This window comes from Plectropomus leopardus, chromosome 22 (genome assembly GCF_026936395.1).
Source record: "Plectropomus leopardus strain MGB_pleo_1.0 chromosome 22, ASM2693639v1, whole genome shotgun sequence".
NCBI lineage: Eukaryota > Metazoa > Chordata > Actinopteri > Perciformes > Serranidae > Plectropomus > Plectropomus leopardus.
In genome coordinates this window covers 18777699-19931131 of record NC_142197.1, presented here as the reverse complement: position 1 = coordinate 19931131, position 1153433 = coordinate 18777699, and the positions used below count along the sequence as shown (strand labels likewise).

General features: G+C 39.7%; 16 protein-coding genes, 5 long non-coding RNA genes and 1 pseudogene across 41 annotated transcripts; 13 read left to right on the top strand and 9 right to left on the bottom strand.

Moving 5' to 3' along the window:
* Positions 1-7654: 7654 nt before the first annotated feature.
* LOC148185907 (uncharacterized) lies at positions 7655-17941 on the bottom strand. Its single transcript, XR_015775526.1, has 3 exons — positions 17889-17941; positions 10576-10677; positions 7655-8368 (listed from the first exon to the last, which is right to left on the bottom strand). It is a non-coding gene; the product is annotated as an uncharacterized LOC148185907 (long non-coding RNA).
* A 3378-nt stretch (positions 17942-21319) lies between these two features.
* Positions 21320-200252, bottom strand: foxp2 (forkhead box P2). Of its 4 annotated transcripts, XM_088073077.1 has the most exons (23): positions 200165-200252; positions 187433-187519; positions 178015-178111; positions 177806-177890; positions 156433-156524; positions 130317-130383; positions 129584-129649; positions 94260-94446; positions 74304-74393; positions 61721-61858; positions 58840-58929; positions 55923-56103; positions 54631-54931; positions 51656-51760; positions 44995-45082; positions 43184-43267; positions 38777-38987; positions 36852-36928; positions 36555-36656; positions 34126-34247; positions 33349-33418; positions 32088-32419; positions 21320-26102 (listed from the first exon to the last, which is right to left on the bottom strand). In XM_088073077.1, exons 8-23 carry the CDS (start codon positions 94434-94436, stop codon positions 25958-25960), a joined length of 2313 nt encoding a protein of 770 aa, XP_087929203.1. In that variant the 5' UTR covers positions 94437-94446; positions 129584-129649; positions 130317-130383; positions 156433-156524; positions 177806-177890; positions 178015-178111; positions 187433-187519; positions 200165-200252; the 3' UTR covers positions 21320-25957. The 4 variants fall into 4 exon arrangements, with proteins under 4 accessions (XP_087929203.1, XP_087929201.1, XP_042367035.1 ...); XM_088073075.1 differs by lacking the exons at positions 177806-177890; positions 178015-178111; positions 187433-187519; positions 200165-200252 and adding an exon at positions 163921-164022 and having other exon boundaries at positions 36852-36955; XM_042511101.2 differs by lacking the exons at positions 156433-156524; positions 177806-177890; positions 178015-178111; positions 187433-187519; positions 200165-200252 and adding an exon at positions 140859-141540 and having other exon boundaries at positions 36852-36955.
* Positions 146366-154192, top strand: ppp1r3aa (protein phosphatase 1, regulatory subunit 3Aa). Of its 2 annotated transcripts, XM_088073074.1 has the most exons (5): positions 146366-146914; positions 147054-147233; positions 148901-148959; positions 149120-149211; positions 150228-154192. In XM_088073074.1, exons 2-5 carry the CDS (start codon positions 147127-147129, stop codon positions 153441-153443), a joined length of 3474 nt encoding a protein of 1157 aa, XP_087929200.1. In that variant the 5' UTR covers positions 146366-146914; positions 147054-147126; the 3' UTR covers positions 153444-154192. The 2 variants fall into 2 exon arrangements, with proteins under 2 accessions (XP_087929200.1, XP_042367384.2); XM_042511450.2 differs by having other exon boundaries at positions 146374-147233.
* LOC148185906 (small integral membrane protein 30) lies at positions 198754-199537 on the top strand. Its single transcript, XM_088073078.1, has one exon. The coding sequence runs from the start codon at positions 198818-198820 to the stop codon at positions 199004-199006; it is 189 nt and encodes a 62-aa protein (XP_087929204.1). The 5' UTR covers positions 198754-198817; the 3' UTR covers positions 199007-199537.
* Positions 200253-202825: 2573 nt separating the features above from the next.
* Positions 202826-206942, top strand: gpr85 (G protein-coupled receptor 85). Of its 5 annotated transcripts, XM_088072865.1 has the most exons (3): positions 203025-203293; positions 204177-205463; positions 205581-206942. In XM_088072865.1, the coding sequence occupies exon 2, from the start codon at positions 204328-204330 to the stop codon at positions 205459-205461; it is 1134 nt and encodes a 377-aa protein (XP_087928991.1). In that variant the 5' UTR covers positions 203025-203293; positions 204177-204327; the 3' UTR covers positions 205462-205463; positions 205581-206942. The 5 variants fall into 5 exon arrangements, with proteins under 5 accessions (XP_042367416.1, XP_042367419.1, XP_087928991.1 ...); XM_042511482.2 differs by lacking the exon at positions 203025-203293 and adding an exon at positions 202826-202992 and having other exon boundaries at positions 204177-206942; XM_042511485.2 differs by lacking the exon at positions 203025-203293 and adding an exon at positions 202826-202992 and having other exon boundaries at positions 204153-206942.
* A 36658-nt stretch (positions 206943-243600) lies between these two features.
* tmem168a (transmembrane protein 168a) lies at positions 243601-287234 on the top strand. 2 transcript variants are annotated; one of them, XM_088072646.1, is made up of 6 exons: positions 243601-243715; positions 269909-270861; positions 271065-271340; positions 274925-275067; positions 279818-280095; positions 284665-287234. In XM_088072646.1, the coding sequence occupies exons 2-6, from the start codon at positions 270028-270030 to the stop codon at positions 285213-285215; spliced, it is 2082 nt and encodes a 693-aa protein (XP_087928772.1). In that variant the 5' UTR covers positions 243601-243715; positions 269909-270027; the 3' UTR covers positions 285216-287234. The 2 variants fall into 2 exon arrangements, with proteins under 2 accessions (XP_087928772.1, XP_042367450.2); XM_042511516.2 differs by lacking the exon at positions 243601-243715 and adding an exon at positions 268480-268583.
* Positions 287235-333368: 46134 nt separating this feature from the next.
* Positions 333369-338470, top strand: LOC148185905 (uncharacterized). Its single transcript, XR_015775561.1, has 2 exons — positions 333369-333673; positions 336157-338470. It is a non-coding gene; the product is annotated as an uncharacterized LOC148185905 (long non-coding RNA).
* On the bottom strand, positions 338191-346845 carry ifrd1 (interferon-related developmental regulator 1). Its single transcript, XM_042511440.2, has 12 exons — positions 346637-346845; positions 344842-344946; positions 344492-344573; positions 342570-342694; positions 342142-342299; positions 341912-341962; positions 341450-341628; positions 341183-341291; positions 340406-340540; positions 340096-340224; positions 339029-339124; positions 338191-338857 (listed from the first exon to the last, which is right to left on the bottom strand). The coding sequence occupies exons 1-12, from the start codon at positions 346662-346664 to the stop codon at positions 338771-338773; spliced, it is 1284 nt and encodes a 427-aa protein (XP_042367374.1). The 5' UTR covers positions 346665-346845; the 3' UTR covers positions 338191-338770.
* Positions 342821-551487, top strand: dock4b (dedicator of cytokinesis 4b). Of its 3 annotated transcripts, XM_088072897.1 has the most exons (58): positions 342821-342903; positions 343014-343055; positions 361726-361792; positions 366747-366887; positions 378772-379095; positions 379961-380199; positions 424260-424343; positions 429256-429296; positions 431343-431398; positions 431480-431576; positions 432142-432290; positions 434790-434874; positions 449020-449171; positions 456031-456112; positions 456277-456337; positions 456460-456592; positions 458607-458695; positions 466655-466780; positions 474430-474554; positions 475187-475349; positions 479319-479425; positions 482371-482524; positions 484717-484814; positions 484995-485078; positions 487410-487510; positions 488397-488478; positions 490137-490307; positions 493476-493665; positions 494290-494426; positions 497883-498017; positions 500709-500807; positions 502273-502367; positions 503775-503850; positions 504687-504787; positions 505063-505121; positions 505771-505919; positions 506901-506986; positions 509370-509396; positions 510226-510321; positions 510441-510501; positions 512274-512367; positions 512580-512728; positions 514747-514833; positions 515635-515739; positions 516008-516149; positions 520320-520486; positions 522978-523064; positions 524745-524921; positions 528735-528818; positions 529203-529322; positions 529719-529840; positions 531370-531490; positions 533965-534046; positions 535332-535441; positions 539213-539285; positions 542724-542840; positions 543602-543666; positions 549181-551487. In XM_088072897.1, the coding sequence occupies exons 6-58, from the start codon at positions 380163-380165 to the stop codon at positions 549628-549630; spliced, it is 5940 nt and encodes a 1979-aa protein (XP_087929023.1). In that variant the 5' UTR covers positions 342821-342903; positions 343014-343055; positions 361726-361792; positions 366747-366887; positions 378772-379095; positions 379961-380162; the 3' UTR covers positions 549631-551487. The 3 variants fall into 3 exon arrangements, with proteins under 3 accessions (XP_087929023.1, XP_042367734.1, XP_042367733.1); XM_042511800.2 differs by lacking the exons at positions 366747-366887; positions 509370-509396 and having other exon boundaries at positions 342844-343055; positions 543605-543666; XM_042511799.2 differs by lacking the exons at positions 366747-366887; positions 509370-509396 and having other exon boundaries at positions 342844-343055.
* On the top strand, positions 444301-446001 carry LOC148185904 (uncharacterized; annotated as a pseudogene).
* Positions 551488-552772: 1285 nt separating the features above from the next.
* On the top strand, positions 552773-658765 carry LOC148185903 (uncharacterized). Its single transcript, XR_015775563.1, has 4 exons — positions 552773-553163; positions 557722-557891; positions 641304-641347; positions 658629-658765. It is a non-coding gene; the product is annotated as an uncharacterized LOC148185903 (long non-coding RNA).
* Positions 658766-675210: 16445 nt separating this feature from the next.
* On the top strand, positions 675211-808364 carry LOC148185902 (uncharacterized). The gene is made up of 6 exons (XR_015775574.1): positions 675211-675311; positions 696028-696095; positions 697531-697650; positions 748539-748578; positions 806192-806376; positions 808298-808364. It is a non-coding gene; the product is annotated as an uncharacterized LOC148185902 (long non-coding RNA).
* On the bottom strand, positions 756317-776791 carry lrrn3b (leucine rich repeat neuronal 3b). Of its 2 annotated transcripts, none has more exons than XM_042510966.2 (2): positions 776442-776791; positions 756317-760059 (listed from the first exon to the last, which is right to left on the bottom strand). In XM_042510966.2, the coding sequence occupies exon 2, from the start codon at positions 759625-759627 to the stop codon at positions 757498-757500; it is 2130 nt and encodes a 709-aa protein (XP_042366900.1). In that variant the 5' UTR covers positions 759628-760059; positions 776442-776791; the 3' UTR covers positions 756317-757497. The 2 variants fall into 2 exon arrangements, with proteins under 2 accessions (XP_042366900.1, XP_087928997.1); XM_088072871.1 differs by having other exon boundaries at positions 756317-760055.
* Positions 808365-940299: 131935 nt separating the features above from the next.
* cald1a (caldesmon 1a) lies at positions 940300-1020076 on the top strand. 6 transcript variants are annotated; one of them, XR_015775467.1, is made up of 17 exons: positions 940300-940456; positions 972869-972954; positions 984872-985009; positions 989245-989665; positions 989761-989793; positions 989884-990093; positions 993541-993656; positions 995675-995942; positions 998935-999072; positions 1005836-1005879; positions 1006113-1006188; positions 1007504-1007644; positions 1007819-1007914; positions 1011414-1011482; positions 1012176-1012227; positions 1014629-1014665; positions 1018378-1020076. XR_015775467.1 is itself a non-coding variant. In XM_042511403.2 (16 exons), exons 2-16 carry the CDS (start codon positions 972878-972880, stop codon positions 1018389-1018391), a joined length of 1770 nt encoding a protein of 589 aa, XP_042367337.1. In that variant the 5' UTR covers positions 940300-940456; positions 972869-972877; the 3' UTR covers positions 1018392-1020076. The 6 variants fall into 6 exon arrangements, 5 of the variants coding, with proteins under 5 accessions (XP_042367337.1, XP_042367335.1, XP_042367338.1 ...); XM_042511403.2 differs by lacking the exon at positions 1012176-1012227 and having other exon boundaries at positions 989884-989985; XM_042511401.2 differs by lacking the exon at positions 1012176-1012227.
* Positions 1020077-1027993: 7917 nt separating this feature from the next.
* Positions 1027994-1072560, top strand: tnnt2e (troponin T2e, cardiac; the record flags this gene model as incomplete). Its single annotated transcript, XM_088073057.1, has 14 exons — positions 1027994-1028021; positions 1029863-1029904; positions 1030636-1030653; positions 1031527-1031541; positions 1031999-1032019; positions 1032649-1032670; positions 1032776-1032836; positions 1033139-1033255; positions 1033427-1033504; positions 1034769-1034882; positions 1035111-1035223; positions 1035420-1035510; positions 1036751-1036788; positions 1072380-1072560. Coding segments are annotated over 14 exons (798 nt in total), but the record flags the coding sequence as incomplete, so codon positions are not given.
* Positions 1069564-1071665, bottom strand: LOC148185901 (uncharacterized). Its single transcript, XR_015775468.1, has 3 exons — positions 1070008-1071665; positions 1069784-1069824; positions 1069564-1069685 (listed from the first exon to the last, which is right to left on the bottom strand). It is a non-coding gene; the product is annotated as an uncharacterized LOC148185901 (long non-coding RNA).
* A 109-nt stretch (positions 1072561-1072669) lies between the features above and the next one.
* LOC121961560 (dynamin-1-like protein) lies at positions 1072670-1089661 on the bottom strand. 2 transcript variants are annotated; one of them, XM_042511601.2, is made up of 19 exons: positions 1089425-1089661; positions 1088784-1088925; positions 1088172-1088218; positions 1087123-1087194; positions 1085497-1085583; positions 1084934-1085096; positions 1082767-1082887; positions 1082266-1082397; positions 1080508-1080714; positions 1080170-1080290; positions 1079894-1080049; positions 1079724-1079813; positions 1078641-1078733; positions 1077451-1077504; positions 1077050-1077130; positions 1075602-1075733; positions 1075395-1075504; positions 1073723-1073882; positions 1072670-1073594 (listed from the first exon to the last, which is right to left on the bottom strand). In XM_042511601.2, the coding sequence occupies exons 1-19, from the start codon at positions 1089524-1089526 to the stop codon at positions 1073538-1073540; spliced, it is 2127 nt and encodes a 708-aa protein (XP_042367535.1). In that variant the 5' UTR covers positions 1089527-1089661; the 3' UTR covers positions 1072670-1073537. The 2 variants fall into 2 exon arrangements, with proteins under 2 accessions (XP_042367535.1, XP_042367536.1); XM_042511602.2 differs by lacking the exon at positions 1077050-1077130 and having other exon boundaries at positions 1089425-1089658.
* A 90-nt stretch (positions 1089662-1089751) lies between these two features.
* stmp1 (short transmembrane mitochondrial protein 1) lies at positions 1089752-1091582 on the top strand. Its single transcript, XM_088072448.1, has 3 exons — positions 1089752-1089911; positions 1090207-1090260; positions 1090986-1091582. The coding sequence occupies exons 1-3, from the start codon at positions 1089897-1089899 to the stop codon at positions 1091055-1091057; spliced, it is 141 nt and encodes a 46-aa protein (XP_087928574.1). The 5' UTR covers positions 1089752-1089896; the 3' UTR covers positions 1091058-1091582.
* On the bottom strand, positions 1091081-1092736 carry smkr1 (small lysine rich protein 1). Its single transcript, XM_088072447.1, has 3 exons — positions 1092597-1092736; positions 1092386-1092437; positions 1091081-1092079 (listed from the first exon to the last, which is right to left on the bottom strand). The coding sequence occupies exons 2-3, from the start codon at positions 1092386-1092388 to the stop codon at positions 1091819-1091821; spliced, it is 264 nt and encodes an 87-aa protein (XP_087928573.1). The 5' UTR covers positions 1092389-1092437; positions 1092597-1092736; the 3' UTR covers positions 1091081-1091818.
* A 128-nt stretch (positions 1092737-1092864) lies between these two features.
* Positions 1092865-1106327, bottom strand: dhx57 (DEAH (Asp-Glu-Ala-Asp/His) box polypeptide 57). The gene is made up of 24 exons (XM_042511598.2): positions 1106108-1106327; positions 1105785-1105976; positions 1104505-1104789; positions 1104170-1104373; positions 1102027-1102916; positions 1101536-1101720; positions 1101308-1101429; positions 1100494-1100689; positions 1100234-1100358; positions 1099927-1100060; positions 1099751-1099805; positions 1099415-1099629; positions 1099194-1099310; positions 1098990-1099086; positions 1098243-1098416; positions 1097868-1098068; positions 1097318-1097594; positions 1097055-1097150; positions 1096871-1096954; positions 1095707-1095844; positions 1095532-1095606; positions 1095302-1095436; positions 1095015-1095215; positions 1092865-1093874 (listed from the first exon to the last, which is right to left on the bottom strand). Exons 2-24 carry the CDS (start codon positions 1105970-1105972, stop codon positions 1093731-1093733), a joined length of 4338 nt encoding a protein of 1445 aa, XP_042367532.2. The 5' UTR covers positions 1105973-1105976; positions 1106108-1106327; the 3' UTR covers positions 1092865-1093730.
* A 709-nt stretch (positions 1106328-1107036) lies between these two features.
* morn2 (MORN repeat containing 2) lies at positions 1107037-1109157 on the top strand. The gene is made up of 6 exons (XM_042511391.2): positions 1107037-1107255; positions 1107363-1107395; positions 1107475-1107525; positions 1107996-1108099; positions 1108201-1108337; positions 1108595-1109157. The coding sequence occupies exons 1-6, from the start codon at positions 1107249-1107251 to the stop codon at positions 1108695-1108697; spliced, it is 435 nt and encodes a 144-aa protein (XP_042367325.2). The 5' UTR covers positions 1107037-1107248; the 3' UTR covers positions 1108698-1109157.
* A 154-nt stretch (positions 1109158-1109311) lies between these two features.
* Positions 1109312-1153216, bottom strand: strip2 (striatin interacting protein 2). 3 transcript variants are annotated; one of them, XM_042511718.2, is made up of 22 exons: positions 1152940-1153216; positions 1144151-1144220; positions 1139982-1140056; positions 1135483-1135617; positions 1134874-1134994; positions 1133209-1133277; positions 1131678-1131784; positions 1131206-1131333; positions 1129719-1129907; positions 1127816-1127866; positions 1122088-1122320; positions 1120387-1120452; positions 1120241-1120304; positions 1119109-1119180; positions 1118410-1118484; positions 1118155-1118252; positions 1116934-1117060; positions 1115728-1115828; positions 1114249-1114315; positions 1114024-1114128; positions 1113584-1113788; positions 1109312-1111936 (listed from the first exon to the last, which is right to left on the bottom strand). In XM_042511718.2, exons 1-22 carry the CDS (start codon positions 1153048-1153050, stop codon positions 1111686-1111688), a joined length of 2520 nt encoding a protein of 839 aa, XP_042367652.1. In that variant the 5' UTR covers positions 1153051-1153216; the 3' UTR covers positions 1109312-1111685. The 3 variants fall into 3 exon arrangements, with proteins under 3 accessions (XP_042367652.1, XP_042367654.1, XP_042367653.1); XM_042511720.2 differs by having other exon boundaries at positions 1153030-1153216; XM_042511719.2 differs by lacking the exon at positions 1127816-1127866 and having other exon boundaries at positions 1152940-1153215.
* Positions 1153217-1153433: the final 217 nt, after the last annotated feature.

Genomic DNA, 1153433 nt, shown 5'->3' with positions numbered 1-1153433 from the left:
TCGAGAAATAAATGCCTTGTTGATCTGAACCCTTCACCTCCGCCAAAGCACAACATGACGCAGTGGAATATCGGCCTCTCATCTGGAAAAAGGAGTGTATTCCCCATCTTCCGTTACACGCACAATACACTTCAAAGATGTGCGAATGAGCCTGGATGCCCTAATTCCCCATATGGTTTCCTGCTACCTCCTCAGCGGATGCTATAGAGACATAGGGCATGAATGGATATGAATGGGGCGCTGGGCTGTGGAGCTGTGGGGAAGGGGCCTGTTGCAAGAGCTGGGGTTTCACAGCCTGAGGTGCTGCGTGTGTCCAATGAACAGCACTCAGCACCCTGGGATAACAATGAGAGCAGAGCCGTTCTGAAAATCAATAAACTGCTGGAGCTCTCCGTGGTCTACTTCATAGAGAAATAACAGCATGCCAGAGTCTATCTGTGTCTCTTTTTGCACTCTTTTTCCTCAGTTTTTGCTTTTACATAAACACGCTTACATAAAAAACAAGACGTATAAAGTGAAGAAAGGTCAAAAAAGTGTGTGCAGTGAGACTGCACACTACATGCAGTAAATAGCAACTCATCTGCATTTAATCTTTATGCGCCAAGGATATTTTCTATACATCTTTCAGTTAAATATGCCCTTATAAATGTCACATCTAATCCGTGGACTCACAGCATTAACGTGAAGATAGCGAGACGTGCATGGAAACAAGTCAGGACGGGAGAAAAGAGGGATTTTGTAAATCTCCCATCAAAGTTGTCTAATTATGTTAATCAAGAATTCTCCAAATGTCAGCGTTGCTGGAGAGGATGAGATTTGGAGAGAGAGTTCTGTAAATGATGAACCAACCAAATCAGCCGGACCCCGCAATGATAGTAATGACATTAATTAATTTAAGTTGGACATACAAAAGAGGCAGGCTTAAATCATGGGCACACTTGAGGAGTGAACACATGAATTAATATCAAGAATCAATTTGTTGCAAGATAAATGTTTTCTTACGCTGAATCAGCAGAGATTTCGCTCAGCGTTTATGGAAATTAAGAGTTTTGTTCCCCGAATGAGAAATCTGCCATCTGTAGAGAGTGACATCCACAAGAACTAGCTGATGGAACTAAATTAATAGAAGCGCGCGTGTGAAACATGGATTTTCCCCCCCCTACATCTTAAATAATAAAATTTAACAAAACTCTTCAAATATTAAGTCTGAACATGCATTCAACAAAAGGGATTTTAAACAGAACTGCCAGATAAGATTATTACGCAGGACACATGTTAATCTGAGACCAATCTGACCTGAACACAAAGAAGTTTAAACATTTAATGCATTGACCTTAAAGGAAGAGTTTGACATTTTGGGAAATATGCCTAATGGCTTTCTAGCACACAGTTAGCACCAGTATCATATCTCTAGTCATCATATTTTGATGCTTGTGCAGAAGATAATAACTTTTGCATTGCATCTTAACACCGAAGAGTTGGCAGATGGGTTGTGTGATAGACTAAGTCATGAGGGGTCAGTGTTTAAGTTTAAGGCAACAAAACTACTTGGTTAGATTTTGGAAAAGATTCTGGTTGATTTTAGTCATGTGAGTTGACTCACAGGACAAAATACCTCAATGAAGTGGATTTTGTTACCTTTGGACAGAGCTAGCCGTTGCCTTGCTTGTCAAGGCATCACGTTAAGATATTTCGCAGTTGGTTGTAACTTCATATTTATATTGGGGGGAACAGGGTTGGTTGGCCCATTTTTCACTCTCTGCTGTGTTTCTCTGGCTCTGGCATAATGTATGTCTAACCAGCGGCAAATAAAAGGTTAAGGTCACAGCCAAGTATGTTTGAATGCATACAAATACTTTCTAAAATAGATGATGATGTCACAATGATGACATTCATGTTGTACATTTGTGCCAGTAAGTCCAATCATGAGTTGGTTTGCACAGGTTATGGGGTTAGTTGCAACAATGTTAAAATGCTATGGTTACAAAAAATGTAAGAAACTGTCAGAAAAGATAAAAACATGAATACTACACAAAATATCAGCCCATTTTTAAAACTAAATATATTTTAGGAATTCATTAGTAGGGATATTTTTACCAGTAACCATTCAAAATGATACTAATTAACTAACAAAAAAAAACATTGCTTTTATTCTTTCAAAATAGTATTTCATCTCTTAAAACACAGTTACAGTTACAAATGTTACCATTAAAACTGGTTAACACAGGTGCCAGCCAACTCTAAAATTTGAGTGGTAACCAACCCTGCTCACATTTTACCTAACTTTGTAATGAAATTGTTACCGTCATTAAACACAGACTTTAAAATCTTATATGAAATGTAACCGATTTCCATGTCTGTGATGATGTAACACATTCCAAATATCTCTCTTACATAGTTTTGTAGTAGGTTGCATTTAGTCCACAGACCTTTTTTTTTTTACTCGTAATACTTGCAAAACTACTATAAGATGTTTTATCATAGTAAAGAGTGCAGGTCAAGAAGCAAACATTTAGATTTTAAGTTTTTGTTTGCATTAAAATAGGCCAGCTATTCCAACCAACCCCCGTCTCCCCTACAGATATTAAAGTGGTATCATTCTTTTCATTTCACTTTTGGCAAGAAAACTGGTAAGTATATTTCCCAAAATGTCAAACTGTTTCTTTAACAGCTCTCTAATATTGTGGTCTGAAAATATTTCCTATTTTTCCAATTTCTTTACATTTCTAAGTTAATGCATGCTATATTTCCAGAGCGTCAATAAAATACAGTTAAATATGTAACACAGAAGAATTATGAATTTATACAAAGTGACACATGTTTTAAGTGAAGCGCTCGGACTGTGTGTGTTGGGGGTGGGGGGAGTACAGTAGCAGGCATTAAAAACAATCAAGCTGTTTATTGTGTTTGCAATAATTAGATCTTTAACAGCAGGAGGCTTTTTTCCCTCTGATTCTCTAATTTGATATAGTATCGTCTCATCACCGTGCCGCAGGTTAGCCACATAGGGAGGAAACATTAATCTAATCTAACACTTCATTCAAAACTCCAGGGGATCTCTTGCTAAGTGTTGCAATCTCTGACTATTAAATTAATGTTGTTGTTTGTTTCATGACGGAACAAATAGGATATGCTTGATGAATTAGTTCTATCGCTGAGCGGAAAATTGGACCATTTAAATCATGCAGCGTGCCAATTGTGGCATCATTAACATACCTGTGTGCAATATTGGATAACTAAGAGAGTGGAATTTGAATATGTTGTTATCACTTAATATTAGTATTTATATCAATTTGATGAAGTGAATCATATTGAGCCTTGGAGCTTTTCTATGATATACGATCAATTCAAAGACGCATTAATAATTTGTTAGATGTGTTGCCAGGACGCTCTTGTAATTCTTGATTACTGTGCATGTGATGCAGATGATTAAAGCTCTGGTTACGTGCATTTTAAATGTAACTGGATGAGAGCGCTGGATAAAATGTAAATTAAAAAACATTTCAATTCAAATGCTCAAACTTTGCCTTGCCGTCAGTGATGTGTTGACCATTCTTTAGGACACATATACAGACTGGTATAATTCCCATAACACCACAGAACTCTCTGGAATGGGCTTGAGACAGAACAAAACATTACACCCCATTTGCATGTCATTAGGAAAATGGAAAGCCACCTCCCCCTGTGGGTTTAACCCCTTATAAATATATTTAAATATATAAATATCATGAATACATTAATTGAAATTGCCCTCACAACACAACCACTAAAAGCACGCCATAGTCCCACTGTGGAGCTGCTTTGTCTCACTTGGGAGAGGTCATGCGTGCAGATGGCTTCATACACACCTGGAAACACACACACACACACACACACACACACACACACACAAAAAAGCATGACAACTTCACCTAACTTTTCCCCGACCTTCTCGTAAACACACACACAGAGCCTCACACTCCACCCTCTATAAAATAGTCACACACACACACCCTTCCTCGCCACCCACACCTCTCTGTCACATAATCCCAGTCCTGACTTTACAACACAGACCGTCTCTCTCTGTCTTTTTGCTACTTTCCCCCCTTTTTTCTCCCTCGCCTTTCTCTCTGTTTTCATGGATCAGCGGAGAGAGCAATTACATCAGCGTCGGTCTGGCGGCCTGGAGATGAAGAGCTGTGTGGCTGTGGGCAAACACCTGGCCACGGTTAGAGGAGCAGAGCAGGAGGAGGAGGAGGGAGGAGATGCAGTGCAGACAGATGTGCTGCAGGTTCTTTGGGCTGTGGGGAGGCCTGGAAGCACCATGTGTGTATGTGTGTGTGTTGGGGGCACTGGAGCACAAACGTGAGAACCCACAAGATGTGCGTGTGTGTGTGTGCCTATTTGTAAATCATGTGTGAGCGCAGTTGAGTCGAATCAGTGAAGCCCTAAAACAACCCCCCATCACAAGCAGTTAACATTACAATCCTTCACAGCAGTCAAAACTCTGCAGCGCCAAAGTTTCAGGCTATCCATTCAGCATGTGTCTGCCTTTCTACTTATTGACACAGTCACGGCCATTTGCATTACAAAAGGAACGTGTTTGAAAATATGCACAAAACATGTCATCTCTGATAGAGCTTCAAAAATGCTTCAAACATGCCCAAAAACAGTGGAAAAAAATTGCACCCAAACGTAAAGAGGACAATAGAACGTAAAACCCTTGCTGTGCTGCCATTTCCTCTTATCTGTTGCTGAGGGATATTTAACTTTTATGTGAAGAGAGGAAGAAAGAGGGCAAAGTGTGCCAGCGACATAAAGCAAAGACAAAACGGGATTGAAAGAAACTGAGCAATAGGAGGGAGAGGGGTTGCGTGAGGATCACAGGCTGCTCTTTGACCTCAGTCTAACCTCCAGGAGACCTCAGACAGACATGTGGTTGCCATCTGGCCTGGCTTACTATTCTATTATACCAGCTGATTTATTCTTAAATGTTACTTGGATCAGGCTGCTTTGGATGATTTAGCTTTAGTTTTGCTCTTGGTTCAAGCTGGTTTAACTCTCTCAAAACATAAATTTTAAAAATTGTACTTTACATACTGTGTGATTCGAATTTTAGTAGGTAAATAAATCAAAGCAGTTAACCAAATTTTGGTTTACCATGGACATATTATCTGTTGGATTTGATTCCAGACTAACATACTATTTGCATCAAAGTCAGATAATAAGTATTTTGACAAAAAATTCTTCAACTGTGAGCCTCCAGACTTACATTTTAGTTGTGGAAATTTTATCAAGCAAGAAAAAAAAATACAGTTATAGTATGTTTTATAACTTGCTGTTAAGTTTACCCTTTACAAGCCAGACATTCAACAATGCGAGGCATGTTAAAGTTGCTTTGGCTGAGCAGAGGCGGCTCTGTGAAAGAGTTGGAGCTGCAGGCCTGCAGCACTGCTAGCAGGAGTGACAAACACTGGTTGTATATGTAACTTTACACTGAGCTTCAAATTGACCAATGGGAAAACTTTTATGTAACTGTGTAACTGTCTGTAAATAAAATACCAAAGACCTACTATGACTTCAGCTAGAATCTTTTTTTTTTTCCATCAGTCTACACTTCATACCCTCTAATGACGATGCAAAAACAGGACTTTAGAATATTTTTACAAATTTTATTTTTTTTTAAAGACCTGGCATATTCCACTGACTTTGATATCCACACCATTTAGTCTACTTAGTTCAATATGTCTTATTTAAGTTTTTTTTTAAAAAAAGTTTTTAAGCTTTTATTTTTAAAATAAAGTTGAGGCAGGAAGAAACTGCAGGTAGAGACCCAATGGTACAAGCCTGGAATCTTGGGTATAATGTGAAAGCCTTTACATACCTGGATTTGGGGATTTACTGCCAGTGCTTCCTGAAGATCCTCTCAAACTCTGTCAGGTTGGATGGGACCACTGGTAGACGGACATTTTCAGAAATCTCCAGAGATGTTTGATTGGGCTCAAATCAGGCTCAAGGACACTGCATTGTCTCGGCTGTGTCCTGTTGAAAGATCAACCTTCGGTTAAGTCTGAGATTCTGAGTACCTTGGACCAGGCTTCATTTCTCATAACTCAAGAATTCATACACTAATAATAACAAGATTACACACAAATGTCTAATAAGTCAAAGGTCAACTTCATTGTTACATCAGAAATGTTAAATCATAAATTACATTTGTGGCCGTTACTCAACACCATATCTCAGGAACAGAAGGGCAGGCATTTGGTCGATCCTGAATTGGTAACTAATCTTGGGTGTCCACCTTGAAACTGTACTGATTGTCTATGCTGCCAAGGGGAAAATGTGTGTGAAGCATCCATGTTTTCACATACATTGATGTAAATTGTAACGGCAACCGACCGGTTCACCTAGGCACACAACCGTGAGGATGTAATTCTACTTTTTCCTTTCTATTTAACCCTTTGAAACTTGGGTAAATTGTCTATATTTCTTAAAAAAACACATAGAAAGAGGGCAATGAGCAACTTAAGAAGAAATTACCCAAAAAATGAGCAAGAAATGAGTAAAAGGGTACAAAAATTACCTGAAAACTAGCCAACAAACAAACAAAAAATGGAAAATTAAAAAGAAAAAAAGGAAATAACCTGAAAAATGCTTATAAGATTATAATACTTCGATAAAATATTTTAAAAATACAATAATGACAATTATAGATGTAGTTTTTTTTAGACATTTTCCCTAGATTTTAGAAATAATAATTTTAATATCTTCCAAATTGCCGGACATTTCTTGCAAAGTGGCTCAATAGCTTTTCCTCCATGTTTTTGAAAGAAATCGAATCAGTCTTCTCAAGGTTCAAAGGTTTTAATACTTGTAAAAGGCATCTGAACTTACCCTAACCCTTTTGCATATATGGGGCCTCCGTTCCCCCACCTAACCCCAAGAAAAGTGAGGATGAGCTAGGTTTCAAAGGATTAATGTGAAAAAAAAGAGTCTAAAATCCTGTTCTTGCTTTGTCATTGAGGAGCACTGAGTTAAGGTTAATGAGGGGAAAATGAATTTAAACAATTTCATCATACTGCTGCAATGTGACAAAGTGTGAAAAAGAAGTAAAGGGGTCTGAATGCTTTCTGAATGCACTGCATGAGTATTCATTTTAATTTTCATCAGGGATACATTGCAAAAACAGTCTTAGAAACATCCAATTAGCATGTGTTTATATCAAGTAACATAGTGTGCAAGTGTTCCTTTAACTACAAACAGAGGGACGTGGACCTTGAGTAGGAAGTATTACATTTCGTCTACGTTAAATATTGTCTCAGCTGCTGATGATTATGCAGCTGGAAGGTCAATCTCTGTATATCAAAGCTTTGCTCTAACTTGCATTGCAGATCTAGATAATGCAACTCTATGCGAGGATGCTGATCTTTGTTCTCCGCAGCTCTACCACCAAACTCGGAGGTACTTGTTGCAGACGCGTGTAAAGCCGCAGCACGCCTCCTAGCCAATTAACAGTAAAATCAACCCAAACAGATTTCCAATTGATAAATCTTTAATGATACCAGGGATTTTACACAAATGCACACTTGACAGTGCTAATTTAAAGCAAATAGGAAGCTTGATTAAAAATTCCCCAGGCATGGTGGTGGTGGGTGGTGGGTGGGGGGTAAATGTTTGAATAATTTATCAGATTTAATTGACACGACTGCGATGTTGTAAACAGAAATGTTTTGATGTTCGTAATGCATTTTGACACGATGAGATTTTGGGACGGATCCAAGAGGAAGAGAGCGGTGGAATTTGAGAGAGTGGGGAGAGGGAGAAAGTCCAGGAAGTGGAGGAAATAGAGGAGGAAACGGAGAACGGCGGGATGAAGGGTACCTTTTTTTTTACATATTATTCCAGATCAAGCTGCCTGTAAAATTTTATCACAACGAATAAAAAAAAAATAAAAAAATAAGGCAAGAAAAGTGCTGGGCTATGATAGGCAGTGAAAATGATCAGCAAACACAATGATACACAAGCCTGGGAGCCAGCCTGAGGCTACGGCGCTTTGGTTTGACCCCAAGAATGTGACACTAAACAAAAAATGTAAATAGACAGGAAAGAGGAAGAGAAAGAGGGAACGAAGGGGAGGGGAGGATCTCAGGCTGAGCACATATGGTGTTTGTTGCAGCTAAGCACACAAAAATACAAGCAAGATAGACAGAGAGAAGGAGGTGGTAAGATCTGAAAGGCGACCTTGACATATTCGGCAGGCTCATGTTCCACAGGGGACCTTGCAGGGGTTACAGGGCCGGCAGATGCAGGGCCACCACTTGTCCGATAAGAAACCGATCTGCATGTGCACGTCTGCTCTCCTGTCTCTGGTAAACATGCCGGTTATCTGCAAACAAACAGAGTTTACTAGTGACTATGAATGAATACATCAAATTTTGATGGAAAGTGCCATGTCGGAGGCTTCTGAATGCATCTCCACCATGATACAATGTACACCTGAATACATGAATAGCCAAGAAGGAGGCCCTTGCTGTTTGTAGGGGTAATGTTGACTGAATTTTTAAAGATGTTATTTTGATTTGACACGACTGCTGGCTCAGTGGAGATCGGAGGTGGTGTTGGTGCGGGGGATACAAGACAGGCAGAGGGAGAAGACAGAAAATCATGCGAGACAGCCTGTGTCTGGGGAAGGAGTGGGTAAACAGTAGTGGGAGAAGCTAGAGAGGACAGAGACAAAAGACAATCAAGTGGTAAGGGATGGAATCACCATATTCACTGTCATGGGGACAGACAGTATAGAAAGACGGGGAGGGGGGATATAGGAGCCGGCAGATAAACAGATCCAAAGATGACAGGCTCATGGTGACACGTAAAAACATAAAAGCACTAACACAATAAGACAGATGCAAAGATACAACGTAGAATCAGATGTCAGCACTACAGACAGCAATATAAAGTCAGACTGCCTGCAGGTAATGCAAGTAATTGGCACCATTTGTTTTTTTTTCTTTTCAGTTCATTCCCAACAAAACCACTGTACTGCACACACAATGCAAAAAGGTGGCTAGGAGCGAAGCTGACATTACAACACGTCGCCTGACAATGTATCGCTTCCACATCAAAGGGAAGCCTCACCTTTTGCAAAGTGAGCGGAGGGCGAAATAAGCGAAGGTGCCCCCCCTTTCGCTTTATTAACTCCCAATCAATAAACATGCAGTCGGTGGCGAGGTAATCAGGAAACACTGGCAAATGGCCTGACAATGTATCAAAGCCAACGCTCCAAGGCAACGGCACAAACTCTAACAAGCATTTTATTACCGGTAGCTGTTACTGACATTAGTCAAAAACCAAGAGAGATAAAATAGAATAAGGAATGCAGCTTGGCTGGCTGAGAGGGCCCCTCGGCTCAGAGTGGAGAGCGTGCACCTCGCGTGTTTGATAGCCGCACGCCTCCTCTTTGATATGATAACAAATATAAATTGTTTAAAAACATCAAATGGGCGGCGAGCGAGACTTGCTGTGACAGATGTCTGGTGTAGGGGGCGATGAAGATGCTTGTCCACAGATGTGTTTATTTGAGCCAAAGGATGTGTTGTGAGGATGAATTACATTTTTGGCAGCACTTCACTACAAAAAATAGCTATTCTACGTCACTGCTTGCTTTTTTGCATATCTGCAGTCTGGTTTTGTTGCTGTGGTGTCCAATGTGTCATAAAAGGAAGAAGCATTTTGTTGAAATCATTAATGTTAAGTAAAAATCCTGTATTCAAATATATACTTATACTTATACTTTACCAAGAAGTACAGGCAAAAACAACAAATACTATGAAGTAAGTTTTAACTTGGAGAAATCAAAGTTTAGTCCAAAAAAGTCACGGTTGAATGACACTAGGAAAACTGCTTGAACACTTACTACAAACAGCTAAGTTGAACTGGCAGAGACGATGGAGAGGAGACAGACTAAATACACGAGGGAGGCAGAGTTTTAAGTCACAGGTGAAACTAATCAGGGTGGGGAATGTAATCAGGCAAGAAACAACGAAAAGGCAGGAAGTAAGGTATCTGAAATGAAATACTATCAAAATAATACTAGGGACTAATAAATGAAAAAAAAATGAAAACAAGGGCACATAATTGTAACAGCAGTGCTGAGATGAAACATATTCATGTAAAAGTACAGAATCTTTACCAACAAAAATTACTTAGAGTGCCAAAAGTTAAAGTACTCTTTTGGAAAATGCACTTAAACGCTTTCGTGCTGGGACTTAGATGAGAAACATGATAGGCTACCACTTTTGTCTTTGTACACCAAATAGAAAGCTGCAGACAGTAGCTGGTTAACTAAGCTTAGCCTAGTATACAGACTGGAAACAGAGGGGGAAAAGTTAGCCTGGCTCTGTCCAAAAGTAACAAAAAAACTCTTAGCAAGAAAGCAAATAAGCGATTTCTTAATATGTCAAACTTTTTCTTTAACTGACCTCTTAGAGGGGACCTATTATGCTCATTTTCAGATTCATTTGTTTAAATAGAAACTCTAAATACATGTTTACATGCTTTTATGGTCAAAAACCAATTTATTTTTCACATACTTACTGTGCTGGAACACTCCCCTCCCAAAAAAGCCCAGTCTGCTCTGATTGGTCAGCGTTTCCAGGTCCCTTCATCTCCGGGCCATCGTTGCAGGAATGACTGTAGCTGAGAATAAGGAAATCAGCAACCAGGTTTACATGTTAATATATATATATATATATATATATATATATATATATATATATACACATGCATATAGCTTCACGTAGCAGTGTAGGCTACATAATGTAAACACTTGCAGTAGTGTGCATGGAGCATATGACCCTAGAAAAAAAAGAAAACATTGGAAACTGATATTCAGTAGGGGTCAACAAATGATCATCCTGGCTGATTATTGGGGCCGATATTTGGCATTTTGCTGATTATCTGTATCTGTATTATATTTGAATGATCGCTGATAAGATTAATAAATTAAAAAGTACAAAGAATCTTAGAGCATGGGAGGAAGTTTTTCTTTGTAGAACCTCAGGGAGCTATTTATATTTATGCATTTTTTATTTAAATTTTCTAAATTTTCTTTGACTTAATACAAAAAAGTCGCAGGGAACTTGATGTATATGACTCCTCAGCTGCTGAAGGCATTTAAACAAAGTTTTGTGTTGGAATTCGTTATATTCCAAATTCTAAAAACTGACAGGAAGATTATTATTTTTATTGTAAATTAATATTGGTTATCTTTCTCAATAACTACTAATAATCAGTGCCTGTATTGGCCCTGAAAAACCAACATCGGTTGACCCCTAGTATTCAGAATGAGAATTCTTTTACAACCGCCTGCATACATTTATCTACCTCATTATCTGAAATTCTGGCCACTTGTACACACAGTATATAGCAGTATTTAAGGAAAAGCACAATAGGTCCCCTTTAGCCTTTAGTTGTAAAATACAAACAGTGAAGAAAAAAAAGGAATATTTCCATTAGAAAAACAGTGTAGTAAAAGTTTAAAGTAACATTAATTATGGATAAAAAGAACATTAAAAGTACTTTAAAATCTTGCCTGCTCTTTAAGTAATGTACTTAGCTCCTTTCCACCACTGCTGAGGTCTACCTCATCTGAAGCCATTCTCCTACAGTGTGGCACGCTTGTTCAGGGGCCGGCCCTCACCCAAAGGATCACACACAGGTGAGGAACCGAGAATGAAATCCGCTCCTCCCGTCAGCTAATTTGTTTGTTTCGTTCTGGGGGATAGCTGATATTAAAAGGAGATCCTGAGCATCGCGGCAGTGGGGGGAAGTAGGGATGGAGGGAGCTGGGGAAAGAGGGAGTCAGGGAGGAAGGGGAGGGAGGAGGGAGGTATGAGTTTACAAGCCCCAGGTACGCTGAATGGGTGAGTGAGAAGATGCAGAAAAGAAGGCAGTGAGCGAGAGAGAAAAAAAAATCTCATCCAAATAACTTTCACCCTGTGGGCACTAAAATGCAAATCACAGATCAAAGAGGTTTGGAATGGAAACTAGCGAGATTGGGAGAGAATATCATCAAACTGGGGTTATATATGTATGTTCAGGATGTGAGGGAGACATGCTGGACCCAGGTAATGGAGCTGACCTGTACTTGAACACTGCCCCCCGCTGCCACCATCATTTCCCCGCCTGCCTTCTCTCAGGATTATAGCATGTACAGTACACTGGAAAGTAATTTAGTTTCTCCTTACAGTACTTTTTCTTCTCTTTTCTATTTCTCTCTGTTTATAGAACCTTTTCATCAGACAGTGTATGCACAGTTTACACAGATGTAAACTTCCTCTCAAAGCAGTGGCCGAGTCCCTCCTTACATGTTGACACTGAGTTTTTGGGCAACTACAATGGCCTTCAGCACAGAGCAAAATCTAGAAAACAGATTAATGTTTAAGATTAATATCAAAGGAGCATTTACGGAAAGACAAGCAGGATGTGCAAAGAACTTCAAGTGTTTTAAGTATTCAAGCAATGTTTGATTTACTCATGATACCAAAATGCACCTTGCTCAAACATGATTAAAAATGTTAACCCTCAGCCCTACAAGCCTGTACAGCAGTGTAGTTCACATCTGCCTCTCTATGTACACGGATGACAGAGAACATGCAGTGGGTGGAGGGGTGTGGGCCGAGCTATAGATAGGCACGGGAGGATGTGACTGGGAGACACTCGGTACGAGGAGTCTCCACATTAATGTCTAATTAATGTCTGTCTCACCATTAATGTCTAATTAATAATTCATGTCTGTCTCCTCCACCTGAAGCTGTCATAACTTTTCTTGTATCCTGACATTAAATGTGACAATGTTGTCTTCCAGCACGTACTTTTGTTGTCGGCTTCTGGCTTATACTGGCAAAAGGAAGCATTTTATATTATAATGTAAACAGATTATTTTAATGCACATTTGGATTTTGTTCGTGATGGTTTTGTCTTTTTTACGTCACAACTACAGCTTGTGAGATAATGTCCCGGTGTGTATTAAGCTTGTACGAAGTCACCTGTCATAGCTGTGCAATGACAGAAAGTACATTTCTTCCAATAGTAGAAAGGAGTTGTAGGGGAGTGAGGTAATGTTAGGGTGTGAGGGTATGTTATGTTACTTTATACTTTTATCACACTGCATTTTAGATGGAAATACTATACGTTTTATTCCACTTTTTTTTTTTTTCTTTTTCAAGACTTGGTCCTAGCAAATTTGGGGTCTGGACAAATTCACAGCTCACTTGCATTCATTTAGAATGGACCTGCAGCCCACTTTAGGGCCACGACCCACCAGTTGGGAACCACTGCTCTAGCATGTTGGAATTGTGATGATCGCTCACTGACAGACCATCAGCATTACATCTTATAATTTTTCCCATATTTTCAATTTTTTTTTCATGGATCAATTTTGGCAGCCCCCTTGGGAGGCAGCCACCTATGTCACTTGTAGGAAGATCCGCCACTGCCATTCAGTCATATCACAACCCCCAGATTTATCTTTTGACCCATTGAGGGGGGCCTGATCCCTAGGTTGGAAACCATGGACTAAGTTTTTTTTTTTAGACTTGTGATAGATCTGAACACTTCCACCACCTCGGGTGTCTTTCCATTATTGCACCAGAACTTTGTTTACTCTCCCTTTCAAGGTGAAGGAAACAAAAATGCAAAGTCTTTTCTTGCCCCTGATTGTATCTGATCTTTAAATGAACACCACTGCAATTCATCTTAATGCTAAAAACAAATAAGCCACCAACACTATGCACACCCGTGCATTCTGCCATATTAAAAAAATCCTTACACATCAAAGAAATCCTCTTTTATTCCTCCACAAATTGAAGGTTAATTTTCCAAAGCTTCAGTATCTCTTTTCAGAGCAGGTATTCAGTTGCAGTTTTGTGTGCCATCTGCATCAGCACCAAAGCCCTCCACTGATGTGGATTAGCGGTTCGTAGCACTTTGACTCCCACTGCCACAGGAATTCAAAACACAGCTGGTTTTTAGAGTTGGTCAGCACAACCTGTGCAGGGCCACGGCTCAGTCCTCACCAGCCCCTCCTCAAAGACACTGTTTCTGCTGCACTGTCGTCTCTTTCTCTCGTGGTATTTGCTTTTGAATGTAAATCCTTAATCCTCCCTTTTTCTTTCCTCTCTGCACCTTTTCTTTGTATTTGTCCAACCATCTTTTCTCCCCGTGAACCTCTCCGTCTATTCGTCTTTGCCAGCCATCCAAATTTTTTGCACTCTGTGTCACCTGTAATCTGATTACTTCACGGCAGAATTAGCATGTATATTTAATGCAGGCTTTTTTTTTTCTTTTCTCCTCTCTGTCTTTTATTCTTTTTAAATCTTGATGAGTGATGCAGGGGAGGAACGGAGATGGGGTGGGGTTGCTCTTCTTGCATGTCTGGCGGATATGCCAGGGCCATGCTAATAAATGACAGCTGATTTATGCGTCTGTATTCTTTTATTTATAAAAAAATAGCAAGCGGGCTGATTTCTGATATTAATAATACAAGTGGATCCACTTTGATTAGGCTTCTGTGGAGAGCTGTGCATATTCAGCATTACAATTAAAGCCTCTGATGTGAAATAGGAATGACACGCTAATGAAGCGAGCTAGCGAGCCTGAACCGCGACTGTCCAACAGCATTACGGCCCATCTCGGATGAAGAGTAATTATACGAGGAACACTGAAATGTCATTAAAAATCTTCAGTAAGTGATTTAACCCACCATTCCTCACTAATGCTAGATATTCTTTTTTTTTCTTTACTATGCCCCAACCCCCACATGATCAACTCCCAAGGTTTTCCTTTTCTTAAAAAAAAAAAATCTTTTTCACAAGACAAAACTTCTCCTCCAGAAGTTGCACAAACAAAAAAAGAGCACCAGCGTCCTTAAACACAAACATATTGAGATTTGAGACAAAGACGTACAATTGCATTGTCCTAATTTAATTGCAGAACTCTGTGGTGCCGGTGGTGGTAGGTAATTGAAATCATTCCATTAGAAATTCCATTATGAATTGGTGATTAAGGCCAGAGGTGATTACCATGGATTAAAGATGATAGTTGGGATTTTTTAAAATTCTTTTCAGCATAACCTCTCCAGCCACCTGCACGCTATCCACCTCAAACAGCTCGATTTATCAACATGTAAGAGAAGAGAGTACAAGGCAGAGATATGATGAAGGGAAACACGGGGTGATAAAGGCAGAGAGTGTGTTTGAGGGGAGTGTTGTTTCTAAGAGGATTTAGCTAATCTGATTCCACCCCTTCGTTCTTGTTTGATGTGTTCGTTTTCACGGGCGACGGCAGCCTTGAAGGGTTGTTGTTGTTGTTGTTAAAGCATAAAGAAAACAAATAATGAGCTACATCATGTCACCATATGATATTCATTAGTCTTATTGTCAAGTCTTTCTGTGCTTGTGTGTGTGTGAGAGAGAGAGACAGGGTGTGTGTGTGTGTGTGTGTGTGTGTGTGTGTGTGTGGCAGATAATGCCACAGGCAAGAATTCATGAATATCAGCAGTTTCTCACCATTTTGTTGGGTTAATCCCTTGTTTCAGTTGGAGAAATCGGCATTTCTCTTGCATACATTATGCCTGCACATCACATCCACACAAAGTGAAAAGTACCTCTACGTCAGGTCCCTCTGATGTAATGATGAGTGAAGTTTTATGTATCGGGGTTACACAGTTTTTTTTTTGTCTATCTCAGCAGCTCCTTCAACACAGTGGAAAAATCAGTCGTGTGGCGACAGGGCAGGTGGATTCGGGTTTAAAACAAAGTGACCAGTGGAAAATACAACACTGGGACATGCTTTAAAGAAGCCTGATCTCGTGGGGTTTTTGTTTTATCTGAAAGTCTCCAGATTTGAGTGAAAATTTGCTGACTGAGATCTCAACAAGGGAGCATTTTTTGCATAAAAGTGGGCAAAAAACATGACCTACCTACACCAGAAAATGTACCAAAAGCTCCACTGCCTGACATGTCAAACACGTGACTCCTCTGAAGGCATCTGACATGGAGCACAACGCCCTGTGGCACCCAACTCAGCACCGACTTGGCTGTTACTGGAGCTGGGTGGGGCGGAGGAGCGGGCGCAGGAGTCCCCTCGCCCACCACCGAACCGAGCATCATGCCTCCGAGCTATGCAATTATTTTTGCACTGCGTCCAATATCAACTTGAGAGCAATGCAAATTATTTAAGACGCGCTTTTCAGGGCTCGCAATTATAATAATGATGATCTCAATTAGCGTTGCCATTGCCTCGGACTATTTAGCAGGCAATTTTGCAGCCTGGGGGCGAGGGTCTTCTAGGGAGCCGACACGCATCGTCAGGTCAGAAGGGGTGGAGAGAGGAAGAAAGAGACAGTGAGAGAGAGTGAGAGAGAGAGTAGGCACTCTTAATCAATAAACTGTGAGACTGGAGATATTTACCACCCAATCCCGCAAGGGGACGGATCATAAATTGACCTAATTGGTCAGTGTTGGAGATGAAATGAATGATGCCAGGATCTAATTCAGAAGGGCAGGATGTAAGCCATTTGGCCTCTTACTATTGTACTGAGATATACTGAGATCTAGTCCATGTCAGGAAGTTCAAGTAATAGTTTGCTTGAAACACGCTCGTGGTCTTTGTTCTGAGAGTTAAGGTTGGTCTGTTGCTGTGCGTAGGCTCAAGCAAGTGGCCTGTGCTATTGTGAGCATTTTTGTGTGATGTTTGTCTGCATCGCCCTGCACTCACATCTCCAAAATGTTAGCTGGTGGTTGGGTTTTTTATGCTGCTGTATTGAGCTTCTATAAAGTGCAGTAAAGTTTGACTGATTCTGCTAACATACCTAAGACTCATAAAAAGTGGCTTATAGCTACAATAGCTCTTAAACAAAATCCAACTACACTACAACTCACAAGGTTCACTGACAAAACAGTTGTCTTTAACAAGAAACTACTCCCCCAAACATTGCCTACAACATGCAAACGTCATTATCGTACATCAATGACATTTTATATTGCATAACTTACCCTTGCGGCTGGTAGTGATTTCCAACAACAGCAACATTGAACAAAGGTAACATTTAGAATTTAAGCTCCATTAAAATTCACAACGTTCACAGACAGAACAATTGTCATATACTGGAAACTATTCCCCAACATATTGCCTAAAACATGCTAATGTCTATGACATTTTATATCGCACAAATTAGCTTAGTTTTCCAACTACAGTAACATTTAACAAAGAAGAAGCTCCAGTATTGAAGCTCCATTATAACTCACAAACTTCACCAACAAAAAAAAAAAATGTCTTGTATACTTACGGCATATTTTCCTCACCTATATCACTCCAACAACATGCTAACATTATTAGCATAGGTCTACATTAGGCCACTTTAGGTTATGTACATTAGCCTAGCGGCTAGCAGAGTTTTCCTCTGCACATATGAAGACAGTAACAACAGCAACATTTAGGATAACGTTTAGAGTTTAAGCTGAATTACAACTCACAAAGTTGCACAGTAGCACACAGACAAAACAATTGTCTTATGTAGTAGACACATTTCTCTCAAATATCTCACTCCTACAACATGCTAACGTTATTGACATACATCTATGACACTTTACGTTGCAGAAATTAGCCTAGCAGCGCAGTTTTCCTCTACTCACGTGAAGGCAGGAACAACAGCAACATTTAGCAAACGTTAAGTTACAAATGTCGGCTCCTTTACAACTCACGAAGTTCACCTCAAAAAGTTCACCCACACCTATAACGTTTTCCCCACATATTCAACATGCTAACGCTATTAGCATAAGCCTGTAACATTTTACATTGCAGAAAAAGAGTGCTATTGGAAAAAAATAAGCTTAGCAAATACTTACATTTTTGGTCAGCAGGACTTTGAGGATTTTTGAAGCATAAATGCAATTGTAAGTGTAACAGGGTCAGTCATACACTAGCAATGTGTGTATTCTAAATGTATTATTGCCATAATTACACAAAAACTGTGTATGTGTAAGTTTGTTTTATTTATGTTTGGTTTTAGTTAATACCTGACCATTTAATCTTCCGGGTCGGTAAGTGGAACCTTTGTTCCAGGTTGTACCCCTACGGGCACATTATGGTGTAACGCCGCCTTTACAAGTAGCGTTTTCGCGCCAATTCGCTTCCCTCTTGTTACCGATCTCCGTGGGAGAGGTAAGCGAATCCGCAGTCCGAGGAAATGTCTTCCTTAACATGTGCTAATTACATTTTCAAGTTCACTGGCTAGCTTGAACACATTGCGAGACACTTACTTTGCACTGAAACATATGTTTGTGTTGTTTGATTCGTGTAGGGGCGTGTTTTGTGGTGATTGACCGGAGGATTTGTGTGTTTTGCGCTGTTTCGTCAGGTATGTTATGTTCTTTTTTTTAATTATTTAATCTATAATTTGTGTGTCGTGCCCTCTTGTTACCGATCTCCGTGGGAGAGGGGCGTGTTTTGTGGTGATTGACCGGAGGATTTGTGTGTTTTGCGCTGTTTCGTCAGGAGCCATGTAAGAATAAATGGAGACTGCCTCCAAAAAGATCGACGTATGAGTCTTTTCTTCAACACAACGCAGAGTCAGACACGCCGGTCACACTTGGTGCAGTAACCACCGGTTACATAAGCCTCCTTTCTTGCTCAGTGGTGTTCTTCAGTCCTCCTGGCGGGTGGGTAATAAGTGGGCTACAATTTCTGTTGATTTTATGTTCGTCTTTTCACCAAAACAGCAAAACGGTGGACATCCAGCTTCTGTGTTCACTCAATTCTGTCCCCGCAAACAATGGCAGGTAGGAACTATAGTTACTCAACTCTCACTTGTTGCTAAGGAGACATAAAATACCAGCACTCATGAAAAAATAGAAATAAAATAACAGTTCAATAGCTGTTACTGAGAGAGGAATATTTACCTGTTTTAATAACAAAAAATAAAACATAAATGAAAATTAATAATTAATTAAAATGAATGAAGTCCAAAATGATAATGTAGAATTATTCCTGCCAAAATATTAATCTTTCCCCACTACCCCATAACGCAATAAAAAATAAATAAATAAATAAATAAACGTGAAGAGTGCCTATGGTTTCTCAATCACCAGATGTAAAAACTTAAAGTTATGCTAAAAAAGAACTACACGACAACTACACTACTGTTGCATGACTAATGTCACCACCACAACAAAGCTGTAAAGCAGTGACGTTCTGAAGTCCCATTTACAGCAACTGGCTTTTTTAAGATACACAAAAGCATCAGTATTCACAAATGGAGTGTTTACTGGCGTATTTTATGCCGTAGAACAAAACATGAGAGTCTTAGGTTGTGTTAACCACGAGGAAAGCGGGAATACTGAAATACTAACTTATTTCTAGATTTAGGACTCATTCTGCTCTGCTCCACTCTACTAGTCTAGCAGCAAGTGCACGTTTATCTCTACTCATGTAAGGCCAGGATAAATAACACAGAAACATTCTTTTTGGGGAGTTTTTTATTGTCTTCAAAATTTCCTGTTTCTCTTCTGTGAAATAAAAGGAAGGAAACACCACAGAAGAAAATGGTTTTAAGTTTAAGAAAATGAACAGGAGGAGCATGGTTAGTTAGTCCTGTGGAGGTGCACATCAGGCCAATCGTAGGGTACGGTGTAAGGTATGGTGTAGGAGAGTCTATGCCATAAGTACAATGTTTACTCAGCACAGAAGAAAAACCCCTGCTTTAAATAAGAAGATTGATTCCACACTCAAATCTATGAGTGGTATGAATCTTCTTGCCTAACTGAAAGTGAATGAGCTTATTTCCCAAAAAATGTTGCTTTAAAAGCTGTCAAAATACCCACTTTCTCAAAAAATTTAACTCCAATTTCAGTGCACTCTCTGTTTCCCAGCCTCTCATGTAGTATACTGCTCTGCCACTGTATATTAAAGGGACTTCTTTTCCCCCACCATTCATGTGGAAAAGGCTTGCACCACCAGCTACCCTTTCTTTTATTCATCGTACTGTAAATAACTCCACTTTATGAAAAGCAGCCAGTGTGACTCACGGATACCTCTCTAACCACAACCCATTATTATTTCATGGCCTTTGAAAGAAGGGTCTATAGCAGGCGCTCTCACACTTTAATGTCGGAGCTCCCTCTGATGTTGTGTAGTACACAGCGGCCCTTGTTGCACTCTGTATGCGATCCCTCACTTGAATTCACAAACACTTCCAAGTGCATAAATAGCACGGAAGACGAGTGCCTTGCGAGCTAGCTAATGCTCTGGAACGCCATTGCTGAGGAGATAACAGGAGCCTGCCATGGCTGATGCCTGGGACTGTCATTGGGGGTGGAGGGGGTGGAGGAGAAAGAGAAATGTGCCTTTATGAAAAATGCTGTTGTTCTGACCTCTCATGGGACATCATATGGTAAGGAAAAAGAACATGCATCAGCGTTACGATTAAATGACCAGCGGACATGATTCAAAGGGTCCCACGATGTCCCAGAGCACCCTTTGGAACGTGTAGAAGGCTCTCGGCATACAGACGAGCTAATGGGCAACCTATTGGTCATGGTAGATTCAGTTTGAATCTCAATGAGGGTGTCAGTGTGTGGTTGCTCCATGACCGACAAGGTGTGGTAGGCCTACTGGAGTTGATTTAGCCACACGGCCTGTCATAGCGTTTTATCAGTCAACATCCATCAACGGGAAGGCTAAAAGGCGTGTTGTTTTTTTTCTTTTGAAGTGTCAAGTGAAAACTGCTCTTGAAGATGGATGGAAAATGGAAAGCGTCTGATGAAATTTCACATCTTTGTTTTCTGTACCTGATGCGGAACCTTGATGGTAATAAGGCAGATATTTTTTTTTTTTTATATGACAACAGACTTAATGTGGTTTGTGCCACTGCCAATTTTTGCAGCCTGTAGTTGGGTAAGTTACTTCTTACAAAAGCATTTCAAAAGGTACATAGCAGTACATTGGTGTATACTGGGACATGCCTGTGGTACATGAAAGCTGTGGGCTTGAATCATACAAAGGCTAAACCCATTACAGGTCCAGAGGGGTGGGCAATACAGTGCCTTGTCCCGCTCCTCTAAACAAGACTCTAGGTGCTGGAAGCTGGAACAAAGCCTTGTAACATATACATTAATCTTTAATTGTTTTTTTCAACCCCTTCTTTCACATCTCTGAAGTAGCAGCTCCTTAAAAGTGTGCTAGATTTTCATGGCTGTGCCTTTGTAGAATAAAAGATATATGTGTAACAGCGGAGCGGGAGAAAAAAATGTACTCTCTGATGCTGGAGGTAGACAGTTGCTTTTCAAATTCCAAGTTTTGGTCCTTTATTTTATTCAGCAGTGAAATGCCATGAATACAGAAAATAATAACGTCTGTTACAATTCTCAACCATGACCTTCTAATGTCAGAGAACCTTTAACGTATGGACACAGTACACAGTAATGAAAAGTATCAAAAAAAGTCGTTGAATCTCGATCGAAAGGAAATGAAACAAACAAAAAAATAAAAGTTTTCACCAATTACATAAACATATGTTTGCTACAGTCCCAATTTACTGTATACATAGGGGGATCATATTCCCAATTATTAGAGAAGGATAGCAGTAGAAAGGATACATGACTCAACTGCCAGACATAATGCTTCATAAAGTATGCACAGAGGTACAAGCAATAAATACACACATTAGGTTAAGCCTTACAGCTACGCAAAGCAGATGCAGAAAAAGCAGGTTTGCTATTCTTAGCGAGCAATGAGAGAGAAACAGTAAAAATTCAGGTAAGTCAGAAAAGAAACACTGAGATTTTTTTTTCCTCTTAGAAAAAAGTCTGGTAAATTTATGGGTCCACCAACATTTTTTTTTACATAAGTATGCACAGTTATCAAAATACAGACAAAATCAACCCAGAAAATCCAGACAATCCTAAAATCTAGTGGAGGAGCAGATCGCAGTTCTGGAGGTCTTTCTGGTATTATGTGCAAGCAACTATTTTAGACATTTTTTTTACTTAATTTATACAAAACCCATGCAAATCTACAGGTAATATGCATTCTGTGGCTGACAGGTTTTATCCCTCCCAAAACAGTATATCTGAGGTAACGCACTCCTATGCATTGTACGTAACATTTAGGCCATCGTCCCGATGATTTTTATTATATTCTTTTTATTGGTTCTTGTTTCCAGTCCACCAAATGATTTTTAGACATGCATTTTTAAAACACAATATTCCCTTACAGGTAATCTATACATTATCATTCTACAAATGTTTGAGGACAACCTATTACAATGCAAATCTTCCATATCTTGACGCAGGGAATGTAAACGTTGGTTCGAGCCACGTCCTATGAGACAAGCGTAGTAAAGTGTAATAGCTCTTGTGGCATTCTAATAACTCGTGCAATCTGTCATAATTGTTCTGAATTTGTTGTGCAGAGGTAGAAGCTTTTAGAAAGCCTTTTTGGGTAAGTGGGAGAACCCTTTTTCTTTTTTTTTTTTTTTTTTTTGAAAGACGCAGCGTCCTTTTTATTTGGTGTGATAAGATTATTAAGAACGTCGTCTTCAAGTCGTTTTGCTGACTCCAGCTAAGTATTGAAGGGATAAGCTTTGTTCCTGGGCCCAGTACCCTCTTGACGTGGAACTGGCATGTGTGTGTGTGTGTGTGTGTGTGTGTGTGTGTGTGTGTGTGTGTCTGTGTTTTACATGCTGCATGTTAATACAGTACTGCACGTGTCTGCATGTTAAGCTCTTACAGCCAATTCTTCGGCTTGGCACAACACTTGAAAACAACATATGCACAGTGTTTCCATTTTGGTCGTTACAGCACGGTACAAAGCCACTCGTCGGTTTTTTGACAGCATGCATTCTCTGCAGCTAACCCAAACAGGAAGGCTGGCAGACCAACGCTCGTTGGTCTCCATGTGCCTGCATGTATGCTAGTCTCTGACTGAGTGTGTGTGTGTGTGTAGTTGTTTTAGCATTTCTTTATCCCATACAAGAGGAGGCAGAATTTTGTGTAACTTTGGTTTACTGAAAACAGAAATGACCATTAAAGCAACAACACTTTTCTAGATGACATTAGCTGTGAGGGAAAGGATGGGACGTAGTCTCCACGATAACTACTTCTCTTTAGTCTCTATGAATATCAAGTGTGTTATAAAAAGCTGGTTACCTATACAGAGTACACCTGTGCTAACACCAGTTGTATCCATATAGTTTAGAAGCTATGAACCACACAATGAGTATTTGATGACGTTAAAGTAGGGCTGGGCGACATACAGTATATTAACATTATACGGATATATGAGATGACATATCAACTCAGATTTTGGATATTGTAATTTGTAAGTGTTGTCTTATTTTTCAAAGGTTCAGTGTGTAGGATTTAGGAAGATAAATTGGCAGAATATTGAATATATTTTCTTGAGTGTATACAATAAGGGTTGTTATGTTTTCATTAAATTAGAATGAGCTGTTTTTATCTACATAGGGTGCGCGTCCTGGTCGATGAAGTCTGCCATGTTGCGCCACCATGTTTCTATAGTAGCCCAGAATGGACAAAGGAATGACCGGCTCTAGATAGTGCCATTTTTGCATTTTTGTATCGGCTATTGTAGTTAGCAGCCCCTCTATGAGCGTCGGAAAGTAATTTTTATTGTAAAACTGTTTTTACTGGTTTAATTCACCACGACCAGAGAGGAGGAGATCTGCAGATAATTTGGCTCCTGGTAAAAACTCCTAAACATCTGGATTTAAAGTTATCATAAAAAAAGGTGAGCATACATTAGCAGGTACTGAGCTATTTGCCCAGCTAAGAGGAGCCAAACAGCATTGCAGAAACACTGATTTGTAACGTGAAATTGTTTTATTCAGTGTTTTTACCAGCTGAAATCACTGGGACAGTTAGTTTCACAGAGAAAGAGACCTCTGTGGATAATTCTTCTCCTGGTTAAAACCTGAACTACAAACACTGAAGGATTTCTAATTAAACTGGTTGCAATCTGCAGTCCTTACCACTAGAGGTCACTAAATTCTACACACTGTTCCTTTAAAAGCCGCATTACAGTAAAATAATGTAATTTTCTGAACTTGATGAAAATTTATCAAATATCTCATTGTGTAAATATTTTGCGAAAGCACCAATACTCAACCCAACAATATCGTCGCAATATCAATATTGTGGTATTTGGTTTAAAAGTATCATACTTATCTATCTTAACCATATCCCCCAGCCCTACCTTGAAGCAAATATCACCTAGAAAAGGTCAACGTTCACCTTAGATATCCTCTTCTGCAATGGCTATTATTATTTGCTTTCACATGGTAACCAAGCCATTTCATATCAACTTGAAATTATGACTTATTTGGCTTCACTAGATATTTTTCATGTTTGGTTAGCGGTGTTTTCAGTTTCGGTTTCAACACGGCTCGGAACAAAGCCGCCACGGAAATAAGACGTGACATTATTTTTGACAGTCCCACTTAGAACATTACATATTTACCAGGTTAGAAAAAAAAATAGAAATAAAAAATCGGATGTGTAATGCATAACGAAAGGTTAAAAAAAAATTAAATGAAAATAAATGTCACAACAACACAATGTTTCTGCACTTCCGTTGAATACACAAATGTTTTGTTTTGGTCATGATCCACTTTTACAGTTAGCTGCTCTCTACCAGTCAAAGCACAAAATGCCTGCAGTTCAAATATCACATCACCTTTGTTTTTAACTACAATGCGTCTGGCAGAAAATCTCCAAAGTGGACATTCTATGAGTTTATCAAATTACACATCAAGATCAGCATGTATTTCCCCCCTCTCTCTCTCGTGATCATCTTTGTATAGGGCTAAATGAAACAATCCCAGAGGTTATTCGAAGGTAGTTTGCGGAACAAAAGCTTCTCTTTGTACTAGTTTAAAGTCGCAGAAGACGGACCAAGAGGAGTTTGGTGGCTTCTGTCTATAAGCTATTGGCCATTGCTAGTGTTGGCTTTGGTTTCTAGCTGTTGCCTGTGACTGTTTGCAGGTAGACAAAGCTTTAGAACGAGGAGGTAAGGAGAACAGCGAGAAGAAAATTATGCGGAAATGTTTTTGTAAATGGTGCTTTATACAAACTATTATTTTTCCCCCAACTCAATTTCCAGTTTTTTTTAACTTTTAACCACAAACAGATAATAGACTGGAAGCCAACTTTTTTCTTTTTTTTTCTTTTTTCCTTTTTTTTTCTCTGGACAGCTGCAACAACAGTCTTGGTACCGCAGTTCTGTTACTGGTGTGATTCAGGGAATGGCATTTACAGTTGGTGGTGTCTAAAATCAGATTTTTGAAATCAACGATGGTAAAATAAAAATTAAAAAAAAAGCTAAAAAATAATATACTGGTTTTCATAATAGTAGCAACATACAGGCAGTGACACAAATTTCTGAGACTACTCCTGTGCAAATGATAACAGAGCAACAACTTGAATTGAACCAGCAATTGTCTCTAGACATTAACAACTACTGGGGGGTTGGATTATTCACAAACATAAAACGTCTTCCTTTTTGGCAGTATATGAGGCCGCTAGCTTTCAACGGAACATGATTTGCTCATTTGTTTCAGGTTTTTTACCCCCAATCCGTGAGTCCATCATCCTTGTACTGTATGTGGCCACGCCATCTCTAATGAAATATGTCTCGAAGAGTTACTTCTTTTAATCAGACATCTCATGCCTGTCATGTTTCGGGGGGGATCCCAAAGGGCTGCAACAAAGAGTTCCTTTGGAACCGGGTCTCCAATCCGGATGCATGCTCAATAAATAGTCCCAGTGGTGAGAGAGACAAAGAGAGAGTCCGCTGTGGTTTTGCTTGGACTGTGGAGTGGTTTCTAGTCTTGCAGGAGGTCTGTGTGAGAGAAACAGTGCGGCTGGGTGAGGGGATACGTCGGCCAAAAACTGTATCCTTGTCACTCCAGGTCTTCTGATAAGTTCCCTTCCTCCAGCTCTCGATCATCGTCCAGCTCTGGACTGTGATTGGCTGTCGTCACCAGTGACATCGGACAGTCGTCGTCATCCATGTTAAGTGGCTCCTCCTTCACGTGAATGGGTGGCCTGTGACACAATCACACAGCCGATAAATGTTAGATTTTGATGCTTTGTGAGAAATTCCTGCAGCCAGTAGCACTTGTTTGACCTTGTTTCATTTTAGATTATGCGCAAAACTGTCAGGAAATATATTAAATCCTTATTATGACCACTATAAAATAATATTATGTAAAAGTAAGAGGGTTTTTTTGCAGGTGGACTACACAATAGACATTTTGTTGTATCAAAAAACAGGCATGTAACAGCCATTACATGCATTATCTAGTGAGAGTAACCATGTTGTTTGCGAGACGCTAATTCGACATGATGCCTCACGTCTACTGTAAGTAAGCGCATGAAAATTGCATGAAAAACATGGCCCCTGTAAGGCCGATAAGCTGTGATGTTCCAGACATGTTTGGCATTTAAAAGTTTACTGATGACACCAGGTTGAAATACATGAAAAAGGAAAAAAAAAGAGGGGGAGGAAAACAGGCCACATGATAAATAATGGAGAATTTCTCATCCCTGAGCCCCCTGGAGCAAAGGCAGAGGAGAGGCTTTTTTATCTAGTTAATAGAAAGCGCAGCCACTCGTTAATATGCAGGGGCTGTGCATGTCGCTCCTCAAGAGGAAAAACCGGCAGCTAGGTTCTGCCATTAATCAACTTCAGCCCCGGCAGTTCGCTCGGACACCATGATACATGTTTTTAACTCTAAATGGATGAATATCTTTAGCCACTGTCAATAAGCGCTGGGCAGGAAGCAGCGGCGGCGGCGCGCCGAGCAGGACGCCTCTCCCTTCAGAACAACAGAGGAGTGGGCGGAAAAAAAAGTGTTGGGCGACTAAAAAGAATAATAATGCTGTCACACACAAACAAGGCATAACATGATCTGGGGCCCTAGTCGGGGAGAGGGGTTTGTGCCACGATGATAAATCTGACAAAACCTAATTATTTCTGACACATCGGATGCATCAGAAAATCCCCCTAGACTTTGAAAGAGGAGAGTGGGAAGAGAGAGGGAGAGAGAGAGTGGTATCAAGTGGTAGTACGTTAGGACGCGTCTCCTAGCCTCTCTCCTGGGTTGCCTTCATCAGTGGAAGAGGAGGGGTGGTGGGCTTTGAATTTGAAAAGAATTTTAAAAGGTACAGATGACTTTAATATTCACCGCCAAATACTGTAAATTAATATTCTGATGTGGTGGGATGAAGGGAGGAGGCTGATCTGAGCGGGATGCATGCGGAGCGATGAATATTTCTGTTTTCTGCAGCTCAGATTCACAGTGAGAGGCAGGAGAAAAACACCTCGGCCAAAGGTTACACAAACAGAAATATACTGACTCTGCTCCCTTTGGACAATACAGTGTTTACTGAAGGGAAAGATTTATTTTTATTAACAAGAAAATTTAATTCTGTTGTTGTTTTGTGGAATACGTAGAGTTGCAACGATTAAGTGATTAGTTGTCAACTATCAAATTAATTGCTTATTTAATTACATTTAATTGTCAACTATTAAATTGCTAACAAATTTCATAGTCGAATAATCAATCAGTCATCAGCTACTAAGTTAATCGCGAGTTTATTGATTTATAGGTTTGAGAATATTTGTGAATATGTGAATATTTTCCTGTTTCTTCAACCTCTATGACACTAAACTGAATATCTTTGGGTTGTGGACAAAACAAGACGTGAGGGAAATCATCTCGGTCGGTCAAGTACCGACTGACATCTTTAACCATTTTATAGACCAAACAACTCATCCATTAATCAAGAAAAGAATTTATAGATTAATCGATGATAAAAATAATTGTTGGTTGCAGCTTCTGCTACTTACAAGTGCAAAAAGGTCAGAGAAGCAAATCTCTTATGCTGAACAATCGGAACATTTCAAATGCAGAAAATGCAATAGAGTTGATGCTCAATCATTTGTGAAGCAAAAATGCCAAAAATTCTCTCTCTAGCTTTTCAAATATGGATATAGGGTACTTGTTTTTTTAAATCTGTTACGTTTTTGGAGTGTTGGACAAACTCATTTTATAGCACTTAGACTAAATGATAAACATTTGTTATTAAAATGATCAAAATGTTCTTATTTAAGCTTCTTAAATGTGAATATTTTCTAGTTTCTTATCTCCTCTATGACTGTAAACTGAATATCTTTTTTAAGGACATTATTGTGGGCTGTAGGAAACACTGATTGTCATTTTCACCATTTTCTGACATTCCATAAACCAAATAACTGATTGAGAAATCAAGAAAATAATTGACAGATTTATCAACATGAAAGCAGTTAGCTGCATACCTACTTAAAGGTGCAAAGATCCACCAGTGCTGAAATGACTGGACATTTTCAAATGGAGAAATACATTAACAACAGCACTGATGGTCAATCATTTATGCAGCAATAATGCCAATCATCCTCTATTTGGCTTTTCAAATACAGGTACTGGCTACTTATTTTGAAAATATGTGTGTTTTGGAGTGTTGGAAAAAAATATTTTATGCCATTTTATAAAGAAAATGATTTTAAAAAATGTGTTTAAAAAAACAAACAAAATAATTCATGATGAAAAAAATACTTTTTTTCCCATCTGCCACAACATAACTTATTTGGCTGGTGAGAATTTGCAAACCACCTCTAAATGATAAAGATAACTGTTTACAGTTTACATGAATCCTCATTTTTAGAATTTATAAGCAACATGCAAACATTTAACAAATGGTTTATGATATATTATAATGTAACTGTATAAACTTTTGAGAGTTACTATGAATATACTTTATTTGTCAACAATTATCCTATGAAGACATTTTCTATCATTACAGTTGTTTTTACTATTTTATCATTAATTATGTTAGTACACCAGCCTCTTCTCATGGGAGCCCACAGAAGGAGTTCTAGTTATTGACAAATACATTAATAAACACTTATCTGCATACAGCCACATTATAAACCCTCTCTTAAATGTATGCACCGCTCGCCAAAGGTCTCCTCTGTTCCTCCAATACGCAGCTCATGAGGTGTTTGTGCAGCTTTGATGAAAAATATGCAGCACCACATTCACAGGCCTGAGCTTTCTGACACTTTATTAAAATATGTGGATGAGCCATTTAGTACTTAATGGCTAGCTGCCATTATTGAGTCACTCAGGAGTAAACGCTGGACTTTGCGGTGTAATAAATATGGGGTGCTCTCCGTGTGTGTGTGTGTGTGTTCTCGAGATGCCTGCTCTCACATCAATTGGAGATTAGCACCAGCAATCATGCAGAGGTATGTCAGGGATGCAAATAAGGTCATTAGTCCACGGGCCTAATGGTAGACTGGGGGACAGGGGAGGTGTGGGGGAGGAGGGGGAGCAGTGAAGGCAGGGGTGAGGACTGGGGGCAATCAAAGACATTCATAACATCTCACTGTGATTCATTAACAAAGAGGGGTGGTCACCAAACAATTAGATGTGACAGCACAAGACACAGCTGATAAAATACATATTAAATTGATTTTATTGGCTGTGTATGTTGGGTTCTACAACAAAACCATTATTCTACTCTGGTCGTTTTTGTGTAAAGTTGCTAATTTGCTCACATTGCAAACCCTGATTTTACAGTTCCTGGTGTACAGTACTACTTCTTTTAAGCATACCCCTTAGGGTGTACATGAGCACATGCATACACACAAGCACAAACCCACACGTGCACGCACACACACAATCACACACACACACACACACACACACACACACACACACACACACACACACACACACACACACAGCATGGCCTGGGGCGATCTGGTTCGCGGTTAAGCAGATAGCATTAACCTTCAGACGTTGAGGAGGAAGGAGAGGGTTTGTCTAATTGTTGGATTGACTTGCTGAGGAGTCCTCTCCTGAGAAAGGCCTTCAAGGTGATGTACTATTTAGTTTTAGTGCTACGAGCCTCTCCATTATTTAAACAACATCCTGGAAAAAAGCCGGTCATGAAAAACACATTTCTTCCATTTTGAGGTTGTCGTGGCCGTGTAAAGGCAGGAGGCGATGGAAGGGAGGGAGGGAGGGATGAATGCATCTGATCCTCCGTAGCCACTCATGTCAGTGTCAAGGTGGCGTGGCCAGAGAGAAGAGAAAGCAAGAAAGAGAAAGTCAATGCTGTCCGGTTACTAAAAGTTAAATGACCTGGGGGAGTGGTAACACTGGGATTCTGGCTCGAGCTGGGGCAGATTTGCTCTACTTAACACCCCATTTCAGAGAGGAGTAAACACGTCCAACTAGATTAATGTATGGATGTGTGCTAGGGCTAACCAAACACTGTTCTGTCCTTTCAGAGAGAACTGTGAGTGCATCCTTTCTCCATTACAGGAGTGGTTAGCCGATGTCGGCTGACTCTGCAACATGAGCTTTGACGGACAGTGAAATCATTAATGTGTAATTTCTGTCTGTTTGTCTCAAAATGTGCCTTGAGAGTGTGTGTTTCCCCTGCATGCCACTTTCACGCAGACCTGTGTGACATCGCTGGTTTCAGACATTCCTGAAACTCACCGGATTAATTTTTTAAAAACACTCTTTCTCTCTCAGCTCCATTAAAACAGAAACGGGAAAGGAGGGGTTGGGGTTTTTTTGAAAGTAATTAATGCTACACTTGCTCAATATTAATAGGAACAGTCTTGCATAAAATATAGCAGCTAAACCCCTATAATGCAGACAGTGGTGTAATTAAAGACGAATGTGTAATAGAGCCTATTTATAGCATTAGAACTAACTGGTATCTGAAACGTCAGGCTCACCTCAGGTATTAGAAACAGTGCCATTGAAATTATTAACAGTAGAAAGTGTCAGAGAGAGAAAAGTGTACTTATGATACAATACATGGTGGAAATTGAACCTTGCCCTCGGGTCATGGCATACTCAAGAACGTACTGGTACGGTGGGTTAAATATCAGGCAATTAAAGTAACAAAGGGCAGAAGGACAGCGAGTGAACTCCACTCAGGGGTGGAGGTGGGGGGTGAACATGTGCTTGCATTCTTGGATAGCTACTCATAAAAATGTGAGATGTGTGACACAATTATCTCTCAAATACTGCAGTGAGTGAGTAGAATGGGATTCTGGGTTTAACAGCGATGAGTTGCTAAATATTTTTTGTATGACTACCGATTTTTTTTTTTATAGTAATCAAATAAACATCTAATAAAACTGAGCCCTAATTTTCATGTAATTGTCTATATCATGCAGTACACACATGGGTGCGGTATCAGTTAGGGACTGTACTTAATTTAACAGACTAGGGTGGTGGCAGGTTTTTTATTTTATTTTATTTACTTTATTTATTTTTTTAACCATGACTTTTCCTGGAGCTACAAACATTTTTTCTTATGCTTCTTAAGCTTCCCTGAGCGACTGGTTTATTTATTTATTGGTTAGCCTGGTTTATTTCTCTCTATTATGATAATTTTAAGGCAAGTAATGCATGACAGATGGATCGTGGGGAGAAGATGGAGAAATGTACGTGATGGTAAACAAAACATCCCACATCGACACATATTAGAGCTGTTATTAGAGTTACATCATTAGCTCCCGAAAATAAATTTGTCGTTATGTTACATTAAATTGAAGGTTATCCACTGAAGATTACCGTGATTATTTCATTACACACATACAAAAAGATCCATGACTTTTCCAAAACTTTCAATGATTTTTTGTAATTGCAGGCCTGGAAATTTAATAGTAAAATTCTATGACTTTTCCAGGTTTTTCATGACTGTGGAAATGCTGTGAAATATTTGAACCATATTTCACAGTTTCTAGCTGTGAGAAATGGTGTGATTTGGGATATTTTAAAGAAAACATGCCCATTTGCACGTTTTGGTGCTCAGAGGGTATTTTAGAATAAAAACAAACTACAACGGTTTAAAGTTAATGTCTCTCCTCTTAGCCAAATCAAAACAGTGTCTCCCCTGTACTGACCCCCCCCACCCCCTCATAAATGATGAACACTGCCTTAGTCTGCAGGAACTCACATGTGTACTGGTGGGGAGTATCCGGGGCTGCTGTGTCCGTTGGTGTCCAGGTGGTCGAGTGAGCCGTTGAGACCCTCGTGGGCAGACTGCAGCAGGGTGGGGGGACTGCCGCTCAGCGTACCTGGGGGGCTGCCGCCCAGCAGTCCCGGTGGACTCCCGCCCAACAGCCCGGGTGGACTTCCACCCAAAAGTCCGGGTGGACTTCCGCCCGACAGGATGGACGGGTCTCCGCCGAGGAGGCCGTGGCAGTTGCCTCCCATGGGGCCCGTGGAGCCGCTGTTCATGAGGCCGGGGGTCCCCAGCAAAGGCAGGGAGGTCTCTGCTAGGGCAGCCTGCGGGGCATCGAAGACAGGAGAAGAAATGTTGAGGATAGAGTTTGAAGAAAGATTATTGAGAGGAAAGAGGAAGCTGGATAGTGAATAAAATTGGAATATGAGGGCTGCAGGAAGACGGAAGAAGGATATGAGGGCATAATCATGTCAAAATAAGAGTTCAAGAGTGTAGAAGATGCAGGAGAGGTGTATGGAGGGCGTGATACAGGAGGAAGACTTGGCAGCTGAGAGTGTTGATTTAACACAGTAATTATTAAAACAGTTGTCTCTGCTAAACTTTTTTATTCTGTTGCAGGCTATTTTTCCCCCTGTGACATCCTGCTGATGCCTCCCTCCCCCCCGCTGCCATTCACATGCCCTTGTGTGCTGTGGCTATTAAAAAAAAAAAAAAAAAGTCCCCCAAAAACTTTACCTCCAAATAATAAAAACTCCTGACACTTTCGCCTGCTGCGCATTAAAGTTATATACAGTGATTAAATTTTTAAAGTTTTTGCCATGAGCACCTCGCCGGCGTACACTATGAAGCCAAATCATTTATGACAGCTTAGATAAATATTAATGCACATGCCCTTGCATTTGCACATGCCACTATCAATCTAGGGTTTGCTGCCACAGCTGAAAGAAGGGGAGAAAGAGAACGGAAAGAAAGGAGGGCGAGTTGCTTCCTGATTCTACCACAGGGTGGCCTTCTGAGTCTGACGGTGTACAGGAAAGAAAGAGAGAGAGAGAGAAAGAGAAGAGATACAGTAACACACAGACAGAGAAAGAAACCTGAGTTGGAAAGAAAAAACTTGCTTGCTCTTAATGTGGAGCCCTATTGTTCACAGCAACCATTCAGCCACTCAATTGGTCAATCAGTCAGGCAGTCGTTCTGCCTGTCAATCAAACAAACAGGCAGCTGGTGAGTCTCTGAGGCTTTCTGTTCTTACCTGTAAGCTGGCGTTTAGTGCACTTCCATAGCCAAGACTGGAGGGCAGGTTCTTGACAAGTGATGGGCTCCTGGATACGTTGGAAAGAGACAAACAAAAAAAAGATGAATTCTAACTGTTGCCTCATGTGGACATAATAATGTTGGCAATTTAAACAGCAAATATAAGGGCTGGGGGTTGATTACATGTGTATTCTTCAGTCATCGAGAGATTTTGTTTATATGTCCAGTTGCCTAGGTTTTCCTTGTTTGTCTGTTTGTGTATTTATGCATACATATGTACATGCACTAGTATGTATATGTGCTTGTTTATTACTGCTAAAATTAAGAAAAACATTGTTGAAAAACAAATACATCAGAAAACATATCAAAATGACACAAATGACCTGTGAATGTGTCAAGTTTGTAAAAATAAAATGAAAAAAAAAAGTAAATTTTCTGTACTGAGCTTATATTTTAAAATGGCGTTTCTTTTTAATTTTCTTTCATTTCTTGTGTTCTAATCCAATGTGCTGTTTACATTTTGTGGAATAAAATTGAAAATAAGGTATTTTATCTGATGTGTGGAACTGGAACTAATGACTGAGGAGAAATATGGACCAGTATGGAATCTCTTCTATACAGTATATATGATAAAAGAAAGAGACAGAAATTAGGAGAAAAAAAAGAGACACAGAGAGTGTGATTCAAAAAAAGAGGACTGAATTTGGGCCCTCTGATCCTCGACATGTCATTGACCTTCAGATCTAGATCTAACCCGAGGTGACAGACTTCATACCCTGTGATCTTCTGCGACCTGCGTTTCTGGTACTCCATCTCATCTACCGTCCACACCGCCCCCTTTACGTTCTCCACGCGCACAAAGCACTTGTGCAGACTGAGGTTGTGGCGAACAGCGTTCTGCAGAGAAAGACAGGATGACACGCAGGTCAGAGGAATGAGGTAAAAACGAATCATATTCATTCATTAACCATTAAGAAAAAAAAAAGAAGAAGGCATGGAAATTGATTTTTTTTTTCTTGCATTTTGAAGAAATTCTTAACATTCACGCACCATTGATTTAATTAGTAAAAATTGAGTGAGAGCGAATGCTCTTACAAGTCCTGCACACAGTACATATCAATCAGAGTAAGTAGGCTAAAAGGAGGTAATCAGCATAGCGAATGGCTTATGGTGGTGACAGAAGTGGTAATGCCGGCCTTGATAATGGTGATGTCAGTAACCCTTTCTGCTCCAGAAAAGCATTTCTCTTAATGGACACATCGCTTTAAAGATGACAAGAAAAAAGACAGTCATCAGGAGGCCCTTGTGTCAGTGTGTGTGTGTGTGTGTGTGTGTGTGTGTGTGTGTGTGCGCCTGCAAGAATAAGGAGGATTAAGGTGAACTGTATCTGACATCTATATGTCCAAATAGCCTCCATGTGGTGTCAAATATATGCTCATGTGTCACAATTATCCGTTTTATCAAAGCTGCATTTAAATTAAAACAGGATCTGTCTTTCACACAGTAAGGTGTTGTCGTTAATTAGAAAAAACATATAGAAAAAAAGCACTCTTATATTATTCGGACCATAATTAAAACATGCATCAGACTCTACAAATAATAACCTTGGCTTTAATATCCCTGCCTCTCATATTTATCATCTCCCTAAGCTTGCTGTGTACAGCTCTTTCTGCAAGAAAAAGGGATTCAAAAAAAAGAAAAAAAAAAAACTCATAAGCAGATCTCGCATCTGACCTGAAAATCCCAGGATTTGATTGATCTTAATGCCCATGGCTCTGAATATGATAATTTTAATATTAATGAGCAAATGAGCAGTTTTATTATGCATGCTATATAGTTAGAACTAATAAGCTTCTGGGTGAGAGAAAGAGAGAAAGAGAGGAAAGTGGGGTGGGGTGGGGGGGTAGATCCCTCTTTTGAGCTGATGAGACCAAGATATTAAACTACCTTTCATTTCTTTCTTTTCTTCTTTTTTTTTTTTTTAAAACAAATTCTCTCCGTTAATCAAACGACAAGCCCATCGCTGATCATCCCCCTAATGCTTACAAAGGGAATTGTGGAGCTGTGGGTGTAAATAGATCACCTTGGTTATTGTGCGGGCCGGGAGACAAGATATTTCTAATGTCATTGTGATATCATTGTATCACAGCAACAGAGGTGCTCTTTTATAAATGGCACATACGCATGTGTTGTTTTGTGCTGCAAAACATATCTTGTCATAACATTATTACGCAGCAAAACATGGCGCGTTACTGTACGTAACAAACTGGAAAAGGGCACCAATTTATTTATTTATTTTTTTGCATGCCCGCCTGAATTGGTGATCACACGCCCATGTGCTCATTTGCATCCCAAATCCAAATTAATTCACTTTGCTAAATCTAGTGCTGCACAGCATCTTGCATACTGATGAGCGGCTGGTCGCGTTTTCCCTCCAGTCCCTCTGTGCAGCCACAAAGGCTAAAGGCGGCTAACGGATGACGTGCAGGGGCCACGGGATGAGACGGGGAAGACGCTTGCCGAGGCTTTCTTTATCAGCGCGCAGACACGCTTCTGGTGTGCGGGGGAAGACATTTTTTACCATCTTTGTGGAGGCAGACAGGACAATAAAGTTGTAGGGACAGATATACAAATGGGCCCTTTTGTGTGGGTAAATAAAGAGTGCTCCCTCCATGACAGGCCAGTTCTCACTTTCCCCCGTGCTTTAGTTCCACATGAAAACACCCTTAACCCCGCTCTTTTTATGTGTTTGTACATGTGAGCGTCTCTGGCCTAGCACTCCTTCACACAGCTGAGAGCTGGTTAACAGGCAAACAGCCATCTTTCTTCCTAATTAACCAATGATATGCGAGAGAAGGTGGTTTCAGGGAGTAGGAGGTGGGGTGTCTCTCTTAACAAAAGGTGCTGATGATGGAGTGGCTGCTGTATAATTAGTGCATCACAGCCCTCTCCTCTCTGCGCTGAGCCCTCCGCTATTAATTGCACCAAATTAGAAAACGATATCCAAGGCAGAATAATTCCTTCGGCTGTCATTTCCAAACAGAAAAGGCAGAATGGCGGAAAAAATAAATAAGAGAGGAAGAATGGGCTCTATTCAGGAGAAAGGGAGAGGAGTGTGAATCGCCCGCTGCTGGGTAAATATATGCTTTCTTGAGGTTTTTGACTTCAGTGAAAGGTGGAGGTGGAAGGCTTCAGAAAGGTTACCTTCCAAGTTGCAGCATTACGTCTGAAGTAGGCGAACGTGCGTGTGAACCAGCTGTAGATTTCATTAAGCGTTAACTGCATGTCGGCAGAGTCCATGATAGCCTGAAATGAGATGACATCAAATAATGGTTTACTAACGAGACCACGTAACTGACACACGCACACACACAGACACACGCACACACACAGACAGACACACACACAGACACACACACTGACGGATTGAGAGAGCTTCCATGATTCATGCAGCAATTAATTTTAATCTAATCAGGCAAAGTTAATTTATTTCCCACTCACCTGTCTTATGAGGGTTGCATAAGTAAATGGCGGTCTGACATCTGCGTTCTTATAAAACTCGTAGTTTGGGGCAATCTCTGGAAAAATAAATACTGTGTCACCACCTGAAATAATTGGTAAATTTTTATTCCTTTAGGTATTGAATTTACTCAAGGTTTCATCAAATTAAAAGGGGTGAGAGAGAAAGGGGAGAAAGGGGGGGAGAAAAAGAGGGTAGGGGTTGGGAGGGGGCACATCAAATCAGCATTTTCTATGTCTAACAAAATGCATTTTTAATTAATCTCTCTCGTGAGAGATCTTAAACACTAATACATCCATAAAATGAGATCCGTGTAGTTAGTTAGGGTGGACTTGAATAATTTATGTGTCTTCACACTAAACACAGAGAGTAAATATAAACATCAAAGACGGACCGTTTAAAATGCAAAGCTTAACACATGGAATGTCTTAATGTAATAAATATTGTATTTTTTCACCATTATTTGAACTTAATTAACATTCATGTAATATTTATACACGGAGGAAGTTCTTGTCTATTTACATATAGAGTGATTAAACACAGGCTTGCTTTTAGAAAACCACCAGACGGCTCACATTGGTAAGACCAACAAGCCTCTGTGGTTGGGGTGTGTGTGAGTGTGTATTCACATTATGTGTCTGTGTGTGTTAAAATAGTACTAGAACACCATTATGAGTTGAGTACTATTAATAGTGCAGTGTTCAGGGTTGAGGCATCACACGTAATTTGCAGTTTCAACATTTTTATGTCATTAAATTTGAATAGAAAATTAGGTTCAAGGGGAAAAAAAAATCTTTTCAAGGCAACAAATTCTGATATGAATTTTAATCCAAGACACAAATCAGAAACAGAATCAGAATGTGAGCTAAATTAACATCTAATGCCCCAAATGTCTTAAAGGAATAGTTCATTTTTAATTGGGGTTGTATGGGGTATTTATTGTTTGGCAGTATATTACAAACAGTAGATGTCAGCAGCCCCTATTTGGAGAAGCAGGCTGGAGTCTGAGCAATCTACTGCTATGGAAGGGGTCAGCAACAAAATGCAATTTAGTCAGCTAAAAAAATGCCAACCAAACCATATCAAAATCAGTTTAAGTGTATGCTATATTAAGAGTATTTTCACCACTTAACCTTAATGTCGGACAGTGATTTCCCACAGAAAATGAATCTGTTAAATCCCTCTCTTCAAAGCCAGACTCCGTTGAGAAAAACAGTGATTTAACATTGCTGAACACAGGAGCTGCGGGTCTACTGCTGCCTCGATTGGTTAGTTTGTTAGTGCTATTATGTGATTTGGGTGTTTTAAAGGGTTAGTTCTGTTTTTACCAAAGTTACACAGTAACAAAAACAAACTAACTGATTTAAGCAACAGTACACCAGCAACCCCTGTGTTCAGTGAGCTAAAATTACACTTTTTCTCAATGGAGTCTGGTGGCTTTGACGAGTGCACAGAAGGGGAACTGAAGCCATCAACTTTTCCATTGCAACAGGCTGTCTGACAGAATGGTAAAGCGCTAACAATATTCTCAATATAGCACTCACTTAAACTGATGTCGATTTTTGTAGGTGGGACATTTTTTGTGGCTAAAATTATTTTTTTGCTGACCCCTATCCACAGCAGTACACCGTTTAGTGTCCCTGTGGAACTATAGCCTGATTCTCCAAACTGGGGGGTGTGCTGAGTCCCATCTATTGTTTGTAATACACCAACTATGATTAAGTACCCCGTACAACATCACTTGAAAAAATTCCAAACTATCCCTTTAATGTATCAGCGTGTGTTTCAGTTCCCTAAAATAAACTGGGATTTTCATGTAATCAAACATATTGTGAGCAGATTTGCTTGATAATGAACTGTGCACTGTAATTCTGTGTCATGTACAGCGCTGAGTAGTTGGTCCTACCTGACGAGAGAGGCATGGAGTATTTGTCCGAGTGGCGTCTGCGCATGGCTCCCATACTGGGCACGTTGGCTCCTCCCAGTACCGACGGCACCTGGGGCATGGCGGCCATGGGTGTGATAGGTGCTGTGGGCGTGGTCGGGGTCTGAGGTAAGTTGGGGGGCGATGCCGAGGGCAAGTTCTTGGACATGGTGACGCTGGACACCAAGTTGAGCTGGGGCGGAGGAAGATTGTGGGTGGAGACAGATACAAGAAGCAGGGAGGGAGGGAGAGAGAGAGGGGAAGGCATTATTTTGTGGTTTCTCTGACAGAGCCGAGTGTCTGCTCTCCTCCTCTCTAACACAGCTGTGTTTCCACTAACAAGGCTCGTGGAGAGGAGCCAGCCCATCTCCACTAATTACAACCACCAAATTGTATCATAAGAATTCTAATTAGAGCACGCTGTTCAAGATTATCCAACGATCAGCCTCCGTGTTATCCCGGCCCCATCTCTCTTTATCTCTCTATTTATCACTCCCTCCCTCCCTCCTTCTACATCTCCCCCACTACAACCACCCATAATCCTTTCACACTGAAGCAATGAGCTGCTAAAACCTTGCTTGCTGTCGTTGTGAATTGGGCTACTGAGGTTGTCCGACCCTGATCCAGAATTACAATCTAACTCATGACGTCACGCTGCACTTGTTACCAAAATGTCAAATAGGGGAGGCCGATAAAACCAAAATCTTCGATCATGGCATGTGTCATTTCATATTGCATAACAGTATTTATCACGATAGTAATTGCTCTATAAATTTGATTGAGAAATGTTTTTTTAATAACCATAGCCTACTAACTCACATTTGATTTTCTTCTTTTATTTGTAATTTCCATACAAATGGGATCTGCTTACAACCTCTCACACAACTCATGCAGTAAAATCCAAGTCTTATTTATCGAGTCGTTTGCACCGAGCTTCCCAAATATTTTCACTGAAATGTTAGTGTTTCTATTGGAACATTTTAGCGTAAAATACATGTGTTTGGGAAGCACTGAGCATGCAACAGAATAAATGGGACTTGGATTATAGTACAACAGTTACAGGAGAGTTTGTAAACAGTTGTTTTGATATAGTTTTGCTATTGTTGAAAATAGACCCCAATTTATTAAATTTATGAGGAACATTTGCATTTTTTTGGATTCTTTGTTTGCGATGGAGGGATGCAAGGAAAACATTTGAGTAACTGATGTACAAATGATCATTTTGCGGGTGAAGTATTCCTTTAAAGTGACATCACTCCTCCTCAATGTCTGGCAAAATCATGTTACCTTGCAAAGCAGCTGGATTCACGAGATCACACAAGAATTCAGCCCCAGTTTGCTGCACAGCCTGTCCTGAATAAAGTGCCCGCAGTAAAAACTGCAAAATCTTTATCAGCGGACACATTTCTACAGTCCCATGGCAAGTATCTTCATACCTGACCTTAACTCCACCTCAGCCATAAGTTCTGATTTTATAAGTGCAACCAGTGACTGCATTGTGCAGTGAGAGAGTACAATAATCCTGCTGGATAAACCAAGTTAACTGTCTATTTATACATGACAAAAACTGATCAAACATCATCAACAAAACAACTGGAAGCCATTATTACAGTTACAGATCATTCAGCCTTCCTATTCCAATAAGACTGAGGAAGTATAACAAGTAGAAGAAGTACATGTTCTTTCTCAAGACAAGTGAACAAAAACCTGCATGGACAGTTATGGTGACTCAAGACACACTAACATCCACTCTGTCTTAGTCTCCTCCGCTCCTTCAACATTAGGGACCAGAGCTTGTTCGTCACCTCTGGCACGAATGCCAACTGTGCTCGCTAATCGTCCCGCTTCTCCAACCACTTTTAGCGTTTGCCTCCCAAATCTCATGTGAGAGGCTCTAACCGACTGGAAAATTCCTAACTGACCTTTTAGTCTTTGCGCTAATTTAGTTGGAATGGTAATGACATCGTTACATATTCAAACCAAATTGCCTTAATTGTGAGTCCACAAGTGGAATGCATTCGGTGCGAGAGTTTGAATTAAAACCGACTTGAAAGAAGGGAGGGATTGTGGGGCCGAAGGCGCTGAGAGATGGAGGGGCTGAGGAGGAAGGTATCGACGGTCATTTGTGGCGTGTGTTGATAAATACGATGAAATGTCAAGTTTGAGAGACTCCGGTGGATGTAGGGGGTTTTCAGATGATAATTATATGCCCACTTAGCTGTAATGACCTGCTACAGTGATGAGCTGGGACAAGGGCTGGCTGCATATATGGGCCTCTGCTGAGTATGAGGATGAGAGTTTGTGAGGTTATGAAAAGTATATACATCTAAATATTGATAGGTCTGATTGATTGTACACAGCCAGAAATATCTGCCTTGAACAATAATAAAAGCCAGCTGACAGACACCCATTTTACATCCACACACTTGACCGCTAATATCAATCCATTTCATGTGACTATGTCAAATTAAGTGGCTGTGGTTGCTACATGCACCCAAACCAGACACTGAAGTGGAGAATACCAGGGAATTTGATAAACACTCACATACAGTAGGGCAGGAAACACCACAAAATATGCAAACTAAATTCAAAATAAATGCCTTTCATGTGTGCGTATGGGCATGTATATTTATAACGTTAAAACATAATTTCCTGTCCTTTTTTGCAGCCTCTTCACCTACGAGCCAAGGCGACAAGCGTGACATGTTTGCAGGCGTGCAATCCCATGTTTTTTTTTTCTTTGCAACATAGAATTGATTACAGTCAAACGGATGAAGGAATGAGCACTTTGTCACCCCTCGCTCATCTGAATACACACTCAAGGCTGACAGAGGGAAAGAGAGAGAGAGAGAGAGAGAGAGAGAGAGAGAGAGAGAGAGAGAGAGAGAGAGATCTTATTATTCAGAACTTGCAGCCTTGCTAACTTTGATTCTCATCCATCCATGGCATGGCCAAAAGGTAGCATTTAATGAAGTGCAATTCAGAGAATAAATGGGGTCATATTGGAGACAGTGCACCGGTGTCTTGTATTCGTCTGCCGTTGGTTCTTCATGGGCTTCACTAATGAAAAAATAGGACTTATTTCCAGCCCTGATAGGCTAACAGAGACACTTCATATTTATCAAATGTCTTGGCTGTTTCTGGCCTGTGATTCTACTGCATGTAAATCCATGCAGCCATTTGAAATCCATCTATCAATCTGTTCTACTTTTACTACTCATACATGGATGTTTGTTCCCTGCACTAAATTTTCACCTTACCTCCTCTTAAAAAAAAAAAAACCCAAAAAACGGGGGAGCCTTAAAACTGAGGACTTAGCTGTTCGTTTAGGAATTCCATCTGAATTGCCCCCACCATCAAATGCAATTAGCTGCTCTTTCATGTGTTCTTTATGTAATGCAATACTTCATTAGCATCATTCATTCATATTCAGGCATGGATTATAGGCTGCAAATTCTTTATTGGACAAGATGGAACCAAGCTGCTGGAGTTTTGAAGATTTAAAAAAAGCTACAGAGAGAGAGAGAGAGAGAGAGAGAGAGAGAGAGAGAGAGAGAGAAAGAGAGAGAGAGAGAAAGAGAGATTGAATAATAAAAAGGGAGTTTGATTCCTGATGGAATTATGGGCTAATTATGCTATCTTGTGATTATCTACATTCTATGATGAGAGGTGATGAGGAAAATTATTCTATTGAAAGTAGGCACTTACTAAGCAGCAGAAACACGCTAACAATGTTTTGCTCTCAAATATTTCAAAACTGCAAAGAAATAATGTTTGCAAAAATCTATCATCTTAATATTTAATTCAAATGCTGCTTGGCAGAAATGCATTTATAATCAATCGAAAAAGTAAAAGGGCGACAGAAAGAAAACGCAGAATGACATCATTTTCTTTCTTCTATGACCCCTTTCACAATTTGGGGTATTTTTTTTTTCTGCAGACAATTTCAGCAGCACTGCGAGTATTTATGTCAACATCACCCCATCTTCAGCACTCAGCTGTAATTTTCAGGTGTTTGTTGTTAAAATGACATATCTTCTCCTCTCTCATTCCATCTTCGAGTGGCGCTGCGGCCAGTGAGCCAAACAGCCATCAGCAGCCAACAGGTTGTTTTGGCTATTATATCTATCACTAAGAAATGACCCTGCATTTTAGCCAAGGACTCCGCCGCTCTGCCGTCTAATACACTTCCAAGCGCTATTGTCCTCTCACGCCGCACAATACCTGATAAGGAGCAGATATAACTCGGTATTACAAATCCCATTCCACCCTTTCATCTTCTGTCACTCACTCGGCACAACCACCGGCTGCTTAAACTGTTCATTTTCTGTGTGGGGGCCCCACTCGGAGACGAGCCTGTTTACGCTAGCTGAAGCAATATGCACTCACTGGTTTGGGAGATGACTTGGGTTCCGAGGGCCGCATGTGCAAGTGGGCCATCATCGCCTGAAGACGCTCACGTTCTTTAGAAAGCTGTTAAGAGAAGAGAAGAAGAGAGTACATTAGGGTGGATTAGAGGAGAGGAGAGGAGTGGAAAAAGAGGAGAGGAGGGAAAAAGAGGAGAAGAAAGTGTGAGGGGTGGGAGGAGAGGAAAGGAAGAACACTAGCAAAGAGGAGAGAAAGGAGAGGAGAGGAGAGGAGAGGAGAAAAGATGAGAATGAACAATATGCAACATGACACTGGGCTGCTATGGTCAGAAGACAGAAAGAAAGAAAAGGGTTCACATGAACTAAGCGAGAACGTCTCTGCTGGTGATGTGAGGAGAAAAAGAGCGGCGGGGGGAGGAGAGGGTGCAGACAGGTCAGGCAAAACAAATAGCATTTCATCTTTTTGTCAATAGCAAAATTTAGGTCAGCGAGACTCTGACAGTAACAAGCTAGTTGGGCCATAAATTAGGTGGTCCTGAGTGTCTGCTCAAAGTCCTGTGGACACTGTTAGGGGGATGGAGCGCAGCCAGCAGCTGCTGAGAGGTGAAGGGGTCTTCCAAACAGGGTGCCAGGCGGCCCCGCCTCCCCGGTCCAGTTAGTGGCCCCAGCCATCGCCTATCATCAATCTAATTCACAGGGAGTGACAGGGACTGGACCATGTGAAAGGCTCAACACACACACACACACACACACACACACACACACAAGTGAAGCAAACACACAGAGAAACAGACAAGCAACACGCACGGAGGTGCACACATACACAGAGCTGGGCCTCATTACTAGTGACGGCTCTCGTGGAAAAAAAAAGAGGAAGAGAGGGATGGTGGGAGTGAAAGAAAAAGGGAGACAGGACAGACAACACAAGTGCAACGCTGTAATTGGTCACACTGTAAAGAGCAGACTTCAATAGCTGAATGAAAAACAAAACAGAGAATGAAATAAATAACAAAAATCCTTTTTTTTCTTGCATGCCAACAGAATTTATTTACTTTTAATATGAAATTCCTAACCATTAGACACAAACTGTTTATCAGAGCAGAAAATAACTGTGCAGGGGGGAAATGCTTGGCTTCTAGCAGGCCTTAGGGCACTATGTAGTATACGCTACACTTTTGCCATCATATTCCTAATATTTTTACCAGTATTGATCCCATTTTATGCTACTGTGCAGAGCACGATGGCCTGGTTTCAACTGGCAGACTGAATGTTTCCAGCTGCCACTTTGTTGGAGCCTACTTTAAAACATACGTATCTATTTGTTTCTAAAGGCAGATGAGCGCTTGTCGGCAGTGCTGAGTAATAATGTCGCTCAATCAGCGCTCTCATTATCTAGCCAGCATGACTTCTTAATAAGGTCACGCTCCACCTACTGAAAATAGTTCCCTCCTTTTGAGCTTTCTTCAGGTGCAAAGTGCAGTTAATTAACACAGCAGACCGGGAGAGATGCGCTCGCAATTAATTGGAAAGAAAAAGAGGAAAGAAAAAAAAAAAAGAAAGCAGAGAAAATAAAGCACACGCTTAATTCAATTAAAACAGCCATAATGGCTTTCGTTGTAAGGCCTGAGGATTCCTTTGTTTAGTGGCTTTGTTGAATTCAGCAGGTCCTGCTTGTCTGGGAGTATTAAGCAGACCACAGTGTGGCCTTTCTCTCGCTAACTTTTAAAAATGTTTTGTTTGGACTGGATAAGTAAGAATGAGAAATGAGGTGGTAGAATGAGACAATGGTAAAAATGTGCCAATAAAGTTTTTCTCACTTTACGGGAAACTTACTTGTATTTCCAGCTGCTGTACGACTTGCATTTGGACTCGACACTGGGCTGTGCTCCGATCGTCGAGGGCATGTTCGCTGTTTAAGTGCCTGGAGATGCAGAGACAGGAATTAAAATCAATTAAACGTGTCAAAAAAAAAAATCACAGAAATTCAACTCACTTCCCCCCCGATCCAAAATCTGGAGGCTGATAATTACAGTATCAGCTTCACCACTGTTTTGTTTTCATGATAATATTTCTATACTGAGGCAATTATCTATAGGATACTGTTAGAAAAACCATTGTTCTGCTCTGAAATGAGGTAATTAGAAGTAACATGACGGTGTGTGGTGCCATGTTTAACATGACAATGGGCCCGCGCCAGTTTAGATGGCTAACTTCAGTACCACCCTGAGCGCTTGCTTTCTGCAGAGAATAAAAGATGCTAGCCCAGCAGAACGGCTTTGTCTCCTTCGTTTACCGAAAACAATACACACAATTTAACACCGGCAACATTTGACACACAAAAGCAGCTCTTCAACTGGAGGTGCATTATCCCCTGCTGCAGACATATTAAATGTATCTGGTGTGTTCGCCTCATTAGAAGAAAAAGGCAGCCAGACAGCCATAACAGTCAATGAGGGTTTTTTTTGTCTTGATTGGATTTCGTCTGTAGGACACAAAAGAGCCTCGCCATTAAGATAGACCTTTATTCCCTGGTAAAGCACACATATGCACACACACACACACACATGCACACAAATATGGGGCGAAAAGGGGTTTCTAAAGTGTTGTGATGCTGGGTAATGAGCCTCTATCTAAATGATCATTGGTGACAAACTCACAAAGCAAGCTTTGAGGAGGCATGCTTATGAAATGCCAGAGCTGCCACTTTATCTCCAGTAATTATAGGTTAGCTTGCAGACCCTTCAATGATCATTTACAGCGCTGCCTCCAGTGCATTAGAGGGAGTACAAAATCTCTCTCTCTCTCTCTCGCTGGCTTTATCCAAGAACACACACACTTGCGTACATTATCATGAACTTGCACAAACACACAGAAATGCACACTCCCATCACATATTCCTCTATTCTCTTCCTCACTTCTTGTTTATCTGCAAAACAAGAACTCATCGAGCCGGCTTCTCTTGGCCTGCCAATCAAAAGCTTTTGTAATCACAATCGCTCTCTACCTTTCAATTACACACAAAAAAATCTCATCCCTGCTTATACTTTTGTCACCATTTCAGGTCTAATGCTCAGGATGTGTTTTTCATTATAAATCAAGAATGAGGTAGCATTAAAAAAAAGGAGGGGGATGGATGAGGGATAGCGGCTGCAAGAGAGGGGAGGGACGAAACTGGTGGATTTCTCCCAGCCCCTGTGCCTAATTGCTGTTTCAGAATGCGCATGCAAAAAGGGGGCATTACATTAATCATTTAATCACGTCCCTCGCAGGATGAGGGAACTAATGTTGCAAATACCCTTTTCATTTCACTGCCCATAATGCTATCTTATGCACTTGATGTATGGCGTGTGTCATGAATTACAGCTGCTTCAAAAGCACAGAGCAGGGCTGCTCGCTGTCCCTGAAGATACCTCATTACAAAAAAAAAGAGGGCAAAAAATCTTTATTAAGTTTGCCTCTCATTGACAAGCTTGTTTTTCTTATGTTTTGTCAGCGTGTGTTTGCGTGTGATTGTGTCAAAGCCTTCCTGCATGCACACACCTTCCACTGCTGGCCAGTTAGCAAGGCGATTACAGCCAGATTACTACATGCATTTATGAAATATTCAAATGGCAGCACGTCCTACTGTGCATTAATAATGCCACACAAAGACAAAAAAGAAGGGAGGGGGGCATAGGCGGGCAGACAAAAAACATTAATGAAAGAACACCTTATTTACTGAGATGTGGGCGAAAAGGTACTTTGTGTTTTTTCTTTAGTAACATAAAAATCCCTTTACTCTCATGTCTTATTTAACTCCCTCCATCTCTTCTCTCCTGTATGATTTCTTCTATACTCAAAAGGCAGCAAGCTGGGATCCCTGCTGCCTTTTGGTTACTTGTAATTATAAAGAAATCGAAATAATTTGCAAGTAAAAAACATAGAAGTGAAGGATACGTGTCTCCTGTTTATGTTTACAGTTCATGCCTCGTTTTATTGAAGCATTGATTTCCACCTTGACGAGGGAATAACTCGTGCGATGAAGGCCATGGGAGATCAGGGGGAAGAAAGCATGGAAATGGAGATTGAGAGATGTGGCAAACGTGGAGAAATCAGTGCAAATAAAGAGACAAAGAGAGTGATAAATATAGGGGGAGGGGGGAGAGGTGAGACACAGATAAAGATTTCTTTTTTTTTTATTGGATGCTGCATTTTCTCTCTTCTGTTAAAGAGAAGAGAAGAAAACATCTCAAAGGTTTTCCCTCCACAGATGTGTATATGAATATGTATAGGCCATCAACGTCCACTAAGGGCCCAATAATAAATCTACTAAAGCCAGCATATATGGATGATATACTCTTACTAATTGTCTGTGTGTATTATCAAGGGCCCAGCAGAGAACAGCAAGTTAGGCCCCTAAACACACTAAATCCAAACTAATGTATACACACATATACAAAGAGTAGAAGCACCGACTGGCATGCATAAACAAGTGCATATACACAAGCATGCAAACACGCACACACACACGCAAACACACACACTTTCCCCATGGTGGTGGTGCATAAGTAATGCCCTCCGTTTTAAAGGTCTTGTCACAGTGCAGCAGACATGTGGAGGGGTAGAGGGGAGCTCAGCTATCCAGGGGCCAGGGGCCTGCCTGCCTCCACAGTGTGTCTATGTGTGTGTGTGTGTGTGTGTGTGTGTGTGTGTGTGTGTGTGTGTGTGTGTGTGCACGTTATATAGAGACGAAGACACTTGGCTGCTGCCTTGTGGGTTTAATTAGCACTGGGTTACAGACACCAGCGTTCACGTTGGCGGCTGAGCTTGCCATTTTAACATGGAGCCTGCCTTCCTGCCAGTAATAAGGAAAGCAGATGGGTGACAGAGAGTGGAAGAGTTAAGTGTGTATGTGTGAGAACAAGTAGCTGTTTATGAGGAGATAAGACTGCATCTTATCGAGGTGGGAGGATATCGATATATGAGGTGAAAGGACAAAGTAGGGGGGACGAGACATGAGAAGAAACATCATACTGGATATAATATAATCACGTCTGCTTGTTGTTGTTTTATAAGCTTGAAATCAGAGTGATTTAAAGGGACAGTTTAAGTTTCTGAAGTGTCTGAAATGCTTATTCATTAACAGTATATTATATACAGTAGATTTCTGTTGGTACGCCCCTCTGTTTGGAGAAGTAGGCTGGGGTCCAACATGGAGGCTACGCAATCTACAGTTGTGGACAAGTAGGGAACAAAACATATTTTAGTGACCTAAAAAAATACTCAATATCATTTTAAGTGTATGCTATATTGACAGTATTTTTATTATTTTACCTTAACGTTTCCAACTGTAAAATGAAGCCATTAAATCGCTTTCTTAAAAGCCGGACTCTAGTGTTTTAACATTGAACACAGGAATAGTTAGTCTACTGCTGCTTCGATTAGTCAGCATGTTTACATTTTTGTATGGCATTTAAACGTGTTAGTGCTGATTCACCAAAGTCACACAGTAACACTAACTAATTTACTTATCAAAGAAGTGGTAGATCAGCAGCTGCTGTGTTGAGCGAACTAAAATGACAATATGGAGTCTGGTGGCTTTGACCAAAGCATAGATGAAGAACTAAAACTGTCGAAAAGGAATATCTAATGGAAATTTAAAGTGGTGAAAATACTCTCATATAACATACACTTAAACTGTTATATTTTTTAGGTGGGAGCATCATGTTAGGTGGCTAAAATATGTTTTGCTGTTGGCCCCCATACACGGCAGTACATTGCCTAGATTCCATGGTGGTACTCCTGCCTGCTTCTCCAAACTGGGAGCATGCTGACAAATATCTACTGTAGGTAAGACACTGACTATGGATAAGTGCCTCATACAACCCCACTGAAAAAAAATCCAAACTATCTCTTTAGATCAATAAGTGTAGCGGTCTATTCAAAAACTACGCTAGTCAGGGTTTTTGTAAAGCCGTGGTTTTATACAACTATGCAAATAATAAATATGCAGTGATTAAATGTTAAAGCATTGATTGCATTTTCTGTTTTTCATGTCTCCCCACAAAAATAGCTCCAGCACATGCACTAATAGCATTAATGCCTCACTCTCTCTCCTTTTCATGTAACTAACACAAATACGCACACACACACATACACAAGCCCCAACACCCACCACTCAAGAAACATTCCCAAGCAATATTATTTCATTTTGAACTTCAGAGAGCTAATTCAGGGTGCCAGCCACCTCGCGGCTACCTTTTCCAGGTGAGAACACTTAAAAGCGCGCTGAAGAGCTATTAAATGCTGATCTTGACAAGTTTCTTCATGCAACAAAACAATAGATGACTAAACGTGTCACCGTCGCTGAGCTGAGCTCCTACAGCGAGCTACGAGACGCCAGCTTGACTTGGGTACACCCCACCCTCCCCGCACACGTAACCCACTCCCAACTACTAACATCTAAACTGTCATCTAAATCTGACACCCGCTTTATGTAACCCCGTTTAAACTGTGCCTGTGTGTGTGTGTGCGTGTGTGTGTAGCCGACTGGCATCTCCGGAAACATAAAAGGACTCCCTCTGACACCGACAATCACTGCTCCAAGGCACGCCACCGAGCAGCCATCTTTGCTCTGATGACGAGTCTGCCTTCTTTGTTGGTGCCTGTTTTTTCATGTGCCGGCTGGGTTACAGTATAGAGCCAGCCTCTGACTTGCAGGGATGTTGTGTGTGTGGGTATGTATGTGTGTGTGGTGAACCAAGACACTGTTCTGTTTTGTAGCAGCCAATGTTCTGGCAAGCGTTCTTACAAAAAACCCCGTCTGCCAACCTGTGCTCTCGCTTTAAACTTTGAAATCTACCTGTTTTCTCTCCGCGTGTCTTTCTCGCTCTTGCAGTTTGTCTTTACTACCGTGCATCCTTTTGCATTGCCTCAGCAGCTTACCGGATTCTCATCGCTTTATACGGTGCATCTCTGCCCCCTCGCCTAAATAACCAAGCTAAGCTACCTAGACACAGTATCCTTAGAGCACACAGACTTAGGGTTTTGTTTGCGTGTGAACCAAGCGTACAGTGCAGAGGGATGTCTTCTTTAAGTAAGTGTACTGAGGTGACAGGACAAGATATCAGGAAACCTGCTAATCTGATACAGGCTTGCCTTCTCATGCACACATTTGTCCCCAAGCTGCAAGGCAAACTCTTCTACCTGGACTTGCACATGTAGTCCAGGTTGGACAATGCATCGCACACAGAAAACCGGCTTTTCTTAAGCATGGCTTTTCCATGATGCCTATGGATGTCCTCTGTAGAAAACTGATATTGACATGTATGTGGCACATTTTCCACAGGGGATAAGCAAACACTCTTGTCAGGCAATACTTACTCACCTCTGATTCATTTAAATCCATCGCTGTCAATTATGGCTCCTTTGAGTGTATTGTATGCGTTGATAGGGTGTGAAAACGTAGCTTAATGTCATGTCTGCCTGCGTCTTTCAAAGACTGGTAAACACCGTTTTTATTAGTCATTTCATTTCACAGATACACCTTTTAGCTTTAATTCACAAGCTGCTGTAGAATTAACAAAAAAAAAAGAAAAGAAAAAAAAAGGCTGACCTAAATCCTACAGCGCTCCCCCATGGGTGGATTCTTGTATCAGTACATTTTTTAGCTTTCTGCAACTTATTACACTCGCTACTGTAGAGAAATGCATAATTTGAGAAAATACGCCGGAACAATGTCCTGATTTCAATAGTTTTGTGCGAATTCACATGGACATTTTACAGCCCGTGAAAAACACTCGCCAGATCGTTATTTCACAGTTAATTACAAATCTAATTAGAATATTCAAATTAAAGCTTTCCCTTTCTTTTCTTCTCTGTGTGAGAGCAGGGAGCCAGGGAAAGAGTGATAGTGAGAGAGAGAGAGACAGAGAGAGAGAGAGAGAGAGTCTCAGTGAGTGGCAATGTGATAACCTGTAATCGGCAGTGCTGCAAACACCTTCTTCCTTTGATGTCCCCCCACTAACATCCTGGCAACAAAGCCGGCCAATTACAAATGAGCTAATTAACTAAATTGTTGATGGAGCATGAAGAGTTAATTCGCTCTAGCGCCTGCACCATGACAACAGTGAATGGGGGCCTTTGTTGTGGAGGTAAGTGTGCGGCCGTGCGAGTTGCCATTAGCTTTTTGACGCTTTTTCACAAACCTATCAGGCCCTTCCACGCCAGGAAGGAGATTTGTTATGGATCAGAGTTGGTTTGAATCTGGCGCTGCTTGAGCTGAACCCTGTCAGCCGGCTGTCTGCGAGGTCAGAATGCACTCTTTGAAAGGCAATGATGTTTTCTTTGTTAGGGCCCCTCTGTACCCGCAGAAAGGAGGAGGACTTTTTTGTGTTTTTCACAATAAAATTAGCTTCTTGTACAGACACAAAAACTCCCACATGGTGTTAACAGGGAGAGGTGAGCAGAAAATCGTCTGCAGCATAACAGCTGTGTCATTGCTGTGTGCTCTTACTTCAAAAACTGTCCAAAGTCCTCGCAGATGTTCTCGCAGCCGGGCCACTTACACACACCATGACCGTACAGGGGGTGGGTCCCTCCACTTTCTTCATGTAGTGAACTGAAACAGCAAAAAAAGAGAGAGAAAATAAGTTAACAAGAAAGCCAAACAAGAGGGAGTGAAAAAGGGGAGGATAGCATTGAGTTCATAACAGAATCTGCAAAGGCTTAAGGTTTGTGTACGCCAGGTTTCAATCAGCAAAAAAAGGGGTCAAAAAAGGTCACTTTAGTTGAGTTGTTCAAAAATGAGGCTCGAAAGGAGAGACAGAGAGAAACAAACAAATATATAGTGACAGAGGCTTTTAAAGCAGATGTTCTGAAAACTCAGAGACTATTCATCTCAAATCAACCAAGATAATCACAATATGCAACTACATTTAAGTGACAGTTCAACCCCAAATCAAAAATACGTATGTTTAATCTTACCTGTAGTGCTCTTTATCAGTCTAGATTGTTTTGGTGTAAGTTGCAGAGTGTTGGATATATCAGCTGTAGAGATGTCTGCCTTCTCTCCAATATAATGGAACTAGATAGCACTCAAGTTTGTGGTGCTCAAAGCATTTTAAACCTCAACAGCAATGTCTCTTTCCAAAAATTATGAACCAGTTACTGAAGATACTCCAAAGACCTTGTTGTGAGCAGTTTCAAGTAGGAACTATTTTCTTTCTTCTAAACAACACCTATTAACCAACTCACTGCACAGAAGGAAGCGTACATCTACTGCCAGCTCACCTAGCACCACTGAGTTAGTTAACGTTCAGCCGAGGAGGCCGTCACTTATGTTTACATCTTGCGCTGTCATGAGCATGAGCCTCTCGTCCATGAGCAGATGCACGCTTCCTTCTGCAAGGTGATATGTTTGACAGGTGTTGTTCAGCAGAAAGAAAATAGTCCATGAAATTGCTCACAACACGGTCTGGGGATTATCTTGAGGAACAGACTCATGATTTCTGGAAAGAGACATAGCTGTTGAGTTTTTAAGCAAGGAAATATTTTCTTTCTACTGAACTTTACCTGCTATCCACATCACAGCGCAGAAGGAAGTGTGCATCTGCTCACGATGAGAGGTTCATGCTCGTGACAGCTTGAGATGTAAACATTAATAAGGTCTTCCTCGGCTGAGCTGTAACATTACCTAGCTCTGTGGTGCTAAGTGAACCAGCAGTAGATGCATGCTTCCCTCTGCAAAGTGATATGGCTGTTGGGTGTAGTTTAGGAGAAAATAGGTCCAACATTAAACTGCTCACAAAAAGGTTTGTGGATTATCTTCAGTAGTCTGGTCATGATTTCTGGACATTGCTGTCGAGGTTTTCAAAAGCAATTTTTTTGTGCTTTGAGCACCAAAACCCAAGTGCCATCTAGTTCTATTATATTGGAGAGAGGTCAGACATCTCGATGGCGAATATCTCCACAGCCACAGGTTTTAACTCACACCGAAACAGATTGATAACATGTAGTTTTGATTTTGGAGCGAAATGTCTTTTTAAGTAAGAGACAGCGTAGACTAAAGTGTGAGCTAACATCCCCAATGGAAATCTAGAATGATCTGTAGCTTTGTCTCCACCACAGCCACCATCCCATCTTGTAAAGCCATTATGGGGAGGAGGGGGTGGACGCTTTCAAGTAAACATTAAAAATCCAGACAGCCATATAATTTTCATCAGGAGATTAATACTCTGTGTAACTTATGTTCTTTGAGGACAATGGGGGCAGGGGGTGCTCTGGCGTTTTTCAAATGGCACCCAAATAAGTTACGACCCTGCCTAGACAGCACATCCTATTAAAGATGACAGTTTAACCTTTAGGCTTGGCACTGCTGTGTGTGTGTCTGTCTGTGTGAGAACGGCAGTGTGTTGCGTACAGTGTGTGTTTGTCTGCTTATAGGTTATGCCTGTGCATGTGTGGTCGACGGCTGTGTGCATGTGTGTGGCCCATGAATATGTGTGTGTGCTGGCAGAGCTCACACTGTGTTTTACAGAGGGGCTTTCCCCACATCGATCCGTTGCATGTTAGTAAGCAGTGCTCCTGACAATACTCCTTGTTCGATCATTATGAGACACCACACACCCCTCGGGACACAGGCAGATAAAACGTCTTTTTTTTCTCCCCCTGCTTCTTCCTTCTCTTCTCATTCCCTCCCTACCTCTCTTTCTCTCTGTCTTCCTTCTAAAGGTATCTTTTTCAAGCCTCCTTTTAGTGGTACTGGAGAGATAGCATCTACTTTAAACCAATTACACAGCACTTCCACCTCCAGTGTGAGTCTCTACCGAGCATCCACACACACACACACACGCACACACATGCCGCTACCCTAAGTCCTTATTATAATATCGCCCAAGAAAAGCCTTTGAATAATGCATGGGCCAGATAGGCAGATATGTGAACAGTCAGTGTTTTGGTGCTGGGTGCATTTATAAAAGACGCCATCACAAGGATAAACATCCTGGAAACGCCACTCAAGGCATCACGTATTCTGTTTACATGACAAGCAAGCAAAGAAGGTAATTTTCAAAAGAGGAAAAAAAAAAAGAGAAAGCACTAAATACTTAATGTACAAGGAGGTTACCTTGTCTTGCCTGCCAGAGAGGCTTGTTGTAAGTGCGTCTGCCTGCATGGCTTCCTCTCCCTGCTTTTGATATCTGTGTGCAAGCTAAGTGCGTTCAACGGCACACGTGGTCCCCTGGGAGAACAAGGCTCTTTTTTTTTTTTTTTAAATATCACTAAGACTCTAATAAACTATTGAACAAACAAACAAAACATGATGTTTTCCCTCTTGTAACGATGCTGTTATTTTAAACGAGGACAAACACTGTGAAAACTCCTGTGTTGAATTGTGGCACACAAGCTTGTGTAGTAAACTTTTCATCTTCTCTGCCTTCTTTTTTTTTTCTTCTTGGCGCTACGTCAAAAAAGTTGACATTTTTCCATTACCTCTCTCGCTCCCTTTCCCGTTCCCGTTCTCGTTCCCTCTCTCTTCTGTGGTTGAGGGCGGGGGACTGTCCGTTGGCGATGGAATGGTGAGAGATGGGCGGCGATGCTTTGGCGGGATTGGAGGAGGAGGTAGTTGAGGAAGAGTTGTTGGTGGAGAGGTCTAGACCGCCGCCGCCGCCGCCCCCTCCGCCGGTGCCGCTGCCGCTGTTGCTGTGTTTGATGCCGTTGTCCTCCATACCGTGACCACCGCCTCCAGTCACATCCTTCCACAACTGCTGCAGCTCGGCGGGGCTCAGGCCGGCTGGAGAAAAAGACACAGAGAGGAAAAAAGATGCTGTGAGACAAAAGCATAAAGTCTGCAAACTTTACTCAACAGCCATAAAAGTTGTATAAAGCTGCATGACTCAAGGCCTTGCCCTCAGTGAGACTATCATCCTGCACTGCTTCACTGCAGACCTCAGTTTGAACTGTACTGCTCAATACAATCAAGTGTTCTTCTTCTCTGCCCAGTTTCCGACGAGAAGGAACTATAAAACCCTGATTACGGCGACTGTGTGCATGTTCCATCTGAGATAAACAAGCTTTGTCCACTGCTTGTTTGCAGCCTGCCAACTAATTAGGCAATACTTTGATTTCCTTCTAAACATCTCCCTGCCTGTTGTTTTCTCTCTGCGCCATTTTAGTGGTAAACAACAAACATAGGTGTTTACTTGGCTCGGGAGAAGAAAATGGAGCCTGCTCTCCTCTACCTCTCTCTCTGTCTGTCCTTTTATTCTTCTCTTTCTCCTCTCCCTGGCTCTCAGAGAAGGCAGTAAACAACAACAACAACAAGCGGGGAAAGAAGGAGGGGGCTGAGGGAATAGAAACAGAGATGGAAAAAACAACAAACATAGGCAGAGCTGAGAGAGAAACAGAGGTAGACAAAGAAAGCCACAATCAGACAAGAAGAGAGAGAGAGAAGGAAGAATGGGAAGACTAAACAAAATGATCATGTGGAGAGTTAGGGACAAAGTGGATGGCAGAAGAGCATACCAATGAAGGAGGAGGCAGACAGACAGACATACTTAAGAGATAACGCGGGGGGACACAGGTGCATACAAATGAGAAAACAAAAAACAAGGCAGGAAGGAGAGACAGAAGAGAAGTGGGATTGACAGGCTTGAAGATTGAAAAGACACTTAACACCTGCAGACGAAACCCAGGAAGCATGTGACCTGCCACTGTTGCAAGTCACGTGCTCTAAGATTAACACGGCTACATTCCCTCCCCTCTCCCTCTCCACTTCCTCTTACCTGGCGGCGGCAGGGTTTGTCCGGGCAGCGCGGCTTGGCCGGGAGCGGGCCCGGGCAGTGAGAGCAGGCCCTGCCGCTGCATGTTGAGCAGGTGCTGCTGCTGCTGGAGCTGCTGCATCTGCAGGAGCTGCTGCTGGAAGACGAGCTGCTGGGCGGCCAGCTGCTGCTGCTGCTGCTGTTGCTATAGAGAGGAGGAGGAGGAGGAGAGGAGCAAAGAGAGGAGTGGAGAGGAGGGGAGGGAGAGAAAATTACAGATGAATTAACAACTGAGAGAGTGGGAGAGGAGACGGAGCTGTGTTTGTGCTGTGTGTAGAGAGTCTGCACTCACTCGCCTCTGCCGTGACCTTAGCTATACCTCTCTGCCTCTTCTTCTGTCTCTCTGCACGCGCTCGCTCTCTGTGTGCTCACTTAGTCTCCTGTTTTTTTGGGCTGTACCACAGTGTTGTTGCCTCGTCTCTGTGTGTGTTCACATCTGTGAGCACACACACAAACAAGACACAAAGCTGTGGCTGATATACCAGCTCTCCAGCCCGTCAGTGTATGTGCCTTGTGATTGTGTATGATACTAAGCCTCGGGTATAATCCCCCGCCATCCCACCACCCCCTGATAGTTAATTGTCTCGCCTTCACTGATGGTCTGTTACAGCTTATGTGGCCAGAGGGAGCTGGCAGAATGAGAGATTTACAGCATCACACGCATGTGGATGCATAGACAGCAGTGCAAACACACACACGTATGCACGCACATGCACCCCCCCCTCCTCCTTCCACCTCCCCCTCTCTCTGCTCTCCTCGCTGCCTCACAGAGTTGTTTATCGCTGGGCCAGACAGGCAATTGCGTAAGCCTTGTGCAAAACAACAACAAAAAATAACAACAAAATGGAAAACATCAAACTCAAGTCGCCGCAGCAAAACAAGTCAGAGAGGGAGTGAGTTTTCGGGAGAGACAAAAGCTTTGAGTCTCAGGTAATAATTGGCTAGAAGTGGAAAAGATTCAGTCTTTCTAGTCTGTAATGCCAAAAGAGAGGATGCACATAGGTGACTGTGATTCTGATGTTTGTATTTGTTCTCCCCCTCTTGCACTTGTACATGTGCAAACAGCATGTCACGTGTTTTTTAATGTTTGTATCATGTTGGACCTGGAAAAGCATGGAGGTGGAGGTGTAGGGACAGAAGGTGGGGGGGGGGGTAAAACTTGTGATGCGCTCACTGGAAAACAGGCTGCATAATGGAGTGATGGAGGAAGGCAGTTTGTCCTCCCTCCACCCTGCCTCAAGAGAAATAAGGCAGCAATTTCTATTCCATATTTGATGGCGGGGCCCCTGAAAAACTCTATTCACAAATCCAAACAGAAACAAAGCCGCCGGGAGGTCAGCCCTACTTCCAGTCGGGGCAGCATAATGGGCTGCTTGAGGAGACACTGAGATGTGCAACACATTGAGAGAGAAAAAGAAGGACAGTGTGTGTATATGTGCCTTTTTTCTGATCAATTTAACTGCTTCCACACGTACAGTATCTCCTGGATGTGGCCCCGGACTGCCTCTCACGGTTCGACGCCGTGTAATGCTCCAACACAAATGTGGCTGAGGCTGTCACGCTCATCTCCTCCTCTCTGATAGCCACAGAACGATGTCTGTCGACTGGCTGCCTGTCACTGTGATTTATGAGCGCCGTACGCTTTAACTTTAGAGCCGATTGCATGTGTTTGTGAGTGTTTGTACGCCTGCAGAAACAGTTCATTAACGAGTTGGACCCAGGACCCCTTTGTCTCTCGTCTTCTTTCTATAAATCAGTGAGTGTGTGGGAATGTGGCATGCATACTGTGAGTGAACATCACTTGAAACAGTTCATTAGTGGTGTGTGTGTGTGTGTGTGTGTGTGTTTGGGGGTTTGTCTGCTCGCTTATAGCAAATTAACCAGCTGATTTTGTTCAATTACAAAACAACAAATCTGTCATCTGAGAAGACTGAATTGAGTGCTTGTGGTTGACAAAATGAGAACGGATTTGAAGACTTCAGTTTAAACTAGTATTTACGATCAAAATATTCCCGTGTTTCTAATTATCTCATACAGTGCTTCTCAACCTTTTTCAGCGTCAAGGACCTTGAGTACATTTATACACATCGGGTCACAGACCAGAATTATATCATTGGCAACTACAGTTGGGAAGATAACATGGATGAAGGAAACGCTACGGTCAGAATAGTCCCTCTTATGACTCTTTAAGCCCTGACACACCAAGCCACCAGCTGGCTGACGGCCAATGTTGGGCTGTCGGTGAGCATCTGTAGCCCTAGTTTTCACGGTATGCCCCACAACTTTGGCACAATTCTGACCTTATCATTTGTTGAACAGCGTAGGAGATGGTGGAGCCTGTTAACAAACGAACTCACTCTACTCAAGTCAAGAGGGCATGAAGCCATAACAAACTTGAGTAAGATGATTTTTTTGCCATTGAGCTCTTTGGCAGAGATTGACTGTGTCATACTTTGCTGGCGCATTGTACAAATCCTTTGTTTTATGTTTTTAATGTGCTAACTGTCAGACTATGGAGAACTGTTTCCGCTCACGTAGGCACAAAACGTGCTAGTTGGCTGTTGACTGTAGTCTTTGTGGCATAATTAGAGGCAACTTTTTGACTGGGACACATGTGACATGAGGCGACGCAACAGCCTGGCTTTTTCTCCACTAGTTCTTTGATATCGCTTTGGTGCGTCTGGGCCTTTACTCACATTGATCTTATTTCAGTAGTAAATTAAATAGTGAAAATAGACTCTTGGAGACCCCCTGGAAGTCCCTCAAGGACCCCTGGCTGAGAAACACTGATCTGAGAGTTTTGCTTTTCTTATTAATTAGTGATCGTGTAGAAAAATCATCGGTGTCCATAAGAGAGTGTGCGTGTAAGTGGTGCTCCTACCTCTTTAGCCTGCTTGCCAGGGTGCTGCTGCTGGAGAAGCTGCAGATGAAGCTGCTCCTGTTGTTTCTTATAAAACTCCTGCAGATGTTGCTGCACACACAGACAGAGGAAGAATGAAAAGTAAGAAAATGAGTAAATCCATATTTGCCAAAGTGCACATCTCTAAACTGTCTCTAAATAATACTGTAGCATTCATAGGCTTTGAAGCAAGGTTGCTCAAAGATGTATTTGACTCATTTGTAATGTTATAAATGATATAACTCAGACTTTATGCCATTTTGGAGAAATATGACTAATTCTAATTGATATACTTGCAAAAACCCTCAAAGTAGATTCCTTACAATTAACTAGACATATTCTCCTCAGCCTGCACTTCTTAAGCGCCAGCTGGACTTCACATGTTGGTTATGCTGAAACTGTTGCACATTATAAGTACATTTTCTACTGCTTTTGGCATTTGTATCCTCGCTGTCTTTCGCAGTCCTCTCCATATGGACGTTTAATAGTCCCACAGTTCTGTAGGGGGCAACAATTCATCATATTAACGATGCATTTGGCTGCCAGAGTGCATTGGCTTCCTTTGGAGTGGCTGAAATAAACAGAGTAAAGCCTCTCAGGAGCAGGTTCGCTACATTGAACTGATTCCTTTAACACACATACTTTGACAGCTATTTAGACAATGATTTCAGTTTTATTTCTTATAATCTTCAGATGGCTTTCTGGTCTGAATGAAAAGTCCATGAAGCAGGTCAGAGGAATCCATGGTCCAATTCTTTGCAAACTGCCATAGAAATATCCACATGATTTGACAGACATGAATATTAAGCCCTTGGAGCATGTTTCATAACTCCTGCTATAGTCACTTAATCAACATAAATCAATGGAACTTCACTTCATGCTGACTGAGGACAGGTCTGACCCAGTGATTGTTGCTGAGTTAGTAGGAGTTGATTCTCAATGTTTTTTAAGAACGATGCCATTAAAAATGCTAAACTTTGCTATTAAAGGAATACTTCATCCCCCACATGGCCACTTGTACATACAAACAGATTACTCACCAGGTGTTCTGTTGAATTTGGTGAGAAAACCTTTTTTTAAACCTCAATGGTGAAGAAAATTCTTAAAGAATTCAAGTAAATGGGGTCCAACAGCAAAACCATATCAAAACATTAGCTTAAAAACTCTCACACAATTTCTGCAGTATAATCCAGGTCTCCCAAGAATTTACAGTTAAGACACTTCTGCATCCACAGTGAAGGTACACCACTTGTCCAGGCGTGAGACTGTTCAAGTGTTTTAAACAGTCAGGCTTTCGAGAAAATGCATGTTTGGGAAGTTCTGAGCATAGAACTGGATAAATGAGTCTTGGATTACACTGCATTTAGTTGTGTGAGAGTCTGTAAACAGATGCTTTGATACAGTTTTGCTGTTGTTAAACGTGGCCCCCACTGACTTCAATTCATAAAGAAATTTCTGAGCTTTCGGATCCTTTGTTCACCATGGAGGCATATGAGAAGAACAGTTTTCTTGAATTCTTGAAAAATGGGGTGAGTAACTGATATGCAAATGGTCATTTAGGGGATGAAGTATTCCTTTAAGATTGACCATGTAGAGGACTGTAAAAAAATATGCAAATGTTGAGTGTCAAATTAGTAGTGCCTTTTGTTTCTGTGAAAAAGGCAGTGCAAAGGCACGCCATTGTACTGAAACTAAATCGAGAGCCTGAGCGCTCTTAATGAAGAGGAATAATCAGAATGACTGACGTTCTTAATTAAACAATTCTCCTTCCCTTAATCAAATCTATGAATGAGAAATGCATTTAAACTCTGACACGAGACGGTGCCGAATGTGTGCTTTCTCGAGCTGATTCCAAATATTACATCATCCATCACCTATCATTCAGCTCCTGGTGTTCAACCCAACTGTGCCCTACTCTCTCAGTCCCTGATGGATGCTTGTCAGGGAATTGAACCAGCGACACACTAGAGACGGTTAATTAGAGGTGACGTGAACGAGTGCATCAGTTACAGATTCCTCTTGGTAAGCGTGTCAAGGACGTGGGGCTGTGGTGAATTGGCATGAGCGACCGATGGCTGCGACACGCAAGAGCCAGTGACTCAGGGTTGTGTGGGGGTATATGTGTATGTTTGCACACACAGTGATGCCAAATGAGGCTGTTTTAAAGTTTAAATAAAGACTTAACAAAGGAAAACTGATTACAGGTCTAAATTTGTACATGGTCTTAAAAGTGCGTAGTTGTGGTTAGGTATGTATACCTCTAGGTACCTGTTGCCGATGGGGTTCGGCCTGCATCCAGGTGAGCATGTGTCTGCATGCGCAGTGTTTATCCCTAAATGTTTGTTTGAAATCTGGATTGACATCAGTTTTCTTTTGTAGCAAACAGACACCTTTTACAAGTATTTAAACCTTTGAAACCGGAGCAAATAGGTTTAATTTCTTTTGAAAAATTACAAAAAAGGCTATGTATATCGTGGCAAGAAATGATCCCCCAAATTAGCAAGATATTAATTAAAGTTATGAGAACTATGACCTGAAAAACTGAGAAATAAAATACATATTTGAGAACTACATACATATTTATTATAATTATAGATTTAAATATATGCCACAGAAATATATTTATATATTATTTTAGTACTTTTAGAGTATTTTTTTCTTTTGTTTGTTTTTGTGTTTTACTTTTCTTTTATGCCAATTTTCAGGGAAATTCTCTTTCTTTTTTAACTTTTACTTGTTTCTTGGTAATTTTTGGGGTCATTTCTTAACCTTTCTTATGTTCTTGAAAAAAAATCAGACAATTTGTTCAGGTTTCAAAGAGTTAAGGGTGCATGCATGTTAGGTGTTGAGTGTGTGTGTGTACCTGCTGCAGCATTACAGCCTGCTGCTGTTGGAGCAGAGCTTGGAGCTGCTGGGGGGAGAGCACCTGCTGCTGGAGGATCTGCTGCATCTGTTGCGGCGTGATCACCTGGGGACTCATCATGGCCACTGACACTGGAACCTGGACGACAGGATGAGAGAGGAAAAGGTGGGGTGAGAGGCAGCAAAGAGAAAGTGGAGAAGAGGTGCAAAGGAGAGGTATCAGATGTAAAGTGGGTGAGAAAAGATTGGGTAAACAATAAAAGCACAGGTGGATGGAGGGATGAGTAAAAAAGGAGAAAGCTGGAAAAAAATAGAGCATTAGAGATGTGCGTCAAGCCTACTGGCATGGATCTACTGGGAGCATAGTAATTGGTGACGGAGAGGTAGGGAGAGCAGGCCTCCCATGGCCGTGACGCTTGGCAGCCTTGAGGAGATGCTGAAGGACAGATGGGTGCTGTGCCTTTGTGTTGCTCATCTTATTTTGCTCTGCCTCCAACCCCCGCTGGGAAAAGTAGGACATTTAAATAGACGTAGACCTTAATTAGCAAGACCTTTGAACTCCCCCACTTAGGCGTGCCTATCAGTGCTCCTATTGTGAAACAGCGTGAAAATGCACAACTCTGAAGTTGATTAAAAGCACAGTGATGAAGTGGTCAATTCAATGTGATGCGGGGGGTCGTGGCTTGGAGGTTGGGGGTTCAACCTTTGCAATATTTCATGCAGGAGGGGAGGGAAATATGGAGAAAAAAAAAGACATAAGCACTTCTGATTATGTCGCAGCAGCATTCAACTTGCCTTACACACTTTAGCATAATGGCAGGAGACCAGGGGCCAGTTTATGAAAAAACATTTGTTTGTGGTGGTCTGTTAAAATTTAAACATCTGCTGCCACATATTTTTTTTATTTCTGGAGATGGACCATCATTTGGAACACATATACCGTTCAGTTATTCATAACAACAAAATCTGGGACCCCTGAGCATACTCTGGACACAGACGGAGCAGAAGAACATCAGATGCAGTTTAAGTGAAACTTAAGTGCGCATTGGTCTACTTACATTCTCCTTACATCCATCGATCTGATCAGCTCTGACCAGATCAACAGATCAACTATCCACCAAATGACTTAAACTGCTGGTGAGGAAAAATAAAACTCAAGACTAGTTCCGCCTGTGATGCATTCACAGACCTGCAAAATGTCTAAATTAAGAAAGGGACAGAGAATGATACAAAAAGGGAGACACACACAAAAGATAAAAAAACCCCTGTTGATTCTAATTTTGTAGGAAAAAGCAGTCCCACAAAGGTCTGGTGTATGCAGACATGTTTCTAGGATTCAAGGACATTTGGGGATTACCCAAGAACTCTGTTTTTTGTGCTAAAAATACAAAAAAAAAAAAAAAAATTCCCTGTGTGAAATTTAAAAACGGTCAGTGGGTCACCTGGTGCAAGCCAGATTCGGCTTTAAGACATGACTTGAGTTACTACTATCACTGTACTATGGCGTTTCTTAATTGCAGTGAGCAAGTTTTACATTGTCTTAAAAGCAGCCACGAGCACATTTGTTTTTTGCTCGCTGCTGGCATACCATTTTGAAAAATGTATGTCATTTTTAGGAGATAATCATTAAAAATACAAGCTGTCAAACCACAGCAGAAGAACTTCACCAAAACAAAACAAAGTACGTATCCTGTATTTCCGCCAAATTCTTCTAAGACGGCAGCGCAAGCGACTTCTGAGGCAGCAGATCAATAGACAAAGGATGCGTTTCTCTTCGGGCTTTGATTGTGTGCACACATCCTAACAGGGGAGTGTGGGCTAACAGTCATATTATTGAGTTTCAGCTCCTCGTGGCTGCTTAAAAATTGAACAACTTTTGTAGAGAAGGGAATGTTAAATTTTGTTGACTTTGTGGCAGTGTTTTGAAAAATAATACGAGTGAATGATTTCGTATGCAATAACTCTATGGCTCACCAGTTGATTCTCCTTGACTGAATACACACACAAGCGTCACTAGACTGATTGAAGTGACTCAAATCATCGCTTCCTTTCTTATATGACCTTTAAAATGTAATTCAATCAGCTTCTAGCACAACAATGTTACTTTTTTTAGGGCTGGATGCATCTTGTCGACAATGATTCTTGCAAAACAAGCTTTAAAATATCAACATGTAGTAACATCTTCAATGACTCTAATTGCGACAGTGTTTTTCAGAGAGCTGCCACGACAGTAGCTAGCCTATATGGTGTGTCAAGGGGCCAATAAGACATCCCTGTCCTCATCGCCAGCTAATCAAGCTGCCTTGATTACTTTCCATGCATGTCTCTCCTCCCTCCTCCTCTCTCTCCCTCTCTCTCTCTGTCAGGCCTTGACACGTCCTTGTTTAGCTCTCCTCTCCTCGACGCCTACCCCCCACCCCAGGTTTTCCCCCCTCTTTGATTAGCCAAGACATTTGCATGGTCACTACACATTTTTCATTTTAGAAGTCATTATGCATTAGTGGCTCCTGATCGCCCGCCTTGACTAATCCTGATGAACTGAAAATCACAGCTGAAGGTCAACTTCCAGCCGGCCCCGCTGCACATTCATATTCATATTCAAACAAATCCTGCCTCCATTGTTCATTAGGGTCTTAGAGAGAAGGGACTCCATCTAAGGTGGAAGAGGTGGAGGAGGAGGAGGAGGAGGAGGATGTTGTGGTACATCTCTTTTCTTCTCTGGACTCCTCTATGCAAGAGTGCCAAAAGAAAATGCATTCACAATAAGCGAGGTGGCGAACAAAAGCCGTCAAAAGTTGCAAATTAAACAGTCCGTGTGTAATTATGCAAATGCTGTGCTTACACCTTCAATGTTATTAACCCTTAAAGGTACATTTGCTAGGTAAGTAATTACCCCCGCAGTCACTCCTGGTTTTGTGTTGGATGCCACGACAATGGGACGAGTGTGGCTGAGAAACAACATGAGTGATGCACTCATTAAGACTATTAATTGGATGCTAGCACAAAGATGTTTTGGCTCACAAAGGAGATGCAGGCTTAGACATGTTGGGTTTAGCGCAAATGTATGCGCATGCATATATATAAAGTGGAATTAAATCTAAATTCTGCATATATGTCAAAGTGTTTCTTTATTGTGGAAGTGGAAAAATAAAAGCGTACGTAGTTTGATGAATGAATAATGCAGGATTTCAACATCCAAACAAGATTTCAACAAAGAAAAAACAGCAAACAACCAGGTTATGAAACTGGGAAGTTCCTTTTTCCACTTTCATTAGCTTTTTTTTTTTTTTTCTTAGACGTAATGGGTGATAATCATCTTCATTTCACCGGTGCTCCAAACAAAAAGAAGGGGAAGGACACGGGGGAAGAGGCACCAGGAAGAAAGCGAGGGGAGAAAAGGCAGTGGCCCACGTCCATTGTGAAGTGCAGCACAATGCTAATTCCAGCATTTAACTGCATGCTTTTCTGCTTGACGTATCAGAGGCTCCGAGATGAAAGCAGATAAGTAATTGCTCTCCTGGTTCTTATTCTTCACTGACAACCCATAAATTTAATTTTACACACACGTTCATTTACATTTTCGAGTATATGACATGATAATTGCGGGAATATAACACCTCCATTTTGCAGGATACTGCACGAGGGCTTGATTGACGGGAGTGGTGAATTGAAAGGAACAGGAGGCTGAATTGCCTCTCCTAGAAATGATTTTGCCACGAAGGGATAAAATTAATGAGCATTTACGAGGCGATGGCGGTGGCGTAAACATCCGTGCGGACTCGCTCTCGTAGAAGAAGAGGAGCCATGATATCCAATTGGGTCTCTGCCTTTGCTTCTCTGTAATCCAAAAGGATGTATTTCCAACACTAGTGCACACAAAATATTAATGGGATTTATTATTAAATCGTTTGAAATTAGCTGAAGCTGATGTGGCCACTGGGGACATTAATAACAGAGAAGGTGCTTCTCTTGCTTTTAATAATGCACATTTGGATGGAAAAGAGTAGTCTGCAAATTACATTTGAGCAAGTCATTTAAATGTGCTCACATTTGCAAGAAACGTGCTTGTTTTTAAACAGCGCTCCCATTTACACCCCTTTTTGTTGGTGCGCCTTAAAGAGAAATGTTATTGACATGAACTTAGACGCCATGTGATTTGCCCTCAAAAGTTGGAGACCAAAACAAAGGACCTTTAAATTGGCTCCTGATGTGAAAACACTGGTGGGCCCCTCACCAGAACGAGCACATCATTACACCACTCTTGTCACAGCCGCAGCCTGTAACCAGCCTGTCCGATGCCTCGCGAAAGGTCAAGCTCTTCCAAAGGAGAGCTCAGGTATCTCTTCCCAGGCAGAGCTGGCGCTCTCTCATTATGTTTGATTTAACTGGGCATTAAATACAAAACACCACACCTCCACTGGCTCACTGGCTGCCTCCAACTCTATGGACCAATGTTCTTCCAGCAATTATACCCACTCCAGTGTGTGATGCTTTATCTTTGCAGGAGTGAGTTTTGTATGAGTGAGCTCAAATTACCTAAAGCACGAGATAAGTGGTGTATCGGAGTTCAAACTTAAACAATTAAAGTCCAGCAGAGAGGAATTCCTTTTATTTCCGTCTATACAATTCACTTAGCAGTAATAAGTGGGGGGGGGTGGGGGGTGGGGTGATTAAATGTCGGCCATAAACATCGCGGGGAATGCGGGGCGGTTATCAACGACAGGGGTTGTTCATGTAGCGCTGGACAGGCGGACTGAGCCGCGCTACTGCTTCAGATAACTGCGATGAGAAATGGAAGGGTCCTGCTCGGTAATTACTGTGGATCCTTGGCGGGGAGAGTCACTGCTAATTAAGCCACAAGCTTCATTTTACAGGAAGACAGAGAGAAAGAAATCAAGAAAAAAATCCTCCACTTACCCCACCACCCCTATTTCATCTCAATCTCCTGAGCATCCCAAGGGGGGCCCAAACTCGGACCCCCCTTGTTGCTTGTGGACTTCTGACCTCTCAACTCCCTTTCAGCTGACACTGCTCATTTACTCGCCAATTACTGCCAAATAAGGCCACACGATTATTGATAGCTGGGACTCTCCACTCGAGGACCACCAAGGCTTACGGGGGCAGCTGGCTTGGTGAGCGCCTTGCTGTGAAATAGAGGCTGATGTTTTTTCGGAAATCTTGTGGATCATAATAATAATAATATTGAGCTAGCAATGTCAAGACAGCAGCTTTTTAGGTTGTTTTCACAGAGCATAGGAAATGTATGTTTGTAAGCATGAGCACACATGTTTTCTGTTAGGTATGTTAAGCATATTTTAAGATATAATTATCGTGATCGCAATGCTAATTTCAGTTAGCATGTCAATGGTAATTCCCATTATGTGTTATCATCGAGCTAATGAACTAAGAGCTAGCTATTTGTAGCAGCTAAAATCACAACAAGGTTTATTACCAAGTAGGTTTCCATAATCCATAATTAACGTGTTATTTTTTTTTTTTAAATTGTGGAAATGCTGACAGACACTCATGTCTTTAAGGGGCTGTACCAGGTTGAGTTTTAAAGCTGGAGTGATGAAACTGGCATCATGAAACTAGACCTGAGGAATCCAGTGGTACCATAACCATGTCATGCTAGCTTCCTAGTAAGGGGCAGAATAAGTCACCAGAGTTAGGCTAAATTTTGGCAATGGAAAAATGACATGGTCATTTCACAGGGGCTCCTTGACCTCTGACCTCAAGGTATCTGAATGAAAATGGGTTCTGTGGGTACCCATGAGTCTCCCCTTTGCAGAAATTCCCACTTTATTCTCGCCCTGTGCGCTTTTTTGCTGTCATTTGATTCTTATTCAAGACAATCTAGCAATAATTGCTTTAACTTGTCAATTTGGACTTCAAAACTGTTTGAAATACAAAATTATGGAATTGAAAACATGTGATAAAAAAAATGCAATTAGTTGTGATTAACTACAGAAATTCTTCCCATGTCACCCTCTACTGTGACTTTCAAGTGTGTGGTCTACTAGAAACATGTAAAACCACATAGGAGCCACGCGCACTCTCAATGCATGTTTTCAGCTTAGGGAGATCAATACTCCAGATTGTCAGGACTGAAGCTAAGTAGATTACTGAATGTTTTCCTAAATCAATTTCCATAGCAGTTTGGCAGCAGTAGTGCAATTTATCATAACATAAAGACCCATCATGCAAAAGCCTCTCATAAAAAAAGCCCGGGGAGATCGGGACGGGCTTAGCACAATTTCCATATTGATTTATCTCGACATGCAGATAGTCATTGATTAAGCCTCTTGAATGCAGACTCCGTGGCTGTGTGACATTGCTCGTACACATTGTTTGTGTCATTATCAGTACAAATTGTTACACCTTTATCATTAAACTGGCACAATTCACTCCCGACTGATTCCTCCCTGCAGGTGCACATATTTCAAGAGTAAATGGGGAGCGACAGATAGAGGAGGGGAGAGAATTAAAAAAGAAAGTGCAGAGTGCCGGAATAGAAAGAAAGTGAGAGAGGTGGTAGCAGCGGTGGTGGTGGTGGTGGTGGGGGGGGCACTTCCCTCTGATGTTGCAGGTAATATGGCCTCCACTGGATCAGCCTCTTCATCAGTGACACACAGTAAATTACAAGTGCTTCAAGCAGCTCAGTGAATTATAGTTCATCACTTGGAAAGGCTTTCCCCCCTCACCACCGGGGCCCAGGCGTATCAGATCTGCCGGTTAGGATCCAATTAACACCCTGGCCAGAATCATCTGATTGCATGTGTAAGGGCTGGTATAACTCGTTTATTGCACCCATGTATCTTCTGTCACAAGGTAAATTTGTTGCTGCTACATCAAAGGTCTGAGCTACTTTTTTTTTTATCCTTCCCTCCCTCTCACTTTCTCTTGATCCCCCAAACTCAGCTACCTCGCCTTGGGGTTGCATTTCAACTTCTTTTGCATCACAATGATGAACCTGCTCTGTCCTCGCAATTTAGCAATCTTGTCCTGTAGGTGTTGTAAATGCAGGGGGAGGAAAAAAAAAAAAAAACGTGGGGAGGGAGATGGGGAGTGAAAAAAAAATCTTGTTTTCTGGTTACAAAAGCAGTAACCAAGGGTGTTTGACTTAAAATGTGCTGACGTTTTTTTTTTCTCTTTCTCTCTCAGAGTCAACAGAAGTTTTCCTCATGAATAACATAATATTTTCCCCCTCTCTTTTTTTCCCCCCTTCGTAGTGATAATTCTTCTCTATTTTCAGATCCAACCAGAGGGGATGCAGTGGAAAGATATATTCATAAATGTAAATGTGAACCACCATCCTTTAGCCATGCATGCTGGAGTCAGCTCACCTATACTCAAGTCTAGCGTTGCAGCCCTTTCCCCCTGCATCTGTGTATTTGAGTGTGTGTGTTCCAGATGAAAGCCAATAAGCAGATGAGCTCTGCTATCGAGGTGATATTGGCTCAGTGGGAAGAACGCGCGGACCTGACCTTTAAAAGTGTGACACTTCCTTGGATGGCCCAGTGGCTGCGTATAATCTGACTGGCCGGGGCAGGAAGCTGGAGAATTCACGGAAAACAGCTAAACCAACATCACTCCCGATCCATAAAATCTTAAATATTTTCATTTGTAGTTAGAGACGAGCGTTGCACAGATGGGACCGAGGTTATTAGTCTTGTAAAAATGTATTCACAGCTTGATAGTGTGAAAGGGGCAGAGCACCAGTTGCCACACTTGCCAGTGATGAGCTCGCAGGCTTTGCATGGTTAAGAATGGGATGTTAACTAGCGGGAGGAAGGGGGAGGGCATTCACATGATGAGGACTCGAATCACATGACTTGGACTTGAGTCAGACTCAAGCCACAAATTTGATGACTCATTACAAAATCAAAAAAGACTCACATCTCAACTTGAACTTCAATACCAATGACTTCCATTGGGTTTGAGCCTTTTGACTTGAATATATGTGATATCTTCCAAAGGCCCAAAGATTAATATGTTATTTAAAAAGTGTGTCACAAATCAGTTCATTTTCACACTTAATTCCCCAGATCCACTTTGTCTGAACCAGTCCGACAGCATCCTACCAGGTTGCAGCAGAGAACCATAAACAACTGACGTTACGTTACTGAGTGCCAGCAGGAAAAAAGTCTTACCCAAGACAATTCCATTGGTGTGCAAAAACTATGTGGTAGTCAACAAAAAACAGATTTTTGTAATTTTTGACCAGCACATTAAGCCTACTGCAGACAGAGCTGCCACAACTTCTAACTTCATTCGGCATTTTAAGGTGCACAAAAAACAGTTTTAAAACGTTTTAACACATTTTTTTCAAAAGCATTCATTATTTGTTATATTTATTAACTTAATATGTTATTACTCTAAAGTTGCATTACACTTTTAAAGAGCATACTATGACTTGTTTAAGACTAGAAACTTTATGTGTAGGCCTGTTTTGACTTGGAACTTGTCATTTTTGACTTGGGGCTTGCCTGTCTTGACTTGGGACTTGAGTGCAAAGACTTGAGACTTACTTGTAAGACCCAAAACAATGACTTGGACCCACCTCTGCTCGAAACCCATGTGACACTAGTCAGGGAATCATTCTAGTGGATTACTCGTGCCACTTGAGGTATAAGTCTGGTGGCAGTGTTACAATGGAAGCCTCGGAGTGACACGTTAGGACAAGATGGTGTTTGAGGTGGTGTTTGAGTCGCCCAAATACCTGACACAGTTACAGTGTATTTTCTTGGATTTCTAGTACATTCATGAAGCACCAAAGCTGCCCACTCACCAGGAGCTTCCCATTAATAATGATTAATAGAACCACGAACAAACAGGACTTCCACAAAGTCACTTCTGGTAATGTAAAAAGTTTAAGTAACAGTCACTGTGCTTGTGTTTGTGCAGGCGGCATGGAGATGCATTATGTACGTGCGTGCGCGAGCGAAACAACTGTCAGATTCATAGGCCACTGTAATCCTCTCCGCCTCTCCTTGTCCGCGTTTCTTTATTTGTATTCCAAATGTCAGTGTATAAATGCCTTTCAGAGGGGGGATATTGCCACAGAGAGGAGGAGCGTGAGGGGAAAAAGAGGAGCAGAGGAGACGAGAGGGTGTTGTGTGCCTTGGGAGAGCCGTGTAAGCAGCATGGCGGAGGCAGGGGGGATTTACAGGGAGAAATAGGTGTTTATTGAGTGCTCCCGTGGGCTTACTGTGTAATAATAGACCTGTCACATTACGCAAATGTAGAGAAGCAGCTTGTGTGTGTGTTTGTATGTGTGTTTGTAGGCTTTTTTTTCTCTTTTTACATGTTGTGTGCGTGCGTGCCAGTGCTGCCTGCCTCCGCATCATCAACTCCTGAGAAGCAGCGATGAGCGAGCGGATAGAATTAGTCAGGCGAGAGCCTTTAGCCGCTAATACGCGTAATTAAAACTGCAAGCTGAGGCACTTAGATGCTTGTGTACTAAATAATTTACATGCCATGATCTATGGATCATTTCCCGCTCTTAAATACCAAAGATGGGAGAACAAGAGGGAAAAAGACTGGCAGAGGATTTATCAGTATCTCTACCATAAGCAGGATGTCATGCTAATATTAATCCTTTCCCCACTTTCTGCTGTGCTAATCATACAAGGGGATCAATCCGCCTGATTCCTCCGGTGGAAAAACATGCAGCTTGATTGCCATTGACTCTTATCAAGGCATGAAGCTAATAAAATATTGCACTATAGCACCCAGTGTGGCCTCATAATCCAGGTAAATAATGCAGCTTTATTGTGTAAACTCCCTCAAGACAAGAAAAAAAATATCTGGTCCTGAAAAGAGGGAAGAAATAGAACAATAGCAAAACAAGGCTTTTTAATCAAGTCAGAGTTGCTTCATATTGATATTTGCACATTGGAGTATTACAGCTAAAATGTCATTTGAAATGAGTGGATTCAAGGGCACACAGCAGTATATTCCCACAGTAAAACTGATCTTGAAAGCCCTGTTTGTGTATCACTGGGAGAGTCAGTCAGCTGTGCCTCTCCTCTGCATGGAGACTTTTTTGGAACAAAGAGGTGAGGACGTTAATAAAGGCTGGATCAACAGATGGATTATCTGGGAGCTGAGGACAGGCCGATCGGCAGGCCCTCTCTGATTCATATTGATTCATATCGCCAAGACAAGAATGGAGTAAGCAAATGTAAATATTCAATATTTACCATCTGCTGGTGTTATTAGAGGCCGGGCTCGGACATGGGCTGACAGTTATCATGCACCCACATTCAATATTGTTCCTCCAGCCATGTATGTATTGTACTTGGTGACTATGCAGGCATTTGTAGATCAGGATCCCATTTGTTTGAATCGATTTGGCGTACTGAACCTCAAACAGAAAAAGCGCAATGGATCCAAACAAGTGAGAGCTTTTGTCTAATTCCTCCTGCCACCACAGCTAAATAGACACAAAATATACACTCAAAAATATATAATTCTGATGCTGTTTTGTGTGAATATACTGATAATATTAACACTCTTGATGAGGTTGGGTTCAATTATTTAAATGCAAAAGCATGACTGAGTCTTTGCCACCCTTATCTCTTCGCCAGTACGTAATTAGGTACACAGGGGTGTGACTCCAATTGAAGGTGTCGCCATTGTTAGACTCTGTGAAAATATCAACGGGTGAGGTTAACGCCAATTTCCCTGACATTAATGAAATGCACAGAGCCCCTAATGAGGTAAACCATTGCTCCTTGATAGTACTTATTAGCCGAGTGGAGGGCACAAACTCCCACACTTCAATTTCAAACGGCTAAAAATAAATTAAATAATAAAATACTAATAATAAAAACATGGAGCAGATGTCAAGGGGCCTTACATAATTTGAGGCAGGAAAAACCAACTAACTGTCTTGTTGATTTAAAGGAGCAGAAGGAAAAAGGCTCAATAGTGTGAGAAAAATCTTAACGCCTAGAAGAAAGAGGATTGCAGTCAATGTGTTAATGTGTATATATGTGTGTGTGTGTGTGTGTGTGTGTGTGTGTGACCTTTTCCAAATCACTGACAACAGAAATAGACAGCTCTACAAATCAATAAGGCAAATTAGTTGTGAAGAGTGGAAATGACAGGCGATTAAAATTAGCTGTCTTTGTAACCCACTAGTCAGGCTGACATGTCTTTCACATAACTAACCAACCTCTGGCTCCTCAGTGTCAATAGCACAATGGGCTGAGTGTAGAAAAGCATCCAGTTCAAAGAATCTGTCACACAACCTGGATGTACTTTACATTAAGGATGTTCCAGCTACCGATTTATTGGCCAAACATCTGTATTAGCTGATATTTGTCTTGTGTACTGTCATCGGCCTATCAGTGAATAAAATTATATTCACCGATGGCAGTGGACAATGTTTTTCTGTTATGTCATATCAATTTTGCGCAGGCTAAAATGCAGGACTCAAGATTAACAGCGTCCCATCATCCCAATGTAAATAAGTGACAGTTTGGGATGACCTCCCTCAGGAAAAAATAATAGAAAACCTTTTCCCCCCAATAATTTTACATTTTGAAAAACATGTTGAAATCGCCCCGGACAAAAGCTAGTTACCGTTAGATGTTGGTTGTCCGTAAGTGGCGGCTGAAGCTAACAGCTAACGGAGGTTGCGTTGAGTTACATTATGATGCGTTCAAGCTTGATTCAGTAAAAATGAAAATTGGGTGAAGATAAATTATAACATTCTCATGATGTGTTCAAATGCAATCTTATAAAATGTAGTTTGGAAAGAGAAACTTAAATAAATACAGCTGTTTACATGAGAAATTTGATTTTTCAAAGCAATATACTGTAAAATAGATATAAGGGAGTTAAGACATATAGTGAAAAGGCTTTTGAAGCATTTTAATTTAATAGAAAAGATGTTTTTCATATAAAAGAAGGTTATATTAAAGGTTGTTGCATACAATTGTATGGTTTAACTTGTGCTAACTCAAAGATAGTTTAATGAAGGATTTAATGGCTTTAAAACAGTTCAGTTATGTTTTCTTTGTTTCCCTGGCTCAAAATAACTGACAACAAAAATGATAAACAACAACTCAAAAAAAACCACTGGTATTGGTGTTGGCTATCGGCTTTCACCAAATTGTTATTTTAAACATCGGTGTTGACTATGGGCCAAATTATTATTTTTAACACTGGTATCACTATCACTCAAATTGTTATTTTAAGTGTCAGTATTGCTATCGGTCAAATTATTATTTGAAATATCGATTTGGCTATCAGACAAATTGTTATTTCAAACATCGGTATTGGCCCAGAATTCCACAAGCCGTTCACTTTATGCATTAATTATAATCCAGTTTGCTTGAAAATGTCATACAGGTGGAACTTTGCTCTCTGAGATCTGTGTCTGTTTTGTTTTGCTTGTGTCTATGTGACGCTCAGCTTCCTGGGGACTGCCTTGTCCAGCTTTAGGATTCCAATGGCAGGTTCGAGGATTGCGTCGGCAAATCAAACACACTTGTGGAACAGAAGAAATCTTCTTTTCGGAAGGAGCATGTATTATGGATGGACTTAAGAGATTAGACGGGGAGCTACTTTACCTGCAGTGGACGCTGCTTGTCCTGGCTCTTTGGAGATTTCAGGCCACTGCCTGGCTGCTGCAAGAGTAATTGCCTCGCTGCTTGTAGTGCCTGAAAGAAAAGGAACACAAGACAAAAGACAGTGTGAAAAAAAGAGAGAAAGATGGGGAGGAGGGAGGAAAAGAGACACTGGAAATAAACTATTAGATTTCTTGAAGCTGACAGCAGAGTAGTTCACAATTTCAGGGACAAATATGAGTGAAAATGTCACCTGGTGTTTTCCGCAACACATTGTAGTTAATGCTACGGTGGAGATACGTTTTAGTAACAATTCACAGAGCTGTGATCAAGGATAAATACAGTTTGTCTAGAGCACCCCTGAAGAAAAGTGTGGAGGGGGGTGGTGGGCTGGGGAAAAAAAAAAAATGAGCGTCAGTAGAATTGACCTGTCTAGTGTGTGCTCAACTGAAATACCCACTTCTCTCGGCAAATTACCACCACATTTGCATATTCATAATATCAATTTGAAGTAGAGGCAGCACCATGTGAAGTGTCCCTGGGAGCTGTAATTAAAGTTGACAAAATCAACATCAGATTACATTTAGAGTGAATTAACTAGCAGCACAGGTTTCACACTATGCGTTAAGGGTGCTTATGAGCAGAGGATGGCTGATGGATGGAACGATGGACAGGTAGACGCAGAAAGAGAGACCTTTCCCTGCCTGATGAAATGAGTTTGCCGCTGTTTACACAAAAATGTGCAAAAATCAAATCTGTAAATTGTAAAAATTTGTCAACAACGCTGTTTGATTTGTTTGCCAGACATGGAGATGATAAGAATCAGAGAGGCTGGGATGTGGCGTAATTTATTTCTCTAAGGGTTTGATGGGATTACAGATCCCCTCCCGCCTCGCCGTGTGTACTGAATGTGTGTGTGACGAGCGAGGCTTCACAGGTAACGGTGGCAGCTGGGCTACCAGCTTCACTCCAATTCTTCAAGAGCAGATGGATGAAAGAGTCTGGCAGAAAAGAACATTGTGCACAGCTGCTACTACTGCTGCTGCTGCTCCACAGCCTTGTATTCTTCAGGCCCACGAGCATCAAGTGGGAGAGGAGGAGGAGAAGGAGGAGGAGGAGGAGGAGGAGAAAACACGTATGCGTGCGTATACACACACACACACACACACACACACACACACACACACACACACACACACACACACACACAAACACACACAGACAAACACAACAACTTCACAGGTGTTTCTGTTTTTTGATGAAAAAAGAAGAGGACGAGTAGGAGGAGAAGCAAGAAATGAGAAAAAAATAAATAAAACTATGGAGAGTGACACTTCCTCAGGAATCAGGGGTGCTCATTTTTATTTTCTGGCGCTTGCCAGTATCCATGACAACAGCTGCCTTGACAGGGCGTGCATATGGCGAAGCTCTGCCAGCTGGTGAGAACAATGTTTGAACTAGTACATTGAGATCCTGAGCAAACAAGAGGAGAGGGAGGCAGTAAAAAAAAAAAAATGAGAAGGAGGAGAAAAAAAAAGTTGCCATGTCTTAACCCCTCGGGGAACGCAGCCACCTCCTGATCAATTATGAAAAGACAGAGGTGGGGGCGGGAGGGGTATGCTTGAAGAGGTGGTGGTGGTGGTGAGGGGGGGTCTGTCTGTCTGGGTGCTCAGGAGGAGCCAGGCTCTCTGAACTAAAGTAAACAAACACATTACACTGGCACTGAGTCCTAACTGCATTGATCTGTCTCCTTAGTAAGAGGATCCAAGTCGCCACTGCTTTTTATGTGTGTGTGAGTGTGTGTGTGACATCTGTAAGTTGAGCCTTTCTTCACACACACACACACACACATATAAAAGTAGTAAAGTACACATCAACACCTGCACACACAGCCACAGCGCTTTTTCAAAACGGATGCAAAATCAAACACTGCTTGCCTTCCTTTTACAGAAGCCAAAAGACAAAACAAATTCCTTGAATGCAGCCAATCACTGCACTAATTAAAACACGCAGCCTAATTAATCTCGCCGTGATTGGTGAATCAAAGTAATTATAAGGTTTAGTGAGTCCTGCACACAGTAGTTAGAGGGAAGGCAGTGTGATGAGTGCAACCCGAGGTAGCTGTCAGCGGGAAATGTTTATCCACGAGTGAATCAATAATGACTCGCTGTGTTATATCCAAAGTCAAGAGAGCCACTCGATATATAACACACGGTCAAGAGAACAAAGAAAAGAGATGTTTTTAACTGCGCTTCCAATATCCATGCCAGGTAAATATCCAGGGAGGGTGCGGGTATGAGAGGTGATGCACAGAGGGGTGAAGCAGGGAGATCAACTACCCCTGGCTTATTAGAAAGGAAGTCTGCTCAGACTGCATAAAGAGTGCTCGTGGAAACATAACACAGACCTTATCAACAAACTTTTCCAGAGTGGTTTGTCGTGTCTCAAAACTGCCCTTCTGTGGAAGTGGGGTTAGCCATTTTTCTGTGGAAGGTAAGCGAGAGAAAAAAAAAGTCCTGTCCGCTCACTTACACCGGCTCTGAGTATTCAGCCATTACAGTAAAAAGCACCAATTTGTGCCACCCACTTCCCACTCCACAGAGATGGCAAGCTGGAGCTCATCCCCGAGCGCAAAAAAGCACAAAATGCCAAAGAAAGTCATCAAAAGTTTGCTGAAGAGCTGCCGGAGCGGACAAAAACACAGACGAGTGCGGCCGCGCCGTCTATTTAACCTGGGTTGCTATGCAAGGAAAAATGACATCCCCCGGTCTGATTAATGCACACATTGTATAAACAGCACAATGTGACACATTCTTCAGAATGAGAGAGCGAGCCAGACACAGGGAGAGAGAGGGAGAGAGAGAAAGAGCCAGGGCCCTGCTATATAAATAACAAGGCACTCAGAGGCATATTTGATGTTGATATCCATCACTGAGGTTGGAAAGGAGGAAAAAAAATAAGAGGAGGGAAAATAACACACAGAGCGACCAAGACCGCGACACGGGGATCCTTATGAAAATAAGATTCAGCCCAAATGGATCTGGTGTAATTGGTTTCAGATAGTGAGGTCAGGAGAAAGGCGATACAGGCAACTATTATGCGAAACGGACTGAGAAACAAGAATGTTTACACAGGCATTCCTCCGCTACATTAATAGGCATGCAGAGATCACTGGAGAGGGAGAGAAGGAGAGAGTGAGAGGAGACTGACAGAGAGAGAAAACATATCAGCCCTCCATTCATCCCCCCCTCCCACTATCCTCCTGGCTCCCAGTGTTTAGACTCACACAGAAACAGGGTAATAAGGAACACCTATCACAATGCACCTTTGTAAGGAGCATGCAAAGATCTTAAACAAGCATGAAATACATTAGCAGGCCCTGCAATACTGGGCCAAACCATTACAAATCTCCAGATTGCTTATTTTGTGTGGTGGAGAGGAGAGGGGGGGGGGCTGAAAGAAATAAGCCATCCACTAAGAATGTCACTCTTTCAAATCCACCTGGAGACTGCACGATATGCAGCCATGACATTGGAATTGGATATATCTGAGGGGGCTGCGACATTGTGTTTGGACAGCGCAGATCACATTTGGGAGTTGTTGTTATTAGGGGATATAGGAGTTATTGGAATGATGACACAGGTATGAAATAAGCTGCCCTCGACAGGTACGTCTTCACAGCCGTGTGGCAAAGACAGGATGTTCCAGAAAGTAGCTGTAAACATGGCGTATCAATTGTTGATCAGCGAGAAATGGCTTGCATCATGATAACACAGTCTCACTGTGGCGTGCAGAAAAGATGTTGTGTGTGTGTGTGTGTGTGTGTGTGTGTGTGTGTGTGTGTGTGTGTGTGTGTGTTTGTTGTAGGGAGTAAAGGGCTGCTGTTCAACACTAGGCTGTAGGCCAGAACAACTCCAGTCATGCTGACAGCTTTGACAACTCCCACACACACTCTTGCTTTTCTTGCACACACACATGCAGCATCACACCACCAGGCTTATCTATCTTCGCTTCCAGGAAACACAGACGCAGAGGGAGGGGGGGGGGGGGGCAAAAAAGAAAAAGTGTGACACTTTATTCAAGCTGGAGGGAGTCGCATGCCATGGAAAACAAGGCACAAACAGTTTAAGCTGAACAAACAAACATGGCTGATTGGACTGAGGCTGGCGGCCCGCTGGCAGCGGAGATATGCGCTGACACTCCACACCAAAATATTTACACCCTATCTTCTTATATAAGTGGATTCAGGGCAGATGGATGGATGGATACGGATTTGGAGGGGCTGGCTGGAGAGGATAGACAAATGAGAAGAGAAGGGGAGAAGGATAAGATGTCCCATACAATGTCTGAATACAAAAGTGGGGCCCTGAGTTTGTGCAAACAAGCAAAGTGCGACTGGGGAACGCTGTCGGAACGGCAGAGGCCCTAAACACGCTTCATGGAAGAATAGGAGAACGGATGCAGCTGGGTGGCGTTGAGATTACAAACACTGTCCTGACACAGAAGTTCAATCACGCAAAAACAGTTCAGAGCTAAAACCTCACTTGTTTTGTAAACCCTGTGTCAGAGATACTGGTGGACAAAAAGCAACCAGCAGCCTCAAATATGCCCGAGAAGTTTCTGTAATGATCTTTTCTCACACTGCTAATTTTATGCAGTAACATTTTTTTTTTTAAACAGGGTCGATGCTTGATGTGTGTGAGCTTCTATGGCTGCTATTGATCTCTTTCACCTTAAGTAACTCGGCCACAGGAGGAGAGAGACTCCTATCCTTTCATAAAGGTCAGAGCAGGCGATGACGCACCGCTGCCTCAACAATAGCTCCAGACTCAGCTCCCTTATCGCCTTCAAAAACCCGAACAGCGCACAATACACACCTGGATTCATTCAACTCTGCTTGGTTGAATACTTGGAAAGGAAAAAATAAAACATGGCTTCTTATGCAGATGGATAGCAGCTGGAGGAGTTGCAGAATAATGTGTCAGCAAATGTTTTTTTTTGTTTTTTATCTGGTGAATGTCCTTTTTTATCATCCTGTGTCCCCTCTCTAAATTTGACTCTAAGTTTTTGAGGGTCTGTAAAAGCAGCACAGGCAAACTGGTCACGACAAAGAAATCTCTGCTGCTCCATCTGTGCCCAGAGTACGTTCTGCACTCCAAGAGTGTGGTGGAGTCAGTGACCAAACTGTAGATGTATTCCAATAGCACTCCTAATGAACGGTGCAGCTCAAAAAACATAAAAGCAATACGTGGAGATGTTTTAATCGTGGCAGGCCACAAATAAATCAATGTGTGATAAGCCCTGCAGGACTGTCAAATAAACACATGCAAATGTTATCACAAAGGCTGTGGCAATGATATTGTTTTGTCCATCAGCTACAGCTCAGCTCCACCCAGCTCCGTTCCTGTTGCCCAAATATGGGTCATGTGGCTCCAATAAGTACTTAGACGGTGGTGATCGAGGCCACTGAAATAATGTCATACAAATTCCCAACAGGAGCCAACAGTATGTGTAATTTCTCAGATGGTGCTTCCATGAGAAAGAAAAAAAGAAAGGAGAAAAGGGGAATTTGGAAAATATGTAGGAGTAATGAGCATTTTAATGTATGACTCAATAAATCAACAGTCTGCAGTGAACAAGGGAGGAAAAGAGAGAGAGAAAGGGAGGGAGAGGTCCATGGAGAATCTACTCGGGCCTCTGGACGGAGGTAAAGCTATCCAGCAGAACAATGGGCTTCTGTGTCCCCACTCTGCTATCTCTATCTCAGTATTTTCAGCTACTTCCACTGGCTCCAAATATAAAATGCCTCATCCAAGAATGAAAATCTGTCTTGTGCTCATTTATTGTTGTGAGCTCTTTTTTTCTTCTAAAATAGATAATAGGTGTTTGGGAAGAAAACCTTCCATATTGATTGCCTGCTCTTTTCAACTCCCCTCCACCTCTTCACTGCACTTTGAATTCAACTTCTTTCTCCCTCCCCTCCCTCTCCCCTACTCATATCACATTATTCATTTCTTCCTCTCATCCTTCTGTCTTTCTCCTCCCCCCCTCCTCTCTCCCACGTCTCTCACCCCTTGTTTATTGATTCTCTAGATTAAGAATTCCTAGGGTGGAGGATTGTAACACACAAGCATCAAATTATTTTGGGGTGTGCTTATTTGCCTTTCCCTTGCATCTATTTGGCCTGTGTCTGTAGACAATTATGCCTACCCAGCCCCAGACTCAGGTGCTAATAATGAAGGACAAATAGAATCATATGTGTAAACTTCCCCCACTGATGAAAATTTATATTAACTTTCTGCCACAGTAAACAGAGCTGCATAGCTACACCCTCCCGGGAGGATTGACGAGATGAATTTGCTCGCTCCTACCCCAGGAAGAAAGCTCGTACAGGGGAGGAAAGTGGTGATTGTGGGGGTCGGGTGGGGGTGTCTAGCTCCATTGTGTAACCTCACACTTAATTTTCCACTAACGAAGACAAAACACAGGTCTGTTTTGCCCATCACAGATAAACTGTGTGTTTATGTCTGTGAGTTGAGGAGTGCGTATGCACCAATATGTCTGCCGAGACGTCAAGGACGCCGTGCCAGCAATAACAAAGAACACGGCCCGCTGTCGTTCACTGCAACCGCTAACATCCACTGACATACCACCTCCTGCTGTTATCACCATGGATATTCTGTGCAAATACAGAGATATATGTGTTCTAGCAAGCGAGAGTAATTATTTTCAGCTACCTTCAAGATGAACTTTAACACAGAAACTGAGCTAGAATTTGAAACAAGACTGCCTTGTCGTACTGAAGATAATAAAGCTTTCTGGCAATTTTAATCAAGATAGAAAGACCTGATCGTACTTATTTCTAATATAAAATTAGATGAGCCATGACTTTACCAGGGCTGTCCCCCTGAAAGTTGGAGTTCTGAATCACCATTTGGAGACACCTCCCTCAGATGACTGAGGTTGCTTCAAGTTGAGCAGCCCTTATTTTTTATTTCAGTGTGCTGTGCAGTATACTTCTAGGATCTTTTCAGTCCCCTGATTTTGCTGCACAGTGAGTACTCTTGACTTTCATTCTACTCTTTTGTAAAAGCAGCTGCGGACATGCTGCAACCATAGAGGGGAGAGAGACAGCACCGTGAAGAAGTGGTGACTTTCTATAATAAATAATCTGTTTTGTTCTTCAGCCACTCTTCTATGCATTGTCTCACTTCAGTTCAATTTCCCCGACAACAACGCCCCCATTTCCCTCGCTTGCTTTCTCTGCTGGTGGCTTTAGCAAAGTCTTCACTTTGACCTGCTCTGTATTGCTTCACTCAGATAAGGTGACAGGAGACCCATTCAGCAACGCTCTTTATCTACTGCTGCTCTTAGGGAAGTCCTTTAGAGCCCGACAACTGAGAGCTACCACAATCACAAAGAGACAGAGAAGAAGAAAAATAGAGACGGACAGAGAGAGAAGAGACCAGGGAAAGGTGTTTGTGTGGGTGGAAGAAGGGAGATGTGTGTGTGTGTTTATTTGAGGTGGGCAGTTTGTGTGTGTGTGTGTGTGTGTGTGAGAGGTCAAGTGTTCTCTTAGCAAAAGCAAAGCTGGCATGAGGTATGAGTGTTCAACTGTGCAGCCACCCCCAAAACCCCGCAGCCACACAAAAAACCACAAATACACACATTCTCTCTCTATTACACTCTTTCTCTCTCCTGAAGCGCTTGATTTCCTCTTCAGGTGATTATGATCCCTCGCCTTTTCACAGTTCCAGGCGAGTGGGGGTCACACAGCTGGATGAATACCTGATATGAAATGTTGCATTCAGGCCAGCCTTAGTTCATTTGGAAAAGGGGCTGAGTGCAGTGGAAAAACTGCAATTGTGGGATGGGATGAAGCCCTCAACTGCTTGGACATAGCCGCTCATTAACAGTCTGCTGATTATCTTAACACTTACAAATTCAGTAAGCATGATTTCATAATGCAACACACTGCAACATACTGTCTATATGACAGTACTGTAGCAATTCAGTGAGCTCGAACACAGCTGTATTTCTGCGCAAACTAGTGTTTTCCCATCATTCTTGTCAGCGGATCAGACACACAATGAAGTTGCTTTTCATGGAGCTTGTGTCTGTCTTTGTTGACAAGGCCTTATTAAGAGGCTCCCACTCCAAAAACATGGCCGGAGGCGACTAGCAATCTGACTGTGGCACCAGAGAACAAGCAACTGCCGTGGAGGAGCTTGTTTTGTGCAGGATGCCAATACCAATAGCTGCTGTAGAAAAGACAAATGTGCTGACACAAATGTGTGCATATAAGACATGTGAATAAACATAAAGACCGGGGCTATAGGGATAAATAGAAGGTGCCTGCATCCACGGTAGGTAAACCGCATTTAAGTGAGATTACCCTGCATTAAACCACTGATAAAGACACTCAAAATGCACACAGCACACACACTCAAAGCCTGCATAGGAGCACAAAACAATGATTAACAAAAATAGGAAAGCTACTGAGTGCTATCCATCTTTATGCCAACCAAAATTGGCTAAAGTGGCTGGTGTCTAATGATGTCAAATCTCTGTTGAAGTAAAGGGTAGTTGAAAACTGCGTCGAAATGAAAGTCAAGGAATCACATACAGATACACTTTGGTTTCCTATTTTACAGATAATATAGCTCATTATCCGATGTGCATAAACTAATACCTGCACTGTCTTAATGTGTTATGCATCTGTTTTTGTAGGCATTGCATTGTTTTTTTTTCAAATAGGCAAGTTGTTATTTTCCTTAAAAAGACAACTGGAAGGAGCTAAACATTCAAGGTTCAAGGGAGCCTTTTGAAAATGGCCATGCTGGTTCTTCCCTTGTCAAAAAGTAGCTTGAATTTGGGAGCCTTATTTAGCTCCATTCCTGACAAGCTATGCCAAGATGTTTGGTACCAATGCATGCACACATGCAAAAACAGGCTGAAAAACAGATTTTGCCCAAAAGCTGTGACATCAGTAAAACTCCTCTATCTAAGAAAACTGAGAATGGCCACCAATGGGCATGTGCAATATTTATATTCACTTTATATCAGTCCACGCAGTTATACCTGTCTACTGCACCCTTACCGCTGTTTGCTGCTGCTGATGTTTGCACTTATTATTTTCATATTTAGCTATGTAAATGTTTTGTATAAAAATCCCATTATTTTCGTACCAATGGTTTTAGATTTTATTGTTCATTATTTATTATTACCTACATTTGCGTCCTAATTTAAATTTGTGTGATGTTTTTATTTTCTTCTAACAAGTATGCACCACTGGAATTGGCACAGTTGCAATTTCATTATGTTTGCATAATGATAATAAAGTTCTTAAATCTTGAGTCTTAGATCGTCTAGATTCACAAGGTGCCATTACCTTCCAGATTAAAAAAGAGCACATCACAGTCTCTTACAGACAGTAATATCAGTAGCATGGCACTAGTGGATGCATTTGTGGCAGGTGCATGTGTGTACATCAGATCCTGTCTTGGGGTTTCTGCTGTTGCAGGTCAATAGTATGAGTGTCTGTCTGTCTCGTCTTGAGGAGCTCAGGTTAAGTGCTGAGTCTAATTGTAACTGTTGTGGGGTCGATGAGAGAACACCCTGACCTTAGCTGTGAATGACCTCACCTCACCCGCAACATGGCTGGCTAACCCTCAACCTGAACCTGTAGTCACATAAAAAAAACTGAGATTTTTACTTTCTGTAATTATTATGTTATTCTGAGTTTAGGGATCCAGATTAACAATTTATTACATTACATAGTTAAAACAAGTTTTATGACTATTTTGTCTTGCGGTTAGCCCCCAGTCACCTCACTGAGGACTGCTCTTCATGAGGGTGCTGTATCCTTCAATGAATGCCACACTTCCCCTAAAGATCAACTCAATAAATAGCCACTACATCTGCCTGTGGAAGGGCCATGGATCACAATCACTCCCCCTCTCCTCTCTCCATCTCTTTGCTTATGTAACACCTATCTCCTCCCTTGCTCCTCCTCCTCCTCTCTTTCTCCCCTCCGCCCTGCATTGTACCTCAGTGGTTGTCTTGTGAATATTCCAATTACAGCGGTATGTGTTTGACCTTTAAGTGAGCTGTAGAAGATATAGTTATCTGCCTTCCACTCTGACACCCGGCGTCTATCAATCAGTGTTCCACCCCACCACCACCACCACCACCACCACCGCCAGAACAGGCTGCTGCACTGAGCTGGGTCTGGTGAAATCATGTGTGTGCATGTATGTGTGTGTTTGTGAAAAAAGTGAAAGAGATGGCGAGGAAGCTATCACAATCACAGACTGTGACTGGGGTAAAGCAGGCAAAGAGGCTTGCAGAGTCCAACTGATAAAAATGCAAAAAATCCATACGGTTTGTGTGTGAATACATAAATGTATACACACAAAAACACACACACACACACAAAGAGAGAGAGGCGAGAAAGAGAGATGTTAAACATTTTTTTCTTTAATCTGCCACCAGCTTGACTGAGCCTTACTTCCATAAACAAAGCCTTTTTCAACAGCATCCTATATCACGCTTCTAAGAACAAGCAAGCGTGAGCGGAGTCATACTTCCTTAGTTTCATTCTTGCTCCCCGCCCTTTTCCAAAGGGCTAATCTACATCTTTCATTGAATCAAGAATGGAAATTCACAAGAAATGCTTCTTTTTCAATTTCATGCTGAAGTAGCTCAAGTTAGTGGATGTAATTTCTCCTAACAAGAAAATTTATCACTCTGTCGCACACTTAGTCCGGCTATATGTGAGAAAAGGGCCTCCTTTCTGCAATTTTTTTTTCTTGGGCTTTGATAAATGTGCCAAAAGCATGATCACTCCCTTCATAGCACTCCGTACAAGGACAGAACAATTACAGTGGTTATTAAGAAAATAAAACCTCTGGTTGAAATTTGTATGAAAGATAAATGACATATCACTTAGGGCTGCAGTGAAGGCATTACAAAATGAAGTCAGGACTAAGCCAAGAGGGGGATGGGGGTTGTTTTGCTCATATTGAAGGGACTTCAACTTCTGAGTCTGAGAATTATGTCATGGTGCAGACACAAGAATATGGAAAGAGTGGAAAGAAAAAACAGTTTTCGGTGATTTTGAGAGGGATTCTCTCCTCACACATTACAAACTTGAGCCAACAAAGAAGTATTCCTTTCTGTGACAAAAATCCTGAGAAAGACTAACGATGCACAAAACTCCTATAAATCCATTTGAAGTTTTGTGCAAATTATGATTATCAGGTTCACACTGGATTGGATGATGAAGTCCAAACAGGTGGAAAGGAATGCATGGAGAATGGTATCGCTGAAACAATACCACGCATGGCCAAGCCACCAGGCTAATGTATATTTATCATGTAAACTTCTGATAAATGCATACGAAGAAACAATCAAATCTCGGGGTTTCAATTGGAAGATTTTCGCACCATGGACTCAAGCGTGAAACCAATATCAGCTTAGTGTCTAGTCAAGCTTGAAGTGCTGCGCCTAGCCCACAAAGCATGTTCTGCATATGCTCATGGACGTCGCTTTTATCAGGGTGGAACAAGCAGCTTTCCAGTGCTATCACTGATCAATGTGCGCCAGTTAAGTCGCACCAGTGTGGGTAAATAAGCAGCGGTTAGGTCTTGATGAGGAATGGCAGGCTGTTTGAGCGGGACTGTAGGGTGGAGAGAGGCAGGCCTGTCTGTCTCTGCTGACTGTGACTTCCATCATTAACCTCAGGCTACAGTATTCTCTGTATCTGCCAAAAAACAAATTGTATCCTCCCAAAGGACTTAACTGTAAGTGGATTTACTTTCATAAATCACCTCTCCATACATAATATAAGCAAACTGTTTGCTCCTCTTCCCTAAATTTAAAAAAAATATAGCACATACTATTATTACAGAGTTGTAAATAATACATAGGACAACAAAATGAGGGCCTGACCTTGGCTGATACACTATAAAACCTGGCAGCTTCAGCTCTAAAGCCTGCAGTGAAGAGAGCCAAAGCCAGCGCTAAGTGACATGTCAGTCAGTTCGTCTGTTTGGAGCCTTCAATTCCCCACGGCCTCAGCTTATTTACTGCATTTGTATGAAAAGCTGTGAAGAGGAGAGGGGCTGAGAGCCCGGCTGGCTTCTCTTACATATGTATACAGTGTTTGGAGGCAATGCGTAAAGAGCATCTCCCCTTGCAGCCTGGTAGTGTTACAGCTACAAACAACTTGGGAGAAGGATGGAGCCATTTATAAATTCAGAAATGGGTCAGGGATGAAGGTAATCGGAGCAACAAAGAGCGTTAACAAGTGCTATGAAAAAAGAGAAAACTGTGATGATACCTGGAATCTGTCAGCTGAGATTCCGAGTTCATTCAGGAAAGATAACACCAGTAACATTAAAGATGCAACTACTTTTTTTTGATTCTCAGATAGATGTGAAGTCATTTTTTCAGAGCCTTATTTGTTGCTATTTACCTGAAATCTGTTAGCTAAGATTCTAGGTGCATTTGAGAAAGAGAACAGCAGAGATGCTGTAAATGCAGCTACTTATTTTTTGCCTTTTCACCAGATTTGAGGTCATTTAAATATAAGTTAGAGGAAGGTGAAGTGAGGGTGGTACATACAACAAACCATTCGAGGAAAAAGAGTAACAGTGAATAACTACTACTGCTAGATTTGAGGTCATTCTAATATTAGTAGGTAGAGTAGGGGTGATGTTACACACAACAAACCACATTTAAGAGTCTGATTTGTTACTATTTACCTGGAATCTGTTTGCCAAGATGCTGGGTGCATTCAAGAAAAAGAACACTGGTGACATTTAAGATGCTACTACCCTTTTGCTAGACATCTTCCTAAACTGATTTGAAGTTATTTTAATATTAGTTAGAGAAAGGTAGAGGGGGGTAGACACAAAGAAACCACTGAGTAGGCGTTTCAGAGTATTGTTACTATTAACCTGGAATCTGTTAGCTGAGATTCTGGGTGCATTTTTCAGGAAAAGAGCACCAGTGACATTGAAGATGCTACTACTTTTTGCTAGTCATCTTCTTAACCAGATTTGAAGTCATTTTAATATTAGAGAAGGGGAAGGGAGGGGGGGTACACACAACAAACTATCGGGCATGCGTTTCAGAGTCTGATTTGTTACTATTCATGGCTAAAGCGGAGAGGAACTGTAATACTAGACATGCTTGTTAAATTCACAACACTCCAAAGCTGCCTTCTAGCAAATCCTGTCTTTTGGTTGTCAGCTTAAGACACCCCGGCATATGCATATGTAGGATTTTTAAGCTCTGTTAAATGGATAGCGGTGTCGTGGCCTATCAAATGACTATAAGCCACTTGCCTTTTTTGGGGGGGAAGGGAGGCATTTACAGAAAAAAAAGCAGACAGCATTACCTTGTATGCAACTGGAAAGCAACCCCCTCCCCTCCACACGTGTTTTCTCTATCCTCCTGTTAACTCCACATTAGAGGCAAACAGAGCCATTTACATGTGTATTTTCAGGCTGCGGGTGACAGTAACACTCCACCCCACCATATTAACGACTGGTACTCTGTTTAAGCCAACGACAGGGGAGTGGCAACAAACAATGACAGAATGCCTGTTTTCGATTGTGAGGCCACGAAAGATGATACGCCAGTCACCACCGAGGCAGTTTGCAAATAAATTATTGTGGAGGGTATTGAACTGGAGCAATTGCTCAGTCCACTCAGAGCATGTGCAAGTGTGAGTGTTTGTATGAGTGTGTATGCATTGCCTGTATAGGTGTTTGTGTGAGTGGACTTATAGATCCAGTGCCATTTATTTCCCAGAGCTGGAGCGGGGCAGTTAGGGAGGCGTAAAAGGAAATGAGTTGTGAAGTGGCCATTGATCCTGGCCTGCACTAGGGTTGGCTAGAGACTGCAGGACTATTGGCTGCAGTATGTGCGACTGAATGGCTGCCTCTTATTTACACTGAGGTGGTTAACCCTGACCCAGTTCATTTATCACTGTGCTAATGCGCTGCACAGGAAAAAAGAAAAAGGAAAAAGTGTGCCAGGTCAAACAAAAGGCCTGATCTGGAACGACTAATGTCAACTGGCTTATATATGCAAATATTAATGCTAACACACTTTCTGTTTTACTTTAAATTTAACTTCCTTCCACAGTGATCTTCTTTTTCTACCTGCTCTTCCCCTTGACCCGCAGACCACACGGCCTGCTCCATAGCTCCCAACTGCTTGAGCATAAAATAGCCCAAAGTATTTATTTCCAGCAGATTTCACCCCGTCTATCTCCCTCATCCTCTCTTCTCAATTCCTACATTGCTCGCTCTCTCTGTCCCTTTCTCCTCGTCTCTCTTTCAAGCCTTGCAGCTTGACATTTCGCCATGCTCTCGGGGGACTCCTGTGCGAAATGGAGTTACTGGGAGAGCGCCACTGTAAATTCCAGGAGGCCACATGTAATGTGTCTTAAACATAGATGGACAGGCCAGGTTTCAAGGAGCTGAAGAATGAGACGGATGGGAAAAAAAAGGGAGAGAAGACGAGAAGAAGTGGCGTCTAGATAGATAATAGAATAATACTGTGTTTTGTCTGGGGAAGCGTGAGCAAACAGTAGCTATGCTGTCATTCATACCCTATATCTTTAGTGTCATCGTAAGGGGGGGAAACTACAGGCCTATATATCACAGGCCTGTATGTACTATCCTGTAGGGACTGTCTGCCGATAGCCGAGCCTGAAATAAAAAGAAAGATGGCTTTCATTGTAAATAAGTCAAGGATTGTCAGGAAAGAGCTGCCTTTTCACTGAAAGGGGGAAATAATTTTTACAAAGACATACAGTACACTTCCCTAATGCTTCTCCAGCCTTTGCAGAAAACCCTTATCTTCACACGGATGATGACGGTTAACAAAAGGCCCCTTTATGAAATCGTTCATATTTCAGCGGAGGTCTGTCTCCTGTCCTGAGAGGTGATTGATGCATCAGGCCAGGGCCAGTGTCTTATTTACACAGTTGAGTGGGGCAATCTCAGGCCTGAAAGATAAACCTAATGAGCTTCTTTGTGTAAGGGTGCAAATGAGAGACACCATCCTCCCTCCCTCCTTCCCTTTTCCATCCAAAGGGACAGTCTGGGTGATTAGGCCTTTAAATTATGCTCAAGGGCAAAGCCCAGATTTGCATCTTAGGTGTGTGTGTGTGTGTGTGTGTGTGTGTGTCTTCTCAAATACGGTGCAGAGAGAAAAAGAGAGAGGCAGGTGAAGGGCACAGGGAGAAAGATGCTTGAGGCTTGTTTGTGAGAGGTGATGGTAGGTGAGCCATATGTGTCAGTATTTAACTACACTAAACAACAAACTTGAGTTGTTATAAGACGGAGGTGAGCTCACTTGTCTGTCAAATGAGCGTGCACACACATACACACAAACACACACACACACTGTCATTTTGTCCTTTGTCTGTGGGGGTAACTTTCTCCCTAATGACTTTCATTTTGGGGAGAATTTCATTTGCCCCTAAACCCTAAATATTACCCATCACTTGCTGTCAGATTTCTCATCCCTTCTATTTCCTCCAGCTAAACAGCTAGGAAGGCAGGTTAATTGCTGTCACTCTCAAGTTGGACCACTGCCTAGCTCTCGTGTAGCGACAGGGGTAGCCTGGAAGTAAGATGGCACCTTGGCGCACTTATTGTAATTTATGTCAAAATGCTGCAGTCATTTAAATGGGGTTGGATAGTTTGCATTTTGCTGCATCATGTGCCTCAGGAAAACACTGAAATGCACACCTAACCAGTTTACCAACATGTGCAGTAGACCTCTGCGACAGTTTCCTGCATTTTTTATACTAACGTAAATAAGTTACTGTCTTTAAAAACACACATTTCACATAAAAAATACAAATTTAAACAAGCATAAAATTACCGATAAACAATCACTATCAAAGGAAATTATATGTATTAAAAGATTTTTGACATGTCCTCTGCATTTTTGTGCAAAAGTAAATAAATAACTGTCCTTACAAACACACATTTCACATAAAAAAAATATAGTGTAAAACAAGCAACTGGTTTCATGAAATGACCTATATAAGCAATCACTATTAAAGGAAATTAAATGTATGTAAAAGATTTTTGATGAAGCAACTGTTTCTGCATCATGTCTGAGTTTAAGGATCTGCATGAGCAGTAGGCTACAGTGACCTAATGTTGTCCCCACAGCTATCCAGAGGTCTAAAACAACTGACTGTGCCACAATAGAAAAGCCACAGCCTCCATCTTGCTCTTAGTATCAATACAACATCAATTTTTGTGCAAAAGTAAATAAATTACAATCCTTGCAAACACCCATTTCACATAAAAAATGCAAAGTAAAACAAGCAACAAGTTTCATGAAATGACCTCAATAAACAATCACTATCAAAGGAAATGAAAACATTTTCCAAGATGCAACCATATCTCCATCATGCCTTGAGTTAAATGATCTGGATGAGTAGCAGGCTGCAGTAACAGAAGGTTGTCCCCACAGCTATCCAGAGGTCTAAAGCGACTGACCGAGCCACAGTAGATAAGCCACAGCCAACATCTTGCTCTGAATATCAATATACTTCATACAGTAGTGAGCCTTTTTAGAAGGGGGGCTGTGTAGTCCTGAGTATTGGCTCATCAATCCCACTGATAACCCTGGCAGGATTAAGTCTACAGACCACTGTAATCAACTAACAGCCTCATTATGGGACATTATGGTATAGATCTAAAGATCAATGCATGGCTACCATGTACATACATAGCCGCATATAATATTAAAACATAAGACTGACTGCAGCAAATGATAAATTGATTGGTAATGTGAGCTCAGCAGATTTTTTTTTTTTTTTTTTTTACATAGGAGCTTTTATAGTGATCATTTTAGCATAGTAATTAGGGCTGAGCAACATTCATCATTTGCTCTGATACATATCTGCAGCTGGCAAATTGCAATCAGATACAGTGGGTATCTAATCTGTGATCTCAAATCAAATTAGGTCTATTTAGACAACCTTGGGAATGGGGTGATGAAACCCTGACAGAAATTAGGGGCTGGAAATTCAATTGTGACGCAACGGTTATCATTCAGATGCACGGATAACTGAGTGTGCGGCTTTTATGTAGAACATAACGACCTGTAAAAACAACAAAACAGATTATATTCAGGGTTTGAAATAAAAAAAACTACACAATTTGTTTTGATGGGGAGGAAAAAGTCAACTATCAATATTTGAATGTGAGAAAAATTGCTCCTGTGTAACTTGATCTGCGTCCTATAAGCCTTTGGCCGAATTGTAGGCAACGAGACCTTAAGATGCTGCTTTTCTAATTATAGCTGCAGGTGGTATTTTGGAGCTGCTAGGTAATAGCAGAACCCACAGGGACAGTGGAGAATTCATCAGTGCTTATTATTAATCATCCCCCCAGCAGCGTGATGAGAGACTGGAGCTTCTATACCCACTGGACCACTCAATGTCATTCCAAATATGGGTGGAAAATTACACCCAACAGCCTTCCTTCAAAATGGACTCAGAGCGGACATGGACTGGAATTTTTTAAAGCTGCACACAGGTGCAAAAAAAAAAAAAAAAAGTGAAAGCACGGGTGGACGCATGCATATACTGTATGGCCACAGAACACACAGGCACACTGTCATTCACTTACACACATCTGCCAGCATCACATCACCTTCTTCAGACGAGCACACACTAACAACTACAAAATAGCATAACTCTGTGTTAACAAATGCGTTTAAAAAAAAAAAAAAATCTCCATCTTTCATCGGACCGCACTCTCGCTGAAAGCGATGCAGTATGCGCGCAGCACAGGAAGTGTGTGTGAAGTTAACAGCACAGGGCCCCTGTTTTAAAAAGCCTCCAGAGACCTGTTAGCTGGACTGCTCATTTCAATGTGTCTGTCTCCGGGTTGGGAGAAGGCTTGGGCTGGCCTCTTTACAAGGCACACACTGTCATACACCCCCTCCTCTCGGACCCCACCTACCCACCCACCACTAGGAGCTCTTAGCCGTACGTCCATCTCAGACTTAACTAGACACTTTATGCTTACATCGCTTTTCTGTCTCGGTACTGTGGCTTTTTTTTTTTTTTTTAAATACAACCTCTTTGTTTTTAGACGACTTACTGAGTTAACATTTACACACACATTCACACATACTTTTATCTGCTTATGTCGATTAACCTGATCTTAATGATATTGTTTTATATTAAATATCTCTAAATGTTTCCCTTAGATGAAGGCAGTTTTCAGTAAAAGAAAAATCACGAAACTGAAAAAAATACTGACTTAATATCTAAAATAAAAATGATTCAAAAAAGATTTAAACAGAACAAATTCCCCATGTTTTCTAGTGCAATGTAGCACATTAAAGTGGCATTCTATGGTATAACAGCATCTTCTTATCCTGCTCTCTATCTCTTTCTATTTTACCCTCTATCTGCAGAGAGCATCAACACAAATAGAAAGCCCTTCTCAAACCAACACCTTCACATGTAGTGACGGAGAGAATTGACCCCAATCAGGTGTGTATTTGTGTGTATAGGAAGAGTGGCAGAGTGGTGATAAATGGAGGGTAAGGCCGCAGCCGCTGTAGCCACCAGCAGGACCACTGAGGTCGTGGAGGATGGGTGTTGAGTTGGAATGGGGGATGGAAGGGGGGGAGCCCGCGGGACATTTTTGCTACACCAAACACAGATACGGACACAGAGAAACACATCGTCATCTGTTGTATCGCCCCTGACCAAACTGACCACAGGCTTTCAGCTGCTTCTAAAAAGTATACACGCGCACAAATACACGCTTGCATGAGAATTTCCATGAAACGGAAAAGGACAGCACGCATCATTACAAACCGGCGGCGTTGTCCCCCATCCACCCCGAAGCATGGCCCTCTGACCTCGTCTCCCACTGCTCTTTTGGCAAACTGTCAAAGCCATCATTCACCGTGGAAAGACACGAGAGACACTTGACTCCTTTACTCTGCTGGCGACTGACTTTCACAACTCCTGCCCCCACCCCCCTCAAACCACCACCTCCTACACCCCCCTGCAGTTCATTCACCGACAACATGCTCTGACTGAGAAGAATAGAACCAGAATAATACAACATCAAGAAGGGAAAAGTTAAAACTATTGAAAACGGAGCATCATGCCTCCTATTAAAAAGATTCAGTAAGAGCAATTCAAGAAGAAATCAGAGAGGGAATGATCTCACAGTGCAGTTTTAAAAAAAATCCAAATGACTTTCTAGAGAGTGAGACAGGGAGACTGCATGCAAATCAGTCTTTCAAAAGTGTCCTGGTCAAAGGTTTCTCTGCCGCTGGTGGGTCTGTGGTTACAGCGTCTGGATGTGTGTGTGAGCCTTCAACTACTGCCGAGTTAGGAGGCCCTCTGGTGGATACAGCACTGCCATGACACACACACACGCACACACACACACACACACACACACACACACAACCCAAACTGGTCCGTACGATGCTCCAGCGCACACATTCTTTCCCTTTCTGTCTCTTTCTCCCGCACACCCTCTGACACACACACACACTGACATGGCCTCAGATGAGCTGTCTATACATACAAATTGAATTGCAAAGAAACTAAAACTGCAAAACATTTTCATCACTCTAAAGGCAACAGCTTCAGGCAAAACATGCTGACAGCACAACAAACTAGCGAGAAAATTTACCAACAGCCGATTAAATCAACAATGTTTTTTTCCCCGTGTACAAAAAAAATAACAAAAAACAAAAAAACACAAACAATGCAAAAATATATATATTTCATTGTGCCTCCTGTCTATGTAGAAAAGCTCAGCGCTGCCTGAGCAGAGAGCAGAGCAGAGCAGAGTGGGAGAGCGAGGGGAAAACAGAGTGAGAGAGGGAGAGAGAGAGAGCGGCAGAGAGACGAGACGGGGGAGAAACACAACTTACCTGCTGTTGTTGCAGATGCAGCAGCTCGACTGTGCTTACTTCGCTGCTCGTGTCACCAGCGCTTGATCTCCCATCTCTACTGCCAGCCTCTAATTGGCTGCTGCTTAGGGTGCTCATTCCATTTTGACTCATTGAACTGTTGCTTATTGTCTCTGTGGCCGACTCCTGCATCATCATGATTTAAAACCTAGAAGTGATTAAGAGGCACCGGTTAGGGCTCTTCTTGTTACAATTCCCCCCTTTTTTCCCCCCTTTTTTTTTTTTTTTTTTTACGCTTCCATTATCAAGCCCTCAGTTCCCCCCCTCTGCAAATTAAAGCATTTAAAGAAGAGGGAGGGGGGAAAGGAGAAGAGGGGGGATGCAGGAGGAGCAATTATGCATTCATTGTGTAAATGAAGCAATACAAAGAGATGCACGTCCTGGTGCTATTTAAAATGGGAGGGGTATCTAAATGTGTTTTTATCTGTAAAATTTGGGCATAAATATTTCTAAATTTAGAAAAAAAGTTGCACTTTATTTATCATCACTATTTATTATAAAAATACATTTGCAGGAAATTAAGATTTTTGAAAAAAAAAAGCTTGAACAAATTCTTAATACTTCCCTCACACTTTAGGACAGCCAGGCTACACAGACAGAAAAACAGAAGCACGGGCACTCCTAAAATATTTGACGTCTTGAAGCTGTCAGTTTTTTTAGTGTGTGTCGCATCTGAATGAAGCTGCCTAATGACGCAAAGCTAATCATGCAAAATTAAAATTTGGTGTCGGGGAGGAGGAGGAGGAGGAGGAGGCACCAAATCACATGGTGCAGGGCTGGTGATGAACACTATAATGGGTTTGTCATCTTTGCTGTGGCTAAATAAAATCTGCCACACGAGATTCCACAGAGCCACGATGCTCGTATGCCATTTATTGAATTCTTTATTTTCCCCTCTCTTCTTTAATCAGACCTTATATACATTTTTTTGTAATATTTAAAAAAAAGTTCAAATTAAACTTTGTGGCAGGGCATGCACAATTCAAGACAAAACAAAAAAAATATTAACAACAGTAAATAAAAACACTGAATTAATTCTCTCAGCATCTATCAGAAAGCTGGTGAAAGAGAGAAAAAAAAGGAGGGAAGAAAGGGAAAAAAATCTATCACGAATATCACTAATGATTGTGCTAAAAACAGCATAAATTATGCATATTACCTCCTCTCTCTCCAGTAATAAATGTTTTATCATTTTCCCCTGCATTTAATGCTCATGTACCTTCACTGGGGCAGAGAGGAGCCCCACCAACATCACTCGACAATCTCACAATAAATAAGACACTCAACAAAAGGAAACTCAAACTGCTCCACAATCATGGAATTTTTGCCTTTTCTATTAAGAAAAAAACATTTAGAATATTTAAAAAAATGTGACAATACTTCATGTTTTAAAGGATAAAAAAAATCATTGCAACGTTTATCACTACCTTACTGAGGAGGTTTGGGTCATTACTTATAATCCTATATAAGCAAATGCTATTATATTTAAAAACTTATTTTTCTTAAAAAGGGTGCATGTGCAAACACGTTGTCTCATCACAAGGGTTAGGGTGTTATAAGGGTTGGGTTAGCAAAAAAAAAAAAGAGGTACAAATGATGATTACGATTGTGAGCATTTCTGCCCAGCCCACATGGGTATCGTGTGTATTCTTTGGCCAGTAAATACCGTTTTAATAGAAGTGTGTACACGTTCTTCCCTGTGTGTGTGTGTGCTTGTGTGTGTGTGTTTGACGAGGGGCAGATACAGGACAGGCCTTAAAGGATGTCCACAGCCAGGATAAACAGGATCTAGGCAGGGAGAACAAACAGGACTGAGCTGTTACACAGAGCAGGGCGACAGCTGCCCGGGACACAAGTAAATAGGGAAGAGGCCAGGACGAGGCGTGCTTGTGAACAAACAGGCCCCTGTTAAACACCGCCGCCGCTCACTACTGATGGAGAGAGACACACAGGAGAAAAAAAAAAGACAGAGAGGAGGAAGAGAGAGAGGAGCAGAGAAAGGGGTGGAGGGGGAGTGACGGAGAGAGACAGATGAAAAGAATGAGAGTGAAAGAGAGAAAAGGAAAGTGAGTGGGAGGGAGGAAGGTGGTGGTGGAGGTGGTGGTGGCGAGGGGGGAAGACTGGCACAATGTGACATCCAATCCGGTGATGAATCTCAGCATAAGAAACTCAAGGCTGCAGCCGAGATCAGCCGGCTAATAAGTATTCAAATTAGGCATAAATTTTACATGCCCAATGTTTAAAATATTCAGAGAAAGACTGTCTGATTGCCTTTACTACAATTTTATGAACATTCTAATGGAGCCTGGATCTCTCGCTTTTTTTCCCCCTGCATTCTTTTTTGGACCGGCGATAGATGTTCAGAAAACTTGAAGATATATGAGACGAGGAAATAAGGATTTTTAATAACATCTGAATGCAATGCAAACTACTCCGGAAGTCCAGGGAAAATTCCTACTTTGATATCAAACCAATGAAATTTGCTTTTAATGTGCTTAAAACATGAATTTTACAAAAAGGAGAAAAAAAGGAGGGGAAATAAGAAATCAGACATTATAGCTTGTGTTAAAAAAAAAAAAAATTAGCATAATTTGAATTTCATACACAAACAATAAAAGCCCCGTCTTAATCTCAGCACCCTAATCTTCTCACCCTCCTCCAAAATAAAACCAGTGCAATATGTCTAACTGCAACATAATGATAATGCAGATATATGCAAAGTATATTCGCAGAGATCAGATGGTGCTTTAACCTTAATGACAGCGGTGAGATAAATTAATTAGCCATCTAAGGGCGGCATTCAAATCTGCCAATTAGAATGTCAATTAGAAACACAGCCAGGCTGCAATGATGAGCGCTGGCTACCGAGCTGCGGATCTGACTGTGTGTGTGTGTGTGTGTGTGTGTGTGTGTGTGTGTGTGAGTGGGGGGGGGCTGTCACAGATACACACACACAATGCTCAAGAGAGACAGATAGTGACAATACTCAGCACCTGAGGGTGTGACTATATGCATGTGTGTATCTACATTTGTGTGCGCCTACCACAAGTCCACAGTGCCCTGTATCCTCTCCCTGGGGGGGACCAGCCCTGACCCCAGCCTGGCCTAAACCAACTGGGTCGGAAGGAGCTGCCTCACCCCCAGCTACAGTATCGACTTGAGGGCCCTCACTCTGATCTGCGGCGATGCAGCCAGCTTTAATGCCGCATGAGTGAGGCTGCCGGCTTGCCCGCACGTGTGTTTGACATCCCATAAATTGCCGGTGTCCTGCGTTTCAACACACCCGCTATTTGATGCTATTTCCTCAAGCCATAATCTTCCAATGAGGGAGAACCTAGACCGCTTATTATCGCGATCGGAAACAGAGAGGAAGGCTGTTATTGCTCCGGTAATACGCTGGTAATTCTGTAGATGTATAGCTTTGGGAAGGAAGATGATAGTGATACTAAGTGTTTAGGTTGTGGAGTGGTGGGAAGATAGCGAGCGACCAAGATAACTCTGCGCTCTCTAAATTTACTGTTGACGCTGATGGCTCCAACATTTCTATTAAGGTTTAGGCTCGATGGAAAGAAAGGCATTTCCTGATGAAGCAAAGGCAGACAGACACTTTATTTGCAAAGCTTCAGACCAACTCCAGCTTTTGTCTCATTTCTTGTGCAACCATAGCCTTGCTTGCCATTCCTCTTCAGCTTGTGCAAATATTTACTCTCGAATCTTGCGCTACGCAAATCTGTCTCTTCCATCAGGTGCGCAATCTGAGAAAAGGGTCTTGACGACGCATTTGGCCCAGAGATTGGTAGAAATTTCTCCTTTTTCTTCCCAGAAGTGACACAACAAAGGTGTACGGAGAATTGAGCCTTTCATTGCCTCACACACTCTCTCTTTTGCACATACACACCAAACACACACACACACCTATCATTAAAGGGGAAAGAAGCAGCCCTCCATCTTTGTTTGCGAGCTCTAAAAGCCCTTAATGTAGCCTCATTACCTGGCCTGTCTCCCGCTCTATCATGTGCAGTAAACACACACTATGACACTGGCCATCCATCTAGTGGGAATACACAGCTGTCTGCTGTGCTCCAACACAGTCTGGGGAACACTGGGGAATTTAACACACACACACACACACACACACACACACACACACACACACACACACACACACACACACACACGTTACACTGTTAACACACAGCGGGCTTGACACTGGTGTGCGTTCAGAGTCTCTGCTCTATCCATTTTCACTGTGACGATGTTCTCCACTGTGTCTCTATCTAGAACAATGATCCTCATTTTATATGCATGAGTTGCAAAATCTTTTTTCATTAGGACGACATTAAAAAAAAAAAAAAAGAAAAAAAAGTGACCTGTAAATCTCTGATCCCAGACGTCCGTTCATTATCAATTCACATTCCAGGTGGCTGGCTGGAATTCTTTTGGTTTGTGCGATCAAAAAAAATAAAAAAAATAATAATAATAGAAATTACATTTCACAGTCTGCTGACTCCTCACAGCTCTGTGATCAAGTCGAGATATGGTTACCATTTAAAATAATCACAGATTCTGTGCTTGAGTGAAATTAATTCATCATTGCCATAAGTTACTATGCATACAAAATAAAGAAGTAACTGGGCAAGGGCAAGGGCTCACATATTCAATACTTCAGATTGCTTAATAAATCAAAATGCCACATATGTGCTGACTAAAAAAAAAAAAAAGGTGCTTAAAACCACTGCGTTTCAAAATGATAAATCTAAGACCAAATCATGGAGAGGGGAGAAGTTTAAAATAACTTCATCAGATTGAATTAATGGCTGTAACACACACTATAAATTTAAGCTTTCAAAGATCTTTGATTATGATGATATGTTTGTTTGTACTTGGGTGTGTACTGTAATTTTTTCTGGTTGCAAGTTGTCACAGCACAGTGAGACCACAAGCAGTTTATTACAGCTTTCAGCTTCAAGCAGGGAGTTTGGAGTCGGGAGATGGAAAAACGACCACTTGGAGAGCTGCGTTCGACAAAACCCAGTCCCCCGGATTAAGTAAGGCAAGCCAGGGCTGCCGTGCCTTAGAATTAAAAGCTTCCTTTTTGGCACTAAAGGGCCGCCATAAAAGAGCATTAATGACTACTTCTTATAAACCTGTGTATGGTAATGGTTTCTGCTCTCAGATAGAGGAATTTCAAAAGTGTTTCACCGGTGAATGAAGATTGCTTTGGAGAAGAAAAAAAAAGAGGGGCTAAAGAAATCATATTTACAAAATCAGGAGTGGGGCCAAATGAAAAGAGATGAATATGAATAATGGACTTTTTTTTTTTCTTTCTGGGATTAACATTATTCAAAGCAACAGAATCAAATGTGGTTATCTCCTGTCCAATGAGCCCTACATTGAGAAAAACCTCAGTCATATTTCAATTCTTCATTTGAGCTGACAATAAATCGTAGTTCTGTGATAGGAGACATTCAGTCAAGAATGTTCAGAACTTAATTCTCTTCTATTTACAATAAGGAGATGAGACAGAATAAGATAAAAGACAGACTATTTGCCACAGTGTGTGAGTGTCCCTGAATGGAGTGTGAGTGTGTGTCAGAGTCAGTGTTTGTGGAGTACAGAAAGAGGGGGGAAAAAACGACAAAGAAAAGCAGAGGAAAGGGTGTAAAGTGCATGTTCAATTGTGCGGTCTGCACAATGTCTTCTTAGAATCAAATGCAAGAGGCACTCATGAATAGTGTGCATGATACTCTGTTAATACAAATTCATTTTACATCAGTGCAACCAGCTCTGAAATATGACAATGGCAAAACAGTTATTTTACACGTGCTATCCAATAACTAATAAAAAAAATGTAGGAGATAAATCAACAAAGAATCACTCAGTAAAAAAAGGGGAAATATTTGAAGATGAAATATAATTTATCCGTTTTCTTTTGCTCAACACGACTGCAGCAATAAATGCATGCTTCTTAAATGTAGCGCAGCACGCCCCTTGCAGAAAAAGAAAAAGAGGAGGAGAGAAACTAGTTTTCTTCTACATTTAGGCTCGTCCCATATCATTTACCCATCAGGCACCTCATTCTGCTGAAGCAGGAGACAGCCCCGCCGCTGTGGGTGAGCAAGACAGTGACGAAAGCTGATCAGTCGGCTCTCATTTGCATATTTGCCAATTCCATTAATTAACTCGGCCCACCTAATCAGGGCTAATTGACCTATAAAGAGGGGAGGCCTCATTGTCTCGTCCAATCATCTTTACCAGGAGTAGAGGAGGTGCGCCGGTGAATGCAGGGTACTTCCGACCTAACTGTATTTATAGACCTCATGCGTGCAAGTGTTCCACTCAGAAAAGACATTTTATCTTCAACCTAGGCGATCAGGACTGAGCTGCTTTGACACAGAGCCAGAGTTGGGAAAACAAAACAGGAGAAAAACGGACAAATTCTTTACACTGGTGCCTTGTCGAGGAGAGAACAGAAAAATCAGAGGAACTAATGACAGTTGGAGGGCCCTGACTCTGCGGTCCTCTCCACAGCGCGGCACATCCAGCGGACAGGCGCGGGGAGCGAGCCGCGGCCGGCGCAGCCACAGAGACATAGCTCATTGTGACGTTTCCAGTTATTTCTGGTTGATTAGGGCCATTATGTCCCCAGCTCTGATTTATGTTGTCATTCCCCCTCAGCAGTCCTGCATCGATAGATCTTAATGAATTGGTAAATAAGGGCGAAGATTGCAGTTGACAACACCGCAACATTCCTCATTCATACCAGACAAGATTTATGTAACCAATTAGAAGCATAACAGGGGAGGGACTGGTCAGGAGAAAAAATAATCTTTCCACAGGAAAATTACCAAAGTCTAACCCACGACAAAACAGATAATGGGTAGTCTTTAACACCGGCTTAGTCACACTTTCTCCATGCCCGGTTGGGGACTTTAAAACTGCTCAGAATAAAGGATCACTCTTGCTCCTCTTAGGATTAAGAAATTGATTTTTACAAAAATATGCAGAGACTGGTTGACGGTGTGTACTGCCTGACAGCTTGACTCTCCATTTTGAAAATGCCCGACTCCTCAATCCACATCTGAATAATGTCCAAACCAAAGATGATGATGGAATCAACAGATTAAAAATTAAGCCCTTGCCAACAAAGCACCACTTTGATATGGAAATATTAAATTCAAGAAGCCACTCTCCCCCCTCCAAACCATCCAAATCAGAACCAATGAAAATGTGAAGTAAGGGGCGTGCATCTGTGTGTAGGTGTGTGGTGGTGGGGGGGGGTTGGGGGGCATTCAAATCAATTGTTCGCTTACTGTTTGATATTAAGAAATAATCATTTGCATTTTTTAATAGCCTCGTATTTCCATTATTTAATTTCTCCACGCTGCAGTTCTAGGAATGTGTTAGCAGACAAATAAAGGCCTCTTTGTCATTAAAAAAAAAAAATTTAGATAAAAGTGCTGATCATCAATAGCCAGCGACAGGCCAGGAAGACCCATAGGGCAGGAGTGAACAGAGCTGGAAAATTAAAGCAGAGTGATACGGGAGCCGGCTCCTTTCAGCCCCTCTCTCCCCTTCAAGCACATGCAAATGAGACCGTGCTGCTTAACTGCATCATTTATGTGGATAATAGCGGCATCATCATTACGGGAACTCAAATTAAATTACATCACAATTAGCATAACAAAGTGATTGGTTAAACTTTCAAAACAAATAACGCGGTTCGGCTAATGAATGGTGTTAATTGGCCAGTGTGCATTCTAAATAAAACATGTAGGTAAACATGTGTTTTAGTTAAACTATTTTAAAATTCATTTTCTTCTTCTTCTTCTTCTTCTTCTTCTTTTTTTTTTTTTTTTACAAAACAAGACAGATGTGGAAAAAAGGAAGAAAAAAAAATAAAAGAAAAACTGAATATTGCCAGGGGGATTTGTAAGCTGAAATATAAAATGTGTAGCATTTAATTTTATTGCGCTAAAGAACCTATTATATGCCAGACTCTGGAGAACAATGTAAATTATCTGCCTTCAAAATGGAGTTTGGCCAATTCTCCATGTGAACTAATCACATAGCTCATTATGCATTAGGGTATTAAATTATGAAGAGGAGTCCCTTTCGCATTCCTGCACAAAGCCCTATGAAATGTTAATAATATGCCCACAATAGCCCAATACCATGCCTTGCTCACCCTCATCAATATTTAAGTAAACAAATTATCCCACTCGCCTTTGATAAAGATAATTAGTGCTTTACCGATTATCAGTCTCGTGACCTCTCTCCTCAAACTAAACATCTGCTCCAAAGATTTTTTCTTCCTCACATACCAAGAAGACGGGAGAAAAACAAATAAGTCAAACTTCAAGTAAAAGCTCTGCCCTCTCAAAACACATATCTGCAACTGATTAATATTTGATTGTTATTAGCTTATGAAAGGTTATACAGTGGCTGTGCCCTTTAGTGAATCTCCTGTTTTTAGTGATCAATGATTACTTTAGCAACATCTGAGAAAAACACCAACACAAGAGCAGAAAGTCACATGCACACACACGCACACACACACAAAGCCACATGGGTGCACACACACTCACTTGTACGCATGCACACACGCACACACGCACACACGCGTGCGCGCGCGCACACACACACACACACACACACACTGAGCCATTCATCAGCACTAATTAAGCAGCAGATTAACAGAGCCTGCAGACCAAGGCTGCACGGTTACACAGTGGGACGACCAGCGGGGAAGAGAGGAGACACAGCCCGGCAATAAAACACAACCATTAAACACAGCCAAGAGCCTGGAGTCGACTACGGATGACACACGATTGATGGATGCATGATGGATGGATGGATGGATGGATGAAGTCTGCCTGACTTTTTTTTTTTTACCTGAAGGTGAGGAGTGCCAGAGAGCTTGACCAGAGAACAGAGTGCTTGCCTCTGCCACCGGCGAGGGTGTCTAGAAGCGACGGCCACAAGTCGACTGGTGTCACCCCGTGGAGAGGCAACACTATCTGTGTCATCACTTCAGCCGTGTTTATGGGGGATGGCATCATAAACAAGCCAGCTCCTCTCCCCACCCTCCACCCGCCAGCCGCCACCCAGCCCCGCCCCAGTTCCCCTGCTCTCTCTCTCCTCTCTCTCGCCACCACCACCTCCACCACTGTGCCATTCATGCATACTTAAATCACCCTCGCCCCATTAAAAAAAAGAAAGCCCAGACGCCTCTCCTGACAATTATTCTATCATTTCCAGTTGTCACCGGGGCAATTACCGACCGGGGCCCCCTGTGCGGGTCGGACATGCAGGCCCGATAGGAGAGGCTTGAGTTGGGGGAGAGGAGGGAAAGAGGGGGAGAGGGACAGGAGAGGGAGTGTGTGTGAGTGCATGTGTGTGTGAGTGTGAATGAAAAGGGGGGGGGTGGAGGGGGAGGCAGTGTACAAAATGGAAATTTATGACAGAGACACGGTGGCTTCTTTCTCTCTCTACACTGGAAATAATTAGACCATCATTTCTTATGCCTGCCGCTGATGAAATATATCACAATTACTGGAAAACACTACTTATCATTTCAGTCCGCATTTTACTGGAAATGAGAGACATGGCAATCATTACTTTAATCTCTATTTTTCCTATTTTTTAACTCACAGAAAGACCTTTAAATGTGATTATTTTATTTCATTTAGTTACTTTTTGCAGGTAAGTTTAAAGAAAAAAGAATTCTGTGGGTGCAAGTGTGTAACTGTGTGTGTAGGTAGCCTCAGTGTGTGTGTGGGTGGGTCCTGTGTGTGAATGAGAGAGTGTGTGAGTGTGTGAGAGGGGATCTTCACACGGGGAGTGCTGTGACTCCTCGCAGGATGCTCGCCGGCTCTCTCCCCTTGCGCCTCGGCTGCACGCTCACCAGGCAGCTCGCTCTAATCGCACATCTGCTTGTCTGAACGCTCTCTGTTTCTCTCTCTCTCTTGTGCACACACACATACACACACACACACACACACGCTTCCACACAACCTGCCGGACTGGCTTTCTACTTTGCTCTGTGTACCCGGCATCACTGAGACGAGAGGGAGACGGGAGAAGGGGCTGGAGGACGCCGCTATGAGAGGTGCGTTCGCCGCAAAAAAAAGGTATGTGTCTGGCTTTACTCTCGCACAGTTCAGTGCTTTTCTTTTCAGCTCCGATTGTGTGCATGTCAAAGTGTGTGTGTGCGTAGATGTAAAGAGTCTGAATGGGATTAGTGAAGGGCTGAGCGCGGCGGTCGGTAGCCTCCACACCGTGCTCTGTCGGAGAGTGTATAGGGCTCTTAAAAACAATTACATCCATGCATTACCAAGTAACACGCCACCACAAAGCACCGCTACAAAACCACGAGCACACATCCAAACAAAGTCATAAATAGACCGCAAAAGAGAGAGGCAGAGAGTGACAGATAAAATGACCTACCTTTAAAACAATGAGTGAGAAATCCACTCTCCCCGGTAAGAAGCATTTGAAGAAGTATTCTCAGAAGCCTGGAAGCATTATCGAAAATGAAGAGAGGGGGGGGGAAATGCCGCTAGAAATCAGAGCATCAAAAGTGTGCAGGAAAAAAAAAGTAGAGAGAAACTAGCTGACGCTTACTGTCAAAGACATCACCAGAGAAGTATTTACAGCGGTATTTACAGTAGTGCGAGGGAGAGCACCTCTGCCTGGTCACGTCTGAGAGACAGTTGCCGTTTCAGTGCAGCCTAATTAAAACAAGTCAGGCAGCCCCACTGGATTGTTTTGACGCCTGAGGACCAATAGTACACAAAAACCAGTGGCTTGATCGGTGGGGTAGGGGGGCTGGTCGCGGGGAGCGGAGAGGAGGGGGCGGAGGGTGGCGAGAGTTGGCAAAGGAATGGTGAGGAGGGGGGGTGTAACTCTGTGTGTGTGTGTGTGTGTGTGAGGGGGGTTCAGAAGAGGCGTTTTGTAGAGGAATCTGAGAGGGGAGGGAGACCACAAAGGTTCAGAACTGGGGAGACCTCCACATGCCGAATGCTCCCTCACTTTTTCTTTGACAAAAAACAAAGATGACACTTTTTTGAGTCTTTTGCCAACATGCTACCACCACTTAAAATACATTTTTAAAGCCTTAAACACTAAAACAAAAAAAATTCAAAAGACTTTTTCATATCTTATTAAATAAAATAAAAAAGTCCAACACACAAGCTGACAAACATTTCACAGTTTTTCCCTCTCCGCCGCAGCTTTTAAAAGCTTGGTTTACCACTTGATAAAAGCTAAACGTGTCTGTGCAGACGTCTTACACGAGGATTCGGTTATTTGAACAAGTCTCTCCTAATGAATTAGTTCAGTATCTCTAACTGGGACCGCAAAAACCACCAGTCCCCACAGCCTGCTAAGGAAGCCGCCGAAAGCTGCGAGCGAGCTGAATTAAGCCAGGGCTGGGCTCAGATGTGATGTATCAACATGTTTCCCCTACTGTAAACAATGCACAACAGGCAATGAGCTGGAACATTTAGGGCTAATGGTGTTTGCCAATCCTTTTGTCATTTTTTTTATTCCCTCCTCTCTCTCTATTTCTTTCTCCATTCCTCTCTCTCTCTCTCTCTTTCTCTCTCTCTTGCATGCCACAGATGTTTTTCTTAGTCGCTCCAACAGACAGGAATCTACTGGCAAGAAGAAAGGCTCGGTCTTCCCCAGGAGAGAGGAGTACAAAGCCCCCAGTCTGCACACAGCAGATGCAGAAAGCCAGTCCATCTGCCACCAGCTCGCTCTGCCACATGGGCCTGAGAGATTTAATACAAGAGGGGACTTTTTTTTTTTTTACATCTGCCTTCATAAGTTTGTGCCGTATACATAGAATCAAATACACATCTAAATCTGGCAGAGATGCAACTCCAAAATTAAATTCAACAGACAAACACAAGCACGCAGCCACAGCTTGGAGGTTAAAGAGAGTGCAAGAACTTTTATGTTGTAAAGAGAGGCACCCGGGGCAACTATGACAGATTTATTTAGGAGGAGACGTAGCCCCTAACGTGGGGTAAAGACCACTTGAACTCACAGCTCTGAGCGGGTGCACTGGCATGATTTAACAGGCTCTGAATAGCACATTATCTCCCGGGCTCCGCTGGAGCATATTTCAGCCGTATGATATCATTATTTAGAGACCAACACAGAGCAAAAAAGATGTAGCATTTTCATTAGTGTCAACTCTCTGAACTCTGAGGCGGGGAGGGTAAACACTAAACAATCATGGCAGAGTGAGAGAGGCGGTGGGAGTCGAAGCGAGCGAGAGCAGAAGAGAGAGAGAGATATGACAGGAGTGCGAGAGCAAGAGAGAAAAACACAGCGACAGAGAGAGGCAAAGGGGGCTAACATTAAACAACTGCTGTTAATTGCTCTAAGCATCCACATTATGCCAGTAATTTCTCCCATTTCTCTTTCAGCGTTAAGAGCTTCAGGCTAGAAAGCTCCTTCAGCCCCTTTAATAAACTACTCAGAGTGCCTCACTGGAAAAGACAAACAAGAGGCCCCTGGCCTTAGAAACACTCGCTTCACTAGGGGGAACGCTATGCCTATTTCTACACATCTGTGACAACCTCCTCCCCTTCAGGTATTTATTCCCTGTGTCTCTTCTTCCAGTGCTTTACGCTGCCAAGGTCAACGGAGACGAACAGGCCCACCAGCGTCCTGATGCGGTGGCAGCAGAACAGTGAGGAGAGAGAAAGGAAGGGGGGAGAGAGACATGTGTAGTGGGTACAGTGGGGAGGGGGTGACGGTGGCAGCAGCTGGTTACCAACCCTGGCAGCAGCGGCGGGGGAGCAGTGGATCTGCGATGCACTGCAAACGCTGCAGCCACGTTGGTGATGTCGCTTACTGTCTCCCGGCCCCGCTATCGCTTTCACAGTTTACACACATGCTACCACTAACTATTAATTTTCAATTTAAAGCCACAGTGAAGTGCATCGCCCATCACGGCATCATTTCTGCCACCATTGCTTCAGTGCTACCAAACCACTACAAAGTGCATGCCCTGCCTTGAAGTTCCTCAGACACAAGCAGCTCTCACTAATGTGAGTCATCCTAACCCTTTAACAACCATTAACCAAAAACATGCACACACATGACCAAAAATTTAAACAAAAAACACTCAGTGTGCGTTTAAATACACACAAGTGTAAAGAGGACAAAAGACAAAGAGAACAGTGCAGCGAGACAAAGACATTGTGGCTTTCCTCTGACTGCCTGTATTTATTGAAGTGCCAAGAGCATCAATGATGTTCACTTTGCGTTGGGAGGTTATCCATTTGACTTCCCTCCTCCCTCGTCTGTTCTCACATTTAAGAGCCAGTCAGACAAAATGAAGCGATTCAGCCGTCTGTTAAAATATGCTCAACTGCCCCCTGACAACTCCCACACGCTGATAACCGCTGTTTCCAAAAACGCCACGCACGTGAAACACACATGAGCGCCATTCATTAGTTGCCACACAAATGTTCCACAAGCACAATTCATGAGCCTCTCAGTCCTGCCTACAAATAAATAAATAGAAAAAGCCAAATAAGGTATAATGAGGGGGTAGGGCTCTTTTTTAGTCCTGATCACACGATATGTTGCTTATGGCCAGAGAGCAGAGACCATTACAGACCGGTGATTATATAAGTGGTTGGAAGGCAGCACCATTTTAATATACTGTACTTAAGCACCGGGGGTATCCATGGCAACTTGCCTTGCACCGTGCATTCAGAAAATCCCTAATGAAATGCCTATTAAGTGGCTGATAATGACAGTGTCCAAATATATTTGCATATGTGTTTCACTGCCAAAAAAAAAAAAGGAGAGCAGTGAATGAAAGTAGGGGCCTGATTACTGCAATCACAATAATCACAATAATAAATATGGTACTTCTGTTGTGTTTGTTGTTTGAACAATGGCACTTCTTTTAAGGAAAAACTATTTAAAAAATCAGGCTTGGTGATTTGGTCTATGAAATAACGATTATTTATATGTACAAGTATTGCTTTTTTATAAAACTTACACAAGGAAAAATAAAAGTAGTGGTGCTGGGTGTGAATTGAGGCCTCTTTGCCTTCCTCTGGGAGCCTCCACATGTGACTTCCATTTGCGACTTTGGCTGAGTGCCCAACAGGACATCCCTGAGAGAGTGTTTGCTTGACTCAATATCAACAGCCCGAGTAAGCAGCCGTAGGGTGGAGGGGATGAGGGGGACTCGCTGGCCGAGCCCGGCCTCTGGTTCCTATTGAAAATAAACTAGGCTGTACATTCACTGGGCCCAGAAATATCAACATGCGCTGCGAGGAGCCACGTATAGCACTCAGCAGCGTTCCGCTGGTGCCTCTCCGAGGCTTAATGATACCTGCGCCTCCCCTCCAGCTGCTTCTGCCACCGCTGCTGCTGCACACAGACAGCAGGCGGGCGGGGGGAATTAAAGTATACATTACAACAGAAAAATAAAAAGAGATCGAAATGACAGAAGTCAGACAGTTCAAGCTGACCGGGCCTCTTGAAACAGAGGAGCTGGTAGACTATAGCAACAGACACTCCAGGTTAAATTGGCCCTCCTGTGCCTCCTCTTATTTTCCCACCACCACAGCTGCCTCCAATGCCCAACCCCCCCTTAACAAAAAAAAAAGCTTTTCTTCAAAAGCGTATTTGAATTAAACGAGTTGCTGAAATCAAAGGCTCGGCTGGGCCGGGTAAATTTAAACAAGCAAGTGCGGCGCACAGCAGTTTACCTGTTATACAGCAGATTGGAATTAGATGAAAGAGCAGAGCATGGCAGACAACTTCCCCTTTTTTCACAGTAGTAGATATTATCATATAGTAAAGGTGGTTTCAGTTTAAATTAGATTCCTTCTCAGCGAAAAGTACATGCTACCGGGTTGTTGTTTTTTTAATGTTCCCGGCCACTGAGATGTCATCGAGATGAAGGAACAGCTAAGAAAAAAAAAGTGAGATACAATAGTGGTTCACACTCCGATTTCCTGTTGGAGATGAATCTGAAACTCATTTATGACAGTGATCTGTAGCTTCAGCTCTGCCAAAGACATTATCATTCCCAGAACTGTGGATACACTTGAATGGCAGCAAGACAAGCTCCACTGGCAGTCAAAAGAGCACAACACCTGTGCATGCTCTGCAACAACCGCTATCTAAGGTCCGAGGAATCCTGCCGATGCATTTGCAAGTAGCAATGAAAAATACTTCCATGCGGGATGACAGAAAAATGAAACACTGACCATGATTCGGATAATGGAGAAAGTTTGGGGGATCATCTCCAGGAGCTATTGAGCCGTGGAGCGCTCTGTTCTCGTGCTGGAGACTTCAGAGTCCTCCGATAACTTCGGCCTTCTGACTTACTGCTGACACAGTGGCTATCCATTCATGACTAAAGCACCATTCAAATAGACACCAATAACACCTAAAAACCCCCCTGATCAAATTAATTCAGGAAAGCGGCATTCCAGCAAAGAATAATAAACTCATTATATGGAAATTTCAAACTCTTCTATTCTCCACACCGCGGCTAATTCAAACCTAATTTTTACTAGCCACTAATTTGAGGGCGAAGGGCGGGGGGGGGATAGGAATTACATCTGGAGGTAATTCATTGTGTGGAACTGAGCCCAGTGGAGGCTACGATATCACCCCCGCCACCCCCATCCAAAAAAAAAAAGAGAGAGACAGAAAAAAAGAAAACAGAGAGACAGACAAGACATAGAGAAGGAACTATTTAGGTGAGTGGGACTTCCGGAGCACTGAAACGACACTTTTCACAAAAATGTTTTCATTGTGCTGTCACCAGACACGGGCTGGAGAGGATATAGGTGCTGCAGGCGCAGACAGAGAGACAGACAGAGACACTGATAAATAGGAGGGAGAGGGAGGAAGGTTTTCAGGAAATGTGGGACTTCTTATACAGTTTGGGCTCCTCCAGACAGCTGCACTGGTTCAGCATTTTGGTAAATAGCCAAAGATGTGGAGTTTAAGGATGGTGTGGGTGGATGGTGGTAATTTTGACTCTACAGTTGGGTGTTGTGCCCACTCTTAAGTCTCAAAGTTTATGAGGACGTCTCCCTCTCAAGTGACCAGCTACATCTGGGCTGCCTAAGTGGGCTGCCTAATAAATGGCACACTTTTCCAATGATCTGCACTTTCAAAGCACTGACTAAAGGGTATCCAGCTGTATCAGTTTCACCGTATGGATGCAAACTTAACCGTTATTTTGCAATTTGCAAGGACTAGAAGTGGACAAGATTTTTTTGATTATGCTAAAGTTGGGGTGGGCAATATATCTAATATACTTGAAGCATCATGGCTTGTTCCACGTGGGATGTATAAAATGACTATATCGTGAACATCAAGTCTCCAAACACATGGAGAACCATTGCGACTCGCAAATACTATTAATATATAAACCGGAGAGCTGTTAGTTTGCTGTTTAATGCATAAATCTTTATATTTAAAGGTGCTGGGGTAACAGTTTTACTCTCTGCTATCTAACAGCTATCTGTTGACCAGAAGTTTTAACTTCACCACATAAACATCAATACTTCCTGACCAAAATGAGTCTGGTGCTTCAGAATAATTAATGTATGTAATTATAACAACGCTTTAACTATATTGTACCAGTCCTTTGTTTAACCAAAATATAACAGTATTTTAACTTTATAACAGTACTTTAACTAACCTTTTTTAACCTTAATATAACAGTAGTTAATTTTTTTATGCTGTCTTCTGTGTTTGGTGGGCCGAAGACAAATTTCCACCCTGGTGGACATTGAAGATATATTCCAATTCTATTCTAGTTCTAATTATATTAGTGCTTTAAGTTTTTTAAAAAAAACCAAAACAGTACTGTAGTTAACTTTATTATAACTGTGTTTCATTTACCTTTATTATAACAGTGCTTCATTTCACTTTATTAAAACAGCACTTTATTTCAATGTAAGTATAACGGTACTGTTTTCAATTTATAATCACAGTAATTCATTTGACTTTATTATAACAGTTCTCGAATTCACTTTATTATTAAAGAACTTTATTTCACTTTTGTATAACAGTACTTAATTTTTTTTATTTACTGTAACAGTATTTTATTTCACTTTATTACAAAAGGCTTAAATTCAATTTAAAATGACAGTACTTTATTTTACTTCAGTATAGCAGAATTTTATTTAACTTTTATCATGACAGTAGCTTATTTATTTACTGTTATTGTAGCTGTAGTTCATTAAATCATTTTCAAATGTACTAATCTACAGTATTTTAGAGATTTCAAAATTTCAAGATATACATTGTGTATCGCGATATAGCCTAAAATGATCAGGATATTATTTTAAAGCCATATTGCTCAGCCCTACGCCGAAGGAAGTCACGCTGATCAAATTGGGAGAATGAAATAAAAAGTTTGGCTCCCAACAATCAGGCACAGTGGAAAAAATCCCTGCAGGAGGACATTAACATGTGATAGAGAAACTCGCCTCAGTCCCTTCCACATCCGAACCCCCTGCTCTCCACTTCCATCCACTGCCACCCCTCCAACACTAAATGTGTTTTCCAAATGAAAATAAACGGAGTCCGACTGGTTTGAGGCAGTCATACTCTGGAATATGAGATCAAATAAAGGCTTCTGTGGAGGCTGAAAGGAGAAATGAAATGGCTTCTGAGGGGGAGATGTACCGAGTAATAAAATTACTCCTTTATATCTTCCTAAACAGCACATGTTCCCCTGGAGTGGGTGAGGGCTTCACTTTGGTCAAAGACAAGTATGCAAGTGGCAATTTTTCCTTCAGGGAAGATTCCCTGATACACTTCTTGAGACTTGGTGCGCCGCAATTTTCTTGAAAACGAGAAACTATTTCAGCAACAAGTTAAGCGGAACTTTGGAAGTTTCACTTTGATGATGTGCAGGTACACGCTGTCATTGAAAGGTATGTTCCATAAAATTGGAACAGCAAGATGATTCATAAGCCTACTGCTTTTCAATGAGTTCAAACTAGGCTGAAATGTTCGCATGAACGGCCGTATTTTAGTCTAAAACATACAGTTGACTCGGAGCTGACCATGATGTCACTACTTGAAATTGGTTAGCTATTTCGCTTATACAAGCACCACTCCATTTGGCATCGGGGGAAATTTACAACAAAAGTATGAATCTAACTACTTAAAATCATGCAATTGATTTGTATTCTTAAAAAGCTGGTCACAATAATATTCAGATGGACTTTTTCGCTGCGGCAGAAGAGCTATATTAGAGGAAATTTGCAATTGGAGAGAATACATTATAATTCATTATACAGTAGCTATTAAACCTTCAGTAAAAAATGCTTTAGCACAAGGATTGAGCCACTTATCATACCTACTCACTACCTTTAAAAGCTGTCCATGTTCAGTACTCTGAGTGGCAAAAAAGCAATCGCTGATGACTTTGAAAATAGGACTAGATGTACAATTTATCAAAACAGAAAAAGGTTGGCGGGGATTTCAGGGAATCAAGAGTTGTAAATGTTTGTTGGAAAATCACAGGAGAAAGGACGACTGCAATTTGCGGGATTTAAAAAAAAAAAATTAGTGACGCCATTTTTTAAAAGTTATCAGCGGAGTAGTTTGGGTTCTACTGTCCAAAAACAACTCTAAGGCATTTAAACAAGAAAAAAGTATCGCTCATAAAACTGAAATATTTGCAGTATATTGCATGGATTGCAATCTTTTATTAAGAATCTGTGTACCTTTCCAACACTATGTTTTTCTGTGTTCCCTTAATGAGGTTAATGTAAGAAAATTACACAACAAATTAAATAAATTACTTGCAGATGCACGCAAGTATCCCCGTTTCAGTTTGTTTTCTGCACTCTTGGCGTGTAATTAAGTGGTTTACACCGGGTTGATGATGTTTGTGCTGCGACTATGAATCAATTTCTAGCGCGAGCAAAATATAGAACTTTAGTCTCAGTGACAACCTGCAAGACAGCTGTTTACAAACATACACAAGATGAGAGCAGACTCATTAGAGATCTCATAACACAAGGCCCCAAAAATAGTGCGTGGAGCGTGCATCACTGGCCTTAAACACTTGTCTAGCTATCATCGTGGCTGACTTTTAATTTACACACAGCCACCCAATTACACTTAGAGGCAATGTTTTCAACACTTTTGCGAACTTGGGAAACATCATTAACTTTCTCTGCGTCTTGCCTTTTGCCCCTGTCGAAGCCTGTTGCCGTCTTTTCAGGAAGACGAATGGCAAAGGGGATGTTTCTGACAGCTTAAAAGTACCCATCAGCTGCCTGCGAGACATCTGCCCGCACATCCAGCCCCGAAAACCTCCCCAAACAAACAGCAGGCTCCACTTCAAATACATAGCAGGACTATTAGGTAATCTTCTCCTTTGTTCACTCTCCCTGAGCCTCGGTGACTAACCTCAATCTCTCCCCTGTTCCACCTCCTGCCTTCGAGCTGACAACACAACACTTAATGCTGCCAGGGCTGTGGGAGTGCACCGTGATGAATGGCTGGGAATTATCTGGAAATATACACGTGCTATCTTATGTATTCACAGAAGTTTGTTGTGTTATGATGACAGCGGCGGTTTGGGGTTTAAAAGTGAGAGCAGGGGGGAAAGAGAAGAGGAGGGCGCCAGCACAAGGGCTCTTTGTTTTTGGGACGGGACAAATCTGAGGTTTCCTTTTGGATATTCAATATCCTGCAAGGTACAAAACGGAGTTACAGTAGTCTAGTGTCTGGCTTTTTTTCGTGGGGAGGGGTGCAAAGGCTTGCTACGTGTGTCTGTGAATTGTTGCATGCTTCTTAGTCAATTGCTGTGTGGCTCGCGTGAGTCGCTTCCAACAAAGCCTGGGAAATCAATCAATCTGCGAAGAAATAACTCTCATGCCAGATGTGGCACTTGAGAAAAAAAAAGACTTAAAAAGACTTGCTTGTATTAGGGACTTGAAGGGTCCAAACATTATAAAACCATGTTGAAATGAAATATTTATTACAAATGAATCAGGCTGTCAAAATGCTACCTAGTCCACTTTGAATTTAAGCTTGTTATTTTAGGTGGCTTCTCTTAGGCATAGCATGTCAAATCTGCAAATACATCACTATTTACTTCACAAGGAGAATGAAAGACAAATGTTTCATTAGCAGGTGACTTTTTTTTCTCGTTTCTTTTACTAGTCTTCAGTAGTTCCGCTCCTTGACACTCTTGCATACGCTTACTATAATTATAAATGCGAAGCTTGCTATAGGGAGCTGAACTTTTCACACCTTTCAAAGCCACAAAATTGGATGGTTTTGTGGTTGTGCAGCTGCCGCTCCGCGCTAATGCAAGGCGGTGTCATATGAAAAATATTCCTCTCCCCAAACCACAGGGCTGGTCATTAATGAAACACAGGCCGCGCAGTGAGGTCATACAGAGTCTAGATTTCAGCAGCCACACTTAAAAACCGCTCAGAGAGAATAGAGAAACATGAACACAAATCAGATTCCAGCTCCAAGGACGGAGGGGAAAATAAATAAATAGAGAAAAGGCACTGGCCCCTCTCACATTTTCCCCCAGCGCTCTGCAAACAACCGTCAACTGCAGCTCAGAAACGGCTCACAATGAGAGCAGACTAAACAATCTGGTCCTGGCCAAGGAAAATGCTAAGCAACTCTGCACACAGGATGTCTCACCCTAATTGCCAACTATCAAATCTCACAATGGAATCTATCCATTTGGCAACATCTTCACAGCAAACTTGGCTATATACTTTTGCTTTTAAAAGTGTCAACTTTTGCGATGAGAAGACAAAAAAGATGGGGGAACATGGTTATCAAGAATTTCGTTTCTCGCTCGGATTTGCTCGGGCTTACAGGAAAAACCAGCAGTAATATGTGCTAAGGAGAAAAACGTTGATTGGCTAGAGGTGCTAGGGGTCTTGTAAACGAGTGATTAAAATCCTTAGCATTAAGATAAACAGACTAAATAGGTCCCCAAAGACGCTCAGGAAGGAGAGAGTGCGAGGGCAAGCCCGAGTCAGCACCAGAGACTGACAGACTGTGTACTGGAGGTGGGCACGGGAGCGTAACTGGAGCCTTGGGACTGGTATAAGAAACAGGGTTACCAGGAGGGACCCGGGGCTTTAAACAGGAAACTAATGGACAGTCTCCACCATCCACCATGTGGCATTGTATTTTCCAGCCAGTCAAAGCCATGCTCGCAGAGACCCCATGACTTCAAACAGCCAAAATAGCAGCACATTCATGAAACAGAACAGAACTACTGGGAATTAAAGAAGGCAGGGGTAGAAAAGAAAAAAAAAGAAAATGCACACGCACAAAAAAAGGTAGCAGGCCTCGACAGCAGATGGTAAAATTAACATTTCAACAGTTCCTTCCTTTCATGTAGGTCTCGGTAGAACTTTTTCTTTTTGGGAAAAAAAAGTAAGAGGGGTTTGGGTTTTGGTAAGATACAGTGGTGTAGAAGGCATCTGGAAAAGGGGAAGAGGAATATTGGCTTATTGCTCCTGATGGTCCACCTCAATGAAAAATTAAATAGGTCTGTTTTGCAGGTTTCCCCTCTCTAGAGCGCCCTAAGCTGTGTTATGGAAACATCATCTTGGTAATTTATACGCCAAAGAACACCTGGTGATGAAAGAAAATAAACCATACCTCCCTTTCTCTCTCCATTTAAAACCCAACACTTTGGCTTTGTGCTCGCTCCCTTTGATGTTCTTTTTCCACCGTTTTAATGTCCATCCATTTGGTTTATTTTGCGAGAAGTTGGCATCTATTGTAGTGTTAACTCGTTCACAAAATGCTTGTCAGATTTTGTTTTTGAAGTCCCGATACGCACTTCAAAAAGGTGCTGTTGAGATGTTATCACGGAGAAGACTGAGGCATCTCTAATAAAGACCCAAACAATGGACAGCCTCTCTCATTTCCAACCCTGTCCAATGGAGCGTCTCAGTAGTACCCATTAATTTGGACACAGTTCTGGCTAAATTACATGTGTTCCACCTCTGTGACATTTTAAATGCAATTAAAAGCTGGTTATGGAAGTGTGTGCGGACTTCCCTGTGATGAAGGGAAATCACTGACGTGATTAACATGCAAACGAGCTCACGCTGGCAGACTAGATTGGGGTTTGAAAACCTCAATTACTTTTGTGTGATTATCTATTTACCAGTACACAGATTTCCATTTCTCATCTCCAGCCGAGTTCCCCATGCACGGGCCTCAATTATACGTGGCGCACCTTTATTTATGATGCGCACGATGCTGAAATACAAGCGCTGGTTATTTTTCACTGTGATATATTGCGTCTTTAAAGGCTGCTCATGAGGCAGGGCCACCAGACCAGCACTTCCTAATGCTGAGCCATTTGCTTTGTGAGCACTTAATATGATCTTGACCCCCACCACCCTACACACCCCCAATCCATCCATCCAACCTCTATTTAAACTCTGTTTAATCCCACCCCCCCACCCCCCCTGTTAGACAGCAGGGAGAGTAATGGACAAAGGGCAACCATTTTTCCCTTTCAACTAAATTTTATGCTTTAATACTTTGTATTTATTTCTAAACTATAACACTGGCAAAAATTACAGCCTTTAAAATGCATGGATGACTTTGTGTGTGTGTGTGTGTGTGTGTGTGTGTGTGTGTGTGTGGGTGTGTATTATCTGGGGACTAATTGCAGGTGAAGATGCAACTATATCAAGCGGTAGTTGAGAGGAAGGTGTGCGATTGAAATGAACTGCAGAAACACTCCAGGCGTTATAGTTTGTATCCTCTTGTTGATGTAATTATTAAAGCAACGCCTGGCAGCACAGGAGAAATGAAATTTAATTAATTCAAACTGCTGAATACTGAGATTTTTTGTTGTTTTTATGTTAAGATTTACATTAAAATATCAATTTCCCAAGCAGGCAAGATTTAAGACAGAATAGAGCCCTCCAACTTTTCTAAGGAAAAGCAAAAAAATCCAAAAACACACAAAAAATTAATGAACTACAGTGCAGTAACTGTGCCAATGTGTACTTGCTTTTCAACCATGTTATCTGAAGTGTAATGATTTAAATATATATATATATATATATATATATATATATATATATATATATATATATATATATATATATATATATATATAGCGCCATCTTATTGTTTTGTCAGTGTTCCTGCGTGTTTCTGGGTGCCCAGGGACGGGAAGAGAAAGGAAGAGGCGCACACGTTTCTGTGGCACAGCCAGGCTTTTTTCACATTGTGCCAAGCATACATAAAACATGCCCTGTTGCTTCAGCTGAAGCAAAAAGGAAAACAGTGCCATCAAGTGAAATTTCTGAGGATTCCTCAAACACCTCAGCAGAGACATCCATCACCTTATCAAACTATAAACAGTAGAAGAGGAGTTGTCTTGTGCAAATTTACATGAACAGTACTTATTTAACCAAAATGAAGAGATTTTTTTGTCAAATAGATAACTTATCGCAGCTATTTACTCTTCCACACTTGCTAAACATATCTTTTAAAAGGTGTACTTCTTTCCAAAAATATATTCTTTAAATCTTTTCTCTGGATGGAAATACTAGACACAAGAGCACCTCCCACTCAAGCAGAGAGCTGATAAGACAAGAACGATGCTTTGCTGAGTTCATGTTCAGAATCCTGTTTGAGGCACCTCAGGAACAAAGGGAATCATTATTACTATTTGAACTCAAAGACTTGGCTACAACACTAGTATAAGGTTGCTAGAGTGAAAAAAAGCAAAAAAAAAAAGAAGAAGCAGTGGATACAGCATATTGAGGGAGTGAAACTGGTGGTGACGGCTAGAATCATGAGTGAGGCAGAATAAAAGAGACAGAGAGGGGTAGAGCTTAGATAATAGCAGATAATGGACAATTAACTCGGGCTAGTAGTGCCGGCTGCAGTGAATAGCAGCTTGTGGTGCAGCAAGTCCCCGATCACCACTCAGCCATATTCACATTGGGAATACAGGCGATATCAAGCTGCAGGCTACTGGGCCCTCTGAGGTGTACACGCTGCATTAGCAATCTCCACAATGCCTTCAAACAATGCTTGATACCAACAAAGTGTCCCGAAGTGCAAACGCAAGCACTCCGCCAATGGGAAGTCTGCGGTGCCATAACCTTGTCCATTGTTTCACGTCCTTTCACCATCAAAATAAACCCAGGAGCCGTAAATCTATTAAAAAAATGTGACATACTGCCATTCCAGGGTGCAGACGGAGAAATTAGCATAATTAAACCTATATAAAAGCTAATTGCATAAATAAATGAATGAATGTCACCGCGGTGCATCACACAAACAATGCATGTGTTCATATCAGGGGGCTCAGAAGTGTTTTAACTGCCCCCCCCACCAGCGCCCCCACCCCCTTCAAGCTCCATCTAAATCTATTGATCTGTGAAACACAGGGACCCAAGGGAGGCAATTCACTTAATATCATACATCTAATGATGAGATGAATAACGATTATACCATTTGGTAATTAAACGTCTTACAAACCATTTAACTGTCTGTGCGTCAGGAGGGGTTGCTGGAGGTCGCAACGATTGTTTTTCATTTCTTGCTCGGCACGAAAGCAGGAGACACACGCAGGAGGTAAGGCTGGGGGGTGGTGGTGGGAGAAAACAGTGCATGGCACAATGGTGAAAACAACACACTAATGACTGTTAGCAGCTATGGCACTAATCCCGAACGCTGTCAAGACTTTGAAGGGGAAACAATTTGGAGGGAGCAAAGGAAGCCAGACAAACATCTTAGCTTACCCGATTTTTTTTATATATATATTTAGAAATCTCATTAGCTTGCATGTGCTTCCTTTCACAATAAGAGATAAGTGAGGGAGAAAAATAAACCCACGTTTGTGGGTGAACTGTAAATACATGACAGGGGCGATTTTAAACGAAGAGGGGTGGGGGTTACATACAGACACCTTCACTCTTTGCAAGAGTGTGTCTGATCCACACAAAGGTGTGTTAGACACACGCTCTGAGAGCCAATTTACTGTCAACATCCTCTACCCTAATCCCTACTTACATGCAATAATTACTCAACATTGCCGTGTCAGTGTGCTGCTGTATGGACAGGCAAACTTACATTGTAAGGGACTGTTCATTATTTATGAGGGGGGATGAGGTGGAGCAAAACGAGAAAGGTATGTCAATTTTTTTGTTTTTAACACTGGGGAGGGACATGTTTCAATTGTTGTATTTTCTATTAATGTTAAATATCCTTTGAACCCCAAATCCTGCTGACGGTTTTGAAAGGCAAGTTTTTTTTTTGTTGTTTTTTTTAAAAACATCATTACATAGCCATTTTATATAGCTGGAATCTGCAAAACAGATATTATCATCTGATTTTCACATTTCTGATGGTTTCTGTCATGAGAGTCACTTTATTCTACATGTCTCATTTAAAATTTTGCCAAAATGAACCATTTTTAACTTCCCACAGAATTAGGGTTCACTATTTCAGTTGTTCAGTCTGTGTCCCCTTTCTGAATTCTAAGAAATGTTGTGGGTCTGTGAATGCGACACTGCTGGATTATTTATTTATTTTTCCCCTCAGCAGCAGATTGTGGAGTTTTGAGTGGAGGAGTGGATAATTCATCAGCCGATCCAATCAGAGCTTATCAGATTGATGATTTAGAGGAACAGCTGTTTGCAAGTAAAAGCAAACTTTTGGACCCCGCAAAATGAAAGGTTAAGTTTCACTGTCACTGCATCTGACATTCTGCTGCTCTGTCTCTGCCCAGAATACTCTATGCTTTGTGTGAGTGTGTTGCAATAAAAAAACGAACGGTAAAACATAAATTCTGCGCTCCTGCATACATGACTGTGGTAAAAAAAAAAAGAAAAAGAAAAAGAAAAGCCTTTTTCCACTTCCAGGATTTTGTTTTCAAGTTTTAACTTCTACTGTAAAACTTATGGTAAGTTTTTAAAATCTAATAACATCCTTCATGCCCCGTCTCTAACATTACCACTGCTGTATACAGTTTATTTGGGAAAGGAGACATTATATGCACATATTGCTAATTTGCCAGCTGTGTGTAATAAATATAGTTAGTTATAGTGGAGGAAAGCTCAAGAAAAATATCTGTATCTTTGAGCAGGGTCAAGATAAAAAAAACACCCAAAAAACAGAGTCACACCCCAGCCATCCCACACCTCTGATAAATAAAGTACAATCCCTACGTATGGCTATAATAGGGAGGTCAAGTGTAAAGTATTAATGAGTTTTAGGGGTTAAAAAACATGCACACAAACATCCAATCGCTTTGTCGAACTAGCCTAACCCTTCCATCCTATCCTCAGAGGGCCGAACAATACTTTGCTTCTGGCACATTCACACAGCATTTACTGACAGAGGGATGTGTGTCATACTCCTGGCTCCTTATTGAATGATAGCTAGTAAACATTGTCATTCCAAAGAGAGGCAGGATTAAAGTCCGCTTCGCCCATTGAGGGGGAACAGTGCGCGGAAAGAGAACCGGAACAATAGCCAAATGGAGGACAGTATCACAAGGGTCCAATGTCTGCTGTGATGAATATGTGGGAGATTATAACCCATTCCATCATTTCCATAATGTAAAACTCTCTTTCTTCTCCACCCGCCGACTATTCACTAAATAAATGAGAAAACTATCACCCGCGCAGAAATATTTGACAAAAGGCAGAAGGGGAGGGAGACTGAGTTTTGAATGACCCCCGTGCCTTTGACAATACAGCCGCTGTCCGGACACATTCGGAAGCAGCCGAGTGAGTAAGACCTGGTAGAGTATTTATCACTGGGCACAATGCAAATGTATTACCATGTCACCTATACCACTTCACGGCGCAGAATGGGACCACGGCGAACACAAGGGAGGTTTATATAATACCAGGCAGAAATATGAATGTTCTCTCGATGTGTGGCTTTACTGCCTCGCTGGCACTCTAACCTGAGGGATCATTCAGTGGACCCTGGTTTAAAACCCTGTCGCCACAAAGAGTCGGCCCTTGCATTTAACCAGTATGCTAACTGGCCTAGCTAATGAGTCTTTTCCAACAAAAATCATTTGAATTGGAGTAACAGTTTGAAAGAACTTCTGAAAAGAAAGAATTACAGAGTTCAGAGTAAAGAGAATAAAAGAAGTTGAAATGATGGAGACTACCTTCGGCTAAGTTAATAACTTTTTCTTAAAAGACTTCTTGAACATCTGTGAAAGCCATCTGGTTAAGTATAGCTTCCGGGAAAGCAAAAAAATAAATGACCTTTGCATTAAAAAGTTGGGCTATACACTTACTCTATGCTATGGACTGACAATATAAGCAGCCGCTTGACCGCGGGCGCTTGAATCTTACCTTTCTAGAGAGCTCCTCAAAAAACATTAAACTTGTGAAATTCCTGAGCCATAGAAAATACCTCCCCACCCCGTGCTCCGCTCACACCTCAACATCACTGACACCTTTTCAGCTACTCACTTGATGTTTGTGTGTGTGTATGTGAAAGAGAGAAAACCTCTGTGCCCGATCACTGCAGTCTATTCCAGAGATGTCTCCCATGGTAACCTAGTTTATTTACTTTATCTACAATATAATGCTTCAGTGAACATTAGCAACTTTGAGACACAAGTTTCAATCAGTCGTCTAGCGGCTGTGTGTGCATGCTCGTGCGTGTGTTCAGCCAGGTGCAGAGAAGAGATGAACACTGAGAGATGGTGCGGCTTTAAAGCGAAGGACTGACAAAGAGGTCCCGAAATAATAAAAAAATAAAAACGGACAGCGGGGAAAGGAGAAGCTGGGAAGAAACTCAGAAAGAAAAATAAACTGCGCAGGACAGCTGGGAGAAGGACTGTGAGGAAAGGTAGTGGTGGATTTAAGGAATAAAAGAGAGAAGTTAAATAAAAGGCGATATTGTGCTGAGAGACGGAAGAGAAAGAGCGAGGAAGACGGACAAAGGGGATGATGGAAATAGACAAAAACAAAGTGAAAGAGAAAGCATGGGAGAAATAGAGGAAAAAAAGAAAGGGAAGGGAGACAAGGTGCTCTCCCTGGGTAGTGTGGAGCAGGTCTTGTCCAATAAACACAGGTGAGCAGCTCGACAGGCCAGGACCACCAGGCTGACTGACAGCTGAGAGCTCTCACTGACCGCCAGCTTTATGTTACATGACATGAGGAGTGCAACTGACAAAGAGGAACTGCCTGCACCTCTCTGAGAGTGGGAGGGAGACAGGCTGGCGAAAGCACGCACACACACACACACACACACACACACACACACACACACACACACACACACACACACACACACACACACACCTTACACGCTTGTGCACACTGTTTAAAGCGGCATCCACGCATTGTGGCCACAAAGTTGCAAACACAAAAACATCCACTGTCTAAAACACACACACAGACAGGAGGACAGCCGTGCTATTTCCCTTCACAGGTGAGCAGAAGAGGGAAACACCCCGGTGCTTCAGTTACTTAGTGGGAGAAAGTGAGGAGTTGTAGGGTGGGGGGGGGTTAGAGTGTATGCTGTGCGCAGACTGAATCTTTTCCACATGACGGGCCTCGGGCTGTTTTTGTCAACTGCACTCTTGAGCAGCAAGGAGTCAGGTAGTGTGACCACATGATTGCCCATGAGGCACTGTGGTGAGAGAGGGAGAAATGGGGAGAGAGAGGCAGGGAGGAGGATCGGGGGGCCGGGGACAGGACCGATGCAGCACGCATGATGAGGTGTAATCACAAACCCCATTCAGAGTGCAGTGGAGTTTGTCAACATACACACATTCACATTCCACTGTCTGTCAGCTCTATGACCCAAATCGAGCATGCTGTGTGAGTGTGTTTTTCCACACACACACACATTTACACACAAGGATGCTTTCTGCCCATTTTGTCTCCAACCAGGTAGTAACGGTTGCAACTGTCTGGGCTTGTGGTTTGTGGTGAGGAAGTCAGATTCCAAGCTCTTGTAGGATTCAGCTGCCGCCTGTATCCCTTTTCAGCCGGCGATCAAGTGATCATTATGAACAAAGGACTTGGCTTGTTGCCTCTGGAGTAAAAGCTTTTTCAGTGGCTGTGACCGTGTTTGATTTGAAACTTTTACTTAAAAAAAAAAAAAAAAAAGACAGTGAGCTACACAGAGGAGGGCACTACCTCATAAGGAATCTAAAGAATGCTAAGTAAAAGACAAAATCAAATACCATATATCAAATTATTTGAATGCTGTTGTCTTTCCTTTAAAATATTGATGAAACTAAATCTCATTTTATACATAGCATGGAGTAGAACAAACAATCCAATTTACATTTATACATACCTTTGTATTTGATTATTTAAACAAGTCTTCTTTCGCCAAAGGAAGTCAAATTCTTAAAAATGTCATTGCCACAACTTCCTCTGATATGATACAACAACAGAGAAGTGTTTCTTGAATTATCATGATATAATTTTCTGCGATAGGAAGATAACAAATCTTAATAATAATTAAACTACACAAACACTAGAAGACAGGGGCACTGATGCACCTTAAAAACTAGTTGCCACCTTTAATTAAACAGAAGACCAAACCAACCTAACAGAAGGGTGCAGGAATGACTTCTAAAACCCCAAAATGAGTTTGGTTAACTCAGCCTTCAAAGAGTTTAGGGAACCAGGGTGGTGCTAACTTTTGCGTTGTTGCTGGTCTCCAAAAAAATTCATCCCTGCATCACTGTAACACTCTTTGCACCAAGCTAATGCATATGATAATGTTCTAACGTCACAACAAAGTTCAATGGGCTCATGAAGTTATTTTTAGTAAAACGGTTTTGACCACAGATAACTGAGCTACCCCGTGACTGAATTCACCACATAAATTAACTCTATCAGTAGTTAACTCATCTAATGCTAATGGCAAGTTAGCAAGTTAACGTTATGTTACTATTTCATCAGAATGAAATGACCTAAGGTGAACAAACATATATACACATGACTAAACATAATGTAAATAAAAAAATAATACTTCACGTCATCAAAATCCGTCTTTTGTTATTGCTTTGAATGAGAAACAGCAGAAATGAAATACTTTCTGTTTAAACTGATAATACTGAACACAAATAAGATTTCTTTCTTTTGTTAAACTGGTAAAAAAGTTTAAAACTGTCTGTAGAAAGATTACACATTATAATTTATTTGTTCATTTACTGTTTTATTTATTGACACTAATTCGATTTTAGTCATTTTGAATCTACCACAGGTTTGTGACGTTCTGTTTGGCAGATATTTGTCATGTTCTGACAATAAAGAAAAGTTTAAACCACTGCTAACCAGTTGTTTTCCTCAGCTTTCACGTTGGAGCAAAATTAATTTTTAATTAGGAGCAAAATAAACTTTACATTAGGAGCAAAATCAACTTTACTTTGGAGCAAGAACAACTTTCACTTAGGAGCAAAACTTTAAAGAAATAATGATTTCACATTTACTGGGATAATTATCGAATTTCGACTGATATGAAATGTTTTATCATGGTAATATTTTTGGCTTTTCTGCCCAAAACTAAGAAACCAAACAACAATTTTTTGTGGGTAGTATGTGACAATACTAACAGAGTGTTTGCTTTTTGGGAAAAAAAAACAAACAAGGAATTCGCTTCTACAAACTGTAAATTAGCATGCGGTCTCTGAGATTAATAGAACTCATCAGTGGGGTTAAAATAGTGTAGTTTCAGTTTGTCAAAATGACTGTATCCCCATAAAACACTGGACTGTGAAGGGCTAACATAAACTGAGGGCTATGTGTGCAGGCTGAAAAACGAGGCGGCGTGACAGTTTGGTGATAACACACGAGTTCAATCTGTCAAGACAATCAGCATTTAGACCTTGGGAGAAGAATGCGCGACTGTGTGCGACCGATTCATTGGACACGATCACCTGCAAGTGAAGCCACTCGTAATTCTTCCCACCTGAAATGAGGAGTTCAAACTAATGTCAGGCTGCTCTGATGTCATGCCTGCCCCCGGTTGGGTTTCACAATAATCTCAGGCTCTTGGAGAGATGCCATTGAATCGGGCTTCCGCACCCAAGCTTTCTCCAATTAAATTGCGGGGAAAAAACAACACGTGAAACACTAGATCCCTGCTCATTTGTAGAAATTAAAGTGGTGCTTGCAGTATTGGCAATCAGTCATTTCTGAAGTATCTGTCATCTCTAATATGAAACTGCCAAACAGCAGGAAGAGTTGGCATTTTAAAACAATTGAATAAAAGATAGAGTGAAGGAACAGCACAGGCAGCCACTAGGATCAATAGACTCACTGAGCATGTTCATCTTCTCCTTAACAAACGACAGAAATACTCATTCAGAGCCTCCTCACCTCCCTGCTTTCTAACTCCATTCTCATGGCAACTGTGCACTCTGGACAAACACTCTCAATGCAATCTCTTTTCTTCACTCCTCACCATCTGCCTTTCACCTCCACATCCACTCTTGTTTTTCTATTCTGTACCTCAGTCATTTTTCTTTAACATCAGACCTGAGCAAGATAAATACCTGCCGAGAAAAGATGCAGTATCGAGAAAGAGAGAGAATCTGAAATGTCCATATGGAGTAGGAGATCTGGACTGAATTCTGCCGTGTTACGGTTATATTTTCAATGTGTGATGGGTTTCATATGCGGTGTTCTCACCAGCAAAAGGGCCAAAGAAAAAAGCTGTGAATATACATCACAGGTGTGAAGAATATTTCCTCTGCGGAAATAATCTAAGTACAATTCCGGAGTCTATTTAAAAACAGGACAGCTCCTAATCCAAGAGATCAGCAAAGGGCAAGACGCCGTTGCTGGATCCACTTTTGCTCCAATTTGCTCACAGCGCAGCGCTATCAGACCCCAAACCAAACCTCATTAAAATATGGAAACTTGGGGAACTTCCAAAAACTTCTAACTTCTCTCCCCTTTGCCTAAGTGTGAAGACAAAACAGTGGACCATAGAGAGAAGGGTGCATGAAGACCGGCAACAGATCCTTGGGACTGAGAGCAGAAGGAAGGAAGAGAGGGGAAAGTAAACCTTTGATGAGTAAGACTTTTTTTGTTAAGCGAGAGGGCTTAACTTTAAAATATTCTGGGTGGCAGTGAATAGGGGATTGACCAATGGCCCTGATCTCAGCCACACACTGGGGCACTGGGGTTAATGGTGGATAAAGATTAGGGGAAAAAAAGGGGGTTGCTTTGCCTGATCTCCGTCCACCCCCACACTCCGCCCCGCAGTTTTCACCTTCTCCGCCAATCCCAAATCAGCTAGACAATGGAGGCTGCCAATGGGGAATGATCCGAGTCCCTTTGATTTCTGCCTCTACCCTCTCGACTGCTCTGAGTGCCCAGGGTAAAGATCCGTGGAGGTTCCCCCTGTTTGCCCACTCACAGGGACGACAGTTAGCAGGCTCAGAGAAACCATTTGAGGATTGGAAGTGGAATGACAAGAGGTCTCTGATCTATGACAAGAAATCAATTTCAAACTGGAAATGTGAGCAGAGGGCTGTTCAGTCCAAACTGCAGCTTCTTTAAAGCAGCCAAAGATATATTTAATTGCTGTAGATTTTTATATATGTCTACGCTCGAAGTACGGCTCGCAGTGTTGGGGCTATTACACTTTTTTTGCAATGATTAGAAGGACTTTTTGAGGCCAGCAGATATGCAGTAAGAGTTCATCTTTGAAGATTTAACTGAATACTAGACAAATTAAGAACTAATGTTTAAATCTCTTTTAGGTGGAAGAGGAAATCTGGACTCTACTTCACTCTGGAAAGATAGTACTCTCGGGGATATGGACCTGGTTCTACGGCCAAGCCACCCATCAACTTTGCTCTTGACTGTAGACTTTAATCAAATCTACCTCAAAGGTGCTTCTTTATGATGGTGCATGAAGATAAATAGATTTTCTCCCTTAGGTTGGAAGTAGAATATCTAAATAAACCTATGGCCTGGATTCAAAGCAAATGGACTGCAAATGTCTGCACCTTCAGACCAACAAGGATCCATTTCTATGAAGCCACTACACATTTCACTGTTCTTTTTGTATATTGTGCAGGAATATTTAAAGGTGTACTATGCTGAAGTTTCCTAAAAAAACAATGTATAGACTCATACAAAAATAACCCCTCTCAATCATCACTTGAAGTGTGTGGCCCAGTGCCTGAAAGTTTTTCTTATTTTGCTGCGGTCGGGACATTTATTGGCTGCAAACTTTGGGCATTTGTTTTGCCCCCAGCCAAAAACAGCTAACATGTGAGGTCATGACTAGGGCCGACTCTGAATTATGTCATTCAAATCAGATCTGACAGTTCAACACAAAATTTCAGCATTTTAAAAAGTTAAAAAGTTTGAGCCCTAGTCAGGACTTTATAAATAGGAAGCAACCAGATAGAAGCAGTATGCATCCAAGAAGAAGGAACAAAAAATCACTAACACAGCTCTGTAAAAATGCAAATATAGTAAGGTGAAACACCAAGCCGATAAAGCTCATTCCAAATTAAGAGTGAATTTGGGGTAGGTTTTTACTGGGGTGGTGCAATATGGGAAAAATAAATGTAACAATACTTTTTAAACAAATACCTTGATAACATTATTGTGACAATATTGTAGGGTTAACAAAATATTTAGACAATGATATTTTTAATAAACAATCATCAGTCCAGTGGATATAAAGACCAATTGGGTAAAGGCAAATGATAGAGCATCACTTTACTGCAATGCAGCCTTTTAAACCAGGAAAAGGCAACACTTACGATATCCAAATCTAATACGATATTTGGTCTTATGTCAGGATATTGATAGAATATTGATTTATTGCCCAATGCTGGCTTTTTATTTTCACTTTTGCTGGAAAGCACTCACGGAAAGGAAGAAAACTGATGCTGAGTTGGCCTATTTTCTGCTGGATGGGTCAGTGCCGATGGTTAGCTTAGTTAGCTTGCTACAGTATCAGCTTTACGTTACAACAAATGCAACACTCCTACAATAGTAGCTTGCAGCGTACATACAAACAGAGTCAGGAGGAGGGGCCAAGTTTAAATGTTGTGTTTTCAAACAGTAACCGACAATTGTTGCATAATATACCTTTAAATAATATATATCATAATGGCTGATTATTTAGTGGCAGGACCTGAAACATACCTGAAGTAAATCATTCCACTTAAACAAAAAATCTTGTTTTTTATGTTTCTTCATGCCTTCAAGTGTGTGAAAATGTGCGCGTGTGAGTGTGTGCACTTGTGTGGCATGGATGCATGAGCATATGCGAGCGATCTAATCAATAAAATGGCCACATTAGTCATGATGGAGATATAATTGGTGATTCCCATTACGTGACCTGAGATTCCTCACACTCATTTGTGGGCTGACCTGGTGACAAACACCAACTTGTACCATTAGCTTGGAGAAGGGAGCTATCTTTGAACATTGTCCAGATTATGCAGACCTACAATGATGCAGGACCAATCAAATTCATTCGAATTATTAACTGATTCACAGATCATATTTGATACAACCCATATATTTCTATCCTAAGTGTTTATTATTAAAAGGGACAGTTAACCCCCAAATCAAACATACACATTTTTCCTGGTGTGAGTTGCCGAGTGTTGGAGATATCGGCTGGAGAGATGTCTCTAATATAATAGAACTAGATGGCACTTGGCTGTGGTGCTCAAAGCACCAAAAATACATTTAAAAAACTCAACTCTTTCCAGAAATCCTGACCCGATTTCACAAGATAATTCACAGACCTTGTTAGGAGTAATTTCATGTAGGACCTGTTTTCTTTCTGCAGAAGTACACCTGCCAACTGTATCACTGAGCAGAAGGAAGCATGCTTACAAGTATAAATAGCACTACAGGTAAGAGAAAAAATATGTAATTTTGATTTTTAGGTCAACTGTCCCTATATAATATTCAGCCACAACAACAGTGTGCTTGAGAAATATATACAAATGTCTTTGTATGTGAAACTTTTGACTACTTGAAATGTATCATGAATCTCTCACATCCAAACAACTTTTTAAATGATAGCATTTTAATTGTAATGATTCTAAATGATGCAAGAAGTTAGATCAGTGTGCAATACTTTTTGTACCTGGCTGCTGTTTTTGTCATTTTGGCATTCAGGATCGTTTTACTCTGAAGGCAAACCTCACCAACAGCTATGTCTGATGTGGCTCATTACAGTGGACACATCTATCTGAGAAAAACAAACACAACACAAGGCACGCAAAGACAATAAAAACTGCTTTCACTTACCACTTTGGACTTTACAATGTGCGTCGTCTGCTTTTTTCTACGGGCGCAGAGAGGGCATATTTCATCCTAAAAAGAAAATAAATGTTTGGACTGAAAATATGAGCAGAGCATTGATCAAAAGCCACATCTCTGCCTTTTATTGTCAGTATACAGTAATACATACCAGGTAAACTAACATCGGGTTCGAGCTATTTTAACCTTGTTCACTTTATCCTCTTCTGTTCGGCAACAAATCTCAATCGAGACATCAACAAAGTAAATACAAAAAAACTAATAACCGAGCTTGCCCACATTTGTCTGCCACAACGCATATCATAACTTCTAAGCTAGAGTAGATTGAAAATCCCTGGGGTGTGAAAACCAAACAGGCACAACTGAAAGGTTGCCCAGTGGAGGGGGAATTCTATCAAGGTGGACAAGATGAAGATTTGTTACATCTGAGTGGGGAATAGGCCCCCCTTTGACCTCCACTGGCCAGTACAATTACACAAACATAGCAGGGCTAACAATACTGTAACACTACAACCAAAGACACACAAAAAAATAAGTCCATCATATTATTCAGTAAAACGAGTTTTACTTTGAAATAAGAATGATCTTGAGAACACACAGTAGGTTACTGTTAATTTCAACACTGATCCTTGAAAAGACACTGTTAATGCTACTCTAATCTTTCTCAAGGTTAGGGATTCTTTGACAGATGGACATGAAGGGACCATGTTCAAATACTCACCCTAAGGGAGAGAACTTGCTGTTGTTGTCCGTCACAGGAGTAGATGGAGTCCAGCAATGTCAGCTATCTAAGATAAGAAGAAACAGAAAGTGTACAATTAGCCCAGATCTATTCATGAAATGCTGATCTTTTTCTTTTTTTTTCATGTTTCCTTGGTACATTCAGTGCTGGTGTGGACATGTGTGGGCTAGATTGTGTCTTGCATAACTATTGTCTGTATTGCTTGTAGGTGAAAGCAATAAACTCTGGAACAACAAAGTGCACCTGGATTTTGCTGTGAAGCATGACAGCATGTGTGTGTTTGAGTGCATGCACAAACAGGCAACGTACAGTAAAAGCTACAGTCCCCACCCCCCTAACCCATCACACACACACACACACACACACACACACACACACACACACACACACACACACTGCTCACTCTCTCTCAAGTTAAAAGGTGCAGTGCCTGGAAGGCTCAAGCTCTCAGCGCCAAGTAAATCACACTATTAAACTGACATGACTGATTTCTCATGTAGGTCCATTCAGCTGTCTGCGTCTAAGTACACATGCTATGGCACCGGTATAATTTAGAGGCCATTAGTATTGATGATTTTTTGGGTTGATCACACAACTACAGCAAGAGTGTACAATACCACAGCTGCAGCTGCAGATTGCTATGGACGTTTTTACTGCACATGCACCATGTTTACAGCATTACACAAAAATAAAAATAATAATTTCCCTCGTTTAAGAGCATTGTGGGGGCAAATTTCTGCAGCTGGGGGCATAGGGGGCACAGAATGGCCTGGGTGTTCCTCTCCCAGACTTTTTTTTTCCTCCCCTTTATTCTCCCAGAATTCCAATGACCCCTACAGGCAACCAACGACTGCTGAATCCTAAGGAATGTGCTCTCTGAACTGTACAAAAAGCCCTCAGCTCAAAGAGCACAGCTGAAAACAAAACATGCCAACTGCTATAATTTTTCACTGTTTTGAGTTTGTGGAAAATGTTGCACAGATTGCTGAGCAACATTTACTCAGAATGGGGTGAGAGGGTTTGAGGCGGGGTTGGGTGCCAACCAATGCACTGTATGCTGGAGAAACAGACATGAAAAGGTTTGACAAGTTTTAGATCATATAAAACCATATGATTCATTTGTATTTTGTACATCTACAAAGTGGTGTAGGAAAAAAATTGATGAACTTGAACATCACAGTAGTTGTGATATTGTATTGATTCTCAAAAGCACTGTTGACTATCAGCAGTGGTTCACTTTGTATTAAACCTCTGACACTAGATAGTGTTGTTATCTGTCTTCAGCCATTTGACCCCAATGTGTATGCAGATTTTTTAATCTCAGGATTTAAAAAAAAATGGCAATTGACTGCTTTCCCCTTGCTGGCAGTAGATGAGTTTTATGCCTTCCTCTTCTTTTTTTTGTGTGTGTGTATCACGTTTGTGGTCATGGACGGGCTGAAAAACAGGTTTGTAAAAGGTAGAAATCAGTGTGGAGGCCAGTGAAAGTGTTATTCTCAGTCTCTCTTCTAAACTTGATGCCTACTAAATTTTGAGTGATGTTCAAGCTGGCTTGAATAGAGACGGACAGTATTTTTTGGTGGCATGTCACTAGATGCGCCAGCAGAGGGGTAAAAATCTGTGCATCTTCTTGGCTGTTGCATTTTTATCACTGCTGATCATAGCTGATTGGAGCTGGAGCAGATAAATACCTGTGTCTACTGCAGAGTCATTTGTCCAGGGAGTGAAAGCTGATTGTAAGCTTTCCCATTAAACACAAAAGTCAAATGTTAGTGGGTTTTTTGTCCAGTTGGAAAGGACACAGAACATCTTAAACAGTTTGGTGAGTTCAGAAAATTACATCACTTTACTGTAAAGCCTAAAACCAGAAAAAACACAACACTTACGATATTACGATATCTGAAATCGAAGACGGTATCTAGTCTCATATCATGAGCTTTGAGATATTACCCTAACATCACAGATCACAGTTTAGTGAATCATAATCTCTGTAACGTGTTGGGTATCACCAGAGTCTTGCCAATACACAGCCCCACGTCTTCATGCTGAACATCTGAGAAATATAGTTCTGTGAGTATAAAGTAATGACTGCATGGGATGACTACAGCTGTCAACCAAGGAGAAAAGTTTTAAATATAATTTAGATATAAAAAATTATTTCAAGTTAATGCCCTTTCAAATGATTTGCTGCTTAGAAGACTTCAATATCACAACACCTCTGGGCTGTGCAGATGTCATATTTTATTCACTGGAAAAGCATTAGGAATGCTATTAGTCTGTATGACCTCCAATTCGCAGGGATTTACAAATACCACACATATCTTTATGCCAAATACAAAACCACTGGTAAATTCTATCAACTTATAAATATGGCAAATGCATTCAAGTATTCATGAAGGCCTAATAATGCTATAGGCTGATATTTACATAAAGCGCTCGTGCACTAAGTCAAGATAAACTATTTAAGACCCGGACCACAAATACTTCCACACTGCAGAAAAAGGAGGGTCCTGCGATGAAAGAGGACATTATGCTAACAAGTCAGATTACTGTACACAATAACTTTATCTTAAAAGTAAATACCATCCCTGGTGTTGGAAAAGGAGGGGGCGGGCATTATGGAAAGTCACTGGCAATATTTCTGTGGGGACCAAATGCTCCTTATCAGTGTTAGTCGAGCAATTCAGGCCCGCCCGAAGAAAGATGAGTCTTCAAACTCATTCTATTCATGGTCAGACGTGTAATTACCCTCAGCTCACAGTCTAGACGTAACCGCTTTCACAGTATTTAAGACCCCCTATGCAACGCGCGGACGCTGGCTCCTACCACCGAGCCCCGCACGTTAAATCTGTGGGCAGATAAATTAGTGAAGAATGCAATAAAATAGACACAATGAGAGGAACTTTATCCTCCCCGCTGCTAAATGAGATTTCTTTGAAATGCAGATCAGTGGCTCTAGATTAGTGAATTTTAGCTGCTGTCAACATCATAACAAAATACAAATGCGATTGTTCGCTGGTGCCTTATCTCCTTGCTTCCATCTGTTGGCTGGTTATTTACTCCCCCCTGATTTACTATGCAGATCTAAATAAGTCGCATCAAAAGGAGGGCTTACTGCACAATGCCTTCTTAAGCTTCTACATCAAGGTATTTGAAAAACCGGTAGTCACATGAAAAGGCTGCCCATCAAAGGCACATCTCTAATGAACTCTCCCATATCAGAGGGGGCTTGTGGGGCCTGGCTTTAATGCCGTCTGCGCGGTGAGAGAGAAGCAGAACTACAAATCAGACCCACCAAGCCATAGTAGGGGAAAGGGAGGAGGAAGATAGAGAGGGGGAGAAAAGAAAGGAGAGACAGGAGAGGGAGGCGGAGGAAGGCCTCAATTATCAGATGAGATTAACTCAGCACCGGGACTAGTCCTAGGTCTTTCCATCCATCCATCCAACTCATTGGTTTAGGCTGAGGAAGGCACTTGTGAAAAGACTACAATAGCACTAGATTAGAATGAGCAACAATGGATTAGACTGAACTCGGCCACAGGTCATATACTGAACGACTAGAAAGGAAAATGTCAATTTTAAGCAACCACCTTTAAAATCAGTGTATATAAAGTGTCCCTAAGTCTTTTTACACAACTGGACTGCAGGCAAATCAAAAGACATTAATTAAGGACGTCCCGATCGGATTGGAAGGATCTGTATCAGCCAAATAAACAAATTTTTTAACTGATCGAGATCGGTTATTTTTGACACGCGCCCCGTCCGATCCCTTGTTTACGTCCGCTGTCACACAAATATAAACGGAGAGCACGATTTGCAGCAGATATTCAGTTTTTATTGGAATGCTGCTACTCCAATAAGCAGATGCAGACTTTTTACATGTCCAACTTCAGCTTTACATCACTTTAAGTAGAACTGAAATTTTTTGTACTCATTTTTTGTAAACTAGTTTTACTATAAAGCTGTAAGAAGCTCATTTTTTGTGGAATTGTGATTATATTACTAATTTATGGTGTTCTGTACTTTTATTACAATGCCTCCAAGTGGATTTGAGAGCAATTATTGTAGACATTTCAGCTTGTTGTAGTTTATGTGGTTATTTTGTGTATATAAATTGTGAAAGAGCTTATAAAAATATTTTTCAGTTTGTTTACTTTGTTATTTTGTAAAATTATTTAAGTAACCCTTATGGAACTGTTTTTATGCAGACATTTTTTCTTGAATTGCACTGCAGAGCTATTAAACTGTCAAGCATACATATGGGATTGATTTTACTGACTTTTAAGTACTTTAAGTGTGCACTGGGCAGCTGTATTATCCAGGTAAATACGAGTATTGGATCAGGACTCAGTATCAGCAGATACTCTCATCAAATGACTCAGATCGGGATTGGGGGTAAAAAACCTAAATGGGGACATCCCTAATATTAATAAATATCAGTTTTGAAAAATGATAAACCAATCTAGTTCTCAGAGGGAGATTCTTGGACTGGCTGTCAAAAACAGGAAAGGAAAGCCCCCCCCCCCTCCTCCTTCCATTTGCTCCAGGTCTGCAAACAGCTTTGCTAATCTCGAACAGAGCTTTTGCATTACGCTCCTGCAATAACCTTTAATTTCATGGTGTATTTGTTGCATTCAGAGCACAGGCCGGATTACAACCGACAATCTTCAGACTTGTACAGCGAAAATAAACTGCATGGAGAGATCGTGATCTGTACCCCCCTGTGCACCCACCCACCCACCGCCATCGTCACCGCCACCATCCTGCTTTGTAGCAGTGTGCATGGATGAAGGGGAGACCCCCACCAACAAGCATGCAGTTTACCAGTGAACAATTAGCCCCGGAGCAAGAGTAGGCCCGGCGCTGGCACATGTGGTTAAGAGGCGAGCGCTGCGGGAGAGCGCCAGATGATGAAGGGATGAGGATGGGAGGTGGAGGAGGAGGAGGAGGAGGAGGTGGGAGAGAAGAGGACACTGAGGGGGCGGGGGGAACGGGTGGAAGGAGGCGTGTTGCGTGTGCCAGGCACGCGTGTGCCAGTTTTTGGCTACTGGGCTTGTCCTTCGTCAGCTACTCTTTACAGCGAAGATAAAGACACATAATGGGCCCCTTTAATTCCAAGACAACTTTGACTCAGAATTTTAGGAACCCATCCAGATTGAGCTGTAATGTGAAGGCATCCGATGGCTGACTCGCTTTGCTACATAACTTCTCGTCCCTCCCCTCACCCCGCCTCAAGCATCTCTCTGCTGTGCAGCATGCCAACTGGGCCCAGTGCCAGTCGCATTTGCAACCACAAGGGACCCTTGTCTTTTTGCCTTGCCTAATGAAATGACAAAACAACAGATTTGCATATGCAGAAACAGGTGTTGTAACAGGTTTGACTCCTCTTGACCCAAACCGCGTTAAAGAGAGAAAAAAAAATATGAAAAAAACTAAAAAAAAAAAAAAAAAAAGTTTATGACCAACAGCTGCCTTGAGGTATTTAGGCTCTAATGGGCACTCAAGTCTGCACCATCTGCCCTGCTGCTTGCCAGAAGTGACAATATAAATTAAAAACCACTCATCAAATATCATAAAAATAAACCATTGTTTTGCTGCCTCCATATGTTGTGGATGTTTTATTCTCGCAACGGAGGCTGAGCTTCGAGGCCTATAGCTGTGATCCGGGGAAAATCCAGAGAGCCGCACAGTAGCCTGTAATTACCCTCCCACCGATCCGCTGTCTTCAGACCAGAGCCCTGCGTCATCCTACACATTATCCAAGTCCATCCTCTCCACATTACAGAGTCCAGAAACCCAACAGAGCCAATGTGGTGAAAACAAGGTCATTGTTTAGAGTAGGATTAGGGGTTGCCATCCAAGAGCACAAGCTGGGTGTTCAGATGGTGAAAGGAGATAAAATCACTACATTATACTTGCTTGTAACTAGATAACTGCTATTCTGTTTTAATGCAAATTTAGCTTTGCCATGCCAGAAACAGAAATTGTGGTGTGTTGCTGTGAAACAACCCAAACTAACAGTGATGCATCTCTGAAAATGTCAAATGTCTCTCCTGCACATTTTGACCAAATTACATCCTGGCCCAAAGGGCTCGACTGGAAACATTCCTTTTGTCCTTTACTGAAAGACACAGCTACTGTACAACACCCCCTGCCCCACAAGAACCCACTCAACACTGCCACCACTGCCTCCACCCAACCCCCCACTTCCATTTTTTCCTCCTGTTTTTATTTAGATGAGTGAGACAGAAGGAACAAACCTGAGACAGTCGTGACCCCGCGCGAGTGTTGTAACTTGGTCTAGAGCTACGCCGGCAGAAGGCAGCACCATATGCCCTCAGCCCCGAGCTGGATGCTCTTTCTGCAGCCTAATGTGCCTGTCAAAAACTGTTACTGTCATGAATCCCCCCCATGTTTTTTCCCCCTCTCACAACATGTTTGAAATAAACATTGTTTTTCCTTTTCTCTCTCTCTGTGTCTCTCTGGGTGAAGAGGAAAGGTCCTTGGAGATGTAAGGTAGAGTTAACTGTTAAGTATTAATGTACCTGTATCCCGGTCCACTACCACTATCATAGTCACGCATACATTAAAAACGAATTGATTTTTTTAGATTTTTACACATTGACTGAAAGAAGCGTTACTTTCTTTTTTCCTTGTTTTGTCAAACATGGAGGATACAGCATCCATCACACCACTGATATTCTAATAAAGTCACTAAAAGATGCCAAAGATGTCTCAACAAAGGCAAACAGCAGTTGGTATCTCCCACTGTTAGCCTACAGTGCTGTCTCACATGAGGCCTGACTGTTTACGAGTGACAGGCTGATGGCTGAACGCAGCCTGAGCTACGGTGACCTTGCCTTTTACCATGAGTGACCCTCTATCTTTAATTCAGGGCAAGACCCCAAAACCAACACATTTTTTCACACCAGGACACTGTCCATCTGACCGTGACTTGAATAAAAGCTGCCATGCCTTCACACCACACTGACCAGCAAGTAAACATGCAATTGTTAACTCAACAAGGAACAGGGAAAAGAAAAAAAACAGTGGGCATGAAAAAAACAAGCAGCGTCTGTAGCTGCTGTTGGTGTACTGCAATATAAATGATAGTTTATTGGATAAACAGACTGACAAGTCAGTTAGTGTTACAGGCAAAGCTTTTGGCAGCTTGGAGTGTCAGCTCAACGGGAGACTATTAAACTACAAGGTCACCGTCAAGACTACAGTGCCAAGAGGTGAACTCTATGAAAAGGCATAAATTATCTCGCATAGCTTAAAAGAAATATTGTGCAAGCAAACCAAAAGTTTGTTTTATAATTTAACATGCATGTCCCTCTCTCTTTCAGATTCTGACACACTGCGAGGTTCCACACGCCGGCCAAAAGCTACACTTTTTTGGCTTGGGTCATTTGTTTGTGGCTTTACGATCCTTGGAGGAAGGTTTAATGACGTACAATGTGATATTTGCAAAACAATCTTTGCAAGATATTTTGACACTTGATTGTTTTGGTCTAAGTAAATACCGCATAGTCTTTTTAAACTCCGCCAAGCAGACCCATAAAAATAAACTCGAACAAATTCTATGCAGGACTATGAACTGAGATGAAACAAATGCCCAGTGTGAAAAAAAGTAACTCACTTTTTTTGCTCAGATAGCTCTTAATGTACCCTCGTGTGGGCAGCCTGCAATCTCCCCTCCTAATCCTCATCCCCTGACCCCACCCTGCACTGCTTTCTCCGGCCAAAGAGTCACAACGTTTCTCCCTCACACCAGTGTCGACTCGGGCTTAAGAAGTGACCCAGAGCGGAACTAAAAAAGTCTGAGCTGTCTCAAGACTCTTAGTAACTGTGGCACACAAAACATCATTACTGTGATGTGGATAATTACAGTGCAAAAGGGTGGCCTCTTAAGCATGTAATGCACTCTTTTATCTTAAGAAGTCAATCTCTCCGAAGCTGACAGCTTGCAGTATATGATCCTGGTAAACAAATACTTTTGCACGGCACAAAAGTGCCATTAAAGGCCAAAACTGTCAACACAAATTCCATTCTTACAGAGGAGAGGAGGGAGGGGGGGGGCAAGTGGGAGGGAGGGGGGGAAAAAAAAAAGGACTTGATCACTTCTGGTTGCTTTAACTTGCATGGAGGTTGTCATGGAAACATTTCTATGAAGTTAACTGGGATAAAACCTGAACATTTGCCATTTAATTGCCTTAAAGCTCAGTATCAGGGCCAAGTTAGCCGTATGTGAAAACACAGTGTGCAGGTTACGTGGATGAGCTGTTTAGAAAAGTGAAGCTGGTGCACCACTCCCTTGGTTTTCTTACCCATTTTTCCCCCCCAAATGCAGCAACACCTCAAGGGTTGAGCGAGCAGTCTGTTTCATTACGGAGGTGTTGGGGGATGGGTGCAACTCAAAAGCTAATCCAAAAGTGAGCAAGTGTTTCATTGCCTAAGAAGTACTCTGACTCAAAACAGAATCGATGTGATGTGTGCAGAAAAATCCACTCGCTGAAGCTCAAATGTGATTTTGCGCATATTGTCAGTGCGAGTAGTTTCTGCATTCACAGCACAAAGTTTTCTCTCAGAATTAAAAATAAATTGCAGAGCATTTTCCACTCCAGCTCGGATGGAAGCAACAATTTCCACATCTGAGATAAAATCATGCATCAAGCAGTGTTCATTGAGCTGAAAGCTGAATCTTAATATTGATAAATGATTGAAACGTATGACAGGGTATACACATTAATCCTGTGGAGGACATTCATTTTCCTATTACCATAATGTAGAGCACGACCGCCCGATGATAAATGCAGCAATCAAAAAATGGACGCAGAGTGGGGAGAGTCGGGGTAATAAGTGCACTGCTCCCAACAACGGTCAGTGTTGGAGGGAGACTAATGGCAAGTCTCTCTCTCCTACAGCCTTGGGGGAAAAACACATGGTGTTTTTTTTAGAAAAATCATGACCTTACTTACCGCACACACCACCCTGACAACAAGTAAACAACAGAGAACGCACCCTCTTAAACATACTTCAAGAAATGATTACAGGGGCACCTCAACAAAGGGGCTGATTGTGCACTGTCAATGACATATTTCACAAGGGGCATTTATTGCCGCCTGGCCCCTTTGAAGAGTGAGAGCTGCTGAGTGAGGGGGGAACTGGCCCACACCTGCATAACTGAGGAGGGAACACCTGTGCACCCTGCGGCTTGAACAAGGAGGGTCGATCCAGCTAATCCAGGGGTGAAAGCTGATCAGAGGACAGGCCCGAAGAGTTCAGCAGCTCCCCCACTACCTTGTTAGCCTTTCTTCACCCAAAAAAAAAAAAAAAAGTTACATCTATTGATTTTTGGGGCCACAGTGATTGCAAGAGAATAGTGGCAAGACACAGAGAGTGATATAGAGGGAGGTCAGGAGAAGCTTTTAGGAGCTTTTACTTGATTTGTTAGAATTTTAGATAAATCATGATGAATTCTGATACCAGCATCCCTGTTGGACAACGAAAAAAGATGGAATATAAAAATGGAGCAAGCAAGCACGGTAAGGTGTTGACTGCTGATATTGATCATGCAAATATTGATCATGCTAATGAAGCATTGATAATTATAAACAGCCTATGCTTAAACTGCTTTTCATTTTTTTCAGTGTGTAGGTTTGGGCTTAAGAAACTGTGACAATGCTTGATCAAAAACATTGGGACTGATATTTCAAAAAAAATTAAATAAGCAACCCTTGTGTGTAACAGATAAAAATACCATGGCTACAACACTAAAGGAATTTTAGTTTAAATTCTTGCTTATTGATAAACAAGAAAAATAAGATACCATTTAGATTTAGTTTGTGATAGGCTACAGATAACAAGTTGCACTACAAATAATTTACTGTGTACTTGCTTTTAAGTAATTACTGCAATTTTGCAATAACAAATAAACTAAAGCAAACGCTAAAAAGACGGTAAAAGAGCTTTCAGTGACATTACAATAAATATAATCTGACAAATATGTCATTAAAGAGCAAATAAAAATCAAACACGACAATAATTTTACCGAATCCGGCACATTTCTGAACAGACTATCCTTTAAAATTAGTTTTTAAACATGTCATGTATCACTTATTGGTAAATAAAAGTCGTTTATGTGCTAAAATGTGCAAGTCGTATTTGGAAATTGAATTAAATGTTAAAACAATATGCAGACAGGAAACAATAAGTCGGCTTTTCAAAAGTCAGTGCTGAGCGTTCAGAGCAGCCAAAGCCTGGACAGTGCTGCCTGAAGGTCCAACATGAAAAAGCCGAACCACAACGCTGGGTCAAATATGTTAACAGCTGCTTACTAATTTTTTTAAAAAAAGCACAGGATGTCCACGCGCAATGTGTAAATAATAATGTTGCAAGTTGCAAAGCGCAAGATAACACAGGGGGCAAAGTTGTGTCCAGCGGTCCACTACTTCCTAATACAAAAAGTCAAAGATTGCGGAGCCAGAAACAGGCTCTTGGGTAGAGGGAAAAACTTACCAGAAAAAAATGGCAGGTATATTTTCCTCGCGGTAAAGTCAAAGGGACACGCCAGGTGAGAAGTCGTCGTCCTCTGTGTTTGCAGAGATCTTCACACGTGACTGTCCAAGTTCACCATAACGCAGAGAAAATGAACAACAAGCTGCAGAGTAAATAAAAAAAAGCTCAATATTCCTCCGCTGGGCACCGCTGTCGGAGACACACACACTCTCTCCTGCTGTCTCCCGTCAACGCCGCTGTTATTACTAATGCAACAGAGGGAAAAGCAGTACACTGAGTCCTGTTTGAATGACGCGCAATGCGAGGAAGACGCCGCTTGTTTTTTTTTTTTTTTCGTTACGATTCAAACACACATCAAGCTGTATCCCAGCAAGCAAGTATATTTGGGACTAGAAACCCCCCCAGGGGAGGCACTTGCTTGTGCGCGGAGGTGTGTTGTTATTTTTGGGCGTACTGCGACCCCGTGTGACGTCAGGGCCACCTGCTATGTAAATAAAAAGTCATTTTAAAAGTTTGTTTCCCCGTTTGCAAACGTTTCACGGGCTCGGATTATTATATCAGCGGCAACTCATACCGGAGGGTTGAGCGTCGTGTGTTAGGAAGCTTCAATGATCGCAGTACATTGTTGTGAAGGAGTGAACCGGTAACCTTCCAGTAACGGGACGGTCCTTCCGACCCAAAGATAAGTGCGCCCGTGTCTGAGAAACTTAGAAATGAGATCACCGAGAAGTCGCTTTACGCAAACACACCCGCAAATGAAAACTGCAGGGGAAAAAAAAGAAATTAATAAATATTCCCGTAATGCTAATGCATTATTTCAACTTCTACTTCTTCTGCAGTATCCCCTATCAACTGCGACCACACAATGACCGACATCAAACATTATTATTTTTCATTTTTATCTTTAAGAATTTTTTTTTATAGGAAGTGAATTGTTTTCCTTGTCATATTTGTATAGTAAACTACGCCATTCACATATTTTATTCAGTTTAAGAAGCAAAAAAAAAAAAAAGAACTCTGATAACCCTGCACAAAAGACTTAGTCCTAACTATTGTCGTTAAAATGAATCAAGAGAAATTATCGATGTGAAATTAAGATAAAATGAGTTTGTTTAAACCAGAAAATCAAAATGCTTCAACATGCTTCAAGTCAGGATGTCAACTGTACGTTCAGCATCACGTATGTCGTTGTTGGTCACACATTTTTTTTATTTTCTTTAATTAATTTTAATGCTTGTTATTGATAAATTTTCAAAGAAGAATATACTTCTAATGATCGCATGGAATTGTATGCATACAGTAACACGATGGATAATCAATAACAGTAAATATCTTTCAAATTATCATTATTGTTATTATTAGACGCAATTGTGTGTTTTCATTTAAACACAAGTTTAAAGTCACTGTAACTCGCTTTAAACGCCATCAACTAAAATCACGGCTACATTAATAATTTATGATAAAAAGAAGATGCACTGTTTTACTGAAGGAATTTTCTCTTACCCATTCTCACACACCTCCACAAGGTAATTTAGCCTATTTATTCATTTAACAGTAGATCCGAAGCCTTTCATACACTAAGCATAAGTTAAAAGGATTTGCTTTATTCTAGCTCGTCTTTCTTTTCTTCTGTTTTTTTCCCAAACCGCTGAGACGCTCACGATCAAGAAATGAGTGACCAGATTATTATCAACTGAAAAAAAATGAAAGGGTGGTGGGCAAGTTTTTAAAAATGTAAGAAACGCGAGAAGTGTATCTTGTCTCATTGTCTCGACTGTCAGTATTTTAAATGCTATATTACATGCTATTTATATTACGAATATCTAATTCTGGGAAACGTGATTTGTCAAAGAATAAAAGGGTTGTATTTGCTTTATGTTTAATGAAGAAAAAAACACATTCTGCAACCAGTGTGTGTTATTCCACATGTCAGTGTACATTTGAATTAAACAATAAATCAGATTTTTATTTCTAATTAATTAAAAACATAAAATACTCGACGTCTCTTTATAAATTATCATTGTTCATATTAATATTATACGACAATGCCTTCCCCGTTAGTAAAAACTATTTTCTCACAATGGTGTGCAGACATGGATTGTCATTGATATACTGTATATCCAAAATGTCATAAAATTGGCCTAAGCATTAAAGTAAAATGATCAGTGAAATTTCTATTTGATGTGATAAATAAACCAAGCATGGTTCTAGTCGAAATTATGAACCAAATGTATCGTATCCTGCACTAATGTAATCTATTGGATTTTTGTGTTTTTGTTTGTATTACGCATCCTTATTGCTATTTAAATATATATATATATATATATATAAAGTAGAAGGAAACAGCATCTGGAAAATGATGAGGATGACAAGAGATAATAAGTAACATAGAATTGTGGTGGTATGCTGCCACCTACTGGCCAACATTAATACCAATCTGTCCACAGGAACGCACGAGATAATGGACTGTAAATAACACTTGTAAAGTTTTCTGAGACCCCCTTTCCCTTTATATTGTATGATATTTTTCTAACACCATCTGCACACTTGGAACTCATTATCACAAAAGAAGTGCAAAGTGAAAATGCAAATTGGTTTGGCTGAGGTGTGGGCTAATCTGACATGTATTTTACTCTGATCACATAGTGCCATCTACTGATATACAACAGACATACAAGTTGTTCTCTTTTAATACATTCAAAGGAGCAAAACATTTTTGTTACTACTATTAAAAAGGTGTTGATTCAGCTTTGTGATTATTGCTGTTATTATTTTGATTCATCAGTTTGTTGTGTAAACTGTTTCTAATCTTCTGTATTCATACGCTTACAAGAATAATTAAAGTATGAGTGAATCATAGCTGTTTAGTACTTTTTGCAATTAATCTTACATTGCTACAAACTCGTTGCCTTGATTGTCGACAGTGTTTTAAATTCTTTATTTGATTTAAATTTTAATATAGAGCATGTTTAACTTGTTCATATGAATCTGCTTTTACAGAAGTTGCAAATGAGATTTTTTGATACAGAGATGTGAAATTGAGGCATGTGACTTGGACTCGTGTCAGATTTGAGTCACAAATTTGTTGACTTAAGATTCAACTTAACAAAATCAAAAAAGACTTGCAGCTTGACTTGGACTTTAACAACAATGACCCTTGACTTCAATTGGACTTGAACTTCTGACTTAAGGATACTTGATATCTTTACCCTAGCTAATTTGGGAAGAGAAAGTTATAGATATTTTTTCAGTATAGGATAAGTTAACTACAACAAGAGAGGACAGAAACATACAAAATTTATTCTACTAGATAATAGTGCTATTATGCTGTGAGAGTGTTCAGTCACACTTTTTTCAACAAATATACATTTTTTTAAAGCATTGATAATTTTTGTACATTTAACATATTTTTAGTTACTTTGTTAATACTGCATTAAATGTAGCAAAGAGCACATTATGACTTGTTAAAGACTCGAAACTCAAAGTTAAGGACTTGGGGCTTGACTTGAGATTTATCAGTCTTGCCTTGGGACTTACTTGTCTTGACTTGGGAATTGATTTAAGACTTGTCAGTTTTGACTTGGAACTGGATTTGGGACTTGAGTGCAAAGACTTGTGACTTATTTATGACTTGCAAAACAATGACTCAGTTCCACCTCTGCTATATAATGACCAAAACTGCAATTAGAAGTAAAAAGAGAACCTCTCCTCGGCTTCAAAACGTAGAACAAAGAGTCCTTTCAGAACAAAAACCTGCTCACCTACCTGTGAAGGATTGTATAACCATCACTAAAGTCTATTTACAAGATATACTGGATTTGGGGGTATAGTCACCCTACATATTGAGGATTAGCTGAACTTCCCATCTCAGACGTTGGTGCACGCACACATGCTCAGTTTGGTACAAAGAACAGAATATTCTTTGGTCTTCTGTTCTAAGACACGGTGAACCTAAAGAATGAGGGCTGCCTCTGATGACAATGATACCAAAGAATCTGTAGATTCTCAATCCAGGTGCCAGTACTCGTTGAACACAGAAGTCTTTCAAGCTCTGATCAGCACTAATCAGCACTAATAATTTCAGAAATTATTGATCTTAATTGGGACATTTTAAAAAAAAAAAAAAAATCAACAGCAATGTCTCTTTCCAGGTTTCATGAACCAGTGACTCAAGATAATCCACAGACCTTGTGATGAGGAATTTCATATAGGAACTATTTTCTTTAACAAACTACACCTGCCAACAGTAGGAACTGAAGCACTTTGTTGTAAATATCTAAGTTAAAGCAAAGCAGTAATGAATATTGCGAGCAGGTGGTAGCTTCGAGTCTATTTCTGCAAATCCTGACAGAAGAACCATCTCAATCTGGCATAAAGCTGTCCAGCTGTGTATTTACAATACATGCAGCGATTAGATCACGTGGGAATAATATGATTCATACTGTTATGACAGTTGCTCTTGTCACAGGACCTAAAGACAGTATCATGCCAGGAGACTGTGCTTTTGCCATCAGGGCCCCTCGACTTTGGAACGACCTGCCTGAGGAGATAAGGCTTGCAGAATCAGTGACATCTTTTAAATCATTTCTTAAACCTCACTTTTGCTGACTTGCTTTTATGCGATGTCACTTTTATTCATTTATTTATTCAATTTATCTCTCCTCCTCTGTTGATTTATCTGCTCTCACTCTATTTATTCATTCTTTATGCTTCTTATGTCCCGTTCTTACCATTTCTTCATGTGTTAATTTATTTACTTGTTCATCTATCTCTTATTCATCTTTTTTGTATTTTCTTATCTTTGTTTAATCCCCACTGATGTGACGCTGTCCTCTTATATTACTTTTAAAGTTTTTTTTATTGCATTTATTCATGTATTTCATTAAGTCTTTTAACTGCCTTTTGAGAGCTGCCTGTTTTTATTCCTTTTATTTGCTTTATTCTTGTTGACTTTTTGTATACGTGTTTTGTTCTTGGCTTTTTGTTTCACTTTTCTAGACCTTTCTCTGTTTGACATGTCTGTTTATTTTATTATTCCCCGAGTTCCTGCCTGTGCTTTGTCTGTTGGAGCACTTTGTAAACAACTGTTCTTAAATGTGCTACATAAATACAGTTATTAGTTTTATTATTACACTCAGATCAGAATTCCCATCTCTGCCATGTCATTATTTTGTTATTGTCACAAGGACAGTTAAGTGAAAATACAGACTGTTAAGCTGGGATTCTGGAATATTTCCACATTTGAAGAAGCAAAATAAAGACATCCAGTTAATATACTTCAAACATGGACCTGTGGCACTCCAGTCGTATTTTAAAGTGCTATACTGTCACTTTATTTATTTTGTAACTAGCGAACATATTGTGCGAGGATAACTGAGAGGATAACCGGCCTGCCCTGGTCTGGTTATATGTGTCCTATTTATAGGCCTGGCTCAGACTCACGATGTTCAGCTGTAACCAAACTCCATCTGTCAAGTCACGTCCTCTCCCTGCTCTCCCTTCTACAGTATCACATCAGCCAGGCTAAGGGCACTCTGCTCTGTGCCACCCTTCGAGCCAGACAGACGGCAGGACGGGCAGACAGCCGCCTCTCAGACCACCGCGCATTATGGAGGGTTTGTTCGTCCAAGCCTCAGAAGAGGACAGGGTGGAGGGAAGTGAAAAAAATGGGGAAGAGGAAGAAGGAGGAATGGAGGCCCCGTCTCCTACGGGTTCCACCACAAATGAGGAAACAGACGAGGACTCGGAACCAGAGCCCCCACCCGTCACTCACTGGAGAAAGGTGTCATTCGCCGATGCATTTGGCCTCAACTTGGTGTCAGTTAAGGAGTTCGACAATGCTGAAGTAACAGAGTCAGCAGTCAGCCAGCCCCCTGAGAAAGAGGCATCACATCCCTCAGAGGAGTTCTACATGTCCTGTCTGTTTACAGTCCCCTCGTCCCCAGAGGAGCTGGACCAGAGACTCCAGGAACAGATGGTTGAGTTGGAAAGCATCGAGCTCCTTCCGGGGACCACCACACTCCGAGGCATCATCAGGGTCGTGAACCTCTGCTACAGTAAGTCCATTTATGTCCGGATCAGCCTGGATCGCTGGACGAGCTACTTTGACCTGTCAGCGGAGTATGTGCCGGGATCCAGTGACAAGAAAACAGACAGGTTTACCTTTAGTTATACTGTGGTTCCTCCCTTTGACAGAGAGGGGACCAGAGTGGAGATCTGTCTGCGTTACGAGACTTCAGTGGGCACTTTTTGGGCTAACAACAAGGAAATGAACTATGTGCTGTTCTGCCACCAGAGAGGACTTATGAAGGAGCCTCAAGTGCAAGAGGAGAGTAGCAACTACAAGAGCAAGAGGAGCTGTCTGAAGGCTAACAGGTGAGAAAACCTGATGCTGAATCTTTTTTTAAACATGCCTTTGCTGAGAGAAATCACCCTTGTGACAATAGATGCCATTACAATGATCAATACTCAGATAAAACAGAGGTTATGAGGATTCATCAGTGCACCCTTTTCATAGATGTGACTGACTGGTACAAGAAAAGCTGTCAAATAGCTGTCATATTTGTCAAATGACTGATAATTGACACAGTGTGAGTCTATTTAAACTCTGCCGCCCCTCTCATTATGTGAAAGTTGGCCGGGCAATTGTGTGTTTACAGTAAGCTGTTATGTAACTACTCCGTAATGGACTGCAGAACACATATTGCCCATGTAAGGCCAGGTGTCTGTCCAGGTTTCCATGACGTCTTATTGTAACTTATAAAGACAGATATGCTCACTTTAGCCCATTTGACACCAATTCACAAATAGCTTTTTTTCTGCTATAGAGGCAATAATTCCTTTATGTGTATTTATGCATGCTTTGGTCTGATTCCTGAGGGTATGAAAGTTATGGAGATGTGATAATACAGCAGACAAACACATAACAATGTTTAAATTGTCTAATTTTCAAAGGCTGCTGTCACGAGGACATGCTGTCTGTATGGAAATAATCATCCCAGCTATTTTGTGTACACCTCTTTACTGTGCATCAGAAACAGAGCGGGGTCAGCACTGGTGCAGCTACAGTACAGGTGACATGTAGAGGCGGAGGAAGTTTTCAGTTTCTTTACTTAAGTAAAAGCACTAATTCCTCACTGTGAAAACACTCTGTATCAAGTAAAAGCCCTGCATTGAAAATATTACTTCTATAAAAGTAAGTTAGTATATTCAGGATTTTTTTTGTTTTAAAATAAAATTAAATAAATAAATCAAAACAAACATATATATACACACACACACACCTTCAAATTATTCCCCAGAAAAGAAAAATTACTCAAATGCTGATCAAAATAGCACCAATTAATTATCAGTCAATCAGCTAAAAGATAAATTTATAACAAAATAACAAAACATATTTTATAAACTCATCTTGTGTTTTTTATGCACAAATCCCAGTGTGTAAAATATAGTAACTTAAACTATCAGATCACTACAGTAAAGTAAAAAGTACAATATTTCCCTCGGAAATGTGGTGAAGTAAAAGTGTAAAGGGGGATGAAAGAATAATACTCAAGTACTGTACAAGTACCTCAAATTTGTACTTAAGTCCAGTTCTTGAATAAATGTACTTGGTTACATTCCACCACTGGTAAAATGAAGAAAAACAAAAATAAAATGTATTAAGGGTGATAAAATACGCAGACCAGGTGAAGGCTCTGACCCCTTCTTTAATCTACCGTTTTGACAAATATGTAAACACGAAAATTGGATATACTATAGATAAAGAGAGAAAATTAAACACTAGACCTTGAGACATGGAAAGAGGGTGCCATTGAGAGTGGCTCTTATAATTTGAAAATCTGGAATGGTTTGACCATAGCTCACATCACCATTATTTTTTATTAGTTTCTCTCAGTTTGAATATTTGCAAAATCTTCTTGAATCAAACGTTTCCCAAAATACAACAGAAAGAACAAAACTAAAACAGAATATGCTTTAATAGCTGTTAAACATATCTGTGAGCTTATGTAATGTTATTCCTACTCCACTATGAACAATAGGAGGGGAAGTGCAGAGGAAAAGACCAGGGAGACCAGTAACACATCAACAGCTGCAGCAGGTGTGTATGCTTGATGTTTCTGTGTGTGTGTGTGTGTGTGTGTGTGTGTGTGCGTGCGTGCGTGCGTGCGTGCGTGTGTGTGTGCATGTATATTTGTACATGAATTAAGTGTGTGTATAAGACTGAAAGCAAATTTTGACCTGTCTTTTTTTACTTGCAGAGGCAGAGGCCCAACCAAAGGCAGAGGAAGCTAACAAAAAGGACAGCACAGATATACAATCATTATTATATCATGAAGAACACAAACCTTTGGTGAGGTCCTTTTTCATATTTTGGAGGAACAGACATTTCTTAAAATTTGGGGGAAAAATGAAACACCAACATCACGCAGAAGTAAACACTGCTTGCATCAAAACAGCAATCAATGCAAGTCACTGTGTGTTCAGCTGCAGATAAATGAGCTGATTATGGAGACAGATTTGTCTCAATATAAAATGTTTGAATACTTCGACAAGTTCTTTGTAAATATTTCATCTGTAAAGATAAAACATGTTCCACAAATATTTAAAAAATGTAAACTCAATATTTCTAATATAAAACTGATCAATAACCACACACACACACACACACACAAAAGATCCACAAATAAAAATCTGTTATTATATAAAATGTAAAATGCATATCTGCAAGATTATAATTAAGATCAACAAATAAAAACTTAATAAAAAAACTGGATTAACAAATGCCTATTCAAAAGTTATAAATGGTAGGAAGATACTTACAAACTATTTTTTATTTATTTTTACATTCATTTAATGTATTTACAGATTTTTTACTTGCAATTTTTTGTGTGTATTGACAAATTTGTTTTATATTTTGTATAAAATATTCCATATTTTTCCAAATTACATTTACACACAGATTGTGGATCTGTTAACACAAAAAACACTGACACAAATCTATCTCCATAGCTAAATATGTATGTCATACTGCACAGTGCTCAGTGGGCCCCAGAAAGATATGGACAGTCGGCTAACCTGACACTTGAGAGCATGTCTGAAATGTGCAAACTATTAATAATAAATGCAACATGCTTGTTAAGGTGCAGCAAAGCTGATGACGTAAACAAAAAGTAGGATATGTGATGATGTTGCAGCAGTGTTGCAATACACTGCAACATGACCGGAATGTTACATATCAAAGAACACTCAGTTTAGGGCCATTGCATTCATTTCTGTAGCTGATGACCTCAAGGACCAACAAAACTGGTAGCCTCTGTTCAAGCATTAACACTTGGCTTGACCTTTGACCTTTGGCCTTTTTGACAGGTGGATAGTGCAAAAAGCAGACACAGAGCAGCACGTTTGGCACGTGTTCATGACTACCTCTCCCAAAGGACACAACATGTACTAGAGGCTTCTTCACATGACTCAGCTGATGGCCAGAACGTTCCTCAGCCTTTGCCATTTGGGTGGAGTGACTCTGTTGGCTTTCTCCATAAACGCCATAAGAAAAAATTCAATGAGAGTCCACCGGTGCTCACCTACCACCAGATTCCTCTGCTAACACTGGACTGGAACAATGCAAAATCTAGTCAGTGGGGGGCGTCTAACATGGATGACATCTGGACTCGAGAAGCAAAAATGTCAAAGGCATCAGAGGATAATATAGAAGATACACCCTCTGTCAATGATATGTGGGAGGCCTTTCTCAATGGTACAGATGATACCAGTGATAAAGAAACCTCTGTGTGCGATATATGGCAGGCATTTCTTAACGGGCCGAGCTGTACGGACCATTCTGGTGTTCCAGAGTCAGAATGGCTGCAGACAGCAGCGTCTGTGTCTCCCTCGAATGATAAAGAGCCCAGTGCCCACAATGCAGCAAGCAGTCAAGAGCATGAATCTCAGGTGGGCACAGATACACCCACCACCTTCCATGCACACACTTCAGCTGTATGTCAGCTGCTGTCAGATGCTCGAGAGATATCATTGGCTAATGTTGCCTTTAACACCGAAGACCAGCAGCCAGCAGAGGCATGTGTCAGCAGCCCAAGAGATGACAACACAGCGACACAAGATGCATCCCAAAGGTCACAGACAAACTCCGTAACAGACACTCTGCAGGAATTCTGCCTCAAGGGGGCAACGCCTGTGTCCGAGGGCTCTGTTGACAGTTCAACCAAGTGTCACGAGCAAGTGATCTGGGAGCGAGAAAAAGATGGAATAATAGGAAGAGCTGAAGGAACGGGAAGAGATGAGCCCTTCACAGCACACACAGCTGACTTAGTAACAAGCTCAGGGGAGTCGGAGACAACAGACATGACAGCAATGCCAGAGTCTCAGAATGCCACCGCCGTTGATAGGATCTCACAGGGAGCAAGGCTGGATGAGGGTCTTTCTTTCAGCAGGGAAGGGGAGGTTACAGGTACTGCACACAATGCGGCGGATGACACGCTGGCATTTAGGGGGACAATCAGACAGGGGACAAAGGATGGGGAGAGGTTTGTCTTTTCCACATCTAGACAAGGAGTGGAGGAGAGAATCACGAATAGCTGCATGGAAAATAAAGTATCTACAGATGAGGAGATATTTAGGCCACGGAAAACTGAAGAGTGTGAAATCTCCCAGAGGTATGCAGATGAAAAGCAACAAGAAGAATTCAGGCTGAACCAAAACAGTGAAAATCCATTACGGGAGAATGAGAGCGATGAAAATGAAATAAGACCTGCACAGTCACATGAAGATGAATCCAATCCAAGCCAAATGTGTGAGGAAAATTCCATGCAAAGCCAAATGGTAGCAAGTGGATTCAAATCAGATGAATCAGAGAGTGAGGATTTTGCATCAAATAAAGACTTGGAAGTATTCAAGAAGACAGAGGTGGAACTTTCCTACTGTACAACAAGTGAAGAAAGAAAGAGACTAATTGGTGCAGAGGTGGCATTCATCCAGGTGCTAAATGAGGAACACAATGACAAAGCTTTACAACTTAATTCATCATGGCAAAGGGGAACCACGTCAATAATTTCGGAAGTACATAACAAAGAGTCAAGGCCAATCCAAACAGGGGAAGAGATGCACATTCAGAAAGACGAGGAGGACTCAGCATTGACACAAAGAAAGGAAAATGCCATAAAGTCCGGTCAGAGAAAGGATGGAAAAAGGTTGAGTTGTGATGGAATAATTGAAAAGCAACAGACAATGGAATCAAGGGAAACAAAAATGGTCTTCCAAGGTGACCATCATATGCCAAGACCTTTTCCAACAGATCAGTGCATCCCAAACCCAGAAGAGGTGGCAGAAATGAGATGGCCTCATTCACAGGACGATATGAAGGGTCAAAAAGAGGATGTTGGTCATGAAATGAGCCCAGAAGAAGTTACAGCAAAGAAGAACATTGCAAAGACAGGCACTCCAACAGAACTTCAACACCAACCTGAGACATTAGAAAGATCAGAGAAAGATATGAGTCAGAGAGACAAAGATGAGAGGGTGAGTATTGGAAAGCTGAAAATAGAAGTGCTGGGGGAGTTGAGGGGTAATGTGGGGAACCCTCAGGGAGAGGGGAAGAACGCGCCGGCTGAATTGAAAGAACGAGAGTTGTCAGCAGAAGTTGAGAGCTCTCCACGTGTTGAATGTGAAAAATTGTCAGAGGGAACAAAAGACCCCATTACAGCAGAAAATACTGCAGCACTTGAGGAGATAGAGTTTGGATTGGAGGAGATGTTCATAAAAAGATTTGGGGAAGATTTGGTCAGGGGGATTTGGGAAGAGGTGTTTGGTCGGAAAGAAGAGGCATTTAATAGAGACACAGATATTGTTGATGGAATTGGGGGCAAGTTGTCAGACATGCCTGATATTACACAAGATTGCAATCTTCTTTTAGAGAGAGAATTCAATGATGCTTTTAATTCAAGTGTATTTTCCTTGACAGAACTACCAACAGATCCAAATTTAAGTCTTTGTCAAGGTCTAGAGCAAATCTTAGCCACTCAGGACAAGGAATACTCCCTAAAAGAAAGAAGTCAGTCACTCCATACAGCAGAACATACACTATTACTCTCAGAAACACAGGCACATTCGAATTCAAGTGCTCATCTCAGTCAAGATCTCACCCCCATTTTAGTTGCTCAGAGTTTGCAGTCATTGACTCAATCAGAACAAAGCTCTCCAAAGGATCCGGAAAACTCCACTCAAATAAAAGAAAGATCAGTCTTCCGTCAGGAGACAGGTAGACAAATAGACGACTGTGTAGCCCACAGGGAGGGTTTTAATCGATCAGCCCACCCATCCCACAAACATTTGGGTTCCCCCTCTGACAAATTAAAAGAGTCCCATAGTTCTCTATGGTGGAGTTTGTTATACCTCCTAAGTCACATCACCAGACTTCTAATCTGCTTCGTCTTAGTTGCTGGGTTCTTCTTCGTTGTTTGTCTGTATGATTTCCCAGCATTCTTTGCGCTCTACATATTTTCATTGTGCTGGTGGTTTTATAAGTGGAAGACACATCGAGTGACAACAAACAAGGGGATGGTGGGATAGGCCGAGAGTTAGGAGTGAAGGAAGGGTGTTAAAAAGTGTTGTAGGTAGCATTTTTAAACATCAGAACTTTAATTCATTTTAATGCCTTCAATATCTTCATGCCGTTCATTCAGACTGGTAAGACCATTGTGAAGATCAATGGAAGCTACAAAAATTGGTGCAATAAAACAAAATGCTGCATACAGCACTCGTAGCACGTGGGTTTAGCTGTGTTTTCCATATTTGATTGTTCCTTTTCTAACTGTAAGTGAGTTTAGTGCAGTGGTTCCCAACCGTTTTTTTGGGGGAAAGTATGAAAACATAAATATACTTTGATGCAGTAGATATGTGTTTTTTTACTTTACTTCTCTATGGTTATGTCTCGTTTCTCTTTTAATTTTTCTTGCAAACCCTTGTGGTGGTCCCAAACCCTAAAATGGGAACCACTGAATTAGTGATGTGGAAGAGGTTTGGTTTTTATTGATCAAATCAACAAACAAATGTGTCTTTTCAAAAAACCTTAAATTTAATTGGAGTTGAACTACCTGTTGTTGAATGTTGCCGATTTAGTATAAACAGTTATGTGTATGATGTGTGTATATTTGCAGTGTTAAATGGGCCCAATATCACTTTACAATGCACCAAATGGTACAAAGTGAGTATGTGTTTGATTTTTGTGGACAAAGAATGTCTGCAATATGGGGGCATTGGAGCTTTGACATTTTTATTTCCTTGCTTTTCTTCAATAAAAGAAATTCATGAGGAAACAACTTTTTTGGTCTTTTACAGCATAAACATACAAAAATGTTTTGATTTTACACTTTTTCAGACTCAGTATGTTATATTTTATCAAATTTTAGCCCCCACTCATAGGATAACATGATCATCAGAAGAAAGGTTGACATTGTGCATTTCTGCAAACCACAAATATGTAACATTGTACATTATTAAGTAGTGGATATGCTGGAACTTTATATTTCCTTACATTACATTACATTCTTAAAATCTACCTCTCAACAACACTGTGGCTATGTTTAGGCACAAAAACCACTAAGTTATGGTTGTGAAAAGATCATGTTTTATCTTAAAATACACAATTTTGTTGCCACAGTCATGACTCGACTTTAGTTGATATGACACATATGAAACATACAATGTAACATGTCCATGGATGCAGAAATGTACAATGCCATTTTTTCCTCTAGAAACTAGGCTGCATGAAAAATGACAGCAGGTAAAATTCAAAACCAATTTGTGCATACATCCTGGATCTATTTGTAACCAATATTTACCCATATCAACCTATATTCTATCCACTATCCCTAGGTTTGTTCGCATGAAAATTTTTAGTCCTTTTAGTAACATTCTGTTTTTTTATCATTTCAGATATGTTCATACTCCATTTGTTAAATTGCTTACTTGTACTGTATTTGACATGCATTCATTTGGTATATTATACATTTTCTTCTTTATTTGTTACTTTTGAAGCTAGAATGTATAGGGATGTTACGATGCATCAAGAGGCAGTTAAAAATCGACAAAAGATATGTGAGAATCAAATCAGTGAAATGAAAAATGCACGGTGATACTCTTTCTGAACAGCAGAGGGCGGAATCTACTTTTGACATCGCTTGCTCCATGTGCCATGTCACTACGTGGTCTATGTCCTACGTCATGTCTGAGACTAGAGACAACTCACCAACGTAAGTAAGATGAGGCAAAAAAAGTGTGGCGGCAATTGAGCTTCCTCAAGTCAGAAAGTAAATAAGGCGAGAAGATAACAGAAAAGACAAAAACAGTCTGCAGATATTGCAAGAGGGGGTTGAACTACACGGATAGTATAACTAACATAATGCAACATGTGAGCTGGCATCATAGGGAGGACTGGCCACTGCAAGGCCAAACCACACTGATGAGCACATTTGCAACCCAAAAGAGTACAAGAGCCAAAGAGTGTATCCAACTTATTACCCACGAGTGAGAAATAGCCAACTTAGTTCTTCAAACTCGCCCCTCTGCTTTCCACTCTAGCAAAAGCTTAGGTTTCCACACCAGCTACCTCTGTCCCAAGTGAAAGAAAAAAATAGCAATGTCTTGACAAAAAACAAGGTCTTTTCATGGCAATATCCTGCCCGAAAACAGCGATGTCTCTGTAAAAAAACAAATGCTTTTTATGGCACCATTCCAGCAGTATACACAATGATAGCCAACATTTTCCTCTGGTGACTGGGCTAGAAGCTACACCCTTGATAGCTTCACAACAAGGTGGATTGGAGACAACGTACAATGATGTTACGTACAAATGTAACATGTTTCAGACCGAGTATGTCAAATGAGTGATCAGATTACACTTAGAGTTGCCTGCAGTGTGATTGGAAAAGGTCATAATCCTTGCTGGCAACTGTTCACAGACTGTGTATTAACAGCTGCATACTCTTTCCGTAATATTCATCAGATAAGTCACTAACTTTGAGATGACACCCTTCACAGACTGGAGGAAGAGTCAGAAGTCCTTTGTTCTTGGATTTGGAGATTGCTATAAAGGTAATTTAGTCATTTCAAGGAACTTGTAGCATTAAGATAAAGGTCAGATTTATGACTATCTTTGAAGGATATAATCTTAGGATGTTTCAGAAGCATTACATGTTGATCATCAGATAAATCAACTCTTTGAACCTCAGCAGTCTGACTTTAAAGCGAAAACCAGGCTCCCATCATTGCCTCTGTCTCTAAGGAGTCATTTATCCTTTCAAATTTAGTGCCTGCTGACAAGACTTGGAATTAAGTCAAATTCACACAGCAAATAGTCCATTTCATCCTTGCTCAGAATGCTTGTGACTTACTTAAGGCACTATATTACCAGGTTAATATAAGATAAAATTCACCGTTTTGACATTGTGATTTCCGATTAACGGCTCTTAATAGAGGCCTCTCAAAATGCACACAAGCCCTGTGGAAAACCATAATTACCATAACCATTTGATAATGTGTCTGTCAGTTGTGTACTTACATATGCTTTCATGTCCATTCTCCATCGATGAGATAAACAGTCCAGCAAGCATTTGATGGGTGGCAATATGCCAAATGGTAGCCATGTCCACCCTATAGAGGCATAAATAAACATAAAACATGAGTATTGGATCGTGAAAAATATAAAAATAGGTTGGAGCAAATTTCTACAATGGCACAGTAGAGCAATTGTACGAAAACAACAACAACAAAACAAAAAACAAAAAATAAATAAATATGGAGCCTAGAGAATCCTCAAATATTCTCTAAGATTAGACAGCAATACATTTGTAAGAAATAGATCAGATATTCTCTGAGATTAAAGTAAAACATTTACTAGAAAAAAACATGAATATATAAGTAAAATTACCCTAATACGCTGCAGTAAATTTCAGCTATTCTTTGTTGTTCTTTATGATGTCACCTGACTTTATGGCAGAAAGCCCTAAAGGCATTTTTCTTGTAAATTCATCTCAGAGAATATATTTTTTTCTTATAAATTAATGACTTAATTTTAGACAATATCCCATTTTTCCACTAAAAGAGGGAGTATTTTTTTCTGTTAAATCCCCTTTAATCTCAGAAATTTCGAGTTTTTTCTTTAAATATTACCCACCTCCCCCGGCTCTGCGTATTATAATTTCTTCTCTTTTTTTAACCTATGAAGGCCCCAATACGCTGCCGTAAATTTTAGTTATTACAAAATGGATTTTTCAATATAATGCCCGTCACAACTAATGACAACAACAAAAACTGTCTCAGCTTTAATTCTGGTGCTACAATTTCACAGATGTTTTCATGCTGGCGAGACTGTTTTGTCACTCTACATATTATCTCCACCACAAGCAGAGGCTCGCTGTGTGCCTCTATGTGTGATAAAGTGGTGGTTTGAGTGACACTGCAGTTCAGTAGAAGTCACTTGATCCCGTCTGGGGTATGTTGACCTTTTGTAAGCTGGCTCCAGTCCCATGCTGGCACCTTTAGCAAACTGGCCAAACGCCAATGTTGGCACAGTGGAAGGCTACTCTTCACAGGGGCACTGCTCTGAGGAGGCACAGTGCAAACCTGGCACAGCTGCTGTAGTGAGTGCAGACAAAAAGTAGCAGTAACAGGACGAAAGTTAGAAACAAGGACAGAATCTTGATGAGCTGAGGCTACCCGGGGATGCAAGGCTGCTTGTTACATATTGACAAAATCAGGTGCCAACTTGTGTGAGCAAAAGGATTACACATTCATCAGGGCTGCAGTAGGTAGAGGTATAGGGCTGCACATTTATAAATCCAGAGCTTCTATTTCCTTGCGTTTCTTCAATGAAAGAAATTTAACTCATAGCATAAACTTTTTGGAAAAAAAAAAAAAAAGTTAATTAATTTTGTACTTTTTCAGATTCAGTATTTTAGATTTTATCACATTTTGGCCCCCACTCATGAGACAACCCAGTCACCAGAAGAAAAGTTGACATTGTACATTACTGCAAACCACAAACATGTAACACTGTAAGTTTTTAAGTAGTGGATGTGCTGAAACTTTAGATTTCTTTACATCTCTTAACATCTACTTTTCAACAACACTGTGGCTACGTTTAGGCACAAAAATCACTTAGTTGTGGTTGGGAAAAGAACATGTTTATAGGGCTGCACGTTTATAAATCAAGATGGCAGTGAGGCGTACAGTAGCTGTATCCACTAATCATTCAACTACATTAAATTGCTTTCTAGTTCATCTGCCTTTTTTTCAGTTATTAGATGAAACGCAGTGTTGATTATCTTGAAACAAATAGAACTACAGCAACTTAAAGGTCACAACTGCTTTTTATGTGCCTATTGTGGCATTTCATTCAGTTTAGGTTGTTCATTTTTATTAAGAAATCAGAATTATTGCACCTCTTGGACAGTTTGCTGGATTAATTTGAAGAAAAATGGACTTGATTTGAATTATAGAATTTCTTAAGTTTATTATATATATATTTTTTTAGCAGTAAAAAAGCCTGAGCCTCTATCCTGGTTCACATGAGGTTGCTGAGTCTCCCCGGTGGCACAGCAAGACGAGTTAATTGACTCTCTGGATCACACCCCGGACCTTGTGATACAAGTCTTGACTAAAACGAGAGCCTATGATCATATGGTGATGCTCTCCTTGCTCTCACATTACAGTGTGTATACAGGACTGTGTGTGTTGGCATGCATCTCTGTGTACGTGCGTAAGCAAGCACAGAGAGGCTAACTATAATAAGGACGGCGCGATCATGTGAGAGATATTCTCAGGAGCGCATTCCTTAACACTGGTATTCAACACGAGCTTCCTGTGGTCCAACATCAGTCATTACAGCTTAAAGAGATTAAAGTATCTAGTGTTTGCTCCTGCAGTTGTCTTGTGGTAAGTTTGAGAGTTTAATTATATAACAAACAAAACAGGATATAGAATGGCAACTCTTTTTGATAATGCTCAATATGCAGAAAATACAGCTACAACTGCTAAGACTAATGCATCTTGTTATGGTATTTTTACACTCTGTATGTACAGTAACATAAAAGTGCATGCCAACAGCTGACACAGAAGAAATACATTTTTTCTAAGGTGCACTGATACATTTCTTCCAGCAGATGGCAATGCAGCTCCACTTTTCCAAGAATTCACTCCATGATCCAAAAAAAAAAAAAACAAGAAACCCATACACACAAAAATAACATGGCTGATGGTTTTGGTTGATACTAAAATAATATAGGAATCGTGTGATCACCTCAAGCAAACATTTGACACCATCTGCATAATCCTAAACTTAAAATATAATTTTGCATGGTACGTAGTTTGACCCAGAAAGCGACAAACACATGACAATCTTTTTTTTTTTTTTTTTTTTAATCCCCATGGCAAAATCACTGTGCAGTGAAGTGCACTGGCGGGGACAAGAGGGTGCATGAGGACATGCTATGTGAGTGGATGAGAACGCAAAATGAGGCAGGGCCGTGTTGTGCGGCCTGAGGGGAACAGAGGCACTCTGCTGACAGATTGGAGACCAGACAGACTGCATCGTCCACACTCTTCCCCAGTGTAGGGAACCGCTTTTTATTCATCCGTCTCTCCATTCCGCCTTCGCAGCCTCCCTGTCGCTGTCCTGTGCTCTGCTCCCTCAACCTTCAACCTTGCCAGCTTCATCTCCTCCAGACCTCCCCCTCCTCTCCATCTCGGCCTCTCTCTCACCAAACCTACATGCCTGCCCTTACCCCTCGCCTCCTTCTCTGACTACCCTTAGCAACTCGACATTCCCAGATGTCCGCTGGCTCTCGCATCACTGAGACAGCCAGGCTTTCTGCTGTTGTCACTTGGCATTTGAAAGCTGTGCATGCGTGGGACACTGTCACCTCCCATTCAACACTAATTGCAGTATACTGACTGCTGGAGGATTCATCTGAGAATAAAGCAGCCGAGTGGTACCATAAAGCTTAAGGTTGTTTCTTAACATTTTTATGCGTTTGTCAGATTAAAGATAATATGTATGATGGGGGGCCGCATACGGCCAGAGCTGTTTATACCTGGTATCTGTTTTGTGTATTCTGATCTCAACTGGACTGTGCTAAATACAAGTGTAAATGACCAGCGAGGGCGTAAATATGGACAGTGCAGTTGCACTGGGGGCCAATGGGAGTGGGGGGGGGGCAAAGAAAGCGAGTCCTTCATGTACTGGGCTGACAATTGACCCCTGTGGTTAAAGAGGAACTTACAGTAAAATAAAAAGGTAACATATGACATATATTCCCCCATGAATGCAAACCCATCTCCATCGTGTCTTTTCGGGGTTTTTCTGTGTAAAACAGTCAGCAATCTCTACCTAGATTATATGTTTATTATACATAAATTCAGCTACTACCATCTGGTTGCTGCTATAAATCCCCTGTGGCCAAGAAAAAAAAAATTAAAAAATCCTTCATTCCAACTGCCATAAACATCTTAAATAAAAGGCAATGATCCACACATCTACATAAACACTATGCCACTTCGCACACAGTGGTATACTGTGAATTTTATCTGTCTAAATGATTGTATTAGGTATTTATTCTGTTGTTTTTAGGAACACATGCTGTATATTTATTGTCCAAGTTTATTTTGCACTGTACGTTGAGCCACATCTAAGATGATTTTCTGTCATGACAGACAATAAAGTTATTTTGAATCAGAGTTATAACAACTATAAATTAATTGTAAAAAAATAATTAAATTATCTTAGTATCTTTATCATTTATAGATATTCAATTATAATTGCTGGGAAATATATATATATATATATATATATATGTGTGTGTGTGTGTGTGTGTATGTATATGTATATATACATACATGTTGTCCAATGTCAAGTCTCTATTTGATCATATAATGAGAAGAGACAACTTACAGTATCTATCTATATATATATTTTTTAATCTGTCACTAGGGCCCTTCATAATAGTGTGCACTGAGGCTGGTTCTCACTACCCTCTGCCACTGATGAGCACCAAGATGCTTTGTGATCCACTCACTCAAACTACTTGTCGTGGTGGTATGAGATGCCTTTGACCACATATCATTTGTAGTTTAAACCACAGACATAGATTTCAAGGGGCACACAAAGGCCAGGCCTCCCTTAATCTTTAGAATATTTATCCTCCACAATCAAAACATAAGCCGCAGATGACTTTTATGTTGATCGATTTCAAGACATTAACACCATGATTGACACTGAAAACGCACAAATTGATGCATAAAAATTTAACAAAATGCACTCAAACACTGGTCTCTAGCTAATTTCCCCGTTCACGACAACTGTACGATGGGTATTTTTTTTTTATGAAACTCTCCCTTTGACATTTTATTAAGACTTAAAGATATGTGTAATCAAAGGGTGGGCCACTTTGAGCAAGGCTTTCACCCATCCTTTCAGCTCTTCAGTTAGGTCCACCCTCACTCTGCTATAGCTCCACCCTCTTGTCCAAATGTGTCACTTCTGTCCCAAAATACCAAATATGGTGACGGCTGAAATGCCGAACTCTAGGCTTCAAAACAGGAGTCAACAAACCAGTGAGGAGCTGCACCCATCGCTTTTACAGTCTATAAACAAAAACTATGCCTTTGGTGTAAACGTTAATGAATGATGCATAACTAATAAGGACTTCCTCAGCAGAAAGGGGCGGTTGTTTTGGTAACGGCGTGCTAGAGCTCTATAACTTGTCCATTTTACGACAAGCTAGATGAAATGTTGTGTGTCTGTCCATTGTTTTACCTTATGGACGGAGACATGTTGAATTCTGCCAACAGAGATATCTCCAGTTTTACAGAAAAAACTGCGAATGTGAGTAGCGGTCATGGTAGCAAACAACTTACGAGAATGTGGATAAAATAACTGTACGCAGGGCCCTTCGACCTTTGGGACATAGGCAGTAACCAAATCTGAACACAAGTGGTTAGCTGGAGACGCATTATAGAAAAAGGTGCGAACTTTCCACTTTTTATTCGGATTACCAAAATGCATGTTAATACCAGGTGTAAACAGGCTCAGTCAATACATTCATACATCTGTGCTTCAGTTCATTTCCCAAAGTATTTATTTAAAAATCAAATTCATTTGTTAACTAAATTCATCTTTAAGCAAAAGCAATCTGACAGTTTTACAGAAATATAAACGTCTAAGGTCAGCCTTTTTAAAAATTTTATTTTAAATACTTTTTTTCCGCAGTATTCCACTCTTTGAGACATTCCATAATATATCTTGTACGTTTATAGTGCTGATTATAAGTGCTCCTACTTCTTTTGCTTTCATTTGCAGCATTACCAGGAGATGACAGAGCTGTTTGTCATCTTTAATGCTGTCGGCTGGGTTTGTTTCATCACAACGAGGAGGTGTGAGAAAAGAATGAGGAGGAAGAAAAGCAGGAGAGGAGGAGGTGGAGGAGGAGGAGGGCCAGATATTTTACTCATGAGGAATGCTGTATAACTGTAACATGAGCTCCAGTCAGATTTAGTCACGGTTTGGCACCAAACGGGGAATAGTGAGGGCAGAGTGACGAGGAGAGAGAACTTGAAGAGTGCATTGAGAACTTTTTGGTACCCAGCTCCACATGAGTCAAGAGGAAAGGGAATAATAAAGCATTAAACCTTATTTATGTAACATTTTTAAAAACAATGTTACAAAGTGCATCCCACTAAGGGAGAAACAAAGGTGATAAAGGGGTGAGAGACTGTTCTGTATGTCCTCCACATGGTTCTGGAAGGCTGCAGCAGATGACAAATAGGGCAAATGCTTTTTGGTTTTTTGGGGGGGCCCAAAACATTTCACCCATTTTACTTGAAAAATAGCACAAGTGCATGGTGAAGTGGCTTTTAAAGATGGACATTTTTTGCAGTGCAGAGTGAATCATGATGAGCTGTTTTTCTCTGCTGTCCTGCAACTCAGCCAACTAATATAAGGAGACATGCCATTCCTGAGAAAATTTCCCTTCGGCAGCCCTCTCTGAACCTTGTAGAAAAACCATGGTGCCAGGCAGCTCTTTGTTCTCTACAAGCAAATAAGCAATGCAGGCATTAGCTGTTGTATGGTAATAATTTCAAGGCCAGAAACACGCTTTTTTTCAAAAGCAAACAACATGGGAATATATAGTCAACAACAAACATCCATCTATACATACTGTAGTCATAGACTATTCAGCCACCTCAGGTACAGATCACTCGTCGCTTTCGCCTGCGTTCGCTTTATTCTGCATTAATAATTGACTGCATGTTTTGGCCATCATCCTAATTTTTGCTACTGAAAAACAGGCTTATAACCCAAAAATGTACTGAACAGAAAAACTGAACATCTGTCTCCTCAGTTCAACCAAATGCTTAACAGGACTTTTTTTGGGTGAGCAAAATTCACTTTCATGAAAGGAAAATACATGAAAAAAGCAATAATAACAGCAACAGCTATGTCTACAGATATTTGGCATTTTGGTGATTATCTGTATTGGTATTTTATTTTGTGTTTTATGTTTGCCAATGAAATTAATAAATGAAAAAGTGTGCGTATTCCACTCAACCACCACAAGGAAAGGCAGTTTTGACCTTTGCTAAAGGCATTTAAACAAAGTTTTATGTTTTATGTCAAAGTCAGGCGAGTCGTGCACCAAAGTTATTCTAACAGCACATGAATGCACTGTTAACACTGATCTTTTCCACAGCAGATATTTTGACTTGTGGGAAAAGCACAGGTGTTACTAATTGCTAAATAACAATGGCGTTGGATCCTGAAACCACAGTAGCTAAATGTAATTCAGCTATCATTAATTTGATCATTTACACCTGTGTTTCTCCTGCTTTGATGTGCCATTAATTAGCATTAATCAGCTGTTAGAAGCTTGTTTTTAGGCTAGCCCTGTGTTGGGACTGGAACCAACCCATTAAGCTAGTGCTGTCTTTATTTTGCAGCCTTTTCTCTTGTAAACATTGATGATATGGTTTGATAATAAAATATTAATCTTACCTGGTGTGAAGCTCTTGTAAGTGGGCACTTTGGGTCCATTAGAAATATTTTCCCTGTCTGCTAAAATTAGCTAATCGTCAAGTTACAATATTTCTTTGGTAATGTTAAAAAAGTTCTGAAACCATTTCAACTAATTTTCCTCATGACAGAAAAACACAGAACATGAGCTGTCAGATAATTTCTGTGGGTTAAACAGGATTCACTGCACTGTTTTTGGGCTAGCTAACTCTAGCTACCAGGCAGAGCAGAAACTAGCAGCCTAGCATTACTGAGACTACAAACAACCCATAATGCAACACTCTTTTAAAGTGGCAGGCTCACTCTGCAACACTGAAATTTTAAAGAACATCTGCAGTTAAAATGTTCCTATGGGGCATTAGTTACCAGCCTTTATCTTTAAGGGACCCCTTTTCTATCATTTAGTAAAATTACGACCCCTGACTAGATACCATAATTTATGGATATTTCATTCATTCATTGTATTCCATGCATAAGAAAAACAGAACAAAACAACTGGTAAACTGTATAATTAACCCAGTGAACACAGTAACTGCAGGACATTTGTTTAAATAGAGCAATTTGGATGACTTTTGATGAGCTTATGAGTTTTCCTGATATTTTTAGGATTTTTTTACATGATTCTTTTGTGTATGTTTAAAGTTTTTAACAATCATACATAGTTCTTCTTTATTTTGATGACATATTCAGTGTTTTATTCTCCCTAATGCTTGGCCATTGCTCTAGAAGCTCTTGGGTTGTTTTAACTGTACACTTTTCTAATTCAGGATGAGGGTGTTTAGCAAATAGTGAAGTCTCTTTGGGTATAGCTTGTGTTCAGTTTTTTCATCATGCCCTTATCCTGTAAGATTTTTTTTGGTAAAGTTTACATCTTGTATAATAATCTCAGTCTAATCTAAAACTAATTTAGATTTCTTCATATACTGCAAACGAATGAAATGCTGAGATACAGGCCTACTGTATATACTGTCAAAAAGTTTTCTTACAGCCCGTAAATTTAAGAAGGCCTAATGACCCCCCTATGAAGCTCAGGCCACTCCTTGTGGGGAACCAGTGCTATAGAAAATGTGAAGTTGAAATTTTTGGGCCAGGGCAGTCATGTTCTAAGGATTGAAGCTGTGTTATTGGTTCTTCTACAGTGGCAAAGCAACATTATCTGACAAACGAATGACAATAAACAACATAGATCCATATGACTTGGCAGTCCAAGGCTGGATTACTGACCCCGATGCATCCTTTTATATACCCAGACATTGTAAACATCTTGTTTTTTAGTACTTCTTTACTTCTATCAAGCACTTAATAGAAGTAATACAAATAATTGGAACATGGCGGCCTTGTATCACATTGTGTGACGTTAGTTCATATTCTCTATTCCTCAAAGATGCTCCATTATATCTACCAAAGACACAAATCAAAAACATTCCCTTATTTATCTCATCAGTTTTAGATCTTGAGGAAAATATGAGACACATGTATGGAAACAGGATTAATGTCATTATTTGTATTGCTCAAATATCTTAAGTCAGCTGAAATATTCAGGCACAAACATGCACACAAAGCACTCTCTGATCTGCTTTATGCTCTTTGGTTCGTCCATTCTCAGCCTCCACCCACCACAGTTTCAAAGTGAAACATTATAAATGACTCTAAGTTTGTTTTCCACTTGCAGTGTTTTACAGCTGGCAGAAAATAAATTATACCAAAGCTGTTTCCATAGCAATGAATTTCCAATAAAAAGGCCTGTTGTCACCAGCATTTTGACTGATGACCTAACGCTAATGTAGTGTCTGGTGAACTGTGGTGGAAACTTGCTCCAATAAACAACAACAACTTAAAGAAAAGGTTCACTGCACTCGATTATAGCTTATAAAATATTAAGGATTCAAATCTCTGTTCCTTTTCAACTGGCTCCACTGCAAAAACAATCCTTAAAGGGATAGTGCAGATTTTTTGAGGTGAGGTTATCTGGGGTACTTATCCAAAGTCAGTGTATTGCATATAGTAATATCTGTTGGCATGCCCCCAGTTTGGTGAGGTAGCACGGAAGCTAAGCAATTTACTGCTTTGTACCACACTACATGACCAAAAGCAGTAATTTTAGCTCACTGAACATGAGTCGCTGGTCTACCGCTGCTTTGATTGGTTAGTAAGTTTTTGGTTTTGTGTGACTTTGGTGAATCTGAACTAACATTTTAAATGCCAAGTCACACAACAATACAAACAGATGACCAGATTAAGGCAGTGGTAGACCAGCATGTCCTGTGTTCAGCGATGTTAAATCAATGTTTTTCTTAAAGGTATCTGGCTTTGAAGAGAGCGACGCAACAGCTTAATATCTCTGTTGTAAATCACTGTCTGCCGGTTAGTAGACTTAAGTGGTATTTTTTTTAGGTTGGCAAAAAAATGTTTTGTTACTGCCTCCCTCCAACAGGCTATTCTCATAAATGGTTTGTATGTTTTCCTATGAAAACAATTGCATCCATATTTGTGTATATTGCATGTATTTTCAAAGGCTGCAATTATGAGACCTATGCACAGATGGGAATAAAAAACTGCTGTGGTGAATCAGTCACAAAATACTGGATTTATCCAGCGAGATTCATGTTTGGAACCATGTGAACTTTGTGTGACCTTTGCGTGAACTTTGTGTCATTTTAAGTTACGTCCTCGCAATGTTTCTTTTCCTAAACTTAACCACAGTGACTGTGCTTAAACCTAAAGACACCTAACCATGTTTCTTTTCGTAAGCGTAACCATAGTAACTCATATTGCCTAAACTTAACCTCTGTAAGTGTACATTCATTTTGTAAGTGTACATTAAGGACATAATGTTATTTGTTGGGTGCAAATTCGTATGATATCATACAAACTGTTGTGCATACAATTTTGTAGGATATCATACAAACCATGACAATAGGTTGCCTCCACAGCTGTACATTGCTTAGCTTTTGTGTTGGACTCAAGTCTGCTTCTCCAAACTGGGGGCATGCTGACTGAAAACTACTGTGTGTGATACACTAACTATGGATCAGTACCTCATACAAGTCCAATTAAAAAAATCTGAACTATCCCGTTAAACTTTGTAAGTCCCTACTGCTGTACTGATAATAAGAATTATTGTAACTTAGAGCTAGTAACTGCCTATTTAGCCTAACTGAGGCTTGCTATACCACATTTGCCAGCACTTAAGTTTAATAAAGTAATATTTAGAATGAGTAAATTGTTAAATGACCAATCTCAACCACATGACAACAATAAGCCAAATTGAAAAGTGGCCTTGTATTGTCTAAACAACAAAACCACTTCAATAAAAACTATAAAGTAAATGTACACCAAGCTTACATAACATTTAGATCCAGAAAATACCATTCAGGAGTGGATTCAGGCAAGTCAAGGACAAAAAGACACCTTTGAGGATCACACTGACATGTCGGCAAATGTAGCAACGGGTTAAGAAAAGCTTTAGTGATGACCAGGCCCTGAGTGTGTGACAGTCAGAAGACAAGCAGTCGGCCTCTCTGAAAGCCCTCAGTAAATCTGTCTGCATGCCATTTAGAGCGCTGGCCTGACCTAAATGTCAGAGCAACATTTGACAGAACCATATAACTCACTTTCACTCTCCCTCTCTCTCCCTCTGGATCCTTTCTCATTCCCTCTGTGATGTTGGTCTTACAAAAGGGTTAAATCACTCAGACACAGCTCACGGTGTCTGTTCATTTCGAAGGCCCTCGGGCTCTCGCAAGACTAGTAAAACGGGAATTGCATGAGGAAGGGCTGGCAAAGCTATTGACATTCTCTTGTATGTTGCTGAGCCTCTTAAGACCACTTTAAAGCCTGAAGATACACATTCCAGGTGTGGAACCTACAAACAACTTTAATTTTGTCTCATTTTTTACAGTAAAAAAAGAAAATATGATGGTGAAAGTGGCACAATACATTTGTCATTTTTAGCAAAAGGATATTTCTTTACCCTTTTGGTTGTATAATACCCGTGTCCTCGATATGACAAGTCAAAGAGACATAAAGCAACATTATGCACTGATTTTGTTGCCTGCTCTTTACAGCAGAATGGGATTTTGAGGCTGAGAGTTTTGGACAGAAGGGACAGATTTCAGGGTGATTCATTCGGTGAGTCTGGAGCCAAGGTAAACTGTGTCATGTTTCGTGCCTGCATACCGTATTGTGTGTGTGTTTCTTTGCATCCCTTTGTGTACAAAACCTCACTTCACATGTGCGTCTTCACCCGTGACGATGCCTTTGCACGTGTGGGCATGCGGGGGGTATGGGTGTATAAAATGCTGCAGAATGTGTTAAGAGTATGTGTGTTTCTTCTAGGTGCGCTTGTGTACTGTATTATATGGCCGTGTGTGGGCAGTTAGGATTACACAAAGAGTGCACCATATTGAGAATCAACATATTGTTGGCAGCCAGGCGCACAGGAATGGGTTTCATCACGAAGCCTTCTTTCTCTCTCACTCTATCTGTCTTCATTTTTGAGGAAAAGGTCACAGAATGAGAGTGATCTGTCTTTGCAGTATTTTCCCTCATTGCAGCTTATGTTTTTGTGCCCTCTGTTTCTACACTCTTAGAATGAAAGGCGCTAACTAAAACCACATAAGGTGGGGGTGGGGGTGGGGGGGTGGCGTGCACACAGTAAATATAACCCAATTTGAATGCAAGTTCACTGACCAGAACCCTTTCAGAGAGTTCTACCAAAAGCCCAACATGAAGGGTTATAACTAGAACCATGTGTTAAGGGTTCCACCCACAACACCCAATGAGAGGTTCTACAGGTTCTGTATAAAACTGGTTCCAACTGTAACTTTCTCTTTGGGTTTCTATCCAGAACCCTTCCACCTCCTAAGGCTGCTGACAAGAACCCAACCTAAGAACCCATTAATAATGTACCAAGAACCCTTTTATATTCCAAGGGTTTTATGCAAGAACATATTCAGTGATTCTCTCAAGAACCATTGTAAATTCAAAGGGTTTCATCCCACGCAGGGCACCTAATTGATTACATTGCCCATAGATCCTTTAGCAATTAATTATGGTTGTAGTTAAAAAAAAAAAAAGAACGTCAGCAGACTGTGTTATATTATATGGCATGAAATTATGGTGAAGATATAACACAAGTCAAATTAATTTAACATGAGGATTCTAGATATATCTATATCTAAAAATATGATTTGAAACATGGGTAAAAATTGGAGTAATATAACAATCATGTATTACTGTGTCTTCCAAAAAGAGTTCTTTAACTGAAAATGGTTCTTACTGCAACCCCTTCCCTAACAAATAATCCCTGAGGAACCCATTCTTCAAAAAAGGGTACTTTGGTTCAAAAAAAGGTTCTTAATGGAACCCTTAGTCTTTTAAGGAGCCATTGAAGAACCTCTTTCAAAAAGGGGTTCCTCAGAGGCAAATGACTCCAGGCAGAACCTCAGCTCTTCAAGAAGAACCCTTTTGGAACCCTTATTTCTATGAGTGTAGTACTCTTGTTCTTTTACCTTATTTTTACCTTTTGCATTTCATTCGGTAACAATCATCACAGGCAATTTTTTGTAGAATTGAATCAGATAATGGAATTCATGTAACAACTAAAAATACATTTCATCTGGCTGAGAAACCTCACACTTTTCTCAATGTAAGGCATAAATACTAAATTCTGAATCTCACTATCAAATTAAAAAATAAGCATTCTGACATTTTCGCTGTTTCGGGAAGAATCTTAAATCTCAGCGGTCTAATTAATACCATAACGTTCAATTTCCTTATGTTGAAAGGGAATATTTCGTCCACTCCCATTTGCTCTCGTAATACCAGTCCTCCCTCTGGTCCTCTTGCTGCCAGCCACTTCCTCTCATTTTCTTCCAGTCTGCGTCCCTACTTCACCTCCCCTTGCCTCCCTCTCTCCTCAGCTCCACTTTTTCTCCTTTTCCTTGCATTGATATGCCCAGCGGTAATCCTACTGACTTGCCACACAAGTCTATCATGGGCACTGTAAACACACACACACACGCACACACACACACACACACACACTGCAATGTGAGGTTAACAACGTACAATGGATGAGAGTAAGACAGAGATGGAACCGACTACCGGGGGTTTAGGAGAAGGATTAAGAGGGCAGGGATAGAGGATTGTGACAGACGGATGTAAATTAAAGACATAATTTATGAGAAACTGCCATGTTGAAACATGAGGTGAAGAACAGGCAAGTGTTGGGAAAGAAAGACAAATGGAGTGGACAAAATCAGGAGAAAAATATAGGAGATGTGGGGTGTTGAGCAGATGAATGGAAGAAACTGTAGATTCTAAAGGATGTAAAGAAAGAGGACAAGACTGATGGAGGGATGAGATGTGTAGATTGCTGCTGTGTATGAGGTGACCCTGACTCCGATCGATTTTTACAGCTCCGCCACCGTAAATCACCTGCGTAAGACTGTCTGTCGCCCCGTATGTGTGTGTGTTTGTGTGACAAAAGGTCTGCATGTGAGCGTATGTGACTTAAATCACCTGGACAACCAGCGTTAAAGTCCTTGCTTTTTAATTACCTTGATGCTGGTTAGCGCTGCATGGACATGGAATCCATGCGTGGTACATTTTTTAGGTACACTCAAGCATGTTGTGTGCACAAGCTCTCACTCCGCTTCACACTTCTCAGGAAGATGTTAAAAACACAATAAGATATCATTGTTTTCTCAGAATGAGGTTTCTCAACCGCTACTGAATCACAGTCAGTGATCACACACAATGCATTACAGTAGCTTTGGTGATCCTTGTACGGTTTGGTTCAAGGAGAAATCTCGCCAACTACTGGATGGATTGCAATGCCATCTTGTGCAGACATTCCTGGTTCTCGTAGGATGAATCCTACTGATTTTGTTAATCAGTAAACACAGTCAATGTATCCGGTTGACACACTTGCATCCTTATCTTGCTTTCCTCCCTGTGTTTCCCCTGCCCATCAGATGTCTGTCAAGTCATTCTCACACTGGCCTCTACAGCCCTCATCACACATACACACTTCTCCACAAGCACACATGCCTCGCAGAAGGCCCTGTCTGAGGCCCGGGTCCCCTGGGTCTGATTAATGCGCTCTCTACGGGACTCCCAATGGGAGATCACTCACAACACACACTCTGCTGTGGTTCATGCATCCACACACTGCCACAAACTGAGAGTACAACATGAGAGCTGCTAACTATATATTTGTCTCCACAGTTAACAAGGCAATAGAAAAAGACATTTTCTATATAGTACTGTAATATGTTACCTCATTAGTGGGTGCGTATATGTGTGTGAGAGAGAGATTGCACCATACTTTTACAGCACATAAAAATAATATGCTGTCCTATAATAGACCAATAGATAATAAAGTTGCTGTTTTTCCTCTAAATTATGTTACAAAAAGCAATTTCTCTGGTGCCACTGTTACTGGAGTTCATCACAGATCATTGGATGTTGTGGAAGTCTGTGGTTTGTGGAAATGATTTAGTGTTCAATTGCACAGAGGCTCTCGAAATACAAGCCTTTTTTTCTTTTTTTTTTAAAGAAAAAGCCAAACTCATGTTTCCTCATCATCCTGTTCATTTTTTAGGCTCATCTGAAAATGGCTCATCTCACAAAGTGATGTATAATTATCTCGCCTTGGAAGAATCCCAGTCAAAGTCTCTTTGTATCTGGGTAATGAGAGGGGTTCAACACTGGTTTTTAGCAATTTGGCCAGATGTTATAAATTAGTTTTTTCATCCCTTCTCCTCAGAAGCATTTGGCATATTAGACTTTTTGGTGATATCAGCTTCATAGCTGGTTGCTTTCTTTCTCAGAAGCCTCACAAATACATGCCGCAGGAGCAGAGAGGCAAAATATTTATAACCAACACATTCTCACTCCCAACTCATCAAATAAATGCTTGGTCAGTGGTCCTAAAAATCAAACTACATATGACACTCTTGGTACCCCTTAAGCATCAGTTCAGGACATTTCCACTCATTACTCATTATTTGTGTTGTCGTTTCAAAATAAACTTGCTTTTTTTTACTACATCAGTTGCTCTCAGTGTCAATTGTTGCTGTGGATGGGTTTCCATTGGATTTGAAAGCCTGGTGTGTCTCAGAAAAATGCTAAAGGCTGTCTTCTGTGTTGAAATCACAAGCTATGGGCCATGACAAACTGGCAGTATTTGATGCCCTGGGAATGAAAATGGGCTATAGTGAGAGACACTTTCCTCCCACCCTTCCACCCCACAAAAAAAGCAACTATGTCTCAGTGCAAAACAACTTTTTGTGGCACTATTCCCAATGGAAAAACACTGACAGGTCATTACCAATGCGTAAGAAGGAGCCTAAGAAGCCACTGGAAAACACTGACCGATTGCTACAAAAACGTCCACATTTTGATCCTTAAAAGCAGCTGGAAAAAGACTGATAGGTCGCTACAAAACAACCACATTTGGTGCCTAAAAGTCGGCTGGAAAAACACACACAGGTTGCTATAAAACATCCATTTTTGGTGTGTACAAATCCTTTGGAAAAACACAGAAGCGTTGCTACAAAACACTCACGTTTGGAGCCCAAAGAGCAGCTCGAATAACAACAATGGGTTGCTACACGACATCCACATCTGGAGACTACAAAACCCATTGGAAAAACAAAGACACGTCGCTAAAAAACAGCTATGTTTGGAGCCTAAAAGACAATGTAAACACAGCGATGACCTGCTAAAACACAACTGGCTATGTAGTTTGTCTTAAACAGTGGTCTGCAGTGGTCTGCAGCCTGGCAGGCAGTTATGTCACTTGAAGAGACCTTGATATGATATTTTTTAAATGTGTGAATGTAACGTATTTACCGTTTGCAAAAACATACAGTGCCAACATTTTCTTATTGTGACAGGGCTGGGTAAACACTGTGGAAAAATGTATTTGGCCACTTCATGAAATATTCAGCTTTCACAATCATGATCCAGCACATCTGCAACTGCGATGTGCTGACTTTATGGCAGAAACATTGTTGCCAATATCTGTAGCCTAGAGTATGCTGACAGTATTTCTACTATAGTAACCCTATAGTAACCATAGTAACACATGTTCCAAGAGTAATGTCAGACCTTTGTGAAGGCTTTGGTGTGGGCAGGGCCATAGTATCAGATATAGACGGGGGGGTGGGACATAAAAGCATCAATATTTAATAAAAAACATGGAAAAGATTATGATTTCTGAGAGCCCTTTTAATATATTTATTTTTATCATGGGTATCACTTAAAGTATATCAAGTCCCTCTTCACTGAGCTGAAATTATGTCTCTGGAAAGCAGCTATTATTCTTCTCCTTGAGGTGCACAAACTCCCATGCTCAACTCTCTCTCCACGTCTTCCTCTCTCAACAATGTACAGTAGCTCTCTTTCTTACTTCACTCTCTCGCTCTCTGCTAACAAGGAGAGAGTAAGGGGAGACAGGCCTGTTATGGTTCACCAGCTACGAGGCTAGTGAAATGTGAGAGGATGGGAGTGTGTGTGGTATACTGTAAGTGGGGGTATGTGTGTGGCTGTACAGTAAAAGAGAAAGGAGAGTTAGAATGGATATAGTGTGTGTGTGTGTGTGTGTGTGTGTGTGTGTATGTGTTTGTGAGAGAGAGGGAAAGAGCAGGCTGCCTAAGTCCAGTTTCCCTCATTGGTTTTTACACCAATTGATTTTAGTTTGAGTGACAGGCGAGAGGAAACAGCACCTCAGCCTGCTGCTGTCAGCTTATGTGAATAACTGCCTCTCCACTCTCTCTCCCTCGCTCTCTCTCTCTCTTTCTGACATCCCTTTTCCTTACTGCCCCTACACACACATTCCATCTTCCTCACACACACACTAACAATAAAAACACACAACCGAGCCCCGATCACACTTCAGCTCCTTGTGACCTTTCCTGAACTTTTCCTCCTGTCTCATCAGATTAGATAAGAGGACACTTAAATAAGAACTACCTCTCTGAGTATTGGCGCAGTATATTAAAAGCTGCATCAGAATGCAGATGGGCAAATGAATGGGAAAGCAGCGGAGCCCGTCTGTCAACACTTCATCAGAGAAAACATATCATAATCGCTCGGCGTCGGCGGGTGCCTGTATACCTTGTTGGCGGGCAGAGCGAGAGGGGGCGGAGAGTGAAAGACGCTTACAGTGGGACTGCTGTGTTACCATGGCGACTGTCTTTGCATTGAATCGATAGAAAAAGAGATGCTCGGGTTTCACACACTCTCCCCTGCTTCTCTTTTCTTCCAGTCCTACTTTATTTGTGAGGCTTGTTGCTCATTGTTGCACAGATATAAGTATTTGCAAAATACAAAAGCACATTTAACCACATGACACAGACACATTTTGGGGGCAATTAAAGAAGTATTTCACTAACAAATACCTCATATTACAGTTAAGTAGTACGCTAAAATATGTTTCTAAAAGCATTTGAGGTGAGAAATATGCAACTCAGTAACAAAATCTTGGTTTATATTTGATCAGCGCTGCTTAGTTTTACCTTTTGATATCAGATGTAAAAAAAAATTCATTTTCACTCTGCAGGAAGCAGTTTGGCACCCACTTCCTGTTTACAAACTATTACTATTACAGCTGAACACAGCACTCAAATGTGCTTTTAAAAATTTTAAGATAAGAAATAGGCAGTGCAGTAACATAATCTTGATGTGTATTCGATCAATACTGTTTCGTTTTAAAGATTGATCAGATTTTGGTCCAAGTTTGAGAGAGATAGGATTTGCTTGTATACTGTTTGTGTCTGTGTCTGTAGTTCAAGCAGCAGCCAAAGAACTAGTGAAACTTTGTCGGATGACATGTCTTGCACAACTCATTCTCATCCTAAGTTGTCTCATATAGCTGCTTTTTCAGTGGACTTTTTGTGTCTGCATATCACGCTGTAGGTATCCTCCTGTGTCTGCTGTTGGTGTTCTGGGTTGCCACAATCAAAGTCTACAAAAGCACATTGTTAGGATTAGGCAAAAAAGTACTGTAGCTGAAGATTATTATTGAGACGGTCCTCTTAGTTCAAGATATATTTGATTAAAAATGGCTATAAAAGTACATAGAAGTACAGACGATGGGCTGATGGGCCCCGAGCATTCACCTAACTCTAGCTTATATCGGAAAGTAGGATGAGTCAGTGGCTTCGGAAAGTACCAGAATCTCACTAAAGTCCAACTACATTCCAAATATGGTTACCCATTGGCAAAAACAGGGCAAATATAGACAGTCACTAGGCATTATCAAGGTACTTTTCCAGACTTAACAGGACCTAAATGCACCTTGTTTTAATGGAGTACAGCGTGACTTTCCCATGAACCCATACACACGCCATCTAGCAGTGTATCATACAGCCGTGACAGGTTCCGTCCGGCTTTGTGATCAACTGATGCTCCCCGTCTGTGCATCATACTGCCGCAACAGATACTGTGCAGTCAACTGGTGGCTTATCATTCAACCACATCAGGTTCCGTGCGGCCATGTTACAAACTGATGCCACCTGGTGGCATATCATACTGCCGCAAAAGGTGGTTTTTGGCATCAGTATCTTAAGCCAACTGACAACTGACAACACAATGAAGTTTGCCATTTCCACATTCTATCAACACTGTTTTGATACAAAGCTGGTTGAAAATCGGAAAGTATCCCTTAGACAGAGGTCTTGTCCTTGTTCCTCCCCATATCATGCTCTAGTTTTCCAGGTAGTCTTACACCCCTATGCAGTTGAAATAACATTTCTGACAGTAAAATGCAGCTGACACATACAGAATGGCAATAAAGGAATGCTACGGTGGCAATGACTTTTGACTCTTCCTCAGGTCGCCTTTGAGGATGGGCAGGTCGACTCTCAAAGCCTTGCATCAGAGTCAACAAAGACCTCAGGTTCCCTTTCATGGGTTCCGCTACAAACACCTCCTTTTTTTCCCCTCCCTTTCTGATGAGTAGATAATGATAAAAGTGCAAGGTCTTGTATGATGTGTCTTTCCAATTATCCTTTGATCAAATGCTCCTTTGATGCAAAATAAGACGGATGGCGAGAGATTAGCAGGTTCATATCGTAGAATTAGAATGGACAGAGAGGATCCTTGCGCGCCGGATCATAATGATGATTCTGCAGCAGATGCTTGATTGCTGGGAATGTTTTATGTGTGGAAAGCGCTATGAGGCGTGCATTTCAGAGTGCTTCATGATTAACACAACCACGGCTGGAATGCTCGGTTAAATGAAACCATGGTAACAGATCAGTTTTTGAGGCTCTTGCACTGTACCTATGCCTATTTCCATGACAACGCTCAACAGTCACCACCTAAAGAGCGTCGGCTAAGTGACAATTTCACTCGGGTGAATTTTTTTTTTTTTTATCAGTTAATTATCAGTTCTGGGGACCAAAATACTGCTTCTTCACATTTTTGCTTTACTGAGCGGAGGAGGTGAGGATGAAACAATGGGCTGTTTTGCCTTGAAAACCTAATGCCAGACGTATTTATTCAAATAAACATTTACACACATACACAGAAGGCGCTGTCATATTTGTTGAGCCCAGCTCTAATCACACAGACAGCACCTTCATTGCTATTACAAAGGGTTCAATTCAGTCCATGCTCAGCAGGCAGTATCTGTGACACAGGAGATGAGGGGAGAGTGATCGCAATCCTGACAGGCTGAGTATGTAAACACAGTGGAAATGAGATGTGACCACTGTGGTAGTGTCACTAACAGAACACCTCCGTAAACACAGACTGGCATGAGAGAGAGGGAGTCAAAAAATAAATGTATTTATATGACTTCTGTTCTCAAATCTGTCTTCCTCCCCTCCCTCTCTTGTTCTCTCTGCCCTCATTTTGAAAACGGAGGGGGGGCGGGGGATTCCATTTGAACAAGCGAGCCTCTGCATTGCTTGTGGGAGACAGCTTGACTCAGAGAGTGAGAGAAAAAAGAGAGCGAGAAAAAGAGAAAGGAGGATGGGAACGTGAGAGGTGTCTTCCATGCACCAGACGATGCGATCTTCGGCAGGAAAAAAAACGCCAAGTGTTCCGCCAATGGCAGCTCGTGCCTGGGAAGACGCATGGAGGGTTTCCACGGCTACCCCCATCCTTCCTTGCCATCAGTCCTTCCCATTTCCCTCCCTCTCTGTTCAATGCTCTTCTCCTCTGCCTTGGAATAAATGTCAAACGGCTAATAAACACAGCAGCTCATGTGGCTGTACCAAATGACCGCCATCGTTGGTCAATTTGTCAGGATTCACCAACGCTGCTGCAGACAAATACACACATGCACAAATACACAAAGGCATCTTCAATAAGGCGGATCACACAGTCCCGATGATTGATGTCAGGACTGTGGGGCATTCATTTTTGTGTTTGTTTTCTTCACAATGGAGCACAATGCCCTCCTAGCTCCAACGCCCTACAGCTATCGTACATACAGTATAACAAGGATCAACAACCTGAATGCATTAGAGACTAGACCCTATATTCATGGTATCATATCCTCATGCAAGAATCATAATTAAAAAAGGATTTGCAGAATAGTATGAATTATTCAAAGGTCCAGTATGTTAGATTAGGGGGATTTTATGGCATCTAGAAATGAGGATTGCAGATTGCAACTAGCTCAAAGTTAGAATTCCTTCATAGTTCATTGTTTAGGAGGTTTTTACCAGGAGCCAAGTTATCTGCAGAAGTCTCTTCCTCTCCAAAACAAATGGACCAGGTGATTAAAACTGGTATAAACACAGAATAAAGCAGTTCCACGTTACAAATCAGTGCTGTTCCCTGTTTGGCATGTAACAAATGCCAACACTTCCTTGCCACCTTTGTAAACTTAATTTGCGCTCACCTTATTTACAATCCAGGCGTTCAGAAGGTTCTGACTGGGAGCCAGATTATCCACAGAGATCTTCTCCTCTCCAAAACAAACAGGCCTGCGGTTTCAAGTTGGTAAAAATACTTATTAAAACAATTTGACATTAAAATCAGTGTTTTTCCAATGCTGTTTGGCATGTCAGAGACAAGCCGTTAGCCTAATATTGTCTAATGCTTGCTCACCTTTTTTCTCTGATAATTTAGGGTCCAGACGTCCAGGAAGTTTTAATCGGGAGCCGATTTATCCACAAAGGTCTCTTCCTCTCCAGAATAAACCGACCTGGGTATTAAAAACGGTAAAAACAATAAATAAAGCAGTTTCATGTTACAAAACTGTGTTTCTCAGATGCTGTTTGGCATCTCAGGGACTGACAGTTAGCCTAGCACCTGCTAATGTGTGCTAACGTTTTTTTCTGTGATAACTTAAGATCCAAACGTTCAGGGGGTTTTTAGCAGGAGCTGCATTATCCACAGAGGTTTGCCTCTCCCAGACAAGCGGACCTGTTTATTTATACTGGTAAAAAGACTGAAAAGCATTTTCACACTTCCTGATGCTCTCGTTGCAGAGTGGCAGCTAACAATGGTGGCTAACATGAAAATGCGAAAATGCGAATGAGCCCATCTAGAGACAGTGTTTGGTTTGTCTGTTCTGGGCTACTGTAGAAACATGGTGGTGCAAAATTGCAACCTTCAAAGACGAGGACCAGCTCCCTTTGTAGATGTAAACGGCTTACTCTCAGGTAACAAAACCACAAAAATTCTTATTTTCAGGTGTTTATACTCTAAAGAAACATATTATATCATATTCCATTATTGCCAATATATCCCACTAAATCCTGCACACTGGACCTTTAAATAAATATAGGCTGTTAATTTACATAGTGGAGTAAATACGGTTAAAAAGGTCCTTTAAATGTCATTCTACTCAGTTACGCTGTGTCATGGCACACTGGTCCAATGCACTGTTGGACAGTTGCCACCCCCTCACTCTCCAGCTGCATCCAATCTCTATGCCAAGCACCCCGAATCAAAGAGATTTAATGCTCAATGTGTTTTTATAAAATTACATGTAGGCTTCTGTCCAGTGAACAATATGACCTCCTGCAATGCTATTGAGGCTGTGTTGCATGAGTGTATGATAGCAAGGTAAAAAAGTTATGTGATCATATTCCAAATGTGCTGGCCTGAGGCTGCCCTCTCTGCAGGTGAGTGTGCTCATTCATTAGTCTCTCTTATTACCACTAAGAAAGCACCGGGATGAAAATCGCAAGCTGTGCGATGTACAGTATGTACCTGCATGACATACATATTTATGCATGTACAGATGTGAGCGCATGTAAGCATAAAAAAAGTGCACACATGCTGTTAGATATCGTATTCCTGTGTGCTTGCAAGCATGCAGGCAAGCATCTGTTATTCATTTTTTAGATGTAGCGAATGAAATCCGACATTTTTGCCCACATTTTGGATGTTTGATGTGAGAGCAGGCAGGCGGTCTGCCCGGCTGCTGTGAGAAGTGGCACACTCAGATCATTAATCAGACTCGACGGCACAGCGGGTAGAAGGCAAGCCACGGGAGAGCCCTAATGCATGCAAATGTATACTCGTTTTGGGGGCAGGTTGAGCCAAGGACAGAACCTAGCCAGCAACACAGAGAGGGAGAACAAGAGAGAGAAGAACATATCACAGCTCACGAGGGCTCGTTGATTCTGCTGTGGTCCAATACAGCTGAAGCATGAATGTGTTTTAAATCAACATGCGAGTGGAGAAAAGGTGAAACTGCAAAAAATTATGCAGGCAAATACAAAAGCTAGCTCGTAGATAGATATATTACGTTGTGATATGGAATCACAGTAACGTTCAACTGGTCAGAGCGAATGTCAACGACTATATTATCTCCCTCTAATGTCTACTGCAAGATATGAGGATTGTCAAACAAGCCTCTTCAGCGAGACATCACTTAACATGGGAAATGTGAGAGTAAGAGCTGATTTTCTGCCATCTGAGGGCACAGCTTAGAATTCCACCCCTTAATATTCTGCTCAGTGCACGAGCCTCATTATAGCTAAGATTGTACCTTGGTGGAGATAACCTTACATGACTTTTTGAGATGAACCCTTACAAAGGAGATTAAGACAGTGAATGGAGTGAAGATATCGATGCTGGTGGCATCATCTAAAGTAACAGAGGCGCTACAAATCCTCCTCACAGTTTTTCTCACTGCCTGGTTTCATCATCACTAAGGCTTACACAACAAAAGGTTTAGGTGCCTAAGTCTGAGTCAGAGTATTTTGCAATCATGTTCTAAAGCTTGTAAAAATACTTTAAAAAAAAAAAAACTCAAAAAACACCAGTGTCATTATTAACCAATCAAAGCCCTGCCCTTCTTCAGTTAACTGTTGTCATGCCTGTCAAGCTGTGCATACTTATGCAGCGCTTGTGTAGTTCATCCCTAATTTTTGCACATTTTGTTGTTTTAAAAGACAACTGTTGCACAATTTGTAGTGTCGATCGAGCATATTGCTGAAGTCAACACTCTCCCAGCGGTTAAAAAAAGACTGTTCAGTTTGTCAATTTCAGAATCAGATCAGAAATATTTGATTGATCCCCAGGGGAAATTGTGGTTCGTTTTCACTGAAATAGACTTATTGGTTGGTCTGGACACCTGGAACTGAAAATGGAATTTGAAAAATGAGCATAAATGTCTGTTGTGTGTTACAACCTGCAAGCTGACTTTATTTTCAAAAATAAAATGGCTTTTTGGAATAATTAATATCCATTTTAAAATGATATACAGAAAATTAATTTCAGTAGTATAATTTGGTTCTGTGGCTTCTTTACCTCCGTGTTTTATTATTTCATATTATATGTCCCAGTGTCCCAGTGAAGTGTCCCAGGAAAACATCTGTCCACTGAACTCATGGCTCATGAATCAAGGTTCCTCTCTCTCTTTTGATAGATAGAACGTTAGAGGGATGAAAAGATGGAGTGAACGAGCAATTGTTCTGCTCTTGCAAACAGGCCATTCAGGGGAATCTCCCCGGGGAGCGGAGCTTTTTCAAGGTTGCGTCCTACTCCGCTAGCTACCTCTGTGTGTGTGCGTGTATGCATGCCTGAGTGCATGTAGTCCTCTGGGTCTCAATAACGTTCAGTCAGGCTGATATCTTTCCCCGCACAGAAAAAAAAACAAAAAAACGTGCAAACCGTGGATGTGTGTTTGTGTGCTGACTCGGCCAAGTGCCAGAGGTTCCCACAAGTCTCCCAGGTCAGATGGAGGGTCAACAGCTGTAAGCTAAGAACGTTCTCTATGTTCATTTCGCCCGGCGCCACAGCGAGGCCCAGACATGTGAGAAGAATGAAATGCATGACAGTGTTATTGTTCTGTGTAAAATGGATGACTCTTGGAAGGAAAATGCCACTCTGTGAATGCATGCCTGCTTTGTGATTTTACATAACACAAACACTTGCCATCAAAAGGTTGCAGGCATTCAGGCTGTATAATGACTTCTGCGATAAGGCTGTGTTTGTCTGCATAATTCACCCGAGCTCGACAATGTTAAATAAGGTTTATTTTCAATTTTAATCATAGCGTTCCAATTTGAAACTCACAAGTAGCTCCGTACTATTTGATTTATAAGTCATTGCAGGCAAATGATATCATTTGTTTCAATGCAGCTGTGCAGCCATAAAACTATACAGTTAGGATGACACTGCAGTAGCTTTATGCCCCTTAATTTAAGCAGAATTTAATGCAGTAGACTTCATTTCAGTGTCTCCTGCACAGCATTGTTAAAAGATATTATTCTGCTCCCCACTCGTTGTTTGCATTGTTTGTTATTCGAGCAAGAAGTATATGGAAATTGGCCTGAAGGATTTCAGAGGTTGGCAAATTGCATCTCCAATCAATGCCAGGGCTCTGCAAAAATCTATGTAAGCCTTGTGTGCAAAATCATGTTTTTATAGATCGGAGCAAAAGTGCTTACAAACACAGCAGACAAAGCAAAGCAAGAGTCATTATTTCTTTGCATTGTAAATATTTCTTCCAGGCAGAGATGGTAACCCCATACAAATGAAGGCGCAGCGACGGCAGGGGGAAATTAATTAACGGAAGAAAGTAGGGAGACAAAAATATAGTGTGGCTTCGTTTTTCTGTTGTTTTTCAAATTAGACTCCCCAGACATCTCCCCTGCTGTTATGATGAGGTTGTAGGGATTATGTTATTAAACCCCTGACATTGCTCCTCTCTCTGTGTTCCTGGTGCCTAGCCCCAGTGGACACGCAAGCATGCACACATACCCAAACAAGAGCGCTGGCATGCACATGTGCGTAACACAAAATGCAGACACAGACATCTGGAGGGACCCAGGCCTGTCCAATCTGAGGCAGAGGATAGAGACAGAATTATGTAACACTCTGCCCTTGGATGGAAGGTTTAAGATAATCTGAAGCAATGACCCTGAGCCAATGGCTCTTTTTCCAAGAAAGACACTAGTGGGGATATTTTGCTACTTTTTCAACATAAATAATATATCAGTTTTGTTTCTCTCTTTCACCATGCTAATATTATTGAATATGGGCTTTGGAGGGCTGTTTATGCCAAAGTTCAGTACCTTCAAGTGTTTTTTTTTTTTTTTTAAAGTTATTCACTTTTGCAGATTTTATGAATCTAATATTTGTGTTTTATTTAAAAAGGAAATATGACTGTTAGAATACCTTTAGCTAGGAAAATCTAAAGGTAACAGTCACTGTCCTATGCCATTGTTCTGCCCAAAATTCCAAAGCCCCATTGGTCCAAAAGTGTCCCGTTTGAGTGAGAGCTCATTTATTGGAAAGTCTATTATCCTAAAAACAAACTCCCATTGCTCTGAAATCCTGTTACTCTAAAAAAAACATACACACTCCCTGGAGTTAGTTTCAGTTTCTCTGGTGTTTTTACTGATCTTTCACTGCTAATCTCAGCAGCATTTGAGCTACCCATCCTGGGTGTTTTTACCAACCCTTCATGGCGTTTTCCAGTGTTGTTTGAGCCACTGATCCCAAGTGCTTTTACCAACACTTTACAGTGTTTCTTAGTGATGTTTGAGCCACCAATCCCAATTGTTTTTACCAGCAATGTTTGAGTTATCCATCCCCAGTGTTTTTACTAACCCTTCACAGCGTTTCTTTGCAGCATTTATTCACCCATCCAGGCGGTTTTTATAACCCCATATGGCATTCCCCAGCAGTGATTAAAAAAACAATTGGGGTTTTTTACCTACCAAGCCACCGATCCCAGGTGTTTTTCATCCACTGGTGCCTGTAACTTTTGTGCCATCAAATGTGGGTGTATTTCGCCAAAACAAGATATTCACCATAATGTTGTTGACAAATGAAACATATCCATGGTTTATAAAAACTATTTTTATTTTAGCAGTTGGGTTGTCTAAATGCAGGGAGTTTGTATTTTGGAGAAACTGGACCTCATACCAATGGGTGTTTGTTTTTCAAGATAACGTGCTGTTGGAGCAATGGGATGTTTTTTGGACTAATGGGGCTTTCGGCCTTCAGAGCAATTGGCAGACCCCCGTCCTTAACACACTTGGATCTTGTGTGGATAACAGCCAGCAGCATAGCCTCAATTCTGGACCCTGTATATAGGCATAATTTATAGACCCCTCCCCGAATCCACAGCTCTTTATTCTAGTATCTTTGTGCCCCCCAAGTCCTATGCCCCTTATGGTAGCAATATCCATACTCAATTATGGTTTGAAAATAAATTAAATGCACTGGCTGTATCATGCTCTCAATTTGCGCTGCTTCTGAAGTGCTCCCCTCGAACCTAAAAGCTGTATTTTTCTCAGAGAAAATTACAAGTTATTATTGGTTATTTATTCCTTGTCTATTTCCAAGGCTTGCTTCCCTAAAGAGCTCATTAGCTATGAGGGCATCGGCAGTCCTTTATAATAGCACAGTAATTTGTGGTATAATATATAATAAAATTGAAGGACAATTCCAAAATATGTGCCATTTACTCAATTTGTCAGACATTTGTACCCACAAATAATGCTGGAGAGGTTTTAGCACTCTCTTGCTAAATGAATACATCCATACACAAACCATGCACGCACACATAATGTCTAAATTCCTCACTGCTCAATGCTTGTGCAACATCAGAGGTATAAAATCTCCTGACACATGAATCCCAAATTCCCAGCATTAATTAAGGTAATCTATGAAACAAAAGTCTCTGGATTTTGCTTCAGACACCAGCAAAACACAAGATGCACTGAGCTTCTTTATAAAATAAAGTTTCTTTATAATGTTGTTTACTAAGCCTTGACCAAAGGGTGTCTGAAGGCCACTGCTTTGACTAATGCATGTACGGCTGAGTGACCACGAATGACCAAAAAGTGCATTCTGTTTAGGCCAATTACTGTTTTAAGGGAAGATTGCATTATATTGCAATATATTATATAATATATTATATTCACGGTTTTGATATTGCATCTTGGCCCACTGAAGGGTGATTAAATTGTCATTTAGACGGGGGGAAAAAAACAACACTTTCTTTTTTTGGTTCGGATGATGTGTAGGAGGGACAGTTGTGCTGATCTGTCCACCACCTCCAGTGCTGAATAAAAAACTGTAGAAAAAAAAGAAGCAGGAGCTTTCTAAAGAGACTAAATAGACACAAATGGTGTTCTGACTTGCAGTTTGAATGGGATGATTCACTCATCTGTACATCTGAATGCACTCTTAAAGGACAAACTCAAGAGCACAGCTGCCTCAGGCACAGAAATTCTAAGCGCTAAGATGTATTTATGTGCGCGGGTGTGTTTGCTGGAAGCAGAGAGGGGACTTGGTTCCTTTCCCATCATGCTAGCTGGCACACCTTTACTGAATCAGATCGATTGGCTCGCACAGGGTCAAAACATGCCCGCTCTCTGACATTATGTTGTGTCGCTGAGCACGGCTGGGTGCTGACTAGAGGCGAAGAAAGGATTTGGCCATACTAGCTGATGCACCTTCGCTGAATAACTGTATATACAAAATGGGGAGAGGTGCATCAGCTAAATGCATTATATTCAGTGCAGTAAAAACAGCCACATTGTTCATGATGGCTGTCGCAAGGTGAGAGTTGCATAAAAATGTGGTGCTGGATGTTTCAGATAAAATATGAATCAAGATTTAGCAACAACACTTTTTTGGTAGTCTGAAAATATGAACAGACTGCCACACGTTTGCCATTTGAAGACATGGAATCAAAAATCAGGGACTCTAGAGGTAGACCAATGACCTCCAAGTCTGTTCTCATTCAGGAGAACTCATAGAATAGAACTCATAAAATAGCGCCGCTCTGTCAGTGCTTTCGGCGCAAGTATGCGACCCAAAAAGCATCTTTCATGTTTGCATGAATGTTGCTGGATGGCCTCAGGTAAGAATGTGGCAGGACAGAACCGTTTGCGTTAAATCTTGTCCCATGGTCTACAAATTCTGCATTCAAATGCACATATCTGTTCATAGAGATTATGTAGTGGACTATTTCTTAGTCAAGCACAGTCACTCTCCTGGTTGCCTGGCAACCTCAAAGTAACAGTAAATCTCCTGGAAATTGATGACTATCTCATGTAACTCTGGGCAAGTTAGCAAATAAGCTCCCAAGATATCAAACCATTCACTTAAATATCAGAAAAAGCCAGCAAGTTATATAAGGTGGTATGCAGCTCAGGTGGGGAGGTACAGTACATATATTGAGTGGCTTATTAGGGGAATGAACGATGGGTCACTGGCAGGTGATGATCAAGTGACTGGGGAACAGAGGGAGGAGCTGGGCACAACTACTTGCTGGTTAAGGAATGGTAAGTTATATGACTGGAAGTGACACAAATGAGCAGAAATTATAAAAAAAATAATTTAGGATGATGCTCTTGCCATGACTGTAGCTGCTGTAGCTACTAAAATATCTGACTGTCAAGGAAATAAATCCACAAACATATATTCTAGTTACGTTATAATATTGTGAAATTTGTGCAAAAAGTAAGATTTTTTTTCATGGTGATGGCTTTGGCGCACATTGACGTCAATGGTTGGCACAACTACAAGCGACTACTCAGGAAATATAGAGAAGATGCTGTTTTGTGTATGCAACTGGAAAGAGAGCCTTAATGCTTATATGCACAAGCAACCCCTTTCAATGTTCCCATTTTTAGATATATATATAGATAAACATTCTGTGAACGCAGTCCAGTGTGAATGTATGTGAGAAAGTAAATGCATTTTAGAGAGTGGATGTGCAGAATGTGTGTCTGCACTGTGTAAAATCCATGTGTGTGGACTAATAAATGGACCTGCTGAGGACAGTTACATTGTCCCCTTGTTGCCTCTCTCTGCCAGATAGCCCTGTTAAAAGCCACAGTGGAGGCTAAGTGGCAGGGTCATTTGTTACACACAGCTTTATAGACTGCTGCGAGAACACTTAAACTTTACTCAGTCCACGACATAGCTTAGATTTTAAATAATGTCTCTGACTAACTGGGAAGATTGTAGCTCTTAAGTGAATCCTGAATTAAAGAAAGGCCCATGGAGTACATCCTAATGCTTTAAGCAGGATAGTAAGCTGCAAATTAGAAACCCTGGTAGTTGCAAAAAGGGGATAGACCAAAGGTATCAGCAATATCTGCATATCCCAATTTTGGTCAGTAGATGCTGAGTAATCCATCATATGATCTAAAACTTTGCACATACTATACAAAGCTCATAAAAGCCTTCATTGTCTGATCTTGGAGCTAGTTGTGTGTTTTCAAAATCACCTTTGCTACAGGAAATGCCAACCTCTGGGCTAAAAGTTTACATGCTGAAAATGGCAACTAAGATTTGGATCCAGCAATAAGGCGTGGCTGCGAATTTTTGTAAAGATCTACAACTAATAAAAGAACTAGTGAATGCACTTCAATGCAGTCTTTTTGCAGCATCTTTTAAGGTGTCTCTCATCGAATGATACCTTAAATTCGGCTTTTTTTTCCCGTACGTCTTATTAGGAACCGCCCCAACTTCCCGTCGGAGAGGCAAACCTTCTGTTGCTGCCGTGTCCGGATGTACTCTCCTTGCAACAAGATTGCCCATTAAAAGCTAACTCACTAGCTTTGCTAGCACCCAACACTGGGCAAATGGTCCCAACAAAAACTCACAGCAATACCTAAACGGCTCGACTCTGTTGTTAATCCCGTAACCATTAATTAACATTACTCATGTGATTCAAACAGTTAGCCCTGTCACTGTGTGTGTGCCCACCTGTCACCCTGGGCTTTGCACAGCCTTGGAAGATTGTGATTGGTTAATAAAAATACAAACAATTTGGAGCATTTTCCCCCTTTTGGCAGAGTGATAATGTGTGCTTCATGACTTTTTCAAGTAAGTGCTGACAAAGCACTGTAGAGATAGGTCTGGCTACGAGAAACTGGGGAACAATTTCTTTATCACACATTATTAGTTATGCATCCTTATAAGCATTAAATGAAAAGTGGGAGAGCAGGTAAGAGTCTTTCTTAAGGACACTGACAGATTAATTGGGCATGCAGGAAATGAACCTTTGACTTTCTGGCTATGGCAGCATGTCTCTTACCACTCGGCACTCCTGTTGGTTGCAGATATCGGCTGCGGTCAGTGTTGAGCTCTTAGCTGATCCTCTATAGAGCATTACTTGACCTGGCTGTTGGGAGAAAGGACAGACGTAAGCTTAAAATATCTCCCTGGCTTGACACAGCACTGCTCCAGCTGCACTCTGTAATTACCAGCAGTGCAATCAGCAGACTCGTTAATTTCCCCTGACTGACAGCCGCTGACGGCTCAATTGCAGAAAATGCACTGGTACAACTTCATAAGTAAATGGAACTGACGTGCTAAAGCATTCTTCAGCTGGGGAGGCTGCACTCTGAAAAGTGCATATTATTATGAACACATGAAAAAGCAGGGTTACAAAAAAATGTTCTGCTATGTCTGGTAGATATTGAGATAACTATCTCTGACAAGCCTAATTAAAACAACAAAAGCAAAAAATACAAAATAACATGAATTCCTCCTCCTGACCCTTAACAAAAGCACAGATACAACTACACAGCCTCTCTGCAAAGCCCTTATCTTACATAATATGTTAAGGGTGCCATGAGAGGTGGTGCTGAGAGGGCCAGCACATGGAAGCACTTTCTGGTTCTGCAGAAGTATCGATTTAAGTGTAAACCAATGTGAAGTGGTCCAGAGTAGACATTCCACCGGCAAAGTAATTGGGGTGAGTGAGCCAGCAGAATTGGCCCAGATAAATAGGTCACTTAATAGGTTGTTTACGGCGGCGATTTGACATGATGCATGAGCGAACAGGCGGCGAAGGGGTCCAGCTCAAGCCGCGGCGTGGCACAGGTGCAAGAGATAAAATACAGAATAGGAGAAAACACTCAAGTGGAATAATCTATTTCCAAATATATAAGGCACATATTTTTGGCAGAACCTTGCTGTACGCAACGTGGGTGCACTTTTAAAAATGTTTTAGACTCATAATGAATGCCACAGTTTCTATTCACATTGAGGTTATTTCTCTCTTTTTTGGCATGCTGTAATAATTCCCTGGCACCACTGAGCCATCTAGGTTATTCATTTCTGTTCCCCTCCTTCACTTTCACCTGATGTCAGTCAGTGCTCTTCTGAGGCCTTTCACTGCAGTTATTTTGTGTCCTTCCTTGTACACAGAAATCCAAAATGAATAGGATGCAGCCTATGGCAGCAAATGGATAAAAGAATGTAAGGTCGGTGAGGAGTGAATAGTGAGGAGAGCATAACATTAATATACTTAGAGCTAGGAATATTATTTTCACCAGGGCCATTCGTATTGTATTACAAATTTATGCTATCATGGTACGCTTTGTATAGGTGTCATGTCATGTTATACTGTTATTTTGTAACAAGACTCAGATTCTATAGCCATGCTAACACCTCTGTGAGGCTGCACTTAGGCACAGCAGCGCTTTGAGCTAAAAGCAAACATTAGCATGTGAACACAGTCATGGTTACCATGCCAACATGCCAGTGTTAAGCAGGTATAAAGTTTGCCATATTTACCATTTCAGTTTAGTGTGTTAGCACCTAACAATTGCTAAATAGCAGTAATCAAAACTATAGTTGAGATTAATGAATGTTTTGCAGGTATTTGCTCATGAACCAAAGTATTGGACTGATGAAAATTTCGAATTGATGATGAAGAAGGACAAAAAGTTAAATGGTCGCCAAAGCTTCGGCCTCAATTTCAATAGGCTAATCAGATCATTTAATTCCAGCTACCACCTGCTTTAGGCACTTGTCTTAGTTGATATGGATAAAGACTCTTCAATTAAGTATCCCTGTAGCTTGAGGATGACTTAAGACATTGACAACACTTGCTTTGCAAGGGATTATTATTATTAGTAAAAGGCAGTTATCGAGGATATTTAGAGTTCGTGGATTGTATTGTCTGCATTATGCTGACTTTCTCAATGTAATGTTATATAATGATACACTTATCTCAAGCACACAAATTAACCAAAATGAGGTGATGAATTAATCAAAATGAAGGCAAGAAATGTATCTCGAGACCACGATATAGCATCTTGTAAAATGTAGTAAAATGGGGTCTCGATTCATTTATTTTTTCTCTCCATGTCACCACCCAGGCGCTGTATAATGGACATTTTGCTTGAAACCACAGATGTAACTTCATGGTGTTGCTAGAGGTAAAGTTTAGGGGATCACCAAAATTATTAAAATGTATCCTCTAAGGACCATAAATGTTAATCCATTCATTCATTCAGTTTCTGAGATATTTCTTAACTAATATGGTGGACTGACAGACCATTTGACTACAGTCCTTAAGGGTGAATAAAAATGACACAATAGGCCCAATATTTGTGCTCTTTATTATTCATGTTGAATTTGTGTATTCATAAATTTAGATTAATGAAGTGACATCTGTGGTAAGATTATATTTATTTCCATATACTAAACAGCAAGGATAAAAAATAAGAAAATATTGTGCTGAGAAAGTTGTATCTTGTTTCCCCCTCAGCTGTCAAAGGACAACAGCCAAAGGGAATAGAAAGACAAAGTCAATTCCTTTCCAGTGGAACACCATGGGATGTTATTTCTGAAAATATTATGTACGGCAGTCATTAACGACAAACACACAACTCCATTTGAATTGTGTCTTGACTTACACATATGATTTTTGTCAATTTTAAAGATAATTTTGCAAGTAAAGAAAGTCTCAGTTAGTCATAAAACCACATTGCAACTTTGATGAAGAGACAGAGGAATAGAGTAACTGGGCCAATATATATATAGAGTGGCTGATGAGGAGCTGAGATGCAGGTGAGTAGATGGGTGGGACAGTTAGGTGATAGGAAAGGAGGGAAAAGTCGAAGAACATCTGGTGGATGGGTGGAAAATGGCAATAATGAAGAGGCCTGGGGAATAGGAATACAGGAATATGTTTTTCTTGATGCTGCATTTTTTAATGCTACTTTCATTTAGCATAGGACAAAAGACAAGAATAGCTGGTGAAAACGGAATCTGAATGGCAAGGAAATTAATCTTAGAGACATGCAGAAAAAACTCTATATGTTGGTCACAGGTTTGTCATCTTAACCTGTGTCTTTTTTCTTGTGTGTTTGTGTGTGTGTGTGTGTGTGTGTGTGTGTGTGTGTGTGTGTGTGTTTGTGCATGCGTGCATGCTTGGACAAACATTACCATGGAAATGAACACTACAGATGATGAACCAACCACATTATTGCGTTCATCATTGCGAGCTACAGAGGTGACATTTACACCATGACAGGAAATGTGATGAGCTATCAATCTCCCATGCATATACATGTGCACACACTCACACATGCTATGAATAACTGTGATGTACTCAGCTGTCTGCCATATTTGACGCAGGCTATGCATTACTGTGCAGCTGAAGAAAACTTGATCACCTTGAGTAAATCAGCACTGCACTCTTTTCCATCTATTCCAAAGGAGTCCATCTATTTTGTTATGAAGAGGCTCATCAGTAGAACAGATGCTAATGAAATGAAACCATTGAAAAGCTCTCCAAAAACACTATAAATCCATCATAGAAATAAAAAGGTAAATACATTAGTGGAGATTCATTATCAGATATGAAACAAGTAAAAGGCCCGGCAAGTTAGAGCAGTATTATTTTGTAAAGTAAGACTGAAGTTTCCTTCCAAGGTGATTTGTTTAATATAATTTGTTTTAAATACTGTGTAATAAGTCACTTTCATGGGGTCAAAGACATTGTTTTGAGTATATTATATTTTTTTAATTAATCTGTGAACAAAAAACACTTTCCACATCTATCAGATATGACAGATCAACCGAAAAAACTGCAAAAGGCTTCCCACACACTGTCTAACTTGCAATGTCCCTTTTATTTGCGACGTGTTGGTACTAGACCCTCATCAGGCAAACAATTGCCATTTTCATTTTTTTCCTGATGAAAGGTAAAAAAATGATATTGCAAGTTAGATGGCGTGCGGGAAGCTACCTAGAGCTAAGATTTATTTTGTTTAAATAAGCTGTAACATGATGATGACCTTTGCTGTAATATGATGATTCTATGAGCTTCATTTGATCGCATTTTACGAATACAACGCACTAAATATGTGTGTTTAAGGATGTGTTTTACAAGGATTGTAAAGTGATAATTGAAATATTTTCTGAGTTTGTCACATCACAGAAAGATGTGTTACTGAACACCTGACCAAAAAATCGCCAAGTATGAAAAAGAAGGTCTCAAAATCATGAAAAAATGCACAGTATTGTCTGATCTGAAACGCGTGTCAGCTGGAAGAGCGGAGGCCACGCCCAATCGCAGGAACTATGCTAATGATGCTTCTCGTTTTCATACTGCTACATTGTCGGTGGGGGTATGCTAGCTCCAGTGCATCCTCGAGCTATGGTTTTAGGCTCACCCAAAAAATCTTAAAACAGGAAAATGGTGACAAACAGTCAACAGTCTAACTCCACAATTCAGTACTATATAGTAAAGGGTCTTCCTAACATGTTTTCAAGAATTCAACATTTATGATGTGTTTTGAAACAAATCTCTGAATTCACTTTACACAGACTTTAATGTTAACAGTGAATACTTAAAACTGCACTAATCGATATTTTTTAACAAAAGAAAAACATTATTTTATAATGTAAAACAAGATGATTATTGTGACAAACCCACTGCAAATTATTACCCGATTCAGTGGTTCCTTTCTGCCTTATGTAGCTTGTTAGCATCTTTCAGATCAGGCTGATCTCAGTCTCTGGACGCCACACCAGATATTTAATTAATGTCAGTATAAACCCATCTGCAGCAATACTCAACACTGAGAGAGCAACTGACATATAAAGAGCGAGAAAGTGTGTGTAGGGTGGGAGTGAGGGGAGGTGGATGAGTCAAACAAATCAAGATTTTCATCCAGGAAACCACAGTTTTTCTTCTGCTTGAGACCAGAAGTCAGTGTTGTCAGTATTACTGACGTTACACTTACGTCCATTTGAAACCAAAAGTTAATGTTGTTTTAGCGCAATGTTACGCAGGTGGCAATTGTCTGTCATTGTCATTACAGGGAAACAGAAGGATTGTCTTAATGCTAATTAGCCAGTTAACACATTAACAACACAATCCAATGTTGAAAGAATGAATCATATTTACTGTGCGCCAGTGAGCAGTAACACAAACCACCACAAAACATTTCTACTAAAGAGCTCAATGGCTTCAAAGAAAAACACTCTGACCTTATTGTTTCGACCTCACTACCGTTTGACTTTAAACCCTTTGCTTACATTCCTTACTTCCATCTCTCTTCACATGCGCTAAGCTGAATGGCCAACAAAAGTAATTTCATTCACCAACAAGAGCCGCCATCGCCGGTGCTGATTCAACATCCAACTGACATCCGACTGTCAGTTTGGTGTGTCAGGGCCTTAAGGAGGTAAAGTTGTGTTGACAGCTTGTTGTTGCTGCCCTCAAGTGGCCAAAAAATTGGTTTACAGATCACAGCCATGAATATGACCCTTACAAGTCATTTTTTTGATTCTTTAACTGGTTAGCTCTTAATTATTTTAGAGAATCATACTCGCTTGGTTAGCCCATTAACTACAGAGCTACAGAAACATTATTGCAGACTGTTTTCAAAAGAATGCCAGATATGTTCAGATCAATTTTGAACAAGGTCCCTGATCAAAAGCTTGCCTCGATGAGTATCAGAGTGGAATGTTCATATCCTCATCCAACTCCAACAACAAATTTGGTGGGCAGTGATCTTTATACAATATTGTAGATTGATTTCCTACCTTCCGGGCAGCCATTAGTTTCCACTCATTTCAGTAAATGAACTTGCAGAGACTTTCTTGAGGTAGAAAATCAATCACAACAAATGTCTCATTTTTTTCTCAAGTCATTTTATCTTTCTGTGGTACTGTTTTCTGTTGCTTGCTGCATTCAAGTGCTTCTATGTAACTGGCATCTAAGACTCAGCTGCACTTAGCCAAAAAAGAAAAAAAAAGCTCTCAAATATCACTTGAACCCACTGAGAGGTAAGGTAATAACTGCATACCATGTGATAATAATGTAGCACTGACATAAAAGATGACTAAATATTCACTCGGACAAATTATCTCAAGCAAATTTCGAGTCTCCAAAAACAAAGCAAAAACGCAAGGATGAATTGATTACCCTTTAAAGCATTATACAACTGTCAGCGTAACACTCCGGTGCGTGATTGTCAAGCATCCACCCTCAGACTCCCTCTCAGCTTCCAAAGTGAATAGATAATTACACTGCGTCATTCATCTTTTTGCAGGTTTTGTGATGTGTTTCAGCTCATCCCACGTCCCTAACAGCGCGTGAGTCAGTGTGGTCCAACACAGAGCCGAGCTGCCCTTTCTTTTCTCTTTCTGGTGTTGATTCAGGCCCTCCTAAGTATTTTAACATCTCGAACAGTGGCACAAAAGAGACAGGAAAATCCATTTGTCATGTCCCTCACAGTACAATTCATTATGGATGGGGCACTGAACCACTACAAAAGCAACAATTCCTTTAAAGGGTCAGCTTTTCAGTGTTTTGTGAAAAACCAATTTCAGAACATAATTAATCTTCAGGGAGAGATGTTTTGTGCTGTTTGGTAAAGGTGGAACTCTGTCTTCACTGCTGTGGAAAGTAATTGAGAATGGATGATGCTTGCAAAACCAAGGACTCGGAGAACAGGCCCTTTTAAGTTCATCGTACCTCTAAAACATTTGAGGACAGATAACCTAGGCAGACTATCCTTGGCAGAATATATGAGATATAAAACATACGCAGACAGCATGAAGATGGAGATTTAAACTGGAGTCTTCTATATTGAATATAAAAATAGTTGAAAACCATCTTCAGTCAACGGATGTTCAAACTTTCTTTGATATATAAAGTCTGTGAATTTTCTTTTTTTATGAGACAAACACCATCAACAAAAACATTTTGCCAACCCACAAACGTATGCAAGATTTTACATCCCTATACTGAATTATCACACCAGTTGAGAGTGACATTTTTATGAAGCTCCTTCCTTGCCAGGTATGCCACCAACTTCCTGGCAGCCAGTGGCACTTAAACTCGACTGAGGGGAAGAAATGTCTCTTAAACTAAAAAGGGAAGGACAAATAAAAAGAGTCGCTTGAGGTTTAATTATTAAAAACACTTTTGTTAAGAAATACAAATGTATATCACTGCTTTTATTTTTAATCATCAAAGACGAAGAAAAAAAAGTTATATTACACCCAGAAATGTGTTCCTCGGAGGGTGTGAATTTTTTGGTTCAGAGGGACAATGTCGGTAGTGGTAATTTGATCGGTGAAAAATCAATGTGGGCGAGTAAGCACTGAAAATTGCTCATTATCACTTGAATACAGCACCGCATAACAACACAGGCAGTCAACCAACAATAGTTGTTGGGTTTTATCTACTGATTTTGAGCGCTCTGCACTAGTTAGTCATATGTACAGTGATATAGAGACTGTCCTGCTCCAAAATATGACTATATAGGTTGTTCAAAAGGAGGCATCCTCTAGTGGCTAGTAGTAATTGCAATGGGAGCAAAGGACGAATTCAGGTAAAGAACATCAAGGAGAGAGGGGAGGTGAATGGGTTTAACACAGGACTCCACGAGACTGGTGTCCTGGGTGACACCAAAGTCAACATCTTATTACTTTAACTATATAGTGTTATATGTTGAAGTATGTCACATAGGGGTGTAAATCACCAGTTTCATCACAATACGATAATATATACATTTTTTAGACAATGATATGATATCTGTTGATATCACAAAGTCTGCCACAATACGATTTTGATTCCATTCAATTCAGTTTGTTACATCTTAGTCTGTATTTAAGCTGACATAAACATTTGAAATGAGAAACATCCTTAAAACCTTCTTTTAACATTAGATTAAAATGTTTTCTTTAAAACATTGTTGCAACATGTAGGTAACGTTAGCCAATGTTGTGGGAACATTCCCTGGTAGCTCAGATGTCACGATACATTTGCGACAAACATACTTATTTTATGCCAAACCGTGATCTTTCTCTAAACCTCTAAAGAGTTTTGTTGTCTAAACCTACCCACACAGTTTTGGTGCAACTGCGACTATTTCGCAATGTTGACCACATATTTCAACTTGACTGTTCAAGTTGATGAATGATCGATTCTGTTGTTCACTGGCAGGGGGCGCAAATTCAGGAAAAGCTCCTGTGGGTTTTATCAGAGAGTAGGAATATACAACCTATGTGGTTGCTGGGGTTGGAGGAATTTTTTCTTTGATAATACACCACATCATGATATGAAAATGAGAAGCTAGGCTAACTATAGCTACAACTTTTCAAGCATAAGCTAGACTGCCTAGCCAGCTAGCTTCCATTTTCCTATTTGAAATGTACACTTGACAGAATGATTGGTTCTCCAAAAGGGATAAGATTTCTTAAATCGCTATCAGTAGCTATAACCACTGCTATATGCTTGTTATACAGGGATATATGGGGCTATGGTGCGCTGTCATCAGGAGCACACCATTCAGGGGTGCACCGTCAGGAGAGGCAAGCCAGGCAAGCCACCCTAAAAAATTGGAAAAAGGGGCCATTAATGGCCACTGATATCAGCACATTTTACAATGACGACTATGACCCATCCTAAACCCCCCATAACAAACTAAACAGTGCATCGCTGCTGCCCCCAAAAAAACAATAAGTGGGGCCTCTTTTAGCTAACATATGGTAGTGGGTTGTTCAAACAGTTGTTTTTATTTTTTTTTCTTTCTTTGTGGGGCAGGTGGGGGAAGGGTGCCTCATGGGCTTCTTTGCCCGGGCCCCCTTAGACTCTAGGATTGCCACTGACACCATGGGAGTTCTAAACACCATACAAGCACTGAAAAAACATATCTCCTTTTGAGAAATTAATAAATCTGCACAATAGCCACAAGAGCAGAGTGATGGGAATTCAAATGTCACTTAGACACAAAAGTGATACAGTGAAGTCTTGAATATAAGTTGTTTCTCTGTGGTGCACATGCCTACATACTGTACAGAATGAGCTCTCTTCAGTCTCCTAGTGTACAAATTTAGGGATGGGGCCCTCAGGTGCTAGGCGGCACATTACGATGCAGGACACATAAGCAGGGAAGATTAATGTCACTGTCCTGCCCTGTGTGACAAACACTCTCATCTGTGGATATTCTCTCATCCTCTCACTGATCAATTACCAACACTGCTGAGATCCAGGGTAAGTGCTGCTGCTAATGCTGTGTGTATCTGCCAGAGTTGTGTGTGAAGCTGGGGGACACCTCTGATGGCTTAGCACATTAAAAACATCTCTCAAGTTGGGTTTTATGTTGTTATTAAGAGCTAAAACTTGCCTTAGTTGAGGGCATTAATGTAAGTTTCAGGAATACACAAACATAGTAGCAGATTCAGCTGTTTCATGATTTATGTTCAAAATAGGAAGCTCTTTGAGGGGGCTTGTAATTGCCAAGTGAGCCAAATGCAACCACAGAGATCAGACAAGGCTCACAAAAAAACTTGAATGTATGTGTGTGTGTGAGACATGTTGCCAAACAGACAGCAGGACCAAGAGAGAGAGTGTGTAAGATAAGAAAGCGTGAAGAGTGAGCAGAGGAAATGTGTGCCTATTCATCTCATCGCTCGGAGCAAACAGGTACAGAGGTATGGCAGCCTTACAAGGTCAATATTTTACTTTGGCTTGTGCTCACTAATTAAATTACAGGAAAAGTGCCCCAGGAGAGCACACACAGAGATATAGACCCTGCAACCCCCACCCCTCCCCCACCCCCACCCCTCTACAAGCCAAACAATTTGTAGCATGAGCTGAGATGATGGCGTGGTTAGTTATCTTAACACAGCGATTTGAAGCAATTTCCACATTTCCACATGTTTCGGGAGATCAGGGGTGTACTGAGGCACAGCAGAGGAGCCAGGTTGGAATTTGAGATAAGATGTCTTTTAGTGTGAAAATCTCTTTCCTGAATTGAAATGGGCCAGAAAAGGTCTCAATGTTGAGGCAGCTTAAAGAGATAGTTTGGGTTTTTTAAAGTGGGGTTGTATGGGGTACTTATACACAGTCAGAGTATAACATATTGAAACTGAAGGTCGGCGTGCCCCCATATTTGGAAGCAGGCTGGAGTCCCATATGGAAACTAAGCAATGTACTGCTGTGGATGGGGTCAGCAACAAAATATATTATTGCTATTGATATTATAAAGTCAATATCAGTTTTAGTGTATGTTATATTAAGAGTATTTTCAGTATTTTACCTTTCCTTCAGATGGTCCCTTTTGACAGGAAACCTGTTAGCTATGCTCTCATCAAAGCCACCAGACTCCTTTGACAAAAACAGTAATTTTACCTCACTGAACATGGGAGTTGCTGGTCCACCGCTGCTTTGATCAGTTCGATAGTTTTTGTTATTATGTAACTTTGGTGAATCTGAAGTAACCGTTTCAAATTCCAAAGTTACACAATGACAGAAATAAGCTAACTGATCAAAGCCAGCTGCTCCTGTGTTCAGCAATATCAAGAGTCTGGCTTTGAGGAGAGCACTGTAAAAATTGGAAGTGTCTGACATTAAGGTATAACAGTGAAAATACTCTTAATATAACTAATATTTAAAGTGGTATTGCCTTTTTTTTTTTAGGTGGGACAGTTTTTAGGTTGCTAAAATACATTTTGTTGCTGACCCCCATCCACGACAGTAGATTGCTGTGCTTCCATGTCAGACTCCTGCCTTCTTCTACAAACTGGAGGCGTGCTGACCGACATTTACTGTATATAATACACTGACTATGGATAAGTACCTCACAAACATCACTTCAAAAAAATCGGAACTATCCCTTTAATGTGAAAAATACTTGGCTGGCATCTGATCTGACCTTGACCAACAAGTGTCTCACGCAACGTACAGTAATAGCCTATGCATGTCAACACGTGTTTGTCGTCTGAGGGAATATCAAGCGTCAAACGGGAGCTGCTGATGAGCCTGACTGATGTAAAATAGTTTCTTTTGTTTATAGCACGGCCTGAGGGGCTGGGACACGCAGCACTGACAGCCTGTCAGCCTAATCGTCACTAATAAGAGGGGCGATGTCACAAATCCACTCACTGCGGAATAATTACAGTCTGAATCCCACAACCAGTTTGCATTTTCATTTGATCCGTGAAAAAGAAATCAAAACAACAGCAGAATTATGCAATTATTTCTCTGCCACAGGGCATAGCAAGCTGAAAAATAAAGTGAAGCTTCTTTAAGAGAGAGTCAAAAAACATCCAGGTTAAAGCAAAGCTGCTCTGCCATTGGCTGAGCGCACCAGGAAGTCCAGTCGTTGTTGCTGTCATCTGACTGTGACGCAGCCGCTTCCTGAAAGTCAACAGCGGAAACATGGCTCCCAAACTTGAATTCCCAAACGTTGTGGCGATCATCTGGATGATTTTTCTCTCTCTGATCCCCCCTGCGGAGGCTTACGATGCGGGCGACGCTTTGGCCATGCTACTGGGCACCATCCTGACCGTGGTGGGTTTCTGCGCCTTCCTCGGCTGGTACGCACGGAGGCGGGACGGACCGCAGTGACACAGAGACTGTTGATCGCGCGCCTACTTTCTCCTGTTATCATCCACCGCATTTATACCCCTCTGTCTGATCTAATGTGGACCTTCTGGCACAATGTTTGTGTCGGTGAGACTTCTAAGAAACGTGCCTTATTGGGATGAATGCGCAACGGGAACCACGTGAACTCGTGTTGCAGAAGCTGGGGGGGAAACATCCAGGAAGTCTTAGGAGCTGTTATTTGTTGCACTGCGGAGATTAAAGACCAAACACTGTTGCCTTCTCTATGAAAAGACTGCTGCAGCTGCTATTATGTTATAACAAGGATGCTTGCACTGCATATTGCGCATTTCCTCCACGCTTGGAGGGATCACTGTGGCTTCCAGATGTGTTCATGTTCGCAGTGTGCGACACAACATTGCCATTGTTTTAAGCACAATATCACATGTGTGGTCACATGAAAAGGGTGGAGGTGTTGCTGCAATGTTAAAATGTTAAGATATGGGGCAGTAGCTTTGAGAATAATAAATTGATTCATCTGATGCTTTTCACAAATCCTGGTTTGCATATTTGAATGATGTGCTGAAAAATCTCATTTCCTCAATCTTCTTTCATGTATAAAATGTGTGTTTTATGGATGTGTAAGTGAGATGGATATAGCTACACTTATGCATTGTCACATTTTTCAGTTGTTTGACATTACCTGTGACAGAAATATAAAATCAGAAATTTAAAATCTGCAAATTAGTGGTGAAAGAAGTATCCAGCAGGGCCGGACCTAACACATTCAGTGCCCAAGGAAAGCACCCCTCTCTCCGAGGCCAGACAATGGTAAAGCAACTAATGTTTTAAAAAGTCTACATGCCGCCACTATTTCTTCAAATATGTATCTCTCAAAAACACTGTAAAATCTATAAAACTACTCAAGCAATTAAATCAAATTAGCTCGTACATGTGACACATTACAACCAAACACCACTGATACCAATTACAATATATATATACGCACACACAAAAGACAACCGCTATCACCAGAACATTACTCATATACATAGCTAGCACGACTGTGGCACATTTCAAGTCACACTCGTTTACAGTGGTGTCAATTCAAACACGCACCAGCAACCAAAATAAAGCATATTACAACTCTGTAGCTTATTCCCATCTCTGCAGGGAGCTTACCTTTACAAGAAACAGTCTGATATCGCAGAGAAGTTTCACCTTTTCCCCCTCCTTTGTTCTCAAACATTTCAGCCGTGACATCCTGTTTCTGCCAGCAGAGTCTTCAAAATAAAGGTCCTGTGAGATCAAAAGGGAAATGGGACATTCAAAATAAAGGCCTACCGGAAGTGATTTTAACCTTAGCTTTAATATTATTTACAGAAATTCTTTTACCTTTTGAGAGTCATTTACATTATTACTAGCAAGAACATTTGCGATTTAAAATCAGCACAAACAAATTAGCAAACAAACAATAAGAGCATATGATATGTGCAGATTTGCAAATATCTTTTTCTACTTGTTTTTGTACTGTGCACCGGCTGGCTTTTGCTTTTCTGTTTTCTACATACATATTTTTTTGGAGAGAGGATGGGGGGGTCATTTGGCATTGTGTGATCAAACTGCACCTTTTAGAGTTGCCTTTAATTGTGACCATCCCGACAGGTGGATGTATTATTTTGAAAAGGAAAAGTGATCACTAACACAGATTTTAACAAATCTGTGACCAAATTATGAGAGAAATATATCTACTGAGTACATAAAACGTCTTAATAATTAATTAATCTATAACTTAAACCAGTGAAAAAACAAAAGTGTTGTGTTTAAATGTATGTTAGGTATAGTTACTTTCCACCACTTGAGGAAATATAATAAACTTTATATTTTTTAAACCAAAGTTATTCTTTCAATGAAACGCATTTGTTCAGAAGAAAAGAAATTACGGATGAACTTTATTACCTTGAAAAACAGATGATTTAAAGCCATTATATAACGCTGGAGTTATACATCAAAATGTTTACAAGGTCTGTGCCAAAATAAATGATTGTTCATTAGAGAATATGAGGACATGCACAAAATCGCTTTAATCATTTTAATTTCCCTTTGTCTGGGAGGCAGTAACAAAGTTTCTTTCGGAGTAAAATGAATCATTCTCTTCTACTGTATCATCTGCTAATAGTCCGGTGTCAACCTCAGTGATTGTCTGCATTTATTATCAATGATTTGGTCACCATGATATTTGGTAAGCTGTGATTGAAAAGCAGCCAGCTGCACATGTTGGCTCTCACTCGAAGTCTTTTTTAAGTCATAAAAAATAGAAATCTTCACATTGTCCTCTACTATGTTAAAGTTGTAACCCAGTAGCGACATGTTTCCTACATGCATGCTCATAAAAAAATGATATTTTATAGCCTAGGTAGCTAGAGAGCAGTGTCTCAGTGAGTGTGTGCACACTTGTGTACATGTGACTGATTGAATCATTGTTCACTTGTTACACTGCTCATGGCTGCTCATGACATCACGGCTCTACATACATGGTTGAGAAATCAAATCCTATGAATTTATCATGCTGCCCGGGCAGAATGAACAACAGTGCTGCTAAGTGCTCGTCCATTATGCATATACAGTACAGGGGGAAGTCACTCTACCTTGAGGTGAACTAGGCAGCCTGATTTAACCCTTCATTTTGTACATAATGGTCGACATTTCTGTAGAGTAAAACATGTATGAGCACAATGATGGCAGCCACACAGCTAATGTACATAAGTATGCTATAGAGCTTATTGCATCTGATAGTGACAGCAAGCAACATTTCCTATAGAGAATAAACACTGATATAAAAAAACAGCCTAGACTCATGGATGGATAACTTAATGGGTTTACCAAAATAACTAAAGAAATGGGTAAAACATCCAAAAAGAGACACAAAATGACCACAAAGAGATAAAAAGGACTGCAAAGAGGCATTTGTTGACTAAAAACAGGCAAAACAAATACAGACACAAAGCAACCTAACACAGATACAAAATTACTTCAGAGACCCAAATGACTACAAACAGACACAAAACAACCACAGAAAGACACAAAATGACTCCAAAGAGGCAAAAAACAACCAAAAGTAGACACGAAATAACTGCAAAGCAACAGAAAATGACATAAAAATACAAGTTTACCTAAAAGACCAACATGACTGCAAAAAGACACAAATGACTCTAAAGAGACACTAATCTACCTCAAGAAGACACAAAACTACAAAAACATTAACAACAACAAATAAGACACTAAACATTACATCAAAGAGAAACAAAATTACCCAAAAGAGACCCAAACGACTATAAAAAGATACAAAACAAATGCAGGGAGACACAAAATCACTCCAAAGAGACACAAAACATCAAAAAGATTAATAATGACTACAACAGAAACACAAAATTACCACAAAGTCTGCATGTCTTGCTCCTTTGTAGGAGAGGTGGTGAGGCCCCAATGTTTTACAAATCTACCCATGGCTGGACTGAAACATGTTAAGCTTTTCTATGATTTAAGTATTATTCAATTCAACAAGTTGTTTAAATCAGTCTGAACAGTCATGGGAATGTTCAAGGCGTCTTTTTCTTTCTGGAATTTTATGTGTAAAACTGGTAATCACACTTTACGTTACATGGATGAATAATGATTACTGCTATAATGCTTTACCGTCCAGCAGCGGCCCCGTTGAGCAGATGTTACCGTGAGAGAGAGGGAGAGAGAGAGAGGGAGAGAGAGAGAGAGAGGGAGCTGCTGCTGCTGCAACAAGAGACAAGACGCGTCTTGGATCACAAATAGGGATGCAGGGCGCATGCGCACTGGGCTCCGTTTACTGTAGGATATTCACCGTGGAGGGAAAAAAGGGGGGCAGGCAACAAATCAGGCTTCTTCCTTTTTTTTTTTTTTTTTAGAAAAACAGCAAAAACCCGACTCGTGCAATGTAATTAACCTCCAAGAGGGAAACCAAATAGGATTATCAACAGGTAGGGTTTTGATTGATCTTGTGATCGGCTGTCTCTCTTTCCCTCTCTCTCTTTCTGTCGCTCCTTTTTTTTTTTTTTTTTTGGCCTTGTCTTGTGTGGTGGCTGCGATTCTGGGCAATTCATAGCGGGGACTTGGAAATTATTCTAGTCTAATGGACGTACGGATCACGGTTATGCTTCATCCAGCCGTTTGGGACGCGAGGACGATGGTTTTAAACTGCTGTGTTTTTTCACGGAAATCTGTCGGATTGAAACGCGCGTAAAAACACTCGGCTGACGATCGGAGGACGCATTTAAACGTGTAAGTAGACACAAATATTAATCAGATGTTACCACAGGCTGTGTGTCATTATTCAAATGATTTTTAAAAAAGCGATCGAGTAGAACATCCCATAATATTATCGCCGGCTGGCTTGTTATTGTCACTTCCATCCTGACTGATAATCACCCCCGCGCGTTAACGAGCCAAATTATGTCGAAATGCGGCTTAAGTGTCAGTATTACACCCTATATTCGCTTGTAATTACTAATATTGCCGATGATATGGAATGCCGACTGTCTCAAAAACGCCCTAATGAGAACACCGCTTATTAACGTGAGACGCGTAATCCAGTTAACCTTTAATCAGACAAAAACGCAAACGCTTTATTATGGATAATGCAACCTCCGTCGATTTTCCACAATGCACGAAGGCAGGGTGAGTTTATTCGAGGCATCCACCGCTTCAGAGCCGTCCTCTATTCTGCAGGGTGGAGGGTGTGATCAAGAAGAGCTTATTTTGGACTGCATTTCTCTTAATGTTTCATGTACCCAAAAATCTACCCATACCAAGTGTTTTTTTTATGTGTGTGTGTGTAACGCGTTTCGAAGAAAAAATGCGTCTTGGCTAAATGAAGGCTTGGCTGTGCTTTGTGTCTTTTGTTCAAGAAATTCCACAAGAAATAATTGTAACAGATTAGTCTAATCAAGCTCCATCACTGTCTGTCTGTCTGTATCCAGACAAGGAGCTGCGCTGTGCCACTCAAAATGTTAAAATGTAAAATAAATATATAAATGGCAAACGGCGGAGGTAGATGATTGCTTATCACATTCTAGATTGTGCCAAAACAATGCAGCTGTTGTTTGGGACTGAATACTGATGGGAGGATAATATTTTTCAGGGATTTTTTTCATTTTTTTTTTAGGTGTGATGAGACAAAGGAACAAAGGATGCCTTAGAGGAGAGGTTGCCTATATGCCTGGAAACCTCTTCAAAGCACACCGCCAAATGGATCTAACGCCTCCCCCTGCCACCTCTAGATCATGATACTTGGCTGAAGCTATTCCGCTATCTTTATGATCCCTCCTCCATCTATGGCGAACTATAGCCATGCAGGGGACCACACCATCTTGCAGAATGTCTCTCCTCTCGCCACGTTCCTCAAACTGACCTCTCTGGGTTTTATCATTGGAGTCGGCGTGGTTGGAAACCTCCTGATCTCCATCCTGCTGGTCAAAGACAAGAGCCTGCACCGAGCGCCCTACTATTTCCTGCTGGACCTGTGCGCCTCTGACATCCTGCGCTCCGCCATCTGCTTCCCCTTTGTCTTCACCTCGGTCAAGAATGGATCTGCGTGGACCTACGGCACGCTGACCTGCAAGGTGATCGCCTTCCTAGGTGTGCTCTCCTGTTTCCACACAGCGTTTATGCTGTTTTGCGTCAGTGTCACGCGCTACCTTGCCATCGCACACCACCGTTTCTACACCAAGAGGCTGACCTTCTGGACCTGCTTAGCTGTCATCTGCATGGTGTGGACGTTGTCAGTGGCTATGGCGTTCCCTCCAGTGCTAGACGTAGGGACGTATTCTTTTATCCGGGAGGAGGACCAGTGCACGTTCCAGCACCGTTCATTCAGGGCGAATGATTCGCTGGGCTTCATGCTCCTGCTGGCGCTCATCCTCCTCGCCACACAGCTGGTTTACCTCAAGCTCATCTTCTTCGTCCACGACCGTCGGAAGATGAAGCCCGTCCAGTTCGTGCCTGCCGTCAGCCAGAACTGGACCTTCCACGGGCCAGGCGCAAGCGGGCAGGCGGCGGCAAACTGGCTGGCCGGATTCGGTCGAGGCCCCACCCCGCCTACCTTGCTGGGAATTCGGCAGAACAGCAACGCAGCGGGCCGCCGGCGTCTACTGGTATTGGATGAGTTCAAAACAGAGAAGAGGATTAGTAGGATGTTCTACATCATGACGTTTTTCTTCCTGGCTCTGTGGGGGCCCTATCTGGTCGCCTGCTACTGGCGGGTGTTTGCGAGGGGCCCTGTAGTCCCTGGAGGCTACCTGACAGCAGCTGTGTGGATGAGCTTTGCCCAGGCTGGGGTCAATCCTTTCATCTGCATCTTCTCCAACAGGGAGCTTCGGCGCTGCTTCAGCACCACACTCCTCTACTGCAGAAAATCCAGGTTACCAAGGGAACCCTACTGCGTTATATGAAGGTTTGCTGTGGGTTTTTTTCACATCTATGTCTCTATTTCCCTGATTGATCTTGATCTGGGCTCGTTCCCATTGTACAGCGCACTCTCTCTTCTATCTCTCTTCTCTTCATCCTCCAGTTCCTGCTCCTCCTTCTCCTAAACCCTTGTTTTCAGAGGTAGAAGGTGGACCGGCAACCACCAGGCTCCGGCTGGGGTGATTGAATATAAAACGTATCAAACATGGAGGCTGAAGGGAATGGGAATACGCAGGAGGTCTGGATCCCCTCCTGTGTTTATGTTCTAGTAAACAGACGTTGTTTTGGAAGGCCATGCCAATGCAGAGAAGCAAAAAGCTGGAAAAAAAATTTGAAAAAAGAATTGACAAAATAATAAAAACAACCCCTCTTGCTTTGGATATTTTGAAGACGCGTTATTCTGTGAGGTGTGAATAAATAGGAAAAAAAAAAAAAAGAAAACAAAGAAATGATACCTCTCAAGGAATCACTGGAAATGTTTTACATTTTAAGAGTTGCACTAAAAAGAAGATGTAAAGATGCTTTTTTCGGTTGCCGGTTGCATTGCAAGGACAACTTTTTTTTTCTCTTCTTTTCCAAACTTAACAATGAATGCTTTAATTTGCAACAGACTACACAATCGCTGTAAGTAAAGCAAAACTTGGTGACTGTTGGAATACACCATCACAAGAGGATAAAAATGGTTTTAATGTAAGTGATATCTTTTTCATTTACCGGGCGGGGGCTTAACGATGGGGATTTACAATGTGTGGTTTTCTCGAACTTAAAACTAGAAATGATTTCTTGTAGTTTTACGATCCATATGTCCCTAGTGTCTGGCATTGTTTTTTTCTTATCACCTTTTTAAAAAAAAACGAGGAAAAAAAGATGAAATGATGTTTGGATTTTGAAAAAAAAGTTGCTTTTAAGAACAAACTTGTGCTTAAAAAAGACATTGAAGAAGTAGTTAAATGTTTCATCATATCCATGTACCTAAACACTATCATATTGTTACAGTATTGCTGATGCCACTCCGGGTGTTCTTGCCTTAATGGTTATGATATTGTCATGTTTCTTGGTTGTTGGGTTTTTATTTGATTTGATTTTATTCACTCCTAAAAAGTCAATTTTTCGATGCAAGGGGATTTCGTTTTCTTTTTCACATCAATGTGAAGTGCATGTCCATTCTTTTAAAAGCTGGTCCACTCCCATGAGCATCACAGGCCATACACTGAGCAGCCCATTTTTATTCTGCAATGGTTTGCTTCACCCCACAGAGTGCTCAGAGCACAGGGAGTGTGTGTGCGCGTGCGTGTCGGTGGGTGCATGTGTGTGTGTTTCAGAGCGCGCGTGTGTGTGCTGCTGCGTGGATCAGACAACAGTCACTTCAAGACCAGAGCCTTAGTATGAAATCTTGCACAATTTGTAAAAAATGTAAAAGCAAAAAAAAAAAAAAAAAAAAAAAAAGAAAAAGGAAAAAAAAAGACATTTAAGGCACACCGTCTTGTTTCTACTTTCCCTACATTTGCTCTCTACTGATTGTTTTCAATTACTTACTTTTTTCTCTTGTGGCCATTTTAATATTTATTATGTATTCTTTTTTGTATATTATAGATAGATTGTGTGTAAGTATGTGAGTCTTTCATTTTGAAGTCCCGAATGTGAGTACAGTTTCAGTTAGGATTGCATTTGCTGAAAGTTAACTGTGTAATCTGTTGCTTTTTTGAAAATAAAAAGTTTCCATTTTACAAAATTTGTTTTTATCCCTCTCATTGGGTGGAGATCATACCGTATGGCCACACTAACAACTGGAAAACTTCTGCAAAACCCCTCAGAATTCTTACAATTGTGGTAGTGCTTGGTCAAGTGATGAATTTGCCAAGTGCAAGTTAATTATTCTCTAAAATCAAATTTTCTCACCTGAAATTACAAGGTCTCGTCACAAAAAAGAAAACCCTCAAAAAAAGTCAGCACTTTGTGATTTCTGAATTGTTATTATGTCTATATTTTGTATTCGTGAGTAATGGCTGGTGGTTTGTATTTCTGCAAGGAATTTCTGTGTCATTGAGAAAAGTGATAACATTTTCAAATGTGTCTTTTCTGCATTCCAATCGTCTCTGTCATTTGAGTCCTTGGGACAGCTTGTCAAAACAGAATATATGCTAAACCTTGTCACTGAATGTGAAGTGTGTTTGACATTTAATGGGAATAATCTCCATGAATATATCCGTAGGCACACTCACCCTTTGCAGTTTTTTCATATGGTGTTAAAGGGGAATACCACTGAATTTCAGATGTTACATTATGCAACCCTCATATGGAATAATGACAAGCCACTCTGGATTAATGAATACCCTTGCACTGACTGAGCCCCGTAGCCACAAATGACACATTGGTTTGTCCCATCCCCTCATTTTTAAGGTCACATTGATGTGCAGCTTCAGTGGAAATGCATTGGGAAAATATTTAAAGCTATGCAAAAATGCATACTCATTTTGGAACAAATTTGCCTTTTCCATGATGTCAGTAATACATAAATCTTACCAAATTCTAAGGACAGCTTTATTTTTATTATTATTTTTTTTACCTTTCATTCAATGATTCATCCACTTCTTCAAGTATAAAGAATGATTTTTTTTAATGAACAGTGGAATGTAAAAAATGAGAGCCTTCTTGTTGAGAGTTTAGAACTGAGGCTAGCAAAGGTCACAATACAAAGACATGGTCCTTCTTAAATTGAGTGGTATTTCTCTATAAAAGACTGGGCTTACAGTATGTTGGCAATGTTTGCAGGCTAATATTTTCATCTGCAAGAAGAGAGTGGGAACTGAGTAATACAAGATGTATAACTGCCAGTTTTGTATGATTCAGACATTGTTGTAGCTTTTTTTTTCAATTTAACCAAAATGTATTCAGCTGTCTCATTTTATTTCACTACCAAAAATGACTGCATTAAGTAATGAAATAAGCCTTTAGAGTACCCCAGAAATGGGTCCTAAAACTTTTTTGTATTTCAGCACCTTCGGTTCCCACATTTCAAACTCAATAATGTTTTTTTTTTTTAATGGATTTTAAATGCAGAAATACCCCACTCGCACATTTTGAAGCTTTTGTGTGTCAAGACTAACAAAAAGGCTAACAAGTGGCTAAATGAGACTACAGAACATCATCATACCAAATATGGCTTTATAGCCATTATGTGGTGCTGGTGTGAAATCATGCTACCATAGCGTAGTTAATTTGTAGCCTAACATTAGCATTTTACTTCTTTTACATTTATTATTACATGACATTTACAAAAATCATAAAAGTGGTGTTCATCTGTGAAAATTATCTTGCTGAACAAAATGTGTAAGTAGCATAAACGTTTGCTCGCCACATAGCTTATTTTCTAGTTATCCAAAATCCAATGGAAAATTCCCATAGGCTTTTTGACAAGAGAACCAGGACAAAGATAACTCTCTCCTTAGCCTTCAGAAAAACATCAACCACAGGGGAGTAAATTGTAAAACTGCAGTAAACCACAGGCAGCTGCAGTTTCCAACATCGTATTGTTGTTTTATGGTGGCATGACCATATTTACGTCAACAGTTTATCACTGTTAATGTAATATAGTATTACAGTAAAATGTTAGGTTTACAGTGTAATGCTAACCTGCATGTGGCCTCTGTTACTGCAGTACTGCACAATGCTGTAAAATCATACAGTACAGCAGCCCACTGTTCATGATAACTGTTGCTTTGGCTCAAAAAACATCAAGATTTCCACGGTTTTACTGTACATCACTGTTACAAATGAGCTGTATTCATTACAATTTGTTACAGCATAGGTGCCTGAGAACACAAAATATGATCTTGAACTGGCTTGTAAACACTCAGGGTAATTGTAAACAGGTTCCACTGATGAAAAATATCTATTAGGAATCCATTTTCATTACGACGTTGGCAATTACTGCTATATTTTGGATACTGATTCATCAGTCCAATTTGGATTCACAAGGGCCAAATCAGATGTTATTGAAATATGAAGGAAATGCTGTGGTCTAGTTTTACATAATGTCTTTCTCTTGTTTTTTGTCCATCATGAATCCTGTATAATGCTTTTTGAGGTTGATGGTGAAACCAAAAACATATGGGAATTAATCTTTAAACTGGGGCTGAAGCTGTGCTACTTGAGACTGGAGCAGGAATTAATATCTCACTTATGTATATTTTAGCCTCATTCAGCATATGCAAATCACAAACTGTGTCACTTTTTGAGCACTGGCCCATTTCCTCGCGTGTTCATTTGAGTGTCCCAGTAATTCTGTTTCCCTCCACGTCTGAGGGAAGATGACAGGCAGAGGTGGTCGGCTTGAAAGTGGTTCACTCTGGCAGACAAGCTCCCACATTGAACTCTTTTTCCCCTCCGAGGTACCGTGTCTCCCGAGAAGCATCGAGAAGCATATTGTTCCTAATCAAAGCAATTAGGAAGCTGTAGTCTGCTGTACCATCTGACTGGGATCGGTTATTTGCACTTGCGTTTAGATCACGGAAGACAGCAAAAAAACAGATCATTTTTTTGTGAGGCAATTATAATGCTTTATTGAAGATACTTTTCATTTAACGATCAGAGGACTTTTCTATTGGATTTTGGCTGCCAATGAATAACACGACCATCCCTAATTCCATGTCACTCTCCTTGTATCTCAGTGGATTTGCGCGCACAATTTCAGTTTTTTAATGGACTGCCAATGGGCTCGGAAAAAAAGCATCTCACCCCAGCCCTCATTTGCTGTCTATAATTTGAGTAAATACCATCTGTTGACTGAGAAACATTGGCTTTTTTTCTAAAAGGGGGGGAAAAAGCTCATCTAATGTGAGCCTTTCTGCATTCTTAAGCATTTTCTGTTGGTATAATGCACGCCAAACCTTAATTAAAGTGCAGTAAGGGTCCGTGCCGAGAAGCACTCAGATATGAAAAGCTGCCTTGAATGGAATGGAGTGGACGACTCAATCTTCTGACAAGCTACTCAGGATAAAGGAAGAATTGCTTTCTGCGTTGGCATCACCCTGCTCTGCATATTTGTTTGATTGTGTTAGCTGGAAATATAATGGTTCAATATGCTTTGCATAATTTCTCCAGGGCATTCATTTTTGTTTCATAAAATGACATTTACTTACAATGTGGAGTTTTCTGTGGGATGTTTGGTCAAATGATTTACTCTGCCCTTTGCGCGTAAATGTGTGTGTGCTTGTGCAGGAGTGTGTACGTGGCTGCAGGTTTTAATAGTTTTTTGTCCTCACTCACAGGTCAATACACTATCCGGATGTCAGAACAGGCTGTGAGGCCAAACAGACCCTCTTTTCAGCTACATGGTTAACAGTCATCAAAGTGCAGGGCCGCAGTAGCTTTTCCCTCTAATGGCTTTGCAGCTTTATGGCTAATGTGCTTCAGCAAATTGGTAATGGTCAAATGAATGATAATGGGGAGGATCACAAATTTGTGACTGTTTGCCTACATGTGTAAGTGTTACTTAAATGTCACTATTTTTGTCTTTTTTTTTCGCTGCTGTTAGAGTTTAATTACGCCCTGCTCTCTGTCCATTCATAATCCATTGTTGCTATTATAAATAAATGCCTGTCATTTTCCAGTGCTATTAGATATAATATCCAAGTAAGGCATTAAAACATGTGAGACAATGTAAGTAAATCCATGTAAACAAGCTGATTCTGTCAAAAACATAGGGATTTTTATTTCATAAAAAATCCATATATAAGTCTGAATCTGAATAAGTGCAAACCCTTACTGCAGATAATGAAGAATAAAATGTTGTTAGGTAAAGACGCAGGAGGATAAAACAAGACATAATGATGATTTCTGTTCCCTAGAGCGGGGGGCGGCGGCCCAGGGGAAAAAAAAAAAGTTTTTTGCATTTATTGTCTGACAAGTTATTATAGGCAGTGCAGGCCTCTGAATACCAATGATCAACGGGATGCCTGATAAAAAAAATTGCAAGTGGATAAAGATTTCTCCACATAATATCCTACTCTTTATGTCTTCATTTACAACAACTACCCCCCCGCCTTTCCACTCTCCCAGCTCCTGCAGCCCATCATGCAAATGCCTTATATAAAGAATATCCCTGCTTTAAATATTAACTGATTAAATTGCGGATGGAGCTTCAAAGGTTCCGTCCTGCATATTTAAACAGTATTTTTTTTTCTCTCTTTCTCTCGTCTGTAATGTGTGATTCAGTGGTTGGATGATTTCTCTGGAAAATTTGCTAGGAGCAAATTTTTTTTTAGGAGGGGGATCTAGTTCTATCTTTGGCGTAACACCTGTACGCGCCAGGAGGTGTCTCTGGGCTATACTGGCTTTTCTTCACATATTCTGTACGTATAATGTTACAGCCGCTTATTTGGATGTTTTCTTGGTAGAAATGGTGGATATGGAGTACGATGATGGATTTCTATTTTAAAAAAGCAGCGTGGAAGTTATTCATAATTTCCAGGCATAAATGAGTAGACTATTTGGGTAACAAGAATGCACCAATTTAGCTTTGCAGTGTTGGGTTTAAAGGAATAGTTTATTCGCTTATTCGCTTTCTTGCCAAGATTTAGATGAGAAGATTGATACCACTCTTATGTCTGTATGCTGAATATGAGCTGTAGGCTAACTTAGCTGAGCACGAAGACTGGAAACAAGGGGGACACAACTAGCCTAGCTCTGTTCAAGTAAGCTAATTTGTATATTTCTTGGACCAGTAACTTCCTGGATTCTCCAGACTGGCCAGCAACTATGGTCCCTAAAGTCCCTAAAAATCCACTTAAAATTGGCTTTAAGCTCAATAATTGGGGCATCCAGTAGCCCAGATTGGTAGGATTGGTGCAGCGGCCGCGGGTTTGATTCTAGCCTCTGCATTTTGCTGAAAGTCATCCCATCATCCTTTCATGCTAAAACTGTCCTGTCAATAAAGGCAAGAAGCCCCAAAAAATAATCTTTAAAGCTCACTTATTAACAATTTGTATCTATCCATTTCTTGGCCAACAACAAACTTCCTGGAGCATTACAGGCACTGGTAGGGTGGGTGGTTATTTTATTTTTTAACCTTTTGACAGAGCCAGGCTAGCTGTTTGCCCCTATTTCCCTCATTGTGCTAACATAAGCTGAGTTAACTGTCTATAAATAATCTCGGCTCCCTGCAAGAACCTGAATTAGCGTATTCCCAAATTGTGAAACCCCGTTTGTGTTTTTTACGCTGAATATGAAGCTACCACCAGCAGCCACTTAATGTTAGCTCAGCATAAATATTGGAAATAGAGAGAAGCAGCTAGCCCGGCTCTGTCTAAAGGTAATGTAATCCACCTAAAAGCACCCTTTAAGCCCACTAATGCACATTTTATGTCCATTTTATGTGCAAGTACTCCAGAAAATAACATTTAAATTTGTGAGCTTTAGAGGTGCCGGTAGGCAGAATTACTCAATTTCAAATAGTTTAGGCTAAACTAATATAAATATGCTAAGCTAAGCTACGCTAAGCTAAATGGCTGCTGGCTTCAGCTTTATGTTTACCACAGGCTACAAACATGGCAGTGGGATAAATTTTCTCCTCTGACCCCCTGCAAGTGAATTAGCATATTCCCAAAATGTGGAACTGTTCCATAAAGAGTAATACAAAAACTTGGTGACTGCTACACTGCTTCTGCTCTGTTGTTTCACCCTTAAAAGGAGCTGTTGTCAAAATGCTGCAGCAATAATGCAGGTCACATGCAGGGTTAACAATGGTTTACATGTTTGTGTTTTTTTCCTTCAAGTATGGTTATCATGACTGCACAGAAAAGTCAACATGTTTTCCGCTTTGATATCTGTACACATTGTGCTGTGCAAAACAACCCATGCAGGACTGAGCTGTTTATCAGAATGCAAATGTTGCAGCATAATGTCGTCATGCTGTGAATGGATGGTTTAAGCGGCGAAAACTGCCTGCTGCAGTGTGTTTGGAGTACAGGTCAGGATGTAAGCTCGCATAGGTTCTGTTTCTTTACTGTTAAATCCTCTTGGTTGCGGTAAGAGTCAAGAGTAAACACGTCCCCTTCCCTGCTAAGACTTAGGATGAGTGATGGAGCCACGCATAGATCACGATTGGTGGGTTAGTACTTAAGCACATGTAGACCAAAGTTGGAATACGCGAGGGGAGAGTACTGGTCGGGGAGTAATCCTCCAACAAGGATTACCCGTGTCTTTCATGCTAGATTAAAGGGTCCCATGATACCATGCCGGGGCTGTCGGAGTCCTGATGGCGAATCAATATGCTGGATGACAAATTATCATCATCGTTGTCATCTTTTCTTATCGTCATTTGCCTGATAGGGAGTGTGACTGGGGTGGCATTCTTCTAGATTTGGGAAGGCTGACAAATCGGCAAGTGGTCTCTCGCTGTCTGTGTCTCTCTTCGAGTTGAGATAATCATCTTATCCACCAGGCGCTATACAGCCAGTCTGAAACGAGGAGATCTGGATGACGTACCTCCAGCAGTCAGCAGGAAGGAAAAGAAATATTTGGGTCACATGAAAATTGAATAGAGTGTTGTGATTTCGGTAGCTGGTGGTGGTAGCATCTGCTTGAAAAACGCCTCTCCACCAATGAGGGCCGGTCCTTTTATTCCACTTTCTATTGTACTCAAATTAGACCAAGCTTGTAAGGATAAAACTGACAAAACTAGCAGACACTGCAAACATTTTTCTAACAGACTAAAATATTCAGAAGCTGCTATCTGGCTTATAGGGGCTTTCAGAGTATTATGATTCGCAGCAAGGAGGCTGAGACGACCACATTCGAGTTGTGCTGCATTTGCGGAGGGCAATCTGTCTTGATGAAAAGCCAACCATGTATATTATGGTGCCTATTTACAACATGCAACAGGGCTGCTTACATCTGCTCACAGTGGGGGTACGTCCGCCCCCAGAGGAACAAATAAATATTAAAGAGAACATGGAGATCTTTTTTTAAATCTTGGATCCAGCTTTTAATAATGTTCTGATCTCATTTTTTTTATTTATTTATCTAATTTTTGCATCATGGCAATTGGGGAAAGTGTTTAGGGGTGTTTATACAGGCGATTTGTTCCCACTAATTCGGCGTGTTTTGTGATGAATCCAAGGGCTTTTGGAAAAAGGGGAGGAGGGGGCGGGGGATGGGGAGGGAGTTAATCCACTCGTTTTCTTGTGTTCCAGCCTGTTCAGCACTCTCTCTCATTCTCTCTATCTCCCTGCCTCCTTTATTTTTGGAAACATCTCATTCTCGTGAGTCAGGCCCGTCATGCTCACAAAGGCTCGGTCTAGCGAGCTCTCGCCTCCTCCTCTTCTCTGCCCCGCGTCTCTGCCGTTTATGATATTAGAACAGAAGAGCAGGAGGAAAACAGAACTCTTCATCTCCCTTTCTCAGACTGAGAGGGGGAGAATTAATGCTTTGTGAATTCTTAATTCCCCTTATTTGCATAGTTGACAGGTAATGGATGGATGTGTGCGCCATCGCCGGTGTAATAAGCGGCTGCAATGGGGCCTTGAGGAGGTGACAGGTGGCAATTTCTAACCTGCAAACCTAAAAAAAATGCATTTATGCTCCATTTGGGGAGCAAAATCAATGTGATGATGCAACCACATTTTTGGCATCCATCTTAATTTGTCGAACAGCGTTGATGGCGGTGTTGATTGATGGCCCCTGACTTGACTGATGGTCGTGTCACCTGCACTTCTGTCGTCCATTCGTTGTTTTATCCGCATGCACACGTGTATATTTCTTCTTCTTTAACAGCGGCAGCTCCTCCAGAGGGACCAGTTAATTACCGTGTTTGCCATGCAGTGTCACTTCTTTGAAGAGTTTTTCTTGCAAATAAAGCAGATCACTTCCAGGAAAAACTGCTGAATTAAGTTGCCTTGGAAACACCAAATTATACAACAAACACTTACATCATCCTACTGGCTGAGTTTGGGCTCTGAATGCGGATTAAATGGCTCGTTGAGACGGACATTTCTGCTTGTTTTGTGTTTCATATCGTTCGTAGAGGGGTATATTTGACTCAGAGTTTCTGTTATCTTTCAGTGCGTGTGGGAATAGGATGATTCATCGCCTTTTTTGTGCTAATTATAGAGATAACCTGCTGTAACAAATCAAACATTTTCTGCACTGCACAAAAACTAATAATAAGGCTTTTGTTGTGTTGGATGAGGATTTAATTTGGCTATAGGCAAGAGCTGAATGTTAAAGTATTGTTTCAATGTGTTCATTATTTGCCGTTGTTTTTTTGTTTGCCTGTGTTTTAATCATTTTAATCAAGGGAATGGGCTTAGGTGAGCATCTGTTTCCCTTGGGACTTTATTTGAACTTTCAATGGATGCATCATCTCTAAATTTATCAGCTGTGCTGTGTTCTTTAGGGTGGTACAAAGTAAGCTGAATTTTAGGCTTCTGAGGGTATTAAAATAAAAACAATTAATACGACAATGTAACACTTGAACTTGAACTTTGTAACAGAAATGGTTCACCAGTGCCCACATTGGTATTTTTGCTTATTGTAATGTCATTCCTTGGAGCATCTTCAAATGCTTCATCTCTTAAATCTGCACAACCTCCACTAAAGGATTATGTAAATCAATAAACAATAATAATTTTAAAAAAATAAGAATTTGAAATTGTTGTTTTGTTGTTTAAATTCTTTTGCAATAATCAGACTTTTAAAATCTGATTTTACAAAATAAAAAGTCAAAACATATTGAGCCGAAGGATGTTTCGCAGTGGAATCATAAAAAAACCTCAACACTCCAAATATTTGAACTGTTTACATTCTTTAGTTAATGAGAGTCCAAAGGCATCGTGATGGATACGTCATCCATTCCACTTGTGCCAAAGCAAAGCAAGTTTTTGCAGTACAGGTGATTTAATTTCCAATTAAAATTAAAATTCTCTCTCTCTCTCTCTATATATATATATATATAAACACACACACACACAAACACACACAAACAAACCTCAAACCTGATGTTTTGGAACAAATTGGTCTGGCAGCTTTCCTAAAAAAAAAAAAAGGAGAAAAAAAGTTTTTATTATTCTACTGTAAACATGGTCACAGTGAAAAAGTAATTTTCTACCTTCTGTGTCTAAGGCATTCAATTTTCCTCTTGAAGAATTATATTTGCTGCATAGATATAATAGCTTTCTTCTCAGAGACTGATTACACTGTTGGTATTTGCACAATTTATAGGCTTACCATACTCCAATTCACACTCAGTACAAACTGTATAAGGCACTGCTTTGCAACATGCTTTATTGTGTATTTGCTTCTGTTGTCATATGCACTGATGTGGCTTAGAATGCAAAATCTACACCGTAAACAAACACCACATGTTAACTGAGATGAGGTGTACATGCTCACTGTGCATCAAACAGTCCCTGATGCATTTCGGATTTTTATGTATAGTGTTAGGAGAGCAGTGAAATAAGACTTGAAACAAGAGGGAAGGGGGGAAAGAGCCCTGAGCGAAGCGGTACAAAGCCATCATCATTAGTCACCAACAACAGCACATGGCCCCTCAAAGCGCATTGCTGTGAAAGTTTTCTTCTGAATCACCACAGCCATTCTTCCAGCCACTCGGCCCCACGTCCCTGTGGGCTAAATGCTTTCAGACACTTCACATAATGCAACAGAAAAACCTGCAACCCGAGTAAATCACAGCTCTACTGGATCTTGCTTTGGTCGTTTGCATGATGTGTTGTAATGCCATTCAGCTGGTATTGATTGAATAACACTCAGCTTGTATTCACTACTTGCTGTACACACCGGAAATTGAACCTACAATGAATAGCTCTGTGCTTGGGATATGGAGGTTATAGCCTACTACTTGTTATTCTACATATAGGGGAGAGTGGGGACAGAAGGAACAGTGTTGTTTACGGTTACTACCTCGTGAGAAACATGAACAAAAACAAGACAATACTTTTCCTAATTGAATAAGAGCCACTATAGAGTAACTCAATTAAACAAATAAACACCATTTTTAGGATTTTTGAAGCGTGAATGCAATTGCCAGAAGTTAGGTTATAAACGAACTACACTACAGTTCCATGACTTCAATGTTAAGATGTTAAGCCGTGTTTAACATAATGATGCTCTGTAGACTGATTTAGTCATTTGTTAGCAAATGTCTTTTTAAGACATGTGAAGGCTTTAAAAGTATTTATCTATGTATGTTATGTCAATGAAAAAAACATGAAATTTTCTTAAGCTTGTGTTAACCACAGACTTTGAACCAGCAGTACTAAAATGCTAACTCATGTCCAAGTTTTAGGACTTATTTCTGAACCAATCTACACCAACCCAACCCTCTGTCCAAAACATCCTGAAATTTTGGTACATTTTACAAAATTTTGCCTTTCATGTTTAGATAGTTAAAAAAAGACAAATTGTTAGCAGACACTTTTATCTGTTCAGGGCTTAAATTATTTTTTATTACCGTTCAAGTAGTCTGTGAGTCGGCTAACAGAAGATTATTCCATGTCAGTACTAACACATGTCAAATGACCCCACTCTCCCCTATATTGCTGTTTTTTAAAATTCCATAATTGGATTAAGTTGTAAATCTGGCCTCCCAAAAATCCTGAATACAGTCCCTGTGCTTAAGTTTTAAAATCCCAGCCATACTGTGAAGGCAGCTATGAGCTGTCATCTGTTTTGACCTGTGCTGCCCCAGAATGAACGTCCATTTATCAACATGATTGTTAAGGTTTAAGTACAGTGAACTAAAGTCACCTCCCTTATGATTTGTTTTTATACTAAATCTATCATCCACTTGAGTTTAAATTGCATTCTGCTTCCCTAGGGAGCCTTTCCCCATCCACATCCCTCCGAGAAACACAGGAAAGGGGTCATTTTTGGTCTCTCATTGTAAGAAGATAAACCTTACATAGCCTTTAAAAAGTCATTCTAATCTCTATTTTGCATAAAGACACATAGAATTAAACATTTTGGGAGACCAGCTGACAAAAGGACCTCATCACCATCTCTTCCTTATTGCTCCTTTTAGTCTAAGATTAGTTCCTGGAAGATGTTACGGTTTGCCCGAAGCTCTGGAGAAAAGCAGCTGAAAACAGCAAATGTTCAACTCGAGCTAATTCTTCTGCAGCCAGGCAGCCTCGCTCTACAGTCTTGTGTGTGACATTCATGAACTCTGTGTGATGTTTTAGAAATAACTCCTAAAAGGGTTTTCTTGCCAGGAATTTCTTCACTGCTTACCACATAAACAACTCACAGCTTCCTGGTTACCACATGAGTTAGCATAGCAACCACTTAACATAACGGGAATGCATCTTTAAACCTTGAGATTGCTGCTGTGTAATTATGCATTATATAACCTGTGTTACAGAACTGTGCATGCATGGCCGGGTTTGGCATAAACAGAAGCACAAGCTGTTTGTACAGTGCTTGAAACAGCACGTTGGAACAGACTGCAGCCTCCTGACCTCAACTAATAAAACTTCTATAGAAAATAGAGGGGTCAATGTACTTGACCGTTGCTTAAACCTTGTGTTATTTTTTTATACCAGGAGGAAAATGCTTGACAGGTTGGGTCAGGTCAGGTCTATGTTGGGATTTCTCAGTCCCATTGATGCTCAGCTACTGTGGTGTTTGATATTATATTTTCCATTTGGTAATCAGTGAAATTAGCTTTTTAATAGTAAAATGTAATCTTCAAGTGCTCCACTCTTGGGATGAAGTAATGTTATTTGGATAATTGCCACTGTTTTTTCATGACAAAAAAGGATCACCACGCAGTATTCTTAAAAAACAAATAAATAAATAAATAAAAATTGAATGTTAAAATGGTATGATCATTATTTCAGCAAGGACTTTCATATATGTATCACAATCATTTTTAAGTTGTTGCCTTTAATAATATGATTTGCTATATTTATGCACAGCATCCACACTATTCCAGCATGTAATAGTACACATAAATGTACATTGTGGGATGACGGGGCATGTGGTTGTGTTTAGGCAACAACAGCATGGATGGTTGAGTTTAGGTGACAAAGTCTACGATGGCTGGGTTTAGGGCAAGGAGGCACGTGATAAGGTGCAGTAAAAAACAGCATATTCAAACAGGAAGCCAACACTGGACACCCGCATCAAAGTCCAAGTTTGTGGGACCACTTCACCTCTCCTACCACCCACCCTACAAGCACCCTCTCGCTCTTTGTATTATGTATCATGAATCAAAAAAGAAAAGACACATTGGCACACGTGAGACATTTTCAGATGAAAAATACTGACTTGGTTCACACTGGCCTTGACTAGAATTTGCAGTTTTGTCTGGCACTGTCAGGCTAATGTAGAAGAGCCTAATGATGGCAATATTTGCCATTTGATTTATCTGTCTTTCTAACACTTTGGTCAAGAGCAGGATGTTTTTATACTAAACGGTAAGGCGAAATTGAAATTGGCTTTGCTTGAGTTTGCTAAAGCTATAACTCACATGTTACTGAACTACATACTCAAAACACTGCATTTACTCAGTGCTGTTTGATTGCATCATACATGATTCGTGAAACATTATGATTCGGCCTATAGTGGTGTAGCATTGCAGCTTTTAAGGGGTGCTAGCAGGGCTTCATATTGTTAGTCCTGTTACAGCACGTTTGTTTGTAACGCAACAGCAATACGAGATGTGTGAAAATTTGCCAAACTGAAGGTGTCAGACAATGAAACTCGTACGTATGAGATTAGTGTGGAAACATAACACAAAATACTGGGGGGATTGTCGTGTTAATATAATCAGTTCCATCAGCAGCTTGCTCGGCAGCTGAGGGCTATGGTGTGTCACTGATATGATTACCTACTCATCCAGAGCTCTGATCTCATTGTTCCCTGACATGGAGGTGACTGGATAATGCATGCATAACAATGTAGGAGTGTCCTGCAGATAAAGCTCCGGTGGCTGCAGTGAAAACATGTTGCATCTGAGATCAACTGTAGAGGCTGAAAAACATCAGATTCTGGTGCATTTCACATGAGAGAAGGATTCCAGTAAATAACAGAAATTGTTTGAATCATTTACAACAACTGGCTGGTTGAAGTGAATAAGCTGGTGTGTTTAACAACCCACATTCACAATACTAAGATTTTTTGTTCACAAGGGACCTGTTTTTAAGCTAACAGCACCAGACAGGGGTAGTGCTGGTCTTTGGCTCTTGTTGTTGCTTAGCAACAATTTGAAAACCAGTTTGAAGTGTGCCATCTTTTTGGTGAAATTGAAATATTGTTATCCTCAAAGCACCACGCACTGTTGGAAATGCATAACAGCACGTCCTTTCCAAGGCAAATACGAGATAAAGAGGTCAGCGTAGTAAAGACAGAGTCCTCACTGATGTGTAAGCTAATCGTCCCAGTGGTGTTGCACAGTGGCTAATAAGAGACGACCGCAGCTCATTTGGGAAGATTCCAGATATAAATATGCATTAGCATGGCATTGCTGAAATTAAGCATGTCCTTGGTAAATCGGCCTAAACAAAAGGGAAAGGAACACACACTGGTACAAAAACACTTAAATGTGCTTGTGTAACAGCCCAAACACGCAGACATTTCCGTTTTGTTTTGTTTGTTTTTGTCCTGAGTGAGATGAAAAGGCAATGAGGCTTGAGTTAAAAATGAAGGCTTTTGTTAAATAAATTAAATTAAGAAAATGAAACCCTGACCTAAATCTGATCAACCCGAGAAAGAGCACATTCCTGAAAGGAGTTAAAGCCCACAAGAAAATACCCAAACTCAACCTACCTGTCGTACTCGCTGGTAAAAGAGGCAGCAACAGTGACAGATTTTCACAGCAAAATTGCATTCGTTTGACAATGTTGTCACCGAACTGAAACCTTTTGGGAAAAGTTTCAGACAGCAGGTCTTAGGACCTGTAGCTGCACTGCTTTATCTAGACAGGTGAAAAAAAATGTAATAGCATAAGGCATCCTGCCTAAATTAAAGGACCACTGCATTGTAATAGATCATCATGGGAATTTTCTCCAAGCGTTTAATTTTGTTGTCATTATCAGTCCCAGTGTAACCCTTTGAAACTGGAGGAAGCTGACTTGACTTCTTTCAAAAACACGAAAAAGGCAATGACCAATCAAAGAAGTATTGACCCAAGAATTAGAGAGAAATTACTAACAAAAATAAATAAATAAATAAAAGGGGGAAGGAATAAACAAAAAATGAAAAATGACATTACTTCAAAATGTGCTTAAAAACAACAATGATTCTCAGACCTAATTTAAAGTACATGATTAGGAAAATTGTTTTATGACATTTGAAAACTCCTAATTTCTCCAAGGGGTTGCTAAGTAATAAACTGATTTTTTTCCCCCACAGAGACAAAGAAAAAACTATTGTAAGCAGCAAAATTTTCCTCTAGGTTTACACAGGAGATCAGGGGTCAAACATGTGGAGGCAGTCAGCAAAGGCAGAAGAATCTGGTCAGGGAAATACCATAAGATACGAAGTCCATAAATCTAAGCAGAGCCAAAAATCAGAGAATGAAACACAAAGAAAAGGCTGGAGAGCATGAACACTACATGGCAACTGAATGGGGGAAACACTGAGCTTTAAATACACAGGGGCTGATTACTAACTACACACAGGTGAGTAGATCAAGACACAGGTGGAACACATGAGCTTATTAACACAAAGTAACACTAAAACCCAGGAGAACACATTTCAAAATGAAACAAAAACTGGACACAAATAACTGAATAATACAGTGGTAAAATGGGCAAGTTTAGAGCTTCATCGTCATTTAAACAAATACCACATCCTGGATTGATGATATAGACCTTGTTCGGGATGTATCAGGACAAATTAGCGTTAAAACAACAAAAGATGTCGTCAAATGCATTCCAAACCACCTGGGCATGTGCGGTCACATCACAATGCATCTTGTTGGTTGTTTAAACTTGTATTTAGCACTGGAAACTTTTGATCCAACTTCCCAAGATGTAGCTCAAAAACTGAGCTTAACGAACCTAGAGATCAGTCTGGAGCTACACAGCCTTGTGATTCATTGTACAGCAATAAACTCAACTTACGACTCGTACCTATAACCATTTTTTAATTCACAATAAAAATATATACATTGATGCCTTGTACTTTTAGTATATATAAAGTGCCAGAGTGCATAAAACAGCAGCAAAATAGAGTTTGTTAATCAAATAAGGGCCAGTGGAGGATCCCCCGCACCCCCTACTGACGTCCTAGCTAAACTCCTAATGTCCTCAAATCCTAGAAATGTAGAAATGTAGAAAAATCTAGAAACGTCCTAAAATCCAAGCAACATCCTAAAAGACAGAGAAATGTCCTTAAAGCCTAGAAATGTCTTAGGGCTCCTTAAATTCTAGAAATGTCTCAAATTCTGAGAAATGTCCGAAAATCTGAGAAAAGTCTTCAAATGTGAGAAATGTCCTAAAATAAGAGAAATGTCCTAAAATAAGAGAAACGTCCTAAAATCTTAGCAGCATGCTAAAATCCAATAAATGGCCTAAAATTCTGAACCCCCCTCAAAATCTGAGAAACATCCTAAAGTCCTAGAAACGTCCTAAAACCCTACAAATATGTATGGGGCTGCTGCAACTGGCCCCTGACTGCCATTCATTTTGCAAAAGTGGGCCCTAAGCAAAGCAAGTTGAGTATCCCTGCTGTACAGTGTGTTGTGGATTGCTAGCATAGATAATGAGCCTTGGGCTAAATGGGGGTAAATTCTTCCCCTGGGTGGTTTACATTTGCTTCTGTTTGGTACTTCTGTGGGAACACTGAAGTGGTTCAATGAGGCGTCAGTACTGTCAGTTCAGTGTATGCTTTCTGACTGTAAGCCGCGTGTCCTTACTCGAACCCACTGAGCAAACACTGAAAATAAAGCCCATGCATAATTGAGTCATCTGGACTGAAATAACAACTACCAATTCAGTGAGAAATAAAAAATCCTCCAAGGTACTGCGAATGCGATCACAGAGCGTGGACAAAGGGAGATGTCATGTTGGCTCACAAAGTGATAACTCTGGCTTTGAAAACATGGTGTGGGGCAGAACTGAATTATGTTTGTGACAATTCAGTCAGAGGAGAAGGTAATTAAAGCGAGGAGAAAAGTGTTAAGTGTTAAATAAATATGTGAATCTGAAAAGCCTCAGGGATGGTATTGTATTTCTTTGCGGCTGGGAGTTTTCATTAGGACAGCAGGGTTGATGCCCAAACAGGCGGTGGCTGATAATGCGCATTGGCACATCGGCACACAATGGCTTTGAAAATGAAACTGTCAGGCTGAGGTAGTGTGTCGATCAGTGGGAGAGAGCTTGAGCATTTCTGACTAGTCTCATCTGGTTTCTCTCCCTCTCCATCTTTCTCTCCGCCACCCTACCCCACCCCACCCCCCTCCTCAGACAGACATATTCTCATCTGCAGTCTTACTGCATTGTGTTGTGCAAGCTATAAGCTGAGGCTGCCTCAGTGTCTCCATGGACTTTTCCTTTTTGACTTGGCCTCGCTTTCTCTTTTCTTGCTTTCTTGCTCCAATGTCAGGCAGCGTCCAGAGGCGGGCCCGTACTTCATTAGCACAAAGCATTTCAAAGACCTCCATGCTCTATTAATGTTGTCTGAAACATGCAAGTCTAGCTCCTTGTGAATATGCTGCATTCTCAATCCAATCACCAAAATAAATGTTGGCATAATACATAAACCCACAGATATCTGACATTGTTACATTGTTTACTTTTTGTTTCCTTAAATGTCCTTATGTTTTAAGAACGCTTTGGTTAACTTGTGATTATTTCAGGCACAAAAACCACTTGGTTATGGTCAAACAGTGGTCTATAGCTTGGCAAGCATCTCGTTAAGGTGACATGCCCACCTTAACCTCCAATGTCAGCTCAAATATTAAGTGAAATTGAGACGAGCTTATGTTAGCTCCTTAGTAAACATGTCTCTGACCGCCTCTTTAAAAAAAGAGAACCCCGTAAAATTATCAGAAAGATGCACTTGATGGCTACATACATGTTATGTTACATGATATAAGACTGAGGCTAACGGTTGAAATACATGCAGCACACCTGCCGCAGCACAAGCTACATAGACCTGTGTAAAAAAGGAGTACAATCTATTTTAAAATGATTAAAATAAATACTTCATATATCAGAGGCACTGTGATGAAGCAGATTCTTGCTGGTGTTAATCTGACAATAAAATAAATCAATCAAGTAGTTAGAATGTAGTTACAATGATCGCAAATCAGTTAACTTGAACTCAGTGGAATGGCCAGACTCTAAGGTCTGGACTGTTTTAATAGCACCTGCTATTTTCAGCTGGGAAGAAATGCTTTGGCAGATACATGACAGAAACACCAGTGATCGTCTAACCAATGAAAATTTGGACAAGAGCATATCAATCAACCTGTTGACCAATCTACCAGAAGATGTCAGCCCTCCAAGTCTGAAAGAGGCTGGTCAAAGAAATTTTTAAATATTTCTGAATTCACAATCATTTAAACAGACTTTGTTTAATAAATGTAGAACCACAAGACTAAAGTATGTTTTCAGGAATTATAGTCGCAACTTGATGTAGTATTTTAGTTAATACTCTGCATCCATCTTTAAGAAGGAGCCAGTCCTACATTCAGATCTGTGATGGTATTAAACTCTTCACCACAGTATAAAACTATTCTAGAAGAGTATACCTGCAGGCTCCAAAAAACCTTCCCTTGGCCTTTTTCAAACCAACTGTGCCTTTAAAGAGACTTGTAAGCCTGCCTCCATAGCTGTGTGATCCTGATCCGATCCATCGAGCATGAAGAGGAAGCTGTTTGATTGTGAAGCGGGCTCCATCCATTCCCACCCTGACCACAGACATGCAGGTTACAGTGTCCCTGTCTGCCTTATCTCCTGGTGCACCAGCTCGACTTCAGACCCATGAGCTCCGGCCCGGCCCCTGCTCAAGATAAAGCCCAAAATAGACCACTCTCGCTGACAGCAAGGCAGCACTAGATAAGACTGTTGTGTCCACGGCTTTGAGCTAGAAATGGGAAGGGAGGAGGGGAGGAGAGAGACCGTAAGCAAAATATTGTTGCTGTGAATGCATGCTGTTGATAGGGTTTTGTTCCTCACCCTTTGACCCTCTTGTTTGACCAGAGATAAGGGAGGTTGTAGTTAAAGAAAAATGCAAAATCTGTTTTTCCCTTTTCTTTTCTCACTGTTGAGGCCATTGATTGTGCTTATTGACCCATGTAGTTGAAGCCCCAGCCAATTTGGTCGTCATGGCTTACAGCGATAAGAAAATTACCTTGCACCGCGTGCTCACCTATGTGTGTGCTCGCATGTGTGCCTGTCTTTTAATGTTTATGCCTGCTCCCCTATAGCTTATTATTCAGCCTCTGCCAGATGGCAAACTGCAAAAGTGCATCTAAAAAGGTTTTCCTCCGTTGGCATGCACAAGCCAATCAATAGCTGTGTGTCTTAGTAAATTAGATCATGTAGACAAGAGGCAGTAGTCAGCAGAGCCATCCCAAAGTAACCCCTCGCCTGGTTAGTTCATTCTCCATTAGACAACGGCCTGGAGTAATTGAATTGGCCTGTACAATCTCAGGGCTTGGCCTTCGCTTTTTCGCCTTTGACAGCATATATTCAGGTCTGATAACTTTATACACCAGCCAAGGGCCAATGTTTAAGTATTTTTATGTGACTGGAGATAGTGTAGTGGTTAAGACCCTTACAATCAGAACCACTTGTACCCTAGCCTCTTTTTCAGCAGCCACTGTTTCTGCAATTTCTTAAGACAAATAAGTCCACGGGGAAGGGCCTGAATGTGATGGAGGGTAAATTAATCTTTAAGATATGGTGGAGCATTCATTTTTAAAGATAGCACGAAGGTTGTGGCATCTCTCAAAACTAGACAACCTCAGGCTTCCATTCGTACCAACCATGTCGGCATAGCTTGTCGGAAATAAACGCTACAAAGGGCTCAGTTTTGCTAGAGAACAGCCGAAATGGTCATTTCAAAGTGGTCCCTTAAACTCTCATCTTAGGATATCTGAATGAAAATGGGTTCTATGGGTACTCAAGAGTCTCCCCTAAACCTGAGAGGACACAGTAAATATTTTGTTCCTTACAATGTACTTCTTCAAATTAAAGCTGCATATCTGTCTTTTTGAGAGAAAGAACAATCAATCTATCTGAAGAACAATGAATCGCTTATATGTATTAAAATGTTACCTTTACTGATATTGATATAGTTTTCAACTAGCCTGGATACTTAAACAGCATAACTGAATTCCTGGCATTTAGTTAAGGCTTTTTTTGGTGTGCCACCCCAAGATTTTCTGTGGCCCCATTTGGCCACCCCTACAAAAATTTCCTACGTGCGCCACTTTACGAAAATTCAACCATCTTAGAACCCCACCTCCAAGCAAATTTGCAAAGGAATGGCCTACCTTACTCTGCCTCTGACAGCCTTACCCTGACATTCTTCTTCCCACTCCTTTTGTAGTAAGACGGGTTATTCCTTTGCTATCCTAGGATTTGCAAATTTGCCACCCCCCAGCCTCTTTTATTCATACATGGGTCACTTTTGTGTAAAATTATATGAAAAATAATTAACAGACTTCATACTCTCTGGGCTGCCAAAATTAATACAACATGTCTGTCCTCTCTTGTCGTTATGGAGTAAATAAGTTGTTGTGGCAATAATGAGATGCAAGCTAATTATCCTATCCAAGCCAATCAATGACAAGGCCAAGCTTCAGTCTAGAGAGAGTTCTGAAGATGGAGAAAGAAAGAGTGAAGCACTCTATAGAAAACTTGCACATCAAGAATTTTTTCTTGCTGATGAAGAGTTTTGGGTCCTCTTGGTTCACATACTTATTATACACTAATATTAAGTATTCAAAGCATAGAGGCTAATTAGGACACTATTAATATACCCCTGTCTGCCCCCCCCCCCAGCCTCATTATTCCATAACTTCAGTATCTGTTGTTGGCAAGCCAAAAATGCCATTTATCTTTTTTTCTTTATCCATTACTGTGGTTACTCTACTGAAGTACTTTACATAATTACCGAAATACAGGACAAGCACAGGCTTGAAATCTCATATTGTCCTACAATCAAACATTATACTTAAAAACATGTATCGCTGCATTATGGTATATCTGCATCAAGTGGTTTAAATTCTGTCCTTGCATACGTTCTGCTTTTCAGAGCTTGCAAAACAGCTAAGTAGACTGACACCAAATACCCCAAATACAGTCCTCTACAGTTTTACGATGAACAACTCCCTTAAAGCTTCAGGCGAGCAAACATAAGTCTTTGAAGAACATTTCTCATCATCTTTCCCTTCACAGACTTTCCTGTCAACCCTTCAGTCAAGGGTACATGCAATGTTGATTTTTTTTCCACTTACTACATTAAGCCTTGTGTACTTGTAAGATGTGCTGAGGTAGGGCTGATGCGAACTCAGATGGAAAACAAGCAAATGTTTCGTTAGGAGAAAGCATGATGAAGTATTCAGGCCGTTAGTGAACCATTGTTAGTGGGCTCTTCATTGTCTGGCACGCAAGCTGCATTTCAACTTTATATTTCCATCCATTTCCTTCTTGAGTTTCCCTAGATTGATTCCTCCGAGTCAAGGCAATCATTATAATGTGTAATATACATAAAATGTTACCCTTAATATATTGTTAAAAGACATATATTAAATAAATGTTATGCCATGACAACTGGTATATTCTGAGCACATTCCACAGTAGCTTTGTGTAAAGTTGGGATCCTTTAATGTTTTCATCAGTTGTTGATGGAAAACTTATTTTAACACCCTATTATAAGTGATACGTGGGTTGATTCATAATGCGGGTTGGATAAGCTTGTTAAAAATATTGCCTGTTTCAGTTGGGCAGGTCATAAGTGACAAACAGCGTTCTGATTAAGTTATCAATCACTTAAAGAAAAATTGTACAATAATCTACCTCCCACCTTCTCTCTCTCTCTCTCACTCTGTTTCTTTCTGTTTCAAGCACACACAGCAAGCAGTTTTGTCATAAATTCTGCTGTTCAGGGTTACAGTTATTTGCTTCTCTGACAATGAAAATCAGTTGAAGTCCAACGTATTCAGATCTCTGCAGCGATTATATGTGGTAAAAGTATAACCCTATGAGAATGCACTGGCCTGACACCATGTCTTAACAGCAAGCAAGTCCTCAATGTTGACTCCAGGGCTACAGCCTTGCTCAGAGTGCAAGTCTTGGGCAACAGAGGTTAACTTTAATTTACAAAAACAATATTCAAAGTTAGTGTGCATCTTATTTGAAAATGGTATTTCATTGGATTCATAAAAGTTGCTACCTATAGGTTCGTACTTTTTATGTTTCAGCACTAATTACCAAACACACTTACTCACTCTTGTCTCCGAAGACAAAAATTGGCATTTCAAAGCTATTCTAGCATGTCTCTGCATTTCTAATAGCAATACTTGAGTTGTTTAAACCCAGCAACATGGATGAGGTGGCCTGTTTCCTGCTGTTATAATCACATATGGAAATTTACATCAACATAATTGCCCCATCACACAGCTCTAAAATGGGAACATCAAAAACTGCTGTGTCAACATGCAAACCATGGTGAGTATGAGCTGAGTATTTTTCTCCAGCCTTTGCGAGAGTCTTTCTGCGACAAAAACATCCAGTGGTGTATGTGGCCATAATCCCATGTGACATGGGCAGTCAAGGGGAAGGGATTGGAGGGCTTGGAGAAAAAGACAGAGGATGGCAACTCTGAGTGAGAGGGAGGGAGAGACAGACAGAAAAGGAAAGAGAGACTACCCCTGTCTTTGCCTTGCAGAAAGACACGTGTGTGGATTCAAGCTAATGCTCCCACTCATATCTCCCTCTTTAAAAGGCCCCTGAAAAGATGGGCAGGGGACCCCATTACTTCTCAAAATTAATTTAATTCCTTCCTTTCATTTGATCCACTTTGCTCAGTGGCAAGCTACTACCTGAACTTGCAGAGACAGTTGGCCAAACACAGATTAAAGGGAAGTACCGTGAGGGAATAAAGCTAATACTGGAGCTTCTCTCTGTCAGAGCGGCTGCGTGGGAGTTTGGTTTATCACGTCTGGGAAAATGGTTCAGTGTGTTCAGACAGCAAAGTGTTGATGATGAAGCCATAGTTTGAGGTCAGGAAAAGCACATAGAGTATCATTGCTAATCCTTTCCAATATATCCATATAGCCCAGAGGACATGTTGAATTTGTTACATTTATAATTCACCCAAATCCTACATTTTTTGCCAACATGTTGATATCAATGTATCCACTTTTTTACCCCACCTAACTTTAGCGATCATCCAGTCTCTTCTGTAGTGGAATAAATATCATTGTGACACCACTGATAATAACATCTCACTCCAGTTAGGACATGCATGAAAAAGTAACGTTAACAAACATTTTCCTCCAAAAAAGAATGCACCAAATTCGCACATATTCCATGTTATCATTAGCCAGCATGTATAACCCATGTGTAACCCATGTTTTAGGGATTGCTACAAACATGTGGCCAATGTACTGATGGAAGTAAAGGTGGAAGCCGTCCTCGTAAGACGACGGTTTTTGGCGACGTATGGGCCGCAAAAATTTGCCCCCGAAACTGGAATCTAGAATCGTCTGAACTTTGAGTCATTTTAGGCTACATCGTCACTGTTTCTTTTTCTAAACCTTAACTACCAAACTTTACTTGTCTAAGTCTAAAGATGCCCAACCATGTTTACCTAACCTATGTAAATTTACTTGTCTAAACCCAATCTAAGTAACTTTATATTTAGTAAATGACTTCATTTTTGGTGCTAAATCCTAGCTTTTTAATTAAAAAAAAAACAAAAAACACTTACATGAAAGGCCAACCATTTTTGGCAAATTTGAACAAAGTAATCATATTTTAAACCACAGCAAATGACAAAAAATGGTTTTATGTTGCTGTTTCTTTGGCATACTCTGTAAGTCCAGTTATCCTGCATTCCACTATCTACTAATCCATCTGTCTGTCCTTCTCACCCCCTATCTTCCTACCCACCAACCGTTGCTCCCTCTTGCTGTCATCTTTTATACCCCAGCCGCTCTTTTGTTTATCCCTCCATCTCTCCCTGTCCCTCTCTCTATCCATTTTTCTTTGATAATGGCGGCCTCAGCGCAGGAAGCTGCCGCCATCCATTCCAAGCAGCAGGTAATGGATTGAGCGCGGGACCTGATCTGGCTATGGATGAGCCAGGCCCGTAGGTGTCTGAGTGGGCGTTCAAATGGATTCGGTGAAGCTCGCCTAGAATAACACACTTTGTCACCGCAGGGTTTTGTCTTCACAGATCAACCTCCCCTACACCCAACGTACCCCACCCAATCCCTCCCTTCAAAGACAAAAACTCTTTAAAACAAGACAGCAGTGTGCCAACATCTCGCTGTCTGCCTGGTTAAGGGACAATTTGATACTGTCAGGATGCTTCTCCTTAGCAATCCTTAATCCCAGCAATATTGCACAAGCATACTGCTCTACTTCTCACTCTGATCTCTGGTTTTAACAAAAGGACAAAGAAGCAGATGAAGAGGATTGTGGAACTGACGCCAATGTCATGCTACAGTACTAATGCTGAAAATCATTAATTGTCCAAACAAGAATGTTCTCAGTGGTGATTCTGGCAGCACGTAGATATTGTGCTCCGAGCGGTTGTGCGCCGCCACTGAGGAGCAGAGTAAATGACTCCAAAAACCACAGGGATGTTGCAATCTCCACAGAGTCCTTGCAGATACCTGGAAACCAATATAAACCAACATCTGGTAATGAATTATGGATGGAGATGAAATGCATGTACTTGGCCTGTCTCTCTATCTGGGATGTTATTTACAGTCGCACAGAAATATCCTTCCCATCATGGCTGGTGGAATTAGCTGCATGACATGTGTGGCATTATAATGCTGTGATATACAGTTATGGATTATTCAGCAGCCATAAAATACATAAACTGAGATGATATGTCCTGGAGGGATGTTTCTAGTCACATCTCAACATTAATAAAACTCGTTTACAGCCTAATATATCTCTTTCTTCTAATATACCTGCATAGGTTTGTTTCCAATGCGACAGGAGCCCAGGTAATTAAAATGTGTTTATCTGTTGGAATAACCTTTGTTGCCAGAAAAATATGGCCTGGTGCCAGACTGACAAATATGTTTGTGACTACTTGTGTAGATATGTGTGCATGTTTACATATTTGCATATGAGTGTGCATACTGGCAGTGATCCCAAGTTGTGTGCATGAGTGCAGTAAGGTGTGTGTGTGTGTGTGTGTGTGTATGTATGTATGTATGTATGTGCATGTGTGTGTGTGTGTGAGAGAGAGAGAGAGAGAGAGAGAGAGAGAGAGAGAGAGAGAGAGCGCGAGAGAGAGAGAGATGATGGAAGCGCGGTGACTCTGCCTGGAGGCAGCAGCCACCCCATTGTGGGGGTTGAACACGAGGCCAGACACCTGTTTTTCCCAAAATGAATTATGAAACGAAGCCAAGCGCGTGTTATTCTCCACACAACTGACAAGGCCAAAGACCTGAGGAGAGACAGAATGAGGCTGGCATTACGGAGAGCACTAAACACGAAGATATCCAGAGTAAGAAAGCATGAAGGTTATAAGTCCTTGTTTACTTTAAGAGACTCTCTTATAATGGGGAATGGAATTCAAATAGACTTAAGCATTGCATGCTTTTCTTTGTTGCTGATGCAACTCAATTAAAATAGCTTGAGAGCCATTCAAGTCTTATGAAATATTCATTGTTTATAGGCACTTATGTTTAGACAGCTCACCGAGTAAACATATTCAAGATGGAGATGTTTCTTCAATATAGCATGAGTCATATATGCTTTGTACCACATTAACCTTTCCACAACAACGAGCTTAAGCTTTAATGCACGCACACTTCCAACACAATCAATGAATCAGTATCAGTGGATTTTCCAAACTAATTTCCTTCTGGTGGAAAAACAACATCTCAACAACTGCAAATATGCTCTAACTGACTGACTGCTCATCCTTTCTTGTTTCACGCATGGGCATTTGTTTGGAATTATCTATTTATACCTGCACCCTGCTATTTATGTTCCTGTTCTAATCTGATATATGAATTTCCTGCCTCGCTAATGTGTACAGATGCCTCACCTTGTCAGGCTGCAGCCCCTAATGTAAAATTGAACCACATCTCCTGAAATAAACAGGAAAGAGAGAAAGAAAGAGAGAGAGAGAGAGAGAGAGAGAGAGAGAGAGAGAGAGAGAGAGAGAGAGAGAGAGAGCATTTGGCTTTTACTGCAGTGTGTGGGCAGCTGTCGACTGCACCCATGCACTACCCTGCGCCCAGCGATGTCACACACGCCACACAACTGTTGTGTCAGTCTCCAAGATGCCACTTCACACAGAAAGCATTTGGTCTCATGTCTAGTCTTATAATCTGTGAAACGCTCAGCAAATGTGGTGAGACAATCCCACTTATTTACTATTTATACTATTCCCTATATGGTTGCATGTAATGAGTCTGGAAAATCAGCTAATTTGCGAGTAAAATTATCTAATTTATTTCATGCGCCCCATATGTTTAAGCTCTTAAAGAATTCCAGACTTGATGTAATGTAATTATGCAGTGCAGTATTTTCAAATGTATGCCTTTGCCTTCTATATAAGGGATCACAAAAGTTGAGCCAAAATCCATGGCTTCCTTACCCTAATCCCTAACCCTTACCCCTAACCTAATGAACAATTTAATTAACATCTTTGCCTAAGCCTCAGTTGCTAACGGCACATGGTTCATGAGGAAATATACTGTAAAGTGTGCTTGATGCAAGGCTGGAACAAATGCACATGAACAGGCACAAACTGTGTGAGGATATATACAAGACTGTCTTGCCTTACAAAAACGACACAAGTCATTTGTACAAGCAGCTTATTACAACTTATATTTATGTTTATTCTTAGGTGGCGACATCTCGTGGCAGTGGTAATTATGACAGCAGCAAAGTAGAAAGTCACACAGGACTTTGACTCTAGAGACTGCTGTTTGTGTCTCATATAAAACAAAACGTCAGTGTTGACTTATTTCAAGTTACATTAACTGATGTAACATAACTGTATGTAATGTTACATATGTGATATCAGTCAACGAAACGTTTCTTATATGACATATGGTAACATGACATGTACATGTCAGTTATACAAAAAACATACTTTTATATTTCTTATTTTTTTCCCTAAATGTAACCCAGTAGTTTTGTTGTCTAAACCTAACTACACTGTGACAGTTTCACAACGTAAACCACGTGTTTACAACTGCAACGCTCCTGTGGGTCGTATTAGAGAATAAGACCAAAGGACCTATGTGGCCGTATGGGTTGGGGGAAGTGTTGGCATATACAGTATGTACACTGATAAACAGGTCTCCATGTAAACATACTCACACACAACTTACACATTTATTCACATAAAAATATAGAGGCACTCCAACGTCACAAAGTGCATCACATCACAAACGGATCCCTGAGGATGTGATCATAATGTGATTTTCCTATGCAGTCATCCCTGCTGCAATGTATAAATGGCTACATGAGAAGGATGGTAAGATGCATGAATTGCGGTCAATCTCGGAACCCATCAGCTATCGATTTAGCCTCGGGGGTAATGGCCAATATTTGGTGAAAAAGTCTTTGTTTGTTATCTACCAAATTAGGGGCCCAAAAATGACATTAAACACTAAATGTAGAAGTTACATGCATAGTGTAAAATTACGTAAGTTATGTTCAGGACAAAAAACATGGCTGGGCATCTTCAGGTTTGGGCAAGTAAAGCTACATAGATTACGTTTAGGAAAAGAAACATGGTGACAACATACTTTAAATTAACTCAAAATTCCCCTGATTGGTTTCACACAATTCCAAATACCTGCCTTCTGTTAGAAATTTCAAATTTTGTGACTTAACCACCAAAACGACCTGCCTATTTATACAGATTACTTCTGTCCTACTAAGTTTAGTGCATTACTTTTTGTAGTATCAAGCAAACCGTGCATGAGAACAGCCTGATCAGTGGATATCTGGGCCAAGACTTCCTCTTCCATGCACTGCTAATTGTTTACAGTTGGATTGGCAACTTGAGACTGATCCAGACAAAATTTCGGCTAGTATCTACAAACAGATATCTGCATAGATAAATGAGAAAAAAAATCTAAATGATCATCAGATGATAGCTGATGGGTTCTGAGATTGTATTTCAGCCAATGTTTTTCACTTCTTTTGCTCTCCACATGGACTGTTAACCTGCCGCTCAAATGTTATTGATCAATGCTATTCAGACTACAAGCAGTAACCAGAATGCTTCTGATACCAAAATCTTGTTTATAGAGTTACCTTAGGGCCAATTTAGTCCAAATGAATATGATGTAGAGTTGAAAGAGGAATGATTATCCAGTGAGTCTACATGGTAGGAATCACCATAGACAGCAATCTCAGTGAAACTGTAATACACTGGGGGGATTTTATCTTTAAAATGCACTGTCTACGTCCTTTGTCACTTCATGACAGGCACGTCTGATAGCGCCTGAGGTATGTCCCAGTGTTCAAGAAAATGTTATTTTCTCGAGACACTTGTTCCATCCAGGGTATTAGGATGTCAGGCTGTGAGGAAGGTTAGCGTTGTTCCTCTAAATATCATCGTTCACACCTGGAGGTCACAGGTTCTGCACTGTCTACTCAGAGCACATCAAAACGAGAGACGGCAGCACAAAATACCATTAGCATTTCATCATTAAGTCTATTATACACGCAGGAATGTCAATTTGCATAGCTTGTCATGGCCAGCCCGAGGGTGGCGGGACGTCTGTCTGTCTCCCTGCGTTATTTGTCTAAAGAAAGGAAGTGGTTGACATACTCAGGAGGTGTGAATATCCTACACGTGATTAATTTAGCCCTTCCTGTGGCGGCAGCCTGCCATGAACATTTCCTGGGCTCAATTTGACTCTGATCAACACGTTCACAGTGAATGCCATCTGGTGATTCGATTCTGACAAATTACCCCTGTGTTGTGCTTGATAACGCCTCGAAAGCAACGTGTTTATTTTCCTTCTTTTTTTTTTTTATTGTGTAAGTGAGGGGAAAACTATCGACCTGACTTGCCGCTGAGCTCATGGTAAAGTGAAACCAGACAGGCAGCCATGCTAAATAAGTTTGTCGTTCCTAGCTCCCTTCTCCTGGAGGGGTTTATATTTCGATTTGTGTTGCTGATTGTGCTGAAATCGGCTTTGTGGCTCCTCACCTGAAGGTTTACCCACCACACAAGTCAGCCTGGATTGGAGTTGTGTGATGGGGAGTGAGTTTTTACCAGGCAATGCTGCTAGTGTTTGTTTATGTATGATTACAATCCTCTAAGCCTCCTAGCCACCAACTCCAGGCTTCCTCTCTTCTCATGTTGCACTCTTTGAAAAACTTCGAAGTCTTTGCTTCAGAAAACAGCTCAGAGGAAACATGCAAACATGCGTGGGTTGGACCGTAAGGAATGTGTTCATATAGCACACAAAGTGCACACAGATGCACGCAGGCTGAGTACATTGGCAGCAGTTTGCTTTCCAGGCGAAGTTGAAATGAAAATATATTGTGAGCATCAGTATACAGACCACAGTAACCTCACTGGAGATAATCACCAATTGAGAAAGCAGCACTGCCAGTGTTGCTGCTGGTCTCTAACAAATACCTGCAGGGAGTTAAATTGCAATATCTTTTGCTGTAATGATAAAACACTATAGAGTGTGGCTGTGTTCATTTTCCATCCCACACTGCACACACACACACACACACACACATTTACACACACTAGTCAGGCCACGCATGGCTGGCTTCCCGCCTCTCATGCACGAGCTAAAACCTATGTTTAATTTCCATTCTCCTGCCGCATTGGCTGCCCTGTAAATTATTAATGTCCATCGGCGGTAGTTCATTTTCAAAGCTCTGTATTTGTGTCGATGAGAAAAAAAAAGAAACAAACTGAGATAAGAAGGTATAAGGAGAGAGAGGCGATGTAAAGGGAGTGTGGGGAGAAAATGAAAGAGATTTGAGATTAGGGGAAGGGGGGAATCATCTGTGCCGTTTGTCATGCATGATAAACTAACACAGGGGACGGGGGGGGGACTTCTGCTCATTTCAGCATAAAACGGAGATAGTAGCAGAAGAGGGGGCAGAGTGACACAGAAAAGGAAGAAGAGAGAGGAAGGACCCAAGAGGTAGTCAAACGGGGAGCAGATCCTGACCTCTGTGTTATTAACGCCACACTCTGCTTCAGGTGGCCTCTCGCAGGTCAGGGGGCATTGCGTAGTGACACGACAGCCTCCCTCTCCTGCCTTCGCCGCTTCTCTGAAGGCTCTTGCACGGAGGAAAATGTTATATTTAGCTGAGACCAGTATTTTGTTTGTTCACTAGAAGCAACGCTGCCCTTGGAAAGCATCCAGAACACTGCAGCATGGCCCCCTCTGCCTCCATCACTCTTGCTGTCCCTCCATGCCTCTCTTCCACTTTGCTCTCTCTGTCAACCCCTCTCTGTCTCCTTTTCTCTGTCCCTTTGTCTTTTCTCTTGTATCCCACTTTTTCCATAGTAAGCACAGCACACCATACGGCGTAAACAAGCCAGCAAAACAGCCCCCCCCCCGCAGCACACAGGAGGAGATGGGAGGGGGGGGGGGGATTTATTGTGACACCATTTGGAGACAAAAAATTTTAAAATTGAAGGATTGTTTTTTTTCCTTTGCGACAGCGCTCGAAGATGAGGAAGTGGCAGAAACTAAACGGGGTTGTTGTTGTTGTTTTGGTTCTATAATCAATACATGATGTGTCTATTCCACACTTGCCTGCGTCTCGAAAAACTTCAATATAAAAGGCAATCAAAACAAAAAAAATCTAAAGTTTTCTGTTTCTGTGGAGCTAAAAATGTTTTGCTGTTCTTGTTTTCCCCATTTTTTTTCGAAAAAGAAATAAAAAAAATGCTTTTCTGATTCATCACCTTGGCAACAAAGTGATCGTGATGGGAGAGTGGGAGTCATAATTTGGAGCGCTTGGTATAAAAGCTCGACATTATAAAAGAGTGTAAATGTGTTACTGACCTATATTCTCAGCCCGCATATAGAAACCCATCCTATGAACCAGATCCCTGCTGTATCAACCCATCCATCTCCTGTAAGTCCTTCTCCCCAGAGCCTGGTGGGAGGTATCGCGCGCTGTCTCTATGCTGTGACAGGTGGAGCTCGACTGTAACTTGATTCATGGATAAATTGTCACAAAGTGATTCTTTGCACAGACGAACATCTCCCCCAGGTAATGTATCATGTGTAAATATACATGTTTGTATGTGTGTGGGAGTTCGTCTGACGGATAAATCATCAACATAATTATATTCAGAGCGATGGTTTTGAGCAGTGTCACCCCCAATTACTGTAACCTCTGTGATTCACCATGAGATCTAGGTACAAACAGTCACACCAACAGCCAGGTAAAGAAACATCAAAGTAGGTCGGAAGCAACTTCAAATGTTCAACTTCATAAGCTCAAAGATTCTTTCTAATACCTCAAGGCAATGTTTGTTTTTTGAAAAACACATTGCTCTTTTCATCTAGCAGAATTCCCCAAACCAGGAGAGGTAAATACGAACAGTGAAGGCATGAAATGATACAATATTGGATTTATTTGACCATTACATTTTTTATTTTCTTTTTCAACTTAGAGATGTAACCTATTTAAGCTTTTAGGGAACGGTCTTTACTGCAGTGTTCCACATTACTCATATAAACAACTCTGATGCTGCTATAAAATAAGTCACAGTTAACTTTAAATTGTAGTTGCTGGCATAGGTGTAGATTTTGGAGGGGACACAAGGGAAACATTCCCCTCATAATTGACGATGTGTGCAATAAGACATGAAAGGGGCATTCACCAGAATGCAAAAAAAAAAGTGTTTGATGCTCAGAATTTTCTGGTGGGGGACCCCCCAACCACCCCTGTTTCATATGTGTCCTCCCAGTGTTGAGACGAAACTTACACCATTGGTGGCTGGAGTGCACATCATCGGATTACTGACATCTGAAAGCTTTGACATCTTGTTTCATAAAATAGTTTAAGTACAAAACAATGCCTCCACAGAAGCCATTTGCAAATTGTGTCAAACCTGGTATAAGATTCTAATAACGCTGATAATCAGGCTACATTGCTATGTATTTTAAAATCACTATTTCCACTACATTGTTCTCTCAATAGCACTAACCAAGGTATAGTAGGTATCTAAGGTAGTCTGTATTTTGGTGGAATTGGAAAGTTTTAGCAACCTGATGGGTTTTTACATTCCACAGTACTAATGGAAAGCATAGCATAGAATAACTATACTTACATTTGACTACTTCACTGGCTTTGGAACATAATGTAAACCTTCATGTTGGCAAATGAAGTATAGGGTTAGGAGTAGACCCAATTTTGGAACACATCAACTATAGGTCTGATAACAATGAGCAACTGAGGGCAATGGCCAGTAGTTTGGAGGTTCAGTAGCAACCAGCAAATATTCACCCCAAAAACCTCCTCTTACGTGCACTGATAGGTTTCTCTAAAAAGCTCATAAAAAGCTAAACTGTTTTCCAGTAATAGCTGACGGGTTAAACTGCATTTTAAACTATTTTTTTTCCTGCTGCTTAAACATAACTGGTCAGTGCTACAGAGGAAGTACTGAGGGCACAATGGTCAACATTTTCCAATCCAAAGAGCAAACGAAATATAACTACTGCTTTTTGGGGAAATTACCATTACAGCACACACAGAGGTAGCGTGATTTCATTCTCTGCAAGGACGCCATTACTTTACAACATATTCACAAAGCTAATAGTGGTTTACCACTGTATTAATGCCCTGAGTGTCGCATACAGCTCTTACCATAGGCAGTGCATAAAGATGGACATGTCTCAGCTTACTCCCACTGTACAAATCTGAAGCCAAAATATCACTGACACAGGCATTGCCATCTTGTAAGTCAATCACTGCTGTGAATCAAGACATCAAACCCCATTTTCAGATTACTAATTAAACAAATTTCAAGAAAAATGAACACTTGAGCAAGGATCCTTATCATAAGAACTACCTTAAACAACAGAGAAACGAACAGCTCATGCCTCTTCCACCACCAAAAAAAAAAAAATTATACGATTACAAACTAGGCTTCACCACTTTCAATTACTCACTGCTGTCACTAGGGCAAACAAAATGAAAGTTAGCTTGATTTGGAAAAGCTAATGTTGAAAAAAGCAAGTAAAAGCGATCAAAAAAAGTCTGCATCAAAGACACAGGGTCAAGGACAATCCTGCATAAAGTGCAAGTGTGTTTGTGATGACCCTCCCCACCTTTACCTTCCTATAATTATCTAAATACTTCACCACGTCATCTAAATGAGTATTATTTCCAGCTGTTTTACATGTGTTTATACTTGACAGTGCCAACGTATGTGCTAAAGTGTGACACAGGGTCATACACAATAGATGCAACATGGCTCTGATCATATTTCTATCCTGAACCCACGATGGACTCAATGTTTAAGCCCTGTCAAACAGGATCCATCACATCTCAGAAATGTCAAATTGTGAGTCTTCATAAATATTTCCCCAAAAGGACGTGCAGCGTCTTGCATTGGAACCTCATTTGCAGTCCATGCTGCACATCAGCAGACAACACTGTATCCTCAGGCTCATCAGAGCAATCTGCCACCGCTGTTCCCTAATGACATCGCAGCACAATTGGGAATAAATGTTTGCAACAGCAAGACACTGTTTGAGCACACAAGGTTGATAATGCTCAAATTACGTGGACATAAAAGCATCCACACATGCCTAACTAAACAACACACACATCAGCAAAACAGTAACTGGTCTGGAATCAGTCAGATCACATCCCCTCAGTGGAGGAGTCAGTTGCGGAGTCAATGATGCTGCTACTTGGAAAACAGATAAAATAGCTGTCAGGAGAAAGGTGCTGTAGAAGAAATGAACACATTTCTCTGTAGCCGGCATGATAAGCAATTTACTTTCCATATACAAACTGAATATTCTTTTTATTAAAATGAGTGATGAGAATTTTCACTTTCAATCTCTGGCAGGATCTTGCGTGCTTTTTAACAGCACACATAACACAGAGTCAGTCCCACATGTTAGTCACACAAAATTGTAGCAAAAGAAGCCAGCAGAAAGATTTGTCACCATTTCCATCCTGTTCCCTACTATCACTATAACTGAACATTTTCTGAACAGTTGGTAATTGAGTTTGGTGGACTAGTGGCCTCCAGTGCGCTCTCAATAGATGCTGTCCAAAACCATTATTCAGATTTTTTGGAAATGAACCATCTATGAACTACATTGCCGAGGGATAAAAAAAATAAAAAAGAATTCAAAGCTTTTAAGGAAATTCCTCCCTCCCTCTCCTTCCTCACTCTTCCTCTTTTGGTTTCTTTTCAAAGAAAAGGGGGCTGGCCTCGACCTACGAGCTGCAAGCTTTGTAGTTTGGTGGTGGTATAATGCTGCAGAGCCAACAGAATTTCACAGTGTCACTTTAACCCAAATGTTTTTTGTTCTGCTGAACTCTGCCTGAGCGTGCTGAGTTATTTCCTCTCTCTCAACCCTGGGGCACTGGCCGGCACTAAAGCAAATAGAAAGTCTAAAACTAGATGTGACTGAGATGGCAGAGCACTGCAGGCATGGAAGAAGATGAATACACACACAGGTTCAAGAACATTTGTCTTACCTTGAGACTATTGTAAGAGGCACTGAATGTCCCTAATTCTTTATAATTATCTACAACTATCTTTCCTTGTACAATAGCAAAACAGTCAAAAGCTGTCATATACAGTATGTTTTCACATCACTGCTCAGGTTCAATTAAAAGGATGGTTCAACATTTTGAGCATTATGCTTCACACATTTTGACAAATAAAGGCCTGTCTCAATTAGAGACCTGTTACCATGCATTTCTTTGGATATATAAAACCAGGTTGTTGACTAAATGCTGGAGATAAACATAGTTGCTTATATCACGCATACTTATATATGTTTATATATGTCAGTCACTTAGTTAATTTCACTGACACCATGAGCACCAAATAAGACTGCATGGTAAACAAGCGAGATCAGTAGATGTAGAAAACTATTTATATATTATAAAGGAAAAGTGTCCAGTGAACTGTATTTAAAGCTTTATCTTATTTATATTTTTTAAGCATTTTTTAGGTCAATGCTTGCTTTGTATTTTTTTGATCTACTTTCTTATTTTTCTTATTTATTTATTTATTTGTTTATTTTATTTTTGGTGAGTTTTTGTACTTTTCACACATGTCATGCTAATTTCTGGGTCATTTCTTCTTTTGTTGCTCATTACCCTCTTCCCACGTTTTCTTCCCAAAGTTTTATGTGAAAGGAATAAAAAGCATGTCCCACATAAACGCCTGTCTCAAATATAAGCCTGTTGAGCAATTGCAATGGCAGACTTTTTTTTTTTTTTGCTATATAAAGGTGGATCTAATCCATACACTGGTGGGACTCAAATCAATATCAAACTTTTAATATGAATGCATGAAAGGTAATACCGCCCTCTCAACAACCAGAAACAATACAGGGGTTGAAACAATTACTATAGGATGATTGCACTGACTCCTTTTTCACAGCAAAAGCAACAGACACACACACACACACACCACACACACACACACACACACACACACAGCCAAATGAGAGGGAGAGAGAGCGAAATATATATTTAAAAAAATGAAACTCACTTGCTGTGGCAGCTGGAGGAAGCGGCTCCTCCCTGTGTCCTGTTCCTCCTCAGGTGTGGTTGAAAAGTTATCCAACATGCCCGGCACATTTTCTGTCCGTGGGTGTTTGAAATTGAAACGGTCCATTTTGATATTTCAGTTTCGCAACTTAAATTCAGTTTAGCCACTAGCTAGTTTTGACGGCGGTAAGCGGCAAATGTTCGCTGGTAAAAGCGCAGCCGCACGCAAGTGACGTTAGTGAAGCAAGATGTCGCAGCTTTCCCTGTGATCTCAAAACAGTGATAACCTTACACGCCAAATAAAGTTTTCCCAAGAAGGTTTCGGTCTCTGAAGGCAGTTCTCAACACCCTAATGTTTGTTCAGGTGTTTGTTTGCATGATAAATTCAGTTTTAACGAATTATAAAGTTATACAAAAGAGGTTCTATGATTGACAGCCGTGACAGCCAATCCGAGCGCTCTCATTCAATGAAGCTGCTCACGATTGGTCGGGCGGGTGTTTGGGCGGGAACTCCCCCACCCCGGATGCAGGGCTCTCTGGCAAGATGGCTACGCTCACATCCGGGATACTTCAGCATAGCGGGGGTAAGTGAGGGCGCGTCGTCTATGTTTATTTACAGTCTATGGTTAAGATCATGGATGTATGTTGGACCTTGTCAGCAGGACAGCATAGTGTACAGGCGAACATAGATGAAAATTAAAGGAGCTGATATGGTACTTTTCCCAGTTGTTGGGACTAAGGCAATTTCTGGTATGGCTGTAGCCCAACCAGGCCCTACACTGCAGTCGCCTATTCACCACTTGTGACGTGTTTTCTGACGTTTTTGGAAATTGTGCAGGTCATGGATTTTTAGGCTGATGGTAGGTTAATATCATAAAATTTTAGTCATATAGAGTTATTCTTTTTAGTTTTATAATATGTCTGAAGAAAATGTTTACATTCCCAACGGCCACATCTTTTTTGTCTGACACTGCCTTTGCATTCCCTGCATGACATGACTCGCTAGCTTGTTAGCCTCAGTGGCCTCTAGAGGGAGACAGTAACATTTGGCAGTTGCCATCTTGTATTTTTGAAGCCAGAGGTGACCATATTTGTTGAAGGGTTGGGGATAACCCTAATATGAGCTGCTAGCTTGGTGAGTAGGCCTACTGTGCATTTACAGTTATGGGTTTGCTAATGCTAATTTTTGCTAGCAAAAAGCAGGCCTACACTTAGATAACAAATTTACCTATCATTCATTTGCAGACTCCTGTTTTGAAGCCTCAAGTTTGGAATTTTGACAGTCACCATCTTGTATTTTCGGAGCCTGAAATGACCATATTTGGACAAGAGGTTGGAGATAACTAATGCTAGCAGCTTGGTGAGTACAGTTATAGTTAAATGTTTCGTGTGCTAGTAATAATTTTTGCTAGCAAAAGGGTCTTTTAGCGTAATCCGAAAGGGTCTTTTAGTGCAACTTGGTGGTGACTTAAATGTTTTGTGTGCTCATGCTTAGTTTTGCTAGCGAAAGGGTCTTTTCGAAACACCTAAAAGGGTCTTTAACATAGAAAACTATGGGAGTGACTCAAGGAATTGCAGTTTTTAGCACTAGCTTCCTGGGTCTAAATCTTGGGATAAAAAGCCAATAAGTTAGTTTCAGAAAATGTCAAACTACACTTTTAATAGCTACTTAAACTGTCTTTGGAAACAGTCGTTGTTTGCCAGTCAAGGTCTTAGCTTTTGGGTTTGCATCTCATTGTGGTGTGATTATGGGATTTTGTACACAGTGTTAAAACAAATACACATTTTTAACAAGAATACATACACACTATCATATTAACTGTGTTTTTTTATTCTTGGCGCTATGAGAAACAAGACTTGACATGGCAACATTATGGTGCAGAGGAAAACAGCTAAATTGCTGCATCCTTGAGACCGCGCTCTTTTTCAGCTGGCTCTGAGGTCTTCGACCTAAACATGCTTATCGCAGTCAACAGACAGAAAAGACTGTGACACATGCTTTTGTCTCAACCCACGTCCACCACTCCTACCGCTCTCTCTCTCCCTCCATTCCCCCACCTCCTTTTGAATTCACGTCTATTATCACGGATGCTCCCAGAACAAACAAATGAGTATCCACCAATTAGTGCTGTCAGCCTGCGCCCTCGGTGAACCTCTCTGTTTGCTAGAAAATATATCAGCTTTAACGACGTGACAAGAAAGGGCTGCCATCCTGGAGCCGCGTTCACTGCAAATGCCCCAGTTCAGAACATCAGCGTGATGGCGTAGCCTGGGAAAGCTTCCAGTGATACGGCCCACGTCGTTCCTAAAGCTAAACGAGAGCTTCGCAGTCATGATGGGAGGATGTCAGGCTGTGAAAGCTAAGCGGTCTGGCTTGCACATTTGGGTAGTTGTTTGTTAGTTTGCCTGCTACAGTCAGGTCCAGCTACATCACTGCAGAGTGCTTGCCCCGAGACCAACTTAATGCAGCCGTCTGTAGTCTGAAGCATGCAGCAGATCCTCTCTCGCATTATCCTTTCCTCCCTTCTGCCTCTTTCAGTCCACTGCGCACACAGCTTTTAGAGTAATAAAGATTTAATGTAAATCATCCACAAACTGAGTTGTGTAAATCCAAGAAGCTGGGAATGCACAAGAAAAGGGATTTAGCCAACATTTCTTGCATGTACAGATGAAACAGTAATACTTGGTGTCAAGTGAGGCCTTTATCCCACTCTTCAAATTTGATTAATGAGCTTATGCTGATTTCCATACATGCGTTTAATGTATGGCTCACTGTGCACTGTCATCATTAACAAAGTCTTGGCATGCCACCTAATGAACAAGTCAAGACTTCCTGTCCTCCCCCTAAATGAAGATGTATCATCACATATGGAAGTGAATCACAGGTTCACACCCTTATCTGGCTGCTTCCCGGTAACACACTTATCAGGCGTGCCACAGTGCTGTCTTCCCACAATCTGCTGAGAAAGGCAAGAGTTTTGAAAATAAAATGCTGAAGAAGAGCAATACATTTTGAAACATTATATGAAATAATTCTATAATTTTGATCAGTTATGTTTTTTTTGTATCAATTTCTCAAGGCAAATGCCACTTTTTCTTTTAGAATTTCCCACTTGGGACCAAATCATGTATATTGACATTGTATCATTATACATCTTTTTGTATAATATCCTACAAAAATGCACACACACTAACCATGCAAATTAGCGGCCCACAGATGATGTTTTGTACTTCACGTTAAGTTACATATTTAATGTAAAGTTATAGAGGTTAGGTTTAGGAAAAGAAGTCTTTAGGTCTAGGGAAGTTACTCTGGTTAGGGTTAGAAAAAGAAACATGGTGACACGTACCTTAAAATGTTCACAGTTCCGAAATCCAGGCTCCTAGGGAAAGACCAATGTTTTGTGACCCATCAACTAGGGATGAGATAGTACAACACTATCTGTATCTATATTTATTCAACCAACTAAATATTCTGTATGCAAATCTGTACTTGGCGTGGGCGGAGTTTGAACCAGACGTGGTTGTGACTTAAGCTAGAAATGTGTGTTATTTAAAGTTATTTTCAACCTGATATTGATATGGTTTGAAGGATTGAGCTTGAGATGATTTTTGATCATGAGTAAGAGACTGAACCCAGCAACCCAAATGAAGATTTTCCATATTACAAGTTCAGATATTGACACGTTTTACTCAGATTACAGTTGTACTCTTAAAAGTAACGAGTATTTGTTACTCCTGAGGGTACTACTTCCTTCTTTATTTTTATGATCACATTGCTTACATGATCTCAGCCTTTCCAAATACGTGAGTTACACACTAATTACTTTTTGGTGCATTACTTTTCAAAGGAAAACATACGGTGCTTGAGAACAGCCTGATGCTGAATGGACACGTCTAACCATGCTGGGGTTTTTATAATAGCCTCAACTCTACCTTGTTGATTGATGACTCTAGAGCCTAAAAACCCGCATTGTAGCTGACTTGCAGCATTGCCTTACATACAGTAGTAGTTTGAGTTGTTTATGACTACCAGCTGGTATATCTGCACTGGGACAGTTGGTCTATTTATCACAATTTGAATGCACACAACAGAGAGGAAGTGGTTAATCACAATAAAATGTGTAGACATAAAGTGAGAGACTGCAGATTTATTGTAGGAAAAAATGCAAAAACGACATAAAACTGTTGACTGTGGTGGCAGCAGCAGTGGCAGCAGCAGGGTAGCGGTGATAGTCGGGTGGCTTGGGGGGTTCCTGGGGATGGCATAAATTTTTTGCTGTATTTTGTCAAAGTCCCACAGTGTCAGCCCACCCACAGGCAAGTAAACAATCTTTGGGCATTTTGACGCAATTATAATACTATTAGTACCATAACAATCTGGTGTGAATCTGTGCAGCAGCGACATCAGAAGTGACAGAGAGCAGATGACCATTAGCAGTTGTCAGTTTTAATGCAGAGGAGATTAGAACAATGTCTCAACACTGCCATGTGGCATTGTGTCCTTGTCTCCTTGTCTCTTTGCCGCTCTTTAGCACCTTGTAAATTTAAGAGGCAACACCAGCTTTGAAATGGTCCACTGTTTAGGCACTAACAAAAGAAGTGTCTTAATTTTTTAAAATAACATAGCCATGAAATGTGCCAAACTGCTGATAGTCCAGGTTGTTTTCTGTCAGCCTCCCTTTCGCCTTAGTCTCATCTTTATCGCCGTCAGAGCCGAGCTTTCGTTCGCACTGCTTCCCTGCTGTATCTTCTCTTCAGCCTTTTGTCACCTCCCATCATGCTTCATTTCCCTTTTGATAGCCCCTACACACACTCCTCTGCATGAAAGTAATCCACCGAAGTCATGGGTTGTATTCAAAACTGCCTTCTAAATACTAACACTTAGCGCAGTATGTACTGTGCTTCATACTGTATATTGTGTGGTCGGTAATATGCAGTATGACACTGTTTAATTGATTTATTTTGTCGTACGGTAGGAAAGGTTTCTGGTTTTGGAAAGTAGAAGTAAATAATAGCAGGGCTTGTAGCAAACCATGGTTACTGTATTGTGCTGGTTTACTAGAAGATATGGGCCTCTTTGTCGTGCTTTGTCCTTAGTAACAAAAATATAACTTAACATTAGATTGATTTTTTTATGTGGGATTGTTTTCTTGAAAGTGTGCTAAAGTTAACATTGCTGCTGTGATATTAAACATTAGCAGGCTTAACATAAACATTATAGCATTGTTAGTAGGACAAAGTAGTTATGTATTTGGTAGATAGACATATAGGCTTAAATTTGAAAAAATGTTAGCTGTTGTTGCCATTCAAGTGCGTTTGCGTCAGACACAGTCGGCAAAGTATATAGGTCCAATGCAAAATAGGGATTTTTGCAGAATCAGTATGACGTCCAAGTATTTTTTAGCATACTGCAGATTTTTTCTTTTGCTTGGATAGTACAAACTTTATGCTAAATTTTGCCCAAATAACCCAGTCTCCTTGAAATAATGTTTCTTTTTTTACTAAATTGCTTTTTTTTTGCATTGTTTGGCAATGTAATTGCTGTGTGGATTATGCTCAGAGACAACATTTCTCCCAGATAACAAAACACTGTACCCTGTAGGCACTAAGGAAGTGGTCAAGGATAATGGCACCAGAACACCAGAAGTTTTTTTTTTTTTTTCATCCATACTCATGTCCTTGGTTTAGGACACAATACCAATTTGGTTTAAGGAAAAAATATGATTTTGCTACCATTTTATTAGAAAAAACACAACAACAAAGACTCTCATTTCAGGTTTAGACAATAAATGCACAGCAAGGTTAAGGAAAGATTATGATTTTGGTTAAATGTGATAAAAAGGGTAATCAAAAACACAGCCAACATACCCCAGACTTTCACCTGGGAGCTGTTTGCTTCTGGTATGAATGTTAAGCCAAACCATAATGTTATCGCAGTTATTTAATAACTTTTTATTATGTTGATATAAAACATAATAAGCCAGTACTTCCTGTTTTACCCAAGAGCCACTAGGATTCTTGCATAACGGGCATCCCTCTCCAAGTTGTTTCCTCCTCCAGATGTTCCTCAAAATACCTGTATGGTTATATTCACAGTTAACACTCAAAATGTACTCTCCCAAAAATGACTTCTTAAGGTATAAGCAACACATAGCTGGTTTTTGTTTCTCATGTATGCCAGTTTTAATGCACACCTCCAGGATTTTCGACTCCCTCCATGTCTCTGTTTGTTTTTTCTGTGCACTGCATATAATCATGACTTATCAGAAGCCCCACATTCCAAATTATGAGTGAGAGCACCAGTGCCCCGGCATCCCGCTCCACAGCAACTAAATCACCTAATTTCAATATCCCACCACAAGAAAGAGCACAGCTTGACAGCCTCGGACAGTTCTTTATTGGGAACTGGGGCACTGCGGGGGGAGAAAAAGTGTATTTCTCCCAGCCATCTGTGGGTGAGTCATGACCAGAGTACATTACAGATTGATATGTCATTATCAAACACTGGCCTTCTGGCTGTGAAGAAGAAGAGAGGGACGGACGGATGGGTGCCAGGGATGGAGAGTAGAACTGGGATGATAGAGGGGAAGTGGGGTCAGTGGGAAAGATAGAGAGCACAGAGGGAATACGGGAAAAGATGGGCCTCGGTAGAAAAGTAAAAAGTTACCAGACTTTTGGTAGCAAGACCAAAATAAAAGCAACAGAGTATCATTTTAATCTTTTTATATATTGATGCCAATCCAAAATATAAGTTGATATGATTTTCTTAACAGCTACTATAAAATGTTTTTATACAACAATAAGCAGTCAAAACATTCCTGGAAAAATATGATTGCTTTGCTTATTGTAATAACTAATTGAAAAAGCAATAAATTACTTTACCAATAACTCAGCAGCACAGGTAATTCGTTAATGCCACATGAGTTATCGCATTAATTATGTTAACTCAGCACAGCGCCATCAAAAAACCCTTTAATCAACAAGCCATTTCCACATTTACTTGTCTCAATCGGAAAAGCACAGGTGTTACTAATAACATTAACGATGGCTCCGTTCAATTAAAATATCCCCTGAAACTCATGAGTTGAGCAGTCTTTAATGTCATTATTCACACCTGTGCTTTTCCCTACCGTGTCATGTCAAAATGTACTGCATGACATGGCCTACTTCTACACCTCTTATTTTATGTACTCAGCACATGTAAAAAATACAAAATGCGATATTGCACTTTTACAAGCAGCCAACCTATAGTTTTAAGGTATATACTGGCCATCAACAGCTTCCATTAGCTTAGTCGGGGTTACTGCATATAGCACTCTAAACCCCTTTTCTCACAATGACTCGTCACCTCTTTTCCACATAGCTTTGTGTACATAAACCAAAAATCGATTAATTCCTACGAGAACCTCTGTGTTCCCTGATGTGTTTGTGAAAACTCCTTTTTTTTAACCAGTGGTTAAACAATCTGAGGCTATATGGATAAATCACCATATCTTTTTTGTTAACCAGAAACAGCATTAAAATTTGCATTGCCAAACCACCAGACTGCATTTAAATAACTGTCACAGTCTGCTCTGTGTCCTGATGTCAGACTTTTCGTAGAAACTGGACTGATTGTATCTATAATAGACTTAATCATTTGAGCTGTCTATTTTAGTTTGTCTTTGTTTTCAGTCCAGTTGATGTATTAAGAGGACTGTATTTTCTGGGCTTGGGTTTTCTGCGTACTGTGTTTTTTTCTACCTCATGCCCTCCTGTGCTGCCTCTCCCTCATTTGCCCATCTACACATCTGTCCTGCATCAGCCTCGTTAGTCTTTCCCTGCTCCAGAGTTTTTCCCAGTCAACCAGATCCCTGCCTGTTCTCCTGCCTAATCACCTTATTCCACTCACCTGAGCCTGTCTGCCCTTTTCCACGCCTGAACTTTATCCCCTCATCAGATTAGTTTAATTATTTGAGACCTGGTTTTCTATTCAGTCTTTGTTGAATTCTTGATTTTGTAATGTGATCATCTGTTTTAGTTTTTCCTGCTCAAACCTTAAAAAAAAAGCGATTCATTTGAGTTTCCTGAATTCACCTTTGTTTGGGTCCACCTGCTCCCCCCCTTTGTAACATAAACAGTATTTTAATGTTATTTTTAGGGCTTTTATGGCCTTGCTTTTCTATGATAAAATCACTGTTCATTTAAATGGAGTCTGGTTTGACGATGATGACTTTGGGGGCTGTTTCTGGTTGAATGAAGGTAATCTTTCTATTTAACAAATTGGTCTGTCTCTGTAGGGATCCTTTCAAATCTTGTCAGATAGTTGGAATAACAATATGAGTCTGTCAGTAGCAAAAACAAGCACTTTTAGTGGACATAAATTGACAGTGAGAGCATGCCCTTAGTATTTACATTTCAGCCTGGCTGTTTGCATGTTCACTCAATAGTGCACCAATTTCGAAAAATGTTTCCATTAGTCACATAGACACAAAACATGAAAAACAGGGTTGAAAAATACCCTTTAGCTCTAGATTTTTAAGCTTATTTGACATGAGTTACCTGCCTTGGTGTAAAAAGATGTGCTTTTGTGGGCGTTCCCATAAATGCTAACTGCATTTATGAAGCTGTATGGTTCATAAAGACTCAAACTCTAAATAAAACCAGGGTGGCTCAAATCAGCAATCCGGCTAAAAACATGTAGCATATAAATAAGACCGTTTGGATTTACCAGGAGGTGCATTTCTCCGCTAACAGACTGACTTGTACCAGACCAGTCCCTCCACTTAATGCAGAGTGACAAAATTGATTTTTTTTTACCCCGGATTTTACCCATAATGTCAAAGTAACAAAACATTAATGGGATGATTAACTGTAAAAAATATTAATATTTTAATCCCTTTACACTAATTAGCAACAACATTGTCACATGAAAGGTTGCATAGTAATGCCCACCATTCAAAATAATCCAGTCTTTAGTTTTGTCATCACACACAGCAGCTTCACTAGAACTTTGTCATTAATTAAATATATAATAATAATCTACATTTTGAAAATTTGTTGAAAACATCTGATCAAAACACACAAGTTATGCTGCGTTCAGTGGAATCAGGCAGACAGAGGAGAGCGATCGAGATATTATTTTGGAAGATGAGACCAGTCTGTTTGCTTCTCTTGTGGCGTCCAGAAGGTGTTTGTGAAAGTCTACATCTTCTGTCTCCTTGATTTTATGTGAACACAGCATAAACAAGACCAAGATTTTTTAAAAACTGTTTATATGTCCATTTCAGTCTGTGCCCAAAAACACATTAATGTTTGAAACTGACAACAGGAGACAGACGAAAGGCTCTTGGCCATTTGTATTCAGTTGAAAAGGTTTTATAAAAAAACAAAAAAACAATTAAACTATCCCATCTTCATGCAATTTAGTTCTAACTCATCAGTCAAGATTTTGCCAGTGAAGCAGCATGATGCTTCTGTTCGATTTTTGCGTGGGGCAAACTCACGTAACTCGCTGTTGCTGGTTCATTATACAGAATGGAAGCTCCTCGTAAAAAGTGAGAAAGCTGGGGTCTGAATAAACACTGTGCTGTTTTTACGACTGAAAACTCTGCAGCAGATGAACCGTGCCAGTGATAGCTCTGCCGGGAAATAGAGATACAGAGAGGAAAGGGTAAAAAAAACAGTACTGAACAATACTGAGGCTTGATTTTACTGTGTTTCACCCTCTAACCCTTCCAGAAAAGACTTTTCACAATTGGCTGTTAAAGCCACCTCTTTCTCTCTCGAAGCCCACCCACCAGGCAATTTCTATGCAGACACATATTTGGTTTGTGCCTTTTTCTGAATGCTCCGACTCAGCAATAGAGTAGAATGTAATATTCAAAGTAGCGTCAGTATGTGAGGTAATACACCAAGCTTTCTATTTTAACTGCAGTTTCTTATTTGCTCGCTGGGGTTGGACTCTGTAATAAATCCTCATATAGCTCCGGGGCTTGTCATATATTTTTCTTTCATTTCTTTGCTTTTCATTTCTTCCAGACGCCCCCATCCCTCTCTTTCTCTCACACTCTGGCAAAATCCCTGCTCTCTTTCAAGTGTTCCACTAATCTAGTCTAAGAGAAGTGATCACTCCGTTGACACAAAAAATGTTTCGTCTTTTCTCTCCGTCCTCCTCCTCACCCTCCTCTCCTCCTCCTCCTCCTCCTACAGCTTTTTTTAATTCCCTGATCTACCTCTTGTTATTAGGCTGAGAGCTCACGGTGACTAAAACACATGCTTAATCACACAAGATCGCAACAGCTGTTTCACGAAGGTTTTTTCGTGATAGAAGGTTGCCTGGGCGACAGCTCAACATGTTGCTTGCTCTCGCTCTCTCTGGTGATTGGCGTCCCTTTTCTAATGCCACTCAAAGCTTGGGAAAGAGAATGACTCAGGACAATTTCATGTGTCACTGCAAATGGCTCTGACAGCACATCTGAGCATTTTATGATGTGCTGTTGACTCAGAGAAAAGGAGGTCGCATAACGGTCCTGTGTAGGCCTGTGAATTATGCATACAGTACCTGCATGAATGCATACAATTGAGAAATATCCCTTCAAGCTAAAATGACGATGACAGTGGCACGGATGGCTCAATAAGAGGGCTTTTTTAAAATGTACATAGAAATGATTTAATCCAAAAATGGAGTGGGCAATTAAAGAAGCATAAAGAATAGATTGTTTTAAACTCAGCAATGTCTACGTGCAAATAGGGGTAGGGGAAAAAAATTAATACAGGATAGTATCTTGATAGTTTTGTGTGGGAATATCATATCTGGACACGGACGGCAAGTATCAATATTTTATTTTTATTTTAATCATTTTTATCAGGGATCCCACAGTCATGAAAGTCCTGCAAATGTTATGAAATTAGAACAACAGTTTTCCAGGCCTGGAAATAATTTGGAATTCATTACATTTTTTTTTTAGAAAAATTTTGTACATACATTGTTTTGGTTATTCTTTAAATTATGTTCATAAAAATGTATCAAGGTGTTGTGTATGCTCAGGTTCAGGCAAAGATGCAAAATAATTTTTAGACATGTGTATTAACATGAAATAAATGCATGCACAAGAACTTAAAATTTTGTTCCAAGCATGTTGAATTGTTGACATCTCTAGTATCTTAGATTCTCTATTTCCAAAAAATGGGCCTGGCCTTGATGTTTTGCACAGTGACGGTTTTTGGCACATGCAGCTAGTTGGCAGAGGTAATATCTAACGAGTGACTGGAGTTAGCAGCTGCTAGCAGTTTGTGTATCTGAAAATGTCTGGGAAGTATCTGTTCAATAATGTAACGTAAAACGGCATCTCCATATAGTCTTACCCATTTTATACTGCTGAAATAAAGTCATGGAAATGAGGTGAAATTTTATGGGAAAGCTTTGAAAATTCATCAATGAAAATGTGCGGGAACCCTGTCCTGTTACATAAATTATTAATATTGCAAATACAAATTTAAGCCAACTAGTATAATAAAATCAATTGCTATTTCAATCCACTGGATATATTTGTTGCAATAAAAATAAAGTGAGATGAATTCACTGAAAACTTTATATTAGTAGAAAAACAAATGTTGATAGAGTCTTCCTTTGGGGACATAATTTGCAGATGAAAGAAGGTAATAAATTACATGATGTGTTATCGCAATACTCAGCATATCGCAACATGTTTTAGATCCCAATACTGTCGTGACTTAAGCATTGTGGTAATATTGTATCATGGGTTCCTCTGATGATTACCATCACTGTCTACTAATGATATCTATGTACTGTATCAGGCAGCACACATCTAGTAATTTGACTACTTTAAAATGTGTCCCCTTATGAAATAATAACACTCACTGGCCCATTCCCAAGCCTAATTACCTTATTTAGCATTCCCTCTGAATCTTCGTGATGTGAGGGCAGCCTACACAGAGCAGTAAGCATTTCGGTCTTGATGTTTATAATGAGTTTCCACAAAAAGTTTGAGAAATTATGCCCTATACGCACAAGTTGGAATATTTAGACTCAGCAAAGGGGACTCAACTCCCTTGATATAAGTCAACTTACATTAATCTTGTTTTTAAAAGTAACTGCGTGCTGGCATGTCAGCTGCAAGGTTCAAGCAAAGCACACTGGCGTTCAGAGCCTATAAAAAGCTCATTTTCTGTGGTAGTTTAGGATCAGAGATATGTTGATGGAAAAGCTGATTTTGAGAAAATTGCCATTATTTGCTGTCATTTTTTTTCAAATACTAGGGTGATATTACTAGATATTACATTTTTGTTGACGTGTTGTAGCCAAATGTGCAAGTGAAGTGCATATTTGGTTGTCAGCCCCTGCCGTCAGTAGGGCTGACATTTAATACATAAAGTATTGCATTTATGAAGAGTGATTCTCCCTGACATAGAATGTGGTGTTAGTAAGACTGACTATTATTAGACTGCTGAAAGTTTTGACATCTAGCTATCAATCAATATCCAGTGATACAAAACAACCATCTGCACTTTTTTTTTCTCTGACAGCATTGTGTAAAAAGACTGGAGCAGGAATGAGCCCTAAAACCATGTTTTGGTTTGCGACATAACATCTGTCAATAAATACCCCATTTATGAATTTTGAAGGCTTAATGAATGTTAAAAAAGCTGGTTGCTAACAACTTGCTAAATAAGAACACAAAATGCCATCATGCCGAACACTGCTTCACAGCCTTGTTGTAGTGGCAACATTAGTCGTGCAACTGTCATGTATTTCGTTTATCTGTTAGCTTTTTACTTTTTGAGATTTACATCTCAAAAACAAAAAAAGTGGTTTGTGAAGATTATCTTGCTGAACAAAGCATGTAAGTATCCTTATAGCTCATTGTCTGCAAAAATCCAAAATCAAATGGGAATATCCCATAGGCTTTTTGACGAGGAGACCAGGGCAATGCATACTTTGGTGTCGGCCAACAAAAAAAAAAAAAAGCCATAACAGCAGCACTCTGTTGAGATCTAAAATTTGGAAAATATATGCTATAGCTGTGTAACATATTTGTAGCTTAACCCCTTTGGAGCGACATCACTTTCTTATTGAATTCTTTTTAAAAGGATGGATTAAAATGTCTAGGGAAACAAGAAACAAGCTAGGGAAAAGCTATATTTATCATTTTCATGTCACATTTTTAAAATTATGTTACAGAATTATTATATATTATTGCATTTTTTCCCAGTCATTTCCTTTGCTTTTTTGTTTGTTTTGTTTTGCTTCTTACTTTCTTATTATTTGTTTGTTTGTTTTACTAATTTTCTGGTAATTTTTTGTACTTTTTGCTCATTTCATGCTATTTTTGCCTTTCTTCTTTCCTTGCTCATGCCTAAGAAATCAAGCCAGTTTGCTTAGATTTCAAGGGGTTAATGGGGACATCCATTCACAGAGTCCCATGTCTCTGGATACAGACTAACATTGTAAGAGACTGGTGCTAGCTTTGCAAATGGAGATTTCAAATGCAGTTTCAAAGGTAAAACTAGCTAATGTGAAAATATCAATGTTTAAAGTCAAGAAAACTGCCTTGAACACAGATCCTCATATTACTCGGGCACATGGCTGAATCTGTCCAACAAAATCACCCACACAGGTATTTTCACATATTTCCTTTAATTAGACCTTTTTATCAGGTTTGTGTGGGCGTGTTTGATTGACATCTCCATGACTCCCTCGTTAAAAATCTTTATATTAAAATGATGGATGAGAAGAAAATACAAATATCAACAAATAAAGACATTAACAGCATTTATTTACTAGCGTTTACAGAAATGCAGCTCGGCAATTAAATGATGGATCTGACAGCAGTGGTAGTGTCTCATATTGTATAACAGAGTTCCTCACTGATTTGATAGGACTTGATGTTCCATGACTACAGCAGAGAGGACTATTTCTGTAGCAGAGCAGATTACACAGGTGGTGCTCATGAAGTGATTTCCGTCTAGGCTGTAGCTTGTGTTCATTGTACTGTGTCAAGTACAGTGTTTAGGTGTAGCTGAAGTGGGTAATTGTGGTGAAATAGTTGTCATAAAAAAATTGACTTCAGAGAAATGTGTTTAAATTAATGGAACTTCCAAGCTCTAACTTATCAGCGAGGCTGCTGTGAGGACACATTTGTGCAAGTTTTGCAGCACCAGTAGTTTAGCTTGAATTTATATGGATGTGGATCGGAGAACATTATGTGACGTCACATAATGTTCTGACATGTGCGCTGTGATGACATTATTCAGGTTATGCATTTGTGCAAAAATATTTGTATTCCATTTTGAAATACTTCAGTCACTAAAAAGGCCATGAAGAGAAGGGTTTGTACAGAGTTTCTGAAACATAATGGGTCATTTTCACAGCAGAGGTTTTGTCAGAGCAAAACAAGCACAGGTGTAACTGATAAAGTTAACACTCCACTAATGTGTGTTAGTAACCTATGCCAGTAAGGCCTAGTCCACATGTATGTTTTTGAAAATTAGGTTCCTCCTTTGTTCTCAGAAAAAGAAAAAAATCTTTGTCCATGATAACACAAAAACAGAACTGACGTACTGTCAAGAACATGACAAGCCAACAAGCTGCTATATAAGTAACCCTAAAGCCATGTCGACCAATCATGCAAAGAGAAAAAAAGAAGAAGTCGATGTTGCCAATTCAGAAACCTGAGGGATGGCTGCCTGTGGCTGTAACCTTTGTGGTGCACTCTGATGTGTCTCTTACTCTATAAAGTGAAAGATTAACTATATGATTATGAGTAAACATTTAAAAAGTCCTGTTAGCAAGGTGAGAAAAAAATTGAGTCTTTGAAAATCTTTACCGTTGGTGAGTTTCACAAAAGATCAATATTCAGGGGCTTAAAACCAAGATGCAACTGTCCTGGTTAAAGAAAGGAAAAAATTTGGGCTGGGGCGACACGTCGACTCCAAAAATTCACGATGCCAACACCCAAAATGCTAAACTCATCACTTCAAAACGGCTGTCCACAAATTAATGGGTGACTTCACAGTAGCTACATCCATTATTTTATACAGTCTATGCTTAAAAAGAAAAAAAGAAGCTCTCAGATATTCCACTTGTATATGTGGACTAGGCTCGAGACAGCATACACAGAGCTGGGACTGTAGTCACTATAAACTTCATTAGTTGTAGCTGATTTTGACAGATGCAGTATTTTTAATTTGAAAAATCCATGCAACATGTTCTTTGTATTCTTCGTCACCTACATTTCATGATAAAGTTTGCATATAGGTTCCTGTCTGTCAAAACTGACTGTACAAATTACTTAGCACAGGCCTCATTCACTGTTTCTCATTTCTCAAATAAGCTTATACTGTAAACACATTTACATGACATTTCCCCAAATAATAATCTATTGCAGTTAATGTATTTTAGAAGTCATTTTCAGGCCAATCAGGCATCTCTCTCTTTATGTCTGTGCTGTTATCACTGCTCTAATGATGCATGAAAGTACTTAACTCACTCACCTTGACACTGTGTAAGCGTGCGTGTATGTGTGCCATATTAAAGACGGAGAGAGCAAGCATGAGAGCGAGCAAATGACTTGAAGAGCGAGATGCAAGCGAGAGGAGGAGTGACACAGAAATGGCATGAGTGGCACAATGAAGGAGAGAGAGTGTGATGGAGAGAGACAGGGAGATGATGATGATGAGTACTGCGAGTATCTTCTGTGAAGCTGCACTCCGAGGAGTGAATCATCAGCTCAGAAGGCACAGAAGGTGTCCTAACCCTGGTGCCGCCACTAGTTGTGGATGACACATTTACAGCAGCATTTTCATAACATTTGAGCATACATTCAAAAACAACAGCATGTGTCTATGTCTCTAGCAATAAACATGTTTTTCATTGGGTTTTTTTTTGGTCAGCAGATTGGTTCAGTAGTTTGGTTTCTGCCAGACAAATACACTCACCATATTCATTAACAGTCCTGAAAACTACACCACCTTCTTCACACCAATATGAATCCTGAATGTCGACACTTAGTCAGTCCTCTGTCTCTGAATATGAGTCATCCATTGCTCAGTTCTCACACTTCAGATGATCTGGTGAACAGTGTTTCCTGTGAAGGTTTGTGTAACAGTAGTGTGGGGAGAACTGCGGGCCGCAAGCGCTCAAGGGTGTTCATCTACTCTGACTGCTTTTGTCCTGATGTGACTATATTTTACTTTCAATAATACATGACAAAATGCTATGTTTCGTGTGACATCGGCAGCAGGATGCCTGAACATCGTCACTCTTAGCATGAACTGTATTCTAATGAGACTGAGGCCCTGTTTATACCTGGTATTACTGTGACAAGGTAGTCTGGGACACATTTTGTAGAACACATGCCACAAAGACTACGTCATCACTGTAGGGTGTAGTGGTTATTTTGGTGACAGTGCGCTATCACTCTATTGCTGGGTTGCGCCAAGAAGGATTAATTTAATCTAAGATTAGCTCTTTTTGGAGTTTAGAAAAACTACCCAACCAACACGGAACGTTCTTTCAACATTGGCTAACGTTATCTACAAGTTACAATAATGTTTTAAAGAAAACATTTTAATAGAGGTTAGAGGGTTGAAGGTAGAAGGTAGATTTTTGTAATTTCTTAAACAAAGCTTAAAACACAACCACTGATGTGATGAGTGACCATGCTAGGGAGCAGCTAATGAGAGTGTGGGTGTAATAATTGTGCACACAGCCTTGACCTTCTAGTATAAGTGACTTGGGCAGTAACCAAATAGCAATATAAGTAGTTAGTTAGACACAGGTTTATAAGAATTAGCAAACAATTTGCCAAAGTATATTACCAAAGTATTGGTCAGATTTTGACCTGATGATTGGTCACTACATCAGGAATCATCAGTCATTAGAATTGATCCTAGAGGGCAGTGCTGTAGTGGTAGTTTATGAGGTGAGTGTACTACTCTATAGATGGGTAAGTTTCCAAGAAGGAGGTGGGTATACACTCCTATATAGCGTATTCCAATTGCTTTTGAGCTGATACGTGGCTATACTATAAATGGCTAGAGAAAGAGGTGGGGATACCCTGGTATGTCCTTCACTGCACCACTGCTCTAGGGACCTTAAATATCTGAAGCAAATTCGCAGCAATCTAAAAATGTCAACCTCATGTTTTCACTGGCAGAAACATCATCAGGGTTTATCTTCTGTTCACCATGAACATCAGTACAAAATTTAAGGGCAATCAATCCAATTGTTGCTGAAATATTTCAGCTTTGACCACAGTGGGGGTATGACAAATTAACATTGCCATCCCTAGAGCCACTACTATGACCCAAAAAATAAATCACTTTTAGGCCACAGGTACTGTAGCTTCTATGGGCGAAATTGTACCATAAACATTTTAATGCTGTAGCCTACATTTCAGCAAATAACATTTCAGCAGTGGGATGATTCCTCTCTATTTCCCAGCCCTCAGCCCCCTTCCCTTCTCTCTTTCTGTTATCTAGGTTGGAGTCAGTGGGTTTTTGGCTGGCAGACTGGCCAACAGATGCTGATTTGTTAAACCTGAGAAAGCACAGTGAGACTCCAATTCTCTGGCATATTTGCCTCTACAAGCCCACTTTGTGCTGGTGTGGGTGTACTGCAGAACAGAGTGGAGGGAAATCAACTGACCAAATCTTTGTCTGGGATCCATCTGCCGAGGGGAGGCGAGCGCAACTGGACTGCGTTCACACTTGACAAACCGCTGACTAATCCGAGCCAATTACAACACAAGCACATTAAAGCTCGCCGATAGAGATAGAAGTCAAATCCCTCATTTGTGAAACCATGTGTGTTTAATGAACAATGCCATTATCATCAGCACCGTTGATCACAGACTGAAAATCCATTCGGTGGAGGTGCACAGGCGACTCCAAGGGAGTGTACAGCATTTCTCACAATGGCACAAACAGATTCATTATTTGAGTTGTAATTTTCCCCCCGTCGGCACAATTAATGAATCAGACTTTTCATCGTCACAGCTCAGTGGGACTGAACAGGTCGGGTTATTAAAAAGTCATTGCCGCTTCACTCTTGCGATCTCAGGCAAAGGACTAAATTAGATTGGTAATGTATGATTGCCCTCAACTGGTCATTATAGTCAAAGTTCGTGGAGAAGCAGAATGTCTCTGTACTTTTCAGGTGTAAGCGAATATCAAACAAACCTTCTCTTTCTCATGAAACCTCATATTAGAGAAACATTTGGCCTCATGCAAAAAAAAAGGTATATAAACATATGTTTTCGTATTTTGGTTATTTATTTTTTACTTTTAATAATGAAATACATTTTTCCTGATTGTACTTACATACTTTTTACCAAAGAAACATGCACAGTTTGGCATCAGCACTCTTATTTAAGTAAAGGATGTGAATACTTCCTTCATCACTGCTACTGACACGATATTTACAGCATCTGTTTGGCTTATTCTCTTTTTTTGATTTTCCAAAATCATGTTTACTTTGTTTAAGTTTATTCAACAGGAAGTCAATTTTTACTACTGCAGAACTTGGCATCTCTCCTCTTCTTGGGCATGAGCCAGAGCCTTTGCACACAGCACCACACCTTAAACGCTATTTAGGGGGCTTTGACTGTGCTAATAGCTTACTTATGATCATCATTCAACCCAAATTTTTGATGGTTCAGAAAGTTTGGTTCACCTCTGTGACTTCTCTAAAAGATTATTAAGAGAAAGTATAAGATACATTTCAGAAAATGTTGCTGCATGAGGCTCATTCTCACTTTTCCTGTTTCATCCAAACAACTTCCTCAACTACTGTAACAGCAACATGAAGAACGTCTTCACTGCGTCTCATCTTCAGCGCTGGCATCGTGTCTGTGCTGCTGACAGGGGATGAAGCAACGTAATAGTTTGAATTGATCCCCGCACAGTGACACAACGTCTTGACGGATGAGGCATTGTCCTTTTCCTGCGAAGATGGTTTGCCTTTTGAGCAAGAAGTGACTGTGAGTGGTGGATTTCACTTCCTTTCAGCATTAATCAGCAAAGGGGGGATTTATTTTTACATCCTCTCTGTGCAATACTGCCTCCTGTCTTAGCAGGAAATAAAAAAAAAAACTCTGTGGACCTCATTAATATTGCTGTTGGCGAAGACTGAGAGGAGGACGGAAAATTACTTTAATATTTTCCGATTTTTTCTGCTTGTTCTTATTCTCTCCTCGTCTCCTTCATGATGTCTTTGACATCACCATCCAATGGAACTTTATCTTTGAATCTGTTTCAAAGGAAAGGACATTTGCTTCCCCTTCAGGAGAAGCAAAAGTCAACACGTCTCGTGGCCTTATCTGCCTATATCCCTCTTTTCTCTCTCTCTCTTTCCCTCATCAACCTCTCTTCCCCTTCCTCTCCCTCTGACTCAAGTCGCAGGCCTTTTTTTCCCCGAAATTCATTTCAGCCTTGATGGATATACTAAGCACCGGCGGCTTTTGATTTAGGCTTCTGATGCTGTCTGCCTCCCCTAACATCCACTTTGGGTGCAGCGCTCCATCACATTGATTTCTCTGAAGATGAAACCGTGATTGAACAGACCTCTCCTGGCGGCCGCGGGCCCCCGCGTGTGTCTCGCACTGTTACAGCATATGAAGGAGGATGCTGATGCACCCCATCACCTGACTGGCAAACGACATGTGGCCAATGAGCCGGTGCACCTTACACCATATGACCTACATTCAAAGATGGCTCTTTTATGTAAAATTAGTTCTATCTCAATTCCTCTGAACCAAACTCCGCAGCATCAAGATGAAGGATACAGAGAGGTAGTGTGTAATTAAATGGTTGCATATCAGACATTTGCTCAGTGATGCTGACAAATTCTGATAGATGAAATCCCAAGTGACCCAAAGAGTAGAAATAGATTTTTTATTTTTTTGTCCTCTTCTCTTTGAAGGCTTTTCAAATCACAGCTCATGTTCACGCACAGGACTCTTTGTACTTGGACAATGACTCTGCGGCACACGAGTTACCTCCAACATTTTGTGCCAATGCAGGAAGCAGCGCCCTCCATTAAATGAAGCAAAATCTAAGGGTATCCAAGGGCTGGGTATCATTTTAAAAAATGACACCAACACCATTACCCTTTAACCTCTTAAGCTCCTGTGTTTCGGCGATACATTGTTCAAATCCATTTAAAAGAATTTTAAATTCTATCCTAAACTTTCCAAAGCTACTTCAGGGGACCTGTGGAATTCTGAATGTCCACCAAAATGTTGGTGAAACATGAGATTTATTTTGAAAATAAATGGTTTCAGAGCTCAAACTACCGCAAAACATTTCATCATTTCATGGTTTTCTTGTACAAACCAACATGTTTATAGTTTTGTAAAGCTAAAGTAACAACAGCTACTTTGTTTACTATGTTATCACTATTAGCTCTGTTAGCACAGTTAGCAGTAACAGGATGGCTAGTGGTGCTAACATAGGCTAGTTAACAATGCTAAAGGGTTTTTTCTGCTTAAAATAAAGCCACCTACGCAGCAGGGCCCAGAGGGTAGCCACAGCCCGTTCGCATTTCGAACTCGTAAAATAGCACTGCTTTGACGGTGCTTTTGGCGTAAGTGCTTGACGCGGAAAGGCTCATTCCTTGACACTCGATAACCTGAAGGTTGCCAGTGTCAAGGTGACTGTGCAGTGTGTTCAACCTTCACGGCAGAGGTCGGAAATCATGTCTTACCTCAGCCCAAACATTAATGTAGCAGTGAACAGCTTCTGAATACTTATTTGAACTTTAGAATACAAATGTAAATTAATATTTATAAATCAGGCTAGCATAAGTGTGAACATGTGTGTAATGGCGCGTGTGTGTGTGTGTGTGTGTGTGTGTGTGTGTGTGTGTGTGTGTGTGTGTGTGTGTGTGTGTACATGTGTTTAAATCTGCCAGTCTTGCGCAGTCAGGCACATGCAGGTGGTGTGGAGGTGTGTCTGACATTAGAATGAAGGTAGCCTCTGCATAATTCAGATGAACCTGTCTCCTTTAGTCTCCTATATCCCCCTGTACTCTCTTTCTCTCCCTCTCCCTCTCTCTCTCTCTCCTATCCTCATGTTACCCTTCCCATTTTAAATCTAACTATCTCCCTCTCACTCTCTGTATGTGTATTTGTGTATTCATGAAGACCTTTCCGCACTTTAACCTTCATGAGATCATATCTGCAGCATTCGGAGCTCTGATCAGGTTGTGCGCCTGTCTTCTCAGTGATAGCTCATTATACCGGCGCCTGCACACACACCACAGTTTGGGGAAATTATTATAACACCGGATTCCTCAATTATGCATGAATGCAATGTTAAGGCCCTAATTGAATAAATGTGGTGACTTTTTCATCGTATTTCTTATCTTCTTTATCCAGAAATAAATGGATGTTGGAAGGAATTAACAGAGGCTTTAATGACCTCTTGGTCATCATCAACTAAAACTATCTTCTATAAGTAGCTGCCTCATCTTTTGTCTTAGCTTCTCCATGTGTGATGTTATTCTCCTGCTTTACACCTCAGTGGACATGCACACATACTGTAGACCTCTTTCCTTTTGTGAATAAATTTGCAACTGCTGGTGCGAGTTAGATTTTTTGTAAGCTTTGAACCAAAGGGACTATATTTCCAGGTTACCAACTGGCACACTACACTGTATAATCTGACAAGTATAATATAAAATGAAAAAAGGTAAGTAAATATAGCTATTACTTATTTTATGTTGACTTTATATCTCATTGTTAAGTCTATCTAAAATGAATATTTACTTAATTTTGAGAAGTAGCTGCAACCTTAAAATGAGGTGTTTAATTCTATCAATCTTTCTAAGTTTTAGCAACTTAAGTAAACCAAGTTTTCTGTGCTATATAAATGTATTCTGTTGGTTGCAAACTAATCAGTCATATTTGTTTATTCCTAAACATGATCACAAAACAGAACTTGAAGATCTCCTAAATTCATCATTGGCAAAATCCTCTTTGTGATGATCAAGTTAAGTCAGACCAACTTGGTTTATTGAAGTTGCTAACACTTGGAAAGAGCAATTTAATTTTACTTGTCATTTTTAAGTTGCAGCAACTTCACAAATTAAGTAAATAAAGCTAAATTTTAATTAAACTTATAAATTAGATATGTAGTCAACGTAAGTGTAGATTATTTATAAATACTTTACTGAGGCAATTTGTTTCCAAGATTATTTTACATAAGGTGAACTTGTCAGATTTTACAGTGTACTGTAATATTCCTACTGCATAGTGGTAGAAGTGATTGGATAACAGTCAATCAATCAGCTCACTGTTGCTATCTCCACTAGGCGTAAGTGTGTGCGTACTTGTGCGTGTTAGTGTGACTGTCTGTATGTTCACTGCTAATCTTGCAAACCGCTGGACCAATCGGCCTAATATTTTGTGAGCATATCTAGGGCTGTATGATCAAGGACTTTGTGTGGTTGTGGTGATCCATATTTGTTGAAAAATATTTTTTATTGACTGTTTTATACTGTCACTGACTGCTGACTCCTCACGTCTCTTAACCGGTTGGTAGGGGGGGCAAGTTTTCTGAAAATTTGTTCAGCTAAAATAAGAAGCCTCACAGTCTGTTGTGGGCTGCATTTTGAAATCTATCTTGGCTCAAAAATTAAAGTTTGGTCCTTATTTTGAACTTGAGCATCTGCAGATTAATTCCATGCTCGAAATGTTATGATCCACAAAAGTTAGGCATTTTACAAGATAAATCAGTCCCAGTTTTTCTTATATTCGCTGCCATGTTGATGATAGGAGAGCCGGGAGTGACCATTCCAACAGCACAAATGCACTGCTTTGCAGCTGCCATGGCTGCTTCCCATTTTTTGTTTCGTCCATTGCATGCTGTCATACCTCACACAGGGAGCATCTCAGAAGTGGAGCATTTTACCTACCTGTATTTTAGAGATTGCAGACTTTCTTGATTTAGTAATTTTTACCTGATATTTGTGCTTCTACATTAAGTAAGTAGGCTATGTAGTTCAGTGTTTTGTTTTGGGGTTTTTTTTGTCCAATTTAATTGTTTATTGTTGTTATTTCCTTAACATGTAGTGCTGTAGCCTATAGACTAAGTTAACCCTTTCTAAACCTGCACAGATTTGATTTCATTTAAAAACATGGGAAGAAGGTAATGAGCGACGAAATTAGCAAGCAATCAGTAAAAAGTACAACAAAATTACCTGAAAATTAGTGCAAAAAACCAACACCAAACAAACAAGGCAAACAAGACTTGGTAAAAAAAGAAGTGCTTAAAAAAATTTTATGATTTAGTAACGAGATTTCAAATATTTTTCCTTTTTTTTTTGCTGGACATTTTTCCGTTGCTTTTTCTTTAAAAATAATTTTCGAAATCTACTAATTTCTTGCAATTTTTGGAACATTTTTAACAAGTTAGAACAAGTTGCTCATTGTCTTTTTCTTCCCATGTCTCTGAAAGAAGTCACACCAATTTGATCAGGATTTAAAGGTTTAAATTCGTGTGTAAGGCATCTGAAAGCAGGACAAGAAAAGTGTTTCAAAGGGATATGGTAAAAAGTTAAATTATGAATGACACAAGTCAAAGATTTGGGGCTGTGTGTTTTTGTTTTAAAAAAATCCATACATTGTGTCCTGATTTTACATACAGTATCTGTTAGCAAAGCCCAAATATTCTGTATGGCACCATTTTTAATACATTTCTGCTCACAGTATTAAACTGAAAGCAGGTTATTCAATTGACTCAAACATTTCTAACAAAGTCATGCAGAGGTCTTTCATACACGAATGCCTTTCCTAACTGAGGTTTCATATATTACAGAACTAAGCTGTGCTAAGATGTGGTTTGAGTGCACATAAGTGCAAGTGAAATTATCAACTCTAAAACAGCACTGCACCATGTGATTTGTAAAAACACTATTCATTTCTAAACACAGACAGCAAAGAAATGTGATTTTTACACAGTGAACTTGATGCCCTTCTCGTACAACATCACCGCTCTTGATTTTACACAAGCTTTTATTACACCGCTGGGGAAATATTTTTTGTTGGACAAAAAAAACAATACTCTTTTGGCTTCGTTAGCATTATCCAGAGAGGATCTGCCATTCAAAATGGCTTTCATTTCATTTTACCCGGTGAATTAAAATTTAAAGATTGTTGCACGGGACAAATATATCACTGTAATTCAGTGTTTACATCTTACTCTCAGCCATAAACATTGTATGGAAAGAGAGCTGTGTGCGTAAGCAGTCGAGGGGGCTAAAGCATCGTGTGTTCCCAGTTGTTATGCTTTATGTCAACATCTGATCAAAGCAGCACACGCTCACACACACACACACACACACACACACACACACACACACACACACTAAGCACAAGCATAAAAAATGCACACACATGCATGCATTAGGTTTCTTTCGTATACCCTGAGGGAATTGAGTAAGCCCGCTTCTTGATGTTCCCCTGATCGTTACATTTATCACATTGCATCAGTAGAAAATCCTAAATAAACCTTTTAAAAGGCTTCTCCTCAGTATTGCAGTAAATAGGCTTCTTATCCTAGAGGCCAATGGGTTTATCTTGGTCTACAAAGCCCATGATACAGACTTTTGTGGTGCAAGTTGCAGGATTGGAGCGAGTAAAAGGTTTTTCATTGGGGATGAATAGTCAGAAATATGCACTCACAAACTGACATTTTACTGTTGAGGGCATTCTGCTGATAATTTTAGAGCACTGTCCAGATGCTACCCATGAAACAGTATTTTATTTTCAGAATAATTTGTTTTAAAGCTTTATCCACTATTTCAGGGAATTCAGTTGTAACAAAAAGCATTAGTAGTGCAGATAAACTGAAGCTCCTCATGCCCAACAGCAGGCATGCATGACTTATTTTTGTACGTATCTGAAGAGTTGATTCATGAATATTGTATTTCCTTAGTAACATCATGAGGTTGATCGTACTCAAAGCCAGTTACAGTATTTAAAAACAACAGTCTTGGCTTGATGAGTTTTTGCAATCTGTCTTAAGTTTGAGCCACTAATTACTGCTGCAGTCCAGCAGAGCCCTCATTATTGATATTAGTTCCACCTGTGCATATCCTGCAATGACAAGTAATTTCTGATGTACAAAGAAAGAAACAAAGAGAAAAAAACATTAGTCTGTGCTTAATTAAAGGTTGAAGTTTGGGCTACCTTATAAGTGTACTGTATTTATCTTACATTACACTCTTTTCTGTTTCTATGTTGTAAAAAATTAAGACTTACAAAAAATGTTTTTGCAATTACAGCACCATTCTCTATACAATTTATTTATACCTTTTTGAAAATAAAGATACAGTAATGTTTGGGTGAACCAATATACAGTCATGTCACCTTTTTTTCTTTTTTTTGCGGGCTATTATTAATCTTTTACCACATTAAATGTAAATGTAATCAGTTACAGTTATCATTGTCTTCTGTAAAAAGTACTTAAATATTCTTCCTGTTGCTTTACATGTTTTTGCTGTGCAACAATGCCTTCTTTCAGCATTGACATTTTTCACCTTATAAATGAATAAAGTAATAACGTAATTTAATGTAAGAAGTCGCATTACTTTGATTTAGTCATTGAAATAGTTTTACATGTGGTTTACACATGGTTTTCATATTAAATTTAACAAGGTAACTGTTACTCTGTAACCTATTACATTACAAAAGTAAACTTCACAACACTGATGATCACATATTCCATGAACATCAAACAAACCTTTTATGTGACTTATAACTTGAGCAGATACAGTAATGTAAAATGTATATAATAAGCTCTTCTGATAATTGCAGTAGCTGTTTATTTCATGGCTTATTTCTGTCCATATAGGCCTACATTCTTCACATTCCAGGCAGCATCTACGTGCTGTTCATGTGAAACAAAACAAAACAAAATCAACAAAACAAGATTTAAAAATGGATGAAGCCTCATAAAAAGACTTAAGACACATCATTTTTCTGGCAGAGCATGACTGTTAGACTGTTGTCAACGCTTTTTGAGGTTCTGTTGCGTGATCTCAAGTTAAATTTAATGTGATTCGTGTACATCAGATGTAGTGTAAAATTGTATCGATTCATTGCATGGTTTCATTCATGCATTCCCAGGCTGAAAAGCGAAGGTTTAACTGTTATGACCCTTACGCGATACCGTACTTTGGAATCCGGAAGCGCTGCTGCTGTCATCCAAACAAACAACATGTAAGCAACATTTTGACTATTAAGACATTTTTTGCTAATTTTATTTTACCGTGCTTACACTGCCGTGTGTGCAAGGGCATATAGTTGTTCTGTTGACGGCTAAAACGACAGCATTAAAGCTCGAACCAGCGAGTTAGCTGACTGAGAACGGAAAGTTAGCAGGGAGGCTAATAGCTAGTTTGGAAGTTAGCAAACTTTCCGGTGCCACATCGTCAAAAACTGTCTGTGACGCGCCGCAGTCACTGTTTAATCTAGTTGATATATTGAAAATAATTTCATTCGTGTAACTCGACTGTTTTGCTGCGTATTATTATTATTAAGTCTCGTAAATTACACGGCATCTTACTTGTTTCCAGTGGTGGACAAAGTACTCTCTTATTTGATTCAAAGTAGAGATACCCCTGGTCAAATAATACTGTGAAGGTTGCTGAAACAAATTATTATTTGAGTTAAAGTTCTTGCTTTTAAAAATATTTAAGTTTTCAGAGTATATTTATATATTTTTTAAATTTCAGAGTATATTTTCATATTGTCTTAATATAGAGGCTAATGACTCTTAAACAACCCACTGAATGCACTGACTTGCTTGTAGGAGTAAGTAAAGTAAGTAAAGAAGTCATAATTTCTAGGCAAGATTAAATTATTATAATTACTATCATTATTTTCCCATCATTTATGCTTTGTTTAATATGAAGAGATTTAAAACTTGAAATCGAAACAAACATTAACAACATCAGGACTCACAGGAGAATCTGAACATTTAGCAATTTTAATTTGGACCAAACGTGTTGTCTGCTTTCTGGACAGTGCATACATTATTTCAACTAATATTACACAGCATTGTTGGAAATGTGAAGCAGCTTGACCTCTTCTCTCTGTCTGTCTCTACCATTGAGGTGCCCAATTTGAGTATGAACAAGGTAGAGGTAAACAACATCATCTTGAATGATCACAGTTTATGGACTTCATGCATTTTACAAAAGAAGAAAAAATCTGCTGACCTCAAAGCAAATGTAACAAGAGCTGTAGTCAAAATGTAGTGGAGTAAAAGTAATACATTTCCAAAAATGTAATACTTAAGTGAAGTATAGATACTCAAAAACTGTGCTAAAGAACAGTACTCAAATAAATGTACTCAATTACTGTCACTGTTTTTACCACTGTTTTTATCCTCCTAGGATAATTTTATTAGCTCTGTATAATGTTAAATGATGATAAAACTATGTGTGAGATATATGAACCTGGATAGCCTGACAATTGAACAATTGTATTGATAATTATAATCATAGATATTTGAGTAACACCACTTTTTGAATTGTTCACAGGGGTTGATTTTGGAGAATGTCATCAAGAGGCGTAGTCCTCCATTTGCAAACCTGTCCAAGTCCTAAGAAGCTGACTAGAAGAAACTGACTGTATTTAGTTGAGTTTTCTCAAAGTAGCCATGGATCGGGAGGAAGAGGAAGAGGAGCTGACAGTCGATGGACCCAAAGAGGTGGACATGTTTACATCAGTGCGTTGCCTGGGTTACCTGTCCAGCTTCAACCTCCTCGTGGCAGTATGCGTTGGCATGTATGTACGCTGGGAGGTGACAAAGGAACCGATGATCCTGGTCATCTTCATCCTAGGCCTGTTTGTCCTGGGGATCGCCAGCATCCTCCATTACTACTTTGCGATGGAGAAAGCCAGTCTCAGTTTGTTCCATCTGTGGTTTGGCTTTTTGCTCGGCCTTCTGTGCTTTCTCAACAGCCCCGCTTTGGATTCAAATGTCAAGGAACTGGTCGCCAATTATCTGCTGTTAGCCAGTGTTGTCATGAAAACAATATGGGCTGTAACAGAGCGAATATGCCACTCCATCCGCTACAAACCCACCTTGCTAACATCAACTGAGCTACTGGAGCTCCTGGGATTTGGCATTGCCAGCACAACCATGCTTCTTCACAAATCAGTGGCCATAATCGCGTTGGTGGTGGCCCTGGGGGCTCTCATTGTGGACCTGAGGATGAAATCCCTCCTGGCTTTACCTAACCTTGTCACTTTTGCCTTGGTTACATCGCTTGTGTTTTTCCAGGCCTTAGGCATCGCAGCCAACCCTTATGCTTTAGGCTGCTACCTGGGTAGGCTGCTATGCGAGCCCATCTTGGATGTGTACTTCAGTGGGCTGGGGCCAAGCGAGCGCTGGATACCAGTGCTCTCCCTGGGGAGGGTGTGGAGGAGGCTGTCTCTGCTGCCACTGAGTGTGACTGAGCTGGCCTTCTTTGTCTTGGCTGCCTTGAAGGTATACTCAGCATTTTGCAAAAATTGTCTTGTAAGAAAATTGACATTTCCATTATGTGAGACTGTAGGGCTTCTGTGTGACTTTCAAACTCAATCTCACAATATCTCACCCTTATGAAACAGTATTTTAGAATGATGATGGTGTTTTCTATAGCTCAGTTGCAAAATGTAAGGCTAATGACACTGTACTCTTGCCTTGTGTAGCTTGGCCACTTAGAGCTGTGGTATCTGGTGATCCCCGGCTTCTGCCTGTTTGGCCTTTTCTGGTCCATCTGCCACGTAATTCTGCTGATGACAATCTGGGGCTTCCACACCAAGTTGAGTGAGTGTCAGAAGGCCTGGCGGGCGCAGCGATCCAGTAGCCGGAGTCTCAACCAAGTCATGGCCTCCAAGGGCATCCGACACTTCTGCCTCATCTCAGAGCGACTGGTTTTCTTCAGTATTCTGTCAACGGTCATACTGGGAGCTGTGTCCTGGCAGGTAGGGGGATTATTACTGCTTCAGCTTATATAGTATCTTATCATAAAATGATAACAAGAATTATCTCAATGTAATTTCATTCAATAGTGATACAATAAATGTTTGATAAATCCTCCATATAATTAAACCACCCATGGGCCTCGCGAGATCAAGGGACCGGCCGACCACCTTTCACCAGCCACTGATGCCTATGGCAACATTTTAACATTACAACAACATTAAACACTCCTTAAGTTATTTTTAGCTTGATTGTTTTGACCGCAGATAACATCACACTGTAACTGAATTTGCCGCATCACGTTAGCTACAGTTAGTTAGTTTGCTCATCTAATGCTAATGTAAGTTGGCAAATTAATGTAACTGACTAACTAGCTGTATAATAAAATGATAAAACATAATATAATACGTTAGGTAATATGAATAAAACTTTGATACATTCCTTCGTCTGTAAAGATGATCTCTGCCTCAGTCAGGTCAGATATACTTTAACCGCTCCTTCACAACGTCATCAAAGTCCGGCTTGTTTTTTTATGCAAGCGTCATCATAGTCATGTCATATTGCTGAAAAACCTCTTAGGTACGTTCAGCAGGTCAGAAGTTAATGGACCTCATACATCATAGCTGCTTTAATATTTACTCTCACAGCTATAGCACTTTGAGTTTCATGACAAAACCTCTATAAACATATTATACACCCATGTTATAAACTCTGGTAAGAGAAGTCAGTGGCAGTGTGTAGTTAGTAGTTGCTCCCCAAGCTGAGGCACGTCTGCTCTCATGTGGAACCAATTTAATTAGCACTTTAATATCCCTATCTACTTGCATAAAGAGCAGCAATAACTTATTTAGCCTTATTAGACGTTTACCTTGTAAGAGTCTCGTGGGCCTCAGTCCTAATTTGAGATCTGCACATTGTTGATGTCAGTTGCAAATTTGCCTGAGAAAATGGGGGGCTGTCTGCACTCGCATATGAGAAAGTTAGTGTTAAGCTCTTGTTGTGTGTGTGCTTTAATGTTTCACAGTGTTTTATTTGCCTGTGCTGTTGAAAATAGTAATATGTGGTCAGACATCTAAATCTACACAACTCTCACGCATCAAATGAGAGCATCGTTAGCACAGTCTCATGCAATCTCAGCGATAAAGAAATCCTCTGAAACAAACAATATTCAGAGAGGTGTTGATTCAACTCTATGCAAATATTTAAGGACATCGTTTGTGGTGGATTTACTGCATTTCATTGAATTTATATGGAAAACCCATGTTAAGTTTTTCCCATTCAAAGAGATTATTTTTGATAATGTATCACAGCTTTCTTTCAAAAATCTGATTGGAAATGTATTTGAAAGTGTGGACTAACTGCAACGTGGAATAGTGTCTTGGTGCAGTATAGAAATTACTTTTTCAATCAGAAGTCAACCTGGGAATGCACTGCTGTTAAAGGGCAACACCACCTAAATGTAGAATTCCAATATGTTATTTCCATGGTCTAGGAAAATCTAAGAAATATTTGTGAACTTGAGCTACTCTGTCATCAAGTACAAAGTCTACTGCTGCTCGACAGACAATAAATGGGAGCCTAATTTTATGGACCCATAAAATGTTTGTTTTCCTCTTTAAACTGAAATGAGCTTCAATCACAGATATAAAATGGGTGGAAATGGCATTGAACTGTTTGCCATGTAATGTGACTAGCACAATAGAAAATGATGATTGTTATTTTTTTCCATGAAAACACACGTCAGGGGGGCCGTAAAGTGTGTCACACTTGAGAATGCTCTTTTTGTCTATTCTTGCGCCTATTTTTCTTAATAAACAGAAAAGTACAACCAAACACCAATCCAAGTTTCTCACTTTTACTGAATTAAGACTAACCTTACTTTTACTGCCTTGGTAACCCATCGTAAAACACACTTCATTCGAACTCAACAGAAACATAATAAAACTCAACAAACCATCTTAGTTAGTCACCTTGTGGGATAGTCCACTGTTCCAACATTCACCTGGTCTGCAATGGTTAAAATAAATCCTTAATTCACTAAATTAGATGTAGAAAAATAATATGCTGGCTCTTCAGTTTGTTAATACTCGCAATCTCTTCTTAGGTGCCCGCTGAATGGCAGCTCTCAGTCATTCTTTGAAGGCAGCTACAACACATTGCGTTTCAACAAGCATTCAAACAAATTCAAGGCAACCAAAGAAACAGGGAAATAACAGATGTGGTGATATTTTAAAAGTAACAGATATTATTTAAAAATGTAATGTTACTACTAAAGCACTTTTTTTGTCATTATTGCAAAACCGCACCTTAGTGATTTCGCTTTCTGCAAGTTTGTTTTTTTGCAAGAAGTTTATATTGAAAGTCGCCTGCTACAACGGTTGCAATGGCGAAGGTACATGTAATAATTTCCGCTGCTCTCTCTATTGTGCTATGTTGATTCGAAAGGAGATATCCGTCCTGTTCTCATTTTTTTTCTTTGGCTTGGTTCTATTGTAGTGTTCTCAGTCGTGAAACAGAAAATGTACCCGTATACTCAGAACATTCCCTTGGGTGCTCTCAGTGTCATCAAATTCCCAATGCATTTTTCATGAAGCAGCTCCAGACTTTATACTCTGTGACATCACAAATTTGAGTTCTAGCGCTATCAATTTTAGATTTTTGAGAAAGGTGTTCATATTTACTAATATTTTTGGACTTTCGTAGGCCATAGGGATAACATGCATGCATTTTGAAAATGGGCGTAACCCTCCCTTCTCCAACTGCTTGGGCTCATCTACAGCAAACCATTTCCCAATCTGTGAGAATAATTATTAGATTGCTTTATATTGTGAAGTCCTCCTTATGCTTTGTTGTACTTTCTCTGTTTATAATATTCCAGTGCTGGAGAATATGGTATTATGCATTTAAGGGGTACACAACTTTATAAAAGTTCAATTAATGAGTGTAAGACATTTTTCACCTCAGGCATACCTTAGGCAGTTCAATATATTATGCAAACTCGAGTGTGGTTCCACTTTACCATGCAGGTATTGATCTGCATTCTCAGATACATCACCATGCTATGAAATCAGAGTAGCTTTTGGAGGAGGCTAAATTGCATTGCAAACCATCACAGTGAGACAAAAAATGATTGCAGTTAAACGCTTACAGTGTCTTGAAGCTCGAGATCTGCTTTATGTTTATTTGTGTGTGCTTTAAAGGGAATGTGCAAGAATGTTGCTAATAAACCATTAAGCTTACCAATCTAGAGTAATGAAACTTCAAGTAGATGACAAGATGATAGATTTGTAATATTTTTATTCTACAGACTCAAGGCAGCCCACAAAGTGCAGGCTCATACACTGCAGTAATTGTCCTGTTTTGAATGGATCCTTGTGATGTATGTTTAGTCTGCTGTCATACACTGCATTGTGTCTCCATTTAGTTAGGTCCTGTCATGTTTTGTCCTGCGATAATAACACTGTGTCAGTCCCGTATTGTGTAACTGTCTTGCAAAGTGTCACCACCAATTAGCCGGGTCTGATTGCTGCGGTACAAGCTGTAAGTGATGAATGAAACTGACTCTGATCCTTTTGCTTTTTTGCAGCCCTCCAATGGCCTTTTTCTCAGTGCTCTGCTGGTGGTGCTGCCTTTGGAGTCTCTGGCCCACAGCTTGTTCCATGAGCTGGGCAGCTGCCTGGGGGGAACTTGTGTCGGCTACGCCCTGGTCATACCTACTGCTTACTGCAGGTACTGAGGAGAGAGCACACATGGAAATACAGAGATGTATACAGGCTCACACAGTCAAACTTGTACAAACATCAACAAGCATTTGCAGTAGCAGCATATTTTTCAAGTGAGTGGTGTTGCAGCATGCATCGTTAAATCTATAAATTTCAACAGATATAAATATATATATATATATATATAAATATATATATATATATATATATATATAAAGGTGTGAACCATAATTTCACATACTTAAGGTAACATTTTCAAACCAAAGATATTAAATTTGTAATGATACAAATCAGAGAAAAGCAGGAAGAGTCTGTTGGCTCAGGAGTTTAAGATGCTATGTATGTAAGCAGCTCTAGTTGGAGTCTGGCTAGAAATTATAGGAATGATAAATGCCATCCATCATCTCTCAATTTTTAAAAACGACCACTTTTTTTCTATGACAACGATATCTCTGCATTAGCATTAGCTAGTAAGCTAACAAGACGCTACATTAGCAAAAGTTTAACTACACAGGTAACAACAAGCTTACAACACACCAGCAACATCCAGTGTCTGCTGGCCTATCTGCTCCCACAGACAGGCTTATCTGTCTATGTTGTGACTGTAGCTTAGCTAAAAAAACAGCGTTTTCAACTCGAAGAAAAAAGCAAAAAAGCAGAACATTCTCAAAAAAGATGCAAGGTGCGGCGCTTTTTCTCCAGGTGGTGACACTGGCTCCTTGTAGGAAACAAGGCGTGGAGAAAAACACATTAGGTAGAGTTCCCTTGTCATCTTGTTAGTGCCTGCAGTTTTCGGAACCTTCTCTTCGATACTTACTGCTTCAACTTGATCTGTATTTTTCATAAATTCCTGAACATACCCGCGAGCTGTGCAGAGCCAAGGAACGTCCAGACCACAGCAAAATGAGACGAAAATAAGCAAATACAGGCAGAGGACAGGGTTTGTGCAGATAAATACAACACCAGACACATTGCGTCACAAGGTATGATTGAGAGGGATTACTTTCACGAGTCTTTTCTTTGTTTTATTAGGTAAATCCTGCATAGTATAGTTTCAAACAATGAATTTAAAAACTATTGCAATTTAGTTTTCTCTCAATTGGGGGCTGGTTTTTCAAAAAAATCTGCTGATATTTTTGCAATTTATTTTTTGTCACTTGCCCATGTTTATTTCATCAAGCAGAAGGTGCTGTCCTCGAGACTGTCTGAACAACAGTCCAAACTGAACCAGAGAAAATTTGGTGTTTTTGCTGCAAAAATTTACTGCAGCGTTTGATCCATGATCAAAGTAATTTTCTAACAGTCGACCAAACAATCTATTCATTTTTTCATCACTTTCATTGTCAATTAACTAATGACTAATCCTTTCAGATGTACTTCAGTATTTGTTTTAGGTCTCCATTACTCCTGTAATTGCAGCTCAATTAATTGCAGCACACACAGATTATGCAGCAGCAAAACACATCCTGTTTGCACATATAAACACACTGGACCGCCTTTGCCCCATGTCGGAGCCTTTCTTGGCATCACAGGCGCTGGTAAATATGATCATTCAGTCCAACTCCCTCCTCGGTTAACACAAAACCAACTGGATAAATAGGCCAATAACTATGCATAAACATGGCGCTAATGTTTGGGCCCTTAAGGGATCATTCCAGTGCTTCCTCCACAGCATACTAAGTTGTTCAGCTGGAGCAGCTAGCCATTAGTTGCTGCTGCTTCTCCTTGTGCCCTCTCAGTTGGACAGGCGGTTTTTGAAATAGCCTACTTAGTTTTGATGATGCCGACTCGTTTCCTTCTCCTGAACAGCGAGAGCTAGCCATCAGTTATACATTAGTGTTTCCATCATCGAAATCTGGCCTTTGGAGATTTTCGTCTTGTATATATGTTGATGACCACTCTCTGTATATTAAACCTTGAAGCCGATAGCTTCAGCATTCAGGGGATGCCAGGCTTAGTGTCAAACTCTCCAGGTGATTTTGGATGCAGGCCCATGTCCTATTGGAGCTGTAGACGCTCTGTATGCGAGGCTGTATGTGCAGGGTCCATAGGGAGGACTGAGAGCATGATGAGAATGCAGCAGTGTATAATAGGCTGTTTGATGGCTGCAGATCATGTTTTCACAATGACAAGAGCCCCACGGGGAGATTAGAGAGATAGGGGTGAGAAGGGGAAGCACGCAGAGTAAAAAAGGGAGGGTGAGACGACGGGGAGAAAACACAAGGAGAGGGCTAAGGTTGTAAACAGTGAGGGAGGGGTAGCGGTAAAAACGGGACAGACGGCGCATAGGAAGGAGAGGAATTGTGAGAGAGGTTGAAGGAGGGGTGGAGTGCTGAGAGAGCTGCGGAGAAAAGGACAGGATTTTTTTTTAGGGATGAAAGAGAGAGTGTAACAGGGAAAGATGTGGTCTGAATTCTGAAACTGCAAGCCTTCACTCCCCTGGGCGCCTTGAGATCTGAAAAGATTAGATGGGTTTAGGTGAACGGTGAGCTTGGCAAGCCATGCAAAGGTTGCAGCATGTCATATTCTCACCAAGTTTAGTGCATCTTTATAACATTATACCAAAAATGTTGTCATTTTTTTCTTTTTTTTTCCAACCTTTATTTTACCAGGAATATTCCTATTGAGATTCAAAAATGGCCATAACAGCAGCATTTAGATTTTCACGTAAAGGATCAAACATAGTAAAAATAAAACGGGAGCAGCTTTAAACAGAAAGTATAAAAAATGTAACATACAAGAAACAAGCAACAAACTTAAAACTAATCTACAGCAAACAATTCAATTCAGTCACCAAATGTGTATGTGACAAGGTACAAGGTAAATTTATTAGTCATTTTGTAAAGGTAGTTTGGAAAATTAAATTAAAAGTTGTGATCAAATGTCTCAATGTGGTCAAATAGTCCTTAATCCTGTTTTTAAAATCTCCTATCATTACAATATATCTAGTTTTAGGTGACTCTGTACCTGACACCAAAGCACTAATTACTAACAAAAATGCTGGTTCGTGGAATCAAATACGTCAGTTGCCTGTGTAAAGAAGGTTGCAGCTACTTATAGTTTTAGGAGCCAGTGGGAAACATAATTTAGGACACAGATCATGTAATATGGTGTTATAAAGAAATATGTACCAGTATTCCATTCTGTGTTTGTATTAAGAGGACAGCCAACTTTATCATACAAACTGCAGTGATGTGAGCGGAAGCCATTATCAGACATAAATCACAGCGCAATACTACACAGAAGCGAATATTTTCAAGGATGAAGAATTTGCATGCGTGTGTAAAATATCAGCCTTAATCAGTTGCTGATGAAAGCACATGAAAGAGAAACAGCATTCAATTCTATATTGGAAACCTGATTTCACCTGATGGTAAGTTGTTTTTTTTTTAATAACATTCGAAATGGTGTTTAAAAGACAGATTGTCCTCTAGAAAAAAACAGGTTGAGAACAGTAGGTTAAGACTCCTTCAATCACCTTATTATTATAAGTAACAATCCGATAAACACCATCAGCTGTCCTCTTTGACCTTGATAAGCATATCATTTTAGTTTTGTCAGGATTTGGTATAAGTCTCAATTCATAGAGATTCCTCTGAACAACATCAAAAGTAGATTGCAGTTCTTTGATCGCACTTGTCAAAGATGAGGCTGAACTATACAAAATGGTTTCATCAAAGTGACATTTTGTAATAAGAACATAACAGCACAAATTATTGATATAGATTAAACACAAAATAGGACCCAGTATGGAACCTTGTGGGATTTTGTATATCACAAAAGCTAGAAAGTAAACCATCAAGGATAGTCTGTGTTCTGACACTGAATTAGTATTCAAACCATTGAATGGTTTTCGAGGACAGCCCTATGTTAAACAGCATCTGTAACAAAACAGAGTGGTCAGCTGTGAGTCTAAAAATAGTGCAGCACAGTATTCTTTTGAGATTTTTTGCAGTAATTATGTCTTTTACTTAAAAAAATCTGAAGAAAATTGTTCATCCAGGTCTCCAAAAGTACACAAAATAATATAAAATGGAAAGCTAGATTGACACAAGGAGTGTCCACATTTAGATAAAGACAAACCTTCACCTTTGCTCCTCAATGGGGGCACAGAGCATAATGTGATGGCACAGTTATACAGATGTCTAGAAGAGTGAAGTATGACTTAGCCATGCTCTTGGCCATGAATAACATCAAGTCCAGTGATAGGTAGGAAATGTATGGCAGCAGCCTTGACTTTGTATGTGTGCCCCCTCTGTGTTATCATGTGCTTGTTATTACCAGTCGCACACATTTTTATAAAATCACTTTACCCTCAACTACCTTTAACCTCAGTTTTCATTCTCATTTGTCACCCTGCTCAATTCTCTCTTTATATCCCCTCCCTTTTCCCCCATTTTCTAACTTTCCTTTTATTCTTGACTTCCCTTACATCCCCGAGGCTAATGTCATTTCCTTCAGCAGTGATCTACCACTCCTACTCCTTCCATCTCCTTTTCCCCATCTCCTCTCATCCTCTGTGCTTGTCTTCTCTCTCCCCGGTGATGCAGACTGCTAACTCCTCCTCTCATCCTCTGCTCTCTGTCTCCTCTCCCCAGTGTGTCAAACTATCATCTTCTCATTCATTCATCTCTCATTTGCTTGCGCCCCATCTCTCTGCTTCTGACAAACCACCGAACTTGAGTCTCCCTCAGAGACAATTACAAAAAAAAAGATTAAAATCCAAGTTTTTCCTCTCATCTCTCTCCTCAATCCAGCTCTGATGGCCAGCCCACTCTCCTGCCACCTGAGCAGGTACAGCAGCTGAACATGAGATCAACAGGTATGCTGAACAACGTGCAGCGCCTCTTCTCCCACCACATGATCCAGACGTTTGGTTGCGACTACTCCACCAGCGGCGTTACCCTGGATGTCGTGCAGACGAAGCTGCGCAGCTTTCTGGAGCTTCGGACAGAGGATGGACCCCGTCATGACACATATCTGATTTTCTACAGTGGGCACACACACAAAGGCACCGGGGCTTGGGCCCTTGCTGGTAAGCCCTCTATATTTTGCCTTTTCTTTACCTTCTTGGAAAATGATCAATCTTTACAGTAAAATTTGTTAAATTTCAGCCCACATAGATATTTTGATGGTAGTGCCACCACATGTATACTATTCAAGGTGAAGCAAGGCAATGCTATTTATTTAGCATTTTTTGTTAAAGGTAAATTTAATGTGCCTGACGTTAAAATGCATGAAAGCAATGATTAACATGAGATTATAATAAATAAAATACAAGTACAGACCAACATGACAAGCACCTGCCTTCCAAAAAAACCTGACAAATCACTTATCCAAACTACATTTCCACCATCAGTGGAGTTGACCTATAATTACAGAAGATTTCCAACCAGGAGTACTTCTGTAGTTGCCAGGGAGTATTTTGATAAAAACTATATATTCACATAGTTGAGAAAGGTGCAGAATCTGAACATTAAGGTTTACATTTTGTACCTAACTGACATCAGAGGAAACAAAGACCAACTGTTGCATTGCCTCACTGTGTCTTGGCCAAAAAGTTGCATTGAACACACCGCAAAGACCATAGTAAATAGCCAACTAGCACATATGTTCTGCACCTGCATGAGAGGAAATAACTCTCCATATCAGCAGGTGGCAGTAGTATGTATTCATCATACAAACAGGAAAAACGGAATACTGTTTGCCCAGATTCAAGACACTATTTAGCCATTTAGCATGTCAACAACACAATTTGATGTTTAAAGAACAAAATATATTAACCTTGCGCTAGCGAACGTTTACCTGATTTAGCCATTTTGTGCTTTCCTCACTTCCATTTCTCTTCTCGTGCACTGAGTTAAACTGCCAATCGAAGTGATTTCATTCACCAAAGGATTCCAGGATACCATGGTGACAGAAGCTCACCAACAGCCTGACACTGACCAACAGCAGACCGATGGCTGGTTGTGTTAGTCAGAGTTCTTGCATGCAGAGTTGATAGTGTTTACAGAGTAGTTGGTAAGTGAGCAGAGAAGCCTAAAGTAAGTTTTAAGTACCAAATAAACAGGATCAATTTTAAACTGTTAGCTTAAAACAATGAACAAACTGACAGTTCATTTGCATGAAAACAATACTATAACATTCCTACTTCTGCATAATGACCAGTGTTTAAAACCATCCAGGTCAAAATCAATTCAAATAAACATTTGTAACATGCCAGGCGGTGTCCATGAAGGGGTATTTAGGGATATTTAACAGAACTGTGAAAGTACATCTCAAAAAAAGGTTGGGAGCCACTGTATTATTAAACAATAACAGCTGCCTGAAAAAACACTGCTTCATTAAAAGGCATCAGGATTTATTTATTAAACACTACATGTTCCCAGTATCTTACGTCAATTAAAAGATGAGCACGGTAACTTTAACTTTCATGTGGAACGGGAATAATTTATTTTGGCATTTGCGGTTGCATTTTTTTCACTGCAGGTTTGTCTATGAAAGCTTCCCTGTAGGATGCCGAGAGCCACGCAGTTGCCTTGGGTGAAAACTGTGTGTTCTGGTGCACATCAGAAAAGATTAAATTTGCCTCTGTCAGTCATCACAATGAACAGTGAGATAGATATCAGTTTACCCCTTCAGAGCTGGCTAATAGTTGTCGAAGATTGACAGACAATTGCTAAAATGTGCATTTTCTGAAAAATGACCAAAAAAAAAAGCATTTAAAGCTATAAGCTGTTAGCTTCTGCTGCCCTCAGCTGTGGATGCTGCTACAACAGCAATTTTTCAAATCTTTTAGCACCACCATAAAACTGAATCAAAAGCTTCAGACATGTTCAGCATCCTCATCTCTACAACTTTGCTGAATTTGGTTACAAATGACAGTAATGACATATGGCAGTTAAAAAGTAGTATGTTGGTGTTTCCTGAATAGCTGCAGTGTGGGGCTTTTCATGCTATGTGTAAATATATCATGCACATGCTCATGGAGAGCTTGTTTACTAAGTTTAATTTTGTGAATTGTAAAAATATTACATTTTCATGTTACTTTAGCGCCCCCTGTGAGTATAATTGTATGAGATTTTTTACACAATACAGTGTGGTTATGTATACAACATTCCCAGATTTGGTGGCAATCCAATTTAGCATTGAAGAGTTAGGGCCCATTAAGTACATCAGCCAAGGCTTGGTGACAGATTACAGAGTAGTGGTAAGTGATACCCAATAATTTGTCTAGATCATTTAATTATCATATGAACCAAGTTTTTTGAAGATTAAATTAAATATGTGCCATCATCCAAAAAACATGCAAACACACAACGCAAATGTTGTTTTGCTCATGTTTCATGAGTTATTAGCCAACATGTAAAACACGTAATACTGGCTACATGGTATCATGTTTTAATATATTGAGCATTTCCAGGTGGTGCTCCTGTACAAAAAGTATGAAAACTTTAGCACTTGTCGTTGAAAACATTTCTATCCTAAACTGCCATTATAAATTGTAATACTTTAAAAATATATTTTAAAAAATCACTGAAACCTGTTTGAATATAGAAAAATAATAGCATACATAATCTGAAAATGATGTAAGTTTTGATGTTGGAACAAAGTTTCTACAAACAATGCAGAAGTAGAAACCCACAAATGGAGAAATAAAAATAAAAAATGGCTCTGTGGCTCTCACACTAATTAGTGAAGACTTGTCTTAGAGTTGAATAAAACAAAAGCAGTATTTACTGCAGAGCTGCCATCGGATGGCATAAGGTAGATATTGTGTTCTCCCTGCAAACTGAATTTGCATTACAGTCTGATTTCATTTCTTTTCATTTCCCCTGCTCTCTGTCAGACAGAGTCAGATTTACACAGATCAGACAAGTAGCCAAAAGAAGTTAAAATTGCTGTGAAGGACTTGACAACAGAAGTTTGGTTCCATTAAGGAGATTCTGTGAAAGTTTCAGACGGTCTGCTATGACACGAGTGCTCCCTCAACAGAAATGAGAATCACAGCAGGTTAACACCGTGTCGGCTCCGGCTCCGGCGCCTCCGTACAAAGATTACTTGACACATTATCTCTGTGTACTGCAGCAAACAAGGGGGAAAAAATCCCTCATTGAAAAGATAATCACATCCCTTTGTCACCATCCTAAAGGAACATTTTTCAGTCAGTGTTTGGCGGATACTTGTACACATTTTGAAAAAGTGGTCTTGTTTTGGCAGAAACCCAAATTAGGGACAGTCACAGATTTCAAATGCTGTTTTCACTACATTTATAAAGACTTAGTGAGGCAGTGCTGTCCACTCCTAAATAATACAAGGATCCATTAAAGGCGTAGTTTGTCTTTCCTCTGTTTATCACAGTGGATACATGTCTGCAAATTGCTTTAGTGATGCAACAGCAGTGTCTCTAAATAGGCTTGTTGTAGATTTTTAGCCATGTGGAAAGAACCCAATTTCATATCCAAATATACATCATACCTTGGTGGAGTTGCTCTGTGGCCAACAGTAGAAGTCATTTTTCTCCCCGGCTCTTTATTTACTTACCTTGCACTTTCCTATAGCATATGATAATTTTGAGGAAGTAATTCAGTGCATCTGTTGGCTTGGCACCACAGCTCTGATCTTTGTACTTTGGAGGTGCCATCTGGAAAACAGCATCTTTGTGCAATTTGTGTGGTTGTCATGACAGCAGCTAGACAGACAGACTGTCTCGCAAGTGAGAGTTGACAGGATTGATCCCTGTAAAGCCACTGTGTCCATCAACAGCTATGCGTCCTGTTGAAATGTCCTTGAATGCAACACTGAACCAATAGTGGCTTTGTAACCACTACTTTATATCTTTTATAAGTGGGTTTGGTGAAGATTTACAGCTATGTGAAATTATAAAAATGAACGTGACGCATGCTACAGAGATTCTATGTAGTTTGAAAAGACCTTTAATATACAAAACATAGGGATTTACCATTCCCTCCCTTCCTGGACCCATCTCTTTGCATCATAAGCCCTTTTAAGCACTATAGAGGTGCTACAAAGTCTTCCCCTCTTTATGCCTCCTTTGCACTTTTATTTTTTAGATAGCATACCAGAATTGTGGAGTCAAAAGAGGCACGATGGGCATGACATGTAAGATAACACCATCAGCCTCTCCTTTACCGTCCCTTGCCACCTACCGATCTTATCCTCTGCTTTGAGGTTAAGGAGCTCCTGGACCTCATAGTTTTCTCAAGTTGCGGACATTTATGGCCGCTGTTACTCTTCTTTGAGTTAGCCACTAACTGCTGGTACCTTCTTTTTAAATCTCCCACTGTGGGTTGCAAGCATAACACGTCGTCAAAACATCACACCTCTGTCGCCCATGATCCCGTCCTGCCGAATGTCCCATTTATACAGACGTTGTTTTGGCTGTTACTACCTCTCATGGTGGCTCAAAGGCAAGAGAATATGTTCCATCAATTCTCGATGGTACCTTTTGTACAGAGCAGTGAGGCAGCGTAAGGGCATGAAATTCCCACCTTGAAGAGGCAGTGTAAAAGGGGTTATACACAATCTCAACAGTTCCGCTGTCTGTCACTTCCTTCCCCATCCCAACCCCCCTCTCCTTCAGGAGGTGAGAATCTCCACCTAGCCCAGTTGCTGGAGTTGTGGAAAGAGAAGAACGCTGGCCACTGCTCCCGTCTCATCCTTGTCTTGGATACCGAAAACTCCCTCCCCTGGGTGAAGGAGATACGTCGAGTGGACGGCATCTATGTCGCCGTGCAGGGGGCTGAGCTGTCCGTCACCATGGTGGACACAGAGGTCGGTGGCACCCCCCTTCTCGGGGACTTCACCTCCGAATGGGTGGAGTTCAACTGCAATCCAGACATCGACACCCGGTGGTCAGAAAAGGGAAGGACTGTGATGGCTGCCTACGGGGTGTCGAAACGCTGGAGCGACTACGAGCTTCACCTGCCCACTGGAAGTGACGTGGCGAAGCACTGGAAGACCCACTTTCCCAAGGTGACATATCCCATGGTGCACCTCTCCAACTGGTGCTGTGGCCTCAACATGTTCTGGATATGTACCATGTGCCTGCGCTGCTTCAGGAGGTGTAAACTAGCTTGGTTCCCCCCAGCCATACTGGACACTGGGCAGGGCATTAAACTGGTGCACTCTTAGATAATGAGGGTAGTTGACATGCACATTTTTGCTGTTTGTGTTTTACCAGCTGGGCACAAGGTGTTTATAAAAATAAAAAAATGATACCACTGTATCTATAATACTATATATACAAACATACACACAGGTTTTACCCCATGATTAAAATATGACCCCCTGTCGAAGGAGTTGTTCAGCTCCTCCCAAATTAATTTTTGCATCAGGTTTAATTGCAATGATGCAGAAATGTGCTTGCAGTTTCATCGCTCAACTTTGTATTGTGTAACCCAAAGTGAAAGAGCAAAAAAAAAAAAAACAAAAAAAACAGAACATATAAATTAACCTCTTGCATGCTTATTATGGTAAGAGACATGACAGTTACAGTGGATAAAACCATCTTCAGTACATATCAGTGGTTTCTAAAAGGAAAACTTCAACCACAAAATGACCATTTGTAAATAATTCATGTCTTGTTGCCTTGAATTTATGAAGAAAACGTTTTTTCTTGTTCAATTACAAAAATATAAGTTTTACTTGAGGTTTAATTCAGTTTTAATAGTAAGGTTCTGGCCCAAATGCATGCTTTAAGTATTGAGCACATTTCTGGATATATAAGATTTATATCATACTCATATAAAATAATTGTATAAATAGTAGATGAAGCTAGCACAAAATTACCCATTGGTTTGTGGTTCATTTTTGAGCACCAGAGGTTGCCAATTGTCATTAATTCCCTGTGAATCCCTCGTGCTTAAGTAGGCAACTTGAATCCAATGCAAGAATGGCGGACTTCGCCATTATTTATTCCATTTACTATACCGAGACATCATTACTCAATAGAAGTACATTATATGGTTCTAACGCTCGATGAACTGCAGTATTTGGCACTTTTGGTTTGCTTCATTTTTCAGCTCGAGGCTTCCACTTGATTATACTTCACAAATTTAGGGAGTTTTTAAATGACTGTTTTGGCAGTTTGCTGTTTGTTAAAGGTGGTCCCCAATCAATCAGTAAATCAATATGTTGTCTGTAGAGGCATTCAAGAAAAACAGTTTTCTTTAGGGATTCAAATAGCATGGCATTACTAGTTGATTTACAAATGGTCATTTTGTTGGTCAAGTATTATTTAGTGTATAATGAGGCTAAAGACAAAATTTAGGGGTTTTGCACAAACTTATTGTATTTTGGGAGAGTATGATATGTTTTTGAGTACAATTTTGCCATTATTGCATACTTAATTCTTTGGAAAGGTTTACTGGTTATCTTTTTTGTTACAACATGGATTTTTTTTTCAACATCATAGTGCCTTAAAGTGCGTCTAAGATGGATCATCTTTAATGGGATGCCTACTTTTTTTAAATGTATATAATATATATAGCCTTTCTTTGCCTCTTATTTATGTCAGAGGATTTAGCTGTGTGAGCAGGGAGGGGCTCAGTGTCTTCCAAAAGCCTTTGAACAGGATAGACAAAAAAAAATTACTGTTGTTGGCTGAACTCAGTGTCCCCCTGGTTACGAGATTGTCTACCCGTGAGGCCAACCTGCCACTCTGGATATGCTTTTTTTCCCTGAACTGAACCAAGACGGATGTGTCAGCTGTGAGACAGCATATAATCACCAGACGCTGGCCTGTATTGTGACTCGTCTTGTTTATTTACATAAATTAATTCAAGTTGAAGAAGTCATTTGTTCTGTACAAACAGCGCATTCAGGTTTTGTAGCTGTTGTCCTTGCTACGCTGTGAAAAAGGGACTTGCCATGCACAACGACACGTCAAGAAGCTCACAATGCTTTTTATTGCTGCACTGACCTTAAGAACTTGTATTGACCATCTTTTATTTCCTACTTTATTTGCTGTGTCGGATCTCTCTCTCCCACCCAACCCTAAATGCTGGATTGGATTGCTGCCTTAAAGTTTGTGTTTCACTGTGACGTTTCCAAGAGGTCAAGTGGCTTTTTTCAGATGTTAATCCCCCCTGTGCCTCACTTTAGTTATGCCTGACAAAGTCAACATTAAACTTGGATAATGAACTGATTAAACATTGCTGTGTGATGTATGAGAAATTTAGCAAAGGAATAAAATGTATACCGATTTGAATATGTGGAAATAACAGAAGAATAAAATGGGAATAGAAATGAAAAAGCAAGGCAGGGTGGTTGACAATCGGCCTGGCTTATTTAACGTGGCTGGCTTTACAGACGCTGAACAAATACAGACTCTGCTCTGTGAAAACGCTAGTATCGCCGGGCAAATATTAGGACTGTGAGCTGAAGAAAAATGAGAGCGTAAAGGGAAAGTGAAACTATACATGACACAGTATCTCTGAGGGATTTGTTCACAGAGCTTTCACCTCAGTTAGTCCCGGTGCCTGGCTGGACATGTGTCCGAGGTGCTGCTGGGTATTTTGTCGGCCTCAGAAAGCAGGGCTGAGGCCTGGCTCATGCCTGAAGGGCGCTATTAGGCACAGAGTAAGGTTTGGAGAGATGAAAGCTGACATTCGAAGCAATGTTTCAGATTGGCTTTCATCCATAACACGTAACGCGGAGAGCAGAGGAGGAAAATGACATGCACCAGAGCAACCTTTCACCACTCTAAACTCACTGTGCTTAGACACAGTAAATATCAAACCATTAGGTAGGTATGAGCGGTTAGATGAGTATTCATGGTGGCAATTAATGGAAAAGGAGACAAGCATAAATGCCGTCTTGTGTGGGCGTTCTTTTCATTGCCGTAGCCTGCGAGCTTTGGTTATAGCTAAAGTCAGGGATTCATGTATATAGCGGGAATCATTTATGTGAATATTAGATTACGGGCCGGATTCATCTCCTAAACTGGATTAGGTAATAAAAGAATCAGCCGCCTCTGAGGCCCGTGAGGATGTGCTGAGTCAGAGCCTGCCGCACACACTCAAAGACACACATCAACTCAGATACATGCATAGATACAAGCGCACACACCAATTCTCTCCTGCCTTTCTCCTTTCCTGTTTCTCTACGGCTGAGTCTCTCGTCTTTGGGTAATTACAGCATGTCATGGGGCATTACCTTCTAATACAGGCAAAGTGATGTGCCCGACGCTTGCCTGCAATTTATTTGGGAAAATAAATGCAATTTTATAGCCCAAGTTGCATCTTAGCAAAAGGACTGGAGCAGCAAATACATGGGCTCCATTATTGTTCATTTAAATCTATTGAAAGGCAAAGTGGGAGGCCTGCAATATTGTACCTTTTTAAAAAATACAAATTTTGCTTCCTTAATCCATGTTTTCAGCCAGTTGTTTGGTGTTTAAATTCTAGTATTAAGTAATTCTGTTTGGCTGTACTTCAAGTCGGGTGTTCTTTTTTTTGGCAAGAAGATTTTGTTGATTTTGAAGGTTTGAAGCCTGTTATTCACTGACAGAGAAGTGAAATTAGCATCAGAACATAGTTGTAACATTCATCATATCTGTAGATGCCTCTTAAACATACTAGCAGCTAGCACTGGGGTTATGTCCACCTTCTTGTCCAAATTACTTCTGGCTCCAAAAATCCAAGATGGTAACTATTGGGTGACAAGACGTGGTTACATACAGTCGATGGTCTGAACTCTGCAGGGAAGATTTGTTTTGTTAGGAGATAATTAGCTCTCTGTGTTTTTTTTTTTTATCTCAAATGAGCTTAACATGCTGCCATTTTTCAACCCTGGCATCCTCCATCACTTCTAAAACTCAGTGACATCCAGCAGGCATCCCTTTTAAGCTAAATGTAGTCGAACCAGATATATACATAAATGCTGAATGTCCCCTTTTCTCCTCCTTTCCTAGAACAGAAGGAGTAATGGGAAGAGAGATTACAGATTCAGCAGCAGCACTATTCCAACTTTTGTGGCCCGCTTTTCAGGAGGCCTGCTTGCTGCGGCTCGCAGTAGGTCCGACATTGAAATGTCAAAGCCATTATCTCAAATTACAAGGGCTGAGCATGCGTTTAGTGGCCGTTTAACCGTGCAATGCTCCCTACTATGCAGACAATCATTTGGAAGAGGCTGCCAAAATCTTCCCTGTTCTCAGGCTTCTCTTTCAAAACTGAAACCCATATGGTCATTTCATATCAAATAGTTTGCATCAGAGACTACATTATTTGGCAGGATCATGCACATGATTAACTTCCTGCCAGGATGTTGAAAAGAATATATGGCCATTTTGGACCTCTATCTTACTTGTGGTTGTAGGGAGAACAATGATCAAGGATTGTAGTTCAAAAAATAGTTTGACATTTTGGGAACTATCCTTATTTACTGTCTTGCTGAGAATTAGTTGAGAATATTGACATCACTCATACTGTCTCAATGGTAAATATGTAGTTGGAGCCACAAGTTGGTCATCTTAGCTAAGCATAAAGACTGGAAACAGTGAGAAAAAAAGGAAACCTGGTTGTATTTTTTGCGATTTATTGCAAGTCCGAAGTCTTGTCTGTATTCCCAAATTCTGATCTAAATGCATGCTTGTGCATCTGCTTGGAAAAATGTAGCAAACTGATGTTTGTATGACAAGAGCTTCAGAGGACCTTCATGAATTGCCAAGCACAGAAACAGCTTATAAAATAAGTCAACTGCCTTGCTTCTTTATTCATTCAAATAATGTACAACAATAGCATAACATTCTAAAACTTGTGTGCTGTAGGAAGACAGAAGTGGAGATGCACATGCTTGCAAAGACCTCTACCAAAAGAAAAATCCAACTTGGTCTTGAAATTCCAACTTGAATGACTGCTCCATGGCACTTTTTCATGTTGAGGTTTGTTGTTTTTCTCTGTTCTGAGTACAATGGGTTGTAGCATATCTAAAGGTACTTAGTTTTAGTTGCAAGGCAACCATGGAGATCCCGGGAAGTTGCCAGACCTGGCCAAGAAATAGCCTTGCACAGAACCCTAAAGTACAGGAACAGAACCAGGCTTTGAAACAAATTTGATGTATTGGTTAAACCATAGAATTACAACTTATAGGTCTGTCATGTGATGCCTTCAGGCCAAAAAGGATGTTTTCCCCATTGACTTACATTGTGAAAGACACATCTATAAATCTGTAATTTATTTTAGGGGTATGTGTATGATAATTAAAAATGAAATGGCTTATTGTCAGAATTTTTTTATTTTAGATAACATTTAAAAGTTGCACCATTAAATAACTGTTGAAATTCAAGTTAGTGGAGGGCTAAACCAGAAGTTAGCCACATGACCGGCCGGCGGTCGGGTCTGCTTACTCTAAGGCCCAACAATGCTAAACATCCCGGTACTTTTATACCTGGGATGTCAAACTTTTTGCTTTATGTGCCACTGAGTACCTTCCGTAGGAATGAATGGAGCCCTGGCTCAGTGCTGTATCCAGTTATGTATTTACGTCCATGGTAACCCTGAGTAACATGGCAAATTGTCGCAAATTTTTGCTCTTCAGCTTTGTGCCAAACAAAACATAACATGCTAATTGAAGAGCTTTAGGGGTGCTGGTTGGCAGATTTTAAAACCTTTGGAGAGGAAGGCCCCAGGTACATATTAACCATAGAGACATGAGAGTCTGCATTGTAAAAGCAAATAAGTACTTTCCTAAAAATGACTTTAAAAATGAGTTTTGATGTATATTTGGTGAATATAAGCAGGCTTTTCAGAATTCAAGTACTGCTTTAACTGGCAAAAGTTTTTTTATCCCCTCAACATTCACTGTCAAGATAAGCTAAAATATATAGAATTTCAAATTCAAGGCAGAGATGTGAGATTATTCATGGTACAAGGATTGGAGTTACTCTGGGAAAGGATTTATGAGCTGATACAGAAGGGGGGTAGGGCGAAGCAGACCTTGTAGCCCCAGTCATTATACATATGCCATCTTGTAAAGTGAAGGTCAAGATTGTGGCAGGATAAGAGAATTAAAGTGTATTTTGTAGGGTGTTGTGTGGGTGGACATCTGGGCCACCTTGTCCTATTGTCATTTTGGCCTCATGGACACATAAAACCCCTTCACTGTCTTATCTGAATGATAAAAACATAGGTTAATGCTGACTCTAGAAACATGCAGCTAACACTGGTATCAGATTGTGAAAGGATATAGAAGAAATTCAGGTCCATGATATCTGATCACATAATGTGAGTTGTGAATGGGCCTTTTTAAGGTGTGTGATCAGTATGGATTTCTAATTTTAAACTTATCCTTAATCAAAGTGAACTGCTCCAAATATTGGCTCTTGTAAGCAGCCAAATATACTTAGCATGAGCCAGATGATGCCGATACGCTTGATTCAATTAAAAAAGTAAATCGGAGGCTAACAAGACTGTCAGCACTGTGGAATTGGAGGTTCGGTAATTAGCTTTGTTGTCACAGTTGGGCTGAGATGGGACAGGGCTAGGCTGAGCTAGGCTAGTGAAACAGATTACTTTCCTACTCTGATCTCACAACTAGGGACCCCAGACATATTCGAAGTCAGCCAAAGCAGGCTTCTCCTGCTCAGGGGAAATCTCTTGTCACCTGGGAGCTGGATTTGGATGGCTGGATGTTTCAGCACTGATAACAGTTTAAATACTTGGATGTTATGTCTTAAGTAGTTTTGAACACAGACCTTTTTACTGCTGCTTATTTAGCAACATCACATAACATGGGTCTATGTTCCCATGGTTCTGTTTGCCAGCTCTATATAGGTCATGTGACCCTGAAAAACAATTAACCAGATATGACATGGGTTGGGGTTAGGTTAGGTTAAGTTTTGGAATCTAAAATCATGACTGAGATTGCACTGGACTCAACTTTATGGTAGGAGCTCTTGCTGGTGAGCTACAGTGGCACACCAATAGTTACTCTTTTTATATGAAGAACAACTCCCCAATTATTATACATTTTAGAGTTAGGAAATTAGTAGTAGTTGGTATTGCCACTTCTAAACATGTTAGGATTAGAAAAAAGGTCTGATGTCAGGTTAGGTCGAGAGAGCTCCAAACAATCAACTATTGGTGTCTCCAAACAGTTAAGACTAGGACAGAGGTTAAGGGTCAGGTCAGTTTATTTATGAAATATTTTAGCATGGCGGGGGTCAAATTTGTCAAAACAATAAGAATGTTAATGTGTGCAAACAGAATAATGACTATGAAACATAGTACCATGACATAAACTTCATACGTAAATATCCCACGCATGAATTTTGAAGAATGTCTTTAAAAGGTGGTTGTTGATAATTGGCTAAATGAGACTGCATTACCTCATCACGCCAAACATGTCTGTTGTTGTGGTGGTGACTCATAATATCATCGTGTAGTCTATTTATAGCTGAAAGTTTGCCAGGTTACCTCCGGCAATTGCATTTATACTTCAAAAATCATAAAATAGGTATGATTGCAACCACAGAGTTTATTTTCTGCAATATTCCAAAATGCAGTGGAAATGGATTTGAGATTATGGCAGAAATAAGATCTGTGGCAAGCAAAGGTTACAGTACGTACACATTTTGTTCATCAGGATAAACTTCACAAATAAACACCAGTTTTATGACTTTTTTTTGTTAATATAGCCTGTGCTATATGAACCTGTATATGTTATGATGGATATACTGCAGGAGGATCGTAATAGACTGGAGTGAATAACTCTGCGCTGTGCGATGTTTGAATGTCCTTATGAAACCCTTCATTGAGCAGAATTTGAAGTCAGACAGAAAGCTGGCCCAGCTCCCTGCGCTGTTCTCTCTATGGACTCCCATCCTGCCTTAAAAATTCTCTCTCCAGCTAATGCAGTGCTGATGCATGACTCACCTAAGCCTGCTCCTCCGATCTTCAGTCTGTCTGACTGCTGGTAAGTGGGTTATGGAGCCGCACTGGGGGTCTCTTCTCAACCATGACATAACAACGCACTCAGGCAATGACTGGAGACATACCTGTTTACTGCCTGTAACAAACAGTCAGCTGGCTTTAAGTGTGGCTCAGGCATTGAGAAAGGTTGGGTTGCAGGGGGATTAAGGGAAGTCGGCTTCACAAGATGATAGATTTACAAGAGGTCTTTTGCTCTCTTGCATGTTTATCAGGGGTTGTGTTTACTCCTGTGCTCGCAGGCAATTGTTTGTCTTGTACAGGTGTACCCTTGTGTGTGTGTGCGTGCTGCCTTTTGCTCATTCACTTCATATCCTTTCAGCACATTCAGAATTTCTGCCATGACCTTTCCCCAGAGGCAGAGAAAATCCTACAGGAGATTTGAGTGTAATTTGTGCCTTGAATAATAAGGGAATCCTTTTGTGAAAAGAGACAAATTAGTACCAAATGCCAATGCACAATTTTGGCCAAGGCTTCATTATTGGTGTCCCTAACCTGCTGGTTTGTGATTGTGTGCGTGCATGTGCAAGCATGCAAAGATGTGCACACACACTTCCCACTCTTTTTTTAATGTTTGTGTGTGTGTGTGTGTGTGTGTGTGTGTGTGTGTGTGTGTGTGTGTGTGTGTGTGTGTGTGTGTGTGTGTGTGTGTATAGTGTCAGCAGAACCCCAGGGGGTCCAGCAGGAGCTCGTTTGATTGCAGCCTCACAGCTGGCTCACAATGTTAGCCAGCCGGGCTCCGAATGTTGTGAAGAAAGAGAGAGCGAGGCAAAAATTTGAGGAATGGAAGCAAAAATGACCTGATAAACAGTGCAGAAAAGAGAAGACAGCTTGTGCAGCCATAGCTTTTACTGTACAGCAAAGAAAAGGGAGAGAAATGAGAGAGAGAGGAGGAAGGATGGACAAAGATAGATTGAGGAGGGATGAAGGCAGGCAGGTGTGCCCATGGCTGTGTATCAGAGTGAAACACTGGGGGAGGAAAGAGTACACCTGTCCTTCAGTGATCAAACACAGACACGGACGCTCTTTAACTCCGGGACGCTCAGATATATTCCTGCACACACCCAGCACATATATGCTGCAGGAACAAAGCTATGGTGTCCACTCAGATGGTATTGTGGAGGTTTTACTGTGGGATTTACAGGCAGGCTGAGGCCCTCGCTCAGTTGAACTACTGCAGTCAGAGCCTCATGCTGTTGGGCAATTGGGCAACGGCATGGAATAGCCTAATTTCGAGGCAGATGACTGGATGTCCCTGAACAGAGGGAACATAGAGACAGAGAGGCAGCGAGACTGTGTGTGCATAGGTGTTAGCATAAAGCGATAAAATGAATTGCCAAAGAGAGAAAGAGAAAGATGAGAAAATACTCTCATATAGAGGCAAGAAAACACAAACTCCCATCGAGGGCTGCTGTCATCCATCGCTGTGTGCAGTGTGGGAACATTCCAGACTCATCTGTTTTGGCTGAAGAATGACTGCTTAGAGAGAGAAATTCACAGAGATAGAAACGGAGGGGGGTTGAAGAGGCGGAGCAGGCAGTGAGGAAGAGAGGAAGCAAGACAAAGAGACAGATGAGAGGGGAAACAAAGAGACAGAGAGAAAAGTAGACTGTGTTTTTTAGCTGTCAGGTGATGTGTTGGGGGACGGAGAAGAACCTGTTGCAACATTTTAAGTCCAGCTGTTTTCAAGGCTTTCTTGCATTTTTTTTATGTGCACAGTGTTTGCTTAACACATATGCAAACCTAATATGTATGTTTGTTTGAGTGAGAAAGGGTTAATCTGATGATATCTTTAATTTGGGAATCTTTAAGTAATGTAGCCTAAATTAAAATGACATGCACTGTATAGACAGTGTACAATGAAAGAGGTAATTTTTCCCTTGGGTGGCAGGGAAACCTACTAGTATGCACTAATTAGAGAATAACATATGGAATCATCCAAGTTGAGAATGTGACCTTTTTTCCCCAAAATTCCAGTGTACTTCCCTCTGTACATTTATGTTTCTAACAGATAAGCAAAGATACTCAGCACTTACATAGCCAGAGGTACACGTGAGAGACCCTCGAGGTAATATGTTTTATTTTGTGTGCAGAAGTTGTTATCTTTTATGCATGTGTTCTGCATATATCTTGTGGGAACAAATTATTATCTTCTGAGAACAAGTTTTTCTCATGTGGGAACACGTTATTATCTTATGTGCACAAGTTATCCTCTGGGAACAAGTCATTATCTTCTGGGTAGAAGTTAATTTCATATGTGTCCGAGATATCTTGTGGGAACAATTGCTGTCTTGTGTGCATATTTGATCTTGTGGGAACATATTAATATCCTTTAAGGAACAAGTTGTTATCATGTGGGAACAAGTTATTATCTTATGTGCACAAAGTTGTTGTCTTGTGGGAACAAGATTTAATCTTGTGCGCCAGTTGTTATCTTCTGGAAATAAGTTCTGTAATCTCGCGTGCACAAGTTAATTATCTTAAGGGAACATGTTATAATCTTCAGCACACATATTGTTATATTCTGCGCACACGATCATTAACGTGGGAAAACAGGTTATGGGTTGACTTGTGCATACATCTTGATCTCACACGAAAAAAACTTGTTCCCACAAGATCATTAACTTGTGAGCACAAGATAAGCAAACAAGCAAAAAAGGGGCTCTGTAGTATGAGGAAAAATCTGGCAATGTGGAGTTAGAAAGAAGTGAGCTTACCAGACCTTGGGAACTGATCCTCGTCTCTTCTCGAGGCGAGTGACTCGAGACTACATAAGCCGCTAACATACCTGCATCACAGATCGAACTGTCGGCGGGTGAGTTGCATCGTGGTAAATGTAGCCAGCAGGTTTCGACGAAGAAGAGTAATGCATTGAATAAAAAAGTAAAAAAGGAGATATCTCTAGTTCTGCTGCATTTATTTTTAAAGTTGAAACACTTAGGGAAATAAGCATATTTCCCAAAATGTAGAACTACTCCTTTCAGAAAAGTAAAAAATCTTCCAACCAATAAGATAATTAGACCCCTTTGTTCTATATTGAATGCTTTAATCTGTGTGCATCTACTGTGACCTTTTTGCATGTGAATAGTCCCTCCCCACCATAGAATTACCTGTAAATGATGAACCTTTTAATTGCCACAGAGTAAGAGTTTAAATAACAGCCTGTTTTTAATAAAAACAATAGGTATGTCTTGATGGCACACCTAGAAAGGAGAATTAACCAAAGTAGCTTGTCTATTAATTGCCCCAGTGATCATCATGAATGAAGCATGAGACCATTCAACCTGTCTCATCACCTGAAGGGCTCATTGCATTTTAATGTACAAAATGTGCTATACAAATTAAGTTTGTCTGAATAATTGAATCATTTCTTATTCAAAACACCGAGGAGGATTCAAAACCTCTCTGAAGCAGTCCTTATGGCAGTGCTTAAGGACACTTTCAAGGACACCACCAGGTCCAAACTGTTATACGAGCGGTTTATTTTTTATCATATTTTTGATAGGTCACTTTGATTACCTTCTTTCTTGACTGTTAATCTACTGCTGGCCCGTCCTCTCCCCTTTACCGTAACTGCTGCTTCACCTCCATTTGCTAAGCTGCTGTTTCAGGTTGAGCTGTTTTAACACCCGGCCGTTGATCATATTCGGTTTAATTACCTCTGCGTGGACCGGAGGAGCATTAGAAATCATGACCTGATGCATATTCAATAAATTGACTGAAACAGCAAATGGAAATGGCTACCCTATGATGCGTGTTCATCTGTGCACTGAGAATTTATGCAAGAGTGACCTTCAGATGCTGCCTTTCTCACTCGCAGGCAAAAGAAAACAGAAATCCTATTGATATTAGACTGAGGGAAGCCGTATGCCTGCCTCATATGCTGTTGCTGTTGAGATGGGTAGAGGAGCTATAAATAATTCAGATTTGTGCTTGAGCTATATAAAGTATCTTTAACATGTGTTACTCCATGTCTGTCCCCAGTGGAGTCCCAAAAAGTCATTTTCATGCATATCTCTGCCTCTTTAAGGAGCCCTGGTATGCCATATGTCCTTCACCTGCTTCTCAGGAAGGGGGCTTAATATTGCTCCTAAGTCAGGCTTAATTTTAGCGATGGAAAAACAGCACAACCATTTTTATAGGGTACTCTCGCTCTCTCACCTCAAGATATCTGAATGAAAATGGGTTCTATGAATACCTTTAAGCATGCAGTGTTACTTTTGGCAGTTATATTTGAATATGTCTGCATACTGGGGCCCCCAACAACATGTTCTCATCCCAAGTCATCACATATTGCTGCTTTGCAGCGGACTTCTGTGTCTACATATTGCGTTTTAGGTATTTTTCTGCGTCTCCTGTTGACGTTCAGAGATGTCGATGAAAGCACATGGCAACCAACATTGGGATGTAAACAAAAGAACATACTTACATACTAGGAATACACAATACGGCACTGATGGCTAGGTTTATGCTAAAGAGGCACATGGTAACGTGTAGAAAAAAAACATCAAATTCAGTTGGGAAGTGAATGCCATTCTCCTGCATGACTGTTTGTTGAATCCATCCACTGCCACTCCCACACACCCTGTAGGGATCTTTGTGCTCCTTATATTACATTGTTACTAGCAGTACCTCAACCTAATGCTGTCAGCAGCGTAGCAAGTGGATACAATAGGTTTTGTCCATCTGCATTCTCAACTGACGCCACCTGTCTGCGTATCATGCTGCCGCAGCAGGTGCTGTCCTGCTGTCAGGTGGTGTATCATCACAAACTGTATTGTGCAGCTGCGTTCTCAGTTGACGCCGCCTGGTGGCGTTTCATACAGCTACATAAGGTGGCTTTTGGCATCCGGGTCTTGTGCCAAAGTCATAGCAGAAGTGGTGGTATTTGATGGCTTTGGAATTTTGACTTTGGATGTCCCTTAACAGCCTTGAAATGCATAAATTGGGTATGAATGGAAAGTTGTGACTCTTTTGGATTCGATGTGCTGGTTTGTACTCGTGTGATGATGTTAGCACCTTAGTAGCCATTTCATTTTATTGAGACCATTTCATTGAAATGAACATCATTGTATAAAATGGCCTATAGTGACCTCTGAGATAATCATAGCCTCTTGAGCCACAAACTAGAGACCTCGAGCATTCAGAGGACGTTTGGCTTTCATAAGTTTAATGACACTAAAGGAATATCTCAGCAGTTTCCAGAACAGAAGTGCACGCAGTCCAATTGCAGAAAAATGCAGTTTTTACAGAAATCTCCAAATCATTTTTCTAGTGTTCCTCAAGGTCTTAGTTCCTTAATGTGGTATTTGGAGGGATTTTTGACCATTTTGATCAATTTTCAAGTGGTAAAACATGCACCAAAACACAAGTTTGAATAATTGCCTAACCAAAACCTAATGATTAGGCTATTGCAGATTTATGACAAGAAGAACTTGAGCTGAACAGTCAGTGCTGAGCTGCATCTGAAATAAATCACTTTTTGATTACTTTTATGTGGCATATACTGTTGACCCCCCCCACCCCCAGACACACACACACAAAGACAAAAAAGGTTTCATATGGGTCTATGTGGGTCTCATGGGGTTAAATTAAACATGACAGAGTCAGATAGAGCACCAGTTGACATGATCAGATATGGCTTCTTGCACCACCCAATAGCAAACAGAGTTACAAGTCAAGAGGGACATGAAAGTCTTTGAACTGTTGTTTTCTGAATTTACAGTATTTCTTTTTAATGTGAAGGGCAAGAGGCTCGCCTGAAAGAAAAATGACAACATAGTCGACCACATGACACAAATCCAGAGTTTATGTTTCTAATATTGTTGCAATTTTTCCACGCTCCCCTCAACTTGTCACGTTGAGGCACACATTTGTTACCTGTGGCTCGCCTCTAATGTCCACCGAGGTGAGACACACATCTTTTTATTGGAAAAGATGAATGAATGTCTAGTCCTGACCTGCTGTGAGAAGAAGAAGTGGTTGCTGGGGCTGCTGCATGTTTTCTTTATTTACTCATCAATGATGTTTACCAGCGGCTAAGAGATTGAAGTTGCGACATCAGGGACTGACTTTTATTACTCGGGGGTCCTTTGTATTCCTAGCTGTCCACTGCGAAAAAGCTTTCTATTGATTGTCTCAGAGCAGGGAAGGGGATTTGGAAACGCACACGCGCTGAAAAGACTCGGCTGTGTTAGCGATCTCTGCGGAACGCATCAACCTCTTTAAACTGGGTGTTAACAACGCAGGAAACGACTTAAGTGATCAAGGTTTTCTTCCTCTTTTGTTGCTCTCCTCTGTGTGTCTGGCCGTGTCCCTTCCAGCTGTGCACCGCATACCGTGTGTGTACCATCCACCACAGGAGTGTGCATGCATGTGTGTCCAGGCCGGTGTGTGTTTGCACGCATGCACTCCTCTGTATATACACTTCACTCGGATGAACTGTGTGCACATTTATTGGCTTGTGCTGCATTATGGAGAATTAACTGACTGAATAACTTAAGCTCTCACTGTGCTAATTAAAACAGCTTGCACTCGCAGTGATGGCGCAGCCGCGGCGAGACTGTAATTAATTTTTTGAATGGACGCTTTTTGGACACCAGGATGTTCTGAGGACTACCAATGTCAAAACATCCTGTGTAGTTCGGCTAAAGGTACCTTTCTTAAAAGTGATTAATTAATGTTAAGCAGAACACAAATTAATTTCCAGCCCAGTCAATACCACTGCGGGCTCTGTGTTTATTGTCCTTTTAGCTCAAAGAGACAGTGCCGGCTAATGACTGATGATTAGATTTCCCTGTTTCAAAGGCAAGAAATATAAAATATCTCTCACCGCCATCTCTGATGGCATTCTTTAAAGGCCTGTAAACATATTCCCCATAGTCTCCCAGTGGTAGTTAATTAATTCCGAGGTTATATCATATTCCTGTATCATATGGTGAGGAGGCAAGATGTTGCCAACAAGCCATTCTGGCCAGCAGCCTTATTATCAGTCGATAATGAATTTACACGACCTCGGTGATGCCGACCGAATGGCCGCACTCACAGAATACAAATATCTATCCACACGGCCCAGTATGTGTGTTCATGTATGTCAGGTAATCTAAGGAAAGGCCTGACCCCGAAAGCTGTACAAGGAATGTGAGGCATTACTGTGTCGAGCTCACCCACCATTCATTCCCATCAAGACCTGTAATAATGCGTGTACTCTCAGCTGAAATTGCTTTCCGCCTTTCGGGTCAGTACAACTGGACTGTGGGTTGCGGGAAGGGTGTGCAAGTGTTTTCTTCTTTTTGTAGTGTGTGTGGTGGTCCGCCACCATGCTACGGTCATGTTAGTGAAGTGATTTATATGTGCAGAAATGCCAGGTGTTCCTTGTAATAGAGTTTTACAGCAGCGTGATAGAAAGGCGGTGGTGCCATGTAACTAAATGCATTCACTCAAGTACTGTACTTCAGTACAAATCTTAAATTCTTGTACTTTACTTTAGTCTTTCCTTTACATCTCACTTTATATTTATACTCCACCACATTTTAGAGGGAATATTGTACTTTTTACTTCACTGCATTTATCTGAAAGCTTTAGTTAGTTAGTTAGCTAGTTATTTTACCCCCCCCCCCAAAAAAAATAAAAAGATTTTTTTCACAAAAAACATAACAAGTAAGAAGAATAATAAAGATATGATGTGTGATGATGAGTAATAAGATATGATGTTTTGTTACAAATTAAATTACCCTATAGTGTATACAAGTAGTACAAGTACAGCTGTAATGATCAATTAATCAATAAGCATATATATATATATATATATATATATACATATATATATGTATATGTGTGTGTATATATATATAACTGGCAACTGTTTTTAAAAACATTTAAGCCATTTTCTTTCTTTTAAATAGTTTTGTGTTTTTATGTATTTATATTTTCCTGAGCTGGATATTCTGGCAGCTTTGATTAACACTTCAGTTATTTTCTTTCTTTTTTTTTTGGATAGTTTTGAGGTTTTTTTTCATTTTCCTGATGATATTATCTACTTTTACTTAAGTATCATCTCCAATGAATGGTCAGAGTATTTTCACAGTGTAGTATTAGTAGTTTTACTTAAGTAAACTAACTGAATACTTCCTCTATCACTGAAGAGAGGCCTCCTGGTGGACTGCGTTTTCACGTTCTTTCACATTTCTTTTCCTCTGATACTCTCCTTTTTGCCACGCACTTGCATTGAATTTATTAGCACTGTGATGTGGTGAATAATGCACTCTCACGCATTTTTTCTCAGGGTGCTTTTCACTCTGAGCAGCGTGACACAGTCAAATATTTATCTCTTTTTCTATCTGAGAAGTCAAACAATTGTGTTTAGATATGGAAGGGAGACAAATGAACCCTGTGCTCCCCTGCAATGACAGCAGGGGCCTTTAACAAGGAGCTACACAGTTTCTATGGCAGCAACAAATACAAAACATTTGATATTTAAAAAAAAATCCAGTATGGCTTATCTGAATGCAAACCTGCATGCGGTGTGATTGGTTGCGACTTAATTGGTAGCTTTCATTTGACAGCGTGCTGATTGACCCACCGTGACATTTTCAGCGATGTCGCACCGGCTTGTCAGACACTCAGGGTTCTGCTTGAGAAATCAAAACCAATCATGCCGAGTTATGCAAAGAGTCTCTTAGAAATGTGAAGAGCTGAAACTGTAGGGGAGGCAGCCCGGGATCAGTTGAATCCCAATTATTAAAACTTTGAAATATTCTTCCTCTGAGTCTACACTTGAGGCATGACTGCATTGATTTTTCCAAAAGAGCTCACTGATGGAAGCAATACACTTACAGTTCGTGCTCGCACCCTTAAAGTGCTTTTTGATCACAGCTAAGGGTGAGTGTTAAAACGGGTGATTAAGCAGAAGCTGATTGTCCTCTCCCTTTTGAAATATGTACAGAGAAGCTGTGTGCTGTATCAGCTCCTATAACAGCATTGTCATCAACATGTATTTCATCATTAGGACAAAACTGCCCTTACACTGCACTTTACTCTTCTTCACACTGAAGTTGGCAGATGTGAGCACAGGCCAATGCTCACAGACCAAACAGTTTTGTTTTAAAGGAATAGTGTGACATTTTGCGAAATGTGCTTGTTCGCTTTCCTGTTGAAGTTAGATGTGAAGATCGATAGCAGTAAATATTCCTGAATGTTAAGCTAAAGCCAGGAGATGCTTGTCTGAGCTTAGCTGCCGCATTTATCATAAGGCCACTGACAAGTCACTTGACATCATATAAAGAGTAAAAAAGTCTATGTAGAGACAATGTCAGGGTGGGTGGATTGGCCAAACAAACAAAGGACTTTCACCTGGCAGATTGCTGTTTGTGTCATTGTAACCGATTTTTGTAAGTTTGTCATGTTACATATTGCTAAGGAATGTTACTTCACTTTTTGTAACAAATATACTTATTTTAGCCAAAGCATTATGTTTTTTCAAAACCCAGCTATGTAGTTTTGGTGCATAAATCTAACAAAAGTGAAATCTAACAAAACTACTCCCAATGATAACTGATAAGCCCTTATCAGCCCGTTTAATTGGGCTGATAATGGCCATGTGAACCTACTAGTAGGTGTAGCAGGCCCCTTCTAACTGATATCCATGGGGCTTATAACCACTGAAAACACTCATTCAATCAATTGATAACATTTGAAATGGGTACTGAAACTCATTATGTAACCCTTTTAATCGTTTGTTAATCACAAAAACTAAGTGTGAAACCCACACACTGGGTTTTATGGGGCTGCCTTTTTAACATTGAAGACCTGATGGAAATCCAAGCAGGATCAAAGTGCATGCGTCCCTTTTCCTCATGTACCTTTTGGATATTGCCAGTTTTTATACTAAGCTAAGCCAGCAGTCCTTTGACTGTAGCTTTAAATGCATCATACAAGGAATATAAGACCTGAAAGGTTTGTGTCAGAACTGCAAACAAAAAGTCAAGTAGCACAAAGAGCTGGTAGTATAACTGCAAAACTGACAGTTAGGGCAAAAGTTTGATCAATGAGAAAGAGCCGGAGGGAATTGTAAACAAAAGGACATCTTATCAGAAAACTAAAAGGCTTCACACAGTAACACAATAATTTGTTTACAAGTTGTTTCACTTTCAAGATGACATTTTTTCTCTTTTTTTTTGCTTCAGTGAGTTGCATTTTCTCAAATTCTTATTTTTGTTTGATATTAAAGAAGTTTTGTTTGATTATGTTGGTACAAAACTAATCCCACACTCATCTAACTAAGCGCAAAATGTCAATCTATTCTTGTAAAATAAAATAATAAACGCACCTCTACAGTTGATTTTCTGGCATGCAAGAAAAACATCTTTTGGACTCACTGGTTTTCTGTTGTCAGTGGGTGGGCTGTGGACTGGATTTTTGGACATAGATAGATGGGGATACAAATCATCAAAGCACAGAGATGTTTTGAGTTGTCTGATTTAGACCTCCACTCAGGTTGGTACACTTATGGAGGGAAATACATAAAGTCACCAAACTCATGCATCCATGGACTCCACTACTCAGACTGCCATGGGTCGGATGTGGGCAAAAAAAGAAATATTAAGCAGAGCACTCTGTATTCAAAACAGAGTGACTACTCCATTTGCACACACAATATGCATGCAAGACTGTTTTTATTGGCTAACTTTGCAAATTTGCAGGTCAGAATTGGACAAAGGTGACGAGTCTGCTGAGCTCGCACTTAAACAGGAAACTCATTCTCGAATCAGTCCCACAGGCTTGAATTGAGGTGAAAGAAGGATGTAGCGAATATTCACAGAGACTCTTTTTAAGTGTGACTTCCCTCTGACAGCTGCAGCAAAACAAGAGAGTGAGCAAGATGCCAATCAATCACAGGATGTACATGCCCACACAGTCCTGAGAGGGGGTCGAATCAGGCAAAACAAGCAGAAACACCTGTGTGGGTGACTGAGTAGGGCTTTCAAAAAGAAAAATCAACCAAAAAGCGCGGTCATAGTTTCATGTTATTCATCCTCTTCCAGTTCTTTTTTTTCCCCTGTGCATTACTAAGACTTCCTGTGGCCACAGACCTCGCTATTCTTCATCTGCCCACCAACTGTTCTCAGTGTGTTTCCAACTCCGACTCATCTCCTGATCCGTCACCTGTCTGCACACCTGCTCCCCATTAATCATCAGCCCCAGTACATATACTCCCCAAGCTAGCAAAGCCCAGTTGCTCAGGACATGTCTTGTCTCTTTATTATATTCTCACAGTGAGGTTTTTAGCACTAAATTTTCCTCCTGTGTGCTTGTTGAGAGCAAAATAGTCTACAAAATTGCAATTTAGTTGTTTGGCACCAAGGCCAAACCTGATGTTGACATTTTAGGTGTTTGAGGAAATTTCTACCATTAAACCTTTATTGAATCTGCACTGTAATTACTTGACTAGAGGTCATGTTGTCCACAATTGGCCAGTCAATAAGAAAATTGCACCACCAAACAAACTAGGCTTGTGGCTTGAATACAATGCGTTGGCAACAGTTGTTTTTCGCCAGTGTTAAATGCTTCACTATGGATTTCTCCCCTTTAAACACAAACCAATTAATTACCTGTGTTTAAACTGAAAAAGACTGCAGAAATTGTGTTTTATTTCTAAACATGGGTATTTCTGCTTGCCTCGTCCAGAGAATATCCTCCAAATAGAAAAATCTTTTACGATATTCAGCTCCTGTTGAATGTTGGAGTCCTGTCTATTCTCCATAACAGAGGAAGACTCTGTGAGCAGTGGAAAAAGGACTTCAATGCAGAGGCTACAGAGTCAGAGCTGTCCTGGGCCACAGGGAGTGGATTGCCTATTTGTTGCATCAGTGGTTTAGCAGTCGCAGAGGAGGGTAGGGGGAGTGGATGCAGGGCCCTGGAGGAAGCTACAGTCTCCAAACTTTTTGGGAACAATTATTGAATTTTTACAAAGTGGCTCTGTGGACATGCGAGACAGACGTGGAGACAAACTGACGGAAATTGTGTGCATTTTTGCAGTAGAAAAACCCCTAAAAGGCATAGATTGAAATGGATCATTAAAGATGTGATCCTTAATATTCTAGTCAATATGATGACACTTGTGGTTACCGTGGTAGCATCAAATGCAGTTTAATATTATGGCAAATGATTTTGAAGCAGTAGTGACTGTCTTGTTTTGTAGATCAATTTTCAAAGCTGATCACACAAACACGTTGCATTACCTGTACCAGTAAAAGCCGCCCTATGTTTTCCCAATTTAATGCTTTTGATAGAAAGCAGTACAATAAGGAAGTTTAATTTGCACTACTAGTAACTCAATACAGCTCTGACGCATATCTGATATCAATAAGTAAAAATTATGCTGGATTACACCCTTGCAAAACTGTATACAAATAACTGATGTAGCCACCATGACGTCACCCATATACCCATATATGAATACATTATTTCTCATAGGTATACATACAAACAGTTCCAGAGGCTGCCATTTGTGCATGCGCTGAATTCCTATGAATCCCTCATCCTTAGGCAACCTAAATCTAGCAAATAAATGGCAGACTCCACCTCCACTAATACAAACTTCCGTTTAGAGACATCCATACAAATTCTAAATATATATAAAAGCAGAAGTAATCCCTATCATACAATATATAGTATCAAAAATGAGATTTGATTTTATGAAAATCTTTTAGAATTTGAACTTGCTTCGTGATGTATTTTTTAATAAACCTGCAAATGTATAATGTGACAGTTCCTCGTGTTTTTTTAATTAGGTCTTCATAGGTTGTTTTTTTTAAAGATACTTAATACAGCAAGTCTATTCACTTATTTTCTCAAAACTATCTCAATAAATTGCCCAAGCTGTGGAAGGAGCCTCTTTTTTAGAAGCAGTATAAATTCAACAAACCGTAGATATTGATTAAAATTCAATGTGAATCTGGAAAACTGATGAGCTGCTAATGCCCGAGGAGCTCTGGCGGCAGGTACAGGCAGCTCACCTCTCTGGCCAGCAGCCAGCTTTCATCCAGGCTGCAGCCACAGAAAATCTAATACAGATGACTTCATCATTTTTGCCTAGTGACCTTTCTGGCATCCTTTCCTACTCCACTCCTCCCTCTCCTCCTCCCCTCTTCCTCCTCCTCCACACACATACACACACCCTCCTCCTATACAACCTTCCCACAGTCTCTGCAGCTCTTTAAATGCACACCCTGCCACTGTCTCCCTGGCTGTATTTCTATCTCACCTTGCCTCCCCTTCTACCACACTCCCTCCCCTCCCCCCTCCCAAGGGCATTATTCATAGTGAGGTTGAACACAGCTTCAAGGTTAAGTGCCAGCGAGTGTGCTACCGAAAACTCTGCTGAGTTGCGCTCAGTGTCGCCTCTGTCGCTTCTCTCATTTGGCAGCTGCACTGATCACATCTCATACCAAAACCAATGGGTCCTTGGCTGCCACCGCCGCTGCTGCAGGCGAGCGTAAGCGCGGGCAATCAATAGGTTTCAATATGGCCCCGCTGGCGACTGTGAATGAAACTCAATTTTATTTTGCAAGATTGTGCATTTATTAGATGAACAGATATTGATGGCAGTATTGGCAGGCTGCTCTTCTCCAATACACACACACAGGCCAGATTTGGTTTAACAGCAAAGGCTTAATTCAACTGTAGATGGATCAGTGTTTTTATAAGGACATTACCACTGTCCTGGATCCACCCAGGTGAATGAAAGGCTGTCTCTTAGTTTGATTATTCTCAGATTATTGCTGGCTCATACAGGCTTCTTTCCATTACCCTACATTCTCTCCTTCTCTATCCTTTAAGTCATACTTTTCTATTATCCATATGAGACAGATCATTTTTGGCTTTTTAACCCTCACATTGCAATACTTTTACCCGTATAGGTCAGTGATTCCCAACCTCAGGTGTACTTGTACCCTAGAGGTTACTTCTGCAGTTGCCGAAAGATTAAACTAATTTGTGTGCAAATACTCAGCTGTAACACTTGTACTTGCAATTGGGAAGAGTAACAAGCAAGCAGAAGTCCATGTTTAATACACAATGGGAAAATGTTTGGCAGTGTTAGCTAAAAGTAATAAATAGCAATAGAATGAGAGCAGAATGTGGGGGCAGAGTTGTCTTGCCTTTAAGCCACCACAGGAAATAGTAAAAGCACAGAAACAGTTTCTGTTTAAACAGGACAGCATTTTGACGACATGTCATGTGTGCGTCCCAGTGATGGGAGATGTGATGGGAGATGGAGAGGAGCAGTTAGTGGCTAACTGAAAGAAGAGGATAAATGTCCACAAATTGGAAAAACAATGACATTTGGGAGCTCCTTACCCTCGGAGCAAAAGAAGAGCTCGGTCACCAAATAACAGAGATGTTATGCCATTGTTATTGTTTAAACAGCACTGCCAACGTGTATGTTTAATGTCGCACTAGAAGCAGATGCTGTTGTGCTAAATGTCACACCTCTTTTGTTTCTGCAATGCCAGCATGCTGTCTAACGTCACACACTAGAGCCACATAATTTCCCCTTTGTTTGGCTCTGATGTTTAAAAATATGGTGTAGAGAAAGGACTTTGTAGTGGCCATTTAGTGTGATCTCTTTGTAAAAAAGGGCTTATAGCATCCAGTTTAAAATCAATTTGGCACATGGGAGGTGGTGTCCATGAAGGAGGAGGCCAACTTTAGATGACAGGGCTATGGGGATACATTAAAGATAAAGGTTAGGAGCCACAGATGTAGGTTGTCTAATGCCACACAATGTCAGGTTTTGTTTTGTGCTGTCCGACCCTTGCAGATCTCTGTGTATATACTGAGCCCAGTCAGGAGTTAATGCAGTTACAGAGGATCAGGTGTTTTTCCCTCTTCACTATTTGATTAGGACCACTTTCAGTGGCTGAGTAATCAAACCATGCATAAACACACGCACACATACACGAAGCATACACCAGGTGAGCAATCAGACCTCGTTTAGTAGAGGCCTCTTTCTATCCAATCTGTCCCTCTTGCCCTTTTTCCTTACAAATACTCACAGCATAGATGAATGCATCACTCTTCTTTTTTTTCCCCCAAAAATGTGTTATTGTTCAAATTTTCCCAGTGCCTATAACTTTCCTTGCCCTCCTTCGTGCACCTCCTCTTAACACACACGCACACTCACTAGATCTGTCCTCCGAAGCCTCGGGGATGAGGTCGGGTAGTTTCAAGGTGTTTGGGAGCAAATCATCTATGTTTACTGGCCCCAATGCACCGGGTGGTAAGGCTTTACTTACAGGTCCTGAGGCTGATGTCCACTTCAGGCAGAGGGCTGCAGAGAGATTTTGTGGGATCATTAGAGGGAGAGGAGAAGCCATCAGAGCATTACAGGAGCCTCTGAAGAAGTGGAGCCATGCGATACTATATATATTGAATAGTTATGGAGAAAAACATGCAAAGAAATGCACCCAAACACACCTCCTGCATGACTTAAGCTTTTTTTTATCACAGTGATTTTGCTGAATTGGACAAAATAGGCATTTGGTCAGTTGGCACAGTTTGCGCCCATAGTATCATGCTGGGAAATGGACACATTAACTGGTAAAGTTATATTTGATCTTCACTGCAGGATACTTTCAGTACCTTCTTTTTGGCATTTTCAAAGCTGAATTGCATTTGAGAAGTGCCCACAGTATGAGAAATGACTGAAATGTGCTGCAAACGCACCGCTATGTAATTTCACCTGTGCTGAAATGTTTCCAATTTTTTTGATGTGCAAATTTCTCAGCCCTGGCATCCTCAAAAACTGACTGTCTTCGTCTGATGCATGGATCAGTTTTACCGAGGTTCATATTCGGCGCTGAGGACAACCTTGAGACCAACATGCCTTGGCGATGTGATGCGCTAATGAAGGCTACGTAGTCAGCTGAGGACACAAAGGCTTGAGTTATTACTTTCATATGTGGGAGGAGGAAGAGGAGGAAGGAAGTGAAGGTGGGGATGAGTTACAGACTTGAACTCTCCTCCTGTCCCAGCTCATTTTCATCTCCAAATTATCTAGCCTGGCCTCGGTATGCAATAACTGTAAATCACAGCATGAGAAGAAGTGATTTTGCTATTTCCAAAGGGCACAGAAGCCACGGTGGTGAATAACAAGATATGGGATCAAACAGAAGCAAAAGACTAATTAGGAACCATTGATAATGAGTTATGGGGGTCTCGGGTTCATGGCCACCCGTCCAGAGGTTAATAGATGAAGGGAAACTCATCCCACTGACATCCCATTGACACTGATTGTCTCTGAATATGCGATGAGACTTCTTTTTCATAAGCTCTCTGTCTTTGACAGAATGGAAACAGATGATCTGAATTACATTTACACAATCCATTATCCTACAGAGTGGACAGGCGTCTTTTCAGTTGTCTCCAGGAGGAGCTCAGCCCCTGTTTGATGCTGAATCGTTTTATTTTTATTTTTTTCTCGACATCAAACCCGATTTCCCTTGTCAAGAGCTGTTGTCATAGCGACTCATTGACTGGCTGAGAGGGGCGCTCACTCTCATTGGATGTGGTTAACATCTCATGACTGAGTGAATGAGACAATGTGACAGCGGAGACTTATGATTCGGTTCATTATATTCCACGACCGACATTTCCTGGCACCTGAAATAGCACATCAGCTGAGTTTTTATTTTGTCAGGGAGCACATTCTCCTGACTGAAGCACATTCTCTTTGGCGGAGAGGGAGAAGCACCTCATCAACCTGATTTTCATAATGTGATTATCCTTGTTGATTTATGCATAAGACACAAGATATGCTCCGCGGTTTGTGTATTAGTCTGGGAGATGCAAATCAATTGGATTTGCAGTCGAATAAACTTTGTTTGGACCTCTATTCTTCTGTATACGGCGGATACAAAGTCTTACACTATGGATTAGAACAGTTTAGAGGTAATATCTGACATTATGATGGATGGGGATTGATCAGTTCGCTTCTATGATGCCTGATATAGTGCAGTTAAATGTTCATACCCATTTAGCGGGCTTTAATAAGAGATCTTATGTATACAAATACAGATTGGATATAGGTATAGAAAAGTACACATTTAAGTGACACTTCACCCCAAAATCAAAATGTCACATTTATCGCTTTACCTATAGAGCTATTTAGTAGTCTAGTTTGTTTTGATGTGAGTTGCTAGGCCATATAGATTCCAGCCACAAAGATGTCCGCCTTCTCTCCAATATAAAGGATCTAGATGGCACTCGGCTTGTGGTGCTCAAAGCCCCTCTAAAAAACATTTGAAAAATTCAACATCAGTGTCTCTTTCTAGAAATCATGACCCGGTTACTCAAGATAATCCACAGACCTTGTTGTGAGTAGTCTCATGTAGGAACTCTACTTTCCTTCTACCCAACTAAACCCACCAGCGGAATAACCATGCATGCTCGTGACTGAACCAGATGTGAACATTGATGCCGTCCTCCTTGGCTGAGCATTAGCTAGCTCTGTGGTGTTAGGAAAGGTAGCAGTAGGTGCCTGTATCTCGGCCAAAAAGTTGCACTTGAACACACTGCAAGGGCCAACTAGCATTTACGTTCTGAGCCTGCATGAGAGGAAATAACTCTCCATACCAACAGGCGATGGTTGCCTGTGTTTATTATTCAAAAAGGGAAACCAGAAGACCATCATGATGCAAGTAAACCAGTTAGCACATTAAAATCACAATCCAATGCTGAAAGACTAAATTACATTTAATGTGCGCTGGTGAACAATAGCACAAACAATTACAAACTGTTTCTGATAAAGAGATCACTGGTTAAAAAAAAAATCGTACCTAATATAACAAGTTCGTCCATCTCACGCCCTCTTGACTTCAGATGTTTGTTTGCTTATTTGTTTAATTTCTCTGACCAATGGACTCTGCCATCCCCAAAACGGATTCAGCATGCTGAACTCACCAATGGCCCAAACTGACCAATGGCTGATCATCAGCTTGGTGTGTCAGGGCCCTGAGATAGGGCGAGACTTAATAACTGTGAAGAGTTTATGTGATACTTGCACGTATTCATGCATGTATCTGTGTGTGTATGTGTGTGTGTGTGTGTGTGTGTGTGTGTGTGTGTGTTATACATCATTTGTTGTGTTTTTATTTGTCATATAAGAATTGAATTCCCACTGCAATACATTATCACTAAAATGGTAAACAGACTAGATTTATATAGTGCTTTTGTACACTAAAAGCAAACAATTTGCATCTCATTCACACAATCGCACACACACACAATCATGTATTAATAAGGGTTGAAGCTGCCATTCAAGGCAGCTGGCCTGCCCATTGGGAGCAACCTGGAGTTCAGTGTCTTGCTCAAGGACACTCAGATATGTGAATAGGATGAGTCAGGAGTCGAACTGCCAACCAGATGACCTGCTTTACCTCGTGAACCACATTATGAAAACAAAATATTACTTTGGCTGATACGTGGCATTGCTGTACTTACCATTAGAGAAAGACTAAAAGTGCTTTTATTTTTAGCAACTTATTATTATACTTCTTACAATGGCTTATCGGGAGCTTTTGTATCAACCAAGTTACTGCAGCACAGAAAGACCTCGTCGTCATGGTAACTCTTTTCCCAGGGGTGAGCAAAGGTTTTTCATTTTTGTATAACTTCTTTAAACATCTCATTTTAAAATGTTCAGCACCACATTTCAGTTAGCCTCAGTGTGACATTTTCATTAACTAGATGTAGGCTTAAAGGTCTCATATTATGCTAGTTTTCAGGTTAATACTTGTATTTTGGTTTTCTGCTAGAGCACGTCTTCCTGATTTAATGTTCAATAATCACTTTATTTTTTTCATACTTTCTGCCTAAATCTAACCAAATTCACCGATTTTAGCGCCTGTCTCTTTAAGCCCACCTCCCACGGGAATGACCGTAACAGCACTGTAGCGGGACCTTCTATATTTGTATAGTATAGTTGTGACATCACAAGTTCAAGGAAAGCCTGACGGCTTGTTTGAAGCCGTGGTTTCTCCATTCGGACAATGTGCATTTCTCTGCGGATTGAGCATGTTGATACTTTTACAGTATTTATGTAGCAACTGTACCTGCTTTATTTGAAAAAAGACAGGATAATCTGACTTTTACAATATGGGACCTTAAAAGTCCAACAAGACTAAACAATAGTTTTGGTTTCAAGTATTTCCTTTTATCCTTCCAATCTGGTTATATAAAGCACACTGTACCACACTTAAATGATATAATGATGCAATTAGCATTACAAAAATAATCAGTTATCTATTTGATTAGCGCAGTCATTAGACTGCCATTATACAGTTTATAGATGTAGTTAGTGTATAGACTGCTGCTCAAGTGACAGTTATACCACAGCTTATTAGTGTAATGCATCTGGTTTAAAGTGTCCTATGAATTTCCTCTGTATCATTGTCTAATGAGTTGTGATAATGACTATTGGCCCTATTTTCTCCAGCAGATGTGAGCTGCTGTCTATTAGCATGTTTTATTTCCCCTTACGGGCGCTTTCTAAGCTCAATATATTTGCAACCAGAATTATTTTTCACAGGGAATTATGCCTATAAACAAACTGTACCAAGCTGAAGCAGAAAGCACATCACCAAGGTTATTTTTTTCTAGCACTGCCAGTTGCATAAGTTTTTTTTTCCATGTCTATATATATTTTTAATTTGTTGCTGTGTTTGTTTAGGCTGGTTTGTGCAAGCACCTGAGATCTGTTATTTCAGCTATTTTTTCTCACCAGCAAACATTATATTTGAGAAATTCTTTTACTTTGCATCTTTAAGATTAAAACAGTGCTGACCCCAGTACATATTATATGCTGAGTGTCATGACATGCTGCTGCACAAATTTAGAGCCCCAAAAAATGAACTGTCATGAAAACAGAGCAATCTCCCCCTTTTAAGAGTGGTGATATTGATATACATGTATAGTAGTGCATTGCATCGTGTCAAAGTTTGTCTACTTCCAAATAGTAGCCTATATAAATGTAATGGGAGACAAGATTGCTACATCCTTTTCAGTGAGTTTTCCTTTAGTAATTTGTCCATGCAGATGTTTTGACATCATTATTGGCTGTTTCTTCACCTGTCTCATAGATTTCAAACATCCTTAGAGATGGTGCATCTTAACATTTATCTGCCATAAATGTAAAGTGAGTGGCCAACATGGCCTTAATTGACAATTACACAATAATGGTAAATGCCAAAAAGTACCTTATGACTTAAAAGTCAGCAAAATGACTCACTAGCACAGTTTTTAATAAACATGTACAGTAGACACAAAGAACATTTGCATTCATTTTGAGATGTATTGCTGGCCACCTGATGAATTTAGGTCCAACATTTGCTTTCCCTTTTTCTCTTTTTTGGTCTCCCCCAACTCCTGGAGAGAAATATCTTTCTCTTTAGCTGCTAAATGCTTTAAATTGCTTATTTTTACTTGGTAGTCTCTATCTTTGCCTGTTATTTGGTGCCTATGCAGGCAGCTCAGTCTCTAGTTTCTGGGTTTATTGCTATGTGGCCCCTGAGTTCCTTGCACTGGCCCCACCTTTGAGTTTCCACTAGGCCCTTAGACTTTACATTGTGATGATGTAGCTGATTTTTTTTGTGGCTTGAGGGAAGTTTCACAAATACAAAACCTCAATGGATAAAAAAAACAAAAAAAACATGATAGAGTCATAAAAGAAATAACTTTTATAATTTAGCATTTCTGGGCTGCAAGAGATATTTTTGCAGATGTTTTTCTATCCATTCACAGTATACCCACTTCCTCCTTAGTAACGCACCTACCTCATCAACTACCACTACACCAATGTAAGTAGCTACTGTAGGTTTCAACCCGTTCCATGGGTGGGTGCGTGTGTGTGTGTCCGTACTGTTGTGTGAACATAGGGGCCGTGCCACGTCATCCCACCATGTGCATTTGTTGATGTTAACGTAGCAGCATCCCAGAACATCATAGGTTGCTTCAGAGGGTCACTAACTGACCATCACCATGTGACAAATTCGGAGTGAAAACGTGTTCTAGGTTTCGCATACATCTAGTCTTTTGAGCCATTGTCAATATAAAAAATATTGATTATAGCAGCTTCAGTATTATTGTACCATTTAATGTTATATCTCCTTTTGCAGTAGACTTTTAAACAATTCATTTTTTCCTTTCATGAATTTCTGTATGATAGACTTCCTCCAGTGTTTTTGTCATACCCTAATTTCATTTCTATCAGCATGCATTGTTTCAACACTGGCTTTATGATAATTTCTCCCCCCTCATATCTGTTATTGTGTGTACTAGAGAGTTTCATTTGTTGTCTTCCCCTCGTCGCTGGGTTGATTGAGTCTGGCTTTTGATGCTGCGTTCACAGTGTTGCCATTCTTACATCTTTTTTTTTTCTTTTAGAAGTAAACATTGCTAATCTGATTATTTACCCCTTTCGGAGTTGATTCCTTTTCTAAGCGTGAATGTCATCAAACTTTTTAATTCTATGCTCGGCTTCAGACACTAATTCATTTTGTGTTGCCTGGATTTTCTTCAGCACTTCAATTTTATGTTTCTTAGTACACTGCCTAAAAAATTGGCACTGACAGTACAGTTTGAAATACAGTTTGATGTATTTTGAACAGAAGGCCTTACCTTTGCTATTCTGCCCCCTTATCATTTTCTCCTCAAGTAGGTTTTGGTGAAAAAAAAAAACTACTCAAACTTGCCTTTTGACATGGTCTGCTCCCTGGCTCTGATGAATCAATACAGTGATATTGTGGGTTGCTTTTTGCTTCAATGCACAACTGCAACCCAGCCGATGCAATGGATCTAAAATCATTCTCGCAGTTTCAAGTCTTCTTCAAGCTTTTGTATCTTGCCGTCTCATCTTCTTTTTCTTTGCTGCTCTCTGTTACTGAGTATATGTGGAAGAACGGCAGAATATTGAGCAAGAATTTGACTGTGAAATAAATAAGTGGACTCCATCATCCTTCTTGATGTATTGCATGAGTATAGCAAAACCTAGCAAGCGAGATCACTGACATCAGGTCTGGCACTGGGCGATACCAAAGATGTCTATCCAGGATGTTAATAAACCAACGTAGATCTTATAACTGATGAGGCAAGATGTGGAAAACAAAAATAGAAATCCATTAGGAATAAATTGGAAATTGGCTTAGATAAAGCAGTGTTTATGTCGAACCGGAAAAACAGGGTGATTTCATCAGAGTTGTGGTTTATTGCTTTTAGCAGTACTGTTGGAAGTGTTTACCATTTTAACTAGACTCCAATAATATTAGATGTTGTTTACCCTGTGCTCACTTTAAACATGCCCTTCATAGAGTCTTATCACGTGAACAGTGTCAAGCTGAAACAAGCTGAACAATTTGAAGAGGGGGAAATTGTGCATGTACTAAGTCAGAAACTCAGAAATCAAGTCTAACACAAAGTTAAGGTAGTCCCAGAGGCTTTTAAAAGAGAGCTAAAAACAACAAAGTACTGCTCAAGAAGCCAGTCACACACACGCTGAGACCTCTGGGCCCATTTTGTGAGTAAGCATCTATAAGACAAGTACCAAAGAAAGCAAGTCAAAGTATAAATGATGAGTTCACTTTGTACTGATCGTTTTTAGAAGTATTTCACTGCTGGAAAGATGGTGTTTTCATTAAACAGGGCTGTCTATGCAGTAGAAAGACACAAATACTTCTGAGATTGGTGCTACGTGACCCGAGAAAACAGGGAAAAAAGGTTGCGGCATTCGCTTTTGCTCAAGAGGTATAAAACTTACAACTACCAGAATGCACTGCACTGCACCACACCAATGGACCGAAACACCTGACGCTGCACTAACAACAGCGACAATCAATTATGGGTAGACAACTGGTGATTGATTTGAATCACTTGATTCTTGATTAACTTTTTTTATTTCTGTTGTAATTTTCAGCAACAACTATGATGTTTAAAGATAATAGTTAATAGCACTGCCTTGTTTTACGATTTATCAGTTTTTTAAACCTCCATTTTTACAATACAGGAAATCACACCCACTTCTTTTCCATGAATTCTCATATTACAGCAAACAGTGCACTAAAAAAGACATTTTAGGCGAGAAATAGGCAGACAGAAAAGACGGAATCTTTGTTTCCGTGGTGACAGGAATACAAACATACAAAAATATAATCTATACTTTAAGCAACAGCCCTATAGGGCAAAAATTGGCAAAGTATTTCTTTAAATTTACAACCACAATCTGGGTTGAATCAACAGAGACTTTTTAGACAACTGAACATCATTTACAGACAAATGTGAACAGAAATAAAACCGTACATGCATAGTTGCCGCACGCCCGTGTAGTGGTTTCCCACAGACACAAGGAGTGTGAAATACATACCTGGAGAAATTCAAGGCACAGATTTTTTTCATAAAATTGCTCAGGGCATCACATCACAAGCAATTTAACCCAATTATCTATTGCTAAAGCTTTGTTTCCACAGAGTCTGAACCAGTAACTGTGTAGCTGTAAAGTCTGATATGAGGTTATCTGGTCCATCTGCTGGCAGGGTGTTGTGCCTCGAGCTGTAAATCTACATGTACGTGTAAAGCAAGACAACAAGGGTAGTAAAGAGCCAAAACCTCCGAGTGGGTGAGTGGAGCACTCTACAACTATACTGCTTTGGGAGCAATTCAAATAACAAAAAGAGTCCTCATTTCCATTTTTTAATATTGCTTACTGTACGTTGTCATACACCCTTATGCATGCAGTAATCTAATTTGTCATTTACATAAACATAACTTTAACCTTGAATCTATTGAACATCACAGGACTGATGTACTTTTGCTCGGCAACAAAGAAGGGAACATCAAGGTGGTTCGATTTACGAGGAGGCTCCTGTTCTTCATGATGTAATCTGAAACTCGAGCTTATTATGGTGTACCATGCAAAGTGAAATCAGTTTATCACCCTCCATGCTGCGCTCCACAAATCCACTTGATTTTCGTACATCGGGTGTAGCAACGCTTCGCGTGAAATGTTATTGTCATTCTTTTGGATAGTTTTGTACTGATTGTTGCTGACGATGATTGCTGTCTGTGTGACTGCGAGAGAGACACACACACAAATGTGTGTTCATGTATTGACTCATTTTATGATGACAGTTATGATATTCACTTAGAGATGAACCCTTTGTAAGTTGGAGAGACATCACTTTGATGCCTTTCTCAAGTGTTTAAACCTTTGAACCCTGAGCAACATGGTGTGATTTCTTTCACAAAAAAAAAGTAAAAATTTGGGGGAAAAAAAAGGCAAATAGCAACTTAACAAGAAATGTTCCACAAACTGAAAGAAATTGGAAAATTTAGAAAATAATTTCTAAAAAGCCAGAGGAAAATGTCTTGGGGGGGAAGCCAGGGAAAAACTATGTTTTTAAAAATAAATTATGTTAATTATTTTTAATTTAATTTTAAGCACTTCCTCAAGGTCATGTCCTTTTTTTCCCCTTTTTTAAAAATGTATTTTTCTTTGTTGTTTTTTATGTACTTTTACTAATTTCTTACTCATTTGGGGTCATTTCGTCTTTCATTGCTCATTGCCTTACTCCCATGTTTTTGAAAGAAATCAAGCCAATTTGCTCAGGTTTCAAAGGGTTAAAATATGCAGCAAGACCTGTTTTGAAAGAATGCGTGAGCAAGCAAATTTCAAACTCACTAAATTAAAAGTTCCCTTTGTTTAATCTGTTCAAAAACCTCAGTGTATATACGTTTATAAGTGTAGTATATTATCCAAACCATACTTAATATTTAACCTTTACAGGAGATGACAAGGTGAAAATTGAGCATTACATTTGTGTCAGTGTCCCTTAATCGTTGAAACTTATAATTTCTGTTTCCAACATATCATTCTTGTTTGACCTCATTTTTGGGACTGTGCGGGATTTTGGGTTTCAAAACAGACAGCTCTGATCCTGAAATGAACTCTTCACGTCTTACCTTTGGGTGTTTCTGTATAACAAGCAACAAAATGTTGTTTTTTGGGTAGTTTCTGCTTTGGGGAATAAGCAAAGAAGTTGCCAGGAAAAACGACCTGATTTATTTTGTGAGAATTGCCTGGTGGGAGACTGGCAAACCACAAATATTGAGGACAAAATACTGAATGATTAATTCTCAATCACTTGCTAACCACTTTTACAAAGGAAAAGATTTGATAGAAGAGCGTGTGTCTGGGGACTTTAAGTGCTTCTGAGGTTCTAATGAGGAAATTATTTTGTGAACAAAGACAGTGACCTCCTGCACATAACAACAATGTGAGACAGCCAAGAGACATGCTGGCTCAGGCTGCCAAAAATGTAAGGTGACAGACAGAGAAACTGGGTTTACCCAGAACAGGGACTGCAGTAATGTCTCACTCGCAAGAGTCAACAACTGTGTTTGATCTTGGAACATGGCTGAATAACAACACTGTCCTGGGCTGTTAAACTAACCAAACCACTCAAGGACTATGTTAAAATTAAAACCTAAAACTTTCAATTAGCCCATAAAAACATCACATTTGGCATTTTTAAGTGACAGACTGTCTGCTTGTCACATGGGACAAAGCCACCATTCGCTCCTCCCCAGCTCCACCCTCTCGTCCAAATATGGTCACCTCAGCTCACTTCTGGCTTAAAAAAAAATCCAAGATGGCGACTGCCAAAATGCCAAAGTTAAGGTTTCAAAACTAGACTACGCTGATCATTTTTACACATTCTATGGTAGGGCTACACTGTAACAAGCTGCTGTAAAAATACGGCCAAATTCTAACACTAATCTACAGTTTTTTTCAAAACACAGTAAAACTTTGTAAATCTTGATGGTTTTTGGAGCAAATATTACACTGCAAACTCCACAGTCTACTGTAGAATACTGTAATTAATTGAATACTGTTGAGGTAATTTACGGCCTTGACACTGTAAAATAATGGTAAGAGGTGGCAACTATGTGTAATGCAGCAGAAATCTAAACTGTTACAAATTGCTGTAAAAATACAGCCAAATTTAAAAGATTTGTTAAGGGTTTTTTTTATCCAAAATACAGTAAAACATAGTAGATGTGGATGCTTTTTGAGGCCAGAATTACACTGTATACCACAAATTCTGCAGAGTACCAAAATATATTTAATGGAAATATACTGTTGCTGTAATTTACAGTAGTGACAGTGTAAAATAAATACAGGACGCTGGCAACTACAGCTGCGGGTAGTTTACCTTAATTTTTCAGGAACATTTGTTACAGTGCATGGATTTTGCCAGATCTGCATCTATATGTAGTGTGTCAATCCAGCATTGTGTGTAAGAACCAATTAACCTGATAAAAATCATTACGCACCAGTAGCACTTGGATTTTTCTTTTTAAAACCAGCAAAGTTATCAATTCACATACTTAAATGTGTCAAAAGTTGTGTCAGTATGTTAAAGTAATCCGGTTGAATGTTTCATCATGCTTCATTAGGCCCTGCAGGGGGTAGCAGGCAGTGCTGTCATAAATGTACCGGGGCCACTGACAGCCGACACTATTCTTTAGCCCTGACGCAATGTAGATTAAAATTGTCTTTGAATCCGACTCTCATATAAGGACAGATCATGAATCTAGATTGTATTTCCTCGAGCTAAACTGCAGTGGGCTTGATAGGCAGATTCATCTGAAAGAAATGGCCTGTTTAATTGTCCCATCACCATCGCTGCTCCACTGGTCTTACAAATAGTCACTAGTTAGCGACGCCTCTAGTATAAAAAACTAGCCATGAATAATTTATTTGTAAATAATGCATATTCAATTTTTGAAATTATTCTGATAACCTACATTTTTGTTTGTCAAAAAATGAGCCGATCTTGGGGAAAAAAAGGGTGCAGTCCATGCATGACTCATCCTTAAACTCTGTGTGCAGTGTCAGATCTGTGGAGACATTTATTGCGTTAATGCATTGATATCTACCACAGTGTCTTGTTGCTGCCAATGGGCGTTACAAAAGACTGTATTTTTTTTGGTTTCCAAAAATTTTTTTCTTCATCGCCTTAAATACTTATGACCATAAAGCAATTGTGATGATCCTGGGTTTTTGTTTGAAGTGTTTTCTTGTTTTATGTATTTATCTGTTTAGTTTAAATCCTGTTCTGTTTTGAAAGTCAAGCCCCTCACGTGTCACGTCTCATGTTGCTTCCTGGTTTTGTCTGTTTTCTGTCTGTCTTACATCAGTCTCGTCAGTTCCTCTCTTTTCCCAGTGTCTTCCTTGCACATCTGGGCTGTGTTCAACTCTGACAAAATGCAGCAAGACGTTTATTTAAATAGAAACGGTGGTGGGTTGAACACCTTGTTGTGTTATGCAAGGCCTTTTAATATGATGGGGTTTAATTCTATTCATTTTAAAGGGCTTTTTTTGGAGTGAGAAACATGATTACATGACCAAAGGAAGTGTGAAATGTAAACAAAATGTGTAAGTATAATCAGTAAAGGTCTACTGGACATTTATTCACATAAAGGTCGATGCTGATTGGACCTCTGACATGCCAACCAAACTGAAGAAAACATACCTCAAAGCCAGTTACGCACCTTTGCACACTGTTTTGAGGAAAAATGTCTGTCAGTATGGAAACTGTAGCAAACACATGCAAAACATTTTGAGATTAAACTTGCCCCTGTTCTGTTTTAGTATTTGCTCCACCCTTGTGTTCCCTACCACACATGTTCTTAGCCAGTCCCTGTGTTTCCCTCTTTTTGTCCATGTCCACCCACTCCAGCTATGTCTTGTTCTGGTGATTAGTTTTCTGTTTAAATATATACCTGCGGTTTTCCTCATGTCCTTGGTCAGTTCATCTGTGTTCACCACTGTGTGTGTGTGTGTGTGTGTGTGTGTGTGTGTGTGTGTGTGTGTGTGTGTGTGTGTGTGTGTGTGTGTGTGTGTGTGTGTGTGTGTTCAGGATGTTGTTCGCTGCTCAGTCTCTCATATTGGATTTCTTCCTGTAGGTCATGGTCACTTTGGTTGTTTTTCAATTTGATTATTATTTCTTTTGCACTAAGTTTGTTGCCTGCCTATGTATTGAGATTTTTTTTTACCAGCATTGTGTTTAAACCACCTGTCTGCCTGCCCCTCTACTTTTGGGTCCTCATTTTAAATTGCAATAAATCAGCAAAAATTAAAGCTTTGAAAAAACAACAACTACAAAAACCGCACTTGTACTAGAAGCAGACAGATGTATCAGTTTAGACAATAGCAGCCAATGAATTGGCTAGTGGCTTTTAAAAATCCACTATTGATTGAATTCTAATCAATAATATTGTTATGTACCAGAAGTTATTACTGTAAGAGTTCAGCATTTAAAACCTCTGCTTCAAATTTTGCCAAATTCTGATTGGTGCACAGAACGTCATCCAGAACCCCGTCCACTCCAAACCCGTGAGAAAAGCAAGGACAACAACACCAATGCAGGGATCTCTTATATAATCTCTCTCTACATTGTAGACTACCAAACTACCTAAAAAACAAACAATTTTTCGTCTGCGGCATCATATTTATCTTGTATTAGACATCAATGATGTTACGATGAACCAAATTTGCACTAGAAGTATCTTTGCACTAACGAAGCAATCACACTTTCTGACAAATATCCACAAACACACACTTTCACACAAAAAGCTGAGGAAAGGAGGCATAATAAATCAGGTATGAAATGCAGGTTGTATGTGATTAACATATCTTACCCCACAGATGTTAAACTCATTGATTATCTGACAGGTGTGACGGATGATTTTAATGTCCCGTTTCATAACCGTATGTCTGAGATTTGTAGGCACATCGTGTTTATGAAAAATTGTTTTTAAATTCTGGTACAATGTAAGAATGGATGAAAGAGCTTCATTGAGATCCGTTTCTTCACATGGCATTGACACAGAAAAAGAAGATCCACAGACACTGACAATGCAAGTACAAGTGCGAAGAGTTGAATGTTTCCTATTATTAAACCTGTCAGCAGAGAGGTGAACAAGGAGGTGCGGTAAAAACGCGAGGGGTGACAGCATTGATGGAAAGGAAAACAGCCAGCCTATAAATAACATCAACGCGTTCGCCGGCCCTTGTAAAAAATGATGATGGAATACATTTGAACCCTGACTGCCTGGTAAGAGGAGTGACAGATATATGGGGTACAGCTAACTGACGATAATTGGCTTCTTCTTCTTAGCTGGTGCTCCACTGTTCATCTTTTACTGAAAAAGTGATAAAGATAAGGTTGCCTTGGAGAGCAGGAGAATGATGGTGCTTTTTTTTTTTATTGGATTGGCAGGCAGTAAACCAGTAGGCACAGTTTTGGTGATTTGCAGGTGAAATAGCATCTGGTCAGTTTAAACTTTAGCATCTCTTAAATTAAACTTGCAGTGTGTTCATAGTTAAAATAAGTCATTAAAGGGACTGTTTACCCCAAAATCAAAAATACATATTTTCTCTCTTACATGTAGTGCTATATATCAATCTAGATTGTTTTGGTGGGAGTTGCTGAGTGTTGGAGATATCGGCTGTAGAGATGGCTGCTTTCTCTCCAGTGTCATGGAACTAAATGGTACTCAGCTTGTGGCGCTCAAAGTGTTACAAAAATACATTGAAAAAACTTAACAGCAATGTCTTTTTTTCGGAAATTGTGACCCGGTTACTTAAGATAATCCGCAAACCTTGTTGTGAGCAGTTTCATGTAGGAACTACTTTTTTTCTTCACCGGCCAACCATATCGCCATGCAGAAGGAAACGTGCATCTACCGCTAGCTCGCCTAGCACCATTGAGCTAGCTAATGATACACCTCAGCCAGTTAATACTTACATCTCACTCTGTCACAAACATAAGCCTTTTGTCCAGGAGCAGATGCACTCTTCCTTCTGATATCAGATATTAAACAATGCTTCTGTATCAGGTCATGTTTTTTTATTTCTTATATTTTTCCATTTCCTGTTAGTTTTAGTTTGTTTATTTCTGTCTCGTGTCTTTTCAGGCTCCCACATCCTGTCAAGTTTCCCACCTGTGTGATTACCTGCCCTGCCCTAATGTGTTTCACTTGCGTCTGATTGTCACACCTGTGTCTTGTTAAATTACCCTCCCTTTGTGTTTATAAGCTGAGTGTTCCCCTTTTTGTGTGCCAGTTTGTCTTCATCTCTGGTAGCGAGCTTTTCAGCATTATTTTCCTCGTGTTAGCCTGTAAGGTTATGACTGTTCATTCAGTCCCTTTTTGGATTTGTTTGTCTCACTGACTGATTGCTTGTGTAGCCTTCTGGTCCTTTTTTGTGATTGAAGACTTTGATCATTACTTACCGGATCTGCTGCTAGGTCATCTGTGTGGGTCTATTTCCTGTGAGCCTGATACAATGTAGATTGATAAATAGCACTACAGGCAAACGGAAAAAATATGTGTTTTTGATTTGGGAAACTGTACTTACACGGAAGGAATCCAGTAAATTTCTAGCTATGTTTTGACCCAAGAAAAACAAGAGAATATTTATTGGTGGGTCAAAAGCTGGGAATCCATCTTGGTCTCATAGAAATGTACACTAAGTTTTGACAACACATTACATGGTGATGGGCAAAAAATGTGTTTAATTTTGTGCTGACAACACAAAAACAATGCAAAATTGAAGAGGAACTTTTGTCATTGTGGACTCATGAATTAAATATAAAAAATGAGAAAGTTTGCATAGGGCGGGTTTAGAAGGGTGGTGAATGGGTCAGACAAACATTGACTTCCAATTAGGAGACTGCTGTTGGTGTTCTGTGTGAAACCAAAAGTCACTTTACAGATTTTAAGTAACTACACAAAGCATTTTACATAACTAGTATATAAGTGTACGTCACTTTTGTCCTGTATGTAGTTATTTTAACCGAAACCATGATGTAGTATTAATTTATTTTTTGTTCTCCCAACCTTACCTCCCATTTTTCTTTCCCTCAACCTTACTGTTTTTGTTGTTGTTGTTCTTTTTATGTTTGTTGCACATAATTTCAACACATTTTGTTAAAATTATACAATTACATTCTATCACATTTTGTGGTAAAATTTAAAATACCACATAGTGTGTTGTTAAAAGGGTTTGTCCTTTTCACATATTTCTGTGAGACTGTTGGAAAATCAGGTCTCCCTAAAGGGTTTGCAAGTAACATGAGGGGTCACGAGATTATTAAAAGGATAAGAAAACCAAAAATAATTATATTTTAACAAAATATTTATTTATTCCAACACTCTCCTTATTTCTGCTTCCTTGAGAATTACTGGATAATTTAACTTTTCCATAATCATTAAAACACAAGGAAAAAGTTGGAACGTAAGCAACATGAATCTTATCCAGTGCAGAGTGAGCTACTAAATTCAGGGCTTCGTTATTGATTTACTGGCTCTGTCTTGATTAAATTTGACTGTTTGAACTGGTCAAAACTGAATCAGGTAGAAAAAAGTAACCTGGCTTTGTCAAAAGTAACAAAAAGTATGGCTACTGGTAAAGTTTTGACCTTTCTCCAGCCTTTATGCTATGCTATGTGAATCTAATCACCTGCTGGCTTTAGCTTCATATACAGCATACATGAGAGTGGTAAAGATTTCCAGCATTACCATGCAGTAATCCTATTTGAGGATGTCACTTGTCATTTTTCAGGATATGCCCTTTCATCTCTTTATGTTCTCCCAGAGGCGGAGGATGTAAACCACTATACCATATCTGGACATGGAGACGCTCTGTCTTGATTGGGCCTGCCGGAGCAGTCAGCCTTGCACTGAGTGACCTTGTTTAATTCAGCACATACAGTACATCGCCGCACTCTCGCACACAGCCGGAGGCACGAGGCACGCAAACACACACAGTCATGCACACACATGCTTGACAGTCATGCACGCAGACACACAACATGGACGTTCAAACACACTCAAGCGTGCTCACCCTGAGGCCGAGGACATATTTTGTCATTGGTGCTTATCAACGGATATAAACCACAGACAAGGAAAGTGTCTGTGTGAGCTGCTTATGCTGGCTAGTCTACACAGGATATCTATTCTGTTGGAGGATTATGTCCTTGTGCTGCATATATATTACTGCATACAGCATATCGCCCTTCAGGCATGTGCATCTCACCTCATCCCGCAGAAGAGTGGAAGAAATCAATATATCGCTGTGATCATTTCTGACTTGAATCATTATTCATATGATAATGTGAACAGATCTGTTGCCGGGAAATTACCCCCCCCCCTTGATTCATCTTACCTTGCCTGCTACGATAAAAGCAACAAAAGGAACAAAAACACCACTGTAAAGCTGAGCTAATTAATTGGATGAGCAGTGTGTGGCGATAATAAAAGTAATGAGAGATCCAGCAGTTGGTATAGGGGGAGATAGGAAAACATCTTGAAAAGCTTCCTTTACAGAACCGGCCAATCCAACTGGTGAGTTCCTACGGTGATGAGCAGAAGCGACCAATCATTTCGCTCATGCTGAGCCTTGGCAACAACCTACCCGGCAAAGCAGAACAGCAGTGTGATGTGTGAGTGTGTGGATGAGGGGGGGTTGTCTTTACATCTGTGTGTGTGAGAAGTGTGTGTGGCTCGTAACGTCTCCTATAAAATGTGTCTCCTCTGTATTCAGGTCTTGTGTGTGAGCTGCCTCGTCACACACACTCCTCCGCTCTAGTGTGTACACTGAAGACTTAGTCTGAGCCGTTTTTCATCCCACGAGTGACAGATTAATTGATGACTTCATGAATTCATTATTACGATCTCCCATAAACACGCGGACACATGCTGGCCGAATACACACACACAGGTGTGTGCCTGCATAAATAGGATCGAGCGGAAAATTTGCCCAAGTTGGGTCAGGCAGAAATTGATTGTAGAACAGCTGATGTGCAGATAGAGGTCCCTTCTGGCAAAAATGAAACCAATATAAATCCAGAATGATGGGAACTTTTGCTTTTCAGAGTAGACTGAGATCAATGTGAGACGCTTCATTTGACGCTGCCTGGACAGACGTTTCTCTGTCTGTGGGATCATTTAACTCCAGTTCTGGTTGGCCCAAACAACAGTGAGAACCTGTTTCGTTGAGTCAATAAGCTAATACTGCAGGCCATAACACAGCAGACATAAAAATCATCATAGATACTCCAATCCATTTCGAACAGGAGAGAGTGGCTATTGAGGGATCAAACAAACAGCTCTGGCTGCAGCTGAGGCAGCACACATGCTTCATATCATCTCCATGAAGTCATGTGTTTAACCCCTTAAACACCTAGCCATTCTGAGTTACAGATCATATGTGCAATGCATAATCATGGCATAAATGTATCTTTAATGACACACTAATGAGACCTCAACAGCATTAGAGAGGCATGGTATGGCATGCAACAGAGTGCTTTAGAAAGGACTCCTAAAATGTGAAGCATTTTTTCACTTCCAGTTCCCCCACGTTAAAGTCGAAAGACTTTCTGATTCAGTCAGAATGTATTGTAAGCATCAAAACGTCTGATGCCTCCAATAAGGTCTGTGGTTAACACAAGCTTAAGACATTTCATGTTTGTTTGACAACATAGAATACATCGACAAATTTACTTTCAATTTTGAAGCTCGTAGGTGTCTTTTCAAAGGCAGTTGCTAAAAAGTAGCTTATTGAGACTACAGAGCAGATTTGTTGGCGACACTGAAGTCAGGCGACCGTAGTGTAGCTTTGTTTGTCAATAGCAAATGCAGACGCAGTGTATGGACAAAGAGCTCCATATTAAGTGTTAAGGATAAATGAGCCTTTACTCGTCCTTTAATTCTGCTGTACTCTCTTATTAATACGGAAGTTGGTCACGGGTGAAATGACAAACACGTACTCCAGCTCTTGGCTTATTTTAGAGGCTGTAGTTTGGCTCTGAGCAGCTGATAGTGGGAGCTGACGGGGAGGGGAACCCTGCTATCTCTTCCCTCCTGTCAACGAAGGGCTGCCTGCGATTCAGCCTGTGAGTCAACGCTTTAAAAGAGGAGATAAAGCCTCGGCCCTCCCACGTGTGCAGACTCAGCTTCAGATGCCAAATTCAAGTGTGTATTGACTCTATTTGTTTAGGAAATTTGGGGAGTAAAGAAAAAAAACAGATTTAGAGGTTGTGTGAATGTGCGGGACTGATGCTGCTGGACACTGAGACAGGTGTCGTCCCCTTAACTATGGCCTCTTGCCTCCTCTCTGTGGCATCATCCGGCGAACAGTTGTCAGCCCTGATGGGGGTCTGGGCTCGTCACTGGCCTACATCACGGAGAGAGAGATAGAGTTTGTCTGTGCACGTGCACTTGTACATATGTGTATTAGTGTGAGTGTACAGTAGCTATGAGTCACCCAGTGTGGGGGCTACAATGCATCTGCGCCCAGCACGACAAATGTGTACCGCTTGACTCTATTTCAAGTCTACAACCACATTCCATATGGTGTCAGCTCTGCACACTATGATTTAGGGCCTGTTCTGTTTTGCTGAGAGATGAATGAGATGTGTGTATTTCAGTGATCGGAGGTTTTACTGAGAGTGTACGGGCTCACCCATTCACTCCAGCTCCAAACAGACCTGTCGTCTGAAAGACTCACACAAAGGGCAAACATGATTTCATTTATTTGATGGCAAATGAGATTTACATAATAAGTGAGAATGAGTAAGGGAGTGTACTGTATTTGATGGAGTGCGACTTTTTTTTTTAAATCATGGCCCTCTCTCCACAATTAACTCTTTGAAACCTGGATAGATTTCACTTTAATTCTGCTGCATTCAAAAGCCTTTCATTTACATTTAAGTCAAAAACATGGGGGGGGGGGTTACTTTTAACTATTTTTTATAAGTGCCTTCCCCCTTTTATACCACCCCCCACCCCCCCCATTCGCATAAATAACAAACAGTCCCTAAGTGGCCAAAAAAAATAACTGACTCAACATCTTTTATGATTTAACCTCAGATTTCATCCTTAGTTTCATCAGTTATGCTCAGTTGCAAGTGCAGAGGCGATTACTGTCATTTCAAGTGTTGATACAGCAGACGGCTTAATGGTGAACAGCTGCCACCACCTGGCGAAGTTTAAAATTACACTCACCTTGACATCATTATTACTCTGACATCTCACTGATGTCAAGAGCAGTGCAAGCAAAATGAACACAGTGCATAATTGTAGCACAACTTTACCACTGAGATGACTTGCAACTCGTGATGTTATTCCTCTTGTGCTCTAGAAAAGCTGCAGTATAAATACATTTAAATGACATCAGCTAAAAACAACTTCACCACATGAGCTGTAAGAGTTTCATTAGCCACTTTTTAATAAACTGCACCAAACAAAATGTAACAATTCGATTTTTCAATAGTATATGTATTCCTTTTTCTATGTATGTTTTGTGTCAATAATTCATACAGCCAGAAATGCATCATTCATTATTTCTCTGAATGCGGGTTCTGTTTTCAAGGAGACTCACAGGGAATTTGCACATAAGAGAGAGGAATAACAAGCTGAGCGAATCATCCCATTGAGTAGGAATTATATCTGTTTTGTATGCAGTAAATCACTCACAACAGAGTAAACACAATCCTCTGAGGCATTTGTCAAGTAGTAAACTAATATTGGAGGTCAAGTGCTTACGTGCGTTAAAGTATCTTTATGCCACAGCACTTTCCTTCATACAGAAGAAGATGGATGTAAAAGTATATGCTTACAGAAATGTTTTTGCAGTTGAATGAACTTCATTCAGCTATGATAGATCATTTAGGGCCATTGTGTATTACTCTATAGAGTATTACAGAGGTCACAGCAAATGACAAAAAGACAGTATGAAGTTAAGCCCTTTTAGGTTTTCACTTTTTGGACCTGTTTATTTTATTAGCCAGGTGAAGCTGACCCAAGAAACATTTGGTACCACCTAGAATACAAAAGTATTGTGTTACAAAAATTTTGGCATGTTCTAAAAGACCAAAATTGACAAACCTATGGATTTCCTTTGGCAGCTGTAACTGCCATTTTTCTTGCTATTTTGATCCATTGTGGTCTCTGTCTTACAGTGCTCCAGGTTGACAATCTTTCCAGCTCTGCGCAGTGTAATTATAAGAACCACTTTTATCTCAGAGCACATCCAAGATGTTGGAAGATGGTTAGTGCTAGCTCTTTTGGTCCTAAACATGACCGATTCAGACCTTGACGCATCATAGTAACGACTACTAGCCAATCACAGCATGCAGTGGTATCCGTAATAACTTGTTGTAAGCATAGGCATAGTTTTTGGGGGTGGATGCAGGGTCACTTCTCCCCCAATAAAAACTTGAAAGTAGCAGAGGACATTATTTGGACTAAATTAAAGTGGTTTATACAATAAACAGATGCAGAAAAGGCATAAGTTAGTGCATAAAGATTCACCAGAATGCAGAAAATAAAGAATTTTATTGGGATACAGGGAACACATCCCCCCCTAATAAAACGTGAAAGTAGTAGAAGACTTTTATTTTGACAAAAGTACAGCCATTCAAACCATGAATTGATGCAAAAAGGGTCTGATGTTCAAAATTTTCTAGAGGAGGACCCCCCAAACCCCCTGTTTAAATGGATGAGTGAATGAATCTTTTATTGTTATTATACAAATGTACAATAAAACTCTGTTTGGTCTCTCTCAATAGGAGTAAAAAGACAATTAAAAAACACACATCAAAAGTAAAAAATAAGAAATAAATAAGTAGATTTTCCCCTCAATGTGGAAACAAACCTACACCCTTGGTTGCAGGGATGGGTGTATATCACCGAATAGCTGCAGCGTGATGGATGCAAATAGACACTCCAGAAAAAAAATCCACCAGGCTGTTTGAAATTAAAAAAAAAAAAAAAAATCAGCTGTCCCCAAAATTTGATGTGTAGAAAACTTGCATCGTAATGGGTACCAGAGTTGTGGACAACAGACAACCACACTATAATAAACTCACACAATGAAACCTTGTTTCCTTCCCCCCGGTTTTCTCACGTTAAAGTGCCAAGATATTGGACCTCACCAGATTTTCAAGTAGGAGAACTCTTGCCTCAGGCCATAACTGTGACTCTATAGAGCATGAGTCGCTATGCATTAAACATGGACTGCAGCATAGACATTGGTCATAAGAATAATATGCACTCAGTATATGACCAGTGATTTATGATTCAATATGCTGCTCTTGGAAAAACAGCTAATATCTTTCTCTGGGGAGTCTGCCAATTTTCTCAGCGTCTCACTTCATAAGTAGACACATTAGCTCTTCTCACTTTCTATTTACACTCCTCTCACTTAACTTTGGTGCGGACGTGTAAATAAGTACTGAACAAACAAGTAATTTATTCTTATGGTGACTTTCTGATGTGTGCAATATCTTAAATAATGGAAAACCATCCATCCTCTGTCACTACGGCAATATTGCAGCTCAATATATCAACACAAACGCAGGGTTAACTGAAACATTGAGACAGTCAATACAAACAGATGCAGTGTTTGTCTCTGGGGTTATCATGTTCCTGCTGTGGCAAAGATTTCCCTCAGTGCGTCTGTGCTACCTCTCCTTCTTCACAGACAAATCATTATACCACAGCTGATCTGATACAGTATGATGTTCTCCCCAGAGATCAACCAGAGGAGCAAGAGATGCTTCAAGAGTTACATCATCTCACGTGCAGGAAAACAAAAAGTCACACAAACAAAGATAGCAAGTCTTCATTATCTAAAATGTAAGCATATAAAATTTTGAGGAATTCCCAGTATGTTGCTGCCTCTATGTGGCCAGGGGCGGATCTTCCTATAGCTGACCACCTGGGGGGGGGGCACCAAAATCCCCCCACACCTCCATTTTTTAAAATTTATTTTAAAAAGCGAACAAAAGGAAAAAAGTATGTTAATGCTAAGGGTCAGTCACAACCTAATAGGGCTCATTTATACTACCTTTAAGTGCAAAAATAAATAAATATATATATATATATATATATATATATATGTCCATTTTAAACATTGTAAATGTCACTACCCTCACACTTCCACATGTCCTTTAAGGTAGCAATACAACCAAAAGATGGCACTATGATGGATAACAACAAACAAGGCAAAGACGGAGGACACTGTAATAATGTACCTTTTTACTGGAGATAGTGCTGTAGACACCAGCATGAGGCCATTGAATACATTGTGACATACGAACAAAGAATTGCTTTCACTATACTACCAATTTGCGCGTCGCGTTCCCCTATTTTTTTTAAAATGTCTTTATCACTCTTACTGTCATATCTTGTTTCAACGACACTACACTGTCCCCACCATCTCCAGTGGTACTTCTCAATGTCGTATCCATAAGCTTTCAGGAAATGTACAGAAAAATACGGAAGAAATGAGCGCAGAGTACTGGAAGAGAGCTTCATCCGTGTCTGTATAAATATCTATCTAAATGAAGCCTTAGAGCATTGATGGGTATGGTTAAGTGGAGTGGAGTATTTATTTATCTATTTTATTTATTTTTTTATTTTTTATTTATTGGGGGGCACCAAGGGAACATTGCCCAGGGCACCAGATGTGCAATGTCCAGCCCTGTATGTAGCACTTCAGCACTCCAGAAGGTGACAGAGAGTGAGATAAATAATTCTCTTGATATATGTATATGCACTGAAGTCATCAGACGCTGAAGCCATTTTGTCAGTCACAACAACAACCCCTTTGGCTTGTTGGGCTGGAGAACACACAACACTTATTCAGTGACAAAGTGCCACCAATCTCTCCATACATTTTTCATCATGATAGCTACTGTATACGCCTTGCTGCGGGGAGCGACTGGGGCCAGGAAAGGGAGGTGTTGGAGAGAGGAGGAGGAGGCAGCATTGTGATGGGGAGTATAGGCATGTGGTACACTAGTGTCCACATCAGACATGTGCAAAGAGACAGGCTGATCTATAGTAGGTGCCACAGAAACAGTCGCCCAGGCGCCAGCAGCAAACAAGTGGAATAAATACATTAACCCAGTTTGCTATTGAAATGCATCCATCTGGAGTGCTTGTGTGTGTGTGTGTGTGTGTGTGTGTGTGTGTGTGTGTGTGTGTGTGTGTGTGTGTGTGTGTGTGTGTGTGTGACTGCCACACATGCTCAATGATTTGGCTTCAGGCCCTTTTTGCTGCCGATGTGTGGCACGATGAATTGAAACTCGACATGGGATGCCTAACCAGCCATGGCAACAACCAGCTCACAGTGTCTACATATTACAGCCAATCAAACACATTGCCACATTACAACAATTACCTTGAATGATAGATAAGGGCTTCCCAGTTTAAATTCAATCACCTTGAAAGGTCAATTGACTGAAACCGAATGCTCATTTCAATTACAATCATATCAAACAGTAGTGGCAGTAATCAGTGGAGGTGTAGAACAGGAGAAAAGAATGCGAGTGTATTTACTTCTCCTTAAATACTGCCTCCAAGCTCGTTGCTTTGCTCCTCCGCACACCCACAGGTGAAATCCCACCCACCACAGTGACATATTCTATTGTTTTGTTCCACGTCTCCTGAGGCACTTTCCACAGCTTTTTCTCAACTCGCACACAACAAAACCTCACAGAATGCATCGCTTAACCAGTAAGTCGATCTAACAGTGAGAGTATTCAGTTTTGTAAAACGAATCGAGTGCACTCGGCGACACACAAATGAAACTAATTACTGCTTAAACTGAAGATACCATATCAAATCTTACTCCCCATTTATCCCTCTTGATTATGTAGCAATGGTTTTTCTTTGCAAACAACAGACTGATGAAATATGAATAATAACAAAGGACCCTTAGCATTCTGCACATTCCTTTAAGTCAGAGAGGATCTAATCAAATGATAATGTTTATCTGCAGAGAAGCCATGAATGCTGGGAGAAATTTGTTTTTGATCCAGAAAATCAGCACTGAAACTGATAGTGCTTTTAATAGCAAGTATTACATTCTTAAATTAACACTGATGGATCAGACTAAAGCTGCTGCAATCAATATTTTTAGATTAACAATGGATTACTTGATAATGTGTATGTGAGAGGGGCTGTTAGTGAGAATTATCTCTTTCTCTCAGCTCTACAGGGCTTTTTTAACATCTATCTACAATCTGTCTATCACATAGTTGTAATGTGTTGTAGTTGTGGGTAATTTAGGTGCCATGTTTTGACAAAGAAGAAGAATGTGTGACTGAAAAAAATGTTGACAATGATGTGTCATCATCCGCCCTGATCTTCTTGAGGTCATGTTTTTCCTTTATACACACATTCCTCCTGTTTAAGATCACTTCACTTCCTGCCCTGGTGTTTTCCTGTCTGTTCTGATCGTCTACCCTGCCTTGATTAGTTTCACCTGTCCCTCACTAAACCTGCAGTCGACTCACTTGTTCTCACTCTCCTAAACAGTGCCGCCCTACTTATACCTGTTCACTTCCTTTGTTCTTGGTGAGTTTGTCTTCATATTTGGTTTGGAGTTCTGTCACCTGCTTTCACCTGCCTGATTTAGCTTAAGCTTCTCAAAAAACATCTTTGACTTCATCCAGCTGCATTTGCTGTCTGCATTTGGTTCCACACCTGCTTCAAACTGACCATAATGAAACAGAGCAACGCCTTTTCCGAACAAAGGTATCTTAATTTAACGATTATGACATTTTGATGATCTTTTTTAACTGTCATGAATTTAACAATGTCAAAGAAAAGCAGCGCTAAATCTACAGAGAACATACTTTTGCACATTGTCTTATTCAATTGAAACCCCTGACTCTGCCCATTAGATGGCTGTTAGTAGTGGTGATGAGCATAATAGATATGGATTATTATGGGGCCTGCCATACTTACTGTTAGTTTGAGAGGGTCATTATCAGGCCATGAAATGAAACTTTCAGCTAGAGGACTAGGGATCAAGTCCAATGTGAAAACAAAATTTCTGTCAAACCAAGGTTTTTCTCTAAACCTAATCACATTATTTTAGCACCTCTATGGAAGGAGAGTGAAGTGAAACCTATCAAACTAGTAACAGACATTGAATGGGTTGATAATGGCCTTCCAAACCTACCAGTAGGCGTAGTCATGTTTCCTAGGATAGCAAAGACATGGCCTACCTCACTCTGTCTCTGATTGGCTAATGCTGATATTCTTACCCTAACCCTTACCAATCCCACTCCTCTTGCCTAAACCTAACCGATCGAGCCAGCAAAGTCAACGACTACTAGCTAGTCATAGGTTGGAGCAGAGTAGGAAAGGGCATCCCTTTGCTATGCCAGGATTTGCAAATTTACCACCAGTTCATGTTGCAGGTCCCTACTGAGCCATATCTGTGAGACTTATATCCACAGAACAGGCATTTAATGGGCTGATAACATCCAGCTGGGCAATACAGCCTAGATTTCCACAAACCACAGCCAAAAACAGTGCATCATAGTTTGGTGTTGCTTTTCTTTATCATTTTATTATGTTAATCCACCACCAGGTCCACAGGGTCAATATGTAGCACTTACTCAAGCTGTCAAAGTGTACTGTGCATCTTTTTCTCTCCTACTAAAGAGGATTTAAGCAAAGAAAATTTCTAAAAGGACTTTCTTTTAAAGCCCAAATCCTAAAAATTACAGTTCTGCCATGCTTCAAATTCATCCTCCCAAATCATTTTAATAATACATATTCAAGAGGGAAGGACTCTTCACCTAATCAGTAAGTGCCAGTGCAATTTTGTTCGGTGCAGGATTTTCCTCTTGATCAGAATGAACCTGCTGGGAGCAAAATATTGAAGAAATTTTGTGAAACAAGTGCACTTACCCCTCTCTGCTTTTTAAGCTATTCAAAGGTAATAAGAGGAGTTCTCTAAAGTTTTCAGGGTTTTAGTGTTCGTAGAACAACTAGAGGTCATGGCGACTTTTTGATTGGCCTCTCAGGTCACAGAAAGAATGCACCGCCTCAAGTCACAAATGTTAAGTCAACCACTTATGTCAGAGAGTTGCAGACAAGCAGCCCGTAACTTCCTATTTTATGGCAGGAGACAATGGACTACTCTGAGAGAAATGGAAAATGACAGCAAAGAACTTTACAGCATGCCATTAGGCTCAGGCAGGCAGTCAATCCCAGACACATTTTCTCTCTCCCCGTATGCCCTTCAAATTTTGAGGTTTGATGAAGAGAAAGGGTGAGGAGGTGATCAACAAAGTTAAAATGTTCAACAGAAAATTAAAAATCCATAGTGATACAATGAGGGAACAAGCTAAATAACAAGATTTTACATTAAAATGAGTGTTTTTGAAGGAGCTGTGAAATACTCAGGGAATTTGAAGGAATACTTCATCCCCCAAATGATAATTTGTATATCAATTACCGACCTTGTGATGCGTTAAATCTTTGAAGAAAACTTTTTTTTATCGCATGCCTTCACCAACCGAAGAATTGAGAGCAAACACTCTTGATGAGTCGAAGGGTTAGAGGTCAAATATATAAAATAAAATATACCAAAACACCAGTTTACAAACTGTCACAAAATTCATGCAGAATAATCCAAGACTCATTTATCCAGTTGTATGGTCAGTACTTCACAAACATGCATTTTTTCTAAAAATCTGAGTATTCAGAACATGTACACATAAACAGCGCAAAAGAGCTACTCCTCTGTGCGTGAGACTTTTATGCACATGTTTAAAATATGATTTGTAGTACTGCCCATTCAGCTGGACAAACGAGACTTTGATTATACTGCATGAGTTCTGTGAGTTTCCAAACAGATGTTTTAATATGTTGCTCTTAAACATAGCTGCCTTTCACTTCAGTTTATCACAAGTGTTCTTTAGTTTTGGATTCTTCTTTAATTATGGAGGCATAAAGGAAATACAAAGTTTTGGAATATTCTACATGAGCTGTGAGAGAGTTTGTAATCGGATGTTTCGACATAGTTTTGCTGTTGTTAAACGTGGAACCCTATGACTTTTCATCAAGGGTGTTTGCCTTTTTTGGATTCTTTGTTCACCGTGGAGGCATGCAAGTAAAACTAGGCTTTCTTTACAAATTCAACATAACACGGGCTGAGTAATTGATTGACGTATTCCCTTCGACACAAGTTTTGTCAGTTAATTTATGCTATCTTTGTGTAGATGCATTATCAGATCTACTGATTCAAAGTAATACGAAGGACAGAGGGTTTCAGAAGGCAGATGGACACATGAAACTCCTCTGTACTTAAACCCGACTATCCACGAGGAGAAAGCCAAGAGACAGGCCTTAAAAAATGTATCAGCTCCATGTTGCTGCTTCCTCCTGTAGGTAATATTGTTTCACCTGAGGTATGAGGCTGCTGAATGGGTCCATCGATTGCAGGATGCCTTTGTGTGCTCCAAACTCCTGGGTAACACGCCAACAATATTGATGGGACTATTTGCAGCTTTGTGACATTAACCTTTATCATGTGATACTCGCCGCTGTTACCAACTATTTTTACTGTCCTATAAAAGACGCAGCCTTCAAGTGGCGGCTTAGGGAAGCGAATATACTGTGTACAAAGTATGTTGGAGCTCCATTATTTCCTGTCCTCGCTCAACAGTTTCACTACTGACAAACTTGTATCAATAACTCAAAGAGTTTTCATCACAACGCCTCATATCTATGCAGGAGGGTACAGGCTGGGAGTACTGCTCAGTCAGTCTCACTGTAATGCCACTGTCACCTTGGCTGCAAGATCCTTCACTTTGATATGTCGAAGTAGCAATAAATAAGATTTGTACTGCCCCTTTGCTCAAAATGGCCTTCATATATCTGCCAGGGTTTCAAAGACAAGATGAAATTTCTGGTTTTCAAAACTCACTTGAAACTTCCCCAGAAGAGGAGTTAGCAAGTCACTTCCCCAAAACTCACTGCTATTTCTATTTTTAACAACTGGAAATATATGCTTTGAGCATCCTATTAATGTTTAATCTTGGTCACTTAGTATTATGTCAGTTAAAGGGTCACTGCGCTATTTTTCAACCTGGACCCTATTTTTTCATTTTTCTGTGTCTTAATAAATAATGAGAAAAAGGCCGGTGTTGAGCAAGAGGGCTGCAGCGAGCAGTCGCGTTACAGGCTGCAATATAACCACTCAGGGCATTTGTGTACCGTCTGACAATATATGCAAAGGATACCTACGCAGGTAGACCTTTTTTTTTTAACCAGAAACAGCCACAAAAATCGCAGTTGCGAAACAAACCAAACTCCATTCAAATGAACAGTAATTTTGGCGTGTATAGAGCCAGCATACATTTAGGTCTAACTGGGTTAACCCTTTGAAACCTGGATTCACATCAGTTTTCCTGTGCTGCATTCCGATGTCTTTCACATGCATTTAAACCTCTGAAATATGAGTGAATTGGTGAGATTTATTTCAAAAACGCAGTGGAATATGCAGGTGGCAATTTGGCTAGAAATGTCAAAGAAATTTGTAAAAGAGAGAGGCAGGAAGAATTATTGGAAAATATCAAAATACCATGGGAAAATGTCCACAAGGTATTAAATATATTTAAAGTATTAAATTGGTTATGAAAAGAATGGATATTTCATTTTATAATTTTCAATTTTTTAGCATTTTGTTTCTATTTTTGCTCTTTCATGGGTAATTTTCTTGCAACTTTCTACTAATTTCTTGCTCATTTTTGTGTCACTTCTTAAATTGCACATTGCCCTCTTCCCATATTTTGAAAGAAATAAAGCCAATTTGCTCAGGTTTCAAAGGGTTAAGGCTTCATTTAAACCAAACCAGGGCTCGTGATTGTTGATACAGTGAAAGATGAACTAAGATGAGTTTTATTTTGTTTTTGTCTGTTTCTGCTGAATGAAGTGTTTCGCAGCGATAAAATCTGTTTATTTATATGGAGTCTGGTGGCTTTGGTGATAACTATTTCAAGTCTGTTCCTGATTAAACAAAAATGATCTTACTCCGTGGCGACCAAGCACCTTTAAGAGACTCTAGACGTTGCACAAATGCCCAAAGTGGCTGTAGCTTCTCATTCTCTCATTACTGGACCAATTTTAAAAATTGCTGTGCCTAATAGTCACTTAGACACAAAAACGTGGGAAAAAAGTGTCCAGATTGAAAAACACCAGTTTTTAAGTGCAATTAATCTTGTATAATAAACATGGACAAAACTAGGACACCATTTCTTACAGCTTTTCAGTGTTTATTTCATCATCCTTGCCCTTTAAATTACACACTCAATACTAAAAAGACAACACAGTATCCACCGACATTCTACAGAAATAACCTGCTAAGGTTAACAAGGTAGTGCAACTTAATACAAATCCAAAGGGTTAGATCAATCACCGCGTGTGTCTCGACATTGCTATGAACTAACTAGACCTACATGGTGAAAGACGAATGCTAGAAAAAAAATTATATAACTTATTTAAAAAGGCCACATGATGAATATATTAACACAAGGAGAAAAGAAATATACACTATATGTACAATACCACTGTTGAAAGTTATAGTCAAAATCTACTGTTTGCCTATCAAACACTCACCTCCTGTAGATTTGAAAGGATGCTCTAAAAAGAATGTGTTGTCCACTACAAAGTGTTGGTGATAAAGCCGCCTTTCAAGTCTACAGAGAGTGAGCGTTTGATATTCAAAATATAGATTTCCCGGGAGGATCACATGAAGTTGTGACAATTCATCTAAAAAGCAGAGAAGCCTGATAAATAGGGTATTAGAGTGAAAAAAAATGAAAGAGAACAAGGTTAAAATTCTCCCACGTCCACTCTCTTGTCCCTGAACTTGCTTCTGGCCTTGGTCCGAGCCTTGAATGCAGCAGAGTTGTGGAGATGCTGAAAAAAAGAGGAAAAAAAGTTATTTTAAGGCAGAACAAAATGATAAAGTGTGTTTAATGAGGCAAATTTGCAATAAAAGAAGGTTTCAAAGTGTGGTGTGAGAGGTTCAAGTGCCTTTTGATGCAAATAGATTGTAAAATAAAAAACAGCCTGTGCATGTACACATACCCTTTCAAAGCGAGAGATTTTCATGGCCTTCATTGTGGCAGAATCAACCAGCATCGGTGGTCCCAGTTCAAACACGTCTCTGATGAATTCATTCGCCTTTATTCAGAAAAGGGAAAAAAAGCTCATTAAGAAAACACTTGCTCAGATTAGTTTAATTTCCCAATTTATGGTCATGGTGGATTGACTTTATCAGACTCCATTGACAAGACTATTTTAAAATGGATTTTTTTTTTTAATTTTCATTAGTGTTTTTAGTATTATTAGTATTTATTATAGTTTTCCTATTTATGTAAACAATATAAAAAGTCAGGAGTTTAAATGTAATTCTCATACCTTTTTTTTAAAAAAAAAAAAAAAATTAATTTCCTCTTTTTTCATCTGATAACAGAGATTGCTGTCTTAATGAGGAATCAATTGGAAACTAATTTTTGAACCTTTGTTTTCTATATTCATTTACATCTTTATTCATATATGGGTTCTTTTTTATCTTGTTTTTTATTGTTTTTATCTTGTTTTTTTATTTATTTTTTATTTGTATTTTTTTGAATTTGTCAGTCTTCAGTAAATCCTCTGGCTGAAAAAACTCCCCCAAAAAAACAACTTCTACCAGCCATCACCATCAGACAATACAGAATCTGAAGGATCATTTTAGATACTGTTTACAGTGTTATGTGCTCTGAAATATGTTCCATTATCTCATCTTCTCTTGTGAAATATTGCAGTTTTCCACAAGCGCTGGCTGCCAGCCAGAGTGCGGACTACTCTCCAACCAGCTACTTGTAATGGCTTTTTTTCCCCTACAGCATGAAACATTATCCTAAATCAAGCCGAAAGTGTTGTCTTCCTGCATCAGGCAGGCCTGCAGATCTTCATTATCTTTTAGTGCTGTGTCAGTGCAGAAGAAAAGAGCTCCTGTTACGCACTGTTCGACCCAACAATACAAACTCCGCAGTGATTCTGCAGCACAATTAAATCCAAATGTCAGCTCGCGCGCAATGAGGTTCTGTCATTTACTCGTACATTTACGCCACACTCCACCAATATTTATCAGCTGCTTAAAAACATACCTGTAGGTGGTAGTTCATCCCGGAGCCCACAAACTCCCTGAAGGTGTCATATGTCCTCTTTCGGACCCAGCTATCGATGGTCATGCGCTCTGTCCCAAAGCGAATGGTCTCAGACTGGAAATCACCCTCCTGGAAGAAGAGAGATGGATATGAGAAAAATAACTATGGTCAGAGAAGACATGATTTAATCAACATCCAATATTTTTTTTTAACTGAAAAAAAAAAAAACTGAAAGGATTTCTAGCTTGTAAATCTACAGACACCCGGGATGAGAGGAGGTAGAAGCATCTAAAATACGTCGAACACCCACCTCAACAGCCTTAAGTACGTCCCTGAAAACCGACCGCTGCTTCCTCTTGTCTGTCTTGGCTCTGTGCTTGTTACAGTCTGTGGCCAACGCGTTCAGTTTGTCACACAGTTCATCCCAGTCATCAAACTCAAACTCCTGAAGGGAAACAGAAGAAATGCCGCGTTCATGACCAAGAAAAAAGTCAAAAAAAGGAGCGGCATCTCACTAGACTAACCAAAGAGGTGAATATACAAAGAGACAGTCAAGCAAGCATGCACAGGGTTCCTACAGCTTATGGCAAAATAGATTTAAGACTTGTTAATGCCATTCTGAATAAAATGTAAGACCAATTTTACAATAACTGAAATAACAAAACAAAAAAAACAAAAAAGGGGGCTGTGAATAATTTTGAACAAATGTTTATTGTAATTTAAAACAGGATCCACTACTCTGATCAGTTAATATGAGAGGCATTTGGTAAATTGTTTTGGAAAAAAAAGATATTATACATACAGTATGTTACCAATTATTCTGAGATTTTAAATTGCAATGCAAGAAAAAAAGGGATTTACACAATCCTACTTTCAGAAGTCTTAAAAATGTTTGAGACATGGAAAGATTGATTTAAGACATAGCCTTATTTTTAGATTAATGAATTCAATGCCTTTTAAGACTTTTTTAAGGATCTCTGGAACCCTGCATGCAATTTAGGGCAAAGTAAAAACAAAACTATACAACAATAGTAATTTTGTTGTAATATTTAACTGCGCTGAACTACAGAAATGACAATAAACTTACAGAGTCCATGTCTCTGGCCAACTCAAAGAGCAAGGCGATGGTCTCCCCAGCTGCAATTCTCATGTTGACGTCCTCACTTTCCAGCAGTCTTGGCAGTTTGGGCAGGTGTCTGCGCAACAAATAACATGCATCCCAAATTATTTAAAGATACATTTCTAAATTCTTACATTTCTAAATGCTTATCTGGGTTGCACTGAGATAAACTAATGTGAGGTTTTAGGTAAACTGTGTAACTTTTTAAAGGGGTTGACAGCAGCGGGGTCTTACTTGCGCAGGACGTCTTTGAGCTGGTTGGCAGTGCAGATGGTGAGCAGCAGTGCCCAGGACAGCAGGGCGTTGGTGTGGAGCAGGCTTGTCTGGGGACTGATCAAAGGACAGGTACCGTCCAGCCTCGCATAGGACCGCGTAAACAGGTTCTCAAAGCACTCCATGGTCGCATGCACGTCCTAGAACAGGAATCAGCAGGGATTGCAAATGCTTTAAAGTGTTCAAGTAAAAAAAAATAAACCCATCACCATTCATCACAAATAACATTTTTATGACTTTGTGACTAATTACTCAAGGCATATTTGAGTTAAGCTGCCAGCGCTGTTGACATGAATATTAAGAGTGAATGAGGCGCAATGTCACAACTGATAATGAGTACTGATAAAAGGTTGTAAAGAGCTTCCCCTCAAGCCCAGACGTGTCAACCTGCAGAAAAGACACCAAAAGCGATCAAGAACTTACCAAAATGTCATCTTCTGCTACTAAAGTACAGAGGCCCAGACTTGTCGCTACCTATTAGAGAAACGGAGAGATTTGCTGAGCTGACTTTGACAGTAAATACACGTTTAAAAACCCAGACATCAAAACAGCACGTACAGTGTGGCTGATACCGTAACCTGTCAACAATGCATTCTTTTACGTTAAAAAATGAATCACGTTCTGATTTGGTAGAGACAATATTAGCTACTCACAGCCTGTCTGGCTTGTATGTTGGCTGATCCATCTGCCAAGATGTTTTTAAAGACAGGTTTCAGGGTCTTGAACACCTCCTCGCTCTCGATTCCAGAGCCCAGCTGGATACACAGCAGGCAGGCTAAAGAAGCTGCCGCCCGCTGCTCATCGCCTTTGCCTGACAGAAACAAGAGTGGGCGTTCACATCATCATTTTACATGCATCTTACATTTTTTTTTGATCTGACAATAAAAATTGAGGTTTTCAATTTTACCTATCATATCATGCAGAAAAACACAGGTCCTTTTAAAAATACAATTAATTAGTGTGCAACTACAGAAAATGTATTTAATCCAAGGATTTTGACACTTTCAGAAGCTCTGATATTATAAAATCCTGTCATTAGAGAATAGGACCAGACTGTTTATAAATCAGTCTTTTCAGATACCTTTCTTGAGGCAGCGTTCGATGCTGTCTGTGATGGTCATCCTTCTCTCTGAGATGAACTCATACAGGATCCGTGTGGCCATTGCCGTCTTAAGCCCGTCCAGCGCCCCCTGTCTGGTCTTAGCACTGAGGAAACAGAAACACAAACATTAACTACTGCACACTGTCCTATTGGCTGTCCTGCATGTCTGTCAGGCTAGGTGGGTTGGGCTTATAGGCACAGAGCCTGTGTTAGTTTGAAAGGGGGCGTGCCAAATAATTAAGGAAACTACTCAGACCTGGTGGGTGAACCACAGCTGATGAGATGTTTCTGAGTGCCCTGAGCAAGAAGAACGGTAAAGTTTTCTCTTTTTCCTGTGAAGTTTTTTGTTTTAAGTTCTGCGTGTTTAATGCCTACAAATAAACTGTTGATGGAGAAATGATGCTGAGCTGTTTTGGACCGCAGAGAACGAGCTGTTGGATCAGTGCCGGGACAGGAAGGCTACAGGTAGGCCAACAAATCTTACCTTTGGAACGGCAGTCAGATGCTCACTTTCTGGTAATATATGTACGGGCATCCAAGCCCTGGAAGCCCTAAACAAGTGTTTGCCCTAAGTAACAGTATCACATGCTCAGGGTTATGTTTGATGTGACTCTGTCATACATGTGCTGAACACCCACTGATTTAGCCAATAGCTTGGATGAAGGCCCTACAAATTAAAGGCAGCTGAACTTAACTTTTTGGCACTGGGCAGAAAAAATTCACTATCCAAGCATATTCTTAATAAAATAATAAATACCCTTTCTGAGATGTTGGGTTTAATACAAGCTTAAATTAGAGGAGAAAGAAGAAAATTTGAAGCAAATTGTTTGAATATATTGAACAACTTATCAGCACAGCCTCAGCATGTGAATCAGTTCCCTCTGGTAAACAGTGATGCAGTGTGTATTGCCTCATGCTTTTATTGTGAAAGGTAAGAACGATTTCCCATATGGTAAAAAGTGCCAGAGCATCTGTAGTGTGTGTGAGCATCAAACTCTTGACATGCAGCAGAGGAGCAGCAGAGCAGCAATTTTGCCAAAACCCGGTATACGCTTTCAGCATAGCTCTTTGTAACATGATTATTTAGGTACAAACATTCATCCGCCTTCTGATGGATGTTAATTTTGGACCTTGACTAAAATGCATTGCTGAGCTATCAGATCAATTTCAAATGAAACTTTTTTAATGAGTAGTATTCTGTGACACGTTACCTAATAAAAGAACCTAACAAATCAAAACACTTTGGACACTTTAATTTTACATACACAAAAGGAAGTTTGACTTTCATCTAAAACATGAATTTCTCCAATCATTGTCATCAAATTATTCAAAATATAAATATTGTAATGAGTTGCTAATGTGTCATAATCTTAAATTAATCCCCACATGGCACTGCCAATAAAGTGGCACTACTTCTTCATCCCTGCTTTAATATAATCAAGTTCAGCAGACACACGGTGAATAGCCTTTTCAGGGATTAGTTCTATTTTTAACTCGACTGGGCTGCTAAACTCAATGATATATTTTCTCCTGTGATTGACAGGAGCGCTCTAATCTCCCAGAAATGAGCTTTTTAAACTGCATTAGTTGCACCTACTTAAAATGTATGTTTTAACAGGCTCTTTATCATTACTTCAAAGGCATTATTCCACAATAATGTACATCTATTTTTGATAATGAGTTAGTCAATATCATTCGCACTATTGTAATGGATTCTATTACATCTTTAGTGGGCAAACGATCCCTAAATTGTCAAAACTTACCTTGCTGAAAAAAGTCACGTCATTTTAAAAAAGATTTCATGTAAAAAGGAAACTCTGCGGAGTCACGTAACTGTCTGCATGCCAAGATCAGATAACTTGTATACAGATTGTTGAAAAGCAGGAAGTTCTTCTTATTACCTCTTATCAACCGTGCTGTCAATGAAACCCTTCAGCTTATACTGGAAATCCTCCTGGGCTGCGTCCTCACTGGCCTCTCCACCTAGAAACACCACAAGAGTAAGACATTTTATATGTGTTATTGAAGAAAAGTTTGCCCAATAGCAGGCATTACTACAAAAATCAGAACAGGAGATGAACACTACACACTATACTACTACTTCATTACTTTTTGATTATGAGTGCTCACAAACTAAAAACACCAGCCAATGCAAACACACCCACTGACAGCACAGCCAACATTCCTATGCACAAGTTGAAACAAAGCACATATTTTACACACAAATGCATACACAGGTGCACACACTTACCTTCATCTGCAACACTGACTGTGTCACTGAAGCTGCTGCAATGACTGAGGGTCTCAATGGAGGCATCCTCATCACTGAAAGGCTGCACATTTCCATGCTGCCCCCCTGAAAAAAATAAAAATTAAAAAAATATAATTTCACCAAATCAAATCAAATGCACATTGCAGCAGGTCTGCTTGAGCCCATTATGTAACCCCAGCTCCACGCAGGTGCTGCAGCGGGATACTGCAGTTATCTAATCTGTATTTCTGTCCTTTGCATGCCTTATCCTGCTGTACTTTTCATTATCGTGAGTAAAAATTACACCATGCTGCTGGGGTCAAGGGCGATCCACACTTCTGTTGACTGTATAAACACAACATTATGTTCAGGTCAGAGGGACATGGGTCAGCTGAACTTTTTGTGACATAACAGAAGCTCTGACAATCTGCCACAGCCGGTGATTACTCTCAGGTGCAAAATGACAATTCAGGATGCAGTTTTGTCCAAAAGCGCAAGTAATGTGTCATGGAGGGCAGGGAGGAAGCTTATTTTGCGTTCCAAGTCTATATCACATAGTAAAAGTGATTATCAGACCAGAAGGGGACGTTCACAATTCATTTGAATTAAAAGCTGCAAACAGGCACTTCAAAACTCACTTGCATGCTTGCCAGTCCAAGCAGAATATTTTAAAGGTCTTCCTGAAAGCGAGATGAGCGTGGGAGAGTTGTGAAAATTCACACCAAATATAGGTGTGAAAAGATTTTGTCTGTTTATTTTTCAAATCTAAAACTCACTGGTTGCATTAGATGTGAAAAACGTCCAATAAAAGCTGCATAATGTGTAGGAAGTAGCGTTGTTGGTGGTGGTTGTTGCACTGCAATCAGACACAACAGGCGTCTCTGGCTTGACCTGAATTCACCTCAGAGGGGCATGTTGTTAAGTCCAGCACTCGAAGAGTAAAGTTGTCACAACTGAAAATGAATGTACTTTTAAAATGTCACATAATGATAACGCAACGGGGAGCGCCGTCAGCTGACGATAAAAGGCCATTTTCCCCAAACAGAGGCTGTTTCTATGTGTTGACGTGGACTCTTCCCCAAAGACAGCTGATTTCTGAGAACCGGGCGCCGCCTCTTTTCCTCCCCGCACTTCGTAGTCCAAAATGTCCGCCTACAGTCGTTAAACAATAACAACTCGTAAACTAAACGGATATTTGCCGTTCATTCTACATTTAAGTAAGCCAGTATTAGTTCAAAATGGATACCAGCAGCCAAAAAATCGGCTAAAGACCAATTGAGGTCAATCTTCAGACACGGCGACCTCACTTTAAAGTAAATCTTTAATTTACATACCCAAATAAATTATGACTATTTATCTATGGAGGGACTATTTATGCTCAAAGCTGTCAAGCTGCCAAAGAGGTATGTTTATTTAAATTAACTTTACCTAGCAACCACAGCTTGCTAATTGGAAGTTGACATTAGCTAGCTAACGTTAGCTTGTACTGTTAAAGTGCGATTTTGTCCTCGCAGTTTGTTTACAATAGTTTACATCGATAAATCGGTGTACATAATAATAGATATAAATTAAAAGCATATGGACTATGGTGCCACGTTTCTGTAAGAGCCATTCTTTGTGTGACAACGGCTAGTTAGCTCTGTTTTGACGTAGGCCCTCTGACGTTTGTAGTCCTTTCTGTAAACACGTTCAATTCTTTTCAATGGACCGACAACACTAAAAGAACTACAACTACCGTCAACATAGACAAGTCAAATAAGCAAGGCCACAGCAATGCGGCCGCTCGCTCACTTACCCCTATTCTTCTTCTTGGTCCTCGGCATTTTCGTGCAGATAAATATATAATTTAATCCAAAATCAGCCAATACACGACCAGCTTTTATTATATTGTCTCGTAAAATGAAAATATTCCCGTGGCACAGCGGATAAAAAGGAATTGAAGGCGATCTTGGAGATAGACTGTTGGCCGAGACGATACATTTTCCCTCATAAACCAGGGCTGCGTACGGGGAGGGCGGCTCCGAGTATTTATACCGGCTGACATGTCACGAGGAGGTTTCCCGGCATCGCCGACCAATCCGGGAACAGGAACAAACGTCGCGTGTGTTCGCTCGTGATGCAGTGGTCAGAAACGTGGACTCAGTGCATATGTGGTTATTTTGGAAAAGTGTGTGTCTGTTTATGGTCATCACAATTTAAGGCGTGATGTAAAACAAAAACAAAATAAAACCTATGATCTTCTCTAAAAGTTTTATAAACAACACAAAAGTTGTAATTAAAACACACAAGCTGAAATGTTAACCATAATGCAGTGATTATCAGAATTTATAATGCTGTGACACAATGATGTCCCTGTGATCAACAGTGTAAACAACAAACAAAAAAACAAATTAACTCCTGTTCTTTATGAAGTTATCATTACTTTTCTGAGAAAAAAAATACTGCTATAAGAGCTATGTAGCCTATCTTTGCACACTCAGATACAATATAATGATGCATTAAAGCAGTATATAGAGCAGTAAGGATAAGCAGTAAAAGTATCACCTACATCAACATGCTGCTGAAACATTATATTTTTTAACTTAAACATTTTGTCCATAACACTACCTCATCTGTATGACTTTTACCTAAACTGCAGTATTTTTAGGTGTAACATGCTATTTACATAATGGCATAGCTACTCTTATTAAAAAGATCACTTTTGTATCTTTGGACTTGGATCCTGTTTTCCCATGTTCATGTGTCTTAGTAACTATAGGGAACAATAGTTTAAAAAAAAAGTTGGTCCAGTATTGAGTGAGAGGTTTGCCATGTAACCACCAAAGGCATTTGTGCACTGTGTAGATTCACTGAGAGTGCTTGTTTTTGTCATTGACAGGCAGATTATTATAAGTGTCTCACAATTTATGGAAAGGTATGGAAGCATGAAATGCTAGGCCAGGAAATAAAAGAAACCTGATCCGTAACAGGTAATAACATAAAAAGTTTCTTCTCATAACATGAAAACGTCTTGTTACAACAAGAAACTTTTCTTGTTACAACATGAAACGTTTCTGTAAAATGAACAATTTCTTGTTACATGTTACGTTTTAACAAGAAAGGTTTCTTGTTATACGATAAAAACATAGTGTTATAAAAAAAATGTCTTACAAAAACATGAAAGCTGTCTTGTTATAACATATAAACATCTTGTTATAACACAAAAATATCTTGTAAAAACTTGAAAAGTATCTTGTTATCACACAAAACTTTTCATGTTATTACCTGATACTGATCTGTTTTTTTTCTGGCCTGGCAGTTCTACACTTCTGTAGAAAGGATCACTACAGAGATAGACCTTTTTGTTGAAGTGTAAGTGTTTGTGTTTAACAAGTCTCGAAATTGCTATTGCCACATCCACCAGAATTAACACTAATTTTAGCGTGTAGTGAGCCAGCATATTTTCGCATCTAAATGAAGGGTTTATTTTAATCATGTAGTTGTCAGTTATAGGATATTATCAAAAAATAGTAAAAAAAAAAAAAAAAAAGTCCAGGTAATTATGTTTATAAGTCTTCTAATTATTATAATGATTAATCTATTTTTCCCTATTTTTTTCTTTATATTTTTAGCACTTTCTTAAGGTCATTTATTTATTTACTATTCTTTTTTGTTGCATATTTTAAAGTTATCATGTAACTTTCTACTTATGTCTTGATACTTTTTTGGCCATTTCTTTTTAATTTCTCATTGCCTTCTTCCCATGCTTTTAAAAGAATTGAAGCCAATTTGTTCAGGTTGAGTACTTCCTATACAACTGTCTGCAGTATGAATTTTTATGGAGCAGATGGCATTATGTTGTTCTCTGCTGCAATACATCACCTCCTGTGAAAATCCTCCTTGGTGATGCTATGAGTGTAATTATTTTCTGCTGTAATTCAATTGAAACTGTGGTTACAGGGCTCTATGATGCAGCTGATGCTGTGTTTTTATGCATTTGAGATGCAATGGCTAGTGTGATGCAACAGGTACTCCTCTGCTGCAGCGATGCTGTTATTATGTAATGCATTAGAAATGGTGATTATAACATACTGTGATTGCAGCCCCCTGAGACAATATGGATTAATTTGCTCTGTATGTATGCTGTATGCTAAGGTAGACAAAATATCAGAAACACATTACAAACCAAAGTTTCTCTGTAAATTTGATGATTTTTTTTTTTTAAAGAAGTGCACTGTAGTTCATTTTAGTAAACTTCTTAATATTTAAAAAAAAATATATAGACACTTAAATATTTTTGTGTGTTTTGTTAGGGTTGGACACTGTTCTTGCCACTGCATTTGCCAAGTTTTCTGTTTTTGGCAACAAGGAGGCAGTTACACAAATCAATTAGCAGTATACAGGGGATGGACACTGCGCAGTCTAATGAGGACACTTCAGTGCTCATTCTCTTTGATTATTACCCCAAATGAGGTGGATTTGGGCTCTCTGTGCCTTCCAGAAGAGAGCAATTGAGGAACTCTTCATAAATGCTAAGTTAGAGTCTGCTTACAGTTTTCATCTTTCGGCAAGTTGTGAATGAAGGTCAATGCAACTATTAACATTTGTTTGTGAGTGCAAGGGTGTGAAACTGAGTTTTATATTCATTTCATTCAGAGGATAGTGATATAAAAGATGTTTAACCTTGCACTGCTTCAATATTGTTGCTTTATTTATAGAGGTACAAGGAGAATAGATGTTTCCCACACTAACATTGCAAGAAAGAATCGATTCCAGCGAGTAGACCATGGTTTCACACACCTACTGCAACGAGTGGCAGTAAACATTGGATCTCAAAACTGAATATGGCTCAAGAGCTGAGTTATGGAGTTTAACCCTTTGAGACCTGAGCAAATTGGCTGGTTGCCTTTCAAAAAAGCATACATTGTAAAATCTGATAAATTGATCTTACTTAAAAGGGACGTAAATATACCTGTATGTCTGGTTTATCTTTACTATATATCAAAGTGTTAAGTTTACTTGAAATTTAGCTCTATGTTCTTAATTTTGTGAAAATGTTTGCAGTTGCAAGTGTTATCAACTTCAGTAGTCTTAACTTGATCGTGATAAAGAGGATTTTGCCAATAATTAAGTCAGGACATCTGCATGTTCTGTTTTTTTTATCATGTTTAAGAAAATATTATGATTGGGTTGTTTGCAGCTGGCAGAATACTGATATATAGTAGTAGATTTGGTTCACTAAAGTTGCTAAAACTAGTTACACTTGTCATTTTTAAGTTGCAACGACTTTACAACATTAAGTAAATATGACTAAGACATAAGTTAGCAAAAAAAGATAACTAATAACTTGTCAGATTTTACAATGTAGGTAAAAGGCAATGAGCCACTTAAGAAATGACCCAAAAATCAACAAAATATTTATAAAAAAAAGTCAAAGAAAATGACAGGAAAATGAGAAAAACAGAGAAAGAAAGAAAGTCAAAAAAAGGAAAAAAAAAAGGTAATCGCCCGAAAGAATTGCTTAAAACAAACAAATTAACAAAACATATAACATAATGTGAAATATATAACTATGATAATTACAAATATATATTTTTAGACATTTTCCCTCAGCTTCTTTGAAAATTATTTTCAAAATCTGCTCATGGCTTGCAAATTGTGGAACAGTTCTTATCAAGTTGCCTTTTTCCCCATGTTTGCAAAAGACAGCAAACTAATTTGCTCAGATTTTTGAAGGTTTACATACTTGCAAAGGTGTCTGAATGAAAGCACAAGAAAAGTGATGTTGGTCCAGGCCTCAAATGGTTAAAGATACTGTTAATGTTTGACTGGAATTACAGCTAATTCAATTTTCTGTATTTAGTTTAATCTCTCCAGGGAGTTAAGAGGTCAAATACAGGACAGCATCTGATAACCAGTTTCCACTAAATTGTCCTCTCTTAAATGTCCCATTCATGTTTATCAAATTTTGAACTAACAAAAAGCCGAGATTGAATCACGACAGTTAATTATCTTCTCTGGCTTTTATTACTTCCTTCTCTCTGCATTTTGCTTGACGGAACAGAAATAGTTCCTTCTTTGTTACACAAGTGGAAAATCTCACAGATGCAGCCTCCATGCTGCCATTCCCACGGCCCAACTGTCAACAGTGTTCCTGCCAGCTCAGACCTGACAAACATCAGAATACAGGTTTGCAGAATTCAAAGCTGACTTTCATTTTTCATGCACCTCGTGTTCAACTGTTGGGTGGCTTCCAGAGCTGCCTCACGAAAACACACGTACACCTGCATGCTGATCATGATCTGCAGTTGCTGCCTTTTCAGATCTAATTAATAAAGCTTTATACAAGATTTTTATCGTGTAACAGTTTAGATTTTCTCTGGAGAAGCGAGCCTTGATCCACAAACACTCTCAAGACGGGGGTGGACTCGTAAACACATTCAGCAGTTTTTTCAATTTTTACTTCACCAAGTAGCCCTGCCAAAACAAGATTTTTGTGCATATCCTGCCAAGACAGTAATATCAGACAAACATAAAAGTTTCACATGATCAACATATTACAAAAATACATGTGGAAGGAGTAAATAGTATCTGCTTAATTACTTTAGTGGGCAGTGGCCAATGGCAGCAGGATGGAGCAGCTGCAATCTAATCAAAGCACACAGCTCCGTAATTAGTAACATACAAAATCCTTCATTATGGGGTAAAATACAGAAAGATTAGGCAATTCATAAAACAGTGGAGCCCAAAGTTTAAAGGAACTTAAAGGTTAGATTAAAGGGTTTGCACAAAAATAAATTTGATGTAAATTTGGATACAATAGACAAAACATACCAATTTTTATCCAAAAAAACATCACAGACAATCACTCTCCTTTGCATACAAACCAACTCTGACACTTAAATAACAGGGGACTGGGACAGGGGGACAGGGGGACAGTTGGGACAGTTCCTTTTTAGCAAGTAAAGTTTTTGTTGGTAGTTGGCATGGGAGTCCAAAGTGTGTCGGTTTCCCTGGGACGGTTGGAAAAATATTGTTTAATGTTCCTACCTTGTTTCAAATCAACAAAAATACACAAAAACAAGATAGAGGCTTTTCCTGATTTGATAAGGCCCACTGTGGAGTCACTGAGTGAATGTTTACTGCATGAACTTTATATAGACCCACATTTTGACCCGAGTTCACTACATATATTAAACTCTCAGTTTGTTGTTTGTTTGTTGTTTATGGAGTACCACAAGTGTCACGGAAATAGTTATAAATTATTTAATGAATTCATAACTAATTGTACAATTGAAATAAATATCAATTAATTTGTTTGCAAATTATTCTATTAATCTATAAATGATTAGACTAAATTACAAAGTTATTAATAGACTTAACTTATTATTGTTTCAATGACACTTGTGTATCCCCATAGTGATTGACTTATTTCTATTTTATTTTATTTTTTTAAACCAAAATTTAAAGAAAATGCGCTTTGTGTACATTTCACAAAACTATGCTTTTCATGTTTGGCTTGGGCTCTAAAAAATGATAAATTGTTAGCAGAAACCTTTCTCAGTTCAGAGATCAAGTTATTTTCATTCCTGTTTTCAGGTAGTCTGTTATTTCACATCTACAAAAACGTCCCACCTGGCCCCGCTCTCCCCCCTACAGTACAGCATGAGTACATGTGATCTTTTCTGTGCTTTCTTTAGCGTGCAGAGTGATGTGCTGCCTTGAATATTTGAGGTGACAAACACTTTTTACCCTCAAGATGGCCCTCTGCAGGACTGTACTTATTTCTAGAAGATGCTATATGTAGCCCTTGAGGCACTGTGCGTGGACAGAGCTGCTGTTCTGTTTGCAGCATTGAGCTTAAATAATTCATAAAGTGTGGGGCTACGGTTTATTAAGTAGATACAATAACACATAGTGTGAGGTCAAATGGCGAGCATGTCACACCATAGATTTTGTGTTACATACTGTATTTTTGAAGATATTTTTTTATTTAGAGGACCTAATAGTGCCCCTAAATATTTAAATCTACTCATTGCTCAGGTAAAGTCAGGTAAAATGGGACAGTTTTTGGTAGATGACCAAGAAAACCACCTAAAAATTCTATCTTGAGTGTTAGAACTTGCTATGCACCTGTGCTATATTTCTATAGAGAAAAAAAATTGCCAGGTAAAATACTTTAGAAACATTGGACCTGCAAACACATCAAGAAACTCTAATTCACTCTGATGACATGTTCAGGTAAAGTGGGACAGCTGGTAAGATAAAATGTGTTTCTGTTTCTTTTTTAAATGGTTAAATCAATTTCCATGTTAAGTCATTTACTGATTAAATAGTTAATATAACTTAAAATATCCAACTTTTCTGCTATGCTTTCTTCTGTTGAATGTGGTTTAGCAAAATCAGAGAGTGTGTAACTGTAAATAAACTGTGAGTTAGTCAGTGCACGTTTGGTAAAAGGTTTTGCTTTACTGCATTTGGTCAAAAAATCTGGCAAGTGGTTTTAATGATTATCATCATTAATATCCAGCTAAATTCAGACAGGCAAACTTCCAGTGAAAGTTGCCTGGAATACTGAACCATTTGCATGATGAGGACTTCAGACCTTGCATATGTCTTAGGCACTAGGGGGAGCCATTCTGTTTGAAATTCAAAGGACACACTGCTTTCACTGCAACATGAGCAAGTGAAATTCCAAGAGATGTTTTTTGATGCATAATTTATTAAGTCAGTGAACTGTGCACACTGCTGAGCCACGTCTTGCTTTAAACACTTAATGGGCTGGAGCGTGCAATGTAAATATCAAATATCCAAACCGGTTGGAAGGACGTCTGCAGAAAGTTGCATTTTAAAATGAAAAAAACAGATGTTATTTTGAAGGTAGTGGGGACTGGTTTATGCAAGCCCGCGCAATGCGTGGTGGAAAAAGAGAGAAATCACTTGCCAGCACACCAGTGTAGGAGTAAGGAAAAAAACAGAGCAGCCCAGTGTAAAATCACTCAGCATGCCTAGCACGTTGCATCAATGGGCACAAGCCCTGACCAACCTAATGCCACAGGAATACAGATCATCACCAAAATAAAAGATAGCGGGGAGGGAGGGAGAGAGAGAGAGCAAGAGAGAGATGACAGCAGATAATGTGAAATATCTGAATATTAATTTCATGTGCAATTCCACAGTTTTTAAATAATTCATATATGACATGGCCTGGAGCAATGTGGTGAGGCTGCATGGGTTAAGCCTGCTGGGGAGGGAGCGAGGTTAGGAAATGATCCCCGGGTCTGCTGGCTGATGGAAACGCAACGTCCAAAGCTTAGCTGAGGTGATATTTCAAGAACCTTAAACAGTTCCCTTTGAGATTTAGCAGTGTGCCTTCTCTTCCTTTGCTTGTCGCTTCTTGTGGACAGGCCTCTGTAGACCTTGAGGTGAAGTGGCTTTTACGTGTCCCACTTCACTATCAAATGGTTAGAATTTCAAACAAGTAAGGTCTCTTGTTTGTGCAAAGAATTTTTGGGTGGGCAGATATTAATGCACATATCCAGCATTTATCTGTATATCATATACAAGTTTAAAGGAAAAGTTTCTGGACAATAGCCTCATTTGCTTTCATGATGACAGTTAGATAAGATCAATATCTCATATCTGTGAGATTAATGGGAATGTACTGCCAGTAGCTGGTTAGCTTATATCAGTACAAAGACTGAAAGTAGGTGGGAAATGACTTGTCCAGCTCTGAAGGTAAAAAACAAAAAACAAAAAACAAAATCAGCATACCAGCACCACTCCTAAAGACCCTAATTCATTTTTTTTCAGTCGAAAAACAATATATATTAGTATTTAGTAGTATTGATTGTTTGATTCAGGTCCAATTCAACATATTGGTTAATAAATGTGCATTGGCTATTGGCTGATCCTAATAGCAAGAGTCTGCTTTCACCATCCTGTCACTAACTGACTACTGTGTTTGTGTGAGGGGGGCAGGGAGGTGCTGTGGATTGAGAGACCGCATGATTGGGTTACCGGGCACGTCTTAGCCCCCTCGCAGCCCCGTCCATTTTTGAGACTTTTTTTTCACACTCCAGGGAGGAAGCATTTAATCAAAAAGAGGGGGGCTAAGTTACTATTTAAAATCTGCTGGTTGATTGGCAACCTCATGACATCTTCAAAAATTCGCCAGTTCAGGCTAATACTGTGTTTACACCACAAGCGACATCACAACAGCACAACCAGCTAGCCCACATTAACGCTGAGTCCCTATTGAAGTGTTGCTCAAACCCTTGTTAATGTAGTTTCTTTGTCACAGGCTTGTGTTTGCTACTAGCCACAAAGCACCTCAACTAAATTTCATCTAAAATTTGTATTTTAAAAAAAATCTATGCTTTTGATCAATGTCTGAACCCCATTTTAACATCACATTTTGACTTAGCCAGGTAGCATCTCCCATGGTGTACTGTTAATATTTTTCAATAGCAAATGTTTTACAATAGCAGCTCGTCAGACATGGCAAAAATCAATGTCTCCTCCCCACAACAGCTACTTTTTTTAAGGGTGAGGCTGTGACTTTGCTGGTCATACTTTACCAAAGTTACTGAGCTGCTACAAACGTAACATAATGCAAATTTGCTTTACTTTGCTGATGTTTTATTTGCCCCTTTGCTCACACTGACAGAAATAAAGGAGAGGGGAATATTCAACAGTTTTAATTTCATTAATGTGTGACCATTCCCCTCCCCTGGTATTTAATATTACAAACATGGGAGTGGTATCACTCTTCTCATCTAGGCTAATTCTCAGCAAGAAAGCAAGTAACCAAATTTCCCAAAATGTCAAACTATTCCTTTAATTTGAATATGACACTGATGCAATTCAAATTTTTCCTATTATGCAAAAAAAAACCCCAGCTATATATTTCTGATTCAGTTGCCTTGCTTCCCCATTATTTGTATTCTATATTCTGCTACAAGAGTTCAGTTTTCATTTTTAACTGCTTTGCTTGATTGTGTGAATACCACTCTAAACAAACTTGATTGAATGTGACCGGTATATAAAAAAAAATGATCACACTGTATAATTTGGCATCAATTCTATTTGGCTCAGACACCACCTGCCATAAAACAAATTCATATTATTTATCAAACACCCAGCTCTGTTCAGGAAATAAAAACAAATGCTGGCTGATCGAGGCACGGTGCTCAAATTAGAGCATCCAGATCCTAATTACAGTCTGTTAGTCACTGGCTCAATCTCATATTCTTTCCCTTCATTTTGTTGTTTTGAGAGGGGTTTATCAGACAGCTTAATATGGCAGCTAAGGCTACGCTCCTGTCGATGCAATTACCCCTCCATTCATGTTTTTCAACCTCAATCTCAGAGGCATTTGTTAGTCTCCCGATATAAATTGTGGTGTGTGGCACTGTTAGGTTCCCTAACATAGATTTTAATTGATCATAGATATAATTTTTTTTATTCAGTGTGTAGCATCATGAGGATCCCAAACAAGGATTTTAATTGGTCATAGACATAAATAAAATGATAATAATAATAATAATAATAATAATAATAATAATATTGAGAGTTGAAGAAGATCAGTCAAAAACACCTGTGTACCCCAACTCTATGCTGCCTTTCCAACTTCAAACCTAATCGCACTCACAGCAGAAAGTCACTGTGTCTCATCCTGTCTTTAAATACCTATTTCCAAATTGGTGTCCTGGGCGGTCATCCAATAAAACATCAGGATATATTTGAATTTTAAGAAGCTGGCCACCTTTGACTGACACTGCTTGCGCTGGGTCTACTGCAATAATAAGTTGCTTCTGTTTACCCTTAATGTTATTTTAAGGTGAGCTTTGTCTTGCTCAAAAGGTGGGATCATCAGTTTGCTGCAGAATCTGAATAGGAATCTGCACTGAAAGCATTTTGCACTCCAGGTATAAGCTTATCTGAGTCCTGGGAAAAAAAATCCATTAAGTCCCGCAAGCACATACTCGAGTGCACACACACACATACACAAAGCTGATAAGGTAATGTCATTGTCATCTGGGCATCTGATTAAGTAGATTAAAAACACATTTTAGTGGCTTAGTGTGGCTTTGCTGGCTTTGCGTGGGGGGGTAAATGGCACCCTCTGCGTCCTTGTTACCTTCTCCAGAGGTAGTTGCTATTTTCCACCTGCAGTTGTTTGACAAAATACTGTAGTCTGTTGTAAACACTTGCAAAACCAAACCAATCACCCAGAGGCAGCAAGATCCATGACGGCATAACGATGCATCACCTGCAGTTCTGTGCCTGGGACCCATTAACTCATGATCCGTCCATGCCCATCACCGTCATCAAGACATATTTTCACCTGTTGGGGTGTATGTTCCAAACAAACTTTTTTGTGCTATCGCTCATGTGGCCAAGTCTTAGAAACAAACAAAACAGCCTCTTAGATGTGAAGTCCATTTTGGAGGGCTTCAACAGAAAGATAGACTAAGAGCCCTGGGCATTGAATCAATACAGGGCTGAGCTTCCAGACAGCTTGTTCAATTCCATTTCCTCAGAAAAGCCCCTTTCCTATTATAGGAATTTCCTCTATTTCCTCCCTTCCTTCATCGCGGGAGAGATTGTGGAAAAGGTTGGAAGAAAAGCACTTGAAATAAGTTCAGACATCCTATCTAAAGGTTCATGCAGAAGGCGGTCGGTTAGTGCAGCCACCCGGAGCGGCAAGCTCAATGAATTGTTTGAAGTTAAAAGACTGTTGAGTTTGAAGCTATTAGACTCATTTGAAATGGCAATCTTCTCCTTTGCTTACCCTAAGGTTGAAATCTGAGACATTGTTAATATAGTTGTACATACTATGTAGGTTGTCGGCCTCAGTTCAATGCACAGGAAAAAGCTCATAAACAACGCCATTAAACATAATAAGATATCTTAAAAGGACAGTTCACCCTAAAATAAAAATGTGATATTTTCCCCCTTACTTGTAGTACTATCTATCAATCTAGTTTGTTTTGGTGTAAGTTGCCAAGTGTTGGAGATATCGTCCATAGAGATGTCTGCCTTCTTTCCAGTATAACAGAACACAATGGTGCTCGGCTTGTGGTGCTCAAAGCGCCAAAAAAATACATTTAAATAACTCAACAGCAATGTCTCTCTACAAAATTCATGACCCAACAGGTCAAGATAATCCACAGAATTATGTTCCCATGAAATTTTGTTACACATTCCTTGGAAAAGTAATGTATCAAAATTTGTAAATATATCCCACGTATTAATAAGACAGTATTTTGTGTATAACTCACAGATTTAGGAGGGCTGTGAACATATGACCAATGCACCTATGGGAGTAAAGAAAGAAAGAGGCAAGTTGTGGTTGGGTCACAAAAATACAAGACATTCCTCCAAGACTTTCTCCAAGCAGACCAAGTGAACTTTGAGTCATTTTTATGTACATTGTCAGCATGTTTTTTTTTTTATAGCCCATACCTTCATAACTTTATATTAAGACATTCACAGGGCCCTAATTTGTGCAATATCATACAAACCGTTCTGTGTGCATTTTGAGACTTCATACAAAGTGTAGGAACTATTTTCAGACACCACTGTGCTAGCTAACATTACAGCTCAGCTAAGGAGGATGCCATTAATGTATACATCTTTTGCTGTTGTGAGATTGTCTTTCATGAGTAGATGTACGCTTCCTTCTGCACGGTGATACAGTTGGCAGGTGTAGTTCAGTATAAAGCAAATAGTTCCTATGTGAAACTCCCCACAACAAGGTCTAGTGATTATCATGAGTAACTGGGTCATGATTTCTGCAAAGAGACATTGCTGTAGAGTTTTTCAAATGTATTTGTTTTTAACACTTTGAGCACCACAAGCCGAGTGCCGTCTATTTCCATTATATTGGAGAGAAAGCATACATCTTTTTGGCTGATATCTCCAACACAGCAACTCACAGCAAAACAATCTAAATTGATAAACAGTTCTATAGGTGGGGGGAAAAATATGTTTTTTTGTATTTGTGGGTGAACTGTTCCTTTAAAGACAATGCTGTAATCATGGATGTTGCTGCAGTCTGTGTATGTCTGGGCAGACAATGGGAATCCCTTTTAAAGAGGACATTATGCCCAAAGGCTGTTAAAACAGGCAGAAATCTGTTGGGGAATCTCTTTGGCTCACCACAGCGGACGACTACACCTCATTGTTATATGCAAGCCTTCTATTCCCCATCGTATCGCTCTGCATCATGTGCATTTTTTCTTTTCATTCTCATGTGCGTACACACAAATATCTCTGCATGCCCATCTCTTCCTTTCTCCTTTTCTCTGTCTGTGTATGTGCCTGTGGGAGGCACAAAAACTTGGATATCAAGGTGCCTATCGACTCATATTACTTGTACCCTTAGAGCTGAAAAATATCAAACCTCTCTCTGGTGTTACCTAGAATGAAAATCCAAATGTGTATAAAAGACATATGAGAAGGCAAGAAGTGTGATCCTTGCAACAAGTTAGTCCATTTGTCCCTCCTGTTTTAGTGCTATACAAGTCCCCTCTGCTTTTTCACTGCTTCTGACATGTAAATATTATTTCTTACAAAGTAAACTGTGAATAAAACAACAATAAGTCAAACTCTGCCTCAAGCAAGTATTTAACATGACCTAAGCTCAGTCTGTATAAATCTCACTGACTCGAGACAGGATTTGTTGTGTGATTTTGCATTCATTCAAGGCTGTTAGTGCTGCCTCTGTTTACTACACCACACAGCATCAATGCACCTGCTCTCGCTGTACAGAGGACATCTAGTGTGCATCCATTTTCAAGTCCATAATAATCCATTTTAAAGGAGGGACAGTGCATGGGTTGTTCAATCATACTACCCACACTCAGAGCACAGCATAGTCATCAGGGCGTAATCACAGTATAGCTGTATGTGATATTTGCAACAATCCACAGATGGCACACTGGGTCATTGATGGCAGATCGAGGAGAAATGAGCGAGCATCACAGCACATCAAGCTAAGCTAATATGATCTTATATAGGGAAACAGCTGTATGTTTTGTATCTGTTGATAAAACCCAACATTTATCTATAAGGGCTGGAATATATATTAAAAGAGCTGTGTGTAGGATTTATTTAGCATTGAGAATTGCAGATTGCAAGAAGCTTAGACTTCTCCCATGTGCCAAGCACCTAGTTTGGATACCTTCATTGTTCAGGAGGTTTTTACCAGGAGCTGAATTATCCACACAGGCCTCCTCTTCTCCAAAACAAACAGATTCTGTCATTCAAATCATTAAAAACACTGAATGAGGCAGTTTTACATTAAAAAACAGTGTTTTCCAAATGATGTTTGGCTCATCACAGAGGGGCTGCTAACTATGGTGGCTGAAGAAAAAAACAACAACAAAAAAAAAAACAGTTATGGCCCCAATTTAGAGCCAGTGTTTGGCTTGTCTGTTACGGGCTACTGTAGAACATGATGAGCACTGTGGATAAAGCCTCGCTCACTATATAGATCTAAGTGGCTCATTCACAGGTAATGAAATCACCACAGTTCTTATTTTCAGGTGATTATACACTAAAGAAAGCATATATTATGTTCCATGTCTGGCAGTATAGCCCCCAAATCCTTTACGCTGGACTTTAAGGACTGTAGTTGAGAAATATGTGCATATATATGTAGTCTTGAGTTACTTCAACATCACTGCTGATCACTAAATTGGACCTGAGATTTCAAATTTTCACAGAAAGCCTGTGGTGAGAACTTGCATGGAGTTTGAAAGACAACTGCTGAGTTGTATCATGGGAAATGTAGGATCAAGAGTTAAGGGCTAAAAGTCACGCTGTGTCAACCTCTGCTGCCTCGCTTTCTTTTAAGTCCTTGCACTTTAGCTTCTTATGAATGTGCAATACTAAATCACCCTTCTGTGAATGAAACTCTGTATTTCCAGTATGAGTGCTTCTTAATCCTAATGATTCTGATTCACTTTTTCTTTTTTCCTTTTTACATTCATCAGGAAAGAAAATCTATATTTGTCAAAGTCATGTCTGTCTGACTGTGAGTGACCAGACACTGGACAGGGACTCAGAGCTTCCATCAAATTCTGCACATTAAAAAAACATGATATTACCCATCTGAATAGCTTAGTCTGTTTTGTGTTTTGCTGTCCACCGTCACCAATCTGCTAATCATAAATCATCCAGCTTTGCTGAAACCAAATCAGATACACTGTCACGGTGATTGGTTTTCGTTTGGTAGCGTTGCCAGAAAGTTTGGCTGAAATAAGACAATGGTGGTTCCAAAGGCAAAAGACTTCAAAGAAGATACAAACTGAGACACAGCCTCAATATATGTCCAAGTTCCTTTGGCCGTCTCTGTCCAGGAAGTTTGTTGGGAAACTCTGTGCTGTCATCTGGTGTCCAGTGAAGTTTCTGTTCTCTTTTTGGACTTCTGCTTTTGGCAGCATCATTAACTTAGATAAACACAGATAACAGAGCCGAGGTACCTCATCTACCCTTGAGGTGAGACACTTATAAAAGAGAGCAAGTGATATAAAGCACTGGGTTCATTTATATGAATGTGTGTGCGTGTGAGTGCCGCAAAAGGTTGCACGGACTCTGCCATGTAGACCTTTTTGGAGTTGCCTGGCAACCTTTTAGCCACAAAGAGGAGGAAGTTTAGTGCTTGTTATGACGTCTTATGTAACCACAGGGATAAGTTTCAAGACAAAGAAAGAAATAATCCATTCCCACAGCTTGTTCTCTTTATTTGTGTCTGGGGAAATAAATGAAAGAAATAATGTGCTGGATTAACTCTCTTTTACATTCACTCAAAATAGCTTTTGCTTTATGTAAACTCCCAAATGGTTACCCATTTCAATCCATTCTTTATCCATGATAATGTTTTCTTTTCTGTAGGTCAGCACCAGCTGTGCGCTGCAGGGTGGCGTGCAGTGGAGCCATGAGAACCTCCGGTGAACCTGCGGTGAGTCTTGGTTGGGGGGATTCTCCTTTCCTATGCTGCCTGCCTGGGGAACCTAGAAGCTTGGGATAAACACAGCCCCTGGGTACCCTGAGCTAGATTCGCCAGCAGTGTGGAAGATTATAACACCGGGGTAGAGAGGGGAAGAAAAAAGGGGGATAAAAAGCATAGAAAGAGAGCAGGGGAATCTGGAGAAAAAGCAAAAGAACAGAGAAGTGGGCAGCAGCTGGAGATGATTACGACTCCCAGGTTGAATCTCTTACCATGCTCCAATTCCCTTGTTTGCTTGTTCACTTGATCATCGTTCACTTGCACACCTTAACCATTGCACATGCTCACCTGTGGTGCGCTGAAAGCCATATGGCTATTTCCAATAAACCAAATATTGCATTTATGAAACAGGGAGTGGTGAACATTATAATTCTTTTTGCTTTACAAAGGTACCGAAATATATCATATAAGCTAACTTAATAACTTAAGATAATAAGTTCTGTGTTATGCCAGCAAAATGAAGGGGAAAATAAACAATAACAAAAATGAAGACAAAATACTAGCTTGCACACATTCACCAGTGAGAAATCCATTCAACATAGAAAAGGGAAGCCTGCCAATTTTTCCTTAAGCCTCAACATAGCCTAATAGCACAATATAGCCACAAAACATAATTTTGATTTATTATGAGAACTGGATTAGCATTCAAGGTGGGGCCCCATTCATTCCTATAAAAAATGCTCAATGATGCATGAAGCAAAAATGTCTATTTCCAATGAATGAAATTACCCAGATCTTTTGCAGTATGAGGCCCATGGAGCATAGTAACTAGAGACTCAGTGGCCAACTGTGTGGCCAAGGGGCTAACTTTCCCCAGCAGAATGGCTGATTTCCAATTTAGCGCTCCCCTAACTTGATTGGGAATAAAATTATTTAATCTTGCAGGTCTTTTTAAATAGATCAAATTGCGTTAGTAAAATGAGTCATTTTGCAGGGCTTGTGACATTTACAAAACAAACAAACAAACAAACAAAAAAACATGTCCACTGATTTACAGACATCTCTTTCCAAATGTAAGTCTATGGTAAAATGTATCATCACATGATGGACCCGGACTGTGTAATTCCATTGTTTGGCCATTTAGCCACTTTTTTAGCAATCGTCTTTCTTAAGACACATAAAAGCTTTGAAGTTCGCAGTGGAGTACTTACCAAAGTATTTTATGTTGTAGAAGAAAACGTAAAAGTCTCTTAAGGTTGTGTTAACCCCAGACATTACTTCAGGCTCCGAACAAAAAACTTTGGCAAGAGGGAGCCAGAGGTGCTGAAATGCTAACATATTTCCAGGTTTTAGGACTCGTTACTTGGGTTCTCTTTTCCCAACCTAATAAGAAAAACACATTTTTAAGTGGAAAGGAGCTTTGACATTTCTACAGCATGTGTGCTAATGAAGTGTCATGAATTTTAGATTTGCTTCATTCAGCCAGCACAGTAGGACTATACAGACAAAAACCGATGGATGCATTCTGTGCAGAATATCTCAATATAATATAATGCTGTATGTCGTGGTGGATGGTATGAAAACAGCAGGACCTTAAAGATGTGCATATGGATAAACTAAACTAGACTATGTATCATAAATGTCACTCTGCACACGCTCATTTGGTATTCAGTTAGTATGTTCATTCAGGCATCTTGATGGCATACTAATTTCCTCCACTGACACAGCCCTTGCCGTGCTCTGTGTCTGAGCTCTAACATTATTGCCAGGGGCCACAAACAAAGATAAGTATATCAGAGCTTCCTGGCAACTCACCTCTGAGCTCTGAGGATTGGGTGAATAGATAAATAAAGAGTATGAGAGAAGGGTGCGAGAAATGAAAGGAGCTGGGGATCGCATTATTTTTGGGAGGGTGAAGGAGTGATGCTGTGAATGCACAAATGTGTGATAGAAGAAGAAACAAGCAGTCATGGCAGGAAGCATGGGGAGGTCAAGTGAGCAAGTCAGGGCAGAGATACGAGTAAGGATAGAGACAGAGAAATATAGTAATGGCTGTGGGCAGTATTTAAATGAGTCTGTGTGGCGGTCCAGTGCACAGATTGACTGTGAATTATTACCACTGTATGCTCAGTGGAGCTGCTTGCCTGCTAGGCCAATGGGCACTCAGTAATTCACAGAGACAGAAACAAAGAAAGGAGGGCAGGGAATTAGGAAACCCTAAAAGATAATGTTAAATTACATATTAAGTGTTTCATCAAAGGTGATGAGTAACTTTGTGATTTGTCACCTCTATGGTGGACAATCTCCAGTCAGTTCAAATTTGGTATAGTTTCATATGGTGTCTCAATGGGCTTTACAAGCGGTGATGTTTCCCAATTCAGCCAACACTTTCTCAATGAAAACAGAAATGTACACACAGATTTCGTGAGTGCGTAAATTCAAACAGACACCCCAGATGGTAAGAGGTGCGCTAGGAGCCGTAAATGAGAAAATGGCAGCTGTGCACCTAAATAGAAAATTTTAACAGTTTTAGAAAATGCAACAAACTGTTTAATGAAAATATCTAAACATATGATTATCCCACATTCTCAGTGTTTTGCAGTCTTGCTTCCCATTTTGTCTCACCCTGCCTCATATTGTCTGTGTGTACTTGTACTTGCTACATAATGAGGACCAAAACATGTTTATAATCAACAAAGTGAGGACATGTTTAGACAGTGGGGACATTGTGGCTGGTCCTTACTTCTTCAAATGGTATTTTGAGGGTTAAGACTTGGTTTTAAGGTTTAGGTTACACTTAGCGTTAGGTTAGGCTAGGAGTAAGGCATTTATTGTGATGTTCAAAGTTAGGGTAAGAGGCTGGGGGTGCATTAGGTCAACAAGGGTCCTCATAGAGATAGAAGCATGTATGTGTGTGTGTGTGTGTGTGTGTGTGTGTGTAAAAGGAGCTTAGATCTCTAGCACAGCAGACCTGTAAGGCCGTGGGCAGAAGCAGGGCACTGGGCCCCTGAGTCCCCAAACATCAGCAATACTGCTGCCCTCAGCTAAAACACACATATACACACACTGACACACTTTGTGTCTGTACTCAAAGAGCACACGTATCTGTGTGTCTGTTATTCTTTGGTGTTTGCCCAATAATATCTGAAAAGCGATTTTAAGGATTAAGTTAAAACCTTTTTTTGTTATCAGGAACATTCAGGGGCTACTCTAATGTAACCATTACACCCTGCCATCCCAATGCAAAAAGAAACATTCTTACTGCATCAAAAAACATATAGCTTTTGGGAATGCATAAGCATTTCAGTTTTGCTGCTGTCGCTAGGGGGATGTTGCCCTTTTTGTTGTTGCTGTTTTGCATTTCTTTGTGGACATTATGCCTCTTTCAGGCCATCTTGTCTCCTTTTTTTGGTCATTTTGTGTCTCTGTTGTTTTGCCCCTTTTTGTAATTATTTTGTGTCTCTTTGCAGTTCTTTTGCTCAGTGAGCTCTTCAAGTCTCTTTCTGGTTGTTACACGCTAACTTGAGTGATATTTTTCGATTGAAGAGCAGGGGTGCCATGACACTGTGGCCCCTGGGCATGGGGCCCTGTCAGTAAACCTAGATTGAAATGACTCTGTACAAGCAGATACTTGATAGGTAACAGCTTCATTTCAGCTGTTTATGATATGTTTTCTGAACATATTTCCACAGCTTCTTCAGTTTCACCTACTTAAATTCAACCTTCCCTTTTTACTGCCATGTTATAACAGCACCTCTGTATTTTCTGTTTCACTTTGCAAATGAACATACTATAGCTACACTTAGAGAGAACACTCAGACATATTTGTTTATTGTTTGTAATGCATCTCAGTTTCAAGTCATGTCAGAGGAAAAAAAAAAATCGTCTAGAGAGCCAACAGCTCATGTTCCTGTTTTGGTGTGCAGGCTCTTACTGGCTGAATAATAAAGGTTCTTAGTTTTGTTTGGATGTAGAACAGCTGGCTCAGGAAGCTTTGTCTTTTCCCATCTGGATACTTTGTTAGCTGCCTGGCTGCTATCAGCTAAAGGAAACTCCATGGTGCAGTCCACATGGCATCTCTGCACAAAAAAAAGCTTGGTTATGCATGCCCAATCTGTGTCTGTCTTTATCTACAGTATGCTCAAATCTATACTGTTGCCTCCCTGTCTCGCCTCTCACAGCCCCCCCCCCCCCGCCAGTCTGTTTTCCTTCCTCCACTTATTGATTCTTATTTCGACACTAACACAATGTTCAAGGGAGTGTTACTTCCCGCTGAGGCAGCTGGGTGTTTGTTTGTTGGCATGTGTTTTACCCTATGTGTGTGTGTTTGTGTGTGTGTGTGGACCCCCCTCTGATCCAACTAAGGCAATAGAAGGAGGCAAGATATTACTACTTGTAGCTTGTTGACACCCTTCTGTACCAGTCTCTTTGAGCTGTTTTCTTGTGTGAGAGGTTCAGAAACATGGATGAAAAATCTGCCTTTTTTTTTTAGCTATAAATACCAAATCACGGATGTTAGGAAAGCCCACAGTTCATAAAATAAACACAACAGAAATTTTGGACAGGTCATACCATCATGTTTGACGCAAGACTATATCTGTAAATGTTACACTTACAACTGAAAATGACAACAGTCATAAACAAGTTTGCCGAATGTACATATCTCCGCAAGAAAACAGCAGACGGAATTGATTTTTTTGGGGGGGGGTTAAAATGTGGATATCACAACTTTGTGGAAATATATTAGTTATATAGTTATATAGTTATTAGTTATATAGTTTATATTAAAAAGATGTGAAAATCTAACTTTTTACAATATGTGACCTTTAATATAATCATTATTAGCTGTGTGTCTATAGTCATACTGTATATATCTGTACAATAACTGAATATTTTATAACAAATGGCAGCATTTTGACGTTGGCATTGGGATTTGACTGGTGTAATGTTTCCATTTTGTTTTCAGTATTAAAATACATCTTTGGCAGAAAAATGACAACCATGCATCCAATCCACCCCCCAACCTGCCTCATGTATAATAAAGCCCGAACTGTCTCCAGAGGACTGCAGGAGAATTCATAATTCTCCATCTTTCTCCTCCTCCAAGGTGCTTTTACCACAAATCAACCCTGGTAATGTATGCAGCCAGCAAAGAGATCAAAGATACATAGATCATATTTTGGTGTGTGCATTCGTACATGTATGTGAGCTGCTAACAGGCATGCATCTTCAAAAGCACCGTGACTAGGCCCCCGAGGCAAAAGGGCAAGGAATACGGGTTTTGATGTCAGATGCCTCTCCAGTATGTGCTGTTTTCATGCAGTCGCATTAAGCCGCTCCAGCATGAAGGTGAATCACCAAATGTGATACCTCAAAGCATTTCCAGTTTGTGACCACTGACCTCAAGTAAATAGAATTCTGCATGGCATGTTACAAGTCTTGCTAACATGGCGCTAAGGGGCCTCAGGGCTGTGTGTGTATTTAAAGTAATAGTTTGACATTTAGGGAAATGAGCTTTCTTGCAGAGAGATGAGAAGATCGATACCACTCCCATGTTTGGGCAGTAAATATGCAGCTGCAGCCAGCAGCTGGTTAGCTCAGATTAGCATAAAGACTGAAAACAGCTAACCTGGCTCTGCTCAGAGGTAAAGAAAATCTGCCTACCAGCACTAAAACTCACTCATAAACACATTATATCTCCTCTGTTTAACCTTTGCAAAAAGCATAATATAAAACTACAATTTGTGCCTTTACAGAGTCATGTGCAGTTCTATTTCGTGAAGTTTTGTTGTCACCAGTAAAGACTCCAGAAAGTCAGTGCTCCTGACAAAGAACAACACTGCATCTGAAATTGCATACAATGCACTCTATATGCACTATGGTAAATGGTAAATGGACCTGAACTTGTATCACTTATCTTTTACACTGCAAGTCACATTCAGCCATTCACACACACCTGCTAACCAATCACACACACTCACACACCAAAGGCGGGGCATTGGGAGCCACCTCCATGTTGAGAACTGTGTTTCGACAACTCTGAATTACACATGTAATTCTCAGAAGATCCCAAATACTGTTTTAATGTACTAAAGAGCATAGTGTGGAATTTTGGATGCAGTCCTAGTCTGCCTCTTATTCCATCATAAAACTGCAACTTAGGTGTTGTTCAGACAGATACGCATGTTTTTCTATTGTACTTGTAATGATTGGAGATAAACATTTCCTCTAGGAAGCAATGTTCCCCATAACACCCCTCTCAGCATAGGTAAACAGGGAAATATAACATGCTAATTAGACAGTCTTTGTAGTGTCGGTAGGCTGATGTGGTCATTGAGTCAGGCTTGCCGTTTCCTCTCCTTTCCACTTTTTCTGCTATCCTAAGCTAACTGGCTGTTGGCTGTGGCCTTAAGACTAACGGACAATAAGACTAGCGGAAGTAACATCAGTCCTGTCATCTGCATTTCAGCAAGAAAGTGTGTTTTCTAAACTGTTGAACTATTCTTTTAAAGGTTGTGTATGTGACATTCTGAGCATTAATAGAGCAGCAAGCCACTACTTGCTATGTAAAGATATAGTGGAGTATGGTGTTCTGCACTGAGAACGACTTCCAGCTATCTCTGTGTGTGTTTGAGCTTCTCTGTGGTTTGATAAGTCAGTCTGTTGCTGTTGTTTGTTTGTTTATAAAGTTGGCACCATAAGCTGCTAGCCGCCAGCTAAGCCACCTCAATGTTGAGAAACACATGCAGACAACACTGAAGTTCATAAAGAGCCCGTATGACATATTATGTAATATATCCTCCACTGACTTTGTTGAAAGACTTTAAAGTATTTACACAAAAGCACATGCAACTAGAAAATATTTATGAGCGCAAAGCAAATTGTTGCTCTAAATTGTTCTGCGATGCTTTATAACTGTTGCTAGTTTAATACCAAAGACATATTGAGGTGAATTGTGTCATTTCCTGGCTCTGCACTGCACTCATTTTATTGATTTGGTCTTTATTTTAGAGTGCTACATGTCATGTTGGGTTGATAATAGACCGGGCTGAGCGCTCAGTGAAAAATTGCTGCAATCATGGCAGGGTGCTGTTCCGAAATAGAGCAGACTGATGTAAGAAAGCAAGCTAAAGGGCTTTTAAAGGTTATGTCATCGCTTGTGACAGTTGGAGGAGAAAAGAATATCCGCCGGGACTCGGCTCTGTCTGTCAGGCCAGAGATGAGGGAGGGAGATAGAGAAACATTGAGAAAGAGAAGCAAATGTGTTTGAGAAAAATAAGAAAGTATGACAAAAGCAATGATCGCTACAATAAAAGAATTGTTGCTTTTTATCTCCTGGATTAAAGGTTGGACTGTCATCCACAGTTGGAACGAGTAAAGCTGCATCATTTCGTTTTGAGTGTAGAAGGGTTTCAATTTCCCCTCAGGGGGCTAAAAATTGGTTTTTTTTTCTTTTCATATGAACACCAAAGCACAGAAATAAATTGAAGCCCTGCTCACCAAACAAAATGGCATGTTGGACACATTCTATTTACTTCCCAGAGGGATGTACAATGTTGAGAACTGAGGGATGACAAGTCCGTCTGGATTAAACACACACTACCTGAGGTGATAAATCATAATCGTGGGAACACAGCCGCTGTTTGGCTTCAAATATATATTTCTCCAGGTGCCAGTCCATCAGTCTATCTTTCTATCACTCACCTTAGCTCTCATATACCAGTTCATCCACCGGGATATGGTCATCTCCCTTGTAGCTGCATCTCAAATATTAATCGTAAAAGACAGCAGTGCATGCTCTGGTCACAGGAGACACCTAGCAGTCAAGGTTTAAGGACAGCAAATGAAACCATGAGGGCCTGACACAGAAGCACAGGCAGGCCTGGTATCCAGCTGCCCTGACATTTTAGAAAAGAAGAGGCTTTTTGATGTGGGAGGCAGAACGGAGCAGTGTGTTGTTTTTTTCTGTCTCTCTGCTGCTACAAATCTGTCCAGAGCTGTCTCTCGCTCTCCGCCTCTCACTGTACGTCTGTCTTTGTCTCTTTCAGTTTCATAATTTCACTCCTTTATCTCTTTTTCCTGCCTATCCTGTGTTTCTATCTTTCTGTTTCTGCATGCTTGAAATAGGCCGCTGCGTATGAGTGCGGGTTGAGGATATCTCTGCATTGCACTCCTGTCTGCAGTGAGTAGAGCGGCAATTCACAGACCCCCCCTCACCTTGCTGTCAGAGGGTTATCAGGGTAAAACCTGGTGTGTCTCCCACCGAGCCAGAAGGCACACATTTCCCCTCCGCCAGCTTTCATCTGTGCCTTAATGCAACTGCACTGAAAGCTGTTATTTATTTGCTACTCTGTCACATTAATTTTCTGCCCTTTTTCTCCTACTTGAAACCCCAATTTCTAACCATCAATTTGAATCATTTTTGTATCCATTGAACATTTGATGCTCAAAGTGTTGCACAAGAACACACATGCTTTAGTGTTAATTTATGTCGATTTTTTAGTGACAAGTATTGACACGTGTTGATTGGACTGTTGCTTGTTCACTGATGGGGGCCGATACAGCTGCCGGGTTGAATGTTAGAAGTTATGTTAAAAGTGTCCCCTTGATTCTCATGGTGCAGACAATTACATCGACTGACACAATGCTGAATTTACATCCTGACTTTTATTAGCAATCACTGCATTTACACATAAAAAAATCTTGTTTATGATTGAGTTTTTTGAATATTCTGCTAATATGTGAACAGCATATTCCACTTATGAGAAACCAAAATATTGCTAGCTGGAGAACTCTGAAAGAAACTGGGATGTGTATGTGGAATGCAAAATATCTGACAAATATGTGTTCATGTAGACGGCAGTGGTCATTATCAGCTATGCATCCCAACATGTGGACGGTTAATTCTTTATGCTATATAACCAATTTTTTCCATTCTGGCATTATTAAAATTTCTTTGTCATCTCCTAAGGTCATATCTGGCTTAGACTATGCGATGCTGCCTCCACGATCTCCAGTGGTGCTTCTCTGTTCATCCATATCCGTAAGCTTTCAAAAAAAACATGCACAAATATCGACGAAATGATCACAGAGTATGGACAGGAGGCGCCATCTGTTTCTTTCTCCATATCTCACACTGGGCATAAATGAGCTCTTACTCAAATGCTCTCCACCTATACTCTACTTTTTTTTCTTAAGTGTGCTTGGTGCCCCTAGGTGGCTGCCTATGTCAACTATAATTTCCACCACTGATTGTCAGCGCATTGAAAATACACTGAAACTCAGACTTTGTGTTGGTCTGTTGTTTATGACTGTGCTGCACAAGGACTTGTAAATGATACATACTGTATATGCAACATGTGACTCAGTGTGCTTGATAGAACTTCCCAAGGCAGTAAATCTAGGCTGTTTCATATCCTGCTGTGATTTGTAATTCTGTTGCCTTATCTGTCCGGATCAGTCTTTCCTGCTTCTGGTTTTGCTGACAGGCTAAAGCCACTCTGTAGTGCTCAACCATGCTCAAAAACACAAATGCAGACATTCATATACACACATAGCCATAACATTTGCTCTTCTTTGGATGGTGCCTTTCAAAACCCAACAAATTTTACATGTCACTGCAGACTTGGAAAGATGCAGTTGATTTTCTCTCTTTGGAGCTAATTTAGAGACTGTCCAACTACCATATGAGCTCATCATAATAACAATGACCAACATAATCATATAATGTCGGAAACCAGATCTTGATCACCACCAAAATTTAATTAACCGATCCGTTGACCTTGTGTTATCTCTCCACCAAATCCGAGTTAAATAAAATGAAGAGCAGTAATGCAAGTTTATTAACTGCAAAAAAAGAAAAAAATAGATAGTTAAGCCAGCTGAGAGATCCAAGGCAAATCCAAGGCACATACCATATTATTGTGTTTGTGTGTTTCCTAAGTTGTTTAACTGTGTTAATTTCTCAGCAGCACTTGTCCTTGTTAATGATAAATACAATATTTTGATTAAAAAAATGATCATAATTTTAATAAGGGGGGAGGGGCAAACCTAGTGCCCCCAAATGTGCTAAATCTGGCACTGAAAAGTCCCAATTACACATAAGTTTGACTAACAAATGTCATGCATAGACTCCCACATTCTCACAAAGTCTTTCACATCGGCTACTTTACATATCCACTGGGATCACACACTGTATGCCATAAAAATCGGTATAATATAATCAGAGCAATATGGAAATTCATAATTTCTTTATATGTTTCTGGATATCGGCTTATCCTCTCTGCAGTCATGTGTTTCTTAGAGATAACCTAACTGCTGACTTTCAGCTGATTCTAAGCATTAGCGATTACAGTGTGTTATTCCAGCCCATCAGGTTGATAGCACTGCATGTTGTCACAGGTGTCACAAGCTACAGTTAAACGTGTCAGCATGTTTTTATGTTATTAGTCCATGTAAACATGCAGCCGTGGTAATTATACCCCTCATGACATTTTTATGCAGAGAGGACCTAATGCATCAGAAAAGCAGAAATTATCAGCTCACCTGCTAGTAAATCTTATACACCAGCTCTTTATGCGGATTACAGGATGTAGGTGGGGCGGTTACACTCATCGCAGCACAGACTGCTCCTCACACCAACACCCACAGACCAACAGGCGGACAGAACAGCTAAACACCAACCAGAAAAGAGCAAACAGCACTTAGCTGAGAGCTGGTCGGGCTATTGCCAGTCTGTGGTTTTGCAGATATGAGTAAGATAGATGACTAGGCATAGAAACAAAAGATTGCATGTTTGTGTACATGTTATTTAATCTGGTGCTGAAGTAACTCAAATCAGGAAACTCTGTATAGTTGAATCATTCTTCCCTTTAGTTTCTTTTTATTGGATTTTCTGTCAGTAGAGTTTTAGTTCTGTGCTTTTTATTACTAATCTGTACAGTTTTATACTTCTGTATTTCTAATAATGCACTTTTAGCACTGAAAAAATGTTGTCACTTCCCTTACAGCTAATTTTTCATAGGAAAGTCCATTGCTTTTGCTGAAACAACAAAAGTAATACTTTTATGAGTTTGGACTGATTTTAGTTTAAAATTTTCCTTTTCCAGCACATTGTTGATTTTCCAGCTAAAATAACAGTTGTCTCTAGCTAATTCTTATCTGTTAGGTAGCCATTTGAAATAACATCAGCTCTTTTTGTTAGACATCTCCAGCTGACTTTTTAATTTTTCACGTTGACCAATTCTAAATCAGAAACCCTTTCAAAAGATCTTAAATGAGCAGCTGAAGTGATATCATGCTGAAAGCAAAGAAACAGCTCTGGTAAGACAGTGTAGGACTAGCTACTCCTGGTATTATATAGGGAAACAATAATAACTGAATCACAATATTTGCACTGCCTCAATGATTTCATCACCTTATCTTACTGTCAGACAGCACTTGCCATCGGGGAATCAATCTCAAGCCACCAGACTTCATTGAAAAACAGTAATTTTACTTTGCAAAACATGGGAGTTGGTAGTCCTCTGCTGCCTTGATTAATTAAATAATGAAGTCGTGTGGAGAAAATATTCCCAAAATAGTCTTAACCATTTTTTTCCACTGGATCTTTTTATCTGGCTAAAGTACATCTTGCTGCTGGCCCCATCCACAGTATTAGTACATTACTTGACTTCTGTGTCGGTAAGACTCAACACAGTATATAACCCATCGATATTGTCAAATTGGTCAAACCACTGTTTTCAAATGTATATTTTTAAACATATATTTTATATAGTTTTTTTCTTTTTTTCTGTGTGCGTGTGTGTGTGTGCTGTCAATTGATGAGATGAAACATGTTTGTGGGTTGGTGGGTAGGTGTGGGGAGGGGACACATTGCCAAGGATTGCTTTCAACTTGCTAACAGATACAGCCATTTATGACAGCCATCTGTCTGACATGTATGTGTGTGTGTGTGTGTGTGTGTGTGTATCCACTCGCAGGCACAATTATGTTTTCGCTGGTGGGTGTCAGGGTCCAGGTGGCCGTATAGTGTAATATTGCGCCCACAGTGTGCAACAGTGCGGGGGGACGTGGGAGCCCTGCAGACCATGTTAGTCATAAAAACACATTCTTAAATGCCCGATCAGAGGCCTGCAGTTATCATGAACCAAAAACTGTAAGCTGAGAAACAATGTAGCATCAAGGGTTGCAGCTCACCTAGGGTTTATATCAAAAGAAAGTGGTTTAACTGACCGCATCCAATACAGTTTTTCCTCTTTTATGGTAAAGAAGGAAAAGTGTTAAAATAAAAACGTCTTTATTGTTATCAGTGTGGCAAATGGCCATATGATATATACTGTGGGCAGCTGAAGAGCTTCAGTGTTCAGAAGCTTGCTGTAGTAAAAAGCTGATGAAAAGACTACTTCATAGAGGAGATTGCACATGAAGTTTGGTGTAAAGAGGACTGAGCTGCTCCTTTTAACTCCACTTGTTGCTATCTTGAAACAAGATCTGGGTTCAGTTCTGATGAACTTCAAAGATGTTGGGAACGTGATGAAAACTGAAACCCTTTTGTGACCAAAGAAGCAAGGGTTTCTTTTCAAAAATGCAAAAAGCCGCTGGAAACAAGCATTAGCCGCTCATTAAAAAAAATAGTATCTTGCCCAACTGCAGTGACTCCCAAGCTTTGATAGTACACGTTTTGGGTATATCAGAGAAGCAGTTAAACTACAGTTGTAGATAAGAGAGAACACGAGAGGAAACACTGTACTTCTCAGTCTTTTGATTCCCACGGCTGAACACTTGCAGGTGACAGGATCCATTCCTGTACTGCAAATCATGTTTCATAGCTTCTGAGTTTGGTTTTGCATATCAAACCAATGAAAAATCATCCAATGGTGCATTCCGTGTTGAAGCTCAGGAGCGAGACGAAGGAGGTCTATTTTTACATCCAGCCAAAACAAGGTTTGATGTGAGGGCCCACCAGAGAGGAGGGAAAAAAGTTAAGCTGATATGCTGTTCTCATCCAGAGTCTCTAGGATCCATGGATGTTGCTGGTTCATGTTGCTCAGATGGAGACAGTAAAGGATAATGCTCAGATATTTAGTAAAACATAACCTTCTATTGGTTGTGAAGGATTTTTAGCAGCAGTGTGTGGCCTCGAAGGATGGTTGCTGGTTCCACTACTTAGGTCCAGACTGAAATATCTCAAAATCTAAAAGGTGGATTGCCATTTGCAGATACAATCACAGTCCCTAAAGGATGAATCCTAATGACTTTGGTGCTCTCTGACTTTTCCCTTGCATCACCATTAGGCTTACATCTGGGCTATTTAATAAATTATCTTGACAACTATTGGATAACATGTGGTACACACATTTATATTCCCCTCAGGATGATTTCTTAGAACTTTTGCCATCCCTAAACTTTTCATAAAATTCAATCATCCGTCAAAATGAAAATGTGTCCAATACTTTGGACACTAATGACAATCCCATTAGTTGCAGCAGTACTTTGTGTTTAGCACACATTAGCAAGTGGTACCATGCAAAATTACTAAACGTACATCAGCATGTTAGCATTGCAATTACTTCCCTGTAAGCAAATTTTAAGAAAACTTTTGAAATGGCAGAACAAAAGAAATGCATCATCAACTGGATTGGACAGAGTAAACTAGGCTCCACAAAGCGTTTTGTCACAATTTGGTGGTATAGACTACGCTTGAAATGAATCAGAGCTGAGCAAACACTGCCCTTAATTGGTTGGAAGGTTTGAAGTTCTGATTTATTCTTTTTTCCCATTTAAATTTATTAAGTTATTCAGCTGAGTTATTCTGACTTTTTCACGGTGCTTGTACTGCTTTGTAGGTCCTTCGATATTGGCGTCTGCTTAAGTGTGAAATACAGAATGTACTTCACAAGTGTCCCATGTTTGTACATACACGAGTGTATATTCACACTTTTGTGTGAATATGAATGGGCTTTTATGGGTGGATTACATCCTAAGACGGAATTGTATAGACAGTGCAAAGTGACTAATCCCTTTCTAAGCTACAGTAAACGTGCCAATACTGTAAATGTGATGTCTAGGAAAAGCAAAGTAATTAGGTACACCATTTCTATTAGAAGGTCCTTTATTGGAGCTATTGAATTGTGAAATTCCTCCTTCTTATGGTTCAATGTACAGACGGATGTTTTTCTTATAAGACACAGCCTATTTTCATGGCTATATTTAGAGGCCTGTTTTTACTGGAAGTGAGGATATTACCCGCTGTTCGTGAGCTGAGGGAGGCATATGTCCCCACCCCCCCATCTGACCCACACTTCCTGGTGTGAATTAAATCAAAGCTGAGAAGTGCTGAGAAGAGGTGATAGGCAGTGGTCTCTTGAGATAAGCCACTGTCATTTTTGCTCCAACCCGCCAGCCTTGTGTAGTGTCACTTTTTTACAAATAAACTGGTTGTAGTTGTAGTGGTTTGATGTCCAAAGGGTTGTCCTTCAATGAAACCTAACTGCCCTACTGTGGCTTTAAAACACATCACTGACCATGTCGTCTCACATCTCCTTTGTTATAGAACTTGTTTTTGCACCAAATGCAACAGAGTCTTAGCTGGTGCTAGAACAATAACAAATCTCTTCTCTTCTCTTCACCCTAGCCATTCTGATTTATGCGTCACAGATGTTGCATTTATATATATGGCCACGGGCCAAAGATAAAAGAGACCGGTGGTTGAGTGGAGGAAATGCTGAGCAATCTTCAGAGCCCATCTGGGCTAGTGGACCTGTCTGTTAAAATGCTGGACTCCATCTTCCCTCCATCATCTTCAGTCGTACTCCCAACTGTAACGCCCTGCAGGGAACATATGGGACCCCCTGATGAAACTCAGAGCAATCATGAAGAGTTGTACGGACACTGGGGATGGATAAGGGATAAGAGGACATAGAAGGGGAGATGAGGAGATGGAGGAAAGGAAAAATCGAGCCCTAAGCAGAATGCAGGGTGACTCAACCTGTCCTCAGTCCGCCATGATAATCCTTTCACAGTGTGGTCAGTGAACAGATATGCCACCTCTGATCCCTCGCCTTCCCTTTTTTCCATCCTCAGCCCCTCAGCTGCCACTTCATCATTCTCTGTCAGTCTGAGGCTTACTGTGTCACATGGTTTCACGTCACAGACGTTGAAAGGATGGTAAATTTGACGCCACAGTAGCAAAATAACCTGTAGACTGCCATGTAATTGGTCAAAAATGTTCTCTAATTAATGGTTAACTGTTGACATTCCTAGTTGGCAGTATAAGAGCATTTTATTGTACTTTAGAGGCACTGATAAAAAGCCTGTAATTACTCATTTTTTTTCCAAATATTTCATTTTTTAAATCAGTTCTCCCTCTGGAACCTGAGATTGTAAGTTAACATTTGTTTTATTTCAATGAGTGTCTACATAAGTAAGGCTATATGAATTAGAACAAAGTCCTACTCTCATTTTAAGTCACAGGGACTGCACAGCAGCACAGCATCCTTTCAGTGAGGTCACATTAAGCTGCAGGCAGTCAACAGCTCTGTCCGGTCTTATCTATCCCTTTCCTCTTTCCTTGTTTATCTTGCCATATCTATTCACCCAAATCACAAGCAAAATGGCAGCAAGAAGTTTGCTCACTGATGTAGATCACAGTCTAGTTTCCACTTTTTAAAAGAGCACATTGGCTCCAATCTCCTGTCCTCGCAGGGATGAATCCATTGGGTTTCTGTCTTACTTGGTTCCCTGGCTTATGATTTATTCATATGTGGAGTAGAACATTCCAACAATCCCCCACACCCCCACCCTGCACCCACAACCCCCCACATTTCCAATCCGAAATATCGAAGGAGTGGGGATAAAGCAGCGCAACATGAAAACACACTGTAAAATTAATCCAGCTCTGCTACTACACCTTTTAATTACATGCACTATTCCATGGCATTTACCTCACACACTGTATTGTTGTGTACAATGAGAGAAATAGAGCAGATAGCAAAAGGAGGTGACATGCGACCCATGATGCCCTGAGCACATGGTATGTCCTTAAACCTGCCAAGCCAGCAGTGAGCCTCGGGTTGCTTGCTTTTTCACGGTACACCCATTCATAATTCACCATGTAAACTACAAAGGTGGATGGGTAAGTGGACATGTGAACTAGTGATGAGACAGAGAAAAGAGAGGCACATTTGACACTTCAAAGCATTTTAATACCCCATTTGCAGCATGGGAAATGAATGCGCATTAGAACCAGTTTTCACCAAAAAAAAAAAAAATCCTTTGTACTCAAACATAACAGCAGCTACACCTCGGCAGTGATGAGAGTTATGGGGAATGAAAGAAAAGGGTGTTGAGGGTGAGGTGGGGGGAGTCTATGGATTTATTAGATGGTGAAGACAGCCGGCTCATAAAAAATGTGTGACATTGGGTGAACATGCACTCACCCACATGCAACACAGGCATGCACAAACTCACTCCCACATGCACGTGCACACGCTGAGAGCAGTGTGTCGAACTCTTTCATTCTGGCTTTAGAGCTCCCTCCAGTTTTCTGCGTCCTCTCATGCAGTCTCATGTATTTTTCATGTACCAGTTGTCCCAGTAGAAGGCCAGTGTGTCCAAGACTTTTACAAGGTCATGTTCTACACTAATACCCTGATATAAGGGGTCGAACATCTAATATGAGTACTTGTCTCTTCATAGGGGGAAAAGCGTCCATAGGAAAGTTCATCTTTAATAAAAAAAAAATAAATAAAAAAATGACGAACTTCCTTTTTTGGTCATGCTAAGTTGGAAATTTACCTACTAGAATGACCATATTATGTTAAAATGGAGGATTTTGATGCTGAGGATTTTTTGACTATGTTGCAAACTACTGTAAATGTAGAATTATTTTATTTGAATAAATCAGTGTTTAAAAACTCAAGCTCTTTCTTTCTTTCTTACTTTCTTTCTTTCTTTCTTTCTTTCTTTCTTTCTTTCTTTCTTTCTTTCAGAATGAGAGGGAGAAGGAGAAGAACCTACTCTAAAGGCTGTAACGACGCTACAGATAATATTCATATCCACATTGACGTCACTGGTTTACACTACATGTCCCAGAATGCAATGCTCTCGCTGCGCTGGCGATGCTGATGCATTCAAGTACTCCTCCGGACTTCTATCCTCCGCTTTTGTAAATCTCAGTTGCCGCTTTTAAGCTCAGGTGGTTTGATATAAATAATAAAAAATTGGACTGGACATCTCGGTGAATCCTCTGTAGTTGGACTGATGACACAATTCTTTTTTCTGCAGTGCTGGGGCCAAAGAAGAGGTCGTCTTATGTAAGTTTTCATCAATTTATAAGTTGTTTTATATGAAATATTTTACTGTTTGGCGGCTTTGGCTATAAAATCATCTGTGGTGTGCACATCAAATGTGTTCTGTTAGTAAGCTAGGTCATATTATCTTGAAAGTTAAAAAATAGTGTTATGTTATAACTTGCAGAGACTAACTAGTCTGCTGGAAACTCATTAAAATGGGGAACTCATTAACAGGTTAGCATAATTAAATTGGGAGCTATGAGTTTTCTGCAGGTCCTGATGAACAGTTAAGATACTCCGAGAAAGAAAAATAGCTAGTGAGGGATATTTGTTTAACTTACTAGCTCACTCATATTTTTTTCTATTTAAAACCATTAGCTGTAGCTTACGTTACTAGCCGTTTATGCTACTAGCGCTTTAGCTTTTGATTTCACTTAGTTGTAAGTATTTGTCTTTTTATTGTTTCAGGTGTTTTTATGACCTGAAATAACATGTCAGTAAGTTAACAAATAACCATGTCTCATAGGCTTGACAGTGTGTTCTGTCTTGCCATGCAACAATAAAGCTAACGTTAGCTTAAACGTGTGTCATTAGTGAAAATTGCAAACCGCTAAAGTCAAAATTTAGAAAAACTAATGATGCATAATGCCAATAATTAAAAATACAATATGTAGCATAGAAACCTGAATCATGTAATTGCTTTCGTGAGAGAACTAACGGATAAAGGTTAAATGAAGAGCAAGTGTATTTAAATACGTATATTTAAATGTCAGATACTGGTACAGCTTTGATGCTTTCAGCCCCTTAATGCCACGAATGTGGAAAAATAACACAATTTAAATGTCCTCAAAGTGCGCCGACCTCCTAATCGTCTGATTTCCCACAGCACCTGAAGGCAGCACGTCTCCGTACCACTACCACTACGAGCAGCAGCAGCAGCAGCAGCAGCGCTTTCTCCCCCTGTAACCTAAACAATGACTCCTACTACAGACCGGAGGAAAGCACACCAATAGAATGCGTTACACAGCACCAGAAACCTGCGTTTCGCTGCTATTCCGACCACTCACTTAAATGTGCCCACCGTAAACATGTGGATACCTACGGAACATGAAAAATACGGCGTCGGTAAGTTTATTGCCTTTATGTTTTTCTAACTGCTGTCCTCTGCGCTCAGTCTCAGTCAGTTGTAGGGCATGTGTGGACGGGGTTTGTAGAGGTGAACATCTACGGATGATGGTTGTTACATGAGTGATTGTTTCACGCTGAAAGGCAGCATCAGCTCAGTTTCAAACAGCCCGTGATGTGAGCTTGGATTTCATCTTACTGCCACATTGCAAAGCATAGTGTTGTCGCTATGACCCCCCCCGTGGTTTGCTAAATGAGCAGCCACATTTAGATTTTTTTCTTTCGTGATTTCCCCTTTGCATCATAATGATATATAATGAAATGGCTTAAAATAGTGTTTTATCTTGCTTCAGATGCTTTGTATATGCTCTTATTGTGCTGTATGTGTTTGAATGGGAAATCAGCTGCTACCAGTCAGTCGCGGTATGTCTGTGTATTTTGCGCAACCTCTGCCAATTCTTCGAAAGAAACACAAATGTGAGAGAAAAAGATTTCATTTATGTTGGTGCATGTGGGGTTGAGATTGCTGTGGATCTTGAGAGGTCCTGGAAATATGTGTTTCCCTCAGTGCATTGTTCCAGGCTGCTCTGGATCAAACACTGAAGTGAGACAAACAAGCGACAACAAGGCAACCGAAGCCAAATGTAGGAGAGAAAAAAAAAAATCCAACACAGACTTTGTCCTGTTGATGTGGTCGGAATTTCTTCTTTACCCTGAAAAAAAAAGGGTTCATTGAGATGCGGGCACTGAGAGGCGGCTTAAATGTCTCATAATTCTATTCCCCAGAGATATTGGTCTGCTCTGTGTGTGATGCTCTTGTCTCCTACATGATCCCACAGCCCCCGTGAAAACCAGCCAGTGATCATTTTGTAATCTTTGCAAGGATACCAGGGAAAAAGTGGCTGGTAAAAACCACTACAGCTGTCCTCTGATAAGAAATTTGCTTCTTATTGTGCTTCCTTTCTTGTCTGGTTGCATAATAAGGCACGATCCCAGGCTAAACGTTGCTTACTGTCCAAAAAAATGTGCTACCTTGCCACCACGACCTACGATCAGTGAAGCACAGTGAACCAGAAACTAGCCTTTGGCCTCTCTCTGTCACACTCTCCGGTCTGGTCACTTGACTGCTAAATTTTCCCCTGGTGTAGACTTGTTTCCGTTCCCTGTCCATGCCCATGTAAGCGCTAAAGACCTGATCTTAGTCAGTGTTTTATACTTAATCCTGTGCTGGGCAAAGTTCCCCAAGAGCCCTTAGCGCCCATGTTTTGATAGGGGGGAATAGATTTATTCCATTTAGCCTATTAAACCCATCCCCGCCTGTCAAAGTTCACTTGGCTGGATAAAAGGGAGACATTTATTTTGAAGATATTCGCTATTGTTACCAAACTGCAAGAAGGGGCCCTGTTAATTGGATTAAGTCTCTTTATGCCCATTTTTTCTCAATAACACTAATTTAATTGGCTGTGATTTTCTTTTAAAGACAGGTTTTGGCAACGTGCATGTCTTTGTGGCCTGGCCTTTTTTTTTTTTTTTTTTTTGTGAAGGAACTAGGGTGTTTTCCTGTTATGAAATTTAGGTTGCATACACAAACACACACATACAAAAAGAAGATTTTGGAGGCACTGATTAGATTCAGTTAGGATTTTAGCAACTTTAAGGTAGCAGCTTCATCAGGTTATGTGTTTTTTTCAGTCTGAAGTTCAGATAGGTTGATGTGCTTCTGGTCTTTGGTTTTGTTTGTACTGTGAGTTCTCTAGCAGTGTCAGGAGAGAGATTCAGTCATTCTGTTTAAGTGGATCAATGGAGACTCTAGCGAGACTATTGAGTGCTATAAGGGGTAAAATAAGGTCCACGTCATGCAAAAGAACTTGTTTGTATGACATCTTGCTTGATCACATCATCAGCCGGAAGCATTTGTAGCTGTTCCAAACTGCCAAACTTGAATTGGGGTGAGAAGCCATTATAGAGATGATCGGGGCGTTTAAATATGAGGATAGTGGTACATTTTTTCAGGCGGTCTTTCCTAACTTGGTTGTAAATGCAAAAAGTGTCAGATAGTTCAACCTCTGCACAGCTGGTCAATTACTGTGTGGACTGGATGTGAATTACATTTTTTTTTTCTTTTAGGCCAGCATATTTTTAATTCTCTGCAGTTGGAGTGCACAAATTTACTCTACGCTACAAACGCCGGAAGCCTGTTAAGGCACTGAGTGTGTAATAATAATAGAGAATCTCATCTATATTTTGGTCATTTTCACAAGGGAGACTTTTTGTCTATACTTCTGTTAAAAATGGTGTCAAGTCTTAATTATAGTGATAAAACATTAGTTCAACCAAAACTAACCCTTCTGTTTTCATTCTTTTTTTTAGTCATTCTGCAATACAGTGACGCCGCATTTTTTTCCGTGATGTATATCATACTGTGATTATCTTTTACTGTTTAACTTTATCCAAAGCTTTATCCAGAGCAAGTATTTCATCAAGTGCTGACATTTTTACCTTTACGAATAATTTGAATCATAACAAGACGCAACCAAAACATCCCATCTTGAAATTTACTTTGCCTCCAAACCGCTGTAATTCTTATACCTGGGCATTTTCAGAAGAGCACATGGCGTTTTCAGCTTTTGGACATACCGCCTTATAAAGTCACGCCAGCGATTGTCAGACCAATGAGAATTTGGTCAGAGCATATTTACCAACCAACTGACCAACCATCCAGAAGGTGTCAGCCCTCCAGCCTCTTGATCTCCTAATGAAACATACTGGTGCCTTAAATCTCAACACAAACTTTCCAAATAGCCCTGCATAAATATTTTAATATTCATGACATAATCCTATCACATGAAAGACTTGATATTTTTGCTTTGCCGTTGCTAAAATGTTTCAGGCATAGTCTGGTTATAGCATTGTTACATGTGACGAGGTAAAACATTTCATTAGCTGGTCTCCAAGTTCACTGATTTTGCAGGAGAAAAGGATAACCAAATGTTTATCCTTGTGACAAAATAACCTTGCACCAGTAATGACCTTTGATCCCCACTTTGAATCTCACCTTAAATTATTTATGCCAGGAGGAACAGCTGTTGCTTTTCCACAGGTCACCACATCTTATAGCAAAAACTAAATGATACTGAGCTAAATCACACCTCAGCTGAATTTCCATCATTGATCCACAGCTGCTTTGACTTTTACGCCCAGTGCTGCTGGGCCTTTCATGAATATCCATGCTGCAGAATTTCTGTGATATCTAAATATTGGTACAACTAAGTCCCTACCTCAGCCATTTTTAAATGTGATCTCCTCCAGGTGCTTTCAACGAACATTTTATCCCCTTTTGACAGGGGGGGGCTGGCTAACTAAAAGGGCTTGGAAATCCTTGGATCCTTGCGGGAACATTTGATCTCGAGCCAAATCGAGATGAGATCAGAACGGTCTCGCTGTGTAATTGGAAGGTTGCGGCGTTTGATGTCGATTCGCCTTACGAGCCAAGCGGGGCTCGGGGAGGACGGGGGCCACTGCCATTGATGAAATATGAATGGACTCTCGGCGAGTTGATGTTAAGGCACCCATTAGCCCACCAGTGGAGTGATTACTGGTTTTTAACCTGAAGCAAGAGGCTGGAAGATTGATGACATGATGTTAATATCTGATTCCTAAATGGACTTGGGATATGGAGACGTTATTAAGCCAGGAGGGAGATATCAAAGTCGTGTTTTTGAACAAAAGGAAGGGCTAGGTTGCGAGTAAAAAAGATGACATCAGGTAAGAGAGGGTTAAATGAGGCATGAAGTGAGATGGATGACGGATAAACTCAAGACTGTCTTTCAAATGTTGCTTTGGTGCATAATCCAGGGACACTCACCTTGCTTTACTCGGGGGCCACAGGAGGCCAGGGGCCAGTTGCAGCATCCCCATGCATGTTTCTCGGGTTTTAGGACATTTCTAGGATTTCAAGATATTTGTTGGCTTTCAGCACATTTCTAGGATTTTAGGGCGTTTCTAGAGTTTAGGACATTTCTAGGTTTTTAGGACCCCTTCTCTGATTTTAGGATGTTTTTAGGACTTTAGGATATTTCTAGGATTTTAGGATGTTTCTAGGACTTCAGGACATTTGTAGGATTTTGGGATGTTTCTAGGATTTCAGGACATTTGTAGGATTTTAGGACAATTGTAGGACTTCAGGATATTTCTGGGATTTCAGGATGTTTCTAGGACTTTAGGAAATTTCTAGGATTATAAGATGTTTCTAGACTTTCAGGTTTGTATGATTTTAGGGCAATTTTAAGATTTCCGGGTTATTCTAGGATTTTGGGATGTTTGTAAGATATTAGGACATTAAGATTTCGGGATGCATCCATGATTTAAGGACATTTCTCAGATTTTAGGACATTTGTAGGATTTTAGGACATTACCTTGACATTTCTAGGATTTCAGGACATTAGGGGTTTAGCTGGGACCGCTGTCGGGTATGGGGGACCTCCACTGGCACTTCTTTTGATAAACAAGCTCTATTTTAATGCTGTTTTATGCACTCTGACCCCTCATGTTTACTAGAAGTATAGAAACAGTGTGATTCTCTTTATTTTTATTGTGAATAAGAAAATGCTATGGGGGGGGCGCACTCTATATTGAGTATCACTGGCATAATCTGTCACAAATGTCACTGAAGACAAACACACTCTGACTTGATCACTGATTACAAAACATACTCAGAGCTGTATTACGTCATGTTTAGAGTTAAAGCTGCAGACAGAGAGTGAGGCCTTTCTCCTCATTAAAGCCCTCTGATACAACCAATCAAGCATGTCATTGCTCATCATAATTTGGACACATAATTAAACCGTTTTAACGAGCTGGTTTGCATCCGTGTGCGTGCATGTTGCATTCTTGATTTATTGTACAACCCTGTTCCATTCTTTGGGTGCTGTGCAAAAAAAGCAGCATCAGATAGAGACAGACTGGAAAAGCGGCCTGATTGAGTGTTTCTGCTCGAGGCCTGGCTGCGATGGAGGGCCAGTGTCGAAGGGTTTCTTGCTCTCCCATGGCTGACATCGCTGGTTCCTCCCTTGGGGGGGATGTCGCTGTAGTTGATGGGGGGTTGAGGGTGCTGGCGCGTGTCAGGGGTGGACTCATTGTCGGGGCGTCCGCCCTGCCCTGTTACCCCCAAATTCAACCCCCCCTTCCTTCCTCCGCCCACTCCACAGGGGATTAGCAGGTTGTTTTGGAGGAGGACCCCGAGGCCCATTCCACCATTATACCCATGATTCCCTAATGCAGCAAGCCCCAGGGCGATGTATGTGAGAGGGTGGGGGGAGGAGGCGTGGTGAGGTGAAGCCTACCAGCTTGTAATTGCTTCCTCGCCCACTGCCTCGTCTCCATCTGCAGAGATAGCACCCCGTCTCCTCCACATTTGCACTCACACTCACCCAATGCAATAATTCAACATGGAGACTGGAGGAGGCTCCCTTGTGAATTGAACAGATGCAGAAAAAAATAGAGAGCAAGAGTTAACTAGCCAGCCCCCACGACTACACACAAGCTGTTCCCTGGTGTGTGCATCATGTAAGGGTTAAATAAATCTACATGGACATGTGACATATGATGGGGCTCAGTGAGTGTTTTATTCATTGCTGATTCACCCTGACAATAATAGCCATTGTAGCACAAACACAACCTGAGACGTGAGGACAGAGTTGGAGAAATGCCACCACTGGTTCATTTGTGTTATTCAATTAAATCATGCTCTATTTGTTACGGAGCCCTCAATTATGAAGGAAAACACCGAAACGGCACAAACATTGTCTGTTTGTTCTGATTAAGCACAGCTACACACAAGAAAAAGACACAATTGTGTCATCCTAGTTATATTTTGTGGAAATGGAAATATTATACCTCTTTTCTTTTTGCCTCCTTCCAGCTTTTTGTCACAACACACTCTGGGGATACCCTTGTGAATCCCATTGGAGCTGGTGACACAAACAAACCAATATGCTGTAATCGTCTGTCCACATACACAGTAATGTTGAGACAGGCAGCTGGGGGGGTTGTGCATTTCCACTCCAGTGGCTGTCTAGCGTGCTTGCTGTAGGGAGATGATGCTTCTGCTTCTGAGATGGCTGAGTGATTTCCAGTTTGCCAGAATGCTGATAATGGCCATTATTTCATATTGGCATGACATGAATTATTGGTTTCAAATCCTTGTCCATCTGGCAATGGCTTACATCTTTCTGGCTCACTTGTGCGCTGGTTTTAGATCAGAAAATGAAGCGATTGCAAAGTGAGTTGTCTTGCCTCTGCGTCGGCGATAGCCTTGGCTGGATATCACAACAATGCCTTGAGGGAATATTTTCAAATTTTATACAAACATCCAGTTGAACTTAATAATGAACTGATTAGATTTTGGTGGTCAAAGGTGAAGGTCAGGGTGACTTTGTCTGTCTCATTCTTGCGAACAAAATATCTCAAAAACACCTTGAGGGAATTTCTATAAATTAGGCACAACCATCCACTTAGATTTTAAAGTGAACTGATTAATATTAGTTGGTCAAAGGTAAAAGGTCACTTTGACCTTTCATCCGTCTCATTCTCATGAACACAATATCCCAAGAAGGCCTTGAGGAAGTTTTCTCCAATTTGGTGCAAACATCCACTTGAACTCAAGAATGAACTGATAAGGTTTTGGTGGTGAAAGGTCAAGGTCACTGTGACTTTACAAAACATGTTTTTGGCCATAACTCAACAATTCATATAGTAATTGAGACAAAATTTCACACAGCTTCCTGATCGGATTAAATGATTAAGTGACATTTTATATCCAAAAGGTCAAAGGTCACCTTCACCGTGACATCATAATGCTCTGCAAAAAAGCTTTTTTAGTTGTTATTCAGCATCACATCTCAGGAACAGAAAGGGAGACATTTGGTTTGATACTACTGATACTTTGATATTGGTGACACTAATATAGAGTCACCAACTTGAACTCTTGTGTGCTACTGGAGGGAATTTGTATGTAAAGCATCCATATTTTCACGGACATGGATTTAAACCGTAACTGTAACTGACATTTTCTCTCCTTTCAAGATAAAATTTGTGTGTTTTGTTAATTACATCTTTCAGCCATTTTGGCTTGCGTCACTGTTATGAAATACTCTGTGCCTGTAGTAAGCCTGTTGTGGTTCCCCTTCCTCGATATCAATCTGTGATCCCTGTGTGAGAGAGGTTAATGGGATATGTCCCATTAGGAATTCAGCAGCTTAACTGATCAGTAGTGCTCCTGTAGTGGAAGAGTGTGTGTGTGTGTGTGTGTGTGTGTGTGTGTGTGTGTGTGTGTGTGTGTGTGTGTGCATGTGTGTGTGTGCATGTGTGTGTGTATTTCTGTCATCTGTGTGGGCTGGGGAAAAAATGACTGACATTCTATTTTCATAAACGAAGGGCGTCTGCCGATGACAATCACTGTGATTGGCGGGTGAGAAGAGCTGTTTATGCGTCAAGAGACACTTGTTTTTTTGTGCTCATTTACGGCGGAAAAAAGATTGCCTGTGCTGGTCCGGCATCAGTTATGTGTGTACTGTGGCTGTAATCCTGGCTTGCATGTATTGACTTTAAAGGAAGTGTAAATTGATTCGTGTGAGCGTTTATGTGGGTGACCCGGTGCATCATATTACCTCAAGGCTACCATTTTCCCATAAACTGCACTTTAATAATAACTACTTCTGCTCAGCCTCAAGTTACTAAAACCAGTGTGCTTAATTTATTATTAACATGTTAATAAAAAGGAGTAGTTCTGGTCTGTTCAGGATAAATCTTATATCTTTAATGTATTATTGATGGCTAATAAAGTGTCAAGGCTTGCTTTAAGGACATCTGCATAATTTAGGAACGTTAAGAGCTAATGGTGGTGGTTGTCTCTGTCTTCAATTACCCCGTTAATTCTTGAATATAGAATTGGCCTCTAACACGCTCATTCACAGTCACAGTGGGGGATGTGTAACCAGTGGAGACTCATACAGATCGCTTTGGTGCAGCCCTTTGTTTTGCTCTGCAGTGTAATCTATTTCTCTGTGGGATGATTGACCCTCATCAGGCCAAATCTGCATTAGGGCGGCTTTGCCTCAGACGACAGTTTCTCTTAGTTCTACTCTTTGTGGGTTTATGATTTCACCCTCATTAAGACAAACTGTATGTGCCTGCGCAGAGAAATGATCACATCTGTGCTACTTTTCTTGCCTTTTTTTTGCCTCCTGATGATTGGCAAACAGCAAGCTGATTTCTGTGCTGACCAACAATATCTAATAAGTTGTTGTTGCACACTGCGGACATTACCGTCTGCACTCATCTCAGTCTTAATGTCAGTATCAGCATATACTGGCTGATCACATGTATAGGTGCTGTCTTAAATACATATATTATTGATATTTTCCATTGGTCTTATACGGACCATCAACAATATCAATATTTAGAGTTCAAACATCAGGTATTGATATGTCATCTGATTTTAATCAACACTTTGTTCAATAGGGCTGCAACTAATGGTTATCTTTATTGACAATTAATCTGTCTGTATTTTCCCAATTATCTGATGAGTCGTTTGGTCTATAAAATGGTGAAAAATGTTGATCAGTCTTTTCCAAAGCTGAAGTCGATGTCCGCAAATGTTTTGTTTTGTCTACAACCCAAAAATATTCAGTTTAGTGTCTTAGAGGAGTACAGAAACCAGAAAATACTGACATTTTAGAAACAGAGAATGTGGACTTTTCTTTAAAAAAAAAAGAACTAAAGCGATTAATTGAGTGTCAAAGTAGCTGGCAGTTAATTAGATGACAACTAATGGATTCATTGTTTCAGCTTTTATGTTCAAGAAAATTCTTGTTTTTAAACAATTTTTACCAACATATATATGTACTGCGAGGGACATACACTTTAAACTACATTTGACAGAGCTCTTTTGTTAATGTCATGGGATCATGGATCTGATTGTGGAGTAATGTCTCTTAACAACTGGAGAAAAAAATGCTGAAATTCTTCAAATCAAATTGCTATCAAGACTTCTGCTCTGAGATTATTAGCAAACCATATAATATTGATACCAGTGTTAAAAATGCCCAAACCATTCCTAACCCTATGTTTGAAAGGTTATCCTTTAAAATTCATACATGAGCATGGGCCTGGGTATTTTTTTCAATTAGGAAGATATCAGTTCCAATACCAGTACCCTTAAATCGACATCAATACCAACAAAGTACTTCATTTTATACCCTATTTCCCTTTTTCATCTGATACCCACCATGTGAATAGAAGCATGCAGTTGCGTAAAATGCCACCACTACTCGTTTGGTGGCATCTCAGCACGATGAACTGCCAATTCTGTCAAATTCACTGTGCACAGCCTCTGAGACTGTATAGGTTGTAGCTCTTGCATTGATTGGGTGTGAGCAAAACCATGCAAATAGTCATTTAAAAAAAAAAAGTGGTTACAAAAAGAATCAAATACAGGTGTTGTTTGACTTCACACACTTTACACTTTATTTCGGTTGATAACTTGAAGGTATTGAGCGTGAATACCCAGTCCTAATTCGTATTTTCTTAAAGCTCTGATGCTCAATCTATACTAACAGGCACAAACAACATAATTTAAACCATGTATCCACTTTGAGTGTTTCCTAAACGATCAGATTTAAGTTGTATAAATCTCCAGATTAGTGTGGGTGTAATGCCACAGCCAAAGGACTAAAGCATTTGTAGACATGACCTAAATTCCTCTTAGTGCCAAGATACTCATAACAAAATTGACTCTTAAAAAATTGAGCTGAACTCTGGTCAGTTCCTCTGAAAAGCATCAAAGTCCAGCTGAGGTCATTGAGGACACCGTCAGGAATTTATCAGCGGGACGACGGTCAGGAATAATGTCAGCGAGAGAGACTGAGACAGAGGAAGAGGGTGAAAGGTCTTCAGACAGAAAGCTTGTAGGCGCCATAGCTCGACCTTGACTGGCCGTTCAGTCACAGCACTAGCCACACCTTACTGGCCACCTCATCTGTTCCCCCTCTCCTCTATTTTTGTCTTGTCAGACCTCAATTAAATGGAAATGCTGTTGTATTTCTGTGGAATTCAATTGGTTTCTTTTGCTTCCTTTTTCCCCTCTTTCTATTATTGTCTCCCCCTTCACTCTCCAGCGTATTCGTGCAGTGTGAACTGTTTCCACAGGCAGCAGGTCACACTGTAATGACCCTTATCTCACTTTCTGCCTCTTTTTTTCATCTATCCCTCACTCATTCTTTTTCTGTCTTTTTTTTTTTTTACTATTCCTTTCTTTCGGTAGCCTGCTTCCCTCTCTATCTGTGCTGCAGTCTGTTCCACCTTTATCTCTCTTCCACATGTGTCTCCTTTTTTCCCCTTCCCTCCTCTGGATCCACACTCACCTGTCCTAGATATCCCCAGATGCTGTGTGTGTTTGCCTCTTGTGCATCAAAGATTGTGTATTCAAGGATAGGTGCACATTTGCGGCTGTGGGTTATCTGATGATACGTTCATGTGCACCTCTGTTTGTTGTTTTTTCTGGATGTGTGTTTGCAGCAGCCTCAGTGGCCTGGAAGTCTGAAGATGATGAAGCACTACAGACGCCCCACAGGCTCTGAAGTAGCGCTGTGTACAGCAGATGTTATACATCTTTTTGTTGTGCTACATACTTCGCTTGCCATCAAATCCTATTGAACCGTGTTTCCTTTTGATGGAAGCATATCATTGGAAAATGAGATTTGGAAACACTGAACGCTTTCGTGTTGAAGTGGTTGCCAGTGCAAAATGTATCACAAAGTTGTCGTTTTACATTAAGATGCTATAGTGGACAAAATGCATGCATTTTAGACCCAGGATGCTCACTGTATTGAATATATCAAAAAGGACACTTAGCAGCAGCTAGGAATTTCAATTGACCGTTTGCTAAATCCCATCCCACAACAGTCATTTTCCCACAGGCATAGATTTAAGGGGTGTATGGGAGGGGCACAGGGGACACATTCCCCTCAATATTTAGAGCATGGGCTTTTGTCCTTCCTAATAAAAACATGAATATAGCCGAGGACTGTTATTAAGTCAAATTAAAGACACCTCTGCCATAAACTGTTGCAGAAAAGACACAAATTGGCTAATTAATTAATTGAATTTAAGTGTCTGATGCTAAAGATGTCTTAGAGGAAAATCCCAAACCCCTAGTTTCATGTGTCCCCCCAACGCCCTTAGATTAACTAGTCATAGCATAGCAACTATGGTGAGTTTGGAGTCTGTTTTCTTTTTTATTGCCTTTCCAAAACCAAAAGCAAAAGTAGAATGAATGGATGTTGGCTGTTACCATGTCTGGCTAATGTAGTGTTATTTCCAAGACCAAAGCCAAGACTTCAATACGATCATTAGCCAACAGTACAGGATTTTATGGACTGAAAGAGTTGGCTATGTAAACAGATGTGTCCTTTTTTTAAACTGTATTGGAGAAAGTTCAAACAACAGCAACCCTAGCCAGACTTGTTACCAGAAATAGGGTTAGGCTACGTCTGCCAGATTAATCGGTTCTCCTTTATCCTCAGAGCCCTTTCTATCGTAAAAGTGAAGTGGTTTTTTTTGTATTTATATTCATAAATCAGACTTTTGTTTTTTGCCCAGTATGTTTATTTGCGAAGCTTCTAAACAGGGAGATGCTTGAACACTATGAAGCCGTTTGCTATTAGACAAAAAAAAAACCAAAAAAAAAAACAACGCACTAACACTCACTGACATCTGTCTTTTGTATTTAATTGGAAAGGCTATGACTCGAATTCCCTCTCTGGGACAAATTCATCTGCAGGGGGTGTTTAAAGGGTACAGCTCTGATCAACTTTGATCGGCAGTGATGGGAATAATTTTTGCCCCTTTACCAGTGTGATGGGGTGGCGGACCACTGCCAAATACTGTCTATCTCCATCCAAGCAGCTCTCAACAATTGTTCAAAATGTAGTCAGCTTCGAGTTTTACGGTAACACTGAATAAGTGAGAGATGTTTAAAAGAAGTAACCACTGTAACTTTTTCACTGGCCCCATGCTGCTTTTTACTGATTACTAACCCATTTTCCGGCCTGTGATGTTGAATGTGACACACCAGAAAAAACCAGACAGACATAGTCGTCTACTGCAGAGCAGTGTACACGGCTCTGGTCCACTGGCAATGGAAAAGCAGCCAGTCCCCTGTTTTTAATGCTTTTTACATCATTAAACAAACAAACAAAAAAATGTATACACATGCTAATTTTGGTTTTGGAAAAACGGTGTAACAGTCTGAGTTTACATTGGCCTTACTAGAGCTAGCCTCACTCTTATAGCACAATCATGCACTATAGCCACCAATGGTAGGCTATATTTAAGACCCCCTTTCATTGTTCGTGAGACTGCGTCTTCAACCACCTCATGGACTTTGTGTTTATTACTGTAGCTAGATCACTATAGCTGATTAAGCAGTCATTTCAGACAGAAAAACAATGCTCACTGACTAGAGATGAGAAGCCTGCTTTCTCATACCTTTGAATAAAACCAGAGAGCCAATATTTAAAAAATACCGGAAAATTTAGAGAGTAAAACCTGCTGCTGTTGTCAGTGTAGACTGCATTATATGCTGCTAAATAGAAAGCTTGACAGGGGTAGCGAAGGTAACTAAGGGGGATAGGGCTAAGCGAATGGTCAGTTGATGTAGAAAAATCATTCTACTTTACAATTTTTATTATCTGTCTGTCATTAGTCGACTGCTTTGAGGTATATGCAGGAAGACAGATGGTATGTTCACGTTTCTCTGGGTTTGGTTTGTTTCCTGTTGTGTCTGTTCCATTTATGGCCTTGGTACCTGTTTTATCAGTGTTTTCGCAATGGAGGAGGCAGCTGTTTTCATGCTGGCTACAGTGCAGAAATGACATTATAAAGTTCTTCATCCTTCATTTATGCTCTAATGTTGATTACTTGTGTCTCTAAAAAATGAGCTGGTGTGTATTTTGTAGTCTTCTCTTGTCTCTCTATCTATTCATCTGTCTTGTCTTTGTTGCCCCTACTCACATTTTCTGTACACATATTTGAATCATAGCAGGTTTTTAGTCATAATCAGTTTAGAATCGACCATGAAAATCTCTGCAGCGCACAGAAATGCTTGCACGCATAACCACAGGTACGCCATATTAGTGTTACGTAGTAGTGTATATTGACTGTGGGCACAAGAGCTGCGGCTGTGACATTGATCGGTTTAGATCCTTTTCTCGCTCCTCTGAGACTGAACTGTTTTCCTGTCTCTATCACTCTCTCTGTCTCTGCAAAGTTCACATTGGAAGGATTAGCTGCCGCCTGGCTGATTTCTGGGCAGTGGCTTCTCCAACCTTGGCTGCTATTATCTGTCTTATTACCTGCACAATGTGTGTGTCTGTGTGTGTGCATCTCTCCTGTGGTTGAATAGGTGTATACGGATGTTACATCTGATCTTTGCCCCCTTTGAGGTGCATGCATGTATGCGCGAGCGGTCTGTTTCCCTCCCTCGCTGTGCCGTTGAGATGATGGCCTGGCTCTCCTCTGCACGTCAACCTGCTGCATGCGAGGTCCTGGCTCACCGCCCGTCCTCCTCACCTCGCCTCTGTCAGCTCCCCTCACTTCCTCTCTCCGCCCGCACACAGAAAAGCCAGTTTCATGTCAGGTTGACTTTCAAAAGGCCTTTTCATTGCAACCCGCTGCCGCTCGCTTTCGCTACAGCTTCTTTTTTTTCGGCCAATTTGAGAGTGAAGTGTTGAGGCCAATTGCAATTGATTTTTGGCATGCAAGACTGCTCAGCTGATTGAAATAGCTCTATTGAAGGAGAAGGTATAGGATGTATAGTATTCTGCATTTGGGCTTTTCTTCATTTAGATTTATGGGCCAAAAGAACAGATGGCTTACAACTTTGAAATAAGATTAACTCCAATCTCTGTGACAAAATATGATTACTTTGAAACTGACTGTTCTCCTCAGCTGAACAATTCTTATAAATTCCTATATTAATTGTGTGGGTGTTGTAGAGTGTTTTTGCCTCAGAGAGTCTGTTTAATTCATCAGGTTGACTAAATCTCCGACTGCGACCCAGTTCACTTTTTACATCTCCTCTTTTCAACCCAGCTCCTCTTCAGGGACTGTTCCCATTTGGAATGTTTATCCAGTTAAGAGGAAAGCCTTCAAACCACACAGAGACAGAAACAGATTTTTTGTTAAATACTTGTTTTGAATTAATAAGCCCCCCCAAACATCTGAGCCGCTGGATTATTTGAAGATTTGTTTGTCTGAGGGGAGAAGACCAAGCGTCTTCCCGCTTCCCGCCTCTCATCACTGATTGAATGGGGCCTATTCAGCCTTTATAGTAACACCAAAGGTTGGCATCGCAGAACATTGTAGGGTTGATTTGTTTTGTTTCTGCTTCTTTTTCTGGAAGTTGCACAGAAGACTTCTTCTCTTCATTCAGTAGGCTGGGTTTAACTTTGCCATTTGATAGAAAACTCCAAATAGAAGGAGTACATGGCATATGTTTTCATGTTGTTAAAGCTTGAAAGCTTTAGCATGAAATTTTTGGAAGTTTGTGCATTCACTTTCTTGCCATAAGTTACATAGAAGAGAGAAGATTGATACCACTCTCATGGCTGTACACTACGTAGCGGCAGCCAGCATTAGCTTAGCATAAAGACTGAAAGCATGGGAGACAGCTAGTATGGTCTGTCCAGCACCTCTAAAGCTCAAGAATTAACATTTTAACTGTCATAGACTGTCTAAAATACTGGGCCATGCTATCACCCATTGGTTTGTGGACTCCTATTGTGAAGCCTCAATTTAAGCATTTTGGCTGTAGCCATCTTGTTTCCTGGAGCCAGAAGTTAGAATATTTGGATGAGAGGATGGGGATAATCCTAACGCTTGCTGCTAGCTTAGTTAGCACGGTGCATTTGCAGCTCTGTTTAACTGGGGTAACGCTAATGCTAATGTTGGCCAGCAAAAATCAGGCTTAAAACCATTAAAACAAAATGTTATGTACTTTTTATATCTGACTCCTTAGAGGGTCTTTTATTACAACCAGTTGCTGAACAATATATTTTATATTTTGATAGTTGCCATATCTATTTATTAAACTTTTTAAGGCAAACAAAATGTTATAACTAACTTTAATAAACTAAAAACACTCTAAAGTAGCCAAAGCAACAGGTATGGCCAACATCATTGTTATGGTGGTGAGCAACTTGACAAGGGATGGCACCTACCTGTCACACAAAGCAGCCACGCTCCTAATTATGCATGTTAAACCTCAACCAAATTTAAACAGGTTATTTGTATGGAAATTCAACCCCCGTAAAGTTGCCATGAATGTTTAAATTAGCTATGCAGACCAAAAAAATATTTTTTGTACCAGGCTGTAAACTTGTTTATTTCTGCTGTAAAGTTGAGCATTTCAAAACGAGGGTTTATGGGGATTGACTTGTTCTTGAAGCCAGCCTCAAGTGGCCATTCAAAGAACTGCACTACTTTCAGGTTGGCTTCATTTTTCAGCCGCCGAGGATGCCGTTTAATCTGTATTAAAAATGGATGAAACAAATTCTAATTGACAAATATGAGAGTATCAATATGTCAATTTACTCTCAAGCAAGACAGTGAATAAGCATATTTTCCAAAATCTTTAATGTGAACCAAAAATCATGTGATATTCAAAAAATATGTACTTTATTGCGTCATGACAACACAGTATTTATCCAGGCAACAGGGCCACTCCAAGCACTGGTATCAGTTTCTTGTCCTCCTGCCACGCGAAACCAAAAAAAGGCAACATCAAACCAGTGTGGGATTGACTTGAAGTGGCCCTGTTTGCCACAAGCCTAACCTCTCTCCAAGCATCCACCTGGTGTCTTTATTTTCCCCTTTCCACTACTTGCACCCTCAGGGGAGGGAGTCTGAAGAACTAAAAGCGGAAAGTGGCGCTGCTAAAAGCGGTTGAAATGGATCCCCTTTGTGTGGGGGCGAGAGGGGAAATGCGAAGGAAACCCCCCCCCACTGTGAAAGCCTTTGTGTGGGGAGTAAAAGCACTCGGTCTGGGCGATGGCGGCGGATGGACACCTCAGGCAGTTGCTTTAGTCAGCCGAGGAGATGACAGAAAAGAAGAGTCATTGTTTGTGTATATTTGCCGGCTACGTACACAACATTTATGCACAAAACGTGATCTGATTGCAGCTTCCCTCCCAGCGGATGGTTGACATACCTTTTGAGGCCCCTGGCTATTCTTGCTAACAAGCAATTTGTGCTGAGAGCTGGCCTCAGATAAAATATACAGACGCTGGCATGGAAATAGTGCAGAAGCTTTGATGATGGTGAAAACAGTGCCCGGTTGTTGAAAAGATTCTTTTTGAAGGCAGATGGTTTTGTTGGTCAAGCGATAACATATATTGTGGTGGTTTCTATTTCAAACTCAAGGGCATTTAAAATTTAAAAACAGCATCACAACCTAACCAGAGGTATTTTCTCTGAGAGTAATCTCTTCTGTTAATGGATCAATAATGGAAATCTCTTTTTGGATCATGTATCCCCCCTACCTATTTATCTACAGCCTCATGACCTGTCAGCGCTTCCATTTTGACCTTGATGGTCATTACAAAGCCCAGTATCATATTTCAGTCTTTGAGCACTTTTTGAAGAAAGATGCTTTCATGTTGTTTCAATAGTTAAACTTGAAAGAGCCGCAAGATAGATAGCTTAACCACAGTGATTTATGTCTGTTGTCTCCAACCCGTCCTCTCGGCTTTGTTTACGCAGCACCTCTAGAGCCCGCCGATACTCAGCTACAGCAGTGAAACGAGGCGTATTTGTTTTCCATCACCCTCAAAAATAAACTTAATTGGAGTAGTGAAAAGCAAAACACATTCTTCACAGCCAGGATACATGTGAGCGGCTCGCACGCCACAGCAGATGCCCGAGCCGAAGCAGAACCATGCATTGTCTTCCTTCCTGTGTCTCTCTCTCTGTTCGCTCAGATCGACCAGCTCGGGCCTTCTGCTGTGCCGTGCTGACATAATGAGTATGGGGATGCTAAAAATACTGATGCACAAATGGAGCATGCTGCACCGCACACGTTTATGACATATGTTTTAGCACGGTCACTGATGCTGCGGTTGTTTCACCGAAGCAGAAGAGGAAGAACTTCTTGGCTGGTGATCAAAAGTGCAGCTCTTTCCTTTTTGAGCCACTCTTTTGATCAGTTGAAGGTAACTTGAACGACATGCATTTATTATTTCTAGTTTGTTCAAAATTAACTTAAGATGCAGCTTTTTTACATTAAAATATCTACAGGTACAAAGATGCACCCAGTTTGACATCTCGTAACATTCTGCGGCTGTATCTCCCCCAGCAGGAATTGAGTTCAAAGGTTAGTGTGGTAATGGTAGTGATTGAATGGGCGCTTGGAACCAGGCCATTGATTTGTAGGGGAATGTTTCCAGGCATCATCAGTGGTGATGCGTCACCCGTAAGCTCCCCCCGGACCCTCATCTGGACTGCAGCCATAATCCTCTTTGCACAGGCTGTCCTAATGCACTAGTAACCTACCATCACCACCACCTAGGAATTTAGACTGGGTGACTGTGGTTGGCTGTGACTGTGCTTGTTTGGCATATAGCTGTGAAAATGGACATACTTGTACACTAATATGCAGGCACAGGAGTGTGTATATTATATAAATAGTTGTGTATGAAGCCAGTTTACAATAAATATAGATTCTAACATCAATATCAAATTTTTGAATGAAAATTAAATACATGGTCCTGTCAGTCTGTGTACAAATCCATCCTCCTTTGCAAGGATTTGCAACCTATAACCCCTGACCTCATCTTTAACCATATATAAACTAAACCAAAATACAATCAGTTGATTGGTAGAGCTTGTTTGGGCTGGGCAGAGCTGTTATTAAATGCTAATGAGGTATTGATATTTTCCTACATGTGTGAAGAGCTTTTTCTGATGCATTACGCAGTTCACCGCCTTAACCATCAGTTGCAAGGCCTGTGCGATATGGAGAAAATCTAATATCAGGCTATTTGACCTAATACCTTGATATTGATATTGTGACAGTATTGTAGGGTTGACTATTGGTGCTTTCAAAAAATATTCACTGTGAGATTTTTGGACAAATTATCACCAGTATTGTAGATAAAATGAATAAGTGAGTAAAGGCAATTAATGCAACAACTGTAACAGTCTGTTAAGTTCAGAAAAAATGTATCAATTCACTGTAATGCAGATGCTTATGATGTCTAAAATCTAAGATGATGTCTAGTTTCCTATCACATTATTCATGTAATATATTGCCCAGCCCTAGTTATGTGTAATCTTACATACATTTTGTGCTGCACTAATTATTGTTTTAAAAATTGACTATTATCTTATTTTTTTATCTCTATTTATCTCTATTTAATTTCCTCCACCAAGGAGGTCATGTTTTTTTTTTTTGTAGTTTGGTTTGTTTGTTTTTCAGCAGGACTGTGCAAAAACTATAGACCCAATTTCCATGATTTGGAAATTTATCTAGAGAAATATAGTGGTTGCACTTGCAGATTTGCATATTACAGAACACTGGAGTAACACCCTTGGTGGAGGTCTGCACTCTCTGAATACCCCTGTAGTTATTTGTTTGGTTTTATGAAATGTCAAAAAATGGTAAGTGGTGTCCATCACAAGTTCCTAAAAGCAAAGGTGATGTGTTCACATTTGTTCAACAAATAGTCCAAAACTAAAAGATATTCAGTTTATAATGATATAAAATATGAGAAAGCCAGTAAATCCCCACAATTGGGATAATGGAACTGCAGAATGTTTGGCAGTTTTGGCAAAATAAAATGATTCAACTATGACCTTTAAGTTGCCAATTAGTTTTCTGTCAATCTAGTATTTGTTAAATAGTTTTAGGTAGAGATGGGAATGGACAACATTTATACTAATGCCATTATCGATTCTGCTTATCTGATTGACAACAGATAGATTCCCTCAATGATTCCTGATCAGTTTTCTGTGTGGAAAAAAAGTTTTTTTTACTCAAAGAAAAAATCTGTTAAAGCTTGTCCGCATGGCATTAATGTTATTCTAACTGGATGCTTACCCTCTGTAATGGACATGCTGCTCGGCTGGGGAGCAGTGGCATCTGTGTGTGTTGAATATAAGACATTCCTGGAATTTAAGCCCATGTAGTGTAGATTCCCATCCCTAGTTTCGACTACATTTGCCATATATTCTAAATATTGTGACACTGAGTCATATTTGGTGCAAAACATGATGAAATTAACGTGTAATGGAATGCCTGTGCTTTAAAATCACTGTAATCTCTCATCTTGGCACTTTTCGTGGCAGTTAAGTTGTCATTTTATGTAAATAGGACATAAATTGCTACTTATATAATAAGGATCCAAGCGCCAACTGTGTGTGGGCCTTGAAAGTCGATACTGACTGGTCATGATAGTTTTACCGTACATGCATTTAATGTCCCAATTATGATCTTCCAAGCTTTACCAAGAATTACACAAAAAGGAAGTAAGGAGAACATGAAGGGAGGGAGAAGTGAGAAGGCAAAGAGAGGTGGATATGGATGAGATGGAGGAGGAGATACAGCGAGGTGGAGAGAATCAGACAGAATGTGGTGGTTGACGAGCTGTCAATTGACAGTCCACGTGGAGTTCCTCCTCGGAGTTGAGCTGCCAAGGCTGGCAGAGCATCGTCCCAGTGTGTCTCTATCTACCCGCTTGTGTTTCAGGAACTCTCTCTGTAGCTCATTAGAATCTTTATACTTTCTTCCCCCCCGAGGGAGCGCCAGGCGTTGAACGGGCACACAAATGAGGCTACCTTTCTACTTTGTATAATGGCGTTCGCCCGCAACTGTGGGAGGAGAAAAACAAAGATGAAATTAATCACTCCAGCCTCGTCCCTCCCACTTCTCTCATCCCTCATCCCCCTTCAAGTTCACAGCTCCTGCAGACTTTTTAACTAGTTTTATTTAATTACACACAGCATTAGGGTGCACAGAACTGCAGTTGACCTAAATCAGGAATCTGGGGCGTTTTTTCCCTCCTCCAACTTCTTACTCCACTCCATTGATTTTGTCTGTGTGGACCCGAGCATGGGCAAATTAGCTGAGCATGGCCATCAGTTTGACACTCGGCTCTCGGTGTCTGTCTCTCAGCCGGTCTCTGTCTTAAGGCTGCATCTGAAATAGCCTCGTTTAGCCTAGCTCCCTCTCCTCCCAATTTAATCTGGAGGATGTGTAGTTGGGAATCTTATCCATTCGGAGTCCCTAACAGGATGAGAGGCGCTATAAAACAAACTGGAGGGGTAGTCTCTTTGTTCATCCTGATGTTGTGCAGTAATGGACAAGATTAAGGCAAAGTGTGAAGCAGCTCCTCAAGCTAAAGAAATTCAAAGCAGGCGCTGGGGATTTTCTTGTGTGACAGTTGAGTATCGGTTAATTATTTTCATGGTTGGAGATGGCTCGAGCGGCTACTCTCTCTCTCCCTCTGTGTCTCAGTGTAGCTCTTGGCTGTGTAATTTCCTACGTGGTTTGGTTTGACAAACACAGCTCCGCTCCGCAGTCCCTTTCACCCGAGTTTGATTCTGGAAGAAAGCGTTCCAAACCATGGTGGTTCTCTCTCTTTTTTTCTCCCATTCTCCATCTCTCTGAGCCCAAAGTTCTCCGACCCCAGGAATAATCCTCCTTGATCCACCAATGGCATGCAGCGCACAGGAAAATAGACCCGGCGACAGCTGAAGCCTTTAGCCCTGCAGGAATGTTTGACCACGTGCATACACAGGCTATACATTCACAGTGCAGAGCAGAACAGAGTGCCTCATTCTAGGGATGGCTGTTTTGGAATCAGCTGCAACCCGCCGTCCGCCCTTGTTTACATTTCGCTCTCGGTCATGTTGACTCTAGATGATCATAAGAGCAAATTTAGGGAATAAGTCACTTCTTGGATTTTTTTTTACAGGAGGCCTACATTTCCTGACAGCAAGCGCCATGCGAGGTGTCTAAGGCATGTAGAAGGAAGGAAACCCATTTCCTACAGAAAGCCATTAGACACAGGAACTTGAATTCAACCAATCAATCAATCGTTTATTCCAGATTCAGGGTCCACATAAAAAAAAAATTAAAAGACAAAACATCACATACAATGAATAAAATAAAATCATGTCATAAATAATGGTTCAGTGGTTCCATCAATGCCAACAAGGAGACAACTACAATTATTTCCCCGATATCATTTTTATCAGTGGTGGAAGAAGTATTCAGATCCTTTATTTAACTAAATGTATGTACAAATACCTTACAAGTAAAAGTCCTGCATTGAAAATGATACGTAAGTAATAGTAGGTAAGCATGATCAGGAACAGGTTACTAAAGTATTAAAGTAAAAGTACCCAAACCAGAAAAAAAAACTTAAGAACCTAAAACCAAATAGTTAAATTATTCAGTACAAATTAGAAAACAATTTCAGCAGTACCTGTATAAACTATATATTTTTTAACATAACTAATATATTTTATAGACATTTTTGATGCTTTTTATGCAAAAATCTTGGTTTCTAAATTTACTAAAACTTTAGAATAAATGTACACTATTTCCCTCTGGAATTTAGTGGATTAAAAAATAATAATAATAAAAAAAAAAAAATATATATATATATATATATATATATATATATATATATATATATATATATATATATATATATATATATATATAGATTGTCATGAAAAGAAAGGAATGCACCAAGTGTGTACCTGAGACAGTTGTGTGCAGCTTTTTTCATGGGTTTTGGAAAATTTGTTTTCTGATCTGCCCATTACTTGCCAAGTGTTTTGCACACATTCATTTATTTGTGGCAGCCCGCCACGTTTAAAACATTTGCTGCCACTTATTGATTTTCTACTTATGGAGCTGCAGCATTTAGTAGGTGTACTGTTGAAATATATATGCCCTTCAGTTATTAATTTCTCCACATTCTTGCAGTGTGGTGCACACTCTGGGCACAGACAGAGCAGGACAGGGCCAGGCACAGCTGTGTTCACGGACACGCAAAAACATCTGAATTAAGAGAGGGGACACAGAATGATAAAAAATAGACACAAACACAAAATAACAGATGGAAACTTTCCTGAACTTCCACACCCCTAGCCCCTGTCCTCAGCTACCTCTGTTGCCCAGATTTAAATGTGTGTGCATGTGGGTATGACATCCATTATTGATCCGTCTAAGTTAATGCAGATGTCAGAAGGACTGGTATTCTAGCAAGCCGCAGAATCCAACCCTCATTTTTCAGTTTTCAGTGTGTGAGGCTGTCTTTATAGGAAAGAATGAGAATCAGTGCCAATATAGACATGGACACACACTCACACACATATTCTCCGTATCTTGTGGTTCATGGAAAGCGGAATGCATATCATATGAAACATTTTATTTTTATTCTGAGGCTTGAGCCGGAGGACAGATTCCGTACTTGTCATATTTCTTGGTTCAGTCGCCCCTCACTGCTGTCGCTGTCTTGTCATTGTTAGTGCAGCTCTGTTGTGGCCTCCTCTGCTCTTTCTACATTGCTGAGCTTAGAAGGACTTGTGGCAGAGCTTACAAACTTTTGCTGCTGCTTGCCTGATACTCAGTGGTACACCCTGTACTTGGAAATGCCACTGTTGAATGCCTCTTTGTTTAGAGGCCCTTAGGACAATAAACTGTATTGGTAACAGATTTGTATTAGAAATCACAATGTAAACTATGGACTTGCAAAGGAACAAAACACTTCAGAAACACCCTTATATTTCCCTCTGTATTAAATATGTTAGATAAGTGTAATATGCGCAAGAACCACAACTACGCTCATACATCTCGCTTAGTAAAAAACAGATTTGGCTGTGTTTTGCACTGTGGTTTGTGCAGTGAAGTGTTGCTATGTTGATGCAAGTTCATAGGTTTCATGTTTGGAGATTTAATTTTGGCCTCAGTTGCTCTTTCTCTTCTTTATTCTCTCTAACCTCTCTTCAGCAATGTGTATTGATTGGAAAACATGCTGCACAGTGTTCAGTTAACATATTCATCAGGTTTGAATGGCAGTATTTGAATTTGTTTTTGCATTGTTTAGTATCTATTTTAATATTTCTCCTGTTCATAAGTTGGTATTTAAGTTGGTTTATTAGACAATTCCCATTGTGATGTGGTGTAGTTTTCAAGCTGAATTTATACAGAAGTATCAAAAGGCAAAATGTACACACATACCCACAAGCATAACCTGTTGAGTAGGATTGGGTGCCAAATTTGGGACTTTTAGGTGTTTGTCAGTACTACCGTGTACTGTTTCAAAAATATAAGAGTATATATGGGCTAGGACGCTAAGTGTACACCATGTTCACAGTGGAAGCGGTAGCAGCCCGATATGCCACTTGTGGTTCAACCGCCTCCGTTGCTCTTCATAGAGTTCTGTCGCTGCCTGCATGTGTGTGTGTTTGTGGCATTGCGCATCTCTGTTGCTCTGTAAAAAATGTTGAAGCATGGGACGCATGTTTTATCATTTATCATAATCAGATCATTTATATCATATCTAATATAACCTTCATATCCTTCATGGTAGATTATCAATGTGTTTGTTATGCCTGAACCGCTTGAGGCCTGTGGAAAAGAGTAGACACCAAAACTATCACTGCTAATCCCAGGCCGGCCACCGAGCAAGGGGCCGGAGCGCATCCAGTGTGAAAGGCACAGCTGGATAACATGGGCGCCGACTGAGCTCCCAGCAACCCAAAATATCATTCACGTCAGATTGCAAACAAGCTAATGGCTCTGACAACGGATCATAAATGTGCAACAACTTTTTTGCCGTTGCCAGATGTCAACAAAAGCCAGATATTGTATTGTATTGTCTTGCTGTGAACTGTAAATTCACCACTTCACCAAATTCACCTTACAGTGCGCTCTCTCTCTCCCTCTGTGCCACTGCCTGCATGTCTGCAACTCCAAAAAGTAGGGTGAAAGTCAAGCGCACTCACTCTGCAGCAAATTTTGAGACCAAAACAATCCCAGAAGTACACTGCACAGAAAGGAAGGACTGCTTGACTTGAAGCAATCTCAATCAGCGGTGTCTCTGACTGATGATAGCCTTTGACTTTCAAGAGGCAGCCCCAGCCAAAACCATCACTGGAGCACCAATCTGCCAAGATAGTTTTGGTGTGTGTGGTGTATGTTCTTTTAATATTGTTTTAGTAATGGCGTAGTGTCACTGGTAGATGAACAGACACGCGTACATACACAAGTAGACAGACAGACAGACAGTGAGGTAGACAGAAGAGTATTTCCTTGTGTCATAAGAAAAGAGCGGAGGAGCAGAATTGCTTTTCAGTCCACTATATTACCCCTGCAGTTTATTAAATTTCATTTTTGTCATTACAGCGATAGTAAATTACTGAAAAGAGGTACCACTGGGTACCAATAATGAATTCCAAATACAGGTATGTGTAATTTATTCAAATGTGAACAATACCCATCCCTACTATGTAGTGTTCAGTCTGTCCAGGGAACATCTTGCTACTGCGCACACACCCTGTTAATTGTTAGAACTGCAGTCTAGCCCATCTCTTTATCATTAAACAAATCATCCATCCATCATATATCTCTTCAGTCTAATGCTCATTTGCTGAACATGCTGTGCCTCACAGGCTTCCCTTTAAGTTGTTAGCATAGCTGCCTTTTTCCCATGTTAAGCGCAGCGGACATAAAACTGCAGATTGGTTCCTATTGTGCAGCAGTGACTGGGGTTGCTGGCTGGCTAGCTTAGTTGATAATAAGGTATGCTCCAGTGGCTTGTATTTGTGTAGCACCTGCCATCTGTGTGTCCTTGAGCGAAGCCACTATGTATGTACGGTGAGTGTGTGTGTTTCAAAGTTACTTCATGCTGCCACTTACTGTGAAGTGTCTTCAATTGCCCTGGCTGTGCTCGGAGGCCATCGCCGTCTGTCACTGCGCGTGTGCTTTTTAGCAAGCATGGGATGGTCACATGTGCGCATATCCTGTTCATGTTTCAGTCAGAGCTTCTTCTTCGCGTGTCTCGACCTCATGCAGTGAATCTGAGCACTCATCTAACGTCCCAACCTGCGCCCAGCAGCCCTTCAGCTCAGCGCAGATGACCCACACTGTGGTCTTTTCATTCACTCTCATGCTTTTTATACACTCCCCGGTGACTGGAATCACTTACTGATGCTTCAGCGCTCTCTCTTCTCTTATACAGTCTCTCTGTCTCTACTTGTCACTGAGCTCTTTGTTTCATCTTCTCAGGAGGAGAGCAGAATGAAGGCTACTAGGCCAGGACGTGAAGTGAACATATAGCATAATGACTACACAGTATTTGGGATATGATTCCAGTGGGATTTTCTCTCTCTCTCATCTGTTTATGAGGCTTCTTTTATCCTCCACATTTTGTGTTTTATCTTGTTTGCGACAAACTAGGCTAAATTAGACTCTCAGTGGTTGGCAGCAGGGTTGCCAACTTTGAGCAGACATGGAAACAAGTAAATATAATTGCTTCAATTGTCTTCAACTCTATAATTAGCTTCAGCCCTATCATCAACATTCAAATTTTACCCCTCCTCTCCACTTTCTTTGTCTTTGTCTCTTTGTCTTTGCAGTCTTACTGCATCTTCAGGGAGGCTTAGCATTTAGCGGTAGCAGCATGCGGTCATTTCTCTGAGACTGGCTGATATCGTGCTTCAAAGGGACATGTTCGATCAGCCTCAACACTAATGGAGGATTTACGGTCCGAGGGGGGACTAGATGGAAATGGCTTACGAGGTTGAAGTCAATATTAACCTTATGGTTCACTGCTGATATTTCTCTTCTTGCCCCGGCTCTCTTCCTTTTACATCGCCATCCTCTACTTATTTCCTCTCTTGTTAAATTTAGCTGTTTTCCTCATTTTTCAAAGTTACATTTAATCACCTTTCACCTTTCCTTCTTTCCTTTTTCTCTTCTATAACGTCCTTATCCCTTCATTTTCATTAGCTCTTCGAATCCTGATGATCGACCCAGCTCTCAAGCTAACCTTTCCCCTCATCCTCTCCTTCTCCCTGTATGAATGTGTGTCTGTGTGGTTCTGGATCCGAGAGTTGCTAATCAGATGAAGGGGAAGCCTGCCTGCCCATAGGGACGATGTTAACACCATCTCTTGTTTAGGCTTGTTTAGATACCACTGGCATGGCCGCTCACAAGTGCACTTAAACACACAGACGCACACACACACACACACACACACACACACACACACACCTAGACATACAGGGTTTCCAGAACATTCATATATTGGTGGCGGCCAGCTAGGATTAAAGTCTGCAGCCACGTACTGATTTTATATTTTTTGAGCTGGACTAGGCATGGGTGGCATCACAGTAATACAGTACTCTATGGTATGTAGATATCCCAACCGTGTGATTTTAAATACTGTCAAAAATATGAACCCTCATCTTTCTTTTAACTTCATAGTGTAGGGGCTGTATAAAGGAAGTTTGCATTCAGTGTGCATCACATGCCCTGGAGGTTATGCCCGGGCCACATTGCACGTGTGAGCAATATGTGTTCACATTGACAGTGTTTTTTGTAGTGGCGCTGCAGCACACCTACCTACCATTAAAACGACTGCATTGCCACAATTAAAGTGTTAGCAGGAAGGTATGAAAAAATGGATACCGAGCAACCCTTAACTGGATTGTTCATAATCAGTGCTATTGGAATATATATACCATTTCACTACTGACTGCACAACACTCTTGGAGTGCAGAGCATACTCTGGGCACAGGCGGAGCAGCTGAACACCACGCACAATGAAAGTCAATCTAACCATTGATTGCAGCTGCGGTTCTCATCCAGCAATCTGAGCAGATCTGATTGGAATGACAGATAAATTATCCACCCTGTGTCTCAAACTCCTCGAACTGCTCTGAGTGAAAAAAAATCTCATGATTAGTTCCACCTGTGCTGTGTTCACAGACCTACAAAAATGTCCAAATTTAGAGAGGGTACACAGATAATTGAAAATGGGCACACACAAGATAAAAAAAAAAAAAGTGGTCAGTTACCGCCATATATGATAATGATTCTGTGGAAACCACTGACATGCAAATACATTTAGGTGCATTAAGATGTGCCCACATAGATACCAAGATATATAGCATCAGGTCAGGCTGTGGTTTTTCACAGAAATGTTTCTCTTTTCATTTCATCATTTCCTCTCTGCTCCCCACACCATACCCCTCTGCCCTAGAGAGTTAGAGAGTGTTAGTGCCCTTTTATTACCACACATGCATGATAACATTACCCTTCAAGTACGTTTATGTGTTTATTTGCTTCCATGTAGTGCTAGGAAATGTGGATAGATCTAATTCTTGCAGTGTGGAATGCTGAACAATAGTTTTAGTTTTAGCTCAGAGGAGGTGGAGGTGTTTGTGTGCACTGAAAGTTCATTTGTCTGCTATGGGCTTTTGTGTCACAAGCTCGCACCCTGCAATTGAGAGCACGGCGGTGATGTTGTGGCGGCGTGTTGCCTTAACAACAAATCAGCACTCAAAACACCCCGCATCTGTGTGTAATAAAATGGGTAACTCGTTCCCAGGCTACCGTTGTGCAACAATCCAGCGGGTTTAACTAAGAAGAAAGCCTCCATATGGTTGTTTATGGCTCAGTGCATATTCGGAGATGCTGGGCTACCCCTCCACCCCCGCTCACCATCATGCATGTGGGTGTGCTTGTGTGTGCCTCCGCAGACCTATGAGTGCAATCTCATGCATGTGTGCATACTGAAATACTGTATGTGTGCAGTACAACATGCTTTTGATCAGACTGGGGTGGGGGAATATGTTTTAATGAGGTGATAAGCACCAGCTGTCCAGTATGATACGGCAGAATCGACTGGTATGATACCAGCACATTAACACAGTAACACACGCTGAGTGTACAAATGAGAACCATCCTTCAAACACTGAGCTGAGCTGTGCAGCTCATGCATTGTCCTCAGGCTTAAAAAACCCTACTTCTAAGTTCAGGGTCCAGCTTATAAATTCAGAAAAATATTAAAATTACACTTCGCTTGCACTTATCAGCCAACTCAAATTTATGATACATGCAAAAAAAAGCTTTTTTAATACACTAACCTGTGAATGAACTTTAAAGTAAAAATACACACAAGATACAAAAATAGAACCTAAAATTATTAAGTTCTTGCAGATGTCTTGGTAGGCTCATTATTTCCCGAATAAATGAATAAATGCTGCTCTGCTAGACTTTCTGATAATCATTCGACAATAAGAAAAAAAGCAAGAGCAACTCAGCATGGAGATGCAAAGCAGATTTTATTTTTAAAAAATCTGTCAACCAGGTGTCTATTTTAGAGAGAGTGGTAGTATATTTAATATTTATTTATTATTTATTTATTTATTACTTCCAGGGCATATAGTTATAAAAACTATCCAAAGGTCCACTGGTCCATAAATTCTCCATCAAGGGAATGGTGTCTTACATAATCCCACAGATCTTCTTGGATAACTGATCATAGACTGACTTACCAAAAACAGCTCTGTGTGAAAACAAAGCAGGGGGATGTGTTGGTGGAGGCGTATTGTTCAAGGCACCAGTAAGACAATGTACTACAAACCAGTAAGACCAGTAGGAGTACCAGATGAATGTGTTTAAAAATGACAGTTCACCCTAAAATCAAAGAGAAGTATTTTCCCTCTTACCTGTAGTGCTATTTACCAATAATGATTGTTTTGGTGTGGGTTGCAGAGTGTTGGAGATGTCTGCCTTCTCCCCAATATAAGGAAAAATATGTAATTTTCATTTTGGGGATGAACTGTCCCTTAAAAGCATGGGTGAAAAAATAGTATAAAAGTCCAGTAACTCCAGTAACTTACTCTGTGGTCCCAAATCTCCCATAGTATACAGCTAGGTTGAGATCTGGGAACTGTTAAGGCCACAGGATATTTTCACATCATTTTCATAATCAGCAAACTGTTCGGGTAGCATTTGCAGCTTGTATGAGAGCATCTGCATTTGTTATGTTTTTCTACTAATTTATTCGAGCTTTTGCTTTAATTTGTCATCCGTCTGTATGTTTTGGCAATTACACAAAGCTTGGCTTTAAGAAACCTGCTGTTGCCCTGACAGTCTCTCTCTCTCTCTCTTTCTCTCATAACTGTTCTGCTGTTACCTAACAGGTGGGAGCTTTGTTATTTTCTCATCTGTTTTCCTGCTTTAATGTCATACTTTGCCAGAGCTATACTGAAGTCTAAGCCTTTTATCCAGCAACAAATTGGCTCTCTGCAACCATGTTTTTAACTTTTTTTATGTACATTCTGTACTTGAAGCTGTCACAGAATATAAAGCCTTGAAGCTGTTGAATGCATTTGGCTTTCCAGATTTAAAAAAGACGTTAATTATTCAGATGACACAATGTCCAGAGACACATCACAGGTTGTACACTTAAAGGTATGTAACTCGTGAGAACAGCATTTATGTGTGTGTGTGTGTGTGTGTGTGTGTGTGTGTGTGTGTGTGTGTGTGTGTGTGTGTGTGTGTGTGTGTCTCATTCCGTTGTCGTCAAATACTGACTCTCTGGGTTGGTGGTTCTTCTACCTCCCAACCCAAACCATATGTATTTTACTACCTGGGAATGAAAACTCAAAAATCAACTCCTGTTCTCCAGTGTTACAGCACCTTTAAAGCTTCAGTTGTTAATTTTCCACACGTTATAATATTTAAGAAATTTTTGAAAATGGAAGTGTGTCGTGACTATAGTGCCTCATTAATCAGAAAGGTGGCACCTGGGTATAAAGAGCTTCTCCAACCACAGCAATCCTGTAGTAGCTGTGTAGCAACTGTAATTAAAACGGCGATTTTCAACCAACTAAGTATCATAACAAAGTGGATAATCTGTGTAAATGAATTGTGGTAAACTTGCCTTCATCTTAGATAGGGTTGCCTCACTCTCTAGAGCAGTGGTTCTCAACTGCTGCAGTCAGGGGTCCAGATTTCTCCGTAGTCATGAGTTCAAGGTCCACACATTATACATTACCACATAATCAATTATAGTTCACAAAATGTACACACTATGTTTGCTTAGAACACAAAAAATAAAACACACTGCAAGGACAAACAGAAACATCGCTTCAGAATAAAAGCTCTGTGTGAGAAATTGTTTGTATTTTGTACAAATTTCACACATTGAAAAGTCACTTGTGATCCATTCAGAAAGTGCCGTGACCCTCTTTTGGACCACGACCCACCAGTTGGAAACCACTGCTCAAGAGTATCAAAGTGGATCAAGAGACAGTAGCTCCTCTCTGAGGACTGAGTGAGAGTTGCCCCTCGATCTCTGGAATCAAGAAGAGGATCTAGTGATAGTAGCCCCTCTTTTTCTGGAGTACAGAAATGGATCAAGAGAGTGTTGCCCAACACTCTCTAGAGTATAGAAGTGGACTGAGGGAGTGTTGTTCCTCTCTCTTGAGTATAGAAGCGGATCGAGAGAAAGAGTTCTCTCACTCTCTCTAACTCAGGCCGAACTCCAATCAAACAGTAAAACGAGGCAGTGCAGATCAAATATAAACCCAGATTTTTCTTGCCTAAAATTTTTTCAGAAACATATTTTCATGCACTGTTTGGCTGTAATATGAGACTTTGTAAGCAGGAAGGGGACATCAACTGTTTCCTGTATTGTAAAAAACCAAGGCTGAAAAACGGGTTGTCTATTTCTCACCTCTGGTGTTTGCAGAAAAAATGTTATAGCTTATTGTTTAACTCTAATTCCAGGTCCGGTGCAGCGTGGTGCATTCTAGTCGTATACTACCAATTTCAAAAGTATTTACACCTTTCTACTGCATTTCCAGCCAAAGACCATCTGTCCAGCAATGAAACACTTCTTTAAAGCAAAATTCGCCTGAAAATCTTGAAATTCTACTGCTTAATCCGCTGCTTCATGTACCATTATTATCTGATATTTTTGGTGTGTCATGCAGCCCTATCTTCTTCTCTGTCTTCCCCATGATTGATTTGACTGTTGCGTGTTTAGCTCCCTGCTCTCGTCCACACCTCTCTCCGTTGGCCGTGCCGTCAGCGTGTACATGTTTGGGAGCCGACAGGGAGCATCTCTCTTCCCCTCAAGCTGCCATACAGTACAGGGGCAAACAAAGTGAAGTGAGAAACGCAGCAGCGGACAGCTACTTATCTCTCCTGCCTCTCTCTTTGATTCACGCTTCCTCACTCTTTCTTCCTTTTCTCCCTCTCATCCTGCCTTTTGCTATTGTCTCTATGCACCGCAATGTTTGTCATTCCACTCTTGTGCTGTCTTTATCCGTCCTTCACCTTCTCCCTCAGTCTCTCTTCCTGTCTGTCTTTACCCGCTCCTCTTGCTCCCCAGTCAGCACAAATCCCACTAGTGTCTGTACGTCTATAGGCTCGAGGCAGTGGCTGTAGGCTACACTGCACTGTCTCTCCCATTTTAAGTCTCCTGACAGACACATAACACAAATAAAACTCTGAACTAAGCTGTTGTAGGTGCTTATAAAATCCAATTGATTTAGCTTCACCTTGGGGCAGCTTTTTCCCTTTCTTCCTGTTTTTTTTTTTTTATTTTTATGAGGGCCACACCTTCAGTGTTTGAACTGGAGCTGCGAGATAAAACCACAGATGCTGTTTTTGTTGGATTTTGTTTCATCACTTTTTCATCATCCTCAATGTGGGCCTTACTGCTGTTTCGCCTGGAGCTAAAACCAGCATGTGTGTTTGTTTCCAGTGGTGGGTGAGGGTCTTCTGCTGATGTCATGTCAGAGAGACGTGATGTCAGACTCTGTTTAATAGTGCTGCTGACAGCTAAGCATAAAACATACCAAAACGTCATAAATCTATGGATTGGGAATGTATGCATGTGGGTCACTCACTCACAGGTGTCCATGTGTTTTGTTCAGGCCGCAATACTCACATGTTCACTATGTTGATTTCCTGTCGGCTCTGGGTGTGTGAGTGTGTTTACATGTGCTACTGCAGCACAAGTGCATAATTTGTTGTAATTTGATTCAAGAGAGCTTGAAGTACAGATAGAGGTCAGTTACACCTCCTCTTCCCTGAAAGAGAGCAGTTGAGGGAAGGATAGGAAGTGAGTCAGAATGAGAAACAGATTGATGCAGTCGGTTTTATTTGACACTCCCACTTTAAACCGTTATACCTGAAGGTAGAAAAGCAGATGTTTGCCTTTTCTTCTTTTTCGGCTCCATGTGTCAGAGAGGGATGCAGCTTACTCTTCACTCATCTATCTCAGTCCGTCTCTGCTGTCTCTAAAATCTTTTTTCTTGTATTGCTTTATCATAAACCACATCCACACCCTTCATTTCCCCTCCTCCCCCTCTGTATATTTTAGCTTTTCTTCCTCCACTCTCCATCTCTCTCTGCAGGGTGGGAGGATGTGTAGGCACCAGTGTCGGTGTGACTTCAGCTGCTGCCGAAAATCAACACTCTAACGCTGCAGCTCCCAGCGTTTGCAGCTGGAGTGTTAAGAGTATGAGAGAGAGAGTGAGAATAGATGATTTTGAGAGAAGGTGGTGTAATATGGTTTGTCGAAAAAAAAACTCAAGTAACTGCAGTATAATTTATAATTTAAAGCTCAATTGTGGCTTATCTGAACATGGGTCATATCTTTGTAGTTTTGGTTGCCTTTGTAAGGTCGTATGTTTGCGGGGCTGCTTTTTTCAGTGAGAAATGCTCTAATAAATCCACCGTACTCCATCTGCTAGTAGCAAACTGCACACTGACAACTCTAGCAACTATCTGGTAAACACAGTGGAGCATTAAGCAGCTAAACAGCAAGGTATATTACTCAGAAGTTTGTCTTGCATGTTAACAGAGCTGTTAGGAGAGTAAATATATGGCTCATATTTGCTTTGTGAACAGAAACATGACTCCAAACAAGTGTTAATTTCCCTCTGTACCTGTCAATATCATATCATGTAGCATCGTAGCACCATTTTTTAAAAAACTTTTTGAATATATATTGTAAATATTAATGTCTTTATTAGATAGAGCAGCTAGCTCTACTAGGTGAGCTATCAGGTGCCCCGCAAATATTTTTATTAATACATGCAGGTGCTCTTAAGGGATTCCCCTGCCAATTTGATTGCAGATGTGAGGGAATGCAAACTTGTAGACCCAGTGCAATGAATGGTTAAGTTTTACTTTCCCCTCACCTGTTGTTCTGTCTGTGCCTAGAGTGTAATGCAGTGAACCAAACAGTATATATGTTAGCGCTCCTAATGACGGCCCAGCTCCAAAAAACAGAAAATCAACATGTGGCAGCAGATGTTTTAATTGTGGCAGGCCACCACAAGTAAATGAATGTGGGAAATCTTGACTCTGTACACATTTTATGTAGATTGTTTCATTTCAGTTGTCAAATTCCTGGAAACTGACACCGAAACACAATGAATAAATACATGATTACGTTTTTTTTTTTTTTTTTGGCTTTTTATCAAACTACAAATGTCAAGCATATAAGATATGCCAATGTTGTGTTAATGATTAGTAGAACTTCCCTCAAGTGGCATAAAAGTCTATTAAAACAGCTGTAAATACACAACATACCTAATGAAAATGATGAACTTTCTTGTACTTTTTACAGTATTTGTTTGCTGCACCCTGTTAAATTCTGAGTTGAGTTCTTGTGGCAAATCAACGGGTTTCCTCCTGTCCTCCAGTGAGACCTGGCATCAGATCGTTTCCCAGTGAAATCCAGGCTGGTTTGTTTTTGGCAAGAATGTCATTCAGCCCAGTCACAGAAGTGTCCCTTATGTTATCAGGCATCTCATTGGCTGCAACAAGCTATCCCAGAAAGTGATACAGGATTAAAGGAGGAGGATCAGGATAAAGATGGCTGCCTTTTGGTTGCTTAAGAAAGTATACAAACCATTGCAATAGTCACAGCTTAACATAGACGAAGGGGAAAATGACACATTTATACAGGTGAGATAAAACCTCTTAAGAGGATTATAATAATCATCTCATCTCAACTTTAGCATCATTGGGCTATCTAATGCATGCACTTAGCTAGCTTTAAAAACCACACACACACACACACACACACACACACACACACACACACACACACACACACACACACACACACACGTACTCACACACACAGCCAGATTAATGTCTGGGAATGAGGTGAGGTTTAGTGCAATGACCTATATTTCTATTTAATCTGAGTCATTTATGATTTATCCTGCTCAGTAGGACAGACTGAATGTTGTTGTCTGTTTTCACGCTTTTTATGATCGCGGCAGACACTGGTGTTACCTTAGAGGGTAATCAAGCTAATGAAAAAGCTAATGAAAAAAAGGCATTGTTACTTTTTCCATGTTAAATGCATTCTGCGCTAATTTAATAAATGTAAACTGGCATACTGAGTGGTTTTAAGGAGGTTTATTACTGCTAGAAATGTGGCCTTTCATAAAACTGGGCTTTCTATGCAGAAGAAAGATGCAAATACTTTTGAAATTGGTGCAACATCACCAGAGAAAAAATGGATTGTAGCATTTGCAAATTTTACAGTTTAAACAGGGCTCAGTAGGACATCCTGTGTAACAGCGTCATTCACATGATGTAGTAAACAAGCTAACAGCGCTAACTACAGATCAGAAATGTGCAACATTTTTTGCCAACACTACATATCAAACAAAAGCCAGCAACTGTGTCGTTTCAAGTTGCTGTGAGCTGTAAATTCACCGCTTCTGAGCAGAAGAGAAATGATAATGGAGCATTACAGTGTCAGAGTCTTCCCCTCAGTGTTCCTGCAGTGACTTGAAGCAGTCTGATGGGTCTCTGACTGATGGTCGGAAATCTCTTTCACAGGAAACACTACCAGGCTCACTTCCTGTTTACAAACTCTTGTTTGGTCCGAGTTAGAGAAAGAAGAGTCTCTCTTGATCCATTACTATACTCAAAAGAAAGGGGGGGACTCTGTCAGGCAATCTGCTTTAGTATGGTATAGGGAGGGGCCACTGTCGCTCTCTCTCTCTTGATCCGTACCTTTACTCTTAAGAGAGACAGGGATGACTCTTTCTCTCTTGATCCGTCTCTTGTCTCTTGATCCGTCTCTTGTTTCTGTCTTAAGGGCAAAAGCCCTTAAGACAGAAACAATTTCCCCAGAGTCATCCAGCAGATACTCGCTGGATTTGAGCTGGGAAATAAGCAGAGAGATGGAGGAAAGTTTACCACAGTTCATCACACGCACTACCCACATAGTACAAACAGAAAATACCCCGAAACAAATCTGCAAAGTATCCCTTTAATAACTGTCTGTGTGTTTCACCTGCACAGCTTGTATTTACTTTTGAGTTCTTTCATGCGTCACATACTTTTGGTATAAAATTCCACATACTGAGGCAATGCTGAAATGATACTGGGCCCTGAGCTGGACTTTTTTTCACGCAGCCATTTCAAAAAAAGTAATAACATTCCTCACACAACTCTGCTTTGAGAGCTCCTGCTCCAGCAGTGGGATCTGAGAGAAGGGTTATTGTTGCTAGTGAACGGTTTGTGATGGTGGTTAGGTTGCTATCTCCACACACACAAAGGCAGCGAAAAGAACCTGGCGGCCGGCAATGGAGAAGGCAAAATGAAAGCCGTTCCTCCTGGGTGATTCCGTCGGCCTGGCTTTTGTCTGCGCTGCCTATCAGGCCTCTATGTCTGTACACACGTGTGTTTTTGTCTGTCTCTGTGTGCATCAACTGCCAAGTTCTGTTCAAGGCCTTCTCAGCGCCGCGACTTTCAGCCGTCTGCCTCTTCAGCCCGCTGCCGACCCCCCTTGATTTCCCTGCTTTAAAATGCATGATGCCGCTTCCCGGCATTCCAAGCTTAACCAAAGAAATCACCTTTTTTGCAGATGCACATGAGTGCACACGCGACTTAATCTGTCTCCAGCTCACACTAAAGCTGTCAGATACCTCTTCTGCTCTGTCACACTCATGTGACTTTGTGTGTATCTGTGCCTGCAAGCATGCCTCAAAGATGCATAAACACGTCTTTGTGGTTTTCTTAGTGTACAGGATCCTGAGTAAGTCCTTGTGTGTGTTAAACCACATTCACTGCCTTGGATCCATAAGGCGGTGGGACCCTTACAATGTTTTGACGTGACGTGGAGGCATTTTAGCCCCTTTTAACCCACCACATAGAAAGACAAATGCCTGAAGCCTTTGGTTAGGGACACAGTGTGCATGAAGTTGGCTTAGACAAAACATAGCTGAGCTAGCTTTGGTCTGAGTAGGAATGTTTTAGTCACATTGCTGGAATAAAGGCCACTTTTTGGTTTGGCAAATGCAGCTTTTGGATGGTGGCTGTGCAGAATGTGCAGCATGAGGAAGCGAACATGTTTCTAACTGTTGTGAACTTTCAGTTCAGTGTGGTAGGTCCTTTATTAAAAAAGTGTTCACCTTGTAAATGTGCAAGAAACAGGATGAAAACAAGCATTGCTTCCCCATTCTGGATAACACTCTTCTTCCCTTCTTTGAAATAAACTCATTAACCTTTTTTTCTAATCTCACCAGTGTGTGTGTGTTTCATAATGCTCACACGTATAATTCCTACGCACAAATTAGATATTCATGATCCTTACTTTTGGCAGCAATGGAGGCCAGTGGAGCACCACCAGTTGCTGTGTTGTTAAATTAGCATATTAATGATATAAATGCTGTATAATTAACATGTGGGAGGGGATTATGCACGTGAGTCATTGTCAGATCATTCGGGGAGAAGAAAGGGTCAGGCTAATGAGGTTAAAAAGCACATTAACGAGCGCTTTGAATAAAATTCGCCATGTGATTTAGTGCAGAACAGCTGGTGAAAGCCGAGGGCTGTAAGACAGAATTCAGTGACGTCTTTCATGTTTTTTACTTTTATGGTGAAATCTGTGTAAAATTGAGTGTAGCAGCAACATAATATCATGCTTTGATCACTGGCAGCATACCTGCTGCATTCGGTCGACACTTTTTCTCTGAAGGAGGAGCACCGGTGGTGTTCTTCTTACTCTGGGCCTGTGGCAGTGTTTGTTCTTCGAAGGGGCTTAGACGGAGCGCAGAGCAAACCGAATGTAACGTGGTTTGACAGGCCTTGACTCCAAGTGGCAGCCTAAAACACATGCAAGTCTAATCCGAACCAGTAGGCTTTCTAGGGATCTGGACTGACTCAGCAGAATGCACGAGCAAACACACAAAAGTCCTGATGGATTAAGGTGAGGTGAAGGCGTATTAAAGAGATCGAAACACGACCTTTGACTTTGACATCCCATGTGGACACAGCTGCTGTCAGTTAATGAAAAGATGATTTGCTCTCAGTGCAACTTTGTTTGATCAGATATAGAGTGAGTTAGTTATGTATGAGTGAGGGGCTGCAGGTAATGATAACTTCCATTATTGATGAAGCCATCAATTGTTTTTTTAATTATTTATTATTAGATTCAAGTTACCTAAACGCCCAGGGTGACATTTTCAGAAATTTTGTTTTGTCTGAATAACAGTCAAAAAGTCAAATTTATTCAACCTAATGGATCACCGAAGTGATTATAATTCATCCTGAAAGGAGAGAAGTGTGTACCAAACTTCCTGGCAGCCCATCCAATAGTTGTTAAGACATTAAAAACATGTTGACACATTCACCTGAGACTCAAAGAAATACACAGACCTTTGTAGTGTTATAATAGACTTTTACAACGTATTGGCTATATTGCGTTATAGCAGTGTGTAGAATTAAGTGGCATCAAGAACTGTGGTTTCGGAACTGGAACTTCTCCTGAGTGCCAAGCATGTAGGAAAACTACAGTGGCTGAAGCAAAAAATGTGATTGCCCCTAGCTGGTGTACAATTTGTCCATTCTGGGCTACTGTGGAAACTACATGGTGGACTCACCAGGAGAGAAACCGCTTTGTATGTGGATAAAAACGTCTGATTCTCAGGTAAAGAAAACACAGTGGTTCTTATTTTCAGGTGATGTTGGTGAAATCCTACACACTTTAGCTTTAACAATGTCATGAATAATAAATTATTTTATTTTCACATTTTTACAATGATTCTAAATAAATTTGCATGAACTGCTTTTTTACAGTTGTGAACAAAGTCTGTTATTGATTGCACCACTCTCCTCCAGTGCAGAGCACACTCTGGGCAGAGATGGAGCAGCAGAACATCAGACACAGTGGCACTGAAACTTGTTTCCGTCATTCATTCATCCATTGATCACACTGAGTCTAAAAGTTTGCACTTACTCGCCTCTGCAGCAGCTGCTCCTCTTGTCCATTGATTTGATCAGCTGTGATTGGAGGCCGATCAGAGAAACTAATCAGATGATGCAAAACTTGAGACAATTTCTTTCTGCATCACTAAAATAGCTTCACTTGTCTGAAGGTTAGCACAAACTTAAGCTCACACTGAGACTGAAAATGTAAGTAGAGGAGACCGGGGCCATCTCAAAAACCTCTTAAAATATTTGGATACAATTTTAGGAAGTTAATTTTTATGTAGGTAACTATGACATTTATCCAATCTGTTTTACCTGTGTTCCACTTGTCAACAGCGATGAGTTGTTTTTACAAGCAATGTTAGATTCACAATTTTGAAACACAAGATATCAAATGCAACATCTGCCCCCATATTCAACAGCTGTGTACAAATATGTTCCTAAAGCTCTTCTCGTGTCAGTGGACATGTTAAATATAAACAAAATATATCTCACGCACTCTTGCACCACAGCTGGACAAAATCCTAGGGGAAACACTGTACTGTACTGCACTGTCCCTACTGTCAGTGACCTTTTCACCTCCTTCCAAGTTTCATCTTAGTATCTTTCTGTCTTCATGGCCTTCACACAAAGTAAGAATCCCAAAGTGACATTCTCAAGTGTTGCTTGTGTTGATGGGTGCTGCCATGTGAAGACTCAGTGACACACTGCATCAGTGTTAAAACCACCAGCTCTCCACCAGAGACCCTCAGAATTTAATTTTAGCCTTTATATTTGCTCTCTGCTTCTCTCTTGATGCATTTGTCAGTTTTGATTCCCTCGCTTAACGTTTCCTCTTGAGACGAGTGACAGTATACATAGATTTTCCCTGTTTCTGTCTCTTCACTGGTGTGTTTGTTTATCCATGTGTACATGGCTCTTCCAGACTGCCATCTTTGCGTAATGTCTAGTTTGGGGACGATAGACTGGTCAAGAATAGCAGCATCCTCTCTATAACCCGATGGGCCAGAATCACATAGAATCAGACTGAGTGTTTGGGTGTGTCAGAAAGGATCAATTTGCCTTTTGGTGGCTTGAAAGCTGCTCATTGGAAGCCATCTGCAAAGTGGGTATAACAGCTTCAATTGACAGTCAATGTTTGTGTGTGTTTATTTCATATCAGAGCATCAGCTGGTCTGCTTCTGTTCAGTTTGTGCAATTTAATATCAATGCAGCAGTGGCTTCCACTTAGATGTGTTGTGTTTGTGTGTGCGGCATCTGTTTGAATCGGTCCGTTTATAGGATTTCCCCCCTGCTATGCCTGTTTTTGAACTGTGTGGTTGGATGGCCATGAATCTTTCCCGCCATTTGTACTTGTTCTCCTTTTGCGGCATAATAACCTGCAATTCCCACCAACAGAACAACACATCAGTTCCCTTTAAGTGTAAGCACCTTTCCTGTCTCCTCAGTGCATCATTTGGCGGTTAGCCAGCCCAGACAGTTGACAGACAAACAGTCTGAGGCAGACGGATGACAGGCAGCTAGAGACAGAAAGACAGACAGCAGCTGGCTTGTGGATCGACAGGCAGGAAGCTTTCATTTCACAGGAGTGAAAAAAAAGGCGACTTGAATAATTTAGTCGACTGCAGCTGGGAAAGTCACTTGGATAATTCATGCATTGGGCACACTTTGTGAGTGTGAGTGTGTTTGCTGTGATTTCCTCTGTGTGCACGTGTGTGTGTGTGTGTGTGTGTGTGTGTGACTGATCAGGCTTTGAATGAATTACAAAAAAGTTTCGGGGTTTCTCTGCATGTGTGCCACAAGCGGTTGGTCTTTGAACGAATTACAAAGTCAGATGTGCACTTGTGACAAATCCCCTGTAAAGATAGTGTTTCTGCAGCTCGAGGGATAACAAGGAGTTTCAGCATAAAATGCAGGACACAGCATAACACACACACAGAGCTACAAACAGCACAGAGTGTCTAGCTGCGGTTTGATTTCATCAGCAGACTCATTCTCAGTGTCAACATGAGAGAGTGGGTGGATGGGTAATTCAACTGAATGCTCTCCTGGGTAGTGGGGTAGTGGGCTACTCTGCCAGAAAATAAAATACACATAAAAACTTAAACACCTCTGGCAGTCAGCCTCTGGTTTGCTGCTGATTTTGCTTTTTGAGTACAGCTTAGCCTGTTAAGTTCCTCTTTTCTGTTTGTCAATTTTTATCAAAAAGTACCCACGTTTTAGATGGTTTAGCAGATCAAACAGATTTTCACTTAAACTTTTTGACCAATTATTTTGTTTTTCATAATAAAAACTCATAAATTATTAGATTTTTATGCCTCTGCGCCAGCGATGGCTGTAGCCTATGTTGTTGGATTGTGCGTCTATTTATTTGTCAGTCTTTGTGTCTGTCCCATTCTTTTAAACACAGTATCTCGAGAAACACCCACTTGAATGAAATAATGGACTGATCAGATTTTGGTGGCCAAAGGCCAGGTCACTGTGACCTATTCTGTTTCAGTCTTGTGAAGTTGATAAAATCAACAAGGTAGTAAGGGATTTTATTTATTTATTTATTTTTCAAATTTGGCACAAATGTCCACTTGGACTCAAGGATGAACTGGATAGATTTTAGTGGTCAAAGGCTAAGGTCACTGTGACATACTGTTTTGTCCATCTCATTTTGTTAACGCAATATCGCAAGAAGGCCTTGAGGGAATTTCTTCAAATTTGACACAAACGTCCACTTGAACTCAAGAATGAACTCATTAGAATTTAGTGGTTAAAGGTCAAAAGTAAAGGTCACCCTGACCTCACAATACATTTTTCTGGGCATAACTCAGCAATTCATGCAGGAATTGTAACAATATTTTAGAAAAATATGTAAATGATAATATTATGAAAAAATGATGTTTTATATCAAAAAGGTCAAAGGTCATCTTCACTGTGACATTATAATGTTGTGCAAAAAAGATTTTTTCTGGCCATTTGTCAATGCAAGAATTTAGGAAAAGAAGTTGAAACATTTGGTTAGACACTGAATTTGCTACATTAATTTTGGGTTCCCATCTTGAAACTTTGCTGATTGTATAGATCTTCTGTGCTGCCCGGTTGAAGATGTGTGTGAAGCATCTGTGTTTTTAGAGACATGGATGTAGACTGTAATTGCAACTTGATGAGTTTGTGGAGGCATACCACTGCAAGGCAGTAAAGTTAAAAGAATACAAAAATAATTATGCCCTAGCCATTAGCCAGCCATCTCAGACAACTTTTTGTGACTCACCGGATTAACCGAGTTTTTCCTTATTTGCACCGTCCTTATGTGGCCAACAGCCCATAAAACACTACCTGTGTGTCAACAATGTTTGATCTCTACTTCCCCAGGTACAACTCACTGTGTCTTTAAATTGGGCTGGATTAAATGTAATCCTTCTCCAGCAGGCGAAAATTCGCTCAGTGCTGTTTGGACGGTGCGTTCAGGTACACTGGACGAGCCCCAGAAGGTAGAAGAAATGAAATTCTCTCTAAACTCTTTAGCTGTGGCGGGATCCCTCTCAGTTCTGCATGGCAGGGACTCTTGTTAGACGTTTCCACTCCAAATCCCAGTAAAGCTGTCTTTTTCCTCTGCGTGTGTGTCCATGTGTGAATGCATGTCTGTGTGTGCTTGCATACATTGCTGTTTGAATAGGCTGCTTGTGTGAATTTTCTGTCTGTGTATGTGAAGACATTTCCACAGTTTGTGTGTGTGGATGGATCCTGTCAGCGTTTGCATTTCTGTATCTGTATGAACGTCCGTCTGCAGTGGCTGACATTTATGTCTGTGTGTGTGTGTGTGTGTGTGTGTGTGTGTGTGTGTGTGTGTGTGTGTGTGTCAGGCTGCAGTGAGCAAGTCAGCAAGTCTGTTGTAAAGAGCTGGCTGAAGAGCTGTCAACCGACACTCAATGTTGATAGCTACTACACCCTGACAGCACAAAGTATCGTTCACTGCTAATGGACCGACAGCTTCTCTCTGTTCTTACTTATACTCCGCTATAATTTAAGCTCTGTTTCAATATTGTTTACAAAAGAAGTACAAACATCCCAAACAGTATCCAAACTCCTTTGATGAAGAATATCTCTTCATTTCATGATAGTGTTTGCAAACTCTGTGCTTGCAATGCTGTCAAACCCTCTGCCTCCATACTACACTTTAAAAGGGTACTCAGTGATTTTAGTATTGCACTTCAATAAAGTTAGGGGAGTCACATAAAACAGATGATGAAAATAATGGTGTTGCAGAGGCCAAAATATCTTTTTTTTCTAGTCCCTCGTGTGGGTCAAGCTTAAAAAATTCTGGATTGTACGCTTCCCCATCATGCAATTCTATTAGTTCATCAGATCAATGATGCCTGGTAAAAGGCCATGTCCTTCAGCCTCACACCCACACTTTGTAACCAAGTCTTTCTTTTAAAAAATAATGTAGCCTAAAAGCCCAATCTGAGATAACACTCACCGCATCAGCAGAGGTTATCCTTTCAGATTTTAAAAACATGACCCTCCACTTAAAGTGCTTGCTTTTGCCACTGACAGGCTAAGGTGTTATTATAAGTGTCTGACATTGCAATCAAAAGGATCCCTACAGAGAAATAAAATACAAAAAAGGCACATGGAAAGGTGCAGAAAAAGAAATCACATTCAGACAGGAAGTGAACAACGGACTCCTGCATCAAAGTCTGGGGTTTGTTTGATGTTTAAAGGCTGATTGGGCCCCCTGGCACTGTATACTGCACAGTAGCTGTGCACTGCATGTCAGACGACTCCTGACGACGCTGAAATTTGATCAGACTCAAAAATGAAAAGAGCGACTCCAGAATTGTGTCAGAAAGTAGCTTAAATTGTACACTCTGTGCCCAGCTTTAGACACAAAAACACTGGAAAATAGCATCTGGGTTGAAAAATACCAAAATTTCCTTTTAAGTCCATCCCTACATCTGCTCTCCATCTGTTTCGATTTGATTTGGAAAATAGAAAACATGTAAAAACTCGACAGTTCTGCTCTGTATACTTGACCTCTGGAGGATAACACAATTCCTTTGCCCTTCTGCGTCCACTCTCAAAGCTTTCATCATATAAACAGCATCAGTAAGGGGCCGTCTCAGATCTGCAGAACTTGCTAGAGATGTTATTTTACCACCTGTCTCTGAGGTCGTCCGCTGGCTAGTCTCTCAGTAGGAAAGAAATCACTACAGTAAACAGTCCAAGGTGAATCAAAACACAGGCTGCTCCTTCTTTTGCTGCAACATGCAAAATGATTTATGACCCCCGAGTGTTCAGGACTGAGTGGGTGGTGTGTTGTATTAATGTGAATGTGCCCATGTTCAGATCGCTGTAACTGTCCTTCCAGACCTTGCAGAAGTCAATGTTGTTCTTCCTTTTCTTTATGGCTGCACTGCTTGAAAGGCTCTGTCCTAAAATCAACTCAGTATTTTCTGTATGACACAGACTATATTTATGTAAGTTTGTTTTGTGTATTACTATTTTGAGTGTGCAGAAACTGAGATATTGCATTATTTATATAAACTTTGATTTTACATCACCTACACAGATTATTGATTGCACCTCCTCCCTCTTTGGGATGTTTTCTGAGCGTTTTTGTTTTGTATCGCTCTTCTCATGCCTTTTTCCAACTCTGCATAACTAAGCTCAAATGTTAAAATAACTCATGTGGGTGTTTTGTTTTATTTGCCTCTTTTTCTTGCAGTGCTGGCCAGCTTCCGAGGGACTGTCCAGCATGGCCTCCCGCTGGAAATTGGAGACACGGTTCAGATCCTGGAGAAATGTGAAGGTACGGTTCACACGATGCACATTTACCATAAAACATCAAATAAAAGCCTAGTCCCAATTAAATGCCCAGCCCTTTTTACTGGCACAGCGTGGTGACACATTTTGACAAATAAAGGCCTGTCTCAATTACAGACTCAGTTACCATGCAGTTTTTTTTATAGAAGTTCTTTGGATGTAAAAAAGCAGATTGTTGGCTACCTGCTGGAGATGACCTTGGTTAGCTGCTTGGATCAAACCCACAAATACTAGCATGTACAATATGCTTGAACTGTTTGACAGTATGGTCATGCTATTCACATGGTTAGCTTGGTAAGATTCTCTACAATTCAGTCATTCAGTTTATTTTACTGAAACCATGAGCACCACAAAAGACTGTATTATCAGCATAGTAAACAAGAATGAAGCAAAAAAAAAAAAAAGATTATGAGAATAGCAGATTATTAAAAAAAAAAAAAACATCAGGGAAAAAGTCCGGTGAACTATAGTCATAATAATCATAATTCCATATTTAAAATTACTTTACATAATTATGATAATTTTTAAGCATTTTTCAGGTCATTTCTTGCTTTGTATGTATATTTTGTTTTGTTTTGTTTTCCTTTCTCTTTTTTTGTTTTGTTTTTTTGGCAAATTTTCAGGTAATGTTCATGTACTTTTCACAGATTTCTTGATAACCTCAAGGAAATTTCTTCTGTTATTGCTCATTACCTGCCACCCATGTTTTTTTTTAAATAAATCAAAGCCAATTTGCCCATGTCTCAAAAGGTTAAGTAAACTATTTGATTGTATTTCCATCTCTGATGAGCAGGTTTTGTGTGAAAGGAATTAATAGCCCATCCCATAGAGACGCCTGTCCAAAATATAAGCCTGTTGAGTTCAGTGATTAAAGCAAATAATAGCCCGGGTTATTAATTGAAGTTTTACAGTATGTGTGGATTGCTTTCAGGTTAGGTGCTCTGTGAGAGTGAATGAAACAGAATAATACATGCAAGGAAATCAATTGCTTTTGCTTGAGTAGTGAAGTGAACACATACAAATTATCAAAGGGAGATTTCCTCTTTCAGATTAATCTATTTTAAAGCTGTTCCTCTTGGATTTACCTTCATAAAGCTGTCACAAATAATTGATAAAGGCATGAAAACACTGTTGCATGCACACACTCCTACACTGATTCACAGATTTATGCATAAAACCACAAACAGGTCCAGAAAAACACATTTTTTGGCAGTGATTTGCGCACACGCAAAGATGCTTAGATGTGTTTGTTGATCAAGGACCTGCAAATATCAAACTTCTCATATCTTTTTTGGGGATTTCATGGTGCAGAGTGTGCACAAAATGAGCAGCATCATGTCTGTGGAAATTTGTGTTTGCTACTGTTTCCTGCACCACAGACTGGCTGCTTTTCCCGCCTTCCTGCCCACGCTGAGTCTGTTTTTCTCCTCTACTTGTTCTCTCTTCCTCGCTGTCTCTTTTGCTGTCTGTTTTATGATTTTTGTCTCTTCTTTAGCTCTGTATTCTCCGTCTCTGTTTTAATTTCTATAATGTTATGAAAACCACAGCACTCTTATGCACACCTTAATACAAATAAACAGCCAAGCACAAACACATACACACCTGCCTCTTCCGGAGCTCTTGACAAACTGTGCCTCACTTCCTGTTGGGAGACACACTCACACCGAGAGAGCCAACCAGTCGAGCAGTCAGTCGTACAGCCAGCCAGTCAGAGGGGTTGTGATATTGCGGTACAAGGCCCAGAGGAAGTAGACAATAGCACAGCCAGCGGAATGCTTGGCCCAGAAGGGAGGAACAAAATCAAAATCCTGCCAGCAGCGAGGAGGCTGAGAGACGGGCCGCTGACAGCAGAGGAGACAGACTAATGGGTCTGCCTCATGTTGATACTGTTGACACTTCAAAACACAGGAGCTTATCGCGTGGAAGTGTCTTTGCTGACATGTGGCTCCTGTCTGTGAAGGCACCGCCTCAGTAATTGATTTTTGACTTGGCACGTCACTGGCTCTTTTCTCAACTTTCGTGAAGTCCCTGACGGCAGGGAATACATTTGCAGTGAAGAGTTTCTCAGTTAAAATGCGATCAAGAACAGCCGTTCCCAACCTGTTTTATTTAATGTACACCCACAGCCTTATTAGATGAGCTCAAGCACTACTTCATAGTCACAAGATGATGTTTCATGTTCCAAATGATTTTAAAGTGGACTTTGGTCAAACTCACATAAAAGTTGAGAATGTTACAATAATATTTAGGGCTGTACCGCTGTCTGTCATCATATTTTAAGGGGAGAAAAAAATCCTCAATTTGACTCAAGTGATTCATCAGATGAAAGAAGTTAGTCTCTTTCTATTAAATCTTTTTTTTTATGTTTGATTGCTGCTAGAACCTCGGTTTATTGCACGTTTGCCTTCATTTATGTGTGGCCAGCAAGAGAACAGTATTTTTGTTTTTTAAAGGCTAAACTACTGGTTCCCAATCTGGGGGTCCCGAACCTCAAGACGGGTTGCCAGTGCTTAAGCAGGGGGTCGTGATGCCTTCTTGATTTTAAGGGGTGTAAGAAAACCTTTTTTAAGGTTAGTAGTAAGCCTTTATCTTAGTATTTCATTAATTACTGTGAATCCCACTAAATTAAATGTGAAATTGTTCAGTTAAAGTTATTTAAGATACAAACTTGAAATCTTGCAATAAGGGCATGGAGAAATACCTGAACACAAGCTATTCAGAGCCTTCACTCTCTGCTGAGCAGCCTCATGCTGCATTGGAAAAGTACGCATTTGAAACAACCAAATAGGTAGTTTGACAATGGAAAAACATCAGGAAAAAGACGTCAAAGTTGCACATTAAATGCGTATGATTGTTAAAAAATTAAATAAAGAATCGTTAAAAAAAAGAGAGAACTTTTTTTGTATAAAAGGTTTCTTTCTGCTGTTATTGTGTTTACTATTTCGGTTAATTGTATAGTTTATATGTCTTAATGTGTTGTGATATTAACAGCAGTTATTGGCAGATGTACAGATGCAAGATGTATCGAAAGTAAACAAGAAAAAATGTGATGACTTGTTCTGCACTGTTTTTGTGCTTTTGCTTTGAATATAATATAAAATATCCATAAATTATGTCACTTAGTCAGTTTACTAAATGATAGAAAATAGGTCCCTAAAGGAAAAAGGTTGGGAACCACGAGATCAAACATGTTGGAAAGAATCATGCGCAGCCACCACTGGAATCGAACTCGACAAATTCTGTAATACTTAGTATATTTGTGCTGCATAATCTTTATCTGCCATCGCGCAGAAATGTGGTTTAAAATGAATGAATAAACATGGAAAAAGACAAAAAAAGACAAAAGCTGTGCCGCATTTGAATGTTGATTTAGAATTCAAATGTCAATGTCATGAATAAAGCCTTACAGCCTTAGTATTTTTGTTTCAGACAAATGAGCTGAAAATGTTTAGGTTGGTTTTGTAATAAAGATGAATTTATGCCAAAAAGTGGCAGAAGATGTTTCATTTGTTTATCCATTACCACTAGGCATCCACTTCAAACATTTAGCATTTACTTTAAGATCGCTATTTAACTTCTTTGCTTGCTTGTTAACAATATTTTTCACACCCTTAGTTACAGCATTAGTGTGTTTAGGTGTTATTGCAGGTGTCTGTATGTACTGTGCCATCAGTCTATCTCTTACTTGATGTCTTGACAATATTTTTTTTAAATATCAGCGTCATATGTTTTTAATATTGACATACCTCCTTGCAAATGCAGAAGCACCCCTGATTGGTAAATAACTGATTAAAAACATTGATCAGTTATCACATCCTATATCTTACAGATGTGCTTCATATAACTTTGCAGAAAGCTGTCACAGCACTTGACCTCCGCCACTGAAAAAATGACTCATCTAGGAAACACTGAGCATGTGCTCCACAGCGCAGACCAGACGGATTACTCAATGCTGTTCTGACCATACATGCCTGAAACAAACCAGGGAGAAAATGCTACCTTAGTCACAGATGCTCTGGCGAAGCCCAACAGCGATTAGAATAATCTAATACATTTACATTTGAGCTATTTAGCTAATGCTCTTATCTGGAGGGACTTACAATGACTGCAACAGTGGAATGGGCTTAAATCGGAAAAAGAGCATCAGCTCAAAGCCTCTGATAGAAATATATTAGATTGTTTCTATCAGTGCCGGGATTTGCAAAAAGCATCATTGTAATTTGGCCTGAGTCCAGATTAAAGTGTGTAATGGTGTTAGAGGAAGAGCGTATGCAAGCCGCAGATTTTTCACCTTTTTCTCTGTCTCTGCTTTCTTTCACACCTGCTGGTCAAGTCACAGTGAGGTTTGCAGGTTTTTTTTTCCCAGTGGCCGCTTTGTTTCACAGGTTTCTTCCCTGCGATCTGCTCTACATTAGCCTGTGGTCACTGCAAACACAGGTTGCTAGAAAAATAGCTACTTTGCGCTGCAATGCTCTTAAGTGCTTCTGTGACGTATGGAAAAATCTAAACTGGCATGTTGACATTTCTATTGGCTGTGAAAGTTATTCAGTTGGCAGTGAGATACTAAGTCAGCAATCCGTTTATGTCTCAGTCCACTTTTCTCGTGACACTGATTTGGAATAAAAATAATTATTTGTAGGGCTTGTTATGAAATGTGTTTGTGCTTACAGCTGTCAGAAGGATTGGATTACTGTCATCAAATCACACACGCAACCTCTGTCTTTCACACACAGGCACACATGCATCTCCGTCCCTGTCTCTTTATTAATTGCACAGTATTCCATATATCTGCCTCTTTTCTCCTCGTGTGCCCTGCAGTTTAAACCAGATATAAAGATTTGAAGGTGTTTTATTCATAGCGACATGCTGAAAATTAAAGCGGTGCTTTGTCTCCGTAGGCTGGTACCGAGGATTCATCCTGAAGAATCCAAATGTCAAGGTGAGTGAACCTTTTTGTGGTGTGTGTGTATTTGTGTGTGTGTGTGTGTGTGTGTGTGTGTGTGTGTGTGTGATTTCACTGCCTTTAGCTTGCTTATGACTCATTCATACCCTCATTTACCCCCCTCTGTCATAAAGTTTTTTTTATTGAATGCTATGTTAAGAGCAGGAATTTAAAGTGTCCCCAAGGCTTATCATTGTTAGCCGCAGCTAGCTGTGTGCAATTTTAATGTCAAACTATTTCAAACAGCCAGTTCATTTGTTAAAGGCCATACACACTTTTTCACCTCCACACAAGTGTTTTGCATTATTTCACTAGATTAGAGCTCCTCATAGAGCTGTGTGGGCGCATGCAGATTGTACTCTCACCCGGTTGCCTTACTCTCCTTTTAGTTTTGTTGCACCTGTTAGAGGGGGACCATATTAAAAGCCCTATTTTACATCCGACTTATAGCTGCGCACACGAGATTCAGACAGACACAGTGGTAATTTTCACAGCCAGCACTCACTTTGTGAAAGAGGCAAATATACAGTACTTGTGCCAATCGGAGTGCCACTGGCCGTGAAGGTCTTGAAATAAATTTGGGTCTGGCGCATTGCTATTTTGAAGCAACAGAAACTGATCGTGCCATTCACCACCGTAAACCTGGTCTAAAGTCAGAATGCTGCAGTATTTTTCTGCTATTAAAGACGACGCACAAAATTAAGTAAGTAAGATGCCCCTATATAGGCGGGTTCAAAACCTGCGTACATGCTGTTTGTTACACACACAAGAACATACAGATGGGTTGTGGGTTGGTAAAATGATACAAATAGTAAACAAGAAAATATTAATTAAATTATTTCAAATGCAAACATAGCAGAGAGCAGAGCAGAGCAGAGCTGCAGAGCTGAGAGCAGCTTAACTTAATTAATTATTCTGGTAGCTAAAATTTGTCAATTTTATAGCTGCAGATTTTAGCTTTGCTGCTTAAATGTCCCACAATTTTTGCTGCAGTGACATTACTGCTTACACTGCATTACTCTCAACAGAAAACTGCTCCCTTTTTAAAAACGCAGAATTTGCCATGTTAATAGCAGTGTGTGATGTGCAGGTGAAAGGGCTGTTAAAGGGAATAACAGATGACTCTGATTGGTTGAGTTTATGTTAAAAACACACCTACGATTCATTAAGAGACTTATTACAACCCCTGTGCTCCTTGGGCCTTGCTTTGCACCCAGATTGAGAACCTTTTAATTAGGAAATGTGGAGTTGAACATGCCCTAAATACACTTTCGCCATGCGCTTCAGACCATGTGCTATACATTGTTGAAACAGGGCCCTCAAACCTTTTTCATAACAGATATAATAAGTCATAGCAGGAAATGAAATAATTGCTGCTAGCCTTCCTTCCCTCTTCAGATTGCTCTAGCTCCCTGTTATCGTGCATTATGGCCCACTCGTCTGGTTTATTAGAACAGTTAAATATAGTAAAACAAGTGTTAGTGTTTTTACACTTTTTCCTTGGTAATGATAGTTCAAAATGTCTGCAATGAATAAAAGTATATCTGTAAAAGAAAAAACCAAAAACAAAAAGTCAAATTGATATAAGCTGCTACAACTAAAATCCCAAATATTTGACAACACTAACTCGTCGTCTGCATATAGTTTGATAATAAAAACTCTGTCCTCACTCAAAACAAATCAGTTAAACTAAACTGAATGTGTTCAGATTGTCTGTGTGTCTGAGTGTGTTGCATTTATCCTCAGATACTTAAACTTAAGTTTGGCTTTGATCTCTCTGAGTCAATGGGGAGCAACTTGCAGTTTATTAGCGTCAAAAAGGGCACACACACACACAAATACACTCTTCATCTTTTTTTGTCTCCTAAATCCCAATGCTCCATGCTTTTATCTCTGTCTGCTCCCCTCTCCCTCCGCTCTCCTTCTTTTAACCCACAAACACACTTAGCACTGTATTGATTATGAGCTTAATTGCCACATAGAGGAACGACTCACAGAGCATTTTCAGGACTTCTCATAAACATGTTAATCTTCTGTCCAAAGGGGATCTTCCCATCCAGCTACATCCACTTGAAGAATGCCCACGTCAAGAACAAAGGGTAAGTAAGCCTCATTTCTTCTTTTCTCTTATTACTGTGTGTCGTCGTGGAGGTTTCAACTCTATTTGTGTGCCTTTGTAGGCAATTTGAGACGGTCATCCCTGTTGAAGACTCTGTCATCACAGAGATGACATCGACGTTGCGAGACTGGGGTGCAATGTGGAAACAACTCTATGTGGTAAGAACACACACACACACACACACACAAGCACATACACTCACAGTTTGCATCGATTTAAATATCACTACCGCCGAAGAGAAGCTGCCTTTTTTAGGTTTCTCATGATGGAATTTATTTGGCCCTCGGTAATTCGAAAGCCGCAAACAGTCGAAGCTTTTTCATACACATTCATTAGTTGGAATGATTGTGTTTGTGGCCTATTAAGCTATCTGGGGTGCTGATTAAGTTGAGCTGATGAATACTTGCAGATCAAAGTGCATAAATTTGCGGCGAAAAGCAGCAGGACACTGAAGCTAATTTGCACAAATCCATTTTAAGTCCTCTTGTCTGCTTCTCTCTGTGCGTCGCCCTGTTCCTCTCGATGTCGATTTGGCTCTCTAATGTGTCTTCTGTCGCTTGGTTTTCACTTACGTTTTTTTGGGGAGGCTCAGTGCAACTGTATATTTTTGTGGTTTTATCAGTGTCTTTCCCTCTGTTCGTCATGCTCATTCTGTGTTTCCTTTTTGTCCATTTCCTCACTGACTGACTGTCCGTCCCTCCTCTTCGTTTCCTATTTCTGCAGAAGAATGAGGGGGATTTGTTCCACCGACTTTGGCACGTGATGAATGAAATCCTGGACCTGAGGAGGCAGGTGCTGGTGGGCCACCTCACCCATGACCGCATGAGGGACGTCAAGCAGCACATCACAGCGAGATTGGACTGGGGCAACGAGTGAGTTTATTGTTCCATCTCAAAGGACCATATCTGTGTTTGTTTTTCAAAGTTTAGGGGCATTAATCATTCATCAGTTACACTTTGCTGCTACTTTTAAGATTGATTTTCCTCCCTCTGCTCAGCCAAAGGATTCCATTCACTTTATAGTGTATGAAAATCAAATACCAGTGACTAGAGGCTTGAGAGCAACAATCCATCACAGGGAGCATTTAGTCTTATTTTTTTGTTGTAAAAGTTATGTTTTTATATTACATGGTAATGTAGTCGTGAACCAGAAGCATTTTAAGCCTTGCTTTTTGGTGCAGTCAATAAAACGTCTGACATTAGGGATTTAAAGTTTTGTTGCTCAACTGCAGTTTTTAAAGGGACAGTTCACCCCAAAATTACAAATCTGCATTTTTCCTCTTACCTGTTCAGTCTAAATTGTTATGATGTGAGTTGCCAAGTGTAGCAGATATCATTTGAAGAGATGTCCGCCTTCTCTCCGATGTAATGAAACTAAATGGCACTCTGGTTTGTGGTGCTCGAAGTGCCAAAAAATACAGTTTTACACTTTTGTTTTCCCCCATTAGCCCATATCCACAGCAGGAACTTTTTAAGGAACCCAAGAATATTTTAGCAAAAAACTTCACCTGTGTTCAGACTGGAGAAACCAGCAACTGAAACTTAAGTCCAGATGCAGCTGTTGCTGGATCCAAAAACGGTCCTGTCTGGGGCCGATCTCAGTACTGAATTCGGTTAAAAACATGGCTGCTAGTTTTTTACACCTTTATTTCACACAGCCACTTGTTGCCATCACTTCCACTGTCAGCAGGGGTGAAAAATGATAACATATAATAACAAAAATAGAACATCAATCTGATTGCAGTTCTGTTCACCAGCGATCGCTTTGGTTCTAAAGACCTGCAGCTTACTTGTGGTAAGCTGCAGGTGTTTAGAACCAAAGCGAATTGAATTGTATGAATGTAACTGAGAGCAGAAACTCTTAATATTATACTTTGGCAAATATACTGTACTTAATGTGGATTGGGCTTGGCTGATCTGCCTGTTACAAATCTAGTGTATCAGAAAGGTTCATTGTTAGTTCCTGGGTCTCATTAGTACCTGTAATTATGTGCTCACAAAAAACAGCTATGTATGAAGTTTTGTATGCTATTCTTTCAACAACTGAAATTTTGTGTGTCTGAGCTTCTTTGAATGCACCACTGATGAACCATACTTAATCCCTGCTAACATCTGCATAACCACATTATGGTCCTGCGTTTACAAAATTCTAATGAATAAAATAAATCAAAGTTTATGTTCACGGGGAGGGATAACCTGCAGAGAACTAAAAGTCTCTGAAAGTATTTTTTATATTTACAGTGCTTGCCAGGAAGCGAAAAACTAATCTAAAACTTGGACTAAAGCTGGTTATCAAAATCATAAAACACATTTGTAGTTAATGAGAACCAGCCCAGTATGGTCTAATAACAAGTTGGTTCATCTAAAATGAAATTAACACTTGAAACAAACATAACTTTGGAAAAAGAATCTCACATTTCTTCACATGTTTTGGAGAAAAATGGGAAATTGTAATAATACAGAATATGTGATTCAGTTACTTGTTTATTCTGTCTTTTTGCAACTTGTCTTTACTTCTTTTTTCAACTCACTCTCTCTGACTCTTTCCTCTCTCCTTGCTCCTCTGTCTTTTGTTGTCACCTGCCATCCCTGCAGGCGCACTCCTCACTCAATCAAGTCTCCCCGCACTCCCTCCATCCTCCCTCCTCTCTCTTTCCTCTCTCTTTCCTCTCCATGCCATGGGGTAGAAATAAAAAATCTCCCAACTTCTGTCATCCTCTCTTTATATCTGTCCTTCACTCTCCTTTATTCCCCTGCTGTGGGCTGTCCTCAAACACACACACACACACACACACACACACACACACACACACACACACACCTCCTTAGTGAGGAGATGGGTGGACGGTCCCTCGCTGTGGGCTGTTGTATGGTTGACCAGGCCTGTCTCTTTTATTGCTGACAAGGAGACACTCTAGCGTGCCGATTTGGTCTACTGAAAGGGACGGCCTGGAGGAGGATGAGAAGGAGAAAAGGAGAGAGAAGGAAGGAGAAAGCGAGAGGTAGAGTTTGTGGAAACCGTGACGGCACGGGGAGGATGGAGAGAGAGAAAGAGATGAGGAGGAGAAGTTGGAGGAAGATGGATAAAGAGGACAGCAGGCATAGCAGGAGGCTAAAGGCAGAGGACATTTTTCTTTCTTGTGTTCCTTTGAGAAGAGGACGATCTGTCAAGTTTATTTAACGACTGACACGGATGATCTGACAGCACTGGTGTGTGTATGTGCACTTGTGGGTCTATATGTTGTGTGTTCGCTCACTTTGTTGTTAATGCTCAATATGTCTGCTTTGCCCGTCACAGACTAGGATGTTGTGATATGTGGATGATTTGTAATTCCTCACTGTGTGTTTACTGTGTGAGTCTTTGTGTTACAGACAACTGGGCTTGGACCTGGTCCCCAGGCGAGAGTTCAGCATGGTGGACCCCGATGAAATCAGCGTCACAGAGCTTTACAGACTGGTGAGTGCTCTTCTAACCCTCCATGCAATATTTAACTGCTTTGTCCTCGATCCGGCACCTCATTAAAGGAGCAGGGGGGTGAAGTGCAGTTGATGAGCATGTATCTGCTCTTCTGAAGTGTCCTTGATTAAAATGCTAAATCCAGCTCATCACTTGTATAGTGGACAGTGGTATTACAGGCGTGGTCTATGCCATCATATGATTTTATAAACCTGTGTGTGTATGTGTGTTTTGCCCTTTTCTAAATCAGTTTATATATAAGTCAGTGCCTGTAGACAATGCAGTGTCACTACTGCAGAATTTGTCATGTTTCAGCAAGCTGGTCATCTTTAATTTTAATCAAATATTTCTAAAATATATCATACTGTATAGATAAATGTAGGAAACAGGCTTTACCCTCAAACAAATCCCAGCACATAGTTTAGTGGGTTTAAATAATAGATGGATGTATGTACGATGCATTTACTGCTGCATTTACTCGATGCAGTGAAGATGCATCTGCTTTACATAACTCAAGGACGTTTTAACAGTTTGCTATACCTGCTTTCCGGCGATAGCTAAGGTTGGAGGTATTACATTTTCGGGTTGTCCCTCCGTCCATCCAGTACATTCTCGTGAAGGCGATATCTCAAAAACACCTTGAAGTATCTTCAAATTTAACACAAACATCCACTTGGACTCAAAGATGAACAGATGACCTGATTTTAGTGGTCAAAGTCCAGAGTTCACTGTGACCTCATGTGTCTCTTTCTTGAGAACACAGTAGCTCAAGACAACCATGAGAACATTTTTTTATAAATTTGACTCAAACATTCACTTGGACTTAACAAGGAACTGATTAGATTCTGGTGGTCATAAGTCAAGGTCACATGTTATTCCAAGAACACCTTGAGGGTACTTCTTCAAATTTGGCTTAAATGTTCCCTTGGACTCAAGAATGAATGCATTCAATTTTTGTGGTCAAAGTTCAAAGTCAAGCTCATCTTGCATTTGTGTCATTCTCATGAAAGTGATGTCTAAATAACACTTTAACAGAATTTCTGTCTTTCATACGCTCAGATTTCACACAAATGTCTCATAGGATACAATGATGAAGTGATAACATTTTATATCCAAGAGGTCAAAGGTCAACTATTACATCATGATGTTCTGCCAAACACTTTTCTGGCCATTACTGAACATCAGAACTCAGGATCAGAAGGGGAAACGTTTGGTCAGATACTGAATTGGTGACTCTGATCTTAATCCATGTTTTCACAGACATAGATTTAAACTGTATGTGCAACTTGACCGGTGTGCTGAGGCATACAACGGTGTGGTGGTATTTCTAGTTCATTCAGTAGTTTGTCTGATCCAGCTAACCGCTAAGGTGATGTTAGAGGCAGCTGGCAGAGTTAGTGTTGGGAACTGGCAGACTGAAAGGTCCGTTTAATAGCTTTTCTAGAGCTTTCAATTGTATTGCACATTTCCTCAGCAGATTGACTTTGCTAAGTTGTCAAGAAACTGTAGATGTTTAAATGATCACTTACTCTGAGCATGGTAAAGTCCAGTGAAACAGAGGTTAGAGTGTCTCTAGCTTTTGCACTGTGCAGGATGAGTCATCAAACTTTTAAAACTGTTTTATGTGGTTTTGCAGAAAGGGATACGACAGGGATTTTATTTGATAATACTCCAATACTGATTTTTTTGAAGAGGTTAACGATCAGTTTACTCAGGGACACAGGATTAAAACTGGGAAAATGTATTTGTCATTTCATGGGGACTTGAAGGACTTCTCATTACATCTGTGCATTATATAGAAAATATGCAATAACCCTGTTAAAAATTGCGATAAGGATATTATTTGCATTAAATAAAGAGATATTAAAGTGCACAGGTATCTGTGCTCATGCAACATCATTTCTCCTATACCAAAATTATTGTCAGAAAGCTGACATTGTATTTTCTTAGTCAGCAGTTCCTTTCTGGCATTTGCACTTTCATCTGCACTCATCTTGCCACACTTTCCTCCTTCAACCATGCAGAGAAGTATGGCAGCACTACTCAAAGAAACTGACCTCGCTTACAAATTTTGACCAGTCAGACTAATCATAACTGTAAGGGCTCTGTCTGACATTGCAAATAAAAAAAATAAATAATTTGCAGTGTGCAGTCACTCCTTTCATTAATGTTCACGTCATTCATGTCATTTCATTCATTCAACTTACGAAGAATTTTCCCAAAGATAACCAAAAAATAAGTAAAACGCTCAAGAAAGTCACCAGAAAAATGGCAAAAAAGGAAAGTCAAACACAAAAACAAACAAGGAAATGACCTGCAAAAGGTATTTGTTGTGATATTTCTGTAATATAGTTTTAAACATTTAATTTTGATAATTGTAAATATAGTTTTATGTACATTTTTCCCAAGCTTTTCAATAGAAAAAAATCTAAATCTGCTCGTTTATTGCAATTTGCTGGACATTTCTTGCAAAGTTGCCCATGTTTCTGAAAGAAATCAAATTAATTTGCTCTGAGTCCAAAGGTTTAAATACTTGGGAAAGGCGTATGAACGCAGCACAAGAATAATGATGTCTATCCAGGTTTCAAATGATTAATTAAAAGTTGGGATTGGAAATTCATTCTTGACCTTGGAAACAGCAGTTGGCAAGACAATCTCACCACTGCACTGGAGCTTTTGATGGTATCACACAATCTCTGTTGGTATTTCTTAACACTTTTAGGGCTTCATAGTCGCTTTAAAGTTTGGAATGAAAGATTGAAAAGAATATTTCTGATACCAGCATCCCATGGTGCTTAAAAGACACGATAAGCTTTCGTGTTATTGTGTGTGTATGTGCCTGTCTTTTTTTTCTCATCGAAACTACTTTTTAAAGTGTTAATACATAACAAACTCAGTTTCAGTGTTAGCCACTCGATGGGCTGCTGGCATCAGTGCTGCATGTGGTCAAATCAAGTGTCTTCCATCTGTCTCCGTACCTCTCTCTCCCTCATTCTGTCCTTCCTTTCCCAACTGTTTGCTCCCTGCTTCCCCTTTTCCATTTTCTCCAAGCCCCAACCGCTGTTACCGTGGCAACCACTTCTCTGCCCTGATACAGTGCGGGGAGAATTGTATCACACACACACAGTGTGACGGCTTCCCCTTCGTAGGGGTAATTGAAGCTCTTAATCCATCTGTTTCTTTTTTTGTTAGTCAAAACAAAAGCAGGAATAGCAGGATGAAAGCTTAATGCACCTCTATTAACTGGCATACAAAATGAGCAAATGACTGCAATTCCCCTATACTGAGACAAGATAAAGGGGCCAGCGTTCTCTGCCGCCATCCACATACAAAAACACACACACTGGCGAGCACCAAGACTCAAAACACGATCGCACCGACCCCAAAATACATGAGTGTTTTTCTGTGTTTATGAGAGCAGCTTCTTTGTTTCTGTCTGGTGCTGTGCTGCTGTGGTGTGGCTTAATTAAATTGAGATGGGGATTACCTGGTGTATGTGTGTATGTCTGTGTGTGTGTGTGTGTGTGTGTGTGTGTGTGTGTGTGCGTGCGTGCGTGTGTGTGTTGAAATGACAGTAGGGTGTTACTGTGGGAAAATGTATCCTGACTGCTACATTGTGTCAAGAAATTATGTGTTATCTTCCCAGTGAGAAATAAAGAGGATAATGAGAAGGATAATGGAGAGACATTCAGTGCACTCAATAAGAGATATCTCAGAGAAGGCATGTCATAGATTATATATAATGAGTTTGATTCCAAAATGAAAGATTTACTGTTTGATTCATTTACTGACATTTATATAAGTTTTTTTTCTTTTGATATTACAGCCCAAAATGACAGTTTGCAGGGACTTTTCTATTAAGGCAATTAATGGTGGTCAAATTTTAAGCTGCAATCATGAATAATTTTATATAGAAATGAATCTGATTATGATGTGCAGTTCCCCTCAGCTGTATGTAGCATTTTATACACACACACATATTGAAATACATTTTATAAAAAAGGCCAACCTTTAGAAATGAGCTTTCAGGACCTGCTTACAGCAAGGCACAGATTCAGCACTTTTGGTCACAAAGGGAAGGCAGGGTTAACTGCAACAGGTCAATTCTGGATTTAACATAGGAACGCAGAACAGATAGGAGGCCTGGTTAAGATGAACAAAGTGGCCTACCTGTAAAATATGGGCTCAACATCTCTGCTATATATGTAGTTCTATTATATATATATGTATATGTATATGCAATCACCCTTAAATGGTAATCTGCATGATAAATAAATGGGAAAAAATTGGTCATCCGCTTATAGTGATCAATTTGAATAGATCCCTTTCCACTGCACTTCTTGCCAGGCTGTGCTGCACTTCCAAATAAGCTCCATAAACAATATGGTTTGCCTTAGGTTTTAGAATTAGTTCAGTATTGATTTTTTTTTTTAAATTGTCAATTGAAAAACTCAGTCAAAGCAATACAGTCTAGTGGCCTTTAGAAAGATGATCTGATTTTTTTTGTTAACTTACTTGATGTGACTTTCAACACAGACACCCTTTGAAGTATTTTGTTTAGTTTGGTAGTAAGTTTAAAGTGAGAAAACCTCAATCACATCCCTAATTGCTTCCTTCGGTCTCACGCTAATTCTGCTCCGTTGCTAAAGCTGTCTGTAGTGCAAAGGCAGAACAGCTTCAAACTTCTTCCCTGCAGTGTGAGTCCGGTACAGAGCGTAAGCGGAGCAGACCAGAGTTTAGATCCCAGAGAGATGAATTCATTAACAGCAGCAGATCAGACAGCAGTGATGGATGGCCCGGGCCCGGCGCTGGACGTGCGGTAGTAAAATTTCCTCTGTGACTTCACTTATCTCTAAAGTGATGCGCGCTTAACAGCTACACTTGCTTCCTGCTTGTGTCACACAGGTCTCCCTCACACAAGCTTAAAAGAAGGCAGAAAAGAGGCTTAAATAGCGATGTAGAAGTGACTGATGGAGGGAGAAGAAGTTCCTCCATGGCCTCAGTTTGACCCCCTCTGCTCCTTGTAGTCACTCCTCTTGGTGCTGCTTCATGCTGTTTAGGAAAAGATTACCGAGTGAACAATAATGAGACGGTTGGGAAAACACACACATGGTCATACTCCCTCTGTTCAGCTATATCTCTCTGGTCCCCTTCTTGTTTCCCACAGCATTTCATGTTGCCAGCGGGGCTGCCAGGCTGTCATGTCTATCCTTTGTGTCTAGTCATGCTGAAGCTGTTGTATAACCACACACTGCTCCGGTCGGGAGGCTTAAATGACACACTGAAAATAACCTAAAACCCAACAGCATAAATTCCCGGTTATTCTGCGTCAAAAGTAGCGGCTCTGCCCTGCTGTGTCTAGAATACGTGATGTGATAAAAAACAGTGTTGTTGTTAGAAGACTCCAGCATGTTTTCTTCTGGGATCTCAGACAGGGTAAAGCAGTCAGGACCAAACAAAACATATTCATCATTTTGACAGATATTGCACTTGTAAAGTGATTTGTGGTGTAATTTTTGAGCATGTTTAAGACTTAGAGGGCCATGTTAGTGGGGTTTTTCGTGTTTATATTTATAGCACAGCCAACTGTTTTCTAAAGCATATCATAAATTTTAGATTGATTTCGTACCCTCGAGGCAGTCAGTGTTTATCTCACATTTCACTGTGGCATAAAAATTTTAGCTTTGAGAGACTCAGGGCCCTGACACATGCCTGCAGAACATGAGGTTGGGCGCTTGGTGCAAACTTTCAAGGGTGCGGAGGAAGTTTGCGCCTGATGTTGCTAAAGGAACATAACCAGCATATATCACTGCCTACTCGCTAGACGTCCCAAGTACAGAGGTTGTCTTCTTTAAGACGTTGTTTCTTTAAATATGTATTAAAATATGTCCCATGGGAGAGATGATATTTAAGCTCTGTGCAGCCCTGCACTAATAATTATCAACTTCTCCATGTTTATCATAGACTGATATATATGGAAGAAAGGTCTTTAGTCTTAGCAACCACTTAAAGTGCTTTACAACACAAGCACCATTCACATAACCCTCACCCTGACCCTACCATAAAAGGCACCACCTGCTTATCAAATACAAATTCATACACATTCACAAGCAATTTGGGGTTTAGTGTCTAACGATGATACTTTGACATGTATATGGTGAGGGCCAGGAACTGAATATCTGACCTTTTAATTGGAGACTGCTCCACCATCTGAGCCACGCTGGCCCCTTAAAAAAGGAAAGGAAACATATCTCCCCTCTGTGATTGGCTGCTCTTCATCACATGACATGCAGTGCGCAATACTGCACTCTTGAGCTGTTCTTTGTTTGTCTCAGAGTGCACTCGTTGCACCCTGAAAAAATAGGTACTTGAGGAAGCCTTCTGCGTGTCTACATTGACAATGATGGATTTGAGAAGTGTTGTGATAATATCATTTTTTCTACAAATATTGATTCTGACTATTTCATATTTCATTTCATATTGTGTTGTATCGTATTTCGAAATTTGGTAGCCTTTTGTTGCCTTTAGATTTTGTCAAAGCAACATCGTAGCAAATGTTAATGGACTTTTCAGTGTGTTCGAAACATTTCAACATCAGTGCCTAGACAGAGCAGCATATTTGCGTATAACTTCAAACTGTATTTTTCACCTCTTCCATATTTGTGGCTTCCAGATTTTACTTTTTGACATGATATTGTCCATCCAAAGGTTTAGGATCTTGTGAGTGCAGTAATACATTTAGCAATTACTGGAAAAAAGTTGAATTGGAAGATTGTTTTTCCCCCAATTTCTTTTAATTTCTGCAATGTCCATTGAATACCACAGTTTGTGTACTTTACCCAGCAAGCTCCACTGAAAGATCACAATTTATTTCCATGACCTTGCGCTTTTAAACACATGGTAAGTTATCAAGAAGGAAAATATATAAGTATTACTGTTTTTCTCTCAGAAAAGCAGCTGCAAATTAACTAATTTCTGGCCACAATAATCACAAATCATGTTTATACTGACTTTTTCATACTTCCTTGTTACCACATAGCAGCAGGGCACTTACTGGTGGTTAAATGTGAAATTTTAGGTGTTCCTTAATATTTTGTGAAATGCACTCCGACGAGACAGCTGATACCAACGTGTGTATAACTACTGTTAATATGTAGCTGGAGCCAACATCTGGTTAGCTTAGCTTAGCATGAAGACTAGTGGTTCTAGGAAATAACTGGTCCCAGCCAAATAGTCTAAAAAAAACCCCCACAAGATTGTTGTTTTTACCCTTTAGATTTAGTGCAGATTTTATAACGCAACATGTTCATATATGAGCTTTAGATTTGTAACATTTGGACAGAGCCAGGTATTTCCCCGTCTCCAGTCTTTGTGCTACACTAAAACTGAGAGGTGAGACTGAAATCGATCTTAACTCTTAGCAGTAAAGCAAATACGCATTGACCTGTTCCTTAAAATACACCAGTGAGATTGTTCATGCACAGTGGTGGAATGTAACGGAGTACAAATACTTCGTTACAGTACTTAAGTACATTTTTCACGTATCTGTACTTTACTTAAGTAAAAAATATAGAGTATACTTTGACTTTTACTCCACTACATTTTACAGCTATTTTCTGTACTTTCTACTCCACTACATTTCCAAAATGCACCACGTTACATTTGATGGTTGATCAGTCACCAAAATGCTGTCTTCACAAAAAAATATTGGTTGCGTTTCGGAAGTTTAAACCAATCAGGTGCTGCTATGTCACGCCTCAATGACAGCAGAGCGCGCGGGCATTTAGAAGCGGCAGTGTGATTTGGACAACAGTCGATATGGACTCGGAGACTGAGACCCCTGAGCCGAGCCATCCTTGGCCATATTTAAAAGAGATGTTCATGTTTACGGGCTCCAGGAATGAATCATTTAAATTCCAGTGTCTCAACTGTCTTCCTCAAAAAAAGGAATTACTGGCTTTCAAGAATTCCCCGTCAAATCTGAAGAAACACATTGAGGTAAGCAGAGCTCTTGCTACGCTAAGTTATTTTCTCGGGCTTATCATGTTAGCCAAGGTTATATTATTTTTGTTTACTGACATCATGTTATAAATGCTCTAATCTAGCAGAGTACACGTTAATTTACAGAAATCGCCAGAAAAGAGTACAACGGTGTTTTCATTATTTAGCTAACCTACATAGGAACGTAAGGTGGTAAGCTAGGTTAGCTTGTAGCACATGCTAGCTCGACGTCATTTACAATGTAATATAGGGTCTTGTTGGGAAATTTGAATGAATGGACAAGTTTGCACTTACACATAGTAACAATTTGAACCTGTCGGTGGTAAAACAAACACTTTAGTGAAAGTAATTTGTCACAGGCACAAGCTCGCTTGTTTTACTTTAGCCGCTTAGCGGTCGCTGGGTTACAACGCTTCACGTTTAATATGGTCCGTTCGGTTCCAAGAGTGTTGGTGGGGGGCTGTGAGTTTATGGACCAACACTGTCCAGTCAATTAATGTAAAACAATGCTGTGCATTTTCTTTTTTCTGAGTCTGAGCCCACAACTTTTAGCACCACTCCGCTCCGCCATTGGTTTTCCAGACAGACTAAAAGCCACAGCGCCATCTACAGTCTGTATCGAGCATATAACATCGGCACTAACGGGCACTTTGGAATGAGATGCACAGCTCCAACAATAAAAAGTTATTATGTGGCAGAGAGCGTTTATAATGAATCTATGTGTATGTTTTAAGAAATATATATTTTCTCGTTAGATATGTTCTACTATATTGTTGATAGAGTGAAAAGAGGTAGAATCATATTTTCAGTGGAGTATTCCTGTAGTACAGGTACTACAGTCACAAAATAATTATACAATGATATATACAATGATATAAATCTTAGATAATATCGCCCAGCCCTAGAATTAAGATTAATTAATTAATTATCATTATTGTTGTTTTATTTTCAGAGAAGGCACAGATCACATCTCCAGTTGCGTTACATGGACCTGACGGCACGCGACTACTAAAAAGGAAGGGAAGCTTGTCTGTTGGCGAAGGTCCTTCAACTAGTAAGCAGCAGAAACTGGTGGTGGCAGACACAAAGGCTTCTCAGAAGACCACAGATGTTGCAGTAATGAACTTTTGTTGTTCAGGGTTTGCACCCTTTTGGAGTAGTGGAGCAACCTGGATTCATATCTTTAATGCAGCATATTCACCCAAATTACACAGTGATGTCAATCACGGACAACTTTAAGAGACAGGATAGAAAAAAAACAGTGCAAATGAAGCAAAAGTGAAGAATGCTATGCAGAACATTAAATACATCTCAACAACCACAGATTGTTGGACGGCCCATCGTGTAAAGCTTCATAGGTGTTACTGCCCACTGGATCGAGCCAGAAAGCCTGGAGAGATGTTCTGTTGCTCTGGCATGTCAAGAATGAAAGGATCACATACCTATGATGTACTAGCTGAAGCCCTGAATGACATCCACATGGAATACAATATTCGGGAAAAGATTGTCAGAACTACAACTGACAATGCCTCCAATTTCATCAAGGCTTTTAGGGTTTATGGGTGTGATGAAGAAAGTGCTGCTGATGGGGGTGTGAAGATGTGAATGATAGTGAGAAGGAAGAAGAAGCTCAGAAGAAGATCCTGAAGTGGAGACAGAGGCTGTTGAAGTGAAGCTTTAATGAATGAAGAAGATGACGAGTGTGTCAATATCAGCTTCAAAGCATCACCGTTGTGTTTGTCATCTCCTTAACTTGATCTCAACAGTTGATGCCCAAAATGCCAACTCCAACGACATCTACAAGAAAATAAGTCGTGCAGCATTTGCTAAGTGCTCATCACTTTGAATAGGGACCTCCTTGCTCCTCTACAGCTGCAGAGGTCATTGAGAGGGAATGCAAGCTGCAACTCATTCGACCAGTTGACACTCTCGGTGGAATTCTTTCTTTCTTTCTTGAACGGATACTGCGAATAATTAGAGAGAGTGGAAGGAGCCATCAGAGCAGTGACCACTGCACTTAAAAATCCCCATGTAAGTGTGGCTGGGAGCAGATACACATGTACGGGTTGAGTAATATTGTAGTTGACTTACCATCTACCCCTAGTTTCAGGGGCTGCTGTTAAAGTAACTATTATTAACTGCATTGAGATAATTTGGAACATTATCATCTTATCAACCATCTGTTTCATGTTTCTAGAACTAGATCTTAATTTGAGATAGTAGCATTTCATAAGTATAAGTATATTGCACAGCCAAACACATACTCTTGTAAAAACATGATTGGTGACATTAATGTTTTTCAGATTTATGCTTATAGACTACATGTTGAAATGTTCAATATAGACTACTTTCTGATATCAAAAATGCCAAATCATAATTTCTGCAATATCAACTTGAGAATATTCTAATATACTTAGATTTTTCAACTATTTTGATCTTTTATTGATATTCTACATTCTGGTGTTTCATCCATGTCTTACAGGGTGCAGCCCTGCAGAACTTGCTTTCTTGACTGAATATGTTGCAAACCATGGGCCTAATCTCCAAGGCACTGAACATATTGCAGGCAGAGAAGGATGTCCACATGGGATGGCTAGTGCCCAATATAACCCTCATAAATGTGAAGCTTGACCTACTTGAAGACCTCATCTAGGTTCTGCCAGCCACTGATCACTGCCCTTCAAGAAGGAATACAGCTGCATTTGGAGACATGCTTTCTGACCCTGAACTTGTTGTTGCTGCCATTTTGCTTCCAAAGTTTCAGCACCTCATGGACAAGCAATGCAGACTTGCTGAAATCGGGTAAGTCACTGAGATGGTTCCTCAATTGCTGTTGTACAGGGAGGGTATTATTCATGTATTAAACCTTGTAAAAGGCAGATCCTGATCATAGTAAGATATAACACTGGATCAGAAAATGTGTTAATAGTCACTAAGGAGGAACAGCACAATGACCTAGTTATCATGATAGGCCGTTCTGTATAGTCTATGGTTATATAGTCCATGTTTATTGGTTTCACACATTTCCTTTATTCTGTCTGGAAATTGTTTTTTATAGGCATGGACTACATCAAGGCCCACTTGGATCTAGAGTCAGTCCCATCACCAGGCAGCCATTCAGGGTAAGAGGAGGAGGTGACTTTCTTGGTCTTATGAAGGGAAACGCTTCAAGAAACCACAAGGCAGCTGGACACCTATCGGTCCAGTTCAACAACCTCCATGAATGTCCTCAATTCAGTGCCCAATGTTCTCAACTTGTCCCTCAAAGTCAACCCTCCGCTGCCTGCCTCCGCAGCATGTGAAAGACTTTTAGCTCAGCCGGGCAGATTTTTTCTTCAAAAGAGGCAGACTAGGCTCAAAAAAACTTTGAAAACCAACTCTTGTTGAAACTGGAACAAAAGTTCTGGTAATGCAAATGACAATGAAACTGCCATTTTAAAACTGTTGTGCAGAGAAAAAAAAACATGTTTATAGATGAGCCTTGCCAGCATTAAGACTTGTTGAGTTCTCATGTTCATGACATGTCAGAAGTTAAAGAAAAGAAAGGTTTAAAAGAAAATTTCACAGTTGAATTGTTGTGTTGATCAGATGTTGATTAGAATAATTGTTGGCTGCATTATAGGACAAAAAATCTGATCAAATAGGCTAACTTATCGAAAGATTATTCAGAGTCTGTTTTGCTTTGAATAGATTTATAATAAAATAAATGATTTTAATATATAACCGTCTTCTTTATTGGTTTTACCTAATGACATTAGAAAATGCAGATGTTACTACTAGTAATTCTTATACCTCTGCAGATGCCATTAGTAATATTTACAAGCAACAACTTTTGTTTATTGTAAAGGTTAGCGTACTTGTGCTTACCCTCTGTGATTCATTTCACACTCTATTTTATAATTCTGTTGTTTATTGTTATCTAACAGGGTAATACAGCTCCATACTATGTTTTTATTGAAATATAGGCCTGAACATTAAGAGACAAAACATTGTGTAAGTACTTTTACTTTTAATACTTAAAGTACATTTAAAAGTAAGTACTTACTTACTTTTACTTAAGTAGGATTGTTATGTAGTACTTGTACTTTTACTTGAGTATATATTTTGCTGGTTATCTGTACTTTTACTTAAGTACTGAGTTTCAGTACTTCCTCCACCACTGTTCATGCATGACTTCCTCTGCAGAACCATCCAACAGCATATTACTAATGACAAAATGCAGATCCTCACAGGACAGAAGAATCCTGCTTTTTTTTTACACATAAACTATGATAAAAAAATGTTGCTGAAGGTAATTAATACTCATTGATGCTTTTCTGTGGTGGTACTTTACTGCACTTCACCCCTTGGATTTTCTTTATCCTTTCCCTTTTCTTCTCTCCTCGTCCTCCTCCTGCCCCTCCCCATCTCTTTACATCCTACTACAGAAGTGACTGCGGAGCACAGTTTGGCAGTGACTGTACTGGCCATCTGGTGTTCTCCGTGTGTGTGTGTATGTGTGTGTGTTTGTCCTTGTATTTTTGGATGTTGACAGCAGATTAGGATGAACCTCTCATAAAACAGAGCTGCAATGTGCGTGTTGAATCTGGATGGTATTTACAACACCGTGCTGCGCTGTGTGAGGCTTTATTGATCGTTTCGATATAGATTGACTCAATATAGCATGTAATATCAGGCACAGAGATGTGACTTTGTGCTGCATTGTTTGACTGTCTCTTTGCTTGCGTTTCCGTTCCTCAGTTTCTGTTTCTCTAAGATTAAACAACCAGTTGAAAGGGCTGAAAAGCACAACACCATTATCTCTTTGTGTCAAGAAAAATAATTAACCTACTTGAAGATAAATGCTTAGTGTAAACAAATAAGGTAGAGTACATTTAGGTGCTATTATTCCTAATGTTAAATAGGCTATAATACATTTCTGTGAAAGCTTTTGATTTGTATAGAAGAGAAATAAATCTCCCAATAGTTGTGTTTAAAGTGTTTATGTGCAAATCGGTGTACAAAGCAATATGTGCTTCCTGTACCTCATTTGTTTCACTGGCACCAACATTACAACAAAGAAAGCACCAGACAAAACAACTCAAACTCACATATTAGCCTCTGGTGCTGCTGACAGTCTGCAATATTACACACTTTATTAACCTGATCTGTATCAAAAAAATCTATATCTTAGCCTTAGTCTTCAAATATATATGCAAATCTGCAGCTGTACTCCTCCCAGCTGCGAGGTTTCTCAGAGGGGCATTATTTATCTTTGACTAGGAAACTCAACACTTAATACAGCAGCTCTTGAATGCAATTGGCCAGAATTAAAAGAGATGTAACCACATGTTGTTTTTTCTGTGGTATTAACAGTATTTGATAAGCGTTGATCCTGTATTTGAGGATCTGTCGCGATTTAGAGCTTATGGATTTTAGTTTTTTTACCTTTCCAATTCCATCCTTTTAATGCTATATCAGAACAGTACTATATATATATATATATATATATATATATATATATACACACACACATATATATTAATCAATTTTAATTACATCTTTTAGTTCTGTATAGTTGCATTTAAAGCCGGGGAAGATATATGGAAAAAGCAAGCTGCAGCTCCCCTCTCTGTCCTAAGCCCCTCCCACCAGATAACCAGGAGCATACACTGGGATACTGTATAAGTTTCCAATACATTAATTTATTTAATCCCCACTGTCCCTCCGCCTCTCCGGTGCTCTCTGCTCTCTTCCGGTGTGGACTTTGTCGCTGGGAGGAGAGCGGGCAGCAGCTCAGAGATGGAGTTGCTGTAGTGGCAAAGCGCGGAGCTTAGGGCAGACACACAGCAACAGAATTTCAGGTGAAATGAAAGTGAAACTTAATCATTCATTCTGCTAGGTGTAAAAGTTTACATTGACTCAGAAACAGCAGTTCCTTTCATCCATCAATCAGATTAAGTCAGTTGTGAAAAGATCGACAGATCAATTATCCACCCCATGAATGACAAACTGCTGCAGAGGAAAAAAAATAACTCTACCTGCACTATACTCACAGACCCCTAAAAACCTTTAAATTTAGAGAAGGGATACAGAGTTACACAAAAGGAAAGAAAAAATAATAAAAGGAAATTTTGTGCTGATCAACTCATCTTTCCTCTACAGATGGAACATCGGCATCGTAAGAAGGAGACCTCTGCACCTGCTAGCACCCACCACTTGTTCGTCCATGTGAAGAGTCTGATGAGCGCCAATCTGGGGGAGGAGCTAGAAGTCTTCTTCCACATTTATGATGGACGGGAGAACCGGCCACTCAGGTAGACACTCGGAAAAAAATAATCCCCTACTGTGCTGTATTTTTTTTCACAACGTGCCAGTATTCAAAAGGTTAAGGTAGTTCTTGTTTTTGCTGGTGTATTTTGGATGCTCGTGTTTTGGATGCATAACCCATACCAATGTAATTAAGGTAAGAGTGGCGATTGCAAGGGGGCCCTTGAAATGGCTCCACCCTCTGATGTCAAAAAGACTGCTCTAATTATAATCATGAAGACTGATTAAATGAAGCAGGTTGTTAAAGCGCACTTGGACACATAAAAGTGGGCAAGGCCATGCTCCTTTGTCATATAAAAAAAGTGTCTGTGCTGTCCACATCAAAGAGTCTATCATCCTGGGAGGCTGCAAACATCACTTGCATGCAAGAAAGCACACCAACACACACCCACATACTGCTGACGGGGCGTCGGCCAAATACAAGACTGTGTTTAAACTCCCTGGTTTTATAGTTCAAAGAGAAAAGATTCCATTTCATGTCACAAACAAGTGGATTCGTCAGGCGAGGAAAACGAGTGGGTTGAAAATGAGCACAGTAACGCTGCAGCTTCTTTTGATAAGTCATGCTTGTGTTTGACGCTCACTCTCCGCCCCACACGGTCACATCCCAAGAACAAGGGCGGCATTGATGGGACTTTTATTATTTTGTTTCAGCATAAAGTAGCTTAACTTCTGTTCCTGTTGAAATCCAGAGAATAATTCATCACATTACTGGCAGAAAATCAAACTTTTGTCAAACTTGGTTGACCTAAGATTCTTTAAATCTTGCATAGAGACTTTGTGGTTTCCACAATAATGAATAATAGCCGGTGGAAAATGAGTTTTGATTTTTTCAGGAGGTGTTCAGGGCCTTTTTGTTATGCCTTTGCATGATAGCCGTGGCCAGAGGCATTATGTTTTTGGGTTGTCCAACTGTCCCATTCTCAGGAACGCAATATCTCATTGAGGAAATTCCTGCAATTGGATTTAAGGTTTAACTGATTAGATTTTGGTGGTCATAGGTCAAAGGTCATTGTGACCTTGCATTCATCTCATTCTCTTGATCATGATATCTAGAGAATGCATTGAGGATTTTTTTTCAAATTTGGCACAAACCTCTAAATGTAAGAACAAACTGCTTAGATAGTGGTGATCAAAGTTTTTTTTCCATAACTCAAAAATGTGTACGCTAATTATGACAAGCTTTCACAAATATCTCTTATAGGATAAAATGATGAAGTAGTGACAGTTTATATCCAAACGGTCAAAGGTCGGCTTTGCTGTGGCATACAGAAAGGGGAGACGTTTGGTCAGAGACTGAATTACTGACACTAATGTTGGGTGTCCACTTTGAAACTGTGCTGGTTGTATGGATCTTCTGTGCAGCTGGGGGGAAGATGTCTGTGAAGCATCCACATTTTCATAGACATGGGTGTAAACTGTAAATGCAGCTTAACAGGTTTGCAGAGTTTTTTGTTATGTGGTTTATCTGGAAAAAAATGAGCACAAACACAAAGTATCACTGGATCAAAAGCACTTTTAATAAATAAGATATTGCTCTCCTGCCTCCTTTTAGCTCAAACATCCCACTTCTTGATGTAAGGTAAAAGGTTTGGCAATTATGAAGGTACATTTTAGAGACTACTCCCAACCCACACTTTGTCTTGAAGTGGGTAATTAGCGTCAAGTGATATCATAATAAATTTCACTTGAAGCATGCATGCATTTAAAGTGGATTTACAGCTCGTTGTCTGGAACAGAATAAAGTCGGCTTTTCTGCTTAAAAGATATCGAACAGCAACTTTGGAAAGTCAAAATTCTACACAAATCGTATTTTCTTTTAATCAAACTGAAAACAAATAACAATAAATATTAAATTAACAAACAGATACAAAGCTCTGTTTTAATCTTCTTTCCAAAATCAGCTAATTATTATTTTCTACCAGTTTTGGGGGATAAATGCAGTCATAGGCCTTCACCATTGCGCCTTAGTGGTTATGTCTTCGAGGAAAATCTTGCAGGGGCAGCTTGCCAGCGTTGTCTCTCACTGTCTGGTCGCACACATAAACAAAGACGCACACACACATTTGCGCAAGATGCCTGGCACAGAGCCATTTCGACACTTCCCTCTGTGTTGGTGCTTCTCTCTCTCTCTCTCTGTGTGTGTGTGTGTGTGTGTGTGTGCGCACGCAAGCACGCGCGCATGTGTGTGTGCGTGCGTGTGTGCGCGTGCGTCAGAGACCAGATGGGGATCTGACCCGTTGTCTTAGCACCATGCCAACACCAGCAGCCCCTTTGCACCACGGTAGCTTCTTTGTGTACAATACAGGCTTCTTTTCTGGACACATACTGTGGCACACTGTAGCATGCTCACACATGAGGCTGTTGCTCTTTTGGACTTGTAAGATTTGGTGGTGTTCCAGATCAAACACCCTTCATACTGCCTTACTCTTTTCTCTCAATGCTTAGAAGCTCTTTCCTTCTCCGTTTAAGTATAACCTCCACTTAACTCTAACAAGGTCACCCTTTGATGACTTGATGTGTGTGTTTTCTGGTCATTTGGTGTGAACTCCAGTGGCCCAGTGTCACTGTCTTGTCTTCCATGTGGCCTCTGGGGGTAGATTTAGGTTTTTTTGCAAGGGGGAGGCAACAGTGCCAGTTAATTTAGCCAGTATTTTACACACCAGTCGCTCACTCTCCCATCCCCCTCCTCTGCCCCCTCGCCCAGCTCCTAATGCAATCATCGATATCAGGAGAGGGAATAGCAAGCGCAGTGTGGGCCCAGAGGGGAGGGAAATCGGCCATTCATGTTATGTTAATACGAGCGGTGATAGAGCGAGATAAGGTCCCGCTAAGGGACACTGGTCCTCTTAGCTCGGGTGATCAACACGCTGCAGCTGTGAGGGAGAAGAGTCGATGGCAGGGGAGGGCGAGAGACTCTTGCATGTGTGTCTGTGTTTGCAGGAGTGGCTGTTAATTGGCAGTTGGGGTTTCGACAATACAGCGCTAATTAGGATTCGGGAAAAAACGTGCTCAAGTCTCATGCCTAATGCATAGGAATCCGTCTCCATATGGCTGGATAAATGGCCTGGAAAGTTACAGAGAGCAGCTAATGAGAAACAACCGCATCTAAATCAAATTGGCTCTCAACTGGTTCATTCCAATATGCACAATAAAAGGAAACTTTACTGAAGGAATACATGTATGAAAAATCATAAGCATTTGTATAATTAATTATCAGAAGCTTAATTAATTCAAACACGAGCGCCCACTGCCCTACATACACAAAACACTGCAATACAGTACAAAAAGCAGCCTTTATTTACATCATGAAGGCAACTTTTAAACTCTTGTAATAAGAGCTTTTAATAGATCAGACTATTATAAAACATACTAATCCATTGTCGCCGTATGCAGCATGAAGTCAAGTTATATAGGATCTGTTGGGGTAAATTCGGCTCTTGTGTGAATGAGGCCTACTGTAGCTCGCGCCTGCTAACCATGCCAGAGACTTGGCTCATTGTCAGGCGCTGGTGCATTACAAGGTTTTCTCTCTGCTTATCGGTGGACTGTGAAAGTCACCTAACTGGATTAGCCTTCAGCTCGCCAGCCAGGATGAGACGGGCCCAGCAGGATGCCTCCGCTGCCTCTCTTTGAGCGTGTGTGCGAGATAGAGAGAGAGAGAGGACGGAGTACAAAGAGAATGAAAAGGCGATCTGTGTCCGTCCTTTCTGTTTTTGCCCGACATGCACTTAATTCCCACCCACCCCCTGCACAAAGGCAGGGTGCCAGGGCATTTGAGGCCAGAGTTGTTATTTCGAGTTGAGTTATTCTGTTCTGTGAATGTCTTAGATGTCATGTTCTAATAGAGTATTCAAAAACTGTTCAAAGTATGATTCAGTGTGGCTTAGACAAGAAGCCAGACAATTTACTTGTCCAATTGTCTCATTGTGGATGCTTTCAGTTTTATTATTAGCTGTAGGGATGACAACATTGGTCTGTCTGTCAGCTTGTCATTCCAACAGTTTGATCCAGACTGAAATACATCAACAGCTTTCAGATTGCCATCAAATTTTGACCATACATTTATGCTTGCCAGAGGTTGAACCCTATTGACTTTGGTCTTTCCCTGACTTTTCCTCTAGCACTACCAGAGGGTTGACTCCACGTAATGTAACATAATGGCATAACATAATGTATTTTCTATAGCTCCTGTGTTGATGTGTGGCAATGTTTTGTTTACCATCAGGTATATTTCTGTTTTCTCTGCTAGCTGAAACTATGTTTGAATAGAGTTTAAATTTGATATGTTCAAAAAAAGCTGGGGGGAAAGTGAAGTGAGACAAGGGGGGAAAAAACATAATCATGAGTCCTTGAAAAGTCATGGAAAAGTTTTGAAATGTTGTCCATGAAAACGTGTGGGAACTCTATATTTGGTTTAGACAGTCGTTGTTGAAAAGGGTGTCCCAAAGTTTTTGGGTAAAGAAGTTTCACTGAAAAATATCTGTGATTAATCAAAGGTTAGGGTTTAGGACTATGGGTTATGGTTCGGGCTGGAGGACTGGGGCAATGAGAAGACAACACAAGCCTGAATTTTTTTAGCATCAGTTTTCAGTTTGCATGTAAGATAGCATGACAATTGGCCCCTTTTTTAGCATGCAGGTTGCAGTAACATTAGCCATAAACAATAGCTAGAAAAAAAGAATACTTTGTAAGACAGCTGCACTGTTACTTATAGTTTTCAGTTGATTTGTCAAACTCTTAGATTTGTCATTTACCAGTTTCCTCTGGCACATCTGGCACTAAACTTTTTTTTAGGATCACCTCAGCAAATACTATGAGAGCAAGTTGTTGTCACAAAACTATCATTAAGTTTAAATGTCCTTGTGTGAGAATAACCAATATAAATCATGCTGACACCTTATGAATAACATTTGATTACTGTATAATTTATGGGCTTTGGGGTTTTTGAGTGTAATTAATATAGGCCTGTAAATTTAAAAAGTTCAGCATTGGAATACTGATTTGGAGTTGATTACCATGGCAGTGAACAAAATTCTGAAGCATTCTGGTGAGCCCTACTTTTTTAATTTGCTGACTATTCTTTCAACTCCATTATCAGTCAAAATGTTTTATTTGTTCAGTACTTTGGTTGACAAAATACCAGTAGAATGCATTACATAGAGTGGATTTTTCCATTGGATTTTTGATTATTGTAGAAAATAAACTCAGGCAAAAGTTCATTATGCTAACATGTTTTGTTCATCAAGACAGTCTTACTAAATGAACACTACTCTTTTGATTTTTGAAGCGTGACTGCAATTCCAGAAGTAAAAAGCTAACATTTAGCTATTATTGGACGACATTATGGTTGCATGACTGAATGTTACCATCATGATTTTTTTATAAATAGCTGTAAAGCTGCATACGGCATGATGAGGTTCTGTTGTCTCATTTAGCTTCTTGTTAGCAACAACCTTTTTTAACACATAAACACTTCAGAATCCAAAAGTGTGATATTAATTAGAGAATTTTTTTTCAAAGAACAAAATGTGAACGTCTCTTTAGATGGTGTTAACCACAGACCTTATTTCAGGCATCTAACCAAAAACCCATTAAAAAAAAAAAACCCATTGAATGGAGACGGGAGAACCAAAGGGGCTGAAATGCGAACTGATTTTCAGGTTTTAGGACTCATTCCTTCACCAGTCTATTCCCAGCAGCTTTAGCTGGTACTTTTTTATAGCGCAAAATAATAATAATAATAATAATAATAATAAACCTTAGCATGCTACACTTAAATGGTTGGCATTGTAAACATTCCTGCGAAACATGAGCATTTCAGCTTTTCATTGCAAAGTTAGCATTTAGCTCAATGCACTAGGATGTCTTAGTACAGCCCCAAAGAGCCGCTAGCATGGCTGTAGACTCATAGTTGCACCAAAAGAGCAATGTAATTTACATTTTTGTCTTTTCTTCCTGTCTATCTGTCCATTTTTGTCTCTGCTTTTTCTTTCAAGTTTCTTGCTTAACGCTTTGCTAAAGCATCATTTATTGTTAGGGTGGCTGTTGACATGTTTTCATGCCCTAGCATTATCATAGCAGTTATTCTAAATAATGTCAGACCAAATCACTCAATATGCTTGTGATGTACGAAATAATGCAGCGGCAACCAAGAACTTAGAACCTGTGACTCATACAATTGCAATATGAGTTTTATTTATACTTTAAATTGCAGTATGCTATCTCTGACCTTAACTAACACTTAACATGTTAATTTTCTCATTTTCTCTCTTTTAACTTGTTAATAATAGTGCCAGTGTAGCACTGTCATAACTAGAAGTTATATGACAGCTTGGCAGCTGTAAGACTGAGGTTGTACATTTTTTGTTATAAACCTTCACCATTTGTGCTGACAGTCCAGTATCTGGCCTGGAACGTGTCTGAGAGGATGCACAATCTGCAGCAGCACACTGAATATTTTAGTCAGTCGTGAAGGAGCCACGTGTGGATGTGCTTGTTGTCGAATGTGTTACAGACATCCTGTTTGGGGGATTTGGTTCAGTAATTCAAGCTTTGTATATCTTTTTCTCTCTCTCTATCCCTCTGTCTCTGTTCCTCCTCTGCCTGTCTTGTATTCTGCTTCAGATAGCTTTAGTTTGAAGCTTTAGTTTGAAGCTTTAACTTTGAAGCGTTTTCTCCAGTGCCCATATTCGGAGCTTGACATTCTTGACATTTTTTTCTAATCTTTATTCTGCTCTGTTAGCAGTGGCTTGGATGCAGAGTTTATGATGACACCCAGCCATCACTTCTGACCTCGATTAATCTCAATGTGTGTTCCCTTCCTCTGTCTCTCCTCTTGTACAGTGAAAGGTTCTTTGTCAAGCTGAATAAGAGCGGGTTGCCCAAGTCACCGGAGAAGACAGAAAGACAATGCACGCTGTTTGTGGTGAGTAACGACCATGACTTTAGATTGATTGGGAGCAATTTAAAGCGCTGTACAGTAAAGCTGAAGTCATGCTCTATTACCCTGAAATCTAAAAGCTCACTCTGTGCTCTGTTTACAATGATTGAATCTGATGCTGAAGTATGTTTTCCTGTCTTTTTTTTCAGGATTTGGGAAGCAGTGATCTACGAAAAGATGTCTACATCGTTGTGCACATCATAAGAATAGGTGGGAGTTACACAGTGCTGCTTCTTTATTCTACTGAGCACTACATGTCTTTTAAATCTCATGGGCTTTCAAAGCAGCACTGTTTTGACTGCGGATGTTTCTTTGTGTTTGTGTGTGTGCAGGGAGAATGGGAGCAGGGGAGAAGAAGAATCTGTGTAGCATACAGTACAGGAGGCCGTTTGGCTGCGCTGTCGTCAGCATTGCTGATCTCCTCACTGCTGACTCCAAGGATGACCACCTGCTCAAGGTTTATGCGTAAGTCACTTTGTAAGACCAGAATTTCATAACAAAAGTCCCCTCTTCCAAATGTTGAATCATGCTATACTTTAAGGTAGGGATACTCAACTTGCTTTTTGCACAATGACAGAAGGCCAGGGGCCAGTTAATAAAGAAGCATAAATAAGAGTTATGTTGAAAAACAGCAGTGTGCATAACTCCAAAAGTCTTTGATAATGTAAAAAAGGTGCACAGTTGCGCCAAAGATCAGAAAACAAACAAAGATACTCATAAAACTTCACTTATTTATTGTGAGCAAAAATAGACAAGGACACCATCATCAGCGTCATAGATGCCAGGTCTTTTGCTGAAACGCGTTCATGTCTATTTTTGCCCTTAATAAATAAGTTAAGTTTTATAAGTGCTGGTGTTCTATGTGTTTCCTCATAAATAATAGTTATCATAGTTAATAGTTAATAATAAATGAATTACCTGTTTTAAACATTTTGATATTGGCTGTCCCTATTCTCATTTCAGTCACAGCAGCCCCATACTTCTAAGGTATATGCAAGGCTGTGTCTAGGATTTAAGGAGATTCATGGTGTAGGAATCCTACCTTAGCAATTTTATTCTTGGGTAAATAAACTCAATTTTGATTGTTTGAATGCACTCTAAGACCTTATTTACATTAAAAGTACAAAGGACAAGATTCCCAGTCTGAATCAATTTATTTTGATTGTGAATTAGAGAATGGTCAGTGGGCCACGTGGAACTGTATTATGGGCAAGATTTGGCCTGCGGCCGCTATGAGTATGGTTGCTGTCAGGAATAGTTTAGTATTTCAGACAAGACACATCACTGTTTCCCACAGAATTAGAGTGTATGCGTGGCGGTAGATGTTTTAAACTTGGCAGGCTGCCTCAAATAAATTAATGTGCGCGAAACCCTGCTCATATTACTTTCTCACTGAAAATAAAAAAGGTTAAATAATCTACCAGATTTCTAAAGCTCACTAATTAACATGTTTTATCTTGTTTGTACAAAAACCAAAGGATGAAAACAAATTGTTGTTTCATGGGTGGTTCCCTTTAAGTTCAGCTCACTGTGTCCTGACTCTTGCCTCATATTTTACAGTCACATGTGAAAGTGGTGTACATCTTTTCATCTCACTTTCAGCAAGATTTCTTCAAACGTCATGCTATTTTGTTAAGTCACAGGATATTTAAAATCATATTTTCATTCAAAACACCAACCAAATAACTTGCGAAACAAGTAACAGTCTTCAAAAACACAATGCTCAGAATTCTCTTATATGAAACTACAAAACATGTCAAGTTATCTAACTAAATAATACAGCAATATCAGAAAAAGAATACACAACAATAATGTACCTTTTACTGTTGTTCTTCAGAGGCCTGTATTTTTTTTTTAACCAACAGTGCCAGTGGAAGGACTGTGCAGTCCAACCTAATCTACACAATGCCCTGAGGGACGGGAAAGGCTACAGTTGACACAGTAGTTTGACCTAAATTATAGCAGGATCAGACTGACTGGCCAAATACATTCAGCTCAAAAGAAAAAACAGTCACTTTCTTTATACCTGCAGCAGCACAGAGGTTTTAATCGGATTAGCATTAAAGTTATGAGCTGAATGTTCTCAGAATTAGGTCCAGACAAGACGTAATTTTAAATACCATAAGAATTTGTTTACTTGACCTGCCCTAGTTAATGTTAAAACAGTTTGTAGTAACAGTTAAACCCATAACATTTTACTTGCACCTGTGATTGATATAATATCAATCGTGTGGTTCATGTTACAGTAAATCATACAGTGCATTTTATCAAGAATACAAGCCACCAGTTGCCAGGAGCGCAAAGAATAGAGTGCAACAGAACAGCAAACATTGGCATCTGCTGCATTGACTTTTAGCATTCTCTTGCTAATCTGTCCTTGTTAGTTCCTCCCAATTTTAAAGTGAAATATTAAATTGCTGGAGTACCCCTTTATGTAGATCACCTATAAAATCCTTTTTGTTACTTCTTTTTGTCTTAGGTGTAACACTGAGAGTGAGTGGCACCAGATCCATGAGAACATCATCAAGAAGGCAAATTCTAGGTACAACCTGTCAGGCTCCAACACCGGTAAGACTCACATGTTTTTTTTTTTTATTCACCATGATTCCTTACATTTCAACATCTTGGTTTGACGGGTTAAAGGGGATCTGTTCTTTTTTTTTTTTTTTCAAAAAATGGGGTAAATGTAAAACTTGTGAGCAGAAACCTCAGGCTTCAGATTGTTCATAATACTATGCTTCCAATTTTTTTTTTTTTTTCTTTTTCAAGACCAGCTGACTTGTCCCGGTAATGTTTTTCTTTAAATGGTCATCTGCTACAAGCAGATTACTGCAAGCATTTACAGTGCTTAGTTTAGCCACAGGCTAATGTCAGGGAAACATGTAATTTTAGATACTGATGTTGTTACTTTTTCCAAACTTTGGATCATATTCCTGCTGGGACATGTCTGGTCATGTTTAGAAACTTTAATTGGTGATGTTAGATGAGAAAAAGTGTTGCTGCACTCAATCGTAACTGGCTGCAAGTACACTTCTACATGTAGCTACATGCTAACATCAGAGAATTATGTAATCTTGGTTGCCAATGTTGTTACTCTGTCCTTAATTTCATATCATATTCCTGCTGAACCATGTCTGGTTGTGTATAGAAGCTTTTTTAGGGTGATTTTTAATGGGAGAAAGTGCCACCATACACAGTCATTCCTGGGCTGCAAGTACATTGCTACATGTGGCTCCATGCTAACATCAGGGAAACAAGTAATCTATGGTTTAGAAGCGGACATTGGTGATTTTTCACAGTAGAAACTGCCACATTTCTCTGTTATAGTCATTCCTTGACTGCAAAGGTGGTGCGGAGACACTGAGAAGACCCCAAAATGCTGACTAATCAGAGAAGACTGGGCTTTTCTTGGAGGGGAGCTTAAAGAGACAGGGGCTAAGAAAGTGCAGCTCAGAGAGAGGGTGAATACAGGAGTTCCAGCACATTATAAGGAAAATAAAGTATTTTTTGAAAATCACACATGTACACATTTTGAGTATATATCCAAAATACAAGAACCTGAAAACCCGAAAATAAGCATAATCGGTCTCCTTTAAACAAGGGAATTTAGTAATGCCACACATTAGTGTCTTCAGTGTTGTGTAATTTGGTTTTAAGCAAAAGTACTTGTAACTTTTTGTTTTGTTTCATGTTTTGTTGTTTTTTCATGATCAGGAAACAACTTTCAGAGTTGTCAATTCAACAGGCTGAATAAAACAGCTTATCTCTTTCACAAAACCTTCATTGTGCAGCGATGACAAACTCAGTTGCATTATTAGTCTCTTGCCGTGCAATAGTCAGCTTCCGGTCAGTCTGAGCAGCGTTTATGTGGGACTGAAGTTCCTCTTTAGGGTAGCTGATCAGCCTTCACATGGTCGTGTCTCCAGGAAGCCCACTGTTGCAAATGCATTCAGATGATTTTTTTATAAATAGCTGCATTCGCACCATACTGAACAACAGCATCAGCAGTTTCCCATAGCAACAGGTCGGTGGAGAACATTCAGTTCTTCAAAAGTCAAAGAAATGTGACATATGAAGAGGTTTGTTACGCAATGAGCCTCACAGTCTTAACGATGCAGCTGTGAGAGGAAACACGTTCGACACATTTTTGTGCAGACAAAATTATAGCCCAAGATGTACTTCTGATTATGACTTCAAAATATAGTGAAGTGAGGGAACAAAATGTGACGTTAGAAGACATAATCATGAATTAAACAGTGTTGGTTGTTTGCAGCTGTTTGCATTAAAGAGCGAACTTACAACAAACAGTAAGCAATCAGCAGCAGTTCATCAGAAGTTTGTCTTAAGGCTGATTTTACAAAGTGTTTTTGTGAAGTGTGCTGCAGACTTGCTGCAGGCTGTTATTCTAATAAAGAAAATATTAATTTTACATGTCGCCCTTTAACCAGGGTTCCCACGGATCACAGGAAGTATGATACTGTGCATGTTTTTTTTCAGATGTTGCATGGTAGAATCTCAAAATATTATGTAATTTCTCTCTCTCTCTCTCTCTCTCTCTCTCTATATATATATATATATACACTGAATGCCTCTCACATTAACGTCACGCAGATAGAAGAACATTAAATCTTTTTTTGTTTTCAACATTTAGGTAGATTTTTTAACTTCACCAAAAAGGTCATGCTGTATGTTACATAAACATTTGGGTAAAGTTATTTATGTTGTTTAATTTTGGTAATTGTAAAATTGGTCTTAAATTTAATTGTGTGTGGTACTGAATATGTCTTAAAAAGTCTTAAATCTAACTTGCGTTCAGCTGTAGGAATCCTGCCTCTAACATTTTCGTCATTTATTCTTAGAGTAACATGAGTCTGCTCCATAGAAAAAGGTTGATAATTGTTTGAGGAAGAAAGAATTATAGGAATGTCAAGAATCTGTGAGTCTGATCTACTGACTCAGCTCTTCTTTGCACCCCCGCCTCCCTCAGAAGACCAATAATTACTTGGGGAGATGTCATACAATTTGAAAATAATCAAGAATAATCTTGCGTGAAGGAATGCAGTAATTAAACTGAATGACACAAAGCCATTTAACGCAGCCTGCGTTATCCGAGCTGCATCTTTACACTACGCCGCTTTATAACAAAACTGCAGCATCCAGCTAAAGTTCTGTATGACGGTGCTGCTTTTGAATAGATGTAAGGAGAAGTAAGGGGCTTTGTGTAGCTGAGCTGATAAGTGCAATGAAAGTCTAAATTAATTTAGCAGAGAAATGACACTAAAATAGGAATATTACACAATCACTTAAATGTTCCCATATCTCATGTTGAACTCTAACACAATCAAAATCAAGTTCCTCATCAGCTTTATTTGCTACTTAAATGGCTGACTGGGTGTATTATCACAGGGACACACGTGTTATAAGATTATATTACAGATACAGCAGAGAGATAATATGATGCAGTGTTTATATTAAACTTCCAAGACCAGCAGATGATGCTGCAGACGTGCAGCTTCCTCACTGTGTTTCACGGCTCATGGACGACAGTGACATTTTCAACTGAGAGTTCTTACAATCAAAATCAATTAATTCTTCTCATTAGAAAAAAAAGCAGAAGGCACCATGTTGCCTTAGTTTCTCAAAATGTATCCAGCTTATAAGCACTAACTAGCACACACTGGCACACACTTCATAAACACGTGTAAGTGAATTATTTCAAAGAATTACTCCCGTCTTTGGCTGCTGTGTGCACTTCATCACAAACACTTGGATATTAGCCATTGAGTAGCTGTCAGCTAAAGACATGGATCCAGCTGAACAGATGAATAACATTAGCGCTTTCTCTTTCAAAGTGTATTAGAGGAGAGCTGCGCGTATTTTGCCACAATACTATAGCATTCATAATTTAGGCAAGTTTGTTCTGAATTTACATTTCCATCACTTAACTGAATCTGACAGTGATTGCTCAAAATGAAATACTTAAATCACAATAGACGAGGTAATTGTTTAAATTTCTAAGATAATAGTATTGGAATTCTAGGTTACATTCATGTACTATGAGCACTACTCATCTGTATCACTCGTATAACTCGTATCATTTTGTCAGCTTTGACAGTTTGGACTGCGCTCGTTTCCTACTTTTAACTTTTTCCATCTAAGAACAAGTCTTAAATGCCTGCTCTCTCACTAACAGCGCTGAAAAGAGTAGCGACTAAAGATGTACTGAGATGTCATTATCTGACCAAGAATATTATCAGTTTCTGTATCTATAGATTTAATGGCAATGCCATTGTGCCTTTAGAGCAGCCAATTGAATTAATATTGTCATATTAATAAATCAGCACATCATCTGTTAGCTGTCAGCCCGCTCCCTGTGTGGGGGCAACTACAGTACAGCAATCATTTTTCAATAAGGTGTAGAAAATGAAATGACTAATGAAATCAAAGTCCTATGTTGCAAACATTACTGGCATTTTTATCTTGTAGTTATACACAATGATATGAATCATTTTTTAAGAAACATGATCGATGAAACACGGACATGTTAATCACAATTGTTATATAATAATCAGCAACTTTGGGTAGAATTAATATTTGTCATCACATTGTCTAACATACCGAACATATTTGGATTTGGGTACATAACTAGTAGGAACACAGTCTCACATCATCTCCATATTTATGAATATGCGTATCCAGCAACAAGTTTAACATCAACTGAAAAGACTCCAGGGAACATTTCAAATACAAACTCTGATTTCCTATTAATTTGGTTCTTAAAGTTTATCTCCTGGAATTGATTGAATCCCAAAAAAACTCATCTGTGTTCATCAAAATTACATATTTTGACATTTTTTTTCTTGAAAAAAAAATGACCCTTTGCCACATAATGGCTTCAATGTTACTTTACACCTTTGTCTCATTTAATATGCACAATCTATAAATATACAAAATAACACCACCTCTGTCCCCACCCGGCCTGCAGCTCATGAGTTAAAAACAGTGTGTGTAAAAAATGTGGGTTAAGCAACATTAAAATCGTAATTTCAATAGATAACATTAGCCTTCAGCTTGATTACGATGTCAAACAGCAAAAAATGTATTAGTAATATCCAATAAACTGATCACCAGCACTGAAAATTGAAGTGAAAGCGAAATTGAAAACTGATAACCCTCTGATAACCCTCATTTTTATGCTAATGGATAAGCCCCACCCCTCAAGGTGTCGGGATTGGTTTCTTAGGTATGTGATGTAACAAAGCTGGCTGTCTGAATCCGTGTTTTTGAGGCTGTTATTGGCACACAGCAGTTTGAAGGTGGAAATGTTCGGCCATGGTGACAACTGCGTATTTCACTCATTAAATGTCTTGGAGCCTATAAAAAAAACACCTTATGGACACACTTACAAGGTTTTTTTTTCTAATTTTCATCTGTGGAGGTCTTTAAATCACTGTACCTAAGCTGTGCTCACTCTACATTCAGAACAGCACAACATCAATTGCAGCACATTTTCACCAGCTACATCCTCATCTGAAAAGTCAATTCCTCCCAAAGGGCAATTATTCTACTGCAGAATAACATTAACAGCATAGATAACACTTGAGTCTCTTAGCTTTGACACCGAATGTGCCAACTGGAGAGAATATTTCATCTTTAGCAAACAGGTCAGTGTCTCCTCTCCACTCTGTCCCTGTGAAAACGTCCATGCAGGAGTTATGGAACACCATGCATAATTTAAAGAGCGCAATTTATTACACTTAGTGTCAGGAGGGCAATTAAAACAAGTGTGCAGTGGAGTGAGATAATGTAATGTGTATTTGTGTGTGCATGTTTATATATGAGTGCACTATGGCATCGTTGTATGTGTGTTTCTGAGGTTGTCTCGTTGTGTGGCTCTCCTTTTAGAGGACCTGGCTGTGTGCCAGAAGTCTCTTATTAGCAGCCAATTAGCCGGGGGGAGATGAATGCACCGGCCTTAAAATATAAAGAACACTGGGCTGTTTGGGTAATAAAGAGGCAGAGAGACAGTCCATGTGGAGAGACAGTTATTTTGTTCACATGTATCCTAATGACTACCTCTTTTTTTTCTACCTGTGTGTTCCAGGGTCATGGGGGCTTTTTCGGGGTAATCAAATTCAAAAGACGAGAGAGGGAGCTGATGCGAGGAGATGGTGATTTTGTTTACACGTAGCCCAATAACTCACAAAAGGGATTTCATAAGAATCAGGCTCTGCATGAGTCAGGTCAGGTGGATAATTCAGCTCCCACCTCCGTGCGAGCGGAGGCAGTGACAGAAGAGGCTGCGACAACTCCACTGTTTTGTTTTTGAGTTTTTATTTTCCTTTTTTTTTTTTTTTTTATTTTGGGGGGAGGCAGGCCGGGTGGGCTGAGGGCAGCAGAGGTTGAGGGTGTTTTTGTCAGCGTCAGCTACATCTACCAGGCAGAATAGTAATGAAGCTGGTTTGTCTAATTGTAGCCCTGCAGTGGCTTTTAGAGCCTGTCTGTGTGTGTGTGCCTTTATGTGTGTATAACTGCCAATGGCTTGAGCCACATTAAGGGGCAGGCAGATTAGGTAGGGGAAAAAAGTCTCCCCTGAACCTTATGGGACTCTCCTTTCATTACCCATCAGGCCTTTGTGCCAGGTTGAACACAATCTTGATGCACCGTGTGTGTTATTTTTGAATCATTTAGATCAGAGGATCTTTCTGTCTGTAGTGTCTCTGCCAAAACATAGTTAGCCCATTGTGTGTTTGGTCAAAATTTAAACTAGTATCTTACTTTTTGAGTTCTTTTTCACCATATGAAAATTATTATGCCAGAGAAATACAGAACTTTGGTTTATTTTCTTAATCAAGGAATTTTTGCATTTTATCATTTTGTCTGTAGATACTACAGTTTTCGCAGCCTGGTATTGCATCTTTGTGCCGTACATCCATCCTTGTCCTTCCCAATTCTCGTGAACATGATAATAAACATTTTTCAAATTTGGTACAAAAGTATTATTCCAATTTGGCACCAAAACCCCATCAGACTTAAGTGAACTGTTCAGTTTTTGGTTGTAAAAAGGTCAAGGTTACTGCGACCTTGCATCCATCTCATTCTCATGAATGCGAATTCCTCTAATTTGACACAAATGTTCACTTGAACTCAAGAATGAACTGATTACAGTGTTGGTTGTAAAAGTTCACTGTGAACTTAGAAAACATGTTTTTGGCCCAAATCAAAAATTCATACGCTTACTATGACAAAATTTCAGACAAACGTCTAATAGGATAAAATGACAAAGCGTCAACATTTTATATCCAAAAGGTCAGAGGTCAGCTTCACTGTGACATCATAACATTCTGCAAAAACACTTTCTTGGCCATGTTTCAATCTCATAACTCAGGAACAGAGGGGAGACATTTGGTCAGATACTGAATTGGCGACTTTCTTTATTGGTGAATCTTGGGTGCCCACCCTGACACTTTGCTGATTGATTAGATTATCTGTGCAACGTTTCCACGTTGTAGAATTTATAGCTTCTACGCAGCAACATCCGTATTTAAAGCAACATCTACTGTCATGGCTACATATGAGTATGGACAGACACTGATGTCAAATGCAACTTGACTGATTTAAGGAAGCATGCAACTGTGAGCTGGTTCTAGTTTCAGAATTATGCAAGTTCTGGCAAATATTTTTTAAGATTAAAAATAATCATCCCCAGAAGGTTCAAAATTATTATTAACATTTCTATCTGATACCCAATTTGCTGGCAAGTCTGAGAACTTGAAACCCTTCTTTCCTCAACTTAAAATCTTTTGCCTGCTGTTTGCTTTTAGTGCAGTGCATTTAGGCACATTGCTCACAAGTCTGTAAACAAGTCACACTACCTTGTTGACTCTCAGTGACTGAAACGTCTCGCAGCTAATGAACTGTTTCACTGCTGCCTACCAACTTTGTGAAAACATCCCCAACAATAATAATCATCATCCTGTCTCATGCACGCTCCCTTGCTGTTAAGCTGTCTGCCTCTCCCAGTCGTGAGCACGTACAGGCACGCACACGTGGACATCAAGAAGATGCGTTTTGAACTCTAAATAAAAGTCGGCGCTTTAATTTAGCTGCGCTGACATTTGGAGTTATTGCATAAGGATATTGATTTGAGATGACAGGCCTCATGTAGGATTTCCTCCTAATAAAAAGACCTAGGATGACTCACAGGCTGTTTGCATTTTTTGGTTTATGTATGTGGGGGTGTGTGCTTCCTTCCATACACAGACACATTGCTGTTGGCACGCATAACTGTAGTTGTCTGGTTCACAAGTCCATGTAGCTGTAATAAAACTGAAAATATGCTCTTGTGAATACTTTTTTTCTGAGCTCACCAATACAGAATAGTTTATTGTTTTGGGAATAGGTTTATGATATTTTTTGAGCAGTTTCTTGCTTGGCTATGGTAAAGGGTAAGGGAGGGCAAGTCAAGGCTGTAATATAGAAATATAATATTTCAGATTTTGAATTTTGTGATTATTTCTTTGTCAGGTCTGGCAGTGGCTCTCCAGCTCCTCCACGGGGATATAGAGCAGCTGAGACGAGAGTACATGGTCCTCTTCACTCGGGGTGTGTCCATCACCAGGAAACTGGGCTTCTCTGATGTCATCATGCCAGGTAGGATGCCGCAGACACGCACACGTACCATATAGCGCCACGTCGATTTTCTGCTGTTTTCTTCCTTCTATATGGACTTCCTCGTTCTTGTGGGTTTGTGATCATCATGGATGTCAGCTGTCCTTCCTATTGCTCAACACGGATTTCTTTTTTGGGCAGATGCTGGGTTAGCATTTTATTCCTGCACATTTTTAATTTAGGAGGCTAACTTTCCATCTCAAGACTTCATTGCATTTTCTACACCAGTTCTTTTCAATATCGTTTGGGCTGCGGGAGATGACATTTTCAAAAAAGCTAAGAGCTCAGGGGTTGCACATTTCCTTGAGCTATTATTCTCATTATGTATGTTCACATGACACAGCACTCCACCACATTACCAAATATTTTATTATTTTGCTACATTTTGAAAGGAGCCTTATCATAAACCAAAATAAGACCATGAAATGGCATTCTTTTCTTAATAATTAGCCCCAAGCAGATGTTTTTTTTTTTTTTTGCTCCTGCAATTTATTTACTGAAGCAATATGCAAGTCCTGCACCTCTTCGTAAACAGCACAACTGGGGTGTAGTATAACATGATTCAAATTCCATAAATCATTAAATAAAGAAAACACAATTCAAGTTTGTTTGTGAATTTATTTTACAAAAACTGGGCTAAATAGAATACAAGTTCAATCAAGGTTTCACTAAATTAAGTGCAAACAGTTTATTTTTGCAAAATTTTAAATGAGAAATGTAGAATGTAGGGATTTTGACTAAATATCACCATTTTAAGCTTGTTTTTGGTTTTATGTCCTGATGGAAGACTTGGTCACACACGCAAATTTGAAAATTTGACTATTTTGGAAATTAAACAATTTTGAACTGCTTTTATTTGTTTTTTATGATAAATATTGTAGTTTTGGCATTTTAAAAAATAAGCACACCTTACAAACTCGCCTCCATATTGGTTTAAAAGATTTATTGTTGCAAAATTATTCACATGATTTTTTTTTTCTTCTGGTTTTAATTAGTAAACAGAACTGACCTTTGGACTGGTCTCGTTCAGCAGGCCAGTGGCCCGCCAATTGAATAGGCTTGCTCTACACTTTTTTGATGACAAGATAAAGCCCTTTTATAATCCTTCCTGGAAACCAGGATATCTCCAGTTGGGATCTCTTCTTGCACCAGTCACAAACATATACAACCAGTGCCAACCATCTTAAGTGACCTTAAATGATTTCAACATTTCTGCCCTTCTGTCTGTCTTATCAAATCATTTTTCCCTAACTGGTATCCCATTTGATTACAGTTAAGTCTGGTTCCTTATTGCATTTTATCCTGCCCAAACAACAGAGTTCATCAGGAAATGCATCAAATTACAGATGAAATCATATTACATCCATCCTTTGACAAAAACATGATTGCAGCGAAAAATCGATGAATCTTCTAACCACTTCGGCATATTGCTGACAATTTTAATGCAATGCATTTACTGCTGCTGCGTTTTACCCAGAAAAAATAAAGTGACATTATTGTATTTCTTTTGAAATTGAGGTTTTTCCAAATCTTGGCTCACTTGGCTATAAAATGATAGCTTCCAATGGAGATATTTATACTCTGATTAGTTACTTTTCTGTTCCACATTGGCTTTTTTACGACGATACAAACCACCCAGCTCTCTTTGCATTCATTTATTATCAAAAACACACATCATATCTGTCATAAGACTAACATGCAAATAGATGACTAGATAGATTTACAATTCATGTAACCTCCATATCTTTTTGAAAGAAACTTTCTCTCAGAAAACTGAGAGAAAATAGGACCACCTGCAAGGAAAATATACATGGACAGCATGGTTTCCATGTAGCTGCACATAGATTATGTGTGAACTAAGCTTAAAAATAATTGATAGGCAGACTATACAGAGAATGGTATTAACAAGGCATGTAGATTTATAACATTTTTCTTAAGAAGTAGGCTACTTTTGCTCATACGGTATATTTCAAATTAAATGAGTCCTACCAAAATAAATCTATTTTAATCATTAGAATAATTATTAATTAATATTATTTTTATTTTATATACTTTTATTATTAATGTATTGTTTATAGTATAATATAATTATATAACTATTTTATATAACTATTAAACTAATTAATAATTAGAAAAACAAATTGCAGTCATGTTCATTGGGGCAATGAGTAATCACAAAGAATTTTCTTCAGCTTTGGGCCTAAATATTCTCAGATGAAATGAAACAGAAAATAAGATATTTTGGAATATAAACTCTTTGCAGACACATAAAAAATAATCAACTATTGCTGACTCTTTTTTTTTGGTACATTTTTTTCGCAGTAGTTAAGCATGCAGCTGCTGACTTCAAATCAAAGATGACAAGTAGAGTGAATTATTTTCACTGTACATTATTACCAAATGGATTTAAACATTTCGAACTTCAACAGATTTACCTGGTAAAAAGAAGAAAAGAATTACTGAATAACAGACACCCTGGACAGAACGTGTTAGCTCTTTCCCCATAAAGTGCTTTTACTGCTTTTGAAGACATAAAACATTTCATTTCCTATGTATCAAATGGGAATAACAAGGAACGACTAACCAGGCAGCAGGTGTGAAGACACAGTCGTAAACTGGGGATTCAGGCTTTTGTGTGATATCAGTAAGCAAGTGTAATAAAAAATGAATGTCTATATGAAATCCCAATCCTTGAAAAATATTACAGCAGGCACCCTTTGAGGCTGTTTGCATTTTCAAGTATTTGTATTGTGCACATTGACCTGCCTTATAACATCTACTGCCGTTGCCTTGGCAACACTTGACATCCCAACCAATTCCGTGAGGATTTGAATTCCACCTAAGGGTGCCCTCAGAAAGATGAAATATTCAAGTAGTTTCAGGTAGAAAGGCATCACTTAGGTAGCTGTCTCTCTAAATGACACAGACCCCTGCAGAGCGACCCTCGGGCTGAGCTGTATGGGGTCTTGTTGCCGTGGTAGCAAATGTACAACCCCTTGAATGTGAGATGAAACAAGGGACTAAACATGTTTGTATTTACATGTACTGTGCAGGGGGGAAAGGTACAGAAGGCTAAAGTACTACTTGAATTTCTACAAGGACTGTCACAACAAAACATACAAATAACAACTTTAACAGTCAATTAAACATGTCTAGTAGCACAGTAATTATTGGCTGACTAACCAAAATAGTGTAAGCTCGAGGAAATAGGCTGTTATTTTGCTGTTGAATCTTCCTGAAATACAAAGTGCTGTAGGTAGATTGTCTCCACGGCCTCATGAGAGTTGAAAATGTGCTGAAATGCTGCTCGCCTCTTCTCCACCGCTGCACTGAAATCCTTTCAGATCCTGATTCTGTGTCGAAGAGTGTTTATGAGACCTTTCCCACTTCAGGACAAATTCTTTCTCAATGTATCGATGAAACCTGATTAAAACAGGCCATGTAGGTTCTGATCATGGTCTTGGTTGCAGGCTGTGGTGGGCACAATCCAACCCAGGCAGCCCAGAAAGCAGGTCTCCCAGCAGGGCAGAGAATAGCTTGGCCATAAAGTCTCAAGCATCTTTCCCCTCCATATTTTCTAGCAGTCCCAATTAGAGTTGCTACAGTAAGACATTTTCACAGAACGGTAACTGTCTCAGGAAATATCACAGTTTCACAGTATTACAGAATTATTATTATCAGTCAGAGTGACCCTTAAAGGAATGAAAATGGAAGGCTTATTTTGGTTAAACAAACATTTTATCACTATAATTGAAACTTGAGGCCATTTTTTTCATGGAAACATGCGTAAAAAATCTCCTTTTTGAAAACAGCTTCAGTAAATATGACATTCACGGTACAGTTGCATTTTTTTCAGCTTTGTAGATATGCAGAAAATGACAGAAAATAAGCTTTGTGGCAAACAAACCATTGTGATACTTACATGTTTTGTTCAGCAAGATAATCTGCACAAATTAACACCAGTTTTAGGATTTTTGAGGCCTATGCGGTCTCCAGAAGTAAAAAGCTAATGTTCGGCCATCAACGAACTACACCACAGCCGCATGACTTAACATCACCACCAGAACAAGCTGTAAAGCTGTGCTTTAAAGTTCACAAGTGGGGTATTTACTGATGTATTTTATAACGTAGAGCAAAACTTGTAAGCTCATGTTAATCACAGACCTTATTTAAGGCCTCTAACCAAAAACCCATTGAATCTGAGATGACAGAACCAAGGCGGTGTGCTGAAACACTAACTTATTTTCAGATATTAGGACTCAGTCCTAACTCTATATCAGAGATTTTGATGTTTTGAACAACATCCTCCATGTTTTCCTCTATCACCAATCCCAGGTCGCACTGGAGCCCACCCGCATCAAGTTCAAGCTCTGTTATCCTGTTGCTGTGGCAATATAGGCTAGTCTCTGTGTGCTGAAACGAATTGACTTATGACCGTATTGGTTCTAAAGAAGCAATTCAGTAGAGCTGTGAGTTTGCTGGTCATACTTATCCTCAGTTTTTCAAGCTCTTCCACAAGCTTCTTTGCTGTTAGCGGTGGTACAGCATACTCCACCATGTTGTTGCAAACATTAGCACCCTGCTTTTGGGCTTTATGTTTTTGCCTTCTGCCCATGTCTGCTGCTCTGCTCATTCTGCCCCTGAAGCAAAGTAATTGCTCCAAGATGAAAACACAGTATGTGTTGATAGATGGTATTTTATGCAAAGGTTTTGCTGAAATGATTGGAAACTCAGACACTCTGTGTCTTAACACCACATCATGTCCCACAACTTTAAATTCAGATTCTTTGTTTGTTTATTCATTTATGAGGACTGGACATCAGGGGAGGGGTTTTTTTTCTGCAGAATAGCTGTTCATTTTAAATAGGTGAGGTGTTCTGTCTGGTCACACAAATAAAGAGGAACCACAGACTGCGGGTCCCCCAGCGCCTCACTAACACAGATTTATGTTCACTGTCTCTTTCTTTGTCTTTGTCTGACTACAAACCCTTAACGCTGAGTGCTCTCACCCTTTCTGCCTGTGTAAGTCTGCCCTTGGGCTAAAGGAAACTGTCTCTCCCTCTTTTTTTCTGTCTCTCTTTTTCTGGATTTGTATCTCACTCCTCATTTTCCTTCCAAAGCCGCTCAAACACCACCCTCTCCGCTTCCCTTTTTCCTACTGTACATTAAGAAACTCTCTCTCTGTGTGTGTGTGTGTGTGTGTGTGTGTGTGTGTGTGTGTGTGTGTGTGAAGCAAGTGTACAGTATATAGAATGCCCCATGTTGCCATGGTTACTGTTGTCAAGAGCAGAAAATCAATGTTGACCCTAGAGATAGAGAGATGATGAACACGCGCACACACACACACACACACACACACACACACACACACACACACACGAGCACACACACACACACACACACACACACACAGCTGCAGAGGTTATATAGGGAGCCTAATTTACAATGTGTCTGACCACAGCTCAGCTGCAGAGGAAACAGACCTATCCTCTTTCTTACCCAGAGCGCTTTGCACCATTTTGACTTCCCCCACAGAAGGAAATAAGTGTGCGCCTGGCCCTGTCGTTGTACATTCAGCTGCAATTACAACAAAAAGTTGTAGAATATTACTTCCTGGGATTTTTTAAACTCTGACAGCTTGCTATCCCAAGTTTATCCCAATGAGCAATTTAATGTAGAAAGAATTGTTTAAGAAATTTCTATTATACATCTATTTGTCTTTAGACCTTTAGACTTTTTTTGTCTTTAGATGTTGAGATTTCAGTTATTCAAGGTTGAAAAGTAAAACTTTAGTAGATGTCTAGTCTTTACCCAGTTGAAAGAGTAAACAGACACTGTATATATGATAAATAGAGACATTCATAATGTAATTATGGGCAATACTTTTGTGAAATATTAACAGGTTTTTATGTATTTTTTATATATTTAATGATTATTTTAAAATATGCTCTGAAATCTGGCTTCATGTAGTTGATAAATCATGTTCTATAACATGGTAAAAGCTCAAAGATGATGTTTAAATGACATCTGTTGCTCAGCAGGTATGTTTCTCTCCATTGTTTACTTTATGTTGTCTTTTTATACTGCATACATACAAACAGCCAAGAATGAAAAGAATAAAAAATCAGTGTGTTCAAGGGGAACTCTTCTGATTTCATTTTTAATTTAATAAAAAAGTCAGTATATCAGATATCTGCAAAAAAAAAAAAATCCAGTATTGTGCAGCCCTAGTCTTTATCGCAGTAATTTCGGGTCATAAATTTGAGACAGTCCTGTCACATAGATCTTTATTTTCATAACTACAAACAAGGAAATGAGTTTGATGACTCCTAAGAAAGTTCAGTGATTGGTGACCCCGCCCAATCTACCCCACACAACCTTGTAAAGTGGAGTTGAAAGTTTCTGGTACTGAGCTACTTGCTGTTGGCTATGTTGTTTGGTACTAAAGCTGCATGATAAAGCTGCTTGTTGTGTGAGAGAGACAGAGAGGGAGGAAAAGAATTGGAGGGTGGGTTACTGTTCAATGTTTTTGTAAGTTATTATAACTTATAACTTAGTCAGAATGCTGCTTTGTCACTTTATGACTCCCCACCCCCACCTGAAACCTGTGATCTGCCAAGCTTACCGGAACTGCCCAACCAGAGCATCAACCCTAAGAGCCATGGGCTGTGTGAGGCTAGTGGCTACATTAGCTGCTAATGTCAGATCACAACCAAATCTCCAACTGAATTGTCTTTGGTTGAGTTGCACTGCGGGTAACACAGTACAATTTAACAAATTAATTTTACTTTAAAAACTTTTGTGAAGTTGTTGCAACTTAGAAAATGACAAGTTTTATTAAACTGATTTTTCTAAGTTTTAGCAACTTCTGTAAACCAGGCTTACTGTGTTATATATCAGTATTCTGCTGGTTACAAACGGATCAATCATATATTCTTAAACATGTGAAGAAAAGAGAACTTGCAGATCTCCTAACTTCATCTTTGGAAGACTTGTCTGGGTCATGATTAAGTTAAGTCAGACTTACTTGGTTTACTGAAGTTGCTAATAGTTAGAATTTTAAAGTTTCAACAACTTCACAACATGAAGTAAATACAGCTAAAGTAAATTTAACAATTCAGTATAAAATAAACAAAAATTAAGATTAATAGTTATATTTACTTCCCTTTTTCAAGACAATCGGTTTCCAAGATCATTTTAAGTGAGATCAACTTGTTAGATTTTATAGTGTAGGCACCGGTTTTGATGAAAGGAAGAGGGGTGTGTGGAGAGAAAAGGTGATACATTTGGTTCTACTACATTGACTTTGTTTGACAATGTTATAGTGGTACAATGCTAAATAGGTTGAGGACTATGGCTTCTTGTTACTCTGCTGTAATCAAAGAATATGGATTTCAGCAACCCAATCTCACAGCAGATTCTAAATCTTGTATTCTCTGGTGGTGGAGTCATAGCTCAGGCTTAGATTTCACATCAGCAGAAAATATATCATTAAATGTCACTCGTCTAAAGGCTGTCCACCCCTGTCATGAAGCATTGCGCTAAAAATTGTCGTTAAGCTGCTGGGAGATCATTAATAATGCTCGCTCGTCAACATAATCAATGCATCTTTTTCCTTCCTGTTCCTGCAGGAGAGATGAGGAATGACCTTTACATCACACTGGAGAAAGGCGAGTTTGAGAAGGGAGGGAAAAGCGTTGCTAGGAATGTAGAGATCACCGTCTATGTGCTGGATATCGATGGACAGATCCTCAAGGTAAAAACACATTTTCTCATTCAGCAGTTCCATGTCACAGTTGTTATACCTCCATTTTGCATGAATCTTAACTGTCCATTGGAAACTATCATTTTTAAAATATAACCATGTTTTTTTAAGGAGACTAAACGCCTTATTTAAGTCCTGAGTTAACTCCATTTTTTTCCCTAATAGCCGGTGTCTTATTTTGGAGCAAAACTCTTCATTTAAATATCGCTGACCCAGATGAGAGCTAAGCGTCTCTCCAGTGTGTTGCCCATTTCTGGTGCAGCGCTGTGACAGTCTGCTCCTGTGGTTTCTTGCACTGCCTCGGCCTCGAACAGAAAATAGACACAGTATAACCCTGCTGCCACTGCCGCTGCCACCGCATGGCATGCAACCCTCTGACACACATAAACACACACATGTAAACCATGTCCTTCTCAGTTCATTGGCATTTGTTTTGCGTGGACAGTCTTCAATACACTCCTATCTTTTCATGTCTGACTCATTATTTTATTGTGTTTTTCAAATCTGCTCCTGACCTCATCTCCAGCGGGGCCTCTCATTTCCTCTTTTCACTTCCTGTTTTTTTCTTTTCATTCTTCCCCTCTGACTCTGTCATTATTCACTCTCTTCTCTATGTCTTTCAGAGTCACGTGGCTGCTGGCTCTGGCGAACCAGGTGGGGATGAGTACCACTCCTTGGTGCTGTACCACAACAACAGCCCCCGCTGGGCGGAGCAAATCAAGCTGCCTATCCCAGTCGACATGTTCCGGGGGTCGCACGTCCGCTTTGAGTTCCGACACTGTTCCAGTAAGTGGGCACAGGGATTGTGAATAACCTTTATTTAGCTTTTAACAAGGCTTTCATTCCTTTTTATGGTTTTGTGTCGGCATTATGTTTTTGGGTTGTCGGTCCATTTGTCTGATTCTCTTGAACGCAAAATCTAAAGAACACCTTGAAGGAAACTCTTCAGATTTGGCACTAACATTCTCTTGGACTCAATGCTGATCTGATTAGGATTTGGTGGCTAGAGGTCAAGGTCTAGGTCACTGTGACCTTGCATCTGTCTCATTTCATGAATGCAATATCCCAAGGTCAAAGGTCAGCTAATGTTCTTCAGAAAACACTAATCTGGCCATTGTTCAGCGTCACAATTACTGCTGCTGCGACACAAAAACGTGAATGGCTCTATATAGAGCCAGTCTTTGGATCATCCATTCTAGGCTACTGTTGAAGACAGCGGTGCAACATGGCAGATTAACTGTCTATAAACAGCTCATTTTAAGGTAAACACAACAATTCTTATTTTCAGGTAATTATACACTAAAGATAACAAACGTATTATATTATATTCTTGCTAATATATACCCCTATGTCCTTCACACCGGACCCTTGAGTGAACACATTCCCCCAGGCTTTCATGCATTTTCAGACACTGGCTGTTCAGGTGTGAATGCCTGAGGTGCTGCTTTCTTCTCTGTCGATAATCCAGTGGAGTTGGAGGTAAAGAAGCATTATTAGGAGGAAGAGGAGCACAATAAGCATTCACTTTCCTGCCTGCTTGAATCTGCCAACCCTCCGGCCTTGAGCCCAGAAGCTGCTGCTGCCTCCCCGAAATACACGATGTCCAAGTGCATAAGTGTGCGCTTGTTTAAGCATTTTCATAATGAGACTAGTTTGTCCAACTTCTCACCTCCTAATGAGACATAACTTTAATTATGACCAAAATATTGCTTCCCCTCTCTCTCCCCCCTCTTTCTGGGCTGCGGGGAGAGGGCAGAGTTTCTTCTCTCATAACAAGCTGATATTATTATGCCGTTTGCAGCCAAGCTGGGAGGCTGTGCGGCTGTGTGCAGTAGATATAGTAGCCTTATTACTGCTGGCAGTGCTAGCATTTTGCTACCCAAGGGCTGCCCATTAAGAGCCCAATTTAAGCCTGTGGTGACACCAAACTGAGGACACCATATTATTATTAGGGCTCCTGAATTCTTGGGCAACCTGCCTGTGGAAATATGATTAGCAGACACTCTCATTTTCAATTAAGGGATAAGAAAAAGCTTGGTTTCATGAATATGCTTTTAAATTCCGTCTTGTTTTCGCACTCATTATGCAGCAGCTGTAATTGTTAATTTGTTTGTGGGGAGTCGGTGTTGTTCCTAAATGGTGCTACGGGGGACTGTAAGGACCTGTCAGCGTCAGCAGTGCAATTGTTTCATTATAGCCGATTGTTTGTTGGTAGTTTGTTTTCTATTTCAGACAATTGAAACAATTGTACTAATAAAAATCCAATTTTTGCTGTTGGAGCAGCTTTTTTTTGCCTTTTCTTTCCTTGTTTACAATTTGGAAACCTGAGTTTTTAACAAGTCCCCAAATTGTACTAAATAATAGCATAGTGTATTTCATTATAGTGGTTTCAAGATATTACATACATCAATCTGTACCTAGTCTGTCATGCTCAGCTAAGCCTGAGTTTCACACAGTACCACTTAATCTCTCCTAATCTCCCATGGCCTGAGGCTATGAGGGTTTACAGATTAGGAAATCCTGTCCGAAAAGAACCAGACACAACAAAAAGCAGAAGTTTACAGTCTTGTGTCTTGTAAGCAGTAACTCTGCTGGTGTAAAAACTTGATCACACCAAAGCAACACAGAAATAAAATGGCCATGGTGCAGAGCAATTTTGTAAGTTTAATACAGTACAAGTTGTGCTCCTTCTGCGAGAGTGAAAAAGACACACACACACACAGAGGACTGGTAGACGCTAGTTAAGTGGTAAAAGGAAAGGGAATAATAGAACCCTTCCTAGCACTACATTTCTCACTTCCCGCTGTGCGCACATTAGCACTTTATTGCTAAAGCAGCAGATAAATCAGATTACATGTGTTCATAATGCAAATTATGCCCAGAGCTTTCAGCAAGCTTCTTAAAAACACTGCAACCCGCATTAATCAGGCCCTCCAAGAGTAACTTCACAGCATCTAAAAAATCTTGTTTATGCTTTTTGCTGGTTGTTTAAGTTGTGCCTAAGTGTTCTAAGGCTGTGTTCAGAGCACCCTAAAATAGGTGTCAGCCCTTGTTACTCTACAATTCTCTGGTTTATCGGTGAAGTGTATGAGCTGCACTACAAGCTGAAGTCTCTACTTGCGATGACAAACAGAGAGACGGGACAACTGACTCATATGAACAGGTCTAACGCTGGTTAGGCATGTCTCTTATATGAAATGTCTGTATTCTCACCAAGCTGCCTCTCACTCCCTCCTCCGCTTTTTGCAGTTCTCATACTCGAAAAACTCAATCTACATCCGGTAATTACTGTTACTTACAAAAGAACTTTATCAGCTGAAACAAACAGCTGTTTGTGCAACTTCATTGTAGAGGATTGTGACGTTTATATCACCTTCAGTACTACCTGCTGCTTTATGTTCAACACCCAGCAGTGCTGTTTCACTGGACTAGCTCTAGCCTGCGTCCATCTTTGCCTGCCTATCTCACTATCCATCAGTGTTGATAGGGAATTATTTGTAATTCCCTTTGAAGTGTAACCAATCAGTGCTGTTGGCTTGACATTGAGTAAGGTAACAATGTTGACTGACAGTGTCACATTTCTTAATGACTGCAATTGGATAAAATAAAATCATAAAAACAATTCTGGTTATCACAAAATATGCTGAATATTGTGGTCAATAATCAGCTAATACCATATACTTTAATACCACATACTTTAAAAAGTGTAACTGTGTGTGGTTACATTGTTGTATTCAAGACAATCTAAACTGAGACCAAGTCATGACTAAGACTAGAGTGTATTGAGACTGAGACAAAACCAGACCGGTGTGTGTCCCACACTGCATGACACTCTGAAGATAAGATACTGAACATGCAAACCATAGGCATTCCTGAGATCCACATTTCCTTACAAACACCCAAAAAACAAATGAGGGTTCCTCTTCATTCACCCCTTTTATTGCCATTTATTGTACGTGTGTGTATGTATAAGTCTACCATGAGAATTGGTACAAATTTTTGTTTATGGAATTTTTCCTTTGTTTTTAGGAACAAATAATTTTAAACACACACTAAGGAGCTGAAATCAACTTAGCCATCTTTATTCAACGCTTCTTTTTGCACTGGCAATCTCCACAGCTGTGGTCTTGGCCAAAACTGAGTAAAATTGTGGTCCAAGACATAACTGAGATCTTTAAAAAGTGTTCTTCAGGCCGGTCTCAAGTACTACAACACTGGTTGCAGGTGAAACAGATTCTGGATGTGATCAAAGGTTGAAGGTACAACTTAGTTTTCCTATAAAGGTACACCTATTTGCCTAGATTTAATGCAATCAAATGCATTATGTGCATCATAGAGGCCATAACAAATTGTTTGTTAAATGCATTTTCTTCCTCATAAAACATTTGCAGAGTTAACCTTTTTAAAACCTGACTTGTTTTTATCCATGTTTGTAAGCTAATAGTGTACTTCTCTGATTTTTGCTCTTTTACATTTCTTTGTGCTCCCTCAATGTCAGTCAGTGGAATAACGTAAACCCATCGACAGGATCGTGTGTCACATCATACATCGTCAACAGTGTTTTTCAGCTTTGTGTTAGGTTTGCATTTTAAGTAGAAGGCAGAGCATCCGATAAACTACTTATTTAATTTATTCATTTGTATTGCATAATCTGCAAATGGCGAGTTTCATAACAATAGTTTTTTTTTATTTCCATGCAGTCTGTGCTTGTTTATTTTCGACTCAATGCCATGTCCATGTGTTGTTGTTTGACAGCTAAAGACAAGGGAGAGAAGAAACTGTTTGGCTACTCCTTTGTTCCTCTGATGCAGGAGGATGGCAGGACTCTGCCAGATGGCACCCATGAGCTCATTATCCATAAGGTAAAAAAAAAAACCACCTTCATACTCTCACCACAAAGATTGTGATTGAACAACATCAATCGACTTGGTGCTTTGCAGGACATTTGTTTTTGGCACATGTTAGACATTGTACTGCAGAAATATTAATTTCAATTCCATCCAAAATTAAGTCTTATTTTGAATCAAAAGAATGTGATGATTTCACTGTTTTCAGTGCTTTTACACTTTTTTTAAAGGTCCCATATTGTAAAAATTCAGTCTTTTTTATTATGAAGAAGATATAGGTGTCATATAAATACTGGTGAAGATATCAAATCACGCAATCCACGTAGAAATGCACAAGGTCCGAGTTCAGAAACTGTGCCTCTATACAAGCCAGCAGGATTTCTGTGGAAGCTGTGATGTCACAAATATACTATAACACGCTATAAACTGGCTCTACAGTGCAGTTAGTCTTCACTTTGCCGCAATGACAGTGCAGAGACATAGAGAGCACAGATGTAGAAGATGCAGAAATGCTGACCCATGCAGGATGTGATTTAGCTGATTAAGACCTGTTCCTGGGTCAACATCCTATTTTGCATTCCTGGACCAACATTGCAGTCAACCCATCAAAGGCCTCTGACATTGTCATTGTGCTGCTCTTGAGCTTTTTTTTTAAAACTCCTTTGAGCTTCCTCTGAGCTAAGCTACGTTTTTGTAATTGAAGTTACTACAGTTAAACAAAATCTGCAGTAACATGGGACAAAATTTTTATGAGCTACTGCAAGGTTAGAGATATAGCTTGCTAATGAAGTAGGCTATGCTAACAAGTCAGCTTGCCAATGGACTAGAATATTAGCAAGTTAGCATGCGGCACTGGAGCAGCACAGTGATGATGCCATACAGTAGGGCTGTGATTGGTTGATTGCAATGTTGGTCTAGGAATACAATGGGAGATGTTTATTCAGGACCATCTCCTACTTGGCTAAATCATGTTGTGCGCTGACCAATCAGAGCAGACTGGGCTTTTTTCAGGAGGGGGTCTTGAAGAGACAGGCTCTTGCAGACAGAGGGTGAATACAGGTATATTCAGGTGTTTTTATTACTTTAAAGCATGTAAACATGATCTAGTAGAAACCCAAAATAGAAGAATGTACATGAAAATGAGCATAATATGGGACCTTTAAGACATTTTTTGGATATCATCTCAATGACAAGGCAGTGATCTTCTTTGCATTATAGTTCAAGCTACTTGGCCTTTATCAGTGCGGACTCTTAAGCCTTTGCATGACGCATTTGACATGGTATTTAACAGGAAAAGTGCGCTTTCAGAACAAAAGATTTAAGTGGACAGAGAGACAAAAAGTTCCATGGTTATCCTAAAGTGCACAGAGATTCTCTTAAATGAACCCACTCACTTTTTTGCATCACTCAGGTGTCATGGTATGGGATTACATGCTGTATGTGATTATGCGAATCATGTGCTCTAAATGGCTAAATGCGGCCATTCTGTTATCACACTGTTCGGTGCCACGGGGCTGACAAACAGCTCACATCACTCCATTACACACCGACTGGCCCATGAGTCATGCCCGCTTACGTAACATCTTCAAGCTGTGCGGCTGAATTGAACCGCAAGCGAATGCCTGTTTGCTTGTGCATACAGATGTCTATATCTGTATTTAGCATGACCTTTATGTCCTTTTTAAAACACCTTAAGGGACTCATCTTTTCACACATTTTGGTTTTGAAAGATCAAAAGCAAATGCAATGGCCAGTATATCCCCTGTTAAAAGCTACTGCAAGACCGTCTTGGGTGTAATTCAGAATAATTGCAGACTACATGGTTTTCCTCAGCTGCAGGCGAAGGGCGTGTGCATAAACCTCAGGCTCTGTGGAGGACAGAAAAGCATGCATTCATGCCATTTTATTGGCAGGGAGGCAGAACAGTGACCAAAAGGCTGATATTTATTTTGCTTTTAGCTAAAGAATCTCCAACAGTCCTTAAAAACAAAACCTTTTATTGTCTTCATTTGGTTGCCAGATTTAGTCCTACCAAACCCCTGTAACCTGAGCCTGCCAGTTTTAGAGGACAGCTCTGGTAGCCCTGTGTGTTCCCACCATCGAGAGGGGGGAAAAGGCCCATTCTAATGCCAGATGGAAGTTGCTGAAAAGCTCAATGAAACTGGCATGGCCTAGTTTCTCCTCAGACCCAAAATAGACACAGAAGAATCAGTCCAAACTGTGTGGTAGCTTTGGAGCTCAAACGGCCTCAGCTGGAGGCATTAAGGCAGCACATTAAATCCCAAAAATAACAAGTTGTCTGCCATCGATTATGTGCAATAGCTTAACCCTTTGAAATCTGAGCAAATTGGCTTTTCCGGAAAACACTCAAAGAAGGCAGTGAGCAAGACACAAACATTTGAAAAAAAAATAGTGAAGAGTCCAAGAAAATTTCTGGAAAATTAGTTACGCACAATAAAATTAAAAAAAATAAGAAAAGAAGAAGAAGGTTAAAAAAAACAAGGAAAATGACCTGGACAAAGTGCTTAAGAAATTATAATAATTTTCTAATATAATTTTAAATATGAAATCTAGTTTTTCCCTAGCTTTTGTCTTTTTTCCCTTGACATTTTTCCCTAGTCGTTTTAAAATAATCTTCTAAATCTACTTACTTCTTGCAATTTGTGGAACATTTCTTACCAAGTTACTCACTGCCTTTTTCCCCATCTTTTGGAAGAAATCGCACCAATTTTCCCAAGGTTCAAAGGTCACATTCCTTTTGAAAGGCATCTGAAAGCTGCACAAGAAACGTGATGGCACTTTGGGTTTCAAAGGCTTAAATGTCTCAATCACAATTTCTCTTCAGCTGACAATAATATTAATATACAAACTCTATGACATTTTGTACCCACCTATAATCCCTTTTTTACCAGTTTACAAAATGTGTGTTTTTTTTCTCTCTTTCCTTCCCTCGTTTCCAGTGTGAGGAGAACACCAGCTTGGCAGACTGCTCACGCTACCTGAAGCTGCCATTCTCCAAAGCCAACCTGCCGTCCAATAACCAGACTCTGAAAGGCACCAAAGAGTCTTTCTGGATCACCAGCTTCCTCTGCTCCACCAAGCTCACACAAAACGGTAAACTCGACTCAGGGATTGACATTTTGGCCGTTTGCCCGGTGAGGTGTTTTGGCTGCTGCGTTCCAACTCATGTCACATTTTAGATTGCAGTGTGGTTGTGGACTAGCTGGTCCTGTGCTCCTGCTTTGCTCTGTGGATCAGGTATAGAACTGTTGGGCTGAAAAAACATCACTTTTCCCATTGATTAAATGTGGGCAACGGCGGTAGGGTCGCAAAAGGGGGCTGAAAAAAATTAAGCAGAATGTTATAAGTTTAAATATTTGGGAAAAAAAGAGAAATTTCAAAGAAAGGAGACTTCCATGGCCTGTCATGTAACTAACGTTTACAATAGAGAGATACCAACAGTCCAGGGTTACCAGTAATACAGTTTATTTTTTCATTTTTTACAGTGTAGAAACAAAAAACACAAGTGTAGAACAAAGGGTGTTTAGCATATAAAATAAATGAATAAAAGGAAAAATATAGAGTTGACTAAACATATCCAAACAAAAAGAAAGGCGTTTCAGGGAAATATCACTTTTCTTCTTTTAAATTTCCTAGCTAGCCACCTAGTAGATTGACAATGCTGAAAGAACAAACAATGATAACCATGCACCAGCAAAAACGAATGCAAACAGTTATCAACCGTTTCTGCTTAATGGCTTAAATAGTAAATGGAGCTGCACTTACAGTATTTTGCACCTTTCTAGTATTGCAATCACTCAAAGTGCTTTTACACAACCTGTCATATTCACCAACACTTTTACACATGGGTAGCTGAGGCTTACGTACAGGGTGTCACCTTCTTCTCAGCTTAAAAGCACTCACACAACAATGTAACAGCCATCTGGTGCAATTTGGGGTCAGTATCTTAATCAAGGATACTTGTGGACTGAAGCAGCAGGAGAACGCCAACCCACTCCACATGGAGCCACAACAGCTTAATGTCTAAAATAAATATATTTCCTAATATGATCTTGCTAGTTTTGATCTTACGTCCTTACTTTTCGAACTATTGTTTCTCTTCTTGGCCACTGAGCTAAACTGCCAGTCAGAGTGATTTAACTCACCCTGGTGTGGATTTAAAATGCTGAGTCGGTTGATAGAAAGCAGACATGGGCTGACTAGCGCCAACCGTGCAGGACGCAACACAAAAACAAAGGCAAAATTTGACCGATGGGCAACTGTCAGAGCTCTTATAGCCAAAGCAGTGACAACGCTTCACAACATGCTAATAAAATGGTAAAATGCCATATGACAACAAGCAAAAAGAAGGGAATGACAAGCTCTATGCAGGTGAGAAAGTGTCATTTCTATCCAAAGCATTCAAGGGTGTGAAAAAAAAACCTGTGAATATGCAGCGTGGTGGGAACACTCACTAACGAACCTATAAATGGTTGCTTTCAGAAATCTGCCTCACAGAGTGGGAACTGTAGTCTTATTTCAGCAGGATGAGCTCGTCACTGATATGTTCGCCCTCATTTATACTGTGGTGAACAATAGCCAACAATAATCATTCATTGAAACTGAAAGCGCAGCAAAGGAGACTTTTGTTTTTCTCCATTCAGCCACTGGTGTGTCCTAAACTTTGTTTTTCCAGACTGCAAAAAAAATCAGTGAATGATGAATCATTTTTTACCTCATTAAGTAGATGGTAGAATATACAAACAGAAAGGCTACAGGCACAATTCAGCTGCAACAGGCTGTTCATTTTCCTGCATACATTTGATTTTGTCGCTGAATTGATTATAGAAGTATTGCAGTGTGTTTTGATGACAAAATTAGCTTGACAGATTGCTTAAAAAACAAATGCAGTCACGCACGCGCGCACACAGGCACAAATTTCAAAGTTGCAAAAAAGACACGCTTCAGGTTGAACTGAATCTGAAGAGACAGCTAAAAGACTTTCTTCTCGAGGCTAATGTTTTATTCATGCGCATGTCTGGGGACCCTGGCTCAGGAAAATGACTTTTTATCTCCTTTATCCCGCTGCACTTGAAAATGTCATCATTTGTTTGGATTCTGTGGAGTTTTTGGGGCTATAATTGAAGGGTGCGGTGATGCTTTGTGATCTGAGGTGTGCTCTGCTCCCATAATCCTGCACTTCTTCACAAACAAACGCCAGATATTTCTTGATCTCTTGTGCTTGTCGCCGCTGTTTTTCTGTATCTCCCTCATTTGCTTCTTCTTTTTTTTTTGTCTTTCTCCAGGAGATATGCTGGACCTGTTGAAGTGGCGAGCCCACCCCGAACGGATCAACGACAGCCTCTCGAAGCTGAAGGAGATCGATGGCTCGGAGATTGTCAAAGTAGGCCCACGATGAGATTTCTCTGCGCCAAATTGCTCCCGCTATCCTGGCATTTGTAGTATCGATTGTTTTTGATTCGATTTCAGTCCACAGGGATGTTCAAAAACTGAAAAGTCAAGTTAATTTGATGCTGCAGCTCACACATGCACAAACTCCCTTTTCTTCTGCTCCCTGCCACAGTTTCTCCAGGACACCCTGGACACTCTGTTTGGTATTCTGGATGAAAGCTCGCAGAGATATGGCCTCAAGGTGTTTGATTCACTGGTAAGTGCTGGAATTTTCCTGTTGTTGGTTTGTTCTGTTTCCTCTTTTCCTTCATATGTCAAGCACAATCTCAGTGTTTGAGTCAAACACAAACTTACTGATGGAGAAAGATGGAGTGATGTAACATCACAGAGCTCGCTGAACCAATCTCATCCCGGTCACGCTGCAGTGCGCTGATAGAGCGAGGCCTGTGATCGATCCCTCTCTCTCTCTCTCTTTCTCTGTGTCTCTCTCTACATCAGTCTCACGCTGACACATGAACACACTTTCTGCTCTCAGCGTGGCGTTATCAGTGATGAAAAGGCCCAGCGAGCCGGGGTAGTCATCAGGTTTCTGTTTTTGCGGTTTTGAGATCAGTCCAACAAGTCTGACATGTGGAGTTATCTGTCTGTGGTTGAACAAATTCGGTGCATTTCACAAAAAAAGCTTGCACACGAGGGAAATGTGGAGGATTCCAGCTTGTGAATGGCCCTCTGCATGGGTGGAATATGATCTCAATCAAAGAAAATAAAACGCAGGTCTTTTTTAAAAACAGTCGAAGGCATTCTGTAGGGTTTGTGAAAAATGAAAATGCCTTTATTTAACATGACAGTATGTGTTTTAAATGACTAACAGTGTGACTGACAGGTCCTCTGAAGGGTCAAGGGGTAAAAAATCATGCAGCCACTGTCAAAGTGGTTTGGATTGGCTGTTTTGTTGTATTTATCGATATTTACAACTATTTGTACATGTAAATTCTCTCTCACTCTCTTTTTACATTGTTTTTGTCATATTTTTATATAGTTTTTTTCTATTGGACACATGTAGTGAAAGTAAAATCATGACTGCTTTATGAGACAATGGGCACCTTTGGCACAGATATGCAAAGGGCCCCACCACCTCTTCACGTGCCTCTTTTATAGTCATATCTCTTTGGCATTTCTTTGTCTGTTTTTGGTTGTTTTGCTCATTTTCGTTGTTGTTGTGCGTCTCTTTGCAGTTCCTTGGAATCTCTGTGTAGTCTTTTTGTGTATCTTTGTCGTTGTTTTATGTTTCTTTTTGGTTGTTTTGCCCATTTTTGTTGGGTTTTTTTGTCTCTTTGCAGTTCCATTGCATCTCTTTGTTTTTTTGTCTCTCTTCGTAGATATTTTTGGTCTCTTCCTGGTCAGTACATGTTAATTTATGTGACATACTGCAGGTCAAGGCCAAGGGGGTCCTTACACTTAAGACCCTTTGGCCTGTGCCCAGTTATTAAGTAATCCATCTATACCTTAAATAATGTGCAGACAGATGTTTTGTATCTGTTGAGTGTGATTTCTCAACTTTTTACCTTCTCATTGTTGATTTCCCATATGAGTGTTAAAGTTTGAGGTTTAATGTAAAGACGATATATACAATAATTACAATCTAAAAGAAATTAAGCACTTTTTTTTCATATTATGAGTTTTCTTTACCAAATAAATGCACATATTTAAACATATTTCTTATATTTCTTCCCTATAATTTTTCTACTTTTACATTTATATGTTTAATTCATTATGTATAGTAGCACTTTTTATTTTTTTGTCTCACATAGTTATTATTTTCTGTTTCTGTTTTCTTGTAGTTTCACTATGCCTAGACACAGTATGTTAGCACCAAGAACAGCAACTGCAATTTCTCATTTTTCCCCTGGGGATCAACAAAGTTTTTCTGATTAAGCACTTTGCCAAAAAAAACCAAACAGGTTTCACATCAAATTTTTGGTAGCCTAAAGGAATAGTTCACCTGCAAATATGACCATTTTTGTAACAATTACTCAAGAAAACTCAAGAAAGAAGCCTACACAGTAAATGAAAAATCCAAAGAAGGCCAATATTCTTGATGAATTAAAGTCAGTGGGACCTTGTTTTACCACAGAACTGCATCAAAACATCTGTATACAAACTCACACAACTCAGGCAGTACAATCAAGGAGTAATTTTTCCAGTTTTATGCTCAGTGCTTCCCGATTCAATGAATGAGAAATGTTAAAACAAACAAACAAAAAAAAAACTTAAATAACTTCCAACAAATAGGCCTAATAAAATGAAAAGCTTGTTTTATAAATTCCATTTACAAGCACTGACATGCCCTGAAAATGAGTAGGAAGAAGTTTACACTTGTGTGTCCACTTGAGTGAATGGTGAAAACATGCAGTCTTGAGTTTTGATATTTAATTCATCAATGAGAAGCTTCAATAAAAAAGCTGGAACAGACTGATCTGAAATATATATGATAGTGTAGTAAAGTGTGTGAAATATGTCAGGTGAAAAACTGAATTTTGTATGTTAAGGAATACTTTTTAAAATATGTTCTCTATTTTATTCTCAGGTCCATATCATCAACCTCCTCCAGGACAGCAAATTCCAGCACTTCAAACCAGTCATGGACACCTACATTGAGAGTCACTTTGCCGGAGCTTTGTCCTACAGGTACGTGACGTCTCATCCTTCACTTCCTCAGATGCTGCAGCACCTTGAGTGTACAACAAGGCAGCCTTCCCCGTCTATTATATTCTAATGACACACAGTATCACATGGGCAGGCAGGCTGACCTGCGTCAGTGCTGAGAGGCAGCTCTGCTCTGTGCTGCTGTTCAGTCAGCCAGAAGTGTGAATGAAATGCGTATGGTGCCCCCTGGCTGATGAGATATGAAATTGTGCTTTTGCTTCCTTACCTCCTCATTTCTTCTCCTGACTGTCACAACCACATACTCACAACCTGCTGTTCTCGCCGGCTGTCTTCTTCACACTCTCTGTACCTGTTAAGATATCGTGCTGGCGCTGTCTTCTTCTCTTTTTTTCAGTCATCGCACGCAGCCACGCAGAACGCTGCTGCCACATCCATCTGCTTCAAACTCTCTCACCTGCGTGATATTGTTTCATTGGAAGTGTCACACCTTAATTAATTAACACAGAAATTATTAAAACAATCTAAAGTTTTTTAAAGGGAACCCGGATGTCATCCAGTCCTGATTAGAGAAAGAAAATCTTCTCATTTAGTAATCACTGTCTGCCTTCTTTTGTCACCAGCTTGCTGTTGCAAAAACAGACGCCTCTCTTGAAGTATCTGTCTCGATTTGAAGAGTCTCAACTGACTTAAAGACAGGAACAAAAGATTTTTATTTATTTTGTCCGTCATCTTAAAATCATCACTCTCGACAACATTCAGAATTTACTCTGAAATTGGTAAAACGCTGTGTAATTAAGTGTTTCATTTCAAAACACTGGGTTGCCTCATCTTGAACCCAGTGAGAGGAGATGTGTGCGATGTAGCTCGGGGTGTGTGTGGTGATACTGTGCGTGTGTGTCTTCTCCAGGGACCTGATCAAAGTGCTGAAGTGGTACGTGGACCGCATCGTTGACGCAGAACATCAGGATCACATACAGCAGGTGCTCAAGGTGAGACAAGTGCTCATACACGTGCAGGACACACGTACAGGTGATGTTTTCAGAAGACGCACAATCAGGGATATTTACACACAATTAGACCATCAACACAGGCGCATCCAGAAATACAAACAAACAAACCTCTCGCTGCCACTCTTTATAATTGCCCCCCCTCTCCCCTCCATCAGCAGTGAATACATCGCGCCACCATTCATTATTCCCCTCCTCAATCTATTACGCTGCATGCAATTTTAATCAGCAAAAATGCAGTGCCTCTGGTTGTTGGGAAGCCACATCACATTATTCAAATGACTCATGCAGATGCGGCGTCAGAGAGGCACATTGCGGCTCCTGTACTGTGGTTTCCCATTTATCATTCACGCCACACGTTCTGTAGCAGAAGTAAATGTTACTCTGTCAAGCAGTAAATAATAAATGAGTGATGCACCGCAGACCTGTTTGCAGCGGTTTGAATGATCTATAGGATGTCTTTCGTTCGTTGTTTTTTTTTTAGAGTTCCTCTTTTAGACATGTTTACTTCTGTAGCAAACATGAAGTGTGTTATCTTAAGACAACTTTGTCATACTTATGTAATAAAGAAAAAAGCAGGTCACTCTGATTGTACAGTAGATACATTTCACAATATTGTAGTCGAATGATTTATATCACTTTCTGTTCAAAAAGTAGTTATTTTACCTGTTTGATTAAATAACTGTCTACCAGAGTCCTGCACGGGACAATCTTTTCTCTCTTGGTATTTTCAGCAGTATTTCTCCTTGCTTCCTGCAGCCTTTTCTCAAACAAAGCTTGTCTTCTTGAAATAAACAGCTACATACCAAGAAGAAAGAATATGAAGTGTTCAATGTCCTCCAATGTGTATTTTTTATTGAGTCACTTTTCCTGTGGAAACGTTAAATGATGCAAACCACCTTCATATAAAAGTAGTGTCTGCAGTGGAAACACAGAATCTGCAGCCCAATCCCAAAATAGAAAATCCTATAATAACCATGTGCTCGAATAATTTGGTTAGGCGGTTTGTTAAAAATGATGATTTTGGGGACATTTTATACTCATGAAACTAATACATTATATTTTAAAAATTAAGGTAATTAAGTAAATACAATTTAAATGAATATCCTTTGCTCATCTCCACAGTTAATTATTATTTTTATTATTTTATTTGAATATATTTCTGATCCAACACCTGCAATCTGACCCGCATGTCGTTGTTTTTTTTGTTTTGTTTTTTTTTTATCAAGAACTGAAATGAAATGGACTCAGCTATCTTAACCAGGGCTACACCTTTTTAAGTGTTATGATTTTTTCAATCACTATTTTATATAAAATGTAAGATAATCATGAAAAATGCATATCACAAGCTTCAAAAGCCCAAAGTCAGCTCTTTGCACTCTTTATGTCCTCTAATTACTTGTCCAAAACTGAATTATATTCCATTCACAAAGATAATAAACAGAAAAAAGCTGCCACCCTCACATACACAAACAAATACCATACCATATTTTGCTTGAATATAAACTGAGCCAGGGGCAGAATCTAATGTAGCATGTTACTTTAACCATTTTCAACTCAAGGGAAATCTAATTAGTTGTTTTTTTTTCTATTTAAACACAGAACAATGATAAACGACAATCATTCTTTTTGTCCTCTAGGCCAGCGAGTACATCTTCAAGTACATCATCCAGTCCCGTCGGCTTTTCTCATTGGCAACAGGAGGCCAGAACGAGGAAGAGTTCCGAGTCTGCATCCACGAGCTCTTCATGTCCATACGCTTCTTCCTCTCACAGGAAAACAAAAGCACCAGCCCCGTGGCACAAACACAGGTACCCATGGGTGTGGTGTGTCTGTTTGTGACACGTATCTACATATCTAAACCCTCACATCTCTGATGTGAACGTGTGAATCTGCACCTGTCAGAACTTGTGCACCACATTATGTTTTCTCTCTCTGTTAATGCAGTTGTGCAGGTGAGAAATTGTTTGTAATTGAATTTCATGCTGCCAGAGGGGCAGGAGACGGAATAGGCATTTCCGTGGCAGCTTTTCCATTTCCGCTGGGAGGTCTGCACAGCAGGGCGGCCGCCCTCGCCGATTTTGAACAAGCAAACCAAAACAAACAAGCTAAAGACACCGAAGATAATCCTAATTACACACCAGAAACAGATGCTTGTGTGGTTTTGTGTGTGTATTTTATGCACTCTTGTAGGGAAATACCCGCATTTTTGCTTCTGTGTGTGGATCTTCTGTCTCTTCTTTTTCTGCTGACTTGTCCGTGTTCTCCCCCTCTTCCTCATCGCCTCTTGTTTTGCTCTTTTGTATTCTCATTTGCCTCTCTTTTTCAGTTATTTCTATTTAGTCCATTAGAGTGGTCTACTCATTTAATCAGTTCAATTCCAGGCTGCTCTCAGCGCTCAAGTCAGGCAAAACCTGAGCAAAAATGTGTGTGTGTGTGTGTGTGTGTGTGTGTGTCATTCCCTTAAGTATGTTAATAATTCCTTTTCTTTATTGCTTTGTTTGCCTCACCCATATTCCCTCATCCTGAACACATTTTTTATTCTAACGTTATCGGAAAATTGCTTTCTTTTTTATTACTTTGTCAGGTTTTCTCATCACAGCTCATTTAAACAATTGTAATAGTCTACTCAGGAGACTGGCAGTTTTGTTTTCAAACCCTCCAGTCACTTTTGTAATTAATTCACCTCGCTTTGAGGCCAGAAAAAGCGTGAAACATTAGCTATTCCACTTGTGCCCTCTGCATGCCCTCCTGAAAGCTCCACTTCATCCCTCCGCTGACTCCTGATCTCAACTAATCTGTATTCTCAACACAACAGTGGCTGTGGGAAGATGCAGGCCAGACTAATGCTGATCCAAGTTGATCTGTGACATGTGGGCACACACACACATTGGTCCAACACACAAAAACACATATAGTACACATAAGCAGCAAAGCCAAGTCGCTTTAATTTAGCACATCACCTGAAATGTGTTGTGGCTTTCATCACAGGATGACGTTGATGTTGATGCCTGGAGCTGATTTTACTTCAATAGCAGAGACCTTATCTACGTTCCCTGAATATTGTTGTATTCATAAAGTGATCAATAAGAGTTTCTGCACAGATGGCATTTGCCGTGGGGAAAAATAGTGTTAGGGAGCAACTGGTTCCTCTGAGCAATTAACACAGGATTTCTCAAACCTTTCTGGTCCAAATTATTGCATAGCAGTAACCTCCAGGGTTGAAAAACGAAACCAATGTTGAAGTGCCAAATCTGCAGTTCCTCCAAAGGCCACTTGAGACTGGCTCGAAAAACAAGTTAATCCCTGTGGACCTCCGTGTATAAAAGCCCAACTTTACAGCAGAAATTAACGTGTTTACAGTCTGGTATGAAAAAAACTGTTTTTGGTCTCTATAGCTAATTTCAACTATCCTGACAACTGTACAGGCGATTAGTTTTTAATACAACTTGCCTGTTTAAATTTGATCAAGGCTTGAAGTCACAAATAGTTAAGGCAAGCTTTGAGTCATAGGTGGGTGCTGTCTATTGACTAGTTGCTATGAAGGTGACAACGTAGGTAACATTACCATGACTCAACCCCAGATGCGAAAAGTATGGAGGTGTAGCTGTTGCCGTTACTATTTTAATGTGTTTTCAGTTCATGAAACTTAAATGTAATGGATTTGGTCACCAGAAAAAAAATATTGTTCAGCGTTTGGTTGTATCAAAAATCTCCCCACGGCATGAAATGAATTCGCTGATGCTATCATGCTTACCATTATTTCATCAAAATTTGACATGGATCCTTTTTTATTCGTTGTTTCTGCAATTATTGTTAATGACTGACACAAATTTGTGGGTTTGGGGACCATTAACTTGTTTTGGGCATATCAGAAAAAGTTTTAAAGCCACTGTTGCAAGAAGTCAGATGTTCACTTTTTCAGTCAAGTGCATTTTGTTTTAATGGTTCTATGCTTGTTGTCTGTAAGTGAAAATTTGTATTAGCATTATCACAGTTTACCATAGCTGTAAATGCGCCATGCTTACGAAATTAGCAGCTAGCATTAGCTCCACCTACCCTCTCATCCAAATACGGTCACCTCTGGCGCCTACAATCCAACATGGCGGTGGTCAAAATGCCAAACTTGAGGCTTCAAAACTTGATTCGACAAACCAATGGGTGATACCTGCTACATTTGCTACGTTCTTTTTTTAATTCAGGCTGTTGTTATTACTTTATATGTGTCTTTTATGAAACAATTATAAAGATTACAGTGAAAATAATGTTACTAATGTTTTTATGCTGATTTAAAGCAAAATATGAATTATGGATGTCTTCTGTTGCTCCTGTCTGAGTGTCGACCCCAGAGAAAACCTCAGAATTAGCTGTTACCACCAAGCAGCCTTTAATGAGCAGCAATACTTTCCAACTCTTTTTTGCTCCATCTGACCTGCTTTTCTTACAAAAGTAAACACCTGTGAAAGTGAAAGAGTGTCGCTGATAAATGGTTTCTGTCCTCTGTCAGGCTTTCCTGAAAAAATGATGGTAAAAACAAAAAAAACAAAGAGACAGTGACTCACATCTGTAGATTTCTAGTAATCTTCATTTTTCAGTTGTGCAGCGAGAATCTGACAGAACCTGACAGGAAGAAAGAGCATCAGACTGAGAGCTACAAACAAGCGACGGACAGCAATCCCGCTGGAGTAGCCCTTAAATTGAATCCACCTAATCCCCGACTGCCAACCAAAACCACTCTAGGCGAATGATTCATTGCACAATAGTGGATGTTTACTTTTGTTTTCAAAACAAAACAGCTCTCAGTAAGCACCGACATATATGGATACAAAGAGTATTGTGTTATGGTTGAGTTTTCTTATACAACATAACCGAATTTTGTGTAATGAACTGTTTAATCCAGACCCCTTAAAGGACTGAACACAATTTGTTGTTGCCAGTTTATCCTCCCAAATGATTGAAAATCTCTCTGTTCTGTCTAGGCGGTGTTCCTGCGGACATTTCCAGCTGTTTACGGCGAGCTGTTGAAGATCTTCACAGTACGGGAGGTGGCCAACTTCGTCAGGGAGACACTGGGCAGCCTGCCCACCGCCGTCCACGCCGACTGCCTGGAGGCTGTCAAACTGCAGTGCATCACCAAAACGGTGGAAAGCCAGCTGTACATTAACCCAGGTAAAGACTTGCTCACACAAACAGATGCTCACTTTGATATGAATATATAATTAAAGCTTGTGAACACACTGAAAACCCAACACGGGGAAATTGGTGAGCAAATTGCACAAATGCAAAGTCATGCATACATATTATGAACAGGGTAAAATAAACAGCACAGAGGGAAACAAACAGATTCGAACAACTAGACTCATCTGCAAAATGCAGATAATAATCAGTCATACTTTGTAATGTGTGTTTGTTCTGCATCATGTACAAACAGGCTATTAGTCCATATTATCCTGATGGGTTGTGCTCTCCTGCAGTGCGGAACACACCTCGGCTAATTATTCCCCTACAGTGCACCTAAGGCTGTACACTGAAGCAAATTACCGTCAATTTTCAGCTTTCTCCCAAAGGCTTCATGTGGCAACAAAACATCCCTCATGCAATTCACATTAATGTTACAGGAAGAATTACATTTAATTATGTTTGAGAAACATTTTGCACTTGCAAAGGCAGAACAAGAACTAAAACAGCCACAGAAGATGAGTGTGTTCTTCCCTGTTGAGCTTTGTTGTGTTCACTCCGTATATATTATTATGTCTTTGATGTGTGATAACAGTGTGTATGTGTGTATTGCAGAGTCACGGTGCATCCTGCTGCCGGTGGTGCTCCGTGTCCTCCAGGCACACATGCAGGAGCAGAGAGACCTGGTCATGTGTGCTCGCATCCTTACCAGCATGTTGTCCCTCATTAAGAAGGAGGAGAACGGCACTGCGGTGAGTATTACAGCAGTGATTGGTTGCCATGACACGAGCCCACCTCATCTTTAAAGGGGACCTATTATGATCATTTTTATTGTCATACTTGTGGTTTGACTTGAACAGGTTTAGATTATTTAATGTTCAAAGGACACTGTATTTTCCTCATACTGTCTGTATTCACCCTTTGTCTGAGACAGAGCACCTCTCTCATTAGGACCACTTTCAGTCACATCTTGTCTGATTGGCCAGCATTTCTGCACCATCATTGGAGCTGGGGAATGATTGTAGCAAAGTGTAGCGACACTTTTTACCATGATAAATCCCAAACAAAAAACGTCTGAAACACAATAAGACACTGTTTTAGCAGGGATAGGATCTGAAATAAGTGAGAAATTAACATTGACAACCAAGATTACATGGTTTTCTGACATTAGCATGTAGCTACCTGTAGTGGTGCACTTGCAGCCAGGGAATACGTGTGTATAGCAACACTTTCTGACATGAATAATCATCAATAAAAGCTTCTAAACCAAATTCTTCAAAATTTAACATGTTCCAGCAGGAATATGACCCAAAGTTGGTGAGAAATTAACAGAATAAACAATCAAGTTTATATGTTTCCCTGACAATAGCATGTAGCTACATGTAGTGCAGTGTATGTAACGTAAGCACTTACAGTAATGTGCATGGAACAGATGACGATATAAAGAAATCTGTCATGAGCTGACGTCAGCTTGTCTCAAAAGTAGAAAAAATTGTTGGAAACAGAGTATTCAAAACGGCCTGATGCCTTAAGTTTTTGCTCATAGGGATAACTTTTCTACAAATTTTTTACCTCATTATTTGAAACTTTGATCATATTTAATATAAATAATCAAAACTGTAACATTATATTTATGTTTCAAAATAAAGACAGGCATAATAGATTTCCTTTGAGGGAGTTGTTCAACATTTTGGGAAATCTTATTCCCAAAATGAAATTCTTATTCGCTTTCATGCTTCAAAGTTCGATGAGAAGGCCAATACCACTTTCATTTTCCTATGAAGTTACTGCAAAGAGACTGTTAGCTTCACAAACACAAACAGCTAGCTCAACGACAAAACCCTAAATCCCCTGGGGATTGCCCATTGTTGTGACAGCCAAAAATTCCAAAATCCTGTTAGTCTGAGGTTGTGTTCTTCCAAAAATACACATTCCCTGCAGTTAAATAACCCATTCGCCAGGAAAATGTGTTTCTGTGAAACATGGATATGCTACACTTGTCACCAACGCTTTGGTGAATGTATGAATAGGTTTAGGCACAAACACACTTGGTCATGTTGAGGAAAAGACCAAGTTTTGATTGAAAACACCCACATTTGGTGGCACAAAGGTCACTGCAAAAGCCAGGATGGGTCCTTGAAAAACACCTGGGTTCAGTGGCTTAACTGCTGTTGGGAAACTGAAACTTAATGCGGGGAGCGTTTATTTTTGGAAAAACGGGACTTTGGAGTATTGGGCGTTTGCATTTGGGACATCTTAAGGACCACCGGGGTTTTGGAATTATGGGCCATTGGAACAATGACACCAAATCCTCCTGTCTTTGAGCTACGCTAAGCTAACCAGCTGCTGATGGTAGCTTCATATTGAACATACAGATAAAAGATTGATCTTCTGATCTGACTCTTTGCAAGAAAACAAATAAATGCTTATTCTGAAATGTTAAACTGTTTCTTTAAACTTTCCAGCGTGCTCACTGCGGTGGCAGCTGCAGAAATTTAACTTCAACAAATCAGCATTTTGTCGCATAAACAAAGAGTAATTTGGCTACAATTTTTCAAGTAAAAAAAAAGTTTTTTTTTTTACATTTTATTATGGATGAAGTTTCTGTATAATTAGGCATAATTCTTTACAGTTAGAATACATTTTCTTTGCTAATTTATGAGACTGTACAAGAGAATCGCCATCCATAATAAGTGGAAAAGAACTTTAGAGGAAGTCAAAGCTATAGGAATTAGTCTTACAGCCATTTCCTCTCCAATGCATTGCAATAGTAGATTGCTTTGTTGTGTATATGGTCAATTAGTCTTTGCAACAAGGACATTGGCAGCCGTGCAGTTCAGTAATGAGACCCATCAATTTAACAGTGGCCATTGTTGCAATGGCAGTCACTGAGAGTCATGTGTGTGTGTTTGTCTGATTTTTGTGTGTGTGTGTGTGTGCGTGTAAGCAGCTCAGGTTGCCTGACTTGCACTGTTGGCTGCTAGAGGGGCAGCTAGTGGTAGGACACACACACACACACACACACACACACACACACACACACACACACACACACACACACACACACACACAGGGAGACTGGCACCACATCTAAAGGGAAGTGACAGCCAATGTGCCAGTCAGAAGCTCCTTCTCATTATCGCTCTGTCCAAAACCTGTCTGTCTTGTCAGGGGTAGAGACTAGAGGGAGATGCACGCACACGCATGCACGCACACACACACACACACACACACACACACGCATGCACGCGCACACACACACACACACACACACACACACACACACACAGCAGTTTATCCTCCACTCTCTTTGAGTTGCTTTTTAATCTTAAACTGTCTCTCTCTCTCCTTTGTATTCCATCTTCTTTTATTCTTTTCCATTCTCTTCTTTCTCTGTGAATTTAGTTTCAAAATGTTGCTCTTAGCCTTGAAACTTCTTATTAGTCCCCAAACTTACTGGTTCAAGGCTCATTAAAAGTGCGATGAAAGTAAGATTTCAGGGTAAGAAGCGCAGAGTTTGGCTCTGAGGCAGAGTGATGCTAGTTGTCGATCTCGGTTCAAGGTTGCACTGACAGAGAAGCACAAGTAGAATTCAAATTAGTCAAGATGACTTTAAGGGAACGTTTATGTAACTTTTAGAAACCCTGACATTTTAGATTTTGGCTTTTCTTTTCCTGTATATATCAACCCTTTAAAACCTGGATTCTCATCATTTATATTTGTGCTGCATTCAGACATCTTTCACAAGTATTTGACCCTTTGAATACTGAGCCAAATGGTCCCCTTACATTGGAAAACATGGCAAAAAGGCAATGACACACTTGGCAAAAAAATGTACCACAAATTTGAGAAGTTAGTAAAAAAGAAAATTGTTTTAAAATAGTTTTTTTTAGAAAGATAGGAGGATTATTAGAAAATTATCCTTAAAAAACAGGGGAAAATGTACAAAAAGCTGTATTTATAATAATATTTTATATTCAAAATCATGTTATAAAAAATGATATGTAGTAAATACATAACATACTTATACTTACGTACTTTTTAAAATTTCTTTGCAAATTTTTTGGACCATGTCTTGTTAAGTTCTCCCTGTCTTTTTGAAAGAAATCAAACCAATTTGCTCAGGTTTCAAATGGTTAACAAAGTAAAGTAAGCTGTGGCTGTTGCCTGTAATTTATGTTTAAGCATTTTTTTTTTCCTTTGTGCAGGAGCCGGTGGTCTCCGAAGAGGTGGAGCTAATTGTAGAAAGCCTGCTGGGAGTTTTGCTGAGAACCATCCTGGAAATTAGCAACCGACCGCAGCCTGCTGGACCTGCCATGAGACTGCAGTTCCAGGATGTCACTGTATGTGTGCTACATTATGTGTCCGTCTTTGTGTGTACGCTTACCACTGCAAATTGTTTTGGGATTTAACAAAATGTGCAGGAGTAATTATAGATTTAAAATTGAGTTGCTGTGGCAGAGACTATCATTTGTCTAACATTATTAACATTAATGGCAATAATTAAGATTTATAATACAACACAGCACAGAGAGGTGAATGGTGATGTGGATTATAATGAGATGATCATCACTGTGTGCTGATGGAGGCTCAAGGAGGGGTGGGTCCACTTGTAATAGAGCTCTGCTAATGTTGCTACAATTCTTACTGGTTGCCAGTAGAGGTTAATGAAGGGCATACTGCAAATTCAATATATTAAAGAGCTTTCTTTCCTGTGGCAAAGGATATAAAGGATGGGGATGGGCATTTGAAGTCATTTTCCATATTCTCTCATTAAGTTAGCATAGATAACTCGCAAAAAAACAAAAAAACAACAACAAAAACAACAAAAACGTGAGAACAGGAATATAAATAGGCCATCTTTGGTTAAAAAAAAAAAATACAATTGCAATTCATTTATTGAACAACCAGGCTTCAATTAGCCTATTAAACCATACATTCAAAGTTAACCTCAATAAAAAAAAATCTTGAAAAAGCTGACAATATTTAAAGGGGAACTATGCCCATTTTCAGAATTCATACATGTTAGGAATATATACTCCTAAGGTCTAAGACAGTCTAAGAAAGACAGCTCAGTAAACTCTAGACATGGCTATTGGCAAGTGTGAGCCGTGAGGACATGTTAAGTTTAAACAATATTAATGATAATGAAATCGTAATTCTAGAAGCACTAATTGACATGAATTAATCATAACCTTGTTTAAACTTTACAAGCCTAATTTAGACATAAATATGTTCATTCTTGTTTAAAGTCCCAGTGAAACAGAAGTTAGAGTGTCTTTACCTTCTAAGCTTTGACATATTTCCCAGCAAAACAAAAATATTTTAGCCGTGAGCAGTTACAAGAGGGACTGAAACAAATCGCTCACATTTAATTAGACTGCTAAAAACTGGGCTGACTAAGAGTTTAGCACCCTATGGAGCCACAGAGGACTGCTGGCTCCACACACACCTCCCTATCGGTTAGATCAGAAGATGAATGAATTAGCTCTGGGCTATATTGTTTTAGAAATGAAAACAAAGGTTTAGCCCACCAGTATCGAAACACACTGGTCCCCATGGTCATGGAAAACCTGAAAAAGTCATATAATTTCACAATCACATTTTCCATCCCTTTAAAAGTCATGGAATTATTATAAAGTTTTGGAAAAGTCATTGAATTTTGCTGTGTGTAATGAAATTGTTACATTAATCTTCTGAGAAGTGTAATATAATGGCAAATGTATTTATTTTGCTGTCAAAGTAACATACCTCTAATGTGCGCTGATGTGTTGCGTTTGTTGACAATCGCATACATCTCTCCCTTCAAATATGCTTGCTGAAATTAGTTGGAATAGAGTTTGAATCTGATCCGATGTTTAAAAAAACTCCTGGCAAGTGGGAAAAGAAAAAAAAATATTATGGGTCCTTTTAAAAGTCATGAAAAAGTCTTGAAATTGCAGTGTGTATAGCTAGTCGACCAAAGTCTCATTTGACAGGATGAACCTTTGTAAACGCCCCCGAGAGCTGGATGACTCATCAAACGTTTGAAACTGTTATACCTTGTTTTACAGAAAGAGAAAAGGCACAGATTTTGATGTAGAAATACTTCCATGATGATTTTTTGACAGAAATTTGGCATAGATTATGAGATAAATGATCAATTAACACAGAGACAAGGGATTCAAACTGTGAAAATGTTGAGGTTTTTCTTTTTTCGTTTCATTGAGACTTTAGAAAAAAATCAGCTCTTCCACATGCTCTGAGAGAGGTGAGTGTAGAGTCAATTTAGTCCTGCTGTGGAGAAGATTTTTTGGATAGAACAGTGTGTGTACTCAGCACACTCAGCGTTCTGGTGGGATGGGATCCGCAGCTCATTGAAATACTTCGCCAACTTTTTGGAATTGTAACTGATGTACCTGATGACATTTAATTCAGACAATGTCAGACAGTCAGACAATGATTTATGTTTGTTAAGAATTATTTGTATGAAGAATATAGTCAAGTCTGCTATGAATTCTGTTTTTTTCATTTTCATTTTCGAGTATAATTTGACAAAACAAGTATGAGAACAACAAAATCAATGAGTAAACTATTTAAAAATAAATAATATAAAATTGCAAAATAATACAATAAATAAAATAAAACACATCAATACATTAGCTACGGTTACAAAACATGTCTTCTCTCCATACATAGCTACATACAGTCTAGCCAGCTAGTTCGTGAGCAGAGGTCCATCAAAGGCTCCCATGTTTTCAGAAATATGTACAATATATTTTTTAGGGCATTAATGAGCTGTTCAAGATGTAAAGTGATAGAACAACAATTCTGTGTTCAGCTCAGTTTGTTAAACTATTTTGTTTCTTTTCTGTATACAATGTTAAACCAACGACATGAGCTGTTTGCTTTGTTACTGTGTGTTTGTATGAACAGTATGTGCATGGACCCTGAAAAGAATAGCCAATGCACCTCAATATTAATACTGATCATCGAGTAATCTTTTCTCTCTCTCTGTCTCTCTCTCTCTCTCTTTCGTTTTTTTGTCCTGTCAGGGGGAGTTCGTGGCGTGTTTGTTGGCCCTTCTGCGACAGATGAGTGACAGACACTACCAGCAGCTGCTGCAGGCATTCAGCAGCAAAGACAACCTGAGGGTAAGACCACTGCATCATCCATCTCTCTCATTCCCCATCTGTCAGTCTGCGGCTTCTCTCCCTCTGTACCCCCTTTCCCTGAGACCACATCAATCTTTTCTTTCCCATATATTTATCCTTTTCAAGCCACAGTGCGTTATGTCTTGCCATTGCTTGTCCGATGTGTGTATTGGCATATAAATATTGGGTAGATAGTGAGAGACGAAATTTCCATATATATGTTGTTTTTTGGATTTGACATTCTAATCTGTGTTTGTCAGAAAAACATTTGTTTTTCTCCCTGCTCTTTTTTGAGTCATCACTCCGGCTCCCCGCCTCTCAGCCTCTCTTTTCTCTCTGTTACTTTCTAAAAGTTTTTAGAAACTTCCCACTTTCCCTCAAGTGACTCACTCACTGCACTTGCAGACATTTCTGAAATAAATGTGTGCACACACATGTGTTTATGTGCTGTGCATGTAGGTATTTGTGACTGCACTGCAGTGAATCAGTGGTGGCAGGTTTCAAAAGGAAGAAGAGCAGAAAGACAAGAACACAGAAAAAGAGACACAGAGAAACTTAATGGGGTCACAAGTTCATCATAGTGATGTGTCACTTCGCTCAGTGTCGAAAGAGTAAAGACTGGTAATCTGCTCTTGTTAGATTGAGAAAGAAAGACAGTTTTCATGCTTTATTTCTAGTACTTTTATCTCAAGTATCAAGCGTAAGTGTCTGGAAGAGCTTGAGCCACTGCTGGACTTTGAAAAGATGAATTGAGATTTCACCATTAAATTAGACTGAATTTAAGCTGAGAAACAGTGGATGTCATTGTTTCAGCAGCATGGAGAGAGACACACACATTGACTGCATTTGGTTTCATACTGCACACAAATTCTTAGGTTAAAGTATGCGGCAGGTTCACGGTGATACATTTGAATCAGTATTTCTCCTTTTATTATGCCTCCATGCCAGAGATAGCTGTGGCTATAAGCATTCTGTTTTCAGGTTGTCCATCTGTACGTCCATCCATTTGTCTGTCCACACTTCCTATTCTCATGAACGTGGTATCTCAAGAACGCCGGGGGGGATTTTTTTGCGCAAATGTCCAGCCAAGCTGAATAATGAGCTAATGAGATTTTGATGGCCATAGATCAAAGGTCAAGGTCATCTTGACCCTGCACTCATCCTATTCTTAAGAACACTTTATCTGGCACAAACATCAGCTTTAAATTAAAGATGAAATGATATGAAACAATTCGATGGTCAAAGGTCAAGGTCACTGTGACCCTGTAAACCTTTAGGGGATTCCTTCAAATTTGGCACAAATGTCCACTTGGACTGAAAAATGAACTGATTAGAATTCAGTCGTTGAAAGTCAATGGATAAAGGAGAAATGTGGAGAAAGACTGTTGTGAAACTGCACAAGCTTGGAACCGATTTAAGGTTCCAGCATGATAACATTCCTGTGGTGTGTGTTTGTGTGTTCCAGGACTTTCTCCTTCAGATCTTCACCGTCTTCAGGATCCTAATCAGACCAGAAATGTTTCCCAAAGACTGGACCGTCATGCGGTTGGTCACCAACAAGTAAGATACACACACACACACACACACACAGACACACACACATGCACACAGACACAGCTTTCATCTGCTGAAAGTTTCTTCATGGACAGTGTGCTTCACGTCTCTCTCTTAAAAGGTCAACTGTCCTTAGTTATCCAAGGTGATGTCTCTTTATGACATGATTATAATTTCAGCAACAAGGTGGGGGTACAAAAACACGTAAAATATTTTCCAACAGTGTCACTATTCATAAAAGTGAATGCACGTTAACACTTTGAAGGACACTATCAAATGCCGTGTATAAATGAAAAAAAAGAAGAAAAGGTCGCTGCTTTTATAAAGTAATGAAGGACCATGTTTTTGTGGTCGGGTGAATAGGGGACAGCTTTTCACTCATAGATATCACCCTGAAAGTTCCCCATTTGATTATATATATGAAGACATTTTTTTTAATTACTTTTTTGAAGTTCTGTTTAATTAAGCAAATGTATTGTCTAATGCAGTATATGCCAATTTGCATAAATTTACTGTACAAAAATCTGAACATTGTATAAAGTCAGGTTTGGTTTCTTGTTTTATTTAGTTGACATATTAGATGGAATGTTGGATCTCTTTTTTATAACTATAAATCAGAAAATACTCTCAACAGCCATTAAAACATCAATTTTTAGCATATTTTTCAGACTAGCATGTTAAATGCATCGGGCTATGAATAATATGTGAACAAACGTCTCTGTAAAAACCTTCAGAACAAAGGTAGGAATAAAACTGAAAAGTCTGGTATGTAAGCGTTACTGAAGTAGAGTTTTTGGCTCAGAGTGGAAAAAGAACAGACATTTTTTTAGACAAAATATTAGACACCGTTAACATTTTTACTAATAGATATCACGATCAAAGTTCTCCGGTTGATTACTTACATTAAAAATATTACTTTCTGTATTACAAATATTCTAGGCTATGTTTAAATATGCAAATGAGGCATTATATAATTAAATATTCACCTTTTGTATACATTTTAGAGCAGTGATCTGAGTGTAACTTAACACCAAAATGTGTATATTTAATGTATTCTGTCCAGTATGCTGAAAGAAGACATGTAGTTGACGCAAACAAGCCCCCAACATCTCAAAATAGACCAGTGCATGAAAAAACTGTTTTCACCTGCAGTATTGCCCCTTAAATTCAAAAAACTGGAACTCAGCTTCAGGTCATAATGGGACAAGAGTGCCCCTTAACTCTTTTTGTGTTTTCCTGTGGGCTTTTATATTTGACCCTCATCATAATTGAACGTAACTGTGAATTTTTCTGTACTTCACCTCACTTCACTCTACAAATGGGCCTTTTGAATGGCATTAAAATCATTCACAGTGATGCATTTTTCAGGTAACACAATCACCTTCTCCACCTCCTCTACTCTTTGTCTTCTAGTGTCATCATCACGACTGTCCTCTACCTTTCTGACGCTCTGAGGAAAAACTTCCTCAATGACAAGTTTGACTACAAGGTAAGCGTCTCTGTGACCCGTGTGCTCTTGCTTTTAAAATGCGTTTCAGTGATCCCAAGACAAGCAGACAGCGGAGACACGCTGCCGTTCTCACCTGTGTTCACATCACGTCTCAGCTGACCACTTGTGTTCAGATTTTGTTTCTGCTTATATCACTTCCACTAAAAAGTGCTCCGACACAGTTATAACATCCGCACTCTTGCCAGTCATGTTGGCAGTTATGTTGGTGCAGCTCGAGATATCACTGTCAGCAGAATCCATCACGTCTACTTCAGCAGGTGAAAATGATGGATGTTCATGCAACACTTTGTCCATATCTGGTCCAGTTATCCAGTTATACAGCAACAGCGCCAAAACATCCACGTTCTGTATTGAGGATGTAGTCCTTGTTGGGGAGACATGAGTGTTTTTACTACAAAAGGTACCTAATCAAATACGTCCCAGACCATCTCTGCAAGTGGTTTGAGTGATCAGAGCACAATGCATCTTGGCAGTACTTAACATTTGGATTTAACGTTGACCACTTGTGATTTTTAATCCCAATGAGACAAATAAAGAGAGAGAAGATTAATAAATTAAAAGGCAGACAATTAAGTCTACTGAAAATGTGTTTGAAGGATTCACAGTTCTCTTGTGACAGAAATAAACAGCGTATCACTTTGATTAACAGCTATTATTGTCCAGTTTGTATTGCAACATACCACAAAAAAACTCAAATCCATCTATGCCAGCTGCAAGAACTTTTTGTCTGAACGCCTGAAAACTCAACTTGGAGGAGGAAGTTTTTGCACAATATTGACATGGTGCTATTTCTTTTTCTTTACTGTCATTTTCAGGTGTGGGACTCGTACTTCTACCTGTCTGTTATATTTATCAACCAGCCCTGCCTTCAGCTGGAGTCCTTCTCTCCCTCCAAGAGGAAGAAGATTCTTGAAAAGTATGTTTATTTGCAAATGTGCACGCACGCACGCACACACACTCACACACACACACACACACACACACACACACACACACACACACACACTTTGCTGTATGTGTTATGATGGACTGTAATGAGCCATGTGCTTATGCTTGTTCTTGTGCTTGTGCATTCACAGTCACATACACACCACACATACACATACAGTGTAACGAGGATTTAACATGCTGTTCTGTAACGGCTTCTCTCAGCCAGCATACATTTCTAACCATTATATTTTTATCATGCAGGTATGGAGACATGAGGGTGATGATGGGCTGTGAGATCTTCAGCATGTGGCAGAATTTAGGTAAGATGCAGACAACCCACAAGAGACCAACACAAGAGACCAGCACTAAGTATCTCTTACAAGCCAATAACACGCATGTAAAATATCTCCATATTTAAAAGCTTTCGATGCAGAATTAGTGTTCATGTTGTCAGAGACAGTAAAGAAAAATTACGTGCTGTTTCTCTGTTCTTGGGCTGATCAGGACTTAAAAACTCTCAGCCATTTAATGACAACAACTATTTGTGGCTATGGCAACCAGTTGGGTGCCCTCGACCTTTTGTTCTGAGTCCATGATGATTCTGTGCAATTTTTGTAATAACGCTAGTATTTTATGTGTATTCAAGTGTGAACATTTTGAACTACATTTTTAAGTCACTTTTTTTTTCATTGTATTTGATGTTAGTATGAACGGAAGTCTTCCCAGCAACAATAATACATATTAAGTAAAAAAGGCGCTGTTATTATTATTATTATTAAAATACTGCATCAATTTTGTTTGAGTGCAGTGCACTTAAAGCAAATTATCAGAGCAGACTGTTGAAAGATTTAAAGAAAAAAGAAGACAGCTCTCCAGAGTTAGCCAAATTGCCTCTGAAATAAACAACACGCTGTGTTCAGGGATAAAGTGAGAGCCTCACCTCTGTGTCGACCTCTGTCTCGTCTCCAGGGGAACACAAGTTGAACTTCATCCCGGCCATGATTGGTCCATTCCTGGAGGTGACGCTGGTGCCTCAGCCTGATCTGAGGAATGTCATGATCCCCATCTTCCATGACATGATGGACTGGGAGCAGAGACGCAGTGGCAATTTCAAACAGGTACAGGGCTGTAGGATATAGAATAACTTGCCTGAAACGTATTTAATCACAAGTTTTACCCGTATGTGCTTTGACCTTTCATCAGTGAGACAAAAAAATGACCCTTAATTAAAATCAAGGTTTTGAGTTAATAATGCATTATTATTCATAATTTTGCTCAAAAGCATTACTTGAATTTGTAATGATTTATATAATTACAAATATAGAATACATTCTTTTGGGTAGGATCCATTAATCAGTCAATCAGACTTAAATTGTACAGCACCTTTTATACAAACAAACTGCAACACAAAGTGCTTCATACAGTAAAACCAGTATCCCCCAGTATTTCTATGAGCCAAGATTTAAAAAATTATGATAATAATGAAAGTGTTTGATTTTGCGGAGAAGTCATTACAAGAAAAACGCAGCTCGGACTGAGTTTTATGACCACCTTACACCAAATTATCAAGATCATGGGAGTGTGCACCAATTTCCATAAATAAATCAGGATTTTACTTCAAAGTTTGCCTGCAACAGTGAAAAGTCGTTTGATGTAAAGCCTCCATTAGCTAAGGCAGCAATTCATCTATGACGACAGTAATGTCAGCCAGCAAGCTTTTAATTTGCCATAAAGTATGATTTCCTTTAATATTACATGCACAGGGTCTTTAAAGAACAGAATAATACATCATTTATATTGGGTCATAAGTAATGATCAAGAGATATTACTTTTGTATGAGCTTATTCATTGTTTGTTAAGGGAAATCCTGCATTGTATGTCTTTAAGCCACACTGTAGAAGTGAAAACATGTCAGATGCAGTTGCCTTTACTTTGACATGTGAATTACATTGACATGACGTGAAATGATTTGATCTCACACACTGTTCAGTCCTCAGCTCTAAACCACACATGCTGCTCTTCCTCCTGGTCATTTTACCAGTATCGCTTGAACCGGCTGCCCCTTTGAGATTGAAATCCTTTTTTTTTTCCCCTCATAGGTTGAGGCCAAGCTGATTGACAAGCTGGACAGCCTGATGTCTGAGGGCAAAGGAGACGAGACGTACAGGGAGCTCTTCAACAGCATGTGAGTCAGAGAAAGAAACAGAAAAAGAAACAGTAAATATGGGCTGAGGGGCATTTGGGTGCATTTTTACTTAAGTTTGTCAAATTACCTTGGATTTTAAAGAAATAGTTTGGATTTTGAAGTAGTTTTTGAAGAGTTTTTTACACATAGTCAAAGTATTAGCTACTGTGGATGGCGATCAGCACATCCCCAGTTTAGAAAAGCAGACAGAAGTACCACAAAAGTCAAGCGATGTGTTGCTGTAGATGGGAGCAGCAACAAAACTTATTATTGTCAACCAAAGTGATTGTTGACAGGAAACTGAAGCTGTTATTTATCTTACTTTCTTAAAAGCTACATCTACCACTGCCTTGCTCAGATAGTTTGTTTGTGTTATTGTGTGACTTTGGTGAATGCAAACAAACCCTTTTAAACATCAAAAGTCACACAATAATACAAGCGATCGAGGCAGCGGTAGATCACCAACTCCCATGTTCAGCAAAGTAAAATTACTGTTTTTATCCAAGGAGTCTGGTGGAATTCAAGAGAGCTTAAATAGATAACGGCTGTCTGACAGAAAAGCAGCACAGTGAAAACATTTTAAATATTGCCTATACTTAAACTAATAACTGATAATATATAATAATAATAAATGTTTTGCTCCTACCCCCCGACCACAGCAGTATATTGCTTTTCTCTCATAATGGTTCTTGGGTCAGGCTGCCAGTGTGTTATGTAATTTGGCCACTCAAGAGCTGAACTTACCTAACAGTAAAATCACAATAAAGGCCTAAATAAAGAGGGCAGTTCAGGATACCGGCCTGAATATGATATATGCAGCCCACACAAGACTCCAACAGATAAATGCCTGTGCAGGCTGCACCTGGCAGGTCATTTGCCTCAGTAAATGGCCACTTTATCCAAGAGTGGACTTGTTTAAGCATATTTAAGTGAGCTTTTAACTCTGAAAACCAAAGATCACGGGTGATAGAATTAATGCTCGGGAATCCTGCTGTACTAAAATTGAACCCTTTTGAACCTGGATCATCATCAGTTTTCTTGTGCTTTTCACACCTTTCACAAGCATTTAAACCTTTGAAATGTGAGCAAATTGGATTGATTTCTTCCAAAAAATTAAATGGAGGAAAAAAGGCAAAAAGGGACTTGGCAAGACTTAAAAGGAGACAAGAAACTGACCTGAAGAAAAGGTAGAGAGCAAGAGAAAAAGCAGGAGATAGAATCATTAGAAAATTATCAAAAATGGGGCGCATAATGATTAAAATGATATAATTAATATTGTGTTACAGAAGAAATCTATTTATATTCATTAATTTTTTTTTTTTATTTTAGCACTTTTTCAGGTCATTTCCTGTTTTCTGTTTTTTCTCATTTCCAGGTAATAACTCTTAAGTTGCTCGTTTCCTTCTTTGCATTTTTCTTTGGAAGAAATCAAGCCAATTTGCTCTGGTTTCAAAGGGTTTAATAAGGCTAACACTTAGCTTTTAAATTGATTAGAGAACATGCTGCTACTGAGGAATGTGTCATTGCTATTATAGAATTGGCAGTGGGTGGTTCTGTATATTTATATTGAGTAGACTGATAATATGATAATGAGAGGTAAGTGATCAGTATTCACCTTCATCTTCATTCACACCTCCTCTGTGGCCAGTCCTCGTCCACTCTGTCCTTGTGCCTCAAGGTTTGTGCCCCTGCATGTGTAGCATTTGTGCTCACGCTAATGTGTGTGTGTTAGTATGTGTGTGTTCCTGCTTCTTTTTGTGCCTGTTCATGTATTTACGTCCCACTCCTCAAAGGACCACTATATTTGGATTCAGATACATTTCAGTTTAGTCGCCTAAAACATTATTGCATTAAATAAAATCATATTTTTCTGATTCACGTACATATTGTATGTCTCTTTTACTATCACACAGATGTGCATTTAAACGTGATCTTGATAAGTATTTGATCACTATGCATCTTCTGTAATTGTCCCTTTGTCTTTCATAGTCAATCATTCTCTTTCCCACCATTTTTACATGTGAAACATAACAGAAAATAGTGTAAGATGACTGCAAATTATTAAAATTTCATATGTATATCAAATCGATATTGTAAATTATAATATAATAATGTTTGCATTTGCAATTATGTGTATTTAGAATCATGATAATTAAATTTCCAGTATGTAAGTAAGCCTGAATGCAGATTACAAGTTAGTTTTATGCTTGTGTTTATCATTTTAGCCTACTTTTGCTCAGTTGATCTACTGTTTTGATTTAGTTCCTTAATTTATTTTCCTCCTACTAACTCCACTAACCCCTAAACTAACCCGTGTGAGTGTGTGCTGACATTAATCGTATTAATATTAATTTATTCCGCCTATGCTTCCCGCCTGGAGTAGAATTCCTCTGTTTGGTCCGTACCCTAGGTAAGACGCTCTCCTCTTTGTTCTCTCTGTGTCGTCTGTGTGAGGGGGAAGAGCGGGCAGGGTTGACGTTGGGGAAGTAACTTCAGCCGAAAGCTATTCTGGCAATATTTTGGCTGCAATGTGTTTGTCCAGTTGAGATAATAAACCAATTCTAAAAAATATATTTTTAGGTGGCAGCTACAAAGCCCCTAAAGGGACATGGGGGAGAACAAAAATAAATGATGGGGAAAAAAAACATGATGGTGAAAAAAAAGATGGTGGAAAAAAAATTAGAAAGTGAAAAAAAAAAGATGGTGGAAAAAGATTTCTCAGGGAAACCAGAACGTTTCTCATGGTAATCTTTTTTCTAGCATCTATTTTTTCACCATTTAATTTTTTCAGCATCAAGTCTTTTCTTGCATCAATTTTTAATTCACCATCATTTTTTCCATTATTTATTTTTTCCACCATCAATTTCTTTTTCACTATCATTATTTTTCCACCATCATTTTTTTCCCCCACCACCTATTTTTTCCACTATTAAATTTTTTTCATCATCTAATAATCTTTTCCCCCCATGCCCCTTATGGGGCTCTTTACAAAACAGTATACAAGCTTTTGTGATTTGTTTCTTCGCCACCTTGGGTGTTTTATTTTGTCAACTCCCACAGGCAGGCCGACAAGCATAGGTGACACAGGTGTGACTGGGATTGATTTCGTCTTTGCTTCGCCTCCTTTTCTTTTGTAGCAATTTCTTCTTCCTCCCCCCCCAGTCACTTTTCCTTTCCCATTTGCTCTCTTTTATCTCCTGTCTCTTTTGATCTCTACATCTCTCTATCTTGTCCTCCAGCCTGCTGAAGAAGATTGAGAGAGAGACCTGGAGGGAGAGTGGCATCTCTCTGATCGCTACCGTCACTCGCTTAATGGAGAGATTGCTGGACTATAGGTGAGAGTGCACACTTTCAGAAATATGCATTCATGTCATATCAGTTTGTATAATTGTATTTTTCCACCCATCTCCACTTAAGTCATAGCTTTGCACATCTTTTGATGTTTCTGTCACAGGGATTGTATGAAGCTGGGAGAAGTGGATGGAAAAAAGATTGGATGTACAGTCAGTTTACTGGTGAGTAAGCAGTGACTCCAATAAATGCTTTATTTTTAGAGCCAGGTTAACTGTTTCCCACTGCTTCTTTTTATGCAAAGCTAAGCTAACCTACTCCTGGGTCTAGTTTCATATGTAATGCACAAACATGAAAGTAGTATCAGTTTTATGTAACTATTGCCAAGAAAGACAATATGTGTATTTGCCAAAATAAAAACTAAAAAACTATTTTATTCATCTCTGTATAAAAGTGGAGACTTGATAAATGATGGGTTAAAGGAATACCCCCATAATCATCATTTTATGTTAATTGCTTACCCCATGTTACTTTGAGTTTGTGAAAAAAAAATCCCATGCATCCACAGTGAACAAAAAATCCAAAAAATGAGATAATTCTGAATGAATTGAAGTCATAGGGGTCCATGTGTAACAACAGCAAAAGCAATATCAAAACATCTGTTTACAAACTCTACGATATTTTGTGCAGTTTAATACATATGTGTATAATGCATATATTCAGTCTCATATACCTAGTTGTATACTCAGTACTTCCTGAGCACGTGAATTTTCACTTAAACTGTAGAACTTAAAACTGAACTGAAAATGAAATCTATTTATGCTCTCTTTCACAGCCAGACTCCATTGAAAAAAAATAGTAATTTTACCTCGCTGAACACTGGAGCTGCTCGTCTACTGCTGCCTTGATTTGTTATGTTATCACTATTATTGTGTGACTTTAGAATTTAAAAGGCTAGTTCAGATTTACCACGATACACGATAACAAACAAACAACTGATCGAGGCAGTTGTAGACTAGGAGCTCCTTTGCTCAGTGAGATAAAATGACTGGTTTTGTCAGTGGAGTCTGGTTCAGAAGAAAACATTAAGTTTAACTCTCTGTTCAGTTCTCCATTGGAAAGGGTGCCTGTTTGGTTAGTACTGATCATATGACTGGATAAATTAGACTTGGATTATGCTGCACCAGTTGCGTGAGAGTTAGTAAACCGATGTTTTGATATAGTTTTGCTGTTGTTAAGAGAGGACCCCTATCACTTTGATTCATCAAGAATTTCCTCAGTTTTTGGATTCTTCGTTAACCATGGAGGCATGCAAAAAAAAAAACGACGTTTTCATCACAAATTCAGTGTAACACAGGGTGATCTTTTGGGGGGTGAAATATTCCTCAAAGTCTTTTATCTTACCCTCTTTGAGTAATGGAGCATTCGTGTAAAAGAGAGCTGAATACATGAGCATAGAAACCATTTATCTTAATATATCTTCTGCTGCTATTACAAATCCAATGACGTTTTCACCCACGTTTGATAAAGAATTATCCGAAACTCTAAATATGTTGTTTGTATCATTATTTTCTAGTTCAGGCTATTATTCATAATGTTATTGCTTTTTTATAATTGTGTATTTTGTCAGATACATTATTAGTCTCTGTGACCCATGATGTGAAAATTTAACTTCATACCTGAGCATCTTTCATTTCCTTGACTTAAACACAAAACCGTGTTTTGTCAAGCCCTTCTGCTTACTAGGTTGTCCTTATATAACTGCAGCCATCTGTAAGCGCTCCTGGCTGTGTAGGCAGATGGATCAGAAGTCACTGCTAATCAGCAGCTGAAATATATTGTTGCACCTCTACCATAGAACAATCTGTCACTTTTTAAATTTGTCCTCATTTGCATCTCCAAATCTCTCTATAATTTTCATAACCACCACTCACTCTCTCTTATGTGATTCTTTTTGTCCTCAATCATCACCGAAACCACCCACCACTCCTGTCAGAACTTCTACAAAACTGAGCTGAACAAAGAGGAGATGTACATCCGCTACATTCACAAACTCTACGACCTGCACTTGAAAGCACAAAACTACACAGGTATGTCTAAAAGAAATGATTCAGACATATAGTGTTTGTAAGTGTGGGCGTTGGCAAGCGTGGAAGAAACTTCACTGTTGTCTTCCTTTATGTGTATACACTTACTGTCCTTTCATATTTCTATCCTTACAGCACTGAATGTCCAAACGTTTTATTTTAGAACTGCTCTCACAGTATGAATATAATCTGCTGACTGTTTGTGTGTGTCACAGAGGCATCGTACACCCTGCTGCTGTACGACGAGTTACTGGAGTGGTCTGACAGGCCGCTCAGGGAGTTCTTAAACTACCCCATGCAGAGCGAGTGGCAAAGAAAAGAGTATCTGCATCTCACTATCGTCCAGAACTTTGACAGGGGGAAGGTGAGTTTAAAACATTATTTGCCCACTCTCTACATTCGATATTGTTCACTGTTACACAGTCAAGTCACTTTTATTTATAAAGCACCGATAAAAACAACAGGATTTGTGCCTTCCAGTGACTATTTGACTTCCAGTGAAGGCAGGTGAGTCAGAATCTGTCTGAGCACAGGTTTACATGATTATGAAATGGCGCATAAAAGGCAGCAATGGTGGAATGTAACTAAGTACATTTTCTATAGTACTGTACCTAAGTACAAATTTGAGGTACTTGTTCATACTTTGTACGAACATGACGTACGTCATCACTACATTTATCTAAACGCTTCAGTTACTATGCAAAACATTTTTGCTTCAGAAAATAACAAGTTTTTAGAGGTTATGACATTTTATGTTTTGTAATTAAATTTCCAAACAGTTTAATCAAGTACAGCTGCAAAGATTAGTTGATTAATCAATCCAGTGATTGACAGAAAATGAATGGCAGACTATTTTGATTTACATTATTACTTTTTTTTTTTTTACCTTTTTTTTTTTAAATATATAATTTTGACATTTTGGGTGTTGGTGTTTTCTTTGTTTGTTTTTTTAATTTTAAATTTTAGTTTTTTTTTTCTTAATTGTTTAGAGTTTTGGGGTGTAATTAGTAGAGATATTTTTTTGTCTTTATTAAAAAAAATTAGGAGTGTTTTAGGTGGTGTTTTTCGAAAGACCGAAAAACAAAATAAAATATTGTTTTCAGACATGTTGGTTTCAACAAACTAATATCTGAATTTGCCTTTATATAAAGAAACATCATGGCAAAAAGTAAAGTTATTATTCTTGAACTGATGTATAGAAAAATGAATCAGATAAACTCTGTTTTTAGTTGATATCAGTTCAGAGAAACATTGTAGCTTCAAAACAAGCAAGACAAGTAGCCTCTTACCACTGAATGTCAGCTGTTCATGCACGATGTCAAATATCATATTCCTATATTCCCATATTCTACCTGGCATAGAAAAAGAGGCAGTCTTATTATTAATGCTTTAAGCAGAATAAATACAAACCAGCTTGCTTAGAGGAGACATGACGTCACTCACATGAAACTAAATCCCTTCATAAGAGAGCAGAGCTGTAAGAGTAACAGAAATACGTGTCACTCGCTGTCCGACATTTAATTTCTACCTGTACTTAACTGTGACAAGGGCTCAAGGCATCAACACCTCCATGGTTTAATCAGATGAATCGCTGGCAGCTGTAATTAAAGCAGGATCCATATCGTCCCATAATATCCTCCTACGCTCCTTTAAGAAATTTTGTAGGAGATGATGAAGGCGAGACTGACGGCTGAAGCGTGACCTGCATCGGCATGCTGGTTTTAGAATAAACGGACAGATTGTCAGCTTAAACAGTTCATTCGGGATGCAGAAGCATGCAAGAAGTCATTCTCAGGCTTTGTTTTATTTTTGGAAGTATTTTTTTTTCTTCCTCTCCCACAACTCCTCCCCACTGATTTCATCTCTTTATCCTAACTACCTTTGCCACTGTTCTGCAATCTCAGGGAAAAGTGGCATTATGGAAACCCTCCAAAATTCCACACACACACTCACACACAGAAAACTTCAGCCTCCCTGATGAAATAACATAGCTCTACGGAATCATTAAAACCACTCTCCTCGTTACTCATAGTCCAATTTCCCTTCACATTCACGAGCTATGCCATCTGCCGGTGCTGCCGCACAGGGATCTGAAGGCAGAGGGAAAGGAAAGCTTTTCATTTAATTAGCAAGATGGCTGGGTGCTGTGTGTACCTGCATGAAGGGGTTATGTTTGACTCTGGATATTGTTGACTCACCAGTGCCATCCAGTGGGGGAAACACGACCTAGCAGCACCACTGCAGAGCAAGCTTCATTAAGCCTTCTATTCATGTTATCTAAATACAATAAATAGGCATGAGCTTCTTTTTTTTTTATATTTGCTTTCTTTTGAGGCAGTACAGTGTGATTTAGGATAAGTAAGTGTGTTTTCATGTCTTCAGTGTTGGGAGAATGGCATCATCCTGTGCAGAGAACTTGCTGACCAGTATGAGTCTTACTACGACTACCGCAACCTGAGCAAGATGAGGGTGAGTGTTCCACACAAACTGTCACTTCAGTAACATTATAATGATACTTTTGCAGGTTTCCCACACATTCATTTATTTGTGGTGGCCTACCACAATTAAAGCATCTGCTGACACATATTGATTTTAGATTTTTGGAGTTAAAACTGTTCATTAGGAGCAACACGTTGGTTGCAACACACTCTTGGAGTGTAGTGCATACTTTGGGCACAGATTGAGCAGCAGAGCACCAGGTGTGGTGAAAGTGAAACTTAACAATTGTAGCACTGGTTCTAAAAATGTGCTTTCACTTGCCTATGCAGTAGCTGCTCCTCTCGTGCACTGGTGTGATCTGATCAGCTCTGACGAAATTAACAGATAAATTATTCACCCCTCAACCCAAACTTCACAAACTGCTGCTGAGAAAAAATGAAGAGCTCTGCCTCTGCTGCCTTTACGGACCTGAAAAAAATGTCTGAATTGAGAAACAATGAAAATAGGGACATACACTAACAAAAAAAAAAAAAAAGAGTTAAATTTACAGGGGGGGCAAAGAAAGATAGAAAAAGACACACACACACACACACACACACACACACACACAAAAGACAACAAAAGGTGGAATTTACAGATGGGGACACAGAATGACAAAAAAGGGACAGACACACACAGACAAACAAACAAAAAAAAACCCACAAATGTTTGCTGACACCCCCATACTCTCATCAGCTTTCGCCGCACACAGATTTTTAATTATTTGAATGCACGAAATCCCTTACTGATTGCAGTGTTTATATTCAGTGTTGTCAATTGTTTCCTCTCCAGATGATGGAAGCCTCTCTCTATGACAAGATCATGGACCAGCAAAGACTAGAACCTGAGTTCTTCAGAGTGGGTTTTTATGGAAAGAAGTTCCCTTTCTTCTTACGGGTAAAGAAATCTCCATATTCCGTCTTTTCATGAATAGCAAGTTGAATAGAAAAATCCTCTCCAAAGAAGAAATAGACCTGCAGGAAGAATTAACTTTTCTTATATAAGACTCCTCCAGTGTGAGGTGACATTCAGCAGCTCTTATTCAATGCCATTTAATGATGTAACAGGCCGTCCTTGGTGGAGTTTGCAGTTACCATTTGCAGCCACTAGATGTCAAGCTAACCCCATGCTGTCCTACGCCCCCCCCCCTCCTCCTCCTCTGCAGAATAAGGAGTTTGTGTGCCGCGGCCATGACTACGAGAGGCTGGAGGCTTTCCAGCAGCGGATGCTCAACGAGTTCCCCCACGCCATCGCCATGCAGCACGTCAACCAGCCAGATCAGACCATATACCAGGCAGATGCACAGTGTATCCTTGGCTATAGAGAGAGGAGAGAATTAATTGTGTAGACCGTGCTGAGCAATCAAATGTGTAGACATGCATAAAAAATGACAACAGCACAATATAGATACATAAGTATGCACGTACACAAAGATTTACACACAGCCTGGTTTGTGTTTACATCCAGACAATTAGCTGTAATGAGACACACGCCATCACACGCCATGCCTCTGTCTGTCCCTCGCAATCTCTTTCCTGTCATTATCAAAGGCTTGTTCACAGGAACACGTACTGTGCTGCGCATTATGTGTGCTGTACAGAATCTAACACGAGGAATAACTATCAAACACACTATGATCATATACATGACAGACTTTTCAAAAATAATCATATTACAGTCCCCTCAGTTATTTTGTTGTGTTAATAGAGAAGCAATACGCTTTACAAGTAACAGTGAGGGCTTCGAGGGCTTTTTCATCCTGGGTTTCGTCCGTCAGTCACATACTGGCTGCCCTACCGGCTGTTGGAACAGTATGCAGCCTGACAGGAAGACAGCAGATCCTATTTAGGATTTTTTCCTCTTCAGTTACAGACAATTTTCTCCTAAAAAGATGCTGAAATCGATATGATACTGAATACGACTTTAAGATATGACCACTTAAAAAAATCAAAAAGTTATATCACTTAAAAATGCATTACTTTTCTGAATTCCTCTCTGTAGAAAGTAATTTGTCACACTGACATAACGTTTGCATTACTCCACAACATCGCCTGAGATGCATTGTAACAGCCAGTTAACAATATAATGTTAAACCTTACATATGCCCTAATGTAAGCACCAAAAAAGGCCCTAAGCACTACAATCAGCTATAACTGTCTCAAAATAAAACTATATCAATATATAAAACGAAAAAAGAGGTTTGCCATTCTCAAACCACCTAGTACAACTATTAATGGCCTCAAAAAATTTAATCAGCCGGCTCAAATAAAGTAAAATCAGAGATAAGCCCTTCTAACACCATTAGATGAAAATAATAAAATGAATGTTTTTTTTAATATATTGCTTTTTAAAATGAAATCGCAAAGTGCTTTACAAAAATAAAAAATGAAAGACAATGATTAACAAGAATTTAAAAGCAATTAAAAAGTTATACAGCATGGGGAAAAAAGGAGCTACAGAACAAAGACAGTGAAATCAGTAACATAAAATAAATAAAGCAATCAATAAAATGGCACTTGAACTGCATTTAACAGGCCAAACTTGCTCACCAAACCATGGCCTTATAGCAGACTTGTCAACGGTATTTGACACGTTTAGCACTAAAGCAGTGATTATACTTTATGAGAAAAAGAGTCTCTCAAACCAACAAATGGTTTAAGAGACTCTTTTTTTCTATCCACTCAGGATGCAGATAATTACAGCAATTATGTAACACAAGTAACAACAATTGTTTTGTTATTAGCTACTGAATCTAGGAACAGAAATGCTTTACATCACTGCATTTCTGACTAATGTGATTAACCTGTTTTGGAATGAGCTTCGTCCACGTCCTCGCAATTTCAGTTTTTTGAGCACTGTTCACATGTCCACGATTCTTGCACCTTCCTTGCAGATGTGTGTTTCTACAAAAAAACTCAACCGCCGCTGTTATCGTCTGGGGGGCTACACGCCCATAAACGTCTAGCAAAAAAAGAAGAAGAGATGCAGATAAATACCCTGCCACACACCTCTCATAAGTGATGAATGAGATGAATTACTTTTGTATGATTCTAAACATTGTTTTGAAGCAAAAATCCTGCATAGTATACCTTCTAAATGCAGTTGGGTGAAGACACTCGTATCAACTAATTATCACAACAGTACACATTTCAATTTGGCAATGTGGCTCTGCTCTTGCTGTGCAAGCCGGAAACAGACTGTCCACAAGCCCCCCAGGCATTCACAACTATTAAACATTTGAACATGGACACATATTTTGCAAAATAAATTCCAAAACAGACCTCGGCACTGTTGTGTGCAGACTTAAAGAGCTGCCAAATGTTTATACATGGACATACATGATTTGAGAGTGTATGGAGCATGTGACTGTCAAATTAGCTCTCTGCCTACCCAAAGTTCCCATTTCTTCCCTACTTCTGAAACCAAATGTACACCATTACATAAATCAAGTCACAGACTGGCAATATGGGAGCCTTTTTCATTATTCACACTAATGTATGGGACAACTGTTGGCCTATATAGAAGAAGAGGGAGGGAGAAGCACAGAATTAGTGGCATAATGACACAATAACTCTAGAGAGAAGCACTAAAAAGAAGGCCAGATGGAGGACAGAGAGACATGTTTAGATGCTCAGTTTAGTTTTGTAGTGACTGCATGTGATCTGTTTGCATGTATGTGCTTCCTCTACTGAAAAGGACAGGCATCGTCTGAATTAATTAACCCACCGCTGTGTTACTCTCACGCAACGCTGATCAATAGAGTCTCATGCAGATCACTCACCCATCTGTACATCCTTGTTGCAAACACTCATGCATATGAATGTGTGTACCTTAGCTGTCCTAATTCATATTAGCTCATGAGTACAGGGGTTGCTCATGATGAAGGGGAAACAAAGTAGTGCAGAAAAACACAGCATCACTTCCTACGCATGTGTTGTGTGCTGCCTGTCGTTCTTTTTTTTTCTCAGATGAGACCAAAAAAAGCCTTACTTTTTTCTTTTGCATCTTGTTTCTCCATTTAGTTCTTCTTTGTTCTTCTTCTGCAGTCTGAGTGCACTGATTGTGTACAAGCATGATGGTGTATGCATCCTTTTGGGAGTCTGTGTGTACGTGGGGGATTTGGCAGGAATACCAAAAGCAGGTCAAACTGGTTGGCGAGAATTTGTGTAAGCAATTACCCGTTGTTAAGATATAGAGAACTTGCTGCTTTTGGTAATTTTTCTTTTTTGGATATGCGTGGTATTGTGAGGCATCTGTGCAATGGCAACCCCAGAATATTTTTCATAGGGATGGCAAGATGGAGCCACTGAAAATGTTGGGGTGACACACCAAAACCAAAAGCCAAAACTGAATCTCAAGAATTCCTCTATGCTGTTAAAGTTTGAGGCTAGTTAAGAACTGAGTTAATTTTATAGTTAATGAATCACATGCTGATAAACTTTGGGTGTTGTGTATATACATGTTTGGGAATCCTTGTTTTCAAATAGTGTTTTTGTCCTTTTTCTTAAAAAAACAAATATACAGGTTTCAACTGGAGGAGGACCCCTTTAAAAATCGTCTTGCCAGTAGTTCCTTTGCTAAATTTAGCCTAAGTTTGGAGCGTTTTTATGCTCCATTGCCAACAAGCTATGCTATGCTATGGTTGGTACCAATAAATGCCTTACGTTTTTTAGTTTCCGAAACACCACTACCTTCACACTACCTTAAAAAAAATGAGCTAGCCAATGCCTCTTAAAACTGGGGGGCCCAGCAGTGGTGTCAGGGAGGCAATGGTAGTTTCTTCAAATTTGGCACAAACATCCACTTGGACTATACTATGAACAAATTGAAATTTGGTGGTCAAATAGCAAGGTCACTGTCCCTTGCGTCCATCTCATTCACATGAACACAATATCTCAGGAAGACCTTGAGGTAGTGTTCTCAAATTTGGCACAAACGTCCACTTGGACTCAACAATCAACTGATTAGTCTTTGGTAGTCAAAGGTCAATGTCAGTGTGGCCACACAAAACATGTTTTTGGCTGTAATTTGGGAACTCCTACGCTAATTATAACAAAATTTCACACAAATGTCTAATAGGATATAGTGATGAAGTGCTTACATTTTATATCCAGAAGGTCAAAGGTCACTTCACTGTGACATGATAATGTTAACTGTAAGTCCAACTTGACTGGTTTGCGGAGGTATGCAACTGCTCTGCTCTAATTCTAGTTTGATTATTATTATAATACTGGCAGGGTACTTTTCCATGTGTTGATACCTGTCTGTGACTACTGAAACAAAATATATTGGAGAAGAAACCCATGGACACACACTTAACCAACCTCTAAACCCCTGCCTGAGTGTGTGGTCTTCCTCAGTGTGAGTGTATATGTGATTTCCCATGTTCTTTCAGGTCACTGAAGAGTTCTTGTCAGTTCTGCAGTGCTTTCCCTTGTCACCCTCTTGTACTTTTCCTTAACTTGTGGTGCTTCCAGACCTGCAGATCTACGCTGTAACCCCCATCCCTGAGAGTCAGGATGTTCTGCAGAGAGACGGAGTGCCTGACAACATCAAAAGCTTTTACAAGTTCAATCACATCTGGAGGTTCAGATATGACCGGCCTTTTCACAAGGGCACCAAAGACAAGGAGAATGAGTTCAAGGTACGGGGGAAATAAAAGAAATTCAAGCAAAAGAAAGATGATGATAGAGAGCCTCTGACACATGAAGCACAAAAAGTAGAACATATGCACAAAAAAAAACACACACACCAAGAGGGCAAAGTGATAAAGACATTTCTCTTGGTTTATTTGAATTCATCACTATTTCACTCCATTGATTTGCTGATTTTGTTGCATTATGAAAACAAGTTTGAGATAATGAACTTGCAGCCTTTTATACCTCATGGAGTAGCTGCAAAATGTCATGTACTATTAATTAAAGAGGAAAAAAATCTTTTTTTTTCAATCTTCCAGGATTTAACATGATACATTTATGATCATTAGCATTTTTCACTGCAGACCCATGTGAAACGGTTTCATTTTCTCCCTTCTCTACCTTCTTCATCGATCATAAGCTTGTGTAGGTAATGATAGTCTGAACCTGCGCCCAGGTAGAAGTCTGTGTGTAGCGCATGTTTTATTCATCATGACTTCGCTACCACTAATTATACTCAGGTACTACTCAGAGCTGAAGTCTTTAAAGCCTGATTCAGTTACATGCATGCAAACCCACACAGCTGCTCGCACTCTAAACACATACACACGCACACACACACACACACACACCACACAGATCCTGTTATTAGACTCATAAATATTCCATATTAACACACACACACACACACACACACATGCCCCATGCAGTCATTTCATCTCTGTTCCATCAAAGCTATTTGGCCAAATTTAATCACGATATCACATTTCCATCAGGGCTGGATATCTCTGGCCCTCAGGTGGGAATAATATGTATGATAAACTTTTGCGTGGGGGACAAGAGTGTGGAGCAGCCAGGATGTGGTGTTATCAGTCATAATAAAGTAGAAAAGAACGCTGTTTATGAAATCCACCAAAGAAGTTTTTATCTGCAGAAAAAAACTTGTTTGCAGAAAGGTCAAGACTTTTATTTTTTGTCAGCTTTTGCCTTTCAACTTCCTGCTCTTAAACTGTAATGTGAGTTTTTTTTCTAAAGGTGTTCAGGTGGGTTTCTTGGCCTTAAAAAGCAGAAAATCAATAAAGGGCAACAAGGTTGTGTAGTGAGTCAGAAGCCCCTTCTTCAACCTGAGGACACTAGATCGATACTGCATGTCAGCACACATCTTATCTGTTGTAGTGTCCTTGAGCAAGACACGGGTGTCTAAACTGGGCTACAAACAAGTTAGTTTTGTGCTAATTAGCAAATGTTAACATGCTAAACTATAATGTGAACAAAGCAACCATTAAACCTACTTAACACAAAGATGATAGCATTGTTATTGTTAGTATGCTAATATTAGCATTTAGCTCAAAGCACTGCAATGCCTAAATACAGTTTAAAAAACACACCCCAAAAGTTGTTATTCACAGTACACAACATAAATGAGGCTAACTGTTACCCATGAATCCCTGTGCAATCATGTTAGCCGTCTAATGCTAAATTACTGTGGAGTCGGCATCCATAACAGTGAGATGAAGTAGTCAACATTAAGGTGATAAATGAAATTGGCTAATTAGCTCTATTAACATTCCAAGTGTTAAGACATTCTTTGGAGCTGAAGTGGATCATTTTGAAAGTTTTCGGCCAACAGACTCTGACATTCACCTCAGAAACCACTGACACTGCAAAAGAGGAGGCTAACGTATCTAGCATGCTACAGCTGCTGCTGATTTAGCAGCTACAGGCAAGCAAGCTAGCTAAGATCGTGTGCATATGGCTCTCAACATGGAGATGCCTGAGCTGGTGGCTAGCAGCTAATGGGGCTAACAGCAGCAACAGTGCTGACAGAGCCAATGCTGTTATTAATCTAGTCAGTGGGACAAATAATCAGGGACTCACTTGCACTAAGATGTAAGCATGGCCAGACCATCAAAAGCAAAAAAAAAAAAAAACCAAAACAAAAAACAAACAAACAGAGAAGCTCAGATTACAACTAACACAATGGTAGCATGACTTCATTCTCTGCTCAGGACTCCATTACTCCACTATATTTTTACATAGCAAATAGTGCTGCTATTTTAATGCTCTATGTGTTGCATACAGAGCCTTTAACTACCTTTCATTCTTCATGTTTCCAGATGTGTTTACAACACAGCGTGCATGTTTCTAAAGGCACTCCTCTTTAGTGTGAATCTATGATGTTAATTGCTTGCAGTGACAAGTTTCCATAGTTTACATGCTGTCAGAATAACCTTGTGGGATGTTGGCATGTTGACAAGCATGCTGGCTGACAGGTAAGTTATAGAATATTAATGATGAAATGACATATAAAGCATGATACACATACAAGAGGGTGTTTGGCAGTAGGTGTGCTCAACATGTTTTTGTCAAACAGTGTATCAGTAATTAAATTGTGTGCTGTCTGCCAGAGATGAAGTGCATGTGTGCATCAGAAATAAGTAGGTATAGATTTGTTTTAGAATGTGTTTAGAAGTCAGGGTGTATCTTGTGTTAATACAGAGCCTGTGGGTGGAGAGGACAACCCTGACACTGGTCCAGAGTCTTCCAGGCATCTCCCGCTGGTTTGAAGTGGAGAAGAGAGAGCTGGTGAGTGTGACCACATCTGATGAAATAACCATGAAGACTGGAACACACTGTCATGTCACACAAGGGATGCTGTAATATGCCTTTATTTTGCAGGTTGCAATTTAGAGTATGGACAGCCCATAACCACATATTGATCCAAGTCATTACATTGAACAACAATAATGACCTGGGTCATGACTTTAGGGCTATTGGACATTTCATTTCCTCCTGCTAAAAATCAAATTGTTTTGCTTTGATTGCCAACGTCCAATTACTAAAATTGATTTTTGAATTGGGAAATTTCTGCCAATACTTTATTCAATGTTTTTAGCCCGGAATCACTATCATATTGGACACGAGTCCACTGCTGCATGTAAATCCCCTCAAAAGCTTTTCGTCTTGGATCTACTCATTCAGATCTCTCGGGAGTGGGAGGATTTTAAATACTGTTTTGTCCAGCGTATGCAAAACATAACACAGTGTCTCTGTTGGTCTAAGCACATATTCTTTAGCGCGTAGCTGCTGAACGTGGTGTGAAATTGTGGATTGTGAACCCAGTGTTATCCTATGATGGTTATGCAGTGCAATAGCATATAAAATACAGAGCTGGCAAAAGCTCTATTAGCAAGAGTATTAAGCTTTGTGTGAGAAAGAGGGAGGAAAAGAGAGAGGTAAAGATATGCAGGATGAACAGAGCAACATTTTTTATGCATCCATGAGTAAACGAAAAAGTGACTATATACTAATTATGTGTGTGTATGCAGTGTGTGCCGTATAATTAAAGCTGCTAAAATCATTATGTTTATATAAACAATAGCTCAAATTGCTATGTGTATGTGAAAGGTGTTGCAAGTAGTGATAAAACCAGGTAATTATTATCTGACTATGCATTTTCTATCAACTCTGCAAAGCTTTTTAGCATCTGTTAGGTTATTAGTGGCTTTCATGGCCCACAACTTTTCTTCTTTGATTTAGTTTGATGTACTCATCTGCGTTGTTCCCAATGCAGATAAGTACATCAAACAGCATTTTTCACTGAACAAGCCACAAAAAAATCCACTGTTCACTACCTGCCTGGGTAGATGGACGAACCTGTGTCTCAAATTGTATACTTTTGTACATTTACATGCTACTGTCATTGCCAGTCAGTGTGCAACAGCCATGTTTTATTTAAACCAATGCACTGACAAAATTTGTGCACTAAGCAAGTAAGCACACAGTGTGGTATATGTTAGTGTACTGAGGTAAATATCCGATTTGAGACACAGCAACAGTAAGCAATCAGCAGGAGAACATAGTGAAGCACTTCACAAGCAAAGAGTTGATATTTCAGATATTTCCCCTTGGTGTTGTTGGAGACCAAAAATAGAGCTAAAAAGAGAGTAAATATTGGACTTTCATCCACCAGATGGCAGAAAAATGCCAAATAAATGTGAATGTGGCCCTAAATATGCTGGATTTGTAAATAAGGCACTGTAAAAATTCAAAATTGTCTTAACAATTTGTCTTATTGTTTACATTTTTTTTCTTATAATCAGAGTTTTATCTTTCAGTCACATCTGAAGGGAGAAGCTTTTACATTTTATTGCTTTTGCATTGTTTTTTTTTTTTCACACAGCCACACAGATTTGCTGCAGTAGGTCTACAGAAAAAGTCGCCCTTGAAAAATCTTTAATTTTTCTACAACCTCTTCCCATGCAGGTGGAGGTAAGCCCTCTAGAGAACGCCATCGAGGTGATCGAGAACAAGAACCTACAGTTACGCACATTGATCACCCAGTGTCAGAGCCGGCAGATGCAGAACATCAACCCCCTCACCATGTGCCTCAACGGGGTCATCGACGCCGCCGTCAACGGGGGGCTGGCCCGCTACCAAGAGGTATGGATGAATGGATGGATGGATGAAGGATAAGGTTGGAGGGTCTTTGAGACAGTGGCAGAAGCGAGGAGAGATGACATATGGATTACCTAATGATGCATGAAGGTGGGCTTTAGCGTAGAGACTTATGGACTTAACGTTTTGCGGAGGGCGGAGCGGATTAACAGATGGATGGGTGAATGGCTGGGTGAAGGTTTGAAAGATATGAAATGGACAAAATGGATAGATGAGTAGAGGGCGGAAGCGAGAAAATAAGATGAATGGGTGATGTAGGGATGGGCGGATGGATGGGGGGGTTCGGTCAATGGGTGAATGAAAGGATGGATGCGGAGAGAAAGAGGGGTCAGGTCAGAATATGGCAGAAAAAGGAGTGGGAGGAAGGAGTATAGAGGAATGGATGGCTGATAATGGCTGAATGAATGAGATGGGAGTGTTTATGCAGCTGCTATATTACACACTGAAGTGGTAACAGACAGACACACAGATTGGTGGAGGAAAAACTGGAATGTGGTCAATCCACGCTGACAAACATTTGCATCCACTGCTGCTTCAAAACAATTGCAGGATAACAGTTCAGCACAATTTCTTAACCAGGAGGAGCTTGATTGAAGAATGAAAAAATCTACTCAAGAAAATGGTTTTTGCCCTCAAAAAACCGAGTGGACTCAGCGACTTGCTCATGTCGCATAGCAACCAGCCTTTTCCACTGGGAGCGTGTATGTGGGGGTTCATGTCTGTGTATGCGTGTGTGTGTGGGCATATACTGTACGTGTGTGTTTGTGAGTGTATGTTGGGCTTGTGCAGAAGAGCGTGCCTCTGTGGAGAAGTAGGTTATTAAGGTTTCTAGGATACATGATGGAGCTACAAAGGCAAGGGTCACCGGCTGAAGTGCTTTCAACATTTACAGCCATTATTTTGTTAGAAAATGACAGCATATGGAAGTATTTCTGTATGTAAATAGGCATGTGCAGATGCATATGTTTCATGAAGTGGTGACCTTGAATGAGCTTAAAATCATAGTGAAATCCTTTGAGTCTAGGCTGTCTTTGTGCAAATGTTTTATCTGATCGTTCTTTGTTACTCAAATCTATGTGCTTTCATGTGACTTTTATTTGTTGTTGAAACTCTTTGTTGCCACTATTATTGGCAAGGTCTGCCTTGTAAAAGAAATCTTTGATCTCAGTGGGACTAGCCTGGTTAAATAAAGGCTAAATGAAATAAATAAATAGAACTGTTTAAATGGCATCAAATGTACTATACTAAAGCAAGGAATCTCTGCCTGTTTGTCCTTCGCATATCTGGAGAACCACTCATTTAATGTACTTTACACTTGGCGGGTGTATTGCTGGGGACCCAAAGATGTATATTGTCAAATTTGATGTAATTTGGACACTTGACACGTTCAATATAATTAATCTTTCAATTAACATACGAACAGCTCTGTAGACTGTAGGTGGGTTTCCTTTACAGACTTGCATAAAATTTCAGCGATATTTTCGAAATGCTGACAACCACAATTGCAAGATGACAGCATTTCTATTGAGTGATGTTATGCAACTTCTCTGGCGATAACATTTCAAGAAGCATGGCGATGAATGTTGAAAACATAAGCAGGTTTATTTCTATTGCAGCCACTGCACTAGCCGTCATGATTTCCATCGGAAGGCAACATTGGCGTGATATATGAGTGACAATGGGAAGGCAAGCCCCTTAAACGTGGGAGCGGCCACTTATGAGGGATTTCTGGGAGGTGAAAGTCCACAATTTCACAGAGGAATTGTGGATTCAAAACTTCCGTATGATCCGCTCAACTTTTATATAATGTAATAACTTTTTATATAATGTAATAACATCTCTTGTAGCGCCTGTTGAATCACTCCAGAGGGAGCCAGTTCCTACTGACAAGTGCATAGCCATAGCATAATGTGACCTGTAAAACTGAAAAGTGTCTCCAATGCAGATTTGCGAAATATGGCTTTTTTGAATCGCCTAAAATACCACCTCCTGTGAGCACAACAACATTTTTGAAATTGACATTTTCCATTTTCCATTAGGCATATTTTATTTTCGTAATTTCATATCTGCACAGTTTGAGGGTTAAGGAAACAGGCATGTTTTGAAAAGTCACTACACAAGTCATGGTAAAGATTGACCACTAACTATTTCACACACAATCGAAAGTGACGCATATTCCAATTATTGTGCATGAGGCAGACACAAATTAGGCTGTTTCTGCAGCAAATGCACCACCGCAGAAATCAACACTCATTTTCTTTACATGCAGCACCCCATGGAACGCGCCATAAATCTATTAATTTCCCTGCGTAACACCGATTGACAGCTGCAGAGGTTCGCTCGGCTACAAATGAAGGAGAAATTGTCATTATTAATATTCAGATTTATTGCTTTAGTTTGACTTGAAACTCTTGAGGGGGATTGGAGTCTGATTTATTTCCCCTCCCCTCAGCGTTTCAACGCTAATTGGACTTTTCTAATGATTAACTGAGCTACTCCATGGCGAGCTCTGGCTCCCTGCAGCCCAACGAGAAATTTTCATCATTCGTGGAAGATTATTGATTCTTTTCGTCGGCTTTTCCGGAGGTCCTTGGATGGGATTTCCGGCTGAAACGCAGCCCTTTTTTCTCCTTTTGATTTACTACCTTGGCACTGTTTCATATGTGCTTTATAGTGTGTCGCTTATAAAGAGCGTCATAATGTTTATGCAATAAAATATTTTTCATTTCCTGTCCATCTGTGTTGCCAGGTTTAATAAGAGCGGGACATGATATCATGGACAGTGCATACTAATACATTCTGTCTCGATTTGTTTGTCTGGAATAATAATATTCCTTGTTTTATTGAGGATTCATAGTCTACAAGCTGCATGCACTCATTGACATGGATCTGTGTGTGAGAATCCTCTCTCTTTAACTGTCATCTGTCTCTTTGGAGATAAACAGCTGTGTCCTTGGGAGAGCGCACCGTGCTGATCTTTTTAGCGAAACTCCCCGTTTACCTTTCAATCCCTTATTTTGTTGTGTGTGTTTCCCTCTGTGGCAGATTTGAAAGCAGATTGTGAATCCAGGCCCTTTCATCGGCTCGTCGTCTCTCCTCTTTGTGTACTCTGACGCAGATTGAAAAGGGTTTAGCATAATCTTTAGACACATCACAAGTGTTGATGGCATTGTAAACAGCTGGGGACCGGTGTTTATATAACGTACGAACGCCGCATAAATGGCGATCATCATTCAAAGCTGACCAGGTCATTTCTCATCTTATCTGTGTCTCCTTTGAGTCGCCTTTTTTGAAGAAAATGTCTGGGAGAGTGAATAGAAAGTGCATGTCTGTGAGCCCTAATCGAGACGACTTATGATGTTTCTGAGGAGACATGATCTGTAACAGGGAGTGGTTAGATGAAGAAACATCATTTGGTAAAAAGCTTTAAAAAATCTGAGACCAAATTGGCCCTTAAATCAAAGTCAAATCAATCCTTTGATTCTACTTTTTGGCACAGAGTTTTTCTTCCTCTATTTTTAGCCACTGTGTGCTTTTTATTCTGGTCCCTGAACTTGATATTAATATCACAGCACAAAATCCCAGAATGGAGCATTACACCCCATTTGAGTTGATGTTAGTTTTCTCTGTTTGGTTATTTTGTTCCTGAATGTGTTTTAAGGATTCAACAAAAGTGTGTGGACACTAATTCACTGTGTCAGCCCAGCGGGGATTCAGGTAGCACTGCAGTGCACAAAGCTTACTGCTTCAGCTCCCGGTGCGTGCATAACAGATGCTCTGCATTTTGTCTCCACACAGGCCTTCTTCGTGAAGGACTACATTATGAATCACCCTGAGGATGGCGAGAAAATCGGGCGACTGAGAGAACTCATGTTTGAACAGGTTCGTAATAAGATTTAAGTTAAGTTTAAGTTTATGTTCATAATGGGTTTTAAATGCACGGGAAATTAATAAAGACCTTAAAGCATGGCTACTTTTTTTTATCATTCCGTATTATTCCAGTAGTGCTCCTTATTTAAAAAAAATCACCCTCAGCATCTACAAATATCAAAACAAAATACTTTTGCTGAGTTAAGCTGCTAGGAACACAGTAACAAGGAAATGGCTTCAGCCAAATGCCCTATCCTTTGAGAGCTGGTATGATTATTATTTACAATATCTTTGTAATGGAAAGAACTACCTTATCAGTGATGCGACACCAAATTAAATTTGAGGAAAATTATTGTTTGTAATAATCAGAGAAGTTGACCAGCTTTTGCTTTGCAGGCACACATTCTGGAGTACGGCCTCGCTGTGCATGAGAAGTTTGTTCCTCAGGACATGAGGCCTCTCCACAAGAAGTTAGTGGACCAGTTTCATCTGATGAAATCCAGTCTTGGCATACAGGTAGGCCAGAAGAAGACACTTCATATTGAATATTATTTTTTGCATATTAGAGAATGCACTTCAAAAGCATTTGTAAATCAATGTGGGATTCAAACATTGTAAGAGAAGTTATTTCAGACAATTATGTATTAGGAGGATTTACATAATCCCACTTGTGTTAATGATTTTACTCAAATCATTTAATGTTTTATGAAAGTGCACACTGTATGTGACAGCAGAAAGCGACTGCTGTGATCAGACTTCCAAGTGAATGACCCCTTTAGTCCTCCGAGGAGAGAGCCACCCCTCATTAAACACACTTCCTTTGTCTGTATTTGTGTGTATTTTATTTGAATGTGTCATGCTGGCATGAAGATGCATTTAATCATGCGCACTTCTCCAATTTCGAAACCCCAGGAGTTTCCAGCTTATGTGCGCGCAAGCCCTGTGCACTTCACCAACGGGAGCCCACGAACATGCAGGAACTCTGTGCCCAACATCATCAGCCCAGACGGTGGCAGAGGGGTTGCCAGGCGGAGGTGAGAACCTCTTTTGTCTAATCGTGTTGTGTTTTATTGATGTCTGTGTCGTTCTTTCTTTCATCTTCTTTATTTATATTTGATTGGAAATTGTAGCTGCACCCAAAAATCTCTTTTACTTCTGTATTAAATTTCTCTTTCATTTGGGGTGCCTGGTGGCTCAGTGGATAGAGCAGGCGCCCCATGTATAGAGGCTGTGGCCGCGGGTTTGACTCCGGCCTCTGCCATTTGCTGCATGTCATTCCCTCTCTCTCTCTCTCCCCATTTCACGCTTGTGCTTTCCTGTTGATTAGGCAAAAAATCTCTTTCATAATTTCTCACCTTACTTTTTTTCTCTTGATGCACTGCCCTGGCCTTCAGATTAACCTCTTTTATGCCTCCATCCACCAATGCGTGCATCCCATTCTCATGAAAAAGATATATCAGGAACGCTTTGAGGGAGTTTCTTTAAATTTGGCACAAATGTCCACTTGTACTCAACAATGAAGTGATTCAATTTTGGTGGTCAAAGTTCAAGGTCACTGTGACCTAATCTGTCTCATTCTTGTAAATGCAGTATCTTAAGAACACCTTCAATGAATTCTTTCAACTTTGGCACCAATGTTAGTGTCATACCAAAGTAGTGACACTAACATTGGGTGCACAACTGGAATCTGTGCTGATTGTATAGATTTTCTGTGCTGTTGGACTGAAAATGTGAAGCATCCATGTTTTCAAAGACATGGATGTAAACTTTAAGTGCAACTTGCCTGCTTTGCAGAGGCATACAACAGCAGTAATTTTAGTTTCTATACTTTTTTTGTGTCCCTTCCTCACCTCAAAACACCACTCTGTGTCACTCTGCTCTTGTCTTCCTTCCGTTCTTCACCTGTGCGGCTCCATCTGGGCATACAATAGGTGGGGGCGGCTGACTGGCACCCACAGGGACATTTCTGTGTGGCTGCTGCCGAGCCAGCAGGCAGACTGTGTGCATAAGCGTGTGTCTGTGTGTGAGTTTTTGATGTGTTCACTGACCCTGCCACTCTGTCTACCTGCGACATTCTGCCTCCACAGTCTGATCCCAGGGGGCAGAGCCTCACATACAGGCACACACATCACCTCAGTCTCCCCGGTGACATTTCACGTTTTTACTTGTTGAGTTTTGATTTTTTTTTTTTTTTTTTTTTTTTGCTCTCTGTTTGGCAACACAAAAACAAGTTACATCTGTTTTTTTGTGATGACTTCTGCTTTAACCTTACTTTAAAAACCTTGTTGTGTTTGTTCTCTAACCTTTATTTCACACTTTAGCCTTTTGGCAGGCTGGTGCTTGATGAAATGCTGTGATTGCTGCATTGATTTATCTTCTTTTAATCTGACATTTGCTGTCCCTGTTTGTCTTTTTTCCTCCCTGCCTGTCTTTTTGTCTCCCTTTTTGTGACTCATGCTGAATTTTTCGGTGAGTGAAACCTTTGAAAACTAATGAAACAAAAATATCAAATCTCCCTTTAACAAAAGACGCCATAACCTTTTTATCTCTTTCCTGCCCTCAGTCTCCCCAGCTACCCTGCGGTGAACCGCTACTCCTCGTCCTCTCTGTCGTCTCAGGCCTCCAATGAAGTCAGTAACATCACAGGGCAGTCGGAGAGTTCAGACGAAGTCTTCAACATGCAGGTAATCTCCCACTTTCTCCCCTCACACACATGCACAGACCCGTCAAGCATTCCCAGTCACACAAACTTTCTTAAAGTCCCCTTTCACTCACAATTGTGATATTCTTATGTTTATGTCACCTTAATGACCGACTTTGACTTATATCGTGCAAAGTTTTTCAATAGACGTGTTTTCACTTTCCTCTACTGGAGGGGGCGATGTTTGTGTACTTCCCTAAAATCTGTGATTGGTACGCTGGACAAGCGAGATTAGGTACGTCACTAATAGGACAGACAATTGCTTTCTGATAGGGGGGAACAGTCTATAGCACAACACCAACAAAAAAAAAACCTGAAAGAAAATTAGCAAAAATAACTAAAAAGATTAAAAATTTTGATAATGATATAATGATAAGAAGACCTTGGGTTTTAAAAACATTTGGTTAAAAGTGATTGAGAAGGCTAGCCGTTTTGATGCGGTCTGCTCTTTCACTAAGCAACTTATCGTGGGCTGTGCTGGAGAGAGCGGAAAGTGAAATTTACTGCAAAAAATGATGGTGGGAGAAAAGAGTTTTAACTATTACAAAACCATCTGAAACAAAATATTAGAGCAAGTATATATTTTCAAACATGTCTGGAGGGGGAGTTTGAGGTAAGTAGATTGAGTCCACATCCTAACATTTGCCCTCCTGCTCCCTACAGATTTCATGTGCAATGCTTTTTAATCGCCCTCTCTCATTTCTTCTTCTCCTCTGACCCTTCCTCTACCGTCCTCTCCGCTTGTTCGGATCTTTGTTCGGCCAAGCAAATTATCGTGATGATATCAAATAAGGGCTCAGTGCTTTGTGTGGTCCGTCCAGGCAGCTTGCTGGAGTCGGGCAATAATCTAAACTAGATTTGGCCAATTCAGAAAGCTGCTGACAACTCCCTGCAAGCTGTCCGCCGCACCTGGCAGACGTTGGGTAACAGGAAGCAGAGACAAACACCAGAGAAGAAAGGCTTGTTGTCAGGGATCTGACTGAACCTATTACAATATTATTTTGAACATCAAAGCTTTTATTCTATAGATTAAGTACAATTCGCTTAACGTTGACAAGCATCATTACAGAATGTTTCAAGTCACAAAGTGCATTAAGCCTTTAAAGTGCATTAAGCCTGGATTGTAAATGGATACATTTATATGAAGGGTGTTTTTTGATTCGTTAGTTTTTTTGCCTGTTTCTATCTTTCTGTCTATATATCCATCCGTCTCATTCTTCTGAACGCGATATTTGAAGAACACCTTGATGGAATCTCTCCTAATTTTGCACAAAGTCCACTTGGACTTCACAAACAACTGATGAGATTTTGGTGATCAAAGGTCAAAGGTCAAGGCCACTGTGGCATTGTACGTCTTCTGTGAATATAATATCTTAAGAACGCCTTGAGGGAATTTCCTTAAATTTGGTGCAGAGGTCCGTTTTCACTCAAGGATGAACTATTTGGCCTTTGATAGTCAAAGGTCACGGTTGCTGTAAACTTGCACCCATCTCATTCTCGTGGACATGATAGCTTTAGAAAGCTTTAAGGGAATTTCCTAATATTTGGCACAAACATACACTTGGACTCAAGATTGAACTGATTAGGAGTTTTTGGTCTAAAATCACTGTGACCTCATCAAACACATTTTAGGCCATAACTCAAGAATGTATGCGTCAATTATGACAAAATTTCACACAAATGCCTACTAAGATAAAATAATGAAATAATGACATTTTATATCCAAAAGGTCAAAGGTCAAGTTCTCTGTGACATCACAATGTTCTGCAAAAATTCAACATCATAACTCAGGAACAAAAGGCAAGACACATGGTCAGATACTGAATTATTGACACTAATCTTCGGTGCCCATCTTGAAACTGTGCTGATTGGATCTTCTGTGCTGCTGAGATGAAGATGTGTGTAAAGCATCTAGTTTTAGAATATGTAGCATTTTTGCAGCAACATCCATGTTTGAAGCATTGTCTCTTGTCAGGAGACATAGAACCACAAGGCAGACACTTGTTTAGTTGTTGTCTGTTTGACCGTCTCATCTGACAGTGATAAGATCAAGAACACTGTGATGTCTGTACAGTAAATATGAAACCATCACCAGCAGCCATTTAGCTTAGTCTCGTTGTCATTTTCAGGTTGCCAGGCAACAGGCAGCGACTCCAGGAAGTCACTGCCCCCAGCCAAAAATAGTCTAGCACATGAACCCTGTAAAAACCACCACATGTTGTTTTTACACTTTGGCCTTTATACAGATTCAACCAGAAAGGCATAACGTGTTATTTTTTGAGCTAAAACATCACAGATTTATTTGCCCACCCCAGAGAGTTTCTTCACAAACATCCAAACTTTTTCAATACTGGATGATAAATTAAGCTAATTTGCTTCATATATAAAACAGAATTAATGGTTGGTGATGTTCTGGGTCATGTTAGTGATGTTTTGTCGTTGTCCTCCCACCCACAGCCCAGTCCGTCTACCTCAAGCCTCAGCTCCAACCATTCTGCCTCGCCCAACGTCACCAGCTCAGCCCCCTCCAGTGCCAGAGGTGAGACTCATTTCTTAGTATTATACACTGAAGGCACTTAGCTGATTTCACTCCAGAGTGACAGAGGAGGAAGAAGACAGAGATTTAGTTGGACACACTGAACACCGGGACCTTTGACCTCTCAGTGACACGATGTTCTCTCAAACCACCTTGGTGTCCTGTCTGGTGAGGTCAGGGAGGTTAGACAACAGCTAGGGAACACAAGCAGGAGAAAAAGATCAGGGTAAAAAAAAAAAAAAGAAGAAGAACAATGAGGAGAAAAGTCTGAATGGAAAGTTAAGAGACTGAAAAATAGAGAGAATACAAAATGAGCTGAGATGAAAAATGAAATGGGCTGAGACATGGAGACAAATGCTGTTGAAAGAAACATGGAGCTGGTGAAAATGCAAGAGGGAGTAAGAGATGATTGCAGCTCTGTGGAGTATCCTTCTCAGGCCTCAATGCAATCTCCACCAGTCCGGCCCGGGCTGTCCAAGGCCTCCTCTACAGCGCGGAGTGTGAATATCTAATGGCTTCACTGTCCGCTGTCTTATCTCACCGTGTTCAAATGTGCAAATGTGTTTCTGCCTGATCCACATCATAAAAAGTAAGGATATATGAAGACATTTATAGAAGCTTATACACTCCCCTTTGGCAAGCTGCTGGCAGCGGGCAGCGCCCTTATAAAAGTGGCCTCTGTCTACCCATAAAGCCTTGCAGAGAATTATTGCTTGTGTGGTCTTATCTGAATGAGAGCCAGCGATGGGTATCTCATACTCGTATGATAGCCTTCCAAGTGCTATCGCAGTTGCTAATGGATCGAGATCTATGCAGTGGCTTACACCAGATGACGGTGCTGTGAAAATGGTGCAGGCGAGTATTTTGCAAGTGTTTGTGTGTGTGTGGTGGGGGGTTGTGTTTATGTTGATGCATGAGTTACATAGTTTTCTGTGTCAAGATTCAGCATGTCTGTTGTAATTGTCCAGTTTAACTGAGCAGGTAAGGGGGTGCGATTTGGAGGGAGTGAGGAGGGTGTGTGTGTGTGTGTGTGTGTGTGTGTGCGTGTGTGTGTGTGAGGGCGCAGGCCATTTATCATGTCGTAGAGCTAGTGAGGCTGAAAGAATGGTAGAGAGGCTTGGAGGGAGAAAGAGAGATTGGCCTTTCCTGATTGCCAGTATTTGTAGGTAATAGTCTAACACCTTGCTGCTATTTGGTCCCTCATGTCTTGCACATGCTCGTGTTTGTGTGTGTGTGTGTGTGTGTGCGCTTGTGCATTAGTGCTCTAACATCTCACACGGTTCCACAGGATCACCCCAGATGGCAGAGAAACACAAGCATTCCAGAGAAAATGCCTGTCTGTCTCCACGCGAGAGACCAGTCAGCGCCATCTTCCCCAACCCCCTGGACCCTGCACAGGTAAACACACACACAAACACACACACGCACGAAAACACGCACGCACGAAAACACACACACACACACACACACACACAAGCACACATTCATCTACACACACACACACACACTTAACTCTGATTTATGGGATGGTGCTTGACACTTTTGAGTGTTGCTCAAGAGAAATTACATATTTTCAGCAGACAAAAGTGACACTTTACTTATTTGTCGTACACCTAGAGAATTGCGTGTTGTCACAAACCACATCATGTTTTGTGGTGCAATGTGATTGTGTAGTGTAACTAACGTTGCCACGGAGATGGTAGTTCTAAATCCACACCGACTTCAACATGCATTCATGGTAAATGGATAGATGAAATGGATGAATGCCAGCAGATTTTTACTGAACCAATGTATTTTTCATGTCAGCGCCATGGGCAGAAATAAACAGTTTTTATATTTATTAATTCATTTATTTTATTTCCCAGACCACTGTAGCGAATGCGGGAAATCACAGACGGACTGGGAGCTGAAAAATATATGTAGATATGGTTAATAAATTAAAAATACACATACAGCTCATAACATAACATAATGGTGTGTGATTTAAAGAGCCGTCTGAGCAGATTGCTATTCACTACATGGAACAGAAATGGACACACATGTAGGGAGTCTCTGGTTACCATGAAGGTGACTTATGAAACCTTTTGCTGAAGCCAGACGTAGGTTACAGGTGGAGTGCAGGTGACACATCCCCATCAATATTTAGAACGTGTATTTCTCCCACGCAATTAAAAACATGACAGTAGCAGAGGAGTTTTGTTTTGACAAAATTTAAGACATACACATGAACAAATTGGTGGATAGAAGTTCAAATTGATTGATAAAAATATCACAAATTGGTAGATAAAAAAGTCACAAATTGGTGGATAAAAAGTCACAAAGTGGTGGATAGATTTTCATAAATTGGTGCATAAAAGGAACAAATTGATGGATTAAATATTACAAATAGTTGGATAATAAGTCATAAATTGGGAGATAAACTGATAGTAAAAAAATTACGAATTAGTGGATATAAATTCACAAATTGATGGATAAAAAGGTATGAGTTGGTGGATAAAAAAAATCACAAATTGGTATTGAAAAGGCATAATTTGGTGATTAAATGCTACAAACTGGTAGATAAAGATTAACAAACTGGTAAGCAAAGATTCACAAACTGGTAGGTACGAATTCAAAAATCTGATGGATAAACAATCATTAACTGGTGGATAAAAATTGCAGAATGCAGGGTATTACGTGTTTGAAGCTCAGAGTTTTCTGGTGGAGGACCACCACACCTCCTAGTTTCATATGTGTCCCCTCTAATGTGAAAACAAAACCAATGCCCTTGGCTGAAGCATAAATTGAAAATGACACGACTGTTTATTTTCTGTCAAGCTCCCTACTGACCCGAACAGCGAGAAATATGTCTGCTGTTATGAGGAAAGATTGAGAATGTGCTCCTGCTGTCATGTAAATTGTTCTGTATTTAGTTTAAGAAAAAAACAAAACAAATGAAGACATTGTTCCCTGAGACGCCCACACAGTAAAGCATTTTGTGAGATAGGATAATAGAAAAAAACTCACTTTTGAATTAAATTTAATTGTTCCGAGTATGGTGGTATTTCAGTGGTAGTCGCAGTAAAACCCACGGTCATTTTCTGCGTAGACTGTAAGGTGACTCACTGTTGAAGCGCTTCCACGGCTTCAATGGGCATGACACACTGCTGGTTGAATCATCAGTACAGAAGATGCACAACTGCGTTAGAAAATATCCGGGTCTCATGGGTTTTGTGGTCTTTAGAGCTGTCTGTGTTTCTATTTAAAGTAACGTCGAGGATATAATTAAAAGAAAAGTTTGAAATGGTTATACAGAATGGGGAAAACACTTCCCCTCCCATTCTCTATACTGTTAGCAGATTGACATATCCGCCCTGGGTATGCTGTTTTTTTCCTAAGGAGGGTTAGGGAAGAGGAACGCTCATTTTTTTCTCTCACTTGTGGTTCTTACAGATGGTTCTCTTCAGTTATGCTCACTTGCTTCCACCTGTCTTCCAAATATGTAGGTGTGTAATTTGGAAGAAGACAAAATCCATGTATGTTTTGACATTTTCCTTGTAAGGACCCTGACTTACCAAGCCAACAGTTGGCGTCGGTCAATGTGTGTAGCCCTAGTTTTCACAGTGTGTCCCACACCACTGGCACAAGTCGGCTCTTGTCAGCTGTTTTTTGGCTGATTCAGGATGTTGATTTGCCGTCGGAACTGGCGGAGCCCGTCAGTGCTTCCCTACTTATATTTTTATCTTTATAAATGTACTGGGATTTTTTTTACTATTTTTTTTTTTACGATTTACTTTTTTTTTTGCTTAAAGGGTTGTTTTTATTGATAGTCAGGATGTTTTTAGTGTTTTATGTTGTTATTAATTTTTATATATTGCCCTGAGATCTCTGAGAAACGCTCTTTCATTCTGCTCTGCATGTAAATGTATACAGTAATGTAATGTAATGTAGTAATGACAGTCAAGCTGAATTTAATCGACTTCCTTTTTTTAAAAAAAATATATATATATATATATATATGCAGGTCAATTTTTTATCATTGTGTGACTCCTCGAAATGTAACAATTTTGCGGGTCTGTTAATGCGGGGCAGGAAGAGCTTTTCATTAGCTCTTTTTTTCTCTCCTTCAGCAGCAGTTTGGTTTGAGGACTTTAAATCACAGATTGATCTTTAAAATCAGGTCTGATCAGATCAGATCAGATCAGATCGATGGATGAGAGGAGCAGCTATTGCAGAGGGAGAAAAAGTAAACTTTTAGACTCAGGGCAATGAACGGTTAAGTTCCACTTTTCCTGCCCCTTATGTTTTGCTGCTCTGTCTGTACCCAGAATACGTTCTGCACCCGGAGAATGTGGTACAGTGCATAACCGAATGTTTTAGATATTCCAAAAGCGCTGTGGCAGAAATCAAGGTCACCAATATCTTATACAGCATATCTCAATGGGTGACTTTTGTCATGAGGCCTTTTGTCGCAGAGAATTGCAGTTTCTCAAGAGCAGTTAAAAAAAAAAAGAGAGAGAACAGCAAGAACAAGAGGCAACACGATATTGCAGTGTCTTCTCTAGCTGAAGGGCAGTATGTAACACAATCACACACACTCCATCCTCAGTGACAAAGCTACTGTAACAGAAAAATAATGTGTTTGCTTTTCAAGGCCTTTCATCTCTACAGTCAGCGCTGCTGGCACAGTTCACCTGTTTTTCTTACCCGGTTTGTGTCCAGTCAAAAGAATCATTTTAAGTGGACAGATGAATAGATGTTGGGTTGGGATGCTGGATAATTATTTCCAACCTGGAAACAGTGACGGGCCTGCACTTAGCTTCTAATTAATTATTGATTGTTAGAATCATTGATCACTAATATCATTTACTGTAATTAGCAACAGGGTGAAAACAAATATATTTCTGAGGAAGGAGTGCTCACCCACTTCTTCAAATATCACACCACCGCTAGACATAAAGGTCATTACACATTCAACACAGTTTCTCTCTGTCTCTGTTGCAGCCTGCGCCTCCCTCTGTCTGTTCTATTGAATTTGTGAGGAAAAGATTTCACACCTTGATATTTGTTTTAACCATCCAATATTCAATTATGCCTGTCTGCTTTAAAGCTGACATTTGCCTATGTTATCTCAAGTATCTCAAGCTGTATGTGTTTGACAGTAATTGGGACTGTTTTTTCTGTTTGCAGAGAGCTCCCCCTCATCAGATAGGCGATACCACTTTACCAAGAAGTGACCCCAACCTCTCAGCACCAGACAAAGGTAAAACACTGTGTAAGCATATTCTTTGACATCCCTCCCTTCCACGCACTCATGATGTTCTTCATACAGAAACACTTTACAAAGATTACCTTCCAGCAGAATAATAATGCCAAACTGAGGTTTTTATGCCTCTGCACCAGCGATAGTAACACCTGGATGCATGATGTTTTTGGGTTGTCCATCCATTTGTCTTTCCCATTCTCATGGATGTAATATTTCAATAAAGCCTTGAGGTATTTTCCTCAAATTTGGCATGGATATCTACATGGAAACAATGATAAACTGTATTTTGTGGTCATAGGGCAAAGGTCAAGGTCATTTTGTCTCATTCTTGATAATAGGATATCTCAGGAATATTTTTAGATTTAGTACTAACATCCATGTGGACTCGATCATGAACTGATTGTTCTTTAGTGGTCAAAGGTCAAGGTTACTGACTTTGCATCTGTCTCATTCTCATGAAGACAATATCTCAGAATCTCCTTGGGGGAGTGTTTTTTTTTTTACAAAAATTTGGCACAAGCGTCCACTTTGAATCAGAGATGAACTGGTCAGAAATTGGTGGTTAAAGGTCAAGGTCACTCTGAACTTCTTTGTGTCATTCTTGTGAACATGATACCTTAAAAAACACCTTGAGGGAATTTCTTCAACATCTACTTTGATTAAACAATGAATCTTGTGGTCAAAGGTCAAGGTCACATTCACCTTGCATCCATCTTATTATCGTGAACAAAAAGTCCTTGTAGGAGTTGTCTCAAAATTTAGTACAAACATCAACTTAGACTACAATATAAACTGACTAGAATTTGATGGTAGAAAGTCAAAGGTCAAGGTCACTGTAACTTCACAAAACATATTTTTAGCCCTAACTCAAGAAATTGTGTGCTAATTATGACAATTTCACACAAATATACAATAGGATAAAATTATGAAGTCAAAATCAACTTCACTGTGACATCATGTCACACAAAAACCTTTTTCGCTGTTAGTCTACGTCATAACTCAGGAACAGAAGGGGAGACATTTGTTCGGGAACTGAAATGATGTGTGTGAAGCCTCCATGTTTTTATATATATATATATATATATATATATATATATATATATATATATATATATATATATATATATATATATATATATATATATATATATATAACACACCCTCTCTCTATTACTCCCCGATACTTACACCACCATCCAGGTGACGGTCATCTGTCCAGACATGCAGTGTGTGTGACAGTTTCACCACAGAGAGATTGTCCTCACACAGCTGCTTCAGGCACACACACTCACACACACACATGCTGGGTTCCATTTTCCTCTGACTCGTAACCAGACACACTGTCTAGATTACAGCTTTTCATCTCCCCTTATCCAAAAGAGTAATAAAATTGCAGGTACTATTCCTGCAACACTTTTGGACGTGTGTGACATTCATATGTATGAATTCCTATCTATTAGTTAAGCCCCCTGGTTGTCATTTCGCTCAGAAAAGTTGAGGAGGGATGCATTTTTTTTTCTTTTGCATTTTCCGGGAAGAAATAAGCCTGTGAATTGAAACCGAAAGCTGACCCCTTGTTCTATGTGTAATTAAAGAAAAAGAAAAAAAACCCAGGCAGTTTAAATTGCTTTACTCTGAACTTTGTCAAAACTGAGTTCAAAATGCACAAATGTACTTAATCCATCAGTGCTGTTTGTGAACACTTTGTGAGATAATTAGGGAGGATAGCGGAAGAGACACCTTAAAATAAAGAGCGAAGGATGCGATAGCTTCCGTGTGACTCACACACCTTTCCATGTGATTCGAGTGTGATCCGTAAATAATGCAGCGAGAGCTAGATGAACTGCCACAATATGGCGACATGACACCTTCATGCATACGACAAAGAGGAAAGGTGCTAGAATTTACACAAAACCTGCCATTGTAAAAAAGTGTTGCTTGCCACATCTTCTGTCTTGAGCCTTGAATTATATTCCAAATATAGTGTTGTGAAATGTGACGCTCCCCAGACTCTAGTTAGCAGTGAAATAAAAATGCAGTCTGCTCATTCGCAGAGTTGAGGAGGGTCCACAACTACCACAACTTTACAAACTGTGACCTGACCAGTCACCCTGACTCTGATTTCAAATAATAATATTTTATTCTTTACATAAATGTCTGCACTTGAAGTTGCTCCCAGACTTGAAGTGGTTACTTGAAATCTTTAAGTTTGATTGAATGTGACCTATAAACCTTAAAAATGAAACACTCTGAGATTCTACCAGAAGTGGTTTGGGGTCGATGGTGTATTTCCATTTTATAGTTTTTCTTTTGACATAAAATCTACATTTAGATTTTTTTTTCTCACTTTGTCTTCACAACAAATGTGCAAGTGTGGCATTTCACAGAACAAGAGCATTATTTTCCATTTCCCCTATTTGTGGACATTCTAATTATTGTCAGCGAATAACAACAAAACAATAATGTGAGAAATAATAACTGTTTTAACACAAAGTCTCATGCAAAGTCAGAAACCTGCATGCATTATATACTCCTAATTGGCAGAAAGTATCTGCTACCGCCCACAAATACAGTATCACTTCCACAAAGGTTTTGCTTAGCTGCTTGACTGTAAGCAACATTTTCTGTCATGTTTCGGACAGTAATCACAACTAATGTTACTTTTTTCTTGCAAGGAATAAAGAAACTTTGGGCTAAAATCGTCTATAATCTGCTTTGGAAAGTGCAAGAGAGACAGTACAGGAAGTTAGGGGAAATAAAGCCAGAGCGAAACAGCTGGGACACGTCAAAGATTGAGACCCGTGTCAGGATCCCAGGAAGACATAATCATTAAAAATGCACAACAAAGAGTGAGACTAAAGTGTCACTGATTAATAAACACTTGTGTCAAAAGACTAAATCAATCAAATGTCAGAATTTCCTCTGAGCTGTGCTCTCCTGGGCTGCTGAGTGAGCTAAAGCAGCGAGCAGTGCACACTCTTCATACCATGACAAGTTTTTCATTTGTAAACTAAAACTCAACAACAATTGAGACAATCAAACAATTTGTTTCTCACTGTCTTTTTTTTTTTTCGATGTTTTTGTAGATAACACCAATTACTCTGAATACTTGTGAAAGGCGCCTCAAAGCAGCACAAGAAACGGTTTTAAAGGGTTAAGATAGGGTGTTCATGTTGTTCATCATAAATTTGTAGGGCTTTTAAGGTATTACACTTCATAATGTTATACTCTTCATCCATCACTTTGTTTTGAGCAACATATGTAATCTTGCATGTTTGGTGTCAACTTTATGTGTTGTGTCCTCTTCACAATCAACTGATCGTTCTCAGTTTTATTTCCAGTTATCATCCCATCCACGTGAAATGTGTTTTCCATGCCGTTTTGTGTAATCCCATAATCTGTTGAGTGACTTGTGCTGTTTCTGTGTACTGTAAGTGAGACCCACACCCAGTAGCTGGAGCCTAGACAGTGTCAAAGAGGGCGCTCCATCCTTGTCTGACTCTTTTGGCAAATTGCTATGCCCTCCTGTTCCTCCTAGGCCACCGTACTCAGGTAAAGTGGCCGATCACGGTGAAATTCTCCGGTGAAGAATGGTACTAATTTTCCACTCTGACTTTTGACACTGGTGCTTCCTCTGCCTCCTCCTGTGACATTCTTCCATCTGAGGCTGCTGTTTCCTGGCTTGCTGCTCCTGAAATCACCCACATACATGAACTGCATTGTCTTTTACTAACCTGCTTGAAATGCTGATATTTTCTGGTGCGAGATGTGCGAGTTAAGCTGAGAACAAGACTGAAAATCTCTACGGACTCTGAGAGGGCTGAAGTCAATCCCGATTTAAATTCCAGTCAATTCTCGGATTTGTTTCCGTTTGAGGCCCCCTGAGAAATGCATGTCATTACATCTCAACAGCAATTTTTTTCCTCCCCATCAGCTCAAACTGTATTTTAGTTGTTTACTTATTTACAGATGCAACAGACTTGAGTTATTCTATAGTGCTTTCTGATATATCGTACTGCCCAGCAGCGTAATAAGCAGATGGGGTGCTTCTTCCCTCCACTTTTTTTCTGCCCTCATTGCATAGAGCAGGAACAGCTGTTGGATGTAGAAACAGCTTAAGGCAGCCTAAAGGACCTGCAGAACATCAGCGCTTATTTGATTCATTGATGCTTTAAGCCACTGGCCCTCTCAGCTCCATGTGTGTATGTTTGCATGACTCACACTGTGTCATCATGGTGAATGGAAGAAAACGGCCCTCTAATTTGAATTGCCCTCTTTTTCTTGTCTCTCTCCCTCTCTCATCCGACTGTCAGCAGGCTCCTCGGCTAAAAACATGAGGTCGCAGTCTCCTGTCTCCGCGTCCAGATCGCCGCAGAAGGTTAGTTCTGTCTCTGTCACTCACTTCCCCTCTCCGTTTTGGGTTTAAAGTTTCTCTTTCTTTCCCTGAGACAGCCTGACCTTGCTTAGTGACAGCCTCGGGGCCTTTCTCCTGCACTGCTAACGTCTTACCGGCCGGCTCCGGGGTCTTTATCCTAGTCTGTGTCAACCAGAGGCCCCCGGGAGCTTTGCATTACTGTTCAGTGAAGCTGCTAACTGCTCCAGTGCTGCTGATTTTGTAGTTTTTTTTATGACACAGCTATCTCAAAGAGAAAATGGGACTGGCTGGAGGGCACTCGTATTGGCTAAGTGTACACCTGGTAGGCGCCAACTGTTTTCCGCTGTATTTAATCAATCAGTTTCTTTTTCACATGAAACTATATGAGATACCGTTGTGGTAACATTTTATCCCATCAGTTCCTTCAATTTGTGAATTAAAAAGAGTATGAGAATGAATATATATAATTTATTTTGGATCCTAGATTTCTAAAGGGGTTGAAGCTCTTCCTGAGCCTCTCATAACTGGGGTTGGACACCAAAACCTGATGCCAATATGGCACCAGTTCCCATACGACCGCCTGGTATCTACCGAACCGAATCACAGCACAGATTTCGGTGCCTCATTTCGGTGCCAGATTCAAAAAGAAAAAGAGCTTGTGTGTGTGACGGTGACACATGACAGTGAGGCTTCCACGACCACAGCAGAAAGTATGAAGTCAAATGCAGTGGTGTAACGAGTGTACAGTTGAGGCTATTTCTCACTGAATGAATAGTTCCCATGTCTTGTTTTTGCCATCTGCTGATAAGATTAAAGGAGATTAAAGTGAAGTTAGCCTCCCTTAAAGGGGAACTATGCCTATTTTCAAAATTCATACATGTTATTCCTATTGTCAAAAACAGTCCAAAAATAAGAGTAAAAATAAACAAAACTCACCCAAATTCAAAAGCTAGAGAGCTTAAACTCAAATTTGTGATGTCATGGGGTATAAAATCTGGAGCTGCTCCATAGTTAATGAATTGTGAAAGATGACACTGAGAGCAGCCAGGGGAATGTTCTGCATACATGGGAACATTTTCTGTTTCACAGCTGATAACACTGCAGTACCATTAAGCTCATGTGGGAATAACAGAAAACAAAAATTCTGTGGCTCCACATAATTAGGCTCCCAATCATTGTTTGTGGTGCAGCTTCAGACTTTATATCCTATGACATCACAAGTTTGAGACCTACTGATTTCTGGCTTTGGGAGAGCGTAGCTTATGTTCACAAATATAGATTTCCTGAGCCATGGAAATAACACATTACAATTCTCAGTTTAGGTGGTGTTCCCTTTTAAGGTGGCCTGTTGAGGTGGACCAGCTACTTTCACTGTAGAGACAGTCTCAGCCGCTCCTAAACAGATATGGAGAAATGTTAGGGAGACAATGTGGTCCCAACTCAAAATGTATTTTGCTGAAACTGTTATTTAGTGTTAAGATTTTGTACTTGAGTTAGGTTTATGAGATATTATGAGATTTTTTTAATAGTACTTTTTTTGTTTTTATGTTAAACACACTTTTTTAAATTTTACTTTTTATTCCTATTTACATAGTTTATTTCTGGTAAAATTTTATATATTGTTCAATTTTGATTTCAAATTTGACTCTGACAAAAAAAGCTGACCTTTAATGTTGTTGTTAGTGGGTTTGTCCTTTATTATTATTTATTAGTATAAGTTGAGGCAATGTTTGGTCAATGGTGTTTTAGAAGTGGTATCAATGTTACCCACCATACCCATACCCCTGTCCATCAGATTGGTACGGGTTGCATTCTGTGCCAAATTTCGTGTTCAGAGCATTTTAGCCAAGTTGGTCCATGCTTGTTTTTTGGATAAAAACAAATATCTGAAATAGCAGAACAAAAGATCTCAGGTAATCATTGCAATCCACCATCTTGCCGCTATAGTTGACTTCTGTTGTGCACTGTGTGTCACCCTCCATTGATGATCCAACCATGGTTCTGCTGGTTCGCTAGATAATGAACCTCATGTTTTCAAGAATCCTGAAACAGAAAAATCAAAGCAAATCTCACTGAAAAGTGGTATCGGTGCTGGCCTGTTGTATCTGGTACCTTCCTCCCAACCACAATAGGAAAAATGCTGTTATCTGGGTGGTTGGGATCTTTAATTTAAACTCTGAGAGGATGTCACTTGGCCTGCTTACCAAAATAATGCAAAACCGGATGGGTTTATTCACCTTCACTGTGAACTTAAATTTTACAGACTGAACCCTGTTTATGTTTTGTTCTTCTACCATTGATGCCACGAGACCTCCGATCGCTGCATCGCTCAACTGAGACGTGTTGAAACAATGTTATAATACCTCTGACCTCGAGTGTTTTTATATTTATCAGCAGTTAAACTGATTAGTCTCGCTTTGTCTCCAAGCGCTGATTTGTTGTTAATGAGCCTCTTAGTAGTTAATACCAGTGTGCAGAAGCAGGAGAGGGCCAGGAGAGGTTAACTAAGCGCTGAGTGAGCTTTTAATGAGGGCTAAAAAAGTTGTTTTCAAACTCTGGTGAAGTGAAGCTTGTCTTTCTGCTAACTGTTATCTCCTTTTGTGGGGCTTGTCACGAGCAACGGTGCTAAGCTCCCGGCTTTGTTGCGGGTGTGATGTCTACTAACGTGTGACAGCTTCCGAGGATACGGTTGTTTGCACGTGCTGGTGTAGTCTGTGTGTGTGTGTGAGGTGGAAAGAGAGAGAGATTCTGGAAAGTGTGATTGACAGCTTGGCACTCAGCATGCTCTGTCAATCAGATTTGTGTGTGTATCCCGGCACGTTTGTGTGTACGTGTGTGCATGTGCATGCCGTGGCAATAGAAGAAGCCTGGAGCGAGGAACCAAGCTGCCCATCACAGCACAGCCAGAGACGGGTCCTCTGCGGACCTCCAGCAGGCCCCATTATCTGGCACACATGGTGAACACACACATCCGTCAGTGCAGCCAGGGGCCCATTACCAGACCACAAACCCCAGGACAGGAGTGAACCTGCAGAAAACACACGGTGCCAGTTCGACGGGGCTGCACTTACTCGTGTGCAGAGCTAGAAATGATATTTAGTGCTCGCCGCTCTCTGGAGAACTGGGTCAGGAGTTGAAACTGCTTGTCAGCGCTATATTAAACACACAGATTTTTTTCATTGTGCTCGGCCCAGATGTGAAAAGGTTTGTCCAGCAGTGCATATCAAATGGATACCTCTTAGTGCGTGCCCCGTGTAGCATGAACGATACAACCTTACTGATCAATTGTATACTCCACTAGATCCAATTAAGTTTCAGCAGATATAATGGCGGCATGGTGTAATTGCTTAGAAAAACATTTTTGATGAGCGATTGGATTTTTTGAGGAGGGGGAAGAGCGGCATATTGTGTTTTTTCATCTCGGTGCACAGGGCCGCTTGATGGAGTGTAAAAACCTGGCCCTCTCAATCTGTTCACTGACTCGTTTTTTAAAAACTATTTATTGTGGCTGTAGGGCTGTGTCAGCACGCGCGTTGGAGACAGCAGAAAAAGGGGCGCACACAATATGTTTTTATGCTTGCCATATTTCTAAAGCAATGTTTTTTATGCACGTTTTGCAAAGTGGTAACTAGTTTTTGCCTCTTTCTTGTGAAATGTTGGATACTTTCACTTCAAGCTGCTAAAAGTTGAGTAGAAATTGCTTAGGGCCATGACAAATAGTTATTTTCAATACACTGTTTATTTTCTCCATTAACAGATTTTTTGTTTTTCAATCACAGTTTCTTAAAGCCCAAGATGATAATTAAAATTGCTTGCTTTCACGACCGTCCAAAACCATATCTGTTTTAGATATCTGTATTAATTTAATCAATTCCATTTCCCAAACATTGATTTATTTGTGTAAGCCCTTCACAATTTCAACATTGACAGCCACTTATTATTATTATTTTTGCTATTTAAAAAGCGATAGTCAATTAAATAAATTATTTGAGAAATGCACTACTTTGGCTCAGATGCAGCTGCCTCGCTGTTTGTAGTCACCATACCAGCCTCTCGCAATGTCAATTCTAACTGGCTACACATCGCGAGTAACAGCCTATTGACAAAGAAATGACAATGACGGCAAAGATGGAGACAGGAGCTGCTGCGCCGGTGAGCGAGTGAAGCTGTGAGCCGAATGCAGCAGATATTAATGAAGGTGTTAAACATCACACATTGTAACGTTCTGCTGTTAGTAACAGTAGATACTGTTGATCAAGTATTTTAATTATTATTTAGTGGTTTATTCAGGCAAAAATGGCACATATTCACTATATCTGGATTCTAAAATTTTAATATTATTTGTTAATTCTTGTATACTGATTTTTTTTCGACTGTTGGTGGGACAATACAAAATGTCAGCTTGTGCTCACAAACGATGTAAAGGCCATTTTTCTCAATTTGTTTTGACATTTCATAAACTAAAAGATTCATCAAATAACTAATTAACAGAGTAATTGATAATTAAAATAGTCACTGGTTTGTATTTGTAAGGGGTGCTAGTTTCCTCTTAAACAATTACAGGAACCGTCCATATTTTTGAGCCTTGATGCTTTTTTTCAGTGTTTCCGTGTCAGGAACAACAGTTTTTTGAACTGGTTCAGAATTAAGAGAGACCACTACAGCCACAGCAGCGAAACAAACTGCTATGTAATCCCTACATGCAGTAAGTTACCGCCAATTTACGTCCATTAAAAGTGCTTGCTGTTTTTGCCACTGACGGGTTCAGATTGGTATTTTGATTGTCTGACAACATTATGGGAGGGACCAAAAAGGAATGGAAATATTTTTCTTTACTTTTGGCTTTTCTGGTTTGTGTGTTCTTCTGTGGAACCTAGTGTCACTCGAGGAGAAGTCTTGTTCTGAAATCTTGCAGACTTTGCCATGTCACTGAAATCAGCTAAATATTCAGCCATGACATTGAAAATCTTTTAGATAACAGTAAACTATGCTGTTTGTACTTCAACACAACAAACATTGCCACAGTTTTTGTTTTTTTCTAGCAACATCTCTTGCAAGATTTGAAAATGTGACTTCTCCTTGAGCGAGATTCGGTCACAATGACAAACAAACCTGCGAAAGATACAAAAAGCGTTCTCTCCAGGGCCCTTATGTAACGTTTTTACAATACGGACACTGTCAGTGGCAAAAACAAGCACTTTTAATGGATGTAAATTGACTGCGACAATTACCCATAAGGACTGCATTGAAGTGGTAACCTCGGAAACTGGACTTTTGTCTCCACTAGTCACTCAGACACAAAAACTTGAAATACTAGGGTCCCTTTAAGTTTCCCTTTAATCAGCCTTCAAAATATTTGCATTTTTTGTGTGTGTGTCAATCAACTAATTATTTCAACTTTAAACTGTTTTGATTTCAAAGGGCCACAAACCATAATGTCTGCTATATACACAAAGAAAGCATGCTTTCACATGATTAAAATACATGATTTTCTTTCATCCTCTTTCTCCCTCTTAGACAACAGTGCCGCCCTTCACTCCTTCACCCACTGAGTGCCAGTCCACCAGCCTGGTCTCCAACTCCCCCGTCCTCTCCGGCAGCTACTCCAGTGGCATCTCCTCCCTGAGTCGCTGCAGCGTGTCGGAAGCTTCAGGCACCGAGCTGCCTGCAGGCGACCACCCTCTGGCTCCTCCCACCACCCTGCCAAACTCAGTCTCCAGCAGCTCGGACGAGCCAATCCGCAGAGAGAACAAGACCCCGCCCCCTTACAGCGTGTACGAGAGGAACAACCCCCGCAGACCTGTGCCGCTGCCCCACAGCCTCTCCATCCCCCCGCAGCAGACGGACCCCCCGGCCCTGCCCCCAAAACCTCACCAGCTCCGCACGGGCAGCATGAAGCTGGACGGAACCTCCGACCCTCGAGTCCCCAGACCACGGCCTCTGCCCAGGAAGGTGTCCCAGCTATAGGTGCTGGTTCGTTCCAGGTCTGGAGCTCAAAGAAACACACTGGCGTATTTTGCACTTTTCTACTGGGCACTCACTTGTTTTTTGTGATCTTCAGTTCGGCATTCCTGACGTACACTCCAATAAAAGACACAGGCCTCTAGATGAACAGGCAGTCAAAAAAAACAAAAAAAACTGAAGAAACGGTCGAAAAGTTTCGTTTTGTATTTACTAGAGGGCATTGACTTTGACTCGGTCATTCCGCACTTTTAGCTCTAGTATGTATAATAGGTCACCACATGGTCAACGTATGTTTACCAGAACACTCTAGAAAAACACAGTTTTGATAGATGTAATAATCTCAAATATATGTATATTGGTATATATGAGAATTGTTTTTGCCTTAAGTATTGGAAACAGAGTCTTTTATCCGTGAGTCTTGCACGTTTTTTTTTTTTAAATGACTCCGTACGTTTGTATACTGTTTGGCTAACAAGGTGCTAGAGGCCTCGAGTATGCATTTCAGTGAAGTGTAGTAGAAACGGGTGTGTTCCCATAGTCATATCCACACAAGCAATGGTACAACGAATGATCACTATAATGCTAAAACGATGATCACGTTTTGACATTTTTATGGATATATAACAAACGTTTGGTAAAGGTTTCTTTGGCCTCTTTAACTCCACATTGTTTTAATGTAAATCAGAAAACTAGAGAGGTTTTCAGTGGGAAGTTGCCACATTAACCAACCACTCTACTGCCCTTTTCTCTCTGGAATCTTCAAATTTTAACACCAAAAATTGCCCCCATTAACAATGAATTCATGAGCCTGGACCAAACACACATGGAAACCGCTGGTGCAATTGCATGCTTAGAAGCTGGACTTTGCCTTTGACCATTGCCATTTATGTGAACACACCCTATCCCTCCTGCATGATGTACATGACAACAGATCTTTATGGGTGGGGGGTTACCAAGTATTGTGCCAAAGGAAAATGTGCTGTCAAGGAACTTGTTTTGGAACTGGGGACCTGGAATCAACAAGCTCGGAAACTGAAAAGACATTTCGAGAAAGAATTTTCACCCAAAAAATCCTAATTCAACTGTAATCTGTGGATCAAATGTAACCTGATAGAAGCACAAACAGGATTTAACATGAGTATTATGACCAGTACTGTTATTATGAACTCTCTATTTGATGACACAGTAATTGGAACAGAGTTTCACTGTCAGCAGTCACCTTAAAACACACAAGGACTGACGCTCTATTGAAGAAATATTTACAAACTAATCATTGTCAAATATTTGTACAGTTGAGATTTACTTTGTGTTTGATTAAAAAGATGGACGTGCGATGACTGCACTATAAATAGTTGCTGAGTTGCATTGCTGCAGTGAAGTAAGTGTTCTGTGGCAGGCACATTTCACAATGTTTTGTAAAATAGAGGACATTTTTGACATAAAATGTTCTTTAATCTTTAAATCCGTGCACCATTTTTTTTTTTTTTGGAGGGGGAGGGGTAGCTTTAGTATTGTTTGTATGTATCATTTTTGTATGGTTAATTTACTTTTAAATTTGTTGTGAATTTTTGGAGATTAAATATTCACATTAATCAGTACTTGAGAACCTGTAAATTATATGATGAGATTAATGTAAGTATGCCAAATATACAAATTTGTGTATTACAATTAATGTAAATATTGTGTTTTTAACAAAATGTAGCTATAACAATTTACAGCTTTGAATGTAATGTTGAAGCAGCAAATTATTATTATAAATGTTCAAACTTTTATGGTTTTGTGAGTGTAGAAAAACTAAGGTCATGCATAATGACGCCTAACACATTTACAACTTCAATAAACTGCCCTATGTAATACAAACAGACTCACTGACAGATTTCCATGCTATGAGACCTTGGAGAGGTATGACTTTAAATTTGTCTTTTTTTATTGAGGTTTCACATACATGAAAACACTCTCTCAGTGCTGCAGAGATAATAAGTGATGCTCCTCCAGGAAATGATTTAAATGGCCACAACCTGGCCCACATCCTATTCTGGGAAGAACCAGGGGGAGATTTAGGAAAAAAGGGTGTGCAATTGTTGGCAGGAACCATATGTAATGTAAATCTATCCATGGCAATAATTATAATATATATTTGGGGGGAGCAAATATGCTAAATATATGCTGAACTTATTCCAATATATTGATTAAAAAAATGCATATTAAAAAAAAGTCTAAGCTACAACAGGAAACCACACATATCTATCCAAAGTTACCATTGGGAAATGCTATCATAATCATAAAATAAATGCAAGAAATTTGCATTATAATTACTACTGTTTCTAGTATTATGGTTGACTGTATTTGTGTGTTGTTTTCTTTTTTTTTGTGAAAACAGGCCAATTTGCGAGTACTCCTCAATACACCCTCACTAATGTAAGCTATGGTAGCTAAGTTACTTGTGGTTAATTGGCTGCACATTCACCCAGTAACCAACTGTGCACACAGGAATCCTTACAAGAATGACTTCAATGGCCTTGTACACTTGAACATGAAGAAATAACATAAAAATATTTTTAAAATTTTTAATTTGAACCTTTAAACATTGCTGCTCTTGGGCATATTCTTCTAAATTAAGTCTTTCTTATGTTATATTAAATAGCTAGCCTACTGAATGTGTCATTCATTACCTGTTCTGTATTTTCTTATGATAAATAATATAATATAAGTGGAAACATGATTTCTAATTTTTGGGTCGGGGGCTGAGCACCCCCTCTAGATTTGGGCCCCCCAATGTTGACTCCATAGCTACAGCCTTGAATCTATCACTCTTTGAAAGCACAATTAGTGAGGTAGGTTAACCTAAAATGTTAAAGTTAAGCACTGTGGTTAAATTTGTTAAAGTAAAACTACTCTAGATTTGCTCAAGTAGATCCCTCTGGATTTTCTTGGCACAGTTAAGAAGATTGGCCCATTTATCATGTAAGGCAAGAGGCAACAAGCCCCACCTGCTGGTAGCAGAAAAAAGTGCTTTTTTTTTTTTTTTAGGTGGGACTGAATATTTTAAAATCAATATAGTTCTTAATTAATTCATTACATTAGAAAATCTTAAATTGCTGTTAATTGTAAATCATACAATTGAAGGTCAGTGGCTCCAGTCTTGCCACGTGCCACTGATTGCTGCAACGTCATCGGCTGTTTGTCGCGTGCTGTTGTCGTTGGCTCAGTCGAAGTTAACTGTGATATTTCAAGGAAGATAAAGGACGCGGTGGCCACGAGCAACGAGGATTTTCTTCGACAGCACAAAGCCTCTGTTTTGACCAAAACTGTAAATTTAAGGCTTTTATCCGTACCGGTATATTGTCAGGAATCACTTTTTGAAAAAAATAACCACATTGAAGGTAGTGTGGTTCTCCAGCCAGTCTGTCAGAGAGGAGTTTTTTTTTGTTTCGCTTCACCTGTGTTTGTAATTCGGAGGAGAAGATGTCAGCTGGCCTGGAGCAAATGGACAGCGAATATAAGTGGAGTCCTGAGCAGTAAATTGAAGAAAACAGGTATGTGCCCAGTCAGCATCATTGTTGTTGAAAGTATGAAAAATGTGGAGTCGCATATTATGTCAGATGCGTAGCTTAATTTCGCTCAGAAGCTATCGGTCTGACGATTTATTTATTTATTTTTTGTCTATTTCGTCCAGTAGTTTGGTTTTATGTTATGCCTTCCCTTAGCCCCAACTGTGCTTAATGTTAAAGCTAATGTTTATTGGCAAATTAGCATGCTAGCAGCCTAATCTAAGACGACAAGTTTAGTACGACGTTGAAGCTCGTTTCCGATTTGTAGTTTACAAATCAGGAGTTATGGGAAATGTAGTAGACGATGCGTAACGACGGATTCGGCTTTTTGCACCTAGTACATTGGTGAAAGCATATTAGACGTATTAAGTAAAGCCTAAATATTATCTGAAACCTTTCAAATTTGTCGAACCTTTATGCAAAAATGCAAAAAAGGATGATATCACAGCTTTTTTCACATGTAGACCACACTGAACCAGGTCCAGATCATAAACGACTATACTCAGACGGGCCAAATTTGGATTAGATTATTTGAGAGAAGCTAAAGATTGTGTTAAACACAGTTTTATATTTGTGAAACCTCTATTTTATTTGTGAAAATACAGAGAAGGGAGACTTCACTTTGTTTTTCACATTTAAATCACATTGAATGAGGTCTCTTTAGAAAACCAGTATACCTAGACTTGTCAAATGTGATCTAGATTATTGTAGAGAGGCTACATATTATCTAAAACACAATTTTAGATTTGTGAAGCCCATATTCTACTGTGAAAATGAAAAAAACCCAAAAACATTTCACTGCATTTTTCACATTGAGGATAAAGGTTTCACAAATGTCAAACTGTGTTTTAAATAATATCTACCCTCTATGAGATGATATGTAACTCTATGAGTCCAGATTTGACCTGTCTAAGTGTAGTGTGGGGGGGGGGGGTATATTAATTTGGTATTTATATTGAAGATTCATGGGAGCATAATCTAGTGTTCGGACTTTTGTTTTTTCTTTTCTTGTATTATCTTTTTGTCCACCACCTAGCCTTTTTGTCGTCTGGCAGTGCATGCTTTTACAAACTTTCTGTTGAATTGTTATCACAGTTTGAACTTCAAAATGAAGGCAGGGAAGAGATTTGCTATAGCGTTTGTGAAAAAGATAAAGTGAGAGTGAATTTTATAAAGGAAGACCATGTGTCTCTAGATTTCTGACAGGACATACTTCTGGTGCATCTGAGTTTTTGTAACGGTATTAAAGATAACACTTCTTTGATCCAGTTTATGAAAGATTGGGGGCTTTTCAGACTTCTAATTGTGGAGAATAAGTCTCCTGGCTACAAGTGAGGCAACGCTATAGAATTAGCTTGGGGTTTAGAGATGTCTCCTCCCATCCCTACCCTGAAGTTTGTCCATGAAAATGTGTGGGAACCCTGTTTGTAGCGATAATTGTGACTCATTTCATGTCCCTTCTTTCAAATCAGATTACACAAATTTCTCTTTCATGCAAAGGTGTACAGTAATTGGCTCAGTTGTTAATCTACTCCTCTCCATAGATCTCACATCCTTTGGCATCTACGGGCCGCGCGTTAAAGCCTGTCGAAATCCCCCTGTGGTCCACACATGGTTCAGTGGCTGCAGATGAGTTACTGGTGTGTGATAAAAGAAGACACATTCACACAGGGGAGAAAGTTCCCTGTTCATCACAAAGCTTTTAATTACCCCCACACCACAGTCAGCACTACAGCCTTGTGTCGATGCAACTGTACCGCTTGACCGAGGGACCTTGAGCGATTGTAAATTGTGTTGGTGTGTGTGTTGTTTCACTCTCTCGCCTTGTGTAAACACACTGTGTGTGCAGCACTGTGATTGGGAGATGAAAACACTTCACCTGTCAGCACCCATCATAATTGTTGGTGGTTGGCTCTAATTTGACAGCAATTATCATGTCGGGAATGAATCCCCGGCTAATGGCAGAGTCTCCTTGCAGCAGAGGGCGCATACTACAGCGACGGAAGAGGCATGCCTCTGCCATTCAGCGAGCCTGGGAGAATTGTTGTCGGTTACAAACCTCTGCGGGCTTGTCAATCCGCCCATTATTGAGAGAAGAGCTGCATTCTGCTTGTAGTAGCGGCTAACAAAGCCTGTACTGGTTAAAAGGACAGGAGGGTTTTAAGCAGGCGACAAATTTCTGCTGATCCCACACATTGACATGTCACATTTGTGGGCACAGATAGCTTCCTTATAACAGCCGTAGCTGGAGGGCACGGAGCTGTAATAGCATGTAAATATTATGAACCTGCGGAGTAATTGTAGAGATGTTCAGCACATTTCTAAAAGATGCAGCATTCATTATACCCTGCACAAGATTTTTTGCCAAACAGTTTAGCCCTATTATAAAAGCACTAAACATCCTCCGTTTATAGCATTCATGGCTGATGATACATAATTATCAGGGGAGAGGCAGTGCTAGGTATTAATTTAAAGTTGCCTGGGGCGAATTTTGGAGAACACACAGCCGCAGAGAAACCCAAGGTGTTTGTCTCGCTCTGCAAATCTCTCCAGGGAGAGGAGAAGCTGGAGCAGCTCTGCAGGGAGCAAAGAGCCTCCATCTCAGAGGCACACCGAAGAGAAGTTTCAAAGAGAAACTCGCAAGAATAGATGGCGTGTTTTATCTTTCTGCTCCACTCGTATATCTGCTCTGTTGTGTTCAGCAGCTTATGGGAGATTTTCACCTGACAGCTTCAAATACTCCAGGTTGTTTTTAATGGCACGATGACTGAAGTTTAATTTTTTGACTTGCGCTGTCCTCAGAGGAGGACTATTGCCTCAGCTGAATGAGGAGTTGACTGCTAGTTTCAAATGCTTTGAATGCTGAGGAGGAGAACAAGACAAAAAGAGATCAGGGGAATGCAGGTGTGTGTGTTTGCACACTGACTTGTGTGTATGTGTGTGAGACTTACTGTATTTTTTTTCCTGCAGATTTGTGAGTGTTTTTCTAAAAACACCGCAGGAAGGTGTAGCGCAGGGTTCAACCTTTGTGCTAACAATACAGAGGAAAATGACTTGACTGTTAAAAGCGTTCATCCTTTTTTACACTTTGCGGCAAATCAGGTTTGACTGCAAAGTAAATGTGTTGAAAATTAAGTTCTTCATGATGCTAAATAATAGAATTGGATTTGTTTTTACACCTTTTTATAAACCTGCAGAGAAAAGGCTAGTTGGTTGTATAATAACAAATAACGAAAGAGACAAACAAGTAAATGAGTGACGGCTTTAAAAGCAAGACCAATATATCAGGTACAGGCATGAATCCTTTTTAAAATGAGCATTTGTTAAAACAAGACATAGAAAATATGATGCTAAATAAAATGGCAAAAATACAGCCCTTATCAGAAACAAATAAATATCCCGTATCATAATTTTACACCCCAAAAGACCTTCTTATTTTTTTTTTTTTGTGACGCATCATCAATCACCTTTATTCAACCCACTTTTTAAACTACTAAAACACCAAACAAAAAATGTTCAGTGTTGTAAAAAAGCAAGCAGAAAGAGTTAATAAAAATATTCTCTATAACTCAGATGAGCGTACATTTCTTTCAGATGTTGCCGTATCAGATGTGAATTATACCTCTGTGCACTTTTAAGACCTACTGGCATCCCCAGATTCTGGTTACCCGCATTTGAACATTGTTTTTGCATTGCTGTTGTATTAAATTAATTTTTATCTGACTGCAGTATTTGGTTTGGCATACATTAATACTGCTATTGTAGAATATAAAGTAGAATACTCTGTATTTTTGAGTCTAAGCTTAAAGGTTAGAATTTACTCAAACTCTTATTTCTGAAAGCTAGCACTGTATCCAGTGAATACATTTGTCCATTATAGAGTAGCAGCACCATTGTCGTTTTATATTCAGGTTAAAGCCAGTGATTTTCAAAGAATAAGCCCTGATTCTAAAGTAGTTGGGATGTTCTGTAAAACATAAATGAAAACAGTGAAATAATTTACACATCCTTCTTGACTTATATGCAATAGAATGCAGCAGCAGAATGCAGAACTTTTAAAAATATACGCGTATTTTAAATTGCCTGCAACATGCTCCAGAAAAGTTGGGACATATACGCCACATATATTTATCACTGTGTTACATCCCCTTTTCAGTGAGCATATGGGAACCGAGGACAATAATTGTTGAAATTTTGAAATTGAAATTATTTTCTATTCTTTCATGATGTATCACTTTAGTCGCTCAACAGTTTGGGGTCTCATATTTTGCGCTTCATAATGCACCCCACTTGTTAAACAGGAGACGGGTCTGGACTGTAGGTGTTGTAGACTGTCAAATCCTCAAATTCCTTATAATTAGGGTTAAGTAAGGGTTAAGTTTTGAGGACTTAATACTTACCTTTGACAGCATTTGACTCAAAATAATCAAATGCATTATCAGTGCCTCGTATGCTAATCTCATGCCTCTTTAGACTCTCTTATCCAGTACTTAAACCATCCTACTGCAGTTCTCTCATTATCATATGCCCCTATCCTTTCCAGTGAGTCATCCTCTGAAGGTCAGCAAATGGCTACCCCGTTTACTGAGCTTTTGTGCCCACCACGTGTTCTCGATCTTGGGCTCCACTCCAACCCCTGTGGTTTGGTAGTCTGCACGGCAGGACCAAAGGGCAGCTGCATCAAGACTTGCATCAGGCCAGCCATGCTAAAAGGTACTCTTTTGCCCTTATCTAACCTCTCGCTGTCACCCGCCCTCATTCTCCGTGGGGGTGTATATTAAATTAAATGTTAGGCTCTCTCCGTCTCTGCTCTCTTGGGTGATCGCCTTAGTTCTGCCTGGCTAGTTCAGCTGTGAAGAGGCCTTTCTTGTTTCTCCTACACACATGAATAAACATAAGGTCAGGTGAGATTTTGAAGTGTTGTCCCCATAAGGGTTTGCTGGAGATAAAAAAAACATCTCAGGGGTTACATAAGGGCAGGAAGGATGGCACAGGGAGGGCAGTGGGGAGGTAAACCTCTGTCAGGATGAAGTAGACTGCTTTGGACTTGGGTAGCTTTACTTGGAGTACATTATGATAATGTTAAAGAGGAGTTACCCTGTCTGGAGATTGATGTAATTGGGACAATACTGGATATTTGAATCACCTTTATTGGACAGATGACAGATACATGTACATATATGAGGAATGAATATATATATATATATATATTTATTTTTTTGCATTGCTCTGAATGTATTTACACAGAAAAAAACATAACAGAACATAACGGCAACAAATGGACAGTTAAAGGTAAAAGGTGTGGAAAAAATAGGTTTTTCTCTCTCTCTCTCTCTCTCTCTCTCTCTCTCTCTGTATGAATGTATGTGTGTATATATATATACACATATATATACACATACATATCTATATATATATATATATATATATATATATATATATATATATATATATATATATATATATATATATATATATATATATATATATACACATATATATACACATACATATCTGTATATATAAGCCAAGTGTTCACCACAACCAGCCAACAAATAGTCTGAAGAAATAAATATGGCTATAGATTTCAATTGTTATTTACAACATCTACAACATGCACGTCTGTCCTTTCTGGAAGAGTTTGTCCTTAGGTGATGTGAGGGTCTAAGGGCAGAAGGATGTTATATGCTGTAAAGCCCACTGAGGAAAACCATGTTTTGTGAAAATTGGCTTTATGAATAAAATTGAATTGAATTGAATTGAAATGGACTGGATGATTATGCACAGAATGTGCATGTATCCATGATGTCTATATACTGTAAATACAGCGTGTAGGATTTATTTTGACAGTTACAGATGACATGTACATAACAAAAAAATGTTGCCTCAGAAACTGGAAAATTGTAATTTACAATGGTAGCAGTGTATGTATTGGTGTTGCTGTGTTACTGACAGTGTGTGAATGATTTAGCTGTTCATCAGAGCTAAGGCTTGTGGGAGGAAACTGCTCCTGTGTCTGGTCAGTTTGGTGCACAGTGTTCCAAGGGACATACCAAGGGGGCAAAAGTTGGAACAGTTTGTGTCCAGGATTGAAGGGTCTGCATGGATGTAACCTGCCTGTTTTGTAACTTTGGAAATGTATAAGACATGGCTGGGGGACAGGCATGTACAAATGATTCTCTCTGCCGCCCTGACTTTTCGCTGATTCAATCCACATGGTACTTTTTGCGCTGGGGCAGAAAAACCAGACAGTGATCAGAGAATCCCAAAGCTGCACAGTGAACAGAATAATAGGTGTCCTTAATTATTGTGTAGCAATAGTTGCGTCTGCTGTTATCTCTGTGAGGAAACTCAGATGTGTTGTCTGTGCTGTGGCAGTTCGTGGCTGTGGTTTTCTCTGTTTAAATCCCCAAGAACAATGAGCAGTGAGTCTGGATGATTTTGCTCCATGTTTGTAATCTGGTTAGCCAGGTGTTATATGCTTCACTAACACACGCCTGAGGTGGGCTAAAGGCCCTAAACACTGACCAGAATGAATGAGGAAAACCTCTGTGGTGAATAAAATTGTTTACAGTCCATAAGAGTTTCTAGGAGAAGACTGCATATTTTCTTCATCACAATGCCATATCCCAGTCTTTATTTGTTTTAAAGCAGATTCTGCCTCCCCTTATTTTCACAGTTAGCTCTGTATTGCAATTCGCTCAGAGGAGTTGGAAGCCTCGATGGAATGAGTATGTGCTCACCAAACCAGGTTTCAGTGAAGCACAGAGTGGCAAATCAGCAAAACTCTGTGTTTGCTCTGTTGAGAAGCAGCAGTTTTCTAACTTTGTTGACCAGAGAGCGGACATTTGCCAGATTTATTGACAGGAGTGCAATTCAAAATCACCGCTATCGCAGTTTAACAAGCGCCCTAGCTCCTTTCTTTCACCAGTGTCTCTTAGTAATCCCACAGAGAGCTGCAGATCCTCTAACTAAAGGTTCTGCAAAACTTTCCAGTTCAATGAAAAACCGTGAAAAAGTTTGACCATAGGTGGAAGGTTTAAAAGTTTCTCCCTGGTGTGATCAGAAAGGGAGAGCTGAAAAACTGAACAAATAAACAAAAACACACCCCGCTCTGTGGAGAGATACTCCAATACGCAATAACATTCAAACCACTGGCAGGTGAAGTGAATAACTGTGATTGTTTTGTTACAATGCAATGTGGATGCCACTTGACACACACCACCCACCACCCACCAAAACACGTTGCAGACCACAGGATAATGCAGCCTGCCTTAATGCAAAAACTGCTCAGGAATGGCCTAAGGAACGTGACAATGAGCTAAAGGTGTCAACCTGGCCTCCGAATTCCCCACGTACCAAGCTGTCCAAGCATCCATGGGACGTGCCAGTACCCCACCTTACACAGGACTCAAAGGATCTGCCGCCGATGCCCTGGTGCCTGACACCACAGAGATCCTGTGTCCATGCCTTGAGTGGTCAGAGCCAAGTCTATTTCAAGGATCCGGGATACCCCTAGAGTACTGGCACGTCCATGAATGCTGAATTGGATTGTGATCTCAGAAATTTGGAGGTCAGGTTCATGCCTTGAGCTCTTTGTCAATTTCATGCTATTCTGGGCAGTTTTTACCTTATGGCACAATACATTGTTGTGTTGGGTGGGCTCTGCCATCGGGAATTGCTGTTGCCTTGACAGGGTGTACTTGGTCTACACTGATGTTTGGGAGGGTGTTGCGTCTCAAGTGGCATCCGCATTAATGCCAGGACTCAAGGTTTCCCAGCTGAAGAGCTTAAACATTTTTAATTGTAAATGGACCTCATGTCATTGTCAGCATTTTCAACATTGTAAAAAATACAGATGCTCCTCTTTTCATTTAAACTCATTGTATGTAGTGCACAGCACGCACCACCAGAGCTCAGTCTCCAGACTCTACCGGTGGAACAGGCAGCAGCTGGTGGTGTGGATTTATCTGTTTAATAAGGAAAAAAAATGAATAAATATATATTCTTGTCACATTTTATCAGTTTTTACTGTGTGTTTAGTTTACTATGAAAACAAATGGAGCTTGGGGAAAGTAGAAATAACAAAAAAATCGATGGTCAAGGGGGAGTTGAGTGATGTCGCACAATAATACTGTCATATACTGTATACCTCAGTGAATTATATGGAAGATATAAAAAAATTGGATACTGCCCGAACCTACCAGCTAACCTGGCTATTGCTAGTTTATATTTGGAAGTAGAGAGAAACGAACCATTGACAAGAATTAGTCTTCAGTGAATGGTGCATAGAAGCTAGGGAACAGTGAAGAGGAGCTGAGGAAGAAGAAACCTGACAAATTTAGACGAGGTTTAGAAGTTGCGTAAAAATGTGCAGAAAAAATGAGCGAAGGGGAATCACAGTGTGTAGGGGTCAGATTTAAGAACGCAAACTTCATTGTACATCTTTTGGGAACTGTTAAAAGCATCTGAAGATGGGAAAAATGCATGTTCTCTGCCAAGATTTTTTTTGTCAAGATATTTTGTATAAATATAAGAAACATTGAAGATTCATATACACTGGCATCCAGCAATGATGTTTGAGGCGCACAGACCCTCAAATCAAAGCTTGGCATCGGAGCTAACGGCAGCTGGAAAGCTAGCAGCAGCTGCTTGTTTCTCCTCTGAATTTACAAAGTGGTTATGACTTCTCCGCAGAGTTCAACAAAAGCAGCTAACTGGCTGCCAAAAGAACAGTAGTAAGACTTTTATGTCTTTGCCTTTCTGCAAACTTTTCATTTTGCTGCTTGTGCCCTCAAATTGTAAATGGTGTTTCAAAAGAAAACACTGTCAGAATTTAGCGCCCGGGTATGTGATGAAGGAGGGGGATGGTAGTGGGGGGTAAGCCACAAAAAGGATAATACACTGCTTGAGCACGCATAGTTTGATTCCTGCAGGAGAATGACTTTACTGGGCTATTACCGCTTCAGCTAGACAGCACTGAATTGTTCTTTTGTTCTGCCAGTGAAGCTCTGAGGGGGTTTCTCACAATGAATTCCTATTGATTTTTCTGGTCATGTCATCAAATTGTATGTGGCTTGAATCGTGACTACTGTTTTCTCATCTGCTCCCCGAGGTTCTTCTCCTCTATTAACTTTTTTATCCTATTTGGATGGGGCAAAACTAAACAAAAGACAGGGAGAATGAAAGCTGGGATGAAAACTGGAAAATAGAAGTAAACACAATGAGCCGACCTGCTGTGTAAGTCACTGCGTAAGTTCCAGGACATTTGATGGATGTTAATCCCCGACCATTTTTTATTTTCAGTGTTGTAAACATAAGTTTATAAAGCATGTAATGGTGGAGTTGTGATACAGCCCTGTGTTTCCCCTACAGGAAGTTGACTGCTTTGTGGTGGCAGGGGGAGCCACGCTAGCTCTTCCACCATACCAAATTTTGTTCTCAAAAGTAACACTTAAGTTTCTTTAGAATTTCTTTAAATAGTTCTTGGTTACTTATTTGAGTTAGGCCTATGTTTTATAATCCAATTAAACCACTCTTCACATTGGCATAAAGTAGATCCACTTCACAGCATTTATTTTAAAAAGGAAAATATGTTATTTTTAATGAGTGTGAGTTTTGTTTCAAGATTGGGGGGCATATATATATTAAAGGGGGGTTTGGTGGTCCTTAACTGGAAAAATTTTAAGTGCCAAACATTTCATCTCCTGCATTATGGTGAAATGTTATGCACCAATTTGTATCTTTTCTGCATCAATTTATGAGTTAAATATCTTTAATTTTGTCAATAAAAAGTCCTTTGTGGCTTTTTATTCAGGGATTTTGTCCCCTGTGTCCTCTGCAGTTTGAATATAAATGACACATCAGGATATATATATTTTGCAGATTTTTTTTGTCTATGAAAAAAACAACAAAAAAAAGGTTTTGCCTGTCAGGGATTCATGCTGTCCTGGTGGTCAACCAGGCCTGTACAATTGTAGGGGAAACACTGTAGCCAGTTATGAGATGTAGTTTTACTGTACATACAAGATACAACTAGTTCCTGACTTGATGTTAAAACGAGACTATGTAACTTTTTAAAGAAGAGAATATACAGCCTTCCTCTTAAAAAAGACTAAATAAATTCATAAGCAAGAAAGCACTCTGCAGCTCAATATTGTTTAGAAGTTTAGCAATTTCAGTCTTGGGTAATGTTGAGCTTATTGTTGCTAATGTTACCTAATATAGATTTGCAATGAGATTGTCAGGGTACCATAACCGTATCAGAAAATATCACAGTTTAACTATATATGGCATAATACAATTATATTTCTTATTCTTAGTAGTAGTAGTAGTAGTAGTAGTAGTAGTAAGAGTATTTTTGTTGAACACTTTATTATGATTGGAACTTGAGACCCTTTTTTAAAAGACAGCGTAATGCAATATAAAAGTACATACTGTATGTTTATGCCTTAAATCATAAATGTATATTTGCAGTTAATCATTCGGTGCTTTATAAACAGCTAGAAATATTTTAAGTTTGATTTAGAGGGGACTAAGATTTTGAATCAGCTGCAGCTGTCAGCTTTGTAAAGAGACAGCTAGAGACACATTACAGCAGTCAAAATTGCTAAAGACAAGTTTTACATGTCATACTGTGACAGATTGTAAATCTGCTATATTTTTAAGTTGATAGTACAGTAGTCTTCATGTGTAATTGCGTTTTATTTCAAGATTTATTTTTGGCTTATTTTGCCTTTATTTGAAAAGACAGAGTAAGTGTGAAAGGGGGAGAGAGAGGGGATGACATGCAGCAAAGGGACACTGGCTGGAAGCTGACCGGCAGCTGCTGCGGCAAGGACATTGCCTTTTGCACATGGGGCGCCCGCATTACCCACTAACCCATTGGGTGCCCTGCATGTAAAATGGCTTGACAAAACAGGGAATACAGTTAATACACGATTCCATGCTAGAGGAAATTCTCTCTCCGGTGTTAGTTTTCAACAAATGATGACACAATTTAAAGCAAATTGTGATATCTTACAATAGCACAATAACAAGAAAAGTTACACAGACAAGCTTTGGGTGACTTAAGGATAACAGCTCGCACATTGGTGGCGGCGACAGAAAAACAGCAGTTTTATCTCATTTATTCCCCAGATCCTGGCTAGATGTGTGCCGCGTATCAACTGATGAGCTGCTAGGGCCTGAAAAAATGTTGATATTACATCCATCCATAACCCGATATAAAACACGATATCGTCTTAGACTGTAGATATTATGATATTGTGTTAAGTGTTGTGTTTTCCTGGTTTTAAAGGCTGCGTCACAGTAAAGTGATGTAATTTTCTGAATTTGCCAAAGTATTGTAGCTGTTTTATCATTTGCCTTAACCCACGTAGGCATTTTATTCACATTACTGATAATTATTTATCAAAGATTTAACAGCGTAAGTACTTTTTGAAAGCACCAATACCAACAATATTCTTGCAATACTGATATTGAGGTATTTGGTCTAAAGTATTGTGATATTAGATTTTCTCCATATCCCCCAGCCCTATGAGACGCTGTACATTGTGGTCGATGTGTCTCTACTGTATACTTTGGTAAGGCCATCCAGTATGCTATAATATGCACAGCAGGCATCCTCTCTCCAACTCACTCTCTGTGTGATACTGCAGCCATCTGTTAATGTGCTGCAGTCTTAATTATGCTCTCATCACACTAAGTCAATCAGAGATGCGCCTGGGCCAACTGTAACACACCTAACAGGGGCTTTACCGATCAATAAACCATCCTCCCGGGGCTACTGTAGCTCTCACCAGCTCTGGCCTTCTCAGTCACTTGGTCTCAGCACAATGATTGAGAGCTGTACATGTTAATGTGTATTTTATTTAAGAAATGATCCATCCTGTAAAGCTTGTGTTGTATCTTAAAGCTATATTAGACACTGTGCTCCTTAATGTTAGTACCTTTTGTATGCGTTGCATCTTACTCTGTATAGCTGTCTCATAGTCAGTGATCCAGCACTGACTGCTTCACTCTGCCATGTTGCTTCAGTGCATATGGAATGGGGTCTTTTTGGAAAATGTCTGGCTATTGTGCTGTCACAAGGCTGTTTTTCTGTGTGAGGTTTTTTTGGGGAGTTTGGTAAAGCATTTTATTACATCACCTGGCCTTCTTGTGTGAATAATGAACTGCGTAGGTTGTTAGAGTGCCGGTACTTGTATCTCGAACCATAACACAAATTAACATAAGGTTTTTACAGAAAGGTGATGTTTTAGTTCAACATTAAGTTCCATCAATCTAAGAGCACACAGCTGGTTTCTATGACATCTTACAAAGATGAAAAAACTTTTCACCTACACTTTCTAAATGGCTCATTTGCAATTTGTTTTATATGTGCCTTAATTAAATGATTTGCATAGTTGTTGACAAAAGAATGAAACAAATCACGTGTGCTGAGTAGGGATGTCAACATCTACACGTGTAAACGGGTACATGGATAACAAATCATAACCGTTCAGAAAAATCAATAACTGTTTACACGTCATTTTTTCCTCTCCTCCTCCTCGTTCATTTCTCACCAATAGTATTTTTAGGGGTGATAATGTTGCCTGAAAGCTTAAGATAATAACATTAACTAAGTATACACTGAAATGTTCCCACTAATGCAGTTATCCGCATACATAATAGATGCACAGGTGGCAATGTTACGTTGATATTAAAAAAAAACGCAGCCACAGCCAGTGTCGCCTCACTTCAAGTTGACTCGGGGCCGCATGGGCAACAAGCAACAAGCGATGAACAAGCGGAGCTTAAAAAAATATATTGTACAAAAGTGAGCAATAGTTAAAACAATGATTAAAAAAGAAGGTTAAACCTTTTCCAGCTTTCACTTGTACGTTTTCTTGTCTGTCAAAATTGATGATTTTATTTTCATCTCATTTTACTTTCTGTCATAAGTAGGTCTAAGCCTTAAATGGTGAGATGGATTGCCTACTTTTTAAGTTCTGTTCGCTGAATAAACGTTTTTGTGCGATAACTAACTACTGGAATGGCTTTGATTTAATGAGATTAGGAGGTATTTGAATGGAGACAGAACCATCTAGTGGTTATATAGCGCAACTGCGATAGAAAAAGATCATAAATCGTGTAACCGGGTACACGTCGGTTAGAAGTCCCGTTTACACGTGTAGAAAAAATTGTAAACGTTGACACCCCTAGTGCTGAGTATGTCTTTTTAGTAGCAGAGGTTGTTGTCACAACAGGACTGCATAAAAAAATGCTGTTTCTCTAACCATCAGTAACTTGTAGCGTTCATAGCCAACTCACAATTGTTTGGATCAGGCTCGAGTGCTATCATGCTTATACATGACACTGGGGAATTTGGAGATCCGGAAGGTATGATTTTCAACTCCGTCAAAAATACAAATGCTTCTCTTTCAATTAAACTGATACAGAGATGCTGTAATGATGTGATGTATTGTAGTGCACAGCACACGACACCAGAGAAAAACACCAGAAAAACTAATACTTGAACATGAAGATAAGTGATAAAAATCAACCTTACATGACAGGAACGGGGCTTATTGACTGTACTGCAGCCAGCCACTAGGAGGTGATCGAGATTTTTTGCCTTTACTTTTGGGGAGCTGTCCAGTCATCCATCTTTAATTGTTTGTATATGTAATCAACACAGCAGTAGTGCACTGTGCTAGCCTGAAGTTCTGTTACCACATCAGTGTAAATAAGTGAGGGTGTTACTCGCCAACTTCATCAAGTAACCCTCTCAATGAGAAGTCACATGTTGAAGCTCTAAAGGTTGATTTCCAAATTGCCTAAAATGAGTTGAATCCATGGGGTGCTGTTCATTTAACTGCCGGTAACTTTTACGATCTTTCTAAAATACCTGCCATTTGCAGTTGTGCGGTGCACTGTTTCACTCAACCGTCGACATTCAGCCAACCTCATTCCATATAATCTTTTGGTTCAAAAGTTCATGTGAAGAGGCGCCTGTAAACCAAGCATTATTTGTTTGCCCAGTCTGCTCTCTCTCCCTCAGCGGGCTATCAGGACTCCATTGGAGGCTTGGCTCTAATCTGCCGGCTCGAGGGTGTGTTTCCTGCGTTGGGGCTGTGGCCCAATCCATCTGTCTTCATCAGTGAGCCGGGGCGGCTGTGGGCTTGGGCCAGCAGGACCCCGCTAAGCACCAGCTGCTAGCTGCCTTTTACACTGATTCCCACCAAGTGGGACATATTTACAGTACAACAAGCTGCCCGGTAAGATTGGAGGACCTTTCAGCTCTTCGTGCCTGGATTTTTCCTTTTTCTCTTGAGGTTTTGTTCTGTCTGCTCACCCCCTGAGACAACACCCTCCACAGCCTGTGCTTTATGTTCCTCTTTATCAATCCCAGTGTCATTCTGTCTACTGAGGTGATTCCACATCTCTTATATTTCAGTGTATAGAGGTTAACATGAGTACACAAAGAGTGTGTATGTCACTTTATTGTTGTCCTTGTCACTTGAAAAGACTTTTGACAGTTTACAATGGATGGACCATATAGTTGTGGGTTGAATGATGCTCTTTATTTACTGAGACTGCCACAGAGTTCTTTAAAAGTTTCTCTCTATTCAACTTGTCTCCACTCACACATGAAGCCGAACAGAAAGTTCAGAACAATTTATAGATATATAATAATTGTATTTTCAGTTGTCATCCCAACCATTATTGCTGTTGCCATGGCTTCAGGGTATGAAGGAGAGGCTCATACACTTCTTTTTTTTTGCCATCCTCTGTCTCCCTGTGGCATTCTTTGCTTTTTTTTTTATCGACTTATCCATCCACCTGTCCATATTCTGTCACAATTAACTATAATCATGTAAACTCACCACTTGGGTGGACAGATTGTATCCCTCTGATGTAGTACAAAATTGTACTATTAGTCAGTCTCACTGAATAACATACACCCTTATAAAGTGAAATTCACACGTCATACAGCTGTGTCTAAGATTGGAGTCTAAACATGTACATGGTCTTGAGCTTACAGTACTTTAACCTTCAGACACCCGGGAGCCTCCTTAAATGCCTGCATGCAGACAGTGAAGGACTCTGAGGCCTAAACATGACCATGGATGAATCATACATCCATAAAATTATTCATTATTACATTAACATACTTTTAATATGTAATTATTTTCTATGACACCCTCTCTGTCGTAAAGGAGCAGTTTTGTTGACAGCTCCTCTGAATAAAAAAGAAATCTTCTCTAAAAGGTCAGCATTGTAACAAACGTAGTGCTTGTGCAACTATTTGCTCCAACAAATGATGTAAAGTAGTACCTACTGTTACTTTCTGTGCTCAGTCAGTAACAGAGGCAGGTGACCCTGTAGAGTGGGTCGCAGTGACTGGATTGATTTGGTGGGGCTGCTACTTAGCATGGCGAGACACTAACCTAATTACCTTACTTATAAACACCAGCCTGGCCTTTAGGTCCTATTGAATAAGGCCATGGGCTCTGAACAATGAGACTGGGCTGAGAAGGCCCTGAGGCCAGGGGTCCTTCCTATGGAAATCAATTGTGGTCTAAATGGCAATGAGATTAGCGCAGCACTGATCTGATGCTTTGATTTTTTTTTCTCCACCTCCCCACAAGCTTTCTATTTCAGCTGCCCTGAAGTATTTTCATGTGAGCAAATGTAGATTAAGTAGTGTGTCTTCATCAGACCAGAGTAGTCAGGGAAATGTCACTTGAAAGCATTTTAACATTTTAACATCTTTCTTTTTGGCAATGCTAGAAGCATGGCTCTCTCAGCTTATTGTTCCGCCCCTTTTATCCAGACTGAAGCATCTTGAAAACAACTGGATAGATTGCCATTAAATTTGGTACAGGCAAACATATTCCCCTCTTAATGAATTGGTATAACTCTGATGACCCACCTGATGGTTGGAACTGAATTTCAGTTTGTCTGGTTCTTTGGTTTATGACCAAATACCTGCAAAACTAAAGATATTCCCATCAACCTCAGCTGTACTTTATCTTTAGTGCTAATTAAGAAATAGCAAGTTAACACACTGCAATAAACTAAGATAATCATCATAGTGAACATTATACCACCTTCATGTGCATGCTGGCATTGTCATTATGAGCACAGCATTCAGCTCAAAGCTTCATCTCTACAGCCTCACAGAGCTGCTAGCATGGTGGTCTTCCCAAAATTCTTAAACCATGATCAAGGAAGAAGGGAATATTTGCTTTACAATGCAAACCTGGCCAAAAGCATATACTGTATAAAAATATTAAATGTAGCCACTGCGATGTCGACCAATGATTTGTGTTCTCTGCCTTTGGCATTTGGTTGTTGGCATCTTGGATTTTTGGAGCCAGAAGTGATCATATTTGGGCGAGAGGGTGGAGCGGTTGATTGAGTGCAGGTTGGATCTTACCAAAAGCCTATCACTCAAAGTAGACACGCCCTTAACTATGCGTGACTTAATTTAAGAGGTGAGTTGTAGAAAACATAACCCCCTTTTTACAGAAATTAGCTATAGAGACTTAGAGACTTAACTGTTTTTTTTTTTTTATGTACCGGGCTGTAAAAATGTTTATTTTTACTGAAAAATTGTGTATTTTAACATGGGGGTCTATTTAACTCGATTCTGGGGCCAGCCCCAAGAGGCCATCACAGAGACTGCAGTTCCCGGCACTTCTGCGTTGGCTTCATTTTCGAGTCTCGGAGGTAGCCGGTTGACCAAAAGGCATCAAACAGTTAACATGGGAACAACAATGTGTCATGTAGCACAGTGAAATAGGTAAACAATAGCATTGCCTATATAAAACTTTTTTAACTGAAACTGACATCATATAAAGAGCAAGAAAGAGTTGGATGGGTGAAACAAAAATCAACAGTTCATGTCCTGTGTGAAAATGAAAGTCAGTGTTGTTTTATTGAACACTATGTAATTGGTCAGTTGTTGTGCACTGACTCACATGACATTTTCACATCACGTTTTGTTACGCAACAAATGTAAAAGTAAAACGTATCCCAAAACATAGTTTTTTTAAAATCTAACCAAGTAGTTTTGCTACCTTAACTTAACCACGACCATTTCACAAAATTAGCCACGTGTTACAACGTGTTTCTGCTGTGCGTCACAAAGAGACGCCAACGGGTGCCCCGTGTGTCGCTATGTGATGCTGAGGCCAGCATGATAAAAGCCTCGGTAAATAGCATGTTTACTTCACTACAATCCATACATATGCATGACAGCAACAATATGGACCTTGTTGCCACAGTAAAAAAAAACCAAAAAAAAAACCATACTGAGTCATAAACCACAGTATGTTACTGCACATGGGATATTTTACTCTGTGCACTTACCTGATACAGACAGAGATTGTATATCCTTTTCGGTTGCGGCAGGAGCCATCACCTCCCTCTCCTGGAGTGTATCCGGTTGCTGCCTCAGGAAATAAAGAAATATACCTGCTGGTGTTCTTTGGTGTGCCTGGATTGGTCTTGATGTTTTCAACAGTGAAGGGATGAGAGTAATGCACTTTAGCGTTGGCAGTCACGCTGCAATAAACCACTGTGTGTGACAACAGCACAGGTCTAATTCATACTGATAGTACAATGACATCTCTTGGCAGGCCAATAAAAGAAAATGTCCTGCCGACCATTTCCAACACTGCTCATCCTATAGTGAGGCATCGTGATCCCATGGGCTGGGTTGACTGGAAGCCCAGGCATGTATATGTGATACAGTATGATGTAACTGCTGAACATTTTCATGGTGATTTGTGTGCGCTTCTCTGACAAATGGAAGTGTGAGTTTACATCTGCGTTCTTGTGTGTGGATAGCCAGTATTGGCAGCCGTATAGCATGGAGGAGGTGCCACTTTAAGTTGCCCGTGAGCCACTTATGGCAGTGGTTGTTAACTATATATGTGTCATGCATGTCAACTAATAGTTCAAGTGACAAGTATTGTAATATACACAGGGCATAGTGAAGTTCTTCTTTAACTGTGATGTATTCTGACTGCCTTGGACGTGTTTTTGTGCGCATGTGTCAATACAGGCTTGAGTGTAAATGAAAGAGAAACCGCAGAGGGAAACGCGGCCTCTGCAACCATCTGAGCAGGTTGTGCAATATGTACGGCAGGAGAGAGGTGGCGTCAAGTGGGAATAGTCGGCTCTCTGCCTGGAAGAGAACAAAAGCTAGGTTCTACCTCAGGTCTCATTCTAACACAAGAGAGATGAGATGGCTTCTCTTCTGCCCACCTCCGTTTCTCTGGGGTTGTGATACAGTGACAGCGAGCAACAGAGGCTAATTGTGTTGGATCTAGCCAGAAAGAGAATTTGCATGGGCCTCGATATGTCTGCTTTTGGCATGGCTGTGTTATTTTTGAGCTTTTCAAGGGCAATTGCATGCAATCACAGTTGGATCAGGCACTGCAGAAGCTTTTTTTTTTTTCTCTGTCTTCGTTATTGGACCCACTCTACTCATCGCTTGATTGAAGTCTGCTTTTGTGCTCCTTACCTATGTTGAAACACAGCCGAAACACTGCCTTCCTGCAGCATGTTACTCAGTTTTTCATCATTTTCTCATAATCTTCCTCTTTTTTTCCCTTTCTCTCTCCCTCTCCGAGGGATTATCTCCGAACCTTAAACTTTATCCTAACTGTGTCAAACTCTTAAGATATGCAGTAAACAATGCTGGCATCGCAAAGCAGAGTAGAACAGAGACTGTGCCATGCGTGCCGTGCTAGGGACAACATGCATGTTTCTCTACGGAGAGGTTAACCTTTAAAATGTTAATTGTTGTGCTCCTCGTTTAATCACGGGACGTACCTAGCTCCCAAATATAGCCGTACTTCTGGTAAATGCTCACTCAGAACAAGGCTGATTTTCATTGCGTAAGGATGACATTATAAACTGCACAGGATGCTCACATCAATATTGTATTCACATTTTCAAGGGTAAAAGCTGTCCTGGAAGTGTTGTGTTGTGTGCATAGTATGAGAAAGCAAACATGGAAAGAATCAAGCAAAATCTATGAACGAGCATAAAGGCTTTTTGTATGCTTTTGTCACTCTTTTTTTGCTATCTGGATCTTTGTATTTCTACACCTTCACCTCTCAATGCCGCTTTCATTTTGCTCAAAAACTGTCCACGCTCCCCTTCAACCCTTTGTCTCTCCATCTCCCTTCCAGCGAATGATTTATTATGCTCGTTCAGTGAAGGCATCATAGTGCAGCTGAAAGCAGCACGCCGCGTGCAGGGCACCAGCGGCGCCTTTGTCTGTGAGGCACGCCGCTACCAGCAGGCCTTTGGATGCTTGTTGCCATTTCCACTCTCAAATTTGATTGCAGCAGAGAAATGAATGCCATATCATACTGCACCCCATGTGGGGTGCAGAAATGAATATATCCCTTCTCTTAGTCACTGCCTGGTTGATTTCCCTCTTTAGAGTCTGATGAACTCCAATCTAGAGGTAATATCAGATGGAATTTGTCTTTGTATGCAGGTCATGCTGCGAGCGATTGTTGTCAATGATGTTGATTTCACAGTACGTGAGATTATGTTATTTTACATATTAGTTACCAGTGTGCGCCACTTAAACACCGATGATGTGTGATAGATTCTCTTTTTTTTTATGTCGTATTTAAATTTAAAGAATGAAAAAAATATTACAACGAGAATGGCAATAAATGACTGTGCTGGTTTTGTAGATATTGATGTTTGGGCGGATTTTACAGTGCGCTGCCCCGGCCTCGTTATCTGGGCAGAGGAGCAGAAATCTTTAAAGAATAAAACTTAATCATTTAGCATGGTGTCTGAATCAAAAGGGCTTGATTGCTTTGAATGTAGCGTCCTGTAGTGCTTCCCATTCATAAGCCTCTTTTTGTTGGCAAAGAGACAGATAAACAGTGTTTATTCTTCACAGTAAAATCCTCGTACATGAGTCACTCCATTCTGTTCTATTCACTGCACCCCAAATCACAGGCTTATCAATTGCTTTTGTGTATAATTGAGTCCTAAATGCTGTACCTCAGGTTCCCTGTAGTAAAATCTAAAAAAAAGGACATAAAAGTAAAACATTTTAACTTATTTCAAGTAGATATAAACTTTGTTCCTGTATTAAGAGGAACAAGATTAAAGAATAAAGCAGATTACTGCTCTAGAATAAGGAAACACAACATTATTTCCAGACAGAATGATTGATTATTTTGTAAAGCTTGGATTGTATTCCATCCCATTTCCATTTCCATTTTTTTTAAAATGATGTATTCACATGGCAACTGCTTGGCTGGTTGTGGGGTGGGGGGATTATGAACTGGTAACTAACCCGTGAAAAAAAAAATTGCAAAATTGCATGAAATGCAAGAGGCCTTTCCTATAAGTCTGGCGCTCCATTGACTCAGAGAGCTGTACTGCCGCATTTTAAAGCCTGTGGTGGCTTGAAATAGTAAGAATACATATATTATATCATAGTTGAGTGTCTCATTAAGTATCTGAAAATAATCTGAGTGAAAATAATGTTCCCAACTATTAGAAAATCTAGTTCAAAACAGCTCATTTTGAGCATTATAGCATTTCTCAAGTGTGTGGGTGTGGCAGATCACGTTTGATTGACACCTCCTTTGTCAACTGTTTCTGGCCTCCATGACAGCCATGGAGCAAAGCAGAGTTGGCGTGGTACAGCCCTGTCTGTTCCAGCCCTCTGACTCCAGGTGTGTTCATGATCCAATCTGACGCTCTGCAGTAAAATGAGAGAGCTGTTGGCAGCCATGGAGCATTCTGTTTCTCCATGAATTAACAAATGGTTAAGTTCATTACACATTTACTCGTTCGGCTCTTTTCTGCCCCTTCTCCCCAGACAGAGTGCCCAGAGTGCGCTCTTACGCTCCCAGAGTGCGGTGCCCTGAATAACCAGACGGTACATTCCAACAGCTCTTCGAATTTACGAACGGCCCATTTTGTGCCAGAGTGCGATCCAGCACTCAGAGTGAGTGTTTCTGAACGCACCCTATTAAAAGGAGTGTTGACGGATTTCAGTTTGGCAGTTACATTAGTGTCAACTGACAGCGAACTTTAAACTTTTTATTGACTTTATCCATATTACATGATAAAGATCAGGGATAACAATGCCCAAATCAACCCAGCTTCAGGAAACTGTGAAAAACCTAAAATGATGGGGAGACCTCTAGCTCACTGTGCGCCCCACACGCCTCAGGCCCTTGCAGTGGCCTGGGTTTGAGTCCAGCCTGTGGCCCCTTGCTTTCCTGTCTCTCTCAAACTATCCTATAAAATAAAGGGAAAATGCCCCAAAAAAATTATCTAAAAAAAAAAACAAAACAAAAAAAAAAAACCCCAAACTAAAATGACAATATTTCAAATGTAAGACCATAAAATACATATTAAGAACATTTTTGGTCATTTGGGCTTCCAGAGGCTTTAAAGTGCTTTCCATTCAGAGATGGCAAAATGTTGATGTTTTGTGATGTCTTGCCTTTTATTTTCTGTTGGCTTTGCTGATAGACAGCGAGCTAGCCACGATGACGTGTGAAAACATTGTGCTGTCTGCCCACCCTCCAGTCTCAAATGGTTAATTAACATTACCCACTCTACACTGTGCACCCCTCAGGTCTTCTGGTAGCTTATGAGCGAGGCTGCTCATTCACAGTTTTAACACTCGGGTCTCCCCCTAAGTAGCTAGCTAGCTAGCTCACACCAGACCTGGGTGGTGGGTAGTGCAGTAAGCTGATGAGTAGCAAAATTAACCCATAGATTAACACGCGTAACTGCTCAAAAGTAACCAATTAATGGTTAATCGATTAACCATTTACATTCCTAAAGTAAACGGTAACTTTTATTTGTTAAAAAGAAAACTTCACAAGGCTCCTTTAAAAGTTAGGAAAAGACCATTGCCATTGTTTATTTCAATTGTGAGTTTGTAACAGGAGGTTTAACTTCACTCTCTCACTTGATGCACTGCTCGCCCATCCACAACACCAACCTCCATACCCCCACACACCATCCTACTAAAGTACACACTGTTCTCTACATTGGCGCTGGAAATGAATTATGAGCTGTGGAGTAAAATGATGGTCCTTCCTGGTATGCTGGGCTGTGAAAATTTTTTTAATTTCACTCATTTTAAGAAAATAAGGCTTTAGAGCAGAACGAATCGATATTTTCAGATAAACAATGGCCCTCACTACTTTTTCAAATTCAGACAGAAAACACAGCAGTGTCAGAACATTCACAATTATACATCATCAAAGTAAATTGGCACCCAGAGGAGCAATACAATTAAGTTGAATAGGTTCTTCTTCATTATTGAGATCTGGAGATGAGTTGTTTTCTTGGCGCAGACATCAGGATAGAGGGGAGCCACAGCACATTGACCCCATCACAGAAACAGCTTGTTTGTTCTAATTAGAGACATTGAGGGCACTGAGTCAACTTCAAGAATGAAAGTGAAAACCTTCACCCTAGTTTATCGCTGCGTCTCAGTTTTGAAAATACACTAATTTCTAATTCATGAGGACAAACAAACCTATCTAATGTAAGCATGGGTTTTATTTGTGAAGGAGGAAATCCTCCTGGTTTTCCCATCGCTTTTTAGTCATGGGCGACCAATTAATGTAGCTTGTGGCTGTGGGCAAACACGCTGTCAATGCAGCTGTTTGTTGTGGAGCTTGTTACATACACTGTAATAAGTCAAACCTGCAAGAATTGGTTGACCTCTCAGAAATTAATTCATTAACATCGGCAACAAAATTCATGTGGTACTGACACTGAAACTCTGACTGAAAATCGATGGTGCAGATGCAATGGAATCAACTTCTGAAAAGTGCAAACAGCTTTAAAAATTAAGAGGCCCTGTAATTTACTTGGAACACAAAGAGAGAAGAAATGCATATAGCAAACTAGTTGCGTTATACAGCAATTGTGGTATTATTCGCACTGTGTGGAACCTGGATGCATATTCATGATTGGTGAGATTTCTCCAGTTTTGTATGTGTTAGGCTGAATTCACACACCCCGTCTTCCCCCTTCAGGTGTTGTTTATCTTTGGGGAGCTGAAAACGGGGCTGTTAATTAACTCGCTGTCGATCCCACACTTGTAGCTCTCTGTCAACACTTCCTTTGCAGGAATAATCTAAATGGTCTGGGAAGTCGCAAGTTCACACTTCTGCGTGTATGTGTGATATCTTGTGTGTGTGTGTGTGTGTGTGTGTGTGTGTGTAAGTGTGTGTATATTAAAAACACTGGGTCTGCATGAAGCTGTCTAAATTTTGAAGCACTGTTCTTGTGTGGAAACAATTTGCATCTACATTAGCATTTCCAGGTCGTATCTGTCGAGGCCTCTGTCCACAGTGAAACGCCCAAGAGTGGCTAAATGCAGTCTTAGGGAGTTTTAGTATTAAGTATGATTGATTTGTACCGTGCCCTTATATGATAGCCACCCCCACTCTTCGCTGATTAGCTTTCACATCACTAATATTCTGTACCCAAGTACACTTATGTCATCATCTATGTTTTTTTATTGCTACAGAGTAGAAAAGAGTGCAAGTCGCAAGATTCAAAGCCAATATGCCTACTATTGTTTCTGTTCAGGAGACAATGGGCCTCATTTACTAAAATGTGTGTAGAAACGTTCTTACTCTGTGTATAAAACTATGTGTTTTTAAATATTGTCTTTTAAAGCCTTTTTAAGTTATTATGGAATTATACGTTATGCATTTAGCCAAAAGGCGTGTGTTTATATTTTCTTAAAAAGCTTTAGCAGTTATCATTTGTGTGTACGCATCGTCTGAGGCAGTTCTAAATTTGTTCGCAGAGAAACAAAAAAATTCAGGTGAGAAAATATCGATGAATCCCAGATTTGTGCGTAAAACGTGACAACGCACAGTTTAAGTAAAGATTTGTGCGTCTGCACTGTTTTTGAATATTGAATTCTTACTTTATCACCCACGCCTATGCAGTTCAGGGGATGAGATCAACTCATGCTGTGCACAAACACAGATTCCAGAAGAGACCAGACCTGTCTTTGCAATTCCACTTGCTGACTTTTAGTCACATGAAATTGCAGTCTTCTTACATCTTCTGGTAAAGTTTGTTTTTTTTACCTGATACAAACTGTACCCGGGTAAACGAGAACACCTTTTCAGCTGGGCACAATTTTCTGATCTGTGACTGGGTCCACTTGGAAAGTGTTCACACCAACTAAATAAACTGGTGAAGTGTCTTACCTGGGCCACTGGAGAAAGCACCTTCTTACCAACAAGAGAACACCGTATAACATTGTCTTGGCCTGCACACTGAGGACTTGATTGTTAGCTATACTTGTTAGGCTACATTTTTCACATTGGGACAACAACCAATTAAATTAATTCAGTTGTAGTTTGTTATGCTTTTGCTGCAGCAACAGCCATGGGTGTAGGCAATATTTATTTGAGTTATCCGTCTGTCCAGTTCTTGTAAACGTGATATCTCAAGATTGCCTCGAGGGTAATTTGGTACAAATGTCCACTTTGACTCTGCGATAAACTGATTAGATTTTGGTGGTCATAGGTCAAAGATCAATGCCACTAGACTTTGTCTTTCTAATTCATGTGAATGTGACATCTCAAGAACACCGTGAGGGAATTTTGCACAGATGTCCACTTGGACTCAAGGATGGATAGATGGATGGTTGGATGGACCTGCACTTGTATAGCACTTTTCTAGTCGTTTTACCACTCAAAGCTGATTCACACACACATTCATACACTGGTGGCAGAGGCTACCATACAAGGTGCCATCTGCTGCTCAGTTTTTAACCATTTATACACATCCACACATTGATAGGACAACCATCGGGAGCAATTTGGGACTCAGTGTCATGCCCAAGGATACTTTGACATGTTGACTGGAAGAGCCGGAGATTGAACTGTCAACCTTTCCATGAAAGGGTGACCCACTTTACCCCCTGAACCACAGCTGCCCCCCTGAACTGATAAAATTTTTCCTTTCAAAGGTCAAGGTCAGTGTGACCTTGCAACTGTCTCAATCTCTTGAATGTGATATTTCATGAACATCTTAAGGGAATTTGCTCAAATTGCAGGTCACTGACCTCACGGTAATTGTAATTTACTGATCATTTATTGATCATTATTTGTTCAGTTTAATTTTCATATGTTTTTTTTTATTGTACAAAGTGTGTGGACGTGTTTGTGTAGCTCTGTTACGTGGCAATGTAGGGTTAATGCTCTGTAGGGTTACGCTTTTTTCTTCTTCTTTTGTGAGGGAGCTGTGTGTGCATAGCGCTGTATGTTGAAGGTCTGTTAATAAAATATAAGTCTTTCTTGGCCGTCTGTACCTTTTAGTGGATGTAATGCTCCAGTTAACAGCATGATTGACCTCTTCTAAAAGGTACAAAGGCTCAAAGGTAGCTTACATGAAATTGCACATGCATGTGGAGAAACTGGCTGTCCATCCGGTGCTGGTCTGTCTCAAGGAAGATTCCATGGCTGCTCTGCACACAGTGATGTGTAAGTTCCATTTTTCACTGCGTGATTTGGCTCCAGTCCCAAGAACCATTGTTTGAAATGTATGTCTGTTTGGGTGGAGCCCTAAAGGTAGCGGCTTGGAGAGATTCACTGTGAAGTTCAGTCATCAGAGAACGGATGGATGTGAGGAGACAGCTGGAGTGATGCAAGCACACACACACCCACACACACACACACACACACACACACAAACACACACAAGGGTCCTTGGGGATAGTATGCACTGTGCCAGGTAGGACAAACACACAATCCACGCATGCGCCCTCACATACACATATCCACAAAAAGGCCCCTTAGGCTGACATACATAGAGCCAGGGCTAGTTCAGCTGGGGATGAGTGCAGACCGAGCTAAGCCAAGAAATACAAGGACAGATGACAGACGTTATGCAGGCGGCAAATTAATCTATAGTTTGTAAGAAAACAGCCTTGCAAAGGAAACAGTGTGCTATGAATGCTTAATAGGCATGGTTGGTTGTCTTTAAAACTATGTAGACTTTTTCATTGGCATTCTCTTATTTACAAAGCTGTTCTTGGCCTACTTCCAGCATATTTATGTATTTACATTGAGCAAAAAATTGAAAATGGCTATGCTCTCCATTCACAGAACTTGTTCTTATTGTTAATACCTTGAGTTTGTATGGAGTCTTTATGAATGCAACTTCATATATGTGGAATCTTCTGCAGAAAGATTTAAAGATGCACTTGTTGGTTCCTCTAGGTTGTTTCAAAGCACTGTTGCAGGACTTTTGTTATGTCATCTTCTTTGTACATGCCAATGCCAAGGTGTTTCTTACCTGGTCTTTCAAATTTTCTTGTCTTTATGGTTTACTGATAACATATATTAACATACTTTTTAGTCCTGCCTTGCAGTAACATTTTGTGCTTTGCATTGTTTGTTTTGGGGTTATATATTTTGATATGGTAATTTTGTTCTATGTTGTCTGTCTGTAACTTATGTTGCTGCCTGTCTTGGCCAGGCCACTCTTGAAAAGACATTTTTAATCTCAAGAAGTTTTTCTGGTTAAATAGGGGTTAAATAACACATATAGTAGGTATAAGACCCATATGTGTGAATGCATACAGTATATGATTGGATTACAATCATTCAGTTTTCACTCATCTATTAATTCAATAAATTTTAATACCCGCTTATTGCTATTTTGGCTCATAAGAGCATTGGGGAAAAGAATTATAAAGTTTTAAACATCACAAAACTGATTATTGCAGGAATGTATTACCCATTTCCAAAACGCGTTTACTTAAACATGTCGTTCGCCTCAGATGCCTCAAAACAGAAGGAGTATGATCAGAATTTGAAATACATTTAAATATTGGATCAGAGTTTTGCACATTTGGTCTGCCATCATTATCCAAACAAGACAGAGCCAGTGGTTTCCTTTTCGTCTTAGTTCAGATGAATGATTTCCAGTAGGTTTGATGTATTCCCAGGATCATTTATTCAGCGGACCCTTTTCTTCCTGTTCCAAACAGAAAATATCCTCACAGTCCTCTGCTTTCAGAATTCCCATGTTTATAGATGAGTTGATCTCAGGACATGCTCATGTAGGACACATCTCTTAACACCCGATATGCCTTCCTAACACACCATGATGCCAGCAAGCAAACAAGCGAGTATTGAATTACCTTCAGTGCTCTCAATCAAACTGTCCTAAGCATGTCATGCATCAGTGGACAGGGCAAGTGATGTCTTGCCTGCTTGAAAAAAAATTGACTTTCTCTCTATTGTTGCAGCATCTTACATAGTTGCTTCACCTCTAAGTCTGCCAAAACCAACAGCCCACAGTTAACCTCACCTGCCACAGTATTTCCAGACCCTGACTCCAAAACCTGTGGACATGTGGGCTAGAAAACATCTTTCTTTACAGGGAGTGTGAGACAGAAAATAAAAATATCAGAAAATACTCTTGTTTTTTTCTGCTTGGAAACATTCAGTCCATAACCGCTTGTCCTCGCAAGGGTCGCGGGGGGGCTGGAGGGCGGGGTACACCCTCGACAGGTCGCCAGACTATCCGACACATATAGACAGACAACTTTACATGCCCACAGTCACACCAAAGGGCAATTTAGAGTCACCAAGCAACCTGACCTGCATGTCTTTGGAATGTGGGAGACCCCGGACAGAACCCGTACCCCGACCGAACCCCGTTCGGACCCGGGATCGATCCAGCGACCCTCTTGCTGTGAGGCAACAGTGCTAATCACAATGCCACAGCGCTGCTGGAAACCAGTGGACACTATAAATAATACACTGGAAGTGCTGGGCAAGAAACCAGCAGTACTTTTTATATGCAAAAATGCATTCTTATGTTTAGCCAATGCTAATATGACGATTTAGCAGTCTGAATTAGCCAAATCAAGTCTTTTTTTTAACCTTTGTCCTGTTAGCTTGTGTGGGCTTATCAAGTGTTATTGTTCTGGAACATGAGATGGCATGAGTCACATAGGCTTTTTTAGGAGGTTGGCGTTAATTAAAAACAAAAATAAATTATAATAAAACTGTCTACCACCTTGAGGGAATTTTCTCAAATTTGGCACCAACCTCCACTTGGAATCAACAGTGAATTGATACTAATCCTTTAGGTCCATCTTGAAACTGTATTGGTTGTATAGATCCTCTGTACTGCCAGATTTAGGAGGTGTGTGAGGCATCCATGTTTTAGAATATGTAAATTTTAACTAGCAAAATCCATATTTGAAACATTTACTACTGTCAAAGCTACATATCAATCTGGACCGAAATGGATGTAAACTGTGACAGCAACTTGACTGGTCTGCACAGAAATACAACCATGGAGTTTTCATTCCACTTTTAATGAAGAATTCTTTGTTTCCGTGGCACAGGGTAGAGGACAGATAACAACTGTATTGGCTATCAGCCATCGGCATTCAGCCAAATTGTTATTGTGGTCCAGAATTTCACAATTGATGTATCCCTAAATAAAGTTGTGAGGCCAGAGTTCATTCTCACTGATTATTAGCTTTCTTGGACTTTGGACTCCCATTTCAGGAAAACAAAGATTTGCACTCTTTTTATGTGTTGAAGGTCAAAGAATCAACAACTATAAAACAAAACTCCTGCAATGACAAACTCCAGCACACTGATTGATTGTAATTTCTTCACTGAAAAGGGAATCATTTCCCTCCAAGGCCCCCAGGACTCAGTCCTTGGACGGGTAATATTATCCCTTTGGATGCTATGTACAGTCCTTGGTGCTATGAAGCAGCAAAAACATGATAATTCTTGACTGTTTTTCTAAATTGAAGTTCTATGGTTATACAGCCAGTGTTAAAATGATAGAGAGTGTTTTATTGTTTGGCTAGAAAAACCTCCAGACTTGTTTTGAACACCTTAATGGTTTCATTCCAGCAGCCAGTTAAAGATCCCATCATGGCTTTGACCCTGAGTTCTCCTTTATATAAAATCACATCTGCTTTGCAAGTTTCCAGGGCATCATTGTTCCATCTCTGCAATAAGCTGCCAAGTTAAGAAACATATTAACATTAGGTTATCCTAAGAAATTGGAGTAACACATACCCAAACAAGCTTTGGCCCATATCACAACATTTGTGAAATTCTTGTTCTCTTTTCTTCTCAGTCCTCTTTTCATCTTTATTCATGACCTCTGTTCTTTGTCAAGCACTTAGTGGGGAAAAAAACTGTGTGTTAAGAGCACTTTATGAATAAATTTAACTCCAGTTAACAAGCACATCCGCTCTTTATAACTACACTAACCTTTCCACTCTCTGCTCTCCCTTCATACATGGCTTGTTAGAAAGGTTGTGGCAAGGATCCAGAAGTATTACAAGAAAGACATCACCCCAGTTACCCTCGTCACTGATAGTCCTTTCCGCAGTTTTTAAGTACTTTTAAGAACAGAACTGTAGCTGGGAAATGACGTATTGATTTGTTTGTTTGTGCAGATAAATATTGAGCATTAGGTTTTGCATGTTACTAGTATATGTGGATACCAAAAAATTTGTAGACAACATAATTATCAGTGAAATTCCACAAATCTCAAAACTAAATTTGATACCATGGTAAAAAACAAAACAATATATCTGATGTACTTAAACATGCATTCCTTTATTAAAATCATTTCAATTAAATTTGATTTGATTGTTATTATGAATCCCTTATGATCTGCCTGCAAGGCAGTTAACTAGTCTATTTTGGTTCATGAGATTTTGTGGGCGAGGAAACAAATTAATATGTAGCCTACACTATATTTACAAGTTCCTCCTTCGTTATTGTTCCGTTGTGATTAGATGGCAGGGTAAAAAGGTGACGGTGACGAGTGCAGCGTTTTCCCTGAAGTGCACATTTTTCAACTTACAACAACTGAGTTGTTTAACATATTTTTTTTCACTTTATTGTAGGTTGTGTCTTGCCTGGAGTAGTCTATTACTTTTTTACAGTTTGGACTGCATGGATGCTGACTGATGTATTTGGCATTTATTCTATTTGCTCCATTTATTTAGATGCTTATGTTTTGTGACTATTTAAAGTATTTATTATAGGATATTTATGATGATGTTAGATGATCATACTTATTATGTTGATGTTTTGTTTCGGCTTGCAGGGTATGTAAGGTTACATCTAGCTATATTTTAGGTTTGTTGTAACTTATTATAATTTTTTTTTTTTACTTTGCTGTCTGGCTAATGATGCAAAGCAGTTCCAGGCAATCATCAGTCTCAGCAATCCTCTGATTGGATGATCAAAAAAATTGAGGCAGTCTCTGTGTTTGTATATACATAGAAATGTTGTAATGATGCCATCATACATGATGAAGGTCTTAAAAAAATATGTCAGCACTAAGCGGGACAGGGTACGGGAGTTTCACTCTTTGTTTATAAAAAGCGACCAGGAAAAAAAAAGTACTCTTCGCCTTATTACAATGCTGACATTTGTAAAGTATAAATACATAGTGCTTCCCAAGAATTAAAAATATACTTAGGCCTCGGGGAAAAGTACTTCTCTTTTTGACCAATCAAGGAGGAGCTCTCACTGCAGCTGCACCTGCTCCTTGTGTTGTTGTTTTTCCGTGCTGATTGGCATTCTTCTTCTTCCTTGGCATTTGAGACTGGAACCCTTGTCAGGTCCACACCCAGTACCATCCCGGTGATGGCACCACAGTATCAGATGGAGTGACATCCCCAATTCCCAGATATAACACCCAAAAATGGGAAGATGACATTATAGCATTGCTAAATACTTAAAATACCTTAATTACCACAGGGGTCAAAAGATCAAAAGTTTGTGTAACATCAGGGAAAATGAGTGCTTGCTAGAATCAAATCATCATAAAAGCCTTAGCCATACCAGGTGAGCTAGAGGTCGCTGTTTAAACAAGGCTACAGTAACATTCCTTTCTCTAAACTGAGCAAGCAATTCTCTAGTTTAGGCATTGTAGCTGGTGCCATATGATGCACACTAAAACACCCCTGCTGATTGTTTTCTATTCAAAATCCTGCCGACTGGCTGTGTCTTGACACGTCAACATCTGAAAACATGTTTTATGGTAGCTATTATATGTTGTGTGTGTGTCTACTAAAAAGATGAAGTTTTATGTCCTCAGCTGCCAGAGAAGAAGAAAAAGTGGCAAAAAGAGGCACATAGATAAGCAGTGACATTCAGCACTTAAAATGCTTTTGCAGGCAGACACAAAAGAAAAGATTAGAGATGCAACTAATGATGATTCTTTACTACAAATTGGATAATCAGTCAGTTTTGTCTTTTTTTTAAATTGTGTAGTCTACAAAATGTCAGATAAAAAAAAACGCCCTCCATAATATATCTGACTGCAAGATTGTTGTTGTTTTTGTTGTTTCTCATTTCATTTGAGCTTGCAGGCCTGAGTATTTACATCCAGATCAAACTTTTTGTATGCAGAGTGTAATTTGGTTGGTATGTAACTGGAGGTGCACAACTGTCCTCCCAACATCAGTGCCCACCCTGCTATAAAGACACTTATGTTCGTAACAGAATCAGGAGCCTTGATGCTCCTACAGCAGATAAAAAAAAATTACTGTAAAAAATGTTGTTTAAATTGTAAAGTATATAATCTCCATTACCAGCCCAGAGGGGGCAGTGTGTCACTGTGCGGGGGGATGTGGAGCCACAGGTCAGGGGGAGACTGCAACATTTATCCCCTATTACATCCCCTCTCGTCTTGACAAAGTGCACTGAGCGCTTCAGGGGCATACTAATTCGCCTGATGCGTATTAGCTCCCCATATCTTCCATTCAACACAATGACAGTAATTTGGCAGAAAGGTGAAAACAAGTCTAGACCCCACAGCGGACATCCAGTCAGCACAGGAGCTGGTATTTGTCTTCACAAGCAGAGATCTTGAACTTAAGGACAATGTCCGAATACTATATGCACAGTTTAGAGCAGAGATTGAGAGACTGTGGTTATTTCCACTTTCCTGATTGTATCTTTCTACATACAGGATCTGCTGAAACTTAACTGCTTTTAAAGTCTGGGAATAGCATTGACTGTTAACCATTAATCAGTTATCCGCAAAGAATATGGTGGGAGCTATCGTAAGCTAGTGGTGCCACTCCTTTGGCATATTACTGCTTGTCATGCTGTCCCAACCCAAAAATGTTGCTGTGCCCACCTTCTGGTTCTTTCCCAGGTCCCCCACTGTGTAAGCGGCCGAGTTTAGCTGCAAACCTTCTTTGGCGTTATTGACTGCTGTTAGCTCTGTTTGCACCATTAGCAGTGTCAGGACAGCTAGTTGTGCTAACATAGTTAACAATGCTAAAGGGGTTTTGTTGCTAGAAATGAAGCCGCTTACCCTCATGTCTCCATAGCAATGCTGTCCTGCCACAAGGACAGCATTGCCAGCTGTAATCGCCAACCTGTGTTGTGGCAGCACAGAGCAGCCATGGGTTACATTAGCTAACCAGTGGAGACTGGAGGGTGGGCAGTGGGAATGGTGTATCTGCCATAGACGGTATATAAAGATGGACAGCATGATGGCTTCCGTAAAGTGAAGCCAAAAACTCTTGAACCCCCCCTGGTCCCCACATCAAATACATTTTTCCCTAAGATGATTTCTGTGATTTAAGGTAGTTCTGATCAATCTAATGTTTGTTTAAGTGTTTGTTTCTCTTATAAGTTTGGTTTTGTTGTAATCAGTTATTTGATACTAAAAGAATGGCATTTGATATCATGATATCATTGACAGCTGTGTGTGCCAGTTGGTGTGCTCGTGATCAGTGGTGCTGCTCGCAGTTGATCAGTTGCATGGATGGTAACTGAATACTACAGAGATCGCAACTGCGCAGACTCTGTATCTAAATGACTTTAGCAAGGCTAGATGATAGCGGTCATATGCGGGATATTTTGACTTTATTTTTGTACTGCTGTAGAAGGTGGAGATATGTCATCCTTCATTGTATATACAGCCATTGGTTTTTGGACGTTGAAACTGATATCTAGCTGTCTGTCAGCGAAGCTGGCAGAAAATAAGATAAATGTATATCATAAAACATTAAAATTTCATAACCGGTAAATGGATAGAATTTTCAAATGTGACACTAAAACTCACTGAGGCAATGAAGCGCTGGACTGAAAGGAAAGGCTGCTTGTATTTCATGCCATTTTTTTCTCTTAAAAATTAACTGGTTAGTTACAGGCTAATTGATGCCTGGTATTATTAACAGTATAAACTGGAACTGACATCACTGTTTGAAATCAATGTGTGTGTGTAATGTCACACAGACTGTATTTTTGCTTTTGTTGGATTAAAATATGTAGCTGCTTAAAATAGAGCTCATACCAGTTTATATGTCTGTTTGCAGGCTATTTAATGCAAGGTTAAACACTTTCAAACATGGATGCTCGACACGATTTGCAATGAGTGTTGGCAGTCAGAGCTCCAGGGGATTGATCTTTGTGTCACAGAAGCAGACGCACAATATTTGAGACAAGAGAGACTTTATTTTTTCACAGTCAAGTGTCTTATTCAGCATTTCAATTTCAAACATGTTTGTTTCTTGTGCAGATTGTAATTCCCACACATCATTGATATTCACTCTTGAAAGCAAATAGTTCAAGGAAACATTTGGGTCCACAGAGACTTACTTAGTGAATACCCTTCATTTTCAAGAGGCGGCATCTGACTCAGAAAGATGCGTCGTCACTGGTTGCTCCATGAGCATATATGGGAACTCAGTGCCTCTCTTAGACTTTTTGTCATGTCTGCAGTAGGGGCCATTACAAACCTGATTTATTCGGCATGCTGCTGTGAGCACACCCATCTGTGAGCTGCCTGTAAAACTGATTCGTGCAAAGGATCAATTTCCATCTGATGGTTCTATTTGTCTGTGTTCCTGCTTGCTAAAAACAAGTGTTGCAAGAAATGTGAAATGAGATCTCATTTTCAGCATGGATCCATCATACGCTACATGCTTTGCCTCGATATAGTATCATTATTGTACATCAGGCATCTAATTGTAGCTATGTCTCTCTCCCCAAATACAAATTGCATCTTCTGCTTCAGCGCATGGTGTCACGTTTCCAACCACTGACATATTTTTAGGATTTTTTTGTATTTGTTTAGTGTCATCTGCTTTAAATGAGATATTCATTGTGCTGCATATGCAGATATTTATGCGTGAGCAATAGAGAAACAGGCAAACAAACTTTAAAAGACCCAAGTCCATGACAGAATAGTTCATTCAAGTTCCATTTGCTGCTATCTTGGTGCATTAGCATCCTTCAAATGCAGGCTGTATCTCTGCTTTTGTCTCTCTCCGTCTCCTCTCTCCGGTGCCAACTTCAAACTCTGAGCGCCCACATGCAATACCGAGAAGAAAACTAAAACCAAGATGTCTGGTTTATTTTCACTCTCAGAAACATGACAGATGAAAAATAGAGGGAGAGAGAAAACATTCTAGGCAGCGGCGGCGGCTTTGGAGCCTCGGAGAGCCCACTGCAACCAATCTCGGCTTCACAGGCGTGCAGTGGTGCGCTGTGGGAAGCCGGGGCGGTGCGCTGTTGTGTTTCAGGAGGAGAGGGAGAGAATGAGAGAAAATGGCAGTAAATGAAGTTGGCGGGCTGTGGACTATTGTTCCCTCCTGCTCCCAGTAATGAACAGGCCTTCAGAACAGACTGGGGAAATTGGTCCCCAGTGGGCCCTAGGCCTTCTCTTTCTCATCTGTCAGGTGTGTTTGCCACACGTGGAAACACACATACCTATGCACACACATGCATTAAGACGCCTGCGTGCACCGATAACACTCAAACGTGCATACTGTGAAGAAGCCTTACTCTACGGCAGACTAGGGCTGGGAAGTTAATTGAACTTTATTTTCAGTTGAGATTTTGGCTCCCAGCGATTATGAAAACGAGATAATTTAGTTAAAACAATTGTGTTGTATTGCGTTTTACAATTATTCTCTCGTTTTGTTATGTTATAACTCCAGCGCACCCCTTGTCTTTGGTTTTTCCCCTCTGTAAAAACCTTATTTCACACTCAGTCAGGCTGTGACATGCTTACCTCAGAAAAGGAGCCTTCAGTCAAGAAGAAAAGTAAAGCAGGTCAGCTGTTTGGAAACATTTTGGTTTCATGGTGTTCAATGAGGAATGGCAACTAATACTGTGCAAGATTTGTTTCACGGTGCTGTCTGGACTACAAAGCAATATGACCAATTTGAGGGCAATGAGCAAGATAATAAGACATGGCCCAAAAATCGCCAAAAACCCCCCCTGTAAAAAGTATCTGGAAAATTACCTGAAAATAAGCACAAAATAAAAAGTAAAGAGCGTGATTTTCTTTTCTTTCACCTTTTATCAATTTTTCTTTTTTTTCCCCCCCATGTCGAAAAAAAAAAAATCGCTAATTTCCTTGGGTTTCAAAGGGTTAAACAGCTTGTGGCGTCTGAATGCAGCACAAGAAAACTGATGTAGATTTTACATCATAGAAGTTTAAAAGGGTAAATCATCCAACATTCAATCACAAATTGGTCAATGACCAAACTACAGTGCTCTCACAAAGAAAATTTTGAAAAAGTGAAGTCTTGTTACCAGGCATGGAAAAGTCATGGAAGTCTTTGCATTTTTTAAGTGCAGTGTGACTGTTACAGTTATCTTCTGCAAATAATTTTTCTACCTACCTAAGAGCAAATTCATGTCCTGTAGCTTTTGACATAGCATAGTTCTAACATACAGAGATGGATGATGTTTTGTTTATCTCCACGTACATTATCTCATTTGCTTCCCATGTTCTGTCTCTCCCTCCATGTATGTCAGCTAGCTGCAGTTACATTTGAACAGAGTGTGAATGTGAAATGGTTAAGGAACACCAGGCAGGTTAGCTAAGTAAATAATGTTGTGACAGTGTGTTTAATACAAGCGCCATGAGTCCCAAAGATTTCATACCTGTGCCCCACTACAACTTTTAAATCTTAACACCGACCAGGGATTCATGAAACTGAGAAACACTTGGGACACTGTGTGCAATTTATTATAACTGCTGTCAGGGAGTTGCAAATGATTTGTATCCACCACAACGGACATAACCTCAAGTAGCACTGTGGAGCCCTACGTCAGTCTTAGAATTCATTAGATCGTCATCAATTTCAATTCGTCTCCAAATGGCATTTTTTTTCCTGAAGACCACACGGGATAAAACATTGCCGAAAACACAGCCTGCAGAAGCACACGGAGCAGAACCTGCCTGAACACTCAAAAAGACAGACCAACCTGATGTTGATCTAGGCAGGCCATGATCAACAGGATTCTGGAGCAGCAGAGAATCATTGGCCAGGTCCTGTCACATGACCAAAAAGGTCAGACATTTCATCCCCTCATGGCAGGACATTGACGTACTGGAGACCATCAATAAGTCACTCAAAACTGTGGTTGAACTCACATACACACTTTTTAGACTAAACTGTGTCTTCTTTTAAACCAACGCTACTCCTCTTCAACAACTCAATATCGGCAGTGCGGGAGGACAACTCAGACCTCAATAAAGGCATCAAGTGTGAGATGGCGGACTATCTCAATGACAAATGTGATGACACGGCAACACAAGTAGTGCTGGACATGACCTCTGCCCTCCACCTGAGGTTCAAGCTAAAATATGACAGTGTAGACAATCAAGAGTCCATCAAAGCCAGACTGACAGCAGAGATGAAGAACGTGATGGCTGTAATCATAATGGTACTACTACTACTGCCACTACCACAACTACAACTACTACCATTAAGTGAATTAATGTGGTATCAAAGTGTACTACTGTAATTCTAGGTATGAACATTAATACCCATAAACAGTTTTTTCAGATTAAACATACCATTACTATATTCTCTATAATATACAGTATATTACCACCAAAAAGACCGCGTAAACACGCTGGTCCGGCTAAAAGCCTTTGAGATGACATTACCAAAATGGAGCAGTCCTAACAGCATTTGCTGTGTGACCTAAATTGTTTTATTTTGTCGTAAGATGTAGTTGAACATTTATTTTCAGTTATTTCTGGACCATGACAGTTTGCCAGCCTTCATTGTCTTTTAACTAAGTTATTAACTGGAATATGTTTGAATATAGTTTACCAATATATCCAATATATTTCAATTGATTAGTTTCTTAAATTGAATATCTTTTTAGTAGTTATCAGTAGGTTATGGAAGAGCCCTAATGTCACAACATAGTTTATCTTATTTTTAAGTTATGTATTTTTCTATTATTTATTTAAACATATATATTATATTTTTATTTTTTGTCTTTTTAATTTCTTTAATGATTTTTGGTCAAATGTTATGTAAAGTTCAAGAAAATCCACTGGTAAAACAAAAGTTTTTTCTTTTTTTTTTCTTTTTTTTTATAAATTCAATAAATTCGTGGTGGTCATGATTATGGTTATTTTGTTTGTTGTTTTTTTAAACCATAATTGAGCAGCCCAATGGCAGATTGCACTGAGCAGAGAGGGGCTTCTTTTATTCCTTTGTGTGTTTTTATTGGGGGATGCCCAGTGCATCTTCACATTCAATTACAATGCCCATATACTGGTCAGCTGCAGATGGAGATGGATGATGGTGCACAAGATCGGCTATTAGAGCCTACGTTCAAACCTAACCTTCCATTATATACCAGGGTCTTACCTCATATACGTCAGTGTTTATTGACCACAGCCACTTGCTGATCCTGAAGTAGTTTGTTAGTAATGCTTATACATGAATTGTAATAGAGAAGTATTTTATATATCTGCAAACCAGCCTTAATAATAAAAAGAGTATGCTAAATTATCATTTAAAAAAGGTTTGTGATTTGACCAGATAAAATGGGTTTATGAATAACTAATGTTGTGTTAAAATATACGGCCATTTTGTCTATTTATTTGCGCTGAAGTGGAAAATAAAATATTCATGGCATGGCTGCTCAAATATATATGCAGTGGTAGTATTAACAATGTTCTAATCTCTTTTAACAGATTTCTACTTTTCATGTTTTTAGATGTGTATTACATACATTCAGGGTTACTGGGGACCACTGAACAGCTGACATACTGAATGTATGGAAGGCACTTGTAAGTTCTCATGCTGTGCAAGGTCAATATGGTTAAATGTATGTTTGATCCCCTGACACAGCTAGCTAGCCTCAACTGGAACATGGATGGAGAGACACTGAATAAAACATCAAAATGGAGTAGTGAAGCCTTATAGAGGCTGTCGATGTTGAATAGTTAATGTATGTTTTGTGAACCATTTTCATATCAAAGTTAGAGAATTCAATCTCACAACACAAGAGCACAACAGTGCATTTATCTGCTCTAATGAGAGCTGCAAAAAATTTTGGCAACAGTAAAAATTGAGCAGGAGACATGTTATGCGGTCAAATAGTTTTCTTTGCTGAGTAAAATGACCCGGAAGTATTTCTGTGGTAGCCATGATGGGAGCCGAATTTGCCAAATCCTTGGGTAAAAAGCTTCAGTGCTTCCTTTCTTGTCTTCTTCAGCAACAGGTACACTGGACCATTCTTGACAAAGGGAAAGAAATTAGAAATTTTATCCAATTTAATCTACACCAAGTTTGAAAGACAGACTTAAAAAGTAAATGTATAAAGAGACCACCGTAACGTTTTCACACAGCCATCATCAATGATGCTCTCTGATGTCAACCTGTTCTCTGGCCTGTCTGTGTCATTGAATGTGATTAAAAAAACAAAAACAAAACACAAACACACACACACACACACACAGGCATACTTGTCTGCTGCAGAGCTGTGTGCACAGCTGTGTAAACAGCTCTGCTCTACTGGCAATGAAAGAGCAGTGTATAGCTTATTTTTAGTGGGTTTACCCATGTTTAACAAACAAAATAAACAAGTCTAGTTGCCTACGATGTAGGATGCAGAATTGCAACCGCCTGGGTGACTGATAATCTATACCGACATCTTGCGCTAACTAGCCACAGCTTATAAAATTTTTAGAGACTGTCCTCATATAGCCTCCAAAGTCTTTAGCTAAAAAAAAGCCTGCTTTTTAAATCAAAGATCCGTTGTTTGAAAAAGTTACAGCAAATTATTGCAAACTCTGCATGTGCAAATAGCAAGCATGATGTGGCAATTCCAATTGCAGGGCTTCGCTACTGGTGAATTGCACACACTTAGTCAGTCCCTTTCTCCCACCATTCAGTGTGCTCCTCTCTGACACATAATAAACACTTAACCTTCATGCTTGGGGTTTCATACATTTTTTTCCTTCCCGGGCCATTATAAATTCCTAATAAAAACCTAACTCCTGAAAGAATTCATTGAAACTTTAATTGTGGCCAGACTTAAGAGGATGACTCTGAGTCACAGGTGAATGCAAAGGCTCCATTAGTACATTGTGGCTGCTGTGTTATTATTCCTGTCCGTCTGTATATTTTTATTCATGAGTCTTTCTGTACTGGTTAGTGAGAGGGGATTTCAACCTTGGTTTGTGAATGACCATGACTATAGGAGATGGATAAAGCTCTCATTGCTGAGCCATTTTCTCTCTGAGGTGCTGCTGTCTCCTAGCCAGTTTACAGTAAGAGGAAAAGCAAAAAAATGCTATGAGATTATTATTGAGGAGAGGGACTTTTAAAACCTATGTAAAGCGCTGTTTTTAATATATGAAGAGGGATTGTGGAACTGAAGTTGGTTTTGGTAACTCTTGATCTTCTGATTGCTGTAATTAAATTGCCCAATGGAGGAGTGAGAGCTTGGCCTTCACTTTTAGCACTGTAATGACTGCTCCCTCTTTAACATGGCAAGCGTTATGAGTCATAGGGCCTCATTACAAACAAGCTCAGGCCCTAATGTGTAAAATTAAAGAAGTGTTCTCACTTCAAGCATGCATTGACCTCGAAACCTCTATTATTGTAGCAGGCACGGTGAGCAGAATCCAGATCTGTTCTGTTGCTTTGTGTCTAGTGTGTCTGTCTTTTTCTATTCCTCAACCTCTCTCCCTCTCCTTTTTTTTCTCTTCTTTCACCCTTCCTCGCTGACTGACTCGGCTTCACATCAATCACAGCAATGTTTATTGTCAATGAAATATTTAGTATGGGAGGGCCTGTGTGCACAGATTGCAGATTTCATCTCACCCTGAAACAATACATGATGTTTGTCTTTTGATTGATTTAGAAGCAAGATCTTGAAGCAAAAAATTTTAATCGGTTCAAATGCTATTTCGGTGATTGGACCTGGATACAGGTTCACATCTTAGCGTTCATCTGAGATTGGACACGGCTGTCAACACGTAAATAACATGCCTGAGGGTGTCAGTGCGTGGGTTATGGATATTGAAGAGGTAGACCTGTGCACTGTAGCAAGTACAGAAATAAAAATGCACGGAACAAAACATGAAAGACCCAGTTTCCAAATCTGTCATCACAAATACAGTGAAATATGAATTAATATGATGCAAGCTTTCTCATTAAATTGCATAAGCCTTGCCATGATTTGATCTTTCCCATAACACCATATCTTAACCTCCGCATCTAACATTTAACATTTATAAGACATTCATTTTTAAGTGTTTATTGACGCAGTTGCCAACAATTACAACTGATCTTATGAAGCATACCTAACTGTATAATTAACTGTATTAATAGTTAATGAATGCTTGATAATACATTACATAGGTGTATGATTACAAACATGTACAAAATCTTGTTAGTATTGTAAAGCATTTATCAACTGTCAATACACATACACAAATACTTCACGGGCATTGTTTATATATGAATTTAAAACTGACAAGTACATATTATTTATTTTGAATTAATTAATTTATGAATAAATTAAGTTAATCAAGATACAGTACCTTTTCATGGTTCATTATTGTTCTGTATACACTCATAAGAGAGCTGTATCACACTAACTCTTTATTTAGCATGGAGGCATACCGTATATTGTATTTTACTTTTACAGAAAAAGTCAGCCTTTGATATTTTCGTAGGAACTAGGGCCTCGTATTAAAAACTGGAGAGTACTCATGTGGTAACGAGAGCACACGGCTTGGGAGACAGTAAGCAATTTAGTAGCCAAGTTTAATTAAAGTATTGCTGCAAGTGCAAGCTGGTGCAAGGAGAGGACTGTATGAATCAGATCCAGATGAGTCATGCATTCAACTAGTGTGTGCATACATGTCACAGATTAAAGCTGTGCCTCATATGTATGTATTCTATGCAACTGTCAGCAAGTAAAGATTAACAAAATAGAGAAAGATGCTGGCTAAAATGCAGATCGCGAATTGTTGTCTGTACAGAATTATGGCTGAATGAAGCTGGTGAATGATTTGACATATCTGAATGATCAGAAAATTAAGCGTTGCTCTTTTAAAACACAAAAGCACGGCCAAGAAAATGAAAAACCAAATGCTATAAATCATGCACATTAATCCTCAATGCAAAAAATTATAGTCATTTTCGGTCGTGGCTTATTATAGGTTTGACTTATTGCACCTTTAAATTTGTTGGTGTTGAAATTCTTTAACACAGCTACAGTTGGTGTTGGTGGATAGAGCTCTGAGAGATTAAACAAAAAGCCATCCTGCCATCATCTCTTGCTTTAGGGCCCTGACACAATAAGCCAATGATTGGCCTTTGGTCGGTGTTGAGCCATTGGTGAGCATCTTTCAGCCCAGTTTGTGTGGGATGTCCTGTAGCCTTATGCATAATTAAAGGCGTAGTCGCTTTTAAGATCATTGATCAGATCCACCTCTTTTTTCTCCCAAGCTCCACCCTGTTGTCCAAATATGGTCACTTCTGGCTTAAAAACTCCAATATGGCAATGACTGAAATGCCATAATTAAGACTTTAGAACAGTCCATAAACCAATGAATGATGTCATGGTGGCTATGTACATTATGTAGGCTTTGGTTTAGGTCTATATGACGTGCCCTGATGGGTTTAAAAAGGCATTTTTACTTACTTGGAGTGTGGACGCTGTGATTCTCCCATAAACTTGGAAAACAGTTTTCCAAACATAAAGTTTCGGATAACAAATGGTATTTAATGCTTCCTCAACAGAACAGAGGGCATTCGTGGCTGCCGACAGAGGAAGTCTGTCAGAAAAAGAGCCGGAGAAAATGATAATGGACGGAAAGAACGCCGACTGGGTTGAAATTGAAAATAAACTGCAGGGGACAGTGTGATACGGAGAGAAGTGGAGTGGGTGGAGAAAGATCACTTGGCTATAAGCAGCAAAGCCAAATAGTGGAGGGGACAGGGTGAATAAGCCAAACCGTTTTTAAACAGGTTTGACACTCGAGCCCCAGGCCATCTACTCACTGCACAGCTCAGTGGGCTGCCCCAATGGCACCCCACCTACTGCCACCCACACGTCGTCTAATGGCACTCAAACTGCCCACATCTCTCCCTCCCTCCCTCCCTCAGGGCCACTGTACGCTCTCTGTAAAAAGTAGACCTCCGACAGTCTGTTGCACACAAAAGACACAACACATTTGCAGGAGAATTTGGAAGCACTTCAAGTTTGGACAGTGTGTACAGACTTGCCAGAAGAAAAATAAAAGGGGACTTCCTTCTCTAGCTCTTTGCCTTGCTTTAAAACTTCAGGATAACAGTACAAAACACAGATAATTATGTTTTTAGGAAGTTAAACTCAAAATTCCAAAATATGCCAACCCCTCTAAAGCTCACTAATTACGGGAACATTTTGATTCATACACAAAAATCTACAAGGTGTTAATTAGTGAGCTTTTGAGGTGTTAGCTGGCCTATTTTTGAACTTAAAAAGAGCCACGCGAGCTGGTTCCCCATGCTTACAGTACATATATTAAACTAGGCATTTTTTGCTACTGGCTCTAGATTTTTATTTAAAGAAAATGGTTGTTTGGGGAAATAAGCTTATTTGCTCTCTTTTGTGAAGTTACTGTGTGTGTCTGCAGGATGAATATTCTGAAAGGCTACAGCCAGCAGCAGATTAGCTTAGCGTAGCATGAAGGCCGGAAACAGGAAAAACAGCTAGCCTGACGGTGACACTATCTGGCTACTAGCACCACTAAGGTGCACAAATTAACAAATGTTGTCTGATTTGTTTAATTTAAACCAAAACCAAAATGTTGAAATGAAAAGTTGTGGTTTTACACGGGGGTTTTGTCGGACTATCACTTGACATTCCAGCAGATAACATCAGCTATGCTAACCAAATGATATCTGTAGCGTTATGTTGAACATTTAAACGTGTGATAGTGGTATCTAATTTTTCATCTCACTCTCGGCAAGAAAATAAATATGTTAAAAAAAAAAAAAAAACCCTCTATGTCCAGCCTCACATTTTAGCAGGAATGTTTGAGAGCATCCACAACATTAATCCTTGCCTGTTTTGTAGGCGGATTTTTTTTTTTTGAGGTCAGAATGTGTGGGGGTAAATAACTTTTATCAGATGTTCTTTTTTCCTTCAACGCCCTAGGGGTGCGTTCTCTCACCTCTTTTTTTTTTTTGTACATTAATGCTGCCAAAGCTAACGTGCGTGGCATATCATTCAATTTGGAGACGATTCTGTAATTGTGTGTCCCCTCATTAATGATGACCCTGTAGTGCAGAATTCGGACTGGTTGTCCTTTTTTGGACATCAGTGTGTCCAAAACTAAAGAGATGAAAGATTTTTTAAAAGAATCCCATGGTCATCTCTCCTGTTGTGATAAATGTTCAGACTTGTTGAGTTTGTGCAGCAGTAAAAATATCTTAGCACTGAAATTGATGACAAATTGACCTTCGAGCTTCATGTGGATGTTGTATGTACAAAATCCCATTGGCACATGTACTTTTATCATAAGTTTGAACGGTTTTATTGTTGACACAGACGATCCTCATTTCAATGCTCCTTGCCAAATGCGTCTTTTTGTGTCTCTATGAGATGCTTTGTTATTTTAACTGGCTTAACAAACAATATTTGACACTCACAGAAACTGACATAGTATACAGAACAAGAAAGTCAGTGTAGGGTGCCGATGAATGGGTCAAACAAACAGACTTTCACCCAGGACGCCACTGTTTTAGGTTTGTGCAAGACCAAAAGTCAGTGCTGTTTTAACGTAACATTATATAATATGGGTCCATCACATTATGTTAGGTACATATTTTAACCCCAAACGTGATGTTTTAACTTTTAATTAACCTGGAGAATTGGTTTGTTGCTTAAACCTTACCAGAGCTGTTTGACAAATTTAAGAGACAGCTGTGCATTACATACAGATGTAAAATTGAAAGCCAAAGGGTGCCTTTAGCAATCAGTATCACGTTCCATAGACAGCAGAAAGCAGCTGTATTTGCCGTTCTGGGAGCATTGGTATTTGAAGATGTGGAATGAGAACATGTTGGATGACAGCATCTCCATAAAAATATTACATTCATGTTTTACTGAATCAATTCTCACATTTTCCCTTGCCAGCTAGTACAGCATACGTACCCTTGAAAATAGGAAGAGATTGAAGGGTATTGTAAATATGTGCAGCAAAATTGCAGGCATGACCTTGAATGACCTTCATTTGTACAAGGTTAGGATCTTGAAGAAGGCCAAGTCAATCTTGGCAGACCCTAGCCGAGCCCCTGTCCAAGGAGTTGATTCCATTTGGCTGCAGATAAAATCTGCCAAGAGACAGGACTGATAAGTTTCATAACTCATTTGTCCCTGCTGCCATGGGCTTTTGAAAAATCTTTTTGTGATTTTTACATAGAATTTATTGTTATTTTTTGTTTGTTGGTTATACCGCTGTCTGTTAATTGCCTCTTGGAGGAAAATAAAGATGTCCTTAATCCTTGATCTTTGAAGCTTAGTTCCCAAAATGTCAGCATTGTTCCTTTCAAAGGCACACCGAAAGTGCAGTGTGTTTATTTATTATTTACTATTGAAATATTGGAAAACAAACACAAAGACTTTGAGTGGTTTTACTCTGGGTTTGGGTCAAGGCTGATGGGATGTACAGTCAAACAACACTGTCTTGAAGGACACGTCATGGCTTTTATACATTTTATTTGTTTGGATTTTAGTTCTGATTTTCTGTTTGCAATACAACTTTACCTTCAGGTAACCTTAAGTTTGACCTCTGTTTTTTTTAGTATATATGCTATACTACGCTATACACTATGCTATACTTAGATAATTTGTTGGCAATTCAAGTCAGTCAGACTTGTTTGTAATTTCCTCTCAAACTTTCTTCTAGTACAATTAAGGGTCAGCTGGGGACAAAGGCACAAACACGCACAAGGCAGTGTTGGCATGATGAGTTGAATTTTAACTGCTTTTGGTAGGAATATAACTAATAGGAAGCAGGAACACAACACAGACTCTTAATTTGGAGGCATATGCTAAAACAAAGCAGAAGGCTCTCTGAAATGTCAGGTGTGTTCTGGCTGTCTCATGCGCTGCCTCTAACTACTTTGACTATAAATTCCTAAGTGAAGTTTGTCATCCGTTTCAGTGCAGATATTTGTTAAATCACTGAAGATCAAGGATGATTTAAAGTCTACAAAAACATACCAATTTATCTAGATTTCAAATGTATTCATCCAACCGCTCAACCTGTCAACCCCTCAGTATGTTGTTGCTGCCAATAATGCAGATCAGTCCCTGCACTGCTGACGCCTGAGAGCAATTTGATGATATGCTATGGATGCTTGAGCACCACAGTTTGGTCAGTTACTGATTTGAGAAATGTTTTGAAAGCGTAGTTTAGCACTCTTTCTCCCTCTTGTGCTCACACGTTTCGACGCTTAAGGACAACCTCCATCAGGCTGACATTGGCAGGGACACTGATGAGACAACTAGGCCACTGCTTTGACACATCAAGAGCAAAAAAAGGGGGAGGGGGAGCGTAATCATTTCTCTTAATTTGTGCCACATCATTAGTTTAGATCAACTGCTGATTAGCACCATTAGAAAAGACTGTTGACTTTGACTGTTCTGACCCAAAGTTGTTTTTATAAAAAGAGCAGATGATTCTGGATTTAAGTTTGACTGCAGCTGGTGTAGAATGAGGATGGACTCATTTTAACAGCTGCCCTATGGAGAGGAGGGAAAACATCTGTTTTTGTGCAGGGGGCAGTTATGAAGATTGATCAGTCAATTTGCAATGACTGAACCCTATCTCCTCTGAAAAATTGTCTCAAAGCATGTGGTCTTAAAATAAAAATTGCTTCTGAGCAGAGTGTCTCTGTAGCTTTGGGGGCAGGTGTTGTGGAGTGTACCTACACTTCTTTTCGTGTGTGTTTCTGAGCGCAGGTGCGTTGTTTTTGTGTTGCGTGCACATACCTGCTTTGTCGTACATGGGCATTGTCTGTATCCAGGAGCTGTCCTCTCTGTCAGATCTCAGGTATTTATAAATCTCGACAGTGGAAGACAGATCACCGGGCCTCAAGCTGCCACACATCCATCCTTCCAAGGGCTTCCAAACCCAGCCTTCAACATGCATTACTCATTCCCATGCTGCTACAAACCAAATTTTCAGCTGCTTTCCATTGCTTTTTGCCTTGCATGCTGTGGGTTTGCATCAGCAGGAAGCATGGGTGTGGTGATGTCTGCAAAGTTGCGTGTACAAGTGAGTTTCTACTTTGTTCCCTTTGAATTGTTGCTTTCCCTCATGCCACTTTGAATGACACTGTCCCCTGTGTAAAGTGCTTACATTTCCTGTGGTGCGCTGTCTGCCACCTCAAGTTGGTTTCACATGTGTTTGCTTGCATGTTTATGCATGCCTCTCTCTGAGTGGTGGTGTCTAAGAAGTGCTTGTTGTTAAGCGGAAAATACTCTTTCAGAGATTTGTGCCTAAGAGGGATTTGCTGTGCAATAACGTAAATGTACATAATGAATATTGAAGCTAAAATTACTGCCTTGTGGTTGAATGCCTCCACAAACAAGCTGCACTTACAGTTATCTTCCCCTCAGCATCACAGAAGATCTATGCAATCAGCCCTGTTTCAAAGGTGGACACCCAAGATTAGTGCCACATATTCAGTATCTGACTAAAAATTCCCCCTTCTTTTTCTTATGACCAGAAAATGCCCTTGCAGAAAATTGTGATGTCACATGAACTCTTGAATTATGGCCAAAAACATGTTGTTTAAGGCCACAGTTATGGTGATCCTTGACTACTAAAATCTAATTCATCTCTTAGTTCAAGTGGATGTTTGTACCAGATTTCTTTAGGTATTGCGTTAATGAGAATAAAATGGATGCAAGGTCATGGTAACCTTGAACCTTGACCAACAAAATCTGATCAGTTCTCCACTGAGTCCAAGAGAACGTTTGTACCAAATTTGATAAATAAATAAATAAATCCCTCAAGGTGTTCTTGAGATATCTTGTTTAAAAGAATGAGACAGACCTTGACCTTTGACCGCCAAGATGTAATTGGGTCACCTCTGAGTCAGAGCGGACGTTTTTGGGGAAATTTGAGGAAACTCCTTTCAAGACTTCTTGAGCTATTGCATTCACAAAGATGAAACAGATGAAAGGTCAAGGTGACCTTGAACTTTGACCACCAAATTCTTATCCGTTCATCCTTGAGTCCAAGTGGACGTTTGTGCCAAATACACAGAAATTTACTCAAGGCATTCTTGAGACATCACTTTTTCAAGAACAGGACAAAAAAAATTGACAGCCTGCATCACAGCAATTTTTATATTAGCAGATAACGTGCTAAAACTACAGATGTATGGAACCCAGCAGCAGCTCATCTGATTGGCATATGGGGACAAGTAAGACCTAATTCCACACTGTTCCAATGTGTGGAAATTAATGAGGTGCAGAGGAAAGTGTTTTCTGTGGTTGAAGAGAAGACACTTTTGGGACTCCACGTGTGCATTCATCCTGCAAGAAGAAGGCTTTGTGTACCGTGAGAAATGTTAAACAGCCTTATGTTGTCAGCTCAACAAAAAGATCGGTGATTGAGTGACATTTGGCAAAAAGTCTACATTACTTTTTCTCCCTGCTTTCTCTCTACGTAACCAAAACTGCGTTGCAGACTTTACGCCTGCTTTTCCCATACGTTAAATTTCAGGCCCACTGTTTTCTCTGCAGCACTGGTCAGTCTGGTGTAATAAATTGGGTACTGAGGGCATTAATATACGTGTTCATTCCCTCCCCCATTCTGCACTTCTAAATAGAAACATTCTAAAAAGATATATTGCATGAAACAAAACATGCAACATTAGCGGTATGCAAAAGAGCCCATAAAAAGGCTGTAAATCTGTAGCAAATAACTCCCAAAGAGTCTAAAGCCATGCCAGCGTTCCTATGAGGCTATACACAAAATCTAAATATCAGACAAAATTTGAATTTGTCCAATAAAAAGTATTGGAGCATTAGTCTGACAATGGACATTCCTCTTGCCACTCCGCTGTTGCTAGTGTTTTCACACCAGCCCACTTGTCCAGTGACTGCTGAATGGCAGCAGCCAGGAGAAGTGTGCATGATGCTGGATGGTTGCCAGCTCCAATCCTCAGACCAGTCAGAAAAGTAAATGAGTAATGCTCTCTGCTCTCTGAGTAATAACCATAGAAATCATATGTTCAAGTGGCCTTAAGCAAGGTGCTTAATCCCTGACTGCTACAGAAAAGCTGCTTAGTTGCAGGAGACGGGAGATGACTCTGGTTACTCTGAGCAGCCTTTAGGTGTGATGTGTCTATCTGTTTAAATAGTTGCAGAAGGCTGGGACTCAAACAAGCTTGGGTGTTCAGCAGAAATCCCAGATCAAAGAAATTAGGAAATAATGATAAATGACACACTAAAGATGAGCGGTAGTTGTCTTTTCTCGTGGCGTTGTTATCTTAAAGGAGCTCTATATGACATTTAGAGAATATCTATGATTCAGAGTCTGAGTTGGGATTGTCTGTACACGGCTCTCAACAAGGAGGTACAGATTATGATGCCAACAGCCCGGGGTTACCAGACGGTGGCTGTTAAGGCTCTTAACCAAGCTGATGGTTGTCTGCCCACATTGGGCTGATGGCGAGCAACTGCGGCCCTTGTCGCCTCGGTGTGTCCAGCACCGTTGGTCCTGGTTGGCTTTTTTTGCTGCTGATGGAGAATGTTGAATTGGCAGCAATGGCTGTGCAGCCCGTTAGTGTGTGAAATTACTCTGATTGGCCGCTCAGCTCAGCGCACAAAGAGAGAAACAGAAGCGAGGAATGTCAACAAAGGGTTAAAGTTTAATGTTTTTCTTTTGCCATTAAGCTCTTAACAGAGATGTTTCCAGATGGTTTGTGTTCAAAGATGCACAGTAAATAAGCTTTCTTCTCTGAATATTGGGTTGTGTTGTTAATGTACTAACCGGCTAACTAGCGTCATGGCGGTCTTCCAGTTTCCTGTTTTGAATTACTACTACAGACGACTGCTGTCTGCTGGTATTGAGGGGTATCTCCTCTCCGGCAGGCCACTTGTTGGCTGTTGGTTTGTTGTGTTACTGTGCATCTTTTTGTCCCAGATACAGCGACGTGAGGGCGAAGCAGCAGGGGGCTTTTGTCGCTGCTAGTTCTGTGACGACAGTTTAGTGTGTCACAGCATTTAGGCTTCCACGACAATGCTATCACCATTCGCAGTGGAAACTGCCATAAAGGCTTAGTGCAGAGTGGCAGGGATTAGCTAGTCAGTGAAGTACACATGTGGGACTCACATGCACTTAACATGTACGTGTTGCTAAACCACAACAAACAACAGAGAAGCCGTTTTACAGCACACACAGAGGTTGCATGACTTCATTCTCTGCTAAGGATGCCATTACACCACTATATCTTTACCAAACAAACAGTTGTTTGCTGCTTTATTAATGCTCTTAACATCGTATACTGAAACTAAATAAAAAATGGTTCATATGGAACGTTGCATACCCTGAAGACAAACAAACAATTGGTCCAGTACTTACATAAGGATGGTGTGATATTTTCCATTGTATTGAAATGACCATGTGTGATGTTGTAATGGGTGAGCAGATGGCGAGTAGTTTATTTTAGACTCTATACATTCCCATGTGTCAAATACTAGAACAAAATAACATCTTTCTTGCCTAACACTTGAAATCTGTGCAGCATAACATTTCTTCATCGTGATATACAGGTGCACATCTCTGCAAGGTGAATTGGTGTCCTTGATATTTTATAACTGGAAAAATAAGGAGTATTTATTAACTCTGACCCTGACTTGTCTTAATGAAGTCTTTAATATACCCCATTTTTATGACTTAGTTAATATCACACTATTTTTGGAAAAGGGGAAAAACATTATTCAGCGATGCCCCCAAGGGTCAGCCAGGGGTGGCACGGCCAGTCTAATACAATTGCTGGTTACGTCTTGGGAATATAATTGGAGGCTGGCATAACTGTTGTTAAATAAAATAGCTCTAATTAAGGCTATAATTTCCGAATCTTTAAGCTAGTGCGAAGGTAGTGGTTCTTTGGCTTAGCTTGTTGGGAAGGAGGCTAAAAAAACCCCCCAAATTTTGGTGAGGAAACAACTGGCTTGGCCATTTTCAGAGGGGTCCCTTGAACTCTTACCTTGAGATATGTGAATGAAAATGAGCTTTGTGTGTTACTGACAAGTCTCCTTTAAACTTAAGAAGGCTTGCTCCCAATTTTTTGTTTCTTACAGTCCTTATACTTTTTCAAATTAAAGCCGTATAATTGTCTTTTTAAGGAAAAGAACAACCCGCCTATTTAATATTTAACAGTTAATGTCTAACATTTATAGATGCATAACATACTGAAACAGGATTGTTGTGAAAATCAGAATATTAACTGAAACAGTATTAGTCTATGCACATTAGATAATTCATAATATTGACTATGAAATAAGAAACCAAAATATATTAGTATGCAGTTTCTTAACTCTTACAATGACATCGTTTTCAACTAATAGAATTCTTGAAATTCAGATATTGCTTTATGTTTTTGTGTGCCAGCCCAAAACATTTAGTGGTCCCATCTAGCCATTCCCTATGAATTTTTCTGGGGTTGGGCGCCACTGATATAATGTCCCTATTGTCTAAAGAAGGCATCACCCAAAAATGCATCTCTTATGTAATGTTAATTTTGATAAATGGTTGATATCTAGTTTTTTGATGGATGGTGTTTTTTGTATGCAGTGTGCACCCTTGGTATTAACTGGTTTGCTTTGGTTTAACTACAAAAAACACATTCTACAGGACACCTTCAAGCTGAATGGAGATCATAGCCAAGAAAAAAAACAAAGTTTTTGTTGGCATAATCCCATCAGTGTGGATCTTTTGATTCATAAGCCAGAATTTCTCTCTGATTCTCTGTGGATCCAAGGCTGTGCTACAGTAAATCCTCTGAGATGCATAGATAGTACTGTAAAATGCCAAGAGATGTATTTTGTATCAGCTGAAGTCCACGGAGGAATGCTTGCACACACCAACACGCGGTACACATACGGTGCAGATACACCATCATTTTAACTGACCGCAAGTGGGGGTTTTTCAACCTGTATGATGGATTGTTTCCTTTATCCTCGGGTGGTTTTGGACCTTTATTTTTGGGTCTGCTCTACAAAAGGGAATAGCCACCAGGGACAACACTGCCTCCTCTAATCCACCAAGTTCTAAATCTCCAGTATGATTCCAGTCTCGAAGAACAATACACCCCGGAGCTTAGGGAGAACTGAGAGGGATATAGAGAGACGGGGGACGAGAGAAATGGGAATAGAGAACTACTGAGGGGAGTTGAGAAAGTGAACTAAATCCTTTGTGAATACAGAATACAGTGCTGAGAGATGGCATATTAAGGTTCAGTGGATGGGCTTTTTGGCCCAGAAGTAGTATTTTGCTCAACACTTGTGCAAAAATTTTTTTTTTAATTCTATTGATGTTGAATTGTATCAGTACTTTTTCCACCAGCATATCTGAGGCTCATGTCAATAAGCGCCGCAGACCATGGCTGTTTTGGGGGTTTGGAAAGCGTGTACAGTATCTCCAAAATGTATTTTTAAAAGGCTGACTAAATGCAGTAGTGCTTTTAGAATACTGTAAAAAGAGACTAGGGCTAGAAAAACATCCAACAGATATGAGCTTTAACAAAGAGCTAGATGAAAGCCATTGTGAAAGCATTGTATATCTTAGATACAAGTATTTGGAGAACACATACATTCCTTACCCACCTGGTTCTGTTCCGATTTCAACACCTAATTTTCGGCCTCTGAGAGCTTTTTGACCAAAAACAAATTGGTTCTTAACCTGAAAGATTGGTTCACAGCTGGAACCAAAACATTTTTTTTTCTCAACCCGAGGTGTGTACCATATTAATCATCAGTGGGTGTATCATATTGTTCGGGTTGAAAAGAGAGGAGAGATGTTAATTGGAAAATAATCGGAATTTTATGTCTCATTAATAGCTGATGCTTGTTTTTTTTTTAATTAAAAAATTGCAGTAATAGAACAAAAGTTTGCAGGTTGTCAATTCAATCTGCCATTTTGCTACTACTATTAATTTTCTGTTGTGTATTGTGCAACAAGCTCCTTTGATAACGCTTCCTTGATTACACTGGTTCTGATGAAAACTGATGGAATCATGGGCTGGTACACTAGATTGGACCAAGAGTCCTGAATGGAACCCGTTCAAGAACCTGAGCTGTATGGTAAAAGGGGTAATACAGTGCAACAGCAGCATTGCGCTGAAGTTGGCATTGGGCTCCTATGGAAAAGGACAGAAATCCCTTTAAGCCCACCATCCCGCCTGGATAAAGGAAGAACTGCTAAACTCCCTGTGGGGTTCATTGAACAAGAGGGAAAGATAAAAATAGGCCCTCCTTTCTTCTGACAAGGAAAAATGTCCTGGGTTCAAATGAACCTCCACTGAAAAGTCCTCCCTCCAGGCACTTTTGCTTGAAGTGTGGTGGGAAAACTTTCAGGCTAAAAACCGTGTCCTTGACTGTTTGCATCTTTTATTTCTTTCCTGCAATGGAACATCTCTCTTGGCAAAAATATCCTCAATTGATCATCATTATATAATTTTTGCCTTTACTTATAGCAGACTTTTACTTGATTGTTCACTTGGGTCATTTGGTGCCTGTATATAGCACAGTACAAATGGTATATATTTCTTTGTCATTTTTCCTCAAGTGGCAAAGAGAAAAAAAAAAGTACTGCTTTTGAATTAGCAAAAAGGCACTATTCAGATATCTTTAAGAACTGAATCTGCATTCATGCAAGAGAATACTGTATTAGCAGCTTTCCTTTAATGGCTTTGTACCAAAGTTGAGAACAACCATGCTTGCAATTATTTTTTTAATGCCTGTATCTTGAGATCATCAATTATTTTGTTATATAGATAGCTAAAATGACTTGTTTTCTCACAATAATGGGTGAATTTATGGCAATTCTTGCTAAAATAAAGGCTGACTTCTCAAGCTAATGAGATAATTTATCCCTAAAAAACTCATTTTGTTTTTGTGAGATCAGGGAATAATTTATAGAACTCAAAAATGAATGACTTGTCCATTTATTCACATCTGAACTTAGCCTTCAAGATCACAGTTATGATGAGGACTGGATGGAATCCCCAGCATAAAAGACAAAATGCAAATCATGCCTTGGTTAGACTATGATTGAAGTACAGTCCACACTAATCAATAGAGTTGATTAGTACTTTGAGTATATGGGCCCTTTTTGTGTTTCACACCTGAGAAACACTACAACTGATTAAAGCTGATTTGGGTATAAAAAAAGGGAAAAAAAACATTCTGTAAGTCCACAGAATCGTACAATATAAACTGCTGGTTTAGAGCCGTGAACAATAATTGATTTTTGGTAAATAGTCGAACATTAGCTGTTTGCAAAATATCAACAGTTTTGCAATATTTTTCACTAGAAAGTCTTCATTCTGAGCCGAATCATACAACAATGATTGTAATCATTTCCCATCCATACAGGGTAATTTTATTGTATCCACTCAGCGTCAGAAATATAATATTGGACAAGTTTAAGTATCACAGTTGGTATTTGGAAGAAAAAAAATTGCATTTTAACATCTCTATTGATCAGTAATGGGCACTCCTTGATTTGACCTTTTCAGCTTAAATCAGCTGCTGTCAGTTCTGTAAATCAAGTGCAAGTTGTCAAGACGCCACCTATGCATGCTGTCATGGCAATCCCGATTTCTGTTAAACATAAGCAAGAAGAGGATTCGACCTTTTGTATCCTGTGATGGCTGGTTGATCTTGTTATCTTGAGATAACGGAGCTTGTTTTTTCAAGATAACAAAATAATTAACTTTTGATGTTGAGATAAAATAATTGCACGCATTTTTGGCCTCTACAGCTTTATGATGTTTTGTACTATAGTGTACTGTTAAATTTCAGTGTGAACACATCAGGCAGGATATCTTTTTTTAATTTGTATTATTTATTGCAAGACAGCAAAGACATCATTGACAAAACAACAAGAGACAACACAGGACATAACAATAATAGTGGATAGAGCCAGACATCTTTTTTTTGGGGGGGGGGGTTATTATTTCTGTGTTGGCTTGTGTGTGTGTGTGTGTGTGTGTGTGTGCGCGATCAAGCGGGATATCTCTTGGCAATCTTTTGGTTTGTACTGATCTTTCAACACTTACACGTGTTAGCGGTTTTTTTTTCACTTTGGCTATTTTTGACACCTGGTAACCAGAAAGCATTGAGTTAAAATGTGCCAAGAGATTCAAGTTCATGCTGTTAAATATGATTTTTTTAAATCTCTTTTTTTAAGGGCGGCACGGTGGCTTTGTGGTTAGCACTGTTGCCTCACAGCAACAACGGTTCGAATCCCAGTTTGAACAGGGTTCAGTCCGGGCGGGGGCCCTTCTGTGCGGAGTTTGCATGTTCTCCCCGTGTCTGCGTGGGTTCTCTCCAGGGTCTCCAGCTTCCTCCCACAGTCCAAAGACATGCAGCTCAGGTTAATTGGTGACTCTAAATTGCCCTTAGGTGTGACTGTGAGTGTGTGTGGTTGTTTGTCTATATGTGTCGGCCCTGTGATGGTCTGGCGAACTGTCCGGGGTGTACCCCACCTTCCGCCCAATGACAGCTGGGATTGGACGAGGACAAGCGGTTACAGAAAATGACTGACTGACTGACTGACTGACTGACTGACTGACGCTTTTTTAAAATTTTTAAGCTCTTTAGTGGCAAAGATTCAGACTCTACATGTTGTCAGGGATATCCTGTGTGTACTCTGCTATTCATATGATCAGAACCAATACTTTATTAACTGTGTATGGGTTGGGAGTCCCAGTAAATACAACTATAATGTAGACTGCATATCATGGGGTTATTTAGTAATGAACCTAGTGAACTGTGGCTACAGTCAAAGCGCCTCATTACTCCCACTAGATCAAGACTTTATTATTGCCTATCATGTCAGAGTAAATGCATGATATATGTGGTTCCAATATAACATAGTGAACTATAAAGTAGCATTAATTTGGTTCATTTTGCGTTCGAGATTGCAGCCAGTGAGTGGAACAGTAAGGAGTGAAAGACAGACTATGTTGAAGCCAGTTTTATATGGGTTTGTGCTGTTGTAAAGAGCTGTTGAGGCATTTGTATAAATTATTCAATCTTAATCCTCATTTTGAAATACAACAAACCTTCCGTGTTGGCAATAGGTCTTGAGAGCGATGCAGTTTGAGAGCAAGAATGGGGCAGCGATGCCATTATAATGATCTCGCAGGAGCATTTTCCGAATCTGCAACAGCATTGAATAATGAAAATGCCTTTACCCAACAGATTCATTCACTCTTTAAACAGCAGGGGAATGTGCGGAAGAAGTCGAATTCCTGATGGCAATTTCAATTTGCCACTGAATAAAAGGTAGCTACCGGCTGTAAAACACCTGGGCATGTATTTCAGGTCTGTTTTGTCCTGCTCAGATTGTGTGTATGTTAACCTGCATATGAATTTGCATGTTTGTGCCGGCTACATTATCACTGGTTTCAATATACTGTTTGAATGCACGCAGGAGTGTGTGTTTATGTGTGCTTTTGTGTGTATGAGACATAGTTAAAGACTTCGCAGTGCTCGGCGGCTCTGCTCTGAAAGTGAATAGTGGGGATTCTTTACTTAAGCATTCCCCCTTTTGGCCCCTGAAATGCGCGAGCCTATATCCGCATAATGGCTCTATCGTGTAGGCAGCTCCCATGGGAGCCGCGTTGCTCTCCTCGCTCTGCTTTACTAACACTCCCCCATCACCACCACCCCATCCCCTTCATACAAGTGTGAAGGGGGAGATGAGGAGGAAAGCAGGGAGCGAGTGCGCCATACAGCGCCGTGATGAGTGAACGCTGATGAGGGACAGTTATTATGCAGAGCTTATTATTCTCTCTCGGCACTGGAGGGATTGTCAGTAGCGGCTGCAGCTATTCATTAAAGCTATGAAATATGACCCGGCCCGTGATGTGCGTACATGTGCTGGTGTGTTTGCCCGCAGGCCAGGCCAACAGATCACTGGAGCTTCTGTGGCAACGAGAACTCATATTCACTCGTAAGACTTGCTGGATTCATTTACTTTGCAGTGCTTGTCTTTGTTGCCGGCTTTCTTACTCATCGTGAGACACACATGACAAGCAAAAGCTCAAAAAACTGCCCAGTTATGACATTTTAATGGTCATAATGGAAGAAGTGAAATATGGAGACTTTTATTCCCCAAATACATCCTTTCTAGAAAACACTATATAAACTTCAAGCAGATATACACTTTCAGGCTGCAATCCCTCCCTTGTGACTATTGGTGGTAGCTTCAGTTTTGCTTTTGCTCATCATATTTCATTACTGTCCCTCCTGTCGTGCTACGGTCTCTGTAAGGTACTGTTATATTTGATACATATTATCCCACACAGCACAAATATCAATGGGCCAGATGGTGCACTTGAGTAAAAATACCAACTGTTGAACAATAGCTGATTTTTGACCACTTGGGGGCACTTGAGGTTGAAACAGGTTATGAACACAACAGGGCTGGACCTGAAAATAATAAAACAAATTTCTTCTGTGGGTATTCGGTTGTCAGTGCGGGGATTCAGATATCTATGTCATTTTTTTTGAGGAATTCTAAATTAATATTTGTCTCACGCCGTTTTTCTGATACAATGATTTATTTATGGCGGCCTGCCACACTTTCAACATTGAGTGCCACATATTGATTTTCTTTTTTATTTATTTATTTTTGACTGCTCAAAATGGGTAGAATTTTATTTCATTGTAGAGTGGCTGATTCATTCAGCCACTCCTTTCGTAGGGGTAGAGGAGTAGAGTCATTTGGACGTCGGTGTGAGTTTGTTGGAACTTTTGAAAGACTTTCTGTCGGATACGAGCTGCTGTTGCTGTGCTACTTTGTGTGCTAGCTTGTGCCAACAGCGCACATATTGACCTGACCGTTCAGAGCTCCTTTGGAGATGGTCCTACTTCTAACCTATGTAACAAAAACACTTCATTTTTAGGTATAAATCGCTAATCTTAAATTTGTTAGAGCTACTAGGCTTTTTCTTCACTTAACTCAGCACTTTGTCAGGCATTGAATTGAAATCTCTTATTATGAGCATTTATGGAGGTCTAGGATTTATCCATTACACTAACAGTTAAATGAGATAATAGTCGCAAGCTGTTAATATGTCCCAAAAAGTGTATAGAAAGAACACTGCAAACCAATCCCCCTTCGGATAATTAACGAGCATAAAACACACCAAACCTTTTCAGTTTGGCTGAGCTTCAAATAGTTGTTGTTGATTAAAACCAAAGCTGTGGAGTCCAGAATATGGTCTTTTGGGACAGCCTTAGAGCACAACATTATATATGCATATTAACACCTTTAAGTTGATTTATTGAACATGTTAGCAAACAGTTACTTATTTACACATCCAACAGGCACTTGGAAACTTTCTTTGTAGTCATGTTTCAAGCCACCTGAACATGTTGACGCCAGTAATGGTAACTGCAAGAGCCCCCTTTCACAAAAATATATTTACATGTTAAATTGTTAGTCTTTGATTATAGCCACTTTAAGTTTGCACACACAGTAAGTAAGTTATCAGCTATATCACATCCAAATTTGTAGACGCTGAGCATCTACCTATACTGCAACGCTGGTTTCCTTTTTATTTTAAAAGATGACCTTTCTTTCTTTATGCAATGCTTTCTAATTTCTCTGTGCTTTAAGAGAACAATTAACTATTTCTAATCACACGGTGCCAGGCTCTTGATATATTTTACTTAATTCCAATCCAGTGTGTAGGCCACAGGGATAATATTTCATTCAGTGAAAAGTGAATATCAAGATAAATTTATACCTTATTCCCTCTTTCCTCTGTTCATGACCCCAGCATGCTTCCACTTCTTATTAAAAATAGGTCAAGGACCCCTAAGCCCCGAGGAACATGAGCCCCAAGCCTCTAAACCATCTTACCCCCAATCCTCATTACTTATCACCTCACAAGGTACTTCCATAGCAGAGCCCACCCCTTTCTCCTTTTCTCTTTCCTTTTCGCAACATCCTCTCTGACTTCCATCATCTTAGCCCTATAGCCTCACCTTCATCCCCCTCATTCCCCAGCCTCGACCTGCGGTCTCCTATCTGAGATGATCTTTACAGTGATTAATGCAAGAGGGAGGTTGAGACCCTGCTGCTGGCCCATCTCTGAGACCCATCTCAAATCTTCAGCCTGCCGGGGGCTCGGGCAAATGTGAAGCACTGCTATTTTAGTCTCTTTTTATTGCTGTTTTTGCATCTGTGTTGCTGTAATCTACTGCTGAAAGGATGTCACAATTCGTTGGCAGAGTTGTGTGAAATATGGGAAAACACCTTACACAGCACCTTGTCTTTGGTGTGTTTCCAGCAGTGATAAAAGCATCATGGGAAATGTGAATTAATTGCTAGGTGTAAATTGCCTCACAGTATATCACATTTAGAAAGTCTGCTACTTTGATCAGTGCTCCATTTTTCTAATTTTGCCAATTTTTTGCCTCTGCGCCAGCTGTGGCAGGAGACATTATGTTTTCAGGTTGTCTGTCTATCTGCAACATATGCACGTCCGTGCCAGTCTCATGGATGCAATATCTCAAGACCGCTTGTAACCTTGCATCTATCTCATTCACGTGAATGTGATATATCAAGAAGGCCTGGAGGGAACTTCCCTAAATTTGGTGCAGACGTCTGCTTGGACTCAAGGATGAAATGAATAGAATTTTGTGGTCAAAGGTCAAGGTGACTGTGACCTCATCCATCTCATGAACAAGATATCTAGAGAATGCCTTTAGGGAATTTCCTGAAATTTGAATGGACTGAGGTGATTTTGGTGATCAAAGGTCAGGGTCACTGTGACCCTACACAACATGTTTTTGGCCATAACTCAAGAATTTATACACTAATTATGACAATTTATTTTCCACAAATGCCTAACAGGATATAATGCTGAGTTAATGACATTTTATATTCAAAAGGTAAACTTCACTTTGACATCATTCTGCTTTCCGGTAGTCCGTCGGAACCATTGTCATGAACGCATTTTTTCAGGAACACCCTGAGGGAATTCAAATTTGACACAAATGTCCACTTGGGCGCCACAGTGAACTTATTAGATTTTGGTGGTCAAAGTCCACTGTGACCTATGTGTTTGGTCATAATTCAATAATTAATACGATAATTCTGACAGAATTTCACACAAATGTTTAATAGGATGAAAAGATGAAGTGGTGACATTTTTTATCCAGGTAAACTTCACGTCTCATTCATGTGAATGTGATATATCAAGAAGGCCTCGATCTTCTGTGCTGCCAGCTTGAAGATGGGTGTAAAGGATCACTGTTGTAGAATTTGTAGCTTTGCTGCAGCAACACCATATTTGAAGAATTGTTTAATGCCATGGCTAAGTATGAATCTGGACAGACATGAATGCAAACTGTAAGGACTTGGCTGGTTCACAGAGGCATACAGCTGAAGGTGTTAATTCCAGTTTATTACTTTTGTCCTGTTTATTTTACAAATAGTAAAGCATTTAACTTTTCCTAAAGAAAAACACTCAGTGTGATTCAAATATGTGAATACATTCGGACTGTGTCTTTGTCCATGGGATTCTGCAGATCTGAGCAACTGTGTCACCACAGTCTACCACTCATAATACCTTTCACAGGGCTTTGTAAATGACAGGCCTTGGTGGCCATTTTTCATGTGGTTGCTAGGGTAACAGGTTGAATGAAAGAGGTGCTCACAACTGCATATATATATATATGTGTGTGTGTGTGTGTGTGCTGCCCACTGCTTGTGTGCATGACTGTACTGCATGATTATTTGAGGGTTTCCTAATGGTTCAAAACCTCTTGAAACGGCATGAGCTATATAATTTGTTCAAACAGTAAGCCAATTGGATAAGAAGGTCAATGACTGAGTGTTTTTGGATTACAGGGATAATGATCATGCTGACAGACGAGGGCTTCCTTAAGGCAGCTAAGAACAGCTTGTCTGCGCTGAGAACTGCCTCACATTTTACCTGCAAAAGGAAAATCATGCATGTTTTCATGCTCTGGTTCCTCCAAGCATGCTACACTAATTCTTGAAATCATTGTGATAGCTAGGATCAGGGTCTCAAGACACAAGAGGCCTTATATGCTTGATAATGCCCTTTTTTTTCAGCCCGAACTGAGTCTTATTAACCTTTTGTATTGCAGTCAATGGCGCCTTTCTCAAAGTGTCTGTATGGCCCGCAGGCACTTTCGGGAAGGTGCCAGGCTTTAATTGGTGAGCCAGTGATTTTCTGTTGTTGGACCATTGATTTTTATTTGCATAGTTATTTGTTGATGGATACAAAGCCAGTGGCAGTCTATTGATCAAGCTTACAGAGGCTGCATTGAAAAGAGATGGGGCTGAGGGAAGAGTGAGGGATTAACCTTTGATTTAGAAATTGTAGACCAATATGACACTGCAAAAAAGTTCAATTTAAGTAAGATCAAATATCTTAAATCTAGGTAATATATGCTTTTTTGTCAGTCAAGATACAGTTTCAGCATTTCACTGGTTTCAAGCTTTTCTCACCTTAATTATCTTACTAAGATACGTTACTGAGAATTTATTACCCGTTCTGACTTTAAGGGACACTTTGCCGATTTTCAACTTGCTTCGTATCATGAAATGTGGCTAATCTGTGTAAATGAACTATGGCAAACTCCCCTCCATTTTACCAGTGCCCAAATCTTCTGGCTCATCTTCAAGTTTAATAGTAACATACATAGATTTTGGCTGGCTTTAGGGCTGTTGCCCAAACTACAGATTGTACTTCCGCATTTTCAATGGCCGCCACCATGGACAGAAAGTCATAGTATTTTTTTCATCTCTTACATATTGAGAACAGATAATGACCAAACTGAATTCACTGTTATGGTCAGTCATATATTCCTATACAATAGGAATAGTATTACATTGTAAATTACATTGACTGATGGCAACTGTGCCATTTACCTATATATTGAGACAAATATTCTTTAATACTTCCTTTGTATCCAAACAAATGTTTTTGTTTTTAGTCTGGCTTTACTATCTTAGGATATCAGTGGGTTCTTTGAGACTGGATATTTTTTACATGTTTTAAAAAATACATGTTTTAAAAAAATTGAGATTTTTCCTGTTCTGTTGTTTTTGATATCTGCTTTTTGCAGTATTGTGGCTTTTGTACAGTCTAGTGCCATTGTGTAGTATGCATACTACTGATATACATTGATGCAGCATAAAAAAATAAGTAAAACTGTCTTTTCTACCCTCTGAGAGGTCCATACTATATATAGGTATACCCACGTTCTTAAAAGTTGGCAACCAATAAAAAATGATAACCTGTGACTATGAATTTTTCAAATGCATGTTTGACTGCAGGTTAGCAGAAAAAATAGCCTCCAAAATAGCTATTTAATTTACTGAATATGTAAATATTTCCAGAGCAACTAGCAGACAAACACAACTAGCTGTCTGCTGGTTTGTTTGCATGTGTGAGACTGTGGGTTGGGTTCGAGGCATATAATTGTAAATTTCTGCTTTGCTAAACAGCCTAAAACGACAGGTAGGCAAATGCCTCTCTTATATCTCACTGAAATAGAATATCAGAATTTAGAAAGTAACCAAAAAAACAACAAAACATCATTGTGTTACATATTAAATAATCATCTTAGGAATTACCATTGCCATTTTCTAATTCAATGAAAATAAATTATTTCACGCTGGGATTTTTATTTGTAACTTGAATGTAAATAAGGTGCCAAAGTGCAAAGAAAAACATCAAAATAGAGTTTGTTTATTTGAGGGAAAAAAAGCTGATGATCGCAAAGGGCAGTCGAGGGAATACTTTGAGCCAGAAATGTCCTTAAATACTAGAGACACCCCTGCATACACCTGACCTGTGTGGAGCTGCTGCGACTTGATATGCCTCTTGGAAAATATGAGTGATGACCGCAAACTCTGAAATGTTCAAAACAGGCATTTCATTTATTGCACATACTGACAAATAATAATGTGTGTTTATTAACTGTCATATTGGAAAAGTGCCCCTGGCAAAGCAAGTCGAGTATTCCTGGTATAGGGGGTCCCTGCTGATTCCAGTCACTAAAAATCATGCAAATGCATACCAGTGTTTAGGAATATTGGTGTAAAATACCTGCTTATCGGGAACAAGTCCAATTTATTTTTACCGTGTGTACACAAGCAATTTAACAATGTTTTTTACAATTTGACCAGCTCAAAAGAGATGGAACAAAGGAAACTCCATTTTGCCCAGATTGCCTAAATTTAACAGAGATTAAAGGCATTGTTCGGAAGCTGCCACATTAAAAATTATCTGGGAGAAGGGACTACTGAAAAAAATGTCAGAGCAGCAGGTGCATATTGGAACAATCATATATTATTGGATTCCATAAATATGTGTTCATATAGTCTTACATTTTCATGTAATGGCACAGTGTTACCTTTTGTCCAAAGCAGTATGTTCCATCCAACATCTATATGTAGGGCCCATGTGGATAGTAAATATAGACAATATATAAAAACGGACAACCTGACAGCTGCCCAAATTTGAAGCCAAAACATCTAGATCATCCCTTGGTGGCTGGCACGGTCTCACACATGCAAACAAACCAGTAGCCAGGCAGTTTGGTTCGTCTGCTGGTTGCTCTTGTGTGGCTGGCTGCGGTATAGATCATTAACCCTGCGCCCTCCACAATAGTGTGAAAGCTAAAAACTCAAAGTACACCTCAATTTTTTCCTAAAGATGGTTAATGCCACTTTATGTAGTTTTTTTTCACACTGCTGTATGTTCAAGTGTTACATTTTCTGACAAGTTTGGCTTTAATAGCTATGTTGATGTTTGAAAAAAGGGAAATTGAATTCATGATTGACAGCTGTGTGTGCCAATCTGTGTGCTTGCTTTGAGTGGTGCTGCTAGCGATTGGCTGGATGGGTGTATTGGCGTGAACTTAGTACTGGTGGAGATTACTACTCAGCAGCTTCAAATGACGTCACCAGCGCATGATGACAATGGCTGTGTACAGGATATTTTGACTGCATTTTTGTACAGTGGGGGTAAGTGGAGATGTGTTGTCCATCTTTATGTATGTTCTATGTCAGCAAATGGCTTAAAAAGTGGGCCCTATATGGGATTGTCCGCAAGTTCCATAATTTCCCCATGCCAACTGCCAAAAAGTGGACCCCAGATAAGATGCCCATTTGGGCCCATACCCACTTGGCACCCAAGTATCCCCAGCATAAAACATGTGGCACCTTCTTGGATAAACTCGCCCATGTGGGCAGTTGGCACGAGGCCATTATGGAACTCGTGGACAGTCCCATATAGGGCCCATTTTTCAGCCATTATTGACCCACATGGGCCCCACATACAAATGTTGGCTGGAGGTTTTGGTATCACAGACATTACAGTATCCTTACATTGTTTTTAAATCTTGAAGGTCACACTTTGACGTTCTGCTGGTTCAGCAGCAGAAGGTCAGGTCGCCGTAGTGTTTCAGAGGGTGTTTGTGTTTACTACTGGGTTTGTGTTGCCTGGATAAATCCGTAGCCAGATTAGCTTTGTTTAACAAGGTTTCTGAGGCTGACTTTGACACATCTCGCCTGAGAATTTATCACATTGAGGAGAGCCAGCGCAATCCCACTCAATCCCCCCTTCCATGCTAGCACCAATGACAAAGGCTCTAAATGGATTAGTGTAGGTGATTATTGCCATTGTCACCAGTCAATAGCTTTTGGGTACGTGTTGTGCGGTGCCGCTCCAATGTATGTGTGTGTGTGTTTGTGTGTGTTTAGCCTTCCATGTTAGCACCTAATGAAAACAGCATCCTTGTAAGAGATTTGAAGGCGCAGTCCCCACCTGACAGAATGAGACGGTGTTAGAAATGGAGAGACGAGGAAGGGACGGGTGTCGCTGCACTGTAATGGGGGGGGGGCTTGGTGAGAGCAATTCACACTGCAAACTGCATCGGAGACCCTTCCCGCAGAGAGCGAAGGAAATTGCCCAGAATGAAGATTGACAGGGAGGAGGGATGGAAGGAGCAGGGTAAGATGGGTGGTTGTGGCATTAAGGTGTCGGGGGGGAGGGGGGCTCCACTCCGCACAATGCAGGGAGTCTTGGCCACCGATCAGTCAGCCAAGAGGATGGGTGTTGGACAGGACGCAGCAGGGAGCGCAGGGAGATGGGTAAAAGATGCAGGCAGGAGAAAGAGGCTGGGAGAAGGAGAGAGACAGATGGATGGAGGTGTGACGGAGGCAGCAGGATATCGACAGGGGAGGAATTGTGTTTCAGGAGCTCACTGCCAGAAATATGTTTCCATCATGCAGATAGGAGGAAAGGAAAAGAGGGAGAGAGAGGCGGACAACACGGAGCTATGCATCGCAGGAAATGGCAGGGGGGTTAGGAAAGGGTTAGAGAGTCAACTATAAATAGTCAGACCCCCGAGGTGATGATTTTCAGTGGGTTTTAGTGCACAGCATTATGTGCAGAACAGGGAAGTGATGTGTGAGGTTCTTTTGTGTGTGAGATCAACTGAAGTGCCTCTGAATACGGCAGTCAAATAAAAGAGAACAGTGCGGCATCATGTGTGTAGTTATGTGCAGCAAATCATGGAGCTGAATGTGCTTTCTTGCAATGTGTGCTTGGATGTTGTTATGATATTGAAAATCTCATCCAGGCTCTGATTTCAACAGAGCACCACACCAAGGCGCCATTTCTGGAGGGTTTGGGGATGTAGTGTAGGCCGTATCTCTCTGTCACACACGTACTTACACACTCTATCTGACTTCTTTTTCTGCGGTTCCAAACGTTGTTTCCTTAGCTGTTATTGCTTCCTCGCTTAACTCTCAGAAGACACACTGCAGTGAGCATGGCGGGGCACTCCTGCACCAAGGACTCCTTTTAGCATCAGTTTTCAAGCCGCTGTTACCTATCTGTTTAATTAGCAAACATCATGCCAAGTTGAGAAGTTTAAAGAGGACTCCGAGTGAAAGCCAAGTCCATCGGGGGTACCAGGCGTCGCAGCAGGCTAAGATCAAAAACAACAACAAAAACACAGCCTCGGCACCACTCCTCCCTTTAAATGCAGAAATCTCCAGAGTGTGTGAGCTGTGAGTACACAGCATTACAATATGTTCTTCCCACCAATGCTGATATTCAGCCAAGTAGTCATATTATGCCTCAAGAAAGCTGGACTATGACAAATAAGATTTAAAAGTATTCCCTCATGACAAGTAAGATTATTCATAGTTAAGTCTACCACACATAACACAATGCTGCTGCAGTTTAATAGCAGCTATAAGTATGGCTCATATGCGCTGAACTTTGATGGCGTGTCATAATATGCTAGACTTGGCAAAAATGGAAAACTGGAGCTAGAGGACAGTTTGCCTCTATCAACACCTCCTCCACCAGCATTGTTGGATCACGAGCAGGGAGAGAAATATGGACCTCAACAAAAACCTTGGCAAAGTGAACCATTTTGGCCAAGTAATATCCAAACACCCCTAGCCCGTGACAGTGCAATATTAGCTAACAAAGCCCACAGGATTATCCAGTACGCATTGCAGTTTTTCCTTTGTTAAAGATAAATTTCGCTGCTGAAAAGGTGGTCTTTTCATAAAACTAGTCTCTCCGTGAAGTAGAAAGGCGCAAGTTTTTAAATTGGTACTACATGACCAGACAAAATCCGAGAAAAGGACATGGCATTTGCTTTTGCTGAAAAGGTAGAAAACCTACAACTACCAGAATGCACTGCGCCACACCAAATCAGCAAACGCTCTAGCTGGATGGGGGACATAACGTAGCTCTGCATTTTTTTTCCATGGGAAACAATATGGTCGTCGACTTATGGAAAACAATCTGGAATTACAGTCAATAAACAGTGCACTAAAACATGTTTCTGAAAAAATTGAGGTGAGAAATGGGGAACGCTATAACAAAATCTTAGTTTATATTTGATGAGCACTGCTTAGTGTTACCATTTTTTAGTATTTTCAGGCCTCATTTTTACAATACAGGAAACCGTATGGCACCCACTTCCTTCTTCTTCTTCTTCTTCTTCTTCTTCTTCTTCTTCTTCTTATTCTTCTTCTTGGCATCTGTAAATGTAATTGCATTACCACCACTACTGGATTTTATAGGACAGTGTGCACCCACTGTGATCCCATTCACGGCTTCCTATGCTCCATGACCCAGACTCAGTTGTCCGAGTTGGTACAAATCCCTCCCTAAATCTATTGTTCATGTTCTCATCGGAAATGTCCACTATCTTTAAAAATCTCCTGGCTGCATCTAGAACCGTTGTTATCCGTTCTGATTTTCTTTGAACTAATTCTTGTGTTATACCCAGAGTCTTTTTTGAAGACATTTTAGGCAAAAAAATAAATAGGCAAGCAGTAATAAAAATCTTGGTTAATATTCAATCAGCAGTGCCTAGTTTTACAGTTTGATTGAGAGTTTTAGAGAGCTGGCGAGAGGCATGGCTCTCTCTCAGTTCACCTCTGTAGTCTTTGTGTCTGTGGTGGCGGGCGTACAAAAATGCTGTAGTGAAGTCTGTTGCTTGAGCAACAGCACATTCTACCCACATTTTTGTGATAGAGAGCTAGTTGAAAATCAGCAAAGTATCCCTTTAATGTAAGAATGGTAAATATTTTTAAGTGAAGCTTTAGGGAACACCACAAACCCAAAATATTAGTTTTCTGAGTAACTAATTTTCTACATCTGGAGAAATTTGTGTTGCTGCAGGTCAACGTCACCTTGTTTCTTTTTTGATGAAGCAACGCTGGCTTGGGATTCTTTCTCAGCAGCCAATAATGTTAGCACCATTGATGTGTAGCACTGAAATGTTATGGGTGCATCTAAAAATCAGTAGCTCAGAAAGGTCAGTGTCAAGGTCAGTTATTCCATGTTTTGTATTTTGCCACCGGAGGTCACAGAGAATGATCCCATAAATTGGTTGAGTGCTTTATTGGCTGCTGTAGGACAGGAGCTCCTTCAAAGCACTTATACACACTGAAGTGCACAAAGTATTTGGAACGTTTCCTATTTTAATGAAAATGAGGCGAATGTTGGTAAAAAGCCATTTTTTACCTTATTATTGTGTTATCACCCGAGGGTTTACGTTGCTTCCAATTCTTTGGAAATCACGACTTGTTTTCTAATTTAGTCTGCCGGTCTTTTAAAAGAGTAGGTATCATCTTTTCTAAATCTCATTATGGACCAAAAATCTTCAAATATGAACTCATAACAGCTGAGAAAAGATTAAAATATGCCTGGCTTAGCCCCGAGAACATCATTCTCAAAGGCAGTATGGGTTGTGAGGTTTGAGAAACCATGTGCAATTTAGCATGAAGACAATTTCATACTTCTAGCTACATTTCTCTCTGCCAGCCTAGAGAGGTTGGCTGCAAAGCTTTTGGCACATTCTGTTTCTAATGTGTTCACAGGCACAAATGGTTAGTGGGAAAACAATCCTGGCAAAGTTATATGTCAGAATGTTTGTCAGGCTGCCTTTTTTCCTGTCTTTCCACTGCATCTTTGCATCGGTGTGCATGTTTTTCTGTCCTCTTTCTATCCCCTTCGTACATTTCTCCATCCTGCCGTCACACAGAGTTATCAGGTACGCAAGCTCCTTTTAAATGATGTGAATGCTTCGGTGGAGCCTGTTAGAGTTTGTCTGAGTTCAAAACCTTCAGCAGGAGCTCCTTATTTAGGGCACCACACACAGATTCCCTTTCCTTTTGGCCTGTAGTTCCACTTCATGGACATCTATGTACATATACCGCCGCAAATATATATTGAGCTGCCCTCCTAAAAGGCTACATACAGTAAGAATAACCCAGTTAGTTCTCACAGCTTTTAAAGTGAGCTGACATCTCTGGAAATTGCATTTCCCAGAGATCAATCAGGCGATCAGACTGCGTGGCCAGTACATAGCATTTTTTTCTCAGAGTTTAGAGAAATCTGAATTTGTGTCTATCTTTGCTCAGTCATGGTGGTGCCCAGTGTTGTTTATGCTAACAGTTGCAGTTCCCAGTATATATTTCAAATATGTGACTTACTGTGCATAACATACTGACCTTGTTTCCTCTTGATATGTCAATTAATTCTGCACTTTTTTGGGCTGTGCCCCTGCAATTCATGGAAAGATGTTTGGTCTTTCAGTTTTTTTACAACATTGATAATCCACACTCTAAATGCTGTTTGCCAGGGCTCTTTTAAATTGTAGATTATAATGCTAACTGTCATTCAGTTTCTAAAAGTGTTTAAATTATTGTTGCTATTACAGTGTTTCTCTGTCTTTTCTTGGTTGAAAGTTTCAAGTCTTTTTTGGCCTCTTGATGCATGTCTTCGTCAGGTCCAAATAGAAGTGCACTCTGTTTGGACCTTTTCACACTGGGGCTGAAACAAAAAAAACAAATTATTCACGTTCAACTCTTTCACACCAAGGCTGACAAATATTAAAATTCTATTCGTTCCACCAACAATTTTACTATGATCAACTCACACTCAGCTCTACACACTGGAGAAGGGCTTATTAGTAAAAGGGAACAAGTCTGTATGTAAAGCTAACCATGTGGTCCCATTTCCTTTGGGTGGTGTCATGTTATTGAAACAAGGTTAAATTCTTCACTACATTGTGCCGGTTTTATCATTCATGACTGGACTGAACAAAGTCCAAATTTGTTTGTGATACATGGCTTTTAATACAAGGCTTAATCATACCTTTGGCTCTCGGGCTGAGTGGATTTCTCTGGAAAGACAGTGAGCTCATATGCTTCCCTTGCTGGTAATAACAATAACAGTAATAATAAAAAGAAATGATGTAATGCTATTGCTTATCCTATATGGTCAAGTTTCCTTTCACAACAATGGCATGTAATTTCGTATAATGAGTACAACATCAGATAATTCACATGAAATGGACTGGTTTACATTACCTTACAGTGAAGTACTCCGTTAATCCCTCTTTTATCCACCTTCTCTGTTGGCCCTTGCAAGATCAATACCCATATAATTGTGTGATGGTATGAGAGAATTTGGACATTTATGTCCAAGAATATGTATTGATTCTGGGAGCAAAAGTCGTAATTTTATTGGTTGGCTTGTTTTTATCTGCGTCCAAAATTCAGAAAAATTGAAACAGCTGCCAAACCAACCCTGCACTGCAGAAAACAAAGTTTTCGGAATCAGTGTGGATAGACTCATGGAAAAAGATGGGCTCTGATTTTTTGATTGACGAGCGATTTATTTGCATGAATTATTCGCGTCTTAAAATGGTCTCTTTTGGCCACGGCAGCACAACAAGACATTATTTCAGGACCTGAAATGAAGCCTGACAACCAGTCAGAGCGTCGGGCCGTCTGGCCAGAGGGCCCTCACACCCCGCTGAGCTCAGTGAACGGACAATTGAACATAGTGCTCGCTTGTCCTCACACGTTGTACTCACACATAAACACAGACAGGGCAAGCATAACACAAAACCCTCACAGTCTAGGCGGGGGAAAGATTGCTGTAGAAAACCCACAGTCGAAGGTTACAATGATGATACATGTGTGAAAGGTTTCATTATAAAGTTTTCTTTGTGTTTTTGAATAACTATTACCCACATTTCCTTCCTTAATATTAAAAGCTTTTTTTTTTTCATATTAATCATTTTGTATATCCTCACTGGAAACCCCCTCTTATACCAACAATACACACACAAACACACACACACCTGGCTGGTTGCGGAGGCTTTCACAGCAGCTCCTCTTTCCTCCTACTCAAAGAGATGAGTCAACCTTAGATTTCTGTCGTTGTACAGCAGGCTAGAAATACCTCATTGCTGATGGGATTTTATACTCTATATCAATGTTTTCATATATTTATGCAAAAAGAAATCACACTAAAATAGGAACACTTGTTTAGCTTTTTGTCTATTTTATACAGAGCAAAACCAGGTTATTTGTATGACTGTATTTGCACAAATAAAGTCTGACTTGACGTGATTTGACAAGTGTATCTACTGCATGGAAAGTTTGGGACTGTCCTGCCTTCATCCCACGGCTCCCCGGCAGCCAGATCTTGGAGCTGTCAGAAGGATAACAACGCGCGGAAGGTCACGCTTTATAATGTTACCTGTCAGCCAGCCAATACAGCATCGCCCCGGAAGAAATTTAATTAGCTTGAAACGGCAGCGGGGAGAGAGGCGACATTAAAGGAATTGAACGATAACCAGCTTTTAATCCCGTCCTGGCGAGAGAATAGAAGAAAAGAGGAGAAATCGTTCTCTATCGAACAGTCGTGACTTTGATGGAGGTGGAATTCTTTTAAGGTGATATGCGGTGTAATTAGTAATGCGCATGTGTTTACAAGATAAATAAACCACCCTCACTCGCTTTGATGTGTAATAGAAGCTTCCTTAGAAATCACAGGCTGGCAGCGACCAGGCTCGCTGAGACAGCTGTTTACACTGTGTGCTATAGGAGGACAGCAGGAAAAGCTTTTAGTGTTGTTTCCAGCTTATTTCGAGTGCAATTGTACTCGTGTTTTAGTCACTCTTGATCCAATCAGAATGTGAAAGGAATCTTGTTAATGTGGGATTTGAATAGAATTTTAGGTTTTTCATGCCGACAAAAACACTGCAGATCATTTATTGTCGCTCACAGCATTCAAGCAAGGTTTTTTGATATGTGGCACTTAATTGCAGCATGCTGATGTTGTATTTTGGGCAGCAGTGCTTCATCTGAGAGGTCTGGGTTTCATGATTGTGACAGTGAGCAGTCATTCTGCAGAACCCTTGAGCAATAGAGTGAACTCGCCCAATGTCCAGGTCTTGTTCCATGGCACACACTGACCCCTGAGTCTACAAAATTCTCCGTACCTATTCATAAGCTCTTAGTTTTTGTTTAGCACACCCACAATATATGCTTTATATGTTATTTATTCAAATTTTTTATATTCCGATTTGTCCCTCTAGGTCGGGAGAGTTTCTAGTTGTCCTTGAGAAAAAGCAATCATGGCACTCAAAGTAAAAGGCATTTGATGAGACATTCAAGTCTTTAACAGCTGCATTTCTATTCAGCATCTTGTCAGCATTATTTGGCTTGTGAATGAAAAAACTAAAAAAACAGACTGTACTCGTCTTATTCATATTGTTGTGAAAGTGCAACATTTCTTGTGGTTTTGCAGAAAATCTCTGATAGAGTTGAAACACATTTGGTACATTGGTAGACGTTTGTGCATAAGCTGTGTTTAACACGGTATACAAAGATAACAGTATTGTAGGGAGATCAGTCAGGTCCCTTAAGTTTTATAAGAGTTTGGCAAGTTTCAGCAGTGAACTGATTAGGTATTGGTGGTCAAGGTCAACCTCATGTCTATCCCATTCTTGTGAACATGATGTCTCAAGAAGGGGATTTAAGGGGATTTCCTTAAATTTGGCACAAACATCCACTTGGACTCAATTAGATTTTAGTGATCATAGTTGATCTCACAAAACTTTTTTTAAAGGAATTTTGCTAATTATGACAAAATTTCACACAAATGTCTGAAAGGCTTAAATTGTGAAATTATGACATCTTATATCCAAAAGGTCAATGATCAACTTCACTTTGAGAACATAATGTTTTGCAACACTTTTCTGGCCATTATTCAATACAACTAGGGCTGCTTATTGGTTCTCTCTACCTTTGAAGGTGTGAACCGAAACAGCTCGGTGCCAATGATATTAAAACGTCTCCAGTCAAACAATACCTGAATTCAACCGATCTCCTAGCTGGACCAGCAGACTCTCTGTTACAGTCATCTCCAGAGCCACTATCCTCCCGGAGAATGCTGATTGAATGTCTGCCCGGTAAACATTAGCTACACAGCTGCAGCTAACATCCAACACCATGCCATTAAACAGTCCACAAATTCACAACAACACTTAAATGGCTGGACTCCATCGTTAAACTTCTTGCTGAAAAGCAGTGTGATGCTAACCGTTGGTGACTGTATGTGTGCGGTGTGGATGGACTGCAGCAACAGCTTCAGTTTCTCTGGTCACCAGACGTCGCAAGATGAATTCAACAAAATATCAATGTCCAACAATGTTTTTAGCCAGCCGGGTTGTTTGAAGAGGATAAAGAGAGGTGTTGTGTCGTTATACGGGGTGCCGTAATCCCCTGCTGCCGTTAAACGAGTGCTGTAATGCTCTCTGTCTCTGTCTGTCTGTCTGTCCGTCTGTCGTGACTAAAGCAAATAAAAGCCCAATTACTTGAAGTTTTAAAGTATACATGCTACTTCTTTCAAATTACGGGTATTAAATGAAGTACTCTATCAGTGTTGGTATCTTTTTAAAGGTACTAGTATATTATTTTTTTTAGCAATACCCAGTCCTAATGATAACTCAGAAATAGAGGGGGAGATATTTGGTCAGATACTTAACTGGGGACACTAATCTTGTCCATCTTAAAACTGTTGTGATTGCATAGATCTTCTGTACTGCTGGGTTGAAGATTTGCGTGAAGCATCCATTTGTTCTGCTTCTTCTTGCAGCAACATCCATATTTAGCCATATTCCATATAAGCTTTGTCTTCTGTCATTGCTGCAACTTTTTTTGTCCTATCTTGTCCCTCTAGTTGTCCACCACAAGCTCATTGATTTTGCTTACATTGAGCTGACTGTGATTGTTGTTGGACCGTGTGACGAAGCGCTCTATCATTCTTCTGTACACCCCTTGGCTATTTAAAAATGGCTGGTCTGTGCAGGATGTTGCGCAATGGTGCGCAGTTGACGATTGTCTCTCACCAATTAGTAGTCTGCAGTTTTAACTCCACGTTCTTCTGTCGGCTCCTCAACTAAGTTGATACTATAACCAGGTACTATCCTCAGCTTTTGCTGATGGAGAGTCCTAAAATGAGCGAGACTAGTTGAGTAAAGGCAGGACGTACTATGCAGTCGAAATGCATTGTCTGCCATTTGGTGCTTGGGAGGTAGTGTGCTGCTGATTTATTAGATCTTGTTTAAAGGAAATAGCTGAGTACAGAGGGAAGCTGAGAGTGGCTCAGACTCAACCCTACAGTAAATGTGGCGATGTACTACCAAAAAAAGTTAAAAGACGCAAAAAGAACAGTACATCAACAGCAGTGTTCTTAACTGTTCAACACATCACTTTCAGTGTTCAGGGGGCTTTTCACTCAGCTAACATGCAGTCAGTGTAAAAGCTGTAATAAACTCAATAACCTATATGTTATATCACTCTTGAGTTATATTAATCCCAGGCATTGATTACCATGATTACATCAGAGATAATTATTCCATGAATGAAACTCAATTTGTCTCATAAACAGAAACGAGTAATCACTCCATTCGGTGAAAGCTGCTCTCCCTAGTGGGACATCATTTGCCTCATATCTATTTAATATTCTTGCAAACATGATCTGGATGCAGTTTACTGACGTCAGATTACATACTTTCTGATGTTCCAATTTTCAAACGTTTTCCCCTCATTGATCACAGACTTTGAGAATTAGTTTTTTAAGTACGAGAGTTCATGGTTTATTAATTAAACTACAAGAGGAAGCAGCACTGCTAATCTGAATACTACACAAACCACATCACCCACACAGCCTCCCTTTGTCTGTCTTCGTCTCTCCTTCTCTCACTATCAGAGGAAACAGAGACATACTTCTGTGTTTTAGCTGCTGTTTTTGTGTGCAGCCATTCAGGGCTCCTCTTCCTCTAAAATATTCCCTCTGAAGCACTTAGCCTAATTAGAGATCATTTATTCCCAGAACTAATCAGTCCAAGTGTTTTGTGTCTTCTAAAATAATAACATGAGAGAATGCTGTTGCACTAAGTGAAGGTTCAACAGCCCACGCCGCTTACTAATTTTGACTCGCGTGTTGCGTTTTGTGTGAGCGTGTGTTTTGTGGGGTTGCTGTTATGCAAACCATAACATAATTTGATTAGCAGCTAGAATATAATTACTCAGGAAACGGAAGCACATCGTAGGATTCGTCTTGATCTATCTTCATAAATGTTATCGCTCGTAAAAACACATGGATTGTTTAGGTTACATGCTGCTTCTCTACCAATTTGGAAGCAAGAAATAACAAAGTTAATTCTGCACATTCTTGATTAGATACAGTCAGGAGTTGGCGGCAAACATACTGCTTTCAATTTAGGTTTTTTAATCAGTGTTAACTCATCAATCAAGTCGCAACCGAGTATAAATAAAAGCTGTGTTGGTGGAAATGAAATGGGAGGTTTTAAAAGAGTTTTCTTTAAACATATTTCAGACGCAATAGCAGAGAAAAGTCATGGCCTCATATTTTTACTAAATCATAGAAGAGACACAAAGAGTTGTGAAGATGAACCTTTCCTTCCACCAGCCAAATTAGGCTATTATGTGAAGTTATTCAACAGAATAACTAAAGCTCATAACATTTAGGGGTGTAACAATAAATCGATCAGGATTGATCTATGAATTTAATGATCGACACTCCAATTTCATCACTGCAAAGTGAAAACATCTATACATATCAAATTTCCATGGCCAACATGATATCCAACATTGATATAAAAAAGGAGAGAACTTGTTCAGGGTTTAGTGTCGTGGTTCTGTTGGTTACAAGTCAAACATTGTTGTCACCTTTAGTTACATAAGCCCAAAAACATGGGGACATAGGGTCCAGGTTGAAAAATACAAACATTTTCCTTTAAGTGCAGTACTTAACTAAATGTGCTTAATTGCTTTCCACCACTACTCCGATATTGGTTTGAAGTCTCTGTGAAGAAAAAGCAATTTTTAAAGCTTGTAGCACTTTAGCATGTACTTCTGTGACAGCCCCTGACCTCAGGGCCTTCAGGGAGTCACAAATCATGCTGACACACAGTTTGGCTGTCATGTGTCTGTTTTAGCTGTTTTTCATACTTACATTTCTACTGCTATTCTGGCAATAGAAGGAAATGCATAACATTCATAATACACATACACAATTGTCTGGCGGCAAATGGTGTGCAAATGAAATCCACATTACTGTAGGTCACTGAATTCATTTCTGAAATGGCAATTGGTGTAATCTCTCAAGGGACTTGTTGTGAGTAGTGGGCCACATTTACCCAGTTACCCTTACACCCCAGTGTAGATTAAGGAATACATTTACCCACTATCAACCCATCAACTCCGGCCCATTTGTTCCCCTTGGACAATATGGATTGAACTGTTTTTGTCTGCAGTTAATTTTAACTGGGATGCGGCTGGCTGTGAAAACTGCATCAGAGGCTGGGCCAAAAGCTTTTCCTGGAGAACAAACATCCTCCCTCTTATCTCATCCTTTTGTTTTATGAAATACTCTCCTCTGGGCTCATTAAGAGAAAAAATCAGGCTTTTTCCAGCCTTATCTGCTGTGATCTGAACCAGAGGACTCAGTCGTACAATTCAAAGTCGACCTTGATCTGCGGGCTAGAGCCGTACAAAACACATTTGAGAAGTTTGTCCAGAGATTAAGTATTCTCCAGCACACTAAAAGGCATCAAGTCTACTCAAGTATTTTCAAAACTTTAATATTTTAAGGGACTTAAGGTCGGTACGGTTAAACAAAGTTCTCTGTGAATAAGCCCAAGAACTGTCCAATTTAATACATTTATTACTAAAGACACAATATTAATGCTACTGCTTGTTAGGAATACAGTCTGTATCTGCAGCAAAGTATCAGCAGCATTGCAACACCATCCCGAACACTGCTCCTCAGCGCTAAATCGACTCCAGCTGTCTCTCTCTCTCTCTCTCAGGACGACCTTGCGAAGACGACTCTCCTCTTTAACCCAGAGCTGTGTAGCTAGCTCAGCGCTGTCTCTTCCACACCTTGTCCCCATTGTTGCTGATCTTATCGTTCAGCCTATCAGAGGACTAATGACCCCGGCAATCGTTGCTGACCTGTCGGGGGAAGTGCAGCTGCCAAAGAGAAGGAAGGAGAGTCCATTAAAAGATTAATGTAAGGAAGTGGACACTGTCCTCCTGGACCTGTGGAGCACTACAGCAGGAGTGGGGGAATTTGATTTATTGTCGCCCCCCCTCACATGCTGAACAGGCAGACAAGGATGAGCGAGGTGAAACACCTTGCTTTGTCAAGAACAATTCGCTGCAGGTGTGTGTGTGTGTTTTTTTTTTGTTTTTTTTTAGATCTGAAGTTTTAAAAAAAGAACAATGCTCATTAGGAATGTCAGTTTTGGTGAATGTTGCTTTCCAAAGCCCAACACCAAGTTACCAGTGACTTATTGGTTAATTTTCCAGAAAAAGAAAGAAAGAAAGAAAAACTAATAACTCAAAATTATGTAAAAATGCGACTTAGTCCCTCCAGGATTTTGCGATCACAACTATTAGTGCAAATACAGCCAATCCTTGTGAATTCTGCACAACCTTGAGATTTTGTCCAATCTCTGCAGTTTTACTACAGTTTGACTATTTAAAACTGCTAAAATCTCATTTTGTTTTAAAACTACATGTAGCTAATTGATTCGCCCAGCCCCCCTCTCTTTTTTGTTTATCATGAGACTACTGCTGTCAGACTGGGGCTCTCTTCCTAGGATAAAGTCACACACACGGTGACAGGGCTAACTTTAAGCAACACAAGGCTAACATTACCAAATGGTTAGTTCCATATTTAATAACAGAGTAGCTCTCTGTGTTAACATGCAAAAACATATTACCTACCCTCTGGTCTCCACTGGTCAGCTAACGATAGCCATGGTTGCTCTGCTCTCCTCTGATTGTGCACAGTGCAGTAAACTGAAGAGCAGAAAAACTAACCCATAGACATGTGAAACCATTCAAAATGTCCTTTGCGCTTAACTATTGACATCTCTCATGCTAATGTACATATTTCTTTTGTGATTGTCATTACAGTTTTAAAGGTTAAAAAATTCATTGGGAATAAAATGAATGTTTCCTGTTTGTCCTATTACTCAGCAGAAACTTTGCTTCAGAGCAAAGTCAACTCCAGGGTCTGACAGGCCAATTAACCTGTGTTTTTAGGAGAACACACTGCCCTATTTATCATTCACCACTCAGCAATTAAGTATTCTGTTACTTTGGCAACTGCTTTTAATATTTATTTGATCAAAGCGTAGAGTGGCACGGGCCGTGCAACCTGCCTCCATTACTCATGCATGAGGCATATTGTTGGCATTTGTGCAGGGAAAAAAAGTTTCCTATTATATGCTTTTAGTAAAGATTTGCTGTCAAACTTGAGGAGCCTTATTTCCCTGGCTCCTTTAGTGAGGGCCTGAACTTTTATAATGGGCACAAACAATGACTTCTCCTGCACTGCATGGCACTGACAGAGCTGGCTAACTGCTGAGACAGAAGCAGAGGGATATAAATTATACTTCACTTTTGATTGTCAGGTAAGTGTCTCTCTGTGTTGTTGACATCCATTCTTAAGTCTGGGGTATATTCATGCAGCTGGATTTTGCTTGCTTAAACCACAGGCGAAAAAACTTACCTGATGTTGGAAAAAATATTTATATAGATCTATTTATGTACACATGGGGCTTACACATATAGACTCCAGTATTTACTTGCACGCCAAAATGTTGTATTGGGCACATTTTCTCCCTTAAATACAATCAAGTTGGCATCCTTAATAGAAAATAGCAGCCTCTGAAGGTTGGCATCCAGAATGAGGGTAATTCACTTCACATTCCTCCTCCCTCTTTCTCCACCTCCAGTTGATCGTATCCAGGTTAAATGTTAATTGGACAAAATCCCAGACCTCCTTTGTTTTAATGGCTGCACTCCTCATTTTCTCTCTCTCCGCTGCAATCCTTACACATACTGTAGAGTTTTAGGAGAGATGGATGTGGATGATTTCGCAAACACAGCTTGGCTAAGACTCACTGTCCACATTCCTCAGTGGATCACAATGGGCTTTCTCACCATTTGCACCATTAGCCAGTGATGACTTTGCATCTCAGCCTGACTTAGATGAAGGTTTCAGATGTTAAATGGCAATAAATGTGCTACTGTGGGCTACCTCTATATTGCAATATTAGCACATTACACTACTACACATTACAGGACCAGCGTGTAGCGTGGCTCTGCATTGAAAATAATGCCCTTGGATGCTGACCATTTAACAGCAGCATTAAACCTCACTGATTTTCTTTTGCCCGCTTGGGAGCACTGGAAACAAGCTGTAAACATAACAATATCACAGTTTAAGTGGATATGGGGAACTTGCAAATAGTTGCTTATTTACACATCCAGCAGTTACAGAGCAGCATTAGCATTCATTTCACGTGTCAGGCCACCTGGTGAATTTAAGTCTTATTTTCACTCATCTCTTCTTTTAGCTCTGCTCCAGTCTTTATTAACTCTTGATAGGAAACTTTGGCTCTTTTGTGTCTAAATGCACCTTTGTTATTCACCAGCTAGGCACTAACTTTGTGTGCCACTTAATACCCTTTTCAAGTCAAGTCAATTTTCCTTCATTTTATATAGCAGACTATTACAAATCACCTTGGGGGTCTTTACAATCTCCCGCGACAGACAAGTGTGCAGTAGATGTATGAAGAATAGGCCAAAACAGACAATCCATATGACAAAATCATACACAGATTGTGAATATATATGAAAGTGATGGATCCGGGAGGGTATCAAGCAACTATTCGGCATTTTTTGGAGGGGCCTGGCAGTAGTTTATGTGGCCTGGCAGCTCCCCATGCCTGTACAATTATAGGGGAAACCCTGTTATATACAAATACTAATTATTACAGGTTTTACCTTGTTCAATTATCTTCTTGTAATCTGTACAATAGCCATGAATCTCTATAAGGCTGGATAAGTGCCTTCTCTGACAAAGGAAATTACAAGAAATGTATTCATCTTAACTAAAAAATACTGAGCATCAAAGGTTCGGTATGTGACGTTCAACAATATTAGCTGTGTCAGCACTGTTGCATTTGTTTAGCGCTGTTTTTGGAGTAAGCTCTGTTAGCTGCTAGCCACCAGCCTAGCTTACCTCCATGTTGAGAACTGTGTCCAAACAACTCACATATACTCATACATATACTCTAATTCGTACAGCGCCCCTTTAACATTTTTAATAATCTAGTTAATTTAAACAGTGGTGAATACAGTAAGTTTATTACCCAACATGTTCCTTTACAGAACTGGATAAACAGCATGTGGGAATTGTTATAGGTACCTGAAGAAAGTCTGCATTAGAAGCTAAATTAAGTGATTATTCTTAATGTCATTTGTTGCAGTAGCTTGAGCACTTCAATTACAAAATGCGCTGGCAACATCTCAGGGAATACAATTGTTTCGTATGAGGTGAGTCAGGTGGAACTTCTCTGAAATGAGTCTCAACCCTCTCAGAGACCTAATTTGTGTATGTTCGAATGATAAATCAATGTAATCATGACACAATCACTAATTGGAGGTACTACATTGTATAACTTGTTTTTCCAATTACATTATCACAACCAAAAGACACTGACTGCATCGAGTTTTATATTGGAAAATATGACAGGTTCAACCTGGTGCAAAATGACAAAAATGAAATGCACATTGGTTTCTTTCACTTTCTGTGGCCCTGGAGAGACAGCCTTCACATTATATTCAGATGGAGACAGAGGGGTCAACTCATTACACAGAAATGAAAATCACTAACACAAATGTCACTTTCCTTTGTCTTTCATCTCAGACATGATGCTGGATTGCATTGCCATCACCTCAGGGATGAAGTCAGTGTCAGGAAAATATGCTAGAAACAAATAAATTGGGTTGTTTGCTGCATTTCAGGTAATGTGAGTGATATTTGCATACAAAATTATTCCCTAAACTTCCTTGTACTGAATGCTGTCGGTCAGAGTAGACGGTTGCCCAGAGCTCTTTTCTTACATAATTACCCACTGCTGTTTACCCTGAACTGCGTTCTTTGGTCTTTATATCTGTCTTTTGACCCACAATGCAGATGACAGCTGGGACAAATGATAGACATAATGCAGTTTGATCGGGTCTCTAAAATTGAACTTAAAAATCAAGTCAAATGACAGAAATAACTCAATACTTAGATCAACGTTTGGCAGCTTCAGCTATTCCTGAATTCAAGTGATACCTCATATTCTATTTTTAAAGTTCTAAAATATCCAAAACTTTAAAAGAAACATGCTGAAGGACAGCAGCGGTAATTTTGGAAGTTTCTGTGGCTGCTATCACTCCAGGGATCCAGCTCTTTAATAAGAAAATTTTGAGGGCTTTTTGTAGACTTTTGTGTAGTTCAAAACTAAGTTTATAGGGCCACTCCAGTGATTTAGCATTGCTCTCTCATTGAGTTGAGAGAGTCACAAGAGACAGATTGAAAAAGGAATGTTCGCAATCAAAGTTCTAACAAAGGCTCTACCTAAACTTGTGCTGCTCTTTTACGCCATGTATTATATTTTTCTAGCATTTTTTTTTAATCATGTTAAAAGCAAAATATTGTCAACTTTTCAGTGCAAGGCACAGAATCTCACAATCTAATTTTTCTATGAGGGTCGATGTGATAATGGAAAATGCAGGTAAAAGTTTGATAGAAGTGATATTTGGTAGGAGTTCACTGATATTGGTTTTTCAGGGCCGACACTGATACGATTGTTAGTACTTAATGAGATTGATAACAAATATTTGGAACTGATATGCATTTATAATAAAAATGAAAAGATTTCTGTTGAAATTTAGAATTTGGAATATAACAAACTCCAACACAAAACTTTGTCTAAATGCCTAAAGCAAATATTTTAATCAAAACTGAGACTTTCAGCATTATATGCAGCAAGTTCCCTGCATCTTAATTTTATATAGTTCATTGGAAATTTAAATTAAAAAAATGAATAAATAGAAATAGCTCCTTGAGGTTTTACCAAGTAAAAGGTCCATGCTGACACCTGGCAATTCATAAAAATAAAATGCAGATACAGGTAAGTGGCAAAATGCCAAATATCTGCCCCGATAATTGACCAAGCCGATAATCTGTCGACCCCTAATATTTATTTACCATAAAATCACACCATTATTCAAATTCTAATCTGCAAACAGACACATGGAAATGTGTGATTATGTGTTGAATCAGTGGAGTATAACTTGTAGGTTTCCCCAAAACATTTTTATATATCAAAATATACTTAAATGTTATGGTAACATACAAAAACTCAATAAGTGGAAAAAAACAAGTTGGGTTTGAGCATAGAGGAGCTGGCAGGGAAAAGCAGGAATGGACAGCGAGTGTAGAAAAAAAGCTGAGGTCAAGGATTCAATGGTTCTGGAGAGTGGTCAAAAGCACTAAAAGCTTTATGCTTTAACAGGATTGTTAGGCAAGATACCTCAAGCCTCACTGGCTCATGCTGCTTCGGGCATAATGATTGGCTGGTGGGGTATTTTATATGCAGCATGGGTAATTAAATCGGTGGATACTGTTCCGGAATCGATATGAGCCCAGTGACATAAAGTATTACCACCGAGCCACTCTGCATATGTGTGTCCGCACAAGTGTGTAGGGGACAAAGTGAGAGTCAGAGAGAGAGAGAGAGGGTGAGGAGAGGGAACACGAGAGGCGGGGAGCGAGGGACAGAGTGGGCAGCACAAATTGCAAGCTAAATTTTTATTATGACAGATGAGATGGGTTATTGGAATCCAGGCAAGGCTCTTTGACTGTAGATGCCATTACAGGACACGGCTGCTTTAAATCTGGGTCACCTATCGACTTAACCTCACATTGGGCATCAGCAGGGCCTCATTGCCGTGTAATTATGCCTGGAATAAATAGGGCATTTGGCTTGTGGCACTACACCACATAGCGTCTGGTATAATGGACAGTGTGGAATTCATTTGTTCTCTTCTGTTCTTTCCTAATCCCTCCTCTCAACCTCTATTAACTCTCTACATTTTTCATTATTTCCTCTGAGCCCCCGCCCTACCCTCTGGTTTTCAAGCCATCATTGTTTCTGTCCTTTTTTTGTGCCCCGCTTTATCTTATTCCCTGCTGTCCTTGAGCAGAAAGAATAGGGAAGGAGGGGGGGGGTCACACATGCACCATTAAGAAGGAATTGTTAGCTAAACAGTGTTCGAGCTGTAACGCAGGAAGAGATGAAATTAAAGACAATCCCCACTATGTGAATTCAACCACCGCAGCCCAATTAGGGGAGCATAAATATTCTCTCTACGCTGAAACCCAGAGCCTCCTTATCATCTCCAGCCTACTCTTGTTGGGAGTTTTGAAGATATTTTGGGTGGCCATTTGGCTCCTTAATGCCTGTTCAAACCAGATCTGAGCGCAGCACATTACTGCCCTGCAGAAACAGTGCTTCTGGCGCTTTGGCCACACAGCGGCTCAAAAAAAACTCCCCCTTAAGCTACTAGCAGGGCTCATACTCTTGTGTGACCATCTTCCTGCGTGTGTCTTGCTGTGAGGTGACCGGCTCAGTAATTGGTCCTGGAGGCTTTTACCTGGCGGCAATGACTGACCGTGTCAGTGACTTTTTTTTTTCTTCAACTCCAAATGGCCTTTTTGGCCATTTAGAGCTCATTACCAATACTTTTATAATCCGTTTCAACTGTCATGAAAGGGAAGAAAAAAAATTTGAGTACTTTTTTGTGTGTGTGTCATTAATTAAACGCCAGACTTTTGTTAGTGGAAGTATGCAAGCTATTTTCATGCACATCACAAAGAGAACAGACGCCGGTTCCTTTGCCTTCATTAGAATGAATTCTGTACAACTTGGCTTTATTAAAAACAACAGGGGCTCCAGTCCCCGCTTCTGCCTTCATTGTTTTTAATCTTTGCTAATTAATTTGAAGAGGTCCTGATTAAAATAATGGAATTGTCGGGGAATACATTGTCTTAAGCTTGTGTGAATTCAGTGCAGCTGTTTGAACAGTACATACAAAGGATATGCAATAATTAAATAATTTTGAGTCACTCTGAGAACGTCTTGTTTCAACGTACATGCATGTTTTTTTTGTAAATGTTGTTTAATATAGTTTAATCCCCTTAAGCGATTCTGAGTAGAACTTCTTTTCTGAATTTACTCCATAAGTTCTGATTGTGTGGTTTAGCTCGTAAGTCTACAAAATGTATTGCTTTTACCAGCCCAATTGCCAGATTAAATGTTGGCATTATACATTTATGCAAACCACGGAAAAAAACTAAAACTACCTTAAAATTAGCATTAAAAAATTTATATATATATATATATATATATATATATATATATATATATATATATATATATATACACACATACATACATACATAATAAATAAAACAAAATAAAATTCTGATAATGATAAATATAGTTTAATGACTTTAATTTCCCCTAGCTTATTTTTTAAAATAATGGTTAAAATCCATTTATTTATTTCAGTTTGCAGAACATTTCTTGCCAGGTTGCTCATTGTCTTTTTTTCCTTGTGTCTATGAAAGTAATGACGACGGTGTGACGACATCAACCTATATACCACGTCACTTTGTGTATGTTGATACGATGCATATAAGGCTTATAAATGTGAAGTCTTTGTAGTTTGTCGAAATGTACAAAGCCAATATTGCCTTCTGTCAAATAGCCTGAGTTTTTCCTACTTTATACTTAGTCTTGTTACTGTGGATGGTGTAGAATATTGCTTTAAAGTTGCCTAGTGATATCATACTATTGATTATAGAAAAATATTAGGATGGTACTTTGATGCCAGGTAAAGTAAAGAACATTTTAGTGTATAGCTGAAAGGACTGCAACTTTCCAGCAGTATCACCAAGGTTCCTGTTTTCTCAGGGAGTTCTGTATGGCAGTGGTGACAGCAGTGCTGTACAAGCTTATCTTCACCATGATAAAATTACATTGCACCCATGCTGACAAGCCAGATGCTGTGGGAGAAAAACAACAAAGGCATCCTCAGAGCACAGATGTCTGTAAGAGTACTAAAAGACTAAGACTCAGATTTAGTTTACGTATTTGCAGCTACAGATGAAAAAAGAAAAGAACTTTCTTGTATGCAACACCTTGTGGTCATGGAAATAAAGACAGACTTCTTACAGAAGCAAAGGCAAATATAGCAGAGTTTAAATTTTATACATACAGTCATGGTTTACGGAGGATGAATCCCCTGACTCTGGTTATCACCATGACTTTTTTTCTATCGCCAACAACAGGTTGACATTTATTGTTTTCAGAGAAATGTCTCAACAGTTATAGTCATAAAATTCAATTTAGACATTCTTGCCCCTTAAGATGATCTGTAACACACCACATATTAACAAGCACTAGCTGTACCAAATCACACATAAAAAGCAGCAACGCCAGTCTGGATTTCCAGCAGGGCAGCTCCACTGATGTGTAGCCAAGAGAGTGTCCTTAAAAATAGGCATGGAGGAGAACCAGCCATTCAAAAAAGTTAGCAAGCATTGAATTAAAACTGTTACTTGCTATAAAAATATCTGATTGTTGCGTGTTCAATTCTGAGAATTGATGTTCCGACAGTGGACAGGATTGAGACTGTTTCAGCAAGTCTATGTTGCAAGTTACCGTGTTAACTGGTGACTCAGCATCTTGGCTGTTTGTAGTGATGGAAGCTGGAACAGAACGTTTAGGTTAACAGCCTTCGATTTTAGTTCAATCAATTTCAAATAAAAACTGGGGCGCTGGGTAGCTCAGTTGGTAGAGCGCACGCCCCGTAGTCAGAGGCTATGTGTCCTTGTTGCAGCGGCCCCAGGTTTGAGTCCGACCAGCGGCCCTTTGCTGCATGTCATCCCCACTCTTTATCATTCCCCATTTACTGTCAAATAAAAAAGTGATTAAAAAAAAGTTTGTGAATACATATTAATTTTTTAAAAAATCTGCGCCAGCCATTTCAAGTCACCAGTTAACACAGCCATTTGTTAGACCAAAACAACGGCAGTGTCTATGACTTCCAGCTATTACTGTGTTAAATACCACTGGACTGACAACAATCATGTTACAGAAGCAGAACTCACTTTTGCATTATGACTGTATCATCGAGCTCTAAACTTTGCTAGCTAGCAAGCCAAAAAACACAAAATGCATGCTCAATTTCCTGTCAGGAAGTAGTTCTCTGGTGTGTATATTGTAACACAAGCCTCATGTACGGAGGACTTGTGTCCTTGTCTCTGGCTAGAGATGATTTGTGATCACATATAACGTAGTTGGAAGCATCAGGTGACTTGTATGCATGTCATTTTTTTGCTGGTGTACACACTCCACCAAATACGTGTAAATTTTCAGCCACTGAATATTGGGTCACTTGCCAATGTCTTCTAGTATTAGCACATGAATCTGAGAGTTGGTCACTATGTTAATTTGTTAAGGGAGCATTGGTAATCTTTGGTGGAACGTACATCATCATTGTTTGCAAACAGTGAAAGGGTCTTTAGGATATTTTGGAAGGTGCTGACACCTCTTGCTGTGCAAGAAAAATGTAAAAAATGTTCTTTTTCATAAATAACCAGACAGATTTCAGAGGGTTTATTTTCAGTGCAAGAAATGTACTGGGCAGAGTGATACCTGTAATTTTTTTCTTTCCAATACCTTTGAAAGATTCATCTGTATCAGGATAGATACTGTTCTAATTTCTATTCCAGCACTCTCCTCTCGTGCTCATCGGGCCCCAATTTTTTTTTTCGGCTCTAAACAGGGTGTTCTCCTCTGCTCTTGTCTGTCCGACAAGCAGGCAGCTAAAAGCTCATTTTGGGTACAGCGAGTCAGAACACATGGAACCTGTGGTAGCAACTCTCTGAGTGCTCGTCTCAGGCTGACAGCAGGCAGTCCCTCAAGCATTACCGTAGCTGGCTGTGACTGATTTCTCGGAGGTAGACAGAGCCACGGGAGGCTAAATGTTCTGCTTAGGCTCGTCCGTTTTGATTTGCTCTAGATGCACGGCTGTTTGACATTTTGTCTTTTGTATGCACTTTCTTTGTATTCACACAGTTGTTTACACTCAGTAAACACCACTAAAGGACAGAGGAGGCAAGGACAGGCGTACGGGATATAATAAAAAAATATTTTTAGATGTGTGCTTTTAGATGACCTTTCTCTGAGCTTCCACAAAATACATTGTGTTTCCTCTACTGTAAACATGGGTAATACTGCTTCAAAATGCTGTAACCTGCTTTAGTTATTCAATTTTTTTTAAAATATGAATGATATGAATTTTTCAAGGCAAGGTTCTCTGATGTCTACTTTGCTCTCAAAGCACATGAAATGTTTATCCGTGAGAATGCAGGTGTCACCTGTTTAGCAGATGGTGGACAGAGGGACAGGATGATTCACGCAGTGACTGGCTGCAAAAAATCAGCCTGCATGAAGGAAAAGTATTTATTATATTTATCCAGTCAAAGCCTCAGATATTAATTTAGTTTTTCCTGTTTGCATGCGATTTCTTGTGTTGACAGTGGAATGTACCATTCTTGGCTTTTGTCAAAGCTTTTGAGCACAACCCTAAAAAGATTGCAGAATGAAGCACTTTATTGTCAGTTTGAGCTATAGGAGGATGTTTACAGTGACAGTCTGCCAATAGAGAGCAGGCTCAGAGTAAGAATAGCTAGCGCTGGAGACCCTTATGGTGTATGTACACTGCAGAACAGTTGCCAAGGCGACGCTATCACCCATTATCCATCATTGGAAGCAACAAATCCAGGCACGGCTATTTATTCTGTTGTTTTCTTAGAAATGGAGGTGACAGATCGTGTGATGGCGAAGAGAGTACATTATTGATCAACACAAGACTCGACTTGTTCGTTGTTCGCTCTCTGATGGCAATCCCACAGGCCTTCCAGTGAGCAGTGCGGTGGGCTATCTTGTTCGACGGTGGTTTATGGGGCCTGTCATTGCAATGTGGAGGAGCATGAACTACAAAGAGAAGCTGGGCCAGGAGACTCCCCAGGGAGGGAAGAGATGTGGCGAGTGGGGGTCAGAGGTTGCAGGCTGTGAGTGCAACAATCTATGGCGAAGATTCCAGGGTGGGAGAAAGAAAGTGGAAAAGTTTGTGCCGTTTGTGGGGGGTGTAATAGTCGATGCAATACATCCACATTCTAATGCTGGAAGCAGTGGATGCCATAAGCCTTTAAAGCCTTCAAAAAAGATCTACAGCTTTAGTAGAAACAGGGGAGGTTACTTGAGACACATGACTTAGACTCGAGTCACAAACTTGGACTCAAGTCAGACTTAGGTCACATATTTGATGACTTTAGACTTGACTTGACAAAATCAAAAACACTCTCAACTCTACTTTGTTTTCCTATTCACACATGTAGCACACCTCAGGAGATTATGTTCTCACCGGCAGGTGATGTTCCATTCGGTTCAGGTGAGGGGTTGCAGGAAGCGTGCAGGAAGCAGGACATGATGGGGATTATATCACAGTGCCATGGCCAGTTGGTAATTTGGTCATGAACAACAGAGTCTCTTGCCATTCCTTTATGATTCTGACGATTTTGACTTCAGTTTTTCAAGACAGAAGTATCTGAGTTTCATCGTCTCTCCAGTTAGAAATTCACAGTATTGTTTTGTGTAAATGAACCTTTTTCTTTACCCTTGGATGTTTGTTTTCTTCCAGTTTGCTGCAATCCGGGACATCATCCGCGCACTCACCAGCTTAAGGTAATTTTTTGGGCCAGTTACTTGCTCTGTTCACACATGGGCTTCATTTGACATTACACAAACTTAGGGAGCTGGAAGGGAAAAATCTGTTTAATGTCTGATTCAACTGATTTGTAAATCAAAAGCATTTAGGATTTTTGTAAAGGTAATATATTTTTACTCTGATGTTGAAATGGCTATACATTTGGCTAAGTGCATGTCATGACTTGTTTACAAATCCATGCTTAAAGTTAAGGACTTAAGACTTGGACCTATCAGTCTTGACTTGGAACTTGAGAGCAAAGACTTACTTATGATTTGTAAAACGATGACTTGCTTCACCTTTGAGAACAAATAAGCCAAAGGACCACAGACAGGGCCGGGATGCCAGAAAGTATTTGGAGAAGAACTGACACAACTTTCATTTTGGTTTATAACCTTTATAAGCATTACTCTTTCAAGCCGAAATGTAGATAAAATTGATGAAAAATGATCAGTCTCCTATGTGCTGTTAAGGGAGATATGCCTTTATCGATATAAGTGTATAATGCTACAGTATGTGAGCTCGTTGAAAAAAAATCAGCATTTGTAGGATATACAAGACTATAACATGCACCATTTGGTAGCGCACTTCAAAGATTGGCAACGGGTCTCCTAGCAACACCGGCCCAAAATTGTCAGTGAATAACTGCCACAGGACATACCCACTCAGAGGCCTAAGGCTTAGATGCTAATGTGTCCAAAAACAGTTTCCTTACATAAAAAGTGAGATAAAGCTGAATTTGACTTCCCAACACGGACAACTCCTCAAAATGAGTGTGCGAGCAGTGCGACACTCCTTTTCTACGACCGGTACAAAGATGGCCTTCCTCTGTTAGAAAAGATATATGAGATGGAAGATACAAAGCCAAGGCTCTTAATAAAAATCATCCATTTTTGTCAGGGCTGGCCAGGGGAAAATTTGCGGCAGCATCAATAGACAGCACCCCCCCCCCACTTCTTTATCTCGCCCTACCTCCATCTCCTCCTCTGTACAGCAGTATGCATCTGCAGAGAGAGAGAGAGATAAAAAGAGAGAGCGTCACCTCAACTGTCACCAGTATCTCCTAAATCATTTTGTCTCTTTCTGAAGGCTGACCTCTCCGCTGTACATTTTTGGGCTATCAAGTAGCGCCAAAAGTCACACTTATCATGTGGTAAGGGATGACTATGAGGCCGCCATCTATTTCTCGTTTTTTTGCCGCGATGGGAGCGTGTAGGTGTGATTGAATTCCCCCCACTCTCCCTCATCTCGAGCATTTGCTGTGAGAGAAGTTAAGTCGACTATCCAGAAACTATCCAGAAACTGCGCCATGCATCCCTCAAACCAGATTACTGTTACTTCCTCACACCCTAGATGGAGGTTTATAGTCAATATGCTGCTGTATGAAGAGAAATGTTGCAGCAGCAGTCGAGCTGCCCCCACGTTTTCAAATAATGCACCACTGTTCTTGACGGTTTGTGAATCACTCCCTGTAAATGTAGAGTAGTCTGCACTGAGGATACTGAGGGGTAAATATGATAAGAGAATGCGTAAACACATCAGTCATACTGGTGTTGCGGAGGTTGCTCCTGTAGGTGGGATTGTCATGCCTGGGGATGGTGGTGCGACTCCTCTCCAGGAGAGCATGAAACAGGATTACCAGCACATCAGCAAACATACAAACCACAACCTTTATTTCGGGACAACTACTTGTCAAAATAATACGTTTTCTGACTTTAACCTTTTTTATGTGCGGTTTTTGTGGATGTAGAACTTGCTCTAATATATACTTTAAAAAAATAGAATCATGTAAATGAGCTTCCTGCAGCAACTAGGATCCACACTTCATTGTTTAAAAATAGTGTGACACAGTTGCGCCCCAGGTGTAGCATTTTCACACTGTGCAATTTGCGTGATGTCACCTATTTCCTGGTGGTGCCAATAAAGCTTGTCGTTTTATCATGGGGGACGTCACATGCCATCTTATCACCTGAACAGAATGTCCAAAGTGATTCAAGGAGAGCTTGTCAGTCAAGTTAAAGTGGCTCTTCAGCATGACTGACAGCTTTCTGCGTGCAGCACGTGTTCACCAAGAAAATTTACCGTCAGGCAGGAGGGAAAGTAGATTGAAGTTATTGCCATTACGCCTTTCCCAACCTCCACTGTCTGATGTTCTTTCCCTGCCCACAGCTTCATGCACGCCTGAACATTCAATTTTTTTAATACCTGTATGGTGTAGAAATAAATTAGAAACACATGACAGCATGAATAGTAAGTGGTTTATTTCAGTGGTGTAAGTGCCATAGACTAATTCATGAAAGTTACCAAATTTCTCTTGCAAACAAACAATTTTGTTTTAAATTCACATAAAGTTACAATTAAATTCACTGACAACAGCTGGACATTTTACAAGTCCCTGTCTTTGAATTATCAGAATGTTGTGCACATAGAAAAATATTTTCTAAAAGTAAAGTTATGAATATTTGGTGACAGTACACTGTATTAGAGTGAATTTATTAATAATGAGTGAATTTATTTGTTACTATTTTTTCCAATGAAAATTCACCAAAATGATGCCAAAGCCACTTTTCCCAAGCTAAGTTTTGTAGTCAGGGATGGGACCAAACACGCCTTTATCACATAAAAAACACTCACAATAAGTTGATTGTGGAGAATTTCCATCATCAGAAAAATCATGAATATCTTGTTATTGTCTTGATATTTTGTTGTTTTTTAAGTTATGTTGTGACGTAACCAAAATTGATAAACTCTCGTTGACGTAAAACAACAGCATTTAATTGTAAGGTGTGGCGTAGGGTTGCCTCTTTAAAGTTGGAGATTCAAATCATCAGTCTGAGACATCAGACATCAGTTGACTGAGATTGCCTCAAGCAGAGTAGTTGTTTTTTTGCTAGTTAGCATGCTGTGCAGTCTGCTTCTAGGGATGTTTTGGTCTCCAGATTTTGCTGTGGAGTGAGTGCTCTTGACTTTCACGTTGTTCTTTGGAGCTGCGAACATGCAGCCAGCACCTAGGCAGTGGCACAGAGGAGGAGAGACCTTCAAATTGGTAATTTTGCAGCTCACAGCAACTTAATATGTTGCAGTCTCTGGCTTTTGTTTGATATCTAGTATCAGCAAAAAAAGGTTGCACATTACGACCAGTTGTCGGCGTTATTAGCTTGTTTACTATCTGATGTGAATTCTGCTGCTTTATTTGAAAAAACGAAGGAAACTGAAGAGCCAAATGACTAGCTATTCTACTGGCATAAATCTGAGTCGGGTACAATCCTGGTTACATGTCAACGTCATCTTGACATAGAGTAATGGCATTAAGTTCTTAACAAAACCCAGTTTCATCAAAACTTCATAATTTTATTGTTCAAACATCTTGAAAATTTAATGCTGTCGGGCATTTAAAATACCTGCTTTTTATTTCAACCTAAATTTAATGTCAGTCCAACCTAAGAGATCAGCATTCTCTGACATCATATTGCCAGCTGATTGTGCACTTGTCACACAGAGGAATAAAATTTGTCCAGCTCAGAGGACGCCTCAATTTAATGAAAATTAAGTTGTAGTTTATTATGTAATGTTTCCCTTACGAGTTATTGATCTGGGAAGTTTGAATCTGTAAACATGTTTCCAGTGTTACTGAGCTGGTCTAGGTAGCTGCTGACAGCTGCTGTCACCTGTTCCTGGTTTGGGCAGTGCGCAGGCCTTATTTTGTCCGTGCTGACAGGTTTTAGTAAATGGAAGGATGGGAGAATGCTGTGGGAGTATGTGTTTCTCCTCTGCTTAGAGTGTGATTGGACCTTGGCTTTTGCCTGCCTGCTCATATGACTGCCTGCTGCAGTTTCTCTCCTGACGCTTGGTTACCCACCGTTTGTCAGCCAGCTCCCATCATGCCACATGCCCCTGCAGCTGTGTAGCTGCGGGCAACACACACCTTGTCACCAGCAGGAGCATGATAATATGTCTATGAGTTAAGTGCACAGGCCGTCGCGTCCTGAACACACGCACCTCATCTCACACGCACAAACACAAGCACGTTTTTTTTCTCCCTTTCCGCCTGTCCGATCACATATCCAAACAGCACCAACGACACTGTTACCGACTTCCCTACTGTCTCACCGTTTGACCACTTCCTGGCTCCAAATGCCACAAAATCTGATCACTGCACAGGTTGTGGTGTGAAATGAGAGGCGGCAGACACCCACTCATATGATCTTTCACAGTCTGTTGGAGCGGAGAAATATGGTGCAGGAGGATGGCTTACCTTGATAAGCAGAGGAACCTTTCCTGTTTTTACACGATTCAAATATGGATACACACTACAAAGATGTATCTCCTCCCACCAGCCGCATGTTTTTCAAAGGACCCCCTTCTCCTCTGTTCTCCTCCTCACCCTCCTCTCCAACTCCTGCTTCCTCCATCAGTGTCGCCAATTGCTTTTTTCCCAGCCTGCTTTTAAATTAGTCTGTCTCCCCATCCTCGCCTCTCATGTTATTTTCATAGAAGGCAATCCGGAGTGGATTGCATATTAATTCAAATATGGGATCACTGTCCCTCACAAGAGATAGTGGACAGAAACCAATTGGAGCCAAGGAACAGGGTAGACATGTCTCGCAGACAAGCCCCAAATGTGTCGCCTGCTGGGCAGAGTGACAGAAAATGCAAATAATTTCCGAGTCTCACTTAGGCAATGTCTAGACGCTGTACTGTTGACTTTTAAGCGACAGTACACTTTTTAAAAAACAATATAACTGTGCATAGCAGCTATTTGAAAAGCCTCTGATTGCATTTATAGGTCACTAACTTTGCAAAGGGTTTTGTTCATTATGCATCAGAGAAAGTTAAAGAAAAAAATTCTGATTAAAGGTGTAATTATTTGGAAGAAGGCGTACACACATACTGTACACACACATCGAATGGGGGCACAAAAAAAAAAATCCTGCCCACTGACTCCTTTGTCATGCCATGAATCCACAAGCAGGAAGCCTGTTCCTTGGCTGTAGCCGTATTGATGAACATCTACATCCAATATGTTGCTCCATTGATTCTTCATTATTCCAATTCCCTTGACTATTTCAATGTGGCATGGCAGCAAGATGTACACAATTAATTTGCACTTTCTATTAAAGCGGAGTCATTAAAAGCATGCTGCACAACAATTCATAATTAAAATACCAGCACCAGCGAGAGGTGAGAGTCTCATTAGTATTGGTGCCATGTGCTGTTTATTTCCTTAACTAATTTAAACGGCCAGTTTTAACAGCTGCTGTGATGATTTATGTACTACACATATGTATTCGGGTGCTTAGAGACAGTGACAGTATCAGAAAATATGTTTTTTATTATTATTATTATTTTATTAGAATTATAGTAGCAGTTAATTACAAACAGGTCAATGAAATGTGTGTATGTAAAAAGTGTGGAGGTTGCATGTTAATCACTCATCAAATGTTAATGTGGCAGCCTTCAATACTTTTGTTTATGACCAAATCCCATCTGCCTTAGCTGTACTTTGTGTTTATGATAATTATGATAATTATTAAATGTAAGGTAAAACCAAGCAGAAATAGCCAGGGCTGAAAAATAAAGTCAACACGAAAGCGCCCAAAACTGCAGTTCCTTCAATGGCCACTAGAGGCTGACACCAAGAGCAAGCCAATACCTACAGGCCATCATGTTAACGTGCCCAACTTTACAGCAAAAATAAACATGTTTATACCCTGGTATGAAAAAAACGTGCTAATTTTCCCCTCCATGACAACTGTACAGGACTAAATTTTTATATAACTCAACTGTTTACATTAGGCTTGGGCGATGTGTAGTATTTCATACCTTCATACCTTCCTGAAATTTCACTAGGGTATATGATATATACTCCCATTGTCAAATATGCTACTTGCTTTTAACTTTTCAGACCAATAGATAAATAATATAAACCCATAAAATGTAAAGAAGATTAATATTCTCACGGCTATTTTCCTTATTAGACAGAGAAATACATATGTACACCTTTTAAATTCAACTTTTTCTCAGTCACCGGAGACTGACGGGGCTTTATTAGCTCGTGAACTCGCTAATAATTCAGACTTAAAAATCCAAGATGACGACAGCCAAAATGCCAAATCAAGGCTTTAAACAGGACAATGCAAATCATCAGGTGACATCATGGTGGCTAGGTCCATTATTTTATACAATATATAGCTAACAAACTAAAAAAAAAACAAAAAAACAAAACTTTAACTGCTAAATATCAGCACGTTAGCCATCGAGAGCATGTTAGCATGCTGATATTAGAATTTAGCTCAAAGAAATAGAGGCTACGTTTTCCCTTACAATTGTCTCTTGCTTGATAAAACCTTAATTAGTGTTCAAGGGTCAGAATCACCAGAGGTATTTTGATAATTTTGTCATGGTACAATATTATGTGATTTAAATAACTGAGTGTCAGGATATAACATATATTGTGTTATATTGCAATTTATGACCTTTTTTTGAACATCTGCTTGAGTTTTATAGATAAAGTTACTCACTTCAGTATTTTTTTTTTGCAGCAAAATCCATCTAGTGCACTCAGAAAACTATTGATTTTTTTTAAAATTCTAGTACGATACCAACATTTTAATTTATATTTGCAAAATGAATCATTTATATAATTAAACATGAGACTGGGCATCTGTGCATTGATACAATATTTCCAACAAAATATCATGATACTGTGCTGTATCTATTCCACTATCACCCCATCAGTGTTATTTACCGGTGAAGTCACATGTGGACTGTGATATTCCAGCCGACTGATGTTCTCTCTTAGCACTGAATTGTTAAAAGTATCAGTCCTTTGTCAATATCAGCGTTGAGTGTACAGTGTCGCAGACATAGATCTATGCAGTGATAATGAGACACAATTGATTAGCTTTGCTTCTCAAATGAGCCCTTCACAAGGAAATTGAAATAACACACAGTCAAAGCACACGGACATGATTAATGATGTTTTGAGATTGGGATCTAGTGGTATTTACATAAAAAGCGGGGAAGAATTAGCTATTTCCATTGCTGTGTTGTGTGTGAACGCTTACATCAGTCTGATTGTATGCATTGTCTTAAACTCTTGATTTCTGAAATGCCTTGATGAAGTGATTGGACAGATAATGAAGAGAGTTGTGAATCAGACTTGGGGAAAACATTATGAATAACCATAAAAGAATATGTATAGATGTAGTACAGTGTAAGTTTTAGAACAAAAACAAATGTGCATCTTTGGGATAATTATATAAACATTTGTAAAGTTTTCAAAATCCCTGACCTGAGTTTGTTTTTTACAAAATTAAGTATGCATGACTAAATAAGCAACAATATTAGGTGTTATTGGTATACCTGATTTATTTAATCAAAATGGACTGACAGTGGCTTGGCAACAGTATTACTCATTAGTCCCAACTACTTAAAACCAACAACAAGTATACAGACAAAAACACAAATACAAATCTAATTTCAGAAACCAAGTTTTTAACTCTGGCAGAATGTCATGCTCATTGTAAGAGACTCACAATGAAAATGGGCTTTCAGAACCTTTAATGGTGTCTCAAGGTTATCATTATTAGAATTAAAAAGAAAAAACATCCTCATCTAGGCTTAATACCACATTTGCTTGTGACTTGTGCATTAACATAAAAATAAAGAGCCAAAGTTGTGAAGATTCACAAACTGTTGCTCCCTAATGGAGCTTAAAACTGTTCCTAATTGAATGTAGTGATGAAAGTGGGATTTGTAATCGTCAGGGCTGGATGAAATTAATTGCCCTGCACATTTCAGATGGGTAGACAAAGTTAAATATTGGCTGTGGCTGAACAGTGATTTTAGTGTGTTGTCAAATTAGAGTTAAGAGGTTATTGCAAGATAAAATCACACAAAAGACAGAATAATAGAAAGATTAAATGTGCAGAAAAGCGAAACATATGAGAGACATATGCAGAGCAACAACCTAAATAATTTAAAACCAACAAGTCAAAACAATATCCACAATTGTAATGTTTTTATGCCTTTGCGCTGATGATAGCTGTGGGCCATGTCTGTCTGAACGTGATATCTGAAGAATGCCTTGATAGAATTTCTTCAGATTTGGCACAAACGTCCACTGGGACTTAACAACTAGCTGATTAGATTTTGTTAATCAATGCTCAAGGTCACTGTGACCTTGCGTCCACCTCATTCTCATGTACGTAATATCTCAAGAACACCTTGAGGGAATCTCATCACATTTGGCACAAACATCCACAACATCCACTCAACAATAAACTGATGAGATTTTGTTGGTCAAAAGTGTTTGCCCTATGGGCCCCTTGATGCTGAACATTCTGGTAATTTTCATATGATGGAAATAAAGCTTCCTTGGCCCTATGCACCACTAAGCAACTTTCCAAGGAATGAAAGCTGTTTCCAGTTCCCCTTATAACACCAGACCAAATAAAGCTGTAGCATCAAAACTACTAAGTGTAATGAAATGAGCAAATTTTTGCTTCATTGCTAATGAAATCAACTCTTCATTTATAATAAGAGAAGTGTGCAATTTCCTCTTTTGGAATGAGTCTTACCTCAAAGGCAAAAATGTAGCTATTGCTAACTATTTGTGTAGTGCATTTATTATTGCATGTATTTTACTGCCAGCCACCCCGACCACCAGCATGTGTAGATTCTTAAGGAAAGTAATTCAAGTCTGGATGTTTAAAACTAAGTTGTCTTACTTTTGGAAGCCCTAAAGTAATTCCACCTTTTGCACATCACTGAATGTAACATTTGCAGCATCAACATAAAAAGGACATAAATTGCTGTGGTCAAAATCCCAGTCTGTGGTCTTTGTTGACACACATGAGCCATGCACATATGCACACGCAGTACGCAGTCACGCCCTGGGACAACTAAAGCCACTGCCTGTCCTCTGCTTGTTCTACCACTAAAAGGTCACTGCATGATTTATGCACCTGTTTAGTGAGTGAGATGGGAACTGCTTGTGCTTTGGGGCACCTGACCCAATCGAAATGTTGAAATATGAAAATGAAATTCTGTTCATGAATTGATTTACAAGGTTGAGTGGGTATTAAGCTGCCCAATCGGCAGCAGCTGGATAAATACATACTTTGTGTTTGTGTATATGTGTGTGTAGGAATATGCTCCCTTGCTGCTTGTAGCATGTGTGCTTCATTCTTGCATGAGGTTGCAGTGTCAGAACAGGTCAATGAACAGTGTGTAAGCCAACATTTGCATACACAAAATTAAATATCAGGTCATGACATTTTTGCATATGGTCACCATTAGATAAAGATATCACAGTGTTTCCCACAGAATGAGAGTTTATGTGTGGTAGTAGCTGACGACAGCCAAGGTGGGCTTATCGATTTTGAAGGCCCGTTTGTCCTTTGTATTATTCTGTCACCCCTCTAAATTTGGAGTTTTTTTAAGGTCCGTGAACGCAGCACAGGCAGAGCTCTCCTTGAGTTCTTTCTTCCTTAGCAGCACTTTATGATTTTTGAGGTAGATAGTTTATCTGGTGATCCACTCAGAGCTGATCAGATCAAATTGGACAAGAGGAGCAGCTACTGTAGGTGAATGTAAAGCTTTAGACTGAGCAGAATGAGAACGACTAAGTTTGACTTTCACTGTACCTGACGTTCTACTGCTTTACCTGTGCCCAGAGTACCTTCTGCGCTCCGATAGTGTGATGCAATGAGTAAAGCCTGACCAATATATTGGTTAGTATAGGCTCATCACAATATCAATATCAGCTTTTATGTTTTCAGATTTGAAAGGTTTATTTTTAACACAACTTAATGCAGAAAAATATGCTGAGAGTAATTTAGAAGCATCAAATTCCAAAGACATTTACTGTTTGAGTGTCATTTTTGACAGTAAAGTGAATTGTTAAACTGTAAAATTTCCATTGCCTCCATTAAACATCTTTGTCACAAGTATTTCATAACCATATTTGAGGGAAAATTGGATTGCATCAATGCTGGTATATAATATTGGCTGATATATCAATATAGGATTTTTTTTTCCTCCCCAAAATTGGTATTGGCATCAGCTCCAAAAATCCAGTATCAGTTGGACTCTAGCAATGAATAATCGAACAATACACATATATATCCTGCTCCACAAATAGTAGAGATGCACAGTAATATCTGCACATCGGTACTGGCAGATTTTGGCTTTAAAATGAAATATCTGAACCAGCAAACATGCTAATTTCTGCAGATCTGACACACCTATATTTTTATGTATTTATTTAGTTTTTATTGTATGTATGATATAATTTTAATTCCACCACAAAAAAGAACTGATCACTAAAATAAGTGGGGAAAAAGTATACATATAAAAAAAGAAAATAGAAAATATATTTAAGGCAAGAGATGTTTTAATTGACGCAGATATATTAATATGTGGGAAACCAAGAAAATCAAAGAAAGTGCATATGTGTACCCATGTTAGGGTGGCTGTGTACTCACACTTGATTCCATTTCTCCATCAGATGCGAGCATCTGTCTCAACACGGCAGCGTGCTGTGTTGCAGACATGTATTCTTTAACATGGCAGCTCACAGGGGAGAGACACAGATGGATTTTGACTTCCTAATGGTTCTGGATGGCCACGGATGATGTTATTCCAGTTGACAAGCTGCTCCATTGCTGCTGTAATCAAACACCACCTGCATGCTCTTTTTCATAAAAATTTGAATTTTCTTGTCAATGATTAATTAAACAATTAATTTAGTGGTGGCCTACATTTGGCAAAAGGCAAAAGTTGGCAGGATTCCCAAATGAGTTTGTGTTTTCTTGTGAAACTTACAACAGACTCGAACAAAACAGTAGATGAGTACATTTTGAAAACTTTAATAAAACATGGGTAGCGTGTACCGTATCCCCCCCTGCGATCTGTGTGGTATTAAGACTCTTTTAGTGTCTTGTTGGATACATCAAGCACACTTCAACTCATCCAAATGGAAATTTTCATTCAGATAAGTTCTTTCTCCTGAACAGTATTTCCTACAAAATCCCATAGCATGTTTTATTATGCATTTATTAACTGAGCTACACATGCAAAAACTTCATTTATGAATATGTTTGAAGTTAATGATATAGAATTGAATAAAACAAACGACTCCCACACTCTGGGAGCTTTTAATTGAGACCAGTGCATTTGAGATAACACATTCACGCCAGAGGTAAATAGATAGTACTTGTGTGCACAAGCTTGTTTAGCATGACAGCTGTGTTAGATACATTATGGCATTAAATCAAACCCAATTACTGCCAGCTCATTGCCCCCATGCCCCGAGAGGTGTGTGATGCAAGCACACAATCCCTCAGCGTTACACCGTTAAGGGGGGAAATCTTAGAATATGCAATGTAAAAATGGAAAGGACAGATGTTTATTTCAAAATGCATCTTGTGAATATTCATCGTGGGCAAGATCCCGGAAACATGGACACAAACTTAAACATAAATCTCATTCATTTAATATACTCCAACAGACGCTTAAACAGCTCCTTTGTTACAGTTTCTCAGTGCTTTTTGATGTCGAGTTTGCTGTGGTGTGCTAAGGAATTGCTCCAGTGTGGCCCAGAGTGCTGATGTTGCTTTTATGTGCTGCTGCTGCTGCCGCCGTGCTTTTTGTCACTTTAGAGGGTCAAGCAACACACTGTGATATCCGCTCCAGCACTTAGATGCACTATGTTACGCTGATGGAGGAGGCTTTTTTTTGGGGACAGCACTACTGGGATTGGGTTTTAGTGGTAACCTCTCAGATGAAACGATGTATGTTTGTGTGTGAGTGTGTTTAAAAAAGAAAGGGCTGCTCTGAACGACAGGTGAGTGGACTGGCAAAGGACACAAAGGGGAAAAGCAATATTTAGAGACTTCAAGGGTGCAAAACAAAGCATTTTAAAGAGAAGTAGGTGTTGGACTTCAGACCCTCAGACAGCTAAATGACAGAGAGCAGTGCCACACACACTTCGTCTGAGCAGAGGAGCCATGCCACCAGTTCTCTCCACTGAGACACACTGGAGGTGTCTGTCAGGTCAATTAGTACTACTGTGCTTACATTTTCCACCTGACTTCCTTCATTAGTGTTTTTGTCTGCAGCTTTTAGCCTCCTCGATGTGTCTGCATGTTCAGTCATACTTCGAGCCTTTTCCCACACACTCTTGGTGTGAAGCACAGCTTATGAAAGTGCTGTAGGTTTGCCAAGCACCCGACCTAGAGGAGGTCACAGCTTTAATATTTTGGGCTTTTAGCCATGCTAGCCGTTTATAGTGTGTGCCTGTCATTTAGTCAGCCTGTCTGTCTACTGTTTGTTTCAGACTGAGATATCTCAATAACTATATAATTGATTACCATACATTTTGGCACAGACATTCATGGTCCCCCGATGATGAATCCCAATGACTTTGACCCACTGCCTATTCCTCTAGCACTACAAGGATACTAACTTTTAACTCACTTAAACAGCTGCATTTGTCTTTTGTTTTTAGTGTTGAATAGCAAATGCTAGCATTAGGGATGTCAGCAGTGTCAATGAACCGCAAAGAATATTTTTGACTGGTGACGCATTTAAATCTATGGGTTCACGTAGCAATTCTTTAGTTTACAGCACTGCACACCAACCTGATCTGTTTGGAGCTAGCTAACAGTGCCTCTCATTTTGCAAATACTAGTAACGCTGCCTCAGCCAATAGTGTTGCTTTGAAAACAGTGAAGATACATAAGAAATAAATAGACATAATATATAACTCCATCCCATTGAAGGTTACATACTGTAGATGTGAGATATTAATGGTCCAAGAGGAAAGTCTAATGCAAAAATAATAATAATAAATTATAAGGTTCTTTAAAATACAGTCTCGGTGCTTTGCGTTGCTAAAGTACTGGTGTAGAATTGAAAAGCAATTTATTAGTTGGATGGTTCTGCAGTAAGTGCTGTTGAGGAGACGGGATGTCTCCGTTTGGAGAGCTCTGAGTCTTTTTCCTGAAGGGAGAGTTATTAGGACGAGCTGGCAGAGTGTGTGGTGTCCTGTAATATTTTTAGACCTTTGCGCCGAATGCTGGTCTCGTTGATGTCAAAGATAGGGATGAGTTTGCAGCTGATGTTGGCTTTTAGCTAAAAGAGCTGTAGCAGTGCAGCCTCACAGAGGTACTAGAATGGCTGTCGAATCATAAGGCTCGGTTATGGTTTCCACATTGACAGTTGCACGGAGCTGAGTTGATGGATAAATGGAATGGTGACAAAGACATGGTCGGATGTTTTTATTATTGGTATGGGTTTCTCCTCACAGCAAACCTCTCAAACTGTAGGCAGCAGTTTATTGAAATCTCATGTCTCCAGCATGGTTTCTGTATTTTCTCTGCTTAATGTCCACAGACAGGACAATACCTGCTTCATGGGACCCCACAAAAGTCCCTGTCTGATGTTGTGCAGACCCTCACAGATCTGCTAAGCATAAATCAAGCATGAATCTTATTATTTTATTCTCCTACAAGATGTCAGCCAATATTCATCTGATGATCTTGAACTGATTTCTCCCAAGGCACATTTTTGACATTCTCCTTTGTCATTTCATAGTAATAGTTTTCCATTGTTAGTGCTTTTCATTTTTTCCAGCTTTTTTTTGCCCTCCTACAGAGTTGTAGTTATAGTGCTGGGCCAAAAAGAAAAATACTTTGGCGTAATGCACATGGCCGGTGTGTTCGCCCACTCATCCAAAAGAACACAGATAATTTTGATTACTTTCTTGTGTGAAAGGGAATATAATTATTCAATCAATTTCTCCTCTTTGTTTGAGCCTTGTGTGTACCACTTAGCTATTTTGTCGATTCCACCTTGCTGTTTTTTAGGCTCCTTTGGGCCACTGTTTACATAGCATGTGATAGCACATTCACGTTTCTACATTCTGGCATAACACCAACACCTCGAAAAGAAGAGCTGTTAAAAAGGGGCAGAACTAAATTGGCATTTTTTGAATCTATTATAAACAGCAGCTTATAAGGTATATTATTGTTTCCCTGATTAAACTCAATAGAAATCTGTACCATCAATAGCATGTCCCTGTGCCTGTTCATGTATAGTCTGTTTTATTGATTCTGTCTTTGTGTCAGTTGCTGAATGATCCTGGAACGCAGCAATTATGATCATTCCCAAAGGTCAACGTCTGCATGATTCAAATTCCAGCAATGTCCAGCAATGACACGTCCTGTCATGTGAGACGGGAAAGACACCGATATGTGTAGAGATATGTGCATTTGAAACATTTCCCACTCAGAGTCAATTATAGGTCGATTCAACCATTTGAAAACTCCGTATCCGTCACTAAAAAATAAATAGACCTGTTGTCAAGCCATAACAACCGGTGTGTTGACATTCAAACGAGTACAACTCTTGTTATCCCCAACTTGCAGCATCTTACAGCATGTACCGACTCAAAAACATGTGAAAAGCACCAGTCGCAGCGTGAAATGCTTAGTCATTTTCGTGCCTTTAAAGATTCCTGAAAACGACACTGTTGAGGTCTGCCTTTTAAACGCGGTGTTTTGATGTGTCACACTTTGAGCACACACAGAGCGGCTGTTTTGTGGGGTCCGGGAGATAAGAGACGGAGAGGTTTGAATGTGTGATAGAGAGGCAGGGCAGCGATTCCCTTTCAGGTTTGATTCGGGCCACCTGCTGGGTCCTCCAAACAGAGCCCCACATGGCAGATCAAAGCACGCCATCAACGCTTTGTTTTGCTGAGGTTTCTAATAATTAGCAGTTTATTCATGCGCGAGGAACGGATGTGACAGTATTAGCAGGTAACTGACTTGAGCCAGTGACAGAAGTCATGTTGCTCAACACTGACTGTCAGTGTGGAAGTAAACAAAACTCTTTTCTAGGGCCATCTTGCACTGTAAACTCTTACTTTTCTAAATAAAGGAATCCAACTCCCTTGATAAACATAGCAAAATATATAAATAAATATAACTTTTGGTTTTAATTCATGTTTATTTCATACCTGCAATTTATGTTTACTTAAATTTTAGTTCTATTTACGTATTTTTTTGTTTTTTGTTAGTGATAGCGACTTGTCCACTACATTTGTACAGCACTTTGGTTGTGTTTAAATGTGCTGTGTAAATAGATTTGACCTTGACCTTGACCTTAACTTAAGTTTTTTAAGTAAATCAAGTTAGTCAGACTTGACTGTTTTAAATATTTTGCAAATTGGTTGAAGCTTGATTTAGTATTGCTATTTGTGATAAATCGGAATGACATGGAATCCTGCTGAAATCTTAAGAAAAATCAAAGAGAAAAATAAAGTCTGAATATTTATTTTTTTCTTTTTAATAAGCCTTTAAAGTGGATTTGTTTTGATTACAGGATTTTTTCCCCCTACAAACAACAGTCTTGTCTCAAGATGCTCAGAATGGCATTTTGTTAAAATGAGAATCATCCTGTAAACTAATCATTCTCTGCTGTGCTCTCTGTATTTCTCAAATGCAATAATTTTCCTAAATACAACACTAAAATCTGACGAGTTGATCTTACTTTAAGTAAGCTTGGAAACCTATTGCCTGGAAAAAGGAAAGTATATATAACTATGAAACCTGTTTACTTTATATCTGAGTGTTAAGTTGAAATTTAGCTGCGTTTATTTAATTTTGTGAAGATGTTGCAACTCGAAAAATGACAAGTTCAAGTGTTAGCAACTTCAGTAAAGGGTTAGGATATCTGCAAGTTCTGTTTTCTTTACATATTTAAGATAAATATGATTGGCTAGTGTTCACCCAGCAGAATGCACATAGATAGCAAAGTAAACTGAACTTGGTAAAACTTTGAAAGATTGATTTAATTAAACTTGCCATTTTTAAGTTGCAACGTCTTAACGACATTAGGTGAATTTCACTAAATTTAAAGTAAACATCAGTTATGATTAATAGCCATATTTAATTTCATTTTTCAAGGCAACTGGCATCCCAGATTTCTTTAAGTAAATTCAACTTGTCATATTTTACAATGTACCGAGTAAACACAACTGTGCAGTTAAGTCAGACTAACTTCTAAGTTGTTGTTAAGTTGCTACTTAGAAAGACAAGTTTCTTTCACTTGTCATTTTTAAATTGACTTAACAAATATAATAGACAACAAAATTTTAAGTAAGCCTAACAAATAGAAATAAATTAAACGCGACGTAAGAATACTAATATTTACTTAACGTTTTCAAGGCAGTCGGTTTCCTAGATTTTTTTAAAGTAAGATAAACTTGTCAGTTCTTACACTGTGGTCACATTATTCAGTTGTCCTACAATATGAAATTGAAATGTTCAAGGGAGAAACAGCTCAAGTAAAACAGTAAATACGTAACCAATGCAACATTTACCCCCAGTACAATGGTTTACCAAGATCTATGTTCATTTGTCTTGTGGTTCCAGAGCACTGCTTTAAGGCCTTACCAGCCTTAACTGAGCGAATAAATCGCTGTCACAGTCCTCAAATGGTGTGATCGCCTGTCACAGCCCTTCACATCAGTTTGCTTTATTGGATGTGGCTCACGCCTCCAGATATTTATATCTTTTTACAGCCATGTACTGTAGTGGCTAACAAAACAAAAAAAAAAACAAGGGGAAAAAATCAGTGAGGGGGAAAGAGGAGGCAGGCGGCTAGACAAGTAATGGTGTGGAATACAGAGGAGGGATGTGTGGAGCTTTGGCTGAGGACAGCCTCTAGATCCATCTTCCCCTGCTTAAAGCCCCAGTGCCTGGGTAATGGTCGCACGGCGGGTGCTTTCAGAGGTTACGACGCAGGAGATGAGGGATCTAGGAGTGGAGAGGCCAAACTGAGAGGTGATTTCCCCAGCAGAGGCCTCTTCATTTTAGGGGTGGAGGAGGTGTCGGCATTGCCACTGCTGCCGGGCCTGGAGGAAAACAAGCAAATTGCTCCCCACAGGAACAGGGCACTGGCAGCAAACTGGATCCGACATGATATAGAGTGTTACCCACACTGCTGCCTTTCTGTTCTTTTTATTTATTCTCTGTGCGCATTAAATGCTAATTTCATGTGTTGATCCTTTTAACCTTTGCTTATGGCTTGATTAGGGCCATAATATTGATTTCACGCAATGTTTTGTGGCTTGCTCCACATGGGATGTATTTTAACTGTATTGATAACATCAAGTACAATTGCCCTATCTTTTTTGGTATTGGTATTTCTTTTCTCCCAATCTCTCCTATTGTGCTTTCCCTCTCACAGACAGAAAAAAGAAGACTCACAAACGTGATACAGCAACGCCTTTGTTTTTGTATCTGCAGGGCATCAGACTGCCACCATTTAGTCCCATTTTGTAACCAAGCAATAGCTCAAGTTGCAAATATGATTAAAATATAAACTGAAGACCTGTTATTTTTTTTGCTGCTCACTGGAAGTTTCAAATTCACAGAAAAAACTCAAAAACCTTTGGCCCTGAGACAAGCTAGGTGCATCAAAATAAAAGCACCAGGGGTACCGCTTTGATTTGTTTCATTGTAACAGTTGTTTATTTAACTGTACTGATAACAGTACTCTATTTAACTTGTTTTTATGACAGTACTGTATTCAACTTTATTATAACAGCACTTTAAGTTTATTACAACAGTACCTTAATTTTATTTTAATAGTACTTCATTTAACTTTATTATAACAGTACTTTATTGTACTTCATTATCACATTATATTATTCGTTTATTTTTCATAGAGAACACTTTATTTAACTTTTTTTTATGACAGTACTTTATTTAACTTTATTTTAACAGTAGTTCATTTAGTAGTTAGATGTTTGAGTAGCTTCTGATAGTTGAGAGGATTTTTCAAAATATTGAGTATGTATGTATGTATGTATGTATGTATGTATTGGGTAAATTGACATGCACACTAATATTCCGCCAACATTCTGAATATGACAGTATTCAGACTTTGATACGGGCTCTGTGAAAAGCATATTCTGTGTGGATTTTCTGAATTCAGCATTTTTCGATTAAGACATGGGATATGCTGGTATTATTTGTGTTTTGATAACATTCTTTGGACATGCATATCCAAAGTATGCAAAGCTCAATGTAAATGGGAGTATCAGTGGGATATTCATTTTCATTGGCCATGTAAAAAGCTTTAGTAGGAATATTGTCTTTTTCAGATATGGGAAAAACCCCCACAATGTTTTGTGCATGTAAATCTAGTAACTGTATCACGGTCGGAGAATGTTGCAATATTATTTAGATGCCATATAACTCAACCCTAGTCTCCATCTTTTCATTTGTAAATATACAGGTCTTTGTGGCTTATGCATACAAACATGCATTCTTGAAGCAAAAAATAGATCAGCAACTGGAATACAACACTAAAAGATATATTGTCACCCACAAAATCTATTGCGGCTCAGCGCCCACTCATTTTATTGAGGTCACCACGCTGACTGGAATGAATGGAGTCTCAGGCACATGCTAAATGATAGAGCCCAACTAGTGGGGGGGGAAATATCTCTTGTGGGTTTTGTATGAAAAATCACTGGCTCTTTTGCTTTGGGTTTAGAGGCAACAGTTTTGAGCAGAAAAGCCAACCTTTACAAAATGTTTGTGATTCACCATGACAAAGGCATTGGTTCCACATTAAAGCTAGAAGTAGTACACTGGAAGAAGACAAGGCCCTTACATCAAAGCTGTCATCTTGCATTGTGAACAAAGAAGGTAAAGCCCGGTGAGTGGAACAAATGCAACTCTGGGCTCGCGCCTGCTTCCCCCGATAGGAGGACGGTTATTGCTGCAAAGCTGTTGAGGCCTCTCAAGCTTTATCCCATTCAGTGGCAAATTATATCTTCAGCTTTTCAACAGCAAGATATGGTCTTCCTCCTACTAACCCTCCCTTCTAAATACTTGAGTGAGATTCAGTCCATTTACCTGAATCAACCCGAGCCATCTCCAATTTGTTAAAGGCTCCTTGGCACCCCGGAGTATGGAGGGAGATAATTGAATTGAGCTCATTCTTCTTGCTGATTTCTCATGTTACCTAAAGGGACTAGGGAAGGAAAAGCATTCTCAGAAAAAGGCCTTTCTCAATTTATTGCAAAGGCTATTCATGAAAGGAAATCTGAAAGTCATATGCGTGGCGGGGATGGTGGAGAGAGAGAACCACACCGAGAGAAAGAGAATGGCACTCGGAGCATTATTGTTTGTGAAAGATCTGTAGTACGAGGCTGTTCATGAATTTCATGCTGCTTTTTCGAAGAAGTGTGTCTTCTTACAACACAGGCGTTTAAGTGTGGAAAATTGTTCTTTGAGAAAATGTTTTTTTAAGAGAATGTGATAGAAAAAAAGACCAATTGTGAATACTTTCACAAGAGAATAGGTCGTTAAAACCGTCAGTTATCCTGCTGAGTGTGGAGTTTGAGGCACTCACAATAACAACTTAAAAAAAATAAAATTTCCCATCATTAAAACCTTTCTGCGTTAAATTATCCCCTAAAAACCATAGCAGAATCAAAGCTTTCAGCAGGCTTTTAATTTTTAGATTTTTTAGATTTGACCCGTTAACACGCTGTGCCTTTGCAGAATTTTTATGTCATGGAATATGCACTATTTTAATTGCAGTGCTGTTTATTTACTAAATTTTAAGTAATAGCACTTTTCTTCTTAAAATATTTTTCATTTAATTGTGTTTTAACCCCACTTGTTTACATTTGGGGAACAAAATCGAGTATGTGTGTAATTTATCTTGTGTGTGGATCTCAAACTAATGACTACGGAGAAATCTGGACCCCGTGGCTGAACCAGTAGTGAACTAATTCATTAGTCTAAATGTTTTTTTTATTTTCATTTGTTACTTGGTGCCTAAATTTTGTCCTGTTTCTTTACCATAAATTGGTGCAAAAAAATCTAATAAAATGTAGGAGAGGCAGTGTTTGGCACTCAGAATTTCCTGGGGGAGGGCCCAACGACCTCCAACCCCCAATTTGATACAGAACGTAGACCGTTTGCCTAGACTACGCTCTCTTTTTTTTTATGTGCTATTTTTTTCCCCAGAACAACCATAATTATGTACTGTGACCTTATACTGATGCCCCCATCACATTGCCTAAAATCAAATATGTCGAAGACTGTCAAACTTCTAAAAAATGTTTTTGTTTTTCTCTTATGTGAGCCCTTCTGTCCCGACCACTTTTCAACACAAAGTGACGCCCTTGAGTCTTGTTGTATTTTGGTATTATTTGACAGCCCAAACTGGTGCACAGCTTACAAAGAACAGTTCATTGCTCCCCTTGGACAGAGCACTGACCCCCTTGAAAAGTACTACTGGGCCCACTTGACCCCTGTCTCCTGGCTCAAACACTGCGGCTGTCAGTTTCAGGGTAAAATCTGCACAGCTTACAGATAACCCAACACACAGAGAGCTGAACTTTCAGCCATCTTTAATTGATGTCGATATACCAGAGGGGCATTTTAGGAATAAATTAGTCCACTGAAAACTAGAATTAGAATTCTAAACTGTGAAACTCTCTGTAAGAATCAGCAAAACGGTCGTGAGCCTTGGGCCTCTCTTAAATGTGTGAAATGAATATTATATAAAGCCATAAAACGTCCTTATTAGAGCAATAAGAAATTGAATTACTAATAGAAACGGTAATAGATTTAAAGAGACACCATATACACAGAGAGATCCCTGTCTTCTATGACATGTGTGAAATGCTGCAGAACATAGAGCAGAAGTCTTTAATAGCAAGGTGACAGCTTCTTCTATTAAGGAAAATAAGTAAGCTCTCCAAATGAAGCCAGCTCACTGTTAATTTCTAAACTGCCGCAGCATTTTGACATGCTTCTCAAAAACTGTTGACACATTCTAAATTAAAATCATCCCTCTCTTTTCTTTTCATGTGAAGTAATACTTCGTTAGTTATGATTGTTCATCCATGCCATGAATACAAAGGATTATTTTCTTAGAAATAACAAAGGGCCCCTTTTGCCTCAGAACCACGGAAGATAAAAGAGTAAAGCCTTTGATGAGTTAATGAATTAGTATGGATAAAATCAACAATGGCTGTGTACTCGCACAGCAAGTGAGATTCAATTATTGAAAAAAAATGACAATATGCAATCATGGGGAAAAAAACATCTCTAGCACATCATACTGTGCTAGAGATTTTTAAAAGCCAAGATTCAATCAATTTAGGTATCAGGTCAGCTGCTTTGAGTACTTCGACATTTCATTTTACAGTGCTATGAAGAGAAGAAATGAACTAACTGCTTTTATGTTAATTTAAATATAATGTATGTGGTTGATAGTGCGTGTACATTTTTTTTTAGCCACGCTGCTGCCATGTCTGTAGGGACGGTCTGTTTGTGGGTGAATTCACCGCTTTGGTCCAGACCGATATCCTAAATATTGGATAGATTGCTATGAATTTATGTACTGAATTCCACTGATCCTAAAGGATGGATCGGCATGCCTTTGGTGATCCTCTGACTTTTTCATGTAGCACCACCATCAGGTCAAAATTTCATATCGTCTTCATAATTTCATATCAACACTTTTTTTTTAATGACCAAATGCCTGCAAAATTTGTGAGACAATCAGCCTCATCTGTACTTTGTGTTAAGCGCTACAAACAGATGTTCACATGCTTATACACAAAGCAAAGATGGTGAACATTGTAAATATTAGCCCTGCTAAATGTCAGCATGTTAGACATTGCAAGCATGTTTGCATATGTCTTTCTTCAAACCACAGATGTTACATTTACATGTTGAATATATAGCAGATATGTTGAAAGTTAATGTTTCAATTTTCCATTTTATGTTGTGATGATGCTTTGGTTAATGTATGCTAAGTTTTGGCACAAAAGCCACTTGATAATTGTAAGGAAATCATGTTGAAAAATGTTTTGGCTTATATTACCTTGGGTGGATGCTAAAAACATGCTTGCAAATGTCCCAAACTCTCTTTAAAAATACCCTCTTTTGTCACACGGCTGGAAATGTCCCTTACTCTTGTTACAAAATACCTGCTTTTGTCGCTACAAATATGGCAACACCTACCTATCATTAAATTATTTGCTGTTGTTGCCACATGCACCTGAATATGTCACTACATCTCATTATCAAAATCCCATATTTGTCGCTACAAACAGGGCTGGCAATGTGCCTGCCTCTTGTAAATATAAAGGCACAGCTGGAAATGTCCATAATATTTTGTTGCTACAAATACAGTTGGAAACATCCCCAACTCTTGTCAAAGAAATACCCACTTTTGTCGCGATAGTAACAACTGGAGATGCCCCAAATTATATTTAAAAAATTCCCATTTTTATTACTAGAAACATGTCTAGGGTATTTTCTCAACTGACTTTAAAAAATACATGCTTTTGTCACTACAAACATGGCTAGAGATGTCCCTACCTCTTGTTAAAAGTACCTTCTTTTGTTGCTACAAACACAGCTGGATATGTCCCAAACTACCACCAACATGGCTGGAAATGTCCTGAAATCTTGTAACAAAAAGTCTCACTTTAATTGCTACAGACACAGTTTGAGACGCCCCAAACTCTTGCTAAAAAATACCCACTTTGTTGCGACAAACAAGGCTGGATATGTGCCAAATTCTCGTTAAATTTTTTTTCAAATTTTCAAACACGCTTTTGTTGGTCTAAAACAGTATGCTGCTGTCTCTCCCACGTGTCACTCCTTCCACCATCCCCTCCTCAAAGCTCATGTAATCTAAACTGCATCCCTTTAGAAATGTTGATATGATACGTATTAAATGTAAATGTTATGTATCTGTGGTTTTTAGAAATGCACAATACAAGCATGTTGACCTGTCGACTGGACTGCCTGAACACAGCATTATAGCTCCGCAGACATTCCTGTGGAATTTTGGTGTTGTCGTTTGTACAGTGTCTATATTTATGCACACATCTGCATGTGTGCACGCATAATGACTATGAGCACAATTTGTTTTGTCTCAGTGTTGATGCATGAGACTATTTAAAAGATCTCAGGCTCTGGTCTTCATTTCCCCGGGACGGTGTTACTGGAGGAAGGGAAGATGTTCCCTATTGAAAGGGATGTGTATCTCCCAGATTGCCACACTGCTGGGCTGTCAATCAGTGGGTGTCTTTAACTGCACAACAGCTGCAGTCTGCTGCTTCCCACACACCCAATCACATCAGCTGCTACATTCCTATGAAGATAGTCGAGGGCTTGATGTATGTGTTTGATAGGAAAGGCCAATGTCAGTGTGAATGCAGCTGACACCTATCTGGATGGGTCAGGGCTATGTTGTTGTATGTCTTTTGCCAGGAGACTTTTAAGGCTTATATTGAAACAGTAAAAAGGACATATTGACTGCAGCTGCTGACACTATGCACACAGTGATTGCCTATATTTCAACTGACTGAGACATTATAGTCGCTGTGGGAAGGAGGTGGTTGCAGCAGCCTTGCTTTGACAGTCTTGAGTGACATTGGCAATGTGTGCTTACACACAGGCCCAGGGCAGATGGACACAGACGGGGCGACAGAGCGACAGAGGGAAAGAGAGAGGGAGAGAAAGCAGCCAAGGGTAAATTCAGCACCATGGACAGCTACCATCAGACATCTCTCCAGGCAGCATTTGTTTGCTTTTATCTCCAGGAGATGAATCACTTATAGCCGCCAAAGCCAGTGCTGGATAAGCACACTGTTTCAAAATGTCACTATAATAGGAATGCTTTCACTAGTTGTCCATTCCATGCTGGTTTCCTTCTTTTTCCGTTTTAATTGTTTTTTATTAATGTTTTTTTGAACCTCACTATTCTATAGTGCCACATCAAAATTAGTGAATAATGCGTTTCTGTGATCTAATTTTGAGTTCTGAATTGATCTTAGCAGACCTGCAGTGGTACTGCTTTTTTTTTACATACAGCTTCCCACAGCAGCTCCTTCTGCTTAATTACAGTTTCCACACTAACTACACACTGCCTGTCATTGCAATGAAAGCAATTCAGTATTAATTTAGTGTTATGAACTCACTCTGTACAGTGACAACGTGTAGTTTTAATAGTGTGGGTGTAGATACCTGTTTGCTCCTCAGAGCATGGCTTCAAAAACCACTGTTTTGAGATATTTCATAACTCCTGACACAGTGGTTTGACTCATGTAAAGGTGATATGAGACACTGCAGATATTGCTTATTTCGGTGGGCTTTCCTCAGTTTAATTCCCATACATCAATGCAATATTAGTGGAGATTATTAGTAGACTATGTTTTGTATTCTTACATGTAAGAAGCACAGCATTTATTTAGAGATATCTTGAAAACGTGAAAATTGCCATAGTAGTCTAAGTCATAGAACAAGTCAAATAGAGTCAAATTTATTTATATACCAAATCTGATATGACCGGTGTAAACTTGATGTTTTTCGAGTAAAAACCAATAAACAAAGATCATACATGATAAAAACACATAAGATACGAACATGTAAGATGACAATGTATTTAAAAAGGGAAAATAACAATACTGATTCAAAAATACAAATTAACAACACAATTTAAACCCAACTTAAAGTTTGCTTAAAGTCTGCTTTTAAAAGAAGACACTGTTGTATCAGACCTCAGTAACAGTAACAACACAGCTGTCCACATGGCCAAAAATGTTTAATTATCAATCTATTCCTAAAAATACTGGTTGCTTTCTATGGTAGGGCTGTACCAAATATTCTGAAGCTTCATCCATAACCTTGACATTTGAATTCTAAATCGAATGCTGTGCAGCTTTTTTTTGCATGTCTGCTCATTCTGTATAAACTCTATATTTCTGCAAATTTGCAGATTAAAATTAGACTAAACTAATGTTAGGAGTATTTTACTGTTTGTAGAAATAGGGCCACACTGCCTGTGTGAGCAGCGCACGTGCATCATAGAACAAAGAGGTTTTTCACCGCACATATTAACAGGTGAGAGCAGCCATACTGCTGGCATGAGCAGTGCTGCTCAGGTGCGGCCTGGCTGAGTCTTCCCCATTTTTATAGTGTGACACACACAGTTTTCAGCAAACATAGATAGTGAAAATGGTGTTTTTGATTATGACATTAACATTACACCACTTTTCACTACAGTTTCCACGTCTATATCTGTCACAGACGTGGAAAAATTAAAAAAGATTCTTTTAACTCTTTCAAATTAGAAACCCGCTAACAACGTTTCTGTCAACAAAAATCCCTTTTATTTATTAAGATAAGGCTATTTATTGTGAAATATTGTCATAGTTGTGTTTTTGACAGTGCAGTGGCTTTCCCCGCTTCATACATAGTTGAAGTACCTGCTCGTACATTGTGGAGATACAGTAGTTACAGCAGCAACTGTATGTGTGAACACAGCACACAGGAAAACATTTCAAATAACTCTATAGTGTTGTAAAAAAAAAAGCCAAAACATATTGAAAAAAGATGAAATATTCTGCTTCAATCCATATTTGTTTCCATTTAGCCTTTTAAAAACAAAAGCTTCCAGACAGTCAAGATGACGCTAAGAAGTAAAGAATTCTTTTTTCAATAAAAATAACAGACTCATTTAATCCAGCAAATCACTTTCTTTTGTTTATTCGGGTGACAAAGCCATGAAATAAGACGATAGATATTCAAAGCTTTTTTTCGAAAACCTCATTGAAAGCTTTCCATGTTAAAAAAAAAAAAAAAAAAACACTCACTAAGGCTCTTGTCTCTAGGACTTTGGGCAAACTGGGTTGGTGCAACATGTGTGTGAGGGAACTCAAATAGGACTCTAAACTTATCTTTGCCCCCAGGGCCCTCTGGTGGGTTAAGGCAGCCCTTAATAATGGTAATGTAGGAAAGTCAATGGCAATGAAATGCCTGCAGCCTCAGTGAAGCTTATAAATTCTGACTTCTGTATCACGTGTGTGTGGGCTGCTTCTTAACTTGGGGATTTTTCTTACACTCCCTTGCTTAGCTTGGCATTGTTTTTTTGTGTTGCACTGAGAGTTGATCTGCTCCAGGTGATATTTGTTCCTGTCCTCCACCCACTTGGTCCACAAACCTGTGCTTGACTTACTGCTGACCAAAAGCACTTTTACTACGACCTGTCAGGAGGTCACCGTGCTCAAAAAACAACTCTCCTCTGCTGCAGCCTGTTGTGCTTTTTGCCCTCCCAACATTTGATCCATAACAGCACTCCGATTTTAATCAGAGCTTTCAAATTTGACCTTGACTTAAATCCATCAAGCTGACATTTCTGGTGAAAACAGGAGCCCGATGGCAGCCTCGAAAATCTAATGATCAGCTCTCCAATGTGCTCTCAGAGGGCGTCGTGCTCTGTACTTGGGGCATTATAATTACAAGCTAGTTCCATTTGCAGGCTCCCAGCACGTATTAAAAGGAAAAAAAGGTATGGAGTTGGTGAAAGCTTGCAAGAGATAATTATCATAAGAGTGTGTGGAACAGAGCTTCATGCTGAGGAGATTATAGTCCTCTCCATCCCTCTGTCTCCCTCCATCCTCTGCCATTCTCTCTCCCCGTGTTTGTGAATCACTTTTAACCTACAACCCAAACAGCTTTGACAGGGATTATGGAGTTTTGATGAGAGACAGAGAGAGGCTGGGAGAAAGTGAGTTTGGGGTAATGAAGCAGCAATGTCAAGGAATGATTTATGAACGGCTCTTTCCTTCACTCTCTCCTCACCGAGATGTAGTCAGTTCAAATATCGTGTTTCAGAAAAAAATTCAATTCTGACCACGCACAAAGTGATCAGTGTACCATTTCCAGAAATTGGATAGCATTGTTTGCTTAATACAGTATTCCAGGGCTTCCAGTGATATGTCAGCAATTTTTCCACATAACAGCAGAACAATGCGCATTCGGGACAATATTGGAGCAAGATTGTAAAGCCGGGCGAAGGCGCTTTTATTAGGATTCGCAAGTTTTTCTCTTTTTAATTTTCTCCCTGTGGTGAAGCGTGGGAGTAGTTTTTTGTGTTGTTTATGATTTCAGACAGATGAGTCACTGGCAAACCCAGCCCGGGGTCACTGCCTGAGCTAATGAGCAGTTTACAGGCGGCATCATCAGCCACAGAGCGGACGGCATCTCATTGTTTAAAACAAATCAGTGCAAAACATAATATACTCAAAAATAACAAAAACACTGCATACTAGATATTAGCTCAAATCGGATCATATAAACGCTTTGGTTTTTGGCATCAACATTAAAGGTAGCGTGTAGGTTGTTATGACAACCATTGATGCTGCCTTTATTGGATTATGGTGCCGTTTTTCCTCCCACTGGATATTTACATTTTAGACAGTAAGCTGACATTTTTATCCAGCGCTTATATGAGTCAGCAGGTAGGAGTTCAGTGTCTTGCTCCGGGACAACAACAGACACAGAATACATGTTTGACTGTGGACACACAATTGTGTAACATCCCAGTTTGTGGACATATTTTGAGCTAAATGGTGAGGGTGTCTGGTTTAGCAACAGTGGAGAGAGATAGCTGTGTGGATAATTTGCCTCCTAAACAATTAACCCTTAAGTAATTCTAACCTGGAGAAGTTGCAATCTTTAATTCTCCAAGCTATATGCCACGAAATCCCCTTTTAGTCTTACACACTTAAACTTTAAGTATAAATACTACCACCACGATGTGAAAATTCTTGCATTCAAAACATTACTTACAGTTAGTGAAAGTACGAAAGTATAATTAGCAAAATATAAATTTAGTACATAAAATAAAAGTAGTCTTTGTGGTGTGTCTGTCCTGTGAGAGCCACATATCTTTAAAGAAGCCAACTTTTTATGGTGTCAGAAAAACAGCTTAGTTTTCAGCTTTGTTTTGATGCATTTTCAAGCTGATTCAATAGGGTTTTAAATAGTTTATCAAGCTAAAGAAGCAGAAGAATTTTTCAACACGTAAAGAAACACTTCATCCTTTAGTTTATCATAACCTTTGAAAAACAACACATTTGGAATAACATGGTTTTCACTGGACAGGAAGGGGATGAAAAACTAATCTGAAAACTCACTAAAGCTGTCACACAAATGAAGGGGAGTAAAAAATAAATGTTTTACTTAGGAGATGTAGTGGAGTTGAAGCATTAAGTTGCAGAAAATGTAAAGTGAAAAATACGAGGGTATATTTGCTTACGGTGCTTTACTAGGCTAAGTACTTACTTATAGTACACGACAGGCAAAGAGCAAAATTAAAACGCCATGCGTCACATGACTTTCACTCATGGATGATGACCAGCTTACCCAGTTAACTATTAAAGATAGCATTAACATTAAAAATTCATGACATTCAGTAAAATGCACACAAGAATAAGGAATTGCAAGCCTCAAGGTTTTAGAATTAAAATGATGTATCTCTGACTAAATCCTTAGTCGTTACGGTAGTTCCAGTACGAAGGACATGGTTAAACATTTAATGAAAATACAAGTTAACCTTCTTACAAGTTTTAAGGAGAAGATACAAATCTCATGATAGTCTGTTAAGTACAGTGTTGCACTGGAGTTAGCCTTTAGCCTAGCTTAGCTTGTCCAAAGTTTAGAAACACACCAGCCAGCCCCTCTAGAGCTTATTTATTACCACATTGTTTTTTCTTTAATATATACTCAAACACAAATGTTAAAATGGCAATTAGTTTTCAAATGGTTTGGGGATCGGGGGTTACATACTGGAACTTTTTGTGTGCAGATTGAGCTAATGAAATGCAACATGCTAATTAGTTGGTAATATTGTTTTAACTTGGGAGACAGCAAGGCCAGTTTTCCCCATGCTTCCTTTCCATAGGCTACAGTCAGAGGCTAATTTACTTCGCTTAGCACAAAGGATAGAAAAAAATACAAGCGTGGCTTTGTCCTGCTGAGTCTGCAGGAGATTACCCTCCCCAAAACTGTAACTTGTTTTCTTCCACAATTTTTTTTGGATGACTTTCTCATACAAGATGTAACAAGTTATCAAAGTGATCGGCGGAGGATTTTACTCGCTAGCCTAGCCTTACAGCTAGCATGGCTCAGTCTTTATGGTAAGCTAATCTAACACACAGATATTAGAGTGAAATCAATCTTGTTATCTAACTTTTGGAAACAGTGAATTAGCTTTTTTTTCCCACAATGTTTCTGTTACTTTAACTTGGCAGGTGGTATATTAGATTTCTCTGTTAAGAAAAAAAACAAACATGTCTGGAAAAGAAAAACCCTTTCAGAAAAAGCCTGGCATAAATAATATTGGTGTGTGAAAAAATTTCATCCAACAGTAAAAACTCAAGACTGTCTAATATCTTGCAATTTATTATAGTTGTGTGTAGAGTTTCACCATGCACAAAACAGTGTCTGTGGGGAAATATGTACCGTTCAGAAGGCTTTCCATCTTCTTTGACATTTATACTGACTTCTGCCCGTTACAGCCAGTGTGCTGCTCCGTGCTAACCGTAACATATTGTGCTTTTCCATTTGTCTTCATCGCCACCACCTTGCAAGGCTATCACAGTGCGCCGTTTCACCCAGAACCATGAAGGATGGCTGTGACTGTTGAAGGCCTCATGTTTGTCTTCCTGTACAGATGATGTGTTACATCCCTGGCAGGCCTTTGATGTTCCTTATGTCCACCAGTCAAAATGTATTACCTCATTTGACTGAATATTGTTATGTCTGAGCAACAGAAAACTACAAACACATGGCTTTGCGAGTCCCTGACTGACTAGACTATTACCATCTGTCTTTGTAAAATGACTGGCCTTATTCATAAAAGCCTTGGATGAGTGTGTATTGTGTTGTGGGAGGGACAGAGGCGGCTTTTGAATGAAGCCTTGATCATCACAAATGCGAATCAACAGACATTTGTTGTGGAGTCGCTGCTTTGTATGCAGGGTACTACTTCACTGGTAATCAGGAAGAACAAACTTAACCAAGCTTTTAATTGTTGTTTGTGTAACTGTCTGATCCCATTTAAATCACACTGCGGGATCTGCACAACATAAAGGCGTATAAGTGGCATAATAAGGGACTTTACAGTATATCCTCTCGAAATGGAATTGGAGGTTTCTGGAAGAATAGAGTTAGCTAAGCAATTAAGACATAATCATTATAAACTCTTTGTAAATTTGTGCTAGTGAGCCAGCAAGAAGTTTTGCAGAACAAACCCAAGTACCAAATTTGTTCTTACTTGCTTCAAAAAAGGGCCATTGTGCAACTTACATAACCCCCTCCAAGTGTTCCTGACTGTAGTGGTAAGAGTGCAGTTTTTGGACAATGTAATGGCTGTAATGATGACAATCAGAAGAACTCAACCGTTGCAATTCCATTTTCAAGACATGTCAGTTCCACTTTCTTCCACTTTGCTCCATTATCAACTTGTTAAAACCAGAAAATACACACATACCATAAGCCTGAAATGTGAGTCTAAGTATTTCAGCCAATTATCACAGCCACTGACCATGACTTCTACCCTCAGCCCTTTTAAAAGCAATATATTCAGCCTTCATACAATTATCTCATTACAAAAATCGCATTAATTGATCATGGTCCACTGTGCGTATGTGTAAATGGCTGTATTTTACTGACATCTGTCGCATCAATATGAGAGCTTTCTTTTGTCAAGCAGGGCAATCCAACAAGCTGTAAGCATTGACGTAATGACACCTTGCTGAGGTTTATGTGGCAAATGTGTTAGCAAACAGACAACTAGTTGTCACTCCCAACCCGTCAAATGCGGCAGCTTGATCAGTGGCTGTATGCTGCCAACTATAACGCTCTAGGTACCCTGTCAGATTTTGACACCATAGTGTGATGTGTCAATCTCCGCTTGCATGTTAAGAGCCAATAAGCTTCTGTATTTGACCCCCCTGTATTAATGTCTCTGGCCACCTGATTAATATATGTCCAATTTTCACTTTCCTTTTGGTTCTGTTTTGCTCTCCAACAACCTCTGAGAGTAATATATTGCTCTGTAGTTTCTAAATAATCCACTATGTTCACCAGTTACATGCTACTTCTACTTGTCTGCTGCTTGGTGCTCAGCAAGTAGTGTACACTGGGTTTCTTAGAGCATTTTTACTGAAAATGATGCTATGACAGTGGTGGTAGTGGACCAAAACCGTAATGTTTTGACACGGAACAATGAAACTTGCAGTAAAGCTGCAGATTTATGCGATAATGCTCTGTAATTTAATCACGTGGAGCAACCCCTGTCGCAATGCCCTACTGTTTTCACTTTGTCAATTTGATGCATTGTTATTAGCTACATGTACTTTTAAAAACAGATATTCATTTTAACCATTTTGATGTCATCCAGTGTCCTATTCCATTCCAGTATACTGAAGTTAAATCTTTAGTAAAGTAAGTTTTTTGTCTTTCCCATCTGGCATTGAAATTAATTACACCAGCACTATTGACGCCCGCGGATGCCGTGTGCCTGCAGGTGAGCTTGTCGCATCTCAATCACCACCATGAGCGTCTTTTTTTCACTTTAATCCTCACTTTTCTTAGATGCTTTTTGAGGATTTTCTGCCATATGCATACTCTGCTGCTGTAGTCTTTTCCCCAGTTTCTGCCCCCTTTAGCTTTGGCAGGTTGACAAAAAATGCATCACTTTATCCTCGCTACAGACAACAGGCACCACATCTCAGGTATACTGCAAAATACAGCTGCTTTCTCTGCCTGCGATAGGGTTAATCAGCATAATGTGAACTTGTACGGAATATAACGGGCGTTCATTTACATGTAAAAGTACTGCTCTCCAGCTTTAAAATCAAGATTCTGCTTCAGCACTCCTCTGGCACATAAATGAAAAATACATTTGACCACTGTGTCATTACTGAATTCTGTCTGTCACAAAGCCAGACCTCTGCTCCAAACCCACCGGCAGCCATGGAAGAAACCCGATGTAAGCTGTACAGTAAATGAAATACAGCTTAAGTTGAAACAATTATGGTCCACAATTCCTTCCAGGCATTTGAGTGACAGATCAACGACTCACTTTATCGCTGTTAAAGTAGATATCGCCCATTACGGGAAAAAGAGATTCTGTACTTTTTCCCTCAAGTTGAATCACTTTTTGCTGACTAGCTGTAATAGTTGTATAATTCAAGTAAAGAGAGGCTTTTGTCTCACTTGAGCTTATTTAAATTTTCACATAGTATGGTCGTCATTCCACTACTGCTTTTTTTAATGGCGCCGGTTTGTCACAACTTGACAGTAAAATATTTGGATGGAAAGAGCAAATTGAAAGCCGGGATTGGCAGTGGGTTCACGTACACTCTCTTGCCTCTGTGGGTTAATTCAGTATTCTACTTCATGTTCATCTTTTTTGGCTTTTGGGGTTCCTTTGAGATGGGATGAAAAATACATTTGAGGGTCGATTAATAGAGAAGCGTGTCTTTTATTTACGAGCAGATCCCACTTTGGGGTTTGCGGATCACTTTGTCAAAAAAAAAAAAAAAAAAGGAAAAAAGTCCCGGTCGAATCTGGACCACAGAGACCTTTTAAGCAGACATTAGACACAAAAACAGGATGAGATTACACATACATGTGCATATTTAGACAGATCATGCACAAAAACACACATTCCTGGAGACTGGATCCCACTGTGAGACCTCCTGAAGAGGTGCAACACACTGAGCCAGAAGGCTGGCAGCCTTTTTTCCAGAAAGACCCCCCAGAAGACTCCAAAAAACCCACTCTCCTGCTCCTGTGCATGAAATATGGAACAAAGATGAATTATACACAACACCTGCTCATTTGACATGCCAAATATACACGCCTTATGCGGCGGTGCAGGAGCGTCTGCGGCGGCACACCTGTTCCCCAATGTGACAAGGCAGTGACGCCTCATTTATGTGCCCCCGCTGAATCATTCTGCCTGAATGTATTATTGATACATTTAATCTTTCATGTCGCTCGGTGTTTGACCTCTCACTGCAGGCTTTGCAGGCAGGGTGTATCATAGAATGTACTCTTTGATTTGTCAGTGTTTAATTGCTTTTTACAGAGATGAATGTGTTTCGAGAGGGAAGGGTATTGATTCAAGGTTGAGCGAGCAGTAATTTTGTGCTATAATTATACTTACAAGACTGTCAGTCACATGAACTTGCAGGTGCACTGTAATGATCTAAGAGCAATGAATGGATTTGACATTTAAGATGTAGCGGGAGAGAGTGGCACATTCAGACACATGAAATGCATTAAGTAGCATAATGGAGGAGTTTACATCCTGATGTTACTGAGTCATTCAAGGCTTTGTTAAGAGTACCATCACACATACTGCAGATGTCTCAAAGAACTTTCTTTTTGATTTTGTGTGTTGCTACTGAAACGGTAGCTTAGAAGAGACAAACCGAGACTGGCTCTAGATATGGCCATTTGCATTTTTGCATCAGCCATAATCGGCTTGTAATTAGAAGTGCCTCCATGAAGAGAGTGTTTTTTGTTTGTTTTTGTAGTGTTTTTACTGATTTAAGTCTCTGGATTCATTTGTTTTGGAGAGGAAGCTAATTGGCTCCTGGTAAAAAACCTCCTGTACATCTGGATCTTAAGTTATCTCATGCTAGCAGCCTGTCTTTGATGAGCCAAGAAATACTGAATTGTAATTTCAAACAGTATTATTTTGTGTTTTTATTGATTTTAAATCACAGCGTCCATTTGTTTTGTTGAGGGAGAAACCTCTGCTGATAATTTCAGCTCCCGGTTAAAACCCCCTGAATGTCTGGGTCTTAAGTTATCAGAGAAGCTGTAAGCGCACATTAGCAGGTGATTGGCTAGAGGCTTGTCTCAGATGAGGCAAATTCTCTTGGAAAAACACTGATTTGTAATTTATCCAATGTTTTCACAGGTTTAAATCACTGGGACCGTTTGTTTTGGAGAGGAGTAGACCTCTGCGGATGTTTTGGCTCCTGGTTAGAACTTCCTGGACATCTGGATGAGAAATAAGGTAAGCACACGTGAGCAAATACCGGGCTAGTGGCCCATCTGGGACAAGCCAAACAGCGTAGGAGAAACACTGATTTGTACAATCAAACTGCTTTGATGTTTAATGACTTAACCATCTTTAAATAAACACTGAAGGAGTTCTAACCGGGAGAAGTTTTAGCTGGTTAACTATCCACAATCATCACAACTAGATGCCACTTAATCATCTTAAATCTTACACACTGTTTCTTTAACTAACAGAAAAGTTTTTTGAAAGCACTCATCATATTTTAAAAGCACAGAGGGCAGTCCATTAAATCCCATACATTTGGTTAAACCTCTCCTGTCACACTGTTAGACATTGTATGAGGATCTCTGCCCATCGATAACTTGTAAAGCTAGGCTAGGCAGTAGGGAGTCTTTAAAATGGACCACATGCTGACAGTTATATTTAACCAGCATTCCCTCACCGTGTACTGTACCTGCATCTGTGCTGTTAAGGCATGCTGTTCCTCTCTTCTCCCGTTCCTCCCCTTCTTCGCGTCACTCTGTAATATATGCTTACCGTCTGCCTCTGCCTCCTCGCGTTCATGATAACAGTCATTATCACCCTCACAAGGAGGCATGGCACCCCTCAAGACGGAGACTGCCAAGGCACACCACTGAAAGGTCACACAGGAGGAGAGGTAGAGGGGGGTAGATGGGACGAGGAAGTGCGGCACTGAATCAGGGAGCTGGTGCCCAAAAGAGGACTCAGGAGGTGAAAACAGTCTTTATAGGTCAAAAAGCATGATTGCAGTTGCAAATGAGAAAGTAGCCAGACCGGGAAATGAATCCAGAGGGATAAAGGTGGCAGATGGTCATGAAAACATCTGTCCTCTATATACTGAGGGTGACTGCTCATGGGGAGCAGCTGCTTAGGCAAGTGATGAGGTAAGGTGGGAAACTCAATGGTGACAGCTAGTGGACAGGTGAGGAATAGCAGGAGAGGTTAGTAACCAATAGAGGTATTACAGACCCAATATTACAGATATTATAGACCCAACCAGGTGCATGTTAAAGAGGAGAGAGACATATACCCACATATATAAATATATACCCACTGTGCCTTAAGTATAAACCGCAGTAGAAAGAACTCAGACACAGTAGATGAGACAGTCAAGACTATTTTTATTTACTTCTAGTATTGGCTCCATAAAATTTTGAATACAGATATTGACAAGTGGATTTTGATACACCCAAACACAACAAATTAATCAGATGAACTGGAGACACTAGATAAGACAGGAGGACGGAGCAGCTGTTGCCATGTCAGAACAAGTATAATGAGGAAAGACAAAGTGCATATTCAACACACCGCCTCTCAATACCGTGTAAATAGCTGATAGATAGAGCCTCTGTTTGAGAGTTGATTAGATTTGAGCAGCTATAGAGATGAAATTATATGATCATCAAATATAGTTTATGACCATCAAGCGCATCGATTTCCGTTATGAAAAAGCACTAAACAAGACTCGCGTGAGAGGGCGTCTGCTGCTCTGCATACTGCTGTAGTGGAAGTGAAGACATCAGGGAGATAAAATGATTTACCTCTGGCTGTGAGATGAATAAAGGACCGACAATTAAATAGTAAATGTAAAAAAAATGCTATTCCTAACAGCTCCGATGCCGGGTTTGGAGAGTTTACAGCGCTCGCTAAACAGCCTCGGAGGATTGTTTAAGCGCCGGCATTTGCGAGTCAATATGATACATGTTAAACTAGCTTAAATAGGAAGAAAATGTTGAAAGCACTCACAGCGACAGAGTTTTACAAAACGACAGACGTGCATTACAGGAGCGATTGAATAAAGTGAGAAAAAAACATTCAATCCATTTACGCTTGTACAGATCTGCTTCCACTTTGCTAAATGCAATTAGGCCCCATCCACTCTGTCCAAGTGACACCCCAAAGGCCTTTTAAGAAGTCAGCACAAATAGATCTCCGGGCTAAAAGACAAGAGAGGGAGGAAGGTAAAGACAGAGGAGGGCCTCTCCTCTTCCTCTGTGTTTGTGTGCAGGAGAGAGATAGGCAGAATGAAAGAAGGGGCCGTACACACACTCCCTCAGAGGAATCAGCATTGTTTACCCCCACAACAGGGAAGCAGGGAGAGCGGAAAACCGGAGCAAGAGGAGCGTTCATAAATCATACTTTACCGTTTGTTCATCCTCGCTCCATCTTCACCCCCCCCTCCTCCTTCTTGTTTGTATCAGCCTCTCTCTCTGCAGAGAAGCATGCATGATGGTTGTGGAAGAGTGAAGAGCCCTACTGAGATGGTGCTATCTTTCTCGCACGAAGCTCCTCTCGAGATCAAACGCAATGCCCCGTGCCTCGGAGTGGCGAGCAAACATTTCTTACTTTCTCCCTCTCCTGTTAATCTCTGCTTGTCTTGCTTTTTTTTTTGTCTTTCTTTCCATTTCATCTTGGTCCCAACACCCACACACTGTACTCACTTTGTCACTTTCACCGTCTCCGCATGATTTTCGATGACCAGACTGTATGATGTTTTTTGGAGGCGTTATGGCAGTGATGTTTACTCACCCCGAACACTACCTCCAGCACTGCATCGTGCACATCAAAACCAGTGATCGTGTTTGTGTGTGTGTCTGTGTGTGTGTGTGTGTGTGTGTGTGTGTGTGTGTGTGGGAGGGGGGGGCCTGCTAGTCCTCTGTGTGAAACCATAGAGCAAGTTTTGAAAAATGTTCGACTCACTCTTGAGTGACTACCGCCCTTCATCCGTGTCAACACCACACTTTCGATTTGATTCTGTCTGTAGCACAGCTGTCTGTCATGGTACTGAGCTCAGAACTGTGAGGCTGTACAAAAAAAAAAAAAAAAGGACTCCAGAGAGAAAGTTAGAGTTGCTGGTAGGCTGTCTGCACGACACCTGTAACACCGATGCTGTGATCCAGATCACATGGCGGACCCGGCTCCAGCTGGAGTCACGACGACAGGTTTTTTCGGAGCTGGTTGAAGTCACAGGGAAATGACAGTTTGAAGGTGTCTCGCTTCTGTGATTGGACATATTTGGAGATAAAACAGGATGTTTTGGCAGAGCACAGACTCCACACTCTGCCAGCACAGGAGGAAAGTCTAGCTGGAGTATCATTCTGTTATAAGAGCAATTATGTCAAGGGCATATGCGTTTCCTAATCCAATCGGAATTATGAAGGATAGGGGCAAAACTCTGCTAATCTTACCACACCCTTGCAAAATATCGCTTGGGGAAAAGATATCTTACCGGTTTAAGTTATGTAAATGCAATAAGACCTCTTTTTTGATGCAAATTGGATGTGTATACATTTAATAACTATCTACAGAATGAATAAACCAGGCTTAATCATAGCGTAAGGAATATCATTCATTTCATAGAGGCAATCACATCCTAGATTAGATGCTATGATTTTTCTTATAGTGCTAGAAAAAATGCTTAAGAGGACGATTCACCCCAAAGTTAAATATACATATTTTTCCTCTTACTCTGAAGTGCTATGTATCAATCTAGATTGTTTTGATGTGAGTTGCTGAGTGTTAAAGATTTCAGCTGTGGAGATGTCTGCCCTCTCTCCAGTGTAATGGAGATAGTAGGCACTCGACTTGGGGCAAACTGTTGCTGTAAAGTGTGTAGGGCAGTGCGATATGACAAAATAATTATATCATTTGACTATTAAAAAAAAACCGTTCTGTCATATTATGTTATATGGTTATTTTGTTGACATCATCTGATAACGCTTTGCATGTGGCCGAGAAGGTGTTTATACAATGCAGGGCACCAAAACAAACAAAATGGGGATTAAGCAAAAGACATGAACACTGCTTGTATGTGTCTTAAAAAAGACATTTGCTAACAAGTGGCTAAATTAGGCCACACAACACATTTAGCTGCGCCAGACACGGTTTTACAGCCTCGTTATGGTGGCAATGTGGCTGTAATGCAATTTTTTTCAGCATAGCAGTAGCTTTTTACCTCTGGTGGTTACATTTAGGCTTTAAAAATCCTGAAAGTAGTGTTCATTGTTGAAGATCATATTGTTGATTAAAACCTGTAAGTATCATAAACATTTGTTAACCACGGGGCTTAATTTCTCTAAAATCCAATGGAAAAATCCCACAGGCTTTTTGACAAGGGAACCAGGACAATGCTAACTTATGGGTTGGCCTACAGAAAAATGTCATCCCTTGGGCACTTTATTACTGCTCAGGTTTGGCTTGGTGGTCATTTTGGGCGCTTTGCCATAAAACAGGAAGTTTTTGTAACTTGAGCGCATTTTGTCCAGTTTGCTCCGAATTTCACATGCCGCATAAGAGTCTAAGTTCAAAATCTGCACGCCAATATTGAGTTATAGTCATAGCGCCACCTACTGGCAACCGGAAATGGCATGTTTTATACTTTGATGTACTCCCCAGTGACACCTGTGAAAAACAATTTAAACTGTGACAAAGCATACACTAGATTGTACAATCATTAAGTTGCATTTCTTTCCGCTTCAAGCAGGCTAACCCCACTTTGATACCAGTGGTACTAATGCAAGGTGAATCTCCCTAAAAGTAGACTTGCTGTCATGAGCTGAGCCTCCCAGACAGCACTTCCTCCCAGCCTCCCACCGAGACTGGCAGACCCAAAAGCCCCAACAATGGCCGTAATCCTAACCTGTGAGTAAGCGCTGCCTGAGAGGCTGAAATCCCTTTACCCAGCTGGTCCCTTAACTGGGCTCTGTTCCTGCTCGAAATTTTACTGCCGGAACTCCTTTGGGGTGAGTCGCGACCCATTTCCACCCTCTGCTTGTGGAGACAATAGAGACAGGGACTTAAAAAATGGAAGCACAGACAGCGTAAAAGGACAGCAGGAAGAGGAGAAATAGACCATTTTGCCAATGGGTGGCTTATACTTGGAGTCCACATCCTGTAATTTAGACAGAATTAACACAGGGAGCTGTTCAGATGACAGAAATGTATGATAATCAAATGAAGTTAGGCAGTTTAATGAAGCTTTGCAAGTTCCAGATGCTTCAAATAATAAGTAATTTCCATCTATTGGCGTGTTCTTCCTCTCATGGAAACACAGTTTTTAGCTTCGATCATCCATGAATGCACAGATTAACAATTTTTTTCCACACGTGCTTATTATGACTGCAGGTTTAATGTGATGGATTGAATCCACTTCCATTCACTAATCTGATAAATCCATTTGTGTATTTGCACAAGCATGTGTGCAAGTGTGTCTGTTTGTGTCCACAAACAAGCTTACACATTTGTATGGGTCCAAACGTCTGTGTGCATGCTACACATGCATATTCAAATATCTGTGCATCGCGTGTGCTCAGCTATCAGCCAGATGCAAGCAGACGTGTCTCACATGCCTAACCTAGAGATGTGGCCGGCACTCGCTGCCAGCCTAATAAACTTAATGGACTCATGGATAACCCGGGATGAGTTCATCAGGTGGCTTCATTTCACCCTGGCATTTTAAACTCCTCATATTTATGCAAATTGAGAAAGCAGGCAAGGGCCAAGGCCAAGAAGCACCACTGAGAAAGCATCACACAGAATGACTCGTTACTTATAGGCATTATTTTTGTTAAAAATAACCCACTTAAAAACGAAACACAACATTATTACAATTATATTTCAGACTTACTTAATATTCTAGGAAATTGTCAAGCGCCTGTGACCTTGTCAAGAGCTGCATCCAGTATGTGACAGTAATGTGTTATACATGAGTCTGGCAGCGTTCTGACTGTTATTTTACTCTCATGTTTTGCATTTAGGAACATGCCGTTACAAAGGTGCCAAAACTGCAGAGTGATTTAAAGCCCAGAGACACCAAGTTCTGAAAATCTAGTGTGCCTATTACTTAACTGTTCTCTGTCTCTTAGGTTATGCTTGTGCACTCCTCTGTTCTTCCTCACACTCAGTTCCTCTTTGTGCGGGTGCTTTCTGTACACGGTGCTGTGCTTTTTATTTGTATTTATTCCCTGTGTTCTCTCAAAAGCTTGGCTGAGCGATGACGTAAAACATGAGTCATGGCATTGATTCTCAGGAGTCCTCCTTTGCCTTTGTATCTCCTCTAGCTATTTCTCTTTCTTTAGGTCTGCAAACAACTGTTTTATTTAACTTTTTAAGTCACTGATGATGTCAGTAACAACAAAACTGTAGCTACTGCTACATTCTTCGCTCTGGTTTTATCTTGCAAAAAGGAACATTATTACTAGAAACTAATCAAGATAGTACCCTAATAATCAATGTCCATTTATTATCTTTAGCCACTTAGCCAATCAGAAATCAGCAATACTTTATTGATCCACAAGGAGAGACATGTATATTGTATATAGGCATGGAGAAATAATAAGAAAATAGAAATAAGATGTATGCAAGAGAAAGATGGGCATTTGCTATAATATATATGACACAACATATTTATTTAAAAATGAAAATATTGGAAAAAAAATATTGTATAGGAAATACTTGAAATATGTGTGTATATGTGCTTAAGAAACATGTGCAAATATTTGTATAAGAAATAAGTATGCACATACAAATGTATGAAATATGTACATACATGCACCAGTGAAATATAAGAAATATGTGCATAAAAATGTGCATGTGAAATATAAAATATGTACAAATATGTGCATATGAAATATATGAAACATGTACAGATATGTTCATTAGAAATAAAGGACATGTGAACAAGTCTCTCCATGAGAAAAACATGACATATGTAAACTTTGACATATGTCATATGTTTTTTTTTATGTGCATAAGAAATATGTACAAATATCTGCAATGTAAATGCAAGAGTTGAATAGGTAAAAGATAAATAAGAGAGTGTCATATTGCACAGTGTATTATACAGGTGAATTATTATTACATAATAGTGTAGAGGGCTTCATGTAAGCATCAAATGTTTTACCATTGAAACAATAGAGTATTGCACAGTTTAAAATATAAATAAATTCAAAAATTAAATCACCAAGTCTCTTGAAAAAAATTACTAAAAAAACAATGCAGCAAATTTGAATAAATGTAAAGGATCTTTCCTGCTGTAAACACGGCTTCTGCATCAGCCCATTTCAGTGCACCACTTTAATTTAAATCACAGTGTTTGTCTTTGAATACAGCTCAGATTTGAGCTTATCAGAGGGACACTTGTGATGGAGGGTTAGCAAATCTGCAGCTGACTAAAGGGCACAGAAGCAGAGCCAGATGTTGCTGATGCTGCTGCTTCTGCTCACAGACACTACAGCTGTTGAGGCTGCACTGCCAAGATGATCATACCCCCCACTACACACACACACACACACACACACACACACACACATGCAAACACACACACACAGTCTTATAGTCTGCTATGCTGATCTTTTTCACTGTGTATTGTTTTCAGCAATTCATTCTGCTTTCATTCGTCTAGCTTCATACTACTTATGTTTGTGTTGGGTACTTATATACTGCTGATTCTCCTGCTTCCTATTGCATGTAGTCAACCATTTTTCACACTATCACTATAAGTTAGAAGAACCCCCGCTTGTGCGAAGTTAAACCAAGTAAATTAAAAAAAAATCTTATCTATATCTGTCTGTCTGTGTTCTATCTCTCTCCTCCCCTCTTCCTCACACTTCCCTCTCTTATCTTGAATTTCTTCATTCAACGGCTTCATTTCTCTGCAGGATGGATCCTCTCCGCCTGCTGCCGGCTGCAAAATAAATTGCTCCACAAAAGCCCAAGCAGCTCATGAAAAACCCACCTCTGCCCAGCTTAATCAATAGCGAAGCCTCTAATTAAACGCTCCTTCAGTTTCATATGCTCATACACTTCAGCCTGCAATTTTCTGTACATTTCATGCGCTCAGGCTAATCTTTGCCTTTCTTTAGCAGGTCAAAATTAGATTTCACCCCCTATCCACACTTATTTGCCATACCGCAGGAGGTGACCCTCTATAAATGTCACCCGCCTCTTTGGGTTTTGCGCTCACATGAGCCGATCATAGATTTAGAGCTCACAATTATGTCAAAGTGGCCACAAAAAAAATTGATGAAATGCCACATCTCAGGAGACCCTAACCCTACCTTCACCCATCATTTACATAAATTAATTTCACTCAGTATATTTTTTATGGACAGATCCATATTGGTGCGGTCACATTTCATAGATCTTTCACACAAGACTGAAACCCTTGTAAAACCACCAACACTGAGCGCAGGGTGTTTATCCCCATATGTCACAGTTTTTCATGCTTTTTACAGTGACATCACTACAAACTGAGCAGTTTGCAGCCTACTTGCCATATCACTGAATCAGTGTTTCCAGCTACAACGGTCTTGTTGCCATAAATCTTCCTCTGGAGTTTTTCTTTATGTCTCTGGGCACCGCAGGAGTAATTGGCAGCTTTTTCGTGTGTACCTTCAAAGGGAATATGTGGGAAAATTAATGGGATGAATACCACAAAGGTCAAAACAGGAGGTGGGTTTCAAAATGACAGCTTGCCCCAGCGCAGTGACAGAGGAGGCACAGTCGCCATAGAGAACATGGAGAGTGTCATGATAAATTGCGTTACTGAGTAGTTTGGCATTTGTGGCAGACATGACGCTCGGGGATGATGGAAGAGCAGACGACGGCAGGCGATTGGTGCAAAACAACAGCCTGAAAAATCTCCATCAGCTGACACACAGGATATCTCATCTTTATGAAGCATCATGCAGTACACTGAAAAAAAGGAACTATTCATTTTAATTTAGAAATGTTAGTGTCAGGGCTGCCTCAAATTATTAAGTTGACTGAATTTGAGAAAACAAGTTGAATCATTACAAAATTACCTCAAATTGTCTTCTCCAATTAAGTCAAATTTACTCTTTAAGGCATCTCAGACACCAGCTTTTTTAACTCTTTAACACCTGGATCGACATCAGGTTTCTTGTGCTGCTTTCAGTCATCTTTCACAATCATTTTAGCCTCTGAAACCTGGTATGATTTCTTTCAAAAACATGATTAACTTGGCAAAATGTCCCACAAACTGCATAATATTAGTAAAAGGTGCCAAAAAAGAGACCTGAAAATGAGCTTGGATGGATTATTAGACATTATCAGGAAAATGTCCAGAAAACTATATTTATAATTATCTTAATTATGTATTTAAAATATAGCTACAGAAAAAAAAGTACTTTCTTTGGGTCATTAGTTTTATTTTATTTATTTATTCATGTTTGTTTATTTTCCAGTAATTTTCTTGTAGCTTTTTACCAATTTCGTCCTTTTTTTGGCCATTTCTTTTAAAGTTGCTAATTGTTCTCTGATATTAAAAAAAAAGAATAAATCAGGCCAATTTTCTCAGGTTTCAAAAGTCTACTTTAAAACAAATGGTTTCATTTTACAGTGTAGAAATGTTTCTTTTTTTAACTGACCTTCGACATGCTTGTTAGAATAATCTTATTGGACCACCTTTGTCTAATCCGACTGTGTTAGTGGTTCTACATCTTTGGCCTTTGCAGAGCAGGTAAAACCTGATGAATGTCTGAGTGACTCCTTCGGCCTCAGCTGATTAATAACTGTTTAATCAGGGTTTAGTCGGTAACAGCTGTGGACATCCTGCTCCTCATTTATTTAGCGCGGACACGTCAGTCACTTTCTCCTTGCTTTTCGCCCTCTGTTTCACTCATCCTTTTTTTTGCACTCACTCTAAGTCCCAAGCTCTCTCTTATCCCATATTTTATACTATTGAAAAGGTTCAAGCAGCTCCCTGTCTTGTAGTCATATATCTGGAAAGTATTATATCAGAGAATTTGTTTTGCAAAACACCATTATTTGCTTTCACGCAAAGAATTAGATGAACAAATGCATGCCATTCTCTTGTTTTAAAGGGCAACAGCACCTGAATGTAGAATTCCAATATGTAATTTCCATGGTCTGGGAGAGTTCAATTTATATTTGTGAACTTGAGCTACTCTCTTTCAAAGCCAGAAACCAGAGTAGTAAGACTTGCGATGTCATCAAATCTAAACTCTGAAGTTGCTTTGGGAGCCTAATTTTCTGTACCCACAGATATTTTTCTTTTTATAAAGAACTGATCTGCATAATATTGTCGTGTTGTCAGTTCTTAAACACTGAATGCAGCTATAAACTCTCATTCCCTCGGGTGCCTTCAATGTCATCTATAACATCTTTCCAAATTCATCGTTTATGGAACAGCTCCAGTCTGAATACCCTAAAACATTATAAACTTGAGTCTTTTGGCACCCTAGTTTTTGGATTTGGAAGACAATTGTTCATTTTTCCTAATATTTATGGACTGTCTTAGACCATAGGAGTATCATATACATTTTTAAAATGTGCCCCTTTAAAATCATGGACTTTGTAAAAAATATTGGACGTAGCCACTGCAATGTCACCCACTGGTTTGTCGAACTCAGTTTTTAAGCCGAGAGTCTGGTATTTTATACATTGTCATCTTTAATTTTCTGAGCCAGAGGTGATCATATATGAGCTTGAAGCTAAGCCTATGCTACCTGCTAGCTTGGTTAGCACAGTGCATTTACAGCTTTGGGAAACTGTGATAATGCTAAGGCTAATTTTCAGTAGGGAAAGACAGACCTAGACCATTAAAACAAAATGTACAAAACCTGAACATTTGGCTCATGTGAGGGTCTTTTAGTACAACCAAATGCTGAACAAGACTTTTTTAGGTGACCAAATTGTTACATTTACAACTTACAAGAACTGGAAACACACTAAAATAGAGACAGCAACACTTATGGTTATATTACGTAACCATCATTTCCTGTGGAAGCAACTTCTCAATGAACAACGCCCACCTGTCACTCAGAGTGGCCCCGCCCTAAAGTATGTGCCATTTTTAGCCTTGATAAAATGTAAACAAATGAGTTATTTTACAATTTAAGCTCCCTACAGCTTTCATAATTGGGCAAATTAGCTAATGCAGTTTTTCGTACCAGGCTGTAAACATGTTTGTTTGTGCTGTAAAGTTTGGCATTTTAACATGGGGGCCTCAAGTGGCCTTTCGAGGAACTGCAGTTTTTTGACACTTAATGCTTTGGCTTCATTTTTTGGCCCTGGAAGTTGCTGTTTGCTGTATACACAGTCAATCGCTTCATTTAATTACTGGCAAAAGAGCAAAAGTGTATTTTCCGGATATATAACTTTTCCTTGAACAAAACAAACCTTAACTTTCTGCTTGTGATGTCATTTCAACAATGAATTAACATTATTCATCATAAAAATATTTTAAACAATCAGCCCTACATGCTGCTTCATTGCAGTTCCCTGCCTCATGAGCAAAATATGAAGGAAATCTTCGTAAAATTGACTGGCAGCTATTATTTTAAAAATAAATCCTCACCTTGATAGTTTCGGATCGTAAAAGTCCCTCTGTAACTGCCTCTGTTTTTATCTACAGCTTCTTTGTGAGTGGCAGTGAAAACAATAAGAAATAATGGCTTTTACCTTGATTCACCTCATCAGCAGCATTTAAAACAGGACTTGTCCCTAATCTCTAAAACAGTGGCTTATTTACAGTCACATCTGCGGCTTTACAGCCAGTAGTTTACTAATGGCCATTAAACAGCTTAGGTGGAGTTAAGCAGCGTACTCAAGGGTACTTCATCAGTACCTCCTGAGAAAGGGAAAGAGCCACTTTGGCTACATGAGACTCCAATGTCATCCAAAGCTGCATGCAGCAAGATTTTCTGTGTCATGCAACGGCCAATTACTTCCAATGCCAAAAGGCCCTTCTCAAATCCAACTCCATCAAAGGGTCAAAACCACCAAAGCTCTCTTCAATCTGCCGCCCCCCCCCCCCTCCCAGTCTTTCCTCTCATCCTCAGATAAATCACACCATCTGCATCGTAAGCACACCACCTGGATCTGAAAAAAACCTTTAAGAAGATTCCTTCAAGTTTCTTTGCCCATAGCATCTATAATCCTACCATAGAATTTAAAAATCCGACAGTACCCGGTGGTATTAGGGTTGCAGCCGTATGCAAAAAGACCAAAACACAAGTGGAGTAAAAAGAAAACCAAACTGACTTTAGTAATTTAAACCATAGTCAGATTGGGATCAGCTCAGTCCCTGGTTGCAGCCATTGCAGTTTGTTTTGTGTGCAAGGTTTTTTTTTCCTCTGGCAATCTGCGCTCTGCAGGGACGCAAGGAGAGCTAGCTCTGAGAGGTTTTGCCCGAAGATAAATTGGGTAACCTTCTTCTGTCATTAGTAATACCTTTTCCACTGGTGAACAGCAAGACAGAGCAGGCGGAGGGGTGATGGAGGGAAGAGAAAGCAAAGGGGGGGGTGAGAGCCAGGAGTCAGCGGTAATTAGCCATGAAACAAAAGCCCACACGGCTCAGTTATGGCTCCAGCTTCACACCTTGAGCCATTGCTCCATGCCTCCAAGGCAAGAGCTGCGGCTGCCGCGAGATGTCCTGCTGACACAGAGAGCAGCCCCGTCCTGGGTCTGTCTGCAATCCATTACGCCACCCCCACACTTCTGTCTCACTCTGGCCGGCTGGCAGGGAGGTGCTTTGTCTGGCTGACTTGTCATGTCTGTCTGGGGCACATGTCTGTGGATCCCACTAGAGTCATGGGTAGAAGCTATATCACAGGTTACACAGCTTCTCTAAAAATGTTCTTTTATTTTGATGTATTTTGCACATTTGTTGTGCTAAACAATGAGTTACACATTTTTTTGCTGTCTTGCTGAAGGTTAGATGAGGAGATTGTAACCACTCATGTCTGTGTGGCAAGAAAAAAGCTATGTAGAGCCATTAGGCACTTAGTTAAGCTTAGCTACAACTATAGTTTTCACATTCTTGGTTTTGCACTGAGAGGATAAGGAGGTGCAAACAAGCAAAAATGTCAAGGTGTAAAAATGAAGCAAACATGGAAGAGCTAAAAACTGCTGTTCCTCAAATAGCCACTTGAGGCTTGCTCCAAATGCGAGTCAGTAACCATAAGTCCAAGATAACAATAGCTGAACTGCCGGACTTGAGCCTTCAGAATGGTAATCCCGAACCCATGTCACAGTAGCTACATCCATTACTTTATGCCGTCTATGGATGTTGCATATTTATTAGTTACCTATTTTAAGTTATGTTGGTAAACATATTTTTGAACTTTGACAGGAAATAGGCTAGCTAGCTTGTTTCCCCTTGACTTTGGTCCTAATCTCAGGCCAATCCTTTTTCCCTTTATATGCTCCCCTTAGCTCCATAGTATATACGTAGCTCCACTCTAAATGGCAAGTATTGCATCATGTTCCACTTTATGCAGATGACATCCAAATGCACCTGCTTTTGAGAAAGAAACATGCAAACTCTGTAAAACCCTCATTGGGCTGTCTCAAAGACAGCAAAGCTTGAACGGCTATAAATTTTTAACCTTAAATTAGAAAAACTGACTTCCTGGTATTTGGGCCCAGTAGTATCTATAGTCTGAGCAAATGTAGTGCACATTTTAACCACATTTTTAAAAAATCAACAAAAGAAAATTCAAATTAATGTTTTTTTTTTTTCCAACTTCTTCTGTTATCCAAATATTGGTAGTAGAGTAATTGAAATGAACAGTAGGTGGTGCAAATTCTCCAGTCAGGTGCCACTGTAGACAAAGGGGACACAAAAAGATGACATAGTTAAAAAAGCGCTGCATAAACTTCAAATGAAGGGAAACGATGTATGTATAATAACGGAGGGCACACTGTACGTCATAATTTATTCCCTAAATCTGTTTCAATTGCATCCTATGAAAAAAGTCATCTCTCACCTTTATTAATACACCTCCCAAAAATGTGAAAGAGAATTTTTGCAAGTTTTTTATTTTCATTTTTATTTTTTATTTTATTTTTTTTAGTTTTAGGCATTTCCACTCAGGATTTTTTTTTTTAAATTGAAGCTGAAAATATGCAAAAAGAGGTGGATTAAAATGCATCTCCTGATGTCTGTCATATGGACCTCTGTCCCCTGGATCCATATGCAAAACCCTCTTTAAAAATCTTATCAAATTAGGTTTTTTTTTTCAGCTGAGGCTGTTGTATAAAGTCAAGTCCTTTTTATCTTTTTGTGATTTTGAGAAGGTTAGTTATATGGTGACATCCTTTTTTCTTGACCTGACTTATTAACTGTGACACCCTCGATGCTGGTGTTAGCCGGGCCTCCCTCTCACCTTGCAGTTGAATTCTACAGCTCATCTTTTAACAGGAATCTGCAACCTAGGGCACGTTTTCTCTGCACTGGCCTCCCTTCTCTGGCTTCTTGTGCATTTTAGGACTGATTTTAACATTTTATTGTTTGCCTAAAAATCATTAAATGGGTTAGTTCCAGTCTATCTCTCGGACCTTTTGCAACCTCACGTCCCATCAAGGTCGCTCAGGTCCGCTGACCAGCTGCTTCTGGTTGTGCCAAGACCGAGGCTGAAGCTCAGGGGAGAGCGTGCCTTTGCAACTGTAGCTTCCAAACTCTGGAAATGGTTGCCTGCGCATGTTCGGCTCGCCCCTACACTGCCTCTTTTTGAATCCCGTCTTAAAACACTTTTTTTTTAAACTGGTCTTTGTGTGATTGTTTCATGTTTTTTTGGTTATCTTGATGGTACAGTACTTTGGTCAGCTGTTGTTTTTGAATGTGCTTTCAAATGAGACTGCATTGGATTGCTTCCAGTCTGTCACTCCTGTACGGGCATGAAACTTATGTCAAACAGAAAAACGGGATACGTGCATTTTCCCAAATCTTGTTTCTTAAGTTTTAAAAAATATCAGTTTGTGATATTGGCAGGAATCAGCCTGTTAACCGATTCCAATTTTTAATTTTAAAGCCAGTATCTGCCAGTACTGATGATGTTTTGAAGTTTTGAAAACATAGTGTAAATTGTGACAAATTTGTTACATAAATATTAAATGACCATGAATCAAATCTGGTAGGATTACTGGCAAGTTAGCTCTACCCCCAGTGGCCCCAGTGTATCCATTGGAGTTTGCATTTCCGTGTGTGCACTGAGCAAGCATTATCACATTGCAGGTGCTGAAAATGCACTTGAACTGTTTTTGCTTTCCTCTTCAAGATCAGATCCAAGTGGGGGGCTCAGCACAAGCGTCCCTCCCACCTCCGTGACTGCACTGTTTTGGGGAAAGGCCTGTGTTGACAGGCCCTTCATTAGAGTCTTTGTCCTGGAAGAGCCTAGTACATAATTAATGTCTCCATGATGGATTACATGGGTGGGTTGCAAACAGCGAAGGGGTCGGCAGAAAATGGGAGAATTGATGCGGGGCTATTTTCCCTATCGAACACGCCTACTGTGTGCCCCCTCTGCACTGGCACCAAAATTGCTGATTAGAAAGTCACAATATTTACAACAGTGGTGACTTTAGTACAGGTGGGATTTAAAATTAACCCCCTGTGCCTTTTACTTTCCTGTTTTTTTTCCCTATGTGTGTGAATTGAAGGCGGACGCGACCCGACAAATGATCATCTTTATTGCGATTCTCACAGGTGGGGCTTTGGGTGGGTGTAAACCATTAATCAAAGCCGTCTTTAATGAAGCAGAAAGCTCTGTGGAAATTAAACCCCTTCTGTTCCCCTTTCCATAATTTTGAGGTGCTCTGTGTTCGAACTATGACAAAGAGTAAGATATCATGTTGTAATGCTTCTTTTCCTTCATTTATCAGAAGGAAATTGTGCACACCGGTGTCTTTTCTGTGAGAATTAGCCAAAAGTTAGTCGCCACTGTAATACTATTGAGCTGTAACGAGCTTGAGGTACCGTCCTTTATTCCAAATTGCAGCTCAACGGTTCAGTTTAATGATTTTAACATTTGACTTCCAGATAGAAGGCCAGCATGAACATCAATGTGCTGACTCTCCTCACAACCTCCAGGCTATGTTTTGATAAAACAAACTAAATCAGAACTAATTGCAACACATGGCTTTTTACATAAGAGATCAAGTGGGCTCAAGTGGAATGGCATCAAATAGAAAGTGCAGGGAATGTTTGATCTCAGTGTTTTCATTTAATATCATCCCCGGGGAAGCCAAGCGCAATTTTATCCACCATTTCCAGGGTTTTTGGAAATATAGTTTAAATCTGACAGAAACTGCTTTGCACTTTTCCCAAAAAACTGTCTTAAAGAGATAGTCCACACCAAAATAAAAAATATATATTTTTCCTCTTAATTGTGCTATTTATCAATCGAATGAAGCCCCTTACTCAACTGAGCTATACGAGGAGAGACTGAAGGCTGGTTTCCACAGCAACACCGTCAAGCCATTAGGATAGTGATGCCAGTGATTATCACTGAACGAGTGGTGCTGCTAGCTAGTTCCCACCTGACCTGGCAGAGTGGTGTGAAGTACAGAGCGGCCATGGCTAACGCTAGCTAACCAGTGGAGACTGGAGGGTCGGCAGTGGGCATTGTGTTTCTGCAGCTAACAAGCTGTCTGTCAGCAAAGCCAACTGGAAATAAAATAAAAGGCAAGGCTATTTACATCACAAAAGCTTCAAATATTACCACGTCTAAATTGATCACTGAGGCAATTGAGCCCTGGACTAAAAGAAAATCCTCCTTTTTCTTTTACATCACTTTTTATTTGTTTTTTTCTTAAAAATCTACTGCTGGTTTAGAGTGCTGGTTTCTAGTATGACAGAGCTAGGTATCAAAACAGCTCAGTCAAGGAGGATGCCATTAATGTTTAAATCTCACACATGAGCCTCTCGTCCATGAGTAGATGCACACTTCCTTCTGCACAGTGAAAGAGACATTGTTGTCGAGCTTTTCAAAGTTATTTTTTGGCGCTTTGTGCACTAAAAGCTGCGTGCCATCCAGTTCTATTTTATTAAATCAAAGGCAGACATCTCTATGGCCGACATCCAACACTCAGCAACTCATACCAAAACAATTTACATTCATAAATAGCACCTTTGGTAAGAGGAAAAAAAAAGTATTTTTGATTTTGAGTTGGACTTTCCCTTTAAGGCTGCAAGACTCTGAGTATCCTGTGCTGTCCTGATGCACGTTAGTCATCTCCCTGGCAGTTTTTGAGATTTCAGCTCAAATAAATTCATCTGTGTCTTGCCAGTGTTCACAGTACAGTCTAGCGCACCAGTGGATAAAGTGACTCGCTCAATTATACATTTACTTAGACAAGTAATAAAGCGCTGCCACTCTCTGCCAAAGCTGGGGCTGATTATACCGGCTGTACAAGCTGTTTTCCCAGCCTCCTGTTCCTCCCCTCTTACTGATCAAGACATTCATCCCAAAGAGAGGCACACTTATAGGAGCCACTGCAACTCCCAGCACTACATTCATGCACTGTCAAAAGCCCCTCCTCACTGTCATTTTTTACCAATGAAAAGATGCATGTTTTTCCCGTCACATGGGGTTCTAATCTTCCAGCATCCTCATATGATGACACTATCAGTCCAACCTCTGAACGTTCCTCATGTCTACAGACGTGATAAGCTTTATCAGGACTACATGCTTTGATTTTTATGCTCACCACTCCCAAGGTTATGAAAAAATCTGCTCTTAATTCACTTAAAGGGTACGCTGGCATATTTATTTTTTATTATTATTTTACTGTCATCCTCATCGAAAAAACTTCAAAAAAGATGATGCAATCACATTTTCATCACGAAAAATAACATTTTCCCTTTGCACATTGTTTGCGTGTGCCCTTTGATGAGAGCATGTGAAAGCTGACATGTAGCCAGGATGTTTGATGCTGTTAAAACTCGCTTCTTATGAATAGAATGCTCTATTTGTTTGTGAAGGATAGCTTAAAAGAGCATCTCTTATCAGTTCCAGTATGGAAAGGCTCTCGAAAACACTGAATACATTATTAGCAAGCAGCTCTCGCATTTGACCTCAAAAACAAAGACATTTTCTGACCATATTTCATATGGCTGTTTGTAGATGTATTCATCTTGTTTAATTTTTAAATTGGATTTTTAAATGATTTACTCCCCTGGGGTAAAACTGTCCATATGGATTGAATTTTAACTTACAACATATATACCTCAATTCATGAATGGACTTTTAAATGGGCGTACCACGCACAGGCCCAGGGGCCCCAAAGTGTGAAGGGGCCACCTGGACACAAAACGACTTCATGGAGACACTGGATTACTACAAAGCGACATAAAACTACCAAAATGAGACAAAGTATCCGTAGAGACACACAATTACATCAAGGAGATTGCTAGCAAATACAAAAAGACTACAAACAGTCATCAGAACCACTAGGAGAGACAATATTACTACAAAAATGCATAAAATTATCTCAATAAGACAAAAAAGGAACAACAGACAACCATAATGAGACATGAAACAACCACAAAAGGACACAGAACCACAAAAAGATATGTAAGAACCACAAAGAGAAACAATGGCACCACAAAGTCTCTGTGGTGAGGTGGTGGGGACTTTTGCATATCTGTGTCACAATTTGCCCATGTCTCATTTACTGAGCCTACTTTCTTTCCTAGTACTCTAAAACTAGTAGCGTAGTCTATAAGATCCCCCGGGACGCCATTTCTTCTTCCTTACAGCGAGAGTGTGTGTGAGAGAGCTTCTGATTGAATTGACAGCTCGACTAGTGCTCCGCTGCCACATTTGGCAAACGGTGACAGAGACGAGATTCCATCCCGAAGTTAGCGCTCCACTAATTGGACATGCATGCATGAGAGAGAGGGCTTCATTTAAAACCAATTAGCAAACTTGATAGTCTTAAATTAACCTGAGCTAGATTCATGCTTATTTTCATTCCCTGCAACCTCAATTTCTCTCGCAATCACACACTCGCTCACTTTTAACACTCGCTCTGCCTCGTAGCTGATAATTTCACAACTATCACATGATCATATACAGTTTCTGAAAGGTACTGGTATTGACACATTTTTGTTCTCACTGCCGAGTTGCGACTGGAGGACAGCAACAGCTCTTCCAATTAACACTGCAGCGCCTTTGGGTGCAAATGATTGTTCATCACTTCGGCGTAATGTGTCTTTATGAAAATGGATACCTGAAAACTCTGCACATGCTGTAAAAGTCATCTGCATTGCCGTGCAGTGCGGAGAAAACATCTGTGGAAGCACTCGTATTGTAGACTCTGTAATCTGTAACAGAAACTACCCCAGCTGTTAGGATTGAATTCAGTATTTTTAAAAGTCATATAAGAGTTTTTACTTCGTTGTCCTTTCACAATTGTTAATAATTACTGTTTTACATTTTCAGCTAAATGATTTTGGATAAAATGATCAATTCTTCCAGGAGCAGGGAGATTCAATATGGGGCTGTATGCACTAAAACACTGTCGCTCAATACAAGTCCTTTCCTGGCCTCCTGTTACCAGGGAAACCTCTCAGCTGTGTGTGTGTGTGTGTGTGTGTGTGTGTGTGTGTGTGTGTGTTTGAATGCGTTTGTCTATTTGTACTCGTGTAATTACGTACATGCAGCTGGCAGCATCTGTGTGAGAGGGTTTCTTTATGTAACAGTCGATATATGGCTGTATTTATACACCTGCTACCCAATTTTCAGAGTAGCGTTAGTCGGGGTTTGGGCTGATTGAAATTGGGGTCTAGTAGATGGAAAAGCAGACCTGATATGACTCCTAACTATCTTGCATCTGTGTAAACAAAAACAGAAAATTTCTTAGACATGTATTAATCATATTAATACTTAGTGTATGAGGATTAAGTATACATTGGGCATTTTAATGGAAGATATTCTGGCATGTCACAGCAGGAAAAACACAGGAATAAATAATAAAATGAATCAAAGCTAAATTCCTTTTAGCTGCTTTGGTTTCAGAGTGTTGTGCAGGCTTTGAATAGAACTGAGCCATCATTAATTTAATTAATGATATGATGCCCCCTTCATAAAGGACCATTCCAAGGGCATCACATACCCACGCTGGGTCTGAAATCAAAGCCAAAGGCCCCCTTTTAGCATCTGTATGAGAGACACTGGGCTTTCAACTAACTTTGATGTAAATACATCTATCAATAATTGAGACTTTTTGAAAGTAGAGGGTATTGACTTTATGGAGCAGTCTGTCAAAGGTGGCAAAGGCGATAATCTTAACAAATTGCTTAAGAGAGAGGCTATTTGTACTTTTAAATTCTATGATTTGATGTGTCCAGGGCTTTGTAAGGAAATAGGTTTTAGGTCTCTTGTAAACATGCTTAGGCCTTATACTGTTGTTGGTATTTTTAGGTTGCTGTTAGTATTTCTTAGGCTGTGACTTTTACTGTTATGATTATACATTTTACTGTGATTATGACCTTTTTTCACGGAGATTACTTGTGGTACATTTACTGGATGATATGGTGGTGTAACACAGCCTCCTGGCCACTAGTTGTCTATATAAGGAATCATTGCCTTCCACTCTGGTTGACTTCCTCCTGTCATGTCATGAGGAAGTGGGGGTTGAAACTGGTAAGTGTTCTACTTCTGTGATTTTTAACTTGTGTTTATCCAAAATTAACAGAGGTACATTCGTATTATGCATCTTTGGCTCGATGCTAGTGTGTGTGAAGTAGACCCAGAGGCTTCCCTTTGTCCATTCAATTAATAAATTGATAAAACATCTGTGCTTCTCTTACTGAAATTCAAAATGTTGGCTGTAGAAAAGGGCCTTTTAGAAAAACGGGCAGGACATTTAAATTACAGTTATTGAGCTCAACATAATACTAAACTCTCATTTTTGTCAGAAATGATGACCAACAGCAGAGATGCCTCCTGTCCTTCCCCTGGAACAAGGTTGAGGCATCTTTTGCAGGTAAGCTGCACTACAGACTCTTTTACTTCAGCTGTTGTGTTTTCTTTTTACTCCTCTGTTCTGCTATTTAAATCACATAACCTTGTTCTCTGTGTGACAGCCCTCATTGCTTCTAAATATCCTCATTGTTTTCAAGGAGCTTATTCCGTGTACTCAGCTTGCTTCTGCAGAATAAAACCTTTGTGAAGAATTCAGTTAAGTGTTGAAAGTTTTCATAGTGTAAGAGAAAAGTGTAAGAAAAGGTGTAAGTGCCAGAATTAATCTGATCAATCATTCAGCTTGTCCTATGTCATCTTACTGGTAAATGTATAGAATATGAATATTAGCATAAATCAGTCCCAAATGTCTAAGTAACAGAATATTTTTTTTTATGCCTCCATAACAGCCATGGGCAGAGGGATGATGTTTTTAGGTTTTCCCTCAGCTTCTCTGTCCATGTGTCTGTCCCATTCTTGTGAACATGATTGAGGGAATTTCTTCAAATTTGGCACAAACTTTCACTTGGACTCAAAGATGTACTGATTTGATTTTGGTGGTCAAAGGTCAAGGACACTGTGACCTTGAATTTGTTGCATTATTGTGAGCATGATATCAAGAACACTTTAAGGGAGTTTTCCCCAAATTTGGGACCAACATCCACTTGGACTCAACAATGAACTGATCAGAATTTGTCAGTCAAAGGTCAGTGTGACTTCACAAAACATGCTTTTGGCTATAACTGAAGATTCAAGTCACCAATTATGACAAAGTTTCACACAAATGTCTGATAGGGTAAAATGCTGACATTTTTATGCCCAAAAAGTCGAAGATCAAAGCTACTGTTACATTATGATGTTCTGCAAAAACACCTCTCTGGCCATCGTTCAGCATCATATCTAAGGAGCAGAAGGGGAGACATTTGATTGGATACACAATTGGTGACACTGATCTTCGGTGTCCACCTTGAAATGGTGCTGATTGTATAGATGTGTTTCATAGACATGACTGTAAACTTTTCGGCATGGGTCTTATTTAAGAATTTTGGCCTTTATATTGATCAATTAGGATAGCAGTGTACACGGAAGCTGACCACACTGCCGAAAAAATAAAGTCTGACAGGGTAAGCAATGCAAGAGACAAAAATTTAAGATCCAAGTTTTAATGATGATTCTTGAGTATCTTTTAAGTCTTTGTATGTTCAATATCTCATAAGAAGAATTTATGCAGACTTCTTTGTTTCCATGGTGTCAACAGGTATATCTTCTTTATGCCTTTTACAGTTTTCACAAAATCAAGAAACAAACCAGGTTGACAGCATGGAAAGATTAGGAGCTGAAACATTAAGTCCACACCCAGAAGAAATGTACTTGCATGAATGTTTTCTGGCAACATCTGCAGTTCTTGGCCAGACTTCAGATGATGAACCCTTCTACTTTATCATCTCTGTTCTCACTAGGTGATGCTGACGTGTGTGGCCAATGGGATCAAGCGAATGCAGTGATTTTGACTTGAGGGAAGAGCTACAGTCGCTCATGTGGACAGACTGATGCCATAGAGAGAGAGCCGACTGGTGGAGGTAGGATATGAGTCTCCCTGAGTCAGTGGCAGAGGAGAGGGAGGGTCAGGTGTAATGAGGGAAGACGTTTCTGATTTACCCTCTCCTCCCCACAGTCACATATCAAAGAGTTGAAAGCTGTGATGAATCCACTCCTTACATACAAGTACTTCCACTCTACTGCATGTGCACTTTAGCTTACACACATATAGAAACAGGCTGTCTGCTGGTAGAGAGACTGTAAGATCTTCAGTATCTCAAAAATCCATCCAGTGTGTTCATGTATGAGTGGGTGGCAGTTGTGTCAGTTAGATTTAAGTTTTAATGTCAGTCTTTATCTGCGACACTGGTTACCATGGTCAGAGACAGTGCATATTAAGATTACAGCAAACTCTCCTTAACCAGCTACCCTGCAATATGTAAAACTCATCTGAAAAAGAAAAGCCAAAATGCTATCATTGCTATCCTTTGTAAGAAATACATTGCATTTCCTGTTACTGCTTCAAAAAAAACTTATGTACCACTCATATGAATGTAGGAGAGTGAACAGTAAGCAGTGAGGCTGTTAAAAATGACATAAAACAGCAACGATGGATTGTATGCATGCTTCGTTTCCTGTGAATCCCCTGGCGTTGCTGGGCCATTTAATTCCAGTGACAATGGTGGACTCTGCCACTAACAAGGAATACTACTTCACTTTTTTTTTTTTTTTTTTTTTTACATAGAACCAGTATAAATGAAGGTAACCAACACAGACTCTTATGAAGTCATAGATCATATAAAGCTTAGACTACAATCTATCTACGAGGCACTTTTTTATGGCATGGAGAACAACTAAATTTGAACTTTTGCCACCTTAGATTTATATGTATATACAGATGTGGACAAATTTGTTGGTACCCTTACAGCTCATTGAAACAATGTTTCATTCCTCCCGAAAACTGATCGAGTTAAAAGCAATTGTCTCATGTATATGAACTTCTCTGTGTTCTGAATGAAAAGTCTCAAAATGTGTATAATAATAATTAAAAAAATAACACAAGTTGTCACAGAATAAGAATATATAAATAACTCAATTTCACAATTCGATTCTAAGGTGACACTTTGACCTCTAATGCTGCATTAGGGCAAATCCAGATTCCCTCTGCAAATGTTTTTATGACCTACTTTATGTTGAACTGATGAGGCGCCTATTCAGTAGTAATGTGTTGTTGCATTGAACAAAGTACCCAGAGGCTTTGGATATTGCTTATTGTAGTGATTCTTTGTCATTCATTTGCTATCGATGAAAGTGCATACCATTAAAGTTTCAAAAGCAAGTTTTGACTTTAACTTTAACCAGAAATTGTGTTAACATAATGGATGGTAACAGCACACCCTTTTCGGGCTGCAACGATAGACTAAATAAATAATGAACATAGCTACCATAGCGTCACCCATTGGTTTGTGGACTGCTGTTTGAAGCTCTGAGTTTGGCATTTTGACCGTTTCCACCTTTTTTTTTTCCTTATGTCGGAAGTGAACATATTTGACTGAGAGGTTTGAGCTGGAGAGGAGTCAAGGGTGGTTTTAACTCATAGACTGACGCCTCGCAGACCATGGCAGAGAGCCTGTCACTGAAGTAGCTACACCCTTCAATACGTACAAATTTTGGCCTTAAAAATCGATATGGGTGAGTTATTTAAAAAAATAAATAAATAATTCACCCCCCCTGTGCTGTTGTCATGGATTTTGAAATAAGCTGTAGAGACCAAAACCATGCTTTCTACCAGGCTGAAAGCATGTTTATTTCTGTTGTAAAGTTGGGCATTTCAAAATGGAGCTCTCTGGAGATTGACATTTTTTGGGGCCTTAAGTGGCAATTTGATAAATTGCAGTTTGTCTTTGTTGTTGTTGTTTGAATTGCTTGGCTGCAACTGATTATTTGTTAAATTATTCATTCATCTGGTTATTGTATATTGTAGTAAATCTCAAAACAGTGAAAAATTCTCATTATAGTTTCCCAAAACGCAAGGTGACATCTTTAAATGGCATAGTTTCCAAGTGGAATTATTGTTCGTGGCACAGTTGCAAGACAACTGGATCACTTTCCGTTTTTCTTAGAGCCTAGCAATTGGGCTCTTTTTATTTTGCAAGGAAAAGTTTAACTATGACTTTGGCTGTTTAATCGTTTGCCATATACATTACTGGGGACAGTAACTGCAAAGAAATGACAGTAATATTCTTTGGTGACTGAGGATTGCTGCTGATAGCTAACAAAAGCACAATCATCTTCCTGATTTCTCTGTGCAACAGCTGACACACTTCCTTTGTGGCGTAAATCGAGCCGTGCAATTGAACCCATTGGCAGACAGAAATTTCAAAGTCAAAAGTATTTTTGAGCCAAAGTAGTCCACACCAACAGAAAATCTTCACATCTTTACAGAATTACTTAGATTTGTAATGTTATTGTAATTTTTGACATTAATTCACCATACAGAACATTTCCTGTTTGTATGCTTTACCTTAAATACCACCAAAAAGGAAACAGTGTGTGTTCAGTGGATGGAGGTGGAAGAGAATTTGCACATTTCAATGAGTGTATATGTGTGAGAAAGATCTGTCGCACTTTAAGGTTGTTGTTTTGTCATATCCCTTCCCCCCTCCCTGTGTGGCGTTCTGTCAGAGCCAGCCCAGTGACATTTTCAGGCAGCTGAACTCCGGGACCTTTCAGTGTCACCCTCTGTTGTCATTTCTGACTGCTACAGCCCAGACAATGATGCACTCGCACTGTGGGGGGAAAATGATATACAGCCAACCTCAAGGTCTGCCCGGCTCAAAGTTGTTTTTCCACTGCTCCATCAAACCGCCTTTTGCTGGAACAGAGCACCACTCACTGCAGTGATGAAAACACACAAAAAAGGAGTTTTTAGCAATGTAATATGCACTCAAGAATTGAGAAGAAGTCAGACAAAACTTTGATATTTGCTATTCACTGAGGCTGATGCAAATATGTGGAATAAGTGCAATACTCACAGAACATTCCCTATAAAACATAATTCCCACTTGGAGCTTCTTTTCTGCTAAATCAAGAAAAGCTAAGCCAAAAAAAAAATCAAAATCATCATCAGTATCTACTCATAGTTCATCATTTTACAGTTTGCAAGCCCCGTCGTGGACTGTTTAATTGCCCTTGACAAAATCAAATAGGCTTGGTCCCTGAGGGAGTGTAAAACGGCACGCATCTTATCCATAAATCAGGTACGTAGGGCCGATGCAAGGTGGCAGTGGCATTTATATGGGAGCCTCGGCTGAGTCACGTGCCTGCTGCAAGGAAATGGACCTGTCGGAAGGGCCTTGAAATAGTGCGGTGGCCGCGTCAGTCACAGCTCTGCTCCTTCATTTCATTATCGCACTGGAACAAAATGTGCAATCGCGTGTGTGTGTGATGCACCATGGAGGCAACAGGTGCAGCTGAAACAATTGTCAATTTTTAAGATTCAAACACTTGTTCAAGCAGCAAACACCTGCTTGACTACGACTTCACTGAGAATTATCTAATTGCCTGTGAGGGTTTAAACTCTTTCTCAGAACACAACCTGGGGACCATTCAGCTTGACTAAAATACACATCTGCTACGAACAGGAAACTCTCTGTCACTGCATTACCCCTCACACAATCTACACTCACCTAGGCACTTCAGTTCAGCTGCCTTTTCCGTGCTCTCCGTATTGATTTGAGCCTGGCTGTAACCCCCTATCAGGGCTTTGCAAAGTTCTCTCCTGCATTAAGTCCGGGTCCTAATTGAAGCCTCCTGGAGGCTAACTTGCTCGATTCCTCTGACATGTCAAAAAGCATCAGTCAGTTAAATGGGGCTGGGAGATGGAGAGCCGTTATTACTACTACTGCTGCTGCCTGCAGACTGTGACCTTGTGGTGAGACTGAGCTTGAAATGTCTCCTCTGAACTGGAACTTCAAAGTATTCTTGACTAGATATCTGCCAGTGAGTAAGTGTATGTGCGAACGCATGTGTTTGCTTTTTTATGTACGTTCAATCACAAGCACTGTGTGAGCATTCACATAGATCTCCGAGGCCCAAGGCAGCGTGGGTAGAATGAATTACAGTTGTTTTGAGTGGCTGGTGATCCTGCGGCAAATCGCCCCAAAGATTCATCTTGGACAATTACATGGTCGGATCTGCCAGGAGATAGGGCCAGAGCATACAGCACTGTATGTATGGGATGACTACAGAATGTTTCCATAGTAACGCAGAGGTGATGACAAGGTGTGATAAGCAACACAGTAGATATCGAGTAAGTTTGCAAATAATGTACTGCAGCTATAAATGCATCTAACAAATGTTTAAAATAATATTTTAATATTTTTTTATATTTTTATTTTTAATATTTTATGTAATGCCTGTGTGATATTAAAGCTGGAAAGAAACACTGTAACATTCTCTATGAAGACTACATTTATTATTGATTGTGAGGGCATTTTTAGTGAATTATAATGAATTCATAATGCTTTATGACTACACTTACTCATAGTCATAAAACATTATAGAGATCAATATTAACTAGAGTTTGGCTGATGGGGCTTATAATGCATTATAAACACCTTTACTCACCTATACACACATCAAAAATCAGCTGCAGTAAGGACTCACAGTATGCACCTACTGCATGGACTGTTAAAGTATAACCCTTACCACAGTTAATTGTCAATGTGTGTGTAGGTGAGTATAGGTATTTATAATGCAATGTCAGCCCCCTCAGTCAAACTCTAGTTTATAACCAGTCAAGGGCATCCATAAGCCACATGATATTTGTAATTCATCATGAATCACATCTATAATGTTTTCTAACTGTTGATGTAATGCCTCTGAGAGCTTGTTTTTAAGTGTATGAATGCACTATAATTCACTGTGAATGCCCTGATAATGCATTAAAGATGTGTTCTTTAATGCTTATGCTCATTAACGGAGGGCATTGCCGAGTGCTTTGTACAGTCGTAGCAAAATATCATGGATTACATTTTTTACCTGTGAAATATTGTTCTGTTAGTACAGATAATTGTTTTTACCCAAAAACCAGGCATGAGCTGGCATCACTGTTTGCATTTCAGGTCACAGAAAACCTGCAAGTTTTTGGTAAGAGCTGAGAAACGGCTCTTCCAACTCTGAACCAATTTATTTTTCATTGAAGTCTTCTCAATTTTTCCAAATAAGATACAGGATCCGTAACAGAACTGGTTCCATGTTGGTGAAAAGGGGGTACCAGTAGATCTGTTCACAACTCTTTTATATTCTAAGGGTTTTATCTAGAACCCTTAAGGAAGAACCTTTTTGAAACCCTCATTTCTAAGAGTGTGGTGAGGACAATGCTGAGTGGGTAGCTCTCACACAGCTCTTGGTTCATCTTGTCGTTTGATGCAGCTGTCTGCAGCTCAGTGTCAGTAAGGTGAAGGAACAAGTGGATAGCTTCAGAAAGAAGCTACAGATCGTTTTCAGCACAGGAGTGAAGAGGTAGAGCTGGTGGTCTAAAAGTACCCATTCATACATGCCAGCGACAAAAACCTCATATGCCACTGTTAAATCAGTGGTGGCGGTTCTCGGCTGTGGTGTGCAGAAGAGGCAGCACCGAGATGGAGGAGGCAAGCAGGATAAACAAACTGGTTTAAAAAAAAAATGCTGGCTGCTACAGCCTGAAGGCAGTAGCAGGGCGGAGGATTCGGACTAAACTGAAATCTGTCCTACACAAAACCATCCACCCCCTCTATGGTGAGCTGTCATCGACAGAGCACCTACAGCCTCTGGCTTTTACCCCCAAGGTGCAACACGAAGTGCTTAAGGCGCTCTGTTGTGCCAACAGCCATCAGATTGTACCTGTTGTGTGAATAGCCCCACTCACAGCCACCAATGATGGTGCTGAAGAACAGCACCTTTTCTCACGGAGGAACACCTGTGCTCCAAAATAGCTCATTTTGTGTTGATTGGAGGGCTCATGTTTAAATGTTGATATAATAAGAGCACTCATTTTACAGTTGCCTTGTGCATAATCACATTTTTCCTGTAGATATGACCATGTGCTGCTGCAAATGTGCATGTTATTCAAGTGGCAATTTGGTATTACACTTCCAAATAGTGTGTGAACAGATTAAAAATGGGTGTTCAATATTGAAGCAGCAACATTGGAAGTGTCACTAGACTTTAGATTTATATTGTTTTTTTTTAGTAATTGCATCTAAAAACTGAATCACAGTAGCTTAATTTTAAATTGCACTTATTACTTTAGAATTTAATTTTAATAAACTTGAAACTGAAAGTAATAATATGAAATTTAATTCAGCTGCTCTGAAACTGTATTTGATCCTCACTAAAAATTCAGCTCCCAACACACTTCCACATTCAGTTCTCAAAATTCAAATTGTTGCATTTTAATTTCAGTGCACTGAAACACACATCTGGTTGCTGAGGAGGAGCAATCAAGTGCAGATTCATTGAACTCCGGTCCTCATCTTGTTTATTGGTGCAAAGCCAAAACCGACAATGGCAGCCATTAGAAATCAGTGTGATTTTCAACTGGAATTCAGCCAGTGCCATCCACAATGGGTGTACCGATTTGGTGGATCTGGCAGTAACAATGTAACAGCAGCCACAGAGATTCCTGAGCTGCTGTACCAATCAGCTGATCAGCCACCAGCCTGCTGAATTATTAGGGGTTATTGTGATTCAGTTCTAACCTAATACATTTAATTTCAAATATCTATAAACTTTCCATTGTCTGTAACTGCTAATACTTTCCAGCATCAGTGGAGGGGCTGAAGCCTCTCCCATGTGACTTTAGGTGAGAGGTGCATTGCCAGATACATAGAGACAACCATTCACATGCACATTCACATCTACGGGCAATTTCGAGTCACTGATTAACCTTACCTCTACCATGTCTTTGGACTGTGGGAGGAAGCCAGAGAACCCAGAGAGAACCCAAATTTCAAATCAAAAAAAATATTTTGCACTAGGATTTTCTTATTCAGTTTTTCAGTGCAGTTAATCAAGTTAAAAAGTTCAAATAGAAACGGTTCAAAGACTGTTTCCTGTGACACATACTTAGGCCTGTACAGCAGTGGCTATATTACCCTGACTTTAATCTCTTTAGTCTCTACCATCTAGTGTCTTTAGTATGAGTCAAACTCAAAAAAAAAATGGATTCTGCACTACCCATAATAAATCTCAACAAGTTCTTTCTCCTACCTCATTAATGATTACTTTTCAGTCTCTAAACCCTCAATTTGCAACCAATCTGTCTTCTAATAAACATCGAGATATGAAATGTATGTGCTGCCATTGCAGAAAATTGATCACCTTCACCCAGAAATGTAGATGTGCAATACACAAATCTCGTGTTGGCTTTTTCCAGTTAACTTCTGCCACCGTATCAAAGCAGAAGAGTTCTCAGAACAGTGATCCAGAGAAAAAAAAAGTTCTCCCAAGGAGGAGTGTATATTGAAAAGTGCCTTACATATGAACCAGAGCGCAGCTCCCAGGCACCTAATAAGCGATTTGCTTTATACCTATTCATATACTGTACTGTAGGAGAAAATCAGTTTGATGCCATACTAAGAAACATTTTATTTACTGTATGGTGATAGACAGCCATGCTGACAGCCACTTAGTGAAATTCTGAACAACTTGACTAATGTATTAGTCACTGCTATGTTTTAAATTCAGCTCAACTGAGGAATCATAATGATGTACTGGGTGTCAAAAGCCAGTTAAAGCAGCTGCTGGTTGCAGCATAAACCTTTTGTCTTTGTTGGTCTGTCATCAGTAAACCCAACATTGCAATTATACTAATTAACATGGAAAGAAATATTGGACTGTAATCATGTGGACCTCTCTACACCCACTTGAACTCCATTGGCTGTCAGTATTTTTCAATTCTTGTAACACTTATCAGCAATTACAATCATAAAACCTGACATTCTGGCATTGTTTTTATGCCGCCGCGTAGGCAAGAGCCATGGCCCAAAACATTATGTTTTCAGGTTTTCTGTTTATCTGTTTATGCTATTCTTGTAAAAGCGATATCTCAGAAACGCCTTGATGGAATTATTCAATCTGGCACAAACATCCACTTGAAGTCAATGATGAACTGGTTAGATTTTAGTGGATAAAGGTCAAGATCATTTTGACCTTGCATTAATCACATTCTCACTAATGTGATATCTCAAAAAACGCCTTGACAGAATATCTTCGAATATGGCACAAACTTTAACTTAATGATGAGCTGATTATATTTTGATCAACAAAGGTCAATGTCAGTGTGACCTTGTATCTGTCTCATTCTCATGAACACGCCATGTCAAGAACACCTTGGGGAAAATTTTTCAAATTTGGAAAAAAGACTCGCCATTGAACTTAACATGAACTGATCAGTTTTGATTGGTCAAAGGTGTAATTTCACTCTTGTTGGTGTTGTCATGTCTGATACAATCTAGGTTTTCTAGCTCTTCAGCCACTAGGGGTTAAGCATATAGATAGGACTAGGTTTGGAGTTTAATTTATCTGAAGATGTATGCAAAAGTTTAGATTTGAGCAGGAACGCAGGGGACAATTTTGCCTCAATATTAACAACTTGCACCCCCCACCCCCCATCAAAAACATAACAGTTGCAGAAGACTTGGCACAAATTAAGTTCTTGAGGCTCAAAATTTACTGGTGGAGGACTCCCAAAACTCCTGTTTCATATTTTTCCCCTCCAATGTTGAAACAAAAAATATGCCCTTGGCTGCATGAGTGGCAATCTCTCACAGGTGGACTTTCTCTTTGATTGATGCTTAAAAACTATGACTTCAGAGTCTCTCCCTGCCACACACTGTACCGAATGGTGAATAGAGATGCCGGAAGGGCCTGTGCTTACACAGCGCTGTTTGCCTGGAACTGGCTATCGACATGGGCCATAAATCACTCTCTAATATTTTTATGCATCCAGTCCATCCAACTGCTGCTAATGTTTCCTCTCCCTGCTTCCTTTGTAACTCATTTGAGCTGAGCGGCGACGCATGACAATGCGCGCATGATGGGGATTGCTGGAATCGGCTTGGCAGAGACACGGCCTCCGTTTGGATTGGCTTAAAAATGCAACTTCCGTGACCTTGCAGCAATATGTGACATCAAGATTACGTGAAAAGGGCAATTGAAGACAAATCAAATGCAGCCTTGAATTGTAAGGGCTTGCACCCCCCGATGACATTGTAGAATCCCTAATCCAACATAAATCCTGTGTCAGTATTTAAACTGCTGCCATAATTCTTAAAAAACTGTCAAGTTGCATTAAGAAACCTGTCTCTCAAAAGCATGTTTGCTTTTCCATCTCCTGCACATTTGCACAATTGAATCACTTGCCAAGCAATTTGCCTCAGAAGCGGTAAATCTCCTAAAGCAGCTACATCATTTGCCTTGGTGGACCACTTCATCTTTGACCCCAGCCCTTAACAATCTCCCTCCCCAGCACAGCGACCGGGGCTGTTGTTGCCCTCATTGCCATCATGTCCTGACCTTCGCTGCCTTAGCTTGTCACACTCTTATCAAATGCTATCTGATGGTACTGCAGGGCCTGAAGCAAGCAAGCAAACACTCTGATACAATCTGTCTGGCTGGTTAAAGGAGATGCCACTCCCCACACCCCACCACCCTCTGCATTTTTCCTCCCCATCAACACCTGTGGTGGTTTAAAAGAAACTTAGTGCTCCGTCTGTGTCTTTTATCATTGTGCTTTTTGTTTGTCTAGATGTCTCATTTTGAATGTGTGGATATGTGTTTGCTCATGTACAGCATGTTTGCATAATAAGCAAACAGGATCATGCTGAAATAAGCTGATTGTCTTTCTTTCCTGAGAGTTAGGTTAGAAGATTGATGCCACTCTTGTGTCTGTTACTGCATAGCTGAAAGGCCTAAAGCATATTGTATCTTCTTAAATCCATTAAAAAAAGAAGAAGAAGAAGAAAAAAACATACCAGTTGACCGTTCCTTAAACCCCTGCTCAGAACAGCGATCGTCCAGTCATTGCTAAATTGCTTAGCAACCGTAACTGGGTACACTTTGGCTGGTCCTGTAGAGCTTTGACTTCCTCCACATGCTGAAGTGGTGTTTATGGGACTTAAGTGAGAGCTAGACTTGGCATTTAAAGAGTTTGGATTCCAGCCTTTCTAAAAGCAAGAAAGAAAATAACAAATTAGCATTGTGTAATGGTTTAAATGGTATGGTAGCAGTTATAATGTTGGCATTCTTGGCTATACCTACAGCGCAGGTTGCATTAGACTTTCTTGTTGTTTGTCATTTTGACAGACAGGGTTGTAAAAAAGTAATCCCTCTTTTTTCTATATATTTTTAGTGTTCTCTTGATTTTTAGTAAAGTTAAACCCTTTGGCCGTGAAGATGTTGCTGAACACCGGTGTTCTCAGTTTTATGTCTCTGCACACGTGATAGACATAGCTGGAGTCATTATGTTTTCAGGTTGTCTGTTGGTACATATCTTTGTTTGGGACACTCTGTCCCATCCTCGTTAATGCGATATCTCAGGAATGTCTTTAGGAAATTTCTTTAAATTTGACTCCAACGTCCACTTGGACTCATCAATGAACTGATTAGAATTTTGTGGTCATAGGCCGCTGTGACCTTGCATTCATTTAATTCTCGTGAATGCAATATCTCAAGGAGGCGCTGGGGAGTTTGCTCAAATTTGGCAAAAACGTTCACTTGAAGTCATCAATTAAGTGATTGAATTTGGTGGTCAAAGATCAGGATCGCTGTGACCTCATAAAACATGTTTTTGCTACTAATCAAGAATTCATGAAGTATTACAAAATTTCACACAAATGTCTAATAAGATGTAATGATTAGGTGATGACATTTTATATCCCAAATGTCAAAGGTGAGTTTTACTGTTTCGCTGGTGCTGTTACTGTTTCACATCGGTACATGAAATGTCATGTAAAGGGGTGTGTAGAATATTGATTTGCTCATACCATTGTGTCCTGTTCTCGCTGTGTTTATCATGAAACTGCTGCGGGAGTGTGAGCTCCGTGGCAGGGACAGTTTGTTAAAGTCCGCACATCGACAGGGCTAACTTACCAACACCAACGATTATTAACAGGAGTTTGTTGGGAATGTTTAATGGGTTAGTGTCTAATAGCTGCTGTTTTATCTAGTGCTAACTGGGCAGATGTTGAACTGAACAACCCGACTTTTATCATCTCATTTGTTAGCTTCATCACAATTACTGGGTTTTGTGAAGAAACTTTGGACACTCAGGTGCTCAGCACATTTTGCAATTGTGTGTAGAGATATAGCCTGCTAATCCAATGGCTAAAGCTAGCTCCACAACAATGTCATATGTTTGAGATCAAAGAAAAGACTAGACAATAGCTAATTAATATGCACACATCAATGACTGGACATGTGAATTACTTAAATTTACAGTAGATCACCATCTGTGTTCTAATCTGTCAAGATAACGAATGTCTTCAGATTGTTTTGTCGTTAAAAAAAAAGACAAAATATATTTGGCGAAAGCGTCCTCTGACCTGCAGTAAATAAGCAAATCTAGTATTACTTCCAAGGCTAAGGGGAATCATGAGATAGCTATATTTTTTTTTTAAGAATGATGCTTCTTTCTTATTTCCGCAACTTTTAAATGTAGGGATAAGGGGTGTAGATCACGAAATTTTATATTACATTGATTATTTGAACAATGATACAATATTTGCTGATTTTACAAAGTCTGAGCCCTGCGATTGAAATGAACATATATCAGTAAAAATCCTCATTGTCTTTTTCTTTGCTGCTTTCCATTGTCTGCCTTGCGCTATGGCGCTAGCACAGTTTGAAGGGTAAGGAAGAAAGTGTGTTTGGACTGAAATGGTAACACAGACTTGCCATGGAAGTTTCAAAATAAAGGCACATTCACTTGATGTTTTCACTTTGCATTGATGATAGCGGATCGTTGATCATTTAAGCACTATTTTGATCCAGATCAATATATTGTTACACTCCTAGTAGGGATATGCCTCAAACATGTAGCTTTAGCCTCGGTCTTTTAGCATAATAGGCAGCATTTTTCCCCAATAAGCGAATGTGAGTTTAATTAGTTATTCGCTACATCAGATAAAAACTGCTGGAGGCAGCGTACTGGTGAAATCAATAGTCTGCAGCTAGAAATGAAAACTAATTTCTTGTGTGTCTGAAAAATGACTGAATTTTGAATATTAAAACCAACATAGCTCTTATTGTAAACTGTATATGTATCTTGGCGGTAAGGGGGGCAGGGCCTACAGAGTGGTCAATTTGTGGTTTTAGGAGGGTTAAATGCCAGACTTTACTTGGCTGGAAGCTGTTACTTCACATTTGCATTGCTCTATATGAAATCTGCACTTGTTTACAGACATTTTCTTGTTCATACATCACCATAAAATAAGGCAATTAGAAATTCCCAAGGTTACACAGTTATTTCACTCTTTCAAACCACATACTTGCTGTAAATTGTTCCCAATGGGAAAGTTCGGAAAAGCATAAAAAGAAAAAGTCTACAAGATGTATTAAATAAATGCATTTAGAAACAAAAAAAAAAGCCAAAAGGGGAGAAATGACTAAGGGATAATGTTTTATCACTTACCCAGGATTCTGTTTATGACCTACTGAACGCATAGATAATACGCAAAAGAACATCTGATGACAGTTTTAATGACCCACTATGTGACTTTAGCAAACACTGCCATTTTTTGGGTTTTGTGTGCAGGAACCTGACTAATAGCACACAATGTAACCTTGTATTTCAATCCACACAGATGTTTTCAGGGCTATACAAAGCAAAAAAAGGAGGACGCTGCTAATGCATCATCCCACGCACATCATTCACTCTCTTCTTCGCAAACAAAAGCACATAATAAAAACACACATATAGACATAGCAAACGACTATGTGTATTCACATCTCCCTCGCCCAAGGTGCGCTGTAATGAGCTGACATTATTTCGCCGCTCTGCTTTGAATGTGACAACATTCAGTGAGCATTCGACAGTCGATGTTTTCTCCTGTAAACGCCTTTGAATAGACTGCTCACTTTTCCATGCTGATATAAAGTGACAATAAGCAAAACGAGGAGCCGCGCCGTAATTTGATTTTATGATTCATTCTGGTTTAAAAACTGTACAAATTTAGCCTACACAAGGGAATTTCATTGCGAGAAGAAAAAAAACAACTTACCATCACTAAGGTAATTTAGGGCTTAACATCACTCAAATGGGTAACTGAATGCATCATCAAAAACAAATCCCTTTCAAAGCCCCTGAAATGAAAACATAGCACGAAAAACATCGCAGCAAGTGACAACGTTTGTGAATATATGTTGTGTTTAAAATGCAAGTCAGACCACCACAAAAATTGGCATTATTCAAGTTACAAAGAATAAATAAATAAAACAACACCTCTATTTACCCTACTACAGTGAAGTGGCAATCCAGTTTGCAGTGGTCATCAGGGTGTGAGTCACTTTTGAAAGGTGATGGCCCTAGAAGCACTCATTATAACAGCCGGCCGTGAGAGCTGGATGAAGTGGCAAACTGAATATATTTGTTTTGGAGGCTTGTGATTTTCTGCATGTCGGGCGCTGAGCCTCTCAGCTCTCAAAAACATTAATCTGCACATCTCTCTATTTGTATTCCCCCTTTATGTCTGCAAATATCATCTTTGTTTTCTTCGTTATTGACCGCGGAGAATGGTAGTCTGGCTCGGCAAACAGACCCAAAAGCACTTAATTGATTGTGATGGCCCATTTGGCCTCGTTTCAGCCACACCGGGTCACTTTTTAAAACACTAGGCCGGGGCGACATGACACAACGAGACAATTCAATAAGACTCCAGTTTGTGTTTTGATTTGCCGGGCGGCCTCCGATGCCTTGGCCCTGCTGATTGCTCCTTTTTTTTCTTTTTTCCCTACAGTGAGCTCATTTGACAGCAGCGCACAAATAACAGGCTGTGAAAGTCCACAACATTCGCACACACACATACTGTCTTTTGGTTTCACAAAACACACCTGCACATGCGCACACACACACTCACACACACAGGCTGTATTTATTTTGTTCCTCTCTCTCTCTACCGACACAATTTGGCAGGTGGCACAGTGCCGGGTTCCATTAGAGAGAGAGAAAAAAAAAAAAGGAGAGCGAAAGAGAGAAAAAAAAATCTATAAAGGCAAATAAACAAGAGTGGGAGCTGCTGCCAGCTTGCTTGCATTCTCCTCTGGATAATAGAAATGGAAGTACGATAAGGTTCTTGTATAACCTCCCACGTAGAGGTGTAACCGAGTTCACTTTCCTACATTTAGATTCTGGCTTTGGCACCAGTCCATGCTATATGATTTGGTGTTAATAAATCATACACACCTATACACACAGTACACAGAGTCATGCACATACTGTACAGATACACACACTTAGTATGCAGCTCAGGAAGGAAATCTCAAATGTCCTTGGGTTTTTTGATGAATACGTTTATTTCAAACAGTACCACAAAAAAGGTTGCATCAGTGGTTCAGTTTGGGCCAGAAGCAGGTGCATTTGCAGTCGTGCAGGTGTATCAGCCTGATTCGATCATAGAAAAAGTGCTTGTAGTCAGGAGGTAATTACACGTGCCAATAAGTGACTTTATTATGCATGCGTCAGACTAAGCAAGACTCTATCAATTAGACATTTGTAACAGGCAGAGACAGGTGTTTCTAAGTGGGGAGCAACAATAAATTATGTCAAAGCTATTTTTGTGACCAATCATCAGCAAGCAATGTATCTGACCTTGATTGTATCAAGGATATTGTAAGTAAAAAATCCAAAGCAGAGCCAGGGCGGGGGTAATAATTCATTAAAAAACCTCAGAACTTCAGAAATTAAAGTCTCGTAAATTTACGAGATAAAAACTTGGATATTGTCTGAGATTAAAGTTGTGAATTTATGATTAAAATGCACAAGGTTACAATAAAAAACTCAAATATTCTTGAAGATTATGGTCATACATTCCTCGAGATTAAAGTCACAATTTTTTGAGAAAAACACTTGGAAAAATAGTAATGAAATCACATCAATCTGCAAAGCACATATTAAAGCTACACTGGTGTAATAACAAGTCACCCTTACTATAGTTTTAGTAAATAGGTATTGCCAAAAATGAAATTTTGGGGATTTTTTTTTCCACAGATAGCCAACCTTTATTAACAGATCATTAACTGCTAACCAACAAGTTTAGGGGTGGGTAACTATTGATTTTAGAGCTGTTTGTTGCTTATTGTCCTTAAACAGTCAATTATTAGCATGATTAACATAGACAAAAATGACTCATGGATACGCAGATTTGCAGGTAAATTAAACCTACGTGTTCTTTTTAACTAATCCATTTTTCTGACTGATTCTTTCACTGTTTGTATGTTGCAGTTGGCTTGAGTTTGGTGTTTCATAGTGCGGATGCTGATTTGTTCCTTTTCGTTATTTGTCTGCCTGTAAATGAGCAAGTAATGAGCATTGCTTTAAACTCAGTAGTAGCAAAATCATTTTTAATGGAGTATAATTTTTGAGGAGTATAATGTAAGATGTATGTTGTCAGCTAGCTGTAATAGTAAATTGAAATCTGTCTGTGTTATTCACAAACGTACCTTCTCCGAGGCAGTTCAGACATAAGAGTTCATCTGGGGCATATTTTTTTGTGTGTTATTGGTGTACTAACAAATTCAGCGTGACAGCAGCAGTGTCTGTGGTGTGATAAGGTTGATCAAACCATGCAACATGAAGCAAATTTCCCAGACAAAAAACTTTTTTTTGTTTTTGTAAAACTGTGATCTCAGAGAACTGAATTTTTTTCTCACTAACTTAAGATTTATTTATTTATTTATTTACTTACTTATTTATTTATTTAACAACAATATAATGGTTATAATAATAATAATAATCTCAAAAAATGTCTGTGTTTTTGTCTCAAGAAAAGACGACATTAATCTTAGCAATTCAAGTTTTTCCTCTCGAATATTTCCCCCTTTCCCGGCTCAATTTTTTCCCTCTAAGTGGCTCTATTACGCCATCATAGAGCTTGGAGTCTCTATCCAAGAAAGGGGAGGAAAAAATCCAGAATTACATCTACTTTTGCAGACAGACAAAAGGCAGACAAAGTCTTGTCATTTATGTACCTTTTTGTACTCTTATCAAGCACCATACATCGCTCAAAGCTCCAGGTTTTATGCACATTACAGGGACACGGCGACTTTTATGTTCTATGGAACGGCGTGTAACGATGCCGGGCTGGGATTGGCTCGTCGGGCCATTTCACTTCCTCATATTAAACGTCTTTTTCCTTGGGACAGCTGTTGGACAGAGAGAAGGAGCCTCTTCAAAGCTTGTCTTGTCGTCTGTAGTAATACACAAGGCGTTCTCTTCCCCCGCTGAAAGCGAGGAACGAATAATAGAATGAGTGGAAAATACAACATGGGTAGTAGGGAAGTATTCAGGCGAGAGTTTCAGAGGGAGATTACCTTTCTTTATATCCTGTGAAAAGACATGCAGTCGCTACAGTGATGGCCACTGTAGAAGAGAGATTCTTTCTTTCTTTCTTTTTTCATTTTTCCGTTTATTCTATATTTTGTTCTTTCATTCCTTCTTGTGTTCTTTGTCACCCTTTTATTCAATTCTGTCATTTGTTTTTGTCGTCTTTCATTTGTTCTTTCTTACGTTATTTCTGCTGTTCTTTATTTCTTTATTTCTACCCTTTTTGTGTCCTTTCTTTCTGTTTTTACGTTCATTCTCTCTGTCTTTACTTCCTTTTTTCTTTTATTTGTTCTTTCTATCATTCTTTCATTATTTCTTTCATTCTCTTTCATCCTTTTAGTGTTTTTTCTTTCTTTTATTTTTGTTATTTGGTTCTCTTATTTGTTTGCCCTTCTTGTTTTCTTTCTGTTTTCTATTTTATTTGTTCTTTCATTTGTTTTTTCTTTTTATTCTCTTTTTTTCCTTTCCCATTCTTTCCATCATTCATTCTTTCTTTTTATAATAAACTCTAAAGCTGCAATTGTTCAGACAGGGTATATTAAAAACTGAATTGCTGATAAATGCTCAGAAGATGCTCATTATCTTTATAGCTGAATATTAGATAGGAAGATCAATACCATTTGCATAACTGTGTGTTAAAAATGAATCTACAGCGAGGAGATGGTTAGCTGAGGCTGATTACTTATAACCTGGGTCATAGCCAAACTCACTGTTTTTCCCTTGTTTCCAGGCTTTGTGCTAAGCCTCTGCCTGTAGCTTCATATTTAATGCACAGATAGAAGAGTGCTATCGATCTTATCGCCTCACTCTCAGCAATAAAGCCAAGTGGTGCATTTTCCAAACTGTCATATTATTTCTTTAACAATGTATGGTGCGGCAATCCGGCACAGCAGACACGAGGTACAGTAGATCCCCAGCAGTTTTTGAATCTAAAAAAGTATCCACAAGTTCACAGGTGAAAAGTGCAGCATTGATGTTTGTCAACTCTCATTAGCAAACATGTTTATCATTGCAAGAGCCCAGCTGCTCAAGGTCTGAATATGAAGCACTGACTTCAATAATACAAACTCAAAGACGTGATGTGATAGACAACATTAGTCTCCTGGCATCCGGAGCTCTCTGCAGCTCTGCGGTCCTCGGCGGCGTGGCGATGATGCATGGCCCCACTCTGAGTGCTGTAGTCCTGCTCTGCTGAAAAGGGCTTTCTGGAGAAAAGACCAGCCCTTGGGTAAATTGCCTGTGAAAATTCAAGTGCTCATAAAGCATCCTTGTGGACGGTGGACACAAAAGCATCCCCTTTGTGTTCTCTCAATATTCTATTTAGCGTAATAAGGCCAACTGGGGTCTGTAAATGTTTGAGTCATTGTGGGATCACGGAGGCCCGCAGGTGAAGAGGCAGATGAAAAGCTTCAAACAAAGAAAAGAAAGCGGCTCCGGTGGTACATGCATCGTACAACACAGGGTTAACGTATCAACACAGAGGGAGGGATGGTCAAGGAAGTGTGTTGAGGCAGAAAGAGAAACAATAAAGGAGAAAGAGGGACACATGGGTTGGAGAAGGCAGTGTGGGAAAGACGGACAGAGACGGTGCTTTAAAGGCTCTGAGAGAGCAAAGATGAAGGGAGATGAAGGGAGACGGAGAGAGACTTCCTTTCACCCTTAGCTCATTTGTCCTGTGGCCGCAGAACCTGAGGATAGATATGCTCTAATGAGCAAAAAGAACACTTCCTTATCGTGTGTGTGTGTGTGTGTGTGTGTGTGTGTGTGTGTGTGGCTCTTACTGCATGCAGAGGGGTTTTTACGTCATGCCATTAATCTCACAGGATATCACAAAAGCCACATGCATGTAATGTACAGTTTTGCCTCAGCGAGAACATGCTTTTATTTTGTTGCTGTTAAGGATGTCAGCGACTAACTGTTGTAACGTGAGGGTTCGATATGTGGTGGTGGGTCGCTCTTAGACAGAATAAACAGCAGGATGGAGACGGATGACTTTGTTCAGCAGCAATTTACTGTTCTTCACGCTTCCATAACTACACAACAATCCCCGCACTTTCCGTTATTTCCTCACATGTGACTTTACTAACCAATCAGAAGCTAGAAGGCCTGACCATTGTAACTGTATGTAGAACCACAGAGGTAGATTCAAGAAGATATTTCACACATTTTTAAAGCTACTTATATATATATTTAAACAATTAAATATGTAAATAGAAATGTAACACATGTAAATAGTTACTTCTATAAATATTGTAAATATATAGATTTTTGTGCATTACTTCAAACATATGAATTACATCAACTTCAAAACCTTAAACTTCTAATTGATTAACCACGAAGATTACTTTTGAACGATTACACATGCTGGTCTAAAGGTTCATTTTGCTGCTCTTTGGTTTATTGCACTGCGCACATCCCAATTCTGGTGCAAGCTAACATAGCTAGTAACGTATACTCATCAGGCAACCATCCCAACTCAACATTGTTGCTGTGGCAACATTGTACCTGCCCTCTGTTCACCTTTCAGATCGTCCCTGTGAGTAAGTGGCTCATTTTTGAACCACAAACCTCCTCTAGCATAACTGTTAACCCTGTTAGCACCATTAGCACTGTCAGCACCCCAAGTGCTGCTGCTTACCATAACCTTAATTAAATAATGTAGGTAGCAACTATGATGTCACCCATTGGTTTTTGGACCCCCGGACCTTGACTTAGGCATTCTGGTCATCACGTTCTTGTCTTTTTTTGGAGCCAAACATCAGCATATTTGGCAAAGAGGGTGGCTTTATGAATAGCTGAGGGGTGGATCTGACTGAGAAGCCAAGGACAGCCTGTCACTCAAGAGGCCTGCCCTTAATTATGCATAACTTTGGGCCTTAATGAAATGTAAATGGGTGAATTAAATAAAAATTTAACCCTTGACAGTTCTTATAAATATTGAACTACGCTAAATAGACCAGAACCAAAACAGAAGAATCCTTGGTTGCTCTGTGATATTTGTGCTTTGTAATGCTCTTCCAATATAAAAAAAAAACCTAAATAAAAAATACTGAAGAGGATTTTCAAATGGAAAACCTGGGGAGGACACTAAAAGTTAGCCGCCTTCTGTCCACAAGAGAGCAAAGACCAGTAATTGTGAATGAGTGATATTGCTTTTGCAGTGCAGCCCAGGCAAAAATTAGCTAACCAGTGGAAACATGAAGGTACAGTGCACTAGCTGTGCATACGGTTAGCTGGCTGACTGTCAGCAAGGAAAACAAAAAAAAAAATTAAGGATATTTACATCACAAAAAAAAAAAAATTTCACCATGCATAAATGTCACCACATCAATGGAGCACCATATTAAAAGGAAAGGCATCTCTCTTTTTTGGCATCATATTACTTTTTTTTTCTTTTTCTTAACAATTTAGCCAATAATTATCAACTGCTGGCTATTAGACGCAAAATTAACCAATACTTTAAGTTATGTTCTTCACCATTAACACTTAGCTACTACCATTATGACCTGTTGTGCCCAGAGGAATAATCATTTTTTTGTTCTGGCATTGTGATGTCAAACACAAACATGCCAAATACACCAATGATGAAAAAAATCCAAATCAGAGCAATGAAAAAGAAAATCTTAGCAGCTGAAATAGAGCTGATTGAGGCAAAAGAATGTTTATAGCCGAGATCCCTGAGTGTCCTTGTGTTTTTGTTTTTCTCTGTATTACTCTGAGCAAAATTCTGCATAGAGAGGAAGTTGCATATAAATCCCTTATTATTCCTGTTCTTTGAGGTGAGGTGTGTCTGTGTGTGTGTGTGTGTGTGTGTGTGTGTGTGTGTGTGTGTGTGTGTGTGTATCCATGGATGGAACACAACAATGCAATCAGAGAGTGCATGAGAGTTTTGGTGTGTGAGTGCGAGAGAGAGAGAGAGAGAAAGAGAAAGTGTCAGGAGCACATGTTCTCAAAGAGCCCCCCCAGTCTCTGGGCTGATGAGCATTGATTGGCTGACTGAAATTATCAGATGCTGCTGAAGGCCACACAGTACTTTGTGTTTGTGTGTGTACACGGAGACAGGTGTTCGTACTTATTCTCGTCATTTTTTATTTACTTTTTGCCTTTCTAACGCAGATCTCCTGACTGTGTTTGTGTAAGTGAACATACAGTAGATTTATTGTTGTCTCGTGAACCTCAAGGCCACCCAGCGTCCATGTGCGTGTGTGTTTGCATATGTGCCTGCATGTATGCTGGCGACGATGCCCTTGTAGATTACATGGGGAGCACAATCTGTGTTTAGCACACTTGCCCTGAGAGGGCGGATTATGGGATAAACAGAGTGGCGGGCTCCTGTCACCATACACACATTAACTCTTACACACACACACACACACACACACACACACACACACACACACAGTAGGTATTCCCGCTGGGTGCTATAGGACAGATGCAAGGTGGTGATCAGCTAGGAGGGAGCCATGAAGTTGTGCACATACACTGATGCTCATTTATCTGCATTTGCACATGTGCTGACTGCCTGATTAGTTAGTTGCTTACAGTTTTCACACCCTGCAGGCTCGTCGTGGTGGAGTGTGTGAGAGAGGAAGAACAAGGAAGCATTTTATTATTTGCAAACGCTAATTATTTTCTTCAACTACAGTGGGATACAGTGACTGAGTGTTTTTTCATTCCCAGGGTTAATTAAATGGTTGATGATGAGCAGAAAGTGAAATGACATTTAATATTCTTAATTATTATTTTTTTCAGCATACATGTTGAAGCTGGATTAATTAAATTACCGAGACATTTGAAGACGATGCAAGAAAAGGTTTGACGTTTTGTTGTATTGGACATTTGCAAAAGACAAAAGTGTGTCATCTGCAAAGCTATAAAGTCTCATTTCCTGAATCTCACTCGGGCTCTTCAGTCTTCAGCCTCTTATCCCTCTTCAGCCTGTCGTTTTCACACTTGGATTCACGTGCACGCTTACCGGCGTTCACACATCCATCCACATAATGATCCTCAAATGCACATTGGCACATGTTGACTTATATGTGCACACATGAGCTCACAGAAAGTCTGTTACACACACAGAGGCACACTCCTCTGCCTTCCACCGTGATCTCAAGGACACTCAGTCAACATTTACTGGAGCTTTGATGGCTTTACAGCCTGCGTTATTACTGCCTCCCTTCCTCCTCCTCCTCTTCCTCCCCCTCCTCCTCCTCCTCGTGTCATCAGCAGGTCTCAGTCTTTTCTATCATGGTGTAATTAAGCACACAACAGGGAGTAGCTCAGCATCCAACTTTCAGTTCTGATTTGAAAGAGCGGGTCTCCAGCTTCAAGACAAAACCATCTGCTCCGTTTTTTTGTTTTTTTTTTTTGGTTAAATTTAGGACAAACTACAAGTGATTTCAAACATAATGTTAACTCTCACTGTGTTCCAGATGCTCTTCGGTTTGTACTGACACTTTCTAACACAGGTAGCAGTGGATGCCATTTGCAGTTTTTAATTGTTTTTGTGTAATTGATTTAATCATGGAAATCAATGTATCCCAAAGGAGGCGAAATACATTAGTGACGGTAGAAATGGTACTGTTGCTATAAAATCAGCTTTTTACCCATGCTGGAGATGATCCCCAGACTTTTTCTTAAGTGCTGCCATGAGGTTGAATTTTTTTTTTTTTTTTGGATGCATGGGTCAAAAAAAACTATTTGATTTTTGCTTCTAATCTAACCACATGCTTTTGTTGCTAAGATTTTAGGAACTAAACCTGGGAACTGTTTTTTTTTTTTCTTTTTTACAAATATTTTAAGTTTAGTTTGAGAAGAGAGAGACTGTATGCATTTAATAAGCAGGAACTGTAAATATCCTGTGAACACAGAAGTTTATTTTGACTGGGCAGATACATTTAATGACCATAACTTGACAAGCTGTCCCTGTGTGTTGTCCAAAACTAATGCTGGAGGGTACCTGTAGCTTAATAACTTGATGAGTAGAGCCAGTAACCAAGCATTAATTTGACGAGTTGAGAGTGAGAATATGCTGAATGCATTTGTCCAAAATTTTGGTTTATGACCAAAAAACAGCAAAAGGTACGACTTTCCCATCAGCCTCTACATGTGCTTAGTGCTAATTGGCTAATTTTAGTGCGCTACCACGCTAAAAAAAAGAGTAAAGCGGTAAAGCGGGCGCCTCGTGTACAAAAGGCTATGTCCTTGCCGCAGCAGCCACAGGTTTAATTCCACCCTTGGCCCTTTGCTGCTTGTCATCTCTTCCCGCTCTCTCTCCCTTTCACTCTATGGCTGTCCTATGCAATAAAGGCCAAAAAAAGCTGAAAAATTATCTTTGAAAAAAATAAAAGTTGTTGCGAAGCGAGTTGCAGCATCTTTTCTTCACTCAATTCTCTATCTTCTTTTGTTGATGTTGATTTGATGGTATATTGCACTCAAGAATTTAAAAGATTAGGGGGAGGGGGGGCCCTCAGGACATACTGTTTTTCTTCCTTTGATTTTTTATCTCCCATCTCACCTTTGATCTTACTAATGTGCACAGCTGGGAGATGATTCGATGAGCAATGAAATGGTGAAGAATCCTTTAAACCAAACATTATAAAAATCGTGTTCTGTCGCTGTGTAGAGACTTTTGATTGGGAGATACAAGCATAACGGAAACCTATTTTGTTTTATCTTTTGTCTCCACTAATAAAACAGATTACAAAAATCAAATGCTGGCAGCTTAAAGATATTAAAGGGTGAGCAGAACTTTAGAGATCCAAACAGGGACTTGTGATAAAAGCAACACACTGTTGTTGTTTTGTCATATCTAGCCCCATAGCAACCAGCGTCAACAACACACAAACACACACACGCATGTAATCACATGATCCCGTCCAAACCCTCGCCCTGGCCTCTGCGCCGCACTGCATCCAGAGAGAGCCCCCTGTGAGCCCCTTGTTATTGGTGGCGAAGATGGAGAGAAAGAAGGGGTGACAATTCATTTAATCCCTCTATGAATGCTCTTCCTCTCTCTCTGGGTGATATTGAAAAGATGCTCCAGGCTTTCCCCCAGCAAAGCGCCAAGCAGAGAGGCCCCTGGGAAATATTTTATTCAGGCGACGCCAAATTTTGTACTCGGCTCACACACAGAAGCGCACATACAAACTGCAGTTTTTATGAAAGAGAGATCTTTGTCCTATATTTCAGTCTTGTAGCTGCCGCACACGTTTTCATATTCAGTAGGATGATATTTTAAAAGACTCTAACTTTGAAAATGAAAGCAGAAGGTTAGTTTAAAACCACTTGAGCCCTAATGCTCCCATTGTTCTTCTTAAATTTCCCCTTAAGTAGCTTTGAAGATAGATCAAACACTCGACAAAATCTTCCCGTTCCAGCAAGTCAGCTTCAGCTTTGTTGAGAGAAGTATCAGTGAGGACTGTGTTGTACCCTAAACACACATGTAAAAACAAACCACACACACACACGACTTCTTTCTTTCAGTTGCTCTCCCTTTCTCTCTCCCTCTCTTACTGTCTCTCGTGTTTTTATCAGTACCTAGAGACCGGTGATTATGTTGCAAACAAACACACACACTCTTTACACTTTCTCCATTCTGCCGTCTCGCCTCATTAGATGCGTCCACGTGTCGGAACACCTCCTCCTCCTACAACCCACCCAAACCGAGGCCCTTACTAAAGTTAATGAAGCGGAAGTCCCCCGGTAATGTGTGGCCCTTGAACATGTTTTCACATATTGTATGTATGTCGAGTGCGAGTGTTCCGGTGTTTTGTATCGTTTGCTTTGCTGCTGGTAATTATGAGAGGTGTGAATGTGATATTTCACATCATAATGTTCTTATTTAGCCCCAGCTAGCAGGACAATATTCATCTTACTTAATGGCGATGCAATTTAAAAACAACACTTTCTTTATGTAAAAAAAGGGGAAAGTGCCAACAACAGCTAATTTATAGGTAATCAGTGGAGGAATTTCTCTTGTAAATGACTTGAGATACTGCCCGTCAGCAATACAGCTACGGTCCCTGTGTGCTGCTTTCATCAGCTGTTTTCTTTATTTCCTTCCTTTCTGCATGCATAACTCGGCTTATTGGCAATGATTTTGCAGGAAAATTGAGCCGGAGAGCTACATAGTAATGTGTCTGTGTGTGTGCATTGTGTTTGTGTGCGAGTGGGTTTTTCTTTGAGTTTTTCCCTATCAGCGACCACTGGTGTTATGTTCTTTTGAGGTCAGAATTTTTCGTGGGTGGATGGGTCAACAAAATATTGGACTTTTAACAAAAGAGGCAGCCTTTTGTTTTCTCTTGCCAATCCACAGTAATCAATAGTTCCTTTTAACCATGTAGCTTTAATTTCCTTACCTTAACATGGCAATATTTGAAACCATAATGACAAAGGTCCCTTAAAACAGTATGGATATTACATGCATAAGCACAATTTCCTTAGCTAAGTACTGATTTTAACCCAAATCACAATCTCTCCCTAAAGCTACCCAAGTGAGATAGGCTAAGGTGAGGTTCACTTTATCGTCCCACGGGAAAATTTGTTTTGGACTCAAAGCTGCTGCATCATACAACATAGACACACACATATAGTGGCTTGTGAAAGTCAAATTAACATACTTTGCCTCTAAATTACTTTGCATAGGCTTCATTACATACATTTAAAAATGGTTGTTGTTTTTTATGTTGCTCATTAAATTATCTGGTAAATCAATAAATAGTGTTTCTGTCTTCTGAGGCAAAAAAATATTTTTAACTATTTAATTTCAGTAAGAATCTGACTGGTTTGCTGTAGCATTGCAGTAGTTCTGGCTGAACCGACTGTCTGTTGGAGGGTTTGTCGTCCTTATCTGATTTTGAAGTCGAGATGAAAAGCTCGAGCTTCAGGTCCAGTGTGAATAAAAGGCTGTTTCACTGTCCAAAATAAAGCCTCCTCACACAACTAACATGAGTGGCGAGTGTAGAATAGAGATGGGCTTCCCAAATTCCACAGTATTCTTTTAAGTGCTTTTGTTTTAGGTGACATGAAGCAATCTGACCTGTTGATTGGCGAAAAAAGCCGAGAGAAACGATTTCCTGGGAGGGTGAACCGTCCTGTCTACTAATAATTGTAAAATCACAGTGCAATCAGCGGTGAGGGGTGGCTGGCGCAAAAACAAGGGGCCTTTCTATCGAGAAACTCATCTCTCCCGGTGCGAGCGACAGAAGAGTAGAGGGAGAGGAGGGGGGAACGAAAAAAGAGGAAGAGAAGGACGGAGTGCGGTTGGGCTAAAAAGCTGTTTTTCTTTCTGTCCAGACATTTTTACTCAAAAACATCCCTCAGGTGCAGTACTTATTATGGAGCACAAAATTGCCTAATGTGCTTATTTCTACTGCTAATGCAGCAGGCAAGCAGGAAGACAGGGTATTGCTCTCAGAGGGAAAGTGTACAGTACAATAAGACCTGTAAGCACAATTTAAGTAATTAGATGGTGAGGCTGGAATTAAGGCCCCACGTGTCCACACAAGAGCACACTCATACCCACACAGAGCGTGCAAACACACACTGGGCTGATAAAGTAAGTGCACACAAATTGTGGTAATTTCTCTTAAATAATTCCAGTATCTCTGACTATGATGAAAAACTGCAATAAAAAGCACATTGGAGTTATTCATCCTCTCCCCACTCGTCTCTTTCCTTCTGTCCCGACTTTTGACCTCCTTGCCTGCAAATCTTATTAACAGTGAATAATAATTTGAGTGTAATTTTAACACCCATGCTGTAACGCGGCAGGTGGCTACTCATCCTCACGCAGTTTGAGACAAAGAATGGTGTTGATGTAAATTTGGAAGAGGAGGCGGGAGACTGAGAGAGAGGGAGACAAAGGGAGGAGGAGGAGGAGGAAGAGGAGAGGCAAGAGTGGAAAAAAACAGAGAAAAATAGAGAAATGTTAAGTAGGAAAAAAGAAGCAGAATGAGCAATAGCAAAAGAGTTGTGGCAACATGATGAAAAGAGGAGCAAAGCCACAAGAGCAAAGAAGAGGGGGGAAGGGCTGGACAGTGAGAGGAAAAAGAGAGGGGATGGAGAAAAAAGGATAAAGAAGGGGGAGTTGGAATGGAAAATAGTGTGGGTGTGTGATTTATGCCTGGGGAGCTCTGTGTCTCCCGGTGAGGCTGCCTACTGATTCCCTAACCTGAGAGGCAGAGGGGGAGAAGCAAAGGATTATCATCATCCTGTATGGTAGCTATATGGGGCTTAGAGACTGGAAAATAAGTGTTTAAATCCTAATAGAACAAGTGAAAATGTGCCAAACGAGTGAAATAGTTTCCCCTTTTTCACTGCAAATCCACATTTGACATTTTTGTCGTTCTTTCAGCAAATGAAATATAAGATAAGATTATTTTTTATCGTCTCTCGTAGGAGAAATTTGTCTCAACCGTTTCTCATTCCTAGGTCATCAAATACCAAGGCTTTGTCATGCCCCTCTGCAAGGGATGTCAACAACAGAGACATCCTTTAGTGTCTTTATGAGACTTACTTGGCACTTAACTAAATCCAGCAAATATAGCAAAACTTGATGCTGAGAGCAACTCACATAGTACAAAGCACAGGTTCCCATCTTGGGGGTCCTGACCCCCATTAGGGTTCACCCAGTTTTTATGGGGGTCGCATGATGTGTGAGAAAACCAAATAATACATTCTACATTGGACCTATATCTCAGGATTTGTAAAAGTGTAGAAAAAGTGTAAAGGATAAACGTCAGGAAGAAGAAACAAGTGTCTTAAGTATAAATGATTGTTAAAAAATCAACATGTAAATACAGTTGTCTAAAAAAAATACAATTATAAGGAAAAATAATCTCTGATGCAATTTTCACAGGAAATAATCTGCTTGCAAATCATCCAAATCAGTAATTTTACACAAATTTCCCAGTTATTTTACTGTTTATCAGTTGTTTTGTATTGTTATTGTTGTGCAAAAAATATACTATGAAATATCTGCAAAATGTCACTTAACCTGGAGGTTCTCCTTTTTTTTAATGATAAAAAAAGGGTCCCTTAAGAAAAAGGTCAGGAACCACCCGTTCAAACTAGTCAGACTAAACCAGACTTTCACCTAACCAAAGGTCAGTGTGGTTTTATGTAACATAATGTAACGTACATACTTACATCTGTGTGAAATCCAAAATCATCATTGTTATTTTGTAACGTTATGTTATTTATGTACGGTCAGCCTGCACTGACATCACTTACATGACTTAATTACATAGCATCCTGTATTAAACCTACGTTTTTAAAAACACAATTTTTTTTAAGGCTTACCAAATAGTTTTTGTTGCGTAAAGCTAAACCAGACTGTGTCAGACCATCAACCACGTGTTACATTGTGTTCAGGTGAATGTCACAAGCTCCTTTTACACTGCCTGTTTAAGGCGGGAATATCGCGGCTTTATGCTGCCTCGCGTTTCTGCTTCCTGGCTTTTATGTATATAAGGTACAATTGCGGAATGGAGTTACAAAGTTGTCTCGCCTTTAAACTGCCACAGGAGGTAGTAACAGTAACGGTGTCTCTATAAATGGGGCAGCTGGCAGAACAGGACCATGGGCAGGGCAGGTTTCAGGTTTTGACAATGTGTTATGCATGCGTCCCACTGTGGGAGATTTAAAGAGCCGCTAGTAGCAGTTAGCAGCCACAAAAAAAAGAACAGCGGTTGTAAATATCCATAAATTTGGAAAACAATTAGATTCAGGAGCTCTTTACCCTCCGTGCAGAGACTAAGATCAGACGGTAAATGGGAGTTTTGTTGTTTACGTTGGTCATGCATCTTTGGTTCTGCGATGCCAGCATGCTGTTTAAAAATCATACACTGCAGCAGGGTTGATGGCGCCGTCATTTGTTCCTATGTAAAAATGCAAAGGAGGCAAAAAGAATGGACTCAGTAGCAGACATATAGCGTAACCTCTGTGTTAAAAGGGCTATAGATATGATTATAAAGGGTGCCCTATGCGTCAATATCAGATGCCGAGGGGCATGGCAAGATGTTGGTAATTGACAACCTAGGAATGAGAGCCAATGTTTTTGACTTGGGGATTCAAGACAACACAGGCCACATAACAGCACACAGCCTCTCCATACACACATAATTATCCGTATTAGATGAACAATTAAACTACATTTGGTATTCAGTAATGCACACAATTCACTTTATACCAGTGCATACAAAGCAAGGGTACCCCATAATGTTCTACACCAAAATACTGCAGAGAGGCTCTAATCCAGATATTATATGAACAGTCAATCTGAACAACTATGGCATGATATTTGCCCACATACAATGAAATACCTTTTCATTTTACTTAATCTTGAACTGAAGGTTGTCAGACTTGCAGTATTTATCAAGAAGGATATTTTTGCATTGAAGAGCTCTTATAACCCCCATAGCAGAGCTGCTTTATCCATCATATAGCCAGATCAAACAGACATCATATCAGTGTTGAACCTCCTGCTGTGTGTCTTTGAAGTGAAATATTATGAAGTTTAAATGATTAACACCAGGAAAACAGCATGGTGTCCTCTCAGTTTACTTCTATTTGTCCATGTAAAGATAGCTTCATTGGCCAATCTTTATCTCATAGTGGGTTTTTTTTATTGAAAGCTAGCTAAGATTAGATTTTCTCTTACATTGAAAATTGGCAAATGCGTAGTAGTGTAATATACATTTAGATAAGCATAACAAATGGAAACAGTTAATTAGCTAGCATGGCTCTTGTCAGAGTGCAGGATAAGGCTACATCGACCTACACTACTGAAGCTTATTAATAAGCACATGATATCTCCTTTGTTTGACAGAAATAAAAAAATGACTTGAGGCCTAACAATTTTTAACTTTAGTGAAAGCCAAGCTAGCTGGTCCCCCCTCCTCCAGTCTTTATGTTATGCTAAGCTAATAGCCCCTGTGCAAATAAACACATTATATCTAATTTGTTTAATTCATTCAAAAAATGAGTACCTTCGAACAAAGCTAGGCTAGCTGCTAGAAAGCTACCCACTTTATAGCCAACGCCGCATATGTATTAGATAAAGTCTATTTACGCACATAAACGTCACATTCTTTTATACTGGATTTGTACGTTGTATAACTTCATGTGACAAATATATGATTGCTTGATTAACCTAGATAGAAAACAAAGCATTGGCAACAATGCTGAAGAGTTACCATATGGATTTCTACACATCAAATAACAAATTTCACAAATCATATTTGGAGTACATGTACTAGTGTCTCTTATGTGAGTTTAAAAATCACACTTTCCGCCCCCACCTCGTTCCCTAACTCTGATTTGACACAAACTGTAGGTTATTTATCGACAGAATTAAACCCAGAGAGACACAGTTGAGAGGTTTGTTTCAGGTTTGATTTCAACACAGCACATTGTGTATTACAGTGAACAAATTTTGTTGTTTTAATATCTCCTGTCATGCATGGAAAGAGGGTCTGTTTACCTTGTTAGAATGAAAAATAGCCTTGGTGATCCATTATCAACAAAGTAAAAAAAAAAAAAAAAAAAAAAAAAAGACATCCACTGTTATTCCATAGCTGTTTTCTCATGTGTATTTGCCGTTGCATAATTGCTATGCGTCAAGCAGGCTAAATTGCCTCGCTTAGCTGGATAGAAATACAAACACATGGTCACACTGAGATGGCACTGGCACACCATGCAGAGAGGCAACGCACAAATACATGTAAATGTACATACAGTATGTACACACAGACATACAGAGGTAAACATACATGCTGTGCAGTATCTGATTTCACTTCCCTTCCTAACACAGTCTAATGGTCTCACGGTGATCGCAGCTGACGAGATCCTATGCTATAGAACGTGCCTGACAAGGAGAATGTGTGTTTGCTGCTGTAATACTCATCTCCATTGTCTGCTGAGTGTTTGCATTCAGTGTGTGCATGCTTTGAGTATATGAGTATATGCCTTCTAGCCTATAATATTTACACATCTGTATGGATCAGAGTGCTGTAAGTCGCTGTAGTCGTCCCTTTGCTATTTATGTCACTGTGCTCCTCTGTCATCCTACATTACCCATAATTACCCACAAGAAAGAGACAGCACACATCCCCTGGGACAGCTGCACTCACACAGTCAGCACACAAACAAACTAACAAAGAGAGGAGTCCGTGAACATAGAGGCAGTGTACCCTCTTAATTACCTCTTCTTCAGCTGCATCATATGTACTGTAGGAAAACGCAAATTGATACAGCTGGCGGTCGTCCCGCTGCAGGCATTACCACTTGGTTTACTGGTTGGTATGCTCATCTCAAGTTCTGTCGCCAAAGATATGATATATCATCTGGCATGCTGGCGTTTTAAGTATGCTAGCATGCTCAGCAGACGCTGCGTGGGGCAGAATTTTCGATCGCAATTTGCATTAATTTGATCTCAAACCGCTTTCTTGGCTGTCTTCACAGTAACATATGCAATTAATGAGATGTTGTTCTCAGGCAGGAAGGCAAAATGAAACACAGCTACTTTGTTTAAGTGATGGCTTGTTCGGCTTTAACACATGCAATAGGTCTCTGTTATGTTACCTGACTTTCCCTGGATCATTATGGATGGAGCCACAGTGCCAGTGTAATAGTATGGCACATAATACAGGATATAAATAAACCTTACTGGCCCAATAATATGATGACTCCCCCATTTCTCTAATTTCAGTGTTGATTGCAAGACATTTGTGTAGCAGTATCTTTTCTAGCTTGCAAAGCTATACCTCTTCAAAATGAGTTCCTTGGTCAAGGTGCCGCATTTTGCTTAATTTCCTGCTTTCTCATAGTTGGCTTTCATCATACATGTAGAAATGTAGTTTGCAAGAATGTTCTGTTCTTGCCTTTTATGGCAATATTTTTTTCCCACCAGTATACCATGTGTTGACTTGGCTCATTTATGCTCAACAGATTAGATACATATACGGAGGTGGACGGAGCCTTTTGTCTTTTGTCATTTTTCTGTATTTGCGCACATTTACTGAAAGTTTAGAGATAAACTTAGATTATCCCTAAACTTTAAAAAATTAGATAAAATTAAGCAGTGCCACCAGAGATCGTTGGGGCAGTGTAACAAAGTTCAAGCGAGAAACGATCATAGGAGATGATGAAGACATTTTAAAAACAGGGGGGACAGACATCCATCCATGTGTCAAGATGGACTTAGTGGCCTCACAGACCACCGCCCTCCACAATGTTGCCTCTGTTGTAAGCTACAAAATTATGACCTCCGCCACCGTCGCCTCGTTTGTTGTGTGAACTTTTGACTCTGCTCACTAGTGCCATGTATTGGTTGAATTTTTTTTTCACCTTTCCATCTTACTTTGCCAAAAAAAGAGACAAAATGCATTAGAAACAAAGGCAAAGACTACTGGCTGATAACATTATTTTTATATTTAATTCAAATTTTCAGTAGATATAGGGATTATATTATCATAAGCTCTTTTTGTCGCAATAAATGTAAAGTGAAAATCTAATATTCAGCCATTCCTACTAGGTATATACCATATCTGCCACTGTGTCTCACTAACCCCTACACAATGGACCTTTAGAGCATGTGAAATGTTATGGAAATGTCACGACGTGCCTGCCAGCATGACTGCTTTAGGAAAGCAACAATGTGGCACTTTTTTTTATCATGACAGTAAGATGTAAAGATGCAATTAACAGTTATTTTATAATGATTCATCTGTCATTTTATTCATTTTATTCCCTCATCGATTTAATGTTTCAAAACTAAATGTCAAAACACAGTGAAAGGGTTGGATTCTCATGATGACTAATACATATTGCCTGCTCTGTCCAAGCGAAAGCCCCATAACACACAAAAAACATCCTCAAATGTTGTCTGAAAGCAGAAAATGTTCGGGATTTCTGCCTCTTAAATGACTAAATACATTTAATAGATTATCGTAATTGTTGGCAGTTAATATTCTGTTGATTGACTCATGGATTAATTGGCTAATTGTTTCAGCCTACGTGCAAAACGAGCCATTTCGTCTGGATTTGCTGCACAGCAACAACACGCTACAAGATACAATATTTTTCCATCAAGGTTTCATCTTAATTCTTTTCCTTGTGAGTGTGTTGAAGCAAATGATTGCTTAGCCGCAGCTTGAGAGCACCTCCGCTATGCTCTGTAAATGTTTGAAATGGATTGCTGTGCAACTGACAAATGCCAGAAAGACATATCTTTGGCACCTGTTTATTTACCCTGCAGTATTTAGGCACACAATTTCATAGCGGGATCCAAAAGGATATTATCGCGTGTGTGTTGTAGGTTTAAAACCATTAAAGTTAAGATCCAGCAGTTCGTGCAGCAGCTGATAAGTGGGACAGCTTAGCATCATGCAAATGTGGTGTGGAGTTTGTGCCAGTTGGGAAAACTTCTTCTTTAAATCAGGACAGGTCCATAGGATGGGAATATTTGAGTGCTGAGTTGCAGAATAGTTTATTTTTGAAAATAGATATTCAATTGAAATGAGTAAACAGGCTTTCTATAAACTTTTTTCGAATTTCAGATCAGCGATAGTCCACGTCTGGTGGCGGCAGCTCATTCCAACCGATCAAATTGCCACACAGTGCCCACCATTTTGTCATCCTTTGATGTGCGGTTCAAAGGGCTGCAGAGCTGTCAGCGGTTGTCTTCAGATACATCAACCGCAATAAACTGTGAGCTGAAAGCGAGGCAGACCTCTTGATGCTACTGCCCGCTCTGTTTCTCTATTACACCGAGACCAAACAGACATTTTTCCGAGCAAGAGTTCTCAGCCACCGCCAGACAGCGAGCAAGAGACTTTTCAGGGCCTGTTGGAGGGGAAACACGGATGGTTTCGGGCTGGAAAATACAGCGCCGCCAGGCAGCTCAAGGTCCAGCACACACACAAACAAACACGGTGATGGAGGGAGATGGCAGAAGATGGATGGTCAGGTCAGGGTGATATGACTGCACAGTGGTTAGAGGAAGATAAGCGAGAGACAGACGAGCTTCCCTTTACCAGCAGATGAGCGGGGGTCGTGGGGAGGGGAGAGGGTAAAAGACGAGAGCAAGGAAAAAAGGAGGCAGCTGTGAAATATCATTCATTAATGGCTGCCTGGGAAGCCAGGAAATATAGGAGAGCTATGAGACTCAAAAAGAAATTCACAGGAGGAAAAAAAGAGATCTTTTTATTAGCTAACAGACAATTCGTTTGTTAGCAGAAGCAAAGCTTCTCCGATGTAACAAATGACAGCTTGTGAAAGTAACTACCACTCAGTCAGGGTTCATACAGTCTATAAAAAGCTAGACAAGCCATGGACTTTTGGTTCACAAACCTGTATTATAACACATGATGTGCTGAAGGACCATTGGAAATTTGAAAATCTAAGAATAATATCTGTTTTTACTGTTTCTGATAGATGGTGTAATTTTGGCTTCTTCCTAAGGCATGTTCTCTTTAAAATTCACCAACAATGTTCAAAGAAAAAAGAAAAAGCTAAAACTTTCTCTTTAAATTTTTTAAAAGAACATTAAATGACTAATTTATTTAATTATTTTTTTCATAGAACACATGCCTTCAAAATCTGCAGTCCCACAGGTTTGAAAGGCATTTCTTTAAAAATCTGTGGTAAGATTAAACAAAATAAAGCTATTGAAAGTTGTATGCCGCTCCCTTAAGCCAAATTATAAACACAACTCCCTCTCTGGTGATTAATAAAAAGTTATTTAAAGAGTTCCTAAATTATATTTTTAATATTCAGTTATAATCCTTTTTTATAAAATATATATATTTAAATGAGCTATTATATAGTAATGGAAAAGAAACAATATCAGTAGTCTTTTCAGAGAATATATGCTCTTTAAAACTGGCCTTTAAGTCATGGAAAAGTCATGGAAATTTATGTGTGTATGAACCCTGTCATTGCAGTTACTCCGCTTCTAGCCAGGAGCATCATAGTGCGTGGAAGAGTGGGACTGATTACCCAGGGCCCGTGGGAGGGTGGCCCTCAAAAAAGCCTGGAATGAAAAGTATGGTTTTGTTTGCAATATTTTTATTGCTAAGTAATTACTGCCATAATTAAATTTGGCTGAATAAATCGATTAAAAGGGCCCTCCCACACAACGTAGCTAAAGTCCAGCGAGAGACAGCCTATGTTGCTGGAGAACCAATGTTAAATGTCATGTCTCTCCCTAAGAAAGGGAAATCAGGGTTCCAAAAAAGAAAAGAAAGAAAGGAAAGAGAAAGAACTGCATGAAAAAAATACATAAGGTGGGAGGCAGGGGGCCAGCAGAGACCGCCATACTTAGGGCCCAGACTTTTGTGGTACACCCCTGCTTCTAACTCCAAAGCAACTGTAATAATTCATATTGCTCATGGTGTCTGGCAGTCTTTTACATCATATCCTTTCTCATTTACACCATCAAAAGCTGTCCACCCAGTGCCGTCACCTGCTGATCTGTGCAACCATCTGCAATGACTGCACGCCATGTTTCATTACACTGCTTTTGTGCCATATGTGTAGTAATAATGCAAAGAGAACCAGCCAATAAACCCCACGATCTCTCATCCTGCCACTCAGCAATAGCCTTCTCATCACCAACGATTTTTCTCTTCATCAAGTATGATTCTGGGTCTTTCCCTACACAACGGATGAAGGAAGAAAAAGCGCCAATCTTTAATTCAAGGTTTTGCATATAATTAATGCATGCAAGCTGTTCCGCGGCGTTGCGCCAAACTGTAGGCTCAGAATTATCCTGCTTTCTTCCTGCAGACTCTTTGAGTTCACCGTTCGATGAAACGATCAGGACACACTCCTCCTCACAACTTTGACTGACTGCGACTTGTTTTTCGCAGGCAGGTGGCACATCTGTTTTTAACCCAGCCCCACTCCTGCAAAATGCTGAAAACATATGCCGAGGCAGCAGCTATTTCTTCAGTGTGTTGCTTAAATGCACCACAGCAGTCAGTACATCACCTGTGAGGCTCTATACAGCACTTATTTTGCAGGCACTCATCATTGCCGGAGACATTCGCCGCATTTTCTTTATCTGATTGTCAAATCATCAGAATTCCATTTCTAATATTTTCTTGTTGGTAAAGATGGGCTGCGGGGCTAACACGGGCACTGACATCAGTTAGGGTGTTGTCATTGTGCTGGGAAGCTAACCAAGCATTTTTTTTTCTGCAAGTAAGTTGCTAATGGAAGTTAAATTCCAAAGTCAGCAGAAGAGTCAAAAATGTTTAGAAAATAGTGTGTTTGCTGTGCTGCTTTAACACTCAGCACACTTCAAAACTTGGGTCCATTTTGACTCAAAAGGAATTGCAGTTAACAAAGTTTAACTTTTATACACACACAGGCTTCAAGCTGATAATCAAGTGACAAATTGTCAAATCAAAAAATGCAGGTTTGACATTATATTTGTAGCAGCATTACTACGAAAAGAGACATGCTCAGTGTAAATTTAGTTACTCTTTTAAATCTTAAAACTCAGCTCTTGGGGCTATTATTGGTAGAGTTTTTGCAATATTGATATCAGTATTGGAAATGCAGAGATATTGTTGGTGTTGTTTTTCGGCCCAAATTGCGTCCTTACAAGACTGCTCGGGACCACTTTCTTGTTTGGTCCCGCCAGTGTATAGGTCATATGATTGCAGCCTTCCAAAATTTGTTATGCACAAATGACTAATGGCTAATGATTATATGGGATATGTACAAATTTTAATTCATTACTTGTCATAGGAAAACATACAAGCAGTTTATTAAAACAGCCTGTACAACTACGATAGCAATACATACGTCCATGCAAATTAGGTAATAAACAGCTTTTTTATTTTCTCCACGCAATGGTATCTAATCGTTACTTGGCATCGGTCAGTATGCATATTTGAATCGATAGGGAAAAATGGTATCAGAATATCTCTAATTAGTAGAACACTATTTGATTTTCTTACATGTAAAAAGCTTATCATGTATACCCCCCAAGTCAATTTCTGACACCTTTTTTCAAAAGCCATAATGTCACAAACTAAACCAATGTAAATGTAGGATTCATTGTGGTTGCATACCCCTGCTTAGGTTATTACATCATTGATTGTCAGAGTATTTAACCACTACCAGTCTCCTAGAGCCCAAAGTTCATTGATTTTTCAGGCTGCTTTTAGACAATAGTGATAGATTCTATTGAACTTGTTCGCATGGCGGAACTCTACAGCTTCCAGCTTTTAGGGTAAATGATACTTTTAATCTTTTGCTTCTGTCTCTAATCCCCTCCCCATGCCCCCCACCCTTTCTCTATTCTCTTTTGATAATTTTTGTCACTGTTTGACCACTGCCGTCAAACCCGAGCCTCTGGGACAATGTGTCCCTGCTTTGTGTCCTTTATGAGGAGATTGCACTGCAACATCTTGCTCCTCTGAAACTCTCTGGTGGCAATTCCTGTTCTATGTTTACTCTTTATCTCAGTTAACTTTTTCCTTCTGTCTTACAGTAAAGTTAATTTCAAGCTATTCTGGTTTTTGAAATCTTTTTTACACCATGGAGGAAAGAAAACAACGTTTCTTGTGACTTGAGGGTGGGCCCTGCTCTGATTTTCCTCTCCATACGGCCTCAGATGGCACACTAAGCAGAGCCTCAAAGACTGGACGCCAACATAAGATAGGAAATAATAATAGCAAAACAACAAACCACAATGCTTTAAGCATGGCTGGTGAATCAAACTAATTAGCAGCGAAGCGCCTGGGACCTTTAGTTAGTCATCTGAGAAGCCCATTAAAGCCCACCCCCCCACCTCTTCTCCCACTACTGTCTTGCTCTTTTTCTCCCAAAGTACATTTGTTTCAGAAGCCACCGCTTTAAATATAATATTCTCCAATCTTAACACATTTAGCCTAATTTCTGGCCTCCCTGTTTTTACTGATCCTCTATCTGGGTCATTTGGATGTTGAATCACAGTTGTACAGTATGCGTTTAATGGTAATGTCTTCTTTAGCACCATCGCTGACCGTGAAATCTAACAGCATAATCACAGAACAGTGAAGTAGCAGCGTAATGGGCTTTATTGACTCTTAATTTGCACTGAAATGTTTCTTGGTTGTCTCATGGGGCTTTTTCATTTTCGTTAAATTGTCATTATGGCTTGTGTATCTTGTTACATTGAGTTGTCTTTGTGTAAGAAGGATACAAAGGAGGCAAAGTGAGTAGGAGGGTAGACGGATATGGATAATATGGATATATATATATATATGGATATCCATCCTTATGATGGATATATGGATGGATGCATGGATAGGTTAATACTTGGTTGGGTGGTTACTGATGTATAGTTGGATGGATGAATGGATGGATACTTGGATTTGGATGGATACTAAAATTTATATATGGATATATCGATGGATGATATATGGAGGGTTGGCTGGATAGGTAGATACTTGGATGTATGTATGAATATTTGTATGTATGTATGGATGGATGGATACATGGAAGGTTGGCTTGATAGATGGATACTTGAATGGATGATGGATAGTCGGATTGATCGATGGATAAATGTTACTTGGATGGATGGGTGGATAGATCGATGATGAAGGGATTAATTGAGGGTTGTCTGAAGAGTGGATACTTGGATGGATGATGGACATTTGGTTGGATGGATAGATAATGGATGGATACATGGAGAGTTGGCTGGATGGGTGGGCGGATAGATGGATGGATGGATGGATGAATAGATGGATAGATATTTGGATGGGTGGAAACTTGGAGGGTTGGCTGGATGGGTTGATACTTGTATGGATGAATACTTGGATGGATATTTAAATGGATATGCTGTATGAGGGACAAAACGAGAGAGCTGCCATCTGGTTTAGCATGTACTTGGAAAATGGGAGTGTGATTTCTTAGCAAAACAATCAGATTTCTTGGTAGCTTGGACAAGTAGCCGAGAAAGACTGCGCTGTAATATATAGCACAGCATATAGTGTATATTTAGATGCATTGTGTCTCCCTCTGTCACTTTTTACAGTTGATGGGAACATGGGAGAAAGCTCTCTCCTGAGCAGCTCCTGTTGTCTGTTGGTACACACCCTAATTGGGACATTATGGCTACTTCTATTGAAGGAATGTTTGTATTTCAGGAAAAGGCCAAGCTACACATTTCAGTGCCCCACGAAGACACATACAAGCCTGTGCCTGAGCGTGTCCTAGTGCAACCCCAGCCAAAATCAATATGACACAGGTCATTGCTATTCCAATCATAGCCAGGCCTATTCTCTCTGTTTACTGTATGTGCTGTGTCTTGAGAAAACACTGGCACTATAAACACTCCCTCTGCGGCATTATATCAATGAAACGAGGGCATGCATCCGTTGGGGTTAATGTCATGCACATATTTATTTATCTTATTTCGATGCATTAAATGATAGTGAGAGTGTGAGAGCAATATAATGGTTTGGTGTTTATTAGGTGGGTTTCTACCAGCTTGAAAGATTCCTGCTGAGAGCGGGTGCTGCTAAATTGAGACCCAGAATTCAAAGGAGCTTGATCTAGATAAAGACTCTGTCTGATTCACACTATCACAGACCAGCTTTAGTCATTGTACAGCTGTCAGTCAAATCCAAACTTTAACTTAGTTCTCCTTGCAGTCAGGTTTTGGTCATCATGTGTTTGGCGGTCATTGATGGAGGAGGTAAGAACATCTGTTCTGATAATCTGTGGGGCCAGCTCTTTTTTTTCCTCCCCTCTGAACTTGTGATTCCCGAGGACACAGCACGAGTGTCAGGCTCCCGCTCCAAATCTAACACGCCGCAGCACGCCAGTGAAATCGCTAGGTGTCCACCATCTGTGTGCATGACCTGCCAAATGCCATGTCATCATCATCACCATCAGTCAAAGCCGCATCAGTCTCTCTGTGAATCTGTGTGTGTGTGTGTGTGTGTGTGTGTGTGTGTGTGTGTGTGTGTGTGTGTGTGCGCCTAGCAATTGTGCAAAGCGTCCTGTGCACAGTTTATGTGCATGATTGCACTTGAGGCCTTTTGTGTGTGTCAAGTTATTCTTAATAATCCCCAGGAGGAAATCCGTCCTCTGCTTTTTGACCCATCCTGACAATTTAGGAGCAGTGGCAGTGCCTGGGGACCAACTCTTTTTCTGAGGCCAGTGCCTTGGTCAAGGGCAATGGCAGAAGTAATACCTTATACCTAGTGTGCTAGGAACTGATGTTTATGTCCTGTTTCCCATGGGAGGTAGGAGTTTTATACTAACACTTGGTTAATGTAAGGGGAATATTATGATTCTGGTATAATATTGAAAAGCTCCAAGCTTCTTGTGTAATACTCAGTGGTAGAATGTTACTAAATACATTTACACAAGTATTTGCTTGTACTTTACGTGATTATTATATTATTTATTTTCATGCTGCTTTATAGTTGTACTACACTACATTTATGAGGGAAATGATGTACTTTTTACTTCACTACATTTATCTGGCAGCTTTAGTTACTTTACAAATTAAGATTTTTGCATAAAAAAACATAACAGTGTATAAACCATATATATATATATATATATATTCTCTTCTATTAAGTACATTTTTGGATGTTGATTTTGTTTTTTTTTCCATTAAAAAAAAGTTATTTTTCTTCTTTTTTAAAAAAAAAAATAAGTTTGAGTTATAGAGGTGTTTTTTCAATTGTGATGTTTGCTTTTCTTAAGCTTTTTCTGCATAGGGTACTTAGTTTTCATACTTTAAGTACACAATCCTGATTATAGCAACACTGAGGGGAGACCGGATGGTGGAGTTAATATTTCCGCAGCAAAGGTTAGTTATTGGTCAAAGTTACTAATTAGTGTTGGCCTATGAAAAGTAAAATAACTGAAACAGACATCCCTTTTTCACATTGAAAATAAAAGTTTTGCAGATACATTAATGATAAACATTTTGCATTTTGCAGATGCTTTTAATATGCAAGTATTGATGAGTCGATCTTTAGCCAACAGTTTTCCCAAAAATAATGTGTAAATCAGTTGTATATTATGACTATGTATTTAATTAGACAGTTGGCATTCATGTATATGTGCTTGCAAGTTTACACATAAGTGCTGTATGCATTTATAGTACGGCAGTGGTGGAATGTATCTATGTACATTTACTTACATACTACAATTTAGTTACAGTTTGGAGGTCCTTGTTCTTTACTTTTATGCTAATTTTACAGTACTTAGCTTTTTGTCATGCTTTGACTTCACTGAATAAGAGAGGCAAGTATTATTCGTTGGGCTCACTACATTTTTTTGCAGGTATAGTAACTAGTTACTTTCCAGAATAATATTTTACAAATAAACCCATTTGCTCATAAAATACAGTGCATTTTTATAGATTCAGTGACTCAACAAAATAAAACCGTTTCCACCACCTCGACATTCTGCTGTTAGCACTTCTGCTCTCTTACGTAAGTGTTTTGAATGCAGTACTTATACTTGTGTTGGGGCATGTTGTATTGCTGTGATATGAGTGAAGGATCTAAAAACTTTTTACTGCACTGATCTGCAGTGTGTTTATGTGCGGCTGTATTTGCAAGTGAAGACGCGTTGGTTGCTTGAGTGTGATGAAGCTTGTGTGTGTTTGACACCTGGCCAGCATTCATCTGTCCATCTGTTGTGGAGGAACCAACAGCCTGCGTCTTCTGTTAGATGGTGGAGCTGATGCAGAGCTCATATTGGTCAGTCTCACAGCTTTGGGATGTTCTTACCTCTGAGTGGAGTCAGTGAAAAATACCGGACCCCAGGGTTCTTCTTCGCTGCCCTCTTTTGAATGAACTATAGCTTTACACATGGAAGGAATTAAATGTTACATAATACTTTAGGGCACGTCTGCTCTATAAAGACTTCTCTGTTTGGAATAAGATGAGCTATATTACAATGTCCAATATATATATATAGTAAAGAAAATGCTTACATTGTTTATCTTTTATTCATCTTCTAGGCCAGAGGCTCACCAACCCGACTTTGCATGTTTAAGACGGCAAATGTCAAAGCTTTAATGAACTGTGTGTAGGTTGAATCAATATTGTGTTCTATCAATGGGCAATTAGTACTACAAACACATCTTTATTTATATGGAAATGTCACTTACATAAAGTTATGTGCTTGCTGACTCTCAATTTGAAATGCATAATATAAGGTTTAACCTCTGACTTTTCTGTTAAGAAAAACAAGATTCAGTTTATTCAGCAAATGGCCAAAAATAGCATTTGTTGACATTTGAGTGCTGAAGCGTGGCAGCTTGAAAAATTAAAACTCTTGTCTGCTGGGAGAAAAGACTACAGAGGAACCGTAAGACTGCCATTTGTTTTCTGGCTCCTACTGAAAGTCAATGTTTGATTTTGGTATCATTTAATCATCATCATGCACAGTTGTTCCCTAAGTTTAATTAGATGGCGCTTATTTAATAATTATGATGAACATTCCCGAACTTTATTGTAGGGATGTCAGGATAAACCAGTTTTGCTTTAACTGTGGTAAGTAATATCATACTTTCATAACCATTCGAATTGCAGATACTGCAAGCTCTTGTGAATGCGGCTCCCACACTAGGAACTACAGGCTACAGGGTACGGCAAGGCCAAAAACATGGTGCCAGTGACATTTTTCAAAACAACCTGGTATGTCAGGGCTTCAGGAAACTTTGATTACTTCAGAAAAGCAGTATGGAGACATTTAGTGGTTTTATTATGGTTTTTTTTCTTGTTTGAATCCTGGTCTCCATGTGCTTCAATTCCTTGGGAGATGAATGCAACCCCTTTTCCTTGTGAACTTCCGGCAGTTTTTTGTGGGCTACGAAACTTCAGCCAAATTTACATTGGCTTGAGGGTGAGAAGATGACTGAATTTTGATTTGTTTTAACTATCCCTTCAACATTCTTGTGTGTTGCTTTCTTTCCATTGAGTCGAATAATAAATTCCCCAAATAAAAATTGTGAAAATCAAGACACCATGATATTTCCTCTGACAATTATTGTAATATCAGTATTGTGGCATCCCTACTTCAGTAGGGTGGTATGTGGTAAATTTAACGCAAATGATGATCCTGTCTTAGTTTTGACCAAACTGTTTTTGTGCTTAAACCAAACCTTAACCATGGAGTTGTTGGACAAAAAAATTGTTTTATTTGTCAAGATGATTTGTAGTCTGATAAATGATGACGTCGTGCTGACAGAGGCTATAATCAGAAGACTCTTATGTAATTTGTCGCTATAGATGGCTGTTACAAACAACATATTTCACTTTTATGCATTAGAACTGGATACTGTTAAAACTCTTTTATTGTGTCTGAACTAGATACTCTTTTGGAAAGCTGGCTCAGTCTGTTTGTGCAGTTTATACTTTAATGCTGTCCTCTTGACCAGATATCTTACCTGGACCCCAACATGGTTAACTAGCAGTAAATAAAAAGAGAAATGTCATTGATTTAGTGAATTTGTTGGTTCTATCTTTGCTAGAATTTGAAAAGAGAGTTCTTGCATACGTGATACCAAAAAAAGGTGCAGGAAACCATATTTTCCTGTTGCTGTTTACTGTTACTCACACTAACAAAGCCAAAACCTGAAATTTCCCTAAATCTGCTTTATGCAAATCAGAACCGCTTCAAAGACGATTAGCTTTTTTTTCATTCTAATTTCCATTTTTAATTGACATTTTTACGTGTTATTACAAAATTTCAAATAACTTTAAGTTGAGCACAGCCTGCCAGCCAGCGTAGGCAGTATTCAGAATCCATCTTCAAACAACTCGATCACCTCAATCTATGGAGTCCCCGGTGATGAGGGACCTGGCCTTCTGGCTGTATTATTCTATTATAGAGCAGCTCATGAAAAAAACAACTTCCTCTCTGCTCATCCCCAAAATAAGATTTCGATTGATTAAATGCCACTGTTGGAAGGGAGCATCATCAGATTTGACCAAAGTCTCTCAGCGTGTTGCCACTGCTCCAAATGGGTGGAGTTCTAAGGAAGTCTGAGAGTGGGAAGATAAATGTATAGAGGGGGGAGAGGAGGAAGGAGAGGAGGAGGTGGATGAATGTATGGCTGAATGGAGGAAGATGGAAAGGAGGAGATGGAGGAGAATGGAGGGGAGAGAGAAGCAGCGGGGTGATGGATGTTTGGGAGGATGTGCTGGCGATGGAGGGATGTAGAAAGAAAAAAGCAAGACAGGGAGATTTCTGCCCGATGTGCAGCATAATCATCCAATGTGTCTCCATCTGGCTTGGCAAAGACATCATTAAGAAAACCAGAGGTCGTCTGGGTTCATGGAGCCGCCGAGGCTCAGCCGCGCTCCCTTCCCTCCTGCCACTCAATTTGTATAATTTACCTCCGTTCCGAGTCTCTTTTGAAAAGAGCCTGTTTGACCCCTAATGTGGAGGAGTCAAAAAGTTGCGTCTAAATGAAATGGATGGCTGAGAGACTCCCAGCGAGTGTGTGGCCAGTCAATATCCTGGCAGGGAGATGCTGATGATGATTCTAAGAGATGGCTGCACTTCGTAGGAGTTGTGTAGGTATGCACAGGGGTGCCATATGGGAGAGAAAAGTGAGGACAATGACTGACAGAAGCCTTAAATAATATAGGAACATTAAGATTTTTTTTTCAATAGAAAATTATTAGCAAACTATTTTATTTAGATTGTTTTTGCCCCCCCCAAACACACATACACACACACACACACACACACACACACACACACAGAGACCGACAGACAGACAGGCACACAAAGACAGATTTTGGTTATGATTTTATTTCCGGTGTTGAAAGAAGTACTTTGATTTTTTTTTTTTAAGTAAATGTAGAAATACCACAGTCTTAAAATACTTAAATACTAGAAAAAACTAAATTTTTTTCTTAAAGAAAAGTTAATAATTATTATTAATTACTTTACTTTTGATATTTTAAGCAATTTTGCTTAAAAAGTCAAAAAAAGATCATACTTTATCATGTTAGTTATTAATTAATTAATACTAATAACATTAGTTAACTTTTTTTTTTAAATTGGTACTTTTTCTTTTTTGCAGTGAACCGAACCAAAAACTTTGTGAACTGGTACACCTCTAAAAGAGTGAGATAGACAGAGAAATTGACACAGATATAGAGAGGTCTTTATTTTAAAAAATCAAGTATGCATACGTGTCAAATAAGTGAAATACATGTAGTGGAGTAAAATGTACATTGCAAATGTAGAGTAAATTAAAGCTTGGACTGGGTGGATTGGGTTGTGGATGTGTCGCTGCAGTATTTGCATGGCATGTGGTGGGTGGGGCTTGATGTGGTATCTTTTCACGGGGCCCAAAATCCCTGGCAACGCCCTTGGGTATGCAGGATGAGCAAGAGAGGCAGATGGAGAGAGAGACAAGGGAGGTGGTGATGGGATGGAAATGAAAAGTTGAAGTGTGTCCTTCCCTGAGGTGATTTGTACTAGTGACCCCAGATGGAAGGGCTGCTCAGTGGCATTCCTCAGCAAAAAAAAGGGCGTGCGTTCTGTTTATGTTTCATACTCCATCATGATGAGGCTGCACTCTGAGGGATGGAGGGATGAAGGAACAGAGGGGGCGAGAGTGTATGCTGCAGTGGAGGAGTGATTACCCGGTGTGGAGCTGAGGGATGAGAGCCAAACGGGTATTTTATTTTGTCAATTGGAGTGTGCAAATGGAAATGTCAGAGCGGCCGGAAAACTAATGAATCTGATAGGAGAGATGCCACCTCTCTCGCCGAATGCCTGATCAATTGCCATTGTCTTCTCCGGGCGCTGATGTTTTTCGTTGTTATTTTTTGATGGTTTTCTCCGCCTGGCCTGGCTGCTCGCGGTTAAGAGTTTGATGGTGAACTTTGAGTCAAGGAAATAAAGGAATCGATCTCGGACATGAATCAATGCTTTCATCTGTTACTTACAAGTCTGGGCCTGTGAAAAGTGATTTTGGTTTAGAGTTCCCTAACTCAGTTAGCAAAGTAAACATAAACAAAAAAGGGTGTGCCAGCCCCCGAACAATTTGCCTCAGCCTGGATCACAGTTTAAAAAAATGTCAATTTAGTCTCTTTATTCCCATTTAGTGACAGATACACGCTGATGCTGAAATTCCCTAATGGCAGTAACAGAGAACAAGTTGTCTCACTTCAATTAAGCGAATAACTTTCATAACCTCGGAGCATTTTTGTGCATTAGTGACACAAAATGACAGATGTGTTTAGTTTAAATTTAGACTGACAATGATCCAGTGCGTCGGGGCTTTGTGCTTGTTCAGTCACAATTTCTGGTTACTTGATGAGTGTTGCAAAGACTGCAAGCGCCGCACGGGATGAAAAGGGGAGAGAAAAAAAAGCCTGCATTTGCACTATTCTATTTTGACAAGCAGGCTAATTTCTGCCCAGGGTCATCAATATTTCTGACACTTCAGTGGTGGCATAAATATAGAATGAATGTCCCTTTGTTGTGCTCGGGGAGCTACATGCCTCCGAGCATCAACAAAAATCACTTGGATCTGTTTGTTAGCTTGTTCAGTCAGTCGACGAGCCTGTCGCCGGTCCCTCAGGAGTCTGTCTGCTTTCAATATCATGCATCATAAACAATATCCAATTTGGACTATTGAACTATGAAAATACACTGCACGAGCGGGGGAGGGAGATGACAAGAAATCAACCAGCTGTATGAGTGATGAGTAAAAGCGCTGGTTTGGGGTAAAACAATCTATTGAAGAAAAAAGCAACATGATGGTTTAATCTAAAGAAAGACCAAGTCCATCAGGTGAATCAGTGTCATAAAAATTAACTTTATACAAAAGTGGGTCTGCCCATTGCTCCAAAGGTCCTAGATTTTGAGGCCTGTTATTTTTAAGTGTCACATTGGAACTAAAGCTTGTTATCTCAAAACAAATGCCCATTTTTTCGAAGTCCTGTTTCTCCAAAATTGCCCAATACCTGCATTTAGACAACCCAGTTTCCAGAAAAACATATTGTACAACTCTGTAAAATAGAAAAAGATCATGTTTTGTATTAAAACATGCACTTGGTGGCACAGAGGTACTGGAAAAGCAGGGATGGGTCGGAGAAAAACTCCAGGTTAAATGGTCTAAATGTCACTTGGAAATGCCAAAAAGTCAGTAATAAAATCAAGGATTGCTGGCCAAAACAGCCCTGAGAAACACAGCTAGGAAACACTGTGAGGGGTTGGTAAAAACATCTGGGATCTGTGGCTCAAATGTTACGTCTGTGGCTCAAAGGAATGCCATGAAGGGTAGATAGAAAATTCTAAAATTGGTGGCTCAAACACAACCGAGAAACACCCTGTAGGGTTGGAAAAAACACCGAAGACCTGTGACTTGAATGCTGCTGAGAAATCCGGTAAAGGGTCAGTGAAGACATTCGAGATCTTTGGCTCAGAACCTGCTGGAAAATGCAGTGAAGAGTCAGTCAAAACATCAAGGATCAGTGGCTTAAACACCACTGGGAAATGCTGCTGGGAAACACCGCGAAGGGTTGGTAAAAACATCCAGGATCAGTGGCTCAATTGCTGCCAAACCGCCGCAAAGGGTTTGGAAAAACATCCAGGATCGGTGGCTCAAACCCGCTGAGAAACTACTTAAAGACTCTGTACAAATATCACTGAGAAATTCCCTCATGGGTCTTTAAAAACATCCACGATTCTTGGCTCAATGCCGCTGAGAAATATCATGGGTGGGCGGTTTAAACACTGGGGATGGGTGGCTTAAATGCCATTGAGCAATACTACCAAGAATTAGTAAAAACATCCTGAATCAATGGCTCAAACGCTGTTGGAAAATGTTCCAAAGGGTTGTTAAAAACATGTGTCACCAGTGATTTAAATGCTGCTTAAAAACCCTTTGAATAGTTGGTGAGACATTTTAGGAATGTTGGGTCAAACGTTAAAAAATAAAGCTTAGGGTTGGTAAAAACACCCAGGATTTATGGCTCAAATGCCAATGAGAAATGCTGCGAGGGGTCAGTATAAACAACTGGGATGGGTGGCTCATTGCTGCAGAGAAATGCCTTGAAGAGTGTAAAAACACGTGGGATCGGTGGCTTAAAGGCCACTGAGTGGCCCGATTGAAGGTTGATAAAACCACCTTGGATCGGTGGCTCAAACGCCAAACTTTAACCACCAGGAGTGTGTATTTTTAGAGAAACAGCACTGCAGAACAGTAAAATGGGCTGTCGAGGAATGGGCTTTCGGTCCAGTGGGACAATTTTTGGGAATTGTGGGCTGTCCGGACCATAGCACCTAAAGAGAAGCTTTCCGTCTCTTGGCAGCCCACCTCAATCCCACACTAATGTGTCTTTGGTTGAGTTATATCTGAGCATCCCTATCTGTCTCCTGACTGCTGCGGGCTTAAGACCTCTTTGTTCTAAGAGCATTCCCATCTCTTTGATTGAATCCCCCCTCATTACCTCTGTTCCCTTTTGATTCTGATCAGGCTCAACAACCCCTCTCACATTCTCTCACCTTGCTAATCCTCCGCCAGAGTCACGAACAGAGACTGGCACTTGCACAACCTTTACACCCTCTGTTTGAAGCCTGCGGGGAGGGACTCAGCAACAAGCGTCTCCTGGCTCCAAAGCTAAAGCCCATCCAGACAAAAATAGTAATTTCTTGGAATGGAGATGCTGCGAAAAGCCGCTCCCGCTAATGGCCTGCAGGACTGAGGGAGAGAAGAGCCAGACCCTCGTTATCACCCGTGTTCTTCTGACGCACTTCAGAGGACCGAGGAAAGCTTTCTCTTTTGACAGAAGACACATGGCTTACGAATGGCACATATCGCTACAGCTGCTCACACAGAAAGTACATAAATAGGGCTTTTAGTCATATTCATTTATTTTTTCTTGCTTTTTTACTTGACTCTTTCCTTTACTGATTTCAACATATTCTGCAAAACTATAGAAGTTTTCCATCCCCCAGTGAGAGAAAAATGTTTTAACATGGCCTCAAGAGAGAATAATTTGTTATTGGGACAATAATGAATGTGATGGTATTCCACAGTCTGCTGCTAATTCCACCATTAACATAATACAATTTAATAGGTCACTCAGTTTCTTTTATTTCATAGATGAACAGCTCTCAGTCAGTAGAAACATCATTCTGGATGCGTGCATTATGGAGGAGAGCAGATTGCCAGACTGTTAACAACCCTGGTCCCTTCATTTCAATTGCAAATAATCTGGGTGGATAATTTATGTAAAACACAATTATCATCAATATGAAACGGTCATTCGCTTTCGCAGTGATCTAATCGAAACTTTGTCTTATCTGGAGATGAGAGGACCGGCACGAATATCGACAAAGGACAGAAAGAGAAAATCTATCAAAAGAAGATAATGAAGATCAAACACAGGGCTTTGGTTATTGTTTTTCTAGTTTCCAGGGAAGCGTGTAATGAACTGAAGCAATATGGTTGTTTAGTGTAACCTCACTGCGAGCAGCATGCTGCTCCACAGTGTGCGGAATCACACAGAGCCACCATCCACACGTACCGGGGGGGTTGGGAGGATGATTGATGGTATGCCGCAGCCATTTGTGTGTTCATTTTGAGAGCAAGCTTAAAATATCGGTGTAAACAGCCCCGGAAGACAGCGGGGAGACGCACGCAAAGACAGCTTTTCCTTCCTTTATCGTGATTAGCATGAAGGCCTGAGCATGGAATTAAAGTGATGAGTAAAGTGGGTTTAAATGTGTTTGCAGGTATGAACAGTCATTCAAAACATACGAGGGAGAGACACTTTTTCTGGATTGATGTGCTCCTCCACTGAATGGCCCTCATGAGCCTCGACCCCCATCTAATAAAAGCCGTCCCTCTCTCCACCCAACGCTGCCATCATTACATCAAAGAATAAGGCCACCCGTTATGATGAAACACACGCAGCCATTTCATTTAGGCGATAGGCCCCTTTTGCTGCCGCATTCCGATAGTACACAAAGTCTCATTTAAAAGTACTGTGATGCTCATATTTAGTTCAGATAACTGACAACATTTTGAATTTCTTCACATGAAGAAGAGATTAAAGACTGCCAAGTGAAGTGGAGTGAAAAAGAGCAAGTAAAAGTTAGTTGTAATCTCATTTTCCCTGAAAGATTCCTTTTTTTGGAAAACAAACCATTCTTTACAATTACCATATTTATCATCTTTGTAGTGCAAGATCAAGATAAACATGACAAATTATACAACAAAATAGAAGAACTAATCATGCAAGGAAACAATCCCGATTTCTTTTGAATTACAGTAAGCAAAAAAAAAGAAAGAAATATATAATTTTGTTTAATATTAACATTGGAACCCATTTAAATGTGTTAAATGTACATGTGTTTTAAGTAAGAACATAATACATTTATACTGAAACAATCTGTTTTAGTCAGTCATTGAGGTGTGTTTATAGATTCAAGGGAATTCATTTAAATCAGAACTCACTTTGCTGGACACAGGTCACTGATTTTATGTGTGGTTTTAGAGTCCTTTAAATCTGCTTTATGAGGAGTTTTGTCAGGTTTAATTTTGTAGGTAAAATATGTTTAGGGTGATTCCTAAGTTTTATATCAACTACTTTACAGCTGCCATAAAAAGCATCCTTTTTGTACCCATAGTGACATGCCAGCCAATGATGTAAGTGCTGGTCAGGATTTTTACTCATTTTACTCATGTTGCTTACATTATTTTTAAAAATAAAATGTTGTTTTAGATAATTTTATCCAGGTTAAAATAATCAAACCTTTATCTAGACCGAGAAAAACCAAATTGGGCGGTAGGCGATTCAATTATTTTAATACCTCTGTGCTGACGATAGCTGTAGCCGGAGGCATTATTTTTTCGGGTGGTCCGCCCAAACATCCCATTCTCCTAAATGCCATATCTCATGTACATCTTAAGGGAATTTCTTCAAATTTGGCACAAATGCCCCCTTTTACTAAACCATGTACAGATTAGATTTTGATGGTCAAAGTGTCACTGGGAGCTTGTCTTATTTCGTGAATGCAATATGTCAAGAAAGTTTCCTAAAATCTGCCACAAACATCCGCTTAGAAAGAATAAACTGAAACTGAAACTACATTTTAAGGTTGAGGGTCAAGGTCACTGGGACCTCACAAAACATGTTTTTGCTCATTATTCAAGAATTCCTACACTAATTATGACAAAATTTCACACATATGTCTCAATGTATTTTTAGTTTAGCTTTATTTCCACCTTCTGCTTTTCTCCCTTTAGAACATGCCATGTGAAATGAATTTTCTTTGACTCACTTATTTCTCCATCTGTTGTCTCTCGTCTCGTCTCCCATGTGTGTGTTTCAGGCACTCGAGTTGCAATGCTGGAATGCACAGATCTGATTGGGTAAGTAGTATGATGTCAGATAATTTAATGCACGAGTGAGTTATCTGGTTGGTTAAACCAGTGCCACAAGAGCTGCGGCAGTTAAAAAAAGGAACCACTCCTTCGTAATGTCATAATTTTCAAAGGTCTATCGATTGTTGGTGTGGGTCTGGATAGGATGGCGTCTGCCTCCAAAGAGGGATGGCATGTTAACAAGGGGGGTGCTTTTGGTAATTTTGCTGCAACAAAGGTGACGGTATATCTCTTAAATCGCTTATTGTAGTAAAATTGACAAGAATTAACAGGATCGTTAGTTTGAATTAGTCAAGCTACATTTGTAGAATGGGGCCTTAGCCATTTCAGCCGACTAAAAAAAGTTTTTATCTTAAACAATTTTAACATTAAGGGTACGCAATCCCTCTTGGCCTCACTGGTCAACAGACAGACAAAATCATTAAAATGTGCCAGCAATGTAAAAACTCAACTTTTCTTTTTGCTTTTGTATCGCATCTGAGCCAGATGTTGTAAACATTCGGGGCTTAACCCCAACCTAGAGGAGTCCGAGGGCATGCTTCCGTGGAGAGATGTTTTTCCCCATTTATGGCGGCTACATGCACTGTTTTTAGGCCTTTTTCGGATAATAAAATCTGTTCATTATTTGCGAAATACATGATTGTTGCCAACAAAAAAAAGCCATTCTGTATAGCGTTCCTCCTGTTTGTTATCTAATGCCTCTCCTACTGCACCCATCATTCTATAATCATAACACAACAAATGTTGACCAGTTTTCACTCCTGCCTCCGGCTGCATGAACATGTTAGTGCATGTGACTATTCATCACTGCCAGGTGGTTAACATTGATATCAGGACAGCGTTATCACAGAAGCATAGGGGCCATCTTCTGGTTTCCCCCCAGTTAACACTGTTAGCTCTGTCAGCACTGTTGCTGTTGTTTAGCCCTGTTTGTGGAGGTAGAACCGTTAGCTCCTAGCTTCTAGCTCAGCCACCTCTGTGTTAACCATGTGCAGATCATTCATACGCTCTGAATGTCACACCTTATTAGTTACATAATTTAGTTAGGGTAGGGATTTTGTGTACACAGCATTACTAATCTTGAAACCTATTTTTTTACAGTATGGTGGAGCAGAGTTCACAGAATGAATGTTGAGCTGACAAATCTGCTAGATTTAAATCCACGCCATCGTAATCTAGGCTGCTCTAATTGCAAATTCTAAACAATTACAAGTAAATGTTGTCCATAATACCTCATATTAGATGTCTTTAGGGAATATCAGTTGGATAAACACCATTTTTGGCATGTATTAGTATCTCAATGACAGAAAGATAAAGCTATTTTAAAACCTAAAAAAAAATCAGGGCCACCTCCCTCTCGCCTTTGGTCTGAGGGTCCTTTATGCTTGCTGTTTTTTCCTGTCATTCTGTTGTGTGCTGTACCCTGAATGTTTTCTTGGTGCTGCTTATTAATACAACCTCATTGCTTAATTGAGTTTTCTGCTCTCTGAAAAGCTGCAACGTATGGCTTTGTAAGTGCTGCAAAAGGTAAAATTCTGAGAATTTGTAAGAAACAAAAACATTTCTATATGTACTTGCACATGTTAGATAAAGTCATTGAGGTTAAAATCTCAAAACTTTACTCTCATTATATGAACAATGTGACCGTTGGCTAAGATGCTTTATCAGTTTGGTCAGAGCATAATTACCAGTGAGTAAATTAGCATTTATGCGTAATTTAGCTAATATTTGTTATATCGGCATGTATTACTTCAATAAAAGTGCCCTGGAGACTGACCTCAAAGTTGTAACTAGCAAGTATTACCCAACTCCTCTTCAAACCATCCATCTGCCTGCAGCAGCTCTTTGTACAGATGGATCCGAGTAAAGCATTCGCCTGCAGCAAAAAAAATGGTACTTACACAGGGACTCTAACTGTAGGTGGCTCTTCTACCATCTCACAACAAGACCTTAATGTTTGCTGATGATTAATACAGGCTGCCATGAATATCGATAGCCCCTGTGGCCCTAATGATTGTGATGGGAGCGATGGTGCATCTGTGTCAGGTTGACAATGCTTTAGAAAACCTGCTAAGGAAAGGGTGTTCGTCTGTGTCCTTGCTTGTTAGGCGCGTGCTTCCTCATTTTTTTCCCAATCCATCATTACCGTGAGCACATGCATGTGAATTACTCATTAGTCCCTGCATCGACCAGCTGCATGCCCACTTCATAGAGGAAACAGACAAAGGCAGGCAGTAATCAATCAGTAACCCCAGAAACCAGTCAACTACTTGAGAATGGGTCTTCTAATTAGCGGAAAAGCCGTCGGTGGTGTTATATTATTTCCATGTTCAATTCAAGTGGATTTTTCACTGTAGTTTCTGACTTATGGACTCGTATTCATCAGAATGTTGCCATGAATCAACTTCCTCTTTTATATGATGTCATGCAAGTTGTGAATCAGAGGAAATATGTAAATGTGAAGGCAGCGCTCCATCGGTTCACATGGGGTTAGTTCGAAATAGAAGTGACTAATAGCTGCTGTTATGGTGGGACGCTTTCTCTGCATGTTAATGGATTTGCATGCATGCGACTGTGTGTGCATTCTCTTGTGGTTATTTCTATGCACTGAAAAGTGCACTGACTTCGGGGGAAAAAAAGTATGTCATTTTTAGCAGCACGTTGGAGACGCCTTGGGAGTGATGGCTATGGAATTGGAGACAGGAAGAGGCCAGGCGGAGCAGAAATGCACATATACAAATGGCTTTTGACTGGTCGCTCTTTGACAAGCCGTAGCAAATCTGCTGTGACAATCTGTCTCTACTTTTCAGGAAATACACAGCAATGCATGTTCAGAATGACGATGCGCTGGCCAAACTCTGGCTCGCTGATGATACACGCTGGGTATGAAAAATTCACCAGTCATCAGAAGTAACATCAGCTCGAGTGTAAATGTATCAGAAGCTAATAAGACGCAACGACCTACACTGCTGCAGCAAAATACTGATAAAATAATTAAGGTTTACCATCATGATAATATGTAATAACTAGGGGTGGGTAAAAAAAATCGATACACCATGGCATCAGGATATTGCAGTATTCTACCAATACTTAGATGCCAAGTTTCCATTAATTTAATTTAATTATATACATTTCTAATATTGCAAATACAAGCTTTAGGTAGCCTACTAGAATAATAAAATCAATTGCTTTTACAGCCCGCTATATACATTTTGCTGCAATAAAAAACATTTAACTGATAGAAACTGCCTGAAAACGTTTATCCTATTAGATAAAATAGATGCTGACAAAGTTTTCTTTTGGGAAAACAATTTGCAGTTTTAAAAAAAAAGGTAATAAATGGCAGTATATCACAATATGTGTAATCGCAATACTCAGCATATCGCAACACATTTAAAATCACAATAATATTGTATTGTGACTCAAGTAACATGATAATATGTTATTGTTGTCTTGGCGGCTGGTGTTCTTTTCACTTTCTGAGTCTGTGTGTGTAATGGCAAAATGTGACACCTATTGTAGTGAATGCACTTCGGTTAAGGTAAGGGAAAAATCCTAATTTCTATTAAATGTTAATTAAAAAGGTAATTTGAAAACAAGTTGCTGGGGTTTAAGACTGCCTTACGTGGTGAAAAAGACAAAACAGAAAGTAAATGTTAATAGTAGTGGATTAACAGGTACAACCATGGCATGAACAGCCAAAAAAAAATCATCTAATGACATGATGCACAAGTATAAAACATAACAAGCAACAACAACCAAAAAAGCTAAAATAATAGTCAGAATCATTCTAATTACAAGAGCAGTTAAATTTGGTAAAATTTGTCAAATATTATACCCATGCTTATGTGTGTCATTGCGTGTGTGCAAGGGGAAAAACTGGAAAAAAAAATGCATTGTCCATTTATTGATGTGCTCATTTTCATTCCTCATTATGTTAATAGAAAATATAATTTGTTCTGCATTACGGGTCCCTCAAAACATATTTTGCTGTTTTAAGCCGTCGATCACTGTATCACGTCTTGAGTGATCCCATCGTAATATGGCCTCTGGTCTTTTTTTCTGTCACATGACTTCAAGATATAATTCCATTTTGTATTCTGTCATGAACGCACTCTCTGCTTTGTTATTGCCGTCCATAGGTCATCCTGTTGTTCCTTCAATAGCCGGCTATAAAGGCCTCTTAAAAGCAAGCAACGGCATTAAACATAGTGCTAGCAGCAGGATTGTAAATGCATGTTGACATTTCATTTTTCATTTAAATGTAGCTGCCTGTAGCTACACTGGCTGACCTACGTGGAAGTTTGTAACTTTAATAAGCTGATAATTCAAACATATAAAAGTGCCTGTAGCAGCTTGAACATTGTTTGCTTTCTGCAGCCCTTGCAGTGCACTGCTATAGGATAGGATCTTATCTCAGATAGAGTGGAAATTAAACATTTAATTTCGGCTTTACAGAGTGAGAAAAGGAATATATTATTCAATTAGGCTTTTTGCGGAATACATCTGTTATAATATGAGCTATCTGGAGAACCCTCAAACACAAAGTGTGTAAATAATACCTTCCCACGTGCTCTAGAAAATTAGAAGAATCAACTCAGCAAAAAATATCAAATTTAAGCAGACTCATAAATTTATATTTTCTGTTATACTTTTTCAACCAGTAATGGAAAAGAAAAAAAATGCCCACCAGCCACTGATGTAATGACTGCCTTTGGTTGAAAATTAAATAAATAAATACACTATTGAACTTGCACCTCCCACTGGTGGATTGCACCTACAAATCTCAGGCCTCCTGACAATGATCCCCGCAAAATTAAAATGAATATGTAACCAGCAGGAACACCCATCTATAAGCCTTCACAGAGCGTGCTTTAATATCTGCCTCAGAGCAGATGGCTTTTTTGAATAGAACAAGGTGCTTTTAATATTTGAAATATTTGAAGATTCAGCGAGAAACATAATTTTTCCTTCCTCACTGCGGATTAAATGGTGACAGCTCACTGGTTCTTTTCATGTGGGATTTAAGTCAAATCCAGAGGGGGCTTTTTTTCTAATATAGGTTGCTTTGAATGTACGCATTCGAACAAAAAAAGAAAAAAAATCGACCGAACTGAAAATGCCTGTCTGTGGAGGAAGAGCATCAATGACAAGGGGAGAGAGAGGAAAAGAGAAAAAAACATCATCGTGGAAATGCACAAGATTGGGAGAGACAGCAGGAGAGATGGGTTTCAGGATAACATTCAGCTTACTCACTCAAGTATGTAATCATGAGTTGTAAAACAAAAATAGGAAGAACAATATGGCTAATATCCATGAGCTGCTTTAATCTCAAAGAACATGTTTGGTTGATGGACTCATTTAGTGGCTTCTTTGGCTGTCATGTTGTGTTTCTCCCGGCATGCAGACTGAGGGAGACTAAAGCTGCGGCACCTCTGAATATGAATGGTTGGCTGATTTGGCGCTCGTGTGTGTGCTTGTCTACATTCACGTTTGTCTTCTGCTAGAAATCTTTTTGTGTTGTGTTAGTGGCCTTGAATTAGGGATGTCCATTTTGATAATTCTTTCTTTTTAAACTCCCATTATACTGTGACTTACTACTTGATAATTAAGGGTTAAAAAGTAGCAAAATGACGCATTTCCTTTTATTCCGGAGCTCCATTGACTCTGGGAGCTTCACACAAATTTTAAAGCACAATTTTTTTTTTTAGAGGTGGTGAAGTTTTAATATTTTGTGTTGTAAAGTCTTGCCTTTAATTTATTTTCTGTTGGCTAGCTGCGTTAACATGCAGAAACATAGTGCCCATTGCAAACCCTCAGATCCCCAATGGTTAGCTAACATCGCCCTGCACACCACCTGGGTCGGGTGGGGGTTAGCTTACATTGCCGCTCATTGGGTGATTACCACTGTCCATCCTTGCCACTGGGAAGGCATTGCTGTGGAAACATTGTCCCTCTAAGTCCCTCTTAAAGCTCTACTGAATAAGCAGCTTACCAGCCAAAAGCCTTTAGCATTGTTAACTATGTTAGAACTGTGAGCCATACTGACACTGCTAATGATGCTAACTCAGCTAACAGTAGTTAACTATGCTAAACGGGGTTTGTGGTTAAAAACTGGGGGACCATAGGGGAGACTGGAGAGTGGGCACAATTTTTCCACATTATAGCTGTTGGGTCTGGACATTGTTACTAGCAGCAATCACCAAATTAGCAGCATCACTCGCTAGCTCCCACCAGACCTGGTATCTGTGAAGTGTAGTAAATAGCTTACTGTTCAATCTGTTAGTAAAAGACTTTGAGATAACTATTTAAACTATCCATATTATTATTTTTAGCTAATTATTTAGGCTAGGCTTCAGCGCTTGCTTGCTAACTATACACACTTTCTCAATAGAGAGGTGCAGCAATGAGTCTTAAAACCCGGAAATAAGTTAGCATTTCAGCACTCATAGTTCCCTCAATCTCTGTGTTAATGGTTAATGGTTATTTGAATATTCTTTTGGTTAGATGTCTGAAATAAGGTCTTTGGTCAACAAAAGCTTAAGAGACTTCCATGTTTTGTTCTCGGATATAAATCAGATCAGAAAATACCCAAATCGTAAATTTTGATACTTTCATGTGTCTTACAAAAGGAGGTTGCTAACAAGTGGTTCGTGGCAAATAGTTCATTTATAGCCTAACATTAGCTTATCATTGCTGGCAATTGCATTTAGGCCTCAAAAAATCTTATAAAGGGTATTAATTTGTAAAGGTTGTCTCTCTGAACAAAACATGTAAGTATCATAAACATTTGTTTCCCACAGAGCTTATTTTCCCCTGTGTCACTCTATTTAACAGGAGCATGGATAATCAGTCAAACATATTCTTTGTGGTTAACTGATTATGAGTTAACCACTGGGATTCCTACCATGAATTTATGTTTGCACGTGCCTTTGTATGTGTTTACTTTGTATTTGTCAGTATAGCTGAGATCTCAGCTCTGCTGGGCTTGCTTGTGTATCCACATTTTGTGTCTGCATTTGCTAAGAGTCAGTCTCAGTCTGACCTGAGCGTTACCTGAGGAGCACAGCGCGTCATATTTTAACTCCCTGTGTCTTTGACAGATGGCTCGGCTCTAAAAGCCTCTGTCCGTGGCGCTGAAGGCTGGCCTGATGTATGAGCGTTAGGCCCTGTTTGATAAATCCACCATGTCACTCTGCCTCTGACAGCCATTCATCATGCTTGGCTTTCTCATGTGAAATGTTCTGCGCGCCAGATAATTCAGTAAGACAAATAAAAATGTGAGTTCTAGAGCTTCGACTGGGCTTCGTCCCACCCTGCGTTGACTTTTCAGTACTGTACTTTATCTCTCTGTCGTAGGGACGCTGTGTCCCTGTCTGAGCACAGGCAGCTGCTGTAGCCGTAGCACAGCAACTATATTCAGACCAGCTGAAGGACGAACATGTTCTTAATGAGGCGGCTAATGAGTTCTGTTCTTTTGTTGCTGTTTTTTTTTCCTTCTTCCCAGGGTTAGGACGACCATTCAACCATTCAGCTGACTTTTCCCCCATGGTCTGACTCAAAAGACTCCCTCTGTGCTACTTGGTCATTATCAATATTTTGTTTCACATACTTGCAGTTGAAATGTCACATATAAAAGTCATTACACAGTTTGCATTACCCCATGGTTGGATGAAGACAAAAAGAAAAGTAGTATATCAGAAGAAAGCAAAGGAGAAAATTTGTTTGGAAAAGAAACAATGACATTTATTTTTTTCTTAGCACTTTTCTTAATTAGTCTGTTGTGCCCATTGATCACATATAGTACAGTTAATATAAAAATGGCTTTTTAACTTTACACCCAAAGCAACAACGAAATGTTTCTTAAAATATGTATGCTAAAAATACTGAGAAAGTATTTGCACTAAAAGTACCGGAGAATAGCTTGTGATTCTGCAATGATGACATGGCCATGTTTCTTCTATCTCTTCTCTGTTTACCTCATGTAGTTCTTGTTGTAGGCACTTACCAGGGCATAACAGACCGCTTTCGTGAGGAGACAACACATCAATCACCTCCTTTTTAATCAATCTGTTAAATTTGTTTTAGTCCGACGCCTTTTTTTTCTCCTAGTCACCGTTGCAATGAGAACTACACAGCATAAACAGCCATTTGGCAAACGTCCTCTCTGGATTTTGTAGCTGAATTTCATTAAGCTTAATGTGACGTTGTAATCAAAAGTAGTCCGCTCCTTGCCTTAATTTAAAACCCATTCAAACTGTTCAGATACAGAGGATTTGTCATTACATCAACATAATAGAATATATAACAATATTTCCATGAAAAATCAAGAATTCATTTTAAATAGAAAAGGGGGGTTTATATTTCATCAAAAGGCTTACACCATAGTCACTGTAATTTGTCTACTCTACTATATCTCCCTTCCCATAATAGACAGGTGTTATTACTGTATCTCTAACTCGTCTATGGATGTTTCGACAAAGCACAGACGGTATTGCTTGGGACCACACGAACAGTTCCACAACTCTGAACACATTTAACAGTCAATTACAAGAGAGTTGACCATCATCATCATCATCATCATCATCTTCCTTTTCACTGCCTGCATCTCTGTATGAATGGTACTGAAATATATCGTTTTGCAGTAAATGCCCCTTTCTGTGGATGTGAGCTTGGTTTGATGTAACGGTTACAAAGCCACCACTTCGGCTAGGGTCAAAACCGGGAGAGCATGTAGTCTATTTTAAACTGTTCCATCCCAGTCCAATAATAGATTTGCCAGTGCATCTGAGCCGGGGACCAGCAATGGGTATGCCTTTGAAACAGTACTACAGATTTGTCCATCCCCGCCCATGGCCTTGTCCATTCAGTGTAGTTGGTGTGTGGTGCTCTACAAAGCTGCACTTCTTAAAAGGCATTGTCAGATACATTTATGACTGTGGCTTTCACTTTGACTCCACTTGGCAGTCCCTTACCCGAAACCCACAGCTTTGTAAAGAAAGGAGAGTGCATACCGGTAGCTTCCACTGGTGTCAGTGAAGCTTTGGAGTCGCATTTCCTTATATCTCCATAAAGGTGGTGGTTCCTCAGAGACACATAAATAAGCAGACATGCCACTGAAATCACAGCCAAGAGCACACCAAAGACGGTGATTACTGCTGCGTCCCATTTTTCCGTGTCCTTGGCTGCCAGCTCTAATCCCTTAGTAGTGACATTGACACATTTGGTGTCATGGTTGTAGTGAATGCTGCCGACATCCACACAGACTTTATACACAGTGGCGGGGGTGAGATGGGTGAGATTGTACACCTGGACGTCAGAAGGAACTCTGGTGGTAAATGCAGTGGTTGGACGATTAGCATCTGATCCTGTGTACCATTTAATGTTGGGAGCTAGTGTGCCGTGACCAGCCTTCCAAGAAACCAGGATGGAGTTTGTCTCCACGGATTTAATTGCAACTTGCAGAGACCCATTTGTAGGTTGAGGGAAATATCCATTCACCTCTACAGACACAGATTTAAGATCAGCTCCGACCAGATTGTGAGCGACACAAGTGTAAAGACCGGCTTCATTTTCTGTTATATCATAGATGTCAAAAGTTCCCTCTGGGTGCATGTAGAACTTGTCGGACACGGTGTTAGGCAGCACCCTGGTACCAGATGGGGTGATCCAGTAGATGTCCGGCTCTGGTTCAGCGAAGGCCCGACAGTGGAGTGACACAGAGCTTCCGTTCTGTGCTTTAATATGCCTGGGCATGCTTTCGGGAGAGATGAGTGGCAGACAAATCTCCATCATCTCCCTAAAGTGCACCTGTCGGACATGCTGGCCCTCGTACTCTGGTGGCTCCACACAGTACAGCGAGTCAGGCTCCATGAAGCGAAGGTTGGTCTTGTTCATGTTCATCCAGCGGACCACACAGTCACAGCGGATGGGGTTGCTGTGCATGCTTACCTCTCTGAGATTCGGGAGAGATTCAACAGTAATCCTGTGGAGGGCACTGAGTGCGTTGCCATTTAGCATTAGCGTTTCCAGGCGTGGCAGTTTGTAGAAAGCATTAGGATGGATATAGGAGAGTTTAGGATTGTTGGTGGCTTCTATTTTGGTCAACTCAGGGAGGTTATTGAGGGCAAAGCTGTCAATGGAAACTAGCTCTGGCATGCTATTAATTCCCAGTTCTTTCAGATGGAGCATATCCACAAAGTCCCCTCTCTGTATCCTTGCAATCGGGTTTTTATTTAGGTCCAAAAACTTCAGGTTTTTTGCATTTCTCAGGGCAGAGTGAGGCACCTCTGGGAAAATGTTATCATAGAACGAGATGCTCTCTAAGTTATCAAGACCAGCCAGTGCATCGTCAGGAAGCTGAGACAGGTTCATTCTGGTGAGAACAAGACTGCGAAGGTTGCTGAGAGGTTTGAAGTTCATATCATCGATAGAAAGAACAGGATTCTCTCCAATCATCAGGATCTCCAGATTTGGCATGGGATCGAACCACTCTCTTTTAATGTCCTTCAGCTTGTTAGAATTAAGGTGAAGCCGAATGAGGTTGCTGAGACCCTGGAAAGCCATTGGAGAAATGGAGGAGATGAGGTTGTGATTCATGTAGAGCTCTTGAAGGTTCGCCATCTCTGCAAGACTCCGCTCAGGCAACTCTCGTATCCAGTTTTCCTCCATATGAAGGGACAGCAGCTGAGGAAGAATCCCCAGGTGAACGTCGCTGATGGAGGATAAGTTGTTTTGCGATAAATCAATCTCTGTGATGTTGGCCAGGTAATCCAAGGGTTTGTCAATCTTGGCAACATTGTTTGTTTGCAGTAATAGTACTTGTGTGCCCGCTGGTAATTGTTCTGGAAGGCTAAAGAGTCCCAGGTCGTTACAGTCAACCGTCTGCGCCTCCATGTACACCGAACTTGGAGAAAACCAGGGTCTAATCTCACATACACAGAGCTTCGGGCAATCCGGCCTCTCCTCTGTGGCCACAACAAAAGAGGCCATGGCCAAGCCGACGAAGAGACGATCCACAAATGACACGTCCTTCATATTGGACCGATTCCCTCCAGTAAGAAATTGGTCCTTGTAGATTAAGTGGTCTGAGCTGTTAACTTCACAAATAATGAATCATTTGCTGCAGCTGCTGCGGCGATTGACTCACAACCCCTGCCACTGCCACCACCAACTGCAGCAGGGCTCCCTGGGGTTTTTTTTGTCTTGCTGTGTAGACGCCCTTGGATGTAATGGCCAATCACTCAATGCTGCCTGCGGGTATCAGGGTTCGGGGCCAAGGCTGCAGTCAGGCAGATCCAAGAAGGTGGGAGGGGGGGAAAAAGAAAAAAAAGATGGACTGATATTACACCTCAAAGGATTTGTGTAAAGCACATTCATAGGTATCCATACAGCTTTTTCTTTAAAGATGGATGTCCTCATTGATTGTCATCACTAGCTTCCAGAGTCCACAGCCCAGTCCATTCCTACCTAAGACAAACAAGACAGAGAGGAAGCAGTGTGAGTATGATACAGGGCGAGGTCAAAGATTTTTTTTCTAAGAAATGGATTTGGACGTATTGACATTTGTTATAAGCACAATGATGCATGTTGACATTTGTACACGCTTCCTTCAAGATATAGCACTGAGGATTTAAACCCGCTTGACCTTCTAGACTTCATTTTGGGTGCGTTCAGTTGTGGCCCAACAATATGACATTCAATACTGATGTTAGCAGTGAGAGTCCATTATTGGTTAAAGAAAAGGCTTTATTAAGACTCTTAAATGGCACACATCCTACAGCTTAAGTATTAGCCTTTAGGGCAAGCTGCTTAAAGACACTGGAATATGTCAGTCGCTATGGCAACAAGTAAACAGGCAGCCAATAACACACCACAGTGAGACAGTTGGGCTGCACATGCAAAAGAAGCATTTGACACAGATGCAGTTTGCACCTGTTTGTTAGAATCAGCAGCAACTGGCAGCCATGGAAATTAAAATGCATGAACGTGTTGACATAATTAATCTGTGCAATCAACAAATCTGCACGCTAATAGGATTTAACATTTTTAGAAAACACAGGCCATGCAGTTTATCAGTGGCGTCATTTTGCGGAAGGCAATGTTAACACACAGAGGCCTAAAGGCAAAAATAAACAAAAACATAATTATGGACACAAATGTTGACAAATATCAATAATTAAAGCTCAAAAAGAGAACCACAAGTCCTGTCTGTGGCTTTGTTGAATGACATTTACAGACTGCTTCAGAATGACACATTGAAAGAATAAGTGACGCCTTCACTGTCTGAAATGTCTCCCCTGTTCATTACTTTCAACACTTATTCATCATCGACATTTTGTATCATCACTCAGAGGTGTGCTGCAGTCATTTTCACGTCTGTTACAGCAAAAATTAATAGGATTGTTAGCAGAAAGCAGTGTAAGTGCCATTGACTTTTTTAATCTATTGTGATCATTTTTGAGGGAAATATATAAAACCCTTTATCCACCAAAATTAGCTCTTATATGTGGGTGAAAACCCATTAAAAATAGGCAATGACTTCTTTCCCCATTGCCAATGTACCAGAACCGTGTATAGAACTGCAGTAGATGATTATGGCTTTTTGTTTTTTTTTTGTGTGTGTTTTTTCTTCCAGACATGTTTGGCATCACAAACACACTAGAAAACAGAGTTACTAAACAATAAAAAAGTAGCATGATGGTCAGCAAAAATGTTTACTTTATTATTTGTCCTACTCTTTCAGTCTGTCTTTCAAACTCTGTGCAGACTAATTTGGAAAGACATTTGAGTGGTACTTGGACAGAAATTATACTTTGTGGCAGCATAACATTGCATTGCGCCAAAAAAACAGGCAAAAATTAACGTGTTGGTTGTCATTTTTCCATCACCGTCAATTGTAGCCAATAACGATAGCGCCAATAAAAACCTGATACTACTGTAGAGCCATTTTTCCTGAGTGGTAGTGGGGTTTTTTGTCCAGTGGAAAATCGACTTTAGTGTTTACAATTCTCTACTCAGAATTTGGACACAAATAAAATGGCAGGTGGTGAATTAACTCCAGTATCAAGTGAAAAGTGATTTATTTTGGACGCAACATAAAGTTCAAAGCTAAACAAATTTTATGTATTTTATTATTTTTTAGGTAATAATATTGGTTTGTATACTGTGTGTATCTGGTTAGTAGCTGTCACAAGGCTAATCAAGTTGATTATTCCATTAATATTCCTGTTGACATGCAGCCGTGCATACTATGATTAACATGCCTTAATATGTTGTTTATCATGTCAAAATATGGAAGAAGTAGAATGGCTTTTGCATTTTTGCTTCTTTGCATCGAAACAGGATTTTTTTCACAGTTTTCCTATCAGCGTGGTCTTTTTCAACCATGCAAAATCAGCCTCCCTCTTTCATTCCTTCAACCACCTTCTTGAAAAGGCCATCGTTGCATTATTTGATATTATACTGTATATCCAAAAACCTGTTGATATCCAAGTCTTTCATAAATGTTTGAAAGTATTTGAGTATCTTCATCCAACCAGAAATGTGGGCTTTTCCTCAGGGCATGTATCTCTAACAAAGATTTGGAAACAGTTGGTCAGTTGGTTTGTGTTCAATGCATCCATGACAACGCACAGAGCTGACGGTAAACAGAAAAGAAGCTATGCGTCACAAACTGCAGTAAAAAACCCCAATCAAGGCGCATATTCTAAATGTGCTGCTGTCCAAAGAATGTTATTAAAAATCCAAATAACACCAGCATTTTCCATCTTGTCTAGAAAATGTTACAGACCCGTATGAAATTCGTAATATTGTCACATTCAGAATAAAAGTGAAATATTAGTGTGCATGTTAATGTCACTGAAAACTGACAAATAACCAAAAACCATTCACGATAGCACCTAGTGTGGTTTTGTGGGAATTTAAGACCTGTTTTTTAGCCCACACTTATTGGCCCTGTTATAAAATAAGGCAAATTTAACAGAAATAGCTAAAACAAACATTACAAAATAAAAAAATCATCAAAGTGATGAGAAAAGGTCCTTTGATTAGCTGCCAGTTATGGTTTTTCAGAGGTGATGATGATTGTGAAGTGTCCATAAATATCTTCATGAAGCATGAAATTATGTAAGGAAATAATCACATGCTGTAGATCACAAATGGAACAATAATGCATCCTCTTGCATGCGAGTCAGATATCTCTTTTTTTGTAGTGTCTCTTTTACTACCATATTATTCATGTTCCATCCTCTCCTGCTATGGCAGATACCTCACAGTTGAAGTGTACCATGTAATTTGTCGTATGTAACTGCCTCTTACTGAACAAATGGGTTTGATGGTGCTTGTGATATTTCAGGCCTATAAGAGCGCGCGGCACATCATGGGAAAAGTCAAGAGAGACAGGGGATGAAATGGAAAGAATCAAGAGAAGAAGTGTGACGGCGGCAGGGAAGTGAGAACAAGAAAAGAGAGAAATGGTTTCATTTCATCACCCTCGCCGTCTCCACCTCAGTGGCCACGGGGGAGATGTTGGGGGAAAAAATAAAATAATATAAATAAATAAAAACTTGAGAAGGCAGCAGAAATGCTGCAGTTTGCCCCGCTGGCGAAGCCAAGCCAAGGGTTCATTCCTCAACCTGTGCTCTGGCGTTGGCCGGAGTCTGGTTTTAGAGCGGGGAGGGAGGAGGGACAGCAGACGTGGCGCTCGAGGAAGGAGAGTGAGACAGAAAGAGAAAGGACGGTATTATTTTTCAAAAGCACCTGGCACTTTAATAAGCTGCAACACCCAGAGCATTCTGATAAACAGGGTTTAGCTTCTCTCCCTCAGCACCGGCTCTTCATTGTGGGCTATGCAGTTGATCCGTGCCCTGGAAACACGGGCCAGAATCTGTAATTCAGCCTACAGCGTTTGGGTCTCACCTCTGCTTGTCTGGCTTCTCTCCTTAGTAATCACAATTACCAGCAGTGTAATACGCTCAGGTTAACTATTATTGCGTTGCTTTATTGTGCAATCACTGCAGGTGGCTGCAATTGTGTACTGTTATTTGTTTTACCAATGATGTTAATTGCATCTTTGGGGGCATTTTAGGCTTCGGCTCCTGTTATATGATCAATATTTTCTGTTAGAGGCTTTGCGGCACTCAAAATTAAAGTCAATAAAGTGTGGTGTGGAATAAGAAATAATGATACCTTATTTTATTTTCATAAGGTTTGATGACAGATCTGAAAGGATCATCACTGATGGTGAAGAGGGGCAGAAAGAAACAGCCTTAGCAAGAGAATTAATTATTGTCTTTAGTTTAATGTGAATTTTTGTTGAGCCACATTGGCAAATATCTAGGATGGGATTAAGGAGGCTTTACTGGACAATTTGGAACATAGAGTGGCCAGCAAACAACATATTTCCCTGCTAATTAATTAGAATAAAATTCTGTTGATGAAATCCAACACTTGGTTCATGGCGATCTAGGTTGTCAGCCTTGTTGTGGCCACATGTGCGTGTATTATTGACAGCAAAATTATATTACTGCCAATGTTTGGATTGCTATTGGGGCAGATTATTTTCTCCACTTTAATCATCTGGTCCATTAAATGTAAGATTTTTATAAAATGAAAATAGAGAAAAATGCCTATCACAGTTCCTCCCAAACCATTGCACACTGCTCTGACAGCTTATTATTGCAGAACCCCAATAGTCCAAAAAAACATCCCTTTGGACCTAAAGCCCAGTTGTCTGCAAGCTCATTATCCCAAAAACAAACGCCCATTGCTCAGAGAAATGCTCACTCTCCTAAACAAATCACCAGACCTTTCCAGGTGCCAATTGTTTTTTTCTATGTTGGCAAAGGCATAGGCACTCCAATCTGCCTCTGAATGGCTAGTGCTCGTTCCCTTTTTTGGTTGGTTAATTGGGTTGAGTGGGTTAGAATAAGAATATCAGGGTGCACCAATCAGAGGCACATTAGGGCGGTCATGCCTTTGCCATAGTAGGAAAAAAAAGAAATTGCAGCAGGATCGACTGATAACAGATTATGAATCTTTCTATCTACAACAAGAGCAAGTATTTTTGGAATAATGGGCCTTTGGGGCATTTTTTGAGAAAATGGGCTGTTGGACAAATGGGCTTATGGTCCAGTGGGACATTTTCGGACTATCTGGGAATAATGGGAACAATGGCATGGTACCTTTTTCAGACCTCAACCTGATATATTCATCTTGTTTCAGCTGACTAACAGTCCTAGTCCGAAAATAAGAAGTTGGCAGAAACTTAACTATAAAATATAACTATGTTTCATCAATGTACCACGAAAAATAAAGTTATTGTGTTTTCCTGACCTTTGAATGAGCCATGGATTCTACCATGTTTCTACAGTAGCCAAGAAACCAAATACTGGCTCTAGATAGGGCCATTTGCATTTTCGCATGTTTTCATTGGCTACTGTAGTTGTCCTACACACTTGCAAATGGGACAGGTTTCAGTTGATTGCAGTCTTTGCAATTAACTTGCAACCTTGCCACTTGATGGCACTAAATCACTAGACCTTTAAAGTAATACAATGTGTAAGAAAGCTGACATATTGCTGCATATAATGTCACTTGTGTCAATAAATCGTTGAACACGGTCATCATAACGAACTAAATTTCAAGATATGTAATTAATATTAAAATAACTCATTTTGTTGTTGTTTTTTTCATTATATGCAACAATGTGGGTATATAATGGTCCTTATTAATGCTGCTCTTTTATGCCACTTCTCACTGTATATACTTGACTCTGGGAGCAAGACCAGATTAAATATTACATGCCTGCTGTAGACAAATTTATGTAAATCAGGCTTAATTTACAATCTCCTGCATGTCAGCTGAGGTCCCAGTGACGGGCTGCTGAAGGAATCATCGGGAGTCATTTGTAAGAGGAAGCTGAGTGAATCTGAGGTGGCATCTTGTGTGGCAATGTGTCTTCAGACACACAGACTTGCTGCTCATTGACTTCTTTATGTACAAAACAGTTTAGAATAAAGGCAATTGAGGCAAGATGGCTGTGTAATACAACTAAGAAAATGTTTATACAATGCATGCTTTCAGATTAGCTGAACGTTAATGGCAAGTGGAACATCCTTAGAGCTCAGTGTACTTAATCAAGATGTGTTCACACATCAGCAGAATTGAAAAGCTTTCAACAACAGTGGCTCCATTAAGAACGCTTGTTTGGCTGAAGAAATTGTGCTTGTTAAGGACACAGAAACTGCATTTCATTACGCTGTTATGAAGCTGAAATATTGCAACAAACTGCATCATCTTAAGTGAACTATCCTAATCATGCACAGGCAGTTGAACAGGTAAATTGGTACTGTTCAAGTGCATTATGGGAAGCTCGGTGAAGAGCAAGTCTATATTCTTGGGGCGTTGCACCGTGACTGCTGCGACTACGGAGTCCACACACTTGTACTAACCTATTACTAAAAGGTCCAGTCAAGCTACCGAGCCGGAGCTCGCCCACACACACCCCACTGCTAGCTAATTTCCCACAATCCACTGCTGAGTTGCCTGTAATTGAGGTAGAGTGAGAGGGGAGAGAGATCTGGAGGACAAAATGACTTGCTGGAGGAGGAACTTGTCATAGTATCAGTGGTGGTGTATTAACCTCTGGCGACCCAGAGAATGCTGCCATTGCAGGAAATATTAACCTCAGCAAAGCCATGAAGCAGACAAATTAGCGAGTCAAAGATTTGGAGAAAACAACGACCGCCATGCAAAAAACAAATGTTGAGGTGCATTTGGCATTAAGTGGCATTAACTACACAAAGAGTAATGTGGTTAATATAGCTAGGGCAAATAGAATTAAAAGACAGATGTTTGTAATCTGTGCCGTGGAAAAGCCTTTAGAAATCTTGTGTAGGGAGTTGCATAATCAACAGCTGGTAATATAACCTCGAGGACTCGAAATGAGATCTCCTGTAAACTAATGTCTATCTGCGCTTACACATTTAAGCCTGCGCTTTGACATTTGTTAAGGCAGCCAATAGAAACCTTTTAGAGGTCAGGTTAAGGTGTTCACTCATGGAGCTAACACAAGTTCCCAGGTGTCAGACTAAGGAAGGGAGGGAAGGGGGGTACAATCATTCAAGCCATGGTCTCCAAAGCACCTCCATTACAGTAGCTGGCTGACAGTCTAGCCCATGGGCTTTTCACTTTCACCAGTGTTAATCTGACTGTGAACATTATAGCAAACAAGCTCCTGGTATTGGCCTTGTTGCAGGAACTGAGAGACTTACAGTAAAGGTTTCTTTGCCACCTCTGATTATACACCATGCAATATTCTATTTTTTTGGCACAAATATTGATATATTACCTTATAAAAAACTTTCTTTTAATCATATTTTCTAAAAAAAAATTACTTACTGTAGCTTTAGGAGTTGGGAGCTGCTGTATCTGAATATTTATTGACATTCCAACTGAGAAGCTGTTGAGAAATGACAGTGTCATTGCATCACCATTATAAACAGCAGGCATGTCTTAAGTCCTCATTAGTCACAAATTTCACTCTTAATTAGCGTGACATTTGACATGCTGAAAACTTGGAATCCCACCTTATTAAAATTCCACACATTTAAGTTGCCGTATTGTTGTTGTCATGGTAAAAAAAAAAAAAAGAAAACTCCCCATTTTTTGTCTGGAAATGTAAATTTGACACAGGCACATACTTTTGTGTTAAGTGAATTTCATGCCCAAAATGCACCATTCTGAGACCATTTGCTCTCATCTGGAAATGGCGCCAGACTAATCATGATATACCTGATTTGGGACCGGGCTACATTTAAGAGGTTCAGCTGCTGTCAAGGTGAAAAGCCTTTCCATTCAGATCTTGGCAACACCTCGCACTTACTCTCCCACCGGACCACCTCCATTATACTAACACTGTGGCTGTTCCGGACAGTAATGGCACAAATACAGTTTGATTAGAGACCAGTGAGATATGACCACTTTAAATTAATGAGTGTTCACAGCGGGGGCAGAAAGCATTGGTCCTGGTGGCTCTGCGGTGCTAATTCAGGCAAGCCTGACTCAGGTCAGCTGCCGCCGCCAAACACCCGGGCAGAACTGTTTGTTTTATGCTGTTTATTGAAATGAGTTATAAATCCTCCCCCTCGCTTCACGGGGCTCGGATGAGGTTTAGCAGAGCGGGGAAGTAAAGATGATTGCTTTGTCGCGGGTTGGGTGCTTGTGAATGCCCTGTGCGGCGATTGACCTACAGTTCGTGTAAAAATAAAATCACTTATTATACAAAACACAAGTTGTGCGAGGGTTATGGCACAGGCATGAAAGCGAACATTTGTGAGATCTGAGCGGTGTAGATGTAGGACTGTGTGGGGAGCATATTGGCCCTTGGGGAGATGATTATGAAGGCCTGCGCGGTTTAAGTTGTAACAAGGCAGGATCGCATCTGCTGAGATGTAGATATTACACTCTCTGTGGTAAAACTGGGTGGAAGACATAAAGGTCAGACCTAAGTAGAAAGTAGGGCGCAGGCGAATTGCCTCCTCTTTCAGAATAGCCTGTGTGTTGTAGAAATGGCTCGCTGGGAATTTTGATCCACTGGTAATAAGCCTCATAAGGCTTTCTTCTTCCAGTCACCCGCTCTCTGTCTTTCTTCTTCCTCCATTTTTCCTCATGAATTTGCAACCCCCACATCTCTTTTTATAAACCTCATAGTGAACATTTCTCCCAATGTTCCCCACTTGCATCACGATCCACCCGAGCCACGGACTATTTAGAAAGTCGGCATTTAATTTAGTCACCCTGCATGTCCCGATTCTCGTCTTTCTTTCTGGGTATCCTACTGTCTCGTTGCTCCTTTGCTGTCGGCCTAATTGCCTTCTCAATACTTGTCACCCCCACTGTGCCAAATCTATTCTATCTGCATACTGTGTGACTGTTTGTCTCAGGAGCTGCTACTTCCTAATTACCATTGTCCGTGTCTCTGTGAGTGTCTTTTGGCCTGTGCTGCATGGGTTTTTTGAAACCCGGAAGTCCAGTTCTGTTGCACTGTTACTGTCAGAGCTCATCGGTTTCTACCCAGTGCGTCACTGGGACCTGTGCATATGCAGTGTCTGTGGGCCCCCCAGCCCCTCCTCTTGATCAATGTCTCTCTCAAACACATTTTTATTTGTATTTTTTAAGTCAGTTTGCTTTCTTTGCATTTCTTTTTTTACTTCCTTTTCTCTTTTGGAACCCCAATTTTCCTTTCTTGAGGAAAGATACGACAATTTCCATTGGTGCTCCAGCAGCATAAACAGTCACTTGTCTCTAGATGTGTTTAAAGACAAATCCTACTGTAGGGGTGGACTAAACCATTTAGAGGAATGAGAGGCCCCTCTAAACCCTTCACTTTTTTTTTAATGTTCAGTCCTTTAAAACAATCTATTCAGCCAACTTAAATGTAGTTAGGGCACTAACTACCTAGAAATAACAAACAATTGCAAAAAAAAAACAGGCATGAATGGCCCCCTACCAATGGTGCCCTGGGTAATCAGTCTGTAGCAATAATGCAGAATCATAGGTGTCCAAACAAAACCATATAAATGCAATTTTGCAATTTTTAAAAAATATTAATTTAAGGAAAACTATCTGACTGATAGCTAAACTCTTAATATAGATAAAGCCATTTAAAACCTATGGGCAGGGTCCAAATTGAACACCTGCCAAGCACCAAATGCTGCTAGATTTTCTATTTGGTGAGTAAATCTTAGTGGATTTCCTCCATAGTGCTGGGAAAATGTTTGTACCAAAATAGTTCTGTGATGAAAAACTATTCTTAGAGTCCCTATCTAGTTTTGGCATCAATTACGCGCACATGCAAACTCTTTATTGCCTCCCACAAGGTAAATAACAACTCATCGCAGCTCCAGTCCTTCAGTTTTTAACTTTCACAATCAATGCCCTGCACATACACACTGCACCAGTGCCTACCATAGGAAGCTTATTTTTATGCTCAGTCTGTGGTGATGAGTTGTTCAATATATTGGAATAATTTTGCTTCAAATTTGAACTTGGCCTCTTCTTTAAGTTTGTACTCAGCATTGTGCATCACTTGTATAGAATCAGGCAGAAGGAAAATACCTTCTGGATGGCATAAGAAAAACAAGCAGTCAGAGACAGTAAAACGGAGCATGCATGATGATATGCTGCAGTAGTAGTACCATATTGTTTACAAAGAATCAAATTAAATATATAAAATTTAATTTTTTAGTATTCATCATTTAATGTAATTTTTCTAATGATTGTCCAGATTGCCGGTGTTGTCGCCTAGTGTGAGAGAGCTCACAACAATTGGTTGCATATTCTGTCGTGGAGAACAGCAAAAAAATAAATATTTTAACTTTGATTGGCAATGCCATCTACCTTTAACAGTTTTCTCTACCAGCGTCTCTTAACTTTACAGTCCACTAAAATGATATCCGGTTTGCCATCTACTGAGCATATTACCTTAATATCTCAATGAGATGTCTTGAAACAAATGTATATTGCACACAAAAAGGGAGTTTATTAATTTGGCAGGTTAAACAAATGCTTGAGAGTGGATTTTTTTTCATCTACCAGTCCTCTTAGCCAGTGAGTCAAAAAGTTAATTCAGGACAACGGGACATTGGGTTCTTTGATAAATAAATTCATACTGACAAAGCTTAAAACAGTTGAAATTTTGAAAATGTATGGTTTTGATAGGACATTGTAATCTTTCTCACTTTAAATACAAATCATTTTTTGTGTTGCTAACCTTTTTGTAGATTTTGTATTTCAATTTAAAGTCTTAATGACAGATAATAATGTTAAAGCAAGGGAAAGAAAGTAGAGCTGGACAACACACAGCCTTTGAAACCAGGTAAAGACAACACGTACAATATCTAAAATGTAAGACAATATCTCATCTCAGATCACAATAACAATATATTATCTATGTATTGCCCAGAGCCATGTATCATGTGAATACATATCATTTTAGATTTTGGATATTGTATATTGTTAGTGTTGCCTTTTAGTGGTTTTTAAGGCTGCATTACATTGAGGTGATGTCATTTTCTGAGCTCACCAACCTTTTTTAATATTTGCATTTACCAACTTAGTCATTATATCAGCATTACTGATGATTATTTATCAAAAATCTCATTGTGTAAATAAAAAAAGCAATAGTCCACCCTACATTATCTTTGCAATATCAAGCTTTTTGAGAAATAATATGGTGAGTTTATTTTCTCTATATCCCCTATAAGAAAGTGAGAGAAGATGCTCGAACACACAGTTCTTCTCTCACACTTCCGGTGACACTGGACTTCACGGCGGACATGTAGCGCAGCCGTGAAGCCACCGAGCCAATTCTGACAGACATTCTGGGTAAGCCCACTAGTGGGTGGGTGCCTCTGGACGGCTTTACTGTCCCTCCCTCTGCCCTTCACCTCATCGATTTACTATTATACTTTCTCCAAGGTAAGGGAGAGTCCATTAAAGGGAACCTTCTATGCAGTGTGCGTGCATAATGAAGCTTCCTGTATGTACGTATCTGTATGCGCGTGCGTGGGGAAGCGGATGGAAACCTTTCCCCTTACATCTGCACTTGTGCGGCCATGAATCAGCGGCAAGTCGACTGTTAATGTAAAATCAATGTTCCAAATTAACCACAGGACCCTAGTCTCTGGTTTTTCAGCTCTTTTCTGGACACGACGTGCCCTTGGGCTGAGTGAGGGAGAACACACATAGTTCAGTATCGAACGCTGTCACACGCCCACCTGCACAGACAGGAACACACACATAGAAAGATACATTTGCAGACAGAGTGAGCACACATAATTTAGGCAACTGTGTCCTCACAGTGAACGTCAAAAAAAAAAAAAAGACAAACATACCCGAGCTCATTGGCATAATGCATGCATAACGCACCGCGCATTGGAAGAGCACAGCTAGGTCCCCTTGTCTAATTCGCATAGTGCTGCATCTATTAAAATTAAGCCAAGGTATCCAGCTTAAGGCTGCCGCTGATAAGGTCAAAGGCGTAGCGAACATTCCAACACTCATTTCTCCCCCAACATAATCGTACTCACTCTCGACAAAAATCTGCATAATGTTCCATGTATAGCTGCTAGCCAAAATGAAAGAGGGAGGTGTGAGGGAGGGAGGGGGGAGACTGGCAGGGGGAATGGAGCCAGCGGCATATCCCTCAAAGTCAGAGCCAAATTGAATCTGCAGGTGCAAATGTGGCATGTGTGCTGCCTCTAAGATGCGCAGCTATCTATATTTATATGAATAATATATGGCTGGTCAAGGGGCCACAAGCCTGCGGGGAATAAGTTCCTACGGCAGACGGAATCAATCATTATATGCCACTGAAATGCATTTATCGCTGGCTTGGACCTCTTTATTATGATTTCATGGGGTCTGATATGGGCTTTCTCTTTCTGTTTTCATTCTCAGCTACTCTTCTTCAGACAGATGAAAGATACAGCCCTTTTAAATGGCACTGTGGCCTTCTGTCAATTCAAAGGCTTAGCGGCCCAATGACTGGCTGATTTGGATTGCTTTGTATATCAGCATTTATGTCCATATTTCTGCACATGCATGCATATCTTTATGCACACGTTAATACAGCTTTACCAATACACGAACACTTGGTTCGGTCTCCAGCTTCAAGCAAGCTTTTCATTAGTGCACTGAGGGCCTATATGTATCTATCTGAATGTGGAACAGATGGACGGCACAGCAGTAGCCCTTAGATGTCCTTCTTCTCTGCTCATGTTTGAAACTGCAATATGGACATATGTTCCTATCATGTCCAACTCTGATATGAATCTGCAGAATAGCAGCCTAATTAGTGGTTAATAGCTTTGATTTTTCTTTGTGAGCATCAGTCTCAGTTGTTGTTTTCCAAACACCTGACATTAATCTGTGAAACGTGATTGTTTTTCTGAACACCTTTTAGTTAGAGCAGCTTGCACAACACTGTACACACACATACACTCCAGAAACGTAAATAGCTAAAATGCTAATGTAAAAGCAAATGTCATTGGATACAAAGGAGGTGTCACATCCCATTCTGACCTTTGATATGGACTGAACACCAAAATGTCATGGATGCCGCCATCAAAGCATGTTTTGATCCTCAGATTTTTTCTTTGTTTCCTTCCTTTCTTTCTTACTGTCTTCACCTTAAGGCAATTTAGATTTAAGACTTTTTAAGACCAAATGAAACAAAAAACATCAATTACGAGGATTACTAGTATTATTACTGACAAAATTACAGGGTGTGGGGCAATGTTGCCCAAGTGTTTATTGTAACATAAAACATGACCTTGTGGTGCCGTAGTGAAGACAAGGGTAGAACAGAATTGTGAAATGCCTTGTGTTTATGGGTGAGGTTTTTGCCTCAGTTCTTATTGTGCTGAGTTTTTGAAATTATTAAATTAATTAAATTAATTAATTTAATTATTTTTGAAATTTGAATTTGAATTTTTTTTTGCATGAAATAGCTTCTAATGCATTGCCTTTTATGCTTTCAAGAGATGAAAGTGATGAACAGCATGTAGCTCAAACATCACCTCAGTGGTAATTATATTCATTATTTATGGTTGCATAGTCTAGAGTGCGGACTTTGTTTTTTTTTCCATCTCTTGTGTTATCTCATGTCAAGCCCTTAGTTTTTTGTTCTCTGGATGTGTGTGTTTTTGTGAACTTTGTGAGTTCTTTTTTCCCTCAGCAGGAGTTTAAGGAATTGGAGTTGTGGGGAGATCATTGATTTGTCAATCTTTTTTAGAACCAGCGCAATGAAGTGTTAGGTTTCACTTTCACTGTGCCTGACGTTCCTCTGCTCCATCTGTACCCAGAGCATGCTCTGCACATTTTGCTGCGTTCCTGCGGATCCTTAAAAGGTCATGGTAAAAAAAAAAAGTCATATTTTATGTTACAATAAACATTTGGACAAAATAAAATTGTCCTTCTGCAATTTTGGTAATTAAAAAATTGGTCTTAAACTTATTTCCTAGTGGCGTAAAACAATCTTATAAAATGCCAACATTTTATGCAGCGATTGTGTTGTCTAAGTGCAGGGAATGAGTATATGGGAGAAACTGACTTATTTTGAGATTTTACAACACAGCGCCAGGAAAAAAATAAAAATAAAAATCCTACTTCAAATGTCTGAGAATTTTTAGACTTTTGAACAACATATCCTCGCATAATGGTTTGAATGATATCCTACAAAATAGAACCCCATGAATGAGGTTACATAACTTTACATTAAGTTACATACTTGACGTACAGTTATGTAGGATAGGTTTATAGGCAAGTAAAGTTACTGTGGTCAAGTTTGGGACAAGACACATGGTAACAGTGTACCTTTAAATGACTCAAAATTCTTTCAGAGCTCACTAACACTGTTCTCATAGAGAAAGTCTCATGTTTTGTGACCCCTCCACCTGCCCAACCTCCCACTTTCCAGGGAACGCTCCCTCTTTCCTCCTGTCATTGTTCAGGTGATCACAGCTTTCCCAAATATGGCTTACAAACGAATAACTGGCTTATTATTTTGTTGGATATGTACAAATTTTGTTGCATTACTTTTTGTGGGGAAACGTACGAATGATGGATGACAACAGTCTGTTTTGAAAGATTGATTTAAGATATTTTAATACCGAATAAGGCCTTTTTTTAACAGCAAATTCGATGCCTATTAAGGCATTTTACAGTCCTGATACAGTCCATCCACCAGATCCAAGAATGAAAATAAAACCTTGCACATCACTGTCTTCCCCCCTGTTCCTTTTGCCCTCTGTCTGTGCTTATTCCATTTTAATGGGTGCCTGTGTTTGTTTGGGAACAGGATGCTATCAGAGAGCCTATGCTTGGCTGCACAGGCTGATCCCCTGCAGCCGTCTTGTGAATATGTTTACATGCATTTCACTCAGGAGCCTCGATAGATTCTGGGGCATCTTGTTACCGCCATTATGGAAAAAAGATCTCGAGATTAATTTGATTTCGATGGGCGCGATAGCGTAGCCTTCCTGAACTCCACTTTGACTCTGAAGCGGTTGTAGCGTTTGGCACCCATACAGCCTCTCACCTCACAGGAACCTGCTGCCCTCTGCCTATAGAGAAATGAATATGGAACAACCACGAGGGGCTGCCTATCATGCTCCCCGAGCCTCCTAAAGGCCACTGTGAGCACAATACCTTTTTACACACGCACACACACACACACATCCTCGACTCACTGTTCACACACAGATCAATAGGCAATTCGCAAAGGCGCTCGCTTTAAGTGTATGACTTAGTGAGGACATGTAATATTGATTTGTTTTGAACAAATGTGACCAAATTAATAAAGCAACCCATTACTGCTTTGCTTTACTGTTTTTATCACCACGGGGGAGGACGGGTGGTTACAACGCTCAAACATGAGCACATTCTTACTGTTGGGGACTATATTTTTGTAGAACATTAAAGCACAACATACACATTTGCTCTCAAGGATCACTTGTGAGAAGTTGATGGCTGAACACGGCAATATAAGCTGCGAGCGGCCTCGGCTCCACCAGCAGGTAGCCACATCATTGGAAGTGGAAACAATGCTTGGTGTGTGGGCCGAGGTTTTTTGCTCAGCATGGCACGATGCGTGTGATGTGAGGGCATCATGGCTTTCATGTGGCATTTGACTCGGTGTTTCATATCGAGCAGCTGCTTCTGGGTGAGTCATTCGCACCGTGGAGGCCACAATCTATTGTATCCATCACTGGGGAACGAGCACACACACACACACACTCACACACACATCGAAAATTATGGCAATCAGATTCAGCAGCCCCCTTGGTGCAAATCACATTTGTCATTATCGGCCATTATCTGTTTATCTGCCTTTGAAATATGCATGAGTAATAAATCTGCTGGATGGCATACATTTTGGACAGAAAGGAGGGTGTGAGGGATAAAATTGGGATGGGGAGGGGGGTGATAGATAGAGAGAGGAGAGAGAGTCCCCAATGCAGTTAAGGGATTAGTGAATACCTTCCCTCTCGCTCTCTCTCTCTTTAGCCGGATCCCTGGATGTGTGGGTGTACTGGCACAAGCAGGTGAAGTGATGGTGGTGAATGCACTCGAAGATGCCTCTCAGTGGTTGTGTGTTAATTACACACACACAAAAAAAAAAAAGCCCTGGATGCAATGTGCCAAGGTGGCGGTAAAAGCAAACGATTCTTTTCTGAGCACCAGTTGGAGTGTGTTTAAAAAAAGAAGCCGTACTTTCTTTCCTGGCATGTGGCATCGACTTCTGTGTTTGCAACAAGAATGGAGAGAAAAAGGAGAGAGTGGAGGGGGGTGATGGGGGGGTGGCCACCATTCTGTGGATTTCTTCGAGACGTGTCTGGTGTGCGCTCACTAAGCAGGACCCGGGGACATGAAAACTGCCAGTCCATCACTCTGTGCACGCGCACGCACACAAACACAATTTCCCTTAATTCTTTGTCTGTTTTAGCCTTAACAGAGTCCATCATATAGCCTGTCTGGTGAAGGCGCATCCTTCAGAGTTGCGCAAAAGCGCGTCTCCACGTCAAGTGAAGGTTTGAGGCCAGTCATCAGCATAATTATCCTGCAATGTTTCCTTAAATTTATGCAATCACGCATGATTAATCTGTGTTTCGGGTGCGTGATGATCTCTAACACAAGAAGACATGTCCGCTTAAACACCGCCGAAATCACTGGATTCAGGCGTTTTTCGTTAACTTGGGAAAATGCGTTGCGCAGCTGCGACCGTGCGACATGTTAGGCAATCAAAAGACAGAAAAACACAACATTGCTGAACATTGTTAACTTACCCGATTTAACCATGGTAGCCCTCGAAGCAGTATGTGTCTATATTCCCATCAAGTGCGCCGCTCCAATGCCGAGCGAGCCCCAGCGCGTAACATAAAGCCAGTCAACAATGTGTGGTCTTTTTACGCAGCTGATGAGAAATCAGTTCTTCCACAGCGTCAACGCGTCTGCACAAGATGGAAACAAAAAAAACAAAAAACAAAAAAAAACGGCGAAGTCCAAAATGAGGTTGGAGAGAGTGTGGAGACAGATTCATGTGTTCCCGGTGCCCTTCCCTTCCAGTCTTCACAGCGGCTGTTAAGGGCGCATCTCTCCCCTCGATCAAGTGTCAGGCGGACCACATAGATGCGCCGCCGTCTCCTCAGCAGTCATTAATATCAGAACAAACCCCGGCTCTCCAGAGGACAGCCAATAGCGTCAGAGAAGCAGGCGAGGTGCTCGCAGCATCCCCGCTCTGGTTGGCTAAGAGCAGCCGTCAGTCATATCCCAGAAGCCTGTTCTCATCTATGTCTTCTTCTGTTGGAGGTGAAGTACGCTGCAAAAAATATCCATATTCACAACATTATGCTCATGAGTTGGAAAAAGCACGTGAGATATGAGCTATTTAAGTGGTTTGTAATTTGCAGAAAGGGCAGTGAGACCCCTTCATAAACTATTCAGTGTGGAAACTCCACTTTGATGGCCATCCTTATATGAGACCAAAGAGAAAGTGAGGTTGTACCAAATATTTATAAGTCATAACCAAGTGAAGGGATCTTCCTTTATGTAAAGATTATTAGTTCTTATTAAATCACCAGTCAGTGACAATCCATTAAAAAGTGACCAGGTCAAGAGGCCAATCACCCTCTGAGCAAATATTTTTAAGATCCTTTTCCTACGTTAATAAAGAACTAACATACTATATTTAACAACAAGAAAAAGTCATGCATTAAAATTTTCTTAGCAATTTTTTTAGCAACTATTTTTAACAAAATGTATAATGTAACTTGTATCAAAGAATGCCCCTGTTAGTGTTGTACTACATATATATCACGTTTTTTTTTTACATTTGATTACTGTTACTAATGCATAAATGTGTATTTCTCTCAAGTAAAACAAGTAGCATACTGTAAAGTATTTGAGATACAAATGAAAGTCCTGCATTTAGGTTTTAAAGCATGTATTGTTAGCAAAATGTACTAACAGTATCAAAAACTGCACCTGTGAGTCAGAAATTTCACTATATATAGCCCAGTATACATGAGCTTATTAATCTTATTGCATTATTGCGTCCATTACCACACAAAAATATTTGACTACAAGTAAAAGTAATGCATTGAATTTTTTTTAGCAAGTATTCTCAGTAAAATGTACTTAAAGTATCAAAAACCCCACCACTGAGTGTTATATATTAATTTAAATTGACTATTACAGGTGAGAATATTAAGACTGATGCATTAATGTGTCATTTACTAAAGTAGCAATCACATACTGGGAAATCTGAGTACAAGTGAATGTCATGCATTTCATTTATTAGCAAGTAATATTAACAAAATGTACTCACAGTATCAAAAATTGTTCATTTGAGTTTTATGTCTTACTATATATAGCCCTTTTCATATGAGATTATAGTTACTAATTGATAATGAGTCCTTTACTTAATTAAAAGTAGCAGTGCCACACTGTAAAAATATTTGGATAAAAGTAAAAGTCATGCATTGTAATATTTAAGCAGGTATTATTAGCAAATGGTACTTACAGTATCAGATATTGCCCCTGGCAGTGCTATATCCGACTATATATAGCCTATCATACATTAGATTATTATAACGGGTGCATTCATGTGTAAGTAGCATTTTACTGTTGTAGCTGGTCAGGGTGGCAGCAGTGGCAGACTATTAGACTATTTTATATACTGTTAAATGAGTATTTTGTAATCTCATGATATGCTTTGCTGGAACCTGAATTAACAAAAGAGCTAATAACTCAAATATTTATTGGATTAAATAGTACAGCCCAGAACTGGAAATGGAAATACGCAAGTTAAGTATTTTAAAGTCCCTAAAATGTGTGCTTTGACTACAGTGTTTGGGTAAATATACTTAGTTACATTCCATGTAAGCTGTAATTATGAATGCCTTGTAAAGGCAGATATTGCCTTTGTGTACTTGAATGTAGAGTTGAAAGCAATTTACCAAGTAATCATACAGTTTGGCGTGAGAGGGACATAACTTGATTTGAAAATGTGGCCACACTACCTTTTTGCTTTTGGTACTGCTGTCCAATGTTAAAATATGGCATCTTCTGCAGCCAGGGCGCTGACTCTGTTGATCTCTGAGTATTGACAACACGTCAATTCAAATGCAAAATAATAAAACAAAGAATTGTGGCCATTTAGAACTAAAACCCTCCTCCAGGCATGTTTTAAGACATTTACAAATACTGTGCTTCAAATGATCATTTTTGTGATTTGTTACACTTCCACAAAACAAGTCGCATTTCCTCCATTATAAATTCTCAGAATGACAGCCACTCCTCTCTTACTGACAAATCCAGAATCTATGAATATGTTTTTTTTTTTGTTTCAAACTAGGACTGTCTGAATAGACCAGTATTGAAAATAACCAGGACATTTAAAAATTAAATATTGATATGTTTAATAAAACACACATTATAATATTGTGTAAATAATCCAGCGTCTCTTAAATCAAACATTTCTTCTTCACTTTGTCTCCCTCCTCGAACGCCATCTGTTTGCTTTTCACTATCCATTAAATGTAATTGCTTATTGCACATTTTGTTATGCCTACAGAGTTTTTCTGCACATCCCCTCATGTTTTGAGTGTAATTCACTTGGACGGAGGATGAAATGATTCGATTTTTGTTTGTCAAAGGTCAAAGTTAGAGGTCACTGTGATCTCATCTATCTCATTTTTGTGGAGGCGATATGTCAAGAGCACCTTGAGAAAATGTCTTTAAAATTTGGCACAAACCTCCACTTGGACTCAAGAATGAACTAAGTAGAATTTGGTAGTCAAGGTCACAAGTTTTTGAATATAACTCATTCATAGTGTAATAATGACCAGATTTTACACAAATGTCTAATAGGATGTAATGATGAAGTGCTGATGTTTTATATCCAAAAGGTCAAAGGTCAACTTCACTGTGACATCATTAGATACATACATACATTTTCATATATAAGGCAATTCTTGGTCTGCTCCTGCACTTCATCTTTGTGTTTTTATCACGCAGAAAAGCACTGGACAGTACTCAATGCGTTCTCAGGATCTCTTTATGCTCTCGCTCCCAAATGTTCAGACAGAAATTGGAAAAAGGGCTTTTGGGTATTCTGCACCCTCAGCCTGGAATTTGTTGCAACATGACTTGAAACTCAAGGAGCTGGTGTCACTAAATGTCTTTAAATCTAAAGTGAAGGAGTTAGAAGCGGATTTTATAGAATGTCGTTGTCTTTAGCCAGTCAGGTTGTTCAAATTACCCTCGGAGAATTCCCTTCTGACTGATAGGTAGCTCTCTTTTAATGCTTTTTTTAATGCTTATGAATTTTATTTTGTCTCCTTTCGACTCTCTGTCTGCAATTTTGTGTTTTTCACTGCTCACAGTCTCGGCCAGGTCTCCCTTGAAAAGGAGATTCTTAATAACCAACCGGGTTAAATAAAGGTTAAATAAATAAATGACATAAGTGCATTACATGTTAATGCAAACTGACTGGTTCGTGGAAGCATGCAACTGTTAGGCAGTAATTGTAGTTTTTGATATAAGATAAAAGTGTTTGAGCCATTTATATTATATTGAGCAGTTTGACTTATCATATTAACCAGTTAAACAAGAAATGTCAAAGTAACTGAATATTATGTTTTGATTTGCCACCACTCCGCTGCTGCTGCATCTCCTGCTGCAGCAGTTGCAGTTGAATCATGGCAAACCGTGGCTGCCTGGCCAGCCGTTTCTGTGTGCAAGTGCATTCGAGATGGACATTTTTTGCAGTGCAGGGGGAATGAGGAAGAAGGCGCAGGCAGGGAAGAAAATGGATATCTGTACCTATTAGCTCCGGAGCTACCGTCTCAGATCCCAGGAGGATTTCTAACACAATGTTCTACAAACTGATGTTCCTGGAGGTCGAGCAGGGTTATCCACAGCCTCGGAGAAAGAGACGTAGCTCATCTGACAGCCCAAAGGGTTCTGATCCAAAGACTGTACTTACCTGAAGCTGCTAGGCTGGTTGGAAGTCTTAATATATACAACCTTAGCGCATGTGACGGTGTTCTATCAGTTTGGTGTCATTCACATTTCTGTAAAGCCTCAGGGAGATGTGGGACTTTTGCCGGGTCAGTGCCCTCGTAAGTTCCCCTTTGAATCTCCAGTAGATATTATTCAGATTTCATGTAAATTGCACGAAATAATCTATTTTAAAGGTTTACTCATAACTGGATGACCTTTATGAATAAATATAATGCCATGAGACTATTTAGACAGTTTTCTTTAATTGGATGCAGAGGATTTTGCTGTGCCCCAGGTGCTGCTCGCTCAAACTTAAGTAATTATGCAATTTTTTAGATACTCTCCATATGTTCCCCTTCCTTTGCGTATTCTGCATTTTCCATAATGCTACTTACGTTATGTGTTGTCTGTGAATGTGGAAACCACACTCTGTTTATGATAATAGCATATATGGCCTTTCAAGAGAACCTGGCTTTGCTTAATGATTGTGGAAAAACCTGGTGAGCCTAGAAAGAAGGGGTAGTCATTAAAAGTCAGTCCATTATTGTGCTCCATAATTAAGAAGCAGATTTCAGCTAAAATTGTCCGATTTTCAGCCTTTTATTGTAGCGCCTGCCTGCCAGCTTCACTAACAGGATGACAGGCTACCTGACAGGGTGACACATTTGTTGTTTTCATTAGCATGTACATTATAAATAGACTGAACAAACACAAATTTTACAGTTGTCAAATTTATTGTAAATCCAGATTTAAAACTGTAAGAACTAAGTTCCCTTTTCCTTTCTTCTTTTAAAATTGTCAGGTGCTTTTAATACCATTTCTACTTCATCTTTATTGTTTTTCTTTGAGTCCTTGAACACCTCAGCGGCCAGAAGAAAACATTTCTAAAGTGTTGTAGTTCTTTATACATGTATATAAGCTGAATTTGTCATTGGAAGGTGGAGGGGATGGTGGATTATGGATGGCGGATAGTGGGAAGTGGATGGCGGATGGCAGCTTGTGGCGTGCGTGACACCTGGCAAGACAGCTGTCAAGCTGCAGACCACTGTTTGAGACTAACAAACAGTAAAAAAACATTTGTTTTTTAGCAAAAAGGAGTCATTTGCAGCCGTAATTGTGCCACAAAACCAAATAATGTAAAACCAAAGCATCTTTTTCCAATCATAACCAAGTGTTTTTGTGACTACACATAATTATTACATAATGACAGAAAACTATACATACCCATGGCTTGCAGAAACATACAATGCCAAGATTTATCCTTGAGATTGGGTTGCTTCAAATGGCACAGTCTAATTCAGTTAACAAAGTCTCCAAAAAAATAGCGTCGACCTTATAACACCGCCTGTGTGTTGGTGGCTCCTAATGTGTTTGAATTACATGCCAACACAACAAAAACAATGCAGATGGAAAGTCGGTTAGGATCCTCTGTCGTGGTGGGACAGCACAGTATAAGTGTCAAAGAGAGAGAGACAAGGGAACACTAGAGCCGAGGCCAGAATTGAACCTACGGCAAGGACATAGCCTCTGTATATGGGGTGCCCGCTCTACCAACTGAGCCACTGGGCCCACAAGCATTGTAATTTAACTGAAAACACAATTTTTTTCTAAACCTAACCAAGTAGTAATCTAACTAGGCTGCCCTGTCCATAACAAGCATAGTTTTTTAAATAGTGAAGTGGTAAATGGATCAAACAAACAGGACTTTACCTAGATGCCCAGTGTTCACATCCTGAAGTTAACCAAAGTCAACTTATTTTAATAACAGCACATTAGTATGCTAATATGTGTAGAATGCTACTGACGTATGAAACATTTTTATGCCAACGTCTACATTTAATCATGAATTGTTTTTCTATTGTTTTTTATTCCACAAACTTTGGCCGTTTTGGACATGAGATGCATCATAATATAGACACTAAGGGCAAAGTTATACTCAAAAACCAAGTGTGCTGCCAGCTTTAAATGCTTTTTCCTTCTGAAATGTTCAGTCAGCATGTACAGTATATTTGCCATGATAACTGAACATTTCTGTCAGCACAGTACCAATATGAGCCAATCTAAAAAGGTAACAAGGCTCCACAGTTATTTTCAAACAGGGAGGGGAAGCTTTCACCAAGTGACACACTACTAAGTACTCAGAATGAAGCACCTCTTTTTTATGAATTACCCCTTTGAAAAGCAAAAGGGATATATGATTTGTTTAGATTTATGAGGAAAAATGCGAGATATTTTCTTAACCTAAACATTTTTCCCGAACTGACGTCTCTGTTGCATCAGTTAATTCTTTGATCCGTTGTCAGGTTAGTACAATAAGAGGATCCATTAACAGTTCTGTAACAACCTTCTGTCTTGTTTTTCATTCCTGTTATTGTAAGTTTGTTGTTAATGAGGAGAAAGTGATGACAGAACTCAACCTTTCACCAAAAAGAAAGTTCTGTAGTTGTTTGAGTTGGATAATGAGTTTTAGGTTGTTTAAAGTCTTAAACCTTCTTGCAGTTTAAGGCTTTTAAGTCAGTTCTTATGTTTCTTTTGTTTTGTTTGCTGTCAAAGACGGTAAATGTATGCAGGGGACTGCATATTGCTTTGATGACCTAAAATTCCAAAGCTCTGTAAGTCCAAAAACTGTCCCATTGGACTGAGAACCCATTTCTCTGACAGCCTGTTATCCCAAAAACAAATGGCCATTGCTCCCAAGAATACACAGTCCCTGCAGTTAGATGCAGTTAGACAACCCAGTTGCCAGAAAAAATGTTTACATTTCTGCAAACCAGATAAGTTAACAATGCTTTGGTGAGTGTGTGGTTAGGTTTGGCCACAAAACCACCTGGTTATGGTGGGAAATGTTCATGCTTTCATGATATGCTGGTGGACAGAATTATGTTGAAACAATATAATATAAGGCGTGCTTGGGTCCCTGTAGGGTGGGACGTTCAAACAAACATCAGACTTTCATGCTCGAGTCCGGTGTTTACTTCCTGTCTCGGTGTGATGTTTTTTTTCTACACCTTACCATGGGCCTTTTTTGCTAAAACCTAACCATACGTGTCAGTATGAGTGTTTGTTGATGTCTGTGTGCTTGTGTTGGCTAAATATAAACTCGTATTGACATCACGATAGCGCCATCGCAGAATGCAAACAGCAGACACAGAAGGATACCTAAAACATAATATGTAGACGCGGAAGTCCACTGCAAAGCAGCAACATGTGACGATTTGGGGTGAGAATGTTTTAACCCAGGTCAGATTTACAGTGTTTTCATGTGCCTTTACCCGGCAGATCTTGTATGGAAGTATTGCGAGATTAGGGTAACCACTCAGAGCAACCACAGGGCTTTAACTGGTAGTAGCAGCCTCAGACCCGTTGATGACAGGCTGGCATGCTGACGGTGACGCAGAAGCGCGGTGCTGCTACTGTTGTGTCCCTGGGCGTGGTGCCATTGCAGAGGAAAACATGACTTTTGGAATTGGCCTGTTTTTTTCTCTTTGTTGAACGATGAACCAAGACGGCGAGCTAGAGGAACTGGATGAACTGTTGAACAGAGCCAGCTGCAATTCTGCTTCTACCTGTCTTGAGGAGGCAGCCCAGCTGAGGGTCTGTGCCCTCATTTGGCCCATCCACCCACACACACACCCCCCCCCAGCCCAACTTCTTGCCCCTCTTTTTTTGCAGATTTCTTTATTTTTAGACTGTTTACCCCTGGACTTAGATGGCTGTTTACGCCAAATGTAGGGGAAGTTGAACTGAAGAAATGTGATGTGAAATGTCATGATGTTATCCATGAATGAGATATACGGATATGTGGCAAGGGCTTAAGCGACTTTCATGCGACTGAAGCAACGGCTGGGTCTAGTGCATGGCCATACTTATTATACTTTGAGCTCAGTTACTTTTGTTTTCTTGTCATTGTTATTCTGTGTCATCACTAATACAGTGCACCTTGTCATCACGCTTCCTGGGTGCTGAGTCTTCGTTCAGTTCTGACCATCAGTGCTAAGTTCCCACTGTTAAGTCCCTGGAGTCTACTGGTTCCCGACTAGTCCTTTAATGGGTTAGCGATAAGACCCCGCTACAATGTGTTGTATTTTCAGAGAAATGATCCACCAGAGAATTGTATTTTAAGTCGGGACATTTTTGAGACTAATAGAGCTCTGGAATTTTGGGCCGTCTGAACAATGGCATAGCACCAATATGCACATAAGAACATTAGAACAAGTCATGGCCACACCTGGACATTGCTTCATTTTATTCAAGTGTGGAATATAGCTGCTGACAGAGACATGGAAAAACACTCCAGCACGTGGGCTGTCTGTGTATTTAACCTTCAGTGCAGCCAATCCTGTCTTACACAAGACTCTGCAATGCTTGAAAAATAGACTGAATATTTAAAGTATCTAAGTCTTGTTTATTGTTCTGGAACGAAAAAATGATTTTATAACCCTTATATATACAGTATATAATGATAAAATGCAGCAGAATAATAAATCATCATATCTTTGCATCTACTTATCCAAACTAACAACGAACAAAGCTTCTTTTGGATGTTCAGGATGACCGGGGCAGTCATGGCACCAGACCCAGAGCTGATTCTGCATTTTCGCCTTGAACCTTTATTTTATAAGTTGACCGCGCTGACTTCACACCTCATGAAGCCAGTCAAGGGTGCACATAAAACCCCTCCAACACAGCTTGGCAGTGTCAAGAAGGAGTTAGGATCTCACATAGACAGAAAGCAGGATATCACCCCGCTGTGAAGAATCTGCATCACATTTACTGCAATGAAACATTATTTTGGAGGGGGAGGGAGCTTCCTGTGAAAGAAAAAAGGCCCGAGGTGTTTACAGTGTGAGTTATATTCTCGCTCATTCTTGTTTATTGCACGGTTTGGGGAATATTCTGACGGCGTTTCATGGTGACATTTTGTGATGTGTTCCGCAGGGGAGAAAAGGCCGCAGAGGGCAGTAGAATTTATTGACTGAATTTCACAGTTATAAATGGGTCTTTTACAAGTGACATAAAGAAAATGATCTGTTCTCTACTCAGGCGGTAGAGATCTGTAAACTTGTTCTGTGTACTGCCAGCAGTCATGGCACTCATATTAAATAAAGTTTCATTCAGTAGACTATAAGTTTGCGTTTGATAAATATTGTGCATAGAATTGAAAGAAGAAGGCAAAGTATTTAAAGCACCTGAATAGTTCTTTTCACAGAAACCCTTAGCCGTTGCATATATTCTCTCAATATGCAATATGTCCATTCTCCTTCAACACTGTATGCCTACATTTGCATTTTTGCATGTAGCTGCAGCTATGTTCACTTTCATTGTCTTATATGTTTTGTAAAAACTTAAGGCTCCCGTTCTGCACTGAAGACAGTCTATGGGGAGATTTCAAGAAGAATAATCGTCTCTAGAGAAAAGCTGTATACAAAGAGACCACTGTCTGCGCTGCACAGTGTTACTCAAACAATACATATCCCTCACAAAACCACCCCAAGGCTTTAATGTCTTTCCTCAGACTGCTGTGCTCTGAAAAATACAGCAGCATTGCACACTGCAAAAATGCACTCTTTAGAAATCGAGCAATTTTTTTATCTTAAAATTTTAGTTTTCCGCAAACTTAAGACTTAGACGCAAGACTTATTATAGCAAATAAACACCTTGTTGGTACAGAGGGGAGACAGTCTAAAGTGACGGTATCTTTGAATGAGAAAGATTGCTTTTCTTCAAAGAGAAGTCAAATCATGGAAGAGAATTCAGAGAGGCAGGTTACTTTTCACAGGAAGGAGGAGATTTTGTGTCGCCTGAATGGCAGATGTTCTACCAAAAAATGGTGATAGAAGAGGAATTTTGATACTTTTCTTAAAGGGACAGTTCACCCCCAAGGCAAACGTGCATATTTTTTTTCCTTCTAGCTATTTATCAATATAGATTGTTTTGGTGTGAGTGTTGGAGATATCAGCCATAGAAGCATCTGTTAAGTTTGATGGGTGTAGTGTCACAGAAAGAAAATAGTTTCTACATGAAACTGCTCACAACAAGGTCTGTGGGTCATCTAGAATTTTCATGATTTCTGGAAATTTTTGGCGCTTTGAACACCAAAAGACAAGTGTCATCTAGTTCTGTTAGATGGTTGGAGAGGAGGCAGACATCTCTACGGCTGATATTTCCGACGCTTGGCAACTCGCACCGAAATAATCTAGACTCATAAATGGCACTACAGCAAAGGTAAAGGCATATTATCAGCCAAACATACCTAATATATGAAATGTAGAGACACAGCTCATATAACCATACAGATGTAATAAACTAGTCTACTCTAAGATTTGCCCTCTGCAACCTCTCGCTCATTAAGCTTAATTTTCAAGGTTTTCTTTAACATTTAATCAAATCTTCAGGGCTACAAGCAGTCAGTGTTTTCTTATATTTTTACTGAACCTGACAGAGATCACCTGTGTGGGAACACGCTTGGCTTGTATTTTCTCTTAATGAGGCTTTGTCAGTGTCACTATTTCCTTTATTTATTTTATTATTGTGGCTGTTGCTGCTTGCATTCTATACCTAAGTCATATTTTTTTTATTTTAAGCAAACCATTTTCTGTGCAGCGGAAAGAAAAACCTGCTTGTTAAGAAGAGCAAATGCAAAAACTCGATGTACATTGACTCACCTCTGTCTACTGAGATATTCAATCGGTAGCGGAAGTGAAAATATTGCACCACTAAGTTGTTATTCATCAATATTCTGCTGGAGGCCTTTCAGGATCACACCAATCACGTTCCCTCCAAGATGCCATTCTTAGCTCTGATTCCAAATCTATTTCTAGCTAATCACACCCACTACAATGGGAGTGACGTCAAGCATTAGCCCTCGTGGGTGCTTCTTTAAATAATAGTTAAGACTCACAGGGTAGGTTTGGGCTCACAGCGTCTATCTGTGTAAGACAGAACAGGCAGCTTTGCTTAAAGCCCCGAAGAAATGACAAACCTGGACGTCGGCAGACTCTAAAACTCAGGTCTCAAAATTCCAATTACGCTCTTTATTCTCCTGGCATTTGCCTCGCATGTGAAGAGAATAAAAGGAGAAAGAAACACAGATATATCTCAGGCCCTTTTTTGTTCTTCTGCTCATTTTCCATATCATGCTGTGTCTGATTGAATTAAACTTACTGCCCTTCATAAACAACTGAGGGAAACTGTATTTTCTTCATGATGATCATACTTCTATGATGGATGATATAAGAATAACCCCACAAGTAATGGCCCTGAATGGGTTCAGAAACAGCATGCTATCTGCAATATTACACATAATCTGTTTCATGTTAGAAATTTTAAAAATATATCCTACTATTGTATGTAAATAAATACATAACATAATGAGCTGTATAGATACAAAATAAGCCTATTTGCTTCACCTCCTGCAGTGATGAAAAAAAACACCACTTACAGTTTATCAATTTGCATTACTTTCATAATACAAGTCATCTTTAATGATAAAATGGACAAATACTTGGAGTCCGCACGCTGGATCCTGAGTGAGTCATTATGCCACAGTATGTGATGACCTACTTCACATTAAAAGACTATCTGGCTGTTGTGCGGCAGGCCAATTTACCTCATAATGATGACAGAGGAAGAGAGAGTGACAGGGAGCAAGAGAACGAGGGAGAGAGTGAGAGACTTGTCATGTTAGCTTCCACAGACCTTGTTCTTCTAAAGCAGTCATAATGCTTCAGTTGCGCCCACACACCTCTCTGAACCTCCCACACACACATGCACACACACAGATGCACATACACTTCACAGCCCAAGGCACGATCTCCTAGTGTGGTCAAAAAAAAAAAAAAGGCCCGGAGAGTACTTCAAGTGCTAATCAATATGCAGAAGATTTTTTTAAAATGAAGAGAAAAAGCTTCTTCAAAAACTCACTTATGTGGTCAGTTTTTTCGGCTAATTGACCATTCACTAAGCCCTGCATCCCCATAGTTAAGGTTATGCCTGTCTTTTTTCTGACACGGCAAATATTCAGTTTGCAGTGATAACAGTGAACAACTCAGAGTTCTTTGTAATTTTTAAAATAATGGGTCTTTGATTTCAGATGAAGGGAGACAAAGAAGTTTTCTAATTTTTTCATTCATTAGGCGCTGGAAAATAACCTGGATGACCTCCGTGTGGCATCAGTTTCCAACAGAATATCAGGAACTGGATTATCCTTTCATTCACTGACAAATCCTGCACAGCGCCGTTCAACCAAGTGACTCTGAGTAACTGACAGAGGACTCGGGTAATAGAAGGAAAGGAGGCGTGTGCTTTACATTGAATAAGGACTGGTGTGAAAGTAGAAATGTGAGATGCAGTCCCATTCCTGCTGTGGATCACTGCTATATGCCATACAGAGGCAGCTGCAGTGAGACACTGTCATGTTCAGAAAAAGCAACTTTATAGTGATCCTGTTGGGGTCAGGATGTGTGGACAGTTAAATCAAACCAGCAACCATGGACTATCAGAGCTATTTGAAAACATGGACAAATATAAAGCCAACAATGTAAAAAGATGCAAAAAAGGACTAAATTACAGTACAGGAGTTAAAGGAGCAGACGGGATCACATTTCAGTGGAGTTGTACCTGAGATAATTCAATGTGACAAATAAATGATTGATTTAATGATTAATTGTACCCACTGAATGTTAGTGTTTCATCTAGTCCTGCCCTGCTGTGTGTGACCATGGCCTGTTTTCTCGATCCCTTGCTGCCTTAGACCTCAGTGTGTTGACACATGACTACTCAGCCAATCACAGCACAGTAGGGTGAGACTAGGCGAACCACTCCTACAGTTTTATGGTAGTATACATCTACCAACTTTCATAGGAATAAACAGAGGCTACATCTGCTTAGATTACATTCATACTTTATGTTTTTACTGGTGATGTGACAAGAGAAAAGACCATGGGGCAAGAACACAAACCGATGTGTTTGGCAAATGTAACACCAGCATTATCTAGGTTAACCAGAGTGTAAACTCCCCTAAACCCACTAACAGGCAGGACACAGCTGCTTATGTTGGCCAACATCTGATAGAGTGGCATCCACGACCAGCTTTCACGCATTGGATGTGCACATTGTGAAATAGACTGTATTGTAAATTAGTTTTGGATATTGTTACTCTGGCTTGATGAGATGTGTGGCTGTTTCCAAGGTTAGGAAGTTAGCTAGTTGGCTGGACATGCTTATGATAGACAGCCTGTTGGAAGCTTATGATAGAGGAGAAAAATCACACTTTTTTAATACATTCCTGACACTTTTGCTCTAGTGTTTCTGGTTTTAGAGAGGCCTCCAAACTTTAAATAGTATCACTCTCACTATAGCCCCGAGCACACAGCTTCAACATTCAACTAAAGCTTGACAGGAACTACTGTGCCTAGTTACAGTTGCTAAGCTATGATTGGACAAATGCTGTTCAGGCGAGGTTTAGCGAACGGTCAATTCATCTTGCCAAAAAAAAAAAGCTTTCCTCTGTTAAAAATTGAGAAGCAAAAAAACAAGAGATATATTCCCAAGGGGGGTGTATACTATAATAAAAGATGAAGCCTTTGTCAGCGGGTCAGCTCGGCCACGGGTTCATTCTGCTCAACCTCTCCGGCAGCCCAAGGTGGTTGCTCCGATGCCCTTGTCAAAAAGATCACACCTCGCAAGTAACAACTTAATGCCCTACCATACTTGCTATGTTATGCAGTCAAAGGAGAGCTAACATTTGTATTCCTCATCATCCTCGCCGCGCTGCACTTACTCCTAAGCCCTGTCTACAACGCAAGCAAAGTTTACGGCATAAAAGCTAAGTTTTTGTCTTTTCACCGTGAGAGAGCTGAGGCTGAGGAATATTGCCTGAGGATGTTTCATATCCCCACAGCCCTGACTGCACACTCTCTGCTCTCTGCTCCCTCCTTTATCTCTTCTTCTTAATCACTCGTCTTTTTCGCTCGATCTTACCATATCTCTCCCTTTTTCTCTCTGAGCCTAACCTGCCTCTTTTCCCCCTCTTTTCTTATAACTCCCTCCTTTCTGTCTCCATGCATGCTTCTCCTTCACTGTTTTTTTCTGTTTTTTTCTCTCCCTCCTTTCCTATCTTGGCAAGAGTGCAAGCAGGTCTCTGTGCTTTCTGGGCCTCCCCTCTCCCTGTCAAGCCAGCAGCATCCAGAGGAAGAGACAGCGCTGTCACTATGGACTGGCTGCGAGGAAGACGATCCAGAGCAAGTAAAAGTTACAGAGATGAGGGAGAGGAGGGGTGGGGTAGCAAAAACATGACAAGAAGGAGGTGTACAGATGACAAGTCCCTTCATGGGGGAGTTTTGTGAAGTGAGGGAGCTGCAGAAAGGGAGAAAGAGAGAGATGGGAGGCACGGGAGAGGGACACCAGCAGGCATGCAGGATGTTTTTTTGAGGAAAAACAGCTCAGGGATGGCACTTGTGCACTTCTCCCCACAGGTTGGCTGTTCTTCTGAAAGCGAATAGCCGACTGCACAGTGCAGTGGGCAGATGTTGCTCACATCTAGCTCGATGGCTGAATGCATAATTTGCTTGTTGTTTACATAAACCACATCTCGCCCGTCAGTTGAAGGGCATGCAACATGAGTTTATTGAATCAGGTAGATAAAGGCGGCTTTCACAGAGCTGTGTGCTTCTGCTTCGTGTGTCAGCGTTCACCCTATTTTGTTCACGTACGGTGTAGCCATGTAAAGCTAATGTTTTGATATGTCAAACCCATCGAGCATACATGATCGTCTTCACCTGAATTATTGATTCACAGTGCTCTGTCGTTAGTTTAGCATTAATGTTTAAGCGGGCACAGTATGGAACCTTCAGTCATTCCCTGGATTTGATGATAAAACATTTGCACCCCCTTGATCTGCCATACCCACTTCTGCAGACTCTCAGTTCGCTGTCCCAACATCCGATCAATAAAAGCTCTTTCACTTTAAAGTGCAAATGCATTTATTTTGAACAATTCCACATGGGAGAATGTAAGGCCTGGTGATCACTGCTCATGCCATTCTCTTTGATGTGCACACATAAGTTTTCTAGTTGAATAACCCCGAACTGTGGACAAAAAAGCTCTGCGGATGATTTATGTTTGTCCCAAAGACACTGTGCAAAAAGATCAATTACTTTTTATTCCTCTATGGAGACCAACAGAAGTAACATTGCTCTTTTGAGACAATTTGACCTGAAAATTTGGAGAGCTGCAACACTACAGTAGTATTTCTCTAAATAACACTACAAGGACCCACTGGGCAACAAACACGTCAGTGTAAAAAGCAGAAGTGGGTGAATCAATACTCAAGAAAAAGTACAATTATTTTCGTAAAAATGAATCAAGTAAAAGTTAGAAAAAATGTTTTTGGTTAATAAATACTCTAAATACAAATTATTCACATATAAACATTGTTTTAAGGTTGTGTAGTGACATTTAGAGCATCAATATAGCAGAAAACTGTTTTTTCATGTAAAGATATAGTAGAGTAATGACATCCTGAGAGAATGAACACACTACTCCTGTTGTAATCTGAGCTTCTCTGTAGTTTGTTGTGGTAAGCCGGTCCGGCCACATGTGCATTTTAGTGTATGTGTGTATCCCATTGGCTAGTTCATAGCCTCATCAAGATGGTGACAGAAACATAGCACCTAGCCTCCAGTTTCCCCCTGATTAACACTGTTAGATCTGTAAACACTGTTGCTGTTTATAGCACAGTTTATGGAGTTAGCACCATTAACTGCTAGCTGCTGGCTCACCTTTAGAACCATGTCCAGACAACTCCTGTGTTATAAATTTCACATACAGCTCCCTTGAAGGTTGGCAAAGTTTTACAAAAGAAATGATAATAATAATGATTTTTTTTAAATGAAAGTAATGTTAATGTAATAATTGACAACATGTTAGCTTCACTGCTTTTTAAAAACATGGGAAGAGGGCAATGAGGATCAAAAAAAGAAATGACTCAAAAATTATCAAGATTTAGTTTTTAAAAAGTGAAAAGAAATTATGTAACATAATTTTCAGTATGTTATGATCATTATAATACAGTTTTTTTTCCCCCAAGACATTTTCCCTAGCTTTTTTAAAAATGAATTCTAAATCTTGAAATTTCTTGCGGGTTGTGGAACATTTCTTACCAAGTTGCTCAATGTCTTTTTCCTTATGTTTTTAACAATGGCACCAATTTCATTGGTGTTCAAAGATTCAAATACTTGTGAAAGGTGTCAGAAAGCAACACAAGAAAAGTGATTTTGCTTCAGGTTTCGAAGCTCAACAAACTCCGAGCTACAACAAAAGTTAATGTCATGATCATAACATCAGAATTACCATAGCTACCATTTGCTAGCTGACTGCATATTCACCAACAGATTATGCAACTTACTTTAATGTGCTTGCGGAGGTTAGAAGAGGAGTTTGTAAAGTGGAGATGTCAGTGTTTTTTTACGATTTTTAGCTGGCACTTCATCATGTAACTGTTGTCTTTTTTGATATTTTGGTATAAAAAGTGAGCTAGATGTGGGGAGAGCTGTCATGTGAAGCTGGCTCTTGTTCTGGGTTTTTGCTCAGTCATCATCATCATATAGTGGTCAGAGGACAGGTGGCGTTTCTTTTTCTTCTAGGCAGGTGGTAACTCTGCATCTGCAGTAGAGCTGCTCCTTGCCCACTCTTCCCCCCCTACAATTTAGAGCAGACTAGCTGTGATGATGGTATAAATGGCAAGTGCAGCAAAGTAGAAAGTACATTACTGGGTCAAAAAATATACTTGGGTAAAGAAAAGAGGTACAGTTTGAGAAAAAAGATCATGAAAAGTCCAAAAAAAACCCCAACCTTTCATTGCATTACTTTTGATGCATTCATACCCAGACTTGGTAAAAAGTAAAAATAATGGCTCAACGAAAAAGACATGGGGTGAGGGGACCAAATATCCGCATTGGGCATGACAATTGTTGCCTATCGTATCCTGTGAAAAGAAATCTATGTATCTAACTACCGCATTAGAATTTTTATTCTATGGCTTGTTTCATGCAGTCTTCCACTGTCCTTCAAATACAACAGTAAACGAGATAAAGCGAAAGAAAAATGTTTGTGCTGCCAGGGTAACAAAGACATTGCTTACCTTTGTACCCCATGCAGGCCTTGAAACACAGAAAGCTAGGATTGATCTGCATCCAACGTTTAGTCCACCATGTTATCTCGGCCAAGTCCCAGCAAGAATGTATGACTTTATGATTGCCTTTTCTAACACAGTCACTCTCTCTATCATCCTGATCCCAGCATTAAAAGGGTTGATGCAGGATGATGCACCATCTGGCTGACATATACAGACTGTGTTGTGTGCTCCGTCGGTCCTCATAAAAGCTTCCAGAAGCGATCAGCAAAGTCTGACCTGAAAATCGTGTTCTTAACAGCAACTGAATTGTTCATGTTGTTAATGCTCTTGCATGCGTTGCAGTACCTTTCAGTTTCTTATAAATACATTGACAAGACTATAAAGCTGTAGTGTTTCACCTTTCATGAAAAGGCTGTATAAGATCCAGTAGCCTCCAGAGACATCAAAACACACCTGAGCCCCTGCACACAGCTGTCGTGGAAGAAAATTGTCTTTATAAAAAAAAATGCTCACATCTCTCACAACCTGGAATTGACTCATGAACAGTATATCTTAGTTAAGTGGTTTATTTCTCACTTTCATTTCCTTGAATAGGAAATGTGGTTATTTTTGTTATCTTTTAAGGGTTGCAAAAAAAAAAAATTAACATAGGACACAGGTATTGTAGTCAGTGTCTAAAATCCAACATATCCTCATACAACCTTTTGTATGGTATCTTACAAAAATGCACATAAAAACAGTTTGTATGATATGTAAGGAATTAAAACCTCCGAAATAGCATGGTCAAGTTATGGACTTAATGTAAGGTTACATTGCTTAGGATTAGGGGAATAAACAGGGTTGGCCATGTTCTCGTTATGCACTTAAAGTTTCATACTTATCACAATGTACTTAATTTAATTTAATGTAGGTTAACATGATTGGGTGTTGTCTTGTTACATACAGTCACACTAAGAAATACCTTTGCAAAAAATGATACGACATTATACACCATAGACTATATTAACAAAATGCATAAATTTGGTAAGAAAAAAAACATTTTCCTTGTAGAATACATTCTACAATGCTAACATCATACTATAAACATATAATAAAAAATTACAAAAAATAAATAAAAATAAATCCCGTGTAAACAAATCTGTGAAGAATTTCAGGTTAAATAAAATTGGCAGTGTTATATGATAAAAATCTGAAAATACAATTCATTCAGTCAAATAAACAAACAAACAAAATTAATATAAAAATGAATACATATAATAAATATCTAGTATCAAAAACAACACAAATATATGGTATAAAAAAACAAATAGTCCGTTTAATATAATAAAAATAGTACTGAACAGCATTACAGTATAATCACAATAATAAAATGCATTGTATATAAACATTTGTATAAAATTTAATTGGATTTTACTAAGTTTTTAGTGAACAATTTGATTGCAAAAAAATGTCTACCGTGCGGTGTCATTGCCTGTTAAGGGGTTAAAATGATCTTACCTTACATTGAAAGCATTAATTTCAGTAGGTTAGGTTTATTAAACTAAAGTTACATAAGTTAAGTTTAGGAAAATAAAAATAATTGGGCGTTGTCACTTTCCGTTCTTAATTTAAAGTTTCATACTTATTGTAATGTACGTGATGCAAAGTTGTATAGATTAGGTTAAGTTACTTAGCTTTAGGAAAAGAAAAACGGTTGGGCTTGGTCAGGTCACATTCTTAATGTGAAGTTACATAGGATATGTGTATTAAAGTAGAAAGTAAAGTTTTGTGAGTAAGATTTAGGAAAAGAAACAATAGTTGGACGTAGTCACATTAAGTACTTAAGCTAAAGTCACTTATCATGACATACTTGAAAAAGTAAAGAAACCTAGGTTAGGTTCAGGAAAGAAAAGTTACATAGGTTAGGTTTAGGAAAAGAAGCACGATTGGGTGTGACGACATTACGTACATAAATTACTTAGGTTTAGGAGGAAAAAGAAACATGGTGATGACGTACCTTAAAATAACTCAAGGAATACTTGGTTGGACTTTCACTCTATACTTCCTCCTTCTTTACTCCCATCAGCACATTGGTCGCATAATTGCAGTCTTCCTATGGGCTAGTTTCAAAATACTGGCTCATGATTATGTAGTTTATGCATGAACTCTGGTCCACTACCTTTCATAGGTATATGTACAAACAGTTCATAAGAACAGCCTGGTAAAATCACAGTATGTCTGTTAAACATTTCATGCAGAGCTTGTGCTAATCTTCATTGTGCAGTAAAGTTTATCTGATATCTGCTGCTGTGTACAAGAACTCGTGCTTCAGCAAGTAGAACAAAGTTTGGAGAAATAACTGTGGATTTAAAGGCAGGTGTATCTGACAGCTCCCGCTGCTTCCACCTACTGTGATTGTTGCAACAGCAAGTTTATTAAGGATAAGAGGATTTTTTTTACTTCCCACTCTCTGGTTCACCTCTCCACCAACTCTGCACAAATACAGCATCTCGGCAACCTAAGGGGGCCATGCCAGCTTACGCAACATGAACACTTAGGGACACATGGGCTGAAGCATTTTCTTGTGATTTCTTTTCCCCTAAACAGACGATCATTACATCTCTCTTCCTGTTTTTGGTGGCGTTCTGTGCGCAATATTGTGGCGACAATGACTGGCCTCTCAGCGCGGCTCTTCAATGGCTCCCTGAAATGCTTCTTGTTTCTCTGTTGCCTCATTATAATCCTTTGTGTGTCCTCTGTGAATGGCTGATGATGATTATGCAAATGTTCCATCGGAGAGCAGCATGGGTAATTATCACACCAGAGAATGAGGCTTTTTGAAATTCTCTGACTGCTGAAGAGAAAACCATGGCTTTTTGGTGTGTGTGAGAGTATGTATTTATCAGTTTGAGCGTGTTAGGGACTTCTAGATTGCAGCCATGGTGATTCTTACCAAACCTGTTGACGGTTTTGTGAGATTTATGCATTGTGAAATTTTTTTTTTATCCTATGTAGAATTACTCCATCTGGACAGAAAATTCAATTGTGAATTTGGTGAATTTTAAATCTCTTGTGATTGTGTTGCAAAGTTGTTTATTTTATCCCAGCAAAACACATTTTTATCCAGCTGTTTCATCACTTGGATACATAAGTGCTGGTTGCAGTGCCTGCCCATCACTTATTTCCAGGTTGAGTCCATCTTTTATTACCTGCCTGCATCCGTAATTGACACTTGATGTACTCTGGCTATGATCAGCATTGAGACAGACACATGCAGAGCATCAGTATTCACCCAGGCACTAATGAGGGCAGCCAGGAGGTGCGGGGGCCTGCGGTGAACAGGTGGGGTCCTGGCAGCAGACCTCGGCACGTCTCTCCGCGGAGAGAAGTGTCTCATTATACGTGGAGAGGTATACACAGATAAAGTGAGAGAAACACAGGCCGAGACAGACAAATAGAGTAAGAGGGGAAAGAGAGACAACACAGTTAAAAGCCTGCGGTTCAGGAGGAAATGGGAATAGGCGCAGACTCCCACATGAGAGCATAGCTTTGAGAGCTTTAGTACTCAAGCTCAGTGGCCCCCTGACTGGGGTGAAGGGATGTAGACTGCCTGGGGTCAATTAACCTCTAGAGCAGCCCGATCTGGGCTCTAAGGAACACTGGTTTTTATAGATACTGACGAGGCACAATTTGTCTCTTCGAACTGCGAGGGTGCTTGCATAAAGCAGGTCACAGGGCAAGGCTAAAAAAACACTCCTCACTTTGGCCTGCCATGTCACTTCCTCTCAGGAACACTTCCTCTAGTGGGGTCAGGTGCCAGGAGAACTTTTGGGGGAATTTCGCTTGCAGCAAAAAAGTTAGTTCAACACAGAAATTGTATTTTCAATTGATCTATTTTCATTGTTTTCGAGGACAAAGGCATGTCATCCCCCAGCGATCCAAACAATAGGTTGCATCTGAAATCCGAGGGACTTCAGTTTGGGGTAGATCGCCACAGTCATTGAGGACAGAAACACAACATAAATCATCACCCTGAAAAGTTCCCCCTTCCAAGAAATAAAAGTCCATTTGTCAGTGAAGTCAGCAAACTTCCCACAGTTCTTGTATCAGCCTGGCGTGCCGCCAAATAAACCAAATGAGCAGAAAGGCTGAAGTTATGATGTGTGTATCTGCGAGGGTCTGACATACTCCATTCTCTTCTCTCACATTCCTAATGTGATTAAGTCAGGCCAGTTAATGCAATAATCTTGCAACAATGCACAGTATAATGCTCCAATCAATGCCAATAAAACTGCACCCCGTCCTCCTACTGGCCACAACAAAAACACACAAGTCATCAAGTCTGCTCCTCCTCACCTCCCTCTGTTTCATCTGGAAGCACATAAACAACAAAGACATGCGGAGGAAGAAAGAGAGGAAGTGACACCACGATTCGCATATAAAACGAACATTTCTCTGTTGTCTCTGCTTTCATGTAAAGACAGCTAGTACCTCTATATTTTACTGCGTCCGTCTCTTCTCCCTCTCCTCCCTTCGGTCTATGGAAGGCTGTCAGAGAGGCAGCGAGCGTGCATCATGTGGAAATGGCAGCGGTGCATGTAGAAGCCCGCGCAAATCGCAGTAGGTCTAAGGGCCATTAAAAGTCATCATTATAAGACTGTCTCAGCTGCAGTTCTCATGCAAGCAAGTGGAAAAGAGGGAGGAGGAGGAGGAGCTTATTGGACAGAGGTGAAGAGTTGAGGCAATTGGTGGTCATCTGCCTTGCCTGGCCCGAGCTTCACACTGTAGGGAACCCTTCAGCACATTGGCAAGGCAATTAGAGGTTCTTTCTGTTTCTCAGTCAGCCTTCTACAGTTGGTTATTTTTGCTAAAGTTTTCTTTTCTCTCTGCATCATATCAACATTTTTTCTGCAAAGTAAAGAAATCAGTGCTACAATAATAACCTTTTTTGGGGCACATTTTGTTCCCTGGTAATTTTTTATTAGTTTGAGGTGAAAATTGGGATCACTTCTGTTTCTGATCATTTTCATCAGTTCAGAGGAGAGAAAAAAAATGTTTTTTCTCTCTTTTCTCAGCTCACGTCAGTACCATACCCTCAATTTATTTCTACCCCTCCACATATTCAATCTGTCTAATTGCTATAAATTGCAATGATCCAGATTTTGGTATCCATCTAGACCAAATTCGAGCTGACTTATTCCTCTGGCATTATGACATGAAATTGTGCTTGGTGGATATACAAAACAGCCAATAGGCACCACAGAGACTGGAGAGGCAACAGGGGGGACTAATGCCATTGTCAAGCTGTTGTCAAACAATGCACCAGAACCAATGAGGAGTAATGACAAGACTGGTGAGCGTGAGGCCTACAGACAAGAGAGATGCCGCTATCAGGGCTCTTCTAAGTCACTATATCTTGTCAATATCGTCCAATGTCGTAGCTTACTTTTACTCAGCTCTACTCTTGAAACCTCAGTAAAACTAGTCCGCTGGCATGGCTGCGCATCATTTTGGACTTCAAATGATGTCAGATTCAGGCGGATACATTGGTCTGTACTGATTAGTATAGGAAAATTGAATCCCCCTCCCCAATAGAAATCAGTTAGAGTGGATGAAATGTCAGACTGCAGATGGAAACCGAGTGTAACGAGTTGACAGGTTTGTCTGATATCAGGCAATGCTGTCAACACAGCCAATTTAAACTTGTATTTATTATGTTAGAAGCTAGACATAGAAGCAATCGTGATGATGTTATGATATAATATTCAGATCAACAGCTCTATTCTATAAAAGACTTTTGAAGCAGGGTGGTCTATTTCAAGCCCCCCTGATTCTGGAAGGAAAGTGCTATTGATTTTTCCTATAGACAATATCATGTGACTGACAGTTGGAGCACTTCCACAGCTTTGGTTGGCATGATTGTCTCCATGTTGAATCATCAGTCCAAAAGATTATTAACAACTGCATTAGAGAAAATCTGGTTGTTTTGAGATGAAATCAACTCCCACAGTGCATTTTAGGTAGAAAAATCCAATCACAGGTTTTAAAATTTTGTCACTTGGGCTGCTAACAGCAGGTGGGAAATTACTTTGTTTTTGCAATCTGCAGTTTAAATCAATTCACTTTTCATTTCCGAGTCAGTCCGGATGAATGCAGCTTCTGTGGGACCGTGTTTTGTTATGATCTGTAAACACTTCTTTTACTTCTCCATAGCCAACAGCAGCCAAGCAGGCTCATAGGTTTTGTTGTATTTAGAGTTGTCTGCTTTAAGAAATAACGGGGCTCATCTTTCTATGTTAAGCAACATTGGGTACATTCACATGCACACCATTGTTCAGCAGTTATTCTGAACATGACAATATTCTGAATTTGGCACAGGTTGTGTAAACAACATATTCTTTTTTAGTATTCCAAATGTGGCCTTCTTCTGTATGAAGCATTTTACAATTGAGATGTGGGATATTCCGATGTAATTAAAGAGTGAGGAGAAACAGTTTGTAACACACTAAAAGAAAAGCCCACATTTCTGGTTGGAAGAAGAAACATACCTTTTTTTAAACATTATGAAAGTGTTAGATATCATCAGGTTTTTTGGATATGCACAAATGTTGCAACACCAACCTTTTCAGGTGATTTAAGTAATGAAAAAAAGGCTTTTCACGTAGTACGACACGTCTGCCATGGGTGGTAAACTTTACCAAATCCTGGACCCGTCGACAGTTCTACTTTATCAAATTTAGGCATGATGAACAACATTTGAGAACGTTAACGTGGTTTCGTATTTTCTGGCACTACTTCACCTACTTCCAAGGTGCATGGGAAAGGAGAATAAGTTCAAAAGGGGTCAAAACTTGTTGTATTTAGAACAACTTAATTGTAAGACTAATGCATTTCAGCCTTAGACTTTACATAAAGATGGATGACAAGTTTCTACTTACCTCTGCTATGCATTTGTGAAACTAAAATATCGCCCCCATCTTGGCTGTTGTCGGAGTTCCAGCCCAAACACCCATTTGACCAATCATGAGCAGCGCCCCTGATCACGAGCACACCCATTGGCACATAAAGATGCCAATCATGATGCGAAATCCCAGTTTTATAGAATTAAATAACTCATTAAATCCAAACTTATCAGAAAAACAAATTCTTAAACAGCAGGGTGATAAAAGCTACCTTAAATGACAGCAATCATCTTTTGGAAAAATGTATTTGATGTGTTCCTTGAGTTTTTAGTATGGCCCATGTACCATTCACTGACATGGAGAGGGTTGGGTTTGTGACCTGTGCTGCAGCCAGCCACCAGGGAGCAATCGAGATATTTTGGCCTTACTTTGGGGGAGCTGTTATGTCATTAGTCTTTATAGTCCATGGTTTCACTGGATCGGTTGATCCTGATGAAGGCCACAAGATAAAAGGTGTTAGTCTTGCGATAAAGTTATTTTTAATATCAAGGGAATATTTATCTTCAATAGCCATGTCCACAGCTTAGTAGAAATATTAGCCTTTTTGGATCAAGGGCACAAGCTGGGGTATTTTGTGCAAGTGAACATAGTCACTGAGGATATCAATGAAAGAAAAAAAAAATCAAGTTGAAATACAGATTACAGAAAGCATTTCCAGAACCAGCAGCTCCTACCACTTTACTACTCCAACTTTAAAACCACAAAAAATGACCTTTTAAGTCAGCCTCAATAATGACCATGTCTCACCATTGTACGCAAAGACCTATGTAGCTCCAGAAGCTAACACCTGTGTGAAACCAAACTGAATTCATGAGCTGGCACTGTGTTATTTGTTGGATGATGTCACTTCCCAATCAAAGAGATTGTTTGCAGGCAGATCATTGACCGAGGTCTGTTCCATTTACCGCACCATTGGAGGAATCAATGGGACATATAGTTAATGAGGAATAACTGGAACTAATGGTCGTCTGCTTCAGTGAACACTTACGGGCCGGAGTGTAGCATCCCATTTACGCTTGTTATTTTGCATTAAGCTGCACATATGATCAATTAGCAACTTTGCACATTTATTGTATTTACAGTATATTTTGTTGAAATTCATCACATTGCTTATTAGAGATGGCATGACTGTAATACATTTGGCCGTGCCAGGTATACTATATTTTCAGTCATTAAAAACTGAATAGTTGTGGCTAACAAAATGTCAAAATTTAAATAAATAAGCAGTTATGATTGACACTAATACAAAATATGCCTCTTTTGTCATCTTTTGTAAAAAAGAAAAAAAACAATCAAAAAGAAACAAACAACCATTATTTCTCATTAAATTTTCGACAATTTATTTTCCACTCAACAGATGCATTAAGCCTCCTTAAAACAGTAATCCATTTATGATAATTAGGTTTTTTGTTATTTTCTGTCAATGCACTATAGAGAAAAGGCAGTATCTGTCAATCATCCATAGAATAAAATGCATAAATGTTTAAAAATAGGAGGAGAAAGCATGTAGATTAAAATACCAGCAGTCGAGCTGGCTTAACTGCTAATTATTGGAGCAAAAAACACTTTTTCACAACTTTTCTTTCTCTTAAATAAGCTTTTATTTTTCTCTGGCCGACAATGGGAAACAGGGAGATGGTGACTGAAACATTGGCTGGCTAAATATGGGCCTTTCATCCGGCTTAACTCTACAAATGGACCTCATTGTCTTGAGGAATTCGATTTTCTGCCATTCTGAGTGCACGCTGTGTCCCTCTCTGGGGCCCGACTGCAGCGAGCGGGACCCTTATCAACAGCACTCAGGGTGTGGAATTGAGGAATTGAGTTCTGCCTCAAATCAAACCATGAGAAAGAGCGACAGGGAGCGAGCAGGAGTGAGAAGAAGAGAGACGTAGAGAGGAATGGGGAGAGGGTTCAAGATAAAATCTCCAGATGCTTCCACTCTCCTACTTAGACGCAAGCCACACACACTTGCACATCACATGCGCACCTGTTCAAGCGCACAACAAGTGCATTCTGTATGCAAAACACATGCATACAGTATAATCACGCCTGTACACACACGAGTACACACACACTGTGTGAAATTTGCCAGTAAAACCGGTGACGGCATTCCCAGTGAGGAAGCTTTTGTACACTCTAATTTCCAGTGTTTTCTTCTAGTGCTCGGAGCCAGTGCCCAAATAGAGCTGTTTTTAGCTGCGAGGTAAAGGCTGTGCTCTTTTGTGTACTTATGTGCCCTTTAGTAGATGTGCACTATAACAGTGTCCCCAAATGGGGGTTTGAAGTATATCCTTGGCGATACATTGGAGTACTGCAAGGCTATGGGAGATTTTTCATGTAAAATTAAAGAAACAAAAAAAAATTGAATGAAAAAAATCTTGTAATGAGTTAAGTAAAAAAATGTTTTTATGTAAGCTCAATAAAAAATATTATGTATTTAATATTCCTTTTTTTTCAGGTTCTCAAACTGTTGCAACAAGCGCCATCATGTTCACGTCTACAATTGCTCACTGCATTTTCTTGGCCCTGGAGTAGCTAAGCCTCTTTTCACACCAAAATTGTTAACCAAGAGTTAACCTAAGTGCTATAAAATTCACACTGCACTTCTACTAACTCTGGGTGAAATGTCAGTTAAAAGACAGAACTCATTTTAAGATTCTAAAATTTTGTTCACCTGGCACAGATTCTCACTGGCCACTTTTAGCCCTAGGTAAAGTCCACTTTCGGGGAAAACCCTGCCCTGGAGCAGGGCCAGCAACCCAGTAGTAGAGGGATTAACCCAATCTGAATGTGTCAGGATTGTGCCAGTGTGAACGTTTTCTTGGCCCTACTCTAACACCACATCCTAACTGGATTATACACAAGCAAGTGACAGAGACTAAATCAGGTTTGATTGTACTGTTTTTGTATTGGACTGTCCAATCTGCCTGAGAGTGACGCAGCGCATTGCAAAGTGGAGATGGCGGGGTGATAGAAATGTGAGTAAGAATATAGTGAGTATGAAGAATAAGGGAGTAAATACATACCCATTGTAAGTGGTTTGTGTACATGACTTGATGGAGTGTCATATTTTGGCCCATCCAATGTATCGTGATGTGCAGGACGCTCATTTGCTGTTAGAACATGGTGTAACGGCTCCCCTAGCCCGGGGCTAAGTACAGTGTGAAATGCCTATGTGACTGGAAAGCTAGTTACGATATTAAAGGAAATGGATTTGTGATTAGCATGCAGACAGAAGTGAAAAAGGAAGACAGAACCAAGGAAATGCCGTCAGTATGAGGAAGAATATGTTTTAATTGGATTTACCTCATTTTATTGTACCTCTTTATACCATCTTTTACTGTTTTTATACCAAAAATGTTTTGCACTGGTCAGGTGGTACGTGGCTGTAAAAATATTCTTAAAGAAAAAAAAATGTTTGAGAACCATCGATTTAGAAGGAATGCTCACATTTACAGCCTTTCTTTTTGCAAGGTCCACAGTTATTTTGTTTGTCTGTCCTTGAGTTGATCTTGAATTCAGGGCTACAAAGGACACCTGTTTGTCATCAAAACATGAAAAAATGCCTGGAAATTTTGCTTTTGAATTCAGCTTTCTCAAACTCAATCATCACAAGTATATCCTTTCAACACAACACAAATGAAAGACATTCTCTGAGTTATTTCAATAAAGATTTGCTCCACAACAATGGGCAAAATGATAGCTGTACTTATGACTTTGTTGGAACTGGAATGGAAACACTGTGATATTCAGTGGGCCTCTTCCGGCAAGTAGTAATAACTGGTGCCCATGGACAGGAGAGACTAGCCCAGACTCACTGTCAAAAGGCTCTCATGATTTTAGTCATGAAATCCACAGAGACCGAGGCTGTTGCAGATCAACAGCTGTTTGAGTTTTCCATCATGTAAATAGTTAAACTACCTGCTGTCAATGCCTGTAGGCTACATGTGCACCTTTTGTGTTGTGCATCTATTAATAACAACAAGTGTTCTTATTTGACTGCTAAGTAGGTCCAGAATGCCGATATGTGGGTTCATTTCATGGACTTTCTCAAACAACATCAACTGTTGCGAGACGTTTGTCACAGCACCGTTAATATTTTGTTGCAGGCAGAACTGGAGAAAATCTACCTGGAAGGGAAAGTTTAAGCCATACTCGTGCAGAATTTATAATTATATGAATGGATGATGTTTGGCATCAAGGTTCTGGCTTCATCACTCCCCATTAGGGAAAAAACAAGCTCTGCAGAGCAGGGAGTGGGGAATGATGATGATAACTCATTTGTGCCCCACATAAATACTACATATTAGGGCTGTCAGCGTTAATGCATTGGTCCCAATGTGATTAGGGCCACACGAAGCATTATTTTTTTAATCGCATTAATCGCATGCTGCTATTTTGTCTCTTTGACTTACTTACAGACAAGCCGCTGCAGGGAAGAAAAAAAATACACCACTTTGCTTTTTAATAGCTCCTTTCACTTTGAAAAACTCACAGTTGGTTCAGTTGACAAGTCAAATGTAATATCAGTGTTCCCATTGTCATTAAATTCCTGGAAAAATTATGAAATTAGAAAAACTGCTTCCCAGGCCTGGAAATGTTTTGCAATTAAAAGAAAGTTTTGAAAAAGTTTTAAATATATATTGTTTTTGGGTATTGCTGTACTTAAATACTTAAATAAATTAATGGAAAAGGGCATAAAATGTTACGGAAAAGATCTGAAAATGTCTTGAAAATATGTATTGGTAAAAATGTGTGGGAACCCTGTAATATGTGTCTGGTGTCAAACAGTTAAAATATCACTGAGGTACTTTGAGGTCCCACCTCAGAGCTGAGCGCACAGGTGCAACTAATCAGACTGATTATTGGGGAGAACCACAAAGCACTATTTTAAAGCAGGCTTTGTTAATCACCACAGACCTGTGGATGAAACTAAATTGAAGAAACTAACTACAGCATTTGCTAAATTAGTGTAAATTGACAGTAGACTTGCATTTTAAATCCTGTGTGTGATCTATCCTGGCTTCATGTGAGTAGAGAAAATCTCCGTTAGCCGCTAGGCTTATTTGTACAATGTAAAGTGCTTCAGGTTTGTGCTAATAGCGTTAGCATGTTGTATTTGAGTGCATGTCTGATATAAGACAACTAATTGTTATGAACCTTTGTGGGTTGTAATTGAGATGAATTTTGTAAAGTTACCTTTGTCCAATGTCATTGTCATTTCTGACATCATAATAGTAGAAGAGAATTTTTCTAGCTGCAAGACTAATTCATAGGCTACAATGTAAAAGGCTTTAGGCTTTTGCTACAAACAGTAGCATGGTGCATATGTGGGTAAAATGTGTCTAGTAAAAGACAAATGTTGTTTGTGACTCATGAGTCATAATAAAGCCAATTTGTGTAGTTTTCTTTAATATTGTCACTATTAAACCATGTTTTATTTGTGTTTTAGGTGTGTTTTGAACAAGTGTGAACCCACTGTGGCGCTACCCACTGGATTATGAACTGGGGTTTTGGACGGGTGGATTTGAACCCAGAACACGATGCAAGTCCACAAACGCCAACAACCTGACTGCATTTGGCTCCTGGCTACACCGGTGAAGTTGCTGCTAGCAAAGTTAGCCTTCATAATTAGAGGTAAAGTTTAGAGCTAAGTACTAAAATAATCATAGTAACGTTAGCTTATTGCATACATGTCTACATTTGCCAAATATTACATATGAGAGGAGTAATGTTAACCCTGTAATGCTATTGTAGTTGAAGTCAGTGTTTATTGTATGTAATGTTAGCTTAATGTTAAACTGTGTGTAGGATTAACCACTTGCGGGAAGACATATTCTAGCATTGTGTTTGTAAATTGGTTTTGCAAGTGTAAGGCTATGTTAGCTAACTTAAAGGAGTGTGGTAGTGAATTGTAAAATGGGGCTTGTCAATAGTTTATTATCTTTAGCTAGCTCTAACAAAGATTCCTGATGGTTGCAATAACTGAACAATGTGGTGGTGTTGGTGTGCCTTTAAAAAAAAGCCAGCAGTCCAACAGATAGAAATCAGCTCATTTAACCAAGCAAACATTACTACTGAACACTGGTTCTAAATGTTTATTCTCCCAGTCATATGAATGAAGGACATTTATATCATTTTACTCATAGTCTTTGGGAAAAAATGCTTATCAGGTTTAGTGACAATTTAGTAATACTTATCCTTTAGTTGCGTCAATAAAGGACAGTTTTAGTTGACAAAGAGTCAGTACATTTTTGTCAACTTTTTGCCAAAATGTTTTCTTTCTTTAAACTAATTCAATCAGGTTAATGCATGTATGGGAATTTGGAATCAAGGTAACTGTTTCTATCAAGTGCTGAGCTTCATTAAACATTTCACTCAACACTTTTACTGCTATAATATCAGAATGCTTTACCTAGTTATTGGGTTAAGTTTAATCCTATTCTTTGTACTCAATTTGCCACAGCAGGGTATCTTCTGGTCTCCAGTTACCTCAGTGGATTGTTTTTTCCTTTCTGCTGAATGATATCATGTGTCCATAGATCTATTCTTTTTTTCCAACCAACCTCTTTTTTAAACCATCATGTTGTTACCATTTACTTGTTAGTTTGTGATATCATCTTGTATAGCTGGAATTCTGGCTGGCTGTCAAAATGTAACCAATGCCACTGGCTGAATTGTTTGAAGGATGCGTGCAGACAGACTAAATGCATAATTGGGAGAAAATATGCATTTTTAATGTCTGATAGCGTACCACTACCATTTCAGTCACATCATGTCTCGTCAATGAAAACACCTTTCCCCTTTTGTTTTTATAAAAAATGTATTTCTGGCTCGTCAGTGTCTCGTCTTAGTAATAGAAAAAAAAGGTAATTGATAAACCTTTTTCTTTGCTGGAGATGTTATGCTTTTTTGTTTTTTCAAAGTTTTTTGAAAGGCTTGCATTGCATTGAGGGATAATAGTATCCATCAACAGCACACTCAAAAAAACAAGTATATGTAGTATCCAATCCGTTTGATGTTGTACATGTACTTTTCCAGTGTGAACCACTACATTTATATACAAAAAAATAATGCTTAGCATTTGTATGCAGTTTGGTTTCCGACATGCTGATGGCCTTCAGGTGGATGCTGGGGTGGAGGTGGGAGGCTTTTGAAATGCTACAACAATGAAAGCTGTAGCAACAGCATACAGTAGCTCTCAGCTGACCAGAGGGAGTACGTTATGTCAGTGAAGCGACAGAACGGAGGTGGTTGCCTGAAGCCGTTTGCTGAACTCACCTCGTAAGAGCAACGTTTCAGCCGAGTGCAATTTTACCTTATATTTGTGTTGTTGCATTTAGTTTGTTTTTAAATGACATGCAAATTTTAACATAAGATGCTAATTCAGTTGACTGCTGATCCTGTTTATGCGTCACACTAATAAAAATGGAACTTATGTATACTTGAGAGAGCATAGTTTCATTTTCCCATGCGATCAACTTCACCAAAGCTCTCATTATTGTGACAAGCCATCAATTCAGTTCTGCCATCTTATTGTCACTGCTCTCGTCCTCAGGCTGATGTCATGCATCCCATTAGCCAATTAGCCAGAGAGAGAGAGAAAGAGAGAGAAAGCGCCTGTTACAGGTAAGGATGCACACACTCACACAAACACACAATACACACAATACCAATCTGATGTGAAATAGTGCCATTTACAGCAGGGCAAGCACTGAGTCACCTTGCTAGTGAGTGTCATTCGCCAGGACACGGTAACTAGACCCAGTGGTGTTCTCAAACCACCACAGGGCATCAAGCCAGTGTGTGAGGTGTCAAGGCTAAGTTCCACATTGAGGTGTGACATTACCGCTGGTTGTTGGGACAATAAACCAGGGTTGCCAGGTGCTCCATGGGAGCTTTCACCCACTGAGCTCAACTTATCTGAAATGACTTTGCTGGGCGGCAGCTGTTAAGTGGTGCTTTGGTGTGGCCAAGCTTCGCATCTCCTGTAGCAGGCGGCCAAGAAAGCAGAGCCGTAATTTAAAAGGTAATAAAAATAAGGGGCAGAGAATTATTCAGTTTGAGTTGTGAGTCAATATTTAGCAACTTTGCAGTCATTTTAATCAAAATGATGAATTTTCAATATGTTTTGTGTTAAGCGTAGAACTTATTCAGTCCAATAATGTGTAGGTGAGTTATTGTGCCGAAGCTCAAGGAAGTAATGTGTTTAAAAAACAAAAACAAAACACTATTATGTAGATTTAAGGCAGAGCTCAGCCTAGATTTTTAGGGTCCTTAAGCGGGTTTGGTTTGGGTGTCCCACTTATTTTATCATGTTGCCACTTCACATGGCAATAAACTAACGTGTGTTAAGCGCACATAATGTACAAAAAGCTACGTGTAAAGACTCAAGTGGGACCTTTTTGCAGCGACACTATCTGTAAATAGGCTACAGTAAATACATTATTTGCCCCCAACCTCACAAATCATCCCTCTCTGGGCCTTTTTCTTGATCTCCTTAAAGTTTGATCCATATTTTAGCGTTAGAGTCTCATTGGATAGGGCTGAATTAAGTCTTCATGTGTATGATGGCAAGATGAAGGATATGTCACACCTTAAGAGATATGAAGCACAAGGCGTACATTTATTAAAATTAACTAAAACTATTTTGCAAAGTTGAAAAAAGTTGCAAAGTCTGGTACAGTGATAAGTTGAGGAAGAAGGACAAAAGGAGCGGTGTTTAAAAAAATTATTAATGTAAATTTGTCCAAGTTAAGGGCAAAATTTAATTAAATGCTTTGTTAATTTTTTTTGTCATTTTGTTTTTGGGTTGTTCATCTCTCCTTCCCATTCTTGGGAACATGATATCATGACGACATGATGAGGGAATTTCTTTAAATTTGGCACAAATTCACTTTGAGTTAAGAATGAACCGATTTAAATATGGTGGACATAGGTCACTGCGACTTTGACCGTCTCATTCTCATTAATGCAATATCTCAGGAACACCTGAAGGGATTTTGTCAAATTTGGCACAAACATCCACTTGGACTCAACAAGGAACTGATGAGAATTTGGTGGTTAAAGGTCAACTGTGACATCATAATGTTCTCCAAAAACAACTTTCTGGCCATTCTCAATAATACTCAGTGAGAGAAGGGGAGACATTTGATCAGATACTGAATTGCTGACACTGTGTTGCCACAGGGAGGGTGTGTGTATAGCGTCCATGTTTTCACCGACATGGATGTAAACTGTAAATGGGAGGCATACAATTGTGAGTAATTCTATTTTTTTCTGTTTTCGTGACCGAAAGGATAATTCTGTTACATCTTCTCCTCAAGGTTGTAAACACTGACACCAGCTGTGACACAAGGGGGAAGCGGGGTCTTGCATAATTTGTAGATCCTACACAACATGCTTAATGAGCCTTTAGCTCCTCAGCTCTGCTTTGGAGCGTTGTAAGTGCTCCTGGTGGCCCTCTGCTCACCCTTGGGCTTTTTTTTTTTTTTGTAGTTGTCTTATGCGTTGGTGGTAGGTCAAATGGAGAAACAGATACAGACTTGTGTACGAACAGTGTATATAGCATGTGCAAAGAAAGTGAGTTTTTAACACAACATCTATCATTATACAGCATATTTCCCTGTGTGAATGTCTGACCTATGTGATGAAAATTGAACCTTTTTGCAACCCAGCGTTGTTGCCTTACGGTTCCACTCCTGATGGTTTCTGTCTTTGATGTCGACATGATAATATAACAGCCACTTGTCTTATAAGTGCTTGGGGCAAATAGCCTTGTCCCTCCCACTCGGTAGAACACACAAACACACACACACACATACATACACATACATAGACCAGTAATGATTTTTAGCTATGGGGAGCCAAGTTTCACATGCACCACCAGCAGTCGTAACAGAACAAATGATGTTACTCTTCTCGAGAGCACGAGAGGTGGCATATTGACACAGCAAGTACTACACAGAGCTTAAATTATCACAGCGGAGTGTGTGTAAGTGCTTCAAGCCTGTTTTGTGTGCACTTTTGAGTGTATTTTTAAGCATATGATGTGATCTTGCTGATACTGATGCAGGGAGCGAACATCATGGCCCCTCTATTCATGCCTGTGATGTAGAGAAGTTGCCCAGCTGACCTTGACCAGTTTTTCACCTCCCATTATTGCTCCTGCCTTTTTATATATGTGAGCATGAGTGAGTACAGTATGTAGTATGTGTTCGCTCCTGTGCGACCCCGAGAGGAATGTAATGCATGTAAGATGGAATGGCTGCCAGTGTATTGTAAAAATGTAGTCTTAGTCTGGTTCCTACCACACACCGTGGCATATTTACAGCTATGTTTTCACCCTTTTTTATGCCTGAGTTATCCTCATGTGCGTCCCATTCTCGTGAATGCAATCTCTCTAGAACACCTTGATCAAGTGTGTAAGTATTGCATTTTTATAAAGTTAGATGACTTATGAAAGGAAGATTAGAAGAAAACTGAAGCTGCAGAGACCAAGATATACTGAATTTTTGTCCCTTATATATGGGGTCCAAAATAGGCAGCCTGGATCCTACATCTCCCATAACACAACTTGATATATTTTTTTGCTTGAACCACCCTGTCCGATCTTAGATGTATCAAACTACAAGCTTTGTAACACATGCTTTCTGTTAAAAAAAAAAAAAACTACCAACAACAAAAAAGAAACAAGACAATCCTGATGATGTCATCAAAGATTTTGTGTTTCTTTTGCAGTTACTTTGCATCTCTTTGGGGTTAGTTGGAGACTTTTACTTGTCGATATTTGTTCATTTGTGTGACAATTTGCAAGTGAGGGCCAGGGGTCCCTGAGCACATTGGGCCCTTGAGCCTGTGCCGTGTGGGCTCATTCAGTAATCCATCCGTGTAGTAAACTAATATAAATGTGTTAAGTCAGTTGGGTTTGAAAAATAAAGCAAAAGCAAAACAAAAGAGATAAAATAACCAATTTATACAGACAAAGCTGATCTGATATTTCCCAATGTGATAATATCTGCTTTGCAAGTGTGTGCATGTGCAAGTGTCTGACTAGTATATGTGCAAAAACATGCAGAGTGAGGCCCTGAGTGTGTGTCGTGTGTGTGTGTGTGTGTGTGTGTGTGTGTGTGTGTGTGTGTGTGTGTGTAAGAGGTGCTGTACAAACTCGAGCAAAGCCACTGCTCGGGGGGGCGCACATATAATTGAGGTTAGACCACTCGCCTCTCGGCCTTGTTCTCCAGTCGAGTCTCCCCAATTTTTCTCCGGTCATTTTTCCAGCAAAATGTCCGTCATTAAAACCTCCCGACAACGACGGCGGTAATCCAGCCCCATTAAGATTTCGATTCCCCTTGTCCTCCGAGGACAGGATGTAATAGCTCAAAAGCATCTATTTAGGCAGATGGGAGAGGATTTATTAAAGAGGCGTTTTTCATGAATATAACCCCGTCTTATCATCAGCCAAAGCACTTTCGATCACAGGCCTTAATAAGTGAGTTTCTTTCAGAAGGGTGAGTGCCCTGCAGCTGACCTGGACCTATTGATACACTGGAAGAGTTGGCCATTGAAATGTGCTCATGTCGTCTGCCATTAGCCAAACTTGATTAAAAAAAATGGTAGGAAATGGGCACACTCTTGCACTTCCACGGCCACATACACACTCAGGGACCTCCAAGGATATGAGAGGTAATAAAAGGACAAATTTCTAGTGTGATCAATGCAGCTTTTGCGTTGGCTGCTTACAATACTCATAGCAGAGAGATGCAGTGTGCTCCTGGTGCAGACCTGTCCTAAATGCATTTTGATTTATTTGTGTAGGCGCGCAATATTTTTCTTCCACATTAAATGCTGGCTCGGAGGGTAACCTTTACCACTGAGTGTAAGTCTGGTTTGGTGGAAGCGGGAATTATTTCAGGGTCAGACGCTGTGTACAAAAAAGCTCTGGTAAGGCCCAGAGTTGTTGTTTACTGCATTGGGAAGAAGCAGTTGAGTTTTCTTGGGGGTTTAAAGCTTTAGGGATCTTCAAAGCAGGAACAGCAGAGTAAGACCTCAGCACGCAACATGAGGACATAAGAGACATGCACTGATTTCATGATCACAACTTTTCCAACAAAATAACAGTCTTTTTTGTAGGTAGGATAAAAGTACATTGCAGCATACTTGGGCTGTGTCTGACTCAGAGTTTTGTCAGTTGAATTTGATTTGTCTTTTCAGTATAAATACTCTACTAATTGATCCTTTTTTCTATTTAAAGTTTGAGAGTTTGAACAGGGTACAGCTTTGATGCTCACAGTGACAGCGATGTGAAAAAGAATAAACAAGCCAGGTTAGCCCTCCAAGCTAATACGGGCTAACTGAGCTAACGAGGAATAGAAAATATGCAGCAACATTTTTTGCAGACTGTATATCATACAAAAGCCACAGACCATATTGTATTGAGTTGCTGTGAGCAGTAAGTTCACCACTTCTAAGCAGAAGACAGAAGATAAAGTTACAAAGGGGAAAGCCAGCTGAAGAGGACAGGTGTGACATTTTGACAACATATGTGCGTGACCCATTGCCAGCAGAATTAAAAAGTAGAACTCAAAGAAGAAGAACAGCAGCTTAAAACATACACACTTTTAACTGACGATTACATTCAGCAACTCCTCGCACAGAACGAGATCAACCGCCATGTAACAGGTACAGTGAATGACTGTTATTGCCATGTTTAACTATTGCTATCGTGTTTCGGCTGACTAGAGGTGGATACCGTTGTGCTATGAGTCACACCCGTCAAGCCTCTTCTGATTTTGGAACGCCGGCATGCTATTGAAAATCACATGAGGGCAGCACGGTGTCGGCATTGGTTGGTTCTGTGTAAAAAAAGCAAAGGCAGTGTGATGAAGGGGTCACACGATTTCTGTGAAAAAATGGTTTCACCCTGGGTCAGGCTCTGTGTGGCAGCGTGAAAGCAAGGAGTGCTCACTCTGCAGAAGTGATGCACAGGTCAGCGCACAGTCCAATATTAAGAGCTTCGTGTAAGCTTGTTTAGTTAGACTTGCATGCCAAACACTGTGTCATAACAGCAGGCAAGCAGGCGTCTCTCTGTCCACACTGAATCCGTCACTGTGTGCTCGAGATCATACTTAAGACGTATTACTTAACTACTTAAAAATTGGGTGTGTACTTGCTGTCTTTCAATATGTTATCACTTTATAAACAGAAAACACATGTTTTGTATTTTCATAATAACTGGAAATGATATACAATAGAGCCAACATCAAGTAGGTTGTTATTAGCAATGGTCAGCCTTCAGCTGCGGTTTACAGGGTTACAGGTTGGTTTCGGGTCACTGTTTGTTTGACACGTTTTTTTATTGATAGTTTGAATGAAAAGGATTGTTTCTCCTAACTGGGCTGGTTGAGACTGGTTTTAAAAAACCCTGACCCTGATCTGATCTGGGGATCAAAACGTCCCCAAAAGTGCCCTGAACACTCAGTGACAAAAAAAAAAGAAAATATAAAGAATTGTACAGCTTGAAGAATCTCTAGTTGACTGAGGGTTCTACTGATGATTCGAATCCTGGACTTTCAGGGGGCAGCTCACTACGATAACAGTCTCCCAAATCCGCGTTCCGCCCTTGTCGTTCGGTCACACAAGGTTCATTCCTTGATGGTGGAGCCTTAATTCATTTGTCTTGTATGGGGCAACTCCTTGACCTTGTGGATGGAGATTAATGAAGAGCTTTAGTGGTGATGAAGGCTATCAGGCACCATGCTCTCCTCGTCTAATAGAGCAAGAGTTTTACATAGCCAATTATGTCCTTTACATAACGCTTGTAAGCACAGTTCTGTCAGGGGGAGCGCAGTCGGCCGGCTAGGCTGCAGTATATTTACGGTTGTAAAATATCAGGGTCACTTGGAGAGAGCATACCAGAGTGAACAATTATTTCTTTTTGTTTCACTTTAATTTTATAATGAGGGAAATAAGAAAGCAGCATGGTTGTTAAAGCCATGTGAAAAATAAAAAAAACATTGACATGTAACCTTATACATTGCTGCAACCTTCCAAAAGCTACACAAAAGGCCTGTGTATGTGCCATTTCTCAGTTAAACGTTACTGTAAAAGCGTTCACAGGCTTTTTTATCACAGGGTACAAAGCGTACAAGTGCAATTGTGAGCCATTACTACTCTTTGCTGCAATTATTGTCAGCCAAGCTCTTTGGGTTCTACACTCTGCTTTGCTCTGCTGTTCTGGGTAATTTTTCTTTTTTTTTTAACTCTCCAAAAACAGGGCTTGAAATTTTGATCTGCAGGGCAATTCAGCCTCAGTATCTTGTCATCTGAAGAAGGGCAAAGAAAGATACAGATGATAGGTATAGCAGAGGCGAGAGGGCGATGGAGAAATCTACTGTAATCAATAGGTGTGTAATTGGAAGCTGTCAGTTAAATGTTTTAGTATCCCCGTTGGTAATAGCAGCTCTATCGTTTTCTACACAAGATAAGGCAATTTGGTTCAGGCTGCGAGGGGCTAAAAAGTGTGCTCAGCAGGGCCTTGTGTGATGTGAGCGAGCTGTTCTCTCTTTAGCCATTCACAGCGGATGTATCTTTGATGATGTTCAAATGACAGCGCACTGTTCGCTCATCATAAACTGTCAGGCTCACTTTTATTGATGGGGGATCTTTTGAACCCCAGGATCCCAGACAGCATGGAGAGAGATGAGGAATGATTTGCACATCAAGTCATGTAAGAACCCTTTGAACTGTATGTTTCTCTCAGTGCCGCTCCTTATTCTTGCATGTTAAAGTTGTTTTTTCTAGGTTGAATACAGGCGAGCAAACGTTTGGCAACAATGTCCTTGGATGCATCTGTGGGGTTATGTGCTTAGTACCCTTAATGGATCCCAAAGTGTTTTGGGTTGCACACAAGTGTCAACAGAGGACAACACTTTTCAGATGGTGGGAACTTAACTTTTAGGGGTAAAGACTCATAGCCATTAATGATTCTGTGGCATTCGGAAATTTGCTTTTTTCAAATTAGCCTAATGGAAAATGTCTTCTGATTAGGGAGAAAGAACAACGTGTTCAGTTAAGCTCTCCATAATGTATTTATATCAGCTGGTTGTGGCACGCAGGTTCTCTCACTTGTTTAAATCTGTCCATGTTAATGGAGTACTGGTACTCCTGAAACTGCTCAAATGGATGGGAACTGACTGAATATTTGGTCATAATGATGATGTAGGTCTGACTAATAATACTACAAAAAATAATGAAATAAAACAACTGAAGTGACCCAATAGGCTTTTCTCTCAAGATACAGAAAAAAATACAAGTGATATTATACAAAGAATTACCTTAGACAAAATGATTTATTTTTGGAAGTGCCCTGAGTCAGATAAGAGTATCATTCCCAGGGACTTGGACTCTAAGTCTCGTGACTTGGACTTGAATCAGCCTCAAATCAGAAATTTGATGACTTAAGACTCGACTTCACAAAATCAGAGAGACCTGCAACTTGACTAGCTGCAACACCAGTGACCTGTGACTTCAGTTGGACTTGAACCTTTTTATTTGCAAATACTTCTTTTCCCCAAGCCCAAAGATTGAAACATTTCCAGAATCAGCTAACATTAACACTTCATTCCCAGGAAGTCAACACTTATAGTTTTATTCCCATTCAAAAATTATATCATGGTCAACAGAAAACTTACTGTGGCATGCAAAATGTGCAGGTTAAATATTGCAGATGGAGACTCAACAGCTTCCAGCAAGCTTGTTTTAATAAATTAATCAAAATTTAGAAAAAAAAAATTCATGATGTTTGGACATTTATTCTGTTATTACGCTGTTGTTAAAATGGTATTACATGTGATGATAGCACATTATGACTGTTTGAGGACTTTAAACTCAAAGTTTAACCTTAGGACCATAGTGCAAGGACTTGAGACTTACCTGTGACTTGCAAAACAATAGGCTGATCCCACCTCTGTCAATACCACTCTTGTGTCTGTGTTTTAAGTGTTGACCTGGAGCCAGGGGATAATTAGCATAGCTTAGTGTGAAGACTTGAAGCAGGGGGAAACAGCTGGCCTCTTTCAAGCTCTAAAGTACACTGTACCAGCACCTCTCAGCTCATGAATTACAAGTTGTTAGTTCCATTCACAAACATAAATGACAAGTTGTAGTTTTACAGTAAGTTGCGTGCTGTCGATAATTCATGACAAACAGCATCTGAGAGCAGGGACTTCTTGGAGTCTCTGCTATTTACCAACTCACAGTGTCAATAAGACTCCATGGAAGTCAGTGCATATGGCCTCACATCTTCTTGTTAAACTACAAAATGATTGAGCTGTAGCGGTGTTACTAGGCATTTGGGATGGACAAGATACTCGAGTACTCGATTTGGACATCTGTATTTATTCAGTGTATAGAGCAATCAGTGCCCATCCTTCTACATATGAACATGACTTTTTTTTTTTTTACTATTGAAAATTGGATCAAAATGTATTTCATTGTTCCCTTTATTGCTGCTTAAATGTGAGCTTCTTGTAGGGAATAGTTGGCAAGAGTTCACCTGCACACACACATACAGTGACAGGGCTAACTGTTAGCTTGACATGGCCAACATTACTTAACAGTTATTAACAGATTTAATGACAGAGCCGAGCTGTGTCAGTGTCAGTGTGAGTTTGTTGGAAGACGTTTAATGGCTTGTTGAGTTTTAGCCATTGTTGCTGTGTTAGCTTATTCGCGCAGGAATGACATTGAACTGTCCATTCACCAGAGCGGTGTGTCTAACCTGTGTGTTGATAGCAACAAAAAGTTTGCTGATTTTTGTTATGTTAACTTTAAGTTTACGATTTGATTGGCTAACTGAAGCCTGGTTGTTCAATAACAATAACAATTTATCTATTCATTTATCTTATTTAATAGGGACCATATACAGTTTAAAACATAAATGTTACCTTTTGATGCACTGTACCAGATTGTAGCTTAGAGGTAATTTGCGTCTGTAGTCCCTCGGCAGGTCAGAATAAAGGTACACCATGATGACATGATAAAACAAAGTTGTACAAGAAGAGAAAAAGAAAACACACACACTTTAAACTTTAAAAAAAGAGCCAGCTGAGCTGTTTTCCCCCTGCTGTCAGTCTTTATGCTAAGCTAAGCTAATCGCCTCATGGCTCTAGCTTCATAAATAGATGGATAGAAATAAGAGTGGTATCAAACCTCTCATCTAATTCTCAGCAAAAAAAAGTGATTATGCATTCTGTCAAATAATTCTGTGAACACTTTCCACAAAGGAAAAAAAAGGTCTCAATAATGTGTGACTTAATGACTCACAGCTGTAGGATAGATATTTTTTTATAGCATCAACTGACTGATATGGCCTTGCGTATTCAGAGGGTGACAGATGTCAGTGAGATGGTTTGAAACCTGGTCACTTCCTGCCAATGCCAGCCACACGGCAACACCGGCTGCCTGACTCGGTCCCCACGGATCGGCAGACGCTCCCGAGCAGGCTCTTAAGTGGGATCTGTGATGTTGCCATCAACCTCTCTGCACTGACAACACACACTGTGGTTGTGACGGCTGCGAGCCCAGGCCTCGTCCCAGAGCATCTGTTCTGTCCTCTCACTTGCTGGCTGGTTTTTTGCCTGTCACACCAGATCTATCCTTATGCGTTTGTGTTTCTGTCTTTGCACCTGTCTACATATGTAACTGTGGCTGTCTTTTGGGCTCTCTGGAGGATTCTCATTATGTCATCGGTTAACTTCCTTGTCTGAAGTGGTCACTCAAACTTAAGGGTTGTTGTTTTCAACACTTTGTCATCCTTTGTTTGCACTCTTAGTGCTGCTCTTTGTCATCAGCTGTACTGCCACTACTTCTAACATCCATTTTGCCCATTTCAGCCTCTCCTGCACATCTCTGTCATAGCCTTACATGCCTGTATTCAACAAGTCACTACTACAGTATAACAATGTTGTAAAAAGCTCATTCTCAAATCCCTCATCTGATGATGCAGCCATGGGGTGAGTAGTAGCAAGAACAACTCAATATCCACCCAAAGATCTGTCATTATCGTTTTCACCAGATACAACAGAGAGACTGCAAAAGATTCTGAAAAACTGCAGTTTTTCTTGCTCATCCTGTGACTGCGCCAAGTTTAGGGGTGGTGAACAGAGCCTGCCTAAGCTATACAAAGAGTATTGATAGGTGTAATGGTGTATATAAACAAGAACATTAAGATAAGATTGAAAATCAGTAAAGTAGTCATTTGAGAAAATCTCCCTGTAATTGGGTGTTTGCAGCAGATAATAAATCACTGGTTTTGTTAAGAGAGCTGTCATTATTGCCAGGCAGGCCCTGGTGAGAAGTTGAGGGTCTCAATCACATTAAAAAAGACCCAATTTTGCAATAATTACAGGTTTGTTTGTTTTTTTGTTCATGTTACTGCTTATTATATGGCTACTCACCGATATATTAATTATCTGACAATGTTGATTAAATTGGTAAATTACATGTCAAGTAACTTACAAGTTTGGCAGGACTCAAAACACGAAAGCATCAGAGGGCCTTTCATGTTTGTGATGAAATCACTCTCATATCTGTCATAAATGGTGTTATTTTTACCATACTATATTGCATAAAAAATAATTGAGATTAGCATTAACTGATGATCCTTGATTGTATTATTATGTGTAACTGCCTTACTACAACTGGCCTAGTCATAATTGATGAGGTGGGTGTACCGCTCGGTAGATAGGTAGGTTTTTCTGGGGAGGAAATGGGTATGGTCTCTTATATGTATTTAAACAACTTTTTTGGCTGATAGATGTGTATACTGTAAACAGACAGAAAAGGAGGTGGATATACCTCATATACCCTTTTCTTTATCCTCAAGTCAAACTTGAGTCACAAATTTGATGACTTTAGACTCGACTTGACAAAATCATCAAAGATTTGCATCTCAACTTGGACTTAAAAACCATTGCCTTGTAACTGTACTTGGACTTCAGCCTTTTGACTTGAAAATACTTGATACCTTCCATCAAGCCAATTTGGGACAAGCAAGTTATGGAAATTTTCCAAAATGAGATGAGTTTAATGCAAGACAGGAAAGAAACATACAAAATGAATGTACTTATAATATATTATAAATTGTAGGTAAAAAGGGGTTACATTGGCGAGAGAATGCAATATGACTTCTTCAGGACTTAAAAACTCCAAGTTTAAGACTTGGGACTTGACTGGACATTGGTCTGCCTTGACCTTGGACTTGACTTGTGACTTCTCTGACTTGTCTTGGGACTGGGATTGGAATTTGAGTGCAAAGACTTAAGACTTACTTGTGACTTGCACAACAATGACTTAGTCCAACGTCTGCCTTGGTGAGACGCCAGTCGAGCTGCAGACCACTGTTCAAGACCCACAAACAATGAAACCGGTTGTGTTTTAGTGAGTCATGTTGTGTTTCTAGCTTTCTAGGCCCAAAAATTTGGTTTTTAAAGTGACTTGTTGCTTTTGTGTGTGGTTCAGGGGTAGAGCGGGTCGTCCTCTAATCGGAAGGTCAGCAGTTTGATCCCTCGCTCCTCCAGTCAACATGTCGAAGTATCCCTGGGCAAGATACTGAACCCAAATTGCTCCTGATGCTGCTTTATCGGAATGTGAATGCGTATGAATGGTAACTGAGTAGCAGGTGGCACCTTGCATGGTAGCCTTGGCCACCAGTGTGTGAATGTGTGTGTGAATGGGTGAATGTGACATGTAGTGTAAAAGCACTTTGAGTGGACAAGAAAAAAGACCAGAAAAGTGCCATACATTTATGCATATCTAGTGCAGCCCATTTACCGTTTACTATTTTTTCCAGCAGGTGTCGTTCCATGAAAGCAATTGTTTTTTTTTGAGTTGTGCACTTTTACAGGAGCACAAATGCAGAATCAGAGCCATCTTCCTTGTATCAGAGTTAACGGAGGCAGACCAGCAGTTGAATCAAACCCTGAAAATCAATAAGGTGCACCGTGAAAGGGTTGAGGTTTATCCTGGTCCTCGCACACTGCTTGTGCAGAAAATGCGTTGCAGTTTGAATAATTTGCCGGTTACTCAGCATCTAACAAGAAAGGTGGCGGGGTGGCGGGGGCAGGGGGCAGGGGGCTGAGCTCCGCAGCCTTCAAATAATGAGGAAGGAATGAATTCAGTTGGGATTTCTAATTCTGCCAGACTGTGATTAATCCCATCAGTAAACAAAGCAGAGGTCATCGTGTTTTGGAGAACTCCAATTAGAGAGTAATCAGTGCTAATCAGACAAGCTGCTCACCGGCATCTTGGTGATTTCGGCAGTAAAGGGCTCTCTAGTGAATAGTCTGCCCTCCACACTGAGAACGACCGACCCACACTCTGTGATCCTGTGTTAAGGGAGTGGGAGGCAGAAGAAAGGAAGGAGGCTAATTAGCGGTGCCATTCATTAGCGACTGCGTGTGATGTGTGCTTGGGTGGGCTGGCGAAATGTGAGTGTTGCTCTGATGTGGCGAGAGTGTGCTTTAAGCAGGTGTGAGTACATGTAGGTCTTGTGTATGTAAGCTCAGGTACAGTTCAGGAAAAAAACTGTAGAATTGGGGACAGTCATTTGACTAGATACCAGAGGGCAAGTTGCTACAGATGTAAATGAACAGTGACTCACTGTTTTCTTCCAGTGCCCAGCCTTGAATCATAAAACTTGCCTTTTGCATCTGATGCCAGTTTTCAAGGTTAAAGGCCTTACTAGATGAGACTGTTTGCCAATTGATGGGACATTTTGCATTTGCAGCTATGTAGGAGGGAAAATTAACGTTTTATCTCCTTTAAGCATAATTTGGAAAGATCGGCTTTGTTGTGATATCACTGTTAGATACATGCCAGCATGATATGAATGAACCATAACAAACTGTCACTTTTTGTCCTAAATTAGAAGACAAGTTTGAGAAAAGTGTTTTTCAAAAACATGCTTTAATACTTTAATGTAGGACTGGGCAATATGGCCAAAAATGTTATCTTTATAAAAATGTTCATATCTGTCGATATCAATAAGTGTCACGATAAATGTCAACTTAATTATTCTAGTTTTTTCAAGTTTTGTTAAGTCAGGTTATGTCATTTCATTCTAATGAAATAGCAGCAGGTCAATTAGCTAGCACAAATTTAACAATCTCAACCATTAGCATTAGATGAGTCAACAACCCATAAAGCTACTGTAGCTAACATTATGTGGCAATGTCAGTCATGGGGAAGATCAGTGCTGTTGCCCATGATAAAAACAATTCCTGTGAAAAATAACTTAAGCGTGGTGAATGTCGTCGTAACATTATATTGTAACCTTACGCATTAGCTTAGTGGCGGCTGGTCTCATGTCCTTTGTCTGCAGTTATGTCTGCTGTTAAATGGTGGATGCTAACTAACGTTTCAGGTGTATTGGAGCCTCCCTCTCCTGGTGTATCTGTTGTTTAATCATTTTGAACATTTGTTATATTCCCATCAAGGAAAATTGTGGAATGCCTGGCCATGTGCTCCAACTAGAAAAAAAGAAAAAAAAACATTGCATCAAACCTTATCAAAGCTTATCCCTTTACTCACCAAGAGCTGTCTCTAGCGGTAGAAAGCCATGCAAATGTTTACTCTTGTTTTACTCTAATATCTCTTCTTTTCTTTGCCGCCGAACATGTTTTCATAGCCAATAAATGGAGGCTGTATCCTCTGGGCAGCTCTGCTTCTCCATCCTCTCTTTATTGGACTGTAGACGGACTTAAGACTACTCCCTAACTATTACCTCTCGGGATATAAGTGTTAACAGAGGATAGAATGGGCCAGAACTACCTGGTGTGCTCATTTCAGTAAATATCTCTACAACATAGGATACAACATAGGATTCTTTGACATTACGTCAAAACTGTTACTTCTTCACATTCTGCTGATAATGTTTTCTCATTTGTTTGAATGTTTTTTTTCCAAATTCTGGCCATATCTTACGCATTGTGCCATTAATATATTACAAGATACAATATGTTCATTAGTTAGCTTTAAGGGCGCTAATAAGCAGATTTTGGATAGAGCCCGGTAAACTGGTTACCCTTGTTTTCTATCTTGATGCCAAGCTAAGCTAATCATCCCTTGTCTACAGCTTCATATTGAATACACAGAAATTAATAAGGTATCATTCTACTCATTTAGCTTGAAGCAAGAAGCACATAGTCATTTTTTTTCCAAAACTTTAAACTATTCCTAAAATAGGATTTGTTATGGGTGGGTCATCCATCAACAGAAATCTCTCTCTCTCTTTCATTCTCTCTTCTCTCTGTTTCTCTGTATCTTTCTTTCTGTAGCAACATGATTGGTCCACAGGGAGCCCTAATCAAATAACTCGCAGGCCATTGCAGCTGCCATTTCAGCCATTTTGGTGGAACACACACAGATGCCGGGTGGGTTCCCTTCTGGCCTATCAGTCCAAATAGTGATATAAGGCTTTACTCATCACTACTACCTGTCTCAGCTTCAGAGACATTTATAGGCCAAGGAGTGCACTGCAATAATGAGTTTGTGTTTATTGCTAACGTGTTGCCGGTAGAAAATGGCAGATCCTAAGTGATTTGTGAGTTTAATTCCTCCACCTGGCCCTCAGATGGCCTATTGTCCCCCCCTCCACACCCCTATATACATAAATGACATGTTAATGACTCGCACACTGATAATGGCTTCTGTGGGTGGTGATTTGTAGGCTCCATTCATACCTCAAGGTTATCTGTGAATCATACTTCTGTATGTGAGTTGTGATTGCTCAGCAAAAATCAATAAGTGCTTTTGAGTTGCTTTAGACTCTCCTTCTGTCGGACAAAATAACAGGATTTTTTATTGTCTAGACCTTGTTCATTACGTCACCGACATTTCGAGGTCGCTTTCAGGAGCTTTCTGTCTTTATCCTGGTGACACATGCTGCAATATTAACTGTTTTTCATGGTCAGGCCGTTTTACATCTTCCTTACCTTTCATTCACACATTCATGGTTGGTTTTATGCCTCTGCGCCATTCACAGCTGTAGCAGGTGGCATTATGTTTTCGGGTTGTCTGTATCCATCTATCAGTCCGTCCGTACTTACATATGTACGAACGTCTGTACATCCGTCCGTCCGTCCATATTTCCAAACTTGGCACAAACATCCACTGATTGAAAGAATAAACAAATTAGATTTTTTTGGTCAAAGGGCAAGGTCACTGTGCCTTGAGGGGATTTCATGAAATTTGAAACAAAAGTACACTAGGACTCAACAATGATTGGATTAGATTTAGTGGTCAAAAGTCAAGGTCACTGTGACCTCATGAAACATGTTTTGGCCATTACTTAAGAATTAATGTGCTAATTATGGCAACATTTCAAACAAATGTCTAATAGAATAAAATGATGACGTAATTACATTTTATATCCAAAAGGTCAACTTTACTGCAATATATCATAATGTTCTCCAAAAACATTTTTTCTGACTCTGACCATCACTCATATCATCACTGTCATATCTCAGGAACAGAAGGGGAGAAATTTGATCAGATACTGAACTGGTGACACTAATCTTCGGTGTCTACCTTGAAACTGTGCTGTTTTCATAGATCCTCTGTGCTGCCGGTTTGAAGATGTGTGTAAAGCATCCACGTTTTCAAAGACACAGATGCATGCTGGAACTTGACGGGTTCACAGAGGCATACAACTATGGGGCTGTAATTCTATTTAAATAGAAAGTTCTAAGAGAAGAATCAAAGGGCAAAACCACGAACAATTTGCTGACACCCTGCTCTGTACCTTTCTTGTTCTGTCACGTTTGCAAAATCCCTCGCCCTAAAAATAAAGACCTGTTTTGGGCCAATCAACTTGGCTCCTTTAAAAGAGAAAAGCACTACTGTAGCCCTTTTTTCTAAAAGATTGATTAAAAAAGAATGTAGCCTCCTCTTGGCTAGCACAGCCTCCAATTAGCATCTAGTTAAGCTATTTGGAGTAACGTTACTGTGGAATTTGAAGGCAGTCCATTGGGAAAGTCTTTCTCGCTGAGGGAAGAAAGGAATCCTTATATCCTCCTTAATTAAAACATGATTTACACTTAGTCCCAGCTATGAAGTTGCCTTTGATGGTTCTTTTGTCAATTACAAGTAAGTCCTACAGAAGATTAGACAGCGCTCATTACAAGCAGGTTATTCTCAAGGACAGGCAAGTTCTGGCTTTTAAGTAAGGAGCTGCTGGGTGGGTTAGTACAAGGACACTAAAGGGGAACTCAAAAAATGAGTACGATTTTGTGTTATATAGCTCTTCTATCGAGGGCTGGTCCCTTAAGAGTTCTCACACCTCCTCATTTTCCTTCGCCTCCCTCTCCCCGACTCCTCCACACAAACAAAAAGTAGATGTCTCATCTCTGTCGTCAGATGCGCTCCTCTGTGTTCTGCCTTCATGTAACGGACACGGCTGTTATCAGCTGAATCCTGGGCTGCACATCTGCCAGAGTCCTCACGCTCCATTTACGCCCCGCCATCGAAACACCGATACAGCACTTATGCACTTCAAAAAAATCTTAGCCCGCCTGAAAGAGAAGGGCAGCATGAATATTTAACAAGGAAACTGCTTTTAGATACTCGCAGGCAAAAAAAAAAAAAAAAAGAGAGGGCATGGCTGGTCTTAAAGTCCTTAACTGATGAGCCTGAGACAAAGAACAAGCATTCAGCTGCCCTCAAGTCACCTCAAAGCTGTGTTCAGGATATTCATTGGCCCTGACGGAATAAATAGTATGTCAGGGCATCGAGCACAGTGCTGGAGGTATATTCTCCTCTTTGAAATCCAGAAACAGATACCGCAAAATAGTGTTATGTCACCGAGGTTTATTTACTGTTTCAGAACTTCATACACCTTCCCGCTATAAATCTTTCATACACTCCTCCAGTGTTGTAGTCAAGTCACCAACTCTTGAGTCCGAGGTGTATCAAGAGTCCCTAGTGTCCGAGTCCAAGTCCAAGTCAGAGTCACCAAAGAACAGTCCGAGTTGAGTCACCATTACCTGAGTCCCAGTCCTGTGTACAATTCATCATCATGCACAGGGCCGGCTCTAACCATTTTGGTGCCCTTTATAGCCACCCCTTTATATAGCCAGTTATAGAGTACATAAGCCTATTACTGCACAAGCAAACACATGCACCTGCAGAGTAGGACAAACATCTGCTGCAGTGCATCAATTACTTCTTAGTTGTGATTATTCATTAATAAAATAAGAGGATTAATCAGTTATATATGCCCAACAATATGAGTAATTATTTGTCCATGTTGGTCAACTCACTTCAGCACAATGTCTAACGTACTTACGGGGTAGAAAGAGCAGCACTAAGCAGCCAGCCAGCAGCAGCAATTAACTGTATAAATTACTGGCTTGACATTCAGATAATTCATAAACATTTCAATTCTTAGCAGCTATCATAGCATCATTATCTAGCATTATTAGCTAGCTATGCTTGATTTAAACCTAGATAGCTAGTACAAATGAAAAGTCTCAAAATGGCCACACAAAATGGCCTTTTTTTATGTTATAAAAGAAGGCATACCTCTGTATTTGGATCTCTTTTTCTTGGGTCTATTTTTGGATGACTATTCCAGTAAAAGTGTGTATTTTATGTTCAGGTGTTGTTTTTTTTTCAAGCAATCTTTCTTACAGCTAGAAATGTGTATGTATTTAACTAGATACACTTTTGGTTCATCAGACAATTATTTGAGTTCCAGAGCTGAGAAATAATGTTATAAGTAATGCTTCGGAAACCATGCTAGATTAGAGAAATACCAACTTATAATAATGAGTCCAAACAGCTATTAAACTTTTAACACCAACACAATATCACAGAAATATCCTAACGCAAGGTCTGACAGCTAGCTTCCTTTGTTTGTCCACTCCCGAAAGTCTGACAACAACAAAGCTCATGGCTACTTAATATTCACGCCATTCTGCATATTAAGTAGCCATATGCTTCCTTACTATCTGGCCTAAACCTCATGTATTTACTTATATGAGTCATTTTAGAAACTATCATTTCTGGCTAGCAAACTAACAAAGGCATTTCACTTACCTTTCTGTGGTATAACTGTGACAGGTGTCTTTCAAAGTTTGACAACCCAGCCTTCTCCTTAATTGTACATTTGCAAATGGAAAATTTAGCAGCGATTTTTCCAGAATCTGATACAAGATCCATGAAAGCAGAGTACACAATCTGGTGAGCATATTTTAATTGTGAACATATATAATCAGGTCGTGTGCAACATAAACTAGCGTAGCAGGTGGAGGAGTGCAGTGCCACTGCAACAAACTTAGCCCACTGTCACAGACTAAATATATATCAATATCATAACATATTTTTTGAAGACCTATTATAGATTTAAGTCGTCTGAGTCTTCATCCAACTTCCAAGTGTGCCTTCATGAATGCTTGAGTCCAAGTTCGAGTCATCATTGTGTAAGTCCAAGTCGAGTCACGTATCAGACTTGAGTCCGAATCCAGCACTCGAGTACTACATCACTGCACTCCTCATATTCTTAATGGAGAAGCTGAAACCCACTCTGTTTTTCCCTTTCTATACTTTTTTTGTGCTGGATTTTATTGGTGTTTAAAAGTTGCCAAACTCTATGAGCTGTTCAATATTCGACTGCAGATTCAATATTGCTAATTCCCCTTCTGGCCCAGGCAAACCAGTGCGCCATGATTTAGGCTGACAGCCCAACAGCAGAGTGTATATTTGAATGAGACAGTAAGATATAAGACCTCCTCCTGACGTTAGTCACCTTGCACCCCCACAATCTATCGTAACACAGCATCATTGCTCCCTGTGATTTCCCGGCCACAGCTGCCTCTCCCCAACTCCATCCGCGGGGCTGGAGGTGTAGATTGAAATGGAAATCGACAGGATCAAATGGGATCAATTATTAAATCCGCTGTTTGACAGAGGATGGAGTAGTGGTGGGTGGGCAGGGAGAGGGGGGGCGAGGGAAGCTTTCCCCGAGTGGAGTAATATCTTTCATGGCTTGGAAAAAAATTGAAGATTTGTGCACTCGCGTGGGTAAGAAAAAACAAGCCAAGCGGTGGCACGATTGACAGTTTATTTAAGAGACCATTAACTTTACATACGTTGCTTTGAAAAGACAGACACTTGCGTTGCAGTTTAAGGCCCCAAGGCTTTTCCAAGCACCCACGATGCCAAAAACATACCAGATTAAAGCAAACACTTTTCTAATGAAAACATTCAAGAAAGGGAGGTTGGAGCCGCTGTCTATCTCATGTTATTTTGCTAATAGAACCAAAAGAAATATGGAGCATATGACAGCATGACCTTTTGGATTTTATGTTGGTCTTATGGAAGCAGTTCTTACTGTAAATCACTTAGAATGTATATGAATGCTGCAAATGATGAGGATAGACTGGATAGACAAAGCCAAGGAAGAAGTCAGTCCAGTGTCTTAATTATTGTCATTTGTTGGCCTTGATGTGTTTATTTGGTGCATTGTGTGGTGAGACAAATAACTTAGAGAGAAGAGAAGATCCTGTTTGAAAAAGCATCTATGAAAAATACATGACAGAGAAAGATGCACATTTGTAGACACTGACAACCTCTACAAGCCTCTACACTTCTTTGCATTTTATATCATGCAAAACCCAGATATGTCTCGGAGAAAAATACAAAAATGGAAATATTGTTATTAGAAATATCACACCCTTTTTCTTTTTCCATCACAACTTAACTCTTATTTTTCTCATTTATCCATTTTTACTCTTGTCAACGATTTTAATAGCTTATATTCCCTGTTGTTCAAAACAAATGCAAGTGTTTCAGAGTCATGTAGATGAGGCAGCAGCAATAAGGTTTTTGGGAAATTGGGTATTGAATCTAAACTTTATACATGTATTAATAGTTTTTATTGCCATTGGGTGAAGGGACTGTCATTTAACTTAAAAACTGAGACTTTCTCCAACTTTCTAAACAGCAACTAAACAGCCCGTGGACTGGTTATTGTATAAAGGATTTGGGCTGAATTTTTAGGGAAAATCCAAAGGATCTGACATAATGCACCCTTCCGAGTGCTTTGCCTCTCTTCAGCTCCATTACAGCCCCAACCATTTGCACACTAACTAACATTATCCAGGATATGGCGTCTGCCAATGGCAACAAATGACCAGTCCCCAACACAACACAGAATACACATATGCTGTATTTCTGTTTCGTGCATTTTGCAGACAGCTGGGAGACCCCAGCTTCTCGCTGGATCAGAAATCTTTCTGTTGCTGCCATCACACAGGTTAAACCCACTGTTGCTGGCCACGAGCCTGCTGTAAACCCTAGCACCGAGGTGTCCACAGGCATTTTTGAGTTGCTACAGTGGCTAATGTCCATGTCCGATGCTGTGGTGGCAGCTGTGGCCTGAGCATCTTTGACTATTGTGAAAAGCGCTCTATAAATGAAATGTATCACTATTATTAAGGTGCAAAGAGAGTTGACCCATATTCGGAGGGTAGGCAGTTTGATCCCCGGCTCCTCCAGCCTGCATGTCAAAGTATTCATGGGCAAGATACTGCTCCATCATATTGTTCCATCAGTATGTGAATGTGTGTGAGTGGAAAACTGAGTAGCAGGTGGCACCTTGTGCGGTAGCCTTGGCCGACACTGTATGAATGTGTGTGTGAATGGGTAAATGTGACTTGTGTAAAGGCATTTTTAACCATTCACCTCCTGGCGATGCAGTGCAAGGCAGAGGGATCTCTGGTAAAGAGTAAATTCATCAAATTCAGTGTCCGCTGGTGCTGAAAAATTCCTTGAGGAAACACTGACATTTGAAATTTGAAATCTAAGTGGATAAGTTACTGACTTGCTTATTGTCAAACTGCTTCACCAGCTAATGTGATCCAGGAAACAAATGCATGTATTATGACAGTATTGATTTAGCTAACAATAAATGGTGTAACGGTAAAAAGCAGAGGTGATAAATGATTTGCTTTCACTTAACCAAGAGCATCGCGAGGCAGGGGCTGAAAAAGAGCTAACCATAGCTCAAGCTAATGTAACTTTGCATACGTGGCATGAATATGCCATTGGTTTCTTTGTAAGGTCAACTGATAAAGTAATTTGCAAAAGGCGAGCTAGTTAATATCTCGAAGCCAGTGGTCGTAATAGTAACGTTATACTTAGTATGATTATTTATTTTCCAGCATTTTAACAACACAATGACAGTCAATTAGGCTACGTTCAGTCTCGTGTATGTCACATCACTTTAACTGGCTGATGCCCAGGTGCTTGCTCAGACCTATGGAGTGTAAACCATAGACTGTATATAATAATGAATGTTGCTACCATTGTTTTGTGAACTGCTGTTTGTAAGCCTCCAGTTCAGGATTTCAGCTGTTGCCATGTTGTTTTTTTGGAGCCCACAGTAACCATATTTGGACAAGAGGTTAGAGCTGTGAAAGAACAAGGGGGGGATCTGTCTAACAGACTGCAGCGACCGGTTGGTTATATAAAAGTTATATAAAAATTCAACCCCATACAGTTTTCATGAATGTTGAAATTATTTATAAAGACCCAAACTGTTTTTTTTTTTTTTTTTTACTAGGCTGTAAACTTGTTTATTTCTGCTGTAAAGTTGGGCATTTTAACATGGTGGTCTATGTGGATTGACTGTTTTGGAGCCAGCTTCAAGTGGCCACGCAATGAAATGCAGTTTTTGGCACTGCTGTATTGGCTTCATTTTCCAGCCTCACGGGTTGCCACTTGGTGTGAACGTGAGCAACAGAATGCTAACTTTATTTCAATTAATTTCAATACTGAAAGTTACATGAAGAACCTTAAAGGATAAAACAGACACAATATTTCACCTGGCACATCAGCTACTTTTTGGGCAGCAGATAGACTGTCCATTTTCTTGATATCCTCATTTTAAGCATCTGTGACAGAGAGCCTCTGTCCTGCTGAAGAGACCTCCTTTTCCCCCAGCTCCACTGGTGCCATCCTGTAACTGCTCCTGACATCTGACCTCCCTGGAAGTCTGAGGTGATTACAGACCTCTCCCAGGATATGAGTAATATCACAAACTACCCGATCCCTTTTCTGTTCATGTAAGAAACAGTTTGGGATAATGTCGAGGGTTTCCCGCTCTTTTGTTCAGTGGCATCCAGCTGGGTTGGATAGAGGACAGGGCACTGAGTCAGCACAGCGAGGCGGCCGCAGCAAGGAGCTGATTTAAACCACCGCCGAACCAGGGCTCAACTTTCATTAGCCGTTGTCATTATTCCCCAGCCGCTGTCTGACAGATGGCATTGTGGGATATCGGATTTTATGGCAGGTCATCTTTCATATCCAATTTCTTTTCCCATTTGATGAGAAGTTCTCGCTCCAGTCAAATTCATTTTGCAGTTTGAATATTGATCGGACTCTGCGCTCTCTCTCTCTCTCTCACCCTCTCTCTCTCCTTTCCCCTCTCTATCTTCTTCTTCCTTTACCGACATCTACTCCAAGTCTCTTAAGGCATAATGGTCTCTTGCTCTTGGCGCTTGGTCGGGAACATTGGTGCTTGTCTCTCTGATGTACAGCAAATCACCATAAAAAAACATGAATAAATATGAGGTGAATCTGGGAGTCAGTTAATAAGCCTGCTTTTGTCAATTCTCAATCTTCAAGTTTGTATTAATACAATCATTCCCTATAATTACTGTAGGGCCTAATTACCAGAGTACATTTAAATAAGATTGAATCTGTAATGCAATACAAACAAGTCTAATGGCATACAGGAGCACAGTGGGGTTACAACACTGCTCCGCGTTATCTGTTATATCAGCAAATCCTTTGAGGGCTGTTGAAATTAGCTTTAACCTCACCCTGAAATAAATTGATGGCTTTTGAAAGGTACCGTCCGTCTCACAGCCATTCCACAAGGACATTAGGGGTCAAGATCTGGCTCTGATATGGCAGCGGCGAGCTTTTATTCCCTGTGGGGTTTTTTTTTTCGTTTGGCAGACAGGATATAGATCAGGATCAGTGGAGATATTTTGCCTGTGCAGACGGTGACCTGATGGAACCTTATCCCACCTGTTTGCACTGACAGAACTGCTGCCGGAAAATGGCCGAGCGTAATGACCCATTAAAAATTCAGTATTTGGCGTAATGAGATGATCGTGCCCTGCCAGAAGTGTCTTGGATCTGAGCAGCATTGTACAGAGGAGGGGGCACGGCAGCACAATATTACATTCTAACTGATAAGTCTTGAAGGGGACTGTGGATATAAGTAGATCTGCCAGATGAAGAAGTCTTTTTCATGTAAATATGACTTGCTTCAGTGCTGCTGGGAAATATGGGGCCTTTGGTCAGAATGAGCTTTGTGTCATATTAGCGTAAGTAATGGCTCATTTCTGAATAACACGATTTGCTAAAACAACCCATAAAATGACTTTTTCGGTTAGGCACAGAATGAAACAATCCAACCTAAAACCCTGCAAAGCATGAAGGAACAGATTTGTCTTGGCGAAATATTGCAATTTGAGAGGTGATCAAGCATGAGATAATGGAAATCTCAATCTGGACCTGTTCATTTCCAAAAAGCCATTTTTTTTTTTTCACTCCGGGGCTACAAAGCCGAGCTGTCAGCTTGGTGACACACAAGTGTTCGGAATGCAAAAAAACTCCACCACTTGTTTGTTTTTCTGCTCCATCAACTCGGTTCCCAAAGAGGTATGTCAAATACAAAAGAGAGCAGCAGAGAATTAACACCACCGCCTCTTTTTTCTTTGCTCGAATCTCACTTATGTGCACATTAAGTCTGCTTTGAGAGCCAGCTGTCTTTGGTGATAATGCATCAGTAAGCATCATTTTTCCATCCCGTTCCCATGGGAAGCTATGGGTTCTCCATGGACCAGAAGGGTTATCCACTCATGGACTCTTGGCAGGACTGACAGGAGTCAGCTATAAAGAGCCCCTAGCCAATGTAACAGTGCATGAAACACAGAAGCCTCCTTGGTCTGCTGATCCTCCCCAGGGTTGAAGTGGATGGCAAACATCACAAATATTCGGATATGTGTGTGTGCTGATAGTCGGTCAGAGGAACAGAACAGTAACGTCTACTGCACAGCATCTGTCCAGTTGCCAGGGAGACCCTCATCCTCACTCAGAGCTGTGAAGCGAGACATCACAAAGTATGGAACAACGTGGAACCGCGCTACCATTGGCTGGCAATCGACCCCCGGCATTCTATCACAGGCGTGACACCAGTGGCGGCTGCCAGATCCTGTCGTCACGGGAACAAGGCCTCGGAGGTACTCAGGAGACTCTTGGCGGAGGAGGAGAGACAAAAGAGGCATGTGTTTTTCTCTTTGTTCATGTCTGCATGCAACTTTGGGGGCTTACCATCGGATTTGTGTTATGTTTTTGTGTCACTGCCAGTGTCATTGTTCCAATCAGCATTTAGGGGGTTTGTGTGTGTGAAGGGGGTGTACCTCCCTTTTGTTCTTGTCAAGCCACTTTGATTTAGCGCCTTCAGTGGAGCAACAAACAAAAATGAAAAGACAAAAGAAGAGTCTACAGCCATGCTGAAGGCTCTGTGTGGCTCTACGTAGGCAAAGTGGAGCTTTGAGCCACAGGCTAACATGCTCACAATGACAATAGCATGCTGAGTTTTTTTCAAGTATGGGGTTCTGTTTTCTTTGTTCACCAACTTACTTTAGTACAACACAGGGTTCATACTGTGTGCTTGAGGTGCTACCTGAATTCAACATTTAGAAATTTAAGTCGTGGAATACCTTTAAGAGTGTTGTGATTTGTTCCTTGAAAAAGTACTTGAATATAACTGAAAAGAGAACAATGATAAATTATTTCATAAAAAGCAATGGGTGGGCTAAGACCAGTATATAGTTGGTGCCAGGATGGGGTTGGGGGCAGCTTCGCCATGCTCTACGCTTTGTATATTTTCCTGCTTTTTATGTTCTTTGCAGTTGATTATTACAATAGAATAGAAGAGAATGCAATACAATTTTTATTGTTATTGCATAAAAACGTGGAAACAGCAGAGCACCTTCCTAAGCATGTAGTACAAGTGAAAGAAAAGTGGTAAAATACAACAGTAATTTTTTCAGTAAAAGAAAATTTTAAAAAAGACAGTTATCAAGTGTAAATCGGTTACAAAGTGCAAGAAAACTACGGCTGCAAGAGCTCAGAGCCACTGCGTGCCACCACGTTGCTCAACCATGGGCATTAATTAATTAATTTTGGTCATGGTAGCGTGTTTTCCCCATTTACAAATCTGCATAATTCTCTTGCAACAGATGGTTGTGAAGAAAACAATTTCATTCTTGGACATGAAAATACTTAATACTTAATCCTAAAAATAAAACAATATTATTTTTAAGCCATATCGCCCAGCTCTGGCCTATAGTAGGTGCATTTACTGAGATGACTAATCTGAAACACTCTAGTGGAACTGCATAAGATAGATCACAGGGTCACGGTTGCGGAGTCCATCATACAACCAGAGGGTCACGACCATAATCACTGAAACCTCCTGTGTCCTTTCAAACACGTCCTTGTATTTAGCACTACTTGTCTCTCTGGCTACAACAGACACTTGAGTGAAAGGCTGGTTGAGCAAATAAAATGGAGGATATTCTGTGACTTATGAAATGGTAAGTGTAGGGTTTTGGCATTGGAAACAGACATTGAAGCAGGAATAAAATGGCAGTTTCCAATAAGGAATAAATGAGCAGTGACACGTACAGACATGAAAAGCTCAAAAATATGGGTGAGCATCAGCACTGTGTTTTTATGGCCGATTGCCTGTGCTTGCCATCTGTTTCTTTGATGCCTGTAGTAGCCTTGTGAATGCCAGTTTCTTCAGCCTCGGGCTAGAACGCTGTCTCAAGGTAGACAGCTCATTGAGGGCCTGAACCTACCCTTCTGATGGGGACGAGAGCAGAACTGTTATGCTATGCTTCTTGCATCAAGAAGAAATATTAAATTCTGGAATGCTGTGTAAAGACTATTCCTACATTTTTGGGATAATTCCTGAGAACAACTTTGTTTTGACAAAACACAAATACTCATTTCAGTGGCCACCTATGTGATTGTTTTTGATCACATGGTTTTCAGTCAGAGAGGCCTACATCAAGGAACCAATTTCCTCCTGAATTTCCCTTTAATGACTATTAAATCTTGAAATCAACAGTATGAAAATGTAGCACTGACCTGAAAGGTTGTTTGAGTGGCAAAAGAGTTTTGGTTTCTTGTCAGCATAATCATCTTAGCAGAGTAATGGTGAAACGTTTTAGGGTATAATGGCTCAGAGAATTTGATTGGACATCAGCCAGTAGCTGTTAATGATGGCGAAACATGAATGAAACAGCTGATGCCGATCAACTGATGCAGCTTCAGGGCTCTGCCTGAACTAACACTGTGCTCCTTTTTTTCTCCACAGTCAAAATTTGCACAATCATTATCAAACTTTAAACTTCAAAGTATTTTTTTTCTACTTTTTTTTTTCTAACAAGTATGAATACACCAATTGTGAAATCTGGGCTGATACCAATATTTTTATTGTGTTTTTGTTAATATTTATTCCCCCTTTTATGTCATAGACAAAAAGAATTATTCATTACAAATAGTAATAATAATCATAATTGAACAGTTAATATCATTAAGCCCTTCATCACACTACCTTTGAGTGAGCACGAATTCAATCATTCAAATAATGAAACGGCCTTTGATATGACCCTCTGTCACATAAAAAATGAAAAAACTGCTTCTCTTTTTAATGATATATAATATAATATAATTGCCTCTCTAACCTCTATTTTATATTGCTGTGAAAAGATTTCTCCTTCTAACAGCTGTATTTATTCAAGTTTCTTGCCAAACACTAAATTTTACAAGATTACTGAAAACATCATGAGAATGTTGCAATACCTTTACCCAATACTCATTTTTTTTCATAGAGGTTGAATGCATGATAATGTCACTCTGTGCAACCTCCGTTAGCTGTTACTTCTGGCTGCTAACAGCTAACAGTAACTAGCTCTCCTACTGTCGATTTTAACACAAATTTGTTGTTCACAATGTAACATTATCAGGGGTTAAAAAGGGTTGCATCCTTTTCTCCCAAAGGCATCCAGGCATTATTTCAAACAAGATTTCTATCGTCCCCAAGACAACAGGACGGCCGTAGTCTGGAGACCTGCTTTTTATTCTTTGCTAAATTGATGTGACACAGCAGAAACATGTCAGCTGTTGCCATCAAATGTGAATGTCCTCTTATTTGCTGATAGGCCAGTGGCAGTCAACTAGGCGAATATTGGCTAATAATGATGTTCGGCCAATAAATTGGTGCATCTGTACTGGGAGGCTTTCTTGGTCAGATATGCAAATCAGAAGTTAATGAAATGGAATTAAAGGGAAAAGACATGTTTTTGTTTTTGACCTCAAGTGCTCTTTGATGACAGTTGCTGATTTTTAGCATCAACGGTAATTCAAAAGTATGTATTTATGTAGTTGAAAAGGCTTAGTAAGTACTTGAAAGTAGTGGCTTTGGCTCTGAAAGGGGTTTAACAGTTCACTTGAAAACCAACAATTTCAGTCAGATTCAACAATCGTTGTCACTTAACTACCCGCGGTATTTCTACTGTTTGGTCAGTGGATTTATTTTTGACGCCTTAGAGCATCAACTGGTCTATCTACCTGTCACTCACATGTCAGACACAACAAAAGCAAAAAAGAACAAAAGGACTGAAGAAATAGCACTTTCCTCTCTGCAGATATCGTACTGCACTCTGTCAAAGAAACACATCACTTCAAAAGATCTGTTTTAAACTAAAATCAGTCTTTACGGTTAAATCAGACTCTTTATTATTCAGGAACACAGCCTTCAGTTATTGTTTATGTATTTCAACCGCGTTCTCTCATGCCTCAGCTCTCCTCCTCTATACTGTATAAAAAATAAAGATGCTTCCTTTTGGGCTGTGAGTCAGCCAGTGAACTGCAGGAAGGCCCAACCGTTAAATGTGTGGGAAGATCATCTGGCATTTGCATAGAGGAATATTAATAGGGGCCATGGCTAACTTCACAGGATTTTTTTTTTTTTTTTTCATTTGGAAATTGGCTCGTCCGCTGAGGTGCTTTTGAAAATGGCTGCCAAGCCTCAAATAATTAGGCGGTGGTAAATATTTCATGATGGAGTGATTTTAACGGTCCCTAAAATCTTTGTCCGCTTCACAACTAATGCCAAAATAATGAAGCGGCTGCTTTGTGGGCAATAAATAATTATATCTTACGGTGAAAAAGCAGTTCTGGAAGTGTAATTGTCAAAAGTCAAACAGAGACAGGAAGTATTTTGGTACTGTTGTAGCATGCTGTAAATAGAAGATGCTGGGCATGCCAGCTGATATCTGGCTCCAGCACCATCACGTGAAGCGTAAACAATAGGTGTGTGGAAGAAATGGAACATTTGATGCATACAGTGAAAGCGTAGGCATAAAGCTACGCATTTGACGCACCTACATCTCAGATGGAGGAGCCTGAGCACCACCTGACAGCTTGAGAGGAGGCTCCGGACCAATAACCAAAGTTGATTTAGAGCATAATTCACTTTCTGTGCATTTTTTCTAATTTAATGTAAGCTGCTGAATTGAGTTCCCTCCCCCTATTCCCTACTTCTCATGGTAACCTTCGCGCTTTCCAACCCATGACTCATCATCCTGCAGAGACAGGTGTTCCAATAAAGATTGATCTATACGAACATTTCCACCTATAGCCGTAGATGTGTTAATGTGAACGCATAAACATATCCACACAACTTCCTCCTTATGCTCTGCTTAGATATTCACAGGATAATGTAAATGAAGGAGACTGCCTGTGTGCAGCACACATCCAATTACTGTCTGGGATGCTAAAGGCTGCCACATGATGGACAGCTGAGCAGCCTGGCAGCAGAGGATGTGAAGCTTGGAGAGGGATCTACAGTGGGGAGTGAGGGAAAATTGATTTTGATGCCGAGGCAGAACGAGTCAGGTGTAGTGGAAGCATGTTGAATTATCTTCAAACAGGAAGAGTCACTGGTGATGAACAAATCAAACCACACACTAACACATACTCACACACCTCTCGGTGCACTCGCCGTGTGTGTGGTATGAGTCACAGAGGAGGTTTGATATTTTCGGGCTGGGAAATAACATAGATGAGTATTCCCTCTTTGCGCCTGTTCTTCTTTAGATGCCACTAAGGGCCTCCTTTTCCAGGACATTTTCAAAGAGGAGACAGTTGGTGGCTGCTGGCACCGCCGTGCAAGCGTTGCCCCATCCAAAATATGGAGGAAATATTCATTCGGAGCCTGTTGCAAATTTCCAACAAAACCCCTCTCTCAACATCAAACAATTTTCTTGGACAAGGATCACAGGAATTCAAGCAATCTCAGTGGATAATTTTAGATGCTAAAAATACAAATTCGATGGAGGACGGCCCCTAGAATGTTCTGCATGATCACAAAATAACAAGGACACATTGAAGCAAAGCTCCCAAAACCAGGCAGTCCAACACCCACCACCAACTGGAAAGAAAAGTAACAGCAGAACCAGTTTCTAACTGCAGAGACGTGATTATGTCTACCATCTACAGGCAGGCAAAAGCCCAGGATCATTAGTCATAACTGTTAAAATTAGTGTATATCGTTATATTTTTGCATACAGTTGGTTTCATGTGTTAAAAACCTAAAAGAAAATACAAGGAAAACTGTTGCTATATAAAGAAACACAGTAAGATGTCAAAATTAGAAGCAGCAGAAAAAAAAATAAAGGGACAGTTAACCCAAAATCAAAATACATATTTTCATCGTATTTTCATGCACTATTTATCAAGCTAGACTGTTTTGGTGTAAGTTGCCAAAAATTGGAGATATTAGCCATAAAGATAATAACAATAACATCATTTAGTAGCGCCTTTAAAAGCAATTGCTCATAAAGTGCTTTAACAGCCAGAGCAAAGGCAGGAACTCAGGGAATAATAAGATCAACAAACACTGCAAACAGAGAAGGGTCTAGAACAGTCAAACAAAACGGCAAGAACAAAATCTGTATGCAAAAGGTCAACAAGAATAAAGCAAATAAAAGGAGTAAAACCGGCAGATCTTGACAGGCAGTTAGAATACTAAATGAAGTTTTAGAAAATATAAGAATAAATGCAATAAAAGATGATAAAATAATATAAGAAAATAAAGTCTGCCTTCTCTCTAGTAGAATGGAACTCGATGGCACTCGGCTTCTGGTGCCAAAAAAAAAAAAACCCAAAACATTTAAACAACTCAACAGCAATGTCTCTTTGCAGAAATAATGACCCACTTACTCAACACCAGGCTACTGTGAGCAGTTTAATGTAGGAAATTTACTACAGAACTACACTCGCCAACAGTATCACCACACAGAAGAAGGAATGCAGCTCCTCATGGACGAGAGGCTCGTGCGTGTGACAGAGCGTGATGTAAACATTAATGGCATCCTCCTTTGCTGAGCTGTAATGTCAGCTAGCTCAGTGGTGCAAAGTGAGTTAGCAGTAGATTCATGCTTCCCTCTGTGCAGTGATATAGTTGGCGGGTGTCGTTCAGTAGAATAATAGTTCCTACATTACACAGCTCACAACAAGGTCTGTGAATCATGTTGAGTAACCAGATGATGATTTCTGTGAAGAAACATTGCTGTTGAGTTTTTCAAATGTTTTTTCTGCTGCGTGTAGCTGAGTGCCATCCTGTTCCATTATATTGGAGAGAAGGCAGACATCTCCAACACAATCTAGACTAATATATAGCACTACAGGTAAGAGGGTAAAATATGTATTTTTGATTTTTGGGTGAACTGTCTCCTTAAGCAGCTATGGAGCATTACTGACATGTTCGAACAACTGCTGGTGATACTTTCTTTCCTGTAGGTGGTGCAGTTTGGCATTAAGTAACTCGTCTGAGAATTTGCATCTGCTTAACTTGAATAAGGGAGTTTGTTAGACAAGAACCTTGTACAGTAGGTGATGATCTTTAAATTTTGCTCTTTTTTATAAAAACACAATTCAAATTCAGGAATCTTTGAGACAACACAAGATTTATGTCCTGCCATGATAAGACATGCTCCTGATACAGATTTTTTTTTTAAAAATCAAGGAATTTATCACACCCAAAGCATTTAAAGCATTAATTTATTTATTTTTTATCTCACCCACCACTTGTGGTATCGCATCATGCATATAGACTTGAATTTATCTGCTTGGCTTTTAAAATATCCACCTCTGCTGCCACCACAATACAATGGTGGCAAATGTAATGTTGTCTTTGGAGCTTAAAGCATCGAAAAATGACATTTGAATAGACTCAGCAGTGTGTCTTTCCAGGAAAACTGTCCCTGTTAATCCACCAACCTCCAGTTTTTACTAGAGCTTCTTCTTCACTGAAGAAATAGCCTCTATATATGAAACTACTAATGCTGGGGTCTGTGGATTATCCTGAGTAACCGGGACATTGTTTCTGGTAATTGCTGTTTTTTTTCTCTCTTCTTTTTTTCAATTACTTTGAGGGACTGCATAATGAGCTGCTCATATGCGTTTTCTCTCATTTTTTTTTACTAAGCTGTGCTTCTTGCAGTAGTAGTTTGCTGTAAATGGAATTTAACAGTGTCTTCTATTATCAGGAAGTACAACGGAGCCAGTAACAAAAACACACTCATCCCTATGTGATAAAATGCCACATTTTTGACAGATTACATGTTTGATGTGTGTAAACATAAAATTAGGACTCGTGATGAATTTAAAACCAATTTTTGATGAGAAAACAGTTTTTCGTGGATTATTTAAACCTCGTTTTTAAATGGGTTTTAAAAGGATTAGTGTGTAAGATTAAGGGGGATTTCGTAGCATCTAGTGGTGAGGACTGCAGATTGCAGCTAGATGAAACTTAGTTTGAATTCCTTGAATGTTCATTCATTCAATGTTCAGAAGGTTTTTACATGGAGCCGAACTATCCACAGAGGTCTCCTCTTTCAAAACAGATGGACCTGGTGATTTCACCAGTATAAACGCGGAATAAAGCAGTTTCATGTTACAAATCAGTGTTTCTCAAACACTGACTGGCATGTCGCAGACAGGCCGCTTGCCCAGCACTGGCTTTTTGACTCTTTTAACCTAAGTAGATGTTTAGGATATTTTTTACTAGGAACTGAATTATTTCCTCTCAGAAACAAACTGACCTTCTGATTTCAAACGGCAAAAACACTGAATAAAGTAGTTTCATGTCACAAATCAGTGTTTTTCTGCTATTTGGTATGTCTGAGATGGGCTGCTAGCCCAGCACCTGCTACTGTGTGCCCATCTTTTTTCTCTGCTAACTTAAGATCCAGACGTTCAGGAGGTCCAGGAGTATCTCCTACACATTTCAACATGTAGGAGACAGGTCACTAGCCTAGCACTTGCTAATGTGTGCTCATTTTATCAAAAATCCAAATGTTCAGGAGATTTTACCAGGAGCCAAATTATCTGCAGAGGTCTCCTCCTCTCCAAAACAAATGAACCTTGTGATTAAAACTGGTAAAACACTGAATAAAGCAGTTTCAGGTTACAAATCAGTTTTTCTCCTACGCTGTTTTCTGTGATGGAGACAGGCCACGGGCCTAGCACCTACTAATGTGTGCTCACTTTTTTCTCTGATAACCTCACATCCAGGCGTTCAGGAGGTGGAGAGACAAATTATCAGTAGAGGTCTTTTCATCTCCAAAAGACACTGAAAAAAAGCAGTTTCCTGTTTAAAAATCTGTGTTTTTCCAATGCTCTACAGTGTCCAATGGGAAAACACAAAAAATGCGAATGGCCCTAGTTAGTATTTCTTTTGTCCGTTCTGGACTACTGAAGAAACAATAATCCTGATCCTACATCCTTTGTAGATATGAATGACTCATTCTAAAGCAATAACAATACTTATTTTCAGGTAATTATACACTAAAGACATACTTATTGTGTATCATTTTTGCCAATATATCCCGCTAAATCCTATAGACTGAACCTTTCAATTAATCGTGAAACTTAATTTTATGTATTTACACATCAAATATGTAATCTAATCAGAAATTAGACATTTCATAATATAAGAATAGAGTGTTTTTGTGTTAGTAACTCAATATGCCTGTGTACGCTTTTGTTTCAGTATAGGTTTGTGTGTGTGCATTTATTTTCACAAAAGGAAGCGAGCAAACACATTAAGATGCAGGAGATGTTACCCCTTCTGGGATAAACTGCTTATTAATCTTGCACTTTCACTTGTGCATCATTTACCCCAACAATTCTGCCAAATGCAGCCACAACCGGTGTTGTAAATACATAAACAGCTCACAAAAATAGTCTCCCTTTGTCCTGTTGTGTCAGGGTAATCACACATATCCTCCCGCTACTGTTCTCAATAATTCAAGCTGTTTATATCGCCCTTAGTTAGAATGTAAAATATGTGCGTGGATAGTTTGTTATGTATGCATCAGGTATTTATGTCAGTTTCAGAAAAATGCACCCCTTTTTTTATTCTTTTATTGAAAATCCGTCAGTATGTGTGTATTTAGAAATCAAATTAAAGCAGCAGTGGCTGCCAATCGCAGTGCTCGCTGCTGCTGTGTGTGATATGAATATGAAATGACACTGAAGTACATGCTCTGCAGACCTGGGAGGCATCCAATACTGTGTGTCCATCTTACCCCCAGTTACTTATCCTTCCCCAGGAGACATGTATATCATGGTAATCTCTCCGTGAGTAGACTGGAAAAGTATGTACGCATTCAGTGTTCCCCTGCAGGGATACCTGGCACTGACATGTACATAACAGTACAAGCTGCATGGTTGCACGTTGTTCCATGCCTTGTTTATTTCACTGCAGTGGATACTGGTTTTATTTTCTACAGTAACTCTTTTTTGTAAATGTAAAATTCAGGATAACCAGAAAATACTGTGTTTCAGTTTCCCCCATGATACCTTTGAACAAACATTTAGGATAATGGGCAGTTTGGTTTCAGTGCTCACTCAGATTTATTCAGCCGAGGTAAATTATAAATAAGTCTTTTCAAAGCTGTAATTAAAAAATTATCTGACTAACAGCACTTTAAAAAGTTTTTCTAATTGTCAGACCAGTGAAGTTTAAAAAGAAATGACCCCAAACCCCTTAGTATACAGGTCTCCTGGGCACAGATAGCTTTTAGCCTTACTTTTATGTATCACAACAGAAAAAGTAAGGTAGACAGGGAGTTAGTTCATAAGTTCAGAGTTAAATATCCAGGTGTATTGGATGCAAACAGTCTCCTGACACGCCTCGGGGCAATATGTGAAATTAAAAGCCATGGGTGACAGTTTGATGCTGTATCTCGACATGAGTTTGAAGGCTTACGCAATCATTCATTTGGAATGCCAGACCCATTATATGCATGAATCATCATCGTCGTGCATTTCCATCACATTCTCAGGCTGAAATATGCATTGTGTTTTCTCCTCTCTCTTATGTGATGCTGGAAAGTAACAATGTGAGGGAAAACAAGGGTGTAATGTTGATGTTTATCCGCCTGGGATTCATTTCCAAAGAGAGATCCTATAGCGGAAATCACGGTTTGGAGATATAAATAAAGCAATGGCATTATTGCGAAAGCTTTGTTTACACCATAACACAATTTTGTTATATTTTTCAATCTTGCAGTTTCCCCGTTGTTGTGTTATCTTGAACAATGTGGAGCTGCACAGAAAATATGAGGCAATTTATCCAGAGTTCAACGGCGCTGCTATGCCACTTAAACATTTTATTGTGCATTACATGAAAGGTCGGGGTCATTGAGTGGACGTTTGCTGTGCAGCGGGCAGAAATGTGCAAGAGCCCTTTTATGGCAGTGGGGAAAAACATCAAGATATACAACCACATTTCATTCTCTCGCCGCACACACACACACGCGCACACACACACACACACACACACACACACACACACACACACACACACACACACACACACACACACACACACACACACACTCTTGAGATCCATCCCTGTGGGTGGACAGAACCACTTCCTTATCCACGCTACCTTGCATAACGCCTCTCTGCACTGCGTAGGGTACAAGCAGCAGTCAGAAGCACGCAGGGCTCCTTTAGAGCAAACCCACAAGTCTGCTCTCAGAGCGCTGTGTTGACTTGTTTGGCCCAGAGACCTAAGAGCCAGCAGCAGCAGGCGAGGACCCCCACAGCTACCGCTATAGATCTGCATCGAGGTTTGTAGAAGTTTCCAGTCAGACAAGCAGGGCCAGAGTGAGCGATAGATTTCTCTGGGGGTCAGAGCTCAACATGTTTGGCACAAGCTCTCTGGCTGTTTCCGACAGAGTGTTGACCTACAAGGCTTTAGACTATGTGAACACGTTCGCCCTCTGGCATGTTTTTAATCCCCCTGGGGAAAGTAATATCGACAACACTTATAAATAGAAAAGGAAATAGCTATTCACTAAACTTTGTGAAATACAGTACATTGGCATGAGGATGTTTTTGCCACAATTTATACAGTTGATTTGAATAAAATTTCAAAACTAAAGGTTGAAATTTCCAGAATATGCACTTGCCCAAAACATCTGTGCGTGGCAATATCAGAAAGTCAAATTGGATTGTCCTCGTCTTTCATTTTTTATTATCTACATTAAGGACTCAGCATCCATTCTCTCTTAGGTCTAATCGTTATTTGATCGTGTTGTTTCCTATTTTTTTATTAAAGGGTTTAAAATGCTTTGCAACATGAAGTTCTGAATAAGTTGGATGTGCTGCAGAGATTTGGTTTGGCATGAGACATAAATGTTTCTATGCTTCATCCACAAAAACATATTTGCGTGTATATTGTATATATGTATATACAATATACACACAAATATGTCAGTCAGTCTTTCTGACTTTTAGTTCAGCAGCATCATATAGTGCATAGAAATAAATGGTCTCATTTTTAACATTTTTATTCCTGTGAAGCACTCTGTGACCTTGCTCTGTGAAAGGTGCTTTATTAAGTAAACTTTACTTCGGGGCTGCAGTGACTCAGGAGGTAGAGCGGTCATCTACCAATTGGAAGGTTGGTGTTTCGATCCCTCGCCCCTGCAGGCTACATGTTGAAGTGCCCTTGGACACTAAACCCTAAATTGCTCACGATAGCTGTGTCATCGACATGTGAGAGTTTGAATGTGAATTGGATGAGCTGGTGGCACCTTGTATGGGAGCCATGGCCTTAGGAGTACTTTGAATAAGTTTGAATGTGTGAATGGTGCTTGTTTTATGTATATATATATATATATATATATATATATATATGTACAGATAGACTTTGCCCTTTGTGTGTATATACACACAAAGGGCAAAGTCTATCTGTGTAACTGTAGCAACAGAAAGTCGGCTGATCTGGTGGGGAGTTTGCACTCAGCTGACTGATTTTGGTTGCTATTTGAGCACCCAATTATCCATGTCCTTTGACCGTCCACCATTTTTCTTAAAATGGATATGATGTCACATTAGTCCAAGAGTGTCACAATAAAATTCCACCTCAGCATGTAAATGACATTGATTCATACGTTTTAAGAAATGTTTAAAAAAAATGAATTGTGATATTTACATGAATAGATTTTTTTTCCCACTCCTATTACTGGTATGGTGAAGAAAGTAAAAGTTACCCATCTAAAAATATGTTTCATGTGTTTAGATTTGACAAGCTTATGACTCCAAGAAGTTGTCCAATTTTTGAACAGTTATACCGACAATAAGGAAAGTAAATTAAAAAATGTAAAAGCTCTACATTCAGCAGAATCCTTTAACATTCTGAAGAAGAGTGAATGAAAATGTTTGATATGAACTTGCTTTTGCTTTTTTACCCAAAAGTTTTGCGAAGTTTAACAAAAGTGTAACAGGAGTTTAGACACAGAGGTCAACGTGCTTCTGGGTGACTTGAGCACCAACGAAAGAATGCAAGGGAAAAAAACAGCAGTTACACAGACATCTACCGTAAAGAGCTGATGTGAAGGGATGACAACCAGCTAGTGATTTAGGGTGATAGCCGTAAATGAGCCTACTTCAAACCTCAAGACAATGAGCTTGAGATATGGATTATACACCTCAGTATTATGAAGTTGGTCCTAATATTTTTTTATACTTGATGTACTGTATGGCTTGAAAAGGTAAGAGTCTCTATCTTCGAAAGGACTCTTTTAGCCGACAGGCATCGTAAAAAAGATTCACAATAATGGCCTTGCATCATGATCGCAGTGAATTCTTGTTGTCATATACACAACTATCCATTAAACACCTGCTCATAGCAGCATTCTTAACCCCTGCATGCTTATACAGGCAAGAATCCCCCCCCCCCCCATAAACATTTAGCACAACAACTCTGCTCTGTCACCAGTGATAGATGCACAGATGAAAACTGCAATATTGGCATCCAAACAATAGGCAAGGCTCTATAGTTAAGCATTTCTCCAGAGAAATCTAAAATTATGTTCTCTCAAGGACATTGCTGACCGCGCCTGAAAAAAAAAAAGGCAGGAAAAAAAAACACGGAATGGGGAGGAGGAAATTGCAGAGCACCCTGTTTTGCTCCCCAGCTGTTTACACAGTGCTGCAGAGGCTGTAAATTCTAAAGAGCTGAAGCATATTGGGCATCATCTCCGGCACCCATCATTCCAGAAATTGCCTCTCTTTACCCCTCTCTCTGAAGAAGTACACAGTTCATTGCCATGCCCGCGGATCCCTTTGCACTGTCACTTTGGTGGTGACACTCGGGGGCCCCATAAACAACCAGCCTCTACGATATCTCAAGGGTAGGAGCCGGGATTGGACGCCTGCCTCCTCAAAGATATAAAGGGTAATAATATTTTCCTTACCTAGACCTTTTTCCACCCCTCATGGCTGGGGATGTTGGGCTTTAAGAGCCAACATGAAAGGAGGGCGCTACTCAAACTCCCATTTTACAAACATTGAATCCTTATGTGAGAGACAGTTTTGCTCTCTGCTAACATATCTGCAGTTCGGCAATAACTTTGGCTTGTTTTTGTGGAGCAGGCAGTATCTTGGGGTGCAAAAGGTACGAAAATTCTCAGAAGAACTAAAAGCTAAATTCAACTGATAAAATGTTGCGCAACACCCTTCTTGTTAAATGCAAAGGCTTCTGTGAAACATATTTATTGGTATAAAAGGCATGAAATAATAGATATGACAAGAGGTTCACCATCAGATACAGTAGACCCCAGCCTTTTTGTGACCTCTTAAAACAAAGCATTGTCTGCCTGTAAGTTGCCTAGCCTGGCATGGACTTTGGGTTTGGTCTGGAACCTCTCAATTCATTATCCACTTCTTTAGGGCCTCCGTAGACCAAAATGCTTCTGGATGCAATTGGATAGACCCAGAACCAATCAGATCAATGAACAGGGATGTAGCGCTAAGCAAGAAGCAAATGTAAACAGACTACGATGTGCAGAGATGAGCTGTTGTGATGTAGTATTAATATGTCCGTGACGAGTGTCGCTGTTATCTGAATTTAAAAATAGCTCTTTAAAAGATATCCGCTGTCGCCATTTCGGTTGTTTTCGAAAATGCCTCAAAGGGGCCCCTCTTTATGAAACAAGCTTTTGATGCTTGGCGTTGTGTCCGCAGCGTGCATGTGCTGGCATAATCACTTGTTTTTCATCGAACACACAGGCTTTGCAGTATGTTAGTCATTGTATCAAACCCGTTTTATAGCAGATAAACGGTTGTGATTGGCCCCAAGCCTGCCAGGTCGCATGGAATTCTGTTTAATGGTCCAGTGTGTTGGATTTAGTGGCATCTAGTCGTGGTGTTGCAGAGCTGAAACTTCTTCTGTTTGTAGTTGTTCTGGAAATTCGTTGTTAAATACAACACTGAGCCAACAGTTGTCTTTTTGATAGTTTAATTCAAGTGTTTGCAAACGGACCCCTGCTCTCTCCAGCATGAGACGACGCAAAAAGAAGGGCCCAGAGCAGAGGAGATGTAGGAATAAAATACAGTGCATTATCTTGACCTGGTTACAGTTTGTCCTTCAAACAGATAAACAATGACATGATTTGTCTCACAGCATACATCATCATGCACAGTACAGAGAGAACAAGGATTTATACCAAAAGATCAACACACAGTGGTCCGTCACAGGACACTAACAATATGATCAAACGGAGAGTGCTACTCATTATGATATGATAAAGAGAGAGAGATGATGATGAGAAATTGGAGCTCCCATTACACAGCTTATATGTGGGAGAACTACTGGAAAACATAAATAGCCCTATCTAGAGCTAGTGTTTGGTGTGTCCATTCTTGGCTACTGCAGAATAACATGGCAGACTCAGTGGAAGAAGAATTTCTCTGTATGTAGATATAAATGGCTCATTCTAAGGTAACGACAACACAATGATTCTTATTTTTAGGTTATTATAAACTAATGAAAAAATAGTAAAGAATTTTATAGACCATCTTTGCCAATAGATGCCACTAAATCCTACACACTGGACCTTTAAATGAAAGGAGGACGAGACTCATTGACCCAAGACCAAATAAAACATGATCTCGCTAAATTGGTTCCCAGGCTACCTGTGACTCTTTGTCACCAGTAATTGACTCGTCGTGACTAATTCAACCAAACAGTAATTTTTTTGCTTATTTTAAATACTTTTCAGAGTCCTGAAGAAGTCAAATTGCACACTGGTTTACAAGAAAAAAAGGGAAAATGTAGTTTTAATTTACTCTCCTGTTTCCAGTGACTCATCAGATTGTGATCAGATGAGCCATTGTCTGGGTCGTGATCCTCACATTGGAAACCACTGACATAATGTCGATTACAAAGAGCATAATTAGTTAGCTTTTCTGCCATATATTGATATTATCCATTAGTTGACTGCTGGTTAGTAGTCTATACATTTTTTCATTTTTTTGTTAAGCTATAGTTAATTAGAGGGAGACCGTGTAACATTTGTGAATATCAAACTCACTCACACTGTAAAATTAAACTATTTGTTTTAACTTTTAAAGAAAAGTTTGTGTCTGAGCTGCTGTACCTTTTTGATTTGACTGAATTTGAGAAGACAAGTTGAATCATTACAAAATTACCTCAACGCCTAAACTCAAATTCAGTCCACTTAAAATTTTAAAGCAGTCCAGACACTAACTTTTTTTTAAGTTAAAACATATAGTGTAATTTAACAGGGAACTGCGAGACATGTTTTTGGTTTTCTGCTTGTGGTGCGATTCCACTTCCACTCAGTCAGGCTGCCTAATGATGATGTCTCCAAGGAATTAACTCAAGAGTCTTGAGAAATTAAGGGAAAATCACTGTGCCAGACTGATTGTCTCTATAAATATTAAACATACAAATGCAGATTTATTCAATGACAGGTAAAAAGACATCCAGTCATTTTGAAATTATCCACCACACACAGCTCATCTGTTCTTTTTTAACTAGAAAGCATATAAGCCTTATGACTGCAAATCTGTCTATTCCTCTCACTCTGTTAGTGTATCTTTCGAATATTTATTCCTCACAAGGTCACGCAGGAGATCTGTGGCTTCTTCACACCGGCTAATTATCCCTGCGCCATCCTTTATTGAATCTGACACTTTGAAGGGCTTTCTGTTGGCCCATCCCTCATTTTTAATAGTATTGATTTTTCACCGATCATATCAGGCCTTGCATTTTCAAAAAGATGCTGCCAGCTTTTTATCCTCTCTCCCTACGCCCGTCCACCTTGCAGCCTTTCGCTTTTATTCCTGCCCAAAGTGTTTCGGAGCTGGCAAAATAGTAACTGCGAAACACACATCTTTTGCTCAGCAATTATCAAAGGGGGCAGAGTGGGAGAGAAATTGATCTGCCGGCTCGCGGTACAGTAAACAAAGCCTCCCTGTCCCATGTGTGCTGAGCAATTATGAAGTGCAAGAAGTAGCAGGTTTTGCATGAGCTATAAAAAGACTAAAGACAGTTGGAGCCAAAGAGGTGCGGGAAAGAAACACGTACAATTAGCTTTAATTATACATTGCAGATGCATCTAATAAGCACTTTACACTTTGTTCTTTGATCATGATATTTACATGTTGTTGCTCAGGTGGATCAGCTTTGTTTTTGTTTTTGTCCTCTCGAAGCGCAACGCAAATAGCTTTCCAGAGAAACATTTTCCCCATTTGTCATGTCACTTTCCATGCAGCTATTCAATTCATTCCATTGTTTTCCATGAGCTTGTTTGTCACCTCTCTCTCTCCCTCTTTCATTTTCTCATGTCTGCTGTCTGTGTCACTGTATTGTCTTTTGGCCCTTCGTAGAATCCTTTCATGGAACATTAGATTTAAACTCTGATATGCAATGTCCCTGGGCGCTCGGCAGAGATGGATATATGAATAGCATTTAGGAAAATAAATTGATCTTTGATGCTTGTCCTTCAGGGGGAGATTAAGTGACATTGGTTACTGTCAACAGTCTGTTCTATTTCTATTTTAGCTGAGCGCCACGGGTGAAAATACACTCATGAGGTCCATTGGAATCTAAACGAAATGGGCTATTACCCTTCAATGTGATATTTCGGAGGCGATGGAAATGAAAAGAGGTCTCTCATTTGTGCTGTAGTGATCTGGTTATAGCTCTGATTCACATCGTCAAAGGGAACCAGTGAGGTTCACATCTATCAGTTGTTAAGTATGTTGGAATATAAAGTGTTTTATCAAATGGGGAATGTGAAATAGATGGATTAAACATGAAGGTAACATGCTGCCAGGTTTGTAGGTGTTGATGCTTGATGTATTTCTTGTAGAGTCTCGACTCATAATAAAATCTGAGTTTTACATAAGCCCTATTTGATCCCCCTCCCCCCTCTCTGTTCTCCAATTGCACATGAGTAATAGAGACCATCTGCCTAAAAGATCACAGTCAGCAGAAAGGCTTCGCTTGGGCTGCGAAGATTTCAATTATCAATATACCATTTAATACATCGCCGCCAGGCCAAACAGCCTGGCATCCCGACAGGGCGAGATGGAGAATGTTATTTCTTAAACACATCAGCAGATAGCTGCAATTTGGCATCAGGGTGCAGCGGGGTTCAAACCATCTTCCATCCATCAAACTGTACTTGGAAGATAGAGAGACAGGAAAGCCTTAACATACGCATGGGCGAGCACGTTAGAGCAAACTGACAGTGATTACAAAAGCACAGAACCCCTCTGCCTTTGAGTCTTCTGATCAAGAGATATGAAACGCTATTGTAGATGTGTCAGCAGCTGCATGAATGCCTTTGATTCCTATAAGAGGATATGGCCATCACTTCACTGATATGATTCCTATTACAATACGTTTTGGCTTAACAAATAACACTAATCTAAACTTCTATGCATTTTGTGTAAGAGCAGAACTGTGGTGAAGACCAATAGCTTGAGGTTGGTTTCTCAAAGAATATGTAATGTGAATGTACAAAGGATCATTCTGGTTTATTTGCACTTCATTTAACAGTAAATTATTGTGGAGATCTACTGAAGGAACAAATCTACAACAGGAAGACTACATTTACAGTAACAGCAGTAGGTCAGAGTTGAGCTTTCCAAGACAAAAGTTGCCCATAATGAGAGAAACATGGTGAAGTCTTCAGCCGTCAATCAAAAACAGCTGTCTTACATCTGTACTGGTAGACATGTACACCGGTGGCCTTGGTGCACTGACAGGCTGCTTCAAAATTCTGATAGTGTCAAAAATTCAGGACCCAGATCTTTCAGCATGGCTGTTGCTAAGACCATAACTCTCTCCTCTCCCTCCTGTATTTTTGGTGCATAGAGGTGGCAATTCTAGGTGCTATTTTGTAGGCAACTGGACTTCCTTGAGTTTCTTGAGCGTATTTCACCTCTCATCCAAGAAGCTTCTTAAGTTCCAACAAACTAGCCATTTCTGTCGAAGGGCTCCCAACTTACAGACTCTGTAAGGGTTCACACCAGTGGTGGATGAAGTACGTGGGAGACATACTTGACTAAGATATCTTAACAAAAATTCCATTTGGTAGAAAAGTCAACTATTGGAATATTCCTTGATTTAAAGATTAAAAGTCTTATCAGTATCTGATATTTACTGTGTTTAAGTATGAAAATGATTTTTTGATATTACATGTATTTAATTATTGAAAGTAAAAGTACAAATAAATGTTAATAAAAAAAAAAAACAAGCAGTCAGAATTCTGAGGATTATAAAGTTTATTTCTTTGTAACATACACCACCTTAAAATGGAGCATACATTGCATTGGAGTAAAAGCTCCAGTTTTTCCTTCCCTCCCATTCCTTCACTTGTTTGTTCATCTCCCCTCCTCAGTTCTTTCCCTGTTTTGTAGTAAGCAACTAAGATTCTTTGGGGAAATGTAGTGGAGTATAAGTGAAAGTTGAAGTCTTACACAGATGTGGCAACACAGTGGCCAAAGCTGTTTGTTGCATTTTTTTTAGTCATGCTAGTTATATGAATGGCAACATTGGTCTGTCTGTTAGTTCACCAAATTGGTCTGGATTAAATTAATCTCCGCAATTGGGTTGATTGCCATGATTTGTTTTTAAAGGCATCCTTGAAGATTAATCTTACTGATTTTTTACAATCCCATGACTCTTCAATAATTTATTTGTGAAATGTCACAACAACTATTAGATGTATTGCCATGAACTTTGGTATAATCTGGTGACACGCATTCACCTCAGATTTTTCATCTAGTGCAGGGGTGTCAAATATACAGCCTGCAAGCCAGACTGGGCCCACCAAAGAGTCCAATACAGCCCCTGGATGACTATGCAAAGTGTGAAAATTGCAAAGAAGTCATTATTTCTGATATTTTAAGAAAATGCAATGCTTTTCTGGTGTGTCCACTGGGGGTAGTACTGTCCTAATGAGAGTAACAGGCTGTTTACTGGACATCCTCTTATACTGTACATCTCATGTGCTTACATACAGACTACATGACAGAAGGCTACTGTTCAAGCAGGAGCAGCTGGTGGAAAATGTATAAGTCAAAAAGCAGAAAAGTGGACATGGAGTGTTGGGTTTTTCCAAGAAAAATTTACCTGGTTGTATTTCTTTACAGAGGTAAATAGGAATTTGGTGTTGACACAGCACCTTTCAGAGCTCAAGGAATATAACAAGCCAGTTTGACCTCTATCAAACTCATCATGGAAAAAATACTTGCATGACAACTGGAGAAAATAAATGAATTGTTGGCAGGTTTATGGAAACAGCCGTCTGTTTTTAGTCAGGAATATCAGGGATGCAGCTGTGAAAGTTAGTTACCCTATTGCTAACACAATAGCATCAGTATCAAAGGATTGGATGGGTGAGTTTGTGAAGACATGCAAGTTTAAAAACTGGAACAAAAAGTTAAAACTGACCTCATTATCCCCATTGACATCTCAAGCTGTTCATCATCTGTTTTATGAATTTAGAATTGCAGCTAGTTGTACATTGTAAAAAATATGTAGGTGTGATTATTTAGGTTATTATACATTTGTTTACTGGTCCATCCCACTATCAAATGTGGTTCTAAGTTGTCCATGAACCTAAATGAGTTTAATACTCCTTATCTAGTGCCATTATGTTTCAAAACCTTGATTTTTGTGACCAAATACCTGCTAAAGACTAAAGACATCTCATCACTTTAACAGTAATTTGTGTTTTGTTTTGTGCTAATTACCAAGTGTTACCATGCTGACAAGATAGCGACCATGGTAGACATGACTTAATATTAGCATGCTGACATTCAAAACATGCTGCAGACTCGATAGTGCTTTGATTCAGACTATATCTTAACACTGTATGCAGATAAGACTTTTTTATCTTATATAGTGTCACATGCAATGGACTTTTTGTTGTTGATTGTCTTTAATCACAGTCTTTTGGCACCGGTTTGGGTAAAGGTTTAAGCAATCACCATCTCGTTTTCTCCAGATAAATTTGGACACACTGGGGGATTTCTCTGGCCGTACAAACGTCTGACTGTTTGCACTTCGCCTAATTCCAGATCTCAGCAATTAACCAGGTGAGCAAAACGTTCTTATTACCAAGAGGAATGATGGCTGAAACTAAAAAAAAAAAACAGCCCGTGTTGTTATAAAACCTCTCTGAAAATTACAGGGTAACAAAGTGCAAATCCAATACTCAGTGCAGCAAGACAACATTATACATACATAATGCTGTTGACACTGAATGGTTGAGATGTAACATATAAACACAACATTCAGCTAGCATGTTGCAGAGGCTGGTTGCAGCTGTAGAGCAGGAACGGTGACAAGTGAAGCATAAAGTAGTTACACTCAATAATGTATAAGTCCTGAGGCTGAAACGTGTCATACTTTGAAAGATTTGTGCAAAGAAATGGTGGCTCGGTGTGGAACTGCTGCATCAGGAGAACTCTGAAAAACTCTGCTCTCATAACATCTTCTTTATCTGAAGGTATACTACAAGAATTACATGTTAAAGAATTATCTGAGCTGCTGTGGAAAGAAAGGGTGTACCACATGGGAAGTTTTTGTGTGCGTGTCTGAGTGTGTCTACATGTTGACAGACAGATGGACAGACGCCCGTATGTGCATGTGTGCACCTGCCTGTCAACTGCCTGTTCTGAGTGTATGTACTCAGGTATGCGCGTATATCCTCTTTGAGTGTCTGTTGCTTTGGACTGTCACTGTGTTCTGATCATGGTTTCATATCTAGAGTCTTAAGCTTTCATCATTTGGCAGCGAGAGAATTCAAATAACCTGCTTTGCACAGGGACTTTTGAATTTGGCTTGGTTGTTTACCAAGACTACACAGTGTAAGCCTGACAGATTTCCAGTCTGTCGCTGAAACTTTCAAAATAGAATGTGATAATAATGATTGTTGTACTGAAAATCCCCTCAACTCCAACACCTTGGTCTTTATCTCTTCTTTCAACTGTCCCTCCTAACAGTATAGTGACACACTGTTAGGATACAGGTCCTAGAGAGCTCTCATGGAGATTGTTGACAGAACCACCAAGCAAACCAAACAGTGTGAATAAATTGGCATTAGCATATAGACACATTGATTAATGTTGTCTCCATCTCTCAACAGTTTTTGCAAATATTTATAACAAAGGTAAGAGTCTTTATCAACGCCATCATCACTGTGAGATTGTAGTTGTGAGCTAAATGCTAACATCAGCATGTTAACTGTAACTTTTCTCTTTAGTCTTAAATTATCATTATTCATATATATATACGATGTTCCTATAAAGTGCCCCGGTAATGAGTCCTAAAAAACAGAAATAAGTTAGCATTTTAGCACCTCCGGTTCCCTCATGTCAGTGTCAGTTGGTTTTTTGAATGGGTTTTTGGTTAGAAGCCTTAAGAAAGGTCTGTGGTTAACACTAGCTTACGATCTTATGCAACATTTTGCCAACTTTTCCTTCACCACTAATATCAAGCCCAACCTATTTAGACAATTCAGGTTCCTACAACAGTCAGCCATTTATGCTTGGGCGATTATTCATGATACACTTGTAAAAAGCAAATAATTGATTTCAGAAGTATAAAGGAGAATGATAGAAAAAACTCACTGTATGACAATAACTGACATGACTGTTTGAAATTATATTTTAAAAAAAAGGGGGGAGTTCCCAAGAGTCTAGCCTCGGCCAACCTGGTGCGCCATGTGCTCTGAAATTAACTCGCTCATGAAAATAGGATGAGATGTGATTACCATTTTATAACTTCTTTTGGCATTGATCTCACACTGTAGAGTACAACGAAAGCTCACATGCATTTATAATGTGTTCTGAGGTGACTGCTGGAACAATGAGGGACAGTGCTCACTGAACACTTGGAGATGAAAATTGGCATACAGATATTTCTCTATTATTAATGAACAAAAAAAAAAACACAGAGTAAGAGTCTCCTAGTAATCTCTGTTTCATTTTATGTGCATGGTCAAACAAATAATGACATTTAATTCAACTGACTGGGAATTTTGGAATTGGGATTTTTTTAATTTTTTGAATATTTTCATTTCGGGCTGGGCAATATACCAGTGTATTCTTCATACAGTGATACGAGACTAGATATTGTCTTCAGTTTTGGATATCATAATTTTGTAAGTGTTGTCATTTCAGTTGTTTTAAAGGCTTCATTACAGACTGATCTAGACGGTGTATTATTCACCTTCACTCCCATGTAGTCATAATATATTTAGATTTCTGATGATTATTTATCAAATTATCAGTATCTTTGTGATATCAATATCAAGGTATTTGGTCAAAAGTATTGTGATATTTGTTTTTTCCTATATCGTTCATTCCTACTTAGATTTTTTACCAGATACTGGCAAAATTAATAACATTATTTTCAGCCTTCGTGTTGGTGCATTTAGCCAAAGTTTGACATCTAGGTTTAAAATTACCCAGATCTTCCGCATTGTTGGGTGCACAGAGCACGCACACGAGAGACTTTCACCAGCCAAGCAGCTAACTCCAGTTTAGCTCACCAAAAATTGTTCAGTAGTGCAGCTCTTTTAGACTTGCAAAACTTTATCGGACCCAATGGATCAAAACTCTATAGTGAAACAAGTCATTTCCAGGTTATTGCAAGTTATAAAGATGTCTCTCTTCTATGTGGAAAAAGTCTGAGACCAGTCTTTTTAGGCCCAATGGCATCATGTGATGGACCCATAAGTTGTGGTTACATTATTCGGCCAATATGTCAAAGTGCTTCAAGGCTGGGAGCTTTTTCTGGGGGATTTGCAGTGAGCAAGGTAAACCTACACGTTAATGTTAACTTTAGCATTTAGCTCAAAGCACAGCCTAACAGAGCTGGTGGTGTGGCTGTAGTCTTGTTAGGAGGTGTAGACCAATGACTGTATATAAAACTGGACCATGCATCTACACTTACTAACTTACCAAAGTATGTGCAGTAGGGATAGCCACAGTAGCGACTAATCACGAGCAGCACCAAGCACGCCAATTGGCAGACACAGTCAATTATGTCGTCACACCTCTGTTTTAATAGTAGACCAATAAGGTCACAAAGAGGTAGAAATTTTGTTGGGATGTGTTATGCATTGAGAAACAGAACTGAAAAAAGCATAGACAATAAATGTTGCACAGTGTTCTACCAAAGCTTTCTATGGCCATTGCTGGTAACTCACAACTATTGTATTGGTAAAACCATCCCAGTATTACAAGGAGGAACCCAATTAAGACTGCGGATGCAATGTAAGCCCCCTGATGGAGATGAACCCCGGGACAGGGCTGCAGCTCTGACCACATCATATCCAAGTCAATTAGGATCATGCCCAGCTGAGTTTGAGACAAAAATGCATCTAAAGGGAGTTGAGAAAAGCCGAGCCTGAAACAGAGCAAACCAAGTCATGTTCCAAATTAATAGCAAAATGTGCCACATAATACACATCATTCCAAATCTTTAAAAAATTGCTTAGCATGCCACGATGATGATCACTTGCCTTTAGTTGCACTGCAGAACACAAATTACTCCCTAAAGTCTGACGATAAAATGTTTTTTTCCAGGAGAAACTAATATTACTTGTGATTATTCACATTTCACAGTGTGAGATAGACAAGAATGAAATATCTGACTTTTCCAACAGTCTCGTGTCATAAATGTGAGAGGTGACACCTCTGCTTCAGCATCCTTCAACAGGCTTGCAGCATCCTCCATTTCATCTACACATAGACTGCCAAATCGGCACATTAGCATCTTTCAAATTTAAAGTGTTAGTGGACAAAAGCAAAACCAAGAGTGTAACAGTCTTTTATATATCGCGCTTTTTTTTTATAATTTATTTTTTTAAGCAGCACGGCAGCAGACACTGGTGACTAGTATAAGAGCTCATCAATGCCTATGAATCATGCATCCGAAGCTGTTACAATCTTTGTTATTTTTGCCAACATCTGCTGTGAAGACTCAAGGTTAAATTTGCCTCCAGGGTAACCATAATTGTTGCGAGCATATGTTGTTTATGAGCTGTGCTAGAGCTTTAAAAAGAAGACATGGATATAAAGATTCTGCTGGATTCATTGTACGGTTTGTTAAGAAACGGTTTATCAGTAAGACTAATTACTTATTCGATTCGTGCTTTAGCAAACTATAGAAATTAAAGAACAGAGTTAAATTGCACAATTTAGGCAAAATTATGATTTTAATTGTCTTGGCTGTAGTTTGAATCTTATGTATTTTAATGGGTGGCATGCGATTCATTTGCTCTACATTGTGAGGTGGGCAGCAGCTGTTTTGAGTGCTAAGATTACATTTAGTCTCCTCCGAGGGAGAAATCAAATCCTATCAGAGAGCTCTTAGGCAGCCTCTGACTTCCGACTAGTGACAGATAGCTAAAAAGAGTCTGTCCTCAGGGACAGCAGCCATCATTCTAATGTATGCCAATTTGACTTTTCGTTCCTTTGCCAAGGACAGAATACCACCTGCTGAGGGATCTGATTTTATGTGCATGTTTATGGACATCTCGGCTCCAGAGACCCTGTTTGAGCGATAGCTTACCGCTCCGCAAGGAGAAACCTGCCCTACCCACCGACACACCTCTGTGGTCATTCATCATAACGACACAGAGAGGAGAGAATATCTCCATATCATCACATCCTCTCTGCTTACATGGAGGGGGACATCATGTCGGCAGACTGCTGACAGGTGGGAAGAATTAGAGACAACATAGCTGGGTTGAACACTGAGGAGAAAATGCAGCCAGTGAAAGGGACAGGGGCTGATGTTACAGCACTTGGACATATAGAGGTGTTTTATGACCTGATGCTTCTATCTGCAAGACATAATTTGTCTGCCTTTCAGACCCATTATAAACCACTGTTAAAACTATATCTGCTTATGATCTGACAACTTAATGTTCGATGTGATTTAAACAGAAAAACAAATTGGCTAGGTTTAAGGAAAAGACTGTGGTTTGGGTTAAAGTAAGAACCCAATCATGTTTAGGAAACCCAGTCACCAGAGAAATCATAAGCATTGTACATTTCTGCAAACCATGGATATGTTACTTTTTTCCATTTCTGCAAGCTACAGATACATTACATTTGTAAATTATTTTGTTGCAGATAGGTTGAAACTTTACATTTGTCAACACTGTGGTGAAGTTGTAGTTAGGTTTAGGCACAAAAACCACTTAGTTGTGGTTGTAAAAAGAATTTTTTTTGGATTTAAAAAAATTTACTTTCGCAGCATAAAAGCCACTGGAAAAGCCAGGGACTGGTCAGTAAAATAAAACACATTAAGAGACTCAAACGTCACTGGAAAATAGCGCATTGTGTTGGTAGAAAAATATGCAGTTCTTTTGCTGAAATGTCTCTGGGTAATGTTGTGTTGTGTTGATTAAAAACATGCAGGTTCAGAGGCTCAAATACTGCTGGGAAAACTGTGGTGTGCTGGTGAAAAACATTCAGGTTTAGTGCCACAAACATCACTGGGAAACCTGCAGTGTGTTAATAAAACACACCTAGATTTGGTGGGAGGGTCACCAAAAAATATGTTGTTTGTTGGTCTTGAACAGTGAACAAAATCAGCTCATATTCTACATCACTCTAGAAATGCTGATTTGGTATGCATGAAACACATAAGCGTAACATATCAGTGGTTAGCAGAACTGTACAACGCAAACATTTTCTTGCGGCGACTGGGCTGATTTAAGGAAACATTATGGTTTACGTTCATATTGCTGCATTGTGAAGCTTAGTGGACCATCATTATCATGGTTACAATTGGTTATTATTGACTGAAAAAGGAAGCAATGTTTTGTTGACCAATCCTCCTTGACTTTCTCTATGCATGGATGTCATGTTACTTTTTCCTTCCTCCTTCCTCTTTTGCTCCCATCATCATGACTATGGCCAATATACAGCTTTGTCATTTAAATATGAGAAATTTTGTTCAAGGGCACTTGCTGGAATGAAATATGCAGTTATTTTTCTTGGGAGGATAGTCTCAAAATACCAGATATAAAATGTGTAAACAGAACAAAGTCATTACTCAGTTTTGTTGGCACCTGATAGCAATAGATTAATCAGAGTGTATAAATTAGTATGGATTGAGAAAAACTGTGGTATGGATGTCATGCCAATACTTCATTATGAACTGTAAGAGTTTCACTGGCAGTAACAAAAAATTAAGATACCAGCTGATTTGTACAGAATACCTACATGACCTTTTAAACCCCTCTCATGTTTTCACTTAATGTGCTTTATTTAGCCTGACACATCAACTCTTAACAACATGCACTCTCTATGATCATATTATGCACACTATGGACCATTTACACACTGTCAATAGCTACACTTTTCCTCAATACTCTCCTGATCATTTGAAATTCAATTATGTTAATCACGGCTAAGGTCGGGGACATACAGGCACTCTGCCTCTCTTTTTTGTTCTGCTTCATCTGTGTGCCTTTGAGAATAATTATTCTTAAAAGCACATCATTTAGACCCTTTTAGGACAAGGGAGTAATTTGTGCCGTTTGGAGTGCGTTGGATCCTGATACACTTACAGATGTTGACTGGTCAGAGGTTGTGGATGCTGAATAGGCAGTGTGGTGGTTTCTGATAAATACCACAGACTTTATATTTCATGAATACTTTGGCCATAGAGTCAAGGTCACTGTTTACAAAGCACTTCACAAGCATAATTGGAGCACAGTGTACAAGTCATGAAGATATTTGCAATACAAAACAACAAACTACAACATACACAGCACAAGGTAGATTTATTAGTCTTTTTTTACAACATAGATTAAAAAATGAAATTAAAGTTTGTCCTTGATCCATGGCATTGGAAGTAATCAGCTGAAAAGTAAATAAATTAGACTGCTATTACTGTAGGTCAGTGTGACACGAGGAGCTATCTTTAGGCTGAACTGTCCGTTAGCTGATGAATATCAAGCTAACTGTTCTTGTCAGGCACGTTGCAGTTTACAATGGAAACAGAGGCACTAAATTTGTCATTAAATACCCCACTTGTGAATTTTGAAGCCCTAAGGTGTCCTAAAAAGATGGTTGCTAAGGACAAGCTAAATGCGACTACAGAACAGTATCACTCCAAACATGGCTGTGCAGCGTCATTGTGGTGGGGATGTTTATTCATGCAGCCCCAGTGTGGTCATATATAGCCTAACATTAGCTTCTAACTTCTGATAAACACATTTACACTTAAAAAATAATTAAGTGTTCATTTTGGAAGATTATCTTGCTGAACAAAACACCCTGAACACAGCTGTGACCGTAACCAACGGCAAACCATAAAAGTAGCCTAATGCTGCTAGACTTTGCACAGTCTGCTAGCTTAGCCTCACACATCCAGACTAACTATCCCCATCGTCCCGCAAGGATACCAATACATCCCTTCCTTAGCTCCTGGCCATTTACAGGTGGACTGTTTCCCCTGGCTTCCTCAAATAGGTAGCTGACATGACAGACAGGCCTCTCAGCATCTGAGCTGACAGCACATGCTTACTTCACTGACCTCTGGGAATCTCAGTGCGTAATAGTCATCTTCTCTGAACTACTGTCTCTAAACAATCACAGATTTAACAGTGAAACAGTAATAAAACAGTCAAATACAGTCGGGTACACAATCATTTACCTTTACCATGGAGGCAATTACCTTTGTTTGCTATAGAGTGTTTTTTCTGCAAAGTTTTTCCTATAGCACTTTATGGCTACACTAACAAAACATACCTGTCTGTCCATGGTTGCCCTGATTTCATGCTGGGTGTCCCAAAAATAATAATAACATTATACATGTTTTGTACACACAACATCTACTATTGCATGTCTGTCCATCCTGGAAGAGGGATGGACAGACATGCAGTAGATGTCTAAAAAGCACTTTGGGTTGCCTTTGTGTATGAAATGTGCTATGTAAATAAATTTGCCTTACCTCTGCCTTGTTTTTAGCAATTACAAAGACATTTGTCATGTTCTTTGCCACTTACTATAAAAAATTAACAATGCACCACATGTCTGATTTGTATGTGTGTTAGACTGTGTGTTGTTGTCACGGCAGTTGCTGTGATGCTTGCGCATCTTTCTGACAGAACCTGTCAGTATGCTAATGAAAATGCTGCGTTCTGCACACACTGCAAAAGTACATTTTTGGTGGGCGCAAGGTGGAAATGCTGATGTAAAAGATCATAGTAGGACAGCTAAACACAAGCAGTGGTCATTGCTTTGTCCCTCTTCCTGATGAAAGCCTATGCTGCGTGCATAAGCACATACATGTGCACATGCATGAACATGTGATACACTAAAGGGTCCTGATTTGACAGTTTAAAAAAATATGGTCAGCCTTAAGTCATAAGCAAGTCTGACCTTCATACCTTGATATGAGAAACAATGGCTAAGTGTAGTTTTACTGCTAAAAACAGCAAGTATTGTCAGTTTTCACACTAAGATAATTTGTCTAAATATGATCTGCCACTCTGAAAAACCACTAGTAAATAGCTCTGAATATGTCATGATTACAGTATATTCTATTGTATATGTTGTGTAATATCATTATATTGGCTGCCAAAAATTTTAGCATCATAATCATAATCCGGTGCCCCCCACTGCTGTCCCCAGCCACTGTAGTGTGCTGCAGCCAATTGGCACCTCTTATTCTCATTCCCCAGTAATACAGTAAATGTCTTTATTTAGATTTTTGAGTTATATTCAGATTGTATGACAGTTAAATCTGTCATTTTCAAATACACTTTGAATAATTGATAAACTTATTGAAGAATAAATAAGTCATTGCACCAAAAAACTATATTATTCCTGATCTGTTTCATGCATAGCATACTGCAGCAAAATTCACCAAGCCTCTTTCAATGCAAGAGCTGTTTCTGTGATGCTCCGAGCCAGCAAACTAATAATACCATCTGGCCAAGTCAACACAAGTGTAGTTGAATCGCTCAAAAACCAGACACAAACAGTGAACCCAACATGTTGTTTCAAGAGGTCAAGCACATTCTGAACTTCAGCACCACTCACTGTTTTTTGCTTTTTTGAGGGGTGGAAAGCAGCCCAATCCGCCTTTCACATTTAAAATCAAGGGAAGGCTGCTGCAAACATCTGTTACTGGAAATGTAGCAGACTTTTGGGCCCTTTTATATGCATCCAGCATATTTCATTTTAATATGAAATGCTACATGGATTGCAGGAAAGTCACAGTGTCGTATTCAAAGAAAAAAATGCACAGGTCGGTCACATATTTTTGCATTAACACACATTAAAAACTTTGAAAAGGACAGATCAAATTGTTTGAGTTGCATGAGTTATGCTCAGTACCAGCGTGAATCAGTTGGAAGGCACATAACCCCAAATTTTACATCCTAGACTTTAAGCTCACGGCATGGTGAAACCATTTGCACAACCATGGAGAAAAGAACTTTATTTTCCTGAGGGGGGAACAGGAATTTGACTCTGACAAAATATCAGACTATAGCCCGCTGTTACGGCCCAGTTTCTTTTCTAAACACAGTGGTCACTTAACCTGATTTGCATTAATGTGCATGCGTTTGCTCTTGCTCCAGTTGGTCGCTGTGACTGATATTGTTTTGGGATATTCACAGAGCGGGTAGGAAAACTGAATTGCCTAATGTACTGTAAAGAACAAAATGTTTCGTAAATACATTATTTGGCTTGACGAGACTGCCTCAGGCGCTTGTGTACCTCCGCTGTTTGGCCAAGCTATCTTTCAGCACACTAACTCCATTATCGTTGCAGCAATCTACAGCAAAAAATAACAGAGACGAAACATCCACGGTAATATCGACTATTTGTTACCATTAAATATCTTTAAGTGAGTCCACTGCTTTAAGTACATACATTTCACTGAGATTACTGTGTAAATTGGACGTGTTCGTTATGGATAAAAAAAAGCAGATTCATATATCCTCCTCAACAGACTGCCATAATAACACCAATTACACAGTAACTTGAGGCAGAGAGAGTGAAAAGGAGTGAGAGGGACAGGGAGAGAAAGTAAGGCACAATTGGAGAGCATGAACAGTGGGGCTGAGATATGATAGCCATTACAGAGATGGCAGCTCTGGCCAGGTCGAGGACATGGAGGTCATTCACTGTGGGACTTGGCCACACATACACTCATACCTGCCAAGCGGCAAAGGCAACTTCAATAGCTGGGCAACACATGGCTACAAAAGGCAAGAGGAGGGCTGTCCTTGGCTGCGATGCATTCAACAATGTCATTTTCACAACAGACAGATATATATAACTCTGACTACAGTTGTTAAATGTTAGCCACATTGGCAAAACCTGAAACAGCCTGACAACATAAGATCAAGCAGATGTGTTTCACATAGATACACTGAACTATGCCAGCTGATAACCAATCTGGCATATCTAACTAGCTCTCCCTTTAACGGTGTACTAATATCAAGGCAAGTAACTTAAAGGTCCCATATTATGCTCATTTTTAGGTTCATACTCATATTTTGGGTTTCTGCTAGAACATGTTTACCTGCTTTAATGTTCAAAAGACACATTTTTTTCCCGTACAGTTTGTATGAATGGACCTGTATTCACCATCTGTCTGAAACACTCCGTTTAAGTGTCTGCGTGTACAAGCCCCCCTCCCATAAAAGCCCAATATGGTCTGATTGATTAGCGTTTCCAAGATTTCCACATCTGCGCTCTTGACATCTCTGCACCGTCATAACTGCTGGTGAATGTCCGTAACGGCACTGTAGCTGCTGTGACTAATGACTAGTTTCACTGTCAGGATTTGGTTAATTTGTTCCAGTAACAGCCACAAAATTATATAATAATATCCCCAGTCAAGTTAGCAAAGTGCTAAAACAGAAGTAGCCACTCAGCTGGTGCAACTCTCTAGTGCGCTTGTTCTATGAGCCCGATGATGCAAAAGATCTAGATAATTTCACACCTGTAAAGTTCAACATTTTTGGCTCCATACAAAAATGAATTTGCCCTGCCTTCATCACTGTCCAGTTCTCTTTGTACATCCATGCCTCCAGGCACAGAGAGACCAACCTCATATTAACACGCTTATCAAACACCCAGTAAGACAGCGAACAAGTAGCAAGTAGTGGTAATAAAACAAATTGTGGACCCTTACACATTTATTATTTAAAAAAGCAATCCCATCATTGCAACACATTGAGGCATTATCTCCCAGCACTGTTGGTATTAAATCAACTGTAAATACATTCATGCATGTTAACTACCTGTGACACTCAGGGAGATGCAGTGATATTGAGGACGAACGTCTTTGCTAATGATATCTTCCCTTCACTCTCTCTTGTCATTTTGAATTCTGACAATAAAGCTTTAGAAGAGAATGTGGCATCCCTTATTGACTGGCACTGCAGTCATTTTAAATGAAGCAATTTTGAATCATCCATGGCCCAGTGGAGTGTTAAACATGTAGTCTGCAATTAAGCGATGATAACAAATGCGGCATTAAAACTCTGGGGCATATTCTGTCAGTCCCTGATAAATAAAATGTTTAGATTGACTGTGGGGGATGCTTAGTAACTGTGTTTTCAACGAAAGCATAAGCAGGCAATTTTAACAAGAGAAATGCCACTGCGTGTGAGTGACAGAACCATGTGTTAATATGATTCTAATGCTCCGCAGAGGCATGTGAAAAAAATAACTAGATGGAATAAATTCATTCCAGGAAATGCTGAAAGAAATAAATCTACATCCGAAATGTCAAACAAGATATTGAAAGAAGATGGAGTGTCAAAGGCAGCCTGACTTCTTCAACTACATCAAGGCACCTTGAGTGCGGTGGCCGTTAATGTATTCCAAACACCAAGACGGTTTCTTAAAACCCAGCTGTCCCTGGCTGCAGCCCAGCCGCCAATCATCTTGTAGAGACAGACTCATTCCAAAGTTGAGCCTTAGGCAGAGTTGAAGCGGAGTACAAACATGAAGGAGAACCCATATGAGAAAGGGACGAGGTGAAGGGAAAAAATGAAATAAAATGTGAAGTCCAGGAAGGAAAACGTAGCCTCTGGTGGAGTTAAAGCTGTGTGTGAAATACTTCTGGCTTTCAGACATGTCTTTGATTTGATTTATTTGATGACCTTAAAAACATAGTGGGAACAAATAAAAGACATGAAGGATGCCTCAAGACTGAAGAGACATATTTGTCAATGGTGAACCAGTTCATCACTTTTTTTCCAAAAAGCTGTAGCATAAAAAAAAAAAAAAAAGAAAAGTCTGATCGGAAACGAACAATAGACTTCTGTCATACACTGTAAGACAGTATTGCAGTATGTCTATGATACTTTATCAATGCTCTGACCTCCAGTTCTGATAAATGTCAGTGTCTTTTTACATGACTTTTCATTCTTGCATGGCAGATAGACAGTTTACAGTAATGCTGATGGTGGCAACAGCCATTATGTTTTCAGATTGGCTGTTCCATTTTCATCCACGCAGAATCTCAAGCAGTTGGCAAAAATATCAATTCTTTTACGAACTGATTAGATTTTGGTGGTCCACGGTCAAAAGTCAAGGTCACTGTGACCTTGTATCTGTCTCATTCTCGTGAACAATATATGTCAGCAAATGAGTGTGTCATAGCCTCTTAAAGACAGTAATATCAGCCCAGCAAGCATTTGGGAATTTCTTCAGTTTTGGCACAAACATCCCATTGGGGTCCCAATGAACTGATAACAAATTCTTGATCAAAGGTCAAGGTCACTGTGACCTTGCATCTATCTAATGCTCATGAATGCAATATCTTAAGAACACTTATTTCCTTAAATTTTATACAAACATAGACTTGGACTCACTGAGGAACTAGTCAAAGTTCAATATGGCCTCACAAAACACATTTATGGCCATCAAAGGTCAGCTTCACTGTGACATCACAATGTTCTGCAAAAACACCTTTTTTTCCATCATTCAAAGCTGTAACAGGTGTGTAGTGCTATTTGTTTATGCACCTAAGCACACCTACGAAGTGCGTGCATTCATGCATGCATTAGGTTGTGGCTGTTTCAAAGTTTAAAGTTTACAAACATTAGTCAACTTTAACTATAAAAATAAGGATGTTTTTTGCCTTTTTATCTTTACTAGTTAACAGTAAACTAGCAGTAGACCGGGTTAAAAATATTTTATTTACTGTGCTGGTTAAAGACTACCAGCAACTTTTAAAATGGATTTTTTTTTCTTGCATGTTACTGTTGCATGTTATTCTGTTTAGCAGAAGTTAAAGTTGTGAAGCAATTGACAAACTTTTCATGTCAATGAGAGGACTTTGACCTTTCCATTTGTATTTATTAGCTCTGTTGCATGATTTACACTTTAGGGATGATTGGATCTTCAAGCACTTAAAAAATGTATTTGAATTTCAACAGGATTTTTTGAACTGTGAATATTCCATTTCCTCACTTGGAGAAAAAAACAAGTTGCGGTACGCTCCTGCAGCGCTACGCCCCTGGACATATCTCCGGAACAGAAGGGGAAACATTTGGTCGGATACTGAATTGGTGACACTAATCCTGGGTGTTTGGATTTTTTGTGCCACCGGGTTGAAGATGGGTGTGGAGCATCCATGTTTTAGAGTATGTAGCTTCTTCAGCAACATCTATATTTGAGGCTTTGTCTACTGTTATTGTTGCATATGAGTCTGGACATGGATGTAAACTGCAACTTGACTGGTTAGCAGAGACAAGCAACTGGAAGGCAGTGATTCTAGTTATGCTTATCTTATGTACTTACTCATTTGGTTTTAGAAAGTCTAAAAACGACCACCGTTCAAACTCTGTAGATACTGAATATCTGCATTACTATAGTCCCATGCAAGCCGTTCTTCTATGTGGAAAAACCCAAAGCTTGACAGGCCTGCAGACGCTAGTTACAGTTGCTAAGATATGATTGGGGGAGGGGGTTAATTCATAATTAACAGTAATTCACATACAGCATCTTGAAGAGGGTAGTTAGTAGAACAGCTGGTGAGGGTTCTCAGTGTATTTCATACCAGAATCAGAATCAGCTTTAATTGCAGAGTATGTGTGCACATACAAGGAATTTTACAGATTTTTGCATAGTTTTAAATGTACATACACAGAGTGGACATCCAGCTAAAAACAAGGACAACGCTGAAAATGCTAAAGGCAACTTAACAGCTATAGAATATAAACTGCTATGTACAGTAACTATGCGGACTGAAAGTGGCATATATGAAATGAAACTAGGCGGCACGGTGGTGTGGTGGGTCGCTGTGATTCCCTTTAATTCTGTCTTTTATCCTGTATATTCTGACTTTCATTACATATATTGTAAATTTCATTCCATATATTCTGACATTAATTATTTATTCACTATATTCTGCATTTTATTCCAAATAATCTGACTTTCATTCCATATATATACTAACTTTGCATATATTAGGAATGTGATTCCATATATTCTGTCTTTCATCCCGTAAATACTGTGACATTAAATCCATACATATTCTGACTTTTAGTCCCTATATTGCAACTTTCATTTAATATATTCTGACTTTAAATTATATATTTCTGACTTTGATTCCATTTATCTTATTCCATATTGTGACTTTCATTCCATATATTCTGACTCTAATTCCATATATATTTTAATTTTACACTGTGAAGTTCCTTAATGGCATGCCATAATATATATACATATACAGTATACACACACAAAACACAATAATTTTGTAAACAGAAAATAGTGCAATGGTGCAGAGTGCAAAGACTGCTGGAATAAATAAGCAGGTTGCTTATATACACAGCGTAGGTGGATATATCAGTGTATACAGTGTGTACAGCATGTTTGGTCTTGTTTTGATATTTACATGTTTACAGTGTGTATTTAAAACTATGAAAATGTGTGATTTTACTGATGACGTGGGTGCTTGGTGTTATAGGCTTATTGCACAGCAAGTGTTTGTGTGTCTGTTTTTTTAGCATACAGTGTTCTGTAGCACATACCAGAGGAAAGATGGGTTTTTTTTCTTGTAGAACCAGTATTCACAGAAAAAAGAGGTGTCAGTATGTTCTGTACAAAGTGCTCCGTCTCCCATGGGTGCCACCCCTACATTTCTCTTTAAAGACTTTGGTTTCAGTGATACTGACCCTCACAGTCCCTTCCTCAGTGCAGCAACAGTGGAATAGAGAAGTCGAGGTGAGGGAAATTGTCCTTGAAACAAGTAACAATGGCTTCAAGTGGAATGTGACACGTGTCTCCAGGGTCTGACAATATTAATCTATCTGCCAATCACCACAGGCACCCAGTCCACTCCAGAACCCCCAGAGTGTGTATTAATTAAGATGCTGTCACACTAAACGAAGAAGTATTTGGTGCATAACAAGACAGTATCTCTAAAGTCATTATCCTGGGCACTACGTGGTGAGCAGAATGCTTTTATGTTATTACTCAAGTGACATTTTTTACAACATTTTTTTTGTGACATTTTTATGCAGGGTGGTTTTATGAAATAATGCACTGTGAATGTACCTGTCAACACTAGTCTTCTTACTGCTGGATATATAATGGGATGAGTTATTTAATACTTAATTTATCACTGTAACATCTTAAAAACTAGTTGAGTTTTTACACACAGTATGTAGGAAACAAGTTGCATCTGTCAAATCAAGTCTCGCATCTAAGGCAGGATGGAAGTGAAGGACATTGTGTGCGCCAGCTGACCGTGTTTCCACAGCTGGGCTATATAAAGAACGTGGTAATGTGACTCAATGACAGCCACTTGGCAAAAAAGGAGGCTACCTTCCTCAAGGGTCCCTGTCCGTTTCAGAGGATAATTGAAAATAATGTAAAAATAGTCATGTGCTGAGGACATGGGTTAACTCTCTGAGGACAAGGTCAAACCCTCTCCCGTTACTTTAATTTCCACATGATTAATTACACACCCCCAGTTGGTTGGGAAGCGTGTTTTACAAGTTCTGTTGGATGTTCTACACTGATTTCTTAAGCTAATTTGATTCCATCATGCCGGGAGACTGGTTCTGAGGGTGGATGAAAATGAGATGTACATATGTAATACGAGACTAATGCAAACACAGACCTGCTTCATTCATATAACGCAGTGCTGATTCTTTTCTCAGCTTTCCACCTCCCTATCATCAAATTGACATGATAGCTTTGAATCTGATCTTCTCAAAGCCGATAGATCTCCAGAGAAGGACAATAGACAGACAGACTGTGAAATCAAAATGTTCACACCAATCAACTGTCAGATTTCAAGTACATCACATGCAGGGTTTTGTTGCCATGGACACTGCTGGAGTGAAAAAAAAAATCTTTTATCTACAATCCATCAGGACATAAACTATATTCTTGGATTATAATGAATGTTTCAGCCCTTAATCTTCTTAGAAATCCATGATACGGCCGGAGTAATCCCACTTTGATTTTCTGACTGATCAGAGGAACGTGATTCTAATCTAGAGGTCCAATAGGATTATGTCAATAATGAGCATGATTATACAACAACACTAGGCTGAACTCGTACTGTTAATTCAATCACTTTGTGTAAAACCTGACACATTTACCCTCAGTAATAGCCTTTGAATCAGATGCATCAATTCTTTTACTACTGAAATAGTGCAAGTGTGTTAATTAGTAGCTTCTCCTCAATGTGTAATGCATTTTTGCTGTTTCAAACTACTTAATTAACACCAGAGCTACTTAACAACACTCACTGGCGTCAGTAATGTGCAACATCAGTAGGGCTGGGTATAAAAAATTATGGTACCAATATAAATACCAGTGCCCTTAAAGTGATGCCAATACCAGTGGAGCACTTTATTTAATATCCTTATTTTCTGCTTTATTCATTACCTATTATAAGAATGGAAGCTGCATAAAATGCCCAAGACACCCAAGGAGTGTAGTATAGTCATACTTTTGAACATTTTGGCGGCTTCTTGGAATGCTGAACTGCCAACACCGTCAAACACACATGCTCAACTCCACCACAGACTGTATGGGCTGTATCTGCTGCGGTAGTGGGCCAACTGAACATCTCAAAGCGAAGAACGCTTGCAAACAAAATCATACAAATGGTCATTTATACACAAGTACAAAAAGGATTGTTTAATTGGAGAAGTTCTGTTACAACTTGGTGTTGTGTTGTTCGGTCAATAACTTGAAAATATCCAGCCCTAAATTTATCCAAAGTAAATCAAGCACATGCACCACTTCTCCACCTTAAAAAGACGAATATACAGCTTTAATTCAAAGGAGTATATTGACTGTAAGGAACAAAAGATTTGCTGGGAACAAATCATAGAACCCATTGTCTTTCGGATATCTTGAGGTGAGAGTTCAAGGGACCTCTTTGAAAATGGCCATACCAGTTGTTCCCTCGCCTTGTAGCTTAACTTCTTATTCCCCACAAGCTATGCTGATACCAGTGGATGCATTAGATTATTTAGCTTCACGGGATTTCACTCTCTTTGCTTAAAAAATGAGTGTCTTATAGCCTCTTAAATACAGTAATATCAGCCGAGCAATTATATCAGAGGGACTATGGCCCCTGTTGGCCCTGCTTCAAGGGCACCACTAGAGATGGAATATGAAGAAAATCAGTGCAATTTTAACATGTAACAGTTTTTCTGCATTCAGTCATTCCACAGCTTGTAGTCATTACATGTGGATTTTTCCATTTCCTCTACTGTGTATTCTGGCATTACCACACCAAACTAAAGTGGAATCTATTGAGAAAGCAGGTTAGGTTATGCCCTGCCTCACAAACCATTTGCAAATCAGACATTTTGGCTGTGCCCTGGCAATGGGGTTCCACCAGTGTTGTTTTGAGAGGGAAGTCTGATATATATTTTTTTTAGCACTGAACCTGCTGATTGACAATAATTTGCGCAATGCTCACTATCTTTAAATATGACCACAATATTCATTGTTTTGTTTTGTTTTGTTTTTTCCAGATAACTGTATTCTAGTCACGGTGGAATCCTGCAAGGCAGCATTTTACTTGAGGTAAGCTACTCACTCTTTAACTTGCTCCTGCAACCTGGCACCTCTTAGCTGTTGAAAGTACATCAGTATATATTGTCCAGTGTGTTGGATTTAGGGGAATCTGTTGACAGAAATGGAGAATAACATTCATAATTATATTTTCATTGGTTTGTAATCACCTGAAAATGAGAATTGTTTTGTTTTGTTACCTTAGAAGAAGCCATTTATATCTACATATGGAGCGGGTCCTCTTTCAAGGAGTTCGTCATGTTGTTCTACAGTAGCCCAGAACAGACAAAACAAGCACTAGCTCTAGATAACACCATTAGCGCTTTGGGGTTTTCGTGTCGGCCCCTTAGTTCACACAGGAGATGTTTCAGTTTTGCAATATCACCACTAGATGCCACCAAATCATAGACACCGGTCCTTTAAGTGTGCACAGTTATAGTGGGCCTGAGTGGACTCTTTGGAAGGCCAGTTCTGGCCTGCGAGTCATATGTTTTACACCTCTGATCTACAGGATACAGTGCAAATTGATCCTTAATTTGGAAATGAATGAATTTCCATCTTTGATTGGGAAGAAAAGCATTGATCACTTGCTGATCAATTGCTGAACTTAAACATTATATTTCCCATAAAATATACTTAATATTGAATCATTTTTGTTAGTATGCAGTCTGTGATTGACATGAGGTGTTATTCATGTCCTCTCGAGGTCTACCAAGCATTTACTCAGCAACACTTCAAAAGGTTCCACAACACACTGAGTGGGTGCATGATTAATGTCATTTACCGCTAACCACCCTTACTTAGTAATGTACGCACTGTACTGCACTCTAACTCTCAACTCTCTTGAGCTTTAAAAGGCTTTCAAGTTGTTGTATTTGATTTCGGCAGGATTTTTAATGTGTCTACTTTGCAGTGGCAACTCGCAAATGCCTTAGCGCTCGCTGCCTCGCATTAACTCTCGCTCTAAAGCTGTAGTGAGCCTGATTGAGCAGTCCATCTTGGTATGATTGCTTCAACTTCTTCCAGGCTTTGTTCGTGCAGGCAAGGGAAAATCAGTCTGTGTACTTTGTGGTATGGTATGCAGTCGTATGAACTCCAGTGCTGTCGTGGAAGTACGAATATGTACATTGTGTGTGTGTGTGTGTGTGTGTGTGTGTGTGTGTGGACAGATGTAAAGGGAAAATAGGAAGGAAGGAAAGTAATAATGAAAGTTTTAAGTGGCTCAGTCCCTTACTGCAAGCGAGATCAGTCAAACTTTGAAGTTAGAAAAAGAAACATTCCAAAATCAACAGCCCCTGTAATCTACAAACACAACAGAGACAGAGAGTTGCTAGCGGGAGCCGGTGCCGAGGGGAGATCCAAGGCAACTTCAGATTTGTCAGTTCACACGCACACAAACAGTCACAGGCACACACTCCTACTCTCCCAGCTCTCCTAAGAAACACACGAACAAGCAGAGACACACACATACATACCCCCAAAGACACATTCACTTTCAGACACTTCACATTCATACACACACAGGCAAACTACAGAGGACAGACTGGTGGGGTTTGTTGTCAAGATATCATAAAGACAAAGAGCCAGCCTCCTCTCGGGATGACCGAATTTGATCAAAGCAAAGCTTTGTCCCAAGTCAGGATCACTTTTCAACTTCTTAAGCTAATGAACAGTTTATAACAGCTAATGAAGTCAGGAGTGGCTAATGAAGTTGACAGTGTTTTTGTGTTGTTCACAGCACATTCTAAGAATAACGTTGTTACAGTATTACGGTACAAAGGCAAACAGCAGTGAGGAGTCAAAAAGAGGAAAACTGTTTCACAGTCTCTCTCCACGAGAACAAGCATGTCAAGGATAATCAATGTTCCCATATTTTTGGATCATTTAATTCCTGCAGTTCTCATTCAGTTATGATAAATGTCATATGTAGAAGTGTGCAGAAAATCTCTCTCTGTATGGTAGTTGGGCCTCAAAGCTGCCAACCCACCACCCCCAGCAGTCCACTTGGCCATATTGTTGATGTGCAATAAAATACAGCTGTAATTGTCCATTAATCTAAGGTTGATCAGCATTCATTATGGCGCATGCAGGGAGGCCATTCAAACACTGCATGCCTTGTATTGCATAATTTTACACAGTGGCTTGATGACTTAGTTTACAAGACAGCTACATTTATAATGTTGGTATAATTCTTGTTCAGAGAGGGAGAGTGAATGATCTTCCAGCCTGTACAGAAAATTAGCTTCCAGATATGAGAAAATATGCAATGTGTGATTAAGTTGTCACATATTGCAGTGATGATATGAAATTCAGTTGAAGTGTTCTATTTCGTGGCTTTTATTACATGTGCTGTAAATGTAATATAGAAAATGAACACCTTTTAACGCCTGTGCAAGATATAATCCCATTGATATGCCAAGATTTGCTAATTACCACTAAACTCAAAGTACAGTTACGGTTGATAGGCATGTCATTAGTTTTGCAGGTATTTGGTAATTAGTTTACATATACAGATATGTGCACGTTAGGCTTGGGTGGTATTACAGTATGTCCAGGATGTTTAGAAATCCCAAAGGTATGTTTTTCAATACTGTCATAAATACAGGCACTTCTCATTCTATTAAACTCATTGTATGTAGTGCACAATTAGTAGTCTAAAACAGTCCTTGTGTAGCGTAAAAGAGGTGGAAAAATATGACTGAAATGCACTCTCGGAACCTATTGGCTATCTTTTGTTGACAATTAAGCCTTTTATTAGCTTTTTAAAAATGTATCTGCATTCATATGCAGATATTTGTTTATCATTAGTCTAAATGTTGTTTAGACCTGCCTCAAGTCGCTAATCTAACTGTAAATAATGACCGGTGCACGAAAGAGGAACTCCACTGGCTACATTGGAGCACATAAAATATTGTCCATTGCCCACAGAGGCTAAATTGTCATAAAATAAAAGCTAATGGATTCCAAGATTTTTTGGTCATAAAACAAATCAGCGGACAATTCAGAAATTCAACATGATAATGGCCCTAGATGGAAAGTCAGAGGATTACCAAAGTTATTAAGATTAATACCCTGAGGGACATGAAGTCTTGCATCAAATGTTATTGCGATCCAGTCCTTTGAAAGGTTAAGATATTTCCATGTAGACCAAATTATAACTCATGTGGCAGATGAGGGTTCTGTAGATGATTCCAAATTAGATTTCAGTTTGTGACACCGGAGCTTAAAACTTCATAAAAATGCATGAAAACCAATTAAACCATGATTTGGACCTAAAGGATAACGGTATCTGAATGTGAATAAGCATGTTTGCAACCTGGAACTTTTGTTTATCGGCATCCTGATCTGACCTATTGTGACACTGCACTGCTGCAATGTGTCAACCACATATGTCTGTTTGCCAGAGATAACAATACTAGAGACCTTTTGATGGGATCAAGGGGCGTAAAGTAGAGGTCCAGTGGCCCCTTACCTACTTCCTGCCCCCGTACTTCCAGCCCCATTGCTCAAATTACACCCATGTTCAAACTCAACCTTAATTTTGAGCTCAACTACACAACACTACACCTATATTGTTGGGTTACAGCATCTTTCATGGTTTTGCCATTATTGCACTGAAAATATCTGTCCATAGACAGACAGACAGACAAATAAACACCAGGGAAAATACTCAAAACTGCTTCTGTGGTAGTTCACACTCAATAGGTGCCATCAACTATATTTTGGCATGATGACACACACACACACACACACACACACACACACACACACACACACACACACACACAAAGGTGAAAAACAGTACGTTGCAACATTGTCACGGCTGGCAAATATATTGTGCCAGCCTGCTTGCAATGCATCAAACTTCTTTATTTCATGGTGAGAAGGATCAGCACTGTCCTCTAGATGAAGCATGGTTATGCTGTAAGTGAGATCCTGCACCACCTGCCAATCTCCTCTTCATAATAAAAGTGTGCTTGCTCAAACAAAAGACGGTACGTGCCTTCCACTACATTGGCATAGCTAAGAGAGGAAAGTCACAAATCACTTATGGGCCGAGAGACAGTTTTACTGCGGCAGTAACTCTCCCTCTTCACAGAAACACACACACCAACACTGCGGGTCGACCGCGGCGGCATGGTTGCTAGGAAACACCTGGGGCCAGCTCCCTTAGTATCTGACCTGATTAGTTAATTGCAAAAAGTGAGCAAGTGGCAAAATTGCTCTAACCGTCATCGACATCACTCACTCAGGTTGTAACTCTCCAGTATTGAGCAGGTGATGGCTGTTTTAAAACCACCTCCTTGGTTAGCATGTTTGAGCACATTAAGACACAGGATATGAAAATAGTACTATAGCTCAGTAGGTTCTAACCGTCTGTCATCTGACATTAGCTAAGCTCAAAGACTGGAAGACTAACTAATTAACATGCTATACAGTATATTTTTCGTGTACCCCAAACAAAAAACAAAAAACAAAAACAAAGTCATTTACAAGCTAAGCTAACTGGCTGCTGACACCAGCTTTATTTTTATTGCGCTGAAATGAAAGTTGGATCAGTCTTCTCATAAACTCAAGACACAAAGTAAATACGTGTATTTCCCAAAATGTGCAACTTCTCTTTTAATAATGAGCCTTTTCATTGCCCTTTTTGTTTCTAATGATGTCAAAAAATATATGATTGAATCACAATAAATGATTGTCTGAAAGATGTACTGAATCTACACTGATGTCTGACACTGAAACCAAATTAAAACGCTCATTATGTTAAATAAATGTTAGATCTTCAATCATGACTGACACTGATTCACCCATTATCTACGAGGGTGCGTGTGATTGAATTTTGACTGAAATAATGTTAAACTAATTAACTACAATACATCAGACTTTGACATGCCGATTTCTTTATTATTGTATCATAGTATTGTTCTCTAAATGTTTAGGAAGTTGAGGAAATTTTTTGCTTTCATTGAGAGAAAATATTGATCACATAACTCAAATATTTTCACTAAGTAGATGATAGACAGAGCAAACAAACTGATGATCATCCAATTTATCTTTACTGGGCTAAAAAGAGCATTCAGTCTATATTCTCTTTCTATATAGGACTTTAGATCAGACTACCCTAATCTCATGGTGTTGTCGGGCACATGATTGCAGTGTACACAATAATGTTGGTTACATATGACTCATAATTGAGATATGCACGAATTCTGGCACATTATTTTTTATAGATATACGTACAAACAGTCCATGAGAAAAGCCCAGTCAAACAAGCACATCTCTTATACAGAAGAGAGCTGTTTTTATTATATTTTGAAGACAAGGGCCACTGACAAAGCTGCCATATTTCATGAGTTAGAGTCAGAACGCATTGGATACACCGCATGGCCTTTGTAATTCCACCTACCTAAGAGCCTGTTAATCATATGTAAATATCACTTTCAGCAGCAATGTGATTTTTACCGTTCACTAGATCCATCCTTCATCAGTCCTTCATTAAAATATAGGCGGAGAAGACTTTGACTTGTGCCAGAAAATGACCTTTGCCTCAGAAAGGAGTCATTGGTAACCCAATTAAAAGGAAATGTCACGCTGGTAATTGCGTCTCACAATGTGAATCATCTGCGCGGGGTGGCTCACACTGAATCCAGGGACGGGGTGATATGTGGCATTGAAGTCTCTCCGCCTCTCTGTCGTTCCCTGTCCTTCTCATGCACTCTCTGCAGACATCCAATTCTGATTTCTGTCTGTGCTCTTTGAAGTTATTGGTTGTTTAACTTCCCTTTATTAAAAGGTTCCTCGGATTTAATAATGTGTACTGTACGTCCAAACTTCATTTTGGTTTAGATATTTCGTTGAATCAAATTCAATTATTGCTCAGCTACTCAACTCTTTCAACTATTTTAGCTTTTCGTGCTGGCATGGCTTAACTCGTGTGACTCGGTGCTTCACCCTAGTGCAGCAGGAATTTGCAGCTTCATACAATAGCATGACCACTTCAAAGTTTTGTTGTTTTTTTTCAATATGATAATGTGCTTCTCTTGAGTCGAGGAAGCAGCATCCTCTTTAGCATTGTTTACTATTGCATTCTGTCTTTCGGACTTTCTCGTTAGATTTAGCAGCTTTTCAGGCCTTCTTAACAACCGTATCTCTAAAAAGCAACTAGCTACAAATATAGTGACTCATTCAGAACATCAGGAAAAAAAGACAGAATTATATTATATTATAATTCATTCCCCTGCATACTCAGTTGTAGTGAGTTTTTATGGTTATGGTGATGCACTCACTCTCTGGATTGGAAGTGGGGGGAAAAAAAGTATTGTGCGATACTTTTAGGGCTATAGATCTCATACTATTCAATGTTTTGTTTATTATTTTTTTATTGAATCAAATTCAACAAAATTTTAATGCTTCCATTAATGGATAATATTATCACCAATGTGCAATTAAGTGTATGACATCATCTGGCATCTTTTAGCATCTTTTGGAGCTAGTGCTAGCTACTTTCATTGGAAAAGAGGTGGAAACACTCATTGCAATATGCATTCCATGTTGGTAGCCAGCTACTTATTGTGGTTTTTTTAAGCTGTTCTTGCTTGGTATCTACCTCGTATTGCTTTAAAAACATGAAATGCAATTTCAAAATGATGATGAAACCCATCTGACGTCACAGCAACCTGCTTGCCTGGTGTGTTTTGGCTAGACTCCAGAGATGGTCTACCTCAGGCATGACTCTGCTGCTCTAGCTGTCTAACTACCTAAACACAGTGAGGCCTGCCCATTTTTACAAGGGCCAAAAAATTTGAGAGCCCCCTAAATACAAAAAAGTCTTATCTGACACACAGCCCATTATCATAAACAAATGCCCATTGCTCTGAAATCCCATTTCTTTGAAAAGTACACACTTCCTGCAGTTAGACAACCAAATTGCCAGAAGTGTTTGCTTTGTACCTTTCTATAAACCAGGATTCATTAACAATTTTCAGCAATACTGTGGTGAAGGTTTAGGCCAAAAAAACTACTTAACTAAGGTTAAGAAAAGATCATTTTTGGCTTAAAACATCTGCATGTGTTGGTACAAGTGTTGCTGGAAAAGCAGGGACAGATAGTTGAAGCACACCTCTAATTTTGTCACACTAACTAATGGGCTTTTGGTCCAATTAAAAGTGTATTGGATTGATGGGGTTTCAGAATTTTGGGCCATTGGGAACAATGGGATGGCACCCCCACAGAATCCAGCTGGATAGATTGCTGTGTAGTTATCCAATTACCTGTAATCATGCTTTCAGATGTGTGCATTTCATATGTTTTGTCCTTCAAAACAAAACATTCAAAGTTTTTATTTTTTTTTAATTTAGGATAGTATGAAGTAAGGCTGTAATAGTTCAAATTTTAAAAAATCTAAAGGATAATTTGAAGAAACAAAATGTAAAGCTGCTAAAAATTCTGTCCATCCTATCTAATCTCACCATCTATCTGCCTCAATTCCTCTTTTGTCCTTGTAATTTGAGGAACCCAAGACAGAATCTGAGAGTGATGTCTGGCAGGTGTTCAAATATGAGACATTTGTCATAGACCCAAGGTCCAGTGGAGGAGGCAGGAAAGATGTGATTTGATTTTTAAAGTATAGGCCTGACATTTGATTCTGGGGAAATGATTATTTCAAACCAGAAACTGCATTGGTTCTCGCAATTGAAAGGTTCGGATTTGCTAATAATGCTAATATATGAAATAAATGGACTGGGATTATGGTCGTGACCGAGCTCATGAACTAGCCTGCACTACGTTTATTGTGAAATAATGTCCCAGAGAGTTATTAGAACAAGTTGAGCATTGAAAATGAAAAATGTGATTACCTCTTCCCACTGGCAGAAATTCCCACACACAGATATGGTGCAGTCTATGTATTGCGTTGTATATTAAGATATAGTGTGCCTCTGATAGCAGATTGTATAATCTTGGGCCTGTTATCTAGATTGCCTATTTTTCACAGCTAAATGTAAATGTTAAAACAGATTCAAGCACAGATGGCTGCTCTGCCTCTGTCCAACAGCACAGCAGATGGGAGGTCTCAGCTTCACAGCCTCACATTCATTTTGCTCTCCATTCCAGTTGTAAATCAAAGTTAGAGGATTTTTTCTGTCTTCCTATCTTCCTCCCTCCCTGTCGTTTGTTAAACCTTGCTTCTCTTATCGTCAGCTGGGGCAGCACATCCTGCAGCCTCGTAAATTATGTGAAAAACACACAGCGCTCTCGTATTGCATGCTTAGTTGATATTTTATTGTTTCAGAATTACAGAGTTGATGCAATACTGAAAATGCATTGTGAGTTTAAAGGAGCACTATGTAGGATTTAGTGGTATCAAGCAATGACAACTGAAGATTGCAATCAGGTGAAACTTCTCCAGTGTGGCAAGCGTCAAATGCCGGTTAGGATTTCTTTAGTGTTCAATGTTGGTTTTTACCTTGGATTTATGAAGAGACCTGGATACAATGTTGCCAGCAGGGCCCACTTTATTCCTACAAAAGTTGCCCAGTGGCGCATGAAGCCAAAAGTCGTTCAACTGGCGCACATAAAATAACCTGGATGATTGGTGTTTCCTCAGCATCATTTGGCCCATAGATCAAGCCCACTAGAGACCTCAGCTGGCTACTTCTGGTGTAGTGTTACGCTAACTTGAATGACAAAAATATGATTTAATCTTGTGGCTCTTCTAGACTGTCCATCTTATCAAACCAAACGGATCAAATCCTGATAGTGAAATGAGTAATTCTGCAGGGGTTTGATGCCAAAAAAAAATGTATCCACTGACTTATAGACTCTTCCTTAATGTAAGTCTGGGGGTAAAAGTCTTTTTGGGCCCCAAAGCATCACGTGACAGGCTTGCAAGTTGTAACTCCACTCTTCTCCAAAGCAAGCAGACCATGTGATTTAAACCATTAAAAACACTGCATAAAGCAGTTTCACGTGAAAAATCTTTTCTTTTTTTTTTCTGTCTGCTTGTCATGGAGGGGCTGCTAACTACAGTGGCCAACACTAAAACATGAATTGACCTCTCTAGAGCCATTGTTTAGTTTGTCCACTCTAGGCTACAGTAGAAACATGGAAGTGCAAGATAGCTAACTCTGTGGGTAAGGACTGCAGTCTCTGTATAAATATAAATGATTAATTTTAAGCTAACAAAAACACAGTGATTCTTGTTTTTAAGCAATTATTCCATTTTTGACAATATAGCCCCCTGAATCCAACACACTTTGCCTTTAAAGGTTCAGGCTGAGCATTTTGCTGAGACTCATGTTTTGTTTGGTTTGGTTGGTCCAAAAGAACACATTCTCAAAACCCATTATCGGTCTGCCAACAATATATTTCGGAGGATTCAGTGTAGCTAGCAGCCTCTTCGATATGCTGGCCATTGCAGTTAATCTTAAAGCTAAATCATTGTCTGGCGATAGCTGACTGGGATTGCATTTTAGTTACTGCATTTCACCTGTCCACATAACCTATTTACCTGCCTCTCAAGCACATTTGGCCATTACAAAGATGGGGCAGTGAATAATATTTCATAAATTTATACCTTCATGAAATTACACCAGGGTACATGGTATATGATGGTATATGTGTGGAGTGCTAATAGCTGAGTGCGCTACTTACACAATACATAATAGAAACCCACAAAATGTTAAGAAAAGTAAAATTCTTACACCTATTTTCCTAGAACAGAGAAATACAACTGAAGACCTTTTGAATTCAACTTTCTCTTGGTCACAAAAGACTGATGAGACTTATTGCGTAGTTAACTCATCATAATACACGCTTCATTAAAACTTGACAGAAACATGAACAAAAAAAAAACCTTGCCCAAGCTGTCTTGGTTACTCTTGTTGGTAATCTGGTTAATAAGTCCACTCTTCCAACAATCATCAGCTCCAGTTTGGTCAAATTTAAAAAATCCTTAATTTACCAAGTTAGATGTGCTGTTGCTGGCCACCGTCTGTTTACAGTCCTGTTACTCCCCCTTCCACCACAAGGTGTCACAGTGTCTTTCAGCTCAGCTGTTCCACCAATAGAAACCACAGACTGAGCTCTGGCGGTGTGTGCTGTGCACTACGCCAATGAGAAGAAATAGGAGCGCCTGTATTTATGATGATGTTGAAAAACACACCTTTATGATGTCAAAATACCCTGATATACCGTGATACAATGATATCACCCAAGCCTATTCATACTACACAAACTACAAATGAACTACAAACAGAAACCAGAACACTTACAATGCCAAAATTTCTGCATACATATACCTGTTTGTAGATATTAAAAGAATCAGCTTGAAGTCTTTTGAGATCTCAATAACTTCCAGAACTCGACAGCCTCATGCAATAACAACTGCACCTGCTCAAAATTTTAGGGATTAAAAAAGATGCACAGCTGGTACTTGTCTCTTGTCTCATGTCTGCTGTCTCTTGTGAATGCAGCAGAGAAAAAGGCCTCTCGCTTGTTGCCAGTCTGAGGGCTTGACCTCAGAAATGTTAGTGCATTTCACTTTTGATAGGATTATCTCCTCCATTATTGAGAGAGAAGGGAGTCTTGCAATGTGGTGATGGCTCTCTTTCATGTATTGTTCCAACCTATAATTGCTTCTTTTCATGAATTATGTGGAGAAAGGTTAGGCTGGTAAATCTTACAGTTGCTGGGCTCTAAACTAGATTATCAACTAAACTGAGGAGACAAAAAAAAATAACACTGGATTTACTGTCGAATATGAACAAATTAGTATTTATGGGGATGTTAAGAGGATTCTGTGCTCTTTTATTGTTCTTCTACTTTCGTTCAGGAATTTTGAATGCACTTTAAGAACAACAGAACTTTTCCAAACCACATACTGTACCATGATGTTGTTTTAAAGAACACACTCAGTTAGCTGATTAGTACAACATGATTAGACACCCCTGGGCAAAGATAATTCAGTGAATTTCTTTAACGTGCATGTTTATCATAATGAATTCAGTAATTCAGAGGGCTTCGCTGTTTTGGTTGGGTGGAGATTATAAAGCACCATACTTTTTCTGCTAAATTTAATGACGTTCTCATATGCAATGCTGGCAGATGTTCGTTAAAATGGATTAGAGTGCAGGATATCTGCAGCCCCTCACTGTTTTAATTAACCGATACCTCTGATAAATATTTAAAACCTTGGCAATGACATTGCCACAGAAGGAGGCACCCAAGGGTAGATTAAGCTGAGTTTTCAGCAGGGGTTATACTTTTAAACTACCAAACTCCACAGTGAAATATGTGAGGATACTCTCAGAGACTTTGGTTAAAACTTGCTTAAGCTAGAGTGTGTGAAGAGCTTAGAGTGATGAGTAATTTGCAGGAACACAGGTGAGGTTAGAACAACATCATCACATACAGTACAACAAGCCATGGTCATATTATCTTTTTGCTGGTTGTGCAGATGTTATGTAGCAAGTATCAGAGGAAAAAGTATTATCTGAAAGATGCTGCTTATTATCAGCGTGTATCAGAGCGCGATCGCAAAGGGACTCCAGTGCCGTTCATGCAAGTCTGAGCTGCACAGCAGCTCTTTATGGAAAGATCTGTCGAAAATGCCATAAAGCCGATCATCATAACATCCCGCGGAAGTGCTAACATCTATATTGAAAGCTAATTCACTGATTAACCTAGTTTGAAGTGAGAAATGAGTCTCAATGCGTCGTGCTTCGCTGGCTGCCAACTGTCATCTCTTCACTGTGCAAGCAATGAGAGGAAACAGGGACCATACATTCCATTTAGATACTGAACTAACCTCTTCTGTTCCTGCAGGCTTTTTTGACATCAGCCAACAGACCAATTACTCTATCCTTTAATTCCAACTCTTTCTCAACAAGCCAGATGAAAAAGTCAAAAGTTTTTGCAAGAGGTTTTCCAAACTAATATACAAAATGGACTGGTTATCTTTGCCTTTAAAGCGTCTGGGAACCCAACTCACCAAAAACTTTATTAATATCTCATTTAGGGTCTTACATGTATAAAGAAACATTTAAAAATAATCAGACTTTAGTCTTAATCCAAATTTAAAATATTATCATTTTAGTTTTTTCAGTTTCCTGAAGTTGGGTTGATCCATATTATGTGAGCCATATCATTTAATGTGGATAAAGCCAATTCAAGAATTTAAAGTCAGGTGTTAGTTCATACTAATTTAATGTGCCAAACTAAAATCCCTCAACACTCCTTTTGATAAAGTGGGTTCAGAAAGACTCACTCCGAGTGCCCGAGCGCTGTTTAGGATACTCTCTAGAGAAATGTCATTATCCTCAAAATGAGCAGGTTTTCTTATAGTTGGGAACATTTATTTTTACTCAGGTTTTTGTTGAGACAAACATCTTTGATATAGTATGCGCACTCTTATATTTCAAGCCTCATCATTCCAAAGCCCCCAAACCCCTAAAAATCTACCATTAGACCGAAAGGCTACTTGTCCAAAGGCCTGGTATCCTGAAAACAAACACCCATTGCTCCACAGACCCATTCATTCAAACCTTCTTACCATGTTGAAGGAATGAGCCACCCGACTCTTCATCTTACTGGCTTACCCTGACATTCTTACCCTAGCCCTAACCAATCCCACTCCTAATGTTTAAACCTAATAACCCGGGCCAGAGAGGGCAACACGTATGAGCCAGTCAGAGGCAGAGTCCAATGACATCATTCTGCATGATAATTAGCCATGTGCTTCACTTTGGAAGAGTGTAGTCTGAGGGGGCTGTTGGACAAATGCCTTTTCTGTCCAATGGACATTTTTTGGACTCTTGGGGATTCAACGTTATGAGCCATCAAAACAATTGGCAGCCCTCAAAAAGACACTAGACTAGAGGTGGGAGTGAACAGTAAAGTTGCAGGTAGAAAAACCATGAGATGGAACTTGTTATAAAGCTCTCATCTAGTCAAGGGGCAGTCTTTTTAACCAAGTTATCATCTGCGTCTTTGTTCACCTGACAATTCCCCTTCCACAGGTCACATGTCTTTCACTCAGAAGAAATGAAGCCCCGGATGTATACTCTTAATTCATCTGAGAAATTAAACACTATTTATTTAGCTTTGACTCTAACTAAATTATTCTCTTCTGTTGCTCATTAGCATTGGGCAGTTTCCTCTGTACAGATGAGAAAAGAAAGCTGATTGAAATTCAGATTAAACATTAAAAGACCATAAGCACAGAGCAGATAAACAGCCCACTTTACCTGCATTGATATGGTGTGAAATTAAAAGCGACCAGAGGATTGAAGTATTTTCAGATATTAAGAGAAACAAACATCATCTCTCTTCCAATGTACGCTCTGAAACATCACCATTGCAGCAGAGGAAGGGCAGAAACTGAGGTTTTATTTGCCTGCCACTGTTATCAAGATTTAGTGTTGGTTCACCTCCTTACATTAAAGCAATGATAATCTTCCTGACAACTTCTGCATTAGTCAGAGCTTCTGGCAAGGAAACACTCTGCAAAATGTGGTGTTAGCTGTAAGAGAGAAGCTATCTTCAAAATGGTTCTGAACAGAATAAATCCATCAACCAAACCCATGCCATTCTCCAGTTTAATCCCTTATCGTGCTGATGAATGAGAGAGCTGCGAATCAGTTTTGGGACGTGCAAGACATTTATCAGTTTAAGTGCGGAATATTCTGATTAGTTCCTTTTGAAAGAAGCAGAATTTGACATTATCAGAGCGCTGCATGGCCATTTTTACCGTTTAGTGATCTGGAGGTGCTTTTTTAATGTTTAAGATATTCTACCGTATTTTGTCTTATGCAAAAGCTGTGATCTCAAGTAGTACAGACAGAAAAAAAAACACCTCAAATATAAGTCAATACTTGGGTCTGGCCCAGAGCCTCATTGCAAACTTTTTAACCTCCTATGAGCCAGTTCCAGCCTCAGATCTGAAGCCAGAACTCGCCTCGATTTTTCCAAAATCTGGGTTTAAGACTTTGGCCATCAGGGACCCAAGGCTTTGAAACGACCTGCGTTATTGGCTCTCAGGCCAGCAGGATCATCATTATTTTATTACTCTTTTTTTTTTAATTTAAGCACATGCTTTTATGTTAAGTCTACAATTATTCTACTTTAATTCCTTTATCATTTTTGCTTTTATGTGATTGGTAGAGCTTCTTATGAGAATGTTTTTTATGTATAAAAACATCCATTTCTTGCAATGCAGGTCTGAGATTAAATAATTCACAGTGGATCTTGTTATGAAAGAAAGGGTTTTTTTTTCTGTTATAACAGAAAGGCAAATGTTTTCAAGCAAGAATCGTTGCTCATTATGTCAAAACATGTTTCATTTTAAAGTGAGATTCTTTGATTCTTCACTCATGAGACTTTATGTTTAGAACCAAATCCACAAACTGCAATGACAGCTGAATATTACATAGAAGAACAATGACTGACAGAAAAAGACGGTCTGTGAAAAAATGTTATGAAATAGTAAAATGCCTCTGTAGTAGGACAGAAATAAAGTAGAGCCTTAAACTCATCCAGACTCATGAACAATTTCTGATAAACTAATATGAATAAAAAATAATGTTCATGGAGCTTTGCTTTGTTCTGATCATCTTGGCTACAGACCATGCATCTAATCTAGTTGATATGACAATAGCATCACTCGATTAAGCTAATCAAACTGTACTTACTGTACATAGACTATACTGGAGAGAACAACCACCACTATTTTCTCCGCTCTCCCTTACACACTATTTGATGGGGGAAGCAGTAGACCAGCAACTCCAGTGTTCTGTGTGGTAAAATTATCGTTGCCGATGGAGTCTGGTGGCTTAGAGATAACAGCTTCAGTTACCACTCAGAAAGGGCTGTCTGACAGCAACGTAAAGCAGTAAAAGTATTCTATTTATAGTGTACAAACTAATACTGATATTTTTAAGTTACTTTTTTAGGTGGCTAAAGACAGTCAAGGCAACATTAGCTCTGTGCTGCTTTATTTTATACATGTAACCAGAAATTATTGTAAAAATACATTGTGATTAGGTCTAGCCACTTTAAAGCAACTGACTCAAGAGAGACCATCTGTAGCTTCAGTGACTGCTGCTCAGAAATGGCTACATAAGACCTAGATCAAGCTGTTTGGGCGGCTACGAAGTCCCTTTGCTATACCACCTTTGCTTTTATTACACAAAACCAAACAACAGCGTCATAATATCACCCCTGTGTGTGATTTTTAGATAGCATGCCGGCATCCTTTAAGCAAAAAAGGCTTGACACTTTACATACAGTAATTGTTGCTTCGAGCAACTGCTTAATCATTATCACTGTTTTATGCCAGCTGATCTCATCTTCTGATGAGAAGTTAAAGAGCTCCGAATCTCATTGACTCCCCAATATATGGACATTTTCAGCTGCTGCTCTTCATCATTGAGTTAGCTGCTAACTGTCTTTTAAATCTCCCGGCAATGAGTTGCACACAAAATACGTCACATCCATCCCGTCCGGCCAGATCTTCAACTTCGTCCCCCCATTTGACAGTAGTACTTTTTTATAAAGAGAGATGAGGTGGAACGATGGTGCAATATTTCTTCATTGAACAGGCAGTATATAGGGGGTTATTGTGAGGCATTGGTGCTTGGGTCTAAGCTGTAATAATAATATATTTTGGGGGTGACACACAACCCTCTGATATTCAAATATGCTCTAAATGTTCCTCCCAATATTTATAGATAACAAAATTAAAAAAAACAGGGGCGTTGCACTGTTTGAAAGAGGCAATTTGTAGTTTTATAATGATGTCTATTGTTTTGGACTAACAAATATTAAGCCGGAGATTTCACCTCAGCCTACATAATGACTGTCAGTAAGCCGTGATTTAGAGAAAATTGCCTTCAAAGTTTACAGTAATAGTGGGCACAAAGATCTAGAGCCCTTGCCTTCTAAATTGGAATCTCATGCTGTGCTCCAGGGGCTGTCCTGGGGGGACAAATGCACCGAAAAGGTCAGAACACTTTTATTTGTAGACAGCAAGGTAACAAAAACAAGCATAGCCAGCCAGGTGAAGAAAGACAAGAGAATATTAAAATGCAGTGTGATAAAAGTCAGCATACACAGTAAGGACTGGGCATCACATGACAATTTTCACAACCTGGATTCATTTTTTTATGTAAACTCCTTTTCATTCATGTAATTGCAGGGCCCTTTTACTGACTAAAGGAAAATCAGCAATCGAGAAATGGACACATCTTCTAACTTAAGGACTCAGCAGGTAGGGAGTCATCACTTTTTCATGGTCACTCTTGTTTTTATGCCGGCATATCTGAATGACTTATAATTTGGCACTCAGGGTTGACGTTCATCAAAATGAGCAATTAAATTGAGGAGAATCTCCCCAAGCTAACGATACGTGTCCATATTGACATGCCACGTTTTTAGATATGTTGGAAAAGTGATTTAGGCAGATATTTCACAGTTTTAGTTAGCTCGAAATGGTCAATGATGACAATTTCAGTGAGAGTGCTAAAGTTATATAGGGACCATCGTAAATGTGCAATACAACCCATTTCAATATTCAATAACTCTTTTGTTTTTCAACATAGAAAACTTAAACCACTGCCATTATAGAGAGTGGCAACCTCTAAACATCTCACAAGTTTTTTTTTTTTTTTTTTTTTTTTTTAAACCCTTAGCAAATCTCTTAGCATCATTATCAGTGACCTAATATCTTAAATACGCAGATTCCAAAGTTGTGATTTCAATAGCTTGCTCATTTATAAAAATATATTTACATCAAACCAGTTCTTGAAACCACAACTTCCACAGTTTTTTTTAATTTGTGCTAAAGAGCCCTCAGCAAATCCCTTAACCTTATTATTAGCGACGTCAAGCCTTAAATACGCACAATTCAAGGTTGGGATTTCAAAAGCTTGCCCGTTTTTTAATATATTGATATCAAATGACTTTGTGTCTGTGACATTTTGTCACAACTTTTATGGCTATGAGTTTTTAAAAAGCCTGTAGTTAATCTCTTAGCATCATTATTAGTGACTTAATGCTTTAAATGCATACATTTCAAAGTTGTTAATTTCAATAGCTTGCTCATTTATGAATACATTGACATGAAACCACTTCCCATGTGTCTGTGACATCCTGTCACAACTCAGTCTGCGAAAAAGAGCCCTCTGAAAATCCCTTAATGCCATTATCAGTGACCCGTTGCCTTAAATATGCACATTTCAATGTTGTCATGACAATACCTTGCTTATTTATGAATATATATTGACTTCAGACCACTTCTCATGTGTCTGTGTGTTGTGACAGGATGTCCAACAAGCAACATACAGCACATCAGACTCTAGGTTAAGGTTTTCTGTTAAGCAGTAACAAAATAAAGTAGAACCTGTCTTAATGTGTTTTCACCAGTTTTAGGAAATAAGATGACTAGCATGATAATGAAATCACTTGCTGGCACTCTGGGTGTACCAACAAGTGGTTCAATCACACTCTCCTGTGATGTCACAGATTTAATTCAAGGGTCAGTCTAATTAAGCATCTTAGTGCAGCAGCTTCATTATCTTCAGGTAAATTCACATCTAAGTAGAGAAAAAGAAAACCTCCTCTCTGCACTGAGGCCCTGTCACACGCATGACACTACTCTGCACAGTGAATTGATAATTAGGTTTTGGAGAGAGATATGTGTGAGGATATGAGCAAAAAGTGTGTGGGTGTGTGTTGGTGTTTTGGTGCTGGCAGAAGGGTTACGGCAGCACAAATGATTAATGTGAGTCATGTCTGTCCACATTTTATGAGTTATGTGTTTGCACAATTCTAATTGCATTAAGTGCAGAAAAGGGTCAAACCCAGCGATAAAATGAGGACAGGGGACTGTATGTCGAACACTAACTTTCACTCTGCAGCACAGCTTGATGAAGAGATACTGAAGATGTGGTTAATGTGTTTTTTAGCATAGCCAGCATTCCTGCGAATTCAATCAGAACACACCCTAAAGATAACATACAAATCCAGGCAGATCTAGAGGATCAGGTAAGAGGAGAAGAGGAATTTAGAGGGGGATGTTTTATTTCTAAATTCAAAGTGGCAGCGCCCCGCACTCTGCTGCCTGGCGCACCTATCATAGGAAATTGTATAATAGGTATCCATTTGTCAAATTAGATCAGAAGCTGATATTGAGGTAAGACTGTTCATATCTCCTATGGGATTCCATCAGGCAGCGAGGATATTTTCAATAGGCATTAATGCGTTTTGCAGCCTCATACCGCTCAGATTGGATGGCAGGCTGGAGCATCCTCTGTGCTAGAACTACCAGACTGTCTCTTCCTCTGTTTTTTTCTTTCTTTCTCTCCCGCCTACCATTTATCAATCTCTCTTCTAGTTTTCATGAAACCAAGAGTATTTTACCTTTGAAACTATAAGAACCAGTTACAGTCCGGTTATATCATTTATACCAAGTATCTCAACAACATGAACACAAATGTAACACAGAGATACAACCGTAATGCTTTATAGTTCATAGACTTGCTATATCCACATCCTGCACTTAGACATAACAGACATAATAGCAGTCATTTGGCAAATCCATGCTTTTTAAAGAAACATAGAGGACTATAAGTGTGTGTACTTTTAGCAGGCATTTACAGAGCAGAATGATTGATTCCCTTATAGTATATTGTTGGAGTCTGTGTGCTTGTTAGCACTATAATCTACCTTGATATGCCACGTCACGCCTCTTAAAATAGAGGATTCTTAATGAATTGGAGAAACTTTGCTGGTTCTTTTCTTAGAGCATGTTTGGAGTGGTTTGTTCAAACTCTGGTGTATTTACTCCTTTAGGTTGATTTGTTTGGACAGATGTTAGTAAAGCCATTTGAACTTGGTGGCACCAAATAACTTTCGGCGAAAAGTCTGAAAGTGTTCCTGATCCAAGTGAACAAGTCCATCATAGTTAACTGAACTCACTGGGTCTAAAATCCAGTATATTTCACCACCAACACCAAAGCCAACAAAATGTTTTCACTTGTCAGCATATTCCATACAGTTTTGATGTCACTTTATGGAAAGTTATGCACGTTTCGTTAGATATCTTGCAAATTCATGCCATTATAGGCATAGCTTATGAAAAGAATCATGGTCCAGTGTGGTCACAGATTGAGCGTGACATTACATGGTTTGACAAAGTCACACCACATACTCACATAACTTGCAATAGCTAAAATAGCTGAACAGTAGTCTCCTGGTTCAAAGTCCTGTGTCTGTTTGACTCAACCTTCACCCCAATCTCCCTCCCTACATGGACTTTGTCACTCTTTATCATATGTCAACTGAGTTTCTCCTTTGCTGCTGTCATATGATGAATGACAGCCATAAATATATAAAGAGAACTGGACACAGAGTTGCAGGCAGGGCCCCGTACATTCATATGAAAGTTACTCAGTGGTGCATGAAGCCAAAAAAGTAACACGTAAGTGTGTAATATTATTAGATCTCCCGCTCTGCCTCCACATCGCTCCCTACCTGAGCTAACTTGTAGTTTCGCAAACCACTAACATGAACAGGTATGAAATGAATAGACATTAGAATTATCAGACATGAATAAATCATATCCAGATAATAATACAAGTCATTTCTCTAGGGTTGTGATGCTCGTAAAAATTCTGCTGATTTACAGTGGTCCCTTTTGTAATGAAAGTCTATGGGAAAAAGTCATTGTGGGCCCAATGGTGTCATGTGACAGACTTGGAAGTTGTAATTTCTTGGCTTGGCCGTTATGTCAAATTGGCTTCTAAGTCCAGCACTGTTCCTGGGGGCTGGAGGACAGCCTGCAGCACATAGGTCACGTGATCATAGCCTCCTGCCTCACGATGCCCAAATTCTTTTGGAATAAGGCTGTTTTAGCCATAAGCTCCATTCCACTGGAAAAAAAAACCTTCTGGCTTTTTTCAAATGGGAAAGGTTCCAATTGACATTCATTCACTGGGACAAACAACTCTGCAGTGGTCACAAGTATTTATCAGCTGCAGCTGTCATCGGTGGTGTTGAAAAAATTACACTTGGGTGGATCCACTAATATTCGTCCCTCTTGTGGCATGATACAATGACACCCTTCCACAACCTCTGTCCATCTCCATCTAGACATGGGTCGAAAATCATTCCAAATTAGTGTGTAGTGAGTTTGAAAGAGAGACAGAATAAATGGCATGTAAAAAAGAAGAAATGACCAAAGCTTTATCACTGGCCTCAGTGCTGCTTTCTCTTTACTAACCCTATTTTCTAGCAGGTTTGTGATGTTGAATGTGACACAACAGTTTAACAGAAATAAACAAAACCAGCATACTAAGCATACTTGTCTACTGCGGGGCAATCGGAAAGGAATCTATCGCCTTTTTTAGCAAGTTATCGAGCATTAAGAAAATCTGCATATTGCTTCGGTGCTAATTTTGGTGGGAAAAGTTTATAACTGAGCAAAGACATTCAGCCTTGTCATAAAATATAATTAGGTAACGAAAAATAATAACTGAATGTGCAGAGTAAATAAAAATCGATTTTTATTAAAAACGGGCCCGTGTTTAATTAGGATTTTAATGTTTAATGTGTGGATGCTTTAAAGCTAGACTACAACACATAGCTGTTTATATGTGGGTCATTCATCAACAAATGTTTTCAACAGTGTGATGTGTTTTTCTTTATTGCCATTGCCAAATAGATGTCATAGCACTCTCCCCACACAGCAAGTGTGTCTTAACACTGACTTTCACAACCTGTGGGCAAGCAACCTGTGGTGAATTGTTTAATTTTGCTTAAATGGCTTTAATTAGCTTTCATTTAATTGGTAGGGGGAGTAGACGCCCAGGGCAAGGCTCTCACAACCTTAGAGTTTAATAACTTTCTATCAGCTAACAAATTAGACGAAGGCCAGTCTGCACATCAGGAGCTGACTGAAAACAGGCCTCCAATGGTGCAAAAAAAGGGTGCACATGCTGTTACAAAACATAACAGAAATGTTAATGTGCCCAGCACATGTCCAACACTGGAGAGAAACTAAAGGGAGTAGAAGGTAAATTTTTGCTATTGACAGTTTCATGAACAAGTCATTAGAGGGATGTTTTATCAGTAGACCAAAGGCTCACAGCCCTGCATGTAAAATAATAAGAGTGCACACATTACTTTTTATGCACACACAAACACACACACACACACACACACACACACACACACACACACACACACACACACACACACACACACACGTCAATCACGCTCAATATCAAACCTCATCCTTGCCAACACTATGTGAGATGAAATAAAATTGATCTCATTTGATGGATCTTTATGAACAACTCCATGTTTGATATTTTCACTCAGTCTCTGCATTTGTTTGAGTGCAGCTGAAATTGATCAGCGACTGTCTTTCCATTAGACTCACTGCTTCCAGGTTTAAAGACACTTCCTGTGTTTTACTGTCCCACATATGCAAAAATACCAGGAATGATATGCTATAACATCTTCAAAAGACAGTGTCAGTGTCTTTAACCCTTTTAAAGCTGGAGCAACATCTGTTTTCTTGTACTGCTTTCAGAGACCTTTCACAATCATTGAAACCTTTTAACCCTGCACAAATTGGTGCAATTTTATTTTTTGTTAAAATTGTTCCTTTGTTAAAATGGAAAACCTCACAACCCCCTGGCAGGAGCCTTTATTGGTCCAGTGAGGTGCAATGCACTCTGGTAGTTGTGGATTTTACCTCTTTAGCAAAAGCAAATGCCACTGTCCTTTTTCTTTTCTTCCTCTGGTCATGTTGCACCAATTTTAAGCGTTTGTACCTTTCTACTGCACAGACAGCAAAGTTTTATGAAAAGACCACCTTTCCAGCATGTGAAATACTTTTATACGGACAGATTGGACACAATTAACTGGACAGACTGGACTGGACAGATAGCCCTATATTGGTACTGGTGACCCTATTTACAGAACAGGTTTACCAGAAGAATTAGCCATAAGTATACCAGCAAAAATAATGCATATAAAATAAATTAAATCAATATAAGAGAATAACACAAAGCAGAATGTGTAACCCAAGAATGCTGTAGATGAAGGGCACCCTTACCAGCTGAGCCACCATCAGTGTTTACCCACACATGTCATTCAGATGACAGAGGGGTTGAATTCCACCCAGTCTGACCTCTCCCCAGTGCCAACGGTCCTCTGTGCACCCATTACCGAGCAGACTTAGTAAATTGAACTAATCATCTTTGATTAAGTACAGACTCCGGGCTTGTGATACAGCAAAGACAAAGGTCATTCTTCATAATGCGATATGACATCGCAGCTTGAATTGTCGAGGCAGTGTGCCGTGGCAGCACTTGTGCATGCACATAGCGCGGGGGTTAGAAGGGGAGCAGGGACAGTAATTGCACATCATTCATTTAGACGGATGTGAATACGGCCTGACTGTATAATGCGAATGCTTACTGGAAAGTTAGCACCATATTATTAGTGTAAATGTGCTCAGACTTTCCAAAGGCCAAAACACAACAGCCGTGTAGTTTGGGCTTGAGTGAGCCATCATGTGGCTGAATGTATTCATCCTGAAAGAATCATTTTTGTCAGGATGTAACATGTAATAAGCATTCAAGGATGCAAAGAGAGTGTGGGTTACTTTGGAAGTTAGCATCTGTGAAGTAATAATTCATGCGTAAAACTTCTTTAGTTTGGCAGTGAAACCGAGCGAAATCCTCAAAAGATTGTTGTGATTTCTCTGCAGTATCAATATTCTATGGGTTTGTTTTAAAGACAAAGAGAGAGGATAACTCCACCTCATTAAAGCAATTTCTATCTCTTATGTGTGCTGAGGTGATGTGCTGTTTCACTTTCATCACCAGCCATCATTAAAGCCCCACAAACTTCAGGATTTCCCATCCCTTAAATGCTTGTGACTCGAGGAAACACTGCAGTGAGACGCAGACACCAAGCTGACAGGAAAAATATCTGCACCCCCATACTGAGGGCCGGCGTCTTACTATCAACTGTGTTTGCAACAAGGTGTCAGGGTTTTGCAGTTTCATCGTCAGGCATAGTTTCACATGAATATGCAAAGCGTTGGGACTGCCAAGCTGCCAAAAGCTAGAGGAGTGCAGAACTGGTACAGCACAATCCATCGCTATTGTGGAGATCTAAGCTTCTTCTACTCAAAGTGCACATGATTTATTTTGTATACCATGGTGCTCCATAGCTTACAAATAGAGAAGTTAATAAAAGAAGTTCTATTTACCGCCTTTTTTCTGTTTTTTGCTCCGTCCATTGCTTTTTGTAACTAAATGATAGATTTATTTGCTAATAGGGCTCCGTAGAGGCATGACTGTGCCTGACAAATGTCATTTTGAGAAATCATATTTAATGCATTGATTTTTATAACCATGTTTAGAAACGCTGAGGGAACAGTTGTTTACTAAAATTCATTTTATGTCGCAGTACAGATGCAGGAGGAGTTTTTTTTCTGTTCACTAACAATGATGAAACAATTTACTTAAGTCAATATCAGATTACAAAAACAATTACCACATTTGTTTTCCACTATATTGTTAAATGACTTATAATCCATTTACGTCTTTGGGCATTCATTTCACAAACAAGAAGTAGCTCATTCAAGCTTCAATTTGTGCGCTTCTAGACCCAAATGTTTGCAAAGCTACTTACCAGCACTTCTCTGCAGGGAATGCAAAGCTCGCCTTGTTTATAAGAGAGGGAGAAATATAATTTGAATAAGCTTTTAATCTGTGGAGAGATGATCCAAAGGACTCAGCTGCTGCTGCTTCCCATTTCAGGACACAATCTCCTTACAATGATGGGACTCTATTATCATTCTGTGGCACATACACCAGTGAACAAGACAAAAATCATCTAACGAGGAGAATGAAGACAGTCAGAGAGATGGTGAACATACAGTACTGTTCACTTTTTGACCTGCCCTGAGGAGACAGGAAGTTACTCTATAGAAGATTATTGCCTATTAGCTGACATTATTTCACTGGTGTAAAATATTCTAGTAGTCTTTCCACAGCTGGATATAGCACACGGCAGTGATTCCCAACCAGGGGTACTTCCTCAGGGTAGTGCAGGGAGGGTGCTGTGGTAGCCACAGGGTATATATCTCTATAAACAGATCTGCATATGTATGCAGAATCAATGGGACAAGTTTTTGGTGTCTGAACCATTCTGGTTTCCATTTGTAGTCCAAGTAATATTGACCATTCATGTTTGAGCCGTACGTAAAAAGTCCATATGGACAGCAAAAGAGGCAGAACACATGGGCCAAATTGCAGCTTTTAGAACCATCGGCTATCGTCTGAAGACATTTTAGCATCGTATTAGCTTTTATTTTTTTATTTGCACTCGTATGCAGATATCTGTTTATAGAGATTAGTTGACATGGGCAGTGCATGGAGTCTTGGTCCAGATATCTGTTGGCTACACCGAAACCCCCAAAATATTGTCCGTTGCCCCCAGAGGCTTGTTGTCATTAGACTGATAGCTGATGGGTTTCAAAACTGCTCGGCATATATGTAGAATCTGCAGGCAGAGGGACGAGAATTTGGTATTAAAATTGTTGTAGTTTCCATTTGTAGGCTGTTTGTAGTCTGTTTATAGTGTGTGTTTTACTAACCAACCATTTTTGAGCAGGCTTTGGTTGCATGCATATTAAAATGTTCGAACAGTTAGTAATGGATAAACAGTTGCAATACTTAGTTAAGAGGAATGGATAAGCAGTTGCAATAGTAAAATTACATAGTTAAAAATAATAGATAAAAAGTTGGAATAGTAAAAAATGAATGGTTAAACAGTTGGAATATTTAGTTTAAATTAATGAATAAACATCCTGAATAGCTGAATTACATAGCTAAAAGTAACAGATAAATAGTTTGAATAGTTAGTAAAAAATAATGGATAACAGTTTGAATAATAAATGGATAGACAGTTGGAATAGTTAGCTAAAAATAACTGATAAACTTTTGGAATAGGATAATCTTATAGATATTAAGTTTAGTAAGCTAAAAGTAAAGGATAAATACTTTGAATCATCAAAAGTAATGGAGAAGCAGTTGGAATAGTTCAGTTACTAAGCTAAAATTAATAGATAAACAGTTGAAATAGAAGTAATAGAGAAACAGTAGGAAAAGTTTAATTAAATAGCTAAAATTTATGGATAAACAGTTGAGTAACAGAAGTAATTGATGAATTGTTGAAACAATTGAATTCATTGGCTTAAACTAATGGATAAATGGTTAAATTGTCAGCTGAAAGTAATCTGAAAGGGCTGTAGAGAAACATCAAACATCAAATGTTTGGAAGCGCTCTGCTAGAAGACATAATATTTCAAACAATATATGTATCATAAACAGTGAAGTTGAAGAAAGCTGTCATGAAGAGCAGTTTGTACTACTGTTACAAAGGGTGAAGCATTGTGAGTTTTTGAAAAGAGGATGTTTGCGAAAGCCCATTTCCTTCATTAGCATCCATTGTTGTGACAGACTAGAGATAAATTGGCTGAAATAGCTGAGTCATGTAGATATGGCGTTTGAGGACAGACTGCACTTGGCTAATTACCGCTCTAAAAGACAACAAAACAACTCTTAGCGCTTGACAAATTTAGACAATAGACCATTAAGTGTACTTGAAATCACTGAGTTATCATCAAGGCTTTTTATCTGGCTGTAATTATTTTTATTGCAAATGTTTGTTGGGTAAAAAAAAACACCATTCATAAGCAGCTAGTGTGCAGCTGAGATTTCAGAGGGCAGAATTAAACTTGCAAATTTCTATCATCTGTGATTAATGCCAATACATATTCACCACCAAAAACAAAATTAATGTTGAACCCACTCAGGGAGAAAAGATGGAAATCAGGGCAGTTCTAAAGATACTGATTGCAAGTGGGGGGAGGTTGAAACTGAAGCTTTTCAAACACCCATCGACTGCTGTGATTCTTTAGTTGTGTTATGAGTGGAATGCTAACAACGATTACATGGATAAAGATACACGAGGAGTTGGAGATAACACGTTATTGGTATTCCTGATCGCCGGCGTTATGCTTCAATGTAACTTTCACATTAAGTTCTAATTGTGATGATAAGAAATGCAGGGAATGAGAATGTGGCCTAAATTCCTCTCTCCTCGGGGATTAGAAAGCTGTTTCTGCTACAATCTGGAGTGGGGAAAAAAAAAGGTTCCTGGTGGATGCAGAAAATCCAACAGAGAAAAAATCATTTTCTACAGACATGATATTGAAGAAGCCTCATTTTAAAAAGCTGCACGGGATCTGAGCATTGAATCTGCAGGAGCCAGAATCAGAGTGAAATCAGTGGGTGTGAGCAGGTAGTGGAGTTTAGTTGCTGCATTAGGTCAGGATTATTGACCACGGTGATTTACTTCAACCCGTTTAGTTTCTGGCAACGCTGAAATCCTCCTCATTTGCAGAATTTCACAGAGAGATAGTTAATGCTGAGAGGCATCCGGCCTCCCTCACTCTGCTGCTGCTGCTTCACAGCGGCCATCCAGCTAAGCAGCTGAGTGGAAGTGTAATTATTGTTCAGGCAATGTTCCTGATCTCAGAAATATACCAAAACAGATAAAACTGGCCGGGGATAATATGTAATACTGCCAGTTCTGTACATTAGATGCACAGTGTAAATAGGGCACAGCATTAGACACTCAATATTATGGCAGCAGAATGTGATATTTTCATATGTTTACTCTAGCAACATAATGTGCTCGGTATAATGAATGCAATGACTTTGTAGTAATAACACCGCTTCTCAAATGGCTCCCTCTACAAAGGATGTTTCTTTTCTCCAGAACCAGTCCATTTCCTGTATACCAGCAGGCCCCATTTGTGCTGTCACTTCAGGTGCAATGACTAATTCTAATAAACTCCCCTCTGCAAAGTGCACCCAGCTCGTGCATCATCTGTTTTGTGTGCTGATAGTTGCCTTTACAGTAAGTCCCATGTCTCCGCGATGAATCATCGCTTTCGCAGGCACGTCTCGGCTTCATGTTTACCTCAGAGATTTCATCAAGACACAGGGGCCCCTCCTCAAAGTTAGAACGCTGCTTCTCTCTGTGAAGAGGCTTGGGGGTATCAGATAGGGAGCCATGCCCAATCTCATTTTATTTTGTGCATTCTTCATCCAAACACGGCTTGCAGGGAGGTTTCACATATCCAAATTTGACTTCTAGACTCAGAAGATGAAGCACCAAGAAAATTATGTGGAAGAAAATGTTTAGTCATATTTTTTGTGTGCTGGCTTTTGCAGATGTGTGTTGTTCGGATAACCACGTTAGAGAAGTAACAGTTTATAAGCTGCAGCTCTCGAGATGTCGCACAGTGTGGGCTGCACATAATAAATGTGGAAATAAAACCAACAGCATCTGTGATAGTCTTCCCAGGCTTTATTTTAGGGTGTATCGGGACCCTGTATAATAAAGGCGAGTTTAATAGGCTGCTCTGTCAGCGCGGTGCTGAGGAATGAAAAGGGTTCCTGACACCAGCTAAGCCCCTGAGAACTCCCCGGCAGCAAAGGATTTTGGGCTGGGGAGCCTGTGCATAGTCCTGATGATTATCCTGTTCCTGGCGAGCTTCATGGCATGAGGAGCATGGAGTTGCTACCTCTCAATTAACATCATCACAACCACACTCAAGGGGGTTTTCGATTGCACGGCTCCAGTGTGTGTGTGTCAGTGTGTGTGTATGGGATAAAAACGGCCAAGGGTGTCAGACAGATTTTTCCCCCCACATAAAGCCATCATGCTGTGCCTGTGGCCGCCATGTCGCCCCAGCCAATTAAAAATCAATTAATCAACTCAAAGTCTTTGCGCCTGCTAATGGACTATGTGTGCTTGGATTGATAAGGTTCATCTCTGGTGTTGATGCTCTAACCCCTTCATCGCCATTATATTTTCAACAAAAGCTGCGTTTTTAATCTGACAGACCTGAAACCGATGGACAGCAATTTGTTCAGGGTCATAAGTTAATTATCTTGCACCTGCTTTGTTCCCAATTGAAACTTTGTGGGAATTTCAAATATGTACATGCTTTACGTTTTCTGGAGATTATGAGACAAATGCGGTTCAGCCAGTCATATTTAAGGGCTGGATCTATTAGTTTTTTAATAGCTTTACACTTAGTTTTTTGTGCAGGTTAAACAAAGATATTACAAGTTAATTAGAGAGGTGCTGGCAGTTGGATTTTGTAACCTTTTAGCAACCAAGCTAGGTGTTTCCTTCTGTTTTCCAGTTGTTACGGTAAGCTACACTAACTAGCCATGGGCTGTAGCTTCATATTTAGGCTCTCCCTTGCCCCTACCACTTAGCCCTCAGCCCGAGGTGGTCATAAGCAACAAAAGAAACTCACAAATGTGTTTTCTTCATTAAAAAATTTTTTAAAAATTCTGATAACCATTATATATTATCCTTATAACAAAATCAAAATATAAAATATAAAACAATTTTTTAGTAAATAAACTTAAATACATTTATAGAAGCTAAAGTATTATTTATTTATACAAAATGTCCCCGCTAGGTTACATCAACAAAAAAAATCCTAGATAGCTAACTTTACATTATTATTGCTGATTGGTGCATGACAGTCCAGCATTTTGAAATATTTCCATGTTGCATTCCCTCTCCTTTGACGCATATGACGCCCAAAATTTAACTGAAGTCAAACAGCAATGTTTTCACACTGCCCCACTAATATCAGTGTAGGCTGGCAGAGTACACACTAGCATGAAACCCTTAAAAGCACTGCTAGTTGCCTGGTAATGTAGCAGTGTTCTTTTTTGTTTAATGACTTGTTTGATCGATTGATAGCGTGAAACTGAAGGTCTGAACAAATTGTAGGTGTTTTTGCTTTTCTATGTTCTTCAGATAAATGGTAATTGTGTTAATGCCATCATTGCAATAGTTGCTTCTTTTTAGGTAAACAGCATCACTGACTACTGAGATCGAATCAGAGTCTTGAAGGGTCGATCGATTTTATAAGGGAACATTTTATCCATTACCCCTTGTAATTCTGTCCCAAGGAGCAAGTGTGCGCTCAAAAACACGAGGTATAGGGGTAAAATAAGAAATGAGATTGGGGCTTAGAGTACAGTCATGAGAGTGATATCAATTGTCACAACCGTTTCCACTGTACCCAAGTGACCAGTTATTGCAGGTTTAAGTGTTATTCTTTTGTTTTACTATTTCCTCAGTTACTGCTCGTTTGCTGTATCTTCCACAATGGATACAGAATCTTTGTCTAAGCTACTATTGCATCCTTATGCATCTCCTTGCCTCCAACCCAGTCCATCGTCCTCCATCTGTGAGAGCTGCTGTCTCCTCCTTATCATGTCATATAGAATTATCTTCTTTGATCCAATACATCCTTCTCTCTGGCTGCCTATTTTTGCTTCATCTCTATCCATCAGCTTCCTCTGTTTTTTTTCCTGAGGCTCTATGTTCAGTTCCCCAGCCATCGTTCCCAGCCTCAATTCCTCCCGAGGTCAGACCTGTGACGGACACACTGGCCGATACTGACAGTGACCGACAGTGCTCCGAGGCAGCCAGCGTCAGTTCCCTTGACAGTACACAGGATGTTATCAGGGGTGGGAGAGAAGAGAAGAGAAGAGAGACTCATTCTCTTCCCTGTGCCTCCACAGATGACGCAGACTTTGTGGGTGACAACACTGTGTCACCTGTAGAAAGGCAAATCAGCCTCCATCACCACTCCGTTGTCACCTTCAAGACACTGTCACCGCCGCACCCAAGTTGATCAAATGTGTCACTGCCACTCAGTCACACACATACACCGATATGCTGCGGCACGAAAACATACGTCCCAAATGAACACCTGGCAGGTCTGAGTGACAGCAAGCGAACACGGCAGACACAGCTGAGTGACAGAGATGCCGCTTTCTGCAACAATGCAATTAAAAGCTACGATAATTGCCTACAAGACGTGAGTGAGGCCATTATGCTGTCAGAGGGTTTGAAGGATTTACGACAGCATTGTAAAGGCTCCTACTTGACGATGTAAAATCAAATTTTTCACCTCTACAGTAGTTACTAGAACTCCCTCGGCTTCCTTTCCACTCCTCTTTTATGCATATTGGAAAATGGATTCATTGTGCTGTGCACTCTGGCACCCCCCATTTTCATTATTATCTTTAACAACTGTCTGTGGCATGTTTACAAGGCTGCTCATTTGAAATCATGGTATCAGTTTTCCCCTTCTCCTTGCAGTGCCTGTGGAGCACAGCAGAGGATCTCTACCCCCTGGTGGTCTGGATGAGGAGTGCATCTTATATGTTACTGTTACAGTGCTGCCTCAGTGACAGGAAAAAGCTTGGTTGCGCACCACTGAGTACTTTGACTCATTTTCATATGAATGATATGGTTTCCGGAGTTCCCTTTTCAGCTCTGTCAAACACATGCTGAGTAATGGTAATCCGAAATAGCAAAACATCCGAAAAAGCACCTTAATTGCAAAGAGTATGTGAAATTGGGTTTGAGGGCTTAAGTCACTGGTGTGTAGTGAATCCATGCATGTGTTGGCGAGATTACTTATTGTGCAGCCTGATCATACATATGCAAATATTCTCTCATGATCCCGGAGCATTGAAAGAATTACAGCGAGCATCCGTCACACCGAGAGACTCTATACTGGCCCATATAATCACTCAGTTGAATTGAGGGCAAGTGGGAAAGAAAAGGAAGTGTTTTTCTTTCTCCCCGCATTGCCATTCAAAGACCAGAGAGGGAGAGAGCGGCAATGTACCGCTGCTCACAGATGCTTTAGAATCATTTTCAAAGACCTTTTCTTACCAAACATGCCCCCCCTCCCTCTGCACAGTGATCGGGTACAGCTTTTTCGGTAAATATTTGATAGTGTGGCCTTGTGTCTTTGAGACATTGAGAACGTCCGCCAGGAGTTGTTTTTTAGGTCAGCTCCAAGACCGCTCTTCTTCTTCTTCTTCTTCTTCTTCTTCTTCTTCTTCTTCTTCTTCTTCTTCTCCTTTTTCTTCGTCTTCTTCTTCTTCCCCCTCCTGCTTGCTCGCTACCGGTGTTAACTGCAAAGGACAGGATGTGATAGGCAGAGGAGATTTTTTTGAAATTTGCCCCAGTTCATAGGAAAAAGGCATCAGGCATGTGTGTGTAAGTGTGTCAGGAGATAACGGAGGAGGCCCCCTGCCTCTCGCTTTCCTCCCGCAGTGTACACAACCCATTCAGGGCTTTCATCCGTGTTAAACAATGCGCCACCTTCTGTGAGGGAGCAGGGAAGCGAAGATAACCCCGAGATGACTCGAGAATTGGTGTTTGTTGATTTGGATTGGGGTAAACATATATGAAAACGCTGTACAAAGTGACAGTATGGCACCCTGCACTGGACTGCTGTAACATCATGTCAGTGAGTTTGTGTCCTGTATTAATAAATGATCTGTATTTAGCTGCAATCTTAAGGTAATTTAGATGCCTGAAATTACCATTATGTGGATTAAATCCTAGTGTACATCAAGACATGCGATTGCACCTTTCAATTAAGTCAGTCATATCAACTTTAATTTGAAGGAACAGCCACACAGGGCGTGTGTTATTTTAAGTTGACAATCGAAATTCATACATGCAGTGGCGCTCCCAGAAGGGGAGGTCATAGGGGTGGCCAGATGGGGCCATTAAAAATGTTGGGGTGGCACACTAAAACCAAAAATCATTAGTGAATTTCAGGAATTTCATTATGTTGTTGAAGTAAAGAGGAAAACATTTTTAGTTCAATGACAATCTGGTTTTAATTTTTTTTATCTATATTTAAAATTATGGTCAAAGATAACTTCCAACCACCCATTAGTTTAGTGGACTCCCGTTTTGAAGACTTAAGTCTGGCATCTTGGTTTTTGGAGCCAGAAGTGACCATATTTGGGCAAGTAGTTGGTGTTGTGGAGAAGTGAGGGGTGGATCTGACTGATAAGTTGAGGACACTATCAGCAGACATGGCCAACTTTGGGTCATAGACACCAAAACAGTTTTTTTTTTTTTGTACTAGGCTGTATACATGCTTATTTTGCTTGTAAAGTTGGGTGTTTTAACATGGGGGTCTATAGGGAGTCACTCGCCTCTGGAGCCAGCCTCAAGTGGCTATTCAAGGAACTGCAATTTTTGGCAATTCTGTGTTAGCTTTATTTTTCAGTTCTAAAGGTTGCCACTTTGTAACTTTACGTGTTTCTTTGAATAAGCTGATTGTCCTTTTCCTTAAAAAGACAAATATACATCTTTAATTTTAAGGAGTACATTGGTTGTAAGGAACAAAACATTTACTTGGAATAATTAAGTTCAAGTTTAGAGGAGACTTATAAACCCATAGAAGCCATTTTCAGTCAGATATTTTAGAGTGAGAGTTCAATTGACCCCATTGAAGATGATTTTTTTTTTTCTTTAATTGTCAAAATGTAAAGTTAAATTGACGTGTTATTTAGCACCCTAAAAAGCTATGACGACATAGTTGGTGCCATGGATGCCTAAATTTGTCTAGTTTTACAAGTTCCCACCACCTAAACACTAGTTTAAAAACTGGGCATGCCATAGCCTCTTATAGACAGTAATGTTGGCCTCCAATTATTTTATCCAGGTAGAAACAGAATTTTTTTTCGAGGGGCAATGCCCCCCTGACCCCCTCCCTTGGATGCATTACTGCATATACATGTAGCGTTTTATCAAAACAATTGTCTCAACAAGAAGATTTAACACTTGTTAACGACCTTTTTGTACCTGTATACTATCAGACTTGTTACTTCGTGTTAATGGTACACTGCTGGTGTTGCCGAATAGTCACACCGCCCACAGACTTCAAAGTAATGGTGAGAGAAACAGAGTGTGTGTGTTTGTGGGGATTGGGGAACCAGTTGGTGCCATCAGTGAGGGGTCACCTGGGACCCAGTTAATGGGAAATCGTTATGTAAATCTAATCTAATTAAAATTAGAACCGCACTAGTCAGGTCTAAGGTATGGATGGGGAGAAGGAATGTTAAATCATATTATTACTGTGCCTCATTTGCATAACCCAATTCACCGTCATGCAGCATTTCTCTTCACACTCATATCTGGTTGCATCTCTGAATAAATCCAAACAAATCACCAAGCTGTGTTATTGGGCTCGGATGTAGTGGAGAGTTATTAGATAGAGCTCTGTCTCACCTTGGAGTTTAAAGTTTTCAAGTTAAGTTTCTTTCTTTTTTTTTTTCTCTGCATCCATTATACAGAGCACACACGAAAGTGTGCGGTATTGTCTCCATTGACGAAAAAAACACAGGGAGATTATCAAAGCTGCATCACATCAAATGAAAATTATTGCAGGCAGAAGCAAAGACGTACACAAGGCCTTAGTCGCTGCCGTTGCACCTGATGACGCATAAAATCTCCCCTCAAAATTACCTCATCCTCGGGATTAGCCTAATAGCTCCTATGCATGATAGCCAAGATGCGGGCCTTTAGTTTTAATGCCATGATTGTTGAGTCTCTGTCGTCTGATTAGGAGGCTTAACTCCTTCGCTCTGATTCATGGCAAAGCGGATCCTGTGTGGGTGTAATGTACAGTATGTGTATGTGTGTGGATGAGAGACTTTTTAATGTCATCTATTTTAATGTCATGCATTAATGCATCACCAGCTCTCATGGGATTACCGGATGTACACGCTTAGAAATAATGGTTCTTCCTGAAGAGCTTAGGTACGTCCTAGCACCATTTGCTTCTGAAGAGCCCTTTTTTGAAGAGGGGTTCTTCAGTGGTTCTTTGTAAGACCAAGGGTTCCATCAAGAACTCTATAGAGCCAAAGAAGCCATTTTCTGTGCCGGAACATTTCTTACTAAGTTGTTAGTTGCCTTTTTCTCATGTCTTTTGAAATTGCACCAATTTGTTGGTGAAACATTTATAAAAGGTTCTACAAGTTGGTATAGCATTGTCACTTTAACTCTGACAAGCCAAACTCTCGTCAAATGTGCTCAGTAAAATCCAGACTTCGTTATCAGTACATGTTTTTTCTTGTTTTCTTCCTTTTTTTTCATTATGAGCTGTTATTTGTACAATCCATGTACACTTACCACACTGGAATTCTGTTTTTGCTGTTAGAGCACCTACAATGTATGCATGAAGGAACTTGGGTGTCAGAGTTGGAGGTGAGGCTCCGTTCCTTCTTATGAGAAGTGCTCAATGGCACATGATGAAAACTCTGTTTCAGTGGTATGAAATAGAGCAAGTGCACTGAAGATTAATGGCAACCGGTTGGCTAACTTCCATTTTAACACTTTGCTAACTGGAATGGGGTTAAAAAGGATTGAAATTAGGGATGCACGATAATTATCGGGACCAATAATGGGACTTATGATGGCATACTGATCATTCCTATAATTAATTTTTCAGCCAATAAATAGAACCAATAACAATAAGCATAAATTGCTTAGAAAATTGCCCGTGTTGTCCATGGTTTTGCTCCACCAGTACTGCACACTGCATATGCTGCGCGTGAGGTCTTACTGCTACGCCTGCTAGATCAGTCGAAAACATGTTGTCGCAGTCAGCAGTCAATGATTTTATATATATATATATATATTCATTTCACAAGGGTTTTGACACTGAAAAAAATGTACCCACTTATTTTCTGATGTTTCTTTTACAATGGAAAAAAGTCTTTTTGGACCCAATGGCATCAAGTGATAGAACCGGAAGCAACAATTCTACGTTGGTCATAATGTGAAATCTGCGGTGTTCTTGGGAACTTGGTACCTCAGTGTAATAGGAGCTACAATAGTCTCTCAACATGGCATTCAAAGGACAACAATGATTCCTAGTTTTTGAGTTGTAGACACATTAAAAACGCAGGCTCTGAATATCTTCCTATAAAACTGTGATAAAGTTCTTCCAGTCTGAAAACACCTATTTAAAATATGCACACAGCAGGGTTAAAAGATACTCATATTCCATACTTTAAACCATATTGTAAATACAGGAATACAAACAAAAGAATTATGTTAATATGAACATTTTTATTCTAATGGTTAATTCTGAACACAAAATAACAAGGTGGTCAGGTTCTGTTTAAATGGGAAGTTAAAAAACAGGTGACATTAATCAAGCAAACCTGTCACTCAAAAATAAAATTCAAAGAAGCCTATCTTTCTCTGGAATTCACTGTCAGCAATTTAGGAAAAGCCTTTTTTGTTTTGTAATCTAAAACCACTGGCAGTTAAAGCAAAGGTCCACCCGTATATTTCATTTGCACAAGAGAAACTAATTCAAATGAGCGCCTATTGTGGTAAAGTTGTTAACAGTTGATAAAAATTCAATCAGTGTTGGGTGCCAGAGTTTTAGCTTCAAAACTGGGGCATAACAGATAATGAAGTAGTTCCAAGGCATTGTTCTCAAGTTTTTTCATGCTTTGTATGCACACCTGATCTCTCTTGGTAAATTTATTTCAAACAAGTCAATGAAAACAAAATATAGATCTCATGGCCAGATCACATGGCCACCTATCAGAGTTCTCTGAAAACAATATTCTGATGTTGCCTCTTTGATTTCCTGAAGCAGAGAAAGTCATATTTCTATCTGATGGGTCTCATAGATTTGCTGTAAAGCTAAATCCATAAAGTGGCTTAACCATCATCTGAGGAGTAGGACCATTTCAGTTTGCTTTGAACTCCCAAACACCTGCAGCATAAGTGATCTGAAGTGATGGTTACAGGGCATTTGTACACGTGCACAGTGTGTATGTGGGGCTTAATGCATCGTTACAGGCTTCCACTTCAGTCAATATAAATCCCCATGATCTACCATCAAGATGAGTGAGCACATATTGTGCTGTAGAGTTCTGAAGTCCAGTCAATGTACCTAAAAGACAATAATGCATATCGGGTTTTATTCATTTCCAAGAGCACCAGGGCTTTTTATTTTCAACACCAGTCAGCCATATTCCAGCAAACCTGAAAATCCTTCTCGGAGTCAGACAATAAATCAACCAAATAAACCAAATAAATCAAACAGAATGATGTACAAGAAAGAAAATTAGAAACTAAGTAACTTTAAAAATATAAAAGTTTACTTTAAATTTAATGAATGAGTATATTAGTTCTTCATAGAAGCTTCATTTCAGAAGCCTAGTGTCTTTATTCGGTGCAGCGCAAGTCTGTGTGTGTGTATTTGTGTGGAAATATACTACTACTTTGGTTACATGGCCTCATGAGTGTAGTCTATTTTTGCGTGTGTGTGTCACTGTCAATGAATACAAGTGCTCATGCACTCTTTCATTTCGTTTTTGTGACTGCATTGGTGTGTGTGTGTGACTTGGCATGTATTTGAGGACTGTCTACAGGGGCCTGTTCAGCTCATGCAGAACAGCACTGTGGGACAGTATCAGGTTACCTTGCATCACTGCACGCAGACAGCTGGGGAGCAGTTATTTTTGATCATGGTACAAAGCATTGTGTAGATTCCTACCTCAGCAAATCTTTTGCATGCACGTGCGCAATACGTATGAACGAGTGTGTGAGGCTTGAGTATCTTCTCAAGGTGCAGTTGTGTGTTGTATATTGCAGTGGAACAGCATGTCCCCATCCCCACTGATGTCTGTTTGTGCTCAGACAGCAAGGTCGGCCTGACTCAGACAGACGGGCAGAATACTTTAGATGCACCTTTTCCTTCCACCCAAGGCTGCTCACACTCCAGCAGCTGCCCATAGCCCACAGTGAACTAATATCCACCTGTGATTAACCTCGAATTACCGAACCCAACGTGTTATCGTCTGGAATTCAGAGCCTTTAGGCTGCACTGACTCACAGTGTAGCCTCATAAAACGCACCATTAAACAATTATGAGGCTTTACGACCGCGCCACCTAACCATGAGCACATCCACAGCCAGTGTTGTCTTTGGAGGTGGGCAAAGGGGGGGGTAGGTTTCGCTGGGAATGTGGCGTGGGCTGATTACCTCGCCAAGATTATTGACCCATAATCTCCCTAGTTCCCAGACCTATTTTTATTTGGTGACAGTGAGACACTGAAAGAGCTGGACAGCTTCCAAATAGGAACAGCTTGCATAGTTAGTAGTACATTTCATAATGAAGCATACACAAAGAGATCTTGAAATACTGTGCAGGGTTGAAAGACATTTTTGAAAGAAAATGGCACTGCTACAGTCTAACCTACATTAAGTCTGACAACATGAGAGATGCCACAAAGCCTAAGTGGCATTCACATTATTTTTGAAAAAACATTTTTTACACCTGTCTCTTTTGTTACTTTGTCTTTGGGTTTTTTACCGTTTTGGCAATTATCCCTTTGTAATGTATGCAGTTTGCTCTGTGGAGCCACGCTGCATCAGTTCAGTTCAGTTTCTCTGTAATAATGTGACTGATCCTAGCAATGATAGCATTGTAGCCTGTTTTCTCATTGCAAGTCGGTCAATCAGCACAACCGGTCGCACTGGCTATTGTAAGTTAAAAAATAGTGTAGCTATAACAAAGGTCTATACTTTGGTGAGATTTACACATCACTAAATTATAACACCACACAAAACAGTTCATAAGTAGAAGTTGATTTTGGTTGTTCACTGGAATTCAGCCTCCAGCAAAACAGTATTGGTGTATTTTCTTGAATTTCCCTGGGTGGGATCAATAAAGCTTATCTTATCTTATTATTTTTATATTGCCTGTTACGATGTTAACTGAACTACCCAACACTTATATTAGCTTGCAACCATATGACATAAGATTAGGTCCTATGTAATATGGTCAACACATCTGGCCTGACACTCAATCAAATGGGCCCATGCCAATTGCTTAAATAGGTGTTGTTGGTTTACCCAAGTGGGATCCACATGGGTTATGCAAGAGCTACCTGGATACCAAGTGGGTATGGGCCCAAAATGGGCATCATATTTGGGGCCCACTTGAGTAACTCACCCATGTGTGCAATTGGCATGGGGCCATTATGAAACCTGTAGAAAATCCCTTATAGGGCTCATGTTTCAGCCCATTTACCACGCACATGGGCCCCATATACTAATGTTGGCTAGAACTACATGAAACAAGGTATTACTTACATTTAGCCCACAAAATATTAGCAATTAAGTAATGTTCCCCTCTTAGAACTGTCGGTTTTAGATCTTTTGTTAAGGTTGTTTGGGGCATTACTATTACTAAGGCCACTAACTATTTAATAAGACATTCCTTAAGTTTTAAGCAAGTTTGAAACTACCTAGTCATTGCTAAGAATTTACGAGATAGCTTAGTTCACACATGAATTTACTAGTTTTACAAAAGGGTGGTGCAATCCAATCCAGATGATGACATGTCACCTAATAAAACTTTTGAATAGCTCACTAAGTTACAAACTATTTACAATTTGCTATTTCACAAATACAGGTCATCATCTGTCCCATAACTCAGTCACCTCAAGATGTTATCTTCCTTACCTTGGTAGTTAGCAGATCATCATTTACCTCTTCCTTGAGAGCAAAACTGCCTCCCAAAAGTAAGTTATGGAGAAATGAAGTGTTCCTAAACTAGATACAATTATTCTTTGAGAGTTTTGTTTTCATGTTTCAAGTGGTTTTGTGATAATGAAGGCTGAATCAGAGTTAATTGTCTTGTGGGTCCACAATGAGACGTATGAGTGATGATGAAAAATAGGTCAAGTCTCTGTGATTGTGTGTGTGTGTGTGTGTGTGTGTGTTTTATGTTTAATGGTTGCTGATAGTAGCACACTAAAGGACAAATCACTTTTTTTGGCACTAAACCTGCACAATTAAGACAAAAAGAAACCATGCAGTAGGCTTTGGCGATATCTAATTTTTCATACCTTCCAACCTTCCTGAATCCTCACTGGGGTGTATGGTATATGACAGTATAAGTATGCAAGGGGTTATTAAACAGAGAAATAAAACAGTACGCCTTTTGAATTCAAATTTCTCACAGAAACACTGGTGAGTCCAAATTGCCTTGTTAACTCATAATAAAACAGACTTCATTCAAACTTGACAGAAACAAAATAAAACTCACCCATACAGTGTTGGTTACATTTGTTAGTAATCTAGTTAGTAACAATCACCAGCTCCAGTTTATGCGAAATAGACCCTTTATTCACAAAGTTAGATGTAAAAAACATGCCGTTATTCCTCATGTTCTCTCTCTCTCTGCCGTTGCTGGCCGCCATCTGTTTACAGTCCTGTAACTTATCTCTCATTTCTCCAACATTAGGTGTCCCAGTGTCTTTCAGCCCCGCTGCCTGTTCCAGAGAGACCAGAGACTGAGCTCTGGTGGTATGTGCTTGCTGTGCACCATATACAATGAGTTTAATAGAAAGAAGAGCAGTATTGAAAACATTCCTTCAGGATTTCTAAATACCCGGGTACAATACAGTGATACAGCCCAAGCCCACTGTGTAGTTCTCTAAGCACCTACAAAAAGGCAAATGCACCCTTAAGATGCCAAACAAATAGTCTCTTGGTGTTCTTGTTCTTTTTGCTCATATTTAAATGATTTAATATGCATACACTTGGTGCAAAATTGTCCTTTTGTTATGCAAATGAGCCTAATTCCAAAAACAGTCCAATAGCTTCTTTGCATATAATGTCATACATCAATTTGATTACTAGACCAAGGGCAAGAAACTAGAGGCAAAGACAAACAACACTGTGCAAATGGTTCTGATGTGCGCTGTTTGATCAAACATTAGAATTAGCATTTTGTTAAAATGCCTCACGTTGGATACAATTACAGTACGCACTGACAACTTCTGCCGGTTTTTAGCACAGACCAAGATTTTTGATAACTTAAGTAAGCTAATGTTTGCTAGTAACTTTAGCAAGTAACGTTAGTTAGTAACATTAGTAAGAAACATCAGCTAGTAACATTAGCTTTACAGCAGTGTATCCTTGTACATGTAGTTGTAATATAAAAGACGTTCACACTCAAGCACATTTACTCAACCGGTCAAAAACAAGATGGTAGCTCTTTAAGTCGCAGATCACAATGCACAAAAATAGTTATAGTCCATGAGACTCTTGTATGCTTTTTTTTTTTGGCTTGCCATGTAATGTTAGAATTGTTAGGGGATCAGGAAAAGGCCGTAATGTGTAACAACAATCATGTCGTACTTCGGGCAAAGTGGATCAAGTTGTGGGAAAAATAACTTTTTCTTCATTTTTAGTGGATCACATTCAACCTGAGTCTCAGTTTTCTGCTGATACCTGCTGCCTGTACATTCATCAAACCCTTTTTAGTCACATTCCTCTTTCCAATTCACAAGCTCGTATGGATTTATAACTTCCTGTCCTCCATCTCCATTTCACGCGTCATAATCTCATGATTGCAAACAAGCTTTTCACAAAGATCAGCGCTAATAACCATGGGTAGTTGCAGTGAAATTATTAGTGTCATCTAGGATTTGGTGTTAGTGGAAACGCAAATCTTGCCATCGTCTTTTATCGTCTGATGGTATGCATTTTAAAACACCAACAGCATTGACAGACTGGCATATTAAATCCCAAACACAGTTTATCTCTGTCACATTTAAATTCCATACCTGAAGTTTTGAAGAACACCTCTGCACCTCTTTGGTCAGGGCCTTCCTGAAAATCCCAGTTTTCTTTTTTTCTCTGCCATTGTTCAGCCCACTGTGCTCTTGGCGCAGAGGCAACATTTATGCTTTGCCACACTGATAATTGCACTCAGCTACAAAACTTTATGGGCGTGTTTTCGAGCTGTAATATCATTAGTGTTATATCTTTTTTTGAAGAGGACCTTGAGACGCAATCCATTCTTTGCAAATTTGCCTCCCGGTCTTCCTGGAGGTCACAGCTCATATCCTCCTTCATATTTTAAGCGAGGAATTCTCCCAGTAAAGCTGCATTTTATTGGTGTCAGATCGTTTGCCTGTAAAATGGTGCATTGACTTCATTTTCCTCCTGTCCTTCTAATTCTTATTCATTTGCAACCTGAGATGCCCCTGTGTGTGTGTGTGTGTGTGTGTGTGTGTGTGTGTGTGTGTGTGTGTGGGTGGGTGTGTGTGTGTGCATGTGTGCGTGTGTTTGTGTGAAAAAGAGAAAAATGAGCTCCTGTCAAGAGGCTCTGTGTAATGTATTGTAACCTTCTAACAAGATGGCCACATTCTGGTCCGTGACATTGTGACATACAGTACATAGATCATGTTTTTGTGTGTGTGTGTGTGTGTGTGTGTGGCTGCGACTAGGTGTTTTAGCTCAGGGGAGCTAATAAGGCCACTAGAAGCAGCAGAACGATGTGTCACAATGAAGGTCACAAGTTCAATCCCTTCTTGTAATGTCACACCAGTGACATTAAGGCAGACGGCCTCTTTACTCAGCTGCCTCGTGCCGCTCTTTGGTACAGCAGACACCGTAGCTGAAACACTATTATGTTCCCTAAGCCTCAATTACAGCATGGAATCTTATCTCCCACAAGTTAATGTTCTCCTTCAAAACATCTGAAGGGCGATTGGCCACACAAGGAGGGAAGACGGAGAGGAAATCAAAGAGCAGGGAAATCAAAAAATCTTTTTTAAAACTTCTTCACCTTCACTTTTTTTATTTGTATCATACACGTGATTTCATCCAAGGACCCTATTAACCCACAGGATGACTTTTTGTCCCCCTCATCTCTGCGTGTGATGAGGGAGACGGGGTCAGCTGTTTTTATCCCGAGCTGAGACCGCGAGGACCTTGTCGATCTGGTCCCCTGAGAGCTGGCTGTAATAGCATTTTCTGTGGAAATCGCAGGGACAAGATACAGCTGGGGCTGGGGTCAGCGTGTCCGAGAGCAGGCCAGTATGGCCATGGGACTCAAATACAATTATGTGCTGAGTCAGCCAATGGCTCCTTCAATCATGTTAAATCAGAGCTCCTCGTAACTACACTGAACAAAAATTCAAACACAACACTTTTGTTTGTTCACTCATATTTCAGAAGATTTTTTTGTGCACTCAACAGCCGTAAATTTTGGTCACAAATGTCTTTAAATCTGTTAGAAAACACTTCACTTTTTTCAAGATAATCCATCCACCCCACAGGTTTAGCATATCAAGATGCTGATTAAACAGCGTCATTTCTACATGTGTGCCTTGGGATGGTCACACTTAAAGGCAACTCTAAAATGTGCAGTTTGATCACACAACACAACCCTACACATGTTGCAATTTTTTAGGGAGCATACTGATTGCAGGAAAATCTGCCAGAGCTGTTGCTGTGAAATTAATGTTCATTTTACGACCATAAGATGTCTCCAGTGTTGTTTCCCTGAATTTGGCAGTACACCCTACCAGCCTCACAAACAAAGATTGACTATGATTGTAACCTTAGTTACTGTACACTTAATATTTTGGGATTATTTTAGTGACTTAAGCCACAATGCTTATGTATATGTTACAGAAAACTGTCGAAAGATGACTTTTTTTGCAGGATGATTCCACAATATTTTGGAATTAATTTGTATTATTACATACAGTAAGTTTTCCTTTCTCAGTAAAAGCACTTAAGTATTATTTTATTTGTATATATTCATGTGTATCTTTCATTTGTTATTTAATGTCCCCTTAGCCCAAGTAAGAGTAAGAGTAACTATAGTTCCTACCTGCCATTGTTTTGTGGGGGACAGGTGTTAGTGTAACAGACTCAAGTTAATGTGCTGCAGTTGAGTAATAGAGGAGCTGGATGTCCACTGTCTTGTCGTATTGATGTGAATTAAAGAAGATAAAGCCAGACAAATTGTAACATGCTTATTACCCCCAAGCCAGAGGGCCAGCAAAACACACCAGAAAAAGAGAGAAGGGTTACAATGGTGACAAACTGCTGTCAGGGTTTGACCCTTGTGAGGATGATGAGTAGGCAGATAAATGTCCCCGAGATGGTTTCTGACAGTTTCTGAAGAAATTCTTCAGCTGTGCAAAACAGCACAACATCAGTATCACCATTGAAGACTGCGACATCTGTGGCGTTGTGTGATCAAACTGCACATTTTAGAGTGGCCTTTTAATTGTGATCATCCCAAGGCACAACAATGTGTAACAATGACACTGTCTAATCAGCATCTTGATATGTCACACGTCAGGTGGATAGATTATCTTGGAAAAGGAGAAGCGCACTAGCACTGGAATTTTTACAAATTTGCAACCAAAACGTAAAAAAGTATATTTATTTATAGTATAAAAAAGAAGTCTTAACTCTTTAACTTAAAACTGTGAAAAATGGGAGCTAAAACAAAAGTGTTTAAATTTGTGTTCTGTATATTTATTGGTTTAAGTTGCAGTAACATTGACTGCCTTTTTTGAGCATGTATGAAAATCAACAGTCATGAAAAAATGATTATTTGAATGGCATAGTAACATTATGTCAACACAGTTAAACTTTTATTAAGAAGCACAATGCAAATATAATACAACACATAATACTACACTAATACACAATACATAATACACTATAATAACATATAATCAAATGTCAGGATCTTATAATGCCTGCCATATGGTGCCCAGTATGACATGCCACAGCTGTGAATGTAGGCCAGCCAATTGCTTATTACCACACTGTGTTCGTACTCTCCATAAGGAAATCTAAACAAGGGCAACCTGTCTGAGGGGTGATTGTCTGCCTGTCACTCTGTCGTGCATCTCAATCAGTCATCTCCCTAATAATGTCCTCGTTATTGATCGCAGTTGGTAAATGATTCGCTTGCTCCTGATGTGTTTGTTTGTCGTCCCCCGCCTTGACACGAGGCATATTAGAGCAATTATTTGTCTTGATTTGTTATTTTTGCTCCAGGTGATGCTTCTTTTGTCAGCCGGGTTGTCCAGGTCATTTAGTCCCCAAGCACCTCAAAACAAGGGAAAGTCGTTCTAATGATTTTGTGTCCATCTTTTGTTTTTTCATCATTTTTTAGTCAGTATTCTTACAGCCCATTACCAATTATAACCTGAAGTTGTTTCTTCGTTTTAAAAAATATGATGAAACTCAAAGCAAACTCTAAACAAAAAACTGGAAACCATTAAAAGTAAAAGTCACATTTGTAAAAAAAAAAAGTCTGCTCCTGTCAGTAACCCAACAGAAAAGTTTGATAACAATAAGACACATCAGTTGTATTTTTTGTACCAAGACTATTTAATATATCGTAAAAAAAAAAATATGAAACAGTTTTTAGACTATTTAATTTTTTTTATCTAAAATTGAGCATCAAAGTTTATTCTTTACTGAGAAAATAGTAGTTTTGCAAAACAATTTTATCTCAGTGTTCTGTTACTAGTTTTTTTCAAGGGCAGGGATATGGTTGAACAGCCCGTTCTCATTCATAGATTTCATATGCAAAAGACGCTTTGCCATCTGACACCAGTGTCAAAGACCGCCTATAATGTCTTTATAAGAAGCATTGTACTTTCAAAAAAGTCAAATGTATACCCATCTCACAAAAATATTTAATGCAACAGACACAGCACAAGGAGCGTGAAATTCTGCACAGGACTGGCCGGAGGGGTAGTGTACAGGTCAAACAAACACAGAACTATCATCTAGGATAGCGCCGTTTGTGTCCGGAGTGAAACCAAATGTCAGTATTGTTTTAATGTAATATTAGGTAATTTACAGGTATGTCCCGACTAAAAGCAAAAGTCAACGCTGTTTTAACACAGAGTTATGTAACTTACGTAGGACCATGATGTACTCACTTGAGGAATGTTAAATATTTGCATCACGTCACCTCGTTTTTTTAACCCATAACATAGTGTTTTTTTCCAAACCTAAACAAGTAGTAATTGTTGCCTAACCTAACTGCGGCCATTTGACAATAACAGCTTTGCATCACATACAGACACTTAAGGAGGCACCTAAATTGAATTGAATTGAACTAAATTGAAAGAAAATCGCATCTTAGCAGACTGTATAAAATCAGCAAATATTGTATCATTTTCTAGAGAATCAGTATTTTGTAACTTGATGAAACTTGTGATTTGTACTTCTAATAAACAGTAACCTTTTAGTTTTAATATGAATGTCAAAGCAATATTAACAGTAAATTAGTAATAAATAAGCTGCTGAATACAGATTGTGAGATCCTGTTGACATTTTCTGCAAAACAGAAATAATAGCAGCCTGGAAACTGAAGTGATGATGGTAACCAACACAACCACTCATTAAACCAGGTTTGTTTTCACTTGACCCTCTTGAACCATTTGTTTGGTGTACAGGAGCATTTCCACTCGAGCTGTTGATATGGCGCTTCTTTTTTGTGTGTGTGTGTGTGTGTGTGTGTGTGTGTGTGTGTGTGTGTGTGTGTCTGTGTGTCGCCAGCAGGTCTGGCAATAGGCTCTGACACACTGCCTGCTTGGGGGATAAAAAGGTCTTTACAGCAACGTACATCCAGGGGGATTCTTACTTGCAATTATCTGCAATGTTGTGACAGTTCCATGCTGCGAGAAAAAAATACAAAAATAAAAATTACTGCTCCAATTCAGATGCCTGTTCGAAGTGCATTATCTGTTCATATCCAAATAACCTATCTGTTCAGGGTTACATCCCTAGAGGCTATCACAGGAGGGTAATCCACTCTGCAGCCTGTAGTATCATGAGCCTAATGGAGGCTTGCGCACTGGAATCAAAGTGCCAAACACTGTGCGCTGAGTGAACTGTCTCCACTATGCACTATAAATTTAATACATGGCTAATCGACATGGCAACTGCTAAAAAGGGCCGAGGCATCACCGGCTGTGGAGCAGGAAGTCAAGATTGCAGAGGCAGTGATAAAAGAGAGAGTAAGTGCTCTCAACCTCCCCGCTCAGGGACTGCAGGTACAGAACAGCTGCACCATAAGTACAGGGAAAAGATAAAGACTCGTGTATAAAATTAGATTTCTTACATATGATAGAAGTGCTTGCCTTAAAAAATGACAAATAAAAAAATCACATTTGACTGCTTGAAATGAAATGCTGAGTTTTTAAAGGCACATTTTATTAGCCAGTAAATGTGTTTGGCAACACATTCCTAACACACGGTCCACTGGGGATGTGGTTGAAAGGTTGGGAAACGCCAAGTGAAAATTTTGTTGAGGATTATTGGTTTTTGCCAAATCTGTATTTCCCAAGTCAAGAATGAACCATCAAGTTCAGATACTAGTGTACTGTATGTGTGTCTTAAATGCTAAGTATCACTTATCTTATTTGTTTGCAGAATTATGCAGTGTCTTTTAAAGCCTAAAAAATACATTATCTTCAAGCTACAATGTATCATATTAAGGCTTGTTTGTAACAGTTGTAGCTTGCAATGGCAAACTTTACTATAAACTATTATACACAATTATATTATAGTATTATTACCAAACTCTGTAGTTCACTGCAGGTCTACAGTGTGTTTTGGGGCCTTGCAGCTCATTGTTTTAGTTTTATGACTTGCAGCTTCACTCATTTGATTGATTCTCACCGCTCTCAGCAGCTGTTTTTCCTGCAACAAAAGCTTTGATAAACCTGCCATACACTTTTTGCCCAGCTGTTAAACAAACTAAGTAAGCAATTAGTTTTACTTCTTCTCACTTCTTTTTAAAGTGTGCAACCTGCTTAATGTTTTATTTATGTCTTGTTTATCATGTCTTTGTGGTATTTCTTTTGCATTTGTTTATATACATTTTTGTTGTTGCTCTTGCATATTTGAAATAAACATTTCAATTTCAACTAGCCAACACGTCCTCCAACCCAAACAACCACACAGGTTGTTTGTTCCTACCTTCTAAATTACCCACAGGAGTTTTTCCTAAATTTGCGCACTTGTGACCAATAACAGTCGCAGGTGGTTAACATTGTGAAACAATTTTGCACCAAATTGTAAGGTATAGGCAACAATACTCCTTGGTTAGGTGTAGAATGAAAGATCTTGGTTTGGGTTAAAGTAAGTATGTTGTTTACTAATGCAACATAGCATAGCGTGACAGATCTTGTTTGATGAGGTCACATATGTTATACTGTGTTACTTTGTTAAAATAACTCAGCTCTGACTTTTGTTTTCACATAAACTGTGCTCTTCTGGATGAAAGTTGTGTGTTTGTTTGACCTGACTGCTTTCATCTTACACTAATGACAAGTCTGCAAAGCAGCGACCTCTGCGGTATTGAGTTCCCACCTTCCAACCAACTGCCATCTTGCCCTGACAAGGTTATTTGGATCCAAACTATAATAGTTGCAAGCTCCGCAGCACGGAGATACCTCCTATACACCGGTCCCACCAATCACAAGAAGCTATTGATTGCGAGCACACAGCCATCAACTATGACATCAAATCCCCTTTTTAATTGCATCAAATTAAAGCCAGTCTTGTCAATCAGTGTGATGAGAATGACCTAAAGTAACAGAAACCATCTTTGGGGAAAACTGTATTTGTCGTGTACCTTGAGTTTTTAGTTTGGCCCATCACCATGTCCCATTCACTAATATGTAGGAAGCAATGTAAATAAGCAACTGGCTGTTTCCATGTTTTTTTCCATCCACTTACAAGTGGTAATGTCAGCATTGTGTTCACAGTGTGTTTTGTTATACCCCCAAATTGGCTATGAATCAGTTAATGCTGGTTCAACAATTAAAAGACATCACTACCCCATTTGCAGTTTTTCTTGTCTTGTTCGTTTCTTTGTTTGTTTTTGAATAAACTATGATGTAACTCTTAAAGATGAGCATTTGGAAAAGCTGATATGCATGCTGGGTAAAAGTTATCTTGCAGCGGCAGCAAAGATGCATACATTAAATATGTCCGTTCTGCTCTTACTGTAGACTCAGAAGTGGCAATCTATCTTGTTTCATTGTTGGACCGTATTGTTCTTTGTCGAATACTGCAATTGTTTTTGTGATTTGTCATCACCGTCACTCAGCTGTCAGATATTATTTCACCACTGACAGACACTGAATAGCCACTTAACTCATCGCAGCTGGATGTTTTGTGTGCCTTAGTTCTTGTGTCCTTATATCCAGAATGGTTTAGGATAGGCTTCTATGTGGATACATTTAGTCTATAATATCAAACAGACCCTTTTTTTGACGCACCTATTCCCATGTGTTTCTCAGATAAACAACAGCTCTTGCTCTGCTGTATACTTTTCTGAGTAAAAACCCACTTAAAAAGACATCCTGCCACACCTGTCTAGTTTGACGGCTGAGTGAAATTTTAAAGCCGCAGCTTTTACAAGCCATTTGATGATGAATCATTCCTTTCTTTCTTTTTATTCCTATTTTTTCCCCTTTCCCTTCTGCACTCCGTTGCGGTTTAAAGAAGTCTGTTCTCTTCACAGGAGCTCTGTAAGGATTTGCAGTGAAAGATTGACACCGTGGATGATGAGCGCTACGATATCGAGGTGAAGGTGGCCAAGAATGAGAAAGAGGTACTTGTCTTTGTAATGGAAATGAACAGAAGTCTAACTCTGTGTCAAATTTTTTTTTATGGAAACTAAACGCACTTGTACTTTACCTGAGATAACCTGCAGGCCTTTGAAGATCAAATGCTACACTCTCATCTTAATCCTCCTTCCAAGATTATATCTATTTACGTCTCTAACCACACCAAAGTGAAATTATGATCTCGTATGCACTTCCTGAACTCTGGGGGAATTGCAAAGATTGGTATGAAAAGCCATGCGTCATGTCAGATTGTATTCTGCAGACTTTGTGATCTGCTCTAATCCACAAAGGATACAGAATAGAAGACATTCTGTATTCACGCTGTATTTGCCTGCAACACCCAAACCAGACTTTCTGAGGATTGCAGAGAGAAATAGCAGAAATAGAAAAATAAATCTGACTCTTTTTTCAGTTACTGACCCTCAGATCCAGTTTGTGATTTTAGAAGGTGTAGGAATAGAGGGTTCATAACCTGAAGCGAACGAAACAGTCTGGAGACCAAATCGAAACACCATGAACACAGAAGGAGGAAGTAAGGCTAGAGGCAGTGACTTATTTGACTTTTTTTTTCTCATAGAAGCATATTTTTTTGTACTTGAGGGTAAGGTTTATTACTTGGTATTTTAAAGATGGAGATAAATACATTATCTTTAAAGGTCCAGTGTGTATTTAGGGGGATATATTGGCAGAAATGGAATATATTCTAATAAGTATGTTTTCTTCGGTGCGCAATCACATGAAAATAGGAATCATTGTGTTTTTGTTACCTTAGAATGAGTTAACTGTATCTACACAGGGAGGGGGCCCTTGTCTATTGAGTCTACCGTGAGCCCAAAACGTCAAATTAAACACTGCCTCTAGCTAGGGCCATTTGCTTTTTTTGGCTTTATTGGCTTTTTTTGCATTTTCGCATCAGTCATCACAGTTAGCAGCCCCGCAAAAACACTTTTGGTTTAATGTGAAACTGCTTTTGTCAGTCTTTTTACTGGTTTAAATTACAGGGTCCAATTGTTTCAGAGAGGTAGAGACCTCTACAGATAATTCAGCTCCTGGTTAAAATCCCCTGAACGTCTGGAGTTCTCCCAGAAAATAAATGAGCAGATACTTTGCCAACCTCTGCACTGAGGTGAACAGTGTCGATAAAACACTGATTTGTAATGTGAGACTTTCTTATTCAGTATTTTTATGGATTTAAATGATTTGGATTTGGAGGGCAGGAGACCTCTGCAGATAATTCAGCTCTCAGTTAAAACTCCTGAATGTCTCAAAGTTGTCAGAGAAAAAGGATGAGCACACATTAGCAGGTAATGGGCTGGAGGCACATCTGCAACATATCGAACAGGGTAGGAGATACTGACTTGTAATGTGAAACTGCTTTGTTAAGTGTTTTTACCAGTTTAAAGCACCTGATCAGTTTGTTTTGGAGAAGAAGAGACTCCAGTGGATAATTTGGCTCACGCTTAAAACCTCCTGAACAATTAAAACTGAAGGAATTCTAACTGGGAGTTCACGTTGGCACATGGGTGAATCCTCACCGCTTGATGTCACTAATTTCTGCAAATGCTATATACTGCCACTTTGAGTGTTTCTCTTTATAAACAAACACACCAAAACAAAAAATGGCTATTACATCTTCTATCACATGAACATGTTTCATTGTCATGCCAGTTCACTGGACAATATGACAGGTGTCATGATGTGCAGAGTAGATGTCCTTGTGAACGCCTACCTCCTCCATCACTGCCTGTCATTTTGAATAGGAATGTCACCTTAAATGGAAATGATAGTGAAACTCCAAATGAAATCACTTTTTTCACTCTCATACTGGTATCTCTTGCCTGTATGTATTTATGTAAAGCCTGGAAATGAATGCAATGCAGTATGCTTGTAAAATCACAATACTTTCTCCTGCATCAAACAGACAGGAATATATTTTGCAGCAAAACAACTGCCATGTCATTTAAAAGCAGAGAGCTACTATCATGTTATGAAAATGCTCGGGCACAAGCACTGGCGTAAACTCCAATAAGGCTCGTAGTAGGGGTGTCACTATATACTGGTATAGGTGATAACAGGGATATTTAATTATCAAATAAATATAAATTAATCATACCCAAGTAATAAAATATAATTTAAGTAATCCAGCACTGTAACTGTTCTTTCTGTATGTCATACAGTTATGGTTACAGAATTCTCTATCTCCCTACACTCATATTTTGAGTGTCATAAATATGCCAAAAAAAAGAAGCAAAACACACAATAAACAAAGCTAAAGATATCTTTGACGAATATGATTCTCATTATTATTCAATTTTCTATAGGTATCGCCCCAATATTTTTTATCATGAATTCTTTTGACCATGATAATCATGCAGTGAAATCTGATTTTGTGCCAGCACTAACTTGATGTAAAAAGGGCAATTTTACACTTGACTATTGTAATATTATGTTTTCTTTCACTGTCTCCAATCTCAAAAAAACCCAACTGGATACTACTTTTTTTTTTTTTTTTACAGAAATAGCAAAAATCTTGTTCATTCGTATGCTCAGGTTGCACAGAAAGTCTTGCTATAATGTTTGATATTACAGGGACTGTGATAATTTTAAATGCAGATCTCACTGTTCTGATTGCATAAAAATATTTTAAACTTGACCAAGTATATGGCTGGACTGTGAACAATCAAAAATATACATAAGGCAAGTGTTCTTTAACCTATGACAGCTTCTTAAAATTAGATATTATAAAAACTGCATCATATAACCTCTCTCACAGTATGACAATATATCGCAGTTTATCAATCCTAACCCCTGTATTGTGGTTCATATCTCATTGTCAGATTCTTGCCAAGACACAGCTCTAGTGTTCGCTGGAGATTAAGAATCCTCGACCTTGGAAAATGCATTTGAAAATGTGTGCATTAGAAGAACCTTGCCTGAGATTCCAAGTCTGTCTCAGTGCAATTGAATGTGAAATAAGAAATTACAGTAAATGAGTTATATTATATGTGGGTCAAGGTTGTCCCAATTTTATACAATCACTACTTCTCCCTCTCTCCTCAATAACATATGATAGCTTTCCTCCAAAACTCATTCAGAATATTTAACAATTATATAAGGGTGATATTGAACTCCATCATCCATTAATAATGCCATATTAAGTATAGAAAAAGGCAGAGATAGAGATTTTTTTTCAATGGCCAAGTATATTAATACAATAATTTATGGAAGCCAACTCATTCTGCTACTGCTCTGACTGTTTGTTGTATATGTCCATGTGAGCACACAGTTTAATTCATGGGGGCCTTTAAGCGTAAACCTGCATGTAGTGCTTTGGTGTCCTTGTAGTGTTGGTCCTGTGACCACACACAGATAACCAAAACCCTCATATTTGACTTTTGAAACTACAGTTCCTATACTGTTGGGTTTTGGGGGGAATATAAAAAAGAAGTACAATGTTGAAACGTACTCAGTTAGTAAGCTGTTACAACGTGAGACCTGCTTTTTTGTTACTTTTTCCCCCGTTTATCCTGTATTTGACTACATTTTGGCAATTCAGCACATTTAAAAGTATGCAAAGCTAGCTAGCTTAGCTTTTAGCAGTGTAGTCCTGCTAGTAGTGAACCCAAAGATGTATGGTCAATTATCACTGGAGTAATTGATTACTGAAGAAACCTTAAAAAAATGGATGACTCTCAGGCAAGTTTGAGTTATGACTTAGTTATTTGACTTAGTTATGGCTACGAGGAGTAAGATTTTTGATGCAATACCTGATAATTGATGATTGTCAAAACCTGATTTTTTTTTCAGAAGGACCACTTATTTTTGAAAAATACTAAATACTGAAAATAAAAAAGTGACTACTTTAATGGCAATTAAACCGGCTATAGACTGGTGTTGGACTTTGTCAGTCCAGTCTTGGGATATTGTATTTTTTCTTTTTGTTCAAGATATCAATTTTAAATATTGCAAGGGTGAAAAAATACAAACAGTAACAGCCTCTGTGAGGTGAAAAGGGCTACAGGCTTTTGGTCTGTAGCACACCTCCAACCAAAGGTGGGACTAAAATGTTTTTTATGCAAGTTTAGTATCAAGTCTTTCAATTCAAGTCCCAAGTAAAGTCCTAAACTTTGAGTCTGGAGTTCTAAGCACGTCATAATGCATACTTCAGTATTTGTAATGCCATTTTATAATAATATAAAATTTTAAAAATGATTTTTTTTTATAAGAAGTCATTATTTTTAAAACAGGTTTGTGAAAACAAGTACAGCTAAACCTAATCATTAAAAAGGAGTGCTGACATTACACTTTCAAAGCATTCAGCACTGTTACCCACAGCAGAATAAATTGTGTATGTTTCTGCTCTGTCTTGTTTAACTTACCTTGTATTGGAAAAATGTCTATAACTTTATCTTTCCAAATTTCTAAGACATTTTCTGCGACATTATTCTTCAATTAAAGCAATACTTTATGTTGCATGTTTTACATGTAGAGGAAATAATAAGAATAAATGTAATGTTACACAATCAAGGAAATGAAGGAAAACGAATTGATATGCAGCACACTCTTCAGATAACATACTTTTTAATCTTTGGTCTTCGGGGGAAGATATCAAGTCTTTTCAAACCAAAAGGCTCAAATCCAAATGAAGTCAGGAGTAACTGATGTTAAAGTTCAAGCAGAGTCTACATATATATATATATATGTATATATATAATATTTTTTGGGGTGGGATTTTTTTCCTTTATTGATAGGACAGCTGTAGAATGACAGGAAATGTGGGAGAGAGAGGAGGAATGACATGCAGCAAAGGGCCACAGGCTGGAATCATACCTGAGCCGCTGCAAAGGCCTTGGCACATGGGGCGCACACTCTAGCAGGAGAGCTAGAGGCCACCCCCTTTTTCATAATTTGTGACTCCACTTTACACCTCTGCCTCGAAAATATCATCAAGGTAAATCACTTTACCCTGCTGTGTGTGCAGTCGAAAAATACTTCCACTGTAGCAGTGCGACGCAACTGCATGCAGCTGTGCATGGTATGGCCCAGCACAATTATCTTAGTAGCTTCCTCTACGTTTTATGACATTTTTCCATAAGATGAGAATTTTTTTTCTTTATTAGATACAGCCTTGTGATCAAAGCATCCACCTTGTATGGAACTGCCCTCAAACAGTTTCACAGTTGGATGTAAAAGAAGAACTAAAACGCTCTATTTGTGCCTTGTCGATATGTTTGCAGGAATCCTTCACCTCTAAGTGACCTTCCCTCACTATGGATACATGCAACTATCACCCTGAGAAGGAATCTTACAGTTAAAGAGAGGAAACCTGTGTGCGGTAAGTAGGCTCTTGACACAGTCCTCTTTAGCAGCTCACAGTGAAACTACACTGATACACACGAGAGCTCTAGGACTCTTTGCTGGAACATTATAAAACATTCATTCAAAATATATTTATATAGAAAGATCTTCAAAACCTAGAGAGAAAAAAAATATTTTTCAAGGATCCTCAGTGTGACACACAGGCATATAAATCTGCAGTTTATTGTCACACAGAGCTGTGTTTTGCATAGGATTATATCTACTTTACATTGTGAACTGTTGGTGGCAGTATAGGTCAGACACCATAACAAATAAGAGATGTGACTCATACTTACAATGTTCACTTTATCATAATCTCCACCAGGGGCTGTCCAAGCATCACCCTCCATTCATGCGTTCATCCTTGACCAATGCTTGGAAAAGGATTGAGGGAATGACTGTTGGTTGGCACAGAGTTCACACTTTAGCCCACTGGGTGATTGATATGAACTCACAGACACAATACAGTGTATGTGTGTGATGATTATTGAAGGGTTCACTATATTCTTATTTCAGTTTCATTGGAAAAATACATATTGTGATTGCAGAACATGTCCACATATGCAGCACACAAAAAAATATACATATGACAAAAACACAGTTTCCTGATCCCCCATACTCTTCCTCATGTCACTCTGCCTTTTTTTTTTTTACACTGAACAGATGGCCTTGTTGTGATTGGACGCAGATGGGGTTTCTGTGGCGATATCAAACATCCCACACAATGTTATATTTGCCCCAGCTTTGACTCCTGAGCAGAAATTATTTCAAAGCTTCATTGTCTGCGGCTGTCTCATGTGCGTGTCAGTGCAGCTTAGGCTTAAACAAGCAAGAAATAAACCATAAATCGCTGATATTACTGTACAGTCAAATGGCTCAACATGAAATGTCTTTGATAGGCTTTGAATTACCTCTCATGTATCAACCAAAGTCTTGGCGCTGAGATCCATCCTGATCCAGATATTTATCTTTTCATGTTTGTTGATGTGGCGGCGGTGGGATTCAGAGGAGCCTCGCTGAGGTGTCATGGGAGCGATTCAGTTAAACATCTATGATGAGAGGTGGCCACTTAATAACCTCGGTGACATCCCCTCTCTTACTCACCCTTCTTTCTTTAATTCGTATCAAAGCCAGGTTACTACACACATGGGATACTATATTACATCATGTGTTTAATGAATAAGAAGGCTAGATTCCCCAGAAAAATGCTAGTCGTGATCACCGATCAAACACATTCAGACATGAGCATTCCTCATATTATGATATACAAACATGCAAGTGATTACTTTAAATGAAATGGCAGGGAAATAGCCTCTGACAATATGGCAAAGTCCCTTTTCGATGCCAAAAGGGGATTTTTGGTCCAAGTGTCAATTTGCACCAGGGTAGGAATAGACACACTGCAGCTGTTCAGCTATTTACACCCATCTCTAAACTTACTATTATGGATTTCACTGTGTGCTCTAATCCTAACTGCCTCCAAACTAGACTGGTCGACATGATGAATACTAGCCAGTAACAGCAAAGAGGTTATGATTAGAGCTAGCACAAGCCAATCTCTGATATTTTCTGAGATTAAAAGAACAGCATGTAACATTAAAGGATATTTAGTGACGTCTAGTGGTGAGTATTGTGATGTGAACATTGTTGGGTTGGTCTTGTCAGAGTGGGAGCACGGGTGCTGTGCACCCACCAGGGGTTGATGTTCCTTGTGTTGCATTTATTTTGAAGGAGACTTCTGCTCTGGTGGTCACGTGTGCCCCTGGCGTTGTTGTATGCTTGACCTCTAGCCGACAGAGACGTTAACAGACTAGCTCCGGTTGTAATATTAAGTTTTGCCAGGATTTATATAAAGTGCAACTACGGCCATGAAGGTGTCGAGTGGTTCTTTTCCAGCTGAAGTTACCACATATTTTTGGCGACGAGGTGAAACTTTTTTTTTTGGACGTGTCGTCTCCGTTTTGTTGCTTTCTTAGCTATGCTAGGCTAAAGTGTGCTAGCTAGTTTCAGGCGGCTGTTACGAGCTACGCGCGGACGTGACAGTGCCAGGAGGGGAGACGCGACCCGGAGCAGAGGTGCGGTGCGACCACGGCGGGCACAGTGTCGGCGGCTGCAGAGGAGCAGCTCGGGGAGCAGGTCGAGGAGGAGAGACAAGCACCGGCGGCTGCAGAGGAGCTGCACGGAGGCGGGGAGCCTCGCGCTCGGATGGCTACGTTCGGGACTATCGGTGAATTTGTGGAGGGAAACGAGGACTGGACAGAGTATGAGGAGAGGTTGGGACACTTTTTCAATGCTAATGGGATTACTGAAGAGGCTAAAAAGCGCTCTATTCTCCTGAGTGCGTGTGGAGCAAAGACTTATAAGCTGATAAGGAATCTGGCCACACCGCGGAAACCGGGGGACATCCTATGAGGAACTGGTCACATTGGGTGGGCTTAACCACCACAATCCCAAACCGCTCAGGATAGTCCAACGCTTCAAGTTTCACAGCCATTTCCGGAAGCAAGGTCAGTCTGTAGCCAACTTTGTAGCTGAGTTACGGCAGCTGTCAGAGCATTGTGATTTCGGGACAGTGTTAGATGATATGCTCCGTGACAGACTTCAGAAAAGTGTATTAATAATGATGTTATACAGCGCCGCTTACTGGGGAAACCCACCGCTGACTTTTAAGAAGGCCCTAGAGATTTCATACAGGTATGGAGATGGCTACAACAATGCAAAGGACATTCAGAAAGGAAATGGAGGCACAGACAGCAGCAGTGCACCAAGTCAAGAGAGAGACTGTTAAGAATGCCAAACGGGTGGAGTGTTTTCGGTGTGGGGGGACACACTACGCAAATGATTGCAAATTTAAAGACACTGTCTGCCATGTTTGTAGTAAAAAAGGGCATTTAGCTAAAAAGTGCAGAAGTTCAAAAGGGAAGGGAAAGCCTGGGCAGGGAAAAAGTCATCAGCCTCAGGCAACCACACACCATCTAGAGGAAGAGGGTGTGTGTTCCTACAACATGTTTGGGGTGGAAACAGACGAAGAACCTCCTGAACCTTATTATGCTACAGTCAATGTAAAGGGCGGACATCACGCTCGAGATTGACCTAGGAGCTACTGCATCTGTCATCAGTGAGGAGACGACAGGAGCACATGGGGCATAACCTGCCTCCCTCAGACGCTCAAGGCTCAGGACTCAGGACCTATACAGGGCAGCCCATCCTCACTTAGGGGTGATCTATGTGGACATTTCCAGCAGAGGGTCAAAAGGCGAAAGCCAGGCTGGTGATAGCTAAAGGCAGCGGGCCCAGTCTTTTGGGCCGTGACTGGCTTCGCAAGATTCGACTCAACTGGCATGAAATAAAGTATGTGCACGCAACAGAGGACATTCTGAAACAGTACAGTGACGTGTTCAGAGACCTAACTGGGCACACTGAAGGACGTGACAGTAAAGCTGCATGTCGACCCTGAGGCCACGCCGCGGTTTTGCAAGCCCAGATCAGTGCCCTATGCCATGAAAGGCAAGGTTGAGGAAGAACTGGAGCGGTTGCAGAGGCTTGGTATCATCGAGCCTGTCCAGTTTTCGAGGTGGGCGGCACCCATTGTGCCAGTTTTGAAAGAGGACAAAACTGCACGGATATGTGGGGACTACAAGCTCACGGTGAATCAGGTCTCGAAGCTGGAGGAGTATCCCTTGCCACGCATAGAGGATCTGTTTGCGACCCTGGCAGGAGGTAAGCTCTTCACAAAGCTTGACATGAGCCAGGCATACCAGCAGCTGCTACTGGATGAGGACTCAAAAGAGTATGTCACCATCAACACACACAAGGGATTGTTCAAGTACAATCGCCTGGTGTTTGGAGTAGCGTCCAGTCCTGCCATCTTCCAGAGAACAATGGACACTATGCTGCAGGGGATCCCGCATGTGGCAGTCTACCTAGATGACATTTTGATCACAGGGGCCACAGAGGCAGAGCATTTGGCTAACTTGGAACAGGTGCTGAAGAGGTTCTCAGGTGCAGGGTTGCGGTTAAAGCGCAGCAAATGTGTGTTCCTAGCACCAAGTGTGACCTACCTAGGCCATAAGATCACAGCAGAAGGACTCTGCCCAGTGGAAGACAAAGTGAGGGCTATTAAGGAGGCCCCGAGCCCCAAGTGTGTCACTGAACTGAGATCTTTTTTGGGCATGGTGAACTATTATGGCAAATTCCTGCCCGACCTCTCGAAGGTTTTGGCCCCACTGTACAAGCTGCTTCACAACGACACTAAGTGGCAGTGGTGCGAGGAGCAGGAGGGAGCTTTTAAGGAAGTAAAAGAGCTCCTCCACTCAGCGACGCTCCTAGTTCACTTTGACCCAGATAAGGACATAACCCTTTCATGTGACGCTTCCCCATATGGTATTGGGGCAGTTCTTTCACACGTTATGGAAGATGGGTCCGAGAAGCCAGTTGGTTTTGCTTCACGTACGCTGACAGCGGCGGAGAAGGGATACTCTCAGCTGGACAAAGAGGGCTTAGCCATTGTCTTTGCTGTCAAGCGTTTCCATCAGTATCTCTATGGCCGTGCATTCAAAATCTATACGGACCATAAGCCACTGATGAGCCTGTTCAGCGAGACCAAATGCATCCCGCCACTAGCCTCAGCCAGGATACAGCGCTGGGCGCCACACTGTCAGCCTACCAGTACACCATATAGAGCACAGAGCGGTAAGGACAATGCAAACGCAGACGCACTGAGTCGGCTGCCATTACCAGACACACCCGCTGTGACACACGTACCTCCCGAGACTGTTTTTACATTGGAGAGGCTGGCAGAGACACCTGTCAAAGCCTCCTGCATAAAGCAGTGGACAGAGAGGGACCCAGTCCTGTCCCAAGTCAAAACCTTCCTTTTGCAGGGTTGGCCCAGTGTGGTTGAAGGAGAGGAGTTGAGGCCTTATGCTAAACGCAAAACAGAACTGAGTCTGCAGGATGGCTGCATCTTTTGGGGTGCGAGGGTCATCGTGCCTCCCCCAGGTCGTGCACAGATCATGGACGAGTTACATGAGACTCATCCAGGTGTATCGCGGATAAAAAGTCTTGCAAGGTCCTATGTCTGGTGGCCGAGACTGGATCAGGATCTAGAGAACAAGGTGAGAGCATGCACTCAGTGTCAGGCCAATCAGAACATGCCTCAACCAGCCCCCTTGCACCCTTGGGAGTGGCCAGACCGCCCCTGGTCTAGGCTACATTTAGACTTTGCTGGTCCGTTCAAAGGGCAGATGTTTCTTATAATGGTGGATGCACATCAAGTGGATAGAGGCCCACCTCATGAGCAACATTACAGCCCCCACAACCATTGACAAACTCAGGCAAGTGTTTGCAGTACATGGTTTGCCTGACAGATTAGTCACTGATAATGGCCCGACATTCACCAGCGAGCTGTTCAGTGAGTTCATGCAACAGAATGGCATTCATCACATACGGACAGCTCCTTTCCACCCCGCCTCAAATGGGTTGGCTGAGCGGGCTGTTCAAACAGTGAAGCAGGGCCTGAAGCGGATGACAGGAGATTCGCTCAGCACTCAGCTTTCGCGTTTCCTGTTTAAATACCGCCTCACGCCACACCCTACGACGGGACGCTCACCAGCAGAGATGCTGATGGGGCGAAGGCCCAAGTCGAGGCCGGACCTGCTGCGTCCTGACATGAAGGCAAAAGTGGAGGAAAAGCAGAAAAAGCAGAAAGACCGACATGATCAACATGCACGGGAGAGACAGTTGAAACCGGATGGCTGTGTCTACGTGAGGAACTTCAGCGGCAGTAACAACCAGCAGTGGCTGCCTGGAGTTATTCTCAAGCGTAGTGGGCCAGTCTCCTATGTTGTTAAGCTGACTGATGGGAGGATTTTCCGCAGACATCAGGATCATGTTCGCCATGCATGATACAGTTTTGGAGAGAGACAGTGTTGCTGAGTTTCCAGTGGTGAGACCGACAGCTGTGGAGGTGGGTCAACCAGAGAGAGAGACACAGGCAGAGGTTTCTGAGCCATCCAGAGAGGGAGAACCCTCTCACACTGACACCCAGACCCCTCTCAGTGCTGCAACACCAGATCCGCCCAAAACACATACACCAGGAGGGAATGCTGGGTCACCGGGGGTAGTGCGAAGGTCACAGCGCACTCGCAAACCTCCAGACAGACTAAATGTTTGATGGACCAATGTACGTTGGACTGAATGTTAAAGCTGACATGTTTTCCATGTGTTTGTATTTACAGCTGTTGAGGAAATACTTTATGTTTTGAGAGTACCCCAGTTAAAGACAAAAATGGGACTGTTTGGTTTCTGCTAGTAATTCACATTTTGGGGAGAATGTTGGAATTTAAAGGGGGAGAAGTATTGTGATGTGAACATTGTTGGGTTGGTCTTGTCAGAGTGGGAGCACGGGTGCTGTGCACCCACCAGGGGTTGATGTTCCTTGTGTTGCATTTATTTTGAAGGAGACTTCTGCTCTGGTGGTCACGTGCGCCCCTGGCGTTGTTGTATGCTTGACCTCTAGCCGACAGAGACGTTAACAGACTAGCTCCGGTTGTAATATTAAGTTTTGCCAGGATTTATATAAAGTGCAACTACGGCCATGAAGGTGTCGAGTGGTTCTTTTCCAGCTGAAGTTACCACAGTGAGAATTGCATATTGCAACCAGCTGAAACTTCTCTTGGTTATAATTCCTTCAGTGTTCATTGTTCAAGAAGTTTTTACCAGGAGCTGAACAATCGCCAAAGGTCTCTTCCTCTACAAAAAAACAAACAGAGCGGGTGATTTAAAATGGCAACACTAAATAAAGCAATTTCACTTTACAAATCAATGTTTCTCTTCCCCAGTTTGGCATGTTGGCTAGTCCAGCACCTGCTAATGTGTTCTCACCTTATTTCTGATTCAGACATTTTGGAGGTTTAGCAGGGAGCCAGATTATCACTAGAGGTCTCCTCCTCTCCAAAACAAATGGACCAAATGATTAAAGTGATTAAAACGCTGGATAAAGGAGTTTCGCATTTTAAAAAAAGTATTTTTCTGGTGCTGTCATTGTGAGTGGCTGCTACTTACAGTGGCCGACGTGAATATGATTGGCCCTATCTAGAACCACTGTTTGTTTTTTCTGTTTTATACTACTGTAGAAACGTGGCAGTGCAACATGATGATCTCCGTAGATGAGGTCTCGCTTTGTATTTGGATATAAACGGCTCAGTCTAAGGTTACGAAAACATACCAATTCTAATTGTCAGGTGATTAGACACTAAAGAAAATGTACTTATTATGTTGGATTCCATTTCTACCCATATATTTCCCCACATCCTAAACAGTTAACCTTTAAAGTGGGACATTTATGGGAAAAATCCACAAATGTATTGCCAGAAAGTCAGGTAACATTGTACTGAGAGTTTTCAAGGGAGTCTGACATGGTGGATGAATGGGTTAGGCACGGGACTTTTGACACACAAGACTGGGGTTTGAGTCAGCTGTGAGTCAATGTTGGCTTATTATTTTAAGACTTAGTTGACGTATTTATTTATTTATTTATTTGTTTGTTTATTCAGTTTTTAGGACATATAAAACTGCTGAATGCACACTGTATACATAAACTTTAGCTGAACAGACCCATTTCTGTACACATTTTTTGACGTTGCTAGGATGCTCAGGAATATATACACACAGGTGTAAATAGTCCAGTGGCTATTTAAACAGGTGTAAATAACATTTTTGGCTACAGATACCTGAGTGCTAATAGCATCTAAAATTTTTTATCACAAGTGTGCTTGATGGCTGTTATGGCCTGATGAGAGGAGATACCAGAGGGAGAGGAGTTACCAGAGGGACTGAAAGAGACAGCTCTGTTAGCACATCTTGGGTAAATGGTGTATTTTCTTTGCACTCTTGGTGTGTTTGAAAAGATGGCAGTGGGTTTAGCTTATAGATGCTTAAGAAAAAAGTCAGAAGCTAGAAATCTCTTTTCCATTGGTGTAACTTTAAAAAAAAATAAAGGTGATTTTTATCCTCTCCAGAGTAATGACGTAAAAACATAAATTCCTCTTCATAAAGTTTAATGTGTGCAGCGTTATGCTTTGGGAATTCAGTTCAGAGCTACTTTGATGTCATGAAAGGCAACATGAAAGAGTTTTTACCTTTAAAGAACATTCTTCACATGAATGTATCAAGGCAAACTTTTTCTGACAAACTCTCACATTTTCCTGCCTAGATTCAACGTTTTGTAAAAGTCAACAAACGAGGGATTCTGTGTTTGCTTTGGTTAGACTTATAGCTGGTGTGACGGAGTCCCCCAGGGACCCGTCCCGGGGCCTCTGAACACGTGAAAGAGTTAGAACATGAGCCAGGTGTGTCACAGCAAGGCTTTTAATCCCTGCCTGAGCCCTGCTGCATGCTACATGTAATTGATCATTATAAATAATTTTATGTAATGGAAATTAGGCATGTAAGGGGGACAGAGGGTTTAGTGCATGGAAACAATTCAAAGCCATGTTCATTGTGCACATTTACGCCAGACTTGAATTTCGTATGTAGCAGTTACTCTTTCAGTGATCCTTGTACATTATCCACCAAAATCTAATGCTGGCCTTGATATCATCTTAATGCTGCACAATCTGATGATGTGTATATATATGTATATATATAGATATAAAGATATATACATACACATATACATATGAAAAAGCCCATATATTTATATACAATATTGAAATAGGTGACGTTCCTCACAATAAATTCCTGGGATGAAGTCAATGGGCATCTTTTTGTATCTTATTTCAGCCACTGGCACCCTCAAACTAGGGATGCACAATAATATCGGCCAATATTGGTTGTTTAACATTTGCATTAAGATTTGCGTTATAAGGTGATAATTTGCTGTTAAAAATCATCTTATGTAATAATGTGATAACCTAACTTATTGTTTTATCATGAAAGCGATGTTTAAACCAGTATAAGAACAAGGACAAATTTAAAATATGGCTTAGTTACACTATTTGATTAAGTTCTACTTTGTGTCTCAGTTGAGACAAGGCAAGATTTTGCTGTGATTGAGCATAGTGGATGATATTGTGATTTGTATGCATACTTTAGGTGTACACTAAGGATTTGAATGATTTTACAATTCTTTTTTTTCTGGTGTGGCAGTAATGCACTTCAGCTGTAACACATCTTAACTTTGATGGCAATGTATCAAGTTTATATTGCTGCTTAGACTGGAGACTTTGAACGATGGAATATTCACTTTTATTTTTTCTCTTTTTTTTATTATTGTTATAGGTTCTTCGTAGGTTATATTTGGCTTCTAACCTCTCCTGAACAATGTTCACACTTTTCTAAATTCTTACTGTCTTTTTTTATATGCATTATTGCAACTATATGCAACTATTCAAATGGGTGCTGATAGTCTCATGAAAATCTTATTGTTTGTCAGTGGAATGTGGTTGAGCAGTAGTCAGTACTGAGTAAAACATGAAACTGTGCACTAGGGAAATACTCCAGATGTTTAGTGCAGGTGTCTATCCTTTGTTGGCATTTTTGTCTTTGGCAGGAGAGAGGGACAGGAAGGAACAGGAGACAGATGAGAATGATAAAAGTCCTGGACTTTACCCAGGATGCTGCAGGTATTTGGTATGCACATCCACCAGCTGAGACATCTAAGATACCAATCATCTGTCATACATACGCAGTGAGAGAAAGGCTGCCGTGTGTTTTAATCCATTTAGAGTCGATGTCTGACATTGATGACATTATTCTTAAGCAGAGAAATCCAGATTATATTTAAAGCTGCGGCGTCCCTAAATGTCCCCATTTTTCATTGTTGTTAAGGAAACTTCTGTTTCTTTAAGCTATGCTAATGCTGTTGCAGAATAACATTTGGGACTTTCATCATTAACTCCAACACTTTCCTACAACTGAGTAAAACTTTGAAGGCAAACCCCATCCTCACCTCTAACGTCAGTTTCGCACAACATGGCATCGCAGTCTTTCATCTGATTTAAAACAATATGATGAAATGGGAAAATGTCAGAGGTTTGTTAAAACCTTTATAATTGGCTCTGAGGTGTTTCATCTGATGTAACATTGTGAAGGTATATATATGTCAGGTAGATTTGGCAGGTGGGATCTTTCTGGCCTGGGGGCTCCAAAGATCTGTGCACCATTGACAGCACCCGAAATGGCTCACAGAAAGCCAAACAGCCCAGAGCATGATGTTTTCTCCTTGGTTTTTGGGCAAATAAATATGCACAATTATTTATATGTTCATTGCTACCTGGTGCAACACACCCATTTCAAAAAACAATTCAGACAAAAACTAAAATAAAACCAAAATGCAATGATTTTTAAATCTATTTTGACCTGTATTTGATTGAATACAGTAACAAGACAAGATATATAAAGTTCAAACTGATAAACTTTACTGTATTTTTGTAAACATACACTCATTCTGAATTTAATGCCTGCAACATGTTCCCAAAACATTGTGACAGGCACATGTTTACCACTATGTTACATCACACTTCCTTTTAACAACACTCAGTAAGGATATGGGAAAGAAGAAAACTTGTTGTTAAAGTTTGGAAAGTGAAATTCTTCTTGCTTTATATACAACTTCAGTTGCTCAGCAGTACGGCGACTCCACTGTCATATTTTGTGCTTCATAATGTGCCACACATTTTCAATGGGAGTCAGATCTGGACTGTAGGCAGGTCAATATGGCTCGTTGTCTTGCTGCAATAAGCAGGGACTTCCCTGAGATAGATGTCGATGGCGGCATATGTTGCTCCAAAACCTGTATGTACCTTTCAGCATTCACGGTGCCTTCATATGTGAAAGTTATTCATGCCATTGGCACTATCTGTATGGTCCTTTTCCTTTTTCTTTAGCCTTGAGGACACCTCGTCCATGATTTCTAGTAGTCAGACCACAGCACACTGTGCTCAGGCCCAGAGAAGTCAGTGGCATTTCTGGATATTGTGTGTCTATATTTACAAAAAAATATAAAGTTTAGCAGTTTGAACATTAAAGATTTTGTCTCTATACTGTATTCAATTCAATATAAGCCATAAAGGATTCAGAAAATAATTGCATTATGTATTTATTTACATTTTAAGGCCAAGCCTGGTCAGCTGTTGATCAAAGTTGTCTGTGGCCCTCGTTGCTTTTTTACATGTGGCAGATGTGGAGCCCATTTTTGAATTAAATCACTCTGATTGGCTGTTCAGCTCAGTGCATGAAAAGAGAAATGGAAAAGAGAGAAGTATAACAAATGGCTAAAATCAAGAGGGAGTGATGTCAAAATAAACCTATTTAAAGTAAGACTGTTTTTCTTTAGCCACTGAGCTCTTTAACAGAAATGTTTCCTAATGGGTTGTGTAGTTGTTCACATTAGATTGTGTTGTTAATATGCTAACTGGCTAACTAGCGTCAAGACGGTCTTGCGGTTTCCCTTTTTGAATGATGAATACAGACGGCTGCCACCTTCTGGTATGGAGGGATATATCCTCTCGCATAGACGAAGAGCGTACGTGCTGGGTGGCAGTCGGTTTGGTGTGTTTATGTACCACTTTTTGGCCGAGACACGGCGATGTGAAGGGACACAGTAGAGGGCTTTCGGCACCCCTAGTTTTCCGATGGCGGTTTGGTGTGTCTGGGCCTTTACACAGCGTCCCAACTTTTTGGGAATTGGGGTTGTGTAAGTAGTTAAGATTTATCTGTTAATGTGTCCATTCTGTTATTGTAAGGTATTCCTTTTTCCAAATCAAAAAAAGTCACGCAAGCCCGGAGGCCGAGCATAAACTGAAGTGTGTGGCTAAGGTTAACACCTGATCTCATGATGTAAATATAGCAAGTCAACATCAGCCGTGAGTATGAGACATTACACTAAATATAAACATGCCCAAGCCAGAGCATCATTTTTGGCAATCAAATTATGTCATGGAGTGATTTAACATTAGGGTAATGTGGGTTTTGTGGCCAAGATGTTGCAAACTGGAAAGCAAGCCTGAAAGAATCTGAAGGATGACAGGTTTATCTCAAAATACATCATTTTTCAAAGAAATGAAGATAAGGATGGGCCTCTAACCCCCCTGTACTCTGTCTTTGTCTTTCCCCACTCTTCATTCACATTGTTCCTCATTCTGTGTCACACACACACACACAACTGTGTTTGCACATGCATACAATCAACAGACTTATTTCACTTTATCTTAAAGAAACACATGCAACAGAGCAGCCGCGCATATGGTGCTCATTTCTGCACCAGTGGCCTAATGCTCTTAAGTTTGTTCTTTGTTTTGAGCATCATTGTTTTAAAGGGAAAGACAAAGCGGGGCAGTGTCCCTGTGTTGCTGTTTTAAGTAGAACACTGAGGCTATTGTGTTTGTCACCTCCCAAATCCCTGCATCCTTACTGTAATGCTGACAGACAAAAGGTCACAAATTGCAGGCAGGGTTGCATTTGGTGGGGAGAACCAACCATGACCCCACACTTTTAACAATATCTGTGTTGCTTGATGCATAGTAATTATGAAAGAGGAGCTATTGTTGAGGAAACAAAGGTCATGTCCTTTGTAAAAAAAAAAAAAGCAAATGTAATTTGGGGGTTGTAGCGACCATTGTATAATTAAAAACCTGTAATGGTCAGTATTTTGCAGGCCAATTCCAGTATTTTTAGAATTTAATTTGACTATAAATATGACGATTAGTATTACCGTTGCATTAGAGCCACAGAGTGAGCATGCAATTTTCCGCTTATCCACTTCTTTAACAAATTTATTGCTCTTCTGAAGGTATCTCCAGAAGCTTTCGAGGCTCTTTTAACCATTTTGATGAAAAAATATTCCACATTAAAAAAGATTATTAATCTGGTCTCACGTTGCAGCTGTATTTCCAATCCAGATGGCTGGAAATGGCATATTGTCATATTACCTGCTAAACATCAGCATGCTAGTACTGTTATCGTGAGAATGTGAGAATGCCAAGGTAATCATGAAGCTAAGTAAAGCCTTACAGATTTGTAAAAGACTTGTTTGTAAAAACAGGGGGGTTAATAACTTATGTCTCAGTTATTTTTATTTTAGCTTACTATATAGTTTACTCTGGAATGTAAAAAAAATATCAGGATATGTTTGGGATTTTTAAAGGTCGAGTTTATGTTGGATTTAGTGGCATATGCAGAAATGGTAGACATATAATATTGATTACTTTATTTTCATCAGTGTATAATTACTTGTTTTTGGTACTTTAGCAGGAGCCAATGATATCTACAGTACATGTGGAGCTGGTGCTCCTCCATGGAGTTCACCATGTTTCTACAGTAGCCTAGAATGGACAAAACAAACACTGGCTCTAGATAGGGCCATTCACATTTTTGAGTCAGTCACCATAGTTCTCCTACAGGCTTAGCACATGAGAGAAGTTTAGTTTTGCAACCTCACCGCTAGATGCCACTACTCACTGGACATTTAAGTTTTGCTGCAAATTATCAAATTAAATAAAATCTAGGAATGTGAAGTATCGACAGTAAACGACAACACATTACTGAACTACAACTCATTGTGTTTAGTTAGGCTCAACCACCTTTACACTTTTAATGTGTTGAAAATCATAACTTCAACTAATAAATCTTTTCAACAACACAGACAGCATATTTGAGGTGATGGATATGGATATTTGGGATATTATGTGTTGTGGGTCTTAACTCTCATTTCATTGTAGTGAGACCATTTTTTGAAAGTTGACCTCACTCAAGGCCTGTGGTTCAAAATTTATTCAGCCATGGGGTCCTGATATCTCCTTGTGATTTGTTCAAGGTCCACAAATCAGATTAAAAAACATATATAAAATTTATTTCACAAAAAAACACATGGGCTTACAGCACAGTGAGATAAAACATATTGCAAGAACAAAGTGCAGTTACTTAAAATTTAGAAAATATGTAACACAGCAACCAAAAAAGGGCATATTATTGCTTTAGCACCATGACATAAAAACACTGCAAAGGCATTGCATGTTAATAGGCTAATTAAGTAATACCAAGAGGAAGACAATAAAGTGGTAGCTGCACTGGAAAAAAAACAGATTGAAACAAACAAACTTTTGATTTGGGTGTGCCACCCGAAGAGTTTCAGGGGCACGGGCCACCCCTATGAAAAATTCGGGTGGGCGCCACTGCTCCTCAGGGTCAGTTCACTCCAATTGGGAATAAATTAACTGTTTTCTTAATCTCTAGTGTTAGCCTGTGTATCCATCCAGGTCTTGTATGGTTTTTGTTCAGGTTTTGTAGGTTTATAGATTAATGTAATTCCATCCTTGTTGAAATTTGCATCAGATTGTAATGGGACAAATCTCTTAGATTGTATTCATACGAGGCAAAAAAGAATGGTAATCTAATCACCACATTAGCGTTACTATTAACATGGAAGCTTTCAGGCCTGCCTGCACACAGCCCTCCTTTCCTAAGATTAACATTTCGTATGATCGCTCCTGACAGATTTTTTTTTTTTTTTTGCAGAGGCCCTCCGAAGGATAACCAAAAAGGGCACTTTCTGCCTAAAGTCACTTTCGCTTTTCGGAAGTTCTGCACAGCTTCTTCGCATCGGGTTGATACTTTTCATTTTGCACTCGGGCTGGCTTTGTGAGAGCGGTAGTTCAGGGATTTTTTATAGAGCAGACTGAACTGAGCCAAGAGTAGATGTGCGGTTATGTCTTAAAGGGAGGGGCTTGTACGGCTATTCAGTTTGGTTTTTATCATTGAGCGTAGTGGAGGACCGACTGCAGACTGGCTCCCTCTCCTCTCCTCACACTCGACTCAAGAGCTTCACTTTGTCCCGTTAAGATCCACAGGTAAGCGCAACTAAAACTTTCAACTGCCTGCAAACTCTTACAGTTTCAAAAACGTGATTAGGATGAAAATTTATGACGCTCTGGTGCTTCAGAGAATGCATTATATGGCGATGGGAGATAATCACATTATGGGTCTCCACTGTGCGCATGGGCTGATACTTTTCAGGATATATTGGCTGCAAGCCGCTCCCTCTTTGTGCGCCAACAGTTCACTAAAGGCAAAGTAAACTCCTGATTGTGAGCTATAATAAACTTTTCTATGGGCCGAGCGGTGACGCTGTCATGTTAATGTTTTGTTAACCGCGGGACAACACAAAGAAAAGTGTCCACTCCTGTAATGCGCGCTCAGTCCTTCAGGGCGGGGGATGTCTCCAAACTCAGCCAAGTTTCTCATCGCTTCAGCAGCTCTATATAACATGTAGGCTGCATGCTGCAAATGTGTTTAAAGTTGACATCACATGTTTTTGGTTGTTAATAGTATTCATAGCACCCTCAAACAATAAAATAAAGCTGTGCTCTTGAGCCATTGCTACAAAAATGTGGATAAACCTGTTGAAATGTGACATGTGGAAGGTGTACAGAGTTGGCTATAGGCAAAGATGGGTCCCATATGGTTACCAGCACACCGCATGTCCCCTCCAGCATCAAATTTGACCATAAGATCGTGCTGAGATACAGAAGGCAATTGTCCTTTTGGTGTATGAGCTTTAAACACATCCAGCATCTCCTGCAGACAAAGCCACAGGGCAAGTCTTGCAAAAAAGACAGGCCCAGTTCACTTCGCAGATGAATCCACTTCTCATCGTTTCGAGGTATCACATTCTTTGCAATCCCACCAAACCCCTGAGGCAAAAGGCTCTCTTCAACTCTCATTGTACGTGAGTTGGCCAGCAAGTCTTTTGATCTCGGCTTTATTACATAGTAGTATCTGTGAAATGGAAGCATGGAAAATGGGAGAGGGTGGAGGGAGAGGACCTGCACAGGGTAGATCTGGGTTTGTTTTTTTTTTTTCTTTTTTGAATGCTTTCGGGCCAGAGACAGCACAGTAATTGTCCATGAAACTGTATCTGATAAGTTGTGCAGTGTTTGGAAAACACGTGGAGAGTGCCCTCAGCTCCTTATAAGGTGCAGGCCCAACCTGGTGACAGGTGATTGGAATAGCCTCAGGAATGCAGAGCATAACAGCCCTCCATTAATGTTACAGCGGTTCCCATCATTTTTGGTCTGCTGTACCCCCACAGACCTGTCAAAAGAAATAAAGTACACCACCGGTCACATTCAGAATGCTAATTTGGACTTTCAGACTGGATGCTATTTAACAGTACATTATATGAAAGTGGATATTGCAACAACTTCTTCATACAATATAACTTAAACTTGAACTAAAACTAAACTAAATTTTGGTTTTATTTCAGCCATCTATCCATTACTTTTAGCTAACTATTTTACCTGTTTATCAAGGATTTCAGCTACTTCAACTATGTTCCTCTACTTTCAGTTCTTTTACCATTTCAGCAATACTTTCAGCTATCTGTTTTAATCATTTATCCATTACTTTTAGCCAGCTATTTCAACAGTTTATTACTTTTAGCTATTTTGACAGTTTATTACCTTAGCTATCTATTTTAACCATTTATCTATTAATTTTAGTGAAAAGTTAGCTAAAATTAATGGATAAACCGTGGAAACAGTATCAACAGTTTTTCCTTGAGTTTTAGCCAACTATTTCAAGTATTTATCAGTTACTTTGACATAACTGTTTTGTTTATCCATTGTTTTAAGTAAACTATTGCATAGTTGCAATAGTATAAATAGTTTTTAGTTTTATTTATCAATACTTTTAGCTAAACTATTCAAGCAGTTTTTTACTTTTAGCTATTTTAACCATTTATCTGTTACTTTAACTATCTGTTTCAACCATTTATCCGTTGATTTTAGCTAATAGCAAAAAGTAACGGTTTTACAGTCAACTGTTTATCCTGTCACTTTTAACTAATTATTTCATCCTTTTTTCAGTTACATTAAGAGAAGTGTTTTGACTGTTTATTCATTACTTTTAGCTCATGATTGCAAAATTGCAATGGTAGCCTTTAATTAGTTATTTATCAATTACTTTTGGCAACGTTTTTGGAATGTTTACCCATTACTTTAAGCTAAGGCTGGGCTATATAGAGAAAATCAGATTGCAAGATATTTGTGACCAAATATCTCAGTATTGATATGGCAGTGATATTGTAGGGTTGATTATTGGTGCTTTCACATAATACTTGAACACAATGAAATTTGTGGTAAATATTGATCAGTTATGTGGCTAATAACAAAGCTAATGCAGAGTTTAAAACAAGGAAAAGACAACACTTAACACTTAAATCCAACATCTATGACAGTATGTTGTAGGCTTGGGCGTCTATTTTTTTTTATAACTTCCTGAAATTTCACCAGGGTATACAGTGTGTGGAAGTATTTGTGTGTGAGGCTACCCTTAATTCACAGAGTTAGATTCGAAAATATGCTGTTATTCTCTGCGTCTTCCTCTGCTGTTGCTTTCCAGACGTTTACAGTACTATAAAATTCCCCCACCCTTCACCGTTGCCATTTTTTTCTCGCTCAGCTGCCTTTTTTTAATCAGCAGTCTGACCTCTAGTGGGGCATTATGTATGCTACATATAATACATCCTCAATACCACATCTCCATATGAGTTTAATAGAGAGATGAGTGTTCGTATTTTTGAAAGTAATGTGAATCATACTGTCTGGATTTCCGAATACCCTGGCATACTGTCCCGTGATACCACCCAAGTCTAATATGTAGTCGTATATCACAATATGTCAACGTTTTTCCTAGCCCTACTTTTACCTCACCATTTCAATTGTTTTTCCATCACTTTTGGCAAACTGTTTAGACTTCTCTGCTTGCTAGCTTTTCATGAACTCTCAATCACAGTAGTTTTCAGGTCTTTCAGCTGCCAGCTATTTAATCAAATGCCAATTTCCATTTAGTATTTAGTCTTATTTTTTAGCTACTCTATCTTTCTAAGTACCCTTCAGCAAATGCATTAGTTTTTTCTGGGATACAAGTACTACTGTTGTAAATCACTGCACAAGGAGTCTTTTCCCGTTTTTGCATACATGTTGAGATGCATATATGCTCTCACACAGCTATTTTAGGGCTGAAACACACACAGAAAACTGCAGTCTATACACTAAAATACATCTTGCGCTTTGTTGTGTACTCGAGGAGGTTTTTTATAATTGGCACGATATGATATGGGCGCAGAAGAATCTGGAGGTAATTGCACAGAGTGATAACAGGGGTTTGGCAGTGTGGGGCGAGAGCCAGGGCCAGGGTTAGGGCTGGGCGGGCAGGATGTAGGGAACATTGCCATGCATTTCCGGAGTCTGGCTCTGGACTGCACAGTGCGGTGAAGGCTTCTAGTTACTGTATGCTGGCTCCCTCTCCTTCTCCCTCCCTTCTCTCATGATTAAAGTTAAATGTTGGATCAGGTAATTATTGTGCATCATTCTCAACATAATCAACATGTGCTAAAGCACGGGGCATTCGTGAATCTGCCCGTTTGCAGTTATGTGTTAACATGCATGGAGTATATGTGGGCGTGTTGTTATAGTTTGATCCTAGATACTCATAATCCACTGCAGTATCAAGTTCCAAAGCAAGAATCCAGAGTTTCCTTGCAAGGCAATAGTTTCTTACCACCGCTGAGCTAAGGCAGCCAACCAAGTGGCAAACTGAATTTGAATAGAATGGAAAACTGGCAGAGGCGACTTGCTAACACACATGATCGGACTGTACTGTTCTTTTTTTTAAATAGATGTTTACCTATACTGTGTTCAGCTTGTAGGTTTCCCAAATGTGGTTCAGTTTCCAGTGATGGCATGCTGACATGTCAATCCAAACATACATTGTTTCTGCTCAGCAGGTGCCAGAGCTATTTTCTGCTTTCTCCTCATAACAGACCGGTGGAACTATGTCAAGCATGTTTCCTGTGTTCCCGTCTTTGGCTTAATTTTATGCAGATTTGTTTGTTCTAAGTATATGGTTTGAGACTGAGATGCTGTCCCAACGTGCCTGCAGAATCACAAGTAAAAATTATTGTTTTATCAGTGGTGTCCTTGTCATCAGTGTCCACAAGTTGCCTCACACAAAGTCTTATGTTTGTGTCTTCTGGACAACAGCAGGAGTGGGACAGGGTTCAGCTCATTTGAAGTGATTGTGATCGACGTGCAGCTAGCGCTCATGGGACTCTGGAGCTGGACCGGAGCCCCACGGCGTACTAGTTCTGTTCCCCCTCGTCTTTGAATTCGATAGCATGTAATTTGAATGCGCAGCATCCAGAACCGCACACTAAGTTGTATAATATGGTGAGCTTGGACGGACGGGCAGATCTTGAGTTTGGAAAAGAATTCTTAACTCTTTCTAGCGACGGTCAACAAGCGGTAGGCAGGGACTGGTAGCGCTGCTTAATTGCTTGTGAAGTCGCACGAGGGCATGAAACCTTAGAGGATGTTTATTTAGGTCCTGGAAAATATGCAGTAAGAGTTTTGCAGATGTTTGTGATATAGATTTAAAATTCCTGTCATTTAAAAACCATATTATGCAGCCAAGATGACATGGAACAGTTCTGTAGGGGAATATTCACGGTGGATGTTCTGGCGTTTGCACAATTAGTTGTCTCTTGGGTGATGGAGAATGCTTACTCTCCTTTTTCCCCCCTCTTCTCCTCGATCCACACCCTCTTCTTTAATAGATTCACCACCGAATGAAGTCTTATTTAATCAAACCACATCTGCAAAGCTATTTTCAAGCCACAGATTTGATACATACACATGCATGAAGAATTTCATAATGATCTTTCCTCCCAGGATCTGTATCTTCCTTTCTTTCCAAACTATTTCCCAAACTTTGATTCTCCTGACTGAAGCAGTCATGTGGGCATGAAAGACCTGCGTTTGAATTCCTCTGGGCTTTAGTCACACTCTGATGAAGAGGGTTTGTTAGATCAGCCTCTCGCTCGTGTCGTTTTCTGACTTTAAAGTGCTATCACTCAAGGCCAGATTGCCTAATAGACAGCATGGCATGTCGGTGTTGGTAATTGGCATATTGGCCCGCCATCTGCTAGTTGCCAGATGCCAAGCTCTGCCAGAAGTTTCATAGCAATAAAAAAAGACTATTGTATTTTTTCCCTCTAACTAAATCTTTTTACTGGGTGATGATTTAATTCATGAGGCAGCCTTGGTTCATATCTTAAAAGGTAAAACCTCCTCCCGTACTCACGCGGTCAGCATTTCATGGGGTTTTTGTGGATGATTGATTGTGCGAGAGTGAGGTCAGCGCTCCTGAGCAGCATTTCTGATGTCATCCTACAAAGATGCATGTTCTCCCCGTCTGTTCCCCAAAGCGGGCTGTTCGGAGAAGCGTACAACGTTGTTAAGAGGGGACATTTAGCCTTTGGGCTTCTTCTCATCTGATAAAACAAGCACAGGAAATGTCTCTGTTAGCTGATTGGCCTTGTGTTTTCCTTCGCTGTCCTCCCACTGGGACCTCAGACGTGCACAGTGTGTCCCTGTGGCAGAGCAACCACCTTACTTGTCTCTCTGCTAACAGCTTCATTAACTTTCCCTTCGCCTCTCTCCTCTCCTTTAACACCAATCTATTCCACCTCAGCCCTTTTCTCCCCAAAAGAAATGATTACTAAAACGTTCATTCTCACTTCACCCTACTTCTTTTCTTTGCCAGGTTTCCATTCTTTCCTGCCTGTCCTCTCTTCACCTCCCCTCCCCTCCTCCCCCCTCGCCTCTCCTCTCAGCCTCTCGTCTTCCTCCCATAGCGTCCAAAAACTAAACAAACATGGCTAATCAAGAGCCTGTCAAATCACCTTTTAAAAGTCCCATATTTTTACGGTAATGGGGAATTAAGGGAACGTGGAGGTAATAAGGTGATGTAAATCCCAGCGGCGTGTGTGAAAAATACCATTGAGTGTAAACACATGACCAGTGAGGTCATGTGTTTACACAGTCAGCGAGGTTAACCGCTCTATGAATCGCATGGGGAAAAACAGACAGGGCAGTGTGCAGGTCAGTTATAGGCCTGCCGGATTTATGTGGCTATAGAGGCGCTGCGTGTGCTGAAGTGTGTATGGCGAATGTGAAGGACAGCGCCGAGAGTCCATATTGGACGCCTGCCATCATGGGAGTGAGAACTGGCGAGAGTGAGATCGGGCTTGCATGCAGTAATGATGGAAGTGAGGACTTACCTCATACACATAAAACAATCACTGTGTCCTTACATGGGTATTCACATGAATCAGACTTCTACTGTAATTGTGTTTCTTTGGAAGAGCTTCAGAGTTGAAAGTATGTTTTAGTCCAACTGACTTTTGAGTATTTTAACATGAATTTTAAGTCTTGGTGTAAAATGGGAAGAAAATACAATGTGGTCTCACAACTTATTTATTTAGGAAAGCGACTAAAGATTATTTTCACCATTCAATCTGCCATTTTTTTCTTGATTATTAATGTAATTTGTCAGTTAAAAGAATTTATTTTTATAATAGTAAAAATCTGACAGAAACAGGGCGTTTTCGCATTTGAGAAGGAAGATTCAGATTTTCCTTTCCATTATTTTTCTTTGGTAGTGACCTAAACCTGCATTCGCTGTTTTTTGGCAACAGAAACAAGCTGCAAAAATGTCACTGAAACATCATTACTGTTTAAGCTGATAAAGCAAATGTGTCAGAAAAAGAGCAGCATTATCATTCATTTGGAATTATATTTCTGGTCACCTGACTAAGGTTGGGTAGTGTCCACATTTGAACTGATTTTGGTATTTGAACCTAGCAATACCTTTTTGGTTTACTCTCTTTGTAATAACTAAAATGTAATTTTTGAATAAGCTGCAGGGGGATGCAGTAGACTGGAATACAGTTTTGCTCCTCTGCTCTTTTCTAATCACACAGAGTTAATCCTTTGTGTCCATCTATCTGTGTGTGTCCATTTGTCTAGCAGTGATACCAAGCTATTACTAAAGTAATATTTTTATAAAAGTAGATCAGACAGTGAAACTGTTGTGGCAGATTTGAGCCACATTGCTGTCTTTCGAGCATCAGGGCACTTAGCAGCATTGCTGCCTCTTTTCTAAACCTGGCATACTAACCCAGATGCACTCTCAGTTATCAACATTTGGCACACATGGGTTTAATGTGAATCTGTAATCAGTTGCAAAGATGAAATTTGGTCAGTACCCTTAAAAGTACAGAGTTTGTGTTGGGTGTCAGTTTTTTAACTTGATGTCATCAGCTGCCATGTGTTGCTTGCAGTGTGAACACAGCATGGAACTTGCGCAGCACCTGTGCTTTTACCAATATATTGTTGATGTACTATTTATTTAGGCACTAGTTCCTTTCTTGCACTTTTGTCTGCAACCATCTTGTCACACCTTTCCTCCTTCATCTACACAGTGTAGTACGGCAGTACTGATCGAATAAACGTCACTTGCATGTGTGCAGATGCTGAGCAGTCAGACGATGCCTAAAGGCAAGGGCTCTGTTTGATTGGCCAGACTTAAAAGCAAGGTGCAAATCAGACAGAATTGCGCCTTCAGACAGAATGTAATTTAATACGTTGGTCTTAGGTTTGGGAGATACAGTATGTAAGTTCATACCTTCCTGAAATTTCACTGGGGTATGTGGTATATGATGATATTAGTGTGCGTTGCTAACACCCTGAGTGCCCTTACTGTTAAATTTTTTGGACTAATAAACCAACAGAATGTTGACAAAAGTGATTTTCTCACACCTATTTTGTTATTAAACAGAGAAGTACAACTGTACACCTTTTGAATTCACCTTCTCTCGCTCACGGAAGATTGACGAGGCTTAATTGCTTTAACTAATCAGTTGCAGTCTTTTACATTTTAAATCATGTAACTATATATAGCTCTGTAGGCTTATTGCGAAGATAAATCCCTTTTACAAACCACATACTGTAGTTATTATAGTGTGTGGTTGATCCATTGTTAATATGAAAATATTGATGCAGCAGTTTTAACCATTCATTGACATATTAAAAGTGTTGGGTGACTAGTTTTCTTTTGGTCTGGTACTCATTTAATCAACTCTTTTCAACACTAAATAAAATCTTATTAATTCACAACGCCTCTTTCTGGGTCTGGTTTCTTAAGTCAGACTCTACACATGTGTCTTACAGCAAGGCACATTGTTTGAAATGGTCTGCATCCATCTTTCCCACCTGAATAAGCCAGTCAGGCAGCAGCACAGTCTGAGGTCTGTGTTGGGGCTGCAGTCGGGAGCAGCAGTAATTGTTTAAGAGTGCATTTATAGAGTGTACTCTTTGTGCCTCCTAATCAGAAGCATACTCCGGCATTTACATACGAGCCTCGGAGGATTGCTCAGGAATGCATTACACTCAAAGCAAGCGGACGGGAGAGTAAGAAAGCCGGCCCTAGTGGGCCACTCCGCTGTTGCCATTTCTTTCCACTTCACATGTCACTGCCCCTGTTGGGCGGGGGGTTAGATAAGTGGGGGGTGTGAGAGTGATTAAGGCTGAAGATCAAAAGCTCGGAACGGCTGATGTGAAGCCTTTCCTACCTTCACACCAGTAATAAATACAGGTTATGTGTCTGTATTTGTGTCTTTGAGACAACAATACCGACTATTACTCAAAAAAGTAGAAATCCAATGCTCTCATCTGTCTACCTATGAGACTTTTATAGATTAGATCTGTTTTTGTGGATTCATTTCAGTATGCATTAGGTAATTTGTCAGTTTTTCTCTCTGTACTCTAACTCGAGTCTGGCAAGGGGACAAGGAGAACAAAAATATGGCCTCAGAAAACCATTTTAATCAGACAGTCGTCCGCAGGGACAGAGGCTGGCATAGGAGAGCTCTTTACCTCATCAGAGCTCTGCCAGTGGTGATTGGGAGAAACACTCAGTCAGGTTTTTATTGAATAACCCCGGCTCTGTACTGGAGGGGTTTTACTGTAATAGAGCAGCTCTACGGCCGCCGAGGTGACAGCCAAATGGTACTTATTAAACTAAGGGCTGATTCATGCTATATCCCCTACTGCAGTTTAACCTTGTTGGAGGCTTACGACCGAGGTCCAGTCACTTTTTTTATGACTAAGATACATGTGCACACGATTATCCCCTGATCAGATGGCAGAATTCACAAATTTCCAACATATTTGATATCTTTCTTCTTTCAGTTTAAGTTGTAATACCCACTTGAACTACATGTTTAGATGAAGGCTTTCTTGGAGATGCATGTTAGCAAGTCGACAGGGATAATAGCTGCGGGTCCCGTCATCTCTGCCTATTTACCGAGTACACAGCTCTCCGCACAAATTGAGCATGACGTCTAATGGAGTGTGAGCGTGGATTAATTACCCCCGTATTTAGACTAATGGCTCCTTCTCTTGTGATTAATGATGACACATGTCACACGGTGGAGGGCACAGCTAAAACATGTGAGCAGTTTTATGTGAAAATGAGATATCTGCCATTTAAATATTATGATGTTTATATGAAAACGCTCTTTGTTTTGATTTTCATTAAAGTCATAAATCATTCAGTGCCCTTTATGGGAATATGGGTTTGCATGAAGAAAATTTAGCTTTAAATAAAAAGCAATGAACACAGAGTGACAAGTTTATATATGGTGATATTGGTTTGTGAATTATTTGGTGGTGTGTGATGATTTGCAAGTATGACATAGATAATTGTGCCACAGAAAAGAGATTTTCTTTTTTTCCCCAAATTTAGTACCAGTGATGATATTTAGGAGCAAAAGTGCAATTTTGTACAATGATCTGACTGATTTTTGAGGGCAATAACGCTGTCAAAATTGAGAACTTAAAAAATTTGATGTACCCTAGAAAGTAGTATTTTTCTTAAATGCAACACATAGAAAGTGTTAGTATAATCTCTTGCAGGGGATGTATTTTGCAAATTTTCAGGTTCAAACTTTTACGTAAGGTTTTTTAACTGTTTACATGCTTTAATGGACAAAAAACACTTTATTTACCTCATACTGTCAGTGCTGGAACACCTGTACCCTCTATCTGAAAGGCTCTGTTTTAGCGCCTGTTTCTTTAAGCCCCAAATGTAAATACTCAGTCTACTCTGATTGGTCAGCGTTTCCGTGAGAAATAGCTAATTAAAGCTTCTAAACAGAACTAGACAATTTCCAGTACGATCCAAAATCATGGAGAAATTTTAATTTCAATTTCACATTGGCAACCAAATTTACATGTGTCCCTATGTTAGCATGTAGCTACATGTTGCAGTGTATGTAGTTGTGTTCCTGGAGCAGATGAACATGTAAAAAATCTGTCGCACTGTGACGTTGTACTTTAGCCAGAGTATAAAAAAAGTGTTTCGAGAACAGTAGGAAACCTTAAGTTTTTGCTCCCCAGATTACTTCTGCGTGTGTGTACCTCGTTATTTGAAACTTTGGCCAAGTTCAAAATGACTGTTCTTCACAAAATAATACACACAATACCATCAAGTATAATAGAGTGCTGCAGGGATAACCTTTTTGACCTTTTTTTAACCCTGGTCAAAAGACCTATTGGAACGTTTATGATACGTGTTTTGTTCAGCAAGATAATCTTCACAAATGAAAACCACTTACAGGATTTTGAAGCGTTAAAGCAATTGGCATGAGTGAAAAGATAATGTTGGGCTATAAACCAACTACACTACTGTAACATGACTTCACATTGCCACCACTAAAAGGCTATAAAGCCGTGTTTTGCATGATGGCAACACTGTGTCTAAATTACCCAAAACATGAAGCATTTATGTACATCAGTGTGTTCATACTTACAAGCCCATACATACAAAATTACCAATATATCTGCAAAAAGCTAATATACGTAGGTCGAGCTCTGCCAATTTTAGGCTGGTTTTGTATATTGGGGAACTTGTTTGTTTTTTGGAATGATTTTGTAAGGATATGGTTTGAGCGAATGGTTTTATGTGGATTGTTGATGGTTCATTGGATCAGATGTTTAAGAAGGTACAAATTTGGTCGAGTGCACTCGGGTGGGATGGGGTGCCTATGCTGGCTGGCCTCATTAAACCTGCCTTAATGAGAAACAAAACACCCAGACGCCCCCCTAGAACAATGGGTTCTTGTTATCAAAGAGTCTGCATCCCGTGTATGATGGAGTCTGGCTTGCATCCCGGCCGATTTTTCATGAGGCTCCGTGTGCCCGTGTCGAGCCCAGAACCCCGCAGTGCCACTCACTTCTGTGACAGCCACCTGGGAGACCACCTTGGAAAATGGGCCCCTATTAGTTCAGGTTAGACTTAATGACCAGTAATGGTACACCGGCCAAGCCAAACTGTGCAAAAGGGCTCCGGGCAGGCCGAAATGAAATACCAGTCACTCAAGCTCTGAACATAAACACAAGGTGGGTGGTGGGTGGGGGTGAATAGGTATGTCTGTAGGTGCATGTCTGTGTGCATGATGGGGTTCAGACATGCACCTATGTGTTTGAGAGCAGAGGTGACCCAGATGGAGGAGACAGTTTTCGAATGCGAGGAGATGGATGAACCCCCCATGGACAGATTATAGCCGCGGGGGGATGGCTGTGGTTTTGAATTTATTCCCATTTAGCTCTGCTGCTTTGTGAACCAAATCTTATTTCCAGTTTTGCCATCAGCTAATATAAAAAGCTTGCAGCAACTTCAGCGGAGCAACCAGAGAAGCCTCCTAAGAGCACTGCTCAATTATTTACAATTTCATGGCTGTCTGAGATATGTGTTATTCTAATAAATTTAGGAATTAGGGGGCTTAAGTACTGCACATATATTAACCTCTGAAGCTGAATTTTATCCTCAATTTGGTGGTAAATGCCACATCATACTAATGGCATTCAATGATGATCGCCATGGCCTAAATAGTCTGTGGTCTAGAATTAGCACAGGCATTAAAAGTAAGAAACTCCACCATTTAAAATGGTATGATATGAGTCAATCAGCCACTGAATAAAATTCCTTTTAGCTCCCAGGGAGAATGAGCAGCAGAGCTCCCAGGCCTGCAAAAGGCAGACAGAGAAACATAGTGTAATCTTCAATGACAGAGACAAAGGCAGAGGAAGAGAGAGCGCTTTGTTATGTCTCATGAAGCTCTAGGGTTTCCTGGAATTTCTGGCAATGGATTCCAAAGTCACATAACCACAGAAAAAGACATAGAGACAGACAGGGGGTGACTCTCCTCAAGGACACAGTTCAGGATGCTCTAATGACAATAGCTACTCTGCAGAAGTCAACAGTTGACTGTTAATCAGTTAACCACCGAGAATATTTTTACCAGTTACAAGTGTTGGTCTACAGATTAAATTTAATATTCTTCAGTTTACTGCACCGCCCATCACTTGGGTCTGTTAAGAGCCAGCTAGCTAGTGGAGCCGCTGATTCAGTAATTGCCGCTAATAACGCCATCCCGACCCAACAGCATTGCTGTGGAAACATTGAGTGTCCCGGAAATGAGGCCCAAAACCCGGAAATGAGTTAGCATTTCAAAACTCCTGGTTCCCTCGTCTGGACATCACTAGGTTCTTTGAATGGGTTTTTGGTAAGATGCCTGACATAAGGTCTGTGGTTAATACCAGCTGATGACAATTTTACGTTATGTTGGTTGGACAACATAAAATACTTCAACGTTGGTGGTGGTGACAGCATTAAGATGTGAGGGGCTCAAATTTTAGCCGAAAACCCCCTCAAGCATAGTTGAATGTTTCATCACTGTTAGCCCTTAGTATGTTTAATGGTGCTAACATAGTATTTATGGGGGTTTTGTGGTCAAAATGAAGCCGCTTACTCACCAGAGTGTCCTGGGGGGAGACCAGAAGGTGGACATAATGTTTCTGCAGCAGCACGCTTCCCTGCTGGGACGCCGTTAGCAACTGATCGAAGAATGAATGTCGCTGCTAGCTAGCTAACATTAACTCCCGCCGAGCGTGGTGCTGTGCATTGTAGAACGGCTGGAACCAGCGAAGACTGAAGGCTGGGCGGTAGGCATGTTTCCACATGATAACGTGGCTGGCTGGTTGTCTGTGAGCAAAGTCAATAGAAAATAAAACACAAAGCAAGACAGTTACGACACAAAACATCAACATTTTACCATCAAAATGGATAGCATTTTGAAATGCTTTTTTTCTTATGAACCAGTTAGTTATTGGTGAATGGATGCTGTCCTTTTTTAAGCAAGGTTAACCAAAGCTGACATCCCTTCACTGTACACTGCAGACATGAAGATCCTAGTGTAGTGCATTGGTGGCCACTTTCACCTTTAGACTGACAGAAACAATGAACACAGTACAAACACACCTGCACAGAGCTCAGAGTATAAGGTGACATACATTACCTACTGTATACCTACAGATTAAAGACCCCCGCTCGGGCCTTTCACCTCAAGGGGGGGTGTGTACGGGTGCAAGCTGGCGGGCTGCCACACTAATAATAACAGTCAGTACAGCCATGCACGAAAATGAAATCTGGTAGAGCTAGTGAACTTTAGCCTCATAGATCCCTGAAAGGATTTGAGGTATGAGGAGAGTGGAATGTATTTTTTGGAAGGAGTGGTGAGCTCTTTGTCACTTAGAGAATGTGCATTCGCTGATTCCAAATCTTTGCTAATGCTTTAATACCATAAAATCTGATACTACAGACTACTGAATGGCAGAAAAACGCCACATTTTCCAGTGGGGTGAGATATCTGTTGGGATTTCATCTTCGTCTCAATGAAAGAGCTGCACATTTCTAGTTCCTGGCATCATATCTGTCAACCAGCGTAGGTGGACTGGGATTAGGACTGGTTTACTCCACTGAATTTTGTGCTGACTTGTGCAGCCCTTTGTCAAGAGCAATGCCTTTTTCTATTACACTACTGCTTTGTTCCCTGTGCAGGTTGCACACTTGATATGTACCAGCTCACTTCATGACATTTTGAAATTAATCTCTTAAAACTAAAAGTAGTATTGAACATTTTGGTATTAATGCAATGCAAATGTTTAAATGTGTAGTGCATGCAAGACATAAAACACAAAGAGGACCAACAAGGTTGTGCGTCATTCAACAGATCAACAGTTGATTATGTTAACATGCCAAAAAAAGTAGGAATATCAAAAAGGCAGGGAATAAGGTGATGAATGTTAAGAATGCAGGTTTTAAAATATTAACCAAAAAAGTCAGTCATGAAAATCATTCATTAGAAAGGAAATGCTTTCAGCATGGTTGTTTGGCATTAAAGCTACACTTTAAAATGAGTTTTATCTGCACAACAGATAACATGACTGCATTTTTTAAAAGGTACTGATATGACTGAGGTGAGTGACAAACCTGCCAAAAATGTTCACAAGAGACTCTGCAGTTCCCCTCAGTTTCCTCTTAGCCTCTTTCGGCTCATTGTTTCATTTTTTTGCCCTGCAAGTTTATTGTTTTGATTCAGTCTCATCAATCCCATCTCTCTGTTTGCTACCTACCCAGCACCAAATGGCAGAGACAAATTGCATTTAGCAGCTGGTGGAGATCAAAAAAGAGCCAAAAGAAGAGTAAATATTGTAGTTACGTTTGCATGACTCCAGATAAAAGTTGATGTTGTTCTCTGTCTGCTTAGCTAGCTGATCAATTAATGCTTAAACATAGGCTTATGGATATTCATAACTCATTTGAAAAACTGTTTGAAGAAGGTTAATAGTAGCCTAACAGTGATGGACGTAAATGCAGATTTTGCGAGTCTGTAAACGCACTGCAGGCGCAACTCTCAGTGAGTTCGCTTTTTTTGTCAGCAGCAGTTTATGACTCGTGGTGGATAATTGATGTGTCGATCTGTTCAGAGCTGATCAGACCAATAGATGAGAAAAGCAGCTGCTGTGAGTCAATGCAAACTTTTTGACCCTGCAGGATCCATGGTTCAAGTTTCACTTGCAATGCGTCTAACATTTTTCTGCTCCGTCTGTGCCTAGAGTACGCTCTGTGCTCCGAGAGTGTGGAGCAATTAATATTCATATTGTATATATTTTTCAATGCGCTCCTAATGAACAGTCAAGCCCCAAAAATAGAAAATTCATCTGTGGTGGTAGGTGCTTTAATCGTGGCGGGCTGCCAAAAATAGATGAATGTGAGGGACCTTGGCCTACCACAAAGACCAACCATCACATCTTACATGAACAAGTGCTAAACAGCAACAATGAAGGAGAGAGATGTTCATATACTGTAGGCTATATATTAATGTATTTTTTGTTGCCCACAAACTCTCATGAACCCTCAGGGACTTGTTCTTTGCGTGTCAGGCGGATTATTGGGGATTAACAAAAATATTGAAGGAGTGTATGTTCAAGAACATGAGATTTATGTTTTTGTTTTGTGTTGTGGTATCAAATTGGGTATTGAGAATAATGGAATTTCAGTGGTACTGGTATTGACAACTAAATTTCTGGTATCGTGATGTGCCAATTTACTGATTCTTTCCATAACAAAAAGAAAAAAAAATCTCTGTCACCATCCTGGCTACTGAAGCCCATTTATCAACTGTCTGCTGAGTATACTGATTAGAGACATCTTCTACTTTCCACACCTGGCTGAAGAGTCCCAGCACATCCACCATTAAATGGCTTGGCCCCGCATCAACTCTCTGAGAGCATGTCAGGGCCGCATGAATACCCAGAGAGAGAAAGAGAGAGAATCATAGGATTGAAACAAAACATCCCCGGCTGTCTGCGCTGAAAGGCTGTCTATTATCATTCCTTTTTCTGACTTGCGTGTATTTTTCAAGTGTCTTGTCTGTGCGTTCCCTAAAGAAAACCTCTCATTTCTACCCGTAAGACTTAACATAAAGCACCGTCAGGGGATCACTACACCTCTTCACATCCACCGTGAGTAATAGACCCTCTTGGTCAGGTCATCTTGCTCGCCCGCCACCCCACCCACAACCCTGCCCGCTCCTTAATCTCCTCCTATCTCTCCCCAGGAATGCAGCCCCTTTATTTTGAAAAATACCTTGTCATGTAATACCCTTGAAAAGCCTCGCAGCACACTTCAAAAAAATTGGCATTCCGCTGCCGTGATTTACTGACTTGTGTGTTAAAACAAGGCAAGAGAGATAAAGATTTATGACATTTTGGAGAGATTTAACTAAATATGTCGTCTGCAAAAGTGATTTTCTTTGTGTTCTCCTGTGATGCGTGCGCAAAAAAGGCAAACTTGTGTCAGGGTTTGCTCTCGGCTGTCATATCTTCAGCAGGCTCTCAGTATGTGGGGGCATTGCATCATGCTTCTTAGCCTCACTCTAACCTCATGTATGTTTCCATGTAAGGTATGATGGGGAAGACGTCCTCTCTTAGTGTGGTTTGAGCCAGCCACATAAATCACTCTGCCGTTTATATATTTTTTTCACCCCTCCAGTTTTCTCTCCCTCTTTCACCAAGGTGTAATTTCTCTCTGGCCTCACAGAGCCACACGTCCACCACGACAGAAACGTGGCTTTTATAGGAGGCATGTCACAAATGTTCAGCAGATCCATTTTCTTTGCCTTAGAGAAACACATCAGGAACCTCTCAAGCTTTATGAGAAATACATTTTTATGTTCCACTTAATGTTTCCAGCATGTCATGTTATTGCCCGTGTACCAGAGGCTGTGGGCTGCTGTGGATCATGCTAATCACGTCTACTTTTACATTTTAGTCATTCAGCTTCGGTGCATATCCCAAGTGACTTATACTTATTAAAAAAAGTACAAGTTCAGGATCCAGCCTGGGGGCCTTATAGCCAGACATGCTGGCTTTGTTGCACTGATTGAAACTGTGATCTTTCAGTTTCTGGTAGGACTTTTGCTCACAAATCTGAAAGAAATCAAAGATTTTAAGCACACAAGAGGTCATCTCTGCTCCGTTCTCTCCTGTTTTTTTCCTTTTCCGTTCCACTCTGCTTTATTGCCATCAGCTGGATAAACCGTTCTGTAGCTGCAGTGTCGGCAGTAGCAGTGCTTAGGCTAAAAACCACCATATATCAGCACTCTGGTTCCACTAGTCTCCCTGGTCAGCTCACTAGTAGCAGATTAATGTCCTGTTGAGGAGACACAGACTCCTGCCCGGGCCTCATTTACTCTGACAGAAGGCAGGTGTCAAGACGGGCTGTCCTAAAGGAACAAGAGGAGGCTGCTTTTCCTTTGGAAATGGACACGAGAGAAGGATGAAGAATGGAGTCACGACAAGTCACATGTTCTTGTCTGCGTTGCTGTAAATGAGAAAACTCTGCCAACGGTGCAAGAGCTTTCCAAGAACATTAAATGACCTGTTAAGAAATTTTTTTTCTTCAGTGCATTGAGATTACTATCACCTCCTTTGTCTTTGGCTTCACTCAGCATCTGTCTGTCATTATTTATTTACAATCCCATTTAATAGACTTAAAAGTCGCAGTGCGCCCTGAGGTACTGAGAGACTCGATGATGTTGTCCTTGTGTATTCATCATAACTCTGTTTTGTTATGACAGGAAAATGATGTGGAAAAATTGCATGTATTTATTCATTAGTCCTGGTTTGTTTGATACTGGTATCGCGTGGGTTTCATGCTTTGGCCCCTTTTAAAGCATGTATGTTCTGACGTAGCATTTGGTCATGAGTGACAAAAACATGAAGGCTTTACTGTAATGTCCTTGTGGAATTACACAACATGGCTGTTAATATCACATGTCAAGTGCAGGGGTGCATATTTATTGAGATTATTTACATTCTGGATATTTGCACCAGAATATTTGATGTATTTTTTTAAGGGGTTGCTTACATAAGAGGGCTGCAGTGCTGAAAACTAAAACTGCTTGGATCCTGAGCAAACAGGAGAAGAAAGAGCTGGAATGGTTTGTTTATCACTTTGTTCTCCCCGGTTCATTTCTGGGCAGCAACACAAAAGATGTTCATTTTTAAAGAGTAATGATTTTTTTTTCTCTCTTTTTTTAGGAGATATTTCAGTAGTTTATTAAATTCAACACAATATCATGATGCTAGTAAAACTCTTTGTCTATCACTTTAGGGAGATGCAGCTACAGTTATTTCAATTTAAGTAAGCTAATCATCTTACTTTAGCATAAAGAGTGGTAGCAGGGAGAAACAAACTGCATAAAACCGTAACTTTTAATTTTGTTTTATGTATAAAGTAAATAGATTAAGTAAATGTTAGGTGGTGTTTTATACCCTTTGACAGAGCCAGGCTAGCGGTTTCCCCCTGCTTACAGTCTTTAAGCTAAGCTAAGCTAATGCTAGCTTAGCTTTAGTGTAATTCTAGCATACAGGCTCTTGGCTAGTCTTGAATTTCTAGCTATGGCTATCTCTTCCTTTGAGGGCGTAAAAAGGCTATTCTTTTAAAAAAAATAATAATAATACAGGCGGTTCTATGTCACCAAGCATATCTTGAAGTGGTGTCTTGTGTGTAGATGTGGAAATGTAGGTTGTATCAGGGTCTGTATGTAAAATTCAGAGCATATTAGTTGTCTGGACACAAATTAACATAGAGGTGGCGCAGCTAGCAGCTAATGGTGCTAACTCCATAAACAACACTAAACAACAGCAACAGTGCTGACAGAGCTAACAGTGTTCACTGGGCTGAAACTGATGTCAGGGCGCAATGCTTCTGTAATGATAACGTTCTAAATGCAAGGCCAGCTGAGCAAAGTGCAAAGCCATGGAGATGAGTTAGCCAGTGGGATACATACATTTAGTAGAGTTTTGCATGCAACAGTGAAGCTCAGACTTAAACACGCAGAGGTAGCGTGAGTTTATTCTCTGCTCAAGACATCATTACTCCAGTATATCATTACAAAGAAAATAGTGGTTTGCTGTTAATGGTAATGCTCTGAATGTCCCATACAGAACCTTTAAGAAAAGTTGTTATTATATTTCAGTTTTTGTATCGATTAAGCAGTCAGACAGAGCCAGGCTAGCTGTTTCCCACCAGTTTCAATCTTTATGCAAGCTAAACTAGCTTTAATTTCATATTCTGCGTACAGGAATGAGAGCGGCATCAATCTTTTTGTTTAACTTTCATCAAGAACACGTTTCCGAAAATGTTGAATTATTACTTTAAAATGGCACACAAACATTCACTGACTTGTTATGCTGGTTTTGTAAAAAAAAAAATTTACTGCTTTGTTCTGTGCTGAGTTCAGACTTTTTTATTTTCGTCTCCCAGCAGTTTTTCTTCATTGCTGGCAGTTCACACACGCTCCAAAAAATGTCCAAGATAATTTGATAAGTTTTTGTGGAATGACATACCCACATAGACATTTTTTTGCAGTGCGGCAGTGGCAGGAGAATGTCAGCCGCTCCGTATAGCGAGGGAGGGGGGGCAGATAAACAAACCGTTTCTAAGTTAAGCAGAGGACTGTGGCGTTTGAGACGGCTGCTTTTTCACCAAGAGGAATGTTCCCTTCCAGGGGGCTCCGATTCAAAGTGCACTGCTGAGACTCCGGCATAGAGCTCATATGTGCGAGTGAAGAAAGCTTTTGTGTGTGTTTAAAAATGAAATGTCAGCGTAGTGAAAGGATCGGTGTGCCTCTCTTTCATGACTCCTTAGTCGTGCAGGTGTGAGTGTTTGTGTGTGTGCCCGACAGTGTTCGCTGAGATGTCATGGCAGGTCCAACATCACCATCAGTCATGCTGTTTTGAGAGGGAGCCAACTCTGTGGCCACTGTGTAGTGAGTGTGAGAGCTCTATCTCACTGTGCACACAGCATGCAAGAAAACCTTCCCTTTTTTTTTTTTCTTTTTCCCAGTTTGGTTACGGGAAAAGGCAGCATTTTTTCTTTCCATATTTGGTCATATGGAGCACGGCCAGGGAGCAGTAGCCTTTTGATGCCGTACAAACATCCCTATTTTGTGTGGGATTTGTACTTTTTGGAATGCTTTTTCTCCAATTCTGCCTGATTGTGGGTGCAGCATCTGAAAGTGCACTTTTAAAAGAGACACAAGCCTTTTAAAAGTCAAAGACTGGAGAGGAATTGTGCTGGCTCTTGTTGCTGTTTCACAAAGAAGCTGCCTTTTTACAGTTTTATTTATGATTTGGGCAGCAAGAATGCAACTTCTAATGCAAATGTCCCTCTTAAAACCAACATTTAAAAGTAAGACAGTGTTTTATAACCCTTCTTTTTTGGCCAACTGCTACATCAGTTGGGCAGCTATTTAATTTGTTAAATTGGATCAGCGGCTGACAAATAAGAATTTATCATCTCATTTCAGTGGTTAACTTTTTATAGCTTCAAGTTAGATTTGGAAACCAGCTGAAGCTGGATTCAGTTAAATCCCTTCAAAAATGAGTATAAAGCTTATATGTTTGCAGTTTAAACGCAGCATCTGTGTGCTAAAACCTGCTGTCGAAAAGCGGCTAGATCCAGATGATGGATATGGCATGTTGGGGTAATGTTTTTACTGCAATTTAAGTATGACTTAGCTTCAGGCGTGAGGTTTAAAGACACATAAACACACCCTCAACCTGAAGGGGGACGCTGGCTGGTGAAGCGCAGGTGTTTTCAGCTGTCGCTCAACAGAAGGGAAAAGGTCATAATACCTTCAGATCTGATGCAGCCCTAAAGTGTGATGAGCGGCACAAAACTCCCATCCATGTGTGGGACCGCGAGAGGAGAAAATGATAAAAGAACAGTGAGTCATAGTCTAAATATATACGACAGTGTGCTCAAAGTTTAGTGAGGTTATCTGACTGACAGTGGAAAATAAAACACAGAATCGAAGAATGCTACATAGAGAGTAATTTGTTTAAATCAGGGCATCACAAGAGTTTAGAAAGTATCAAACTACAGCTTCCTTTCCAAAAAGGATGTGTCAGTTTAAAAGATAATTGAAACAAATGCTGTGTACTATCCTGAGCATATCACAACAGGCTCTTTGAGAAGTAAGTCATCATTAGGGTAAGAGCTGACTTACACAGCACTTTAAAGGATGATTACAGTTTTTATGGTATTATGTTTTGTAGTTTTGTTCATTTTTATTGGCTTTGATAAGTAATTATTAGGATCTGGGAACATGGAGCCATCACTACAACAAAGCCCGGTAGTGCAAGAAACACAAGAATTCTGATCAGACTGGTTGTAATAATAGCAAGAAAGTCACATTATCTAAGCCATTTTATTTGGAGGCAAAAATGAAAGTGCGGCCAATATGTTGCTAATAATCTCTTGTTGTAAAGGAAAACTGTGAGTGCACATCTACAGCAAGTACAGGGGGGTTAAAGTTGAAACAGGAATTGGATTTTAAAGAGACTAAAAGAAGTAACACCTCAACTCTGCATTTAACTCGGTGAGTGAAATCTTTTTCCAACATCAGTGATGGCCAAAAACACTGTTTTCCTGTACTGCTAGTACGTTGTCCTACAAAAAGTAATGCACCAAATTTTGGACATATCCCATGTTATTATAAGAGAACATAACTTTCCTGACTTCGTAACTTCGTAACTTTTCTTTAAGGACCTAACGTCACTCGCAATGTGCTAATTTGTAGGATATCATAAGAACATATGTGTGTGCATTTTGGTCATATGAAACTCTGTATGAGGATAAATGGAAAAAATAAGACCCAAGTTATCCCCTGAAAACCTATTTTCTCAGTTTACTACATGAACATGAAATTGTTTGCTAACGTTTAAATAGTATCGGTTGTTTCAAAAGAGATTTCTTTATTTGTGTGTTTTGTCTTTGCTTTTCTCATTGGTTCGTACGGTGGCCGGCAAGGTCCAAAGCACTACAAAGGCCCAGAACATTTCCAACAGGGAAAATCTGCTGCAGCTTTGAAATGATGCCCATTCAAAAATACATACAAAAATCCAAAAGTCAGCAACAGGTATATGTTGCTGTTGTTCTTTTACAAATTGGAAATGACTATGGACAAATGTAAAAAAGAATATACCTTTTTATGTCGCCATTTCACTCCTCTTCTTATTTCTAAAACAAACATACTCTCTTGTCTGGTCTCTCTCTCTCGGGTCAAAAATCAAGTTGCTCCACTTACCACCCCACCGAGAGGCTGGGAGAACTTCCGTTGTGTTGACAGGATATGCAGCGTTTTTCAGTTGCACTTGTTTTCTTTCTTTTTTCATGTTTCTGTATTTGCAGCGTAATTAATACTGCACTTTTTTTTCCTTTTTTTTGCATTATGTTTCCTTTGCTGTTTTTGTCTTGGACTTTAATGTGTTTTTGAATTGGCAGCGATTCTGAAGCTGCAGCACATTTCTCCTGACATATTTCAGGCTATTGCAGCAAGTTTGCCCTTTTTGGCCCCTGTAAATTTGGAGTGTGAAGGACTTGGCTTGAAAAAAGTGATGTTGCATATTTTGACAGCTGATCTCAAGCAAATTAGCTTAGTTTTTGAGTGTTAAATTAAAGTACTACTCGGAAAGTAAAAATTGTTTTCTTTGATTGTTGCTTATTTAGTCATGAATTAATGAATTCATTGGTTGGTTAATTCCAGCAGTGCGCAGTTTAGCCTGCTACCACTCTGTAAAATATAATACATTCAAGGTATTCCATTGAGATTTTCTTGGCTGTGTGAGTGAACAGATAACCTCAGTCAGTCTGTCTCAGTGTGTATGATTCACAGGACACAGAGAGGTGTTTCAGAATGTGAACCATTGTCTGGGAATGCAGGAGTCTCCTTTTTCTCCACCGAATGGAAACTTTACATCTTTAACCTTCAGGTCTTTTCCCTACACCGATGTGAAATTTCCCCTCCCTGGTTTGTCTTGTACCCGAGAGCTGCAGTCAGCACAGAGGAGATTGCGATTTGAGGGAGGATTGTGTCTGATCTGCACATCTGAAGTCACTGATGACAAAACATCTGAGGCATTCAGCCCATTTCTTGCCCCCTACCCTCAAAACCATCAGCATTTTATTCTGCAGCATTTCACTTGCCACAGCGGCATTAGCTTCTCAGGTTAGTCTATGAATACCGTATGCTCATGCTCAGTGAAATTTTTCCTCATTCGAGCCGAAGCCACACTTTCAAAAATTTGTCTTGGAGGAGATAGAGTGTGAGTGGAAAGCAGATGGTATTGAGATTGAGCTGAGGTCTGATGCAGTTGGCCACCTCATATGTTGTCTAGAATATATAGTCGCAGCTGAAGACCTCAGCTTTGACAACAGACACTATTGCGGTTGATATTCACTCTGTGGCACAAAGTGCAGACACAGACAAATACAGAAAGAAACTTGGCTGCTCGGACATGAGTAAATCCTATAAAATTAAACCAAATGTAAACTTAATTCATAGCCAACGAACCCTGAGTGTCCTCATATTGTAGCTGAACACATAGTCTGCAGCTGTTGGCTAGACTGCTGCATCGCCGTCCAAGAGGAGATAGAGACAGTGAGAAAAGAGTGAGAGTAAAAGAACATAAAACTGTCTAGCAAAGACAGAACAGGCGACTGATTATGAATTTTTGATATAAGCCAATATTAATATCTGAGAGTAAAAAAAAAACCCATTAACAATGCAAACACAAAAGACACAAACATTATTTTTAAGGATTCTTTAAATGTGGTTTAAGAGATAGTTGGCCTACTGAAGTAAAATTAACCTGACAAAATTAGCACTAACACCTAATATATGACTAAAACTCGAAGTTAAGTTGGTATCAAGTAGTATCAACAATGACCTTAAACATAAAACATACACAACATAAAATATATTTATGATATAAAAAGTAGAAACACACTCAATAAAGCTACAATAAACATCAAATAAATGCAGTCTATATGTTACGGCACACAAATCTTTTGCATTTCTGTGCTGCAATTTTTGTTACCTGCAACCTAGAGATGTGATTTTTTGTTTTACAATACAAATTAGAAATAATACATAGTATTTCAGTTTCTTCAAAATGATTTAATTACCTCCCACATACCTTAAAACCTCAACTATGTTACTTCCCTTCTGTAACATGGCCTCGGCTGCCTTACTTGAGTGAGAAGATAGTATAGTAAGCTGACATGATTTCGCAGATATAGTGAATCCAGACCTTTCTCAAGTGCTTACACAGTGCTGTGAGGATACTGTAGGTCTGGTTGTGCAAGACTACAACATCAACAAACAGCCTTATCTTTAACCACTTTATTGCCATATTTGGTGGTCACCTTTAATTCAACATTTCTCCTGACGGACATTGTGTCATTATTATACGCTCACGTTTGCCTTTGTGTTGGCAAAAAAAGCAACAATGGCCTGGTTTACTGCAGAGAGTCAGATGGACAAACTTTTTGCTGGAATACAGCCCGTTGTGCTTGCACATTGTGTGTGTTTGAAAAGATCATTACAGATTGAATATTTAACCATCCTTTATAAAAGAGACTATAGATATAAAGTGACAGCGCCACCAATGCAAAGTATCAGTCAGTAATACGAGCCCACCAATGTATTGGTCAGGCTCTAAAATGCAAGCAGTGAAAGAAATTCTAGATGACAGATGAAGCTGAGAGATGGACGAGCGGAGATGGAAAGAAAGAGAGAAATTCTTGGCCTCGTTGCGCCAAAAAACTTCCAGCGAATTTATGAATGCTCATCCACAGCCGCTCTGCATCCTGGGACTGTAAACGTGTTAATGCTGTCGAGGCCAGGACGTGTGAGTGGAGACACATAGCGCAGAGAACCACAACCACAGGGCCAGCTTTCCAAACACAGCTCTGTAGGTGGTGATGGATTTCACACATGTACACACATTTTACCGTACCATAAACACACACATACTGTACTAGCAGTGGCCATACGTATTTTCAGTATTACACTTGTAAAAACATACACTTACATTCTCACACTCATTTAGAGTAGACGTGCAAAAGAGGCATGCAATCTCTCATATGCACTTCCTCTGCACATTTTCTATTTACATAAATAGACACAAAGCACATTCATAAATGTAAATCCTGTTTGTTAAATACTGTTTATCGGGATGCACACACCCTCACACACTGGCTGAACATATTTTAACCGCCCTGTCAGGGTAATCTCATGAGACTCCTTACCCCTGCAGAAAACGTTAGGTTTACCCAACTCAAACTGTCCCCAGAGCCTCAGCCAAAACAGCTGTTAGTGTGCGCTACCTACAGGCATGCAGTATCTCTCTCTCTTTATTTCTCTCTTCCTTTCTGTTTTACTGCAGAAGCTTTATCTGTGTGATAAAACAATCATAAAGCAATCATTTTACTTTGCCAAAATACTTACCAATATGTCTTAGCTTAGACTGAACCAATAGACCTCTGCCTCTCTCGTTTTAGTCTAAATGTGTTCACATCCTGTCAAATAAGCTTCCAATACACCCATAAATGTACAATTTACAGTTAGTTGTCCTATAGCTACATGCAAATGGAGGAGTCAGTGTCAGTGGTTAAATTCCCAAAGTGTCCATTAACTCCTACGTACTCACACTTGAAAAGTTTCTCCCAGTATGTGTTCTTTAATGATGTGCTTTAGTGCAATACTACACCTTTCGGTCGGTGGGAGGGAGAATGTGCAGCACGGCTGTTCTTTAGTGAGACAAACTGAACCCAACTTTAAAGGTCGGTTTTTGGTAGGGCTGGCCAATACATGGCTAATATATTGGTTATCAAATAACAAAGACTAAAGTGACCCAGGGATGTGTTTCTGTAGGTCAACCTGTAAATTAAAATCCTCTTTCCGTTGGTAAAAAACCCATGGGATTTTTCCAGTGGATATTGTATCATTGCAGAAAAAAAAAGCTCTGTGGTAAACTAATGTTTAAGAACAGCAAGATATTCCTCAAGATATTCTTCATAAATGAACACCATTTTCAGAATTTTTGAAGCGTAAATATAATTGCTGGAAGTAAAAAGCAAATGTAATGCTATAAAAGAACTACATTACAGTTGCTTCGCCACGTCAATGAGGATATAAAACCATGTTTGGCATAGTTTGGCTTGATAACACTCTGTGTTCTCATTTAGCCACTTGTTTGCAGCCATTTTTTTAAGACACATTCAGTTAAAGTTTCTAAGACACATTTCAAAGTTCATGAGTGGGGTATTTACCAACATTTTATGTCCTAGAACAAAACATGAAAGTCTCTTAAGCTAGTGTTAACAACAGACTTTTTTGCAGGCTTCTAACCAAAAACTCATTCTAAAAACCTATTAAATTAGAGACGAGGAAACCGGAGGTGCTGAAAACAGGTTTCCGGGTTTTATTGATGAAGGTTCCCAGTCAGTTCTGCAATCATTTCTGTTGTAAAAGAGGTGACTCACATGCGTCAAACAAGTGAAGAGTGACTGTCACAATAAAAGCCTAAAATTGGTCAGAATGAGGAGATGATTGTATTGTTGTCAACTTTTGACTGGAAACCCTAACTTTTTAGTCTGGCTGACTAAATGTTGATAAGTGAAGACAGCCAATGTCAAAATACTGAAATCCTGCTGCTCTCTTTTCACAGTTAAGGGGCCATATTCTCCCTCATATCCCATGATATTTCGCCTATTTATTATTATCTCAATAACATTTGACATTATGTTTTTTTTTTACATGATTGCATATCATTTTACAATAGTCGGAGCATATTTCTCCAAAAGTTTTGGATCTCATGTGTCATCTCATCTCCAAGGTAGTTCATATTATTTCTGATAAACCGAATGTCATGTGGCTGGTGAAAGAGTAGAAGTGGTTCAGGAGTTTGCAACATACCAACCACTCACAGGTGAACAAAATATTTTCTTTCATTGATCCAAAGACTAGAGAGGCCAGGCTGTGCGTCAGTGTTACCTTCACATTCCAGATTACTGGAATACCTCTGTTCACCTGGACACCTGCACAGCTGGGACTCCATATAAGTCCTCCTCTAAGCTCCACTCTCTACAGAGTGTAGTCCTCTGGAGGCCAAGAGGAGAGCAGCAGAAGCCTATGTGTGACATGACAGTCTTTGCTTTAACTCCTTACCTGGTAAATTCAGGCTTGGTAATAATGCTCGATTCATTTTTTTAGGGGGAGACCTATATGGAGAAATATAGTAGCCTAACTGCAGACTGTGGTGTGGTTACCTAGAAAACTAATGACAATCCCATTAGCCCTAGTTGGACTTTTATAGTGCTAAAATAGTCCTGTAGGGGTTGCAGGTTTTTTTGGCCATCCTGGAAGTTAGCACCACCCTGCATGGCTCCCTCAACAGAAAGCCAGTGGGATTTTTCAATTGGATTTTGATAACCTCATTTAAGGCATCTACACAAAACAACCATTCAAAAAACATTGACACTGAGACAAGGAAACAGGCAGTTTAAAAAATGCTAACTCATTTGTGCATTTTACTTCCAAAGGTAGTGTGCTGTTGAAGCCAATTTCTATAGTGGCCAAACAGTGGAATTACAACTCAAAATCCAAATCCTAACATGGGGCAAGAGTCATCTGTAAACGCATATACGTTTTTTTGCATTACAACACTTGCAATATGACACACAACCAGGATTTGATCCATTAAGTCCGATAAAAGTAAGGTCTAGAAAAGATGCATGATTAAATCATTTTATGCCCATTTAAGTTAGTGTAGCACTAAACTGGAGGTAGCTAGCTCAGCAGATGGAAGTCCCAAGTGTGCTTGCTCTATGGGCCCAATGATACATAAGCAGCGCTGATCATCCACATAATTTCATACATAGTTGTTGAAGTTTTCTGGTTTCATGCACCACTGAGCAGCTTTCATAGAAATGAATGTGGTCCCGCCTCCAAAGCTGTATTTGGGTTTTAGGACTCATTCCTGCTGCACTCTAATGGCAAATGGGCTAACATCCTAAAGGAAACAATAGACTATAGACCTAAGCAAAACATAAGCATGTCAGCATTCTTATTGTGAGAACATTAGCATTGTTGTTTTGAGCATATTAGCTTGATGGTGTTAAAATGTATCTTACAGGCAAAGCTTCACAGAGCTGCCAGCATAAAGGCTCTTAGAGTTGTTCTGTTAAAACTGTCAGCACTTAGCTTTCCTGTGGGATTATGTTGCTTGTCGATAGTAAAATCTTTGTTTTTATTATTAAGGCGTCATGTTCCAACATGTTTGATTTAGCAGGTGTTTGGGGTTATTTTTATTTTTATTTTTTATGTAAAACGAAAACCGTACGTGACTGTTGACTAAGTCTCGTAACCACCAGCTTCAACAAGTCACCATTGTTTCTTTTTCTGCCAACCACACAGCTGGCGAGCACATAACTTGTGCCAAGCTAGTTTTTACTTGTTTATCTTCACATTACTTCCCTTTATTCAACAACCATAACAGTCTGTGCACCCAAAAAAGATTCAAAAGGAGGAGTTGTCTGTAACTGGCATGTGAATGAGTAATTTTGAGGCTCTTTCAAGTCCCCTCTGCTAAAATCAGAGGCTAAATAGGAGCATTCCTCGCATAGCTCCATAGCCATAATGTGGAGATTAATGTGTTTGTCTAAAGGTTGTGAGGGGATAGTATCAGACTAACAAATCGGACCAAAAAGCTGCAGTCTTCTCTTCTCACAGAATGCTACTCCAGCATGAGGAACATTTCAGCAAAGCCAAAAATAGATGTGCTGCTGGCCCACACTTACTGTTCAGTCTTACGCCCAGACTGTTGATCTACTTTGTGTCTCTTTTGGCCGTTAGGGGCCAATTGTTTGGGTGCTTTTAATTATTCGTGAGAATATGGAGAGGCATTATAAGGTGGTGCAATCCCACTGGCTGTCGGGATAATATCAACTTGGCTTTTAAGGCTTTTTTAAGAGGCTGGCACTTAGACACTGGGTTCTGTGCCAGGGTCTGGCAGTCTCGACAGGTAGTAATTTGACTGGTAAATGTGTCATTATAACCATTGTAGAAGGTTTGGGCAGACAGTGGAAGAGAAAGAGGGGGAGGAGGGAAGAAGAAAGAGACGGAATAAGAGGGGAGGGTCGGATGGATGCTGGTTTTAGAGATAAATGGTGGAATAAATGGACAGTAGAGGAAGGAAGATATTTTACAGTGGACAGGCTAAGACAGGAACATGTAAAAAAAAAGTCTGACAATGTCACAAACTTGGACTTCAGGTTGCTCAACTTTATGGAATGCTGTCTTCCTCTGCCTCTGTGTTGGCTTTTGCAAAGTGTGGGTGGTCCCTTCAGTGATATACACATTTCTACGTCTTACTGAGGACCTTGTCTGCAAGCCACAGGCTTCCTCTTCTGCCCCTGTGCCTGGTGTTTCTCCCATGCGGAGACGAGACAATGTGACTGTGCTGCATTCACTCTCGCTTTCACTCAACAGCCCTATTCATACATCATATATCAGCTTGAAAAGTATAATTATCTCAGGTTTACTATTCATGTTAAGTTTTGTATATATGGTGCACTTTGTGATCATTTTGTTGACAAACCTACTTTTATTCTAATTCACCTTGTAAACGGCAAATGATCTATAACTCATTTTCGCACAAAGCACAGTCTTCTCAGCTCCATAAATCACGCATTATTTGCAACAATAACTCCAAATTTATACGCACCCGTGCTTGCATTACTAATAACTTTGTCTCCCTCAGCGTCAACGCTTCTAGGAAGTATGTGATTAGACTGGTGATGTTTGGAGGCCTTGTTGCTGTTAGTTATTGCTCTCATTTCGTCTTAATTATGGTTGTATGAATAGCCCCACATTCAAGTGCCCCCACCCCTTGTCGTTTCACAAATGACACTACAAGTGCATCTAAACATAGATGGTGAATTTTTGCGGTATTTAAAGTATCTCTCTCTCGTCCGAGTCGCGAAGGCTTTTACAGTGTAATAGCTGGGAGTCAAGGCTGTGTTTACTGTACGGGCTCAAAGGGGGGAGGAGACTGGCTGAGGAGATGCAGTGGGGAGCGTGAGGGGTTAGGAAGATCCCTCTGAGTTTCTTTTAGCATATCTGTCCTGTCGGTGTGTTTCCTGTCCATGTGTGCGCACTCATTAGAGTGTGAATGCATGCACACAAACGCCACTTGCTTGTGTCCATGCATACTCATGTACAGATGTCCACTTATAAAAAACGTCCGTCTTTGCATGCAACTGCAGATGAAAGAAAAGAAGTTTTAAGACACAGGAAGCCAAGCTCAAGAGCAGAGTCATGTCCGAGGACAGCCAAGCTCTGACATGTAGGTAAACAATACAGGAAAAGTTAGCGGTGGAGATAGGGAGAGAAGGAGAGACAGGATGGCGGGGGGGGTGGGGGGGGGTGGTAAGGCTGAGGGAAAGAAGGAAGGAGGTCACTGAGAGATGGAGGGAGGGACAACTAGCAGGGAGGGGAAGGGAGCAGGCATTTGCCTTTTCTGTCAGCTGAGGCTGGACTGTGGGAGACTGTTTCTAGACGTTGTATCTGTGCTTTGAGAGAGCATTGTGAAAAGCTGGTATGGTGTGAAGGAAAAGACACTTATTCAAGGTATGACAGTCCAAATACTTCCTTTGTTTCTCCAAATTTCTCCTTAAAAGCATCTTATTTTCATCACTTTCCTACTGTATCACCACAGAGGATAAAGTGTTTAGGTATGACTTTATTCAGCGGTCTTTTTATTCCGTGAGCTGTCATGCGCCTTTGTCTTTTTCCCTCAAGTGCTCAGCTCGGGTCTGTTTACTCTGCTCTGGTGTACAGGAGATGTTGCTGGTTAGGTGGTTTAGCCAGGATCATAGATGTATGATGGGAGGCTCAGCTGCTCCTGGGTGGTCTCCGTCCTCACTGCACAGCCAGTCACATACCCTAGCGGGGGTATTTTTAGTGAGAGTTGCTCTTAACTGATTGAGTTAACATCCTGTGTTGGCTTCTCCCTAGTCTCTCTTTGTATCACTGCTTTTCTTTCTTTCTTTTCTCTGTTTCGAAGTTTGTGGGCGTAGATGTCAGCCAGGCAAGGCTGAGGCTTCTACACACAAGTATATGTCTACTCACTTCTGTTCAATAGTGCTTTGTGTAGAAGGATGGATTGTGCTTAAAGTTGTAATCCTGAGTAAAATACGACATCAAACTCTTACTGAGCAGCAGTTCAACTATTCTTGTTCCTGGGAAACATTGAAAAGTTTACAATGCGGTTAAAACATTCCCAAAATGACAGTTTTGATGAGCTGACATAACATTGGTGACATTCTGTTTCCTGTCACTGCTTCACAATAAAAGCCACCCCATGTCTCGCCTCTTAAATGCTTTTAATGAGAAGCAGTAGCAGCAGGATGTACCGTTTGCGTTAGCAGGAGCATAAAACAGCTAAAATGGTTATTCTGGATAAGATGCACTGGGGAGGAGGGACTTATGTTTGTTATCTTTGGCAATGGTTAGTAACATATAACTTTGTAAGGTTGTATTTTGTATCAATTCTAAACATCCTCTGAATCCCAAATCCCGCCAGCGGTTTTGAAAGGCTTGTTTTCTTCAAAAAATACCAAAAGTGCACCATTCATCATAGCCAGAAACAAAAAAAACAAACAAAAAAAACCAAAACAGATGTTGTCATTGGGTTTTCAAATTTCTATCTTTGAACACATCATGTGTGACGAATGCCTCCGTCAAAATGTTATGAGTGCAGCCAGCCACAATCAGAACATTTGTCGCTCCATATTGATTTTATACTTTTGGAGCTGGGCTGTTCATGAGGAGCACTGTTGGAATATGTATACATAATGTTTGGCTATTCTCTGCAACACAATTCTGGAGCACAGAGCAAAGTGTGGGCATGGACTGAACAGCAGAACATCAAGTGAAGTATATTTGCTCTACGACTAAAAGTTTGCTTATTCCATATATTGATCTGATGAGATCAGCTCTGACAGGAATGAAGGGTTAGTTATCCACCCCACAATTCAAACTCTAAAAACTGCTGATGAGGAAAAAACAACCCATGAAGAGCTCTGCCTGTGCTGCGTTTATAGACTCGCAAAAATGTCAAAATTTAGAGAGGGATACAGAATGATAAAAGGACATGCGCATGCACACACACAAACACACACACATGCAACATTAAAAAAAAAAACAGGAAGTTTGCAGACTGGCCTGAACTTTTGTTTTCAGCTGTTTGTTTTGGTGATAACTGTACATTTGGTGTCAATATATTTATTTTACTTTTTGTTGTGGAGATCATGAGTTTTTCTCCAGTCATCCAGAACTCAAGGAAACTTATTTGTAGCTAAACAAACAAAAAAAACAACAACATACAGTCCCTAAAAAAACATTGATTTCATAGACATCTTAAAATACAGTATTCTGAAACCAGATATCAGAAAACAAAGGCTTTGTTTGACTGGTGAACTCTTTTTTTCTGGCCTCTCAGGTCACATTAATGAATGCATTTCTGTTTTCCTTTGCTCTCTGCCTTCCTGAAATTGGCTAAATGAACCTGTCTGTGTTGGATGATGTCATCCCTCAGGGCACAATCATGGAGGAAATGGACTTTGAGCAGCGCCGGGAGCTGAGGAGGCAGAAGCGTGAGGAGATGCGCCTGGAGGCCCAACGGTAAGACCCATTTGGTTGTCTGTCATTCACGTTTGCAGATTAGCACTCCAAGATCTTCGAACTAATTTCCTTGCAAAGCAGAGAGTGTTTAAAAAGTCAGTACCCCCACAAAGGGTTCATTTGCAGCCACAGAGCTGTCACTGAACATCTTCCTACTTAGGTTTGTGTGAAGCTGAGGGAGCAGGCGGTGTTGTGTAATGAGGCTCGGGTTGTCAATGCATAGCGGACCTCCTCTGATGTTCATGCCAAGTTAGAGCGGGAGGGAGCCAGCTTTAATGGCTCAGACCCTCCTCTAGGTCTTTAAAAACATCGCTCAGCAAATATTGGCTTCTCGACCCGTACTGGGAGGGAAAAAAAAGCTTGATAAGAAATCTGATAAGCAATGAGGTGACCTTTAAGGGGGAATGTTCAATCACGCCCTCCCTCCCGCTTTCCAATTTTCTCTCCCAGATACCGCGGCCTTGTGAACTCCCTTTGATTCAATGGAAGGAATTGATTAAGCTAAAGTTCATTTCAACAAATTGATTGAGCGGTAACACCCGCCAAGTGCAGTAATCAAAACTATTAAAAAGGTTTTTTTTTTTTTTTATTGTGAGAAGTTGATACATAGTGTGCCAAGGAGGCATTTTATGGAGCCTTTTCACAAAAGTCTCTTCATATGTGCTGCAGCCCTCCAATTAAGGATGAGGTTGATGTGGATGCAGATACTGGCCAAGGTCGCTCGCCTGTTTGATGTTTCTCTGGGAAGAGTTTTATTGGAGCCTGTTACTCCATCACTGATGAAAAACAAGCTGACATGGTTCTGACCACCAGCGGATGCATAGATGTGTCTCTCTGATCATTTTTCTGTGACAGAAAGAATATATGAGTAACATTTACTTTCGTGAAGAACAAGGCTCTTTGGTCAGGGTAAAATAGCATTCCTTGTGTAAAGGGAAGTCTGCAGAACAGTGCACACCCTCCACAATGGTGAAAGAGATATACTAGGTAATAAAATTCAGGGTTAAGTCATTCATCCAGACATTGAAAATAAAGTTTCTGCCAGCGTGTGTGTGCTGTGTGCATGGCGGCAAGTTTATTTCCACTGAGATATTCAATGGAGAGCAACAAGGGTCTTCTACTTATTTATTTTTGGATGTGAATAGGGCCACCAGATAAATCTACAAGGCCAATATTATCGCTCAATGGCTTATCAGAGATCTGTGGTATCAGCATATATATCAGCTGATAAGAAACAAGAAATTGCAGTACAGAAAAGACAAAAATACTGTATGTTGGTGGTAGCTAAAAAACAGTGCATGGTAGTACATATCTTGATTACAGTTCTTTAAAGCTGCATTCATTTAAGCTAAAAACACAAAATGGACATACAATTACATGGCCTTAAAATATGTCATGAGCAAACGGTTGCCTCTTTACACATTTAGCAGATATAGACCAAGTTTGTTTAAACTCCCACGTCACGTAACACTGCCTGATATGGTTACTTGTTACTGTCATATCGCTCAACCCTTTCTGATATTTACCTTAGATTTATTTAACTACAGGGCCAGGCAATATATTGATATTATATTGGTATCAGAATTTTGGACTAGATATTGTCTGGAGATTTTGGATGTTATATCGCAAGTGTTGTCTTTTCCTGGTTTTAAAGGCTGCATTACAAGAAAGTGATGTCATTTCATGAACTAATCAGACTGTTCTAGCTATTCTATTATACCCACTGAGTCATCATATCCACATTACTGATGATGATTTATCCAAAATCTCACGGTATAAATATTTTGTGAAAGCACCAATAGTCAACCCTATAAAATCTTTGCAGTATCAATATTGAGGTATTTTGCCAACATATCATGATATCTGACTTTTCTGCATATCGCCCAGCCCTACCCTGATATCATTATTGCTATCGGCCTTAAAAAAATGAATTATGAATGAAATATGACCAATTCACTCATGCACATGCCCAGTACCTACTTCCATATCTACTTCATCTGCAGCTTTTGTTACCTGAGTAATTTTGTATAATTTACTTAAAAGATCTTGTACGTTTGGTTTCGTGTAACAATTCTGGAGCGCTCTCCCTCTTGGCATCTTGTCGTTTGAACTTCTTTTACCCTTTTATGCCTCATTTCCCCAGACGCACTCTAAATAGCTGATTGAAGTGAAGGTTAATGCTGTTGTTATATTTCATGGCTTCAAACCTCCATAAACCCCCTGCTGCTACAATTATTTATGCAGTTTTGGACTGTTTATGTTACACGGAGAAGAAGGAATTTGGCAGAAAATGTAGACCAAGAAGAGCCTTCAGAGGGAAGAGACGAGGACTGACTGACTGAAAGAGAAATGGAGCAAGAGCGAAAAAGAGCAGGAGTTGTAAGCGCCTTCGACATTTACATTTTCAGCTCGGCGGGAGTTTGTTCATGCCTGTTTATTTGGTCCGAGCAGCAATAATTTCAGCTGGCAGGCGACACGCCGCTCCTGTTATTGATAAAAGATTACATCTCTACATTGTTTCCATTTCTGCCAATATATTGAAACAATCAATATTTACATGCCCCTCTTGGTTGGACTAGTCAAAACCACATGTCGTCTCATTGGCGGGCGTCCATTCAACCATCACTGAGCGCGCTGTGAGAAGACGGGGAGACGCAGGGAGAGTGTGGGGCCATATAATAACTGTTGTAAGAATGCCAAATTCCTGGCTATTATAAGTGTTTACTGGCCAGGTCTTTATGAGCTGTTTCCTACATGCTGGGACACTGAGATTGTCTGTGTGTGAGGGCGCGTGTGTGTGTGTGTGTGTGCGTGTGTGTGTGTGTGTGTGTGTGTGCGTGTGTGTGTGTGTGTTCCTATCGTCTGTGCTATGCATGTGCATGTGAGTGTGTGTATGTGGGTGAGTGCATGCATTCAGTTAACCATGCGGACGTTCCCTTTAGTGTGTTTGGATCAGCATCAGGTGATGAAGGTTTGACAAGCTCCATTCACTTTTTGTGAACTACAACTAAGTGTGTGTGTGTGTGTGTGTTTGTGTGTGTGTGTGTGTGTGTGTGTGTCCCTGTTCCAAGCCAAGCCATCCCTGTTCTGTCTTACATCAGCCTCAGTTATAGTTGTAAGAAAATGATTGTTGACATAGAGGTGCACAACGGGCTTCAATTCACTTCTAGTTCTATTCAGTATAACCTCACACACACACACACACACATGGTTTTCTGCTCTGCCGAGGTTTCTCACACTTTCTCATGATCTTCGGTTCCCCTGCTCATCAGTGCTGTAGTGCATCTCCGTTCAGTGAAACACACAGGAATGTCTCGAATGCTTTTTGTCTGTTATCTTTTCTGAGGAGAGCTCATGGATGTGGAATTTTCCCAGTCAATCAACAACCAAAGTGTATCTGCTGCAGCTAGAAATAGTCCTCTTTTGTAACAGCGATATGTGCAGTTTACAAAAAGAGCCGTTCTTACTTCCTGCTAAATGCTGCTGGAAGAGTTCATTGTCCTTTAAAGAATATTTACACATCGCACATGGATAAATAGTCTGCGCGACCGCAGTGGTGAGTCATCACTGTTGTATGTTAGATAGAATAGTTCCTCAGAAAGAGCACATTTTACACAATGAGAGGGATGCGTTTTGCTTGCTGCTTTTGCATAACTGAGCGCACTGCGTTTTCCCACTCAATGCGCTTCGCATTTTATCAGCAGTGCCCTAAACACCTTGAGCTGGAAAACTTCAGCTCAGAGCAGAAAAGAGCCTAATGTCATTGGTGTTTTTTCCACCGTCCAATCAGGTGAATTAGGTGGTCCTTCTTTGGTGGCCTTTCTCTAAATTTGGAGGTCTTTGCAGACTAGTGAAAGCAGCCCAGGCCGAACTTTTCATGTTTTGGGGCAGCAGATGATGTCATTATGCTGGCTACCACAAATAAATTTCAGTCAGGACCACTTTAGTCAAGAAAACTTTATTTCCATTTGCAGTAAATGTGGTGGTACGGCTCTGTTCTGGGGCCTCTCTGCCCTTTCTCGTGCCTACGTGGAAAGCCTAAGGCCATATTGTAGCTAATTTTCACTGTTGCCGCAGGCAAACTTCAAGACGCTTTTAACAAATTGTAGCCTCAACTATTTTCTAACATTACCAACTGTAATTAGGGCAGACGATTGACAGCAGATTGTCGAACTGTCTTATCTATACTATCCTAAAATAAGCCTTGAACTGACCATCATCCAGGCAAAGCTCCTGGAGCAGCTGCTGGTACTCATTGTCATTCATCCCTTTTCTCCATTTCAATGTCCATTGTGCCCTCCACTTGTTCATTTTTTATTCACATTGTCAGGTACAGATCTATGATTTTACTTCTCAGCAAAATAGTGGATAAGCTAAGGACAGGTGATTTTGTGGTTGGCCAGCAACAGTTAAAAAAGCTTTAAAAGAGGCAGTCTTCAACAACAACAACAACAAAAGAAGGCAGAGGTGCACTTCGTTCAGTTTATGCTAAGCTATATAATCATCTCTTGGCTATAGCTTCATATTTAAAGTACAGACATGAGGGAAGTATCAATCTTCTTTAAATGTCACTATTTCTTTAATGTTTAATATAACTTATTTAAGACTTTGCTAAACATACAATGTTTATTTTGTATTTCTTCTCTGATGTCCTTATTGGGAAATGTCTATTTTTGACATTTCCCTCCGTCTCCTCCTCCTCTTCCCTCGTTCTTGTCATACTCCATCTCCTCCTCTCATTCCTTATTCATCCCATCTATCCTCTTCCTCTTCTCCCCTGGTCCCCTGGGTGTCACTGTCTCTCTGTCTCCTTCTCCTGCTTCCTCTCTCTCACCCTCCCCCTGCCTCATCCTTCTCCTCATCCTCTTCCACTCTCATTTTCAACCCTTCATCCTCCATGTTCTCCTCTTCTTCCTTACCTCTCTTTCCCGCTTCTCCTGTTACTTACATATCATTCGTTTTCTCATCTCTTCCTTTTGCTCCTCTCGTTTGATCTTCTACTTAAATTTCAAATCCTTGTCCCTCTCCTAGGTCTCCTCTTCCTTCTCCTGCTCCACTTCCTCTTTTCTCTCTCCCCACCATCCTCCTCTTCATTCTTTACATCTGTGCTGGCCCGTCCTCCCCCCTGAGAGACCAGGAAAAGGCTGAGGAAATAACACCCATCCTCCATGAATGAGCCATGCCAAACAATCCCCGCCCTGGGTGAATGGGCTCCAAACATGACCCTGTGCCGCATCGTAAACCTGTTGGTTCTGTCAGGAAGACGAGAGATAAAGCGATAAACACAGGACAGGAGAGTCACGTATGTTAACACTTTGAAACCTGAGTAATTTGGATTGTTTTTTGTCAAAAACATATGAAAAAGGCAATGAGCAACAAAAAAAGAATGACCCAAAAAAATATCAAGAAACTAGTAAAAAAGTAGAAGAAACCCTTTTCCCTTTTCCCTAGAGATTTGAAAATTATTTTCTAAATCTACTTATTTGTGCAACATTTCTCACCCAGTTGCTTATCACCTTTTCCTGATATTTCACACCAATTTGCTTTGGCAGGGTTCCTTAAGTCTTAAAGGCATTGAATTCATAAATCTAAAAAATAAGGCCTTGATTGTTATTAAATTGTCTTAAATCAATCTTTCAAACGTCTTATAAAGTTTTGTGACATGAAAAATAGGACTTTTAATTTTCCCCATGACAAAATCTCAAAATAAGTGGCAACATCTATTTCTTGTTCAATAATTTATTAATTTAATTTCCTCTTCTTAAGCTCAAGAATCCAGGCAGTGGGATCACACATTTAGAGTGAAAAACACAAAATCCCCAAGAAAACCAGCCATAAAATGCCATATTAAACTAAAACTAAAAGCTTTTTTTAAACACTTAGTATAGATAATTCACCAGACAAAAATGTCATGTTCTATTTTACAATAAACATTTGGGCAAATTTGTCCTTCTTCACTTTTGTTTGTTGTAAAATTGGTCTTAAATTTTATTATGAGTGGCAATAAAAAAGTCATAAAAAATCTTAAGCCTGAAGCTGTAGGAACCGTGTTAGGGTCAAAGGTTTAAATACTATAAAGGCATCGGAAAGCAGCACAAAAAAATGATGTTGCTTCACGTTTCAAAAGGTTAACCTCCAACCACCCACATAATATATACCGTTGTTGCAGATTTTACTCTTTCACTCCCCACAAGTTGTTACATTTATGTTTTATATCCATGCTATACTGCATCATTCATCTGTGAGTCCGAAAAAATGCATTTGAGGGGAATTCTTACATTGTGTGTTCTTGGAGTCAGCCCAGCAGAGAGCAGGGTGGGGAAGAGAGACAGACGGGGTACGTTGCGGTTCTTTGGGCCGGCAGTAGGAAGGGAAATAATCCAGAGAGGCCAGCGTGGGAATGGGTCAGCATTTCTGACAGCATAAGCAGAGCCCCACCCTCTTTTCCTCCCCCCTCTCCCTCTCCATCTCCATCTCCATCCCTTCCTCCTCTCCCCTCCCCTCTGTTCACAGCAGCTTTTCTTTTCCTCTCTCTCTCTCCGTCCCCTCTCCTCTCGAGGAGGGGTGAAGAAGTCTTTTCTCATGGGCTTCTCCCAAATTGTTTTCACTGACATTTCTGAGATATTTCGCTGTAAAGAAAATATTTGGACATATTTCTCCCTAATAGGCTCGCTGATGGTGATGTTTTTTGTGTCTGTGCTGTCCTCGCAGACAGTTGCTTTGTGAGCAGAATTCTTTACTATGCAGCGAAAAAATCCAAGGAAGTTCATGCACATGTGTGACAAGACTTTCATTTCCTTTTTCAACACATGTAAAGTGCATATGAGCTGTCAGTCAGTTGCTTTCCTTACATACTCAACTTGGCCACCAAGGAAAAGGGCATCTGTTGCATCTGGCAGACACTCATACCTGAAGTTTATAACTGTGGCTGCACATCATTCTGCACAGGAAAAGATGTCGTCTATGATAAAATCTGCAGATTACTCCTTTTTCCATTATCGTGCACGCCCTTTCCTTCCCCGTTTTTCATTTCCCACTTCTCATCTTTATCCTCACTCTCAATTTCACTTGCTCTTTCTTTTTTTTTTTTGCCCTATCCTCGCTTCCACCTCTCCCCATATTTCTGTGTCAGTATGCTGATGGAGTTTGGGGCCTAGGTAAGGAAGGGGATATTAAATCAGAGCTTTGGTTGTGTATGCGTCTCTAGCCAAGGCTGTGATTGACAGGAATGCTAATTCAGCTTTTAGGAGTTTGTTCTTCTCTCCTACTGAGGAATCTTTAACCCTGAGATTGTCGTCGTCACCGCCACCAAGGACTCTTTTATTCCATTTTTAGCTGTTGTCTTTTTCTCTTTCTCATGACATTTGGGGCTGTTTCTGGGATGGTGCAGTCCTTCGGGAGTTAAGGCAGTTTTTTCGCAACTTTTTTTTTTCTCTTCACTCAGAAACAACATATCACCATGGCATTTTAAATAAGAGTTAATGTGCTTTCTACTGCAGGGTACTCTATTGAAGTTGGCAGAATATGAATGTAATTGGGGGGAAAAAAAATATTTATTTAAAGTGAGACTTTGTAACTTTTGAAAGAAGAAATAACAAGGCCCTCCTAAAAACAAAAAGTAGAATTTTTATGCAATAAAATATTTCTCACTTCAGTATTCACAGGGGATTATTTGCTTCAGCTTTACTTGTTCTGCTATGACCAGTAGCTCATTGTGGCTAATATTAGATAATGTCTGCAAACTCAAAGGTACTGTTCAACCCAGAATCAAAAATACACATTTTCCTTTTAACTGTAGTGCTATTTATCTGTCTGGATTGTTTTGGTCTGAGTTGAGCCTGACTTAAAACTCAAATACAATTGAACAAGATGGCACTCAGTGTGTGGTACTTGAGGTAACGCGGCTTGTTCCACGTGCAGTACATAAAATGACTGTATTGCGAACACTGAGTATAAATTGTCACGTCTTTTTATAAGCCACCAGCATTTTTGGTTCTCTTGCTCTCTTGTACATCTCTCTGCTTCTCACAGATACACGTACAATCAGGGCTTTTGCAGAGCTCCAGACTGTGACTATTTTGTCACATTTTGCTACTATGGAGCACTACTGCGATTTACAAATACTATTTGAATATGATCAGCAGAGCTGTTGGTTTGTTTACAGCTTACAATGAATTAATAATCTTGTTTGAAGGCGCTGTGGTAACAGTCTATCTTAATGAGTGGTAGTGGCAGTAGTGTGAGCAGGTGAGGCATGTGTTTGTATTTGCAGAGCTCAGATCGCGACTAATTAGTGACACTTTGTGACCATGGCGCACCAGAGCAACTTGCAAATATTAGTAATATATGAACTGGAGAGCTGTTCATTTGTTGCCCGCTCACAGTGGATGAATCCTCACAATTAAAGGCGCAGCGATATCTGTCTGTCTATCTGCTTACACTAACATTCATTCAGTAATTTTGTATTTTAGTAATTAACATTAGTTTAATGGACATTAATAATTATCAAGGTATACCCTGTATATAGTGATATAGCCTTGAAATATCACAATATTATTTTAAAGCCATATTGCTAAGCCTCAGTAGAGTGGGATGGAGGGGAGTTAGATGGGTCAAACAAGTCCAGCCTGTCAGCCTGGAGATCACAGGTTGTGTCCAGTTTGACACCAAAAGTAAAGGTAGTTTGAACATGACATTATGCTACTTAGGTATGGTCGTCGCACACCAGCGTCCCACGTTTATGTCAGGTTATCATACGTAACATACTTATTTTTACCCAAGATGTTTTTACGATATAAACCACATGCTAGAATTTATCTCAGGTGTTCGTCACATCAATTTGTTAAAGGGTGTCCTATGCGTCTCAGTCAGAAGCTAAGGAGTGTGACAAAGCGGTGACCTGGGAATGAGAATGGTTTAGGATTTCATGAGTTTTACTGACTTAGCTAACGTTGCAGCTTAGCCAAGGAGGACACCAATCATGTTTCCATCTTGTGCTGTGATGAGCACTGGCCATTTTTCCATGAATAGATTCACAGTCCTTCTGCGAGGTGATACAGTTGGAGGGTGTAGTTCAGTAGAAAGAAAATAGTTCCTACATGAAACTTCTCACAATAAGTTTTGTTGATGATCTTGAGTAACTGTAAATAAGTAAAATGTAATTTGTTGGTGCTTTGAGCACCACAAACCAAGTGCCATCTAGCTCTATTATATTGGTAAAAAAGACAGACATCTCTACGGCCGATATCTCCAACACTCTGCAACTCACACCCAAGCAATCTAAATAGATAAATAGACTACAGGTAAGAGAAAAAAAATGTTGTTTTTTTTTTAAATTTAGGATGAACTGTCTCTTTAAGAGAGATACTATTATCATTTTGCTGATTGTAACTTATGGATGCAGGGGCTGAAGTTACATAGGTTATCTTTAAGGCTTAAAAGTGTAACTTATTTGGATTAGATCAGTTTTTTTGACCCTTAAAGATGCTGTATGAAGCACACACGTGTAAATCATTGCCTGACGTCACTGATGTCACCGTCCCGTAGGTCCAGCTTGGGCGTTAACAGATTCATCTGTTCTGTTATGACAACATACCTCATCGGAGAGTAAGAAACAGGAGGTGGACAGAGGAGTGGAGGGGAAGAAAAAGGAAGAGGGAAATTGTTATTCACAAGCTGTAAAACCTCACATAAACCCAAGCAGCTTTCGCTTGGCTCACCACACATGTTGCAATTAACATGCAATAGCACGCTTCGCTAGCCGACCTCAAAGGCAGCACTGGGATGTTAGGTAGCTAGGCATGTGGTTAGCAGTGGGAGTGTAAAGGTCAGTCAGGGCAACACAGATCAAGCATGGAGCTGAGTTCATAGATGTCAGGTGGCCAGAAACACAGCAGTTCGGGAAATGATTTAATACTATGGGAAAAAAGGGAATAATATGTCTCTGGTAGCATTGCAATGTCCAACTGTTGTTAGATATCCTCAGTTTATGATGCATTAATTTATAATACAATATCAAATAAACTTTTTGAGTTAAGCCTCTTTCTCTAAACCTGTCTACTTTTATGCCAGTTTATTCCCGGAGTGACTCTGGACCAGCTCCAGAGAAAGGCCTAAACTTGTTGCCTTCAATCAAATTTAAGCGCATAAATATACAGTAGTTCTCCAGCCAACTAGATTGTGAACAATGGAGTTGTGTTGATGATTGTATGCAGCCGCACCCTTCACTTAAACCGCCGCATTTTATAAAGACATGTATAATCCACTGCATGTCTGCTTTGGATTTTGGGCGGTTTGTTTTTACAGTGGATTTTTTTCCTGTTAATGTCAGCGCAAGATGGAGAGACTAGAGAAACAGGCAGTTCTCAAATTCTCAGTCTCTAATGAAAAAATGATTTTATCAATGACATTTAGACATGACCTGGTATGAACTCGCTTCGTCTACTGTATCCTTGACTAGTTATGCAGAGTGTTTAGAAAATACAGTGCCAAAGTGGAACTGTGTTTCACACTGTTAAAAAATTAAAGGGTTAACTTTCTTCTATATATACATGCACTCTGAGGTTGCGAAAGAAATTATCTGAGAAAGTGACATTATTTGTGTGGGCATGGTTTTATCAGCAAAACTGAGCCTTAGCAAAGAATTCTGTTAAAACGAGTATTTTAGTGCTGCCTCCACATATTTTTTGCATAAAGACACCCTTTTATTTACCTCAGTTTGCTAACTTTTTCTCAAGAAAAAACATAGAAAATAGAGGTTTTAACTGTCTTGAAGTAGATGAGAAAATTGATACCACTCTTTTATCTCTCAAATAAACAGTATATCTGCTAGTTGTAGCTGTTAAATACACATGCTCCGTGCTCTTAAGGTGTCGTGTAATGCAGAACCGATTCCGAACAGTACATATTTCAATAGCGCTCCTAATGAATGTTCCAGCTCAAACAATATCAAATCAATACATGGCAGTAGATGTCTTGATTGTGTCAGGCCGCCAGAGCCAAATTATTGTGTAAGAAATCCTGTATTGTCTTACCATCCACCGAAAAATGAACTTGTGAACCGCGAGCTCTCAGAAAAATTCGACTTTATGAGGTTAAGAATAACACATGATGGGGATGTTCATATGGGCTCTTCCCGTGAGCATGGTAAACACAATCTCTTTGAAGCCAGTGTGAGAGAGATATTGTTCTTCTAACTTGGCAGGAAAATGATCAAGTGTATTTTCAAAAAAGTCAGACTACTCCTTCTAACTAGGACGATGAAATGGATGTCTCAGCAAAACTGAGGTTGTGTCTAGAATTTTATTCAAGCAAGAAGCAGCATATTTAAAACAAAACTCACTTCACATCTGCCTCAGTTTTGACATAAGAGATTTTCTTACTTCAGTTTGTGAACCCACGAAAAAATGTGATTTCTAGATTTAATGTGGTATTAAATTCCTTGTAGAAATATCAACTTTTAGGGCTAGTGGTTGTTTTGCAGCGCATAAACTCATTCACACAGACCTCTGCAGTTTGCTGTGTTCCAACATTGACCAGACCAGTTCAAGCTGTGGCCCCAGAAGCACTGTTTCTCTGGCTCTCTCTTATCCGCAGCCAAGCCAAGTCTCCAGGCTGAGTTTTTATCAGCTCGTGAAAACTGCAGCCATGATAAGAAGTATAGGTGGTTGCACAGCTGACGGGTCAGCTTGATAGGAGAGAAGAGGGGGAAAAAAAGAAGCTCAGGACAAATCCACCAGGTTTGGTCACCGTGATGATTGCAGTCCAATTTAGAGAACTGTTCACTTTGAAGTTTCTAACCGTGAAGCTAAATTGAGGAAGAGGAGAGGGAGGTGAAGGGTTGAAAGTTGAAGCTAAGAAAAAAAAGTTTCTCTTTGTGTCCTCACACTTTCTTTCTTTTTTCTTTTGTTTCACTCAGGTTGGCAAGAAATGATGATGATGAGGAGGAGGCAGCTCGCGAAAGGAGGCGCAGGGCACGCCAGGAGAGGATGAAGAGCAGGGAGGGTGAGGAGTCCAGCGGACAGCCAGACAGTCTGGTTCTGACCAACAGCCACAGGTGACACATATTATACAATACCAAATATACAGGTTCTGTCTGTGACAAATAAAAAGTCAGCAGCTGATTGCTCAACTCTCAGTTTCAGTTCTGCTGAAGAAGCAAAAGAGGAACAACGAATGGGGGAAAAAATATCACTGAAGTATCACCCCACCCAGTAAAAGTGTTTTCTGTGTGGTAAACATCAGCACATCTCAAAAGAATGTCAGCAAAAAGAAAACAGTATATTGTTGGGTTTTCAGCTCCCGTCAATACGTTTTTAATGAAAGCAATTGTAAAGTATTCTGTTTTCATCCAATACTTATACCCAGATATCACCAGAGCAAATCAAAATAGAGCTTGTTTATCAAAAAAAAACGCGCAGGGGGTTACCCCCCCACACACACCTTACAAATATCCAGGCTCAGTTTTTACTGATATATAACACTTATTTTGTTTTATTTTGTATGATTTTGAAATTAGTAATAAAACACTCAACCACTACCTGACATAAAGTGATATTATTTTATGGCCATATGGCCCAATAAAAAGCAGGACAGATGCTCACTTTGATATTCCAAAAGGTCTGATAGCCCACAGGAACAGTGCTGGGCTTTGAAGCCAATTTGACAAAGTGACCAAATCATGTAACTACAACTTCAAGGTCTATCATACAATGCCATTGGGCCCAAAAATACTTTTTCACATAGACTTATATTGTGAAAGAGACATCTTTAAATCATTGCATACATGTTTTCTCAATCTCTGTGACATGACTTGTTTCACTATTCAGATTTGATCCATTTGTTTCGATAACATTGCGAAAGTTAAGAAAAGCCACACCATTAAATCCCCTTTTCCCTGTTCGAGTTAGCAGAGGGCTAAAGCCAGAATAAGCCACTTGACCGTCTCTGGTGCACCTGCTCTGTGGGCCACATGCTACAGAAGATCCAGGTAATTTTAGACCTGGGAAGTCAAACATTTGAAGTTCCATGTGCCATTGAGCGGCTTTCATAGGGATGTATGCAGCCTCGCCTTTAAGACTGTATCCAGTTCTTTTTATACATCCATAGTAAAAATCTGACAGCATTCAGGGACACCTGCGCAGTGGATGTCGTAGTTGTGAACTTTTTTTTCTTAATCCCAGAAGCACTGGAAGTGACACTCAGTTGCTACGGTGGGTAACAGGCTTGTTAGTCAGACATGCTAACTTTGACAGCGTACGTGAGAGCAGACAAACATACTGTCCAATCCATTCCATATGCATTTGCTCTTGTATCCTGGGTTTTGGAAAACCTCAAAAAAGACTCCACCCTTCAAAATCTTTAGATACGCCGTCCAATGCACACCACTTCAATATGTGGAGAAATCCAAAGCGTGACAGGTCTGCTGTGACTAGTTATGGTGCTGGCTAAGCTGACATACTGTAACTTTGTCAGGAGTTTTATGATAAGATTCTGTGAAGTGGCTTTTTCAAAGCATTATTCCTATTTGCATCCTCAAATAAAGTCAACCAGTGCAAGAGTTGAATGTCACTCTCTACCCATTTACAGCTGTCAACACAATAACCAACACATGATCTCAAACCTATCCATCAGAAAGACTGCCATGGGAACAAAGGAGCTAAATATCAGTTTCTGTGCCGTTTTCTGAGGCCATGAGATCAATCGTCTTGGCCACGGTGAAAGTGGTGGGTTGCTGTGACATCTAGCAGCACAGACGATGCTTTGTGGACGTGAATGTTTCCCCTCTATGAGCTCAGAGATACATCCTGGGCTGGTCAAACAACAAGGGGATTGTGCAGGAGGATGCTGGGACTGGACCTAGTGTTGGCTAGCTATTGTCGATTGTGTAGATGCAAGGATAATGTTTGCCAGACTTTTAGGTCAGAATATTATGAGTCATGCTATTTGGACCGAGGTGGATGGATGTACAGTTGGTGTTTGGTGGATTGAAATACAGAAATATATAATAGATACTTTAAGCTTACATTGTGTTTAGCCATGCAGTTGGTCATTTGGAAATTGAGTCCACCACTTTGCTCCAAATTTCAATATAACAGACTTAATTTTCAGCAAAGGATAAATCATACTTACTGAGTTCCCAGAGTTATCCTTTTTGCATGTTTTTTTGTACAAAGCAACTATTACGGATAAAAATTTAAATGGAAACCTGGAATCCAATAGAGATTCACTTTATTTTCTGTTTATTTTAAGGCCTGACCAATAGTTTATTTTTAAGAATATCTGTGGTGAAAACTGGTCAGTACAGCCAGTTGTCAGCATTCTCCACATACTGGCCAAAGAGCTGACAATAATGTGGCAGCCGCTCTCTGTAAACTTTGATTTCCTTTCACTGAATTTAATTTTGTTTATTTGCAACTCAGAGGTTTTCTTGAGCATTCATCCTTTTTTTTTGGTATCAGTGGCCAGCGTAAGTCACAGTCAGGCAGTTGATCAGGTCTAACATACTCAGAGAGACTTAACTGGGTATATGGTAAGGCTGCATGATATGAGGAAAATGATGAAGATGAATGTTGAATATCATAATAATGGTAATAGTTGAGATAAATAAACAGATAGTAAAGTCAAATAAGTTCTGCCTCTCTACTACTTTGACTATATCAATCAACTAATCATTTTGTCCCATGAAATCACAAGAACCTGAATTCAGTGAAATGCAATAATAAAGTGAATAATGTACAATAATGCAATTTATTATATGGAGAAAAAAATACAACAAATTGCTTGTTGAATCAAAAGATGAAAGGAAATAATTATTTTAATGGAAAAAAAGAACATCAAACGGAACATAAAAGGCACCAATAACAAGAGGACGTTTTCTGCTGATGTTCTGTTTCAACTAACTCAAAAATCCCTGAGCACATGGATGTTCACAATGAACATTATAAACAATGGCTTAAAAAATATCCTCTTATCACCACTCCAGGCTTTACAGGTACTCTGCCAGAAAAAACTTGCATGTTATTCATGCTTGGTTTCATCTGTGCTCATCTTTTCACATTTTCCTATTCCTTTCCTAACCATACTTTTCCTTTCAAATATGCAGAGTAGTGCAGCAGCACTCGTTTAATAATCCTCACTCTTATACTTGTAGATTCTGCGTCAGAATCTGACAGAATCAGACAGCCTGTCTGATTGAACAGAAAGTTAACAGCAGGGCTCAACAAAACAGCTCTTACAGACAGGATGTAATTTACAGTGTGCAAAATAATCATTTATATATCAGTGACTCACGGCGTTTTACCTTGAATCTTGAAAACTTTTTGTTTTTCCAGCATGTCTCCACGGTGTACTTAGAACCCAAGAAAGGCAAATATTTTGTACCATGTTTAACAACAGCAAACTTATATCAAAATATCTGCTCTTAAAATGCATGGTCGCTTAAACTTTATGACACTTCAGTACAAACAGTCTCAGTCAATGGCCAAATGGCAGCACAGGCATGCGTTGAACTCTGCTAACGTGGAGTTTATGCTTAAGTGCCCAGTCACACTGAGGGTGCACCACTCGGACGGAAGTGTTTTGTTTTTTTATCGTAATGTTTCTGCAAAAATGCATGTGTTTGGGAAATACAGGGCATACGACTGGATAAATGAGAATTGTATAATACTGCATGAGTTGGATGAGAGTTAGCAAACAAATGTTTTGGCATAGTTTTGATGTTGTTGAACGAAGACTCCCCTTTTTTTGGATTCTTTGTTCAACATGGAAGCGTGCAAGAATAAACGTTTTCTTAAAAAACTCTGTGAAAGTATTCTTTTAATTCATTGTTACTATATTTAAAGTGCAATATTGCAGTGTTTCATGATGTGTTTATTGCTTAAGTTGACATTGCAATGTCAGAAAAATCCAATAATATATTGTGCAGCTCTAGCATATTCTTTTGATAATTTTGTCTTTTCTGTCATTTTCCGTTGTGTGCCAGGTCAGAGATCTAGTTCCAAGTGAGATAATTTAGTACAGCTGTTGTGCTGTTTTGTTTTGTCCTTTCCTCCTAATTAAATGTCACACATTAGTTACTCACAACCGCTTAAAATGAACAACACAACAAGTCTCTTACCACTAAACAACTATGACACTTGCAGGCCTTGATTAAGGGCATCTCAGTGGTAACAGGAGATAACATTATGCATTCAGTCTAACAGCTGACGTCTGCTGCTCTGGCCTTGAGGCTTCTTCTTCGTTAACAAAGGACCACACAGTGAAATGTTTGTCTCCTCTCTCTCCTCACAGCGTGACAGAGACAGTGTCTGTGAGCAGCTCTTACGGAGGAGGTGGCGGCGGAGACGACGAGGACCAGGCCCTGCTGGATCGCATGGCCAAGCGCGAGGAGAGACGGCAGAGACGCATGAGAGAGGCGCTAGAAAGACAAAAGGAGCTGGACGCCACCGACGACAGCGTCACCACGGAGAAAAACAATGCAGAAGAGGAGAGGCCATCCTCCTGGCGCAGGGGTCGTTACCGTGACAATGAGGACGATGATGTGAAGACAGAGATGTACAGCTCGAGGAGAGAGGAAAAGGAGCAAGAGGAGCCGAGGGAGGAGGAAGAGGCAGCTCCTGAGGGTGGAGAGGAGGAAGATGAGGGTGTAGATGAAGGCCAGAAAGTGGAGGTGATGGAAGAGAAACCGAGAAGGTCTTATTTGAGAGAACAGGTGAGTTATCTTTTTATTATTACTCAGTTGTGTTAGCCTTTTATTGTAATTTTTGTAGTTGACAGTGGATGCAAATGTGATGCTTGTTTCTGTAGGAATCAACAGAAGAAGCTAAAAATCACATCAAGGTATGGTCGTCACTTTATTGGCTTCTGAATGCACATCCTTGATTCAATCACTGTTTTCCTTCAAAGAACTGCTGTAAACCTTTTTCATAGGAACTCACAGAAGAAGAAACACATTCAGTAGTCAGTGAGGTTTCAAACCAGGCCAAGTCAGAGGCTGAGGAGGATGCAGTAGCATCAGAGGAGGCTGTGGAGGTACCTGAGGATGATTGTGTAGATTATTCATCAAAGTCTATGACTCTCACAAATGACACTGAAGAGGACAATGAGGTAGCTGAAATACTGCATTCAGAAGATAATGAGGTATCATTCATGTGGTAAGATTTTCAGTAGAGGTGTGTTGCACAGCACAGAAAAATCTCTGGGTAACTTCAGCGTCGACATGCATCTTTACAGTCCCCATTGAAAGAGCTAGGGATCATTTATACTCCTTTTGCATATGTAAATAGTCTGTTTCAAACTTTGTAAATGTCACCGCCCTCATACCTCCATGCACCCTTTTTCGAAAGCATAGACAGAGCCAATAGATGGCACTAAAGAGAGGAATCAAAAGTTTCTGACAACAGCAAATAAAGCAACAGTGGAGGAGGCCGTAATGATATACCTTTTAACGGAGGCAGTGTTGTAGATGGTGGTGGTCTGTGAGCCCATAAATACATTGTAACATGTGGACCAAGAATTCACTGTTTTGTCAATTTGTTCCATTCAGTCATTTTTTAAAATGTCATCGTCATTCCCTGGTTGTTTCCTGCTTGAACTACGCTACACTGCCCAACGATCTCCCATGGTACTGCTCCATTTCATCTGTATCCGCAAGCTTTCAGAAAATGTGCACAAATATGGACAAAATGAGTACGGACAGAAGGCTCCATCCGTGTCCATATATGTATCCAGCATTGAGCATAAATGAGCTCATAAAACATCTTTATTTTCTGTACTGTGATGTATTTTTCAGTGAAACGGGATATTGCATATTACTGGACTGCTAAAAAGTGGCTGCGCTTCGAGTTAAGCACGATACAGAGCTAAAGCAGACTATTGGCTACACACATACCTCCCTCGCCATTAGATTAGGAGGATGTTGGAGAGATAAATGTGAAGTTTAATGTTTTACATGACCAGTGTGGCTAACTCGTCGCCCAACGTCTCATTTGATTTTGTAAACGCGATATCTCTAGAACGCCTTGCGAGAATTTCTTCAAATTTGGCACAAATGTGAACTTGGACAAGACAATGAACTGATTAGATTTGGTGGTCAAAGGTTAAGGTCACTGTGACCTGGCATACGTCTCATTCCCTTGTGACAAAGATCGTTCACTCGGACTAAAACTGGGAAAATGTATTTTTCATATCATGGGGACTTTAAAGAGATGTAAAAACAGAAATCTTTCCAGATTAAACCACAAAATTTTTCTTAATAAGGCTGTCTTGTTGACCTAGTGATTTATATCGGAGCCAGACGCTGAAATTACCCAGACACCCCGAGTCGTCACAGTGTGGCTTGCACCAACTGGTGGTTACTGAGCCTACATTTTAGTGGTCACAGTGTTTGTCTGCATGTCTTCCACCTCAGCTGTGAGAGCAGCAACACTTATTACACCGACTCCACTCCAAGAACTCACTGTAGATGTTATTTAAAATAATGCATGTTTACTACAAGGGGACATTATAAGGAGATCCGTGAGGTATCATATGTGTATATTTCCAGTTAAATGTTTTGGACCAGGCTATGATTTTAGAAACTTTGAAAACAAAAATTACTAATCCCAAACTTGTCCACACAAATATGTTTTTAAAGTCCAAGCAAACCTAAGAACAATGTATTATTGCATCAGTAAAGGCTTATAATTTATCATGAAACCCCGAAGCTATGCCTTCCAAACTCTTTGCCACACCACAAAAGTGACTTCATTTCTTGTGTAGCCTCCTCATACATTGACAAACAAAACGCCCTCACGAACAAAGCATTTCATTTTGTAGTCAACAGAGGTCTGTATGACCTCTTTAGACAAGAGCGCCTATCGGTTCAAGATGCCTCTGATGGTGTAAACAACGATGCTCAAAGATGCGTCATATTTCTTGGCATTCTCACTGTCAATATGCATTTCTGGTGACATTTCATATATCTCCAAGTAAAAAGTGTGAATTCTTTTTATCTCTTGTTGAGCTGACATTTGCCTGCTAAATCTCAGATTGTTGCAAAGACCTAATAATTCGTAAAGACGGTCTTAACAAAGGCTGTATTAAAGGTATGCTAGTACAGGTGTGCTGAAAAGGCCCACCTGCTCAGCCTATATAATCCTAAAGAAAATACTTCGCCTACAATATGACCATTCCCATATTCATTACTTGAACTGTCTTACCTTAAATTCAGCAAGAATTCTGTCTCTCACATGCCTGGTAAGAAAAGTCTTAATGAATTGAATTAAAGGGGACTGTTTTTAACAACAGCAAAACTATATAGAAACATTAGTTTACAAACTCCTTATACATCTCATGCAGTATGATCCAAGTCTCATTTATCCAGTCGTATGCTAAGTATTTCCTGAACCCATGCATTCTTGCTAAAACCTTACCATTTAAAACACTTCACATATGAGTTGCTCTTAGAGAGCAAGCATGTGCGTTTGAACTCTGCTCCTTAATTTCATTGAGCAGAGTTCAAATCAAAAGTAATGGACGGGACCACAGCTGTGGATCTGATTCATAGACTAAGGCGACGCCTCGCAGTGAGCACACCCTTAGTAATGCTTAATATAAGCCTTTATAAAATGTTAGTGGGTGAGTTATGTAAACATTCACCCCAATACAGTTGTCATGACCAGGAAATCAGCTATAGAGACCAAAACTGTTTTTACCAGGCGGTTAACTTGTTTATTTCAGCTGTTAAGTTTGGCATTTTTAATGTGGGGCTCTATGAGGATTATCTCGCTTTTGGAGCCAGCCTCATGTGGCCATTTGATAAACTGCAGTTTTTGACACTTTCACTGAGGTTCCTGTGCACACTCTTACCCAGGCATGCTACTGGGTCCTACATCAGACTATTTATGTTGAAGTGTTTTTAATAGTACGTTTTTAGCAAAAATGCATGTGCTTGAGAGGCATGGAGCATACGACTGAATAAACAGGAATTGATTCATACCGCAAAAGTTGTGTGTGAGTTTGTTAACGGTTGCTTTGATATGGTTTTGTTGTTGTTAACACGGACCCCATTTACTTCAATTCAATTCAGACTTCTCAGTTTTTGGATTCTCCATTCGACGTGGAGGTACGTAAGAAAAACAAAGTTTTCTTCACATTCAAGGTAACACAGGGTAAGTAACCGATGTACACATGGTCATTTTGTGGTTGAAATAAAAAAGAAAAGAAAAATAGGCTGCTAGATGGCATTAACAGATGGACAAATGTACCTCTTGTGCTACATGTTAATAATATAAGGTGCTTTAAAAGCTTAACTGGCAGTGTACATATTGGGCTTGGACACACGATAATTATAATCTATAAAACTCGAATGATATTTTTGATGATGTCAGCAATAGAAAACAGAGACACTCCCATGATGATCACATGTTAGATAATCCCGTCTCAGCAGTAATTCTGGAGTGGACGCTGTGTTGTGTGATGTTCTGTGTTATTTTGTTTCGAGTGTGCTCTCATCCTCTTTCTCATTCGACATCCTGCAATTCCCAATTCAGCCAAACCACCAAACGCGTCTTTGCTCACTTGGTCCCCACGTTCGTTTCTGTGCAGATGAACGAGAGAGGCTCAGCCAGGGAGGACAGAGAGGAGCAGAGGAAGCAGAACGGAGGGCTGCACGAGGAGGAGGCAGCTCCCAAACAGCACAGGAAACCCGAGAGGACCCTCAGGTACACAGACACAACAACACACACATCAAGTGACCTCGTGGTTTCCACTGAGGCCAGATTGGGGATTGCCAGGCCTGATGAATTATTCAAGAAACCCTGCTTTCAGCAAAGTTCATGTCCTAATTTGTTGCCTGTTAAGACTGTGGGCCTGAAAACTCAAGAATAATTGCTTGAATGTGATTGGTCTGTGAATTATTGTTTAAATATCAAGAATCAAAACAGTTCATACAGTTCAAACATGTTCTCCAATTCTCCTTCAATCGTGGAGATGCACCAATACAGATTTCTCAGGCCTACATACAATGGGTTAGGGTTAGGGTTAGGGTTAGGGTTATTTTCTCACTTGGCTGGGTACATAGATAATATAATAATATAGATATTAACATAATTATTGTTAATATAGATCTAAAAATACAAGTAACATTTTCCAGCCAAGCTTATTATAACTAAGTACTTTGCTCAAAAAAAGGTGTGATGCTTTTATCTTGAAGCTAGTTTGACAATTATAGGTGACAAACTGAAATTCCGATTCCCCAACTGCTCAAATATTGGCAGTAAAACATTATAATAAAAAAACTAACTAATGAGTCCTAAAACCCACAAAGCCGCATTGCAGCACCCCTCGTTCCCTCATCTCAAAGTCAATGGGTTTTAGGTTAGAAGCCTGAAATGGGTTTGTGCTTAACACAAGCTCAAGACTTTAATGTTTTGGTTTACAACATAAGATTTGTCATTAAATACGCCACTACCACACTGAAGCTGTTATGTGTCTTTAATAAGGCGACTACACAACGTCATCAAGCTGAACATGACTTTAAAAGCTCGTAGCTGTGAGGATGCAACCATAGTGTAGTTAGTTTTAGCTTAACTAGAGCTTTTTACTTCTGGTGATTGCATTTAGGCTTCAAAAATCCTGAAAGTGGTGTTCACTTAATTGGTGTTAAAATGTCTTAAAAATGGTAAGACATGGGATGTAAGATTTTTATGAATTGCTTTTGTGATGTTTGATTGTAAGATTGAAAAAATACAAAAGAAATACAGAATTCCTCTTGCATTAATGTTTCCCTTTTCTTAAGTAATTGATGTCAGTTCATGTTTTTTCCCTTCAGTTTTGGCTACTGTAGAATTGGTCTTTAATTAAATTCCGTGTGGCTCTAAAAAGTCGTAAATCCCACTTTTTTGAGCTAGAGGAACCCCATTAGTGGTTATCTACTCTTGACCGGTTGTGGAAAATTCCTTTATTAACTAATTTCTCGACACAAAAGTCAGTTTAGAAGATTAAGCCACACAACAAGCCAATCTTCGTGTTGCTTTCTAAATTAAGATATCCAGGAGTGTAAGGAAAAGACACAGATAGCTATGAGAAAAATGATTGATCGCATAAAATTAAAGCTAAATGTAGTACATTTTAAAGGGTATTAAATATGTCCTGCATTTACTGAATTACACCATGAAAGTGATGGAGGAGAAACCCTCATATTTCTCCTAACATGTCACACTGCGTGCATATGCTGAAAGGGGCAGCTTAATCAGACAGGAACTTATTGATGTTGCAGTCTGACATTTATCGTTCGGCGCTCACGCTGGTATAAAAGCATAGAAAGGTTGCCTGAGGCATCTGCAAAATAATTGAAAAGTGTGTCTGAATCTGATTTTCAAGCAAACAAGCTGTTTGTGTTCTGCAGTGAGCCGCAGCAGAGCAGTAGTGTGTTGCAGACATGGGTCACCTGCAGTCAGTCGCCAGCGTGAAACACTGAATGAAACTTGAGATATGCTGTAACATTATCTTTGAAAGGTGATTGTTGGTATTTGTTTGTGTGCACATTTGCTTTTGTCAGTGTGTGTTTGCTTGTCCATGAAAGAGATAAATCCTTAAAGTGTACGTTTAAATATTCAGTTTGTATCAAATGTCAAGCGTTAACCTGAATGTCAGCCGCCTTTGTGTCCTACTTCTTCAGTTTTTGTTTCTGTTGTTACTTGAACGTGTGCTCTGACCCGTGTTTGTGTGTCTGTCGCAGTCGCGGCAGTGTGCGTTCCCCAGAGGTGTCCGCGGGTGACGACCAGGACGACGCTGCCCGCTTGGAGGCAGAACGCAAGCTGGAGGAGCTGAAGCGCCGCCGTGACGACGCAGAGAGTGAGGAGTTTGAGAGGATGAGGCAGAAGCAGCAGGAGGCCGAAGCCGAGCTGGAGGAGCTGAAGAGGAAGAGGGAGGAGAGGAGGAAGGTGCTGGAAGAGGAGGAGAGGCAGAAAAAGCAGGAGGAGGCAGAGAGGAAAGCCAGAGAGGAGGTAGGGAAGACAGATATATATATATATATATTTATTTATTTATTTTCAGTCAATTTATGGATGCTGTTTGATCCATGCAGCTCTATCTGTCTACGTTGCTATTCTCTTTTTTATCCAGTTTCTTCTCTGTGATTTTTTTGAAGTTGAACTGAAATTTTAATTCTGCTCAGTTTTTGTGTTAGGAAATATAAACTAAAATGATACTACAGGTGCACAGTTTCATGTTTTTCAAAAGATACAAATGCTATCGGACATATTAAACAATATCTAAGCTTCAGGCATCTTTAGTTTCAGGGGATCCGCTGTCAGCTTCCATGGTGCGTTGTTAACTAGATCACATAGGCCTGTACAGCCGATTTAAGATCTGCCCCTAAATCAATGTAACGCTTCTTCAAACAGTTAAAGCCCTGTCTTCGCACAGGACCAGTGTTATCAGGGGACCTCGCGTGATTTAGTGATGTATGCACCATACGTCTGTGTTTCGTATGCTGCATATGCACAGGATAATCAAAGTCTATATTGTTCCCAATATCCTGTAAAACATTTAATTTATAATTGCCAACACAGCCTCCATTATTCTCAAACAGAAAAGAGGCAGAAAAAAAAGTGCAGAGAAAACAAAAAAAGAAAAAGCAAAAATAAATACTAACCCAAATCACAGATGCACCACTTCACGCAAGACTAACGTGGTCTCTGTATTTAGCAAAATATTGTATGTCATTAGCGGTGGAATTTCTACTTACTTACTACCATGGCTTTAATTTTCAATGACAGACATGGCAGATTTGCACAAGTTTAAGGTCACTGACGACCTCCATATGTTATTACAAATTACTAAAAAACCCCAAATAACACTAGTTCCTTTCAAATAGTGCTCAAGTTTGTGTTTCCTTTGGAAAGTGGAACTTTTCACAAATTTTTATGGCAGAAACTAGTTAGCTTATCTTGCTAATAAGCCCTGGACTGATGTTCTAAGAACAAATGAATCAAAAACAAAGCTACAAATAGAGAAACTTGTGATTTACAGAATAATGTAAGGAGAAACATACAAAGTAACACACAGAATAACATACAGAGTCACATCCGAGTCACAAACAGGGTAACAAATGGAGTAAATAACAGAGTAACGTACAGAGTACATACTGACTCACAAATGGAGTAACACACAGAGTAACTTATTGAGGACCATACAGGATAAAGTACAGAGTAACATACAGAATCACAAATGGAATAACATACAGGGTAATGTACAAAGTAACATACAGAGTTACAAACAAAGTAACATACCAAAAAATGGAGAGTCACAAACTAATGTACGGAGTAACGTAGTGCATAACATACAGGATACATATGGAGTAAGAAAGGGAGAAATGTACAGCCTTAATGTTACAGACAGCAAACTGAGTTACACATGGGGTCACATATAGAGTAACACACGGAGTAACATACAGAGTAATATGTGGAGTAATTTACAGAGTTACTTGGAGAGTAATGTGCAAAGTTAGAAACAGAGTAACAAACAGAGCCCTCACATCTCAGACAATGGTTGTCAGCTCTCCAGCTGTTTAACTGCCTGTGTGGACGTAGGATTTAAAATGATACATTTATTTTTAATGCCTGCCCACACAGACATTGGACTAATCAAATTACCAGCACTAGTTTTGGTTAGAACCAAAAATTTCACATGCCCCAGAGAGCACTAATGCAGGGGGCTAAAATACACATTACTCTAATTTCTTTTTGTTTTTAAATGACCTATTTTAATTTTGGTTGTATTTAAAACTTGTCTCATTTCTTTTGCTGATTTCTTCTTTTCATATCTATAAAGTTCGCAACCCATGTCCTCTTTCTTTTATTTTTCACACCACCACCTTCATGTTGATTTAGCCCTCACACCTGTGTGCGCTGAAACCCATGCATCACAGTCATACTAGTGCGGCGGTGACATTATCTCGCCATACTTCACTGTTATCCGACACATAACTCATGCATGTCATTCCTTCTGCCTCCTCTTATGACGACCTCATCCTTATGTATCTCAAACGTGATAACCTCCTCCTTCCTATGTGTTCACATCTGTATTCAGCCACGCCGTGTCGTCCATTTTCCTTTTCAGCCCGCTAGCTCTGTGGCCTTGCATTCTTACTATTACCCTGACTGGTCTTCTTTGTTGATCTTGGCTCTGAAAGTGGCGGCCCGTCTCTCGCTATCTGCCCCCGTTCTTCTCCTCTTGTGTGATGTTAATGAGGCCTTTTGGTTTGTAATTAAAAGATGGCCCAGAGATACAGAGAGACTAATTAACCAAGACAAGGCTGCTGGAGAGGGCTGATATACTGCCAAGCACCAGCCCTCTTCTGAATACAGTACAAATGGTTCATACATTAATTGTTTTAAAATAACAGTTGATAGTCTGCATGTCGCAAGCTTTCCAAAAAAAAATCTTTTTTTTTTTCCTGAGGCAGGCGATCACTGTAAATAAGACTTTGCTCTGAGTAATTGAATTTGTTCCTGACCTGCTTCATTAAATAAAGTGAGTAAATCAATTAGAAAGTGGCACATATCTATTGTCTGGGTCCGCTGCATTCCTGATTGCTGGTTGTCTGTCATGTCAGTGGCTTACGCTGTTCATTGCACTGACACATGAGCCACGTGAAAGTCATTCAACACACACACACCGTCCTTAAATGATTGTGCATTTGCTGCTCTGAACACTGTTAGTTTGTTCCCAGGGAAAATCCACTTGTACACAGGAAGCGTACGTTAGGTTTCCAGCAGCAACAGTGGATTGTTTAGAGTAAATATACAAGAGAAACGGCAGTTAGCGTGAGCTGCAACATCCTGCATGGCTGGCAAAGAACAGAGCGCCACCTACAGTACATATTCTTCAATGAAATTAACAGGAAGCTCCCTGTCAACTTCAAATATACTGCTACTTAATGTTTTGCTACATTAATTCAAAAATGCGCTCAAATTTGCTTATGTCTTTTCTCAGGAGGAGAAGAGGAAGATGAAGGAGGAGATTGAAAGGAGGAGAGCAGAGGCAGCTGAGAAGAGACAGAAGGTGGAGGACACTATGGACGGGGAGGACAGACCCTTTAAGTGCGTCAGCCCTCGAGGCTCCTCTCTGAAGGTCGGTTTACTATTTTTAACCTCCCACCTCTGCCCTGCATCCAGCAGCAGAGTGTCGCCGCAGTTTTATTCGCCAATTGACCGCTGACTCGTTATTTGATTTAGTTTGGTTCATTTATGTCAAGCATGTAAAAAAAAAGTCTAATAAAAAGCAATTAACAAATCAAATTAATAGATGTAACAATTTCATCATCAACATCAGAAATAAGCATTATTAAAGATTTGCAGATTCGATAAGGAATAGCAAAAAGTATAGACTTATATTGTCCTACCCCTTCTCCATAATTCATACAATTTGCTCAGTGTTGGACATACAGTATTTACAACTCACAATATTTGTTTATTTTTACAACTTAAAAAATTTTAAAAATTACTTATGTTCATCCTGTCAATCCTTCCTTATCCCTACACTTCTAAAAAGCATTTTTTTGTACAGCTTATTGGGTTGATTTATATTTAGACAATGCTTAAGCTGTGATTTGAAACCATTCTAAAAAGAGTATGTATTTAGTCCTGGCACAGCATTTATGCGGTTTATAATGAGGATGATAGTGGTAGATTTACCTCTCAAAATATTCATAGTGATTCTTCTAACAGTGGGTTCTTGATTTCAGAAGATTGAGTGTTGACGACAACATATACATCATGTCAGAAGACGTGAAGCTGAAGCTAGATGTCCGAGGGAATATAGTCCTCACCAGTATTATCTGTGTAGAAAACATAAAAACAAAGAGACAACACAGTTCTTGTATTCCATATCAGATGTAGTCAGTCTGAGTATTACAAGATCATTAAGGAAAAGATCAGACTTTTATTTCATTTTAATGTAACCCTATTTGGCAACTTAATTTCCCCAAACCCAATAAACATCAGGACATTATGTTACCTTTTGCTCCAATTAAAGCACCAAGGAGCTTCTACATAGATGGGAAATACTAAACAGTGGATGTACTTAAACCACCCTAAGCCTGTAACCCCATATATGGAAGCCCTGAGAGGCAACTATAAAAATAAAATAAGAGGTTTTTTTTCTAATTATCAGTTTTTTTTATTTCCAATTGTGTGAAAGGGATTATTTCTTTCAGAATCATTATTCATTCCTCTTTTTCATCTGTGAAAATATGTGACAAAATTTTTTTTTTTGTCTTTTTGTAAAACAAGTGAGTTTTTGTTTTGTTTTATTTTCAGGATTTTTTCAAAAAAAAACTTTAGAAAAAAGAAAAAATATCCTGAAAAAAAATCTACCTTGCCTCCCAGGGCTTCCATACAAACAAGCTAATGTAGTTAGATATGTAAATGCCTTTTTAAATTGCAAGTAGCATTCTGTCACGAGTTGGTTAGTTAGCCAGTAATGTTAATGATTTCCAGCTCATGTTTAATCAGACAAACATGACAAAAAAGTATGACCCTCCAAACTATTTGGATGTTGCTTTTACTACAGCCTCCCGCACAGCTTCAACATGTGGAGAAATTTAAAACTTGACAGGCCTGCCATGCCTGGCAACAGTTGCTAAGCTATGATTAGGCAATCGCTGCTCGAGGGAAGGCTTAAGTAAGTGGTCAATTAATCAGACAATTCTTCGTAAACAGAAATTTCATTCCATTACTTAAAAAAAATGATCTAGAAAAGAGTTTAGCCGTGTTGTATTTTTTTCTGTCTGTATTTGTATCCAGTCCAATACAGTTGTCAGCATAATGGAGTCAATATAACGGCTCTCCAAAACCTGCAAATCCCACTCATCCGGCAGTGCAGCAAAGCTCAAGCTAAACATTCAAAATATTTGGAGAGATTAAGTGCCAGATGACCCGCTTCTGCCCCTCTCACCTCTTTTAGCTCTCTGCATGAAGTGTTATCTGACTGAGATGAAGGTGTTCCGAAATAGAAAGAGCCTCGATGAACTAGGGGAGAAATGTGGAAAAAAGTCAACTGCTGGCAAAATGTTTCTGTATTTAATTTCACTGCTCACTTTGAAAATTCTGCTGACATGTTAACCTGTTTGTCACAAGAAACTCTGCTCTCGGAAAAGAGACCTGAATCAACCCAGCGCGCGCCCCTCCCAGCCTCATCCAAAGATAAATGTTTGTCACGGCAAAGGAACGTTTAATCAACTCAAATGTGAATAAATGTTTCCAGTGTTGCCAAAAGCCAACTCCCACACGCTGAAATTCGAGGGGGATTTTCAGCCAGTGGAGAAAATCTAATTAGTGACAGTTAGCAGTAATATCCATCTGGCCCGTCCCAGTGAGACTTCAGACTCGAGGCTCGGCTCTAATGGTGTGTGAGCTCTGATTGTACTGGAATAAAATACTTTGTTTGTTTGTGGTCAGTTTTGTAAATAATGTTCAACTATAATTCTCTACCCCACTGCCCTCGCCTCACAGACACGGCTTTACTTTGTGGTGATGTTCACTGTAGGTACAGTTGTATTTGTGTGTGAGCGTGTGCGTTTGGACTGTTTTACTTTTCATACACTACACACTATGTTCTGTATGAATAGTTGTTTTGCAGTGGGGCTGGGTGATATGGAGAAAATCAAAAATCACAATATTTTTGACCAGATACCTCAATATTGATATTGCCCTTTTATCGTTGTGTTGACTATAAGTGTTTTCACAAAATATTTATACGATGAGATTTTTTAATAAATAATCAGCAGCAATGTGGATATAATGACTAAATGGGCAAAGGCATGCTGATATCAAGATAATATTGATAAATTGCCCAGCCCTATTTTGCAGTATTATATAGTGTCTTTTTTTGTTTTGTGACACTGTATTACCACGTTGTAATACAGTTGCAGTGTATGTTTTATCTGTCAACTTTAGATCTGTTTTTTTCATCACACTCTACATTAAGCAGGAGATAATTTTTTGACATCTGCGATCATTGCTTTTAGGTGAATGCCATGTATAGACAATCATAAAAACAACATGAAACTTTTTTTGGTCACTTGGTCGCAGTAGAACAAGCTTTTAACACAACATTAATATATGCACCTGATTATTATTATATGGCTGAACATTTGCTCATTTACTTAGTGTTTCCCACAGAATTTGAGTGTATGTTTTCCGTTGACAGTGGGAGGACAGCAATTTTTTTTCCTATTTTATTTTTGTCTTTTATATGCGTTTGTGTCCCTTCGTATCAATCTGGGTCCCCTTTATGAATTTGATGGTTTTGAGGGTCCGTGAAGGCAGCACAGGTGGAGCTCTCCATTAGTTATTTTTCCGTTGCAGCAGTTTGTCACTCGCGGGGTGGGGTTTTAGTCAGATTGATGGATGAGAGGAGCAGCTGCTGTGCATAAATGCAAACTTTTAGACCAAACAGGAAGAACAGTTAAATTTCACTTTCAATGCCCCTGATGTTCTGCTGCTCCATCTGTGACCAGAGTGTGCGCTGCACTATGAGAGTGTGATGCAATGTGTATCTGTACAGTATACATATTCCAACAGTGCTCCTTATGAACAGTCGAACTCCAAAAATATAAAATCAAATCCATTTTTGGCAGCAGATGTTTTCATTACTGCAGGCATCCACAAATAAATGTATGTGTGGGAAACCCTGGCTAATCTCTTGGTGAATCTAAATCCGACATTCAGTCTCCTTATAGAGTCCCTCCACTTTTGGTGTCTCCCATGGGACATTATTTCAGAATATATACAGCTGTCAACAGTGAGGGACAAGTAATTTTCTGATTCCATTTGAAATGTTTCGTGAATTATATCAATGATGTTTGTCAATTTAAAGGATCATTTTTCAAGTCAAGAGAGTCATAGTTTGTTGTAGGTTTGTCATTGAACCATTTAGTTTTGTGTGGAACTGCGTGACCTACATCTCTTGTCTTGCACAATAAACCACACACAGGCATCATAGCTTCAGCAAGACAGAAATAATGTTGCCTACACAACTTGTGTTATTACATTTTTTCACAGCCTGATACTTGAACAGTTTTATGACACTGTGACTTTCTTGACTTGCAAAGTTGACTTAAACATCATATGTTTGATATATGGCGCAATTCAAACAGCTACTCGCTAACTTTGTCTGCAATTTGGTGTTTGACAGGTAGTTTACAGGCAGTTTATCAGAGCTGAAAGAGAACTGAGAAAACCAACCAAAACAATGGAGTTGCAGTTCTGTAAAACTGAAACAATGAGCTGAAAACTGGAAAAAAACAAAAAAAAAAAAAAAGCTGCAGGAAACTGTAGAGTTGGGTGATAATTCTCTGTGGTTTATCACTATGAGTGATACATTTCACACAGTCATTGTTGATTTAAGAAAATATTGACTAGTGCAGCTTTAAAAAGTATTTTGGTTATCACTGCACACAATGTGCAATGTCTTAATAGCCACATCAGTGGAAAGAACATGAAAAATGAGAATGGATTCAGTGTTATGTTGCTAGTGCCGAATAAAAGCTGAACAGCAGCACATAGATCAGTTTTTCCTATTTCTCATGTAAATTTAATATTTTCAAGATCCATTTATGTGCAGCTGTTTGAAACCTGTCAACAGTCTATTTCAATATCGCACCTATGTTTTAGGGAACATACATTGTTTTCATCGCCTTTTGCTCTTATGCGTGTTTTTTGCCCGACAACTGCCATATCATGGCTCCTATTACACTGGAGAAATACGCCTGGCTATCAGCAATCACCTCCCAGTGGAACACACAGTCCCAGGAGCTCGCCTACATGTTATCAGCAGTAAACCAGCAAAACCCTGCTCCATACGATAGATAAAGTACAGTGTGAGAGAAGGACAGAGGGACAGAATGAAGGACAGGCTGCTGGGATGCAGGAAAGCGATTAGGGTTAACAGGATTACTGTAACTGCGTTCGGATGGCTACGGCTCTTTAAAACGCATCTGAGAATGGGGAATTTCCTGTCGAGGAGTATTTTGGGAACTCCCACATTCGGTAGCAGCCGAGCGCAAGGTCCTTTTTCACAGGGGGGAGAGAGCTTTTTCTGCAGTTTCTCCTTTTTGTCCGTTTACAGTATTTTTTGTGAGCGTCTGAGGAACGCATGCGTTGCTCCTTCTTTTAGCCCTTTTTCGTGTATATCATAAACAATCCTCTGAGATTCCCACAGTCCAACAGCAAATAGGAAAAAACGTGCTGTTTTTCCTTTGTGTCTGTGTGTGTGTGTGTGTACGTGTGCATGTCTTTCAGAGCATTTTGCAGACAGAGGGAACAATCGGTTACATTGTGTGTTGCTGGTCAATCCAGCTTATTGAGCACATGTAGAAAAGAGACAAAGTGAAATACCCACTGTTAAAAAGATGCAGTATGTTGTTCCCCAGTGATTATTGGCACTTGTTAAAGTTATGAACCATTTAAGGACCAGTAGTCACGTGTGTGTCTACATAATGACCTCTAAACTCAAGTCAATGAGTTTTACACTGAAAATACTCAAGCAAACAATATAGACACAATAGAAGAATGAAAATCAAGAGGAGGGTTGGGTTAAACATCTGTTTTAAGTCTCCTAAAGAGTGAAGGAAAATGTGTTGCAGTGATGTTTGCATGCGTGAAACATCACCACAGTATGTATTAACCCTTTGAAACCTTAGCAAAAACATGGCAAGAGGGCAATGAGCAACAAAAAAGAAATGATAACTAGTGAAAAAATACAACAAAATTACCTGAGAATTAGTTGGGTTTTTTTTTAAGGTAAAAAGGCTTAAAAAATAAATTAGGAAATTACCTTGAAGTGCTTAAAACCTATGTAATGATTTTAACATACCTTTAAATGTGTAATTATATATATATACACACACACTTACACACACATATATATTATATATAAATATAGTTTTTCCCTATCTTTTTTCCCTTGACATTTTTCCCTAACTTTTGAAAATAATTTTCTAAATCCTCTAATTTCTTGCAGTCTGTGGAGCATTTCTTGCCAAGTTGCTAATTGCCTTGTTGCCCTGATTCCCATGTTTTTGAAAGAAATCACCATTTTGCTAAGGATTTAAAGGTTTAAATACTTGGGAAAGGCATCTTAGAACAGCAATATGAAAAGAGACGTCGCTCCAGAGTTTTAAAGGCATAGTTCTTTTTTTTTCTTTTTCTTTTTTTTTTTTTTACTGGGGTTGTATGTGGTACTTATCCATAGTCAATGAATTACATACAGTAGATGTCAGTTGGCACACCCCCACTTTGGAGAAGCAAGCTGGAGTCTGACATGGAAGCAAAGCAATCTACTGTGGATGAGTGTCTAAAAACAAAATGTATTTTAGCCACCTAAATAAAGTCCCACCTAAAAAACATCAGTATCAGTTTAAGTGTATGCTATACTTAGAATATTTTCACTCATTTAACATGTTGTCAGATAGTTATTTCCAGTGGGAAAATCATGCTGTCAAAGCCAGACTCCATGAAGAAAAAAAGGTTTTGCAGGTTGGTATAAAAAAGGGTTGCTTCTGATTCACCAAAGTCACACAATAACACGAAATAACTAACTAATTGAAGCAGCAGTAGACCAGCAGTTTATATATTCAGTGAACTAAAATTATTATTTTTGTCAATGGAGTCTGGTGTGTTTGAAGAGAGCATAGATGGGAGACTGAAGTTGTTTACAGCTATCTAGGTGGAAGGGACTGTCTGATGGAAAGGCAAAGCAGTGAAAATACTCTCCATATAGCACACATCAGAACATTTTTTAAGATGAAACTTTTTTAGGTGGCTATTTTACATTTTATAGTTGACCCCTATACACAGTAGTAACCTAGAGCTCTCATAACTTTTCTCCACAGATTGGAGAGAGGGCAGAGTTCCTGAACAAGTCGGCACAGAAGAGGTAAGAACATACTTAAGCATTATCCGACACATCATGTTTTTTTCTCTCCCAGCTTTTAGTGGAGCATTCAAGCCTTGAAGTTGTGTTCTGCAAATAGGAAAAATGTAACCCAGACTCGGGGTGCAAGTGTCCTTTTCTCAAGGCACGGAGATGTAATGGTTGACCACACTGTGTATAATATCCAAATTGACCCCATGCTGTGTGTATGCTAACTATTTGCTTCTGCCCAACAGCACTGTGAAGACGTCTCATTCTCCTGTGGTGTCCAAGATAGACAACAGGCTGGAGCAGTACACCTCAGCTGCTCAGGTTGGCATTTTTTCAACTCTGAAAAAAGTGTGGCGTCAGCATTAGTGACACATGACACTGTTGTGACTTCAGGTTGTTTTTTTTTGTTTGTTTGTTTTAATTTCCGTGCATGCGTAACATTAACCCCATCCCACTTGGGATTACTGTACAAGACACAGCTATATGTCAGTCATCAAAAATTTAACAAGACCAAAAGAAACCACTGGTTGAAACATTATATGTACTCCTATATATTTAACAATGACATATATTTATTCGCATATTTTAGATATAATTGTAAACCAAATAGCAGAAGTTGAGAAATAATTAGTCTGGTTTAACTTTATCCTCATAAAAGGCTTTTTTCCTCATCTTCCATGAAAATAAGTGACTATATTAAATATTTCATATTTAAATAGCCAGCTCTTGAGTGTATTCACAGGACTGGATTGTGGACACTTACCACACCATGAATTGTGCATCACCTCCAACCACTCTACCCTGCCTCAAGGTTCGATTCACTAAAGATATTGCACATCTTATTGCAGTTTTCAATGTTGCATTTGCACCGACAACACAGTGGGCCAAACAATGGCAGAGAGGGAAAAACCTTAAATTTAAATGTGCTTCAGTTATCAATGAACTCTCTAATTTCTCTGTATCTGCATGTGGATACTAGCATTGGTCTCTATGAATATGACTGTTATAAAGGGGACAATTTTGCACCAAAAGTTTCCATATTACCTAATTTAAATACATGCAAATGGAACAGGAGCACTGAGACACCATTTGCATAGTTAGGGGTACACAGCTTCTTTTTTCTTATTTGTCAAGGTTGGGCAGAAGCAACAAAAGCTACGTAATTGTTTTGTGAACTATCCCCTCAGTCTTTGTGGATCCTCTGTGTAAAAAATCAGTTTCTTCTTTAAAAGTAATGTGTGGTTCTAGAGAACAAAACTCTGCTGTCATAGCCAGATAACGGGTTTAAAGTCATCCTGGATGTGACGTCAACATCATGTGTCACACTGTTAATAATGTAAAGGACTATTTGTTATCGGATTTGAGAAACAGGATCCTGAGAAATCTATAGAATCTAGTTACGAAACATCAATTTTCTGACCTGATTCCAGTCTTGGTATGCTAAAATTGATTTTGGTTGCTATTCTGAGTCTAAAAGTTGCCTAAAAGTACCCATCCTTAACACAGCAGGAATTCATCACTGTTATTATGAGCAAGCTTATGTGGGTTTTTCTCTAAAAAGACAGATATCTAAGCTTCAATCAGAACAGCCATCCCTGCTATTCAGCAGTTTAAACCCAGCACTTTGTCTCTGCAGAGAGAGAACAAGGAGTCTCGATCCCCTCGCTCCGGGGCGGTGGATCTACCCATGGTCACCGACAGCATCCGCAACATCAAGAGCATGTGGGAGAAAGGCAATGTGTTCGGCTCACCTGGAGGAGGAGGGAGCCCGTTCAAGGTAAAAGATGAGGTAGTGAAGGATGTGAGGAAGTTAATGAAACTTTGTGCATGACTGGAACAGAAAGAGGGAAAAAAGACAGAGAGAGAGAGAGAGAGAGGAAAGAGCCCAATTCACTGGCACTTCCTGCCGATGACGACCAGGCTTAGCTGACCTATGACCCTATCCAAACAGGAAGCAGCTGTGATGAAGACAGGCGTGGCGGGCCGCATTAACGACTGGCTGAATAAAACCCCGGAGAGCGGCAAAACGTCAGGAGGAAGGCCAACGGTAGGTTGTCGTCGCAGCAGCCCCTGTCGATGCTTCTGGGAAGTACAGTAGATTTACTGTACAGCTCAGGGGCCTGAAGAGAAACGCCTCTGAAAAACAGCTTCAGAGCAGACGAGTGATCTTTATATACATGTAGATTTATACTATTATATTTCAACTTACACATAAATATCTAAACATCTACCTGAAAGGCCTCTGAAAAAAAGTCTTTATTATCTTCTTAACATGAACACACAAATATTTTTGGTTCTTTCAAATATGAGATTTATGTATTTCTTGTTGTTGTTGTTTTTATTTGTGTTCTTGTCACTGATTTGAGGTGGGCAGGACACTGTGATGTCACAACGCTCCAATCAGGATTTAGCAGTATTTGAGTCAGAATCTGATGACAGTTGGTGGGTTGTTTGGTCACCGTCAATCAGATTCTGTCAAATCACACCCACACGCCCCTGAAGAAGCAAATTATCTTAGTTATTGAGTGTTAAACTTTTCATAAATATTACCTAAAGGTTTTTTAAATAATTATTTGTGTATTTAGTTAGAATGTGAAGGGACTGTACTTTATTTATTTATTTTTATATCACGACCCTCCCTAGAGCTACATTTTTCTAAAACCCTCCCTCCACCATAAATAACCAGATTTCATAGATAGATGATGAATGGTGTGATTTTTAAAGAAAGCATGCCTTTAAAACCCTTTAGTGGTTTTGGGGTTCTGAGGGTTTTTGAAATGAAACAAATTATGACAAAATGTCCCTCCCCTAATCTAAATAGAAAAATAGAACTCCCTCCCCAATGCTTAAGAAAGGTATTTGAATTGCCACCATCATTTTTTGAACTACCCCTCCCTTTTTAAAAAAAAAAAAAAAAACATAGAAAAAACAGACATTCCCTAAATTTTGCAAAGAAATACTTACAGTCAGAAACCAGTTTTTTAGGAGCTTCAAGTAACAAGGCAGAACTTGGAACATTAATGCGACATTTACTTTGAAGCTCACTATTATTATTAATAGTAGTAGTAGTAGAAGTAGCAATATTAGTAGTAGTATTAGTTATGGTTTGTCTAAGGATTCAACAGTGACTTGTTCATGGGTACAGTGATCCTGTACCATGTGGGCTACATTTATTCCAGCAAACACCACCAATCTCATAATAAATAGCAGTACTCTTACTCTTCTATCAGCCCTGCAGTACTGTTATGATGATGATAATGTCAGAGTTATTGCTGATTCTGTACAGTAGATGTTTTATAATAATTTTCAAATGATGCAGTGGAGCAGGTCAGGCTGGGATATTATCTGTCTGGCACCACCTGGTGGCCACACAGGAAAATAACTCATAAAGTGTCTGAGCTTGCATCAGTCCACTTCAAGGTATTATATATTATGGAGAACTAAACTAAAAACTATAACTAGGTGTAAAAAAAAAAAAAAAAAGCAGATTGAGATTGTGTACTTAAAAAACTTATTAAAATAAAAATAATAAATATATATACAGGAAGTGTCTTTGGTTGTACTGTGTCTACTTAGATAAATCTGTAAACACATCAAGCCTGAGGAGGCATCCATGCATAATAAAACTAATACAAAAACTAAGAATATCGAGCTAAAGCTAAACATTTTAAATAATAAAAACTAAACTAAAATGTGCAAACCCACTCTGGAAACCAACTAAATCTAAACTGACTTGAAAACAATAATAAAAGTTGAAATAAAGATTAAAACTATTTTAAAAAACCCTGTAAAACTACCATAACTCTGCTTCACTTTTACATCTGTCATAATATACATATACAGTCCATGAAGTGGATATTGTAGACTTGGCACGAGTTTGGTATACAGTGTCACTTAAGCATGTTATCGTGTGCTTATCATAAGCTTTGCCGGCAGAGTGTTTTTTCTTCTGTCCCGCTAACGTGTTTGGCTGAACGCCAGCATATCATGCCTCTCTTCACTCGTACTCATATTTCAACCAAATATTTATGTTAGAGCTTTCCTGGTCACGGATTATGGCTTGTGCTCAAATAGGTAACACACCACAGGAGAGACTGAGGATGTGAAAGGAAACTTTAAATACAAGTTTTTCCAAGAGAGAATGTCCACCCCACAGACCATCAACCATAAGCTGTGGTGTTGCACTTTTCTGGTCATCCATTTTTGCCACCATTTATTAGACAGATGTTATTTTTGCTATATTCTCAGTTCCAGAAGATTTCAATTCCTCTCTATTATCAGTATACTACATTTTGCTGAAATGGAAGGGTGTTACCTCCCATTACATAGCCAAGGAATTAAAGAAAGGCTCCCAAAGGCTCCATTTAGAGATTCTATAAAACTTGGAACCTATTAATAAATTATAGGCATTTTTGGAACAGTTCTGGGGAGCTACCTTGAGAATGAAATACTTTTACGGGTTTTTTTGCTTTTTGTGTTTGCATTCCCACTGCTAAGAGGAATGCTGAAATCACATACTGTAAACCGGCGTTTAGTATGGTACCATCACTTTTGCTTTGATGAGTCAAAATCACGCCTTTTTTTCACACAGCTAACAGGTTTTTTAAAAACAGTGGTTGCCGGTGGTTTCTTGTTTGACCAGTCAACTTACATCACTCATGGTTCCTTCCTGTACCGGGAGAGTACCTTCCCCGAAATTGGAGCTAAAAAAGCCTCATAAAATGATGTTCTAAGAGCAACAATCATTCCTAGTTTTTGTGGAGCAGACACAATAAAAAAGGGGGTTCTTGGCACTATGAAAAAGTTTCCTGGGTGTGAAAATGCCTTATGCGAAAGCAGGCCTGGACCTGCAAACTCACACATCTTTACAAGCAGTTTGTCTGATGCACATGTTTTTTGTTTGCTTTTGTCTGTTCTGTTCTGTTCTGCTTTGCTTTTTGTGATTTGTTTGTTTTTCTTTCTTTTCATTCCAATTTTCCTGATAACTTGTTACATATTTATACATTGAGATGATAGCTCATTTAAATGTGTGGTCTGATAAATGAAAAAGAACGAGTAATAATGTGTAAAATTATTACCCCCCCCCGCCCCTCGCCCAAATGTTAAAACAAAGCCTACGCCCTTGGATGAGGGGCCCAATTTTGAAAGGTTGCCCTCTGTCCATATTTTTTTAATGGCTGGCTCAACATTGAATATTTTCATTAGAGTTCAAAAACTGGAACACTTTTGCCGAAACTTTCTCTATTCCCGTGCCTGAATCGTACTTTGCATTGTGATGGAGTGTTTTCAAAGAGGATTGCCTCAGTGAGAGTGCTATTTTCCACCTTCTCCAGACAAGCACCTCTCCACTTGACAGTGTCTGTCAACCGCTGCTCTCATCCCTCAAGCTCTCTGTCCTCCTCTGTCATTCCTTCTCCTCTACGTTTTAGGTGCTCTGCCATTGCCACAAAATGTCAACTATTTTCAAATTGACCTACAAATGCCGGGCACCGCTGGTATGATGCTTTGTCTTCTGAAGCCTTTTGATTTCTGTCTCTCTCTGACAGGACCTGAAGCCCGTTGACGTCACTAACAAGAGGAGTCTATGGGAAAACAAAGGTGCCTCTCCAACCAAGGTAGCTATTATTCATTTATTCATCAGGGTCATTATGAGCAGGGTTCCCACTGTCACAGTAAACCTGGAAAAGTTGTGGAATATCACAATCATATTTTCTAGGCCTGGAAAAGTCTGGGAAAGGAAAGGAAAGTCATAAGTCATAGAATTTTGGAGTTTTTTTGTAATGAAAATTGTTCCAGTAATCTTTCGTGGAAAACCTCCCACATAATGTAACATAACAGTAAACATATATCCTGAAGCTGATGATGTAACGTAACTGTACCATTTTGTTTTCCAACACATAATGTTTCTTCATTTTCTCCTTGGTTCCCTCATGTATGCAAGTTAGCTGAAGTTATGTTTGAACAATTTGAATTCGATGTGTTGGAAAAATATCAGGCAAGTGGGGCAAGAAAAAAACATTTTTCATTATGGATTATTGAAAAGTCATGGAAAAGTTTTGAAATGTTGTCCATGAAAATGTGTGGGAGTCCTGGATGAGGAATTTGTACAGTGATCAGAGTACCAGTTTGAACCATCAGGGGAAAATCAAAGTAGCATCCAGATGAAGTTTAACCATGCCAAATTGGTTTGTGGTCTACTAAGTGTTTTTTCATAGTGTTCCAGATGTCAATAAGGAGAATTTTGTAAAAGAGATGGCGTAGTAGTATTGAAATAATCTCAATCACTTGTGTTTGCTTTTGTTTTAAAGAACTCTCATAGCTAGTCGACCTCACCCTTAAATCTGGAATAAGCCTGGAGAGGTAAACGAGTAACTGTTCCACATTTCTTCAAGGCTCTTATCACAGAATGACCTCACACCCTGCTGTCACGCTGCCGACTTTTTGCTCTACTGTATGTTGTTGGCAAAGCTGTACTCTGTTCTGCTGCGGTTGGACGCTTCTGCTTATTTTAATCTTAATGATAATATCTAAGAGTTTGGGTCCAAATTAGATATTTATGATTTGACAAATTTGTTTTACATTTTCATGATTTGTATGGTTTCTGGCACAGGTCTCTTCTCCCACAAAGTCAAAACATTTAAGAGGATGTAATTATCTGCATTTTGTAAATATAGAGTAATAAACATCAGCTGCTTTCCAAAATGCACATTTAGGACCGAAACTTGCCAAATGTTCTAAGTGCTGTGAAATAAAAGGAACAAAGAGAACATATCAACGAAGCCACAATAAAACCAATTTTAAAGCATTCCACTTGATTCCATTAACACTCAGAACTTGTAAAAGCTGATGCAACAAAATCCAGCAGATTACAGTTCAGCATAAATTCTGTGTAGTTAAAAAAAAAAAAAAAACCTTTAACAGCGCGCCTGTTGTCCAACTGCGGCCTGAATGCTTTTCACACATGGCTGTATCACATCACCGTTCCTTCTTCTGACAACCACAAATCACTACTCTCAGCCCCAACTTCACTCGACTTTATGTTGCCCTAATGGAGAAACTGTTTACAGCATTCTTTACAAGCGAGACGCCTTGCTGAGTTGCACAATGGCAGTTTGGCATCACTGAATCACCGTTATCACCTCACACTTTCAAACAAGTCTGACTGTACCTGACATGAATTAATTGTCTTATCTTTATTTCTATACATAGATAATGCTGTGTTTGTAGAAGTGCTTAGTAGAAGTGAAAAGCCATATTTAAAAAAGATAAAGATGTCCTACCTACCCTCTTACTTTATTATAAACCTTCCTTCCTTCCTTTCTTTCTTCCTTCCTTCCTCCGCTGGTAGTAGTGTGTTCCTGCAGCCAACAGCTGCAGTGCAGACCGCAGGCTGTGGTCCGCCACAGTGAGTAGCTGGGCTGGAGGGCACCAGGCGGTGGTCTGCACTGACGTAAAAAGGGTCCTGGACAGGAAAGGTAGTGGTTAGCGGCCTTGTCATTAGCTAACCATGACTATGCTGTGATGTCAGGGAAGGCAAAATGATCAGGACAGCGATTGATTCAAGAGTCTGCGTTAGGCTCGGGTGGTATCTTTTTTTTTTATATATCTTCCTGAAATTTCACTGGAGTATACGTTATGCTGGTATTTGTGTGCTGCGTTCCCCCAGCCAGTCACTGATTTATCACAAGGATTTGTACGACGTACAACTCCAGTGAAATGTGTTCCCATCAGCTCCTTAAATTGTGCATTGTTCTTCTTTGCGTCTTTTTATAACTGTCCATGTTTCAGCATGGTTCTGGTTATCCATAGCTTTCAGTTTTGGAATACTTACCAATCTCAGCAAGACAGCTGCATAGTTGCTCCTCCTGAAAAGGGCAGCAGCAAATTGTAGCCGCCTCTGCACGGCATATAGCAGTGATCCACAGCAGGGATGGGACGGCACCTCTTATTCCCACTGACCCACTGGTGTGTATTTACCGTAAAGCACACCCTGCTCTATTTTTCTTACCAGAGTCCTTAAATCCCGATGAGTGACTCATAGCCACACGCTGCTGCTGTCCAAAGCAGACCTCAAAAACCTACCTAAACTTGCTAAATGGACATAAGAGCATAAATTTAGCACAATTAGCAGAGCTGCCAGAGAGGTGTCTGAAAAATTCGCCTACATCCCCTACATCACTATGTTCACTACTATGTTCTATTAGTGTTCTCAGCTTTATCAGTCTAATACATAAACTCTCAAAATGTCAAGAAAGGAAAGATTCTTAAATCTGTTATCCTCATTAAACAAAGAAACACAACTGCACACCAGAGTTCAAGCTTACAGCAATCACCATCTCTGGTTTGGTCAAAATAATCCCCAAATTTACAGAGCTCAGTGTGAAAATTTGCTGTCGTGGCTAGCCAGTTGATCACAGTCCTGTAATGTCATCCCCACCACTGGTAGTCATCATGTTTCTCAGCAGCGTGTTCCTCCAGACTGACCTCTGTCCATATGAGTTTAATAAAAACAGGAGTGTCTTTGTTTTTGACAGTTTCGAAAATGATACCGTCAGGATTTCTAAATACCTTGGTATACCATGATACAGTGATCCCACCCAAGCCTAATCTTTAAAGGTGAAAGTGTTAGATCAGAAGTGGTTATAAGTGGTTATAAGCACTCGGTGCTTCAAATGGAGGGTTTGCAGGTATGTTTTGCTCACTTTTTCTATCTGTCTTCATCTTTACCACTTTGTTACCTTCGCGTCTTCATGTCTTGCAGGTGGCAGGCAGAGGGGAGACCAAATCAGTCGCCAACGGTGAGTTATTACAAGACACCAGAAGCTTGTAACTGCAGAGCTTGTGAATGTGTGTGCATGAAAACAAAAAATAAATGGGTGTGCAGGCATGTTGCAGGCATGTTGCAGTTGAAGGGTGAACTTGTGGCTCCAAAATGTCAACTTTTTAAAACCTCTGAAACACTGCCTCGTTCTTAACTCGCCCACAGTGCTTTTTTTTCATTTTTCTAGTTGGTTTCAGAAACCAAAATAGAGGGTTTTTTCTCAACTCATAGCAGAGCACTTAAACCTTTAGTTGAAGTCAAAACATGAGAATGACAAAAATGAGCGGCAAGTTTTAAACCGCACAATAACAATACGCTTTTATGAGCATTTAGACAACCTACTTGTTGACAATTCACAGAGATAGGGCTGGGGATACGGGAAAAAAATCAAATACAGCAACTTTTTTTAAATCGGATTTCTCATGGTTGATATAGGGACAATATCGTTGGTGCTTTCACAAAATATTTACACGATGAGTTTTTAATGAATAATCATTAGTAATCTGGATATAATGACTAAGCAGGTAAAGGCAAATAAAAGAACAGCTAGAGGAGTCCGAAAGTTCAGAAAATTACTTAAAACTTGGAAAAGACATCAAATATGATATCACAATATCCAAAATCCAAGACAATATGTAGTTTCTCATCACAATATTGATATTATATGCTCAGCCATAGGCTAAATTTAAAGGGACGGTAGACAGCCTGAAGAAGGACAGAGATTGTAGACAACCACTTGTCCTTTTCCAAGAATATTACTGACCTCTGCCAATTCTTTCTTGAGTCAGAGAGGAGCTTTACTGGGAAAGTACACAATGTGCATCGAAGTTCAAGATATTCCCCTCAAATCCCAGAGATATCCATTCTGGCATCTAAGTCCACCAGTAGGAGCATCAAGTGCAGCGAAAAGCACATGATCCCTCACTGGCTTCCCACCAGAAACCATTTCCAATTGTGTGTGTTGTGACCATGGGCTGGATATGACGGATGACTGGAAAGCTCCCCAAAGTCAGGCTTAAACATCTTGATTGCCCCCTGGTGGTTGATTACAGTGTGGCACATGAACCCCGCCCTCCTCCATGTTAGTGAATGTAAAAAATTTAAGTAAATGGATCTACTCTTGTATAGCGCTTTTCTAGTAGTTCGACCACTCAAACCACAAGTCACATTCACCTATTCACACACTAGTGGCCGAGGCTGCAGAACAAGCTGCCACCTGCTACTCAGTTTTTGAAACATTCATACACATTGACACTCTGTTGGTACAGTCATCGGGAGCAATTTAGGGCGCAGTATATTGCGCAAAACTTCTTTGACATGTGATGACCAAGGATGGAATCACCAACCCTCCAATCAGAGGATGACCCGCTCTACCTCCTGAGCCACAGCCACCTGAAAAGTACACATCAAATACATTTTTCCCTAAGATGTGTTTTCATTTTAGGTCATTCTTATCACACACACATAATATCACACTGCTGAAGTGTTTGATTCTGTGATTGATTTGGTTAAAGTACTTATTTTGTGCTTTCTGGTGTTATGATTGACAGCTGTGTGTGCCAGTCAGTGTGCATGTGATCAGTGGCGCTCCTCCTGATTGGTGGGATGGTGGGAACTCAATCCAAATGTCCTCATCAGCACAAGATGGTAGCAGCAGTATCTGGGATATTTTGGCTTTTATTTTTGTACTGTGGGAGGAAGTGGAGACACGTCGTCCCTCTATATTTACAGTCTTTGTGTGGAACAAATGTCCTAGCACTTTTGCAAGACAGCAGGGTTTTTTTTCAGACATTGGCCTTCTCGTTAGGTGTGTCATCTTGTCATTTGCTCTTTGATTTATACGACGCCATGTGTCACAAAACCAATAACTGACCCCATCATAGCCTACACTGTGGCCTTTTTCAGTTTGCCGTTTGGCCTTTTGCACCACAGTGTTTCAGGATGCCACTTAAACATTGCTTGCTATTTTAAAATCAGATGTGAGTGCAGTCTCGTCCTCCTTTTGTTCTCCCAGCAGGCAGAAGAAGGGTTTTGGCCTTGAGGGATTCTGTACATGTCCACGCACAGCTTCACACACACACACACACACTGTACATACACTCCAGTTTCACCTCTGTAAAAGCCACTCAACAGCCGTCTTGACGCCACTCAAACCTTTCGGCTGTTCCACTCGTGTGCACATCCACTTGTGTTGCTCAGACCACAGTCCTGCCTCTTGTGTTAAGAGTGTTGGCAGCATTGTTCCTGTCAGGCTGGTTTGTCACATTAATAGCTGGCATTTTGGAGATTAGCACACCGTCACAGTCTGACTCAGAGGATGACTGAGGCTTTGTGTAGTTTTGGTATTTCTTGCTGGTGGTTGTCTGCAGGACCTTACAGACATTTGACACCACAATTGGACCACATGCGAGTTAGCAGCCTCACACTCTCCACATGCTTGGCTCTAATAGAGAACTTCCAAAATAATGGTCACCACTTTGGAAATTTAAGCCTCTGGCTGTATTGAATTTATAATGATAACTTTCAAGGAAGATTTTTTTTGGCCTCTTGATTCAAAATATATTATAGCAGTTTGGAAAATGACAGACAGCCAGAAATGTATATAAAAAACATATGAAGATATTGTATGTATGACGTCCTGCAGTTTTCAGTCTAGTTTTCAGACTGTCAAGCCTGATTTGGGGTTTATATATTTACAACTATTTTGTCAGTCTCTTGGGGCCAGCTTAGCTAAATTTGAGCAAGTTTTGAGTGGAGTTTGGGTGACACTTAAGTAGGGCAAATAAGCAGAAACCAACACTGTCTAGTACATCCGTCAATCAAGCAAACACCCCCAAAATATCCCTCTCAAGGTTGTTGTCTTGTTCACGGATAAAAAACATTTTAAGAATTAGGACCCAGAAACCAAAGGTATTATTTTGATGCTTGTTTTTTTTTTAAAAAACTAAGAAGAACTGGTGGTCTTTTTTTAAATGAAGTTCGATTCAAAGTTTATATCAAAACATCTTCAAAGTGATCTTTACAGCAGGAGTCACGATGGGCGATGGGGAGTGAAGCAGGGACACACTTTGACCTGAGGCTCTAGCTAACGTCAGTTATGGAAACGAGAACTTGAAGCTGCAGCTTTTAGCCTTTGCCTCATTTTATCAGAAGGCTAAAGCGACATTTTCTCTCCATATCTGAAAGGCTTCGCCAATATTGACATGTTTTATTTTGTTTTATTGTCAGACTCTTATTTTTTAGACTCTGCTTTTGATAAATCCGTCCTCTGTTTTTTGTATTTTTCACCAATGGAATAGCAATTTCCAATGCAGAATCCTCTGCCAGTGAATCAGGCCTCCACTGAAGCAACATGCAAGCGCATCTACATTTGTCAAAGGGGATACATAGAAAACCCTCTCTTTTAAATGACTTGTGATTAGCCCAAGTCCCCCTTTACAGGCTAGATTTTCTAAAGTCTAAAAACAGAGCCAAGAGGAGGTGCAGAGTCTAGTGTTTTCTCAGACTACTTGAATTACAATATGGGATTGTTGCCCAAGGACGCCAAAATAAAACTGCTTACCCCAGCTTTAAACTGCATAATAACTGCCTGTGGTGTTTGTTACCTGGTTTGAATCAGTTATTAACCCACGCCTGTCTGCAGACTCATAGTAAAGTATCTGATGGACTTGTTTTGTGTCTCTCTGCAGGTATGGGACACTAATGTCTTGAAGGAGCCACTAAAGCTGGGGACCACGACAATCCAAGACTCTTCCTTTGACTTTGTCTTAAGAACCAAATAATGATCACATTCCCAAGAGGGACCCCGAAGAAAACGGAGGGACAGGAGTGACGCTGTGTGAGCACTGTACCGGAAACAGCATCACATATTTTTGTACGGTCACCACGTATAGTGCCTTTGCACAATAATTTTTGCTTTCTAAAAGAAACAAAATGCTGTGAAATTTGGACATTTGTAATTACTAATTACTTTCTACAATCCTGCCAGGAAGTTAAAAAAGAATTCAATTTAGATTTATCTGTTGCACTCCATGCCGACAGTTTTGATAGCGACAGAGTTAAAAGTTTCCACATTCCAAAGAGATGGATGAAATCACTTCTCTCCCTCATACAGTACATTTTCCATCTCTTTTTTATTTATATTTAAAGCAAAAGCTTCACACATTGCTATTTTATTCAACGTTCACCAGTTCAGGATAGAAATATAAGCACTTCTAGAATTTAGATGATTTCACTTTTATTATGTCTTACCAATAGTGCAGCAATGGTCTGAGTAATATATGTTAGCACATGTGATGTTTTTGAATATGACCTATCATACTGTATCGTATATAACATCTTTATACTCATAACAAAAAGTATTTTTGCTTTTTTTTTTTCGTATCCAGAAACTGTTCAACCAACTGGCAGTTAATTTTGGTGGTGATAGGAGTGTTGAATATTCAGAAGGCCATTATGACTTTTATTATCCTTTATGTCATTTAATTTATGTTTTAATGTGTTTTGTCTTTTTCTACTTCCAGCTGTTTTTGTAGCTTTTGTACCTGTTCGATCACTTTAAAATCTTCAGACATTCCTCTTTAAAAGCAGGTGCACGTGGTGCCTTGGCTGCTTAAAAGCTGTAGGTTTTACAATGTAGGAAGTTTGCAAACCCTCTTTTTTAAATCTACCTTAACTTCTACTAACTTCTTTATTGCCTCTATGCACACTCTAAGGCTCAGCGATCATTTTCTATTTGAGGGCATACAAAGTAAAATCAGGGTGCCTACGCTTATAGCAAGATACTCGTACAATACAAGGATATTTACCACTATGTAAATCTTCTGGCCTTATGATTGCAATGAAAACATTTATGACAGCTGAGGTACAGTACATAATAGCCTCAATGCAACTCAGTATGATATTAAGACTTGTGATCTTTGTTTTTGTTTTTTTTTTCACTGACGTGGTCTTAAGTAGCACATTCCCTTTCATAGTTTTTGCGCGGCACAAGCCTTGATAATATGAATTTGCCGGGGCATTAAATTGATCAGTGTTACTGCTCAAAAGTCTGACAATCACATTCCATGGCTCCTGAAAAGAGCAGGGGAGCTTGACCAAAATATTTTAAGTGTGATTTAATGTGACATTTATGTTTTTTTTTAATACAGTGGTTTCATAATGCCATTTTTTTGTTTGTTTTTTTTACAAGTGTCCATTTTTATGTTTTTTTCCTCCATGTTTAACCAGACACCTGTTTGTGTAGCGCAAAGCCTATGCAAAACACACTATCTGTAGCCTCTCTTAACACTCCCAATGTCATACAAGTGGGCAGTTTCCAACTGGATGAATGTTTTAAACATTGTACGCTTCACTCAACAACAGCAATAAAGACATTGAGGTATTCCACATTGTTAAGTTTCCTTTCATAACTCCTTCACTCTACTGTACTATAGGACGCATTATATTCTGCAAATACCCATTGTGGTACAGGGTGTTGAAACAGTTGTCTTATTATGGAGCCATGATAAAATGTAGTGAAAGGTTATCGTACAAGCTTCATGATTTTCTTTCCAATCAGCTGGTGAAAAACAAAGCATAACATTTTACCACCAATCATTCGATGGAAGAAAATTAAACAATTTCTTTTTCTTTTCTATTTATCTTTCACAAAGCCATTGTAGGTTTGTTTGTTTTTTAGTTTTCATTTTTTTCTTTCTTCACCACATTTCCAATTTTCTATTTAATAGCTTAACTGAAAACACTGATGGTTGAGGGGTTGTTCTGTCTTTATCAGAGTAGGAGGTGGCAAGGGTGCCATTTTGTTTATATATATATATATATATATATATATATATATATATATATATATATATATATATATATCATGACCCTCCCTGGAGCTAGAAATGTTTTTCCTTGAGCCATCCTGACTGACTGTAAAAATGCATGACCCTCCCTTTACCACAAATAACCATATTTTACAGTTACTGGTTGTGATAAATGGTGTGATTTTGGATATTATTGAGAAACATAGCCTTAAAACCCACTTTTGGGATTCATTTAGAGTTGATAGAGTTCCATTTAGAGTTGATTATCCACAAAGAGATTAAAAGATTGCCATATTATGTCATATCAGTGGAATACAGCACATGTGCCACAAAACCAGGTCTGCAGTTGTCAAGTGGTTTAATAGGTGGTGCACTATGATAGAACAAAAAAGGCAATAAAAGACCATAAAAAATACTTCCTATCTGCAAACGCCCAATTTATTGCAATTTTTCTCATATTTTCTGAAACTTTATCAATTTAGTGCTTCAACTGTCTTTGGAGAGCTGCCTGTTTGATTACTTTTATTCCTTTTATTTGCTTTATTCTTGTTGACCTTCTGTATACGCATTTTTGTTTCTGCCTCTTTGTATGACCGTTCTAGACCTTTCTCGTTAGGCGTGTTAATTTTATTATTCCCTGAGTTTCTGCCTTTGCTTTGTCTGTCAGAGCACTTTGTAAACAACTGTTTTCAAAGGTGCTATATAAAAAGCTAGTATTATTTATTCATGTATTATTATTATTTATGAATACCAATAATGATGATGATGATGTCATTGTATATCAGCCACCTTAAATTTGAGTGTCCCAAAAAGTTCTGTTAGGACAAGCCATGGATCTATTCTAAATCAGGACAAGCCCATCTAAGGAGGCTAAAAATAGCGCACCTAAACAGCACCTGAGTAGACGCAGTTATTTCTAGCGCCATCTGTTGTTCCCCTCCAACATTGCAGCTTCAGGTACACTGCGCATGTGTCATACCGCATAGCTAGAATGACCATATGAAAACATAATTTCTCTCCCAGACTTTGAAAAATTATTTGAAGTGCCTCTCCCGTCTTGCACCACCTCCTCCCTTCTCATAAATAAGGAACAGTGCCTAAACTCTAAAGCTGTTAACACACTGTCAAAGCCCCACCTGTGGCAGCAAAACAAAGTGTAATTTTAGTGCTACTGAGTATTCTAAAAAAATGTCTTTTTATGTCACTATTTAACAAATTAATGTCAGTGACTGGATAGAAGCGTTTAAAAATAATGTTGTTTTACCTAATTGCGCTCGGCTCCAGGGGTCGCTACACACATGCAGTTTGTGAGGAAAACAACGATGCGCATGACCAAAGTCTGACCCCAATGACCACGCCCATGACGCGCGTGCGGCTGACTGTCAGTCATTGCAGTTGACAGGAGTACCTCCTCCGTAAGCAATGCGGACTAACTACTAAAAAAACACCTATGAAAGTCTGCCTCTTGAAGAAAAACTTGGTCAACTCGATGCCCACCACCCGCGGGATATTGTGATAAACCAAACCGCTTGTAAACTAGACAAATTAAACTGCTAACGTCAGAGGAGACCGGAGGAGACGCTCTCCGTGTGTGTTGGTCGGAAGAGGCGGTACCTCATCCTCAACTAACAGCGCAATCAAACGTGGAATTTGGCCGTAATAGGAAGAAAACAGGTATGTGCCCACTCCTGTTATCAGCTGTGTCAAAGTGTGTGCACATTGCGTCAAACATATAATAAATACTTTTCTGTTTCTGCATCTGTTCACAGTAGTTCATTGTTGCTTAGCGAACATAGCTAGGTTACTTTGTGTTGGCATTTAATGTTGTTGTTTTTGTTTACGCGAGAGGGTCTGCTCAAAACGTCATTTGAGCTAACAGTAAGATACAAAATATGACCAAAAATAGCTGACACTAAGGTACAAAATATAATCAAAAATTGCTAACAGTAAGGTGCAAAATATAACCAAAAATAGCTAACAGTAAGGCGCAAAATATAACCAAAAATAGCTGACAGTAAAGTGCAAAATATAACCAAAAGTAGCTGATAGTAAGGTGCAAAAATTAACAAAAATAGCTAACAGTAAGGTACAAAATTGGCCAAAAATACCTAACAGTAAGGTAGAAATAGGTGCAAACCATTGTATACACTATATACAAAGACACTTAATAGGCTATCAGTATGAATGATAATTATTGTAGGGTTTTTATTAGTTATTCCTGTGTTCAGTTATATAGTTTGATTGTTCTTTTACTAATATAACTTTAAATATTGTCAATTGCAGAGTTCCAAATAGTCAGATGACAAAAAGTAGCCTATTGTGACTATAATTTTGTTAAATCATTGAAGTAATTTTTGGAGCAAATATTGAAAAACAATTTCACTGCTTTCAGCTTCTGCAAGGACGCGCTGCCTTTCTCTGAAATGAATAATTGTAAACTGAATATATTTGGGTTTTGAGCTGTTGGTTGATCAAAACATGTAATTTGAATACATTGCCATGGCTTTGGCAAGGCTGGCATTTTTCTGACATTTTAGAAACTAAAATATAATGAATAATCAGCAGATTTGGGTTGCAAAAATGCTGAGGTGTCAATGTATCACAGTATTGTAGTGTTATTATTGACAGTTACAATAACCCTTAAAGGAATGAAAACAAAGATTTTTAGTTTGGTTGGATAATTGTTTATTTTTCATTATGATAAACTTGAAACTATGGTTCAAATGGAAGTGTGTAAAAAGCAACACATAAATAAGATAATGTACACTGTATGATAAACTTCAATTTTTATATTCAGGTATACCTTGAAATCGGCATACTGCTGCAACCCTACATTTGAATTGTCCATTAATTTATTTATTAATCAAAAATGATAGCAGGTTGCAGCCAGAGTAGTGCATAATATGCCATGTTAAATCAAGCATACAGTAGGTTTAAAAAGACAGACTACAAGGTCTTAGTCACTGTCAAGTCTCCAGTTGGTTGGAAGAATTGGGCGTTCATTCATTATTTAGAAAACTATGTTGTGTGCCTTTTCTACTGTACATACTCCTGCCAAATACTTTGAGAACAAGTTATTTTCCCAATTTCTGGCCGCGAATGCAGGTCATGAGGAGCACTTGAAGGCAGCATTCCTCTCCAGGTGTAACTCATCTTCAGCCTCCAACAATAGAACTGACAGCGCTAACCAGTCATCGAGGAGATATGTGGTCACATGATGGACAGGGCTGTATTAAGTGTGCTTTATGTTGAGGGAGGATGATTGAACTTGTCTCTGTCTGGATTTGACAGAATCAGACTTGCTGCTAATCCCTTCTCTTCCTCAGGGACATACAGGAGGTAAGATCTGAGCGTGACCTCTTGGTGCATGGCAGCTAAAAGGTCAGTAAGAATGTTAAATTGTGTTTGAATTGGCTTTGAAGTACAGTTCCTAATTTTCAGTTTTTTTAATGAAGCTGAAATCTTATTAAATTTGACAAAAACTGAAGTGAATTCTGCTAACTGAAATACACAAACTTCCTCAGCATGATCTAATAACGAGCTGTAACTCATGCAAAGTCATGAATGCTGAATTAAATTGGCTCAGGCGTTCCCTAAGTAGACTCTTAAAGATTTTATGATGGCATTTCTTTGATGTGTTCTGATCTGAGCTGTGCATATGCTGGCGAAGAAGGTGCTAAGCTCGCCCCTGAGACTGCCGTGTTGGTAGCATGCTTCGGGGCTTTGACTTAATGCTGCCTAATGCTGAAACCAGCGGCCGCAACATTCCTGCCGCTGTCAGACTGTGTGTTATTTCACAGTTCCAGCCAGACGGGGACTGACCGCATGCATTAAAGCAAATACACGTTTAATACCCCAGCCATGACAACTCTCATACACTGTGAATTCTTTCTGGGTTTCCAGTCAGTGCTTTCCCAGCAACCAGATGGTATTCTTCTATTTCTCTTTTTTCTATCCTTCACTTCACTTTCTCCTCTTCACTTTCTCTTTGCTCATCGTTTTGACGTCAGCTGCTCAATCTGATGACACAACAACCACACTGGGACTCCAGCCACCACAGTGTTTGAATTTGAGCTTATATGTAGCAGAATTTAAACAGGAGCATGACTTTGGATGTTAACTATATACAGTGAAGGTGTAAATATGGCACGCAGAGATTGAATGTGCAGCTGGCCCTTTGAAATGACTTGGAAAGAAAGACCGGGACTGTAGCCAAGGAGAAGGGAGGGTGGAACTGGGGATGTGGAGCTAATTTTCTTCGTCCCAACATCACCCATTCAACATCTATATCAAATAAGACACTATTATTACCAAAAAGTCTGGACTTAACTTGTTTTTTATGATGAGAAATATGTTTAAGAAGTAAGACGGGCTCCTGAGACGTGTTGTTGTAAAAAATGTTCCCCAGCCAGCAGCTGACCGAACCGCAACGACAGAAATAGCCCGCCTGACTGCGGGTACCAGCCCATTGATTTACTGTGAGTACGGCAAGGTGAGCCAAACCCATTGTCTGCAGGAGCAACTCCACACCTGTTCAAAAGCACACTTTATTAGTCTTAAAAATAGAGCCTCACTCTCCCCTACTGTTCGGCCTACTGGCACCAGTTTTTATGATCTGGTGATTTATAAGGCCGTGAAATGTAAACGTGGTCCAGGGGTTGCTCTGACATGTAACTGATTTATATGTATACACTGTATACTTGTATATAGGCGACTTAAAGATACCAAAGCCTTATTGAATCCATCGTCTGTAACCTTGACCCAGTATTGTTGCTTTTTATGCCTCCACGCCAGCAAAGGAATTGTGTTTTTAAGTTGCCTGTCCTCCCATTTTCGTGAATGTGATATCTTGAGGAAATTTCATACAATTTGGCAGAAATGTCCACTTAGACTCAATGATTAACTGATTAGGTCTTGGTGGTCAAAGGTCACTACGACCTCACATTTGTCTTATTTCCATGAACGCACTGTCTCAAGAACTCTTTGGGGGAATTTCTTCAAATTTGGCACAACTGTCCACTTGGACTTAAAAATGAACTGATTCAATTTTGTTGGTCATAGGTGACTGTGACCTTGAAATATATATGATGCTGAATTGGTGATTTGATCTTTGGTGCCCATTTTAAAACTGTGCTGATTGTATAGATCTTCTGTGCTGGCGAGTTGAAATGTGTGTGAAGCACCCGGGTCTTTCCAACAGCATCCATATTTGAAGCATTGCCACCTGTCATTACAAACATATGAGTCTGGACAGACATGGATGTAACCTGTAACTTGACTGATGGGGGAAGGCAGACAACTGTGAGGCTGTTATTCTAGTTTTCAAGTTGAGGCTACTTTTTTTAAAGAAAGAGTTAGATTAGAAGTTATATTTAGAGACTGTATGTAATGCATATAAAGTCATGGTATTTCCTTTGGGGGAATACACAAATGCTTTCTTGCCTTGAGTTTGATAAGAAGATTAAGCAGCTCTTGTGTTTGTGTGCTCAAAACGAAGGTGTAAGGTGGGTCTGTGTCTTGGGCAGGAGCAGTGACAGTGAACTTCCTGCAATGTCGAGGCCTGTCACAAACAAGGCAGCAGATGCAGAAATACCATTACTTTTAGTCCACAGTAGGGCAATATAGAAAAAACCATGAAATACCTCATTATTAATATTGTGATGATATTATTGAGTTGATATTGGAATTTTCGCAAAAACATCGCTCAGTGAATCAGTTTTTGATAAATACTTGCCAGTAATGTTGATATATTCACCAAGTAGTTAAAGGCAAATAATAATGCTAATAATACCAACTTTATTCATACAGCACCTTTAAAAAACAGAGTTACAAAGCGCTTTGACAAACAAAGCAAAGCAGAAATGGGAGACATAGGCGACAATGCAACAACGGAAAGTTAATCAATTAGTTCTATTAAACACAAGTAAGAAGAAACTAGGGAGTTAGGATGAAATTAAAACCAGAGGGCAAATAATGTATGCAGGACTCATAGTGTCAATATAAAATAATACAAAGAAACAGATCAAAACAACAACAGAAAAAATACAAGCAATCAAACCACAAATTAAAGAAAATAAAACAGATAAAACATCCAAAATCTAAAACGATATCTAGTCTCATATCACGACATTGATATATTGCTCAGGCATTGTCCTCAGTACGACTCAAGCTTTAAAAAAGCTGGCTTCGGCATTTCCCACAATGCATGTCAGTTCTTTCATCAGACATCATCAGGGTTATTTTTTCCGACTTTAGAAACCTCCTCCAGACACACAGAGGACATCATACAACTGTGTCACAGGTTGAGTAGGACTCCTCATGACAAGTAAAGTGATCTTCATGTGTAAAATTGGAAGAATGCCCTTTAAGTAGATGTACAGAGGATCTGTGAAACTGCAGTCAAATAGCATTGTTTTGCTTTTCAAAGAACAACAAGCTGTTACGTGTGAATATTAGACTAAAGCACACTTGTTATAATGGACATTTCTTCCAGTGTACCACTTCAAAGCCTTTTGAGCACCTGGAAAATTGTTTATGAGTGTACGTATCTGAGCCAATATGATATGCGAAGCTTCAGATGCATGAATCGCTCCCTGAAGCACCCATGTAGTCCTGGTAGTTTGAGCGCTGTTCAGACTCCAGTCGGCTGCCTGCAGCCTTGATCATTGCCAAGAGGAAATGGCTGAGGATTAGGCCTGGAGCTGTTTAAAGCCCTGCGCCTCTGCTTTCAGTGCCCATGGTGGAATCATTTCAAATTCTACAATTGCTCCAATCTCTCAGCATGTAGCCAAGGTTTTGTTGTTGTTGTTGTTGTTGTTGTTGTAGGTTTTGGTTTAGCTGTTTGCACAAATGATAAAAGCGCTGAAAGGAGAAGAGAGGCAGAGAGATACAAACCATCTGTCCGAGGAAAAGAAACCTCAGGGGCTTGTAAAAACATTACAGTCGATAAGACAAAAAAGGAAAATATCAAGAAGACAAACAACAATACAAATTGCAGCTAAAAAACAAACAAACATTAAAATACAAAAACAAATATAACCAGCCCTAATTATATTTAGCCCAGGAGACTTGCGTCTGTTATGTGTGTCACTTCGACAGCTGAATTTAAAATCCTTTATTATCTCGAAACAAGGAACTTCATTAAAAATGCATCTTGTTCTCTGAGCCGTGAATGGAAGTGCGATTCATGATGTTTTGATGCATGGTCTGCTCTGATGCAGGTAATTGGAATCCAAGATGTCTGCAGAGGAAGAGGTAGTCGAGGAGATACAGTGAGTACCTTCATTGCATTTTTGTCTCTAGAGTTTTAAGTTAAATCAACAGACACATCTGAGCCGATGTTCGATCGATTTGCTCCAAAAATTCACACCTCCACTTCTTTTCTTTTTCAGGGAGGAAGGTAAGTAAGGGTTTGAGAGCGTTTGCTGTGTTTTTGAAAGCAAAGTGTCACTTTCAAGCTTCTGTTGCAAGATGCAGCTGACCTTATTATGTCTGCTCAGAGGAAGAAACCCAGCAAGAGGAAGGTAAAGGCTTCTGCATGGCTTCATGTGGGTATTGTCTTGTCTGTTGCTGTCAGTGATAAAAGCCATAGCAAGATGGCTGGGTGTCTTTTCTTACTTTTTTTTGGGTGCAGTGTGACAAAAAAGAGAGTTAAACAATGGTGGACGTGTCAGAATGTGCAGACATGAATACAACAAAGTTTGTGATATCAAACATAGTTATGGTGAAGGTGTGGGAGGCCAAGTTTATCGAGTTCATCAGATGTGTCATGTATGTGGTGGGGGTAAGTATGTAACCAGGCTCAGGACTACAAGGAGTTAACAAGTTGTGGCAAAACGCAGTCGGATTCTGTGGTTTGATTTTTGATGGAGGCAGACAGGTTTTCCATGGAAATGTATTGAATTAGTTGGCTTTTCCAGTGTCTGTGTTTTTTCTGTTTGAATGTTAACACTTAATTTGTCAACACATTCTTCCTACCAAACTGTCAAATATAGCAGACTGGTCAGTGGCTGCACCATGCTTAGCTCTTCAACGTTTGTCAGATAATTATATTCTGACAAAGGTTACATGAAATATTTTCTGATTTTCTGATATTTTCTTCTACATTCTGATCAAATTGGGTGTGTATATACTGTATGTATATATGATTTAATATACATATATTGTATTTCATATATGTTTTAAATCATTTTGACAGATGCTAATCTTTGGTCAAACAAGCATTGTGATATTTCCATGTAAAAGAATGAGAGGTGGAAGAAGTACTTTACTTTACTTTACTTTACTTTACTTTACTTGAGTAAAAGTACAAAAGTATTAGTATCAAAATATACTCAAAGTACCAAAAGTAAAAGTACTCATTATGCCGAATGGCACATTTCAGAATAAGGTGTATTATGTTATTGGATTAATATTATTTATGCATTGATGTGTTTATCACTTTTGTGTTGCAGCTGGTAAAGGTTAAAATCATTTCAATGACTTTATTTACTGCTGGGTAGTTTAATTTATTTTATTTATGTACTGAAATGGAACTGTGTTAAACATATTTTAGCTTATTGTTTTACTGCAATTTGAGATCATTTGTCACCAGCTGATTGTTTGTTTCCTGCTCACATTACGTCACCCACCAGTGGGAGTGTTTATTGGTCCACTTCAGCAAAGTACATTCTGGTAGTTGTAGTTTTTGTGGCATTCACTTTACAAAAGGTGAATGCGACAGACCTTTTTCTTTGTTTTCTTAGGTCATGTAGCATATTTGCGTCTTTCTACTACATGAACAGCCCAGTTTCCTGAAAATACAATCTTTCCTGCCTTCTTAACTAAGATTTTTACTTCTACTCAAGTAAAGGATCAGAGCACATCTTCCACCACTGATCAGCGTAAGATGAAATCATTTCAAAGACACAGTGGACAAAAACAATGATTACATTGTTCCTGTTGTTTTGTTTTGTGTTGTGCATCTGTTTTGATTTTTGACACGTTGCAAACAGCTCACAGACTCAGTTTGTGATCCCACATTATTTTAGCTTTGGTCAGAATGTCAGACACCAGCATCGGTTTCAGTGCATCCCCAAGAGACAATATCACAGTGCTCAGAGTTTGACTGAATCCCAGCCTCAAGCTATTTACCAGAGTCTCATTGATCCACTAATCCATATTTCGTTCACTCAGTCATGGAGACACAAAAAGAAGGTTTTCATGACTTCTTTTTGTCAGAAAATATTTCTTTTCTTGCACACTGCTGTCATATTATTGTAGGGCAGTGTGTGTGTGTGTGTGTGGTACCATCTCTTTGTCTTGTTTTTTGCCGATAATAACAGAATTCAGCATCAATAATTCTTGCTATGGTCTTGTTATAAAGAGGTTGAAGTTGAAGTTGAAGCTCCTGCGCCTGAAGTCGAAGGTATTTCTCCTATTTTAATATCATTATGCACTGTCATAATTCCGCCTCTCTTTTTATAGAACACATTTATTTGAAAAAAAGGGCTAAGATTGTACGTTCCTTGATATTTTAATGGTTTTATGTGTAGTGCTGCTCATAGCATTTTTTGTGTCATCATAAATATAACATACATATACATTTTTTATTAATAACACACAGATGCAGTAAAAACACAAATATACTTTTAACCTACAGTAGAAATCAAACTTTGCTTTTGTTCCCCTCTCATGTATTTCTGCACTATTTATTCACCTCTATCAATATTAACTTATTTACTTTCATTATTTAGTATTTGACTGCTTTATGAGCTGCCTGCTGGATTAGTTTTTGATGAATTCATTCCAAAATAATTGTGTGAAAATTGTGACATCTTTTCTGACAGAATAACCGTCTACATGCAAGTAAAACTGAGCACTGATTATTGTTGAAATCGCAGCGCTTTTCATGTATCTACTGACAGAAAATTGACATTTGAAGCGGTTTACATCAGAAACATTTCATTTACTGTGACAGTTTTCTGAAATGTCAAAACATCTCGTTAATTTCATATCACATCATACATACATGTCTTGCCAGTTATATAATTGAACAGATGAGTTGTCATATTTAATACCCCTGGACAAAAACATATTTTTGCATGATAATGTTACTGTAATGTTAATCATATTTTTTATTATTTCACACCACCTTAGAAACTCCTGCGCCAGAAGGTAATTACTTTTTTATTCTGTTTCATTCTAATCTAACATCCATCTTTCAATGGCTTAGGTGTACAACAGTCCAACTCCCACAAATGTATTTTATACATCAGAGGTGTGGACGTGAGTCAAACTCGAATCACAGTTTTGTTGACTGTATACTTCAAAAAAGACTCGACTTGTGGCTTCACTTGGACTTTAACCTTTTGACCTCGAAATACTTGATACCTTACCCCAAAGATTATAAAGTATGTTATTTAAAACAAGCTACTAATCAGTTAATTTCTGTTCATTTCCCGATTTGACTAACGTTAACTACTTTTATTCTTAGCAAGTCAACACTTGATTCCCCAGATGATCCTTATTGTCTGAACCAATACGACAGCATCTAATCATGTTGAGAGGACCGTTAAGAATTAACAATGCCTTATTTTTTAGTAAGGCTAATATTAACAAGGTGAGGTAATGCTTAGCTGACATTATGACTCTGTTGTGAAAAAGGCTTTACATTTGGTGAAGAGCTCATTATGACTTTTTTGGGACTCGAAACTTGACTTGGAACTCACCAGACATGACTCTGCACTTGTCTGTCTTGACTTTGGACTTGAGTTCCAGACTCGAGACTTACTTGTGACTTGCAAAACAATGACTTGGTCCCATCTCTGGTATACAAAGGTGAATAAAGCATAATTGTGTTTTGAAATATGAATTGTCTTACATGGCAAACACTTCCATTCCTTAGCTTTTGCATATTTTGGCTGAATCCTTCTCTCTGGTAACATTTGTAACTAATTCATGTCATGAACATTTACTAATGACTTTTTCTCCAATTCTTGCATTGATAATGCCACTGATCAACTGCCTGTTCGCATTACTCTATCAAAGAGCCTGCAGGAGAAGGTAAGCATCTTTTTTCTGTTCAAACTTTCATGCACTGTGTCACTAAATAACACTAATCATTCTGCTTTCAGCATCCAACCATGTCTTTACAGTCATTTAGTTAGCGCAGGGAGACCTTAGTGCTGAGATATTTGTGGGAAAAAGTAACATTAACTTTCAGTCTTTCCAATACCCAGTTATGGATGAAATCATATGTAGTGTAACATTGTTCCTTTAAGGCTTAATATTTATTCTGATAGCATAGTTTTACAAAAGAACTGCCTCCATTGTCTGAAAGTAAACTAAGCTTTCGTGGCTGAAACTGTTAAGACTTTTTGTTTCTCATCCTAACACGCAAGGGACTTTTATATAAAGCAGATACTTGACCTGAGTGAAATAGTATTTGGAAATAATACGGTAAATTTATTTGTATTCTGTCAGCTGATGCACTAACATGTCCTCATGTCCTTTGTTGCAGAGTCTCATGTTGCAGATGAAGGTACTGTAACTCACTGATGCAACCTTTAGTGAACACTTGTAGCCAAAACAAAAGAGATGTTGTTTAAGTGCAGCTTTTAACACAGAAACCACTTTCATACTAAGTTGAACTGGGGGGCAGAAAACGCTACTGTATATCAGAATATTGACTTTGTGGTATGAACAGACTTCAGCGAGATTTCTTATTGTAGCTCTTGTAAGTGTTTGTCAGTGATATTACCTAATGAAGGTAGAACTGTTTGAGTCGTCAGTAGTGAATTTTAATCTACAAATATATTGTTTTGTTTCAATTCATATTTTTGTCAGAAAAACTAAACAGATAGAACAAAGACAATAACTACAGGTACAGTTCGTCCCAAAATCAAAAGTACATAATTTTCTTCTTACCTGTAGTGCTACATTTGCTTGTAAATGTATACACCAAACTGCATCCGCCAACCGAATCACAGTGCAGAAGGAAGAGTGCATCTACTGCTAGCTCAACTAGCACCACTGAGCCAGCTATAATTACAGCTGAGGCCATTAATATTTACATCTCACACTATTTGATTTTGGGGTGAACTGTCCCTTTGAAAAAATATAAGTGAGTGCTATAGTAATGCTGTTTATCCCTTTTCTTTATCATTAAAGATGACTCCAAACCCAAACACAAGTAAGTCTTTTATGGTGTGAATTTTAACCTGTATGCATTAACCAATTGGTGATCAACTGATCATTAAAAGTTCCTCTTTATTCAATTCCAAATATGTTCTTTTAGGGCGTTTGCTCCAGCTATAGCTGTGCCAAAGATACCAGAGGGAGATAAAGTCGACTTTGATGTAAGTGATTGATTCCATTTCAAGTAACATAGTAACAAAGACACAATGACTTGTAATGATTCATCCGTAGAGGTGTTTGTGTTTATGTCTGTATACTGCATGTGTATCTGCAAGTGTGTCTGTGTGCATGAATGTTTGAGTGTGTCCAGAATTATGATCTTTACTCTAGATTATAAGGACCAAATATCTACTGCACTTGTTGAAGGTGAATACTTTGTTAAGGACTTTTGCTCCTTGGAAATGTAGTCGATGAAGGTACTGATAAGTACATCAATACAAACAATGTGTGTCTGTAACTGCAGGACATCCACAGGAAGCGACAGGAGAAGGATCTGACCGAGCTGCAGTCTCTGATTGAGGCCCACTTCATTCAGAGGAAGAAGGACGAGGAGGAGCTCATCGCTCTCGTTAACAGGATCGTAAGTCTTCCAGAAAAGCATGCCAGATCACTGGAGTGATGCGCCACCCAGAAAACAATTACAGTGAGAGTGTGTGTGTGTGTGTGTGTGTGTGTGTGTGTGTGTGTGTGTGTGTGTGTGTGTGTGTGTGTATATGCGTGTGTGTGTGTGTGTGCGGGCACGGATGAGCAGGAGAAGCGTCGTGCTGAGAGGGCTGAACAGCAGAGGATCCGTGCTGAGCTGGAGAAGGAGAGGCAGGCTCGTGTTGCTGTGAGTCCCCTCTAATTGCCATCTCATCTTGTTTACCACATGACCCCGAATATATTTAATGAAGACTGTCCTACTGTCTAACAAATATCCGACACTTTGTAGTTTCACCTTGCGTCCTAAATACAATTAGGGCATCAGGTGTGTGTATACCCAGCTCTGGAAATTTTGGGTTCTACATATTTACATGCTTTAATGGTCAAAAAACACTTTATTTTCCCCAAACTGTCTGTGCTGGAACATCTTTATTTACCGTCTGATTTATGTCTTTATGACTATAACCAAAAATAGCAGCACTTTTTACCTGGAAAAAAAATTACCCATAAAAGCTTCTAAACACAACTCGACACATTCCAGCAGGAATATGATCCGAAATCAGGACGAAATTAACATCTGCAACAAAGAAAAAGTGTTTTCCTGATGGCAGCATATAGCTACATGTAGCAGTGTATGTAATGTAAAGACATGCAGCGTGCCTGAAGCAGATTAAATCTGTCACCTTGTCATGAAAGTTGAAAAAAAATGATTGGAAACAGAGCGATCAGAATGCTCTGAAACCTAAGTTTATTTGCTTACAAAGATTATTTTGACATATGTTTACCTCATTATTTAAAACTTTAAAAGCATGTTCAATATGAATATTAAGCAATTCCCCTCACGAGATTAAACTGGATTAATAAAGTATTCCTAGTCTATTCGTTTTATATTTATATGTATGTCAGAAAATAAGGAACAGTATAAATCTTTCTTATCTGTGCTTTGACATATAAATTCTTGCTCGTGGAGCTTTACCGCGAGTGTACTTGGTTCAGTTTACTGATGTCATACTACAAAATTGCCTTGCACAGCTTTAATTTCAGCTCGGACAACAAAGATTTTCATTAACTTGATGTCCTTGCCCTGGGGGGACTTTCTCCATAATTTCTGGTGCTTTATTTTTTTAAAGGCTCTTTTAATCAACATTTTTATAACAATTGATCAAATGTGTAATGTTAGGGGCGTTGCTTACACTGATGAATCATTGAGAAAATGATCAGCCTACTCTGTAGCACCAATAAGCTCTGCTGATCCTGATAGCATATTTTATTATTTACCATTATTTTGGGTTTCTGCCTCGCAACTTAGTCTCAGCTGTTTCAGTTCATTCTTAAAGCTTTCATAGCACCATTTTTGAGCTGCAACAGGCAGCTGCTTTAAGTAAGAAAGATTTAAAAACCCGCTGTTGTGCTTCTTTTCCTGTAACCATCATGTCTGATCTGTACCACAGGAAGAAAAGGAGAGAAAGGAGCAAGAGGAGGCACGTAAGAAGCAGGATGAGGACGCCAAGAAGAAAAAGGCTCTGACAAACATGACTCAGCAGTATGGTGGCGTCCAACAGAGGGTCAGTTAACCACACATAGATATACAGGAAAGCTATGTTTCTCACATGTAAACAGACTTTGCTAAGATAATAACAGAAGAAACAGACTGCAATCATGATCAGAAATACATTGTTCGTTTGCACATGAATTCATAGGAAGGGTTAGATATTTAGACTTTGGCCTCTGACTTTGACATTTTTTCTTGTATTTTTTCAACACATTCACTTGGATTGATTCTCCTTATCCAGCAAGATGGAAAGAAGGGAGCTAAGAAGCAAACAGAGAGAGAGAAGAAAAAGAAGATCCTGGCAGAGAGGAGGAAGCCTCTCAACATCGACCATCTCAGTGAGGACAAAGTTAAGTAAGTATGCATTGTTTCTACAAGAAGTCACAGTTCTGTAGACAGGCAAATATCCACATTTGTGGTCTGATGCAGGTGATTTGCTTGTGAGTAACATTCTCATCAACTTCCCATTCTTTGTATCATAGAGTTTTACTATTTTGATGTGGCCTTTTAGTTTTGTGTTTCAGAGATACTCCTGGTTTTTGCTCTGCAGAGAGAAGGCCAGTGAGCTGTGGCAGTGGCTGATGACACTGGAGGCCGAGAAGTTTGACCTAAGCGAGAAACTGAAGAGACAGAAATACGATGTAAGAACTTTGCCTCGAGGTGTTTGCATGACAACTAGTGGAAGAACTTACCTTACTACCTACTACTACCTTACTACTACTACTTACTTTTATAACAACAGTGTTGGAATGAAAGGGGAATCAACATGGTTAGGAAAGTAATGTTTTTTTTAAGGATTACACTTATTGTTTTTCTTTTTTTCTTTTTTTTTTTACAAGAGTCTGATGCAAAGGTCAATTCTTATATCTGCATGTTAGTTTAGACTGAAAACGGGGCAACAGCTAACAAGGCTCTGTCCAACGAAGAGATGCTGGTTGCCAGATTTTGTTTCCATTAGACGACGCTAAGCTGGCTGTTTTTCTCTGCTATACTAACCAAGTACTGGCACTAGCTTAACACTTACCACACCAACATCCGAGTTTTATGAATAATCTTTCCTCACTCTTGGCACAAGCATTTATTTATTTCACAAAAGGTCTTAAGCAATAGGGGCAATTTTAGGTTGTTATCATGTTGTCCTGTTTTTTTTTTTTTTGTTTGTTTTTTCCCTTAAATTCGATGTGGCTTAAGGCCACAGACTACCTACATAATGTTAATTTGGAGTCTGGGATAAAATGTTAATGACAAATATTGCAAATTAATGGTACGATGCCCACAGCCCTGAAAAAGCCACAGAATTTGAAAGCTGAGCTCGTATGTACTGTGCTTCTAAATGCAAGGCTGTCCTGAGGGAGCCTATCTAAAATGAATGTGGCTTGACTTCCAGATCAATGTACTCCAGACCCGAATCAATGAACAGCAGAAGTTGTGAGTAACTGTTAATGAGGAGTGTGAGCCTCTTGGTTGTTGTGTATTTTTGCTGTCCGTGTGTTGAGGGGTCACACATCGAGCCTTGGACAGCGGAGCATGAACAAAACTGGGTGACCACTGAGTGACTGGGTCACAAACAGAAGGTGAAACTAGCAGTGTGAGTTGATGATGAAACCTGCAAGAAGCTGTTATGCGGTGGTTTAATCCACCAAGAGAAGTCCCAGAAGTCAGGTATCCTGTTACTACAGCTAGTCAGTTTTACTGAAATGATCAGCTCAGTGAGGAAGACAAAAGGTGAGTCACCATCTGCAGATGAAATTCTTTGGATGTTTCGCTCTGTTCGACTCTTCTGAAGGACCACACGATCTACTCTCTGGCTCAGCTGGTGTCCGCCTGTGTGTCTGCTGTTGCGTTTGTGCTTAGCTGTCTTCCATGTTTGTCCTCCCACAGATCAATCAGCTCCAGACTCGCATTCAGGACCAGCAGAGGTATGTAGTAGCCACCTTTAAAGCATGCTCTCAGCTCATTTCAGCTGAGATTTTCAACGTGCCAGGTTATTTCATCAACCCCAAGTACTTTTTGGACTCTTTCAGTTCTTTCTCACCTTCCTATGGCCATAGATATGTGAAATATAGGTTGTAATTTTTAATTACAATATAAAATCATCCAACATAGCATAAAAAAGTCATAGCAAAGTGTGACGTCTTAAATGGTACAAAAAAGAGTAATTACATAGAATTTCTTAAAAAATAACATTGAAAAGTCATAATTTAGGATGTCATCTAAATGACATTCAAAAATAATAATATAGAATATTTTTATATATAAAATAAAAAAAAGTTGTTTAAAAATATGTTGTCAGAAATAGCGTAAAAAAGTATTGAATTGTATGTCCTAGAGCATAACAAAGCCATCTTATACCAAATATCATCCAAAAATAGAATAAATAAAAGTTATAGAATAGTATGTTTTCCAAAATAGCATGAAAAATATATAGTATAGTACAACATCAAAAATGGCACAAAAACTCATAATGGAGTATCTTGTTGAAAAATAGACTAATAAAAATCATAATATAGAATCTGATCCAAAATGGCATAAAAATGTCTGATGGTATATCCTCCCAAATTTCATAAAAATGTCATAGCATAATATGTCACAAAAACTGCTAGAAAAGAGAACATCATGTTTTACCTTGTTGAAAATATGACCAAAACTCTTATACTATAGTATGGCAAAAATGTCTAAAATATGAAATGTTCAAAAAAAAGGGCTGAAAACAACATTAAACAGCATATAGAGACATGTTATGCTGTTGCACATGGAAGAAAGTTACAGAAAATACAAGAAACATCATGTTTTTACATGTTGAAAAAATGACCAAAAATTGCATACTATACTATGTCAAAAATGTCAAAATATCACATCAAAAAGTGCTGAAAACAACATTAAACAGCATATATAGATGATATAGTGTGGCATATTGAAAAAACGAACAGAAAATATAAAAAACATCATGTTTTTGCATGGATAAAAATGACAGAAAAATGGCATACTATAGTATGGCAAAAATGTCAAAATATCACATATCCAAAAAAGTGCTGAAAACAAACATTGAACAGCATATAGAGACACATTATAATTTAGCATGTGGAAGAAAATACCAAAAAAAACCCAAAACATCATATTTTTACATGTTTAAAAAATTACCGAAAATCGCATTCTATATTATGGTAAAAATGTCAAAATATGACATGTCCAAAAAAGTGCTGAAAACAACATGTCACAGCATATGGAGACACGTTATACTCTTGCACATAGAAGAAACGCCGAAAATCCTCCAAAACGTCATATTTTTACATGTTGAAAAAATGACAAAAAATCGCATACTATACTATGGCAAAAATGTCAAAATACGACATCTAAAAAAAAGTGCTGAAAACAACATTTAACAGCATATAAAGACACGTTATACTGTTGCACATAGGAGAAATGACCAAAAACCTCCAACAACATCATATTTTTACATGTTGGAAAAAATGACCAAAAATCGCATACTATAGTATGGCAAAAATGTCAAAATATGACATGTCCAAAAAAGTGCTGAAAACAGTATATAGAGACACGTCATACTGTTGCACATAGAAGACACGGCCAAAAACCTCCAAAAACATCATATTTTTACATGTTGAAAAAATGACAAAAAATGGCATACTCTACTATGGCAAAAATGTCAAAATATGACATGTCAAAAAAGAGGCTGGAAACTACATTAAACAGCACATAGAGATATGTTATATTGTGGCATATTGCAGAAACCATCAGAAAATACAAAAAACATCATATTTTTGCATGTTGAAAAAATGACCCAAAAATCGCATACTATAGTGTGGCAAATGTAAAAATATGACATGCCCAAAAAAGTGCTGAAAACAACATTAAACAGCATATAGAGACACGTTATACTGTTGCAAATAGAAGAAACAGCCAAAAACCTCCAAAAACATCATATTTTTACATGTTGAAAAAAATGACAAAAAATCGCATACTATACTATGGCAAAAATGTAAAAATATGAAATGTCCAAAAAAGTGCTGAAAACAACATTAAACAGCTTGAAATAGCCTTCCAAAACAGATGAAAGATGCAAATAGGGACAAAAAAGCCATAATTTGACATGTTGAAAAAATGACCGCAAATGCAAGGCTATAGTAAGGCAAAAATTTCAAAAAATGGCATGTCCCAAAAACTGCTGAAAACCACATAAAACTACTTGAAATAGCCTTCCAAGACATGCCATAGCAAAGAAAGATGCAAAAAGGGCCAAAAAAGCCATAATTTGGCATGTTGAAAAAATGACCACAAATGCAAGGCTATAGTAAGGCGAAAAATTTCAAAAATGGCATGTCCCAAAAACTGCTGAAAATACCGTAAAAGTACTTGAAATACCTTTCCAAAACACGCCATAGCAAAGAAAGATGCAAAAAGGGCCAAAAAAGCCATAATTTGGCATGTTGAAAAAATGACCACAAATGCAAGGCTATAGTAAGGCAAAAATTTCAAAAAATGGCATGTCCCAAAAACTGCTGAAAACCACATAAAACTACTTGAAATAGCCTTCCAAGACACGCCATAGCAAGGAAAGATGCAAAAAGGGCTAATACAGCCATAATTTGGCATGTTGAAAAAATGACCACAAATGCAAGGCTATAGTAAGGCAAAAATTTCAAAAATGGCATGTCCCAAAAACTGCTGAAAACCACATAAAACTACTTGAAATAGCCTTCCAAGACACGCCATAGCAAGGAAAGATGCAAAAAGGGCTAATACAGCCATAATTTGGCATGTTGAAAAAATGACCACAAATGCAAGGCTATAGTAAGGCAAAAATTTCAAAAAATGGCATGTCCCAAAAACTGCTGAAAACCACATAAAACTACTTGAAATACCTTTCCAAAACACGCCATAGCAAAGAAAGATGCAAAAAGGGCCAAAAATGCCATAATTTGGCATGTTGAAAAAATGACCGAAAATGCAAGGCTATAGTAAGGCAAAAATTTCAAAAAATGGCATGTCCCAAAAACTGCTGAAAACCGCATAAAACTACTTGAAATAGCCTTCCAAGACACGCCATAGCAAAGAAAGATGCAAAAAGGGCCAAAAAAGCCATAATTTGGCATGTTGAAAAAATGACCACAAATGCAAGGCTATAGTAAGGCAAAAATTTCAAAAATGGCATGTCCCAAAAACTGCTGAAAACCACATAAAACTACTTGAAATAGCCTTCCAAGACACGCCATAGCAAGGAAAGATGCAAAAAGGGCTAATACAGCCATAATTTGGCATGTTGAAAAAATGACCACAAATGCAAGGCTATAGTAAGGCAAAAATTTCAAAAAATGGCATGTCCCAAAAACTGCTGAAAACCACATAAAACTACTTGAAATACCTTTCCAAAACACGCCATAGCAAAGAAAGATGCAAGGGCCAAAATGCCATAATTTGGCATGTTGAAAAAATGACAGAAAATGCAAGGCTATAGTAAGGCAAAAATTTCAAAAATGGCATGTCCCAAAAACTGCTGAAAACCACATAAAACTACTTGAAATAGCCTTCCAAAACACGCCATAGCAAAGAAAGATGCAAAAAGGGCCAAAAAAGCCTTAATTTGGCATGTTGAAAAATGACCAAAATGCAAGGCTAAAGTAAGGCAAAAATTTCAAAAAATGGCATGTCCCAAAAACTGCTGAAAACCGCATAAAACTACTTGAAATAGCCTTCCAAGACACGCCATAGCAAAGAAAGATGCAAAAAGGGCCAAAAATGCCATATTTGGCATGTTGAAAAAATGACCGAAAATGCAAGGCTATAGTAAGGCAAAAATTTCAAAAAATGGCATGTCCCAAAAACTGCTGAAAACCACATAAAACTACTTGAAATAGCCTTCCAAGACACGCCATAGCAAACAAAGATGCAAAAAGGGCCAAAAAAGCCATAATTTGGCATGTTGAAAAAATGACCACAAATGCAAGGCTATAGTAAGGCAAAATTTCAAAAATGGCATGTCCCAAAAACTGCTGAAAACCACATAAAACTACTTGAAATACCTTTCCAAAACACGCCATAGCAAAGAAAGATGCAAAAAGGGCCAAAAAAGCCATAATTTGGCATGTTGAAAAAATGACAGAAAATGCAAGGCTATAGTAAGGCAAAAATTTCAAAAAATGGCATGTCCCAAAAACTGCTGAAAACCGCATAAAACTACTTGAAATAGCCTTCCAAGACACGCCATAGCAAAGAAAGATGCAAAAAGGGCCAATAAAGCCATAATTTGTAATGTTGAAAAAATGACCACAAATGCAAGGCTATAGTAAGGCAAAAATTTCAAAAATGGCATGTCCCAAAAACTGCTGAAAACCACATAAAACTACTTGAAATAGCCTTCCAAGACACGCCATAGCAAGGAAAGATGCAAAAAGGGCTAATACAGCCATAATTTGGCATGTTGAAAAAATGACCACAAATGCAAGGCTATAGTAAGGCAAAAATTTCAAAAATGGCATGTCCCAAAACTGCTGAAAACCACATAAAACTACTTGAAATACCTTTCCAAAACACGCCATAGCAAAGAAAGATGCAAAAGGGCCAAAAAAGCCATAATTTGGCATGTTGAAAAAATGACAGAAAATGCAAGGCTATAGTAAGGCAAAAATTTCAAAAAATGGCATGTCCCAAAAACTGCTGAAAACCGCATAAAACTACTTGAAATAGCCTTCCAAGACACGCCATAGCAAAGAAAGATGCAAAAAGGGCCAAAAATGCCATATTTGGCATGTTGAAAAAATGACCGAAAATGCAAGGCTATAGTAAGGCAAAAATTTCAAAAAATGGCATGTCCCAAAAACTGCTGAAAACCACATAAAACTACTTGAAATAGCCTTCCAAGACACGCCATAGCAAAGAAAGATGCAAAAAGGGCCCAAAAAAGCCATAATTTGGCATGTTGAAAAATGACCACAAATGCAAGGCTATAGTAAGGCAAAATTTCAAAAATGGCATGTCCCAAAACTGCTGAAAACCACATAAAACTACTTGAAATACCTTTCCAAAACACGCCATAGCAAAGAAAGATGCAAAGGGCCAAAATGCCATAATTTGGCATGTTGAAAAATGACCAAAATGCAAGGCTATAGTAAGGCAAAAATTTCAAAAATGGCATGTCCCAAAAACTGCTGAAAACCACATAAAACTACTTGAAATAGCCTTCCAAGACACGCCATAGCAAAGAAAGATGCAAAAAGGGCCAAAAAAGCCATAATTTGGCATGTTGAAAAAATGACCACAAATGCAAGGCTATAGTAAGGCAAAAATTTCAAAAATGGCATGTCCCAAAAACTGCTGAAAACCACATAAAACTACTTGAAATAGCCTTCCAAGACACGCCATAGCAAGGAAAGATGCAAAAAGGGCTAATACAGCCATAATTTGGCATGTTGAAAAAATGACCACAAATGCAAGGCTATAGTAAGGCAAAAATTTCAAAAAATGGCATGTCCCAAAAACTGCTGAAAACCACATAAAACTACTTGAAATACCTTTCCAAAACACGCCATAGCAAAGAAAGATGCAAAAAGGGCCAAAAAAGCCATAATTTGGCATGTTGAAAAAATGACAGAAAATGCAAGGCTATAGTAAGGCAAAAATTTCAAAAATGGCATGTCCCAAAAACTGCTGAAAACCACATAAAACTACTTGAAATAGCCTTCCAAGACACGCCATAGCAAAGAAAGATGCAAAAAGGGCCAAAAAAGCCTTAATTTGGCATGTTGAAAAAATGACCACAAATGCAAGGCTATAGTAAGGCAAAAATTTCAAAAAATGGCATGTCCCAAAAACTGCTGAAAACCACATAAAACTACTTGAAATACCTTTCCAAAAGACGCCATAGCAAAGAAAGATGCAAAAAGGGCCAAAAAAGCCATAATTTGGCATGTTGAAAAAATGACCGAAAATGCAAGGCTATAGTAAGGCAAAAATTTCAAAAATGGCATGTCCCAAAAACTGCTGAAAACCACATAAAACTACTTGAAATACCTTTCCAAAACACGCCATAGCAAAGAAAGATGCAAAAAGGGCCAAAAAAGCCATAATTTGGCATGTTGAAAAAATGACCGAAAATGCAAGGCTATAGTAAGGCAAAAATGTAAAAAATTGCATGTCCCAAAAACTGCCAAAAATCACATTAAGCTACTTCAAATAGCCTTCCAAGACACGCCATAGCAAAGAAAGATGCAAAAAGGGCTAATGCAGCCATAATTTGGCATGTTGAAAAAATGACCGAAAATGCAAGGCTATAGTAAGGCAAAAATTTCAAAAAATGGCATGTCCCAAAAACTGCTGAAAACCACATAAAACTACTTGAAATAGCCTTCCAAGACACGCCATAGCAAACAAAGATGCAAAAAGGGCCAAAAAAGCCATAATTTGGCATGTTAAAAATATGACAGAAAATGCAAGGCTATAGTAAGGCAAAAATTTCAAAAAATGGCATGTCCCAAAAACTGCTGAAAACCACATAAAACTACTTGAAATACCTTTCCAAAAGACGCCATAGCAAAGAAAGATGCAAAAAGGGCCAAAAAAGCCATAATTTGGCATGTTGAAAAAATGACAGAAAATGCAAGGCTATAGTAAGGCAAAAATTTCAAAAAATGGCATGTCCCAAAAACTGCTGAAAACCGCCTAAAACTACTTGAAATAGCCTTCCAAGACACGCCATAGCAAAGAAAGATGCAAAAAGGGCCAAAAAAGCCATAATTTGGCATGTTGAAAAAATGACCACAAATGCAAGGCTATAGTAAGGCAAAAATTTCAAAAAATGGCATGTCCCAAAAACTGCTGAAAACCACATAAAACTACTTGAAATACCTTTCCAAAACACGCCATAGCAAGGAAAGATGCAAAAAGGGCTAATACAGCCATAATTTGGCATTTTGAAAAAATGACCGAAAATGCAAGGCTATAGTAAGGCAAAAATTTCAAAAAATGGCATGTCCCAAAAACTGCTGAAAACCACATAAAACTACTTGAAATAGCCTTCCAAGACACGCCATAGCAAAGAAAGATGCAAAAAGGGCCAAAAGCCATAATTTGGCATGTTGAAAAATGACCACAAATGCAAGGCTATAGTAAGGCAAAATTTCAAAAATGGCATGTCCCAAAAACTGCTGAAAACCACATAAAACTACTTGAAATACCTTTCCAAAACACGCCATAGCAAAGAAAGATGCAAAAAGGGCCAAAAAAGCCATAATTTGGCATGTTGAAAAAATGACCGAAAATGCAAGGCTATAGTAAGGCAAAAATTTCAAAAAATGGCATGTCCCAAAAACTGCTGAAAACCACATAAAACTACTTCAAATAGCCTTCCAAAACACGCCATAGCAAAGAAAGATGCAAAAAGGGCCAAAAAAGCCATAATTTGGCATGTTGAAAAAATGACCACAAATGCAAGGCTATAGTAAGGCAAAAATTTCAAAAAATGGCATGTCCCAAAAACTGCTGAAAACCACATAAAACTACTTGAAATACCTTTCCAAAACACGCCATAGCAAAGAAAGATGCAAAAAGGGCCAAAAAAGCCATAATTTGGCATGTTGAAAAAATGACCGAAAATGCAAGGCTATAGTAAGGCAAAAATTTCAAAAAATGGCATGTCCCAAAAACTGCTGAAAACCACATAAAACTACTTGAAATACCTTTCCAAAACACGCCATAGCAAAGAAAGATGCAAAAAGGGCCAAAAAAGCCTTAATTTGGCATGTTGAAAAAATGACCACAAATGCAAGGCTATAGTAAGGCAAAAATTTCAAAAAATGGCATGTCCCAAAAACTGCTGAAAACCACATAAAACTACTTGAAATACCTTTCCAAAAGACGCCATAGCAAAGAAAGATGCAAAAAGGGCCAAAAAAGCCATAATTTGGCATGTTGAAAAAATGACCACAAATGCAAGGCTATAGTAAGGCAAAAATTTCAAAAATGGCATGTCCCAAAAACTGCTGAAAACCACATAAAACTACTTGAAATAGCCTTCCAAAAGACGCCATAGCAAAGAAAGATGCAAAAAGGGCCAAAAAAGCCATAATTTGGCATGTTGAAAAAATGACTGAAAATGCAAGGCTATAGTAAGGCAAAAATTTCAAAAAATGGCATGTCCCAAAAACTGCTGAAAACCACATAAAACTACTTGAAATACCTTTCCAAAACACGCCATAGCAAAGAAAGATGCAAAAAGGGCCAAAAAAGCCATAATTTGGCATGTTGAAAAAATGACCGAAAATGCAAGGCTATAGTAAGGCAAAAATTTCAAAAATGGCATGTCCCAAAAACTGCTGAAAACCACATAAAACTACTTGAAATAGCCTTCCAAGACACGCCATAGCAAAGAAAGATGCAAAAAGGGCCAAAAAAGCCATAATTTGGCATGTTGAAAAAATGACCGAAAATGCAAGGCTATAGTAAGGCAAAAATGTAAAAAATTGCATGTCCCAAAAACTGCCAAAAATCACATTAAACTACTTCAAATAGCCTTCCAAGACACGCCATAGCAAAGAAAGATGCAAAAAGGGCCAAAAAAGCCATAATTTGGCATGTTGAAAAAATGACCACAAATGCAAGGCTATAGTAAGGCAAAAATTTCAAAAAATGGCATGTCCCAAAAACTGCTGAAAACCACATAAAACTACTTGAAATACCTTTCCAAAACACGCCATAGCAAGGAAAGATGCAAAAAGGGCTAATACAGCCATAATTTGGCATGTTGAAAAAATGACCGAAAATGCAAGGCTATAGTAAGGCAAAAATTTCAAAAAATGGCATGTCCCAAAAACTGCTGAAAACCACATAAAACTACTTGAAATAGCCTTCCAAGACACGCCATAGCAAAGAAAGATGCAAAAAGGGCCAAAAAAGCCATAATTTGGCATGTTGAAAAAATGACCACAAATGCAAGGCTATAGTAAGGCAAAAATTTCAAAAAATGGCATGTCCCAAAAACTGCTGAAAACCACATAAAACTACTTGAAATACCTTTCCAAAACACGCCATAGCAAAGAAAGATGCAAAAAGGGCCAAAAAAGCCATAATTTGGCATGTTGAAAAAATGACCGAAAATGCAAGGCTATAGTAAGGCAAAAATTTCAAAAAATGGCATGTCCCAAAAACTGCTGAAAACCACATAAAACTACTTCAAATAGCCTTCCAAAACACGCCATAGCAAAGAAAGATGCAAAAAGGGCCAAAAAAGCCATAATTTGGCATGTTGAAAAATGACCACAAATGCAAGGCTATAGTAAGGCAAAAAATTTCAAAAAATGGCATGTCCCAAAAACTGCTGAAAACCACATAAAACTACTTGAAATACCTTTTCCAAAACACGCCATAGCAAAGAAAGATGCAAAAGGGCCAAAAAGCCATAATTTGGCATGTTGAAAAATGACCGAAAATGCAAGGCTATAGTAAGGCAAAATTTCAAAAATGGCATGTCCCAAAAACTGCTGAAAACCACAAAAAACTACTTGAAATACCTTTCCAAAACACGCCATAGCAAAGAAAGATGCAAAAAGGGCCAAAAAAGCCTTAATTTGGCATGTTGAAAAAATGACCACAAATGCAAGGCTATAGTAAGGCAAAAATTTCAAAAAATGGCATGTCCCAAAAACTGCTGAAAACCACATAAAACTACTTGAAATACCTTTCCAAAAGACGCCATAGCAAAGAAAGATGCAAAAGGGCCAAAAGCCATAATTTGGCATGTTGAAAAATGACCACAAATGCAAGGCTATAGTAAGGCAAAAATTTCAAAATGGCATGTCCCAAAAACTGCTAAAAACCACATAAAACTACTTGAAATAGCCTTCCAAAAGACGCCATAGCAAAGAAAGATGCAAAAAGGGCCAAAAAAGCCATAATTTGGCATGTTGAAAAAATGACTGAAAATGCAAGGCTATAGTAAGGCAAAAATTTCCAAAATTGGCTGTCCCCAAAACTGCCGAAAACCACATAAAACTACTTGAAATACCTTTTCCAAAACACGCCATAGCAAAGAAAGATGCAAAAGGGCCAAAAAAGCCATAATTTGGCATGTTGAAAAATGACCGAAAATGCAAGGCTATAGTAAGGCAAAAATTTCAAAATGGCATGTCCCAAAAACTGCTGAAAACCACATAAAACTACTTGAAATAGCCTTCCAAGACACGCCATAGCAAAGAAAGATGCAAAAAGGGCCAAAAAAGCCATAATTTGGCATGTTGAAAAAATGACCGAAAATGCAAGGCTATAGTAAGGCAAAAATGTAAAAAATTGCATGTCCCAAAAACTGCCAAAAATCACATTAAACTACTTCAAATAGCCTTCCAAGACACGCCATAGCAAAGAAAGATGCAAAAAGGGCCAAAAAAGCCATAATTTGGCATGTTGAAAAAATGACCGAAAATGCAAGGCTATAGTAAGGCAAAAATTTCAAAAAATGGCATGTCCCAAAAACTGCTGAAAACCACATAAAACTACTTGAAATAGCCTTCCAAGACACGCCATAGCAAACAAAGATGCAAAAAGGGCCAAAAAAGCCATAATTTGGCATGTTAAAAATATGACCGAAAATGCAAGGCTATAGTAAGGCAAAAATTTCAAAAAATGGCATGTCCCAAAAACTGCTGAAAACCACATAAAACTACTTGAAATACCTTTCCAAAAGACGCCATAGCAAAGAAAGATGCAAAAAGGGCCAAAAATGCCATAATTTGGCATGTTGAAAAAATGACCGAAAATGCAAGGCTATAGTAAGGCAAAAATTTCAAAAAATGGCATGTCCCAAAAACTGCTGAAAACCGCCTAAAACTACTTGAAATAGCCTTCCAAGACACGCCATAGCAAAGAAAGATGCAAAAAGGGCCAAAAAAGCCATAATTTGGCATGTTGAAAAAATGACCACAAATGCAAGGCTATAGTAAGGCAAAAATGTAAAAAATTGCATGTCCCAAAAACTGCCAAAAATCACATTAAACTACTTCAAATAGCCTTCCAAGACACGCCATAGCAAGGAAAGATGCAAAAAGGGCTAATGCAGCCATAATTTGGCATGTTGAAAAAATGACTGAAAATGCAAGGCTATAGTAAGGCAAAAATTTCAAAAAATGGCATGTCCCAAAAACTGCTGAAAACCACATAAAACTACTTGAAATACCTTTCCAAAACACGCCATAGCAAGGAAAGATGCAAAAAGGGCTAATACAGCCATAATTTGGCATGTTGAAAAAATGACCACAAATGCAAGGCTATAGTAAGGCAAAAATTTCAAAAAATGGCATGTCCCAAAAACTGCTGAAAACCACATAAAACTACTTGAAATACCTTTCCAAAACACGCCATAGCAAGGAAAGATGCAAAAAGGGCTAATACAGCCATAATTTGGCATGTTGAAAAAATGACCGAAAATGCAAGGCTATAGTAAGGCAAAAATTTCAAAAAATGGCATGTCCCAAAAACTGCTGAAAACCACATAAAACTACTTGAAATAGCCTTCCAAGACACGCCATAGCAAAGAAAGATGCAAAAAGGGCCAAAAAAGCCATAATTTGGCATGTTGAAAAAATGACCACAAATGCAAGGCTATAGTAAGGCAAAAATTTCAAAAAATGGCATGTCCCAAAAACTGCTGAAAACCACATAAAACTACTTGAAATACCTTTCCAAAACACGCCATAGCAAAGAAAGATGCAAAAAGGGCCAAAAAAGCCATAATTTGGCATGTTGAAAAAATGACCGAAAATGCAAGGCTATAGTAAGGCAAAAATTTCAAAAATGGCATGTCCCAAAAACTGCTGAAAACCACATAAAACTACTTGAAATACCTTTCCAAAACACGCCATAGCAAAGAAAGATGCAAAAAGGGCCAAAAAAGCCATAATTTGGCATGTTGAAAAAATGACCGAAAATGCAAGGCTATAGTAAGGCAAAAATGTAAAAAATTGCATGTCCCAAAAACTGCCAAAAATCACATTAAGCTACTTCAAATAGCCTTCCAAGACACGCCATAGCAAAGAAAGATGCAAAAAGGGCTAATGCAGCCATAATTTGGCATGTTGAAAAAATGACCGAAAATGCAAGGCTATAGTAAGGCAAAAATTTCAAAAAATGGCATGTCCCAAAACTGCTGAAACCACATAAAACTACTTGAAATAGCCTTCCAAGACACGCCATAGCAAAGAAAGATGCAAAAAGGGCCAAAAAAGCCATAATTTGGCATGTTGAAAAAATGACCACAAATGCAAGGCTATAGTAAGGCAAAAATTTCAAAAATGGCATGTCCCAAAAACTGCTGAAAACCACATAAAACTACTTGAAATAGCCTTCCAAAACACGCTATAGCAAAGAAAGATGCAAAAAGGGCCAAAAAAGCCATAATTTGGCATGTTGAAAAAATGACCGAAAATGCAAGGCTATAGTAAGGCAAAAATGTAAAAAATTGCATATCCCAAAAACTGCCAAAAATCACATTAAACTACTTCAAATAGCCTTCCAAGACATGCCATAGCAAGGAAAGATGCAAAAAGGGCTAATGCAGCCATAATTTGGCATGTTGAAAAAATGACCGAAAATGCAAGGCTATAGTAAGGCAAAAATTTCAAAAAATGGCATGTCCCAAAAACTGCTGAAAACCACATAAAACTACTTGAAATACCTTTCCAAAACACGCCATAGCAAGGAAAGATGCAAAAGGGCTAATACAGCCATAATTTGGCATGTTGAAAAATGACCACAAATGCAAGGCTATAGTAAGGCAAAAATTTCAAAAAATGGCATGTCCCAAAAACTGCTGAAAACCACATAAAACTACTTGAAATACCTTTCCAAAACACGCCATAGCAAAGAAAGATGCAAAAAGGGCCAAAAATGCCATAATTTGGCATGTTGAAAAAATGACCGAAAATGCAAGGCTATAGTAAGGCAAAAATTTCAAAATGGCATGTCCCAAAAACTGCTGAAAACCACATAAAACTACTTGAAATAGCCTTCCAAAACACGCCATAGCAAAGAAAGATGCAAAAAGGGCCAAAAAAGCCATAATTTGGCATGTTGAAAAAATGACCACAAATGCAAGGCTATAGTAAGGCAAAAATTTCAAAAAATGGCATGTCCCAAAAACTGCTGAAAACCACATAAAACTACTTGAAATACCTTTCCAAAACACGCCATAGCAAAGAAAGATGCAAAAAGGGCCAAAAATGCCATAATTTGGCATGTTGAAAAAATGACCGAAAATGCAAGGCTATAGTAAGGCAAAAATTTCAAAAATGGCATGTCCCAAAAACTGCTGAAAACCACATAAAACTACTTGAAATAGCCTTCCAAAACACGCTATAGCAAAGAAAGATGCAAAAAGGGCCAAAAAAGCCATAATTTGGCATGTTGAAAAAATGACCGAAAATGCAAGGCTATAGTAAGGCAAAATGTAAAAATTGCATATCCCAAAAACTGCCAAAAATCACATTAAACTACTTCAAATAGCCTTCAAGACATGCCATAGCAAAGAAAGATGCAAAAAGGGCTAATGCAGCCATAATTTGGCATGTTGAAAAAATGACCGAAAATGCAAGGCTATAGTAAGGCAAAAATTTCAAAAAATGGCATGTCCCAAAAACTGCTGAAAACCACATAAAACTACTTGAAATACCTTTCCAAAACACGCCATAGCAAGGAAAGATGCAAAAAGGGCTAATACAGCCATAATTTGGCATGTTGAAAAAATGACCACAAATGCAAGGCTATAGTAAGGCAAAAATTTCAAAAATGGCATGTCCCAAAAACTGCTGAAAACCACATAAAACTACTTGAAATAGCCTTTCCAAAACACGCCATAGCAAAGAAAGATGCAAAAGGCCAAAATGCCATAATTTGGCATGTTGAAAAATGACCGAAAAAGCAAGGCTACAGTAAGGCAAAACTTCCAAAAAATGGCATGTCCCAAAAACTGCTGAAAACCACATAAAACTACTTGAAATAGCCTTCCAAAACACGCCATAGCAAAGAAAGATGCAAAAAGGGCCAAAAAAGCCATAATTTGGCATGTTGAAAAAATGACCACAAATGCAAGGCTATAGTAAGGCAAAAATTTCAAAAAATGGCATGTCCCAAAAACTGCTGAAAACCACATAAAACTACTTGAAATAGCCTTCCAAAACACGCCATAGCAAAGAAAGATGCAAAAAGGGCCAAAAAAGCCATAATTTGGCATGTTGACAAAATGACCGAAAATGCAAGGCTATAGTAAGGCAAAAATTTCAAAAAATGGCATGTCCCAAAAACTGCTGAAAATACCGTAAAACTACTTGAAATAGCCTTCCAAGACATGCCATAGCAAAGAAAGATGCAAAAAGGGCCAAAAAAGCCATAATTTGGCATGTTGAAAAAATGACCGAAAATGCAAGGCTATAGTAAGGCAAAAATTTCAAAAAATGGCATGTCCCAAAAACTGCTGAAAACCACATAAAACTACTTGAAATAGCCTTCCAAGACATGCCATAGCAAAGAAAGATGCAAAAAGGGCCAAAAAAGCAATAATTTGGCATGTTGAAAAAATGACCGAAAATGCAAGGCTATAGTAAGGCAAAAATTTCAAAAAATGGCATGTCCCAAAAACTGCTGAAAATACCGTAAAACTACTTGAAATAGCCTTCCAAGACACGCCATAGCAAAGAAAGATGCAAAAAGGGCTAATACAGCCATAATTTGGCATGTTGAAAAAATGACCGAAAATGCAAGGCTATAGTAAGGCAAAAATGTAAAAAATTGCATGTCCCAAAAACTGCCAAAAATCACATTAAACTACTTCAAATAGCCTTCCAAGACACGCCATAGCAAGGAAAGATGCAAAAAGGGCTAATGCAGCCATAATTTGGCATGTTGAAAAAATGACCGAAAATGCAAGGCTATAGTAAGGCAAAAATTTCAAAAAATGGCATGTCCCAAAAACTGCTGAAAACCACATAAAACTACTTGAAATACCTTTCCAAAACACGCCATAGCAAAGAAAGATGCAAAAAGGGCCAAAAAAGCCATAATTTGGCATGTTGACAAAATGACCGAAAATGCAAGGCTATAGTAAGGCAAAAATGTAAAAAATTGCATGTCCCAAAAACTGCTGACAATACCATAAAACTACTTGAAATAGCCTTCCAAGACATGCCATAGCAAAGAAAGATGCAAAAAGGGCCAAAAAAGCCATAATTTGGCATGTTGAAAATATGACAGAAAATGCAAGGCTATAGTAAGGCAAAAATTTCAAAAAAATGGCATGTCCCAAAAACTGCTGAAAACCACATAAAACTACTTGAAATAGCCTTGCAAGACACGCCATAGCAAGAAAAGATGCAAAAAGGGCTAATGCAGCCATAATTTGGCATGTTGAAAAAATGACCGAAAATGCAAGGCTATAGTAAGGCAAAAATTTCAAAAAATGGCATGTCCCAAAAACTGCTGAAAACCACATAAAACTACTTGAAATAGCCTTCCAAGACACGCCATAGCAAACAAAGATGCAAAAAGGGCCAAAAAAGCCATAATTTGGCATGTTGAAAAAATGACCACAAATGCAAGGCTATAGTAAGGCAAAAATTTCAGAAAATGGCATGTCCCAAAAACTGCTGAAAACCACATAAAACTACTTGAAATAGCCTTCCAAGACATGCCATAGCAAAGAAAGATGCAAAAAGGGCCAAAAAAGCCATAATTTGGCATGTTGAAAAAATGACCGAAAATGCAAGGCTATAGTAAGGCAAAAATTTCAAAAAATGGCATGTCCCAAAAACTGCTGAAAATACCGTAAAAGTACTTGAAATAGCCTTCCAAGACACGCCATAGCAAGGAAAGATGCAAAAAGGGCTAATACAGCCATAATTTGGCATGTTGAAAAAATGACCGAAAATGCAAGGCTATAGTAAGGCAAAAATTTCAAAAAATGGCATGTCCCAAAAACTGCTGAAAACCACATAAAACTACTTGAAATAGCCTTCCAAAACACGCCATAGCAAAGAAAGATGCAAAAAGGGCCAAAAAAGCCATAATTTGGCATGTTGAAAAATGACCACAAATGCAAGGCTATAGTAAGGCAAAATTTCAAAAATGGCATGTCCCAAAAACTGCTGAAAACCACATAAAACTACTTGAAATACCTTTCCAAAACACGCCATAGCAAAGAAAGATGCAAAAAGGGCCAAAAAAGCCATAATTTGGCATGTTGACAAAATGACCGAAAATGCAAGGCTATAGTAAGGCAAAAATTTCAAAAAATGGCAAGTCCCAAAAACTGCTGAAAATACCGTAAAACTACTTGAAATAGCCTTCCAAGACATGCCATAGCAAAGAAAGATGCAAAAAGGGCCAAAAAAGCCATAATTTGGCATGTTGAAAATATGACAGAAAATGCAAGGCTATAGTAAGGCAAAAATTTCAAAAAATGGCATGTCCCAAAAACTGCTGAAAACCACATAAAACTACTTGAAATAGCCTTCCAAGACACGCCATAGCAAGAAAAGATGCAAAAAGGGCTAATGCAGCCATAATTTGGCATGTTGAAAAAATGACCGAAAATGCAAGGCTATAGTAAGGCAAAAATTTCAAAAAATTGCATGTCCCAAAAACTGCTGAAAACCACATAAAACTACTTGAAATAGCCTTCCAAAACACGCCATAGCAAAGAAAGATGCAAAAAGGGCCAAAAAAGCCATAATTTGGCATGTTGAAAAAATGACCACAAATGCAAGGCTATAGTAAGGCAAAAGTTTCAAAAAATGGCATGTCCCAAAAACTGCTGAAAACCACATAAAACTACTTGAAATACCTTTCCAAAACACGCCATAGCAAAGAAAGATGCAAAAAGGGCCAAAAAAGCCATAATTTGGCATGTTGACAAAATGACCGAAAATGCAAGGCTATAGTAAGGCAAAAATTTCAAAAAATGGCATGTCCCAAAAACTGCTGAAAATACCGTAAAACTACTTGAAATAGCCTTCCAAGACATGCCATAGCAAAGAAAGATGCAAAAAGGGCCAAAAAAGCCATAATTTGGCATGTTGAAAATATGACAGAAAATGCAAGGCTATAGTAAGGCAAAAATTTCAAAAAATGGCATGTCCCAAAAACTGCTGAAAACCACATAAAACTACTTGAAATAGCCTTCCAAGACACGCCATAGCAAGAAAAGATGCAAAAAGGGCTAATGCAGCCATAATTTGGCATGTTGAAAAAATGACCGAAAATGCAAGGCTATAGTAAGGCAAAAATTTCAAAAAATGGCATGTCCCAAAAACTGCTAAAAACCACATAAAACTACTTGAAATAGCCTTCCAAGACACGCCATAGCAAGAAAAGATGCAAAAAGGGCTAATGCAGCCATAATTTGGCATGTTGAAAAAATGACCGAAAATGCAAGGCTATAGTAAGGCAAAAATTTCAAAAAATGGCATGTCCCAAAAACTGCTGAAAACCACATAAAACTACTTGAAATAGCCTTCCAAGACACGCCATAGCAAAGAAAGATGCAAAAAGGGCCAAAAAAGCCATAATTTGGCATGTTGAAAAAATGACCACAAATGCAAGGCTATAGTAAGGCAAAAATTTCAAAAAATGGCATGTCCCAAAAACTGCTGAAAATACCGTAAAAGTACTTCAAATACCTTTCCAAAACACGCCATAGCAAAGAAAGATGCAAAAAGGGCCAAAAAAGCCATAATTTGGCATCCTGAAAAAATGATTGAAAATGCAAGGCTATAGTAAGGCAAAAATTTCAAAATATGACATGTCCAAAAAAGGGCTGAAAACAACATTAAACAGCACATAGAGATATGTTATGTTGTGGCATATTGAAGAAACAAACAGAAAATACAAAAAACATCATGTGTTTGCATGTTGAAATAATGACCCAAAAATCGCATACTATGGTATGGCAAACATGTAAAATTATGACATGAAAACAACATTGAACATCATAGAGAGACACATCATAGTCAAATCAAATCAAATCAAACTTTATTTATAGAGAAGTTGTCACACATTTAATGCAGCACAAAGCGGTTCACAAGTTAAAAACATAAAAAACATCTAATCACATAACCCCCCCACCTTCTTCCCAGGCCCACCCACCCCTCATCCCCCAGAGTACAGACAGAAAAAAGACATTAAAAAGGCACAAAAAACAAATGCTTTGGACATGAAACATGGCTGAAAAGAACATTAAACAGCGTATACAGACATATAACAATGTTGCACATTAAAGGAACGGCCAACAAACTCAAAAAACAGCATATTTTTACATGTTAAAAAAAAATGACCAAAAATCACATACTATAGTATGGCAAAAATATCAAAATATGACATGTCCAAAAAAGTGCTGAAAACAACATTAAACAGCATATAGAGACACGTTATACTGTTGCACATGGAAGAAACGGCCAAAAACCTCCAAGAACATCATATTTTTACATGTTGAAAAAATGACCACAAATGCAAGGCTATAGTAAGGCAAAAAATTCAAAAAATGACATGTCCCAAAAACTGCTGAAAACCACATAAAACTACTTGAAATACCCTTCCAAGACACGCCATAGCAAAGAAAAATGCAAAAAGGGCCAAAAAAGCCATAATTTGGCATGTTGAAAAAATGACCACAAATGCAAGGCTATAGTAAGGCAAAAATTTCAAAAAATGACATGTCCCAAAAACTGCTGAAAACCACATAAAACTACTTGAAATACCCTTCCAAGACACGCCATAGCAAACAAAGATGCAAAAAGGGCCAAAAAAGCCATAATTTGGCATGTTAAAAATATGACAGAAAATGCAAGGCTATAGTAAGGCAAAAATTTCAAAAAATGGCATGTCCCAAAAACTGCTGAAAACCACATAAAACTACTTGAAATACCTTTCCAAAACACGCCATAGCAAAGAAAGATGCAAAAAGGGCCAAAAAAGCCATAATTTGGCATGTTGAAAAAATGATCGAAAATGCAAGGCTATAGTAAGGCAAAAATTTCAAAAAATGGCATGTCCCAAAAACTGCTGAAAACCACATAAAACTACTTGAAATACCTTTCCAAAACACATAGAAAGAAAAGATGCAAAAGGGCCAAAAAGCCATAATTTGGCATGTTGAAAAAATGACCACAAATGCAAGGCTATAGTAAGGCAAAAATTTCAAAAAATGGCATGTCCCAAAAACTGCTGAAAACCACATAAAACTACTTGAAATACCTTTCCAAGACACGCCATAGCAAAGAAAGATGCAAAAAGGGCCAAAAAAGCCATAATTTGGCATGTTGAAAAAATGACCACAAATGCAAGGCTATAGTAAGGCAAAATTTCAAAATGGCATGTCCCAAAAACTGCTGAAAACCACATAAAACTACTTGAAATACCTTTCCAAAACACGCCATAGCAAAGAAAGATGCAAAAAGGGCCAAAAAAGCCATAATTTGGCATGTTGAAAAAATGACCACAAATGCAAGGCTATAGTAAGGCAAAAATTTCAAAAAATGGCATGTCCCAAAAACTGCTGAAAACCACATAAAACTACTTGAAATACCTTTCCAAAACACGCCATAGCAAAGAAAGATGCAAAAAGGGCCAAAAAAGCCATAATTTGGCATGTTGAAAAAATGACTGAAAATGCAAGGCTATAGTAAGGCAAAAATTTCAAAAAATTGCATGTCCCAAAAACTGCTGAAAACCACTTAAAACTACTTGAAATAGCTTTCCAAGACACGCCATAGTAAAAAAAGATGTATAAAAAGGCCAAAAAAGCCATAATTTGGCAAGTTGGAAAAATGATCAAAAATGCAAGGCTATAGTAAGGCAAAAATTTCAAAAAATGGCATGTCCCAAAAACTGCTGAAAATACCGTAAAAGTACTTGAAATAGCCTTCCAAGACATGCCATAGCAAAGAAAGATGCAAAAAGGGCCAAAAAAGCCAAAATTTGGCATGTTGAAAAAATGACCGAAAATGCAAGGCTATAGTAAGGCAAAAATTTCAAAAAATGACATGTCCCAAAAACTGCCAAAAATCCCATGAAACTACTTCAAATAGCCTTCCAAGACACGCCATAGCAAGGAAAGATGCAAAAAGGGCTAATACAGCCATAATTTGGCATGTTGAAAAAATCACCACAAATGCAAGGCTATAGTAAGGCAAAAATTTCAAAAAATGGCATGTCCCAAAAACTGCTGAAAATACCGTAAAAGTACTTGAAATAGCCTTCCAAGACATGCTATAGCAAAGAAAGATGCAAAAAGGGCCAAAAAAGCCATAATTTGGCATGTTGAAAATATGACAGAAAATGCAAGGGCTATAGTAAGGCAAAAATTTCAAAAAATGGCATGTCCCAAAAACTGCTGAAAACCACATAAAACTACTTGAAATAGCCTGCCAAAACACGCCATAGCAAAGAAAGATGCAAAAAGGGCCAAAAATGCCATAATTTGGCATGTTGAAAAAATGACCACAAATGCAAGGCTATAGTAAGGCAAAAATTTCAAAAAATGGCATGTCCCAAAAACTGCTGAAAACCACATAAAACTACTTGAAATACCTTTCCAAAACACGCCATAGCAAAGAAAGATGCAAAAAGGGCCAAAAATGCCATAATTTGGCATGTTGAAAAAATGACCGAAAATGCAAGGCTATAGTAAGGCAAAAATTTCAAAAAATGGCATGTCCCAAAAACTGCTGAAAATACCGTAAAAGTACTTGAAATAGCCTTCCAAGACATGCCATAGCAAAGAAAGATGCAAAAAGGGCCAAAAAAGCCATAATTTGGCATGTTGAAAAAAATGACCCAAAATGCAAGGCTATATAAAGGCAAAAATGTAAAAAATGGCATGTCCCAAAAACTGCCAAAAATCACATTAAACTACTTCAAATAGCCTTCCTAAAGACGCCATAGCAAAGAAAGATGCAAAAAGGGCTAATACAGCCATAATTTGGCATGTTGAAAAAATGACCACAAATGCAAGGCTATAGTAAGGCAAAAATTTCAAAAAATGGCATGTCCCAAAAACTGCTGAAAACCACATAAAACTACTTGAAATACCTTTCCAAGACACGCCATAGCAAAGAAAGATGCAAAAAGGGCTAATACAGCCATAATTTGGCATGTTGAAAAAATCACCACAAATGCAAGGCTATAGTAAGGCAAAAATTTCAAAAATGGCATGTCCCAAAACTGCTGAAAACCACATAAAACTACTTGAAATACCTTTCCAAAAGACGCCATAGCAAAGAAAGATGCAAAAAGGGCCAAAAAAGCCATAATTTGGCATGTTGAAAAAATGACCACAAATGCAAGGCTATAGTAAGGCAAAAATTTCAAAAAATGGCATGTCCCAAAAACTGCTGAAAACCACATAAAACTACTTGAAATACCTTTCCAAAACACGCCATAGCAAAGAAAGATGCAAAAAGGGCCAAAAAAGCCATAATTTGGCATGTTGAAAAAATGACCGAAAATGCAAGGCTATAGTAAGGCAAAAATTTCAAAAATGGCATGTCCCAAAAACTGCTGAAAACCACATAAAACTACTTGAAATAGCCTTCCAAAACACGCCATAGCAAGGAAAGATGCAAAAAGGGCTAATACAGCCATAATTTGGCATGTTGAAAAAATGACCACAAATGCAAGGCTATAGTAAGGCAAAAATTTCAAAAAATGGCATGTCCCAAAAACTGCTGAAAATACCGTAAAAGTACTTGAAATAGCCTTCCAAGACATACCATAGCAAACAAAGATGCAAAAAGGGCCAAAAAAGCCATAATTTGGCATGTTGAAAAAATGACCACAAATGCAAGGCTATAGTAAGGCAAAAATTTCAAAAATGGCATGTCCCAAAAACTGCTGAAAACCACATAAAACTACTTGAAATAGCCTTCCAAAACACGCCATAGCAAAGAAAGATGCAAAAAGGGCCAAAAAAGCCATAATTTGGCATGTTGAAAAAATGACTGAAAATGCAAGGCTATAGTAAGGCAAAAATTTCAAAAAATTGCATGTCCCAAAAACTGCTGAAAACCACTTAAAACTACTTGAAATAGCTTTCCAAGACACGCCATAGTAAAAAAAGATGTATAAAAAGGCCAAAAAAGCCATAATTTGGCAAGTTGGAAAAATGATCAAAAATGCAAGGCTATAGTAAGGCAAAAATTTCAAAAAATGGCATGTCCCAAAAACTGCTGAAAATACCGTAAAAGTACTTGAAATAGCCTTCCAAGACATGCCATAGCAAAGAAAGATGCAAAAAGGGCCAAAAAAGCCAAAATTTGGCATGTTGAAAAAATGACCGAAAATGCAAGGCTATAGTAAGGCAAAAATTTCAAAAAATGACATGTCCCAAAAACTGCCAAAAATCCCATGAAACTACTTCAAATAGCCTTCCAAGACACGCCATAGCAAGGAAAGATGCAAAAAGGGCTAATACAGCCATAATTTGGCATGTTGAAAAAATCACCACAAATGCAAGGCTATAGTAAGGCAAAAATTTCAAAAAATGGCATGTCCCAAAAACTGCTGAAAATACCGTAAAAGTACTTGAAATAGCCTTCCAAGACATGCTATAGCAAAGAAAGATGCAAAAAGGGCCAAAAAAGCCATAATTTGGCATGTTGAAAATATGACAGAAAATGCAAGGGCTATAGTAAGGCAAAAATTTCAAAAAATGGCATGTCCCAAAAACTGCTGAAAACCACATAAAACTACTTGAAATAGCCTGCCAAAACACGCCATAGCAAAGAAAAGATGCAAGGCCAAAAATGCCATAATTTGGCATGTTGAAAAAATGACCACAAATGCAAGGCTATAGTAAGGCAAAAATTTCAAAAATGGCATGTCCCAAAACTGCTGAAAACCACATAAAACTACTTGAAATACCTTTCCAAAACACGCCATAGCAAAGAAAGATGCAAAAAGGGCCAAAAATGCCATAATTTGGCATGTTGAAAAAATGACCGAAAATGCAAGGCTATAGTAAGGCAAAAATTTCAAAAAATGGCATGTCCCAAAAACTGCTGAAAATACCGTAAAAGTACTTGAAATAGCCTTCCAAGACATGCCATAGCAAAGAAAGATGCAAAAAGGGCCAAAAAAGCCATAATTTGGCATGTTGAAAAAAATGACCCAAAATGCAAGGCTATAGTAAGGCAAAAATGTAAAAAATGGCATGTCCCAAAAACTGCCAAAAATCACATTAAACTACTTCAAATAGCCTTCCTAAAGACGCCATAGCAAAGAAAGATGCAAAAAGGGCTAATACAGCCATAATTTGGCATGTTGAAAAAATGACCACAAATGCAAGGCTATAGTAAGGCAAAAATTTCAAAAAATGGCATGTCCCAAAAACTGCTGAAAACCACATAAAACTACTTGAAATACCTTTCCAAGACACGCCATAGCAAAGAAAGATGCAAAAAGGGCTAATACAGCCATAATTTGGCATGTTGAAAAAATCACCACAAATGCAAGGCTATAGTAAGGCAAAAATTTCAAAAAATGGCATGTCCCAAAAACTGCTGAAAACCACATAAAACTACTTGAAATACCTTTCCAAAACACGCCATAGCAAAGAAAGATGCAAAAAGGGCCAAAAAAGCCATAATTTGGCATGTTGAAAAAATGACCACAAATGCAAGGCTATAGTAAGGCAAAAATTTCAAAAAATGGCATGTCCCAAAAACTGCTGAAAACCACATAAAACTACTTGAAATACCTTTCCAAAACACGCCATAGCAAAGAAAGATGCAAAAAGGGCCAAAAAAGCCATAATTTGGCATGTTGAAAAAATGACCGAAAATGCAAGGCTATAGTAAGGCAAAAATTTCAAAAATGGCATGTCCCAAAAACTGCTGAAAACCACATAAAACTACTTGAAATAGCCTTCCAAGACACGCCATAGCAAGGAAAGATGCAAAAAGGGCTAATACAGCCATAATTTGGCATGTTGAAAAAATGACCACAAATGCAAGGCTATAGTAAGGCAAAAATTTCAAAAAATGGCATGTCCCAAAAACTGCTGAAAATACCGTAAAAGTACTTGAAATAGCCTTCCAAGACATACCATAGCAAACAAAGATGCAAAAAGGGCCAAAAAAGCCATAATTTGGCATGTTGAAAAAATGACCACAAATGCAAGGCTATATAGTAAGGCAAAAATTTAAAAAATGGCATGTCCCAAAAACTGCTGAAAATACCGTAAAAGTACTTGAAATAGCCTTCCAAGACATGCTATAGCAAAGAAAGATGCAAAAAGGGCCAAAAAAGCAATAATTTGGCATGTTGAAAAAATGACCACAAATGCAAGGCTATAGTAAGGCAAAAATTTCAAAAAATGGCATGTCCCAAAAACTGCTGAAAACCACATAAAAGTACTTGAAATAGCCTGCCAAAACACGCCATAGCAAAGAAAGATGCAAAAAGGGCCAAAAATGCCATAATTTGGCATGTTGAAAAAATGACCACAAATGCAAGGCTATAGTAAGGCAAAAATTTCAAAAAATGGCATGTCCCAAAAACTGCTGAAAACCACATAAAACTACTTGAAATACCTTTCCAAAACACGCCATAGCAAAGAAAGATGCAAAAAGGGCCAAAAAAGCCATAATTTGGCATGTTGAAAAAATGACCACAAATGCAAGGCTATAGTAAGGCAAAAATTTCAAAAAATGGCATGTCCCAAAAACTGCTGAAAACCACATAAAACTACTTGAAATAGCCTTCCAAAACACGCCATAGCAAAGAAAGATGCAAAAAGGGCCAAAAAAGCCATAATTTGGCATGTTGAAAAAATGACCGAAAATGCAAGGCTATAGTAAGGCAAAAATTTCAAAAAATGGCATGTCCCAAAAACTGCTGAAAACCACATAAAACTACTTGAAATAGCCTTCCAAGACATACTATAGCAACGAAAGATGCAAAAAGGGCCAAAAAAGCCATAATTTGGCATGTTGAAAAAATGACCACAAATGCAAGGCTATAGTAAGGCAAAAATTTCAAAAAATGGCATGTCCCAAAAACTGCTGAAAACCACATAAAACTACTTGAAATAGCCTTCCAAGACACGCCATAGCAAAGAAAGATGCAAAAAGGGCCAAAAAAGCCATAATTTGGCATGTTGAAAATATGACAGAAAATGCAAGGCTATAGTAAGGCAAAAATTTCAAAAAATGGCATGTCCCAAAAACTGCTGAAAACCACATAAAACTACTTGAAATACCTTTCCAAAACACGCCATAGCAAAGAAAGATGCAAAAAGGGCCAAAAATGCCATAATTTGGCATGTTGAAAAAATGACCGAAAATGCAAGGCTATAGTAAGGCAAAAATTTCAAAAAATGGCATGTCCCAAAAACTGCTGAAAATACCGTAAAAGTACTTGAAATAGCCTTCCAAGACATGCCATAGCAAAGAAAGATGCAAAAAGGGCCAAAAAAGCCATAATTTGGCATGTTGAAAAAATGACAGAAAATGCAAGGCTATAGTAAGGCAAAAATGTAAAAAATTGCATGTCCCAAAAACTGCTGAAAACCACTTAAAACTACTTGAAATAGCTTTCCAAGACACGCCATAGTAAAAAAAGATGTATAAAAAGGCCAAAAAAGCCATAATTTGGCAAGTTGGAAAAATGATCAAAAATGCAAGGCTATAGTAAGGCAAAAATGTAAAAAATTGCATGTCTCAAAAACTGCCGAAAACCACATAAAACTACTTGAAATAGCCTTCCAAGACATACTATAGCAACGAAAGATGCAAAAAGGGCCAAAAAAGCCATAATTTGGCATGTTGAAAAAATGACCACAAATGCAAGGCTATAGTAAGGCAAAAATTTCAAAAAATGGCATGTCCCAAAAACTGCTGAAAACCACATAAAACTACTTGAAATAGCCTTCCAAGACACGCCATAGCAAAGAAAGATGCAAAAAGGGCCAAAAAAGCCATAATTTGGCATGTTGAAAAAATGACCCAAAATGCAAGGCTATAGTAAGGCAAAAATGTAAAAAATTGCATGTCCCAAAAACTGCCAAAAATCACATTAAACTACTTCAAATAGCCTTCCTAAAGACGCCATCGCAAAGAAAGATGCAAAAAGGTCTAATACAGCCATAATTTGGCATGTTGAAAAAATGACCACAAATGCAAGGCTATAGTAAGGCAAAAATTTCAAAAAATGGCATGTCCCAAAAACTGCTGAAAACCACTTAAAACTACTTGAAATAGCTTTCCAAGACACGCCATAGTAAAAAAAGATGTATAAAAAGGCCAAAAAAGCCATAATTTGGCAAGTTGGAAAAATGATCAAAAATGCAAGGCTATAGTAAGGCAAAAATGTAAAAAATTGCATGTCTCAAAAACTGCCAAAAATCACATTAAACTACTTCAAATAGCCTTCCAAGACAAGCCATAGCAAAGAAAGATGCAAAAAGGGCCAAAAAAGCCATAATTTGGCATGTTGAAAAAATGACCGAAAATGCAAGGCTATAGTAAGGCAAAAATTTCAAAAAATGGCATGTCCCAAAAACTGCTGAAAATACCGTAAAAGTACTTGAAATAGCCTTCCAAGACATACTATAGCAACGAAAGATGCAAAAAGGGCCAAAAAAGCCATAATTTGGCATGTTGAAAAAATGACCACAAATGCAAGGCTATAGTAAGGCAAAAATTTCAAAAAATGGCATGTCCCAAAAACTGCTGAAAACCACATAAAACTACTTGAAATAGCCTTCCAAGACACGCCATAGCAAAGAAAGATGCAAAAAGGGCCAAAAAAAGCCATAATTTGGCATGTTGAAAAAATGACCACAAATGCAAGGCTATAGTAAGGCAAAAATTTCAAAAAATGGCATGTCCCAAAAACTGCTGAAAACCACATAAAACTACTTGAAATAGCCTTCCAAGACACGCCATAGCAAAGAAAGATGTATAAAAAGGCCAAAAAAGCCATAATTTGGCAAGTTGGAAAAATGATCAAAAATGCAAGGCTATAGTAAGGCAAAAATTTCAAAAAATGGCATGTCCCAAAAACTGCTGAAAATGCTGTACAAGTACTTGAAATAGCCTTCCAAGACATGCCACAGCAAAGAAAGATGAAAAAAGGGCTAATACAGCCATAATTTGGCATGTTGAAAAAATAACCCAAAATGCAAGGCTATAGTAAGGCAAAAAATTCAAAAAATGGCATTTCCCAAAAACTGTTGGAAACAACATTAAACTACTTGAAATAGCCTTGCAAGACTTACCAAAGCAAAGAAAGATGCAAATAGGGACAACAAAGCCATAATTTGGCATCCTGAAAAAATGATTGAAAATGCAGGGCTATAGAAAGGCAAAAATGTCAAAATATGACATGTCCAAAAAAGTGCTGAAAACAACATTTAACAGCATATGGAGACACGTTATACTCTTGCACATAGAAGAAATGGCCGAAAACCTCCAAAAACATCATACTTTTACATGTTGGAAAAAATGACCAAAAATCGCATACTATAGTATGGCAAAAATGTCAAAATATGACATGTCCAAAAAAGTGCTGAAAACAACATTAAACAGCACATAGAGATATGTTATATTGTGGCATATTGAAGAAACCAACAGAAAATACAAAAAAACATCATGTTTTTGCATGTTGAAAAAATGACCCAAAAATCGCATACTATAGTATGGCAAAAATATCAAAATATGACATGTCCAAAAAAGTGCTGAAAACAACGTAACAGCGTATAGAGACACGTTATACTGTTGCACATAGAAGAAATGGCCAAAAACCTCCAAAAACATCATACTTTTACATGTTGAAAAAATGACCAAAAATCGCATACTATAGTATGGCAAAAATGTCAAAATATGATATGTCCAAAAAAGTGCTGAAAACAACATTAGACAGCATATAGAGGCACGTTATACTCTTGCACATAGAAGAAATGGCGAAAAACCTCCAAAAACATCATACTTTTACATGTTGAAAAAATGACCAAAAATCGCATACTATAGTATGGCAAAAATGTCAAAATATGATATGTCCAAAAAAGTGCTGAAAACAACATTAAACAGCACATAGATATATGTTATATTGTGGCATATTGAAGAAACCAACAGAAAATACAAAAAAATCATGTTTTTGCATGTTGAAAAAATGAGCCAAAAATCGCATACTATAGTATGGCAAAAATGTCAAAATATGACGTTTCAAAAAAGTGCTGAAAAAAACATTAAACAGCATATAGAGACACGTTATACTGTTGCACATAGAAGAAACGTCCGAAAACCTCCAAAAACATCATATTTTTACATGTTGAAAAAATTACCAAAAATCGCATACTATACTATGGCAAAATATGTCATGTGAAAAACATTAAACAGCGTAGAGAGACATGTTATAGTGTAGCTTGTTGAAGAAATGACCAAAAATATCTAAAAACATCATGTTGTAGCTTGTTGAAAAAATTAACAAAAATTGCATACTGAATTATGGCAAAGAACTTCAAAATATGAAATGTCAAAAAATGGCTGAAAACATAGAATTGCATGTTGAGACATGTTATAATGTAGCATGTTTTAAGAAAGAACTCAAAACAACTAAAAACATTATGTTTTAGCATGTCAAGCTTTTAACTTGTTGAAAAAATGAACAAAATCACATACTGTATTATGGCAAAAACCCTAAAAATATGAAATGTCAAAAAAAAAAGGCTGAAAATAAGATATAATAGCATGTTGAGACACTTTATAGTGTAGCATGTTGAAGAAAGGACCAAAAACAACCAAAAACATATCATATTATCATATTTTAGCATGTCAAAAATTTTTTAAAAATGCATACTCTATTACAACAACAATGTCAAAACATGACATGTCAACAATGTCACGAGTGCCCAAAAAAACCCAAATCACCAGTACGTACATCTGAAATTTTGTCATAGAGCATACTTAACGCCAAGAATAAGACATCAAAGGGATGAAAAGTCAAATGTACCCAGCAATCAGTTGACTTTAGTTTTGACATGTACATGTACATGTTTATGTTGTAATAAAAAAATAATTTAAAAAATGACGTCAAAAAAGGGCTGAAAACAATATACAATAGCATGTTGAGACAATATAGTGTAGCATGTCGAATAAACGACTGAAAAAAACAAACATCATATTTTAGCATGTCAAAAACCAGAACAAAAATCGCATTCTGTAGTATGTCAATAAAAGGGCTGAAAACAACATAGAAAAGCATGTTGACATGTTATAGTGTAGCATGTTGAAGACAGGACTGAAAACAACCAAAAACATCATATTTTCATGTCAAAAAAATGAACAAAAATCGCATACTATAGTATGGCAAAAAATGCCAAATATAAAATGTTACAAAAAGGCCTGAAAACAACATAATATAGCATGTAGAGAAACTTCATAGTTTAGTATGTTGAATAAACAGCCAAAGACATCAAATATACTATGTCCAAAAAATGGTGGAAAACGTACCTATGTCGAAAAAAGTCTAAATGTTACGTTGGAAAACAGGGCTTACAACCACATACCTTAGCATGTTATGTTGTAGTTGTTGTTTTTTTCTAAAAATAAAGCTTTACTATTTTCAGAATGTGCCTGACAAATGTATCTTTTTTTTCTAAATGAACTGATATTGTGACAGGTGTCTCCAGAAACTGTAAAATATTATTAACAATTATTATATCCGTAATAATAATACCAGTAATAAATTATTATTAATGTTATAGAAATATTGATGGGAAGGGCAGACAACCCACTGTCCAGCAGGGTGTCCATCCCAGTTGAAAAATGCTACGTTTGGTTCAGTGAGTAAAGCAGGTGAATATTTTGCCTGACAGATAAATAAAACTTAGTTGATTATTGGTCTGACTCATATGTCAGTGGAATTTTTAACAGATGTCACTGCCGGTAATGAGCTAAATGGAACATTCCACATAGTTAACATATGTGGAGGTGTGCCTGAGGTTGTTGATTACAGGCTTACTTGACACAAGTTACATTTGACTTTAATGCCATAAATCAAATTAAAATATCGGTCCTGCCAAGAACCTAGTTGCGCATCAGTTTGACTCATATATCAATGGAGTTTTTGACAGACATTACTGCTGGTAATGAGTTAAATTGAACATCCATGATACATGGTGTCTGGAGGTTTGGATGAGTGGTTAGAGCAAGTGCCTAATAAGCAAAAGGTTGTTGGTTCAAGCCTCACTTGACACAAGTTTAACTTCATTCTTGTTCCATGAATTGAATCAGTGCAGTTTTCAATAGCTGTCACTGGTGACACTGAAATGAGGAGCACGCTGAACACAGGTGAAGTGTCTGGAGGTTTGGTTCAGTGGGTAGAGCAGAAGGTTAGAGTATAAGAGATTGCTGGTTCAAGTCCTGTCTTGAACAGATGATTTTCAGTAGCTGATGTCTCAATAGACCAGACAAATATATCAGCTGATTATTTTTATTTTATTTATTGCATAAAATATAATTTTGCTGTAGTTTAACACTGTTAAGACACTGATTGTGATACTCCAGAACAAATTAAAGCATGTAAAGTTGATTAATATATTGTTTTGGCTGAAAAACAGATGAAGTTGTCCCAAAATAGATAATCATCTTTACATAATTTGTTCTGTAATATCACAATTACTGTCTAGACTGTATTAAACTACAGCCAAATGATATTTTATGCAATAAAAAGAAAAAAATATCGGCCTTTATATATCTGTCTAAAATCGACAGACGTCACTGCCGATACTGGTTTTAACTGTTTTGGGACCAATTGACCTGTTTTTCAGCCAAAACGATAAATTAATAAATTTTTCATGCCTTAATTTGTTCTGCAATATCACAATCAGCGTCTAGACTGTGTTAAACTACAGCCAAATGATATTTTATACAATAAAAAGAAAAAAATATTGGCCTTTATATATCTGTCTAAAATCGACAGACGTCGTTGCCGATACTGGTTTTACCTGTTTTGGGACCACTTCACCTGTTTTTCAGCCAAAATGATATATTAATCAACTTTTCATGCCTTAATTTGTTCTGTAATATCACAATTAGCGCCCAGACACTAATAAAATACAGTCAACTAATAGTTTAAGCAATACATTTTTTTAAAAATATCGGCTTTTCTATATCTGTCTAAAATCGACAGACGTCGCTGCCGATACTGGTTTTACCTGTTTTGGGACCAATTGACCTGTTTTTCAGCCAAAATGATAAATTAATCAATTTGTCATGCCTTAATTTGTTCTGCAATATCACAATTAGTGTCTAGACTGTATTAAACTACAGCCAAATGATATTTTATGCAATTAAAAAATATGTATATATCAACTCATTAATATCTGTCTGTTTAAGCTGAAAAACAGGTCAAGTGGTCCCAAAACAGGTAAAACCAGTATCGCAGCGACGTCTGTCGATTTCAGACAGATATATAAAGGCAGATATTTTTTTTTTTAAATACATAAAATATGATTTGGCTGTAGTTTAATACAGTCTAGACGCTGATTGTGATATTGCAGAACAAATTAAGGCATGAAAAGTTGATTAATATATCGTTTTGGCTGAAAAACAGGTCAAGTGGTCCCAAAACAGGTAAAACCAGTATCGGCAGCGACGTCTGTCGATTTTAGACAGATATATGAAAGCCGATAATTTTTTTTTTTTTTTTTGCTTAAAATATTAGTTGGCTGTAGTTTAACACAGTCTAGACGCTGATTGTGATATTGCAGAACAAATTAAGACATGAAAAGTTGATTAATATATAGTTTTGGCTGAAAAACAGGTGAAGTGGTCCCAAAACAGGTAAAACCAGTATCGGCAGCGACGTCTGTCGATTTTAGACAGATATATAAAGGCCGATATTTTTTTTTTAATTGCATAAAATATAATTAAGCTGTTTTTTTATACAGTCTAGACACTGACTGTGATATTGCGGAACAAATTAAGGCATGTAAAGTTCATTTAGAAGTTCATCAGTTTACATACCTTAATTTGTTCTGCAGTATCACAATCAGGGTCTCAACTGTATGAATCTACAGCCAAATGATATTTTATGGCATAAATAAAATAAGAAATAGCAGCCACTGTATCTGTCTGCTCTAATTAGAGCTCTATACTAAGACATCAGCTACTGCAAATCACCTGTTCCAGACAGGATTTGAACCAGCTATCTCTTGTATGACAACCTCCTGCTCTGCCAACTGAGCTAAACCTCTAGATAGATACATACTTCTTTTCAGCATCCTATTTAGCTCAGTTTCACCAGTGAAAGCTATTGAAAACTGCACTGATATACGAGTCAGACCGATAAGCTACTAAGTTCTTGGTGAGGCCGATATTTTTATTGAAATCGCGGAATAAGAATGAAGTGTGTCTTGTGTTGGCCGAGTCTCGAACTACCGACCTCTTACACACCAGGCAATTGCTCTATCCACTGAGCCAACCTCCACATAACAAATGAAGTTTGGATGTTCCATTTAGCATGATATATGAGTCAGACCGATTAAGCAAGTGAGTTCTTGGCTGGGCCGATTTTTTAATTTGATTCATGACATAAACGTCAAATGTAACTTGTGTCAAGTAAGCCTGTAATCAACAACCTCAGCAACTGGAGACACCTGTCACAATATCAGTTCATTAAAAAAAAAAAGACATATTTACCAGGAATATTTTTAGTAAAGCTTTATTTTTTAGACAAAAAAAACAACTTCAAAATAAATAAATAAAACATGACATGCATGGGGTCATATGCGGTTGGTGGCCAAGACTGCTTTCCGCGCTTCCAGCAGCTGAAAACACAAGCAGTACAATTAATACTGCTCTGTGGCGTTAACACAACACATTCATATTCAGCACAGAACATTCAGCGTTTTTCTTTAAATCTTACCTTTGCATCGTATCATAGTGCCTGTGGTTTCCATCAGTTTCCTATAAAACACAGAAAACAACATCAAAGTCACTTTGGTGAACATATATATGTGGGTTTGAGCAGCAGGCATCGTCAATGTGGCACATCACACATTTATATTCTTGACTTGTAACATTTAATTCACTCAGAGAGTTGTGCAAAGAGATTTACTGAAAGTACAGAGTAAAAAATAAGTTACTCACCTAATATCTCCAAAGTGTCCGCTGTCCTGCGTGTCCTCCTCCTGCTGCATCAGCTGATTGTGATGAGGATCAGCTGCAGCGTCGCGAGGCCACTCCTTCAAACAAAATGAATCCAGCGCCTCTTCAGCTGTTCACCGTCATTTTGACATTTAGGTCTTGCATTTTGCTCAGCTCTGTCTTGCTACTCTGTTATTTTTGGGTATGTTTTCCATGTAAACAAACACGCGTACTTCGTCTCGTTTTCCCTCCGTGTGTTCAAATTTCCGTGAAGAACAGATGAATACTAAAATTGTCATCCAATCGGGACACAGGAGGCGGGACAAAGCCTTCGCAACCCTTGCTGTTTGGCTCAGAGGACGGAACCACATGGGTTTCACTGGCGAATCAATGCGCAGAAACTGATGATGTAATCACGTTCAGTGCGGAGCGTCTGGGTGTCTAAACAGAGCATATCTGATATCAGTGGAAAGCTTAGATTCTCCACTTTATGTCTCTTTTAAAGCATGTTGATAGGATTAGCGGCTCAAAAGTCACACTTTAGATGGAATTCTTTATAAATACAAGACATCGCTGGTCTCTCATCCAGCTACTTTCCATTGCTTCCATTTTTATCAGGGCCAGATTTAGTTTTTTGGGGGCCTGGTGCCCCAGCCTAACTGCCTTATTTTGATTTCACCCATTTTCTCAGTGGGAATTATGTTGGGCTGTTGGCAGCTGTAGAAGAAGTAATGCTGTTCTCTACACCCTCACTGTAACTATAATAGACTAGTGCAGGTGATGAAGAGTTGCAGGAAATTTAAATGACATTTAAACACAGGGCACACCACGGGATGACAGGCTTTGACCCGACTTGGCGGTCAGAGAGGAAGTAATATAATTAATAAGCAATAGATGAATATAGTGCATAGAATGTGAATGGGGAAACATTTAAGTTTTCTCTATTGGTTGGTAATAGGAGCCACAAGGAGACTCAACCTCATGAATTACAAACCTCAATTAAAGCTGCAAGCAGTGATGAACAGGCCCTCGCACCCACACGTATGTCAGGAGTACTGGTGGGACTCCAGCTAAAGCAGTCGTTCATTTCTTTGAAAGTCGAATAATGTACGCAGAGAGTTTGGACCCTGGAGTGAGCTATTTCACATGGTGTAGTACTTCTAGTAACCACTAGGTGGCAACAGAGAGGAGACAAATTCCATGTTGTCTTGGTGTGCATCATTTGTAGACCAAACCATGCAAATCAAACATCCAAAAAACAACCAAAAACTTGGCATGTTGGAAAAATGACCAAAAATCACATGGTATAATATGGCAAAAAATGTCAGAATATGACATGTCAAAAAAAGGGCTGAAAACAACATAGAATAGCATGTTGAGACATGTAATAGTGCAGCATGTTGTAGAAAGGACTGAAAAAAACCAAAAACATCTGATGTTAGCATATCAAAAAAATAAACAAAAATCGCATGCTATAGTATGGCAAAAATGTCAAAATATGACATGTCAAAAAATGGGCTGAAAACAACATAGAATAGCATGTTGAGACACATTATAGTGTCGCACGGTGAAGAAAGGACAAAAAACAACCTTAGATATCATATTTTAGCTTGTCGAAAAAACAGCCAAAAATGACAAATATATATATATATATATATATATATATATATATATATATATGTATATATATAAAAACACGTCTGCTTTACTATAGTGTCATGTTTTTTTTCCCACCATGACACTGTAGTAAAAAGATCTTATCTGAACCAACCTTTCATGCTGTGTGTGTTAGTGTTTTAAAGGCAGAAAGCCAGATGTCTTTGTTGAATCTTTACAAGTCAAATATCTTGGACGTTAATCTGCCCACGATTAGATGTTATGGCCGAAGGTAGGTATGCTGCATGGAGACAATCATCTCCAAACTGTGTGAAATCATGTGCTTTGCACTTGTTTAATAGCATGATGCTTTTGGTGTTTCGTCTCCACAGTTCACGCTCTCTTGCCATTTCTTGGTGAACAGCATTTCTTGGATAAGTTTGACAGAAGTTGTGAAATTTTGGTTCAAATTCCAAACTGTTGTATAGAGTATAAAATGAAAACAGATTCTGTAGAGAATGCATGCCCACATTCCTTAAAACAAGGTATCAAAAGTGTAATTTTTAAATACCTTGCTTTGAGGAATACAGCTGTGGTTGGTTCAACAAAATAGGCTTAAGTGCTTTTTAAAAAACAAAAAAAACTTTGCACAAGAAGTTTGTATTCATGTAACAGTGTAAAATGTTGATTAAAATTTTAACTGTATAGATACCTGAGGCAGTCAAAATTAAATTAAATCTCAGATTAAAATGATTATAATATTTTGCTTGATTCCACAGCGCCAAAGGAAGAGGCAAGGGCAAAGGCAGGCTGAGATAGACGCCATTACCAGCAGGAGTTCTCAAAGGAAGCACCTGAAAATGAGCAACAGCACTGACATTTATGTATGCTTAACAATAAAACTGAAATGCAACAGCTGGTTTCAGACCTTAACAATTAAAAGAACTATTGTGCTTTTGAGTTCTAGTGTGCCTGTTTTTGTTTTTGTAATTTTTGTGTTACATTTCTATCTTACATTCAATTACCCACTCTGCACTTTTTCAGCCTACAAATGAACCAAATCATTCAATTGGCAATAAAATAGCTCTATTTATTTTTTGGGGAACCATACACAGAACCACGGTGCACGATAAATTTCACACGTAGGCGGCGATATGTAAACATAATAAAACATACTAATAGTGCTCAACGTTATTCACACATTTAAATAACATTAATAAATAAAGGTTCTGGTGGCAATACAGTGTCAGGGTGATGGGCTTTTGTACAGTACAGTGTAGTGATGACAGTGCAAAAAATTAACTGGAGTATGTACACAGGTAAAAGGACCAACATTTTTAGGTCAGGATCAACCTGTGTGTTTAAATTTAGTGACCCAATCCCTGCTGTATTGTTACACTGTGACTTCTGAGGTTCCATGGTTTCTCACACATGACAGCTAACTCCTAAATCAAATGGCTGCAGATGAGAAGATGAATGAGGTTTTTGATTTTTTTTATCCTAGAGCCAAAATATTAGCACATTGCTTTGTGGAGGTGCCAAAATGGCATTAAAACTTTCATTTCCACTTCACACTAAAGTCCATTTCCACACCGGTTAACCATAATCTGTCAAATATGAAAAGTACTTTGCCTTTGGCTGCACTCTCAATTCCTGCAGGAGCCGTGGGTGGCAACGGTAGTTCCTAAAATCTTACATAAGCTATCAGAGGCATTTTACTCTAGAACACTGAGCATTTTAAATAAACGGGTAACTTACATTTCTCTCAGGTAGCTTGTGAGCCATTGTGATACCTACATTGGGCAGGATCAGAACAGTGCATTTTCACGATATCAAGTCCAAACTTCATGTTCACACATGATGAGTGCATGGAGCGTCAGTCCTCGAGGCATGATGACACGATGAAGGATCAGGTTCAGCTCCCTTTGTTGACGTTTTTACCAAAGATGCGTTTCCCTGATCTCAGCGATCACTTGGCTTGCTTTCTGCAGCGCCTGTGCATAAAACAAAATAAACAATATAATAAACTATAAAAAAATCTCCATTCATCATGGAGAAGTAGACAGAAAGTGTGTGTGTGTGTGTGTGTGTGTGTGTGTGTGTGGAGGGGAGGGGGGGTTACCTGTAGCATGTCAGCAGCCTCCTTGCGTCGCTGGGCCATGTCCTCCGATTCAGTCAGCAGGTCGTTGAGGAGGCCGGATTTATAAAGCTGGCCAACGAGCTCGCTCTGGAGGCTGTCCTTCACATGGTTGACCAGGAAGTGCATCACTGCCTTCGGCACACTGCGAGAGAGAGAAGTAACAGAGCGAACAGATGGCTGAGAACAAGGGGTAAGACGTCCTGGTGGTTGTGTGCCCCTCAGATGGAGGGGCTCGAGTTTGACCCACCAGGTGGCCGTGTCTGACAAAGCATCGAGCGGAGGTAAATTACATAAATGCTTCTGTATTAAGCTCCAGGGGGCAACAATCCGAAAAAAAAATCCACTTTGGTAGGACAGACGAGTGGATCAGATTAGCTCGTACGGCATGAACAGGTTACATTAAAGCGGGTTGAAGTGCACATACTGCAGCCTGCATTCAGCCATGGTTTATGAAGGGAACTGTACAGAGTATTTTGTTATCGTCAGGCTGTGATCAGGCTGACAAGATATAACAGCTGAGATTTTCACAGATGACATATTTTAATATAAAGCTGGCGATATTCTATATTCTGCTTACTGAAAATAAAAAATCCCATTACAATCTAAAAAAAATGCCTTTGTTTGTCTTTCAGTACTTTGATCCTGTCTGTAGCTCCTGGTGACAATCTTAACAGCTTCCAAATACATGAGTTTAATCTTTGAAAAAGGCTCGGTAATTTCCGACAACAGCTGGTAACTGTGCTTTGAAGCAAATGTTTCTCAGACAGGAGTAAACAATGCATTTCACTATTTTCAGTCACAAATTTAAACACATTTTGCGCCCTAGCGAGTGTTTACGGCAGCAGGAGGGCATACGTGCTATTGACTCAAAATTAAACATCATTTTTTTTTGTTTACAAAGCCATGCCAACCAAGAAAACAGCATGACAATAATCGCCCAGTCACGTTGGTGAGAAAGGCTCCTGCTAAAACCTAAACGTGAACAATGACCAGCCAATTCTCCCAAGAAAAAACCCCGCAGTATCAGCAGAACACACACAGAGCAGCTTCTCAACGCAACAAGCAGCTAACAGGCCCGTCATGACAGCTTTTGTTGGACAATATATTGTCCCAGAATTAACTGCAATCACGATATTATTGTCTATTTTGAGGCCATTTTATGTAAGTACACCCTTTCAAAGAGCGCCTAATTCTTAATAATATTCTGACATTGGAAATGAAACGTCAAGAAAATATTTAATATACTAAATAGAATGAATTCATAACACTGTGAGCTGTATGAGCATAGACCTTGATAATTTTTGCTGACCTCATTAAGTCAATTATCATGAATAGCCAAACTGCTAATTGCAATCACGACGTATTTCTTCTTCTGGTAATCTTTCAATGCGATCAGTCACTTTAACTGGAACATATGTGGAAGTTACGGACATCTGGTAGCCGAATGTGGTATAACAAACTCCGTTTCAAAGATTTACAGGCTATTGCAACTCTAATTGTGCATTTTGTGCCTTCCTGTTTTGCAAACGGCTTCAGCTGCAAGACGATATTTGTTAGATCATTGTTTTGGTGTATTTGGTGGATTTGTTGACAAAAAATAAATAAATAGAAAAGACTCCAGACTTCTCCTTTGAAGACGAGCTTGCTAGCCTACCTGTCCTGGATGTTTTTGCGAACGATGAGGAAGTACGATTTGATGAGGCGCTCGATGACCTCACAGTCCCGCTGCTCACGTGACGACAGCTTCCTGGCGACCGGCACAGGCTTGAGGGGAGAAAGAGACGGTATTTTTATCAGCGAAAAGCGCTGTGATCTTCACACTGTAATCCTCATACTGGGGCATGCTGATGCTGTTAGATACCACGTCAAGCAGGTTGACGGCTCCTTTCAGGGGGCTGCCGGGTCCGGAGCCGGGGGCTTCCTCTCCTTTCTTCAGCATCCCCCTCCAGTTTCCTGTGCCGTCCTGCTCCCCCTGTGGCCCTGCAGCTGGGGCCTGAGGAGCCACGCACATTTTTCAAATAAATGAAGATAAACTGTCATTAGGCCACCACCTGATGAACAGCACCTCCTCTTGTCAGTAGGGTTCACAAGGAGACGATGGTTAGGGTACGCAGCAAAAAACTCTTTGACCGCTTCATATGCAAGAGTACAAACAGGCATGTACACACAGAGATTATTAGGAACTTAAAGCTTAATATTCAAAATAAAGAAAGTAGAAGTGAATTGAACTAAAGCATCACAGCAGATGCAGTAAAACTTAAAAAGAAACAAGACTGACAGTCCTCGGCCATGCTAGCGGCCCTTTAGCATTGTTCTTCACAATGGTGCTTGTAGCTAAATGCTAATATCAGCACACTTACATTCTCACAGTGAATATTCTAAAACGCTGATGCAAAGCAGCTACAGTGTTTACTCTATCAACCATCTTAGTTTGTCATGTTTAGCATTTGCTTATTAGCATTAAACGCTAAGTACAACTGAGGCTGATGGGAATGTCATTAGTGGTATAGGCATTTGGTCGTTAACTGAAGTACTGGACAAATACACATTTCCACCTCACATTGGCAGCAGATCAAATGTAAATTGGTTTTTTTTTCAAACTGGGCTCTATTTTCCCATGTTTTTGAGTCTAAGTGACAAATGGAAACAACATTTTTTTGAATTTGGTCCGGTACTGAGCAAAACCACTGCAGACTGCAGCAGCGACTCAGGCTGCGATGTCACCACTTACGGCATGTTTGCAACATCAATGTACAATGTACACTGACATGGTTAATGTGTGACAACTTTATAGAAAGGATAACTACAGAGATCGAACTTTCTAAAAAATAGAAAGATCCTTTTGGATCTGGACTCAAGTGGTGGATTTACCAATTGCCATCCCTAAAACAACCACCGACATAGAGTAAAATAAGCACCGACAGACCAAAAAGGCTTGGTTAGATGATGCATAGTGGCCGAACTTCCACAATCACATAATAATTCCTATAAATGAAGAACAAACAGCAGGACGACCAAAGCATTGCCCTGGTTGGAAAAGGTTGGAAAAGGAAACAGAGTAGAGGAAGGCATTTTCTGTGAGACAGGTGGACCAACTTTGGGGGCACAGACTCTGCAGGAAACACAACGGTTGTTAATGCACACAGGCTGAGGGAGAGCAAAACAAGAGCATGGCATCAGCAGACAAAGATCAGAGTGCATGCCAGCAGCCCATGCTCATCCATCCATCCATCCATCCATCCATCCATCCATCCATCCATGCCCCACAGCCAGCGCCGCACACAGCCAGCGAGCTGCGTACGTGCCCACCTTGGCACCGTCCATGTCTGCTCCAGACGCAGAGGGCTCGCCAGAAACCCCAGTTGGGCCAGCCGGACCTTTGCCAACAGACTAGCAGGAATATGAGAGCAGGAATGGGGAGAGAGAGAGAGAGAGAAAAGCACTAAGAAGAAATGTGGAAAGATCGGGGGAAAGAGTTTGGCAGCTGAAAGTCATTTGAGGGGAGGAGAGGAGACTTTCTGAGGGGAGATGTGGGATAAAATTCCTCGATGGAAACTATCCGAGGCATTCGGTTCACAGATCCTCATCCTGTAGTGCTATGAGTGATTAACACAGCACAAGTCGCCTTTATACTCAGGACACTGCAGACGGCAACCAAATATTACAACAGATCAGCTGCTATATTTTAAAGTAGGTTGTTTTTTTTTTACCTTATCCCGGGGCACTGCAGCGGGCAGCTCTCTCATCCTGTTTCTCCTCTGCTCCTACAAATACACGAAAACACGTTTATACGACCGATGGTTTTGTTACGAGGACAAAATCTTCAACACATCCTCGGAAAGTATGAAAGATTATTAAGTAAAAAACACATAATGAAAGAAGTTATCCTACTTCTTAAGGAAATATTTCATTCTGCTCATTATACACACATTATTTTCTGCGTGTGATATATACAAATCCCACCAGCATTTTTTAACAGACTAATGATTACTTACATAAAAATGAAACTACTCAAAGTAAAGTTTCTGAAATTCTTTGGGAAGCAAAAAAATGCCATACTTTCATTTTCTTTCCACTTGAATCACTACTGAATCATTTATAGCGCTGAAGTATTTTTCTAGTTGAATTTATGTTGTTTAAATTCCCTTTTTAGAAAATGATATTTAGGTTGCTTAAATTCAAGTGGTACATTTCTGATTCAAAAATTCAAGTCAGGTCAAATAAATAAATAAATAAATAAATAAAAGTGGTTGCTCAAACAGAATAAGTAATACCCAAACACCAGAATATAAATGGGTAAATTCAAATTTGAACAATAAGGCTACAAAAGAAAATCAACTCATCAAAACAAAACTGTCCTATCAGGTAACATTCTGTCAGTCACATGATTTTAGTGTCATCGGCTTCAAATAAAAAAGAAAAAAAGTATCTTTGATAACCTTTGATAATGTTCATGTTTACATTATTTATTTCATTTTGTTGACTTAAACTTTTTGATCTGAAAATGACTGAATTTCAGATTTTTTTTTTTATTTTTTTTTTTACATTGGACACTTTAATTTCCTATTTATATTAACTGCAAAAAAGCCTAAAACATTTTTTTCTAAATTGTAAAACTTGTGCAAAGGGGAGAAACTTTAACAGATTTAACAGAAAGCTAAATATTTCATAACTACAGTGTCAGTTATGTTTAATTTACAATGAGTAGTTCACAATCCATGCGGTATTCATTTGCTGATAAAAAAAAAGTTCAAAATTCTACAGCTTATTTTTGCCTCCATACATTCATACATAGAAAAATACTGACAAACAATCTCTGGCCTACAAATAAGCAATGCTTGTCCATTTATTCTGCCGCAGGAATGTATGTATTCTATCATATTTTGGAACAGTTACAGACCTCTATGTTGTTATTCATGACCCCGCAGGCATCTGCGAAGTCCGGATGTTTGGTGTTGATGTAGGCCAGCTCTATTGCAACCAAGTTGTGCACCTGAGACAAGAAGAGAGGACGACTTCAGTTATCAAGGAAGTACCACTCAATCTTAGGCGCCTGATTCAACTGCCAGTCTCACCGTCACACTGTTGCAGCAGCAGGAAAATGTGGTTATGAAACAAAGTATGGCCTATTTTGGTTGACCTTTTATTAATCACAACACTTAAGAAAATGTTGCTATCAGAGAACTAAATATTTTGAGAAAAGTTCTCTGTCAAAATCAGCAGGGGAGGCGTGTAGAAACTGTTTGCAGCTTGCAGCTTTCTGTCTGTTTCTCTCTGAGAAAGTCGAATGTTCTGTTTACAACCACCAAAACTAAGTGACGTGTTTTTTCTATCAATCTCTTCCACTCCTTTTCAGTGCTGTGCACAGCGCCTCTACTGCGCCTGCACACAACAAATAGCACTGATTTAAGACATCCTATAATAAGAAAGGTTCTTATTAGAGCTGCACAAATAATCAACATATTATTTAAATGTGGCAACAGTGCAATATCCAAATGTCAGGAGCTGCAGTTTTGTTTTTTTTTTATAAAAGTAAAACGTGTCACAACATACCAATATAAAAGAAGCATTGTGATGCTACAGAGGCGCTACAACCTACAAATCATGTTCCAGATGCTTGTTTCACTAAAATCGCAACTTATATCACATTCACAATATCTGTAAAAAAAAATAATAGCAATATAATTTTTTTGCACACCAAGAAGAATCAAGAAGGCGAATTGTTTGGGTGTTTTAGCTCCTTTGTCTGGTGTGGGAAAAAAAGGAAGCTATTATTGCAAACAAAGAAAAAAAACAAAAACATGATTCGGCAATCCTATAATGATTATATTCATATTATGATAAAGGCAAAGCTTTGATTATGTAAATGCTTCGTCTGGTACACCCCTGGTTCAGATTCAGCCTCCTTTAACACCGTAACCTAACTGATAATGACCGCAGCTGACAAAAGCACCAGCACAAAAAGAGATTAATGTGATGTGACCATCTCATTGGTGATGGGCAGCCTCTTCCTCAGGAGGGAGGTGACGACTTCCACAATGGCCTCATGGAGCTTCGGGAATCTCTGCAGCTCCTGCAGGAAAAAAGCATTATGAATATGAATGCCTGTGTGTGAGGAAAAGATCAATACCTGTGAAGCAGTGAGCAGATTACCTGTGTGCTGTAGTTGCTGCAGTGCTGGATGATCCTCTGCATCTCCTCGTGGACCAGCTCCACGCAGCGCAAACTAGGCTCCTCCAGGCGTTTCACCTGCTTCTTCACCAACAGCTCGAAGGAAACCTCAGGCACAAACAGGGACGGACGCGGGCCCTGCCATAGGAGGACGAGATAGCTGCAGGTTGGTCATTATTACCCAGAACAACTTTTGCGAGGAGAAACTTCAGCGGCCCTAATGATGTGACATTAACGGGATAATGCAGCAGCACTCACTGTGGCGTTCCTTATGGCTGTGAGGATGTCTATGGTGCTGAGTCCTCCCAGAGGATCCACAGACTCCAACGTTCTGCCAAAAGTCTCGTGGAATATGTAACAAATTCTGGCTCCACCGCACCTGAAAAACAGCAGCGTGGGGATATTAGCTGTGATGTGAACCCCGTGGCCTCCTCTCCTGTCAGCTCTTCCTTCACAGAGGCGGTGCGTGCCTCAACTCACAAGTTGTATCATATTAAATGATGAAACCAATGCAGTTGTTTTGCACATTTTTTTTTACTGCGCTGGATCAACAGCATCACCCTGTGGCTGAATAAAGGAGAGGCACCTGTACTCACAGTTCTGCCGTCTCGATGTATTTGGCCGTGCCCTCTATGGTGTTGCAGTACTCTGTGGCGAACTTTGTGATGAGCTGGAGCAAGGTGGCACTTTGGTCTTCCACGGGTTCGCCGTAGCTGCTGAGCAGGGACTGGTACTGGGCTGCCAGGACGTTGATCCGTGTCTTCAGCTCAGGGAGGCAGTCTCGGATGTGATGCATCAGTAACCTGACATTAACAGGGTTCAGCTTTTGTGCAGATATGTCAAATTATATTCCGAGCTGTGGTTTGTCAAGCTCTACATCTATTGTCGAAATGAAAGTCAATTTCTCTGATGACTGGTATTCATTACAGAGCCTCTGACTTTCAAAATACTGACGCTGATATAACTTTAGGGGATACTCTGTCATTTTTTGAAGTGGCGTTGTATTAGGTACTTATTCAAAGTCAGTGTATTAGCTACAGTTGGAACGCCCCCAGTTTGGAGACATGGAAGCTAAGCAATGTGCTGCTGTGGATTGGGCCGCAGCAATACGTATATTTGCCACCTTAACAAAAATCATTATCAGTTTAAGTATATGCTATATTTGAATATTTTCACAGCCTACTCTTGCCATCAGTCAGCAATCTGCAACGGAAAACTGAAGCTGTCACATCGCTTTCTTCACAGCAAAGACTCCGTAAACAAAAACAGGAATTTTAAGTTGCAGAGCACATGAACTGTTGGTCTACTGCTGCCTTCATCGTTTTGTCTGTGTTATTGTGTGACTTTGGTATTTTAAAGACTTAGTTTGGACTCACCAAAGTCACGCACTATCACAAACAAAATAATGCCAGGTACACACTACACGAGACTCAAGTAGGGCCAGAGTCCTCCCCACAGTCATCAGCAAAGCCCAGTATTTTTTTGATGCTTCTTAAGATCATTTTGACAGAATTTTCCTGTGGTGTGAGGTACGTCAAGGGTGTTTTTTTTTACATCCCCTGAACCACTCAGAAAACCATCCTGGTAACACCGACTTTAAATCACATATATTCAACATGTTCATTGTTTACAATTCAATATCCTGTTTTGAGAGGGACCCGAGAGGATTACCAGTGTTTCCATTCAATATCAAATGGGATTTAGTTTACTCACACTGTGACATGTACAGTGCGCGTCTACACTGTATCCATGACTTATTCCAGAATTATTTTTTCGTTGTAAATTTTTCTGGAAAAACTAGTGCAGAAACTTCTGCCTGTCACTCTGAAGTCACAATCAAACGCCAGAGATTTGCATGGGTCACACATTTGAGAGTTGGGACTCTGGTGGTTTGTAAATAGAATTTTTCTGAGGGTGTTTTGCTGTTTTACTAACACATCTGTTAAATTTATCATCACGTCATTATGTGTCTCTCACATTCAATCAAACTTAATTTGTATAGCACTTTACAAAGTCAACGTGGCACAAAGTGCTTTACAAACAAACAGAAAAATAAAACAAACCAAAAAAAGTAAAATATCTGTTAGGTTTTAAATAATCTTTTAGTTTGGGCCAGCAGCTCTCATGTTCTGCAAAATAAAATTAATGTTTTTGTCAAAGGAGTCTGGTGGCTTTGAAGAGAACGTGGTGGTAAGGACGGCAGGTAGGTCCCCATACAACCCAACTTCAAAAAAACATCCTTACTGTTCCTTTAATGTGTCCTGGTAAAATTTCGTCCAAACCATCTGTGTTGCATCTTATTCTTTAGCCTTGTACAAATGTTTTAAGGTAATATCAATAAAAACACTTAGTACCTGTTCAAGGTTCTGGCCAGGTATTTGGTTCCGTTTCTGTTGGCGAGAGACGGATATTTCTTCTGAAGGAATGCGTGTTCGTCTCGAATGGCATCAGCCACGAACTTCTTATTGTTGATATCCAGCTGGCTCCTAAATGTTTAAGTATAATAATACACCAACAATTAGTCCTGGGCAACAAAGGGTATTAAAAATAAATACGATTTTACGGAAGACAAACTCAAATCTAATGACATATATCTTATGCTGCCTAATGTAATATATATTATGAAACTGTTAATAAACACAAGATAGTTACTGATGTAATGGATTTACAGCAGACCTTATTTTTCATATTTAATCATTTAAAAGCATTTCACATTGTATTCCTTTATCACTTCAATCATAAACTACATATATTGATATGCAGGCATTAAATATTCATTAAAGTACATTTATCTCTATTATGAGTGATGGATTTTTTAATAGTATTCTCAGTATAGTAAATACAGTTTTCCAGACCTGTTGACTACTCCTATGAGGCCCAGTTTGACAGGAATGACTCTGCCCATCAGTACGTCCATAGCGTCAGTGCCGGCGTCCATCAGGTCCAGTTTGGTCACCACAGCCAGCGTCCTCCTGCCTGATGAGTCACATTCATTCACAAAACTGTTATTAGTAATATCAGTCATCATTAATTGTTTCTGTAACAATAACAGTGAAACGGTGTCCAGTACAAGGTTGATTTATATTAAAAGAAATGAGGTTGTGATATTTGTACTCAGACTGTACAACCAGCACTGCTCCCAGTAGACCACGCACACCAACTGGACTTTTGCCAAAAGTGAAATTTTCACATGTGCAATTATCTTCCATGTGCAACTGATGCAAAAATGTGTCAGCTGTTAAGTTTGCACCTTTTTTTTTTTTACTATTTATATTGTTGTTTTGCTTGTTTATCTTATACACGCCTTGCTGATGGTAACAATGTGAATGTCCCCATTGTGGGACTAATAAAGGATTATCTAATAATGGTTTTGGTGAATGTCTTCCTTTCAGGGGTATTGTTTGTTTGTTTGTTTTTTGACAAGTCTTGTTTTTAGATGATAGTTGAGAACATTTCACCGACCATTAAGAAATAGCCTTGCAGTTACAGAGTGCATTAAAGTCTGCAACAAATGTGCACCATGTGTTGAAACCCTTCCTATCTTATCTCATTTTCCTTTAAGAAAAAGTAATAAAAAAAATAATAATATATACACTATGTAATTTCAATAATCATAAATTCTAAAAAGAGATGAAAAGTAAGTTCTACAAGAGCTATTTATTCATTAACAATAATAAGCAACAAGAGATTCTACTTTGTTAGTTTTAATCATTTATGAGGCTCCTGGACCGATACTGGACTAGCTTCTTTAAGATCTAATGTTACCACAGACAAGCGACTTTGCATCATGTACATTTAGCTGTATTTTTTCATTTATTTTGCGCCTGGTGAATTAAAATACTGTTGACGGTCACTTTGGTGGCAGACATATGATGCCAGTGAGTTAACAGATTTATCAGTCAGCACGTTGTGATGTCTTCTCACGTGAAATGAACATACTTGGAAGTCTGTAGTTTTTCTGACGACCATTCATTATTAAACTAAAATGTTATTTAAGGAAATATTTTCCCTTTTTGCGGTGAAAAGTTTGTCAGGCAGACCCACAATGGAAATTAATGGCATTTGAGAGCAGTTGGAGGGATACATGCAGAGTGAAAAGTCCGTGGCAAATATAATAAATATAATTACTCGGTGGGAACTAACTGTTCTATGTATATTCGTTGTAGGTCAGTGTACTTTTTGGTCTTTGAATTTTCCTTTCAGGAATAGAAATGGAAAAAATAAACATACACTACTTTGATTTTTTATTTCAAAATCCAAAAATAAAAAACAAGTTATTTTAGTTTTCAGGGTCAGAAATGGAATATACAGAATAGAAATGGCATTCAATTTTTTTTTCTCAAGAAAATACAAGAAAAGAAGTGTATGCAGTCTTAACTCTTGCTGTGAACTCTTGCTCATTCTTTGTGTATTGCATTTTTTTTCTTGTTGCCATGCTTATTTTGATTCTACCCTTGTTCTATCTGTAAGTCGCTGTAACAAGTGAATTTCCCCGGTGAGGGACCAGTACAGTCTCATCTATACAGTCCAAGCTATTTGGTGTTCATACTGACAAACTTTCTAAATTTGATGCCTGCAAGACATTTTAACACAACTGGGACAGGGAAGACTGGGAAAGATGTATAATGTTCAAAAATCCCCAGTTTAGAACCATCCAGCAGTAAACAGGTTAACTGGATTTCCCAAAAAATGTATAGCAGTGACTGGCTCTCACACCGTCTCCTGCACTTTGAATCCTCTCCTGGTAAAGTTTGTTTTCTGCTTTGAGTTGATTTTTTAAAAAACCGAATTAAACACCTACTTCTAAATTCTCTCGATGCAAGTTGGTGCATTTCCTTTCAAAATCTCAAAGTTTGTTTCCCCTATTCCTTTTCTACATACTCTGTAGAATGAGATTTTTTTTTTGCCATGAAGCCCTCATACAGTCTGGATATAAAACCTCTGTTTAACTGTGAAAAATGTGCTCCTAACACTTCTTTCAGCACTGACTCATCCATATCAAGTCATTTTAGCTTTTCTTACCGTCGGGGTCGACCTCCCGGGCCACCTTGAGGGCCTCCGATGTGGCCATGTCTGTGTTAGCCGCAGTGACAGCCAGGATGATGCAGTTGGGGTTAGAGATGTGCTTCAGGATAAGATCTTTTATCTGAACCTCGATGTCCTTAGGCTGATCACCCACGGGCACCTGGAGGGGACAACACCAATTACAAGAAAAAGACAAAGGACATCTGAGTTGGATTCATTTGAAACTGCAACAAGGGGATTTCTCAAATTAACACATGTTCAACCAGAGGCGAGGAACTAATGAGGCCCATATCAAAGCCTGCGTACTCTTGGGCTTTGACAGCACGTGGTTTAGCAGCATCAAGAACGAGGATCGAAATCCCTGCAGTCTCCGAATATCAAATACACCAAAAGCATCGTCCACACGGGGGAATTAAAACCAGCAGTGACCACACATATCTTCTTTTTTCACTCAACATTTGTATCTTTTAAAACTGGGAAGTGTTGTATAAGAAATTTCCCCAGAGGTACGAATGATCACAGCCTTGTCTTTAGCAGTAGGAAAGTATAGCATAAATTACCTTCGTGATTCCAGGCAGATCCACCAGCGTGAGGTTGACAACGTGAGGAGAAAAAATCTTCAGATGAATGGGATCATCGCTGATTCCCTGCAGGGGGACAACAGATGTGACGTATTAAACAGCTCAGCTCTGTTTCACAGAACATGTTAAAAATACGTCTAAAAAATGCCTTTTTGGGGCAGAGCGTGATCTTTTTACTCTGGCTGTCAATTCTGATGATAACATATGAAGTATTATTTCAACTCTAATGGTGCTGTTTTTTGTTCGGCATCTGCACCGCAATAGCCTGTGTGTGCTTCTCATGAATTTGAGCCACAGAGCTCAGCATCCCTTAAAAAATACATATCCAGCAGCGTTTGAAAACCCAGATTGTGTAAGACTGATGGCTGTTCCTAGAATCTTCTAAACATCTGAATGAAAACAAAAAAATGTATGCACAACGTAAAGAAAACTAGATATACGACCAAATGAATGCCTCTGTGCGTCAGTCAAGTTGCACTTACATTTTACATCCGTGTCTGTGAAAACACGGATGCTTCTGACGCTGACACTTTCAATGAGGTCTCTGTTGTGCTAACCAGAGAACCACAGAAAAGTAAATAATCTCAAGTTTTACACAACTAAATGAGACAGAAAAGTCTTCCCACTGCTTGCCCTCCTTTCAGCTTTCTAGAAGCATCTCCAAACCCTGTGGGCCCCAGCAGCCCAAAGCTACAAGCCAAAAAATGTTGGTGCGATTTTCCACTCTGGTCTCAACTTTGATAAACATACTGTATAAGCTTCGCCAGCTCGGGGCTATATCCACAATCAAGTCTTAACTCACATTCAGATTTGGGAAAGAAAAAAAAAGACAGTTATGTAGGCTTTCATCTCAATGCGTCTGGATTATTTTAATTCTCTGTACATACTATGTGTTAGTCACTAATCCTTGGTTCGCCTGCAGCTAGCCCTGAATGTGCACCTATTTTTCTAACTGGCAAAAGAAAGAAGGAACACATTTCTCATGTTTAAACTTCTCGTCACTTGCTGCGACAGGAGTTAGTAATGAGTTTCTCCTAAAAGTTTTGCTGTTTATTTATATATGTAGCGTTTAACCCGCTTTAATATTATACACACTCATATCACCCTGCGCACAAAATGCGCTTTTCAAAATCAAGCTATAAAAAACATAATATATCAATATTATTTTCTGCTTTCAGTTAGTTCATTTTTTAACCAACATCTGTCCAATTTATAAATATCAAATATTAATTTTTTTTCAGAATTTTAAAACTTTAAATGCCAGGTTTTTGTCACAGGCTAGGTCAATGATTACATCAATATTTATTTTTATTCATAATTATTTTCTTCTGCTGTGTCAAATACTCACACTCATACCGCTCTGCACACAAAATGCGCTTTTCAAAATTAGGCTATAAACCCCTTTCAGTGGCAGGTTTTTGTCATGATGCCAATATATTGTTAGATTTAAAAAAAAAAAAAGAATTAGACAAACAGTGCCTTAGGGTTAACAAGATAATAAAATCATACAACAAACACCAAGAAAAGTGGATGAGTCCCAGATATTTCGAGTTCCTCATTTAACAGAAAAGATATAAAATTCTTAATTTTCTATCTGTGTCTCACCTTATTATTTCCAGAAACGCGCTCTGTTTCATTTTCAATTTCTTGCCTGATTTCTTCAAAATCTGTGAAGATCTGCAAAAAGAAAAAAATTAAACATAAAAAAGCAAGGGTCAAGTGTATTAATCATCCTCATTTTAAACACGAAGAAAACAGAATATGTTACTTTTGAACCAGGACATCTAGGGAATCGTTTCGGTATTGATCCGTCATGATTGCGTTATCCAGGTTCATTCTTACAAATACTTGAGTGTACATGTTGACTGTAATCTGGCCTGGAACGTCCATGTGACGTCTGTTTGCACTTGGATCCAACAGCAATTTTATTTTTTTTGCGCAGACTCAGGGTGTTTGGGGTTGGACAGAAAGTAATGATGTTTTGTTTTCATGCTGTGATAAAGCAGGGTTGGAAATTAACTTTTTTCGTCATCTGCCACTGTGGCTGGTGGATTCCAAAATCTACCAGCCACTTAATAGATTACCATTGTTTTTGTGTCTGGTGAGTGAAGCAAATTTAGCAGCCTTGCATATTGTACCAGCATCTGGCTGGTGGCCGGTGCTAATTTCCAACCCTGAACAGAGTATATTACATTGTGGTATTTCAGCTCAGTTTGATAATTTAACAGATATTTTAAAATCAAAAATAAAGGAACTGGTCCACACAGCCATGAAAAAGAAAAGACTATAGTTAAAAAGGTTAGGAAAATCATTGCAGACCCAGCTCACATCCTGCGTTCAGCATACAAACTGCTCCCATAACGGAGACATTATAGGGTCCTTTTTGAATACAGGAGGAGATATCTGAATAGGTATAAAAAAAACTCTTTCATTCCACTATCAGTGAATCCTCTAGACTCAGGGCATAAGGATGGTGTAAAATAAGGGGCAGTGAATTTAAATGCACTTGATGTCTGCACTTGTCTGCTCAATGCACTTGATGTCTGTTTTTGCCCTGCGTGTGTATTTTATGTCGAAGACAAATTTCCCTCTGGATTAATAAAGTAAATTTGCATCTCGAATTAATTTAACATTTTGTGTCATAAAATGCATACCTGATTTTTTGTGTGCAGAAACTTGCCCCACTCCTCGCCTTCTCTGCCTGAGAAACACAGTAAAACAGTATGGGTAACAGGTATAACATCGCATTCTCAAACAGGAGGAAACCACCAGTATTAACTATTACAACCTCAACTACTAAGACTAAGCAAACACAGGTAACACGAGCATCGACGCCTGCAACAGTTACTGGTTGGGTGAATAAGGCAGCTGGAATTACTGGTGTGGCTTTGAGGAGGAGGGAGCAAAACTAAACCACTAATCCAGGTTATTGAAAGTGGAGACACCTGAACAATGCAGCTTTGTAAAGGCACAATTGCCTTTTCACTCCCTGGCATCTGCAAGCGATTAGAAACACAGTGACAGAGACAGAACTTTTAAAACTGGTGCTGGTTAACTAAGCCTCAGCAAACTATGACTTTTGTCACACTGAACAAAAACAATGTAAGCATGTGCTACAAAAAAAAGGAAAATTATATTGGTTTATTTGCAAGAACACAATACACAATATACAAATGATTAAAGTAAATCTGTAATCATGCAGTGGGCTAATTAAGAAGGTCATTGGTCAGAAACACTCCTGAATTAGAGGGATTTTTGGTGCTTACCACCGTCATCATTTTTCCTTGCATCTCCAGGATCTACATGGACCAGCTGGAGGATGAGAGGTCGCCTGGTTACAATACCAGTCCCACGAGGCAGCAGGTCCCGGCCTACCAGGGCCTCCAGCACTGAGCTCTTGCCACTGCTCTGGAGTCACAAATCACAGACGGAGACACAAGTTAGATGAGGGATGACTTTCTGATCTGACACACAAGGTCCATCATTGCCCTGATATCACATCATGCTGCAACAAGGCTACAGCCAACACAGCTAATTGCACCTGTCTTTTCCTCAAGCAATGACCTCGTTTTGGCTAACAGATGTTAGTGTGTGGATGAGGCTCCTAAAATAGCACTGATTGAAGGTGATGAAAATAGATTTCGCTGCCACAGCCAATGCAGACCTTGCAATTGAAATATGCAGCACTCCAGCTCAATGTGCAGCAGGTTTTTCAGCAGAGCTGCGTGTATCTACAATGGCGTCTAGCCTCAGTTCATTTTAGTATGTGAATATTTACTGTTGCTCTACATATTGCGACATTTCATCTTGTAATGTTATCTTTAACTGGACGTGTTTTGCGGTAAAGCACTGTTACCTAGCTAGCATGACAGCCGCTATATCAAAAAATGCACACAGGGCATTTTACCTGAGTCCCCACTACTGCTATCTGCGGCAGCTGAATGATATCCGCTCCCACTGTGTTGAAGACATCCTGGAGTTTGTTTATTACGGGAATAAGAGCCTCCATGCTCGCGGTTTACGAATTAAATTAATAAACCTAGCTAATTTCGTGATGGAGCCAAAGTCATTCAATGTCCCACCGACACCACCATTGCAACAACACCCACTGGAGGGACATTAGATTTTGGGTTGTGCTGGGAGTTGTAGTTCTCCAATGGGGAACAGCTACGGCTCAAGCGAAGGAAAAGACTACAGTGCTCGTGCGCTGAAAACAACGCGAGAGTCTATTTTCTCGCGCTTGCGCATACTTATTGATTACTGATGACGGACTAGCTTCGTTAGCCAAGTGGTTGATTTCCTCCCTCTAACCTTTATTTTACTGCGTGACTTTAAGTCAGGAATTTACTCTGCTGTTACCGATCCTTCGTTATTCTACCATGCTACAGTTCCTGGTGAGTTTAACCGACGTTATTTTGCATGACATCGACGTTTTACCAGGATGCTAATAGATGCGAAACTAGCCTAGCTAATGTGTTAGCATAAATTGTCAAAACTTTTGAAAATGTCTGCTTTCACGTTTGTCAACAAAGCTGAAAAGTAGGCGTCACATACCATACAATTAGCAGTTGAGCATGTAAACTCATAAAAGTCACTTGAATTAACGTTGCCATGAAGCTAAAGAGATGTTACATCAACAGTAAGTCATACATTTTGGCCTTAAATGACAACTGTTTATTTGTTTTCCAGGCCGGATTTACCTTGGGAAATGTTGTCGGGATGTACCTGGCTCAAAACTATGATGTAAGTTGGTTATTTTAGACGTTTAGAATTTGAATTTAACAAGTTAAGGAGAGTTATGTATTTTTCATTTTCATACTGACCCATCTTTGCCATGTCCTCCGCCCAAAGCCCCTCCGGGCAAACTGGCGATTGCGGGTGGGGTAACCGAACAGGTGTTGCAGGGGCGATGACGTAATGACGCACACACGTCGCCTTTTTCTTTGATATACGTGGTTAAAATTGTTGAGGACAACAGTCCTGGAATAAATTGTGCCATCATGAAGGTTATGATGCTGAGTTTTCCTGTTGAAACTGCTGAAGAGGTTTGGATTTTTAGTCATAAGCATCTCAAAGTTGAACCAACACCTCTCAATAACAGATACACATACACCCATAAACTTCATGTAGTTATTGAATGAATAAAAGAACAGTTAAAGACAAAACAATAATAATAAAAATATAATTCTGTAAATTATTATCAAATGTTTAATGTTGAGAATTATAGTTATTGTTTTTTGGACATTTTTCCTTAGCCTTAAAAAAATCTTTTCTAAGTATATCAAACTTACCAAGTTGCTTGTTTTTTGGGGAGGGGGTTTCTCATGTTTCCAAAAGAAAGCAAACAAATTTAGTCAGTGTTAGAAGGAGTTAGAAGTACTTAGTCTGAACACAGCACAAGAAAAGTGATGATGAGCAGCTGTAAATGTGCAACTGATTGTTTGACTGTACTACCGTTTACTTTCTAGGTCCCAAACATAGCCAAGAAAATCGACGACTTTAAGAAAGATGTCGAGGCCAAGAAGAAGCCCCCAGAGTGAGCGAAGCGGGACCATGCAGCAGATGTACTCTGGAGAGAAACTATTTATTTTACAGGGTTGTGGTACAATGACTGTACACTTGGGAAAAGGACAGATAATGTAAAATATATATGAGAATATTAACAGTGCCTGTAACAGTATTTGTTTCTTCCCTTAGTTTTATAGGCATGTTGACAATGACAATGAAGCCTATTTTTATAAGATAAATTGTGCAAAGACTGGATTTAAAGAATATTATAACTGACTAGTGGGATCACTTTAAGTCTAGTATCATGGCACTGTTGGCCTTTTCTAGGATGCACTGTGGTGTTTTAACTTACACATTATATTAATAATCTCCACAGTAGTTGCATATTATGTTCTCTAAACATTAATAGAGCACTCAATTGCTATTCTGTTGTATTCCATAAAAGACTTTTGTTCAGAGGCTTCCAATGTATCAGTAACTGCCAAATTTTTGACATTAGTGCAAAAAAAAATGCTGAATCATTGTTTACAATAAAGTTGCTGTTTATGAATTTGAAATGCATTGCCTTATTAAGTTTACTGTCACAATTTTGCACTCCTGTGTGAATTTGAGACAGAAAAGCAAATATGTATTTGCTGCATCACACTCCCATTAGTCAAGACTAGTTCTACTTAGGCTGTATCACTACAAATAAGTCCACCAGATGGTGCCATTGGCAAAAAAAAACCAAAAAAAAACAAACACATTTTAACCATAAAACTAAAGTTAGGTTTGGCAAAAATATACTTATAATTTACTTTTTCTTTTTCCGTTTTGTTCCCTTCTTCTTTTTCTTCTTTTTATTTGAATTTGGCCACCCAAAGCCTCTGAACACCAGACAGTCCACTGCATTGTGGGAAATGTAGTAGACATTCTCCATGGCTGCTGGGCTGAGGATGTCCACCTCTGTTTTAGTGGTTTTGGCACTAGAGGACCTCTTTTTGGGTGTTTTTGGACTCCTAGTCTTCTTGGCAGGCCTTGAACTCTGGGACCTCGATTTCCTGGATTTGGTGGGCTTTGAAGAAAAACAAGCAGTTTAGTCCATAGGAGGTTGTCTACTTTGACTATAATGAATAGATAGATAGATTCGATAGCCACGATAGTCTATTAAATCTACAGTCTTCACTTTTACAAAAATAACTGTCATATTTGCTGAAACCTCTGTGGACTCTTGCAAATACTATTAGGAACACTAGGAGGAGGAAAATAAACTTTTCTTTTTCACAGATAACCATCTCATGTACTACTGTCAGGATTTAGTGAGTTTCAGCAAATGTGACAAAAAGTACCTACTGTCTCTTTAATATTATGTATACATTACCATGTTGAGAGATGTCAAGGTCACTTCCAATATGATGAGATTATGTATCCATCTGTAAAATGAGATGCGTACACAGAAGAATGTTACAACTGATCTTCTTTTTCCAGATAAACAAGATGATATAACATCTAGATAGTACACAAAGTGCTTTCTTAAAACAGCTTCAACACTAAAAATTGTCACAAACTAAAAATATATACATATATCTTACCAGTTCTGAACTTGGCACTGTTGTAGATGGCAACTGAATGGCTTCAGCAGGGACAGTGATACCCCGTTTGTTTACGTCCTGTTGTCGTAGAGACAGTTCAGACTCGCTCATGAATGAAGGGGTTGGTCTCTGTGAGCCTGTAAATTCTTTTGTTGCATCCAAGATACAGTTAGGTCTCAAATTTAACACAGAAGCTAAGTGCAAAATGCACAGAGGTTAATGCTGAGACTTTAATCTGCTATCATTTAAATAAAAGCCAACAGCTGGCTATCTTTACCAATTTTATTTTTAGTGCAGTGGAATTCATCGCTTGTTAAGACAATAAGCTTTTAAATTCTTTGGCAATTTTCACCAAATTCTCCTGATTTCAAAAGCCCTTGCATTCACATTGTGAAAGTGTGGTTTTGACATCACTTAACATTGAAATACATTCAGTGAGTGTAAAACAGCCGAATACCATGCAGAAGCTCTTGGATCTCTCAGTCATGCAACACAAATAAATAGCCACAACCATAACAAGAACTTAGTCACTGTGAGAATAAGAAATCCAATATGGACCCAAGAAACTTCTCAGTTGTGAGCAAGACACACACAACCCAAAATAAAAAATGCGCCTTATTCAAAGTGTATCTGACATCAAGTTAATCAATCAACTGTGCACCAATTTACTGCACATGCAGTAAAAGTACAGCATTAAAAAAACAAGACCTTTTCTGTTGTCGCATTTCAAAAGTGTCAAAATAAGAATTGTGAAATTAGCGAGAAGCACATTAATCCAGCAATAACAATGATGGAGGTTTGTGGATCACCTGCATAGTCTTTTTTTGTCTTGGAAGGCAAAATTTGCTTTAAAAAGCCTCAAGTGCAGCAATACAATAATAGCTTTGTTTTCATGTAAACTGATAAAGTGTCAGGTGGCAGCAGTACTTCAACCTCACTTCATTTTCTCTATATCTGCCCTGTAGATGAGTCTCTGAGAGATACAATACAAATCTTACCCAGTTTCCGGGTCGTTAACCCAGACTTTCCGAATAAATTTATCAATTTCACTTTGTGGCAGTGATGCAGACATTTTTACTGCAGAGCGTCATGCATTTAAGCACTTGAGGGTGAAGTGGGCGTTGAGTAGCAGAGCTACTGTGTAGAGATGAGGTGAACTATCATGTGAATGATACGGGAGCCGCGGGGGCAGCTGCACAGATCCATGCTCGGGCTCCTGATTTTGTCCTCCAGCAGCTGGTCCAGCTCCCAGCGCAGCTCCTTCACCAGCTCAGCCACCTGGGGTACACGTATACGTACACACACACACACACACACACACACACACACACACACAAACACAAAGCTAAGTTCATTTGTGTACTTTTGTTTGCCTAATAAAGCATTTTTTTTGCATTTTTAATTCTTATAATCTTCGTTTATTGTTTGTGATTTTTTTCTGGATGGATGACATAGATTTATGTCATGCTAATGGGATTTGTTTCTGCTTCATCTTTCCACTCATTACTATGAAACAGGTGTACGCAGGGGTGTTTCTAGGATTTGAGGAGATTTTGGGTTTAGCCTTGACCTCTGTTGGGGGGTGCAGGACATCCTCTACTGGCACTTTTTTTTTTTATAAACAGCCTCTATTTTGACACTTTTCAATGCACTCTGGCATCTTATTTACATTGAATGTAAAAAAAAAAAAGGAGGGGGGGGGGCACCTGGCACTCTATCGCAGACTGCAAGATTGGCATCACTGTTCTACAAACAGGACATTTAAATACAGAAAAATCATGCCTGCTTTTTAAAATCTGCATACATTTGTAAAAACAGGTTTTGTTAAAAAGGTTCTTAGCTGTTAACGGTAGCTAAGCCTTTTTTCCAGCTGGCACTACGTCACATGTTTACATCGTCATGGTTCTGGATCATGTGGGGAATAAAGTATTAACTTGCTGGGAATTCATCGTGTTAGCGTTAACTGATTCAGGAAATGAAGATAAATGAATTAATTTGTGGCACACTTATTAAACTATATACTTTCTAAATATTTAAGCCATGGGGGAAAGTATCAAGTGTTTTCAAGTCAAAAGGCTCAAGTCCAAGTGAAGTCGCAGGTCACTGGTGTTAAAGTCCAATTGCAATTCTTTTTGAAATGTGCCGAAAAAGTCTAAAGAAGTACCTAAAGAATGTATGATGCAATTTTAATTAATATTAATATTATTAATATTATGATGTTTATTACTATATTTATGTGGCAATATATGCGACCAGAATGCAGAAAGTTTGAGCCATGCTTACTTATCAAAATATATCTGTAACTAAAATTTCAAACAAAAAAAACAAACTGCAAAGACACTTTCAGGTATATGTGCAAATATGTTCCTGACAGCTTTTTTTTATGTGATTCTAAACTAAATCTCTGTTATCTCTGACCTGATGAGAAGCTGCAGCAAACCGGATCCACCCATCGTCGAGGGAGATGACAAACTCTCCCTTGTGCAGCTCCACGTTGACCTGCCCGCCTCCGAACAGCACCAGTGGGTAGACAGACACCATGCTGCAGTCCCTGATGAAGACGCGGCTTGTCTTCACCTTCTCGTGGTAAACCAGGTAGGGGCTGCTGTAGTGGCGAACCTGAATCACAAAAGAAATCTCAGAGGGTTCATCACTCTAACTAGCTGTCGAAAACAACGCCACGTCTCTTTTCTCTTTTATCTCACTGTGTAGTTGACAGACGACGGGTGCACGTGGACGCAGCCATCGTTCTTAGTCATGAAGCGGAGCTCGTTGGCTTTGGGCGGCATCTTCATCGCTCCTTTGCTGGTCATCTTGTAATTCCCCTGAGGAGCTCGGACCTGGAACAAAGCATCAGACTCAGGAGTGTGAAGCCAAGTACAGAGAACAGGCACGAGACAGTTATGGACACAAGACAGAGAGAATTCGTATATACCTGGACCACATTGGGATAAAGAGCAGCACAAAGCATGGCGGACATCAGCCGGATGTTATCCGAGTTCAAGTTAGCCTGGAGAGAAGTGACATTTATTATTATTTATTTATATTATTATCAGATACTTTTGTAAATGTACTTGTAAATGTACTGTGTGTGTGTGTGTGTGTGTTACCTCGGGGCCGGTCGCCTCCAGAACACCATCTGTACCTTTAGAGCACATGCGCTCTATAACCCTTGCTCTCAGTCCCTCCTTGATGAAGCCAATGTCAGACAGCAGCTCAGCAAACTGTCTCTTCAGACTGGCCATCTCCTGCACAGAGCACATTTTTTAAGAAATGTATGACTCTGAACTTTTTTTGGCCTTTTGTATGCCTTGGTGCCAGAGATAGCAATGGCTGGAGCATTGTGTTTTTGATTGTACATCCATGCGTCCCATTGTCTGTCTCGCTCTCTGTTTTAATTCTCTCTTTTTTTAAATACAGACACAATGTCTGTTAAATTCTTTGTGGTTTCATTTATATATATATATATATATATATATTTTTTTTTTTAAATAATATAAATATTTAAATAAATAAAAGTCAAAAGTCAAAATTACAAATCAGCCTAACATAAAAAAACAAAAAAAACTGAAAGGACAAGTATATCCACAATTCTCTGTATGCCCTCATATATGTACTTACTTACACATATTTATATACACTTAAATAGCCATATCTGTCCATGCATTTTTATTCAGTCATTTCAAATAAAATAAAAGGGAAATTAGATAAAGAAATAAACTAAAAATAAATAAAAATTATTTATATATAAAAAGGACATAAGATTATAAAAACATTAAAAAAAAACCTTCCTCTGTAAAAACAGAGACTTAAGAGATTATTTTGGTGAAACAAGTTATAGAACATTTCAAAAATCAGTAGCGACAAACCAAGGGAATTTTCAGTTTGCACTCTATTTCATATTAAGTTTGACCTGTGTGGCAATACATACTGAATCCAGTTTTCCCAAATTCACTGAATTTATATAGTTCCAATCTGTAAGAAAAAGTATCTCCTATACAGTATGTATTAGTATCCACCCAGTCCTTGATCGAAGGTGCCTCTGTCTTCATCCCATTCTCATGAACGCGATATACGAACACTGAGGGGATTTCTTCAAATTTGGCAAAACTTACTAAAATCACTGTGACCTTTTGTCCATCTCATTCTCATGAATGTGCTATTTCAAAAAGGCCTTTATTGAGTTTTCATTAAATTTTGCCCAGATGTCCCAGGTTCCTTTTGGTTGCACATTTGTGGAGGAGATTAGAGCGCTTCAGACAGCATTGCCTCACCTGTAAGCCTCGCCAAGACAGAAAGTTCTCTCTGCAGTAAAGGAAGCCGGCCTGGTTGCCATTCTTTGCAGCACAGCACCATCCCTTCAGGAGAGGGGAAAATGCATCACATCAGAGTCATTTGAAAAAGTTCCTCAACATTTGCACACAAAAAAATACAGCTTTTTCAAAAAGATATTAGTACCTTGTATGCCTGTAACAAAGCTAAATGGTCACTACTGGCCAAGGCAAAGGCCAGCTTCCTCTCATTGGCTTCTTCCCGGTGATCCCAAGGAGACACCTAAAAATCAGAGGGAGGACCGAACATAGAAAGTGTTTCTAAGGGAGAAGATTATGAGGTTTCTTTTCTGTTAAAGAAAGCACAAGCTGATTAAGGATACAAAATCAGCACTGTGATGCTTAAAAGAGTCACATATGGTCTCTCAACAGTGGCACGTGGTTTCTTACAAATGGTGATTTGAAGGCCAGACTGGCCGCGATGGTGAGCGCTGGGTCGAGGCAGCGAAAGATGGCGCCGAACAGCATGAGTTTCCCAATGCGCACATCGACGGGCAAGCAGGCCAGGTGGTAGCCCAGCGGGGTCAGTTTCTCATCTGCAGTTAGAGCTCCAAGGTCCCGCAGGCGCTGCTTGGCTGCGTCCAAGCTTCCCATTGCCGGGGGCTCGATGAGCCGAGAGAAGACAGACTCCAGTGTCCGCTCGGCAAACACGTCCAGGATTTTGATTCTGTTACAGACAGGGGACGGATTAAACACTAGCATGGGGAAATAATGGTTTTGTCTGTCCAAAAATCTGACATGGTGTTACAGGGAGATCCTCTATTGGAAAAAGCTAAAACCCAATAAGTATTAAGCATTTTTTTCAGGTGGTAAGCCAGTTTCACCTCCATTTCCAAGCCTAAATCCCAACACCCATGTCATACATAAACCTCTATTATTTGCATTAACAGAGATAACAAAGCAGGTTGGCATCGTGCAGAGAGCAAACAGATGGATGTACCGGAGGCAGAGCTGCTCTAGAGGCACTCTCTGGATCTCAGGCAGCTGTTGCTCAGCCAGCTGGTGTTGGAAGCAATGGCTGGTGAAGAGGTGGAAGCAGACGCCGGAGGCCACGCGACCCGCTCGACCCTTCCTCTGCAGAGCGTTGGCACGAGAAACCCACGAGTCCTCCAGGCTCTCCATGCTTTTAGTGGCATCGTACCTGAAAATATAATAATCAAGAAGGAATGAGAATATGAGCAGATTGTAAAACTACTGCATGTTTATGTGTGGCAACAAAAATGTGGTAAAATTCATGACCATCGTTCTTGAAAATGCACAAATTTACAGCTTATACAACTTAACACCTGTTCCTTTTAGTCAAATATAAAGCTACCTTTTCTCCTTCATTTTGCCAGAGTCGATGACATAAACCACGTCGTCGATGGTCACTGATGTCTCTGCGATATTGGTGGAGATGATAATCTTTGTGACGCCCTCTGGAGGCCGGCTGAAAACAGCCTGCTGCTCCTCATTGGACAAGGTTGAGTGGAGTGGGTACACCTCGCATCTAACCAGGAGGAATTTTTCCACAAGTTAGCATTTGAAGAGTGGAGTGTTTACCCACCCAAATATGAGCATCTGATAACAATGTTTCATCCCAATATTACAGACGAACCATTTTGTACAAAACTAAAATGATTTGTAACATAAACCACAACTTATTTTATCCACATGCATTTACAGCATCAGGATTTTTTGGGTGAAAATTTTAAGAAGTGATAGAGACCTCCTCCTGGGATTTTTATCGGACATACATAAAAAAAATGTGTGTCCGTTTAAATTTCAATGATAGCCAAAAATCTCCTGGATTAACATGTTTTCTTTTTCTTCTGTTGTGCACCAGGTTTTTGATTTCCTTCACTATGTCTTAAAATAGTTAATCATAATAGTCATAATAGTCATAATAGTCGACGTGGATTCTAAGATAATTTGTGGTCTATGGAGGGCATCAATACATTCATATTTGCCACAGAAAGGGGAAGAAATAAAATACCGCAGAGCATGAATTGTATACCTTCATGTACACTAACAATAACAGGGATTGAAGTTGCTCGAAGCACACACGACTCCATACACAGACCTGTTTGGGCCTCTGTTGTTGAACATTCTGTTGGACTTGAGCTGCTCATACAGCATTTTGATCTCAGCCAGGCCTGGCATGAAAACAAGCACTGCACCTGGATACAAAAACCCAACGATTACGCCAACGTAATTAAAGTCTACACAGAATCCTCAAACGAGTTTTGAATTCAGCTTGACTAGAGTGAACGCGGGTGATTCTCACCTGGAGGGTAGTCGTGTTTTCCATCTACAATCCACTCCAGCAGGCTCTCCACCAGGTCCATGTTGATCTTGTCCAGGTCCATTGCAGCGATGGTCTTCAGCACAGACTTCTTAGCATCTGCATCCACAGCAAAAGAAAAAATAGGCATTTACAGGCAGCAACACATTATTTGAACACATAAAACAGATTAGTTCAGTTTAAAACACTTGTTCTTAACGCACCTTTGTATCTGAATGTGAGATCCTGCAGGCTGAGCTGCTGGTCTGGAATGGAGTCTTTGACAAAGTCCTTCTTACAGAAAGACATGAAGTTCCACATGTCATCGCCCAAGTCGTCCACCATGTCCCTTGGCTCTGCCTTGGTCCCTCGGCCACTTGTGGAAGACTGACTCTGTTTCCCTGAGCGCATGTAGGGGCTGCCATCCTCAATGACATAACTGGGGAGATAAATTAAAATCGAATTGACAGTGATTTAACTACATACTTACAAATTTAATAAGACAAATATTTATCAGCAGAATTTGATCTAATTATCTGGGTGAAGGAGGATGTATTTACCGAGTTTTAGCGATAGCATCTTCAAGAAAAAACTGGTCGACGGGAAAAGTGCGGCCTGAAATGAGAGAAATTCACTGAGTAGAGAGGAAGAAAAAAAAATCCATGGAATGAGGTGTCTGAGTGGAACATGTAACCTCTCATGTCTGAGACACTTAACAGGAAAAGGGGCTAATTACCTGGTATGTGGACAGTTGGGCAGTTGTAAAAATAGTCAGAGAAGAGGTTGGCATTAAGTGTGGCACTCATTAAAATGATCTTCAGGTCTGGCCTCTGCATAATCAGGTCTTTTAATACCAACAGCAGGAAGTCACTAACAAAGACATGTTGGAAGAGAGAGGCAGACAGTGACAAAGAAACCAGCTACACCAGAAGAAATTTGTAAAAATGTATTTACCTTATTATGCTATAAACTGACAGCTCAAAATGCAATAAAAAAGAGCATGAATGCACACTTTCTGCACCATATGTGAGTCATAATCTCACCTCTCCTCTGTTCGCTCGTGCACCTCATCCACAATGACGTGCGTGACGCCTTTGAGGTCTGCCTCACCCTCCAGTCTCCTCAGCAGCACGCCTGTGGTGCAGTACAGCAGTCTGGTGGCAGAAGTCTGACAGAAGAGAGGATTCGGTGATAAGAAACGACAAGCTTGGCAGCAAGCTAAAGAAACATGCTGAATATGAGCTGTAAAACCTGAAAGCTTAAAATCCAGCATACAAGGTGACTATGTAAAATGTGCTCATACCCTAACACTCTCCAGGCGGATCTGGTAGCCCACTGAGTTTCCCAGACACTCTGCACGCTCCTGTGCCACTCTCTGGGCCACAGAGATGGCAGAGATGCGGCGTGGCTGAGTACAGATGATGTTGACTACTTGCTCTGCTGGACCGTCTAATGAGGCGTCCAGAATGAACTGAGGGATCTGAGTGGTCTTACCACACCTGCACACAAGTAACAGAAAGCAACCACTTTATGATTTCTGTAAAGAGACGTTGCTGTTGAGTTTTCCTAACACATTTTTTTTGGCATGTGGCATCATCACAAGACGAGGGATATCTAATTCCATTATACTGGAGAGAAGGCAGACATCACAAAGGCCGGTATCTCCAACACCCTGCAGCTCCCTCCGAAACAATCTAGACAAATAGCATAACATGTATAAGGAAAAATATTTATTTTCTATTGTGGGGTGAACTGTCCCTTTATATTTGCTTTATTTCTTAAAGCATTAATATTATTATTTTCTTTCTTCCTGCATTTTTATTGGGTTTTAAGAATGTATTTTTACTTAGTTGTTTTGAACAATACAACATGGGAGAAAAGTGACAGTTATTAAAAATAATTTAAATAAAGCCACATTTTAAGTATCTTCATACCAACAGGGTACAAAATGTGGATTTGGTCACTTGATAACCACATAGCAGGAAAGAACAAGGGGGACAAGAGTGTAGCACCACAGTCAATAAATGAAGCCACTTCAAATTTTCCATTCACCCTCATCTATAACCAAATCATGTTTGTATAAATATAATGTCCTACATGAGCTCTATGTTACCTACCCAGTCATCCCGCTGACAACCAGCACCTGGCACTGGTCCAACAGGTCGAGGATGTTTTCTTTTTCTTGCCAAGCCGGCAGCTTCCTCCTCTGCTCCAACATGGACCTGAACCGCCCGGATGACTGTTCAAACAGAGGGATGAAAGAGGAGCAATCCATTCATTTACATGCATCATGTTGGAGAGAATGTGATGGAAACAAGAATGTAAAAAGATCAATCTTCTTTTACCTGTTTCTTCTTAAACTCCCGGCACAGTTTGGCATTTTCTTTCAGCAGGTTGTCTATTTTCAAGTTGTGCTTGTTCACCATCTTCTTCCTCAGATTGACATAACTCTCGCTCTCGACTGGAACAGCCTCGTCCTCGTCGTCTTCGTCCTTCTCATCCAGTGACTCCGTCTCTCCCACCTCTTTCACTTCAAAGACAAAGCTCAGATTTCATCTCATATACACATAAAAACAGTACTAAGGACGTGAATAATTATAAAAATGGATATGATTTGTAATGCATTTAACATTTGGAACAAATCTCAAAGTGCTTCCAGGATAAAAAGTATTAGCATAAATAAAACAGATTTTAAAAAAGTCATAAAAAATAATAGCATAAAAGAAAGTAGAGCAACCAGCAAGAAGTTACTTAAAAGTCTGCAAAAAAAACAATGTTTTTAAAATAAGAATGTGGTTAAAATAGAGACGATAAGATAATGTAAATAATGACTCACGATCTATGGGTTTCTGGTTGGTAGATGAAGCATTCCTTCTGCTGCTGGTATGATTACTACTCCTACTTTCCTCAGAAGTATTGCTCCTCACACTCTTAGTCTTTGGCATAGCATGAGAGGGTGGAGGAGGCGCCACAACAGGCGGCGGCGTGCTGTATTTGTGATGACTGACAGCCAGCAGTCTCTTCATGGTGGTTTCGTCCTCACATAAGGTGATAAGAGTGTAAACAACAGGCTGGTTACTCGTCGCTGCAGTCAACGCTTCTCCGTACAGTCTCTCAGTCACGCTGAGCCTCCCTGCGGCCCCGAAAGACTCGTCAGTGGTGCTGAAGGCAACAATAGGTGCCTGAAACGGGTAACGATTTCCTTTGGGGAAACGGATCTCTAGTTCATACTCATGAGGAGCAAAACTGCTGATGCCAGGCTGGCTCGGGCTGTTGGGGTCAGGGGAGCCAGCCCCAGATCTGTCTTTAGTGGGGAGCTGGTGCTTAAACTTGCATTTGTCCCCAAACCGGCAGCCTTGACCTTTCATGAAGAACCGGCAGACATCACGGGTGTTAACGGCACCACCATCCCCTCGATTCCCGCCTTGCCTGCTATTCTCTGCAGAATTTTCAGAGATAAATGAGAGGTCGAGGGTTACTGTCCAGACTGCGTTGGCAATGCGCTCGCTGAAGCGCTCACCGTAAATGGCACACAGAGCCAGAGCTTCCTCCTGCCGCTGGCTCAGACACTCATCCATCGGCACCCCTTCCAGGCCATCAGGGCAAATTGCTTTCTGGCCGTAGCACTCGCTGAAAACCTGCTGGAGGAGCTGCTCCAAAGTGGCCCCGAATTCCCCGCCACCAGACTCCAACGCCTGCTTGCCACGCTCCCTGTCAAACCCATACCTATATATAGGAGACATGAGAAAAAAAGAGGATAACATTTTTAAGTTCAGGATAGCAAAGCAGCAAAAACACTGGCTTTAGATCAAATCAGTGGTCAATGAAGTACCTGAAAGCCACACTTAAGTAACTAAGTACGGATATCTTACCAGAAAAGGACTTAGTTAATAGTTAACCCATTGAAAGCTGGAGCAACATCACTTGTTTTGTGCTGCTTTCAGATGCCTTTCATAAGTATTCAAACCTTTGAACCCTGAGCAAAATGGTATGATTTATTTTAAAAACATGGGAAAAGGGCAATGAGCATCTTAGAAAAAACATTTTTCCACAAATTGCAAGAAATTAGTAGATTTTGAAAATTCCTTTTCAAAAGTTAGGGAAAATGTCTAGGGGAAAAAGAAACAACACAGAATAACTTTATTAAGAATTATCATAAGTACATATTTAAAATATTTTACAAAATTATTGTAATTTTTTACAGCACTGTCCAGGTCATTTTCTTTTCTTTTACTTTTACTCATTTTCAGGTAATTTTCTCAACTTTTTACTAATTTCTTGCTATTTTCTGAGTCATTTCTTCTTTTGTTGCTCATTGCCCTCCTCCCGTGTTTTTGAAAGAAATCAAGCCAATTCACTCAAGTTTGAAAGGGAAAGTTCACCTATTAGAATTTTACTTGAGTAAATTATCTGTTATTTCTGTTATTTACTGAACATCAGTATCAAAAGTAATTTTATGATATTACATGTAATTAAGTATCGAAAGTAAAAGTACAAGTAAATCCTATTAATAAAAAAGAAAGCGAAATCCTTAAGATTATGATGTTTATTTATTCCTAACATGTACACCATCTTAAAAATGGGGCGTAAAATGAGGTTTTCCTCAAAACTAAAAGATTTAAAGAAAACTTTTGAGCTCTGGTCCGGCTTTGAGAGCACATGTTTGCATGTGGCTTTACATGATTAATCTATGATCTAACTTGAAAGCTAAAACCACTAATTCACCAAACCTCACAATTTTATTGTGTAGTAACAAGGTAACGAAAATGCATCAGAGTAAAAGTAAACATTTGAATACGGAAATGTAGTAGAGTAACAGTGGAAGTTGAAAGAAATATAGGAAAGTTGAAAGTATAGATACTCCAAAAAATGCTTCGGTATTGTAACAAAGTATAATTACTTTCTTACATTACACCACTGGATCAAACGCAGTATAAATGTCAACACCAAAATGTCAAAAAAGAAAATCTGTACATCACCTGCAGAGTTTTCCAATGGCAAATAAAGAGATGACAGGTTCAGGAGTGGGCCGTTCATCTTCAGACTCTGTGTCATATGCTGGGCTCTCTGCCCCCTCAACAGGCTCGTCATGAGTGGCCCAAAACTGGCCTTCCTCACGGTGGTCCAACTCATCAAATTCCTCCTCATTTTCTTCTCCCCCAGAATAATCTGAACCAGATTCACTGAGGCAGAGTGGATTCATGAGCTCATGTGGAAAAGCTTAATTGAAACATTTTCTAGCATTCCAATTAGTCTCTTCATGCAGAATAAAGGAGTCTGGAATATTTTATGTACACTTGATAGATGTACTCACTCATATGGCTCATCAAAGTCCTGCGACTGCAGATTCCGCAGCAGCTCCTTGAGTTGTTCTTGGTTTTCATTAGTCATGAAGATCCTCTGCAAGGGCATGGAGCTCATCTCCGGCCTGATGTCGTCACCCGTCTTTGGGCTTGGCCGTGTCGTCCTCGCCAGGGACCTTGGGAGATCTTTGCTGCTGCTTTTCCCACTGCCTCTGCTGTCCCTGTCCCGATCTCTGCCTCCCCTTCCTCGACCTCCATCCCTGCCCCCACCACGGCTGCCTCGTCCTCTGCCAGCTCTGGAGGCAAAGCAAGGTGAGCAGAGAGAGAAAGAGAAACAAGAGAGATGTGGGTAACAGAGAAAATCAGCAGGAAATGAGCTAAGTGTGAAAAAAAAAGAAATCTGATAATTAATTTCTTCATTATAAATACGCACCGGCTGCAGCTTTCTACAAATCAGACAGAACAGCCAATAATCTCTGCTACTAATTCATTTTCTTACTATTTCACCGTAATTAAAATTTCTAATCACACTTTAATGGAGGATTTCAGTCGCTAAACACATACAACATTGACAGAATTACAGGTGTGTGTGAAATGGACCTTGAGACTGAGTTTTGGGGAGTCTGGGATTAAGTTGAACAGGAACTCTATTTTTGATAAGGAAATCTAAATGAATCCTGGTCTGCTGACTCATTCGGGTGACGGGTTCTATTTGACAAGTGTCCAACAAAAACTTTCGAACAAACTTCTCCTATTACCAAGAAGAAGCAGTTTATTTCAACAAAGTAAGCACAGACCTAATGACGTACTACTATCCGTGATATGGCGACTTTTTTTTTTGCCAATATAGAGCTTCAACTCAGTCTTAAAGGGGATTGAGAGAGTTTTCAATAAATTGTGGCCGCCTTTATTTAAACTGCCCTCCAAATTGCACACCAGACCTAAAGCGCAGGGAGCATTGTGCTGTAGACTGGCATCCTTCCAGTACCCTCATGAATGTCTAAAGCTTTCTTCAGGGTATTTTGCTACTCTGATTTAGATATGTGCTCCTCAATCTGGGAAATTTATTTAAACTCTGAGATCCCTGCATAATGTCTTTCTTTGTAATGTGTATGCCGACATGCAATGCTGCTTTTTGTTTTCCATTCCTTTAGGGTCTGTGATTTGCTCACATTTATCTCTGCTATTTATTTATTTATTTATCTCTGCTATTTATTTATTTATTTATTTATTTCTGTTATCAAATTACGTGAAATATTGTGTTTTTAAAAAGAAATAAGTAGATGCTTACTTGCTGGGTCGAGAGGGTCCGAAATCAAGGCTGAAATCATCACCGTCATCCCAGCATCCAGCTCCTCCTTTCCTACTTCCACCTCCTCCTCCTCCTCCTCCCCCACCACCTCCACCTCCACCTCCCTTTGACTTGTTAAATCTCCCCCCTCCTCTGTTTGGCTTCCCACCTCTTCTCCTTGCATTCATTTCTCTGTAAAAGCACACATGAACAGTTACATCGCAGAAAAAAAAAACAGTTTAAACAGTCTAGATTCAAACAATCATCACCAGCATATTACAGATCACTTAAAATACACAGCTATGATCCCAAAGTATACTCACGTTTAATCAGCGTCCTTTCATAACAGCAACCAATCTGTGAAGAGAGACACAAAATGCATACAGTGATAAATTCTCTCAGCTCTGGGAGTAAACAATAATCCTGGATACACCAGAGAGAGCTGCTAGTTGCGGACTCGGGCAGAGCAGGCAGCTACTGTACATCCACTGCAGCACATTGTCGCACATAGCTGTGGGGTGGCTCGTTGTGGCACTTCAGTTCAAGTGCGAGCAATGAGATGGTGGCTGACACACACAGCGCTGGTGGCTACAATTATGCAATCAAATGGGGCATGCAGACTTACAACCACGGCGACGAGCATTTAACTTAACTCTACGCCTGGCTGTGTGACAACGTGTTTCTTTCGCAAGTTATATAGCAACAAAATTTTGCTCCTTATCAATAACATGCTGTCGTGTGGCTTAACAGTCGGTCAGTAAGTGTACCCAGCTTCAGCTAGCTAACAAGCTAACCGCTAGCAAGTGCACTTCTGATTTATTTAACAAGCTAACGCTAGCAGAGAGAGGCTTTCTCACTGGTTAAGTCGAGAGGTGTAGATGCTAAAGAGTTCGATAAATATATGGAACTATATATTGAGTGATAAAAGTACAAACGAACTCAAAAAACTTAACTTTTGTAACAAGTATTTACATACCTTAGGCTGTTCCGACCACCGGTAGCTTGCACCACTTTCATTGGTCGAAACTCGGAGTTCAAACTTCCTTTTCCGGTGTCCGGTAACTTTGAGGTACTAAATATAAATGTTTAATTTAAATAACACCGCTAGGTTGTTATGAATTAGGCCAAACTGTTATTTTTATGAAAAGAGTAACGTTTGTCATGAATGTTTTAAAAAACAAAAACGTTTTCTAAAAGCGAACGTCAGGACTGCGCAAAGCCTCGTAACCATGGCAACTGCAGTTTGCGTCGAGCTACCTGCAACACAGTGAGCTAAATTTAAGTTAGCCAGGAGTGATAATTTTAGGGCGATTCAGTGAATATTTACAGCGTATAGTTTGCTTGGCTCATGTTCTCAACTTTTTAATAGAGTTTTCTTGCATTTCACATTCAATAATTCAGCCGGTTCACAGCGTTTCCTGCCGGTTCAGGCGACCATCTGCCGGCTGGGTGAAGCTGTCACGGATGTCTGGTGGGGTGTGAATGTGATTGTGAGGGTTTCTTACACCCAGTGCACACACACAGCTCCTTCTGTGTTTTTCTATCTGCTGTCTAATTCTGTATCCTTTTCACTTACAGACGATAAGGAAAGCGATTCTTTGAAAACGCAAGGTAAATATAAACGTTTCATACTGCAGATTGTGAAAGTGACAGATAAGGTGTTTGAGGTAAATGTCTTATGTGTTTACAGGGGAGAGACCCATAACGGTGTCCTACATTTTTCCAAATGGGGACAAATATGGTGAGTGATAACTGCTTTATACCTTACACCACAGTTGCAGGGCCGTAGCCATGGAGGCAACACTGCTAGTGCCCCCCGCCCCCTCACTTCCTACTGTATTACCAGTATGATATTTATCAGAAGGAAGTACAACTATCCAGTATACAATACAATACAAATATGCAATAATACTACTGTCTACCAGTGTTGGAAAACAACAAGTTACATTTCATGTTAACATGTCCTTAAAACCCACTCGTAGGTTTTGGGGTTCTGAAGGTATTAAAATAAATAAATATTACAACCACTTAAAGTCAAATGTCCCTCCCCTAAGCCAAAAAAAACCCCAGAACTTTCTAATTAGTAATAATAATGAATAACTGTCAATGTAAAGGATTAGGCAGGGTCATATTAAGGGGGGTGTGTCCTCCCCAATATATATTTATTACTGCCTTGTAGGTCTGTGTAAACTTCTGCTCTGCTCTCTACAGAGGGGGAGTGCAGCTCTGCATCAGGGGTGATGATGAGGAGCGGCGCTGGTAAACACACCTCAGCTGGTGGAATTATATATACTGGAGAGTGGTCTGAAGACAAAGTATGTATTTACTGTGTGTGTGCTTACTTCTTCTGATGCCTTTTACTAATGTCTGGATCTGCTCTGTGGTTAGTCATACATGTTTGCTCTCCCCCTCTCAGATGCATGGCAGAGGGACCCTGCAGCATCCCTCTGGAGCGCTCTATGTAGGAGAATTTAAAGACAACATGTATCACGGCATGGGCACATATACGTTCCCAGATGGCTCTACTTACAAAGGGCACTTTCACATGAACAGGTAAAAAAGCAACCAATTTTTGGCAATTTGTTTAATTGCTTTAATGTTTTCTGAAAAGAGCCATGTCCCCTCGGAGTTTCCAAATAATTACACTTTATGTGCATTAATAGATGCTTTAGTGTCACTTCCAAATGTTGGATATATAGGTAGTTTCAAAGTTGGATAAAACATTTAATTCAATATGTCATTTTGTTTTACTTTTTTACCATTCAATAAAATCAAATGTAACATTCTCTATTACTTAACTGGTGTTCTAGGTTGGAGGGAGACGGGGCATTCACTAACGCACAGGGACTAGTTTGGACGGGGGAGTTCCACGGCAAAGCAGCGCTGGGCCTGAAAATGCAGCACAACATTTAGGCAAAACGAGGATTATTGTATTGCTATTTATAAAATACAGTATGATATATTCTACACTGAAATCAAACTCTATTTTTAAAAAAATACTCATCATCTAAAAAGCAAGAGTCTACTTTTTGTAAGTTTCCTTTTACTCAGAAAATGTCACACTGGGATTCTTTTTTCAGTCCCTTTTTTCTGCTTAAAATGTAGCTGCGACAAGAAAGGTGCATTATAAGCTACACTTCAAAGCAAACTAAAATAAATTCACGAACACTTTTTTTTTAAACTTTGAAAAATAAGCATCACTCACCCCTCGGAAAAAAAAAAAACTGAACAAAACCCCTAATTATTTCCACATCTTGACTCCATCAGGGTAAAGGATGAATATAGGGCATTTTTACATCATTCCACCACCAGCCAATCACAGAGCGGCATACGCTCACGTCCCCAACCACAACAGCTGTGCCCGGACTGTTGGAACATTAGCCCGAGGAAATGTGTGATGTGATGTGAGTGTGTGGTCAGTTTGACCTTCAGTGTTGATGTGTGTTTACACAGCTTTGTGTGTGAACCAGCCTCTCCAGTCACCCTGCAAGACTCCCTTGGCTAATAAGCAATTACTTCACAAAGAATCCCAACTGTTCAACATTGTTTAATAATTCTGATATTGTACTTCTATTGAATAATGCCTCTATGGATCTGTCATTGCACATACCCCTGAACAAATTCAATTTTGAGTATTTATCTAGACTATACAGATATGGAAATGTGTGTAACAAAACACATATATACTGTAGTAAGACCCATACAATGCTAAACACTTCTGGTAAAATACTGTACCGCATACAAGAAACAGCTATTTTTCATTGATTGTACAGTTTCCAGGTAAAAAATAACATTTTTTGTATTGCAAACTTTTCAGTGGTGACTTGAATGAAAACCATACACATGATCATGGAGGTGACAACAATGAAATAAAAATAGAAAAATGGCACTCAAATTTGGCACAAGATACAAAAAATACATCTGAAGTTTGAAATGTCGCTGACATAAATCCAAACTCATGATGAGTTATTGTGTTGTGAGAATATGCAGCCTGTGCAGTAAATGTTTAGTGCTTTGAGTGTTATTTTCACACAAGAATGTGATGATAACTGTGTATTCATCACCACAGGTAGTGAGCTAGATGATGGCGTGGAAGCTTTTAAAACTTTTGCAATGTATTATCTCCATAAACCTGAGAATCTATTAAATATACAATATTATTTTTTAAATATTTCACCTTCCTGAACAGGAAAAAAAAAACACTTCTAATTGTGCTGGAAACATCATTGGACCTAAACAGCCATTCCAAATATTTAAATGTGACTCAAAACAAAACAGTGGCCATGCACATTTCCACAGAGAAGCACAAGACTGAGTGTTCAAAATTATTGTTCTATACAGAGTTAATAAATGACTGCTCCAGAGAGACCGATATGAAATAAAGGTGACCATGCTTTTTGTTTTCTGTGCTCATGTTTGTGCTTCAGTTTCAGACATTTCCAGGAAACACTCCAAGGCTCTAAAAGTCTAGAGCCCTGCTTAGGTAGTTAAAGGAGCGATAAGTACGGTGAAGACAAATAAAAACAGCACCATTTTTGTGACAGCTGTGTTCTGTTCTTCCAGCGAGGGTGGCAAAGTGCTCACCAAGGCCACCACCGAGGAGCTCAGTGTTTAATGGATTGTGCTGTTTATTGGGCAGATAGAGAGGGGAAGTCAGCGGGTTGAAGCAGGGAGTCAAAATTGTGAATTATTCTAATCATTGCTGAGGTTCAGTTGGCTCAGGATGGCTCCACAGAGAAGCTCAGGGAAGTCAGCACTTAGATTTCATATGTGAACATGAAGAAATTCTGGGTGACATCAGTAGTTACAGATTTGGTTTTGTGATTTTTGGATTTGAAATTGAAAAGTTGCTGAAGTTTAAGATACCGGGAATAGCAAGGACTCTGTACACGTAGGTTACAGGAAGTAACAAATAGGTCACTTCCAGATGACCCTTAATTGTTTTTTACTCCAATCCGTCCTCCACACATCTGCCCATTTTCATTCACGTTCTTTCTGCACATATATACTTTTTACCTGTACAAACAAATTCATAAACTTAGAGCTGGTATATTTCTTTTTTTCCTCTGACATATTATTGTAATGTAAGATCACTGTGCCATTAGTGGAAATAGTTTCCATTTCTACATTTGGACTATCAAAATGACCCTGTGGCTTGCTCTGAAAGGCCGCTTTTCCCCCCTAGAAAATACATAAGAAAAGCTCACAAATCCATCCCCCACAAACTACAACCCCAAACCTACAGTAGGCTTTGTGTTGAAATTGAAAAAAGAAAGAAAAAAAAAGATATGACGAATTAGGAATCATGTAAATTTACATCTTAATTAAAAAAAACTATCAGAAACCATTTATCCACACACATTGATACAAATAAATAAGAAAACATCACTAAGGAGTCAAAAAAGCACCAACATTTTAAAAACGGGGACATAAAAATTTGACAAAGTGATGAAGGTATTTTTCGGGGGGCAGTATAACTGGCCGAAACAGTCTCCTGCTACACCGTTTTCTTATTAACTGCTACCTATGTTCTTGCCCGTCACGTCCATGTGTGTTCACAGTAGTCATAGGCACATGTTAGCGTCGAGTGTGTTTGTGTGTGTGTGTGGCATTTGTTTGTGCCAAGCTCACAGCAGGAAGCTCCATTCGTTTGTCAAATTTGCTCCATTTTACCCTCTATCTTCTCCCATCACTAAATAGCCTGGGAGGAGGCTCCAGCTTCCTCCTCTCCACCCTCCCCCATCCCTCCACCACTGATGAGAAGTGTAACCCCCATTCCTCTGCCTCCTTGGACTTCATTTTTGTAATGAGAACACGCCCTAAAACCACTCCGACAGGCTTTTGTGTGGCCTCTCCACCGCCACATTCTCCCCCACCCCACTCTCTCCACCCTCCCCTCCATCACGGATTCTGCAGCAGCCCCTCCCACTGGATGGGCTGGGAGAAGACCTCTCTCTCCAGCCACATCTCGTAACTGTAGTGGAAGTCCTCGGGCAGCTCCACGCGCTGGCCCAGCACGCTCTGCAGGCAGTTGTCCACTGGCGTGAAGTCCCCGTTCTTGTTCTTGTCGTAGCGACGGCTGTTGAACTTTTCGATGCTCTCCCGCAGGGCGCACTCCTCCGCCTGGAAGTCCCAAGGCCGTGCATCGATATCTGGGATAAGAGGAGAGAGGAGGACATGTGTAATCAATCTCAAAGACCCTTCTTTTAATATAAGTTTGCATTTCCCTTTTGTGATGACACAATACACACACCTGTTTTGATTATTAATCCTTTTTCCTTCTTTTTATTTGCCTACCTTTTTCTCTCCCTGTTTTTCCTTCTATCCATCTCTCTCTAACACTCCCGGTGACAGATCACTTGCTCTCCCGTGAGGGACGGTGACCCTGAAAAGTCCCCCTTTCTCTGTTTCCATGGCAACACAACCCAGGCTGTTCGCCAGTGGCTGTTAAAGCATTGTATTTCACACACACAGGCGCAGTACATACTGTACATACAGATGGGTACATAAACACACGTGTACACCGTTAAGTACACAATAAGATTTTATTAGCGCCTTTGGGTGGAAGTATTCTTTATACTGCGGCCTCTGTTCAGTTAATCCGCTCTGTGTGAGAGTAAAGGAGGACTGCTGGGACTAATAACCTCCATGACTATTTCGTTTATGAATATCTAAGAGGTCAAACTGAGCTGTGTCAAGGAGAATGAGAGAAAATATTCTTTTTAATTATTAATTAAATGCGCACTTAATCATTTTTTGATAATATAATACGCTTAACCCCATTAATCATGTATTAGGGCTGTAACAATGAAGAGCGTCCCATCTGTACTAACTGAGCTGTTTGAAAAGAAACCATCTTTCCTTTGTTTTTTCAAATGATCACAATAATGGTGTAAAAACGTATTTTCCCTGTTTGTTTCCCTTTGTGTACTCATGTTTCTTTTTATACAAACAGACTATTAAATATTTATGTATTTATTGTTTAATTTTTTACCCTTTATTCCTTCCTTGGTTATTTCCTCATTGTTAGATTGTGAACATCCTATACTAGAAGTTATTGCCTGTATGAATGGCTAAAAATTCTAATTAATTCTAATGTGGATTTATTCTAATGTTTGATTTATGCATATTTCTTGCTTGTCTGTCTTGCTTTTATTTATTGTGATTTTATTTATTCTGTATGGTTTTACTGATTTTAATTGACATTGTTCTTGTTTCTGTAGCGTATTCGAGTATTATGAGAAGCACTCTATAAATAAAATTTATAAATAATATTTATTAATATTATTATTATTATTATTAAGGAAAGAAAAAGCATCCACTGCTATGTTGCACAAAAAGTACCAAATCAAAAATTACTAGAATTAACATGTTTTGTAAGGTCACAGTGACCTTGACCTTTGAGTACTCTATACTGATCAGTTCATTGTTGAGTCCAAGTGGAAGTTTGTGCCAAATTTGAAGAAATTCCCTCAAGGCGTTCTTGAGATATTGCATTCACGAGAATGGTATGGACAACCTGTAAACATAACGCCTCCTGCCACTGCTATCGCCCGTGCAGAGGCATATGAATCTAAAATGAACCTGAGGCATGTAATTTTTAATAAACTGTGGCCATCTTGGCATCAAACTGACTAATCTGGGATGTGAAGGATCATATCTAAAGAGAACCCTGACTTCATAAATGAAGTAAATGTTAAAGCAAATTACTTTTCCATTTCCTCTTTCAAGTGCCAAATCAGTTCTTTACCAGCTCAGCTAAACTCAAAGTGAACAGTTCAAACATTTTGTAAATGTACCGTTTCCGTAGGCCCAGTCGTCATTGAGCCTGTGGCGGACCTTCTGGTAGATGGCGGACATGGTCTTCATGTTGCTCTTCCTCCACTGGCGGCCCAGGTACTTGGTCTGGATCTTGAGCAGCTTGAGGACGTAGAGCTGCATCATGGCCTGCTTCACCTTTAGAGCTCTCTTCAGGATGGGCGCCGACTTGAACACCACCAACATCTGAAAGGCGAGAATAAAATGAACTAAAAGCATGTTTGAGCATGCTGTTATCTACAAGGGGCATGCTGCAGACAAAATGCCCATTCATGAAGACCTGAAGAAATGAGCCAGCTGTTCCGCCTGCTTTAAAAATTACAATATGATTTATCAGACTCATTAGGACGGGTACATTTTACACTGAAGCCAGTGGAAAATCCCACTCTATTTGTCTTCGCAGTGGCGCAGGATTACTCACCATCGTCCTGGAGTGCTTCCACTTGGTCAGCTTGTTTAATATTCTCAGCAGATTGATACAAGAAAACAGGTTTCTCCAACAGAACTGGTTGCTGTCTCCTGCTTCCTAAAAAGCAAACGCACACAAAGTACGCACACACACAAAAGGTCATGAATACACTTGAAGGCCTTGACCTTCATCCAGGGAGGATCAATCAGGTGTCACGCTGACAGTGTTTTCACTCACCAGGCTCTCAGCTGTGAGCTCAGGCATCTCATGGACCACACAGTGTGGGAAGTCCAGCACACATATACTGCAACAAAAACACACACACACACACACACACACACGCACACACAGGCATCCGAAAACATCAATGATTGATCCAAATCAACCCATCACTTTATATAGAGTAGCATCACTTACTGCAAATGCTCTGATGGGCTCAAAGTCCTGCATTCAGCCAGGCTTTTGATGGTTTACTGGGTTTTTCCTGCATTGAGTTCCGTGATAGTTTCAAATTGAACTGAGACTACAGTGTTTATACTAGACAGATGTAAGGAGGTTTACATTACGACTTTATCGACACAAAAATTCAAACAGACATCTGTAAAACATGATATTAGTTCATTACAATACATGAGGACATGTCTGCCAGATATACTGATGAAAGCAAGTGTAATGAAATTTTGCCAGATTAATACAAATCTTTTATGAAAAATCCTCATTTCTAAATATTATTTACAATACTTTATTCACTTTATTGTATTTGCATTGTAATTTTTTTTAACATGTTATTATTATTAGTAGTAGTAGTAGTATTAGTAGTAGTAGTAGTAATGTTTTAATTTAAATCTCCCTTTTTAAGTTTATTTTCTGTTTTTTTGTCTTTTGAATCCATTTGATCTAGTTTTTGGTCTATCTCTAACTATCTTATTATTATCATTATTAATTTTTTTATCCCCATTACTGATTTTTACTGTCATATGTTTTAGTATTGTTTAGTCCTTCTAATCTCTTTTATCTAGTTCTTTAATATAGTTTTTATTTAACTCCATTTTACTACTATTACTATTATTATAGCTTTTAAATCTATTAAATTATATTTTAATAATTTTTATGTCCTTACATGCATTGGTCTCAAATTGTTTAATTGTTTTTTGTATGTTTGTTGTTTTTACGATCTACACTTGTTCAGTCCGTTATCTGTGAAGCACTTTGAACTCCGCTCATCTGTATGCCAGGTGCCACACAAAAATATTCACTCAGACTTCATACAGTCCAGTCTACTATACCACAGTATTGTCCCTAAATTTAAAAAGAGCCTGAACTGGCCCTTTCACCTGCTGTGTAAGACTCCTGTCAGCTAATTTGTGGCTTATTGTTTATTTTTTTCCTTTCACACCTGAATCATTGCATCGCTGCTGTGATGCCATCTGTACCTCCCCTGAAAACTTGCTGATTCAGGCAAAATTGCTGTCATGCCCACAATACCTGGTTACCTGTGTCACTGGCAGATCCACAAACACACCGTGTGTCCACCGAGCACATTAAAGGTACAGTAATATTACTAACGTGGGAGCTTTGTTCAGTATGAGTTACTGGTTCTGGTGGCACAAAAATGCAATGTTCCTGTGTCATCTTTTCTTTGACAGCAGATCGAGAAGTGCAGTGCTTTCTGTGAGGATTCAGTGTAAGAGAGAAGGTAAGAGAGAAAGATCCTACCTGTTTTTGGCACTGATATAGGACATGATGTTCTGATTGAAGAACTTGAGGATGAGTGGGATACAGTTGGCAAACACCAGGTGCTGGGAGACGATCTCGAACTGCAGGAAAAGAGGAGGCGGCAGTGTGGAATAGTTAGGTTTGACAGTTTGGGGGGAAAAAAAGGAATGACTAAAAATGCAACTCAGAAAAAAGTTTGACACTTTTATTTCTTAGTTATGATGCCTCTCTTGTAGTCCTAAAGACCTAAATGAGATGAGATGAAAGACATTTCTGATTATTATGTTGATGTCTCAAACCCCAGAAGGGAAAATCTATATCTCAAGAGAGGATAGAGGGGGAAAAATAATCCGGTAGCTGATGATCCTGTATCATTGATGAGCTTCCTGTGTGGGGTGAAGGTCAGAAAACAGCTCTATAAATCCTCCACCTCACCCAATAAGCTCTGCTAAGATTAAAAACAGAGACAATTGTGCTGTTCTGTGGTTGATTAAAATGTGCTATATTTTGCCCTGTTGTCTTTGTATTATGATTTCTATTCTTATGTTATAAATGTATCCTCAAAACAGCCATGCTGTTGCCAAATTATGTACAAGACTGATTGATTTGACTCCTTGCTGTGACTGCAGCATTCTGCTGTCTACATGTGATCTTGTTTTGTGGCAGCAGAGGGCGCCACCTATTCATATCCACAGAGCAGCAGAGTCAGAGTGTGAAGGAATGTCCCTTCCTAGCAACAGCAAATATCCCCATCCTACTGACCCGAGCTACTGATAGTGGATATAAAACAAGATACAAGCTTTTAAAATGGGGCAAAATACTTTTTTTAAAAAAAAAAAAGAGCAGATTTTAGACCAGATTCTCTCTTTGAATCAGTTTGAGTAAGATTAACAGAGGAGCTATAAAGCTGATGCAGGAGGTTGTGGGGTGACAGGCTGGGGGATGGAAGCCCAGAAGTGGGGGGTGGAGAGGAGGATGAAAGGAGGAAAGTAATGGCACGCTTGACCGGATAATCAGGTGGAGGGTAGTTAAGGTAGCATTGGGGGGAGGTGCACGGATACTGGAGTATGTGTGTGCTGGGGGAAGGCGAGATGTACAGAGAGAAGAATAATGTAGGAGAGAATGATGGTAATGTAAGGTGCCTCGAGGAGGGAGGAATGGAGGTGTGTGTGTGTGTGTGTGTGTGTGTGTGTGTGTGTGTGTGACCTGATAAATATGGTTGAGTTTGAAGTGTTTGAGGAGCAGCAGCAGCAGAGCTGAGATGGCCTTCACAATGATTTCCTTGTGACGGTTCACGTCGATTCCCAGCTTCATGCTCTGAAGGACTGTGATGCTGGAGGACAAGCGTGCGCACGCACACACACACACACACACACACACACACACACACACACAAACTCACACAGTAAGGCCTTCACACTTAAAATAAAACAGCTTTGTCTCAGTAAAAGACAAACATCACCAACAGTTTGCCCTGCTTTGAAAACAAACGGATATTCTGACTAGTCAGTCGTCGATGCATCTGAGGTTTTTCCAGCTATAACTGACAAGCTGAAATAGTGTAGAGTGTCAAATCAAGACATAGAAGTACAGATTTCAGCCACTTAAATGTCAAAGACATGGATGTTTATAGTTGAGTGGTTTTATTCTGTTCTAAACAGAGAAACTGCCTTTCAGGTCCCGGGTTGAGTGTCAGCTAGTCTAAAACTAGGCCACACTGTAGACCAAAAACAAAGCCAGAGTGAGAACATTTTTTCAATCCATTTGCCCATTAACTGTCAGAAAAGGAAACTAATCTTGCAGACATAAGTGCAGTTTTCAGGGGAATGCAGGGGTCATGTCTCTGTCAATTTTTTGAACATGTATTTTTGTCCCCCCAGTAGAAACATAAACGTAGCAGAGCACTTTTATTTTGATGAGATTTAAGACATCTACACCATGAATTAATTCAGAGATGACACAAATAACAGTATAAAATGCACAAGAATGCAGGAAATTTAGTTTTTTACACTCAAAATTCCTCAGGGGGAGGACCCCCAAACCCCCATTGAGTTATGGCCCGACAACATGTTTTGTGAGGTTACAGTGACCATGACCTCTGACCACCAAGTTCATTTGTGAGTCAAGTTGGACATTTGTGCCAAATTTAAGAAATTCCCTAATGAAGTTCTTGAGATATTGCATTCACGAGAATTGGGTGGACATATGGTCGGATGGACAACCCATAAAAATAATGCCTCATTAAAAGACAATAGAAAATTAAACTAAAGTATCTTTAAATTGCAGGAGTTTGTGAAAAATTGCTGTACACTAACTTTTATTATCAGCTGCCAGATCTTAATGCGGCTCTAAATGTATGCAGATGCATAAAAACAGCACCATTAGGAAGAAAGACTCAAAGGTCAAACTGTTTTTTAAAGTACTTACGGCATCTCCTCTGGCAGCACGTCAGCCAGGATATTAATGGAGTCAGTTTTGGCTTTGGAGGTCGGAGCTGCAGCCAGCAGCAGCTTCAGGAGGGCAATCTGACACAGGCGACAAAGCAAAATATTAGACCAAGGCCGAATGAAAAACACATTTGGTAACAAGATGGTGTGAATGCAGAGAAAAATATGTGATGTGAAATTTGATGTAAAAAGTGGTGGTGGGTGACCATAAAAACATTCATTCAGAGCCACTCACCACATACTGGGAGAGATTAGGAAGCATGCCCAAGTACAGCATCTCTGTTGGCGTCTCCTCCACCTCCTCCTCGCCCTATAAAACATAAAACACCAAAAAAACCCTTTGAAACCTGCACATGTGCTTGATTTCTTTCAAAAACATGGGAAAAATGATATGAGCAACAACATGACGAACACATGATGAAATCACCCAAAAATAAGCAAGAGATTAGTCAAAAGAACAACAAAATTACCTGAAAATAGTTTTTTTGCAATTATGATAATTCTAAATATAATTTTTACAAAGCTTTTTCTTTGTTCCCCGAGACATTTTTCCCTTTGCTTTTAAAAAGTAAATTTCTAAATCTACTAATTGCTTTGTGGTACAGTTCTTACCAAGTTGCTCATTGCTTTTTTTTCATGTTTTTGAAAGAAATTTCAACAATTTGTTTAGGGTTCAAAGGGTTTAAATACTTGTGAAAGGTGTCTGAAAGCAGCACAAGCAAAGCCATGTCACTCCAGGTTTCAAAGGGTTAAATCATGAGCACAAACAGCTCAGGCCCAGAAACTAACAGTTTTGTTTCTACCTTGATTAAATATTCACCACATTAAAAATTAACTTTATTTATCTGTGTGACTTTAAAACATAAGAAAAAGGCAGATTGACTGTCACGATTAAGAAAATTCTAGTACAAAATTTCCATATGACTTTACTGACCAGAGTCATTGGACACTGTTGCAGCTCGTCCTCCTTTTTGATCTGGACTTCAGCAATGGACACATATTTGTGCTGGAGAGGACAAGAAAATTATAACAATATAACAAAAATGATATAAATACACATAAAGGTGTTAGAGGGAGTGTTAATTAGAGTTGAGAACTCTCAGGGGGATTTTTCTGTGTAAGTACACTTCTCAGTTTGTTAAAACAGGAGGTATGGATTTTTAAGTGGGATGTCGATGTCAGGGGATTCAGCAGAAGGAGAGTATTGATTAAGAAACACTCTGTCCATAATGAGCCGAGGCAAAGGAGGAAGGGAAGAAGGACATATGGGAATGTGAATCTGTGTAGTAGTGACTGGACGACTGAATAGTGAGATATAGAAAGAAAGAAGCTACATGAGGTGCCATCATGTCATTGTTCCAACGGCCCATTATTTTCAAATCCCAAATGTCCATAAAAGGTCCCATTGGGCAGAGGGCCCATTTGTCTGAAAGCTTGTTAGCCCGAAAAGACAACAGCTCCGAAAATACACACGCTCAATACAGGTAGAGAGATTCATGGCCCACAATAAGTCGGCCTTGCCTCCTAATGTTTCACACCCTCTTTCCCCCCAGTTGATGGGGAGCATTTAGTGTTCGATTTGTGTTTTATATTGTTTTAGTTTTAGAGTACATTTTGATTTTGTATTTTTGTTCCATGTTGTCTGTAACTTTTGTTGCTGCCTCTCTTGGCCAGGACACTCTTAAAAAAGAGAATTAAAATTTCAAAGGCATAACCTGCTCTATTCTACCTCAGATTAGTTTACCCTGATATTCTTGCCTTAACCCTTACCAATGTCACTCATCATGCCTAAACCTCGCCATCCCAACCAACAAAGGAGATGAGCTCTAGCCAATCACAGGGAGAGTCTGTTCGCAAGATTTTGCGTAATAATTAGGCATCCGCTTCTGTAGTATAAAGTCTGTTTTCTGAGAAACAGCCCTTCGAAGGAATGCATTTTTGCCTTGACGGCCTGTTGGACAAATGGCTTTTTGATCCAGTGGGGCATTTTTTGGACTACTGGGAAATCATGAGCTGTCGAAACAATTGTCAGTCTTCCTACATGACGCAGTGATTCCTCTACTCACCTGTTTAAGAGTCTTGACGCTCTCATGGATGGGTCTGGGCAATCCCACCAGGGTATCTGTGTCACTGCAAAACAAGACACAGTTACACCAAACTAAGGGAGGACAATAGTTTGAGAGTATTGTATTGTCTCAGTTGAAAGACCTACTTTCCCAAAGTGAAACCGATGAACTTGTTTCTACTGGTCTCAAGGAAGTGCTCGATGTCTTTCTCCCTGTACACACACAGAGACAGGCTGCAGTCAGATTTAAGAACACCTGCATGTGAACAAGCAACTAAACAGGCATTTTTCAAGGGACCACTTGCATGTGTGTACATACACCCACACAAAAAACGTACGACAGCAACTGCATTAGCTTTCTCAAATCTCATCAGTCACGCTGTGAGCTGCTGCGCTCTGCGAGCCTCCCACTGATCAGCACTTAATCAGCCCGGCATGTTGCAGCACTCTGACACAAAGACACACACTTGATGATATGGTTCACTACAAGGTAGACAAAATATAGGCTGTCTGATAACGAATGCACGATAAATGGACTGCTGTAAAATGTTTGTGTCCTCTTTTAAATGCATTATTCATGTCCCCAAAGCAGAAACAGCACCCTGGGAAGACACCTCACGCTGCTGTCAGGAATACACAGATGGAGAGCGTATTGCTAGATGATAGCGAGGAGGAAGAGGAAACTGAGAGAGGATTTTCTAATTTTGTATTAACTTCTAAATGGTGGCACAGAATCAGGGTGGGAAACTGACACCAGCTGCCAGCCAAATGGTGGTAAGTCCTGGCTGTGGGTGGGAAGTTTTTTTCTATAGTGGTCAAGATGGCAGGTGGCCAACAATCATTTGGAGGTTTCTTTCTGTGGAATATGAGCTAAGTGCATTCAAGTTGATAAAAAACCTGTCAAGGATCATTTTTAGCAGCAACACTAATGAGTATCAGCATTATTCATCATAGAAAGGCTCACTTTAACAGTTTTTAACACCATTCTGTGTAAAGGATCAGTGTTAACAGTTCTTTTCTGGCTTTTAGGATTGTGTATGGATATAATCTGTGTCATTTATCCTAAAATTAAGTTGTAAGAGGGCACATTTTTAAACTTTAAAAAGAGACATATGTAACAGCAGCTTATTTTTGTAAAGGCTGTCCAAAATCCAAATACAGTTTACCAGTGTTTTACAATTAAAGGAATATTTCACCCCCAAATGACCATTTGCATGTATCAGTGACTGCTTTCAAATCACTTCAAACCCATTTTTATAGACTTGCTTTTATGTGATCTTTTTATTTGCTTGCTTACAATTATTATGTGCCCATGGGGGGCCAGGTGACTGTGTTTGACATTTTAAAGGTCGAGGTCGGATTCACTGAAGTCACACACTAAGACAAACAAACGAACTGATCGAGGCAGCAGTAGACCAGTAGCTCCTGCGTTCAGCAAGGTAAAATTAATGTTCGTTTTCAATGGAGTCTGGCTTTGTAGAGAGTACAGATAAATTTAATTTTCCATTCAGTTCCTCGTCATAAAGAGCTGTCTGTTTGGGAAATATTGAGTATATGACTGTATAAATAACACTTGGATTATACTGCACAAGGTGTGTGAGAGTTTGTAAACAGATGTCTTGTTATGCTGTTGTTAAACTTGGTCCCCTATGGCCTCAACTCATTAAGAATTTTCTCAGTTTTTGGATTCTTCGTTCACCAGAAGTATGCGAGAAAAAAAAAGTTTTCTTCTCGTATTCATTGTAACATGGCGGTGAGTATACAAATGGTCGTTTAGGGGTTTAAGTATTCCTTCAGTTAGTGTTTACTCAAACTATTAAGGGCAGAAATGAAAACTGTACAATTGACCTGACTTTAGGGGCCCAAGGAAGGCCCTTGGGGAAGTTGACCCTTTCTGTGGGCGGTCTGAGGGGAGGCGGCGGAGGCGGGGGTTGGATGATGACATCTCTGTCCAAGGGGTCCACCTCTCCCTCAATGCCACTGTCCGTGTCCTCTGGGTCCTCCTCTTCGTCTCGGGCGTCGTCATTCTTGAAGGGGTCCCGCTCGTTGTACGTGTCCAGGCTGTCCTGCTTGACCAATGGCTGAGACAGAAAAAGGACAGTTGGTTAAGTGCACTGGACGGGCTGCCTTTGTCAAGAATAAATTGACCTATAAACACACTGTGGAGTAACTGACCCATCACAAATTAATAATGTAGTAAATTTCAGCCGTAAAAATACAAAATTGTGGAATGACCCAAATACATCACATAGCTTTACCAAACAGTGTTTTTTAACAAGCAGATTCATGCTGTGCAGCCAAACATCCTTCAAACCCTCTTTATTTCCAAAAATACCAAATATTTAAAGTTTCAGGGGAAGGTCTATAGTGATGCACAAGACATTGTTAAGTTTAAATATGTCCCTCAGTGTAAACATCATACACTGTAGTTTCAATTAGGACAAGCTGATACAGAAAGTACTGTATACTCTGTGCTCCTGTCAGATAGCGTGGGATTCCCTCTGTAGCAGTTTTGTGTTTTAATGTCAGTGACTGCAAACACAAAAAACCCACTGAATTCATATAAAGTCTATAAAAAACAAAAACAAATTTGCAGAATGCAACCTTAGTGGGAACAGTCTTAAGAGGACAACCTAGGTGAGCTTCTTGCAGACGACGCACTAAAGAAAGCTGCTGACAGAGTGATTTCTGATATATCAGATGTGAGCAGTCTAGTAAGTAATAACATTTAATTCCCATTTTGGGAATAAATCAAAATCAAATATTAAGGCTTGCAGTGTGATGTATCCTAAAGGACTGGTACACACAATAACCTTTTTTAAAGGTTAGACGTTTTGGGAAATATTCTCTCTACTGCAGAATGAGATGATAAAATAGATACTACTTGCGTTTGCTGCAGGACTGAAGTTTTGTTGTTGGTTAATTAACCTAAGAGTTAGCGTCACGTGGTTCCCTCGAACAAAAAGCAAATGGGATTTTTTCATTGGATTTTGCATGATTGCAGAAAATAAGTTGCCTGATATCAGACAGAGCTGTCAACTTTGCTACACTTCATTTTCTATAGAATATGAGTGTAGTAATCAACATACATAATGTAGGGACTTCTTTGCAACTAAAGAGCTCCATGAACAACGTAACCATGTGACCGAATGGTGGCGAGATCAACAGGTCATAACTTTCTTTCAGAAATGTTCCAGCGCACCACTTGACAATGACATTAGTCACAATAATAACACCGATTGGTTGATCCGATAGCCCCCCTACGTCCCTTATTGGTTGTACTTCTAGTCAACTCGAACTCAGTGGAGTGGGCGGATTCAAAAGTAAGAAAATAAGCTCTATAGCAATCCAAAAAAAGCATATGACTCTTCCATGTTTTATTCAGCAAGATAATCTCAACAAATAAGTACCACTTTTATTATTATTGACACATAAATGAAATTGCCACAAGTAAAAAACTAACGTTAGGCTATAATTGAACTACACCACCATCAAATTGACTTCAATGTTGCTACCACAATAAAGCCATTAAGTTTTGTTTGCAGTGATAACATTCTGTGGTCTTTTTTACCATCTTGTTAGCAACCACCTATTTTTAGACACACACAAGTTTGAAATTTATGAGTGGGGTATTAACTGTTGTATTTTATATGGCAAAACAAAAAATGAAAGTCTCTTAAGCATGTATTAATCACAGACCTTATACATACAAAAAACACATTAAAAATACCCACTGATTTTGAGACGAGGGATCCACGAGGACTAACACGCAAAGTCATTTCTGGGTTTTAGGACTCATTTCAGCAGCACTCTATTTGTCTGTAAATGTGAAGCTACAGTATGGAGGACATTTGGCTGGAAGAGTCTCAGCAGACTTTTTATTGCACCTGCTCGGAAGTCTCATCACTCAGGCAATTCCAGCTGCTTGAGGAAATGTGGCTCCCAGAACACTAACCACTAATATTTGTTTTGTTTTGTTTTTATACAGAATTAGTGACTTTAATTGGGACAACAGTTACATCTAAGTGGGATGAGCTCCTTTTTGCTCTTTTGCTTACAACACCTACCATTATTAAAACAAAGTGCTTATATGGGATACTGAGTTTAGCTGCTAAAAAAATGAATTACAAGGAAATAGTTTCAGCCAAAAGCCCCATCCATAGAGAACTGGAATGATTATTACTTCTGAAATATTTTTAATGGAAAGGATTACCTTTTCAATGCGGCTTTAAGAAACTAAATTTGAAGAAATTTGGAAAAAATGGAAAATGTATATTTGCCCAAAACGCCCTTTCTTTCTTTAAATAAGCTTTGTTTATATATTCAACTCTTTAATTTATTTTTATTTATTTCAAACACCCCATGATCTATGTTTGTTTTTTTTTGTTTCTATGTTGTAAAAAAAAAGGAAATAAAAAGATTCAGTCTGTAAATGTACTTAACCTAGTTGACTTTGTGACTACTGTTGCTAGTAAGTGAAAACAAATAAAGAAAAATGTCAACAACAACAACAAAAAAAGAAAAAGAAGCTACAGCTAGGAGATGCTAGCCTGGCTCTGTCCAAAAGTAACCACAGCAATCACAAGCAACATTTCTGATTTAACTTACCACACATTTCTGATACAAGTAAAAAAGCAAGCATGGCCCAACAAAGCTAAGACTTTGAATTGAGCTCTAATCTACAAACAAACCCATTTCAGTTCAAAACACACATTCTCACACACACACGCACAGTATCGAAGTCCAAACAATTTCTCCAATGAATGACTGTGGCAGTATTGCAAGCATCAGGCATGAGTCAGCGTTCTGGACATTAGTCGAGCTAGTGCAGTCGATGTATGGTGCGCCAGTGATAGTACTAATGCTGGACTAAGTGAGGAGTAAAGTGAGTGTATGGGGAGGAGGAGGAGGGAGGAGGGAGGAGGTGAAACCGTGTTGTGAGCCATTCTCTATGGAGAAGCCATTCTCTGCTGTGTGGGAGGTAAAGCTACTGTAGTGGTTTTCTAATCAGGGTTAGGGGACAACCGCTTTCAATGACATCCATGTGAGAGAGAGGTCAACTGAAACCCAAATTCGACGCCTGCAGAGGAGAGAGTACGCTCATGACGATCTCAATTCACCTTCTCAATGAATGCATTTTAAGGACATTGACCCCTAGTCCAGAGTCTACAGTGCGAGGTGATTTTTGCGGCCAGACCCGGGAGCAATGTGATGAAATCTACAGGGGAGATGCTACTACTGTAGATGTCTGAAGTGACTTAACGGGACGGTGGATAGTGACCGCTCCAGCGCCAATGACAACAGCCAGCAAGTCAGCCCTGTCTTCTAAACCCCGCCCCCTCCCCCCCGTACTGAGCAGGCCACAGTGGAGGAGGAGGAGGAGGAAGAGGAGAGGAAGAGGAGAGGAAGAAATAGGGTAGAGTAGAAGAAGGGACAGTGTGGTGAGGTATTAGTGGATGGTGAGGAGGGAGGAGATACAAATGGTGGAATAAGTATGGAGACGATGGAGGAAAGGAGAGTGGGAGGACGATGAGGAACAGGAGGACAAAAGCAGAAAAATATTTGGAGAAAAAGGAATAGGAAGAAAACAGTAGGAGGACTTTATAACATAAGGGGGATAAAAGTAAGATTCCTTTGTGTCAAGGGGAGTGGAAGATGTAAATATATGTGGATGAGCAATTAAAAGTATGAAAAAAGCACAAGCAGAAGTAATAGGAAGAGACAAGCAGAGGAGACCAAATGAAAGGTGAAAAAAATGGAAGAAAACATGCATAAGGCGACAATCAAATTAAGACTAGTTTGACATTTTGGGTAAAGTGGGCATCTGATCTCTTCTCGAGAGAGTTAGATGAGATACCAATCTTATGTCTGTACGCTAAGGTGGATTTAAGTCTTGTTGTTTCTGTATCACAGCAGAGAAGCCTAGAAATAGATCCAGCAAACACAAACTGTTGTTTTTACTCTTTTGTTCAGATGAAACAAAGAAGACAGAGCATGATAATAAGTGAGCTTTAGCGGTGGTGGTCAGCAATTTTTTTTTTTAACCAGGCTAACTGTTTTCCCTTGTTTTCAGGCTTTATGTTACCCCATAGGTCCTCAGCAGGGTGTTTGCGACCCTTAGTGGTGTTCCCAGAGTTACTGCAGGGGGCTTTTTACAAAAATTAAAATGTCTGAAAATACACATTAACATGAATACAATATATTATTAGCACAGATCAATCAGCCTATTCATAGAAAAAAACCTGTACACAACATTAACCATGTTTCCCATGAGTCCTTGTCTAATTCATCCATGATGCATACATATCTAAATTCCTTAAATAATAATTATTTTAATAGCTCAGTGCTGTATTAACTATATCAAGGTGTGTTTATAGATGGTACTTCAGGCTTCCCTTCACATTATTGGTGGCCCAGTTTAATATGAAACTTTATATATGTAGCAGGGGGTCCCTGTTCCGTCTCTCTCTCAATTGAGGGGTCCTTGGCCTGAAAAACAGTCAAGACCCCTGTGCTAAGCTAAGCTAAGCAGCTTCTTGCTGTAGCCTTGCATTTAGTATCAGACAAGAAAGTGATATCTCATTGAACTTTCAGCAAAAAGTCCAAACAGTACCATTTTACCATCCAAATTGGCACATATATAAAGGTTGTTTTTTTTAACAGGGACAACTGCTAAAAACTAGGTGATAGACTTTTTCCCATTGCCAGTAGACAAGTATGCCTTTCTATTCTATTTTCTGGTGTGTTCATGCACAAAATCACTAATAAACCACAAAAAAGATTGGTAAACAGCAGAAAGCAGCATGGAGGCCAGTGAAAAGTTTGCGGTGGTTGGTTACTTCTTGTTTTTATCTGTTCGAAGTCAGTGCCGACTAATTCAGAACAATGTTCAAACGCCGCTTAGGGGGAGACAGCCATAAATTGTGGCAAAGATTCGCAGAAGTTATCAACGTCTGTGCTGGAAAAGAGGTTAAAATTAGCCTGCCAACTGGTTGTCATGTTTCCATCACTTCCAAGTGGAGCTGGAGCCGATTACCTGTGTCTACTGAAGTCATTTGATCCAGCAGTAAATACCAATTGTAACCTTTCCCACTAAAGACAAAAGCCAGATGTAAGCACATGTTAGCAGGGTTTTTGTACAGTGGGAAAGGGGCTTAAGTGCATTTCTTAAAATGTCAAACTATTCCTTTTATCAGAAATAAGTCAGAGAGCAGGACTGCACTAAAGTAGAGTTTGTCCATAGATTGGACTGTCTAGACAACAGGCTTTATAAATATATAATATATATATATAAAGCTTAAAAACACTGCTAAAATTTTTTTCAGTGTTCAAAAAGGGTAATATTTCTGACATGTTAACATTGCATCCTAAGTTTTTTGTTGCAATCTGATATGACTGGATTAGGTGAAATGATAGCAGGGGGAGAAGAGGAGGAGAAAACACAAAGAGAAAAAGAGGAGGGAAGAAAGAAGAGAGAGAAAAGAAGGTAGCAGGGACGTGGGAGAGGGGTGCAAAAAGTCCAGCTCAATGCAGAGAGAAAATGCAGAAGAAAAAGAGGGAATTTGTGGGTAAAGACCTGCTTCTTGGGAAAGGGACTGTCTCCTTCCAAGCTATCAACAAAGGCACTCTGTGGGGACACAAGGAAGAGGGGCAATGAGAAACCAGAGGGCAATTAGAGAGAAAGAGAGCCAGTCCAGTCAAAGCTCTACTGGAAACAAAGCCGTCCCAGCACCAAGATCATCTCTGGCATCACTGACTTACAACAGAGAACCAGTGATGTTGGCACTGCAGAAGTTTTGGAAAACCTGACCCAGCAGAGTTAGAGGGCGGGTTACAGAAGGAAGTCACTTTACTAGAAACAGATGAAGCTGTTTAACAATGAAAAGGCAAATAATGGAAAAATTAGACCGAGGGAGCATTGTGCCATGTTAGTGATACAGTTCAATTATACTGTTAAAGGGTCAAAGTTACCAAACACACTTCTGCCCTCTGAAACAGTCTCACATATAATGGTCTTCTAGCACTTCCTGTTTTTGACTAAATGTTTTCAGTAAATGCAGATGAAAATGTCCTCTTGTCTAAATATGTATCGTGAAAAGCAGGGTTCCCACACACTTTCATGGACAAAATTTCAAACTTTTCCATGACTTTTCAAGGACTCATAATAATAATAAACTGGATATACCGCCACACGGGTGCACGCCTCCATGCACCAGTCAACTTGCAGTTACAGTGTACATCCATGTCTGTGAAAACATGGATGCTTCACACACACAAGATCTATATTAGCACAGTTTAGAGGTGGGTACCCAAGATTCTTGAGTTATAGCAAAAAAGATGTTGTATGAAGTCACCATGACCTTAATGTTTGACCTTCAACCATCAGATTCTAATCAGTTCATTCTTGAGCCCAAGTGGACAATTGTGCCAAATTCGAGGAATCTCCCTCCGGGTCATCTTCGGATATTGTGTTCACAAAAATGAGATGGACGCAAGGTTACAGGGACCTTGACTTTCTACCACAAAGATCTACTCAGCTCATCCTGGAGTCTACTCAAACGTGCCAAATTTGAAGAAATTCCCTCAAGATGTTCTTGAAATATAGCATTTGCAAAAATGAGACTGATAAGGTCACAGTGGCCTTGACCTTAGACCTATAACCACCAAAATCTAATCAGCTCATCGTGGAGTCCGGGCAAACTTTTGTGCAAAATTTGAAATTCCCTCGTGGTGTTGTTGAGATATCATGCTCATGAGAATGTGCCAAAAGTCTGGCCAGATGTACAACCTGAAAACACGCTGTCATACAGGCATACAAATCAATGACCCGCTGTTTTTCAAACTTATCTGATTCAAACTCCACTTATTTTCATAAAGCTGGCATTCATGGAGAGAGAAATGGAACAATGAGAGAAAATAAGGAAACGTACGCGATGGTAGTCAAAACGTCATACACAGACGCATATTTACAACTACGTACAACGGTCACATAAAAAAAGTTGCCACTGAGTTACATAATGTGGAAGGTTATATTAGTGGTGGAAGAAATTGTCAATACAGCATAATGTTATAATTTGCTGTTAAAAAAAACTGACTGCAATATATTGTAAAATATGATATAGCAATGCTTAACGTGTTGCAACAAGTTTAAAATTGGAATAATATTGTATTGTGACCTATTTATCGTAATAATATCGTATTGTTGGGTCTCTGGTGATTTCCACCCCTAAAATACTGTAACAATTACATTTCACACAATGAAGTCCTTGACTTTTCCAAAACTTTCAATGGTTTTCGTTAATTCCATGACTTTTCAAGGTTTTCCGGGATCGTGGGAACCCTGTAAATGAGTATGTGTGTTTTAAGTGTTATGTGAGGCATTAGATAAGGAGTACAGTATAATGTGTGGCCATAAAGTAACACAAACTACTGATAAGCTCTGAATGTGTGTAGTGTGTGGGATGGGAGGGGTTCTGTACCCTGCGGCTGCGACGGCCTCTCTTCTGCTGCTGCTGCTGTTCAATGAGCTCCATAGCAGAAGCCGGGGGCGAGGCTGCTCTCATGGCCCTGACCACCTTGATGCTGTCCTCCGGCAGCGGAGGTAGGTTCAGACGCTCCCGGCCCCGCACCTTCATCTCCTGAAGCTCCTCGAAACCACCCAAGGTGAACTGGAAGACAAGGATGGAGGCAGAAACGCAGTGATTCACAGAGTTAGGTGCAGTGAGGAGTTAGGAGGAACAGAACACACGTGGATGTATCTTCACCAGCCTACAATTTATTATGTAATAGACATTCAAAGTATTTTATGGATAGGCAATTGTAAAAAAAAGTGGAATTTTTGTGCAAGTCCGTACATGCATTCTGTGTGTTTTGCAGGTACTTGTGTTAAATATACATTACTAACTATCGGTAGTAACGTTTTAACTTATTCCACTCTGCAGGGAAGCCGGCATCCTCGGCCAACACTACTGTCTTTCAGAAGCTCTAGCAGGTATAAAGCAACAGCAAAGATGCTGGTGTCATATAAAACAATAAAATCTAAATTCATTGGTGCTATCCAACGGTGCAATCCAACCATGTGATGCTTGTGTGTCTAGAAGGAGGTTAAATAACACTTTACAGACATGCCTATTTTATGATAGTCCCATGCAATTTTTGGCAATAACTATGCAGATTCTAAAGCAGTACATATGTGTTATTTCCCCATTTAGTGTGACTGGAGACCTGTGTTGATTCTGTGAGCCCAAGTTTTATTCAAGTGTGATTTTTGTCTCCATAGTAGCAATTTTACTGTAGTGGAAACTTGATCTTGCTAAAATGACCTACTCTGACCTCTAGCATAATCACAACCTCATGAAACTCTGCAACTACAAAAGAAAGACCTGGAACATTCAGAGGATGCATTGATTTTACAGGTAAATTGATAATAAAGGGGAATGTCAGCAGTTTCCAGAAAAGAAGTGCACACCATCTAATCACTTCTTGTGTGATTTTTTACAACTTTAGCAATTCTTGCTCCAATGCTTGAATATAGCACCAAATATGTGTAAAAAAATGATATTAACCCAAAAATTGCTACATCAACTTATGGGTCATAATTGAGTATGGGAATGGACATCATATACTTTATTCATATCATTCTAGGCCCCTTTACACTCTAAACATGAATGAGAAAAACTTGACACATGATAACACACTAATCCTCGGGCTCCCAGCTTTCAGATGATGTATACCACTTCTATGTAGTATGTACTGTTGACCTGATCTCCCCATAATTATCCCCTGCTCCCCCCTTTGTGGTCACTGATTAAAAGATTTGCATTTTGTGGGCAACATTCAAAACTCTTATTATGTCCCAATAAGTAAACGAGCCAAAAGAACCATACTAACAAACAGAGCACAAACAAAGAGGAGGATATGAAGAGAATGTGTGTTAATGTTTGATTGATAATTATGTGCTTCTTACCAGTATTGTCTTCCAGAGCAGCAGCAGTACTTTCTTCATGGGGAAGTGCGGGGCGTTCATGCTGCAGAACTTGGTCACCATGGTGAAGAGTAGCAGCGCAAAGGGCTCTCCATTGTACAGAGGCGACCCTGAACGGGGAAATGGTCAAAATCTGGGTTTTTGTATTGGACACATGGATATATGAATGCACCTGTTACTCTTCTGTGCTTTCAAAGTACTAACTGATAGCCATGAAGCAGTGATTTTTGTTTTTTTCATCAAAGGAATATAAAATGGTTTATTGAGAGCCAACAATGTCAGCACTGACGTTAGGCTAATTTAGGTTTTTAAAAGCAATCATAACAAATTGCTTGGATTTTAAAGGGTTAAATTCATAAATTACAATAAAAATATATTTACAATAATATTTGACAACCTCAAGATCATATTTTTGCAGAAGTGCCCTGTATTTGTTCTATACACACAAACACACCTAGCTCATTCTTGAAGGCTTCTCTTGCCGCTTTCCATTCAGGTCTGTCGTCCTCTGTTTGAACTCTAATGGTCTCCACCATCAGGTACATGATGCTGAGTAGCACTCTGCAAGGAAAAGAAACACAGTTCTCAACTCGATCACATGAGAGAGAGTGAGTGTGTGAGTGGTCGGCAATTATCTGGTGCCTAAAGCCACAATAATTGGCCTGAAAGGTCTACAAGTACCAAAGACATTAATATGATGGAGGAAATGATGACTCACAATGATAGAGAGGTGCAAGAGCCAGAGGACTATATGCTACCTACTTGTGCATAAAAGTGGGAGAGGAAATGATTTGTAGTCTCTGCATCACCCATTGATAATTACCTGATGTAAGTCAGGTGGTGTTTTATGCATTAAACGCTTTGTTCGCTCAACAAAGCCTCTCAGTTCAAAATAACTATAATGGTTTTCAATTTTGCAGCAGCAATTAGGAGCAAATCTTCTCCTCTAGCCTGTAATTATTTACAAGTGTTCAACTGGGGAATGCACAGACGAAGCTCTGTGTATGCGTGAGCATATGAGTGTGTATATGTGTGAGTGTGTGTGTGTGTGCAGGGAGTTTTGTTCAAAAATCAATTCCATTAAGCAGAAGTAGAGAATGAATGTGAGGGACAGACAAAGACTGAATGTTGTGGATTAGATGTGTGCGTGTAAACATGGCCTGATAAGAGGAAGGGGTGCTGGAGAAATATTGAAATGAATGAGGAAATTTTGAGGACCTAGATATACGGCTACGCGGTTGTATGACTCTACGCACCAGTCAAATTGCACTTCAAGTTTACATCCGTGTCTGTGAAAACATGGATGCTTCACACACATTTTCCCTCGGCAACACAGAAGGTCTACAAAACCAGCACAGTTTCGAGGTGGACACCCAAGGTTCTTGAGTTATTGCCATGTTGTATGAGGTCACCTTGACCTTGACCATAGACCTTCAACCACCTTAATCACTTAATTCTTGAGTCCAAGCGGTAATTTGAGGAAACTCCCTTAAGGCCATCTTCAGAAATTGCGTTCACAAAAATGAGACGGATACAAGGTCACAGTGACCTAGACCTTTGAACACAAAATTCTAATCAGCTCATCGATGAGTCCAAGTGAATGTTTTTGAAGAGATTCCCTAAAAGTATTCTTGAGATATTGCTTTCACAAGTAAGTAGTGTAAGGTCACTGTGACCTTCACCTATGACCTTTGACCACAAAAATCTAGTCAGCTCATCACTGAGTCCAAGTGAATGTTTGTGTCAAATTTGTAGAGATTCCCTTGAGGCGCTGTGGAGATACTGCCTTCACAAGAATGTGCCAGATGGACGGACAATGCAAAAACGTAATTCCTCCGGCCTCGGCTATTAGCTGCGCAAAGGCATAAAAGAGCAAAACTACAGGCATAAATTTAGGAATTGAAAAATATGTTTACACTTTTAAGCTTTTCTTCTTATGTGAAGTGGGAGGAATGTGCTGTGCGTCATGTGGTTATATGTCTTACCTGAGCTCTGTGCTGTCTGCGAGGGAGATGGCAGGCTTTCTCACTGCACTGCTGCATGCCTGGTTGTTACTGCAGACACCAAAACACAAGTAAATAACAACATTTTAAGAGCCAACTCAGTGCATACACACAATGAATGACCAGTTTTTAAACATACACAACCACACTCTCATTTTTAATGTGGTTCCTTTTTCATGCTATCTGTGTGACCAGCGCTGTGTGTGCATTTGCCTGATTGGCTTGCTTGCGATGCGCGGCTGTGCAGCATGTTGATATGCCACACTGTGCCATGATGCCTCAGAGCAGCTTATGTAACAACAAAGAAGTGCTGGTTCCCAACTGAGGCTGACACCAGCAGCAACAAAAGCTGACTTGAAGGACCTGCTGCCGTACAGTGTGTCCTCGATGGAGGGGTTTGAAGTGCGGATCACAGACGGTGTGTTTATTGTATTTCCGCATTTCACTCTCTCAGTGTCTTTATGTGTCCTTCTATCCCAGTGAACCTTGGGAGGGAACGAGTGGGTGTACCGAGGGACCAGAGCTTCAAACATGGAGGGATACAGAGAGAGTTTTTATCTTGTAAGCGAGAAGGAAACATTGACTCTTCCAGGGCTTCAACCTGCAACATGACAACCACTTATAGATCCTGTATACAGCCCTCTCCCCTCTTTTATTGCCGCTGGCCTTTACCTGAGGGTAGACACATTTTAAAAAGATATTCAATGCTTTACACCTCTCTTAAGGGCAAGTTCTGCCCTGTCTGTGTTTTTTTTTTTTTTTCATTTTACTGAGACTGAGGTCAATTTGCATAAATCATGCAATGGTATTAGTGTACAAACACAGCATGAAGATAATTAGTGCATTTATGTAACTAATACAGACACCGCTCAAGGTCAAAGCGACAATGTAGTAATGTTGTTTGTGTCAAACATAGACCCTGTAATAAAGATGAAAAACATGACAGCTCCCAAAAAGTGAAGCCAGAACATCAATGGTTCCCATCTACAGAGCATCAGTGACATTGGTGAAGTGAGACGTCTGCACAGAACCCAAAGTATACTGAAAGACAGACAGTTTACCATGCTGCCATCTTGCAAAAGATACAGAAGTATCTGCTGCTGTACCACCAGAATACGGAGCAGCTTCATTCCCCAAGCTGTGAGACTCATTAACTCCTCCTTTGACTCCAAAAGATAGAGCCGCTTTTACGGACAAATCTAAATACATCTGCCTTGTACCTTTTAGTTATATATTTGATGCTTCATTAGATTTTGATACTATAACTTAGTGCCGGCCATGGCTGGTGCAGAGGCATTAAAAGGGAGTTTGACATCATGTTTGACAGCTGTTTGCTTAAAATCATTGGTTCTTCCTGCAGATGGTCAGGATGCTAAGACAACAAGAACCTGATACCGTGGAGATCGCTACTGTGCAGACTCTAGCTCAAAATAATGCTACCAGTGTAAGATGGCAGCAGTCAAATGTGGGATATTTTGGGTTAATTTTTTTAAATGGGAATTTTTCGACACATTGTCCATCATTATATATAGTCATTGGTCTCAAAAAAGAGGGTGTTTTGATGGCATTTTATTGCACCTATAAGACTACTCAAGAAAAGTTTTCAATAACTCACATATCCCCGGCATATTCTGCACATCTACTCACTCTATCTCCATGCTGAGCAGCTCCAGCAGGGCCGTGAAGATGCCCATGTCATAGAGCAGAAAGACATTGTGTCTGGACCAGTGGAGCACATCCACCTCTGTGTCACACTCATCAAACACTCCTGGGGAAAAGATGTTGGGGAAAACAGAACACAAGCAGAGTGTTATATTAGTTCTGGGTGCTTTTTTTTTTTCATGTTTCCAGCGTGTTTGCACTTTACTTTTTTAATTTTTTTAAACTGAATGCTTTTAAACAACAAACACTATATTCTTTTTCTCACAGAATAGGTGAATGACAGCATAAATCATACTTTATACATGTATATGTAAAGTATTGTGTGCTGACAAATGTATTAAGAGCAAGGACTGTTTATTATCATGTGCAGAGCATAACCATATAGGCTTGTTCAAAGCTATAAATGTGTATGCACGCCCTGTTTTAACAAGGCTGTATTTAATATTGATAACTTTAAGAAGTAAGTTTCTGTTAAAGTAAAAAGTTAACAGTGAAAGGAATTGCAACGTAACACCTGTGCTTTTTCTACTTTGACGAGACAAAATTGCTGCTGTGAAACACTATCCCTGGTTGTGCTGTATGGGGCCAACGCACCCTGCGCCAAGTAGAGGATGGCCCTGGCCACCTTTAGCCTCTTGTCTCTGTCCGTCACCTCCAGCGCGTCCAACAGCCTCATCACATATGTCCTCTGCTCCTCCACCGTCAGCTCGATCCACCTCCTGCCTCGAGCTGCAGAAAGGACACAGCAACACAGCGGGCAAGGTTATTTTCAGAGGCACTTCTTTTCAGTTCACTTCTGTTTTTTTTACTCTGCCTTAGACAAGTCAGTGTAGGCTACCGCAATATGTCTGCATCTTAAAGGATTACTTTACCCCCCAAATGACCATTTCTACATGAGTTACTCAGCGCCTGTTATGTTGAGTACATAAAGAAAGCGTTGTTTTTCTTGCATGCCTCAGGAGAATGAAGAACCCAAAAACAACTGCAAAACTGTATCAAAACATCCGTTTACATACTCAGTATACCTGTATAGTGGTTTCAAGGTATACTGCAGTATGAAAAGTTTTCAAATACAATGAACGTTTGCTTATTTACATAATTGAAAAAAAAGTGCAACTGGATGGAAATATCATTTTTATTATTATTATTTTCAAAAAGAAGACTTTTTATACACACTTTTGTTTTAAAAAAATATTTCATGTTTCAGTTATAGTTATAAAAAGTTTAACTAAAAAAAACCTTCTATTTTCATCACTGGTCACTGTAATGATAATTCTGTAATACCTTGACACCACTATATCGTATCCATTATCGTATTGTGACAGTTTCCTATTGTTGCAACCTTGCTCGTTAGCTTACTGTAGTTCTTGAACCTGTTATCTTTTATCACTCACTGTACTAGTTATCATCTGCTTTAATAGATTATTTATGCCCCAGTGTATAATGTAGTATAATTTTATTGAGAGCAACATTTTCAAAGAATAAGAACGACCTTACAAGCTAACTACAAGTCTGCATGCTCCAATAAATGCCATTTTGGGGTCTCATTTTTGAGAAGTGCTTTTGAGCTGCAGTTTTTCTCTGTGTTTAGTCCCCATAGTGTTTCTCTGACTCTTTACCTCTTGCACGTCATAAATCTCGCGCAAGAGGTAAATTTAATATCTCATATATTAAATTGTTTAGGAAATCGGGTGACTGCAAATAATCTTGCTCAAAGTGTAACCTTGATCTGGATGTTCACAGTAATCATGCTGTAAAATGTGCATGTAAATAGAGACTGACTGATGCTTTGATGTTTCTGTCATTAGTTTTTAACCTTATGTTCAGGCCCACTGAATCGGCTCTGGAAAGAGCTAATAGCTAGTGAGTGTTGACGCATAAAGAGCAGTAATTAATAGTCAGCGGCTGTGGCACCATGAGGAGAAACCAGACGTACATACAGTATATGTACGTCTGCTACTACAACAGAAAAAAAACCATTTAAAGAAATGCACGCCTTCTCTGGCAAAGACACAAGCCTATTTGTTTTTAAACAGTGTAAGTCTTCTATTCTTAGACTCTTCATTTGATTACACAGACTGTAATGGGCATTAAGCAGTGCAACATCATCATGATCAGTAGAGCTCAGTGCTTCTTCTCCTTAAGATATTCTGACTTGTGCTTTCTACTCATGTCAGGGAAACAAAAACGCTTTCTAATTCCAGTACCGTCCCTAGAAAAACTTCCTCTTCTTCTGTAAGGAGCTTAAATTAGACGTGTCATGATAATCACAGTGATTTGGTTGAGTGACTGTTTGGGAATTTGTGGAAAACATTGATGGGCACACTGACAGTGGCCCTGACATATACACACATACACAAAGAGTACAAGTCAAACTGGAGAACCACCCACTTGACAACTAACATACAGTGCTGACTGAACACACAAAGACACATGCGCTAATGAAAAGACTATAATGCAAAGAGGCAGCTCTGTGCTCTATCTCTGTAAAACAGAGAAGCTCTCATCTAATCCTGCTATTCATTACTGCTCAGCTTGGAGACGAGGTGTGACGGATGAAGAGGATGAAACTTGTCTCGCTTTGTCTCCAGACCAAAAGGAAAGATACCACTGTGACTACCGACCTTTGTGGCTTCTTCTTTGCTCTCAGAATGACATGAAACAACATATTCATCCACAAAAACCCCTATGTTGGATGAAATTACAACAAATGATGATTCTTTATTGTCTCTTTTTTTAATGTTTCGCTAAGAATTAAAAGTTATCATTTCAACAAAAGCCGAGACAGAATGATTTAAATTATCGGGTTTCAGGCATAATCTCTTGTCAGACAGTAACTAATGTTGGAAAAGCTGCTTTGTTCCCCGTAACCAAATTTTAATCACACGGTTAGGATTGGCCGTCTTCATTCTCTGAACAGCTTTAAAGAGCAGAGCTTTGATGTGCCTGGTCACCCTCGTCTCACACAGGTTGGCTTAAAAAACCCACAGCAGCACACTGAAGAGCAGCGCTGGCTTGTGTTGCACTTCAGACGTGAGAAAACGGAGCTGAGCTGAGTTTAACACATCCGCAGCTTTTAGTGTGAAGTTGGGGAATGCACTGGAGCGGTGAAATGGTTTCATGATCACAGTTGTCAAATATGGAAAAAGTCAATTTTGTAATCCTGGTAAAACTATTTGACTTTATGTGAATTTTTCAGTGGAATAAATAAATAAATAAAAATAAGGTTGTGTTCAGGTTAGCTGTTGAGTAAAGTTAGAGCCCCAGGAGGAGTGCTAAATACTCTGCCAAAAAGGTTTGTTATACACAATGCACTGGTGGAAATGTTTTCACCGGTTGAGAATTGGCAATACTGTTTTAAATGCAAGAGCTATCAAACTAGGATTCATGGTTGTATATTTAAAAAAAAAAAAAACAGGATACAGCATTGGAGGCGGGGCCCTGTTTATAGTGACTCAGTTTGACTTCCCAGGTAGAAAATTAGATCAGAGACTTTTGTCGGTCGAGCTACTAACCTCCAATTTAGCCCTTTGTCGACGTTACTGGGGATAAAATAATTTCATCTTGTGGCTCTTCTGGAATTTCATAATGTTATAAGACTGAATGGACCAAATCTTGATAGTTAAAGGAGTCATTTCTCCAGGGGTTAAGTTAACCCTTAAAAGCCCAGCATTGTTTCTAGGGACTGGGCTGAGCTGTGCAAGCCCCGAAAGAGAATTGATGGGCTTTGACGCCTATTTGGCATAGAGGCCAAACTGTAGAATTACCACTTCGGGGTCTGCTATGTGATGCCATTGGGCCCAAAGAACACAAATTACTGGAGAATTTTTCTTTAGCATTCAAGCCCATGTGAAGTAACTTTCATTATCAGTGTTTGATCCACTCAGTCTGGTAACATTTCGAAAATCATTTTATGCTTAAATTAGCAGAGCGATAAACAAGAAGTTAGTCCCTCCACCATCAGAATCTGGTGCGCTTGCTCTATGGGCCCAACGATGCAGAAGATCCAGGTAATTTTATATTCTGGAAGTCAAACTTTTTGGGCTTCATGCGCAGTCGAGCAACTTTCATAAGAATACATGCAGGCCTGCTTCAAACGCTGTATCCAGTTCTCTTTATTCATCTGTGGCAATATGTAGCTGGATTCTCATGTGATCTCATGATTCTAGTGTGATCTTGTGATCCTGTTAAACTGGCCACCTCAGACGGTAACATGATTTGGTAAAACATGGAGGAGGAGATTGAAGTTGTAAATACAGACACCTGAAACACTTGAAATTTGTGTTTTTAGGAACATTAAAACTTCCATTTTAAAAGAATCTTAGTGTTACTGCATTAAATGTGTTGCCTCATGTGAAGCAGTTTTTTGTTTGTATGAAAGTTCCAATTTAAAGATGAAAATAATCAAATAAAGTATGGTATGGATGGTAACATCTTCATTTAATTTACAGAATAATTATTGTACCGTGATATATACTATTATTGTGATTTAAAATCACATGGGACACGATAGAGGGTTTGGGTGTCCTCGCCCACCTCCGAGCACCAACCAACACAGACTGCTACAATGTGAATACGCCTGTACTGTATCTATTTATCCATTTCAGTTGCAAATGCCTTCAGCACACATTTATTAAGCGAGTACTGCATCATGAACATTTTGTTTGGTTAACCTTCACCATCTCACTTATGGAAGCTGTTATCAAACACTAAACTGGAACAACGGGGACATTCAGAGCTGCACAAACAGACTCCGTCCTGCTCTGTCAATCAGCAGTTGGGGAAGCCGTCAAGGTCTCTGTGATAAACAACACTACTGGCTGTTGACTTTAGTGTGTTTGCCAAGACCCTATTTTGCTTTGCAAGTCTTAGTGACACCGATTTTGGTCTCAAACACACTGCAGACTCTGTTTTACTCTTTCTTCGCGAGCCACTGACAGCGAGAGGAACGATGCACCTTGTATCCTACAGGTGATCTAAACACATTAAAGGATGTGCCAACAGCTTATCCAGAGCCAATTAACACAGACACACCGAGACAGAGACGGACGGACATACAGACACACAGACACAGAGAGGGAGAGAGAGAGTACCATGGCTCCTGAAGTCCTCCTCAAAGTAGTCTCTGTTCAGGGCAAACTCTGGCTCCTCTGTGTAACTGTAGAGCTCTGTGGAAAGAATACAGTAGAGTTAGGGCTGAAGCAATTCATCAACAAATCAATCGAGAATCAGAAAATGAATCACAGACAACTTTGCTCATCAATTTATAACTCAAACATTGTAATCATTCTAATGGAAGGAAACATCCCCTCCAACCTTTAAACTACGGAGTAAAGACGTCCACTCCAAGCAATGGCAAAGTAGAGCCAAACTAAAATTTGGGAACAGTTTAACTTTTAGCAGCAAACTGCATCCAGAGCAAAGCCCCCACCAATCAGAGTCCTGTAACTTACCTGTTATAAAGAATTTATATGTTCTGAAACACATGAACTTGCCTCTGGCAACAGAAAAAAATAATTATTGCAGCAAGCAGCACTTCACTACTGCTTGGTTTGCTCTCGGCATCATACTTCATTTGACATTGGAGAAATTTTGCTAATCTACAGAAAGGTGTGCCCAAAAGATTCATGTTATATGGCAACAATTTTTAATCTATACAGAAAAATCTGACACCACTGATTTTCAGTTTTGTACAACTGACTCCATATTATGTAAATTTTATTTATTCATTACATATATTTCTTATCTATGTAGTTATTAATGTGTTACTTTTAAATGTTATCTTATGTTTTATATGTCTTTCTTGTAACTTATTATTGTTTTTAAGGAGGAATTTTAAATGACGAGTAAATCTATCTTGTACCTTGTACTTATTTTTTGTCTTTTTTTTTCCCCTTACAGTATTTTTTATTATGTTACTTTTGTGTCACCTACAATTTTTGTTGAACTGAATTTATTTATTTATGTATTTAGTCTTGATTTGTTTTTGTTTTCAACATTTACATGCGTTTGTTTATGAAATCGATTCTGTTTGGTGACTGAATGGTTCATAAGGGATTGGGCTCTGTTGGAGCAGAAACATGAGGACGTATTTTGTGTTTATCTGGAATTTGTTAAATTTTTATGACTTTACTAGTAATAGGCCTTGATTAAAAACAAATATTTTCTTTTTTTGTATTTTTCACAATTTTTGAACGTTTTATATATCAAATGTTTTAATTATTTAATCAAAGGAATAATCAATCATAATAATCAATAATGAAGCAAAAGTGAAGTTGCAGCCCCACATAGAAGAGAACAGAATAAAGAGGAGACAGGTGAACTCCTGCAGGTAAACTGTGCTCCCTACAGAAGCAAAACAGACAAGCTGTCCCCTCAGTGGTGATCTCATCTGTTTCATGCAAAGTGCACGTTGCCGTACTTCTCCTCCTGTTCTGAGAGCTGGCGTCACTCCTCGACCCCGAGGAGCTGTCACTGGAAAGCCACTGTGATTGTCTGTTTGTTTGTGTGTGTGCTTGCCAATGTGACTAACACTCAGCTGTCGCTTGCTGTCTACCAGGAGGACAATCATTTTGACATTAAATCAGTGTTGTTATTCAACGTCTCTCTCTGCATATCACCTGGATCTGAGGAAAAAGCTGGTGCAGGAGAGGAATCTAAATTATACACTTAAAAAAAAATCCTATTATGCTTCAGTACAATCAGAAACATTTATAAGCATTGTTCAGTTCTGTTCGTCTGTGATTTATGCATCTTTGAGCATTTATAATTCAAGCTCCAAGTCAAGCATGACCTGTCATTGAATACACAATTTTGGAACAACTCAGTAGTTCTGAATGTATAATCATTACGCTTATGATTATGCATAATATTAGTCATACAATGTGTCCTATGTCTGGAAAACATGTCGGGACCAGAAGGTTTTATTCTGTGCCTTCAGCAGTGTGTCAGCTTGTTGTCTTGTTTTCATGAATAACACTGTAACATAACACAGCTGAGGAAAAGCTGAGGAATGCACAAGCAGAATTATGTGATCCAATCAACAGCACATTGTTGTCTGTGAGTGAAAACAACGTATTACTGTAGGAATTCTTCAGGTGAAATGTTTGGTTAATTACTCATAATTTTAGCTATAAGTCTAATTCAGATTGACATGAGAGGAGAATTTGATAAAAGCCACTGAGAGTAAAAAAAGGACACAATCAAGTAAGTAACTAGTCAAGATGTGTGTATAAAGATATATAACCAACCAGATTTACACATTTGTGCTCAAAAATAGAGTCTACAGCCAAACTAGCTTCTCTGTGAGAGTGTTAGTAAGCAAAGCAGGCTTTGAGCTATATGATCAGCATCCATACATGTTTCTCAAGACATGCTGTTCCTTTGCTAGATATCATCTTTACATTACTGCTTACCATGGTAGTATGCTAACATTTATTAGGCTGATGGGAATCACATAAGTTTTGCAGGTATTTGGCCATAAAGCAAAATATTAGACACATTTTGACTTGATGGTTATAGGATAAATGAGAGTCTGGACATCATAAAATTTGTCTGTGCAAAATTTCACTGCAATCAATCCAATAGTTGTCAACATATTTCACAGAAAAAGTCAGCCTCATGGTTGCGCTAGAAGAAAAGTCGGAAATCTTTACAATCTGTGGGATTCATTAGTTGCTCAGAAGTAATCTGATCAGATTTCTATTGGACTGGATCAAATTTTGAGAGTGGGCTGTTGAAAAGGGGATTGATTTGGTGCTGGATTTGTTTAATATTTACAGTGATTAAGTACATAAAATAGACATTAGGGCCCCCTATTAAGCATTTCAGCACAGTAAAAAAATACAATAAAATGAAGAATTTTCCCTATAAAATAATCCTCCAAATAGCTGTCAATATCAGACTAAAATTGCTTGATTTTAACTTTCATTTATTACTTAAATACAACACTGACAACATAAGTTGCTAACATCTGCATACACTTAAAGTGACCCAACACCAGCTATTCTTCCTGTTTTTACATAACTAGTAGCCTACGTTGTGATTTGTTGTCCCATTTAAAGCACTGGTTATCCAATGGTCTTTTTTTTTAAGATTATTTTTTGGGGCATTTCCATTTATTCATAGGATGGTGTGAGAGAGACAGGAAAGGTGGGTGAGAGAGGGGGGAATGACACGCAGCAATGGGCTACAGCCCGGACTCAAACCCGGGCTGCTGCAGAAGCCTTAGGCACATGCGGCACACGCTTTATCCAGTGAGCTAGAGGTCACCCCCAAATCTGATCATCTTGATTAGTTTATGTATCTGGATCAGGATAATCAGTTCCAATTAGCACATACAAGTAAAATGGATTAACTAATCCCAAAACATGGGATACCCAAATCCAGATCATTCTGATCCAGATTAAATTCTCTCAACAACTGGGCCCTGAGAATTACGAATGTACAAATTTTATGGCAATACATCCAATAAATTTTTGAGATACTTCAGTCTGAGTGGACAAACTAGTGGACCGACATCATCATCACTACAATCATGTTGTGGCATGACTGAAGCCCTTGAAACCTGAACCAAAGTGGTTTGATGTCTTTCAAAAACACTGGAAGAAGTTACAAGTTATAAAAAAAAAAAAAATTCACCTGAAATTAAGCAGAACAAACAGTAAAAGGAGTTGTTTTTTTTTAAAGTTACAAAATATAAAACAAACAAATATGAAGATAAAATAGTTAATAATCCTTAAAATAATATTAATAACAAATGTAGCTTTCTGGACATTTTCCCCTATTTTTCAAATTATGATTAACTTCTTATGATTTCTCTCTCTCGCTCTCTCTCTCTCATTTTCATGTCACCTTCGCCTAAGTTCTTGCAGTGTGCTGGACATCTCTCACCAGGTTGCCCAGTTCCTTTTTAGCCATGTCTTTTAAAGAAATAAGGTTTTAAAGGATTAAATGCACGTGAAAGGCATCTGAACGCAGCACAAAAATACTGATGTCGTACTAGGTTTCAAAGGGTTAATAAGGACATACACATCCATGATTGGAAAACCAGATTTTAGTTAAAGATATGTAGCAGACATGATTGCAGAATTACAAATACTTTTCTCATCATTCTAACAAAGAGCAAGTACATCAAATGCAGCAACTAATTAACAAGCAGAGCACACGATGCAAGCTTTTCTTACAGTTATCAGAGACATAAAGGTCAATTTTACAATCATTTGGTAAAAAAGCTGAATGTTTAGTAGCTGGTCAGTCTTACCTGAAAGCTCAGAAGTCAGAGTGTCTGTGTCTCCGTACTCAAACTCCAGGTTGGGAGACTCCATGGAGCTCTGTGAAGAACAAAACACACATGAGTTATACATTATAGTATGACACTGATCTCAGCTAAATCACAAATGTCCCGCTGACACCCACATGCAAACAGATACTCAAAACATACTGCAGGCTATTCACATTTTGCAACACCTACCACTACTTTGTACTCCATTTGCGGTCACACATCACCCACTCACACTCTCCAGGCTTGTTCATGGTTTCATTTTATCTTGTGTACTCTTGATTGGCCGCTGCTGAATATCCAGGCAGCGCTGATTAGTCATTTACATTTTTTTCTCTCAGATCTCCCTCACAGTTACAGATGCTCTCAATGGGCACACACAGCTCCTGCTTTGATCAGGCTGATCGAGCAGTTAAAGGATGCTCCTCTCCCTCACAAAGATCCAGATGCTCGGGTGGAGCAATAAACTGCAGTGAGGAAGCACTGAGGAAGCAGTGAGGAAGGAGAGGGAGCAGGAGTCAACACGGCCCCTTATTTCAGAGCAGATTAGCTCATTCGAGGGTCTCTTCTGGCTGCGACTTAAGCCTCACCCTGTGATTAGCACGAGACAGCTCACACTCTTTCCATGAATAGTTTCTATGAATACACTCAGAGGTTACATGTATGTTTGCTGCAACCTTGTATGTCCAAAATATCAACTTCTTAAAAAAGACAACAAGCCTTGCCTTGAGCTTGCTGACAAAGTTGTATCTGGAGGATTTTGAATGAAGATCATGTGTGCACACACAAACACACAGTCAGTGTGTGTCTGTGTGTTAGAGTTAGAGAGGCAAACACGGAATATTCACTGTGAAAGGACTTTTTCCCTCCAAAACAATGAAACCACTTTTGCTTTAACTCATAATTATGAAGCAAATGATCATTACACAACATAATGAAGAATACAATAATGGCACTGGACCGGTGTTAAGAATGGTTCTCTTTTGATGTGTGGTAATTTCCGGTATTGTTGATCAAATTTACGAGCTTAACACATGTATTTTTGTGCAAACTGGTATTTTTCATTATGACACGTTCTGGCAAATTAAAAAACGGCCTGCATCAGCAGCCTGTGCAGACACTGTTGTTGAGCACAATCAAATATTTGTTGCATATGACAAACATGATTAACGTACTATCGACAACTGTGACAAACTGTTGTCATTATTTGAGGTGTTTTTTTAAGTTGTATGATTTTGGGGAATTTTTATTGAGAAAACAAATTGTTCATGACATTTATGCGATTTGGAATGCAAAAACTTTGAAGCTCAATTAGCCAACCTGTGATCAGTTGCTCCAATCTCAGCTGATTAGATTAGATTGATGAATGAGAGGAGCGGCTGCTGCAGAGGTGAAGAAAGCATTTTTTTACCCAGTGCAGTAAATGGTTAAGTTTCACTTTCAGTGTGCCTGATGTTCTCCTGCTCCGTCTGTGCCCAGAGTATGCTCTGCATTTCAAGAATGTGGTACACTGACTAACCCAACGGTATATATTCGAGTAGTGCTCCTCATGACGGTCCAGCTCCAAAAATAAAAAATCAATATGTCACAGCCAGAGTTGTAATCGTGGCGAGCCGCCAAATATAAATGAACGTGTGGGAAACCCTGGACATACTATTGCAGAAACTAGTGTTTCACCAGCCGTGCACAGTTTACTGACGAGCATGGGCCAACAAGATAAAGTAGAAATTTCAGTAGAGGTGGGATGGGAGCGAGAGGCACATGTTGTGTTTGTTAACTAGGACATAAAAGTGATTTTTGGGGTGACAAGATAAGAAATGGCAGAGTTAGTCTCTCAAGAAAACTAAAAATGTACCAATATGGCTAAATTTTTTATTTGAAAGATGAAAGTGATGTCCTTACTGGCTACAAGTGACATGGTGCACTGTTTTGAGCTGAACTTTTGTCAGATTCCCTGTTTCTATTTACTCTTCAAAAGCACGGCCATGGACAAGAAACAACTAATTCACTAAGTTGAAATGAGGAAATATCTATGTATAGGATACCTCCTTGTTTCACTACAAAAACCTAACCTAATCTAGATTCTCAGGGAGCTGAAAGTTTCCGGTAAATGATCATCACTAATAACAAGCTGTTGGCTATATTTTATGTCCGTCTATTTTATATTTTATTTATATTTTGTTTTTAAAAAGTACAAAAGTATAACGTCTAACTCCAGTCTGGAGACGACCACACAGCCGATAGGCACGTGGTTTGTTTACATGACGTTACAGGAGTTCATATTTAAGGGATTAAATGTGAATAGACAGCGCCAGTGTTACGCAATGCGATGCAGTGTACCAGTCCAGTCCAGAGTTTGACTTAATATCAAACCAGTTTGAACATTTTTACACCCGCCCAAAACCAGTTTCTTATAAGCCTTACTTTGATTGTGCAATTATGTCTGCCATCAGGTTTGATCTCTGCAGAAAATGAAGGCTCGATTTACAGCACAATGGAAGTGTATCAACCACCCAAGTTACCCAAAAGGATCAATGTAAGTCCTTTGCAGTTATGGCGAAGTTACTTCAGTTATCAACTGAAGTAACTGTGGAAACTGTGGTAGATATTAGCCTCAGGGGAAAAAATGATCCAGTTATCTTTGCAATAACGCCACTAACAATATGACTACTTGTAAACAATAGAGGGGAAAAATTCAGTGTTTCCACTTTAAAAACATAAGTGTGTAAACGGGTTATGAATAATGTCTGGGACAAATAGAAGCTTAATAGTAGTAAGAGAATCGTCCTGGTGACTGGAATGCTCATAGTTTTTATCTGTTTGTCTTTAGGGGAAAGGACGTAAACTGATGAAATTTCTCTACAGGGACGATTAAAGATTCATTTTATGTTAATGAGAATTTCATACAAAAAAACTCTTAGCAGCACTGGGAGGCTCCAAGCTCTGAATGTTACATGTATTTAACCCTGTGAAAAGCGCCTCAGGGCCCGGACTGTAAATACGGATGCGCTCTGAGTCAGCTCCCTTGGTTAAACAAGTCTGCGTGCTGTCATGTCTCCTATAAATACCTGCTGCAACCAAGTCAGCATGAACTGAAATATACAGGACGTCAGCCGGCAGTTTGTTTGTGACGCAGAGCCAAAGCAATGAGATTTGATGTTGTTGCTGCACTTGTAAATCAGGAAATGAGAAATACTTCGGATCGCAGATGATTCAACAAAATTACCCACAACTCTCTGAGTGTGAGTGAAAGCAGCCTGTGGGCGTTTGTGACCAGGTGCTGCCTGACTTTTACAATCAGAGACAAGTTCTGACAATCATCGAAAATCAACTGAAGCAGGAAGTAGGTTTTTTTTTTTTTTTTGGTAGCATCCAACTTATAACCTTTTCTTTGACCTACAACTATTTGTTTGTTCGATTGTCCTTTAATGATTGAATGCAAATATAATTGTCCTTCATGCATCATATTTAATGTATCTATGCCCTTGTAAAGCACTTTAAATTACCTTGTGTCTGATGGGTGCTATATTAATAAACCTCCCTTTCCTTGCGTTAACATACACTTGTTTTAATGCTTTATTCCAGTGCATTTAGAAAATGGAAGTACAGGGTGGCTTTGTCGTTAAAAGCACCATTATTTCATATAAAGATTAAATTCCGATCTTTCATCTCCTCTTAAGTTCTGTCAGCTCCCTATACTTCATATTAGAGCTGCAAATAAATTAGTTACAACCGAAAATTAATTGCCAACTATCTTCAACACCGAATAATTGCTTTGGTATCTTTTTAAGCAAAAAAGCCAAATATTTGCCGGTCTGAGCATCTTAAACATGAAAATTTGATGTGTTTCTTTCTCATACATGATTACAAACTGATCAGTTTCGGATTTTTTTGGACTGTTGGTTGGATAAAACAAATAAATACCATTTGAAGATGTTACCTCTGGCTATGGGAAATTATTTAGCTATGAGCATTTTTCAAAATTTTTCTGGCATTTTTCAACAAAATGATTAATCAAGAACATAACTGGCAGATAAATCAATAAATAAAAATAAATACCATCATTATGTTATTCATGGCCTGTGCATGACTTCTTCATATTGATCTGGCTGCAAGAGGCCAATTAGACACGCCAGCGTCAGTGCGTGCTGTCATATAATCATGTGTTGAAATCATTTCTTATTTTATAATATCATGGCAATTAGTTGTTTAACACTGTGACTGTAAGAGGTAAACTCTCTGCTACTGTGCAATCAATGCCAATTAACAACGAGCTCTATTAAAGGTCACACTTTTAACAGCTACCACTGTGCCTTCATATGAAGAACAACCTCAGATATACCACAGCTATCACAGACTTTATGTGATATCATCTCTGCTGCAGGCGGCTGTTCCATCACCAGCATTCATCCACTGCTGCCGCTGCACAATCCCTTCCCATTCATCCTGCTGTTTGATGGTTTACTCTGAAAAACGAAAATAGGGCTGAGACTTGTCATGATTTTTATAACTGATTAATGTGTTGGTTATTTTTGATTAATGTTTTTGTTCCGACTAATAAATGGCAATACATAATCATGGAAAATGCCCATCCTTTTTTTTCCTTTTTTACAACCAACACACCATCTAAGTCAAACAAGCTGCACACAGTTCTTATTCATAATTCCAGTTTTTTCCATTCACTTCCAACCTAAAAAAAAACAAAACAATGATGACATCACTAGCATGATCATCACTAGCATGATCATCACTAGCGTGATCATCACGGCAACCTCTGCTTGGACTTCAAGACAGCCAAAAGTCTACATCACTGTGTGAAGTTTGAAAGACATGGAGTTTGTTAGTAAATGTAATCTGATGGCCTACACTAAAATGGGTTGAAAAAGCACTGTTGTTATAAGAAACAGCGTTCTATTCGTACGTGAATTAACAAATGGCGTAGTTAATAACACACTCAATCCATTCAGCGCTCTGTTGCTCCACCTCTCAAAACGGAGTCCCCAAAGTGCGCTCTGCCTTTCTGAGAGCGCGGTGCCGAACAGTACATTTCAACAGTGTTTAAAATCTACGAATCCACTCAGTGAGTATTTTCGAACGCATCCATGGGTATTCAGAAAAAAGGGAGGGTCTAATGAAAAGAAGGGCTGCATTATAGTAAATGGAGGATGTGGTCTTTATGTTACTTCCCATACTGCAGACAAGCGGCAACCTACGGGGCTGAAAAATGAGGCCATCCTGGAAGTGACAAAACCTAGACCCCATGTTAAAATGCCAAACTCTACAACAGAAAAACATGTCTGCAGCCTGGTGCAGTTTTGGTTTCTAAAGCTAAATTATGCATTCACGACTTAAGGGGTTGCACAACTCACTGATTTAAATGTTATTAAGAGTTAGAGTTATGCAGAATTAAAGGGCACAGCCGCTTGAGTGACAGGTTGGGTGCCGTCCATTTACAAGACGCCACAACAACAACAAGCGTAGGCAAAGCTGTTGCTATTTCAGTGTGTTTTCAGTTTGGGAAAATTAAATGTAACGGATGTTCAGTTTTTCCAGTAAATACATTTTATTTTTATGTTTTTTCACTTGCAGAAAGCATTCCCATTATTATTACTACAGTTAACCATCTCAGTAAATGCACCATGCTTACTATACCAGCTATTTGCGTTAGGGTTATCTCCACCCTTACAGTCACTTGTTGCTCAGAGAAACAAATACGGCGACAACCAAAATGACAGACTCAAGGCTTCGAAACAGTCTACAAACCCTTGGGTGATTTAACTGGGGCTACATGCATTATTTTATACAGTCTATGACAATAAATTAAAAGTTCTGATTGCTCAACAGGATTGCTGGAGTACCCCTTTAACTCCTTTAACCAAAATTCACACTCTAAAAAAACATACTTTTTGTATTAGCTGTTTAACCATTTATTCTATTATGTGTCAGATAATTGTGAAAAGCCTGCCATCACAATTTGTCAGATGTGATGTGTTCAAATTGCCTATGTAGTCCAACCAACGAAGTACAACCCGCAAATATTCAATCTGCAGTCTTATATAACGGCAATAAGCAGCAAATCCTCACAACTGAGCAACATGAACCAGAGAATGTTTGACAATTTTATTTGATACCAACTTAAACATGATTACACAAGTGTTGTTGTCATCAATTTCTATTAATTTATTTTACCTGATGTGACCCAGAGACACAGCGCAGAAGGACTCGACTCGTCCCTGAAACTGAACTGACCGCTCTTTTCAAACTGAACTAAGATGTTTTTTTTATTCCACAAAGCATCACCACAGGAAAACACTGCCTGCATCTCTCTGTGCTTCATTTTCTCATCCAGTCTCACTCATGTACCCCCCCCCCCCGCTTCAGACCCCCCTTCTCTCTGCCGCCAGCTGATAACGAAAGCCGTCCTTGCTCCAAACTGGCACCGCTTCTGTGCTCCCACACTCTCTGCACCACATCAGTGTGCAAACACCGGGCACAATGTCAAGACGGGCCACCCCCACTCCTACCAACATATGCCACATAGACAGGGGACGACCGCTCTGCCCGGTACAAATGACTGACAATTTACATACATGAATGATCAGATCTGAGGGTAACTTAACAGACGCAGGAGCCCGGTTCCAGCGCAGCATCCAGGGAGTATCAACATCAACACATGGCTTTGACGTTAAGTACTTTTCAATGCCCATGTCATTGCCCCCCCCTCCCCACACACACACACACACACACACCCCCCTCCCAGAATCCAACGGCTGTGCGATGAATATGCTCTAATTCCCTCAAAACCATTCAATGTGCTCAAACAATGCCACACACACATGTCAGGGGTGACTGGATTTTGGCCTGGATGACAGCTTTGACTCTGTGATGTATCCGGGCAGAGCAACTCAGGGGTGAAAATGCATCTAATTTTTTCATGAGGGGATGAATTATAGCTGCACGGCACAAAAAAAGAGGCATCATAAGACTGAACACCAGCCACGCTGCTTTCATGACTTATTACTGGTCCATGTTTCAGAAGGTAGATCCAAACACTCTTAAAATCATATGAAAATCTGTTTGTAAACTGGTACATCTCACCCTCTGTGGTTAAAATAAAAGGAAATATTGGAAGGCTGCACGATATCTTTAAAATCGATCAATCTGGTAAATCTGTGTATTCATAGTTTTAATCAATTTTCCAGTAAAAATGCCAAACTAATTATGGTTTCAGGTCCTCAAATGTGAGTATTTGCTGCTTTTCTTTGTTATATTTGATATTAAAAGGGATATTTTGGGTACTGAACCTCATGTTTTAATAAAATACGCAAAATGAATATCTTGCGTTGGGTTCTGAGAAAATATAATGGGGCATTTTTCGCTATTTTTCGTCATGTTGTGGACAAAACGATTAACTGATGGATTGATAAAACTGTATGATGAAAATAATGTTAGTTTCCAGCCTAAATTTAAGTACAGTAACAGACTGTACTCTTTATCAGAGTAGTGGGGTGGGACTAGGGGATGACTTCTTGTTTTGTTTGTTTTTTGTCAAATATTCTCCCTTCAGCTTCCTTCAGCAACTGGGGAAAAAAGGACCCTCCCTCCACACTAAATAACCATATTTAACAGTTTCTGCCAATGATAAATTTTGGAGATTAAAAAAATAACAACAACATGAATAGTTCACAGTCTATTTAGTTTTTTTAAAGAAAAAAATCATGCTTTTAAAATACAGAACATCAACATCTATCACGTTACTAGAGGCCAAAGTGAAGTCTTAAATTGGTCACTTAATTTGACCAGCAACCCATTTATCATTATATGAAATGGATTTGTGAAGCATAAAGGGATTGTACTGTATTTACAGAGTACGGGGGCAGCTGGGATGCAACTTTGTTTTTTTTTTTGTTGTTTTTTTTAAATCATGACCCTCCTTTTATCTACAAATATCTTCCCTTAAGCCCTGCTGAGTGAGTGGGGTAAGTGCATAACCCCTATTACCATAAGTAACCACATTTCACAATATCTGGCTGAGATAAATGGTGCGATTTTGGAGATTTAAAAAACAAACAAACATGCCTTTAACTCCCACTTGTGGGTTTGAGGTTCTGAGGGTATTTAAAATACATACAAAACAATTCCCTCCTCTAAGCCAAATCAAAAAAACAGAACTCTCTCTTCAGTGCTTAATAAATTGTATCAAAATAGAAGTACCCCTCTGGTTTGCACCACCCACTCCCCTCTCATATAAAACTAACAGTCCCTAAATTTCTTGATAAACGACTTTAAAGTAAGCTATCAAAATCTGTGTGATTTTAGTCAACAAATCAATAAACTAAAGGACACAAGCCAATGTCAGCAATGAGGGTTATTGAAACGAATGGAAAAATAACCGCAGCAGAATAAAATCCATAAGTACTGAATGACAGTGATATAGTTATATGTTTGGTGGTGTGGTCCTGGCAGCAGCAGTCACATTTCACCACCTGCATTCTCCACGTTGAGCAGCACTGTAGGATTACTGCTGGGTTATTTATAGGAGCCGGTTGCCAAAATAACACCTCGGTGTCTGCCTGCCTGCCTGTCTGCATGCTTTCCAGCCAAGACATGGACTCACTGAATGGAAAGGACATTCAGCTGGTCCGAAAGCTCCCCAGCAACAACACACACACACACACACACACACACACACACACGGACACACACCTCCACTGCCCTCCTATACCATAAGCGGTAGTAGCCGAGTGTACACAAACGCCTCTGCGATTTACCTCCGACTCCTTCTGCTGATCCTTGAACACATCTTTCCCTTTCGGTCTCTGTCTGTCGCCGTTATCGTTAAGGTTATTAATGATAGGTACCTCCATGTCCTCCGCCTGCATCTTTTACGGTCGGCGCGGGTCACTTCCTCGTCCGCAGATAGTGCATACCGGTCCGGTAGAGAGCTGTGACTGCACCGCGCCAGCAGAAGCACCGGCTCCTGAGCCCAAGTTGAGGATCTCCTCCTCCTCCTCCTCCTCCGCCTGCTCCTGCTCCTGCGTTACACCCCCTCTGTCTGTTTGGTTCGCTGTCCCTGTGCGCCCCGAGAGGGCGGGGTTAGAGAGTAAACAGCACAGAGGAGCATCAGAGCACATGAAGGTAAAAAGAGGTGGTGTTACACAGGGTCAGTGCACTCCTGTGGAGAGTTGACGGCTGAAGATGCTGAAGGACAAATACACTTCTTATCAAATCAAGAGTTTTGGTTAAATTTTCATGTCATCTTAGA

Coding starts and splice junctions, on each gene's coding strand:
- foxp2 (XM_088073075.1), bottom strand. CDS start 94,436: ATGATGATGCAGGAGTCGGCCACAGAGACAATAAGCAACAGTTCAATG. Junction 36,657..36,851: donor ATGCAACCCTCATAAGACAG/GTGAGTGGGAAA, acceptor ATCTCATTTCAG/GCTATCATGGACTCTGCCGA. Junction 33,419..34,125: donor AGGTCGCAGAAGATCACAGG/GTATGAAGTCTG, acceptor CAACGTATCCAG/GAGCCCATCACTTGTCAAGA.
- ppp1r3aa (XM_042511450.2), top strand. CDS start 146,467: ATGGAGGGTTTGTTCGTCCAAGCCTCAGAAGAGGACAGGGTGGAGGGA. Junction 147,234..148,900: donor AGCTGTCTGAAGGCTAACAG/GTGAGAAAACCT, acceptor TATGAACAATAG/GAGGGGAAGTGCAGAGGAAA. Junction 148,960..149,119: donor CACATCAACAGCTGCAGCAG/GTGTGTATGCTT, acceptor TTTTACTTGCAG/AGGCAGAGGCCCAACCAAAG.
- LOC148185906 (XM_088073078.1), top strand. CDS start 198,818: ATGGCTCCCAAACTTGAATTCCCAAACGTTGTGGCGATCATCTGGATG.
- gpr85 (XM_042511482.2), top strand. CDS start 204,328: ATGATCCCTCCTCCATCTATGGCGAACTATAGCCATGCAGGGGACCAC.
- tmem168a (XM_088072646.1), top strand. CDS start 270,028: ATGGATCGGGAGGAAGAGGAAGAGGAGCTGACAGTCGATGGACCCAAA. Junction 271,341..274,924: donor TGGGAGCTGTGTCCTGGCAG/GTAGGGGGATTA, acceptor GCTTTTTTGCAG/CCCTCCAATGGCCTTTTTCT. Junction 280,096..284,664: donor CGGGGCTTGGGCCCTTGCTG/GTAAGCCCTCTA, acceptor CCTCTCCTTCAG/GAGGTGAGAATCTCCACCTA.
- ifrd1 (XM_042511440.2), bottom strand. CDS start 346,664: ATGCCGAGGACCAAGAAGAAGAATAGGG. Junction 341,629..341,911: donor TAGCAGAAGATGACATTTTG/GTAAGTTCTTGA, acceptor TTCCTGTTCTAG/GACGTGCATGCGACCATGGA. Junction 339,125..340,095: donor GGATGAACTACCACCTACAG/GTATGTTTTTAA, acceptor TTCTGAATAAAG/GCGAATGAATTCATCAGAGA.
- dock4b (XM_088072897.1), top strand. CDS start 380,163: ATGTGGATACCTACGGAACATGAAAAATACGGCGTCG. Junction 482,525..484,716: donor CACCAAGCTCACACAAAACG/GTAAACTCGACT, acceptor GTCTTTCTCCAG/GAGATATGCTGGACCTGTTG. Junction 484,815..484,994: donor ATGGCTCGGAGATTGTCAAA/GTAGGCCCACGA, acceptor TCCCTGCCACAG/TTTCTCCAGGACACCCTGGA.
- lrrn3b (XM_042510966.2), bottom strand. CDS start 759,627: ATGAAGGACGTGTCATTTGTGGATCGTCTCTTCGTCGGCTTGGCCATG.
- cald1a (XM_042511401.2), top strand. CDS start 972,878: ATGGAGGAAATGGACTTTGAGCAGCGCCGGGAGCTGAGGAGGCAGAAG. Junction 995,943..998,934: donor AGAGGAAAGCCAGAGAGGAG/GTAGGGAAGACA, acceptor GTCTTTTCTCAG/GAGGAGAAGAGGAAGATGAA. Junction 1,005,880..1,006,112: donor AACAAGTCGGCACAGAAGAG/GTAAGAACATAC, acceptor TCTGCCCAACAG/CACTGTGAAGACGTCTCATT.
- LOC121961560 (XM_042511601.2), bottom strand. CDS start 1,089,526: ATGGAGGCTCTTATTCCCGTAATAAACAAACTCCAGGATGTCTTCAAC. Junction 1,082,888..1,084,933: donor CCGGGAGGTCGACCCCGACG/GTAAGAAAAGCT, acceptor GTGACTCATCAG/GCAGGAGGACGCTGGCTGTG. Junction 1,077,505..1,078,640: donor TCATGAATAACAACATAGAG/GTCTGTAACTGT, acceptor GTGTATTTGTAG/GAGCAGAGGAGAAACAGGAT.
- stmp1 (XM_088072448.1), top strand. Junction 1,090,261..1,090,985: donor ACCTGGCTCAAAACTATGAT/GTAAGTTGGTTA, acceptor TTTACTTTCTAG/GTCCCAAACATAGCCAAGAA.
- dhx57 (XM_042511598.2), bottom strand. CDS start 1,105,972: ATGAATGCAAGGAGAAGAGGTGGGAAGCCAAACAGAGGAGGGGGGAGA. Junction 1,104,374..1,104,504: donor GACTTTGATGAGCCATATGA/GTGAGTACATCT, acceptor ACTCTGCCTCAG/TGAATCTGGTTCAGATTATT. Junction 1,099,630..1,099,750: donor GATGCTATCGCTAAAACTCG/GTAAATACATCC, acceptor TTATCTCCCCAG/TTATGTCATTGAGGATGGCA.
- morn2 (XM_042511391.2), top strand. Junction 1,107,526..1,107,995: donor TCCAAATGGGGACAAATATG/GTGAGTGATAAC, acceptor TGCTCTCTACAG/AGGGGGAGTGCAGCTCTGCA. Junction 1,108,338..1,108,594: donor GGGCACTTTCACATGAACAG/GTAAAAAAGCAA, acceptor CTGGTGTTCTAG/GTTGGAGGGAGACGGGGCAT.
- strip2 (XM_042511718.2), bottom strand. CDS start 1,153,050: ATGCAGGCGGAGGACATGGAGGTACCTATCATTAATAACCTTAACGAT. Junction 1,129,908..1,131,205: donor TGCTCTGGAAGACAATACTG/GTAAGAAGCACA, acceptor CTTGTCTTCCAG/TTCACCTTGGGTGGTTTCGA. Junction 1,122,321..1,127,815: donor GTCCCTTTCCCAAGAAGCAG/GTCTTTACCCAC, acceptor TTTCTGTCTCAG/CCATTGGTCAAGCAGGACAG.